A 1,153,433-nucleotide genomic window follows, 5' to 3' on the forward strand; every position below is an offset into this window, starting at 1 on the left:
TCCTGAGAGGGGGATGCAGGATGTCTCATCTGAAGCACAGAGACCTTGAGGCATTCTGAGAAATGATGGCAAAGCTTTTATACCTCATCTCTGTTTGTGAAAGCGTCTGAAAGATTTTTGCTGAAATTTCTGAACGTGGAAGAGGTGCAGGGGGAGGAGGAGGCAGTGTCCTTGGCAGGTAAATATCCATTTCAGAAAATATCAGCCTCAGTGGTCAGCTTCGGCTGTGTTTGCCAAAGCACCTGGAAAGAGAAATCACTTAGGGGATAAGTTAAGGCAGCCTCAGGTTAATATATCCACAGCAAAGTATACAAGGTGGGAAATTCTCATCTAGAGGAGGTATGGCTTTCTGCAGCCCATATCATCAATAACAAGGCAGTGGGGGTGTTTTCACGATTCTTTTCGAGCAGACAAAGTTATTTATTGGCTTTAGGAAAGTCCCACAAGAACGCCGACTTTTGGAGCAAAAAGTTGTGATGATAAAAGCAGTCACCTACCAATAGATACATTTTCCCACTCGATCTATTTATTAAAAACATGCAAAAACTGCCGAGCAGCCTTAAGATGATTAATTCTGGGATTTTTACACCCATTTAAATCTCACTTTTTAACACCAGGAATAGACACACGGAGTATTGCTGACACAAACCTGTTTGCCAGGGCATTTTCCAGAGGACTGAAGATGTGCATGAGCTGAAGAGGAGTTCGGCAGAGCAGATGTGAGCCGGTCTCTGTCCCACTGGTGGGGCACGGGGCCCAAGGAGCACGGTGCTGCCAGGCTGGTCTGCGAGCTCGAGCTGCTGAGCCAAGCCTGTGGGCTGCGGAGTCCTGCTAAGCAAAAGCACTTGGTAATGGGAATGTAATGGAACTCGTTAGTGTCTGCCATTTTATTAGGCGGGTTGAAAATTATTTATCGGTGCGGATGCGCTCAGTCTTCCTGCTGATCGCTCGTATGTTTTGCTAGAAGGGTACAAGCACATTTATCTCAGAGCCAGGGAGTCTCTCCTACCTCTCGGAATCACTTGGCCACAGATATAAAGGGACCATGGGACTGTCTGGGAGCACTCAGCGTATTCTGATTAAATAGCAGAATAAAAGGTTTGGGGTGTTTCCTTTTAAAATACTCAACTTCTTTGGGAATGGCTCCACACCAGCACACCACAGCACGAGCTTTTTCCTTCACAAATAAGATCTTTGGAAAATCTTGCCTCTGTGGATGTCAAAGGTAGCCCTGCAATTTGATCGATCATGCTGAATTTGCAAGTCTCGGGGGAGCAGAACAGATATGGCAAATATCTGGGACAGCTGAGCGAGTCAGAGGGCAGCAATGTGAAGGACTGCTGGAGAAGAATTTGCATAACCTTGAGTGTGTCGTCCCGCACAGCGTCCCTGCCCGGCAGAATTCACAGAGCAGCAACAACTACATAAATAATTCAAAGCATATGACTCAGGATAGGAAGTTTGGGTTTTTCTTGGCAAAATCCCCTTTCTCTTTTCGCAAGCTTTAAGGTGCCCGATCCTTAATGTCCTGCTGTTCACGTTTAAAGCATGGGCTTGCAGCTGGTGGCCTCACCAGGGGACAGAGCGATCACCACTCGCTGGTAGCCAGCAAGCGGGGCGAAGGTGCTGGGGAAAGGCCACGAAATTCGCTTCGAAAGTGTGCTCCTGGTCCAAACGACCTGCGAGGTTGGCACAGCTTTGGGATGGAGGGAAAAAGGATGCGATGGAGAGCACACCCAGTGTGCTGCAGCTGCTCACGGGCACTGAGGAGCAGATTACAGCTAAAGCAAAACCCTGTAAAACACACTTCACATTGCTCCTCCGAATCCAGCGCCTGTCAGGCTCTGCTACTTGCTAATATAGCTGCTGTCGTTTTACGACCCGTGGTGTCTAGCTGGGCTCTGATCTGGTTTTCATGTTGCTGAGAAGGGAACAAGGGTGGGAGAGATGTTTCTTTTTTTGCTGTTGTTGCTTTTTTAATGTTAGTTATTTACAAGCACATCTCTTTCAGGAGAAACATACTCCTGGTTTGGCCACAAATTGCTCAGGGGTGTTGATATCATCTTAAACACCAGGCAGTTCAAAAACTGTTAACGTAAAGGTGGGTGTTTGGAGTACATCAGCTGAAAGGTTCAATGCATCAGGAGCTCGGTTTAAAACATCAGCCACCCTGCTGGACCCTTAGCAACTTGCTGTGGGTTTTTTGAGGGCTGGGGGAAAATTCATGGGGCTGAAGGGTAACAGCTCGAACTGCTCAACTCGGGTCAGAACCACACATGGTACTTGTATGAATATAGATAAAATCAGGCAATTGGAATATGCAAAAGGGGGCTGAGCTACATCAGCTGGCAGGAACGGGATGGTGTAGCTAAGGGGTACATCGGTGATGGCTGCTTTGAGCTTTCCCCATGCACACACCCTTAGCAGGAGGCCTAAGTGCTGCCACTGAATTAAAGCCATTCCCAAAGTGAGGATCGCTGCCCCAGGCAAGGTCGTCAGCCTGGCAGATACAAAGCTGGGGATATTCAGGGTCAGGTGAGGCTTGGAAGTGCTCGGAGAGGTTAACGGCCACCATCAAAGCGCCTTTAAACCTACAGGCCAGTGTCAAAGCAGCCGAGGTGTCTGTGACAAATACACAAGCCATGCTTTACTCAGGGAGCAAATAAGTAAGCTGTTGTACTCAGATCAAGGGAGGTTGGGAGCTTCTGCCCAAATCCCAGCTCTGCGGCTGCTGATGCCGGCAGAGGAGTTTCCCCTGAGACTGCTTCCTCGGGGGCTGCTCGGTGGCTGGCCGCGCTGCTGCGCTGAGGCGAGGAGCACAGGGCTGGGAGGCAGCCCCGCAGCCGCTCAGCGAGGTCAGGCAGGCACGGGGACACGGCCGGGGTGAAGGATTAGCTGGAGAGGCAGGCTTGGGGATGACGGCTTGGTGCTTTCGTCAAATTTGGGGAAAGCGGAGCTGGATTCATTCCCAGCGCCGCGGAAATGCAGCGACTTCTTGGCTGCTTCTCAGCGCGTCCCTGGAGCCTGGGAAGAGAAAATTCCAGCTACAGCCACAGTAAATGTTGCCTGGTGGGCAGAGGAGGGGGAGAGGGGCCTGGCAGAGGTGAGGACACCGAGGGAGGGCTGGGGTGCCTGAAATTGCTGGACATTGCCAGTCTGTTTAGGCTGACTCAAGTCTGCGTGCACGGAGCACAGCTCGCTTGCAGAACTGGGCAGGAGCTTCCCTTCACGTAAGGCTGTCTGAGAGGTGGCCACCAAGGGCAGCAAGGCGATTTGTCCTCTTGGCTGCTGCGTAAAGGCTGTACCTGAGCTTGGCTGCTTGCGTGGATCCCTCTCGCCCATTAATTTATATTTTAGCATTTAAAACTATGACAGGGTTTGGTCTGGCTGGCCACCGGGTGAGCGTGGAGCACGAGACTCACCCGGCTCGCCCCTGCCTCACGGCCCTTGAGCCACTTTGGCTCTCGCCCACCGCAGGCCGCTTGCTGCTCACGTGGCAGGCAGAGCCCAGGCTGTCATCTGCTGCCCAGCTGGGGATGGCACCGCATGTCCCAGGGGGACTGAGCTCAGTAACGCTGCACCTGGCTGTGGGAAGGGGAAAGGGACCCCACCAGGCTGCTTGTCCCCCAAAGTGCAGCCAGATGAGGCTCCTCAACTGGCAATGGGTTGTGCTCCCCACCTGGGGACCCGCTCCTCACAGAGGGTAAATGTGTGAGCCTGGCCCAAATGGCCAGGAGTTGTGTAGTCCCTGAGCTAAGCTTGTGAGAGAGTAGAAACCCCCCGGGAAACACGGGACGGGACTACCAGGAGTGTAGGACGTGGCCTTGTTGTTGCAGCTCAGATATGACACCATCCGCTCTGGATCTTCAGCCTGGCAGCAAGGCCAGCAGCCACCTCTCCTAGAGTTATAATCAACTTACATAAATTTCCTTTTGCAATTTTACCGGGCAGATTCTTACACGGTATTTGGGGCCGTGGCACGTGCTGGTGATACCTGAGGCTGCGGTACGTGGTGACGTTGTGTCACACAAGCGTGCTCTCTAACTCGAGGGTAACCAGGAGGATCCCGAGTGAGAAAACCCTTTTTAAAGCCTGTGTGGGAATGGAAGTTTCCTCAGGCTCCATCCTGGTTTCAGGGCTGCAAACATGAACTGGAGAACTAGGCAATAAGGTTATGGACCTGGAGCTGGCTATCAAGGGACACAGGAGGCCAAAATGGCCTCAGCGGAGAGCCAAAGACTCCTCGCTGTGGGGGTCTGTCAAACCTTTGATTCTGTCGCCCTCCTGAATGAGATGCTGAGCTACGTTTGCCTCTCCCCTCTCCTTCCCTTCTAATAGCTAAGCTGTGAAATCAGCTTTTCATCCTTCTCCACGCACCGTCAGCTGGAAGCTGCGTTCACGGAGCCTTGTCATGCTGTCAGTTTTCCCGAGGGGTCTGCACAGATGCCTCACTGGAGCTCTATTACAGCCAGGTTTCCTGGATGAGCATCTCCGGGTACGAGCGGAGCACGTGCTCTTTGTCGGAAAGAAGAGGCTGGGGCACGGCTTGTTGTCAACCAAAGCGTCACCGAGAGGCACCGTGAATCAGGTCTTGCTACACGATAACAACAGCAGCGCAAGTTTGACATCACGCCTTGCTTTTTGTGGGGGGGTAATTTGTGTGTACGCAGGATTTCGCCTCCCTGCCCGGCCTGCTCTAAGTATTAAGGGACGAGGACTTGAGGACATCAGAGACAATCACGACCGAGCAACATTCCGTCCGCGGGAGATTAATCAGGCATTTTAACCTCCTCAAATGAAAGTGTGCAGGTTTTGCTGGGTACAAAAGCCAGTCCTTTAATCTCCTTCCATGAAACACATTGCATTCCCCAATCATCTTTGTAGTCCTTGCTCCATTTCATCATCCCTGAATGTGGATAACCACAATTACACACACTGCTCCAGAGGAAGGTTCATCAGTGCCGGCTGTAATGGGATAAAGAGCTTCTGATGCACTCGAGGCTCACACTTGCCTTTTTCATGTCTTTTGACGTGGCGCAGTCAGCCTATGACAGGGACCAAGCCACTCTCCCCCGGTCACCCTCACCAACCGGTCTTTCTCATGGTCACATTGAACCCTCCTGGGCCAGGCGCTGTCCTCACGGACCTCTGCCTTGTAACCTCTTCCTGACGGCCCCACAACCCGCTCCCATCCCACGCTGGGCCCCGTGTCACCATGCGGGGTGCAGCCAGGAGCGCACCCCTCTTGTGGTGTCGGGTGCGGAGCCCCCATCCCAGAGACCCCTCTTATGCTGTCAGGTGTGTAGTCCCACCCTAGAGACCCCTCTTATGGTGTCAGGCATGTAGTCCCATCGTAGTGACCCCTCTCATGGTGTCAGGAGTGGAGCCCCATTCCAGACACCCTTCTTATGGTGTCAGGCGTGTAGTCACATCCTAGTGACCCCTCTTGTGGTGTCAGGCGTGTAGTCACATCCTAGTGACCCCTCTTGTGGTGTCAGGTGTGTAGTCCCACCCTAGAGACCCCTCTTATGGTGTCAGGCGCGGATCCCCATCCCAGAGACCCCTCTTATGGTGTCAGGCACGGATCCCCATCCCAGAGACCCCCTCTCTTCATCCTTCCTCCTCACCCCCCCCAACACCCTCACTACCAGCAGCCCCCATTTTAGGGCCGGGCACCCCCACCCCACGGTGGGCGACCCCCTCCCACCTCCCCCAGCCCCACACACACCTTCAGCTCCCTACCCCAACCCCCCCACACCCCAAAAAGGCCCCTTTAAGCTCCCCCCTCCCGCCCCCAGCCGTTGCATCAGGCACGTGCGCGCGGCCGGCCCCGCGGGGGCGCGCCCCGCCCCTCTCCCCGCCCCTCCCCTCCCTTTCCCTTTAGCCGCCGGGCGGGCGCGCGCGCGCGCTCTCGGGCACGCGGAGGCCGGGCCGGGGCGGCGCGGTGCGCGCCCCCGCGGCTTAGTCGCGTGGTCCCCGCGCGGCTCCATATTGCTGCGGCCGGCCGGGTAAAGGGGGGGGGGGGGGGAGGGAAAAGAGAGAGAAAAAAACCGGGTAACAGCAGCGGGAGCAGCAGCAGCGCTCGGGGGCGCGTTCAGGGGAGTTCCCCCCGCGGGGGCGCGCAGATGGCGACGCAGGTGGAGGCGCTGCTGCCCGGCGCCCCGCTGCTGCCCGCCGAGGAGCGCGCCCTGGTGCTGAAGCCGCCGCAGGACGGCGGCCGGGAGAAGGGCGAGCAGCAGCAGCAGCAGCAGCCCCAAACCCAAACCCAAACCCAAGCCCAGCCCATGGGCCCCGACGGCGGCCCCGCGGCTCCGCGGCCGCCCAGCGCCAAGCAGCAGAAGGAGGAGAGCAACAACCAGGAGAAGGAGAGCCTGCTGCGGGGCGCCGAGCCCGAGGAAGGAGCCGAGCCCCCCGGGGGAGGAGGAGGAGGAGGAGGAGGAGGAGGAGCGGGGGGGCGCAGGGAGTTCATCGAGGCCCCCCCGCCCAAGGTGAACCCCTGGACCAAGAACGCCGCCGCGCTGGCGGTCAACGGGCAGTCGCCTCCAGGTAGGGGATTTGGGGGTTAGAGGGGATTTGTTTTTTTTTTTTTTTGGGGGGGGGGTGGGAAAGGAGCGGGGGGGGGTTGCAGCGCCGACCGCGCCCCGGCCGGCCGCGCCATGCGGCACAGCGTGGGGCCGGCCCCGCCGCGGCCTCCGGGGGGAAAGGGGGCGGCGGAGGGAAAGGGGGAGAAAGCGTGTGTGTGGGGGGGGAAATAGGGGGCTCAGGGGGAGAACCGAGGGGTCGGGGAGGATGCCATGGGTTGGATTTTGGGGGTGCCCGGCGGGGTTGGGGCCGGGCACGCGGCGGCGGCGGCCTCCCCTTCCCAGCATTCCGCCGCCGCGCAGGCAACGTGGTTGCTGCCCCGGCTGGCGGCGAGCATGTGATTCCCCGGGAGCGCGGCCTCCTCCTCCTCCTCTTCCTCATCCTCACCCCCCTCCTCTACCCTCACACCCCCCCCCTCCCATAGGGGGGGCTCCCCGCCCGGCCCTCCCCACGTGCGCGGCTCCTTTCTCTGCCCACCCGCCCCCTCCTCCTCCTCCTTTTTACCCCCCCCCCCTTTCCCCTTCCTCCTTTTTTTTTCTTTTTTTTTCTCCTCCCGGTATTGTGGGGGCCGGGCGCTGCCTCCCAGCCTCCAGCAGGATCCCCCCCCACCTCGGGGAGCCTTCCTCCCATTTCCACGGCCTCCCCGAGCCCCAGCAGCAGGGCCCTGGCGCGGGGCTGGGATTGCAGAACTCCATTTTCCTCCACGGGCGTCGCCTCCTCCACCACCACCGCCTCCATCGCTCGCCCCTGCTGAAATCGCCGCTGTTTGAAGCAGGGCGGCGAGCCTGAAGTTTGCACTTTTTAATTCTCCTCGGCCTCCCCGCCAGGCTGCCAGCCAGATCTGACATCAGGCTCCCCGCCGTGGTGGTGGTGGTGGTGTGGGGGGGGGGGTGGGTTATTTTTTTTTTATTTATTATTTATTTTTTGCAAGAGCGGCGCGCGGGGCTCGGCCGCGCTGATTCATCGGGAGGGGATCGATCCCCGCCGGGCGCTCAGCGCGGCTTGGGGCGGCTTCCAGCCGGAAAGCTGTCGGCGTAATGGTGGCGAGGAGGAGAAGTTCGGTGTGCCAGGTAAAGGGCTGGGTTTGTCGCCGGCCTGGTGCGCCGTGACACGCAGCTGGCCGCATCGCTCCTTTGTGTGGGAGCCGGGCCCCGCCGCGCTCCCTGGAAATCAACCCGAAGCTGTAGGGACGCAAGAAAAGGTCCCTCAAAATCCCGTGCAGGCGGCTGCAGGCCCTTCGGAGGTCAGGGCTTTGGGGTGTAAGCCGGCACTGTGGTGGCTTTGTGGTCCTCCAGGTGATTTTTGTTGTGGTAGGGTGAGGGGCTGATCCCGCAGCGCACGGGGTTTTGTTGGGCCCAGCCTGATTGTGCCGCTGTTCCCGGAGGTGTTTAAATAATGGAATTGGTTTTGCGACGCTTGGCAGCGGTGCCCCAGACACTGCCGCTCGGCTCTCCCGCACTCGGGGCATTGTTTCTTCGGCCGCCAGCTTCGTTAGCAGAGGAGAAGACGTGTCAGGCGAGCACGGCTGGCTCGCTCCCACGAGAGGCAGGGTAACGTAGTGGCCTTTTACCCAAGTGCCCCCTTGGAGGGTTTGTGGCCCCTTGCCATGTCTGCGCTGCTTTGGGCGGAGGGTTTCTGACAGCAGATATTTGTAAAAAGAGACTCGGACATGAGTTTGTGCAGGAGATGTGCTGGTGAGGTGAGCTCTGGTCTTGCAGTGACCTCCAGGAGATCACCCAAGAAAAGTGACTTCGCTGTATGCTTGAAACGCATTGGGTGCTCGTAAATTGTGGAAGGGCATTACTGAATGGTTTTGGTTTTTAAGCATCGCATGGAGAACTGTGGGTTGCGATCTCAGCACTCCCAGTGCAGTGCCTGTGTGCCAAGATCCAAAATATTTCCAACCCTGGTCCTGCCAGGGGTAGCGAGGAGACCTAGGAGCCAGCGAGTGTCAGGTCAGCTCTGTAAAGATGCGGAGATCCCTCTGTGACTCGTTTTACAGGCTTGGAAAGCCCTAATTTTTTTATAATGATTGTATTAATCATAGGCCTGTAGAGCAGATTCAATGGACGAGGCATGCTCCTGAAGGTGTTCACCCCATGTGTGTTGGAAGTGGTGCTTGTAAAAGTGAAGGGATGGAGCTCTGCCACAGATAAAACAGCCGCGTTCAAGATCATCCCGAGCTTCTGCTGCCCGTGTCTGAACACAGATGTGGAAAAGCTTGGAAGTCCATGGGATTGTGCAGGTTTCTGAGCCGCTTGGCTCCCTGCTGCTGAATGCCACCGGGGAAGGTTGGCTGCACGGCGGGGGCTGATGCTGGGGAGCTGTCTGCATTCGGTGGGCCAGGCTTGATCCTCGGAGTCGGGTGGCTCACGTACCAAGTCTTGGGGTACGCCGAGGGCTGGCAGCGAGGTCTGCGATGGGAAGTTGGAGTTAACCTTCCTGCGTGCTCAGGGAGGTGGACTGCTGAAGCGAAGCCTCTCCTCGCTGCTTAGCCCCTCCTCCCAAAAGCACGGCAGCGTGGCGTTAAGTGGAGCACCCATTAGGTCGGGTTAGGCAGCAGTGATACTGCTGATGCTGGAAGCTCGGGCGCTGGCGGAGAGGCGCACCAGGAAAGCTCCCTGGTGCTCGGCAAGGTGTGCGCCGCCTTGGTGAGCTTGGGGTGGGAAGGGGGGATCCTTAGAGCTGGACACGTGGACATGGCACACAGGAACATGACTGAAGTGGCAAGGCTTGCGTTAGCACATACTGCTCACGAGGGACGCTGACAGGGCTGGTGATGACTCCTCATTTTTGCTCGCCGATGATCAGGTAGCGAGGGCTGTGTGACCGTCCCCTGGCTGAGTGTTCCCTTATCACATAAAGCAGCCAGAGCCCGACGTGCGAAGGCAGGACGGCAGGGAGGGTGCGCGCAGTAGCGAAGGAAGCCTTTTCTGACAAAAACAGCTTTGTGCTTTTGGCTATAAACCAAACTTGAAATATTTTCTCCAAATCCTTCTATAGAGGAGGAGAAGTGTGGCTTGCAGTTGAGACAGCTCGACCTTCTGGAACATTTTGTGCTCCTCCGTTGTGCCCAGCACCAGCGCTGGCGGTGACGCAAGCGTTGGTGCAGGCAGGTGTTAACAGCACCCCGTTTTGAAAACCTTCTGGATTTCTTTCAAGAAACGTTGCATCAAGGCACTTGGCACTTAATTTTTAAAGCCGTTTCACATCTTGGAAGGAAGAACACCCAGGTTTTAATGGCTGGCACCGCCAGCTCTGGCTGCGCTGACTTCTATGCAGTTTCTCCTCCTGGCTGCAGAGGCTCTGCCGTGAGAAAGCAGCACCCGGTATCTCCTGGTGGAGGTGCAGGAGGTGCTCTAGCTTCTTGAAGAGAGTTTGTTGCCTGCCATTTGGCAGATGCACGGGGAGGATAAGCAGCGCCTTGCGGAGGGCACACCTCGGTTCCTAGCAGCAGGCACCGGGGGTGAGCTGACTTCAGAGAGCGCCTGGTGGTTTATGGCTGGTACCGAGGAGAGGGCAGGGAAAGAACGATCCGGGAGCTTCTCACCCCTCGCTGACTAACTCCCCAAAGGGCTTTCCTTGAAACCAGCCTCCAGTACAGGAGATAAGCTGTATGGGAAGCTTGTTTTACCCCTGGCATTTCTTCACATTCGGAGCAGACACGCACATCTGCCTGCCTGGGTATCCAGCAGGGCAGAGCTGCACACACCTATTTCCAAAGTGTTGGGCAATTCTTGCTCTGTCGTGGCACGTAATTGTGGAGCTCTCGGGGCTGTTGGTTGCAACAGAACTGCTATCGCAGCAGGAGTCCTCCCCCCGTCGCCCCCAAGTTTCCTCTCTGCCATACGGTTTTGTTCCGATCCCGCAACTTGCCTTTGAGTAACGCTTCCCATTTCAGTGGGGAGCACGAGGGCAGCTGGAACTCCCTGCTCCCAAAACGTGAAGGAAGGTTGGTGCTTTCCCTCCCCCGCATGCCTTTGCCCTTCAGCTTCGTGCTGGACCTTTGCCCTGTTGTGCACTGTTTGTTTCGGGAAGGCTGGGGAGCGCGGCGCGGCTGCTGGAGAGCTGACTCATGGGCTGTGGTTGCTGGGATTTGGAGCTTTTTTTCTACCTGGACCTCTGCTTCCCGACTGCCAGCCACAAGGTATCGCCGGGTGATCCTCACCAGCCTTCTTTCACCCCCACCGCCCTTCCTTTAGGGGTTTTATGGCCTGTGATACCACGGGGGGGTTGTGCTCGGATCGCAGCTGGGATCATGGAGCTGGGTGGAGGGAGGGCAAATCGGGTGCAGAAAGGGCTGGGAATCGGGGCGCCGGGCTGCAGTGCTCTGCTCTGGCTTCCAAATTATGACACCTGATCCTTTCACTACGCTCAAATAGTGTGAAATTGTCCTCAGGGGAATGCCAAATGCCGGTTTGGATAGAGTTAGGTTTCTCCTTGCATGCTTGAAACTACTCTGTAAGGAATCTCCGATCCCACCTCAGCGGTAGCTCGTTTGGCTAAATAAGGAACGGGCGTTTGAGTAGAAAGCCGTGCTCTCTAGACCAGATTAGATATTGTAATCCTTACAGTTACCGCAGCTGCAAACAGCAAGCGTTAAAAATATAATCACCTTAATGAAAACCTAAATACACTTGCATGCTGCCGGAGGATTGCGGTGTCCTTTGTGACCATGCAGCTCTCGGAGGAGCCCTGCTCCCAGCTCAGCAACCAGGTAAACCGAGGTGCAGCTGCCTCGCTCGCCGTGGGGCTCGTAGATAACCAGGGGAAGAGCTGGGAAGGCTTTTTGCTCTGCCCTCCCGGTCTGATTGGGAGCGGTGAGCTTTGTTCCTTCCCAGCCATGCTGCACGTTTCCATTATGGCCTTTGAAATGTTATTTATCTGGTCGTTTTGGCACTGGAGCCTGAACTGATGCACTACCGGCGGCTTAAATCTGTGTGCCGTGTGGTCTCCGGCATGGCCAGCTCTGCTTTTGTTGCTGTCTTCGGTCCCAAACTTGTTCTGTAGGGCCTGGACCTTGTCACGTGGGGATAGGGAGATTTTTCTCCGTGCACTGAAATAAAAGTGGCTGATGTGAAACTCCAGTAGCAAGTGGTCGAGCTGCGTGGCTTCAGGTAAGAGGAGAGAAAGGAAGGCTTCTTAGAAGTCAGCGCGGTGTTACAAGAACTTAGCGCAGCGGTTTGTGTATTTAGGCAACGCTGGTTGGTGACCAGAACAAATGGGAACCAAATTTACCCTTGAATAAATCAATTATCGGAGCTGTTTGTGGGAAGAGTCCCGGGTCAGGGTCAGGCTGGGGTGGCTGGAAGGGGCGCACGGGGGGTGCTGCAGCAGCGAGTGCGACCTGGCGTGAGGCATTTGGAACAAAGCGGGTTTGGTGGCAGCTTTACTGCTGCACAAGACGTACGGTTTTTTGGGAAGGGTTGTGGAAAGCGTGGCCAAGTACAGTGTCACCGTGTTTCCAAACATAGGCTCATCCTGTAACCGCAGGTTCCCAGAAAGCCCTCCTGCCTGACCTTCCTCTACCAGGGCACGTGTTTGTACAGCGCTGCTGGGGGGCTCCTGGGGGCAGGGCGTGTTGCCTTTGCCCAGCAAATCCGCGCTGGGCACGGGGTCGCTCTGCCAAACCCAGGATCCCAGCGGGCTGCTGATGGAATCGCAGAAACCGTCCCCAGCGCCCAGCTCAGGTGTGAAGCTCGCTGTGGGTTTTGCTGTGGTCCGGAGCTCTCCGTGCGCTCGAGGACGTTTCTCCGTGACTTGCACGGAGAGGGAGGAAGGGCCGTGAGTTGCTGGACTAATGCCTGCATTAACAGTGCTTTACCTTCAGCGTCCTTCTGGGACAAAGCTGACTTAGGAGCAGCCGCTTGCCTCGATGCTTTTGGGGTCGTAGCACCGTGCGGGAACACGTGGCAAGCGGTGCTTCCCCGCGGGTGCGAGGTTTTTTTTTTTGGTGTTGTGTTTTGAGCCAGCCTATTTCTTTCCATGGTCACAAGTCGGAAGGACTGGCGGAGATCTCAGCTGCAGATAGCCTGGTGCTGACGGGCTGTGGGAGGTGACGGTGGCAGCCCTGGGTCAGTTGGGAGCTGCCGTTTGTTTCGGAGATGGCCGAGCCCTGGCTGAGCCTCTGACGAGGCCCAGGAGCAGAGTCCCTGCCCCAGGAGGGCGATTGGGGAGGAGAAGCATCTCTGCTGCTCCACAGCATTTCATTTTTATTTTTTTTCAATTTTGGTGCAGAGAAAGCCCTTGGTGGCGGTGACAGCACTAGCCAGGGAGGTCCTTGGGGCACCTGGAAGAGCCGTGGGGCTCAGATGGAGCTCACCAACATCACTCACATCCTCGCCACGCCAGCAGCGACAGGAGAGCTGGGCAGGGAGGGTGGAAACGCGTGGCGAGAGGGCTCGGCACACACGTGCTCCGTGCCGGTGCCGATCCAAATCCACAGACCTGAGCCCATCCCCAGCTTTGTCAGCCACAGGGGCACAGCCCCGAGGGTCTCTGCAGGGCGGGGGGCTCGGAGGAAGCAGCATTGGTGTCCCCGGCGCGGTGCCGAGCGCGTTGTTCCAGCCGAGCGGCGGCGGCGCTCCCGCAGAGTGACTCTGCAGTCTGCAGGGCATGGCTGCATGGCGGGGAGCAGCAGGAGCAGCAGCAGCCCCTCTGGCAGCAGGCGGCAGGGCACAGGGACTGCTTGCTTCTCCTCCTCCTTTCCCAACACCCTTTGGGTTGGGTTTTTTTCTTCCCCCACTCGCCGGTCGGGTGATAGGTGGAGAGAACGGGGTGTGTGGGGGGGGTCAGGGTTAGATTCGGGAGGTAGGAGTCGTTCTGAACCGCTGAGAAAAGAGGTGAGTTTTTCCTGCCTGAAGTATGCGGGGAAACGAGTATCAGATTGGAAAAGCCACAAAAATGAGGGGAGGGGAAGGGAGGGGAGGCTTCGGGCGGTGGGAAAGGGAGAGGAAGGTGCGTGGGGAGGAGGACCGGAGAGGTTTGGGGGTGGTGCCGGACCTGCCCGCTAACTCGGAGGTGCCGGATGGGGGGTATGGTGTTAAATCCCTCCAGCTGGCTTGTTCGCAACATCTTTTCAGCCTGCTTCCTTCCTCCCCCTCCTAACCGTGCCCCTGGAAGAGCCTGGTTAGGGAGCAAATGAGCGATTACTGATGTGCCGAATGTTGGTTACCAAACTGCCTGGGTTGCACGCTTACAGATGAAAGAGGCTGGTGAACAAATGGAATCGAATTTATAATTAAGTAAGATTTAGCGATTGATAAGCCAACGCTCGCGTTATGCTACAGGAAATTAGTTTCTTCAGATTCTTCAAGGTCAGATCTTCCATTTTTTTTGTAAGGAATGTCGCAAAAGCGGCGCTGAATTTATTCCTGCAAGGCCGTTCAGATTCTCATTACAAGGATTTTCTACCTTTTGCTGGAGCCCTGGTGGATATTTGTGCAGTCAGCACAGTGCAGGAACGAGGTCCCTTTCTGTCAACCCCCCCTGAACCCACTGAGCAAGCCTCCTGAAAATAAAGACCCTAATACCAAATTCCTGCGTGCCTGCGGATGGCAATGCCCTTAGTCTCGTCCAGCACAGGGAGAGATTTAAAGGGGTGACCGAGGTACTCGGCTGTGTCTGGGTGCCTACAGGCGGCCACAAAGGAGAAAACAGAGCAAAGGAAGTGTGAGGAATGATACCGGTACACGCTAACCCAGAGAAATGTGGAAAAATGAATCCTAAAAATGCTGCTAGGAGGTTTTGCTCTGACTGGAAGAGAAGCGATAGGGTGTTTGTGCTGGAGATCCCACCCAGTAGGACAGGAAGCGAATCACGGAGGTGGCTCCGCCATGTGCTCGGATGACAAAGCATGAGGCTTTCCTGGCTGTAATCACGTTAAATTGCAGCTTCCAATTCCCTGCTAAACCTTGAAAGCTCGGGGGAGTACCTAATGGGATCTGATGCGGCTGGGTGCGCGGAAAGCCACTGCACGGGGTCTTGCACTGAGCTGAGCAAAAGGGGGACTGATTCCTTTTGGCTTCCCAATCCCAAGTGAACTGTTAAACCGCTGTTTTTTTGTTGTTGGTGGTGGTGGTGTTTTTTATTTTTATTTTTTCAAATCAGAGGATGGTGGATGTGACATTTGCACTCTGAGCAGGGAGGAATTTGATGCAGGTGACCCTCGTCTTTAAAGCATAGAATTAAACCTGGAAGCACAACTTTGAAGAAGATGTGGAAGGGATGTACCAGATTACAGCAGCCAGCTCGAGTGCTTCACTTGGCGTTGACATCTACATTAAGCTAATTAACAGCAGAGAAGTGGAACCAAGGAAGGACAGAGGTGGAGGGTGATCAGGAAAGCTCTGAGTTTAATTAAAACCAACCAGGTAGCCTGGACCGGAGCGGGGAATGTCTCAAATAGGTTGTGAGCCCGAGGATTTCTAATTCAGTTAAGGATTTTAATTGTTGTCTTTACTGTGCTGCCTCCTGCACCCTATAGAGCCCTTGCTTGACCCTCTACCTGCAGCACCGAGGTGAGAGCCTTGGATTTCAGTCCTGGGGCTTTCATGGGGACTTATGGCATCCCTGCCTGGTGTCATGGGCATATCTCTGATACTGGGGCTGTTGGGGGATGAATTTCTGGCTACTGTTTGCCCACTGGGGTGGGAGAGAGATTCTCCTCCTCCATGGGGAGACGGATGTGCCTCTCTCACCATTTATTGCACTGTCCTTAGGCAAAACTTTGCTGTTGTGTGTTGGAGCACTACCTGCCATCGTGTGCACGCAGAAGAGCGAGCAGCAGGGCAGCGTGCAACAAGCCTGTCGTAGAGAAACCCCGTCCTTTATCAGTTGCCATAGGGTGGGATCCAGCTGGCTTCTGGGCTGTGCCAAAATGGCTCCTGTAGCTCAACAAGAGTCTCTTCAAGCACCTTAATTTTGCCTGGTCATGCCTGAAACTTCATTGCCCGTTCAACATCCAGTAGCTTCAAGAACAATTTGGGGAGGGTGACTCTGCCTGTGCCGGACCCAGGCTGGTGTAGGCTCCTTCTTGGCTGATCTGGAGGGCTGGAGGCTTCCAGCAGTGTCACTTCAGGCTTACAGGTGATTAAGGGCCATGAAGCAGAGAGCTGGGTCACTGGCTGCTTCATGGGAATGGTAATCGGACTTCTCTTTTGCTCCTTCCCTGAAGGTGCTGCCTGCTTTCTCCACGGCTCCTTGTCTGATGTGTGAATGGAGGGGTTGGAGCTGTAAGCACCGTGCTGCTTACCCGTTTGGGGAGAGGGGAGAAGGGGTTAATGGCAGGGAACATCAGTGTTTGTTCTCTCCAGTACAAGCACTGATAAGTGGATGGGAGAAAAAACAGCCGTGACCTTACAGTTATTTTCTGTGTGTCTGCGCAGATGTGAGTGGTGGGTCCGTGGGGCTGTTTGTTTGGAGAGCTCTCGTTTTCTGTGGTCAGGCTGACCAGGCACATTCCTCCGAACCCCTCTGGCATCGCTGACACCTGGCGAGGAGACCTGGGCCCATCTTTCGAGCAGGTCCCCAAAATGTGCTTTGGCCAGGTCCCACCGGTGGCTGTGCTCGGGTCCGTGCCGCATGGCATCAGTCGGCTCCTCTCCCCTGCAGTCAGGAAAAGGCTTACAGTCAGCAAAAGGCACCAATTCAGCGGGGTTCATTGTGTGATTCAAAAGCTAGGGAGCTCACTCAGATAATAATGCTCTCATTTTGCAGCAGGGGACTTCTTCAGGGGGTGTTCCCCTTGCAGCTCGGCGAGGCTGGAGCTCTCCGTCCCTTTCCAAGCACACGAAGTTAGCTGGGGAGCCCCAGGTGAGCTCCACCAAGGCCGCAGTCATTTCTGCACTGAAAACCCATTGCAGTTTGTGGGAGATCAGTGCCAGAGCTCACCCTGCCTGCAGCTCATCAGCCTCTTAGCGCAGACTGGGGTGTCCCCAGGTAGTGGCCCATCTGTGAGAGAAGGAACCGAGCCTCTGCTCTGGTTGGAGATCAGAAAACACTTCAGAGGGTCTAACAGCCTGGTCTAACCCTTACAAAGAAGGGATTTGGGAGCTGACGAGTGCTTCTGCGTTTTTTTTTTCCCTTCCATCTTTTATTTGAACTGACCTTTGAGGTGCCTTCGGGCCTGACCGCCGTTGGTGTGCAAGATCTTTTATCTGGGTTGCATCTTCCACCCAGCTCCAGCTTCTGCTTCCCTTTGCGGGGGTGAGGAGCCTCCTCCTTCCTGGCGTTGTTAGGAGGTGCTGGAGCTGGCAGCGGGGCAGGGTGGGGAAGAGCAGGACCCTCCCCGAGCAGGCTCAGCAGGTAAGGAAGGAGGGGAGCAGGAAGCGAGATCTCAGCAGGGACCTAATTGGCCTTGCTAATCTCTGGGCTTTGGGTTTCTTGCTTTGCTGCTTTTTCCTAGCAGACCTCGCCCCCTTCCCTGCCGCTTTGAAGTGGCCGGTAACTGTCTCAGGAACCTGTGCGGGCACCGTGTGGGCCTGCGAGGGGACGCCAGGGGGTGGGATCCGAGCTGAGAAGTCGCCTGGGGATGGAGAAGAGATTGAAGGAACGCCGGTCTCTGCAGCAGATGCTGAACTGCGTAATTGGGACCTCTTCCCTACCAGTGCTGTTAGCATCGGGAGGATTGCCTGTGTAGCCAGAGGGGCAGAAGTGGAATTTCCCCACCGGGTGGAAGCTCTGGTCTGGGGGAGATGCCCCCAGTGGTCCTGCCGTCCACTAACATTTCCCTGCCCCATCCCTCTCCTGGGCAGCCAGTGGAGCCTCTGAGCCATCGCGACCAAGCTCTGGTCACAGCTCTGCTGCCGAGTCCCTGCGTGACCTTGGAGAGGTCATTTTTGTGCTCGCATCCCAGTCTTTCGTCTGCAAACCGTGAGGGGTGAGTTAGTTACAACTTCCATGGTTTGAAGCCGGGACAAATCAGCTGGTGCCTTCCCGTAGCTGGGAAGAAGCGGTGAAGGACGCGGGCTGCCCAGCTGCTCATGGTGAGGCAGGGGCAGCAGGGATGGATCCTGTGTCCTGCTGGGAATGACTGAGGACCCTGCTGTGGTGGCACGAAGTGCTGGGGCTTTCCTGGGGTGCGTGGGGCTGGTCCTCAGGCTGCGGGTGGGGTGACAGAGCAGGGAGAAGGCTCTGAAGGAGTTGAGGATGTCTGAATTTAGCACTCGGGCATATCTGGAGAGTAGGGGCTCGGGGGGTGCAGCAGGGGGAGATGTGGGCTCCTAAATAATGGGCTAGCCTGCCTGGAGCTGTCCCAGATACCTGGATGGCGGCGGTGGGCAATTAGCCCCCGGGGAGGGGGTTTGCATGTGCATGCAGCAGCGTCTCTCTGTAAATGCCCCAGTTTAACACACGGTCTCCTCTTCTGTTTAAAAATACCACCAGGCAAAAACCGCGATGCCGTATTCCCCCCTCCAACCCCCTGCGCACCTAAAATAGGAAGGATTGTCCTCAATTCAGTTATGTTTCTTGGGCTTCCAGCGCTGCAGCTCTGGGTGGTGGTGTTCAGAGCAGGTACCCCCGTGCCATGGTGTGCCGGTGCTGCACGGGATGCTCAGCGCCCTCCCAAACATCCTGCCGGCTGCCACGCATCCTTGACCTCTTCCTGCTCTCGCCTTTCCTCCACCCCCTGTGCCGATAGCAGGGAGAGGCACAAAACTTGGCTTCCCCCGAGATGCAGGCGGCGAGGGTAACTCATGGAGCCGAGCGGGACGTTCACGTGCCGGGGAAACACCTGGCTCAGCGGAGGTGGGCGCTGTGACAGAGAGATCTCTACCGCCTGCTGGAATTATAATCCTCCTGCTGAGGCATCAGCTCTCGGCCTTCCTGGTTGTTTTTTTTTTTTTTGGGGCCCAGGGTGAGAAACGAAAGAGCCTGCCTGCGAGAAGGGGAAGGAAACGCGAGACCACAGGGCCCGAGTTCTCTCGCATCGCGATAGCGGCGCCGTCTCGCCCCTTCCCGTTGGGTTGCCTGGGGATGGTTTGGTGTTGAGCTGGCACGGTGAGGCTGGGCGTAGCGGGGAGCTGTGGGGTAGCAGGGGCAAAGCTGCCTCCCCTGTGTGGGGAAACCTCCATCGAGTGGTGTGGGGCTGCTCCAGAGCATCGTCCCCTGGCCTGCGGTAGGGTGCCTGCCTTGGGAGCCTTGGAGGGAAGCGGGTGGGGAAGCGCTGCGGGAGAAATCCTTGGGGCTGGTGGGTTTCAACACTGAGGCTTTGCTTGAGCAAAAAGCTGTGTGGTCAGTGTGTTTGGGTCCTGTGTGCTTCATCTGTAACCTTCAGGGACTGAACGGGGCAGGCAGCTTTGGTTCTGAAGCCTCAATGGAGCCCTTTTAACACGCAGCCCCAGTGAGCTGTCTGTGGCCTGTCGGCCACGCGTGTTTGTGCCTCCTTCCCCCCCTCCGTGGCTTTTCAGGGGAAGAAAGCGCTGCCCGATTTAGGCTTCTCTTGGGCACACCAGGTGCTGCCTCTAATTGGCAGGCTAATTTCTAATCTAGTCACTTGTGCTTGCAGGGAAGGAGGCGTCCCAAAGGGATGTCGTGCCTGGCAGTCCCTGCCGAGCCCTGCCTTGTGCGCATCCTCCGAGCACCTCTGTGTTTCAGAAAAGCGAGTCCCAGGGACAGATTGCTCCGTGCTCCTTCCCTGCAGGGCGAGGAGCTGCGTGTGGATTTAGACCTTCCCCAACCACTGGTGTGATGAGTTGGGTGGGCTCAGCTCAGCTTCCCCCGGCCATGAGGGCTGGAGGACACGCGAGCCCCATTCCTCAACAGGGGTCACGCTGGCACCTCTGGGGGAGAACACGAGCTTTATTCCACCCCTGGCCAGCATGCGTGGCCCCTAATTTTTTAGTGGCATAAGGCACTGAGGTGTTCCCACCCCTTCTTGAGTTGTGATGGCCGGGTGAGCCTTGGTGTCCTTGAGCCCAGGGTTTGGCTGCGAGCTGAGCAGCGCTCGCTTTGCCTTGGGGTGGTGGCACAGCTGGTAGGGAACGTCCCAAGGGGACCTGGCAGCAGTTGTGGCTTCTGGAAGGGGCGTCCTGGGTCTCTTGTAGGCCCTGCAGTGTCTGGCCAGGCTGAAGGTGCCTCTGGTGAAGAGTTGGTGGGCCGGGCTGCCAGGAACACAGGCTGGAGAGCTGCGTCTGGCAGGGCCGCACCGAGGGGATCGTGTGCCAAGGCCTGCAGTCGCTGGCTGGCACAGAGGAGTTCCTCTCCTCAACCAGTATTTTTCAGTATTATTTTCTCAATTGTTAATCTTTTTGGTGGTACCCAGTGCCCCCAGCTGACCCAAGTGGATGGGATGTGCAGTAACCACCACTTCCATCCCGGTCCTCCTCAGAGAACTCGGCTGGGAGTTGCCCAAGCAGGGGAACAGAGAAATGGCCTCTGCTTTGGGACCTGATGCTGGAGCACAGGGTGTTCCTCCTGGTTGTTGTGGGAGCCCTGAGCTCATCAGCAGTCCTCATAGAAGCGCAAACTGTTCAGATGTGCCTGGCTGAGGGGCTGTGGGAGGGCTGCAGCAGCACCTGCAGTCTGCACGGGCTCCAGCCTGGTGCTTGGAGGCTTTTCTGGACCCTTTGGCGTTCACCCAAGCATGGCCACGAGCCCTCTGCACGATGACAGAGGGATTTTTGATTCTTTTTGCCACTTGCTTCCGCTGCTCCCAAGTGGGATGGAAGCATCCCTGCCTGAGGACGCCTTGAACTGTGCTTTTTGGGGGCAGAGAAGCAGCAGCTTGCGGCTGGGGGTGTGTTTCGGCTGCTTCTGCATTGGCTGAGCCCTGGCCAGAAAGCAGCGCCCTGCCAGGGGGAGTCCTTGCAGCAACTGCTGTGACTTTCCAGCTGAATGTGTGTTTTGGGCCGCTGATAAGCTGGAGCCAGGGGCCTGCCCCCTGTCCTAGGAGGACCTTGGCTTGCTGGCAGCCTCCCTTCCCCCTATTCTTCCGAGTTCCTTGAAGAAAATATAACGTATTGCTCCCAAAAATACACGGTTTTCGTAGCTTCTTAGGAAGCCTCTATCTCCAGGGTTTCTCCACGCGTGGTGCCTGCCCTGCCTGCATCTCCAGAGAATGGATCTTACCTCTGATCCTCCCCAGCTGTTCAGTACACGTTGTCCTTCCAGTGACAAATAGGCTCCATTAGGAGACTACTTTTTTGTGTGTGCTTCTAACTGGGAATTTCCCCGGGGTGGGAGGGGTGAGTAGGCTGTTATTTCGGGACCTGAACCCCTCCAGATCCCAGTACCTCTGCTCCAAGGGCTGTGCTTGCTGAGAGCCATCTGAAATGGGAAGGCCATTGCCCAGGGCCATGTGTGATGCTCCCCTGGCACCCTGGGGGTACTGAGGTGGGTGCCAGCTCTGGATTTGGCTGCCCCCTGCTCTCCCCTGGCTGGTCACAGCATTGTGCTCTGTGCAGGTCTCCGTTTGGTAACGCTGGGCAGGGGGCTGTCACCAGCTAGCTCGTGGTGCGGGACTTTGGACATCTCCCGAGCTTTTTATTCCTCACTAGAAGCCAACACAGAAGGTTATTAATGAGAGCAATACACTCAAGTAAACACTAACTTCTTCAAAATCTTTCTCGCAACAAGTGGTTGAATTGAGGTGGGTTCCAAGCAGATTGATATTTAACTTGGGATACTAAGAAAATACTTCCTCTGTTTAGCTAAAGCAAACAAATCAAGAGAGGAGGGACCTTTTAAATGTGATTTGCACTCCAGCTGCAACCAATACTGATATTTTCTTTTTTTTTTCTTTTCTTTTGCAGATATATTTCCAGCTGACGGCCAGTCTGGTATGTATTAATTAAAAATGGAGTTCTTCAGTCCTCCCTCTCCTCTGCCTTTCCTGCATTTCTCTTTCTGCAGAGTCAGCATTAACCAAATGTAGATGACTGGTAGAGAAATATGCAACAGATGTTATTTAAAAAAAAAAGAAAGGGGGGGGGGAACCTACAATTTTGTTATTTCTGTATGGCAAGTGGCATCTTCATGCTTTCTTGTAGTGATGGTCTCGGGCTCTTCCTCCAGGCTGATACCGTTGTGGTGCCAGGACTGACAGTGGGGTTTTTGTTTTACCCAGTGATAGCACTGGGGCAGACGCTGTGATCCCAGGAGCTGTGGTGCCTTTTGGATGTCCCATAGCAAAGGCACTGGGAGTCGGGGCAGTTTGTGAAGTGGCCTTGTGCGACCACGGTCGCATCACTGTGTCCACTCCTGCCAAGCTTCAGGCTTTGCAGTGGGATCCCGTTTTCCAAGTTCCCAGCAATAGCGGGAGGATAAATGGCTGCTGATGGTGAAGCTCTGCATGATCGGGGTTTGGAAGTACAGAAATCAGCTCTGTTGTCTTAAAGCTGGTTTCAGTAAAAAAAAAAAAAAAAAAGACTAGTTTTGAGGGGTCTAGTGTGTCATCAGAGACAACTTGGTTCATGAACTACACAGAGGGCTGGAAGTTGTGCACGTGGATTTGTTTCCAGAGCTGGCTAACGGGGCCGTCACACACAACTAGATCCCCTGGAGCTGCTGAAGATGCCTCTCTGGGTTTCAGAAAAGGTTACAAATGCTTGGGTTGCTTTTCACAATTTTAATCACTTTCAGAACATGCTTGAAAGCGAAATATTAAGTACGGTGCAGAAGGAGGAAAGGGGTATATCCACGCACTGAGTACAGCAGGTCTGAAGCCAGGACGCAGCAATGACTGCACGGAAAAATTCCCATGACTTAGAGGTTTTTTCCTCCCTCCCCTCGTAAGATGCTTTCCTCCGCCCTGCCTTCATCGGGTGTTGTGCTCTGCCTGCCTGTGCTGCAGACTCAGATGGCCTTTGGCTGGCACCTCTCCATGCTCTGCAGCTGCTGGGGACCTTCACAGCTGGCTCTGGGGTGGAGCCCAGGCGTGCGGCTGCGGCCGGCGATAGCGTGTGGCGTGGGTTGTGTGTCAGGAGGGTCGCAGAAAACATTGCCCGCAGAGCCGGGGGGGCCCCCCTCTGTATTTTTAAGTAGATAAATGGAAGCTTGAGCAGGATTTCTCTTAATGATAGCTTTAACACTGCACAGTTCTTTCTTATTTCTTCTTGAGAGCAGCCTTAAAGCTGGTGCTGCGCCGCTTCTTGCCGTGCGCCCTGGGAGCCCCGATGGCTCCACACACAGCCCTGTGGATGCACCGAGGGCAGGGTGGTGCTGCCAGCAGGGTGCTCCCGGATCAGAATCTGTTGTCCTTTAGCCCAAGGAAGCGTTTTAGCACAGTGACCGAAGGTGCTGGGTTTGTGGTAAAAGGGTTGGGACCTGCACGGGTGAGGAGCCTGAGCCGAAGCACCAGCCATTTTGTAGGCACGGCAGCAGCAGCGTGCCCCAGAGCGTGCGGCTGCTTGTTGGTGTGAGGCTGCTGGAGGCGTTGTGCCCTCAGCCTGGTGTCACGGGCAAGCACAATGCAGGTGGAAAGGGAGCAGCGTTTGCATCCTGGTTACCTAACAGCGTTTGGAAATGAAGCTGCTCCCTCGGAGAGAGTACCGGGGGCCTGCCTCGTGTCTGGCACAGCCGTTCCCAGGCCTCTCCCACGCTCAGCAGCCAGGCTCCAGTTGCTTTTCAGAAGAAGCCACTTGAGACCTCGTGATCCGGAGTTGAGGTGAACCTCGGAGAGATCTCAGCACCCTTGAGAAACGCGTGCTGGGCTCGTTGGTGTGTTGGCAAAGCAGGAGGAAAGGCTTCCTCCCACTCGGGCTCCCCACTTCTGCTGTCAGAGGAGGGCCTTGAGGATGTCTCCGCTCTGTGGATGTGTCAGCCGTGAACATCTAACCCCCCACGAGGCTGCCCACCTCTCAGGCCGTGTTGTGCAGGAGGTGTTGAAGTTTACTGCCTGCTGTTCAATGAAGAACTTCTGCTCGCTCCAAGCACATCTACCAGCTTCATGTGATGCTCCTGCTGCCGGTTTGTCAGGGGATGCCTTCCCGACATCGCTGCAATCAGATCCATCTCCCTCAGCAGCGGAGAGCCCCAGCCTTTTTGGTCACATCTCCTAAGGGCTGCTTCTGCTCAATTGAATTCCTCTGTACACCCGTAACATTGCTGTGCCCTTGTTGAAATGCAGAGACCAGACCTGACTGCGGGGTTCAGTTTCATACAGCAGCAAGTGATGCTCTTTGTCTCATTCTTACTACTCCTGATGATTTTTTTTTTTGGTCGTCTCCATCCTGACCTGATCACTGGAGAGCTGTCAGCAGGGCCTGATCCACCTTCCCTGAGTTATAAACGCCACTTTGAATTGAATGCTCTTGAAGCTCTTTCATAAAGAGATGTGGGTGATGCTCCCGCTGCAAGGAAGCGGTTTTTAGTCCTTTATAAAGAAAAGGAGGGGAGACGGATCTCTAAATTAGCACAGAAAGTGCTGTGCTGCGCTCCCTTCTGTGGCCGGCTGCTCTCAGCTTCCTTTGGGAAGGCTCGCTCTGATTAAGGGCTTTTTGCTCTTTTTACTTTTTTTGTGCCTTGAGAAAGGAGAGGCAGCTGCCTGCAGCGCTGGAATCGCCTGGATGGGCGAGCGTGGTTTGTGTAGCAGGATGCACGGGGCTGTGAGCCCTGGAAAGAAATAGTGTTTGTTACAGCAGGTTACTGAGAGGCTTGGATTGTGCTGCCTTTGGCTTGAGGTGGGGGCTCGAGTGAGGGTGTTTTGTTCTGTGCCTGGAGAGCGTGCCCTGAAATTGGCTCAGCTGATTTCTGGAGAAACACTGCTTAGAGGGAGACCTAGGTCTGGCCTCCCCAAACCTGTGTTTGCTGTTCCTGGTCCAACCACCCCAGGACAACTGCCTTCCCCTGCCCCCAGGGACGGGGCTGCGTTTCTGCCTGGTGGTGCCATTGTCATCCTGGTCCCCCAAGCTGAGCTGCTGCTGTTACACGGACTCGGGGAGGCAGATCTGCAGCTGGTTTGATGCAGGCTTCGAGCACAAGGTCTGGTGGCCGCTTTGTGAGTGCCCGGTGCCCAAGGGAGGCGGCTGGTCCCGCAGGGAGGGCTCTGCAGGAGCGGGGCTGGGCAGAGGAATCACAGCAAGGAAGACTTAAGAGCGATGTTATTTGGATTACCTCAGTCTCCTTTCTAAAAACGCGGCCTCTGGATCTCCTCTTGGAGGTGACAGCTCCTCCAGAGGTGTGCTTTGTGTCAAGTTTGCACCTTTCCCTTGCGCGACCCCCTCGCCTCCCTGGGCTGCTGCCTGCGGTGGGAACCGGGCGGTCCCTGCTGCAAGGGGGCTGGCGGCAGCGCCCGGCTCTCGCTCCCTGTCTGATCCCTGTTAAATATTTACAGTGAGACGTACCAGATGCTTCTGAGGAAGGCTTTTTGTCAGCTTCCAAGTCTCCGGTCGCAGCTGCGGCGAGGCTGACGGCCATTAAAGGGCTTGCATCTGTGCGGGGCTGCGGCACGGTGACCTCGTGCTGCTCGCGCCGCGGGCCCCGCCGCTTGTGCTGTCTCATCGGCTGCAGCGGGCTGCGGGTGGAGAACACCCCTCTGCGGATGACAAGAGATTAATGATGTCTGGTCCTCGGGCTTTTTTTTCTTTGAAGCTCCTCCACTGCAGCGGGAGGGGGAGCGGGCGCTGCTCTCGCAGGACCGGCCTTTTGTTGCCGCGCACCTTTCTTCTGGGGCCGGCTCTGCATGGAGACAGCACACGCCTGACCCCCGCACGGCTGCTTCTGCCCCCCTTTTTGTTCCAGGCACGGCCTTGTCTGCCTCCTTGGCTTCCACAGAAGGAGGAACAGGCTGCTCCAGGCGAGGCAGAGCTCATGCTGCCAGCTCCGAGCATCGCCACCCAGGGCTGGATGCCCCGCTTCTCCTCGCTGCCAGCCCAGCAGCTGCAGCCTTTCTGCCCAGTGCCCCCCCCTCCCCATGCTGGTCACACACTGGTCAGCTTCCCGGCATACCTCCTGCTTTCAAGATAAGCTCCAGGACCTTGGGCTGGGCCCTGTTTGCTGCTCTTGCTGCTTATCAGCTCTCGGCCGATGACAAGGTGACCTGCGGCACCAAGGACCGGGCGGGAGGGAAGGGCTCCCCAACCCGTGCCGTGCTTTGGGATGGCACCGCTGGGACCCACAGCACTGTGTGTGTGTCTGTGTGTGTCTGCGTGTGTCTGCATGACCACGTGCACCCCGCATCACTCGTGTGCTGAGCACCCCGGCCCTGGTGCCAGGACCCGGCTGGATGTGGGGCTTGCAGCGCGCCGCGGAGGTCGGCTCCTCGGGAGGGGCGGCCTCGCTGGGTCATCGTTTTTCAAACTAAATATAGTTGCCTGCGCTTTCATAAGGCTGGGATTTTTGCGTCACGTGATTTGTCTTATCCCTCCTGGCCGGCAGTCAGTCAGAGTAGGGGATCTTGTGTCTGAATGGGTAATAATTAACTGTTAACTAGCTTTTCATTAGGGGCTGGCAGAACAGGCAGAGCGGTGCTGCGGAGGGAAGCAGGAGCGGAGGAAACCCCTCTGGGTCTGTCCTGGAGGGTGGAGGCCGGTGCCGGTAGGACACCCCCCTTTAATTTGCAAATCAGCAGCCCCCAAAGGTGGGTGGGTTGGTTTTTCTTGTGCCTTTTACGAGGAGTAGGAGTCCTGCCGTGTCCTGCGCGTCTGTCCTTGCCGTCCTGTACTTCCTGCTCGTCGCCCCTCCCTCTCCCCAGCCGCTGATTTTTTTTTTTCAGGTCACGATCTATCAGCTGGGCTCCGGGCCGCCCTGGAGGAGAGCCTGACCCCCAGCTCCTCCATGACTTGGCTCCTCTTTCTGCCCTCATTCTCCCCCGGGCCCCTGCGGCCTCATCTCGGTGCTGAGCGCTCCGTGGCGTCCTCCCCTCCCCGCCCCGCCGCGGAGGTGCCCTTGCTGTGCCTCGGCACCCCGAGCAGCAGCAGCTGAAGCCACTCGCCTCTTTTCTCAGGGCTCGGCCTCTGCAGCCCCAGCCTGCCCCTGACGGACGTCCACAGGTTGCAGGACCCGTGTGGCATCTGCTGCGGGCGCCGCCGGCTTTCCCAGCCCTCTCCATTAACTGTTTAATCCGCCGGGGAGCGTTCGCAGATGTCCTCGGAGGCATGGGGGCGGCTGGCGTCGCTCTCCTGCGGGATGACAGGGGAATTGCTGGCTCCGTGCTCTGCCGGCCAGGGATGTGCCTGTGCCAGGGAAGCCGGGTCAGGAGCTGGGGCTGGAGCTGTGTGGTAGTGTGGGCGCTGCTCCCCTCGCCCAGGGACAGCGAGGTGGCTCCGGATTGCGCCCTGGTTGTGAGCTGGGCATCCCTGGATGAGTCCCCACCGCAGTTTGGAAGCCACCAGCTCCCAAACTCCCCCAGTTCTTGCAGCAAAGACCATGGGAGAAGTCAGCTTTCTGTAGAAAACTTGGGAATTTCTTGTTGTCTCCTCCTGTGCAACCCAGGGATCGGTGCAGGGCGTGCGCATTTGTCGTTGGTAGTGAAAGTTTCCTAGAAATCCTCTTGGGGGAAGGACGTCACTTGAAAAAGTGGTTGAAAGATGTCACTTGCCCTTAAGATGGTTCATTTGCTACCTTTAATAGCAGTCAGCTGTGCCAGGAAAAATCCACGCTGTCCTCAGTGGTGCTGTTCCCGCTGGCGTTTTCCTTACCCGCTCCTTCCTGATGGCTGCGGGCTGCGGGGCTCCTGCCCTGAGCTGGAGGGCTGCGGGAGAGGTTTGGGCAGTGCTGGTAAATCCACACCGGTCCTGGAAGCAAACTGGAGTCAGACGCTGTGGATATGTGTGTGCAGGAGCTTGTAGCTCAGTTACAGGCATCAGCCAAGGGATGCAAGATGTTGTGGAGCTGGGAACGCAGCTCCAGTGCCATGGTCCCAGCCCGGCGCTTTGGCTCCGTCCCGCTGCCTCCCATCACCCTGCCCTCAGCCTGCCCCTCTGCATCTCCCTGGGGCCAGCCCCCATGCTCCGGGATCCTGCTTTAGGACACGCAGGTAGGAGCGTTGCCGTGCTCTCTGCAGCGCTGTCAGATGCCCTTTTTGAAGTTATTTTTAGCCAGTGATCTTTGCAGCCGTCGCAGAGCTTCCATTGCGGAGAAGTGTAGGCAGCTCCTCGCTTCCTTCCCTGTGACAGCAGGGCTTGCGAGGTGGAGCTGGCTGCCGAGGAGCTGCAGAAAATTGCTGGGAAGGCTTTGAGCCGTGGTGCCTGCAGCTTGTCTGGCTCCTGCTGAATGTGCTTCCCACGTGCTTTGCGGGATCCTGCTCCGCTCTGCAGTTTGATGTCTTTTGCTTGATCCTTGCCCGTTGCACAGCAGCTTTTCTTCCACGTGCGAGAAGCTTCTCAGTTGCAGGGCTGTTGAAATTATCCCTCCTAGCATCTGGCCCTGGCCGTGAATGTGTGCTGGGAGCTGTGTGACCGCTGCCCCGGGCAGCGTGGTGCTGGCTGCAGCCACTTCCCTGCAGTCCTGGAGCAGGAGATGCCAGCTGCCAACAGCTGGAACATTTCCTTGCGGCACCATCTGGTTTAAAACTCCTGGCGAGCTCTGTTCTGGTGCTCCCTTGATTTTCCACGCTCATGCACAACTACAGCTGAGGTTCGGTGGCAGGCAGAGCAGCGCTGTGAACCTGGAGGAGGTGCAGTCTCTGTCCCAGTTTGCCCTGAACCGTGCGGGTTTTGTGCACCTGATGGTGTCCCCAACAAAATGTGGGCATGCGAAGCCAGCCGCTGCTGTAAGTCCCGGAATTTCCCTTTGTGTGCAGAGCTTTGGGACAAGTGCACAGCACTTGTAACGCTGGGCAGGCTGGTGGGAAGGGGAAGGCTGCAGTCAGCTTGCAGGGCACGTCTGCCCTGCGGGATCCTATAAACCTCTCTGGAGGAGGCGTGGTGCTGGTGGGCACAAAGATCACCAGCTGTGGCTTCTGGCGCCTGGGCTCGGTCAGGCTCCTGCACCAAGCTGGGCTTGGCCCTGGCTGGATCCCTGCTGGATCCCTGCTTCTTGTGGGAACTGCTCTGCGGGTCTGCCCTGCACCTCGTGTCCCCGGAGGGACTCGTGCCCTGCTCCAAAAGGCTCTGAAGGTGTTGGCTGCCGCCAGAGCAAGCAGCTTACCCCCAGGCTGCTGTTCTGTGCCTGCACAATGAGTCTGCAGAAAAACGGAGTGATGGAGCAGTGAAGTAGCATCCTGCACTGCTTGGGAAGGAGGGAGGCTGCTCCGGGGAATCCGGGGCTTCCAGCTCATCGCCTCCGCCCTGGCAGGATCCGCAGCACGGAGCCGTGCCCCTGCCTCAGCCTCTGCAGCACAAAGTCCGAGCTCTTGGCTGAAAATCCGCCCGCATCAGCAGTTTTCCCTAGATGCCAGCCCGCGGACTAGCAAGGCTCTGGGGCAGGCAAGCTCCCTTCAGGGGGACTTGAGTCCTGGGGACTTGGATCCGGGGGAAGGAAGGATGTGCTGTGTCAGGGCTGGGGCACGTGCAGAGCCCCAGGACTCCGCATTCCTGCAAGCATCAGCCACCTTTGAGAGGCTGGAGCGGGGTGCCAGGAGCAGGCAGGACAGTCACTTGCTGGAGACGCAGATATTTCTGCTGCGTAATGCCCCAGCCCTGCCCAGCCCTGCAGATCTGTTCCCCCTCTCCATCTGCCTTTTCTAAATATTCTTCACGAGCTGCAGTGGATGTAAGGGGTGGCTGGGAAGCAGGCTGGCTGCTGGAGGGGTTGATTTCCCCAGGTAAGGTGGTGAATGTCTCCTAGGCTGCATGCAGCAATCCTGCAGCATGTTCCATTGCTCCCCATTTGCCCAGCTGAGCAGTGACAGAGGGCAGCAGGATTTCCTCAGCATGGCTCAGCAGGGGCCCTCCCAGCCGTGTGCCACGCGACGCACCGCTGTCCTTGGGGCAAGGTTTGCTTCTTTTTTCCTAGCCTGAGCGCGTGGCTTAGCCTTGTCTGCCTGCCTGCCAGCACGGTCACACCCCCTCGGTCTCCTGCCTTCGTGTGAGCAGCCCTGATCCCATCCTGATCCCGTCAGAGATCTCGATGGGTCTCGGCTCCATCCTCGCTGGCCTGGCTGCGCTCCCTGGATCGATCCCTCCATCGGGCTGCAGTGCCCGCGCTGCTGCAGTGCTGTGCTCGGCGTGTTTTGTCTTCCCCAGCGCTCTGCACACGCTAATGAGTCCTCCCAGCGCCTCTCAGCTAGATAAGGGCTCCCTGTTCCTATCTGGCTGATAAAAACGAGTTCTGCTGCTTGCCTGAAATCTGCTCCTCTCTCCCCCGCAAAGATGCTGGAGTCCGGGGCACCCACCCCTCTGCACTGCCTCCCTCTGTCCTGGCACGGGGTGGGGGGCCTCTGGGGCCACAAAAGGGCATCTTGCCCCCAAAGATGCTCAAAAATATCCCTGCCTGTGAAGCTGTGGAGCTGAAACAACTGGAGAAGAGGGCAGGGGGCCGTCCCCATTGCCGTGGGGCTGCAGTGGGGTGGGAGCAGGCATCCGGTGGGAGGTTTGCAGCGGGCCAGGGAGCCCTGCTGCCCCCCAGCCCTGTGCTGCAGACCCCCAAGGCTGCAGACTGACTTCAGTCATTATTTTATTTATTTTTTTTCAGCAGTGCCAGGTCCCTTGGCGCTTGTGCCAGAGCGGGCAGGTGCTCCCTACCTGCAGAAAGCCAGGCTGGCTGCGGGTTTGTGCCATAGTGCTCGGTGCCTTTTGAAGCTATATTTAGTTGGTGACATCTGTGGGCGGCAAGTGGAAGATTTTTCGGGGCTGGTTTGGTTTGGAAGCGCTCTTTCTTCCTACGCCGGTAGGGAAGTTTTAAAAGCCTCGTGGCAGGCTTTGCGCCGCGGAGCCGGGATTTTCATTGAGGTGCACGTGGAATAAGTGAGGCGCACGTGGGATCGCCGCTGCTGGGTGGCGGGGGCAGTGCCAGCGGGTTGTGCTGCTCCTGGGGGAAAGGGAAAGGATTTGGGGACCCAGCTGGGAGCTCGGGCTCTCCCTGGGGTGAAATCCCCCCATTTTAATGAAATCGCCACGTGGGAGCGTTATGAAAGGGGGCTGGGGAGGGGAAGCGTGGATGGCTCCGTGCTGCAATGCCTGACTCGGCCTTAGTGACACTTCAAAGCCTCCAGCGCGGAGCAAGGCAGGGCCAGCGGGATGAATCACACATTTTGAGGCAAGGAAGGGGACCGGTTTTGATCATCTAGGCAAAGTCAACCTGGCTTATGCAGCAGATCAAAGCCAGCTTTGAATGGAGCTGGGTAGGCTATCCGGGGTGGGTCCCGGGGTGTCCCCGGATAGCCCCAGCAATTCCTCGGGGCTCTTTTCCTCACCTTCCCCTCTATACCCTGCTCTGGAGCGCTTTTGTTTCGAACAAAGCCGGCGGAGTTGGTGCTGCAGGGCTGCTGGCGCTGTGCAGAAACTCTCCCTGCTGCCAGAGGGATGGCCCCGGGCTGAGCAGTGGCACCGCCAACAGCGGGTGCCTGGCACCTGGCTCGGGCTGCCCCTCAAAACCCCTCGGCTCTGCTGCTGCTCAGAGACCTGCAGCCAAAAGCAGGAGGCACGAGAGGAGTTTTTTTCCTGGTTTTGGGAAGGTGGAGTGTGAACAGGGGCTGGGACAGGGCACAGAGGGACTGGTGCTGAGCTCCCTCCCCCGTCCTGCCAGGGCCCAGGGGAGGCACCGTGCCTGGAACAAAACTTGGGTGAAAAGCTGCGGAGGCTGAACCTCATTCTGAGCCTCATTTCAGCCTTTTTGGGACCGGTGCCGCCGCCTGACCTCGTGCCATTCTGGCAGGGTCAGTTCCGACAGCAGTTTCCACGCCAGGCTTTTAGGCTACGAACCTCAAAGCACCCCAGAGGCGCTGGGCTACCTAATTGCTCCTGGCTGCGGCAGGGCTGAGGAACTTCTCAGATCCGGCTCCTTCTCCGGCCGTTCCCTCTCGTGAACTCGCTGCCCCGTGCTGGGACGCACCGGAGATCAAAGCGGGGCACGAGGCGAGCGGCGTCCGCGTGCTGCGGGCTGGGCCACGTGGCTGCAGGCACGGGGAAGGCCGGCGGTGCCGGGGAGACGCCTCGCCTGGTCAAGGGCATGTTTGTTTGGCTGCGCCCAGCAGCGCATCGGGCTCTGCGTGGAGCAACCTCAACTCCTCGCCACCTCTTTTCCCTGCCTGGCAGGGCGGAGCTGAGCACGGGGTGCCCAGGGCCGGGGCTCAAGGCTCTTTCTGCTCAGGGAATTGGCTACCTGGGTGAAGCAGGAGGGGCAGCTTAGGCTGATGGGCTCGCCCCGAACCTCTGTAGCAAGGTTTTGTGCTGGGCGCCTTCCCTTCATCCTGATGGGCCCTTCTGAAGCTCTCCTTGCTGTTCGCCTTTCTGTTCGGAGCCCTCCTGTGCTGAAGGGGGAGGTGGCTCCCTTTCCCCCTGCCTGCTTCCACAGCCCTCAGCTGGGTGTTAACACTTCTCTCTTCTCCTCCTTTTGCAGAGCAAACGACTCCTGCGAAAGTGGTGAGGGCCGCCAACCCCAGGCAGCGGAAGGGAAGCAAGGTAAGTGTGTGCCTGCTGCCTCCAGCTCCTGGTGCGGGTGTCGGTGCTGTGTGAGCACCTCGGGGGGCTGGCAAGGAGACCCCTTCCAGTTGTGGAGGGGTTGATGTGCTCACCGGGCTGTTAGCAAGCAGGAGAACATCCTCACTCTCCACCTCTTCTGGTTCCTTCCCACCTGGGCTGGGGGAGACCTGTTCGTGTCCCCTCTTGAAGGGAGCACTCAGAGCATGGTGCTGGTTGTGGGAAGCCTGTATCTGCAGGCCCGCTTTCATCCCTCTCCAGTTTGTTCCTTACTGGTACACAGAGAGCTAGGGAAATTGAGCAACAAAGCAACTGCTCTGGAAGATCCAGGGCGATCTGATCTGTTCCAGAGGCTCGACGTGTGGTGGAGGAACAGTTGCTCCTTGAGAGCATTGCGTGCAGCTGGCGCACAGCTAGGGAACCTGCCTCCTGGGGAGACAAGTGTGGCACCTGGACGGAGAGACGTGGTCTTACGGGCAGTTTGGTGACTCCAAATGAAATTAGAAATAATAGGCCCTTCAAGGGCAAGGAGGAGTTTCTGTGCCCAGATCATTGTGAATTCAGTGCCCAGCCGTGATTACATACCCCGACAGCTGTTCTTAGGCCTTGTCCTTGTGCAGCTCTTTATCTCTATCCTGCTTCCAGCAGCACGTCTCTTCTGAAAACTGGGGGAGGTGGAGATGGTGATGGTGGCCTGGTCGTTCTGCTGCCAGATCCCTTTGCTTTGCTGTTGCCAACACGTGGTTGCAGCTGGGCGCTTAAATGAAGCTAAGCCTGGCTGTAACCTGCCACCAGGTGGAGACAGCTGCTTTGGTGGGATGCCAGGGCTTCAGGTGGATTAAGGATGATGAAAGTTGTGTGCTTTCCCTGTCTGAGGGACAAGGGCTACAATGAGTTACCTTGGGCAGCTTAGTGCCTTAAGCTCTTGCTGAGGCAAAAAGCTTGGTGGGAGCTGGAAGCTCAAAGGGCTGGTGGCAGCCCCACAGCAATCCGTGATGGGCATAACCTTACCTGCAGCTATCGGGGATTAATTTGGTTGTTACGTGGGTGGGGAGAGAGGTTTGTGCAGTTTGGGTGTGATGCCCAAACCTCCTGGGGACAGCTGTTTGCGGGACACCGGTGGGTGATGGCAATGGCAGCGTGTCTGGGAGGGCTTCTGGCTGCTGATCCAGGGAATGGCACCCGCAGGTTGTGTACTAACGAGACCTTTCTCTTTGGATACAAGGTTGGTGACTTTGGTGATGCTACAAATTGGCCTACGCCTGGAGAAATAGCCCACAAGAGCGTCCAGGTGAGAACACACAACCCTCAGCTGGTGTCTGACCAAGCTCCAGTATTTCGCTCCCCTTGTAGTGTGCCTGGAGAGGCTGCGTGCTTGGCAGGCACCTCTGCACGCTGATCCTCCAACACAGCAGCACCAGGAGCTTGCTCAGCTGAGCAGGATCAGGCCCTTACAGACCTCTATGTCCCTCTGTGGCACTGGGAACTCTGCTGATCCGGGCTGCTCGGGGTGCTTAGTGCCAGTGCGGAGGCATCCAGGAATAGCTGGGTGCAGGGCATTGCCTTTTAGGGCTGCCCGGCGCATCGGGCTCCTTCCCTGGGCGCTATTCTGGGAGCACGGAGCCCGGTCTAAAGCCCCGGGCTTGGCAGAGCAGGTAGGGCAGCTCCCGGACCCGCTCTCCTTGGGCTGCTCAGTTCAAGAGGGGGCCTGGGCAGTAGCTGCGACTTGCAGTGGAGAAACTGGGAAGAGCTGTGAGAAAGGGCTTGGGGCACGGGGAGAGGGGGAGCTTTCCTACTGCAGACACGGGTGGTGTTGAAACCTTTCTATTTTGGGATGCTGCTTCGCCAGCTCCTGGTCGTGTGTCAGGGCATGAGGGTCACTCACCCTCTTGCCCCTGTCACTGTCTGGTCCCTTCTAGGAACCACCCATCTGGGAGCACCAGGTTTTCCTGGCAGCCCTTCTCTGTAACATCTGTGCCTGGGACTTGTGCCTCTGCTTGGGCACTTCCCAGCATCTGTGGGGCACCTTGCTCTGCTCAGACACGAGCCCTTCCCCAGGAACAGGATAGCTCTGGGGAGCATGAAACTGCCCCAGCCTAGGGCAAGGTCCTCCTGTTCCTGCTCTGACCAGGATTGCCTGGGCTCTGCCTCCAGCTTCTCGCACCCCTCACATTTTTCCTGTATTGATATCTCAGCAGCCACACAAAGCTCCTTCTCTCCGGAAACTGCCTGTCAAGAAAGACATGAAAGAACAGGAGAAAGGAGATGGGAGCGATGGCAAAGAGAGCCTGAAAACCAAATCGGATGAGTCTGGGGAGGAGAAGAATGGTGACGACGACAACCAGAAGTCGGCCCAGAAGAAGAAAGGTAATGCAGGACGATGCAGACTCCTGGCACAGACCGGCCCTGGGCTTAGCCTGCCTCCCCCTCTGCAGCCCAAAGCCAGCTGGAAGTGTCTGCTGCTTACCCTGTGGGCTCAGGGTTACGGTCTCAGTGCAGGGATAGCTGTGGTGGGAAGGTGTTTGCAGGTTTTAGCAGAGCCAAGTGCTATTTCGGTGACTGGAGAGGCTCAGGCAGGTGCTGAGGGCTCGGCTGGCTGTGTGGGGTGGGGATGAGTACGGGTCTGGGGTGGCCTGGCCAGAGAGTGCCTGTCCAGCACCCTGTTACAGGGGAGCAGGGCCCAGTAGGTACATCTGTGTCTGTTTGGGGACAGCAGTGTTCCCTTCTCGTGTGTGTTCCATGGTGACACAGAAAAGCCTCTGGCTTTGGGTTGCATCACCTGTGGTTGACACTTGGGCTTGGTTTAGCCTGAGCCTCCACGGGTGGAAAGGAGGGGAGGAAGGACAAGTGCTACAAAGCCACAGCGGAGTCTTGTACCGTGCTGCTCCAAGCCTGAGAGCCCCAGCTGGAGCCATTCAGCATCCTCGTGGTGCCCCACGTACAGTTTTGGTGACAGCAAGGCCCTGAGGGATGTCCAAGGAGAGGTTTGGTTCGAATGGCCCTGCTGCTCCCCACACTGTGTGTGTGGAGGAAAGGGTCTGTGGGGTAGAAGTGTCCGCTTTCTGAACCCGTGTCACACCCAAACTCTGTCCTTTTGCAGGCAACAAACACAAGTGGGTCCCTTTGCAGATAGACATGAAGTCAGAGGTGCCTCGGGACAAAACGGCCTCGCGGAACAACCGGCAGAACGAGCAGCACAGGCACCCCTCCAACAACCGCGGCGAGCTGAAAGGTGGGCGCTCGGGCTGGGACCCCGCTCTCCTTCCCCAGCCACGGGAAGGGACCCAAACATTTTTGTGCATCCAAAGAGCTCCGAGAGCAGCTGGCTTGATTCAGGGAGCTGCCTTCCCCCTGTAACACCCCTCCTGCCTCTCTGTTCCCTGTCTGCTGCAGGCTGGCACCCGGACAACAAGCACGAGCGCAGCTGGCAGGACCACGACGAGACCTCCAGCGTGAAGAGCGAGGGGGGAGCCGTGCGAGGAGCCTTCCGTGGCCGAGGCAGGGGCCGTGGCAGGGGCCGGGGCCGCGGCAGAGGAGGTACTTGCTGTTTGTGCTGCCTTGTGGCAGAGAGAGAGAGCAGGACACGTGCCGAAGTGTGCAGGGCTGTGCGTGTGAGCCAGGCTCTGAAGCAGGCTGGGAGGGCAGGGCGCTGTGGGGGGCAGAGCAGTGCTGAGGCAGGTCATCCCTGCTGGGCAGCGAGCTGCTGTTCTCTGGCCAAGGAGGGCTCTAGATGTGAGATCCCCCGCGAGGAGCTCCGTGCTGCTGCGGAGGCGGCGTCCTGCTGAGCTGATTTTACTAACAGCAAATTATTCCTGTTAGTATTTTAATAAAGGCAAACGTCTTTCCATTACTCGGGCCAAGCTCCTCCACCTGTTTTCCGCCCTGTGCAGCGGTTAAAGCATGCTGGTACTCTGCACGGGCTTTGTCACGTTGAGAGCCGAGCAGGAGGGGCTGCTTTTATGGGGAAGAGCGTCTGCAGCAGCGTTTGGTAGGGCTGTGCCTGTGCAAACCCTGAGAGAGCTTCAGTGCAGAGCCTTGCTGTGTTATCTAGGCTAGCCAGGTGCCCTTGGATGAGAGGGTAAATGGCCTCCCTGCGTTGTGGTGAGGCTTTGCGGGGATCCCTTCTACAGCAAAGGCTGAGGGATGGGGTCAGCAGTGCCCAGTTCTGTGCCATCACAGGGACCCAGGGATGGTGCCGAGGGAGCTGTTGGTGCAGGATCCTGGCCCCACGTAGCAGCTGGCAGGTCCTGGGCCCTGTGCTGACCAGGGGGCTTCCCTCGTTGCTGTTTTGCAGCGCACTTCGACTACCAGTATGGGTACCGGAAATTTGAGGGCTCGGATGGCTCCCGCACCCAGAAGTACGCAAGCAACATCACTTACTACTTCGACAACATCAGCAGCACCGAGCTCTACAGCGTGGACCAGGAACTGCTCAAGGACTACATCAAGCGCCAGATGTAAGCGCTGCCTCTCCTCGTGGGGACGTTTGGGGGGGGGGGGGGTTGCTGCCCTCCCTCGAGGCTGTGGCTGATCCCTGGGGCAGGGTTAGGGCCGAGGGGTGTTTGCTCTCTGCCATGGGCTGTCTCTGTTCAGCCTCGAGTAGGCGTGGGAGGGATTGTTCCCATGGGGGTGGCCCGAGGAAGGTAGCTGGAGTGCCTCTCACTGATGTGTTGTCCGTGCAGAGAATATTACTTCAGCGTGGACAACCTGGAGCGAGATTTCTTCCTGCGCCGCAAGATGGACTCGGATGGCTTCCTGCCCATCACCCTGATCGCCAGCTTCCACCGGGTGCAGGCGCTCACCACTGACATCAGCCTCATCATCAAGGTGAGGGCAAGGACAGCTGAATTTCTGTCTTCTTTGGCTTCTTACTGTCCCTGTCTGAGAACTGTTTTCCATCTGGGTCATGGGTGAGATGCAAGTGGCACCTTCCCTTGTCCTTCACCTGCTCCCTACTCCTCCCGGACCACCTAGGGAGGAAAGGCTGGGGCTGAGCCTCTGCGGGCCAAAGCAGGGCCTTGAGTTAACTCGGTATCACTTCCTTGCAGGCCCTGAAGGACAGCAAGGTGGTGGAAATCGTGGACCAGAAGATCAGAAGAAAAGAGCAGCCAGAAAAATGGGCTCTGCCTGGCCCTCCCATGGCAGACTACACACAGACGGACTTCTCGCAGTTCATCAACTGCCCTGAGTTTGTGCCCCGGCAAAGCTTCCAGAAGGAGACAGGTGAGTGTAGGGGGAAGTGTGGGACCAGCGCTGGTGACACAGCCGATGGGAGAGACTGAGCCACGAGTGTTCCCCGAGTCAGGGCTCTACTGTTTGGTTTCAGGGTCTGGGCTTGAGAGGCCAAGCAGGGGATCTGCTTGGTGGTGTTGTAAGAGTTGGTTTTGGCAGGAGATCTGTTAGATCTGGTCTCACTGGCTCCAGGCTGTCACGGGAAGGTTTCCCTGGGAGCAACAAAGTCACCACCTGCTTTAGGGCTCTCTGCATTTCTGGGAAACCCACGCCCGCAGAGTTCTGTGGTCACCACCAGCATCACAGCCTTAACCAGAGTTTGTTTTTCTGCACTCTGGGGCAACGCGCTGGTAAGCAGGGCTGATCCTGCCTTGGCTGCTGGATGTTGACGTGTCCCACAAGCTGTGCTGTCAAAATAACCCCATCTAGGTCGGGTGCTTTAAGTATACAGCTCCCCAGGCTCTCTGCCTCCTCCTAAAACATCTCGTGGCTCTTCTCAACTCCAGAATCTGCTCCTGGCTCCCCGCGTCCTGCCAGCCCGGTGCCCACCAAGACAGAGGAGGTCAGTAACCTGAAGACGATGCCCAAGGGCCTGTCCGCCAGCCTGCCCGACCTGGATTCAGAGACGTGGATCGAAGTGAAGAAGAGGCCTCGGCCCTCTCCTGCCAGGCCCAAGGTGTGTAGCGGCTGTTGGGGTGGGGGCTGCCAGTTGTCTGAGTGACTTTAGCTGCAGGCAAGCAGCAGTTTTCAGACAGCATGACGTCTGTTGGTCATGGGAGCGATGTCCTGGTCTCTCCAGTCCCCACTCACTGCATCACTGTTGCCTCCCCCACCTACAGAAACCAGAGGAGTCGAAAACCCCGCAGCAGCAGAAGCAAAAGGACCAAGATGAACCCGAGGAGTTGGATTTCCTCTTCGACGAGGAGATGGAGCAGATGGACGGCCGCAAGAACACGTTCACCGACTGGTCAGACGAGGATTCGGATTATGAAATCGACGATCGGGATGTGAACAAGATCCTCATCGTGACGCAGACGCCTCCTTACCTGCGCCGGCATCCTGGCGGGGACCGGACTGGCAACCATACATCCAGGGCTAAAATGAGCTCAGAGCTGGCCAAGGTGATCAACGACGGGCTGTACTACTACGAGCAAGACCTGTGGACGGAGCAGTTTGAGCCAGAGTACTCGCAGATCAAGGTGAGGTTGGTAGATCGGGGAATGGAGCTCGTGGCTCCTCACAGGGAGCCTTGTGTACAGCACCTTGGCCTCGGTGGCAGCTCGGGGTGATAGAGCAGGTCCCAGCCTGAGCGTAGGGTAGAGCTCAGCTGGGATTAATCCTCTCACAGAGCTCAGGATTCCTGGCTCCCAGTGTCATGCTCTGCTATGCGGAGGATAAATACAGCTCAGCAAAGTGCTGTAAGACCGCAGCCAGTTAGACGAGGTGCTGGTAACGAGGTGACCTGGAAAATGTGCTGTCTGCCAGGGTCTGGGCTGTTGGAGACTGCAGCAGCATGCAGGCAGTGCCAGCCTGCTGGAGGGAGCCGGCTGTCTGTAGTGCCCAGCACTTGATGACATGGTCCCTTGAGACCTCGCTGACTAGGGATGTGTTCATTGACGACTGGGCCATGCTTGGCTCCTCGTCTTCCCCGGTTTTCTGCCAGTTTCCATAGACTTGGGCTTTTTATAGAAAGCCCATCTGCTTCTCTGAAATACTCGAGTCCTGTGTTGGTGGCACTCGCAGTCAGGGACTTGCCTAGCCTGAGGTGACTGTGGTTATTTGGCCACGAGGTGGAATGGCCTGTGGGAGCTTCCAGCTGGGCTCCGTGTCCCCGTGTTGGTCCCTGGCACACTGCTGAAGCTGTGCTGCTCCTGGGGGTGGCTGACACTGCGGGTACAAGGGGAGCAAGTGACCGGGGCTGGTGTGAGGGTGCTTCAGAGAAATGAGAGCCTGGGCCTAATGGGAGAAGCAAGCAGCTCACATATGGTCCGTGCAGGGCCCTGTTGTGTGTCCACTGTTTCCTCTTAACCTCTGAGCAACGTGGCACCCTCCCTGGCCCCGTTGCTGTGTTTTGTGCTCAGCGTTGCGGCTGTTGCACAAGCAGAGCGGTGGTCACGAAGAGCTGTTGAGATGAGGGGAGAAGAGGGCAGTTGATTGCTTCATCGTCTTCCTCTTCCAATGCAGCAAGAGGTGGAGAACTTCAAGAAGGTGAACATGATCAGCAGGGAGCAGTTCGACACCCTGACCCCAGAGCCCCCTGTGGATCCAAACCAGGAGGTCCCTCCTGGCCCCCCCAGGTTCCAGCAAGGTAAGAGACAGCGGGACAGGAACAAGTAGGGCTGAATTTGTCTCCTCCTTCCTTCAACAGCAGCTGGGGGGAGGAAGGAAGCAGGGCCACTGGATATTTCTGGGCGAGGGAACCATCCTTCCCGGAGCAGTGTTGTTCCCCCAGCTGAACATTTTGGAGTTCCAAAAGCAGGAGCGTCCCCACTGTGTGAGGAAATTTGGGCACGCCTCCATGTAACACCAGGGATGTGACTTCCCTCTTGGACCCTCCCATCACACTTCCCTCGCTGGGTTACCCGATCTGCTGGGCCTTGCTTGCCCCTGCGTGGGGCCTAGTGCCCAGGCAGAGCTGCTGGCCTGCCCTTCTCCTAGAAAATACCTTGGAGGGGCCCTGAAAGCTCAGGTTTTGGGTTGCCTGGCCAGGCTGGTCACAGACTGGGTGTCAAGCTGCTTGTCTCAGGAGGGTTGGGATGTGCCCATGAGTTCCTGTCCCCCCCCAAAACTCCCGTTCCTTGGCTGTGGTGGTGCTCTTGTGCTCAGAGCTCCGTCTGACACGGCGGGGGGGTTTATCTCTGCAGTACCCACAGACGCGTTGGCTAACAAGTTGTTTGGAGTCCCCGAACCTTCCACCATCGCCCGGTCTTTGCCTACAACCGTACCAGAATCACCCAACTATCGCAACGCCAGGACCCCCCGGACCCCTCGCACGCCGCAGCTGAAGGACCCAACCCAGACCCCCCGGTTCTACCCGGTGGTGAAGGAGGGCAGGACAATAGATGCCAAGGTGGGAGCAGGGCTGGGAGGCTGGGGCTCCCAGGTGGGGCCTGGAGGGGCAGGGGACGCGTTCCTGATGCCCTTTGTCTTGCAGACCCCACGGAAGAGGAAGACGAGGCACAGCTCAAACCCCCCGATGGAGTGCCACGTGGGCTGGGTGATGGACTCACGGGAGCACAGGCCCCGAACCGCCTCTATCAGGTACTGGAGATAGGTTCCTCCACGATCCCGTGGCTCCTGAAACAAGAAAGGAAGGGAGCAGGGGAAGGAAGGGAAAGGGCAGCTTTTGGTCTAGCGGGGAGATCTCCTGTTAGGCTGCAGACGGGGTTGGACCTGTTGCGTTGTTCCTGGAGGGAGCTGAGGGAGGTCTGAGGCTTTGCAATAACAATAAGAAACTTGTTTGGGAACACTGGTTCCAGTCCTAATAGGATCCCCATTAGCTCAGGTCACAAACCCAGAGCAGAAGCAGTCACAGGGAGCTGGTGGGAACAAAAAATGAGCACAGCGGGGTGGAGCAGGATCCTGCTGTGCTGCTGGCTGGGTACGAGGAAAGGGCTTGACCGGGGTTCTTTATGCACAGCTCCAGCCCCTCAGAGGGCACCCCAGCTGTCGGAAGCTACGGCTGCACCCCGCAGTCCCTGCCCAAGTTCCAACACCCTTCCCACGAGCTGCTCAAGGAGAACGGCTTCACGCAACACGTCTACCACAAGTACCGTCGGCGCTGCCTTAACGGTAGGTGTGGGATGCCGGCACCACTGGGTTTGGGGCCGGGTGCCTTTGATTTGCTGCGCTGGGGCGCAGGGTTTGGCAGCAGATTTTGCACGCAGAGGTAAATGGGGTCCTACAGGACAGCCCTGCTGGTAGCTCGTGTTTCCCCATTGCCTGGAAAGCGAGCTGTGGCTCGGGGTGTCCAACAACAGGGGCTGGGTGTAGTCCCAGAGCCCTCCAGTGTGTGAGCCCCTGTGCACTGATCGGTTTTCTCATGAGTCCCTCTCCCTGAAACAGAGCGGAAACGACTGGGCATTGGTCAGTCCCAGGAGATGAACACGCTCTTCCGATTCTGGTCCTTCTTCCTACGAGATCACTTCAACAAGAAAATGTACGAGGAGTTTAAGCAGCTGGCTGTGGAGGATGGAAAGGAGGGATACAGGTAGGAGAGGAGGGACAGAGTGGCCTTTCTTGGGAGGGGAGTGAGGGAAAAGAGGTGGTGTGGTTTGTTTTTTTGTGATACACAGCAGGACCCAGGTGTCATGTGCACCAGTGTCTGAGCACCGCGTGTTCTCCCGTTCCCAGGTACGGTCTGGAGTGCCTTTTCAGATACTACAGCTATGGGCTGGAGAAGAAATTCCGGCCAGACATATTTAAGGACTTTCAAGAAGAGACCATCAAGGATTACGAAGCTGGTAAGTGCCTCCTTTGGCTTCTGCTGTGCTTAGCAGTGATGTAGCCTGGATGTGTGGCTGCCCCGTGCCTCCTTTTCTGGCTTTATGGCAGCCACGGAGTGCTGGGTGATGTGTGAAGTGACGGGCTGTCCCTCAGCATTGCTGGTGGTGAGAAATGCTCCTGCGCAGAGCTCTGAGATGGAATGGGGACTGCTCAGTGGCCTGAAGGCTGTTGGGAGTATGGAGGTAGATAATGGAAAGCTGTTGCTTTCCCACAGCTCACCACGATCACCTACCCAGTCCCAGAGCCTGGGGACACCCCCGTCGAGAGGGCTCCCAGTGCCTGTGTAGGTTGCTTTGCTCCAGGTTCTCTGCGTTGCCTCAGTTGTGCCAGCCGGTGGGACAGGAGGGCCTGTAGGGCAAGCAGTAAGCCTTGAGGAGAGAGCTCTGACTCCTGGCTTGATTTTTCTCCCCCCTTCAGGTCAGCTCTACGGGCTGGAAAAGTTCTGGGCCTTCCTAAAATATTCCAAAGCCAAAAACCTGGACATCAACAGCAAACTGCAAGAATACCTCAGCAAGTTCAAGCGCCTCGAGGACTTCCGAGTGGACGTGAGTAGAAGCAATGCCCACACCACGCTGAAAGCCCCCACGAACACCCCACAGCCCCTGCGAGGCTTCAGGGGCCCTGTCCCCAGCAGTGCTGGCCAGGGGGTGGGTGACACCTAGTGTCGTGCCCCATCACTGCAGCTGGGCCAGGAACCAGCAGCCTCAGCTGAATCCTGTCATTGCTCAGCAGCTTCATCGCTGAGACAGCGATGTTCAGCCCTGCTTAGCCCCTGGGATTTCTTTTTTTCAAGCAGCCCTGCGTGATTTCCTTTCCCAAGGGCCTTTCCCTGTGCAGTGGCGGGGCAGTGAGTGAGGCTGGGCATGGCAGGGTTGTGCTGACGTTTCTGGTCAGGTGCTGAGGCTCGCACAGCATCCCTGGAGCACAGGGACATGAGCAGACAAGGGTGAAGGTTAGGAGAGGTGACAGATGGGGGCAGAAAACCATTCGGTGTGGGGAGGAGGATGCCTGTTGGTTGGGATGGAGCAGCAGAGCAGCACGTGCTGCCCGTGCTGACACGCTGGGTCTCTTCCTGCTGCTCCTTGGGTCTTTTGGATGCTGCCTGAGCCATCAGTCAGGCTTCCAGTCACTGCTGCCTCGCTGTCTCTAAAGCAAAGCAGTTGCTGCAAGGTCTGAATATTGCACATCCACTTCAGGGCAGCTCTCTGGGGAAAGGGATGAATGCATCTTCCCTGATGAGCTGGAGAGAGAGGAGGAAAGCGAGCCTTAATGGCTTGAGTGAAGCCAGCCTCTTGCAGACTTCGGCTCCCAGACTTCTGGATCGTGCCCCTTTTGTGGAGGAGGGAGGTGCCTAAGAGCAAGGTGTCCCCCTTGTGCTTTCTTGGAAGGCTGGCTGCCAGCAAATCTGGCAGTGGGAGATGTGGAGAGGAGGGGCAGCTGTCCCAGTCCTGTGTGCGTGGGGTGGGCACGCGTGATCCCTGTGGGCCAGAGAGGCTGCAGACAGGCTTGCAGCAGGGCTGCCTTCTAACCCGGGGGGAGGAAATGCGTTCGGAGGCGGCTGTGCTGATACTGGGGTGCTTCCATTCCAGCCACCCATGGGAGAGGAAGGTGGACACAAGAGATACCCGACGACATCGGGGGGAGACGGCAGGAAGCGCTACCCATCCCAGTCTTCCAGCAAAACGGTCAGCCAGTGCCCAGCCAGCCAAGCCCACGCCTCGCCCAGCCAGCCTGCACAAGAGGATGCCAAAAACCTGAGCCAGCAAGTCCCTGCCCCTGCAGCCGCAGAATTGCAGACAGTGGGGAAGTAGAGGGGCTGCAGCTTCTGCTTCCCTCGGGGAGACGGGGTGGGGTGGTGGGGGACTGGCTCGGAGAAGGGGAGCCCCGAGGGGTGGGACAGGAAGGGAGTTGGAATGTGGGTGCCCAGGAATAGGCTGCTGGGGAGAAACTTCAACGCACACGATTTTTTTTCTCTTGTGGCTGGAAAGCAAAGACGATCCGCATCTAAAACACCGTTTTGCTATTACAAACCTGACCAGAGCCAGACCTACCCCCACCAGGCCCACCCTCTGCTTTTCTTTACCGCCCCCCTTCCCTCTCGTGCACACACTCATGTCTTAGTGTCTTTAAAAAAAAAAAAAATGTTCTGGCTGGGTTGGAAAGGGGAGATTTTTTTATTATTATATATATATATCAAGTTTTAAATTATTGCTAGAAGTTTGTCCAGATTTACCAAAACAAGTCTGCTCTCTGCGGCCCCGATGACTCCCCTCTGTGTCCCCCCCCTCGGACCGCTGGCAGCCCGATCAGGAAGCTCGGAGGAGCGAGGTTCCCTGCCGGGGACCGAAGCCGCAGCGCGTCGTGGTGCTGCGGAGCCTCTGATCTCCGTGACCCCGCCGGCGGCTCCCCTTCCATGCACGGCGCTGCCTCGGGACCGACCACCGCAGAAGGAACGCGTCCTCTTCGTCCTCCCCGTCCCTCCTCCTCCTCCTCCCTGGTGTCTTCGTCTCCATCCTTCCCCGGGGTCTGGCTCTCCCTCCACCCGCCTCTCCCTTCCATCACGGACGTTTTGAAGCAACCAAAGGACCTTTGCCAAGGATGGGTTTGTTCTAACTCCTTCCTGCGAGGATGGCTTTGGGGGGGGGCCAGCAGGCGCCTGGACTCGAGCCTGCATGGACAGTGCGCCTCCCCGGGGCTGCTCGTCGCACGCAAAGACAGGACTTTGCCGAAGGAGGCTTTCTCTTCCTTTTCCCTTGGAAAAATGAAACAACCAAGAAAAAAAACAACACATAACCCCCCCCTAAAACAACAAAAAAAAACTTTGAAAAGACACATCTCCCTTTGCTTTCTTCCTTGGAAATATTAATTGAAGAAAAAAAGACAAAACAAAACAAAAAAAACACAAAAAAAATACAAAAAAGAAAAAAGAAAACAACAACAAAAAACAAAACAAAAAAAAAAAGTTGCCTTACGGTGGAGCTGGAACAGGGAGGCTCGCTGGCTTCCTGCACCCCGGGGTGCGCTGGGTGCTCTCCCCGCCCGCCCAGAGACTCCTCACGGCCCCGCTGCCGAGCTTCCCCGCGGCCTCTCCTCCGCCCCGCACTCGCTCGGACCTCGCTCAGCTGCACCCTGCTGTGGAGAACCCCCCCCGCTGGCCCTGCTCCTGCAGGGGAAGGTGCTGAGGGCTGTCAAACCCAAGACTTGTGCTCGGGCCGTAGCTGAAGCCGCTCCGTTGTGTATATACCGTTGTAGCATCCTCCCCGCCACGGTGACTGCGTTCGGGGCCTCGGGGGGTGAGCAGGGACATCCAGCGGGCACCCTGGGGACTCCTTGCCCTGTCTGTAGCCTGATGAATGGCGCTGCTCCTGTGGCTGGGGCGCTGCTCGTGGGACTCGCTGCGGGGACCTCTTGCCTGGGGTTCATTGCACATCTCGTCTCGGCGGGAGGCTGCGCTGAGCCCTCTGAGGGCTGTAACAACGCCCTGCTGCTGCCCCTTGCTCGGCTGAGGCGAGGGGGTGCTCACAGAGCTGCTGCGCCGTGTCCTGGGCTCCTCCGTGCAGCACCAGGGGGGCTTCGGCCGGCAAATCCCTCCCGAGCTGTGCTCCCCCAAAAGCGAGTGGCTGAGGGGGCGAGTTCCAGGCTGAAATCTGTGCCCAGGGTCCAGAAGCAGCGCTGGGAGGTTGTGTGCCTGCTGTGAGGGTGGAAGCCCCTCTTCAGCGAGCTGTGCTGGCCTCGCTGCTGCTGCTGTGCTGTCTCCTGGGTTGGGATGTGTGCTTTGCAGCTGGCTCGGTTGTGGCTCCAGCGTGCTGGCCTCATGTACCGCGAGCGTGCTTCTGTGCATGGGGGCTACTGGAAGATGCAGCTGGTCGCGTTGCCCTTGGCAAAATCCAAAGCTGGTAACGAACAGCATCTTCCTCGAGTATCCGCTCGATATGGTGCTGCAGCTGGTAGCTGGAGGAAGGAGTCATCCCTCCAGGGCCGCCTCCGTACGGCTGCGGGGCTGCTGGACAAGAGCAGCCGGGAGCTGGGAGCAGAACTCGGGGTGCTGAGCACGGGCACGTTGGGCAGAGCGGCCAGCGGGGAGCCGGAGGTCAGGGGTGGCTGCGGATGCTCGCTGGGCCCTGTTAGCACCTTCCCGAACTGCCTCTGCACCGAGCAGGTGGGAAGGGAGAGGAGCGGGGCTGGGCCGCGTGGAGCAGCTTTGTGACCTGCTGCTAGTAACTGAAAGCACAGCTTGGGTTTGAGCGAGGCTGGGGAGCTGCTACTTTGCCATTTCCTCCTAGTGTGATCCCGTTCTGGTCCGTCTGCCCCTACCACGCCATCCCGCGTCTCGGTACCGCTCGGAGGCCCCGTTCAGGGCATGAAGGTGCCCAAGCCATCGGCGTGCTCCGAATCCGCAGCAGCGCTCTGGGGGCTCGGAGCGGTACCCGGCCCGGGCTGGCGAGTAATGTCTGTACAGCGCTGCGGCCTTGACTGTTACCTCCAAATTTCTCTTCTCTTGTGAGCCGGAGTCAGATCTCTCACGTTACGGACCTGGCAGGGTTCGGCCCTGATTTGGGAAGGAGGCGCCTCGGAGGCTGAAGCCGGGGGTTGGCCGAGGGCGTTGGAGATGTTTTGCTGGTTGTTGGCAAGTGGAAGCGGGTTCGAATGTGCCACAGGTGGTCCTTGCTGCTGTGTTCCCTGTATTCCTCTCGTTGGTGCGTGTTCTCTTTGGAAGCTGGTGGTCTGCTTTTGAGCAGCAAACGAAATAGGAAAGGAGGAGAAGCGAGCTCCTGCTGTGGAGCTGTTCCTTGTGGAGCAGGCTGGGGAATTGCCGGGGTGGTAGAGAAGGCTGAGGAACGTCCCAGAGAATTTCCCAAATCCTGAATTGATTTTAAATTATTCTTCCTTTAATTTTGAAGGCCGAGACTGTGTAGTCTAGGCACAGAAGACCTTTCCCCCCCCCTCATAGTCAGTGGTTTGTTGCATCAGTGTGGCTGAGGGCCCTGGGGAGCGGCACTGCCGGCCGGGTTTGTGTGCCAGCGGCCTGGGTGAGCGGCCACGTGCTGCCGTGCGCCTTGCTCTGCCCTCTGTGGGACAGCAGCGGTTGCAGGGAGCCACGGGGAGGTGGAAAGAAGGGAAAGAAGCAGCCCCAGGCGGCTGTAGCTGGCTCCCGGGGCAGCAGGGCCTGCAGGCCACCACCGAGCAGGGCTGCGGTGCCCACCAGGCCCAGCCCCACACAGGGCTGGCTCCATGAGCCCCATGGCATGTGGACACCTCATGGGGCCGGGACTGCTGTGCTGTGGTCATGGATGGGTTGTGGGGCTGCAGAGGTGTTTGGCCTCCCTCACAAAACGTGCCGGTGCCACACATCGGGCAGCACACGCCGCTTGCCGCACTGCACCCCCAGGGAAGGCGGGCAGCTGTCCGGAGAGGGGTTTGCTTTCGAGGAAGCTTTGCCCTCCAGCTGAGGAAGGAGTTTGGCCTTGCTTTTAGCTTGGATGCTTCGCCACAATCATATTTCATGATTATTGTTATTATGTTTTTTTAATTTTAATGGCCTGGGTGATCAGGCACGCTTATTGCCGGGACTGCAACGCCGCTCGTGGTGGCAGCACCAGGCTGGTGCCCAGCCCCCAGCACGGCCGGAGGGAGCCCTGGCTGCTGGTGCAAAGTTTGGGGCAGCCAGGGGAGCGTGTCCTGTCTCCCCCTGGCTGCTGTGCGAGCCCTCTCCTCGCCGAGGTCCTGTACATCCACCCCCCTTTGGGGCCCAGGCACCTGGGACAGGTCCAGACCTCTTGTGCGGGTCAGTGGTGGAGGTGGGTGGTGTGTTTCAGAGGAGGCTTCGTTGCTTAGCCACGCTCATTTGAAAAAGGAAAAAAAAAATAATAATAATGCTGCTGATGCTCCATTTGCTTGTCTGTCCTGCTCCCTGCTGTGTCCCTCGGACCCCTCCCCGTCGGCAGCCTTGCCCTGCAGCCCCTGGGTTCCCTCGAGTTTTGGCAACTGCTCGTTTTGCTTCGGCCGGGTCGCTCGTACTGCCCGGGGTGAGGCGTTAACCTTGGTGTCCTGCCACGTGTCTGCACGCTCAGCATTGTGGTGCGGAGGGGGCCTTTTAGCTGTTAATGCCTTTCCAGTTATTTTAACAAAAGGAAAAAAAAAAAAAAAAAGGAAAAAAAAAAAGGAAAACTGTAAATGTAGCAAGCTGTGTTTGCAATGCTTCTTTTCTCCTGTCTCTCCTCTGAGACTGGTTATGTCACTTTGTCACTGTTTTGAAATGGATGCTAGGCTCTTCTTCAGAGAGGGTTGCTACACTTGATGTTAAATGCCTCACTGACTTAACTTTTTTTTTTTCCTCTAAATGAAAATTCTCATCTCAGTGGCGTGGAGTGGGTGGATGGATGGAGGGCAGTGTTTCAATGAGTAGTTTACAGTTTCACTTTCTGCAGACACTTGAACATAGGACCGATGTATCTGTGACAAGCACATCCCCTCGGTGGGAAGCTCCAGAAGAGCGTGAACCGGCCTGGGTGCCAGCCACCCCCTTGCAGTGCTCGGGCTAACCCCAGAGTCCCCCTGCTGTCCCTCTGGCTCCCTCTCCTGTCCCCATCTCCACCACATCAGCCCCGCACGTGGGCTGGCAGGGACGGTGACACCCATGCCGGGATGGGGTTTGGCAGCCGTTGGTCCCCCCCGAGCTTCATGTGCCTGCAGGGACGGCAGCCACCCCGCTCCCCCTTCCTCTCCCAGCCTGGCCCGCTCCTGTTGGGGTTGGAAATCCTCAGATCTGTGACTCGGAAGCAAGCGCTGGTGGTGGTGTGCTCCGAGCTGCTCGGGCGGTGTGGGTTAGAGCTCGGCCTTCGGTAGCTCGCCTGGAGCAACAGGGGTGATGGTTCGATGTGCTGGCCCTTCTCAAACTGTGTGTGTCCCAACCTCAGCCTTCTGTTCCCAAAACTAGAAAGTGTGTGCAACCTTCTTCAGCTGCATTTATCGTAGAGACAAACTTAAAATGACTCATCACAGACCATTTATCACTTGGGAGGAAAATCTTGTTAATATGGCCCGCTGTACATGATCCATCTTCTGTCGATAGTACATAATCTTTGACCCATGTGCTAGGATCATCATCACATATAAAAGGAAAAGAGACAAATGTAAAATACTTGAATGAGAGCTTGTATTATAACATTAATATTATTCAGAGTATCTGCTTTCTAGGCTGATGTGATTCATTATTCTAGTAATGCTTTAGTCCTTTGTAATTTGTGGTAATTATGCTTTTTCCTTTTTAATACAAAAAAAAATGTATAAAAATAAAAACTTCAAAAGACAATGCAGTCTGGGCTGTCTGTTCTGCTAACTGATGTGCCCTCCCCAGAGGGCTGTGGGTTGGACGGACGGGCTGGGTCGATGCAGGTGCAGTTGAAGGAACTGGAGGAGGGTGGAGGAAGAGACTTGGCTTCCATGGGCTGACAGCAGGTAAGTGCAGAGCAGGTCAGCTCTACAAAAAACTTTGCAGCATATCTTGATTTTTATTGTATAGGTACTTGTGGATCTGCATAAAGGGGTGAGTGCTGTTTGTGTTGGTTTGTGGAGTGGCTATGAGGACGAGACAGCCCCAACCTCAGATGCACTTCTATCTTGCATAACGAAAAACTGCTGAGGGCAAATCAGGCCTGTGTGCGTGTGTAAGGGAGTATTTCTAGAGCCGTGGCTTCACTGACTTTTTGTAAGGCCCACATGCGAGGCCGTCTGAGGTTGGGTAACACTAAGTCTCAGAGGAACAGTGGTTGTAATTCCTACAGTATGTAGCCGTAGTGATCTTGCTGGTATGTCTACACAATGCTGCTGAAAGAGGCCAAAATGTGATCTGTTACAGCCTTAATGAGGATTCAGTAACCCCCCAAACCATGTGGCTTATGTGCAGGCGGCTAAAACCAAGAATCAATACAAGTTTAAAAATAGCTTTCTAGAGCAGTTTTTTCACGCTTTAGGTAGAAAATAACAGGCGGTGACTGTGGTCATCTCAAGTCGCATGTTTCAGTTCAGTTTTGGGAACTGTTACTCGTGCCCCGTAACTTGTTTCCCAATTAAGGTACTGTTTGGCATGAATTGTCCCCAGCTCTCCTTGTTGCTGGGCTCTGCAAGAATGCAGGCTGCAGGGTAGGAGGTCACTCTGCCCTCTTGGGTGTCTCTGGGATGCTTTCTGAGAGAGGTGTGAGGCTGAGGAGGACCCTGTGCCTCTCGTAGGCTTTGGTTTGTCTGAACACTGTGTCTGTTCCGTGCAGATAATCCAGCACTCCCAGGACACCATAACACTGGTTGAACCTGGAAACCAAAAAGAATAAATAGCACTGGAAGTTACTGAGGTTACCTTGCCCTTCCTATTTCTATCTTCTTTCAGGGCCCTGATAAGCCATCCGGGTGATTGCTGCTGCTGTACCAATTTTCCTCGCAGCCCTAATGAAACCTGGGTGAAATCTATGCAGCTTCCCTCCTGCTGCTTCGTTATCCAGGTACGGTGACACCAAACAACAGCAGTCCCTGCCCACAGCAGCTCAGAGCTGTGGGAGCAGTGGGGCAGCCACCTCTCCATGTCTGTGCATCCAGCCCAGGCTGCCCAGAGACGTGGAGCTGACGTGCTTCCAGCACTGCAGATGCTGGCACAGCTCTGCCCAGACAGCAGCTGAGCTCTGCGGCGATCCGTGTCCTGACATGAGCCGAGCTGCAGAGGAAATGACTGGTAACAAGAACTGGCTCCATGTTCTGGGTGTTGCCCTGCGCTTAGGTTGCAACAGAACGATCCCCATTTTCTATTTCTGCAGGAGAAGCAAATTGCGTTCGAAGAAGTACGGCAGATGGGGACAACTCTTCCACGATTTTGGTATGTATCCTTGAACAACCTACTGAAACTATACTCCTGTGTAAAAGGGGGCTGGGAGTCTTTGCCAGGAAGGGTTAATTGAGATTGTTTGTGCAAGGTGTTATCTGATCACTGTTGCTAATCCCTGTGTATAGGAAAGGGACAAACAGGGAGGCTCCTGCAGCAGATTTGGTTTTGCTATGTGATTTGTCCTTGCTGCCTTGAATCTAGATCATATGCGGTGTCTTTTGGGCTTCCAGGAAGAGCCTTGCAGAGAACTGTCTCTGCACTTGTGCTGGGGGAAGTCCAGCACTGTCTGCTTCCCTCCCATGTTACTTTGGGAAACCTGAACCACCCAGCCTCAGCTGTGCATTTGTGCTTTGGAGGTCTCCAAGTCAGCTGATGGAGAAGCATAGAAGTCAGCGAGGTGGCTGGCAGTCGGGTGGGAAGTCAGCAGGAGCCCGGTGAGACCAAAGCTCTGTTTAACTGCTCTGAGAACTGATTTTGGTCTGCCAGCAGGTGAGCTGCACAGGCTTCTCTGCTTATACACGAATCATGCTCCAAAAGGAGCTTTGCCTGTCGGCAGTGACAGGGTGCAGGAAGGAGGGGGAAGGGGAGCAGGGACCTACTTGAGGTGGTGGAAGTCGTGGAACTCCGGCGACGGCAGGAAGGGCAGGTGGTAGCCGCAGTGCGAAATGCTGGTTGTTATAAGAGCAAGGGAGAACCACGCTGCGATTGAAACAATGTGGGACCCCATGATCATCGGGCCAGTCATGACAGGCAGCGTGTTGGAGAGCTGGAAATGAGAAGCAAACTGCCTTGTTAATGGGTCCACAACAAGCAGGTTCTCGCCTAGGAGCCAAATTGTTTCGCTGGGGTGCATTAGTTCTCTGCAAACAGCATAAAGGGCATATCCCTCTGCAAACATCTTGCTAAAAGTACATAATTAGCACCAAAGAAATAATTTTGCTCTGAGTCAACTTAGTTTTACTCACTCTGAAACGTAGTCACAGTACAAGCTCCCCAAACTAGTAGTAAAACTTGGACATGAGAGCAAACGAGGGGCGTGAGGGCAGCATGGTTCTAGTACCTCACCCTGGAGTCAGAGGTGAGAATTTCAGCAGCTTCTGGGAAAAAAGCTGAAGCTGCTCTAGGGAAACCTAGCTGTAAAGGGGCACTGGCCTATGGACGTTTGCAGACAAGAGTAGTGGTGTGATGATCCCAGCTGCAGCACTTCACTGTGTCCTACCAGTGCTACTGGTAGCTGCTATGGCCCAGATGAGGCTTACTGCACCGATGGGGCTCAGCTTGACTCCTGGATTTAACAAGCTCCTCTGCTACCCAAAGGCTGCCAGTTAGGGAGATTCACAGAGCTGGAGCTGCAGCCCAGTCCTGTTATTAACAGGAGGTGGTATTTAGAGGTATTTAGTGGAATCTTCTGAAGGCGGGATGTGTTTTTATGAGAAGCCTTGGCTGGAGCAAGGCTGGGAGACACTCAAGGGGGGTTTGCAAGCACTGACTCCAGCCACCAGCATGAAAATGACAGAATTGAGTCCATGCAGTAACCTAGCCTGTGTAAATGTTACGTTTCTTGCTGAAAGCACAATCTGTGCTCCCAGCTCTTTCTCTACTCTTAAAGCTAATAGAGTCTGGTATAAACAGGCACTGCAATACTTCCACAGCCAGGCTTCTTGGAAATGCAGTTTAGCTTCCTCTTCTCAGAAAGAAGATTCTAAGGAAGCATTTGCTTTTTGTCTCTTACCACTCCTCTTCCTCCCATGGAACTCACACTCCACGCAGGAAGTGGAAGGTGACCATGAGGAGATCACTTACTATGTGCTCTAACGGGTGAGCGTAAATGGAGACCACACCAATGGGGGCTGTCCATTCGTGGTGCTTCTTGTGAATGTGCTTGTACAGGAGGGGCAGATGAACAAGCCTAAGTAGAGAAAAGAGAAATGTAGGTTTTGAGCCCCCTAAGAAAGGAACATAGAGTAATGTAACAACTTTTCCTGGGGCCTGTCTCATGTCTCCTCTTGAAAACAGATTTTAGAACAGTTGGGAATGAGTGCAGGACTCCTGGCTTCTCTCTTTCTTCATCATTAAGTCCTCGTTCAATGGATTCAATGTCTGTTGGTTGATGTTGGACTTAAGTTCAAGTACATCCCATAAATCCAAGTCTCTGAAAGATTGATTCACTCAAACCTTCCCCTTAGGGAAAGACTCACTATATTTTTTGCTGTTTTGACTTTTCCTACTGGCAACTATTAGAGAAAGAATAGTAAGTGGCCCTCCTTTTTTTTTGTGTGTGTGCCTTTGTCCATATGCTTTTTTTAACAGCTTTTGTATAAAATTGTTTAGTTTATTCCTAAATCTCTAACCTGTTCCACATTTGTAGTTTTTATCCATTTCTGCTTACTGTAGCAGCATTGCAGCAGCCAAGCCTCATGTAGTAAGGATGTTCCCTAGTATAGGAACTTATAAGTAAGCTCCAGGACCTAAGTCTTTCCATACAAATAAAAGGTTGTTGGAAGAGGGTGGCCTAGGACTATTTCTGTTTCAAGCGATGGGTATAACCTCAAAGGCAGAGGGGCAAACCACTGAGTCCCGTTCCAGTGCTCAGCTCACCTGTGTGAATAATAGAAGAGAATTTCCTCAGTTACGGTAAAGATGCTCAGCTCAACAAGAAACCACTGGAAGGTGGGTAATTCCTTGCTGAAGGTGTTGCCCCACCATTTCATGACGTGGAACATGGGCACAAGCATAGGCAAGGAGATAAAGAACTGATTAAACAGCGCTGTGTAGATGGCTTGTCGCAATTTTTTTGTGTCCACCTGCAAAAAAGAAGTCAGGATTTGAGGCTATATCAGAAGCACTGGGTCCTTGATTAGGGACAATAAAGAGCTTTTAGATTTGTAGGATGTTTTTGTATTAGTTAGTTTAGGGGTCAACTTTTTAACAAGCAGTCTATCAAGATCTGATCCCTAGCCTAATTACAAGAATATTTTTTCTCTCTGCAGTGGATGTACAAGACTCAGCTTGACTCTCCTTGAATCCTATCTGGTTGGAAGAGAAAAGTATAACTGGTTCTTCTCCCCTCTCCTAACCTAAGAGATTCCAGGAAGTGTTTAGCCAGCAGAAGAGGCACAGTGACAATTACTTACAGGATCATTCTTGCCCAGCTGAATGCGATACCGAGTAATGAAAGTTGGCTTTCCTGTTACATCAGCCACCATAAGGATTCCATTGAAGCACCAGAAGGCAAGGGCAGGAACCAACGCAGCCCCTGTGACATGAGGAAAGGTCAGAGATGTGTGAATACATTGAGAGCTGTGGCTAAATCAGAAAAAAGATTAGTATCCAGAGGATGTTGCTTGGACCTAAGTATACCAGGTGCATAATCCCTGCCCTGTGATGCTTTAAAATGGAATATGGGTAGGTTCTGGCACCCAAGTAAGATCTAGGGAATGGTGAGGTTAAACTGCACAAATACCCCATAGGCTAAAACCTGCCACAACACGCTAAGAAAAGATTTTTCTAGGAGGTTGGGGAACCTCTGTCACGAGTTATTTTTAAATACACATTGGATAAGATCAAGTTGATTCCTGGGACCTTGCAACATCCCTACCGAGCCTGTTCACCAACTGCTAATCACAGACAGAGAAGGGTTGTACACTACGGCGAGCGTAAAATTTACTAATTTAACTTTAATTTTCAGTAATTAGTTCTACTGAGTCATTCATTTCTCACAGGAGCAGAGAGTATGTTTACACAGGGAAGCCGTTCTGTACTTTCAGAAGCAGCAAAAAGATCAGGTTTTTAATCCCTGTAGTAGGTCTAATGAGGAGCCACTCCAGAGGTGGCACCGTTGCACTGTCACTTACAGCTGGCTTTGAAGCCTATGTGTGCTTTTCAGCAGGAAAGCGGGCTGTTTGGGATGGAACATCCATGTCCCATTTTAAATACAATACGTGCCCTTGTACAGCAAAGGGTTGTTAATCTGAGTAACTCACCAAAGAGGAAGAGTGACCATTCCTTTCCCTCAAACCGGTTGTAAAGATTTAGCCATGCTGTTTGCCAGAAATTGCCTGAGGTCTCCCAGATCTGTACATACCTGTGGGAGTAAATGTTGTTAGTGACTTATCTTTTCACAATCTGCTTATCCCCTCTCCACAGAAATGCTTCTCCTCAAGCCCCCTTGTTCTAACAATCTCACCAAGAAGCAGAGTTCATGAAGGCAGTGAATATGAGCAGGCCTGTACCAAGGACCATGGCAGAGGTCTTCACGGCATCCCAGAGCTTCTCTTCCTGTGAGCAAGCAACAAGAGTAATTAAGTATATGCTGCGGGGCCCCGTGCTAGGCTTTCTGGTATTTGAAATGCGTGAGTTAGAGGCGGTCCCATGGTGGTCTGTTTTGCTTTACAGATTCTAAAGAACGCGGTAACCAGGCTGTTCTGGGATAGTGTGTGTAACTGGCGGGGAGAGTTCACCCATGTCCACCTGATGTCTTCACAGAGCCCTGAAGTGTCACTGACATGGAATTTCTCTGGTGTAATCAAAGGGAGAGGATGGGCCACTGATCTTTCCCTCCCCATTTTTATTGGGTATATTTCTGAGTACCTGGAGGACTGTAATGTAAAGGGCTTCTGGATAACTCAGAACAGTAGCAATGGAAGACCTGGGGGTAAGGAACCGTGCTCCATCTCAACATCTCCCTTACTCTGCCAGTTTATTCTCCCTCCCAGTATCCAATATGCTATCCTCCAGCAGTAATGAAGAACTGTTATGGTCAGGTGATCTGATTTAATAGCTCCAGTTAATTCAGAACCACTTCTCTCAACTTTTTTCTTAGCTTTGAAGAGTGCTTCTGAAGAAGCTTAGCCTTTTTTTTTTTCCCCTCTAACTGTAACAGAGGTCTAACAGAGTATAATACTTTGCCTTGCAGATACAGCCCATCACAGATACAATTTGATTCTAGTACTGGGAGTACGACTTGTCTAGAAAGTACCATGTGTGATCTGTACAGGATAACTACCCTATAACAAGAAGTTAAAATACACAACTTCAGAGAAGTAGGAAGTTCACTACATTCCTGTTCTCAGTCATGGAAGTGTTACCTACTAAACAAATATCCCCGTGTACAGCATAATGGCACCTGTGGTGTTAACAGGACTCCTAGGACAGTAAGGATTTTAACCACACAAAGCAATCAGACCAGTGTGACTTTTTGATTCTAGGAATAAGAATATTCAAAAAGCAGTATTTGATATATTTGAACAATTAAATATGCAAAAATGATTATCAATTATATGACAAATATATAATTAAGTGTCTTAACATAGCCCAGATTGGTTGTGCAGTTCAGAAATCTTAGTTTGAGTCTTCTTGGGTGAATACAGATTATATTTATCTGCAGGATGATTTAAAAAAAATAAATAATAATTCTAAAATACTATAGCGTAATAACCAGCTAGTGTTTTGTTCTGTCCTTCCTGTTTTTTTTAACTGTGTTGTTTAGCTGCAAAAGCAGACTGGAGTAAAAATAGCATGATTCATAGTTGCTGTCCTGTTTGTCTCCTGTCAGAGAGGCCAAACGAGAGACAGCTCACTAATGCATACTAATGCATGTTGAATGCAGGTGTGTGTAGGGCAATGCAATACAGGGAAACCCGCTCGACATAGCTTTCAGTATGAAGAGTTTTTTTAAGATTCTGTAACAGCTACAGAATATTAATCATTGCCCAGAACTTGTCAGCAGTGTTTATCTGTCCCAGGACAGAACTTTGCTCATTAGCACTGAAACTTTCCTCATTAAAACAAACATTTGTTCCTATCGTTTCAGTTTTTATCACATTAGCAACTGGGAAGAAAGTAATTTACAGGACTCTTGCCCTACAGCTTCATGTTTGTGAACCTTGTAGGCTAGTATTTGAAGCAATACAATCAGTTGCCAGCGTTATGGCTGGGTGTACTCAACTGAAAATGCAAGGCTGGTGAAAGAGCCATCTATTCCAGCTTCAGATAGTACATGCTCAATTTTGGGCTGGAGGTTTGCCCTCAAGTTTCAGACTTCCAGTTGTATCCGTGTTACGCCTAATGTATACTGATATAAGATAAGAATTTCTTAATATTTAAACCCTGGAATACCATCTAGGTATTCTTTAGAAAGAAATATTAAAAGCTATAAACATTTCTGAGCCTTTTAACAGAATTGTATCATTTAAATCCTTCTTTTTCATAGGATGACAAAAGAATATACCAAAGAAAAACTTTGAAGTCAGAATTTTTAGTTAGACCAAATAATATTTCAGATTCTTTAGCATCCTCCAGCCAGAAGATCTCAAATAATTTCAAATATTAGTAACTTCTAATACACATCAGAGACCATGTATGCCCTGCTTTAAGACAGTAGCCACTGCTCTGCAATCTTTAAGCAATTTTAAAAGCCATTTGGACAGAAACTGTCTTGTTTTGAGACTGCTTTTATTGCATGTGAGGAAGTGATTACATGAATGAAGCCCACACAGTATAATTACATGAGCTGTAGAAGCAGAGAAGTTTACATTAAAAAAAAATCTTGTTCATCAGGTCCAAGTGCTAACACCCTGTTTCTCTTCATGCCAGCGGCTCTGGCACAGTGGTTTCCAAATTCTGCTCCACTGATCGCCTGAGACGTTGCCCTTAAAGGGCTTGTACAAGGTGACAAATTCCTTAAGTGCAGAGCAGGGTTGCTGCCTGCAAGGTAAAAAAGAAGCTGCACCAGCTGCGAAAGACTCTGCTCAGCTGGCCCACCACACTGGGCCTGGTTAGGTAGCAGAGCTGCTGGCTACAGCAGAGGGTTGTGGTCTCCTGCCATACAAGCAGAGGTAACAGGCCCTTCACCACATAGTGCTGTAGCCACGGTGCACTGGAAGTGAAAAAATGTGAAAATGTTGCTGTAGTGATGAGCGATGAACTCCTAGTTGTGTTAAAGCAATTTGAGCGTTGATATGTCTGTCACTTCTCTTGGGAGGTTATTCAACACATCCAGCTTTCCAAAACGCCTGCATAACGCTTCCTTTAAAAGGTGAACTTTGAGTCTTTACCTGTTTCTGCTGTGCAGCCATGGTGGAGTATCCAGAGTCTCTCTTCATCTGAAATAAGAAGTGATACAAGTGAACTTTGTACAGCTGGAGGGTGGAAGAACACAATGCTGACCGTAGCAAATCACTTCAAGCTCAGTTGCAAAACTGTACAATAGTTACCCTCTATGCTCTGTCCCTCCTTCATTTTTGTCCATGGCACAAAACCGAGCTCTTTAAGTCTTACAGCCCCCACACCTCCCATATTTCCCGATGTGTATTAGTATTTTATGAACAGAACGCATCAAGTCTAATAGTGTAAGTGACAGCTTACTGAGGACTGCAGAATTTAATCTATTTTGCTTTTCATAGTTGGAAGAATATTCAAACACAGGCACGCTGTGTTACCTAAGGTAACAAAGGAAAGTGGAGAGAAGGTACAAAGGCACCTGTCTAAGGTACAATGAAAATCAGAAAATGATTCATTAGACAGATGATATTCTATTACCTTTACGATGATAGCAGGCCTCCTGGGAGTGCTCCTCTTGCAGCTTGTCAGAAAGGGGGAATGCACTGCCAAAAAGAAACCATCATAGGAGCAGAGGGATTAGTGATAGCTTTCTGGGTACAGCCTTCCAAATGCTGTTCTGTTTATTTGCAAGCATTTCCAGCTTTGTTTCCCTACAACATGCTAGTGTGCAGGTCAATGGGCAGGAGACAGAAAAATTGGACACTTTCTTCCTGCTTGGGTTCCTGCTTACTCATGGACAGAAAAAGGTGAGGCCTTTTCTGCTTACTACTGATGTTAAACAGTTCTGGGAAGACAAAAGAAATCAGACAAAAAGTGATTTGACACTGGAAACCACAAGCCCCAACTCCCAGCCCTCTATGTCAACACTAGGGTTGCAAATACTCCAAGGGGAAATGCTAAATTTTGGTAGCGACCTTAAAACAAACAACTTCATGTTGTCTCCCTTTGCCAATAAATAAAAAACAAAAAAAAATAAATGGGTGAGAGGTGCTATTGTTTAAAATCAGAATGTGTTAGGGAAGTCCCCATGTCCTAGTACAACTCGTCATTCTCCAGATCGAGAGCTCCTCTATTAGACTTTGTGAGCTACTAGAGCCAGTCTTCGAGATCTTTTTTGTATGTTTTTTCCCTATTATATCTAGTTTCCCAGCCACAATCTTACTAATAAAATATCGTGGGACTCTAACATATCTGATGAAGAATGCCTAAGAGTTACAGTAACAAGCAACCTGCTAGTCTGAATAGAGTAGGGTAAATAATTTGCCACCGGACAAACTGAGCTTATCTTCATTTGCAAAGACCTCCTGATCATGATGAAGCAGTCTGTTATGCAATGTGCAGTGTGATCCCATCTTGTCACACAGGTCCTCTCGGTGCAGGTGTGCCTGCTGTCTCTATGAAAACACTGCTAATAGTTGTAATAAGTCAAATAATCCATTACTTTTTGGGCACCTTGCTCTATTCCAGACCCTGTTTTAACGCTCATTATTCTTCAAGGATGCTCTACCTCACTACTTAAAATCACAACATCAGTTGGAAATAACTTCTCGACCCCTTGGTCCAACCCCTTGCTCAGCATGGGGCCAAGTCCAAAGTTAGATCAGGTTGATTGGAGCCTTGAACTATTGACCTTTGAGTACATACATGGAGATGCTACAGCTTCTCCAAGAAATGTGTTGCAGTGTTTGACTACCTTTACTGTATTTTTTTTCCTAATATCTCATCAGAATTTCCCCTGTTATAACTTGCATCCCTCGTCCTTTTGCTGTGCACCTCCCTGTCTTCCCTATGACCACCCAGCAGGGAGCTGAGAACAGCACCACTGAATTATTCTGCTACAGCAGTACAGGAAATAGTATTGGCCGTAGTTATCTGTGATAAAAGAGATTATTCTACTTCTAGATAATCTCGTAATAGACGTTAGATCTTAGAGAGGTGGATATCTCAGTTACTATTTGCAGCACCATACAGCAGTGCTGATTCAATCCCTGCTGAATCTTTGCATGTCAAAGGCTAAAGAGCAGAGCACAGGTGAGAGTGTGACTCTGCTTTGAGTTCCTGGGAAGAGAAAGAGCCAGTGCTTGACTGAGTCTCACATGGTGTGAGTTTGGGAAGGAGTTAAAATTGTAATTGCATTTCTAGTCCTCCTCCTCTTCAAAATAATCAGATTATGATAGAAATCTTTGTTGGGCAAAGCCTTCTAGTTTGAAACGTATTTGCTTAACCTTCCTCTCCCCCAAATCTCAGTCAGCTACCTTTACTGTCACATTTACAGAATAAATTTTACGTTACTTATATTAAAACAAGACAAATTTTGATGGACCATATCTTTCCCCAGCATCTCATTGCCTAGCCCTTTTTTCACTGGATAATATCTTTTCTGATTCAGAATACACCAAGTACATAAACAAAAGCATTCATGTCACCACGGCTGTTTCAGCAAACAAAAAAAATCCTTCCAAGTACTTGGCACTGATCTCTTTTGGCATATTACACAGCCCCGAAGCAAACAGCGAGGACCTCAGCTGCCTGCAGTTATTTGCTAGCATTAGATAGAACTGGTGCTATGTAAAATAAAGGCTCTGTTTAGTTTTTTTCAATCTAGTTAACACAAAATCTGATCAAACCAAATTCTAAATCCTGCAGTAAATGTAATTGTTTTTCTGATCATGCTCTTAATGGCAAAAGGGAAATAGGCACCAGCCAGTAAAGAATTCCAATACAAACTTTTTTTTTTAATTGTCATGTATTTTATAATTTCTCCAACAACTGTGTATCAGATCTGCTTTCCCTGTATTTTCCATTTCAACTATCAGAAAAGGCTAGTTTGTGTAAGTCATGTTTTAAAATCCATAAAATAATCTGGAATAAAATAAACAGTTACACAGCTTTAACAAACGAACTGCCATACTTTTTACATCTGTTTTAAAGTTTACATTATTATTCAAGTCCCATCTTTGCTGTCCCCTTACAGTTCCTGATGCCCAGATAGTCCTAAGCTGCTTCTCCTTGTACTGTACCCAGTCTCCTATTGCATCGCATCCTTCTGACACCAGCTAAGTCCTGCTGCTGTCAGGTACAGCTGGATAACTGTCTGCAGTGATGGAGTGGCTGCCAACCCCGTTGTTTGGTATTTTTTTCCTTCTTGCTTGAAACTTCTACTTTAGAACTTCATTGGAATCAAGCTTTGTAGTACATAGACAGCGGAAATGCTGCCCGGGAGAAATAAGAGTACGACTGTGAAAGTACAGAACCTATAGAGAGGAGAAAAGTAAGGACAACCTACCTGGTCACCCCTGAAGTTGCACATCAGCCACACTGTATGGAGAGAGACAAGACTAGATGTGTCTGGTGGGGCTCATACTGTGCCAAGCAGTGCACAGATTTGAAGGCAACTAAAGTTCCTATTTTAAATGTACATATGACATTGCCTTTTAATTATTTCTTCAGAGTTTCAATCATATATTTTCCAGCTACTATGCCCCTGAGCTCTGGCTGCCCGCTCTTTGCTTACCTCCTGCTAAGTGTAGCCTAGGAGAGGTCCTTTGTGTTTATCCAGAGCCCAGAGTTCAACTCCTCACCTTTCACTACTGCTGCGGAAACTTTATGAGGGTTTAGGCAAAGGAGTCGGGGGTGTGTTTCCAGGCAGGAGTTGGCTGTCCCCTCCCAGACAAGTCATGTGAAGCCAGGGCCATGTCACTGGCAGTACTGGCAGCGTTCCCTGTGCATGTGCACATGCTGTCACTCGGTTAAGCATTCAGAATACATCTCTGCAGGTAAGGGTTTTTCACCAAGAGATAATGACTGTGTCTGAGAATAAAGAAGACAGCTACACCTTAAAAATAAATAGTTTTTGCAATGCCCTAACTCATGTTTTAAGCACAAAATAGCTAATGCCAGTGCAACTGAATGAGTCAAAGGTGTATTTGTTAAAAGCATAAGGGTTACTGCGGATCGTGGCCAAAAACAGCAGTCCAAGATTTCGTTGTGTTGGCCTAACTACAGATTTCACCATGAGTTGCTGCATAGTGTCTTCAGTCAGTTGCAGGTACTGGTTCTATCTGTAAGGATGAGACGCAAATAGGTTAGAATGTGCTTGGGCTCAGTTGTGTTTAAATATGCTTACAGACCGTAAAGTCTGTAATTACAGTATTGCAAGATGTAATTTGCAGTAGTATTTGTCTTTATTATGCAGATGTGGCCCTAATCTACTACTTATCTAATATACAGTGTCCTATTATGAACTAAACTCTGAGAATCATGGAATCATTAAGGTCGGAAAAGACCTCCAAGATCATCTAGTCCAACCGAAGAAGTGAGGGTGTTACTGGACATACGGTACCAGATTTATTTTTCCACTCAAGGAAAGACAAGGACCATCTCCTCTCCCTCACGGTTAGCTTTGCATGGCCATACATGTGTGAAGCAATATATGCTGTTGTAAGCAGCATCTCAAGCTAGCAGTAGTTAATGCTGCATAGCACAATAGTAGATCTGCAAGCACGAATAGTGGTGGTGCGTAGTTGTCTCTGCCTGACTTCTTGTATCTACCATTATATCTATATTTTTATCAATTAACTTTTTCTTGAAGGAATATTCCTGAATATTCCCCCCTCTCAACCAGTGCTGTGTGTCATCAGTATGGTACATGTTTGCTGCTGTTTCATTTCAGATTTAGAAGCTTTGCTGTTTTCATTGCCACTTTCTCTTGAGTCATAGCATCAATTCCCTGGTGGGGAGTTTTTTTAGTTCTCAGCTGTTGCTACTAATTGTTATTTACTGTAGACAGCAGACTCAACAGGGAGCAACGCAATTCCTCCAAACTATTTGCACATGTACCGAGGAGGAAGTGGGAAATGGCATCTCAGGAGAATGAACGCTGTCCCGTCCTTTTTTTGGACTTGATCTTGCACTGGGAGGGCTGTTCATCCAATATGCTAAAGACTGTGATAAGCCCGTGAATTTCACAGACCTCAGTGTTCTTTTTTAACCTCTGTTCAATTCAGACACGGGTTATATCTGAAAGATTTATGCCCAGTAGTAACAGACAGATTAGAGCATTAGTCATAAGGATGTAAACTTCATTTACCTGCTGCTGCAAGTCTGGGTCTTGTGCAGGTCAGCAGTAACCTGAAAGCTGCTTCTGTTGGTTAGCCTGGGCCTTAAACTGGTACCGTCACCAGAAACCCTCCAGTTAATGCAATCCCTGCCAAGGCTCAGCTCTGAGGAACGCACAAAGTTCTGATTTTCTCTTAGTAGAAACGCTTTTTTGATCAGACACTTCATAAAATAACTTCTCTGTGTTAAAGGTGATAACTTTCTGCCAATTTAGCATGTTGCGTGACTTGCACAACCTGAGTGAAGTTCTGAGCTGAGGAGGCAAAATGGGAACTATCGCCTACAGAGATAAACGTGGCATCAAAACACAGCTCAGAAGATGCTGACAGCATCAAGGTCGCTTGATAGAGAGCAGCGTCCAGAAAAAACCCTCTCCTTTTACATCTATGTTTCTGCTGAGGCATGAATGCTAAATCTGGGAGACTGAACTGTGCCTGGAGTGCGAGAGATACCAAGATTTATGTATTTTTTCCAGGTACTTTTATTTATCTGATTGGTAAGCAGGCAGCTGAGTCAGTGAAGGCTTCCAGCTGACCCCGAAGGGTGGGCAGAAGTAATTCTGCAGCACTATGAGGAATATAATCTGTTTTTAACAGACGCAACCCTGCCCGGGGAGGCTGGCAGCCTGAGGGTGAGGCAATCCGATGGCAGCGCTGTGACCAGGGAACCTTCCAGATCAATCACGGATCTGCCATCAGCCCGCAAAGCAGCGGTGCTGGCAGCTGCGTGACACCAGAAGCCGTGTCGGGCCGTTTTGGGGAAGTTTTGGTGTTAATGGGACTTAAATAACGTGTCTGGGGCAGGAGCAGCTGAGCGCTGCCACACGGGGCGGAACAGAGACCGCTGAGGCGAGGCGGCGCTGGCAGGGCAGGGTCGGGCCGGGTGACAAAGGCCCGCAGCTCCCCCCCCCCCACCCGCACCCTTTGGACTCGCCCAAGCTCCGCGCTCTGTGAGCGCCGGGCGAGTCCATCGCCAGCCTGAGGGGGAGGAGCCGCGGCATCCCCTCAGCCCAAGGGCAGCGGCTTTGCGCATGCGCACAGCTCCCCGCGCGGCGCTCCTCCCTCCCGACTCCCCTCCCCTACAGGCGCGCGCGCGGCGGGCGCGCGGCACAGGGCACGTTGCGGCGCGCGCGCGCCCGCTCCCCTCGGCTTTCCCCAGCGCTTCTCGCGAGACCCGCAGGAGGGCGAGGCGGAAATCCCGCCTTAAAGCCCCGGCGGGAGGCCCTGAGTGCGCCTGCGCGGGGCGCCACAGGCCCGGCCCCGGCTTCCGGGCAGGTAGCGGCGGGGGGAGGGGGAAGGGGGAAGGGGGGGGGCTGGGACCCCTCAGAGCGCCTCAGGGACCCCCCGGAGCCCCCCCGGAGCCCCCCCGGAGCCCCCCCGGCCCTGCCTGAGCTCCCCGCAGCCCCCCCGGGCCTGTCCCGGGAGCTTCCCCCCGGGGCCGGGCGGGTGGCGCGGGGCCGCCCCGAGGCGCTCCCGGGGCCGTAACCGCGCTGTGGGGGCGGCAGGGCCCGGTTGGGGCCCGGCTCTGCCTCAGGGTGAGGCCGGGCCTCGCCCAGCGGCCTGCCGGGTGCCTCAGCCCGGGGTGGGTTGGGGTGAGGGGCTCCGGGAGCTGCGCTGTTACCTGTGTCCCCCGCAGCTTCTCCTTCGCCCTGTCTGCAGGCTCCTAAAACCCCCCAAATCCTCCAATAAACTTCACGCGGGCTGTCGGGAGGTGCAAACAGAGCCGTGAGCTGCTCTGCCGGATCGCTGCTTCCTTCACGTAGATCTTTGTTCACGTAAAACACCGTTTCTTCTTCCTATTTATCACAGCACACTGATCAGATCGCACAGCTTGCAGCTCTGCCCTGCCATCGGAGTTTGTCAGCTGTCCTTGCCCTGGTTGCTGCAAGATGCCAGCAGCCCCTGCAGAGAACAGCCAGGTTATCTGCGAAGTATGGGCAAACAACCTGGAAGAGGAGATGAGGAAGATTCGGGAGATCGTGCTAAGTTACAGCTACATTGCGATGGTAAATGTTTCATACTTGACCTATTTGTCTCAGCGAAGGGATTTTGGGTGGGGAAGGGGAATAAGCTGGTTCTTGGGCAAGAAATGATTTGCCCTGTTCCTGATCTGACTAGACTAGAAGTGGTGAAAAACCAGAAAACTGTTTATGTTCGTTTCCAGAACGTGGTGCATGTGCAGTGTTCTGTTCCTATTGATTGATAGGCAGGGAAGAAAGAGAGCACCTGAAACAGCTGAATTAATTTAATATTTAGTCATTCAGTGTGTTAGTTTATGGAACAGAAAGTGAACGGGTCAGATGTACAAAGTCTTTAGTGTTCTGCTGCCCTATTTGTCCTTTGAATTTCCTTCCCCTTTTGGCTATGGAAACTGACGCAGAACTGTAGGACAAGAAACGTGCCAGTGACAGCGCATTAGCAGGAGTGCCTCTTCTTGGTGTGGTCAGATGTTGGTTCTTGTGGAAGAAAAATGTTCTGGTTGTAGATAAGATGGTGTGTTCCAGGAAGTTTTATTTAAGAAGACCAGAATATCCTCCAGTTGGGAGGAATCTCTGCTCTTAATAGCCTCTGTTCACTTGGCAGGAGCTGGTCAGTTACATACGTATTCTTAGTGATGTACTGTAAGTTATGCCAACTTTGGCTGGGGATACTGAACGTAAAGATGTGACAAGTCCGTTATAAAAGTGTGGCATAATAATACACGTCCCTTCAGAGTCTGTAAAATCCAATGTAGAACAAAGTTGTGCAAATAAATAGAATCTTTTGTTGCCATACACTGATAGGAAATGAGCTTTCACTTCAGTTGTTGTTCTGTTTCATCTCATCAAGACTGTTTATCACCTGTTTTATTAGCTGTGTTGTAGGAGTTGACACAAAAAGATGTTGGGCAGGAAAATGTTGTAAGATATGCAGGACTGTGTTCTTTATGAAAGTTTTCGTGTATGCTGTAGAAGTTATGTGATGTAATCTAAGAGTAAAAATAGTCTAAAAGTTTGGGTTTCAGCAAAGATGGTACACAATCACTGCCTAAAAAAAAACAGTTTCCGTATAGTAGGTGGAAATGATAGGACACTTGTAACAGTTTTTAATATCCATAATAGAATATGAAACAGGATTAAAAATAAGTGATTCTTATAGAAGTCACAGAATACAGTATTGAGACCTGCAAGTGTGGAATTGAACATACTCCTAGTGGAACAAGTGATGAAATAAGATTTGCTTTTCTTTCCCAGGACACGGAGTTTCCAGGGGTTGTTGTAAGGCCGATTGGTGAATTCCGCAGCTCCATCGATTATCAGTATCAGCTCCTTCGGTGCAATGTTGACCTTCTGAAAATTATCCAGCTGGGCCTCACTTTCACAAATGAGAAAGGAGAATATCCTTCTGGGATCAACACCTGGCAGTTTAACTTCAAATTCAACCTCACGTAAGTCTTCTAGGGAGTAGTCTGCTCTCTGCTGCCGAAGTGGTGCTTGTCTTTGGGAAATGCAGAAGCCTGTATGTTCGTCATCAGTGGTTGGTTTTGGGCAATAACAATTCAGATGCTAATACTGATTTAATGGGGCCCTATTTTTGGCATGACAGGAGTTGCAATATTTCTGGAAGTCAAAGCCATGCTAAAATGCTGTCCTTAATACCCTTTCCCTTGTTAAATAGCCTGTGCCCAGTAATTCTGTGTGCCTTAAGCTTTGTACACTTTCTGTATCTACCTGTCTCTATATATTATGTAATCATTTAAACAATTAAATCTATCTCTTTCTGCTAAAAAGAAATGGATATACTGTTTGCAGCGAAAAGGAAAATCTCTCTGCAGATCCATGCTAAAATATAAACTGGCATCTAAAGAAAAAACGGTGGAATTGTCGTATCTGTTAAAGGGAATGAATCTTGTTAAAGGGAGTGTAAATCTCAACTGCAATCCAGTTAAGATTGCAGATTAGCTTGTTACATATTTAGGAAGGTGCAGTGATGATATTGAAAGTGATGTGATATGAATTGTCTAGAGACACAGATGTGGAGAGACAGCCTAATGGTCACTCCAGTTTTTCAAAATGCAGTGGGTGGGGAATTTTTCTGAAAAAGCTGCTTTTCTCCTTCAGGGAAGATATGTACTCTCAGGATTCCATAGACCTCCTCGCAAGCTCTGGGCTGCAGTTCCAGAAGCACGAAGAAGAAGGGATTGATACCCTACATTTTGCTGAGTTGCTCATGACTTCAGGGGTCGTCCTTAGTGACAGTGTGAAATGGCTGTCGTTTCACAGGTAGGTTGGAGGTGATCACTGATGCTCAGAGGGTTTCCTCAGAGGGTTTTCTGCTTTTCCATGTTGCCTGGAGTTTTATGAATATCAGATTATGTTAAGGTTTGAAAACTATAGGGTATTAGAAAGCAAACTCCAAACTACTGAAAACTACTTTCTTGTGAAAAATGTGGTATTAGTACGGATGAGTACAGGTGCTGCCTGTTTATCTAGTTCCTGTATGTTTTTGGTTTTAGTGGTTATGACTTTGGCTACATGGTGAAGTTGTTGACAGATTCCAGGTTGCCAGAAGAGGAACACGAGTTTTTCCATATCTTGAACCTTTTCTTTCCATCTATCTACGATGTGAAGTACTTAATGAAGAGCTGCAAAAACCTCAAGGTACTGGCATCTCCCCAGCAAACAAGCGACGGATAGATAGATATCAGTGCTGCAAACAGACAGTAAGGCAAATGACAGAACTGCTACCCATACCATCTCTAAACTGGAGTGCGTATCAAAGCGAATAGCCATACATACACACCTAGGCTAAGTTTGTATCTAGCAGATGCTGCCTTCCCAGTTTTAAGCATACCAGTATGTTTATCATGTAGGGGACTTTTGCATAACCTTGTGTATCTCTAATTTCAGAGGACGGCTGTAATTCAGTATCCTTTATTCTTTCCTATGCAGGGTGGGGCATTTTGTTTCGCGTGAACTACTGCATGACTTCATTATCTGGTAGACACTCAGAGGGTAGAAAGTAATTTATCTACTGAATCACAGCCTTGTTTCAGGAAAGGGTGGGAAAGGTGCAGCATTTGTAATCTCTGAATATATACCCACAGTCATCTCGAGTATCTGCAGCAGGAAAGCAAGCTACCTAAATCTAGGCAGAGTATATTTACATTCTTGATTGGTTGTCACCATTTGAGTTCACTCACAGTTGGCATGTGTGTTGCTGGGAACTTGTGTTTTGGAGAAGTGTGGCAATCTTGGTAAGACAGGGCTTGTACAAAACAGTCTGGTCTGTTTTCACTGCAGGGCGGCCTTCAAGAGGTGGCAGATCAGCTGGATTTGCAGCGAATTGGACGACAGCACCAGGCAGGATCAGATTCTCTTCTCACAGGAATGGCATTCTTCAGAATGAAGGAGGTAGTGCGTTACTCTTCTTTCTGGTTCTTTTTCCAGTCCCTATCCATCAGTGCCAATAGAACTGATGTCGTTGGCGTTTTTGGTTTTTGTTTGAGCCTTGTGGCTGGCACACTTCAAAATGTCAGTAACAGGAAGTGTTGATATTTGCACACACTTTTTCCATTCATACTTCTTTCCAGTCCTTATTTTACTTCCCTAGCTGAATCCTAGAGGTGGCTGACTTCAGACAAACTCCTTGATTAAGGCTAGGTGCTTTCCAGTTTAGGAAGGAACAGGAACTGTTTAATTGTGCCTCTTTTTTTTTTTTTCTCCCCTCTGCAGTTGTTTTTTGAAGATACAATCGATGATGCAAAGTATTGTGGGCGGTTGTATGGCCTTGGCACAGGAGTGGCTCAGAAACAAAATGAAGATGTGGACTCAGCCCAAGAAAAAATGAGTATTTTGGCTATTATCAACAACATGCAGCCATGACAAGTGGGTACACCTCAGCAGGACATGATTACTGTATTGGCAGCTGCTGTCCTCAACTATTTTCCCTAAGCGTGTTTCAAAGGGCATCTAAAGTACACAGTCTGCAGAAGGCCTTCAGTTTTGCTGAATGAAGAGCTGCATCTTCATTTGAAAACCAGAAGGAGAGAGTTGACTGAATTCCTAATGCCAGCATTTGTGATTTGCCATCTTTTTAATACGAAGGGCAAAAGACACCAACTACTGTGTATACCTCTTTTTTTCCCTCTTTATACTGTACAGAATCTGCAAGGAAGACTTCAGAGTAGAATATCCAGTAAAGCTAAGGGTCTGGAAATCCAATGAAATCGGACATAGACATGCACATGAATTTGCAAATTGTGCTTTAGAAAGCTTATTTTAAAACTTCTGCATGTTGTGAGGGTCACAGCTTCACCTCATGGTTCGCTTCTTTTATCTTTGTATAGCCTGTGGAAACTGTTCCCTTTGATCACTGTGGAGGTTTCGGAAAGGATAACATTAAAAATGATCCTTGCAGCTAAAACTATTCAGAGATTTGCTTTAACAACACTGGGGATGGATATTACTGGAATTTATTTGATCCGCTCCATAGTTTCTAATTCTGTGTGGTACAGGTTTGACTCATGCTGAGCTTTGGCTTAGTTCTTACAGGCATTAATAAACTGTTCTGGAAGTAGATTAAGTTAACCTTTGCTCGAGGACCTCTTGACAGGACCAATATTCTGACTTCAGTCTTCTTCAGCTAGACCTACAAATTTTATTCTTCTTGTTCTACCACAGCTAGTTCAGCAGATGGGTAAACGCTTGTCCCTCTTCTCCCCTACTCCTCCAGTCCCCAGTTTTACTATATGCTTAACAAGCGACAAAGTAGCTTCCTTCCTTTTCATTATAAACAGCTGAAAAGCAGCTAGAGGATGGAAGAAGAGTATGGGATTCTGACTTTTAAAACGCAAGCCATTCTATAATAGTTTTTTCTTCCCCAACAGCTCTGTAATGGCATTTCTTTTTTTAAAAAAAAAAATCTTAAACGTAAAATGCATTTTAAACAAGCTTAACTCTTACTTAGGAGCGACGGTTTAGAGCTGGTATTTAAAATGGTTGTAAATAGTACTTGTTTTTAACTTTTGTAAAATAAATTTTTTTAAAACAGGCTTTGTTTTGGATTTTCCATCAAGTACTAAAATTCCTCAGAATTGAGGATTTGTAAGCTGAATTAGTGCTACCTGCATCCTAAAGAGGGAAGATGCTCAAGTTTCTTCCTTCTTTTACTCTTTATGATATGCTGCCGTAGTAGTTCTTAATAAAATCAGCTTTTAACTTTTGTCAGCCACTATACAGTAATTTTGAGTTTAAATGTACTCATTCCCTTTTTACTTTTCTGTCAGCACAGGAAGCAGTACTATGGCCTATTTCAGCACAGCTTAGCCACTTGAAGTGACAAATCCATTTTGCTCCTGTGAAGTTCTACTGCTTCATCTTGACTACTTGTTTTGCTTAATAGGAGAGCTGTTTGGTTAAGCAGTAGCTCCCCCTCCTGGTTTTTAAATGCATGGTAGAGAATTTAAGCAAATCTGAATCACCAGCTTATTCTGCAGGTGGATTCATCTCTTTTTGTATAACCCCTTACTTCTGTCTACTGCTATTTGAACTGTTTTGATGTTGTACTTGCCTTGAAGCAGGAAATGTATCAGTGTCAAGTCTGTGTTCTGACTACGTGAATCTAGAACAGTTCCTGATCATAATTTTTTTTTAAGAGAAATTTTTTGTTTACCAACTTTCTAAATCTATGTCCTCCTATACAGTGACTTTTTTTTTCTGCTGTACTTAAGTTGCTTCTAGAAATTACTAAGATGCTATATTCACTAAGGCTTTCACAGGCTTGCTTTTTCAGGAAGAGTTAGTTTTTATGTTAAGATGGGAGAAACCTTAAGTAGGCTCTAAGACTGGTCAGTATGTTGCATGTTCCAGGCTCCATAATCTGGGATCACTTTAGACACGTAAGTTAACAGCACCTTTACAGAACTTACTAGTACCTTATTTTACCCTTGCTATAGTTGAAAAAAAAAGTTTAGGCACAAACAGTTTCAGGAACAGGTACTTCTGCTTTTCCTGACCTGGAAAAGTCCCTTATCTCTTGCCAGTTATGCTGGAATCAACTGTAACAACTCTTGCCTTCCCTTTTAACTTGTATACCTGGCTTCATTCCACACGGTTTAAGTCATAGCACACAATACTTGCTCTATCTAGCATGTTCAATTTATGCTGTACTTAAAACAACAAAAAGACTTGTTTTTAAATGCACTCACCCTTGGTTGACATCAATTTATATTCATCAAATTAAATGCCAATTCCTGCTTGTAGAAGACTTTATTTAGAGGAGGGAAAAATTCACAATGCTCCTAAGAACAATACTGGTTGGAGGGTCAGACTACCTAAAGGAACCATTATTTTTTTCTGGAGGGTGGCTCCTATTCTTCCTCTGCTGAAAGACTGATATAGTTGCTCAAAACTGTTTCTCTTAAACATAAATTCCAAGAGCTTTCCTTGGCTTAACTTTCAACAAATAAAAAAAGATAATACAAAAATCCTCTACCGTTTCAAGGCCACAATCTACTGCTTTTCAGTTCTCTAACAGTCTCTTTAGTAGTAGTCGATGACCATGAGCGTCTGTATATAAACTTGATTTTTTTGTATTTTTTTCCAAAACCGTAGTCATCAATAACCACATCCATAGAAACAAACCTTCAGTTGAAGGAAGAACAGCCTTGGCGGTGTTAATTGGTGTTAAGCAATTGAGGATAGCTCTAAGGAGCTGTGCCTGGTCTCAAAACGTCATGTCAAGAACTTCCCACCAGCCTTCTTGTAAACGTTAGCACTACCATGTTTCCGGAGGAGATCCAATGCCTGTTCACGGAGTTCAGGAGGACACTGGGATCCGATGTGAAGGAGTACAAGGCAACACTCCAGCACGTCAGGGAAGGGATAGAACTGGAAGAATAAAAAAAGGTAAAGTGATGTCTGCTCTTTCGGTTAGAATAGTTCAATACATTCAAGCAGCCAGCTCTAAAAACCGCTTTACAGTAGCCTTGTAAGAGACAGTCAGGAGTCAGATGGATTTTTTTTCCTGTTCTTCTAGGACATTAGCACATTTAAGCAAGTTTGCTGCCTTAGGTAATCACAGTGATAGCGCCTTTAGTTATCTTACAGACTAGAGAAGAGAGGGGACAAGGCAGACAAGGAGACATGGTTTTGCAGCACATGGTGTGGTTTCAGCAGTTTCTGATCAATACAGGTCATTTTATACTTGACATTCAAAACTCAACTATCAAACCTGTTTTTGCAAACATAGAAAAATCAAGGGATTACTTCTAAAATACATCAGAAAGTTTCAGTCAGGATATCCCATTGAGAAGCTTTATCTGCACTCTCCAACAGCATGGAGACCTGTTAACTCTCAAAGTTGCCATAGCATCAATTCAGTGAAAAGGAGGATGATCCTGCTCATGTACGTGAGCCAGCCTGTATTTACACTAGCACTTAGACAGCAGAGTAAGACATCTTTGTCTTACAAACCTAGAGTGCAACCGTGGCACAAAGTCACTGCTCCTTACCTTATGTTAAAAAAAAAAAACATAAGTTTTTATGCATAAGGCCCATGCATAAGGGGGGGGGGAGGATTATATGGTAAGACTGCCCTTATGAGAAGACTGTCTTCTTTCAGAACCATACTACCTCTTCTGAAAACTTACCTTTAAACTGTCTGGAAATTCTGCTAGTTTCTGCTTTGCTTCTAGAAGTCGCTTTGTTAGCTCAGGGAGGGTAATTGTTTCCTTTACTTCATCTTTACTGTCAAGAAAAGAGCAGGTGTAATGTAATGAATTACTGTTTGGCTTAAATGACCACACAGCCTCCCTACTGTAGTCAGAGCACAGGAGCGTTAGACAAGCGTTATGCACACCCTTTAGTTCTTTCTTGCTGAAGTCCCAAATAATTGTTCAGCAAAGAGACAGCACTGTTAGATCACGGTTTGTCCTTTTCATTATCCTCCCCTTTTTCAAGTTGCTCTGCTTACTCACTGTATCAACACAGCCTGTGCATCAGAAAGTTGTTGAGCTGTGTTAAATTCATGCATGTGGTGGTGCCCCTGGGATATGCAAAACTTCTGAGCAGTAGTATTAAAGTGTCCCTGGGCAATGAGCTTGAGATCAGAGGGCAGCTGAGCTAAACAAGAAACCCACTGCACAAACAAAAAAAGCAACACCTTTCAAACCCTTTGTTCATGTTCTGAAAGCTTACCCATTTATCTGGCTCTTGTCAGAGCTTGGTTTATCTGATTCATTCTCTGAACTCTGCGGCACGTTGCCTTCCTGGATGCTTCCATTTGTGCTTTCCTGGAGATTGTTCCTCTGCTGCTGATGCTGGTGTATCATGTCTGCTAAAATCTGCTGGACCTCAGCTATATCTCTCTGCGTGTTCTGTAAAGCAGCAGTCGCTTCTGAAAGAAGCACTTTGCAGCCATTCAGTTTTGACTGTCTGTCTACCAAATCGACTGAGCTAGTTCTCGAGTCACTTTCTGGCTCACATCTCTGAAATTCAGTTGTACTGCTGAGATTTTCATCCATCTTAGTTGAAGTTTGATCAGGAGTATCTTCAGGAGAGGAGGGACCTGATACGGAACTCTGTTCAAGAGGTGGCTCTTCACTGGGACACAGCACAGGATCCAAATCAGTCTTTTGCAAGACCGTGGAATCTTTGGGTGGGTTCCACCACAGGTCATACAGCAGTCCATAAGCTGCGAAGCCCTCTAAACTTCTGCAAGCAGCCATGCTTTGAGAATTTGTGCTGTCCAGTTTGTCTCTCAGGTTCTCACAACCTAATAATGACCAAAAAAAAAGGATTACAAATAGATTATAAGATCAAGAGCTGCAGGGGAAATGCATGACATGCTTTGGAGGAGAAAGAGAGGAACAGTCCAGATGATTTGTTAACTATGAGAGGAACACAGCTTTCCCGTGTGCCCATCGCCCTTATGGATCAGAGCATGCTGGATTTCTAAGGTTACCAACACTGAGTGATGTTGCTGAGCTTCCTTCCAATCAGGAATTTTCATCTCCCAGTGGCCCTTGCACCACCCCAATTCCATAGACAATTAAACTCAGCGTGGGAGCAGTACGCTTCCGAAAGTCACAGGTTTCTTTATATATAGGAATATTTTACTCCTGATACTATGCCTAGTAATAAAAATGGGCACGTAGCTCTGAAGGTCCTCTTGTTTGTCAGTGCCAGGAGGTGTACCAGAAAAGCCTTACCTTCAGGAAGGAAGATACTGCAAAGCTCTTGCATCAACGTAAAATTGCCAGCATCGTAGCTGCGGGTCACAGCACCAAGAATACTTTTCACTGCTTCATTCCAAGCAGCAGCCTGATAGCTCAGTGCTGCAAGGGTCAGGTCATGGGAGATATGGAAAAGCACCTAGAGGAAGCAGCAGAGAGCACAATGAATAATTTTACTGCTAAGCATGAATGACTCACTGGTTAAAACCATTATAGAAAAGTCCAGAAGCACATGACTGACTCAAAAGCAATTTTCACAATGATGCAATTTACATAGTTTCCTTTATGTAGGAAATCAGAGCGCTTTTACATGACTTGCCACTGTGCTTGCATGTGTCCTACTAATTTGTACATCAAAAGTCAGTGACTCACTGAGGTCAGAGAGCTGCAGGAGCACCAGTTTATGACCAGACTTTCTGAACTCCAGGATATTTTGACAAGCACTCCTGCTTCTCCTGACAGTTCTACACAAAACCCCGTATCACTGCTGAGAATAGTCAGCTATGCCAGTCAGTCCCACCCAGCCAGCACGTCAGCGCTCTCAGTGCTCACCACTGACGCCATACGTGAGTTCTTACCCTGTGCAGAAACAAACTGGTAGATATGGAAGCTGCCACAGGTGCCTATCATTTACCTCTCTGACTATAACCTCATCTTTTAGCAGGATGCAGGAAGCAGTCCCCTGGAAACAGCTCACCCAGCACCACAATATGTCTGTGTTTTACTGCACGTGCCGTAGCGAGGCTTAGTGTCTATACAGATCCAGTCCAATTACCTGTTTTGGGTGGGTGTTGCTGGTAGAAGGAGGATGCTCAATACTCCGTAGCTGCTCCTGTGCACATGTGGCTTTTTCAGTGGTGTTCATGCCCAGCTCCTTCTGCCACACTTCTATCACCATGTCAAAAAATGAAGCGTCTCTGTTCAGCTCCCAGCTGTGGTAACAGGGAGGCACAGGGCTCTTTCGGTTACAGGGATTTCTTTCACTAAGGCACTTGCAAAGCAGTTCGTTGAGGCAGAAAACAAGTCTTTGCCCCTTTAAAAAGAGGGAAAAAAAAAAAGCATTGAGCTGTTGCAAAATGAAAAACAATCCCTTACTGACTACAGAAGTGGTCAAAGTTAAAAACGTGGCTAGTAGCAGCTTGCTCGTGATGGTGCTTCACAACAGCAGCTACCAAAGAAAAGTACTGACAGACTGAGAGGCTCTAAGGTCAGAAGGAAGCCTCAAAATGAGTTAAAGTAACCTTCTGCTTCACAATCCATACAACAATGAATTCCTGGATTAAACCTGTAATAGCAGATGGAGTTACAGTGAGCACGTTCATTCTGAATGACTTGAATGACACTGAACACCTTCTTTTACCTCTTTCTTCTGATTAGTATTATGTACTGATAATAAATAAATTAAAATGAATCTGAGTAAGAAAATGCAATACATCATTAACAAAAAAAAAGAAAAAAAACCACAGAAAAACCTCCACTACCTCTCTTACATACCTAATATGCACAGAGCCTATGTGCCTCTCCACCACATGTCCTTTTCCTCTGCAAATATGCATTTATTTATTTAAGTATTATCGCACAAACTTTTACCAATTATTTTGAGGCAAAACTCATTCAGGGCTTCCTGTGGATTGTTAATATATGGGCAGAGGTGCAAAGTTCATCAAGTTAATCTGGAGAGAGACAATGCTAAAATGAAGTGGAAAGGAAAGAACCAGACTCACAAATAATGTTTTCTGTTGTTGAAGGACCTCCTGAGCTCCAACCCAGTTTCTGGATAACAGCAGCTCTTGGGCACATCTGAAAGACAAACTTGCCGACAATTCCTCCTCTCCAGATACCAGAGCAAGCTCAGCAGCAGCTTTAAGGGATGTCACATCCCCCTTTTTTGCCAACACCTTAACTGCATCATAGGGTGAGGAAGCTCCCAAATAACTGAAGAGATACAAGCAAATTGATCTCAGGTTAGTACTAAGATACCACTTAGAAATTGCATTGCAATAGTTCTAGCACAAACTTACAAATGAAGATAAACCTTTATTTTCCACAAGGAGTCAGAGTTCTCATCACTTTGCTTTAAAAAAGGTTGCTAGAGACAGAGGTGCCTGATCCAATGCAAAGCTCCAGAGGGAAAGTGACACATCCTACTAGTCTGGATGGTGGTACACACGCCATGCATGGCTTAGAAGAGTAATACAATAAACAGATTCAAGAGACAGAAATTAGTGCATTGTCCAGATTCCAGGTGAATCTTTTCAGAAGTATAAACACTCCAAAAATGCCAGAGCTACAATCAACATCAAGCAAATCCACTACAGTAGTCCAAGCCAATATATTTCAATCATAATTAGTAATTTTGGTAGTCACAAATTTGAAACATTCTAATTAGAGGAGGGAGACCCACTGATTAGGATGTTAGCTAAGGCAACAAGAAACTCAAGTCAATTGTTGCACTGCATATTTCCAGTGGAAAGGTTAGAATGCTCACACAGATTTTTTGCATACATCTTAATTTTAGTCTTGGCTAGATGAGTTTTCCAGGACTTCCACTAATGTCTCTGAGAAGAGGTGGCTGCACTATAGTATGGAATTTGGGCCTTCTGCTCTGAACTGCCCTCTGGTGCTTCTTTTCATACTGCACTACAGGGAGTCAGTCTAGTGAGATCAGCCTCAGAAAGCACCTTAGACAAATAATGAACACGCCAGTCATCAGATCCTACTGCTAAAAAGTCAAGCGTTTCAGGTATTAAAACAATTCTGTCTTCTTACCAGTAACACTTACCATTTGGCAGCCATGGAATAATGACCATCTTTCTCTAACAGAGCTGCCCAACTGGTGTAGAGATCCTTCAGAATTGGATCTTCTGGACGCAACCTGGCCTTAGCAATTACAATTGCTTCCCTAATGCACATAAGAGAAACCGTACAGAAAAGTTGATTGACTGTATAAAAAACAAATACCTCCTCCTTTTGTAAGGGAAGTTTATCTTGCACTTAAAAAGTAACTGCCTCAAGTATTTTATGTCCAAGATCAAAAAAGAAAACTGGTCTTATTAGATCAGAAAACCAATGCCATTACATCTGAGATCCTATCTTATTTAAAAAGCACCCAACACTTTGAGAAGCTCCAGAATACTAATACCTGTATCTGGCTACACAATCCACCATGGGGAACATTCTACAGAAAATGTTTTAATTCAGAATAAACAAGAACTATGTTGTTTTATTCTATTCTTTTTCAGTTATCGTGTCTTAAGCATTAATATGTAGCGCAGCAGGTATTTTTTTACATCATACTTGTATGTAGACTTGGTAACTTCTCTGTAAATACTCTCATGCAGCTCCCACAGTGCAGATGTTACAGCACAATGGCTGTAACCCACAACCATCAAAGGAAATGTACCCCACCAGAAATAAGAAAAATCTAAACATAAATATACAACAACCTGTAAAAATGATTCACTTTCAGGAGCTCAACAGCCTCATATACTTTATGGATGGACAGGAGATGGGAGGCAGCTTTCACATATTGCTCCTGAAAGCACAGCTGCTTTGCAAAGGCTTCTACTGTCCAAACCCAAGCCTGATATCCAACTGCAAAAGAAAAAGCAATACAATTTACATGCAAAGTTTTAAGACTGAAAGAATTCCTGCAAGATTGACATAATCACTAGTTTCTTCAACATGTAACTTTTCTCTGCCCCATATTAGTGTTTTTGTTGTTGTTTTTTAATCATTCTAATACAACTACTGAGGAAACGGGACAGGTAAAAGCTTGGACTTGAACACAACTGTAAGACTTCAATATCACAAAAAGGTATTTAAACCAACAGCAAGCCAGAGGGACTGCTACATATATCAAAGTACCAACTTTATCCTTGTAAGTAATGCCTGCTCCTCTGAGAAGTCCCAAAGGAAATAACTTTATTTTCTGCTACAGCAACCTAAGGGTGCTTGTGGGAACATCCAGGTCTTTTTCCTCTGTCATAAGCAGGATTTGCGTTTGACTTTTGTCATCATGCAGTTAAAGAAGCAACTTCTTTCCAATCCAGAAAAAACATGAGTTTCCAACTCATGAAATCATAATGCAGTGACCCTTAGCAGCTAATTCAACCTACTTATGTGTTACAAGAACAAACATACCCATAGGCGAGATTGCTACCAGCTGGTCTGTCAGTTCTCCCCTCTCAGCAGCTGCCTGGAGGACGCCCTTCATATCTCCTTTCCACAACATGAGCTGCTGATAGAGCTCAGGATGTCCATTCTCCAAGTGATATTTTCCTGTTTGAAGTAAACACACTTCCTAGTTACCTATCGGCGTGAATGCAACAGTGTTATTCACCATGGCAAAATACATTGGCAAAAATGAATTTGTTCTGGCATAAGACGTTGCAGATTTGCATCTGAAAGCCATAAAAACTGTTTGGGAAAAGCAAGTCTTTTGTTCTCTTCACAAAGACCTGCATTCTCAAACCTACACTGTGCTCTGCAGTAAAGAAAATTCAAGCGTTTTTCCTAATCTGTTTTCTCCTTGAATGTCACGGTGACAGTGTCAAATTGGTCTCATTATTCCATTTACCTTCCACATCAATCATGCTGTGCAGAGAAGCTCTGTCTGCGAAGAGCCCCAGGTGGATACGATCCCCGAGGTCAGGGGACACTTCTTCATTATGATCTAACACAGATAAAGAGAATGAACATTCAAGATTTGATACAACACAGGGAACTAGGACCTGCCAAGTCACTGTTCTGCTCCACTACACTCAACTATAGCAAATATCCATGTCTTCCACTTTCTTACACATACAGGGATTTAACACGTGCTCACATTCACAGATCATTACTCAGAATTTGTTTCTGAGCTTGATTAGAAGGACTATGTGTGAGCAGAACGTTTATTCCAAATCAAACATAGCAAGTTCCCTTGCATTCGCTGAGTCTAAGGAATCACACCGTGAGAATAAAAACATCTCCCACATGGCTTATTTTCTCCTGCACATGTTGTGCTTCTGAAGGTGAAAAAAATCTTTGCAGCTCTACAGACAATTTTACCCCTACCTCCACTATACAGGATCCTACACAAAACTTGTCTGCAGCATCTACAGAATGCTGAAACACTTCAGGAGAAGCGAGATAGGAGGCTATAACCAGTTGCACAAAGGCCAAAATACTCAAAAGTTAATGCCTACTGGTCCAAATCAAGTCCTTAGACACTTACTTCTGAATACTTTGGAGCAGTTACCCCCTAAGTATTTTACCCAGTTGATCAGATGGAGGAAGCTGCAGTTTAAGATCAATACCTTTGGTTTTCAGACATGTAGCCAGCCTCAAGCAGTCCTGATGCAATTCATCTTTTGATCTGTGATCCATGGATGTGGTGAAGGGTAGAATAGAGCGAGGCTTCTTCTTCTTCAGAGAGGCATCAAAAACTGAAAAATCAGTCACATTTTAGTCCATGCTGCACAGTTACAAGTTTACAGCAGAGCTCTCAGAAATACTCAACAACAACCCTGTTCCTTAAATATGAAAATAAAAAGTGCATTCTCAAATGCCACCTGCATCTCTTTTATGACAATTCTAACATTTCAACACTGATCATTTAGCATATTTTTCTGCCCATCTTGCCTGGACAAGAACTAGCAGCTACAAGGCAGGATCTCAGCCCACATTAAACACCAATTGACCTGACAAGCAGGGAAAATAAAAGAAGAAAACTGAAACATTACAGAGATTTTAAGAGATTCTCTCTTTCTTCACCACTTATTTGGTGTCTTATTAAGAAGGGAAGCTACAGCCAAACTCCATTCTAGCAGTCCCACATCAAAGCAATCTGAAACATACTAACTTGGTTTCTCTTTAGGTGGATCTTTTTTCACGGGAATGGCTTTCTGGGTAACAAAAGGCTTTGACAAACTGAATGGAGATTCAGATGCAGATGAAGATACATCCTTGGATGCTGTGGAGTTAAGTGATTAAAAAGTGATTAAAAAAGGAAAAACCCATAGAAAGATACCTGACATACACATTCTGTAACAATAATAATAATTTAAAAATACAAAGAAAATAAGCTTTGCTTTGCCATAGAACTGAATAGTATTTTAGGGAAAGTAAATAAGAAGAAAATGTTACAGAACTGTCAGAATGCTAAGGAAGATGTCAGAAGGCACTAATGAAGGTCTATCATTACAAGACTTATCATCAGAAGGCAACACTGACCAAAAATGATGCTTTTTCAAGACATGGTTAATTTTGTTCACTAGTCCAGAATCTCTTAGTTAAAGACAAATAGTCCCAAACTAGTTTATAAAATTATGATTTCAGAACACCTTTCCTATTTCCTTCAAGTGGACTACTTCAATAAAACAACATTATGAGAAAATCCTGCATGAAAGTACTAAGCTTGCTGATGCCCTGAAGGCTGAGCAGTCTGGGAACCATTAAACTAAGACAATTTAATTATTACCAGGTGTGGAAACTTTATCAGGCAACTCCATCTCCCGAGCTTCTTTTTCTCCTTCATGGTCTGACACTCCATTTTCCTCTAGCAATACATCCTTCACGCTCTCATCTCCATTCACGACATCACTTAGATCCTGTTTGGCTGGACTCTTTCCTATAGGCTTTTTCTTCTTCTTGGCTTTGACTTTTGGTTGGATACTTCTTTTTTTCTCTAATTCTATACTTTTTTTGCCTATAAAGGTCACAAAAATTACTTTCATATTATTTGTAGAGATTTTTAGTGTACAAGCTGTCTGCCTCCCAAAATCAACATTTAGTTTTCCAATAGGGATACGACTCTATTTAAAACTGGAAAGTTTACCCCTGAAGGGGTAAGCAGGCAGGCTTGAATTTAACATAAAAACTTTACTACTATTTCATGGCAACCCTCTATTTCCCAGCTCCCACATCCTCTTCAGGAAAGGATCTTTTGTTTGAATATACTTACCCTGAGGTGGCCGTGTATGTTCCTGCTTTGAGATGTACCACTTGTGAACATAAAAGTCATCAGCTCCAGTATAAACAGAATCTGAATCCACTGGTGACCACTGCACACACAGTAGCCGGCCCTGGTGACCTCGATAGTTGCAGAGTGGCTCTTCCTTCATAACATCCCATACCTTATGAACCAGAAAGAAACCCAATTACTCAAGAAGTCTCATCTTCCCTTAAAACCCTGCATTTCCTCTTCAGTGATTTGCATTTTATGATCTTCTCTATTAGTGAGCTGCAGATATATTTCAGTTACCGATAGGTAAATGGAGAAAACTCAAGAGCTTGCTTTGTTCGCAGTGATAGATCTGTGTAATATCTTTCTTTTTTAAAAGATCCAAAAATGCTAATACGAAAACAGTAACAACTGGACTTAAAAATCAGTTTGTGAGGCACAAAAACACATTCACTGACCAGCTTCTCTCTACAAATTCTCATAAGTCTGCACTAAAAGCCTTCTTTGCAACATTCTCATTTGTGCAGCGTATAGGAAAACCAGAAATAAACATAAGGCAAAATGTATCTCTCATTTTCAGCTATCCAGAATGAGATTGTTGCCAGGGGAAAACATGCACTCATTAAGCAAGTTAAGTTCACAAAAGCTTTGTTGTTCACTCAGCTGGGTTCTAAAATACTGCAGAATGGATGATTTGAAAGCAAAACAAATACATTTCTGAGTGGCTGCAGAGCAATACCTGTGCAGTGCCATCATAACAAGCTGATACCAGTCTGCCCTCATGGTGGGGACTCCACGAAAGACTTGTGATTTTAGCTGTGTGCCCCGACAGAGTTCGAAAAGGCTCTGTTATTGTCAAAGGACTTTCTGAAGTGTTCTCTGAAAGAAGAAAGAAAATGATAAGTATGGCTGGCAATACAAACCAGGAATAGAGCAAATCAAGATGCCAAGACTTGGAATATAATCTGCAATCTATTACCTACGACACTCTTCAGATTATGCACATAAATAGTGGCATTGACTGAGCCTGAAGCTATCAAGTAACTCAGCTCTGGCTGGCTCCCATGCTCGTGATGCCATCGAATAGCGTTAATCAGTTTATGATGCTGCTGGATAGTGCAGAGCAGCTTCAAGCTTGGAGCCTGAAATATTTCAATTGACCTGAAATGTAAGAACAGCAACATAAGAAATTTATGTCAGTGAAAATGGGATTTTTTCTTGTTGTTATCCTGCATAAAAACGACAATCCATGAAAAAGAATAGCTGAATGAGTTTTTCTTTTCCAGATTCAAGTCACACCCTGGTTTAATATACAAGAAAGCGTGTTTCAATCAGAGTAGATCCTTGTAAAAATGACCTAACGTGATGTTGTGGATTCTCAATGTCACAAGCAACTACACTAAACATCAGCAAAGAATGCTGTATTATCACAATTCAGGCACACAGGCAATGAAACAAGAGACAAACCAGAATAACAAAAATACTTTTGCTTCACTAGAGTGACTCGACTCAGGATCAGCACATACAGAACCTTAACCTACAAGCAAAACATACCCATCTTCATTGCCAAGAGCCAAGAGTTTTCCATCTGGTTTCCAGCTAATCTCTGTACGTGCAGGCAGTTTGTGCTGTGGAAAGAAGACACAATTATTACCAACAATCACACAAACTCTTAAGTCTCTTTTGGATGCATTTAACAGAAGACTGGCAACTGGACAGAGTTACGATTACCCTGCAAAATGGAAGTCACAAAACTGCTGGTTGAGTGATGTAGCAGTGACATAAGCTCAAGCAATTAAGAAGGACTGCAAAATGATGCAAGAACCAGTGATTATTTTTATCAGTTCAGTGAAATGTCTCAAAGGAAGTCTGTCTGGATTCCAATAAGACATTAACACTCAATTCTCCTTATGCTCCGTAGAAAGCCCCAGACTTTCTAAGAAAATTCTACTACCCTTCAAAAGAAATCAATGTTTACTGTAATTCTTCCTATTCTTTCTAGTTTGGATGCAAGTGACTTGCAGTACAACTATGATTTAGATGCCTAAAAATGATTATTTCATTGCTTATGACACTAGTCTCTTAACTTCCAGCTAGTCTTTTACTCAAGCATGAAGCTACAACCTAGCTGACATAAATCAATATAGTCTGACTGACTTCAGTTGATTTATGCTGTCTTACAGCAACTGAAGACTTAACCCACTTCACTTTCTTTATCCTTTCAACTAAGAAATGACTGAATCATACCAAAGAGCTAGTTATGGTCAGCTATCACCAACTGATCTGCATTAGCAGAAGTGTAACAGGAAATAGACTCCTGCAGAATCATGAATGCCTTTACTTACTGCTATGTTTATTTTAAAAACTGAAAAAGTCAATGTTTGCAACAAAAGAACCAGAGAAATTGAGGTAGTTAACCCATGCATGCCCACCACGCAGTCTAAGCTATGACATCACTCAGGATATTACTTCAGCTGTGTTGAAACTGGAAAGCTCTGTATAAATCAATTATTTTAAAGAGCCATGTACAGCTTTATAAAAGAAAAATAGAAAGGTAAGTAACTCGTTCCAGGAACAGATGTGCCATGTTGACACTGGGGAAGAGAAGACTCTTTCAGTGGCAAACGCAAACTGTCTAAAGTGTTTCACGGGTAGAGATTAAGGGTTTTATTTATTTTTTGTTACAGATTCATCACGGAGGCTACAAAAACTATGACACGGTTACTGCAGATCCATAGAAAAAGACAAAATCATACTCACTTTGATTGAATTAGTGTCTCTGATGACCTTGTTGATGTCATTTGCCTCCCCACTAAGCTTCCAAGGGTTGTGTTGAAAAACAATACCTTCTCCAGCACAGCTATATAAAGTTACAGAGGGTTGTTCACCTTCTCCTGTTCAACAGGGGAAATGACTAAATATATTATGTTGTTCATTAGTCTTAGCAAAAGCAATTACTCCCACTATAAATCAAATGTTATTTTAAAAAGCTGTATAAGTGCTTTGATTGCCTGAGATGTAGCAGCAACAAATTCTCACAATAGAATCCTCTGAAATGACCCCTTATTTCTAGGTATCTCCATAGTACAATCGCTTCACATATTTACACTCCCTTTAAAGCTTGATCAGTGGAAAAAAGAAACAAGCTGTATAAGAGTAGCTACTGGCACTGTTCTGTTTAGTCTGAATGGTAGAAACATACCTATGGAGCTACAGAACCCATATCTGACCCTAAACAATTACAGAGAGCCCATGCAGTTACTTCTTTGTAATACCCTGAGATAAGTGCAGAGGTGCTGTACTCTACTCCCACTTACTTCCTTTAAAGCTACCGGAATTCAAAAACTAGAACAGATTGTTTTGCTCCCTTGCAAAACTGTTAACGATTCCTCTAGCAGAACACACCCTAAGTAGCTTGAAAGGATGGCTACCAAGCAAAGGATGGTGTGCCAATTTCATGGCATCTGTGGGCTCTGTGCAGATGTCCTACTTTGTCACGAGACATTGCAAGACTCACCAGAAGACAGAGGTGGAGTTGGAGGCCCCCAGGCTAGTGTGTACACAGTCTTCTTGTGGTAAGTACTGGAGATCTGAGGTGGCTTGTTCTTTGCACTGGGCAGGAATATAAGGAAGAAGGGGTAATCAAATTTCAGCAAAGGGAAATACAGATGAAAATAAAATAATTAAAGCACTGTATTCCAGTGGTGAAAATAGACACTGCCTTCTGTAGGACAGTACTAGAAACAGAACAAAACTGTCTTGATGAACTGCACATGCATGTTGCTCTTCATTTTCTGATAACATCTTTCTAGTTAAAGTTTTCCTTGACTGATGACCTCCAAGAGGTGATGGTTATGCAATTTGAGCAAGGTTACTTAAGAGCTACCAGACATAATGAAGAGATGAAAAGATACACTGAAAATCCATCTGACTGCTTTTAATTTAATCCTATCTCTTACCTAATACAAACATATACCTCAGGAATGACCATATCACCTAATGCATAGTGACATACCAGCAAGATCTGACACTAATGAACTAGAAAGCTTCTTTCTTACCTGCTGGAAAAGGTGTCAAATATGCCAACTTTTCCATCATCTGTTCCAAAAGCCAAGCAACCTTCCTTAGTTGGATGCCACGATAACTGCAAGAAAATGAGAAAGGAACCCAAAATTACACAAGCCACAGACAATTTATTTCTAAGTAATAAACAAAAAGTTAAACATCGAAACTGATAAGCAAGCACTGTCTCTTATATCCACTCTTCCAACTATAGCCACTTGGTTTGATCACTCCACAATGAGTATCAAAGACTCTCCCCATATCAGTTATTGGGACAAGACGAAAGGTACTAAAATCATTAAAATACTACTTGATATCTACATTAAAAAATAGAAATGGGGGATACTGTAGGACAATGAGAAATCTTTTGGCACAAACAAGAACAACTACCATGTTTTAAGGCTGCCACCTTTTACCAGACCAGATTAGCCTCTGGCAAATCACTAGTCATACCCAACCTGAAGATATCCATGTCGGGCTTTGTGCATGTCATAAACCTCCCAGCAGAGCAAGAACCGTGGATGAAGCAAGAAACAATCACAAAGGCGCATAAAAACAAAAACGCGAGGAAGTTTCTAGAGCTGTGAAAAGGTCTAAAAGCGTGTTGCTTGATTCCAAAATGTACTGTATACCAGAATAATTGAGCACAAAACGCATAAATTAGCTTTATATGCATTTGGTTGGGAAAAACCTTTTTCAGAGTGAAAGACATTCTTCAATGAGAAAAACAGAATAAGAGGAAGAAAAGAGACAAGAAAAAAAGGGAATCAAAAGCACACTTACTGCTGTAACCTTGGATTTTATGCTTTGCCAGAAGGTTTTAACGTCATAGATATTGCTCATGGACAAAGTATTCCAGACACGGATCATGCTGTCCCCAACACCAATGGCAAGGCAGCCTGGGTCCACAGGGGAGAAGGCAAGACTATAGACAAATCCCCCAAGCGAGGGCATTGTCCAGCTACAATCAAGAGTTGATAGGTCCCAGCACTTCACCTAAAGAATATTTAAGGAAGAATAAATGGTTAATGTAGTGACCGATATGACACGGAAAAAACAAAGCGAGAGGAAGTGAGGGGAAGAGTCAGAGGGTCAAATTCAAGACAATGTATGCCATTTCCACCCAGGGGAGTACATCACAAACGGCTGTAATAATTGGAAGACTGTAATGGAACAGACAAAATGACTATGCTTTAATAATATGGTCCTCTTTTGACCTCAAAACAGGAGGCTCTCTGCTGCTTGTAAACGGCAAACAAAAACAACAAAAAAACAAACTTCAGCTTGTACAAGTCAGTACTATAAATGAATTTAAGAAGGAAAATAAAGCCACATTAAAGTGGCATACACAGAAAGACCATGGTAAGCTCTCATTATTTAATGTTTACCATTCAAGTCCAGAGGGGGATAATCATTTGGTCCATGATGGTAGTAAACGCTTGATCTTACAAACTAACAAAAACACACACAGTCTGTGCTCAGAACAAATTTTAAGCCATGTTATAAAATGCTGAGATAAACCCACTTTAAGAGAAAATATACAGCCAGAAAAGGGGCAGTTTCACTCAGTCATACTGTATAGCCACTGCTATTTTTACATTAATTTCAAAATGGGTTCTTACATCTCTATCCATTGAAATGGAAAAAAGCAGCTCTTTGTCTTGATGCTTCACGGAACACAGATTGAACACAATACGGGAGTGATTTTGTCCTTCTGAAGATCCTAGAAGTGTCCACTTGCGTTTTCCAGGTTGGGTCAAATCCCAGAGCAGCAGTTCTCCTCTGTAAAATTTAAAGTGTATACTTCATTATTCACTTCAGAAGAATAACACAGGTTGTTGATGGTAACATGTGAACACGCTACAAGATTAAAAGTAATGCCATACTAACTCTAGACACACATGCGCTACATGTCCCTATACACAGATATACAAGACCCTATAGATACCCATACTTAATCACACTGAAGACTGACATGCCATTTTCTCCCATTAAATGGGCAAAACCACAATCAGTACCATTAGCAGTTGATACTCAGATTATAAGATAAATAATGGGACAAATAATACTATTCTAGAAGTCTGAACTCCCACTTTAACTCTTGGCCCGTCCTGTCTCCAGCTAGATCAACAAAGGAAAAAGATGGGAGAGTCAGTGTTTCCTACCCAGTTCTTCCTTCAGTATTGAATAAATTAACCTACAGTTACTGTCTGTACCCAAACTGCTGTGTGTCCTACTTACCCAAAGGAGCTGGATACAATTTCTGTGGAACGACCACAAGGCCAGTGAACAGTCAGCCAAATACGCTCTTTGACAGCAGGATCAATAGCTCCACCTCTTCTCTTTGTGGGTGGCAACTTCAAAGTCATAACACCTATGGAACCAAAAGGGATCATCTAGACCTTGTACATCAAAATCTGACAGAAAAAGAAGTCCTGTAAATCTGATGCTTTAAGTACACTCCCCACGCTTTAAACTATTGGGTTACAAATGAAACCTGAACTTAGCTCTTCCCCCATATTGCTATTGTTTATCTCACAGTATTAATTGTACTTACTTCTGCCTCTAGTACAGCTCCATATTCGTATGGTCTGATCTTTGCTTCCTGAAGCCAGGTAACAACCTTTCTTCGTGGTTGCATCTTGACTCAGCTCCCCATTTGGAACTTCACCTGCTTCTGAAGGAAATACCACAGAAGTGAAATTATTATACTCTAAAATTCAAAGCTCTGTAAAAACTACCTGAAAATACATTGCTCTGTATCAGAAAATAACTGAACTCAGCAGTTGCCTCTGATTAGCTACTTACTGACTTTCTATGGATAAGAATTCAGTTCTCTAGAAGGACATCTAAGTGAACTAAAAAGCACTTCACAAACTATTAATCACTTCTACGTACCTTGGAGTTCATCTTGCCAAGCAGGTAACCTTTCTTCACCTGGCACAGGGCACCAGGCCAGACAATGTATTTCATCGTCATGACCTCTTAGCCTATGAAGAATTTCTTTTTTCCTGCTGATGTCAATTACAATCACCATGCCATCCTTGTAGCTAAAAACAGAGATTTCAATTAAAAACTAGATTCTTGGATCCTTGTGGAATATCATCTAACCTGACTGCCAAGCTATTTAACAGGATCACTATCTCCGTATTACAAAAAGAGATGTCAATTTACAAGCAATATGAGAATAGCTGTCAACTCTGGCTTAAGCAGAGCACTGGCATACATACAGCTGCCTTCTCTTCAAGACGTGCAACCACACAGCACATCTGGCTTCAAGAATGACACCAATTTAGTAGCAATACAGCTCTCAGAAATTTAAAAATTAACAGTGGCTTTTATAAAAGGAACATGTTTTCTTTACCACAAGTTACTTCCATTCCCTTACTTCTCTTGTGTTTGTTATCCTTCAAGAGAACTGTATGAAGTCTAAAGGGCTTTCAGGTTCCATACAGTCTCAGGTTTGCAAAGGACGGGAATTGCAACGATTGACAATGGCCTAATAAAAACTACACAACTCTATTCAGATAGTAAGCTACAGATAGTTCAGAAGTAAGTTACAATAGAATAAACACCAGTGAAGTCTATTCAAGAAAGATGAGTTTTCAGTAACTTAAGGGATTCAAACCAAACCTGGTCCTGTGAATTGTTACAGAATTCTACATCTTGCACGTCTGCTAATCAAAATGTTATTTCTAAGTTGTTGTATGCCAGAAGAAAAAAACAGCCACCAAAACCTCTTAAAAATAACCTTACAATTGTGCAGCAACATTTCCAAATGAGAACCTTTCAGAAGAACGGGAAGCAAAGCATATTTACCCGACAGCCACGAGGTTTTCATTATGAGGAGAACAAGTGAGACAAAAAATTGTCCGAGGCTCTGGGAAGAATTGCTGGCTGTCACTTCTGCTATGCCAGTAACAAACAATTATCCCTTTTTCATCACCGGATACAACCAAATCTTTCACAAGGGGTGACCAGTGCAATGCTGAAACTGCATTCTGAAGAAAGACAAACGAATACATTTAAAGCTGTCTTGTATGCTTGGCCACTGAATTTATTTTGTAGGTGGTTTAAAGAATTAAAGCACAGAATAAAATGAAGTGCCTTTAGCAGTGGTTTCTTTTGGATGGAAAACAGACAACGATACTCTAACAGCCTGCCTTCATTCACAACCTAGAAATCGTGTAACAGTGAACAACTAGCAAAAAATACTGTGAGCACTCCCCAGTTATCAGTTGGGTTAACTCTAAACTTTTTCAGTTATTTTGGGCTTCTGCACATTTGACTGATTTGCCAGCGTCCTGAGACACAACAGCTGTCCACGTGTACGTTCTTACCCCTGTCCTGTGCGGGATGATAACTTGATGGAAAGATTTGAGGCAGGCAGGGTCTGGATGAGTGGCATTGAGCACGTGCTACAAGCACAGGCATGCTCCCAAAGCTCTGATGACTGCTTGAGGGTGTTATAAGAACACCACAGACCTAAGGCTGGGACAAAAACCTGCCCGGGAGCGTTCACTCACCCCTTCTAACTTCACCACCTGGGGATTCTCCCTCGGGTTAGGGTGAGACCCTGACCTTTAGGGGTGAGACCTGAGGTATAAAAGGGCGGGTTTGGGCTTCTTAACTCCCACCTGGTGCAGGTCGTGCTCTGCCAGCGGGCCCAAGCTGTCGGCGTCCCACAGCTGCACGCTGCCATCGTCGGAGCCGCTGGCGCAGAGGCCGCCGTGCGCGGGGTGCCGGCAGAAGGCGAAGGCGCCCACCCTGTCCGTGTGCCCGAGCAGCTCCCCTGCAGCGACACCGAGGCGAGCCCCGTGAGCACCCCGAGCCTCCCCAGTGCCCCCTCACCCCTCCCCAAACCCCCTCACCCCGTGAGGCGAGGCGAGGCGGGGGGGAGCAGCGAAACCCCCCGCTTCACCACGGTACCATAAAAAGCGGGCGCGGCGGGGCTGCTGACATCCAGCAGGCAGATGCGGTGCCTGGCGGCGAAGCCGAAGAAGCGGCCGTCGGCGCTGGTGTCGCTGCAGCGGCTGCAGTACCAGTTGGGCGAGGCGGGCAGCACCCTGCCCGCTGCCGTCCCCGCCGCCGCCATCTCGCCCCCGCCGCCGCCTCTCCCCTCAGGCCGGGGGCGCTGCCGTCGGGCGCCGCGCCGCGAAGCGTCGCGAAATGCCCGCCCCCCGCCTGCAAAGCGCGGCCGGGAAGATGGCGGCGGGCAGGGCGCTGGGCGCTGGTGAGTGGGGTTGGGGTTGGGGTTTCTCCTCTCTAGCCCCGGGCTCCTTTCGTGTTCTCAGGGCTCTCAGGGCTCTCCCCCGTCTCACCCCGCTGCTTCCTCTTGCAGGTGGCTCCTGGCTGCGTGGGCTCCTGGGCTGGGCGCGGCCGGAGAGGTGAGTGCGGGTGCCTGGGGCTCGTTCGGGGCTGCCCTCGCTTCTTGTGTGTGAGTTGGCCTATAAAGCCTTACACATATAGCATGAAACAAATTTTTTTAAAACCCTACGTGTGAAGTATAGAAACTTTTGCTTGTTATTTTCTTCTTGTAAAGCGTTTGTGTCCTTTTCCCTCTCCAAAAATGAATAAATAGAGTTGCTCTCCACATGCGGCTGGAGCGCCTTAAGGCACGGAATGCGGAATTCCTCAGGCCGTCAGGCGCAGTCGTGCCTTGTGCTGAGGCATGAAGGGCAGCACTTAGTGTTGGTTACATTGTTAAATTGCGAAATGACGTTCATGTGCTCGTCAAGTATTGTCCTGCGTTGATAGGTGGTGTTATATTTGGTGATGCTGAATTGTTTCGATAATAACTGAAAAAAGAACCCATAATGTCTACATTTATATAGTGTCCTACTTCCTACTGATGCAATGTGAGAGCTTTCCAATTTGTACAATGCCTTCTTGAAATCAACAATTTGTGTTCTGCTTGTCAGTCTCTTTTTAAAATGCTTTACACCGTTTGGCAACCCAGACAAAGCTGCTCAAGCCTCAGAGCTCAGTGTCTGCTCTTGATCTCGGCTATTTCTTGGTATTGCCAATGGCTGCCTGGTGCTGCCCTGTCCAGTCAGCAGGGGGCAAAATGCAGCTTGGTCTCTGAGGTGAGCAAACCGAGTGAAAACTGCAGAAGTATTTTTGCTGTCAGCTATCTTACAGTGATTGCATTGCATTTTGAAAGCAGTTGAGATTATTTTCCCTTTCAAATTTCAGATAGGGTGGATGGTTAAACACTTCTAATATTGTTAGTACTTGAAAAGGTAGAAATGTTTACTGTTAAAATGTTTGTTGTTAGAAGTTAAATAAGTATTGGCTAGTCTTGGAAAACTGAAGATGTGAATTGTTTATGTGAGTAAGGAACTCCTCGCAAGACCAGAAAGGTAATGGTGTCTTAGTATGATGAGCAGGAGACATTAACTGTAGAATCTTATGCTGCACAAATGCATTTAAGGTTCCTGGCATACTTTAGGAATCCTAAAGCTTTCTGTTGAATTAAAAAGCCTTTGCAGTGTGAACCGTGAAGGACTTGAGCAGTTTTATTTGAAAGTATTCAAATGTGACAGTTTTCTTCATTGTGACGGGTAAGTTTGCAATTTTCCAGATAAAATGAACAGCAAGAACGTTTCTGTTCAGCAGCAAAGACTCTAGTTTTTGTCTTGCAGGTGGTTAGCATCCAGTAGCGTTTTCCCTCTGTCATGCATCCACACAAGTGCATGTCTACAGAAAGTTGGGAAGTGGGAGAAAAAGAACAGGATCGTTTACCCTCCGCAGCTGCCTGGAGAACCTCGCAGACCAGCTGTAAGGATACACCTGTGAATTTCTTTACCTGTTCATATTTAGCAGTTTCAGAGTAGATTGTCTCTGCATATATTCACAAGGCATTATTCTGGTAGTTTATTCATTTGTTTCTTTTGAACATTTTAGTTTGTTTGGCATGTTGATATTGGAAAAATTAACATCTCTCTGGATGTTCTCCATTTCTAAATTATATTGAAACTGCAAGTTGCTGTGCAGCTGATCGCCTACTTAATGTGTTGCTCATGACAAAGATGCCACCTTCCTCTGCTTGTAAAATTTCTCTGAACTACAAAGAGATGAAAGTTGTCGGGGATGTATCACTATAAACTTGTCCTGTACATAACATCAGCAGTTAACTAGGGAAGAAGACAGCTGGATTGTTGCTTCTGCACCAAACTATAAATGTGACTTTCTTCAGTAGTGGAACTAATGGTGCCTCTTTACTGTTAGTAAAATAGTGTACACTCTCCATTTCGTTTTTGTTTGTTTTTGTTTTTCCTGCTTTATAAATTCTGAGGTCTGATGCTTGCCTCTTACTGCGGCCTGCCTCTTAATGGAGCTGTTTGTAGGTTGTCTGCTCTCACAGTAGTTGCTTCATTTGCTTGATATGGTCTGGAGGGTTCTGAAGTTGTGTGGGGATGGACGTGTGAGTCAAGCATAACATGTGATTGCAGAAGTCTTTTTTTCCTTAGGAAACCACTTTGTAAACACAATACAGTGGGACTGTTGCTCTTCCATCTGTTGCACAGCAACTTGTGTTTGCTAAACCATAAACGGAAGCAAAGAATCTAAAATCCTTTTGTTACCTGTATCCTCAGTGAAGGCCTTTTGCTGGTCATGCAAGAGAATTTTTGGAAGAGTCAGCTTTTTAAAAATGCAGTCATAACTGATGAGATTAGGTTTTGATAACATCAAACTTATGCAGTTTCTCCATGTCTCCTCTTCCTGGTCCTTTTAAAACTGGGAAGTACAGTTAAGTGTGAATAGAAGCAAGTCCTTTGAGTCATTCATGAAACTTAAGTGTTGCACCTTTGGAGGGAATAAGCAATGCTGCTTTCTCTGTACATCAACCTGGCAGAGTTTTAGGTGAATTACTCAGTATTTCATCATTCCTGAAAGCTGATGTTTTTTATTTCCATTTTCATAATCGTACTTCATTGGGAAGTAAGCTCTTTTGTCCTGTGCTAGGCATACTGCTCAGCAAAATAAAGTATTTACATCTCAAAAGAACAGATTTATTTTTTTTTTTCTGACGTGCTTTGTGGACCATGAGCACCTGTCACTTCTATCAACATTATGGCCTAGAACTTAGAAATACATGCTGTGAACTGTAGTGACTAATGCAATATATATGAAAAGAGTTATCAACCAACTGAAATCAAATTCTTTCTGTGAAGAATGCCACGTCCTTCAAATTTGTATTGCTGTTAAATTTTACTAGCTGCTTTTGTTCCCTGTTGGTACAGTAATAATGTTAAATGGCTCTTTGGAGACAACTCTCAATGCCAGTCAAACTTGAAACCCTCCTCACTTCTGAAGAGCTAATTAGTTTCATTCTGGTAATTTTGCTTTGTTGCTATCCCAGTAAGTTCACTCGATGTCAGAGTAATAAAGACTGTATGGGCACGTGAGTTTTAGACTGCTTCAAAAGGTGGGGAGGAGGAGAGGAAAAGATGATGAAAAATCTGACTAGGCTTTTCAGGGACCTCTGTTTATAACCTAGTTTAATTCTTACAAGATTGTATTAAAATTCACTGTGTGCTAACTATTTTTTTTGTATAATGCTTTCAGTTTAAAATGGCAAAGGTATGCCTGACTTGGTGTGTCCATGGTATAGTAGGGAGAGCCATGCTTCTTTTATTCCTAGAATGAGCATATGTTGCAGAGTGAACGTATGCTTCATTCTTGTTTTCACAGCAAAATTACCAGTCCTCTAACTTTTTTTTCACCTAGGAAATATATCACTGTCGGAGGGACATAAAATACAGCAAAGATAAGATGTGGTATCTGGCGAAACTGGTAAGCAAAAGTACAATTAAATTTTGTATTCTTAAATTCAGTATTTGACTTACCTGCCTAGTTTAGTCAGAGTAATCACCATCTTAATAAGAGTCCTCAGGAAGAGCATGCACTAGTGCAGGTAAGCAGCTGTTTGTAATTTTGTTTAGCTTTGTTTATCTTAGTATGCTCTCAGTGCATACCCAGGATCATATACAGTTCATGTGCTGTGGAAGAATTATCATGTTAATTTCGGCCTAGCAGTAGATGGCAAGGGGAACTTTGAAACAGAGTAATGGGCTGTTTTTTTCACTTAAAAAAATAAATTAATTAAATATTTGGTTGAGAAGTACTGTATGTAAGGTATTGCATTGAAGAGATGATGATAATTAAGGAAGCTAAAGTTTTCTGACTTGCTCTTTGTAGTGGTAAAGTAATTGAGATACTGTTTTTTGAGTAAGAGAATGGAAATATTTGTAATTACAAAAGTTAACTAATGCTTTATAATTGCAGATAAAAGGAATGTCCATTGATCAGGCTCTTGCGCAGTTGGAGTTTAATGATAAAAAGGGAGCAAAGGTGATCAAAGAGGTATGCAGTAGTATTCTCTAACCCTCCTAATTTCAATAAAACATTTAAATCAATAAATAGCACCAGAGATTTGGAGATGTGTCTAAGTCTACTGGGAACACATTCAAACCACATTCATGTAATGTGACAAAGATATACAGAAATAGTTTGTGCTGAATGTTTTATTTTGTAATGATAACGTGGGTATCATCTTCTCTGTAATGATGCTTGATGTTAAGTTTGTAGTAAATAATGCAGAATTTGTCACTGTCCACTATATCAATGTGTTTTGGTTCTTCAAAATCAGACGATGAGGGATAGTGTCAGGGAAACGACTGAGTTCTGCAACGGCATAAAAGTTTTTCATACACAGTTGTTGTTAGGAGTCTCAAATTACTTGTTTGCTGGCATAATAATAACAAAGAAGAATCTCACATTAGCTGAAAGTACTGAATGCCATATGTTGATTTTTTTTTTTTGGTCTACCTTGAAGTTTGTTTTTAGTTTGATGTCTAATTAGATGAAGGTCCATGGATGGAATACTGATAATTGCTCGTGGGAGCCATCTTCCCCATGTCCTCTCCTCCCTGAAAGTGTAATAATTGTCCTGAAGCTTTTCAATCTGTGTGCAGAGAACATATTTATGTAAGGGATGTCTATTTTCTAATAGTTTTGATGTCTCTAGAATACTTTTCTGTAATTGACTTAAACTTGCAATTTCCTCCATCTTATCCAGAGATAAGAAACAGCATTGCTTCAGTTTCTGCTCATACTTCTATCTCTTCTTGTTACAGGTTCTGTTAGAAGCTCAAGAAATGGCAGTAAAAAATCACAATGTGGAATTCAAATCAAATTTACATATAGGTAAGTTTTTTCATATTTCTGTACACAAAAATACCATCTTACATGTACTTGATGAAACAGTTTATTCTTAAAGGTTCTGTTGCTTCAAATCAGTAGAAGTGGATGGATAGTTTCTGTTAAACATGTCTTTAGTGAAACATTAAAGACATGTGCTCCCTATTTTAAGCAGAGCTGAAGTTAATGTGGTTGTTGGTTTTCTGGCCATCAGTTTCTCATAGTTGGTTTCTGACAAGTGGTGTTCTGGCACTGACTAGATGCATTGTTTTTAAAGATACTCATCTGTGAATGGAATTTCTGTTCCCAGTGTGGAAACAGTCCCAAAGAGGAAGCTGCTTGACATGAGTATAAAAGACTAGATAGCAGGAAGTAAGCTGGTATTACTTTTTAATGCAGCCAGTGAACATAGGTTGTGGAAATTTGTCCTGGAATAGTACTACTGCCTTTGAAGAATCAGAAATTTAGGCTTCTCTTAGAAACATTGTGTGCAAGTAAATGGGTATTGACAGGAGACTTCTTAATAAGACAGATAATTATGGAATAAGGCTGTAAAAGCTACCACGTTTTCTTGCCTAGAAACATGAGAAATACTTAGGTATAGGTGTTTTCAGTCTCAAAGAAAAAAAAATCTGCTATCTTGCCAAATATGATGTGTTATCAAATTCACCTCATCAGCTTAAAGAAACCTGGATTGTAGAGATTTGATTAGAATTCTTTGGACCCTTCCAGGCCTCTGCCATAAAGACAGCTTATTTGCTAGTGCAGGACTGGGTGTGTAGATAATGAAAATACTTATAATGAATGCAATATTGGTCAAGTGGAGGAAAAATAAAGTCTATTAAGACTTTGCCAGGAATAGATGGACAAAGTACTGAAAAGCAATTGAATTAGTACCACATTTGTAAGAGCTATATAAATTAGCAAGCTTTCTGTTTAACTATGTAGCTTTGCTTGGTTTTCTTGTTTATTATATATTCACGTGAATGCTTTCTAAATACACTTTTTTGGTGCTCCTGAAGAGTGTAAACTCATCCCTTGGATTTCTCTGTAGCAGTATCTGCTAAAAGTAATGTAAGCTGGAGGGGAGAATCATGAATGGAAATAACTTTTTCTATGCAATTATGAAAAATACACTGAGACAATGTTTTAATTGCAGATATGTAGTAGTTTATTCTGAGACTTAAATGGTCTTTTCTCTCCTTCCCCCTTTTTTCTTTCAGCTGAGTCATTAACAGGCAGAGGCCAATATACGAAACGGATTCGTTACCATGGTAAAGGCATGTTTGGCATCATGAAATTAGTGAGGTGCCACTACTTTGTGAAGCTGGTGGAAGGTCCTCCTCCTCCTCCAGAGCCACGAAAGACTGGTTTTGATCAAGCAAAAGAATATGTGCAACAGCTGCGAAATAGAACACTTGTTCATACACTGTGACAAACTCTTGTGACTGTATTGGTACTCCTTGTTTGACAGTGTAGTTATATAAAATAATTAAAATCATGTGTTGGGTGTATTTTAAGTGCTGCTGAAGCTGGATTCTGCAAGAATGACCATAGTCTTTTTCTTAATTTTCAAGCAATAGAGAAAAATCTTGGAAAAGCAGCAACAGGTCTTGAGTTACTTGGACCACAGCATTCAAACTTGTCCGGGCTATCAAATCTAGAGCATACAGGGCACCTACACAATTTCTCAGGAACTTTGGTTGTCACAAAACTGATGCAGCTATCTTTTTGTTATATACATTTGGGTCTTTTGTTGTAAAAATGCATAATGGACAGCTTGCAAGGTCAAGATTTTGAGTAAAATGATCAGAATTGGACATCTCAGAGTAACTACAACATTTCAACAAAGCTGGCAACAATCCTAGATCATCATGCATCATTTTAGGATTCCTTTTGCTGATTCCTTACTGTCTGTTATGTGTCTTAGGCATTGTGTCTGGCAGTAAGTAAAAAAACTTAAAGTTCAGGTTTTGAGAGTGTCAGTAGGTGGCATTGTTTAGTTTGTCTGAGAGGGACATGGCAGAGAAAACTTGCAGCATGTTGAAACTGTTCTTGATTCTGACCGTGGCATTAATAGTCCAATATGTATTTGGAGCTCAAGCTGTTCTCTGTAGAAACTCAATAAGAGTAGCAGGCATTATAGGGAGGAAAGCTTATCTTGGTGAAGAGTGAGCTAATTATTCTGTGGTGTCTGGGAACAAATTGCTTTTGTAATGCTGAGGCAAGTAAAATGCTGTATGGATTTAATATGGAATAGCTTGTTGCATATATGAACCAAGCTTTCAGTTCTCTGAAAACAATCTAATTTTTATGAAGTGAAAAAGGGGGCAAAAAAAGGTCAATAGGGAGAAATTTGTCTTTACCCAGTCAAACTTTCAACCCAGATGGCCAGAGATCATGAACATCAGCATAAAAACAGAATGAGTAGTTGCTTGTTTATGAAAATAATCTGGTATTTAGACCTTTTCCATTCTGGGAACATTAGAGTGGGAGATGAATTGCTTACATCGTTTGGATCATTTTACCACCCTGATAAGTGGTGGCTTTTCTACATTCAAGTAGTGGTGAAAATAAAGCCATATTTTCACCACTACTTGAATGATGGTCAAGGGACAGTTCCCACAAGGAAACAAATTCTTTGTCTTAATGAAGGTGTCATACAGCTGATTCTTTGGGCTACCAAAGCAAAGGGAGTGCTAGGGGATTGTGAAGTTACACAAGAAGTACACACATAGATCATACCACTAAATGGGTGCTTACTTGCACTCTTTTTCTGTAGTGCACTTACAGAAGCATTACTTGTTTTATTGCAGGGATTTAGTAACTTTTATCTGAAAGGTGTGTCTGAAAGATGGAAGAAACTTCTGTAGGTCCTGATGTGTTTAAGGAACTGTTTTTGGTACGCTATAATAACTGTGCTTTGCTCTGCCAGCTGCCCTTACCTCTTTTGCCATATTGACTCTTAAAAGTTGTAGCAAACTTGAATTACTTTTATTTTGGGGGGCTGTGGGAAGCCAGTGGTTTGGGAAAACGTTAAAGAATTGCGAAATAATTGTTGTTTAACAGTGCTTTTTCATCTAAGCATGTAAAACCTGGCTCCTGGATACTTTATCCCATTGCTGCTTTCTGCTGCAAACTGTAGATTTCCCTTCAGATCCCTTCTTGACCTCCAGACAAGATTGAGTCTATACATGGATATTCATTACTCTAGTTTTTTCTAAAAACTGAAACAGAAGTGAGAATGTGACTGTCCTTTCCAGCTTCATGATACAGCAGGTGGCCCTGACGCTCCTTTAATCAAACAGTTTTGGTCTTCTAAAATTTTTCAGGCAGAAGGCAGGATGCTTGCATTCTAGTTTGGCTGCTTGTCACTCCTGTTTTCCTCAAAACAAAAAGTAGGATTCATTTTTGACATACTTTTCAGCCCACACCTTACACCTTAGTACCCTTTTCTTCCCTCTTAAAGGTGTGTGACCCACAGTGGATCCTTAGGGTATTGGCTAAAGAAGCTCCACAACTTTGGCTGTAACAGTACAATGGGAGATCTGTGAGATAAGGAGCTTGAACTGACTTGATCCCTGCCTTTCACTTGTAGGAGGGTAAGAGTGTCTGAAGTGCTTTCATTGATGGGTGTACCAGAGCACTGGTATGGGAACCTGCCTGAATCTGTTTAAAAAAATCAGTAAAATCTAGTAATAAAACTTTATACCATCAAGTTTTCTATGTAAATGCTTTTTTGATTCTACTGTGTTTTCTTAGTAATTAGTATGTCTACACTTTAGATTTTTTTATATGGATTCAGAAAGAAAGACTTGTTGCAGTTAACAGTACTTCAATAGAAGATAAATGTTTTTATTACTGTGCCCTCCAATAAAAGGTTATTCTTAAATGAGCTGTCACCAGACACGAGGAGGAGAGGGACCTAGGCCTCTACTTGATGCTAATTTTGTTGGTAACATCTGGGGGCAGTGTAAACTCACCACTTGGGTGTGTATGTGCTGACACTGCAGAAATAGGAGGAGGAGCAAGTATGCGTGAAGGTGTAGTAAGGCTTCAGGGAAATCTGAAGAGAGCAGAACTGTGAGCTGTGCTCAGCAATGTGAGATTTAATTGAGGAAAACTTAACCTGCTGTTGGGCTTGTTCATAAACATTTTAAAGTATTTAGTGAGAAAGTCAAAGTACTTCAGTCAACCTGATGTCTTTCTGCATGTGTTGTATGTGGTTTGTTGTCCTCTTTAGAACTCCAGAGCAATTACTGAGGAGATTATTTATGGATCTTCCTAAATCTACTTTTGAACTTACTTGAGAAGTGTTCATCAGCCTTCTCAAGACCTTCTCAAGAACATGGAAGATAAAGATGAGAGTGATAAACAGTGACTGGACCCTGATCTTCGACAGTGTTAGGTCTTGAAGGGTAAAGGGGCAGCCAGGCCTATTCTGCCTGGTGTTACAACAGCTGTGTTGCAGTACCTGACATGAATTTGGCTAGACCAAGGTCGTGCAACGTAGATCTTCTGATTAGCTCTGCTTACACAAATACGAGAGCTGTGCTAGCAGTACTGCCACCTCAGCATTGCAGAGATGCTTGGGGAAATCCTTCACTCACTGGAGCATAGGAACAATAGGAATTGCTCTTGGCCTTCTGTCAATCCCCATGAAAACCCATCAATGGGATGTTGGAAGGTCACTTGCAAACAGAATTCTCCTCTAAATGGGAATAAGGTTACTCCTAATATCCTCAATGAACCATGTAAACAAAGCGACATTCTTCACCATATGATCTATTGTTCTCTTGAAAATGACCTTATTTCTCACTTTTCAAAGAATGAGTCTTTATTGCTGAATGACAGCTATCCAGCTGTATTTCAGCCTTTTAATTTAAAATAATTACTAATTAAATGAAATAGGAGACTGTAATAGCAATAATAATCACACAAGTTACTGTGTGCTGGAGCCTTACCTAGGGAAAATAACTTCAAAGGAAGGGAAAGTTTCAGGAACAAGATATCTCTTGAGATTAGTCAGCAAATGCAGAGCTAATTTTATATTTGCTCTATACCATCAACGCTCTCTTGTTGTTTCAAGGAAGTTGTACGCTAATAGAGAGGGCAGGCTGCCATTGAGGAGAACAAGCCAAGGAGAGTGTAGCTTTATATTGGGCGAATTATGCGTCCACCTCAGAGTATTAACCGGGGAAATGAACCTGAAAGTATGAAATACACTTGAAGAGCTGAGCATTCTTGCAATTAAAGGCAACTTGGGGCAGAGCATCTGATGAACTAGCACATGTATGGGTGCTGCTGCTGTGTATTGCTTAGTAGTAAAACTGTTGGGTTTTGTGTGGTAGAATTAATTTTGTCATGCATGAACCTAGATTTTTTTTCCCTTTTTCCCTTCACCAAAAATAATGAATTAAAGCCTTAAACTGTAGATTTATGTGATATTTTATTTTAAATTAGCTTGGAGTGGGACCATTGTCAACACTACATCAGGTCACTTATGCCTTTGTCTAACAACACTGGAAAACCTGCAAAAATTGAAATCCTTCTGCCACTTGGTAGCCTGTACTGATACTGTGCTACTCTCCCTATGCAAACTTCTTGCACAGCTCAGCCTGAATCTCCCAAGATGTACGTTGTTGCTGTCCTTTGTTCTGTTGCCTGGTGTTACCCTGACATGGTTGACTCTCCCATTGTGACTGTCCTGTTGCTATTGGTGTTAACCTTTGTGGCAGATGAACATGCCTAGCTTCAGCCTCTCCTCATAAACCCAGCTCTCTGGGCCTCATACCTGTATGCTTTCCAGTTTCCCCCTCTCTGCTGCAGTTGGGAGTCCAAAACCAAGTCCTTCACCAGCATTGACTTTCCTCAGTCTGCTGGCCGTGCTTCTGATGGAGCCAACTACACAGTTTGCTCTGTCTGTGAGGGGGGAGTGGTGTTGGCTCACATTCAACCTTGATGTTCATGCAACTCCCAGTTCCTTTTTAGGTTGCTCATCAAAATTGCAGTAAGTACCTTTGGCACCTGTGTTCCAGCTCTCATTGCTTTGCTGTATACACTAATGAGGACTCCTTTACTACCAGGAAATTGTTTTGTTTTGTGGATGATGATCTTTCTTTCTTTCCCAATAGAAGAGTTGCAAAACAGTTTTCTGGCTTCTGTTATTAATCAAACTCCTAGGCTAGCTAAGAGTGGAATAAAAGCATTTGTACACGCTATTGTGGTTAACCTCTATCAATGTATGCAGCTAAGAAGCAGTGAAACGTGTCTACATCTCTCCTATTGATTATCTTCTTCAGAGGAAGACAAACATAGGCCCTTACTGTATGCTGGCCATGTGAATTAAAGCTTTAATTAAAAGAAAACAGAGTGGACTGTGAGGCACACTGCACTGGGCCATTTAAGTATTGCTGTTCAAAACCAGCTCTTCTAGATGCCCCCGATTCCTTGCCTTAGTTTTCCCCGCTTAAAATTCCCCATAGCGCATTAAGATGAACTCAGTAGTTAGTAAATTTTCCCCTGTGTAGTTTACAAGCTCAAGGTTATGGGCTAGAACAAGTAGTGTCATGCTATAAATCAGGTGTAATGGAACAGCTGGAGAGCATGCACACAAGTCCTGTTTCCCCTTACACAGCGTGTCCTAAAACTCCGAAGGTAGTGTTGGCACAAACAGAGAACCCCCCACAAATGGCTAATTAAGTTATTAATAATGAGCTTTGCCGTGCTACCATCTCTCCTGGAGTAAAGAGTACTGGGAAGTTCTTACAGGGCTGTAAATCAGGAAAGAAGCTCTCAACAGATAGAGGATGCAGCTGAGCTCTGTGGTGGTGCAGAATGGAGGATGGGATATCTGCTTCTCAGGAGATCTTTTTCCAGCAATTAATTTTTTTTTATCATAGTGTTTTGTCATACTGAAGTGGATGTAGCTTTCAGCTCTCCCTTATGGTTCTTGTTCTTAGAAAGTGCTTTTTTTTTTCTTCCTTTTTTTTTTTTTTTTTTTCCCCTAGGCCTGGAACGTGCTGGAATGTGTTACAGTTCAGTAAGCCTGAATGTTGCTCTGTCTTCAAGCAAGAACTTTCCTTACGCAGGGTGGGATTGTCTGAAGGTCCGTGGATGAGTTCACATTGTTCTCTCAGCTCAGAGCACAGGCAGCAAGCAGCAACCTGCAGCCCTCTGTGTTGTGACAGACGTGCCCTGAACCTGTGGCATGGTTCTTGCAAGAAGACGACGAATGGGAATGTTGAACCTTAAGTTGGAAAGGTTCAGTCACTGGGGAAGAGCTCTATGTAGAGGTTATATTAGAGCTACAGAGCTATGTTAGAATAGCGTAACTGTGCTTATGCTCTAGCTATGTATTGTCTGCCCTGTTCATGTGAATTGTGGAAGCATCCAGAGATCTGCTGGCAGTGACCTTTTTTAAAAACAAAAACAAAAACAACAACAAAAAACAAACAAGCGAACAAAAAAAAAAAAACAAACAAACTTTTTTTTAATTAAATTTTAAATAAAATAAAATATTAAAAAAAAAATTACTCTGTTTCTTAGTTTTTTATCCTAGTGTGGCCAGGGCATTAGGTAAATGTAGAAATGTGGTTGCAGACATTTGAATGAGGGAAGACAAATGGCACCTTCTCGACCAAGAGATTCCTGGAGACATTTGCATGTAAAACAACTGGAAATGTAGTGCCCTTAAAAGGGGAAGGTGACTTCAAAGTCAGCAAAGGGTGGTAGGGATAAAATGATGAGGAACTTGGGTTTACCGTGGGCTGCCTGGAATCAAGAGTAAGGGGAAGAGGTGTGGTACAGTTACACCTTTCTTACCTACAAAAGTCTGGCAATTTCTGCTGGAGAACGAGGCAATACCAGCTAAACTACTGGCTAAATAGCTACAAAGGTCTGTAGCATGTCACGTTTCAATGCAGAGATTCCCACTTGTTCTCAAGTCCTAGAATTTTCAAAGATGCTCTTAATTTTTATTTTTCTTTTGCTATCCATCTCTTTTGCTATGCTCTCTACTTTTGTGGGGATGGATGCTTGGAAAGCAGTTAGTGTTCATCTTCTCCATCTGTTCTGATTCTGGCTATGTCTGCCTTTTTGAAGATTTTCTGAGTCTGTGCTGGGAATGCATTTCTTTTGCTAGTGTTGAGAGATTTATATTTTTAATGGTTATTTGTTTTATCTATCTCTGCTAGATTTATTCATTTGATAATCTTAATGTTTCAGCAATGTAGGCAATCTTCTCATGTCCTGATCTAGCATGCAGGGATTTTATAAATTTAACAGTTTGGCTTTTGGATCAGATAGTCAGCAGAGGTAAATCCTGCAATGTGCTGAGTATGTTCAACACCACTGAAACTGAGGGTATTGGTAACTCGCAGGGTGCCTGAAGCATCTTTGAGGATTGTGTTCTTAGTATCTTTCTTTACACATGAAGCATGTGAATAAGTTACTCTGCAGTGCACGTCTTTCCTTGCTAGACTCTGTCCTTTAATATGATTTCTCTCTAGTATGTTACTTTTAAAATATTTCTTGTTCTCTGATACAGAAACTACTGACTTATTGCTACATTAAAAAATAATCAATATTTTAATACTTAATAATTCAGATCCTTTATCAGAGAGCATAATACCTCCACTTTTTAAAACTAAGTTTGAGATGTTATATTTAGGGCCAAAATTCTAGGTTTTGGAAGGAGGCCAATAATATATTTTCCCGATGTCATGCCTGGAACAGCAGGGGAATAGGGACAGTGATCCAGGGGTGCTTCATATACCTACAAGGTGAAATGCAACAGCAGCCCCAGCAGCAGGCTTGGCAGAGCTCTGACTTTGGCAGGCCAGCACACTCGTGGCACTGACAGCACAAACATTTTGTGGCAACTGTGCAAAGCAGGCAGCCAATTATTTTACTAATGATTGCTTCTCAGTGCTCTCCTCCTTCATCTGCCCTAGAGAGGAAAACTTTCTCCCCTGTATTCTGTCCTCTTGGATAATGGCCTGAATGGATTATTTCTGTAAAGATGCGGTGATAACACTGCAGTGGTCTGTGCTGTGTGGGACTCAGCTATGTAATTACATTTCTTCTCTAAATTCCCTCCTTTTCTAGACTTTATTTGTAGACCCAGTCAGTGACCATAATAATTGTAGCAGGAATAGTCTGAGAGCTTATATGCATGCTGAATTCTCTCTGAGCTGTTCAGCCACTTTCTGCCAACCAAAGTGATAGGAAACTTAATGCTTAGAATGTTTCTAAAATTCCTTGCCTCAGAGCATCACAGTTAATACTTTGCATAAGAAGGTGGTGACCTTCTGCTGACTCATTTGCACAGCTGGTCCAGGTTGACCCCAGGAGTTTCAACTGAGGAACTCAAAAAGAGGTTTCTGTGCCTATTGAATTCTCAGAGTAGTCATGCCCATGGGGAAGTTTAAGCCTAAAACAGCATATACGTGGATACAAAGGAAGAAAATGTTTGGTGTGGTATGTGAATATGTCAGGAAGAGTGGTAATTCTTCCTGCTTGAAGGTATGTTCTTGATCAGTGAGCTGAAGGTTAGCTGTTATGCTTTAAGCAGGAGCAGGATGGCAGGAATCCCAACTTAAAGATCTGTTTCTCTTTGCTGAAGTCCAGGGTTTGGCTCTGTGTTTGGAAATTCCTATAGGTTAATTCTGAGTCTTTAAGTTATACAGCAGAAAAAGCTCAGGCAGTTTCTGGATAGCCTACTGAAAAACTTCTCAGCTTCCTTAGCAGTCACACAGTACTATCTTCTCAAGCAGAATCTTTGAGGATTCCTGGGCAATACGACCGTGACATCACTGTGACCTTAATTCTGATAAATACAGTGATAAATACAAGCTGAGCTGCATCCTGCTGGTGCTAGACTGCTACTGGCCTCTGAGCTAGCTAGATTAGAGCTAGCTGGAGTGTTCTGCAGTGAAAAGCTAAATTCAAAAACTGCCCTCCTCCAACAGTTTTAAACACAGAGGGGTATAGCTTCCTAATTCCACTATCCTCTACCTCACTACTGTTGTCAGCTATGGAATCCAATACAGCCCTTTCATCTAGTGACAGTGATGAAGTGGTTATTAAATGCAATGGAAACCATTCAGCCCCCTTTTCATTAAAAGCTTCACTCTTATCTGTGGCTTTCAGTGTTCTTGGAAAAGGGCTGGATGGAAATACAGAAATAGGGAGCAAAATGCTACCCTATTTTTTGGGGAGGGAGGGGGAGAGAGTGTATTCAAGTGCCCACAAATAGGCCTTTACATTTAAAGCAAAGGACTGATATATATTCTTGAGACACTGGGGTACCGCTTCTCTCTAGTTTGGGCACAGGACTTAAGAGCAATGATCCTAGTGGATTAAACTGTGTAGAAATGTCATCTGCTGGGGACTCATCATGGAATAAAGCACCAAACATTTAAGAAATAACCATTGCTTTTTATATAAGACATGCCAGAAAAAGTCCGGAAAAAATGTCAGAGCCCTTCTATTAGCCAGCTCTTTTGCATACAAACATAAAATATTAATTTAAATCAACTGAAAGGCATTAAAAACTTGATGTTCTTTCTTTGCCCCAGAAGTACTCTGCTGATAAGAAACAAATTAAAAATGCAGAGTTTTTGAATAGCAAAAATGCTGCATATTTCAAATGAAGTTGGTCTTTTTATGTGTAACATTTTGGACTAAAAAAAGTGCACATAAAAATGATTACTGTAAATGGTGAAGACATCAAAGTTTGGCATCAAAGTTAAATGAAAGCACTTGGAAGTCTGTTTGTTTGATCTGTATATAAATAAGCTTAAAAAGAAGCCAGGGCTTTTTTACACAGCTGGAACTGGGTAGCCAGTTCAATTCTGCTGCATCCTAGGGATTCCCAAACTAGGTTAGATCCAAACACAGTCATTATTCATTTATTTATTTATTTTTATGTTTTCCCTGCATACAGGGGAAATGAGTTGGGAGAAGCCCCAAGCCATAGGCTCTTGTAAATGCTTGAGTTCATTTACAAATGGACAAAGTTTGGGATGCTGAAAGAGAAGTCTGCTTCCTCTTCTAGACCTGGAGCAAGTACTACCAAAATCAGAGGAAACTGAGTCCTTAACCTTCTTGAAGGAAAGGTGTTTATTGGTAACTGTAGTTGTCCTGGTTATGTTTCACCAATTTCACCATTCCTGGCTTGGCAAGAAGGTATGGATTAGGAAAAAAGAGTCAGAGCTATGTTAATTTATATCAGCTAAGGATCTGCTTTAGAACTGAGCCATATTAATGTTCAATTAATTTAAATTCTCTCTTAGGAAAAAAAAAATCTTGAAAAGTGGAATTTGTATGAGGAAATTGCAATTTACTTCTTTAGCGCCTTTCACCAAAAGACCCCACTGTGCTTTACCAGTGATTAATTCTTACAGGAGGACCGCATGGTGCAGAGGAATTGCTCTGAACTCTAGGAGCCCTTTTGGTATAGTGCAAATGTCTTTATCTACAGAGAGCCAAACTTCAGCTCATTTATTTTGGGAGCTGAAAGTTGTAAGCAACTAGAAACAAGGCTTTAAAGAAAAACACCTTGACCTCTGTAACTTCTGCTTAGTGTCCCAAACCTTTGGGATCAACAAACTTTCAACGCTTAAGTGAGTGTGATCGTTAGTAAGATGGGATAAATTCAGAGACTGTTTCGTTTGGCCACTATTCATGGCCTCTGTGAGTACAGACCTTTCACCAAGAACCTGAGCTGGAGCTGCACTCAGTGGTCCAAAGGAAGATGCACAGCTGTGAATACAAAATTGAAAGGCTATTCATTACCTGATACAGGAGAATACGCTGCTGCTTCACCCTGACACCAGTTAGCAGTGCAGGAGTTGGGTGTACATCCTCTCTGGGAAGGCAGGCTGTCTCAGGAGTCACACCGTAGCCTGATTACTTCAAGACCCCTTCTGGGAATGTCTTATGAGGTCGCTGTGGGGCAGCCGGCAAGACAAGTCTCACAGGAGGACTTGCCCTTCAAAAATCCAGACGTATCCTTAGGGAGCATGCCTCTGACTTGTAAAGGTATTGTTTTTCCCTGCTGCAAAGGTTGAAGTTATTCCCCCATGTTCTCTTCCGTTAAGCAGTTCTACAAGACTTTCCAGAACACACAAAAAAATCATTATCTTGTTAAGGATGGGTTCCTTCCTTCTGGGAGATTTCCCCTGTGAAGTGCTAGAAGGAGAAACCTAAAGTCTCCATGTTGCTTATCCATTTTCTTGCTGGGAGTGGGAGTGTATGAAAGCTGCTCTATGTGAAAACAGCTTTTTTTTTTTTTTTTTTTTTTTTTTTTTTAAGTGAAAGAAATAATAAAAATCCTCACCTAGAATGAAAACATTTATTCATGCTTCACCCCAAGTTTGTGGGCGGGAAGAAGAACCAAGAGGACAATGATATCACCTACATCTCTCTTACCTGAGAACTTCTCTGCAAGTGCCAAAAATCTGCTTTCCTGTGAATGCAGGAGAGTTCTTGAAATAATCTCATTTCAATCTCTCATGATATTTTTAATGGATTCCAGGATGAGCTGGTTGTTATGTGTAGCTTTTTTACATACAAATTTTGGTTTGAACCCAGCTGAATATTGTGTCCAATTAAAAGCAGAATCTCTGCTAAACTAAAGGCAAGGGGCACAGTGGGGAAGGTTTCCATGCAAATGAACCAAACAACAAAACCAAGAGGACTGAATGTTTGTTATTCATACACACTCTTAGAGGCAATTATTGTTATTTCATTCCTTAAAAACTGCCTGTTCTAAAAGGAAATTATTGTATTCTAATAAGCACTTGTTTATTAAAATTGCAGGAACTGAAGTTGAGTATGAATTATTAAAATGTCTGTGAGGTGCAGAGTTGTTTTTCTTTTGCCAGGCGTCTATGGAAAAATAGAAACAACAGGAGAACATGCAGCAAAACAGAAGGGGCAAAGCACAAGGAAAGAATTGGCCCTGGATCAAAGGCCCCAATCCTGCTGGCCACAAGATGTTATTCCCAAAGTCTGCCAGGGCTGCAAACCCATGCAAGGTGCAGGGTGTTCCCTCTGCTGGTCTGGGGAAGGGGCTGGGCTGCCTCCGTAAGTTTGCTGCTCTCATCAACTGGTATAAGGCTGAGCCATAACTTTCCCTTGAGAAATAAGGGGAAATTTTAATGGGAATAAGAATGCCAGGAGGGCAAAAGTAACAGCAGGTGGATTGCAGCACATGGCAAAGAGGAAAGAGGGAAAGAGCCATCTGTGAGGCTAGCATCTGGTTATCTATAAAGGACATGGCCTACCCCTCAACTTCCAAGTACTGATGAGGTTTCAGCAGGGATGTAAGAGCAAAGCAAGGGAAGCCTGGAGAACTCAGTAGATTCTGCCTTTTAAAAGTTAACAGCTTAGCCCTTAAGATGTAACAGAAAATGCAAGGATGTTGACGTGATGGCTTTGACGTGTTCTGACAGTAAGCACAAGTGAGGGTGTTTCCTCCATTTGCTCTAAGCTTGTGACTTTGCTCTGTCACTATGGGAAATTCACCATAAAAAAAGAAAAGCGAGAATGTGAAGTTCTGTTGCAAATTTTTCTTAAGCATAATTTACCACAGAAAGGAAGCTTATCCAGCTTATTGCACTGCCTGCATATCTCCCAAACTCCTCAGTGGTGTCAGAACCTGCTGACCACGTTTCACAGATGGAAGAGAAGTCTGGAAGAGCATGAAGTTTCTAGAAAATCAGTGATAGGCAGAGTAGAGATCCTATAAACCCCTGAAAAAGTAGCGATGACCTCCAGAAAAGAGACCTTATCACCATCCTAATTCAGGAAAAAATTCTACTGGAGTTCACATTTTCCTAGAACATGACCTCCAGCAGTCACTTAACACAAACCAAGAGGAAATCAAACTACATCTTTTCCTTCTGTGCTAGTATGGGTGAATTCTGCAGAACCACCAAACCTAAATGTCCTCTACAGGTAATCCAGGTAATCACTGGGACATCCTGTCTAATAAATGGGTTCACCTTGTTTAAACAGCACCTGTGCAATGGCATTCTTTAATTGCCCTCTGATTCCTCGGAGTTTGCTATATGGCTGTATAGTTTTGTCCAAGAGAAATATAAATCAAGTGACTTTTCTTTAAGCAAAACAGCCTGCCGTGTGACAGAACACAGGTACAGCCATATAAATATTTTTCATTGCTGTTATTTATGCAAGGTGGTGAATACATCTGTGCCATTTTAACCAAGTTCCCTGCTGCATAGTTTTGCTTCTGTCAGTCTCCCAGCAGAAAAACATGTTTTGGCCTAGCGTTGTCTGCATGTTACTGTTTTCTTCATTGCACTCATTTTCTTCACATTTATAATTTAAATGTCTCCAGAAAGAATTGACAGTTGCCTTCTCCAAAGTAAAGGACAAAATGACTTGTGTTAATTATTCCTTCTCACTTACCGGGACATATATTACTCCAAGGCTTTTAGTGCCTTCAGCCAAAAAGGGTCATTACAGCAAGCAGCATAATGACCTGACCAAAAAATGTAAGTGGGGAAGAGTGAGTCCTTCTCTGCTGAGCTCTCTGAAGTCATTAATGGATGCCTTGGGAATTCTACAAAGCAACAGCTCAGAAAACAAACAGAATTGTTCAACGTTGGATATCACTCTCATGACATCTATGCTATTACAAAGATTTACAGCTGGAATAATTTGATCTGGGTTTTTCTCTTTCCCCCACTGACTCACATTTTGGAAGGCAGTCAGACCCTTAAAGTTGGGTTTTGCATAATTGAAGCACCAGAACATATTAAATGGAACGACTAATGGGGACGAAGCTTTTCCCTTCCTTCCAGCCTGGGTTATCAATTATGAATTAGCGGCAATCTGAGATCAAAGGGGTTCCATTTTTTGCAGCTGAATTTGAGGATTTTGGAACTGAACAGATGAAATGCAGTTAATGACTCTTTTCAGGAAGGCAGAGACAGGAGTTAACTGACAAGGGTAGAGTTAAATGTTTGCTTTTATGTATTTCTGAACATGAACACATTCTCAAATGTAAAACTGGACACTGGGATCAAGTTACTCATCTACCATGATTCTGTTAGAACCTAGATCCTCTGTGGGGCATGGCAGATGGGAATCTGATCTGTAGCATTTTTCTTAATGCTGCATGTGACCGAGTTATTGAGACATCCTATAGAAGTGCATTAAGGTTACAACTGTATTCTGTTGCACAGCTGTTTTGCCCTAACACACTGAGTTCCATTGCTGCAGAGAAAATACATCTCTGCAGCAAGAATAGTTTGACACATACTTAACACAAAAAATCGAGAGGGTTTTAATTTAAGAGCTGCTATAACCTGAAGGAGGGAAATTCAAAAGAGCAGTCTAAGGCAGGACTTAGCTACACACTCCCCAAAGTAGCAAACAATAAAGCAGTTTATGATTCAAGATAGAAGATTGTGCCACAGAGACCTCAGAAACCTTTAGGGAACAAATGACAATCTTAGACCTGCTGCGATTTCTGCAAGAGATGTGCATGGACACTCAACAAAGCAGACACATGCATTGGGTGCTGATTGTTTAATTGTTATTATTATTTTTTTTTTCATTGAAACACTCTGGTTTTGAATAAGCAGTACCCACATCAAACCCACTAAGGTGTGGGTGATTAGGGTGCTGAAAAGCCAGATTAGCCCAGCAGTGAGGAGGTAAAGGACACTGGAAGGGGGATGGGAGGCTCAGGTGATGCTTGTGATCACCTGGGGAGGATTCAGAGCCTGCTGGGTCTCATAAGGGTGAACACAGGAGCTGTGCTGGTTCTTTGAAGCTAGAGAGGAAGAACTTCTTCACCCAAGGCTTGAAGGTAGTAGGAACCTATGAAGAGCTTCCTGAGGAGTCCTGGCTGTCCTGACCATAGTAAGTGACTGCCGTGATAACTCCCTGAGAAAACATTTGGGAGGCTGAAACAGCATTGTGGGCTGGAGTCTGGGACCAGTCCTGGGGAGTTGTTATGTCCATAAGAGGCTGGACTTGTTGCCTCTCTCACTGCCTGGCCTCTCTTCTATCACTGTTACTGGCAATGTGTTCCCACTTCAAAAATACTGCAGAAAAAGCTAGTTATATCATATATATACTTCTAAGTAAGATATTTTTTGGCCTCCAAGTCATCATATTTAATAGAATTTTCGATATATTTCATGGTATATATTGCTTTTTTTGCTTGGGTAATGCCTTGTAAGTAGGACTTTAGATTAATTTAATTTTAATTGTTTCTTATTTTGTTTAGATAATGCCTTATAGTAAGATTTTTTAAATTAATGCAAACCTATTACTAAATTATAATAGAGTAATTATGGAAGTAATGAATTTATTATCACAGCTGCTGTTAGAATAAGTAAAAAGGAGATTCTAATGACCTGACTCTCCCTTGCTTTTACTGATCTATCAGAAGAAAGCATGGTTTGGAGTACTATATTCTTATATTCAAACAGTTTAGTGTTTGGGGAAACTTTCAGAAGTTCATGCTTACCTAGGATGTCAGGGAAATATTTATTACGGAACAAGAAACCTTTTGTAATTGTGCTGAATGTAGAGGCCAACTAACAAAGCCTGCTTCAACTTTTATTCATTTTTTTTTTCCTCTTGTCTTGGAAACTTCAAACACTCCTTTTGAGTCTTCTTAATGACTTTTTTTTTTTTTAATTTGCTTTTACTTTGAAAAAGTTCTGACTTCTGGGGTGTGTGTGTTCTGTTGCTCTGAGTTGTGCAATCCCTTTTTTTAAATTAATTGATGGCTGTGATGAAAAGCACCTGGAAATGAAACTATCTCCTTCAGATAGCAGGAAAACAGCAAGGAAACAATTCCAAACAGTGGCTTACACTATTCACTTGCTTGGGTCAATCTGGGTTTGTTCATATGTGGTTCATGTTTCTCCAAGGGTTTTTCTAGTTCATGATGCTATTCTTATTCAGGTATTTGGGAACCTGTAAATCTCTGAGGAGACAACAGAAGGTATCACAGAATGGTTGGGTAGGTAGGCATCTTAAAGCCCACCCAGTGCCATCCCCTGCAGTGGGCAGGGACACCTTCACCACACCAGGTTGCCCCCAGCCCCTTCTAGCCTGGCCTTGGGCACAGCCAGGGATGGGGCAGCCTGTGCCAGGGCCTCACCACCCTTATAGCAAAGTATTTCTTCTGAATATCTAATCTAAATCTCAACTGTTTTAAAGTGATTACCCCTTGTCCTATCCATACACTTCCCGATAAAGAGTCCCTCTCCAACTTTCCTGCAGCCTCTTTCAGGTGTGAATCTGGTGGAAGGGTGTGAAGGGTGCAGCCTCTTTCAGGTGTGAATCAGGTGGAAGGGTGTGAATCTACGTGTGACCTAGGTGGGGTCTTCTGGAAAAAAATATTTTTGAGAAACCACACGGATAAAAGACGGAACCCTCATTTAAAATGCTGTGGTAAATTTGTCCTTGATGACTCTTTGAAATCAGTGTGAGGTTTGTTCCTTTAAGGGCTCTTCTTGTAGAAGCACAGCTATTCCTTAAGAATTCAATATTCTGTCTTGACAGGGGTGCTAACGGGTGTGCTGAAAATAGAGACAATAATAACTTTTCTGTTGATGTGTTATTTTCTATCTGATGGCTTAAGTCTGCTCCAGAAATGGGCAGCTCTGCCCTCTCACCTCTCGTGTAGAAGTGGTTCAGCTCTTTGGCTTTAGCTAGCGAGAGGAGTTGTGCTTGTGGGATGTGGAGGTTGCTTCCCTGTGGGTGTTGGGAGTTTGTACCTCAGGGGATCTTCCGTTAGGAGAAGGTGAAGAGCTCTCTGTGGCACCCAGGTCTTCAGAAACCTGCCTGCTTTGAGTTGCTCATTGCTTTGAGTATGATGGGGTGGGACGTCTTTCCATGATTAGGAAGAGGGATTTGGCTGATGCAAGCAAATAAATTGTATACTCCCTATCAGGCCCATCTTTGAAGGCTGCTAGCTGCTTACTTACCTCCTGGCAATACGTGTAATCCTTAATGCTTTTTTAATGGGTTCTCCTCAGTGGTTTTGGCCTTTGATCCTAGATGCAGGCTCCCTGCAGGGAGGTAGCCTTGTGATCCTCTGTGCTGCTGCTCTACTCTTCACCCACATGCCTGGGCTGGAGGTAGAGATGCCACTTTCTTTTGAGGCCTGATCTGGGAAAATGTGTCCTTGCAAAGTGCAGAGCAAGGCTGTTGTGCTTGGAGGGCTGCAGAGCTGTGGGCTGGGGAATTTAAAACCCATTCTGTATCTCTGCCATTTCTAAGGCTCTGCATCCTCTGGGCTCTTCCCTGCTGCTGCCAGACCATGCAGCAATTTCACTCCCTGGAGCGTGTCAGTGATGTGAGTGAGTAGGTCCCATCCCCTCTGCTTGCTGTTTGTTTTATTTGGTGTGTTGTTAACCTTTACTCGCTGCACTTATTTACTTCGGGTTTTAATAGTGTGATAAGGTCACAACAAATTTAGTGGGAGGCATTTTAAGCACTCACAGCAATAAATCACAGTGTACATCACTCTTATGTGGTTTATCCGGAACCAGGGAAATCCAATTTGGTCCATAATATGAAAGCTGAATAAAGCTAGGTATCATAGGAGAAAGCTTTGACGTATGGCTTTGAAAGAACCTACACACTTCTCCTCTATAAATTAACAGATATTTTGCAGAGCTGACAAGTAGCTGATATTCTTGGAACCGGTCCTATTTGTGTTTTTTTTTTTTTTTTCTCCTTTCCCTTCTTCCATTCCAGCCTCTAGATCTTTCCCTTTTGAAAATCCAAAGAAAAAAAGTTGTTCTCTAATGTGGGTTTTAAAACTCTGGTGGTATGGGCACATCTCACAAGTACAATGAACTAGCTGGTAGTGCATGAAACCCTAAAACCCTGGGGACTCAACTCTGCAGGAATATCTTCTTATCTATTCCTTTATATGCTGATTTTATCCTTAGATAATATAGCCTTTGCAGGTGTAGGATCAAACCAGCCTGCAGGTCATCTGAAGAGCTGCAAAGTCCTAGTGACCAGAACGAATAGCTACAAGCTCTCTTCAGGACCTGCAGATAAAGCACACGGGAATGTGTCATGGGCTGCTAAACTGCGCTGGCTGGGAAATAGGCTTGATAATCTAGTATATATATCCTGCTTTAATTCCTGTTGGCTTATGGCCCCTGCAATATCCCAGGAGCCCTGTCAGATGCCTGACCTTACCCCTGCCTTTAGTCCAGCAAAATTGAAAGGATGTTTGAGAGAGGAAGAGGGGGAGGAAAGCATTAGTTGCAAGCAGTAGTGCTGGACTCCTGAACTCTCTAATTCTCAATAAAGGAGACAGATTTTGCTGATAAGTAAAGTCTAGCAACCACCTGGGTTTTAAGCCAACATTAAAAATTAAATACCAGTTTCCATGTTATTACAGGTGGAATAAAAATGTTGAACCTTACCCTGTTCATAGCGAGAACAAGCTGGAGGCTTTGTAGGGCTCAGCAATGCCATTACCATGAAGCACAAAAGCAGTGTGAGGAGGAAGGGCTGTCTCCTCATGTTTCTCCTTCGTGTGGGTAGTGACAGAAGAAGAAACATTCTCTCTGAGTGAGAGACAGCACTGTGATATCTGCCAAACATGCCAGGTAGCAGCATGTCTTGGCTGTGTGAGCAGCACACCTGATGGATGCTCAAACACAGCCCCTGTAAAAACAGGCAAGTTGGGTTTTGCCAGGCAGTGCTGCCCCTCGCTGTGTCAAATGCTCCCTGCAAGAGAAAATCCTCAAGCAATGGATTAAAAAGCAGTGAGAGCTCATCAGAATCTGAACACATAATTTCTAGGTAAATAAAATCTTGTTGTAGGGGGAGTGGATGAATTTGTGTGGGCTGTGAGAAAGGCAGACTTCACTCTCACCATCATGGGGCGGGGGTTGAGTTCATGTAACCATTGCTTATTCTGCCATTTTGAGTTCTTGACTGATGACTTCCTGATGTTTGTAGCTCCTAGAAATGTCTGTTTGCTTTTAAATGCCTGAGCCTCCTACTTTCATCTACATAGCTGGATTGAGAGTATCTGACCTGTCTGCTTCAGGCTGTGAGGAAATCCAAACTTTTCTTATCATGAAATCCTAGGATTTCTTATTTAAGTGTGTGTAGTTTTAGAGTACTGTTATTGAGAATATTGAAGAGAGAAATAGCTGGTGCGCAGGACCTGTGTAAGCAGGTGGAGGTCCTGTTGGCAGAACCACCTGTGAAAGCAGTCAGTCCTTGCTGTAACACTTAAGGAATGGGGCAGCAGAGTTTAAATGAACTGGATGTGCCCTTGCTGGAGGTGCAAACTCCATGATTGTCACTGGCCAGGAACAGATGAGAGCAATAGCATCCATAGGAAATGGAGCACCAGTCTTTAAGTGGTCTGTGCCTCCACCTGAAGCCCTGCATCCTGGGCACCCGCCAACAGCAGTGTGCCATGGACTGAAGGCACCAGCTCGAGCACTTTGCATGCAGAATAGTCTCACTCAGTCTTTAATACCTAACTATTCCGATCATCCTCTTTTAATTTTTTTTGCTAACTACACCCATAACTTTGCTCTAGTAAAAATCTGCTTAATGCATAACCGTGTTGTAAAGTGGAGCTACGATTCAACTTGCCTAATCCTAAAAGAGGCATTTGTTCAAAAAAGGTCCATTTCCCTAGGAAATGTGCTTTGATTTGTGAAACAGAAAATGTATTCATTTAACTGAGCCGTTCATGTGACAGGTCACTATTTCACCCTTTTGGTGCAGTAAAAGTTTATTCTTTTAATAGGTTTATTGCTTTTCAGTTATTCATTTCCAAAGGACTCACTTGAGTGCTGCAGCTCTGATCTGAAGTACAGAAAATTAATTCTTTTTATGGTAGCCTATTCCTTTCACAAGTCCTCATTTTAAGTGTAGCTCAACTGTATTGCAAATAACAGTATGTGGTCCTAGAGAGAGTACCAGGACTCTAATTTAATAGTGTGCTGGAGGCCTTATAATGTCAGCACTGCTGAGCAAAACTCCTCTTTGAGCCCTCCTTTGTGTCCCAAGGGGAGCCACAAGTGGATTGCAGTAAGGTACCAGGCTGGCTGCTATTGACTTGCCTGGCTGCTGCTGGGTGAGTGGGTTCACTCTTCTGCTTTTGGATTTTCTGGTCCTTAGCCTCATTAGTGAAAATGAGTGTCTAGAATGAACCATTGTCTTAAGCTCTGAGATGCATTTTTACTGCTGAGATTCATTCTGTGTTGACTGAAGTACCTGCTGGGGTTTCTGGTGAGCTGTAGGGATGAGATGGTCCTCTCCACCCTGCTTGGTGACAGGACACTGAACACTGGCTTATTTTCATTTTGCGTGTCACTCTAGTATCTAATCCCATGTGAAATCAGAGCCCCTGTTTATTTTGCAGCACTGGGCCCAGTATGTACCTAGTGGTTTGACCTGTAGGCAATGATCTGGATATCCAAGATGTGCCCTTTTCCTTAGGGAATCTAAGGTGGAAAGAGCAGAAGAGCAGCCTTCCCTAGGGAGCTTGTTGGAAGCCCTAGCAGTGACCTCAAGTCTACTTTGGGTGCTGGTGGCAGTGCAGATATCAGTGACTGTGTGTGGCCCTGGCTACACAAGAAACAGGCAGCTACCATCTGTGAAATTGAGCACTTTCCCTCAAAAATTAATTAACTTAGCTGAGATTCCATAAAGTAATACAGCTAGATCTCCCTGGAGCCTTCCAAGAGAAGTCTGTTTTAAGTCAAGTGTACTGGGAGACCCTACTTGGAAATGAAGCAATTATTAGTTTAATTCATTCATCAAATTAATTTTATGGAAGCAGAGGATGCCAGGCTCTGGGGGAAGTGGCTATGGCCTGTAGCACATGGTGGGATCTGGCTCTGGTGGGCCTGTGGCAGGCAGGGCATGAGGATGGACCACTGTGTCCAACCACTGGTTGTATCCAAACCACCCTTAGCTGAAAGTAGCCCCTTGGTCTGTTCTTCCTTTGCTTTTACAGGTGGTTTTTTTTTTACACTGCCCTCAGCACAAGAGCATCCAAGGGCTGTAACTGCACCAGCCTCAGTATCTTCCTTTGCTGCAGCTGCTCTGTCACCTGAGTTCAGGAGAGCCTGGAGAGGATAGCATCAGGAGCTGGCCAGGGCTCCCAGACAGCAGCTTGCTCATCAGCTGCTAAAGGGAAAGAGTTCTGACACCTAAATTAGTCTGATAGTAGGTAGTTTGACTACAGCCCTGAGCACCACCATGAAATGCATTAAGTGAGCTGTCACATGCTGTTTGCTGTTTTGATCATCCTCTGCCCGGGAGACAAGTGTGTGCACAGCGAGTTATTTGTAGCAGTAGGCATTTATTTATTTATTTTAAACAACGATGCACCCATCTCTGCTGGAGAAAGCAAACTGAAACGTGGAGATAGTTGCAGCAGAGTGTGGTGATGGTCCCTTAATCACAGAGAATCTATTTTACTTCATAGGCTCTAATTAGTTCCTGAGAAGATGGCCATCCACACCTAACCCACCCAAATAAACCTGCTTTCTGTGAAGGTGTTTGGCTGTTCCACCAAAGCCAGTGTGTCACTGCTAACATAACTACTGCAGGTTTGCATATACCTTGGTCTCTAACCACTTGCTTGCCAAAACTCTTGGAGAAGTCCTACAAGTGTGAGCTGTTTCTTATCTGTTCTTAAAAATCTGCCCATACTGGAGCTCAAATCTGACTTGTTTAAAACATTGTGTTTTAAACAAATTGACCTAAGTAGGGTATTCACCTTTTTGCAGAATAGTGATAGTCTGTCAGGTGACAAATATAGCTGTATAGGTTAAAAGAAATACTGTCTAGTTATTTAATATCAGTATAAATATTTTAATCCATGCAGTACAAAAAAAAGGGGAAGCCATGCTACCTCTAATTGTCAGGCACTCTAGTGCCAAGAGGTTCTTCTCCAGCTGAAGTGTCCCAGGATTTACTAGTTCTGTCAGAAAACCTGTACAGTTCTTGAAGAGTTTTGGATAGGTACAGAAACACGTATGTAGCTCTTTTCATTTTATTCATTGGTTGGCCTGTTTTTCAATTCTTTTACAAGAATCAGAACTAGGTTTAAATACTATTATTTCAGTACCCATACTAACTGCTGCCTTCCTGAGAAAGCGCTTTTTCCAGGTTCACTGGGGGCACTTGTATTTCCTTGCACCAGTGGATGTGCTTATTCCATCTACACTCAGCTTGTCCTAATTTTTGTTGATTCCTTGAGTCCCTTTACTTGCTGATGGACTGTCTCTATTTGAAGTCCAAATTTTTCACATTTTTTAGAAGGCATTTTGTTTTCTGCCTAGCCCTTACAGCTGTATTTTAGCATTGGTGTTATGTTCAAGTACTCATAGTTTGTTTCAATCTGTCCAGTGCTGATTTTTTTTCCCCAAGTGATTGCTCTGACTCTTTCCACTCCTTGTATTTTTGTTTCTATGCAGGTTTCCCTGTGTGGTATGGCCAAGTGGTTTGTGGGCTACCTGCTTGAAATGCTTTCTGCCATGATGATATTTCTAGATACTTGGGCTCCAAGGATTACACCTGGGTAGCTCTTTATGACTTGCCATTTATGCTAGGCTGTTCACCATTTTGCTTGTACATGTGTGTACTTCAGGCAAAGTAATTGAGATTGGTGATTGGCAAAAATAAACTCTTGTTTAGAATATTCAGTTACAGTAAAAACAAGAACAACAACAACAAAAAATCCTATAGGCAACTGTTTCATGCATTAAAGAAAATCTTCAGTCCAGATCTGTAGTCAAATGTCATACCTTGACCTCAGTGGGCTTGAAACTTTGAAATATGTAACTTTTGCTGGCTAGCACCTCAGTCCAGGCTTGGAGTGAAATAAGACCAAAGGGAGCACTTGGAGGTAAATATTCAGTGCTGTATGTGGGGAGTTTAGCCATCCACATGATTGCCACTAATGGTAATGATAGTTGTGAGTTTACATCCTCATGCATCAGGTTGCAAAATTACCCCTTTGGTGCCATTCAAGAGTCTCTTAAGATTCCCTCTTCCCTTTCTGCCATCAGCTGGAGCACCTGCCTCTCCTCCAGAGCCCCCCATGGGATCTGCTTCACCATTCTCATGTAACAGGTCTTGTTATCCAGGGTATTTCATTAGTATTTACCTTAAGGAGATGATATAAATAATCCTGCCAAGGCACAATAATACAAATGGGAAGAAACAATCAGGGGAAAAAACAAAAACAACAAAAAAGAAACTCCACACAAGAAAACAATGATGTTTAAAACAATTTCTATTTCTCTGGTACCCAATATGCTGGGCAAGACCCCTCTGCATTCACTTATGACATCTGCATGGATCCTAAGTGACCACTTCTGCATCTGCAGGAAGAATCCCTACTGACTATGTAGTTACCTATGCACACTGTGGTCACTTCAGCAGCAGGAACTGCTGGGGACTGCCAGGCTTTCCACCCAGGGGGTTAATCCAGGCAGCTGGTTAATCTGCACCACAAGTGGTGTCCATCAATTTATCTGTGCACAGCACGAGCTGTCTGGGGCCATCTCCAGCACTGCCCAAAATTTCCAGTCTTGTAACAGCCAGTGGCTTTGTGTGTCACTCTGTTGCAGAGATAAGCTGGGGAGTTCCTGGACCACCCCAGGCAGTGATGACCAAGGTACCTGCAGACACAGCCTGGAGGCTGAGTTGCATTGCTCTTAGTTTTCTTGCTAAAATCATAATTATTAATTCACAGAACTTTCCACAAACCCAGTTTAGGTTTTGGTTTCCATGCCTGCTCGGGGAGTACAAGGAGTTCATGCTTTGCCTTCCTGGGAGGTTACACTGCTGGGCAGAAACCCCTCTGCTAGCCTCAGAAAGGGTTGTGAAATGCAACACCATGCTGCTCTGTTCTGATGCTTCAGCTCAGCATGGGCTCTCTTCTGGGTGAGTTAACCTGTGCTGAGCTCGATCATTTGCAGCTGGGTGTTTTCAGGCCTCTGTCACGTATCTGTTATAGTTCCTAGTTCGTTCATACCATCAATCACTGTGCCTATGTAAGATTAACCAGCAGCTCTCAGTAACCACTTAACCAAGAGTGGGTAAGCACTGCACAGGGGAGGTTGCTGAGTTGAATATGGATGACAGAAGATATTTTTCTCTCTGCTTCCATGCACTGATGATCAGACCTGAAAGTCTCTTGCTTTCTTCAGTGAATTTTAATACAGAGGTGCCTGCACAGCCTCTGATCAAGGAACACAGTCACGGTGTAATGGTGAGACGGATCATGGAAAACATCCCATGGTTCCACAGAAGTTTTCCTTTATTGTCTTCTTCCCTTTGCTGATTCCTTTCTGTTACCGAGCACTGATGTGATGAGGTGTGGCACTCTAATGCTGCTGACAATGTTCTGGGTTTGTTGGTCTTGCTGGGAAATGTCGATATAACATCAAAAGCAATCTGGCATAGGATGAGCACTGAGGTGATCTGTAGACCTGTCAATAGCTGATCTATAGGGCTCAACGATGCTTCACACCCTGGCAGCTGAGTGGGAAGTCAAGGAGTCGGTACATAGGTTTTGCTCTACCAGAGGGTTTTAAGTCAGCCCTATTTTTCTTCACATTGTTCAGACTCAGCATGACCATTGTGGTCAGATAACCTCCGAAGTATGCTTAAACTGTGCTGGAAAATAATTTTTTTAGGCTGAATCTAGGGCTTGGACCACAGGCATGATCCGATTTAGCCTCTAGGTTTGTTTGTGTTGCAGGTATGTTGTTTGATTTGGCTCTAGATGTGCTGAGGTGGGAAGGGATTTTTCGGTGTTGCAATATCCAGCTTCATGCTGGCCTTTTTCTGCTTCACAACCTATTTGGTGCAATCTGCTAAATTCATTGTTGATGCACCATGAAGGGATCTGACCCCCGCTGCAGTTTTCTTGCCCACTTAAGCATGTTTACTTCTCTTTGCCAAAAAGATGGTGTGTGAAAATTGCTTTTATTACCAGAAAAAGAAGCTTGCAATAAAACCTGTCTCCTTGGGTGCACTAATTCTATTTTACGAAGAAAGAACATATTGTTTTAATTAATCATATGAAAGCAAAATTAACATGATTATGTGAAAGGTGCTGTAAATCATTCTGATCCACATCAGTGAACAAAGAGCACTTAGTTATTCCAGAGTTGTTAAAGATTTTATCTACCCAAGTGAAAATTCAATTAGCACAACCCAGTCTCATATAAAACTAGGGATTCTGACTGCAGGAAAAACTTTGTGTGTGAATACTACCTTGTGCCACTTTGATAAATTACTGTAATTAACTGTATCCCACGCAAGCTAAACAAAATTTACAGAAATGGTGTTGTACAAAAAGAATATCTCCTCTCATTCTTAGGCAGAAATTTGAATAGTCTCAGTAATATTGTTTCGAACACCCGATTCTACATCAAGGTAAAAAAAATAAAAATAAAAATAAATACTAACAACAAATGCAGACAGCTCTGGAACTTTTTTTTCCTTCTGGTGTATTAGAAACAGGCTTTGCACTTAACATGTTTCAATTAAGCAACTTGAATTCAATTAGTTAACCCAAGACATTAATAGTGATAGGCAAACTAAGAAAGAAATGAGATTGCTTAGGAAAAGAGCTCTGTTCATATTCCCAGGCCAGCAGGGAGACTTGTGTATGTGTTAAAGATAAGGGCAGAATTGCTGGATGTGGCAAGTTATGCCAGAATACATCATCTTAATGGAAAAATAAGTATACAAATAAATGGATTTGTCGTCTTGGGCATGTCTTCCCTCACCTGTTAATTATATTTGTCAGGTTTTGGCTGATTCCTCCAGTAAGGAAAACCTGCTGTCAGTGTCTGCAGGGTTGGGCTCTTTTTTAGCCTGTGCATGAAGTGACATCGGCACAGCTCTGGTTCGAGGCTGATTTCTGTGCTGCTCTCATCACGTGTGGCTCTTCATATGTGTTGAAAAACACTGCTGGGGAAATAGTAGTGGCCTTTTCTAGTGAGAGTAGTCGAATAGGGTTAAAGTGGCAGGATTAAGTGTGTTTATTCCAGGGAGGTATTTCGTCTGTAGAACATTGTTTTCTGACTCATGTGCAGAGGGGTATAGACATGGTATGCAGTGTCCTGTAGCAGAGCTCTCCCTAGAAGTCTACTCTTCTACAAAAGACAGAGAAATTACAGAATAATCCGTTTAGGCTGGACCATGTGTACTTGGAAGGCAGTCTTGCAGGATCTTGAACGTAATTGCTGCATATTCGTATTGGAAAAAGTAGCTGTTTAAGAAATGATCAGGTGGAATCTGGGCTTCCTTTCTTCATCTTGTCTTGTGCAGTCTTTTCCACTGAGAGATAGGAAAACATTCATGCTAAGGTTGTGCGATCTGAAGGAAGAACAGGAAAATGAAACCCTCTTTTCTGTGCTGGATGCTTGGGTGTGCAACATGTCCCCTTTCTTGTTTCAGTTGTTTACTATGGTTGGATTTTCTCTGAGTAGCTTTAAATGCCTTTCAAATTTAGCTTAATTGTCCAAACTTACAACTGGAGAAGTGTGGTGGGGGAAAAGATGACAGTGAACACTGGAAGTAGGTGCCACTGCAATTTAGATTAAGTGAAAACACCTGGCTGTGGGGCTCAAGTTATGTTTCAGCATGTTCCCTTGGAGGTAAATGTGTAAGGAATTAAGTGAACTCCAAACACCCAGAGAGGGGATCGTTGGGATCTGCTCCTGCACCCCCTCATAAAACTCCCCCAGCCCGCAGCAGCTCTGTGGATCCTCCCCAGTGCAGTTTGCTGTTTCTCAACAGCTCGCTTTCCATGCCAGTTTAACTTCAAGTCTGGACCATTTCAGACTTTCCTTTTAATCCCTCATTTATTTCTTTAGCAGAAATGGCCAACACTTTTGGGTCGAGGTGGATTAGTGAAAGCATTGTGTGCGCGTTAGCAGCGAGCGATCTCACTGCGTGGGAAAGCCCACAGCGTGTTTCCTCTTGGTGCCAGATTAGCTTCACTCTTCCCTGCTGAGCGAGGAAATGGGTCATTGCTAATGTTGTTTAATTTCCTTTCTCTGAGGTGGGCTGTGGCTGCCTTTAGGTCCATGTAGCTCTATTACATGCAGTTTGCTGCTCCTAAGCCTCTGTGCCTTTTGGTAATGTCATAAGGGATGGTGCTTGCACAGAGCTAAAGAAGGTCAATTGTGGGACTTATTTTTTAACCTCTTTCAGATATCAGTCTGCATTCCTCACTAAAACAAAGTTCATTTTATCCGAGTCAGACTTGCTTGATTGTGAACCTAATCTGTCATCCTTTTTCCTTCTTAAAGCCTACAGTGGTACCTCATGAAATAAGCAAATGTGCAACTGCCTGCCTTAAGCATCCCAGTCTTAGGGCAAGGTTCTGGGGAACAGTTTTAGGTTAATTTCCCCTTTTAATGAAGTCTGTTTCCTCTGTTGACTTTTGAGTCTTCCTGGACATGCTGCTGCTCTCTAAATGACATGGGACAGGCAGTTTGCTTGGGTTTTGTGCAGGGAAGGCAGACTATATTTATTTGGAAATTGAAATGACAGCAAGAATTAGCTAGTCCAGATTTTTTTTCTTCAATACTAGGTTTTGCAGGTAAATTATTGATGTAATTCTAGCAAACCTCTGCCACGTCTGCATATGCCTGTGTGTTTACATGTGTGTGGGCAGCAGCACGTGCTGGAGGCAGTGACCACCATGTATTACCCCCACTGCTGATGTGTTTTGCCATTGGACATGGAGTTCCTGGTGTGAATGGATCATTCCTGTACCACCAGGGGTTGAAATAAGGGCATTTGCTCACACTTGCTGTTCCAATTGCTGTGCAAACCCATGCAGATGGCTGTCTTCCTTGTTGATTGAAAAGCAATGACAACACGGGCTGGGGCTGCCCTCCCCATCTTTTGCACTGATTTAAAAGTCGATCGTATATTGAGTAGTTTATTCTTCCTTTCCTCCTTGCTCCCCCTTGTGCTTTCTTGGTCTGTTTTCGAATCAAACATTAACTTGTATAATTTCACTGGCTGTCAAGCTGTGGTGGAGTTTATTTGGCTAGTCACTTTTTGTTTTGCAAAATTAATTTGCTAAAGCTATATTTAAGTGTCTGTGGAAGTCAACAATGAAACGTCACATTCTTATTAGCAAAAATAATACAGCTGCTCTGCAGGGATTTTGAAGACTGCAGTACAGCAAATGAGATGGACGCTGGTGTGAGGAGAGGAAGTTCTGCAGTGACTGTTCTCTGCTGGGGTGGTGGTGGGCTGGTCGCTTGTCATCAATATGCCTCCTTCCAAAAGGGTTTCCTTCTTGGTTGGAGCTGCAGAATTTGACCAGGAGGCTGTTCCTGGTGTTCAGGATCATAGTCAGCACTTTAGGACCGTTGCTTTTTGTCTCCTCCTCCCATTGTTGAAGGATCCCTCTCTCCATCCCAACACTGCAGATTCCCCACTGGGTAAGGGTGAGGTTCTCCTGGGGTTTGCTGTGTTGCAGAAAAGTTATGAGGAGGGAGAAGAAAAAGAAAGAAGCAATAAAGAAATTCAAATGAGACAGAAGAAAAACTCCAGCATATGTATTGATGATATACATATATATCTATATCGTCATATCTTCATGGGGGAGGGGTGTTCATTCATGTTTTTGAATGTTCTGAGATGTTTTGTTGTTATCATAAATATATTCTGGAATAAAAGAAATAGTCTTCTGTTGGGACACATAAAAAGCCTGATTTTATATCAGTGTAGAATTTCAGTGTCCTGCTAGATTCTGGGGTTCACCTTTCCCAAATTAGAGTTCATCCCTCAATTTGGAGACCAATTGGAAATCTTATAACTGGTAGGACGGAGCTCTGCTGCTACAGAGAGCACGAGCTGTTGTGAATGCAGAGCTGCACTCTGAGCAGAAAGGTGATTGAATTCCTGGGAGACAAACAGCTGGAGCTGTACTGACATACGGCTAGGGGCACGGATCTGGGGGTGGATGAGTCCCTTCTATAAATAATTGAGGAATACAGCACAGGACAAAAAGGACAGAAACCAATGGCAAGGACAAAAATGCACACCTAGGGAATATGTGGAGAGTGGAATGAATCAAATAGAGAAAACCAAACTAGAACGGGAAAGGTTCTGGGGTTACAGCAAATAACAATGCTCCTCTCCTGTAGAGTGCTTTGAATGAAAGGCACTTGGTGAAAGTGGTTTATAAACTGTACACTGGATTGAATTCCCACTGAAGCCCATGGAGTTGCTTCCATTTATTTATTTATCTTTAATGAGGTGTTTTGGGTCTCATGCTCTGATCTCTTGTACTTTGTGCTTTCTTACTTTACTCAGCAAATGTATCAATTGATTTCAGCTGGACTGTCTGAGCACTAAGGCTACGTTAGCTGCGAGTTAGGATATTCCTGCTTGATGTCTATGATTGCAGGCTGTCACAGGATCAAGAACCTCTTTTTTCTACTGGAGTTTTAAAAGGACTTTCTAGTACCAGCACAGCTAACTTCCCAGTGCAATGGTGGGTAGGATTATAGCTGACGGAATAATACTTTAATGAAAGATGAAGAACTGAGAGGGTTGAACCTATTTGCAAACTTTGGGAGTACTCAGAAGGTGTTTTCAGCTGAGAATCCTGAGTTAGGGGTCAGGTTATTGGGAGAATGGGCTACCAAAAAGGAGTCTTGCTTTGAATTCAAAGCATCATTAGAAATTAATAAGAAAAATCACTGCTTAACCTCTTCAGATTTTATTCCTTTCCCTCTAAATTAAGTAAACCCAACTTTCTCTGTTTCTTTTAAGGTATGTGACCATGCACCACATAATGCACTTCAGGGTGTAAATCAGGGAAGGGAACCTGGGGCTTGACTTTCATTGTCAATAAATACTCAGAAGAATCTGGGAGTTGCAGCACAGTGAGGAAAATCTGTGGGCTGAAGGGGTAGGACACTGAAAGTGCAGTGAAGCAGAGTGGAGAAAAATGTTTATTGAATAAAACCATTCTGCTCTTGATCTGTGAGAATTAGATTTAGAAAGAATTAAATTTCAAAGAGACTCAAGCAAGCTGATTTGGTGATGTGGGTTTTGGTGTAGCACCAAGGCCTGTCTTGTTTGCACAAGTGTGGATGCCAAGGTCATGTCCTTGAGCTGTATGTGGTTTTATTAGGGATAAAATTAGAAGACATTCTCGGTGTCTTTGAACTGGAGGGCACAAAGTACAGTGAAGTGATAGGTGCTCCTGGAAGATGTGATGAAAATTTCTCAGCTGGACAAAATTTGGTTCTACACCATACATCAGCTACCTAAAAACACCCTGCAAGAAAGCGCTGACAGGGAGCAGAGTGGGTTTGTGTTGGGAAAACAGCACAACAGCACATACATTAAATGTTGTGGGGTGCTTGGGGTGATGGCTGGGTGGGTGCTGCAGAGGTCTGCTGTGGGAGGCAGCAGCTGCCATGTCACAAAGACACCAGAAGAGGACATGGTACCAGGCGTGTTTGTAGGGGATGAGTGCTCCTCTCCCATGCAGCTGGCAGGGCAGGGAAGTCTGGTGAGACAGTGGGTTGGTTTGGTGAGAGGCAACAGGAGGTGTCTGAGATTAGTTATGGTTTCTTTCTTCCCCATGCTCTTCAGCAGCTTGCGACCTTTCCTGGCCACTTCCTCACCCTTCCTTGTAATGTTTTCCTCCAGTCTGTGACTGTCTGCATTATCCATCCATCTAGGAGGAGTGTTGGCAGAACGGGCTGTCACTCCTGATGATTGACAAAAGGAAGGACACTTGTCCTTTTGTCTACCAGTGCGATAAGCAAATCCAGTGCCAGTCATTTGCATGCAGGGAGAAACGTTTCATTAAGAATTTCATTAAGATGGTAATGTTTAATGTTTCCTGGAAAAAATGAGTTTTTGGGTTGTTCAATTATATAATTAAAGTCAGAGAATTAGGGAAGATTGCAAGCTGCTTGCATAATGTGGGCAAGTTTAATGGTAAAACTTGTAAATAAGTTCAAAGGAAATGAGCTCTCTTTATGTTAGCTGCCTTGAATGGAGTTTGTCTCCTGCAAGGGTGAGGGATGTGGAGGAGGGCAGACGTGGAGTTAAGAGGCTTTGACACAGGAGTGTTTGAGCAGGCAGCTCCTGTTTTTTCTCTGCATTTGGGCAAGAGGAGGCAGGTGACCTGGTAAAGCACACAAAGCACTGCTGAGCCAGCCTGCTGCAAGAGCCATACCCGCGGGTCCTGTGGAAATCGTGTAGTGCAGAGGCTGAGACTTGAGAATATTTCTTTAGAAAAAATTCAGATATTGCAGTGCTGATTCCGTAAGCTACCAGAACATGCCCTATCTGCTTTTACAGAATAGGTTTCCTTCAGGTGAGAACTCAAGGCAATGGGAATGATGTAAGATTGATCCTTCTCTCTGTAGAGGATAAGCTCTGATGGTGACTGTGCTCTATCAGCATCATTTCCACTGCAGCAGACTGAGGCCCTCTGTCTCCCCAGTCTTCCCAAATTGTACCTGCTATAAGGGGCTCTCCTTTTAACACCCTGGGTTTCCCAGAGCACTAGAGGAGCTGAATGTGGAGTTTGTTGGCATCCAGATAGCTTGTTAGGCTCCCTGACAAATGCCTTGCACCAACACTGGTTATCATTCAAGTGGGGTGTGTGACAGGGAGCTGCTGGGCTCCTTTCTGCTGAGGGTTACCAGATCCAAGTAGTTATTCCAGAAGCTCTCTGAATCTTTGCATAGAATCCTATAAATGACAGTCCTGAAAAGGAACATAAAAACAGGAATTTATTAGGGAGAATTCCCAACAGAAGCTCAGGCAGTATAACACCTTAAAAAGAAAGCGGTGACCTGACAACACTGCAACAATAAGTCATGTATTATGTCCTTCTCTTTTTAGTGCCTTATATACTTTAAGGAGATGACCGTTTTGGATGCACCATTATTCTTTATAAAGAAGATCTATATTTGAGTGATTGAAAATAACTGTTCCTTGCTTTAGTTCTTTTTTTGTGTGTGTTCCAGTTCAGTTAATCATGGATGTTTATTTTAATTTGTGACTTTTGAAAGTTAGCCAGCATATTAATATTTCACATGCAAAAATCATTTATACAGATTAATTAATTCATTACTCTTTTCCTCATTCAGCTTGTGAAAGATCTACAAAGATTCCCTTATCTCTTAAACCCCATCATTTTTCTAATTATTTCCTAAATTTGCAACCACACCCTCGGTTGTGGGATAATTTGGAGCATTTAATTTGGAATATGAGGTTTTGATGCTATATTTTTGGGACATGAGATCAGGCCATGTATTGGTTAATGCTAACAGTCTGGTCTTGGTGGCAGGGTGCCCTTACCCATTTCTAGTAAGCCTATGCATCAATATCTATTCTCTTTTCCTGCAGATTAACACTTAACTTTTTTTCCCCCTGACCTCTGTGCATTCAGCAAATCTTTTCAGCACATTGACAAGAATGATGCATGGGTCTTTCCTTATTATTTATCTGTAAGGTATTATGAGTCAATGAATCACACATTTGCCTTCTGCCTGATAAATACATGACTTCAGGGAGAAATATACCCAGTCATTACTAGTCAAATAATTGTAAGTCCTGTGAGTTTACTATTGGGTCATTAAAAATGTGTGTAGGCATTATGCTGGTCAAAAAGGGATTACTGGGTTATTGAATGGGAGGCAAGTGATTATAGATTAAAGAATTTAATTTGCAAATAGCTTTAAATAAATACATACCATGCACATTGTCATCTGGCAAACTTCTGGGTTCTTTGTGATACAAGTATTTCTATTATGTTGCCTATTAACAGTGGTATTACTCTCCTGTTACATCTTGCAATGGGACCTGCCATAGCATTTCAGACCTGATTTGCTGGCCAGCTCTCAGTTCTTTCCAAAGAAACTGCCTGAACTCTGGGATTCATGAGACCCAACATGTGATGCATGGATTTGCCTGTGACCTGCAAGGTCCCATCCTTGCCCTACAGCCCAGTTTGGCAGCAACACAGATCTAGAGCAGCTCTCTGCTTTATAGTACCACCCTCCATTTAACATTTCTATAGTGACTGTCATTATTGTGTTGAGAAGAGCAGAGTATATTTTGCTTCCCACATTACCTGAAGGAACTGGGTCCATTACTGCAAAGTAGTTGAAAATGCTTCATAGATAGGGAAGATTGATGAGCAATAAGTTAAAAAAATTTAAAGATGTGTATAAGTCAAGCTTTGCACGGTATCTATTTATCATGTTGAGTGGATTTCATCTCCAAGCTGAGTTCAGACCTTTAAAAGGAGGAAACAAGAGCATTTGCTCTTGGAGCAGCAATTTTAGAGAACTTGAAGGAGCAGCAGCCATCACAAAATTAGTCTCTCTCTGGGTTTTTATTGAACTCTTACCAGTTACATGTTTATTGCTGCAAAGGCTTGGTTGCTGCTGTTGGTAAGAGGCACACAATCAGATGCTTCAACAGTGTAATTATTCTGGTGTGGAGGCAACAAAGTTGTTCCAAGGTCATGTTGTCACATCAGAGCAGGCTGTTTCCTGCATCTCATTTTTATGCCCACACACAAAGAGACGCTTTTCTGGCTGATATTTATAGAGAAGTCCTACAGTCATTTTAATTATGCACAACATACTGATGCCTGCTTCACTGATCATAATTGCAGCTCTGACCTGTTTTATTTTGTGATTTAGATGCCTTCTCTTAAGCATTGCTCTGGGGTATGATTTACAATGGCAGGTACTGGAAGTGAGGAGACAGCCATTGATAACACAGCTTCAGCTGGTGGAGGCTGAAACGTGCTGGTGGGCTGTCGCTGAAGGGCTCCTGCATGCTCTTGAGGAACACGTTGCCAAGTTTCAAACGGCCAGGAGGGGACAGACTGGGACCTGCCTATCCCATCCTGCCTAGATGACCTGTCTTGTCCATCCCTTTCAATTCTGTTTCTCCTCCCAGCACTTCCCAGCATAAAAAGTCCCTGTGCCAAAATTTTCACTTCTTGTCTGAATCACTTCATTCTGAAAGTGATTTTTTGGGATTGGAGGGATTGGTTGCACAGAGGCAGGTCCAAGAGCAAAGTGAATGCTTATCTGCAGGCAGCCTTTGCTCTGTGCCTCTTGCGGCGCAGTGTTGCTGAAGAGAGGCACTCCAGCACTGTTGCCTCATCCCCTCTGTTTGTCACATTAAAGATTCACTAACCAGTGAAATCCATTTCTTGTAAAACAAGGAAATGTGGGAACGTGGCATCTCACGAGCAGCAGTGCTGCCAGCCTGCATATCATAGCAAAAGCACCCCCAGGGAGTGTCTGGGAAGACTTAATTTTTTAAATCCCCTGTCATGTTGTTATGTCACTCTTTCATTTGCCAGCAGAGGTGTCAGAAGACAAGTCCCGTGGGGCTTCTGCAGTGCTTGGCAACAAAGCATTTATCACCTAATGTGTTTAAGTGGTTTTCCAGGGCAGGAAAGGCACGAGTGTTTGGGAGAGATGGTGATGCCTTTCTTTATCTTAGAAGTCTTCCTCAGAGGGAAGTACTGCTTGGCAGCATTCTTGCTGATGGAAGGAAGCTGAAAGAAAACATTCTCTTTTTGGAGAATTGCTCTTCCATGGAGTGTAGTCTACAGGGCTGTGTTTTAGATGCTTTAGCCCTGCCAACAAGTCAGGGGAGGCCTCGTGTGTTCAAAGCCACCCCAACCAGTGCTGCAGGATGCGGCCTGTCCTCATGCAGACACTGTGGTGGCTCTCACAGGCTGAATCTGGAGCCCTAAAAATGACTAATCTTGTGTCCTGGGAGCACAAATAAGGCTCTTCTAGCTGCATTAAGAACTTGGGCTGTTCCACAATGTGAAAAGGTCCTCATACTGTGTCAGTGCAGACCACTGGGCCCGTCCTTATCAAGGGGCAGATGAAAGGTAGGAGCTGGCTTCAGTAAATGCTCTCTGAAGTAGATAGGGCTGGTTCATTTTTTTCTATGTATTTTTTAAAGGATTTAAGACTTCCAATGAATTCTTCAATTCAGGAAAAAAGTGATGGGGTGGTAGACTAAGGAACTGTGTCTGCAGATGACTGAAAGAAATCTAATCAAGAAGCGATGAGGAAGGTGGCTCATTGCTGCCTTTGGTTCTCTCCTGGCATCAATTTGATTACATTCCTTTCTGTGGTGATAGTCTGCTTTTTTTCTTTTTTGGTATGTCATTCCCTTGTATTTTAAGGAAACATGGCATGGCATAGCTATCCATACAGAATTTCAGGAGAACTGATGTTCAATAATGTAACGCTAATTGCCATGGAAGCATTCAGCACAGGGCACCTAACAGCCTGTTGGAATGGTCTATGGCTTTTCTCACCTTCAGGTTAATGGTTTGTTGTGTGCTTAGCCGCTCTGAAATGGGTTTAAAGCCACACGCTGGATCTAGTTTGAAGAAGCTATAGTAAAAGATGAATTGAGATGTTTCATATTTTTTCATGCAGGGAAGAGAAATGTAGAAAGTATGGACCATATTCTGCAGCATTCCCGAGCTGCTACTGCTAATAATTTCAGGAGTAGCTGAGACAAATTTCCCTTATCTTGTTGTACCTCAGCAATGAATCTTTGTCCCAGTACCATTAAAAATAACGGTATAGTTATTTTTGCTTGCAGAGATGTGAGCTGTTGTACCAGTTTGATCCTTTCAGTGTCGATGCCAGGGCTTTGTGCCTCACCCTGTGCTCCCCAAGCTGGGTGCTTGAGGGGTGAGAGCAGCACTGCAGAGGGAGGTGGCTATGGGTGCCTCTGACTCCACCTTTCCCCCTCTTCTGATGGTGTGTCCTGTGCTTTTCTCAGCAATTTTGGTGCACAGCTCCTGAGGCATTAGGTATGCTGTACTGCAAGTGTGTGCATCCTTTCTCTGGTACGAAGGCTCTTGGGTTGGTCTTCAGGTGTTTCTTATTGAAGGAGGTGAGGTATGAGCACCTTGGGGAGCTTGGTGGTTGTTGAGGCTGTCACCACTGCTCCCTGTGAGCTGATCCTCATCAGAAGCCACCTTATTACACCATAATCAGCAAGAGAATGTGCCAGTATGAGCAGCTTACTAATTTTTATCAGATGACAAATGTTTTCATTTATTCTCCATTGCAGAAGAAGCCTTGGTTACTCTTTGGGAAAATTGAACACGGATAATAGGTTCCCACTAATGCTCTTCTTCTATCTTGCTTGCTCAGAGCCAGTCCCATCTCTTCAACAGGGAGACCAGCTTGTCTGTTAAACATATCGCTGCCAAAGCAAACTGTGGAAATCTAATGATATTACATATTGCTCTCAAAGATGGAGAAAACATTTGAAATACTCCAGCTTATCACTAAGCTGCCCGGTCATGAAAGAAGTGGCAAGTTAATGCATTCAAATAGTATAAAAATAATAGAAGAGGATAAAATTTTTCAAGAATTCCCTGCTTGGTGCTTACTTTTCCTATCAAAAAGACCAATGCTTTGGCTAGATTGGTATGATTGTAATAACATCTCTGAGATGTGATTTGATGTGATATTCATGGAGGTATTGTTTGGGAAGCTTATTTTATTTTTTCCCTACTGATTTCTTTCCCTCTGTAGTTATGCTGAAAAAATAATAATTGAGTGTACATATAATATTTAAGTTTTTAATCATAGCAACTAACCACTGGTGAGCTTTAGTAACAATTATCTTTCTCCCCAAGTATAGGGCTATACTACAAGAGATCAGATTGGTTTTGTGACTTTGCAAAGAACTTTCTTTCTAACCTTGGGCAAACCTTTTGATCACAGTTACATCCTTGTTCCCAGTGTTACTAAATCTAATTTAAACCAAATACTGTGGTAATAATGGGTACTTTGATATAAACTGACTCTTCCCCCTCCCTCCTCAAAGATCTCAATTTCCAGTATTTCCTGACTTTAGTGGCAGGTCACCTATCTTTGTGTCTTGAGCTGTTGGGTCACGTCTCTGTCACCTTTCTTGATTTGTATGAACCGTGTACAAGTCTTCGTGTGGCTGAGTGCTGTAGGATGTGCAGTATTATGGGGCTCAGGGAGCATAGCGTGGCGTCTCTGCTTTGGATGGTCACTGCAGCTCCTGCTGCTTCATCGCAAATGGGGCTGTGCAGGATGGGTGAGGGGCTTCAGGAACACTCAGTCACAAACTGCAGCCCCTTTTTGCTCGCTTAGATCTGGGAGTGTTCCTCATTATGTCAGGAATATGTTGTTCAGTACTGGGTAGTTTCAAGTATTTGAGAATTAATTCAAGAGCCTCACACTAACTATGGCTCTCAGCCAGGGTGGTTTTACATTCAGTGTTACATCTGTTGATGGATTTGTTGCCTTTAGCCAGATTGACTTGGTGTCTTCTGAGAACAGGAGGGGGGAAAAAAAGTATAAAGACCCCCAGGGTGCCCAGAGTGTTTTCCATGAAGTTTGGAAAGAACAGAAAACATTGCTCCAGCCCCAGTTTGTCTTCTCTTTGGCCATTCCTGTTTCTGTAGTGCAACAATATCTGGACAAAACAGTTTAATTGCTAGGAAAATCTTGTGTCCAGGCTCTCTCCCAGTTCACTAAGGTACCTGCTCCAGATATGAAGCTGATAGCACAGGCAAGATGTAGCCCAAGGGAGATCTTGGGATCTCTACATCTTGCCAGATTCCTGCTTTGTGAAGAGACTTGAGGGTACAAGGAGGGGTTCCCAGCAATGGTCGATCAGCACAGTAAATCCTGGCAATTCCTCCCCATCACTCACAGGAAGGGGACACCACATATAGATATTGGAATTAATTGCTTCCCAAATGACAACACATTAGGTTTAATTATCCATAAAATTGAAGTACAGATACTTTTGGTCCAAAATAATTTTCCAGCTCAATAATCTATAGTGGCCAACCTCTCAGCATTGTCTTATTTTTCCAAAGGTGTTTTAGGGTGCAACAGTTGAAAATGTATCCATCAAAACACTTTTACCTGGGGTAAATCTTCTTGTATTTGGCAGGTTTTTTGTTTGTTTGCTTCCACAAAGCAAAAAGCCTGGCTGTTGGATAGACTAACTGAATGACCTCTAGGATTATGAAGTAGATGTAAAGTGCTGCCAGATCGAAAGAGTAGGGTTATCTTCTACTTTTTAGCTGATTGCTCTTGTGAAAAGTAGAAGTGGGAAGAAACAAGCCCGTTAAAATAGATCACACTCATCCTTTTAAACTATTTGTATTAACTGAAATAAACCAGATCAAATGGAGAGAAAATACCACAGAGAAACTTTAATCTACCTACAAAACTTTCTAAAACTAAAATAAAAAGCATCCCTAAGGATCCTATGATTTTCCCCATCAGGTTCTCCTGGCCAGCTTCTATGTGGGGCAAATCTGGAGCACTTTCAGCTGAGTGTGGTATCTTCAGGTTTTGTGACAATTTGTCATTTGCTGGGGCTGTGTAAAGAATCAAATTGCTTAAATTACATTGAAGTATGACTGAGACGAGGCTCAATAGAATGAAAATACAGCCATTCAACTTGTGTTTGTTTCTTTGTTTTTAAATACAGCTCACACATATCCATTGGAATTATCACTACACAACCACATGCATACCAGAGGCCTCAAGAAAGGACCACTTTTATCTGAATATGAGCACCTGGAATTAAATAGTATTAGTAGCATCTCCTAAGAGATTAAGAGAGATGACTTCTGCTTCTGGGGGAAGTCCTAAACAGTGAGTTTTGAGCCAGCTGTCCATGAACAGGTCACACCACTGAGAGTTGGTAGCACTGCTTCTAGTATCTTCACCTATTCACTATTTGATAATTCCTCTGCTGGAAGGAAATGTGTAGATACTGATCTCACACTGTTAGTTTCCTTTCCCATTTCTTCCTCAGTGTGTGGGAAGAAAATGCAATATAGCCTGTTATTCGTGATGACCTTGAATTCAAGGAGTTAAATAGGAGATAGGTATAGGCTAGGTGAGATCAAGCATGGAAGTATATTAGTATTTCCATGGTGGCAGCTTGGATCCTGCTTGTCTGTAGCCACGCTTTTTGCTTATGTCTACTCTGTCTCAGAAGCATCATGTGGTTTCCTATTGCTTTCCATCTAAATCATTCTTTGTTGAGCAAACTGCATACTTCACTGAACAAATGCTAAGCATTCCCTCCTTAATTTGGAGTATATATTATTCTGCTAATGCTTGTATGGCTACTTTTTATTTTTTTTCAAGGTCATTAGTCACTCACCACAATGGTAAAATGTGATGAACAACCCTATGAAAAGTTCAATGAAATGAATAACTAGCTTTAAACTATTTTATGGGCAAAAAATGGCAGCAGTAAACTGGGCAGTGTTCTTAGGCAGATGGATTTTCTATGATTAACCTTGCAAGGCTGAAATTCAGTCTTCTGCATTGTTCTTTAAAAACCCTCAGGAAATTACTCTAATTATCAAGAATTTCTATTATTTTCTTGTACTCTTTTCTTAAGTAAGACATAGTTCATAACTGGAACTTCCCTGTCTCTCAGATATAGTACTAGACTTCTCTCATTTCTATTAATTTCAGATTTTTTCCCCCATAAGCCACAGAGTAGGTAATGAACTGGTGCAAGTTGGAGCTGTTCTCATGAATACACAACATACCATGATGAAATAATAAATTTGTGATAAAAGGTCTTACCATAGTAACGGGCATCTTGATATAATGAGTCCCTGGTACTTCAATTAGAATGGTAATAAAAGTATCAGCCCTGATGTTTGTATTTACTTATTTAGGCATATAAGTAAATTATGTGCGGCAGGTCTTAAAAAATAAAAATAATAATACAGGAGCCATCAGGCTGAACAAGAGAGTGAACTGTGATATGGTACGATAAAATGATTCCATGCCTTCCTGTGAACACATCGATCTTCTACCACAGAGACACAAAGTGTTAAAGCAGCCTCAGTTGTTTTATCTACGTAGAGGTGTCCTGCAAGACTTGATTAGGTTTAGCAAGTTGATCTAAGGCTTTGAATGGTGGGTGTTCTGTCTGGGTAAAGCATTGTCTTTATGATCAGAAATGAAAGTGAATGCTAATTTTTTTTCTTCCTGTTGCCTTGCAGGCTTTCATATTCCAGTGTTTTCAGTTTCTTCTTTTTTTGTTGTTGTTCTAGTTCCTTTTTTTTTTTTCCTAAGTATTTTGCTCCAATGCATGTGAAGGTGAAATTTGCCTTTCTGGAAAGAATCTGTTCAACAATGTATCTCCATCCTGAAGGCTTACTAGATTGTCTCATATGGATCTTGATTCATTTTTTTTGCAAAGGAGTGGATTCCTGCTACAACTGTAATTGAGCAGCAACTTCAGTGTTGTCTTTTTGTTTTTACTGATTATATTCTAAATCTTATATTTCATTTTATCTATAAAGGCCCCCAAGAGGGCATTTCAAGAACATTCAATTATATTGAACAAAAATTGTTTCTACCCTTCATAGTTACACAAGAAGTCTTGAGAGCACAATCAGTCTTTCCCAAAAGACCATAAAAGAACAAGGAGAACTGAATTTTTACTGATCTTGTTTGAAGCTGCTGTAACTTTTGGAATATGGAAAGTTCAGGTTTGTTTGTGTTTATTGATGGCAATTGCTATAACCCTTGCATTTATTCCAATTAAAACATTGTGCAAAAGTAAAAAGGTGCCTGAGCAACTTGTGAAATTTTGGTGAACTACCTGCCTTCAATTGAGTTGGGAGGTAGTATTTATATGAAGAGAGTCTTCTGGTCCCTGAGATGACAGCATAGCTGTAGAACTGATCGCCTTGGAGCCGGAGAGTTTTTTTTTTTTGGGGGGGGGGGGGGGGGGGGGGGGGGCGTTGGAGATGCCCCAAGTGAACACCATGTGGCTAGGTATCATCTCCTTTGAGTCCTGTTATTCTTGAAACATTCATTATATGATAATGCAACCATGTAAATAAATGAAGGGTAAAAACTCTGATTCAATGGAGCTAGAACAGCAATGCTTTGGAGCTGATGGCTCCCAGCCTTGGAGTAATCAATGTTGGACAGGGCCAAATGTGTTCCTTTGTGAGTTGGCCTGGTAAAGAAATACTTCTATTTGTTTCTACTGTGGTTACAAATGGCTTGAGTTTTCTAAAGATGGCTTCTTGTTGTCAAATTATTGGTTATTATAGTGTTGTTGAAATGCTAGACTGAATATCTCAAGTGCCACTTGAATTGCAACAGCAGATTTGTTGGCGAGGGATGGAGACAGCGAGAGAACACAATGCTCGCCCAGGGAGAGGTTGAAACTGTCACTTTGCTTTTTAATGGAGACAGGAAAGGTAATTAACAGCTAGTGTTGTGTACAGATTCGTATTTCATAGGGAAGATGACTCATTTTGGCTCTGAGCAAGTATGAGAATGAAATTAAACCAATGCCTGGTGTCATGCCAGCAACTTTGGCATTTTAAAAATATCTCCCCTCTGTGTCCCAACACAAGCTCACTATATTTTCAAAATCAGTATATGCTTTGTAGGAGCAGGGTTTTCTGTGGTCTCTCTGTAGGTGAAATACGGATATAGTTTTTATTTTCCTCCTTGCATCCAAATTAATTTGGTAACCTCACTTTGTGTTAGCTGTATGGCTTTTATGTGCGTTGGCCTGTTTCCACAGAGGTCTTGAAGTTGTGCTAGCTCAAGGTTAGATTTACTAGGAGCAGTAAAGGAATTTGTGGAAGAGTGTGCTGGGCATATGCTAAATCTGACATGAGGAAAGGATGTAATTAGTACTTGTGTTGGGGTCATGATACCTAAAACCACGGAGTCCTCACTTCTTTGAGTCTCTCCTAGAAGTAAAATAGCTCCAGGCAATCAAGACAGAGTGGTTCTTATCCTGCTTATTCTTTGGTCTCTTCCAACTACTTGGGGCTTCTGATCCCAGGGAAAGTCATTGAGATGGCTCTTATATATTTCTACTTGCTCATTATAAGTATGATTACATATTGAATTTCCTAAAATTTACAAGTGGAGACAAACTCATAGAAAAGCTTTTCCTAAAGCAGCTGCATAACTCAAAGAGGGCCTGAGATCCGAATGCAAGGACTGTTATGTCTAGGAAGGATGAGGAGAGCAGTTCTCTACCTTTTTTTTTTTTCTCTGCCTTTTCATTCTGCAGAATTCCCACCCTCCCCTTTCTTTCTCTTCTCTTTGAACAATATGTTTCCACACATGTGCCGGCAGTGGGGTGGGCGGCTGGCTGAGTATCATCACCAATTAGTGGAGAAACTCAAATCCCCCTTGGCCAAGGATCAGTGAACAATCTTTGTAGTAGGTGAGATGAAAGAGCAAGAGGAGTTACCTTCATCCTCAAGGAGGCAATTTCCTACATACTGTGTCACAACAGGTAGAAGTAGAACTGGCCCTCAATGTGCCAGGCACGGACTGAGAGATGGGGGCAAGCAGCAGGTGGACAAGGACAGGACTGTTCCCTGCTATTCACAGCAGCCATGGGACCCCAGCAGTTTCTCCATGGTAACTTCTATCAACACCAACAAACTGTTAAGCAGGTCACAATTCCAATTTGTATATATTTACCTTTCACAGATGTAAAGGATTATCATCACCTTTTTGATAGAGTAACAGACAACCAGTAATGAGCCACATTTTGAGGGATATTTTAATATATTCTAATGTTATCTTTATTCTGAACTCAGTAAAAGTTATTAGGGACCTTGATTTGTTAGAAAAAAATCATCATCCATAAATAAACATCTGCTGATGGTCTGATTCATTATCTCCTCCCCCACCCATTTCCAAAATAACAACCTAAATCCACCCTCCACACACCCCTCCCAGCTTTACCACAGCAGGAACAGAATTCAGATAATGAGGGCATGTGGAAAAGGTTACCAAACAAAGCTAAGGGAGTTAAATTTAGAGAAGGGAGAGCTAACAGGTGGCCAGAGAAAAGGAAGGGAGGAAGACTTTGGAGAGGCAGTGAATAGAAATGTGATTGCATTTGTTATGAGGTTTTTATATTAGGGAAAATGTTGGGAGTAAAATAAACCCTATAAAGAACTATTTAAAAATGTATTGTTTGCAGAGAACTGTAATCAATCTAACTGACAGTCAGAAAGGTCTATTTAAATTACAGGGCTTTTCTCCCTTGCTCTCTTACTAAAATCAGCTTTGAATTGGGAAGAGTATAGAAACCCATAGCGAACTCATCCACGGACACACTAAACTATTTCCAAGTCTTAACTGCATTTTATGCCTCTCTTTTTTACAGTATGATCTGACCTGGTTTTGGTCCAAGGGTTTATCTTGGGATGTTAACACCAAGATCCAAGTGCCTTCCAGACCTTTGCTTGCCTGTGTGTCTTCAGAGCAAGCGGTTTCTTTGTCTCAAAGCTAACCTTTATCAAAGGACCAGTGAAAAAACAGATATCTAACACAGTCATCCACCCACTGCTTTCACTTGGTAAAGACAGCTTTGAGAGTGACTGACTCCTAAAAGAGTCATTCTTCACGTAGGGGGGCTGAGAAGTATCTAAAGAAGGAAACCAAAGTTTGGCTCATAGTGTTGTATGCACTATGTTGGGCTTCTTGTGATGTTGGAGGATATTTTCTAAAAGACAGATTTGGTTCACTTTGTGTGATGAGAGACTTTGACTAACTTGATGCTATGTTTTAGTGAAATGATACTGAAGCTTTCTTAGCTTTTATAGACTTATTCAAAATTTGTATAAACCACATGCTGGCCACAGAGCTAGCTTCCTTTTTTTTTTTTTTTTTTTTTTAAATGGAGAAATGGGATTTATCTTCAGCATTAATAATCTCTGATGCTGTTTTTGTCTATCCATCAGTCCTGGAATGAAAGGGATTTCCCTTCAGAAATATCTATCTGTATATGGACTCTAAAAGAATTTTCATACATAAATTGCACATTGTATGTATCTGACTTTGGACAAATGAATCCCATATGAAGTGATTTTGAACTGAACCGTTTTGAACTGAAATTTGGAGTCAGAAGCCACATTAATTTTCAATCTCCTCCCCCTCCTCCAGAATAACAGTGTTAAGGCCTTGGGTGATATATTATTTATATTAGTGGAAATCCTCTGAGGATTGATTACTTCCTTCTTGTAGAGTCTAACTAGATTAAGTAGGTGTATTATGATGATGCTGTATTGCTACTTTGTTTTATGTGAAGAAATAGCTTAAAACTTTACTGTCACTGAACCATGATTGGTTGTGCATTGATGTGGCCGGGGTGCCTTCGCATTATCTCAGAGTGGCTTGTGGCTGGTGTGTCAGAACACAGCGTTGTGTTTTTAGGTCTCTTTTTATGATTGAGGGACAACTACTTGAATTTCTTCAACGTGATGGACACTGACTCCATTTTCAGAAATATTGATTCTGAACAGGAGCATTTAGATAGTGACAGAGCCATTGTTACAAGGACAATAACAAGGCTTTTCTTTCTCTCTCCTTTATATTAGTCCCTGGAAAACATAGCCTTGGCTACCTCAATCAGCTTTAAAGTGGAAAATGCAGCATGCAGCCTCTGTTCTTTACTTGGTGGGAATAATTTTATTTTGGGTGTCCTTTTTGTTCAGAGGATTGGCCCAGCCTCAAATGGCCTTTCTTTCTAATTCTGCCCTGACTTTGATTAATGCTATCTCTCTATTTGGGGATTGACTAATTAAGGCTATCCTATTTGAAATCAGTTTGCTTTGCTTTTTTTCCCCCAATGATTATTTTGAGTTTGAAATGAAGCAAGACATCCTGTTGTACAACTTCTTTAAAGCGTTTTCTTTCCCAGTGCTAGAAGCAAATCAGATTAAAACTCCTTTGCTTTACTTTCGAGTGTTCCCTGATCCAATCTATCTGTGCTTATTTAACCAAATCATCCTGTTTCATATTACTGTGTTACTAATTATAGTATTGATTACCTCTTCCTCTCATTCATTCTTTTCTCAGGCTTGTTAACCAGTAGCATGAAATTCTGCAGGGTGAGTTTGCTTAGCATATCCTTGAAATTACACTTGGAAACTGCTACTTGGACAGTTACTTTAGAGGCATTCTTGGAGGTCATTACAGTTTTTGTCAAGAACAGTTTAATTCTCTGCCATTTTCCACTTTTGTTGTTATTGTGGATTGTCATGGGAGCAAGTTAATTTGGTCCAATTTCCTCCTCATGTTCCGTCCCTCGTCTCGTGAATGCAAACACATGAAAGCTGGACTCTGCAGAAAATTAAACTTGTGACAAGTAATTTTTGTGACAAACGGTTTAATGAGAAGAGAAAAATACCTCTAAAAAATCTTCTTTCACTTAATAAGGATAATCTAAGAAGTTGTATGAAATTCCCTGGAGGACAGCTCTGTCCTGTCTGCTGGTCACGTTACAAGCCATTCTAGGACCAGTCTTGGGCATGTACAAACAGGAAGGAAAATTAATGGGCAAGCAAAATTAAAGTCTCTTTCTTTGAAAAGCAATCAAAGCTCCTCCGTGGTGACCTAGGAGAAGATAGACCAGTGGCCCTGCCATCTGGAGACAAATGCTATACGTGAAGGGGCTGAGTCCCACGATCTGCAGCAGCTCAGCTCCACACTGTCCTCTGGCCTGGCTCACTGCTAGGGATGATGTGGAAGTAGTCATTGCCTGCTCAAGTCTAGTGGCAGATGTATAGAAAAATGTATGAAAAATAAGTAGATGTTGAGCCTGCCTCAGATAAACCTTTCCAGTTTTTGGCAGCTGCTGGTTTTAGAGGTGTTCAAGCCAGCACTGGCAGCCAGACCCTTAGGTACTAAGTCTTCATGACTTTGTCTAGTCCCTCTTAAAATCCTTTGTCTTCTGCAATAACTTGTGTCAAGGAGTTCCATAAATTAGCTGTGTAAAAAAGCACTTTATTTAATTTGTGTTAGACGTGCTGCCTGATGGTTTCATCAAATTCCATCCCTTACTCCCACTTATTCAGACATGAAGAGTTGTCCTCTCACGGCCTTCCCACTCCTGGGTTTACAGACCTGCTCTCCTGCCATGCTCCAGAGAGCCCTGAAGGAAATCAGGGTGTGTTAATGGCCTGTCTGGAGCAGCTCAGGATCAAATCCATCAAGCAGTGCTGTGGACTTCAAAGGGAGCACTCTGTAGCAATGAAGGCAACAATTTTATCCATGCTATCGAAGGATGTTCTTTGCAGGGGGCGTTTACCACAGTCTTGCCTTTCTTGCACAACTACTTATGCAGGCGTAAGCATGTTTTTAGGATAACTTTCTTACAGTGGGAATCAGTGGTCTCCCTGCAGGTGGTTCAGTTGTCACCTTGTGTGTTGGTGTCCTGGGAGTCAGCAGGCTGGGGCTCTTGGTCCTGCCCTGCTGCACAGGCTGGGGAGCAGTCACAGCCCTGCTCCCTGCTTCCAGGTTCCCTCTTTGTGACTTGGATCAATAGGTGCTCAGCCTCCTTCAAATCTACAGTGAAACATCTCTGTATAAGTTATAGGTGTTACTAAAAGACTGGTGAGGCAGCAGCTAGGAGATTACATGCAGTATCTGAGAGGCTTTTGTTGTTGGAAGCTGGCTTGTTTAGATGTGAAGAAATCAGAATTTTTATAAGCAGATTTTTTTTTTTTTCCCAGGTCTGGATGCTCCCAAAAGCAAGAACATTTCCGTCGGGTATTAAAATCTGGCTTTTGCTTTCAGTGGCAGGCAAGGACGTGTGTTATTACTGTACTTGGACAAAATGTCACTCAGGATAATACAGAGCTGCAGACAAGCATCGCTTTAAAAGCAGGCCCTTGTCTCTCTGTATTTCCTCAGCACACTGAACGTTTGGCTAAGCTCCAGGAGCTTTCCAAACACAAACAAGTATTTATGTATTAAGCCTTTTTATCAGGCTACGCTCTGTCTGAGCTGGGATGTGGGCAGCCTTTCTAATAAGGTGTATGCAGAATTGTTAATGGCTTTCCCATCAACCTGTGCAACAAAAATATAAAAACATTTAAATATTAAAAGTGCTTAATACTTCTGTTTTGTAGAAGCAAATTACTGTCTCTCTTCCACTAAACGCTGTTAAGAAGAATGAACTAATTGTGGGTTCAAAAGAAACCCTAAAATTTTTCCCAGATAAATGGATTCCTGTATGTGTAATGGTGAGAGTATGAAAAGAGGGTTGAAACTTGGAGGTGGCTTGTGTCTGATGCTGGAATATGCTTCAGCATCTCTGGTCCAGTCCTGGTCAGCGGGTGACACTCCCTCTGGCTGTTTGGTTCCTTATATTAAGGGAGCTATTCAGCTTGGGCCTGGCTCCAGGTAGCAGGTGATAATCAAACTAGTAATGCTCGTGCAGTTGTTAGCATAAGCCGGGCAGCAATTTAGGATTTCTAAATGCAGTTCAAATAGAAGCAGCACTGGCTGCCTTTAATGGTGAGGGTGAGTGGGAGTCAGGAGCTGTACAATGCTGTGTGATCTCTGGTCCACCACCCTTATGCAGTGGGTGACTGCCCTGGAGCAGTTGTAATCACGCTGGCATTTCGAGTTGATGAAGTTTGAATTGCTGGTGCTCCGGCTGAGCTTGTTGCAAACTCCGGTAAAGGATTTCAGGGCTGTTACTCTACTCTCCTATCCTTACCAGGCTCACTGGAATGAAAGGGATGCATTTAAAATATGTTTAAATATTTAGATATCTTTTAGAATTGAAGATGCAATCTGTTGTTCAGACTTTAGTTTCCATGTTTTCTGTCAGTGGAATCATCTCCAAAATAAGCTACTAACTCTGAATGCATGCCACAACAAAAGCTAGCCTCAGATAGTACCTTGAAATAGTCTAATCAGCTGTGAGATGTGCTTTGTATTCACAATTTCAGTCATATTGACCCCTTCCCATACATTTATAGATGACATGCTACCTCCTCAGCCCTTAGACAGGAGGAGATAGCTCTCAGAAGGAGTTTCAGTGTAAATGTTTGTCTTTATGGATTTAAATTTCACTTGCCTCAGATAGTATCTAAAATGATGTCATGTTTTCATCAAACAGGTAAGTAAGAGTTATTGTACCTCTATGGGAGTTTAATGGAAACAAGTTATATGTGCGTAGGTATTAAAGGGGACAAGATCAGGGCTGCACTATTTCATTTCCCCTGCCCCTTCACCAGGGACAATCAGGATCCTTATCACTAAAGTTGCTGAGAAAGGGACACGACAGTGGGGGAAGAAACCTGGCAGTGCTCTGGAGAGCAGGGAGGGCGGTGGAAGGTGGGTTAGACGCATCCACAAGGTATTTCTTGGCTTCAGGTTTGAGGTTTCTGTGAGCTTTGTGGGGAGACCCTTTATGAGGGAGCTGCTGTCACAGAAATGGATTCATATGAATGTGGCTGAGAAGTAGTCTTTGACACACCACGCTGTCTATAAAACTCAAATATTTGGGCTCAGTCACAGTCCACTTTTAATCCTCTAAAGGATACTGAAGTTCATCATATCTCTTTCCTTCCAGGAGTATTTATTTATTTTTCTTTCACCCTTGTTTCTTGCTGGTCCCTGTTAGCATGCAGCTCTCCTTGCATCTAGAGATCAAAAAAACCTGTATATGTGGCAGGGTTGTTGAAAGTAAAAAGGGGATAAAAGACTGATAGCTGGGAATAAAGCCAATGTTGTGGTTTCTCTAAAAACACCTTTCTGAAGCATAAATGCTCAGGAGAAAAGACCAGATGTCGTGTGTGTGTGCATTTTTAACATGGCTTTGACTAGAGGGAAGTGATAAAGATAACTACCTCTAGAAAGAGGGACCTGGAGCAGGTAGGAAAGGATTATGAGCTGAAGACCAAATGCTCCCCTTTGCTTGTACTTCCTCTTGTCAGGGAGAGAGGGAACTTTTTGGCTGATTGATCCTTGGGCCAGAGCAGCTGTGGCTAGTAGACAATAGATGCTTTAACCACAAGTTTCATCAAACACTCTCAACAGAGCCTTTCTTCCTCAAATGAAGAGGAGACGCCCTTAGCATCTGCTCTGGCTGAGGATTGCTTTCTCTTGTGCTCTGGGATCCCCTCGCATCTGCTCAAAGCAATGAGCCTCCTCTGTAGAGAAGGTTTCTAGGCCTGCCAAGCCAGAAGGACAAAGTGATGCTCAGCCAGCTCTTCCCTGTCCTGCTGTTCTGTGTGACTTGCATGGGCACTCAGTTTGGGGAGGAAAAAGGCTGCAGACCCACAGCATGCAAGTGAGGGGTGCCAGCCCCAGAGCCTCTTCCCCTAACATTTCAGTAGGGCAGTAGCTCTCAGTTTCCCCCCATCTGGGTGATGCACTGAGCATGACCTTGTGCATCTTTTTGACAAAGAGCCAAGACCACGGAGAGCTCAGGGAAGTGAGCTGGGTCACGCTGTACTAATGCTCTGTGCTCACAATCCCCATGTTAAATGGTGTGCAGACACACAGCTGACACGAGCTCCCTGAGGTCAGAGGAGCTGTGGCAGTAGAAGTTTCTGCTCAGTGGCTGTGAACAATGTGTGTTGCTGCTGCAGGATGAGCTGTGAACAAAACACGGTGCTGGGAGGAAGGAAGGAAGAGTCAGTTCAGAGTAATTTTTCTAAGCAACTTAAACTGCAAAATGGAGCTGTTAATGCCAATGTAGCCTGATGGGCACAAGGGGCAAGGAGTTGCTGTGCTTCTCAGTGCCAAATCACTGCTGTTCTGTGCAACTTCAAGTGAGCCAGGTCTCCCTTTCTCTGTCAATCTTCTCTGCTGCAGTAGAAAACAGAGGGAGGAGAAAGGGAAGGAGCAGGAATCTCCTGGAAAATGTCAGAGACTGCACCAGAGCATGAGCTATCCTGGGACACCTGAACGATCTCAACATTGTAGTTGTGTTGTTAAGGAAGTGTGTCTAGATATTAACTCTGCTGCAGTTTTTCTATGTAGAAAGCTTACTTGAGCATGATTTCTCCCAGGACAGTTAGTGCTTTTCTTCCTTCTTTTCTCTTTTTTTTTTTTTTTTTTGGACAGGCATAGAAGGATGAAATGGATCCATCCGCAAAAGCCCCCAAAGCTGCTGTTTTCACCAGTAGAGCTGGCTGTCACCTGGGATGGCCAGGAGCATCACTCATGGAGCATCTCAGTAATTGGACTTTGCCAAGAAAGAAGTAAATAAAAGGTACCCGGTGAGGATTGCTCCAATAGCACAGATTTCACAAATTGAAAACATATTAGCTTCTGACAGCTCTGTTCTTCTATAGACAAAACAACTACATTCCCAAGAGCTCTGTGCTTAAAGTTCTAAATGTTTTTCCTTTTAGTGAATTCTTCGTGCATCTAAAGAAGGCTTTTAGCATCTAAAGAAAGCTCTTAAAGCCTGAATTTTACACTGTTTTGCACCTTGATTTATCATTCACACCAATGCCAGGCAGGCTCAAAATGTTCCTCTGCATCTGATTTGGCAGCACTTCACATCCACTTGGCACTGGGGCATATGTTTACGTCTCTTGTTCCACTGGGTATGAGGCAGTCAGAAATTTGGGCCCCTAGATACTTCTAACAGTTGAACCCAGAGTTGGACCTATTCTCTGGGACTTGGCAAGATTTCAATCCATTTCTTCTTTGCTCTGCTCATCCTGCCTCTATTTTCAGCTTCTGCTGATAAAACTGGAGAAGAAACATGGTTTTGAAAACAAAAAGCAGAAGGTGCATCTTAAAAACATGTTTTTATTTCAATTTCATGGCTTCATCCTTCCCGGCTGTGTGCAGCATACTCCAGACTGGAGAAAGGTTGGGAGGAGAAAGCTTGTGCAGCAGCTAGTATTTCATAACAGCCTTTTCTTGGGCTGGTAGAGGGAAAATTTGGTGCTTTGGCACCAGTGTGCCAATATATAATTGAGTCAATAGGTGCCTTTTTTTTCCCCCTCTCCACATGGATGAATTTGGCTCATGGATTTTCCAGTAAATCACTAGGAAACTACTCATGACTTAGCCTTCTTTGTAGGGCTTCTGCTCTGCCAGTTACATCAAACAGAAAAGCTGGCAGCCTGGCAGATCCATACTCTTTGTCCCAGTATAAACTGGGGCTGCTGTTTGCCTAGCAGTGGGGTGCAGCCAGCCCCTCCCGGTTTCTGTGAGAGGAGGAGGCAGGTCCAAGGTCGTCCTATTAACAAGCAGAGACCAGTGCAGTGTGAAGGGCTCTCTCAAATCAGGAGGCACGCATGGTGTAATCTGCCAGGCTGTAGCTGGGCAGCTTTGGGGCGAGCTGTCATTCCCAGTGTGCCCCGGTGGCCAAGAAGGCCAATGGGCTCCTGGCCCGCATTAAAAGAAGCGTGGGCAGCAGGCCAAGGGAGGTGATCCTCCCCCTCTGCTCTGGCCTGGTCAGGCCTCACCTGGAGTGCTGTGACAGTTCTGGGCTCCCTGGTATGAAAAAGACAGGGATCTCCTGGAAAGAGTCCAGCAGAGGGCTGTGAAGATGATACAGGGCCTGGAGCATATTTCCTTTGAGGAAGGCTGAGAGACCTGGGTCTGTTCAGCCTTAAGAAAAGACGACTGAGAAGGGATCTTATTAGTGTATACAAATACCTTAAGTGTGAGAGACAGGGATTTGGTCGACCTCTTTTCTTTTTTTTTTTTTTATTCATGATTCCTCTGGGAATTCATGTCCCAGGAAACCTGTGCTGTAGAGAGGAATCCAGGAATTCAATTCATTGTGTATTTCCAGGCACTGCTAGTTGGCTTTGAAAACTACAGCTTATAATTATTTTTGATTATATCGATGTTTGTATGCTAGTGTGCATGCTATGGGCCAGATGGTACAACTGTTGTTACCTGCATTGCAGATGTAATTTGGCCCAAATGATGGTGTAAGTCACCCCAAGTGTCTCCCCGGCGTCAGAATTAAATATTAGTTTCTGTGAATATTATTTTTTCCCTCCTAAAAATGAAACTGGAAAAGTAGATACGGTGAAAGGAGGGAAAAAAAAAAAAAGAAAAAATAACAAACAGTACAGCTAATACAAGGCTAATCCTTGGCTGCAGCTTTGGGCTTTTGCAGCACAAATTAGAGAGCAGCCTTCGGATTTCAGTGGTCATCCCAAAAGAACTGGTGCTAGTCACCCACGATAGGATTAGGAGAGCACAGAAGCATAGAGCCTGTACCAGTTTTGCAATCCTTCCCATCCCCATGAGCTGCTCTGTGCAAAGATAACCTGTAGACAAGTCTGTGCGGAGAGGAGAGGTTTGACGACAGCAGGAAATTTTGGTACTGCACAAAGTGTTACGCTCCCTGATTCTTCCTCTTAAAGAATTCAGTGTAGTCTCTTTGAGAATAGGCTTATGGATTGATTTAATAGCTGTGGTACGTGTGTGATACCTAATATAGTTGGCATCTGATGGATGAAAGGCAAAAGGAAATAAAAATCCTGAGGCAGGATGGAATGATCTGTAATCACAGTTGCTAACACTTGTGATTTTATCAAATGTCCTGGGGTATGTGGTGATGTTTATGGAAGTCCTGTGACTATATAAGAATGTTCCTTTGCAAAGAGGAAAAAACAAAACCACAAACCAAACAAAAACAATTTAAAGAGCCGAGCATTACGCTGTGGTCCTGAAGATTCAAACCACATGGAATAAAAAGAGCATTGCATGTACTCTGTTTTATGGAAAAAAAAAAAAAAAGCATACAAAATACTGTGACTTTAACCTCCTGATTTTCTGATCTATGCACAAGCTCTTGGAGTCATTCTAGACCTTTAGCAAAAAGTGTAATAACGTTTCAATGATCTGTGGGTTTTCAGTAGTTTGTGTTTCCAAAGCAGGTAGTCCACAGAAAAGGGTTTGGATGCTCTTTGTCTGCCACTGGCCTAGGCTGTAAGCTTACAGGAATCTAAACCTATTTCTGGCTTAATCACAGAAGTCTGGGTTACCCCTCCTGAGAATAAACTGGATTGTATATTGTAACTTCAGCTCATGTTGAGGAGAGGAGAGCCTACCCTGGATATCAGTGTAAAGCCTTTAGTCCTTTCCCTGCCTTTTGCTGTTTTCTCCCAGGTGTTGTGACAACCTTGGGAAACCAGAACAGCTTTCAGAACAAACAACGCAAACAGTGAAGTAAAGATCAAGGATGCTTTAAATGAAGTGTAACATCTTCACACTCCTTCCTTTAATGTGCTGGAAAATAAGTCCAAAAAGAGAAATATGAAGGGCAATGAATTTTGACTCCTTCAGTACTTAAAGCTATCAACGTTTCTTGCTGGGAACTGGATTTCAGGAGTCGTTGCTGAGCTAATACTGCAGTACCATATGCATTTCCTCTGATCTTGTCTTGCAATGTAATTGTATTGCTGTGGTCATCTGCATTCCCTCTTTCTGCAATTGCTTTACACTTCCCCTGCAATAAGAATGCTGAATTCAAGATCTGCATTTTGAAAAGTAAATCAGCATAAAACATCTGCATACAAATGGCTCTGAAATGAGTGAACTTTTCTTCTTTGGCATAGAGATCCTCAGAGCTGTAGAAGTGCTGTGAATGTTTTCTTTGCTTGGTTTCTAGCAACTCATGTAGGCACAAGTCCTTTTGCATTGACATCAGAATAGTCTTGTGATGGACTGGGCTTGGGAGTAGACTGCTGGAGCCATGCCTGTCTTCGCTACAGTGCTATAGCCAACATAATATAGTGTTATAGCCAACATAATGGGTAAATCAAGGCACGGAGAATTTAGGTGGTTGCCCTAAATGCTAAGGCCGGGTAGAAATGTGATCCAGCCCTTTGGGTGAGCACTTCTGGCCTATTTATGTGTAACATGGCAGTGCTTCCACTGTCTCCATCAGTACTTCTTTCCTCAGGGGAAAGCTGCTGTGCTTCTGAAGGGCAGCTTTCCTAGGAGTCCCTTTGAAAAGCCACTCCCCTGTGGATAGCAGTGATGTGGCAGCATCTGCGCATCACTGGGTTTGGCTGACTTGAGCTTCCTGATGTGGTCTCTGACACTATGTATTCTCTGTTTTTAGGTAATAAGAGATACCAGGGAATTAATAATTGATTTTGTTTCTCAGATGTAATGTTTCGGTTCCTGACCCCTCCTAAAAGTAGACAGAAGTCTGAAGTAGATGGAATTTAGGCAGTTTGTATCTGGATAGATTTTTTCAGCGCCTGGACTGTCAAATGTTAAGTCTATTTGAAGATAAAAGACCAGTGCTCGTTGTAGTTATGCTTCTGTAAGCTGGACTCTGTTGATGCTAATGGGAGCTGTTTGCAGGATATAGGGTCAGCACTTAACACCAAAGTATTTTCAGAGAGTGGGGTCACCAATCAAATGAATTTTGAAAGTATTCACTTTATCAAAGGTGGGTCTCTGATCCAGCCCAATCCTGAGCTCCCACATCTCTCTGACTTCAAGCAGAGGTGGTAATTTCTTGCAGGAATCTTGCTTTTGTGGCTGGGGAGGTGCTGGGACTGCTTTGCTTTGATTTAGAGTTTAAGCAGCATCCCAAAAGCCAAGCACAACTATCTCCTGAAGATGTCTGGCTTTATTTCTGTTGTGTGCTGTCCTTACTTCTGGTACGTGCTGTCATTATGTGCCACCTAAATCAGCTCAGAGCCCATGGCAACACCAGAGTGCTATGCAGACAGGCACTGTTTTGCAGATACCGCACAGGAGGCAGTGCAAGGTTTGCACAAAGCCACAGAGCAAACACTGTCAGAACTAGGGTCGCTTCTCTTCTCCTGTCTTTAGATCATATTGTGAAACCAATTTTGTGACCTGCTTCATTTTCTGGCTTGAAAAGGAAAAGAAATTTCCACTGTACTAAAAGCTTTGACAATACTCACAGGTTTCTAGGGATTATGTGACTTCTTAAAATCGTTGTGTGGCACAGGAAGATATATCAGGGTGTTTTTATTTTGTTTTCCAGAACTAGCTTGTTGAGGCATGATTAAGTAGACTTGATGTGTTTAGTGCATTCATTCTTTTCCAATTCTTTTTTTATATGTAAATCATGTTTTCCTGATGCATTAAATCCACCCTAAAAAAAAACCCTCAATTATTTAGACTTCCAGAAAGTTTCAACACCTGTTAGCTCACCATAGAAAATAAATAAAAGCTGTTATATTTTCTATTTACTGCTCAGAGTTATAAAACCCCTCTTAATGAATTGAAATAGAAGTGAATTGTGCCCTCATTTGTGGTGGTTGCAAGTTGCTATTATAAATAACATAAATGGATGCTTGTGAAGTGGTGTAGATTTATTTTTTTTTTTTTTACAGAAATGTCAGGAAGAGAGGCAAAAAAGCCTTTTGGTTGGCTTGTGGTATGCAATATTGCAATATCACTTGTCTGAGCTGTGCGTAAGTCTTTGTAAACTCACTGCTCTTTTTGTTCCTATCCTTTTGTCTTAAGAAGTGCTTCTATTCCAAAATCCCATTCTGATGTTACCTCAGCTTCCCTGTTAGAAACAAGAAGTATGTTTTTAAAATAAATTCAATTTCAGAATTTGTTTGTAGCAGGAAAATGAGAAACACGCTGTATAAATCTTTGGCAGGGACTGCAGAAAGAAATAGTTTTTTACAGGATACAGAGTGCAGAACTGGTTTTGAAATCAGTGAAGCAACACGGATGATTTCTAGTACCTAAAATACTTCATTTAGTATTGAAATATATCATTACTTACCAGAAAAAAAAAGTTTTATATGTTTATTTTTTAAAACATTTGCCAGATGCATCCTAAGAACAACATCTTTAATAAGTACCTGGACAGTAAGATATGCTTGCATAACTTCTTTGCAAGGCTGTTTTTTTATCCTCCTCCATCCAGCAAAAAACCTGCTGCTGCTTTTAGAAATGAGAAACACATAAAATAAGGTCTGAAGGCATAAAAAAAATATCTGAAATTAGTAGGACTTGTTACATGTTTCACATTTTTCTCTTAAATATTTTGTTGAATTGCAGCTCAGGCAGTAAGATCTGGACTGACAGGGGGTCTAAATACTTCTAGCTTTATTCTTTCATAATTGAAACAAAAGTTACTGTAATTCTTCATTATGTGCTAAACTTCAATAATTTTTTTTCCAGAAAAATACACATGTTAAAAACTTTCTGAATTTTACAAGAATTACATTAAAAACATAATCCTTCTTTTTGGCATTGCATTTTTCTCCTCTGCTTCTCTCTTATTCTTCAATGCCAGTTTTGACTGCTTAGCTTAGTTACGGGAGTTTATCAAAATAAAAAATGTTTGAAATGAGTGTGAACATCAGCTGTGAAGCAATACATGAAAATGGGAATAAAAAACAATACCTTGTACATCATCAGCTATTGAGTGTTTTTTTGATGGGTTTTAAACTGCCCATTGCGTTTACATTAAAATGTTCCAATTAGCAAGTCCTCCAGCTTCCTGATGTTTGCATTGTTTGGTGTAACTAGTATCATTGTTAGGTTTGGGAAGCACCAAGGTCAGCACCAGAATCTGGGAGTCAGTCAGACTGGAGCAGTAAAACATGCCTCTACAGTTGTTTAAATCTGGATTGAGCCCACGGGGGTATGTTTTCCCATATCTGGCACTGAGATGATGTATTTAGTCTCTAGCATGCAGTAAGTTGCTATTTTTTTTTTCCAGCGAAGCCAATTCAGTGGTGCGAGGCTCAGCTAAGGATGTATTTGGGGCTGCTGCTGTGTTGCGGCAATAGACGTGCTGCCACTTGCAGTAACTCACAGCTTTGGGAATGTTTTGTCTTCTGCTCTCTCTGTGATGGGCCTGCTGGAGAGCGAATTCGATAAGCGTGCTTTTCAGATGATGATGATGGAAGGAAAAGACTGCCATGAAATCACTACAGGATCCTCTCCCCCTCTTTGCCTTGCACTTTGCCTTCATTTATCTCGGAAAGCTTGAATTGCAGTCCCGTTGCTATTAACCTTTCGATTGCTGGCATTTTACCCGGAATGCTTGGCTCCAGCTGGCAGCGGACAGGGGAGGATTTGAGCAACTCTGTAGTGATGAATTGGTGCTGGTGCTTTACTCAGCAGCTGCTCTCTGGGATGTGGGAGTTTAGCTGTGCAACTCGACAGTCTTAATGCTGCCTCTGCCCAGGCAGAAGACTTGTAACATGGGAAGGCTTGTCCTGATGGGATTTTTCTTTCTGCTACCTGTGCTTTGCTTCTCTTTGTACAAGGACACAGCCTTTATTGGCTCTTAAGACAGCAGCTGCCTCGCAGCCCCCTAAAGCTTTGGTTTCTGCTGCAGGGCTGATGCTGGAGGGAAGCACCACATCAGGGTGTCCCTCCTAAAGGCTGGCTTCTCTCTAATACAAAAAATACTTGTTGTCTAGGCTATGTCACTGGGTTTCAAGGTGCATTGTGGACCAAGGTGTTAGTGTTAGCACTGCCATGCTGTTTTTGGCCTTCCCCAGTGCATCCCAGCACCACAGACACGTGGCGTGATGCTGGGCATGCAGCTGCCAGTCCTGACATCTGCTCAGCGCAGGGCAGGGGATGCTTTGTACCAGTTTTCTCTAGCCTGTTGGTATAGCACGCAGCAAGAGGTACCATAAAGCACAGAGGTGGGACAAAATCTGGTCATGTTGCTTGCAGGGGAAGGTGGCTGCCATCAGCAGGGCCATCCCAGGTCTGTCCCCAGTGAGTTGTTGGTGGATCTGAGCGAGATATCAACTACTGCTCTGAGCCCACGGGGCTCTCACAGGCACCTGACTGTGTATGCGCAGCCTGTGTTCTGGTATGGTTAATACTCTGCTCTGGAGAATCATGCTAGATACATGTCAACAAAAAACTTGGTCTCCAGAGAAGCTTTTATTTTAAAAAGGTAATTGCCCATCTCTTTTGCATAATAAATGCATTTTTTTCCCCCTAGCGATGCAGCAGAATTTACCAATGTGCAAACACTGTGGGCAACATCTATTATTTAACTTTCATTACCATTAATATGAATTAAATTGATGGTGTTTGTTAGGATGTTTTATGTGTTGTAGCAATGCCATAGGGAATTCCTTTTGAAAGGGGAGAATTTCAGGAAAAGGGAAGTTGATTTAGTGGCTGGAAGGAAAAGACTCTGGAGAGTTGAATTTAGTTCTCAGAACTGAGAACTGAATTTGGTTCTTTGCACAACCTTGCGTAAATATTGCAAGACCAGAGTTTCTCTGAAACTCATCTCCTATTCATACAGCTTCCAGAAGCACATGGATTTTCAACGCAGTTCTGGTAACCCAAATGAGATATGAGTTTAATGATGTTGTGTCCTGCTCAGGAACAATCACAAAAATGCAAGAACAGATGGCAGCTAAAATATGTGTAATTAGTGGGATGCGACCAAGAAGCATTGGCTGTTCTGTGTATGCTGTAGAAACAATTGTGCAGTGATGTAACTGGAATTTATCAATCTAATCAGAATAAAAGATGCCACACAGAAATGGATGTGTCAGGTGAGAAATCACATACCCAGATGTGTGATTACTTGAGTGTGGGAGTTGCAGTCATTCTCAACTCCTGGAAGCATCAGAAGGCATTGCTACCTGAAAAGGCTGGTAGTTTAGAGGCTGAGTGACCTCTGTCCAGTCATTGTGCATGTCCCTCTGGTACTGTCATCTGTTGAGAGAGCAGGAGAAAGTTTGAAAAGAAGAATTTTAATTTAAGGTCAAGGATGTTCTGCAGCAGGAACCATTTCCCCTCTCTGCTGGCTCCTGCAGGTGCTTGGCCAGGCCCTCTCTGGTGGCATTGGGCGGCCACTGTCTGGTAGTGCCTGCTTCGTTCATTATTTGGTGTTTGTGTGGGCTCAGTGTGTTGTGGTGCAGACAGAAGGCTCTTGATCCTATTTACGTTTCAGATTGCAGAAACACTTTCAGAATAATATTTTCAGTTCATTTAAAGAAATAGGAGGGAATGAAAAGAAAACCCAAATTCAAAGCCCTGAAAACCCAGTCGCTGCATTATTAACCTGGGTTGATGAAAATGGCTCAGTATGAGATGGATTTACCCACATGTCTGGTTCTAGTAGTGCATTTGCTACCACAAGTGAGACAGGTTTGAGCTGCCATTATTTCCTCATTTATCTTCTGGTGTTAATTTTATTTGCTGGACAGTAAGTTCTCTAAGAAAAACAATGGCTTGCACAGCAGGCTATGAGAACAAGCCTCTAAAAATAAACAGGTACTGATAACAGGCTAAAAGGGAAAGATGACCCCTGTTACTGTAATTATTGTAAGGTCAACCTAAAGCACTGGTTTTATTTCCAAAGTTGTGTGGAGACTGACAAACGCATGAAGGCGCTACCTTCATTGCATCGAGCATGAAATGGCAACAACTTTCTGAACGCTCTTGGGCCAGGATAAGGAAGAAACTTCCTATCTCATTGCCAATCCCCAGACTCCTACTATTGCATTTTTAATATCTACTGCAAAAAACTTCTGTGGCTACGGACCACATATTTCTGATCCCTGTGTGCTTCCGAGGGAGTGTTTCCATTAAAAATTCAGAGCTTCTGCCTGCCACTTTGGTTTATATATTCTGTCCATGTCCGGTAGCAGTTTCTGTAAATGTTGGGCCAGCAGAGTAGTTAAAGCTTCTGTTTATTTCAGTACAAAATATGGACAGGAGCTCATCTGAGGAGCCAGCTCCCCAGGCTGTAATCTCTTACAGCATAAGCTGAAAGGTCACCAACCTGTCAAAATCTTCAGAGCACTGGTTTTTCAAGTCATTGCTCGTATGAGGATGAATTCCAGACCAATTCAATCTTCTCATAGCTCCTAAATAGTAATATTGGTCTTTCTTCCTCCCTTGGATCAGGGCCCATGAGCAAAACCAAGATTTGAAAAAGACTCTCACTGTTTCTTCTGGGGCAGGAGATGAGAAAATGAACCTTTCCCTTTGGCTTGCTTGCCAAGGCAGGAATGTCACCTTTTTCTGAGAAGGCCTGGGACAAATGCAATTTATCAGGCCACATGGGGTTGTAGCTGGAGTTCAGACATTGAGATCTACAGTTCTGTGATTCTGTGATCTATGGGTGATCTCCTCAAGTACTGAGGATCCATCTGCAAATTCTGGAGAAAATGTTCAATTTTACATTAGCAGCATTTTTTTTTTTTTGAGAGAATAAAAGAAAGAAATCTTGTCAGAGAAAATGCTTTATCTTTGACAAAACTGTCATTTTTTTCCAGGGGGAGGGGGGAGTCCCTTAGTTCTAATTTCTCTGGCCCATGTTTTGACCAGACTGCCTCAACCACAGCAGTTTGCTTCCTTACTGAGGCTGTTATTCTAAGGATCAGAGTAAGAATTTAACTCACATTATGTGCAATCCATGCAAGCGTCTTCCTTTTATATCAGGAATTTTAGGTGTTCCTTTTATATCAGGAATTTTAGGATTACACTGTTGCAGAGTTCTTGAGAGATTTCACAAGTTCCTGAATTTCGTGTCCCCCATTTAGCAGTACTGTCCACCATAGCATGAGATGAACTGTCCATATGAAAGTATGTGAAAACCTAAATGCTGGTTCATAATGTCGACGTTAATGCCTGTCTGTGGAAACTTCACTGAACTCCTACTTTCTGCAGAGCAACAAGCATGGAGATGTCGGACATGTAGTAACCTGGTATAATACCCAATGGGTAATTTGTTCTGACAAATTTTATGAGCAGGAAAAAAAAGAAAAAACCCTCATCAGGTGTGTGTCACACTGTCTGACCCTTCTCTGTGGTTCATTTACCTCCTGGAAGAACCACCTGCTTTCTGCTTTGATGCTCCATTTGCAGTACTTGAGGGAGGAATGATTACAGTGGCATGCAGCCACTGCTTAACTTCTCTCCAGATGTGTGCTCCAGATGGCTATCCTGAGAATCCACCCCAGACCCAGATTTCCTATTTAACACTGACAAGCTTGATTCAAACTGAAACAGTCTTCTGTTGTACCTTCCTTCTTTCTAACTGGTAGCATCCACAGTGTGGGTGGTGTAAGCCAGATGTAGTCCATAGAAGGGAGCACTGTAGCTGTTGTTGACTCACGGTACCATTAAAGATAAGGGTATTAGACAATTAGACTCCAAGTGTATGGCTTCTCTTCATTTACACGAATGGCTACAATCTGCTGCATTTCAGGAAGATCAGAACAGACCCTCCGAATCCCAATGTGTTGGTACTGGATACTGTTGAAGCAAATGTTTTTTTTTTTTTTTTTAGCATTCATTGGGCTCGTACAAAATAATAGATTCCTTCCTTGTTGCCTCTCTCACGTCTTCAGTTTCATCTCTCTGAACAATAGCATCAGCCTCTTTCTTCCTGAGCTCTCTCAGGATGTTATTTGTTTATCCCTATTCCTTTAGTAGCAACCAGTGTAGCTGAGTGATATAATTTAGCTTTGTGAAGTCCCAACCATGGTGGAATTCAAAGTGGCTCCTTTTGAGTTCAGGAAAGCTGCAATGAGAGGAAGAAAGCAAGTTGTTCTCTCTCCATATACTCACGTCTCTATCCTTCTTTAGATTTCTAACAAAGCTCTTGTGTTTATTTCTTCTATTGCGGAAAAAATATTTTTTTCCTCAAGTTATGTTGATCATCTCGGGGTACGTAGTAGAGCTATGCTTTTCAAATCATGTCCCCTGCAGGTGTGACATTAGTTATGACAAAGTACATCAGATCACTGAGTTTCAGTATCGGTGCTCTTGATTTTGGGGTCAAGTACTCTCTGGGAATAAGGTGAGTTCTCTGCATGAGGACACATCTGCTGTGACACCAGAATGCAGTGCGTATCACCAGTTCCAAGTGTATTTGGTTCAGGACAGGTGTTCAGGTTTGTTTGGAGTTATCTTGCTATTTGCACTTTGCTAGTATGTAATGGTCTTGTTTCCTCCTATGTTTCCTCGCAAACCCAGCATGTGGCCTACTCCATCCTTCTGTAGTCCCAGAGAACTCCTGGACTTTCGAGTCACCAATTGTGATGTGAAGCCATCCCTGGGTAGTGCTGGGTGTCACCAAGTGGGTGTAGCAGTTGCTTGAAGAAAGTGAAATCTGCAATATTATAGGAAGATGAGGCTTGGCGTTGGAAGGCCAGGTTGTGCCAAGGAGCCTGATGAACACCAGGGTTGGCTGGAGTCATCGGACCACAGCTACGTGGTCACAGCATGGAAACAGTTTTCCAGAGGCTGTGGAAATGGAAGGGTAATTCTGCACATGATGCAATGGAATGGGAGCAGCAGGGCTTGCTGCTCTGGTGTATTCCTCCCTGTCAAGTCTCTGGGAGTACATTCAACCCCTTATTCCAGGAAATATACCAAGAAAGGGCAAATATGCTGGATATTTATAGGCCTTCTTATGGGCTTCCTTATTACTGCCCAGAGTCCATCAGGGTAGGCATTTACATACTGCTTTGACCTTTTCTGCCTGCTCAGAGAACACAGATCCTCTGGTTTTCCAGTGACCTTCCAGTGTACTCTTTCATGGGAAGACAGAAATAAGAAAATTCCCAAAGGAGCCACAAGAGAAGAAACATTTTTCTCTCATTTAAAAAAAATAAATAAAAATCCACTTTGTAAGTATTCATAATTGGCAAAGAAAGAGGTTTTGTAGGTTTCTTTCTTTCTTTTATCATGTTTGTGAATCAAACAGGGAATTACTTTCTTTTTGTCACCTCTGCTTGAGATAATAGGAATAATTTTTATCTGTGTGAAGCCAGTGTTGAGAATATTTCTAATACATCCTATGAAGAGAAGCAAAACTTCCACAGCAAAGACTCCATTAATCTTTGCTGCCCTGATCTAGATTGACTTTTTCAGTGCATGAACTAAATCATTAGCATCACCAGGGATTTCCCCTCCACCTGTGGTGGAGAGATCAGTGGAAATAATAAACAAATGTGAGCAAACGGGCAGGCTGATTAGTGTACACATACTTTTTCATGCTCGGAGACTTTTCTAATATCTCTCTTGGCTTTACATGCCATGTATTGACTCTTGTGTGGCAAAAGGTCAGTGGTACCCACTCCCCAGGGCCTGCTTTTCATAGAAGGTATTTATGCTTGACCAAACTTCAACCAATTTTGACCTTTTTATTATTATTTTTTAAATATGTATTTATCTGTGCAATTTATTCATTCATTTGGAGGGTGAGGAGAAGAACAACTCTTTTGCTAGCCTTTCCAAGAGTCACTCAAGGGAGCAATTTTTTTTGCAAATGCCAAATTATCTCCACCAAGACATAATTTCTCTGAAAACAGAATAATTTTAAACCTAATTTTCTTACTTAAAAATTTGGAATCTCTTGTGTGTGGGTGACGAAGTTACAGATGTTTTCAGATATTTGGGAATTGTTCACTGGTTAGCTTAAAATATTTAGCTATTTTCATGCTTCATTTTGAGGTATGTAAAATAAATGGAATCATAAATCACTCCTTAAATATTCTATTTGTTGCTGGGTGACTGGAAATAACAGATGGATTCTTACAGGCAGGATTTAATTTTGCTCTAAGACAGTGAGGGGTTAGAAACCGGTACACAAGATCTCAGCCCCATAAAGCTTTGGGTCCATTTGCATTTGTCTTGGGAACTTTGTAAGGCATGAGACTTGCATTAAATGGGTACCAGCTGTAACTTTGGATCAGAGTCATCTTCAGCATCGGGGTGGTTTGCATCCAGGTGGAGGCGTTTAAATAGTGTGAGTGAAGTTGTGATTCCTGCATTTTCCAGAAGCTTATTGAAAATAATAAATCTGGGGAACAGGAGAGACCAGACGTTTGCTTGATATATTCATTGTGTGTCTGCCAGCAGTGCCAATGCCTTCTCTTCCTACAAGAAAAGGAGAGGGAGGGGGAAAAGAGATTGTGGTCCTCTGCCAGGAGGCTTGCACCATCTGTACAGCAGCCCCACATATAGATTGCTGCTGTAGGGTGGAATTAGGTCACGGGGAGGGGTTTCATGGGACAAGAAAAGCAGCAGTGTTTTCCCATGTTTCTTGCATTAATAGAAGTTACCTGAATACCCAGACGTCAGGCATTGGGTTTAAATAAAGTTTAAGTTGCACCTTCTAAGGAGGTCTCCCTTGAGCATGTTTCTAAGCAAGATCACAGCTTGCAGCAGTGTCCAGAACTGAGATGCTGTGCAGGCAGCAGCTCTTCAGGTGATCAGGGTGCAGGCTCGCTTGTGTGCGCATATTGGCCACGGTACCATTTCGTGTTGCAAAGCTTAAAGTGCTGAGTTTGGGCACTGCCCCTTGCTGAGGCAAGCAACGCTTTTGTTGTGCTGTGTATTGAGTCAGAAAATATCTTGTATTTCCAGGGTCTGGCTGCACCAAAGCCAGGTTTGTGAAGATACCAGGATGCAACTTAGGAACAGCAAATCTCTGTCTCCAGAGGATCTTGAGCTGTGACAGTGGTGTCTGGGATACCAGACACAGCAATACAATGCTCTAGTGACCAGTGAAAAAGATTGTTCATCTTGTACATTGTCCTAATTTGTCTTGTATCCACTGTGCACAAACTTGGAACCAGTTTGTCAGGCTCATTTAAGCAGGCTTCTGCTAACATACCTAGACACTTGACTGACCTCAAACACTTTCCCATTCACTTACCTGCTCTTTTTCTTGTAATGGGATCCTTTGGTAAGAGTGAGGTTGAGAAAACTGCAACTGGTTTAGTAGCAGGCACAGCTCCCATTTCCATTTTCCAAGTCAGTGCCTAGCTGAGTGCAAACATTTAGTTTTCCTTGTAGCTGAAGGCAAGAGTCTCTCCGGCAGTAATCCCACAGAGCCCAGTGTACACACTTCATCTTCCGTGCTGGGCCCAGCTCAGTGACATTTGGCTCGGAGAACTCTTTCTGAGTACATTTAAAGTTCAGCTTTGACTGGGAAGATTCTCCATCACAACAGCATCTTCATTACCACCAACTTGCAAAAGGGGAGAGAAGCACAGACTCCGCTGAGGTCAATCTGCAGTCACAGCGCTCTTGGCATGCTAAATAAACTAAGTTTCAAGATGGTGCTGATGATTTTGCTTGCATCCACCAGAGAAAGGTTATTGAGCATTCAGTAAATCTCCTGAGGATCAGTTATAAAGAATGGTATTTACAGGAGGGTAAACCATAAATCTTTATGACCTTCTTGCAGTTAGCAGCATTTAAAGTTGCATTATTCTTTTCTTTTCCTGTAGACAAGGCTTTGATAAAACTATCTGTCAGTTAACTTAAATAATCCATGGACAAATGGGGGCTTTGCTGGAGAAGAGGAGAAATGACTTAGTTGAATTTCAACGTGCTTGTTTATTTTGCTTCTTGCCAACTTTTTTTCCAGGAGATTAAAGATGAATTTAATGTTTTGATGGATTCTCTGAGGCGCATTTACCTTGACAGGAGGTAAAAAAAAAAAAAAAAAAAAAAAAAGACCCCCCTTAGGTCACCACTGTCTTCCTTTCTGATCTTCTTGTCATATAGGTGATGACAATAGGTCTGTGGAGACTTGAGCAGGGGAATCTCTGTCATTCAAATTATTGCATGTTTGATCCCTGCTGTCAGGTTTTCATGAATTTCACATGCGCAATGTGTGTCCCTACTTGTTACAAATTAGTACCTGGTATTTTTCAGGCTACCTGGAATAACCTCTCTCTTAAATAACTGAAAGTTATGTTATTTTGATTAACTTTATTTAGTTGAGACTTTATTCTAATTATTTACTTAATAAGTTTAAAAATTACGCTTTCCTTGTTCTTTCATTGGTCTCAGCTAATGCTGTGATTTCTTTTCGATCAAATTTCACTGGCTTTTTAACACCTATTGAAGAGATTGCATATCTTATTTATATCCTCCTAATCCTTTTGCTCCTGTTGAAACCATACAAAGCTGTCTGGCATGGCTATTTTTATTCTCTGTTTGTATTTGGGCCCAATATTTATAAAGAAGCTTTCAAAAAAACTAAGCAAGCTACACTGATGCTTTCTGTAGTGCAGAGGCAATTAGATGGGTAAGAAAACTCACTATTCTTATTCATTTCTATTTCTATACAGGAATATTTATGCTGCTATAAAACACTTTTATGCTAATAAAGTTGCATTCATATTTACAGTGCTAAGGTGGCATAATTATACTGGAGAGCAGGTGTAATTCTACTAGGGGAGTCGAAGCAGAGCAACCTCTTCTTGTAGGCAAACCTGCAGGTGCCATTGAGGCCAGGCTGCTCTGTACAACTTCAGTTGCAGGAGTTGTAGATGTCTCCCAGGGACATGGACATTTCATTTCAAGCTGGTGTATTTATAGCAGGTGCAATTGTGTAAGCAAAACTGTATAAGCATAACATCTAGGTCCCTGGGCAAGATATATGCTGTTTAAACCTTGCTAAAAGGCAACTTTGTCACATTAAAAGAGTCAAATTTTTAATCGAGGTTCTTCACAGCCTTATACCTTTGGTGTAGTAATAGGTTTGTCTGGCCAAAAAAAAACTGCTGAAAGATTTTCAGCAAAACTTGTTAGCTTGAGCACAGAGGAGATAGGCATTAGGTGGGAGTTTGACATTGGTCTATTCAATGTTTATTTTTTAAGAAGTAAATGCCAGTGCAGGAAACCTGCCAAATCATAGTTTGTCTTGTTAAAAATATAGTTTTAGGATGTGGGTGGCTGAGACAGAGCACATATGAAGCCATGTGAGGCTCCCTACCAAAGGCGGCATTAGTATTTTAAAAGGAAGAGTAACTCTGTGGCTTACAAGTAGAGAGCTTAGTTTTATCCTTTGTAAATTATGTAAAGCAAAAACTTTCATAAATAAGTGGTAATATGTAAACATTTACCGTCTGGAGCAAGGTTAATGCATGTATTTGTTTGAAAGAAGTGTACACATTGCTCCAAGGGTCTGGTTTGTGAAACATTTAAGTACTTGCTTATGTCTTGCGGAAGCCAAAGAGATGCTGTAAATACAGATGGAGCCAGCTTTTCCTATCAACTTCTGCTCAGGTGTGATTTGCAAATGAAGTATTTTGGCTTTGGGGAACATTTTCTCTAGAGAAGCTAACAATGACACATGGTACAAGCGTTTATGGCTCTCAGGCATTGTATGGGAAAGTATCACAGCACAACAATAGGGGAATTAACTGATGCTGACACTTGAGTAATTGGAAGGGTATGGCACAGCATGGATGTAGTTGGTAGAGCTTCAAAGTTCTTTTTGCCCTTTGCTTTAAAATTAAGAAACAGATGGCCTGTTGGAGCTACTTGCCTTCCCTTCCCTCCTCAGGTGCTCATTCTATGCTAAAGGCAGCCATCTGCTTAGAGCTGTTGACTTGTACCTGTGGAAAATAAATACCAAATGGGTTTCATTCTACTGTAAGTGACTTTTAAGCTCAGAACATCATACAGAAGTACTACCATGCTCCTATTTGCGTGTTGCTGCTGTGACACAGAAATGTATATTTAACATCCTACCTGCGTGGTTAGCAAGAACTAGTTCAGAAATACTAGTGCCTGACATATGTTCCCCTTCTGTGTAGGGGAGAGTAATATGCTCTAATAGGTGTCTCACTGTGCTCCTTTGTACAGGGCAGCTGGGCTTCTCTTTATTCTAAGTTTATCTCCCAGTGCTCCTTTTGCTTGTGACTGTCTGCAGGCAGATGGGAGTTGCCTGAAAGTCCCCACTGAAGGTGGCTGAAGGTACTGTTTCACATTTCACCTGCAGTTTGCTCATTTAGGAAAATACTGTATCATACAATTTTCAGGCTCCAAAGCAAATATCTCATAGTTTCCTTTAGTCTTCTAGGTCCCTGAGGATCCTCCTTTGTTTCTCTCTCCGTTGCTATCGATGGATGCCAAGCTGCTGGTCAAACAGCTCTAACTCATCTTTTCATTGGTAGTTTGCTTCCAGCTCAGAAATACACCAAATTTGTTCTCCTGTTCTTACAGTGTTGTGGGAACAATGTTATCCCAGTGCTGCACACCTCTGTGGGGCTCTGTATGAGGATTCGTGCTCAGGTTCCTGCCCTGCTGGGCTCCGTGCCGGTGGCTGTGCTCCCTGTTTGCTGTGTGAGGGTGCAGTTGTGCTCTGGAGCTCAAGTTTTGCAGGAATGAAATCATGAATTACAGTGGCATGAGCAAATTCATACAGCTGCACAGAATAAAGCTCAGAGCTTTAGAAACTGGCTCAAAACCTCCCTGGGAATGAAGCCAACTGAGCTAGATGTATCCCAGGTGTAAAACTGGGGTCTTACCACTGCTGTGACCCCGTTGCAGTGGCTGTCTGATATGCTCAGAGATGATTCTGGAGCAGAAATTGTGGGCATAGGTTAGGGACCTACAGCTGCCTATGCTAACAGATACCATGACCCAGTGTTTTTGCATGGATATAGGCATGTATGCAAGGAGATCGTTCCTGATCTTCTTACACAGTGTGAGGATTAAATATTGAAGATCTTAGTAAAAGGTTCTGTCACAGAAAGGAGAATTGCTGTGTCACCACACAATCTCCCTCATAAATGGTGTTGCTTCTCCAAATGGAGGACAACTGTGAAATAATGAACGCTGCTGTCCATCAGCTCCGAGCAGCAGGTCAGAAGGGATGTGAGATTCCTGCAATCATTTAAAAACTTTACTGAGGAAAATCATAATGGAGGTGGATACAATAAATAAAAAATGAAGGCAGTCAACACTATATAAAAGGAACATGACTAAAGAGAGGAGAAAAACAATTTGAGTAGTAAACAGTTTAGCAAAATCATGTTGTAATGGGCTGAGTTTGTAGGTAAGAGGTGCTCTCTACTTATGTGTCAGAATTGCATTTTGGTTCTTTTGTCTGCTGCTTTGAGTAGCTCTGCTGCTACTTCTCAAGATTAAGAAAGCGTCCCCAAAAGAGCATAGCTAATCCTTGCTTGCCTACTTAATGCGTTATCCTTTTTTTTTCTTTAGTAGAGCATCTTTTAAGAGAGATGTGGCTGCTGTTGCAGCTCTTAATTTGGTCCTTCTATGCTGGAGGAAGAGAGAGTCTGAGCAGCAGTCAGTGACAAAGGAACTGCCTGACTTTGCTCCTGGGTCTGCATAGTGCTAGATAATTCTTTTTTTTGGTCTACGTATTGTGGTCACTGGTCTTGAATTGTGAAGCTGAATTCTTGAAGGTGAAGCAATGTTTGTGTGAGACTTGTAGAGCACTGAGTGATGCTTACAGTATTAGTCTGAGATGAGTGGCTGCAGCAGGACCACCGTGGTGGCAGGAGCTGCAGCTCAGAGGATGACCTCCAGACTTGTGGCAGCAGCAGGGGAAGCAGGCTGCTTTCTTGCATTTCTAAAATTCACAGTACCAATGTTTGTTGCCACAGAAAAAGCAGGACAGCATGCTGTACGTTGTGGCATAGGAAATGCTGTGTGGGGGCATTGAGATATTTGGTCTTAGACCCTCTCAGATACATGCCTTTCTCTTCCATTATAGCAAGCGCACCAGTGCTGCCAATCCATGATGAAAACTTTGACCATGTTTTCCTATATCACAGCAGGCTGTCAGTGTCTTTGAAGGCTAGAAGTCTTTAAGACAACAGTGCAGTTTTTCAGCATAGTTTAGGGGTCCGATGGTAAATACCAGTGTCTGGTTTGTACGTGGTAAAATCAATTGTGTCCTGCATCTGTCCTCTGAGGCCAGTTCAACTCCTTACCCTGACCATTTTTTAGCTAGGAATTATTTGTTTTAGTAGATTTCACCAGTCAATATTATTAGTCTGGGGATCAACAACTTGTTTATTGAAAAGCTACAAAAAACGACGTTCCCAGCCTGTACGCTTCTGCTGCTATGTTCCCTTTCTGCCCAGAAGGAAGGCAAACAAAAGACCTATTTACTGTAGCCACATCCCACATTAGTAAAGAATTCAGAAAACAATACGGTACTCCACAGACAAATCTGTACCCACAAAAGACACAAACTAATTTAAATTAATCACTTTGGAAGAATTAATTAGTGGCTGATAAACCTTTTAGGTGCTGTTACAGTGAGGAATAGAACTGTAGTCTGGGATTTATCTGGAGTGTCTTAGGTGAAAAGTGCTTACCAGTGAATTGTACCAAATTAATTAAAGGGTGCATAAGCTGGACTCTGCTCCTCTCCCAATTTGTCACTACTTTGGGCTTTGTTAAATGGAGCGAAGTCCTGGGCTGGACTTTTTCTTATTTACTACGGAGCTAGGAAACCCTGTTGATAGCTCAGTTCTCCTGACATGATTACAGGTTTGCATTTTGGAGGTGTTTCTTGCATGTTGCTGCTCCAGCAGATGGTCTCTTGTTGTGACACTGGGACTTATTTTTATGTACTAAGATAAGAAACCAGACTGAATGTGTATGTGTATACTTTGTTTTTCCCCCCTGTAATGTTCAATCCTCATTTTAGGACAGCCCAGGAACCCTTAGACAACTCAAGGATTGTATATAAGTATTTTAAGTGCGAATATAAATCATGGATTGTTGTCGCGTTAAAGGGGTGTAGCTGATTAACCATTACGGGCCCGGTTGGATTCAGAGTACTGAACCAGTCGGACATTCACCAAAACTGGGGGTCCGTTCGGACATTCACCAAAAACGTAATAACCACCTGGGGGTCCGTTCAGACATTCACCAACAATGCATTAACCGTCTGGGGGTCTGGTTAGATTCAGAACACTGAACTATCACGGATAACCACCCTCACCCTAGTTGCATTAATGAGAGCTATCACAATGCAATCAAGTATGGTTTATTACAGCAACAGATAATCAGGTTCTTTTGGATTGCTGGTGATAGTGACTATCTGCAAAAGCAAGCTAGTATGCATGAAATACACAGGTGTTCTAGGTGTTCTAGGTGTTCTAGGTGTTCTAGGTGTTCTAGGTGTTCTAGGTGTTCTAGGTGTTCTAGGTGTTCTAGGTGTTCTAGGTGTTCTAGGTGTTCTAGGTGTTCTAGGTGTTCTAGGTGTTCTAGGTGTTCTAGGTGTTCTAGGTGTTCTAGGTGTTCTAGGTGTTCTAGGTGTTCTAGGTGTTCTAGGTGTTCTAGGTGTTCTAGGTGTTCTAGGTGTTCTAGGTGTTCTAGGTGTTCTAGGTGTTCTAGGTGTTCTAGGTGTTCTAGGTGTTCTAGGTGTTCTAGGTGTTCTAGGTGTTCTAGGTGTTCTAGGTGTTCTAGGTGCGCAGCCTAGAAATAAACGCGTTAAAAGGATCAAAGACTCTATAGAGATTTATAAGCAAATATTCAGATCTCACCCAAAGGCGTCCCAATGGGGGGGGAAGAGAGGCTCAGCCCGTCGACTGATCCCAGGAGTCAGGAGGTCCTAAGGATGTTGTATGTCCTTGGGATGGTATCTCCCCTGACGATGGTATCTTCCCTAACATCCCCTCTCTCTTGGGCCAATTTATATTATTTTCTATCTTTTAGGTGGAGCTTGAGTGGCTCTAGTCAAGCATATCTTAGTTATGATTGGTGTAAAGTTTTCCCGTCTCCGTTTAAAGTAATAGGCTCCGAGAAATTCAGAGCGCATGCTCAGTGAGGGGTGGTTGCACCTTGGAGGCGGGTAGCTTTTGGGATGGAGGTGTGTTTTGGTATTATAATGATATTATAATGAGCAAAAAGTACACTAGGGTACAGCATTTGTCAAAACATGACAGGTCTTTGGCTTAGGGTGGCAAAAAGTGCAGCTTTGTGCACAAGAACAATCGAGGTCCCACCTGATCACAGAGCCTAGCCGTGGTGTCTCCACTCCACTCCACGCTCCGTGGTGTTCCTTAGGGCTAGCACACCAAGTTTCCCCAGCGCGATAGCATCTAAGGTTGGGAGCCTAGGGAATGCTCAGATAATGCAGTTATGCCCTACCCTGAAAGCCTCTTCAATGCTGTACCTTTTCCTTAAAAGTGTGAATGTTAGTTTTATTTTCCTAGTTACTTCTGGCATTTACACCACAATTGTATACAAGTATTTTAAAAGTAAATTTTTATATTCTATGCCTACTCATTTGCTTTGTGTATCTAATTTCTGCAGATTTCTAAAATCCTCTGGCATTAAAAACTTCTTTTTGAGGGACTTTTTGGACTGAAACTGTTTCAGTATTGGAGGAAATGAATTGTGAATTCTGTCTCTGTCTCTCTGCAGCCCGATGCTGCATCCAGCCCAGGCTGATCTGCAGGTGGACTCCCAGGGTAAGGTCCAAGCAGCATCTTTAGCTCTGAACCAGCTGCCCTGCAGCCAGAAGCAAGGGCTGTGTTGTCCAGCATCTTCTCTGGTTGTCTCAGTCCAGGATTTGTGTGCAACGCAGGTGATGAAGAGAAGTAGGATAGCATCCTCAGGTTTGGAGACAACTAACATGCTTCAGATGGCTCAGGGGAGAAATGTTTCCTGGCACTGCAGAACCAATTATTTTGAGAGATGCTCTTAGGTGTAAAGACATCCACACCCATACTATATAGTAGCTGAATGCAAGCTTTTTGGCTTGGCTGGTTTCTGCCAGCTGGGGAAACTGGGAAATAAGCAGCTGTGGACCAAGGCTTGTGTGACACAGTAGAGAGTTATCTTGATTTATCTTGATCTTCTTCCTCTGTTAGGATACTTGGTTTGGCACTTTCCCAAAGGTAGGCTCAAGATATGAACTTTTTTTTTTTCGCTTTAAGTGGCTTAGGTATTCTGGGCAGCAGTGAGTGAGAGAGCTGTAGGATATTAGCTTTAATTTTGCGGTATTATTAAATGTTCATACAGTTTGGGTGGCATGTTGATCTTGACCCATGAAGATTTGTACAAACAAAGTAAGTTGAAATGAATGAAAATTAACTAGGCAGTTTTCTGAAAGATGTTCTCCTCAATTTCATTAAAGCTAGAAAGGAAACGGCTTGAGGTGGAACACTTTAAGCACACTGAATTGTACCATAGTCCTTTCCCACCACGTGAGCATGGCATCACCCAAGGACAGATGCTACCTCATTGCAATTAATACCTAGAATTGATTTTGGGTAGTCTTTGGATTTGGATAGGTTTTCTCTGAAAATCTGACTGAATCTCATCTGGGTTAGTCTCAGTGATGTGTTCCAGGCAGACATCGGTGTTACTTCAGGGAGCTGCAATGGGCATGTCTGGAAGTGCTGGGCGGTGCAGGGGACTGGAGAACAGCTTTTGGAGGTCTTCAAAACTGGGCCTATTTCTTGATTTCTGCTTCAAAGTAAGGTCTATTTTGGATGGTGTTTGAACTGTATGATCTCTCAGCTGACCTTTTTTTTTTTTTTTTTTAAAGAAAAACAACAAAAAAAAAACAAAAAAAACAAACAAAAAAAAAACCAAAAAAATCAGGAAAAACAAAACCAATCCCAACAAACAATGCAGGCTTTTATTGTATCTCTTCTTAGCAATGAAAAGTGAACTAACTGCTAGTTCCTGTGAGATTACTTCTACCTTGATGATTTCTTAATATCTTTCGTTTTCTTCAAAGGTTAATCTCCTTTAGCTACGTTGTGATATCTGGCCCCTTTCCACATGCACCTGCTTTTCTCAGCTGGGTCTTCAGTAGTGACCTTATAACTCTGTAGACAAACACGATCGTTGTTGATCTGTCAAATCCAATATCCCTTTGCTTAAATGTTAGGTAGATTTATGTTATTGCTTTGGGAGGCAATAATCCAGAAGGGAATTCATTTTACGGAGAGGTCTTCTGCCTCGCTGAAGGGCTGTTGGCTGGATGAGTCACCTGCCTAACATCATCCCAGTTGGTTTGCTTCTTCATTTGCTCGTACATCTATTTGTTTCTCGCTCATAGGCTAGGAAGCAAAGTCTGATCCCTCCATCTGAGATTTGGTAATTCTCACTCGCAGCCAATGGAGGAGTGTCTCTGACCTAGCAGTGCTGTATTTACATGCCCGAGGCTTTGCTCTGTAATGCTGTTGCAGAAGGGCGATAACAGATGAAGGCTAGTTATCATTTGGATCCTGCTGCTTCTTCCATTGCTTACAACAGCAGTTTTGGAAGCCAGGAAAGTGAACATTAGGGACAGCAAATAAGATTTAACCCAGCCAAAAGCCACAAAACCAACTGCAACTGGCTGTGCTGCAGGCTTTAGGGAACCACTGAGGATGTACAGCAGTGATCTGTGCTGTGCAGGCTTTGAGAGCAGTGCCAGAAATGTGGATGAATGGCTGCTCGACTGAGCCTTATCTTGTGCTCTTCATTCTAGGGCTGGTAGAGTACACTGAGTTTAATGGAATAAAAATCCATTCTGACAAAATGTGACTGAAATGAAGTTTGTTAATGGAATGACATTTAATGATAACTACTATGGCTGTTTAGTTTGGAATAAGCATTTCCCATCTGGCTGCTGGGTTGGCTTGACTAGAAGAGGAATACACATGCGTCCAGGGCTTGTGAGCACTTACCTGAGGAATCATGGGCAGTACCTGGGCTGTATGGGGATGTCTGCTTGACCTGGCAGACCCCTTGTTCCTGAGAGCCTGATGTCACCTTTGGGATGTTATTTAGCATCTTCTGCCCTGTGGTTTGAACAGAAAATTTTACAGCCTCACTTTAAATGTGCCCTTTTAACATTCAGCTGAGGAGTAGAAACATCTTAATGTGACTCAGCATTGCTGCTTGCTGACCAGCTTGGACTATTGTTTCTCCTTCTGGCCTAGGAAATAACTAAATAAATCAAAATTGCTAGTGCTTCAAGCGCGGGTTGTTTCTTTCATGGATATTCATGTGGAGGCCAGCCAGCTCAATGCAACCCAGCTCCATAATGGAGCTGCTGCTCAGTGCAGGAATATAAATATTAAAGAATGTGAAAAGCTTTCTCAGAGTGTTAGAAAACCAAAAGTAGCCTGAGGTGAGGTTACTTTATTTTACTGCAGACTTGTGAAGGGATGCAGGGACCCGAGCAAACTGATGAGCTAATTATTTTTCAAAAGTGCTTATAGCTTTGGGTTATTTGTCTTGTAAAACTTCACAGTACTGTAGCCTTTGTATATAACTGTTTATTTGACACACTGCTTGCATAAACCTTCTCTGTTCTTGGATTATGTGTCCGGATTTAGCTCAGGCAGGATGTGGTGTGATTTTTTTTTTTTTTTGCAACTGGTATAAAAGCAAAAAGGTCGTATTAAGGACATGTATGCATTTATTTTCTTAGAAGCTCATCTATCTCAAGATGCATAGTTGTTTTACCAGGGCAGAAGCAGGGCATGTGCTGAGTGCTTTGTGCTCTGTGATGACCAAGAGCAGCTGGGCTTTTACATTTGAAAATTTCCACAGACCATTTTGCATTTATTGAGGTAAAAATGGAAGACGTGGATACCTCTGCATTGTGATTATTAGGAATAACTCTCAAGTGAACAGACATATCTGCTCTTTCTTTTCTAGTTTCTTGCTTTTCCTCTTGCTCATTCCACCAAGAAAAGAGAAATAGCTGGAAGCTGCTCTCTACCTACATGCAAATTATTAGAGACATCCAGTGGTCATTTAGCTGTACTTTCATTTTTTGCGTTTTAGGTACAGAAGCCAGGTCCCATTGCAGACTCAAGCTACAGCAAGTTCTTCTCTGTGCAGATAAAGTATGGTTTTATTCTGTAGTACTCCAAAGTTTCTCAGAATGTTTTTATTCTGATGTTATCTGTCTAGGCTGCTTGTAAGCTCTAGGCAATTTTCTTTTTTTCTTTTTCCTGGTGTCCTTTTTTTAAGGGGTTATTTTGCCTCCCCTGACCTGATTAACAAGGTAACTTTAATACAGTCATCTGTTAGAGATAGGATTATTTATGAATTAGGCAGGCTGGGGGCCTAAATTGACCTGGAAAACAATTTGTTGTGCATCCCCTAAAGGAATGTTAAAATTTCAGTAGTAGAAGATTGCTCTCTGCTCACCTCTGCAAGTTGTAAGTCATTAGGGATAGATTCATTTTGTAAGGAGAGTATTCTGCTGTTAAAAATTCATCCTGCTAAATGTTGCAACACAAAATACACTGGCAAACTTGGAGCTCTTCAGTAGCCACAGGGACTCAACTTCGTCTGACTTTAAATGAATACCACAGAGGCTAGGACACAGTTTCCATCTCTTCTTAGGTCCAACCTGTCATGGACAACTAGGCAATTGGGACAGTTAAAGTCACCATGTTAATGCCAGCAGAACTTGAAGAAAGACCTAGGGTTTTCTGAAAGTGTTTTGAAAGAAGCCATTTTCTGGGTAGGAGCAGTTGGTCTCCACCCCAGAAAAAAAAATAAATCTTAAAGCTTTTGCAAGGTCAGGCAGAAGGTTGCTTTCCTGTATTTACCTGGAAAAGTGAAGCAGCTGTGCCAGCACTGTGAGAACATCCTAGTCTGAACCTCAGTTATTCCATTATATTCTCCAGTTTGTAGCAGTACAGCTGTACACAAAGCCAATGGCATTATCAGTGTTTGCTGCGTTTTGTTACCAAAGTGCTGAAAACATCTGTTGGTGCATTCTTTTCTGCCAGATGACTTAGATGACTTCAGAAAACCTGAAACCATTTTTTTTTAAGTTTCCAATATTGAAGGAAACTTCTGAGTCATTCCTTTAAGTGAAAACTTTAAATAATCTCTTTGGATGCTGCAGCCAGTTTTGAAAGAGATTGATAGGGTTCTGTAGGAAGAGATGGAGTAAAGTTTGTAATTCTGCATGCTACAGTACTGGAGAGATATTAGAGAAATAAATAAAACAAATGGAGGTCAGTACAACTGGGAGGAGTCTAAGAAGTGGAGCTGTTTGATTTTTTTTGTTTTTTTTTTTGTTTTTCCCCCACTGCTAAAACAGAGCAATAACTCTGGATGAGGAGGACTGCCTGGAGCAAGTTCTCAAAGAGAATATCTGTCTGAGGCTGACCCCTGCCCGTTGACTACCTGTGACTGGTGCCTCAGTCAAGAAGGATGAGTCCTGGACTGACATTCCATTAGAATTTAGAACTATGTGATTGTAATTCATCTTTTTGGCTTATCTCCATGGAAGCCATGATCTTCCTTTCTTCCTGAGGCACCATGTACAACGTGTAAGCAGCTTGTACTCTTCTAGAGCACGCATACAGTCCTTTCTGTTGCCCCTTCTCAGCCTGTGTTACTGGTTGACCATCACAGGTCTCCCAGTGTTTAAGTTTTTCAATGAGCAAAGACCCCTTCTAACACCTCCTGCCCCTTACTGTGGAGTATTGAAAGCACAGATGTAAAAAACCTGCCTCGGTGGGCAAGCATGAAAGGAATTAGAAAGGAGCATAAATCCCAGGGGAAAAAAATGGTAAAAGCAGGGGAGGAAAGCCAGTGCAGGGCCAGGGCTGCTCTTCCCAAGTCTGATCTACTCTGTTCTACACCTCCAGCAGCAGCTGCACGTATTTGGTTTTGTGGGATTTTGCAGAAGGAATAGGGTCAAGGACCTGGGGACCTTCTAAGCTGGGATCCCTCTGGAAGCTTCTGCTGAGCGTGGATAAAGGCTGGGGTTATGACAGAGCTCAGCTCGAAGCATGTGTAGGGCTTGGGCACCTGAAGTCAAACTCTTTTCTCTCTGAGAAAGCAGATCAGCAGCTGCTGGTTTTCTGGGTGAAGACTTTTCATTCCTGACCTGCCCAGATCATCTCTGCATAAGCCACTTGCCTGTTTCCTGGATCTGCTCCTGAAACCTGTTGGATGAGCACTTCTCTTTGGAAGAGTACTTCTCACAAGTGTGAAGCCAGTCTTTGGCTTTCACAAGGAAGGAATTATTTCAAAGGTCAAACACGTGCTCCTTTCATGTGTAACCTTGCTCATTGCCCTGCTCAGCTCACGGCAGCAACAAGCACTGTCTGCCTGGGACATCTCCTGTGTTTTTGTTTTTTTTTTTTTTTTTTTTTTTTTGCCACAGAGAGTACTGAGGATCATAGCTTTTATTTCAAATTCCATGTGTTTTGATTTGAGTTACTTGAAATATAAATACAATTAGAGTTAGGAGAATACCTCTGACTTCGATTTTTGCCCTCCCGCTTATCCTCCAGGCATTATGCTTTAGGCAGTAGCTAAAATGGGATCTAAACTATTAAAAAGCCCACAGGTCCTGACTCAAAACTCTGTTTCATGTTTAAAAGGAAAGGTTGAGTTATCAACACTTTGTAGTGATGTCTAGTCAGCAGGGATGGTGCATTGAAACTTGCAGCGGGTTTGGAGCCTGGTTTCTATCTGCAAAGAAAGCAAAAGAATTAAGGTCCAATTTGAACTGAATGAGTGAATCTCTAGAATGCATAATTGTACCTGGAAACTTAAAAAGACTTTTTTTTTCCCCCCACAGACTCATCTATAAAAATTCACATTTCTAATTTTTATATGCAGTTACAGAGCTTTGCCTGCATAAGCATTTTTGTATAGTTTGGGGCCTGTGCTGTCTCTGGATAGAAATTAAGTTATAACAGGCATGTAACAAGTTCCTAGAAGGAAGGCTCCTGCTTTCCTCATGCTGCCCTGTCTGTCTACCTGGTTCCATGAGATTTGCAAACCACAGCTTAAGCACAGATACCTCAGTTTTACTTGTTCTGCCTTTCCTGTTTTTACAGTCATATATGATTCAGGATATAATTTTCTTATTCAGTCCAATTTGCATTGCTGCTATCTCTTTTTACAGCTATCTATTTCATGCTATGCCCTCTCACTGCATTAGCCTGTAAATGCAGACATCAGCTACTGGAACTTCCCAGAGATTGATTTTATGGAACTTAACTGGAAATAAAATGATACCAATAAAATCTTTTGCTTGCTTCGCCTTGACAAACTGCAGGCAAAGTCTGCCATGCATCTTATGATGGTTCTCCTTTAGTCTGCAAGTGGTCCCATTTTGCCAGGAAAAAGGGACGTGCTGAGCACTGCTCACTGTGTGTAGCAGAATCCATAGCCCTGTAAATAAGGGGGCTGGAGCTCTCAACTGGAGTCATAAACTCTTCCACTTTTCTTTCGATTACCAGCAGTTGCCATCATTTAAAAGGTGGTAGGAGAGCTCTGGCTGAATAGAATTGTTTAAAAGATGAGAGAGAAAATATTTTTCCTGTCTTTATTCCTAGTGGGAGGGGAGGGGATGAAAAAGAATCAGCATCCAGCATAGCTGAGCATTGGAGCTCTTTGACTTTGGCAGAGCTGGTGTTTGAACTGAACAGTTACTATAATCTGTGTAGGAATTAGTTACATAGGAAATAGGTAGAGAGAGGATATGAAAGATATTATCTGATGAAATGAGTCTTACAAATATTAGCAATTGGAAACCTTCCTTTTTAACAGGGAATGCTGCAACCTGAAAGCAAGGTGGTAAATGTTAGCAATGCCTCTGAGCGAGGTGGGTGCTAGGGAGAGGTTGTAGAATGAGCATCTTTGTATGGCCTGTGTGGTACGGGCAAAACAGATTGCTATGGACTCTCAAACTCATCAAGAATGGAGAGCCATTTCTGTAATAACACCTCTCATTTGCTCATATTAGCTGATTATGCATCTTTCTTTTTAGGCAGAGGTTTTATTTGCTTCATCTCAGACCAAAGATGATTTTTTTCCCCTTCTTCCCTTTCAGATATGATCAAAATGCATTTATTTGTCCTTGAGAAACAGTGTTATTGTTATTTATATAGCAGTAGCTGTGTTCACAGGAGTAATGAAATATCAGCAAAGCTCCAATTTGCTGAAATAGAGAAATATGATACACAGGAAAATAATAAAAGTAGGAAAAAGCATGGTGATGGGTTAGGGTTTAATTCTTGATTTTTAATGATTTTCCTTTGTAATATTTCCTATGTAGTCTTTGTATTGGAATGTTTCCTTTTGTTCTTGCCATTTTTCTTTAAGAAATTCAAAGATCAAATGTTGCTAAGATTGCTGTTTCCTAAAAACATGGAGTTTGGAGTGTGGATCTGATGGAGGTGCTGGCCCATGGCTGAGGGACGAACCCTGCAGTTTCTGAGCACATCTGGTCAATGCCCACATGGGAAATGGAAACTACAACCCCAGCTCCAGGACAGTGCTGGTGTCCACTGCTATGTGAATGCTGTTTTATTTGTCTGCTTTCTGTTGTCTAACATCATCTTTTTTTAAAACATTTTTTAAAATACAGGTAGCTTTAAATGTAAGGTGTAGACCCCTAATCAATTTTCCTGTATTACCTTTCTAAGCATCTGGACTCTGTTTTGTGATTTTCAGTCGCTGCAGGAAGTTTGTGGTGCTGCAGGTCTCTGAGTGGGCTTGTGCCTTTTAACAGAAAACACGTCAATGGAGAGAATATTCACTGATTAATCTAATGTCCTTTCCAAAATTGGATGCTTCTATCACAGCCCACTTGTGCCTGCCACCAAGTACATGAAAATAGTCTTGTTAGACAAGAGAGGGCCTGTGCAAGCAATGCACTAAATTTATCTTTTCAGTAGGACAATGAAATATGTGATGTTCTTGAGATCAGTGCTATTTGCATCCTATTGCTCCATCATTCCTAGAGTCCTGGATTTGGCTAATGAATCCCATGCAAAGTGCATGCAGGCACTGGCAGAGGAGAGAGGGAAGATGAAATTTTGAGAATCCTCTTTTCTGAATGTGTCATGAAGGCTGATAGTTTTAATATATTTTTTTATAATCTAGACTCCGCAGGGGTGCATCTTGGTCAAAATGATCCTAATATCAGAAAATATTCCCTAGTTGTCTACCTAGGGGGTCCTTGCACCTTACTCTGATGCCTGCTTGCTATCTAGTGAGGGACAGCAATGGTCACACAGAATATTGACCCCTCAGAGCCTGTGTTGAGAGTTCCAAAATTGTGGAAAGAAGCCTCAAGCACTGCCTGGTTCGTGGGTACCTATCTGAGCACGCAGGTCTGCTCAACCAACCTGAACCTCATCCTGCTCCTTTCAGTGTCCCTCGCTGGACCTGCCTCATCAGCCTCCATGTGGGCTAAATTGCACACTGCATTTTATTAGCTAAGACCTCCAGGGCACACTTGGCAGCAGATAGAAATGCCAAGGCATCAAACAATACAGGTTAGTAAAATCAACGGTAAAGCTACTGTCTTTAAGAATGTCTTGTTCAATGGTTATAATAACTCTTCAGCAACTATTGCAGTTGCATCCACTTGCAGCACAGGCTGTTTCATTTCAGAATGACTTTATTGGGTCTATTTGGGTCACTTGCACTAAAATGTGATCTTAAAAATCAAATCAGTGCTAGGCTATTGACAAGTATTTACTTGATGGTTTAGGTGGGGACCAAGAGGACACCTTTATGTGTCAGACATACTTTTTGTTTTGGCTGTCTTTGTGTACTGTGCTTTCTATCAACGTAAGGTCTGCCTCCCTATCTTCTAGGCTGTTAGGTAGAGATGGTATTCAAAATTATGCTGGTCTTCCCTTTGAATCTGTGCTTTTATTATGTGTTTAGCTGATAAATATTCATGTTAGCACATCTCCTTTCTTTCTTTTTTGCTCATCCTAGCAGACGTACTGCTGGCAGGCTCATACCCAACACCCGAGTCTGGTCCTACACCAGAATAAATTCAGATCAATTCCAATGAACAAAATGTACATGTGGAAAAACAAGGTGACAGGGCCTGAATATTTGCTTTTTCTCCTTATTTTCTGAGGGCAAAACTATTCTGATTTAGTCTGTGTTTCAGCTTAGTGCTTCCTTCCCTTTTCTGTCCCATCAGTTAGCGGTTCAGTGCCTCCAAGAATTAACCTGAGATGTCTGCAAAGAAGAGGCAACAATGACAGGTCAAAGGAAAGGCCAAAAATACACAGGTATTTTTATCTTCATTTGATCTGTTTTCAGTGGCCCTGTACCACGGTCAATGTTTCCTGTCCATCTTTCTGCACAAATTCTTCATCCTTCTGCTTTGGTGGTGGTACCTGGGGCAGGCATCTGGGATTAGGAGAAGGACTTTAATGGGCTGATTCTGTGTTGACTGTACGAAAGAAATGATATTTTTATCGTCAGACCAGCAATAATGTTTCAGCACTGTTATGTAGCACTGTAGACTGACAAAGTGTCCTCCTTAGTCTCTACCCCCTAGTAGACAGGGAAGCTGTAGCATCCTAATTTTCCAGATGACAGTGCTCCCAGGCCACCCGGGGAGCTGCAGAAGGATCTGTTCCCAGCTGTGTTTGGCTCCTGTCAGCTTGCCGGGGCTGAGCCAAGAGGCTGCTGCTTCCTCCAGAGGAATGTATGCCTTCCAGACTTGCCTGTAAACACAGGCACTGCCTCAACCCCGCAAGCAAGCAAGGAACAAAAATTTGTAATAAAACATATTAATATGCCAAGTGTTGGCCAAGTTACTAGGGTGCATATTGGCAGAGCTGTAAAGCAGAGAATGAAGTTCAAAAATGCTTGCAGTTATTTACAAGCTTCACATTGTTTTTATAGAATAAATTACTTTCTGGCGTTTTTATGTGGAAAAGGAGACAGGACAGCTGCTCAGCTTTCTTTGAGATGTCCTGATCATCATCCAGCTCTCCTGAAGGGTTTTAGGTAGCAAACCAGACATGGGTAAGGGACAAAAGAGTAGGAACTCCAGTAAGAAAAGGTTCAAAGACACTTTCTTCTTTGCCAATTTAAAAACCAAGTTCTTTGCCCAAAATTGCAGCGTCTTTTTGCCCAGGTATTCTTGTTCTTTGATTCTAGATAAAATGCCACCTTTGGTAGAGGAGGCCCATCCAATGTTGATATTTGCCAGTTCTGCCTTCAAACCTCTAGAGCAGCTTGAACTTGCATCCCTTCCAAGGAAGTCAAAGCACTTTTTAAAGGGAAGGAGTAAAAATGGGTGTACAGCTGTTTTTTAATGCTTTCCTGAACCACCAATCTGAAACATGCTTTCTGATTAATGCACAATTTCAGCAATCCTCCCCCACCATAACTCAAATCTTTTTTTTTTCCCCACAAGATGCACATTTGGTACTCATCCACAGCATTAAATTTTGTCCTGTGGCATTTTTACCCATTACTTTTTTGTTACCAGATGCATGTCTCTGATTGACAGAATTACTAATCCATTATAATCATATTTTCATAATTAGTCCCACTGAGCCTCCCATGCCTGCACGCAAGCAAAGGTAAACTACAGCCTGCCACAATATGTTTTTACTTACTGACAGCTCAGTGTGAAGGAAATGCCTGTCTAGTTCCTGCAACGGTTATTAGAGTTGCCTTTTGTTTTTCTTTTCACTCTTTCTTTCTCATGCTCACTCTTTCCCCCCCACCTCTGCTAATGTGGACTCTTTGATTATAAGTCACTATTATGCACTTCTAATCCTTGAGAATATCAGGAAATATTGGAGATTGTAACTTCAAAGTCACTTCTGAATAAAAACACATGGAAATTCATCAATTATTCACAAGGTAAAGCCTAAGCAGACACAGATGCCAATACCTGTTTGTTTGCCTGATGGAGGAAAGATTGCCAAATCTTTCACATTTGTCTTTTTGCATCCTTCACATCACATCTTTATGGCAGTGTCCTATGTACCACAAGATCTTGCATCCTGTCCAGCCTTTTCTCAGGCTTGGATGACTTTGATGCTTTAGCTCATCTCTTGGCACCTCACTGTGAGTTTGGTTTTGCCATTGGGAATGGCATGGATGATGAGTCTCCAGGAAGAATTTGGGGACAGTCAAGCAGAACCCATCTAAAGGGCTCTTGGGCAGCAAGCACTATCCCACTCACTGCTCTGCAGGTCTCCTGCCATTCCCAGCCCATTGCCCTATTCCTCTTTGCAGCCATCTGGGCTACTCTGACTTTACCATTGGTTCAATGACATTTTGAAATTGCCTTTTTTTCCCCAACATATTTAGTGTAAGTCTTGGATACTTCCTGATGTATCATCTTTAATATAAATTATTAAAAAGTATTTAATAACCTTTAAAAAAAAGCAGTCTGCCTCATGGAGAATTGGTTTGGCCAAAACCTGAATTAATCAGATTTTTTTTTTTTTTTTTAAACAAAAAGCTTGAGGTTAACTTTCAACCTGCCCTGACATTTCTACTTGCCTGAACCAAGACTTTTCCCCCAACAACTTAGTTTCAAGCAGTGCATCCAAGCATGTTATCTGTCCTGCAAGTCCTTGGTTAGGACAGAGGGCTGCACTCCCCAGGCAACAAGGAGAAGTGAAGTATCTCATGCATTCACTGATAGAAAGATAAATCACCGCTGCAGGGATCATAAACAGTTACCTGACTGGAGAGCAGCAAGGGCTTTACACGTGAAAATCAGCAACCTTCTTAATTACTGCCATCATTAGTCATCTGCACGTGTTGTACAATCTATTCTGATCGCACAGTGAGTAAGTAGGACAGCCAGAGAGATAAACTAGCAGGGCTGGTGCCTGGCTTGGTGTTTTGTTTGGCAGACAGCTCTGCTGATAAGTGTAGACTTCACTTCCTGCTCCTTCCTTAATTTTTAGGTTGGCGCAAGGGAAAGATTAGTTTCTGTTTTCTGCCTCTGGTTTCTCTGGTATTCACAGCTGCTGGGGCACCCTGTGTCTTCTCTGGATCTCCTCCAGTGACAGGATGTGAAATCCCCAAACCTCAGAAGCTGCTGGAGATCTCTGTCGAGAGACCACGTGGGACTCTTCTCCAAGTGCTCTTGTCTGCTGCAGCTGCTCCTTGCGCTGCTCACCGCTGCTGTGTGGGCAGTGCACACAGACTGAGCACACCACTGGCACCAGTACTTTCAGGGTTTTGTTGGGGCTGTTGGGAGATGGGCACCTCTATGCTTGACTCCCTTAAAAAAAGATAAGGGTAACTACTTCTCCCAGATTCCTGCATCCTCTTGCTGTTATGGCATCAGAGATATCTTACTGTTCAGCTACCAAGAGCACCTTTATGGACTTTAAAAGGAGCATATGCTTGTGTGAAGCCTCAGTAACGAATGAGTGTTGTTCTGAGCACTGGGGGCTTCTGCTGATGCTTTAATTTCCATTAAGGTACTGGGGGCTCCAGGTGGAACAAATCCCATCTTAGGTGACTTAGGACTCTGCTTCTTCAAACTCTCAGTGCTAATTCTTCAGACACCAAAGTGTGATTTGGTTTACTTTGATTTTTGTTCTACATTCTCCTTGCTTAAATACTGACCTTTCTTCTCTCGTGCACTTAAGTTCCAAGATATGCTCTTTAGCCAGGAACAGAAGCTTCTCTGAGCAATGCCTGGCCTACACCTTTCCTTTGTAATGGGACAGATACAACACACAAATAAGGATAAGATGATCTTCCACTTCACTTTGTGGTCAGAGATCCAGACATACATGGGCCAAGGATCTAGTGATAGAGTTTTTGTTTTGTGTGTGTGTGTTTTTGTGGTTAGATCTTTATCTTTAACACTATGAGATGCTTATGTTTAAGTAGGCCTGACAGACCTGTCAGCCTGACCTTGGTTCCAGGGCCTTATCGTGATGCAGTGATTGAATTTGCAGCCCCCAAAGACCTATGTAATAGATCACGCAATCTGCCTTCTTCATATACTTGTCTTTATTTTGGAAGATACTAGAATTTTCTCATGCCCAATACAGGCTAGTTGGAATGTAACTTTTAATTTGTTTTTCAGAGTGGCTACTTCTGTAACTCTGAACATTGACATTCTTGAAAACCAAAGTGGGATGGAGCCCTTTGGCTTTTCTTGTGTTGTGTCTTACAAGAAGTCTTGAAGCACAAGAAGTTTAGGAAATATGTAAGATCTGTTAGAGCGTTCACTGTTGCCACTCCTAATGTGGACATGATCAGATACTCTCTGGCTAAGATGGTTGAAAGGGTAGTAGAAGCAACAGGAAGGTAACATCCTGGCTTGCTTAGAAAAGGTTGCAGGTGAGTACTGTTTAACGAAGCCTGTGCTAATGGAAAACTCAGACCTTGAAGTCTTTCATGAATAAATTCATTAACAAACCCTTTAAAAAGGTCAAACTCAATTTTCCTTCCCATTACTCCCAAAATGGATTCTAGCACAAAGTCAGTTAAGAAGAGTAAGGAGGACAAAACCTGACCAGAAACTACACCAGTTGCTTTTCTGGGGTGAGGCTTTGCATGTGATGGGAGATGACTGCATCCTGATATGTCTGTACTTTCAGATTTAGAGCACGTGAAAGGGCTGCTTGGGGGACAGCCAATGCTCTGGTGCTCTCCCCAACTCCCCGTGATGACATGAAGTCACATCATGCTTGAAGGTGTGAGCTGGTAGTGTTGCTTCTGCTCTCTCCTTGTTAGTATCAAATATTTTACCAGTAATAGCATGCCAGTGGCAGTAGAAATCATTTGGTGTAGTGTTTTCCAGTGGCACATAGCAAAGATTTTCACATCCAGCAGGCCAACTTAGTTTGCCTGAAGTCAGAGCTCCCCTATCTATACAACTAGGACACTACAGAGCATTGCTATGGAGAATTCTTCATGAAGCAAAAAGTGGGCATTTTGCTTATAGTATGCATTTCCATGTGCTGTGTGGAGACATGGGTAGGCGTTCCTTTTTACTTACCCCAAGGCTGCAGCAGCAAATCACTCCACCTCCCTGGGAATGCCATGGATGGCTGATCTTTTGAGGACAGTTCAGCTCAGGGTTCTTTCAGTATATCTGTTAGATACTGAATAATATATCCCGGCAGCAACGTTTCGGCCAGTGACACAAATGTGACATTTGCCTGCATCATGTCTTTTCTCATCCTACTGCCTTAGATCAAGACGGCTGAAAATCTCTCTGGTGTTTCGGATGATTGGTCATCTGTGGAAAGGGGGCCAGCTGAAGGTGAAATGGCTGAGAGAGTCGCATCAAAACATCCTCAGAGAAACAATCCCAAATGGACGTGGCCCCTTTCCCCAACAACTTGCATGTGGTGTACAGCAATGAAATGAAGCATACCAGGAAATAAAAGCAGTGTGGCATGGTGCATGCTACTTGTCCAAGGGCTTTGAGGATCACCTGACTGTCAGGGACATAAGGTTCTCTATAACTCCTTGGGGTGTAACTGCAGGTTTACTTGAGTTAGATCTGCAACTCAGAATAATTCTTACAATTGATAAACTTGCAGAATAACTTATTGGGGTGGCTGGTAACTATGAGGTTTGTTCTGAGGTTGAGAAAAGGATCAAGATGAGAAATTAGTACAGGCTAAATACTAAAGCCCCCCCACGTATCTGTAATTTGTACTTTTAAATTTAATGTCTGGCAGTCCCTCAGAGCATTTCTGGTGTTCTATGTTACATTGATTTAAGTAACAGAGGCAATAATATTTCTGTACTGGAGGCAATGAAGTGTGTTCTTGATAAAACTTGGTCAGTGTCTGGATTTTATATGGTTCAGCTCATCTTCTGGTGAGACTTCAGGGAAAGGAGATTTCATAAACTTGTCTTTGGGGCACTTGGCCTCCCCTGTCTGCTAGGGAGATCCTGCTGAGGTTCCGCTCAGAAGTCATCCAGGTTTTTTGTCTTATGAAGAGAAAGAAAACGGAATTACTAACTTGTGAGCTAAAAGGAGCTTAATCCTCACAGATTTTTGAATTGCAGCCCTCAACTGTCCTCCTCAAGAGGAGCCTCCTGAAAACTTTACCTTCCCTTCATCAAAGTCTATAAATTCACCCTTTCCACCCATTTACCAGCTGTACTAGTTCCATAATGCTGTTTCCACTGCTACTTGTAGAAAGTAGATCTAGATACTAACAGACCTACATGGAGAAGAGTTCAGTGAATTGCTTCCTTTGATGGTGACTTCTGGCCATCACCAAGATTGGGCTCACATCTCAGAAAGGATTATCCGTGTGGGGAAACTCAGGCAGCAATTTGGCAAGCACTGTGGGAGGATGTTGTACGGTTGTTTTCCTAATTGCTCTGCACCACAGAATAGCGCTGGGCTGCTCGGTTACTTGTGGTGATGAGCATAAAACAGACAGACTGAGTGAAGGTGATCGGATCAAATGAAAGCTCTTGCAAATAAACTTCCTGAAGAGAAGAAACTAACTTAGCTGAGTGTTTGTCAGCCTGTCAGTTTATCTCCCGTGCTCCATGCCAAGCTATCCAAGCACAGAGCTCTGTGGTGATTGCTTCAATTTACTCATGTTATCTGTGCAGGAGGGGATGGGGGTACAAAAGTTGGTATCTGCATCAAAGGAAAGCAACTGGAGAAGCACAGGAGTGCACTGAGCAGTTCCCAGAACTGTAGACTCTGTGGGTTAATTGTAAAAAAGACCAAATGCGTTGTAGGAAGACTAATTGTAATAAATTGGCCAAGAAACTTAAAACTTTGGTTGTGCATTGCAGCAGAACACAAATTAATTCTTGGGAGCAGACAAGGCCCCAGGTTGGCAGAAGGCTAATGTAATTGGCTCTGGGTGCACTCAGACAGCACTGGCATTTCAGTGCCTTGGCATTTGAGAGGTAACAAAGGCGCGAGAGCCTGCCCTGCCAGCTACAGCACTAGAACTGATTTGATTTGGTGCATGCTAAAGCGACAATGATCCTACTGTGTGGCCTCCGGATGATCACAGAACAATGAACAAATGCAGATAATCGCACAGCAAGAGCTGTGGCAGAGGAAAGGCCAAAGAGACCCCAAGCAGGGAGAGTGAGAGTAGAGCCAAATGCAGGAAATGGCCTTGCTGGCTGAGAACTGGGGCTCCACCTGGACTGGGAGCATTGCAGGCATCAGGCTTGTCTTGTTTGGCTTTTACCAGAATAGAATAGCAAGGATAAGCCAGAGCATGTGTTGGAGATGATTTAATAGTTTAATATTTCTTGTTTTAACTGTAGTTGCTCTATCTTTCCATGACAGAAAGGAGACTAAATGTTGTAGTGTGGAAGGTGGAGGTATCAATGACAGCTTGCTGAAAAATCTGAATTTAAGAATGCCTGAATTAATTTACTGCGGGGAAGGTGGTCTGGGGTAATCTACATCAATTAATTTAAAATGTTCTCCTCCTTTGGTTCTGCCTGGCATGTGGTGAAGGCATGATACAATACAGGATTTTCCATCCTTTACAAACCCTGAAAGAAGTAAATGATGCAATCATCTTCATGGAAAAAATAATAATAGACTTAATATAACTTCTCAAATTTGCCAGTGTTGTGAAAGTGCATCTCCCATACTACTGCAGTCTTGTCCTGGGGGCTACAGGGCCCAACACCATTTTTGCCTCTTCTGAACCCCTCACACTGGGGCAGAATATCCTATGGTAAATAATGGAGACTTTGAGATCTGCCTTTTTGTCTTTGGCAATACACAAGAGAGCTGATGTGCTTATCAGCAGTGAGATATACCTATTTTTGCAACCTTTCATATCTAGTTAGCTAAAAAAAAAAAGTAAAGTTTCCCCTGTTCTTCCCATTAGTCTACCTTCAGTATTCTGTGCCTGTCTGAAGTTCTTTATGAATCAGTAGTTGCCCAGGGTTTGAAACACCAGAGCTGTAGTTCTGCCTTACTTGTTTGCTGCCTGTGACCCACAAATCTGTCTGTTCCTGGGATGCTGGGTGCACCCACAGCAATGCCATGTTCACAGTGAGGGCTGCACTGCAAGGCTGCACTGCATCTGCAAGGCAAAGGCTAGTTATTCCACTTGAGCCCAGGAGCACAACTTGGGAAGATTGCTCAGAACTGCTGCATGTTGTTTAAGACTCAATGAATCCCCCCCAAATGACATAATTGATTTTCTGTCTCAATTTCCTTGTCCCTATAGTTTATCTGAGGGATGGGGCTCTTTCCTTTCCCTGGACTGTCTCATTCTTGAGAGCAACTCTGTACTGGGGGGATGCCATTGCTCTCCTGTGCTCTTTCCAGTGCTGGACGCTGCTCCCAGAGATCTGTACTTGTGCAGTTACTACAGAAGACCCAGACTCCTAGCATTGCTTTTTCCTTTCATCCTGCCACTGCAGAGCTAACAGAGTGGTGTGCTGATCTGGTGCACAGATGTCTGCTGCCTGAGAAGAGCTTTGCATGCTCAGAAATTCAGAGATGACTTTTGTAATAAAATGTGTGACAAGATATAACCTGATACTTCTTCACAATCATAAGAAAAGACCTGGACCAGGTATTTAGAAAACAAAACAAAAACAACAAAGTAAATCTTTTGTTCATTGACTTCCCAGACCACTTCAGTGTATGAAAACACCACCATGAAATGTTTCTATTCAGAAAGCCGTAGGAACTTCTCTGTTATATTTACAATGCATATCTCCCGGGTAGTTGTTAAATGCATGAACATTACACTGGCATTTCCTCTTTAAATATTGTCATTTTATTGCTTTATCTATCTAGAGGAGAGCAGAAATTATCCTTTAATTACAAAGAATTTAATGGTGTTGGTTATGCAGCATTTTAGTTGACACACAGCATGACAAAGCTTAGAGTTTAGCATAGTCCTATCATGCATCACTGATTCATCTTTTTCATCCTGGAGTGCGGAGTCTTTCCAGAGTCTCTGCTAAAAGCAGGTAAAAGACTAAGTTGGAGATGTTTCGACTGCCTGAGTCAAAAAGAGTGGAAATGGGAACTACAGGGAGCTATGGGCAAGGTAGTTCATGTTGCTACTTTGCTGTACAGCTCCTGAGAAGGGAGAGGAAAGCTTGTGAATAAAAAGCCTGTCATTATCAAAACACAACACTACAACGTGAAGAGGTGGAGTAATTTATCTTTAAGTAACAGGCTGACCTATTCAGAACTGTAATTTTAATGTAAGGCTAACCTTTGAAAATAGAACAAGTGATATAAATTATTAAGGAACAGACATTCGTCAGATAGATGGTCTCTATTAGTAATTTTATGCATGAATGGTTATCTTCAAAGGTAGCATTGCTGTCTGCTGAGAAAGAAAGTGCAAAAGCAGGTTACCTTAAACTGATGTGTAAGGCTGACTTTTAATCAGTATTTTTCCAATCCAACTGAAAAAGACTGAAACAATGTCATCTCTTTGCTCCCTAGCCAGCGTAAGTCCTGAATATTTTTCCTAGCAGAGGATTGCTTGGGAAACTCCTAGTAATTTTGCTGATGGCCCAGCAGTTTTAGGGTTCAAACAAGTTGCCACGTGTCCCCATTTGAGAATGGGATGTCCCAGTTGCTGAGCAAAGGAGAACCCCCCAAACTAACTCCCTGACCTTGTGAACTTGCAACCGAAGTCCTGCAGTGCACTTAATGGAAAACTAAATTTGAGGGAAAACTAAATTTGAATTCTTTTGAGAAACTGTTGGTAAGAGACTCATCATAAACTTAATTTTCCCCATCCTCCATTCTTTGCTTATGTTTGGCATGGAAAAGTAGGAAAGTGAAGGTAATCTTAAGCTTTATATTTCTAGCCTGTTTGCCCCTGTAAATAGAAGCAATTTGAGGTTTTTCTTATTTATTTTTCTGCCTGAAGCTTTTGCTACGTCTTGTCTCTCAGTGACAGACATCGCTATTACTAAGCTTTTGAATGGGATGTGCATAGGTGGGCTTATAGCCCTACCTCTATCCTTTAGCCACACTCAATACTTCTGGAGGAGTTTAGTCTATACTGAAGCAATTCCCTGTTGAATGGGAGTTACATAGCACAAGTGCTGCTTCGTGCAGCCCCTGAACGTCTTTTGCACAGTAACTCTTAGCCCTTGTGGATCAAGGGCCATTGCCTCTACTACAAGACTCTGTCTGCTTCTAACTTCCAAAAGAATCTGGGAACTGCCTGCATGTGTATGAGCATCTCTTCTCAGCAGGATTCCTCCTTTTCTAAGGTTTCTAAAGGAAATGGAATTTATCACCCTTTTGACAATATCTAGGAAATTTATTTTCTGAATCCTATTTTCTTCAACCTCACTTGAGCAATTGGCAGGGAAGAAGACTAGAAATGTAAGCAATTACTCCAGTGTGTTGGAATCTGACTGACTTCTCTCTTTTCCTCTTTTATCTCCATGTAGTTCATTGCTGTGCCAGGATGAATGCCTCATGGTTACAGCATTGGAGTAGAATGCAAATGATGCAAATTTAAATCTGCAGCTCTGTCAAAGGCTTCCTCTGTGACAACATTAAATAGTTCTGTGATTTCTGCATGTAATTCTGGATACAAAAGGTACCTGAAAATATGACCTTTTCTCCCATTCTTTTCAACTGTTTAGACAATCATGATGCAGGCTCTCTGAATATTTGAAACCCCTTCACTTTGTCTGTTTGAACAAAGTGTCTCCTGTTTGTGTTGAAATGATACAGGGTTAACACTTTGTACAAGAAAAAAAGATAAGCATTTGGTGTACTAATTTCAGGAGCAACTGTTTTCAGTAGCCTGGAACCTTTCTGCAGTATATTGATGTTTCAATTTGCACAGAGCAGCAGCTGCCCTTAATGATAAAGAAAAGAGACTGCTCTGCTCCACAATGATTTGACATGGCAGCAGTAGTCTTGTGGAATGTGACATGACAACTTGAAATAATGATATGTAGACATGGTGCCACAGACATGTCATGAAATAACATAAATTTCTGAAAATGACAGGAAGAGAAAACATCTTCAGAACAAAAATATTGAGACAAAATTTGTCACTTAACACATTTGAGGTTGAGATGAATATGCCAGTTAATGTGATTCCTACTAGAAAGAGTTCAGTTTAATTGGTGTTTTATAATTGGAATCTTTAAAATCAACACCATCATCTATCTTGTCATACATTAAAGTAGATGATTTTCTAGCATTTGCAAAACCTCTTAGTGTAAACTTTTCTGATTCTGGAGATCTGTGCGAACGCACTCCAGAGGCCATGGAAGCTATGTCCACATTTTAACAAGTAACAAACCTCAGTGGAACCACATCTGTAAAGCAAAACGATGCTGAAGGTCCAGCTCTGACATAATGCATACTTTAGAGAGTTTTACTTTAGGTAGCTGCAGTCTGACCCTCTGATCTGCTGTCCACCGTTTATTGGAAGGCCCTAGGTTAGCTCCTAGAGTGCATTTCTAGCCTGATTTTATCCTGAATAAAGATTGGGTGCTCCAAGCACAAGCTGTGATGGGATCCAAATCCCAGTAAGTAGAGACAAGCAGAAGAGTGTCTTCAAAAGCTTGAAGACGCAATCCAGACTAAAACACTAATACACTGGCACTCAAAGACATCTAGTCTCCCCTAATGGTCCCAAAAGATGAACAAAATTGTTTATTTAAACAACCAGATTAATCCTGCTGGAGGTAAAAGAATTACCTTTGTGCTGATTACATTTAGATCAGTAGTTGACCCTTTTATCTAGGAATTTCCTTCATCCTATTGGGCTTTAATGGCTTGAAGAGTAATGGAAATTGTTTGTGAACCATCTCTGATGTTGGGTAACAGAAAAGCCAAAACCTGACCTTTTTGAATAATTTCCATTACAAATAATGTCAGTGTGGCCCTTAGACACTGCTGGACAAATGCTTTAATGTCTGTTCAGAACTTTCGTCCCCCCTTACTCTTCTCTTCAGCCTTCCCTTTCTGTAAGAGAAGAGACTATGCTTCATTCTTCTGTGTAGGCTTCTGCTGAACAAAAGCAATTGACTCTGAAAGTCATACTGTGACATCAGACCCTTAGGCTGTTCAAAGCACTGCTCAGGGTTTTAGATGTGAAGCTCCTATTGAATTTAATTGGAGCTGTGCAGCTGCACCAAAGCCTCCAAGATGCACATCACAAACTATTCACGTTGCCTCTGTCTCAGCCACATTTGTTATAATTTAAAGGAAGTGGTTTCCACTCCTTGTAGGTGCAAATTTGTGCCTGCATAATCTATGAAGACATTAGCATTTAGACATTGAGCAACCTTGAATTGTATGCACCACTCACTTGGTAAACAGCTGAACTGGGTGCATATATGCTGTCAGTTAATTCTGGCTGCAAAAATGGATTCAATTTTTTAAAAAGTCAAGCCCTATCAGATATCTGCTCTTCTGTTACTTGCACATAGAATGCTTTAAATTCTAGCATTTTAACATCTTCCTTGTCCACATAGAAACTTCCAATTGCAGGTTTGTTTGCTCTCAGTTTGCTGGTTCTCAAGGTTATTCAAAGCTGCTTTCCTTTCAGCAGGAGAACATAACACAAGACAGAAAGGTGGCATGAAAATACGGATGCACTGCCTCAATTTGTGTAGCACTCTTGAATGGAAGGTCTGGGGGCAGGGCTTGGCTTTCTGCAATAAGTTCTTCAGAGAAAAGGGTAGGTGAAAACCCTCCATGAGAGGAATACAACATAACACATAACCTGATATAGCATAGTAAGGATGATATCACCCACTTCAAAGCCACACAAATGAGGGGTATCTATATATGCATCTATAGAAATTATTTCAAAAAGAGTTATATTCTGTTCTGACTTAAATATACACCCTATAGCATTTGTCATCATCTAGTGTTAAAGCATATCCATCTCTAAAGGCTGCTTAACTTGGAAGAATTAACTGGTTGACTGCAAAGCAAGTCTGCTAATAATGCAACTTGCTAAAAGGGGAAGTGCTTCTGTTTATAGGGAAAAGCCCAGGTGTAGAGAGAATAAATACAGCTTTCTTGTCTCCACTTCTCTGCTGACTAGCCTTGACTTGGTAACCTGGTGTCATCTCATTCTGCTCATCTCATTCTGCCCATCAGTAAAATGGGTATAAGACTAAAAGTAATAATATAGAGCAACCAGTGCCAAAAAAAGACTTTTTCATTGTACTCTCCTTCTACAGAGTTGCTAAGATCGATACTGAAAACACGTGTTACTATATTTTGTAATTCCTTGCTTGTTAGCTGTACTGAATTAACTGGCCACATGTATAGCCCTAATCTGTTGCAAATAAAAAGTAAAATGTGTTATCTTAAAACACTGTGAAGGCAAGCTGGCTGATAATCAGAAAATCAAAAAGATCTGATTACTTATTTGTTTGTAATTGCTGGTCCACACCCATAATTCATGTTTCTGGGCTCAGCTGAGGCCTTCAGAAGTAAAGTATATTAGGAAAACTTGTAGTTCAGTTTGTTGCTGTCAGGCTTTGTAAAATCACTTGCATGAACAGGTTTCAGAAATACTGTTTTATCCTTCAGTCTGGGAAAGATTTGCCTCATCAGCAAGGTGTTGCTATTTTAGCTGCCTACCTTTCTAATTGAATTTAAAATATAACAGAATCATCACTAGCACCACTGCAAACCTTTCTTAGTGTGCTTTGGATAATTTTGTCTTGCTGCTGCAGGGTTTTTTGTGTACTTTTGGGAATACCCAGGGAAAAATGCAAATTGTGACATAGAATTGCTTAGCTCTCCCCAACAACTGACAAGATCTAAGTACATTCTCTGCGTTTATCTCTGACTGCTTCTGATTTCAGTTGTTGTCGTGTGTTTAGATTGAAAATTGTTTTGTATAGATAGACCTGTAGTGTTAATATCCTGCTTTGATGATATTACTCTTTGGGAATATTAATGAGTGGCTTCTCTGTGCAGCATCTTTAAAACCTTCTACTGTTGGATTTTTATTTTTACTTTTAGTGGTGAAAGAGCACTGCTGAAGGCCCCTTGGGTAAACAGTGTTTAAAGTAGTCCGTGCATTTCAATTAGCAAAGAAATACATAGATAAGGATGAAACATTTGTTTTGCTCAGGTGAACCATGAGAGCATCAGTCCTTACAGATAGCTTAGTTTAACACCAGAGAGATTACATTTCTATCTCTTCGTTTAAATCTTAGAAATGCCTTTCTGATACAAGCAGTACAAATTAAGGCAAGAGAGAGGTGTCTTCTCTGCTGGAGGTTTAAAGTCCTTTTTGCTGCACAGCATTAAGGTGCCCTATACAGGAGGGGAAGAAAAAGCAGAACTAGGAAAAGAAAACTGCAGCATGGTCTGTGACACACAGCATATTTGTATGTTTTAATAATCAAAAATCAATTTTCTGTCTGAGCTTCAGGGTATTAGAAGATACTGCTTCTACAATGTACTTGGCATTCCCTGATCTCAGAGCTGAAACTGGCTTTTGCAGTTATATTGGTTTTAAGCTCAATGGAAAGTGGACAACTTTATAACATTCTTTTTCTCTGTAATGCACAAGTGAATTGTGCTCTAGGCGCCTCTCTGCAAACAGCCACACACGCTCCCGTCATGCAGAGAAAATGTATTTGAGATCAAAGAACTTCATCTTTGGAGGCTGGCACAGCTCCAGGTCAACCAGAGCAGAATCAGGAGTGTAGGTCTTCTCAGTGAGGTGGGTGGGTAATGAGAGGCATGGGATAACTGGATATTCAAAACTACCACCAGAAGCCGGACCTCTGGCACTCGCACCTGCTATGTAGCCACAAGCTGCTCATTTGACCTTGCTTTTAGCTTATATAAAGTAGAGCTCCTACGGCATACAGTAAGTAGCTTTTGAGGCAATCGGTAAGCAAGGACTCTTTGAAGCAGGTTTGTTTTCTGAACTTCCATCAGTCTGGTTACTTGAGCTCTAAGCTAGGGCTATTATTGTTTCTCAGGAAGGGTAACTTAGAGATGGGAAGACATTTAGGCAATACATGGGTCTCAGAAAATGTGTTTTGCTGTAAATTATTTTCTTAGTTGCTGCGGTATTCTCCCTCTGCAGTCCTCTCTGAAAGTTAGGCTATGGAAATTGCTATGTTTGGAGATCAGCAAGGTTTGTTCTTAAAGAATATCAGGATGACAAGGAAGGTACTGCACATGCAGAGCTCCTCATAGGGTTCCATCTCATTTCCACGCTGTTTTCTAGTTTTCTAACAAGGTAATTAGCTCAGGAACAGGGAAATATGCATGATTTGTTTGAGATCAGATGGTAGGGATATAAACTAATTGGAGGCACCAGAGGAGGTTCCCAGTAAGAAGGCTAAGTCATGGATGTTGCCATTTCCCCTTCCTTCTGTCTTTAAGTAGCAGCTGGACTTGCTCATGCTAAAACAGAGTGACTGACTGACAAAGATAATGGTGAGATTTTACTAAATGTTTGCCTGAGACCGTTGTCTGCACAGAAACTGTGCAGACATCTTGTAAAAAGATGGCTCTTAGGTTGGAAATAAAAGGAACCCATCACACCTTGCACTGCTCAGTGTGTAGGATCTGGTCTTAAAAGGTGACTGGTTTTGTGCAGTGACAGGCAGTGTATGGACTCAACACAGCCCATTGTTTTGCTTCAAGAGGAGGCTTAACATCCCACAAAACTTGACTGAGATCCTCTGATAGAATAAACTCATGTAGATTGACTGTGCGTTATAGCATTCAATGAAGCAAAACAGTTCCAAAAGGGATCATTTCCATGTGAATACAAGGTTGATTCAATTTCCAGACCTAAAACCCATATGGGAAAAGGACAGTGTCTCCTCTCAATGTCTTGCAGTCTTTGGGCTGCTCTAATTAATTGTCTTCCTGCTTTGGGATATTCAGAGCAAGAAGGGCAGGCTGGCAGTCCAAACCATTAGGTCTGTGCCAGACAAGGATCCCGTGTGCTGGTGAGGCCTAGAGCTCTTCCCTCAGCACTCCCTCCTAGACTCATTGCTGTACTGATACCATCACAAAAATGTAAGCGTTTACAGGAAAGGCTTTGAAGAATGGTTGCCAGGACCATAGTCGTCATCATATGCAACTGGGTAGATTTGTTAAAGAAAACAAGCTGGAAGAGCCTTCTGTCACGTTAAAGGGGTGTAGCTGATTAACCGTCACGGGCCCGGTTGGATTCAGAGTACTGAACCAGTCGGACATTCACCAAAACTGGGGGTCCATTCGGACATTCACCAAAAACGTAATAACCACCTGGGGGTCCGCTCAGACATTCACCAAAAACGTATTAACCACCTGGGGGTCCGCTCAGACATTCACCAACAATGCATTAACCGTCTGGGGGTCTGGTTAGATTCAGAACACTGAACTATCACGGATAACCACCCTCACCCTAGTTGCATTAATGAGAGCTATCACAATGCAATCAAGTATGGTTTATTACAGCAACAGATAATCAGGTTCTTTTGGATTGCCGGTGATAGTGACTATCTGCAAAAGCAAGCTAGTATGCATGAAATACACAGGTGTTACAGGTGTTCTAGGTGTGGGTTCTAGGTGCGCAGCCTAGAAATAAACGCGTTAAAAGGATCAAAGACTCTATAGAGATTTATAAGCAAATATTCAGATCTCACCCAAAGGCGTCCCAATGGGGGGGGAAGAGAGGCTCAGCCCGTCGACTGATCCCAGGAGTCAGGAGGTCCTAAGGATGTTGTATGTCCTTGGGATGGTATCTCCCCTGACGATGGTATTCTCCCTAACATCCCCTCTCTCTTGGGCCAATTTATATTATTTTCTATCTTTTAGGTGGAGCTTGAGTGGCTCTAGTCAAGCATATCTTAGTTATGATTGGTGTAAAGTTTTCCCGTTTCCGTTTAAAGTAATAGGCTCCGAGAAATTCAGAGCGCATGCTCAGTGAGGGGTGGTCGCACCTTGGAGGCGGGTAGCTTTTGGGATGGAGGTGTGTTTTGGTATTATAATGATATTATAATGAGCAAAAAGTACACTAGGGTACAGCATTTGTCAAAACATGACAGGTCTTTGGCTTAGGGTGGCAAAAAGTGCAGCTTTGTGCACAAGAACAATCGAGGCCCCACCTGATCACAGAGCCTAGCCGTGGTGTCTCCACTCCACGCTCCGTGGTGTTCCTTAGAGCTAGCACACCAAGTTTCCCCAGCGCGATAGCATCTAAGGTTGGGAGCCTAGGGAATGCTCAGATAATGCAGTTATGCCCTACCCTGAAAGCCTCTTCAAAGCTGTACCTTTTCCTTAAAAACGTGAATGTTAGTTTTTATTTTCCAAGTTACTTCTGGCATTTGCACCACACCTTCCACTTCCTAAGTAAAAGCTTTTTTTTTTTTTTTTTTTTTGTAGAAACTTTTGCCATTCACCGGTCATTCGTTATGGTCTTTTCAGAAATAAGTCAGTGCTGTCTCCAACCTAATTACTAGTGTAAAAGACAATTTATCACTTACCAAAGCTCTGATTGCTTTTTCAGCCTCGCATGGCCTCTTGGTTGGTAGATGGAATTGTGTACAAGATTGGCATTTTTATTTTTTTAAGAGAAAGTTAAAGAAAGAAAAAGGTCAAAAATTCAACTCAATTCTATGCCTAAATGCCTTCCTAATGTTTTTAATTTTTTAAAAATATAATCTCATAGCTGTTCTCCTTTAGAAATCAGGCAAAGTAAATCTTATTTAAAAAGTTTATCTTTGGGTTCATATTTTTTAAAAGATATTGCCCCAGAGAGTGAGGATGCAGATTCCCATAGCCTGAAATGTGCAAGCATCAGCAGGAGAAATAGTTCATTTAAAAAATATCTGAGGCATACTTATTAATTAACACACAAAAAAAATATTTGGTGTGCAAAAATCTCTGGCTCTTTCTCATTTTCATCGCTGACTTCCTCTTCTTCTGGACTTCAGATGCAATTCTGAACAAGCCATCTTATGTTATATTTTTGCAGATTTAATAATCAGAAGAAAACAGGTCATATGTTTTGATAGAAACATTAAAGGGAAATGCTTAGACTGCTATAGCCATACTCAAATTTGATTATAGGGAATTAAATTTCTTCAAAGCAAATGGTTTTCTTTTACTCCTCAGTATTTCTTTTTACTCCTCAGTATTTCTCATGTAATTAGCAAGTTGGTTATATTAACTTGGTTGACAGACGATATTACTGATATTATCAACTTCCACTTGTGTATACAGGGCTTTATTAATTTCTTGTTTGCTTATGAACTTCTTTGTCAACAACGGAATTGGTGGGTAAATGTGGACCATACGTGCCATAGTAATGTGTTGTTTGCTTTGCTTATCAGTAAATAACAAACTCTTGGCAAATAAAAAAGAGCAATGAGGGAGCAGGTGGGTCTTAGGGGGGTTTCTTTTGCCATTGTTGGCACTTTGTCATGTTGCTAAGTTACAGTAGCTTCTACTTGAGAGAGTAGAAGTTATTTTTAAAGTATAATGAACATCGTACCAGGGATTCCCAAAGCTGTTTGGGATGTGGCTGTAATACAGGGGGGATTGAGAATGCGTTCTGGAGGCCAACAGTGCAAAACACTGGTCTGGTACAAAACCAGTCCTGGCTTCTGCATTACAATTACAAAGCCGTGCCCATTACTTATTTTTTATAAAATGCCTTAAAAATAGCAGATAATAACTAACAGGTGGATCTGATGGCACATGCCTGAGGCTCATAGAGTACAGGCTGAGCATGGTGGGTTTTCTGAGAACGTGGGAATGATCGTGACTACAAGGAAAACTTTCAAAGTAACAACTTCACAGAATACTCCCAGAACAGAAAATATTTCCTTACTGAAAACTTTTCTGAAGCACCAGAGGGGAATCTGAGTGTTTTTACTTCAGGTTCAACTGCTCTGGTAACCTTACAGAACTGCAGCTCTGACCTGAAAAATGGAATCAACATTTAAACTGTGGAAAACATGTGCAGATTTTAAACAATATTCCAGTTGGTGAGAGGAAAAACATCATTTTCATGCTGGTTAGAAGTTGTGCTCTACCATTTGTTGCTGGGCAGTGTAAACCCTTTGGAAGGGCTGGAGTTCAATGCCACTTGGCTTGAGGTGCAGCCTGCTCCTGGAGCTGAGGAGAGGAGTCCAGGGGGTCAGGTGGTGGGCGCATATGACTGAAAGCTGATGGGAGACATGGGGGGATGGCCTGAGTCCAGGCAGATGAGCACAAGGTGGCTTAAAGCAGAAAATTGCTAAGTAATGTGCTTTGGCAGCGAGTTGTCTGTACAAGGCTTGTGACGAGCTGGGGAAGAAATTGTACAGGGCAGCGAGAGGGGAAGGGCTGCCTGATGTAGGCCACAGCGGGGAACCGAAATCCAAAGGGAAGTGCAGCAAACTAGTGCATCTACAAAAGATAGGGATTTCTGTCCTTTAGTTTCTCTTTTCTATCAGCTAACAGTTTCTAGGTGCAAAGACTAACTCAATATGCTACTTGCTAGAGTTCGGTGGTGTTGGTAGATCCCAGCACAGTGAGAGGTAGGACTTTGATAGTACGTTCTCTAGGCCTCAGTTCTTCTGTCTGAAGTTATTCTTTCAACCAGACTCTTCTATCTTCTTCTGCTGTTCAGATGAGTCCTGAAGAAGAGTATTTTATATTTTATTTTTTATTTTTTACAGTTTATAAGGCTGTCTCAGCTTTACTTTTAATGAAGTCTGTAGGCTTCCTATTGCTGCTAAAGATATTTCCATGGGGGTGTAGGGAATATTCTAGTCTATATGAGGGAAATGCTCTTCTCTGCTATTTGGGAATCTGATAAAAGGCTGCCAATGTTATTTCTGGGTTTTCTCCCAGGCTGAATCGTCTGTATTCTAGATTCTTATGTGTAAGAGAAGAAAGTACGTGAAACCTCAGAGACCCAGCTGAGGAGAAGCAGCAAGCCCCAGGACACCTGTCTAGGGGAAAAGCCAGAATAGCTGTAAAGATGACATTAGTGCTAAGCATTTCTTTTGCAGATGGTACAGGCAGAGACTGACTTGCACTCAAACTACCTGAGGCACTTCTCCCTTTGTGCCCCCAGGAGCCTGCTGGGATGTCTGATTCATCCCTGCAGGCTGAGACAGAACTGTCAGGCTCTGAAAAATGGATTTGAAAGGGGTTTCACTCGTTGTCACAGCATGGCACTCCTCAGGACAGCTAGCCCTCTGCTGAAATCATAATAATTGTGCCTTGGCTTCTCAACAGAGGCTGTGCTGGATTTCCACCCTCCCCTGGGATGTGGGTTCCTTATGCATGACATGGCTTCAGAGACCTCCTTCGAATAGATGGAGTCAACAGGGGGTCTGCAGAAACAGGCTTTTGAAAGAGTTCAAGAATGTAATGGGGAGCAGGAAACTTTCCATATGGTTTAAAAACTCCCTCTGGAGTATGAGAGGATTATGTCTCTGCTCAAAATTTATAGGTAAGTCAGCAAACTGCAGAGTGAGGGTCTGGTCATGTCTTTGTCCTCAGCTCAATACTGCAGGGATATTACCAAGATGAGAGTGACAGACAGCAGTGGTGCTGCCATGAGTGAGCCACATGGAAAGTTTTTTGTTTGTTTGTTTGTTTTTGGCATAGAGCTGAGAAGTTTTTGCAGGTCTGATCAGGGATATTTGTTAAATAGGAGCCATGGCTCCATATTCTCAGTGATTCAAGAGCAGTCCCAGCTCAGAGCCCACCACCTGTCCCCTGTTGCTGGCACTGTCCCTCCAGGCAAGGCTGCAGTGGGTCAGTGCTGTGAAGTAGCTCCAGCAGCCAGCTGGAAAGCCCTGAGTGGTGGGGAGGCAGTGCAAGAGGTTTAGTCACTGGTTTTCTTACCAAGGGAATTAGGGAGTACTGAAATCATGGAGAGGGTTAAAAACTCATAAGAAGCATTATTTTCACGTAGTGCAGAAAAAAACTGTGGAGTTTGTTGCCCTGTGATTTGGTGGGGATAAAAGGTTTGGATGGCTTCCAAAACCCATTGGGAAACACTGCAGAAGGAAAATGCATTGACTAATAAGCACAGTGTTGCAGAATTTTCTGGGACTGGTGACTTCTCCCAGTTCCTAATCATAGAAAGATGAATTTAGTCCTTTTCTCTCTGTATCTGCAGCTGATGACTCTCAGGTACTTGGTTAGACCCCAAGTGCACATAACCAGTATTGCAGTTCCCATGTTTCTTATGCTGGTTTTAAAGCCTGAAGCTGTATGGATGGAGGTAATTTTGGACTCCTTTCAGTGTTTAGTCTCAGGCTAAAGAATGCCCAAGAATGACGAAAAAAGGAGGGGAAGCAAATGCGTGTAGGATTTATTACTTTCATTTGTTATGGGACACAGTCTGGCATTGGGCAAGCCTTTTAATTCTGCACTATGTTTGTAAAATAACAGGCAGTATTTTCCTTTTGTATGAAAATGAAGTCTATACCAAAATATTTTATGATTGAAATAGTCACACATGATGGTGAGGACAGCCACAAAGGTGTTTCAGTAAGGTGGTGACTGGCCATATAAGACAAGGAGCTGGTCCTGTTTATCCTTTCAGATCAACATGGTCTGCAGGCTCCTTCAAGCAGTAACAGTTTGTACAGATGCTTGGCTTGTCACAGATCCAAAGTAAAACACATTAGCCTCAACCTAATGAAAGAGGTTAAGATAAACAAATCTTCATATTTGTTGTGAGCTAAGAGTGTGCATATGAGCAGTTACTGCAGATCAACCAATGTGTGCTAGCTCATTACACTGCAATAGCTTGATCGTACTTCTGAGCCCTTGGGCTTCTGAGTTTACTGCAAGGATCTTTGTTTACTGCCAAGCTCATACCTCCTCTTTGTTCTTCTGCAAGTACTTCCACTGGAAGTTTACACTCTTCTCTCTCATCACCTGTGATTCCTCTGACATTTGTTTGAAAGACACCTCAAATCCCAGAGGCAAGACATAGCAGCAAGTATATCTTGTTGACCTTTTTGGGAACCTCCCAAGGAACAGCCCTGGAGCTGTTTCCTCTGAAGTACGCTGACCCGTTTATATCTGTGACAGACGCCTGAGAGGTGCCAAGACACAGGTTTCCGACCTTAGGAAGGAGCAAAGGTCTGTGCTCATTCAGCCCTATGGAGGGTTAATTATTGTTTTGCTTAAAAAAGCATTCGGCTGCCCTTAGGTATAGGAATTTATTTAAGCCTTATCTGCATAATTATCATGTTTATTGCTCAACACAGCTGGATGGATATGAAGAGTATGCAGTTTTTGATACACACTTTATGTCAGAACCATTACAAGGGAAAATGATCATCTCTTACAGCCCCTGCAAAGAGGCTGGCAGTAACAGTTCGTTTTCTGACTTTAAAAAACAGATCCTAGGAACAAATTTATTGGGTGTATTTACATATTTTTGATGCTAAAGCCTTTCCTCCCTTCATGGAAATGTGTTTTGTGGTGATGAACAGCCAGGATTTTGAAGGGTGATTGGTGACCCAAGTTGCTTGGCTTAATAGACTCAAACTGCAGAGAGGAGGGAACTGCATTCTATGAGAAGCATTCCCCTCTTTCAGGGACTCCTGTAATGCACCCAAACTCACCCATTGTCTTCAGAAATCTTAGCCAGTTCTAATCTCAGCACTGTGGAGATGTTTATCACAGAAGTTGTGGAGTTGCCAGAAAAAATATAAAAAGCATTGTAATCTATGATTTTTTAAAAAATCATCTCGCAAAATGGCTGTTGCTCTATTTGAGAGCATAGCATGTTGTATCTTCTACAGGTGAACTTTGATGAGGTGATGGTGGGTATTTCTACGTATATAATGGGATGTAAACGTCTGAATGGTTCAACTTTGATTCGTTCATTAGAGAGTGCTTACTATTTAAAAAATTCATGCCACTGCAGTAGGCAGCATGCTGCAGTCTGAGGGCTTCCCGGGCTAGCCTGCATTGTACAGAAGCCTTGTAAGCACCTGCATCGCACAACCCTGGGGCAGCAGCTGCCTCACGCCAGTGTGACTGCCAGTGATCTGGAATAACACTTGAAATTGAATGAGATGCAAGCAAGGGCAGGGATCTCCGCTCTGTCATCAAGCCTCTAACAACCCCTTTTCTGTGCAAGGTGGGGATGGGGTGCTGATGTTATCAGATAATGTCTCATGCAACTGTGCTATGAAATAAGAATATAAAAAAAAACCCAAAGTAGCATTTCAATTTCTATCATCTTCATCAGAGATATGAGAGCTATGTAATTTCAAATCTCGATTGCATGTGGTGGGAGTAGATACATCAGTCTGTTATTAGCTGGAGTGCTAGCTACTTCTGTTTTCTGTTTGTTTGTATGTTACACGAATGAATGTGGCTGGTGAGAAGATGGAGCTTTTGCACAGAAGTCAACAGTTAGAAGGGAGGGAGGTGAACACCCATCGACTATGACTTTGCATCTCCTTTGCTCCACTAATCACTTTGTGTTCCACAGATGATAAAGTACCTATCACCACTTTTCAGCAGGAGACATCTCTTCTCATACTGACATCCTGGCCCTACTCCTCAGTTACCCAGCTGTCGTCTCTTTGGGTCTGATCAATATCTCTAGTCAGACAAATTGCTTTTGACTTGCTTGCTCTGAAGAAAAGCATGCATGTAACTTCCAGCTGCATGAGCGCTTATAGAAAGTTGTATTATTTCCACATGCAAGCATCACATGGGTCTCAGTTATAGCTTTGTCCCTACAAACTAGTGGTGTCATTATGGACTGATGACCACGGTAAAAAAATAACCATCAGATTAAAAGGCTGTGTAGCAGGAGATACTCCTTGAAACTCTTACATGTATATAAATCCCTTTGGCAGTGAAAAGAAATCCTGGGCAACAGCACAGAAACTGACTTGCTCTTCATCCTAAAGGCAGTGAAATCGGGGAGATGAAAATAGAAAGTATTTGATTATTGTTATCTCTCCAGAATGCTTTTCCAACTCAAAGACATTTCAGAACTGAGCATTTGTTTAATCTCCTTTCTCATTTTTGCTTTACAGGTTTGCAGATCAGAACAAAGTGCCAGGTGGGCCAAGGGATTGGTGTCAAAATCAGAAGCCTGAATCTAGTCTGTAAACTTCGGAACATCTCAAGCTGAAGGATACAGTACTCTCAAGTGAAATGAGAAAGTAAGTGTTTAATTGCTCCTGGACACTGCCAGATTCTGTTCATGGACAGATTAATTCACTGGGTTTGCACATGGAGAGCAGAGTGCTGTAGGCTTGCTGAACCACCCCATGTTCTCTGCAAAAGTGGCAAATGGGAAGTCTCATTAGTAGCTTATATATTTGACATCAAATTTTAACAAGGTCTGCAAGTACTTCACTAGGCCTATCATTTGAAGATTTTTCTGATTTTTTTTCCATCCATTTTTTCTTTTTTTCCTTCTTTATCTCAATTTGAACCTTAAACTTGCTTGCTGTTATGATTCCAAAGTTTCAGTAAGGGAAGTAGGCGAGGTGCTTCCAATCCTCATTGCAAATCAACCTTAAATAAGAAGAAATGAGAAGTAATGGTATATTCCCAATTAAGACACTTCACTCAATATCTAACAGAACTATTGTTCTAGATTACTCATTAAATTAACAACGCTGAACTTTTGAGATGTTGATTAGCTTACAAGAGTCTCCAGTTTCTTAAAACTTCTTTTTCTCTGCTGTGGCTACGCTGCTGCATTTACTCACCGTGGATTAAACAACCCTTCCTACAGGTGATCTGCACTGAGGCTTGGCCATTTTCCTTGTTGAATAGTACCTTAATACAAATGAGGTCTCATTGGAGTGAAAGAAATCCTGGGGAGGAAAGCAGAGGAGCCTCTCCTTAGCTTGCTTTCATTTCAGTTCTTGATGTGCAGTTTGCAGGGTGCATCCTGTGTTGTCTGAGGCTCTCTATTACAAGCTTTTCATGTCAGGGACAGTTATTGCATTGAGTGCCCTAGATGGGAGACTCGATGGAAGCGCGTCGTTTGAACTTCTCATACTCTGGACTTTGGTTATAGGGACTGGAATTCCTTGTGAGAAAGTCACGGAGCTGTGTGAAAGTAGGGGAAAACTGGTTTTATTTTGTGTAGCGTAAAAGATAAATATGGAAGATTGGAAGAATGAAGCTCATAAAAGTTTCACATAGTCAATGAAAAGTGTGGTTTCCTGGGGAATATTGCAGGATAAATTTGAGATACTTAAGGCCTGCTCCTCACTAACTACATCACAAATAGATCTTCCTTTTTCTGTTTAAAGCCTATCCCTACAATCCTCTGACAACTTGCATTACATTCAGCAAGGCCATGTAGTATTACATCATGTCATGTCTTTTTTTTTTCTTCACTGCCTGGTACTAACAAGAGGTGACATTACACGAGTGAGCTAATGTAGCTAAAGTAGTTGTGATGGTGTGGGCTATCAGCTGAACTGAAGTCAAGAGGATGAAAAGACTAAACGAAAAAAGTATTTTCTCTGGAAAATGCACTAAGTTTACAAACATGCACAAGACTCCAGGTTTAAAGTAGATGTTGCTGAATTATTGGCTGAGATTTCTTTTTTTTTTTTTTTGGGGGGGTGTAATTTAATGCAAATTATTTCTGGCTTTTCAGGATTTATTATCTGGAAGTATTTTACAACAGCTTATAGAGTGTTCTTTGTATTTGATTTACTTTTTTTTTTTTGTGGCAGTTAGTCACTGAAGGCATATGTTATCATTTCTGAACCTTGGTAAGCTAAAAATGAACAATAAATAAACATGGGATTCAGGGATGTTTTTTGTTAATTGCAGGCTTCCTCTTAAGGAAATACTTATGACCTGTGGTGGTTGAATCTAACAGAAAAAGGCCCTCAGGAAGAATTTGTTGATACTGTTATCAAAAATATCTTGAAATCTCTTTGTGTTAATTCCAACAGCTTTCAGGGGAGACAGCAGCACAACTGGTTCTTCAGAGTAGCAATCTATTAACTTTTCTTTCAGGAACAATCTCTCCCCATGCCATTATTCACACAACTGCAGCTGCAGCCAGCCCTGAGCAGTGGGGGCTCTCTCTGATGCCAGAGGTTTGTGCTCAGTCTGATTGATGCTAACTTGCACTTCTGTGTTGTGTATCAAGTCTCATTCCAGATTAGCTGAGTCCAGCTAGTGATGGTACTCATTTAACATTTAAGTCTGCTTGATTCAAACAGAGAACAGAACCTGACTATCCCCTTGGCTGGGCAGTGTGTTGGGCTAGGTTACATCCCTCTTGGATTAAGGAACAATTATTTATATTAAATTAGGAAGACAAAAAACAAAGCAAAACAAACCTATTAGGAGTTAGAGGTATATCTGCAATGATATAGTGTAAATCTCATAGCACATTGGAATGGAGTGCTGATCTGGAAAAACAACTTTTGGTTATTTTGGAGTGGCTGAATCTGTCTGATTTGACCACAGACTGACTTTCCTAAGGGCTTGTCTAAGCTGATATATTTCCAAGAAATTTTGGATCACAAAGTCTTCTAATTAAAGCCCACGGTCTTCTTATATTGAGAAATAAATTCCTTAGATCCTCCATTATTCTGGATTCTTATTTCTTTTTGTGTTTTTTTTTCTTTTTTTGGTACTCCTCCAATGAGGCACTGCTACATAGAGAACACCTCTAATTTCAAACATCTCACTCCCTGTTAGTTAATGTGCTCCTGATAAAAGAATGCAGAGAAAGGCAACAAAATAGTTATGAGCCCAAATAATTATACAGAAATTTTAGGATCATACAGTGTGGTGTATGAGTAAAGAATCTCAGTGAAGAGGGCATTTCCTACAAAATATGTTCACTGGGGAGGCAAGAATTATTTGCAGATAGCAAGTGTAAGGGAGAGTGAAGTCATGAAATAAAAGAAAACTTGGATCAACTATCAGCCAAACTTCTGACAGAGAGATGTATTGTGTTATGAAATGGTCTCCCGGGGCATGTGGCAGTAGTTCAGTGTCTGGCACGTTTAAAACTAGACCAGACAAGACACTGAAAAATGTATAATAAAGAACACTCCCACAGCAGCCAAAGATGAATAGGAAGACCCAAGTGGTTGCTACGAATTTCAAGATCCCATGCTATCACTACACATATGCAGAGCCTAGGAAAAGAGATTTTTCTGTATTCATGTGACGTTATGAGGTTTAGCAATGTCATCTGTAGTAACCATGTCTTGGCTGAGATGAAAAGAGAGGTGAGAATTCCGGTAAGCTTAATTTTCTTAAGATAGTATTAAAAATATATATATTTTCCTTATTAGTATTCTTAAAATTGTCTCAAAAAAAGGGGGGGGGGTTCAAATGAAAGAGCACTTCATATCTGCTTTCCTCTTAAGACTGAGAATAAGGGATAAGCAGTAAGGAAAAAAAAAATTAAAAACCAAACTGCATTGTGTCTAATGGATAATACAACCAGAGCCTGGGGATGTATTGTCTGTCTGAAGCTCAGCAGAATTTACATTTATAAAGTAGCAACAACACCAAAAAGTGCTAAGTAATAATTGCAACCATCCAACCAAAAATAAGAAACTTTCAAAAATTTGAAACTTTCTTTTAAAAAATAAATTAGAGCTAAGCTAGAAAACTCCAAAAGTTCTTGCTTCATTCCTCAAACATCAGGGTGAGCACTCAGTGCTTTGCTAAAGCAGATGCTTGTTTTGTCAATAAACTAAAGAAACGTTCAGTGCTTTTGTGGGTTTTTGAGTTGTTTATCTCTGAGGATGAGGTGCTGAGCATCACCTTGCTCTGAGCAGGGATCTCATGTGGTGCTTGGGGCATTAGAGGTGCGGAGCTGGGAACAGCCGTGTGTGTTGGCTCTGGTGGCTGAAACGCTTCAGGGAGGAAATGGAGAACAGCAAAGTACAGCACTGTGTGAGTCTTTAAGATGTTGGAATAAGTGACTCCTTGGGAAACTGCTAAACTCGACCTTCAGCTTTCGTTTTTTTCCACCACCTCCCTCCTGAAAGAGGACTTGCTAGGCTGTATGGCTTGTGACATATGAGAGACCTGAGTGACTCGCCCAAGGCTGCGCTGAGTTTACAGCTTCGACAGGATATAAACCCTGACCTTGTGTCTCGCTTTGTCTGCTTGGACTCTGATCTAGTGGTTGGAGCTTGCTGAACCTGAGGTCAGTGGTAAATATCTCTTGATGTGCAGAGTGGCGCAACGAAAATGGCTCGCTCCAGACTCACCCTGGAGCAGGAACCCAGCTGTTACTGTGAGCTGCAATCCTTCCCCACTGCTGCTGCAGCACTGTTGTGAGCATCACACGGTCCTGGTGTGGAGAGCTGCAATGTTGCTCCATGCTGTGGCCAGGTGCAGGCAGCAGCAGTGGCACTCCAAGTACTGGTGGGTAGCTGTGTTCCTGCTGCGACCTACAGCCCCCTCCTCTGCTCCCCAAGGCTCTTCTCAGCTGCCTTGCTCCAAATTCCCTTGTGCCCCCTGGCTCCTTTTTCCTCCCTGCCCTGCCCTCTCTAATCCTGTCTCCGAATAAAATCTATAAAAGGCATTAAAGCTCTTACTGAGGAGCTTTATGGTTCCTCTCTCCATCAGCCAGCATTTTGGTGGTTCTTTTCTGGCTTCAGGATCATTAAAACAGACCAGGATATGTCTTTTTTTATTTTTCCCCACCCAAGACAGTGGTGAGTTCATGTTGTCCCACTTGAAGGGAATGTCTCCAGCTCCTTTTGAGGTAGGCAAGATCTGAGAGGGGCTTGATGGAGCTCAGATTGTACATCGGGTGCTTGCTGGTCCCAGTCTGCTTCTACAGCGATTAGACACGGCTGCCACTCTCATGGCTGATGCATAATTTCAGGCAAGGGCGTTTGAATAAGTATACTGTTCTGCTGAATTTAAATGCTCTGACTTAACCTTATTTTAACCTTTGCATGACTGTGGAGGGCTGTTGGTTTGAAGAGATCCCAAGGGTGTGTTAAAACAGTCCATGTGGGAGAGTTCATTTTATAAACATAAACTGTGCAGACAGTTTGCTAGGAAACTACGTAAATTATTTAGCAATAAACAGCACTTGCAATTTTAGGAGAGTGCTGCAGATTGATCAGCTGACTTCAGAAAGGTCAGCAGCCGTGACTTAATTGCTCAAGGGCCCGCACTAATGATCTCCCCAGTGCACCCAGTTCTGCAGCACATGTCCAGGCAGGGAGCAGGAGCAGCATCTTCCAGAAGCAGGTGTGCTGATGCTGTTAGAACAAGTTATATAAGGTTTGGTTTTCAAACTTCACCACCCAACAGCCCTTAAGATGCCATTTAAATCTAAAAAACCCCTCCAGCAGCTCTTGTGTGGGCCCTATAAAGCACAAGTCTGGGCAGTAGAGAATACTTCTTTAGAAACTGTCTGATTTTTCTTTGTTCCCTCCTTTTTCACCTTTTTCCCTGGTATTCTCTGGCTTGATGGTATAATCCTGATTTCATTCCAGAGTAGGCAATTTGCACCTGCTCTTTTCTTACCAGCCTTTTATTATGTTTTGACAAAAAACACCAATTATGGGCACAATTATTTGCATTGCAGATGGGACTTGTGTGACCCTCTAAATCTCATGTGCACAGTTCTATTAAATTTCTGTTTTAGTTACATGTTTCCCAGGGCTCATGCTGGTGGCACTAGCTTGAGAGTGGTGAAGCTCCAGTCTTCTGGAATTTTGAAGGGCTTTAGGCAAACAAGCATGGCTCTCACCATGTTAAGCTCTGAATTTTGAGAGACGATCATTAGGAAGTGCTAGGCTCTTGAAGAGGCTGTACGATTCAGTAATTTTGGAAGTCGTTACTTGGCCGTTTCCACACCGCTGACTTGCAAATTTGTTTTTTGCTGAGTGGTGAGTTTTGATTTTGCCAAGTTGTGACCTACAAAATTAAAGAGTTGTGCAGTCACAACTTGCTGAGAGCTGGAGATATGCGAGGTGCTTGTGTTCCTGTGAGACAGCAATGAAATATTTCTGTTGAAGCTCTTAAACTCGCTTCCAAACCAGGTCTCAGCTTAATTGTTACGTTAACAAAAAGACATAGAACAATATATTATTATTATTATTATTATTATTATTATTATTATTATTATTATTATTATTATTATTATTATTATTATTATTTTCCCTCCAGATAGGTGAGGAGCTGTCTTAACTCTTCTAAGGAGAGTAGTTCTTGCTGGAGATCTCTGTTGTCAGCAGCTAATGAGAGAGGAAATACATTGATTCCAATGGATGCCACGTTGTGCTGGGCTTTATAGGAGTCTGTATTTTTCATGCTTTTAGTCTTTTTTTTTTTCTTTTTTTTGTATGTAGCAACCTAAGTATTAGACCACTTGCCTTTCAAGGTGAATGATAATGCTCAGGCCTTCTGACAAGGCAATGATAATGCAAACAAATCTTTAATGTTGTTCCAGAATTTCCCTTGAAAAGATCCATTTTAAGAGCACAGGTGAGCAGGGAGCATCCAGGGCTAAAGAGCATTGAAGTTCATAAATGGTCCTGATGTCAGCCAAATGAAGTGGATCATCCAATTATTTTCAATTACAATTCCAATCCTTTCTTTAATGTTTTTCTATGCTGATATCTGTGTTGGTAATGCAGCCAGCTCTGGCTTTATGATCCCCCTTGTTTCAACGTGCTGTGCTTAATTACTTTGCCTCCATAACAAACAGACATTCTGAACAATTAGACAATAATATGAAAGCAGGATAGGAAAATAGTTCAAGATACTTTCATTTTAATTATGCTGATAGTGCACCCCATGGTTTTGAATCAATGCTGGAATAATGTTCTTTTGATAGTCTTCAATATCTTTAAACGAGACCTAATAAATTTGTATTTTTATGTGAAATTTAGAAGGAAAAATTCCATTTTGTTGATTTTATTTTCAATTGAAAATAACAACTCCTGTGATTTGTACACTTTTGTTCTAATTGGATGTCCACCCCCGTTGAATGAATCACTTAAACACCGTAATTACTATACCAGAAGGGAAAATACTTTGAGCATATATTTAGTGCTTTCCTGAGTTACTGCCCTGTTGCAGAAAACAGCCCTTTTGCATTTCAGAAGTTGGTGAAATTTAACTTAGTTGTTTTTTTCTATAAACAATTTCAAAATGCTGTGCATAATTTTTTGTAACGTACAAGCTGACCGTAAGCAGGGTAGATTCAGATAGTGAAGGAAGAGTGGTGTCAGAAAATGAACGTCAACCTGCTTTTTTCATGCAAAATGAATGAGGATAATTTTGGAAGGGTTGCTTATGAGCCATGCTGACACTGACACACAACTTTGTGTTGTGCTATGTATCCACGTGTGCACATTTAGATCCTTAAATCTTCTTTACCAATGTCACAATAATAAAACAAATAGCACTCAAACAGCCAGTTTTCCAGCATGACATGGGAAGATAACAAATTGGTTCATTTAGTATTATTATTGGTTCCTGTTAATAGAATTGACCTAGAATTGCTATAAATTTAAGCTATGAATCTATGAAATCTGACAGGTCTCCTAATATAAACAAATGTTTAAGGCAATTGGGAAACCTATGTCACCTGCACCTGCAGTATTTTTTATTTTATTTTATTGTTTAAAAAAAAGTAAGAAAAACATCAGTATGGCATTTGAAAGCTCAGAGGATGTGATGAGAAATCCATTTCTTTTGCTGGAAAATGTTCAAGGTATTTAAGGAGATACCTGAGTGTACTGTGTTTTGTTTCTAATGAACTCAGTAAGAGTCATGCCGGGATACTGCTAAGCTAAGGTTCATTTCACACATCTTACACTTTCAGTCTCTCAGGGAAGTGTCTGGAATTCTCCATTGTTTCTCTGTCCGAATTCAACTTTGCAAGATTCAGCACCCCTAGTCACGGTGTATAAAACTGAGGGCAGAATCTGTCTTCAGAGGCCTTGGATCATGATGAGCACTCTTGGGAACAGTTGGTTTGTGAAGGGTTTTGTGCTGGTAAGTCTGGTTCTGAAAGCTCCAATTTAAATTTGCACAGCAATGTAGGAAAAGAAAAAAAAAGGTCCAAAAAAGCTCTCAGTGCCTATGGGATGCAGTGTGGTTGGCCAGGTTTGAGCTCATGTGCAGCATCTCCGCCAAGCCCTTTGGGTCTCTCTGCTGGCTGCTTATGCAAGTGTGATTGCAGTCCTTATGAGCGATATATCGGTTTGCCTAGGGAACCAGAAGAATGACTTTTGGTGGGTTCAAATTATTACAAAATGGGTGTGACTTTAAGAGTAAAAGAAAAAATTCTTTGCTTATTGGGTAATTAGTACTTTGAAACTTTTCCTCATCTGAGTTTCTGAATGAAATCTGACTTGTGGTGCCCCTTAGAGTAAGACAGCTCTCTTGTCATTGTTTTAGATTGTACAACTTTTTTGCATTCTTTTTTTAAATAGTTTCAGCAGAGGGTTTGTAACCAGATGATCAATGTTAGAGTGTGTGTATATGTACGTGCAGGGTACAAGCTCAATTTGAGATTTTTATAAGCAAGTGAATGGTACAGCCTTTGAAGAAGTCTCATGAGAGTATGCGACATTGGATCTCAGATAAAGAAGGCTCCAAAATTATTGCTAATTGCTGGTTACACACACTGAAACACTCACTTTGCTAGATCAGACTAAACCAACATGATTATTTTTATTGCTGCTCCGCATAATGGTTTGAACTCAGTTCTCCAAAATTGAGTGTAACAACACTAGTGCCTAGATGGATATAGCAAGTAAAATGATTTTACAAACATTAATGTATTATGCTAACCTTTGTACCATTTGGTATACAACTGAATGTAGATTCCAGAAATTTAAACAATAGTGTTCCTGCTATAATCTCTAGACTGACTTCTCAACTGTTCACTTTGCCCATAGGATGCCTTGAGCAAAACTTTTGGAAGAAAAATTAAAGATCTGCTTGATTTACAGTGATCAGATAGACAAGTACTTTTACTTTCCAGACCGAAAGCTGTTTTCTGTTAAGCGGCAGATATAGCTGTCAGTGGGGAAAATTATTTGATATTGCTTGAGTTTCTCAACCACAGCATAAGCAAAGTGCTTTCTGTAATATGGGACATTTATGGATAATATTTGTAGAATAATTGACATGCAATCACTGCTTCACTGCCAAAGATTTTAGTTGTTATGAATCTTGCAGTAAAAATCCTATCGGGGGCAGTGTGATGAAAACATCCAGAAGCGTTTGGGAAAATGATGTGAGGTCAGTTGGTTTGATTTGACTTGATGGGGGCATTCAGTATGCTGCACTGCCTGGTACTGAGAGAGTTTTCAATCCAGTTTGAAATGGGAAGCCTCTCAGACAAAAAATTAGAGTGAAGCTGGAATTAAATTACTAGTACTCTCGGTTATCTGGAAAGAAGCAAGAACCTGTTGTAATTTGAGTCACTGTCTGTTGTGATCTTACAGAAAAGGAATGTGAAATCCAAATCATTATGTTTTTTTTTTCTGCATAGTTTATTTTTGATAAGCTTTCTTCTCCTTTTCTTGAGTAAGAAAAATCCTTTTCTTTTTACTCATGAAAAACAGATTCTTGATGGCAAATCCAACTGAACTTTTCTTTGATTTATTTTCTGTCTAATAGTAGACAAATTTTGTTTAACCTAAATCCTATGTCTAATATATTTTGATTTTTCTTACCTAATGTGGAACAGTGGCTAAATACAATTGTATTTAATTTTAATTTTGAGATTTTGTTGCTTTCTTAGGCAGCAAACTCTTTGCCATGGAAGATCAGTGATCTGTCCATGCAGGATACCCTTCATCCATAATTTTAAGCATGTGAAGTCTAACTTCTTTGACCACTTTCATCTGAAAAAAGTTAGAAAAGGGTTCTCTTGTCAGCTTCCTCTATGACTTTTAGAAAGTTGAGCCGGGGTGTGGTTTGCCTGCTGTTCTGCAAGCCATGCACTTTCCCCATTCTCTTGTGCTGAGTCACCAAAAAGATCTCATCATGTAGCTTTTGCTGTCTACATTACCGAGCTACACGGTAGTCAGTGTTTTACTCCTTAAACTGAGCTGTCAGAGTAGCAAGCTGATTGTTTCTCATTAAGGTTCTGCAAAATGTTCAGCTGTGTTTGGAGGAATTTGCTGCGCGGTGGCTGCAACTTTCCCTGACCTTTCATTTAATTTATTTGTTTTTCTTCCACCAAGGTTCTCAAAGTCAGCAAAGAAATATTCTTACTGGGCTGAATAACCTGAGGAAGTGCCTCACTCAAACAAGAGCGTAAGTTAGGTGAGGGACTTCTAAAACAGAAGAAATACAGTGAAGGTAAAGCAGTCATGCAGTAAAGACCTCCTTGTGAATAGTGACCCAGGGTGTTTCAGACTGGCTTCTGTGGCAAGGAGTTGGCCTTACCGTGTCATCACATTCAGTGCTCAGCCAAGGCTGAAGTGCTCAAGAAGGTCTGGTCTTCCTTCCAGCAGAGGGGACTTCACGGTCATGGAGGAGCAAAACCTAAATGCTTATATTTCCTTTTTTTTTTTTTATTTTGTCCTTTGAAAGTGAATGTTCTATCTGTTGCTTTAATATCTTCAGTCCCTTTGCAAAGGTCTTATGCCCAGAGAAAGCATTGCTTTGGGTACACTGTGACTCTGTTTCTCATGGTGTGATGTGGAGCTATCCCGTGTGATGTGTTTTGGAATTCCAGTCTGAATGTGAAGTCATAAAGGAAGCTGACAATGGATCCCGTTTTCTTACTGGTTTCATCTGAAAGTGGTCAAAAGTTGGACTACATGTGCAAATCTTGGGGCTGGATTTTGGATACTCATTCACTCTCTTAGATTGGCTATGTACATGCACCATGTGTTCATTGAGATCTAACAGTATGCCCACTGAGCCTTTATTTTTTTATTTATTTTTATTATTTATTGTGATTCCCTTTTCTATGGATGTGCTTGAGAAATTTCCCTTCTCAAAGAGAGCTATTGGAGAGTCTTGTTCCCCAGTGACCTGTGGATGTTCCTATTGCTATTATTTTCCTTCAGAAATGTTGTTTCTGAAGCCTTATAATCTAGTGTCCAACCTTGCCCAGGAATTAGAAAGATCAATTCTTGTATTAATGGTGATGGTTCTGCTATAAGCTGATTTTGTTCCCTTAACCTTGGTAGAATTCCAGTGGGGATTTGTCTCTTATATTTGGGGCAACTGCTTGCTTTTACTCTTCACTGATCTATTTTTCCTATCAGTATTTGCCACGCTTCAGCAATGTTATATTTGTTCTTTCTGCAGAACACCAAGTTCTGTTTTGAAATGTATGTATTTTATGCTCCACTAAGGTAGGGAATGGATTTCCTCTTGTTATATCGCAGGGATCTATACAAATATCCTCTCCCTGGCACTTGGAGGAATCTGATAGCTTAAGCACTTCATTAGCAGACTGCCACAGTTCCTGCTGTTCTCTGGGCAGAATGTGAACTAGAATAAATATTAAGCGTTTCTTTTACCCTTTGGTTTTTGTGCAGCCACGGAAACAAGCCCGTGTTCAGCTTTTTCCAGCGTGTGGTGTTGGAAAGGTTGTTTTTTTTTTTCTTTTAATCAGGAATGTACTTTTGCATTCAGTGGTTGCAGAATTCAGTAAGATAAAGTGTGTAACATGAACTTGTAGAAATCAATTCTGCGGTTGAAGAAGAATCGATGACCCTAAGCAGAACTAAAAATAAGAGCAGCACTCTTTGAAATGTTTGCACTGTCACTCTAGAGTAGCTGTGAGTACAGGGCAAGCTGGATAGTTTGCTCATACCATCCGTGGCTGAGAGAGTAATTACCGTTCATATACATGCAAGGGTTCCTGTAGTTTTAAGTAAAATTGAGGGCTTCGCATCTAAGTTGGAAAAAACATTCTGGAAAAATGTAATATCCCCTATCTGATTAGCTCCAGAGTACATGATACTAGTGCCAGGATGTTTGTGAGATCTTTTGGAGACAAATTAGCTTAAATTTTATTGAAAATTATTGATTTTCATGGTCAGAGGTTAACAACGTTTGTCTTTCATTTAGCTTCCATGCTCTTGGGGAAATAATGAAATTGCCTGAAGATACAGACCATTCAATTAAAATGAGCAGATGAGTCAAACATTTTAGTGTTCTTTTTTTTTTGTGTGTGTGCGTCTTGCTATCTTGGGCTTTTGAAGAAGCGTGTAAGGGGTTGGTTTTTAAAAGACACTGCATCTATCAGTTTGTCTTCTATATGTGTGAGACTCTGATAAGAATGCATCCTGAAAACAAAATTATGTGCACTAGGCAGACAGATCAGGATTGATGAAATAAGTGTGCTGGTGAGAGGGGATGCATATAGAAGACAAGGGACAGAGAAAAAAGCATCAGAAGACAGCAGGATTTTATTATTATTTTATGTTTTAAATCTTAATTAAGCGTTTCTGGTACAGTGGGTATAGAAGGTAGGAAAGACTGGTGATCAAGTGCAGACATGAGTACTAACTGGTTTAGTTTTACACGCGACCAGCCCTTTTCTGTCTTTTTCTGCCTTTCTCAGTTTAATGTCCCTGTTTTCTCCTGTGAAACAGAAGTGACTGTTCAGCCTAGTGAGGTGGATCTGAGGGTTAGCTCGGATGACTGATGTTTTTGCAGCATTTTTGACCTTTTGCGTAAAGGGATAGTTGAAGTGCCAAACAAATCCAACCTGGTTTTTGTCCTCTCTGTGGGCAGAGGCAGCAGAGAGCATTGTTTCCTCTTAAATCATGCTGATTTCCTTATAAGAGGCTGCAGGAAAACTTAGAACAAGATCTCGAGGACTTAAAATTCCATCACTGTGGGTACGAGATGCTGTCAGATAACCAGTAAGGAAACTCTCAGTCCAAACCAGACTGGAGTAGCTCATGTTTTGCCTTTTCAGGCTGGTAACATTGATTAAATTTGTTTAAAGTCTCTAAAGCTTACAGTCATGAAGTCCCATCTTTGGACCAGGGGACAAACCAGGGTCACATCAGGGACATGCAGACCCACACAGCCAGCTGGGAGGATGGCTCCTGTCAGTGCTGTGTAACTGCCTACTAATAGCAGATTGTCAAGCAGCAATGATGCCTGTCAAATGGAGGATCCTTATGAAAATCTGCATCTGTTGCAAATTAGTTTTTGGAAGCTGTGTCTGTTTTAGTACACATGATTCCTGTCAACTGCTTCTTATTATGGAGTGGGAGATTTTTTTTTTTTTAAATGTGAAGCAAGATATTTGCCACTTCTCAGGTTGAAATCTTCCCTGGTTCAAAGTAGGACATGTCCTTCGTCTTTGAGGGCTGTTGTAAATGACTTGGAAATTTCAGTGGTAGGTAAAGACCAACAACTGTTTTTTTTTTTTCCTCTGTGTGTTTGTGCATGTGATAAGCTTTTTTGAAAAGCAGAACCATTTAATTATTAATGTTCAGCTCATAAGAAGTCACAGTATGTATGGTTTCTATACTGCCAGAGAACAGCATTTGTTAGTAATCAGCCATGTTATACAAATGAAAAACATGAGTTCTTCGAGTAATTTGGGTAGGTAACACTGATATTTTATCTGACGAGTTTAAGGCAAGCATGTGAAATGTATTTCTTAAATTACTTGGCCACATGTATGAAGTCAACATGATACCAGTCAAAAACAGTGCCAGAAGAAGGCAGGCAAAGTATGGTGGACCCATCTGTAGCCCCATCATTACGAACAGAGAATGTGTTTTGCCATTCACATCCTGTTCCACAATGTTGTACGTTGAATTGTCACACTGTTGGGAAAGTTAATAATCTTCATATAACTTGAAAGTGTTGATTTGAAATGTTTGTCATTGAAATTTTTTATTTTATGGGTTTTCCTTGTGTTCAGCTTCAGCAGCTCTGGAGTGGTCCAAAAGATGGATTTCCATAGATGTCCTGTACAGACACTCCCCTCCCCTGACTAATCATGGACCACAAGAAAACTAAATTTAATCAGTCTCTCAGAAGCATCAAAAGCTGAGGCTGTTTTTCAAACTGATTTCATTCCTAGGGTGTCCATAGCAGCATAATGTTGCAGAAAAATCAGTATTCATGCTCTAGCTTTCAACAGTTACCCTGTGTGAATATCATGAATGCTATTTCATCATCACAAAGATTAACCAAATGAAATAGAAAGGTCAAATACTAAAAAACAATTAAATGAGCATTTCCATCCACTGAAAAAATCAATCAAGAATGAAATTTGGTTTTCCACTTCCAGTAACCTCAAACATATTTGAATGTATATCTCTGAAGAGCTGAAAAGACAAACTGCTCCTGTCCCACCACTCCCAGTAAAACATGGTTTGGGATAAATGGAAAAATGATGGGTTTATTTCAGAAATGTCAAGCACAAGCACCTTCCACTCAGTTCAAAACTGGCATCTTGATGACTTTGAACTAAAGACCACTTGCAGGTTTCTACTTTCCAATTTCCTGACGCGTTTTGAGGTTTCTCTCATTCTGTGATGTGCTTGTAGTGTAACCAGTGTTGGTGCAATGAGTCTACCTTGATATTTCTCTTGCTGTTTTGGTTACATTGAGGATTACTTTGAGTTTTCCTCTAGTCATCCCTACCCTGCATGGCAATAGCTAATATAAACGCTAACAATGTGCACATATAGTTATTTTTCCCAGCGTTCAGTGTTTTCCTTTCTCAAGACTGGATTACATCTGCCTTTGTATCATCCAGTTGCTTAGTGTTGCAAGTTCCTTATGCAATAATTTGTGGGCTGCTTTAGATTTGATTATCCTGAATGATTTTGTATTGCCTGTAAATTTTTTCTTTTCACTATTCATCTCTTTTTCCAGATCATTTGTGAATAGAAGTGTACATTTTCAAGTCCTTAATGAGCCACCTTCAGAAGCATTGATTTCTGCCACTGAAATTTGCCTTTTGAAAAAGCATTACAGAATTCAATAAGAATTGGCAACTTTCATTGAATGTTTTTTTGTTCTGTTTCATGAAATACATATTTTCAGTAGCAAAAATCATCAAATGCCACCACTTCTGAGCAGCTGCACTATAATTTTTTTGATGAGGAAGGACCACATGTATGCAGCAGGCTGATATTGAACAAGATCAGCGGTGAATCAAAGTGACTACGTAAATGTTTCAAGATATTTTTTCCCCTTTTTTTCTACATGGGTGGTAGGGAAAGGGCCAGAAATTGAGAATAACAAAGCCTTACTACCTGCATGTTTATTTTCCTTAGGTTTGAGGGACGTTTTTGCATTCCCTTTGACATACTGTCATTCTCTCCAAACAAGGAAACTTCAGTACCTAAGCTTAGCAGAAATCAGCAATATGGCTTTACCAGACTGTCTAGCTTTGTGAGAATGTACTATGTACGTGCACAGTTTTGAGCACAAGGTGGATAATTTCCAGTCAAAATAGTTGTTTCTTTAGGAATAAAATTGTTTTGAATTTCTTTTCTTGCACCTGAGCCTACTAGTTCCAGGGAAAATATGGTTATTAACTTTCTTGATGTTAGCTAATGTTCACAAAATAGCAAAAATTGTATTGAACCTTTTTTGTGTGTGTGTGTGCAGGCATGCTTCCTTCATTAACTTCTGTTTCTGTACCCCTGTTCCAACCAGGCCTTCAGTTTTGGCACAACTGTACTTTGTGCCCAAGAATCAGCCTTTTCTTCCTTAAGATTTTTGTTTTCCCCCTTTCTTTTCTCTTTTTTCCCCCCTTTTGTCATGTGCCATGCAGAAAATCAGAGTTCTGGTGTCATTCAGCCAGCACTTGGGTGATGATTATATTAATGTCATCTCTTTTTCAGGTGTGTTAAGGTTACTTGTCAGGAGTGCACCATAAACCTGCTTTGACAAGATTAAGCCATACTCGATTCTTATCATAAAACAGTGCAATTTGATAGAGGCACAGTTCATTTTGACAAGGCACCCAGATCTTGAATTTATTTTTATAATTCACAGAATTAGTTCAAAGGACTGAAAGTATAAAAACGACACATCAGCATTTTCTGGCTATTTAGCAATCTGTTGTTGCGGTTTAAAATAGTTTATTAAAGTCTTCATTGCACTATTACTCAAATAGATGAGCAACACTAGCTATTATGCAAATGTTGCAGCCCAAATAATCCAAAAACAACACTAACTAGGCACAAACAACTTCACCTCTCCTGAAGCTAATTATTTTGGTACATGTCAGGTACTCAAAAAAAAATACCAAGATTCTAGAATAGTGGGTAATTGCATAGTGACTGTGGAACATTAACTCTTTTATAGCATGCATAATATAAAAGAATGGAACAGTTAATGCTGAAGTCACAGTGAATTTTTGAAGGTTTTTTTGCAATGGCAGTGGTTAAGTTGGAATTTGACCCTGCAAATTTGACACTGTAGTCAGGCGTTGTCTTTAACACGTTGACTCTGTCAGCAAAGAACGAATCAATTCTGCATTAGTGCTTTCCAGACCCCTGAATAACTTTCATTGGAGTTGCAGTTCTAGAGAAGCAAGCTTCAGGCTGAATCGGATTACCTTCTGCATGCGAGCTCATCCACCAGAACGGTAATTCCACCGTGGTGATTCTGCCTTGCCTCTAATCCTGTTTTCCGTGCTGTAACTCGGCTAACAATTTTGTGATTATTTCTGATTTAATTTGCTATGCTTATTGCATCCTGTTTCTTTGGCCTGGGTGTGGGCAGAACTATTCTTTCTTATGGGAGACTTGGCAATGGGAGCAAGAGAAATAGGTTTCATTTCTTCTCTCTAGAAACTTGCAAAACGTCTCCTGTGATGCTTTGCAGTTTCATCTGCAGAGCTCTCGCAATGCCCAGCTCCAGTGTAAGACCAAAGAGGTCCAAGCACTTCACGGAGGTGTCAGGGTTGGTGACAGTAACACTGGACTTCGATAAGACCCATCCAGAAAAAGCTCAGTGTCTGTGTTGGAACAGTAAGAGATGTCCTTACACGTGTGCCAACCTAGAGTGACATGTCTTTGGCTTCAAGACAAGGATATCAGCGCCATCTAGTTAGCTAGGGAGTTTGGTGCAAAATCGTTTTAAGCAAAGGTGACACTTCTGGCATTAGTTGTGACAGCTGACCTTTCTTTAGATCATTGCACTCCTAATGGATCTCTTAACATAAATGGCACTGACACATGACAGAAGTCCTTAGGCGTTCAGGCACTCTGCACGAGTCCATTAGATGTTACAGTCTACTGTCAGCTCCAGTCAAATCCTGCAGCTGCTGCTGGGGAAACAGGGCATTTCTGCAGGTGATGGCAAGAATATGTCACCAAACAAGTCGTCTGCATGGTTGGTATGGCTGGCAACTCTGTCAAGTGTGCTCAGCTGAAGAAATCTGCCTTTCTGGATGGGAAGGGACAACTGTGTGAGAGCAGCTGAGGCAGAACTGGAGTTATTCTTTTCTTTGTGTCTTGGAGACCAAGTTAACTTTTCCGGTTATGCTGTGTTACACTTTTCAGACAGCCCAGCACACATGCTAGCCTGAAAGATCATGGTATAGAGCTTGACTTCTTATAGCTCAGTAAGCGTGTGGCAGGAGTAAGACTGAACGAATGCTAATGGATGCAGAGCATGCTTAGAGGTTTGGCTTGGGGCATGGCATTATGCTGGGCTGTGCAGAGCCCACCTGCAGTATTATTTGCCCGAAAAAAAGTTAAAAAATTTTTCAGTTTCACCTCTCTTGCCTCACTTCACTGGTGCAAATCTTGACTGTGAAAAGACTCCTCCTTGCAAGGAGACTGGGTTTTTATTTCTTGGGTTTTATTTCTTGGGGAAGTAAATTCAGAAGCCTCTGCTCTTGCCTGAAGAGGCTCTCCTGTAGTATTTCCTGCTGATCCTGAGCACATCAGGATGCACACATCTAACAGTGGCTCATTAGTCACGGGGAGCTTTCAGGTTCACTTGAAAATATTTCCAAGTTATGGGTGTATATTGCAGCATATCAATCAGCACAATCCACTCATTTTGCATTACATTGCAATAGTTTTAGGAGTGGGAGAGCGATGGGGTGTTTTACCTGGCACTTCAAGAAGCTTTCTGTTGACTGGCCAACTTCAAAAATATTTGCTATTAGCAGGGCTGGGGATTTTCACTGATAAAAAAATCTTTTGATATCTAGCTGGGCATTGTTGTTTACTTCAGTGAAATTTGAGTGTTAAGGATCCAGAGATCTCCTGGACCACGTATAACTGATCCAGATAATCAATTAGCTGGTATGCACTTAATCTTTCTGGATCGAGTGCACATACTGTTGTGGGCTGTGCAAGTTAAGGAGTGTTGTTTTGTGCTACAGCTTTTCTCAGACTGCAGTCAAAGCTCAGTGGGCATTTTAAGAATCCTATTTGTGAGTCTTAAATATTTATTTGTGGCAACAATAAAAGAATATTCTTTCAATACCTGTCAACTTTCTGCTTAAAAGTGCCAATGAGAAATGGGTCTGGTTACTGAATCACAGAAATTGGAAAAGGCTAGAATAGTGATTGATTGAAATTCAAGCTATCATTCATAAATGCACTCTTTAAAGTTGCAGACTATGCACACAATGCATGTGTTTTCTCTTGGAAATACTGTGGGATACAGTATATGCAATTTCAGTCTTGTGCTTACGAATTTGAGGTTTTTTTTTTTTTAATCAGTTAACAATTAAAAAGTAGTCCTTCCTTACCGTGCTGTATTTCCTATCCCTTTTTCTATCACCTTAACATTTATGCAGTCTCACAGTGAGTTGTATCTGCCCATTGTTCTAACTAAAAATGAGCCCTGTAAAAAAAATAAGTTTAGCTTTCAGTCAGAGCAGCAAATTGATCCAATTCAGTGTGCAGCTAGCCCTGCAGTGTAGGGGCAGTTACTGAAAGCCAGCAGTGAGAGAGGCAAGGCAGCCCCTTCTGGTGGGCAGATTGCAGAGATTACAGATGGTTGTAAAACTTCACCTACAATGCAAAGATATATTTGGAGACTGTTGGAAAACTGTGGGCCATTTCTCTTGAAGTTTAGGGACTTTTTTTTTTTTTTGAAGTTTTTCTTTAATGGAAATAAGACAACTTCTGTAGTGTAGTATATTGCTGTAACTTCTAAGTATACATAGAAGGTCTTGTGTAAGTAGAAAAAACCATCTCGTGTTTCAGGAAGGAACAAAAAACCTTCAGGAGAGTTTTTTTTGATTCTTCTAAATAGAAGTTGTTTGGCCCTATATTGCAAAGAGCTGATGTAATACCTGGCGTAGTTGCGTGCATTCAGTGGCATGTGTATGGGCATGCTGCACCCCTACAGTTCCTAAGGTGATGCTTTCCAGACTTCTTTGAAAGCAAAGTAGGTAGTTTGCACTGTTTCCACCTGTTCTAATAAATCTAGACCAGGTGCTAAGAAATAATGCAAATACCTGTCTGCTCCTCAAGAGTCTAAAGGCATTAGTGTATTTCTCTGAATGAAATATGTTCCTTTCGTATCATATTACAATACATCATGCTGTAAAACAACATGACAGCATGTCAGGATGTGACAAACAACTGGTACAGTGCATTAAGAAATTTAAATGAAAATTAGTTTAGACCATTTTTCTTCCCATCAGCTGGAAGAACAAGGGCTTGATCTGACATTTGTAGATCAGTTAAGTAACAGAGAGGAGCTGCCTGATTTTATCCCTCTCCATTTCCTAGGAGGTAGTCTATGTACATGGGCATCTTTGAACATGTTTAATTGAGTGTAATGATGGAATTCTTTAAGAATATAGTATGCAATTTGAGGTGGAAATGATCAGTTATTACGAACTTCAACTGCTTTTTAAGATGGATTTCAATAGTTTCAAAGAAAATACTTACATATGTAGATAAATTATTCTGCAGTCACCAGGAAGTCTCTGACACACTGAAGGTACATACGCTTTCACAAGAGTTACTAACTTAAAGCTTCTCTTGCTTGATCTTCTGCTGGACTGTTTGTGTTAAATTTTATTCTTAATTATTTTGGTAGTAAGCATATGCAATTCCTTAAAAATGATTTCCCATTGTTATGGTAAACAAGGAACAGAATCTGAGTGGTAGAATTGTATATTCTAGGAACTAGATTCAGACAATCTTATTAGAGAATACTGGGACAACAGCTGCTAATATTATGCTACAATGAAACATGGCCACTTCCTGAAATCTGCTCCTTAGTTTCTTACTCAGAACTCAGTCCTGTTTCTATAGCTTTAGCTATAGTGTCCATGACTGCTTTGTTTCATTAATAAAGTCTTATGAAAAGCTTTGGGAAAGGCTTTTAAGAAGTTCGAGTTTATGGTGAAGTAAGTTTTCAACACTTTGCTGACCCTTTGGAAGAGTTCCAGGCCTCATTTTCATTTATAGACTTTGTGCTGATATCTATTATATGATTCTCATCTAGATGCTTTATAATTCCATTTTTAATTGGCTTTGAATTAAGTATCCATTTTTTCATTCAAAATCACTCTCTTATCAAAAACTCCTTAGTCAGTCTAGATGGCACTTAATTTACCATTTCAGCAGCTTCTTGCAAGAGCGATATTACGTAAAATGATTTCATATGTTAATATTTTCTAAGCTTGAGGGGAAAGGAACCGGAAAAAGTAATTCTTTGAGAAACAACTTATGAGGCCTGTTTCAGAAGTTAGTGTAAGAAGACAGACAAAAAGCGTGACTGCACAAACCTTATTTCTTTAGGAAACTAGGCTGAAGACATCAGGTCTCAAAGCAGCTGGACATCTCGTAAATTTTTGGTTTGGTATGGAAGAATGCGGGAGCATTGTAATGTGTTTTTACATCAAACATTTCAAAAGGACCTAAAGCTATGCAATTTATTTTTATACATAAAACTGGAATATTTAATGTTTACTGCTTTGTATTCAAAATGAAAAACCTAACTATTTATAATTTCTTGGTACCGGGCCTTAAAGATAAATAAAACTTTAGGCAATGTTTTCCATATTCCTCAATAAAGAGGAGAAAGAAGATAGAAAAGATAGGTCTTGCCCTGTTCCTTATCATGAATTGAATGGAATGAAGGTCTGACAGGTGGTGAATTTTCTTCCAGTTCAGTGGATGGCCTGGTCAGTTAAACTCAACTCTGGGGAAATCCTTGAAGGAAAAAACTCTCAAGGGAAGCTTTTGCTTATCTTAAAATAGCAATTTGGAACATGATTAGAGTTGATGAAGGAGGTACAGGACTTGGAATAGTATGTCCTTCCCCCAGGAATATGAAAAGTTGTACTATACATGATGTTGCTTGTTCTAGAAAATCTTGTAGAACTGAGATTACAGCATTTCAGTATGTTTTTCTGTAAGTAGGCTTCCTTTTTGTGGATAAACATTTCACATGTACCTATAAGTGCAGGCAAAATAAAATAAATCTGGACCTGTTTGTTGAGGTACTGATTGCAAACATTTGCTATGTTGCTTTGTAGGTATGGAATTGTAAGAGCTGACATTAGTGTGCTGTCCTTTGGAAAAATGTGTAGTTCTGTGCAGTCAGAAATGGCCATTTCCTAGTGCTCTGAGAGCTGCCTTTAATGTGTTAACCATAAAAGAAATGTTCGTTCTGGTAATGTGTTACATCAAATACTTTCTGGATATTATAAAAGGAGATTATTCCAGCCTCTTTTTTTTTTTTTTTCTTCTTTCCCCTTCAGCTGGTATGTAGGAGGAAATGTGACAGAGCTGGAATGGGGCATCCTAGAGAAGGACCAAGGGGCCCAGGGCATCGTTGCTTCTCTTTAGGGACCACATGCAAATTCTTCCAGTCTCTGTAGGAGAAATGTGTAAACTGGGAGAGCAGTAGCAAAGGAGTGCAGCCACCACCTGCTTGCTTCAGATGTCCCATTTCTAGGTTTAGCAAAAGTTAGGCAGCCATAGTTCCCTGAGCTGCACATAAAATTCCTTCAACTGATTTCACAACCCACCTCTCCTAGCCGGACAGTTGCGTTTCTGATGTACATTTACCTCTCACTGGGTTGTCTGCTAGGACTGTTGCTGAGCCAAGGAAGCCATCTCTCCAAAGAAATATTTCCTCATGATCTAGGGACAGGAAGGTTGTGCCCTGTGTTCCTCTGAGACATTTTTGGAAGAAAACTAAGTAAAAACCACCCTTGTGCAAAAATTTGGATGATATTTAGAATAGATAGTGATTTAGTTGTGGCATTGTAAAGGTTCTCCCTTTTTCTCCCTGTCATGATGAGTACTTTCATGCAGAGTACTGCAGTCCATGTTGAAGACAGTCTCTAAATGTCAAACCTGAAAAGATACAGTTCTTTAATTACCAGGACCATTTTATTCCATGGATGCTCCTTTAAAGCTTCCCCAGACCCTATAATTTCTGCTCAGATAGATTGAGATTTTTTTATGTTCACTTCTAAATGTCTTTGTTTCTTTTGTAATGGATTAAATGAAGTTTTAACAAGGCTTATGGTGAGATTCCTCATCATTAAAATAACAAATGGTTGAAAAGCTGCCTTCTGTCTTACAGAAATCTAACAGCATTAGTGGACCATAATCCAGCTGGTAACTGACTGCTGAACAACTGCAAAGCCTGTCATACTTTGAGATTCTATCAGTACATAAAATATGTTTTCATGAAGTTTATTGAGCAGCTTATTAGAGGAGGTTAAGGCAATGGAGCTTCACAAATTCCATTTAGCATTCAAAAATATTTTACATGAGAGTTTCAGATAAAAACCTGAAGCTCTAGTTGTGTTTCTTTTATCTATTCTGATTATATCACGGTAATGTTTCCTGAAAGATTTCCAACTTTTTCTGGTTGTAGCTTGCTGGGGTTTTCTTGGTTGTAACCAGCCCTGAGGAGCTGCAGATGTGTGCAGCCTCCAAAGATGGATATCATTTTGTTCTGCTTGTGTTGTAAGGTTCTTGTTTGACCAGGAGGAGTTGTCTGGTCTCCTCCTGGAATTTTTTGCAAATCACTAAAATATTGTCAATATTGTGCCAGCTTTTCTATCCCATTTTACTGCTTCCTTAAAATTGTCCTCAGTGAAAGTGCTCCGTGCTAGCTGACTTGCTCAGAGATGTGTTCTTCCCAGCTGCAGGCCTTGCTCTCTGTTGCATTGCAGCTTGTTCATGCCATTCCTGTCATTCCAAGCTGACACATTGCTAGGATTTCCTTGGGCCAAGGAACAGCACTGGGTGAGGCAGGGCTGCACGTTCTCCATTCCTCCCAGATACAGAAGACTCAGCCATAGGCAAAGCACACATCTGCCAGCAATTTTGGCGTGCCATAAGAGTTTCTTGGGTTCATGGGCACCCAAGCACAAACTAAGGTTGTCTGGAGGCTGTACTTGTTCGAATCACTGATCAGCAAGGAAGAGTGCTCCAACACGCTGCATCTATCCGAGGGATGAGGGTGGGACAGAATGCTGGAAGCATGACCTTTGCTATCTCACTCTATTTTGGGCAGCCGGAGTCCCTCCATCAGGCAGCTAGATGGACGCAATCAGCTGCAGCTCCTGATCAGTCCCTCTGTCTGTCTGGATCCTTTGATTGGAAGAGCTGCAGTCTGTGGAGCCCCTTTTAATCCACCCTATTTTACACAAATCAAATCCCTTCTTCTCACCACCATTACGATCTCATCCCAATTTCTTCCCAGAGAGTGCCAGCCTGTTCTTAGTTTAATCTAGTGATCAAGCCTTTTGTAGCATGTTAGCAACAGCATAAAGCATATTTTGACACTTCTTATGCCTCCTGGACTCCGAGTGCTTGACAGCAAGTTTTATGGATTGTTGGCAATGAAAGTTATGAGTGCTCAGTTCACAGCTGAAGAATGGCACCATGCAATTTCCTCCTGGAATTGCAATTTCCCTTTGTTTTCTTTAATACTAGGAAGTTGGGTCCTGCTTATATAACTTTGTGTGCAAAAGGAAAACCAGGGAAGAGGGTACTGTTTTAATGTTGCCAAGATATCAGGTTTAGCATTCAGCTTACTGGATCCTGTACAGCCTCGTGGATACCAACATTTCCAAGAACACTAATCATTTTTTGTCTCATTTATATGTGCATCTTGGCTACACACAGAGAAATAGTTATCCTGAGGCTTTTCCAGGAAGTGTGTGTCCAGTTGTTTATTTGTTTTTTCTCCGGGATTGCAAACACCTTCTCACCTAGAATGTCACTGGGACTATGTAGGAATTTCTGAAATATCTTTTGAGCTTAATTGTCCTCAGACTATAACTTTTGGAGTTAATGATCCCTCTTTGCTACACTAAGGAGGTCTGGTGTCAGAACGTAGTCTAAAGTGTTTGGAAATTTAGTGGAACTAAATACTTTTTTCACTCTTCCATAAACATGAAGAAATCCTCTGTTGCAGTTCTGTAAATTTCTGCTATAAATGCCCTTGAATTTTAAAATTATTCTTTATTTCTTAGATAAGCAGTGACCTGTACAGATGATTAAAAATATTTTCACTGAGCTCTGGCTAGCTGCACCAGAGACATAAATGTGGAGGAATTTTTACCATCCAGGATTTACATTTGAAGCGCAATTCCATTAATTTGGTATTAGAGACTATAAATGCCCTATTAAATTTTAATTGAAAGACTGCTTGAAAGCCTGTATTACCCCATAAGTTTCTTTCTGATACAGCAGTGGTAGAACACAAAACTACAAAAATGTGAGGTTCTGGTTTTCTTGAGAGGTGCTTTGAAAGAGGTCAGTGTAGGCGAGCTCCAAGGTCAGCACAGCACTGTTTTGGAATGCCTTTAAAAACATGACTGGCAAGAGCTCTTCCAAAATGAAAAGTCTCTACACAGATAAAATATGACAGCGCTGTCTGCTGTGATTACTTCAGTTCTTCAGGGTCGTCACTCATTACCAACCATTCCCTTTAACTTTACAAGTCGTGCTTTTCCTCCCCACTACCTGCTCACCCTCGGGCACTCCCGGGAGAAGAAAGGTCCCAGTCAACTCCTTGGTCTTACCTCACCTCCCTTTTATTTCTCTCTTTGCCTTTTCATCTTCCCCAGGTAATAAATTTGAATTTTGCCTGTCCTCTCCCACTAAATCTTGAAATACAAAGATGCTCAGCCAAAAGGGATAAGGTCTTAGAGGAAAAAAGGGATTTTCATCTCTGCCCTTCAGCTCGTGAGGGGACCTGTAAGCTCTACCAGGCTGGGAGAGAAAATCCCTTGTAAGTATTTATGTTGCTCAGGCATAAAGATTTGAAGTTCTCACTGCACAGTTCTGTTTCTTTTCAGTTACATGTGAATTTAATGCTAGTGAAAGGTGTGAGATGTCCACGCATAGTACAGAACTGTGCCGTTGGGGCAGGGAAGGTTTACCTTGGGTGTACATCTCCATGTGCCTTATCCAAATGAAAAGCCATCACTACGCAAGGAGAAAAGGTTTTGTAATTTTTAAAATAAAATGTCCTTTTCATTTTTTAAATGTCCCAGAAGCTCTAGGCTTGTGTAGCTGGTGTCTGAAGGAGCACTATGGCTTATCATACCTGCTGTGCTTGGTAGCTTTCTCCTCTCCCCTGGCATGTCCCAGTGATGGTTTTTGAATGTCAAGGGAAAAGGTTAGTTATACCTCTCTCAAGAAACTTGGTTTCTTTTGTTCAAGGCCCGGGTGCCATCCGACATCTGCTGTGCTGTGTATCTTTGGGCAGTGAGCAATTTCTGAACAGCAGGAGGTGTCTGTGTGCATTCAGAGAAGAAAAGAGGAAGATTTTTCTGTCCTTCCTGAAATAATTCTAAGCTGTTGGTGACCTGTGTACTAAACAGTAGGGTGCAGAACTTTAAAACTCAGGAATACACGTGAGTATTCATTTAGTGCCTCATTACAAGAGGGGATAATGGAGAGAGGTCAAGGGATGAGGGGAAGGCAACTAAGAAGTGAAGGATTAATGTTTAGCATTAATCAGTGTGGCAAGCAGTAGAGATACCAGTGTGGCCTCAAACGCATCCAATCCTGAGAAAACACAGCTAAGTTCTTGGCAGAAATGCTGGCTGACCTGCTTTGGGAGTAGGGGAGGAAGAAGGAAAGGGGACAGGCATCTCCTCCATGCTGCTGCCAGTCTCATGGAAGCAGCCAGAGACCTGGCGGAGATGTGACAGCTGCTCTGTCTGCAGTAGCTGGCCTAAGGCTAGGCTTGTGGCAAGAGGAGGGAAGAAAGACTGCTGCCCTATTAAATGGAAGTGTGTTTGGAGATTAAATTTAGAAACTGTTCGTGGTGCTGTAGAAATTACACCAGCAGGAGGAAGGGCCTGTTACAGCACAGGGTTTTTTTGTCCTGCCCTACTCATCATGGCTTCTTCATTTTTCTCTATGTAGCTTCCTGCCCTTCAATCCATTCAGAGAGATTGCAATGAGGGAAGGATACGAATGTCATCCCAGCTACATGCCTGTCTGTCTTGGTTTGCCAGAATCATTTGTTTCTTCCAGGGAAAGATGTTGGGAAAGGAGGGTGTTTCAGGTGGCTGTCACTCAGGGCAGTGGTAGCAAGCCATGCATCTCGCTACTATTGATTATGCGAAGTATTTGAATTAGTCAAATACCCTCCAGATTTTTCCCATGGACTGGCAGGAATAATAAGAGAATCTATAAAGGCATCACTCTTCCTTTGGCACTTGCTGTTGCACTGAATTCGCATCACTAGGAACCAATGAAGGATTATTGTAGTAATGAGGATAATTCATAAAGAGGCTTTGTGCTGTTGAGAATTCTTAGTGCTTGAAGTACAGTGGGGCTGTCCCCAAACAGGTGGAACACACACACATGAACTTTTGAGCCTGTGTGTCTGAGGCTTAAGCACACAGAAATTCTTAATAGCATTAGTGACTCAGAAACGTCATTTCAAGCCTGCTTCTAGATTCTGCTGCTGCAAGTGAGCATGCTCTTTATTTATAGGCTTCCAAATTAAGCATTCATTTATTCTGTGTTTGGAATAAATGGAATCAACAACATGCCTTTTGGTGAAAGAGCCACAGATGCAAACAGAAGCATTCACAGCTTTCAAGTCTTGTGTTTGTTTACGTCAGTGAATGTGGACTGTTAGAACAACTTCCACTGCTGATTATTTTCAATTAAAGCTTCAGGGATTTTAAGAGGAAACTGTCACAATACTGTGATCAGGGATATTATAGCCTCTGGATGCAAATTAGCTACCAAACTTTAAAACAACAGATTTACAGGATCTGTTTCAAATTAATTGCCAACTGGCCGTAAGCACCTCCAGCTCTTGAAGTCTGCCTCTACGACTGATGGAAATGGTACTGTGAGTTTGCCCAAGCTGTTGGGCTGTAGGTGGTAATTTGCCTGGGAGGACAAAGGGATGTGAATGAGTTTCTGAAGTGTCCTTCAAGAACCTTTTTCACCAGAGTCTTCTCAGTGGAAACTCTAGATGTAAACCCAGCTTCTGGTCTAGCTTTTTCTCCAGCAGTCACCCCTGAGCATCACACAGCTCCCAAACACTGTAGTCAGGCACAAGGAAAGCAGGGAGCCAGGTTCAGATTGTACAGGTTTGTTCCTGCCTGGAACAAAAGTGTGTTGTTTAAAAAAAAAAAAAAAGCATGGTGGTGGGGGATTGAAATAGAAAAGACTGATGGTGTTTAACATTGAGGTACTATAACACAATTAAATGCAAGGAAAAATGTACATCTTGCCTTTTTGTACTGGACAATGCTTACATTCTGCTTCTGTAATCATTTAACCATTCTGTAAAAATATAAGTAAGAGAAAATATGATTTTCAAAGTTCCTTTAAAACATAAGCACCATTTATTAGATTTGTATCTAATGCATAGCCAGCAGAAAGGAATTATTTTTCATTCTTCTTTACTATTAGATCTCATGCCACAGAAACTTCAGCTGTTTAACAGTTTGTGCTTTCATTTTTAAGGCCATAAAATGGAGTCATTTATTCCTACTAAAAAAGTCCTAGTAAATTTTGTCGGTTAGTGTTTTTCTTCCTAATACACATTATTTATTACTATTTCTTAGGGGAATCAAAGTCATTTGCCTACTTAATGTTATCTTTAGTAAATCAAAATAAAAGGAAGTTGAGCAAGATCTCCTGTGGCTCTGGTAGATTTATGCTTTCTTGTGTCACAGTTGCAGAATACAGACATGAAGTTGTTAGGGAATATTTTATTTTTTCTTGTGCTCTGAGAGGAAAGTGTATGATATGCATAATGTTTACTGACACAGTCTGCTGCTTAAATTCAGCATGGTTTTAAAGGCCATCAGGAGCAGCCGTTGGTAAATATATAGAGCTCATACATCATCTCAGGTAGAAATATGCAGAGAGTATGGAGAAAGGATGAGTTGTGTATACTTTGGTGCCAGAGCTTAGACCAGAATAATTTGAGGCTGGTACAGTAGCTGCTGGTAATCTGAAAGAATTGAGTGCCATTAGTGCAGAGACCATGATACAAAATGCAAATGAATGCAAATCAGTAACATATTGCTGACAAAAGAATCAACCTGTATATAAACATATGAATATTTAGGTGTTTTCCTGAAAGAAGGGAGGTTTTAAGAAGGCGGCTGCATATCAGATACAGCCCATCACTTTGCAAATCCCGTCTGGCTGCTTTGTCAGACTGTAATCACACCACATGGAAAGTCTCTGCACCAGGATTTCATTCCTTAAAAGGGAGCCTGCAGGAAAAGGAAAACGAATAGTGAGCACCTATAGCAATGATAAATCATAAACCTTAGCGTGAACAACTTTACGAGAAGCTTTGTCTTAGCACTGGGCTGTTTAGCTCTGTGATGGAGCACAACAGCTACAAATGGTCATACTCTGTGCTGCTTTGTGCTTAGGCAGTATATTGATAAGCACAAAACAGAAGCTGCAAGGGAGCAGTAAACAACTAAAAGTTTGGCATTTTCTGGGTGGTGCTAACTAGTAAGAGGGCTCAGTTTTCCTGTCTACTTTACATGCCAGTAAGGAACCTAGGGACAAAAGAACAGTGCATGGGTTTAGCACTAGCACATTTAGGTGGATGTAAAGGCGAAGCAGAAAAGTGCTGTCTTTTTGCACTGCTCACCACAAAGTTTCTTTTCAGCCCTGCTGTAGCTCTTAGTTTCCCTACTTTCTCTTCATCATAAACCAGAATAGATTAACTTCTCCAGCTGTGTGGATTGTAGAGCAATACCAGTAGTTTTATGTTCAGGTTTAATACAGTAATCAGCCTTTTAGAGGATGATCAGCAGTAAACAGCATGCAGTATTTGAAGACAGATGCCCTACTATGACCTACAGTAGGGTAGTTGTGGCAGGGTAGCCAAAATGTTGTTAAAATGCTCAATATTTAATTAAAAAGTTATGAAAGGTATTATGCTATCTACTGATTAACATTGTCCCCACTGAGACAAACTATTTTACAAGTCATAAGCCCTTTCTTCGGGCCTCTTGTATTTTAAAAGAGATGAGAGAAGCAAACATTTTGCAAAGATTGTGTGAATGTAAATTAAGCTAGGAACAACATCTTACGCTCCCAGCTTGACCCTCTGGTTCATTTTGTATGCGAGACAGCTATGGAGAGCTGCAACTCTGTATTACAGCAGCATAAGGTAGGAGTAGAAAGCATCACTTCACATTTGTTCAAAATCAGTGGTCAATTTTGATTCAGCTGTCATTGTCATTCCTTTGTGTTTGTTTTCTGTAAATGTTTCTGTGCTCAAGCTTTACTAATGAAGTGACATCCAGAAAGTAAATATTTATCTAAAACCGTCACCAAAATCAGATTGTGAAATCCATATCAATTGCTGGCATTGTCAGTCTGCACTGTTGTGACCATTACAATCCCAAATCCGTGCTGGAAGTCCCAGGGTGTCATGCGACATTTATACAAATTACAGTGCAGAGGAGGAATTGTGAAAAATTGATTGCAATATACATTATTCAATTAACCTGCCAACTAAGATTATTTACTGCTGACAGGCACAGGCAGATGCATCAAAGTGACATACTGGATGACACTGAGTGGAGTAGTCCAAGGAAAGTTGGTTTTTGGAGAACTCAGATAACTATACAGCCTTCTTCAATGGCTGGTGAATTAATAAAATGATGAATTTTCCTTTTTGGAAGGGGAAGCTTTGAAAGAAGACGTACAATGTTGTTCTCTAAGTACACTCGCTCTATAAGAAACACATGGTGGAAAGGCATAAGGAGGAAAAAACTTGGCAGAAGCAATAATCTGTGATTTAGAAATGATTCTGTTTTATTGCATTCTGCAAATATTGTGCATACCGGGAAGTTAAATTACTGCGTAGTGAAAGTGTAGGGAAAAAGTAACGTTATGCCTCAGAGGGGGCCGTGCTCTCACCCAGCTGTGGGTGCATTGCCCTGGCCATGCGCACAGCTGGATTAGTGCCTGCGTGCGGTCGGTGTGCTGCTGCAGTGCTGCGTGCGTGCCAGAGCCCACAGATGTCTTCCACCTCTCACTGTGTGAAAAGCACTCCTGAAAACTCTGATCTTTTCACAGGCAAAACTGTCCTTGCTCATGAGCTTTCCTTGCTTTGTCCTCACAGTGAGAAAAAAAAATATCCTGTTTATATAGTTCCTTAAAATCAAGAGGCAATGCAAAATATTTGCAAGGTGTAGACTAAGGAAAGCAACAAACAATAGGTGTGGGGTAACTAGTACCAAAATTTGGTACGTTTAACTTTAGGCTAGGCTGTTGGCTTCTGTGGTTGCAGTTGATCTGTACTGCAAGAGCAGTTCATGACTCCAAGTGAGCAATAGCTGCCCCAGGTGCTATGCAGCAGATGTAACAAGGTTACATCTCCTCTAAGGAAATTGGAGAACAGCAGAATCGGATGTAGTTACCTTTCTCTGCCTCAGATCTGACCTGCTCAGGCATAAGCAAGCTCTAATCTTGAGCATGGCAAGACTTGTGTGCAGGACTGCAATCAGCTGTGTTCCTGCGTTTGGGAGTGTAACCACCCTAGCCCCATTGTCATGCTATCGATCTTCATCCCAGAGCTGGCCCACATCTGGCCAGAGAGAAACATCGGCTGTGTGGCTCAGGTCCTCCTGCACCCGTCTTGCAGTGGAGTCTGTGGGCAGACTTCAAACACAGCTTAATTTTCAGGAATAAGGGACAGAAATGTTCCTGTTAAAAGTGTTTCTTAATTAACTACATCCGAGTAAATAATTCACAATGAATAATTAACTGATGAGTTTAGCCTGCCTCTTTTTCTTACTCTTTCTTCTTTTTTTTTTTTTCCCCCCTTCTATTTTTCCAGTGCACCAAACGTCCTTGAGCAGGTTGCAGGGTTTCTTAACTTATCTTGCTACAGGAGTGTGCCTGATATTTTATCTGCCATCTTTTATTGGGTTGTTTGAAACTGGTCTGTTCCCTCCTTGGTTTAGTGAAACTTTTAGAGGCAGGAATTGAAGAACAGAAATAGTGCTCTCTGCAGGGCAATTTAAGGACCCATGCTAGGGGAAAAGCATTAAGGAGTTTATAAGATTTAAACACTTTTATTTTATGTGTAAAGCTCTCTTCAAGGTGCTAATTTTATGCCCATGTATAACAGAGAACGGTGTTTCCTTTGGTGAAGTCCTTTGGTTTGGACTTGTCTTACAGGAAATCAAGTGCAGTGTCGTACCAGGGAGGTGGGCATTTCGCACTAGGTGAAGTGGCTGTATTCCAAACCTGGAATTTATTCCTTTTGATCTTTGCAGGCCTTTTTCCTGAAATCTCCTGGTAGAATCAAGCCCATTGCTAAACAAAGTGCCTCACCCTGCGCAGAGGCAATGCCATTAGTCAATCCAAAACTGCCCTGCAGGACAGTGTTATCGCAGGAACGGCGTGCTGTGAGGACAGCTAGCTGAGTCTCGGCAGGTTATTCCATCGAGAGGCTGGGGCTCGTCTTTTACTTGGGAAATCATTGCTTTTTGGGATTAGATACTCACCGCTGGCTCAACCCATCTGTCTTTGTGTTTGTTGCTTTTGCAGCAGTGTTATCCAAATGTAGCAGCACCTCTTGCTTTGCTTGCAGTCAGACAGATGCAGCGCGTATACCTCCTGCCTAAATTAGCGGAGCGTTTTGCATAAATCACTTCTGGGCACATCAATGTGAGTGGGCCCTGGAGCCTAACCCAGCTGACTGGCATGTTGGTGCAGCTGAACTGACACGGTGCTTTCACCTGTTGCTGGGAGGGGGAGAGAAGAAAAAGAGGCCGATATGCTGCAAGTCTCTGGCCTGATGTAAATTGGGGCGGAAAAGGTGGGAGATGGAAGTGTCTGCGTTCAGGACATGGGAAGCTGCTTGGAGGTGTCAGCAGATCTTTCACTCCATCCCTTCGGGCAGGTAATCGAGGCTTCTGACTTCCTGATGAGAAACATTCTCGTGACTTGTTATGGGGCTGTAGGCACTGCTCTGACGGACACAGGATGCTGGCTTCAGCCCTCTGGGCTATGAGAGCCTCAGACCAAGAACAATACGGAGTAAAATACCCCAAACCTTCGGTGCTCCTTGTTGAATTAGCATAATGCAAGAATAAAATAAAGTAGGGCATTTGCAGCTGCTTTGTATGCCGTAACTGGGGCAGGATACTTTAGCATCCTGCTGGAGATATTAGCCTTGTAGCATCCCGTAGCTGCTAAGAGAAAGGGCTCAGCGATATCAGTTAATGAACATTGTTTCTCACTCAGGAAAACCAACAGAGAACAGCATATGGACTCTGTGACAGGAGCAACTGTAGGGTGCTGGACTCCACTGACTTGATAGTTTTCCCTACATCCTACTTAGCCATAAAAGTCTAATAAAGAAGAAAGAGGCCATTATATTAATGGCATTATGGGGATTGCAGCATCATCTCTAGGACCCATGGGGATTTTCTCTGATGTCCAGAATAAATGCTCTTCTATTCTAATGACCATAAATGACCTCTCTCCAAACCTGGTATTGATGAAATAGCTTTAATGTTTCAACATCAATACTCCAAGCTTTGCTGAACAGTGACATTAATCTGATATTGCATAGCACACAGGGAAGAACAGCCAAAAAAATATGCTGGAGCTTATAAAGTTATGCAGCCTTCTAGCCTGACAGCAGCTTTCATGCTATTTTCCCACCAAGTGGAAACAAGTCGTAGGATACAAACGACAGAGACATTTTCTCTTAAAACCTGATGGAAGGAAATCACAGGTGGTTTGAAACTACTCATAATTTCAAAGGGTGCAGTGTAAACACAGGAAGCTTTTTGAAAAGTTGCTGTACCACGCTTTTCTGTTTGCTTCTGTCAGGTTACAATCTATTTTCTTTTTCCCAGCAAACATTTTTGATTACTTAGCATATCTTAATTAATATGCAAACACAGACATGGATTCTCACAGCATAAAAACAGAGGCATTGGCTGATTTATGATTTTAATCAGGTCAGCCTTAGCTGATATGCAGTAAGAAATAATTAGCTGGTTGTTTGTACACAGAATTGCATTGTACCCAGCCCATAGGAGATAGTTTTTCCTGACACTTCAATCCCCTGCTGACTTTGTTTTTTTAGCTTTCTTTCTGGTTTCAAAACAGAAGTGTGTTCCACCTCTGAGATTATTTTCTATTCTTAACCAAGGGTAGGTAGGCCATTTACAGGCCTTAGGCTAAAATATTAAAATAAGAATTTGATTAGTAGTTGCAGTGGTCAAAATACATTGTTCAGGGAAATTTCTGTGTGTTTAGTAGCAACTCTCACTCTCTGCCTTGCTGTTTCTTCTATTTCCATATAATTTAAAGCACATCTACAACTTTCTGAAGTAGCCCAACTGTCACGTAGACTGCACAGCTGGGAAGTGTTGGTATTGACTGGCCTGAACTGGCCACCAGCTTTTCTGAAACTGAGGCACAGACCCAAGATTCTTCCAGAAGAGAAGTATTGCAGCCACAGAGGGGCATGTTCCCAGATCCCAGCTGTGCTGGTGGCTCTAAGCTGCAGAGCTCAGCCTGCAATCAGTTATGCTGCTGTATCTGTCCTTTGAAAAGAGGGTTAGTCTGCAAGGTTATCAGTTTAATCACATTTATCAGTAGCTGAGTGTGGATTTTGTGTGCCTGCCACCACCTCTGGAGGTGCTGGGCGGTTCTTGCCATGTCCTGCTATCCATGTTGGTAAAGATGGCACGCAAGTCGCTCTTGCTCGTCACCTCTGTGCTTCAGTTTGTTGAGTGCCCAAACTGGTCTTGATCTTTAGAACTGCATAAGGTTTTACTAACACTTTGTGAAAACCCATAAACTTCTCCTTGCCCAGGAGATCAGACTAACAACATGGTTTCTGATGTTGCTTCCCTGCAAACTAATTGATGTATTTGGCACCAGCTAACAGACATCCAAACGTTTGTACAGATCTGAGTTACCGAGGGTCTGTCTAGACTAGATAATTACTTCCCCTTTTGGCTTGATTTTGCTGGTTGCCAAGTTGGGTAATGTTTTAACCTTGAATTCTGCAGGCACAGTTGCTTCCAAAGCCCTTGTAATGAGCAGCCATCTAGCAAGTTGACATGACAAGACTCTGCTAATCTGAGTCTTCTGCCTGTGAATCTGGTCACATCGCGGTCAACGCTGATGCATTTGCATTAATCCTGCTCCTGTCCATACATCTTAATTCACCCCGAGAGCTCTGCTAAATCCTTTTGTTAATCGTTTTCTCCCTGTCTCCCCCCGTGAAGCGAAGTTCATTCTGTGCCCAGCACTGACGCAGCCAGGTTAATAACTATCGATGTCGCCACGTTAATAACGGCCTTGCTGCCCGTGAATCGGAGCCTCCCCCTGATGAGGTGGTGGACATGACCCACTTAATCATTACATCTCTCTGTCCACGGATCTCAGTTCACCCTGTGAAATTTTAATCATTCTGACTAGCTAATCACGATAATTTCTCACTGTCCGAGGTTGTGAATTCACCCTACGAGCAGCTCCGATGTCCTTGTTAATCATTGTAACCTCGCGCTGCTCACAGACTGCAGAGCACGGTGATGTCTGTGCTGTGATGTCTGTGCCGATTGCTTCCACACCTCACTGCCCAGGGACAGGACATGCATTGCGAGGGATGCCCAGCGCGCTTCATTCTCTTTCTGCCCCAGTTCCTGTGGTCATTGCAAATCCTTTCCTCCAGCAGCGAAGCTTTCCTGGTGCTGCCTACACACAACCAGCTGTGTGCAGCCCCTCCAAAGCGACGTGTTGAATAACGGAGTGCGTCTGCATGCGGAGCAGCCCAGCTCTGTTGGTTGCCTGGTGCTTTCTTGAAAGATGAGCTCAGAGAACAGAGATGAGCATTAACTGAAGGAGATGTTTTGGTTCATGCTGCTGAGTTGCACCATTGTGCTGGGTTGGTCTGACACGACTGCAAAACTAACTAGGTGTTGATGCGGTGCTCCATGCTGTTCCCTTATGTTGGCTCCAGCATGGGGCCCAGTGCTTTTAATGAGCATTTATGGCTGTTACTGCCTCTGCCTGCACCATCCTGAAATGTTGCTGGAATCTAATGGACAATGAGAGGGAAGATCAATCACTGTTTTAGGGCACGTCTTCCACACCAAGCTTGGAGAATGTGGCCCAGGTGGAAGCTTGGAAAGGATTCAAGGAAGTTTGGTGGAACCACAAAAATTGCAGGTGTTTTGCAAGTGCAAGTCCATGTCTTTAAGACAGGCATGTGAATTGCAGCAGAGGCCATGCAACTGCCCTTAACATTTGGAAAAGAAACTTGGCTCATTTTAGGCAGGTTTCTCCCACGTGCTCTGTACTGCCCCTCCCAGGCTTGCTTGATGGGCTGGTTTTGTCTCTCCAAAAAACAATCTAGCTTCAGCTGCAAGTAGAATTGACAATCAGCTTCAAAAGAAGCTGCTTACAGGCTTTGCGAGCCAAAAAGGTAGAAATAACAGCATAACACAAGTCTAAAAAGATCCACCTCTGTTTTCAGAGAGCTGCAGAGCCAGTGCCATCGGTAAGCTTTGGGAGGCAGCACCAAAGGTCACCTTCCCCGCTGCATCCTGAGCCAGTGCAGCTTTCCAGAGCCTTCTGGTTGGGCAGCTTGGTGCAAGGTATTAGATGACACGGAAAACTTGTTGAGATTTTATTTTACTTTTTTTTTGTTTGTATTTTCCTCCCTCTCATCTTTAGAATGGTTTGGGAGTTTAGATTAATGAACAGAGAAGCAGTTAGTTTGATTAAAAGTGGCATATGTTCTGCTGTGGTGGAGGCAGGCTCAGGGGTGTTTCATGCCCGCATTTTGAGAATAAGAAACCACTTTTACTCTTGGGCACAATGGTAAATAACATTTTTTTCCAGTGGAATGATGGAAGTACTTTCATGCAGATGATTTTGTGCTTCCAAGGGAAGGGAAGACTGGTGTCTTGGAAAATCGAAAATAAAAAAAAATAAGGGGTGGGGGGGAGGAATTGGGGGAGAGGGAAAGTTATACTTCAGTGAAGCTAATTAGCATTTAAAGAAAAGCACACTATGAAAAGGTGAATGTAATGCTGCAGAAATGCTGTATTAAAGGGACAGAAGTTAACAAAGACTCAGCTTGAAAAAATGTATGGGGATATTTCCTGTTAGTGTAATCAGGGAAGTATGGAAACCAGTACTGCTGCTTTAGTACAGTGCAAGGAACAAAGCAAGCAGGTATATCTTTTTATTTGTGCTGGACTGTCTGCAGCCTGGCCGACGCGGGTGCAGAGGAGCCGGAGCTTCTGCATCCACTCCGACTTCTGGCAGCCCCTTCCAGGGGCATCAGCAATGCCAGCCTCCTGCACCTCAGCTTCTTCATTGTCAAAGGGAGACAAGTAAACACTGCATGTTTTCATAGTTGTTTGTAAATGTCTCGTTTGCAAATGCAAAATGTTTTTAGGACTTAACTTCTGGGAGGCACCAAGCACACAGCTCCCAGCCTCCTCCTCCTCTGGAGAGCCCCAGGTTCTGAATAATTCCCTTCACCCTGACCCATGTCGACTCTCTCCAACTCTGCAGCAGAAATACTGCACGCAGTCAAGGAAGTAACATTTTTTAAAGGAGTTCAGGAACTAAAATCCCATTTGTAAAGATAACTTCAGCTATGTCTGCACCGTAATAAAGCCCAAGACTGGGAGCATGCCTGCTGTTTATATTCACCTTAAATCTTACAGTACAAGCTTTTAAAAGTTTTTTTTTTAACCATGCCGCGAAGCTTTCACCAAGCCAAGATCAGAGCACAGTGACTGTATTTACCACATGTAATTCATTCTAAGGAGAGTGACAAAAATACTTATCTTGAGAAACATGAAAGCTGGATAAAAGAAAAGGCAGCAGGGACATGAAATATGAACTATCAGAGCTTCTCTCTGAAGTGTAGCTGTGTGAGAAGTAGAAATATTTAGGTTTTGAATTTGGGCATGTTACTCTGGATAACCCCCTGGTTTCAGATGGAGATCTACTGCAAACAGACTGGTATCAGCATCGAGAGAGATAAAGTGATCTTATTAGTGCATTAGAATATATTCGGTGGAATGAACAATAATAATTCACTGTCATATGTCATAAATGTCACAGTTTGTGTCTCATGCTGCTGTATTCATGTCACACAGCCCTAACAGCAAAGGCAGATTAAGCGGGGTGTAAACTTGTTTATTGATTTAAAAAAAAAAAACATGTTTGTTTATTGATTTTTTTTTTAAAAACTATAACAGGTTTGTTTGTTCATGTATATGATGCTCATGGCATGTGTAGGTTATACTTGGCATTTATCAGTGCTTCTTCTGACTGTGCATCACGATTTGTTCCTGCTCCCTAACCTTGCCCTGATGGTTATGGTCCTCTGAATAAGTGCGGGGGCCAGGGGTCTCCCCACTTGGATACCCACCGTGTGACTACAGCTGTGACTTGTACACCCCCTTTCAGCCCCCTCCTCACAGGCAGGGGTAGAGAAAAGGCAGAACAGAAAACAGAGCTTCATCAAAATGAAGCAATTGGCCTGAGACTAGAAAATCAGGAGCCAGGCTGGGGCGGAACCATAGTTTCTGACCATCGATGGCAATGCCCCCGGTCTCATTTATCTTAACTGGTAAATGAAGTTGGTATAACCCAGTGATGGTATCTGCTCACGTGCAAGCTGCAGGGTGATCTGAGCCCTGAGTGGGATGGAGTCTCATGGGGAGATGAGGTCACAATGGGACTCAACTGTGTTTTGGATCTTATGTCTTCAGATCGTGTCTGTGACAACTGCCTGCTGGTGGCAGCTGCAGGAGCAGAGGATTTCAGCCCTCCCATGTTCAGCGCTTGGGACGCACGTGGCGGAATGGCGCTGGCAAGAGGAGATTCTCTTTTCTGTGGCATGAATTACAGGTTGGTCTTCACCCATTCTGTATCCTGTGCATGGAGGTAGGTGTTTGCGGTCCCCAGTACTGAACATACCTCAGCTGTTCTCTGGGTCGGTGAGTTTTTTCTGGTAGAGATTACAGCAGGATCTTTCGGTGTGATAATTCAGCTATAATAGCTTCTCCTCCCCTGATGGGGCTGACTTGTGAAATCTATTAAACTATGTGGTTCTGGCTTTATTCCTGGACTCCTCAAGATAAAGGCTTTTAAGTGTTTTTGTTTTTTTTTTCTTTTTTTTTTTTTTTTCTCCCCGAAGTAAATCTTTATTTGTTATCAACAGTTTAGACTCGCCAATTATCAGCATTTTGAACCTGAAGATAGTTCTGACTGGAAAACATCCATAAGTTGATCATCTAATGCTTGTGGTTTAAGTGGAAAAGCCAAGCACAGTACTTTATCCAGTCCCCACAATTTCCTCCATCTGAAACTCTGAACTAGCTTAGAATCAAGGGGTAAAATATAGCAGAGGATCTTCTGACTTAAGAGATCAGAAGGATTTTCTCAGGGTATGAGAGCTTCCAGCACCACTTCAGGATTTGATTCCTCAATACCCCGTTCCTATCTCTGCTTAATACAAAGACTTTCCAAGTTATTAAATTGTGCACTTCAGTCTCCCCTTGTCCTCTTCCCTGAGAGCTCTGCAGATGCACTGTCACTGGACACTGGCTCCAAGTGATTACTTTCAATGAGTTTGCCCACGCCAATGCCAGCCTGTCCCATCCAATCTCCAGCCCATCCCAGCTGCACACATGGTACAGGCTCCTGCACCATTACAAGAGTGTTCCTCTAATTCCCAGAACCCACTCTCTGGGATGGTGGACAGGTGAAAATGATGTGGAAAATTGGAAAATGCTGTTTTTACAATGCTGCTGCTGTCTATTTTCTAGCAAGACTTCTTCAGGGGTTAAAGAAAAAAAAAGGAAGAAGAATGGGAAATAACCATCAACTAGGTTATGCGTAACAAATATGGTTAGGGGTTTGGTGCAAATGAAAATGAGGAGCCTCTTGGGAAAAGTACAGATTTTGTTTTGATTTTATACTGAAGCCCTCATAGTCAGTAGAAATGTGCTTGGATTTGCACAGGCTTCTGCTAAATTACTTTGAAAGAAAATATCATTTCCAAGCCAAATTATCTGCTGGGAGGAATAATTTTCCTGATTTTGAATGGATTTTTTCCAGGAGAAAATCTGGCCAATCTTACTTAACCAAATCACAACTTGGACCATAGGCCAGGAAGCAGGATTCATTTGGATGTTTTAACCTCTAGTGAATAGCAAATAGAGAATGCACTGCAAAATAAAATGAAACAATATGTGTAATGAGCAGATTAAAAATGCAGCTTAAAAAAAAATTGCTTTCCTTTTTCTCACAATCTATCAGGGCATCAATAGGTCTTTCATTGAGCCTGTACATCGTTATTAATAGTGCAGACAAATGCAAATTGTAGGTTTTGGGGTTCTCTAAGCTTCGTATAGCTGCTCCAGGAAAAGTAAAATGCAAGTTGAATATGAAGACCCAAAAAGGAGCAGAGACCAGGATGGGGCAGCATGTGGTGCAAGGTGACGCACTGATGTGCTCTGTGTGGTGATGTTCAGGCTTTGTCCAGAATAGTTAAACCTCTGGATCAACTAAATCCAGTAAGGCCTCATGTGGGTTTCCTAGTTCATATTTGTAAGTGGCTTTGAATAAATTTGGTATAATTTGCCTCCAAAGAGAATAAAATTAATTCCAGTATGGCCATTCTTAATCAGAATTTAAACTGGCCATGATTCTGGTTAATACAGTGAAATAATTAATTTCAGAAGTTAATTTGGGTTTGTCCTCCTGAGGGCCCCTGTGTGTGCAAACTTGAATGCTTCTTGGTATATCCACACAACCTTAAAAAAATATAGTGGTTTCCTATCTGTTTGTATTTCTTACTGGTGTTTGGTAAATGTCATACCTACCAATCCATCCTCCTCACCAGTGCAAACCTCCACCCTGTGAGCTTGGTGGATTTTACCTCTGACTGTTGAGTGCTATTCTAAATTTATCACAAAAAAATCAACAAAAGATTTTTTCTTTTGTCCCTGATGTCAGATCTTATTTTCTTTTGAACCATAGCAACTACATACCCGATGGAGGTAGTGCATTATGACTTTGAGGTCTCTGCTGATTACTAACCTATTTATAATGAGTACCGTAGACTGCAGGAGTATCTTATAACCTTTAAGAAGATGTTTCTCTGAATGGGTCAATTTAAGACCTCTATTAAACAAAGTTCATGATCTCCTTTAGATTCTGGTTGTTTTTGTCAGCCAACAAGGCATAAAAACATAACTACACTTCATAATATTAATGACGGGCTGTAAAAACAAAACATAACATTTTATAGCTTTATAACCAATCTTTTTGTTATCAATTTACAGTGATATGCATCAAATATATATAATCTGTAGTTAACTTCCAAACTTTCACAAGTTGATGGTATGGAATACTGTAGTGAACTAATGAAGTTTATAAATATATGGCTTTGTTTGAAAGACTTAGTATTTTAGATGAAGGATGCAAAAGCTGTGATTGAAGCCAGCACTGTATATCAAAGTTTTCCTGCTGGAACAACCACAACACTGTGTCTGTTTGCAAATGGAAGCAGGGCTTGGGAGATGAATCAGAGCTTTACCTGTGACGTTAGCTTGGGGTACAAATCTATTTGCTGGGTTGGTAATTGGAACTTTTTGGTCACTTGACCCATGAATAGAGTTTAACATTCACCAGTGCTGGACTTGAAGGGTTGCTGTGTTGCCTTGAACTCCTGGGCACGTGGCTTCCAGAAGCCCTGCGTAGCCCCATTCCTCTGGAAATTTTCCTTCTACAGGAAATAAGAGGGAAGGTGGAGAGGCAATGGAGGGAAGGCTGAAAGAAAAGCTCTCTGGGCTCATGGATAATAGACTTTGGGAAAGCAAAATGGGCAGAATCACAGTGCCTTGGCTAAACTGTGCAACAGAAATGCTTGAGGGATAATTAAAGGTTATTTTAAAGTGCTTCACCATGTTTAATTTCAGTGAGTCACAATTAAAAAAGACCAGGAGAGGAAATTGATATAGCAACCACTTTTCTTCTTTTATCAGAGCAAGGCCTGGCTTCTGGCTCATGTTCAGACAGCCATACCTACCCCACTCCCACACGACATCTCTTGCTCAGAGTCTTACAGGCTGTGCACCATCACAGCCTGGGTCCCCGTGGGCCTGCATTTGAAGGGGTTCACAGTAGAGTGGAGAGACCTTTTCTGCATCCTTTGTGCCCACTGTTTGAGGTGTTGTGGTCCTGTCTGGTCACGCTGTCTGTGCAGACTGGAAATAGTTCCTGCAGAGCTGGTGTGGATGGGGGTGGTTGAAATAGTTGCTTAGAGCTGCTGTAATTGTCCCAGCAGTGGCTTGGAAATAAAAGACTATATTTTTTGTGCATCAACTTGAACTGCTTAAAAGCATTGCAAAGGTTTTATCCTAGATATATTGATCCTTGATATATTTGTGCTGGCCTCTGGAGAGAAAACCAAAGTAGCCTGCATGTTCCCGATGTTTTTTTGTTGTTGTTGTTTGTTTCCAGCTGATTAGAGCCAATGGTGCAAAGCTGTGAATGATCTGTCTGGCTGACCAAGCGTACAGCACTGGCTACATCCTTTTAGCAAACGTATAAGTGAAAAACCTAGCTGACTTGAGAGACACCACAAATTGCAGCTTAATTGCAATGTGTTGAAGAAATGCAGGAAAAGCTCAAATGATTATGATTTCTGGGCTTTCAAACCAAAAGGGGGACTCACTGCAGTAATTTCAGTTCATTACAGATATTCTAAACCTGCCTCGCCTAAGTGAGTTTAATTTTTTTCACCTGTCACTTATCTGCTTTTGAGAAGTGTAATTACTACATTTGTTCAAAGCTGTAGGCCTCTGAAATGGGAAAGAGATTTTTTTTTCCTATGCAAACATTAAAAAAAAACACAAAGGGGGAAAAGGAAGACTATTTTTGAGACAGGCTTTGCCACACACCTGCCTATGCACAGATATATGGCCTCTTTTAGGTTGTCTTTCTTTATTTTAATATCTTAAAAACCGCATATATCTCTGGGGGAAGCCTAATAAGAAATATCAAGCTGAAGCAAAGATTTTAGGAGGAAAAAGAAGTCAGGGGACCTGTGCTGTAGAGACAGCAGTTCAAACAGTGAAAAAGAGGACACAGCTGTGCACATCAGAAATCCACAGCTGGGGAAGTGGAAAGAATATTCCCACATCTGCCCTTATAAATCATCCCTCACCTTTCAGATCCTTTTGTTTTCTGTTGTGTTGAATAATTTCATATAGAGGGAGAGGTATTTGCATTTTTCTCCTGCTGTTGTATGTGATATCTAGGTCAGTTCTACCGACCAAAGCACCAGAAAAGCACTGTGGATTTCTCTGGTGTCCTTTGTAGCAGGGGTGTTTTTCTTACCCTTCAAAGTCAAGGATTCTCCAGCAAAAGAACAAGGCCTTAGCAGCAGGTGCATAAACCAATACACAGACAAAGCCAAGAGGAAAATGCAGTACAGGCTCTGTCATTAAAAGCCTCATGCTAGCAAGGTCTGAGGAGATGGTGGAGCTGCACTGTACTAAAAGCATCTCTCCACACCACAGCAGAGCAATAAAACAAACCAAAGCTTGGACACTTGCTGTAACTCTTCAGGGAGTGTATGTAAAGGAATAAAGCACTGAATCTTTTCTAGCTCCAAGAATTACTTAATTCTTCCTCATTCCTAACACATCTCAAGACAGAGCAGCACAGATGCTGTTTACGCTGTTTCTCAAGGTTAAGAGTTTGAGCTGGAAGCAGCCAAAGCAGTTTTGCTAGAGGAACTTTTCTGGCTGCATGAGCACTGGCCATGCTTTAGGACCAGGCTAGGATGAAGCACTTGCAGCCATGGTTCTGAATTGTCCAGCAGTCCACAGTCCCTGCTCTGGCATAAGCTGAGACTAGATTGAGAAGTACAAAACCACTACGTCAAAAGGTTTTGCTTAAATTTTCCACAGAGCTCTTCAAGCTTGGTACTAATACAGCAGGTAAACAAATGTTCAAATGTTGAACATACAGGTTCTTGTTCAAACTGAGCGTGAACTTGGAGGCTTTCAGTGTTCTTGCATCCCTGGGTTTTGATTTGGAATAACAGCTCATAAAATCTGGGAAGGGCTGGTCTACATCTGCAAAATACCAGGTACCAAAGCTCATACACCAGTAATTATCCTCCAGTGTTGAAACTTAGTAGTGGCTTACATGATAATGGGTACAAGAAAGTTTTGCTTGTTCTGTCTAAAATAGGTTGTTTCCACATGAAGTGACATTCTGAAATGCCTTTTACTTGAATAATGCATTCTGTCCCAAAGCACGGGGAATAATTTTGAGTATATGTCAGTATAATAAGAGTATATCTATCTTGTACCAAATCTGTCTAAGAGAGTTAATATGCACTTTAGTATTGCACAGCTGGGACGAATACAATCCCTGATATAATGCCAGTAAAGTTATGCCAAGGTTAAATTATGTTGAAGAAGTCTGTAGATAATGTGGGAGAGTGAAGAGTGGACAGGTAGAACCAGCCACATGGTAGAAGTTCTGCTCCCCTTCCTCCTCCTGTCCATGCTTTCCGTCGAATACATGTAAAAGTTTACTTCCTCAGAGGTGCTTAGAAGTTCTATAATCCATCAAAACAAAACAAAAATAAGAGAGAGAAGGTGAAACTTTTTGTTTATTTCAGAGCTTTTGGGGAATATTAAAGAGGAAAATGGCATGAATGAAAATGTTTTACTCTTCTGACAGCTCCCTAGGAAAAAAATAGTGATAAACTATAACTATTCTCAAGTTTCTAGTTAATTCTTTTTAATGCTTAACTTGAAAAAAAATCTGTGAAAAGGCAGATTAGGTCTTGGCTTTGTAGATATAAACACCCTGAAGACATTAGATAGCAATTTATAACAATCAACCATTTCAGTTTCTGAAAGAAGTCCCTTCCGAGAAAATATTTTTAGCCACTCAAGTCAATGCTTTTCAACAAGCGAATTCACCGTAGGAAAACAGTTTAAAATATGACCAGAAAGTAAAAATCAAAATAATCTGAACTCACTTCTCCCCAGAATCTGTGAGTCTACATTAAGTGCAAGGTAGGCTAAAGCAGAGGGAAACATAATTGTTACTGCACGGAATAGCAGAGTATTGACACTCTGTTGTTGGATCAATCGGAGCCATTCTGTAGGTTCAGTTAATAAATTGCTGTGTTAAATTATGGTTTCTCCTTATAAAATGCATTTATTTTCTCTCTCAGCATTTATTTTAATAACTTCTCATACCGAGAACTTGTTTGCACCTGCTTTTTTTCAACACGCCATGCGTAACACCTTGCATAAGGCCATTTCAGAAGGGATGCAAGTTTCAGCATTTATGTCTGCACGTCCTTGGGTGACGAGGGAAGAGTGGCAGAACAGTTTGAAATGTGTGGCAGGGTGCCTTCCAGCAGCCTAATTATCTCATGTCTGGGTGCATATCTACAGTAATCTAGACAAGTTTCTAATTTGTTTTTCAGTACTGTAGGATTAGTCAATTTAATTGTAATTAAACATTGTCCATTGCATAGTGTGGCCAAAGAGCCAGAAAAGATCAGGAGCTGACATAATTATTTATTGTGCCCAGGCTGCTTTGCTTATGGGTTCTATACAGGTCCAACACAGTTACAAATGCGCAGTAATGTTTGGGGCAGATATTATTTTGTGAGGCGTAGGAAAACACTTGTGTGCCATTTTGCTGGAGGACTGTCAGTGGGTGTGGAGAGCCACAGTGATGTTATGGGTGCTGCTTCCTCTGTCTGCAATATATGGATCAAAGTTCTCATTTATACGAGGACTCAGACTTGTGAATTTACATTTTCATATCTATGTAACAGTCATCCTACTGAAGCTCACTTGAGTTAACACCTAAGCAGCCCAGGAACCACACACAGGAATGAAATGTCTGGATTTCTCATCCTGGTGGTGGAAGTAGCTAATGGAGTTCATGTCACAATATTTTCTGCTCTCTCCTACGCTCAGTGATAAGGCATTCCAATTTATTGTTCCCTCATGTAAGGGATCGAGTGACTAACTGAATTACGGGAGGGCACTAGATATGCTTGCTGCTTGATGGATGTGCCCTGTTTGCAGGAGTCACAGCTGGTCTGGCCCTTTCTCCTCTCGCTCACTGCTCGCAGGCATGCCACTGCAGACAGCTCGCGTCATCTTCCTCCAGTCTGCTTCCTCGATAATGCACATCACTGGGGTCTATCTAGATCTTTTTCTTCTGCACCCACCAACCTCGGTGCTATTTTTCTTTCTCCTCTGCATATTCTCTTCCCCACTTGCTCTCTTTCCAGCACTTTCCTGGCCCCAGTATATCAGTCTTCTGTTCCCATACGACTCCCACTAATTACAGAGCTATCTTGCTGTTTAATGCTACCGCCTCTTTTCTAGTTAGTTCTTTAAAAAGGCCGTTAGCTAGAAATACATCATCCTTCAGCTCTGAACCTGCAGTCCACTTGGTAAGCATTTTATACAGGCTTAATAAATGAGGAGAGAAAAAGAAAACAGCAGAGGAATACAAAAAGGGTCCCCTGGGAGTAAGATTGTCAGAAAGTCATGGCTACTTCATAACTCTGGGCATTACTCATTTTTCTTACCATGGGTGGTCCCACTATGGGCTGAATTTTGAAAGGTTTTTCTTACTGCTCAGCAAAGAAGTGACATTGCACAGTGTGGGAGGAGAGGTGAGACCCTCAGGTGCTAGCTCTGCCAAGCCATGTGAAGGACAACTCTTTCCCACAAGCTTCAGGGCTTATTCATTCTCCTGGTTGCTTTTGTACTTTGTGGGAAGCTCTGGCCCTGCCGAGAGGAGAGCATCATAGCTGGGTCGCAGCAGGGTAAATAACTTTTACTGTTTGTGGGGCTGGTGGGATGAGTGCTGGCATCATCATCCCTCACCTCCAGCATAATCCCCACATGAGGGGCCACTGGCCAGGTTATTAGAGGGAACCAGGGAATGGGTCTAAGGGTTTGCTAGTCTGTGTGTGGCTACGTGACATGGGGGTGTCTCCCATCAGGGGACAGGCTGTCTGCATCTCACCTGGGCAGGGATGGGATCTTAGCCCTTTGCTCCTACGGGCACTTATTGTGCGTGTGCTCAGTGCTGCTCCCAGGCACTGCGATGCAGCGGCGCTGGCTCCTTGCAGTGTGAATGTGGTTGCAGGAAGCCAGGAGGATTTTGGAAGCTGCCAGCTGTGTGCACAGCAGCTGGTGGGGCAGCACAGGGCTCCCTGGGTGCAGCATCTGCTGAGAAGCTGCCCCAGCAACACGCAGCCTTCCCAGCGGGAGAGAGAAGGCTCCTTCCTGGGCTGTGCTGCTGCAGGCTGCCTGCGAGGAAGCAAGTTCAAGCTCTCCTCATGCAGCCATGGTCTGGAGGTAGATGTAGTCTTCAGCTTGAACTGAAAGTATCCTGTAATACAACTTACCCTTTCTCTCCCTCCTTTTTTTTTTTTTTTTTTTTCCTTTTGGGTAGCCATTTTCTTAGCAGTGGGTTTGTGCTGTGCCATTTTCTTGTCTGCATTGCCAAAAAGCCGTGTCAGTGCTCTAAAATTCTAGAAAGGACCGGACAAACTTGCTTTGTTCGGTACTGACTTCTCAGTTGTGCCTAAGCCCAGTTTTTTGGCTGTTTCCAGGCTCGCTGACCCAAGAGGATGATTGACCAATAAGACAAATGTCAAGCTAGAAAAAGGCAAATTAAGTGGCCTGATGAGTTGTTGTGGTAATTCAGATGAATGAAGTAAGAGGAGTGTCAGAGCTGTTGGGGCTGTTCAGATGATGGAGTGGTCATTGCACCAGAGCACAAGCAATTTTTTTTTTTTTTTTATGTTTTTTTAAAGGCTATTTAAAACCTATTGAGCTGAGTGGTTACAGTGGTTACATTCAGACGCATTGTGCCTTCCTACTCAGTGTTACCTGAGCAGGTCATAGGGAAATATTCCCCCCCATTTTGCTCTCTGTGTCCCAAGCATCATGTGCAAACGCTTGTCCCACAAAAGCTGAAAGCTGCTGGAAAATGAGTGGCTGTGCTGTCTGTCCTCCACCAGGCCTCCGATGCTGTGGCTTGGATGACTGTGGAGCCCATTGCAAAGCAGACCAGAGGGCCTGGCCCTCTTGCTTTAATTTGCCCAAATACTTCTACACTGGTCCCAAATGGCTGTATCTAACTGCGTCCCTCCTGAATTCAAATTAGGCCCACAAGCAGTACCATGCATTTACTGAAGCTCATTAGAATGAAATGGGAAATACACATATTTCAAAAGTATTTTATTTGGAATACTAATCTTATTTTAGAATTCACGTTAAGCTGTTGAATCCCTAGCAACTAACATGAAAACAAACTGAATCATAATGAAATACAGCGCTACTGTATTCCATTATACTCTATGCCAGCATGACAGCAGCTTTTTCTCTAGCTGAAAATAGGATTGCTTACATTTTGTTTTTATTTATTCTAGAGGAACAAGTAAGAAAGCATTTAATAATAAAATCCATCCATTGGCTCATATCCTCCTGTATGTACCAGCTACTGTTGTGCAGGGAGAGAGGAACTGGTCTCTGCACAAAACTCTTAGAAGTATTTCACTGCCTGGTGTTTGCTTTCTGGGCAGTCTGGACCTCAAATTGTGCTGCAGAGAGTCAAATTGCACAAGGCCGTGTTGCAAGTGCTATGCTGGGGCTGCAATACACAGCACATCAGCCAGAGAAGTGATCCAAGATGCTGTACATCATAATAACCGTGTAGGTAAAGAATACTGTGGTGATATAGGGGAATAATGCATGGCTGCCACTGCTTTATGGCAAACAGTTGCTGTGCAGTCATATATAATGCTGTAGGAGTCAACACACCGCAAACTTCATCCTCTGCCCTCTTGTGGAAACAAGCAGCTGTGGAATAAGGATTACTGAACACACAAATCAGTGTAAAGCTCTTCTTATCCCTTTCCCTGGCAGATGTAAATTGTGGTTGAAGACTGAGGCTCGGTTGCTCTGGGAACTACAATTCAGAGGTACTGAAAGTGAAGAGAAGAAATATATAGCACCCTGAGTGGGCTGAATCATCCCAGTTGTTTCACTCCCTTTTATGCTGAAGCATTTTATTTTTAACAAACAGCCTGAGAAACAGAGATTTAAGGCCCAATAATAGTGTGATGTGAGTGAATTAGTCTACTACAGCCAGCGACTGCCTTGGAAGTGCACTACCCTCACCATGGTAATTAGTAATTGTAAGAAAGTAGATTAGTAGATTATACCAACTGCCCTATGTTTTTTTTTTTTTTTTTTTTCTTCATGAGGAACAATTCTTGTGTGGAGTACAACAGGGAAGCCATCAGGCTTTAAGAACCAGAGAAAAATGTAAAGAGCTAAAGGACAGAAAACCCTAAAACATAAGGGTGTTTTATGTGTACCGTGACTTCAACCAGCTCCTATGTGCATATAGGCTGTGCACTCCTTTTCTCAAACATGGGCAGAGTGACACAGCTCACGGGAAATTTTAAGGACCATCAGGATAGGGTGCAGAGAATTTTCTCTTTTCTCCTATCAAAGATCTCAGTCATTAGTTAATTTTCCTCTGGACTTCACTCTCCACTTCCCTCTACTTACTGAATCCTTCTTCCTGGTGGCTAAGCAACTGAAATATTCCCTTGTACCTTCTCCTTCCTCTGCTTCATTAAAGAGGTGTAAAAACAGGAGATGATACATAGACAAAATAGGAATTAAAAGAGCAGAAGGGACCCTGGGAGATCATCTAATCCATCTCTCTGCCTCAAAGGAGGTGAACATGTAATTAACTGCTCCTAGTGGCTGTCTGTCTGATCTGTTCTTCAAAACTTCCTGCGTGGGGATTTCCATCACCTAGGAGTTTAGCCCAGCATTTCACTAGTTTCATGCTAGAGAGTTTCCCTTAATCTCTAACTAAAATCTCCTTTGCTTTTATTTAAGACCCTTGAGACTTATCCTTATGCTTCTCTCGTGCTTTTTAAGGACTTTGGTTATTCTTGTGGTTCTTTGTTGGACTTTTTCTCTCTGCTTTGTAAACTTTCATCATATGCTCAAGCTAAATCTAAAAGTGTTGCCCACAGTTCTGGGAAGATGAGAATTATTATTTTGTGTATCAGATGGCTGAATCTGTAATTTACATATTCATTTCTTCTGCTGCAGTCTGGTCACTAAGATCTGCATTTCAGATAATTTCACTAACTGGTGCTCTTAAATGTTCAATTTTCCTTTTTGGAAAAACATTACTTACAGACTTTAACTTTGATTTTAATTTGAAGAAAATCAGCTCATGTTGATTCACTTATAACCAAATTATTTGTTACGAGGAAGATTCCTATCTGACTTTATTGCTCCCTAAAGCCCAGTATTAAGCATTTTGTTTACTCAGAGTCCGTGTTGCAAAGAAATGTGTTGCTAACCACAGTCGAGTATTTGAGGCCCACTGTAATAAGTTGCATTTGTTTTCCGATCTCTATCAGAAACATTAAAGCCTTCCTATTACTAAAGCCTTCCTGTAACCACAACTCTGGTATCATTCATATCTCTAATAACATCGTACAGATTTCTGTTCATATCATATCAGATATAACGGCGACTCATCTTGTTTTTCATCTCTCTCTTCAAAGAAAAGACAATTATTGTTCTGAAGATGCAATGATTGGCTTATCTGAAGTGTCCCGAAGAAATACCGACTCCTTTAACACCATTTTTATCAGCTCTTTAATTACTTGGAATTTTGTCATGCAATCTGTGAAGCCATGTACCCATCATGGAGAAGATTCTGACTTTCCCTCAAGCTGCTAAAACAAGACGGGGTTTTAAACAGAAAGCTGCTTCGGATGATCTGCTGCTGTGCTATGAGCCCCAAAGGAGTTTTGCATCCAAGGACTTTGAGCTTTCTCAAGATACTACCTGGATCTCAACACCAGTGGAAATACCCAGCTGTAGATCCGTATGCTCTTAATAAGTCTCCTAAAATGCTTCTCAGTTCTGTGCAATGCATTGGCACAGGATCCCAGACTACTGCACTCTCAAAAAGTCTTGTTGTACCTAGATGTGCACCTGAAAAGCCTTCAGCATCTTCGTGCACCCTCTTTATCACTTTACTTTTAACCTTACCATTTTCTCTGTGCTCCTTTCCTCAGCCCAGTGCTTATATATTTCGTGATGAAGACCAGTCCCCATATTTTAAGCCAGACAGTACTGGCACAGATTGTCGCTTGCTGGCATAGAAGAGCCTATTTATCAGCCTTATCTAACAAGTGAGAGTCTAATATTAATGTAGTCAGAGAGCCATTTATTGTTTATTGGAAACAAAGTTCCCATCTGAAGTCCATGGATGGTTCTGCCTAAATGAACGTTGTATGTTAGCTGCAGTTAAAAATAATCACCTGCCTAGTTAAAGTCAAAGATTTAAGTAGGGATTTTCTCGTCTGAAAAAAAACAAAGTTGAAAGGTTTGTTCAACCTTGAACTGTGAACTCGTTGTGTGTTTCCATTCAAACAACCTAATCCATACCAACCTGATTTGTTTAAAATTATGAGTTTTCCTGCATGGCAACAACATCTAGATGCTCTTTGTTACCTTTGTCTGGTAATTCTGTGTCAGTCAACGCAGCACAGATCTGGACCCTTTATGAGAACCACAGGTCCTGACCAATGCAGCTGAGACCTCCAGAGAACCCTGTGGGTATGGGGTGTCCCTCTACGAGTCACAGAAGGGTGACTATGGCCAACAACCCTGGGACAAGGCCGAGGTACAATACAAAGTGCCTAAATGTTTTCAGTTCTCCTAGCCTTCCTCTGACCTTACCGTGTGAGTCAGACACACCGCAGCAGTGTGGCAGACCTGCCTGCTCCTTTCTGAAACCTCTCGAAGATCAAGAAAAAGGTTTTGCCATCCATAGGGGATAGCTCCTCTCTTGCCTGGGAGCAGTGGAGTGATAGAGCATTTGGGGGTTGCCTAATAAGCTTTATTAGAAAAAAAACAAAAAATAGATCCGAAGTAAGGTATGTCCCAAGCTCAGGGGAAGATGATTAAGGTTTACATGAAAAGCACTGGATATTTCTGTCCTGTGTGCAGATAGCCCAGGAAGCTCACTGCTCAAATGTGCAGCCGAATCATGGAGAAGACAGAGACATAATTTCCTTTTTTTTCTCCCCATAAGGTAGGTAAGTTGAGGAGGCAGATGCAGAGATCACTTAATTTTTAGACACTATTTTTGCCTGTGCAAGGGTGCCAATTCCTGCATTCCAGAACTGTGAGAACAGCTATTAAAACTGCACAGAAAGCAATGTAGGGCTGTGCACTGCATATCTGGGTGGAGGAGGCAAGCTGGCATCAAAGCAGTGAATAAAATCCAGTAAAGAAGGCTCCCCAGCCCTTTGTCGTAACCACTGCCGCTAGATAGGAACATGGCCAAAGGTCCTGATCCAATTTATTCCAATAATTTCATAACAGTACAAAGAGACTCCGAAGCCCTCAGCTCCAATCTCAGCTGTAGCAGTAATGGGTAAAGAAAGAAAGAGTTGATTACAAAATCTGTCCTCAGACTGTGAATATGGGCTCAGATGTCTCGAGGTTTTAAGTGTGTGAACTTCGCTGACACCTCTGAGAATTAGGCCTTCAAGTAAGGGGAGCCACCAGCACATCTTTACAGATCTGAAGGTTGAGGTCCAAAGCCCAGTCTCATGTAGTGCCTTGGGGGAAGGAGGTAGGTGCATGTGACCCCCTAAAAGAACAACGGCAGAAAAAATAAAGTGCTCAGCAACTGGAATATAGGGTTTTATCAGGAAAGTCCTACCAATCTCCACTTTTCCCCAGGTTTCCCAGAGGTCCCTTTGCTCCCACAGCACAGTTGGGCCAGAGTGGCATAAGAAGGGACAGGAAAATCTCTGATGAGAATGAAGATGGTTGCTCTGTCAGGTGTGATTAACACCAACACGGTTAAATACCTTACCGGTGAAGACCTGCAGGATGTGCCTGAAATTTTAAAAAGCCATTCTCTTTGCAGTCATGCCCTCTCGGTAAATTATAATTTCAGTAAATTAGCAGAATGCTGATGGAAAATTTAATGTGGTGGAATCTGGAAATTCTGACAGCAAAGTCTACGAAAACCCTTGAAAAACTCTTCCTTTTGATATCGTGCTGCAGCTGTGCAACACAGCCACGTCCCTTCTGCTGTGCACTGCACGTCAGATGCTGATGATTACAATTAAAATTAAATGCTTCTCAAAAAAAAAAAAAATCACTACAAAGGCAGATTTCCTTGGCATTATCTTTCTTCTGTGGAAATCCCCCGATGAGAAAGTTCACTGCTCGTAATGAAATTACCGGCTGCTTTCTGGTCTGGCGTTAGCTGCAGAGCTTGTGACAAGCTGAGCTCTGAGCACGGCAGCCTACACCGGGTGCCATGAGCGGCACGATACGGAACCACATCACTAATAGTGGAGTCAGGGCTCTCGAGCTGTCATGTACAAATCTTGTTATAATGAGAAGAGCATTAGTAATAGAGGCTGAAATTTTCAAGCTGCCTAAGGGATTTAGATGCTCAGTTCCCATTAAATTTAATGGGATGCGTGCCTCAAAATCCCACCCACAATAAATTTTTACCAAACATTCTTCATGCCGGGAAAGGAGAAGGGAGAGAAAAATAGAGAGGGGTGGAGAGAATCAGGTACAAGAGTGGTTCTTACTGGGACTAGAGGCCAGCTGGGTATTGTAAAATTGTGTCCAAAAGGCAATTGGAATGAAATACTGCATAGAGGTCTCTTCTAATACTTGGGCAATTTGGGTTTGGACTTCGCTCCAGCCTGCCCTGCGAGGTGGATGGGAACATAATGCCCTTTGTGCTTTGAGACTTCTATTTCTGGACCACAGACCTACTTGCAGTCATTAAAGCACATTTTAAAATGAAAATTAGGTAGGGAGACGTGGATGGGATAGCAGTGGTCTTTAGAGATACGTAGGAAGAGGATGAAAGGAGGCTGTGAATTGAGTAAGCCTCATGTTACGCAGGTTGGCTTCTCTAATTAGGCCCAGTTACATTTTCTTCTTCAACCAGATTTATCTGTATTTAAAGCAGGTGCATTTTTTCAGTGTCAAAAATACTAAAGATCAACATGTTTCCTTGGTAACCATGGATCCCATTACTTTGCTTCCAGCAAGCTACCAGCTCCTAGGCTTGGCTTCCTCCTATCTACATTCAGGACCCAAACTGAGCTGGAGTCACTGGGGGATTCCTCCATCAATTAGGAAGAGAAAGAGGCAGAGTGACACCCCAGTGGTGCTGCTCTTGCCCCTGGGGAGAAGGGGCACCAGCCCTTAGGTCTCTGCTTAAGCCCGCATGGACAGGCAGGTGCTTCCAGGAGGAAATTCCTTTACCTGAAGCTGTAAGTGAGGTGTTCTGAGAGACGCCTACAATTGCACATTCCTGGCTCGAGTGAATGCTGACAGCCAGAACGAATGTATGCCCAAATATTCAGTTAAAAGTGAATCCTGTTGAGCTTCAGTCGCACATGGGTTTTATCATCATGCTTACATTTGTTCATAATTAGGGTTTTCCTTGTGCCCATACTGGTCTTCTCTTTTACCAGTAAGGAATTTACCTGCTAGAACCCTAAGCTAACACCAGGAGACAGCACAGGTGTGTATTCTTCCAGATTTCCAAGTTTCAACCCAAACAAATTGTATTTCCTTTTTTATTTTTTTCCCAAAAGAAGAGTCTGTCTTCAAGATGGTTTGAATTATTATTACTATTTAAATACTTTTTATTTTTTATTAGATCTTTGCATGCCTCAATTTTCCATCTGGAAATAAATAAGGATAAAGTGCTTTCTCCGCCCTGTGCTTGCCCTGCCTGTTCAGCGTGAGTGATGTGGAGGCGGGTAGGAGGGATTCCAGGCAGCCTGCTGCAATGTGGCATCTGGAGACGCAAACTTGGAGGGGTTCCCAGGAAGGGAATATAACATTTGGCAAGGAAAGAAGGAGCTTAGATGAGAGAGGGCTCTGAGGTTTTCCCCTCTTCTATCCCCGTCCTGTTGCTTATTTCTGAATATTTGTTTTATTCCCCTGCCATATTAGAAGTGTAAATTACACAGATGAGCTAATGAGATCATCTGTGTGTGTGCCATTTGGGGAAGAGGGAAACAAGGAGCTGCTTTCTCCTTTCTATCCTTTCCAATCATTTACCTTTATTTTGAGACTAAAGATGCTCAGATTCTGCACAGTGCTCTGCAGGCCTGGAACAGATCTTACTCTGTTTCTTCTGTGACATGATATATATTTCTCCTCTGTGTTTATGTGGCCTGCCCTTCACCCCAAACATCTCTGGTGCCTTGTTATGCCATACATATGTGATGAAGTTCTGGTCCATGGAAGTTTTGCTTTTTATAGGAATAGGACCTGGATTTTACCCATGCAGAGCTTTAGGTTTGATAAATACAATGAGTCATTGTAAGAAAAAAAAGGGTTCATAGCAATCTTCTTTTTGTCCCTAAATTCTGTTGAACAGTGATTGTAGGCAGCACAGGGTAAACGTTCAGCTGGCATAAACACAGGCACCTTCACTGCAGCCTTGCTGATTTATTGGGATGTGACCCTATGTTTGCAATTAAGATTATGTCCATAGAACAGATGGGTCAGAGTGATGCATTTGCCTTTATGAGGCACTGAATCAGATTCACTGCAATAGATCATTCATATCGCAAATTGGTGCCATGCTGTTTTAAATAGCAGTGGTGCAAGGGAGGAATTTCTTGCAGCAGTTGACAACGTTCAGGCTTTAGTATGTGAAGTTGCTTTTCTTGCGAAATGTTTAATTGCATAGAAGGGAATCAAGTCTGTAAGACATTTTTAGTTTCTGTGCTGAAGTCGCAATTCTGTTTTTAAATTGAGTTTGAAAGTAAAAAGACTTTTGGTGGGAGGATAAAGACAGTTCTTTATTCAGAAATAGTTTGTACAGTTTGGTTGTGAATCCTTCTACATAGCCACTACCACCGCATCTATCCTCACTGTAGAGAGTTGCCTCAGAAATACATTCTCAGAAATACACAAACTTGAATTGGGAAACACTTTCTGACTTGCTCAGCTGAGACAGAGGCATCATTACTTGAGTGCTGTGACACGGAGAGACGTGGAGTAAGGCATAATGTGTGAGAAACTTCCATGGGACATCAGGATTCTGCCATGTTCCCCATTACCTGCTGCTTCTTAAGGAGATTGCCTAGCTGGAAGGTGCTTCTACTTAGGCCAGAATTGGGGATGCCCGTGTCTGTCCTTTGCATCCCCAAGAGCCTTGGATATCAGTATCGATCATGCTTTAGGACACCACACGAGAGATTTAAAAGAGACAGAAGGAAGGGTTATGTCTTTTCATTTTTCTCCTTAAGATCCTTTGACAAACTCTTTTATGGTACACCTTAATTTCTGGCTTCAGGCTGCTTTTCTGTTTGGCTGCTTTCTGCGTGATAACACAGAGAGGAAAATGGGGGAATGAAGTAACCCTTGCTGGTGCCACAGGCAAAGCTTCAGGGTCACCTCACACCCTGGGACAAGGTTACTGGTAACCCAATTTTTTAAATTTTAAGTAGGAGAGCAACGTAATGCCTCTTCCTTCTGAACAGAAGGATGGCATCTTCTTGCTGTGACTTCTAATCCCTTGGCAAGCAAAAGAAAGAACAGAAGTAATATCAGGAAGGCATGGTTTTGATCTATGAGCAAGTCCTGAACAGAAAAGCCCTGCAACTTTTGGCTGCCTGAATGAATTTTCCCAACCAACCTGGCCAAGCTGCAACTCTGTTTTCTATGTCTTACTCTGGGGAAAGTCAGGCACAGCACAGAGGCTAGTGAGAGCTCAGCCTAAAGGCTCCCCTCCTCAATCTGAAGTGCAGTGGGATTTTTTCCTCTTGCATAGGAGTCCTCTGAATTCAGCATGCTTAACCCGTGGCAGAAATAATTCAGGTCTGAACACATTAATCACACCGGGTCAAGGTAACGGTTGTTCTTTGCGTGGATCGTTTCAGAATATTTTCTGCGGGTGTTTGTAGCAAGCAAATCATAGGATGCAGTTGTTGCTATAGCAATAAGCCTCCTTTGGTGAGTGAGGTAGGGTAGCCCCCCTCAGACAGACCCGCGCATTCCCACCAATTATCACTGCAACGTCGGGGCCTGACACGCTTTGCTTACCAGGGGTGTGATAGGTATTGATAAACCGTGAATTCTAGGAGCAGAATGGATCCCATGGGATTTATAAATTTCTGAAAATTCTGCTTTGTCTGAGGTTTGAGGCACCAGCAAACCTGAAATTTGTTGGCTATAGTTGCACTAATTAAATTAATGTGTTTTGTTTGTTTGTTTTTTCCAGTTGTGTATGATCCGTGTATGGGACATGTAATATTAGCATGTGTGATACGTTGTATTTTAGACAACCTCTCTGATAGCTCTGCAATGAGGCTGGACCAACAACAGAAATAACACAACTAAACCTGGCCTTAATTCTGATGGAGAAGATTCAGTAAAATATCCTTGAAATGTCTCATGTAGAAAAGAAAACTTCAAGTATAAGCAAGGCTGTACTAATATATATATATTTTTTCTTTTTTCTGGTGTCAGCTTTGCTTATCAGTCATGTAGCATTTGCGGTGTGTGGTCTTCAGGAAATGGATGTTTGGAGTGAGGTGGGCTGGGGGCTGAGCTTGGCGGATCGGCCAGGCAGGGCTCCCAGCAGACACACTGTGTGAGGTCCAGATCCTCACTTCTGCTTTGTGAGAAAATGGGTCTGGTCCAAATGCTGTTGAAGTCAACACAAAAATGTCCTTGGATCCTTTGGAAGGGTCTTTTGGGTTGTGCCCAGCGAATGTGATTTGAGACTTGACCATCAGACTAATTCCAAACGTGCTCCTGAGGCAGTGGAGTGGTTCTGAACTTACACTGATGTGAACAGGGGAACTAGTCCCTTCTTCCTAAAGTTATCATGAAACAAGGGATTATCAGCTCAGTTCACTTTACCAGTGTCATGTTTTCCATTTCCTCTTTTCTCTCCCCTTGTGCTCCGCACGTACTCACAATGGCTATGAAAAACAGATCCCTTCAGATGGCTCCTGTAGGTAGTAGCTAATTTATGGTGATGATGGGCTAGTGGCTGTAGGAGAAACAGAATGAAAGAGAAAGCAGTTGTAAAACTGCTGCTTTTTGTGGGCTGCTTGTGCTAGTCTGTAAGTATTTATTATCCTAGATGGCAATCTAACTGATTCTCCTTGATGTACTCCAACACTAATAAAGGAATTTTGCAGTATTATTATAGCAATTTTAAATCAATTCACTCAGTGAACGCTGTTGTGCTCAGAAGTCAATTATAGATATCACTTAAAAAAATAGATATCCGAACTCAGACCTGTGTTTTCATCACTATGTAGATAGCAAAATAAAATTACAGCTAGGGAAAGGCACATTAGCAAGCTGGAGGCATTTGAAGGGAGGGAACTAGCGTGAAAGGTGATGTTTCTGTTGCAAGGTTTTCTTCAGGCTTCAGAGCATTCCTGACACTGCCACCTGCTTTGCTTTCCCTTCTAGCTCCCCAGTGGCCTTCAGGCAGAAACATCACGTCTTGTCATGGCTTTGCATTCTAGAACAGGTCTCGCTAAGGATCATCATGAAAGCATCCAGGAGCCATGCTTGGATCTCAGGTGATTTAAAAGATAGTGCCTGAAGTTAGGGATGGGTTCATCCTTCAAGGCCAACAAAAGCCAGAACTTGATAAATACAAAGCTCATTCCAGCATGCGAGTTTGATGCCTACTTCTTTAAAATTATGTTTCATTTCCTAGGCACTGAAGGTTTATATAATTTTCAGTTCCTTCTGTCACCAGGTCCTTCATAAAAGTGATTTTTTCTTGTTGTCAGGTCTCCTGGGAGCGTTAAAAGGATTTTTGTTATTGTATTGCTGCGGAAACAGTGGCTCTTTTTTCATTCTGAAACTCCCTTTTCCCTGAAGCCTTGGAAGATTCTTGGGAATCAACTTGTGTTTAATGAACGAAGGTCCCTAGAAATGGAGAACAGAGACAATTTGTAATTGTTCATGTCTCTAGGAAATGAGTCCTGATTATACAATAAAATGTTACCAAAAGCAGGGGATGTAGCAAGCAAATGCTGGTAAGAGATCTGTGTAAATTCAGTGTAATAGTGCCTTTTCCTTTTCTGCTTAGAAAAGTTCTTCCCCTCCCCCCAGCAAAATCCTACTTTATCTATAAAAATGTGGTTCCGATGCCTATTAGTTTTCACACTTCTGGGCAGGGGGAGTTTGAAGTTTCAAGGCAGATACTACCATGCCAACACTATGATAAACAGCCAAGCAACTGTACTCTATCTCTAGTAAAAGATAAGCTGGAATATGGAGAGTGATTAAGAGTTGTGTTCAAGATTTATCTAATCAACTTGGAGAGCAGGTCAGTGTGTTGTCTTGATAAAATAGTTATGGTAAAGTTGCAAGTTTGACCTCAGCATGCTTGCTGTGCAGCCAGTGCATCTCTTTTGATTATTCCTTGTGAAGGTTTAGAGGATAATGAAATGAATACAGAGGGGAAGGTAGAAAATAAGTAGAATTGCTTTTTCCCCTAGTCCCACCCCATCAGGAGCTGTGCTATCACACAGGGTTTGTCCTGGTCCCTGTCGGTCTTCATGCTCTGAACCAGGATAGATGAGCTGCAGCATGAACAATTTTAGAGAAGGAGAAGATGAGCTTTTTGGTCCTGATCAAATAAGATTTACTCATTTCTGAATCCAGAACATGCGTGTTCACAGCACCTGACTTTTAAATATCAGTTCAGCTTTTTCCTCCATTCAGAAAATGTACATGTGCAGGCATGGATGGGCGAGGAAATGGAGCTGAAGAAGCAAGTCCTCTGTGGTTACCAGTCAGCTCAGGTCCATTAGGCGTGGTGCAGAGGCTCTGATTCAACTGAGAGTCACCCAGATGACAGGGACGGCTCCTGGAGCGGGGAGCAAGAAGGCACACCAAGGGGAGAAGAAGTAACAGAGTGTGAAAAGCAGGAACATCAATCAGAATCGCAGTATCAAAATATTTTATACTATTTCCAGGGAACTTTGTTCTGCTCTCCTTCCACTTCGAAGCCCTCTGTACATACCAGGCTGATAGAAATTTTCCAACAGCCTTCTTTCTCCTGCATCGAGGTAAATTGCTCAGGCAGCCTTGGGGCAGAGTGCGTAGAGCTGCTGTCACATTTCACCCACTGAAAATTGGCTCCATTATTTATCACCGATGGAGATGCATACAATGGAGAGGAGGGGAGAATTATTTAATATAAATGTGGCAATATAGACCATTCCCACTTAGAATTGATTTTTCCTGCGTGAGATATGCTGTCTCATTGAAAGAGGGGGAAAGGTATCATTTGAAACCTGGCTCTTCTAAGAGGAATTAAACAGGGAAAAAAAAAAAAAAGGAAAGAAAAAGCTAAACATATGGAGGCATTATCTCAGGGGAGCTCTTAATACATTTATTGGGAAAGTGTAGTCTTGCTGTGCTCCTTACTGAGCTCATGAAACAACCTTTTCTGTATCTTCGCACTGTAATATTTACTACTGAGTCCCTCCAGTTCTTTTGCTCTGCATTCAACACCAGCTTGGCTTGTTTGTTGCAAGTGGCAGATCGGGAAGAAGTGGAGGTTACCTCTGACAGAATTGTCAAATTAAATTTATCCTGCTCCTTGTACCTTCTCCAGGAGACCCCATATTTATAGTAAAGTACACACAGCTCATAAGCATTGCTTCTCAAAAACACTTTGACAGCAAATAATAAATATAAAATAATACACAATGCAATATGCAATTGACTTATATGCCTCCCAGTCAATGATAGCATTATCCAGAATACATAATTACATTGCAGGCAGCACATCCTTTACCTGGGAATGACATAGTCTGATAAAAAAATAAATAATAATAATAACCCCCCTAAGTATGCACCACTGGGTGCCTTGTCTAAATCTGGCTATGAAGAATGAATGTGAAATTAGCATTCGATTAGAAGTGAAGGAAATGCAGGATGCGAATGTAAAGCAAAGGACTATATCAATGTCTAAATATGAATGTGACATTTGTATGGCTGCATAAATTGTCTCCTTATGCAGCATTGCTTAGAAAGATCTGCCACAGGAATAGCAGAGTGTGGTTTTCCACAGGGTAGAGAAATCTGGTTTTAAGGTGGTTTTCTCAGGTGGAAGATCTTTCCTTCACTTCGGTTCCCATCCTCTTTTTTCCTCTGGGATCAGCAGAGACCTGGCAGTGCTGCATTTTTTTCTCCCTGCCCTGTTCATCTGTTGTCACTATATGAGATTCACAAGTGGTTTTCTCTGCAATTTCTCCCTTCCATTTTTTCTCTCAGGTTTTCCATAGAGTTCAGACCTGAGCCATCTGTTTCACTTCTTCCCACTCCACAGCCTGAATGCATATCTTAATATATCTTCTGAATGTTTTTGCAATATTTATCTTCATATCTTGCTCTTCTTCCCCAGAATGTAAAATGATGAAGGCGGAGGGTCAGAAATCCCTTAATATTATTATTTTTTTAACTTCATTCTCTGTCTTTTGCTCTCAAAACAAAAGGATTTGTACATTTTCAGCTACAGGAGTTTTTCTAGAAGTTTTGACCCTGAGAATTAAGGCAGGTGGGACTGAAATCTTTTTCCTCTGACCTGTCTCCATTCCTGACTGATGGTATATTTTATAAGCCAGTGTGCGTATTTCCAATTATGTTTAAACAAGGAGGTGAGATATGTAACTGGGCAGGGTAGGTAGCATTAAAGGTAAATTTATAGTTTGCTTCAGGTGTGTCTGATGCCACCCTTGAATCAGATCAATTTGGGACCTAAAAAAAAAAAAGAAATTGTCCCTTGTTCCAAAGCTATGAAGAAAAATTTGCATTTGTTCTGGCCAACTTTGCCATCTACTTGACCTTAAATTGGAGCATTTATGCGCTGTTTCCCAAAATAAGCATCAGTTAGGTTTGGGAGAATGCCTTAAGGGTGTGCAAGCCAAATTGTACCAGTCAGAAAGATGCTGTTTTTAAAATCAGCTTTACGGGTGAATCTTCCCATCACTGTTAAAGTTTAACATATCCCCCTAAGCCTGGATGCTCTTTGAAGCAAGTTACCAGCTTAATTGGGACTCTTTAATAAATTTAATGCTACTTTTTTAATGAAGAAAGATGAAAAGTTGCCTGGAGAGGGGAATCCTGAGCACAAGGTATTTAAAGAAATTATTCTTAGAGAATGTCGATCTCTTATCTCATTCTCCACAAATCATTTAATGAAATAACATTAGCATTTCAAGTCTCATACTTGTGTCTCCTCCTTGCACACATTTTTTCATTTTTGTTTTTCCCCTTTTTGAGAAAAAAATAAGGCACAACAAGGCTCTTGAACAACAACTATTGTTGCTATTGAATGATGATTAATATTGTCTCATTCTTGCAAATGGGGAGCACAGGTTTATTATTATATATATATATATTTTTTTTTTTTTCCAGACAATTAGCTAGATAGTTTGCTCTTACATTTATTAATGCTGATCTTAAGTTTAACGTGCTTGGCTTTGCCTCTTGGATAATTACTGCAAACCTGGGCATCTGCAGCCAGGCTCCTGATACAAAGCAGCCCTGTCGCCATTCCCTGTAGGCGATAACCTAAAACAGGAGATGGCCTCATGCTCCAAATGTAGATATCGAGTGCTCTCTCGTTAGATTAAAGAATTATTTGGGTCCTGCTGTCAGTGCCTATGTTTGTCATTGAAAGAGCCTGATTCTGTGGATGGGAAGAAGCAGCATTAGTTTCTCACTGCAATTTCTTTAAAAGCTGCAGATCTCCATAACAACCTGTTAGAGAGTGACTCCTGTATTTTGAACCAGGGAAGGGGAACATTTGTGGCCTCCTTACCTTGATGAATCATTGTCTCCTTTCTCTTGTTGCTGCTTTGTCTGTTGTTATCTCAGGTCTGGTTTCTTGCTCTTAGATGAGGGCATTGTCCAGTCTTTGTGACACAGGTGGCACTGTGATGGCAGGGGGTGATGGCAGCAAATTGGCACAGTTCACTGCAGGTAGACTGGGGAGAAAGAAGAAGGATGGGGTACAGAAACACCAGGCTGAAATATAAATGCAGCCCGCTGGCTTTACCAACCAAGGCAAGAATGTCTTTATTCTGGACCTGCATATAAATAATTGTCCTTTTCTTTTGACCAATTCATAGTGATTTTTCAATTTTTGATGCATCTTACTCTTCTCCACATATTTATTAGTGCTTTATCTCTGTTCCATTTCTCCCCTCTTTTCAGAGGAAAAAAAAAAAGCTAACTTTATGTAATTTCCATAGAACCTGGCTCAGCCACATTTTTCTCTGACTTTTCCCCCTAATTTCAAGGCCCTATTATTTTCTGTAACACTGTAATATGATCTTCATAGTTCTTGTAAGATTTAGGAGGGAGTGGATTATATGAGAATTTCCTGAGCAGTCTCCAGAGTTTTGTCTTACATACAAATCACCATATATATCCATAGGAAATAGAAAGGAAAGAAATAGGTCACAGAGTTCCTTCTCCCCAGGATATTAGTTTAATTCCTCCAAAATCATTGGGAATAGTTATCCTTCAGCATAAAGGGGAATTAAAACACATCCTGGAGTCTGACTGGTGATGCTGAGACTCCTTATAAGTCTACAGTCCCATTGATTTTGAGGTCTGATTGTAGGACTGGGGCATAGCGTTACACTAATGTAATGTTTACTCAGCTTTCCAATAAAGGAGACCCATTTTTAAAAGTTGAGGATTTTGTGCACACACAAATGTACATGTATATAAATAAAAAATTTGTATTTTTCATGCCCAAGAGCAAACATACATCACTGCACCCCTGGAAGCAAAGCAACACACTCAGGCAGAAAGGGAAATTTTTATCTTCATTCAGACCCAAAGTTCTTGAGTATCCAGCACTTGTAAATGATCTGTAACCATCATGCACTCAACAGGTGACCCAATAAACACTAATTACTAAGCCTAGCCCTCTTCCAGTCTGCCAGATCTTAGCTCTCCAACAGGAGCATCCCTACAGAAGCTCCCACGTACCCATCCTAGGCCTGCCTGGATGCCTGCTCCAGAAACGACTCTTCAACTGAGTAAGAGCCAGTCGATTAATTAAGTGGCACAACAAGCACAATTAATCAAAACCAATCTTTTGCTTCCTAATGAGCACTCATAATAACTATGCTGGATTTCCTTTCCTTTTATAATTTTCAAGGTATGATTTAATTGTCATGAACATCCAGAAGACAAAAAAAAAAAAGTCCTATAAACTCAAACTGACAGAAAAGTCTGGGGTTTTTTAGGTACTCTGTTGTAATGATTCATGCATTTGCAGCTGGGATAATAATAGACTAATACCTTGATCATATTGCATTTTACATTATTTTACATAATTGTTCATAAGGGCTACAATTATTGAGACTGTGGAGTGTAAAACTACAGGAAGGGAAAGAAAAAGCCAGCCCAAACTAATATGTTTAGCCTGATTTTCCTCTACTAATTACCAGTGGGGAAACACATATTTTAACCTAGCAGCGTCTGAACATTTTTGTATTATAATGCTACTACAACTGAAACGGTATCAAAAATATAGTGCTTGTCATCCCAAGTGCCAAATTACTGAGAACGGGTAAGTGTGTTCAGAGGGCGATGGAGGTGTTCAGGATTTCTGAAGTATTTCTAGCAAAGAGAGAGTTTGCTAGCAGTTCAAGTACAGATCGTGCTTACCTGTTTGGGTATTAAGCCTGTTAATGTTTCTGCTCTCTGCCATACTAAGCAGCATTCTGGCTGTCGGTGTCATGAGGAATATGCTGGGTTTGTGTTATTTTTACCATTTTCTCATTGCTGTAATTGTTCCCCAGTGCTCCCGAGGAAAAGCAATGTTCAGCTGTAGGAAAGAAGGAAAAAAACACCAATTTGTAAAACTAAAAGCAAGCCTGAGGAAGGAACAACTAGGATAGCCACGCGCTTTGGTAGATGCAAATTTACCTGCAAAAATCATCCCTGGGACTGGGCTTCTCCATGTGATGGTTTGTGTACAGGTACATGGGGTCCCACTGGAGGTGCTGCTGCTTGTCCCAGCTCCTTCTCCACAGGTGGGTGCTGGTTGGTGCTGGTTGGGGGGCACCTGGAACCCCTAGAGCTGTAGCAGTGCCTGGCTGGCTATTTCTGCACTGCCACCAAACCAGTCCCAGAGCAGCTTGGCCAAAAATCCTGCAGAAGTAGGAATGAAAACTCTCCGTGTGCTGAGGGGTGGCTCAGAGGGCACAGAGAGATGGGCTTAGTGATGGGGTGGGAGAAAGGTCTGTTCCCCCAGCACCAGAAGCTGCCCGGTGCAAAGTTCAGTGCTTCTGTTGTGGCCAGCGACGGGCTCACATTAATATGCCAACCTCTGTGCTGAAGCCGTTGAAATGCAGGCACACACTCGCTTCTAATTGTTCTGGGGAGAGTGGACCACTGGGAGCAGTAACTTTTTAAATTGCCTCCGCCAGGCTCCTCAGAGCTTGGCTGCCGGAGCCGTCATCCCCATTTAAAGCTGTGAAAAGCCCAGCTCTCTGTCCCGAGGTGGAAATAGGCCTTGGGCATGGCCTTCACACCATGCAAGGAATGAATTTTGCCCCCAAAGTCACAATACTGTGAAATGTGCTAAGGGCACACAAACAACTTCAAAATGGTTTCCATTTAGAAGGGGTGATGGTAGGCAAGACCAAAAGACGTGCTTCAGGTGCACAGAAAACTACTCTTTTGCCTTATTACTTGCTTAGTAAAGTAGTCGTCAGGTGAGACCAGTCTTTTCTAGTTCAAGAAGACCCTCTGGCTTGTTGGGCAGAACAGATTTCTTTACCACACTTAAATTTGTTTCTTAGGTGCCAGGAAAGCCTCATCTCTGCATCGTTTTCTCAGTGAGTTCACATGTGGGAGGAGGCTAGGCACTATGGGCACTGACTGACTGTCTTCCTAGGGAAAGACTTTCACAAGGATTTACGCAGGCCTGTCATTATGTTTCTGTTCTCCATTGGTTCCTGCAATAATGGGAGGAGAGAATATTTAATAAACCTTCCCTGCCAGAACAGAAAGGCCAACGTGGTAATTGAGTCTGCATGGGGCTTGAGTGAAGAGCTCATTTTCAGAACAATCCCTTGAGTTCAAAATCCTTCAGGATGGATTAAAACAAAGTTTGTGCAGTCCAATATCTTCAGGAGGCTGAACGATCATTAAAGTACAGGCTCCATGATCACAGCTCCCCAAGTCATCTGTATATCTTGAAGTTAACCAATTTTCTCTTTTCCTATTTTCCCATCTCTCAAAGGCAAACAGCAATGTGCTGCCAGCACAGCAGTTGGACTTCCCAGGACCTGCTGTTCTGGCAGATCCGAAATAGATTTCTGTGCCCCTCTTATGTCAGTCTTTGATCTCCAGAGACTGACCTGCACGGGTTTAAATTAGCTTGTTCAGGCAGTGTGTAAAAATTAAAAGAGGCAGCCCGTGGGTAACAGTCAGTGCGCTCCTGCAGCGCCCGGTGCTCCCAGGACCAGCCTGGACCTGCAGAGTGCTCCTGGGGGGGCAAGTGGGGAGGGAGGAGCATGAAGCTCAGAGGAGATCTGGAGCTTCCTGCAGAAGACGTCAGGGGAGAGATCTGCCTTCAGCCTCCCTCTGCGTTTTCCTCTGTGGGTTGTTCTTTACCCATTCGTGTGTTGTCTGCTGACACGCAGTGTTTTCCATGCGACTGGCAGAGGCGTTTATCTGCACCAGATTCCTGGATGCTCTGTCAGATGATAGCTAAGCAAGGAGCAAAACTCCATCGTCCCTGCCTAATGTGGGACACTCTGGGTGTCCCCAGGGCATGCGCTGACTCTGAGTGGGGTCATGAAGCACGAGTTATTCCCGAGCATGTTGGCTCTTCTCCTTGGCACAGAGGGGTGGCAAACAGTGATACTAGGTCAGGTCTCGAAGACAGCATAACCGCATCGCTTCATGTCACAAAAGCATGTGATTCTTCCCTCTGTGGGATCAGGCAACTGTTTTATTCAGTGCAGTGGTTGCTTTGAGCTATCAGAATGACAGGCAGCAACAAGAGTGAGGAAAGCATCTGGCTCCCAATTTATAAAATGCTACATTTAATTTAACGTATTAATGTGATTGTGTGGTCTGCAGCACTTGTTGGCTGTCCTGATCTGAGATTTCATCCTGTGCGTGAGGGCATGTCCAGGAGTGAGCACCCACCTTCCCTCCTGCCTTGCCTACCCTACAGAAGTAAATATAGGGCACATTAGAGCGAACTACTGCAAATTCCCCTATTAGCAATGTGTAGCTGGCAGTGCTGTATTGTGTTCTATATTACACGTAAAGTTCTTCTGAAGCAAAAAGACAAAAGCAATATTCTTTGTCGTCATTCTCAGTTATTTCAAAATTGCTACCCACAGCAGAGCATCATCAGTCATTAGAGTCACATATAGGAGCATTATATTCACTTTGCGGTCTCCCAGCTCCATCGCCAAGGACATCACAGTCACAATGAGACATAATCAGTGTGCTGTTGCCAATTTTGAGACATTGTAATTTAGCAAAAATTTCCTGTGTTCAGAGTCCTCTGAAGTTGGAGGAGCTATTCTGAATTTCTCTGCATTCCTTTTATCAAGTTTGGTGTGAATGGCATGGAGGGAGAAATAAGGCACGAGGACCCTCTTTAGCATGCCACCGTGACGCCTGTGAATTGCAGGGCACGTGTGCTGCATAATATCAGGCCCAAGCGATACAACAAGGGACAGCAGGAGGGAGCTGAGGAACAGCCTCAACCTTGAGTGACCTTGATGTGGTGAATTTTTAACTTACTCTTCTCCCTGTTGCTTTAACAGTTATGATAGAAAGATAGTACACAAAACCACTTTTCTTTTTTTTTTTGAATAGTCAGGGAGAAGCTTCAAATGACATGAATGTGGTCACTTACATTTTTTTTTTCAGATAGGACTTAGCAGCTCTGACCTTCATTCCTCACTCTGGTGACAGCTTGATGGGTGACATCAGGCAAATCGCACACTCCATGCCCTGCTTTCCCTGGGCACAGCTGTATTTACATGGTGCTTGGTGAGCTAAGGATGTTTTTACATGCTCTGTTAAGAGCCAGGTAGCATTGGCCATCAACAGCATGCTGGAATTTCATGATACTGCATCTTGCGGCAACATTTTGTAATGTGCAACCATTTAGAAATAATTTTTCACTCTAAAAAAAAAAAAAAAAAACCAAAAAACCAACAACAAAAAAACTACTGATGCTGGCGCTCAAGAAATTCCCTATCCTATCTACAGGGAAATTAAAAATGTGAATTTTTACAGCCTGGAAGCAGGACTGTTCCCAGATTGTTCCCCTTCTCATTAGGGGGGATAAGATCATGCAGTTCCATAAAAGAGCATCCCCTTCTAGCCCGGCCAGGCTGGGTCATTATCTTTTTTGATTACCAGTACTTTGACTTTATTTACCCTCTGTGAAATGCTTATGAGCATTTGGCTGCGCATTTAATGCATGCAACTTACTTTGGGGTCCTTTGAATACTTGAGCATGAAGGGATATAAACATAAATGCAGACAGATTTATTGCAGTCTAATTTAATAAAAATGTCAACAAATAAATGCATGTTTGGCAGGGGAATAAATATCAAATAGGAGTGAAGCAGACAGTGGAGTACGTTGTAAGGAATTAACATGAAACGTTTTGGTTTGACAGCGACTATAAAATAAAACAGTACTTTGGGGACTTTGGGAGTGATTTAGCAGAGGTGTGCTCCCAGGGCACGCACAACCCGCTTGCATGAACCAAGTGAGGGGAAACAGCTTCAGGATGAGCCCATTCTGCTACCGAGGGGAATGGGTTGTGATCTGCTGCTTGCATCCACAAACTGGCATTTAACGTCAGGAGAGCATGGTGCTGCCTGGGCTGCTTTCCCTGCACAGGGCTGTGGCTGTGTGCATGTGGGCAGCCCCCTCCTGTGCCAGCCAGCCCGCTCCTTCTGCCTGGCTTGTTTGGCCCTGCAACTCCAGCTTTGAGCTCTCTTGTGCAGTTAGGCTTCAGGGACGAGGCAGGGAGGAGATGTTTTGGTGTTTCACACCCACTCCAGATGGGTGTTTGCTTACAGAGTGATTTACCCAGGGTGAAATAAGAGGAAGAGGCTGTTTTCCCTGGTACCCCACATGCTCAGATTTCTTACATTTTAAATATTTCATCCTCCACTGCCCCTTCCTCACACTCCCCTGCATGACAGCTCCCTCTTGGGGTGCTCGCCAAGGCACACAGAGGTGTCCTGCTCATCCCAGGCCCCATGGCCGAGTGATCACCACAGCCACTGAGCCCCAAGTTCAGCCCCATCAGAAGGCAGCTTGGAGAGCCTCGGCTGGAGGCCCACCTCTGGGTCAGACAGGCTTTAAGAGGGCTGCACCAGCAGAATCTGAGGACTCCTGTGGATATCAGCGAGCAGACCCACAGCACAGCAGCTGGCTGCGATGCTAATGGATCCTTCTAGTGCTCTCCATTGATTTCAGTGAAAGCCAGAGCATTGGGATGCTGTTCCGAAAGAAAGCACGTGGTGCTTCCTTTTTTCTGTAGCAGTGAAATAGCTTTTCAGGTATTTTGCAATATTTGTTTTCACCTTTTTTTTAATGGTATTCCCTCTTTCCTTCATCTTTTGGGCTTCAGCTTCTCATGAGGTCCCCAGGCAATTACTGTGGCTATGGTTGCCACAAGCATTGCTCTCTCCTCTTTATTGCAGAAATGCTCTCAAATCCTGGGAGAGATTTTGTTTTAATGGCACAGTCGATATATGGTGCTTATTCTGCCTCAAGCATTACACGGAGGTTTTTAAAAAATACTTGTTCATCTTAATACACCTGCTAAGTTTCTGAAACGCTCAATATATCCTATGTGTTTCTGAACATTTCAGCACAAATTCAATACAATACTTTCTCTGTAGGCATAGAATCATCACTCACTGTATTGGAGACCTTATCTCAATGTGTGCACGCAGAAATTCAAGGTAACCAGTTGGTACGGGGCTAAAAATGCAGTGGCTACTGGGAAAGGGCACATGTGAACAGAGTCTGCCTCACCACAAGTGGATGAAAAGCTTAAAGATTTCCATGTGCTAAAGCTGGGGGGTGACTGGAAACTTTTGGTCCTAAAGTTCTGGAAGAATTGATGTGTGAAATTGCAAATCTGGTAGTAAGAGTTTTTAATAAATCTATCAATTCAAGGGTGGCACTGTGTGACTGAAGAATAGCAAACACAGTATCTGTATTTAAGAGAGGGAAGGAAATAGGGAGAGCAGCATGCACAGGCATTTTCATCTGACATCAGCTCTGCAGAATCAATTTTTTTGCCCCAAATTTTTATGCCCACCATTGTGATGAGTTGCGAAAAGGACCTAGGCCATGTCAGGAGAAGTATTGGCTGTGTAGATAAGGAGCTGTTGACATTTGCGTGTGATACAGCCATCTGTGGAATATCTATGCTCGAAAAATGTGACTTAAAGCAGGGACACATGCAGATGGGGGTATTACAGAGATCAGAACAGAGAGCCTGCTTTACAAGAGGAGGCTAGAAGGGTACAGATTGTTTATCATAGCGAAATGAAGGCTTAGCAGGGTTATGATTACTGCCTGTAAAACATCAGGGAGGAGAACGGACCATTTACATTGGAGAGCAGTGTTATGGTAAGAACAAAGGGCCATGAATAAACACACTTTGGAAACGGAAAGAAGGTTTTCTAGTCTCTAGGCCAGGGAGGCTGGAACAGCTTTTTGGTAGGAATGGCAATGAACAAACCCCCGACTACGTTTAAGCCACATCTCGGTAAGTTTATGAGGAGATTACGCGTTGCATCACATATGATAGCAGGGACTGCACGCGGTGACCCCAGGGATGACTTCCAGCCTCTGCAAAGATGCAGAAACTCCATTTCAAAGTCCTCGTTAAACTTCCCGTGCATTTCTTTTTCCTTATCCTCCTTTAAAAAGGATTATCCTGTAATAAACAGGGTGGTGCCATCTGCCACAGTCTCCGGCGCAGAAGGGAGAAATTGCTGTTTCATGGTAGTTAGCTGTGTTGAGAAGGGTGAGGGAAGGATTTGGGGCTGCTTCCATCTGGCATTGGGGCTGATTGAAGGTGAGAGCTGATCTCTTGAAATTCAGTGAGAAACGATGGGTAAGGCAGATACAAGTTGTGAAGAGCCTTGAAAATGCAGGAGCAAGCAGCTTAGGTTTAATGTGGTCATTGAATGGATGGAAGCGAGGGGAGAGACGTGCAGCAGTGATGGGCTGAAGTAAAACTGAGGGAAATTGTCTGTACACTGCTGTTCTCAAAGGATACAAGCAGGGCAAAATGGCGTTTTGTTAGAAAAAATAAAATGTGAGTTGATCCGTGGTGTAAGGTGATGAGAGCCTGGGTGAAGCATTTGGCTGAGGGGGGAGACAAATGGCCCTGCTTCAGCAGAGGGAAGTGGTGTGATGATGCATTGATCTGGTGAGAGTATGCAGGGCAGATCAAAAATGATGCCTGGGTTACAAAGCTAGGAGAAACTGAAATATTTCTCCAAGGCATTGGTCTGCTTCCAGCACTGACTGTGCTGCTTCTGTTCAAATGGAGCAGATTAGCAGAAAAACCTAGCTTTTAATCTATTTGAAGTTTGGCTGCTGCAGGCTCAGCCCCCTCCTTCTAGGAGAAAAAAGTCTCTGGGCTCTGCTCCCTCCTGGGAGTGAGCTACCAGACCTCCTGCACTGAGAAGGGAGAACTGAGTCCTGAATTACCATGCTGAGACCAGGCAGAAATTCATGAGAAACTGAAAGAGGTGTCAAAAGGAAAAGGTGAAATCTGAGTTTGTCTTTTGATTCTGGTGCCTCAGGTGTTACATTTTCAGGTATGTTTTCTCAGCAGAAGGGTCAGAGGTGTCTTCCAGTGAAAGCTGAGGGTTTGACTAATTGCTGAAAAAGCAGCTCCCAAACAGAGCCACTTCAGATTAATGGCAGCCACAGATCCAATGGTCAAATGTACAACCAACACGTTTTTACATTGCACCACAGTAAAGCTGGAGCTTTAGGAATGTCACAAAGTTTGCATTGGATGCTTCATTTTCTCACTGCTCTGCATCTCCCTGTATCTGCAGCTCCTCTCCCCTCAGCACTCTGCCCGAGTACATTTCCTAAACTAGTGCAGTCTGCATTGAATCACTTCCTCATCTGTTCTTCAGAAGTAAGGAGCCAGAGATGGTTGTGATGTGTTTCTGAATTGCCCAAACCCAAATTTTATTATTCACAAGTCTCTGTTGGAGACTCCTCTTGTCTTCCCTGGTCAGGACTTGGCTTTCACAGAATAGCTGCTATGAAAATGCTTGTTGATAGTTACTCACATGCTGTTGTCCTTTTGCACTCTTTTATTTTGAGAGTGGTTGTGTGCAATGCTGCTGACCCCATATTAAGAGTAATGGATGACAGAAATGGCACTGAGGGCTTTGTGCAGAGAGGCTCCATTAGGCCTTCATTAGCTTAGCTCAAATCGCTTGGGGCTATTTGGATTCGGAGCAAGTTCACAGAGGATTTGTGGATTAGTTTTCCTACGTATCTCCACCCAGCAAAGCCCTAAAAAATCATAAGCATACACAGTGAATGCTATGCCTTTGGGGAATGAGCTCTTCTAGGGATGAAGGATACTTCTAGAAATCTGAAAGACAAAGGGCATGAACTGGCAAATGGTGGTGATACGATGGAGATAATGGGCAACTGCAGCCTTTTCTGCTACTGCAGAGAAACCTTCCCCTGAGCTGGCACAGGCTCAGACTCAAAAACAGAAGGTGGCAATAAATTAAAAACTCTAGAACATGGCCTGGGACAAATACCAGTTTCAACTTCTGAGCTTTAAATACCTGATTTTCTTACTCCTTGGCAATCAGATGTTGCTCCTTGCCCCAGTTTCTCCAGCTGTAAAATGGGGTTAACAATATTGATCTTTGGAAAGTGTTTTGATACCAGGCATAGAGAAGTTCCAAGAGTTCATTATCACTATCCTATTAATTCTAATGCTGTTATCATTCTGTGGTATATTTTATTGAAGTAATGACCCATTAATATTATTTTGATGACTGTACAGATGATTTTTCAAAGCAGCAGTCAAACATGCCATTAAGAGCTCCAGACAACTTACTGTCCTAATTTATAAGCTGATGCAACCAATAATAAATAGGAGATTAAAATGAAGTAATGGTCGAGCGAGTTTTTACATAAAGAGCTATAAGCTCAGTTTGCAATATCCCCAACCATCAGTACCTCTGCGTGCACTGAGACGTTGGTCTGCAGATAAGAAAGCAGTTTTATTTCCGTTGTTGTCCATCCAAATTTTTTGCAAGGTTAAAAAAAAAAAAAAGCAAAAAACTACCCTCTGAATGAGCCCCCTGTTTGTTCAGCTTGGAGGAGCTGCTGAGAAGTAGATAAGTGCAGGTTTCCTATGAGCTGCAGCTTTGCTGTGGGCTTCAATGGAGCTACTCCTGAGACTGCTTCCTACACATCCTGAGGGACCAGCATAGCTCATCTCTTAGGCTGCTACATGCAAGACCAAGTAGGTATTAAGAGTGATGCCAAAATAGCTAATACAGATGCTGTGTTTTTATCTAAGAAACCATCATATACATAACTTCTAGTAGCATGAGTTGGTAGCAACCCACCCCACCCAGACACTGCTGAATATTTCATCAGCTCAGAAATGCAAAGTTGACTTTTCCAGCAGAGATTGCAAAAGGTGATGGGGGTATTGTGATGAGGAGCAACTTTTATTCCATCTCAGCACAAAAGCTCGGCCAAAAATCTCAGCCCAAACAAGCCCAACCAACCAGACAAACAAAGCAAAAACCCTAACCCAAACTAAGTGGCAATTCCTGACATCTGAAAGAACTATACTAATAGTTTATGGAATACAGTGCCATTTTTTTATTAGCAGACTAACTATACTAATAGAAAGAATAGTACAATTCAAGGAGTCCTAATTCCTTGTCTTTTATTTGCTTTAAGCGATGAGGCAGGGGCACAGCAGTTACCAGCATCTTTTGCCACATTTAAACCAGACCAGGATATAAACTATGGGTCATCCTTTTATGAACTTCTTTGAAAAATGAGGGATCTCAAAAGATAAATTCCCCCAAATCCTTCTGAGTTATGTTATGCTAACTACAATGTCTGCCCTGTTCCTAGCCCCAGGCTGTGGCCCCACTGTTCTGAGCAGTGCCTGGTGTACCTGGCGCTCTGCAGAAAGGGCAGGTTTAGGTTCAAGCGCACATAGGCAAGAATCATTATTTTCCTTTTCTCCTTTCTGTTTGTAAACTTCACAGGTCCAACCTAGAACATGCTACTTTGCCTTCCTTGTTCCCCACTGACTTCATTCCCCTGATCAAAGCTGAAATAAGTAGGTCTGGTTTGTTTAATAGAGAGGGTCTTACACAGTCACGCCTCTTTGTTCGCTGACATAATTGAGGAGAAGACAGCTTTGGGAATAGTGTTTCTTAATTGCTCTTACAGACGCTGCAAGGCACTCAGTGTCGGGTCTAGCTAAATTGGGCCTATTGTGGATTTTTGAAAAGCCTTGGTAACAGAGAAGTCAAGAAAAAAAGATTAAAAAAAAACACGCCCTAAGCCCTTATGTAACCAGCAGAGTAACCTTCATCTCAGCATCGCTCTGTCTCCGTACAGAACTTCCTCGCAGTGAACTGGGCATCTGTGCAGCACAGACATTGCTACCCTGTCCCTGTGAATTTCCAATGGGCACAAAAAAAGAAGGGGTGGAATTGAACATCTGGGTGTAACTTCTCTGCTGGAGAGCTCAGCCTTTTAATAAGGCAAATGTACGGCAGTAAAAGCTTCCTTCCTAATGAGTACCAGAGTGCAGAAATCAGTTTCTTGAAGGAAGGCTGGGCTGTAACCCTCTTGATTTTAAATCAAAGGTTGGCTGTGACTTCTCAATCCTTTGCAGTCCAGATGAAGTCAGCAGAGCTGCTAATTAAGCATCGGTTATGTTTTTTTTTGGATTGAAACCCTGAAATGAAGGGCAGGTCTGCACTGTACGTTGTGACAATGAAGAGACCTTGGATTCCTGGCTGTTAATACAGAGGAAATCAAGAGGGGCTTCTAGGGACAGATCCCCCCCAGCTGTGGAGAGTACAAGGCTGCACCAGCTCTGAATGACACAGAGCATGGCACCTGTGGGACTGCAGGTCCTCGGAGAGGGGCTCAGATTTTAATGAGGGATTTCTCCCTGTTTAGAAATGTGTTTTAGCTCTGCGAAATGATTCTATTTTCCACTGTTTAATAGGTAGGATTCCAACATACTACTGATAAATATTCTTAGACTTGTAGGGGGAGAGGCAGATATTTTATATGACAACGGTGACAAAAGCCTCATTCTTTTTCTAGCATATTCACTGCATTTTCTTTTGTTTACAAGACTTTCTTACTCCATCAGAGGCATGGCAAATTGTCTCTTAATGGCAGCAATGAATTCACTAGACGTACACCTAAATCTTGACAATTATTGTCTTTTTGCTATATATTTTTTAAAGCCTTGAATAGTATTAATCACATAGCTGAGGAAAAGCATATGACCTTTTCTGTATCAATCTTAGAAAAATGTCACGTATAAAGAAACTGTCTGCCATCAAGAGAACTGCAAATGGTTGAGCAACTCCACAAGTCCCCGTGGTAAAAAAGAGAGTTACAGAGTCAGGAAATCAGCATCTCTGACAAGGCACCGAGAGCCCTGATTTAGCTGGGTACTGAAGTACATTATTAACGTTAAATATGTGGTTTCCCTGAGACTGCTCACAGCTTGGTTCTCTGTGCTCACTTGTGGGCCTTGCAAAGATAAAATACTTGCAAGCAAATGCGTGAACACATCCTTCTCTCATCCTTATCTTCTTCTGAAGTTGTTTCAAAGCTTATCTCTCCCAGAAATACATCACAAATATCCTGGCCAGGTGGCAGGAGACATTCAGAGTGCAGAACTGGTTAGGAATTGCAGGTTGCTTCCTATTTTTGTCACTAACTTGCTGCCCCAATCCACTTGTTGGGTTGCTGCTTGGTGGGACTATGTGGGGCAGGGACTACCACTGTGCATTAATTTATATTACAAAAAACAAAAAAAAATAATATAAACAATACTACAGTAAATCATACCAACAGATAACATTTGTCACATCCTTGAATACTTTCTGATGTAGATTAAAAAGCCTGACCAGGACTCAAATTATAATAGGAAGCTATTACAGTTCAAACTTCTAGGAGACAGCTGCCATTGGTTGGCTTTTTAAAACTTTGTATTGATTGAACTTATCAAACATACAGTTTCAAAAAGAGAATAAGAGAGAAGGTTGGGAGGGTGATATTTCTTCCAGACTTTATCCTTTATTTTGCTAGAAATGTCAGCTCACAGTAAATGGTGGCTCTCCTCAAATCTGAGAAGATGAGAGACATTTTAACAAGAAATAGCAATAGGAAAGAGTTAACCAGACAATAATGTGACAGTTTCTCTGTTAATTCCTTATTTGTCAGAACTTAAAAGCCCTGACATAGTTAAAAACACAAAACAAAATAAAACAAAACAAAAACAGATTTACTTTTTTTTTTTTTTTTGTCTGCTCTGTGAAAGTCTCCCTTTTTCTATTTTGGAGGCTTTCCAAAAGGTTTTTAAATGGGCCTTCGATACAGCCTTCACGTTTACAGGTATTTTAGCTACATTACAGTAATTGGGAGCAGGGAACCAACATTCAGTGTGGTTGCTTCTTAGCTGCCCAGCAATCTATTTTTGGTTCAGTGTCGTAGAGCATCATTGTTGATGATCTAGAAGAAAATATCCAATTACTAATGACAAAGATTGCAGATGACAGAAAAATGAGCAGGTTAGTAAATAACAATAAATCAGTTCTTCAAAGCAATCTGGATCCAGCGTGCAAAAAGACTTATTTGAATGACACAGAAAATGTGAGGTCCAGGAACCGTGAAAATAGGTCATGTTTATTGGCTGAGGTGACTGTGGTTTTGAAATGATAAACACCTCAATGTGAGCTGGCTGCAGTGGCTAAGAAATTAAATAGGGACCTTGAATATAGAGCTGGAGAAGTGTGAGTTAATGCAGATGTTACTAATATGCAGGGAAATAAAGACAAACCGTTTCTGCAGTGCTGTGTGACAAATTTTGAAATACTTCTGAAAAAAAAAGATACACAAGAGTTCTAAAAGTCCTGGCTTATAAACTAAAAAAGACTCTGTCTCATTACTTTGTCAGTGTTAACAGTAAGGAAGATGTCTGGTAGCAGAGGACCCTTGGATGTCACAGGTGATGTCATAGCATAAGCCAAGACTGGAAACTGCAGTGGGAAACATTCAGACTAGAAAAAAGTCCAGTGCTTCTGATAACGAACCACTGAAACTGCTTACCTTAGACCAACGTGGATTTACCAACATTAAGTCAACTTTTAAAGTATGTTTGGGCATCTTTCTAAATTTCATAGTTGTGTTCAGCCTGAACTTTTGGGGTCACTCTCTATGGCCTCCTCTGTCCCCTTCCTCAAGTCAGTGCTGAATCTCAGCCCTAGGCTCATGCTGTAGGTATCCACCCTTGGAGTCTCCCACAGGCTACCGCTGCTCTTGAGCCACCAGAAAGAAGCACCAAATGTTTCTGGGTTGGTTCAGCCTGGGGAAGGGAAAGCAAAGCGGGGGGGGAACCTGATTGCTGCCTTCAGTTCCTTCATGGCTGTTGCAGAGGAGAGTCTTGGTGCATAGTGAAAGAGATGTGGGACACAAGCTGTAGCGAGGGAAATGAAAACTGGTCTTCAAGATCTATGCATTGAGGGCAGCCAAGCGCTGCAGCAGGGCACTTGAGGAACCTCCATCCTTGAGGAGGCTTCAACATTGCCTGGACAAAGGCTCTGTGCATCCCAGTGTAGCCAGGAAGCTGTGAGCAGGGGGTTGGGTTTAAGCCCCCCAAGGGCCTGGGCAGCAGAGGCTGGATGGGGCATGTGGGACCTGCAGGCCCAGGGCTTCAGGGTACCTGTAGCACGTGGGAGCAGAGATCAGGCCTCACCTGCTGTCTCTCACCATCTGGAAGCACTTGTCTGCCTCCTTTTAGGCCAATACAAAGCACTTCGCATTAGGCAATCAGTGATGGCAAACAGATAAATCCTTCCCTTTTGCAGTGGAGAGAGACTATTAGAATTACTTCTCTTGAAAAAAAGGCGCCCTTTCAGAAACCTGCTCTGGATTTAGGGACTCTGCACAGTCCTTCATCTGTCAGCTTCCTCCCGTGTTCCTCGCATTTGATGGTTCACTGCTTTTAGATTTGTTTCTGCTCGACTATCCATTCCCCCTCTCCTGTGACTAATATTTACTTGTACAGCACCACGGAGAGCCTTTGCAAGGTGGTAGCACGGCATATAAGGGACCCAAAGGAATTCTGAAATAACCCTTTTAAAAAACAACAGCATAAAATAAATTAGGAAAAGGAAGCGGGAAAGGCTCAATGCTCATACCAGCAGCCACAGCAGGGACAAGTTAACTGCTTTCAGGATAGATTTTGCCCCACCTGAAGTTGATGGGGGAGCTCTCTTCAGGTGGCAGTGTTTGCTGCTGTCTGCCTCCCACCCCGCCTGCTCCACACTCCTTGTTTCATCCTCAGAACTAGAGCATTATGACTGCATGTTGTAAAGTTCCTGGTAACCTGTTGCTAGCTCGTTGCATTTGTGATCAGAAGCTGCAGCTCCTCGATGTGTGTGTCTGCTCTGGAGGTAACGTAGCAAACAGCAGGAGCACATCATATGGAGGCCAGAGAGGCTTTGTGGCCACCCCATGTCATCCTGGGGTCAGCTAAGGGAGGAAGATAATGCAATGATTCAGCCTTACACAGAATTAAAGCCCCAGTGATTTTAATATGGAACCTGAAACCCAGCAATCAGACCTGGCCAAGGGTCATCTGTCCCCTTTCTTCTTTCAGTGGATGTGCCTCCAGAGAAGCTCAGATCCTGCTGGGTGCACTGGTTACTACACGAATAACTGCTTTTATGAGCAAGCCTTACATCTAGTAGGACTTTATACCAGAGGTGGCATGAAGGGGGTAGGAGGCACTGCCACAACTAAATTTCTGTCCCAACTAATTTATTCTAATCTGTTGTAAAGAGTCTTGTGAGTGTCTGGGCACTCCCTGGGCAGAGTAATAATCGCACCTTTGCTTTTCTGCTTTATATTTATAATCCAGAGCAGCCAGCCCTTGAGTAAGCATAAACTGCACTTCCATCATATTTCCATTTGGGTTATGAATATTTCACACACCTGCAGTCTCAAAAGCACATAATTGCAAAACCACACTCAGTCAGGGACTGAATAAACACTGTTGCTGATTCTTAATGAGCCATTAATCAGATGTTTAACTACAGGTAATTCCCCTGAGTCCTGGTGTCCCAAGAAAAATCTGTATTCCCCCTAAGACATAGAGAAGCAGATGACTTATGAACAGGAAATTGCTAGCTGCAGACTGAACGTACGCCAGCTTCCCATGGCAGCTCCTAATGGTGAAAGGTAACATTTCTGAGTTTTATTTGGGAGCTGCCATGAGGTGTGGGCACCAAAGGGCTATGAGGACTTTGTAGGAGCTAAAGAGTTTTGTTTCAGTTGTTGAGGAGTACATTTTGGCAAGAACGGGGGAGTTGCTCTGGTTGACTCCTGTCTGTTGGCATTATTTGCTCTTCATGCATGGGAGTAAGAGTCTGATACTTCACACAGCATAAAGCCTTCCTCTGGAAATCATTATCTAAGGAGGCCGTGCATTCCAGCTGCATTTTAACAAGCAATGGATAATCTTATAGCTTCTGTTATTTGTAGCTTTGCATGGTAAATTAAGGGTAATCACAAACTTCAGAGCCTGGAACCAACTTGGGGTGGGGGATAGGAAGGCAATTCCTTCCACCAACAATATTGTACTGCTGCTTAGATAATGCCAGACTGAAGTGGACATTTCTTCCATGGGAAAAATAACAATTTCATGATTTGTTTTAATTCTAAATAAGCCCAGAGTTACATTTTGTGCATGAGATGGTGTGCTGAAAGTTCTTTGCTCAGGAGCACTGCAGTGTTCCACTAGAACACATCAACATTTTTTGAGCTTAAGGGGAAAAAAAAAAAAAAAAAAAAAAGAAAAGAAAAGAATGGTTTTCCTAATTTCTAAACTTGTGTCAAAATGTGGCTGGTTTCATTCCCAATTTCACTGGCACTAAAATGTCATACTGCACTAAGATGGCCAGGTGAGTTACTGATGCTCGTGACAGATCTGCTGTAAACAGCATTTCATAAAGGACACAGTGGTTTTAAGAGCTTATCCTGTTCTCTTTGTAAAGTAGTCACACATTTTTGTATTATCCAGCCAGGGAATGTAGTTGGTTTTCATCAGAAGAGTATGCACATAGTGATGAGGCCAACCTACACATGCTAGATATTAGAAGAGCTCCAGGTTATTAACTATGGTGAAAAAAAGGGTTTTAGACGATCTCTCCATCTGTTTCTCCCTCCTGTGCCAGAGACACAGTGTAGCAGACCGTATCTTTACAGACATTTTCCAGGTGGAAAATGTGCATACAAGAAGCGTGTGCATTAGCTCCTGTATCTCTTTCCCAAAGTGCAAGCTCCTTCCATCACAGCTGAAGGAGCCGTATCCCAACAGCAGACATCCATAAAGCTGACAGTTGGAGCCTCATTCATGCTTTTGCTCCCTAGATGTTATTTCCTCATTGGATGCTCAGTTTAGCAAAGTAGTTCTATAATAGCTTATTAATTAAATACTCATTGACACTCCATGACTGTCTCTTTTGCAGTGGAGTATACGAGGGACTGCTTGAGGGGAGAATGAAATTGCTTGTGGTTGCCTTCTCGCAGAGGGACTCTGTGCAGCTGTGTTCTGCCTGCATTGGGCTCTTCCTCAGAGACCCGTGTAGAGACTGGACTGGAGGAAGCAGTAGAAAGATTTTGGGCAGCCAGGCGTGACACCAACTTGTGCCAAAGCACAAGGAATAGATGGAGGGGATACACAGGTCTCACTGCAAGTGAAGTCTGCTCAGCAGCCACCAGCAGAGCTGCCCTGGCAAGCAGGTCCCATCAGTGTTTGTGCTAAGGAATGTCATTGTGATACAAAGAAGTGAAGCTCATTGATGGAAAGGTGTTGTCCTTCATCCCCATGCATAGGAAGGGTGGCTGGCTGTCAGCAGGCTCTGGACACACTGCTGCTCCACGGCTGGGGCTGCTGCAGCACAGTCAGAGCCTGTAAGGCATGGGCATGCTGACCTGCACTCACAGGTGCAATTGCCATCTAAAATTGTTATTTTACTCCTGGTTTTCGGAGTATCTCCAAAGCTGAGTGTCTATCGTCACTGAGGCTTTTTGCCTGCATGATTTTTCTGGGCATCTATTTATTTTTTTTCGCCAAAATGCAGATGTTTGCCCTGTATTGTTTTTGTATGAGCAGACCAGACAGATGGGCATTCAGCTGCTTTGTGCATACAAGTACAACTGTTTTGCATATAAGAAAGAAAAAAAGACCCCATCAACTGAGGAAAATTTCAGCTTTTGTATTAAGGAGTAAAGAAGAAATAAAGAACATGGGTGCAGCGATAGACACCTAATCTCAGATTTTGGCCCTTTACCATAAGATTGATGAGGAACAGTTTTCAGTTTTGACGTTCTGTTGGACTCATCAGAGATTTTCCTGTCTTTACAAGGAGGGAAGTCTGGCTCAGCAGGTGGCAAAGTAAAGCAGCAGAGTAAGTCTGATATGAGTTTCCTACAGTACAGCCATTTGAGATTTCATTGGTCATATGTTGTCTTTTCCCTCAAAGGTTTCTGTGCTACCCTTGTTCTTCTTGATCCTTTTTGGGTCCAGCTCCTGTCACGTTCATTTGCCTTAGTTTCAAGGGTGTTCAGAGACATGGAAAGATCACTCAGATACCTGAGGAATACTGGGGAAGATGACTAGATGACAGGGTGGGATGCTGTGCACACACAGCTAGGTGAAGCAGGGCAAAAGTTCGGGCTAGATTTACCACGGGGATTTAAGTAGTGGAATTTAATCTTGAGCTAATTTTGAAATAGTGAAACTTGATTGTCTATACTGCTGATTCTGCCTAAGTGAACAATAGAATCAGATTTCTCTAGACCAGGCACAGTGCAACCCCAAGTATTCAAGCAGAGTTGGAGTGTGACCGAGGGCTGTGGCTGCTGGTGTAAATAAGCTCCATCAATTCTCAGGTGCCCGTGGAGGTGAACTCTGAGCCCCATTTCCACTGGCACAGACAGGAACAGCATCAAGGCCTTTGTGTTCAGTAATTTTGACACAGTAATGTATTCAGCTCTCAATCACCTAAGCATCAAAGCAATTAAGCACAGGTTTTCTGCAGAGCATCTTAATTATGCAGTCTTCCTTGCGAATGACATGATCAAGCTCACATGGTAACGCAGAGCACGAAGCATGGGTGCCTGTCCCCTGCTCAGCTGCTCTCCCTTGCACCAGAGCTGTCACTCCTCACAGAGCCAGGGGTTGGTGCTCGGGGATGTGGAGCCTCACCTTGTTTCCCATTCAGTGTCTTTGATCCTGTTATTGGTACTGCTTGGCCTTGAAACATCCTTTATTTTTTATTTTTAAGTAGATTAAGAAGACGGCTTCTTGGAGGGCTTAAAAGACTCTATGCTAAAGATGATTTCTGCAACCTGATATGGATTACCATAGTTACTCCGTGTGAACATGGCAGCTTTCCAACTCCTCTGCCAGGAATGATCTAAAAGCTTTTCTTTTATTGTGTCTTGAGGTGAGAGCCTGGCTTTAAAAAGCTTTCAGAAATCTAATCTGTTCCTCCAGTTTGCTGGCACTGGGAGCCCAGTGCTGCTCCAGCTCATGTCCGGTATCGCCGATAACCTGCAAACGACGCGTTGGGGATCTCCGATTGTGCATGTCCAATCACTTAGTTAATTGAGCACACAGAGAACCGAGCCCACGGATCCCAATTCTCTTCTTCTCTGATCTCTTATTCTGCCGGCCTCTTTCCAGACACATTGTATGGGGCTCATGATGCTCTCTCCCTTCTGTGTGGGATGTGCGCGTGTGCTGGGCCAGGTCTGTAGTTAGCGAGAGCAGCAGAATGTAAAGGGCAGTCTCTGGAGTCTTGTTATCTTCTTATGCACAGTAATAGCACAGTCTGCATGCCATTCATGATTTTTATTTAATAGAGTTTCCTGGTGTGTATTTTAGGATTCATTTAAAAATACATCAGTGATGAGCAGGGTAGGAAGAAGAAGCCAAGCCAAAAATTCTCTCTAAAAACAGACCAATAACTATCTTCTCCTGCCTGTAGCTGACATTTAGGAGTATTCTTATATCACTGAAAGTGATTTTAAAAAATCACTAAAAAAAAAAAAAGTCGTTATCTCAGGGAGAGACTTTTGGGTGGATTGTGTGATGCCAACATGATTTGGGTGAAGAAATCAGAAATCGAGTCCTGAGCTAATGTTGAATTAATGTTGATTAGTGATTACAGTGAAACTGGAAATGGCAGACTTTGTGTGGACTAGCTCAGCATAGCTTATGGCACATTATTTATGACGAAAAATCCAGGTCTTTTTAAGTCCTGCAAATTTCTTCCTTGGGATTTTATCTGGGGCTTTGCAGCACAGCTTTTTCCCATGGCACCCCTCAGAGCACACTCGGAACTGGGAGCCTTTCTTCCATTTTATGTCTCTGTTCGGCAGGTCCAAGATCTGCCAGGTGGGGACAGATCCTCTCAGCCTCAAATCAATTCTCTTAACTATGAGGCTATTCTTTATCCTGCTGTACTGTCTGGAAGTGATAAATTATTGCTCTAGATAAACACTTTCTTCTTCTTCCCCACTGCTTACCCCTTGTTCATAGTACCGTCCTTCCTAGCGTCAACCCTTAACAGCTGGGTTAAAGGCTGTGCAAAAACCGAGGTCATGGTGACATGTCAGCACAATTATACAGTCTAAAACATCTAGGTTGCTGATACAGACATACTGCACGTCCATCCACCTCACTCCTGAAACCTGTAGAAGTGCTCAGCCCCTGCATGGGGTCCCAGCAGCTCCTTCACTGGAAGTATTCTGCTGTGATCTTTGGTGGTGGGGCAAGGATTTGGCTGAGTGGCCATATGAGCTATCTGCTGCTGTCGAGGTTTTCACTGCAGGGAGCCCCACAGCTGGTTCAGTCGTTTATGATCAGGTCCACCAAGCCCAGCACAGAAGGCATTCGAAATGCCATGAATATTTAAAACAAACAAAAATCAAGCCCTCAAGCATTTTCTTTTCCAAATCACATGAGAGCCGTGACCAAATGCAGACATAGGTAGGTTACTTAATTAAAATTAAGCCTTCTTTTCCATTTCCCTTCTTTTCTTCTTCCAGCAGTACCCCTTCTAATGCCCGTGGCAAGATTCATCAGCTAGAGGCTGTTTTTTTTATGAGATTTGACAAAGATCATTCAGGAGTCAATATTTTGCCAACAGCTAAGTGATGAGTCTAGTGGCTTGCATATAATTTACTTTTTTTTTCTTTCAATTTTTCCCCTCTCCTCTTTTCATTGGGGTTTTGAGTTACTGACAGCAGAGCAAATGAGGTATGCTCATGAAGTATGAAGGCTTCACATTTGTGCCATGCTTTGCTCCCTGCCTCAGCTTCATTTTGCATGATTTCTGAATAACAGTAGGAGCACTGAGAAACCATTGTGTCTTTATGTGCAAAACATACAGCTCTCTGCTGAATTCCTGGAGGTTTCGTTATTATTTAATGAGGTAAGCAACAGCAGTTCTGGCAGGACAAAATGAACTTGCTTAAAGGAGTAAGGTGGGGACTATGCAAAGTGTTCCCTGATGCCTTTAGGCTCCTTCAAATAACTTGGTCTGAACAAAAAGAGGTGGGTTTTTATACAAAGAAATGTGTGTCTTTGTGTTCAAACTTTATAGAACTCCTCTGGGCAGCTGGATCTCTTCCTAAATGTGTCCATCCTTCAGCCTGTAAGCTCATGGCAATGGCTTTGTACGAATGTAGTTAAAGAGCAGACTTATCTGGAGCCCTAAATCACAAGATTACATGCAGCAGTGGCTGCGTGCTGCCAGGTGCATGCAGGAGTGCCACAGGTTTTCTCTTTTGATAAAGTCACTTCTCAGCTTTTTGCAAGGAAAACTGTAAAGAAGAATTGTTTGATTGTCTCTTTTCCTTGGAAGTGCTAGTGAGGTGCTGTCAGCAGGGTGGCTGTGAAGGGTGCTGGCAGGAATGGGGCACGGTACCCCTGCCTTAGCCAGCTGGTCCCACCAGAGACGAGTTTTTCTGTGGCAGCTTCCGAAAGGCAGCAAATTCAGCCCCATCCCCCTGAAAGTAAAGGCTGCCTCAGGAGTGAGATAACACTCAGCCGGTCGTATGAAAAGTGTCTGTGTTAATTTCAGAGAGAAGGCTGTTTTGAAGAAGCATTTCCTGAGAGCCAAGCAGGCTGGTTAGTTTGTAATCACTTGGGTTTAAATAATTCAAAAGCTGATGCAAAACTGAATTAGTAAATAGTCTAAACGGCATGGCTTTATGGCAAACTTTATCAAAGAAACCTAATTCTGCTCTCTGATTATATTACATGTCTGGTTGACAAAACCGATTGTATAAATTTAGTGCATTTACACTTTTGTAAGGTGTTTGACTTGGTACTGAATAACGTGCTGATTAAACATTAGCACTATTCAATAATGCGGGAACATACATTAAGTGGATTAAGAGGTGTCTGATGGGGCTCAACAAGTAGTTCCCAATGCAGAACTGGCACTGAATGGACCTGGGGTTTCTGGGGCACGTGAAAGTTATGTCAGTATCAAAGCTCTCCAGAGTTTTTATCAATGGTCTGCTGTAAGACACAAGATGAAAACATTTTGCACAGCATGGAGATCAAGAAAGTGGGATGCTGAGAAGACGAAGGGAGAGTGACGCTGAGGAATCTGAATCTTTTGATAAAGATGATGAGAAATCCATCCAATATTTGTTGGTCTGTCCCCAGGCACAGCCCTGCACACAGGAGCACAGGGAGCACTCATGGGAAGAAGGATGCTCCAAAAAGCCTCTGTGCTTCTGAAGAACCTCTGTGATTGTCTGGTAAAATGAGTTTATACGGCCTTTAAATGTATAAACTGGGGAGTGGCGAATAGCAGGGAATGAGGTAATTTTAGTTCTATGTGCAGCACTGTTAAAATTAGGTCTGAAATAGCAAAGTGCTGTGTTGAAACTTTGAAAGGATATGGAAAAGCTGGAGAACATGTAGGAAACAATGGTTGCAATTATTTGAGGGTCGGAGGAAATAGGAGGCCTGAAAAGCTCAGTGTGTTTGACCAAAAGAAGTTTGAGGTGATTTTTTTGTGCATGAGCCTGTTTCTGGGAAGAAAATACTACATCCTAAAAGTCTCTCTGATTTATCAGACAAAAATGGAAGAGCCAATGTTTAAAAACTGAACAGAATATGATTAAACGAGGTGTGTGTTTTGTTTTTTGTTTGTTTGCTTTTAACTGGAAAGTGATTTTGGTTGTTAAAGCAAATTCTCCACAGAAAAAAGAGGATTCTGTGCTTTTTGATGGCTTCAGAGTGAGACTTGCTGCTTTTTTCTCCTGTTGGCTATCTTGGGCATTATAATTGTGTTCGATCAGAGATAGCTAGGTAAAATGCAAGCTTTTGCTATAAAGTCAAACGTAGATCTAAGGAGTCTTCCTGACCTTCAGTGTGATGAAGCTGTGACTGCATAAGTTGATCCTAACCATGATTTCACCTGTTTTCAGAAGGAATAAACCTTACCAGCGTTATTAGCTCCCTTGCGTGCGACAGTTGCTGCTCATACATTTTTAATGTTTTAATCTGGAAAACTCGTTGACATTTTGTTTGGAAACACATGGTGCCGCTCAGCAGTGGAGTACATTTCTTCCCAAAGCTGTGCCATCTGGGGTGCGGGGGGACTGGGGCTGCCTGGGGGCCCTTCTCCATCCAGCTGCAGAGTTTGAGGGGCCTGAGCTGTTCCATAGCCACTAACGTGCTTTGTGCTGAATTAATATCGAGGCCACCCTAGCTGGTGCTGGACTGGGCTTTGTGGTGTGTTCTGGATGCCCTCCCTGCTCTTCCAGTGAGCTCAGCTCTCTGCTCAGGATATCAGCAGCGACAGGCAGAGGTATGATAGAAGGAAGTGATTTATGAAGAAAACCTCATTCCAGCATCAGACTTTAAAGATTTAGAGGCAAAAGGAACAACTACAGTTATGAAAAATGTCAAGAACTGTTTCCCATTAGGGAGAAGTCAATGAATTTGCTGCAGCTTGGCCAAGCTGTGCCTGCTGCCTTACCCAGCCTTTCCTAGGGCTCTAGGTTTGATATCAGAGCAGTCACCACCTTCTGCTGGGTCTGTGCACAGGAACAAATGTCTCTCTGCTCTTCAGCTGTTAGCCACCCTGAACATAACTTATCTTTGTAAAGAATTACCCCATTTGGACACAAATGTTGCACTGCTCTTGCTCCCAAAGGCTGCCCAGTGCATCACCAGGCAGGGGATGCCATCTTCTCATGGTTAAAGCTCCTCCCAGGTGAAGTTTTGGCTGATACTGTCTCAGCTGTGGGCTCAGTGCAGGGCATTCATTGTGGATTTTCCCTCACATTGTTACCGTAATGACTTACCCATTTCCAGCAACTAAACCTCAAAGGCACCTGAACGCCACGGAGCTGGCAGTGACCTCACAGACCTCGGTTACTACAATTACGGGCAGCAGCCACAACACGCTCCGAGGCCATTGAGTCTAAGTGGGAAGGAGAGAGTGGTGCAGGGGAGCCTTTAAATTCCAAAGCGAAACTATAATTAGCTGTAATCGCACCCAGAGTAACTTCACTGCTATAATTCTCAGCAGGAAAACAATTACATTGCTGCAGTATAACCAGACAGACACGCTGTAAATACAAAACATCCTTTGGAAATATATGCTCCATATTCTAAATACATTTAGAATTAAGGCAAACAATTCTTTTGTAATTGGGATTCAAGGCAGACATGCTGATTTTTTTTTTTTTTTTTCATCTTCTGCTTCTACTTTTTTATTTCATAGACACATAGATCTTCAGCATAACTTAATACGTTAATGGCACACAGGCTGTTGGTGGAGGGGTGGCAGGAAGAGCTGACCCTTGCACTCGGTTTGTCACTCCTCTTTGCAGCTGGTCGCTTCTGAGATGCGGAGGGAGATTCTTTTTTGGAGGGGGTTGCAGTTTCCAAAAAGGATGCAATGCTCCTGAAGCACAAAGCCAGAGCTGCTTCTGCTTGTGCCTGAGGGATGCAGCTGCTCCGAAGAGCTGGAAGGCTGCAGCTGATTCAATACCCTCGGTGCAATCCAGTCACTAGAGGGGAATAGAGCACCGCAGAGTGCGGCCCGACCTGCTCTGCCTGAAGCTGCCAGTGCTGCCCAGAGTCCTGCTGCTCTGCTGGATCCAGCAGGAGGGAAAGGGGCCCGTGATATCCTTGAATATCTTTATTTGGGGGAGAAGGATCTGATGTTGGTCGTTCTCAGTGGTCAGATGTTGATTTGCAAAGTTTTTTTTTTTTTTTTTTTTAATTTCTGTGTTTGAAATATATTTCTAAAATCTCACTCAAAGAGACTTTAACATATGTAACAGCAATTTTTAGGAGCATCATTCAGCTTTTGAAGGGTTTTATACAGCACACAACCTAAGCTGATGAAGGAGGGAAAATTCGGTCATATGCTGCTGCCTAACTCAGCTCCTCTTGGAGAAGGGGAACCAGAAAGTTTGAGAGAGTTTCTTAGTTTGTACCATACTTCTTCCAGTTCAACAGGAGAAGACAGAGAGTGAAAGAAAAAACTAAACTAAACTAAAATAAAAAGCAAGTCTCTAAAGAAATGTATTTGAAAATCTGCAGAGCTCTCTAGGAACAGAGGTATCTTGTATATATGTATTTTTAAAAATCATTTTGGTGCAATACATTCAATACAATGGTTTTATAAACCTCCAGGAAGTTTTGCATTATCCGTTGAATACTTCAGGTGCTTTTTTGTGGGAGCAATGTATGTGTTTACATGGTCAAATCCACCAATCTAAAGGGTACAGTTTCATGTGTTGCAATGCCTAACACGGATTCTGCCCATGACAGTTAAGGTTATTGTCAGATGTTTTTAGTATTTCCTGTAAATTTTCATCCTATTCCACAGTAGGACAGTAGGGTGAGCTAAGGTTAGGAATGGTGAGTACTAGTGTCCATCAGGAGTAGAAATACACATTATTGCCCAAGTGAGAAGACTGGGACAAAGCCTTTATTTCAAAGACAGAAAGAACCAAAATTTTAAATTTTGGAAAAAAAATAGAGTGACAAAAAAGAAGGAAAAGAGAGATCTTCCAGAGATCACAATGCCAGACCTAGCAGCTCTTTATTGCAGCTCTGAGAAGTTCTGAAGTGCAGCCTATAACAATAAAATACATGGCTTGAGGGGAGAGCTAAATCAGGCTCCCAGCACAGACCAAAGCCTTGCTCTCTCCGTGTTTCTCGCCTCAAGTAATGGCTGGGAAGCAAACAAAAGGGAGTACGGCTGGTGTTTCACAGCCGCTGTACAACCACTGAGCCACTTCTGCCTCGTATGAGGCACGAGGGACATGTGGCAGGTCTCTTCTCCATGCTGGCAGGTTATAAACCTGAGTTTCCCCTGGACATGCCTGTTTTCCATGCTTGCTCTTTCTTGAGTAGGGAAGGCAGGACCAGGATGGGGCTTTAGGTTTATAATCATTGAATTTCCATGCATACTTTCTGAGAAAATGCTGGTTTGCATGTATCAGAGCTGGAGCTTGCATGAACACAGTGACACTGAGGATGGATACACATGTGAAAGTGCAGATACGTGTATGCACACAGGTATAATGGCACAAATACAAGCAAACATGCTTCTGCTACAGCTCACTTACAGCTTCTGATCTGAAGAGAACAAGAATTTTACATTGAATTTGTAATCAGAAGTCTGTCTGTGCACTTATTTGCTGTGCTTAGAATCCAGGAAGGCACAAACAACACAGGCTAGGGAGGAAAATAAGCAATTGTCTTTGCGGTTTGCCTATATATATACCATTAGCTTCACACACAGAGTGACTCACCAGCAGCAGGTGTCCCGCTGTTATGCTGGGCAGATTAGTAATGCTAGGGAGGGGGCTGCTGGCCGTATTTGGCATCCCCACGGGGAGCTAAAAATAGTTGGTGGACTTCCAGCGAAGTAAAAGTGTTTGTGGGCTTTGAACGGAGTCTGCTTCTGAAGGTAAGAATCAGAGCTGATCTTTTTAATCTGCCATTTCTTTTTTTTTTTTTTCCTCCCTTTTTTTTTCTGTGTGAAGCTTCCCTTGGCAGTCGATCTGCGAACACTGGCAGAAAGCTGGGAGATCCGAATTACAGGCAGTTATTTTTGTGGAAACAGGGAGGGGAATGACCAGTTCAAGGAAATTGGTGAAACAGGGGGCATTCAGACAACAGAGGAAAGTGTCTCAGATAGAAATAGTTGTGTTTTCTCTCTCTTTTTTTTTTTTTTTCCATCTCAGCTGTTAGAAAATACGAGCAGCACATGAGCAGTCCCAGCATGTGACTCCGTTCTGAGTAGCAGGCGAGCAATTGCTTGTAGTTACACCCACCGTGATACAAGGCCAGTGAGCAAAGTTTTCGGCGGAGTTACTGAAACAGCAGAATATGAACAGAGAAGAGCTGCGTGCGTTTCTGAGACACATGCAGATCAGTGTGCTACGTGTGCTCCATGGACGCGTGGCTGAGGCTTTCCAGCATTGCTGCTGAGTGCCTGTGTGTCTGAATGTTCAGACATACTCATAGGCAGGCTACTGCCTGAAAGAAAAATGCTGTTGAAGGGGAAAACTGGGGAGGGTAATAATTATGTATGTGCGTGTGTACCTGCATGCATGCAGATCTGCGTGTATGCAGGGATAAGGTGAGCTGCTGGCCTGCAGGAAGGCCCCAGGGGCACTGCGTTGTTACCCCCCTCTGGCTTTACACAGAGCAGAGATGGAGACGTAAGGGCTGAGCCTCATTCCTGGAGAAGGAGATACGAGGGCTGCCCGTTACACCAGCATAACCTCTCAGGTCATGATGGATTCTTCCTGATTTTTCAAGTGTCATCCCTGATATTGATAACAAGTGACTCCTGTGGTCTGGAAGCCTACTAACGACCTGACAGACCCGGGCTGGAAGTCCCTTAGTGTCACACGCCTGCCTGAGCGCACCTGGGCACACTCACAGAAAGCTGCCATCTCCTCTTTGCCAGCTCCCCTGACTCCAGCCCCCTGGGGATAACATTTTTCCGTGCGTGCCTCCTCCCTTGCTCTCCCTTAGTGCTGGTTTTGGCAAATGAGCTCCAGCGAGATGAGCATGTCCAGGGCCCAGCTGCGGTGCTGCAGGGGCAGAGGTGGTGCTGCTTTGATCACGGTGCAGCTCCCTCTGCCTGAGATCCTGCAGTAGGTGTGAGAGCCACCTCTGGTGCCTTGGACATCCAGTTGGCTTTGAGAACTGGTACCAGTTCCCTGCTGGGCCAGCAGCTCCCTTCCACCCACGATGGGGAAGAGCAGCGAGCTGCAGAGCAGTCTCATTTTAGCCTTGTGCTGTTGGGTTAGCTTCTGCTAGCATCAGCGTTAACGGCCAAACTGACGTTAATTTGAGTGGGAAAAGGGCTGAACTCAAATTAATATACGCTGGCCTGTGTAATTATCTTTATTGGCTGCTGGGGAAGGAAGACCTTATTCACTGCATGCATTTCTCTGGCTGCCTGGCCGCGCTCCAGTGATGCACCAGGCTGTGGGCAGATGGGCTGGGAGAGCGGGACAGGAGGTCTGTGCCTGTTCAAAGGGGGCTGTAATTCCCTCTCGGCCCCAGATGATCATATCCAGCTTATGTCAGACCAACAGGTAATGAAGCAACACCCCCAAATATGGTGAGTGCTATTTAGCTCCAAGCGCTTGTGGAAAACTTTTCCTGTTGAGTCCAAAGTCCCAAATCCTGATCTCTGAGAACAGTCACAGAGGAGAGCACGTAGGTTTTACTTAGTGGTCAGTGCTGTGTTTCTAGACTGGTAAAGAGAGTGAGAATTGGAGAAGATAATGGTATACTTAGAAGCACAAGAAAACCGGGCAGCTTTGCTAAGTGCTTGGGATGGACATAAACTGAAGAGAAATCCTATTTGGCAACAGAGAGAATCTGCTGGGGTTGGCAGCCTGGAACTCACTGTGCAATAATTGTTTCTTCCCCAATAAACCAATGTATTGATTGGGGTAGGCAGGAAGGATTTGTCCCGCTGGAGCTCTGCGTTCTTATCACACTGCTTACCTCTGATGGTCACGGTTGATACTCATGTGTTTTTCTCCGCTAGGCAAACTGGATATGACAGAAGACAATGTAATTTAGTTTCTTTTTTTTCCTCTTTCTGAAAATGAATTGCTACATATGATCTCATATGCTCACTCTTGCATATTTATGGGAAGTCCCAAAATCTAATTTCCATTGTGTCTGCTCCTGGTTAGCACAGACTTCATTTTGCAACTTCTAAACAAATTCTCTTGATGAAATAATGCTATGGCATATTGAAAGACGGCAGACATTTTAATACAAGCATGCTGAATAATCGATTCTTCCTGAAAGCACACATCAGTATTATCCTTGTGGTAGCTGAATGATCAGTTAATGCAAGGAATGCGGTCCCAAGATGGCACAGGAACGTTTGGAAGTTGTTGTTCCTGAACCTTGCATAGGTTCCCCAATGCCCTTGACTATCTCTGCTGTGAGAGGGTGCACAGATGATTTGCAACTGAGAGGGCTCTCCAGCTTGTTTGCTTGTCTTAATAATTCAGGACAAGGACACCAAGGTCCAAACTATGCCAGGCACGTTCATAGGAAGGAGGAAACCACGGTGGATGCTGTCAGTAATCTTACTACGAAGACTACAGCGATTCTTTGGGCTGGTCTTCTTTAGCTGGCCATCTGCTTTGCATTCCCTGGTGGTACTTGGGCTTGGATCTCCAGTTTGTTTGTCATTTCAGTCTCCCACTTTATTATTTCCAGAGCCAAGTGAACCGCTGCCAATGCCAATGCAATGAGATTGCATTGTGAGCTTTGCGACATGGTATACTTTTTTTATCTTCAAGCCTCAGCTCCTGGAATTAGTTGATTATGCTAGAATCCCAGCATTCATTTGGAAAAAAAAAAAATGAAAAAGGGAAAAAAAGAGTGGATCTCTGCTCCTCACAAACTGAGAGAAAAAGCTTGAAAAAGGATCCCTACAGACATAGTAATCACAAGCTAAATAAAAAGAAGCTTTTTTTTTTTTTTTTTTTTTCAATATCAGACTGTTTTACAGACAATCATCCTATTTCTGAGTCTCTCACTCACAGTTTTTGAGTGCTGGATGCTGGCAAACCTGAGCAGCAGCTGTTCATTTCGAAAGGCAGGGAAAACAAGTAGAGCCAGCCCTAACAGAAAAAGTTATTTATCTTCCCCTGCACTGCCTTTTCCTCTGCCTCTGCTGCACGACCCGGCCTGTGGTTCCTACTGGGACCTCATTCCAGCAGCTTTGAGCACAACCCACACCCCAGTAAGTTCAGTGAGAAATGGGAGGACGGGAGCTGGTGTTAGCCAGAACCGTGATTCCCTTGAGGTCAGGAGCAGCAGCTGCTGCTGTCACTGACCCCATAACTTTAAATAAGCTTAGCTACAGCCCTACGGCATTTGTGTGTTTGTGGCACCTCTGAAATGTGATGAGGGCTTGCCCAGTTTTGGGGCGGAGACTGGTGCTGTTTCCCCAGCTTGAGGGTATAGCTGGGGTGCGATTTCCAGAGCTGGGAAACCAAAGTGTCCACCAGTATGGCTCAGTGTGCCTGGAGTACTCTTCTCATACTTAGATTTTTCGGTGGGAAAAGAGATGACATTCAGAACTAATTTTAAGAAAATATGCTGCTGGTCTGGATTTTTTATCATCCTGAGCTAGGCCCTTAGGGAAACATCTTGCTTTTATAGTTTTTTCCAGTAACTAAGTGGAATTAGCTTTCCCTGCCATTGCTGGCCAACTGGATCCAGTGCACAGTGACACGGTCAGCGGGAGGAAAAGACAATAACTGGGGTGAGTTTGTGGGGAAAAGAATTAAAACTAAAAAGAATAACAAAAAAAGTGAAGAGCCATAGGTCAAATTTGGTGCTGGCCTCACTTGATGTGTGCTAATGAAGGATATGGTGCTTGATACTTCCCATTTTTTCTTCCTTTTTTTCTTTTTCATTTTTGAATACATTCTTTTGAATTCTTCAGCAACAGTCTTACAGGCGTAGCTCTGACACTGCTGCCTGAGCCATGTTTCCACGTAATGCAAAAGGAGGAAGGAGTGCATGCCTAGAGGTGCATGTGCAGGACAGGACTTCAATGCATTTTCTGTGCACTGTTGAAAAATCATTTGTCATCAGTTGCAAGTTTTTTAGAGTGGTAAGAAAACAACTTCATTGGGACTCCAAACTGTGTGATATTGAGATGGAAAAAAAAGAAACATATTTTTGGTTAATCTAAGCTTTTTTTATATATATACACTTTATTTTTTTTCCTGGTGTTATTTTAGTGATACTTGGTGGTCATGAAGACTGCAACATCCACGTCAGTATCAATTCACTGAGTTACAAATTAAACTGACTTTTGATAAACTTTTATAAGACTGAAATTTCTATTCTGCCAGTGATTAACTCCAAGGTCCAGATGTAGCAGCTAAGTTAAACTGATGGAAACAATTTCTCTGATTTGTGCGTACCTACTGGTGTTTAAGTGGTGCCACAGCTCATCAGTGATCATTCCTCTCTCAGAAAAGAAAAATAAATAGAGTCCTTAACCCAGAGAGTGGGAAGGAGACCTGAAACAGGGTAACACCTTCATCTTAGGTTTTGGTTTTATAACTTTAGCCCTGCTTAATGTCCTTTTGTTGGACACTGATTTTACAGATCTCTAGTGAACCCAAAACTTGGCACTTTACTGGAATTTTCAGGTTATCTGAGCTTACTCAGAGGAGGGGAAGAGCAGCAGACAGGCATGGGATGGACGAGTTCTCCGTGAATGCAGGTGCAACCTTGTCCTAGTGCATACCAGTCTGTAGCTGTGAACTGTACCAACTTTCCACCATGATCGTTAACTCCACAGTAAAACATGGAGCACAAACCTCCATTGCCATCTGGTGAAACCAAAACATTCGCTTGTAGTGGCAAAACAATCCCCATTTTATGGTGGAAACGACGTTTCCACTGGTCCTGTCTGTAATGAATGAAACTTTCCCAGGAGAAGTGCTGTTGCTGCAGGGATGCCACTGCCCGGTGTGTGGGTTGGGTGCTCAGGGGCCAGCTGGACCTGGCGGCTGGGCTCTTTTAGGGCATTTTAGTTGCATTTGGTGCAACCAGGAGTGGGTGGGCTGCCTGGGCTTAACGGAGCAGAAAACCTCACTTCTGATTTGTGCTGGATGCTCTGGAGGAAGCTGACTTCTCTGTAACCTCCGAGGGCAGGGGGGAAGGATGGCCCTGGAAGTGTCCTCTGGTGCCAGCCAGTTGTGGGTCGGGGTTGGCTCTGTGGGGTGATGCCCATCAGGGCTGCTGTAGCCCCCACCCCTGGGGACATGCTTCCACAGCCCTTGGCCAGCTCCTCGGAGAGGGAGGCTGCTGGGCGCCTGGCCGCAGGATCCTGTGCTGAAAGCTTTTGGTAGGGAGAGGAATGGGGAAAAGTGGAGGGGGGTAGAAGGGGATGGGGGACAGGAGAAAAAAAAAAAAAAAAAAAAAAAGGTGGGAAAATGGGAGGGAATGAAAACAAGAAGGAAGGGAGAAATGGGGAAACGCGTGGAAAAGAAGGAAAACGGCTACCAGGGAGAAAAGTGGGATGAAGAGGGGGGGGGGGGGGGAAAAGGAAAAAAGGGATGGAGGGGGAAGGAGAAGGCACCCCCTAGACGCATCAGAGGAGCCGAGGCTCTCCCGGGGGGGGGCCGGTGGTGGCGGCGGAGCGGGCGGGGCGAGGCAGGAGGCGACGGGAGCGGGGCCCGCCCCCATCCCCGCCGCCCCCCGGTGCTGTCCCCCCCCCCCCCTTCTCCGCCGCCGCCACCAGCGGGGGCCGGGGCTCGGCGGCCGCGGATGTGCGGGAGGGAGGCGCGGCTGAGCGCCGCGGCGTGAGGCAGCGCCGCGCCCCCGCTGCCGGAGGAGCCGCTCCGCCGCCGTGATGTCCTGAGAGGGGCCGAGCCCCCCCCCCTTCATCCCCCAATTTCCCCCCTTCCCCACCCCGCACGGCGTCCAGGTGAGCGCAGCGCCCGGCACCGCCCGCGGGAGCTCCGCTCTCGGACTTGGCGGAGTTGCGGGGCTCCCCCCGGGGATGCTCGTCGTGGGGACACGCAGCCCCCAGGGGTCGTGCGCCCCCTGCCCCCCCCCCCGGGGTGGGTAGCGGCGCCCCGAGCATCCCCTCCTCGGTTCCTTTATTTGCGCTCCCGCAGGGCGAAGCGGCTCTGGGCGTCGGGAGGATGCTGCTTGGCGCTCGGCGAGGCTCGGCGGAGCTTTGCGGGGTGTGGGGGGGCCGTGTTTGCATGGGGGGGGGGAGGGGGGTCCTTCCCTTCAGTCCCTTCCCTGAAGAGACTTTTGGAAGCGGCGTTGTGCGGGGCTGCCCCCCCGGCAGAGATGCGCGGCAGGACGGAGCTGGGGAGCCGACCGCCGCCAGCTCGGGGGTGCGACCCGGCCGGAGGGCTGGAGCGCCGCGGGAGCAGCAGCAGGTAAAAACGGAGCAGCTCCGGGGGGACCCGCCGGCTGTGCGGGGGGCTGCGGCACCGGCACCTCCCCGGGGGTTTCCAACAGGTGCTCCCGGGGCCGCTCCGCGGGTGCTGAGCACCGCACGGCACCGCACATACCTGCACCGCGGGAGCTCTTTGGGCTGCCAACTTCTGCTGCTGAAATGCAAGCCTACGGCGTAGGTGTTTCCTTCGCTGATTTTTTTTTTTTTTTTTTTTTCCTGTTGGGCAGTTGGATCTAGCGAGAAAAACTTTTTAAGGAAAGTAACGGGTTTGCAACGAGGAGCTGCTTAAGAATTAGAGAATTGCGGAGGTTGGTTGGTTGTAGTGATGGTGTGCTTGACGTTGTGGTGGTCGTCTTGGAGGAGAGCTGCAGGAGATGCGTTTTGGGCTGCAGCGTTAAGAATGTTCACTGAGGTGGCTTTGCTTTAGCAGCTGTGAATTTCAGGTATAGCGTATAAAATGCAAAGACAAAGAAAAAGTTAGATAAAAATATTTATTAGGCTATGGAAGGGTATAAAAGCCGTAGATTCCCAAGTTAAATCAACTTTTAAAATAGCCTCTCCTTAGACAGCAATTCACATTTTTCAAGGGGAGAAAGGATGGGTGAAATTGACTTGTCCAAATTAAGTCAAAATGAATTGCTTAATATTCAGAGGGGTTGATAAATGAACCATTAAATCAACACTTGCATAGTGGCTCATTGAAAAGAAAAATGAACAACTCTCAGTTGTGTGCTGCACAGAATAGGGCAGCCAGCGACGTTACGACATTAGTTTGCTGAAGTGAGTCCTCCTCCTGCTAACAGATAGATTTGCTCCTTGACACTACATAGGCGTGGGGATGGGCTCTTGTGCCCTGTGCTTTCAAGAGTAGAATTGTCCCACTTCCAGCATCTCCTCAAAGGAGGGAAGTCTTGGTTGTGTTTCATTTGGTATAAATTGACATAATCCCATTGTCTTCTCATTGCAATGTTTATCCAGTTCGGTATTTCAGACTTTTTTTTAGACTTTTTTTTTTTTTTTTTAAGGGAAGAGTTTTATTTTGAATGTCAGTTTGAGACAAAATGATACTGATAAATGAGAAACGGGAATTACAACTTTGAAGCAACCCAGTCAAGATTACTTGTAGTAAAAGCTCTTTACTACAAGAGAGCTTCGCCTCTTAGCAATACAGTGCATGAACTTTGCTTCTAAACTCTTTGATTAGCAGAGGTACAGCTGTTGCAATATTCTGGTTGACACTGAAAGATTACCTTTGTCTTTGCCCCTTAAGTCCTTGAAATTCTTGCACTGGAGTGCAGTGAAGACATTGACTGTGTTGTGCTTTCTGGAAGCCTTTAACATTTTGTTTGAAGAACTGTGAATCGCATGCCCCGATGTGTTTCATTTGTGCCTCTTTGCTTTTGCAGGTAACTTGGAAACGCTTTTAAAACTTAAAATGTGACAGTTGTTTCGCTTTGTGCGTTTAAAGCAAGTATTACAAAGAGGAAATTAGAGAAATAGATTCTCCAAGCTCCAGCTGAAGGTGGGATTGCAAGCTGCTTCTTGGCTTTGGAAAGCTCCTTGCCTACATTTCCTTTGACCAAGAGTTATTCTGCAGGCAAACCTGCAGACAGGCAGGGCCGTTTATTCAGGTGCTGATAATTATGTAAAAGAGTGTTATATAACATGGTCTGTTGCTCCTTATTTAATGTGATGTGTATGGATGCAATATGCATGCACATATCCTCTGGGTGATAGGTTATTAGGTGGATGCGTTAGAAGTTGGTTGAATGCATAGGAAGCTTTACACGATCTGCAATGAGGTGGATGGACAAGTAGATGCATCCTCTTCATCCAAGGGAGGTCCTGAATGTGGAAGCGCCTCTGGATGGTTAGTGCCTGATGGTGGTGTGCGTTTCTGAGTTGTTTTGCTGTTCTCATGGTCCAGGGTAACTGCAGGTATGTTTGTGCACCAGCAACTCTGGTTCAACTAGTCTTAATTTGCTTCTAATCACGCTTAAAAATAAACGTAGTACAAAGTTTTCCTGGAAAACTACCCTACCTTATACTTTTATCCTGCTGTTTCTGCTTCCTTGCTTGCTATTTTCCCTTGAAATCATAATGTATTTCTTTAGTTCTTTTGATAAAGACTTTAACTCAAGCTTGCTGGGAAATGGTCACTCTATGTTGAGAAAGTGCTGGCATCTTATCGACTTATTTTGGAAATACTGGAGAAAAATATAAAAGATTCACTTGCATCGATTAAAGCCTCCAGGGCAATCTTCTAACACTGTCGCTCTCTAGGTGAAAAAATAACTTTCTCTCTTGTCTACTCCTGCTTTTATTTCATTTGTGAGAACCTTAGGCTTTGTTATCTGTTTACATCGAGTCCCCTAGGGGTGCTTGAGGAGGAAAGTATCTTAGCCTAAAAGCTCCCATACACCATCACCCTCGGAGTCCTTTTGTCTTTGGACACCAGCTGACGTACTTCCTGACCTGCTTCCCTGCCTTGATGCCATCGGCGTCCAGAATCCTAAAGGAGGCAGGACTTGCACGAGCCCCTAGCTCCTGGCCCTGGAAATATTTCCTGAGTGACTGTCAAAAAAATAATTAGCAGCTACCTTGATGCTTTAGCAGAGGTTTTGGCAAGATAGCACTTTAGGTGTTGCTTAATGACAAACTTTGATTTATGAGGGAACTGCAAATGTTTGAATTTTTGTATCAGGAATGAACACATGCGAACTTTCTGCATTTCATCTGCAGCTTTCCAGCACTACATGCAGCTAACAGCTTGTCTCGCATTGATTTTAACAAGGGATTTTTACTGAGGATGCTCTTTGAAAACATATTGTTGGTGGTTTTGTTTGTTTGCTTTTGTTTTAGTTTGATAAAACATTGAAAAGAAACCAAAGAACTTTTCCTGGCCCATTAATCAAGGGGTGGTGTAAGCACAACTGTGTGTTTCTCTGAGTTCTGCACATTCTTCCTCCCAGCCGTGATCAGCTGCTCGCAATAACAGTGCACCTGGACGTGGCTTGTATCTGGCTGGTTTTTAAACGATTCCAAAGGACCCAATTGACATTACCAGGTGCTGGGTCATGCTTGAAATTATGCTCTTCAGGTGTCATGTCTTTACTTGTTTCTTCTTTTCTCCCCCATTTCTGCCATTTTTAGCAGCTGTTTTGTTGACTTTGAGTGTAGCTAGTGAAAATGGATGGTTTTTGTAGCCTTCAAAAAATGGAGGATCTTGCTTTTCAGTAAAGACAGAGTGCTATGGTCATTATCTGCTCCTCTGCTTAGCAAGGGAGGTTGTCTGGTTCCTCACGCAGGTGAAAATTCTGTAAAACCTCAGCATTGCACTCTGTTTACCAACAAGCATTAAGGTTTGATTATTTTGGAATTTAGTGGTGTTTTTAAGAATCTGGTGATGTATGGGGAGCTCACTAAATGTAGTGTGTTTTAAGATGGTGAGCTGGGCTGCCTCTTAGAAAATCCAACAGAGGGTGGAAAGCCCGAACATTGGTATTGTGCTTCAGTCCTGCCTCCTCCTGGGGATGTGGTCTTAGGGAGGCTTTGAGAAGGGAGGCATGCATCTGCATTTTGTGTGCCTTGGGGTTTCCTTGTTTTCCTCCAGTGTAGACATGCCAGGACCATCAACCAGGTTATAACACTGCATCATAGAAGTTCTCCTAAGGGAACAAAAACACCCAAGTGTTCACTTTTGGATGCCGACCGTTCCCGTTACTGTCCCTCTTAGTCCCCATGGGTGTTGGAGAGCTACCAGCAGTGCAGAGCTACCGGTGCTGGGCCCACATCCAGGGGGTGTTGCCTGCTGCTGGGCTGAGCCAAGATGTGTCAGGAACTAGCCCAGCAGCTGAAATGGCAGGGTGGTGTTTTACACCTTCCTGGTGTGGAAGGCGTGCAAGCAATAGGACAGGATCACTTCTTTGTAAATGTACTTGTCAGACCTAGCCATTTAGGTAGGCTCTTTCCTGCCTTCTCTGGAGGTTTGCCCGGTGTTGGCCACCAGCTGATGTACTGGTTTTGATGCAGTGGGAAACATGAGCAGGTACCAGCACCATGGGGGCTCGTGTTGGCCGTGTTACTGCTGTGGGGGGCTGCTTGGCTCTGCACCCCTGTGCTTGGCCATCAGACTGGCATGGTGTGCTTCTCTGTGGGGGTGTGGGGCAGGCAGCTCTCTGTGGGCATTTTTTCTTTTTTCTGGTGTTAGCCTGAGAATTACAGTTTGTTCCCTTGCAGTACTGACACGACTCAAGGACCTTTTGCTGAAAGGCAGCTTCGTTATTCTCTGTAGTGCTTGAATTGCTCAGCAGAGGGAGAACAGACCGTATTGCACGAGGCACCCAAAAATGCCAGCAGCCAGAGCCACAGTGCTCGGACTGATGACAGCAAAAGGTGTCCCAAAGCCTCCCTCTGTTTTTTTTTTTTTTTTTTTTTTTTTTTTTTAATAATTCTTTTTGTTTTAAAGCTCTGAGCTAAGCTTTCACCTCTTGATTAAAAGTAGCAGCATCAATCTGTAGGTTAATGAACTATCTCAAGTGGCAGAACAGGTGGCTGTGATTAAAAATATATATTTGTCCAAATCCAAGAAGCAGCATGCCTCAAAGTATCTTGTAGGTCTGAGTGGAGCTTTCCAAAATATCCAGGAGGAAATGCTGGATTGGCCTTCACTGACTGAAGCTTTACTGCATATCCAGAGGCTTGAAACAAAACCAAACCACCAAAACAAAACCTCACAAAACCAAAACCCCACAAAATTCCCCCCTTGAAATTGCTGAAATTCAAGCAGCAGGTGATCCAAGTGACTCACCTCCAGGCCAGATCTTTAAGAGTCATAAATCGCCGCAGCTCCACTAACTTCCCTGGCGCTCCGCCAGTTGTGCTGCTAGCTGGAGGCTTGCCCTGCTATTTTGGGGGAAAAGTTTCAGCAAAAGATCCTCACTGAGGTGTGTTTTGTGTGTGAGTGTTGTTGGTTTTGTTTGAAGGTGAGAAAATACTAGGTTAAAGAGTGAAATCTGTGCTTAGGCAACCAGATAACGTGGCTCTGTAGAGATTTGCTCGCTTGTAGCATACTCTGCAGAAATACGGGAGAATTAGACATTTGTTTTTTGTCAGAGATGTCAGTTTGGTGTGATAAGAAAACGGTTGTTAAAACATTGCTGGATAACAGTAAGACGATAATCATGAGGAGGAAAGAAGCACCGGGAGGTTCCTGCAGGTGGGTTGAACATGGTGCTGTTTTGTGGTCTCAGCTTGCTCCCTGCCCCCTGCTAACCTGGGGGTAGCTCAGCCTGCTCCAGGGCTGGGTCCTGCAGTGCTCTGCATCACCCGCATCGCCGAGGTGCTGTTGCTGAGGTCTGTGAGTGCAGCAATGAAACTGCTTGCCTGGGAGTACGGGGCTGTTTACAGCACTACCTGCTCCTCCAGAGGCCTGACCGGTCCCTGCGGTGGATGTTTGCTAAATCAATGGAAGAGTCCTTTTAAAGATTGACTTGAGAGTCTGCAGAGGATGATGGTAAGGGTCTTAACTCTCTTTTAGGTAGCTCTGAGGAATCTTAGACAGGGAAATGTGTCCAAGTGGCAAACGTGGAGCATGCGACTTGGCAAACAGAGCCTAGGAAGTGGCTGCACATCAGAGAAGGCTCTTCCATCTTCTGTGCTCCTATTCCTACTAGATCCAGCTTACAAACCAGGCTGTATCCCTGCTCCTACATGTAGCATGGGTCTGCCAGGTCCTTCCCAGCAGACAAAGCGCCTGTATCGCCTTCAGGTACCAGCCGTGCCCTGCCTGGAGCAGGTGGTGGGGGTGATGGTGCTGAGCGGATGCTGTTAACAGCAGGAGAAGAAGCTCTCTCCTGAGGAGAGTTCATCTCTGCTGGATAATGAGCTCTGCTTCACTCAGGACTGAATTGCTGCTGTACGGATCACAGCAAAGTGCAAATGAGAATGCAGCACTGGGCACTTCCTCCAACCTCTCTTATACATGGCAAATAGCTAATTAAAGAAGAGCTGTTTTGAGCTATTGGACTGCTGCTAGCCTGAGTTCTCACAGAAGAATCTTATGCAGTTTAACTTGCTCCAGTAACTTTTTGAAGCCTTTTAAAACGGTGTGTTCCTACAACCCCCGTGTTTTGTTCTGACTTTTAGCCTGTGTTGCAAGTTCAAGATGCGAAGAGTTGAGGTGCTGGCTGAAGCTCGGTCTGTGCCGACTGTCCTTGTGTATGTAAGAGGCGCATAGCCATGGAGTGGGGCAGGAGAGGCATTCCATGATTTGGAAAATAACCTGTAAATCTGTCTCTATTTTATTTACAAAATTCCTGATGCAGAACATATGCACTCTTGGAGTGTCAGCATGTGTAGCTATACTCTTCTTGTGACTTATTTTATGGACATAAACAGGATGTAAGTGGATTTTCTACCTTATGCTATCTTTCCAAAGGAGGAAAAAATTCATTTTTTGCCGTCACATTCAAGTAAATCATTAACCCTGAATTTCACCTCTTTTATTTTATCAAATTCACAATTATTCCAACTTTAAAATTTAACTTTTTGGTGTACGTGACTGTTCAAAAATGTGAATACAAAATGAACTTTTGAGCAACAATACTTTGTTTAACCTGATTGCTTTTTTTTATTGTTTCAATAAGACCAGAGAAGAATCATAGCCCTTACAGAGCAGAGCGTAGTCTTCTGCTTACAAGTTGGTCCTGAACAGCTGAATTATTTTGCAGTTTTGTTTGCAGAGCTTGCCCAAGCATTTTGTGTTAAATAAATAAACACAAGATTATTTACTGTTTTAGAATAGGCACTGAGAAATCCACTTTTATTAGTTCCCAGTTAACAGAGGGTGCTCCAAAAACCTTGCCTTGCATGCACTGAAGTGTGATTTTATTTTATTTTTTTAATATGTGGTTTCTTTTGTTTGTTTGCTGTTTAGGGGCTAGTGATGAAACTGCAGTGCTTTGATGGATTGATTTTTATTTCTGGTGGAGCATAAAATATACTGAAAAAGAAATATTCGATGTGAATGAGATATTCAGAAGCGAGTTGTAGGTTTGAGTTTAGCTAATAGGGAAGAGGCCAATCCTCCTGTCACCGGTGTCAAGGAAAACACTGGGAGTGGAGGCAGCCATGCTGTAATTAACAACAGATGATGACTTCTGGAGGTGCGAATAAAAGACTTGATGTATTGGCTGTGTTGTGTGAAAAACAAATCTGTTAGATACTCCTTCTCCTGGTGCTGTTTGTTCCCCTTCTTTCTGTCTGACTTCAGCAGCAGAGGTCTTCAGCTGCTGAGCAATGGGCGCTTCTACATTCCTCTGCCCAAGCTGGTGGCTGCTTAGGAGAGGTACTGCATGGACCCTACGCATGTCAATGTTTAATGCTGTTACGTGCTTTAAGTCACACTTTGAAAATAATTCTGAAATCTGGATATTTATATACTGGTTTAGACAAAAGGCACCTACGCGTTAATTTCTGAAATGGTGTTTTTCATTTACAGGTGTTTCCTGAAGCACCTGTGTGAAAACTAAAAGTTAGAGCTGAATGATTTTAGGTGTGTTATTTAACAATATTATTACTGCCATGGAGGATGCTATAGTTGTTTGAGTCAGAAATAGCAAAATAGCGCAGTTAAAATTCATCATTGCTCTTAATTTTAACTGCACTGTTAAGAAAGGTTCATGTGCCCTGGCTTGGGTAAGGACCTGGAGGAGGGAGGCAGGGTGCTCGTGGTGTACAGCCAGCGTGCCCCAGCACCAGGGAGGGCTCCGTGCTGTGTCACCACCCTGTGACCTGCTCTGTGACCTAACCCTGGCACGGTCCTCTCTGCAGTGACTGTGGTTCAGTTAGACTCGTCCCACTAATATTTTATGCTTTAGTAGATGATTTTTGGTGTGCTTTTTATAGAAAGGTAGCATGGGGCTAACAGTGGTAACACACCCTCATGCTCTGAAGAGCCGAATGTTTCCCTGTGTGCACACTCATGAGTTCAGTGCTCCCGCCTCTCCACTGGCTTGCCTGGGTTGTGCTCTGTGTGAGCTGTGTTTCTCCAGTATCCTTTTATTCCCTCGGCTCACTTGGTGCCTATGATATCCTTAATGCAGCATCATATTTCGCCAGGTGTGGATCCTGGTGTCTGCTAGCCCTGGAACCACTGGTGCAGTTGCAGTTCCCGTAGCACAGTCCAGCAAGCCCCAAGTTACAGGGGCGGTCATCAGTCAAGACGTTGGCAACAGGGAGCATTTTCTACCTCCGTCTTCCCTCAGGAGCATACAGGCAGTGCAGTAGGCTGCCCACTGTGTCGTTACCTTTGGATGTCATATTTGGATGGTACCTGGGGGCACATGAGCTCAGCGGCGCCTCCGGGCTGCAGCAGAGACGTGTCCGTGTGTCCCCGGCAGCTCTCGATGGAGTGGGGTTTTACTGCAGTGGCAAAGAAGGGATCTGAATTGGAGTTTGAGGAAGATAAGCCTTTTTTATAGCCAAAGGGAATCACAGGATAGTGTCTGTGGGGCTGAGCTGGTATTTGTGGGCAATGTACAGGCAAAAATACAGCCTAGGGAAAAGCAGGGTGTGTTTGAGAGATGAGCAGAGATTCCGTGAGTCAGCTCCCTCGCCTTTCTCACATTGCCTTTATCTTCATTGTGTTGGTGGGAGCTGCATGACATTTTTACCTGGTCTCACCCCCAGTATATTTCATTATATTTCTAAAGCCGAAATGCATAATATCCTGAAACTAGCATGTGCGTGTTACTCTGCAGTGTTTGGGTCTATCTTTACATCAGCAGAGTCTATTATTTTGGTATCGAAATGGCACTTTGTGAACAGTTTTAGTACATGCTTGTGTATTGCTAGTGGTCTCTGTTCTGTCTTGAATAGTGAAGCTGTCTGACTTAGATGAAAACTGGTTTAAAAATGAGGTGGAGACCATCTCAGGGTGGCTCTAAAAACCTTGGCAGTGTCCCCTTTTAATTGGCTACTGCAGAAGTGTATTTGTTCAGACAAATCTTTTGAAAAATGAGGCAGCGTAGAAGCTTTGTAAATAGCAGAAGTGTTTCTTACGTGATTTAGTGAATTCATAGTTTCTGTACAGGAGGAGTGTTCTCAGCATCAGAATGTGCAGTAAGTCAGGGCTTTCGTCATTCTACTATATTTTGGTTCCTTCATAGGGAAGAAAATGCATTACAAGAAATCAGAGAGATTCATCAGCTGAAAGATGTCAGAGACATTTTCCCCAAACCTCACATCTTCAGCAGCTGGTAATTACTCATGAACACGGTGTGGAAAGCTATGGTGGCAGTGGAAATGTTGCTTCCAAAGCCCGGTGCAAAGATGAATGTGCTGCTGATGGTGTGACAGCAGCTGCCTCAAGTGACTGGCTCCATCCTTATCCATTGCTTATATCATGATTTAAAAAAAAAACAGAAGTGTTGGCCCTAAGGTGGGAAAAAGCTATTTTATAATTAATGATGCACAGCCTTTTGTTCTCCATATGCTTCTCAGACCACATGATACTCTTCTGACAGGGACAGATAGACTTTTTTTTATTATTATTATTTTGATTCTTGCATTTTCCTCTGCTAATGTGAAACTTCAGAACTACTTGAACCCATGCTTGTAGCTTCTGATCTTCTTGAACCTGGCTTTTCACCCAGCTTGGTCCTGCACCTTTTGTGCTACAGGAGTGTAAATTGCCTGATGACAGTTTTTTGGTTGCTGCTGAGCTGATGTTTCCAGAAAACTGTCTGAAATGACTGCATCTCTCTTCTGAATTAGACCAGCTAATTCTCAGCCCGTCAGTCTGTGTGGACAGTCATTCTCATTTTTTCAGTGTGATACTTTTGCATTTATTAACATTTAATTTACTCTGTTATTTTGCTGTCCAACCAGAACGTCTTGAAACTCTTCTGCAGCTTTCATAGCAGTTATAATTGTGCCTACTCTTAACCATTCTGTTTTGTCAGTGTCATTTGGCACTTCATTACCTCCCTCCCCCTTCTGAGACCATTAATGGATGTATGGAGTAGTGTAAGTCTGGACACAGATGCTGAAGTAATATGTGAAAAACCTCCCATCATCATGACAAGTTACTTAAAAAAAAAAAATAAAAAAATCCCTTTATTTATTGCCATTTGTTGACCCTCATTGTGTCCTTTTCTTTCTATCCACCCCCGTTGTAGCCTAGTTTTTTTGGTAGGGTGTGGTGTTTTTTTTCTTTTGTTGTGTGTTTTGTTTTGTTTTGGTGCTTAAGACTCTTTGATGGCTCCTGATGAAGGATTGGGGAAAATTCACATGTACTGCATCAGCTCCATTTATGCCATGTCACCTTGTTCATATCCTTTGGGCAACTCTAATAGACTTGTGGGCCACAATCTCAGTGGTCTGTGGTTTTGAACATTTGGCTTTTTTAATAAAATGTTCATCTGTAGGAAGCCAAGGAAAGAAGTGAGATATGTTTTCTATAACATTTTTATTTATTTTTTTTTGGTCCCTCTGCACTGCAGCTTTACAGCTTTGTTCAGAGTTGCAGGGTCCCAGAATCAGTTATCATGAAAACACGTCACCATGGTGGTATTGTGTTACACTCCGTGGCACTGCTAAGTTTAACATGGAAATTTTCAAAGCAGTGCCCTGAGGTGTACAAGACAAGATGAGACTTTATCAATGGTAATAAGCTTAAAGTATTTATTGTGAGGAAAAATCAAACACTTGAACTAATGTTGACTGAAACTTGTTATTGTATTACAGTTCTAAACGGTTTCTGTATATAGAAGTAGTAAGTCATAGAGCTATCTACATTCTTCACAAAGAAACTTTGAGTGTTTCAAGTTTTATTTCTGGAACCTGTAATTCGGGAGAAGGGACTTTTACTTGACTCTCTACTTCTTTGTTCATTGCTCTACAAAACTCTTAACAAAATGCCAGTATTGCAGGCTTCTGATGTCAGCATTTGTCACTAGCCTTGTATAGTAACTCTGTTTTATGGAAAAATTTATGTTAGAAGCTTATCTATGTTCTCTGTGGGAGAATATGAAGTATATATACGGAGTCTGTAATGAAAAGCAGTGGGAGAAAGCTACAGTCCTTGTAAATACCCACCTTTGAAGGAACCTGTTGACATTCTCAAATCTTTCCTTTTGTTTTGTGCTGTTAGTCTCTACTGAAGTAACAGGCCATCGCAGTTACGTGTTTCTTCTGACCTTACGTGCCCAGGCTAATAGAGCTATCAAACCTTCCTGCTGTAGCAGCAGAAAGCATTTACTCACTAACTGTCATTTCATTCACCAAAGCATGGGGAAAGTCTTGTCCAGAAGTTACAAGCCCCTCAGTTGCAAATCAGCATGGTCTCCAAATTTCATCCAATCAAGATTTTTTCTTTCTGGTCCATGATGGTGATCCTGTGTGAAAAAACAGCATTTTTGGGGAAAGTACATACTGTTGTCTTAATGATGAGAGCTAGGTTATCTGGTTGTGGAGTAAGCAGATTTTTTAAGATGCTTGTGTAATAGCCTCAAAATATCATGATAAAACTGAAACATCCAGTCAACAGACAACTTGCACATAAAATTAGTTGATAATTCCACTTAAACAAAGGAAGAACGATGGAATTATTATTTCTGGGATTAGTTATGCCTCAATTGCACACCTGCAATAAGAAGTGAAACAGCTTTTGTCTTTCATGGAACAGCTGTGTTCTCAGTCATAAACCATCTTGGTGCAGTGGTAGCTGAAATAAATATTTCTGCAGTTTCAGTTACTTGGTCCCAAGAAGGCAGGGCCATGACTGTGACAGCAACTCCACACATTCTTATATGCTGCTCCAGGTGACAGGGCTGGAGTTTCCAAATGAACACTGTCCACATCGCCATCCTTGTGCTGTCCCTGCAAAGCTGAGTGGTGGCTCTGTTCACTGCTTGCTGAGCCAGCATGCTGGTGGTGTAGCTCAAACAGCCTGGTGGATTTACTCATTGTGTTTTCCAGAACCTGAAAGTCAAGAGATCCTATTTAGGGTTTATAGGGTTGCTTGTCCCAGTGGGTTAGAAACTTGTTCATGGTTCTGAAGCCTTGCTGGTGCTGCAGTGACTTGTGAGAGGGATAGGTGCCAGGAATGTTCATAGACTCATTAAGGCTGGAAAAGACCTCCAAGATCATCAGGTCCAACCATCCCCCACCAGCAACATCACTCACTAAACCATGTCCTTAACCGCTGCATCCAACCTTTCCTAGGGACAGTGGATTCAGCCTGGATTCATGTTTGGGATTGCCCTGGCCCAGGTGCAGGACCAAGGCGCTTGGCCTTGGTGAACTCCATGAGGTCCACAAAGGCCCACCTCTTGCTAAGGGTGTGCTCAGTCCCCCTGCCCATGTCACTGACAGAGATGTTAAATAATAGTTGTCCCAGTACAGGCCCCTCAGAGACACCGCTCATCACTGGTCTCCACCTGGGCATCACAGTTGCTGCTGACCATCCCTCCAATTCCTTACACCCTGGAAATACAGACACAGAGCTGTACGGGTCTGGGCACTCAGGTGTTGTCACCACAAGTTTGGTGACCCACCCCTGCAGCTCCCTTCCCACCCACTGCTTGGTGGCCCTGTGACAAGGGGCTGCTGATGGGCACTTCAGAGAGCTGGGGCACTGGGAAGCCATGAGGGGCTGGGTGGTGGGATGGCTGGAGGGGCTGGGGAGGCTGGAGGCTATGAGGGGCCAGGCTGGTGGGAAGCCATGAGGTGATGGGGTGGTGGGAGGGGGCTGAGGGGTGAGGCAGGTGGCAGCGGGTCATGGGGTCCTTTGTGACCTGCCATGATGTGGGCTCTGCCCAGGCAACGGGTGTGCAGCAACGGGTCACGGGGCCCTTTGTGACGTCTGTGATATAAGTGCTGCTGGCAGCCTGGTTTCCCCACTTCGCCTGGAGGATGAGACGGGAAGGAGTGGAGCTGCAAGGTGTCCCTGCAGAGCCGCCCTATTCCTGCTGCTTGTGTCTTTGGTGCTTCCTGGAAGCATTTCCCATCCCTGTGGTGGGAGCCCTTGAGGCCAGACCTCAGCAGCATGGAGGGGAGAGACTCAAGCAGGCCTGGATGGAGGAGGAGGACAAGGTTAATGCCACCCCGATGAGCTGCCTGAGGTGCAGGTGCTGCAGGCAGGTAAGTGGCAGAGCTGGGCTGAAGGGCAGGCAGCTGAAAGCTGCATCTGCCCCTTCCCAGCCTCACAGAAGCTGCTGTCCCATGCGGCGTGGCACCCCCAGGGACAAGGGGAACCATCCACCACCATGGGATGAACAGGGAGAGGCAGGATGAAGCAGGTCACGGGCAGCCATCCTGTGGGTACAGACCTTTCCTGCGCAATGGCAGCAAGCACCTTGTGGGGTTGCAGGGCTCTGCCCCCTTAACATGCTCCATCTGCTGGGGAACACCTGGCTCCGATGTACGCCCAAGAGAGAATGTTGGTGTCTTTGTGTGGAGAGACTGTCCGTGCTCTCTGCATCCATCTTGTGATAGTAGACGGAGAAATTTTAAACATTTCACTTGTGAAAAAATACTGAAGTCTTCTTGGTTTTAAAGGAGTTTGATTTCCTGCTTAAAAATAGCTGTGCAGAGCTGAATGCAGTGCCTGTGCTTACTGGTCTCAGGCTGCATAGCCCCACTGTTGGCAGGGCTGGGCAGGGACATTGGTGGCTGCCCTGGTGTGGGATGGAAGCTGCTTCTCCAGCTTGACAAAGGTGTTGCATGAGTATGTGTGTGTGTGCCAGCTGCTGGAAGGTGCCTTCGATCACATCCGTTCTCACTGGGTTTCATTGCGCTTGTATATATAACAAAATCATTGCATCAGCTTTTTACACAGCAGGGCTGATACTGGCAGTGGTACCTTGTTAAAATGAAAGACTGTCTATCTTATTGCAGATAATGTGAGACCAGCCTGCGTTTTCTGTTCTGACAATACTCTGTGCCAGATAAAGCCCAGTGAGAGATATGTGCAAGTGTAGTCACTTCAGTGCTTTGTTGTTGTTTTCCCCTCCAAGTAATGCAATGTTTTAAGAGACATTTTTTAAGAGGGAGGAGGTAAGGGTTTGGTGCTTACTTTCAAAGTTGTACAATAATAAAAGTGTTGTTTCAAAGGATAAATGTGTTAAGGACAGAAACAAGGAGTTATGAGACTTGTCTGCACAGAACACTGTCATCAATGTGATTTGAATCATTGCTATGTTTAAAACAACTTCTGGGTTGTTTGCACTCAGCCTGTTCTCATGAAGTTTGCTTCATCCATAGTTGTGGCATATGCATGTCTCTATCTAAATTTTTTGTAGATATTCACAGTATCTTGTACTTTAGTGCAGTATTTCCTTCTCCAAAACAAACAAAAAAGAACTCCTGAGACTCTTGAGACTTGTCGCTACAGTCACAAATTTTAAAGGAAAAATATTTCCTACATTGTGATTTTGATTCTTGCCTCAGTGCCATCACTCAGCTGTTAAGCCAAATTAAAAGGAGTATTAGGTGTCCAAGTCCCTGCAGTGTTAAGTGGAAAACTAGGTGACAAAGAGCTGTAGTAACCTCCAAGTACAGGTGTGTAATTTAGGAGCCATGAAGCCACATGGAGCCTCCAATCAGTGATTCAAAGCTCTGAATTAGCACCTGATTCTCTCCTGTGAGTTATGTGAGGAGCTGAGGTTCCTGACTTAAATAAATTAGCTGCCTAAATTAAATTGATTCTCCACCTCTTTCCTTTGCTTGACTCTTGCATCTTTGAAAACACTGTTTCCCCCCACCTTCCTTTTCTTCTTTTTCTTTCTGAAAAATTTCCAGGATTCATTAGTGATAATGGATAGGGATAATGGATTCAAGTGGTGGAAGATCTACCCAAGGAAAGTGAAGGTGGAAGCACTTTTGTCTCTGAAAAATTGCATCTTATTTCCTTCTTGAGCAATCGTGGATCTGGCTTTGATTTCCAGATGCTGGAAGTCAGTTAGATGAGGCAGCCATGCAGCAGATGTACTTTTCATGTGCAGGAATTAATTAGTTGTGAGTAGGTTCCTTCTTCACCTTTTTATTCATAAATCAAGTATCTTGAATTCCTTTACTTTTTCAGGCATTTTATTTTGATTCTGATTGATAGCCAAGTATGGTAATAGTGTGAAGCTCTTCCAGTTTCAGTGTATTTTAAAAGTGCTGTAACGTGCAAGAGAGGTGGGGGAAGCTTTCAGCATGGTATTTGATCCTCTGCACTGCGTACAGACATCATGATTTGAGAGGAGCTGTGGAAAGATGGATGTTCAATATTGATTGTGGATTGGAGTCTTCCCAAAAAGCTGAGTGCACTGGGGTCAGGGACTGCCAGCAGCCATGAAAGAGAAAAGCAGAGCACTTGCCCCAAAACATGGGAAGGCAGGATGTTTTTAATAGTAGCTTGTGCTTATTTTCTGCTTTTTCTGCCTTGAAGATAGGAGTTGGGGAGGTTTACCAGTGAAAAGGAGGAGAAAAGAAAAATATGCATAGGGAGATATATTTTTGCTCTTGAGTTTCTTTGATCTGTAATGACAGTGGTTTATGGAGTTGAAGCAAATTTTGAAGCCAAATGCTGCCATGCTTGGAAAAAGTGACCTCGTGTTGGTAATACAAGGCAGGGTGCAAGGTCGTGCACTGAAGGGCTTGCAAGGATTTGTCATGTAAGCTGGGAGCTCTGCAGTTAAAAGCAACAGAGGGGTAAAACAAGTATCATCTGTCTATCAACTGTGCCTGAAATGAAGCTGTGGAAGGTCAGAGGCAGATAACACATCAGGTGAGGTTTTTCTACTGAGGACTGTGGAAATACCCCAGGTGGTGCCTCCACTGGAATAATTCTGGTACTCCTAGTGACTGCTTCTTGAGAAGGATGAATCCAAACTGGGCCAGGGCTGGAGAAAAGCTGATAAAAGCCCTTGAAGGGAGCTCTCACAGGAGATGTATAAAGGAAAAGGAAAGCTGGAAAGAATCCGCATCGCTTATTAAAAACATACTGGTGGCAAGCACAAAGGAGGATAAGAAGTAAATTAGTCAAAGCGAAGTACTGGAGCAAGAATAAAAAGATGTACTTTGGCTATGAATCAATTTGGACTAGAAATGAGGAGGAGGGCTATATCTAGCAGAGTGCTTTAGAGAGGGTAATAAGGTGTAGTTTATGTGAAAATTAAGGGACACGATGGCCCTCAGTAGGGCTGTGCCCCTGGAAGGCTTTGCTGGTTCTCGATAACATGTTCGTCAACGTATCTTCCAACCAGCAAATTGATGACTTTCTCACTTCCCGATCTCAAACTGCATTTTTTTTTTTTTTATATAAAAAAAAAGACAGTTCACAGGTGCAGTACTTTGAGATGATGTGGTTCACCTTTACAGGCTCTTCTGCCCAAGCACAAGGGCCAGAAGTGTTTTTGCTGTGTACAACTGTGAAATTTAACAATGCTGCTGGTTTTGACTTGCAAGCTGGAGGGAACCTGAAAGGAGTAGCTTCTATGTACCAGCTTACCTCTGCAGCATGCACAGCCTTTCCAAGGCAGAAATACATTTCTGGTTATCCTGTTCCTGGTAGGAACTGAACTTGTCTTCTGTTCACAGAGACAAGGGGTCATTTTCTGTTGCATTCATTTATTTTGTGCAGAGACAGTGAAATCCCATCTGCTTTTGTGTTTTGGTACGAATGGATGACAGAGCTGTCATCTTCAGGGGAGGAAGGCTTGGATAAAGCAGCTGCTTCTTTTTGTGTTTTCATGTCTGAATTCTCCTAAGCATAATCCTCTGTTCTCTGTGGTCAACGCGTACTGTACAAGGAGGCAAAATCAAGATTCCCAAGCAGGCTGCAAATCAGATAAACCATTTCTCAGTTTCCTGCCTTTCTTCCCCCCACAAAGGCATGCATGGAGCAAACTGTGCAAAAACTGATTTGCGTTTCCATTAAAACCAAACAAAAAGAGAATAGAAAGTTAATATGTGGCTCTTTAATGAAGCTGGGAGAATGAAACCATCACCATTAGGGTCACAGGAAATAAAGGTCAACATAAAGAAAATACTGGGATGTCAGAGCAGTTATGCAGAAGGTAGCTGGTCATCCTCAGGTTCACTCTGAGTGCATCCCGATACATGGAATTTCCCAGCATTATTTAGCTGTGCACATGGCTTTTGGTTATTATTACTTTTAAGCTGAGTTACGCAAGAAATACTGTACATTCCTTTCAAGAAGTTTTTGCTAGGAATGCCTAGTCTTCACTGAATAATAATCAATAATAAGAAAAGAAACCCAAGTTATCTGTTTCTTTGTCTAATTAACCCTGCGAATTAGCTCCCTGTGTTACAGCTCTCTCAAACAGGATAAGCGCGGAGTGCAGGCAGCATTAGTACTAACGTGGTACAAGCAGCTTAGAAAATGTTTTGATGGCTTTTTAGTATTTTGGATCAGTAATACTTTTTTTTTGGCAGCATCAGATGTGGGGAATGCATAATCTTTCTGAGCAGCCAATTAAAATAATGACTTGTATGGCAAGTTCCTCTCCTTTTTCCTCCTGTGTATGGCTGCACCCTTCCTATCAAAGAAGTTGTATCTTAATTGGCAATCCCCCCTGCATCTGCTCACTCCGTCACCCCCTACAGAGAGGCACACTGCTTAATTAAAAGGGAGTTCGTGTTTGTTTATCTCTGGAATTTCACTTGAGCTTTTGTAGATGTTTCAAAGGCAGATCATTTTCTGAAGACCTTGCTAAGTAATTAATCCTATAATATCCTTACATTAGGAGGGGGGCAAATAAGCTGAGTTCATTGGAGTTGAGAAGAAGCCCCAGAGTTGATGAACTTGGTATGTGTGTAGCAAAGAGAAGTGTGCTAATACCCATCAGAGGAGTCAGTCTGCTAGGAGGGTGATGTGACCGCAGTGGCAAAGTGAAGGCTTTGCTGCACAATTCCTCTAAAATGTTTCTTCCTTTCAAGGAGTGGCTGCATCTGGATGTGGTGAGGTCAATTTTGTCTTTACAGAAATTTAGTCTGTGGCCACTATAATGAGCCTTTACACGAGTGAACGTTTCATAGTCACGAAACAAACTGAAGCCAGCAACTCATTATGTTTAAGCCTACAGTTTTATAATCCAGTGGGTCTCAGACACTCTGGAGTTAGGCATCATCTTTAACGCTCTAAATTACTTGTAGAGGACTGTGCACTTTTGTCATCAAAATTTTAATTAAAATCACTGCTGAGGTGTGATAGGATCCCCTGAGACAGCTCTGAACTTCCTCCTGTGGCTTCAGAGACCAGTAGTCTGGAAAATATTGCTCTTCCTTTTAGAAGAAATGAGCAAATGAGATTCTTGGGAATGGCATTTTCCCAGTGCTTTAGCTTTTTTGCTCCCTCATACCCTCCTTGTTCTTCCTGAAGGAAGTTATATTGCCAGGGATCCACAGGCTGGGCTTTGGGAGCTGTTAGAAGTCATCCTACCAGAGGCTGGGCTGGATCACACTGCCCTTGAGCTGGAAAAGCTGCTGTGGCACCAGTCTGCTGTGCTGCCTTGTTCCTCTGCTCAGGCCAGGTTCTTCTGAGGGGTCCAGCTCTTGCCATGCGAGATGTTACATCGCTTTAGCTCCCTGGGAAGCTGAAGGGGGTTAGCATTTCACACTGCATCGGAAAGTGCTTAAAATCAGATGATAAAATGTCCAGTCATTCTATCGAGTCCTGTCTCCCCAAGTATTTAGCCAGAAGACTGTGCAAAACATATGCTTATTTTTCCAAAGGCTAAAATAAGAGCAGTGTAGGCACAGCTGTGACTGGGAACAGGAGCACATATGTATTTCATACACTTGTAAGGGACAAGGTTGTAGTTTTCATCTTGCATATGAAAATGATAAAGTCTCATGACTGGACCATGGTACATAAATGGGTAAGCAGCAGTACTACATAAATGGGACTGCTCTGACGTTGTTCAAACCGGGTTCAAAGTTAGAAATTTCATTTTAATAGAAAGCTGCTGAGTATGTGAGACTGATTCACTGGTGTTCTCTCACATGTACTTGCTGTCTGCTTGGCATGAAGTGATGCATTTTGGCCCCTTTGAGACTCTCTCAGGGCTTAACCATGAGAACAGCACATCCAAGGAGGGGGGGAGGAAGAGTGAATTGAATCTATGCTTCGTGTATGTACAAGAAATAAAGAGGCTTTGTAGGTTGTTGGGAGAGCTTGTTGTACTTCTGCAGGCTCACTAAATGTGATAGACCTTAACAAAGGCTGTGCTGGTTTGGGGCATCTGACTTGTCGTTGGAACAGGGTTGAAGTGTGAAGTAGAAAGTTTTTGGCTATGTTGTGCTCTGAGCTGCATTTCTGCTTCCCTGAGCCAGAGGCTTTAACTGCATGCCTTGTGTAGTTAGTGTGGAAGCAAGTCAGTCCCTTGATGTGCTTGCTTCAGTGGGAGAGGAGGAATTCAAAAACCAAAAGATTAATTGCTTAAAACTTTGATTCTCCTTTTTTTTTTTTTTTTTTTTTTTTGAGTTAGGGGAGAGAGCATTGGGAAGAAGGGGCTGTTAGATGGTATAAAGAGAAGCTGTTTCAGAGTGGCAGTACTACAAAAGGAATATGAAACCACCAAACAAACGGATTTTTTTGTGTCCTCTGTGTTCTCTGCTTTTCAGTTTCATTAGGACACATCAGACTTATAAGGATGACCAGTGAAATTGTCTTGACAAAGGCTTCTGTAAGGAGATCAAAATAAATAAGTAGGGAAGAGAAGAGTGGCTGGAAAGACCCTACCAATTAGCAGTTTCCTCAACCTCTCTTCTTAATTTTCTCACAAGCTAATGGGGGAGGAGGAGGAGGAACACACCTTCATCAGAATGCTGCACAGGAGAACTGGCTTGCTATTAAAAGCCCAATAATGACTTGTATCAGTTTATGCAGATTTGCACTGCTGGGTTACTCTGTGCCTGGCACTTGGCAAAGCACAGATAACATTTAAATCAGGCAGTAAGTGTAATTAAGTACTACCCTTCAGCGCATCTCTCCTTTTAAGACATTTTTATACACTGTGATTTAGAACATGACAATTGGGTGAGATTAAAGCAGCAAATTGTGCCTATAAAACAAGCCCTGAGAATAGCACGGGACTGTAAAATTTTATAAAAGGGAATACAGCACATGCCTCCGATCCGATAAAACTTTTGTGAGTGGGGAGATTAACTGTGAAATACAAATAAGATGATACAGTACGTGTAGCATTCAGATAGTAAATTGCTTGTTATTGTAACAACTTATTTCCTCTACCCAGAAGATTTCTTACTTAACTTTTCCACAAAATCTCACTGTGTGAATGATTCATTAACCACTGGAGTTTTGAGGTGGAAGGTAAGACGTCAAACAAGTGATGTCCCTTTGAAGAAAAGAGTAATGTAATTGTAGTGTGAGAGATCTTCTGTGCTGAAATGCATGCAGCTGATTTTGTGGTTGGTTTCTTCCCCAGCATCAGGTGAGATGTATTTAGAAAAGGGAAATAATCCTTACCATATTTCAAATCCTTAATAAGAGCCATTGGAAGGTTTTCTTGGAGAACAAAACCGCTGCTTTCCAGGAGAGGTCTGAAATGTCTTCTGTGATAGGTGGCAGTGCACAGCCATTGGGTTTCTCCTGCACTGTCATTGCACCTGAGAATTTCCAGCAGCTAACCTTGGCACATCTTAAGTAAGAGAGAGCTTTTTTAGAAACTTTGTTTGCAAAACAAAGAAAGTTTTTAGAAATTTTGTTCATGCTGAAGTTGTCATTGATAGTAACTGAAAGGCAGAAACTCCATTGGCATCGCTGGTTTCAGTGTCTTTTCCTGCTTATGAACTGTTGTCCATGTGTTATGGCATTGCCTGTCATTGTCTTTCTCAGTGGCCTCATGTGTTCTCCCTTCCTTGCACAAATCCGACCCTGTTCCGTCTTGCACTGCTTTTTTATTGACTGACATAATCACCTTTTATTAAGAGCCACGGAGTCTAAATACATCCAACTTAAATGTCCTTACCTCTTGTTAGGCTGGGTGAAGGGATGCAGCACCCCAAAGCCTCTCCATTACTTCCCAGCTGCATTAGCTGTAAAAAGAAATTGTAATGCCTGTCAAACTATTGTATTTCGGTCACGTTAGAAAGAAGATCATGTGCATGGCATGGGGAGGGTGATGATAGTTTGTTTCCTTCCTGCCTGATATTCTTGTCCTACATTAAAATAAATACTTTATAATCCTTAATTGCAATGATGTATTATACAAGGAAACAGCAGAACTGGAAGGAGAGGCTTAAAATTCTAGAGGTGTTACAGGACAGCTGGGTTTTAAACACTGAGCAGGCACTGCATTGCAAACAGTCTAATGGCAAGCCATGGACACGTAGCAGACTGAGGAAGGAAATAGAGAAGAAAAAAGTGGGAACTTCTGAAAATGCAGCTTTGTTGTCAGCTAACCGTTTTGTGGGTACATCATACTCAGCCCTTCTTCTGATAAGAAAACGTTTAAACCTTTCGTTGTACTTTTGTGCTTGATGTTCTTTTAACTTTTGGTTTTATTATTCAGAACTGTATTTATGCTTAAGATTGTTTTGATATTGTTAGGGAGATGTCAATAATTCTGAACCAACATTTAAAAAGTTCTGTTGTATAGAAATGTTGACCTTTTCTTCTTGTTTGGTTTGAAAAGTCAGTTCAAAATGGCAAGGCTTCATACAGAATGGAAATTCCCTTTTCTGTGAAATGCAGGGACTAGCAGTGAAAATAGGGGCTGCTGTCCCACCAGTACCCTCCTCCATCTTTCTTTGCATGTTTTTCCTCATGTGGTGACAATGATACCAGTGTTCCCACCTCAGTCTCGACATGTCTTTGCTTATATTTTCAGTGAAACGATTCCTTAGTTTTCCATTAGATGTGTTCTGTCTCAGTCTATCTTTGGTGAGCATGAACTGGGCATTGGAACTGTGCCTCCACTGTTCTCTTGTAGGTTAGTACCTATAACCTGCACTATGGAATTAGGTACCCAGGCTGCAGCGTACTTCAGAGTGAGTTGGACCCCAATTGAAACTGCAATCTGAGAGTTGCCTGCACTGATTTTGTTTGACTGTGACCTGAGTCTTTTAGTACTTTTTTTTTCCTCTAGTTTTTTCCCTCTAGGTTTTAGCAGTATTCCTTGTTGCACAATCTACCTTTTAGAAGAATCAGCTTAATTGTTTGCATTATAGTTGGTAGGGAGTAAACACAGAAAACAGTGGAATATTTGTTCTCTTTGGAATTGAAAGGCATCTTCTCTAAAATGTAGCCTGTAAGCTCTATTTGTCTTATCTGTATACTCTGGTATTAAGAATTGTTTTCTTATTTGGATTTGTTTATAATTGGCCTACTGGGATGGGTATGCTTGTTGATTAAAAACAAAACAAAAAGCAAAACGGTGCAATTTTTTTTTCTTAAGGTAAAGTTAATCATTTTTAAGGTTTACATTTTAAAGCCGCTGAGATTGAGCAAAATGGGCAGAGGTTAAAATGCTGTGAATGCTTCCTTTAACCTTGGCCAAAGGCACAGCAGTGAGAGTGTCCGTATTCCACCTTGGGCAGTGATTTGTAAGTCCAGCTCTACTAACATTAATGGGAGTTACGCAAGAAAATCTTTCATAGGTGGAGAAAACAGACCTATTGGATGAAATTGCTGTTTGTACAGTTATTGTCAGCCAATGTGTGAGCACTGCTATGTTCATTAATGCATTCTAATACTATAGAGATACGTTGGTGCTATGCCTGTGACTCCTGTTTGGGCTGAAGCAATGAACACAGCTGGGGCTGTCCCATGTTCTCTAGGGTTTAGGGGAGGTACCGTGCTGCTGAGTCAAAGGATCTTCTGAATTGCTGTGAGGTGTGGAGTTGCTGAAACTTCACAATGCTAATGTATGCAGGACTTCACTCCAAATAACTTTCCCCTAAGGGCCCCCTCACAGTGTTTTGTGGCTGGTAAGGACTTCTTGAGGGTGATTTGTTGCTCAAGAAAAGGCTTAGAAAGTGATAAGGAAGTTAAAATTCTAAACACTGCCAGAATTGTCTAGCAAATTGGTCATTCCTTTATGTATTGCAATGATTTGTCAGGGATTATTGCATAATTAAAGAATTAATTAAAAATAGTTTAAGAGTTGTGCTTGCTCTAAGTTAATTAAGCCTAAGAGTACTGATGGCTCAGATATTCTTTAACTGAAAAGTCAACAGCTCGTGTGATTTGTAGTTATAATATGTGCTTGTGTCATATAAATCACTTTTGGTCTCCCTCAGTTAAACTGTATGTTTTGTGAGGTTTTTGACCTGTGAGGTATTTCTGCATTAGATTATAATATATACTTTTCAAACTTGAATAGTTTGTATAGTTTGGCTGATAATCAATTCATGGGTTAGGTAAATGAATGCAGGAAGTATATACCAGGCATGGCATAATGTCAAAATTATCCTCTTTAACATCTTCATCAATGATCTGTCATCTGTCATGATCGGTCCTCTTTAACATCTTCATCAATGATCTGGATGACGGCATCGAGTGCACCCTCAGTAAGTTTGCAGATGACACCAAGCTAGGTGCGTGTGTCGATCTGCTCGAGGGTAGGAAGGCTCTGCAGGAGGATCTGGATAGGCTGCACCGATGGGCTGAGGTCAACTGTATGAAGTTCAATAAGGCCAAGTGCCGGGTCCTGCACCTGGGGCGCAATAACCCCAAGCAGAACTACAGGCTGGGAGAGGAATGGTTGGAGAGCTGCCAGGCAGAGAAGGACCTGGGAGTGATGGTGGACAGTCGGCTGAGTATGAGCCAGCAGTGTGCTCTGGTGGCCAAGAAGGCCAACGGCATCCTGGCTTGTATCAGAAACACTGTGACCAGCAGGGCTAGGGAGGTGATCGTCCCCCTGTACTCGGCTCTGGTGAGGCCGCACCTCGAGTACTGTGTTCAGTTTTGGGCCCCTCGCTACAAGAAGGACATCGAGGTGCTTGAGCGGGTCCAAAGAAGGGCGACGAAGCTGGTGAGGGGCCTGGAGAGCAAGTCCTACGAGGAGCGGCTGAAGGAGCTGGGCTTGTTCAGCCTAGAGAAGAGGAGGCTCAGGGGTGACCTTATTGCTCTGTATAAGTACATTAAAGGAGGCTGTAGCGAGGTGGGGGTTGGCCTGTTCTCCCATGTGCCTGGTGACAGGACGAGGGGGAATGGGCTAAAGTTACGCCAGGGGAGTTTTAGGTTAGATGTTAGGAAGAATTTCTTTACTGAAAGGGTTGTGAGGCATTGGAACGGGCTGCCCAGGGAGGTGGTGGAGTCACCATCCCTGGAAGTCTTCAAAAGACGTTTAGATGTAGAGCTTAGGGATATGGTTTAGTGGGGACTGTTAGTTTTAGGTCAGAGGTTGGACTCGATGATCTTGGAGGTCTCTTCCAACCTAGAAAATTCTGTGATTCTGTGATTCTGTGAAAATATGAATCTGAGGTCAGTTTGAAAGCTTCTGTATTCCTGTCACCTCCTGCCTCCCCTGAAGATAAAAAGCATTTAAATCATGTCATTATGGAGAGAAAGATTTTGGTTTGTGTCCCGTCCACCATTCATCCCCCGACCCCTAACAACAAGAAGTAATGCCCCTTACCAGTTGCATTTCAGTGATAAAACCTCTTTTCAGTGCTGGGTCGCAAGTCCCTAGGAGTGCCATCAGCGAATCGTTTCCCTTAAAGATGTGCTTCAATACTTAAGGGTCTCACTAAGACTGAATTGTGAAACCATACAAGAACCCATTATCTGTTCCTGGGAAGAACGATGGCAACAAAATGCATTATGAGATCTCTTCTTCTGGGTTAGATGCTGTTGTGAAGAACTGGCTACAGAGGGAGGAAAAGAGGTGCAATTGCTTAGGGTATTTGCATTCTTAATGTTTTCTGTCTCTTATTAAGTAAGAGAAGTAAAATACGTTAGTTGAAGCATTATGATATTATCATATATTACCTACCTACTGCTGCAAATTCAAGTGATGTTGCTCTTCTGTAATCTGTTTTGGAGGAAGCTGTGTTTGCCAATATGGGTCATTAAAAGCCCAGAAAGCAATCCAACAACCCAGACAAATGTTTTAGCACACTTGGGTTCCTCAGATTTTATTAGTACTTGGTATTACATAGCCTTTCAGGGTAAAATTATTGTTGCTGTGTAGTTTATGAACAAATCATAAACTTCATGGTTCTCAGATAATTATGCTCATGTCTATCTGCTTCAGATGAGGCCCCCTTTAAATGGGTTTCGTGTAAGATTGAAGCCAAACAGCAGTAGGTTTGGATAAGCATCTGGCCCAGGATCTCATATACCTTCTTTTATTCAGAAAGTCCTCCCTTGCTGCTTGTAAGCGAAGTATTAGCTTCTTCATGCCTCTTTATATTTGAACATATTTATGAGGTCATGTCAGGCAAAAAGATTTTGTATAATTACTCGTTTGTAAGAAGCACTGGGACGTGAGGACAGAAAGGGCCTGGGTGTGGTGGGAGGAAGAAGATGAAGCTGGAAGTTATTCTGGAATTTACACTGGTGCCATAAAGCCTGGAAAAAGAAATCCTTCGTGTGCTGTGTGCTTGCTCGTCTGGCTGCGTACCTCTGAAGAGGCAGCTGGCTGAGCGGGCAGTGTCTGGGCAGTGTCGTGTGTGCAGACAGAGGCTTCGTTGTGTGCTTGAGAGCGAGCTGCTAGCACAAGGCCTCAGTGATGTGGATGGTTTAAATGGGTTTCCCACCCAGAGAACTCTGTGAGGAGAGTGCCACAGGTAATCGATCTTGTCTTCACACCTTACTGATTTCCTAAACAGAAGCATATTTTGTCATCTTCAGATGAAACATTAAGGAACACCCTGTGCCTACAATTGGTTCAAAATAAATGGCTATCCAATTAGTATTATTTTTAATATATGCAGGCTGAGGGGCAAAGCTTGTGGGAAGTTAAGTTTATTTAAAAAAAAAAAAAAAAGAAAGAAAAAAAGAAATCTCTCCTTGCAGAATAGTGAGAGTCATGCTAAAAAGTTTTTGCCAGGTCTGTACTTAATGGCAAAGCAAGTAGACTAGACTGTTCCTTTTTCTTTCTTTTTTTTTTTTTTTTTTTTTTTTTTTTTATATAGTGAACTTCCATCTCTATTGGTATAAATTAACCTAGTCATTCTTGTCTTGGTGCACACAGGTAGCAGCTGTTCTTCCCCCTTCATTTTAATCATTTTAATCATTTGATGATGGCTCTTGCCTGCTTTTCTGGTCTTCCCTTTTCTACCTCGCTTGTTTGGTTATTTGTTTCATTTAACATGAATGTTTCATTTAACATGTTGGTGCATCTGGAACACTACCACTGTGCTCTCCCTCATTTGACTGTATTTGTTTAATGAGCAGTGTATAAAGCTGTGAACTGCCTGCCTCCCAAAGTTGCATCAGTGCTGTGCAGATAAAGATGTTTTGACATGAAACATGGCTTAGATGGCTACCGCACACTGGTTGTGGCTGCACTGTTTTAAAAACAGAATCCTAAGCACTCCAGATTTGACCTGCAGTGGCCTGAAAGCATAATATCTAAGTAGGAGAGGTTAGATAGAAACCCAAATATTGGGTGCAAGACAATACGTCAATTAAATCCAAGCACCCCTGGCTTCTGTGCAATGTAGACCAGAAAAACTTACCAGGTGATACTCCTATTGGGTTCCTAATTTCTGTCTGACCCAGATCATGGGTTCTTTCCGATCTGAGTCAAGTCTGTTTAAACCCATAAAATGAAGAAACATCTCCAGAAAGAGAACCTTTTAAAAGAGGGAGGGGGAAGCACCCCAGTTGTGACAATTCTGTGCTGATCTGTAGCCTTTGGGGCCTTTTTGAACAGCTGGCAGTGTGTTAGAGACTAGGCTGATCATAAACTGAAGAGAAATGGACATTTTCGAGCCAAGATAGCAGAACTACAAGTATGTTTATTTTTGGAAGGATTGTAATGCCAACTGGCAGTGCAAACTTGGCTAGGTTAAGGGTCTGGTGCGGCTGTAATAAAACATAAGGATACTGAATTTAGCAAAGGAGCAACAGGAATTATCATTGGTATTGTTGCTGGGGAGTGCAGATGCAGTCTGGCATTTTATCAGCATAATCTTGGTTTGAACTTCATGAATAAAATTTAATATAGGGGGCTTGGAATAGCTGGTGCTGGATTTATACCCAGGAGCAGGTACATTTAATTTCAGTAAGTACATTGCACTCCTCATCGTTTGTGTAATCTGAATGTTAACTCTTCAGATTCCATCAGGTTTTGATTTCCAGAAAACTTCCCTGGCACCTATAGTTATGTTTTCTTCCTGTGTATCATTCTTTAACAAACGAAAACATGGATTATATTTTAACTACTGGCTAAATGTTTCAAGTGGAAACACTCCTCACTTCAGTTCATAAAAGAAAATGCTTTCACTTTGCCATTCCTGAGTCTAGAAAATTCAGTTGCAAATGGCCAGAAGAAAAAACCCATGTAGCCACATCACCACATCCCAAACCAACATGAATAGATGTGAGAAATCAAAATGACAAAGGGGAATACTGCAGAAATAGAGAGTGATGTTGGGAAGTCTGAAATGATGAAAAACATCTGACCTGAGTTGTTATTTGTTTAGATTGGATTTTTTTTTAAGCTTCTCTTGCATTGATATTTAAACCAGTATAACAACTGTATTTGGCAGCAATCCTCAGTCACTACAGCAACTCCCCTTCCAATTTTATTTCCTTCTTAATGATCATTTCATTTTTTTTCTGTCTTACTGCTTCCAAGAGCCTATTCATTGATATAATCTGAGGCATAAAAAGTTTCTCCTGAGTTTATAGCATTATTTTGGAACTTGATCATGGTTTAAATGCTCCCTATCTGAGGAATTTTGCTGTTTATTTTACAGAGTTGTCCTCAGTTAGTTAAACTGCAGCACAAATTCAGATATTTCAGTGTGTTCCTCTAGCTTATACAGGATTAGCATTTTTTTTTCCAGTAATTATGCTGTTTGTTGTTGTTGGATGAGCTAAAGATGCTTCAAAATTTCAGTTGACTTCAAATTTCAGTATCATTTGCCAGGTCACATTTTACTCTTTCCTTATATAAGCCAATTTTGCAATAGTTTTTAAACAACTTGGCTTAAATAACTAGCAACCAGGGAAGAGAAAGGAATAATGTTTGATCAATCATATGTGCTTCCCTGAGTAGTGAAGCTAAGTACTTCGGTGATAAAAATAGGAGAAAATACAAAGGATCTGCTGCATGGTAGACAGCAGTTATTGCCATGGTGCTTAGCTTGGGCCTTGTTGAGTACTTCAAATTCTCATTTCAATGCCTAACCTTCTGCTGGGATGGAAAGTATCTGAGGTACCATGTCCTTGCCCCAAATCCTTCTGTAGCTTGCTGGTCTGGTTTCTGATGCAAGTAGTAGAAAGCTGTGATATATAAAAATAATGCTTGGACATGTCAGATTGACTGCTAGTATTTGTAAGATTATTTATCAAGGAGTGGATCTTATTATTTGATATTTTTTTTCTTAATTTAAGCATGATCATTAATAAGGATTTGCACAGTGAGAAGTAAAGAGGGATGGTTGCATACTCAGAGTGCTGTGCTGTGCTGCCCGGATGAATACTCCTGGGCATACCAAGACCTGCTGCTGATGGGGAGCTTACAGCCAGGAGCGTTAGGGGGTGTTCCTGTGCTCAGCACTCGCAAGCTGCCTGATGGATGCGGGTCGGTGTTTAACTGAAAGGCACTCCAGTCACGATGAATGTGTCACAAGCTGAAAGCTTGACCCTGAGTTGCTGCTTAAATCTGTTTCCAAATCCTCAATGACACGGTGAAGCTCTAAATCCCACTGATTCCTCTGGGTGTATACTTCTGCAAAATTTTGAGCAAGCTCTCTCCGTGAGTCAGTGGAGCTGAGCAGACTGTGTGAATGTGAGACACCTGGTTGGGTCTCCTCCAGAACAGAGGAATGAATCCTGGCAGTTTCCCTCAACTTCGCTGGGAAAAGAGTTGAGTGCTCAGTGAGACAGCTGCAGCTCTTGCCCGTTATTTAAGAGGGTGGTCAAAAATAGGAGGAATCTGCTCATTGACTGGAATCCCAAACAGAGCTGCACAGACCTAAAGAAAGGAGAATTGCACACCCTGAAGGTAGAGTGATAATCTTTAGGAAGGATAATCAGCTTTTGTGTGTTAGCCATCATCAGCCCAGAGGGGAGCAATTTCTGCAGTCCACCTCTACTTCAGCCAGAGGTCTCCGTGTATGGTTTTAATTGCAGCTCGGTTGATGAGAACATCGGATAACTATAGAGCCTGTAGGTGCAGCTCACACATTTCAGGTTAAAAGAGCAGGTTTTGTAAAATCCCCACCTAGCTCTTCCTATCTGACAAGGTCTTTAAAAATATTTTTATTCTCTTAAATGCTTCACAGTCCACTTCACGTGTGGGAGATTTTCTTTAAGCAAACCAGTCTTTTAATGATGTCCACTCTTTAGCACTTCGCTTTCTGCTCCAAAATGCGCAGCTCTCAAAAGAACCATGTATTTTAACTGTTTTTTCTTATGCCTTTAATTAGATTATTGGTACTTTTGAGCATTCTGGAAAAAGGCATGCTTTACAGTGCAGGATAGGGAAGAGAAGAAAAATACTTAATAATGAAACATTGCTGTGAACCTGGTAACAGTACGCGGTGGCTTTTTTGACCTCTTCTAACCCACATCTCTGTACTTTCATCTTTCTCTTAGATTCCCCTCTTTTTTTCAGTAAAGCTCATCACAGGAAGAGCATTGGAGGAAATTCTTTTGTAATGTAGATCTTCAAGTGACGGGCTGGGAGGCAAGTAGCTTGGGATGCCTGCCATGTTCAGTTCTGCTTTTCTATCAAGTTTGCAGTTAACCCTGTGTTAGTGGGTTTCATAACTCTTAGTGTATGTCATCCTTGTTTCTAATGTCTTAGTCTGTTAGGTTAGAAATTTCATGCTGGAAAACCATCGCTGTTTATACTCACCTATGGTCTAGGGTAGAAACTTTTTATTTATTTTATCCCCCCCCCCCCCTCCTCTCCCTGGCAGTGTAGTGGTTGTTTCTTCTGTAACGTTGGCATCCACTACCCAGGTTTTGGTTCCCTTGTGTTAAGTTCTGTCCCCGATGCACTATGGAAGTTGTTCCTTCCTTTTATAAAGTATTTGGGAGTTGTTGCAGAGGAAAGGTCTTGCCCAAAGTCAGTGGAGCCTAGTCATTGTCTAAGCCAAGTTCACTTTCATTAGTGAATTCACTCATGCTGACTGGGAGCATAGTGAAGAACATCATGGCCCAACAGCAAAAAGCCTTTAATAAGTGAAGTCATTTATTTCCAGTGAGATGTCATACGCGCAGCTACCTTTCAACTAGACAAGTGCACGGACAATGTATTGTGTTTCCTGCTTGGACAGAGTGTAACTGCTGTCTTGCAGTGTCCCTGGCACTGACCAGGGAGGAATACATTCAGCAGCACGCTGCGGGGGTTGATCCCAGAGAGGGAGGTTGGTCTCACCAGAAATATGTTCCCATGTCAATCTCTCCCCGAGGGGATCCCCTCCCTGAACCCTGCCTTCCACTGAGGTCTCTTTGTTACTGCTGCTCTTTCATTTCCTCCCTTTTGGTGTGCTTAAATCAAATTAAAGGTAAGAGTAGAGTTCCAGCTGACTTCTGGTTTAAGTCTGGTCCTTCATCATTTAAAATCTAAAACACCCTGTAGGAAGTTAATGCTTTATGTAGACCAACTGCAGTCCCATTTGCTGCACAGATAATAATAAGCCCTTCCTGAGATTAGTGAAGGTTCCTTTCTGAATTAAAATATCACTTTGGGGAAAAGCTGTCTTTCTTCGCTTGCCGTTGTGCATAGTCAGTGTCTCTTTCAGCTTGGATTTCTGCCAGAGCTCTGGCTCTGGGCTTTTGCCTGACCCTTACAGGTTCTTAATAACGTTGCTTGGGTTGTGCATGAAGAAACTGTGTGGAGTGCCCTTTGTGAAGGGGGAATGCCAGGGGATGTGGGGGATTAATAAGCTGCAGTACAAGATAGTCCAGTGTATCAGAAGGACAGCACTGAAAAATGGAATAATGCCACGACTGCTTGAATTGTGGATGTGCTTTCTTTTAAAGGTGGCTGTGGTAACTTACTGTGCTAGGAATTACTTTTCTTCCTCTTCTTTACTTGTTATAGACACTGTGCATAATTCTCAGACGTGAACCAGTTCAATCTAGCATGTCTGTGGACAAGCATCCAGCTTCTAAAATGGAAAAGAGAGGGAAAGGAGAAAAAACAACACTATCAACACAAAAACAAACAAAAAACCACACCACCAAGAAAACTCTTGCACTGTTTGACTTGTAACCCTTCCTCACACCTCAGCCTCTTAATTTTTTCTCTAGGGGGTTACTGCAAGTTTAGAGCTATGAGGATATTGAATGCGTTTTTCCTCTTCAGAAGAGGTGTACTAGTCCCCAGCTGCACAACACATAAATAATGCATGAGGAGTTTATTTGCTTGTGCGTGGGAGAGATCTTCACTTCCTGTTCAACATTGGCCTTGTCTTTTCTCTTGCGTGTGATCTTTTTTCCTCTTTTGCATTTTTTTTTTTTTTTTGTTAGCATCCAAGCAGGACATAATTCACTTGCCTTGGTATTTTTAAGTCCAGTATCTCACTCACTTCTGAGTTTGGCTTGATACACGTTTTCTTGTCTGAAGCAGTTGTTGAGGGTGTAAGGCTGCAGCAGTGTTGAGCGGTGCAAATGGAGCAGCTGTTCCTGTGGTGGCAGTCCCCATGGGAGAGTGGGAGTGCTTGAAGTCCAGCCTACTGGCAAAAGCGGATCAGAGAGCTGTGTCTACAGGCACTGGTACTGCAAGGATCATAGACCTGCTGCTGGTTTCTTTTTGGCCTCCTGACCAATGAATCTTGCAGACAGTGGGATGCATCTGAAAATAGGTTGGTCAACTTGTTGAGGGATTCACCTTGATCCATTTAGACGGCGGTTTAACTTCCATGAGAATGAAGAGAAACTGACTTCAGAGCTCTGTGAGTTGGAGAAAACTCATTTTTATTACGTGCAGAATTAATTTGATGGATTATGTTTGACACCAGTCAGGGAAGAGAAAGGTATTCAGGCTGAGAGTGCAAGAACATATTCCAGGAATTTTTTTCTCTTCTGTATCTTCCAAATACGATGAGTATTTTTTCCCCTCAGCTGTCATATTCCTCTAATGAATGCCTTTTCTCTGTTACATTTAAAAATAAAAATAAAAGATGAGATTCTCTGTAGTACAATACACAGTTTAAAAATAACTTTGGTGATGTACTTTCTAATGGTGGCAATTTCAAAGCCCATGGAGATGGTGCTGGAAGAAGCTTCTAATCTAATAATGAAATGTGTATGGCACAGAAAGAAACGAGGGGACTAGCTAGAATCAGCTTATTTTTCCTTTCTTGTCGCTTGCTTCTTCAGCTCTTTCTGGTATCTTCCCCTTTTAATTGCACGGCAGAGATGAGAAATGTAGTAGTTGTCATAAAAAAAGTAGAAGCAAAGGTCTGTAATCTTGTAGTTTCTTCTGGTGCAGAAGTCCACTGAAATCCTCATTTCAGAAACAAAAAGTATAGTCTGCTTCATCTCTAACTGCTGTCAAATGCTTAAGCTTTCCTTTTCCTAGCACTTATTCAGAACACATTTTCCGTTCAGCTAGGAATGTTATTACTAACTGATGAACAAGCCTGAATACTGAACGTGGCGAACGATTGACATTTCTAAAGTTAATCACAGAAACTTTTCATCTGGAAGATGCTGAGGCTGCTCTGGATGCTGATATGCCATCTGACACCAGCAGTGAAGAGTGCTGTACAATGTCAGTTCAAGATGAGTGGCTATAAAACAGTGAAAAAGAAATATGATTCCCACGACACTAAGTCATCATTTGAGTAGGGCAGACATATCTGCCTGAAAGACTACTAACAAAAGACATATTCTTGCTAATACCCCTATGCTCAAAGTGCTGTAGTTTTAAAAATTCCTCTTTTACAAAGTTTAAGAAGCTTTTTGCCTGTGCTTCTCATTGTATATAGGATGGTCTTCAGATGAAGGCCTGAGAAAAATCTCTGTTCTTGTGTGTTGAAAGTGTGTCTATTAATGAAAAAGTAGGCTGTTAAAAATCTGTCTATATATATAAATACATATAGAAAAGGTCGTCTTTCTTTAATTTCTAGGTTGTCCTAAGTGAATATGATCTCTCTTATATTTAAAAATTATCGGATTGAAGAAGTTCTCACATTGAGAATCTTAGATTGAAAAAGAAAAAATCCTAGACATGAGGATAAAAAATTAAAAGATTAATAGATGCTTCTGGATTTCAAGATTTATAATTCAGCACTTGGTGCTTGTTTGGTACTTTTATCTGGCCACACTGAACATCTTTATTCATCATCTTCCACTGGATTCTCCTGGGCTGTGTGGGATTTGCTGAGTGCTTTTGGTAATAGCGACACTACTTTCTTTCTGCCCTGGTATTCTGGGAGATTTGTTCGAGGGCACATCTTCCAGGAATTTTTATAGAAGAGGCGACAAAGAGAACACTTATCTTAACAGAGCCACAACTTCACTGTCAACTATAAAAGAAAAGCCAACAGATTCCATCTTAGATTAAAAGTCAACTGTGAATAGAGGCAAATATTCCCGTAGGCACAGGGCATCTCTCTGAAGAGAAATTGTTGAAAATGCAAATGGCTGAAAGAGAGTTCAGTGTGATGATTTGGTATTTCACAAGCGCTGTGGTTTCATGTGCCCCAGGTCACCTCTTATGAGATTTACAGAAGAGATTTCTGGAAGACCGATGGCAGCTTTCCACATACTGTCTTCAAAATCCTCCTGTTTTCTTTGCAGGCAGATTCACTCTTGTGAAGGACTCCTTCAGGGGAATGGATAACAGATGCCAATATGGCCTTCCCACACAGCATGACAGCACAGGGCAAATACTGGAGAAGAGGAAAAGCAACTTTTTTTGTTTCCTCCCATCTCTCCAAGCTCAGAGCTGTCACATTAGCTCTTTCACTTGTTAAGGCATTCCTGACAAGACATCGCATCTTAATAATGACAACAATGTCTTGACCACAGCTTATATAAATAGGCAGGGGGTAATAATCAGTTCAGACTCCATCAGGAAGCCATCAGCTGGATGAGGAACAATTGACCTTTCAGGAAGAGCCATACAATTAGAGGCAAACTAAATAAAGTAGCAGACAGGGTAGAGTGGAGTTGGAAAGCAGTGTTTTCATCAGATTGGAGGAAAGGGATGCTGGGACTAAAGTTCTTTCCATCTTAAAGTAGAGAAAACGCATCCAAAACTTCCTTTCCAGGTGGTAGGTTTACCGCAGCTGCCTTCTTTGAAGAGTGACAGAATTAATGACTGTTCTTCAGTTTTACTGATAGATCAGTCAACATGACAAGAAAAGTCAGCCACATGCATGATACTATTAAACTTACCATACTAATTGGCTAATTTAGGGAAATAGTTGGTTCTTATGTCCCTGTTTCATATTCAAGGCTGTCTAGGAGTTCAGAGTACAGCAAGAGTTGTTTATTTCTGTACCTTCTACTTTCCTGTCATCTCTTGCTCATGGCATATGAGAGAGTGCCCTGAAAGTGAGAAGAGTGAGCCTAAGGAGGTAAATGTGAGGAAGGCTGTAAGCTGGATAGCGAGTAATTGAAGAACGCTGAGATTTGGCATACTGTGGAAGGAAGATGTGCTCTGACCTGTGCTGGTGGCTTTGATTTCTTCAAACAAACTGTTGTGGTCCTGTGTTGGAATGAGGGAACATATGGGGAAGCAAGCAGCCAGCAGAGAGCCTACTGGTAGGCTTGAGCGATGCTACCTGGAGAACTTAATGAGGAGAAAAATAATTATTTAGCTTACAGTGGGCAGCATTAGGAAAAAAATAGCTCTTGCAATAAGACTTAAAGCAAGGTTTTTGTAAAGGTGCTGTTAAACTGAATTTGGGGGAAGAGAAAGCAGTGGTCTGATGCCTTTAAGGATTTAAATTCAAAGGGGGAGGGTAAAGAGAGAGAGGTTCACAAATTCTATTCATGACATTTTATCTCAAAATGTCAAGTGTTAAAGCTCTGGAAATACAGCTTACATGGTGGATGCAGTACTGCATAATTGAAGCCACTGGAGAGTTAAGGAAATCTGTACTTTCTGGCCTCTATTTATTTAAAAATAAAAACTTTGCTAACACTGTATATACTGCTGAGTACATATGGTGCTAAATCTCAGTGCAAAGCGCTGAGATTTCAGGGCCTGATCAGAGATGCTCCCTATGGCACCATTCCTTCTGATCTTAGAGGTTAACAGTTGATAACCTTTGCTCTTACTTTTCATCCATTCTGTCCTTTCCTGAATTCCTGGGCATAAAGACCATCAGCTGATGCAATTTTGTTCTGCAGCCAGGGAATATACATGGTTGGTTTGAGAACATAAAAAGATGGTGAAGATGCTTATCTTTGTTTCTACCACTGAGAAAAAGATCTTTGCTGTGAATGCGCAATGCTTAAACCCAGAAGTCTGGAAGGGTCCTCTCAGCAAACTTTGCAGATTTGCATTTGAGTTGTTTCGGGTTAAGTTTACCTCTATGATGGTGTAGTGCAAGTCATTGTCCCTAAGCTGGCTTTATTCTTCATGTTGCACATCCCCACATGAGCAGCGGTGTCAAGGGGTGAGAGCTGGGCTCTGCTGATGGCTGTGTTTCTGTTAACAGATGCACCAAGAGCAAATGTGGTCTTGTGCTAAAGTCGTGGCTGTGATCTCAGCACAGATCCCTCTGAGGATCACACTTATGAGTGAAAGTACGGCGACCCAAGTTCCTGTACTTACCATTTGCTCACCTGCATGGCTGTGGCATCACAAAGCAAACCTGTCATTTACATTTTTTTTTTTTTTTTTTTGTAGATGGAGATGCCCCAAAAGCTCATCCGCTAAGATTAACTCCACTTTTATTAGTCCTTTGGCTTTGGTTAAGGCAAATTGGCCAGCAGTTGTCTCTTCTGGTTTTAAACTGGGAACCAGAAATTAATGACTTCTTTTTTTTCCTTCCTCAGCCCTTTAGAACCCCATAAAAATGAACCTACTTTTCTCTAGGAGTGCATCTGAGACAATCCTCTCTAGAAGATGGTGCCAGAGGCTCCTCACCCACCCGTCTAACTCCAAGACTTATCTGACCCCTGCACCACTATTAGAGAGAGACTCCCCTCCAGAAATATTGCTGGATTGTCCTCAGTAATATTATTCAAAAGAAACATGTGGGACATGCTTTTCTGTATTGGAGGAAAGCCCGTTTGTGTCTACTGTATTAGAGAGATTGCTCAAGACCAGTTCATCCATGTGTAAAGCTGCCTCCTATAATTCTGCCAAGGCTGAGGACTTCGGGGAGATCTGCTGGCAACATCGCCAGCGGCTCTTCCATCCACCCACTTTCCTGAGATTCTGGAGGTCAGAGAGGAGTGGATGTGTAATTTGCTTGTCTGAACTAGTTCTTCTGCCTTGTTTTGTATAGCTAGTGAGTTTTCACATCGTGTACCGAACTCAAGGAAAAAAGATTGATGCTGCATAACTTAAGTGGGAAGCGGAGCCTTCTCGCTCTGCAATTTGCATTATGCAGAAACCCAAGATAAAAAAGGTGAGAGCACATGTTGTGGGCTTCCTTTGGAAGCTCGTCAGCATGACAAATCACCCAGCACACGGTATGATTTACAACAAGCCTTCCTAGTTGTTTACCTTCATATAATTACACAGCATGGGCTTTTTTTTTTTTTTTTTCTCCCCTCTATTAAGGGAAGAATTGTGTGAGGCAGTTTTGTTTGTTTGTATTCTAACTTTACCAGCAGTTTTTCTAATGCATATGTTGGAGGAAAAAAATGTCCATTTTGTGTTGATAAGAGTGATGTTGGTGTGTCCATTGTTTGTAACAATTTGGAGGCTTATGCACAATTAATGTTTATTTTATTTTTGCCCACATCCCAGAAAGACAAGTCAGTTCTCTCCTTAGAGGTATCATTTCCTAAAGTCTTAAGGGGTGTGCTGTTTGTGTGCTTATTATACAGTATTATATATATATATATATGTATATAAAATAAATCGAGGCTTTCACTTTGATGAAAGAGTTTTGTTTTCTTTCAGCTCCAGCAAACTGGATTGAATTGTAGCTATATTGAATACACTTCTATAGCACCTTCCCTCAGGGATCTAAAACAATTTTCTTACCACCGCTAAATGCTGAACCTTCTCTATGCATTTGTAAAGTAGGATGCTGTTATCTGTGCTGTAGGGTGGAAAAATTAAGAAAGAAATGTTGAAAGGAACATGCAAACTGTTTGGGAGAGAAAAGGGTAAGATTGTTAGCTCTTGGTTTTGAGTGATGCTGTCTATTCTCAAAATCATTCCCTTCTTGGAGAAGAATCTTCTTGAGTTATGACAACAGTTGTATTAATGTGCCAAAATGAAGCACAATCTTTAACACTTTTGGTCAGTATCGAGCATATCTTTTTGGTAGTTCAGAAACAAATTGTTAAAAAAAAAAAAAAAAAAAAAGGATGAAAAAGTAAAAGGCATTTTTGGAGCAAATTTGGAATGTGTTCCTTACCTGACCATGATCTGTTGTAGCTTAACCAGTCACAGTGTGGACTCCAGCTCTAAAAAAAGAAATGTGTAAATATAAAAAGAAAAAGGATGTGAGTTAAGCAAGGAAAAGGGAGAGAAAATCGCTCCGATTTGCAGGTGCTTGTTGGATATTCTGTGCCACTACCTCTGGCTGAGGAGGTCGGAGGTGCTGCTGCATGGGAAAGGAGTGAAATCTACCCATCATATCTAGCATGGAGATTTGGGTATATGATGGCAAGGACAGAAGATTTGCTTCCCAGAATTTTTCTTTGAGCGGCTTCTAGTACAAGCTTTCTGTGTGTTTAGAAAAATGAATGGAGAATGCAATAATATTAACCATCGTTTGGTGATTCCACAGTAGTTGTGTTCCTAATAAACTGTAAAAAGAAAGCTGACTACAGGAAGGTTGATGGCTAGGTTAATGTACACTGTAGTGGAGTCATTTTAAAATAATCCAAGCAAAGAAAGTAGATTTATATAAAAGTACATTTCCATTACTTGTGCCTCTGGCATACTAATGTCTCATCCAACAGAGGGGAAAGAAACAGCAGCAATGCTATTTTTGTTTCTTTTTATAACATTCCTACCCCTTAGTATTGCTTTTTTTTGGTAATTTTTGAAAGATTACTAGTATTAATTAAGAGACTTGAAGGACTGAAATGCAGGTCTTGGTTGAAAAGCGCTTGAAGAATGTAGCAAGAGTCCCATGATTTTTTTTTTATAAATAACATCTAGTTTTCATGCATGTCAGTGTTTTTGTTCAAAATTTGATACTAAGGGTGGGATGCAAGCACATATAGATGGCTTCATTGCAATTGCAGTTTCTCCTTTTTTCTTAACTGAAACAGTGGAAGATATAACTGAACTCCAGGGCAAGTCTAATTTTTCAGTCAGCAAAAGAATTCCACTTTGAAACAAGGGAACCAGCCTAAAGGTGCAGTTAGTTGTATGGGGTTTTGTTGTTGCTGTTTTTTTTTTTTTTTTCCTTTTCCAAAAGATTGAAGATCAGTTCTTAAACACTCTCTATATGTATGGAGGCACATTTTAAACCTGCTTTCTGTTACTCTTTTCAAATAAGCTTAACACCTGGTGAGCTCTTAAGAGGAGTTACTGCTTAGAAATTCTGGCCACTGGCTTTGGTACTGAAATAAAAGCACTTTCTTCTAAAAATCTATCTGGAGTAGCCAAGCCTTAGTATTTCACATTCCCATTACCTTCAATGGGAATTTCTTCTCTAATGGAGGAATTTGGCTCTTTGAGCGAGGCAAATGCCAGGTACTTTTTATGCAGGTCCATTAATTTCGATCCAGCTAAATGTATATTCCTAATTGTGCTAAGTCAATGTAAGTAAAGAGATCAGAGGAAGGAACTGGTCCAGAAGGGTGAATGTTCAGTATTGTGTGCTTTGAAGCTGTGGGACTAAATAACTGTATCATCTTGGATGTGACCTTCAGATTGGTAAAGCGAATATATCGCTTTTAAGGGCTACGTGGTAAAATTAATGATTAATCAGGGTGCTTTGTTTTGCATATTTTTGAATTCTGCAGCTAAGGCTTGTGTGTATAATGGATGTTTTTATTTTCTTTCTTCTGCAACTCATCTTTGCTGACTGCACCCGTTTGCTCCCTGATGTTGGTAGGCTCTAATAAATTGAGGAGTTCAGGCAGCCAGCTCCTTAGGCAAGAGCTCTCACTTGGATGGTAATGCTGCTGAGATCTGCCTAGACTATAAAAGGCTCAGAAAAGGGGACAAGCTTTTGGCTGGGAGGTATAAGAGAAGTGTGACAACTTTGATGTCCCCCTCCTTCCCTTTTCTTGGATGTTTAATTGGCATTAGGAAGCAGAGTAGGTCACTGCTTAAGAAAAAAAATAAAAAAGAAAAATATTTGTGACTCAGTCCTGGGAGCCTGTTTTGGTAGTGCTTGCATTGATGCTATGAATTGCATGATATTTAACAGTTTTCATAAATACCGTAGCTGTCAGAGTGATGTGATAAAGCAAAAATCTGAGTTCCCATCACAGGAAAGATATTTGTCCACATGTTTGGGGAGAACAGCTTGAAGATATGACAGCTTTGGATTTGAATATGCAAAAAAACTTTACCCAAGACCACAAATAAAAAGACACCCCCCATCTTTCATTCCCATGATGTTGCTGTAACAGTCTCGTATAAATATCCAGAGAGAACTGGTTTATAATTTCCTGTGTGTATTAGGAGAACATATCTTTCGCCAGCTCCTGCTTCTTTGCTGTCAAAAGCCTGCTTGACCCATTTTTAATGCCATAACATTACAGGTCAAAGAAGAGATCCTATATAATACAATCCATAATAATTTGCCCAGCAGTATCTGCATCACGCTAGCATCTTTCAGTTACTGGAGCACTTGGCTTGCTTTCCTGTCATTGCCTGGAAACTTGCCACTTGAAATCTTTGTAGGCTGTTTCTCTTTTGCCTTTAAAAAAAAAAATATATATATATATATATTTTTACTTTCCATATTTGAATATTGTCTGCTGGGGCAGAGCCTGTGGCTGGAAAGGGAAAGGTTCAGAGAGAAAAGAATTACTGTGAATGAGAGCACTAACATCCTAACAGAGATGCAAACACTGGTCATTGGAGAAAGACTTGAGATTCTCACTTCATCTTTAGGGAGAGCAGAAGATGTTCTTCCAGATTTTAGCCATCTGTGGACAGGACAGATTAGTTAGGATTTTGTCCTGTTACCATGGTGCTACCTTCAGCATCCCTTCCAAAAACTCAGCATGACAAACTAAGTAATATAATAGGAGCAGCAGTGACAAGAACTAAAACAAAGCTGAAGTCGGGGCACCGAGGACATTGCTGTTTTTCTCCTGGTGACAGACTGCTGTGCAGGGAAGGGAATCACCCTTCTCCTTGTCCATGGGGGACAAGGCCAGAAATAACGGGTTTAAATTGCAGCAGGTGAGATTTACTTCAGGAACAAAAATTTTTTAGGATGAAATACCACATTTGATTCCTTATGGGGGTTGTGGCATGGCCATTGTTGTAGGCCTTTAAGAGTAGGTTAGAAAAACATCTGTCACGAGCGATATCTGTAGAGCTGCTCCTGCCTTGGGGCATGGAGATGGACTCAATGACCTCGTGAGGTCCCTTCCAGCCCTGTTTTCTATGATCTCTAATCCAGCACTTTTCATTACTTATCCCTCAGAGCCCCAAAGGTGACAGGACTATCACACTTCATTTTTACCCTTACACAGTCCTTTTTGCTGGATGGGTTTTAGTTATTCTGAGAGACTGGCTTCAATTGCACTTGTCACGTGATTCCCCTTTCTTATAGCCTCTCTTTTTTTCTTTTTTATTTTTCAATCTGTCCCCTCTAGGCCTTTTCTCGCTGTTTTTTAAATGGATCCTGCTCGCTCCCAAACTTTCTTAAAGTAAAACTCACTCAAAACTCAGATCTGTTCCGTGCTTTTGGAATTTTCAATGAGACAGAATAACTCGGAGGAGCTGCTAAGCACCAATGTCATACTCAGGGCCACAACAGATACAGCAACAGGAACAGTTTTTTTTTTAAACTAAGATAAATGTGGACAAGAGCAGATGGTGAGATGGGGAATTGCCTGGGATAAAGGCAATTTTGCCTGTTTGTACAGGACTTCATAGACTTGATACAGCGTTGCCCTGAGCCTTGACTGACTCCTGTAATAACCTTAATTATCAGAAGCACATGAAATACCAGATGTATGTGTATTTGCTTACTTAGCGCCAATTTCTGTTTTTATGAAATGAACAAAATTCCTGTGAATTGGGAGACTTGCATATGGAAAGTACTGTACGACTTTACAACAAACAAAGAACCAAAACCAGAAAAACACAAAAAACAACTCAACTTTTCCTTAGCTTTCATGAGCTGTCCGAAGGGGCAATGTCTGCAGAGGACTGTACATACGAAGCCCCTAGAAGCACCTGCAGTTAAGAAACACTTAAAAAAAAAAAAACAAAACAAAACCCTCTGAAACTTAAAGTTCTGAATTTTAACACAATGAATTCCATCAAATAGGGAGATTTGTGCTATTAAAAGTTAAGCATGTGCTCAGATGACTTAAAAATGAGGATTTTGAATTTGCATTTGGAAGAAGTACCAATGAGTTTTGGTATTCCCTAATTGCTGAAGTTAGGAGGTGACTCTGGGTGGGAGCAGGCAGGTGTTCGTGCATTCTGCGTGTATGCACAGCATCCGTCTGCACATGGGATTGCTGTAAGGTATAAACGAACTCAGGTTTGTTCTCTAAAATGATGAAATATGATGATAAAAGGGCGATTAAAAAACAAAGCACATGAAAGATAGCCAAAAGAGTGTGATCCTGGAGGTGACAGGGTTTTACTCCTCTATTGTAAGTACCCTATGCCACCGCACTGTCCTCTTTTCCTGACACAGTTGGATGTTTCACAAGCTGGAGTGAAGCTGTAGGTTCTCATTATATTTGCCCCTTTTCATCTGCTCCTGAAATTGAATTAAATTTGTTCGGTTATTGGCGTGCGATGGTTTTTAAGTGGTTTCCTTGCAGGTTAGCTTTAGGGCTTCCCCAGCTCTTGCTTTGGGTTAGCAAAGTGGAAGATTACACCATAAAAGCGAGGCATCAGGCCAGGATGAGGTAAACAAACATCCTACTTTATTGCAGAGTAGTTTTCTGGTTCAGCTCCGGGATGCCTTGGTCTGTGAAATAGCTGTGTTAATTCTCCCTGTGTCTGAACGTAATTGCTGCAATCAAAGCTGCGGAGAGGAAGGTGCTCGGAGCAGCCCCTGCCGCGGTGACTGCCTGGCACCAGCAGCCTGTGCCTGGAGGGGAGCAGCATGCTCTGGGCAGCCCATTTTCCACAACTGTCCCAAACTTTCAGCTCCTTCCTCTCCCTCCATACTTGCACTGACAATTGGAATCTAAGAAATCCTTCGAGGTGTTTTGCACAGGGCTGCCCAATGGAGCAATTGACCTCAGTGGTTCATGCTCACCTGACTAATTTACATTCAGTGGAAGAATGCAGATTTGCAGTAGTGGAGGAGAGGTGCAATTTGGGGCTGACAGGCACAGTGTTGTGATCTGAAGCCTGTTCACAGCACAACTTGTCTCTGGTACAAGGGACAACGTATTTGCAGGGTATTTAAGTTTATCTTGGGTAATAATAGTTAAATCATGAAATTATCAACTGTCCTACCTCCTGACTTTCTAAAACATTGACTCACCCCATTGTTTTTTTTTTTTTTTTTATATAAGGAGTTAACTTTTTTGTATCTAATTATCCTGTGTAAGCATTTATCTGTATATTCTGAGTTCTGCTCACTCTTTGGCTGAATTGGATGCTCTGTATTGAAAAATGCACTTAAAAAAAAGACTGGAGGGAGAAACTCATTTTGGAAGCTCCAGGCTGCAGGAGTTTCCATGTCTGCTTAAATCTGTCCGCGTGCTCCAAAGCGTCTGGTTGCTGGCACCCGCGGACCCCTTCAGCAAAGTTATGAAGGCAGAATTGGAAGAGCATGTCTTTATGGAAACTTTGATTAATTTTTCAAGTGGTGACCAGAGCCTCTGTGTTACAGAGCTGTCAAATACCATATGTCCAGAAGCCTTGTCATCTGAATTTCAAAGTCAGAGCCATATTTTAAGAGACTTGCCCTTTTCATCCTATCTGGTCTGTGGGGGAGTGTCGCTGGGACTGAACCCTGTTTGGCTGCATGAAAGAAGCATGCCAGGCTTCCTTTGCCAGGGACTTTGAGTTTAAATCTATTTCAGGCCTTTAAAAAGGTCAGTTGAGGCTGCCAGCCAGAACCTGTGTCTAATTCAACGCTATTAGAATCGTAGAAAAATAAAATCCCCCATCTTGGGCTGGAGGGCAGGGAGGTATCAGCGACTTTATAAACTGCAGAATATGCTCTTGTTGCAAACAGCTTGTGCAGGCGGCAGCAAGCAGACCTGTCCCTACGCACCAGGAAAGTCACTCGGGCTCTGCTCTGGTCTTCGGGCTCCACCACTGGGGATCTAGTTGCAGGTCCGGGACCTGAAGAAGCTGCTTATCTTTGTCAAGAGAGGTCAGAATGATGTTCCTTGATTTGTCTTAGCTGTTGGGTGTCAAATCTTTCAGAGGTCAGCTGTACCTGGCTGTTGAGGCTCCCTACATCTGTACCCCTTGCGCTTTTGCTTTGCATCAAGGTGAAGGGGAAGCAGAAGTTGTGCAGGATTTTTTTGGGTATGGATTAGGTTTTATTGCACCACTGCCTATGGCTGAGGAGCAGGGGTAGAAGCAGAACTTGATGCCTCAACGGTCCCTCTCTACTCTGTGCTGATGACCCTGAAGAAAGGTACCCGACTTATTTTTCAGTCTGTTATCTTCTGAGATATCTATTTTCCTCATGAAGATATTTGTGGAGAGTCCTAGCAGAGCATCAGGAGCTTCATTTCTCCTTTATTGTATTTCTGCTGTGCTGCAATCCTTCAGCTCGTGCTCTTATTTGTAACATAACGTGAGTTCTTTTAAAATGGGAAGGAACTGACATCAGCGGTTTGGAGAGCCAAAGGAAAGATTTCTTATAACGGTAATCAGGCTGGCTAATTTCCCAGAAGCATCTAGACCTGCCGAGACGTAGAGGAGCAAGTGTGCAGTACTGAGTCTGTTGTTCCACAGTTGGGTCTAATTTAATAATATTTTGTTGATTTACAATGTAAGTTTGATTCTGGGTTTTGTCTGGTGTATTGGAATGCAGCTTTTGTGATCTGGAAAATATTATATTTGTTTTATTTCAGCAGGGATTTAATTTTGTTGTCTGCTTTACTGAATAATCTGATGAATATGAAAAGCAGCTTTAATGTGATTTCTCATTGATTATTTTTATATTAAAGTCTGTGATCTGAAATTAATAAGTTTGTATTCACTTGCCATCCTATAAGTGGGTCTTAGTTTTAATCTTGTAGGTTTTTAAAATTGAATCAGCAGAAATTGCAGAAATTATGTTTATATTCACTTGCCACCATACTAATGAATCTCAGCTTTAATCTTCCTGATTTTCCAGATTGATTCAGCAAAAATTATATAAGTAGGATTTAATTAAAACATGAAGTTTTAGCTTAATTCTTCCTTAGAGTGTTAAATTTTCATATGCCAATGTGAAAGGTTTTAGTAATATTAGCCTCTTATTGCATAGATCCTTATTTCTCAAAGCATTTTGAAGTCTAATGTTAAGTTTATGTATTTTTTTATTAAAACATCAGCTGCTATTAAAATGTGCTTGTCTATTTTCTAGTTAGCTACAGCATTACTCTTAAAGTTAGAAATAAAATCGGGATGTAAGTTGGGTATCTCAGTATTAAACAGCAGCAGGCAGCTCTTGCAGTCAGAATGCCGTCTGCTAGCACGCTTATCTCTGTTAGGTAATTGCTCCTTTATTCACCTCCAGCATTTTGGCTGGATCAAATCCAGCCTGCTATGGTAATGGCTGGAAACAAGTGGGATCTGAGTGCAGGTGGATTTAAGAGGGGCACTGGTGGACAGTTTTGCACTGCTGAGCATCTGATGCCTCTGCTGGCCATAGCATGTTGCCAGTACTGGACACGGGCTGTCCTCACACGACAGTGCGATAACGTGACGGATGCCACACCTTGTGTGCCTGCTGTAAATCAGTGGTTAAGGAGATCAAAGTAATTTGGTCAGCCTGCCAGCACTGGTGTTGGCTCCAGCAGCTCTCCCAGCCTTCCACAGATGAGAGTGGAGCAACGCTGCCTTTCCATCATCTTGCGCTTCCTCGTATTCCACAGCACTAACTACCTTCTAGAAATAGATCATGCAGTGTGGCTGGCATGCATGATTTGTCTTCTCATTTTTTTTTTCTTCCTTCCTAGAATAGATTTGAGATTTGTTTATTTTAATTTAGTTTCTCCCAGTTGTTGTATGGGCTTGCTGCGGAGGGCAAGGCCAAAGAAACACAAGACAGGCGATGAAGTTTCAAAGCTGTTCTGAGGAGTGCCCAGTTGGCAGGGATACCAAACGAGGCACTGCAGTGGTTTACTGGCCAGCTCTGGGACTTTGTTTGTCACTGCCTACGCTCTTTTAGCAAAGAGGTAGCTCTGATAGTTGTTTTACCTCCCATGCACTGTTGGGCAGCACCAGAAGTTTGTTCTTGACTGAGTCACTTTTATAGGTCTGTAGGGGTGAGCTGTGTCCTCCCGAGGGGCAGGGAGGTGATGGACACACAGCTGCACACAGTGATGGGCACTGGCCTCTGCAGAGGGATGGAAATGGAGGTTCCCTTCCAGGCCCTGGGGGAAGAAATGCACCTGCAAGCTTCTGCTCTGCTGGTTCTTCCCCAGCCTCGATGGTGCAGCAGCTCCGTGCTGCAGAGAGGTCATGCATGGAGCTGCTTGTCCTGCCCATCCCAGCCCGTATCTTGTTCCGTGCTTTAGCTTTGAAACACGGGGATGTGCTGACAATGAGTACTTTTCTCCCAGTTTCTCTGGGAGAAACAGGTACATGCCCTAAATGAGAGGTAGATGAGCAAGTAAACCTTTAGGAAAAGTAGAGAGGACTATTAATTTCTTTCTCTTTGTTATTCTCTTTGATAATATAAGAAGCATTAATAAGTAAAAGTAGCCTGGTAACTGTAGGAAGTGATGTTTTTTCGATATCTTTATACAACACTAAATTTAAAGCATGCCCTCAGATGAGATAGCAGATCGCATGATAGCAGCATCTGGCCAATATCTTGACTGAGCACCAAGGAAAAAGCATTAACTGCTTCTCAAGCCAGTGTGAATGCTCACACCAGGGCAGCTTCAGAGAGTTTCTGCATGCCCCCCTCTCCTGCTGTGCATGTAGAGGGCTCCCAAAGCTGCCTCCTTAAATTATTCATCCTGAGACTGCACCTCTGTGGGTGGCTGTGGTACCGACAGTGGGCTCTGAGCGCTGGTGTTGGGGTCAATCTCCCTGGACTGGATTATAGGGCCAAGGTTGGACAGTGTTGTGGTATAACATGATGGGCTATCGGTTATTTTAGGAACATTTTGCTTTCATTTTGCACAGAAGGAAAACCATCAGCAGGTTAGCTGCTTGGGTTTTGTATGCAGCTGAAGCTGAAAAGGAATTCTGAGAATTTCTGGAAGAAATCTGACTTCTGTCTTGCATGCAGGGAGCAGTACTGTCCCTAACGTACAGCTCTGAAGTCCAGTGCTTACCACTGCCTGGACATGCCTTCAGTTTGCTTTACTGTTATCAAAGTAGAAACTAGTAAAACCATACCAAGTCCCAGGAGACTCTTGAGGAGATATCTAGGAGCGCTTGCAACATTTCATGTCTCCCGCACAGTCATTTTGGTTGAAAGGCACAAGCTGATTGTGTGAGCATTGCTGCTATTTTTGATGCATGGCTGCAAACTGTATTTCTTACATTCTCCCCTGGGATCAATCACCTTATGTGTGCTGAGAAATCATGAAAACATGAAAAAAACACACCAGGGTTTTGGGGGCTTTTCTAGGCGCTTCTGCTATGTTTAGGAAGTGTTTTTTTTTGTTTGTTTGTTTTTTAAGTGGGCTGGGGAGGGCAGCCCAGTGTAAATAGGGGATTATTTCCTGCTGCCCTTGAGGAAGGACCTGCATACTGCTCTGCCTTGTTGTGCCTTTAGGATATTATTCCCTGAAAACCATCATTTTAAGGGAGGTCCTTGCGATGGATGCATGTGTTCTACATCGTGGGTGGTTTGGGTCTGTTTTTCCCCACTTTGCCTTGCTGCCACCTCCTACAATACACCCACAACCTCTCTGTCCTGACGTGGCCATTCTCCATCACTCTCTGGCCAGTGCCAAGAGCTGTACCCACCACTTGGCTTAACAGCCTCTGGGGGGGAGCTTTTGATGAAGCACAACGCTCTGGGAGGTTGTGCTCATGGGTCAGGTTTTCTGACTTGTTAGGTGTTAACTTCAGCAGCCTCAGCATTTCTGTATAACCTTTTTATTATTTTTTTTAAACTTTCTTCATGAGCTTGACCTGCCTCTCCATTAGTGAGTTGAATAAAGAGGAAAACAGTAGAATTGAACAAAATGTTTCTGAATGAATATTGCAATTCCTGTTATTGGCATGTAATGGAAAATTGGGCCCTGACACCTGCAGTAGCATGTGATAAGGAGGAGCACTGTGTGGGAGCAGGGTTAGGTTAGGCAAAAATGATTTAAGGTCATGGAATCAAAAGCAAAAGATCATTTTAGAGGCTAAAAACCACCAAGTTAATGTCAGTTCTTGCAGACTGCAACAATGTCTTGATTGTTATGAAGACTTCCACCACTTTCCAAAGCGAGATGCTGAAACCATCCTGTAAGTGGCTGCTAGTGAGAACAGCGCAACAAACATCAGTGAGGTCAGACTGCTGACCTTTGAGAAGAGTTCTTGAGTGCTACCTCCTGAAAAGGCATCTTTCTAACTCAATTTTTGGTGTTTCGTGTGCAGCATCCATAATTTGCAAAATGGTTTCTCCCCTAATGAAGGCTCAACACTAACTGTTTTCCTGTAGTATGCATTTATGGGGATGTCGGAGAGGAATGTTTTAGAAAATGTTAGTTTGGAAATTAATTATGAAATGACCGAAGAGAAATCATTTTGGGGAGGGAGAGATGGTAACTGTGTTCAAAAGAATGTCATTTATGCAACTCTACAGTACTGTGAACAACAGAGTGAGGCTGTACAAGTAATCAGTTTTGTGAAGATTTTATAAAATGACACAACTCACTGCATGCCTGAGCTTACTTTAGTAATAGATCAGTGTCCTTTATTTTAGGCAGCAATACTATTTATGTGGAGCATTCATTATATCATGATAACAGAGATCTTCGGAAAGCTAAATAATTGAAGACAGACACTGGAAAAACAGTGAATAGATACTACCGTTTCAAAGACTGCATTTGCTGAAAGCCTCCTAATTGTATTCTGCTGCAATTAATAATCATCTTAATGGCTTTGCATATTTATGAATATATAAAAATAAATAAGACAATGCACAGGCTAGGATAAAATGTTGGTTCATAAACTTTTATTGCTGAGCAGTAATTAAGCATGCTTCTAATCACAGCATTGTGTTTCATTGTGGATAAGCTTGAATGAGGTGGGATGTGAAATTCTGAGGAAGAAAATGTAGCTATTGAGAATTACCTTGCATGAAGGATTTTAAGTTGCAAATATTTAAAGTGAAGCATATGTTTGCTCTTACCTGTTGTGTGGCTTTTTGGCTTGGTATTCCCAAGTGTGTGGAAGAACATCAGTTCTCGTTCCTCCCCTCCGCTGGGAGACGGCTGGTGGAGTTACCTGCTGCTTGCTTTTAGTCTGTGTTGAACAGGAGGTCGTACTGAAAGATTACAGAAGGCCCTTCAGGCCTTTAAACAAACTTTAATAATTTCTGGAATTTTGAAATTAAAACTTTCTCATGGCTATGCAAGTATGAGTTTAGGATAGGGCCACAGAGAGTACTGCTTGAAGTTTTGGTCCAAGTGGAATTACTCACCACTTACCTCCATGCAGCTGAGAGATGAACTTGACTGCCTGGGGTTTCTCCTCAACCTGCACAGTAACTTCTTAGCCTCATTAGGGTGTTTCCCCCCCCCCTTTGTAGCCCTGTGCATCACAAAGTGTTCTTGCTTTGTTTTGACTTGACCTTTCATAGTCACTAAAAATCAATAGACTTTAATGCATTTATTAAATAACGAGGATTCTGGGGATTAACATGCAAGACTCATTGCTGTAGCAAGAGAAGGTAAAGAGTAAAATATTATTGCACAGCCAAGACAGGCTCCTGTGGTTACAGGAGAGCTCTGTTCTGGTGACTGAGTAGGAAACCTCAGACATTGCTGCTGTCTCTTTCTTCACTTTTAAACTTTTTTCAAAGGAGGAGACTTGCACTATTTTTTTTATATATATTTTTTTTTTGTTTCTGTTCTGTGAAGGGAAATTACTTTTTCTTCTCCTTTGGTTGGACTGTACTTGACATTCTAGTGCTAGAGAGTGATGGGACTTCAAACACAGCTGGATGCCACTTGAGCTTCAAAGAAATCAAAGAATTTAGTATAGACCATGCTCTAGTGATGCTGCATGGACCTTTACACCTGTCAGGTCCAGGCAGTTATGGAGAAAAAGATTCAGCTGATACCATGATGCCAGAGTTCTTGATTGTTGTAGAGCCCTTTAAAATGGAAGAAGGGTTGGACTAGATAATCTTAGAGGTCTTTTCCAACCTAAATGATTCTGATTCTATGATCACGTTTAAAAGTGTTGCTTGAGTAAATGACAATCCAGTCATTACAGGGGACTGTTGTCCTTTAACGTAAGAGTTATTATCCATAGTGATGAGAAAGGAGATCATACCTTTTTCCCTAGAATAACGTGTAATAGATGAAACAAAAATTTGAAAGCTCTTTCTTAGATGTAGGTTTTAAATCTTCTCAGCATTCATATCAGCAAATTCTACATTCAGCTTTACTTTAGCCTTAATGTCTAGTGCCATCTGTGATCATCTCAATATGCATGTGAATCCTTCTCGGATTCATGGCCTTGGCTTCTTACCACTGTGTTGCATCACATCCATGTTGCATTGACGAGCCTGGTGCAAGAAACATAATTTACTTGTGAGGACCAGCAGCGTGGTACTTTCCTACTAACTTTGCAGCTTTAATTCTGACTTGCATTTAATGAAAGTCTTTGAGATGAGCAAAGAAATGAGTTCAGTAAAAGCTCAAGGTGCTATGCTGAATTACTTCAGCAGGGAAAATAAAATGATTTTTGCCTGCATTGCTGATATGCAATGCATATCAGAATGCAGCCAGAACTTCCTAAGTGTCTAAACCATTTAGCTGAGTACTCAGAGTTATAGAGGGATATCAGTGTCTATAAGTAACTTCAGGTGGCTTCATAGCTCCAGTTCTTCTTTTGGCCTGTCCCTGTTCCCTTCCATCACTCAGATTTGTAGAGCTCCCATTCCCTGTTGGGCTGTAGATTTGGGGTTTATTTGCTCTTCTTTTCAGAGTCTCTAAGCTGTATTTAGCTGTGCTTAACTTGAGGTCTGTTGGCACATAATGTAGGAAGAGTATGTTTGTGTGTGAGAAGAGGAGGTGGTGAGAAGATGCCAGGGAAGTCGGGAAATAGGAAACTGGCAGCTCTTTGTGGTAGCCTTTGTTAAGAAGTGGAGCTTAATTAAGTATATTTACACTTTTGGTTGTGAAGATGAAAGTAACTTGGATTCCTGAAGATTTACTAACTGCAGGAAAGTCTTTTGTTTGACCAAGCTAAGTCAAAAGATTTGAGCATATGAAGAGCTCTCACTTGCCTCGCTTTTATAGCTCTGAATTGCCTATCAGCTTATTCTAAGCAGTAGTTTTTGTTTCCAAGAATAAACTGACTTCTGTGACCTGAATTTTTTTTCAAGTAACAAGATTTTTGTGCAATGTTTATGCTCAATTTAGTGTTCCATAGGATGCATATGTCTGTCTGTTTCTAAGTTTATCTATGCACATTTGTGCAAATCTCTGGCTTGCATGTAAATAAAGGATTGGTACTCCTTAGCATGCCATCAGAGATGTGCATTCATATTATTACAGAAAGTTAACCCGCTGAGTTTTTAGGTCCTTTAGAGAGTGGTGGAGCTTATTATTGCTATGTTCTAATCTCTAGCCCCAGATATACCCATATTAGCTAACATCCTTTCTGAGTGGTGAATGGAAATGCTATTGGCTTTAGCAGGAGGTTGTTTGAGCTCTGTGTACCTGCTAGACCAACGTACCTAACTGCCCACATATGCACCGGTTACGGATTTCTAACACAGGTTTATAGCAGGCTTTTCTTTAACATTTTGTTAAGCTATCCCTCATGGACTAGTAGTAGAGAACATGGGTGTCTGGCACATCTTTTCTCTAAATGTCATTATCTGACAACAAGACTTTTTAATGCCTCTTACTTATGTGTGTTAGTGAGGGAAACACAGTCATTGTCTGCTTAAAGCCAGACATTTTCTTACGTGGCTGACGCTTGGCAATGTCTTTGAAAAGATTAGAAGCTGACCATGCTCGTGACCAAAAAAGGAACACCCAAAACCAAAGTCTAGGAATGACAAGCTGTTTATGGCATGATCTGCTAGGACATATTAAAACTGGAGTACATATATGAGCAGTTTTCTTTCTGTATGTGACAACTCTCATGCAATTGTATCTTGATGCGTCAACGTGTATTTGGATCTCGGCATATTAAGATTGATTTAGAAGGAAGCAGTGTCAAACTGTATTGATCAAATTTAGCTGTTTCAGGATTTTTTTTTTCCTGCTTTTTGGGAAACAACGCACTGAGAAGCTTTTTTTTTTTTTTTTTCCAAAAAAAAAAAAGACCAAATCATGCAAAACAAAAAACCCAGCACCACAAGTTAGCACTTAAATAGATTCTTATACAAACCATCAGAAGTGGGATTGTAGCACATTTCTGCTTTCTTAAGACATAACCATTTGTCTAATCCACAATAACAGAAGAGTGATAGATATGTACGCAGAGGTGGTTAGATGATCAGCAATTGTTTTCTTCTTAACTTGTGTTACAAAATGTGACTGCTTTCCTTTTATGGGGTCAGCATTGATTCTACATAAAATATGTCATAGAGCGTGTCTGGGAATGGTAATTAAAGTTTTAGAGTTTCAAAAGTGAGCATTGATTGTATTTTGGGGCCATATCTCTCAGTTAAAATTAAAGAGTAAACAACAGTAATTCAGCTAGAATACTCTGAGGCTTTTGCATCAGCGTAAAGGAACAGCCTTGAAATGACAATTTGTGTCTTGTTTTTGTAATAATTCTGGTGAAAAGTAGAACATCACAGCTTAATTACATTTATAGAGAGGAATTTACCTGGTTTCCTCCTTTTGAACTTCCTAGCAGGATGTTAGTCTTTAAAGCCCTTAAAGAAGTACTTATAATTTTTGTGTCATGCAGCTTAGGTGCCTAAAGGGAACCCTCTAGTGCTTGGCTTGTCCAGTAGGTAGGGAAAGGGGACCACAAGGCGTAATGCTGCTTAAATGACGAAAGCTGGTCTCCAGTGTTATACAAGAGTGGTGTCTGATGTTCAGCAGGAAGGCTTGTATTCTAGACTATTCTCTTACAGAAAAAAAAAAAAAAAAAAAAAAAAAAAGTAACAAAAAAAAAAAAAAAGAAAAAACTTCGATCGTAATAAGTCAATAAAAACTGAGTTTACAGTGGAGAAATGCATGAAGTCCTAATGGCAGTACAGCTCCATAGCCTCCATTGCAAGGTGCTGGCATCCTGTAATTTAGTCCAGATTAGGATGTCATCCTGACACCTCACTCCTGACACAGCCATTGTGGGATCAATACAGCTCGCACAGCAGCCGTGTCAGTCTGAAGCACGCACAATTGCTTGGTGAACGTTGAAAGAGCCACATCCAGGCTGTACCTTTGGCTCGTCTCAATGCGCCATTATTTTGGCAGCTTGCAGTGTTAATGCCAATTAGTGTAACAAGGTAATTTAAAGGAGGTTGAAAGCTGCTATGTTCAAGGCAGCCTAGCTGTGTTGGAAATAACTCTCAGTTACAATGATGCCCTTATCTTTTTAAGGCAAAGGAGCAGTTCCTAGGACTTTGATGTACTTTTGCATGCAGAAGTCATTCCTGAAGGATTTTTGTGTTGTATGCCATATGTACAAACGTGTCAGAATAACTTTCCCTGGAGCTTCAAAGATGCTGCTAGAAGTTTCCAGAACAGTTGGCATAAAACTAAATGAATCTAAAGTTTTTCCAGCCTGCTGTGCAGTGTGTGGAAACAGGTTTATTCTACAAACCTTCATTCCTCAAGACACAAACCAGACAGTAGCTAATAGGGGTTAGAAAAAACTTTCTCCAAAGGATAGTTCCACTGTTTTCCAGCATGGATTTTTGTGTTTTGTTTTAAACACTTCCTTAAGAAGCATTTTGTATTATCTCCTTAAATGCAGGAGATAGGTTGCGTGATGGCTCACTGCTGAACTTACTTGTCTCTTCCTTACAAGTTAGGGCCACAGATCCTCAGTTCCTGTTATGGTATATTCTTCTTGCTTGCTCCCTTCTTTGGATGAAATACTCAAGTGAGTTGAATAAAGCACAGCCAGGTTCACAGCAGAAGTACAGACCATGCATTCCACAACAGACTTGTTAATGGGAGTTTGCATGGCCTGCCCGAGGCAGGAAAGAGCAGAGACCAAGGTGCCACCCAAACCCTGTCACTTAGGAAAGACAGAAAATTAATTGTGTGGAACATGTCCTGATGATTGTTATGGTAGTGCAAGCCCTGCTAGCTATTAACATACATGCACTTACTCTGCAGCAAATCTCAGAGCATACAAGTGACCTAGCACTCAATAAATTAAGTTGAATTATCCTTCTTTCACTCTAGGTGCATAGGTGGTTAATGCAGTTCAGTGAATTTGGTGAGCTGTGGCCAGGCTTTGAGGCTGGTTGTCTGCAAGGTACCAGCCCAGCCAGCTGACCTACCCACTGCGTGCACAGGCTTTGGACTTGCTACAGGGGTAGCAAGACACACACACGAGAGACATAGGCTTAACACATTGTCTGATCTGGTTTTAAAGATACCAAAAGAGGTAAAGATTATCACGTTCTGTAATAACCCATCTGAGTCTTTAATAACTTGCCCAGTTAAGAAGCTTGCATTATATTTGAAGGTTGAATTCATGTCACTTTGCTTCCCAAACACTAGACCTTATTCTGTCAGCATGGTGGAAAAAATCCCTTCTACCACAGCGTCCATTTGTGCATAGATATAGGTGATGATTAAATCATCTTGTAGTCTTCAAATTGCTAATCCGAACAGCTCTGGGAACATAGGATGTCTAGCTTTAGTCTTTGGACTCACTAGTATTTGACATCTCTACTTGAAGGAATGTAGATGAGAAACTGGAGCGCAATATTATAGCAAACGTGGTATCAGTGCAGCATACAAAGCTCATATGATGGTCTATTTTTACTGAATGTTCCCCTTTTTAGATGTTCAGGGTTGGAGTATTTTTTGCCATCTCACTGGATGGAGAACTCATCTTGTGGACAGCAGCTGCAGGAGAGAAAGAATTGCCTTTCCTACATGTGTGCGTACTGTTGAATGCAGGCAGAGTATTCATTCATCTCATTTTGAAATCTTGAAATTAAAGGACTAGATCAGCAAGCCACAAAACCTGTTGCTGTAAATCAACAAGAGTTCAACAGAACCACACCAATTTTCATCACATCAGAAAGTAGCACAGGGTAATGCAGTAAATTCTTATAGCTGCATACAACTAGAAGCAACACAAATTGCTTTAAAGTGGTCTTATGTTTTGTTATAGATTATCTTTAATTAAGAGCAGTGCATGTTAGCTTTGGCTTATTATACACTTGAAGGTTAAAATAATAATAATAATAAATTGTCCTTATGACAGTGCCTTCAGTATGAGACTTAGTGACAAGCTTATAAGTGGGTGAAAATTGAGAGTCAAGTGTTTTCTAGGAACCTGTACTCTTCTGTGATTTAACTAGTTGTTAACATTGGGGCACAGTGCTTTTGCCACCTAAATAATGCACACTGCCAAAAAGCCCCAAAGTGGTTTTTTTTTGTTTGTTTGTTTGTGTTGTTTTGTTTTTGCTTTTGGTAGCACATAGGCAGAAATAATCTGACTGTTGATCTCAAATCACTGGATACCTGCCATACAGAGGTTGCATCCATAACTTTCAGACACAGATGAGAATATATCTATCTGGCAGCCTACTGCAGACAAGCACATTCTATTTTTATAGAAAAGTATATGCTAAAGCTAAATTTTCATGGCAAATGATAAGACCTAACTGCATTTGGAAGTAAAGTCCATAATGGTCCTTGTACTAACATATTGGCTGCTGTTAGTTCCTGCCTTACATAGCAAGACTTGGACTTTAGACTATCTTACATCTATACTAAATTATTAGACCCCTATGAGAGCAATAAAATCTATAGGGCTTATTTTCCCTCCATACAGTATTGCTTGTCCAATGGCAGCACTTGCATTATTTGGGATAACCTTGGCTGTGAGGTATTTTTAAGAGCCGAGAGTTTTCTGCAGAAAACCTAAATAAGCCCAATTAATATTAGTGTAGCAACTCAGATGAGCTTGGTACTTATGGTGTATGACCTGATTGCTAGCCGTCTGGTTTAGATCCCTGGACTAATAAACAGTGTCAGCCCTGGAAAGGGAATTTGATGCCTTTAATGAAGTTAAAGACATCAGATTCCTTCCCTCCTGTAATAGCATCTGTGCTCGAAAAAGGTAGTGTGTTTTTTTGTTTTGTTTTGTTTTCTTGTCTTTTTTCCTTTTTTTTTTTTTTTTTAAATATATATCTCCTCCACCTTTGCAACAAGAGGGCAAAATCCTGTTCTGTAAGACTCCGTGGCTGTGAGCAAGCTCCTCACAACCTGACTTGCTGCAGTCAGAGTTTTATTTATTACTAGAGGAACTCTAACATCTCACAACTGCTGTGTTTCATTATTAAACAGCAGAGTTTTCAGTTTGGGTTTTAAACCTGGTGTTTTTAAGTCTGCAGTCTCTCATGTGAAGGAGAGAAGGGCTTCCTGCTTTCTGAATTAGTATTTAACATGTGGGAAGTGCATATCCCAATTGAAGTTTGCCTTCAGAAGCTTCTAATTAGGACAGAGTGATTTGATTTTTCAGGAGGTACCTTTGGGGTTCCTGCAATAACAAGACAACCACAAGGGTGATGCAGAGCAGGTATCACAGGTTACTGTCATCTTTGCAGCTGTCAGAAGTGTTTGGGTGGTAAGTAAACCCATGCATTTGAATAAATAAATATATTTTATTTAATTTATGGTTTTCATGCTGAAAAAAGCTGTCAAGTTTGAGACGTAATGACTGACTTTTTTTTTCTTCTTTTTAATGGCATGAAAATTTTCAGGAAAACTGAGTGATGCTTTAAGCAACTTCACAGCAGGATGTGCAGCCACTTAGGTATTATTTTCCATATAGCTTTATACAACAAAGCAGGATCAGGGAGGCAGGAGAGCAAAGTGTAAAGTGGCCTCTCGGGGGGTAATAATACGGTATGCATTGCAGAGAAAAGCAGGCAAGGTAAAGTGTTTGAAATCACTGCAGTCGGGCTAGGATGTGCGAATAAAGACAGGAATTGCCCTGTGTCTGTTTTCTTGCCTCAGCTGATAGGCTATTTGTGTTAGTTCATAGATAGCATTTTATTTGGTAACTAAGCTTTTGTGGTCCTGGACGCAGAGGCAAGACTTTACAATTGATGGTTAAATTTCAGCAGGAGCTCCTCAGCAGTGCTGTGGAGAAGGGTGGTCTCTGAGCTTTAAAGGCTGGTGCTCAGCTCTGACCATGGCTGAAACACATTTCTTGCAGAAACTTCTGGACAGATTGGACAAAAGTGTCAATCAAGCCTTTTAGTCTCCTCTCCAAGAAGAAAAACAACATGTTTGTTGATTGTCGAAAGAACCATCTTCATGTTTTCTTGACTAGTATCTGGAGGCACCTTGAACTTTCTTATCCCAGCAGATCCACAGTGATAAGTGATATTTCTTGAGGTTCTGGTCTTAAATCAGTGATGTATCTTCTACCGGAAACATCGCTTCAAAAATGAGAGCTTGTGAGTGATGCAAGTCTCCAGGCTTATGCAGCGTGACCACAGCCTGGTTTGTGGGGTGCTACGCATGTCACTGGGCTCTGCTTTCCTTTGAAGTCGCTCTATAAAAGTGAGGAAGGATTTCAAAGCAAAGCAGCAGCTGTGGGTCTTTGCCCTTGTAAATTCGTCATTGTTCTCCGGCACTGAGATCCTCTGTATCAGGAGAGGGGGATCATTAGTGCAAGATGTAGTAGGTGGAAACACAGAGACTTTTTGTTTCTTTCTGAAGTCACCTCATCGAGCGTTCAGGCTGGTGTGTTGGCAGCTGAGCAAAAGGCTGTTTATTCTACATGACTCTTAGAACAGTTTCAAATAGATTCCAAATACAAATCAGTGGCTTGTTCCTCAAAAAGCTAGTCAGAAACTTTTATTGCATCTGTCAGTCATTGCTCGTGCTTTATGGGTCAGCTCTGAAGAACCAGTGCAATTAGAGCATCGTGTGTAATCTCTAGGCAAGCTTTTGGCTCTGCCAATGGAATGCAGATTTTGCTTATAAAGCTTCAAATTATTAGCTGTAGACTTGTCCAGACCTTGTTTATTTAGGAAAGCTGCTTGCCTGGTCTCAGCTGGCAGAAGAGAATCTTCCTTCCTTCTTTTCTTCTTGCTTTCCCCATATCCTTCAGACTGATGCAAGTCAAGTCCCTTTTCCTCATTGTCCCCAAAATACAAATTTTATTTAAGAACTACAAAATTGCAAGAACCCTCAGTTCTTCATCTTTCCTTTACAAAACTATTTCATGCAGTTGGTCTGTCTGTTGATCCCTGCAGGATGAAACGTGTGATTCCTCCTTTTTCTCCTCCCCTGTAAATCCCCTTGCTCGCTGCCTTTGTGTGCAGTGTGTGGTGCGGCAGGCACTCCCTCCCCATTGGTGTTGGCAACTCCTTGGCAGTCTGTTACTGCTGGAAGCTCTACAATGATGAGAGAGAAGGGTGAGGGTGGGGAATAATGAACTCATTTGACATTTCTCATAGGGTTGAAGCTGTATGTGTTAGGTGTGTGCTGGGAACGTGCTCTGGAAGGTGTAAGGTGTTACTCCTGCTATTTATTAGAGCCACAAGAGCTTGATGCAGAAAGGACTGAGCTGCTCCTTAGCACAGGCTGTATTCGCCCCTTCTGATACCACACTTCCCAAACTGCGTTTTCCAAAGTCTCCACCTTCCACTGCTGTTAAAGAGGCAATCCCCACCTTTGGCGGGGCAGAGGGAGGATGACTGGCTGCAACAGAAAAGTGCCTAAGCTTTGGCACTTACACAAAACTTTTACTCTTGGGATTTTAAGTCCCATGTTTATGAAGATAATTTATACTTGCAGTTTCTCTCTCTCTCTCTCTCACACACACACCAAAGATACAACTGCAGATTAAGTAATGTTACCCATGAGAACTCTCTTGACAGGTATTGGCTTCCTTTGAAATCCTGAATTGTTCCTTGTTTCACAAACTGTAACAGTGGCAAACAGGGATGTGGCGATATAAATGTTTGCAATAGCGTCTATTCAACCACTGTTTTGTTTGAAAGATCTTTTTCTTGAATTACCCACTCCTGGGCCTTATGAAAAATGGTAAAACCTTTTCAGTTGAAGAGGGACAGTGAACAAATAGACGGTATTAGCAGCGAAATGTGAAGTGACTATTCTGCTACACTCCTCCCCTGTGCAGGCAGCCTTCACAGCAGCTTGGTAACACAGGTCAAGTCTATTTCTTTTCAGTGACGACTACCCATCTAGGAGCAAAAGAGCAAAAGTAACATGTAAACTTCATATATATAGCTTTAAGTCAGAATGGTAACCTTAAATTTAAAATCACTTCAGTATTTAATTTGTGAGTATCTTTGTTAGCTCAATAAATGGAAACTGCAAGAGCAAAGCAGATTGCTGCTGCTTTCATACCATTAAAGAACTAATTTTTTCTAGCTTAGTTTAAAAGGAGTTTACGTGGAAATAACCTGTAAGAAAAAATAAATTACATGACTCAGTAATTCACAGTGACTGTGAACATATCTACTAGCACAGGTTCCATCTTGGAGGAAAAGAAAACCACAGCTAATTAGTGAGAGAGATGAATGGTAAGAAGGAGTGAACAAAATGGACAAGAGGAAATTCCTAATTCCTGGAATGTTATGCTCTTTTCAAAGAATTTTTGATTTAATTGTGCTCTGTTACTTCATATCACTCAAAATTAATTTGTATGCATTTGGACTCTAACTCCTGGAAGAGGTGAACAGACCTTCTCCATAACACTGCACCTGACTGATAGGGGTTTCTCCTGGAAACATTATTTCCTTCTGCCAGATGGGCTCTTGACAACTTTTTCTTCCATGGGATAAATAATTCACAAATGTTTAATACAACTGTTGGACTGTTGGTTTAGTCTTAATTCAGCAGTTGAGTTAAAGTTGGAAATTCTTTCATTGTTCTGGTTTCCGTGCTTTTGCCTTACTTTGTGGCCTTTTTATTGCACAACTGTGAATTTGTCCAGGAAAAAAAAACAGCTAGCAGTCAGGAGAATCAATTTATTGATTTATATTATTATTGACTTCAACGGTAATCTCTCTTTTGAGTTATAGTTCACATGCTCTAAGCTTCTATGCTCTGATTGCTTGTAATATATGCAGTATTCCCCCCTCCCTTCCAAAAAAAAAAAAAAAAAAAAAAAAGAGTGAAGGGGAGAATCACACAAAATCTGTTTTACTAAATGCATGCAAGTGGAAGGTTTTGTATTAATGTGGCTTTAAAGAGAGAAACTGAAAACCTTGAGGGGTTGGGGGGAATCTTGTTCTGAAAGAAAACTAAGTGAATGCTGTCAGCAGTACTCCACTTGGAATCTCTCCATGTGTTTGTGGAAATGTAAGTGGATTTAAGTATTGCTAAGAAACGTGCGGTTGATGAAATCAGCTAGATTCACGGATGGGCATGCATCTTTCTTTCTACGGTCTGTTTTAGAATTTGATTAATACATATCTCTTGCCTCCTACATTTGCTCTAATTAAAACTTCTTAAATAGTTGGGAAGTGGCAAACTTTGAGCTTTTTTCCCCTGATGCTGTGTTTGAACAGTTTTACACTTACAGTGTGCTGTTGAAATGTAGTAATGTACAGGGTGATTAACAAGAATTCTGAAATTGAGAAGCAAATGTAAATTGCTTTTTCCTTGAAGTGTTTTTTTTTCTGATGATGTGGGCTTGGTCATAGCAATTGCTACGTAGTAAATTACTACTAAATGTTAGGTGGTAGTGGTAGTTATTTCAAAGATGGGGTGATCTAGAAGAGACAGCTTGCAAGTCAGTCATATGAACAAAACTGACAATAAATGCCACAAAACATCATAATCTTTTTATACTTCTTTTAGTCATGCTGTTGAGCCAGGTGAACTATGTCCTTGTTTGTGTTTCAGAGAAGAAAGCTGAAATATGGTCACTTCAGGGAAATGCAAGGGTCTTGATTTATTGATGTTATTTTATCAATTTTGCACAGGTTTTGAGGGGTGGAGGGAAGGAAGGAAGATTAACAACTTCAGATGAAGACAGGCAGAAATGTTCACAAATGCCTGTCACACCCCAAAAGCAGTAATCAAATTACTGCCACGAAGGAAAATGATATAATTGATTATGAAAATTGAAATCAGTGCCTAGAGCGTTAGGAAAGCTGTCAGTGCAAGCCAGTGTATTTAAAAAGAAGCCTGGATGCAAATCTATTAAATAAGTTTTTAAAGGGAAAGAATCTTCTGCAGGAGGGTACTGTATCAGTAATATATGGGCACATACCAACTGCTACTTCAGTGATTTATAGTGTCAGGCAGGGCTATTAACATGATTAGAGTTCAGAGTTTAATTCACTTCCCTTTTTGAAAGAGGAGAATTATCTCCTGTGAAGTCTCACATGAGTTGCTTCAAATGGGGTGTGAGGGCCCTTCTGGGTTAAGCTGGAGGAACCATTTTATAGTAGTCAGAGAGGCACTGAGCATTGCGTGTCCCTGCTCATTAGACATATGTTACCCACACTCAAGCCTTTATTTATTTTTTTTTTCCGTTTTCCAAAGGCAGAAACCGTCTAACAGAAATCCTAAGTAACTTGGTGGCTTTTAGTTTGAACACTATCAGTCTGCCACCAGCTCTCCCTCTTACATACATCCCTACAGCAAAAATCAGTATTTGTGTAGGACGTGTTGTAGTAGAGGAGGCTGGTTTTACATTGAGTATCAGCAGTTAGTGTACCTGTTGCTGACAAAACTGATTTCAGAATCAGTTCGTGTTTGTTTTAGGCCTTTTCCCCGTAAATCTCTGAGTTCACATGCCTCTGAAGGAAATAATTGATATTACCACAATATGTTATCAACATCTATCAGTATAAAAAAACAAACTCAGCAAAACCTAGATGGGAACAATTCATAATGTTTGTGGAAGACGGCTAAGGTTGGGGTTAGCAACCCAGAAGACAATTCAGGTGGAAGCCACAATTCTGTTGTTGCAGTTCATCCCCCAAAAAGGAGGACAAGGTTGCTGGTACCACTGGGTGAAGCTGCATTGACTCGTGGTCCCCGTAGAGCACATCTCTGCATAGAGCAAGCAGGAGCAGCTTGGTGAGCAAGATGCACAACAGGGGCTCGTGGCAGGAGGTGCAGTGGACAAGTCTCCAGCTGAATAACCTGCCTGGGAGCTTCTGTCTGCATGCAGAGCCTGCTCTGGCTGCAGCACAGGAGGGGTCCCCACGGGGCTGCAGGTAGCTAGCTGTGACTTAGCTGCACAGCATGTCTCCTGGTACATGACCTGACACAGCAGATATGTCTTGTGACCCATGCCGGAAAACAAGATATTCAGAATTAGGCTGAAAATGTCAGTTAAGGGACTTAAGTATTTTCTTCCTAACCTGAGAGCACCATTCTGTTGGCACAGACTTGACTTTCTTAAAAGAAGAAAAAAGAAAAGTGTTCCCTTCTCAGTATCAAATGACTTTATTTCTTCTGAAGATCCTAAAATCAGAACCATTTCTGAAAGCCTTGTTATGACTGTCTTGGTATCTTCTGTGCTTATAGGAATGATATTTTCATGGTTTGTCACACCTGGTAAGGTACTGCTGGCATGAAGACCCTGTGAGTTAGGCAATGGCATCATTACCCTTGTTTTATGGATGAGGATTGAAGCCCAGAGAAAATGCTAGCTTTCAGGATTGTGGAATCCAGAGACTGCAGGAAAAGGAACCAGGCTCCCCAGAAGCAAGACTAGTATAGGTTTAAAAACAAACAAACAAAAAACAGAGACTCATTGCTTCCTTCATTTTGTGTTTACAGAGATTTTTAGATTTTAGGCACTTGCCACCCAATATACAAAATCTGATTTTTGAACACAGTTTCTTTTTCCTGTTTTCCCTCCAGAGCTGCTGCTTGCTATCTTGAGCATCCTCCTCTTTGTCAGTTTTCAATTAATCTCTCCCCACTCATCTCAGTTTATTCCTCTCTGGCTGGCACAGAGCACTCCCGACAACTCTCATCTGTGGGAAGGAAGTGTGATTTAATGGGGAGCCAAGAGGAGCTGAGTGCTGATGGCTGTGAGTGGTATTTGAGCTGTAGGTTTATTGGCATATGCACCTCAATTTGCTTAAGGTCTCCTCCAGTATCTTGGGAGATTTCTTCCAACTCTCACAGCTCACTTTACACTTTTACTTCTGGACTGGCTGGGTAAAACTTTAGGCAGGCGCACTGCTCTTGCTCTGACCTTCAGTATTGCTCCCACAGCTAGTATGAAATGCCATGCAAACCTCGACGCAATTTTCCACGGCTGCTGTAGGCACCGTAGGCAAAGTGTCTTATTAATGGCAGAACCACAGGGGATTGTGATTGCACTGCTCCTCCTGATTGTCACACTGCCTTAGAGACGAGTTATGCTTGGGGTACTCTGGCCGTATCTCCCCATGCATTTCTCTTGTGTATAAAATAATCCACACATAGATGCTTTTCTATTATCAAAATGTTTTAGGAGAGCCTGGAATTTAAAGCTGTCTGTGTAAGATTGGTCTCCTGGGGGGAGATCTGTGAGGCAGTAACGCTACCGGGAACTGGAAGGGGGAACTGAGACTGCAGAGTGGAGGTGTGTCAGAAGGCAGTGGGGAACTTGGTCTTGAACAGGGAAATTTTGCTGGGAAGCTGGGAGGGAAGGCATTTCAACACTGAGGTTTGGATGGAAGTCAACGTACTGGTCCTGGGTGGCTGGTGAGGATTGCACGCACTAGGTGGGCTGAACATCTGTTGGCATTAGAGAGGTGGAATCCCTGTATTTTAGAAAGCAAATAGTTTGCCTTTGTGTGAAGGGGAAAAACAAAATAATTCTTCTCATCTAAATGCTTGATTTCAACGCAGCCAGAGTGATCGCAACTTTCAAAGTGCATTTTCCCCAAGATGAAGTTTCAGCTGGCATAAAAGCTAACATTTGACATCTTTTTCATGTAATGACTATATTAACAAAAGAATGCCTCTCTGTTGGCTGCCTTTGTAAAACAACTCCAGTGCAGTTCTTCGTTCTCTTAACACTTGTGAGTGACTTAAAGTCAGCTCAAATCTCCCACTGAAATGCAAGCGGGTCAGCTTGCGTGCACACAGCTAGAGCATTAGAAAGTGCTCCGCACAGCTTGAAAAGGCTTCTTTGCAATTGTTCATTCCTGTTACGGTGGGCAGTATTAATGCACTGATGTTTGCTGCACTGCAGCATTTAACCTTCCTTTCCTGTAAGTGGTGTAACAAGCACCACGCTCTGCTCCACCAGTTCAGGCGTCCAACCCGAGATGCTTCAGTACAGTTCCATAATGTCTGCAGTTATTAGGAGTTCCTTCATAATTAATGATATGTTTTAATTGGTGTTGCAAACATTGACTTTGTCTACTTGCCGAAGTATTTTCCTTTTTCCGTGTGGGATGCAGCCACAGCTAGGTGAACCTGGCACCTTTAGAGGAGGTCTGCAAGACCTTTAAAGTTTGGGGCTTTTCTCCAGTGCTCAGCTGAGTGTCTGATGGGAAGTCTGGTTTAAAGAAAATGTGCAGGGAGTGTTTTATGTGCTGTGTAATTTAAATAGCCTTCCTGATTTCTTCTGTGTTTTTTTTTTTTTTTTTTTTTTTTTGTGCTTAGCAAAATAAATAAATAAATAAAATTAAAAAAAAGGCAGTGCATGACTGTATAAAGAAGGAGCAAATTTATATTTTAAGCCATGCCACCAACGCAGCCTGGCAGGGTGTATATGTGGGAGGAGATTTCTAAATAGAAAACTGTGATGTGAGGAATATTAGGAGCCATGAGGATTGTGTGAATGTTGTCTCCTTAAAGCAGAAATAGTCTGCTTTCTATGCTGAAAAAACTCTGTGCTTACACAAGAGAACAGTTTATGAACTGTGATGACTGGAAATGAAGCAAAGGAATGGGACTCTTATTCTAGAGACTAAAAACCCCAAAGAACATTACTGTACTATCTTGATTTATTTTATAGTAATTTTATCTTCATCATTTTTCCATCGTTTGCATAGTCACTGCAGCTGTAGGGAAGCACAGGAATTCTGAACAGAGCATAAATAGCAGAATTAACATTTGTTTCATTACTGTGAACATTGTCTGGAAAGGTGAGAAGAAGAAACGTGAGATAAGTGCTAGACATCAGCTTCGTTATAATTCACATTTTATTAATAAATATTATTGGAAATGACATTTTCCTTAGCCTCAGAAGCAGTTTACAATAGGTGCTACAGGGGTCATATTTCCTGCTGGTATAAATTGGCGTAGCTGAATTAAAGCATGATGATTTTCCACTAGCCTTGGAAACTGCTCCAGTTGGACGAGAAAAAGTTATCTCGCTTTGTCAGGCTGAATTGCAGAACTGGGCTTTGCTCTTCTCTGCATATCGCTGTGACAGATAACAAGCCTTTAATTTAGTGGAGAAAGGCATATGAATAACCAACAGCCAGAAATTAAGGCCAGACAATTTAAAATTAAAAGTTAGGCAGTGGTGGATAGTGGAAGATGATGTAATGAATTACCAGGTAAAAGGAATATTTCCTTTCTTTTGACATTTTCAGATCATGGCAGATTGCTTTTCTGGGAGATATGGAGTTAGACTGAAGATATGGGCTTAATACAGTGATCAGGTTAAGTTATCTAATGGTTTGTACTGGTCTTAAAAATCTGTGATTGCCAGTACTAGGTACTTTGCTGATGGTGTAATATTCCAAGTCCCCTTAAAAAGCAGGAAACAGTGAGGTGAAATCAGTATTTCCTAGACGCTTTTTGTAGTTCTTTAAAAATATAATTCCAGATTTCTCTTACAATCTTTGTTCTGTTAAAGTAATGTTGTGTTCGTATTAAAGCTAAATTGAGGCTTATTCACAAAAGCCTTTTTATTTTACTCATTTTTTTTTTTTTTGTATGATGGGTGGAAAATACTAGACCAAAGCATCTGCTGCCTGATGGAAACTCTTCTAAGGGATTGCTCAGCAGTTTTCATCAGATGAGATTTTGTAAACTCATCATAACATGATATAAGGGAAAAGTATGACTGAGAAGCAATTTAGGTTAAAAAGGCAAAAGGGAACTGGGCTAATACAAATGCAATGGTGAGCTGTGTCTCGATGTCCTGTTCCATCCCTGGATAAAGACTGCTGAAGTCCTGGGAAGGTTGTGTTGACATCTGCTTCCTTTGATGCAGATGAGTAAGTGTTCTTTGTAGCTACTGTTTGTTCTAGATGACCAGAACTGTCTGACAAATGTTTCTGCATGAGGCAGGATGTCTTTAAGCAAACCATATGCAAAGCACATCATTTTGAATAATTATTCCTGGTTTGTTTCTGAGGAGTTCTAAATCTTCCTCCAAAGAAATTCACTAAAGAAGGGATCCCTGATCAGCTGCTGAGTTCCTGGATCTGGGAGAGTCACAAGGCACTTAAAGGGAAAAAAAATATATTTATTGAAGTGCTGAAGACTGCTGTCTCCCACTGCAGCAGGAAACCAAATTTTGAAAGGAGCTATGTTTCCTGGCTGTGAAGTCATTAGCTCATTTTGTTTTGAATTTGCGCTCTTTTCAGCTGGGTTGAGTCAATCATCTTCACATGGGGTAGAAAAGAGTAACTTGGTAGCTTTTCATAAAGCTGTAGCAGCCCGGCTTGTTCACATAGAATAGAAATCTGGCTCTCCTGCAGACCTAGGCAGAAGTTATTTTCTTCAGCAGATCAGAGCTTCACTCAATGTCTGCTATTACCTATTCTTTCTACTCATTGTGCAGGCAGACCTGTAACCAGGAGAGTGTGTCTGGGAAGGGACCACCAGGGTCACTGAGTCAATTTTTGTGCTATTGTGAGAAATCCCATCATATGAGCCCTTTCACTAACTGATCAAAACTCTTCTCAGAGCTATGAACACTTTTGTTCCCACTACTCCCAATGGGAAACTGATATAGAACCTCATCTTCTGATTTTTATCATATATTTATTCATACCTGTTTTGCACTTGTGTTTTTAAGACAACACTGTCCTTCATTGTAAATAGGCAATTGCCTCCTGAGTGTTTGCTCTCATTGTCTTAGACCTCTCCACCCACTCCAAAGACAAAACTGAAATTACCCACGTGAGAAATTAGTGGTTGCTAATGCTCTAAAAGAGAAAGCTAGAGGAAACTTTAAAGGACTGCTAAGATGAGAGTCTTTATTTAACTCCTGTTTCATGACTTAAAAAAAAAAAATTGTCATCTTTCTGTTTTGATATAGATAACTTTCAAGCTCAGCAATATGAGGGACGTATTTATTTTTCATCCCAGAAAGTTCCTTGAGAAAAAAAGTCAAAGAGGAGAGAACTGGTATTATGTTCTTCATGTAGTAGAAACAATTTGTGGGGTGCATTGTGGAAAATACTACTGGGTATGCTGGTGTGAGATGTTGCTGTAGTCTTTGTGTCCAGAGTTGTTCCCTGTGAACTGATTTTTTGGCATTTTGATGTGATCTGGAAGAATCTGTGCTCTTTAATACCCCTGTTCAAGGATTTATCCTGTTAAAGAAGCAAGCTTTCATACAGATATGTTGTATCTAGATATATATTTCTTTGGTTCAATGAGAAGGCAAATTTCAGAGCACTGATAGCAGACAACTGATAATAGCTTCAAGTTTAAAGAAAAGGATGGAATGGCTGAATAATCTAGGGTATTAAAAAGAGGCTCAACTAAGAGATGACGGGGTAAGGGCATAGTGGTGAAGGTCTGTTAATCATGAGATGAAAAAAATAGGGAAAATTTGTTTTCTTTTGTGATAGAAGAATCAAGAAGCATCATGTAAAACATCAGGTGACATAAAAAGAAATATATATATACAAAAGAGATTATTCTTCACACAGAACCTTATTGTAGAAGTCCCTGTAAAGGATAACCTGATTGCTGAAAGCTTATATGGGTTTAAGACATGCATGTGGGAAAATGCATTTACGGCCTCCACAAGCAAAGGCGACTTCCACTGGCTCTGGAAGTCCTTGGACCATAAGTAGGAACTATTTTGGTAAAATATCATGATACTTTGCTCTCTTACATTTGTCCCAGGTCATTCAATGTTTGTGACTCTCCAGAATATACAGTTCAACAAACCTCGGGGCATGAAGGGTTCAGCTGTTCTTAAGGGGTTTTGTATGTCGTTTATGTTCGTGCAAGTCTCATAAAGTTTTTTACAACTAGTGGAAAATGATTGTGTTGATATTAATACGTCCATTTAAATGCTGTTATGTGACATGCGAGTTGACTGTTGATTTCCCAACAGAAATCTTTAATACTGAAGAAATCCAAACCGCTCTTGCTGAGAAGTCATAACAGGTTTTATGGGGAAAACTGCCAGAAGAACTAGATAAAGAGCCCTGAAAAGAGGGAGAGGGGAAGAAGTATTACATTTTGTATTTATGCTCAAGCCAGTATTTTTGATTGCAGGAAGACATTTGAAAATAGCTATACTGGAGCTCTGAAGGATTGTTCAACCTACTGATACGAGCTCTGGGATCTGGGCTATAAACTCCTTGAAACATGAACAGATGTTTTGGAATATAGCTTCAAAGCTTTGAAAGACTTTTCCCCACATGCCTTTCTATGTGAGGAGACTTTTAAGAGCTGCTGAATAAATTTTATTATCTTTTCTACAAAAGCACTATCCACACGGAACAGGCAGGCTTTGAACAGTTGTGGGCTCAGAAGTGAAACAATAACAATATAATGCAGGCCCAATTGAACAAAAATGGAATAGAAAGGGGAGAGATGCATGTCAGCCTATTCAGGACCCAGAGGGGTGCGAGTTTTGAGATGCTTCAGTAGCTTCTTCATGAAGATAAGTAAACACAAGGGAACTATATTGGCTTCAGCTCTGCTACATTAGATAGCAGAATTCTTAATGTTGGAGAAGAACATAGATGAATAACAATCGAGATGTTAGTCGTGTTATTTTATGTGCATTTAGAAATGTATCTGACACTGGTAAGAGTGAGTTGAGAACCTAAAGAGTTTTGAATGGGCTGGAGAAGTGAATAAATCTAACTTGTTCTCCATGTTTTCACCCCCTCCTCACGCATGAAACTGCTTATCCTACTTCTTTTCTCTTCCACTTCATAGTAGACTGAACACTGTTCCTTTTATTATTTTTTTGTCATTCCCTTGTGGTCAGTATAGGTGGGGGGATAGTAATGCCAGATTATGTGGAAATATTTCTGAAGACTAAACTCTTGTTATGTATTGGCACTGGAGACTCAGGGAATTATAATCCCTGCTGTAGGAATTCATCAAATTTAAAAAAGAAAAGGCAAGAGAACCATCTAGAAATAGGGGACTGAGACATAAGAAATTAATCCAAATCAATTCATCTTTTCAACCTGGAAGTCTAGAATTAGTTTCAACACCTACAGCTTGCTGCTACTAGGACAAATAAAGCACCAATATTGCTTTGCAATATTATCATGGGTTCATTAAAAAAAAAAAAAGATTTTATAGTTCCTGGGGGGAAAAAAATCCAGGAATTCTTTAATTAAAAACATCATGGATAACATTTTTAAAATTATTATTATCTTTTTAGCTAATCTTCAGAATACGTGTCAGAATATATAACAGGCCTTTCCCCACTGCATGTACCTACACCTCTCCTCTGATCCAAAGTCTTGTTGAATGTAGCTTAATGGGGAAAAAAAAAAAAAAAAAAAAAAAAAAAACACACACACACACAAAAAACAACAAACACACCATAACGTCTGTGTGTGCATTTCTGTTTCATTCAGCTATCCCATAAAACTTATTTCTGCCATTTATACATGCCCAACAATGCAGTGGGTGGACATTGATGTGTCCTTGGTGAGAACTGTGAGCTGTTTTCTGTAGCCAGAAAGGGCAGACCAAATCATTTTGAGAGGGCTCCTGTCAAGAGTCTCCTTATGCTTACCTTGTTGCATTTTGGAGGGTTTGTTCTCCTCTATTTAGGCATTTCTTTGCTGTGTGCCATTGCAGTGAGTTGAGACCACACACACAAAAGTTGCAATAGGGATTTTCCAGTTGGAAGATCTGAACCAGTTGTAACATCGCTTTGCTTTTATTACCGAAGGGGAATGCACCCTTCAATCACATGGCTGCCAGAAACTCTGGCCCATTTCTTAAACTCCATTTTGCCTTTGTTAGTTTATTTGCAAGGTCAAGATCTACTTCTAAGTAATAGCACTTCCTGTGGGGAAAAACACTGACAGAATCTGTGGCAGTTATTTTACTTGATTTGCTATCAAGTTTATATTGACCACGAATAGGGTACCTGGCTGTGATGCGACACACACAACAGCGTTTATGTAGAAGTCTTTGTTTTTCTTACAAATAAATGTATTGATGGATTTTCATGTGGGTGTTTAACTTTAGATGAAGAAATGAAATTACAGGGTAAGATAATAACCCAAACAAGCTACAAAAATACAAGAAATGTGGCGACAGAAGTGTGTGCTCACTTGGAGAAGGCTATAGCCCTTCAGACTGCCAGGTTTTCCTTAGCAGCTACTTTTCATTGTGGGTTTATGTGGCAGAAGGAAGCTGACAAGGTTGCCAGCCTGCCTAATGATCTTCATCTAACATTTACCTTATGAAAGAGGAATAATTCTGTTAAATTAACATCCTAGCATATTTGCTGTCCAGCTAGCTGATGAATTAAATAGCCGGAAGAAAATGTTTTATGACTCGTTTATCCATAAAAATTGCTGAATTTTTCATGCAATGAAAAAAAAATGGAATGACATTTCAGTAGTTGTGTGCTACAATGTCCTACACCACTTGCCTATATATATAAAAATATATTAAACAAAAGCTATATCTCTTTGGGAAGTGATACCAACTCTTTGAGCAACCTGGGCTCATGCAAGCACCAGTGCTTTGCTGCACGGTGTTCTGCTGCTCTGAGGAATTAGAGACTGTTAATGACAGCCTACAAGTCTGTGACACTTGGAACACGCTATCAATCAAACGTGGCACCTCGTGCCAGCCTAGCCAGCTGTCCTCTTCCATCAGTGTCTGAAAGGACCTCACAGAAGGCTGCAGGTGCCAGCTGCCATCCTCAAATAACCGCTGGATCTGCTGCGGGATATGTTTTTTTTTTTTTTTTTAACCAAATCTGTTTAGATTGAATTTTCTGTCTTGACAGTCCCTTTTGAATTTCAGTTTAGAAAAGGAGAATAAACAAATTATCAGCTAATAAACAAAGCAGCACATCCATAACAAGAAACCTTAGCCTGGGGTTTTGCACTTATCTGTTGGAAGCCCATTGTGAGACATCACCGTAACTGTCTGTGACAGCAGATGATGTTGCTGAGGATGTAGTAGACTCATTCAGCTTGGTTTGACCGAAACTTGTAGTGTTGCAGTAAAGTTACAGATCCACAGATCTGTGTCAGAGATCACAGACTCACCAGATTGAAATTTTAAATTGTTTCTTTTCCTGGATGTTGGATGTGCCAAAGAGGTCAATAAAAGGAAGGTTCTCAAGAGGAAGAGTTTTTTTTTTTTGAGAAATATATTGAGAATATATTTATTAGGATGTTCCATAAGCAAATTTGCTTTCTTTCAGTCATTTCCAGTGTGAGAGAGAAATAAATATGCAAATGTGAAGAGGTTGTCTGTGAGTCCTGGATGAGCTTCTGATATTGCTGCATCACCTGAAAGCCTCCATGTATGAGAGGCCTGCCACAGAGGGGTAAAACGGTGCTTTTCAGATCCCTAAGCAAGAAAACTTGAGCATCTTTAAGTCTTGATGACTTCAAAGCTCCAGAGCTTGAGTATGTCATGCTGAGGAGCTTGCAGGCACAAGAGGCTTGAGCAAGAGGAAGATATGGGCAGTCAGGTTTCAGTCAGGTTTTCATGGCAGAAACCTATTTTTCAAGGCAAACAAAATTTCCTTCTGCTGCTGTAGCCTCCAATAGTACACATGGTAGGCAATACAAGCTGTCTTTGCAAAGGGGGTCTACTGCTGTTCTGGATTGCAGTGGTTCTGAGTGCAGCAGGTTGCCCTGTACATCTATATTGAGATTTTCTCTGCTATTATCATCACCAGATTCTTGTCCTTATTCGCTGCTTTCTAGGCTGCTCATTCTTATTCTCCAGCGTGCATGACTTTTCTATTATTTGCTTGCTGAATGCAATTGCTTGCAATTTTCCAGGTTGAAAAGATGAAGCTCCTTTGAAAACTGTAATGGAACATCCCCAGGTTGAAACAGGCCCTGAGCAGAGCCGATGGCATAGGGCCTTTAATTTACTAAACATCAGTGGTTTGATGGCAATTCAACATGACTGGTGATTGCCTGCATCATGTTACTGTTATGGCTCAAAAGGCTGTTTACCTCTGGCAGACAGAAAGCTCAGCTGAGCAACACACAGAGCAATCTCCCCTGACCCGCCAATATTTTTTTTTCCCCCCAAAGACTCCCCAGTTGCTGAGGAGCATAAGCCCTTGGAGAAAAAATGATCTTTCTGTGTCTGTTTGTTTGCATATCTGTTCTGAATAGATCAAACTAAAAAAAAAAAAAAAAAGGTGTATGGGGCTTCACGTGGAAAAGAGCACTTTATCCCTGTATATTTCTTGGCTGGAAAGTGTTTCAAACAGTGGAAGACATTTGTTTTTCAACAGATTTTTCTTACGTTTATCCTCCCTGTCCTTCTCTGCACTGAAATCTTTCTCTGTATTTCTGATGCTTGTTGTGGAGCTACTTAGACGTATGTGTGGCCTTGTATGAGTTGGAGAACAATGGTTCAAAAAGAAAAAAAAAAGCCATCTGTTCTCATTAATTTGACAAAATGATCAGAACATTTTCTCAGAGAGACTATGCTGCATGTAGGGAAAATAGAGGCAGGAGCTCATCCATTTATGCTAACGGCTCGGTGCAAGTGAATGCAAACTCACCTGCCAAAGAACAGTCATGCTTCTAAAAATGAATTTGGGGTCCAAGGTCCACAGACAATACCAGACCTGACAGTCTTTTATCCATAGACTGCCTTGTAGGCAGTGGTGGTGTTAGCTTCTTCCCAGTGCCATACTAGTGATTATGGAGGGAATATTTTTTTGTGGTAAAAAGGCAGCTTGGATCTTGCATACTCTTTGAAAAAAGAATTTAATAATTTTAAAAAAGCCCAATTTTTAGAAGCGTGCATTCACAAGTAGTCTAGTTCAGATTGACACACGCATGCAGTAAGTTTAGGTTGCTGCTGGAGCAGTGTCCCCTAAATGGCAGACTTTATAGCTTACCACTAATGGCTGTATTTCCAATGTGCCTTCATCCTTTTAACACTTGGCTTTTAGGCCTTGTCTTCTGGGCTTTTGTGGGTACAGAGCAAAATTTGTTGAAATACTTGCGTGTGTGTTCTCATTCGCAGGCTGAGCTGTTTGCAGGCTCCTGCAGTCCTACGTGGCCCATCTGTTGCTGGTGCAGGCGCTAACGGACATGACTTGCATTGCTCTTGCTGCTGCTGGTGAATCTATCACACAGATTACCAGCTTGCTGAAGATGATTTTATGGACTCTGCAGCTGTTTTTTTAAAAAAACTAGATTACTGTCGCATTTAGAAACATTTAGCACCACTGGACCAATGAGGAATAATAATTTAGAGAGGCTGACTGGATTTAATCAGTTTTTAGAAGATGAGACTTAATCAAATATAAGAGATTGAGAGGGCTGATAGAGCTAATGATTTGAATATGTAATGTAGGTCCTGCTTGAACCATAGAGTATTTTCTCTGGCCACGGTTGGATCATAATAATGAAGCAATTGCAAAAGTTATCAAGTCAATAGGTGTAAAACGCTTTGTGCAAGGAACCTTGGAGGTGGAGGGAGGAAATCACCTGAGCTGAAAATCAAAATAGACGTTGTCTGAGATTTCTTTCAGTGTCAGAATTCAAAGTGTTACCTTTCTCACCATTGTCATGGTATATAAGAGAAAAACCGGGAATTATCTTGGAGAAGAAAGATACCCTTGTGACCTACGCACTAAAGTAAGACTATGGCCAGCTGCTGTTTGTGCAGACCTCCACCATGCACTTACAGGACAGCCCTGGGCAGGTGGTTTAACTTCCTTGACACTCAGTTCCCCATCTGTAATGTGGATGTTCTAAACCTTTTCTACTTTTTTTTTTTTCTTCTTTTTTCTTTTTCTCTATCTTGCTTGTTATTGCTGTAGATAGGGAAGTGCTGACTTAATGCAAGGAAGACAGAGGCTGACTGAGGTAGATGCTGTGCAAATGCACACTGATACAGTCTCTGCCCTGATATTACCAGTCTAAGCAATGTATATATAACTGTATTGTATTGTTGCTATCCTAAAAATAAATAAAACATGAGTTGGTCAAGGACAGCAACAGCACTAAGATCAGAGTTTGTGTTATGGGCAGTGCTGTTTGTAAGTTATAAACTGGGGTAAAGTTTTAAGCAAGCAAGCAGCCTATGTAAGCTTATCTTTTGAACTCCTCGTGTAGTAGGAACCTGACCCATCTCTTACTGTCCTCAGTGGGAGCAGAATTCTGCCTTTGTTTTCTTCAGCAAAGGCAGCAATTGTAAATATTTTTCTGTTTCTGCTGAATTAATTGTGAGAGATGCTGCTCTTTTGCCCACCTCCTTCTGGCAGTGCTGGCAGAGCTTTTGTGGGCTCTGGAGAGAGTTTAGTCTCACACCTCTTTTTAAAGAGATGTTTGATGTGATAATAGAAGGTCCAAACTCTTCAAAGGTCCTTTCAAAAAATTCAAAATTTGGGGTGCTTGAGATGTCTTTGCCCCCTGCAAACCCATCATTTCTCCTGCAGCAGCTGGTGTGGAAATAAAAGTTTTCCTGCCTCATTCAGGTCAAGTCCTTCACTCCTCTAGAAGAAGGGATAAACTCAATTGGTGGTTGACACCAAGGTCCTCTAAAAAAGACAAATATACCATAGGAGCTCGATGAGGGAAATTGGGTTGGGATAGGGATTTTTAATCAACATCAGATCTGACAGTGAACTAACACCACAACTAGCTGATTGATTGAGAGTCTTGAAAGGTGAAATATTCAGTAAGTGCCATATTTTGTGTAATACTCTATCAGCTGCTGAAGCTATGTCTTTGCTTCCTTTTCTCAATCGAGATCAGGGATGCCTTGTTCCATTCTGGCTTTTTGATGTGCTTTTGTCACAGTGCTCAGTAATGATGGGGCTGCATGCTGATTTTCTTTAAATCAGTGTGCTTACTAGACAGATTTGGTCACAAAAAACATCAGGAATTGTAAAGTTTTTTATTGTTATTATTGCATCAATATTGCAAAGCTCTGTTTGAAATTAAATTTTTATTGTGCCATATGCTGTTGAAGGCAGTCTTTTCTGCATAGTTCATTCTAAGTTGACCATGGATAGGGTGAATCATGGAGGGAGATGCGGCATCCCAGCTTCTACCTGCAGATTTGAGATGTGGATTGATCCATGGCCAGCTTAGGTTCACTAAGGTAAAAAGGCAGTATTTGTCTTGTTTAGTCTTAGCCAATGAAAGCTGTGTAGTCAGTTTTTTATATTCCCTCTGTAGCTGCTGGAAGTAGACAAACCTCCACATACAGCTGAACCCCTCTACCTTACACCTCTGTGTTTGGTTACAATGAAATGTACACTAGATAGTGTGGTCTTTTTCTACTAACTCCAGAAGGAGCCTCAAACTGGTTTGAATACATGACACTCTCTTAGCTGGGTGAGTACAATAAGCCCCATCTTAAGTAGATGGGGGCAACCCTGGTTTCTGTCTGGGTTCCTTGTGAATACCATGTTCCTTTTCTGTGCTCTGTCAATGTAAGAATGTACATGTTTTACCTCCAAATTTGTTTTATTGTCAGGGAGTTTGTAGGAACTTCCAAAATCTTACCACTTTTAAAATATATTTTCATCCCCAAAGCACCATAGATTATACCTACTTAATATTTTGCATCTGTGGCACAGGAAGATGTCAATTGTGTTGGTCACATTTTGCTAGAAGTCATGCACAGTCCAGTTCATTAGCAGTTTTCCTCACGTTTCTAATAGTGTGTAGCATGCTGAGCTAATTAAGGGACTACGGGAAGAAGTCACCGATGAGTAGAGATTGAATGTCTTCAGATGAAAAGGCTACAAGCTTCCTATTGAGTTGAAAGAACAGCCCTACTGAAGCTTTGATGCTCAAGCAGATGCAGCATGTAGAAGCAACCAAATCAAGGGTTAGAGGGGGGATGAAATTAGTTCTGTTGGCTCTTATTTCCTATGTGTGCATTTCTAGGAATGCCTATTACCTTGTGGGTAACTAAATATACAGGTGATTAATTTTTGCTCAGTAATTATACAGGTTGGTACAACAATTTTCATTAGCTCTTAACCTCCTGCTTAGTGTTTCTCTTTTAAGGCTTGAAGTGGGCAAACAGATGGGGAGTTATTTTTTCTCATATTTTCAGGATATTCACTTCTTCTTTTGATTCCTGGTAATGTAAAAATTAAGCAGGATGAACTGAAGAGCCATTCTCAAATGGATTTCTTAATAATATTACACTTAAAGAGTTCAGACATTTTTAGCTATTCTCCTTTCAAATGGGGAATATAAAGGTCGATGGAATGGTTGTTGATGAATCTCAGCCGGATTGTTAACGCTCAAGGCAGTAGTTCTTCTCTTTAGAATGACATAAAACACAAGTATAAACAGCCATGAAATTCAGGTGGTAGCTACTAGCCTGTTTCTGGTTATACCATTTTTCTGCTTTGGGGTTAGGAGGTAGCACAGAATGGGACGGTTGTCACTTGGTTGTCCTGCTGATCTGTGGTTCAAGCAATGCTGGTTGAACAGGAGTGCCTTGTGACCAGATAGGTATTTCATCAGTAGGAATATTTCTTAACCTGACTAGAAGTGCACCCTCTGACCTACAGAATTGAGTTAGGACACGTCTCTGTTTCATGTCCATTTTCTGAGAGTTAGAGGTAGGTGCCCTTGATATGCCCCACCAGATCCAGCCCATAACAAGTGTTGACCTTTCCTTCATAGGGAATCCCAGGCTGTTCTCTGGTGGCAACTTTCATTCTGCAAGCATTTCAGCCTGGCACAGTTTCTCCATCCAGATCTCAGCCCAAACCCTGCCCTGATTCAAGGGAAGGAGACATCTGGGGAACAGACAGCCAGGAAGTGGAGATGGAAGGGTTTTCACCATCAGGTCTACTTGATACTGTTTTAAAACCGTAGTAAAAGTACCACTTTGGTGTTTACCCCAGTCATCAAATTTGCAAGGAAATCTCTGAGTTATGAATCCTCCTAATTTCAGTATAAAATGCAGGGATGTTAGTATGGATCAGTACTGTGAATAAAGGAGAATGCCAACATTGCTCTTTACAAAGCTCAGTTTCTATTTCTGCATGAATTTATTCTCTAAAAAGCTTTCCACCAAGATAGCAAGTGACCTCATTATTTGCATGTAGGATGAGAAATACTCACAGTTGGATGTGGTTCAGCTGCAGGGTTTTGAGCTAATACTCGATTTCTCTTTTTGGAAGAATGTTTTTGCTGTGCTTCCTGCATTGACCTAGTTGTTATTGATATCTCCATCTTCCCCCTGCTCCCTCCTTGAATTTTTGGGAAGGTTGCATGCCTGGGATTTACAGCTTTTTTTTTCTTTTTTTAAATATATATATATATATATATATATATATATATAGTGACTGTTGTAGAAAAGATGAATGGGGAGGAGAGCTCTTGTATGTTCCTCTGCTTGGAACCTTGCTCAAGGTTACAGATCTTGGATGACTTTTATTGTTACCTTTTCTGACAACAGCCTCTCAATATGAAATAGAAAATAAAATATAAACCCTGAGAAAAGTGGTGGACGAACTGGAGATAGAACTGAAAGGACTGGCATGGAGATACAAATTGCTTATTGTTTATAGTATTTGTCTACTTAAAGCCCACTTCTCTCTTGAGAGCCTGGCTTACTTAAAGAAGAATTGCTACACTCTGAGAGAAGTTTCCTATATCATAACAGTGTTATAGAAACATGTTGTGAAACCAGCTGCCATGAAATTGAATTACAGGTGTTGTATTCTTCACTGCTTAAATTGCTCTATTATATCACAGGCCTCATAGTTTTGTTTTGAACAAATAACTGCAATTTAGTGGGAGCCTAAGAGATGACGGTATAAGCAGTCAGGGGTTGTTTAAGGCTTCCCTAATGATGGAAAATTGTTCCTATCCATCTAAATGTATCGTCTTTGTCAAAATGCATGTTCAGTGAATGGAAAACTATTTCCTCGTGGCATCTTTTTTGAAGTTTTCTTTTATATTTTTTCAGTGTGCAAAATAATCCCCTGTAGCTTTTTAGACTAGTCAAAGCAATATGGTCATTCATATTTAACTTTGACACAGCTCCAATATATCAAATCATGGCACTGGATGTAGCCAGATATTTCACTTTCTTCACTTTCAATTTACTGGAATTAAATAGATGGTCACTCAACCTAAAACTTCCCTGGTTTTCATGGGATAAGATTTTAAAAGATCCTTCAGGAAATATTTAAAAATAACTCCCAATGCAGAAAAAAGTTACCAAATTAGGTCATAAATTAAAGATAATTTGTTTATGTTTAGATTCCAAATCACTAGCACCCACCCCTTTGCTTCTTGTCACCCAACCCACCTCACATAGTGGCCTTTCCTCTGATGTACTAAGCAGTTTCCCCTGGAGATTTATGTATGTGAATCTCTATATTTGGCTTTGAAATAGCATAATGCCAACAGAAAAGGCATGCTTCTGAGAACCTTGGACTGCTGAAAAAGAGTCTGTATTTCCCTACTACCTATCCAAGTATATATTATGCTACTGAAGTCCCTACACACTGAAATTCATAAAGAGAAGCCACTGTACTGCTGGGCTGGAACAAGCCCTATTAGAATCCTGTATACCAATCTGTTCCTAGTCTGACAATTTGATGAGATGCTATGCATACATATTCCTCCCATTGTCATGGATTTCACAGAAAAAATAAGACTAGAAAGGAGAGCAAGAGGTCAGGTTGCTCATCCCCTTGCCTGAAGGCAGGGCCTGTTCTTCCTAGGTTGTCCTGACAGATGGCTGTCTAACTTGCTTTTAAAATTCTTCACTGATAGAATTTGCTTATGTGCTTCAAAGTGTAATCTGTGCAAAGGCAATTAAATCTGCTTGAATGATCTGACTTTGTCCATGTTCCATTAGCAATTAGGATCAGTTTCCTTGCTTGCTTCATTTTTTTATATACAGGCTTTTTACTTGTGACTTTCTGGATTAGCAGTGATTGCTTGTTTTTCATTTATTTTTTCTTCTGTTCATCTCCTAGTTTGAAGTGTGATTTATCAACATCTGGTTTAAGCCAGTTTGTCTTAAGCTTCTGATGCTATACCTACTTGGTGGGAGGTCGCCTGAAAATCCCCTTATGTTTCAGAAATTTCAATTTCATGGCTTTTTTTTTTCTTTTAAAGGAAAAAAAAAAAAGAAGGGGGGGTGATTTTGGGTGCAAATTCTTTTCAATGCAAATTTTTGCTGATGAATCTTACATAGGTACTTTTGTCAGATCCCTTCGTCTTGTCACTTGAAGTGAGATGTCAGAAGATAAAACTACGCTCACAAAGTTCTGTGAAAAATTAATGCATGCTGTAATTCAGACAATGCGTTCCTGAAGTGCATTTAAATGTTATGTGGTTTGGTTTGTGCAAATCCTATTTTGAGAGAAATCGCATGTGTAGTAAGGGTTCTTTCAGAAATTCAATGAGTTGCTGCTGGTCATAAAAGAAGAGAGGAGGAAAGAGGGGTACAGGCTGGACAGCCTAATGAGGGTACATAAGCCTACTGATGCAAAATTGCAAATTGCAGAAATCACAAAGCATTGTCCCTGCTTTTATTGCTCTCAGGGCTGCTCCAGAACTGCAACATCACATTGGGATTCAGATGTGCTGGCAATGTACCATGGCCATTGCCAGTCACAGCATCCGCAAAGCCTCTGCCTGACTCAGAGCTGGTGCTGGCACGATGAGCTGGTACCACATGCTGATAGAAGTCATCAGACTCTGAACTACACTGATGGATTAAAGCGCTCTTGGGCAAGCTAGGGAATAAACTTGTGGGATATTAGGAAATGAAGTGATGTTACAGCATAATATCACAGGTACAAGTCTCCTTGTTTATGCACCAGTTTGCCTCCAATGTCAGAAAGTCAAGGGTGTGCTAATTGACAATAAAGCTTCAACTTCCCCAGGTATGTTAAAGAGAAAAAAGAGATTTCTGATTTTTCTGTACACAGTACGCTCTTCAAGTGTGTTTCTTCTTGAAGCCAGGAAAGTGTTTGGAGCATCTGTTATGCTGCAGGATAAGTGTCCTTACCTGGATAAGGCAGTGCTTTATGGGGTAGAAAAATTTGAGCCTGGGGTTGGAGGTAATAAGAAGTAAAAAAGGAAGTTTTACAGAGAAGTGCTTAGAAATGCTGGGGGGGAAAAAAAAAAAAAAAAAAAAGTGAATTCTGCTTTACTTTCTCATTGCCTGCTCTTCTTCACCCATAGAAACTGCCAGTGGTGGTGTTAAGTCTATAAAGGCTTAACACAGTTCTAGCCAGATCAGTAAATTTTAACCAAAAATTTGAGGAACTTTTGTCTGGTTTGTGGGGTGCTCCTCTAACAGGACCTTGTCCACAGAAGGGTTTCTTTGCACCAGTGCTGAATTTAAGTCTAGCTCCTTATGCCAATTATATCAATTATATGCATGCAGACTTGTCCCTTCTGTCAAGAGCAGATCACAGGGATCGATGGATGTATTTTCTAAGCATGGTGTTTCACAGCTGGATTAAGAGCAGCAAAACTGAACTAGCACTTTTTTTCTTTTTTTTTTTTTCTTTTTTTTTTTTTTTTTGGCCTTTCCCCCTTTGGCAGGAGCTATGATCACTTGGATGAAATTATTACATAAAATATGTAATGAGTGTTTGGGAGAAAAAGAAAAAAACACAAATTGTGTATTTTTGTAAGCTAGTAGAAAGAATTTATATAGTCTGCTGGAAAAATAAAACAACACCACACCCGCCTGTGAACAGTTCATCCAAAGAAAATCTTATCCTTGCAGTATTCAGTGTCACAGTTAATTAAGGTTATGAGACACAAATTCTGGCCGTTGAAGTCAGATCTCTTCCTGGAAGCTGCATTATACACTTATTTGGAGTAGAAGTTAGGGGAACCCTCTAAAAGGGTATTATTCTCAGTGATTTTGACTACTGCTTTTAAAATTCATCTGTATGAGTATGTCTGTCTCGCCTTTGGGATGTTGGTTCCTCCTCCTTTTTGTGCAGGTTAAGAATGTGGTGGCAGCCTTAGCTTTGGTTTTATCTGTTTTGCTAATAATGTGATACCTGATAGTCTAGTGCAGCTTGCATACCTTGGAGATGTGATCACCAGATACTTCTGCTGTTGATGATGGGCTATTCATCTTAGTAAACTGGGATAATTTGGAGGAAGCATTGGGTTTCTTTTTCCTCTAGAAAAGAACAAAACAGTTTGCACTGAATGTAAAACCATTTGAGATAGGCAATTGAGATTACTCGGTCATAGCAGAATAAAAACTGGGAGGGATGTAATTCATAGTAATTCATAGTGTTTTTTTTTTTTTTCTGTTTTGTTTTTTTCAAGCTGCAGACATGATGCTAATGCGGTATGAAGTACAAATGGTATGCAAAATTCCCTGATAACTACCTGGGAATTCTCATTCCATCAGCAACTTTTGTGTTATCATAAATGAGACAGCTTGAAAGGCACTTGTTGCGTTTTGTATTGCATGCATAAGTCATTTGCACTTCAAATGAACTGGCCTAGATTATTTTTGATGTTTTTTCTGCAAGGCTTTCATAAGCGATGGAACAATACTGGATTACTGCTCTCTTTCACATTTAACAATCCAAGAATCATAGAGTGAGGAGACATATGACAAATGAATACCTTGGTGCAAACTGCCTAGCAATTTGGATTGTAAAAGCTAGAAAGCTAGGCTTCAGAGAGTCAGATCGGGATGTGTGATCACCTTTGAAAATGTTGAATGTCTGGATTTTAATTGTAATGTATATTTACGTTCAGATTACTGCTGGTACTTCAGTGCTCTTAGCATGAATGTGTGTGGAACGAGCTTCTGTATTTCCCTGGAACCCCAGCCCCAATCCCAGTGGCCAGTCTGTATGGCCTGAGGAGCGATGGGAGGAGTTAGGAGGACAGTAGATTTCCTTCACAGGCTCCAAAGAGCACTGTAGAGGTTCACACACACCGGGGGTACAGGTGCAGTCACAGCCAGTTCCCTCCTTTGAGCGGTCGTCGGTTGCTGGGTCAGTGCTGTCCTTCCCCTGGCCCCAGTGCACCAGGCAGGAGCTGTTGGATGGCATGAGGTGTGCAGGGCCTCCACAGTGGGCAATGGTCTTCACCATAGTCTTTCTCCATAATCTGCATCAGGGTCTGTTGCATACAAACACTACCATGGCAAAATCCATCTCGAGTTTTTGGGAAGTAGGTTGCTCCCCCCCGGAATACACAGGGAGGAAGCTACTGTGCATGCAGTGTGAGTGGTCAGGGGGCGTGAGCCCAGGAGCAAAGCTCAGAGTGAATCATGCTGCTGAGTACAGAGTCTGGTCTTCATCCGGGAGATGAAATAAAGCTAACAGAGTCTGCCCAAAGCTTCAGGGCTTGATTCTCAGCTGCTGTATATCAGCGTGGTTCGGTATAACTAAAGCTGCAGATCTGGCCACATGGCTTTATCTTTGCAGCGTACAACAGATGATTAAGTACAAATGTGTGTTGAGGTGATGTGGGCAGTATGTAAGGATGACTCAGGAATGTGTCTAAAAGCTTCCTAATCTACAGTTAGTTCAATTTGTGCCACTCATCTCTCCATCGCTATTTCAGTATCTCTGTATTAATCTGCAACGCTCCCCTTGCTGAATATGATGAATGTACAGAAGCCCAGAAAGGTTTGGAATGCTTATAGTTGCTGTGTTAAAAGTAATTATCCAGTATTTCTAGCCCAGATACAATCCTGGAAAGCACGAATACTATGGGGGATGTGTGCCAGGAGAGGTCAGCAGGAGGTAGATGCGCACAAACTAATTGGACTTCTGGGATCCTGTTTTAAGGAATGCCTTCATATGAAACAATGCACATACCCAGGGCATGGTTGCTGCTCAGTCAGTTGTTTCCTAAACTGACAGTTGTTTTAAGATAAAAGATGTTTTTATTTCACTGAAACCCTTTTTCTCCAGGTCCAAAAGAGCCTGAAAAATATTATCTCATGGAAAAATACCTTTGGGTATGCGTGTAGGAAAAGGTGAGCGTGTTCTGCAATGTTAGCAGGATCTATGTGTACCTCAGTCTCCTTTCTGAATGCTGTTTATGAAGGAGAAAAACTGGCTTGAAATGCAAAGGATGCGAGCAACTGCAGGATGTATCTGAAACGGTGCAAAGTGGCCCGTTGTGAACTGAGCGCGGTGATGGTGCCTGGGGGAGGCACTTCAGTCCCGCTCCACAGCTGAAGGGATATAAATGTTACATGTCGACTTTTAATGAGTTCTCATCAGTTGCATGTACAATGAGGGCTGTATAGCCTGTTGTTACAGGGTTTTCTTACACATTATGGAGAGACAGTAGATCCCACGTTTGCTCCTGTTAGACCTGGCCAAACACCTTCACCTGCAAGCCTGGAAGGACTGAGGCTTGCTGGATGCTGCAAGAGAGCTCTGCACTGCTCAGAGAATACTAAGCAGGGAGTATCCAAGGTCAAGCAAACACAGGAAAATAAAAAAGAATACTGAGCAGGCAGTAAATATTGCACTGGGGAGGCTTCTGTTCTCATCCCGTAAATTTATGGCCTCAGTGCATGCTCTTCCTGACTCTCTCACATCACTGCTGTCCGGACCTGTCTAGGTGTTGTGTCCTGCCTCTTTTCATTGTTTAGAGTACATGCCAGCATAGTACAAGTGCCATTCTGTGACACCTTTAAAAAAAAAAAACAAAAACAGAATTGCTTCTCTTTTCCCTCTGCTGTTGTTAGGCATTCCTGACACTCTAATGGTGTCCTTGCTCCTAAAGGGCGCTTTGTAGTTCCCAATTCCCTTCCACAAACACCTAGAGGTGCTGTCCTCAGGATTCCCAGAGATATTTGGATACTGCCATCTTCTGCTGTGCTCTCCTTTTGGGCAGTTGAGTGGTGAGCAATACAATATGGATCTTGCTGCTAATTCTTGTTGGGGTTCATCTTGTCTGGCCTAAGCTGTGTATGACTTGAAGTTCATCCTAAACTACTTGTGAAGGCTTCCCCTACAATGAACGGGTAGAGATGGTTATGGATGCTTCTTGTGTTGAACGCTTGTCTCTTTTCTCTCTTTTTTTTGTACTGCATCTGTTTAAAATTTGTAAGGATTTGGGTCTTATGATCCACCTCATTTTACGGAAGCAAGCTGTGCCCAACAGCTGTGGTAGTCTCAGGACGTGCAGGGTTGTAAGCTGGCTTCCCCTGAGGCTGGGCTGAGCCCATGGGGAGATGACTCCAACATCAAGGGGTCCCTACCTTCCTTTCCAGGTGAAGCAGCATTTAATTGGCTTTACCTTCTCTAGCAAAATACAGAGCAAAATTCAGATTAAATTTAAACCTAAAAGTCCGTCTCAAAACAAGATCGCTCTACCAACTATTTGCATAACAATGCTTAAGGCAGTATTACAATATTCTTGCTTTGTTGGGGGGGGGTGCTCTAGTGAAGACTGGAAGAACATAAAGCAAATTGTTTCTATAAAGCAGTTACTGAAGTAGATGAGCAAGATTTTTCTTGTGCTTGGACTGTTTGTTGCATAGGTTTTGCATGTGTCTTTGTTTGCAGGACAACATCACATCTCAGCTGATTACTCCCCTTCTTTTCATAATACCTTGTGTTTGGATAAAACTGCTTTTTTTTGTTGTTGTTCTTTGTTCTTCTTTTTTTCCTTTGGATTAACAAAAAATCACTGTTTGTTGGGTGATAGAAGAGGTTTCATTTTTCCATGTTGAAAATCACCACCAGCTGTTTAAATGAAAAATCTGTTTTGTAAGAAAAACAGAACAAAACAAAAATTACCGGTAGCTAAAAAGTACTCTCAGCATCTGTTGTTTAACTGTATCCGTGTTGCAATTAACAACAAACCATAAAAACGTATCAGCATTCAACTCCATTAATTTTATTTTATTTTTTTCATATTGTGTTATTATTCTTTCAAGCAGGCTTTGTAAAAGTACAAGATGACGTTAATAATGCTGAATGAATGTAGAGCAAACTATGTAAGCTTATTATAGTCCTCTGTGAAGTCTATCAAAGATCTATAATTTTTTAAAACATAAACAAATTAATGCAAAGTTGTACCAGGAAAATGTCTATAAACATGGATTGCCCACACCTGTTCAGCCACGTCTAGATTCATTGCTCATGTTTTGTGTTCAAGACTACTTCCTAACTCCCTCCTGTCATGATGTTCAATTTGGAATCTGTGTTATTACTGTTTTCATATTTCTTGCTCACATATTGCAAGAGAGATCTGGAGATATTGCCCAATATGAAGACATACCCTCTTTGAGTTATTACAATATTCTATCAGCTTCTGAGTTTATTTCTAACTTTGTTTCAGCTTAGTATAAGGTGGCATAAGATTGATTTAAAATAATTGAGACAGCTTTGTGGGTCATGTTTGAAAGAGGTGCACGATGAGTGCCCCAGGTATGGTCTTGGCAGTTCATAGTTCAATGCACTATATACATTGCTGGTTAAAGGTGTGTGATTTAAAATCAGGCTGTGGGGCTAGAGGCTGGGGGCCTGCTCTGCAGGGAGTGATGCCCCAAAGGAGCTGCTGGTGCTCTCTGAGACAGGTAATCCCTTGTTACCCCTTGACAGCATTTCCGACCCCTTTGGTCAGAGGTTCAAGAGCATGACTACAAGCACATGGGTCTGCCTAGTCTCTAAGTGCCCACACAGCCTCTGGCAGTAATTTAGCTAATTGGCTTAAATTTAACATCTGAACTTGCATGAACCCCTGAGTGCAGGTGGAGTCTGGGGCTCCCAGTCTTACGCTGCCTGCTTATACCAGTGTATGCGAGGTCTGACTGACACAAATGTTCCTAATTTGTAAAGCAGAAAGGGATCAGACACTTCCACTAGCAAATAGTTGGTTTAAGTCAGAGGTGTTTGCCTTGTGTGTACAAATACCCTCCCCACATACATGATACATCAAATGCAGACACTCTAGCTGGTACTGCAGTTTGTGCTGTTCCTTTGTAGCTGTTGGGGGAAGGAGATGTCGTAGGTTCTTTGTTTTTTACTTTTTTTTTTCTGTGTGGTGGGAAGAAAAGATGGCATGTAATGTATCCATGTCTCTGGCTTCCACAGTATTAAGTGTAAGGTCTGTATATAAATGCAGCTAATGAAATTGGGGACCGTGTGGCCTCAAACCATTTAAAATAATGGCATGAGCAATCTCACTCCATTACGTTTGAGTGGAAGCGGTTCACACTAGAGCCCTGGTTCCCTGCGGATCAAGGTAGCCCTGATTGAATCTTACCCACAAAATGGACAGTGAAGACAAGTTTGTTGCACGGCAGATGACAGATCTGACTCAACAGAAAATGCAGCGCTAAGGGGGAGGGTTGCCTTGAGCCCATAAATACGTTTTCATTTCTTTTCCTTTCTGTGCTCTCTCTCAAGCCCTGCAACAAAGACTTGTGCCCAGGGTTGGTGTTTCCTGGAAGCCCTGAGGTACAGCACCTACTGGGGGTTCTGGCAGGGTTCTTCTTGGTGCTGCTACGTTGCTCTGCTCTTCGGTGCAGCATCTCTCGGTTTTCATCCTTCCAGCATATACAAGTCAGTGCAAGCAGTTAAATCAGGGGGTGGTTCTCCAGCATTAAAAGCTCTGTCTTGTCTTGTAGTGTATTTTTATCTCAAGACTTATTTAAATATTTTGGGATTTTCTTGACTTCTGTGAAGTACCAGGAGGTCTTACTAGCAAGGGGATGGCCACGTGCTGGCCTGGCTGCTCTTACAGTGAGCTTGCTTTTTATCCTATTGCAATGTCTTTTAAAGTACAGAAGTTGTAGGGAGGCACTAGACAAATTGGCTTTGACATAGATTAAAGAGCTGTTTTTCTTTGCTAAAATCTGCACTTATGGACCAGTGCCTATCACTGGTGGGTGCGTTATTTTCTGGGGGAGGCCTTCCCTTTGTGACCATTTAGCAAGCAGCGCTTATTTATGCACCGATACCGGTCAGTTACTGTCTGGATGAGTGTCCTGAAAATACATGATGTTCCTGCACTCAGTTGAAGATTCTCTTTGAATTTTAAGCCTACTTTCCTTTCCTGCAGAAGAAGTAGTCGGACAGTATTTCTGCATTCTGGGGAAGTTGCTGTGCATCACACAGCAATGTAATACGTCCCAGTTCTTTCAGAAGAAAAATAAATGCTCCCAACAAAGACCTGTAATATTTAAATATAAATACATCTGACAAAAGTGCAACTGCATGCATATCAGGACAGGACAGTGCTCGACTATAATCAGGAAGACTGGCTAGGAGAAACAAGACTCACAATTAAGTAGAACGCTACAGAAAGCAGCTTGCAGGCTGCCGGCCTGTATCAAAAGGAAACAGGACTTCTGCAAGACAAATAGCGGTTCACAAATGCTTATCTAGCAAAAGCACATTGAACAAAATAAACTTGACTCTTCACAGTGAACATTTCATGCTGATGAGAAAACTCGGTGACGTCTTCAAAGATGGAAAATAGCGGAACAGAGGAAAAATTGGGAGGGAGAGAGGAGCAAAGCTGGAGATGCAGATCTGGAAGAGAAGCAAAACACTGCACAGCAATGAGAATGCAGCTTCACCATGAACCCTTCACCCCTGGTCCATCCCAGCCTGGACTGGGATTGTGGATGGGCAGGGGTGTGATGTGGGAAGCACTGGAGTGAAGCAGCAAGGTGCATCCTGCTGGACCTGAGTCTCCCTGGATGCACAGGATCCTCCTGTTCTGTCTCATCATCATTGGTGCTTTGTGTTTTCTGTAGTGACACAGGGAAAGGCAGGCTCAGCCTTCAGGGAAGCTGTGGCGGTTGTTATATATAGTTTTCAAAAAAAAAACTTGTGTTCGCCAGAGTTCAATCTGAGTGGCTTTTGTATGCAGCTTTTCCCAGCCTTCCACAGCTTCACAGGAATATAATGATTTTATCAGAATAAATATTGCAAATCTGAGGAATCAAGATTTAAGCTTAAACCTTAGAATTAAGTATAAAAGATTTAAGTGTAAACCAGACCTCAACTAGAAGGTTATTTTGCTGTACAGTTCTGTCATATTGGGGAATTCATTTATCAGAAGTGCAAAGAGGAGGTAGGTGCTTCTCTCTTATGTGGCTTAGAAATGCACTGTGACTGTCAATATGAATGGAATGGTGCTTCTGAATTTCCTGAGACAGGGCTGTGATGCATTTTTTTTAGAACTACTAAAGGCCTTCAGCTTCTGTGTATTTTATTGGAACTGGATTGTGAAAAGTGTCCCACAGACATGGATCTCAAAGTTTTCAGCCCTGAGAATCATTCTGCAAGTTTGGGAAGGGAAAGAAAAGCAGCACTTGGAAAAAATGATATTCTGCATGTAAATGACGTAGTTATAGGTTAAGTTAGGGAGGAGTGCTCACTGAGATGAAAACAAAAATCCTTACATGGAAAATGCTGTATATCATTGTACGGAGACCATTACATTTGTATGCCATTTAAAAAATGTGATGTTTTAAGTGCATAATGGCAAATTATCTCATGCTTTTATATCGGTTTTACCAAGGTAAATGCAGTTAAACCCAGTGAAGTACAATATTTGTCCTAGTGTTAGATGGGTGGTTCACTTAATAATGGCTGCAATGAAGAACTCATTTCTCTTCTCAATTTGTTTCCAGTTCAGTTTCCTTTGGCTTTGAAGAAGTGATGGCTTGCTGCTGGTTTGGGGGATCACTTAGTATTTCTGTCTTGAGAGGCACGGCAAAACTCTGGGTAGTACAAAGAATCTTGAGGCTATGATTCACCCTCTCAGACCATATTAGGATTTGGATTTCAGTTGTGTTAAGGACAGTGATCATATGTAAAGCACGTTTCTCAGTTGTTTCTAAGTTTGGTGTGGCTCACATCTGTGTTCTTCATTCAAAACTCCTCTGACTGCAGGCTAATAATGACTGCAGGATAATAATTTTTAAAGGGATGCAGATATAAGTCAGAATCTCCATAAACCATCACTGTCAGAAGATTTGTAATATTTAGCACACCATGACACTGAATGCACTTGTGCACTCTGAAAAAACTTAAGTTGTTCTGTGTTCGTCAGGGCAGCTCCTTCACTCAGTTGGGCAGGAAATCTTAATTAAAAAATAATCCTCAGAACAGGAATACACATTGTACCAGCACACCTGAGAAAGTGCTCCCTGTGGGATCCCCCTCCAGATGGCAGGAGCTGGGGGCTCAGCACTGCTGCAGAGGGGCTGGATGAACGAAGCCATGGATTCCTTTTGATGGGGCAGAGGTGAAGTTGTGCTTTAATTCAAGGTTTCCAAAACTGGAGGAAAAAGGATCATAGAACCATAGAGTTGGAAGAGACCCATAAGGATCCCCTCAGATCCTGTCGCTGTCCCCAGAGAGCAGAGCTCAGCACCTGCCCCTCCACTCCCCTCGTGAGGGGGCTGCAGGCCACCATGAGGCCTCCCCTCAGCCTGCTCTGCTCAGGGCTGAACAAACCCAGGGACCTCAGCCATTCCTCACCCTCCAGACCCTTCACTATCTTTGTAGCTGTCCTTTGGATGCTCTCTAATAGTTTTCTGTCCTTTTTAGATTGTAGCATCCAAAGCAGCACACAATACTGGAGATGAGGCCACAGCAGGCTGAGCAGGGGCAGCATTGCATTTGCTGTCTTTCAGGTGGATGTGCCTTTCAAGCTGCCCATCGTGTGTTTTGGTTTTCCCATTTTCCTCCTGTTTCAGTACTTGGTTTCTGATCTTCCTTCCATCCTTCCATCCACAGCACTTGCTTTATTTCAATCTTCTTGACAGAACCCTCTTATCTGTTCTTAGCAAGCCCCATTTAACCCAGTCTGCCTTGAGCAGATTTGTATTTCTGCCTTCTGATGTCTCCCCATGGCAAGCTGGGAGCAGGACCCTCTGTCCAATGGAAGTATACTTTGATATTTTTAGACTCTTGCATTTTAGGGTTTCTGTTCTTCTGGAAATATAAAACAGGTGTGGTTCTATGATTCTGTGAAACTCAGTTGTTTCTCAGTCCACTTTTCCTCCATACCAAGTCCTGACCTCCATCGATCCAAGCTCTTCCTTTTATTTTTCTAGTAAAATATGTTTATTATTATTTATTATTAATATTGTATAAGTCACAGAGGCACAGGAAGAGGAACTGAATGGCATGTTGTTGTTGAAAGTTTCCGGGTAAGAAATTTCCTTGCATAATAGAGCTTCTCCCACAGAGACTAAGAAGCATCCGTGATTGACGGTTTAATCTCGGAGGCATTAGACTCCTACTATAAACAGCAGAGAACAAGATGCATCAGCTAAATGCGAGTTCAGTCTCAAAGAGATTACAGTGCAGGTGAACAGCAGGTAACAGCAGGTGGTTTTTACAGGAGAAGGCGTTTTCCAAAGTGCCGCAGCAGGTGGAGGTGTTTGGGAGGTGACTGGGATGCCGAGGAGAGGAGCAGCCCCTGGAGCAGAGCTGGGTTCACCCTGCAAACTCTTATCCCCTTAGAGGGTTTGTTTTCAAGTATATGAAATATTTCCACATAGTGTGAAGAGAAGAGCTTTTTACCCACCTCAGGCGTTTTCTTTTCAAAAGCCGCTTTTGTCAAAGTGTGTCTTGCATCTTGCATTGGTGAGTCTGTTTTTTCATGTACCCCTACCTGTGCTGGCCAAGGTTTGCAGCAGAACATGGGGCAGAGGACAGGTGCAGGAGCTGCATTTTGCCTTTGGTAGCACGCTCAGGATCTGTCTGTGGTCTTGTGCCTCCCACTGAATTTGCCCCCTCTGTTTTGAAGACCAGGCTGGCCACCAGCTTCATGGGAGTGTTTAGAGCGATTGGTAGAAAATGATTTTATAGCAGTGAATTATTGAAGGACTGGTGGCCAGCAGCCTCTGTCTGAAGCCTCTCTTTTGGAGCATGTGAAGATTTATGGATAGATTTAGTAAGTGCTGAAGCACGTTGTTGAGTGGTGGTTCAGCTGACTTAGCTGCCAGTGTACACCTCAGAGTTTAAGATCTTTTTTAGCAACTGAAAAGTATTCGTGGGGGAGCTTGGAGTAGCCAGAATGTGGTGGGGGTTTTGTTTCTTGTTTGTCTTTTTAAGCTTGCTGAAAATACTGAAAAGGAAATGAAATTGGATAGAGCATTCACATTTTCATTCTTTCATTATTTTTTCAACATATATTAGGAGGAAGAGACTGTTTAGTTTCTTTTTTGTCTACTCCCTTGTGGCTGAATCCTTCACAGCAAAGAAATGCACTTTCTTTTCTAATTCTAATCCTTGATATGTGCCTTTGAATGATAATTTCCATGCTTTCCTGCTAAATACATATTTTTTCTTTTCAGAGGGCCTTTGAATGCTATTTTAAAATAAAATTGAAATTCCATCTTTGTGTAATTAAAATGTGTGAAGTCAGAAGGAAATCAGATATGAATAACAAACCTGGCATGTTATTTCCTCTTTTCTTCCTTGTAGGTATTAAAAATAAATAAATAAATAAAAAGCCCAAACAAAACAGCCATGGAAAGCAAGGTGTCTGAGGCAGCAAGGGATAAAGACTTTAATATCTAATATAAATGAAGGAGATTTTTTCCCTCTAACAACATGAAGAGGTCACTCAGACCCTGGCACTTGAGTTTCCTAGTGCGGTATAGATTTTGAAATTGCAGTGCAATTCCTCACTTTTTAATAAGCAGAAAATTGCATGAGAACTTTGACAAATTAGCATCACTATCCAGTGACCTACCTAAGGGTGAAAAAGGAGGAAAAAAGCATGAGAGTAGGATGATTAATTGGATGAAACATTATACCATAAAAAGCAACATGAAGTCCTGTTTAAAGCATGTCTCAACTGGTAGAATCCACATCTTTTGTTTATGGTGCTTCAGATTGCTGCAATCCATCAAAAGGTACGCAGAGGTCTGCTCTTCAGTTCTCGGTGTGTCCCAGTGCTTAGTTCCTTTCAGTGTTAACATAAATATTAGCTATAAGGAAGCAAGCGTGCTTTAAATTTCTCTTCATTCCAGACAAAGTATATAATTAGCTTAAGTTTATCCTTTCCTAAGGGAGAAATACTGCAGTTGGTCTTTTGTTACTCTTCCTCATTACCAGTGTTTGACCAGAGTAACGTGCTGTGGCCCAACAGTGATGCGATGCTTTGCATCTGTGATACTCTGCATATTCGAAGGCTGCTAGAAATAATATCCTATTTTTGTCCTAATGTGACTAGAATAATAGCACTTTTTTAAAGAAACCATTTTGATATTATGAATACAAACTCCACATTTTTTTTTTTTTTAACAGACTAAGCTGTTGAAGCTGGGTCAGTACACAGGCATCTTTTCCTCCCAAGCAGCACAGGGACTTCAGTGTCTTCAGGAAGCACATCTTGGGATACTTTAATACATCACAGGGATTGAATAGATGGATTAGAACAAATTGCTTCCTCCTATGGTTCCTAAATTCATGGTGGTGTAGTAGGACAGTGCAAAATTCCTCATTTTATGATGATTAAAAACTGGTAAATGTTCCCTTCCATTTAGCCTCAGGCCCCTAACCGGGGAGGCCAGGGTTCCCTGTGTGCCTTGTACCCCTAAAATGCAGATTAAATAGATTAAGAATTTCTCTGCTCAGTTGTGTTTGCCTGCAAAATGCATAATTTACATCAGGATTGGGCTACATTTAATCGTTTAACATTTAATCTTGTTAGTCATGTGATTTAAACATGGTTTATGCATGTGAAAACAAGGAAAAAAGGTCTTGAACTTGTAGAGAAATATGAGCTTGCTGCAATTCAAATAATAGAGGGTACTTATTGTATCATGTCTATTCCCAATTTTCTTCAAAGTACTGTTTCTCATTGTTCCTTTTGTTGTTTTGGTGGCATAATGGCATAGCTGGGAGCTGTAATTCTCAACATTTTCTTTCAGAGCAAACTATACAAACATGCTATGGATGTTTAGAGGTACTGTTTCAAGGTAGCTTTGACAGCAAGTTGTTGTTCCAGTATCCACTGAGATGTTGGCAGGAGACTGGCTGGGGAATGGGGCAGTGATAGAGAGGAGTGGTGCAGAAATGCACAAAACTGAGGAGTGCTTTTCAGCCCACGGCTGCTTCTCCCAGGGGATACAAAACTGTATGTTGCTCTGCTTCACTGCAAAATAAGCTATACTGTAAAATATGAAGATTAGTTTAAAAGTACTTTGACAAATTAGAAAATTGGTTTAAAAATAGGGGGAAATTTGGGGGAAAAAAAAAAAAAAGCATTGCTTGTTTTCAGTTTCTCATCAAAGGCGTGAAACAAAACAAGCAGTGGCACATCTCCAGATCTGTACTAGTTATTTTTCTCTTCAGTCCTTCAGGACCAAATCAACAAAACACTTATTTACTTGTTCTCCAACTTTACCCCAAGTTGGCTAAACCCTAGAGTAGACACACTAGAAAGTTAAGTGTATTCTCTGGTCTTCATTCTTCTCTTTAATATGCTTTTTCTTTATTTTTTTCCTGTTCAGCCTCTGCCTGCCTTGGCTGCTATCAGCACATAATGCTGAGAGTATATAGGTACTTGTGCTCCTACACTGCCAAAGAACTGCATTTCCTCTTCTCCCTTTATTTTCATATACCCCTGTATCAAATCACTTAACTTAATCCTTAAATAAATGTATTCAATCGTTATATAAATTAGTATAACACATTTCACTCCTTTGTGCATCCTGAGGTGCAGAAGTGGACTCCGTGTAATACTGGATAAAGCCACATGTGTAAATTAAACATTTGTCTGGGTACATTACAAGCATTATTTGAATCTGTGAGCAAAGGAGGTTGAGGTTTGTTATTGTAACTGGAATGAGCTAAAGCAAAGTGAAACCCCCAGTTCCCACCAGGGATTTGAGAGGCATCTACTTCTGCAGCTTTAAGCAGTTTGAAATACATCTTTATTTTTTTTAGCTGAATTCAGCCCTGAGGGCAAATGAGTGGCAGCCAAATTAACGTGATAGTCTCTAAAGGCTCTGAATAGATTTCATATCCTCTTCTGAAAGATCTGTGCAACAGCATTTATCTGGAGGACAATAGTGGTGAGAGTTTTGGTAGGAAAAAAAGAGTATATTTTCAGTAGAAGACTTTTTTTTTTTTAAATATGTATTCACTTGAGTAATAAAATTACTTGATTTGAATAATAGTGTTTTCTATAAGAACAGTAGTTAAGTACTGACAAAACTGTTAACAGTAGTTCTTTTGTTGGGGACAAATGAAACATGCTGCTGTTAGCACTGAAACTTGCAGCTGAAGCAGGGGAATTAACTTTCTTCTGAGGGGAAGACTGTCCCTCCCCTGTGCACCCATCCTGGGCAGGGTGAGGAACATGGTGATTGTTGGATTCTCATCCTTCGGGCTGGCTGATGAATTGGCTGAAGATCTGCCATTTAATTCTGCTTTACTGGTTGGTTATAGGGCTAAGGCAAACAGCATCCATGATTTCAGGCTGTGGACTGAGGTACCGATTGCATACAGGCTGTTCTGAATCTGTTATTTTCAGAATTTCACTGCAATTAAGCTCTCAAGTGCTTAATGAGATGCAGGTAGAGAATATCTAGTATTTTTGATGATACTGAAGGATGCTGAAAAGCTGCAGAAGGAGTTAAGGGAAAGGGCAGCTTATTCTTGATGAGGGCAGAGTGGCTGGTGAGGGAACACAGCCATGTCTCTTTGTGGGGTCGATACCAGTCCTCATTTGTTCCCCTTAGCACTGCCCAGCATTTCTGTATGACATGGGCTAAATGCCTGAGAAAATGTGACACACAAAATCTATCCTTAAAGATGAAATAGCTGATTCTTTTCTTCAAGGGATTTGTGAGGAAAAAAAAAAAAATCTGTTAAAGATGATGAGGTGCTTATCAGTGCTACAGGACTGGGGCCAATAATACCCCAAAATAGGGAGGTTGTGATGTGCCTGGAGCAGGAGGTGGAAGGTGGCTTTTGTAGCGAGCTGAAATTTGTGTGTAAGAAGTTTGTATCTACGCAACCAAGACAAAATTGCTGCCCCTCTTTCCTGCCTAAACTGTTCCTGCACAAGACAACTGAAACAGAAGGAAACAGCTTCTTAAACTCTACCCTGTTTCTTTATCTCAGAATAAAATAAAGCACTGAGGTATGCAGACTGTCCTGGGCAGTCAGTTATACCTACACCGGCAATCTCAGTGGTGCAGAGGAGCCAATCTTTCTCCATGAGAAATCTGAGTGTTAATAATTTCTGGCAAGTGTTGTGCTGAAGCAGACAATTTTGTAACGCCAGCCAGGTGTGCTGAGAAGTTACACTGGGCAGTGCAAGGAAAACACTTCATTCACGTTTGAATTCCTCGCCTCTTTGCAGCCTCCCAGGGCAGTGGTGTGATCCAGGGCAGAGCTGTTTCACACGGCTGCTTTCCTGTGGAAATGCCTCCAGCACTGTTCTGGTACATGGGGGATGTTTATTTTTGTGAGAATACCCCCTGGGCTGTCGAGTTTCTTTTTTTTTTTTTTTTTTTTTTTTTTCATTTTTTTTCCCTTTCATTCTTCTTCCATTTTTCCTTTTTTTTTTTTTCTTTTTTTTTTTTCTTATTGTTTCTCCTTTAAGTGAATGAAAACGATTAAAATAACCATAAAGATAACCACCCTTAATCCTGTCTAATGATGGCTTCTATATGGTCCCCTAACATCAATAGATGGATGTCACCTGTAGGCTAGGAGTATTTGAATGGGGTGTCTCAAATGTAAGTTTGTTTGCCTAAATGTAAGCCCAGATTGTTATATTATTGTTAAGTTATATTTGAAAAGAGACTCTTTTTCCCTTTACCTCCTGCCACCAATATTTCTATATATGTTTTTTCTCCATGATATTTTAAGGCTATTTTGTAAATGTAGGTTAGAAATTTGGTTGACTGAAAAAAAAAAAGTTACATTTTACTTTAAATATGCATATATACATAATAATATTATAATTTATGTATTATAATTTAGGAAAGGGAAAGCAACATGGGCTAAAAAATCCAGTATTTCCTTGTGTTGTCTTTCAGTTTAGAAAAAATGGGTATTTTATAGTTATGAATAAATCTCGCACAAAAATATTGGCTGTTGCCTGATCCCCAGCGGGATTTCTTGAATGTGGTTGCTTGTGCCACAGAAGGATCTTTCATCCCTGGCAGACATGAGTTGTGTGAGAAATTAGTATCTGTGCTATGAAAATGTTATTTAATATATTGCTTGAATCTAGGAAGACCTTTTCCTATTCTTTAGGGATGATGTCTTAGAGATCTGCCGTATTGATTTGCCTCTTAAGTCTAAGCTACTCTGGGGTAAGCGCATGTGTGTGGGCTCTGGGATAACAAGCAGTTGTATCCCAGTTAATCCATAGTATCTGCCCACAGGTAAATACAAGGTAATTCAAGGCTGCTTGGCTTAGTGTCCTGAAAATATTTGTAATCATAAATATTTTTTTGATATCAGTAAAGTTCTTCTAGGCTGAATAACTCCACGCGTTTATGGAACTGTTTCAGATTTCCATTGTGTTGCATGAGTAGGATATAAACACCCAATGAAGGGGGTTTAATCTTTTATGTCCTGATGCAAAGTCTACTTTTGCAACACGTATTCTTGAAAATTGTTGAAATTGGTAGAATAGTTCTCTTCTTAAATTATAATATATTCTGAGCGATGAAATCAATGTAGTGCTGTTCAATGCTGTGTAAATATTTGTTTATAAATAAAATAGTCCTTTTAAACAAACAGCTCTGAGGAGAATAGATTTTTTGTTGTGCAAAAATTATGCATGTAGTAGATTTCAGCTACCACTTTAGCAATACATTCACGTTTTAATTTTATTTGCACTGTACTGTATTCATACAAGGCAGCAATGGTAGAGGAAGGATTTCTCCCTACTTGAAAACAACAGTTTAAATGCTTAAAGGTATCTTGCTGGTGACACTTCTCCTCTTTTTCTCTTTTTCTCTTTTTCTAATGGATCTGTCATTGATACTATTGTCCAGCTTTCGGAAAGACAGTGTTACAATTCATTTTTCATGAAGAGGTTTCTAATAAACTTTGAAAAGCTTCAAAGTGATTAGATCAAAATTCACTAAGAAAATGAATATTCTTTCACAGCTAACTTAATTTTTTAAAACTAATGAGATGTCTGGATGCACTGTGCTTAAAATGGATACCCTTCAGATATCTAGAATTTATCAGCATTTATATTTAATATGATACTTAATTTTTATTTCCCTCTTTTTATTTAGAACAAAAGTGAAAGTGACACATTGCTGTAATATTTCCAAACTACTGCATTATTCTTGTTAGGTGGTTGGGTGCTATATATCTTCTGTGGCAATTTTGAATAACTGTTGTTAATGACTTAAATTAGGAAGAGTTTTCCCTTTAAAGATGCTAGAAATCAATCTGTGCAACACAAGTACTTCTTGAGAGCAGTGTCCAGCACAAGGTTTGCCCATGCCCAAACAAGATGGTACAAGTGAGTGATGTTTAAACTGAGTTGTTAGGTTCAGTTCTCCACACTATAATTTCCTGTTGCTCTCACTTTATGCCATACAAGCTGGTAGTGAAATGGCTGTCCTAGGATCTGATACAAGATTTTTTGTTAACATATGGTGGTAGCTTTGGCTGGAATTTGATCAGAATACCAATAGCTGCTGCTGCTGCTGCCAGAAGTGAGGTTGCAGGAATAGCTTCAAGGCAAACACCAAGGGTTGCTCAACAGAGGTGAAGCACAGCACGTCCCAAACACAAAATCCAGTGGCTGTGATGCTTCTCCTACTCTCCTACATATATGTATGTATGTATATATATATATATATATATATTTTTTTTTTTTGTCAGTGTTAAACAATTATTGCTAATACTGAAGATCAGGTCTTAAACATCAGCTTTGATACAATTCCCAGTCTGAAAATGAAGTCTGGGCCTAACCTGGCCATGGAGCTTCTGCTGGCCAGTTAGAAATGAAGTGGATTACTGTTTAGTTAGAAAATCCTGGGATAATGCCATGGTGTTTCTTCTCAAATCCAGGTGAGGAAAATACTGGCATCTGCCTGAGATAGGAAAACAGTTTATGTGGCCATCCAAATGAATCAATTATTAGGAGAAAATTTCAATGACCAAAATAAAGAAGAGTATCTGACGTAAAACCAACCTCTGCTTGAAGACATTCCTGCTTCTGCTGCTCCTAGCTGGTAGAAATCCTTACAGATTCATTAGTTTCAATGGGTTGAAATAATTAACATGAGCTGAGATCTAGTCCTTCAGGGCCCCTTAAAGTTAAGCTAATTTGAGTATAACTTTTGAGCCAATGACAGCTAAAATTAAAATCCTGCTTTAGGAAGAGTAGACTGTTATTAATTTGTTCATTTTATTCCCATATACCTGTAATACAGTTGTGCATGAATCAGCATATGAGAGTGAATCCCGCAACATTGATTCTTTCTGGAAAGGGGTGCTGGAAATTGGCTAAGAGAAAGTACTGAAATATTAAGTAGTGTTCTAAATATATTCTATCTGAAATTAAAAATTAGAGTGGCAAATGCTGAGGCTGAGAGCCTGACCCTGAGGTATGCAGATGGAACAGAAGGTTTTGTTTTTCTATTTTATTTTATTTTATTTTATTTGTAGAGCAGCATAAGGTGTGAGGCTGTAGCTATGAAATGCTTCTGTTTGATGAAAATCCTTGTGGAAGTCACCAGAATTGGTTTTCCTTTGTATGGGTGTGTTTCATTATCTTGTTCTGACTTTTTGGACATGAATGTAAATTTTATTTCAAGTGTGATGTTTGGAAAACATCTTTTTCAAAAACAAGAAACATCTGTTTCTTTTTTTAAAGAACGACTTTTTTATTTTTATTTAGATAAGCCCAATCGTAAGGTATGTGTTACAGGCTACAAGTGATACTGCGAATGGAGGCTTTTGACTAGTACAATATGATGTCTGGCTTTAATTAATTAAATTAACCTTGTAACTGGTTATTAAGACTCTGGTTGCCTTTCTGTGCCTACTAGAATAGCTGTTTTGTTGGTCATATATTTTCTGGTGCCTTGGGGCCATCGCTGATTTGCTCACACTAATGCACAGCTTCCATTCTGCCTGTCCTTTATCCTTGTTTAGAAACATCCAATTTTTTAATGGGAGCACTTGGCAAGGTGACGGCTGGCACTTGGATCTGCTCCTGGTTCTCCTGGAAATCTCATCTGCCTGGCAAAAGTGCTTTTGTCAAGACAGCCAAGAGATTACCCAGAATTAGTTGAGCTGCCAGATTTGAGGTGAAAAAGAAATGTTTCTCCAGGTCAAAGTCAAGAACCGTTGTCAGGTTTTTCTTGGCTTTCCTATTCTGCATGGGACCTGTTGCTCTTCTGGGCACACCTGGTCGTTTTCATCCAGCTTCTTTTCTTGTGCTGATGTCTGGAGTTTTCTTCACGAGGTACTTTCTGTATCAGGCCTGGGCCCTTGGTATTAATTTGCAATTTGCTGTCAGGAATGTCAGTGTTGGAAAATGGTAAATAGATGGTGGGTGCTCTGAGGCAATGTGACTGAACAGTTTTGCCTTGCAGTTGCTGGGGATTGCTGGGGCCAGACCCAGTCTGCTGCAGTTTTGCATTCCCTTGATTCCTCCTAAATGTGGAAGTCACAGCTGACAGCCAAGTTATTTTAAAAGCATGACTCTCCTACCCTTTGTCATGAAATGTTGCTATTCAGGGTACTTTATGCGCTGGTGTAATTATATGAAACTGTATAAATTGGATAGGAGGAGTAGCATCTGTAAGTTTTAATTTCTGACGGGAGTGTTGGAAAAGCTTGACAGTGCGATGGTAATTATCATAACATACAACTGCTTTTATTAAATATATAAGTGTCAACTGAATATTAAAATCACATCATTAAATATGGATCTGCATGTGGTTGCTAACTGCGCTTTTGATCAATTCATATAAACATGATACATGACTCAATTGTATTAAATTTAAGTTAATTTAAAAATTAATCTTCACTTCATTAAATCTGTAATTTTGGCAACATCCCATTTACTGATCGTTGTAGACTCTTTCAAGCAGCCAACACAAATGCTCTTGATTTTTTTTTCTGCTTGTGTTGGGGGGTCTAAATCTTCTATTCCCCTCTGCGATGTGGCCTTTTGTTGCATTCTGAGGCAGGAGGTGTTTTCAGCCTTTTTTTTTCTCCTTTTTTTTTTTTTTTTTTTAATCAATTTGACAGCGTAATTTACAGTGTGAAATGTAAAGATGTTGCCCTATGTAGGAGAACTTGTGAATAGCATAGTGTAGGACCCCTCTGCAGGGATGCACATACCTGGATAACTTTGTCCCAGTGAAAGTGTAAATGGCATTTTCCTGCCATAGTCGATAACGTATTATACCCACATAGCTCTGGGCGCTGGTATTCATCTCTTGTTTGAAGGTTTATGTAAGTTAATTAGATAGTGTTATAAAACACTTTGGCAGATATGGATGATAGTTCTTACTGCTTTTTGAGAGGATATGTTTGAGAGAAGCACCTTTTTATGTAAAAGCTGGAGAAATAATTTAAAATATATATAGCTAAAACATTGCCGTTAACAGCTGATCTGGCTTTGAATGCATTGTGCTGAGTTACAAGTATGCAAGGATCCTTCACTTTTCTCTTTGAAACATTATTTGTAGAGACTGTATGGCAAACAAGCACCTTCACACTGCTTAGAGAATAAGTGCACAGCTACAGAGATGAAGAAAGCTTTATTATTTCCATCTCCAGTCCTTCAGCCTAGTTGACTTCTGACATGGCTACTGGAAAACCACTGGCATGTTCTCAGCTGAATGTTCCTTTTTCGGAAGCATTACTAAGAGCACTGCAAGTGCTTTTTTTTTTTTGTGTGAGAACCCTAGGTTGAAACTCTATGGGAGGAATTTAGCGAACATTAAAGAAACAGTCATTTAAATTATGGAGAAAAGGCAATAAATCACTGTGCTTGGTATTCATTCTGAACTTCATCTCATTTAGAGACTTTTTCTGTGTTGGCAGAATTAAAATATTAATTTGGTTTTCAATGGATCTCTTTCAGCTTCACTTTATGTTTCTGCCTGAGGTTTTTATAGATTTTGTCACTTTAAAAAATGTATTACTAAGGGCAGGGGTTTAATTATCTGATTTACTTTTCCATTTAAACTTCCTGACTGAGTTTCATCTAAAGATACTATCTGCAATGTATTTGATTATTGGATGTAGATCAGTCATCTGGAGATATCTGTGTTGTCTGACACACGTGTTGGGGAATGGAGTTCAGAAATGAGGATCTGCTGCCACTCATTTTGAGTTGTTCCACTTGGACTTAGTGATTTGCTCAGGCAAGCAAACCCTCCCCCAGCTGCACTACTGCATCTGCAGGGTGGTTGTGCAGCCGGGCTGGGAAAGGATAGGGGCTTGAGAACAAGAAAGTAGCAGTCAAAACTGACTCCTTTTAAGTTAAATAGATCAAACAGGGTAAAATGTTTCTAGATCTTAAGTCTCCAAAACCAAAAGCACCTGCCAAAGTCATACAGCATTGTCATTACGTGTGGATGGTCTTAGGAAAGGAGGCAGGCAGGATTATACTTCTTAAAGAACTTGCCCAAGCAATCCCACAGGTGGTACACTGAGTATATACGTCCTTGCAAACTGTACAATCACTGCATTTCTTGCACAATCAGAAAAGTAACAAAATAGTTTGGCAGAGAGAGGAGCCTCTTCAGTACAGTTTTTGTGGTGCAGCACATAGGCAGTCCTTCTGTCTTGTATAGCCACGAGTAGTCTCTTGCTTTGTAGAAACTGGCTTCTCATCAGCTAGTGCCAGTTCTTCTAGTCTTCCCCAAAACTGAATTATTTCTTAAACATCTATAGTAATTTTCATCATCATAAAAATCTCCATGGCAGACAAATGCAATGTTCCCTCAAAGGAATTGCACCTGCAGCATGCAACAGAAATGATTGTGAGGTGACGATTAACTAATTGTCTTCAAAGCTTGTTCATGCTATTTTAATAGCCTGCAAGGCCTTTCTTCCAGCATACATAGAGGATGAAATATCGCCACTTGTGTGTGAGCTGTCAATTGTTGGTGATCCTGCAGCTGCTGCATCTGAGGTCAGAGATGGGAACAGTCCATGAAGGGGGTGGGGGGAAGAGATGAGACATAGAACAATGAAACAATTTTAGCTTAATATAATATACCATCAGTAAAGGCTTTAATTATACCAAGCTACTCTCCTTTTGAGGACCGTGTGTAGCCTGGTTGCACACCCAGGGTCTGCTGTACAAACTTGGGTTCTGTGCTCCTGACATGAATTGCAGGCATACCACAAGCTTCTTAATGAGTCTTCCTCCACGGGAGCACTTACTCTCCACTTAGGTAATGAACTTTCTGTAAGTAAAAGTGTCATACAATAATTGTGATGCATGATGGGCATGTTTAGATAACCCTCCTATTATTTTAGGAAGTGCAGTACTTGAAAGAAAACTTATCCCAAGGTGTCCCTTAAACTTTTCCTTTGTATTACCCTCTGGATTACTCTCCTATCTCCTTCCTTTGATATGTTAATTCAGTCATTTTCCCTATCAGGGCTCATTTCTCCTGCTTTTTTCTTTTTTTCTTTTTTTAAATGTAATTTAATTTTGTGGAGAGTTAATGCTTATCATCCTTGTTTTACTACTTGAGAATTTTTGTGACCATTTTTCTTCTTTGAACTGAAAGTCCACATACTTCTCTGACTTATTTTGTTTGTTTACTAGTACATTGTTATTTTTTTAAATCAATAAATCTTCCCAACTTTTCTTTATTCTTCTAAAAGCAACACCACTGATTTTAGTTAGTGTTGTTTGCGTGTTCGAATGCCCTAGCATAATTAAGAAACATATATAACAAAACTCCTGACCAGAAGGTTTTTCAGGTTCTCTTCTAGACATGTACTTGATAACTGTGAGTTCCTGGTTAATGTTTCAACTTGACCCCCAGTTTATGAAAACCTTACTCTGGAGGGAAACAAATGCTTGTTGGAACTGCAGAATGATCACAGACTAAAAGCCTGGTGGTGTTAGGTACTCCGGTCTCCAAAAGCATCACCTGTCAGATTTCACCACAACTTATGTAACGTATGAGAGAGAATTTATTTTTCATTATCTACATAGGAAATAAAAATTAACCGATTTACAACCCCTTATTCAAGCCCTTTAAGCAAAAGCTTTAAATATCTACCATTGTCTCAAAAGTTAGACGTCCAGCTGTGCCACCCACACACAGCCTGGATGATGCTGATTCCGCAGAGCTGGGGTTGCCTCATACTGAATTGGAAAAATCTAGCTCTTTATCCTCTTCTTATTCAGCATAAAGCTGATGAAACAGTTTTGTCATTTGTGTTTCAAATTGAGCAGAAGTCATATGGTTTAGCAGGAGCTTAATTATATTTACTGTACAGTTCAGCCAGCTCTTTCACATTTTTTTCTTTCTTTTTTTCCTTTTCTCCCCCTCATGGTACTGCGGAAGCCTGCTGGCAGTACATCTGAAAATATCACTGCTCAATTCCTTCTCAGCAGACAGTGACCCTATAATTCTGAGCAGATGCACTAATATAGCAGAGCTTCAGTGACCAAAAAGAAAAGGGCAGGAGGAAAGAAAGACCAAAATTAGAAGTTCATTACACATGGCCCTTTTGGTCACTGCAGTGATCTCAGTGAGATGGTGCTATTAGGAGACTCAGGGGGTAAGTTTACAGTGTAGTCACAGCAGTGACTGAAGTAGCATTAGGGCTTTAAATCAGCTTTTGTGGATGCCAGTGCCAGCACGGAGTCAAACCCTTGGTTTTCTGTGGGTCTGCTTTCATGGTATTGGTGTGGTTTGTCCTCCTCTAACACTGATGTATTTAACAATGTTTTTAACTTATTAAGTGCACTGTGTCTTTGCCTCTGGGCACTTGAATAGCAATTAACAGTATCAGTATGTAATGAGGTACTGTATATAGGTTGAAAGAGAAAGTTCTTTTCCTCCTATGCATCTAACAAACATGAAATGAAATTCAGACTTCTTGGATTGCTGTTTTTTTTTTGTTGTTCCCCCCCCCATCTTTTTGCTTTGTGCTGGTGTGAGTGAATCTTGGTGTCCAGGGGTTATCACTCACACTGATAGAATTGGGTGTCTGTGGTCTGTAGACACTGAAATTCTCAGCCAAGTAAGTGGTGGTTTGAATGGCTCCACATCAGAAGCCAGAGTGGACGAATGCTGAACTTTGGGGATATCTTGACCTCGTGGAGATCCACATTTTTTTACTGGGCCGGAGCTAGATCTAAGAGCCAGCTGTTCTCAGGGGAGGATTGCATCAGGAGATGGATTTCAAGCCTTATCTGTGCTTGTTTCTCTCTGACTCCTCCGTGAGCTGTGCTGTACTACCGTGCGGATGCTCTGACAGGCAAGACGGAGATTTTGTAATTAGGAGCTTTCCATCATATGGTGTCCCTGCTGCGTTTCATCCCCAGCTGTCTTCCCAGGGCTGAGGAAGCTCTGCTTTTACCATGCTTCACACAGCATTAAACTGTGTAGAAAAGGCTAAATATTGTAGGCCAGATGCTGCTTTCCCTTTGCCTTTTATCAGCCTAGAGAGTAATTTCACTCCTGGGATGGCACTTTGCTCGTGGTAACTGGTGCATGACTGCAAAAGGCTCCTGTTCGTCAGTCCTCCTGGTCCTCTGGCACAGAGAGGACTCTTTGCAAAGGAATATTTCCATAGCGGGCAGGTGCTGTGGGACCACCTTTCCTTTTCCATTTGGACATTATTTTGGCTTGGGTTTAATTCCAGCTGTAGGATGAAGGCAGACAGAAGTAGTGTTTTTCTTTCCAAGGAATCTTTAAAATGTGAGTAACAATGAGATCTTTTATTACCAATGTGTTCTTTGACTGAAGCTAACCTCTTTGGGTATTTGTATAATAAAAATGAAGTTTCCTTCAGTATCCACAACACCAAGAGGCATTCTTTGAAGATGAACTCCTCCTACCCATTTTCCTGCTGCACTTCTATTTGCAGATGCTCCTTCCCCTTCTTTTATCCTGCGAGGGAGGAATTTTCTGAGCCTGAAATGAAGAAGCAGCCCCTGAGGGGACTTTGATACAGCGAGGTTACAACTCAGACAATAATTTGGGTCAATTTAAATGGCATGTGGGTGTGGGTTTAAATAAATAGCTTTAACCTTTAGCTAACTGATGGAACTGAAAATAGATACCGGGTTGGGCACATTGGAAGAGCTGCTTGTGAAATGTGTACCATTGCTGCCAGCATTACTTTGAATAAATAGATCACTCTTCAGGGCTGTCAAGCCAGCACCTTCACCAGTAAAAGGAAATGTGTTTTTTTGTTGTCTTCTTCTTTTTAACTGGCAGCAAAGTCTAAAAGAAACTCTTACCCTTTTTTTTGATGGCTTTGCATTTACAAGCCTGTACTTTGTGATTTGCTTCCATCAACTGGACTTTTATAACATTTTTAGATCTTCACAGTTATGTGTTTGCCCAGTTAAACCATTATGTAGGCTCTACTCTAAACAGTTATGTCCTAAAGGAAAGTATTAGAACATGTGTTGATCATTACTGGGTATATTAATACCTTTTTGCAGCCAGGACCTGCATTTGTGAACTCCATTTTTTCTCTTATTTGTGGTTCAGGAGCTAGAGGAGAGGAGAATGAAATTATTTGATTAGTTTTTTGGCCAAAACGTGGTGGATATACTCCAGCCTAGTGGTAGTCCTCTCTAGGCTGAGCTCTATCACTGCTGTTGCTCAGATGGAGGGTGCAGAGTAGGGATGAGATCCTGTAGCTTTTGTCAGGAGAATAATAGAAATTAAAAATAACCAGCACAACTCTTATGCTAGCATAAAAATGTGTATCCAAAGAAAAAATCTAAGTTCGGGTTCACATAAAGAACTACCAAGTTAAGATCTTGTAAAAGCAGTAAGGAATTCTTGGAGGAGTGCACGGATATTTTAATCTGCTGATTTGCGCCTGTGGTATAAATGTAGGCGTGATAAAATATGCAGATAATATTTTGTAGTAACAATCTTCTGATAGATAATAACAGCAAAGAAAAATAGAGTTGTAAGCCTGTTGTGGGCTACGGTTTTAGTACCGTTTCCTTCTGCAGGTTGCTACTACTGGCTATACCCTCTGTGAGAGCCAGATCCATAGTTAAAAAGCATACCTAGGACAAACAAATGAATTGTCACTTTTTTATACTTGCATAGATCATTGCCCCATGTCAAACAGGGCAAAACCTTGTGTTCTGTAAAGCGTACATCAGTTTCGAACCTTTGTAACTGCGTCATACCATGGCAGCATCAAGTTCTGTGGGAAGATATTTTGGCATACATTTCCATAATAAAATACCTTAAATTTGCTTATGCAAAACAGATTGGAAGTGATTCACTAATGTGTGAGCAAATCTTGCAAGGAATCTCTTGAAAGAGCAGCAGATTGGTCATGAGCTTGTGATTTCATATTTTGTGGGAGTGGAAGGAGCTGTTGAGTTGCTGAGACTGGGGGACAAATTGCGACAAGGTGCCACCAAGGACAAAAGCTGAAGTCCAAAGGGTTCGAACTGACAGCAGTGAGACCAGTCAACGTACAATGGTAAGAACTAAAAGGGAGATGCATGAGAGGGGTAGTGAAAATTCTTCCTTTTCAGGTTATCTGCCAACTCTGTTTTATTAAGATCAAGAAAATAGCACAGGTGGTTTAGTTATTCATTCTATAGCTGTTTGCAGGGTTTCCTCAAACCATTCCCTGAAGCATCTGCTTTTGCCGCTGTCTGATTCAGGTTTTTGGTCTAAACAGAGCACTCATCTAATCTACTATGGCAGATTCCAAATTCCAAATATCACATAGCGTAATCCGTAAGGACACAGTGATATCCCCTGCAAGGTGTTTATCTTCCATGCCCTGGGCATTTTTGTGACTTCTCTTGGAGGCCTCTACACTGCTTACCAGGGAAGGATTCAGGAATCTATACAACAAACAAATGCTGGCCAGAGCCAGCACTAAAGGCCAGCCAGTGCATTATCTTCATCAGCAAATCTGTAATAAAAGGTGATTTAGGTCAGTTTTTAACTTTTCCCTGGTAATAGGAATATTAAACATGTCCTTAGGTGTATGCGCACACCCACCTGTGTATCCATGCAGGGAACTGTCTGCCATCTGCTCATATCAGAGGCTGTGTGTGTACCTGTTCATGGACAGATGGAGGGCAGTTTGTCCAAAACATAATATGGGCAGGTGTGAATTTTCAGTTATCCGTGGAGAATATAAACGCACGTGTCTATGTGGAGCTGTAATGAGTTAGCACAAGTATCAGGTAGGTAAATACTGCAGTATGCACCTGGGAGGAGCGAGGCACCCTGCACCTTCAAAGGCCATCCTGGCTAAATCACTTAGTGCAGAGAGCAGCAGCAGACTTGCCCCATGACACCCAGCGCTCAGGTTCACCCCCTTTGCTCGCTGCAGAATGGGAAGGGTTTAGGAGGGAGGGAGTTGTTGGTTATTCATGCAACAATTTGTATTAAGTAGGCACTTTTTTGTTATCTCCTTTTGATCCTTCCTGACACCCTAATTATGGATACAGCCTTAACAAGGATGATAAAGGGCCTCAGGGGTTATAAACCATGAGGAGAGGTTAAGAAAATTATGTTTATATGCATTAGAATAGAGGAGATTAAGAGGGGTTGTGACCAAGGTGTACAAAATCCAGAAGGTATTGAAGAAAAAATGATGCCACCAGAATATTCAAGAGAGAAACTGTGAAGAGAGTGGATGAGGAGGGCAGGCGTCAGCTTGGCTGGAATTGGTTTGGGAAGTTTTTACAAGGGTCTTGTTTTCAAGAGGGACAATAAATTACACTAATCTATGGGAAGACAGTTTGGGACATAGATAAGGTATAGGCCAGAAATACGGGATATGTCTTATAATTTATAACTTGAAGTATCAGAGCAGGTTGGCTTTAAGCAGAGGGTAATGAGTTAGAAAAAGGATTTTTAGTTTTGTTTGGAGCTGTGCTTTTCAGTTTGTTGGAACTTAGTTTCAGATGCTAAATGTTAGAAGAGGGAAAACCCCTCACTTTTCATATATGAGGATGCCTTTGCACAAATTTTTTTACTTTTCCTGTAGAGCTGAGGCACTGGGGGGGGGGGAGAGGAGGGGAAGGGGTTCTTCGCAAAGACTAGATAACTTGAGGGAGTTGCAAAGCAAAGGTATGAAATGTGATTTTTTTTTTTCCCCTGTGCCTTGCAAGTTTGTGACCTATTTTCTTAATGCCTTCCTTGGAGGAAAAAGGAAGTGGAAAAAAAAAAGTCCAATGGAGAACATTCAAACCTTTTACCCAATTGTACTTTAACTCACACATATATATTTCATAGCTGTGCACAGTCCACTTCCCAAATTTCTTTTATTTAATATCTGATATACATTTCCACAAAATCCCATTCAAAATCTAAAGCCAAAGCTTTGCTACTCAAAAAAAATGATGTAAGATACAATATTTCAATCAGTTTAGCTGAACATAAAATAAATTGCTAGCTCTTGGCCCTGTTAAGTGACTGCAGTCCAATAAGAGAAAGCAGTTATTCAGTTATTTTTGGACTATTTTTGTTAATGTTTTTTTTTGTTGTTTTTGTTTTGTGAAGGAGATTGCAGAGGTTGTTTGAGAAAATGCACTTAATCATGACTAAGGAAGCTGGCAAGCTCCTGCCAAACTCATATAGGTTCTTGAGATTCATCCTAAAGTTAGCTAAAGCTGGTCTGTTTAAGGCTAGTCTTCAGCAGTGTGTATGCGGTAGGCTCCTGGTTGGGTCAGGCACATGGGGACTGTGGGGCTAGGAAACCTGCATCCTCTCCTCTGGTTATTTGCACAGTGGTTCATTGGATGGAAATGTGGATGTTTGCTTGAATCACTGCACATGGAGAAGAGGAGGGGAAGGATTGAAAAAATGAATTTTTTTTTTTTTGTTCAGCCTTTCCCTTTGTGCTGTTCAGTTCAGCTGTGCAGCACTTTGTGGGAAGGCAGATGTTGGCACAGTACAACATGTCTGTGTTGGAGCAGTGCATACAAAAGGCATATTATGGCTTCCAGAGTTCCTCTGAATCCAAAGTTTGTAGCCAAGCCCCTTCTGAAGTCCATACATCTCAACCTAAATCAGTCTGTAACTTAAAAGTCATAAGGAACTGGAAAGGCTGCACAAAGATATTTCCACTAATGTGAAATTGTACAAAACTGGCAAGCAAAAGACGTATAACTGAGAACAGCAATTGTGCTACTACATAGGCTAAAATCAGAAGGACTGAGAGGCAAAGTCATCTATAGCTATAAAGGGTTATGAAATGATTTACAAAAGCACTGGAAGTAAGAGGAAAGCAAAAGTCCATCAGTAAGAAAGGGAAGCAAATAATGGACTAGACAGAGAAGGCAGAAATACCAAATGCCATTATTTTGCACTGCTCTTCACAGAAAGGTTAATAACTGTGTCAGAGCTATAAGAATGTTCCCTGTAACAAGGGGTTATGAGCAAAAGCAAGAACAAGATAAGGAGTATTTAGATAAGTGTGATATATTTGGGTCAGCGTGGCCTTCTGAAATGTACCCACAGAATTATTTACGATGACTCTCAGAAGCTTACAGAGAACAGGGCAATTGTCAGAAGTCTAGAGGAAGGCAAACATAGTACCTGTCATCGCAGAGGACGGTGCGAAGGAAACAGAGGCTTGTAAATACCTAAAAAGATACAGAAAAAATTATCGAACTTGCAGCTACCCATGAGCAGTGAATAATATCTAACATGCTTTATTAAGTCAAAACAAATGAAATTTCCTTCTGTGATTGGGTGACTCATCCAAAACAGAGGAAAGCAGAAGCACTTTGTCTTTAGGTAGGTGTCTGATACCCTCTTAAGCACTGTTTTCTCATGAAAGTTGAGCTCAAACTTGTAGCTTTCAAGCTTTTTGATTAGTGAATCAGTAGAAGCTTTTAGCAAAGATGCACACTCCTGGGTAGCAAGGAGTTCACTGGTCAGTATTTGTTACTGTCTACACACCTGACTTTAACAAAATATTTAAGTGCAGATATGTGCAGTGGCATAAATTCCTTGAGAGGGAGGGGACTGTGCATTAACATGTTTTAAATGTCTACTTTATAAATGCTTTTCCCTTAATGAAAATTGCAGTGTACAGCAGTATACTCTGCTGTTTCTCCACCATTCCTTTCCCCAGGGTATTTACTATGAAAGAGTTTTGCCTTGAGCAATAGCCTGTACTGCAGTAGAGTATCACATACAGAAAAGTTACCTAACATCATACAGAAATGTAATAGCTGGGTGGAGGATGGGAATCTAGAAGTATGCCTTTAAAAAGTTGCCTTAAAGACAATTCTTTTTAAACATTTTTCAGGCTTTTGCATAAAGATTGCAGACTAGGTATTACAGCATCTAATATGAGCAGTGGATTTATGCTCTGTAATAAATGTATCCATAGGGTGCTGCGTTGTTGTTATGATAGTGAATTATAGTAAAATTAGGAGAATTAATAATGACCCAGCTGGAATAATTTAGCACTGTGATAACTAAACTCTAACCTAATGCTCAGTTTATTCACAGAACCATTTGTAAAGAACACTGAATGCGAGTGTCTGAGGGGAATCTTCTATAGAAAACAAAGCGAGACCCTAATCATAAACAAATGCCATAGCACATCATTAAGAGGATTAAGTGGCTTGAAATTGATGTCTAAGGCATTTTGGTTGATTGTTGCTAAATATACCACATGCTTGACAGTCATCTCCTGTTCGCCACCCTCCTTCTGCTAGTTGTATGTCATGCAGTATTATCCGTGTTTACCAGGACTGCCTCGTACCAGGTCTTTATCTGTGAGGTTTTCTGCTTCATGCCAGACCTGATCTGAATTTTGCAGTCTGATGTGTTGGCACTGGTCAGTGCCAGCCCATTAATACCTTAATAGTGAGTTAGTGGCCAGTAAACACCGGGCTAAAAGCAAAACGGAAAAGCACAAGACTTCTGGTGTTTGCTAAATTCAGTTGCCTCCATAGTCTTTTGAACAGAAGGCTTGGGTCTTAGTTTGAAAAAACTTTTTTTCTAATAAATATATTACATTATAGTTTAAAAAAAAAAAAAAGTTCAAAAATAATTTAAAATTCAGTGAAACTTTACACAAAAAAAATGAGTATTTCATTGACTAACTCATAATACCTTTCTGAATAATTAATATTTCTGAGACTTTTGTCTATTTATATATATGTTCTTTAAGTAACAAATGTTCATAAAATATCCTGAAGTGGAAGGGATTCACAAGGATCATTGTGTCCAACTCCTGGCTCCACACAGAACCACCCAAAAATCAGACCATGTGTCTGAGAGCATTGTCCATATGCTCCTTGAACTCTGGCAGGCTCAGGGCCATGCCTGCTGCCCTCAGCAGCCTGTGCCAGTGCCCGACCACCTTTCAGTGAACAATCTTTTCCTAACACCCAGCCTGAACCCACCAGTCACAGCTCTACTCCATTCCCTTGGGTCCTGTGTCTGTTCACAAGGTCAAATAATGGGTAAAATGAATATATACATAAATAATATCCATAGGTAAAATTAATTCCCTACTCTGCCCTACTTAGTGCTCCCTTGCTGTCATACCATTGGGCTGTGCTCTGTCAGGAGGAAGAAGCTGCTGATGTAATTTAGACAAGTCAAATGTTTCTGAGGAGCAGCTTTATGATAGTGGAGTCATTGCATCTCTGCAAATGTCACCATGACGATCCTATCGATCTGTTCAGGCTATCGCTAAAAGCCCATGGAGAAACGGGTTGCACTACCCAAACTCCTAGATAAATGATATAGCAAGGCAGGAGATAGGGCTGCCTCCACGGCTATTTAATATGCATGAGCTTGTTGTAGCCATGAGCCAAATGGGAAGTAGGACAAACCCTGCAATGCTGATTGAAATCGCCCAAAAGTTAATGGGGAGTCTTGCGTTGATGACAGCAGCCTTTTGATCAGGCCTTACTAACCAGGGTGCCAAGTGTGTGCTCGTGCAAGAGGATAAAGGAAAAGTGCATAAGCAGCCAGATGGAGATCTGTGCACACAGATTGAGGGTAACATGGCCTGCACCCACACTGCACCCACCTCGTTGGTACAGGGCTGACAGCAGCAGCCTGTCACACAGCACGGCTTTGGGATGTGAGCGGGGAATCCTTCTGGTTCCAATCGGTGTAACATGTTCACCTGAAATACCACCACTTCATTTTTTTGGGGGGATATTGAATTAAATTGTCAAAAAATGTCTCTTGAAGGTCACAGGTTGGATTTTGGAGTTAACAAGTTCTTCTGTATCTTGCAGGTTCTTACCACTTCTGTGAAGGAGCTGTCTTGTACCCACTCAGTGCACTGCTGTACTGAGTTGTGTTTCTTTTATGTTTAGAAAAAAATGTCACTGAGATACACTTGCATGTGTGCTCTGGTGGTGTCCAGGCAATGTTCTGTGTGATTTGACAAAAGGCAAACGTTGGATGATCCTTGCTGTGATCGGTTTTATTGTGATGCAAACTAATGCCTGGATAAAGAACTCCCAAATTTTCAGTTAAGGGTGTTTTTTGTTTTGGTTTTGTTTTCATTTGTTTTGTTTTGTTTTATCAGTTTTATTATCAAAAACCAAGCGTAACTCCTGATTCCAGCCTCTCTGTATGAGACATTGACAGCTTAAGCCTGCTGATTGTTCCCTGAGGCCGAGGCCCCCGTGTTTCCTGCTGCTGGCTCTACCCCTGGGCTGCAGGCAGCTGCAGAGGAATTGCAGGAAGAAATTAAGGGCAGTAATGTTTTCAGCCATGGTTTGACCCATTCCATCTCATGTAAGATGGATTGCATGCTAAATCCATTGACCCATTGCCTTTCTTTCTGGGACACTTCTGTGCGTCCTTCACAGCGCAATTACACCTCTGTTGGAATTTTAGATTGTAATTTAGAATTAATCATCCCATTTTGAGGACGCCCACGTAAACAAATATTGACTACAGTAGTCACTGTCTCTGTGAACACTGTCTCAGAGTTGTCTCTTTTATTCAGTTTGTTTATGCACTCTGCAGACCAATTATTAGTAGGCCTCAGTCAGAGAATGTCCACAGAAGCATGAGCACAACTGAGGAGCTCAGCAGTCTGTTGTCTCGTGATGATGGCTGTGCCACCATACCTTTTTAGTAATCCAGTCACCCTCTGGGAAAGCCACATGTTTAAGGAAAGAAGAGGTATCTGCTTTGTGCCAGAGTGGAAAGACATTGCCAAATGGAATTAAAATTTCCATCTAGACAGCAATCAAAATTAGCCTTTCATCATGCATTAAGGTAACACTCTAATTGTTCTGTAAGCATTAGTAACCTAATTATATTATTTTGGGATACATGCATAACTAAACATTGAATATATTAGTTGCCTTGTATGTAGAAATGAAGCTAAATTTGTTAGTGAAGATGGAGACTCCTCACTACTAGGTATTGCTTCTTAATAGTCCTGCTATTCATGGGATGGATTATTTGGGATTCATGCTGTGGGATGGATTATTTGAGTTATTGTTTCCCTTTTTGGTTGATTTAACCCAATGTATTCCTACATTCGGTGAGCATTGAAACGACTAGGCAAGATGCAATCTTCATAAATTATTACAGACCAGTGGAAGTCTATCACATTGCATATAGGATTTTGAGTACAGAGTAATGAAAGATCTTGCTCTGAGTCAGAACTGGCATCTTTATCAAGAAAAAAGTCTTTTAAAAATAATATGTGTAACAGACTATAAATGAATGTATATCAATACAATCCATTAAATACACGCAACCTGCTGAGATATGGCAGTATCATTCCCGTATAAATCAGTTCATAAACTCGTTTTTAATTTTTTTTGGCAGAGTTATGAAGCCAATTAGCTTGGTAATAAATATTCAGCTTTAATGGGCAAGTAAATAATTAATGTTATTGCCTTTGTAAATTTAGCTTTTCAGTTATAAATTAACATAATTAAGAGTAATGTTTCAGTATGCATTTTACCAGCCAAATCTAAATCAAGCAATTAAACTGTAGGTTTTCCACATCAAATGAGTTGCGTTTATAATGATACAAACTGCAGAAGTAAATTTGTTTTTCATGGTCAGATTCATTACAAAAACATGAAGGAGAATATTCTGTAGGAGATGTAATCAAGTATATTATTTGAAGAACCATTAATATATACTTTAACTACTTTTTGTTGTCCTTCCACAGTAAAATAGAAAGGGGAAAGCACACTTCCCATCAGTCTCTGGCACTGGGATAATTGTCTGGGTGTAATTATAACGCTCACTGAAAAATGGTTATTGCTGAAGAACTGTTGTCACATCTCTTTGTTGAATTGATTGCAAATATGCAAGGTATGGATTCGAAAAGATAAAAATTGCTCTGTAGTCATTAACTTCAAAAGCTCCAGACTGACTTAGACCAGCTGAGAGTTTGATCGTACCTCCTTCCCCCACCCCGCTTTGTATTGCTTCTTACTTTCTGTGATGTGCATGTGCCATCCTCCTGTGCCATTCCTCAAACTTAGCGAGCAACCAAAGCAGTAATGCTGTTCTTGGGGAGAACAGATGGGTTAATAGGAACATGTAACTACTAGCATTTCTAATTGGGATGCAAGTCAGAGCTGCTGAAATCCAGCCCTTTCAGCAGCTGCTACAGAAGAACAAAGCATGAGGCTGTAACTTCAGGTGGGCTCAGGAGGTCGCATCGTGATTTCCGAAGATGCATTTGAGGGGTGGTTAGGGCATGTCTGAAGCCATATAGCTCATGAAAGCTTTCAAGATTCTGGAACATCAGACTGTATGAACTCAGGCCATTGTCTCTCTCTCTCTCTCTCTTTTTTTTTTTTTTTTAATATTGAAGTGCAGAACAATTCTATTTCTGTGAATGGTGCCAGTTCTTGACTTTAAAGTACTTTTTTTGGGTGGAAACAGGAAATATCCAGGAGAAGTGACTCTAGAGCACATGCATGTGTAACCACATGCATGCATCCTCACAGAAAAACTTGAAGTTTGAAAATATGTCTTGAGTCAAACAAGGCCTGAAAGCCCCCACTGAAGCAGCAGAGCTATAGACATTTCTAATCTTGCAGGCTCCACAGATTGCAATTTATCATGGGCTGAGAAGTCTATTTATAGCTCTTCAAAATGTTTCTGAGAGCAACATTTCGCAAACTGCCAAAAGTTTGCAGATTTGTAATAAGAGTTTCTTAATGCACAGGCTTGCCCACATCCAAACCTGTTCATTGACATTTCTAAAAGCTGTGATTTCATAGTCATTTTATGTCCCATAACCCAGGGGGCAAATTTATCACTGGCAAAAGCCTACTGAAGTCGGCGAAGTTACACCAGAGATAAATTCAGGTCAATGAACGTCGTTTTAGTGTTGTTCAAACTGTTTGCGGTGCTATGCAGATAGATAGCTGTAGGCTTTTTTTGCTGTATCCAATTGTTTAAGGGTGAGTGGACTGAAAAAATTTATCCTTGAGCTGAATTTCTGCTAATTGATTTATACATGCAGAACTGCAGTGCAGTTTTGACAATGTTATTTTGGGTTTTAGAAGGACTTTAAAAAAAAAAAAAAAAAAAGGCAAAGCACACTAAATTCTCTTGCCTGATATCTACAGGATCATATTTCCAAAGAGAGTTTAAATGAACACAGTCACTTGCTGGGTATACGAGTTTGGGAATATAAGCGCCTGATGGCACAGACAGTTATCCTGCAAGCACAATTAACTCGGTGTAAGTGTGCATCTATAGCAGGCAATCAGTGATAAGGCAGATTTCTGTTTGAAACGCTGCACTGTGCTGAATAATTGTCAGCTGTATTTTGTAATTATTCCTTGTTAATGCCTAGATGCAGAGGGGTTCAGGTGCATTGTATTCTTTCTATGGTGGCTAATGGGTCTTTTCATCTGATGTCAGGCTTTACCCGGACCCTGTAACATATTTCTGGCTGGGGTCTGCTAATCAACTACTTCAGAGTCAGCAGTCTTGAGCTGTGTCTGAGGAGAATTCAGCATATTTTGTAGCAAGGTTGCATCTGATAGTCTACTTCTAGCTGCTTTGGTTTTCAGCACAAAAAGAAAGATTGCTCTAAGACTACCGAGAGCCTAATGAGATTGAAGGCAGGTCAGGTACTTGCTGTTCAGGCTGGCTCAGCCGTGCGGTCTGCTGGATGCTGTATTTGTGCTTCGTTCATTAAGCCTTGCAGTGTGCCGAGGAAAGCAGCTTCTACCAACTTGAAGCAGTGTGACGCTGCCTTATTTTATGGATGAATGGGAGTATTTTGGTTCTTTTGGAGACTTGCTGGAGAAGTCCATCTAACCTGCCTCCGGGAGCAGACAGCGGGAGGTATTTACATGGGTGAGCTCTGAAGATTTTTCTCATGTTGGAGGCGGGGATGCCTCCAGTGCCAATACTGGATTGCTCAGCACTTTGCACTCATTACTGAAGCTTTCCTTTAGTTCAGCATGTAAGGATAGGTGGCCTGCTTGTGAAGCTGTAAACTAAAGCAGTGTGTGTGCTTGGAAAAGGGAGAGGGCATTGAGGAAGTCCTAGTTTGCAATTGTATTGGTGTCTGTACACCAGAAGGTCCAGTTCTGGAGCTAGCAAGCACTCCTGTTTCTTTATGGTCCTTTTAAACTTGTATCAGCTTTCTTCAAACTCTCTACACTTCACCTAGAAAACTCTGACATCCTCCTGCAGCCCCAGGTCTGCTCTGGCCTCTCCTTGCCTCTCTGGAGCACTCACCCAGCTCTCCTGGTCCTTGTCAGCCCCTGCAGGCACCCTTTCCTCCTCCCTGATGCTCCAGCAGACCTCTGCGTGCCCTCTTCAGTATCCTCCTGGCTCTGTCCTTTTTGTACTAGTTGCTGAAATTAAAGCACTTAAGAGCTCTAGAGGTTTAGCAGGCTTTTATGCTGGTTTCCAGCTCGAGTTGAGGTTATTTTTCTTCAAATATATGATCCACCTTGGATAAGCTACATTTCAGGAGTTAGTATGGTGTTTTTCAAGTGTCAGTGAATTTGATATACTTTGCAGGCTAACATGTCAGATCTGTGCAGTAAATAAGGCTGCCTTTTTGTGTCATTTATGAACTTGGTTGACTCTTACTTTTCCCTAAGGTTGTAGCAGTGTAAAACCAGAAACGAGGGGTGTGACTTTCGGAGTGAGAGCACATTGTGTACAATTAATTTATCAAACAAAACTTTTCAAAGTTGGAAAAGTGGTTAAAAACTATTGTTTTTACTAACATAACTAAACTTGGCTGAATGCGTCAAAGGAGAATCACACTGTGGACTCTCAGCAAAAGCATCAGAGTTTGATGCTCTGTGTGGATTTTAAAATCGAAAAGTGAGAAGAATAATCTGAATTTATAATGGAAATCCCTGCTCAGATTCCAGGCTGACAACTGACTGACAGCTGTGTGTCCTCTAGGTGCCACAGAATCCAATATATTTATATTTTCTCAAACATTTGACATACCAGCTTATCCCAATATGTTCCACAGAGATAAACAATAAAGTTACAGTTAAATAAATAACTTCAGAGATAAGCAACTTTAGCAAAGGACGAAAGGCTTGCTTAGCAATGACATTTAACAGGAGCTGGAGATATGCATTTACTTATTCATTCTCCAACAATTAAAAAAAAAAAGAGAGAGGAAAAATGGCAGTAATACAAATCAGAGGTCTCTTCAGCATGACAGATTAGGACAGCAAAACAGTGACTTCTTATGACCAGTCCTAATGCAGGCGAGTAATAAATCTCACAATTCCAGTGAGAGCAGAGTGAGGACAGTGCCAGGACTGTTGGGAAATTTCATCTGCACTTTATAAAGAGAGTCCTGGGAAGAATAAATAAATAAAAGTGAAAGCATGTCTGAAGGAGATACAAAGAAGTCAGCCACCAGTTTTGGGTGGCAAAATGAAAATACACTGAGTTGAAATGAGATTAAAGTTCATAGTGGTCAAGCTAATACTTTTGCTACAGAGAAAGAGAAGTACAGTATGTTTATAAAAAGCTTATGCCGTAATGCCCTGATCCTGTAATATGATCCACTTATATGCTATCAGCTGTGGTAAAGAGATCCAAGGGTATTTGAATCTTCTAGTAATAAACAGCATTCCTCATCCTGGCGTGCAGCTCTATTACAGACTACTGCAAATGCCCCAGCAGAGTCTCTGTACACTAACTTGGTGCAGTGCAAGTTTATTTTGGAATGGATCCAAAAATAACATCTTTTCCCTTGTTGACATAATTTGTTTTACCTTTTGGCATATATTGACAAACATTTCCCTTGGGACAGTTGGGGCTGTCACAGCACATCCCACCTCTGCAGCCCTCTGGATGCAGAGTGAAGCCCTCATCCTGGTTGCTTGTGAGCCCTGGGAGGAGAGGTGGCAGAAGAGGAGATATCTGCCCCGCGGTGGCACGCAGTCTGTCCCAGGCATGAGGAAAGAGGAGATAAGGGAAAAGAAAGGCACTGGCTTCACTTTGTCAGTGAATTAAGGACTCTGCCATACTAAATTTGGAAAGGAAGCCTTTTAGCAAGCTGGAAATAAATAAATAAGTAAATAATGCTGGCATAGTGCAGTTCAGCTGGAGAAACATGCTTCTCATTTGCTCTGAATGGACCTGATGGAGCCACTTACATCACACATGAAAGTAAGGCTATTGGTTTAAATGTGATACCAAGACTATGACATGTTTGCTTGCTAGTTACACTCCCATTTTAAGCTTGAGTAAGAGGAAATCCAGTTAGATACTGCTGTATTGGCAAAGGCTGTACCACACAGTGCCTCTGAGAGAAACCTGTCGGCCCTTGTTGGCAGAACTGGCTTCATTTCATTATTGAAATATTTTGAAGAATATGTGCAAACTGTTTGGTACTCATTCTGTCCTAAATCCAGAAAATCAGTTAAGCATTGCCCCACTCCCCCAAGAACGTGCAGTCATTTGATAAGGACATACGCATTGCTGGAACTTTGTCCTTACTTTTCATTGAACTGACAGAAGAAACAATCTCACAGGAGAGCAGCAGTACAAGGACAGATGTGAATGTAAGCACTTTCCAGCATTGGTAGCCCAAGAGATATTATTTTATACTGTAACCAGACTGTAGGAGTAGTAGTAAAAGTAATAATAATAATAAAATAAAAAACCTTAATGGTGTAATGCAGTGCTAGCAGCTAGACAGTTAGACAGTAGCTTGTAACTTAATGCTTTCAAACATGAGTAGCAGCCTTTGTAAGCAGATTTTTTCTTCAAGATGCACATTTTATTTCAAAAGGGAAATATTTCCACTGTGTATCTGGATTTCATTTTCAATAATTATTTACTCTTATGCAGCAGTAGCAGCAAGACTTGTGCAGATTTTAGCGTTTTACTTTTGTACCTCATCGCATTAATACTTATTTCTTCTTTCCCTGGATACCTTTATTTTTCAGTTAGATGACAAAACCAAACAAAATAAAAACACAGCATATAATTATATTAATTTCACTCAATGTATTCTCCATCTTGTTACTACCTACACTCTTTTTCATTGAGTTATCTTCTTGAGGAAGCCCATCACACCACCAGACTCCACTAAATTTCTAAATCATGGGTGTTATCACCCGAATTACAGTTCTGCTATTTCACTATTTGTTTTGTTGGCAGGGAAGGAAAAAAAAAAAAAACAACTCAAAGGAGCTGAGTGCCAGTATTGCTGGCAACTTCTGTTTTATTTATATTTTGTACTGAGCCATCATGAATGACAAAGTATGTCTGGGGACACGGTCGTGGGCAATGCTCTAAGTGTTAGAGTTGGAAAGGTGCCATAGTTGCATTGCTACCAATTTTTTACCATTAGCCTTCCGGAAAGAAGGATTCAAAGTCTCATTTTATTCTCTTATTCACCAGTGTCACCTCTACACTAAATTAATGTAAGATCTTTACCAGAGATGGAGCTGACAGGATGAGATGTTGATCCTACAACTTCCTTGATGTGGCAAGAGCAGAGAAACAAATCCTATAAAACATAGAAGCCAGCCTCCCTTAGCTTTGAGCTATGAGGAGTCATGGGCATCCTTTGAGATAGTCAAATACCCTTCCTCTCAGCTGAAGCCACTGAATGTGTTGGGAGCATTTTAAGCCATATTGTCCTGAAGCTCTCTAGGAAACAGTGAGCTTGATCCTGAAGACAGGGCAAAATGCAGCAGCTGTTACTTGGCTGTACGGGGGCTAATGTCCAAGGCTGTAATTAGAAGATATATCTGCTAATGAATTGTTGTAATCCCCTGCTGTGTTCTAAGTCTGCTGTGGGATCTTTTTCTTGCACTTACAGAAGATACTGACCTTGTTAAATATTTAGCAATAAAAATGTGTTTTTTCCCTGCCTGTTTCACAACCTTTTTTTCTGGCTCTACCAGCTCCCCTGTATTAGTTTTGTGTGTTTGCCCAGGTGTAGCTCTAGGGAAGGAGGGTATTTACAAGAGTGCATGTGCTCGTGCTGCATATGCCTGACTGTTGCACGTGTCTGCATGGCTGTACACATGCACAGAGTTTTGATTTCCTAATGTCCACACTACAAGTAAAAGCCAAAAGAACTTTAATATTTAAGCAAGGAGATACGGTTTCAATTATTTTTAAGTCATCACACTCCTTAAATATTTAATCTTTCCCAAGCCCAACTAATTTCTTCAATTGCAGTTAGGTAGGTTGCAATTAATTTTTGATGAGACAAACTGATACTAATTTGAATATCTACTATACTGTAAGATTTGTTTGCAAATATGTTCAGCTTTCAGATACTGCTTTTTTGCCCTATAAAAAGCTGCAAATTCTCACTAATATAGTCACGTCTGGCCACAAGGCCTGTACCTTGAGCTGTATGACGCCCAAACACAAGGATGACTGTGCTGGGTCAGATAAAGGTCCAGCCGGCTCCTGTCCTCGTCTTGACAGTGATCAATAGCGGACGTCTAAAGAAGAATATAAGAGCAGGACAAAGGTATAGCAAGGCTTCCTTTGAGATAGTCTCCCGTCCATCATCGATTCGTGGTCAGGGAACATTTCAAGGTAGAAGTGGCGTCTTCAAATTTAATATTTGAGCTGATTTGTTACATCTAAAGTGTATGGTGATTTTGTATAATTCATGCTTTTTATCAGTAAAGGACTGAAGTTCCTCTAAGGGAAATACTGTCTTTTTACTGGAAAACTGTCTTGTCTGCCTTTCTGATTAATGAGAACGTTTATATGCCTGCTTTTGTAGCTTGAAGACTGATTCGATGCATTTAACTATGTTAATTTAGGAATGTACCAGAATATTTAATTTAGGGTTCCTGAAACAGAATGTAAAACTCTGAATTGGTGGTATAACAAAAGTAATTTGTAGTTTGTCAGTAGCTACCTCCACACATCTGATTGAAGGAGAATGGGGGTGGTACTAAATTTTAGAACAAAAAGCAAATGGAAATGTGGGACTTCTAGTACAAGGGGCATTTCTGTGTGTTCAGATTTGATTTGATTTCAGATTGAAGTAATGCCAAATTTCCTGTATCTCCTGTGAACCACCCATCAACAGCTACCTTTACAGACATTTATGTGTATAAATGCATAAAATACATTTTGGATTAGAATCTTTCACATTTTACCTTTGAAACAAAGTTCCTGCAAGCTACGGGAGCTGCAGACTGGAACGAACATTTGTCAGCAGGGATGCCGGTGTCTGCCTCAATCTCCATCCATCACTCTGGGCTCAGCCTGTGGCTATCAGGATGGTTGGTTGCTAGAGCTGCCCAAAGTCAGAGATCCAAGGAACAGCTCAGGAGCTGTGTGCTGTGTTCTCTGGTTCCTGGCTTCCTGTTCTATGGTTTCCATGCACTTTAAATTTACTGTTCAGAAGCATTTGTCATCAGTTGGAAGCCTTTTAGATTGGCAAGAAAACTTCATTGGGCCTTAAAATTGTGTGATACTGAGATGGAAAAGAGAAAGTTCTTTTTGATTAATCTGATTTTTATTTATTTATATATATATATATATATATACTACACACTATTTCATTTTATCTGGTGCTGTTTTAGCAATAGTGATGCTCGGTGGTCATGAAGACTGCAACATCCACATCAGTATCAATTCATCGAGTCACAAATTAAAAACCACAACTGACTTCTGATAAACTTTTATAAGACTGAAATTTCTATTCTGCCAGTGATTAACTCCAAGGTCCAGATGTAGCAACTAAATTAAACTGATGGAAACAATTTCTCTGATTTGTGCGTACCTACTGGTGTTTAAGTGGTGCCACAGCTCATCAGTGATCATTCCTCTCTCAGAAAAGAAAAAAAATTGAGTCCTTAACCCAGAGAGTGGGAAGGAGACCTGAAATAGGGTAACATCCTCAGTGTAGGTTTTGTTTTTTAACTTTAGCCCTGCTTAATGTCCTTTTGTTGGACACTGATTTTACAGATCTCTAGTGAACCCAAAACTTGGCACTTTCCTGGAATTTTCAGATTATCTGAGCTTACTCAGAGGAGGGGAAAAGCAGCAGACACGCATGGGATGGACGAGTTCTCCGTGAATGCAGGTGCAACCTTGTCCTAGTGAATACCAGTCTGTAGCTACTGAGTTTGCTGTGAACTGTACCAGCTTTCCACCACGATCGTTAACTCCACTCCTTCACTTTACTGCTCACAGGAGCCCTGGCCACAGTTTTTATTTAGTTAAGTTGTACCGCGGGGGTGAGGGGTGTCTGTAAAAAATGCTTGTATTGGAGAGATGGAATCAGTGCACAGTCACTGCATTTCATTGTGACCGAAGTTATTTTTCCCCATCATTTCCCTAACTCCCGTTATTTCCCAACCTCCAGCATCACAGAACATCAGGATTACTCCTGAATTTCAGACTGGCTCAGACAACTATTTGGCTGGAATCTGCAGCAGTGTTTTCCAGCTCACTGCTGCTGCTGTGCTCTCATTCCCGTAATGGTAGTGGTTACAAGTGAGGGAAGCTTTCTCATTCTTTTTCTTTTTTTTTTTTTCCTTGTCTTTTTTTTTTTTTTTTCCCCTGGTCTTTGCCAAGAGCTGAAAGTGCACTCTCCTGCCCGTGCTGTAATTTATGATCCGCCCAGCAGTGCAGGAATTCAGAGAGCACAGAAAGTCTAAGTGCATGCATAGCAGCTTATTAAGGCAATGTGCCAACTTCTAACCAAAGAGATTTGCTTCAGGTGAGAATTGGCAAACTGTTCTAAATAGGAGCTTTCAAAAACACATCTTTTCCAACCTGAGACCAGGCTCCTGCACTCAGTTTGCAATGATGATCTAGTCCTATTACTGGTTCTTCTACTTTTCAGCTCAGATAATGCTGTAGGTAATGCACAAAATGTAGAACTGTTTTTTTTTCATGATTTTTGTGATACATTTTTATGAAGAAAAATGAAAAAAAAAAAAAAAGTTGTAACTGTGGTCCTCAGACAGAAAGCCCTTGAAAGCAGTAGAATCAGGTCTTGCTGCTACCTACAGGTGTGCTACTGCCCATAAGTCTTTCGGGAACCATTTCAGTCAGCAGTCTGATTTCTCATATGTCTTTTGCAACTAAAGGCTTTACAGTTAGCCTGGAAGAGGACAGGAACTGTGAACTCCACTTTTTTTCCTTCATGTCTGAGTTCAAGAGATGCAGAAGACTTGAAAACGTGTGCCAAGAAATGCAGGGCTGGGCTCTGCTTCCCACCTCCTGTTGCAGGTATCTCAAAGGCTGCTCCATACACCTTCATGTATGAGACATAGCATAAACCATTTGTCTAAGGTCCAGTGAAGTAATTAGTGCTAAATAAAGTGACTACACTTGGCTGTTCTGATCTGTGTGACCATGATAGCTATGTATACCTTTGGTAAAATAAATTAATAAAATATTGATAATGCTTTTAAAAATGTAACATGATGCTAACTTTAGGTATGGGCAGTTTTGCACGCTGATTAGTGTAATATTCTCTATTGTAAGCCCCCAAACTGACTGGGATTTCCAGCTGTAACCTGTTCCTGAGTTCAGGATTTTTTGTGAAGAAAAAAATTACATTTTTTGTAATGGGACTTTGTGGTATTTCAAGCTGTCACGGGCTTTCTCCTGTGTAGGAGACCTCTGAGAAATAAATGTATCCGTATCTTTTTTTTTTTTTTTTTTCCCCTTCTCTTTGCGTGTTTCTAAGCAAATTAGAGTCTGACTATGTTCATGGCTGCTGTGTTGAGCTGATGTTAGACAAATCATCTCTGAGCCTTGTTTATGGACACAAAACACCTGGCACTTCCACTTGTCACTCAGAGCTGTGGCTGTGCCCTGGAGAAGGCAGCACCAACTGCCTGGGGGCAATCCCTTCCCTCCTCTTCCTCATCACTTGTGCTTTTCCTCCCTTGGGGAGCAGAGCAGGAAGAGGACACCCTGACCCTGGCACTTCTGGAAGGGCTGTATGTGCCAGAGGAATTAGGGGTGACTAATACATGGCAGAAATGAACATACAGATGTTTGAACTTCTTAGTGCTTCTCCAAGGTTTTTGTGTGCTGATTGTATTGTTTCAAGGTGGTTGTGTTCAGTGATGGTGAGCTAGAAAACATGGTGATATTGAGCTCTCACCCTCCCAGAAATCCTTAGGATGTTTTTCTGTCTCTGACAATTGGTTTGGAAACAGAACTTCAGGAACATGTTGCTGAGGGTTGGGCTGACAGCCGCTGCTTCCCATTGACTAAAAGACCTAATTTAATTGCCTGATTGGGAGCTTTGAATTTCCTGAATGTGAGCCATTTTAACAGTACAAAGTATTAAGACTGAGGCTGTATCCCTGCTTTTAATATGAAAGTTCTGTTATTCTGTGAAAAATGCCATAGTGAATTAAAATATTCCCTATGGAGAAGAGTATTACTTACTTTCTTAGTATGATATCTGGCTGGAATAAAATGCAGCCAAGCTGGCATTCGTTTCATGGTGCAGTGGTGCTATTAAAGTATTGTAAAGCAAGAATAGCTTTGCACCACCGTTCCTGAATTCAAAGATTGCCCTCTGAAGGTGCCATGCATGATGGATTGTCACAGGCTCTTTGTCCTGCCTTGACATTTCATTCCTATCAGATGTTGTCTTATGCTCTGCTCCGAATCTGCCAAACAACTGACCCTAGAATTTAATTCCACACCTTCTCCTCTCTCCTTTTTCTGAACAGCATCTTCTGCAGCTGAGGCTCTAACGTACTGGAGGACACTGCATCTTCCTCAGGGACAAGGGTGAGCTGGACCCTCTGGGGACCTTAGAAAGGAATTGTGGTTGGTGGTCACCTGGGGAACTTACTGCACACCAATGTTGCTCTGAAACGAGTTGAGTCCAACATTCACGTTTAGTAAGGTATGTCATTCCCCCCCCTGCTTTTGTCTTTGTACTGTTTTTTGGGGGGTATCTACATACCGTGAAAATAGTAAGTTAGCAGCCTTTGTGTTTGTTGTTATATATGTGCCATGCTCATACTGCCTCAGTAAATAACCTTTGCTCTCTCTGAATTTGGAGAGCGTTCATCAAAACTGAAGTGTTTTTAAAGTCTTGGGCTCAAGGGGGTGCGTGTTTATATCAAGTGTTTTATTGAACACAGTGCTCATTGATGGTTGTGTTTTGTTGATGATGTATACGTGCTGATAGACACCCTCATTTTGAAAGTCTCACTTGTTGTGTTTCACTTATGTCTGTAGTTCAGAGGGTCAGAGAGGAAAATAATAAACAACGCTGAAGTAGCCAATTTGTAATACAGCCCTGTGCTCCCCTTTGCGCTTGGTATATTTTCATTGTTTGCCAAGGACAGTAATAATACCAATTTCTTGCATAAGCTTACATGCCCTCTTTGTTGCGTGGCTTTATAATTTTTACATGTGTGGAAGTTCTCATATCACACAAAAACATTTCCTTTGTTATCCTGTAAACATAGCAAGAAAATATGTAACCCAACTTTTAACAATAAATTGAAGGCCAGGACTTAAGGAACATACTGTAGACAAATCCTGTGCTGTAGAAGCATTTAGGGCAGTGTAGCCTCTGATACTGCAGTTTCTTTTCTGTAGGCCAAGTTGTTTCTGTGGAGGCAAAATTTGCTTCCAAAGAATAAAATTTAAAGTATTGGTTCCAAGATGCTCATAGAATGGCATCAGATGATGCTATCCTTTCTTATTTAACACATAGGTATTGACTTCTCTTTCATGACTGAACCAGCAGTATGGTTTGTTGACAAAATTATAGCAGCAATATAACACCCGTATTTGGTGTTAGTGGGGAAAAAAAGGAGAGTTAATACTTACTTAAAAGTCTCTAAGAAAACATGAGGCTATGCTTTCATTCTTCAGCTTTTGATATCATCACACCTGTAGTGTTACCTCTGGAAATTTAGGCTCAAATTTTCATGCTTCAGCCCTGCAGGTAGTGCTTGTGCACCCAGGCAGCACTTGCTGGGAAGGGCTCTGGGGGAAGGGCTGTGCTGCTTGGAAACCAGTGGCACCTGAAAGCTTGTACATTGCCAGAAAAATGCAATTCCTATATATTTTATGGTGCACATGTATATCCAGTGTTGCAAGTGCAGCTATTGGGAAGATCAGAAGGTCCTGGTGAGGAGACCAAACCTGTGGTTCTATCTGCTGCCCAGATGGGTGGTAGCTGAGGCTTCTTACATCCCACAGCCCCTATGACATGGTGAGGATGAGCCAGAGTGACTGAGCAATGCTGCACAACCCGAGACCTGTGTCTGCTTGCCTCTGCCAGGCTGTACCAGAGCACTGGATTCCTACAGGTAGACCCAGATCGTGATGCCAGCTGGGATTCATTTACCTAGATTTTTGCTTAAGCTCCCTGTGAAGACAGGCATTTCTGGGAGGTGATTTGTGTTGAACATTTTGCATACCTGCCTTAAAATGGCTTCTGCAGGTACGTGCCTGTCTCCAGTAATTGTAGAAAAAAAGTTGGAATAGCTTAAATTATGTCCTTACCTTTTAAATGTTGAGAGTCAAGAAAGGTCTGTTCTGCCTATAGTATATATTATTAATCTGTTCAGGTGTTTCAAGAAAACCACATTGGTGTCAGGGAGGAGAGGTTTCTATTGTTAAAACCCCTGCAGTACTTGTTCTGTTTGTCTGTCTGCTACTATAGCATCTGTTGCTCTTGTGATTATAATACCTAAAGGAGAAGGCTGTAAGGGAGGTATTTCATAACCAAGAGAACTTCTCAGCTCTTATGGAGAAATATTTTACTCTATTATAATGTAGAAATCACATCAGTTTGTTTAGTTCTGTGTTTGAGATTTGTAGGTGAAAGCAAATGTATCTCCCCTTCTCTGTGTGTTCCACTGGGTGCACTGGGTGTCCTGTGATGTGTGGGGATCCTCTGCAGGTGTGGGCAGTTGGTGTCTGCATTTGTGCAGTTGCAGCACAGGGGAATGAAGGGAGAACAAATTCCAGGGGAGTTACAGTGTCCTGGTTGCTGCATTGCTGGTATTGTTTCATGCAACAAAAGCAGTATTAATAGGATGGCCCAGGGAAATGTTACAGAGAACTATTAGCCTGTTCATAGGAACTATCCCTTAATGGTGACAGTAATGATCTCCAGGCCTTGGCTGTTCCATTCACCTGGACAAGTTGAGTTCTATGAGGTTAGGACGTTTGGTTGGCAGTGACCTCAGTGCTGTCCCTGCTTTGGGCAGGCCAGCAGTGTGACGGACTCCCCACATCCTTCTCATCAGAATCAGCCTGACTCTTGGTTTCTGAGACTCACACCTCGGGCTGCAGAGGTTGTGCGGGTGTGTTTGATACCCATGGCTGGAGGCATGGAGATAGCCTTGGCTGAGCTGCTGAGGAACCTATAGGGCAAAGCACAAGATTTGGATGTGGATCTGTTTGACTGAGGTTCCTGCTCTGATCTGAGCCAGCTTCTTTCATGTGTTTAGTTTAGTTAAGCAATTACAGTAACACCAAATGACATCACAATCCACATTTGCTCTGTATCTCTGCTGGAAATGGCAAAATATGTCCAGATAATGTTAACTGAACACATTCATCTTGCAGCATAAGTTGTTTGCTCACATGAGACAAGCTGATTCCCTTTTAGCAGCACTTCATTGTTTGTGATGATGGTATTCTTATTGTGTAAGGATTTTTTTTAACTGATCTGTAGATGAAATGTAGGGCAATATTTTTCCTTAAATTGCTTTAAGATTAGATTTTTAGATTAGTAGAATCAGGTTAGTAAAATGCTTTGTTCTGCTGAAAAAGCATATTCAATAAATATGTAAGAGAAAAATTTTAAGTAGACATTACATAGTTGATAAATTTTATCTTGCAAGTAGAATTGGAAAAACAAACAAACAAAAAAACCCCCACCTACATTCATTTAATGTTTTATGGATCTCGTAGCAATTAATTGTCTTCATTACATAGGCATAAATCCTCAGTGTAATTCAGCTATTTCAGATGAATTGCTTTGGATATTTTGCTTCGTTTAGGCTGTAATTTTTTATTTTTTTTTAAACTTTAATTCCAACATTACATTTTTTATTTTAACCGCTCCAAAATATTTTGTAAATCAGCTCAATTAACAAAATTTCATTTTATTATAGGACAGTGTAGAGGCAGTGTTGTAACTGTGATGGTATGATACAGGTGAGGCAAAGAGAGGGTGTAGCTGTATATGCAAGCCCTTCTTGACCTATAGCAGTGCAGTAAGCAGCTCTGCTTTTCTCATTCCCTGTATTTGGTCAAAAAAATTACTGCCTCTCTCTTCAAATTATTCTTGCTTTTTACGTAATTTCATTTCATCATAGAATCATAGAATATCCTGAGTTGGAAGGGACCCTTAAGGATCATCAAGTCCAACTCTTGACACCGCACAGGTCTACCCAAGTTCAGACCATGTGACTAAGTGCACAGTCCAATCTCTTCTTAAATTCAGTCAGGCTCGGTGCAGTGACCACTTCCCTGGGGAGCCTGTTCCAGTGTGCAACCACTCTCTCTGTGAAGAACCCCTTCCTGATGTCCAGCCTAAACTTCCCCTGCCTCAGCTTAACTCCGTTCCCGCGGGTCCTGTCGCTGGTGTTAATGGAGAAAAGGTCTCCTGCCTCTCGACACCCCCTTACGAGGAAGTTGTAGACTGCGATGAGGTCTCCCCTTAGCCTCCTCTTCTCCAGGCTGAACAGGCCCAGTGCCCTCAGCCGTTCCTCGTACGTCTTCCCCTCCAGGCCTTTCACCATCTTCGTAGCCCTATTTATTCTGATTTATGAAATCAGAAACAAACACTGATTTTGCATGTCTCTAAGTGTGGATGTCAGTAAGACCATAATGTGATTTTTCCAATGGCTTGATGAGGGGTGCAAGTCTACTGGCTGTGTCTGAATACATCAGTGAAATTCTCTTTCTGTTTTATTGAAGGAAACATTCACTTGGAGTGTGAGGGGATATCTGCTTGAATTCCTCAAGTTATGTTTTCAGTAAACTCTGTTTTTCTCAATTGGATTTTCCACACCAAATAAGAAAACAGAACTGGATACAGAATCACTTTCTCTCTATATATATATATATTTATCTATTAATGAGCACTCTGAGCTTGTTCGTATGAGTAATATTTATGCAAATATTCTCTAGTGTTTATCTGAACTGTTTTGCCAGGGTGAGGAAATAAAATGGCTATTATACTTGCATGTTTTGTAGCAAGATCAGCAGACTGGCTTTTAACGTATCAATTCCATTGATGACACCACTTCTGCAACCCTATTCACTCTGCTTCTCCTGACAGGGCTTTTATTGAATCCATCAACCTGACACATATCAAAGCACAATTTCTGATAAAAAATATCTTGGTGTAAAATGAATTAAAAGCTGATATCAGCAGCAGAACTGAGTTGAATTTCTGAAAGAAAATAAGAAACTCCAAAACTAACATCGAATTCTTAAGATATCAATCACAGAACAGTAATATAATAGTCCTTTACCTGTAGTCTTGAAATACTGTGAAGTCAATGGATCTGCCCTAAGTCATATAAATGGGCTTGTTCCTGGGCTGTCACCTTACAGCTCTGCCTTCTGGACTTCAGAGAGCGTGATGAAGTAGTGGTTAATTTTCTCCTGGAGACCTTTCTCCTGTAAGGACCAAAGACCTCCTTGTAATTACTTTGCACTCTGGTCTTTGAGAAATTTGAAGTCTGAAAGGAAAATGTTAACCAAGGTCTGAATGGAGTAAAGCTTCTTTCTCGCAGCAGATGCGGCAGTTCAGAGCCCCGTACCACCACTGAGCTGCTGCTTGGCAGCCACGGGCTGGGCAGAGTCAAATTAGGGTGGAAACTTTGGGCTGCAGACATTTTGGAATTGCCTAGCTCAAAACCTTCTGAAAACACATTCCCACATCTGCTTGCAACCTTCCCATCTATCTGTCTCTCCTCATCCTGCTTTTCTATCCCCTTCATTTTGCGTTTCTTAGATAAGCAGCTTCAGACAAGGCTGCATTTGCTCTGGTACTTCTCTCACTGTGCCCCAGCTCACTTACCTCTTATTTTTGGCTAGCCCATGCTATAAAGTGCAGCTAATAATAACCATGCTTTTTGCTCTGTGGCATGTCTGCTCTTGGATAAGTCTCCACTGGCAGTTTGCAGCCTAGCAGCGAGGAAGAGGAGGGCAGCCAACAGTTGATGTGGAAAATTAATTATGAACTACCATCCTCCTGCCATGTGGTTAAGGCAGCTCTGCTTTCCAAGCTTTACATCCATCCTTTCAGAAAAGAAATGAAAATACTGTCTTTCCTTCCTCGAACAGTGGGGGTTTTGCCAGAACAAAGCTTAGTGGAGAATGTCACATGTGGGCCTGATGATTCAGGATGCTTGAGAGCCTTTACTGCTCCGCCCGTACTGTGACATCACACAGGAAGTCATTTTTACATCTTGTTGGACAAATGCTGGCTTAGTTGCACATCCAGTTGGTTACAGCTTGTGTCTGTGCTGAGGAAGCCACCCGTGTCCCATGTCAGTAAGTAGTTGGGAAGCAATATTTTTTGTTTCTTTGTCGTGGCAACTTGGGTACGTTCGGGTTCAGATGAGCTACAGCTTGTCGTGTTTTCTGAATTTGAGAGTGACTAGGAAAAATCCCATCAGGATGACACATTTATTTTACAATGATCCACAAAAGTGGCCTGTGATGTACAAAGGGAGAGTCTGACAGGCATCACATAGCCCTGGGACTGTAATTACCAAAAGGAGCAGTTCTTTCCCTGAACAACCTCTGTCTTAAGGATCACAGAAATAATTGCTGGAAGCTTCAGTACCATGTGTACTTTGGGAGCCGTTCTGGTCTCATAATTGCATGCTGGGTCCTGCTGGTTTTAGTTGAGCACTGCAGAACTGACACAGCACAATTTATTTAAGTGCCAAAGATGCCCTTCCTTGGATAGTTCTGTGAAGTGCATGAAAGAGCCCAAAAGAGCTAGAAATTTGGAAAGCCCTGACAACTTTTGAAAGGGGGCATTTGGAGCTTAGAAATTATCATTTGTTTTAACTTTCTGCAATTAAACCTTCACTTAGTCTGAAAGGATTCTGGAAGCGTGCAATGGAAACAGACTTGCAAAGCCACAGCAGAAGCTGGTGTGAAGTGTGATGAAGCTACTTTGCTGTGTTAAACATGTCTCTTTAGCCCAGAAAAATTATCTGGGCTCTTCAAGTTTTCAGTTAAGATACCAGAATTCTCCACTTTGTACTTTTTTATCATGAAAAATGGTTGTGGCTCCTGACTAATTTGACAGTTAACTGAAAAATGATGCTGTGAGAAAAGAGGTAGGATTTTGTAATGGGCCAAATTCCTGCCTGGTAGAAGTCACCAACTTAAATCACAATGGGATGGCTCCCAGGTTTCTCTGCCCGAGCTCTGCCTCCTGATCAATAGAGACCTCTTTCTAGTGCTGTTGAAATGTTTTATTTGTTATTTATTTAGTTCAGCCAAGAGTCTGTATTTGGAAGCCCAAAACTGTTGTACAATTTCTTTAGATGCACTGTTAATAATTATGAATATCTTTAATGAAGGGAAGCTGAAACATACTGAAAACATTTGAAAATAAGAGAGAATGTGTGCAGCCAAATGTTTGTTGTGAATTGAGAGGTCTTTTTGGCATCGTTTAATGGGAGCTTTCTAGTTTGTAGTTTTTATGGTGAATCTATAGAAAACGGCAACAATTAAAAAAAGTGGGATAGCTGGTTGTGAATGGAAGAAGTTGTCTCTGGGAGGAATGGGGTGTTGAAGTGAACTGGGTTTTTGTGCCTGTGCTAATGCCACCAGCAGCTTCTGCCTCCAGGTACTGGGAAGGGGCCACAGAGCCCCTGCTGACTCTGGCATCCTCTAAGCAAGGTAGCTTCATATTCCTTCACCACAGAGAACTCAGTCTTTTGTTTTCTCCCAGTAGCTGGTTGGTGATGGCGGCATGTGTCTATGTTTTGCTTCTCTGTAAGGTGGTTTCAGTAGCTCCATTTATATCTTGCCAGTCAAGCTCAGTGCCTCTGGATGTTAGCAGACCTCTGCCTTTTTCCCCACCTCAGGAGCTGGCCCTTGAATTTTTAGGAGATAACCCTCCCTTCCTTTCTTTTAAATTTTGTCGTGCTTTCCATTTTTAACGTGGCATGGGGGAGGAATTCTTCATTTTGCATCAGATGTCATACAGAGTCCTGGGCTGGGGAGCAACCTCACGGATTGATGTGTGCTCAAGCTGCGTCACGATGATGCCGTCACCCACGCAGATGGAAAAGCTGAAAGCCAAGGCATACAGAACAAAGGCTGCACAAGGCGAGCAGAGCAAGGCTGAGGTGCACGCCGTTACCAAGCAGGCCTCGAGCCTTTGTCATGTACGGTAGGCAGTCAGCCTCCCTTATGCCCAGCAGTATTCTGGAGGTCTGTGCCACTATTCTGGTGTAGAATAAGTAAAGGTAAGAATTCAGTGAGGTTCTTACAGAACCTTTTGTTTTTACTTATTTATGAAATCGGATGTGAAAAGTGATGTTGACTGCCAACTGAAGGGACTTTCCCAAGGGTTACCATGTCTGTGGCTGAAGTAAGGAGGCTGTAGGTTGTGCTGGGCTGATGCTCGTGTCCCAGCCTTTGTTGGCTTCTCTCCTGGCATTTTCACTGCCTGTTGGTCTCTGCTGGTGTAGCCAATGCACTGCAACTGATGACTGCCACCAGGGAGTAAGCTCCCTGAGTTAGAAGGTGGAGCTAAGTGGTGGTTGCTCGGCTGTGTAGTCTGGTACTAAAGACAGGCACCCCCATAGCGGATGAGTTCATATGAACAATCAGCAGCAGGAGCAGGCTGGGTGCCCCGAATAACAGCCACTGTGCCTTGGGTGAGCACTGTGAGTCTGTGTGTTGGAAAGCAAGCGTGCTGCATACCAGGTTGCCTTTTTCCAGAAGGTGAACCATTTGTGCAGGTGTTTCTGGGATGAAGGAACTCTGTCAGTATCAGCAATGAGGTTTATGCTCTTATGTGAGCCCACGTTGTGCAACTGCACCTCTGTCATCTCGCCCGTCGAGGCCCCTGTACCTGTTGGTGTGCTGGAGCTGCCTAGGGAGGATGGCCAGGGAGGTGGGAGGACATTTAGCCCTATGTGCACTGCAGCTCGCTCAGATTAATGCCTCTCTCCTCATTTTAGGAGCACTGAAAGTTTCCTCTGCAATGGTCTTAAAGATGGCAAAACAACAACAAGAAAGTGTTCCTCATTAGGAAGGCTTGCAGGCACCTCTCCTCGGCTCGGGAGCAAGGGAAAGAGGGGTAGGCAGCCCTGCACTCTGCTCGCTTTCTGTCTGGGAGGAATTTCTCGTTGTTAATGATTAATTCAAACGTTTCTTGTCATGAGTACAGTGTGCACAGAGTGATAAATCTGTGGTGGGTTAGAGGTTGAGGTTGCTCAGTGCTGACAATTAGTTTGAGCCACAGGCTTTGCTTTCATTGGCATTTTCACAGCATTAACCCAGACCTTGTCAATTAAAATCCAGACACATTTTGATGAGGGACATCTTCTTCTAATGATAATTGTAATAATATCACTTTTATTCATTTAAGACCTGTCAGGCAGGCCGTGTTTCCTGGAAAATAACTGCCCAAGTTTCACATTGCCTAAATAACTAGGAACTATCTTTCAGTTTTTGAGCTGACATTTCATCAAAAATAACAAAAAGCAAATGAGGCTGTAGCTGTTCATCTTTGAACACTTACCAACTTCAGTCAGGGTAATTTGACTTTATCTGCTAAAATAAGCAGATTTATTAGCCTTCACTTTGGAGGCTAATAAACAGTGGATAATTGCCTAAAGTTGATGATGGGAATTTATACTATTTATTATTGGATTTTCTAGCTATTTTGACAGCATAGCTCCAGAGTATGTCCTAGGCATTGATCCATTTATGCACCTCACCTGTTCATTAGATGGAGGAAGAAACTTGAGTAAGGGTTGATTCAGGAACTTGTTTGAGTTGCACAAGTCTGCAGTAGAATAAAACCCAGAAATCTTGTCTTCTAGTACATTAACTGCAGTAAGTTTTCTTATGTCGTTGTTGTTGTTGTTGCTGTTGTTGTTTGTTTTCTGTGATTAAGTGTCTGTAAATATTATATTCAGAAACTTTCTCAGGCCATAAAAATTAGTATTTAGTTGGGAGTTATGTGTCTATCAATTGAAAACCCTATGTAGTTTTATTTTAGCATGGTGTGAAAAATAACAAAACAAATGTCATGTTTAGTTTTGTACAGAATAATATTTTTTATTTCTCTGAAAGGCAGTTCATAAGTGAAATCCTTTACAAAAAGCTAGGGTAGCAAAGCAAAAAGCTAGTATCAAGTAAGGCTATATCTAGAGCTAGCAATGTGTTCAGTCTGTGCTCGTCCATATGGGTGGAAAGTGCTGCAAATCTTTATTTAGACATTCCCTTATTTCTCTGCTATGATGATCAACAGCCCCCAGCAAGATCATATTTATTTATTTATCATCTCACTCCTCTAGAATCTAGGTTCTTCAAATAGTCAGCATTTGTTTATTTAAAAATTTCATCAGTGTTATAAACATGCTTCTTCTCTGGCCCTTCTCTGAGCAGTGTAGAAGAAGGAGCTCTGATTAATTAAAAGCACCTCTAGGTGATGCCATAATATAAATAACAATAAGCCTGTGTTATTTCTATGGCAACTGGAATAATGCCACCAGTTGTTAGTAGTTCGAAATTCAGGACATAGCAAGGACTCTGAGTAGGAAACCCAGTCACAAAATATTGCATTAAAAGCAGTTGAACAATAACCCAGAAGTGAATTGCACTTGTGGTGCTGTGACAGTATTCTGGAAGTTCATGGCTGTACTTTTAGTAAATTGAAATGCTAACCCACCTCCTTTCTGGTAAGGCTCTGATTTTGGTGGTTGGTTTGTTTTTCTGTTTGTTTTGCTTTTTAATCATTCCAATACGAATTGGCAAGCCTACAGTCTGCATTCTGGTGCGTATATAAATTGTGCAGACAACAACATAGCTCGAGGGCTGTAAATATTATCACACATATTTCTAGTGAGCCTTTAGCAACCGAGCTGTGTGCTTGTCTATCATTAGTCTCGTTCTTTTAAGAGTGCATTTATAAGCACTGGAGTGATCAATAAAACCTGACCTACCTTTGCAAGTTAAATAGGCCTGATTTAAACGGCCAGCTTAAACAGATTCAAATTTGCTAACAGTGATTTAAGAGCAAGCAAGGTCCATTTACATTCTATTTTTTTTTCCACTTCTGAAGTTTGGATTGCATTGGAAAATCTGTCACATTGTACATTTGAGCAAGGAAGTTGCAGCTACTACTATCGAACATGCCATTTTGTAGGAGCTGCCTTCTTGTCTTGCAATTCAGTGCATCATACTGGGAAGGTAATATGATCTGTAGGCGTGGAACTGTGCAGACTGAAGTCTCCATGAACCTTGACTCTAAGCAGCGTTTTCTGTTGGTTGCTGTTGGTCTTAGGGAGGTGTCTGAGGGGAAAAAAAATGAATATAAAATAAAAAATGCATATAAAAAAATCTGATGACTGGATTAATGTATTAGTATCTGCTGAAGCAGTTACTAATAAGCATTATCATTAATTAACCATTTCATTCCTAAATTGTTTCATCTATCTCCATGACCAGTTTAAGCCCTACCATGCTTGGTGCTGGAGGGTGAGGTGGTACATGACTCCCTGGCCCAAAGAGTTTTCATGCTACGAGATGAAGTGCAGTGGGTGAGTGATACACATTTGCCAGGGAGCAGGGGGGGGTGACAGATGGAGCACAGCGGCGAAGATGAAGGATGCGCAGAGCTCCGTGTGGTGCAGGGCATCGATGATCAAAACTCCTCTTTGTTGTGCCTGTGCGATGCTCATGGCAATCAGGGATTTGGTTTGCTCAGACTAACTCCTGCCTTGTTAACTAAAATTTCTTGATTATTTCTGTCTATATCCATCTGCTGCCTCTGTTCTGTTAGAGCTGCAAATTCCTTAGGGTTCAGAGCTTTTTGGTTTTGTGTTTGTGCACTACCTAATTCAATGGAGTCCTGGCCCAGGGTTAACACAAGAAGCTGTTAGCAGGAGCATTTACACATGAAAATAAGACATTGGAAACACAATTATTTTTCACTTTCTGATTATTTGCATTCCAATATTTGCTAAATTTTTGAAACTGAGAAATGATTTAAATAAATGATACATGATTAAAATTATTATAATAATGTACTTTGCCACAAATAATTTAATGCAGGAAATGCCTTTTTTTTTCTTTTTATTTGTATGTGGTTGTTTATGTATGCATCTGTATTTGTCTGGCAAATAGATTTTATCCTACAGCCTGCTGGCTGTCACTTGCCTAGGTGCTTATTCATATTTTATATAGCTCTCCCATACATTTGCATACATAAATATACACTTGTTTTTAACACCTGTTGGCATCCTTTAATTATATATCGACCCTGAGGCTGCTGGCTTTGAGGTTCGGGCAGCCAGAGATAGCTGTATGTTATGTATTGTTCTTCTTTCCCAAGACCTGAGTCCGCTTTGCGCTGACCTGCCAGCTGAAATTTACCCTCCTGGCGCAAAGCCACAGCTAAGTGCCTTTCAGCGAGTTCTCAGCTATAATCCTGAGCTGATTTCTGGGATGCAATTCACTGCTACGGTTATCATATCAAAAGGGAGTGATTTACATTTCCTGCACGTCTCGGTGTTGCCAGCCTCAGAATGCTGCAGAAAGAAAGTTAACACAATTTGATAAAATAATGAAAATGAGACTATTTACAGTGTTGCATCTTGCAGTGTACAGGAATTTGATGCAGACACAAAGTTGGCACTAAATACAAATTTAGGATGTGCATAGATCTTAATTTTGGGACTTTTTTTTTTTTTGGCTTGGGAAAAAATAGGAAGATTGTATGTAAAGGCTGAATGCGTGGAGAGCTGTATGCTCGCCTTTGTGTGTCTTTTCTCTTTATCTTGCTCTCTTATTGTGCTGTCCCTTAAACCTCTCTCTTCTCTATATTCTCATCCAAAATAGTGTTAGCATAATACATTATCTTTGTTTTTATCTGACCCTCTCAGTCCTCTGCAGTTTTCTCTCTGAAATGGCATTGGAAATTATGCCGGCATCATTTATTCAAAGTGAAACACTTTATGTTGAAATATTTTAAGCACGTCCATAGTGGAAATGCCATAGGAGTGGAAGGGCTGCAGTGTTTGCTGCTGATTCACATTCAGCTGCCTGTATTTGTATGCAGAAGCAGACTCGTTGGAGGCCTTACATTCATTTCCTGTATATCAATTACTTATCAGTAATACTCAAAGCCAATTAAGGAATTGGAGGGAGGTTGTAGTGCTGAGTGTGGCCATGCCTTACCTGTCTGAAGGTCTACAGAGCTTGGATATGAGTTGAAAGGTCCCTTTTCAGAGTTTTTTGTGGGTTAGGCTGCATACGTTTGAGTTTGGAGAAGTAAAGGATTTATCTGCTGCAGATGACTGAACTGGTGACGTTACTCATCGCTGAGCCAGATTCCTGCAGTCTTGTCTAACTTCTGCTTTATTTTCCTATTTTTATGAGCACCTCTCTTGAACATAATTCATTGTGCTGCAATGAGTAGTTGTGTAAAACGAGCACTCAATGAAAATAGAGTGGGCAAAGCACTGTCAAATTTATTGCACTTTATCCTTCTCACTTGAGGTTTTGATGCTGTGCATTTGCTGCTGAAACCGCAAAAAGGTGCACCACTACTGGAAGCTCGCCACCACTGGTCACTGCTCCTCTGCAGGGTTTCCTGTAGTCCCAGGTCATGTCGGTTTTAGTTATTAGCAAGCTGCCAAAATTTACTAGCAGGTTGTTCTGGACCAGATATTCATTCCCTCCCATTTCATTTTTCTTTTCTTCCCTGCATCTCAGCAGAGAAATATCTTTTTCATGTCTGCATTTTACCTAGCTTTAAAAGGTTTGAAGCTTTTCTTCATTCTCTCTTACCTTTAGCAAACCTTTTAAAAGCAGATCATCGATGTTGACTGCACCAGGAAAATACCACTGTCACCTTGATTATTTTCTGTGTCTGACCTCCTCTTCCTCCTAACTTTAGGTACTTCTTCTTGTCATCTTTGATTTCATCATTTTCTTTTCTTTTTTATTTTTTTCTTCTTTTCCTTTACTGTCCACAAAGATTTGCACTGCCTGATACTATCACCTCACTGCACTATTTGAATCTTAATAGAAGTGCCTTGGGAAGAGACTACCCTTACTGTTCAACTTAATACTTCTCTTAATGTATGATATCAAAAGCAAAGATCATTTCAAATTCTGGATCCTGGAAATTAAAACGAACATGATCACATTTTGCTATCCAAGATGTAATGTAAACTTCAGTGGAAGTAAAACCACAGCATTGGTGCTTTTTATCTTGGCTGGCATACAGCTACTAAGGGCACTTCTTTGCATACTTCATCCCTGATAAAAAGGGATGCTCTGCATCTTACTCTCCATCCCTTGCACTCACCACCCCCCACCCCCATTCTATCTTTTTAAGAACTGATTTCCTTAGGGAGTTGTTAATGTTCAAGGCTTTTTTCCTTGACATTTTGGACAACGATGTGACAACACCAAGTGCATCTATTACTCTTTGCTGGAAGCTGACTAAAGCAAAGGACTTGATGGATAATGGCCACATTTTCCAGCAGTGCCTGATGTACGTGTGAGAATGACTGAGTGACCTGCATATAAAACCAAACTGTGTCGTGCATAAGTCTAAGTGCAGAACTAGGAAAGAAGACTGAGAACAGGTAGTCTTTCATCACGAATTCCTTCTTTTGCTCGCCTTCTCTCTCTTGTTGGAAATCTGGTGCTTTGTGTTGCAGCAGTGCAGGTGGTGGTATGGGAATCTGTAATCTCCTTCATGGGAAGGGAAGGCAAAGGGCAGCAGGTTCATATCACACAGGGAGCTTTGAGAAAAGGAGGTTGTACAAGTGAAAACAGAGCATCTCTTCACCTTTGGCTGCTGAAGAAAGCTGATTCTCTCTTGCCTTGAGTTGTCGATTTACACCTGTGCAAATTGAATGTAAAGGAGCATTGGCTGGAGCTTGTGCTTGGTGTTGCTGTGGGTTCCTGAAGCTTTCAGGAGAAAAGGAAGGGAGAGATGGAAAGTGCTGGGGATGGCTCTGGCTCTGTATGTGGGAGTTGGACAGCTGTTGGAGTGCTGTGTCCCACCAGAGCTCCCTTGCTGGCTGAGCTGTGAGGTGAGGTGTGCTGGCTGGGATGCTGTGCGTTTGGTGCTTTGCTGGGTGCTGTAGACATTCTGCTGAAGCTGATACTGCTCTGCTTTATATTTAACAGCGTATAATTGCCAGAGTTGGTTTTGAACTCATACAGCCAGGGTGGTGGGATTGAGGGGGATTAGAGCAGAGAGGGAATGGGATGCTCTTCTTTCCTTGTCCCTCAAGACATTGCCTAGGCACGATCTCCAACCACTGAGTTATGTCCCCTTCCATTTTCTCTCTCTGCAAGACCATTATGTGAAATGATTGAGGATTCAAAAAGCTTCCCTGGAACTGTGAAGGAAAAGTGTGAGTGCTTTTACCAAAGACATAAGGGTGGTAAGACCAGCTGCATTTGCAGGTGGAGAAGCAGGACACAGGGAGATGATGGATAGTGATTCAACTGTGTCTAACCCCTGAGCAGCACGTCAATAGTCTCTGGCATGGTCGAACTCCCCAAACCTTTGCTTTGCTGAACTGCTCTGGAATATAATGAAAATACATACTTTTTATGACCAATTATTGTATGGGCTTTTAGTCTCAGGCAATAACTTACAGGTGAGATTTCTGTGGCACAGTGAAGTCCATTTCATTCTTGATGTTGTAACAACCTGAACTACAGTCTCTGCATCAGGAGAAAAAGGTGCTCCAAGCAGACCTTGAATGTTCAATTTCCACAGAGGACACACTCATAAATGTTTGTGAACAAATGGAAAATTGCAATGTACCAAGAGAAGAAAATAGCAGAAAAGAAAAACAGAGCCCAGGTTGAGCACCTGTTTCTGGAACAATTTTTCTGTGGATAATTCAGCTGGCATCTAGGTGCTTTGGATATTCTGGCTTTCCAGGAGTGCTCCATCACCCTTACCTGGCATTTTGTGAATATGAGTAATTTGCCAGATGGGAGGTAATCAGGGGCCCTGTCAGCGACCCCGCATGTTCCTGCATCAGGTATAGATGTACGAGGGAAATCAAAGAGCACTCGGCAAGCACTGCCTGCTGTCAGACTTGTTTTTAAGTTTGTAGAAAACAGCAAGGTCTGCAAAACTTCCTTTCCTCTACCTAATGGAGATTATAAATGTAATAATGTTTACTTGCTGTGCTGTAAACAGGGTGCTGTATCTGTGATTGACATTTGCAAATCTGCAAGTAATTCCTTGCATGGTTTCAAACAACAATAACAAAAAATCACAAAAATGTTCTGCAAAGAAATGATGATATCCCTTGTGTCTTATTATACAGCATTTTGCAGAGATACTGGTGGCTGTAATGAGGAGGTTGATATACTTCCCCACTGTCACAGCATTAAAACCTAATTGCCCCCAGGTTTCTTGATTATCTCCAACACAGCTGTCATGTTGCCCCTTTGAAAAATGAACTGACATCACATGCACAAACTTCAAAAGGTCTTTTTTTTTTTTTTTTCCTGGAAACAGGCAAAATGATTATCAAGCAGTCTCTGGTGTGTTTACCAAACTTGCTGGAATATTGTGTTGAATTGGGCCCCTGTTGCTTCTATATCACAAGATAAGCGATTATTCAGGTTTCCTGTCACACTTGTGCATTACCACACTGTGGCTCCTGCCAATATTTTCTGCTTGCTGCCTACATACATAAAAGTGTTATTCAACAGGTGGAACAGGGGCTCTGCCTTCCCAGGACATAATCCTCTCTGTCGCTGTAGGAAAGGTGTCATCAGAGCCCTCCCATTGTGCCACCTGTAAAGTGGAAGCGGTAATGCTGTCCTTTTCCTATTACATGTGACGAGTGCTTGATCCAGGAACAATGTGTTGCTGCTGTTCAAAATGGGCCCATTTTCCAGGAAAAAGTAATATAAGAATAGTGAAAATAGCTCATTTTTTGAACTTCTGCTAAGTATGAACTCTCTTCCTAAATAACTTACTATAGCTTTCCCTTTAATTGGAGATATTTCTAACCCATCTCGTCCCTTAGAATAGCCCCTGATTGATAAGAAGGATTTTCAAAACACTAATCACCCAGCTGCCTATGGCTTTTGGTAGGAGTTCAGCAGCTGATTTCCCTTTATGGCTTTACTGTTAATCTCCCATCGGTTTAATCTCCCAAGCAGATTTGTGTGCTACACACGCGCACCCAGCTGGTTCCAGCACAGCACCAGCACTGGTTTACAACTCAGTGAACCACGCTGGGCTGAGCAGGAGCATTAGGTTTGAGCTTTTGTAAGAGTTCAGGGGAAAATGGCTTGATTGTAGGTTCCAGTTGTCATTGTATACCCCTCAGAGGGTTAAAAAGAGATTTTTACAATGGTCAAAATAGATGTGGAAAAGGACAAAACAAAGTGCTTCAGCACTTGGGAAAATCTTTAAATTTGGCAGGTATGGCTGTCAGGAGCAAGTTCAGTTCAGGGTTAGGGTTACTGTTGGTGCAGGACTTTGGTCTCATAGCCAGGTCCAGGGCCAGTGGAGATGAAGGAGTGGACAGAGACTGAAGATGCTTCCTCACCGGGACATGCTTGGTCTGGGTGTTGGGAACCTGCTGTGGCCCCACAGAGCGGCGTGCCCTTACCCTGGTGCAATGGGAGGGAGACTGCAGCTAGCAAAGAGAAATCAGGTTGCCTCATCCTCAGGAAGACTTTATTTCACTGCTTAGGCTTTAGTTTGAAAATAAATCCTTCCCTGTCCCCCAAATCCTTTATGTTTATTTTAGAAGGCAGAAAAGTGCTCAACCAGCTGAAAAGAGCATAATGATGACAGGTAAGTGATGCCTAGCCTGCTCCAGAAGGTTTGTTGTGCACAGCACTAAGTGGTTTTGTTTGTGTAAATGACTTACTAAAAAAGAAGAAAGCTTGTAGTCATTTATAAGCCATGCTGGGACTGAAACAACCACCAAGCGGGGTCTCCAAGGGAATTGTCCTCGGCCTGGGAATCGGAGCTGGCATGGGCAGTCTTGCCCTGACTAACCTGCCTGCCTGCAGTGGGGAGGTGGGTTTTATTTTTTTCTGGAGGAGTGTGAGGGAGAGCAAATGAATTAGCAGCCCCCCCACGTGCATGCGTAGGGCGAGAGGGGAGGCACCACCGTGAGCATCAAATGCAACAGGGTGGCAGCTGGCAGCCATGCGTTAGCGTGATGAGAATCCTGTAAATGCAAATGCTTGCATGTGAGAAAATTTGAAAGTGTGTAGGTGCTTGTAGCATCCTTGTTAGCACGTTATCGTGGATCTTTAGGGACAGAATAGCCACTCATGCATGGAGAGTAAACAGACACAGAGTATGTATAAGTAATGTGTGGAAGAGGGGCCTGTGAATGCAATTTCCATCTTTATTTAAAAACCTGCTACTTAGGCAAATTATTATAATTCCAGTGACACTAACTAATCCGTCAGTAATTAGGATGGGAAATGGGAATATATTACACAGAAATGATCTTGATATTTCACTAGTCCAATTGTACTGCAGACTTCCCAAAGAATAAGCTGTCATTTGCCCAGAGTTTTTTGGAGGGATAAAATTTAGCTGATTTAAAAAAAAAAAAAAAAAAAAGTTAGGAAAAATCCCCTGGAGAACTCCAAATTGGGTTGAGAACACTGTGAGCTAAGTTTAGAATAATATAATTAGTAATGCTTTTGCTGCTTTTACTGCATCTTGTCTCAGTATTGCTGATTATGTAAATAGTTACAGTAATTCCATCTTTTCTCAGCATCAGTGGCATCCTGCGAGCTCAGCCCTTCTCCAGTCTCAATGGAGGCACGTGGTCTGGGATTTACCATCAATGCTTTTGTTGCTCTCTTTGGAGAGAGCTCTTTTTTAGCGAGGCTCAGACACGCGCTTCCTGGATTTAAAAGAGAATATTTATCAGGCAGTTTTCAATAGTCTAAACTGCAGATGAACTTCTCTAAGCTTGGGGTTGTAGCTTTGGCAAATGAAACATGTAGGAGAAATGTACTGTTTTGAGAGGAAAATAAAAACTATTTGAATACATTTCTACTTTAACAAGTGCTGGCAACACAGCAACACTTGTGTAATTAAAGATGATACTTAAGGAGTAACCCCACTCACCTCTCATCCAAATAGCCCTTTTGGCCTTAAGTTGTTGGGCACATTAAAACAACTTTAGGGAAATGCTTCAGATTGCACTTGTGAAAAGACTGAGGAGCTGCAGTTCTGGTGTCTTCTCTGTCATTCAACACTAGGTATGCCCCACATTGCCCAGAATATCATCCTTGAAATATATGTGTTTACATTTAAGTACATATTTGCCAAAATAACAAAGGTCTCTAAGGAGAAATAGTTGAGAGAGAGATGGCACGACCACATGAGATGAGAGGAGTGGAGTTCCCCATGTGGGGAGTATTTAACCTTGCCCTTTTGATCTGCCAACCCCGTAGCTGTGTCTGCTTTTTTTATCTACTCCGAAATGCGCTGTAGGGATCAGCTCCTCTGTCTAGTACAATGTGCTTCCTAATGTCAGGTTCAGTACTTTGTGCAGAACCTAGTAATCAAGTGAGTTTGTTCCTTGGCTCTGCTTTCTGTGGGAAATAGATTAAGATCACCAGACATATTTCACTTGTAGCCCCAAACGGATTTAAATATCTGTTTTGGAGGAGTAAGGCGAATACAATTCCTGCCTTACATCGCGTGCCCCTATTGAAGCAGGTCATTGCCAATGAAAAATTTTCTCACTAACCTTTAAAAATGGTTTTTCTGTAATTCTAGTTCTGCTGAAGGGTAAAGCTGTATACAGTAATTGAATCAGTGGTGCATGCAGACTGAAATTTTGCAGGATGAAATTATGGGGCTGTAATGGATTGTCTCTGTTTTCTTCCTCTTCCACCCCACCCCCCGGTGTCTTCTTTCTCTTTGCTTCTTCCTTCTCTTCTTATTTCTCTGTGTTGGAAATTGTGTCTGTAAATGTTGAGTTGTTTAGAGAAGAAAGCTGAAACTCTCATTAAGGCAAACCCAGATTTGTGAAGGTGATCCCCTGATCCTGCTGCCAGGAGGGGAGGCGGGGCTCTGGGATGATGCTGTCAAGCCAAAAGGGCTTCTTTTTTTCCAGCATACCAGAAGTACAGTGCATTCAAACAGCACCACACCATCACTGGTGTGTAAAAACAAGTCGTAAGTCTGTCCACACACAAGCATGGCACACCCTAGTGCGGGTTCACTGGTGGTGGTGTCTTCTGCAAGGACAAATTCTTGTGTTTGGAAGTCAGGAGTAGGAATGTGCAGAGCTGCTTCTTCCTGCTCAGATTCCTGTAATGTAACAATGCTGGTTGTTCAGCCTCTTGTTTTAAGATGTATTCACTCCTGATAAGATGCCTGATTACATCTCTCTCAGAGGACAAAACTGCTTGATAGTTTTAGCTTTAATTTGAGGAAATTTGCTGGAGTATCTGAGATGGGCCTGTAGCAGATGTTGGCTCCGTTGGACTTCCCTTACCCCAGAGAATGGGAACATCTCCTAAATTTTTTCAGCTTTAACATGAATTATTTCAAATAAGCTATTCCCCTTGGTAGTATATAGGGGAAATGTGCTATTGAAAAAAATCTATTTTTTTCCTTTTTTTTTTTTTTTAAAATCTCTTTCTTTTTTCTTTTGGCTGTTCTCTCCCATCTTTCCAAAGTTACAAGCCAAAAGCTCACCTTAGCAGTGTCATACTAGACCTAGGCTGACTAGTGTCCAGGCAGCCCAGAATTAAATCCCCATTTATTTAGCAACTGATAAAACAATGGAAGCTGCTTTGCAAATGCCAGATCAATTGTGGATGTTGGAACAAGAAATTGAGTTTCATCAGGGTTTGTCTGGGTGAAATAAGATCCATGGCATGGACAACATAGTGTTCTCAAACAGAGCACAGACCTATGAGAAATCCCCCCAGGAGAGTCTCTTTTTTGGCACAGCTGTGGCCAGAGAGCATGGCTTAGGATTGAGAACAAAGCAACAGGTTTCTGTTAAATATTTTTTATATCTTAGAAAAAAAATATGCTGTACTTATTTGTGGGAAAAGGGGGATGGGAGGTGTTGCGCCAGAAAAGTCTAGTGCTGTGATCAAATTTTCCTAGTATAGCAAATAACCCAAAAAAGCCCTGAATACGGACTACTCATGTGGAAGAAGATGGAAAACAACAGCAATTGCTTGTTTGTTCCCTACTGATATTCACTGAATTGCATCTCTCTTGACATTTTGGCTTCTCAAAACCTTCGCTTCACACCTCTCTGAAATCTTTCATAGCCATGCTCCGAGAAATGTCCTACATGGGTCTTTCTTTCCATCAATCCTCTTGCCATTGCATGATGTTGAGCCAGCCTTTCCAGGGTTGTCCTTTGCAGACACCAATAATAGATCCCAGCATATAGACCAGAAAGCTTCACACAGGAACTGAATTCAATTCACTTGTGGAAAGCAGATTCAGCCAAGAGATTTTTGTTGCCAGGATGTGCAGGGAGCCAGCATTAGGATTTAGGTGTAAAGCTGGAAGTTTTACATCCAGACAAGTGGTTCTGCTTTCATTAGCACATCTTTTATATATAAATAAATAAATAACAAATTCCTCCTTTTGGTGTTTCTGCCTCATGCCTATGCCATAGCCTTTTTTCCTTGTAATTAATCAACCCATATCTCTCATGCAGCTCTACTTGTCAGCAGGGATTAAAGCCTGACAGTATTTAATCATCTTGTATTTCATAGAAGACTAACAATCTCCTTTTGCTTTTGCTTCCCTCCTTTCCCTTTCATTTTCCTGTCTTTTCTGGGCATGTAGCAGAGTGTCTGCTCTGACTGTCTGAAGTTTTTGTACAGGGAGTGACAGGTATAAAATTCTTTTCTTGGCTCTATTCTGCAGTGACCCATGTAATTCCCTCATGAGATCATTTGCTGTGACATTTTGGGTGTACCGTGACCTACCCTGTTAGCACAGAGGTCCACCAAAAGCTGAGGCTGTAGGAGTACATATTGAATCATATTCTACCGTTACCTTTTTATTATTTTTTTCCCCAGCAAATACTCTAAAGCTGGAAGCCAAGTGGATTGACTATCTAGACCAATTAGGATATTTCATGTTCTAGGGCTATTTAGCAGTTTAAATTGTTTCTAATCTACGTGATGGACATGGACACTAGAAGTGGGATTCATTTTATTAATTTAGACATCTCAAAGTCTGGATCTCAATGTCTGCACTCGTCAAAGAGCCTCATCACAATTGGGGTAGAAGCAGATCCTTCCTTTATGCACAATACTTCTAGTACAAGGTATATATCTAAGTGAATCAGATGACTCATTGCAGATGGGCTTCTTTGTTCAGATGATGGTAGAGGTTATTTAAATAACTTGTCCAAATAGTGATGCTTCATTGTAGATGTAAAGTGAGATGAAGCCCGTATGGTATCTTAAGTCCATGAGATGGTTACCCATTTCTGCTGTGATCTCATCCTCTTGGACTTGGAGGAGCTCAACTGAGCCCCCCCAGCTGCATGCTGTGAAACCTGAGTGTGCAGCCTGGGGGTGGTTCTCTGCTCCAGACGGGGAAAATGCTTTCTTCTCCTTAAATTGCCATTTTCACAGCAAGTATGGATTGCTAATCCTTCAAACATAAGTCAAAACAATCACTATCTTAATTTAATTAGACACCCTTATTAACACAGATGATGTCAGATACTATAAGGTCTGTAGATCGAAGAAATTGAATGGATTTTTTTTTTCTTCTTTTTAATTTGTAGGTTAAGTAATGTTGACACTGGCTAGTTCTTATATGGGAGATTGCCAAGAAATCCCAGGTACCATCAATGCCAGCTGCATTCTGCTTGCCCCTCTACCAAATCTCATGCCACTGAAATGCATTTGCTCCCTTCTGCTTTGCTGTAATTGCTGTATTGATGGATGAAAATTGGAGGAGGGTGGGAAGGAGAGGCAGAGGGGAGCAAATTGAAAACAAAGAAAAATACAAATTATTTTAATGTTCTACTAAGTGGTTTCTTCCTGCAGAAGTAAGTCCTGTTTATAACAGGGTTTGCAGTGCTGAGAGAGGGTGTGGGAGGTAACCATGCAAAAACTTTGGCAGATGTTATTGAGTCCAAAATTTATTTATTCTTGTGATTCAGTTCAGATGACTTAAACTTCAGTAAGTCATGTTGTAGAAGGCAGTGTATTGTCGTTGGCCTCTCTTAAAACCAGATAGTGGATGAGACGTTTGGCTATGATTTTGGTAACAGAAGTTTAAAAAACAAAAACAAACAAACAAACAAAAACCTTCCCACAAACATTGCAGAAAAGTGGGCGTTCTCCTTGGCTGACTGCACGTAGTATAAAGATGACAAAAAGAACAAACAAATCAAAACTTTTTGATCAATGGAATATCCTTCATTTTCATTCCACAGCTGAACTGAATAGCTGTTTGTGTTTTATAGGAAATAGCAAAAACAGCAGGTTAAGGTGAAAGCTAACCAAGGTACCAACACGAAGTGAAAAACTAATGTTTTTTTAAGGAAAGGATATATTACATTTAAATGTCCGTTTATAAAATAAATAGTATCAGAAGATGTTCCTAAGCATATTTGCCAAGGGAAAAAAAAAAAAAAAAGAGTTAGAATGATGTAAAATAAAAATTAGGAAATGATAAATGCAAGCATCTCTTAATTAAGAAAACGAATTCTACTAGCAGAGTGATACAGAAAGGAAACATCCGTTACTGAGGAAGGGGCACAGAGGCAGAGGACATTTGTCATCTCAAGTGACAATTAGATGAGTTTCCAAACAGCAGGGCAAAGAAGGTAAAAATATGAGGGAAGAAAATGAGGCAAGAAGAATTGAAGGAATAAAGAACAGGCGTTTGCAGGTCTGCTGGCCTGATTTATGCTTTCCTACCTTTCTTAGCATACAAACATCCCTGAGATAAAGAGCCTGTTTGGCTCTCATTATTAAACAGTCCTGGGAGCACCGGGCTGGGTGAATGCAGTCAGCAGCAGAAGCTGAGGCCAGCGGTGGGACTAGGCAGAAGGTGGTTCAGTGGCCCAATGGTGACCAAGTTTGCCGTGCTTGTTTCCTGTCTGCTTTCTGAAGGGCTGGTTAGGAAGCAGGCAGAAGTCAAGCCATCAGTCTGCTGTACTCTAAGCACAGGGTCCTGTGCAAATCTGTGGTCTGCTTAGAAAAACTGTTTGCAACGGTTCAAGAACACAGAGGTCTCTCCCATAGCTCCTGCTGACCTGTTTGCCAAGACTTGCCCTAAAAAGTCAGCTTCTCTAGTGAAGAGATCTGAATGCAGATAAGAAGATATTCTCCTGTTAATATTCCTTCTTCTAGGAGCATTTTCTCTTTCCATTTTATTTCTTCTTTACACTGAAGTAATGCATTCAGGTGATAGGAGACCTGCCACACACCCCCAGGGTGTAGTTGCTACAGGTGTCTCAAGGTTTTGGTGCTATAGTTTAATTTCTGACCAAATATTTGGTGAGAGAAAAACCATTTTGGTTTTGGCTCTAAAGCTTTACAGGGAAATAAGGAATGGGTGAAGTGATCTGAAATAGGAATTTCTGACAAAACATGTCAGTTATCTGTTTTTGATGCAATTCAGACATTTGTGCTGGCTCGTGCTATCAAAGAAATCTTACAAGCCTCTGTTTCCCTCGTGCTTCAGATCTGAAGCGGCTCCTGTGTTAACAGCCAGGTCAATTCCACCTCCTAAACACTTTTGGAGCCATTTCTCAATGGCTAGATGACGTGAGTAGCCCACAGCTCTGCTTGCCAGCAGCTCCTTTGCACAGAGCTCCTTTCCTGGGACTCTCAGAGCAATTCAAACCTGAGTCGGGCAGGAGGACGGGAGGTGCCAGCTGGGCTGGAGTTTCAGCCAGTTGGTCTCCACACCATCCTGGAAAAGGATCTGGCCAGTGATGGGAAACCTGGAAAAGGTATGGGGACAGCACAGTTAAACTGTGCCACAAACATCATGGCCAGCACTGGGAACGGGGACGGCAGTGCTTCCCACGTGGGTGATTGCGCCTCAGGTTACCCACTGGTGCCTCAGTAGGCACCAGGCCTTGAAATGAAGTCTAGCTCCTCTAGAGAAAATTGGGTGGGTGATTGCTGCCCCATCAGGCTGTTTCAGTTTCTAGAAACTGTGTCTGTTTTGAAGATTTTAATACTGTATAAGCCAAAGCAAATTCATTCAAGGTCAGCGTCAGTTGCTTGAGCATATCGGTTAGAACTGTCCTTCTTGTTGTTCTTTTTTTTTTTTTTTTTCTTTCTTTTTTTAAGAGTTGTGTGAATGAACTGTTAAGGATGCATTCGTTTATAACACTGTTTCAACTTGCAAAGTTTGGCAGAAATTGAATGCTCTGCAGGACAAGTGGCTGTTCAGTCACAGGTCAAGTAGGGTTTTAAGTTCCAAAAGCTGAGTAATCCTGCATCAAATACTTTGGCATTGGTTTTGATCCAGCTTTTAGCAGCTCTGCACCCGTGATTAGCACTATAAAACAGACAGGAAAGTCGAAACTTCTGTAGTTTTACAAAAACAGTTAAATTTGGCTTAGACCAACGCAGCTCAGCTAAAGCCACTGGGGCTACACTCTTACAAACCTTATAAACTTTTCAGGACTGCAAGCCCCATGTTTGAAGGTTAATATGATTTTTGCTTGTGAAATGTTAGAAAGGTTAATTTACCTAATATTTATTTCTTTGTCCACTTTTGTTCTACCTATCTTATTACAAAACAAAGCAAATTACATCAACAAAAAACACCCAAATCATAGTTGCTTTAGGCATGTAAAACAGCAGCAGGATTTGTTCAGTCTGGTAGCCAGCAAATGCATGCTGTGGTTACATTTTTTAGGAAGGTTACACGTTAGATCTGTGTGCTGATTGTACAACTTGCATTTCTCGCATATGAGAACTTGAGAAGAAGTGACTACTTTGGGGTCTCTTCTGTGTCTAATAACTCTAAAAATACACATTATATTTTTTAGCTGTAACACTGAAGTCAGATTCCTCTCTACACACTATAGATAAAGACTTTATGGTCTGTGGCTCTGCTCTTTCAATCATATTTATACATCATTTATTTCAAATTACTGAATCTTAGCAAGAGTTCAGAAATTTGCATCTGCCCCAGTATCAGGGCCAACATAGCTGAAAATAGAGCAAAAGCGCAAAAGCTACTAAGAACACGGATGGTATTCCTCTTCTTACAATGTTAAATGGCAGTACCGTGCTTAGGGAATGCCTTTAATTGCCCCTTTCTATTAACTATACCAACTATACGGCAAGACATAGAATATGAATGTGTTAATGTGGAAGTTACTTTAATTGGAGGGCAGTAGGGAGAATGTTTTTAGCTGCTGTGGAGATGTACTGGGTTACACCACCTAGCAAGCTGCTTACTGGCGTTCTCTGTCATGCCAAGAGCAGCCTGGGGAATACATTAATTATACATTCCTGTGCATTTCTGATTCAGATTAACACATTAGCTTAATCTTTCAGTTTAGTTATGAAATTTGCTAGATGAAGTATCGCTTGCATTCTTTGTATTAATGAAAAACCACTCATAATCCCCATGTCCTGAGTACCTGTCCTGATTATCTACTGCGTTCATAAGCACTACTTGCAAAATTATTTCGCCTAGTTAAAGTTTTATTTTGTATTTATTCTAATTGCCAGTGTTGCTATTTTAAAAGTTGTTAGCCCCATTTGTGGGTAGTTAGGGTCTGGCGGCCGGAAGATGTCGCGATGTACGGAAAGGTGGAGCCCCTCCCTTGATGGACAGTAGCGTGTGGCCTGTGATGTAAGCAAGCGGAAGTGACGCTATGGGCCTCGGGTATATAAGCCCATGTGACTCGACAATAAACGCCATTTGCCATCCACCACATTGGTGTCTGTGAGCCGATGGACCGAGCGGCCTGGGGTTGGCCGCCGTGCCGTTCCTGAACCAGGTCGCCACTGCCCCCTGAAGGCAACAAGTGGTGCCGAAACCCGGGAAAACTCCTGGATTCGGGTGAACGGCGGCCGGAGCGGCGGGACCAGCCCGGCGGGGAGGAAGCTCCCGGACCAACAAGGAAGATGGAAACCCTTGTGAAGGTCGTATCAAAGTTGTGGAAGCTGTGGGGTGGCTCGGCTGAGGAAGCCAGGGATGCCGGTGGGGACCCAGAGCCTGGGGAAATCTGGGAGAGACCACGGCCATGTGCGCCCCAGTACGGTGCTGAACTAGAAGACGAAGAGTCGGGTGAAGAAGCCTCCGGCGGGAACGGGGATGAAGTGTTAGGTTTTACTAACAAGTGGAAATGCGAAAAAGAGAACGGTTGCGGGGACGACCGGGGAGGAGGTAGAAGCGTGAGAGAGGGGCAGAGAGCCGATCGGAACGGCCATCCGAAAAAACGCTCCTGTGGCGCAAACGCCTCGCTGAGATGGCGGCGGGGCGAGCCACGAGGCAGGGAGCGGCCCGACCGCAGGGGTGGGGGGCGGGGCCGGAACTCGATGGGAGGGGACCGGAACTCGGAGGTGAGCAGTCAGTCAAGCTCTGACTCCGGATCAGATACCGATTCAAATTCGGAGGAGGAAATGGGGACAGATAACAAAAATATCCCCATCCGAAATAAAGCTGCGCCGCGAAGCGGAGAAATTCCTCTCACAGATTGGAGGAAAAATAAGATTGCGTGCGCCATCTTGGCTTTATCGGCCATGCTAGCGTTCCTGGTCTGGGTGACAGACGGGGGGCAGAGGGTTCACTCACCAACAAACCCTAAGGATGTGCAAGCGATTGTTAAAGCCATTGTGGATAAAGGGCTTCATTCTGCAATGGTCTCCACCCTCATAGATGGTGTTTTCAGGGGAGACGACATGCTCCCGTTTGATATAAAACAAAATTGTAGACTGATCTTTGACGGGGGTGGGATGATCATTTTTAAACGAGAATGGGGGGACAACTGTATGAGACAACAGGCCCAAGTAACTGGGACGGATCACACACTGTATGGCTCTAGCCTGCAGCGGCTAATGGGTACGGACCCAACAGTGATCACCCCCCAGGCGCAAGTCCAGGGCCTGAGGGCCCACGAAGGTATGGCAACTCGTGCGGCCAGAGAATCTCCAAACAGCCGACACCCCAACTTCAGAACAAAACTAATGAAAACTGAGTTTCTGTTCACAGGAATGGATCATCGGGCACCCCCGTAATCTGTATACCCCGGTGACAAGAGAAGACAATAAGTCAGCAAGCGTCCTGTCTAAGCCTGAGAGTTCCACACTGGCAGAATCCAGACAACAGCGAAGCAACCTCCGTGGGTGGGGGGCTGCAATGCCTTTGTGTGATCTTATCTTTGGACCTTGTATACTAAATATGCTTGTGTTGTTTGTTAAAAGTTGGTTAGAGAAAGTTAACATTATGTTGGTAGAACACCAACAACTACTTTAAGAGTGTATTTACTCAGGGTTACCAGTTACCTCTTAGTTTTCTCCTGGTTATTGTGCCTTATGTTTTTTAGTTAAGTTATGATGTCTACATCTTAAGATTGTTATATTTTAGCTAATTTGGTTGTGCATAGGGAGGGGGGAAATGTGGGTAGTTAGGGTCTGGCGGCCGGAAGATGTCGCGATGTACGGAAAGGTGGAGCCCCTCCCTTGATGGACAGTAGCGTGTGGCCTGTGATGTAAGCAAGCGGAAGTGACGCTATGGGCCTCGGGTATATAAGCCCATGTGACTCGACAATAAACGCCATTTGCCATCCACCACATTGGTGTCTGTGAGCCGATGGACCGAGCGGCCTGGGGTTGGCCGCCGTGCCGTTCCTGAACCAGGTCGCCACTGCCCCCTGAAGGCAACACCCATTGGAGGATATTCTGTTGTTATCCTTTTTGCTGTTCCCTACCAAGTGCCAGGTTGCCTGTTTCACAAACCCATTATGAGTTTCTGTACAGAAAGAACTGTTTGCTGGGGCTGGCCTGTGCTTCCATATGGTGCACATTAATCACAATTTAGCTATGTAAACAAGAACTTGTATTTCATGCTGCATGCAGTTGCCCAGTTTAGGATGAATGAAAGATTTCATTTTAGTAAGTCGTATAAACACACCTGAGACTCTGAAAACAATATAACATGATTCTCTGTTCTATAGAACACATCAGTTTGCTAATTAAAAGTCTGCTCTCATGGTTGATGATTGTTACTTTTTATAAAGCCCTGGAATGCTATTAAGCCTGTTGGGAATGGTAGTGCGTGGTTTATTGTTTTTCAAATTGTTTCCTGCCTATTTTGTCTGTGATTTCATTGTATTGAAGAGTTAGTCTTTGCTTTTCGGTTATGGTTTTCATAGAGTAAATCTACAAGTATTGTTTATTGTTGAAATGTTCTCAATAGTATATTTTTTGAACAGCTTGTATTTAATAGCTGTTTTATGTTTGAAATAAACAAGGGGGGAAAAAAAGTAAAGGGCTATGAATCAACAAAAGGAAAATAAAACTGAATTCCTGCGAGGAATAGCTAGCAAAACTGTATGATACCTTCCAACCCAGCAACTTCAAGTCACTCCTCTTGTCTGTGTATATGCGCCTCTTATTATTTAGCTTTGATTCATGTGTACTTCAGGGACTCTGTCAGGCTTACTCTAGGTAGGAGCTATCAATAGAGCTCTTAAAATAAGATAGAAGAAACAGCCTGTCGCAAGTATTCAAGTGTCTTTTTTCCTACAATATCACAAATAGATAAGCTGGGCCATGTTACTTGAGCATAAAGTTATCCAGATTCAAGAAAAGCTGGGTATTAGTATAGATTAGAAGAACTTCTGGGTTACAAAAGCAGAGACTTAATACTAGTATAACAACTAAGAACACTGAAAAGGATAAAAATATTCAATTTCTAGAGAATTACATGTTTTTTAATGCTGGAAGCTAGGCATAGGTTTTCCCAAGGAAATGGCTACTTTATGGCTGCCTTTGGCAATTTTTCCACAACCTTCTGTGCCACGTCAAATGCATAATTAGCTGAGATGGTAACTCCCTTGTTTTGGTCAAGCACAATTGCAACCTTCAGTGTGCAATGTGCTTTTGCTAACATACATATTGGCCAAGCTCTCAGCTCTAAAGACGGAGTAAAATTAGATGAAACTGTGCTATCCTTCTGGATTAATGATGGTATGAGAGTGCAAGGTGCCCTCAATTATTTCTGATGCTGTTGGTATAGTTGTAGCACCAGAAGGTCTGTCTCTTGACATAAGGCAGCAAGGAGAATCCAGACACACCACAGAGAACAGAAAAGTACAGTTGCAAGGAAGGGAGGGCACCATAATATGAGGTGCAATGATTTCATAGATAATTGAAAATTAAGAAAAGTGTAAGAATTCTACATATGTGAATACGTAGCAGCTGATGTGTCTTTTTGTACTGGCAACTTTTATACAATTTACTTTAATCAAGGGATACACTTTTCTATTTTATTCTCAACTTCATAAATTCACCCTTTTTTTTCCTGACCACTTTAAGTGATTCTTAAGTACAAGCACATGAAAAACATTGTTTTGTTCAATGGTTTTTATGGCGAAATCAGTCCTCACGTACAACTCAGAATAATTCAGATTACAGTCTCTGACACAATTTCTGCTTAAGCCTGGCTGGAAGATGATGCTCTAACATGCAAAGTGGAGTTGTTTCACACTGACATTTAAACATAATTATAGGAGTAGATGGTTGAGGGCCCAAAATAAAATGAGAGCCCCAAGCGACTGAGGAAGTTGCTGGCAGCAGAGCTGATGGGAAGGACTGCAGTGATTGCAAATGAGCCATGTGATTAGTGTTTTCTAAGAGCAAAGTACATTGCAAAAATCAAATGAAGCCTGGAGTGGGGTGGAGCAGTGTGTGTGTTGAGGGGAATCCCATAATTCCTCCGGTTTTGTCTAATAAGAGCTTTATCATTTTCATGTTTTTTCAGCCTTGTGCTGGGGGTGTTTTAGAGTTATGAGATTTGAAAAAAAAAAAAAAAAAAAAGCTGAGTTTTTGATCTTGTCACAACTGAAAGTGCTTTATAAATGTCAGAGTTGGTGTGTGAAAATCTGGGACGATGCTCAGCTGCTTCGCTTGCGAGAGCTCAGCTAATGAGGCCACAAGAGAGCAGGCTGCCGAGCAGCCTGGCGCGGTGGCCCTGCCCCGGTGAGCCCTGCGCTTCAGCACACCTTCCAAAAAGGGAGGAATGCCTTGTGTTTAGTGGCAAACAAATTGCTAGCCTTCAAGAACTTTCTTTTTTCCACTCTTCTCATACTTCGGAGTGCTGCTGCAGCACAGGTTTTTGTGTTGTGTAATGGAGTTGTGGGGTTACTCCCATCTGTCCTAATTGTCAGGACACGGGGCAGGTGTGTTGAGGGCTTGTTGGGGTAAGGACCTTGTGTTGGTGGTATGACTGATCTGCTACATCCAGATGTCATCGAGGTTGGTCAAGATGACCAGAGCAAGGCATCTAGAAGGGCCATATGGAGAATGTGGCTGTAGTAAATGATCTGCTGACATCTCATGTCAAGAAACACTAAGAAGGTGTAAAGTCAGATGCAATGCTGCATTTTTTTTCTGGACAATTTCTCTGAAGTTTCATAAATATGTACAGATCTTAAATTCTTTCTAAGAATCATACTTTTTCACAAATAATGTTTAAATATTTTCATAGTCTGTTTAAGAGGAATGGTAGAGTTCTCCCAGGAGATACTATCAGCAACCATTCACTTGCCTGAATGACTGATTTGTGTTGGAGTCTGACAAAACTATTTTGTGAAAGTACTGAGCAAGGACAGTAACTTTTCGCTGGTTTAGGATAGCCATCTATTGATGATTAGTTTCAAAGTTCTAGGTTGGAGGGAGGAAATCAATGACGTGGCCTGGTCCAAAAGTGTACTGCAGCCCAAGTCTTCACTTGGCAGACAAATCATTTGACTGAATTCAAGACTACATGTGCTTTCATTTATCTGCCTGTTGTCTTTTAGATTGAGTTGTGATCAATGACACAAATGTAGTGTAGGCAGGGTGTTACCTGAACCACTGTTACGTTATTCTGCCAACATCTGTCTTCACTGATCTTGAGAAGCTTGGAAGTAAAAGCCTGTGCTTGAAGGGAGAAAAAAAAGGACCTACCGTTAGCTGTTAGCTAGACAACAGCAACCCTATTAAACCACAGCAACGTGACATTGCTGCTCTGGAATCCTTAGGGAACCAGAAATCTGGTGAGCCGAAGGGTATTTAGTCATTCTGGCCCTGACGCTTATGTTTCTTCTCCATAAAGAAGCATGCAAACAATGATTTGGAATTTATTTTCATTACAAAATGGATCTTTGATCCAGAAGCAATAAATAGGAAAAGAGCAAGCAGCACAGAATAAAATATTACACGAACTCATGTTAAAACAAAACTTGAGATTTCCATCGGGAATTTAGCATGGCTTTTCAGAGGCGGAATCTCGGATGCATCAAATTCTTGCAGTGTGATATTTTTAACAATTACAAGGCCAAATATGTGCAATTACCAACAGTAGGACTTTTGTCAGGAATGACTGCACCAAGCTTAATTTAATGTACTCAGCCTTGTAATTGTTTTTTTTTTTAATCTTACTGTGCCAACAAGAATATTTTTTGCTGCATAGATTTTGTTTATTTCCTCCACAAATCACACACTTAGACAGTTTTGTTTTGCAGCATCACTAAAACGAAGACTTATTAGCAAACTAGTCCATCCCAAATTATTTTAATATTGATAAATTGTTTCCACAGTTGAGATAGAAAGATGTGTTCCTTGTGCTGTTTTGTTAAACTTTAGTAGGACTGCAACACAAAACATCACTCTTCTTGGATATTGAATCAAAAATATACATCTTCTGTAAGATTACTTGTTTAGAGAAAGCTCTTCCTGTGTTTGGAGATCTTGGTGGTTTTCACTTGCAGTTTGGGTGCTTGAATAATAGGCAAGCCTGATGTCTATCAGTTTTTTGGTCTGTTGTTGGTGGTGGTTGGTTTGTTATTTTATTTTGCTTTGCATCAAAACACTTCCATGTTCATTCAGGATATTACCTGTTTCATTCTGTCACTTTTAATATGAAACTTGCCAGATTTTTATCATGGGCTTGATGAATGGTAACCTACTGAATGTTAACAGACAGTGTGCCACTTTGCGGGGTTGTGTTAAAAGTGCCTTTCAGCCTCTTGTACCTGTACCTCCAGAGGCTTATGCCTGCTTATAGGGGATTACAGCAAGTAAGTAGTAAAAACAAGGCTATTGTCAGGAGATTTAAATACAGTCCTGTGGTCTGCTCTTTCTTTGGAAATTTTGTGGGGTTCCATCAGGCAAATCGGGTTGATCACTGCTGACTATGGAGCACTTCCTTTGTAGCACAGATTAATGGGCATTTCAGCATGTGAGCATGTTACAGTGCTTGATGTTAGCTGACTGATGATCTGCATAATCTTGTATATACACCTTTAGCAGAGAAGCAGCTATACAGCTGAATTACTCAATAGCTTTAATTATTCAATATATAATAAAATTCTACCTGTATTCCCAATCTCTTGAAGAAGGGGAAAAAAATTGGGGAGTGGCAGGAGGGAGTGAGAGGGGAGAATGAGGACTCAAACTCATTGTAATAAAATATTCAATAGCTTCTGGAACCTGAAGTAAGAAGAAATACTGTTGGACGTCCCTTGTAGGCTTTGTTTCAGAATTTTAGGGAAAAGCTAGCTCATTGTCTTTCATGCTATATGTCAGGCCTTTGACATTATTCCTTTATGTCCTTTGGCAAATATTTCACATACAAGGATTATATGCCGGGGGGGGGGGGGGGGGGGGGGGGGAGAAAAAAGAAAAAAAAGACAATTGCAATGACACAGGTTAAACTAATAGGGACCATGCTTTAGAGAAGGTGTGGAAGTGTATTTACACTTCCCTGTCTTAGTGATTATTGCTTGGACCATGGCCAGTCAGATTGATTTTTCTGTTTTTTCAGTGGGTTTCCCAGGTGACATCCCTGGATGTGTGCCCACTGTGTGCACAGCCAGGCGCTGCGTGGATTCCAGTGCACATCACTTGTGACTGGACAGCTCAAGAACTTTGTACTTCTGCATGAAAATAGAAAAACCCAGTACGTCTGCTCTGCTTCTGCTTTGCCTCATCCACACCCAGCAGCTGGATGTTTTATACCCTTACAAATCTTGGAGACTCCAAGAAGTCCGTGGTTGCAGGCTGGTAACCCAAGGACAACAGACTCAACCGAGGAGCTGTCTCCTTACAAATTTGGGTAGAGGTGCAGCTGAGTAGGGCAAACACATGCCTATCCTTTCTTGTGAAGAACTGGAGCCTTGTCCGTCTGTTTTTCTTGCAGGTTGTTTTTTAAACACGTGGTTTTTACACTGTAATCTGTTGGGGTGATTTTCTGTGCCCCTCCTTTTTCCTTGCCCTTTCAAGCTGATAGGGAAATGTGCTTCTGTGGAGCACAGGCACTGAGGTTATCCACCTTCCTTGGTCCAGTAACTGCTTTCTGCATGTTTTGTTTGTGGATGGAGGAATTCACATCTGCACAGAGAAATGTAGATTAATTTGTTTGATCTATGGCTGGGGATTTTTTTCAGAAGACTAATCTTCATCACCAGAATCTGTTATATATAGGTACGCTGACATGATGTGCTTTGTTGAATCTTTAGGAGTTGGTTTGGCCAGCTGGGCTTTTTAAAATTACTTTCGTGTGTTTTTGGCAAAAGAATAATCTTCTTGTCAAAGAAAAATGAGTCTCACGGTCTCATTTTGAGCCCTGAAACAAAAGTATTGATTTCATAAATATAGACAGTGTCCAACTTGAGCGATTTTTGTATATGTTGACTTTAATCCTTAATTGTTAGTAGACCAAGTTTTTTAAAGTAAAGGGAGATTGTGCATTTTGACGGATTATATCGAGTAGTGGTATTTGCTCTCACGAGGCAGGAGGAAGTTCCCCAACCATGTAATAGTCTGGTACCGGTTAGTATTTAGCTGGTACCAGTTGGTTACTGAGTATCACAGCTATAAAAGTGCAAGATCCTCAGCTTTTAACACCTGGATATAAAAGTCTCCAAGAAACATATACTGCAATTTTTCTAAGCTGTAGGTCTGTCCCCCCCAGTGTGTATTTCTGTGTGAATTATAATCAAAATCTAGGAATTGGCCAGTACTTTGCTACCTTCTCTTGACAGCTTTTGGCTTTTTGGAAAATATTTTAGCTTCACGCATACCGTAGCTGTCAGCATGATTCAGAGCCTTTGGAAGGAGAGCTTCCTCTTTTATTTGTTATTTGCTTAGCAAAGCTTTGACTTTATGGCCATGTATTTCAGAATCTTTTATGCCAGGGAATCATTTATATTTCAGAGATACGGGAAGGCACCTTGGAGCTTGCTACATGTCTTGATTGTTTTTTAACCTTAGCCCAGTGTGATACTCTCTCTAAAGAATATTCTCACGTAATCCTGCAGGGAAGAATAAAAGCAACACAGTTGCCTGGCATTAATACTGTAAATCAGAAGTACATAATGACAAGGCTGAGAAATGTACTAAAAATAATAATAAGACACGATTGTTTCTGAACAGGAAATGCTATTAAGCTTTGCTTTGAATTCTGACATCCGTCTAAAATCCATACCCACTACCCACAGTTATGTGCTGGGGGGCTGTTTGGTTGTTTTGTACTTCAGAGGAACTGATTTAACTTTGTGCACTAGTCCAGGTGCAATTCTCCCCAGAGAAATTCCTTGTCACACTAGAGGAAGATCTTTCTGAGAACCCCCAGAGAAATAATGTGAAAAACATGCCCCAGGTGCATTCCTTTCCCTTGGAGAAAAGCGAAGACTAGGGAGGGAAGATGGCCCTTTTCCTATACCTGCAAACAGGATGGCGATATTTTCACAATCAGAAATGGCTTTAGGCAGTCTGGGCTCCTTCTCGAGTATAGTTAACATGGGACAAGTGTGGTTGAAAAGTGGTTAAGGTGAAGATTTCTGGATGAAATCAGTTCATGCTGCTCATCTCAGCCAATGCAGGGCAGTTTTGGTGGGAACTGGGTGTTGGGCTTCTCCCCTGGGTGCTGGGGAGCGGGGCAGGGAGAGTCCCTGGGGGAGGAGGGCATCAGGGATGCCTGGTGTAGGGTTTTGGACTGTATGCAGCGTTAAACCTAAAGGTAGCATCCTTGTTTTGTAGGAGGAGAGAGAGAAAAAAAATTGCTTTTAAATCTTTTTAAAATTTTGGCATTGGATATATGTGACCAAAAGCTCCTAAAAATTTACGGGCAAATCATACATATAAAAAAAAGGTCTTTCAGTTGCTGGAATGGTGAGTAGACATTTGAGGGACTGTGGCGTTCTTCTCCTACCACTGCTGTGCAATGTAACACCAGCCCAAAGCAATGTATTCACTGGCAGCTCCAGTAAAGGCTACACATGGTCCTGCTGTATTGCAGTGGCCCCAAGGAAACCTGATGCAAAAACAGATACAGGACTTAGTATGAGCAGTGGATGGTGGTTGCCTTGAGGCTTTTGGCAGCCAGAAAGGCAGAGAGCTGGAGACAAGATCTGCTTCAAAAACCTACAATAAATATGTTGGCTTTGGATGAAGCCATGTGGGCAGAAGCGAGGGGTTCAGTCTGGCTAGACGTGGTTTGTTTCTAGAGAGCTGTCTGGGAGTTATCGCTCGAGGCATCTCAGTCACTGTGTCAGATGGGAAGGTACCCATATAAATGAATCGTCTGGCTTTTTTTCCTCTTTGACATGCTGAAGAGGAGCAGTGGGTCCATAGCCATGAGACAGAGCAGTCAAGAATATGATTTAGCCAGATGTTGGAAATGAAAACAACATAACGTGGTCCTAGCAAACCAATGCTAAATAAAGTGACAAGCTTCAGGCTGGTCTGGGAGGGAAACTGCCCCAGCAAGCCTCAAATGCTGGCTAATTTGACCGTGTGTCTAATCAACTGGTTCTTTCAAACTGCTGTGCAAGGAGTTACTGCCTAAAAATGCTCCTTAAGTATGCATCTATCTATTGTGGCAACTGGCTTCTGGGCCTGATGGACTAAAACCTGGAGGCAAGGTTGGCTCCTTGGGTCCAGCAGGTTTGCTGTGTGGCTGCAGGCTGTGGGAGGAGATGCTGGAAGTGCTGCAGAGCTGTGGCAGCCTGCACAGCTCAGACAGACCGCTGACCTCTGGAAGATAATGTGCTTAATTCACACATGAGCATAGCTGTGGATTGCATGAAATCCCCATGGAAATTGGGTAGGAAAAGGGAAGTGTTCAGGAGCTTGACCCATGCAGCTGGAGAGGGGCTTGCTGACAGAGCAGTTCATGGCATGGAGGCTTTAATTGCCATCCTGAGGTGATGATTCATAGGCATCTCTCTTGCTGTTCCCTTTTTCTCAGCAGATCCTGGATGTCCTATTGACAACTGAAGCCCAACAGCTCAAAAACTGAACTCTGTACCTACCCTTCAAAATCCTCCTCTTCCCATTAATGTTGACAGTTCTGCTGCCACCTTATGCCCCACAGGCTCGGAACAGTGGTGTCACTTCTCACTCCTTCACTGTCTCCAAGGTTTTGTGAAATCCTTTTGTTTTTCTCCATGCAGCATCTCATGACTGTGTCTTGTCAACATCCCTCTCTGTGGCTTTTATCACTTTTTGCATTGTTTTTCCACATGTGAACTCAGGAGAATCTATTACAACCTGCATTGCCCTTCCCTTTCCATGCTCTTGCCCACACAGACATCCACTGTGGTCTGAATGCTGGGCTGGGGGAGAAAGGACCAGAAAGGGAATGGAAAACTGATTTTCTTTTCAGAGGACCACAATATTCTTATTGTTATGCCTTGGGGAACACAGGCTTTTGTATTATTCCAAACACGAGTTTTCTTGGGTTCTTCATGCTGCTAAATCTTTTTAGCAGAATACGGAAGATGGGCAAACTAAGTGCTACTGGTGTTTCACTGAGCTGCACAAATGGACTTCGCTGCCTGGGTGAAGTCACTTCACTGGGGGCTGAAAGATTTGTATGAATGAATTCATTAATCTTTGAGATACTTTTAAAAAAGAAACAAAACAAAACAAAAAAGCGCAGATAGGAGTATTTCTGCCCTCAGTTACATGCAAAGCATATTAAAATAGCCACAGCATATTCAAATTATACCTTATTCCTTCAGCCTCAGGCCACCACATTTATGTCAAAGATTTCCCATAGAGAAATATGGAATTGTGCTCAGTGTAATGTATGCAGAGGAAACGCAATGCTTCTAGGGTGCATTTATTTGCAACTCTTGGTCAACCATAATTTGTACAATGGCAACCATATAACATTCCTATGTGGGTTTTCATTAGATGCCAGATGTTGTTTATTTAGAAGTATCTAAATACATTTTTCCAGTTAAAAGAGAGACAAAGAAATGAGCTCGTTGTGTTTCATAGGGTTGCCAGGGTAGCAGTAGCAAAATATAGCAAATCAACAGTGAGATCCGCAGGAATGAATACAGACTATGCCCAGAGGCGATGGAAGGCACTGGGACATATTTCAGGCTTTATCAGTATTGAGGCAAGCATTTGCATGGCCCTGAAAGAGCTTCTGGCTTCTCAATGAACTGCCATAAAGTGGCATAATTAAAAGTTACATTCCGTTTGAGCCTTTTCTAACACTCAGTAATCAAACACCATAATCGGAATGAATTATTGCATTTGTATTCTGCCATCCACTGAAAAAGATGCATTGCTTGGCTTATAGCCTTATCGTGATTTATTAGGTCTAGTTTCAGAGAGTGGCACAAAAACGAGTCAGATTTCTGAGGGACCTGTTGCATAAACACAGTGGTACCTGGAAGATGCATGGTTAGAGTTGTTTAAAAACAACTTCCTGGCCATTTTTATTTATTTTTTTAATCTGATTAGAGTGTGCAGGCAAAATGGAGGTTAAGGTGAGGAAGAGCTGATCGAGACATAGATATGCAGGCTTCACTGAGGTCGGCAGCTTCACCTCTGATGTGACCTCCAGGCGCTATGAATGAAACCACCGGATTAGTAACAGGGCATATGCTGAGCTGCCAAGTGTCTTGTAACAAGACAGAGAAGCGGAAACAGCATTTCTCTTCAGGTTATCAAAATCAACCCTTGAAACACAGCGTGGCTGGTCGATTACAAATAACGGAGACACAAAATGATTTCTGCACTGGAATGTGCTATTTAACTGTGGTGCAAACTACATTCCTCACCAGTTTCAGCATGCAGCTGGGAAGCGATGGCCATAAATTATTTACCTTGCTATAAGTTTTCTGCAAGTAGAAAAACAGAAATAAAAATCTAAAGCCAATGTTTTGATGTAAAAATTATGCCTTTAAGAAAAAGTAAGGTGTACCTCGTTTAGCAAACTATTGGGGTACCTGTTAAAGCATCAGTCCAACTGTGCCCTTTCTGAAAGACACACTGTGACATGTGCTGGCATTCGTCAGTACTCAGAAATTACCAGGAAGACACAGACAGTGGTCTATTTCCATGTGCTTTTCAGTAGATGTGTGACATACAAATTGAAATAAGCCATTCCAAAAAAAAAAATAAAATATTTGGAAAACGTGCTGCAACCGTTGGAAATGTATGGGAGTAATAGTCTACAGCAGGCAATATAGACAATTGGCCAAGTTAACTTAGTGTTGTGCTGTGACTGATGATTTCATGCCTGCCAGTTGCTTGAACAGAGGTCACTTTTCCACGAAAGTTTGCCAGAGCCTTGGGGAGAGGTTTCTTACTTGGGTCTGAGTTTTCTATTCAGACTGCTTTCTGTTCAAAGGCGTCTGGAAGACTAAATTCATATGTCAGTACTTAGACAGCACATTAGGTCCAAAGTGTTGGGACCCCTTTAGAGAACAGGGGGCTTCTGAAGGGGATTGAGAGCCTTCTGTGGGTCTTCTCTCTCCGTGATCCTCCATCACGCCTGGGTACAGCCAAATCATGACCTTGGTTTTCAGCTCCATGCTGCGGGTTGAACTCTTTGAGCAGAGGTGTGTGGCTGTGGCTTCCTCTCTGATCAGATTCACTCAGGTTAATGGCCTCCAGCATCTTGAAACAGGCAACTGCCAGAGTTTAGGGGTTGCCAGTCATTCACTCAGTGCCATTCTTTTCTGACATTCTTCATTTTTCCCAACCTGTTTTGGCAAATTTAAGCCACACGAGCTATTTTGAGGAGGTACAGTGTTAGCTTACTGTATGCCTTGACCCCATGGGCTCTGATTTCTTTGCCCTCGGGTATTTATTAATTGGAAAGTTGCCCAATCCTTCCCTGTTTGTGTAATACCCAGGTACATCTCCTGCCAACACTTCAAACACTGGGGCTTGGCAGGCACACCCTGCTTTTTAAAATGTCAGCCTTAGAGGCAAAAGTTTTTTGAAACTAACAGGTGCCTCTGAACTTTCATTTAAACTCATAACTGTCACCTGGGTTTTGACAGATGGGTAATGAAAGATCAAGACAAATGCTGGTAGGAGTCTTTTGAGATGTGCTGCTATTAGCATTTGCTCTGAGCACATTTTAAAGAGAACATAAGACTAACAATTTAATGTCTGTTAGTCATCTTACACTGGAGAACTCCTGCCACTGGAGGTGAAATGCCTGACTTAAAATTCATGAGGCAGGGGATTGGTGATAAGGTAAAAGCAAAGGGAGGTACCAAAAAGATGAGCTATAGCTTTGGAGGGAGGAGAGGCTGGCTCGGTGCCCCAGACCAGGAAGAGAATAGCAATGAAAAGACAGATCAAGTCAGAGTTCACAGACGTGGGGACAGGTCAGACAAAGCCACGGGGCATGGGCTGGGATAAAACGCCTATAATGGAGACTCTACTGGATGTTGTGCTAGCTACAGATGCATGGGGACATGGTGGAGGAAATAAGACATTTCTTGCAGTGACTGTTAGAGTTGTCAGCGGAGTGTAGTACAGAATAATGCAGATAAGCTTCTTAAATCACCCCTGGATGTCAGCTTAGTTGCACCCCTGCTTATACCAGGTCTGGCTTTTACAGATTCTTTCATATAATACTTTTACAAAGGCTCAGAGTGTGATATTTTGGCATGCTCTGATAGCCCCTTCTTCTGTAAGTAATGAAGTGCCAGCGAAGTCGGAGGGATTGTCTTTCAAGGAGGGAGTCACTCCACAGACCCCGCTCTCCTCTCCCACCGAATTTCATCATGTTTCCCCTCAGCTGCTGAAGTCTGGCCCCAACCAAGCCAAGTTATTTCTCTTTGTGCCAACCTGTGCGTATCACTGACAACATAAATCTCCTTGTGCCACGGTGATCTGTGCCCAGGTATGTGCGAGGGAGCAAGCCAAGAGATTTACACCATGTCATATCCTCCTTTTTCCCCTTGAAAAACCTGCACTGCCTGTTTTCCCCAGAAAAGAAGAGAAGAGGCTGTCTTGGACAGAGGGACTGTGCTAAATTGTGCGCTCCTCTTTTCCCAAACCTGCCAGAGACCTGTCAGAAAACCCTTAGCAAATGAAGGCTGCTCTAAGTGCCGCTGACTCCTGCTGCGTGCTGTGTGCTTGCAGCTCCTGCAGTGCAGGTCCTGCAGCTCCCAGCACCGCTGGTGTCCCCGGATGAGCTGCCTGGGCTGTGGCACCAAGCTGGGGAGGACAAAATGACCCTGAATGACTGGGGCTGGGGCATAGAGCAGTGGGATTTTAGTTCCAGCTCCAATCCCATATGACCAGTTCCCGTTGTGCTGAATGAGAGCGCACAGGCTGTGCCCCACTGAGTTCCCTTTTTACCTTCAGCACTTTGTTGTGCCTCTAAGAGGATCCAAAGCAAGAATAAGATTAACTATGATAATTTTGCAAAAGACATACACTTTTCAGTTCGTTTCTCCCTCAGTGTTCCCTGACAGTTATCAGTGTATTTCCTAATGGTGTGTCTGTCAAAGTAACAGATCAGCACAGGGAAACTTTCAGACACTGGGAGAAGTGCTGGCGGTCACAGGGTCACCTCTTTGAGGCTATCAGCATAATTCAGAGCCACTGACATCAACAGATTAATTGCCCTTTTATTGATTCTAAATTGACTTCCTTAATTAAGGAGAGTGTCACTTGGTTGCATGATTGGTTTTGTCATTTTCAAGTTATTAAAACAAAAGCTTGGAAGTGAAATCCTTTGCCACGCATAGACACTTCTTAGGGAAATGTCCCGATACATTTAACAGACTCGCCTGCCCACAGTTTAAATTTCCCTATGCAGTTTAGGTTAATTAGTCTGATTATTCTGGTATAAAATGCAGCGAGGACCGAGGACTCAGCCACTGGGGCTGCAGAGGCAGCAAGAGGCTCCATCTGTGAGTGGTACTGCGATGGAGATGCCTTCCTCAGAGGAATCAACATAACTGGCAACTTGGAGAAAAACGTTCCCTTCTCACACAGCTTGTCAATATGTTAAGTGCTCTGGAGACACTGCTTTTGTGCTTCTGCAGACATTAAATCCTGTGCATTTCACGGGCTGTGACAGTCTTGTTTTCAAATGTTTTAAGCATTGATTGTACGTACATTGATGACGTATCCAGTGGTGGAAACACTGCTGAAGGGACAGGGCTGGTGCTGGGAAGAAAGGGGTGAAGCCTTTTTCCTGGAGTAACAAACTTCAGTCCTTCCTTTGGGCTGTGCTTTGTTGTGGATGTTCAGACCACAGACGGAGCACACAGTCTCACAAAGGGGAGATTAAATCCATAGCTGGCGATTTATAAACTCCCACATAGCTTCTCCCAGCCCAGATGCTACTTCCCACATCAAATTTCAGGTGGTGGCATTTTGTGGTGATTCTCGTATGGGGATGCTTCTCTTCTTTCCTACTTGGCCAAGCATGGAATGGAAGAGGTGACATTGAAAGTGTGCTCCTAGACCTCAGCGTGACTACAAGGCTGACAAAGTTTTCCACAGTTTCCACAGCATCTCTGGTTCACAAGACTTTCTTTTACTCCACTTCTTTCGTTTTGCTGCATTTGGTCTCCACCTACCTCCTTTGTTGGATCTTGCATGTGCTGCAACTGCTCAGTGTAAATAACTGGTATTTATAGGGCAACGTAGGACAAATATAGGGCAACGTAGGACAAGTTGGACGTTTTGGTTAACTAGAAAGTTTTAGGAGAGCCTTCACTGCAGGTGATGTGAAATTGGGTGTTTTACTCTCTCTTCCCTTCTTCAGGATTTAACATCAGAACAGAGATTTGCTGTCTGGGGACAGATCAGGTGCAACCCCTGCTGCTTATTCCTAGTCAGAAGCAAAGTGCCCTGTTCCTACCATAAACCCTGCTTTTAAAATAAAAACTAGTCTGTAAATGTATTATTAATTTGTTAGAAAGAAACATTAGAGCTAATGAAATAATCGTAGTCCAAAGAGTTTCAAATATATTGCCATACATAATGGCTTTCTGAGTATATATATATATTCCACAGTAAATATATATTCAATTTAAAATTAATTTATATAGTTATAATGAGGCTGTTGTGGTAAAAGTTTGTTTGCTTCTTGAATGGTTTGAGTTCTAGTAGGTCATGAAAACCATGGGGTTTATCTCCAGTGGTTGCAAGTCAGCATAGCCCTATTGAACTCCAAACAGGATCCAGCTCCGCAGGTACCTGTTACTCTTTTCTGTATCACATTCCCTAGTTGAAGGCAATCGTCCTACCTTCCCTGCTTAAAACTAGAACACAAAGCTACAAAGTCAGTGCTCTGGGGTTAGTACCTTAACTATACCTGTTCAGGTTGTCTTTTTTCCACCTTCCTTCATCAAATTTCATTCTATCAGCAGAAATCTGAAATGGGAGATCTTCTAACTGAAGGAGTTCACAAGGAATGCTTGAGGGTGCTGAAGGGAGCCACCCTTCAGACCTCCTGTGTACCCTTGTCTGAACTGGGCCAGGTCCATGAATGCAGCAACTCCGTGACATGGTTCTGCTCCCTGATATGCCGAGTGCTCTGTGTGATGCTGCCAGGTGGAGAAGTCAGGACTGTAGCCATCATAAGTTTGGCAGTGGAGCAGGCATGTGATGAAGAAACAGAATAAAGAATGTGTAATGAGCCAGAGAGGAAACAGGTCAGGTCCCGCTCCCTGCCTTTTGTCATCCATTGTGGATGTTCCAGAAAGCTGAGGCTGGATGCCCAGGTTTAAGTGGCACTGAACACAGTTTGAGGAGGAGTAGGGCTGCAGAAAATGCACAATGGCTGCAGAACACTTAGAAACATATCCTAATTGCATCCATGAATCAAACGGGCAGGGTCCTACTTGTTGCTTTTCAAGTCTTCTCTGTCTCCCTTCCAGAATTTGCACATAAATTTTACCAAAAATCTGTCCTGAAACATTTTGTTCTCTGAAGATATCTTGAAACAAATACAGCACAATCGATGTGTGCTGCAAAAATCCCCTGAAGTCATACTGCAGTGATGGCACTGTCCATCCCAGTGCAGCATCTTCCAAAGGAAACCCAGAAAGCCTGATCTGTATTAGAGTCAGGCTTTTGTAGAGTAAACCACAGGGAATTGAAACTGGAACAAGAAACCTCAAGAGGAAAACAAATCCCAGCTGAAGATAGACAGGAGAGCTGGCTGTTAAAAAGAATGTCTTTTCCATATTTATAGCTTTTCACAAATTTAACTGCATCAAACACAGGTGAAGGTCATTACCTGGTTGAAGCAGAAAGGAAAGAAACTGTATGCACCCATCAGGTATATCACAATGAGCACATCTTGTTCCTACCCTGGTGGCTGAGCTATGAAAGGCTTCTCCAGCTGCTACAGCAGCCTGCCACAGCTGCTAGCCAAAGATGATGCCTTTAGGTTAAACAAGAGAAACTCATGCTTTTAGGCTTCAGTCGCATAAATTATTGAGTTGCTTCAATAAATCCATGCAAATTCAGTAAGGCACTTAAGTACAGCTTTGTCATTAGGCACATTAATGAGCCTTAAGCATGCATCTCATAAAGCAGATGTGGATTTATAGGGCAGGGTTAAAAGGTCTTCTCCCTCTTTGCCCATTAGGATGGCTGAGAGAGTGTCTCGCAGACAGATACCTCTTCTCAGACATGTGGCACAGATGTGCTGGGTTGGCTGTGCAGTTCTCTTCCCAGTCCTGCCTGCCATTTGGCTCTACAGAGCATCCTCTAGCTTTCTCAGCTCATGGAGGGGTTATTCCTGGAGGTCCTGGGTTATGAAATGCATAAGAACCATTGCACCAGTCTGGCTAAACTCCAAAACATTTTTCTTCAGCTATCACTAGTGGTGGATGCTGAAATATGAACAGTAAACAGGATGGACAAAGTGATCCGTCCCAGGCCATATGCTTCTAATTTCTGACAGTCTGTAGTTCACACTGACTTTCTGAGCCAGCAATTGTATTTGGACCACAATGAATCTGCTCTCTAAGAACATGTTTAACTTCTTGTGAAAACCCTTTATACTTTTCAATAGTTCATGAGCATGGAAAATATCCAATATGTTGATGGCTTTGCTAATTGCAGTAGTTGCTAGGTATATGTTTTGAACTAACTCAGTTTGCTTTGGTAGCCAGCCAGAGATTAGAGGCTGAAAGCAGGTAAGAAAAATGCAGAATTTTGCCATCTGCTCATACATGAGTCCATTGTTTCCAGTAAGCGGCAGTCCGTTGCATTAATTGTCCCTTGCTGTATGCACAATACCTCGTGGTGTTGGCATACATTTTTTGCTAATAGAAGATGTCATAGTGTAAGTACCATGTTCTAATTGCATTGGCCGATTTCCATCACAAGCATTAATTTATTGCAATACTGTTTGGAAATCGCAATGAATTGCTGACATGAGATTTGCCAGCTGCTGGAGGTACTGTAGTTCGCCTTATGTCATGTACTAGTGTTACTCTGTTGTTCAAGTAGGAGAAGTGTAAGGGCTGAATTGAAACAGCATGTTTAAATGTTTAAAAATAGAAAACATTATTTTTATAATTGGAGCCAGGGTAGGAAGAAGCATTGACAATTTGCATAGGGAACGATAGCAGATCAGGGTTTATCGAACTCTGTTCCAAAGCTGCAACAGTTTTAGTGTAGACTAACACTAGTTTTAGTGAAAGCCGTGCAAATGCCATGAGAACCAGTATGCTCAAGTCTAAAATCAAATTTGGCAGAGCTGCATGAAAGGAGAGGATGATTTACATTCAAACAACAGCAATTAAACTAGGGGTACAAATTACTCTATAATGAGACTGAGCCAAGGCCGCATGTCAGCGCATTAGACTTCTAGTTCACGTGTAATCATAAATCTTCTGTATGAAGGTTATAAAACTCTTTTCACCAATATTTGTCTGCCTGAAAAAATCTATGAAGCATTAGCAACAGCTTGAAGCTATGAAGAGGAACCACTCAGCTTAATTTACATGTAAAACATATACAGTAGAAGCCACAAAAAAAAAAGATCTCTTGATGTTTTCCCATGATATAAATATTTGATGTTGTTTAGATTTCTTTCCTGTTCTTTTGTGGAGGGTTTTTTACTCAATTAGAGTTGGTGGATACACATTTTCTGCCCAGTTTTATAACAGAATCATGGAGATTGATCAAAATAAACGGGTTTTAAAATTAAATTTATTATTGAGAATGAGATTTATAGATATTTTCTCCTTGGGGAATATGTTGCTTTATTGTTTCCCTCAAAATAAAAATACAGATGTGCACTATTAGAAGCCATAAGGAGGTGAATGCAGGTCCTGGCAATTTTTCTTTTCATTGCTCAGAAAATAATTTGTTCAGCTAATTCTTGCTTTTGCTGATAGGAAGTAAACATGAAAGTCTCTGCACACTGAAGGGGAGAATTGACCTCTTCAGTCTTTATCCCGTAACACCACAGACTTCACAAAATACTCTCTAGAGAAAATTTTCTAAATGGAAAAGTAATCTTGGTTTTGCCTGTTTTTTCAGATACTGAGAAGCAGCCTTTCTGGGTCCAGTGGTGTGGCTGTCTTTAAACTTCTGTAGAAACATAGTTGAAGTCATGGTGGTTCAGGGCCCAATTCTGAGATGAACTTGATCACAGCATAGTTTACCGTGGAATTTGTTTAAAAACCAAACCAAAACAAACAAACAAAAAACCTAGGCTTGTAGAGTGAAATCCTTCTCACCTGCCTAATGAGGGAATTTTTATAGACTACAGAATTATTCCTGTAACTTAAGTGAGAAAACGTGGCCTGGTTATTCCAGCACCAAGTACTGCCATTCAGTTGAAATACTTGTAATTTGAACCTTTTAATGGAAGTAGAATGGCAACTCATCACCAAATGGAATCCCTACTTCCCCTGGTCATGGTCATAATTCAGTGAATTTTTGGTGTATTTATTTATGCAGTTCACAGGAAAGAGAAATTCTTGGATGTGTGGTAATGTCAAAATCAACTGTGCAACCATGCAATTAAAATTTTCAGATTTTCTGTGTGTTCTTGTAATATTCCAGTAGGCCCAAGGAAAAAAAAAAAAAAAACATTGCACAGAAATACACATAAAAACAAATAGGCTTGGAAATCACTGCTACCTCCCTTATAAATTTAAATAATGATGATTCTAGTAACAAACATATAACTAAATTTCTGGCACCGGTGTTTTCACTACAGCAGAGTAACATTTTAACAGCATTCCTAATCAGTGTGTGCAACAAAACAGAAACTCAGCTCAGTGCTACTTAACTTGATGCTTTTTTTTTTTTTCATATAGTGTTTCATAAATAACTTTAGGAAGTGAATCTGATGATGATAATAATTATACTACTGCTTTATGCAGCTGAAGACTTCTTCCACAATAACAAATAACCTACTAGAAAATCTCTAAGAGCTCCCCATGCCTGCCTACACTAATAATATAGTAGTGCTTTGTGTGTACATAGCCTTTTTAAAGGCACTTTCATGTTAATTATCTAATTAAGCCTTACAATTCTCTTTGAAAGTAAGTAAGTATTATTATGCCTGTCTTACGGAGGTGGAAACTGAAAAATAAAGGTTTGATGTCATTTCATCTAATGTTAGGGCTCTTGCTGGAGGGTTAGCTGGGAGCACGGATACCCGCAATTCCCCTTTAGGTGGCAGAGAACCAGGACTCTGCAGAGGGTGCTTTGACCCAGCTCAGTTCTGCCTGGCTTTCTGCTGAGAAGTGCCCTGGGATCAGCAGCACATAATTTGGCAGGGAGAAGTAACTCTAACCTTCTTCCTCCTTCCAGGCATCCAGCATCAGACCGAGGTAGCTTGCTGAGCTGTTTGCAGTGTTCTGAAATTACTTGTATAAACATTGGTGAAAGTGTTATACTGGAGGGTCACTGATGTTGTTTCCAAAGGAGTGAAAAAATATATATCCAAGAACAAAGGTGTTTAATGTAAGAAAGGAAATGTGTATTTTCGATGCAGGTTTATATTGATGTCTCGGTAATGGAGTGGTCTCTGACCTTTCGTGGGCCGCAGGTATGATATGGAAGGAGCAGCACAATGCAGGCAGAGTTTGCCTTTACTGGTTTTGGTGGTAACTTCCTGATTTTCCATGGCTGTCAGCAGCACTGGAAGATCTTGCAGATAAAGTATTGCTTATAAGCCACAGGTTGGGGGAACTGCTTTAAAAGCTGTATTTCCTCTGATTCTGCTGTGCAAATTCAATAAATAATTCAGTGTATGGTTGTGGCTGATAGAGAGGGCTTTCTTCTGTGTTTGTAATGGTTCAAGCATCACTTTTATCTTTTCGAAGTCCTGATGTGTAGTTACTGAGTGACTTTGCCTGTCCAATGGGAGCCATAGCGGTGGAAATTTAAGGCTTGGATGCTTAAGGGAAAAATAGAACCAAATTAATCTGGATATGGTTGATGCAAGAAAGTGTAGCAATAGAGGAGATCCAAGCAGTCATGCCCAGCAAGAACCACTGTAACTGGGAGCAATTCCTTTGGCTTGGAGGATCAGGCGGTGAACAGAGGTGATCCCATCTTTGGAGATGTCCTCTCTGGGACACCCATCCCCTCTGGCAGGTAGGTCTAGGCAGCAGCAATTTCTTTAGTGATTTCTAAATCTACCTGTGATGATGGGATCAGTGGCCTTTGTTGCAGCCATCATGGCAGTGCTGCCAAGAGAAGTGTGCCATTGTTGACAGTGATGAAAATTGCCTGTTAAAACTGCGCATTACATCGGGAAATGGGCCATTTAACAGCACTGCTTGAACCTGCCAAGAATCCCAAGAATCTTCTTTTTTCTTTTTTTCTTCCCCATATTGAACTGTTTCCAATAAAGAAAAAGAGAATATTACAATGCTGTTATTTGTTCAGAAAAGTAAGTGAGTCTTAGAGGAGGGGTCTGTAACAGTGGTTATCGGTATTTGCTGTTCCCCTGAAGACTTCAAGAGAAGTATGTGCAAAGCTGAAGAGATAGCAGAGCTTTTCTGTTTCCTTTCAACTGCTTGCTGCAGGGGAAACCACATGGACTTTCTTCTTATGTTGACTGCTGTAATGATGTGCTATCCTATTGAGCTTCCAGGTCTAACTGACATGGATCAATTATTTGAGTTTGATGGGCCACCTGCTTGGGAAACTTCTGTAGAATTTGTAAAAGACCTGGCAGTGCTCTCCTGGCAGGAGATACTTTTACATTCCCTCCTGTGGAAGTGCTGTCCAGGTTGAATTATAAAATGAAACATTGCCGTGCTGGTAGTGGGATGTTATTTGGGTTTTCAAAGACCACCATATGACTTTCTCAGCATGTGTGGTACCAGATAAATGATTAGGCTTGAAATATGTGCTGAAACTTGAGACCAAAATTACACTTTGCACATAAAGGCTTTGTTGCGTTAGAAACGCTCGTTTATGTGTCGATACAGGATAGTGCATATGGATTATTGCAGGGTATCGTCTAGACTATATGGGTGGTAGTGTCAGTTGTAAGAGACATTTGCATTTTTGCAACAACTCAGCCAGGTTTTATCAACCTACTTTACATGTGAAATACCATCAGTGCTCCTCAGCAGCAAACTGCTCCACTGTTCACACGCAATGGGAGGAACACCCTCCCTGTGCAGTTGTGTAAAGGACAGTGTTCTGAATCCTCTGAGCAACCTGATGTCTGCAACACCCCCTTTGCAGGGTATGTTTCTGCACAAGGCATAGTGGAGGTGTGGAAAAAATCCCTGAATGCTTCAAGTGTCTCATTAAATGGAATATTTGTACTCATGAAATTGCAGCGTGTGGAGGTCAGACTCCTTTAAAAAACAGAAGTAGAAGTATGTATGGTGTTTTGTTCTGTATTGCTTTGTTTTTCAGCTTGTTTAGCTTCACTTCAAAGTGAAGAAGTGTATATGATGTGTATATTGCTGGCTACTTGCTATTTTCCTGGGGATAAAGCAGTGTGATCAGACTCCTTTTTGGCTGCACAGTTTTAAATCAGTGCAGACCTGAAACCAAGTTAGTATTCCTGACATTTCATCAAAGCACTGATTTGGCAGCTCTTGACATTTGGATCAGTGACTAAACTTGTTTTTCTGTTGATACCAAGTCGTCTGCAGTCATAGCAAACCATGGCTCCTAGACCTGACAGATCTTCCTTTGCGTTGAAAATAAAATCCTAACATTACAAGGTCATTTGAGGGCTGTCACTGAGAAAAAGATTTTGCTCTTAACCCTCATCTGGGTCACTACTTCTACTTCTTTACATTTCTATGGTCTTTACTTGAGGATCTGAAAGCACTTTATAAATATTAGATAATCATTCTGCCGAGGTTGCTGGAACAGTATTTCCCTCATTTTATACTTTAGACTCAGAGAAGTTAAATAACTTACCCAAAGAAGTCTGCGATAGAGCTCCTGATAAAATTTATGGTGGCACCAGATTGACCTTCTGTACTGTGCTCTTCATTAAAAGGATGTATTAACTGGTTCTACTGATTCCAAGTTGAAATAGGATATAATTATACTTTATAAACAAGCTCAGGAACTGACGAGGAGGAGAGAAAATTATTATTGAAGTTAGAGGATAGTATGTAATTTTTTCAGGATGAAGCATGAGGGGTTAGCCTGTTCAGCTGCTCCCCTTGGTGCTCTAACACTGGGGGCTGAACGCAGGTGCGATCACAGTCCAGTTTAGTTATGGCACTTCAGGCGAATTATAATTCTTGTTTACATTGCCAAGCAGCCCCATGTTGCACAGTGCATAGTCCTAACCGAGACACCATCTCAGACACTTTTGAAGAGCCTGAAGAATGATATTTCATGGTTATGCTACAAAACTCCTTTTTTAAGAGGCAGAAAAAGACACTGACGTAGCTGGCGTTATTAATCATGTGATACTAATCTCATATACAATGCTATACATAATAGTAGCATTATATATTCTCTGTTCTTCTGGCTTCACCTTAATCAGCCTCCTTATTGATGCTTGATTAGCAATTTTGTGATATCAGATGGAATTCAGCTCAGCACTGGGTCGTGGACCTGGGGTGAATGGTTGCTCTCAGTAGGAAGATATTTTTTCTGCAAAATATCAACATTTGCATCAGCAATTCTCTACATGACCTCCTTGCTTTTGATTTCCTATTTTTGCAATATCAGCTTTTTCAGACAAAATCAATGATGAGATGTATAATTAATTTTTACATGTTTTAATTAAGTTTTCAGCTGCTCCAATACTTTTCATTATCTTAGTGCAATCTCTTGCTACAACCAAACATTACAATGAAAAAAAAGCCCCTTAATTAAATAATATAATATTTAAAAAGTCTCCTGCAAGTTGTTAAGCTAATTAAAGTTCAAGGATGCAAAGTGAAGATTATCAGATATTGCACAAAGAAATGTCAGGTAGAGCGAGGTATTTAGTAGGTCTCAGGAGCCTACAACAGCTTGGGGCAGATTCTGTCATCCTACAATATTTTGTGTGTCATCTCATCATCCTTCTGATATTTGATGCCATTTTCAAATAGCTGTAAGGCAGCATGACAGTTGCCTTGGAGAGCTCTGTGGTCTCCAAAGTGCTTCTGCTGGAGGAACGGAGGGCACCTAGAGAAGAAGGAGCTGAAGCTGATTGAATCTTCCTAGGATATTTCCTTGGGGAAATTCCATTTCTGGGTTCTGGGATTTGATGTTGGCTAGTGGGACAGGGCACTGCTGCATGTCTGGAAGTCAGCACTAAAGGTTAGCCAGTGTAGGTTAGCCAGTGTAGGGTAGGAAATGCCACTTTCACAGGGCACCAACTGGAACTTACTCTGGCAGAAGATCACGAGGTTGAGTGACATGTTGAAGTCTTCATGAGCTGAGGTTACAGGTTGAACTGATATCACCAAGATAAATCTGGGATAATACAGAAAGCTTCAGCTTATTTAATACTTTTGAAACTGCCTTGTATTCTGACGGAAAAAAAAAAAAAAAAAAAAAAAACAGAAACAAAAACAATACTTTTCCTGCTGCTGGATAGGGAAAAAATGATGGTGCCTTGATTCTGCCAGTTTTTGTTTGTTTGCTTGCTTGCTTATTTGTTTTTTGAGGAAACTCATCTTACTCTATTTCACTTGTACATTAATCTCTTCATTGGATTCTTTGGTAGAAGACAGTCATTGCTTAGTTGTTGTCTGCTTAATTATACCCTGTAATTTTGATTGACAGTGCAACATGCACTGAGAAGCAGCTGGAAATGTCTGTCAACTAGTTTAGAAACTGATGAGGAATCTCTGTCTTCTGCAGCAATTGCTTACTGTGCTGAATCTAGCCCAAATGAGAGGTGGGTAGATGGATGTAGGGGAAAAGTTAGCAGGCTTCACCCTGTTTCAGACAGCCAGAAATGTCTAAAATATGCAGCATCTACTCACAGCAAACACTGGGTTTCCAATCCAAATGTGAGGGTTATTCATGAAGATCTTGTGTTTCTGTTTAAGGCATTAATTGGGATTCCTGCCTGATGGAGTGTATTATGAGGATGTGAGAATGCTTTTATTGTGATGACTCATGATTCTTATAATGCGTTTGGCTTCTCTGTGTGTATTTTTTTTATAACTGATGCTCAGTATTTTAGTAAATTGTGCAAGACTCCAAATCATGAAGGTAAAAGGCACTTTCAGTGACTTCTGGGCAGGGGGAAAGGAACAATGAGCACATTAAGTTGAAAGCTGTGAGCTGAAAAAAGAAAAATATTGAACGTTAATGATACTGTGCCAAGTGAGAAGATATTAAAAATGGCTGGAAGACAATCTGGGCAGAGACAAAGCACCAAATTTGGTGCTTTCAAGACCACCTTCAGTGTGATGGTATTTGCCCTTTCTTCATCCCTTGCTTCTATTGCCTCGCCTTTCTTCTCTGTCTCCTCTTGATCACACTGTCAATGTGAGGGAGAAAAAGAACAAAACCAACAGGTTTTGTCAAAACTGTGGTATTTTTATCAGCAGACACTATTTCCTTGCTCTGAAAGATTCAAACCAGGGGAGTCTTTCCAGTGTGGAGGCTAAACATCTTTGTAGTTCTCCTTGTTTATTGGGGGGCCACAAGCCATTGACTGGAGAGGGAATATCAGAGGCTGATGAATGTGTAAACTCAGGGAGAGGGTTAATGAATGTCACACACTCAACAGACTTGTCCAGGCAAAAAAAAAAAAATACTAATCCTCACCCCTTCTTTGGACAGCATTACTCCAGTGTATATTACCAAAAGGGAACAAAATAGGTCGTGTTATGTGTTTGCAGGGATGCTGCTCTCAGGTCTGGGACAGGAGGGAGAGGGGAACATGAGGACAACACTGAGGCCAATGTCATGTTGTGCCATTTGCAGCAGAATTACAGCTCTGGTTTTGACTTCAGCTCTCATTTTCAAAACTTTTAAAAGGACAAAAAGTGTAATGCAAAATAAGCAGGATTCTCCCTTCAAAACAAGGGGTGTAGCTTGCACGGTGATTTAAATAACTGTTCTTTCAGAAATGTCTGTGCAACATGACTTGGGTGATTTACCTTATAGTGGCTTAAAGCCAAGAGTATAATGAAAAAATTACTCGAGTGCTTTTTCCTTTTTGCTATCTGCTGATTTATTGGAAATGTCTTTCCTTCAAATAACTGTCTTGTTAACCCACGTGCTGCCAGCACTGTAGTAAAGTAGGTGAAATAGAGAGGCAGTGAATGCTGTTCTGTGAGAGAGGAAGCTTAACTATGGTTACTCTGTATGTTTGTAATTTTGAAGGGAGAAAAAAAAAAAAAGTTTATGGAGTCTTAAGCATAACTGTTGCTCTGGGGATCTGGAAGCTCAATAGTCCAACATATAGGGGGGGAAAAAATAATCCTTTGTGATGGCATGCCTCTGCTCTTCTGACATGGGCTGGTTAAGCCCTGGACTTGTACTGCAATAATCATGCAGATACTCCTACTCCTACTTCTGTCCAGTTTGGGACTGCTTGCAGTGTTTCTACCTCTTGCAGGTCAGAAACATGGGTCTGGACCTCCAGGGCTGAGTTTCGTGCATGGTTACATCTTGCTAGTTGCCATGCAGGTACTTAGAGTAGCAGAGATGATGAGGAAAAATAAGGGAAACCAGTGCCATGTTAAAATGGCCCTTGTGCCTTATGGCTATAATCTCACAGCCAGCAAAAGACAGAAGAAGGAGGGGAGCTTAGTCCTGGCAGGGAGGCTTTGCTGTAACCCACTTGCTGCTAGCATGGAATACAAAAGCCTCGCTACCTGCAGTTCTTTTGTAAGAGACAGAAAATAAATTGCTGCTGTTGAACATTTTATTTGCACTTGCAGAATATTCATCCAGGGAGCAAAGGAAGCACCAGAGGAGAGTGATGAGGGCTCATTTTTTCTTAACAAGCCAGTAGGAAATAATGCCAGAATCAGGCACAGTGGAAGATTTTTGACAACATGGAAATTCCTCTTTGTGCGTTGCCAACTAACTCCAGCTCAGTGTGACTCCTCTCACCTTGAATCAACAGCAACTCCTAGCATTTCTGCAATTTCTTAATCAGTGGCTATTCAGAACAGCTTCATCATTTGAACCTTTCCATTGTAGAGACAGACTGAAGGTGATGGCTAAGTAGCTCTTGTTTCTGTCCTTCTGGGAGATCAGAAAGAGACAAATACTGGCAGATTTTCTGGATAGTGCCTTTGTTAGTTGGTATGTGTAAATACGTCTGGAAGGATTCTTTACAGCAATTAAAAAAAAAAAAATATGCAAAGAGGTGTCATTGATCTAAATATGTTTACACAGAAAATTAGATTTTTTTCTAACTGTCAGAGTTGCTGAAAGATTTTCCTAAAAATATATCAGGGACTAAAAGGCTATGGTGTTTTGGGCAGGACTTGGTGGGGTTTACTTACTGGAAGGAATGAGGTGGTGTCTGAAATAACAGATCCATAGATAGTGATGCTCCTTTTAAAATGCAAGTCTTCTCTGGTCTCTCAAAATGGTTCACGTCCACCTCATGCTCTGCTGGTTTCACATATTGCTTTGTCCATCTCCCAGTTTCTGTGTATACCTGTGCCCACATCAGCAGATGGAGACCATATCCATGGCACAGCAGTGGCAGATTTTGTAGCTGCAGCCATTTCTCACTGTTTCGAGACTGAACAGGCATCTGCTGTTTACTTCTGGTGGATATCCAAAATACAAATTGGAGGATACCAAAAACAGACTAGTTTCAGGTTCTGAAAAGTAGGTATGCTAATGACAGGGTCATGGCTGATATTTCTTGTCACAGTTACAAAAGTTTTTGTGTCCTGTGATGCTTATGGGTTTCTAACGTAAAATTACACCTTCTTTTTGTGTATTTTGACCTTTATTATGCACAGACTCCAGCACAACAAGAATTTCATGCATGTGGATTCATGATTTTTTGCTTTGTTTTGAAGGATGCACGTTTAAGAATTCCAAAAGATTTACTCAAAGCAAGTCCCAAAACATGAGCTGAAGCCTTCACAAACAGATTTAGGAGTATTATCAGAGGCTGGAAATTCTGCGAAAGGGAACAAACCCTGAGACAGGAGCTGGTGATTGAGGGAAAGAATTCAGACCACATCTATAGAATTTTCCTAGTGGGAGTTAAGGAATGATTTGAAGGTGTACACAAAATGAGGGTTGGATCAGGGATTTGAGAAGGTTTAGCCAAAGGAAGTGGTCAAGCTGCAACAGTCTTTGCAATTGCAAGACCAAGGCGGAGTGTGACCCACAGTCTGACTGCCTTGGGCTTGCCAACAAGGGTGAACTGCCAGGGGAAGGGCACAGCGAAAGAAGTCAAAGCATCCCTGGTAGCGCAAGTCAGCTGTCTTGATGTGATAGGATTCAGTAGCAATTTTCTGCAGTCTTCCAGAGATGAGAGAATACACAGATGTTCTCAGTTCTCTAAAATAACACAGAAGCACTCTTGAGAGTGATGCTGCCTTTGGGGCTCATTTGTTTCATCTTGCTGTCGTAGTGCAAAAGGCATGGTTTTGAAGACAGAAGGGAAGAACAGGTCTAGGAGGCAACCCAAGGAGCTCATCTTTCTCCTGGAAAAGGAACTGCCTTTTTAATGTCTGGCACAAGTCCTTCGGGGGGTGTTACAGAGCTGGCTATAAATCTGAGGCTCGTTGGGACAAGAAAAGTAGCAACACCTTTACAGTTACCAGGCAATCCTTGGAAATGGGTCTGTGCATACAGATAAGAGCTGTGTTGTGTTGACACTGCGGCCACTTGCAAGGCTTGCTGAGCTTAGGGTCACTGATCAAGATAGTCAAGGCAGATTGAAGAGGCACCAAGATGACCTGGAATTTGACAAAAATTAAGTTGTTTTTTTCTCCTTGCGTAAGACAGTGGCAGCTTGTGGGAGAAGAATAATGACAGTTCAAAGTCTTGTAAATATATGTTCTGCCTCAAAGTTGTGTTGGAAGGGGAATTTAATTTATTTTTTTTCCTGAAGCCTTGCAAATTAGAAGAAGTGATAAATATTTGCATTCACAAATGCCCTGAAATCCCTATTCAGAGAAAAAAGGAAAGACAGAACAAGATTTTGAATTCAGTGGTTGATCAAAAAAAATAATAATAAAAAAAGAAGTCTTGGGGCTCTGAGCAAAACCTTATTTAATCTTTGTTGTATTCTCTGTTTCATTTGACTTTTTCCTGCTACTTCCACTGATGTCTGGTAGATGGCATTAGTGTATAACAAATTTCTTAAGTCCTTTTCTTATTGGAGGGGTTTTATTTTCATCCATTTTACAGATAATAATGCTGTCTTATTCAGTCTGAGCAGTTCTAAAGCATTTTTTTTCTCGATGTTTCAGTTATGTTTTGACTAAATGCTTGTATCACTCAACATGCCTTTTTTCCTCCTCCTTGTGCCATATAATTATTATTTCTTCTAGAGGGCATCAATCACTTGCAAAGAAAACAAACTTGGTATCTTAGGCTGACTCTGAATTTAGAAGGCCTTTTATATTCTTCATTGTTTGTATGCAGTACCACATTTATTTCACATTCCTTGGGCTTAGAAATGAGGACAGTACTCTAAAGGAAAAGAAAAATTTCTCACACAGAGAAAAGAAGATCAGATACTCAGAGTAGTAAATGGAGGTTCTTATGTACGGGGTTGAAGACACATCAGACTGCTCTGGAAAGACAGTGAAAATGAGCTTCATAAATATCCTTTATCTTTTTTTAGTACATATAAGCATTCTTATAGGACTTAATGGGACCTCCATGACACAAAGGCCATTTTGCATAGGAAAACAGGCAATTATTTCTGTCTATCTCCTCCTAGGGATTTTCTTTGTCTGGATGAGGAGATGAAAGTTTCATCCACAGGTGAATTATGGCAGTCAGGTTTATGAGGCTACCAGTAGCTTTAGCTTCATCAGTGCTCCCTAGGTAAGAAGTCTTTTGTGCTGAGATGCACATACTCGCTCTTGCTTTTAGCTTCAAGAAGCAGCTAATATTTCAGCAAACTTTTTAGAAGTGCTGGCTGAGACATTTGGAGGAGTGGGACATGAGATTATCGACTATTCTTCCCCCCTCCTCCCCATTCCTTCCAATATTGAAATAAGACTTCTTTCTTGATAGACAACCAGGCTTTCAAAAAAATAAAAAATAATTAAAAAAAAATCCTGGTTCCATCATCGATTTCTTTTCTTAACAGACTAAAGCCCATTTTTCTCCAAGCTTTACATAACAGTAGTAGCAGAAAAAAATGGAGTGCTAAGGAACTGTTTTGTGGATAAAGTAACGATTTTAAATATTCCCCAAGAGGCATCTGTTTATAGAAGATGAGCCTTGCCAGATCAGATGTGCTTGATCGCAAAGCAGTAAAAATGATAGTTATCTCTTTGAGATTAATTTTGTATTAGGAGTATATAGGTGTCAAACATGCTAAATACCAGATCTTATTGAATCCATCCAATAATGAGCAAATCATCAGCATAATTTTCTTGCATTTTCAACTACATTTTCTTGAGAGTGAAGCAGTTAGGAAAATTATAAAGAGATGCCAGAATGTAATTGTGACAAATTTTATTGCTAAGGACTCCTTGGGTTCATTTCCATAGAGGAATGCAAAGAGGATAGGTAGGGCTAACCTCGCTCTGGTCCTTGGTGTAAGGGCGTTATCATGTTGCAGACCTGCCAGACCCTGCATGGTCCCAACCTCAGTGCCTGGTCTCACCTGTGCAGAGATGTTCTCCAGATAGGGAGTTTGGGAGTTTGGCCCTTACTATTTCACAGCATTAAGGTTGGAAAGATATCAAACAGGCAACCTGTTTGGATTCTGGACTTTGTTTAAAGAAGTCACTGAAGAATATTAGTCATGAGTTACTCCAGTTGTTTGTGGATAGCGTTGTAAGTAATTTGAGTCATGCAAAATGCTCACATATGCCTCTGTTAGAGAAGGCTTTTAAAACACAAGATGTGCTCAAGTGCTTTGCTTGCACAGGGGCTGCAGCCTGCTGGATCCCTCCACTGACCTAGGAGGCTCCATTTTACACCATCAGCAGCACAGCACAGCCATGGGTGACAACCAGAGCTGTGCTCATGTTGCACAGGCTGATGTGGTCGACTGCTCCTGGGTAAGAGTCAAGTATTACTCAGCCTTAGCAAGGCTGCTTTAGTAAATGCCCTTACTCATGTTTAAGCATGTTCAGGTTCGCTGCTTCACCATCATGATGGGGGCTGATTTTAGCCTAGTGACAATCTCTCTTCATAAGGTGCTTAGATACACTTCATCGAGATGTATGAGGCTTAAGTATCACTTAAAAATTTGTTATTCACTGCACTGCAGTGGATGAAAAGATCTGGTAACCAGTTTTTTTTTTGTAAAAGCTTCTAAAATATGTTGGTTTAAAAAGCATGTGTCTGAGAGATGTCTCAGTGCCTGCAAGCATTCCTTGCTGCAAAATACACAGACAGCTTGAGTGTACAGCAGATGAGGAAAGTGTGTGGGTGTATTTCTGTCCTTTTGCCTGCAACAACCTGTAACTTTCTGCATAAAGGTGTTATTTCTCTTAGGAAGACAGCAGTGGGGCTTTTACTGAAACCCATTGAGAAAAGATTGACTAATTTCACGTGGGGGTCACCGTCTGCAATATGAGCAGACCTGCTATAACAAAAGATTTACTTGTTTTCCAAAGCTAGTAGTCTTTATGGTGGTCTTCTATTATTATTTGCAGGCAGGTTGTCTTACAACTGTTATTGCACCTTTCCTTGGCCTCTGTCATATCTTACACAGTTACCAAAATACTACTGATTGTGGACTGCTATCAGGTATAAAAATAGCACACTTGTAATGTAGAGCATTAAAATTCATAGACTGTAGCAGGGCTGTTTCTTGTGCTTTCTGGACAGGCCTGTTAACCTTTGACAGATTTGCCATGGAATTCCAGCTGTAGAATAATAAAAACAGGTAAGTGAAAAGGGGCCCTACTGGGAGAAAGTTTATGTGGCAGGATGATAAACCCGTAAAATTCAGGGACTGTTCCAGACCACGCTCCCTGCAAACACGCATGTTCCCCCACCTGCTCTCCTTTAAAGCCTAACTACCTGGATGATTTAGGTTAAAACAAACGCACTGGCTTTGCTGTTCTGTTGCAGGGAGATTGGTTTAACCTCTGTGTGGCAGCAGGCATGGAGACTTCTGCAACGCGGCGCTAAGTTGCTTTAGATTTTCTCTGATGATGATAAATAGCTGAAGGGGTGAAAGGGGGAAGCTTTGCTCAGCAGCGTTGATGTGAATGCAGGGCGCTGCTGTTTCATACAAGGGGGCAGATGCTCACTTCCTAGAGCAGCATGTTGAGAAACACTTAACCCCTGCCCCTGTCACATAGGAGTTGTTGCTGCAGAATTCACATCTAACCCACTGTAACAATACATTTTTTGTTCCTTAATATCATTCTACTTAAATATATATACACATTTTCACACACAGTAGAGAACAAATGTCTGCACTGATTTCTCCTTATGCCGATATTTTGTAAGGAAAGGAGTTAAAAAACATTAAGCCTTTTATTAGATCATCTTTGCCTTTGGAAATGGTTTTATGTGGGAAAGAGATTTAATTCTTCATTTTGCATGTTTCGTGCTTTAGTGGAGGGAAAGTTTACTCTAGGTTGCATATATCTATAACCTACAGAAACAGAAACTGTAATTGTAAATATATCTCTGAGTAATTGATATCTTGAAAACTATGCTATTTTTTGAGAAGCATCCCAATTAACTTTTGCTTTTCATTTTGAGGAGAAAAAATGTGCAGGTAGAGTCACTCAGATTTTTAAAAGGAACAACTCCTAACTTGCTGACAGCTACTTTGCTCAAAAAAATATGGCTGGGTGCAAGACAAGAAGCCTCTCTCTCTCCTCTTCTCTCCTTGCCCTCGCTCCCTCTGTGATTCTTGTTAGACAACATCAGGAAATCCAGGAGGACATTTTTAGTCTGAAAGAATGGAGAATTTAGGGCAGAAATGATGTTAACATTAATCACAGCAGTGACGAAATTTCACTCCAAAATATACGAATGAGACAAGATTTCCCCTGTGTCCTACTAAGGAAAAAAAGATTCTGTGGCTGCCAAATTGTAGGGTACATTCACCTGGTTAGGGAAGGAATCAAACAATGAACCAGTCATTTGTCTACCATATAGAAATGAACGTTACAAGGTGAAAGTTGTTCCCTTCCTTCAGCTCTGCAGTAAAGATTTCTGCAGTATAGTTGGAGGATCCAGGGGCCGCTGTGCTCACAGGTAATCTAAGAGCATAACTGTAAGGGTAAAGGAGAAAAGATGGTGCCAAGAACAGAACTGCTTTTGACTCTGAGCTCTGCAGAGGAAGGGACAGGACATTTGTTTCTCTCTTCCTTCTGTCTTCCATACTCTTCAGGGCCACACATTTTTACACTTGTCCTTAGAGTGAGTCTTTGGCTTACAGAGATTTGGAAGGAGCAGAAGCCTTCACTGACAGCAGAATGAGGGATAAGCCTTACCAGCTGCTGAATTAGAGAAACGTTTGGAAAAGAACAGCAGAACCAAGTGCAAATGGTCTCATCGACTTTCTTGGACTTTTCAGCCCTTATGGCTGCTGCTGAACCACATGAGAAAACCCCCAGCCCAGGCTCCAAGAAATTGGTCATGTATGTAAAGGCATGAGGAAGCATCTCAGAAATTAACGGGTAATTAGCTACAACGACAAAGGGATTTCCCAATCAAATTTATTTATTTAATTATTTTTAATTTTATTTTTTTTTTACTGTTTGCAACATTCTGCCAATAACTTAAGCAGAGATGCTGAGATTGGTAGACCTTCGGCTAGATTTCTGTAGGCAATTCTGAGTCTGGAATTTTTGCACAGTGTCCTTTTCATGGTCCTCACAGATATGCCTCTACCATATTGAATTCTCTGGCAGGGTTTAAGGTCAGTGGGATTAGTGATGTACAAACATGCTTTTATTTCTAAGACCATTACATCTTTATTTTCTTCCCTCTGTCTCACACATTCCACACAGTCTCAGTTTAGCTTAATGTTCCTATTAATTTGCTTTCTAAAGCTTCCCCCTCATTCTCTGTTGAAACTGAAAATATGTGAGTGTATGTGCATGTGTGCATTTATTTTTATATAAGCATAATACTTCTTCACTCTGCTACATCCAAGTGTCTGCATACTGTCATGAGCTACTCTACGAACAGTATGTGTCTTATCACCTCCTGCAGGATATAAGCAGAGAGAAAGAATTTGCAAAACTTGGCCAAAGATCGTCCATAATTTTGATTACCAGAACTGCTGTCTCCTTGCTTCATACTCTAGTGTGTATAGTGTGCATCTGGCTTCAGCCTGATGCTGAGCAGCTAGCGCTGTTATGGGAAGAGGAGGGCAAGAGCTCTCCTTTGGCACAGGTATTTTGTGTGAAGGCCACTGCTGCCCATCTCAGGGGGCTTACACAATCATGGAGAAGTCTCGGTATCCAGACTGGCATAGCACAGCTCATTAAAGCAGGTGGCCATGGCCAGGGCTGTTTATAGACAGACAGTCTGCCTTCCTGGTGTTCTGCAAGAGTCCTGCTAATTGCTTCGTAAAAGACAGGCTGCCTATGAAAATTGTTTCATACAGCCAAATTTGGATGCATCAGGTGGTGTTAAACTTTGTGATATAATAGGACGTCTAAATGTAAGAACAAGCAGAGTGTCTTTCTTGATGGAATAAAAATAGGCAGGAGTGGAAAGGAAAAGACTGTGATATGCAGAGACTCTGCTTGACCAGCAAGTGCTCTTTGCATTAAATGCAAGCAGCATGGCATATCCATACTGCAAAAATCCCCATCACAACAGACCTGACAGAGAAACTGAAACTCTCCCCACCCCCTAAAATGATGATAGCAGGCTAAGGTGAGGATTTGTCTTCACTGGGGCATACATCTAGCAGCAGCTTAGAGAGCAGCTGTGTGCCTTGAACCTGATTTCCGAAAGAACTAAGGGTGAGGCTGCTCAGATAAGAGTAATAAATTTGGGTACCATTAAGACCGTAATAAAAGAATAATTATTGGTCTGGTCAACTGCATAGTTGCTGTTATGTCTGTATGAAATTAATCTTCATGGTTATTTTTTCTTTGTTGTGTTTTTTTATGCCAGTCCCATAAGAAAGGGAGCAACCAAGGAAGTTGTACGCCTTTGCACGGTGACATCCATTCTGCTTCCTTGTCGTGCTAAACATGAAGAGGCTCTACTGTTTGTAAATGAAGACCTTTCTGATTATTGATAAATAACTTCTGGATGGGGAGTATGACACACGCTGGCTGGAAGAACAGGGCTCTGTAATAGTAATATTGCCTTGAAATTACAGCCCACGTAGTTTGAGAATGATTCAGGATAATTACATTAATGTTGCCAGAGAAATGAAAAGGAACACTTTCCATTTTACCTATTAACTAGCTCTACTGGCCTTAAATTATTTCTGCGAAGAGCCTGCAAATGGCTGAAATCATCAGAATAATTATAAAGCACTGGTTGGGGTCGGGGGGTGGGCTGGATGTGGTCCCAGCTGCATCTCTTTGGCCAACAGGTAAACACTGCTGCTGCTTTTGTGGAAAAAGGAGCACGGCACAGAGCTTTCTGATGAGGTGCGCTACAGTCTGCAAATGGGCTCAGGGAGTTTGCAGGTCCCAGACCCTAAGGAGAAAACAGCCATTAGGAGTAGGTTGCTCTCAGTACAGGTGTTACACATCAACCCCTGCAACATTATGCATGAGCCTGCTGTTATTCTGGCACAGTATATAGTTGAATTGAATTTCCATTCTCCCTCCCCCTGTTCTTCAGGTCTCCTGAGCTTGTGCTGTGGAAGATTTCTGCCTTTGGTGATGACTTTTTGCCACCTCAATCCTTGTATTATAGCAGTGGCAGAGATGTGGGGGCACCTTTTCAAAATTCCAGACCCTGAACTGCAGCTCTCTGGGTCTGGCCTCTCATAGGACTTCAGTCCTTCGCTTCCTTGAACCCTTCACCTGAGTTTTTCTGATGTTTTTAGCCCTGTACAAGTGGCACTGACTGCTAGCCTCATCTCCCATTCCCCAGCTCACCTGTCAAATGAAACTGGGACTTTTTGTTTCCTTTACTGTCATACTTCTGTTGGCAAACTCGAACAGAAGGGGCAAAATTTAGAACACATATCTAAATAACTCAGTGTTGTGTGAAGCAAGGTTTCCTCTTCAGGGTCACTTCTGCCATTACTGAAATTTCCCATCTCCATGATAGTCAGAGAATTCTTGAATACTTGCCTGTGAGAGCAGGGCTGCAGAGGTGTCATCTCCATGCCCCTCCTTATTTCTTTGCCTTTCAGGGAATTGGAAGATCTTGTATCTCATAACCAGTCCCATATTTATGTTTTCCTACTAAAATGTAGCCATATTTATCTCTGAAGAAACTAGGGCCGTGGGTGAGGATGCAGACGCTCCAGATCTGGCTCTCCCAGCTCGCTGTTGTGTGCATGCAGTTGGTTGGTCTCCAGGCACAAGTTGCAACAAGCTCCTTCCAAACACAGACACACCACAAGTGCTTTTTCATTTTCTTCCATTTCCTTTTCACTTGTCCGGCAAACCCATTTCAGCCCTGTGTGTGATTACCTGATGACCTCTGTGCCTTCATCCACTTCATCCAGTCGCAGCTGCAGCCCTTAAATAGGACTACCTGCTAATAGCTCCCTACCCTCACATCAGACCTTCCTTCCCTGCACAAGCATTTTCTCCCTCTGTTGAACCACTCCTATCCTATAACTACTGCCATTAGCTAAACAAATTTTGGCATCCCCTTTTTCCCCTTCCTTTGTCACTAGGTTGCCCTCTGTCCCATCTGAATGCTCAGGGCTAGGCAAATCTGTGAGGAATGCCCAGAGCTTCCCTCCAGCAGCTTGCTGTTCCTGGCCCAAAAGAGTTAACTTTCTAATCCATTAGCTACCTTAATTCTGCATTTAAGGAAATGAAGCTCAAATGAGTCTTGAATTCTCCCTGTACACATGGATACGCAAGAGATCTGTTACAGGAGTCCAAGGCTGAGTATGATTTAAAATAATAATAATTAGGCAGATAATTTCAATTTAGTGTTTAAAAACATGTGAACATTTATATTTATTTGGTTGTGATGTTTCAAGAGATTGAATGGATTAAAAAAGTCATTTGGAGAAAAAGCTCGTACAAGGAGTTGCTTAATTATCTCATTCAGATATTAAAATTTTCATTTTGAATTCTTCCTCCAGTCCAGGTGCACACACACCTGCGTTTACATGCTGCTACTTTCTGCTTGGTTGTTTTGCACTGATTTTCTTAGGAAGGTGTTGGGAATGCTTCAGCAAGCCCCTAGAAATGTGCATAGCATGAAAATCCTCTGAGTTTTGATTTGTATGCAAATAGATATTATCAGTTAAACAGAATTAGTTATGTATATTGCTAAGTCAACAGTAAATATTAAATCATTTTCAGCTACATCCAGAAAATGCTGGAAGGCAAAATGCAGGTCAGGTACAAATGGTGGAAAAGGAGCTTTCCTGTTTCTGAGTCCTTTTTGCTGGTGTTACAGATTAGTGTTAGGGGGTGTGTTTCCAGTCCACTTTAGGTCTGGTTTTGATCTTTTTGAATACTGAGGTTACTAATGCTAAGTGGCTAGATAAGGAGGTTGGGTTAATTTCTGTGATTCCTGGAGGAGCCCTGTCCTGGGGGTTAATGCAGGGGAGGTTGTAGCAAAGTGCCAGCAGTGGGTGGCTGCAGGGCACGCTCCAGACTGCCAACTGCTGCGGTTCCTGTGGTGCTGTGAGTAACCGCCCAGTGGCTCCCGCTGCCAAGGAAAAGATGTAGAAAGGTGTGGTGGAGAACGACAGCATGCAGCATGTGGAACAAAACATGTAAATGTTGCTGTGCAAGCTGCAGGTCTCACAAATTTCCTGGTGTAGAAATTCATGGATCTGGTGGAGGGGTTCTCCTGCACCAAGTGGAAGTTCCTACACATTGCAATCTCCAGCTGCAAAGATATTGGAGCTTTGGGGGGTTAATTTGTTTTTATCTTCCCAAAGAGGTCTAGTAGCTGCTTTTTTTCTTCTTCTTTTTTTCGTTAATCCTCATAACCCTGCCAGAACTGACAAATAATAGCAGTTACGCAGATAGTTATGTCGACATCAACTTAAGTTTTACGCTTGCAAGGTTCATATATTTCTGGCAGCACTGGCAGTAATACAAATAATAGCTCAGTGATAGAAAAAAGAGCAGTCCCTAAGCCACAGTTCTGATGCTTGAGCATCTTTAAACCCCATACCCAAATGAGAAAGAGATAAAAACAACCTAGTCAAAGTGGCTTAGCTTGAAGGAGCATTTTATGTGTTACTTGATGACAAAATAGTTAGACATTAATGCAGTTTACAGTAAGACATCCTTAAGTTATCAGTGAGGTTGATGTGATGCCTGACAGATTTAATGTAAATATTTATAGACTTGGCCTACTAATTATGCCAATGGAAAAAAATGCAATATTAATGCTGTCACCTCCCCACATCTCTACCTGCCAGCACGCTGCTAGCTCGTATAAATATTCTGAAGTTAGTAAGTAAAGCACATAAACAGAAGAGATCATTTACATTTTTAATAAGGGATTAAGTTATCTCCAGCGGTACTTTCCAGCCCACAGATGTATGGGAGGCCTGTGGACTGTTCCCCAGGGAACTGTGAAAAATGACAGAAAAATAGAGTTTTGCATAGAGTATCTGGAAATCCCTCTCTGTGAAATCGTTGAAGGGGTATGCACCACCTTTGGCAAATATCTGGGGATCCACACTGAGATAAATTTGAAAACCACTGATTTACCATATTTGTATAAAGAACTGAGTGATTTCAGAGTACCCTACTGCCATGTGGTAACTGAGCTGACTATTAGTCCTGCTGGGAGCCAGCCTGCTGTAAGAAGCCCTGGACCACAAAGCACCGAAGCACATGCTTAAAGTAAAACCCATACCTTGATCCACTGAAGTTCCTGCCTGTCACCATACATACATGTAACTGGTTTGCTGAACAAAAGCCATGGGGAAATTTAAAGCAGAAGGCAAGGACTGCTATCATCTTGCAAACAGCTCTGCAGATGCCCGATTGTCTTGTAGGACTGGAAATCTAATTACGTGAATCTGCAGCTCATATTTTTCTATTTCAATTTATTTATACTAAGAGACTCCAAAGACTTTCGGCGCTGGTGGTTTCAGCCGTTACTGTCTGCCAAGCCAACGAATATTATCATTGCCATTGTAGCCTGTTTAGGAGACTCTCTTTTAGCTGCATCAATGCTCTCCTGATTTGCGATCCAAGAGTCTGTGGTTTCTGTTCTGGCACAAACTGACTCCTCACAAGCTGTGCAAATAAATCTGAAGCGCTATCACCACTGGTTGTGTTTGTCAGCTTGTGTGCCTGCCTTTTGCTTGGCTTATAGTCTTGAAAACTGAGGCAGAAGGATCAGGTGGTTTCATATTGATGTTTCTTCTGCAAAGCAGCATCTTGTTCCGTGTATTGTCCTGCTGAAGGTGGTGTGGTTCAGGTGCTCATCCAGGCTGTCAAAATCTGGCCATGCACGCTGCCAGGGCACATTGGCAATATTGCCAAGCAATGTGTGCTCTTTGCAGGAGTTAAGAAATGGGCATTTTGGGGCCAGGACAGGGTGCAGACAAAAACCAGGTGTGGTGCTACCACAGTAGCTCTTAAAACAGGTTGGATGGAGGAAGTAGGGCAGGTCGGCAGTACGGGCATCCTGCGTGTGTGATGTGAGCTCTCATCCCCAAGTACAGATCTCTCCTTCCTGCTGGGTAAATAAGTCCTAGCTGTGGACCTAGCCCAAAGTCAATGGAAGGCAACAGGCTTTCTACCACATTCAATGAGCCCTGGATCAGACCATCCACAAGGCACTCTGTTTTCAATCCCCAGCTGCATTTGTCTCTTGTAAACACTTCATCCGGACTCCACACCTCTGTAAATCACAGAACAGAATAACCTGATAGAAGTGGAGTGCACGGTTTTGAAAAGGAACATTAAGAGGGAAAAAATATAACTCTCTCTCTTTAAACTGTCTCTTTTCTATATTGTTACCTTGACAACTCTGCTGCTGTGTTTCATCTTTGGTGGGACTTAGCTGTGGTGGAATAAGGAGGACATCCATGTGCGTTCCCACATCTACTCCGGCTCTGCTTCACAGGCACATGCCAGGCACAGGGCATCTCGAGCTGCAGAGCTCACGTTCGCTGCCTCGACCCATGGTGCTGGCTGGAAATGATTACAGATATTAAGAACTGGGACCCATTCTGATTAAAGGTATAACACTATATCTTCTATTTCTTTTCCTTAAGCCAACACCAGAGCAATGTTAATGCTCTTTGGGAAAAAAAAAAGATGCAAGGTGCTTAAAATATTTTTAAAGGGTTAGGACAGCTGGAAAGCAGAGAGGGATGAAAGTACTCAAAAATAGTTGTATTATTTTTAGTATAAGCAGATATGGGACTATGTGTCAAGATTAGGATACAGTCCTGATGTGCTGAATTGAGTCTAGAGATGCTAAAAATATGCTTTCTTTTCTCACAATTTTTAGAAGTGGCAGAAGCAAAGGTATGAGGAGTGGTGGTGAATTGGAATTTTAGTTCCTGTGTTTCCTTGCGTACTGGGGTTTGGCTCAGCTGACTGTTAACCTAGGCACTCATGACCACTGATACCAGCAAAACATGATGAGGCAGGGCGAGGTGTTAGCTGTGGGAAGGGAATCCCTCCCGACACCTTTTCCTTCTTCCCAAAGAAAATCCCTACCAGCATAACCTTTTTATTCTTTTAGACAGAAATGGCTAGAATTTAAGAGAATAGCTGCAAACGCAAGCCACGCAGACTCCTGGGCTGAGTGCAGAAAGGGGTGTCTGTGTGCGAATGTGTGTGCAGAGAAGGGGGCTTTTAATGCAAAACACATGTGTTTTCAATTGCTGTCTGGAGCCAGACCAGTAGCTGTAACTTGGCCTGACAAAGCCTTATTGAAGTACAGACACTGTGGTTTCAAAGCAGTTAGAAAAAGAACGGGAATGCTGTTCAGGAAATTCTTCAGGCATGGGCAGGGACTTGGCTGCAATTCTGCTGGTGGAAAATCTGACAGGGGCAGCTCATGAGCACAGGCCAGGCCTCGTGCGGCTCGGAAAGCAGTGCTGCATCTTCCTCCGAGCCTCCAGCGTGGCTCCGGGCTTTCATCTCCCACCGAGAGAGAGGTAAGAGCCGCATTGTTCCTTCCCGGGGCAGCCGGTCGGATTTGCTGCGCAGCTGCGCTTCTGCAAAGAGGCTTCTTGCTTTCAGAGCATTGTTTAGTGAGAAAGTGGAGAATGTGTAGCTGTGGCATATTTGCTGAAGGATTGGAGGAGTTTGAGGCTGGGTGTTGGTTTCTGGCTAACTTTGCTTCGGCGGTAATTCTGCAGGCAAAGCAACTCTTGCGCTGCATCTCTGGCTGGGTGAGCGCTGTCACAGAATAACTCCCAACTTGTGCATTTTGGGCAGTACGTCTGCTTATAACCTGAAGCCACTGAAAGGCTGGCTCTGTACCATGTGTCACTAGCAGATTTTAATGAAAAATGCTACTCAGTCGTGCTAAATATGTTTATACATATACTGTGTTACAGTTGTTTGATGGGTTGAAGGCGCATTTGTCCGGGGGTTATCAGGCAGTTAGTGACTACCCCATCACCTGGTATGGCCAGGCAGGGCAGAGAGGCACTAGTTGGGTAACATTCATTGCCTTGTGATTTCTGCACTTATTATTTCTGTGTTTTATAAAACGCTAGCAAATTGCAACAGCCAGCACAGTCAGAAACCACGTACTGCAGATTAGAAGGAAAAACATTAATTCAGTGCCTCTTCTATCTGCAGCCGCTCTTCTGATCTGCGTTTCTTTCCCCAAATAACTTTAGAAACATGATAAAAAGCTCACTGTCTCTTTAGGAGCCTGCCAGAATGAGGCAGGGCTCTCATCCCTTTAGTTGCAGCACTGAAGCCTGCCTCGCCTTGCAGCAATCTCTCCACCTTATAAGGCAGCCTTGGGGCCAGGAGCTCGGGCATGGCGCGTTCATCGGGACTGGTGGAGGTGTCAGGGGGAGTCCGCCTCTCGCAGCTTCGGAAACTTTCTTACTTCTCCCAGTGCTTTCTCCTCAGATTTTCATAAGTTATTTAATGTATTGATGTAAACTTCTTTCCATGTTTATTTTTTTTTCTTTCAACAAGGAATGAATTAAGGATATTAAATTTCAGAGGGGAACAGTGCTAAGTGTTTCTGGCTGGGTTCGTGGGGGAAAACCCACAGTTTGCTTTTCCCACATCCAGCAGGACTACGTGTACAGGACCTAAATACTCATTCAGTCTGGTGATCCAAGACATTCAGTGACAAGGTGAGGTTGGCCACAAAAGTGCATCAGATCCAGTGAGGGCCAGGGTGAGAGCTTTCTCCTGGTCATGGTGGGGAAGCGTGTACCTAGGGTAACTCCAAGGGATGGCAGCAGGTTCAGGCAGGCTGCAAACCCAATCTAGATACAGCAGGAATCAGTAGATTTAGATCTTCAAGGGGAATAGTGTCTGGCAAATGCACACATTATGTGTGATGGAGGGGAAGGAAAAAAGGGGTTTGGGAATATCTTCTTGCTACCACACCTGTTTGGTCCTGTAAAAGTGCTGGTCAGCTGAAATGAGCTGGTTTGAACCAAGTCAGGGCTTTGTTGGCTTGGTGTGTAAGGTTTCCTGGAGGCTGATGGGAGCAAATGTTACAAGAGGAAGGACAGAGATGAGCTGCAGAATAGGGAGACATATGATGAAAATGAAAAGGCTCAAAGCTTGCTTTGCAGATACTACACCTGTGGTGAAAATGCTGTGTTAAATGAAGTTCTCGTATGATCTGGACTGTTTGAGCCTGCACAGCCTGCCATCTTACCCTGCAGACTTGGAGCTTTATTGCTTATCTCAGCAGCTGTTAATTCAGGCACCCAGACAGCCTGTTAACTTCTTCACTGCTAGGTAGAAGCTTAGTTTTTTTTTTTTAAAAATGAGAAAAAAATCAAGTTCCTGCCTCTGGTCATGTATTATCCTACCTCACAAATCTGATCATCTGGCATTTGAAGAGCCAGAGAGCCAGACGGGCTAGAATATGCCTGTCAGCTCCTAGCTTTAGGGGTGCAGTGTCTGGATTTGGGATGACTGAGCATCCAGATGGGCTGTTCGCTATACTCCATGCTCTCACAGGACCCTGCTGGAGACACAGGTGAGTTCAGGCAGAGCAGGGAAGGCTCTTTGCAATGCCTGGGCTGGATTTGATCGAGAGAGATGGCCGCTTCCTCCCTATCTTTGGCAGCTCCTCCTGGGCCTCCCTCTGCAAGAGATGTCTTTTCTGCATCCCCACCCAGGTCAAGTATTCAAACTTTGCTTTGTGTTCAGAAGGACTGAAGGGTGTGTGCATGCATGTGCACCTGTGGACCATGATCTTAAATCTATAAGGTGAAAGAGGAGGATCCCATCTTCTTGCAAGCACACAGATGAGAGCCACAGGCACACCCTAAAATGTGCATTCCTTCTCCTGGACCGTCCCAAGACCAAAGTAGGAAGCAAGTGTGTCTGTGCAAATGAATAAATGGATGAGCACAGTAAGCACATTATATGGAGGAAAGATGCAGCAGAACAAGGTTTAACTTTAGAGAGCGTATATCCAGGATCACTGCAGAGACTTTGCTCTGGCTCTTGGCACACGCTTAAGCCCACAGTTCTTGCTTCGTGCCACGCTGTTTGGGTTCCAGCCACATAAATCCATATTATGATCCTGTTTTGCACATTCCTACAAGTTATATCTCTTTTCTTGGTACTGTGGGGTGAGAGTATGCTGGGACAGAAGTCTGGAAAGTATCACCTCCTGTAGCTTGCCTTCTGATTCAAACTCAGTTGATTATATCCCTCTCGCTGTTCCCACAGCCCCCTATAGTCACACCTGCCGCTGGCTATTTTAGTGTAGTTCTCATATTTGTTCATCCTGCTTTGAGACACTCCAGTGGGAAAGAGCTTTTATAAACTTGGCACAGATGGACATAGGCTTATGATTGCTTCACATCATCTGAGTAGTGCAAAGGAACCAGTGTGTGAGGCAGCAAATACAGGACGATGTTTGCATGCAGTGTGAATGTACTGCTGCAAATTGGGGGCCTTTTTGTGAAAGGCATTCTTGCTGGCTAGCTCAATATGTAACTCACTGAAGTCATTTTTTTTCTTCCTTGTTAACTTTTCTTTCCATTTTCTCTTTAATTCTAACAAAGAAAAATATCAAGAAGAGGTAGCTATCAAGAAAAAGTCTGAAATTTGGAAGAAACGCTCATAAATAAGAAAACAGACATGTTTGTCTTCTCAAGAGAAGAGAAACAACAGTAACATCACGTTGTTCACAGACTCTTGCAGCACTTTAGAATAAAATACCACCTTAGGTTTAGGAGAGACTATTCAGAGATGGAGCTGCCTGTTACTTTGTTTTGTTCTGGCAAACTCTAATATGTTTATAGCTTTTGCTGTAAGTGCTCCTTGAATGCAAAGCAGCAACCGAGCAGAGCAGAAGCCCCATGCTCAGCTTTTGGTTCAGTCCACCTTCTCAAAGCTTCTGGTTTATAAACTGAGGTTTTTGTGGTGCCCTTGTTGAATTTCCTGTTGAAATGCTGTCAGCCCTGGTGACTGGGGAAATTACATGAGCTCTTAAGACATTAGAGGTAGGGAATAGCCTCAAGCATTGAGGGATTGGGATCAGAGATGCTTTATCGGTAGATGAATCCCCAAGTTCTCTGCAGCTCCCTGTGCTGAGTCCAGTTTCGTAGAGATGGTTCAGAGGTGGGAAGGGCAAAAGAGGTATTTCTTAGTGGACTGCTGGACTGTGCAGACCAAGCAAAGTTTGCTGATGTGCAAATATCGGGTTGGATGTTTGAAAAACCCTGCATGTGACGTGCCCTGATGAGAGAAACTAGTCAGAAAATAAGAAAATGTTATTTAAGATGTTTTCTTCCTTTTTTTTGTCTCTCTGGATGTGTAACACAGTGCTATGACACCCAAGAAATGTGTGTTGACTGTTGATGGTCTTCACAGCTCATTGGAGAACCTGCTCCACACGTAGAGGAATGGGAACTATTGACAGAAGCAGAGGGACAAGCACAGAATGAGGATTTCAGTTTTGGGGACCATAAATCACTTTTGGGTCACAATACTGGTAGAATAACAGACCTGGGGGTGTCAAGCTTGAGAGAGTTTTATGGGGAGTGAAGAGGCAAAAAGTCTTGTTGATAGAAAGCTCAAAAAAGTGTTCTTCATGCCAAATTTTGTTCTCAGTCACACTCCAGAAATGTCTGTTGTTTTGAATCTGGTGGATGGTGTGCAGATAAAAGGCAGAGAAATTAAAGAGGTTGAATCTGCAGAGCATTTAGAGCTAGCGAACACAAGTACATTGCCTTCCAGTGATATGACAGAGAACACCTCTGCGGGGTTTTTTCTCATTTTAGCCAAAAGAAAAGGTTTCTGTTTCAAAAAGCAAAGGGAGAAAGAGAAGAGTATGTCGGTTACATGGATACAAAGAGAGGGCAGATGTGGGAGATGTAGGTCCAAGGCCCAAGGGAATTTGAGCCCATCTCTCTCATCTCTAGAAACGTGTTCCTATCACCACGATACAGGTTAGCCTGGGGTCAGATGCTCTTGGTTTTTCTGATGAAACTGTTACACCTCGGTTATATGCAAGCAAGCAGCTAAGCAAACTTTCTGCAAGCACACCAGCACATTTCCCGTGCCAGCCTCTTTCTGGCCTATGTTCACCTTCTGTACAGCTGCTGCTTTTGACTAGAGACCTTTTTGTCCCCTATAAATGTGGGTCTGGCTCAGCGCTCACAGTTTCCATGTAAAATTTATGGAAATCAGTTTGGCAAAAAATACATGGAAATAAATGCCGCCTTCCCCAAACCTGCTGCATCCCCACCTTCACCACCCCTGCAGTCCCCACGGGAAATCTCCATCCCGTCCAACCCACTTTGGTGCACGCTCCTGCCAGGCTGTGCAAGGAGGAGGGGGGACGCAGCCCCACACAGCAGGGTATGGGCACAGCCACAGCCACTGTCACTGAGCTAGGACTGGCCTCAGCAGTGCTGCAGTGCCAGCGGGGAGGTTGGCGTTTTGGCTGGGGACACAATACACCAAGGGAGGAGAGGTGCTGTGTCAGCTGCACAGGACTTAGGAGCTTCAGGTCTGTGAAGCCGTGAGTCATTTTGATGAGCTCTAGAGCATTTTCAGCTGTAAATTTCAAGTGGGCTCAAAAGGGAGAAGGCACCTTCCCCGATTGAATCCCCTTTCAGCCTCAAATTATTCTATTACTAAACACGCATGATTTAAACACTGATCAAAGAAACCCCTGTGGCACAGAAACGTTATTGATTCCTCTTGTTATGCCTCACCCTCTTGATAGCCCTCATTGAGCCTACAAAGCTGGCATAACTGAGAAACATTACAGCTATGGTATTTGCAAGGGAAAGATGTTTATCTGTCTTGGTGCACATAAAATATTTTTTCTGATGAACTGGTGAGCCAGGTTGTGTCCAGAGCGAGCGGTGTTCTGCCTGCGAGATGTTACTGCAGGGGCAGGAGGAGGCGGTGGAAGGGCAAGGGGCCATGTGATGAAGACCTAGTGGCATCCACTGCCTTAACTAGCAGCATCTGATGTGAGTTCTGGAAACCGAGTGCCAGTTCTGACTTGCGATGCCTTTCAGCTGAGACTGATTTCAACTTTACTGAAGGAATGTGCTGAAGGTTCTTTGCCAGAAGGAGTCAGCAAGCAGTCAGTGCGGATCAGGGCATGCAGTGCTGTTACTCTTCTGGTGTTCTTAATAAAATGGATAAATCTTTCTTGTCATGGATTGGATCTTGAAGGTATGCTAAAGTAAAAAGATGAATAGTTTATCTGACTGGGATGGATTTTGTATTGGGCTCTGTTTGCAGTGTTTGCATCCAAGGACTCTGTAAAGCTATTGTGCAAAAACTTATTACCCATTTTTATGGTTTGTTTTTTTTTAACAGCAAGAATTCTTTGAAGAGTATCCAGGTTCCAGGCTATGTTTTTGTAGTCATGGTAATGCTGTCTGTGGCTAAACTGTGATGATTTGGCATCCTGTATTTTTTGTATGGTAAATGTGGTGCTGATAGTCCAATGCGGCGTACATGTGGTCGGAAGTCTTCTCGTGGCAGGCAGATTCTTTCAAGCCTGACTTTTGGGGAAGGAGTGCCTTCCCCCCCTCCCTGCTATATTTGCTTCAGTATTTTGTTTTCATAGCTATTATGAAATTAGGTAGCAATTCCTAATAATAATAAAAAAATCCCATTAAGCAGATAGCAGCCTTTCCCCTTAGCTCAGTAATTGAAAAGGGGGTGTACCTTGCTAAACAGAACTACTGGATGTCCTTTCAATGTAATGCTTCTTTTCTGGTGCCTAATTTGCTGGTTATGCCTTCATACTGTTTGAGTCAAGAGAAATTGGTAAAATGTAAATTATGACTAGTGTACTTCTCCCTTCTGCACAAAACAGATTATTGATAGTGGGTGCTGCTTGTTCCTTAAGCAGGTGCCTTACAGTCCTTGTTAGCCTACACATTTGCTTAACATACCTTGGCACTCATCACTCCTCACTTTTTTCTCTTGCTGAAGAACTACAAACATGAGCATTTTTGCTTAGTAGCCTCAATTTAGGAAAGAATGCTAGCTAGAAATCATGTAGCTTTAAGCGTAGCTGCATGAGAGCTTATACAGAGGGAATGTCCCATCTATGATTTCCATGTTGTTTTCTTGTTATAAATTTATACTGTATTACTAGGTCATGTTCACCATGTGTGTTGTAGTACTTCAGTTGCTCTATCTCTGTCAGGGCAGCTGTGAGCTAAATATTTTATCTAAACCAGAGAAATTCTCAAGATCAGGCTCCTGCGTGGATGCATGTTGCTTTTTGTGGTTATGTTCTGTTCCTATAAATTTCTTGGATGTCTGCAAAATTTTCCCCCACCTGAATATGGCATTTTTGCTCTCGTAGTGATTGCAGGGGGGCAGTGGGAGGAAGGGAGGTGGGGAGAAAGAATAAACAAGTTTTGCAATAAATATTTTGAGCTGGGTATTTCATCCTGTTTCATACTGGTCGGACCCCTTTCAAGATGTGAGAGGGTTAGACGTGCAATTTATTCATTTTCTCCAAGGGAGAGGCTGCATTTAATATGTGCTCTCCAGGATCCCCTGTTAAAATATTAGGCAATAAAATCCTTGACGGTACAGTAGTTGTTGTTATAATTTCCCTCAGGTAGTGCAAACTGTAATTTATTGTTTTTTAAGATTTCCCTTGCACAGGAGCTGAGTGATTGTAGCAGCATAAAGGCTTGCTTTTCTCCAAGTACATGTATTTGTTTGTGACCTCACTCCTCCCTTCTGGCAAGCTCTCTGCTGCAAAGCCCTCCACAGTTTACAGTTGCTGACTTAGCATCTGTGAGCCAAAAGACCCATGAAAACCAAGCTGGATCTGCTGTGAGCAACTTGCTTTGTGTCCCCTTGTCAAAAGCTCTGGACCTGCCAGTGCTTTGGCTGGCTTTGCAGCACAGAGATGGGTACCCCAGTTGGTCTGAACAGCAGATGGGATTTATGGTGAGCCTGCTTGCACCAAGGAAAACTGCTCTTTAGTACAGGCATACCTTTCTTCTGTGATGCGTCCTTAATGCTAAATTGGCTGAGCCTACCCATGCTAAGGATGTGTTAGCTGGGGCAGGACAGGCTGGGGTTGTAAGTGAGGCATGGTTTGTGCCCGGATGTAAGATCCTTTTTTTTTTTTTTTTTTTTTTTTAGACACACCAAGAAAGCTAGGGGGGCAAGGGAAAAAAAAACAACAAAACACAACAAACAACATGTCAGGCTTGCAGGCATGGAAGAGCTGGCTGAGGCTCGCGTTACTGTAGTTTTGTATTGTATTACAGAGAGAGGAGGGAGCTCAGCCTGGCAGGGGTAAGGAAGGTTACTGGTTCTTTAGGCAGTTTTTGTCCCAGTCATGTGGGCTTCAGCATTGGGACAATGAAGATAGTGCTAACTTCATCCCAAGAGCAGTGCTTGAATAAAAGTTGTGCCTGGGAGAAACTCACCTTATGTTGACCCTTTCATTGCAATGGGCTCTGCGCCATTGTCTACTGCACACTGTGTTTTATTAGGTGCTGGAATATGAAGCTATTAGCAAATTCCTCTAAAAGTAAGGAAAAACTCTGAAAATAATGGTAAACAAACGCAAGCTGCTATCAATGAGCATCTTATTTTTACCATTGTTTTGTTCTGCCCTTATGGATCATGTTCCCACAGAGAGGAACTTCCATTGTTTCCCCCTATTTCATGATTTTTGTAATTCACTGAATGCAAGCATTGATGGCAGATACCCTGAGGAAGAAGCCCGTGATGTTGAATCAGTAGCACAGGAATGTGTCTGGTGGCTTCTTATCTATCTAAAGTCTCAAATTCAAAATATCCAGCAAACTGCACGTTATTAGAGATGATCTGATATCATCAGCCTGTGTGGCAAAGTCTGAAAATATATAAAGCTGTTCCCTGGGGGGAAGCCTGTGAAAGTGGCTTTCCACACTCTAAAGGTGGAGGGCAAGAAGATGAACGCTTACATTCACGGGGCAAAAACACCTCCATAGGAACATCCATTCACCACCCTCCATCCTTGCTGGTTGCAATGCCATTTAATGCTTCTGTCTTTCATCACCAGCGGGCAGCCAGACCCTGACTGCCCACAGCAAGCTGGGTACCGGGGTGCACAGGGGTGGCTGTGCTCGCCTTGGCCATGGGGGACTGAAAAGCAAAATTTCCTGGGGATGCTGCCACACCTCATACCCCTTTTGTTCTCCTTGGCACCAGGTTTCCTTCCTTCCCCCTTTCCTTGCTCGTGGCTCCAGTGTTATCCTAGTATGCTGTGCCTGCCTGTCCATGGTGTCAGAGTCCTTGTTAAATCAGTGTGGATATCTGGGGACAATTCGTTAGGGCTGTGGTAGCTGGAGAGCTTTGTGCTTCAAGTTTCATTGGTTAATGAAGTTGGAGGTGGGGAGAAAAAGACAAACGTTTTCCCCTTGCCTTTTTTTCTTTGGCTAGAAGGAATGATTTTATTTGAGATTTTTTTTTGTTGTTGTTGAATTAAAGCCTCTGAGAAGTAATATTGCATCTTCAAAACAAACTGCTGAACTCAACTTCTTTTACCAAATGCATGCAGAATTTTCCCCTCAGGATCCTTCGAGGCCCTGGAGTGCCAGCCTTGCAAAACCTGGGGCGGTGAGCAGAGTCATTTGAGAGTGATCTCCATAGGATACCTTTAGACAGCGTGCTTATGTGTGTTTATAAATATATACATCTAATACATAAATTTTTCTCAGCGTGGTACTGCATAGAGTAAGCAGCAAGAAAAATAATGCAGAACCAAGGTGATTGAAGATGCTGCCCAGCTGGTAAACTGAGAGAAAGAGGAGGGGAAACCAAACAAACAACTAAACCTATAAGAGGCACAGACACAAGTCCTCAGCACTTTTTATCACTGGGTTTGTCTTGCTGCTTAATACACGTGGTTGTTTTCTTGTGATTGTTTCAGATGCCTCAGGAACAGTACGCGCACAGGAGCACCATGCAGACCTCGGAAGGACCCCAGGTATACAAAGTGGGGATTTATGGCTGGAGGAAGAGATGCCTCTATTTCTTTGTGCTGCTCCTAATGATTTTAATCCTGGTGAACCTTGCTATGACCATCTGGATTCTGAAGGTTATGAACTTCACAATTGTAAGTAGTGGGGGTTACCCTAAAAGCTGCGGGGAAAATGAGGGAGGGTTGTTTCTCTGTGCATGAATTCAGATATGGCTTCAATGAGTGTTTTAGTTGCTATGGATAGCTGTTGTTACAGGGAGGGGGAAAAAAATTATCCAACAATCCTTTTTTTTTTTTTTTTTTCTCTCTGCTGGAGGACAACTCTTAGGGATGTTTGTAGAATTGCCAGGCTGAGGAATCAGCTCAGCATCACAAATCATGTTCTCCCTTTGTGATTTTGTATCTATACACGCATATCAATACGTATCTATACACGCTTACATAAATACATATAGACTTTTTTTATTTAACCCTCCCCCCCCATTTATTTATATTGTATTTTTAAATTAATGGATAAGGGTATTTTTAACTGGGGATTGGGAATGAGTTTGAGCCTTTCTCTTACGTGTTTTCTATTTTTCTCCATGATTGGGAAGTCATGAAACTTAGTTTGTTCATATACTGAAATGAAATGTATGAAAGGTCATACAAATGCAGTTCAAAAAGCTTCGTAGAAGTAAGACAAAAGACCCAGTGTCCCTGGGTGCAGTGTTTAGGTGGAGCATATGCTTATTTTTGTTGTGTTGTGGTTGGCAGGGGTGACCCATGCCAACCACAACTCGCTTGCTGCACAGGCCCCCTGGGCTGGAATAAGCTCTCCAGAAACCCCTGGAAAAACATAGGAGTTATGTACGCAGAGGGAAGTTGCACTGGGGCAAATAGTGGTCTCTGAGCCTTAAGTGCCCAGCACATTGCTTGAGCTCTGCTCAAACTTTTGGGGATAAAAAGGGGTGCCTTTTTTATAGGGTGAATTTTGCCCCCCTTGCTCAAACACACCAAAAGTCAGGATGTTGCAAGCCTTTATACAAGGCAAGCCCTACCAGTTTTTCAGTAGATAATTTGATCAGGCAGAGAGAAAATGAAATTACTTGTACCCCCTTTTTCAAAGCAGCCACTGCCACCCTGGTCAGGTGGAGCTATTTTAGGATCATTAGGATCTTCAAGAGAAACCAAGTTTGAGGCTTTAATCCTGGATTTACTTTGTGAGAGAACTGTAAGGTTAAAATCTCCTAGACCAGTTTCAAGGACTTCCCCAGCCAGGCTCTGATGTGAATACTCCATTTGAAGTCTCCCAGCATTTCTCTCTCTGCTTTGGTCTTGTGAAGTCCTGCACAGCTGCGTCCAGTGTTATGTCATTAATGGGCCATGAGAATTGAGTAAACAATCTCTGACTTACAGTATTTTGTCCGCTGGATACAGCATCAGGGGAACATGTAGAGCTCATTTTCTCTAACTGGTATGCTGTCAAGGTGTACAGAAGGCTGTAATGCATGTATGCTTAGGGAGCAAGCAATTATAAAGCAGTAATCCACAAAAAGCTCCAGCAAGTGGGTGAAGGGTGAGCCAAACTGGAGCAATTAATTCTTAACCAGGCCAGTTATTTATTCTTATGAAATTGATGCCACTTTGCTATATATCTGGTGCTGAATTGTGGTCATTATATTAATGTAGTAGGAAAATTGGTATTTCTGAGGTGATAGTAGATGTGGTTGTATCCTAGTCATACAGACAGCAGAATGATTATTAGCCCAAGCATGAGATTGTAGGATTTTGGTTACTCACTTTTTAGGAAAGAAACTATCCAGAATAACTGAAGTTTGGGATGCTAGTCCCATCCTTTTTGCTATTTGATGGTGGTCAGTCTGCTCTCTGCAAACAATTTGGGAAACCAGGTGAACTTCTCTGATCCATTTGCCATCACAGCCCACTCCTGATCCATTGCATTTTGTAGGCCATCTGCTGGAACATCATCTCCTACGGACACTTGCAGAAACCTCCCTCTTCCAGCATTTCTCCCTTCCCCACAAGCCTTTATGCTGGCTTTTTAGGGGGATGTGCTGATCTTCAAGCTGTTGTCTGAAACTATTTAAATTTCCTTAAATAGTCTGTCACCCTCCGTGACTCACTGGGGATTAGTCCAGGGTAAAGTATATTTGTGTATGTTTTTAGTTAGTTCATATGTTTTAAAGTTAGTGGGTGAAGAACAGCTTTTGGTGATGAAAACATAGACTAGCACCAAATCCTGCAATGGGAACTGCTTTATGGTTATAGGGATCACTGAAAGAGTGGTGAGATTCCAGCAGCCAAGTGTGAGGCTCTTACACCTTAAAGTTGCAGCTCTGCTTAGCCCTGTTGGGACCTAATGTCTTGACCAAACATTACAAATAGACCAGTAAGGTCCTCTGGGGTAGATGGTGTGTGGTCTTGAAGAGCATTCAGCCGAGGATGCTGCTTTGATGACTGGCAAGGTCTGTGGGGAGTGATGGAGCTGGGGACCAGGAGGGCCTGTCACACTGCAGGTGTGGCCTAGCTGGTGCCAGGAGTGGTACAGCCATAGGTTAAGTTATAGGTATGTTTACGTGGCCCTCTGCTTGGTCAAGCAAGTCCTGCCACCTGCAGCACGTGTATTTGAGGTGCTGCATGTGGGCACAGCTCCATTCATCTGATCTGCTCTTCCTGCAGCCTCGCCAGCTGCTTTGGATCCCGCTCTGCAATTCCTCCTGCGCTGCTCCCCGAGGCTGAGAAAACCACTTTGCTAAGTGAATTTTAGAAGTACTTTTATCTCTAAATAACAAATGTAGGGATATTCTCAAATGAGGAGATGCAAATATGCAAAATCTTTAATTTGTTCCTGTTCTGATAAGAGGAGCTGGGAGATCTTCTGGGGCCGGAGAACGACTGGAGCAGTCAGTAAGCAGGAACTGCTGCTTAGGAGGTCTGAGCTACCCCAGTGCTTGCAGAACAAAAAAAATGAGGGGAAAGTTTTATGGTTTTGTTGTTGTGGAAAACGTATTTCCAGCATCTTCCCATTCCTGAGCTCTCCTCCCAAAACCAGGGTGTATTCAGCTTCACAGGCCAGTCCTGGCACTTAGAAGAATGCAATGAGTGCTAATAATAGCCAATAAGTACTCACTGTGTTTTAGTGAGCACAACAAACCTGCTCAAGAAAACTCAGGCATGTCCTAAATGCTGATAATGAGGTGGGAAGAAGGGAGGAGAGGAAGTGAGACAATCTTAGAGGGTGAAAAAACACCTCGTGTGGTTTCTACAGCATGTTGGGCACTATGCGTCCATTCCATGTCACACCCTGAACTCCCTTTCTGTCCCCTCTGCATGCCCTGCTGCTTCTACTCAGGGAGGAAACTCCTGTGGAATCAAAGCTTCCAATCTATGGCTTTAATATGCAAGGCATAACTAATTTATTCTAGGGTTTGCTTTAATGTGAACACTGAAGGTGTAAATGTAAGTGTGGCTATCACTTTCTACACAGGACTGTCAAAGCAGTGTCATGTTCATGTGGAGCCAGTTGGTCACTGTCTAGTCTGTTCTCTGGTGCAGTCACTCAGTCCTTGTGCAGTATTTGATCCTCGATTTGTTTTTTAAATGATTTTCCCAGGCATAAGCTGTATGAAAACAGGCCTGGAGGGGACCTGAAACATCATCTGCCTGTTCTGCAGCTGGTTCACACAGTCAGGTCCATTTATCCAGTTCATTTGCATTAGAGCTATGCTGCAGGAAGCTCTGTGAAGGTTGCTACCTCTAAACCTTACTTTGATTTTTAAGCCAAACCACAGAATGAATCTGAACTAAAGCCGCCAATTTGGGTTGAAACCCAAATGCACCCTGAAGGTCACCAAACCTAATTGAGGTAGAAACCACTATCCAGCACTAAAATTTCTGATGATACATAGGTAAAGGGAATTCCATTTGGATTTTGGACAATGTGGTTTACGAAAACTGGGTTTGGGGAGAAAACACTAATGCCTGTGGGTTGTGTATGTAACTTACCACTCTGTGTGCCCACCAGGCATTAGCTTAGGCTGTATCCTGCAGTGTTATGTGTTACTCAACCTTGAGCTATGCAGGGCTTGGTTGAGCCCCTCAAGGATCTGTAGATGCCAAGCTAATTACAAGGCTGGAACCAGAGCTCTTAATAGTCGTCTTCTTTATGGTCCACCTGCATTAGCATCCAGCGATGTAGCTTGTTAGTGTTAGCATTGCCCATGACTGCAGATGAGCACATGCTATAAAATACTTGCCTATGAGATGCTGCATATTTCTGTTCTGTTGTGGCTATGTTTAAATGGCAAATGTCCAGCTACTTCTCGGTCCATCTGTCCATTTGCTCTGCCCTCGTGTTTCTGTCTACAGTTGCCTACTCGTATGCTTTGGACTCTATGCTCTTTGGAATAGAAGCTGTTTAAATACAGCATCCTGCAGTGCTATATACTGTAATAATAAATAATAATAAATAATTTCCTACAAGTTGGATTGCAAGGCTTGAAATTCCTGAAGAACTGCTTTCTAAGAAACATACAGAGCAAAAACTGTAGGAAAGTCTTTATAAGGAAAATATTCTGCAACTTTGATATTCAGGAGAGAATGTTCAAGAGCAAAGGTTAACATCTTCCCCCAAGCCAGGAGAAATATGCGCTGCTTCCATATCTGAGTAAATCCATGCAGACAGCTTGTGCCACCCGTGCATGCACCTTTGAGGAAGTGCAACATAGAAATGGACAGACAATAACATGTCTTGCTCTGTCTTCCTTAGGATGCAGGAGAGAAGGGGACCTTCCTTTCCTGGCCTGGTCAGGCTGTGATTGGGGTTCTTCCTAACCATAGCATGTTTCAACTCTGTTTTCTACTTCCAGAACCACACAAGGTTTTTTGAAGGTTAGGGTCTTTTAGAATAAGGTTTCTGATTTAAGTTGAACAAAAACAAATTACTGAGGTGGTTGAGATATTTTATTTTTGCTTCAGGCGGCATTCATAGTTGAAAAGATATGTTTTAGCATCACTGAATGAATTGTTAACAATTTGGAGAGACAAAATGCTGCTGTAGGTGGCAGAAAAGCTAAATATCATTATTATCTCGCTTTCTTTATTAAAAGTTGATAAGAAAAATAAGCTTTTAAAATTTGGTTATGAACCGTTATTTCCAATACAATTACTCCCTCTTGTGTGTAAACTACCTGCCACATTTTAATTACAGGAAAACAGTAGGGTAATAACACAGCAGTAAGGATAGATTAGAGTTAGGAAAGCTCATCTCTTTAATAGTCTGGATTCTTTTATTAATGATTTAAAGCAATAGTCTGTTCTAATTTTTTTAATTGAAAATTGCCTCAGAATAAAATGAGTGTGCAGTTTGTATTCCCTCTTCATGATTTCTCTGGGGTCTTTTTCGGTGCAATGGTAAAGCCAACTTGGGAAATAAATCTGGTCTGCTTTTCAGCTTCTGCTTTGGTGTGCAACTGAGATCGGTCAGCTAAAATTGTTAGACTTAATATTACTGTATGCTTACTGAGGAAAGAGTGAATGTTTTATCTCTCCTTTACATACATAAAATTATGCACTTTTACATCTTAATTCATGTTGCTTTTTTATAAAACAAGCAATTGTTTATGACTGCCCATATTACCCAAGAGCTTTGTGTATTTCCTTTATTTCCTCATTCACATGGACTGCATCTTCTGATATAAAGATGTTAATCTTGTAGGCATCTGACAAAACCAGCAAGACTCTGAGTGACTGTAGTGTTAAGTGAAGAAGTTTCTATGGATGTAATCCTTAATCATTTAGGTAATTCTTTGTTCTTGCACAAGGCAGTCTGTAGTATACAGTCTGTTATGAAGGTAGATGGCCCTTTTCCCTCAAATACTTTCATTTGGGTTTCATGGAGAACTGAGGATTACGGGGTTGTGCTTTCATCCCAATGAACAAGCTTCCAGCTCTCACTTTGCAATAATTTTTAAGCCACTGTTTGTATTCAAGCCCTCTGAACAGAAGTACATATCCAGGAGGCAGGAATACCTCAAGCATATTCAGTTTGTGTTTTACAGAGGCAGAAAAAAGCAGTCTCACTGGTGTCCCCACTGTGGAAGAAGCTGCTGCATTAGCTCTTGTGCTTGCTACCTGCTAGGAGTGGGGGGTATTATGAATGCTTCCCATACCAGACAAAGCTTTTATCAGTGCTATTTTCTTGCCAGGAATTTAGCCCTGGGACCCAGATACCCTGGGATCCCAACATCCCTGCATTAGTACTGCTTCTGATTCGAAAGAAGCTGTCAGAAACATGCAGCAACACCCCTCTCCTTGTAGTTACAGTTCAATGTATGCATAAGGTAAACGTTATCTGGCACATCTGCTCTATGGGCCATGTTGTCAAGACTGAATAGCCACTCTCCTGTATACCTCCTCAGCAGGAGAAACCATCACTGTATTAAAAACACATTATGGCTTTTTTTGGCTCCTTCAAGACCAGAGGGACAAAAATAGTTGGGGAAAAGAGGGCAGTACAAACCACACAAATCCCTACTACTGTGAAGCTGAGCATTTAGTTTGTGGGCTAATGCTTCATTTCCAGGAATTCCTGCCTGTGAACAGAGAGGGTCCTGGCTGCTGGTGCCCCAAGTCCCTGCTGTGCTGTGGGGAGTGCAATGGGAAGCAAGAGCAGCAGGACCAAGGGATCAGCGACCAAGGGTGGGCTGCGCAGGGGGGTGAATCAAACTCTGGATTTCAGATCCTGCTTCTGCCACCTCCCTCCAGAGGGGATTGTTCTCAGCTTCTCTTTCATCTGAAGAAATAAGATATTTCACATTAGCATTCTTCTCAGTGCCAACAAAAGATCTTCAGACTAGCAGTTCTGAAGCAGAGAGAGATTTGTCTCTTAAGGAACATGTAAAAGGTATTATTATAAATGTGCAAAAGAACAAAAACAAGCTCACTGCTAAAATGCCAATAATCAGTTAGTCCTCTGAATAGCTTACAATCTGATCCCTCCCTATATTCTCACAGTACAGTAGGAGAAATGATTTAATTTGGGAATCTACACAGAAATGACGTGCCAAGCAGATCTTTGTAGTAAGTTTTCTGCTCCTCCTTCCCTTGTTCCCTGCATTTCTTTTTTCTTTGAGTTCCCTGCTGAACTCTCTGCATGTCAGAGAGCAGTGACCTTCTCAGCTTTGAAAACTGAGCAGTCATTTCCATAACAAAAATGTAATTCTTCTGAAGCACCTCTTCTCTGTGGCTTCCTTAAGGCTGAGATGCTTCTTGGTGTAGCCTCCGCACCTCTTTCAACTTACGCTGTAACCGCAGAGCCATCAGCTTTTCAGAAAGCTGATGCTTAAAATGTTTCTTGGCATTTGGTCCTGAACCCCTGTTGTTTTGTATCTTGGGCACATAATCTGTGAAAAGGGGTTGGAGGCAGCTCTCCATCAGCAATGTAAATTCCTGTGCAAAATATGAAGCAGAAGCCAGAGCTCTTTGTATGAAGCCCCAGTTTGCAAACTAACTACTGCTCGTTAGCTATGACGAGCTTCTGCTTAGTCAAACAGGAGGAGAAGGGGAGTAAGAAAAGTGGTAGATTTTCCCTACCTTTGTGTGCATTTACCTTAAGTAATGTTCAGAATGGATTGTAAAATTTCACAGTTTTGTGGACAAAATTACAAATCTCTGCTTGTATGGACTGTATGCTTCCCCTTTCCTCCTGCAGATGCTATATTATCTCTTCTTGGATGCCTCTTCCATACTTACGTACTACCGTACCTGATTTGAGAAATGTCTTTAAGATACTCGTTAGCGGGAGCTGCCATTTCATGTGCTTGTTCTTCCAGAGCTCTGCTATGGAGATGAGCTTGAATATACCATTTGAATTCATCACAACTTACATTTTAGTTCTGGTCATTTCCCCTTCAATTACATCTTCCCCATTACCCATCCCGCTTTTGCTGCCGTGGTCAACAGTAAGATGGACTGAGGTAATTATTTGTATTGAGGCCCGAGTTTCTATGGGACTACACTCCAGTGCACTTCCATGAAGGACAACCTGTTAACACTGAAATGATATGGTTGCAGACAGATTTATAGGAGAGGAATAGATTTACACAGGTAATTCAGCCCTGACCTCTTGAGTTCTCATTACTTCTCATCCACCCAGCACTATTGCCCACCTCTTTCCTTTTCAAATGAGATCCAGTAACTAATAGTGAAGTTATGGCAATCTGCTATATGAAATTTGTGATTATTTGCATTTAATTAAAGGCTTCTCTTGAGAAAATGAAGGGCGGCTTAACCTCAAAGAAGCCTCTACATCTCCAGTAATTGCTTCTAATTGAAGTCTTTAGAGTTTCCACCCCACCACAGGAAAAAGGAAAAAGAAGTTTACTCCCACACACAGGGTCCCTGAAAATTATTTTATCCTTGTGTAATTAAGGTGACTGAGGGTTCTTGTAAAATATTCCTCAGTGTGGGTTAACCAGCTAAGATTAAATTTAGTTACTCAAAAGCCACATTCGTGGCATGTTTATGAGAAATCCATGGGCATTGTCCATTCTCTCAAACTGTTTGTGCTGTGTGAAGGTGTCCCCTGCAGCTGGGTGCTCTGAGCACAGGGTGTGCACACACACCTCTTGCTTAAGTCTTCCTATTTCATTTCCATCATGGGTTTCTGGTGTTGTGCAGTTTTTGATGGCTTTTGGTGGTATTTTGACTGTAAGAGGAAAAAACTTGCAAGTGTTTCTGATTAGTAAAAGTCTGAGCTGCAAAGCCCAGGAGAGCAGCCCCACCAGTTCAAGGTGTGTGGGGCTGGGCAAGGCAACTCAGATCTTGTTCTTCTTCTGCCCATGAATCCAAGGCCCCATCCTTAGTCTTTGTGGCTATAAGAAGCTGATCTTTCTCACAACAGTATGTTTATAGTTTGGTAGTCATCTTAGCATGGGAATATGGGCCTTGGCAACCTTTCTGAGGATGCCCAGAGACCCAAATCACTTCATTGCCACATTAATCCTGATGTACATGGTGCATCCCGAAGGCAAGCACAGCATTTTATAAGCTAGTGTGGCCTCTTCCCATCTGAGGCACGCTCTGAAGGGAGGGCACAGGTGTAGGGAACCTGTCCTGCTCCACTTGCTAAGGTGTGCTGGTCTCCAGTTGGCACAGTGGGCTGAGCTGTGCTGAGTGCCTGGAGCTGAGCCCGCAGAGTGCCGTGTCTGGTAAGAGCACAGAGCCTTCCTTGCATTACAGCCACGGTCTCAGATGCAAGTGTGCGACGTTTGTATTACACATTCTGCCTAATTACAACTATAAGCATTTTCATGCTGCTTCTGGCAGCACAATCATTCTGCCTGCGCCCTTCGGCTCTATTAAAATCCCTTCTTGTATTACACATCTGAAAACAGCCATGACAAAAATAAGTGTGTGTGTTGTAACAGCAGATATGGCCATTTTCTGCTGTTTATCCTCTACGCTGAAGGTACGATGTTGAAAAACATGACTGTTCTGCTCTCCTGTGTTATTGTGTTGTTCATTAACGCCTTGTATTGCACGAGTCAGTAGGAACATGTTTCTGCTTTCTTCTTTTTATGATCTTGAAGCTTGTTGTTAACATGGTGAAACACAAAATATCTAGATGCACTGAAATCTTTCAGTGACCTCTTAAAAGTGCTCTAGATGAGCTAGAGATGGAAATGTCATTGTCAGTTGTAGACTTGTCATAATTTTTGAAGTTGCAGCTGCAATTAAATACATGAAAACATACTTGAACTTCCTCTCATATTTCTTAGCAAGGAGATATGTTTGGCAAAGCGCACCTCTTCATTACCTTCATTACTCTTCATTCTTAGGGAAAAAATGAGAAAAAAAAAAAGTGGTTTAGTTCTGTATGCAGAGCTCTGAAATACTTGTATGTTGTGTAGGTGCGAGTCATATAGACGTGTGTAGGTGCTGAGTTTGATTGAGATTATTTAGTAGGGTGGTATTGTTTCTGACAACAAATACATCATCTTTCAAAATAAGACATTAAAGCTCTTTGTTCTGGGAAACTAAGAAATGAAATGCCTCTTACAGTCTTTACTTCCCCTGCATGCTAGAAAGGGAATTTCTGCTCATTGTTTATATATATTTACTATATATATATATGTAAATATACATTTATATATATATAATGTAAATATATAAAAATATATATGTATGCATACAAACCGCTTCTGAATTGTGCATTTACTTATGAAGAGGTGTTGTCAAATGGGATTGATAGAAGGCTTGCAGCAAGGCCTTGAATCTTGTGAACAGAGGAACCTTTGGGTGAGCAGCTGATGGCTGGGCTACAAGAAAGATTTGGTGGATCCCAGCAATTCTGCTGTGGTTTTACAGAAAACTGCATTGTCTAGAAGGGAGAATGATTCAGTTCACCAGCAAGTATAGATTATAAAGCAAATTTCATCTTTGTTTGAAGCTACTTGTCAAAACCTATTGACCAAAGGTATTTGTCTTTGCTAGTATTATGAATGATTCAGTCTCATACGTTGCAGGAGAAAAATCCTCTGTGTTACAAGGCAGATGTGTTTAATTTTTCTTCTTCCCAGTGGAGTTACATTTATTGCCATTGCACCTTTCTTTTAATAGGAAGCTGTTCTGCAGAGCGGATTGCCCAGACAGTCCTTTTTTTCTTTTAGATGAGAATGAGGAGCTGTTATACATTCAGGGCTGAGATAACAATCTTCTGTATGGGAAGCCTGAGGCCAGTAAGAGACCTTGGTGCCACCGCTGCACTTGCAATGTCAGGAGCCCTGTGAGGCAGCGGGAGCCCATGGGAGCAGCGCTGTGGCCGTGTTCCCCATCCAAGTAAGAAAGTCATCAAAATGGAAGGCATTAAGAGACTGTGCTACAGGAGCAGTCTGCACAAGGAAAGGGTTTCACGCTTTGGGGAAAAATCTGTTCTGCGGGTGAGGTCAGAGCCTGGAGTTGGGAAGTCAGTTAATTCCCTTTTGCCTGTAGAGTATGCTAAATAAACACAGAGTAGCCAGTTGTTTGATGGATGACTTAGTTCTTCTCTTACAAGGTTGTCAGTCTGTGGCATCGCTTCTGGGTTACACAAGTATAAATGAGAGGAGAATCGGCTGGCAATGTGCAGCTCCAGAAGGCAGGCAGCAAAGGAAAGGGTTTTAAACTTTGAAATACAGACAGCATCTGGGCAATTGAAAAGAAGAGCATATCCTGATTGGTTTGTTGGTTTTGTTGTTGTTGCTGTCATTGCTTTGGGTTAGTAATAATCTATAGGCTGACATGTTAAATGGATTTCACTCACCTATTATGTATGTCAGTTTAAAACAAATTTATGCAGTACAAAACACAGACAAGGGCCCAAGAGAGCTTTGTATACAGAAAGCTGGAAACAGCTACAAATCTCTGCTCTGAAGTGTTACAGAACCTGGCGCCAGCTTTGGAAAGTCTGCCACAGAGCCTGTAAGTGGTGGACCACTACACGTGAATCCCAGCAAATGAGGGTAAAATAATCTGTTGTAGTCTTTTTTTTCTTCTTTCCTTTTCCTGTTCTTAAAATGAAACCTTTCAATAAGAAATGTGAAGTTGAATGGCTAAGTTCACTGCTCATCTGTAATCATCACTGATGCTTATACTAGATGAGTTGGCTGAAATGCTCAGTGAAAGTGAACTTAGAGAGGTGAGATTCATGATGGGGAAATGACCACCATTCATCCCAAATGTTTTCAGTAACAGCACAGGGAAGGGATTACACTGGTGCAATCTGTAGTTCTTGTTTTTGTTTTAAAGGTCTCTAATGAGCCATGTGTGCAGTGCATTTCTCCCTGGGAAATCCCACTGAAATCTGGCACTTGGATTTCATTTCTCGTGCTGCTATATTTAGAGCAGAAAGCAGATCTCCCAGCATGACTCCTTCTGGCTTATAGAAGCTCTGTGAATTGTCTTAGTAATATACACTAATCAGTTACCAAAGCTGCCATCCCTCAGTGAAAATCCTTTAAAATGATAAAGATAAAAAAATAAAGGAGCAGAATAGTTGCATCTACTTCCTGGCTGCAGTCATGTGTCAGTACCTGGTCGTTGTATTTGCGCTGTGGTGATGAGGGACAGATGACCTCGATGGACGTGGTATGTTCTTTGTTACTGTGGCCTCTTGCTCAATCAGTATTTTTCTGCGACTCCTTTTTTATCCTGTGGGTAAGGAATCCGATCACAGTTGTCTCCACTGAGTTTTAATGAGAGAATTAGTTTTTAAAAGTTTGCAATCAAGAGTAGTCTCAGAGTGTGCGTGTTCCCTTTGTCGCAGTCCAGCAGTGCTCACTAAAAAAAGTAACAGGCGGTCTGATGTATTTATTTTTAATAAGTTCCCATTTTTTCTTGACCTTAGTTCCATTAAAAATCATACACAGCCATGCCAAGTCAGGCATCGAACACAATCTTGTTATAATCAAAGGAATGAACCTTTCTGCTTCAATATAATACTTTTCCTGTGCTGGCGTCTGCCAGCCCAGCTGGACCCATATTTTTGCAGTCAGTGCCAGGATGGTCCACGCGCTGTGTTGAAGTAATATTGTGACATGGATATTTATAAACTATAGTGAGCGGAGGAAGGTAATACGCAACAGTGTTTGCAGTGTTAAGTTGGAATACTGTATTTTGGGGTATTTTGAAATGTATTTCAGGTATTTAATTCCCTTTCTGTGCTCATCTGTGTAGGAAAAAATCTTTAAAACTTAAGAGCAACAAGATTACTACAGCTTGGTAGAAATTATGTTCAGAATTTCCTAAATTAAGCAGAGAACATGTCCATCCTAGCAGCTTTTTGCTATCTTTCACAGTTGTTTGATAGGGATGTAATTTTCTCTAATCACTCAGAAAGATGGCTGGATATTTTTTCTATTAAATTCTGAAGGACTTAAACCTTTTCTGGCTTACCTTTGCTATTTTTCATGTTTATATACAACAGTATAATGCATCAGCATTTTTATATGTTTCCCATATAAGAATGAGCCATGCTTATAAAGGCTGTCAGACTTCCTATTCCGCAGAATAACTGGAGCATCGCTATAAGTTGACACCAGCCTGAAAATCACATATATATGCTGAAATGTCTTATTTTATGGCTGTGTTGCTATTTAATAGCTAAGCTGTGCCCTTTCCTTAATTTACTGTCGCTATCCAGAAGTACCTTAGTGCTGGAGGATGCTGCTGCAGGTCCCAGGTTAGCTCCACTGCTGCTGTGGGTGACCTGGGTGCCCCGAAGTCGGCGAAGTTGTGCATTAGCTGAGGAGCTAGCTGCATTGCGATAATTAACTAGTGAGTTAAAAATGGAAAAGAGACCAGTCTACAGCACCTTAACCTTCTTTTAGCAGGTTTTTCCTAGTAGGGATTGGAATATAAAACGATTACTTTCTGCTCTCTCTTCTGTGTTTAGCCTCAGGAGGTTTCTGATAGGTTTTGGCTATTAAAGACAGCAGTAAATGCCTAACTGGAAGCTATCCGGCTTTCATAACCTCAAGCCATTTAGGAAACCAAAAAAGCTGAATGGATTCCCCCCTCCTCCCCCCTTTTTTTTCTCCCCATTTTTCTTTTCCTAAGGAAAGAACTCCAAGAGCAGAAGGAGCTGCCTGCCTTTCAGGTGAATTCCACTCAGGATGATAAATTATGTCTGAACCGAACCAAAATGTTCCTAATAGCCCTAGTCAAAAGGCCTATTACAGGATGTCTAACTCACTTAAATTCCTTTCTGCTTTAAATCATTAATGATTAAGTATTTTAGGGCTAAAGTGATATGTGCTTAAAGGGCATTTTTCTTTAAGGTTAGCCAAACTTAAAGATGAACACCTGAGCACAGATTCCAAGTGACCTTGTTCTGGCGATGGGATAAGGATGTTGCTTCTGTCGCGTTAAAGGGGTGTAGCTGATTAACCGTTACGGGCCCGGTTGGATTCAGAGTACTGAACCAGTCGGACATTCACCAAAACTGGGGGTCCGTTCGGACATTCACCAAAAACGTAATAACCACCTGGGGGTCCGCTCAGACATTCACCAAAAACGTAATAACCACCTGGGGGTCTGCTCAGACATTCACCAACGATGCATTAACCGTCTGGGGGTCTGGTTAGATTCAGAACACTGAACTATCACGGATAACCACCCTCACCCTAGTTGCATTAATGAGAGCTATCACAATGCAATCAAGTATGGTTTATTACAGCAACAGATAATCAGGTTCTTTTGGATTGCCGGTGATAGTGACTATCTGCAAAAGCAAGCTAGTATGCATGAAATACACAGGTGTTACAGGTGTTCTAGGTGCGGGTTCTAGGTGCGGGTTCTAGGTGCGGGTTCTAGGTGCGGGTTCTAGGTGCGGGTTCTAGGTGCGGGTTCTAGGTGCGGGTTCTAGGTGCGGGTTCTAGGTGCGGGTTCTAGGTGCGGGTTCTAGGTGCGGGTTCTAGGTGCGGGTTCTAGGTGCGGGTTCTAGGTGCGGGTTCTAGGTGCGGGTTCTAGGTGCGGGTTCTAGGTGCGGGTTCTAGGTGTTCTAGGTGTTCTAGGTGTTCTAGGTGTTCTAGGTGTTCTAGGTGTTCTAGGTGTTCTAGGTGTTCTAGGTGTTCTAGGTGTTCTAGGTGTTCTAGGTGTTCTAGGTGTTCTAGGTGTTCTAGGTGTTCTAGGTGTTCTAGGTGTTCTAGGTGTTCTAGGTGCGCAGCCTAGAAATAAACGCGTTAAAAGGATCAAAGACTCTATAGAGATTTATAAGCAAATATTCAGATCTCACCCAAAGGCGTCCCAATGGGGGGGGAAGAGAGGCTCAGCCCGTCGACTGATCCCAGGAGTCAGGAGGTCCTAAGGATGTTGTATGTCCTTGGGATGGTATCTCCCCTGACGATGGTATCTTCCCTAACATCCCCTCTCTCTTGGGCCAATTTATATTATTTTCTATCTTTTAGGTGGAGCTTGAGTGGCTCTAGTCAAGCATATCTTAGTTATGATTGGTGTAAAGTTTTCCCGTTTCCGTTTAAAGTAATAGGCTCCGAGAAATTCAGAGCGCATGCTCAGTGAGGGGTGGTCGCACCTTGGAGGCGGGTAGCTTTTGGGATGGAGGTGTGTTTTGGTATTATAATGATATTATAATGAGCAAAAAGTACACTAGGGTACAGCATTTGTCAAAACATGACAGGTCTTTGGCTTAGGGTGGCAAAAAGTGCAGCTTTGTGCACAAGAACAATCGAGGCCCCACCTGATTACAGAGCCTAGCCGTGGTGTCTCCACTCCACTCCACGCTCCGTGGTGTTCCTTAGAGCTAGCACACCAAGTTTCCCCAGCGCGATAGCATCTAAGGTTGGGAGCCTAGGGAACGCTCAGATAATGCAGTTATGCCCTACCCTGAAAGCCTCTTCAAAGCTGTACCTTTTCCTTAAAAGTGTGAATGTTAGTTGTATTTTCCTAGTTACTTCAGGCATTTACACCACAGCTTCTATACGTGAATAATTCTGTTGGGATATTTACAGGGCACCAGGAAGGTTTATGGAAAAGGAAGAAGGGGAACATTTTGGATCAGAGAGCAAAAAACAGCTTTGGCTTGCCCTTGTGGTTTGTAAATCACATTCCTGTTCTTACAGTGAGAAAGCTTGTCCTTTGTTATGACATTTGGAAAAGTAAACCATGTGGTGACATGAAAGACATTTTCCCAGAAGAATGACTGGTAAATTGCAAGTTTACCGATCCTGTGCTGACTTGCAGTTACTTGCATTTCAGCGTGGTTTTATAGCAAAGTGGATGCTAAATCCATCTGGTAACCAGAAAGATGTGGACTCCAGTCCAGTTCTGTGCTGCTGCCTGTCCTGCTTCTCATCAGCGAGCGATGCTACATGCTTATCTGTAAGGGTATAGAAATATGTAGTAGATTAACGTCTCCTGACAATGAAATGCAGAAAGTTCCTTGTCACTTCAGATAGTCTCGGTATTTACAGAACCTGTGTGCTCATAGCAGCCGTGTTCATGTGGGCACTAATGCCTGCAGGTCCATTTATACTTTCATTAAACTCATCTATGAGTTTATTGGACTTGAGGTTTGCTTTCTAACCTTTTTGCATGAGTGTTCTCAGTGTGCTAAGTCAGCGATTACTTGCACTGTCTTCTGTTCAAGTAAAATCAGATGTGACCTTAAGATCGAGTATCTGTGATCAGACTTGGACACATCTTCTTTCAGAGTCAAAGCTTTGATTCAGGGCTGGTGTGCAGCACACACACACACCTTTTCCTGCAGACACTAAGCAGAAATACTGAGACCGGCCCCATAATAAAACACGTGTGCCTGACATGCTCATAGAAGTGGGTAAGCTTGCAGAGAAAGCTGAAAGAGTATATTTCCCAAAATATTTAAGTCAGTCCTTGTGGTGTACAAACAGGTTCCATGTGCCTAGGACCATAACACTGCCCTATTCTGTCATCCGTATTGCAGTATAGAGGATGTGTTTGTTATAAACTCCAAAATGCCCTTTTTCTTTTTGCTTTTTCTCTCTAATCAGTGCAGTTCCCCACTGGGGATTTTAAGCAAACGTTGTCCTCAGCTTGTTTGGGATGCCGTTAATATCAATTCTTGGCCTAGTGCAGTGCAAACGTCTGGCTCCTTCGGAATATTTCTATTCCCCACTGAGTCGCTTCCCCTTTGATACATGCTGAGTCAGCAGGTCTTTAATTGCTCTTCTTCTTAGCTGGGAGTGCTCTCGTTCAATACGTTAAATATTTGATTGCCCCAGATTTCCAGATAGAGCAGGACACTCGTTTGGATGAACAAGCGCCCAGTGTAAAACCTGTTGCCCCTCCAGACAGCAAGCTCGGGAGCTCAGCCCAAGGCTGTGTCTGCAAAGTGTCTCCTGGAGCTCATAGGGACTGTGGGGAGTCGTGTGGCCAGGTGGCTTGGTCTGCCGGGGGACAATTTGGGATGGCAGCTGCTGTGCTCAGGATGACTTGCTGCAGGAGTTTGTGCAAGTTGCCTGGGAGGCCCCTGCATGGCCAGGAGGCATGCAAGCATGGCAGTGCACTGTGCTCTCAGCTGTTCCCAGGACTCCCTTTTGCTCTTTTTTAGAGAAGCAATGTAGACTTAACCACTGGGATACTCCTGTGCTTGGTGGATTATGGAGTCTGCCCTAAGGGACTCAGTAAGACAGGATATTATGGGCAATAAAATTATCTTCATGTAACTTTACTGAACATTAGGCATGCATTTCATACTCGGTGAGCTGAAATAAGGGCACTTTTTAGAACGCTTTCCAAGTATTTTTAAATGAATGTGTTGTGCAGGGACAACTTCTGGTGTCTTGCATAAGAAAGGCTGACTTCCAGATAAGGCTGTTACTTATTTGGCACCGCCACTGGGCCAAGTGGGTCTTCAGCCTTGTGAGTGGCTCTCTGAGAGGAGAAATCCAGTTTAGCATTCGTGAAAGTGCAATACCTGCCCACAGAAAGCTGGGAATTGCTGGCTGTAAATACCTCCACACTTTGGGAAGGTATCTCTGCATGGTGCTGTGTAGGAGAGTGCAGGCTCTCACAACATGGCAACGTATGAACAGTCTCAAGCATCTTCAGCAAAGTAGGTTTGAGGTTGGAGCTGCACTGCAGTCTGTGGAGGAGAATATCCCAAATGTACTTCTCTGTATCTGCCTGTGGGCTTCATTCCTCTCTGAAGTCTCACTGCCTCTGCATTTCTAGTGCAGCGGAGTATGTAGAAGAACATCGAGAAATGTAGAGAGAAGTGCGTACTTAGCACACACGTTCAGTCACTTGTGGGTGGCTCTGGGGAGAAGAAAGAACTTTATCAGAATAATGGGAAGAGGAAGAGCCCTACAGCCTCACTTTGTTAATCTTATTATCCTGGTCCTAACGTAAGAGAAGCTGCTGCAGTGCACACACTCAAGCAATGGCATGAAAAAATCGCAGAAGTTTCCCTCCCACTGAGTCAAAGAGAAGCAATCTCACTCCCACTGAAAGGATGAAATAAATGTAGCTGCTATTAGAGCAGAGCAGTGAGCACCAGCACTATCATTTTGTAGAACAGATCTCTTAAACAGACCTTTAGATTAAGAAAAATAGGTACAGAATAAAATTCTGTCCTGAAGCAAACTTGGCAGTACTGCAGCAGTGAGACAGAGGAACCCTCTGAATAGCTAAGTGGCATTTTCCCACATTATTCAAAGTGCCCACTTGCTGAACAAGTGGAGCAGAAAGTTCTCAGTAGATGAGAAATGGGGAGAGAACGCTCCATCTGCATGGAGCCTTGACTTCCACCAGACCATTAATATCAGGGATGTTTATGACCTTCCAGTCAGGCAAGGAAGGGTAACTCATCAGCAGTCAGGTTCAATCCAGCTAATGTTTCCAAGATTAAATGCATACTTGCAGACTGGATCTGATTGCTGATTTTTATGGTGAGCCCTTTCTGCTGGTGTAACTTTCAGCATCGAGTCTGCAGCAGGTTTTAAGCTCTCTACCATAAGTGATGGTGCTATACGCAAAGAGAAAGCTGGTAGAGCTTGGAAGTCTTCCTTTGCTTTGAACAATGCAGACAATTCATGCTGTGATGCATTGTGTAAGCCATCCTGCATTTCGTTGTCTGGATTCGGCATACATCCTTGACATGAGATGCTCACTCTCATGTCCCTTCAGCAGCACGCGGCTCTCAAAGAGCTCTGAGCAAGTGGCTCTGCCATGACGGGTATGGGACTGGTGGGGCAGCTGGTTTGTGAAGAAGACGTTGTGTGGACTTCAGGAACAAGAGTGGCCACTGTAGCGCAGTGCAAATGCAAGGCTTTGTTTGGAAACTACATCACTTTCTGCAGAGCCAGTTTACCTGTCTCCAGTTGATAAAAATAATTGGAATTATTGCACCTTCCAAGCCGTGAAGAAAGTAATGGATGACCAGCTGCACTTCAAATGAAAAAATAATCTGTGGAATAATTACTGCCGGTCAACCTGAGCCCAACTGTGAAATATTAATGGGTTACCTGATCAGTCAGTGCAGAGCTCCCCATCATTCTCCTGGAGAGCAGCACAAAACCAGCAAACGACGCAGGATTTGTGGCTGCCCAACTTACTGACAGGAGCAGAATAAGATGTTCTTATGGGATATTTGCTATAAGCAAGTAACAGTTACTGGTTCCTAACAGAAAACTTGTTCTTATCATGTATAAGTTTGGAGATGATCTGTCTTATGCCGCCCTTCAGACACCCACCATCTTGTGGTGGACAGGCCTTGTGCTCCACAGATCTGCGCACAGCAGTGCTGTAAAGCTCAGCAGTATGTCAGTCTCATAGAACAAAACTGAACAGAGGGCTTTCTATATTTAACACTAACCCATGTACCTTAGAAAATGTCTGAACAGAACGCACAGAGCTTGGAAAGACTGACAAGAAGTGAGCTGCTACCCTGATCCAGCAAAGGGCTGCGCTTCAGGCCTCTGAACAGGCCCGTTTGCTTCAGAGAGACTTTGCATAAGCTTAAACACTTTGTGAGACTGAGGTATAGTGAGTAGGAGTTCATAAGTAAAAAGAGAAAGCTCTGAACCAGATTTCTCTTTCAGAGCCCTTGAACTTAAGGGAAGCTTGGCTTCAAAACGGGGAGCTAATCAGGGAATGAACACAGGCTGCTTTGATTAGAAATGCCACAAAGTTTTGATCATGGCATGAGATGTGGGCCTCATGCTGCATTTGTTAATGGGAATGATGGTTTCTTTGGTGTCTCTTCCCTGCCTTACCTCCTCCTGGTCCTAGCAGATCTGTATATCTAAGTCTCCAGCCTCCCACATTGTCTGGATGTAGGAATCAGTGTTAAAAACTTCAGAGATCAGCCAGACTTTTCTCTGAAGTGGATTTCAACTTTGACATTAGGGTCTGCCTTCAATACATTTTGCAGAAAAGGAGACAAATCTGAGTAAGAAACAGGGTCAGAAGGAAATTTAGCTGGTATGAGGAAAAGCTCTTCTTAATTTTGTGTGAAGGTCAAGTAGTGAATGGAGGAAGAGCACCAAAGACATGATATACTCTGCTTTATTTCTATGTGCCCTGCAGAGTCAGGGAGAAAACATCCCCTACATAACATGAAGGACTGTGACTGGTTGGGTTTTATGTGTGCAGATGGTTCTTTCTTTGGACAGTGCCAGAGTAGGATGTACATCCATAATGAATGAACACTGAGAGACAAGAAGGCATCAAAACCAATTTCTGCATTCCCAGGATGGGGGTGAGGAACTATTTCTGTTATCAACCCATTTTGATGTCTGGAGGGGAGTTTCTTAATGTCTTCTAAATAGTCAAAAGAGAACATTAAGAACCTTCACAAGGTAATTCAGTTATGCTTCTGCACTGAATGGTGCTTGAAGGAACATCTCTTTGTAGGAAGGCTAGCTACTTTATTTAAGCACATAAGTTATGTTCTAAATTTAGTTAGCGTGGATATTCCCCATACATCAAATTCAGAAACTTATTTTTAAAACTAAGAAATTCTACACTTAGAACTAAATGTTCTCACTGCGAAAGCAGAGAGACTTGGATCTGTGTTGTCACGCTGTATGGCTTTGAATTTGGCCTGGGACTTTTCATTCCCTTAGAAGCAAGTGGCCCGGCCAGAGCACTGGGTAGTGCTGTGGTCTCCCTTCAGCTTTATGGCTGGCCTTCTGCATAACCTCATGTCATCCCCCCCCTTTTTTTTTCCTTCCAAATCCTTTGCAGATTGCAATTATGAGACTTTTTTTTTTTTTTTTTTTTTTTTTGGAAGGGACATTTGTATAAAAATGTGCATTATTATTTTGGTTATTATTATTAGGGTTGCAAATGTTGCAGTTATATATTTTTTATTTCATATACTGCAAAACCAGATGCAGATTTCAATATTAACCAGTAGTCTCTAGCCTGACTGTTCCATTTCGTAGAATATGGAGCAAGTAGTACATTACATGCAGGAGCCAACTTTGCTGTTCTGGGCAATGTGGGGTAGAGGAGCAGAGTCTAACAGTATCTGCAGGCAATGTCAGAAAGCCTGTTGAGCTGCATGTTTGAGATGACTGCTCTAGGTAGTATTGCGTTATAAATAGTAGCTAATAATAGTAGCATAACAGCAAGGTTCTCAGCTGATGTAAATTGGAAACTGTAATTCCGTAGAAGTTAATGGAGCTCAACTGATTTACACTAGTTGGCTGTCTGGCCCCTAGCAAATGATTCTAAATCTGATAAAATTAAATGAGATTCAAAGCTCCCTCATATAAGAGAATATTAAACCCTATCTCTGCTGTCAGACTTCTGCGTGGCTGTCAGGCTTTGTAGCTCAGGCTTTAAGATCCTGTTTAAAGTTCTTGATTTTATTATTTGATATTTTTTCGCACCTCTGTCTTTTATTCCATTCAGTTAAATCTTTACCCCCCCAAAACCAAACAAGAAAAAAGAATTTAAAAAAATCACCCATTTCGATGGATCATTAGGTACCACTTGTTAGTATTCACAAGTTGTTGGCAGAGATCTTAAACCCATTGAGATTTGTGCCCTTTAATTTCAGTTCAAAATGCAAATAGACATTGAAAACATCTGTTCAGCATCCATGTTGGAGAGGCCTGTGGCCTCAGTTTTTCCCTCGGTCTTAGTAAAGTATTGTAAATTTTATTTAATAAGACTGCCTTCAGCCTAAAAAAAAAAAAAAAGTCTTCAAACCTGGTGAAAGTTGAATTATTTCATAAGCTCGCTTTACTGTTGCCCGGCTGTATGTATAACGGGCTATGGGCTGATGTGTAACTTTAATCAGCACATTGACTGGTCCTAGGGAGGGTTAGGCACAGGTCAGAAGTGCTGAGATGGTTTAGGAGAGGTTCATCCTTTGAAGATTTCTTGCTTGTCTCAGTTCTAGTGGCATAAAGACATAAATAATTCCTCCTCTCGGCTCCGTCGCAAAGATTCAAACTGTCTTAAACGCTTTTAATAGCAGATTTTAGAAATGCAGACTCTTTTTTGACAGAACTGGGTCGAGGAATGGTTGGGTGTGTTGTGCCCTCTGTGGGGGTGGCACAAGGAGTGGCTGCGAGTGGGTGCGAGGTGGTAACATCGCAACTGCTTGGCTTTGTGTGGAACAGCACATCTGACCGCAGCGTCTGTTCTGAGGGATATATTTAGATTTGCTGGTTTTCAAACATAAACCTAGTCTAGTGGTTGCCCTGTGATTCATTACTGCACTCATACCTGTATGCCTGAATCTGAGCAAAGTGACTTGAAATGAAAAAGCTTCAATGCAAAAACTTCCCCGAAACTTAGAACTGGAAAACTGCTAGAGGTAGCAGCTGTAAACAAGTCCCAGGACTGAAACTACTCAGATCGGTGGAAAGCATCTCTCACTTGATGCCATGATGCCTTGAATAGTTTTGGACAGCTTCCACAGATGATGATGTGAGATTAAACGCTGGAAGGCTGAGAACAAGTGCAAGGCTCGAACTGTAGATTTGTTTTCTTTACTACATTGCTGCATGCTTAAGTCTTCACTAAAGTAGAGAGTAAATGAAATCAAGAAGAACTCTAAATTTGATTTAAAACAGCATATGAATTTAAAAATTCATGGCAGTTGCTCATGCGCAGATGCAAAGTGTGACTATGCAGGCTATATTCATTGTAGGAATGCAGCATTAAAATCTGCATTGGTCCTTGCTTTGAGTTAGAAGGATTTGCTGCAATTCTTTCTCCCTTAATTTATGTGTCTGGTCAGTCCATTGCACAAACTGCTTCAGATTGTATCTTTTCTACTTGATTCATTCATTGAGCTGAAATCTCAGGGTAGGCATGAAGGAGTAAAACATACTCTGATTCATGTATATTTTTCCTAATTCTGGTAGTGAGCTCAGAAAATCTACATTCTTGGAAAAAACAGAATGTTGGATTTCCTGAGGCATAAAAATATCCATAGCACATCTTATCATAAGTGAGAAATGGCATCCCTGCGCAAGGGTGGCTCCTTCACCAGATGGAGTGGGCTCCATGCTCTTGGATGCAAGCAGCAGCTACAGGATGGACTTTGTTTCTCTTAAGATTGGCCGAGTATTGTATTTTGGTAGTGAGCAAAGTTCCTAATTGCTGCAAGAAAATAAAGAGTAAACAACACTAAAATATGCATACTTAAAATGAAATTGCATGTGCACATCTAATGGAGAATGAACCCTAAATGGGTCCCTAGAAATCATACTTCACTAATTTTTGTAAGACTAAGCAAAATTGCAGCATCACTTTGTACTGAGGTAGTTGAATTACTTTGTGTGAATAAGGGTAACAAGATTTGAACAATACTAGGAGGCAGACAGGGAAATTAATTTTCTTGGTGTGCTGCTTGTAACTTTCAAACAATTCTGGGAGACTCCTGATAAGGGCCGATGAGACTTGTTCTGGGAACAAAATGATGTTAACCAATCTGCGAGTAAACTGCGGCTCGGCACTCCACTTGTCATTATTCAATCTGTCCTGAAGAATAACACAGATAAAAGGATACTCTAGTCCCATGATGCAGAGGACTGTTACACACTGTGAATCATAATCAAGCCAGGGATTCTTTTTTTTTTTCTTTTTGTATTTTTCAGGTAAGAGATGCAGTTACCAGGTTTTTAATGGCATCATAAATTCTTTGTTCTTTTTTTGGCAAAAATGCTTAGTTGCATCTCATAAAGGAAATCATTTGGGCTTTTGAGAAATTATTTAAGACTTGGTTTAGTGTGCATTGTTATTTTTTGTTAGCCAAGTGTAATTTACTTAATATTAATTAGTCCAGAGCTGTGAAATGGACATAATGAGCCAAATTGCTTTTGTGCTGTATTATGCAATTTTTAAAAATGAATCTATGAATCCCCAAATCTCCCTCATCCTGTACTTCAGATCACTCAAGTCCAATATTTGGCTTTGTAAGGTATCATTTCCTTATTGCTAAATACAATAAATGTATTCCTAAGTTAGACATTACCTGTTCTTCTTGCATACATTTTGAGAAATGTTTGAAATGTTTTGTTTTTTTTTTTTTTTTTTAGACTTGTGTATAATCAAGGTATTATGAAGTATGCTTTTAGGGCTTGTAATATATCCCCAAAGACAGGAGAAACACATTTCCTCTTATTCCGACTGCAGTATGAAGGCTGCTGTACAGTACTCCCAAAGGAAGGGTATAAGAAGAGAAGCACAGCCACTAGAAATTGGAGTAAATGTTCTTAAATTTATTTCTGAGCAAGATTTCATGGAGAATCAGTTACCCAATATCAATGAGTGCAGTATCCATGAACAGGCAGTATTTGACATCCTTATGTGCTGGTGGTGTTCACCAAGCTGGCTTCAGTCTTCAACAGTTGCTGCTCCCCTCTCTCCAATCATTGCCTTGCAGCCTCTTGTGCGGCCCTCAGCTCTCCTGAGCTGACCTTGGAGAAATAAGATATTCCACCATAGACGTGCATTAAGGAAGCTATTGCTTTCTTTTTCCTGTGATAGAGAAATCGTGTATTAATTCGTCTAGACCAAAGACATAAATATTTGATTTTCTTGGAGCCACCATATTAACAAAAAGCATGCGGAGTTCACTTTTGTTTTATTAGTAGAAATAAGCTAAGGCAAGTTCAGCTCATAAGTAGGGTTGTTGATTCTATTGGCACAGCTTTAAAATATATTAAAAATCTTGTTACTTGAGGTCTGTAAACAAAATATATTTCTTTTATCTAATTTATGTTGTCAAGAGCAAAGTAATTTACATAAGAGGTTTGATAGACTATCAGAACAGCTATACTTTCAGAGAGAAAAGCCTATTAGATCTTAATCCATCTGATAAGCATATTACTTCCACCAAAGCCAAACTACTTTTGTATTCTGTATAAATAATTCCATTTAGTGTAATTGATTATTTTACAGCAGGAACCAAGATAGATATTGTTGGAGGACAATCAGCCTATTAGTCATGTTTTGGAGGTTGTTCTGGAGAAGACGGATTTCGATAAGCTCAAGCTAGTCTGAACGATTTGCAGAACAGATCACTAGCCAAGCTGTCATTGTGCAGCTTCTGTTTGCACCCAAGTGTCAGCTGAGCTATTGTAGTTCAGCAAAAGATAATAGCGGTAGCTGTACACAGAAACAAACAGCAAAGTGATTAGCAAGCTATCTTGCTTTGGTCTGGAACTGTATTATACCTTTGGAAATTGTTAGGAACTCAGTGCAGAACAGCTGCAAAAGGCAAGGTGGGGGTTTTGTTTGTTTGCTTGTTTTCAAAAGCATGATTCAGATTCAAGAATATGTCATAAATGTTTGGTCCTCGGTCTGTGGATACTTGCTGGGTACTCCAGCAACCAGATGCTCACATGTGGTAAAGTGGGATGTCTCAACAGAGGTTTGAGAAGAATTGTCTGGGTCAAATGTGTGTTGAAATGGCCTTGCTGCAATGCAGCAAAACTTATTTTCTCTAGTGTTTTTTTTTTTGTTTTTTGTTTTTTTTAGTGTAATTAAAAGGTTAGCATGAAACTACTTTGTGTGTCTGTTTTGTCTTGCTCATTCCTTCATGTCCCTGCTTTTCTTTTTCCTTGCCCTTATATTCTTTTTTTTCCTAACTGCTCACATTTTGTTTATTGTATTCCTGCAGCAAATGGATTCACACACTTGCGGTGAAATGTGTTACTGCCAAAGAGCACGAAGCCGTGTTTGTGTGTGAGGACTTCTAAAGGTTCTGCTAAAAAGAGTGCACTCTTTTAAGTATGAGTATAATCCAAGTGTGGTGACATTTCAAGGCTATGGGACCAATTTTTGCACTCCCTATTTAAACTTCAGATATGGGAAAAACTGTTGTCTTTATTGTAGTGGGCTGCTGCAGCAGATTAATGTACCTTTAGCAGAAAATAATTGGGAAGAGTGGTGCCTTGAGGGAATGCTAAACATGTTTTTAATTGTAGTATAAATATGTCATTGCCTTTCTAATTTGTTATATATGTATGAGAGGTTACAAGGTGCCAAAGGGCCTGCCATCATGAAATATTGCCCCTCAAAGTAGTGCTGAAGTAAAATAGCCCTGCTGAAATTATAAAAGGTCCTTACCAACTCCCTTTTAGCAGATGAAGAATTAGAAATTGATGCATGGTGTTTCTTTACAAAAGTCGTTTTTTTGTTTTCATAAATGCCAAATGGCTTCCAGGGCAGAATGAAAGTAAATGTAATGGCTCAATATTATTTTTTTTTCCTTTACATCATAAAATAATGTGGTTGAAGGATTTGAAATAGGTTTGTTTTTTTTTTCTTTCTTTCTTTGTGGAAGTGCTGGGAGTTGTGATGCCCACAGGCTAGGCAGTGTTTGAGACTGAAGTTTACACTTCAGCTAGGCTCAGTTATTGGAAGGACATTCGGTGTGTTTCCCCTGCAACTGTGGCAGCAGCTCAAACCTTTCTAATGAGCAAAAAGTGGTTCTGGTGAAATAGTCCTGAGTGACATTCAAAAATAGTCATTTGAATGCTAACGAGGGTTGTCCCATGGGTAACCCATGGGCTGTTTGCAGAACATCTTGTCAAACCCATTATCAATGCCAAGAACATTCAAAAAAAAAAAAAAAAGGGCAAATTATTCTCATATTTGTAGGACTCAGTTTGTCCTATCTCCCCTCATATGCAGCATGCTGCTGAGCATTTGTTTGCCTTCTGAAACCATGGCACACAATGAATTGTGGCAAGCTGGACTCTTGTTAGGGCTGCGGGTTATTTTGCACCAGAGCACAGCTGAGTTGATGCTCTGGCTTCCCACAAACCCTCGTTCATGCTCAGACCTGACCTGTAGAGGTGAATGTCACTGCTGAATTCATTGCACTCACCCCTCTGGTCTCTCTGAAATGGATTTGTTCCTTTATTTATTTTTTAAATGGAGCAAGTAAAACATTGTGTATGAGAAAGATGCGTGAGTTCAGATCTTCAGATAGTGAAATGGAAATGAAGTTTGAAGAATTTGTATCAGCAACTCCAAATCATTAAGAGAATCACAATTATTGCAAAAATTCTTTGGGTAAAGACACAGGTGAGACATTTTTAAGAGGAATTTCTCTTCTGAGTAAATTGCTTTAAAAAAAAAAAGGGGGGGGGGAGGGGCAAAATTGATCTGTTGCGTGGGGTGTTTGGTCTGTTCATTACATAGTCCCATTTAAAGCCCAAACTGAGTTTACTTGTTAGTTAGATTTTGACCTGTGACTTTCTAAAAGGAGCTGTTTCCCTCCTCTGCAGCTGAACATGCAAATCTAAAATCACCAATCACAGATGCTACTGTGTACAGGTATACACAGTTTTGTTGTGAAATCCTTAAAACAAACTTCTTGCAAACATTGGTGTTGTGTGGGTTGGTGTGGTATCAGACTGGTGGTATCCCATAGATTTGCAGTAACTTTTCCCAGATGTGCTTTTGTGTTCCGTCCTGAAGAAGAGTGAAAATGTGATAAAGTCAATCTGATTAGCAAAGTTTGCTTTACGTGAGAACACATTGATGAATTTAGGGGGAATATGAAATCAGAATTCAATTAATGGCTGATCGTTGTTTCTTCTTTGAATGGATTTCAGATTTTTGATAGCCTTTAGGAACTGTTCTGCAAGGTTCATTTAGTTTACTATGTTAAAATCAAGCAAGAAAATGAATCACTAAGCTACTCCTCAACTTTCGGTATGATCTTATATAGCTGAGGCAGGAACAGGAGAACAAATCACAGATTTGCCATCTTGTGCACATCTTCACTTTTTTTTCCTAAATATCTGGTCTTAATTAACTTTTCTTTCTAATTATTTGTCAAGATGGATGATATGGGTTTGGATGTGGTCACTATTTTTGCTTTTCTCTCCATGCGAATTACAAAAGGGCTGCTTATCAGGTTTCAAAAACGTGTGACTTTTTACAGCATTGTGTAGAGGAATTGTTAGTTAGTCACCCAAATTTTCCTGATTATCTGTCTTGGGGAGAACAAAATTGAGAAGCTTGAATTTGCAGCAAGGAGGAAGAGGCTAGATGCAGGATGATGGTGGTTGGGTATGTGTAGGCATTGAACACGTCCTGCAAACTTTGGCCTTTCTGCAGTCCAGGATGAATTGAAAATACTCTGTACAGCTGAAGATGGTATTTTTTTATACCTAGAGAAATGGATGTGTGAAATTCTAAAGGGGTTAATGGCTCCAACGTGCTTATAATGAAAGTAAGTAAAAATATTTACTTTTGAAAATATGAGAACTTAGGAGCAGCATTAGTTGGAAAGTAGAGTTCACCAGAGGAGCACAGTGAGAGCTGAGAATGTGTAAATATTATCTGGCAGCTTGATAAATGAGGGAAATTAAACATGCCTTTGGAGATTGGTAATTGTTAAATACTATGAACTGCTTTATGAAAACTAGGAAAGGTTTTCCCTTCAGGAAGGAAGGGAGACCTTTATAAAGTTGCTTAAAGCAAGAATTGCAATCTAACATGTAACACGTTGCCTTTTATGTGGCTTAAGAATTCTTTCTTATGACACAAGACAAAATTTAACCCAGAAAAACTCTTACTCTATGTAAATACATTTATGGCTGAACTGAGTAAGGTCTCAAAATTTTAAACTATAAAATATGCTGAGCATGTAAGCAATTTTTTTTTAATGTAAAAATTTTGAGGTATATAGCCAAAATGTTTGTCTGTGCTTATGCATCTGTTGTGTTTGGAAATGATTCTTTTGGTCTTTCAGAGCCCGCAGCAAGGCAGTGGTGTGTGGGTGCTCCCTGCCCTGCGCTCTGCTCACTGGGCCACCACCTCCCTCCCCACTGCACGCAGCGTCACAGAGGTTGCATTAAGAGTGCCAAGGCATATTCAGGACTAGTCATAAATTCCCTAGGGCTCCCTTTTGGGGCCAGTTCTCCGCTGTGTTTTTATAAATGATCTGGATGCAGGACTTGAATGCATACTAAGTTAGTTTGCAGATGATACTAAATTAGGAGGGACTGTTTATTCCCTTGAGGGTGGGGAGGCCCTGCAGGGAAACCTTGACAGACTAGAGAGCTGGGCAGTCACCAAGAGCATGAAATTCAGCAAGAGCAAGTGTCAGATTCTTCATCTGGGACAGGGCAACCCTGGCTGTATGTACAGACTGAGAGCATCCAAAGGAGGGCTACAAAGATGGTGAAGGGTCTTGAAAGTGAGGAGTGGCTGTGGTCCCTGGGTTTGTTCAGCCCAGAGCAGGCTGAGGGTGAGGCCTCATGGCGGCCTGCAGCTCCCTCACGAGGGGCTGAGCTCTGCTCTCTGGGGACAGTGACAGGACCCGAGGGAACGGCATGGAGCTGGGACAGGAGTGGGTCAGGATGGGTGTTAGGAAAAGGTTCAGAACCGAAATGACACTGGAGAACAGGCTGCCCAAGGAAGTGGGCACAGCACCGAGCCTGCTGAATTTGAAGAAGCATTTGGAAAATGCTATCAGATACAAGGTCTCATTTTGGGTGGTGCTATGTGGAGCCAGGAATTGGACTTGATGATCCTTATGGGTCTCTTCCAACTCTATGATTCTTATTCTGTTTGTTTCTGAATTTTCTGTCAAGAGCAAACCAGATTCTCAATCTACAGATCTTCAGAAGTGTGGTGGTGCAGTCTTCCTAACACAGGGCTTCACAGTGCATTGCAGGTTACCGCTGCTGCTGTTTGTGCAAGTGCTGAAACAAAGCATAACTGTACTAGTGTTGCTCATCTAGATAAACTAAGTACTGAAATGTTTTTGCTATAAAAACAAGTAAATACTGAAGTTAAATGTTTTCAGTGTGTCATGAAAACATACGAAGGGCACATGATGTCCTCTCTTTACTTGCCAGTGGTAGGGTGTGGGTGAATAACACTGTTCCTGGTTAGGGAATTTTTGGTGAGTTAGTAATGAGATGAAGGTGACTCTTCCTACAGGCACTCAGCTGTTGGACGAACCTAGCTGTGAATATCTCTAAGGTGCCACACAGTCTCCATGCCTACTTGTGCCTCCACGAAGTGTTCAGATGTACTTTCAAGAATTTGTGTGCTAGCAAAGCCTAAATAAGATGCCGTGCAGCTGAATACTTATCCTCAGTGTATGCAAGATAGCTGATGTTAGCTTAACTCTGCTTAACTGCAGAATACTCTGTGTAGTTACCCAGCTTTTACCACAAGTTGAAGGTATGGTAAAATAGCCTAGTGGACTGTCACCAGTTCAAATGGGCTGACTTGCTCATGTACCAAAACTTTTATTATGAATAGGGACTTAGACACGGAATTATCTGGCTGCAAGTGTCAACCATTTATGCATCATTTTCTCTCAAAAAAAAGCAAAAATTAGACTGCAACTTCTGAAAGAGGACAGACAGAACTATCTATTATTTGATAAAGTTAATAGCCTTTTGGGGGCAGGGATAATAATGAAAGTAATTACTAATGGGGGGTTTGGCAGATTAAATGGAGTCTCCAAATGACATGAGATACAGTTCTTCCCTGTGTCAGCATGGATACGGAAATATCTGGATGTGCTTTTCAGATATCTGTCAGGCCATCATTTTTATTTTCTTTGTAGCCATTCACCTCGAATGGTTCATGAATAAGAAAGAAAAAAAAATAATAAGAATCTAAATTATGTGTATGCACTGTTCTTACAGTGACCTCAGGGTTTTAATAGCATCTCTAAGGCCCAACTCATCTTATTTAATAAATTCTAGATACAAAACTTCACTTACACCATATTTTAAAAGTTTGGAACATTAAGGATAGTCACTTCTACAAGTCTTTTTTACTAACTTTCCTTGCTGTAGTACCATACATTACAGAAGTGTGGTATGAAAGATTTTGCCCTGTGGAACAGCGGTGAGGTGGATTTGAGCTGGGTTCTGTTGGCCACAGACAGCTCCAGTTGAATCTGGCTTTCACGGACATGTTGCTTCGGGACAGGATGCGCTGGCTCAGCAGCATCCCACCAACAGCTTAAATCCCTATGGGCTGCCAGAGCAAGGAAAGAGGATACATTGCTGGATGAGTCCTGACCCAATTTTTTAATGATGCTTCCCTTCATTATATGTTGCATTTCTTCCTGCCTTATGCCCCATGCTATATATTATATCGATCTCTTTTCTTGACTTCTCTGACCGTGTAGTGATTTGTCTTCTCTTGCTTCCCTGGCTTCTCTTTGAGCATGCCATTATTAGCTCCTTGTCTCCCTGTATTTTTTCTTTTTCATGTTGCTGTCCCTCCTTTTTTCTCTTACTGTTGTCTCATTCAATAACTTTCTCTCTTCCCTGTGGCAGGAATTGCCAAATGAAACATGATAAAACAACCCTTTTGCAATATGTAGTGATGTAATTAATTTCTTCTGTTGCACAACTAAGTTGAATAAAGCTACTTTTTATACAAAATTGATTTTTCTCTTTATAGTGACTGATGTTAGAGTCTCATCTTTTCACAGTTTTAGCATGTGCATCAGGGAGTATTTAATAAGAAAGGTTTTTCCCCATTTTCAATGAATATTTTAAGAGATGTAACATCCATATTTTGTCTTGAGAAATTTGCATAAAATCTCAGTGAAGCTACTATGTGCTTTCATCAGACTTTGGAGATCACTTCATTGCCCACCAAAATATATGTAGTGTATTATATGGCAGTTGTAGAATATTACTACCTGAATATGTAGCCTGTAAGATTTAAACTGTATCTTCAGACAACCTTAGCTAGTCACCACCTTGTCTGTCAGCTCATCTATCCAGAAAAAAATCAACCAAATTCCCACTGAGATCAACAACAAAGTTCTTGATTACCTCAGATCATTTTCAATTAATGGAATAATGAATTTAATTAAAATCTATTAATGTCTCATAGGGCTTTTACCCACGATTTTAAGACATCATGAGAGAATCAAACTGTGTCTTAGACAAGCTTGGAAAAAATATATATTTTTTTTTTAAATAATTAAAAGTACAAATAAAAAATGCAATGGTATTAACACTGCTGAGTAGATGAGCCCATTGGGTTATTTTTTAAAGAACTGATAATATTAGAAATCTAATTTTTCTTTGCCAAATTTCAGGTATCTGAAGAGAGGGCTGATTTAGCACATCCCACAGTAGGCATCTGATTTGGGCAGGATGAATCACCCTCTGGTGACTGCTTTCTATTTTTGTTGGCTATAATGTTATCGTGAACACCTCACTGAGATTGTGCACCTAACGTTTGGATGACTAATGTTTTGTGAAGGTAATCTGGGCCCAATTTTGAAAGGGCAAGAGCACAGGGAACAAAATGTAATTTCTAAACTAAGGGCAAAAAGCCATCCAAGTTATTTGGACTATAAGTATCTTATCCCTTGCCCAGGTAAAGAGAAAAGTATAAGAAAATGTTAAACAGCCTGACCTGATGCTGATTTCTAAGCTGAAATTTCACAGTTGTCACTAAAATGCCTGTGTCCTCTCAGCTCTGTACTTTCAGGTCGATTTATAGTGCTGACATTTTTGTTTCAAATGGCCCTAAGTCTTCAGATCTCTCTTCACCAAATTTTTGCAAACTTCAGGCTACTTGGTTTTGCCTCATTATGGACAAGCAGAAAAGATGAATCCTGATCCAAACTGCTTTGAAGTTTGAGTGCTTTTTTTGCCTGTGATTTTACTTTGATCACACAGATTCTGTAATTTCAAAGATTAGGAGATTGAGATATATGAAGTATGAATTGTCAGCTTGGATTCAATGGGCTCTTTTAAAAATCACAGAGGTGGCTACTCTTGGCCACTTATGCCACTAAGAATATCCTATATGAGCTTCTTTGGATGTCAATGCCAAAATGAATAGTTCATACCTGATACTGGGAGGAAAATTACCAGTTTGTAATGGACCACTCTGTTCGTTGTGAGCCAGCAATGCACAGCACTGGGAAATGAAACATGGGGCTGCCGGTTATAATTTGAGAGCTCAGGAGAAGCAAACTGAGAATAGTTATATGAATATTATAATCCAGACACTCTGTTATCTACTGGGTGCATCTGTATCGATAAGTGGTTATTATTCTGTTCTAGCTGGCTGACATTTATGGTTTTCAGGATTTAGACTGGGGTTTTCAGTTCAGTTAAGTCAGATGTCTGCAAATAAGCATCTGTTATGTTTAAAGTTTCCCAGAGCCTTTCTTTCAAACCTGTTATTTTCTCTGAATCAAATGCTTAGTTCAGCAGAGCCTGAAAATGAAAACAAACTCCAAATGGTCTCAATGGGATATTTTGGGGAAAAAATCTATTTGAAAAGATAAGAACAAACTAGGACTGGGATAAAATACATACACTGATATTTATTATTTATCCAGAGCTTTATAAGAAATCATTAGTAGAAAAAAAAATGTGCTTATGGTCCACTAAATTATACAGTAGAGGTGTTGAATTTTAATTTGGGTTCTTCAGCAGTCAGAAGGATAAACGGCGTGAAGGAATACCATCCTATCATGCCTTCCCACCACCAGGTCTCTTGCACATTGAGCTGGGGTTCCCACCTGCTGTAGGTGGGTGAGTGTCTCGGTAGGGACCATCCATTGGCATTGCTCTGCTACAATTCCCTGGCCTTAAGGGACCCTCCCTTGCAGTTGGGAACTTGCAGAGAAAGCCTTGGTGGGTGCGGGCTGCTTTTTCTTCTGATTTGTGAATAAATAAATCAGCTCATTTTCTTTGCATTAAGAAGTGCTTGCTTTATGCCCTCTGCAGTGCAGGAAAACCTTGAGGTCAGCCTTTTCTACAAAGCTTTTTGGTCATCTGCTCTGCTGCCTTTCTGGAGGCATGGAACCTTAGCAGTCCTGGGAGCACGGTCCCTGCACACTGGAATGTCACTGTGTCCCGGTATATATGGTAACACAGGAAAATGGACCTTTAATAAAAGTCCTAAGAGGTACTCTCTGACACCCATCCAGATGTTGGATTTCCTATAATACAATAAAGGTAACATAAAAATTGTGAAATGTTTTGAGAGTTTCTAGAAGAGGTTAGATGAAGAGATCTTTGCATTTGGAGAATAATATTTCAAGACTTCAGGGACACTGGTAATGAAAGAATAAAGCAGATGAAATCAAAAACCAAAGATGATGTTTGAGATAAATATTCTTCTGTAGCAGCTCCCCTGCACAGGATTTTCAGGGCCTAAAATACCAAATTTACAGTGCAGACTTCAATAATTTGCTACAAAATCGAGCTCTAGCTCTCCCTTGCTCTCTAGGTCTCCCTTCATTAACTTTAGTCACATTTTTACCCGCACACTACACTACATGGAATCAGCTGGTGCCTGATAAGAGTAATCCCAGCAGGTTTACTGAGGTGCAGACACTTGGACAGTGTTTCAGATGTTTTGTTTGGTTTTGTTTGTTTTCAATTTGTAATGTACTTGAAGTTTTGTTGTTTTTATTTTGTATTTAAATTTATTTATTTATTATTTTAGAAGTCGCTGGGGGTTGCTTTTACAACAAGCTGAACAGTAGAGAAACAACACAATTTTATCATGCAAATAATCAATAGTCACCGTATTAGCAGGGTCTATTGAATTGTCTTCAAGGGCCTTCTCTACTTGTCTCTGCAGACTGAATTAGCAAGATGGTTCCACTAACTTTTTTCTAGTGGCAGCTGCCTACCCAATTATATATATTCATTAGCTCTGGTATGATTTCATTAACCAATGTACATTAAGTGCCTATTAGGCAACTTTGCTTACGTTCCTAGACAAGCAATGATGCATCTTCTGGTGAACATACTTATTAGCTCATTGGTCTGAATAAACTGTTTTTTTATTTATATTTTCAATTTGTCATTACTCATGAACTGTACCAGCTGAGGGATGAATGTTAAAAAGTAATTAAGCTGGTTAGGTTTAATTATTTTTTGTTTCAACTGTCTCTCAGAACCACAAACCTGGCCAACCAGGCAAATGAGCACTAATGAATGAAGCCACATGATTAAAACATCTGTCAGTGTCCTACCGGGTCGATTGAAGGCTTGGATTGGCTGTGCGCTCCGAGTGCAATGATTGCTATGAAAAGCCAAATAAGCCAGAGTTAATGTTCTTCTAATCCTTCGCCTGTTGAGTTGACAGTGATGGGTTGCAAACATGCACCAATGAACAGTAATGAAGTCACTTTTAGATTGGTTCAGCACAGGTTTTTCAGGCTAATTAGGTAGACAAAAATGTGAATTTAATCAAAGGAACATGTATTCATTAAAGAAGGTGTGTAAGATAACTGAAGTAGAGAATTAGCTGACTCAAGAGGTAGACTGTGGCTCCTGACTAAATTGTCCGGTTTATAAGAGGAATGAGGTATTTATGTATAATATCTCCTAAAAAAAATAAATAAATAAATCTGTGGTTTTGTCATGGGAGTCACTAGATTTACATCAGGAATCAAACCCGCCTTCCTGTAGTTGTGCGTGTTTGGAGGTTAGGACTCAGAGAAAGCAGAGAGTGAACTAAAAGCTCATTCTGCATTCCAGATGGCATAGACCACATTACCACATTATTGCTCAAATGGGCTCATTAGGCTCTTACTTCATGGGACTTTTTTTAGCAGCGGTGTAGCGTGGCTCTGTTTGTCTGATTTTTCTCGGTCTTCCTTCAGACATGACTGATGTGTAAGTCACAAATGGAACGATCTTGTTTGTACTATAAGCCTGATGAGAATGTGTTGAGTGTTCATTGGGGGCAGATCAGTAAAAAACAAGAAATAAAGATTTTCAACCATTAAGAAGTAAAATACAAAGCAGAGCATTTTACCTAATCTGATTGTATCTCATCTAAGCCCAATAAAAAGGAGGGATGGCTGTCTAAGATTACTTGTCTTCTGCAGCACAGAACATAATTAAAATGTATTAGAGTTTTGTAATTATTATAACCTTCTCCCTCCCCTACCCTGTGAACAATTTAATTTTGAGTTTATACAGGAAGGCAAGGATTTTGTCTGAATAATGGTTTCTATTAGGGGATTTGAACCTTTTTGGTGTATTCTGAACGTAGCTGTTATCCTGAAGCCCATTGTCTGCCTTCATCCCATGATGTGGGGGGGGGCTGAAGATCATTGACACAGCATTTCCAGGACATGGTAGTGTCTGTAATTGTACAAAGATGCACGGTGGACCTATGAGAAAAGCATCTATGAATGACAGAGTGCAGAGTACAGAATCAGTGTCTCACATAGCAAGTTCTGAGGATTGGCCACAATAAATACTATTTAAATATAAATATTTATTGCACTTTAAAGACTTACATTTTATAATATATTTAATGAATTTTGTAGGGCTTTGGATAAATGAACAATCACCTATTACTATGGTAGAGTTTGTGGTATTTGTCATGTTGGCTGGATTTATTTTTTTCATGTTGGCCGTATTTATTTTTTTTTGTCTTATTCCTTCTGGGAGGATGGTCTATGTTTAGTGTCATGGGTCATGCCCCATTTTTATATATGTCTGTATAGGATATCAGATTGTTTGTTTGTGAAGATGACTGGAAAGAAGGAATATTGGCACGTGCTGGCATACATGGATTAGTTTGCTTTATAACATAATTTTCAGTGTAATGGTTAATGGGACTATTTTAATTCTTTGAATGTTTGTTGTGTTGTGAAGCAAAGTTAACAATTATCCCTTTTATTGTTTGTTTGTTTCATTAGTCCATGGTTTCTGGGATGGGTCTTGTAGGGCAGCAGATGGCAAAAAGGAGATTGAGGTAGAAATTAAGGTTTCTTGTTACAACTAACAGTTTTTATGGTTTGTAATAGAGGTTTCATTTCTGTGGTTAAACAGTGCAAACAGTTTTCATTAGCATCTAAATTTAACATAATTTTCAGGAAGATGCAAGTTCTGGTAACTGAAGACAATGATTGATATTGATCTAACAATGAAGGAAGAAACAATTAAAATGCTGAAAGTTAAATTTGAGAGAGAGGGATGAAGATGAAGCTTTTTAATTTGGTGTAAATGAATCAGCAGCATGCGTGACTTTGTTTGGAAATGCACGATGCTTTTAAAAATGCTTATGAATAAATTATCCTGCAGCTGTACCGTGAGGTGTCAACAGAGCCCATGTAATTGGACCACGTGGGCAAAGCAGTCCTGAAAGAGATGCATGAGGCAATTCATTGTGGGCTTTATATAGTGAAATATGTGGATATTTCAAACCGATCATGGTATGTGGTCCTTTTACTTTTGCCTGATCCAACTCAGCCATTCTATGAGGGCTGATTTTCAGATGATTGATATTAGTGTGTTCTAGATAATCCTAATCCTCTAGACTTTTTGTTTGCAGCCTCCACACTTGAAGTGCCAAGTCTTTAGTCATCTTTGAAAATCTCTTCAGATTAAGTAATTTGTTTTCAGAAGGAGAATATTAACTTGTCACTTGAGTTTTACCTAAAGGAACTTGCATGATTTCGTGGATTTGGCTCTAGTTCCTGCTGCTTTGCAGGTTGCCCTTCGTGGGATATTTTGCATGCGGGAACTGAGCCTGTGGCGTCAGGACATCCTGCAGTGCTTTGGCTCGGGAAGGGCTGGGCAACCTTTTCCCTGGGATCTGCACAATGGGGGTCTTCTACACTAGGGAAAGAAGTGTTTTGCGTGGTTTGGGGGCTCTGAGAGAGGGGGCTGGAGTTTTTCTTTTCAGAGAACCAGAGACATTGTAAAGATTTTCGGAAGACGGGTCATTTAGCACCTAATTCCCAAGGTGCTGTCATGGAGTGGAGGTGGTGCTCGGTGGCTGTGCACAGCCTGGAGATTTTTCCCTTCCATTATGCTGATATTAGAGATTGGCAAGAATTGATCCTGATGGGAGCCATGTGTGAAATTCACAGCAAGTTGCTGTTGCTTTTTGGCTGCTTTAGGAGTGCTAACCATATGCTGTGCAGCTCAGCGCAGCCCTGGTGCGGCCTCTCGTTGGCTTGGCTTTTCTGCTTGGCACTGGAGGTGCCATAATTCATTACTGTGCCGGGGAGGAGGAAGGGGGAAGAAAACATGTCAGTGCGAAGGGAGCCCTGGGCTCAATCACATTGGGAAGTCAGTGGGTGTGAGGGATAAAGCACAAGGATTGATTGGCATCTCCCAGCCCTCCAAACCAGGACTTCTCCAACCCTTGGAGCTCACCACGCTGTCTGTTCACTGTGTAATGATGCCCCAGCAAGAGAGGCAAAGTAAATAGGGACTAGAGTCCATTCTGCAGTGTGCAGGATCATATCCTCTGCCTGAGTGCCTTCATCTTATTGCTCTAGCTCTGTTTCACTTCTGTGCAGCTTTCTATAATATAGCTCAGTGAAGGGAAGGGCCATGAACGGCTGATGATTTCTGTCACTCCAGTGAATATAAGCTCCTAGTTCGTTTTTGCATGATTTAGTGTTAACCAAGCTTTTCCTAGCAAAACTTCCTATTCTAGTGCTTCTCTTATCCTTTACTTGTTTTATTTTCTTCCATTTTCTCCATTCTTTCTGCCCATCAGGTAACCATTGCGATGCAGAGGTGCACACAGAGCTTGTAATGCCACCTCTGCCTATTTCCCGGTAACACAGAGGAGACTAAACCCCAAATGATTTTCTTTATCAGGTTGACAGGTGCCATAACTGGAGCCTTGCAGGCTGCTCTGGCAAAAGTCTTCCACACTCATGCACCCAAAAACCAGTTTCATTACTTCAAAGGACTTGATAATAAGTTTGCAAAATATGCAACCCCCCTCTCTTCACATGGATTAAAGAATATTAGGAGCAAATGGGTGTTTACAATGTCTTTGTTTTGTTCGTGGTAAGAAAATTCTCCTCAGGACCAAAGACCTTTTCATGGGGTGATTGTCAGATGGGAAACTGCTGGGATGGGATTTTCTCCTCACATTCCCAGCCCACATCAGGAGAAGCTGTAGAGCTCCTGTTGCATATAACAACTCTGTGTTCCTGAATTTTCTTTGTTCATCTGATGTAAGTGCCTAGGAGAGGCCCAGTTAGTTTCAGGAGGACATATTAAATAGAAATACATTCAAACAAAAATAACCAATTTTAAAAACATTTTTTGCTACACCTTTGTCTCTTGTCTTAGCTCCCACTGTTTATTTTTCTTTTACCTTTGTAATGGAGGGATTTTAAATTTGTTTTTATTTTTAAGAAGTTACACTCCCTGGCCATTGCCTTAACTTCTGTCTTTTTTGTTTTTTAAATACTACAAAGGTGTTGAACATTCTTATTTTTTTAAACACGTTTCAACATTGCAGAGGGATGTCAGTATATTACAAGTTCTCTAGTGTTCTTTGCTATTAAAAATTTTTATTTTCTTACTGCAATGACTGTCTGAGATCTTTGTCAATTGTTCCTAGCTATTTATCAGAATTGTTGTAGTTTGTGAAAAGAAAAGCTTTGGCCATGCTGTCTTTCCATTACTGGAAGTCAAAAAATTAAAGCATATGAAATGGTGTGGTACCTTTCTGAAATTTCTGTAAAAAGTATGTGGAAAAAAATCTTAGAAAACCTTTGAAAATTAAAAGAACCCTAAAATTTAAAAAACATGTGCTACCATAAGAATTTCATTCTGAGATAATCAGAGACCTGATTATCTTTCTATCTAAACAAATGGATTCTTCTTCTAAACAAACAGATTCTTCTTTCTATCTAAACAAATGGATTATATGAAAGAAAAAAAATGATTGCAGGAACCATCTCTGGCCAAGTGCAATAATAATAATATTAATGCAGTTGTACTTTATTGCAAGGAACAAGTTTTATCACTACAATTACCTATAAAGGAGTTTTGAAAAAAATCATAACAGGAAACATTTTAAGCAGGAATGTGAAGTTATTACTTCAAAACTAGATATAATCATTTACCAGCAATATGGAGTATGCCTTAGTTAACAGTTGAAGTATATGATATCTCTAGGGGGTCTGTTTGCAGTGGTGTTTAGGGACATACTATAACTCAAGGTAATTGAATAGCAGTTGATTTGAGTTAATGAGCATGTATTCTTGGGAAGACACACAACAGTTAATGGATCAGCCCAAAATGAAGGACACAGACGTTTGTTTTGCTGAGTAAGCATCTACTGAAAGTCCACACAAGAATATATAAGGACGTTAATTAACCTGAGTTAATAGGCATTCATCTCTATAGCCATTGCAAACAGGGGGCTCTGTAGATAATCCTAGGACAACTGTTGATGTTTCATGGCTAAGCGGTTTGAAGATATTGTCTATTATAACCGTGGCATGAGCTTTTGTCAACTATGAAACAGAGAGGCCTTTAAAACGATGTGAGCAATAAACAGGAGTTTGAATGATAGGATCTGGAATTCATGTTCCATCAGTGAACTAATTGAACTAACGTGGAAACCCTCTTTTATCACAACTTCAGACAATACAGAGGAGAAAACCTATTTCAGCAATGCCATATGCATACAGCGTCAGGTTGTTTTGGAGGTGAGTACTTGAACACACACAGCTGTAAAACATGTAGTCAGGGGCTGAGCTTATCAGTGGGAAGGGAACCTGATTGTTGAGTATTTTCTGTTTGTTCAGAAAATAAAAGGCAGTTTTATGCTGAAATTCCTTGAGTGATTGTAGGGACAGATAAGATGTTTCTTGGAACTTGAAGAACACGAATACTTGAACACAGTCCCAAAGACAGCTGGGAGCCAAAACATAGAGAGCTTACAAGTTTAAATGACTCCTTCTGAAAAATTTATAGTGAGCTTAACAAGACACTAATAACATACAACGTCAATAGCCAGAGGAGAACTTAGAAAGCAAATGTATAAATAAGTTGTGTGCATTATCCAACAATTAGGTAAACAAAGTTGTATTTTTCAGTGATTTAGGAATCTCTGCCTTTAACAAACAAGGAATTCTTTAGAAAAAATAAGATTCAGCAGGAAAAAAAAAATCCTTAAAAATTAGCTGTTGTGTATGCAAAGCAATTGCCTTTAATGATATAGCAAAGTGGAGTTCAGTTCTTTCAGTGTAAACGAGAAACGACAGCAAGATCCTGGTAAAGTTTGGTGCACCGGCTGACCTGAGTTGTTTATTCAACTGTGGCTGCATTTATTCTTCATCATACTTTTTAAATAAAATGTAGTTTCAGTGGAAAAGAAAGGCGTGTAATGAAACAATGATGACAAGAGACCTGCGGGAAATGAAATAGCTGAAGGCTCATATGGGTAAATTTGTACGGCACGATGCAGCCTTGTGTAGGGAGCCACAAGGTCACTTACTCAGAGCGCAGTGAAGTGCTGCACCAACGGAGCTGTAGCGCTGCTGTGGCTCCTCCACCTCAGGTGCTTCCTTATGACAGAGCCATGTGGACGTCCCCACGATGGATTTGTAGGCATGCGTGCCCTCCGCGAGGGTTAGCGAGGCTGCAGAAAAATGGGGATTGGGGGATGCTGAGCACTGCTGAGCTCACTGCATGCATTGGAGCAGTGGCGTCAGCCTTCCCCGACAGCCCAGCCCTGGCTGCACTGTGCTGCCTGGGTCCCTGGGCCCCTGGTACCTCAAACTGTTTAAAACGGGCTTTGAGCAAAATTCTCTGACTGCAGTAAATGTGTTCCATTTCTGTTACCCACGTGTCATTCAGAGAACTGTCTTGAAAGAGACAAATTAATGACTATTAAGAATTTTATACCCTGCTATTTTCTCTATTTACTGATGTTACATTCTTATCCAGAAATGCTTAGTCTGATGTTTAATAAGTGAAGCTATTATTATCTTAAATTATATAAGATTTTCTTACCCCATCATAGCAATTGAGGAAAGGATTTTTTTTTTAAAAAAAAAGCTTTGAAAGCTTTGGCAGGACTTTACCAAACTTACTGCACAGTTTTATAGTAGATGTGATATACCTATATTGCAGCAGTGCAGAGCTGCAGAGAAATAAAAAACAGATGACCAATCTGAGAAAAGTGATATCAGAGAAGCTGGATGAGGAATGGGTTTGAATGAGAGTTTATTTTTGGTTTTCCATAAGTTTACTGTAAATTTCGATATTTCTACTGAAATGTTGGCCCTAGAAATTTTACTAAGCTTTGAAAATACAGGTTGTTAATGTGTTTGCAGCTGAATTCCAATTTTCTTTAGTTTTATTTAAAGTTTAATTTTATTTAAATAAAAAAAAATGTAAAATTTGTGTTAATACCTCTCAGTAACAAAATCATTGACTGCCCTTCCTGTGGTTATTCTTACTAATAACCCTATTGAAGAAAGGTATTCATGGGTGTAGTGTTTTACCTAGATACGTAAGGACTTCACAAGATATCAGACAGCTGACATAGAACAATACAGTCAGAAGCATATCACCAGTAATCCATCTCAATTCCTTGTTTATTACCTTGGCAACTTCCTAGCAGTTTTGTCAATAAGATGCTGCTTCTAGCAGTGTAACTTTATTCTTACATTAATATCCCAAATTTATTATAACCTTATAAATTTCCTCCAGTCACCAAAATGTCCCATTAAGCTATTTAATCTTCCTGAAACTACATTCTTTATTGGTAGCCTGGAAAAAATATTTTTTGCCCTACATCTCCAAGTATTTTGAGATTAAATTCACCAAAGTTGTCAAGTAGGTCAGCGATGAAAGCCAAAACGAGAGAAATCTGGTTTAGGATTTAGATGGATGGAAAGGAGAGGAGGTGTAATAATGGTGCAGAGCTCCTGCTCCACTGTCACTGCCCTGTCCCAGGCAAAGCTGCTGAGAAGCTCCCTTCAGGAGTCTTCTCCTCAGTGCAGAGGAGAGAAATCTCATGGCTTCAGGCAATGTGGTCTGAAGACAGGTTCTGGATGCTCAGCCAAAGGTCAGACAAAGAGAAATGTATCTGTTTGCCTCAGCGTTTTGCTTTATGCTCTGTGTTCTTTTAAGGGATAAAAATTCCTTGTTGAGCTTTTTCGGTCCCTAACCAAATGCAGCAGTTAGTGATTATGTGTCATTGTTCCCCGGTGGTGATTCTTACGGAAAGGAAAGTCTTTCTGAAAAGTAACAGGCAGTAACAAACACAGACTGCCAAAATCATGAAAAAGCTGTGTCTCAAGTGCCTTCTGAGCTCTGTCCAGACCGTGATGGAGAGCTAAGTCACTTCTTGCCGCCTTGGAGCCTGACTCCGCTACAAAAGGCTGCATGGAAGAGCAGCATCCCATTGCACTTCCAGCAAACAGAGCTTCCTGATCAAAAATATTTCACTGAGTGCACTGTTTTTGCTTTATTTTAATGTAGCCTGTTCCTGGCTACCATCTCCCCGCATGCTGTGATCTGTATGCAAAGCTGCCTCGTACCGACCAGGGCTGTCCTGTGGGACAAGGCAGCAGCTCCTGGAGAGAGCCGCATCGCCCTCCTGCAACTTGTTTATTTTCTTTGAAAGGTTCCCGGGGAGCATAACCAGATGCCAGAGGCTTCTGCCAAACTTTGCAGACACCCACTGGAGAATATATTGCTTTTAAATTTGCAGCATCAGGAGCTGTGCTAGCTGCTCGCTCTTGCTCATTTTGTCACACCGGAGGGAGTGGGCATCGCTTCTCACTTGTGCCAGAGATGTTGCAAAACTGCACCAGGAGTAGCTCACCTCCGAAATGCACATGGCCTGAGAGAAGGTTCCACAGTTTTTCATAAGGGAAATCCAGATCTGAGCCACTCTTTATTTTTGAAATATTTCATTATTTAGATGATCTTGGTGCTTGTAATAAATAAATAAATCATCTAAGGCGAGGCTGCACGCAGCAGATAAATAGGTATGCAGACTGAGTCACCTAATTTATTCCTGCTGATGTCCTGTTAGAAAGGAGTAGAAAGAGGAAGAAATGCTAGTAGCCCCAAATAAGACATTTTTCTGTAATGAAATGACACCCAAAGCTGTGTTCTCTAAAGGCAAAACCCTGGTAGGAAAAATCACTTTCCTGTGACTTTAAGGACTCTCTGTTTCAAAAGGTGTTAGAAAAAGGCACGGTGCCTTTCTCTGTTGTAGTTTGCAATCGGAGCTGATGCCAGTTGTATATTTTTGCATGTCATTCTTGGCTATGTCATGTAACTGCCTGATTTTCACCCACGTAATATTGTACTCCTTGACTTCTAAGAGAATCTCTTGGCATCTGGCACAAGTCCCCTCTGACTAAGTAAGCCCCCACTTGATAATAATTTGAAATTAAAAACACCCTACGCGTGGGTTCTGGTTATGAATAGAATAAATGACATTTTGCCTTTATTTTCCGCAACAAGTAAACAGTAGGAAAATTGCCTCAATGTTTTCCAGTTACTTCACAGCTCGACAAGTATAAACTGCCATAATGATAATTTTGGAAATCATGTCAGGAAGTGCCGTCTTGCAGGATAGTTCTGGGCTCGAGTTGCTGACTAGCAAGCTCCTCGTTCCCTTGCTGTATAAGTTATTTTCATTCTTCAAAGACTTTCTTGAAAGCTCACTAAAAAGTTTTGAAGAAGACGGGGTATTAAGCATAATGGGCCTTCTGGAAAGGAGGCAGAAGAATGCAAAACACAGGGAAAAAAGGAGTGTATCTGAAATTAGAGATGTGGGCATTTGAAAGTTGATAAAATTAACCTGTTGTTTCTCAAGAGAAGTAAATATTTAGCTTCTTAGCTGCAACACTGGAATAAGAAAGGGCTGGAGAGAAACCTTCAGAAGCTCCTCCTTTAACACAGCTTTCTCTTGTGGCTGTGCATTGATCCCTAATGTTGTGCCTCAGTTTCCCTTAAGAGGATGCTCCCATGTGAGCATGCACACAGATAATGTCTGCCAGGCACAGATATGAGGGCATGCGTTAAATGTTAGATGGCTGTATGGTAGTTCTGACACTAAATATTTAGGAGCAGGGAGTTTGGGGAGAAATAACTGATGACAACTAATTAAACTGCTGCTTATCCTCCAATCCCTGTTTGAAATGAGTAGATGCATACCACAGATCTGACCACATTCTTTGCCCACCATTTACACTGGTGAGTGACCCTAACCATACCCATGCATTTTGCTCTATGAATAGTTATTTGCTGGCATTTGTTCAAAGGCAATAGAAGCAATATACTTATTTCTGCCTCCTTGGGAGTAGCGCTTTCAGTTCTTTCATTTCTTTGCTGTCTCCAGAGCCTCCCTGCTAACAACAATGTCATATACACACTGTAGATAAGTCTGGAAGACAGTTTAAATTATTTTTCAGTATATTCTGATAGTGGAAGAGCTAAATCATATATTTTTGTGTCAAATACAGCTATAAAAATTCTGTGGTGGTTCCATAGTAGCTTCTTAACAAGGGGACTATGGATTCCTCTTAACACAATGATTTTGATTCTAAAGCACATTTCTTTTTACCTATCTGTGCAAATAAATTGAATTTACCCTATATCCTGTCTCTCGCTAAAAGTATGAGATTTGATTAAAAAAACAATAATCATTAAAGTAATCCCTGAAGTGTCTCTATATCAGTATAGTTGGAATCACATTTCAGAAGTATATTTTATTTCATGATCTATGTTTATCGTTTTGCCTGGCAATCTGTTTATTTTGTTTGTTTGTTTGTTATAAATGCTATTGCACGCTATTGAGGTCTAGGTTTATCCCAGCTATCCAAAGGCATCTAGAAAATAGGCCTAAGTCACCTTGGAGAAGCTCCTGAGCAGCTGGGAGGAACCACTTCCAGGGAGCAATTCGGGTGCTAGGTAGGCTCGATTGCCATTTTCTCTCCCCTGCCTGCAGAGGTACCCTGGGATGGGTATCTTCCAAATGCAGGGTCATCAGTGAACTGCCTTATATTAACTGAATCTGGGCTCATAAACGATTATTTGAGTTGCATTGAAAATATTCCTTCACATCATGATTATCCTACCTTTGGAGGCTGATGTTGCTATAGCAGCAAGTATATAATGCAGGTGCAGTGCCTTTTGAGAAGGTCAGTGCAACAGGCGCCTCCTCCGTCTTTCCTCTCAGCCTGTAAATCAGTGTGCTGAGATGGGGTTGTCAAATGTGCTGATAGACGGGACTTGCAAAAAAGGCCATGGCCTTGCCCCATCTCTCTGCACCAGGATTTGTATTTCTGGTAGCTTGAGTGTTGGTGTGGACCTCGAGTGGGGTTTTGAAACCAGAGTGTGTTTGCATGAGCCTTATTTCTTTGAACAATTCTGGTATTATGCTCTAATTAATGCCCCAAGTTGTTTTGGCACTTTCACATCAGACAAAAATGACCCAATAATTGGCCTCATTTTCAAGAGCTAACCTCCAGAAACTCTGCTGGAGAGCTGTTACTTCCTTTTTCAAAGTCAAACCTTAATCTGCCTGCTTCATCACTGGTTGGAGGGAATTGCTAAATACTAGGTTAGGTAGAAAATCTTACTCCAGAGTGTAAATACAAAACCCAAAAGGAATCCATTAAGATAAAGAAAGGAGGAAAAAAAATATTAATTCCTCCTTCTCCCTGGATACTTCTTCCAACAATATAAAGATAAGTGAGTTCTTCAATTCAGCCTTGGTGTAACTTGAAGGAGTGATGCCACAGAGAATGTTTTGTCCAAGATCTTTATAGTTGTAAAAAGGATGTGTTGATTCTTTCCTTCATTTGGTGATTGACAGACTATTGTAGTTCAAGAGAATTAAACCGGAATGTATAAAAACTGATTCCCTTGAACTCTACAGTGAATTTACGTGCTGATTTTATTATTAAATTGCTGCATTATAAGGAAAGTACTTGTTCCTGTGAGTATAAGTATCTTTTATTCCACTTCTGAGTGAGCACAAATTTCTGCAGGATGGGACTTTTCCCTTCTAATTAGCATAATTATGGTAATGAGCTAGACTAAAAAAGACAGAGAATTCAAGGGACACATTTGGAATATATGTTGATTATAAGATATTAAACCATGGTATTTATGTTTGAGCAAAAAAGCGGAAAAATGCTCAAGAGAATGTGGCTCATTTTATAATGGTTTAGTGCCAAAGTGCTCCATAACAGGGAGCTGGGAGGTATGAAAGGCAAATTTTGAACTCTTCTCTGCTATATCAATGGAAAGTGAAATGATTACTCTAGAGAGGAATTTTGCCTGTGATGGTTGTGTTGTAGTAACAATGTTGGGATTCATAAGCGTTTTCCCAAAAGATCTGCTAATCCTTTTCCCTGCAAAAATGTTCTCTCAAATGGAGTGGCTTATTTCATGCAAGTCCGGATTTTGTTTTGCCACACATCATCATATTTTGAGTAAATTCACTAGGACTTCCCTTTGAAAAGAAATACCTCCTGCCCAAAGTAGTTCCAGCAATATGCAATAAATCCGAGCTAAGCTTTCTTCAAGCACTGGTTGAATGATTTGTTTAGAAATTATTCCAGCACTAGTCTGGAGTTGTTTCAAGGGATGGGATTTAGAGCCTTTGGTCAGCCGTAACTTGTTCTTTCTGCTTAAGACTTTTTTTCCTAACTCCCTCTAAAGTCAGTGCATAAGTTTCCTTTGCTTTAAAAGACAACTCTATAGGGCTCTTAAAGTAATCATAATAAATAGTTGGTGAGTACTTAGTTAAAGTGGAAGGAACTGAGAGAGGAGAAAGGTGCCATGGGACTGTACACATGGCAGCTGTCCCCAACGCCAGGATGATGTGCAGAGGTGTTGTATCGCCCGAGCACACATGCTCACATCTGTGAGCTGTCAGGTTGTATCATATTTTTCTCTGTGAACTGCTAGGGACAAGCAGATTGCTGTGACACTAAGCTAGTTGGATAGATGGATACCGCCTTATTAATCACACGATGGATACCTGCCTTGTTAATTGCAATCTGTGTCATTTATTCTGTTTCGGAGGAAGCTGGAGGCGTGACTTGAGAACAAGATGTCAGTGGCAGCAGCGCCAGCTGCTCCCTGCTGCCCTGTGTCCCCGTGCACACCATTGGCACTTCTTTCCGTAAGGTCTGGGGGAAATGTCCTTGCTGCTGGCCCCATTTGCTTGGCAAGGAATGTGGTGTGAGCACCCAGCATTGGATGTGAAGCTTGTGAGGCTGCCAGGAGTAAATTCAAGGTTTTCTGCCTCATAGCTCATTGCCCTAATTGTGAGACATCCTCCTATTTCTTGTGCTCTCCTTGCTACATACCCTCATCTCATCTTCCACCTCTTATTCTCAGTCATGCAGAGCAACTCACAAGACCAAGAGTTTCCACTGGAAGTGAAGGGCTCTGGTCTTTGCATAGGCTTGGTTTGTGCTGAATTTTGCATTAACCTTACTGGTCTGCAGGCAGCTTCCTCCTTTTGTACCCAATTCCCTGGTAAATTAGCAGCCACCTGACTTCTGTGGAGCTGTCACAAATTACTTTATGCTTGTGAAAGTAAGCATAAATGTTTCCATAGCTGCTACAACTTTAACAGCAGCTTCTGGAGGTCATTTTCCTGTGGGTAACTCCCACAGCTGGTCTTTGCTCATTCAGCTCCATGTCTCCCTGTGACCGATTGCTGCAATGCCAGAATTTTATAAAGGTGTCTTCTCACAAACTGTCACGAGCTTCTGGAGGGAGCCTTCTGTGAGCTAGCTGCTTGCTAGTCTTGCAATATATAGCGTTGTTTTAGTGCACCAATTTGCAGCGAAGGTTTTAGCCGTGCTTCATCTGTCTCTCCCTCCGTCCTGGGGGAGGACGCATCAACTGTCCCACGTTGATGCAGGGCACCTGGGGTCACCTTCCTTCACCCACCGATGTCTCAGAGCAGCTGTCCTGGGCTGTGCTCATCACCTTTACATGGAAGCACTGCCCAAAAGACACCTGACAGGGATGCCTGCGGTCCGTGAGGAGGCAGAACAAGGAGGTGAATCCCAGTTGTGGACGTGAGGCCTTGCAGTGCAATTCAGAGCATATCTGTACATACAGGGGTATAACCATAGCTGCTATGCAACACTGCATTGGTTTGTTTTTTTCTACTGTGCACACAAACCTGAGCCCATGGGTCTCAAAACAAGGCCTTATGACAGAGGAAGGAGCTGTCATGCTCTCCTTACTTTGGAGGTTATGTTGCTCTGGGCCATGCTGCACAACCAGCCTTAACTCTCCAGGCCTGAGGCTACTGAGGGGTGTTTGGCTTCCATAGTGAGAGACCAGGGTCTTGATTAAGAGGACTAATTAAAGAAAGAAAGTGAGGAGAAGGAGGGAGGGCAAATCCTATCAGAGCAAGTAGGTGTTTGAGGCCCTGAAGTGATGTGTATCTCTGCAGATCTTCCTTAAATCTATGGAAACTAGAAACATTTAATATCTAGTCAGAGGTAGAAGAGCATAGAAATCTTCCAGGTAAGAGAAATAAAAACAGGTCACTTGCATTTGCTGTTTTTTTTCCCTGAGTTTGGATGTATTGAGCTGTGTAATAAATCGCACATATCTGGAAGCGATGCAGAGCACAGCAATCAATAATACAAGCAATGATAATCAGGTGTTTCAGCCATCTGACATGAGCAGTCTCCAAAGATAATTCTATCCCACAGGACATTACCAAACATAACTTCAGTTTATTCCCAGGAAAAGAAGCAAGTGCTTACCTGCCATGCAGAGGCAAATCTTGTCAACAGTCTTGCTCCAGAAAGCTGAAAATGGATGGAAGTGCAGGAAAAAGCACTAGGGGAGATGCTTTTTCACAAAGCAGCCCACAACACTGACACATGTTGGGGTTGGTGGTGGCCAGAAGGCAGCTGCTGCTCACAGTGTTTGCCTTCACCAATGTCTCTAGAAAATCCTTAGGAAAAATAAAAATCAGGAAATGGCAAATTTGCCTTCTATGTTCAGAAATACCAGAGGAAGTGCAGAGCAGTGTGAGACTGAATTTATCGTTTGTAAAGAACAAAGCATCCTGGTGTGAAGGGCCACAGTGAACACATGCTATCACCACTTTGTTTCTTAACTAGGCTAAGCTACAGCAAGAGCCCAGCCTCATTTAATAAAGCTACCTATGGATGGCAGACACCACTGAAAACTTCTCCTGTTAATATGTGCATGTAGCTCAGATCAGTGCAGTTTATGCAACTCCCATGTATTTACAACACCAATTATGTGTCTCTGGTTACATGGGCCACTTTTTTCTTAATTTTTTATTTTCTTATTAACTTACTATTTTCTTATTTTTCTTGTATTCTTATTAACTGAATTTTCCTGCTACTACTCATATAGTTATAAACAAATAAGAAAGTAGCCTACAGCTGTTAAAAAAGAAAACAAAAAAAAGCTAGATTTTGCCCGTGTATATGGCCACAGGGCCGACTACAAGGCAGCAAGGAGCCTCAGCATTCAGGTAGCATCAATACTGAGCTCTTCCTCTAACACCAGCACCATCAGTTGTAATTGGTTGTTAAACTGAACTCCTTCTCAAGCTAATAAAAATGAGAAAGTCTTCTGTCATTCAGCAACACCAAAATGACATTTATGTTATTCAGGATTTTACCATTGCTGTCCCATTTTAACACAGAGCAGTCAGTGATAGCACATAAATTTTTATGCCTGCCCATTACAAGGCATTGTATAAAAAGAGAGGTGGTTTAGATGATAAAGTTGATGTGAAAGTTTTCACCACGCTCTTCCAAAAAAGCTGAACAATTCAGAGCAGGTGGTAATGGAAAGTTTCTGACTCTGTGCCTCTTGTTTTCCAGCAGTTAGCCTGGATGCTCCCACAAAGCTGGTTTGTGCCTGCACAATAAAGTCATTCATTCTCTGTCAAGGAGTCAAATAATAAAAAGGGGAGAAACTGAGATTGTCAGATGTCAGTGTACCAAATAATCAATACCACATTGTTTTTTGTTATTCACAAACAACATAATGGCAGATAAGGATATATACCAATTGCAGACACAGTGTTTAATAAAAAAAAAAGTCATGGTATCTGTCTCTCTGGCCAGCTTTCTGCTACATTTTATAGGTCAAGGTCCATGAAATTTCATAGCACGAGTGCTATACATATTCACTGTAGCAGAGTATGACATTTAGTTTCTATTAAACTATATACTTTAGGGAGGAGGAAGATGCTTTATCAAAAACAACATGCAAGGTAGTCTTTCACACAAAGATTTCTTTCTAATGTTTCTGTATTTTGGTACTTTTATACAATTCTGCAAGCTGCAGATATTTTTTTTCCTAATGGGAAATAATAAATGAATACGATTTAATAATTATTTCACTGTAAGAGAATTTCTCATTCACTTTTAGTCTCAAATTACAATCTTTGCGTGTTTTTTGCCTTACTCACCCAGAATGTCACTACAAAAAGCTGTCATCTTTATCACAAGAAACATGAGCAGTAGAGAGTTAATGATGGTAAGAGTCAGTACTAAGCATTGCATCCTGATCCCAAACCCCAGCAAAGTCAGGAGGTAGTGTCCGGTGAGTGGGGCTGGAGTGAGTATGTCAAAGGCTGAGAAAAGTAACGTGGGGAAGTGCCTTATTTTCTCCCACCCAATGGTTTTGTAACAGCATATGTTGGCTTGTATGATATAAATCAAATGTGTTCTTGATGTTCTGGTTGTAGAACATTGTCCCATAGGCACAAGTCTTTTGGAATGTATAGGACCTACTAGATATGTGCTATTTGGCCCCTATGAGTGTTTTTTGACCTGCTAGATGCGAGCTATATGGCTCCTACAAGTGTTTTTTTATGTGTAATAGTCCTGTGGGGGTACTTGGAAACAGAGGGTGAAGGAGAGAAAGGAAGAGAGAGACTCAAGAGAAAAGTGGAATGCCAGATATGCATCCCTACTCAGGATAGACTGAAGCCATAAGCCACTGAAATTGTTTATTTGCCATGGCTTCAGTCATGACTTGACCAGTGCCTTTATAGGTCCATGTTGCTGGTGGAGTATTGCCCCATGTCAGCTCAGGAGTGAGCCCTGGAAATGGTCAGGATTGCAAATCCCCAGAGATGGTTGTTCTTGCAGCTTTGTGTTGCATACACCTGCACACCTGACCTGCAACTTTTCTAATGAAACCAGGGAAGAAACTGCAATGTGAAAGCCCTTAGGGCTTACTGAAATATCTATTTTGGGAAATATTTTTATTTTTTTTTTTAGCAGTGCAAAACATGTGAGGGTCTGCAGATAGCTGTAATAATTTCTGCTCGCTCAAATCGCAAAGCATACCGCTATCAAAATTTAATCTTGGCTCTTTGGTGCATAATCATATTTCACTCATTTTCCTTCATACTTTTGCTTGAGATAAATGAACCCCCTTCTGTGCCACCACCAACCCAGAATTCATAAGCCAGTATTTTACACCTGGGAAGGGGAATGTAGCAACTGGCATTTTATGACCCATCTCTCATTCCCCTCCCTTCAGCAATCAATAGCATTTTCAGTATATGTCTCTATTTAAAGTTCACTTAGAGCTTTCAATTCAAAATGATATGACAGCGGTCAGTTCATCAGCTAGCACTCCTGAGCCTGCCTTTGTTCGTAAGACATCACGTTGTGGCAAAAGTGATCTTTGCTTGGCAGGGTACACCCTGGGAGCGATACTTCTTGCAACAGGGGAACCTCTGGCAAGTGACCAGCATCACTGCTGAGACGCACTAGGGCTTTGATTTGAATCCCTCAAAATTCCCATCATTTGGCAGTGGTTTATGTGAGCCTCGTTGGGTTAGTCATTCACCTCTAATGGGATTGATTCCTCTTGCCAAGATGGAGGGGCACACACAGCGTGAGGAGGAGGAGGTAGATGGGTTTTAGTTTTTGCATCTGGATTAGGAAGCATTCAAGATTCACGCACCAACCTTGGTGTTCTCTACAGCCTCCTGAGGAGGGGAAGGCGACGGTCTCTTCTCCTTGGGAACCAAGGACAGGATGTACAGGAACAGCACAAAGCTGCACCGGGGAGACTTGCACAGAGCGTTAGGAAAAACTCCTTCACCCTGAGAGTAGTTAAAGGCTGGAACAGGCTTCCTAGCAAGGTGGTTGGTGCCCCATGACTCACAGCATTAAAGTGGCATTTGGATTATGCCCTTAATAACATGCTTTAACTTTTGGTTAGCCCTGGCAGTTGGCCTTCTGATCCTTGTAGGTCCCTTCCAACTGAGTTGTTCTGTTCTGTTCCTTACATTAGATTTGGTTTTGATGATATTTGTTTTAGCAATTCCCCCCACGCATCATGTTTCTTAAACACACACGTACCCCTTTCTAAACAATTATAGCCTAAATGAATCTAAGTCCCACATCTTATTAAAAGTTGTGACTTTCTCTCACAAGCTAAAGGTGAAATATTTTTAGTTTGGCCCGATTCTGCTCTCTGTTAATGTATCCATATACCTGTCTTATTGCATAAAAACTGTAAGAAAAACTCATACGCAATTTTGACATACATTTTGCTTGCTATTATGGTATGTCAGATGTTTCATTACATCCTGGACGTACATAACTAAACAATTTCTAAAGAAAATGGACTATTTGCAGTCATCTGCTGGAGGCCTGCAGCCAATGCTTCATGTCATTTGTCAAGATTTCTCCCATTGAAGCATAGGGAGTGGTGGGGACTGGGGGAGCTTGGCACTGTGCAGAGCTGGGGAGAGTGCTGATAGTTCCTCAAATGAGGAGAGAAGAGAGATGCATGTTACAGCAGTCACTTAATGCCTGATCTCTGGAACTTCGCAATGGTTATTCGAAAGGCAGGAGACCCAAATATTTGGATACAGAGGTTCGGATTGCTGGGATGCATTCAGGCTGTGCAAAAAACAGAGGGAAGGCTAAAATCCTGAGCTGATCATCTCAGGAAAGAAAAGTCAGAATTTAGCCCAGGACAAGAGAGCGATCCATTAGAAAGATATTCCTGTTGTGTAGTTACTTTTCCCAGAGCACGTATTTGCAGAAATGTATATTTTGATCGAGCTGTGTAGTGTCTTTACAGCATCGAAAGCACAAGAAAGCCTGTGAGACTTAAAACTAATCAACAGTTTTCCTCATCTTTTTGTCATAAGCCCTAAGGATGTCACACCAAAGAGTCTGTGTTTTGCAGAGATTTCCCCAAACACTGGGGGTCAGGTTCTATACCACGTTTTATTGCAGTACTCTTACATAGCCCAAACTTACTTTGTCGGTTCAGTGGAATTAATCACACATTCTCCATATGGAGTTCAGTAAAATTAATCACATATTCTTAGTATGGATTTGTCATGAATGAGAAGGTATATTAATATACGGGCACACGGTTAATATTCCAGTGAATAGTTTCCTGTTAATGCAGAGCATCACTGCATCTCTTTGAGTAGAGATGACTAGCTTAAAAGAACATCTTTCATCTGTGTAAATGGTTTACTGGGGGGCATTGCAGATTGCTCTGAATGGATTTTTTTTTTTTTTTTTCACAGAAACAGAGCTAAAAGGATAACACAAGTAATTGCATTCTCTAGTGCCTCCCAGTGCTTTACATGTTCTCCTCTGCAGGAAAAAGAAATCTTTCATTTATTGTCTGCCTGATGAATTTAGTAATTGTAACTAATGGGGTTGTTTCTTTTTGTATGTGTTTTAGGATGGAATGGGCAACCTGAGAATCACGGATAAGGGTCTAAAGCTGGAAGGAGATTCAGAATTCTTGAAACCTCTCTACGCCAAAGAAATCCGGTCAAGACCAGTAAGTTGTCGGGAAAAAAATAATCACATTTCTGTAGTCCTAACTATAAGAAACCTTGAAGTGGCAGGGTGACACGGTTACCGGATAAATTACTTTGGCCGTTCTATACAAATGTAATCTGGGGAGAGAGACAGTGGGTGTCCCTTGGGTACTTCATCAAGATACAATATCATCTGGGCAGTTGCAAGGTTGATATATGTGGGTTTAGTTTGTGTAAGTCACAGTTAAAATTCTCCCAGGACCACTGAGATTTCACATTGTCTTTTGGTCTCCTTTTAAGATAAATCATAAGCAGTACTCGACTGAAAGACCTAATATTTCTGAGGTACAGTGGTAGCAGGCAGTTGTGAAATCCAGATTGTGTTTAAAGTTAGTCCTTTTCTGCAAAGAGCTGATGCCTTGGCAGAAGGGCCTGATCTGTTAGCTGTCACAATAAACCCATACTATGTACTCAGTCCTATTTCATGTTGTATCTTAAAATTATGTGCAGTTAAAATTCAACGCTGCTCAGTGAGACTGCTTGACAAAAGTGGCAAGGATGTTAACAACTGAAAATGAGAAAGAACCCAAGAGTGATTGAAATAGCATTTTTGTGGTAGCGTTTCGTTGACTGTCAGTGCCTTTTGTTCTTTCTAATGCAATCCTGTTTGTCCTGAGTAGCTGTAGCATAACTGAAAAGATTACATATGGTTTCCAGAATCCTCCCAAGAAAATGTAATCTATCTTATTTCCTGATCTGAAGTGTTAAATTGAGTCAGATAGCAACCTTCCATTTTGATAACAATGGCAGGTAGCTAATTAAATAGTTAACGCCCCTTTATCCAGCATTTCAGTGGTCTTGTAGAAATTGGAACTTGTAGAATAATCAACATAACATCCAATACAATATCCTATTTAATTATTGAAGGTTGTAACCTCTCTAAGATGGCTAGGAATTGATTTCAACAAACATAATCATTTTAGGAAGAAAAGTTAATGAGAAAACGTTCATATCTATAAATGTTTTCATCTCCAAATTAAAAGAGAACTATAAAACCTTAACGTGTCATACACTTTTTAATGTAAAGTGTGTGGAAAAGGTGCAGCACTCAATTTGATAAATAGACTGAAGAATTGCCATTTACATTTCTTTTTCTTCAGTTAGATGGCTAAAAATAATATTTGATTACAGAGAGAACTAAAAACCCCTTCTTGCTACTGGGAATTTACTGTTTACATACCATTGTACTGATTTACATTTTAATAAGGTGGGGGGACAAAAGGTGTCTCCTTCTTGAAGTTATAAAACTACTTTCCTCACCATTGATAGTTTAATGAATGCAAGGAAAAACAAATATAAGTTAAGGGCTCCATGTGCTCCTTGCTTTATCCATCCTCCAAGATTAGACTTATTTTTGCTGTTGCCCTGATAAGGGTCTAGTTGCAAGCCAGAAAATGCTGATCTACATCCTAGTGAGTCAAAGGGTCTCTGCTGACTTCAGTAGATGAATCCTGGATGCTATATTAACTATTTGGTTGCATAAACCATGTGTGTAGTTTCTCTGACTTCCTAGTGAATTTAAACTGGAATAGCCTGTGCTGGCTTTCAGGTTGCTCACAACAATTCTGGAATTATTAATGGACTGAGAGCACCAGGGACAATCCTATTGATTTCAGTCAAATTATGCTTCCTTGTGCCGTGTATGAATTTGGCCTGTAGTACATAAATCAAAGGGTTGCATTCAAAGGATGATACTTAAAGTCTATTTAAAAATATTATTAAATAACCAAAGCTATATTTGTTTAAAGCACAGTAGTATGACCCAGAATTCTCTTGGAGGGAACCATAGAAGGAGCTCCTGATCTTGATGAGTATTGCTAAAATAAAGTGCCAAACTCAGCACTCACTAGTGCTGATGAATATCCAGACCAATACCTTAGTAATCTTCTCTGGGTTTTCAGAAATGCATAATACGGCTTTAAATGTGCACAGTGTAACAGAAACAATATGACAAATCACAGTACAAAATATCCAAGAAATAAGCTGGCATATAGTATTTTCCTTATGCTTAATTAAACAAACTAAAAGTTGTGTGCAGTAATAGATAATGGTTTTATTTAAAGCTCAAAAGTCTTTCAAACACTGGTTATTTACAGTAGATTTTCAGGGGAAAAAAAATTGCAGTGTTGGTATTGTTCTATGTTCTAGATGAAGGGGCTCAGTGAGCTTCATGGCATTGATGGAAATGGCAGGGAAAGAATCATGTTTTGCCATTCCATAACCTCCACGGATTGGATTTTCTAATGAACTCTAATAATTGGTGCAAGCCTGAATTTGTCACTGGTCCCTCTTCTTTGCTATCTCTTTAAGTCCCAGGAAAGTGGTAATTAATATACACGCAGACTTGCTTTTTTTTTTTTTTTTTTCTTTTTCAGGTTTAAAGATAGTTTTTGGATTTCCACTTCAAATGGTTCTCTTTTTCAAACTAATTCAGCAAGAAGGGAAGACCAAAGCATAGACAGGAGCAAAGCCCCTCAGGTATCATCCTGAGAGACGGTAGCTGTGCTAGAACCTCTGAGTTTCTGTGATTTGTGCCTTAAAGAGCTGTAGCAGGTACCACCCCCTTTATCACCTTCTGCAGTGAGTGGTTGCTTTCAGCTGCTCTCCTTTTGGAAGGACAACTCATTGCAACTGAAATTACATCTGGGAAGAACAAATTTGTGGTACTGTGGCATGCAATTTATGATACCAATAAAGGTATCTTTTTGGCCTTCTCTTAGAAAATATGAGCAGAAGGATTGTGCCAAATGTTTTGGTCCTATGCTGGAGATGTGGGCTTTAAAATCCCAGGCTTGAACTGGCTGCTAAAAGCTACTTCCAGCCAGTTTCCTTCTGCATCACCGCTGCCTCCTGTCAGCAATGACCTGCCAGGCTTACTCACCTTTTCCCTCACCCATTCAAGAATGACACCCCCAAATACCTCTTTCTTAGGAAACAAAAGGAACAGAGGCTCTTTGTTATTTTGAGTCCTGGCTCAGTAACACATGGTTTGTAGTGCCTCCTGGATTAGGATCCTATTTGTAAACATGAGAGCTTGCAAATAAACATAGCCTTGTTATCACACAAGCCTGAAGTTTATCTGGAGAGTAATGAATAGTAACTGGTGGTAGCAGTATTTGCACCCTTGTAGTCTTGTTTTAAAGAAACAAGATAGAGGCATTCACTTTTCCAGGAGTGATCAGAGCATCTTAAACTCCCAGCTGAACATATTGCACAGTAAACAGTATTTTCCATGCCACTTGCATGGAACATGAGCATCTTGCTGCCTTTAATTAGGAAGTTAACTGGACCATGAAGTATTGCCTGTGTAAATAAAAGTGATTTGTACTTAGTCAAGAAGGTGCATTAGGAATCCTCACGTTTCTTTACTTGCACATAAATTATAGAGATTATTAAAAATTGGAAGGGTCATCTATAAACCCATCTGTAGCTCAGCTGCACTGTCACTCTCAAAATGTAGCTGTCTTTCTAACCGTTGTAATTTATTGTGGACTATCGTATGAACCATCTGCTCACTTATAAATCAAACAAACTTTGACTGAAAGTTGCACATACCAGCACAAATTGTTAATTTTATGTGCTGGAAAGCAATAGCAACAGTTTTGTGGTCTGCAGTCTTCACTGATTTAATTTGAATTGAAATTTTAAAATGGAAATTTTCCTGCTTCTGTCAACAAGAACTGCTAACTAGTAGGTTCCTTGAAACTTACTATAAGTAGGTTTAGCTTTCTTTGGTGCAATTGTGTTGCTTTGAAGCTTGCCACTTCCAGGACTGTAAGTAACTTAAAAGGGGCAAGGCAGCAGGCTATGTGTATTTTCCATTCCAATAACAATAGACATATGCTGAGATTATGAAGGAAAATCAAGTGAATTACTTCTCTCAGGAACTGTGTGACAACCAATGAGATGATAATCTCAGCTTTAGGAAACAGAAAAAAATGTTGCTTTGACAGGATTAGGACGTTTTTGCCCTCTCAGTATTCATTTCAAGTGCAAAGATGGAAGAAAGAAACCTCAGTTTGCACATGTTTACACCCAGGCTTAAATTTTCTTAGCCTGTATCCTTTTAAAGACATGATCACTCTCAAGCATTGATTTGTCTGATCAAGATATGCAGTATAAAGCTTGACTGGGGTCCTGCCCTTACTGTATTTTTCCAGTTTCATGTTGAAGTTCTGCTTCCTGTTATTTAATCAATTGGAAGGAAAAAAAAAAAAAAAAAAAAAAAAAAAAAAGAAGAAGAAGAATTGAAAAGCAGAATCCCATACATTAAAGAAGAAAAAATAATGGGGCAAAGTGTCTTTTTATATTTTCCTTTTTTTTTCTATAATGCCAGAGGTCCCAGTGCTGCTCACTGTCGGAAGCACCTTGAGCACCTTGGGACCAGGCAATGAGAGTGCCACTGAGAACCACATGCTTTGAGTTGAAGCAAACCCCGTCCCATTTAAAGCTAAATAAAATATCTAGTAACTGCCATGGAAAAAGGTCTGGGCCTCTTGTAGCACTTGGCTGTGATTCTGCAAGGGCATCTGTTTGGCCTACAGAATTCACAGTTGTGAATTAGGGCTGATAACTGCTATTCCCTTTACTGGTGTTTAGTAAGTTCTCATCAGCATAAAAGCTAGACTAGTGAGTGCATAAAATATGCTTGTCTGTACTCCTCATTTTTCCCAGCCAGTATTTGAATGATAGAAATTTTGAAGGAAACTTTTAAGACTAATAAATAATTATTTTGCCAATGTACTTGTCTCACTATGTTCAGATCTGGAAGAAGAGTGGCGTAGTTTCAAAGCACAGAAGCAATTCTGTAATGCAGGTATTCTTTTGTATTATTTACTCTGCAGGTCTACCTGCCCCAAAGCTAAAAATACTTACTGAAAGACAATAAACCATGTATTTGGATTGCAAAATGACATTTGCCCTCTGTGGGGGTATACCTGCCTCACAACCATAAATACATATAAACAGTATAACATACTAATTGGGATTAAAAAGCAACATTTACCCATGAGGTAAGGCAATGCAAATGGCAAGATAATTGCAACTTTACGAGATGTTCAAACTGTGCGGTAGAAATCTAGCTTTCAGCAAAGGCTCAGATAGATAAAATGAAAGAAGGCTGCTTTTCTGAGGAAGGGGATGGAATGATGCTTTGTTGGTTTTTTTTTTGTTGTTTTTTTTTTTTTTCCTTGTCAGAGTTTACAGAGCAATAAAAGGATATTGAATTAGTTCCTGATGATTTGGTCTAGCAGAGTGCTTAAGGATTTCAGCATGCTCACTGAAACCATGGCAGGGTGGAAATGAAGTTTGTCTCACCATGCTGCTGTCACTTAGCAGTCCCTGCGCACTCCCACCACCTCTTTGGCGTTACTCCCGTCAGCGTTTAGCTATTCCCTCAGTGACCAGTTCTTCAGAGAAGGGAAGAATCTTCTCTTATGCACATTATGGTGTGGATGAGCCTGGCAGCTCACAGAGGTGTTGGTCCCCCAGCATTTGCCTCTAGGGCAGTTCAGCTGCCGTTGTGACTTCAGGGACGAAAGCACTGTCTCAGGTAGGCAAAACTCACGCTATCCAAGGTCAACTTCTGAAGCATGATACTTCCTTTAATTATATGTTCAGAGCTTTCTGCTTCTCTGAGTTGATTTTTGGCAACAGATCTTAAAACAGTGTTTAAAAGCCCTAGATGTATTTATTTATTTATTTATTAAGTACAATTTTGCTAGTGATGGCACAGCCAGTGAAAGGAAGTGTCTGCAGCCCTGCCCGGCCACCTCATGTTCTCCCTGTAGAGTTTGTTAAGCATCCGCTGTGGCACCCCTCCAAACCCCTTGTCATTAGAATGTGTGCCAGCATGGGTTTGGTATAAAAGTCTCTCTCTGTTTGTTCAGTCTAAGTCTTTCTTGCCCATTAGCTATGAACAGAGAGAAGGGAGCGTATTTAGGGGCAAAACAGTAAAAATGAACAGAAGCGGATGAGCAATTTGATAAGAGCATCATTTTGGTAGAAGCACCCTCCCTTGATGCACAGGTACCCTCGCCATCCAAAGCACATTCAAGTCTCTGTATGGCAGTAGGCTGTAAGCATCCACTAGGATTGATAAAACTGATATGCTCTCCTCTTAATAAATTTAATTCTCAAGCAATAAAATCCAGAGATCCTACTTCAGACTGAACTTTGGTTTTCCTGGAGCCCTGGAGGCAGTTAGTGGCTCTGTGATGTTTCCAGTGTGCTAAAAAGGTGGAAGTTTAAATAAATTTTACAGCAGCTGTGAAAACATTCCCCTCTAGCTTCATAGTAATATTGGCCAGAAGTTTCCTAACTTTGAATTTTGAAGGAAATTTTGTAGGATAGCTGAAGGGGTACTTCCAATCACACCAGAATTAAATCTTGCTTTGCGTATTCCCTGTGGTTTGTCTAATGAGCTGGTGTTATGTGCTGCACACTGAGAGCACAACAGGGAGCTGAAGTATCTCGCCAGCTACAAAATGTGTTTGAGTAGCCCAAAAAAGAAAGAGAGAGGAACCTCTGAAGTGAAGAAACTTTTTGGAATGACTCTACAACTTATATTTCAAAGCAAAAATCTCGTGGAGGCTGCCCATGGCATTTTGAAAAGGATTCCATTAAATGTTGCTAACATGTCATAAGCTCTTTTAAATGGAAGGGTAATGGCTCATAACATTTGTAAGCATTTTAATTTCATGCAATATGAGCAGCGTAATCAACACCTATTAAAGTCAATCAGCTGTGCCAAGTGGGCTACCTACCTCAGCTTTTGTCTATATTTTTCATCATGGGCACACCTCTAAACTAGCTCTGGGAATAGTACATTTGTACTTTCTTACCCTAGAGATTTTGTGTCCAGAAAACCCAGTATGGTCCTTGCAGAAGTATCTGAACCCATAAGCTGAATAAGCACTTCTGGTTGGTGGTTTTTGTCTTCTAGGTTGGAAGTTTGGGCCACAGATTTTATGCAGGCTAGTTACAGCCCCAAAACTGAACAAGGAGAGGGAGAATTTCCCAAATGATCTCTGTTTCGTTGACTTTTTCTCTTTGACAGGTGAAATTTCTCTGCTTGAGTTGCTCGTGTGAAGAGAGGGGAGCTGTTCAGATCATGTTTGTTTTGCTGCTCTGATCTGATTCCCTTCTCTTCATTTTCAACATTTGCAGCTGGACTCTGCGGTCATAAAAACAAGCGATGTGCACCACAGCTCAAAGTGAGCTGCTGCACTAAGGCTGGGTGCTCTGTGGTCTCTAAACTTTTGCATTGCATTTTTATCATGATACCCAGAATTGCTTGCATCTCAGCTGTGAAGAGGACGACAGCAGGGCTGAGTTGTGTGGTAGGGTTTTATTTCCACAGAAATGTTGCAAATCAGCTGATGTGTTTTTAGCTGAGTTGTGAGCCTTAAGACGGGAGTGCAAGCACTAGAACCTAAAAGGGAATAAACATTTGATTTAGTTTATTCCCCCAAAAGGAAAAAGAAAATACATAGAATTACTGATTTTAAAGTTGAAAGAAAAAATGGCTGAGCTGAATGAATTTGGCAGGCAGTTTCTTGTAGTCCTCAAACATGCACAACATTTCTAGTGTCTGTTAGTTCAGCTTAGGTTTGGCATCTCAAACTATCTATATGAATTAACTTGCATGCTACCTATATGAATTAACTGCAAAGCTGCTGTGAAGCTCCCTTTTCTTAATTAGCCATTTACTGTGGCCTGTCAGTGTTCCTGTAGGTGCGTAAACCTCTAGGTGCTGTACTTTATCCTTAGTTTTCTACATTTACTCTTATGCTTAAAAAGGGGGGGATGGGGGAAGATGGGAAGCACGAGGGGTTTACTGGGAGTTTTATGAGTGTGGGATGTATCAGTCTCATCTACCAATGATGCTTACTTGGCTGTTGCTTACTTTTACTGCCAGACAGGCATTACTGTTAAAAGAGAAGCAATGTTTCTCTTGTTGACTACAGCTGACCTGAACCAACGTTTGGGATTGAATGCTTTTGTGGGTCGTCTTGAATTTTCAGTCAGAAACTCGATCTAACTTTCGTCTTAACAAGCTGTAGACTCAGAAAGAAGTAAGCCTTACAAAGCACCTGAAACTGCTTGGGGAAAAACGTGCGGTTGTGTACGGCTGCATTTCTCTCTCTCAAGGGCAAAGGCCTTGAGTATAAGGATTTACTATGTCTAGACAGCTCTGCTGACAATCAGGATCCTGGCTGCTTTGGAAATGCTGAAGTATATAAACAACTTCTTAATACTAAAAATCAAAAAGGAGTAAAACTTCGTACAGTGCGGATAGAGACAAAAGGACTGAGGAAGCGCTAAAAGACAAATAGTGAGAGCCAATTATAAAGAAACAGAATGTTTTTTTCTGATGTTTCCAGGAAGTCTCAATAGCAGAGCTTCATGTCCTCTTACCACAGGACAGCAAACACTTCTGCAACTCTTCTGCTGATCAAAACTATTTCAGAAACAAAGTTATGTATTTTTTAAGGCAAGTGTTACTTGACAAGACGAAATGTGCTGTCATTAGTAAGTGCAGGCACACACCACTGGTTTTACAGACAGTTCAGTTTAGCTGCTCTTTGATTTGCAACAGGAAAGGAAAATCAGACCTTCCAGGTTTCATTTACAAGCTGCTTTGCCAGTAATAAGAATTTCTCTGATTGTTCTGCTTCTAAATGACAGATGTTAGATTTGGAGAAAGAAGAACACAGGGTAAAAACAAGAACAACTCTGAATTTGCTCCTATTCTTTTAGGGCAAATTGGTTGAGACTCTTGGGAAAACTGACTTGCTTCTTTTGAAAGTAAAAGTGAGATTTCTTTGGCTGTTAACAACTCCCTGGCTCGAACATCTCTATTTTTGATCTCTATTTGTCTGAGGCTGTGCCTGGCTGTCTGCTCCCATGTGCACCAGTGTCTTTCAGGAAGGGATGGTCCTATACCAGCGTTAGTGGCACGGTGTTGGAATGCAGGATGCTGCTGTACGTGTGTGGTAAAGATGGCTGTAAGTCTAGTCTAAGAGACTGGCATTCTGATGTGAATCATTGACTTAGTCTTCAGTCCAACCAGATGTTTAATTAAGTGCATAATTTACAGATATAAGTTACTTCACTGATGCCAGTAAGGCTATTCACATGCATAAAGCTAACCATACGTTGTGTTCTTTCCTGTAATTCCTACATACACTGCATGTAAGTGGCAGTGTGAAGCCACTGGCAGGAGTCCTTCATGTTGATCTCCGTGCAGACACAAAGACAGGTCTTTCCAAAGGGTTTTATGGTGTCAATAAGTAGACCAAGAGTGGGACAGGAGATGGGGATCATGGTGGGCCAAGTGGCTTGTTTGTTTGCTCCTACAGGAGCTGAGGAGTTAGTTGTGTGAGGAGTCCTGTATCCATCTGCATGTTCATTTTAATAGATCACATGCCCCAAGTATAGAAGACTGTGGTGATAGAGCTGACAGATATTTTCAAATAAAACCTGACATGGTTAAAAATAAATAAATAAATCCTTCAGGATGATGGAAAGCAGTTTCCAAGAAGATGGCCTTTCTTTTTTTTCTTTTCTTTTTTTTTTTTTTTTTTGACTGCAGACTTTTAGTACAGAATCACATGTCCAGTGATTTCCTCGTGATTTGCTGTAATTCTGAATCAAGTCTGGTTACCCCTTTTTTTTCTTTCTTTTTTTTTTTTTTTTTTTTTTTTCCTAGCTTAGTTTTAAAAGGTGGAATAACTTTTTGTGGCAGGTCGCACAAAACACTATCAGGTAGTTTGTTCCTCATTTCTCTCTGAAGGGGAATAACCTATGGAACAGAAATAAAATTTGAGATGTTTCAGTTCACAGTATTTCTTCCTTGTTTGTCCATGAGGACACAATCCTTTTTTGCCATCCTCATGTGGAATTGCAGGATATTGCTCTTTCAAACTTTGAGTTTTCTCTGGGCAGGAGCGGAGCAAAAGTGTCTGTGGCTTTTGTCTTCCCACCACTAACTTTCCATAGGTAGCATCAGCTGAACTGCATCGCTGTCATGCAACTTCTCCCAGAAACATCCCTTCTAAGGATGTCTGTAAGCAAAAGGGGTTAGTGGAGTGCTTGAAATGCATTCCTGGGTCTTGGGAGCCCTTAATTCAGTTCCCTTATAAATTGATTACTCTGTGGCATCAGTCATGGTGTCTCTAAATTCAGCTTCCCTTCTTCAGGGTGGAATTACAGCCCTTTCCTGTCTTGCTGGGATGCGATGAAAGACTGGAGAGGCTACAGGAGTGGAGGCAGGCGAGGGCAGGAGATGTGATGTAGGAGTTACAGATAGGATGAAGAACCACGGAGAGCTTTGGGTAATGCAGCTTTGCATTTCTTTCCCTACTCTAACTATGAGAACAGGTGAAGAGTGTGCTAACAAGGAGAACTAGGCAATTCTGGAAGGGAGAGAATGTAACATTGCAGCTTTCCCTTTTGAAATGCTGACTATTGTATGGCATGCTGGCACAGAAACTACAATCATTGAAGGACATCTTCCTTTGGAAAGTTCTTCATTATGGTCTAGAAGGAAAGGTTTTGTTTAAGGTTTATTCCAAATGATTCGATGCTAAAATTGTAAATCTGTTATGAAAATGAAGAGTAAATGCACACCAAGACTTGCATAGTGTCTTAGTCAATATCAGACACTGCTGTATTCTTAATTTTTAGTTTGAAACTGTGCAGAGAAAGTGGCTTTTATGATCCAGGCTTTTTTCTTTTTCTTTCCAAGCTACAGCTCTCCTAGTTCTTTTTCTCCTTGAGCAAAGCAATATACCATTCCGTTGTCTCTCTCTTTATTTAGACAAGGAATGGATTTGTCATGGGGCATTTAATGAATAAAAGTGGTTAATATCTGAGTTCTCTTCTCTGCTAAGAAACCAAGAGCAGCTGCAAAAAAGTGCCCGTGGCACCATGAATGGGTGGTGACTGATTTAGAGAGAAACATGCTGTTCACTGAATCATCCATATCACTCTTCACGGTGCCTGGAAAGTCGTCTTTTCCAAGTACTGTTACAAGCTGAGCCTTCCTCTTGGATGAGATCTGACAGGACTGCAGCCCAAGGCAGTATAGCTGAAGAGTAAGATGTGTTTTTTCCAATGAGAAGCTTTGTAAGACATCAATATTTAAAAGCAGAGAAATAAATAAAGTTACAGACGATCGGGTTGATTGAAGGGAGAAGAGAGGTCATTTGTTTGACAGAACAAGTATACCTCTGTGGTGAGGTTTGCAGTTCTTTAGCCGAAAGCTGCTGTCTTTCATTTGATGAGGTTGGTCTCGAAGAGTGTGAACAGCTCATTGTTTTTCTTAAAATCATTTTTCTAGGCATATTTTGCAGGTTAGAAGTACAAAGTGGATGTAGCTGTTCATCACCTTAGAGCAATTGATATCTTCCTTTAAGCAGATACACTGATGTGAATTCACCTCTGTGTACAACGCTCTGGGAATGGCCAAATAATCCATAACCCAAATGCACACTAATTGCTGTAAAAGTTCAAGAGGAAGTGATCAACCTGAGCTGGTTTAGTGCCTTGGTTTCCAGAGAGCTGTGGCTGTAATTCAGTGGGTCGATGGGGTGAACCTGAACACGTTTGCTCTTATGCTTCCTATGGCATGGTGTTCAAAGCCGATCCCCTCCATGTTTTTGCAGAACATCTTTCAGTATTTAAATAAAATAAAGGCCACGCAAGGCAATGGTGTGTATGTTGTCAATACTGCTGGCTTGAGGAGTACCTTTTAATTCATGTTTACTGTTGCTTCAAACCAAACTACTGTATCTGTATTGCTTCTACATCCTTGAAATCCCCAGCTACTACTGTAAACTGACATTCGCTATATATGTTTCTTAAGATCCCAGCTGTTATTTATAAATGATGAACCTTGATGCTGTACACAGTTGGGAGAGCAGCAGGCTTTCTGTTTCTCTCTGCAACATTATCTATTATGCAACAATCTGGGAAATGTAGCTTAGCTCAAGTAGGGGAAAGAGGAGCACGCAGGCAGGACCCTTCCTGTGCCCAGTCCTGGTGGGAGCCACGGATCGGATGGATGTCCACTGATCAGTTCTGCTCCTCCAGAGTTTTGAAATAACTTCAGGAATAAAAACATCAGGAGGCACATGTCCTCTGTTTAAAAGTGGTGACAACCAGACAGGCTCAGCCACCCTGTGGATCACCCAAAGAGTAATCCTGGGTCCTTGGCTTTTATATGTCTCCCTGTGCTCTGTTTTACCTTCACACATCCTCATCTCTCTGGCTGCTTTTGCCATGACTCACCATTTCCCCAAACAACATTCCTGTCTTCTTCCAGGCATGGAAAAAGCATCTGCTGCTCTTTCTATGAGCCTGACAGCTATTGAAATAACACCCCCTGGGCCCCCAATGGTGTTGGTTAGGGATGTATTTTTGCTCATTGGCAATGCCCTGCATTTCTCTGCTCTCTTAGCCCTGAAGTAGATACCCAAGAGTGTCTATTGAATGGCAGCTGCAGGACGCAGTCAAATCTCAGCACAGAGCACCCTATTACTGCTTGTGCAATGTCCCACTGGTTAGATGTTTGCTGTCATGTTATCTCTGTAGGTGCATGTGTTCTGGGTAGCAATGTCCAGCAGGATTTAGCATCATTCCTCCAAATCAATTCAATTTCATGGTCACACGCGTAGCTGCATCTGTCGTTTTATCTCTTCAAGTGTAGCACTGTCTCGCCTGTTCAACATTCTGCCTCTCCTGGGGTGTGGGTTCTTCCTCTCCAAGACGGTTCCTGTCTGACACTAACTCACATGTGGACTGTTACGACATTGCAGGTCAGGATTTGGCACTCTGTGTTCGTTCCTGTGGGGAAGGTTCTGTATAGTCGTGTAGACTGACAGAACATCCTTCTTATCGATCATTTCAGCAGAAGAAACAAAGTGGTTAGGTAAAAAGAATAAAAACCAATCTGTGCAATTGTCTATGTGACCCAATAACCCTGTGTCATAATTAAAACAGATGAAATTACTTTTCTATCAGAGGCACAGATATGGGTCCAGCCTTTCTTTATGTCCCATTTTCCCAAATATGCCCCTACAGAGTTAACTCAGCATATTTCTACAATAAATATTCCCACAACAAGGCCAAAATATGTTTTTCATCAATCATTTTATAGCTGCTTCAAGCCTGTCACACCAGTGTGTGTGCTTGCAGCAGCTTCAGTGGAAAAATAAGGAAAAAAAAAATGACAAACCACAAATAAGAATTTGAATATAAAAGCAAGAATTTGAATAGAAAACCTGAATATAAAACATTTTCTATCACCAAGAATGGTCAGATGATCTTTCTTTGTGTCTTGTAAAGTGGCAAGTCTCCAATGAATAAGTAATTGTAGTTCCAGGAATCGAGATTATTGCTCCCATGAAGCTATTGAAAAGGAAAGCACGCTGAGCCCTTCAAACACGTTTCCTGATGCACAGACAAATGTTTGTCTGTGGCTCATGGCAAACCTGAAGGACAGGTCTCATAATGAAGAGCCTTATAATTGTAACAGATGCCTAGAAACAGAAATGCTTGGATTGCAGGAACATGTCCGGGCTGAACCTTGTCACTTCACAGGCCAGATGCATTGGAGAGAACTCCGGTGGGTAATCACAGAAGTGAGGATGGCCTTCTGCGTCCTGCCTTCCAGCCGTAACCGTGCTGTAATATAGTTGCTTTTGCAGTGTAATTGCTTTCTCTGCAGGGCTTCTTCCTATTGATTCTGCTTGTGTGGATTTAAATTGTTTGCAGGTTGGAACTAGACTCAAGTTGGTCTGCATCTCTGCTTTTCTGTGCAAGGCAGCACACGTGACACTTCTATCTAAGAGACTTTAATGATGTCTAGATAGCATCACTCCCTGGCCTGCACGCATGTATTTGATTTGAGGAGAAAGGCTGGATCAGATAAGTTCAGAACATCAATAAATGCGTGTATTTTGTTTGGTGACACTTGTTCAATTTGAATCTTTTTCCCAGGAAGCAGCTTGTGTTGTGTCATTTTTTCAGCATGCTGTGTAAATGCTCTGCATCTGCAACTGTCGAGGATGGTGCCATCCCATAGCAATGCCATCTGCTCGTTCACAAAGTGCTTTTTGCGTAGATAAAAAATGTGAGGTGTTACTCATAATTAGGCAAATAGCATGCTGTGATCTGTGATTGATTTGATTTGTGTTGCTGGCTACCTCGCATATGTCTATGTGTCCATAAGTATTGTCTACATATCAGCATATGGACGCAGACATGGATTCTTTTTCTCAATCCAGACAGATGGAAATGTTTTCCGTTCTTCTTATTAGCAGCAGCTAAATTTCAGTAACACCAGGGGCCTCAGCTAGGATCTTGCCTGTGTTTCCTGCTGTATGTGCATACATAAGTTGGCATGGCCATCTATAATGTCATACCAGAAGTAAGTGATCCATGACCTGCTGTGAAGGAAAGTTAGGATTTCAAAGCCATGGTCAGGGATAGCCATGTTATTAGCCTTCCTGGAGAAAAGTATCTAGGTATATAACTTGGAACTATACAGTGTAGTAACAAAGTACCTAAAAGGTGGTGTGAGCATTGCAGAACCCCAGTATCTCAGGTGAATCAGACTTCTAGAAAATATTACTGTTCCTTTCTTAGTAGTAAGAATATGTACTCTTAAAAGTCTACGTATTCAACTCACTGACTGACAGAGATCCTGATTATTTCTGGTTGTACTATGGTCCAGGTAATGCTGATAGTAAGAGAAAGTAAGTCAGAAATTACTGGTTCCGTATAATTTTAATATTGTCTTCAAATGCCTATTATAGATAGTGAGGTGTGATTTACCAGTAGTTTTAAAAGATGTTTAAGGCAGGCAGTAGGCATACCAGAAAGGCCATAAAAATGAAAACACATGAACAGAGATCTGCACACTTGTCTGGAGTAAAAGTTACGAGCGCTGTAGTAGCTATATAGCTGGATGATTTAGAATATTTTAAACCTCAGCAGAGTTCTCTTCATTTCTCACTCTCTCTCTTCTATGGTCCTGTGCATACCTACAGCGTGTTCACTTCAGAAAGAGATCTGTTGCCACTGGAGTCTGACCATAACTAGGGCAGCCCAAGGCATCAAATAGGTTGTAACTTAGCACAAATCCATAGTCCTGCTGCTGCGACACCTCCTGTATACAAGGATCAGATCGGTGTGAGCTGCCTCTCAGCCTGCATGTGAGCAGCCACTGCAGTTAGGCGTTTCAGTGGAAGAATTCAAATAAATGAAAATAATGAATGCTTGGCTGATTTCTAGTGGGAAGTGGTGATCAGCATGCTGAGAACCCAGGGCTGCTGCTCTCCTGTTTAAGAGCACTGCAATTTCTCGTTTCCTGCTTGGTTTGTGCAAGGGAGAGCCATTCCCCAGTAACACCAAGTTAATCATCTGAACACGTCTGATCAACTCCAGTATAATGCCTTTGGGTGATCTCAGAGTGCAGCAAAGGTCTTGAAGCATTTTCAAACTTATTTGGTCGTTTTACAAGCTGTGCTGTTCTCTTGTCTTCTGTCTTCAGATGTTGGCTGAGAGTGTCTTGCCAGAGGACTTCTGGTGCTGAGCATGTGTAGTGCCTCTGATTCCTTCAGGTTCCAGCCCAGGGAGCCAGCAATGCTCAGCTGAGTCCTTGCCAATGCCAAAAGTTTTGTGGATGTGCAGCAGCCTTCAGATGTTACAAATCCAGATTTTATACCCCACGGACACTGAATAGAATTCTAACATGCACAGTTGCATTTAATTTTCATGTGTATGTCTATTGGTTTCATCATGTCATCTGTGTTTTTCTTTGTATTATAAGCCAATGGAAAAAAAAAAAAAAAAAGGAAAGAAAATAATGGCAAAGAAGTCAAGGCATATGTAATGTTTCAGAGATTTTTTTTCAGTGTTGTTTTTAATGTCAGCAGACATGGTGTAATTTAATTTTCAGAAGAATCTCAGCTGCAAAGCAGCTGATTAGGCATCTTGAAGAAGCAGCCGCGCTCTCTAAGTGCTGTGTTTGTGAGATTATTACAGGAATTCTTTTAAAGAGAGAAATCCCTAGATTGCCAAAAATGAATCACTTTGAAGGATACAAAACCCCTTGGGTAGCCATCCAAAACCAGAATCCAGCCATTTAGATCTCCCATCACAGACCTGCTTTCTTTGCACTTTAAAAGGAGAGTCAGAGATGTAATTGCTTTAATATATCAGTGGGAAATTTATCTTATGTTTCTATTGTTATTAAAATGAATTCCAAGAAATGCCATAAAAAGGGGGGGAGGGGGACTTGTAGTGTTGGACATAAAACTCCAACATGTGTATTATCCATTGTGTATTATATATGCTGTGAAAATATGTTGGATGAGAGTAGTATTTTTACATTACTTTTCAGAGCTGCACGGTACAATAACAGATATCTTTCTGCAAACATGACTGCACATTGTTTGCATAGAAGGGACTTGAGTGTTTTGTTTTTAAGTATTTGAGTACTTAATAAAATGTCAGAGGTTAGAATCCAATGCATTGAGTCACCTCACGACTTTCTACATTTATGTCTTTGAGTGCCAGTTGCAGGTCAGGGCTCTATCAGCTCTGTCACTGATCCAGGTTACACAACTTGGGTGCATTACAATTGTGAAAAGAGTTTGTTTCTAGGAAGAAACGGCTATGGACTGCATTTTGTTACCTCTGCATTCGACCTATTGCTTCCTTCCTGAAAGTAATCATCTTTAGACATAAATATAGCATGTACTGGGGCATTTTGTAGCTTTCATTTTAATCTGTTTGTTATCAATTCCATTCACAGTTTGTTTTCATTCTGCTGTGACAAGTTTACACTGTCAAATCAGAAGTTTTACTGAAAAAGGGATTTAGTTACATGAACATTATATCCAACCATTTGAAGGACAAAGTTAAGATCAGAAGAGACTCGGTGATTAAACAACAAAAAGCATGTTCAAATAATATTAAAAGATGTTTTCAATCTAACACCTAGGGATTTAGCTACTGACTTAAATTTTTGTGCCAGAAGGCTTCTGGGCAAAATCCTGTTCTTGTTGTAGGGAGCTATATCAGAAACAGAAGGAAGATCTATTGGTTTTTCTTTTGTATGGCAACTTAAATGGAAACAGTGATGGCTGGCTTGCAAGTTTGGCCTGAAGTCCATGGCTTCTCTTGATGCAGATGAAAGCTAGGCTGCTTCCAAGCAGGATCTTAGGGGTTCCAAGCTGGATACTCCCAAATTTGTCTTCTTCACAGCCAAAGATAGATGCTGCCCAGCATTCTGTCTGTTCGTTTTTCAGGAGGTGTGCGATGTCTGTACAATGTTCTGGTGAGGTTTGCTGTGATTCACAGTGGTGCCAGTTGCTTGATCTGCAGCATCTGTTCTGAATTCTGAGGTTTTTTTTTTTTCAACCTGATTATTTCCTCACTACTCTCTGTTTTATGAGGACAGCCCTGAGCTTCTCAATCACCAAACACTCTCCAGTGTATGCTAGGGATCAGGTCCAGGACTGTTTTGTTTGAGTCTGTGCTCGCAGCATGCTCTGGACTTTTCTGTGGGTAGGAAATTCTTCATTTAGTGTTGTGTAGTGAGAGCTTTATTGGTGCTTCCCTTTGAAGGATGAGCAAGTCATATCAGAACTCACAACACTGGATCAATGATGCTAATTGAAGCTTGTCTGTGTCAACTGACCAGAAGGGACAGAGTGAGGGTTAAAAAGTCACCTTTGCTGGTAGGTCTCAGGATGCACCTGACAACTGCAAAGATGACCTTGCACACAGGGCTGTGCCACGGACAGCCTGTGCTGCTGGGTCTGGGTGCGTTAGGAAATTGGCAGAGGTGATATTTTTGTGAGTTTTCATTAGAAAAGTTTCCCATTCTTGGCGAAGGTTGTCTTGCGCCCTGAAATGATTGCTTTTTGTCTCCGTTTACAGGCAGTGACTACTTGCTACTCCAAAACAGACAAAACCGTGAAAAGTTACCTCATACCCCAAATATCCGGGAAATGAGATTTGGAATGAACCGAGAACGGGAGATTTCTAGCAGCATGTTGCTTTCTGTCCCCAAACCAATAACAAAGCAGTAGAGCCGCAGCAGACAGCGAGGTAGGATTGTGTTATTCACAGGCAAATGTGCCCATATCTGATTGAAGGTGAATTCTGGGTGAAGCACTGTAAGTTTGCATAAAAAACATATATGTACATTTTTGTGTGCTCAGCCCATGCAAGCTATGGGTTATACCCAGTCCACTTCCTCTTCCCAGTCTTCACAAGAAACTGCTGTCAGGATTTCCCAATGATCTTTTAAGGGAAGAGTTTAAGCATTATACAAATATTTATAGAGTATCTTAAAATAACAAGCCTCTTGGGGGGAAAAGCAGCTGTCTGTGGCACCACTGCACGACACTGATCTGGTCGATTAGAGCTGTGCTGTCTGGAAAGAGTTTAAATTGCTGCTGGTCCCAGGCTCTGTGCACAGGGGGTTGTTTGCAAGTAGTTTCACTGCCTGCCTGCAAGACACAGCTGTGTGGCAGCTTCTCCTTACCTGCACCATCAGCAACAGGGGATTTTTCTCCTCAGGACTCAATCTCCTCCACCTGTGTGTGTCTGTGAGTTGTCCCCACCATTGGAAACACAATGCAAAGGGCAGGTACCATCGCTGTTCGTGCAGTTATTGCACGTAGGTGTAACAGTAGGACTGCTTGGGCTTTGTGAAGGGAATGTATTTGATATAACCCCCCACAAATGCTTCCTCTCCATCAGCAGCTCTTTAAAGCAGCACTCAAGGGTGCAGGGAAGTGAATGAGCTGTCCGTGGCTGTCGGCCAGGTGAAGAAGTGCTTTTGCTCTCATAGTGGGCTGTCTGGTTGCTCTCCAGAAAACTAGCTTTTGCCCTCTAACAGTCCAGCTGTGTACAGAGCACTAGGTTTTCTTTTGTATGTCAGTGAGACGTGTAGATGAGCAGGAAAATGGTGCTCTGAGTGGCTTCTCCAGACTGTTCTTTGCCAGGCTGGATTAAACTTTAATGTTTTAATTTTTCCCATTACTATTTTCAAGCCTGAAGGAAATCCACCATTTTCATTATTTCCACAAGCTTCATGTGCACTTACCTTGAAGACTCTTTGAATCCATAAGATCAAATCAAAGCTATTGCTTTTAACTGTCCAAAATACACAGGCATGGACTGTGATGCATTATTTTAAAATTGCCTGTGAAAATTTAGAAAGATTTGCACCTGCTTTTAATAGTTCCCTAAAACAATCTAAAGGCATCTATTAAAGTATTGACTTTTCTTAAAGACAGCACTGGCTGAGATTGCTTCAGCTGCAAATTTGGGTTGTCAGTCAAAGTACTTTTTCTGGTTTGGTCTTTGATCTATGAGTTTTTAGCATCTCTTCCACAGTGAGACAAAAAAACACCTAGTGAGCTGTTAGGGCTTGTTTTGCCGTGTGTTTAGCCTAGCAAACAAGCAGTCAATACCTTTTGCAGTCTTCTGTGTTTTACTGAATACCTCACTGCTTAGTGGGAAAACAAGCTACACTATTTTGACGTAAATTTGCACTTTACAGATCCTTTGTTCTGCAATGTATATCCAACATCTGAATGTATTGAATAGCTGGGGTGACTTCTGCCTGCAAACATTTGCATTATTGTTGGGTCGGCTAATGAAGGGCAGGAGTAATGGGCAGAATGATGTGTTTGCTATGTAGGATTTTCTGCAGAGGTGAATAATAGATTTGCCGGGGGGTGGAGATGGATAACCAACCTAGAGAGTCCCTAAAAGACCCCAGCCTCACATTTTCCCCAGAAATGGAACCGCAGGTGGAATCCTCTGTCAATATTCTGCAAGGAAAATGCTTGAGATAAGCCAGAAGCAAATGGGAAAACATGCAGAAGGGGAAAAAAAAAAAAAAAAAGTCCTATTCCCATCCATGTTTCTAGTTCAATTTCTTCAGCCAAATGAACAAAGCGATCACTGGAAAGAAACAGTAATGTCAAACCGCATCAGAAAGGAGTGACTGCTGATTTCATTTGCAGTGTCACACAGGAGGGTAGATTGGAGGCAGCTCGGTGCAGTGCTATGGGGTGGCTAAAATGGACATGAACTACAACTCTGCTAACTTGCCGCAGCACTGAAGTTAACGGAAGGCCATGGTAAAGGGATTAAAGTTTCAACAACCAACTCTGGGCATAAAGAGTGTGTCAGTACCAGCACCTGGCTGAGAGCAGCCCATGTCTGTGCTAAGGAAAGGTGCAGGGAAACCTTGCTGTACTATTTGTGATTGAGGGGAAGAAGAACAAATGACAGAGAAAGAGATTTCTCAGCACATCAGATAGCATGCAAGCAGTGAAATATGTTGGATTATTGTGTATTGGATTATCAGAGATATCAGATTTAGTTTATCTAAAATGTGCTTTCCTGAAGAATGGGGTAGAACCTCTTTTAGAGAAACTGGTAGACAAACAGAAAAAGATTATTTTCTCTACTTTCAGAACCGAAAAGAATGCTAAATCCAGTTTTCAGTTCACTTCAGTTTTCTTTGCATCATGTCCCAGAATAAAATATGTATAATTTCTTTGATATTATTTATCTGGAAAGATTCTAAACTGGTTTGTTACATATTGTACTTCAGAAACATGGTAGGTCTCATACTTGCAGTCTTATAAGTACAATCATTCTTGTTTTTTATTACATGCTAATATTCTAACTTTAGGTCTATAAAGTTTGTGATGATATTACTTCACTGCAGGTAATTATTTTTATTGTGGTGATGATGCCATGTTGATATCTAGATTTCCATTTGCTCAAGCACATCAGCATACTTAATTTTGTGTCATGATAATGTGAAATGCTAGGAGAATTGAAAGGTTTCCACTTTTCAGTTATAATTTCTAACCTCTTTAAGAATATTTTAACGTGTTTTTTTCCTATGTGATTGAAGGAAATTGGCATCATCACTAAGCTTGCAACAGGGGACTGCTTTTTAAATGTTCAGTGTGTAAAATATGTCAGTGTTGTTACCTTTGTAAACAGAAGATGATGGACACAAAGTCTGCAGAATTTTCAGCAGAAGGGAGTAATTTTTTTTAGCTCTTTTTCATTACTTAATGGAAGAAGAATTATGGAAATGAGAGCGGGCATTGCATTAAGTGCTTGAAATGTTCCTTCCCTGCAGACCAATAAAAACATAACTCTTCCATTAGAGAAATCTAGTTTTTTGAAGGCTGCATGAATCTGAGCTCTGAATCAGTGAATGAGATGACTGTGCTAGGATAAGCGTTTCAAGTTCTGATTATGTATTTTAAGTCTTCCGTAGGTGGATGCCAGCTCTTAGCTTGTCTTGTAAGACTTCTTTGGAGCAACTTTTTCTGAAACTCTTTTTATATCGGTTACTTGGCTTATCATGCACTACTTCTGTAGTGAACCTCCTGTTATGAAAAACAGTAACAGAGCTTCAAAGCCAGCCAGTCATGGGGCTTGAATGATTTTTCCTACCTTAATTTGAACTATAAGGTTTCCTGGCCTTTTCAAAACACTCTGTGTTTACATAACTCCATAAACAAAAGTCAAATAGTGCAAATCAAAAACATGACCTTTCTGTGCTACATATCGTGTGTTTTTATAGTGGTTATAATCTCATCTGCAGCTATAGTTCATGCGGGTTGTAGCTATCTGCCTTTAAAAATATCCTTCATCTGTACATGTGAAATGAAAATATAGCAGTAAGCTGCTATCCCTAAGGGTGTTCAAATTAGGTCTCTGGTCAGGGCTGCAGTGAATTAATGCCAGAGGAGAAGGGTCTTCAGGTGAAGGTAATCCTTTATCTATGCTATTAACCATAAAATGGTAATCAACGTTAACTCCTAGGTGCTTGGGAAAAGAACACAAAAATTAATAAATTAAAAAAAAAAAAAAAAGCAAAATCATTACCAGTCATTTCTATTGCTCTTGGAACTTATTAATAATATTTCAGTTTCAGATACTGTAAAACATATCACAGAGGTTAGAAGGATGATTTGTCCTTATTTAGTGTATGAGGAGACAGAGACACCAAGAGCTTCTGAAATTTGCCCGAGGTCTGGAAGTTGTTATGTAGAATTCTCTCTTTTTATTATTTTTAGTTTTGCATTATAGTTTAGTTGCAAATAGTCCGAATGAAGCCATAATGGTCTAGCTATAACTGAACAAATAAATCCCATTTCTTCCTTCCTTTTTTCTGAAAGGCTGATCTCCTAGGTACATGCAGCACAAATACTTAAAGCCACAAATGTAATTATTGTGAATATTTGTTCACACGTGGGGTTGTTTTGGGTGGCATTTTTATGTGTTTTTTTTTTTTTTTTTTCTTCAAGCACTGCTGCTGGGAACTCTTCACCCATCACTACAAGTGCCTCTTGAAGCTCTGGTCCATCACAGGACCCCAGTGAGTGCATTTCTGTGCTCCTGTTATGCTTTATATGCAGGCAACATAGTCCTTCTGCCATGACCCAGAAAGATCGCATTTATACAAATATTTATTATATTCCTTATAAAATCAGGAGGCCAAGAGAATATGCCTGACCTATACACTCCTGAATGTTCATTCCTAATGGAAAGACTTCGAAGCAGTGGGAATAGACCTTGATGTAAGAAGTGCATGAACATCAAATTTTCACCTTCTTGCTGTTTTTCTTACTGTTGTATCCTCTCTACCAATCCTCCGGCTCAGTTGATTAAAGAATTTATTCAGCTGTTTGTTTTAGACATTATGAAGACATATTAGCAGTGAATTTCCACCTCACGTGTTAGACTTTTGGCTGGTTTAAGTTGGGGTCATCCTGTGTTTGTGCCTTAGGTGGCTAATGGCCCCTAAGAAAACCACCTGTGTGGACTGGGGCTGCCTGTAGAAAACACAAATTCCCAAGTGTCTTGGACACGTTTCCACACAGAAGGAGCCAGATGGTTTTCTCTGTGGGTTTTCTTTGGCTTCACTCTGCGGGAGAAATACCTGAGACGGATGGTGCCAGGTAGCTGTGTGGCTCCTGTGTGTTAACAGCTGCTCTAGCTTCTTTTTCAGAGGTATATTTAAAGCATAAAAATGAAAAATGGGAAGAAATCTGTGTGGTGTGGGGAAGGCTTCATGTCTTGTGTATCTCCAGACCTGATGAGATGGGTCTGGTATGAAGCAGTACGTGCTGGCTTCCCAGTCTGGATGGTGGTGGTTGTAAGTGCTGGATGGTTCATAAGTGCTTTGGGACCAAAGGTAGTTTCAATACGTTAATAAGGTTTTCTCATTCACAGCTCCCTGGGCACAGCTCACTCACATGTCCGTGAAGTACTTATATGCAATCACCCATCGTAGTCATCTCAAGCTGTATGCAGTATTGCAGATTTGACTGTGAAATGCACTGCTGTAATCAGCCTCCCAAAATACCCTGAACTTCAGGACGCTTAGGTCAGGTCCCATATCATCTGCATGTTCTAAATAACAGGTTGGTTGGTTTACACCAGCAATAAAGCTAACCATCCCTAAAACAAGGCTAGTCTCTAAGATGTTTTCTGAGCCAAAAAGAGGTGTGGAGTATCGTTTCAACCTGGACTATAAAAATTAACGCAGCATCAGGAGCTGACATAAATATAAGAGGTCTCAGAAAACTCTCCTTGCACCAGCATGCTTGGAGGAGGAGTGGAAGGTTGCAGGAAAGGTTTTGGGCTTCATCTGCTGCCCCTTCCAGATAAGCTTATTCTATTCTGGGTTACATCAGTACTGTGCAGTGATGGGACACACACAATCAACACACAAGAGTACAAGCATGGTAGCCTGGCACTTCAAACTCGTCCCCAGTTCTACAGTCGTTGATGGCAGCCCAGCAGCAGCCAGGTGCCTGGAGCAGGCTGGTTTCGGGCTGCCTGCCCCCATCTCACGTGCGTGCTCTCATGGTCTCGTTCCAGGGCAACCCACTGTACTTCCAGTCTGCCAGAAATGTGACGGTGAACATCCTCAATGAGAAGACTAAAGTCCTTACTCGCCTTGTAACAGGTAAGGAGGGGGAAAGGCTGCGTGGAGTTGTTAAGACGAGATGAAAGAGGGTGTGTTGTGGGATGCTGCGCTGGCTTCCGACAGCTCGCCGGAGGGGAGCCCAGGTGTCTTGTGAAGTACAAATGAAAACTTTGCTCTACTTTGTAGAAACAAAGCTAGAGACATAAAAGCTGTGCTGGAGAGGCAGCTGGCTGGTGCTTTCTGATAACGAAGCAGACCATCGTTTTCATTTGAAAGCCAATCCAGAGGCAGAAAGGTTAGTTGTACGACTTCAGGGTCAAGAAGAACGTATGCAGGCTGACATTTCTGTCATAACAGGCAGGATTTTCCTGAGAGTCTTTTAACTTGCCTAAGATCTTGGGAACTCTGCTGGTTGACTGGGGCTGGGTTCGGACACTCAGCAATTTAGAGCTTTTTATGCTCTTCTTCAGATGAAAACTGGTATTTCCAAGCATTAGTGTGTTTGATGGGTGTATGGGTGTTTCATAAATCCCCAGCACACAGCAGCCTTTGAATGGATGCATATATAATTTGGGTTGAAAGATGCTAAAATACTAATATATATAATATATATATGATATAGGATAGATATTTATTTATTGAGATTAATCTAGGGACTGGGAGAAGTATTGCTCTGTGGCAGAAACAGTAATCCATAAACATGTTGTTTCTATGTGAGACCAAGTTGTTTGGTTTGCTTAAATAACATTTTGGCCTCTAGTCACAGTATTAAATAATTAAATATGCAGCTTCAGTAAGCAATGATTTAAGTGGCATGCATGAAAATTGCCTGGAGGAAGGAAATAAATTCAACCCCAAGCTCTCAGATTCTCACATTGAAGAACTTGTTTAGTTTGTTGGTTCTGCATATATTTTCAAGAGGGTATTTGGTTCCTTTAAGTGCCTTAATTTCATGAGAGCTCAGGAGGATGTAGTCAGTGACGTCTGCTGGCATGATGTTGTGGTCACTGAGCTCATTTCTGCGTTTGGAACAGTTTTGGTTCATGAGTGGACTGAAGGTGTCATCCCGCGTTGTGTGTGCTGCACTGATCAGTATGGAGGCAGTTAATGAGTGAGACAAATCAAACATAAAGCTTGAAAGTACTTAATTTTCTCACAATGGCTGCAGTTGTTTTTTTAATATAAGTTTTGCTGCAGAATTAGATGTACAGGGATCTCACCTTTCTGCAGCCCAAACCACACACGTGACTCTGTGTGTGCCCTGATGCTAATACAGATGACCTGTGCAGGCAAACACTGTGTATAGATGGAGTTAGAAACTGCTTATAAGAAAAGACTCGCTTTTGAGAAATGAGACTAGTCAGGAAGATGGCAAAGTACAGCAAAGTCCAGTCACAGCTCTGTGCAGTGCATGATCCAGGGAGGCTGTGGACTGGGTTGCACAGGGCTGTTAGACGGCAATTTGTAAGAAGCTTAGCCTAGGTCAGGTAACAGAAGGGCCTGCTCTTTGTAGCCTTTTGGCCACAGACCTGCACAGAATTGCTTGTTTGGGCAGTTGATGTTTATCAGGCTCCACAACAAAATACTTTGCCAGAGGCTTTTCAGCACTGCACTGCACAGCAGCCTGCAGGAGAAGCAGTGGAATTAAAATAAGAGCTAAGATGTATTCATCTAAAAACTTTCTGAAATGTGAGAGACCCTGCTGTTCATCTGGGCCTGCGTACAGTTCCCTTCCCTTCGTGGCTCATCCTTCTGCAGGGCCAAGATGGAAATCCTCAGCACTTCCCAGGAGTTACCTCCCTGTGGAGGTGGGATCAAGCTCTTAAACTGCAGCTTTAAAGCAAAACACTTTTTCCTGTGGTGTTTGTTGTTGTTGCTGTTGTGGTGGTTTTAGTTTTTTTGTTTTTTTTGTTGTTTTTTTTTTTTTTAATTGGATGGTGCGTGACACCAGTATCATTTTAATACAGGCATACTTAACAGGCATGAAACCAAGAATCATTTGCACTTCAGCACCAGGAAAACATAGTCAGGAAGCAGAAGTCCTGATGCCTCTTACAGCTGTACCAATGCCTTCAAAGCGTGGTTACATTCATTGCTATTTCACATGTGGATCTGTCTTTCTGTTAAAATTTCCCAGCTATGCCGAACTTAATGGTGAATTTAAGACATGCATAAGCATGAAGAAAAAAAAAAAAAAAAGTTGAAATAGTTGAGGGGTTGTTATTTGGGTAGAAAACAGTGCCCTTTTCTCTGGAGAGGTCACCCTCTGAAAAGCACAGACGTCCCTGCTTGATGTGTCAGATGCAAGTTGTGCATGCAGAGCTGTTAGGGTAATCTCAGAAAATGGGGTTATTAAATGTATGAAGCTACTGTGTGATTTTCTTACACTTTTTCACTAAAAGCTTATGCTAAATCTCTTCTTCTCTCTAGGTCCCCAAGCAGTGGAAGCACACAGCCAAAAATTTGAGGTGAAAACCCTCTCTGGAAAATTGCTGTTTTCTGCAGATGACAATGAAGTAGTAGTTGGAGCAGAGAGATTGAGAGTTTTAGGTAAAAGATTACTTCCTAAATCGCTGTTTTAATATGTACCTCTTCAAATTTTAGAATAGTTTTGCCTGACTTTCCTTCATGCTTGTGGAAAGCTTCATTTGGATACAAAGCCTTTCACTGTCTTTAACACTTTGAATATTCCCCGGGGAGATAATGGTCAGGAGTTTCTGTCTGAGGAGTTTCTTAACTTGCACAACATGTTATTTCCTCTGCAGAAAAAAACTCCCCTGTAAGTGGTTTATCTGGAGTAGATTTAAAACCGGCTTTGGAAACTAAACAACTTTATCTCTTGAGTTTGGGTTGAGGGACAGTGTGGGATCACTGTAAGGATGCTTCCGTTGCTACAGTTGCTCTCTGCACTTAGGGAAACCTCAGGCTTTGTATTTTTAATTTCACCAATTTTCACCAGTTCCTTCTTCATTCTAAAGCAAACACTAAGGGGGAGACCTGCAGTGAAAATGTAGGTATGAACTAGGATCCCATATGCATTCTCCGAATAGTTTGCTGGCATTTATACTGATTAATCTTTCCTAAGCCAGATGTGAGACCATGTTGAGCATCTCTGAGCCATCTCCAGCTATGCTTATGAGTATGGTTAAATGTCTATGCATGGGATGAGAAACACATATTACCTGTGATGTGGCCTCCCCATCCCCATTTTCCTTTCAAGACAGACAGGGCAGCTTGAACGCTTCCTTTCCTATGCTGGGTCTGCCCCCCCAGCTGTCCTGCCTGCAACACATATTGGTAGTTCATCATAGAAACTGGGGATATACTTTGGGTTTGAGGTTGGGATTGTTTAATGTTTTGTTTGTTTGTTTGTTTGTTTAGAGAAAATAAAGTTCTGGTAATTGTAGAATTTTAAAATGCATTTGAGAGTTCTGAAATTACCTCAGAGGAACTTGAATTCTTTTGCTCTCCAGTTCAAGCCAAGCTTGTGTCTAAGTATCATAAATGAGACTTCATATCCAACCCTTAACATTTTTTGTTACCCTATGTGCTGCTCTAGATGGTTTCCTGTTTGTAGAAAGGCCAAGTGTGGCTCTTTTGACTTGTAAGTCACTGTTGGCACGTACTGGACCAGTTCATTCATCGGGTATACCAAAATTAGATGAGTTTTATTGGATAAATGTTGAACTTCAAAAAGTTACAAGTGTCTTTTTTTTAGTAGAAAACTTTGTAAAAGACCATTCAAAATATGTGCAGTATTTCAGAGCTGGGGAGTGTTTGTCACAGTCCATGTTCTACTAATCTCCCTTCACGCTGCACCCTTCAGAACTCTGTAATCATAGTCTTTGTGCAGGGTAGATGAATTCAGAAAGCAACTGTTTTAAGTGTTTTCCTGGAAAACTTAAAATGAGAGAGATTTATATAATTGATTCTTTGAAAAACAAAACCAAACTTTTACTTACAAATTACAAGTGCTCCTTTTCAGATTAGGTACTTGCAAAAATATTGCTTCTTATTTGATTTCTGCTTTGGAGAAACCTGCAATTATTTTTAATAGTTATTTTGAATTTCTGCCTTGTCTTAGTCTCCAGAATAAACAGCATCAAAAATATTGCTAGCCACTGTAGTGCACTTTATTTTTATTTTGCAACTGTGTGTTTCTTAGGGTTTATTTAGCTTTTGCAGAGCTATCAGAAAAGAAAAGGTAGAATGGTATCACAGATTATGTTACGTGGTGAATATTTCAATGACCTTGAACTGAAATGCTTTCAGAGTTCATGCTTGGCTTTGTTTTTCTCCAGCTTTGCTTCCCCAATCTAATTATAACTCCAAAAGTGGTTGCCATGGCTGTTTGCCATGCTGGGAAGTATTACACCATATGTTCATATTTCTTCCAGTGTTTTTGTCTGCACTTGAGGCTAGTCCAACTTGTAGTACACAGACAAATTCCTTTGATCATTTTTCTGGTGTTTGGGATCTCAGGTGCTGCCGGTATGTGTCTGCTGACACCTATCTACACTATGTAAATAATCTCAACTTGTTCTTGTTATTGCCGAACACGTACTTGTTACAGAAGGAAGTGTGTGTCTGCAATCTGGCATGAAAGTCATCTCGCAGAGGTTAGAGCAGCAGTTATTGGACCTGTGGCTAGCTTTTAATCTTGTTAACGATAATTACTTTTTTCTTTGTATGCTCTTCAAAGTTGATTCTGAAAGTTTGTTCTACAAAGTAATGCTGAAGCTTTGACGTGAGACAAGGGTTGCTGTTTTTTTTTTCGGAAATAGACTCTGTTTTGGGTAGCTAAAGGAGTTTTCAACATTAGCAAGGCATTAAAAAAGGAGGAATATACAGAATTATTGATAACAAATAGATACAAGTAGGATGTATGTTACGTTTGATGGGGATTCAAAAATTGCATTGTATGGATGGTGCAGATTATCAAATAAAAGTGCTTTTTATTTTAATTCCTTTTGGAGGGGTTATTTCTGAATTTTAACAACTAAAGGACACAGAACGACAGAGCTGATCTTCTCTGCTTTGCTTGCATGATACAGTTGGGAGTACTTCGATTATTGTGTTTGATTTAGTGAATCCCATCAAACCTGTCATCATAGACGAGACTGGAGGACAACAGGAACTTCTGTTTGAACACAAGTGCAGTTCTCTGAGCCCTTTGGCCATGGTCAGCTCTGATATTATCTACATAAGCTTTTCCAGACACAAGCACAATTTCCCTCTGCCCCACTCAAAGCCAAGCGGGAGCTCAGCAGCTGTCCAGATGACTCAGGAAGGAGCTCGTGTTTGCCCATAAAAAGTCATGTAGAAACTGAGTCTTTTGCGAAATCTGGCTTGCCCTTTTTATTCCAAGCTCATTTTTCAGTGCCTGCAATTGCCCAGCTGTCTCCTCCACTCTCGTCCAGGGATAGGATGGCAACACATCCTCACTTTCAGCGTTACTTTCTTTTACAGTCCTCACTCCTGTAGCATTTGAGCAACTCATGATCTTTGAAAAGATACTACCATAAATCTCAGAGCAGTTCTCACACCTCTGAACTGCAACTCTTTGTTTCTTTTTGAAAGGTTTAGATTTTGAAGGCAGACTCTGCTGCCACTCTTCCAAACAGATGGCACTGTGGTGCTGCTCAAGGGGTGCTGCGTGGCACAAAATGCCTGGACTGAGCCCACAAACCTTCTTCCCTGGGCTCGCCTTTGCCATGCTCAGTGGTCTGCTTTGGTAAAGACGGAGTAGATGCAAAGCAGTGCCTCGCTGGATGTTCCCTGTGGGCTCATAAACACATACGGTCTGCATTATGGGAGATGAATGAGCTGGTCCTAATTGAATTCGCATGTGGTTCGTCATACGGCGGTTCCCCTTCCCTCCGCCTCCCTCCGCCTCCCTCCCGTCAGAACCGAAACATGTTCAGATCGTGTGAAAAATGGTTCATAAGAAATACTCCTTAGTTAAAAGAGCATTAAAAATAACTTTGATATACATTAATTACCAATTTCATTTAATAGCATATTGAACATTATAGCATTTATAAACAAAGGACAATCATAAAGCATTATTCTGACTGTTAATTAGCTCTATTTATTCTCCAGATTAGTTTTTAAATATGCCCTCTAGATGCCACTTGATACTAATTAACAGAGTTACATTATTATCTCTATACAAAAGCATTTTTAATTAAATCTAAAGCAATTTAAATTAGCATGAGTTTTTACAGAAATTAAAATCTGGTCAGATGCTTAATTTAGCCTTATAAGACAACATCTGATGACATGCCAGTGTCAGTTCTCCCAAGGGCCATGACATCTCTTTTGGAGATTATTTTTTGAAGTTTGTGTTCAGGGCAACTTGCCAGGGTACTCTGGTGTTTAATATTTATGATGGATTTATAAACTGATTTTTTAAAGACTAAAATTTGTAGGCAATCCACACGCATTACAATGAGCTGAGCTGAAAACACAAAGGATGTATTCTTACAGGCTTTTGTGTTCCCTGCCTTTGAGTGGTGGAGGATGGTTTGCATGAGAGGTAGGATTGCATGGGTTGGACACTGTCCCGTTGCATATCAACCACACTTTTTAATCTTTCCTAAGATTGCCTTTTTCCTTGTGATAAGGATAGGATCAATTACAAAGCTAAAAGGTTCCTAGTCTGTAATAGAAGAATGTGAGGATTGTTCCAAAAAATTGATCCCACACTGGATGTTTGGAAAATGTACTTCTCACTCAGACTTTTATACCACCATAGCATAACTTTTCTTCTAATGTAACATAATAGCAGAAATTTGGCTAAGGCCTTTCTCTATGGCAAACCCTAGCTCAATTAGTCCGGCTTTCATTTTTCTAGGCTCTAAACCTGCTCTTTCTGCATGTGAAGCATGTAAGTGCTGGCCACTAAGGAGACTTTCAGAGACATTAGTTTGAGAGTATTTTTTATACTAGTTTCTCTTCAGCTGCCTGGGAATGCACCTGAAAAGGGGAATCCACCGTTGAAATGTTATTGCAAATTTATCAGTAAATTTGGAGTAACTGATCACGAGGCATGTTTCTAGCATTTTGTTTATGAGAGGTATATATTAAGGACTGTAAAGGTTTAAGAGGAGAAACATCACCAGTTAAAGCCACATAGCCCATGCTTATTATTGAAGGGTTCACTGCATGACTGTCGTATAGGAAGATCTGTTTAAATGGGAGGCTTTGGGTTGGGGTTTTCTGTTGCTCGGGGTGAGAGGATAACTTGTTCTGTGCTTCACTTTCTGCTCACAAGTGCTGGGTTTTAGTACCCATGGAAGGGTTAAAAAAAAAAAAATGTAATGTCTTTAACATTCTTGATTTGGACAGAAGGAGAACACCACGTATGAACATGTTTAACACGTGTGTCTGTGCAAACTGGCCCTGCTGTCTTAAAAGCTTCACATCCACAGACATTTTTAGGGAGAATTGTACCAGCTTGATCTGGGAGGAATAAGAGATATCCTGCAGAATTGCTGTTGCAATACCATCCTTGTTAAAGAACTCTGTTCATGTTTCCTTAATATTACAATTTTAGTAGCTTCTTGACATGCTCTTTCTAGCTTGTGTTTGCTGCAATATTTACAGCAGAGTAACTTTAATGAGTACAAGAGCAGTTATATTTCATGAAAGCCATCTGCAAGGCTATTTGACTGGTATCAGTCATTTTGGAAGGTGGTGTAAGATAGAAATTTTACAACTTCCAGGAACTACCACCCATTTTTGCTGCCCGCACCCTTCTTCAGAAATGATTGCTTATGGGTCAGGACATGCACAGTTGCCCTTACAGCAGCCATTATGGTTGCAAAATGGTATTTTGCCGATTTGTTTATTGCAGACTGAGGAACTTTTGTAGCCAAATGTTGAAATCAGACCTGAGCCAAAGAGGAAGCAGAACTTTCTGGCTTCACCATTGTGTCTGCTGCAACTTTGTGCCTGGGGGTAAATGGCAAGCTTGGATCTTTGTGTTGTGGAAAAAAAAAAATACAAAAAAATGTCCTTTCTACAGGCTTGTAGGTGGCTGTTTCAGGAGAAACAGTGATACAATATTCATTTTTTTTGCAGATTGAAATATTTTACGACTGCTATTTTTTTCCTATGCAAAAGCAGCTGAGAGGGAGTTGCATCTTGCAACTGACTCAAAGCTGGCTTGGTGCAGCCGAAACATGGCTGTGGCACCGTGCTGTGCTTCTGGAAGCAAACACGGTACCATCAGCCCTGTGTCAGAGGCCCTTCCCAGTTCATCCAGTTGCAAATGAGCTCCTGCTTGCTCGAGCTGCTTCAAAGGCACCTGGACACAGCAGTTGCTCCAGAGCTCCCTTCTGTGCTCTTGGCAGGAGAAACAAGTGTGTCGTGACCGTATTAGCCATGCTGCTTGCGAGGTTTGGACAGGCATTTGACCTTTTGCTGAAGATGTATGAACTTCTTTAGGAAGCGGTTATGAACACTCCCTATTCACTCTCTGTAGGTAATTAAGCAGTAATACTAATGCAGTCCTGAAGCAACTGCCAAGCTGTCGTGTGGTCATTGGTCCTACGGAAAAGGGACAGAGAATAAAATAATGAAACTAGGAAAAGATGCTGACAAATGCAGGTGAAAGATTTCAGCACAGGCATCACCAAGGCTGGAAACAACTGTCTGTAGCGTTCAGACATGGCAGTGGAGTTTCATCATATCTCTTTGCACTCATTGCATTGCTGTGGTGCTGAAAAAAAAATCTTGTTTAGCAAAAGTAAGGAGCAGTACGAAAAAATAACATTTTTCTGTCAGTGATTAAAACCGCAAGAAAATTCTTCTTTGCTCTCAGTTAGGAATTGTGCTGTTGCTGTATCAAACTAAAAGTCAGGCATGAGAAAGTGATTTAATCTATAATCAGAAGTGACAGAGAAGGGATTCAAAACCCTTACAGAAAAAGAAAAAAAAAAAAAAAAAAAAAAAAAAAATGATTTGGTTGAACTGGGTTGTTTATTCCTCCCAGAGATTGGGGTGGACTTTTTGGATTCTTGCTTAAAAAAAAAAAGAAAAAACTCTTTCTCCCATTGTATTACGGAAGAAATTAAAATGACCAGATCTTGAACAAACTTGCAATTCTCAAATGAACCCTTTGCTTACTTCAGAACCCTTTGCTGCCTTGAGGGCAATAGGTATATGTAGGTATATCTGTTGTCCATTCCTTTTAATGGTGAAATCAAATAACATTGCCCTTCTTCTACAAAATCCACTTATCCAGATTGTAAACTTGTCTTTTGTTGGGGAGAACAATGTGTGTCGGGAGGGAGATATACCAAGATTTTTTTTGCGTGTTTGCTTTTACTTCAAAGTACATCCCAGGAAAAAAGGCTAGAATTTATGTAAAGTGTATAGGCTTCTAGTCCAAGCTGAAATGTGTGTTCAGATTGTGTTACCTTAATCCTGTTTAAGGAAAAAGAAGAATCATCCACCATCAGATTAATATTGATTAAATGTCACAAGGATTATGAAAGGAGCATACTGTACACTTACCAAGCACTGAAATCAAGTTTAAAAGTGTGGCAGATTTATGTTTTATTTCCTAAGTGTCTTCCCCAGCCTTCACAACCCTGATCTGTTTGAAGCAGAAAGAATATTCTCCTTGATAAATTTCCACTGGGTATTCCCACTTCAGGTGCTCTCCTGAGTTTCTTTGCAACATTACACAAGAATGCCAAGAACAGCTTCAAAGGAATTCAGTGATGACATTGCTATTGTTGAGCTGCAGAAAGTGTTGAAGGACCCAAAAACTACAGGAGATGGAAATATCTAGAGGTCAGTGTAGGTTGTATCAACTCTTCTTCATATGTATTTTCTCAATTTGGGTACAAGCCCTTCATTTCTTTTATATTATTCCCTTTGTATTTCTCAGACAATCAGCCACTGAAGCTAGGCTGTTGAAGTTCAACATGTCTACAGCCACACGCACCACTAATGATCTGCATGCTCATCTTAGAGCTTTCAGCTCATCTTATTGTTTGCAAGTTTTCTAGCTCAAAAGCAGGCTCCATTTATTTCTTAGGACTATGAGTCAGATAACTTCTTCTCCTCCACCCAGCAGAGCTGGTGGTGCTGGAGTCACAAGGAGTTCCCATCTGGCATGACTCAACCACAGCCCAGTGAACAAGGGTTGATTCACTCCCCATGTGCATACAGTGCCAAGACAAAAACATGAAGTTTGTATCCTTCAGATATAGATGTGAATGAGACAAAAAGATATTTGCTAACAGATTCTAAATAAATAATATTGCATTTTTATTAAAAACACATTTGATGCTGTACATGATTCATTATATGGATTGTCCTTAAAAGAACAACTCCCCAACACTTTGACAGTGAAGGTAATCAGACAGACCTTTGAATAAACCATTTTCATCCTATACTAGAAAGAAATATGAATGAAGCTTTATGTCTTTTGTTCAATGCAGTGGCTTAACCTAGCCATGTTATTATTGTTAGGCCCTGAAATAGCACTCATTGATTTCAGATTTGATGGGATTCAAGGGGAGCAACAGCAATTACTATGTTCATCCATTTAAAAACATAAATTAGGGATGAATAAGGCTTTTAAAGCTAGGAATTAAAAGAAGTGGGCACAAATCATTTCTACCTATATTGTATTGGATTTACTTCCTGGACATCTGTTTGCCCAGACACCTTCCTGAGACTACCACATATTACCCCAATGAGACTTACAGAGGAGAGAACCTCATCAGATGAGTATTTTCATGAACAAATTGCTGAATGCGTCCTGATCAATAATAGTGGGAATGAAGGTAGCTTCTGGAGATCATCAGCATGCTATACATTGCCTCTTGACTTTAGCTAGGAAAAAAAGTCAGAGCAAATCTTTTTTCTTCTCCCCTCATTTGCACAGTACTATGTTAAGGTAGTGTGCTAAGGAAGACAGACTTAAGCCAACTTAATCACCAAGTTTGTCACAGGGCTTTGAGATCCCGGTTTCATTATAAAACAGTGATATGTAATATTCAGGTGTACTTTGGATCTGGAATTATTACTTGAAGAACACACGGAGTGGGAAAGGAAAGCGTCCTTTACAAAGAAAAAAAAAAAAAAAGGAAAATGAAGGAAAGTGGGGAATGGCTAACCAGGTGTATTTCCACCTGAGTGGAAACCTGATTTTTCTCCCTTCGTGTTCTGTTCACCCCCGAGTGCTGTTCAGCTGATTGACACCTACCCTTGACAGCAAGAGCATCAATCATTGGTCTAAAAATATCTATCGTGACTTTGCATTTGGACTCTTCTCTCTGTTCCAGCTGATAACAGTGGAAGTCTAGAGCAACAGTTTTGTACAGAGGGAGCAGGATGTGAGCAGTGTCTTGTCACAATGGCAGGAGCCCAGTTCTGGCTGGAGGGAGACACCTTGCACTAGGGAAGGTGCCAGGACAGTGTCATGCAGCTCAGGAACCTTTGCAGGGCACAGGAAAAACAAAAGGCAGCTGGGCAAGCTCAACTGTTGGTTCCCACTTTCCGTTGGTTGGATTTGTTGCTGGCTAAGAAGATGCATGATCTAGCTGAGATTTGCTCCTTTCTTGGGGCATTTGTAATTTCTTTCTCTCCTACAGATTTGCTGACATCCAGCCATTACTGAGGTCACACCAGAGCCTTTGCCTTGCTGGGATGTTAGTAAACTCCCATATTTTTTCTCACAAAGCTCATGAGATTGATCAGTTAATTCCAAATTGGACGAAGAGGGCTAACGCTTCAAAAGATGCTCTTCAGCAGGAGACTGGTAGACCAACATATAGATACTTAACGTAACACTTCTGCTTTGTTTCAATGCAAAACTGGGACTAAAAATAAAAATAAAAAAAAAAATAAGAAAAAGCCCACCCCACTGACTATTTTTGTTGTTTCCACATTGGAAACAGTGAGGGCAGCTTGCCATGCCTGGCATGTGCTCTGCAGCAAGAAGACAGTGTCGTCATGTGCAAGAACTGAAGCTGCTGAAGCCACGTGTTGGTGGCACTGTAGGCTCCCACAGCAGGTGCAGAGTAGAACGAGGGAGGCAAAAAGAGATCCAGAAGCTGGATGTAACTCCAGCAGCTCACTTGTGGTGGTCCAACCTCAGTCAGGCTTGTCTACTGGATGTGGCAGTGGGCTTCTAAGAAACCTGAAGTGCCATGGAAAAGTCAGTCTTACTTGGCAGACCTGTTCTCGTGTGGTCTTTCTTTCGATTCTCAAAGAAAAGAAGACAAACACAAATAAAACCAAACAGAAACAAAACTGAGACTGAACACTGAACGTTCCCTTGCTATAAAGCTCTTGCGTTCTGTTCTCACATGAAGTGAACTCATACAGGGGTCCTGGACATGTGTTCCCCAACACCTTATGCACCAGAGGGGAAAAAAACATTCACGGAGTGAATCTTTATGGAGATTCAGAACACTTTCGGTAGATTCTGTCATATGCTTTATAAGATCCTGACTGATTGTGTGGAATTAAGTTATTGGGCAGAGAACCAGCTAATGGAAACACATTGATGAAATCATTTTTGAGGGACATTAAATGGAACTTAAAATAAAGCTGAAATGGCTTTATGGATTTTTCAGTCAAACTGTTTATGAACATTTATTGGTGGTAAATTACAGAGTGTCAGAAGAAGGAATCAGTAGGTATGGCTTTTAATAGAAGTCGCTCAGATATAATACTGTGAGAAAGAACAGTTTATTGCTTAGGGATGTATGATACAGTATGTTTAAATACAAATTGAATGATTGTTTTCTCCTAACTGTCTTTGGCCATTTGCAGGTAAGTTGCCTTTAGCAGCAGCAAGTCTCATAAGCTGAAAAAATATTTTCTGTAGTTTGCAATGAAATGGAAATTTTATACTATGCATTTTTTGTGGTAGATAGCAGATTTTTTAATAATATAACTCAGGAAGCAGACACTGTTATACAATAGTTAATTTAAATTTGCTTTATGCTTAGTAAAGGAAGAAGAAGGATATAGTAGCTTTGCCTGAGAAGGGAGATTGTAACAGCTAATTCTTGAACAGTGGGAGGCACGCATTAGTACTGTTTGCCAAAACCCTCATTCCTTGGGTAGGGAATAGTGAAAATATGTCTGTGGGAGTGCAAGACTGGAAGGCACCTTCTGGTCTTGCAAATCTTGTCCCCTCGTTTTGAGATTCCACACCTTATAATCGTGATTTTGTCAAATCTGTTGCTGTCTGTCACATCTACTCTAAGAGAAAAGCTGTTTCCATTTTTTACTCCCCTGGTGGCTAGAAAACACCTCCTTATCTTCCAAAATGTATTTGGGACTAGTTTATTGATATTTGCTTTCGTGCCAACATTGGCCTGTAGCCAGTAGTTCTTTTTCCTTTGTGTTATTTATCCTCCTAATGTATTTATACATAACATTCATATCCTTCTTTCATTGTCATGCTGCTGAACTAAAAAGTCAAGTCCTTCTAGTCTTTTGTAGGATAGGTATTTTCAATTTCTGATATCAGACAATATTTCCCTTCTCTGCACTTTCCTCAAATGATGATGAGCTGGAGGCTGCTTAATAGTTCAAGGATTCACTGGTGATTCTTAATAAATGCGATTTTTGATTTTTTATTTTTTTTTATATATTTCTATGTTCCCTTTCAGTTTAATGGTTTCCTTCCCTTTGGCCCCGGCCTGCTGCTATGACTCATAAGTAGCCCTTGGCCCCTTTATGGGATGTTCCCATCCAGGAAGCATCCAATATGGAGAAGAAATCCTCACTACTTTCTAAGCATATGGCCTTAGATTCATATTTTTATCTTTCACCTTCTCCCTCTCTTCTTCCACTCCCTAAGTTCATTCATTTATTTTTCCATGACATCCCAATCCTCCTCTGCAGACCCAGCATGGCCTAATTCAGTATCAACAGCATATTTCCCCCAAACTTTCCTTCTTTTTGTGCCAAGGCCTTTAGTAAAAATTTTAAATGAGGTCACTTCCTCCAGCCTAACAACTTCTCTTTCAACACAGTCCAGCACTGATGTTATCATAGCCTGGCTGGGGACTTCCATAGTGGCCAAGAGCCAGACTTTGACACAAATGTCTGTATGGAGGACATCTGGGGAGCTGCCGATCTCCCAGGCAGAGACTGAGGCTCTTCATTGTGCAAGAGAGAGGGGTGGTGGCATTGGGCACACTTGAGGTATATACAATGTCAGGTAGGCCAGAAAAGATTAGAGAATGGGTATTTACGGTTTCTCACAGTCCAAGGCAGAACAAGCATCCAGTGAAATCAGCAGGCAGCAAGCTGAAACCAGAAGATGAACTTCTGCAAAGTATTTAGTCCAGCTGTGAGTTCCTTGGTACAGAACTGGGGATAAATAAAATGATAGTGAGGTACAAAAAGAGGTGAGAAAAGCTTGTTGGTGTCTCTCCAGTGGTCACAGCCAGCTCAAGGTGTCCCTCAGCTGCTGGCAGCCAGAGTCAAGGGAGGCATGGGATGGCTCAGTCCTGGTTCCTCAGCATCCCCTTGTGGCTGTTGTCCTACACAGTGACAGGGACAGGCAGCCCTGTGGGAGAGCTCGTGTTCTTAAGAGGGAATAATAAGAGGTGATACTGTCAAGGCAGTGAGCCTTATCAAGGTAGGTAGCCTTCACTTCTAATTCATATCAAAAGGGTGAAAAAGAGATTTGGAAATCTCATTCCTGTTCTCAGTGCATAAAGGACTCTTCCATGGATTTGGGAATGATGAACAGAGGAAAAGAGGGTGTAAGATCTGTATGAAGGGAAAGGAAAATGAGATAGATGAAAGGAATAAGAGGGTTTCTTTATTTTCGGCCTTCCTGAAATGACTACATCGGAGTCTCCATTGGTTTTGTTTCCAAAGTTACTTCCTGTGTTCAAAGAAAATAATGAACATCTGGAAAGTTCCAGGTCATTAGAAATATGCAAAAGTTTTCCCTTATTCTTCAGACAGTTCTGGTTACTTGCGGATCATACACTTAGTGTGTAAAACTGGCATAATACCCGCATAAACAGAGTCATCAAATAAGCAATGCAAGTGGAAAGGGTGCAAGAATATCTATCTGCATCTCTCCAGCTTCACTTTCTCATCTTTCTCACCTCAAAAATCATTGTGCTATTATGCAGATATGTGCAGGCTGTGTCTTTTGCTAAGTTTCATTGCAAAGCTAATAACCAAGGCAATTGTGTGGATAAGCAGAGACTTAAATCATTTGGAAACTGTTGAGAGAGGACAGATCAGATAATAATAACCTTCATGGTTGGCAAGTTACAGCTGCTTTTGACAACTTGTAACAATGAAGACTTATAGTAAAGTTAAGAGCTAAATATCTGTATTGGGCCATAGGATCAATTTCAATTCCCAAGTATAAAGCCTCAAACTTTAGGCTGCTTTTGTCATCTTTGAGATTACTTTGCTGTTCTCTCAGTTAAAAAGTAGGAGTTGCTTTTTGTTTTACAGAGTGCTTATTTTTATTCTGATTTTCATTTAACACAGTGGGATGGTTCGGTTAATCTATTTCACTGTAAGGAAGGAGCAGTCATGTGGAAGCCACGTGTGTTTCTCACCTAGAACAGTAGTTACAGAAGGATGTTGTGTTCGTGTGTTTTGCATCATCTCAGAATATTTTTTTATTCTGTAGTGCTGACTTCCAGAGTGCACAAAGGTAACAAATTTAATAGCACATCTTAAGAAAAATCTCAAATAGTGTATCTAAAAGATCTTGTCAGGATCTGCAGTTGGCACCAATAGCTTTATCAAAGAAAAAATTAAGGATTTTTTTTTTAATGCCACCGTTAAAGTTTGCATTGGATAATTGGTCACATTGAATCTGAATACAAGACTGTAGGTCCAGATTCAGGAATATACTTGCTCACTGAGTAGGCAGCTATATTGTAGAGATCAAGAAACATAAATTTCTAGTGCACTGGTGTGGGTAAGACTATCATTCACATGTGTTAGCTGTGGAAGTTTCAGTGGGAGCAAGAAAGTGCCGCTGTGCTGCATGGAGCGGTAGTGACACCCCTTGGGGACTCCTGCACACAGCCCTGAGGTCTCGAGTGTTTTAGAAGTGGAATGGGTTCAGAAAAGGAGCAAGAAAAAGCCCAGAAAATGTGAATCGTTCATGTTCACAGGGAATGATTTAGAAAGATGCAACTTTCCAAGAGAAAGTTGAGGTGGTTGGGTCCCCATCAGTAACCAGCTACGGAAGTTGGGGATTTCTGTTCATGCAGGACCTATTGGTTGGCATACAATGGCACGAGAAAATGTAGTGGCTGAAAGCTGGTGTGAGACCAATTCAGGTTGGATACACATTTAAAAATTGGAACAATTAGACAGGAAAGGCTTACCAGAAGACGACATAGGCTGTTTTTGGCTTAAAAATTAAATAAGAAGAGCACATCTTCCTCAAGAGACAGTCACAAAATATGGACCTGATGCAGAAATGGCTGGGTGAAAACATCCAGCCTGTGTAATGCAGGTGGTCATATCAGGGGATCACAGTGATCTGAAACTCACGAAAGCTGTTTAATATTACCTAGCAGTTTGCAGCTCGTAATCTAAAAGCACTCATCAAATTGGGATAGTGCTGTCCGCCCCACTGTTTGTACAAGAAAGGGGAAATGTGCAGAAGCTAAATGACTTCTGGGTCTCATGTCAAACGAGTGGCTGGACTGGGACTAGAACCTTGTCTCCTGCCTGCTTGTGCTGCATTTCAGCCAGAGAACACCTCCTTCCTTTTCCCCAGGAAAAGCGCAGCCTGACCTGAGACACTTCCAGTGACTGAGCCGAAATTTGGTTTTCTCCTTTGAGTATCTCTCAGAGCAAAAGATAATTTCTTGACATGCATGCAGGTTCATTAATGCAGGATGTAGCTGGATTAGAAATCTGGTTACCAAGGGGGTATCTTTTCCAAGCTCACTGCATCAGCTGGGTCAGCAAACACTTCACACGCTCAGGGTACAAGCAGCTGCTTTTTTTTTACAGCCAGGAGTGCAGGTTGCAGGCAATTCCCAGTTGTAATCAAGGCAACCAATTTCAGGTAATCAAGGTCTGGCTTTTCCTGGGGACAGAAGCGATGTGTGCAAGAGAGAAATGGGGTCAGGGAATGGGTTAAATTGCACCTAGGTATGATTTGACAATCACTCCCCTGATAACAGCTTATAATGTTTACAATTTGTCTTCTGTTTTGTTTTGTGATTTCAGGAGCAGAAGGCACAGTGTTCCCTAAATCTATAGAAACTCCCAATGTCAGGGCAGACCCCTTCAAGGAACTAAGGTAAACTTTGGAATATGGTTTAACGGTAACTCAGGGGCACCTTGCTGGAGTTGTGCATATTGCTGGGCATCATTTCTGCTTTTGCACAGGAACTTGGGCTTTGCTTTGGCTGGCATCACCAAGGGGATGCCATGAAAGAGAAGGGATCTTCCATGTTTTTGTCTAATGTGACCAAGCTAAAGGCAATCATGGGTAATGAGAGCATTGTTTCTCCTCTGTAACACACTCTGCTTGCCCTGAGCTCAGCCTTTGCAAAGAAATAGAGAAATCTTTTGCTGGTTGTGCAGGGAGGTATGGGAGTCTCTGCTGAATCACAGGGTGTAAAAATAGCCAAAATGGTAATGCTCTCCAGCATTATCTGTCTTGAAGAAATGCAAATCCTCTCTGACCTACACTGGGTCTAGCTGTGCACGTATGTCTCTGCTGAAACTTCCAGAGATACCTCTTGCTGACAGCAGTGTATCAGGAGGGAAAAAAATGCACAGTTCTGAGAACCAGCTTTCCTACAAATTAATGCTATACATTATATAAAATAAAATATTAAAAACAAATAAAATATAAAAAAATAAAAAGAAAAAAGGTCACTACAGGTTAGTTTTGATGACTACTCTCTGGAAAAAAAAAAAAAAAAAGATCATATGATGACTAAATCTGCAGTGAACCTTCTAGCCAAAAGGGCTGTAGGGGTTTTTCACCAGTGCTCAAATTATTCTTGCTTAGAAAGACAGAAAAAATGGAAAAGGACATCTTGTCTTTATATCTTGGGTTGCAAACACTCCTCTCCTGGAGAATGGTGGGGATAAAACAATCTTCAGACAGCTGAAGTTGTGTGCAAGCACTGCAGATTTGCTCCGGATGCACAGAGATGGGAGACAACCTCTCATTAACTCTCTCTGCTTTGATACTGGGGGTAGTTGTGGTCCAGCCTAGATTACCGTGAAAGATGAACAACATCCTGGCTGCCTTCCCTTGTGTCCATCACTAGCTTTCAGTTTCTCTCCAGAAACACTCTAATTGTTCCCAATCTGCACTCTGGGGATCACATGTCAGACCAAATGTGCACCGGTGATGTGACTCAGTTCATTATGAAAGTTTGTTCTCTTTCTCAGAGTTGTGTCATAAACACCACCTTGTGTTTTTTTTTTCAACATTGGTATACTTCCTTTAAAAATAAAGAAGAAATTAGGTCTTTGGTCAGCCTGCTGTGCAGCTGCTGGGGCAGCTCCAGGGGCTGCTGTGGTGGAAGGAGCCCCAGGAGGGCAGGGGGGGGTTGTGCAGGGCACACATGCCCTCCTTTCCTCCAGGAAGAGCAGGCGAATGAAGCACTCATGAGCTGGGTGGAATTGTGGGTGAGGTTCAAGTGGCAAAGGCTTTCTCACTCAGCCAATCACTGCAGATATTTTCAGGAAAAGAAAAAAAAAAAAAAAAAAAAAAAAAGATCAAATAATAAGATCATGTATTGTATAAAATATCCAGCAGCATCAAAATGATTTAGACAATCAGGTCCCATTTCTGGTAGTGATTTAGGTCCAAGTTTGTGCTTGCTTAGGAGTTTTCTAAATGTGGGAAGGGAATTTAATCCAAATAAATGTAAGATGTCACATTAGAGAGGACAAATGTAAATTAAAGTAGCCTTAATCTGATTGAGTATGCTTCTGTTCCAAAGAGAATTAAGCTAAATGAAATTGAAATGAATTAATGGTGGTATCCATGCAAGGGGTTGATCAGTATATTCGATCTGCTTTAAATTCTTGTTATTTCACTTGTTCTAAGTAGAAAGCTGTCGGATAACTGGCTTTCTTTGAAATTAGTGGACTGTCTGAAAAAAAATAATCATGTTTTAAAAATCTGGTGATTTTATTTTAAGGGAAAATAATTGAAATTTAGTAGGACTTAACTTTGGAAAAGGACCCAACAGGTCCCAAAATATTTTATGTGCTCCTAAAAATTTTATCTTGGCAAAAGATGGATGCTTTTTCCACCACACTGAAAGGAAAAGAGGCAAGGGTAGCATTGTGTAGAGAAAGTAAGGTTTCCTGAGAGCAAATGCTCTATTCCTCCCCAAACCAAGACCCATCCTTCTCTCTCTACATGTATGCATGCCCAAGTTTGTTGGAGCACTGCCTGCCTTTTAGGTGAAACGGATCCTGTTGGGTGAAGCACAGAGTTCTTACAGGGGTGACATTCTTTGGCACCCTCCTGTTTTGATAGCAGTGTATGTGCATAAGGTGTCCTTTTAGCCTCTTTTAAAAGATGCTTCAGGGAAATGGGACTGAATGAGGTAGCTGCCTACGGGTCTAGAGCTGTTATCTGTTACCACTAGGAAAACAGCATTATAAACATGGACTCAGTGGCTGGCTTGACACTAAAAGACCTTTTCTTGTAATAAATAGTACCGACCTTTCTTTCCTCCTTCGGCTGAAGTTCCTGGGAAGAAGGTGCACGGTCTGTTATTGTGGGCTGTCGCCAGCACCTCAGTCACTGTTCCTAGACCAAACGGCTAAGATTAGTTACATGATTGATCCATTTGCTCTTTTCAGTGGCGTAGAGACTCCCACTTTTTCTTTAGGAGACTTCAAAATAAGGTGACAACGACTGTCACTAACAGAAAGAGAGGAGACCAACTGCTCCTGTCACTACCGGGAGTCAGACCATCTGTATGTCTTCCTTCCCTTCCTCCTCTACTTAACAGACAGACTGATTTCTCCTTCGACACAGGCAGTATGCCATCATGCCAATCATTTCTGCTTCTTTCCTTCTTTTTCTCCCATATCCCACAGCCCTTCCGTCATGCCCAAGTGTCACAAAGACTGATACACTCCAAGCGATGGCATATATATTCTCCATAGACTTTCTGTCCCCGCTTAGCTGATGAACGATCTTTAGTTCATATAGTCACGATTCCTTTATTAGTAACTGGCTGCTCTACAAGGTGGCCACGTTCCTGGAGAACAGACGAGGTATCTGTCCTCTCAGAGCACTAGCAGGCTCTGTGTGGTTCTTTTTTCTATGTGCCCTTTCAAAAATACTTTGGTCTACAGTGGTTTAGACGGAGGAAATTCATGTGGCAATATGTGTTCAGCTTTTTCTTACGTGCTAATCCCATATGAGAGCTGTAAGGCTGCAGGAATTGGTTGGGTGCTCGTTTGACCCAGGTCCAAACTTTGCTGCTGTCTTCTCAGGAGATTTTCCATGATTCCCATGCTACAGAAAGGCTCATGTGTCCCAAAACAAGAATCCTACACAGCCCAGTACCAGTTGTATTAGGAACGGCAGAGCTCGTGAATGCCCTGTTAAATGCAGGGGATGCAGGGGTGGGTGTTATTAATGGTTCATATTTTCTTTGTTGTGATCTGGAGTGTTCTTTAATAATTACTTTAGAGTAGAAATATATGAAAAACTATTAATATACTTTTGTGGATACTTTCATGTTTTTACTTAAAAGTTTTGGTAGTCGTTCATAGGGTTGTAAACTGGTCAAAATAGTAAAAATGAAAGCAAACAAATTCAAATTATGTTCTCTCTTTTTTTTTTTTTTTTTGGACTGCTTACCATTCAGTATCATTCCAGAAGAGTTTAGGGGAAGGGTTTTGGAGATTTGTTTGGGGCATTGAAATATTTCTAGCAATCTGTATTGACTCGTTAAAATGCATGTTGGTGTCCTTATGATTGCCTATATATAAAGGTTGAATTCCTGATGCCCTTTTCTCACAGGATTGTTTAAATAGAGCCCAAATAACTTGGTGGGAGCCTGTCCTGAGAGCCTCACCTTGACACTGACAGAAATCACCTGGCCTCTGCTATTTGTCTTCTTCCAAAAAGGAAATATATATTAAGGAGTATATCAGAAGTTGTCTGACAGTCACAAGTTCAGCACTTCCACTGCCACTGAGACATCCTTCGAGGTGAAGGATAAGGGGTAGACTAGCTGATGAGGAGGAAAATAATTGGTGGGTAGGTAATTAAAAAGTGAGTTGCCCGATACAAGAAAAAAACATCAGGAGGGTGATATTAAGCTGCTAAGTGCTGGAAGCTAGGAGGATGTGTGCTGGATGGGTGCTGTGTAATACCATCTGTCCCTGGCTCTTGGTAAGATCCAGTGCCTGGGCTTGGTGAAGCCTTGTACTGACACAGGGTGAGAACATGTGGGCTTCATCTGCTGTGAGAGGCACCGGGAACATGCCTCCTCAACCCAAACTCCCTCACTCAGACACAGGGATAGGTATCAACCCCATGGCCAGGTCATGCCAAGCAGGGGCACCTGGAGTGCGTTGCTGGAAACCTGTTTTAGGGCATTTCTTTTCCCAGAGTTAAATAAAAAGAAATCAGCATGCAGTTCCCTCCATGAGGAGCAAGCACAGACCTGGAGTACATATGCTGTTATTGTAGGTTAAAAAAAAACGCAGTAAACTGCTTATCCAAGGCCAGGAAACAAATGGATGATTTTTTTTATTATTCTTTTTTTCTGTAATATAAAAATATAGTTAAGAGAGAATTAATCCCTTGGGCATGAAGGGGTAATTTTTGACCAAAGTTAATTATGAAGCACTGAAATTACCAAATGGAAGATGAAATGCACTCGCAGTTTGATTTTATTAGTGCAATTCTACCTTAACATGTACAGTACTGAACTATCCAAATAGTCCAAGTGAGACCTATTGTACCAAAAAGCAATTTAAATACAGTGCTTAGCTAATGTAACAATAGTCGTTTTGTAAAATAATAATTCTTATCGAATTAGGGTTTCTCTCGGCTCTGTTTCGCAAAGCAGCAGAGACATTTTCAATAAGTATGAACACAAATAATGTTTCTGTCTAAAACCCAGTACATTAATGAAGATTAAGAGAGCAAAAATTAGAGAGGGGGGAGAGAATTGTATAAAAGAGGAAGTATTTGGTGGGAAACGTGTCATTTTTAAAGAGTAGTGTGTGATCCTGAAACATAGTTTAGTTTACAACAAACACTTGGGGATTTCTGTCAGGTGTCAGCAAGGGAAAAATAGTAGAAAAATGGTCATTTTAGCCTTGTATCTAACTGGTGTTATTTTTGGACTGATATGCCAGAAAGGATGCAATTATTTTCTCTGTTATACCAGTGCAATCCCAGTAATTTTGGCAGTCCTATCAGCTTAAACTACAACAGACTTTTGCCTTGGAATGAGCTTTACTTTCCACTTTGTAAGAAATATGTGATAACTGTTTTAATGTGACACAGCTAGGGCAGGATTTATAACACTATCTCCATTCAAGTCAATGCAAACCTGTCAGTGTACAACTGAAATGAGAGAACAGGTTCTTCATTTCTAAACTTCAAGCTAATTTAAGTGGACCCTGATGAGTGTCTTTTGAACGGCAGAAGTCCTCATCACTCCTAGACAACTAATCTAGGAGACCATGTGCAATCTAACAATTTTCTCATGACAGCTAAAGCTTCCTGAAGAACTTGCTATTGGATGAGACTTTTCCAGAGTGGCATTCACACTGATTTCACAGCCACAGCCGCTTTGCTTTAGCCTTTCCTCTTGTTGACATCCCTTCAAAGCTGCTGCCCATCCATCTATTATAGAAGACAAGCCACAGCCCTCCCAAGTCAAAGGAAGGTTTTCCATAAGGCTTCTTGTGGATGGTGTACTGAACACTTTACACAATGCATTTGATATAAGGCTTGGGGTTAAGGAGGCAGTTGCTTGCAGGGGCTTTCCATCTGGTAGAATATTCCCATTGCAGAGGGGACTTGCTGTTCCCTCTTGTTGCCCCAGCAGATCTCCTCTTAATGGCTGTCACCTCTTTCACACCCGGCACCAGACAAGGGGGTTAGCTCTTGGTGTGTTTTCCTTCCCTATTTTTAGCAGGTGAAGCCTAGAAACAGATCAGATAATCAGGAGGCACACACCTGGCAAATGGCAGAGGCATTGACGGAGCTTTGCTTACTTATCCCAGCTGTATAAATCATGGCACTGCCCTGCTCACTGTGCTGCTAATAGGATCTGTCCATAGACAGGCAGATCCTTTTCAAGGAGGGCTAATGGACAGTGAAAGCAGGCTTGGCAGGAAAGTGAGCCTGGCATAAAGGTGCTTCGATTGCTGAAGTAAAAAATGAGATCGGCTCAAACTAGGAAAAAAAAAGAAAAAGAAGTCAGACTTCGTGGTTGAGCAACCTGAAGTTGGGTGCATGGCTCCTTTCAGATGTAGTTGTGTCCCCTGTGCTGCGGCGATGTGTGGGTGCAGGTCTGTGGGCACAGGAACATCCACCAGAGCTACATGGCCCTTCAGTGAAAACAGAAGAGTGGAACAGGGAGGTAAGGGGCAGATTTCTAAATTAAGTTGCTGCCAAATGGCATAGCGTATGGGGTAGACAGCAATGGAAATCTCTTTATTTGGTGGTTGGTTGGAGGATATGCAAGGTTCCTCTCCTTTTGTATGTATTTAAGGAGCATAGTCATAAGTGTATGCTTATTACATTTCTCTAGTCAGAGACCAGGGCAACTTTTCCTAGTCTCTGAACAAAATAGCACAGCTTGGTTCATTATTTTCCTTCTGCATTTATTCCATAGTGGTTTCCTACTGCAAACAGTCTTTTTTTCTGGGAAATATTAATCATCAATCCTGCGTGTTATCTCAGACTGAATATCTTTCGTGTATACAAGATCTGTGTCCTGCCTAGGTGCGTTACGCCTGTGATTGTCATTAGCTTTCAACAGCAGAATATCACTTGCTCTGTAATCAGAGCATTCATCTAACCTTCGAGTGGCGTTCGCAAAGCTGTACAAGCCAGAAGTCCTCTGGGACTTGAGAGAAGCCCTATCAGTGTTAGTAATCTGTACAGTCATATCCACATCCATCCACTTGAATAACAAAAATGTAAGCTGTTTTTCCTTTTTTTAACTCTCTGTGCAGCACACCACTAACCTTGAGTAGAAAATAGATGCTAATAAATGCGAGGTCTTAAAAATGTGAATTATAGCCATTTCACACTTCATGGCAGACTCATACTGGTGAAATGGCTTAATACTTAATTACAATGCTTGTCCTTCTCTCAAGTGCAGATGACATTCCTCAGATAGATTTTTTAATGACATCTGTGGAAATAAGTTGAGAAACTAATTAGTTATTCATATAATACAGAGTATTGGCCGTGTTCTGATTAAAAGGATGTGGTGACACCCGGCTAACATGATGTATCTTTCTGGTAGTAGTTTAGTCTGCTCCCTGAGGTGATGTTTTTTTGGAAGGTCTTAGAGAAAAAGATAAAAATACCCCCTAGCCTCTGCAACACAAATGTTTATAAAAGACATTGCCTTTCATTTATATTTTGCTAATGATTAATCAGGGCTACTCCGGTCAGGAGCAGCATACCTCACTGCTTGTGCCCTAGCAGGAATGCCTGGTCTGCAGGCTCTAAGGACCATTTTTGCAGCGTTGACTTTAATGGGATCTGTAGGTTATTGACTAACTGCAGCCGTAAGCCTCCTGAAAGCGATCATTAGACAACTACCCAGAGAGAAGGGCCAGCAAGCCAGCATTTGTTTCAGTGCAAGGTGGGCAATGTGTTTGCCTTGCAGCAGAGCCTTGCAAGTGCTGCATTAACGTGGGGTAACTGGGAGGTGGTGGGCTGTGAATCAGCTGGTGTGCTGGTGTGGGATGTGGCATTTGTAATACTCTGTGAGAGTCTCAATAACTATTGTTTTAGCATAATATTTGCATTTAGAAAAGAACTATTGGCATCAAGGATTTTGAGCATGAAATGCAGAAGTAAACAGAAAGGAGACAAGGAAAACATCTTACCCACCTGTGGTCCCAATCCCATCTTTAATTCTTTTGCAAATAGTGTGATATTTAGGATGTAATCATGTTCAAAATGACTGAATAGCTCTGAAGAGAATGAGATTTTCCTTTGAACATAGTTCTTATCTCAAAGAAATGAGAGGGATATAATCCACTGAGCACCATGTTTGCTTTTGAGTAGAAAAACTCCTGGCTTTCTTCAATATTTCTCCCTATCTTTTTATATTTCTCTCCAGCTGTGTATCTTGCATTTCTAAAACCTGAAGTGAAGAGCAAAGCAGGCAAAATAAAAATCTTTGCCTTACTCAGCACTCAGTACTTGCCTTTAAGGAGGGACTATCTCCCCACTGAGCCTTTGCACGCGAGCCTGGACGCTCTCTCGCAAACCAAAGCCAGCTCCCGCAGCCATGCAGAGCACAGCATGGGAATCGCAGCTGGGGTTTCACTGCTGAAGAGCAGCAGTTATCAACCAGCTTCCTGAAACCCGAGTGTTTAATATGGACTCCTCATTAACCTGGTACAAAATAGGAAAGGACAGTTTAGATTCTTTCCTGCCCAAGTGAGAAGATGCTGGGTATTTTGTTTCCTACTGCTTTCTGCTCATGCCTGAGGGCTTGGCTGTATCAAGGCAATAGCAGTTATTATTTAGTGTGAGCGAGGTACTTCGAGCTGTATGAGTCCATTGTGATTAAGAAAACACTTGTACAAAAACATTAATTGTACTTTAGACTGGAGACAGGAATTGATAGCTGTTGTATAACTATATTAAAGAGAAGACAAATGTATCTATAACTATAATGGGATTCTTTCTTTTGAAAGCAGTACTTTGTATACTTATTAAGAGAAATCATAAATATTCACTGTGCCTACAGAATCTTTATTCTGAATTTATGGGTCATATGTAATAGAGTTGTTTTCTTTAGGCCAGACAGGGTGACTGTGTTGTTTCCTCATTACTTGAACTGATTTTATCTTCTTAATGTGCAGTGTGCTGCTGCTCTGCTCCTCATATATTATATAAATCCATACTATATTTTGCAGCATGGATTTATCCCATAGGTTTATGCGGCACCTCTGGCAGCTTTGAATAATAATAATTTCCTACCAAATGGCATGGCTGAGGTCATACTACAGGAATGTCACTCCTTGCTTTCAGATGGTGTTTGGACTCAATTCTGCCTCTCTCACAGACGCAGTGCATGTCTGATGAGAACCCGTTTCTAAATATGACTCAATAGTCAAACTCGTGTCCCTTAGGCAGCAGGGCAGTACTTAGAGCAAGAAGGGGGCTTGCTTGGCTTTCTGCAGCGTGCCATGCAAGCCCACCATCAGAATTAATTGCCATATCGTCATTGCACTTCGTAAGGCGCATTGCAAGGGAGGCTGTCGTTTTGCCTTTAGGCAAATCATAGCAATTCCCATGGGCAGGAATTGAAAATACATGTGCAGATTCAGCTCAGAACACAGGATCTTTATTTTTTCTGTACACACGCCTTACAAATGCTGCATGGAAAGCGTCAAACCACAAGTGGTGGAGCTGATTGTGTTTAGATCCTGCAAGCATTCACACTAGAACCCAGTCTTGGTGGCCAGTTAGCCCATCCTGAACAAGCTCTCAGGCCTCCAATTGAATTAGCAGATGGTAGCCATAAAGTAAATACGGGAAGCAAATGCATAATGAAGTTGTGGACGTGTTATCACAGGATGTTCTGCACATGATGGATGAATTATAAGAAGGATTACACTCTCACTCTTCTTCTCACACACCTTCCTCAAGAACATGTTTCTGCCTGCTTCTGTCAGAGGCTGGATGGACCTCACAGCTAACTGCCAACATTACCAAGCATTATCCATGTCTGTCTCGATCTCTATTGGAAGGTTATTAGGATTTCTTCCACCCAGCAAAGGTGTTTGCTGAAAGCTGGATTGCTCTGTGAGGTACCACCATGAGCAGTCAGGTCCTGCTCATCATCCATTTCAGCTTTGCATCTTTGGGGATCCCTACACAACTCAATAGTTGCTCCCATGCCCTCTACTTCATCCATAAGGATAATAATATATTATTAGTGTGTGACCAATATCTGCATGCTATTTCTGGGTTCAGGAGTGAGTTGGCATAGTGGTGTTACACTGGAGGTAGTTGGTGAACCATCTTGTCACTTTTGCATGCTCATACCCCATGAAGAGAGGAATTGGAAATGCATCAGCTACTTGTGCTAGCAGCACAGGCAGAAGCTTGCAGGTGGTTCCTCTTTCTCTTTTCCATCTTAGAAAAGTTGAGAGCCCAGGGACTTCACCATCTTATCTCCAGATTCTGATGATGCCTCTGAAATCGGCAGTCCTGAGTTCTTGTTCCCAGCTGAATTGGGATTAGTGTGACCAGCTTAAAAAAATAAAAAATTACCAATACCAAATTCAAAAGCGCCATATTAAAGGTGGAGCATTGCTGGTTTGAAAGCCAAAGTGCCAGCCGCCATTTCTTCCAGCAGCAGATGTGGCTGCTATAAATACATACGTAGCATGGGTTTGCTGGCAGATAAAATAATGTTTTACTTCAGCTGCATGAGGACATGGTGTCCTTGGATAGAAGAAGTCAAACTCATAAGCATGTATTTCGCACAGTGTTGTATGGCTTTGGGTTCATGCAGGAAATGAGGAAGCAGAAATGTGATTACAACTCAATAACAGCCAGAAAGTAGGTGAGTGTCTCCAAGAAAGCCTGAAAAACACATTCAGAAATGCAGCTCAGTTCTCCAGAGAGGATAAACAAATTTCCTGGGGTGTGGGCAGTAGCTGCAGAAGGAAAAGAGTTTTCTCCCAGGGCTAGACTAACACAAATGGGTGTCAGGCTCATGGGACCCAGCAGCTATTTCACCAGCTGAAACTCTCCATCTAGGCTGCAATTCTCTTTCTGTTGTGTTGAATTGACGTTGGTTCATGAGTTCTCTCTTGTCTTTCACAATACAAAAAGGAAAACACATTCTCTCCCTCTTTCTCTGGTTTCATGTCATTAAGGACGGCTGTGGGAAGACTGGCTGAGGACATGTTATAAAGTGACACTGGGGAATCAAGCAAGAAAGTAAACCAAAAAAAAAAAAAAATCTTAGGCCATCAAGGATCATAAAAGAGGTTGTAAAGCAGAGGGGAAATGGCCTCCTGGTGGGTTTGAGAACAGCTGAGAGGGCTGGATAATGAAGGGATGTGCTGCTGTAAGGAGATGTTCTTTGCCAGTGAACTCAGTGAAAATCTGCTTATATTTGATATAATAAGTGCAGAAAGCAAGACAGAAAAGGTTTATGCTGCTAGTGCTGAACTGCGTGGCAGTGATAAAAATATGTCGTGTCCTGTCCACTTCCTTAAGTATTAAACATTTTAAAAGACAGAGAAGGAAGTGAAGTAAAATGTCTTTTTTTTTTTTCTATAAAGGATTTGGTGTCTTAACTTTAATGAAGGAATAATAAATATAAATGGATATTAGTAGAAGGTTATTAGAGCTGTTCATTTTGATCGAAAATATGCAGTATCTTCTCAAGCGATGCCAGAGGTTAAAGATTGTTATTGCTTCCTAAGGTTTCTGAAATTAAATTCTCTCTCTTATGACCTACAAGGTATGGTTGATTGAAAATGTGTGCATGTGAAATGGTTTGTAATAAATTCATATTGCAATTAAAAGTCTCTTTAGAAAACAGGCTATCATACACCAATCAGCTGAGGAGCTGTCTCTAAAAGATCATAGAATCATTAAGGCTGGAAAAGATCTACAAGATCATCTGGTCCAACCATCACCCTACCACCAGTGTCACGCACTAAACCATGTCCCTAAATGCCAGGTCCAACACCCCCAGGGACGGTGACTCCACCACCTCCCTGGGCAACCCGTCCCAATGCCTGACTGCTCTGTCTGAGAAGAAATGACTCCTCATTTCCAGCCTGAGCCTCCTCTTCCGCAGACTAAACAACCCCAGCTCCCTCAGCTACTCCTCACAGGCCTTGTGTTCCAGGCCCTTCACCAATTCTTCCTTAGCCTCTTTTTTTAAGACACCTGACAGGTGGGAGGTGTGTGTGGTGCCTCATCTCTCGATATTCCCCAGATACACCACTGACAGCACACAGCATGCTGTGGTTTTAATTTATTGAGCAATTAATTTGTATTATTTATTTCTTTCTTTATTGTGATGGGGAAAGCCGCTGCTACGGCAATGGATGGGACAAGGCACGATACTGAAAGGAGGGAATTCTTGAATGCGTTACTGCCTTTTTATTGAGGTAACAAAGGCTCTGTAGGGCCAGCTGATGACAACACCATGTGGAGGGGGATGTTTTTCCCCAGCGAGCTTCCACACAGGGAAGCTGACAAGCACATAAAGTGTCTGGAACCACCACTTCTACACACAGCAGGGCACGTTTACCCCTGCCCCCTGATCTCCCTCCTCGTCTCAGAGGCGCAGCCCCAGGGCCCGGCTCTGCCAGCACGGGGCCGCCCCTCACCACACCCGGGCCCTCTCCTCCTCCTCCCCCCTACGGGGCCGTTCCCTCAGTGCCCGCCAAAACGGCCTGCGGTGACGTCACGCCCCGCTGAGGCGGGAGGCCATTTCGTATAAGCCTGAGGGCTTTGGTTCTGGAAACTGTGGTGTTTCCAGAGTGATCACTGGACTTTTATCCAGTTTATATATATCTAATTAATTACAAATGACATTTCTGACAGATACTCTCAGGGTACAGAAACTAAGTCCTTTATAACCACCATTTCTGTCTAAACCCTCCACACGACTCAGTGCGAGGTGATCAATTCTTGTTCCTGCAGGGCAAAAAAGCCCGTCCTGAGAGGGCTGTGCCAGCTTCCAGCAATGTTTTTCTGTTCCTCACCAAATCTAAAACCTTTAGGTCATAAAGCAGGCATTGGCTTTTTTTACTATATTTTTCAAGTACAGAAACTGTAGTAATGTGGGATTATCTGTGCGTTTTGTGTTAGTATTGACACAGTAAATCCTGCAGGCAACACATTGCCTGTATTCAAAAAAAAAAAAAAAAATTCCCATTTAAGTTATGAGGTAATGATGTATCTACACACCAAGTAAATGTCTTGATTTTATGGGTTCTTAGTTCAGCAATGGGGTTATTGTTTAATCTCTGCATCCATTGGGATTGTTCTGAAGAGCGAGAGGACCAAGCAATGACTTTGTCAGAAAATTTTGCAGATCTCTGAGATGCATGGCATTCAAGCAACACCACACCAGGAGTCTAAATCTATGAGTATAGAGGTTAGTTACAGATATAAAGAATAAATCAAGCAATAAAAGATGCCTATAAAAAAAGGATGTTGCCTCTGAAATGAAGACGCTCCAGAGTTCATCATAAACCTCTGACATGCATTCAGTCACTGCCTGCTGTCACAGTCTGAAATTCATTTCAAGGTGCCTGCATATTTTATGCTGTAACCTCTAATAAATACGTACACATTTTCAATGATGTTGCATCATACTTTGTGAACTGATGTGCCATGAAAGGGGAAGCCGTGTCAATGCAATGGGAGTTCTGCAGGTAGAGGTGCACAGATACACATTAAAAATGTTTCCCTGACTGGTGCAGTATGTCAAAATGTCTGTGTGATACCAGAAAGAGTGTTGCTTTCATAATCATCCCTTTGAGGAAGCTTTCCTCTGGCTGGATGCAAGTTCTCTGTTTCTGAGGGAAGCAAAACACATACTATTGCTGTGGTGTCTGGCTTTCCTAGTCTAGCCTATGGTAGGTAATGGCTCTGGCTAACCTGCCAGTGTGGTGACTGAAGGATTCCACAACAAATAAAATACTTTTGTTTTAGCATTCTGTCATATATATATATATATATATATGTTTGTTTTTGTTTGCATTGTGTTTTTAAGTAGAGTGATGAATAGCAAAATTAGCCTTCAAGAGCTAGGCTGAAATTTTGACTGAGCCACCATATGCTTGTACGTAATGGTTCTCTCACTCCCCAAACAGAGATTATGGCACTTTTGAAAGAATAACTACAAGAGTTTTGTAGGACTAATCCTTAAAAATACTGTCCCATAATTTTTAGAAGCTGTCAAGAATTAGAAGTGTGGCATTGATTTATGGAGATAACCTGGCCACTTCTGAGAAGTTTCCTTCTTTTCAGAAAGCAGTATTCTGAGAGGCTGCTGGTGTCTGTGTTACCCAACAGAATCCCTCAGCCACTCTCACTGTGTTTTGCTGCAGTCAGAAAAATGCAAAGTTCTTCCCAAGAATGTCATTTTCTATAATTTAAAAAGTGCACCTTCTCAAAGTACAAGAGAAATTAAGAGTGAAGAAGAGCAGGCAATAATTATTTATTATTAGTCAACATTTCCAAAAGTAACTTAAGGCATTTGAGCACCTAACTTGAGAGATTCATTTTTTATAGTACTTGTTTTTCAACATATGACGGTTCATACTGTGTAAATATCAGAGGGTCACAAGCTGGTCAAATTAAAAAAAAAAAAAAAAAAAAAAAGAATGTTGGTCAAGTCTGGCACTTCCTATTTGGTTAAAAAATAAAAAAGAGGAACCAAGCTTGGAAAGGATAGCTGATGCTTTAAGTGCTTGTGGTCACTATAGGAATGTGCAGACTTTGCAAATCTGTCTCAAGTAATTGAAAAATGATGGGATCTACTTTCAGTGAAAGGCTAGAGGCGTCAGGAAGAGACCAGGGTAATCGGTCACTGTATGAGAGTGGTACAGTGTCTCCCAGTGAGATGCCACTAAGCTTCTAATAAGAGATCATGTAATCTTAAAAATATGTCAGAATTATCATTGTTGGTTTGGTTGTTTGTTGTTTGTTTTACAGAACGATGTGTATGTATAACAAGTCCTGAAAAGGAGTAGCAAGGGAGAAGTGATGCCTTCTATTACTTTTATTGGTTTGTCTGGTTTATTTTGGCATTAAAGTTCCCACAGTAGCAATCTCTGAAGAATTTAAAATAATATGAATTGCAGACATTGGGTAGTGTACGAGGTATATAGACAGTATGGATTCAGTATTCCTTTCCAGCTGAATAATGGCTTTATCCTGGATGGTAGAACAGCTCCAGTGGTGAACCATATTTCCAGTGTCAAACATTAATACACTCATGCAGATGGTGAGGCTGTGTTGCTTTTCAGACTTATAACTTTGAGTGATCTGTGGGCCATGTGGAAATTCCCTTCCTCTGTGATGTATCAGGCCCAGATCGCCAGGGAGTAGATGAAGCTGTGGAGTGCAGAGCCCCAGCAGCATGTGGACAGGCAGCCAGTGAGCACACCACGCCGTGCTATTAAGCAAGTCACTCAGAAATATACTGGCAGCTTCGCCATTAGTACTGCTATACTTTTCCTGCTGTGCACTGTGCTAATATAAATATTCCCAAGCTGCTTTTATATATACTCAGGCCACCAGCATGTGTCCGCACTTTTTTTTTTCCTGAAACTACCTTTTTTATATTCAAATGGGAGAGTTTAGAGCTATTTGAATTCTATTTCTGTATTCACAGCACAAAGCAGAGAGCTGGATGTCACAGTGGCAGGACAAGCTGCATTCCTGTCCCTGAGTACACCCACCAGGCCTTTACCCTTCTGGAGCAGGGTGCCAGAATCCTGCCATTTCCAGACCAAACCCTGTGACAGCACTGAGTGCACGGTGCAGAAATAACTACGCTGGCTTTGGCACTGGAAGAGGGGCAGCACAGGTACCTGGCAGCACTGTGTGGGATAATTTAGCCTCCCACATCGTGTGTTGTTCCATGTAGAAACATTCTCCATCCATCAGGCCTGCCTGCCCCGTGGCTGTAACTGAGCTCAAGGGCTGGAGTTCCTGCTCCTTGACAGCAAGTGTTCACAGCACAGAAGTCCCAGGCACGACTAGTAGCTTTGTCATCTCCAGCAGCAGAAAGGACTGGAGAATTTGCCTCAGAAGGTCTCATTTGCCAAGCCAAGTGCCTACAGCGTAACCTAGTCCACTGTCTTTGTGGAAAGCAAATATAACAATCCTTTCCACCGTGCCCAGCAGTGTTTATCTTCCAGGTTGACTGCCTGCAGTGACATTAGTGTCCCCAGAGCTTCTGAACTTAATCATTTCCAGTTGATGCTTGCCTGCTTGAAGCAGTCCTGGTCCACCCTCCAGTGTGTTCTTCCTGCCAGTCACTATGGGAACAGCAATCAAAGCTCGTATTTATGGCTCTGTAGATGTCCAAGGTCACAGAGCACAGGTCTAGTGGGAACAATTAAAACAGGCCTGTCCAGTTACATCTCTTGAAGCTTGCCCCACATTATACCTCTAACTAGAGCAGTAAAGTTAAAGCAGCATGACTGTCAGGATGTGACTGCTTTAAAAAAGATATCCTTTAGAGGAGATAAAGATCCTCCATATACCGTCATCTGCGGAACTACACTAGAGTGTAGTCAGTGTCAGTAATGTTGGACAAAACTTGCCCCCAGGTTTCTCTCTGCATCCCTGATGGAGCTGCACCCTGCCAGCCCCCACTGCGCCGTGCAGCCCTGGGCAGGCAGCAGCACGTCCCGATGGTCCTGAGGAGGTGCTCAGCTCCCTGCAGGCTGCAGCAGGGCAGGTCACTTGCTCTGTAGTAGTACAGAAGGAATCTTTAAAGAGAGCTCTGTGGGAATCGTTGTGGCGAGTCGTGAATGTTGAGTACATCCCTTATATGTGTTGGAGAGGGGGACAGGGGGTAACCAGTTCTAAGCACTGCCTTCCCCCTGGAGAAAATATTCCACGAAAGGCATACAGGTGAAGGAATTTGGGAGCTGTGAGAATTCCTCCACAGAGAATCAGCTATGGGGATTTCTGCCAGAGCTGACACTGAAACTGAAGAGAGGAAACACTTCACTTGTGTCTACGTATAAGCTTTGGGAAACTCTCCAAATGCACGCAGTTGGCATCAATCCACAGCAATTCCCTAACCAGTGATGGGCCCCGGTCAGCACTCCAGCTCTGACTGCCAGCACTGTGCCATATGAATAACTGCAGATGTCACAAATTCCTTATCGAAACACAGGAAAGAAAATTCAATTATCACCCTCCCCACTATTTTCTGACCAGCTCCTTCCTTGACTCAGCAATTTAGTATCTGTATTTGTCTGATACAGATATATAGATTTCTCTGAGCTTTATGCAATAGGCTTTGATATTCAGTGTCCAAACAAGTAGTTTTTTCAGCTGACTGGTTTGGAGTGGAAGGTCCAGTGTTGAATGTGGCTCTTCAGCATGGTGCGTGGAGGTGACACACACAAGTCCTCATTTCCTTGGGACTACAACGTGAGGGGTGGATTCACTATTCTGGAGCAGGAATCAACTGCTCCTGGCTGCTGGGAGATGGGGATGTTGCAGGGAATGATAGATTTCAGTGTTCCTGGTGTGAGGGGTGTGATGTGCCAGCCTTTGTGTATAGCATGTTTGTGTCGATGGGAAGCAGGAAATATTTGGAAACTTGTCATAGTGACAGATGGTGATACACCTTTTGCTTGAAAGAATAGAAATGCACCAGCATTTTAAAGAGAAGGGAGGAAGATACCTTGGCTTCTGCCCTCAGTGATGGCTTGGCATTGCCTATATTTGGCAACTGATGCGAATGGAGACTGTGGTAGTAATTTCAGCAGGAAAGCTTCAGCAGAGTGGTGGCCACCCACAGAAGATTGTCCAGATTCCACGTGCACTTGAGGAACCCAAACAGATTTTAAGCTCTTGCTTGGTTTATTTTCCCTCCTTCTGCCTACCAAGGAGGCAATGAGTACATAGTATTAATGTGACCACTGAGAGGTACCATGAGAGTGCAGGCAACTTAGAAAAAAAAAAATCTGTAAAAAAAAAAAAAAAAACAACCACCAGAAACCCTACCTTACAGCTTTGATTGTTGTTTTTGAAGCAGTATAATAACCATGATTATTTTTTTTCTCTTGCATATTTCTTTTTTTTTTTTTTTTTCTTTTTTTTTTCCCTGGCAAAGGAAGAATTAAAGGTCTGGAATCCAATTTGCTTTCCAATGTTATGTTTCCAAGGTAACTCTACTGACTTCTTTTGAAGGCAGTACTTAGGAAGTCAGTGGGGTTACCTCTGTCTACCTGGGGGCATTCCCAGTACATGAAACCATCTGGTGAAGTTCCATGTGGAGGCAGTGGTTTAGGGCCATGCTCTGCAGTGGAGGTGGCAATCTTCTAGGAGAAAGTTTTTTAATGAGTTGGCTTGGGTACTCAGAGCAATCAGCAGTGAAGAGTTGCCTGTATCACTTTGCCGTGTTGAGAAGGGTATATTGCTGCTTCTGGGCTTTGCTGAGCCATCCCCACTGCTGCTACACTGCAATAAACCCAGGGAGCACCAAACGTGCCCACCTGTGGTCACAAAGGCAGTTCATCATGGGGCTGGAAATTGAATTCCAGTGCTTCAATCGGAAAGCCAGTCCTCCTCCCTGCCTGCCTCTCTTTTTAAAAACAAAAAATAGAGTAGAAGGAAATGAAATTCCCACCTAAAAACCTGTTCAAGGAAGTGATTATGCCACTGAGGGGTACTGAGGAAAAGAAAAGAAAAGAAAAGAAAAGAAAAGAAAAGAAAAGAAAAGAAAAGAAAAGAAAAGAAAAGAAAAGAAAAGAAAAGAAAAGAAAAGAAAAGAAAAGAAAAGAAAAGAAAAGAAAAGAAAAGAAAAAGAAAGAAAGAAAGAAAGAAAGAAAGAAAGAAAGAAAGAAAGAAAGAAAGAAAGAAAGAAAGAAAGAAAAAGAAAGAAAGTCATACAAGGAAGGTTACTACAGCAAAAATGCAGACTTGCCCAAAGAAGGAGTGAAGGAACCTCATGGAAGTCAAAAAATGTTGACCATTTTCTCATTTTGCTGTGTTGACCCAAGGAGATGGAGAACAGATTTCTATACCTTAAAACAAAGATCAGCAATCTACAGCATGGGTGCTGCCATAAACAGCCAAGAGCACCTGTGAAGCAGTGTTGCTTTGTAGTTTCCAGTTCCACATGGAGCAGGACAGGAGTGTTGCTTCCCTACATCCCTGCCTTTGTGGTGATCTCCCATGGTGAAATGCCACCACCAGGTTCAGCCTGTCTCTTAGTTACAAATACCATCTAGCATATCTCTCTTGAAAGACTGCCAAACCGTACCTTAAAACGTGTGTTTTACTCGGCAGTGATTATTTGCGAAAGATAAACAGAAAACAGTTTCATTTATAGCTAAAGATAAATGGATGCCTTGAATTTGCAAAACATCCTATTCTCAGAATTAAAGTAGTCCCTTTGGAGACATCTCTGTAGTTTCTTTTACAGAAAGTTGGCTTTTTTTTATTGCTTGATCTCTTTCTCTCTGTGCTTCATTCCTCCCTCCACCCACCCACACAATCCCTTTATTTTCTTCTCTGCAACATTTCCCAACCTATTTTTCCTTTGCATATTTGAAAGCAAGAAATCAGCTGGAAATCTCAAATGGCTGTAAGATTTTCATTCTAGGCTATCAAAGAGCTTGGAAAATAACATATTTGAATATTACCTGTCTTTCCCATTGCCTTGCCAAACTCTCCAGTGCCCAAATGACAACAGTGCCAGTGCGTGGCTTAGAATTAAGAACACACAAGTGTGTTTCTCCTTTCTCAATCTCTCCTCAGCAATCTTGTCCATTCCTTGGCTTTTTCTTGACATTCCCCCAGAGACATTGTGTTCATTTTTCATGTATTTGTATTCTCTGTTGGAAAGTCTTCACAGGAAAATTTCCCTTATTGTCAAAACAGGCTATGAAGCAGTGCTATAATGTAAAGAGGGATGCAGAGGAATCTTAGGTCCATGGTCACTTATGAAAAATTAGCTATCTTTATCAAAGACAAGTTTCAGGTCAGCTAGTTTTGATAGAGGAATGAGCAACTAATTTTGAGGCTATTACATCATAGAATTCATGCCAGGGATAGTGGTTAAATCCTTATCAAGCAGTGGTATCCTGACTTAGCATATTTTGTGATTCCACTTTGCTATCCCAACTAGCAAACAGCAATAAGTATGGTAGAGTTAGGTGAAGTTTAGTGGTCAACAGTGGTATTGGGCCAGTAAAAGGTATTTCTTTTCCATTTAGCCAAGTCTTCTATATCTGTGGATGGTCATAGTTGCCTGTACTAGGAAGGGTGTGAATGCTTGTGATTAAATGCTGCTGCTTTGGGTCTGCCAGGCAGCAGGGCAGGGGCAGGGAATTTCAGCTGCAAACACGAGGAGCGCCTCTATTCACAGAGGAAGTCTGTCAACAAATCATCTGTTGGGGCTGGTGGAGGGTGAAACACCTCCCTAGTTCTGAGCAGGAGCCCAGTACACAAAACAGGATGGAGCCATAGTCTTGTATAGCAATGGGTTGTATTTGAAGAGTTTGGGTCATTCCTGTCTCCTTATGCATGCAGACATCAAATTGTATTGCTGGTGTAAATAGTGACTGTGAAAGAGGCCACAGCTTTGGCATATGCATCCCTTTAGATTTACAAATTATGCATATTTACCATTTTGTGAGGTACACTGGGGACAGCAAATGGTACTTTTTAAGCATAAAAATGAAAAGTAACTGAAAATCTGTTACATGCTCTATATAGCTCTGATCAGAGGGGAAAAAATGACTACAGATTTGTGGTTGACATGCTTCAGAAAAGGTTCAGCAGAGTGTGAAAATTGACATTTAGCAAATAGCAATTCAGCCTTCATTTTTTGTGAAGTTGCTTGAAATAAACTGCAGGTTTAAAACAAAATGTTTGGTCAGTTATATTGGATGTTGCTTGTCTCATTACTGCAGTTAATTAAAAGAGGGGACAAAAAGTCAAAACCAGAGTCAATAAGATTGTTAATAAAGATTTAATTTGGTGGAATCATTATAAATTGACTGTACAATGAATGAATATGCCACAGGAGTATCAGTGTCTGAAGGTCTATAAATGGGTTTTCAGAAATAGCCACCAGGTTGTAGCCAATTTGTCATGCTAAATAAGCTCTTCAAATCCACTTACGGCAGTCTGTACGTGTTTCCAAAGGATATCACCACCAAGTATATGATGCATGCAGACACACCTCTTTTCCAGCAGGTTTTATATTCTACCATTTCAAATCCTTTCTGGTTGTGGTATCTCTGTATTTCTTATTGTAAGTAGTTTACTATTAAGTCCAATCTTTTCAGAAGGAATAGAATAAATCATCAAGGAAGCGAAAAAAAAATAAATCAGCACTGCAGAAAGTGCCATAGGCTGTACCTGTGCACTGACCACATAAGATTTTAATCTACCTGACCCTTTTCCTTTATGTCTGACCAAATGGCAGGTAAAAGTCCCATGGTAGATAGACTACAAAAAGAATTTTAAAATGGAAATCTGGATCAACCTTTCTTCTTTACATAAAACAGTCCCAATGTAGAAGACTGCATGCAAACTGCTGGTGATAATGACTATGATATTTGCATAGCACTGCACCCCTGCCAGTAATCCTATCACTTGAGTACTTGGGTTATCACAAGAGTGATTTTTCTCTGTCAGTGACAGCATGCTTAGTAGGGTTATTTAACACCCAGGAAAAAAAAAAAAATAAAAAAAGATTTTAAAAAATATAAAAAATTTGCATCGTTCAGTCTTCTTCTGAAGTAGGACAGAAGAGCAATCCTTGGAAGGAGCAGAGAGTTAGCCCAAATTGATTCAGTGGTCAATGGCTGCCTGTACTGCACATTAAAGTCACCCCAAAGTATACCTAGGTTAATAAATACTTAATGGGTCAATCTAGCAAGTTTTATCTGACTCAAGTACCATCTTTCCATTGGATTTTCTAATTATACACCAATTCAGGTAGCAGTTGTCCTCCTGCAGCCATGCAGAAGCTAACATAAACTTCATTGCATGCTCCAAGAGCTAATATACCACTTGTGCTCGTTCACATAGACCAGATCCAATTTACTATAATCTTGCAGAGTAATGGGGGTGTCCTGGAGCCAGCATGCCTCCATGCACCCTGCTCTCTAACTGCCCAAGTCATGCTGCATTTTGCCAGCCTTTCATTCTTGGAATCATTAGAGCTCTTTGAAATGCCCTAGCCTGAAAAATAGGGTGGCTTATTGTGTGGCTTATTATTTAAATCAATGTCCTTCTGTCCTTTGGAAATGGAAAAAGTCCATTTAAGCCTCAGCTGTTACCTCCAGGCTACAACACAGCTATCCCTGCCCCCACTCAGGTGTCTCAGGGTTAGTATGAAACTTAGTGGCTCCCCAAATCATCTTTGCGATGTGCTCATCTGCTCCATGTTCCTGATGGCAGCAGTCTGATGATATTAGGTACTAAGCGGTGCCAGTGGCACAGCTGAAGAGCTGCCATGCTCTGTTTCTATTTCTTTATCTTCTCCCTGGCTGGGTGACAGTACATCAAGATAATACCCAATCTTAGCAGCCTCTTCTGTAATTCTGGCTGAAAAGGTTTCTTCCAATTTATGTCGTTTAATTAGAAGCTTTCAACCTGTAATTAGAAACTTACACCAGCCCAACCTTTGTTTCTGAAAAATGCATTTGTGGTTTAGGCAATTATGGTAACATAAAAAGTAATTAATTTTGTCCATGTGTGAAATGAGTGTGCTCATTAATGCACCCGACAGGAGGAGGATTTTATTTTGTTTCAATTTGTTTTATTTTATTGCAGTAAGTTACATAACAAGGTATAGCAGACACGCCGAAGAAGGTGGTTTATGGAGTAGCTGGGGCACGTTTGACTCCTGAGGCTGTCCCTTGGCCATGCTGAGAGCACGGAGAAGCTGTGGGCAGTGGATATGGCACTGCCCAGTTAACACAAACCCCCATGAAGGAATTTCCAGCCTGAAACCATTACTTGACCAGTTTTGACCCAGGCCATGTAACCTTGTGCCAGGAGACATTTGGTGGTGAGAATTTTGTAATCAAAGCAACAACAGCCTCTTAAGTTCCAGCCATGGGCATCAGTGAGAGTGCAATGGTTTAGTTCCCGGCTGTTACTCAACTGCTTGGTGATAATGTCATTCACTGTCCCACTTCTGACTGTGCCAGAAGTGGGGACATCTGTCCCTTGCTTTTCCTCCAGCCAGAGCAGACTTTTTGCTTCTGTATTTCATAGCATCTCCTATGGCTGAATCACAATATACAGGGCTATGTTCCACAGGCTGAATCTTCGCAGTCCCACCTACAACAGCCATGGGTTTATGAGTTACCCCTGTGCTCCCAGCTGATAACACCTCTGCCAAGGAGTGAAAATTGACACCGTGCCTCCAGCATCGGCACCCACCGGGCTGTGCCTGCTCAGGATGCGGCCCCTGGCCCTGCTGCTGCTGCTTCTGGCTGCGGCCAGCCCTGCCTGCGTGGGTTTCCCACCACTTGGCCCTGTAACGGCTCTGGGTGTTTGAGCTTATCAATTAAGGCTGAAAGATTGAGCACGGCAGGATGGAGGTAATCCTGTAGACTGCTCTCTGCTCAGGTCTGTCAGGCACAGTAGGGATTCGGAGCAAGACCAATCTGCTCACAACCCACCAGGTGAGGAGAGTGTTGTTGCAGTCGTCTCTACACTTAGAATAGGAACAATTCATTTTGCATCCCTCATCCCCTTTCCTGCCCACTTAAACACATCATCGTCTTCAACCACATCTGTATTTACTGCACATCATTTTGTACTGTCTCCCAATTTCTATGATAATTTCCTTCCTTGATTTATAAGCAACAGAATTTTTTAATTATCCAGATGATTTTAATTTTCTCAGTCATTCCTCTACTTTGTTAAACATTAATCTCATACTTCTTTCTTTGACACTTTCTAACCTTCACCACTTCCCCATTGCTAGTTCATAATGAAACTAGATCTCAATAGTATTACACGATTTTTTTCTCCCTAGACTAATTTGATATCTTCTGATTGATCTCTCTTTTTGTCCACTAAATATTATATTTGGCTTCTTGTATACCATTTCAGAGATTACTTTAAAAAGAAACACCAACATTTAGGACAACTTTGCATAATTACATCTCCTTCATCTCCTCCAGCAATTCCAGTGTTGCACAGTAGGCAGTCACAAAGATTTTACAATTGTATTTTGATTCATCCATGTTTTTTCTGGTTTTACTGCTTTTTAGTGCTCTGAATAAGCTGCAGCTATATTATAAGTATGCAAAGTGTCCTGGAAGACTACAACAGGGGACTTGCAGTGTTCTTGGAAGAATGTCATGCTCACATTTTTCCTTTTGCTGAGGGATGACATTTTTTCAGAGGGAAATGAAAGCTGCTTCTCTCCCACTTAGTGCTGCCAGCAGTGTGCTCCTGTGAGCTGTACTGTACCTCCAGACTCCTTTGGTTTCTCGTTTCTCTAGACCCACTCAAATCTTTCAATATTAGCTGAGCATCTTTGTAATGGTTTCAAGCTGCTCATATTACTCAATTAGCCTTCCTCCCAGAATCATAAGCTCTGAAAGAGTTTAAAGTATTTCCGTTATATTGTCAGAAGGGTATTATTTCAGCATGGACTCTGTTTAGGAAAAGTTCACTAAACACAATCTTTGCAGCATAAATTTTAAGCACAAGGGCAATTCACATTATTTTCTCAATTTCTTTTCCTTTCTCCTCACTCAGCATTGTACAAAACCTCTTTAGTGTCTGTGTTGTCCAAATGCAGAGCAGCAAGTTGTTGCACCCCTTGCCATTTGAACCAGAGTTATCTCTGGCTCAATTAGAAAAGTGTAATTTCCAATAAAGCATCATTAGACCTCTGCTCCTGTCAGGTCTCTGACAGGTTTAATTGGATTTTCCTTAGGAATTAACCATGGTTTGTGGATGATAGCTGAAAGAATTCTCATTCATTGTCCCCCAGATCATGTTAGGAATTAGATGGGCTAAAAATCAGGCCATAAAAATCTATTTTAGAATATGGCTGCTCTGGAATTGTCACTTAACAGATTTGCAGCATAAACATTGGAAACTGTATTGTGATGCCTGCTGTCAAACTAAGAAGTATTTACAGCTATAGCCAGGATTTACAATTGGGTGCCATGATAATAATATATCCTTGTTTACTTCTGTAATTAATGTTCCTAAAGAAAATACCCTGGAAACCTTTCATAAGCAAGATTTATTTCTGTTGATTGAGACTATAATCAGATGTCCCCATTCAAACAGTAATTGGTGTGCTTCATTAAAGTGTAATTGAAAACAAGATTTATGTCAATGCTAGGGAATAAATAACAGGGATACATATTTTATTATTAGTGATGATACTTCTGTAAGCTCTCAGAGTACTTGCTGCTTTTGTACTATGGCATATGCGACAACATATTTTGTCAAAATTTTGGTATCTTGGTTAGGAATGAGAGAGAGAGAGAGATTGTGCATTTTCTTCTTTTTATTTTAACATTTCATTCTGATGTATCAAGGCCAGCTCCTTTTTTTTTTCTTTTTTCTTTTTTTTCTCTTTTCCTATTTTATCTTAAGCTTGGTGTCATTACCATATTTTAGCTCATTTTGTTCTCATGAAATAGCAGTCTCTTCCAGGAGAAAGGAAGCTTGGGCAAGAAGTGAATTGCTCATGACAGAGCCTTTTGCTCCACGTAAGATTAGAAGACTGCTTGAACTTCAGTTTAGGTTTTGACCAGGTGAGATGCAGATCCGGCCCCGTATTTCTTCTCGCAAACATTTTCTGTTGCACTACAAACCAGAGTTAAGGCAATGAAAAAAAAAAAAAAAAGTTTAAAAGCATTTTGGAAATTTAAATTTAGCATGGTTTCTTTTCAAATCAGTTAGAGCTAATTACCTTCCAATTAATGGGGAGAAAATTATTGTGTTTTCTTCTATAAATAGATATGTGTAAGATAACACAAATAATGGAGTCAGAAGTATAAGTCACAGGGAATAGGTGATCCCATTGATTTTATTGAAACATGGGAGTTAAAACTGAAAACAAATTTCAGCCTGAGATACTGCTTCATTACCAGCAAATTGATGGAGCTCTACATTTACTTGCTAGCATAATTTACCAATTGTATGAGATGTAAGCAGACACAGTGGTAACATTGGCTAATTTTATGCTCAATGTGAAATCTTATAGCTGGTCAGATGGATACCATAAGAAATAATTAGAGTCATTAGAAATAATGGGCTACAGCTGCAGTAATACATGCTCTATTCTCAGTCCAGAGGTTTCTAAGCAAAATTAAATTAGCTCATGTTACCACACTGCTGCATCATATGCTCCTCACCTCCTGAGAGCAAACTTCTCTTTCCATTTCCACACTGCAAGCAAGTTTGTGGCTAATGCAAAAAAATCCCCTGCTGGGGACAAGAACTTCTGAAGCTTGAGGCCATTGCTTGTATTTTACCAGTGAATTACAAGCCCTGTTTGTATCAATGCTGGACCCGAATGAGTATTTTCCCCCTGAACTATTTACATTAAACTTTTTTTTTTTTTTTAAGGAAATGATACCCATTTTATTGGAAGCACAAGAGCAGCCCCTAGCTGCTAGTGTTACTGCACTCACATCCGTAATATCCTCTCTTCTCCCCATATTCCAAAGGTCATTCATAATCGTAAGGCAAGCGATGGATAGTTCTGGAGGGGAGTGAGGAAAGGAGAGGGACAAGAAGGAAATATAATCCATGCTGCTGGAGTGATTAATGTGGCTGTTTATGATGAAGGAAATGAAACCTAGAAATCTGGGCAAGTAATGATCTTTCCAGGAGAGTGAATTTCACTGGAACCGCAATACAAGCTCATATGCTGACCTCCTTTAAATTATTGCTGAAGTTTTCAAAACAAACCAAACCAAAAATTTTGCTCTCCTGCTGACTGTCAGGACCGCAGAACTTCCAGCGATAGCCGGAGAGGGGTTCATTACCAGATGCACACAAGCCATCAACCTCTCTTTACAATCAGAGCTGCTTTGGCGATAGGTTTGAGTAAGAGGGCTTAAGAGGCACATTTAGCACTGTCCATTAAGCATGGTGAGCTGGAGGAAGGCTTCCCCTGCATACATCATCCTGCACATTGCTATGCGGGCCAAGTGTGCTCAGTGGGAGGAACGATATTTTTGATGAAGGCAAGAGCTTAATACTGCAGCTTTGGAAAGATCAGTTACCCATCTGCCAGCCATCTATCTTTGGCTATGGTACTTACCTGGCCTCAGTTATTACAGTATGTAACCGCTTCACAACCACTAATATATTTTTCTTTTCATTCTCCCCGTGGAGTTGGGAAGTGCTATTACCTCTGTTGCAGAACTAAAAAGTGAGATTAAGGGTCAGATTTGTTATGGCATTTAGATGCTCAATGGGATTTTCAAAAGTACCTGATGCCTGGTGTAATAAGATCGTGGATCGTGGGCTTTTTGATAGCTTTGAAAATCCTATTACTTGTGTCTTTTACTTTCCTTTTTTACTTTTACTTTCCTTTTAAAATTTTTGACTTGCATGAAACCCTGGGACCCGTAAGAAAGGTTCCCCTGATGTGGGTTATCACCCAGACAGGAGATTCTTCATCCACCTACCAGGAGGTTGGTGGGTAGGGAGGATGGGAACGCCTTTATGGCAGGGGGAGGAAGCAGAACTTTATCTAAGTTCTGAATTTGTCATGTTTGGAAATCAGTGTAACTCTGTGGATAGCAGTGAACTTACCCTCCTTGCACAGCTCTGGCAGAGAGGTCAGAGGCTGGTCTTCAAGACACTGGAGCAAAAAATAAGCACCACCCATGGTCAATAAAAAGGGCTTATGTGCCAATTGCTGGGATGGAAAATTCAAGAGCAGGAGCAAATAATGAAACAATCTATATTCATGCAGCCACCTTTCCAGCCTACTGCTGTAAGTACAGGCTTACACCTCGCCGGATGTGAATCCTACTGAAAGCTCCAGAGTATCATACTGAAAAACAAATGTTGATTTTGAACAAATTATCTGTTCATCGCTAAATCATTTTCTTTCATTATTAGTCTCCAAATTGGTTCTGCTCTGGAAGACAGAATTAGGTTTAAAAGCAGAGTGTCTCTTAAACACTTGCTTTAAATGAAAGTATTCGGTAAACATTCCTCAAACCCCCTAGAGCATAAACTCCTCAAATGTTTTCTCTGGCTTTGCATAGATTTTTCAGCTCCTGGTTTAAAGACAACTGTCTCAGGGATTCATTCAAGAAATCAGAAAATAATCAAATTAAATCCCTTGCAATCATATGCCCCTCTAATGACAAAGAAAACTTTATTAAGACCTTTCTGTCCTTGCTTACAGGAGCATAAATTGGGACAAAAGTCCTTTGCAAGCAAATGGAGTTACACCGCTGTGAGAGAGAAGAGTCAGGCTCCAAGCCCACAGCATAAGTACAAAACCACTCAGGCTGCAAGCACAAGGTTCTCAGCACTGGAAGAGCTGCACTTTGCTGTTCAAGTACTTGCATTCATTTCCATAGTTTTAAGGTTCTTAAAACCAAAACAAAACAAAAAAAGAAAAAAGGAAGGAAAGGAAAAAAAAAAAAAAAAAAAAAGAAAGAAAGAAAGAAAAAGAAAAAAAGCTCTGGGCTTCAAAATGTTATTTTTAATATTAAAAAGATGGATTTTGGTTAATTCAGCATGTCAGCAAGATTGCAGCTGTCTGATCTAGTGATTTAGGATGATAAGAGTGGGGGGCTCAGCTCAGCTAACTTTAAAAACACATGTGGGTCTGCAGGGTGTTGAATGCTTGTCCCACATCACACCAGGGACTATCAGGAGATGCTTGAGAGGAAAACATGTCTCCAGGGTGTAAGGAGCTGTGTAGGGACTAGAATGTGTCTAAAATTGCATGGGTTTTCATCACTGTTTTTTAAGATTATCCTGCCTGTGGGGTTCTGTTGGGTGGAGGAGGGAGTACAGCTCACTCTCGTTGTTAGACATGAAAAGAGGTTAAAACTTTGGGGTGATGTTATCTAATAAACTCCCAGGCGCTTGTTAGCTTGTTCAAAGCACAAATTTAACTCATTTTGAGGTTACAAGGACTGGAAGGTATGGAAGGAGAAGGTCCCCTCTTGATCCCCCCATCATGGGAAATTATTCTCCTATTTCCCAGCTCCTCACACGCTCCAGCAGAGCACTGGTGGGGGAGTCAGAGGCTGCTCCCGCAAAGGGCAGGGACTCGAGTGCTGCTGCTGCAGATGACTGCATTTGCACTGTGGTGTCTGAGCGCTGTTTTGCACTTACAAGATTTATTTCTCAGTGGGCAGAGAAGCTACAAGATTAACAGATGAACAAATATGTTGAGACAGCCAAGACATCAAAGAAATTGAAGAGCCACTAGGATGCTGGAGAGCTGAAGAGTTGTCTGGCTATGGTTCCTGGGAATTATTTTATCCTTGGATTAGCTCAGCTGTCTCGGGGTTTGGACACATCCTCTGGTGAATTTGGCTACAGTGACTTAAGACATTACTGGCCCCAGACATCTGCTTCTCCTCTGGAGGATCCTGCCTCTGGAGCAGAGGCAGCAGGAGGGAATGTGTGCCTGCATCCCAGCCATGACACCTCGATCCTGGGGGCTCAGTGCAAGCAGAGGGTCCTTAGTTTTCAGAGTAGACACCAGCTTGTGGGCTGTGCTACCAAGGATAAGAGCACACTGTATCCTGGGGTAGAAATTTCCAGTGAAAATGTGGAGCAGACAGCATGTTAGGCCACTGTAATGAAAGCCACCAGAGAGCATGTGCCGGAGCCCTAAGGCTGTGTGCTATGACTATTTTTGCCATAAAGAAATTCTGCAGATTCTGGAAAGGCAGCTATTGCAATTGGGAGGTCAGAGGGAATCACATCTCAGGTAGCACTACGTCATGTCAGTCATTCTTTGCAGGCTTGCAGGCTTTTTTTTTCCTCTATACAATCTGCAATTCAATCAGGAAAAAACAAAACAAAATAAATAAAATAAAATAAAATAAAATAAAATAAAATAAATAAAATAAAATAAAATAAAATAAAATAAAATAAAATAAAATAAATAAAATACCAGCAGTTTTAACCTTAGGCTCCTCATACAGGAAACAGCCAAGGGGTGATACCAGCAGAGGGATCAGAAGAAGGTTTATGTAGGATGTAACTCCCCTGTGGAGAGCAAACAAAAAGCATCTCAGAATAGTTGTGCAGAGGCTGCTAACCATGAGACAGTGCTTGCTCCTTGGGCTATATATCCCTCACTCCTCTGAAATTTAGATTTAGTTGAGTCAGCCAGGAAATTACGGATGAGTTTGGGGTCTTAAGGGAAGGTGTTTGAAACCCAGCAATATGAAGACACCAACAAGAGGGAAAGTCATAACTTGGAAAGTGCCACACAGAGGAAACCGTGCCTCTGCTTTATTGAACTGTTGGCTGCAATAAATACAGCCGAATTCCCTGTCTCCCATAATGTTGTCTCAGTACCAGCAGGAGTCCATTTAAGAATACACTTACTGGCACAAATGATTATATATGAAGAGCAGAGAAACAGCTGAAGTGCTGCTGCAGTAATGCAAGCAAATCCTAAAAGATGCCCAAGAAAGCTGGGTGTTGGATTCTGCCCTTGAATTTTCCTTTGTCACCGTGATCTCTGCTGCCTGACCAAAGCACCCCAAGCAGAGGCTTTTCTGTTCAAGTCTTCCTGCTCACTTCAGCTGGTGAGACCATAGTCTGGATTTTCCGATGGCACAGTAAATAAATTGTGATAAAGTCAACTAGGAGCACATTCCTGGAGAGGGTGAAATGTTTTTTATTATTATTATTTTCAATACAGAAAGTAATAAGAGACTGTTTTATAAAGAAGAGAAGAGACAAGTAGAATACAAGAGCTATGAAGGAATGATTAGCAAGAAAGACTGAACCTTGCACTTCTGGATCTTAAAGCATTAACCTCAATTGCCTGAACTGAAAGGTTTGGCTGTGTTTAGCCAGTGCTGTAATAGGGTTGTCAGATATCTCTGGCATATCCACAGTTAGGAGGGGTCAAAGCACTGCAGAGGGTGCTGGCTGTGAGCACTGTGATGTTAGCGTAGGACTGAGGTCAAAGAATTTGGGGGCGTCTGCATCTTTTTCATCAGTTTTCTTATGTCATTACACTTTCCTATACTTCACATTATAGGGAGTCATGAGAATGAATTTTTTCCTGTTTAAGCAGTGGTTTCAGGAGGAAAAGTGCTTGCACTCTCTGTGTAGCTACACTGCTTTGCTAATATCCCCCATTAGTATTCATTAGTTACAAATGTGAGCTTGTGTATGAGGGAGCTGATCACAGGGGAAGCTTTATTGCACCCTGCATCTCATTCCAGAATTTTTGGCGTAGGAAAGTTGATGTGAATTGTTAGCAGATTGAATTTGTGATGTATTTTACCATGATTTCTTCAATATGATTGCTTTCCACTGACTAAACCAGGCATGGATCTGAACTTCAGTAGGTCCTAAGCTGCCTTGCAATGGGCAGCCAGGCTGTTCAAGCCTGAGGTTAAGCACGCACATTGAACCCAGCAGGCTCTGTAACTCCCTTTTCTGTTGCAGACTGGAATCACCTACACGCGCGTTGGTGATGGAGGCTCCGAAAGGCATTGAGATCAACGCTGAGGCCGGCAGCTTGAAAGCCACGTGCAGGACAGAGCTCAAGCTGGAATCCAAAGATGGAGAGGTAAGCGAAGAGTGTCAAGCCTTATGGCAAAAGCAAACCAAGCCCCCGATCTGCAGTTTTATAAAATTTATAAGATTCACTTAGCAGCTCCATTTGAAACAGTCATTTAAAAGCACTGGTGAAGCAGCCTTCCTAGCTTAGGCTGTGCTAGGAGTGATTGAACATATCATATGCAAACAAGGCTCACTCTATGGAGAAGGCTGATTCATTATTTTTAAAGTGCTTGGATAATAGCATCTGTTGTTCAAGCAAATTTATGCAGCTGTAAAGTACACAGTGCTCCTAAATTCTTTGTTTCCTTGTCACTTTAAAACAAGATTTACTTGGCCAACATAATTAAATCTTTTATCATACATTTTTCTATAAGAAGAGCTTAATTCACCTGTATTGATCTGACAAGCTTTTGTAGCTGATGTTTTCATTTTGGAAAGAAAGGGAATATTAGGAGACAGAGGTTGTTACACTGGGAAGCTTCTAAAGGGAAAGAGAGAATATCTAAAACTGATAACAGAACAAAAGTAAAATAGGTCTTGAATTAAGCCTCTTCTGGTGTCTCACGAATATGTGTGCACACCAGTTCTCATTCCTTCATCCTGCCACAATTGTGGAAGACACTGAAAGGTGGGCATGATGGGGAACACAAGGAGAGCCTTGGCAGGAGGCTTCCCATAAAACACAAACCTGCCACCAGCAGAGCTCCAACATGGCCTGATGTTTTCCTGTCTTCGGTGTGATTCACGGGTTGGGATTCTTACTGCAATTCCTGTCATTTCTAAATGTTGGCATTTTAATATATTCCGAAGCCTGATCAGGGTTTTAAAACAAAACAACAGAACACAAAGCAAAACAAACAAAAACCCCTACCTAATATACTACAATTGAAATCCAAGGCATTTCATGACTGCAAGCAGTTCTCTATGTTTTCAACACTAATTTGCCTTTAAAATGCATATATTGACCTGTCTCTTTCAGGCGATTAGATGATTGGATACTAAAACAGAAGTGGCAATTTTTTCTGTAATTGCAAGATAAGAGCAAATACTGTCAATCACCCTGTAATATCCTGGACTGCAGGTTATCTGACGCTGCCCTTCTCAGTAATATTACAACACTTCCCTGCAGCTGCCACGTGTCTGAGAGCTGCCACATGTTCACTTTTATGTGCTGTTTTGTAAAGAGAAATTTGGGTCTGTTATGGAATTTAAATATTTTTTAATATACATAAGTGTATATACATGTCTACATAAAATATACTTAAAAGTCAGAGCCATGAGCCTGTAAGGAAAGGGGATCACAGTGCCAGAAGTCCCAGCAGAGGAGAGGGGTTATTGTGTGGAGCTGAACTGTATATTCTTCCCCAGGCAATGAGGCATGTTGCTGGGTGCTGCAAGGGTTAACCCAGGCACGGACATGCCAAAGCTATGAAAACAGAGTGGGTAGATTAACAGAAAAAAAAAAAAAATTGAGGTCTTAGGAGGCTCACAGTAAAGGCAGGTAATACACTCACCCAGATTTATATCAGACTTTCCCCAGCTTCACACATTTGCCTGCCAAGTTTCTGTAGCAGCCCAGTTGTCCAAAGGATGCTTCCTTAAACACAAGATCTAAATTAACAGCAGTAACAAAGATTTCACTAATTCTCTCTCTTTTTTCTCTCTCTCTCCTTCTCCGACTTCAGATAACATTGAATTCTGCAAAAATCAAACTACCTAACTTGCCTCAAGGATCTTCCTCTTCTGCAGGGTCCAGGCAAAAAATCTACGAGCTCTGTGTGTGTCCCAATGGGAGGTTATTTCTGTCTCAGGCAGGCTCTAGCTCGACCTGCCAGATAAATACAAGCGTCTGCCTTTGAGAGACAATTTGCAGTGGGGCATTGCAGGCAGCACAAAAGCTAATTCTGGTCTCGCAGATTGCAGCTGCCAACTATTTTTACTAGAACACAGAAAGCCTATCAAAGACTTTTTTTGTGTGCGCGCGCGTGTGTGTGAATATATATATATATAAAATATATATATAAAATTATATATATCCTCTGTGTAAAATGATGTTTCAGTACAAGGAATCCCAGGGTGACCCTGTTACATTTCTGTAGCATTTCTCTTTCCCCCACCAAAATTTACTGGTACGATCTACTGAATTGGACTTGATGCTCCCCTGGACCCTTTTGTAATTACATAGTCTAATGATCACCCCTTGTTTTTGATCATCTTCTAAGAGCAATGGGATTGCTGGCTGGTCAAGACCCTGGAACCAAATGTAGACCCACCAACATACAAAGGGGAGAGTAGCATCTCTGATTATTTTTGCACCATTAAATCAGTGGCATGAGAAAAACAAAATGGCCACATGTGCTGTGCTGGTTGCCTAGAGTGATCCAAGATACCTGCGGTTAAACTACACTCTTTAATTTTCACCTGAAGCATCACTCCCTGTTGGGAGAGATGGATTCTACCTGGCCAGTAGGAAAGTCCTGATCTTCTTGCTGGAGTGAGCGTTTGATGAAAAGATTTGATTCTTGCCTTCACCTGCAGTGGATGCCTTGTGCTATTCAGGTGTGACTCATCAGCTCTAACCTTAACCTAAAGTCATCTCTGTGCTAACAGAACTAGCCTTGTATTTAGTTCTTGAAGGGAAAAAAAGAGGAAAAAAAAAAAAAAAGTGAAGGTTGGACTGAAATAGAAAAGCCTTGAACCTCTTTAGTTAACAGGTGTCCTGGATCACCCTTCGTGCTCTCTATTACCACCTTCAAATTTGAAAAGACCTAATGTACCTTGTGAAGGTAAGATTTAAGATTTGGACATTACCTACCAATACCTACAGAAACAGAGAAAATTGCCTACTCTCTCCATAGAAACATAGAAGTTCCTACAAATTGGATGTATAATATGAATGTTATACCAGAATTTTTGTCATCCTTCTATTCAGGATATGCAGTCCAAGATCACATAAATTTTACAGAGATTGCAAATATCAGAGACGCTGACAATGTAACAGATTATTATTTTTTTCAAGAATCTATAAAGACGGTGACAAATTCAGATTACTGGAAAGCAAAGGCTTTGGATGGTGGTTCATCTGGAATTTGAGTTCAAAAAACTCTGTGGTTGAATCTCTTCATGGGTTCATTTTTCCTTACTGGATAAAACATGCATCTGATCCAGTAACATAATTTCCCGTGTTAAAATTTTGAAAATTACTGAGAAGAGCCCGGATTTTTGAATTCTGACCCATAACTGCATCCATTTTGCATGCAAAAATCCTTGAAAAACAATGAACTAATTGTCACAAAGGTGCTCAATTCACAGTAAATCTCACAAGGACCGTAAGGTTTCTAAGTCACTGAGATGCTATTGAAAATATTACCTTGTATGCAAATATGACAGATCTGTGCCCATCCCTAGTCATATCTAAGCAAAGCTGGTATTCCTCAAGCAATTTTGAAGATAAAATGTAGCTGAAAATAATTTTTAGAAGTAACTTAGCCCTTTCCTTTTTTTTTCTTTCTTTTTTTTTTTTTTTTTACATATTTCCACACATTTTCGTATGGTCTGGAGAGTACCAGGGTTTGATTTATTTATTTATTTTTCTTAAATGATCTATTCTGGCCTAATCCAAAATTGGCTGGATTCAATTGGAAGATTTCTATGAACTTTGGATTAGACGTTGCCTAACAAAGCAACATTCCCATAAAATTTATTCCTGAAAGAGTATTGAGTGATTTACATTTATTTCAGTGATGCTTTCAGATCAACGAATGAATTCAAACTATTTGTTAATGAATGATTCCTGTAATTATTATGTCTTGAGTCAATGTTCGAATGCAAAGGGTCACCCAGGATAACAATTGTATTGGGACACAGGACTATACCATCTCTGTTCAAAGAGGGGAATTGTGCCTATGCCTTAAGTCAATGCACTCAGCAAGGAGAAGCACATCATATTTATCTTGTTACTAAAACTAGTTCATCTGGGGGGAGGGACAGGAGGGTGTCTTGGGATCCGGTTGTGCAACTTAGATGTTAATTAAATGCATTTAGACTGTAGGGGCACCAAGAATGATACCGATTTTTTATTTTATTTTATTTTTAACATATTATATACAGCAAAATACTGTGTACGTTACCTCTGGGACCACAACAGAAGTCCCATTCATAGTCCTACATTTACTGTGGAATTTTTTCCCTGTTTCATTTAATACTGATCATAAACCTTATAGCAAGCATGGCCCAATTCATAAACAAATCCTGCATGCACAAGCACTTGAGTGGTTGTGAAGACAGCTGCTGCAGGAAGAGTATCCTGTACAGAAAACGAGTTGCATTAACTTTCTCTTCCATTGGGGTGTCAGTGCTAGTGAGAAACATGGGGCTGAACACAAGGACTGATCCACCAGGGATGCTGCCTTCTGATCTCCATGCTCTGCTCCCAGGAGTCTGCTGGCTCAGTCCTCATCCCCACACACCATTTAGCTGCTGTGCTGAGCACTGCTTTCCCAGCAATTTTGTTCTGAGTGGTTGGTCTTCTCAGCTGAGCTCTTGGACGAGGTTATCACCTTCTCGTATTAGGAACGCTATGAAACTGCCTGAGGACGTTCAGCCATTTATTTTGGTATGAATATCTATGGGGGAGCTGTTAGGGAACAGCCTTAGACATCCGTGCCATCACTACAAAGTACCATTATCTGCAGAAATCTTCTTGGACATGACTTTAATTATGCCTGTGTAAAGGAGTTCTGGTTACTTAGATATATTTTACAATCGTGTTCCCATCTTAAAGAGCATAACATGATATGCTGTGTTGCTAAAGAGATCGAACCTATATGGAGACTTGAAAACCATCTAAGCCCCACTTGTGTGTTAAGACCACGGTTTGGATGATGATGCCCATTCTTGCCCTGGCCTCATGACTCATCCCCTGTTGTTCAGTGAGTGGCAAACCAGAGCAAACAGGACTGCAGGTCTGAGATCCCAGGGGAAAAAAAGGCACTTTATTTAAGAAGCGGCATGCAAACACATCCAGCTATCTCATGTTTCATAGTTTGTTGGCTGGGGGCAATGGTGGAGTGGCCACCTCACCTGTTCCAAGAGGCAGATGCATGAGTTTCCCTATTCCTCCTGCCTTGCCTGGAGTCCACTCACATTTGCTTTACTTTATGGGTTGGTTTTCCTTGAGTTCATCCATGTTGCAACCTCCCTGCCTGGCATTTTGTACATATGCTCTACCTGCCATTGATAAATGCCAAAAAAAAACAACAATGGTTTGTGTATTTCTTTATGAATTGGGCCTGCAATTTTGTTCAATTGAGCATTTGCTATTAGGGGAGATGTCATTTATCTCAAATCAGAGTTTAGTTTTACCTCTCAACACTAAGGCAAGGCTGGGGTGGATGGTGAATTTGTTTATACCAAGCTCAGTGGAAGAGACCCCAATGACTTCACAGCCTGAGCTACAGCAGGAGCTTGATGGGTGAAAATTCGTGGCACTGATGCCGGTGGAGACACTGCCAGCTATTTCGGTGGCTGTGGAGCTGACCTCTGACTCTGCACTGTGTGCAATCCTGCATTGCAGCTATGTGCATTAAAAACATCGAAATGCTGATCAAGGGACTGTGATACCAACGTCAACATACCTTAGGCAACCAGTTAATGATAAATGCTTTTATGTGTTGTAGTTCTTGATTTTACAGGGCTTTGGGACCTTGTTAAATTTGCTTTAAATGCTACACTGCAGTACACAGTCGGGAAAATGGCTGTCAGTGCTTACTTGTATTCCAGTACCTGAGCCATATGTCATGTATGACACTTCTTTGTAGATGTGGGGAGGGTTAAAGCAAAAAGACTTTGCCGTTAGAAAAAAAAGAGATCCTAATACCAATTGTACAACTGTATCCATTCTCCATGTATTTGGGTTTGGTTTTTTTTGTTGTTGTTTTGTTTTATTTTGTTGTTTTGTTTTGTTTTTACTCTTGTATGAAGAATCTTACCCGGTAGTCAGTGAAATGGGCAGCTTTAGAGTAAAAAGAAATGTCAACACTAAAGGAATTCCTTGAAAGGGGAAAGCCAGTAACTACTTAAATAGGTATAAGGCCTCTCCTAGGTATACATTTTTAGAAAACTAAGCATGTGCAGGAGTGATTTTTATTTGTTTCTCTCAGTCGTGTCTTGTCAAACATCTGTATTTTAAGAGTTATGTTTTTTTTTTTTCCCTCAATTATAAATATCGTATTGCACAAGCAAAGAAGTATAAGGCATGAGCCTAAAAATACCATCTGCAATATGTGGTACAGCAAAATGATGTCAAGAAAACCCTCCCTAGAAATTGTTTCAAGACTAAGGAGCAATTCCTATGGAACTTCTGAAGATGTCCAGTCAGTTTGCATCACACCTGGTTTGCAGTGACAGACGATTTTAAAGGAAATTAACTTTTGTTGTCATAAAATACATGCACGCATGCACATATATATATTCACATGCTCACATACAATTTTCTTTCTATTTGCTCTTATGGCTTTAAGTTTCACATTGCAAAAGACAGTGAGACAAAGACCAAAGACTTACAGAAATTAATCCCTTCTCTGGTTGCCCTCATGCCTGAAATGCATTAACTTTAATGGTGCTTTTTGGAACTGGCCAGGAGAAATACAGGTTTATTGCATAGCTGCATTTGAGAGAATACAGTGGCAGGAAAACTTTAATTTCCTTAACAGGGAGGAAAGGAAATAAAGTGAAGTTCTTTAAATGTATACAGAGAGTAAGGTTACCTGAAAATTGAAACATGCAGAAATAGCCAAAAAAAAAAAAAAAGACATGCTCCCAGGCTAAAAGTATAAATAAACTGAGGAAATATTACTGGCTGTGCACTTTCCTGCACTTGAGCATCAGCCAGTGAGAGATGCTGGTAGGTTTTGGCAGGGGGGCTTTGTGGATTTCTCAAGGGCAGGCAGGCATGGGGCTCTCGGGCTCTGTTTCAGAGAGGACATGAGCAAGAGAAGGATGGCTCCTGTAAAGCCATCTGAATCTTCAGTCTTAAGAATTCTTAATACCCTGCTTGGTGAAGAAGAAGAACTGTGTTGTAATGATTTAATGATTTCATTTTAAAGTGCATGTAGTAAAAATAAGAAAGTTAGGAGCTGTTTTTTTTTTGTGTGCGTGTGTTTTTCTTTTTCTGTGTGTTTTTTGTGCGTTGTTTTTTTTTTTTTGTTTGTTTGTTTGTTTGTTTTGCTTTGTTTTGTTTTTTAACAGCTGACATTTTAAATTTGGAAATGTCATCACCCAGAAATCACCTGAAATCACCTGAGCAGATGCAGGGAGCATTCCTGTCAAGCTCTGGCAATCAAGAGATTGGTGTTTTTCAAATCTGAACACAGCAGCTTCTTTATTCTCATTGCTGTTGTTGCTGAGGAATGCAATCACAGTAACATTTCCGTTTTCCCTGTTTTAAGCTTTCCTGTCAGTTCTGAAATTGCTGTGTAATGTTTTGGTAGCCGGTGTTGTGCCACACACACGGGGCTGTGTTCAGGTGGCTGTGGTCCCCAAATGCCATCTCAGCTTCTCATGCCTCCAAAGACCAAAATCAGCAAGCATCAAGCATGAAGCAGTAGCACTAAGGTGAAATGTAGGCCTTTTGGGTAAATACTCCATGGCAGTTGCGGTGTTTTCACCACTGATGCAGCCAAGTTTATGGCTGTGATTGGAGCAGGGTTAAACACTGATGTGGGGCTGATGAGATTATTCAAGCAGGAGCGGAGTAAATTAAAGAAGGCAGGTAGGAGGGAGAGGGAAGAAATGGCAAGAGACATCACCCTAATCATGGTAATGCAGCAAACTTCTTTGTCTGTTTACACTATTATACTTTAAATTAATAACATCCATTTTACTAAATATGGTAGCAATTATGTTTGATCTTTCCTAGTGCACAGTGGAATTGCTGTCACTGAAAGCACTTACAGCCTGGGCTGGATAAGATTGCTAGGGTGTTGTTTCCGTCCACAATAACCACAATGGCTTGGGGCTTGGATGGAAATTATAGTGAATAGCTTGTATTTAGAAAGCTTTTAAATCTACTGTGGTTGAGAAGCACATGGTTATGCACATACAGCCCTGAGGCTTTATCATTTAAAACTCTCTTGTCCTGCCACTTGAATTGCATTGTGCCCTTGTGAAAAGTGACACGCTTTCTTTATGCAGGAAAACATGGATATTTTAAAGCTGCAGGATTTTTTTCTGAAGTGAACAAGAAAGTATAACCATAGTGTACCACTGAGATTTCCTATCCTAGTCACTTTAAACTAGAGATGTGAGTCCCTTAAAAATTAATTTGCTACAAGTGTAATTGTAGGAAAAACTACAGGAAAAACTGCAGGAAAGTCAGCTCTGGTGTCACTTCCAGGAAATGTCTCACCTTATTACAGCTCGACGTCTGTGGTGGCTGAGATCTCCTGCCACTGGTAAATCAGTAGCAGTGGGCTGCCTGGTCAGATGAAGCCACATTTCCTTTGGGGCCACTCATCTCCATGGACAGGGTGAGTTTTGTTAGCTTTTAACCAGTACTTAAAAGTAGGAAGGATGTGTTCACTGTGACGCAATATGTAGTTTGTCAAATCTTTCCGCCTGCAAGAGAAAATGTCAGAAGGAAAAATTTGTGCAGAAGTATTGCATTTACATTGTTTCCTGCTCTCAAATGCTTTAGATAAAAACCTGCAGCCTTAGTAAAAATGTCTTTTTTTTTTTTTCCAAGATTAAAAGGACATGTTGGAGCCTTTCATCAGGTCCATCCCAAATAGAAAGTCTCACTATTTCTAACACTTTCACTATGACAGGAATAGGCCCATTGCAATGCATAGGTCATGTGCATCTTTGCATGTAGCAAGAATTTAGAATTGCATTGTTCTTTCACATTTTTGCCCCATACTAAAGGCTTAACCACTGATAGGAAATAAAGCTTTCTGAAGCCTGCCTACAGCTAAATGCGTTATCTCTTTCTAAAGCAATGTAGTTTCTTTGTTCTTTTAAAGATTTCCTCATAACGGAGTCCTTGAAACATCTTGAGGCAGGCTTACGCTGGAGAGCAGAAGAATAATTATTTGTGGGTGGTTCTATTTTTACCGAAGGCTGGATTATAGTTGAAAAAATGTTGCTGTTAGAGTTTCTCCCACACTTACTTAGCTGCAAACACCACCACCCCCAACACTACAGCGAGATTTCTCCCAGGATAGCCGCCTGCAGAGCAGGGAGTTAGCTGCTCCACTAAGCAAGAGCCTGCTAATTTTGTCTTCATTTGGGTCCTCCTCTGGGTTTGCGCACTCACTACCAATGCTATTTTTGATGTAGCAGCTAATGAAACACTTTGGCAATGCTAATGATTTTACAGATGGATGTGTACATGCAGTCTAAGTGGTATAAATTATGGTGGTGGTTATTGGTTGCTGTTTTAACAAGGCCTTGATCACCTTGAAGGCATCCAGGGGATGCCCCTGGTACGCTGCCTGCCCTTGGGCAGCCTGTGAGGTGGGGAGGCTGAGGGCTGGCCTTGCCCTTTCTCATTGATCTCCGTCCCATTGCCAGGTCCTCTGCACTAGAAACAGCAGCAAGGAACGGTGCCTGCCTTGCAAGGCTGGGCTGGAGCAGTGCAGAAGCTTTCACAGGACAGGCTCTTGACTCTGTAGCTGGTGTAAATCAGGATGGGGCTCTGCATAACTCACAGGTAACCTATACTGAGGGTTTCCCCCTGAAGATTTGAGTACCCTGTCTAAACCACCACGATCCATGCTCAGCCAGGTAATTTCATGAGCAGTACGTGCAGCAGGAGGTCTCGCCAGGGCTCTGAGGCTCTGCTGCTCCCATGGTCGGGGCTACACTGTGTGTGGAGTGGCTTCCGCAGAGCATACACTGCAGGAGGAATTTGCTTTCTTGTCCCCTCCTGTGGGTTTTCAGAGAGAGTACAGAAGTTAGGAGTAACAAATCCTGCCCTTGCTCAGCAGAGTGAGAGCATGCCAGAAGCCTCATAAAGAGCAGATCTGAGCAATTATCACACCCGGTGTTTATCAAAGAAGGGCTTGGTTGATAGCACTCACACCCGGATTTCTCCCTAGATCAGAGCTTTTCCTGAGCCATGAGCCAGATCTCGATCTGGATCTGCACTGTGCAGTACTCTGGGTGCAGGGAAGGGATTGACCTGCTGGATCTGACTCAGATCCGTTTGATTTTTTATTTTAATTTATTTTAGTTTTTGCCCACCCCTTATCGAATTAGTTTCCTTGTGCACGAATGCCGATAGAGTTGCTGATATTAACCCAACACATGCTCCGCGTAATTAGACCCAACAGCAGAACAACATTCAGTGTGAGTTGAAGCAAGTCCCCACTCATCTACAACAGTAGCATAAAGGCATGACCCATATGCTATGGCAGTTTTCATCTGTGATGGTTAAAATACCTTGTCTGACCTCTACTCTGATATCAACCACCAATGACCTTGATATTGTAAACAGGACGAAATGAATTTAAAGTCTTATCATAGTTCTCATTAAGAAATTCAGATTTGTTTGGCTTTTTTCTTTTTAATTTATGTATGTGTGTGGTTGTGTGGGAAAATATAAAGCTTTTTTGTATCAAATAACATCAATCCTTGCACACTCTATGCAAAATTTTGTAAGCATTGCAATAATGCTATGAATTACACAAGGAACTATTTTAACTTTATTACACTTTCTGTATAAAAAAAAATTTGTATTTAAATGATTTCAACTGCAATCTTGTAAAATATATTAATAAAATAATGATTGTTAAGAAGGAAAGAGATGTTGAGTTTTTTTGTTTCTATGAGCTTGACAAATACGATTTAGACCTCAAACACTCATTTGTCTGTAGGGTACGGTTAGGATGTGTTTGTAAGATATGTCTGTATTATCTGCATGTATCTGTGTGTCCATAGGATGTGCCAGACTGCTTCATATGAGTGATCTGTTTCACAGCATCAAGTCACTGGATATATTCACACCAAAACATGCCGTAGAGGAAGAAATGATGGGGAAAGTTGAGTTACTGTCTTGCTTATTTACAGTTTGGTTGAGCTTTGCCCTTGTTGTACAGTAGGAGTGTCTCAGCCAAGCAGTGCTGTGGGCACTGAGATCCTGCCTGAGCACCACAAACCTCTCAGCGAGGATCATTTCTTGGTGGAACTGGTGCTGCTCGTGCTCCAAACCAGCAGCACCTTGGGGTTTCCACAGGCTAGGGGGGACCAGAGCCAGGTGCACACATCCAGGAACAAGCCCCTGCCTGCACACACTGTGGGGAGCATGAGCTCAAGTCTGCCTGAAAATAAATAAATAAAAATAAATTGGAAAAAAAAAAAAAAAAGCAGCTTGGACCAACTGGTTGCTTTAATGATCCATCAGTTCTATTTTAATTGGCTAACTAATCAGATGCTCAGGGTGACTCTGCACATGCCAGGCAATCACTTGTGAGGGCATTTTGCAGGAGCTGGATTTTAAATATGAACTTGTTCACCATGGATTTTGTCGGTAAATGAGAACATTGATTGAGGCTCATTAGCTGAACGAATAGCAAGAATTCAGTCCGGCTGAAAAGACGTGCGTGCCTTCCAAATGCACAGAGCGTGAGCCCAGTCATCACAGCTGAGATACTGCCAGAGTCCAGGCTGCAGGGATACGTGTTTACCCGTTTGGGAGAGGTACTGTTTACCAGGCTTCAAATAAGTTCACACAGGTCTGTTCGGCGGACACACACAGTCTTTTGCTCTCTGGGTTTTGGACTGTTTGCAGTTTTAAACAAACAAATAACAACAACAAAAATATTTAAAAATAAAGAAAAAAAAAAAAACATATTTCAGCTGAACTTCAGGTGTCATTCTTGGCCTGAGTTTGCAATTTCTAGCAAATTGACAATGAAATGATTCATAAATTAACCCCATTTCAGCACCATGCTGGCGGGGACTGCACAACACCAGCAGGAGATGCAGCCAGCACTGCCACAGCAGGCAATGGCTGCCTCCTTCACCAGCACCAGCAAACTCCTCCTCAGCTGCCTCACGTGTGTTGCGATTTATGCAGGGAGTAGTTATGAAATTCATCCTTAGCAGCAGTATTTGCCGTGCCCCTATATTAGAAATGCTAAGTGGTGGTATTCAGTATCAATGATATTTTAAGTGGTTTTGAAAGCCTGGAAAGCTTTGGTTAAAAACAGGTTTCATTTTGCGAAATCCACTCCCTGGAAAATTATCAAAATGCAATTTCTTCCCAGATTTTTTGCCTTTCCGGTTTTAAGAAGTACTTCCTGATTCTTGCTTTCTTTCCTTTCTATCCCTATAGGTAATTCATTCTGTCTTTCTTCTTTTTTTTTTTTTTTTTTTTTTTTCCCTAGCTAGCAGAAAAGATGAATCAACCAAACAAAAAAAAATCACAAAAGCAGAAAAGAACCATTGAGTCCAAATGAATCCATTTCATACTCTGTAAAATGATAACAACTTCAACATTTTAAAATTTTATGTGCAGCTGGATTTTTGTATTTTTCATCTACATCTAGTACAGACAAGTTTCTGCTATGGAAGTTCAGTTGTTAAATCAGGGTGATTATTTTTATTTTTATGAACGGAGTCCAAAAATCAGTGATGAGAAGTATCTGTTTTAACAGCTTTTCTCCGGTGCTGTGACCTTGCTTCTTCTGTCCTTAAACTGAGCAGAAAAATCCTCTTGAATTTAGTGATGAGGGTTCAGACCTAAATAGCTCCAGTGCCAAATGTATCCCTGAGGAAAATTATATGGCCTCATTTAATAGAGAAAAAGCAAGAAGTCTGGCCAGCAGCTGAAACTTGGCTTTTTTTTTTCTGCAGTCATTCCTGAATAAAAAGCAGAGTGTAGGTAGTCTTTAAATATGTGATTCACACTATCAGGCTATTGTAATAAACATTACTGATATGATCTGCACTTTTCACAATTGGGGTTTGTGAATAGGCCTTCACATAACAGCTCTGCTTCAGGCCATCATACAACCAAGCTTGTGTAACACCAGCTGTGGTATTTTCCCCTTCACACCTACAGGGACATTTTTTCCCCTACTTCTAGCCTCTGCTTTCAGTCTCAAAAGAAACATCGCAGTGCAGGCAGAACACACACCACTGCCTCCTCACTGAGGAATGCCTGTACCATCTGCTTGGCCCCGTTCAGTGGGTGCGTGCAGGGAGGGAATAGCACAAAACACCACTGAAATCTCTCAAACAACCTCATTTGGCTTGGTTTCCTCCTGCTGCTGGGGCTGGACCCCTTGTGGGGCTCCTCTTCCCATCTCACCTTCCTCAACAGCCCTGGGCCTATGCTGCTGCCTGGCTGTGACCCACCTGCAAGTATTATAAATGGCAGCAACTCCCAAGTAGACGGGAGACAGGAAGGCCCCAGTGCTGTTTGTTATTTCAGCACCCTTTCAGACAAAATATATCTGCATTGCATGCCATAAACTCTACCTACAATTTCAGCTTAGCATCTGAGTGCTCCAAGTCAGCCTTAGGATGCTCTGTGTGATTGAGGTGGGCTTTTACACATTGACTACAGCTCTTGTATCTGCTTTGCCAGACTGGGGAGATGTAACGACAAAAAAAAAAAAAAAAAAAAAAAAAAAAAAAAAAAAAAGATTAAAGAAACAATATACAAATGCTGGAAAATGATGCTGTATCTGGGATGCAGCCAAGCAAATGCAGGGTACCCCATAGCAGGATACCCACAGAAAGCAAGAAATCTCTCAGGAGGAGCAAGCTAAGGGTGTGACCCCGCTGTGTCCCACATAACACATTCATATGGGTTTCAGTGCTCTGACAGCAACAAACTGAGGCCCCAGGGCTGTAATAAGCAGTGCTAAAGCTAACACTGGGCGCAGGAAGGGCTGCGTTAATTTAAATGTGCCCCCTCCCCAAGCACAATCTTTTGCAAACCATCCCAGCAGCAGCCAAATGCCAAATGCAGGGTGAGAGCTGGACACCCAAAAACTTGCATTGCTTTCCAGTATCAGCAGTCTGACTAATAATAAGCGCCTGCTTAGGAGGAGTGTATGTGCACACAGACATGCTTGCTTGGGAATGGGAGGAACCCATTTCTGAATAACATGCATTTCTGTGTTGGTTGTAGGACCTTCCAAAAGCATTTGGTTATTTCAATAAACCCCAATCTCAAAAGAGAGGTTTGGGTTTTTTTTGTAACAAAACCCTCTTAAACTATAATAACCAAATTTGAAAATAACTATCATCTAACATAAAGAGGCTAATAGAAAAACAGCTATAGTAGAGCCATCAGGCTGTGAATGCTCTGAGAGCTATACACACACATGAACAAAGCAAAAAGAAAGGAGAAAAGCACTGTCACTTCCAAGAAAACCCACAACCCACCACCTACACAATGAACTTTTAAGCACAGAATGCAACATGCAGTGAATTATTTATGGATTAATCTGCAGTGAACAGTTTAGAAGGCAAAGGAAAAACAAACTGGTAGCACAGCCCTGCCAGGGTGAGGGCAAGGACACGAGTGCTGGGCGCTCCTGGCCAGAAGACATCTAAGAGTGCATGCCAGGAGTTGCACGCTAAGGAAGTTTAAAAGAAACAGTTTCTGGCAAACTCCAGCTGTTCTAGTAGCCTCCAACCCCATTGAACCGCCACATGTCATTGTTCAAGTGACAGACACAAGCACTTTTTGGTCAAAGGCTTTTGGTCAAAGGATTGCTCCAGCAGGACGGTCACTACCGCTCACCTTTCTCCCCACTGCACTGGTTTTATGCGAAGGTAAAGCACAAGTACAGTCAGTTGTGTTTAAAGGCTAATGACAGGAACAAAGAAATCACAGATGTAAAGGCCACATCCTGCTTTTACATTAATTCTTTGCAGCCTGCCTACAAAAAGGGGCTGTCCTGCCTGATGCTGTGCAGGCTCTGCAGTACACGGGCCTCTGAGCTCCACAGGAGGCCTTTAGCACGGCATTGAATTAACGCTTCCATGGTGGGCCCTGCCCCCAGGCCCAGCGTGGTGGGGCACAGCTCTGCCACACAGATGGGGCTTGGGTGTTTTGCAGTGCCAGGATGGAAACCCTGTGTCCAGACAGACTTAGCAAAATTGCAGGGGAAAAATAACCAAACACAGAAAGGTCTGAGTAGGCCTCAACTCAACACGCCTCATTCATTTCCATTTTAGTTTTCTCTTTCTGATTTGATTTTTGGATCTCTGTAGATGACCACTGTTAGGGAGGCCAGTTTGAGACATACCTGCTGCTTTGCTCTTCCCTTCTTCAGAAAGGTGATGGGAAACAGCAAAAATAACAGTGGAAACACTGAAAGCTCTGCAACCCTAGGGCAAGTGCAAGCAGCTCCCAGTGAACTCAGTAGGCATTGTGCCTACACAGAGATTGTTGCTCCCATCTTTAAGATACCGAACAGCAGGCTCAAAGTGAAAGAGCCAGAGATTGGCGTGATGTGAATGAGAGAGTTTAGATCCAGATTCATCAAAACTATAGGCTGCTTTAGCTCAGGAGAATTGGTCTGGGCTACACACTTCATCAGAAATGCAAGACTAAAACAAAGAGCCATCAGGGCTAAAACAAGAAGATGAAAAAGGAAAAGGAAAACAGAAAAAGCAGTAGAACAGTTTGGGAGTGGGGTGTGTTTCTTTTATTCCTCCAGGCTTCTGCATTCAGGCACTGATAAGCCCATGTTTCCTGTTTCTCTCTAAACTCAGCTGCTCATACAGAATACTGTAGTTCTCTGTGTTCTCAAGGCTTCCACTCAGAGCTCTGGAGAATCCAAATCCCCAGGGAAAGAGTTTTGCTGAGGTGGAGGCAAGAGCCTTACTCCAAGGGCAGTCCAGGTACCCTGAGATCCGCTGCTGCCCTCAGAAGAATATTTTCATCCACAATTTGCATGAGGACTGCAAGGAGGACCTTAAGATAAGCCTAAGAAAGTGTGGGAATGTAGATGGCAGGCATAAACAAGACATTCATTAAGTTACAATGAATTATTTGCAATTAGAAAACACTTATAAGCTGCTAAATTCCATTAACATTTCATGGCCCATATAAAGTGACCCCTAATTGCATGCTAAAGAAGGACCTGTCTTTTTATGTTTCCATCTCACCACATAAAAAATAATTAGGTGAGGAGCACGTTGCCCAGACTGGCCCACCATGCAGCAGGAGGCTGGAAGCGGCAGTGCTGACAGTCCTGAGCCTGTGGCTGCAGCCAAAGTGTGGGTGCGAGGGGGATAAATGCAGCACACGTGGGACTGCCAGGGAACTGGCTGTGTCTGTGAGATGCTGAGCTGATCTAGGCCTGGGCTGGCCTTGGTGTCATGTGTGCTTGAAGTCGCTGCCAGGCAGCTGTAAATGTCCAAGGACTCCAGAAAATAACTGCATCTGACCTGGCCACAATGACTCAATTTATGAGAGTGGTTGGGGCCTGGGGATATTGTTATGTTACCTTTGAATGGAGAGAACAAGCTTCATCACACATGCCTGTCTTGGCTTAGGAGAACCTGAAGACAAACCAGAAATGTCAAATTCACCTCCTAATGTCCCAAAGAAATGGAGAATTAGCACTCACTGAGTCTGTATCACCCGAATATCCATCAGTCCAACACCAGTCAGCCTCCTGGTGCTGCTCAAGAGCACAGGGTAGGTGGGCATCTGCACCTGAACTAAATAGATAAAAGCCATCCTGGTGATGCCTGGGATGGAAATCCAGAAACACTGGCAAATCTAGAGGGAATTTCCCTTTGCCTGCTTGCTTTTGGTCAAATCTAGAACAGAATATATTCCCCAGGGGGACATCTTGATAAAGTGACCCTCATATTGCCCCAGCACATTTACGTTTGTTCTGTGCTGAGGTTGTCACGTATAATGTTCTTGTAAAATACATACTTGGTATCAACTGGATAAATTGTCAAATTCTAAATGATCCTTGCTCAACTGCAAAATTGATCAGGCAGTGATTTCTCATCTTTGATTTTTCTATACTCTTCAAATTTTCTCACTGTTGGAATTCAGGTCCACAAGAAATTTAACATGGCTGCTTTGCTTTAGCAGTAATTTCCCTGGCTTTTCCTCAGTATGAGAAGGCAAGTGAAGTTTCATGGAGCAGTTTGCTTACAGGAGGAAAAAAGAAAAAGAAAAAAAGAAAGAAAAAAAAAAAAAAAAAAAGAAGAAGAAAAAAAAAAGCTAAGAGTTTTAACCGAGAAAATAAATGAATAAATAAATAAATAAATAAATAAAGCTTGGATGAAGTTAAACACAACATTCCGAAAAAATGAGTTTACACTAAACACACAGAAACCCTGAAACCCTGAAACATGGCACAGGAAAGGAAGTCATTCTGTACTAAAACAGCAGCAAACTTCTTGCTCAGCTCAAAGCAGGCGATGGCAGGCGGGTTCCTCCCTCAGCACCATCCTGCACCCAGCAGCAGCCTCGTTTCTTGATATCTCTGGGCTGGGGCTGCATTGCATGGGCATCATCCCTGCCCTGCCCTGCTCCTCACCACTGATTAATGAGGACTGGGAGCTGCAATGTCTTGAATACAGCAACAGGTCAGCTAACAGACATCAGAGGCTTGTTGGGACAAGAAAAAAGCCTGTCTGCATTCGATTGCTAACAACTAGCTTTAACATGCATTTTCCAGGGAATATTTTTTATGTTTAAGCCTCAGGATACTGGCGGCATGAGCAAAAATCCCTTCAAAGAAAAAAGGCGAAATCAGAAAGATAATTAGTCATGTAAGAATTAGTGGTGAAATCATATTTACTGAGCCAGAAGTGCCAAGGCTTGGTTTGATTTCAGTGGAAGCATCCACGCTTTAAAGCAAGGCATATGCTTCTGGAGCAGCCACTGGAGGCTGCAAAGCAGTTCCCTCCTGGGGGTGGCTGCTGCCGTGCCAGCATGAACAGGATGGGTTTTCTGTACATCAGCAGGAGACAAATTTGGAGAGGGGTTTTTTTGACATGCTGTACGGAGAGGAATTTCCAGAGGAATTCAAGCTGTTTCTCTTCTGGCTCTGGAGGCAGTGTTCAGGACTTCACCCAGCATTCAGATAGGAGATTGTTCTGCCTGAGTGAGAGTTTAAAAGCCTCAAAAGAAAAAGAAGGCCTGCTCAATCATTTAGTTATTTAAAAATCCCAGAGACCAGGTATGCTGAAGGAGTTGGGGAAGCACATGAAAGTCAGAGGTGAGACTGGAAAAAGCCTTTTCTTCCACTTAGTTTCAAGACCACACTAAGGCACTTCAATTATCGGTTGGGAAAAGGCTGCACAAATCATAAAGGAGGTGCTGGCAGTTCACTTTTTGGAGCATGAGCTCTGCCAATGGCATCATTTGGATGTTTAAAGCCCTTGGCTCTAATTGTAGCATGGCTATGCTTGAATAAACACTGCTAGGATTACAGTCGTGGAAAATGGGATGGATGATGTCCCAGTCTGCCTGAGACGGGAAGCTACTTCTGGCTTAGCTGGGAGGGGGAGCTGGCACAGAAAGCTCCTGACATCATGACACCTCTCTGCAATGATTTCCCCCAAGATAAGAGGGCTGATTAGGTGCAAGGAGAGAGGCTAAAGCAGATTGAAACATCCCTCATGCAGATGTTCCATCTAAAGTCAACTGCATGCAGCCTAGGCTGACTTGCAGGCACTTCAGCAGCCAGTTCTGCAGAGGGTGGGAGTCAGAGGTGTCTGATCTCCCCCTAGATCCAAGGACCAAGACTCCTGGGGACCAGGGATGTTCCCCACTTGTGCAAAGAAACCCAGCCCTCAGTCACATCCCTGGCTGGGAGTCCAGCTATATCATGACTCCACGGCCAAGACATTCGGCTCTCACACAACTTCTCTGTCACTTTGTGGTATCCATCGTCTTCAGGAATGTGTTCCATCAGCCACAGGTAGATGGCTGAATATATGAGCTCCATCCTATAATAAAGAGAGCCACAGGCAGTGCTGGGAGGTCCAGCCCTACGTTTCTTTATCTTTGTAGATGAGCAAGTTTTGTGTCCTTGGAAGAGATGCTGTGGCTACTGTTAATTACTGGTCACTGAAGCCAAGCTTTTATGCCCTTGACATCTGCTGCTGCCTGTCAGATGTCAAGATGCTGTAAAAATAGGACAACTGGGTTAGAAGACAAGCCAGTGTCATCATTGTAATGGGAGCTGGTATTTTGTATGGCTGGCCCATCTTTCACGCACAAGCATTTGATCAGTCAGAAGCAGAAAGATGAGCTGTATGCACAGCTTCATAACTTCTGCTGTAATTTGTCTCCCACATTAAGTGCAACAGTCCTAAAGATAGTGAGTTATATCTGGTGACAAATGTAACCGCAGCAGCTGAAGTTCTGCCTACCTGTCTGCCCAGTCCATCTGCCAAAGCCTGCCTTTCCTGCAGCAGGGCTTGGGGGCTGTACCAGTGCCCACACCCCAGCTGCACACACTGCACCTGGGAACACGAACCTGAAAGAAGCAGAGCTGGCACACAAAGACCTGCTGTATAAATGGGACAAACCTGTTCCATTTAGCTGTGCCTCCTGGAAGAGAGCAGGGAGGAGTATGTTGGGTACCTGAGCACTGCCAAACATGACTGCAGTACCAGTTTGTAGACTGATGGAAAGCAAAATACATGAATTTAATGTGGAAATAGCATTCTTCCATCCACTAGCCAGACATGAAGCAAACACAAAGAATAGCATAGAGGAATCATGTCTGGTTGTGCTGTCCCTGAGCCTGTGAGCCTTGTCTGTGAGTTCACCTAGATCTAGCCCAAGAATTTAGAGGTATTTGAGTTACCTCCAAGGTGGAATTAACACTTGACATATAACTAACAGGACAAATGAATTGAGCATTTCCGTTCAAGGCCTTAAAGCTTCTTGCTTGGCTGTACTAATGCATCTTGCTCTGTTTATCAGTGTATCCATTAGCTAGCACAAACTTGGAGGAGCTTCCTTACTTGGGAAGCCATTAGTATTCAGCAATGTGCTATTAATTCTGGCTTCTAGCTGCAAAGCAGAACTCAGGCCAAATTTGTGAATTTTGGGTCCTATGATAAAAGTATACAGCACAAACGATTTGAGGAAGATTGACTTTGAGGGTAATGTACAAGGCCAGAGTGCTTAGACCAATTCCATATAAGCCATTTAGTGCCTCTCTCTGTCTACAGCTCTGTTCTGGGATTTCTTAGGAGATACTCCCTAACACATACTGGAATAACACAAAGAAGCTTCAAATAACCCAAATTCCAAACCCCTTCCTAGTTCTACTGAAGTATCTATGATATTAGGAGAAACAAACACAGCATTTCATAATGTTGAATACAAACCCCTTCAGTTTGCAACACACTTCAGCATTATGTACTGCCAAAGCTGTTTGCTTAAAAGGTTCTGTCAAAATCATAGAAAAATATAATTTGAGGAGGAGAAGAAATAAAATTCTTTAGCCTATGCAACATCGCTAGAAGATGCCTGTAGCAGTTATCTTTTGCTGAAGCCTTGCATTGAATGAGCTTTGCGATGTAAAGAGACAATCTGCTTCCCACCATGTCCAATTTAAAAGGCTTTTATATTGGCGTCCTGAATGAAATGTCCAGTGGAACTTGTTCTACAATGTACTAACTGACCAGGCTAAAGAAACCTACACTTACCAAGAAAGATTATAAAATGCGTAATTCCCAATAACATGGAAGCTGACCTTCCACTGTAAGCAGGAGGTCTGTCAGACCATATAATTTTAGTTGTCAGTTGCAAACCATCAAGGAGAGACTTTAAGCCTGTACTCCACACACACACAAAAGAAACGGCAAGCACTCTCATAAAGCTGAGCTGTTATTTATAAAAATTCATGCGTGCTTTTATGTGTAGGTCTACACTTCTATTTTCTGGATGAACACTGGTACTTCTGCACTGAATGAAGCTTTGATATACTATTCAACTATATGAAACAACAGCATTTCATTATTTCCCGTGGAGGTTTCTAAGTGAAACTGGTTGATGATCATCACAATTCAACACACTGCTGTTTTTCAGTGCTAGGTTAGCATTGTGTTACGTTAATGGCTGAACAACTCAGTTGGGACTTACAAGCAGTTGTAAGCAAATGCTCTTGCCAGCATCAGTTTTGTAGGTTCTACTCTGTAAAGTAATCTGCTAGTGAAAGATGCAAAACTTCATTAGATCAGAGGATACATCAGCCAGTGTACACCTTGCTGAGTAAACACTGGCCAGAAGACACCAGGTCTGAGGGTATGAAGGAGAGGAGGAGGTGAGGCTACTGTTGTCCTAGATGGCTGAGCTGCCTTTTTTCAGAGGACAACAGAGAAGAAATCTCAATGTTTGAGGTCCAAATGAGCCTCCTTTATGCTGCCTAGAGATATTCACAGAGATACTTTGTGTATACTGTGGAAAGCCACCTTTGAGTGGATTACCTAGATTTTGGCAAGCGTACACTGGTTGCCTTGACTGCATATAAACCAGTCAGATTTTTGCTCTGGACGAATCAGCTCAGTTCCCTCCAAGACATAATAACTCTCCAGAGATCTGAAATAAAGTTTGGAGAATAAAGTTCATATCAGCTTGGCCTATCATAGAATAATCACAAAGTTAGTCATTTAAACTTAGTAATAGATGCTTCCAGATGTTTTGAGAAAAGAAAAATCAAAGTCAAGAACAGTTTTGTTATTTTTATTTGAATTTTAGCTGGGAAAATATAAAAGGGAATTTTTAAAATCAATTTCCATCCTCTGTAGTTAGTGCCTAGGGAACAGATCTTCAGCAAATATTCATAGTAATGAAACATTTAGAGGCATGCTTGTTAGGTTTACCTGCAGATTTTCTAGCCATGTTCCAGAATTGGCATCCAGGTGTCATTAGTCAAATCTGAAAACTTATGGCCTACACAACTTTAGTATTTCATAGAAAAGTCTTTCTAATGATATAGCAGACATTCTAGAAAAGTATATTGACAAAATTTCCTGTAACAAATGAGCTTTTATAACCAAGATCACAATTTATATTTGTAAAATTCCTGTTGGCTTCAAAGAAAACTGAATTTGGATCTTTGAAGCTTTAAAACAGATAAAAAAATATTCACACAAATGAGCATCGCTCTGGGTAGAAGACTTATAAAGCTAACCTTTTCAGTGCCTGGTTCAGAAGAAAAACACAGGTGAACATCATTCTGACTTTTAAAATGTATGTATCAGAACCAATCTGTCATCTATGCATCTTGCTTTATCTAACCAGTCTCTCTATTAGCACTCATCACCATGGTATCTGAACTTCTTCTGCTGGAGGTGTTATTCCAATTACTTTGGTGTAGTTGCTGACATGTAACTGAGAGCAAAATGTGAGTTTCTGTTAAGAAAATAATGCTTCAATTAGTTGTTCCTTCTTTGTCTAACGATGTACAAAGTCACACTGTGAAGGATTATTTCCAGAGCTTGCTCTCTGTGGTAGTCTCTCCTCCCTTCTTTTTTATTGTTGCCACTGAGATGTTGACACAGAAGTTTGGCAGTCTCCCATCTGAATCACACATTGGCACTCAAGCTACTTGTGATAGTCAATACAAATCAAATTCCTCCCATGTACATTAGCTGTCTTTCACTGCCTCTCCTGTGCTGACCCAAATCTTTGTAGGAGGCAGAGAAAGCATTTTTCATATGTTTCCTGACTCTTAATTGAAAGAGGCAAACCCCTGATGGGGAAAGCTGTAAATATACAGAGTCTGAATAAGCTGCTGTTCTGTGATATCTGCAAATTTCTTCCTTCTCAGTAATTCTCTGGGATATAGAATAGAATCATAGAATCACTAAGCCTCCAAGATCATCTCATCCATCCATCCACCAACAACCAATATTGCCCAATAAATCATGTCCCTAAGAATCCCATCTACCCTTTCCTTAAACACCTCCAGGGACAGTGACTCCACCACATCCCTGGGTAACATATCCCAATGCCAAACCACTCTTCTGAAAAGAAATTTCTAAGAAAAAAAAAAAAAAAAAGGAAAAAGAAAAAAAAAAAGTTAAAATGTTAAACAATTTTGAGAAACATGCTTTATAGAGGTTCTTAGAACATGGCCTTCACCTGAATTTAGCCAACAAGAGCACCTTGCCTGGACATTGGTATTGACTAGTATTGACTTCCAGAACCATGTTAATACTGAGGAAATTTCGTTGAATTCTCAGGCCTAATTAACAAACAGCATCTTTCCCAGGACTGTGGGGTTTTTCTGTTCAGACTGTCATGGCTCTACGCATACATCAGCCACCATTTGGCCTACTGAAGGAAGGTGTTTGTTCTGTCAATGGAGTTGATACCTTAACAATTTTTAAGACACAAAGGTCATGTATCTCTCTGAGCATAGACATGAAGCTTCTCTGGTTAACAATGAGCAGGAAAAAGTGAAAAAGTCTTCTACTATGAAATCAAAGTGAAGGAGCAATAGTTTTGTTGATCAGAGTCTTTTTCAGCAGCCTCCTTTTTGGTTAAAAGTAAGTGTGACTGACCTTGAAACCCTTCCTAAGAAATTCTTCTTTGAGAAGTCACCTTCAAATCAGCAAGTGCTGACGCTTTAGTGTTCTGTAGTAACACCCCCACCCCCACTCCCCCAATGTAATTAATTTCAGATTAAGGCTTTAAACAGCTGAAAATGAAAGCATATACTTTGGCTTGTTTCTACAATTCCTTTGGCAGCTCTGAACATGTGGGATGATTTAGTATTTAAACTATTAAGATTTAAGTTTTTCCCCAAATAGGGAGAATTATGATTCTAACAGCACTACAAGCTTGCAACAAGTCCAGTGTCACCACAGGTATATGGCTACAAGTGGAACAGGTACACTAGCACTTCTAAACATGCTTATCCTTTCAATTAGTTTAAAAAATATAAATAAATTAAAAATTCATTAGCATTAGATCTGAAGGAAGGAATTTAGGGACTGTTAATTGTGCCTGACATCTCATTATATCTTTTATCTCAGTCATATTTCATTTATCCAACTCCTTGTGCAGACTTCGTGGTTACCTTCATGTCTTATTTCACAGGGAGGCAGTGATCTCCCTCTTCCCATCGGCTGCACAGTTCACACTGAAACCAAAGGAGCACTGCTCCCAGCACAGCGAGCCAGCTCTTCCCGTTAATAAGCAGAAAACCCCAGACCCTGCTCTATTTTATGATGTCTGATGATACGCTATGGAAAGTAGATTTACTCTTGCAGAGTGCAGAGCCTGTCACTGCACCTTTCTTTTATGCTGAGAACTGAGGAGATAAGAAACTTTTCTTTGGGGGTAAGTTGTAGGTGTTTTTCTGACAGCCTCTGTATCTTGTACACTTGTACCATAGTTAATGTAGATAAAAGTACAAATATTTTGCATAATTACATGGATGCTAACATTCATAGTGCCTGTGGCATCAGTTCTGATTTAGCAAAGTGAATCAGTTCCTCTTCCTAACAATTCATCAGCGCTGTGCCAGAGAGGCTGTGTCGTGCGTGGCTGTTACCACACGAGCATTAGCAATGCTAATTACAAAACTCTTTTAAGTGTTACTCTACTGGAAAAATCAACTTTTAAAAATATATAACAAGGAAAATGTTCTTATTCTCAGTCCCTAGATGCAACCCAGCTGTTCGCATACAACTTTCCACGAAGGATGGAGAGAGAAAGGTTCATTCTCTACAAACTGTTGTAGTAATACTTTAAAGGGAGTGTTCAGGGAGGGCGTTGCAGGGAGAAGAAATGGGATTAAGTCTCTTGAAAAAAATACATAACATTTATTATTTGTACTATTACTGCTCTTTTGTCACTTTAGCAAACAGTATGCATGCTATGGGAGTTCCTCTTGAATGGAGGAGACTCAGGATAGAGGGAAGAGCAGTGGATGCTACATAGCCTTCCCATGCTATTGCTCCAGGTCAGGAAAGGATCACAAGTTGCCTGCTGTCTGAGTTCAGTGTACGGTGAGAAAGTTACCATGGCCTCACTCACATTCCTCCTCAAATGTCAGCTTTGACATTATACAGGCAGCAGCAGCAACAGCAGAATCAAGTTATAATCATTGCTCTGTTAAGGGGTAAGAAATGCCTTATTTTCCTCTGACATCATTGCCCTGTCTCACTGAGCTGTTTTAGCTGGCCATGTATAGTCTGTGCTGTTTTTCTGGACACCATTACCATAGCGAGGACATGTTAGAAGAGCAGAAAGTTGTTCACAGAATTTTCTTCTCAAAAGTGAATTAAGGCAATGGAGCAAAGTCCCAGAAAGTAGTAGAAAAATGTCTGGAAAGTAGTGGGTGACATCCTCAAAAGCAGTCACTGAAATTCTAGAAAGCACAGGGGAAATTCCCTCCAAGCACTACCTGAGTTTCTGGAGAGCAACTGATAAAGTTCTTGAATGCAGCAGAAATCATAGAAAGTAATGGGGAATTCCTGGAAGGTTTGGTGTGAATTCCTACAAATCCAATGGTAAATGCCTGGAAAGCATCAGGTGAATTCCTAGAAAGCAGTGAGAAAATTCCCAGACTTCAGTGAGCAATTTTCTAAAATGCACCCATACAATTCCTAGAAAAGAACAGATGAATTGTTTCCTATGGAAAATAAATAAGTAGATAAATGAAAAACAGCAAGTAAATTCCTAGAAGGAAGAGTTCCTAGAAAGAAACAGATAAATTCCTAGAAAGAGCAGGGCAATTCCTAGAAAGCACAGAAAGCAGTCACAAAAAGCAACAGAAATACTTCTAGAAAGCACAAATTGAAAGGCTGAGATAAAATTGCCTTAAAAAAAGTGTTTTGTTTTGTTTTGTTTTGTTTTAAAGAAGTAACAATAAATTGCCTAGAAAGCACCAGGAAAATTCCCAGACAGATCCTAGCCCAAGAAATTGTTGGACAGCACTTAGTCTGTAGCTTGAGGATTTCCTGAAAAACTAAGGAAGTTCCCCCAAACCTTCTTGCTCAAGGATTCCTTGAAATATACTGCTACGTTCCTAGGGAGCCATGGGGAGTTCCTAGATAGGTTATGGGTGGAGGGATTTCTGGAAAGCTGTGCAAAATTCCTAGAAACGATGTAGATGAAAGCATTGCTGAAAACATGCCTGAAAAAGCTTCGAGATTGGGCTGTTCCTCAAAAGCCTAGGTAATCCACATTCCATTTTCCTTGGACATACTTTCTTTAGGCATAGCACTGCCTTGTTCCCTGAGCTTTAACAGCCAGCCACCCTCACCAGCAGGGAAGCAGCACAAGCAGAGCGTGCCGGCTCCCTGGGGCACAGCAACAACCGGCTGCTGCATGGTGACAGTCATCAGGGAGGAGCAAAGAGCTGCTGTGGGCCTTGGTGGCATCTACGAAATATTTGCAGCTTTTGTGTTGAAAAACACAGGGTAGGGCAGTGGAATCCTTATAAACAGCCTTTTGGGGAAGGAGAGCGCAGAGCTGTCTGAGAGGCTTTTGTTGCTGCCTATATTAAATTAATTCAAGAAGCCCTTACGGTAGCTCAAGCAGAAGAGAAAAGACCCACTCATCAGAACTTATCCTTTATGGAGAGCTGGTCTTATCCCTAATGAGGTTTCACTGTGTCGTGCAGCTAAACAAATTCCAAAGAAGCCTTGGCTGAGGAGCAACCCAGCATGAGCTTGAGCTCCCCCACCAGGGTGCCAGCTAGCTGCACAACCTGATTATGCCAATAATTTAAAAAAGCAGCACTGGGCACAGCTGGGCATCCTGGGAGTCGGACAGGTTGCTGCTGTGGGTGCAGAAAATTTTAATCTCTTCCCTCCTTCCTCTACTTCTCTCTGTGTTCTGCTGTTCTTCTTCCCTCCCTCTCCCCCTTTCCTTTCTCTCCTTTATTTCTTTCAGCATGCCGAAGCCTTTGGGTGAAATGCATGCATGACAGGGTGGTAATGGAGGCTTTACGGCACCAGTGTGCCTGAAGTCACACAGGATCTGATTTGAGCCTGGTGCAATTTAGAACAATCTTGAAATAGCCTCCAAGGGTCATCCGAGCAGCTGGGAGCTGTTAGGAAGCAGCCACGCTCTGGTCGCACCAGCTTTGCCTCCGAATTGCCTTCTGTCACGGGGGTGGCATCTGGCCATTACAATCAACTCCTTAACCTTGATGATTTCTCTGCTTCTAGCAGAGCATCCAAGATGCTGATGAAGAAAGTGCTAGAGACTGCACAAAAAGACCAAAGATTTGTGCCTGCCAGCTCCTGAGCAAGCACGATGCCCGCTGCCGAGATGGACGGGGAAGGAGGGAGGTGCTGATCCCATCGTGCCAGCAGGCTGTCCCTGCCCTCTGCCACCTCTCTACCACTATTTCTCCAGCTCAAGTGCTGCACATTGCTTTGATTTTATGCTTCCAGTGGTATAACCCATGGCTAGGTGTTTGGTTTATGCAAGGGGGAATTGTGTCTATATTCACATATAAATTGAGAATGTATTAAAGCTGTCAGTTATCCCATTTTATGTACATATTTTATTTCTGCTTCATATTCAGCTCTTTCACAGCCACAATATTTTGTGTTCTTTATATGAAAATTAATAAAAAATTGGATCATCATGAAAGACTTCATTTCCTTAAGCTAGCAGTAGTGAGAAAAAATTCCATCTGCTTTATGTCACCTCAGTTTCAATCAGTCGAAAGTAAATTTCTGTCAACTCAATCCATATACTTTTCCTCTCTGTTTACTCTTCCTGTACTGCATGGAATCAAACTAAACTGCAGGAAGATTTTTATGGGCTTTTTAGATTAGTGCACACGATGTTGCACACAGGCAGGAGTATTTCTCACTCATACCCTCCTGTTACCTGCCCTGGGTCCAGCTTGGATTTATCTAGCTTCAATTTACAGCCTTTGAAATTTATTTATACTCTGTTCCTCAGATTAAAAACCTATCCTGCCTGCTGTTGTTACTTACAGGCTGTGACAGGGTCATCTCTTAACCTTCCCTTAGATAAAAAAAAGAAATAAGAACTTTCTTATCTTGTTCAACCCCTCACAGGTAAATCTTATTATTTTCTGGGCCCTTTGTGATCTGATGGACAATTGTGGGCAGGTAGATCTGGTCCAAACACAATATTCTGTTGCTGACTTCTTTGGGATGGTGGGATGAACTCCCACCACCTCCCTCCTCCTGCCTGAACACTACCTGGCAATTGCATTTATTCCACTAACTGTCGGCCGTGTCCTCCCCACCACCACCCCAACACAGTTCACAAAGGAAAGCAAAGCTTCATCTGGATTTTAAGAAATGGAGTGAAGCAGTTTGCAAACTGATTGCCCTGATTCTGCTAGGAAAGACTGACCTTGGTCTTCCTATAGACATCACCCACATGATGGGTCCTGAAGATCTGCATCATGCCTCTAGCACATCAGCCTGGAGAAGAGGGAGCATTACCATGGTGCGTGGAGGGCTAATTTTCATTACGTCCTCAGAGAACTTAGGACAAACCTACTGGCACTTATTACGGGGAACTGGTGCTGCAGAGAGCTGCTACTCCAAGTCAGGGAGAAAAGGGTGATCATTAAATGCAGAAGGGTGCCCAGCACAGAGCTGCGAGCACCAGGCTGCTGCTGCTCAGTGTCAGCTGCAAAGCTGGTTGGGAAGTCTCAAGCCAGCTGAGTACACACTGTGCTTGTGCAAACATTGTGGAATTCATCTCCTTCTTCCACCTGCAGATCACAGTTTTTGCCAAAGAGACTTTTCTGATTCCTCTCCATGCCTCTACCCCCATAGCCATTACATGAAAGTTATTTGCTCTCTGTAATTGAGAAGGGATGGGCAGGGCAAGCAAGTCACTCACATTTAGTTCAAAATCCTTTTTGTGCCCTTCTGGTTTAGTTAAATTTGGTCAGGCTTTTCTGCTGCCCTTTGGACCATGGCAAATAACTCATCACTTCAGATTTGGGATGGTTAAAAGAAAAGGAACCGTAGTGCCACCTGCAGCAGAAAGACTAAAATGTAGCTCTTACAGCCTCGGGGATCTGGGGCTGCAGGCTGAGCATTGAGCAGGCATTTTTATTTGGTCCAGATACAGAACTGACTTTCAGGGAAGCCACCCTATGCAAAGATAGCAAGCTCAGTGTATTTAAACATGGAAATCTGCATTGCTGTTTTCCTAAAGCACTAGCTGAATGAAGGCAGACTAGGGTGCTTGCAGCAAATTCAAAGCACGCCCCAGCCAGAAGTGGACATGCAGATTTTGACTACAGCTCCTTTTCACAATGTCCCCTTAGGTTTCAGGTGCCTTTTCCCGCTAAGCTCTTCTCTTCTATTTGCCCAACCAGAGAACAGCCAAGATCAAGACCCCCATGCTGCTCCTCCCATACTGGCCTGTAGGACTGTAACTTCTGCCCAGTATTTTCATAAGAATAAGCAGAGATTGCACTTGGAGCTGCCACTGCCTTAAAACTCTGATTAATATCAATTTGCCAATGTTAATCTCTCCCATTTAGAGGAAATAGTCTTACAGACCAACATCTTAGTTATGTTTCAGTCAATCAGCTGGCAATTAATGGACAATCTCCATCATGCTTTGTAGTCATAGGCAGGACAGCAAAGAACGGGCACAAGATGGCCACACTGAGAAAAGACGCCAGACAGACCACAGATACACAACTAGAGCAGGGTGGTTTTTTTCCTGATGTATAACGATGCAGAGCAGTTCTCATCTGCACAACATGCCCCAGCCGGCCCACTTCCAAAACCCCAGGCTTTGCAACAAGACAAGCACAGAGGGTAAAGCCAGAATGCACAGATGTTAATACACAAGATTTCCACAAGCAGCCACTAGAAAATAGTCTGTGGGGTTCACCCCAGCTCCAGCATCTGATCATAAACCTGCACTGGTGGCTTTCCACCAGCCCTGAGGCTGCAGCCAGCAAATCTTTGAAGACACAACTCACGTACTTAGACACACAACTCATGTACATATAGGCTAGCCCAAATCCCATTGCACCTGTGGGGAAAGATCAGGCAGCTCTCTCAGAGCATCTCCATAGAACAATAAGCTCCTGGGGATATGGCATAGAGCAGTATGCAGAGCAATGTTTTCTGGGAGGAAGATGCTGTGATCAAACCACACCGGTAGGATGAAGGGCATAGCATGTACTGTACAAAAAGGGTACTCTGATTATCTGCAGAGAAAAAAAGTAACAGTAAGATTCTATAAAGCATCTTCTATCAGAAAAATCACATTTCATTAAAGTTCAAACCTTCTGTGGACATTTACTCACTAATGATTTTTCATTAAAGAAAAAGCACAAGCCATCCCAGAAACATCTAAGTAACATCTGTTTTCTATTCTGAAAATGTCAAGATAGAGCACTTCAACCACTTCAGCCACAGTGCGGTACAACTTTTCACTCCAGTATTTATTTTACATTATGAAAAAGATCAAATATTTCAATGGCCAGACCGAATAATAATTAATAATAATAATAACAATAATAACTACCTTAGCTTTGTGAGACATGAGTCTTGCTTTATAAAGTTCATTTTGCAACAGAAACAAGTATTCCAAAAACAATTTCTCAGGTTTGACAATCCCACCTTAGCCCATGCTACTAGAAGAGGAGTAAAACCATCTCACTGACAGGCAATTAACCAGCATCACCATGTGAGGAAGGACACAAATCTTGTCTAACTACTAGTCCAGTTCTGCTTCATAGAAGCAATGCCCAACAGACACAAGTCCTACAAACTCACTAAGGTCAGTAAGCAATGTGTACTTCCTCGTATCTGGGAGCTCAGGTCAGAAACAGAGCAGGAAGGAAATCCAAAAGGTATTTTTGTTTTATTGCAGGATCTAATACACCAGCTTTTGATGGTAATGGTCTAATCTGCTGTCAAAAGCATCTTTCAGCTCTTTTCAATTAACTTTTAGTTAGAAAGTTTTCTATAATAACCAACCAACCAAACAAAAAAACTGCTTCGAGTTAAGCTTTTTTTTTTTTTTCCTGTAAGGATTGGAAGAATCCTCCATCCAGACTATGGCCCTTTTTTACATACCGAAGGACTCAGGGAATACAGCTGGGTCCCTAGGATGACCTCTTAAATCTTTAACATGCCTTTCAAGCAGGCGTATGGCTTTAAATGTACCTTCCCCAGAAGCAATTCAAACAGAAAATTGCCTTGCCTGCTTCACACAGATGCAGAAAGGAAGACAGCAAAAAAATACCTAAAGTGTTGCAAAAAAAGTAAATACGAGTATGCCAATGGAATGAAAAACCAACACCAAAGTCATTGCAGATTAGTGGAGCATATCTGCAAAGCTGATTTTTCTCTAAAAACTTGTAAGCAAGCTCATGAATACTAGCTAGGCTGGAGCGGGTGTGTGAATCCTGTTCTACGCTGGTTCCTCGCAGAGAGGAGGCACTCGGCAGCAGGAGGCTGAAGGCTGGATGAAGGCCACTGCAGTGAGGGCACTCGCTGCTCTTTTCATATTTCTTGTTCTGGAGTCACAGCACACAGATAGTGTGATGGGAGCCTGTGTGATACCCAATTCCCCCTGCCATACAAACTTAAACCTGGCATAGAAGAAAGCACAAGACTGACTTGACCTTGTGTTTATGAACAGCACAGTGAGTGGGAAGCTCTTAGCAGATGAGCAAGTGGACTTATTCCCAGTGCTGTAAGAGAACACGATCATCTGCATTGGCTGCTCAGTCCCGGTCTGTCACCCTGACTTCCCTTAGAGCAGGACTTTACTCCAGCATCAATGACTCTGTTAAACCCATAAAGCAAACAGGATCCAGCCCCAGACAGAAAACAAGCCAAAAACAGGAACAGAAGCATCAGACTGCCCTCCCAGCAGAAACCAAACCTCCGTTCTTCAACTCCTGTCAAGTTTAATTATCTTGAAGGGATGAAGAAAAAGAAACACTGGGAAGGGTTTGGCAGTCCCCTATTGGATTCTGTTCCCTATCCTGTCCTCACTGAGTGTAAATCACTGCAAGACCAATATTGTTCAGGTGCACGTGGGAGCCCCAGGCTTGCACACAGTGCCCCGAGCCCTGCATTTCAGCAGTCTGAAGCTGATTGCAGCACTGAGCCCTGGCTGCCTCCTGAACTCATTAAAGAGGGTTCCCAGGCCCAAGCATGCTCGTGAATTATTCAAAAAGATAGGTGGGCTCCAGAGCAAACAGAGAGGCAGAAATAACTGACCTCAAGCAGGGGCACTCTGTCACCTGGGGAGAGGTCACTGCAGGCTCTGTGGCCCTTATACATGGATATTGAAAAGACAAAAAAGGAATATATAATGCCTTCTCCACCAGTCTCCTTCACTTATTTTGGCAGTTCTCCTCCCAGTAAAGTACAGTGCAGAACACAGGGGTTTTCTATTTGCTGACTGCAGCAACAACAACTAAAATTTTAGTCATGAGCAAAAGCCAGGAAATTTTATGTCTGCAACCCATAAAGACCTTTTTTTTTTAAAAAAAAAAAAATCTAAAATATAGATTTTGCTTAGTACTAATCTGGTTACTAGCCTGGAACTAAGATGTAAGCTTGCTACAAATCTTTAAAATGCTCCTGAAAAAAATTAATGATACTGCTTTTTCCATGTAAGCTGTCATTCTCAAGTGAGTCATTATGATGTGGATGTAATCTGAGAAGTCACTGCTGCTCTTTCGAGGGATGGCCAAGCATGCATTTATCTTTTGTTATACTTGTAGAAGAGAGTGGGAAAGTAGGTGGAACAGATGCACTTACTGAGAATTTGCTGCCAGAAAAGAACAAACTAGTTTCTCTGACTTTGTGGTTATTCTGTACTGCTGCCAGAGGCTTTGTTTTGACCACAGTCATTAAGAGGTCAGTGGTGCAGCCAGAAATATTAGCAAAATAACTCCCTAATTGTCCCTCTCCTTGTTATTCCTGCATCTTTCTCAAACTCCCTTACTTTCCATGGTGCTGAAATGTCACCCTCCACACAAACTACATAGTTTCTCCCAGGAGCTGATGGCTGAATTATTTCACAATACCAACCTAAAGAGATTTAAACTAAGCAAAATGTATTGGCAGCTATTATTCTGAATGCAAGGGGTTGGATTCCTGAATTTTCAATCACATTGAAGTGGAGAATCAAATTATTCAGGAATTGGATGAACTGGAAGGCTCTTGGTCAGATTTTTATTATCATTTTTAAGTCCCAATGTGAATTAAACCTGAAGACTGAGGAAACAGTTATATTTGGCTTCCCCAAAATAAGTGTGTGTCCGACCAGAGTACCTCACACAGACTTTATCAAATGCCTTTCTCTCCATCAACAGTGACCAGAGGTATGAATTCACACGTGCATCTCTTTCCATCTGCAGCCTGCAGACCTGCACCACTGCATTTGCCTGCGTGCGCCCTGGGCCAGGCAAGGGGAGCAGGAGATACCAACCACCTGCAGCCTTGGCTGCTGGAAACGTAGCAAAATAGTGTCACCTAATGGCCAAACACACACTACATTTTCAATGCACCACTCTGTTCTGCCTTTTCTCCTTTTCAGCACCCAAATCATTCACATGTTGCTGCTCTGGCCTCCTATTCTGTACCACACACACACAGAGGGAAAAAAAAAAAAAAAAAAAAAAAAAAAAAAAAGCATTTTTCTTCCCTGGCAGAGATGGCACATATACATTTCAAATAAAAACAACCATTATCTTATATTCTCCTCTGCCCTGTGTGTGACATGGTCTAAACGTGTGCATAACATAACGCTCAGCTTTCCCCGACACAACATGCATGGGAGACCTGAGCCAAAACTAAAACCTCAGTGGAAGGATGGCCACCAGCCCCCTCCTGGCTGCTATGGGTTAGTGCTTATGGCACAAGAGACACTCCGGCTGTCACTCAGTGGATCTTCCTCCCCTCCTCACAAGCCCCCTCTAACACGTCTGTGGCTGGCTGTTGCTGCATGAAAACCTCCAGAAATGAAAACGCCAATACAGCCACCTCGTATTCACAGCTGTCAAACGAAGGTGTGACAACAGCCAGGCACTGCCAAGAAAGGTGCAAAACCTCCTCAGCAGCCAACTGCTGGACAGCCTGGTTCCAGGGAGGGTTCCTCCTAACCTCCCATAACTAGAAGTGATTTATGTCCACAAGGCAAGACATTGTCCCCTCAGCATGGAAGAAAAGGCAGAGCCAAACCTACCTTCCTCATCTCACCAACACGCTGAATTGCCAGCTCTGCTATTGAGATCTGAAGGGGTTCAGTCACCTGGCATTCCTTGAGCTGATCTGAAAGGGCAATGAATAACTCTGTGACAAAACTCATATAGTAAGTTTCCATTTTCTTGGTGCAGATTTTCCTGCAGGTAGTTTTTGCAGCAATCTAAATATTAAATGTTTCAGCAGCCCATTCCCACGTGAAGGTCAGTACCAGAGGGGAATGGAGACACTGTGAATTCATCCTATCATTATTTTATAACAAATGAAAAACTTGTAAAAGTAAGTTCCATATACAGCTTATGAAACTACAATGCTTTCATTTTTCTGTGTCCAGAAACTATATCTTATTTTTGCAGAAAACAGCTTTAGACAGAAAGGAGCATTTCTTGTCCTTGCTTGGAGGTCACTAAAACCATGAAATTCACTCAGCCATGCTAGCATAATTCAAGAATCTCCCAAACCTCATAGGATTTAAGGGATAAACCATGCCACCATCCTAACAGTACTCTGCTCCTATAATCAACTTTTTATTAATCTAGCCTCTGGTACTGACATTTTGGACAAGGAAATTCACTTAGGTTGGAAAACTCACCGGGCGATGATTGTCTTTTCATTTATATTCATTTGCAGGCCTAAAGAATAACAGCATCATCAGGGCTCACTAGCAACACTGTTAGCAATATGGGGAAGAGCATGAAGAAAGAGGGAAGGACAGGAAGCCAAAGAGGCTAAGAAGGGACGATGTGACACCTCTGTGTGCATACCAGCCTGACTGCAATGTCCCAGCATAGCCCTTCTTATCAGATCTCCCCTGTTGTTCCTCTTTCCACCCTTTCCAATTGCTTCACCTGAAGAATTTCCCATTTTAATCATTTAGTCCCATTTTCCAGCACATTTATCATTTAATTAACAGTAAATGCCTTTATTAAGTTAAATATGAAATGCAGCACTAATCTGTTCAAATGGGTTTTTAGTGGTACAGACAGGTTTCCTTTTTCCCTCCTCCAATCTTGTAGCATCCGTATTCAAATCAGTCTTCTTGTATATATTCACATAATTGGATGGCCTGGATCTTTAATTAACTCTATTTGTATGGAATCTCAATTTGTTCATAAGAAAGTAATATTTAATGTAGTTTAATGATCACCTGCCTTTCCATGAAGGAGATGTATGAAATAGTACCTGATTAATTTTTCCATTAGTTCTCTGTTAATTTGAGTCATGAAGAGGGAAGAGATGATATGTATTTAAGTGCCCAATCTGATTGGAAAACCAAATCCTGAAAGCTCCCTATCCCCTGTCACAATCCATCTATTCTGGGTTTCCAGAAAGTGGGCCAAGAACATAAATATTTTTTTCTTCATGATCTCTGACCTGGACCCTGCTGGACTGCCCTGACCCTTGTTAGGAAAGCCTGCCTTGCAGTGAGAGACCAAAGAGCTTCCCTTCATTTCATTTCACCAGGAGAAGGCTCAGAGGTCACTAAAGTACCCACATGGCTCTCTGTTAAGAAAGAGCTCTTTAATCTAGCAGACAGGGGCAGGATGAGATCCAATGGCTGGAAGCTGAAACTGGATCAATCCAAAATAAGTATGGGGAGTTATTTTTAATTTTTTTTTTTATTTAAAAAAAAAAAAAAAAAGGAGATTAATTAACCATGGGAACATTTTCCATTAGCCTGATAGATTTTCTATCACAGGCAGTATTTGAATTAAAGACTGGGGATGTATCCAGCTCAACCACACAGGAGGAAGCAGGAGGAAGAAGGTAAATTTTGCCCCTTGACCGTGCCACTGGCAAAACAAACACAGGATGCTCACTTAACTCTGGTGCCGACAGTATATTTTAAAAGCATATTAAAAAGATTGAACTGTCTGAAAAAAAGAGAAGCACGAAACAATTTAAGATTTAGAAAAGTAACAGGCCACAGGACATTTTAAAGGTCAACTTTGTTTATCAAAAAAAAAAAAAAAATTGAAGCCAGGCAGTATTGCAAATGACTGTTTCATAGGGAAGAAAGATTGATGCTCGATGGAAAAAGGCACAATAAGAAACTACAGCAGTGGCCTGGATGCAGTCAAACCAATTAAAGAAACAAAACAATGAGAGGCCTTGAGCTAACCCTGGTGGAGTTCCCTCATCTCTGAGGAGTATCTCCAGAGCAGGACCTATTGCATCTCCAGAAGGCAGTTTAGTTGAGATCCTGCTCTCTCAGAGGAATGGAGTTAAAGCTCATCTCATTACAGTGGGGACAGGCTTTTACCAGATGTCACCAACAGCACAGGAAATGAGGATGGTGTTTGCTGGGAGGCCAGGCCTGGTGTATGAACAAGGGAGGCAGAAATTGTTGTTCTGGACAATGTGCCCTCATTTCCATTCTGGTTAGGGATCCCATAAAGCTGAGGCCCAAGTGCGTGATTAGCTGGGAAATAAAAGAGGAATTAAAATTTTGAGAATTCTTCATGCTCCTTAAAAGACCAGCATGGATTACCTGCAAGACCTCTGCATACATGTTATCAGTTGTGGGGGAGCCCAGAGAGGTGTTTCTGAGCAGTAGCTAATTCCAGCAGCCAAACCTCTCCTAAGCCCTGCTCTGAGGTCTCTCCAACAGCTGATTCTTTTCTATCAGGCCTTGGGATGGGACTTTGGCATTGTCAGGCTCCTGAAGTCCTGCATTTAAGATATTGCCATGTCCTCAAAACATGAGAAATGACATTCTGGCTGAGAAGAAAGGTGTTACATGGCACAGCCCAGTTGTCTCTTATTATTGCCATTGTGACTCCAGAGGAAATTAGAGGAATAGCTGCAATTAAGTGAATTCACAGGAATTTCTGTTGATGGAGAGCCATGCCAGAGGTATTGCTGCTGTTGCTCAGGCAGTCCAGCAAAGGAAAACAAAGAGAAATCCCAAGAGAAGACAGTTTCTTTGCATCTGCCATGTGTTTCAGCAGTGCCTGTTCAGATGAGAGGCACCCTGAAGGGATGCAGATGAGAATGAGAAAGAAGCCTGCTGCATGGGGTGGTGGTGCTGCACTGCTTTGCCCGGGGGAAGATCCAGCCCAGCTGTTACGAGTCCATTTGAAACTAAACAGAAGTGCTCTGCAGTCCCTTGCAACACTACTTTTACCAGCCTAGGAACATCGAGGTAAGGTTTTATCGCTGTTGGAGATGATACATGTTCTCTAGCATTTTAAAATATTAAAAAAAATCACAACTAATAAGAGGCAGCAAGTGGGTCATGGCCAGAGAGATGCAGATCGGTTCCTTTTCAGAGGGACCAGTCATTGAACAAGACTGGAGATATGTGGAAAGTCAGAGGAGACAATAACAGTTCCTGATGACATTTTGCAGATACTAAGACTGAAAGAAAAGAGAAGGCACAAAAGAGTTAGCTTTGGGTTTAGGCAGAATATGACCAGCTATAATGGGCCAGTAAGATGTTGGTGTTATTAACCAAAAAAAAAAAAACTATTAAATGGGGTCAGACAAAGAAGGGTCATCTATGCTAACAGATGCCACCAAACACCAAAGAGAGTCAGGAGACAGCTAGATAATGTATTGTAATATCAGACACACACTGGTGACCAGCATGAAATGGAAATGAATCAATACAACGTAATGAGAGAGAATAATACATGGATTAGTGAGGACAGAGATGGATTTCTGATCCAGGATTCCCCCCAGAAGACTGCTGTGTGCTCTAAGAACTATAAATCTTTAATCAGTTCATCAAATAGCTCACTTACTCCAGTGCGCAAAAACTCAGGGCTGGATGAAAGTGCCTTCTGCATCTGAAATTTAGGCAGGGCAATTTCTGGGACTGAGTAAAGGTGCTCGGCTATAGGCATGGATCCAGATCCCAGAGTGAAGAGCCTGGGCAAGGGGCACTGCACAGGGATTAGCGGCTGCCTTGGAAATGAGCCAGCCAGAGCTGAAGCAGCCAGAGGGATGATCCACCTGCAATCTTCTTAACAAGCAAAATGGGCATGGGGTTTACGTGGGTATAAGCTACTTGCTAAGTCATTCACAGAGAGGGAAAAGGACTTTGTTCATGGTCCAAAGGCTTATGTATCTGGCCAAAGATACATAAATTTGGTCTTGGAGGGGTTCAAAGATGGTGCAGCAGGAGGAAAGCAGCTGAGTCTGTTAAGACTGTGGATTTATTAACCCACAAGGAGAACTGCTGAGAAGTACAAATTTCTAGCAGTTGGGGGAATTTAATGTGGAAAAACAGCAGTGGTGGAGTTTGGTGACAGGTGATAGCTTGTGTGAGGATGAGGCACAGAAAACTTTGGATTTCAGTTTCTAGCTTGCCTTGGCTACATTTGTGCATCTGATGAGGGCTTTTTAGAAAAGCTTTGTGAAGTCAGGAGATTTATATCTTATTTCCAAATTGAACAGACTTTGCTGAAAATGGCATGGATTTTACCAGGTCAATACAATTTATGGGTAAATAGGAGACATTTAAGTCTAGTTCTACAAAAAAAAAAAAAAAAAAAAAAAAAAAAAAAAGCACTAGCAGGAAAGTAGTGGAGCCTGCTTAAAAAAAAAAAAAAAAAAAAAAAAAAAAAAAAAAAAAGGAATCAATTTTTAATGAATCTCCATCAGAAAATGTAGCATCAGCCAAAGAGATCTCAAATCCTTCCTGCAGAGGCTAGACAAAGGAACCCACTGCACACACCAGCATACATATGGGCAGACTCACTGGCTATACTCTTTTCTAAAAGGATTTATACCAGCCTATCCAAAAGTGAGGTTCACATTCGGGTTTATTAATCACTGGTTTCGGTGCCAATATTATAGACAGTTAAGAGATCAGAGTTTGGAATCTGACCTTCCAAATTACGAAACAGCTGAGCACATCTGACAACTTCAAATGCTGCAGCCACTGCTTGAGAGGTAGAGAAGGCCACAGGTTGGGGCAGCAGCCAGCTCCCTGCCACCTCGGCACACACATGGCACCCAAAATCCAGGCTGCTAGAGGAGGGAGATCAGCTGCAATAGCAGTCTGGGGAACAGTTCAGTACGCTTACATTTGTAGGTAGAGGGGACATTCTGACAAACACTGGGGTAAAGCCCCACTGGGCCTTGCAGCAAGCACCTTGTACTCACTCTGCGCTGTGGCAGGAGCTGTACCACTCATTACCAAGTGGCTTGTGAGCATCCAAAAGTCATCACATCTCCATCCCTCAACCTTGCACCTCTTTGACAGGAAAAAGGGAAGAAACTAGCTTGAAAGCTGGGCTTTACTACCTTGAGCCAAGATTCACGTGATGCTTACCATTTAACAACCTTCTCTTCCCTGGTTTTCAGTTAACTGCTTTACCCCAATGATTGCAATGATTGCCAGTTAATGCAAAAGGAAATCCATTCCTAGACCTTTCAAAACTAGGCTCTCAGGCTTCCTGACTGCAGAGGTCTTTGAAAAAATTGTTTGCAGAGAGAGGAAAAAGAAAATCAAGTGAATCAGTAGTTGCGGTCAGCAGTATTTCTCCCAGTCTACCTGCTTTGCTGCTACAAGGAAGAGGAGCTGTCACATCACAGTGGACGATTTCCAAACCAAGTCATCAGTTTTCTGATTTCATCATATTTCTTTCTGGGTAGATGAAAATTTCTCTAGAACAAAAGAAGCTCTGTAAGTAGGTAGGTGTCTTTCCATCATATGCAAACTGAAAGAGATGAGGCTTCACAAGAAGATACTACAGAATTTCTCCAATATGTTTCAGGGCAAAAAGATTCTGAAAGTGGGGAGAAGGGAACTTGAAATGCTTTTGTAAAATCTGATACTGATCATCTCTCAAGTGATAACCAAATAGAAGTGAGATTTGAAACGGATGCTTGATTTTCCAGGAAAGTCTTTGAAAACTAGAGATTGCCATATTCCAGTAACTGAAACCTCCAAACAGTTGCTGAGAAACATGGGCTTTAAAGAGAATCCACAATTCTGGGGACATAAGACAAGCTAAGGTAAATCAGAAACACTTTAGAAGTTGGAGAAATTGTTAAAGTGCACTCCTGTAGACTGAATATATTAGTAATTTGCAAGAGCCTGAAAGAGAGTAGCTGAACATTGGGAAAATCTTTTTTTGTTTGTCTGAGTTTTGTTGTTGTTGATGATTTTTTTAAACTTCAAAAATTATGTGTGTGCATATATACATGTATATACATATATATATGTAGATATAGCACCTGACCTTCCAAACATGGCATTCTAAATAAATTTTTAATTCCATCAGAAAAAAAGCAAATAGGAATAAGTAATGGCAGAGGAAGCAAAGGAGAGCACACCTGCCATTGCTCTTGCCTCTGGAAAATACAAAAATATATATATAAAAAAAAAAAAGAAAAAAAAAAAAAAAAAAAAAGCTCTAGAACAATCTTCGAGGTTCAAAACAAAAAGCCACATTTACCATGGATCATAAAGCCCTGTGTGCTACTCCAGCTTTCCATGCTGAATGTCCCTTTAAGAACTCAAACTCATAGCATTCTCCACTTGAATTTTGCATTAATATCATACTCAGAGCTCAGAAATATTGTCTCAGGGGCAAAATGCTACGAAACAGGATCACACTGCCAGCTTATAAACAAAAGATTGGGGTTCTCAGTAAAGCCTTGGATTTTTTAAGGCATCTATGGACACTGTGGAAGCCTACACAAATTCGATGCTCTGCTCCTAGAAATATTTCTGCTAATAAAATAAAAACTATATATTTCTGCTAATTAAATAAAATAAAATTAGAAATTTCTCTGAAAAAGACAGAACAGAACTATTTCACAGAGATGGTAGAAAACATGAAGAAAAAGCAGCCTACTGGGGAACACTGAGCCCATTTCACCAGGACAGTAGCAAAGCACCCTCAGTAACCTTAACCTCAAACTCCTCTGGAGTGGCAATTCATCCCATAAATCCTCACGCTTCCTATATAGCAAAGGTCAAATGATCCCCACCTGGCAGATTTCACTTCACAAGGGTGCAGCCAAGACACCTTGTGTCCTGGCTTGCATACGAAACAGTGTGACCAGCAGGGCTAGGGAAGTGATTGTCCCCCTGTACCCGGCTCTGGTGAGGCCGCACCTCGAGTACTGTGTTCAGTTTTGGGCCCCTCGCTACAAGAAGGACATCGAGGTGCTCGAGCAAGTCGAGAGAAGGGCAATGAAGCTGGTGAGGGGCCTGGAGAACAAGTCTTATGAGGAGTGGCTGAGGGAGCTGGGCTTGTTCAGCCTGGAAAAGAGAAGACTGAGGGGTGACCTTATTGCTCTCTACAGGTACCTTAAAGGAGGCTGTAGTGAGGTGGGGGTTGGCCTGTTCTCCCACGTACCTGGTGACAGGACGAGGGGGAATGGGCTAAAGTTGCGCCAGGGGAGTTTTAGGTTGGATGTAAGGAAGAGCTTCTTTATCAAAAGGGTTGTTAGGCACTGGAACAGGCTGCCCAGGAAAGTGGTTGAGTCACCATCCCTGGAGGTCTTTAAAAGACGTTTAGATGTAGAGCTTAGGGATATGGTTTAGTAGGGACTGTTAGCGTTAGGTCAGACGTTGGACTTGATGATCTTGAGGTCTCTTCCAACCTAGAAGTTCTGTGATTCTGTGATAACTTTATTGGTCTGACTTTCCAACTGGTTAACAGCCTTTATCAGCAAATAAAAGCCTCCAGAAGCAGATGAGTAAGGTGATTGAAAAAGCCATAAAAACTCTAAGGAGAAAGCTGTCTGTATTTAAAAAAAAAAAAAAAAAAAAAACTCGTCTCTTTCTCCCTAGCAAACTCCCCCAGCATACACAGAGAACTAGCAGGTTTATTATCCTCCCTTTGATTGTATGTCATTATTATAACATTGTTTTCCCACATACCATTTCCTTCTTAGCTCCCACTTGCAATAAAACACACAGATTTGGGTTCTTTTTAAAGATTAATAGACACAGCTACCCTCATACTCCAAACTCATGAAATGGCTGAATATCATTCTTGAAATTCCAAATTCAAGACCCTGACAGTTATCTGCTGGGGCTGGATGTCTGCTAAACTGTGGATTACAGTAGGGTTTTGTAGAGGGAAAGGGCTGGCAGCGGACCAGTAGCAATGTGGCTGCAGAGAAATGAGCCCTTTTGGAGGAAAATTTTTCAGAAAGAAAACACACAGCTAGCTACAATTTTTGATGAAGAATTGGAAGAAAACATTTTTTAAAAGTTAAAATAATTTCCTTATAAGTTTTCAAAAGCAGAAATGAGCTTTGGCACTGAATGCCTTGAGAGGGTGGGGAGCCACATACCCTACACTGCACATGGGTCAGCACAGAAGGTGCAGGGATGGGCCAGTTTTCAGCTAGGGGAGCCAATGAGGGAGAAAAAAAGTTAATCTGGCTGGGAAAAATAAGCAGGAGAAAGAAGAAACTTGTTTGCTTTCTTTTGCTGGTGTGAGACAGTTTGTAAGCAAATCTTTGCAAGCAAGGGTTGACTTCTGGTCAGAGGTTGCTTGGGGGTCTCCTAAGTGCGGGGATGTTTGTGAGTGCCCTGATCCCTTAAGGAACCTGTTGTCTCTGCACAGCATTCTTGAAGAGTCTTGCTGCAGAGCTGCAAGGAGCACAGAGCTGCTCCCTGGTCCAGAAGGATGACCCTCAACTGGCAGGCTGGACACAGGCTAGCAACTGATGAAGACAGATGACTTGCTGCAGCAAGCCCTGATGTTTGCAAGACTCAATAGGGACAAGTAGGTAACCATGCCAGGGGGGCCTCTCTCAGTCCCAGGGTAATGCTGGCAGGCTGGTGGGAAGGTGCAGCAGGGCAGCCCAGGGCACCCTCCTGTTCCCAGAGCTGGTGGCTGGTACCAGTGCTGGCCTCGGGCCTGGCCCAGTCATGGGGCAGCGTGAGCTGGGGTCTTCTTAAAAGGGGGCTCCTCGCTGGCACCATTTGGGGTGGGAGGGACAAGTGGCAATAAGTCTAAGGTGGACTTCACTGCAAGCCAGAGTGGGCTTTCAGGAAGCAAAAGAAACACATAGAGCAACAGCAAGCCCACAGGCTCTAGGAACTCCCTTGCCGATGTAGAAATGCTTCACTTTAGCTCTAGTTATGATGTCTGCATTTAGTATTCATTACTAATGTCACCGATCCTCATGAATTCCTCCCATGTGCATGTGCCTCTCTCATCCGTTTCTATCAGTATTCCACCATAATTTATTATTAGTTAAGAATTAATAGACACTTGGAAGTATAATGTTACATTTTTCTCTTATCTTCTGGTGCTCAGAAGCATTTCATGGAGCAGATCAAGCATTAAATCTGTCATGTAAACACATTATTTTGTCATGTAATGCATTATGATTGCACACTACCAGGAAAATGAAAAGCACTTAATGGTTTGTGTTTGATGTGTACTGTCAACAAAACTCAGGAAGAATTTATAAGGTGTTGTAGTTTAATGAGTACCTATTTAATAAGGTTTGCCGTATCATTCAAAAATGTGGCTATACAGGAGACATGTGATACAATGAATTTTGATGTGAATTATAAAGCCCAACCTAGATCTCCAGGCTTCTACACAGAAAAGATAGTAAGATCCAGAGAGCTGTTTATAAGCAATAAATCATGACCTTTCCTCGTTTTCTCCCAGAATATTCCTCTCTCCTTCATCAGAATTTGTGAAGATGCAGGCATCATGTCTGAAAGCACCATCTAGTATCCTTGTATTATAAAATTCATTTATTTTGTAGAATAACTCAGTTGAAGACAGGCAATGAATGAACTAGAGAAGCGAGAAGAACAAGCTGATAAATGAGAACTCTACCAAGCACCTAGCCTGTCAGCATTTGAAGTAAGGGAAAGAAGGAAAGAGAGCATTTAAAGGCTTGGGAAAGCTTCAGTGAGTGGATATTGAGGGGTAATCTCACCCCACCAGACTTTTAACAAAAGGCTCACACACCTTTGGAGAGATCATAACAGTGCAAAAGGGACAAAAATCTGAACGCAGTTGGAATTTCTTCTCTCATTCCTGCCCAGGAAGCTGCTGAGAATGCCTCTCACATGGCTTAGCAAATGCAGTGGGATGCAACGTGATGTGACTAATCCCAGGGAGAAGCCTGAAGACAAATCCCAGCCCAATCCCTGTCATTACCCCACAGAAGAACCAGCTGAGCCATGTTTATGCTGCAAAGAGGGACACCCTGTAGCTTCCCAGCATCTTGCTTTCAGTATCAATTTTGGTTTAAACTATTCCTGTGACACTGCTGTCACAGGACCTCCCTGGGCTTCGTAATCCATACATCCATTTAGGGCATCTCTCAACAAGCTTAATAATCTAGCTCCATTTGTCATCACCACTGGAGGGTTTTTGTTCCATATGAAGTCTCTGTGAAGGAAGCACCCATAGGAGAGCAGGCTCCAGGGGAAAACAGAGCCTCTGAAACATCACATTTGTATCTCCAGCTCACTCAACTGTGGCCTTTGCACTCATCCTTCCTCAGTGTTTTACTTGTACCCTAACTGCATCTCAAGCATGGGTATGGTGAACTTGTTTGCCAGCTTTGTAAACTAAGTGACTTAGAAAAAGAAGACATTAGGTTGCTCAAGAAACAGCACTAAAATTCACTGTCAATGGCCTCTTGTTCCAGTTTATGACTGATTCATTTAACATGCTTCTGCAAATTTCAAATACTCTGCAGGCTCCATTTCTCTATCATTTCCTCATTTCCTCTGTGCTGTGTGATACAGCAACCACAGAGGCCATAGAGATGCTCACATCAACGATGCTGGTGGTGTCCAAAGCAAGCCCATTCACACCAGAGCCCTGCCATGGACCATGCCTGTCAGCAATGCGGGTAGACGGAGAAAATTGGTATAAATCAGCAGGTTTTTGACATCCTTGCCCACAGCTGATAAGCTAGCTTTCTACAACAATGTGATGTACTTTATGAGGGTCCTCACTTGATAGCCTACTGTGTACTATTAACTATTAATAACAAAATTGATATAAAATTTTACTTTTAATTTTAATTTGGTCCAGCTAGGGCATTTCTAACAAGGGAAAGATGTTTTATACTCTGGGGACATTTTCTCCCAACAGTGCTATTTAACCTAACTGTGCTGTCAAAGACCCACAACAGACACAAAGCTTATACTGTAAGTCCCTACAACTTGGGTCCAGGTCTTGCACATAGTTAGCAATGCCCAGCTGAGTTCTGAAGCTCTCTCACAAAAGGGAGAGCTCATCTTCCCTTGGGTGGACTGGGACACCTTCTGGACCAGTGCCATCCTTCCTCCCTTGACTATGGAAGCAGCCACGTGCAACCACACACCAAGCAAAGCCAAGTGCAGAGCTCCCCTTGACCTCGTGGTACACATTTCACAGGGCAAAGTCTTTAAAATCTCTCTTCAGAGGGCTTTGGTTAGATTTCATCCAGACCTGATGCAATTAAAAGCTCTAAGTTATTAATATTAACAAGATTTACTGCTGCTCATTTACAAATGATTTGCATTTTTATGCATTCTTTTAGCACAGATCATCATGAATTTCTTTGGTATTCATGAGGTTGCAATTTGTGTATTTCCATAATTACCTCATCATATTCTTCATTAGATAATGGACCAAGGGCATAAAACACCAAGTAAAATTCAAAAGAAGCATCATCTCACCTCTCTATTGAGAGATTGATTTCCCCTTGTCCTTGAAGCAGAGCTCAGAGGTCTGATCGTGGCAGTCTGTAGGAGTTTCCAACTCCCCACACCAAGGTCCACTGAGAAGTTCTCTGAACAGCTCCCTGGGGCTCAAGAGAACTGTGCCATGTGCATTACAAGCTAAGAAATGGCAATCATTTCAGTCCACAGTTTTTAAACTAAGACATAACCAAACACCAAAGTACTCATACGAACACCTTCTGCACCACAGGTCCAAAACTGGCTGGGACACACGGGTCCCACAGGCCAGGTCACTGCTGCTGCCTCCCCTGAGGGAAAGTTTGGCTACATCCAAAACTAGCTCAACCCAAACTTCATGGATAATTCACTGCACTGGAGAGACAGGGAAGAAGAACGAGAGATGAATTTCATGTACATAAAATCCTTTTTGTGTACTTAGGAATGGATATGAACAGATTTAAAATTAACTGGCTTAGTTCACCACTGGGCAAGCAATCTAAAACGTTCAATAAATAATTCATCCCAGCAACATACATCACCATGAAGCTTGGTCTGTGACGCAGACCATGTCAGGGGGGTCTCACTTTGTGAAAGAGAGACAACTTAATTCAGTGCAAAGTGAATAATCCAAAATCCCATAAATGATTCATCACTGGATTAAAAGCTATAGATTTCTCCATAGAAATTCTCTGCCCTGCATTAAACATGCAGATGATTGTGTGATGTGTATTAACTACTGGATGGCTTAGTTAAGAATGACACCAGCTCTGGCAGTTGAGAGTAAATTTGAAGCCACAATTCTTCATTATATGTAAATCTGAGCATGAAAAGGAGTTATCTTCAAGGATTCGAGACGCACTAGCATCAGTACGACAACACTGAGCACACAACAGTACATGAGGGAGGAGAGCCAAGCCTTTGTACTTTTTGTTTTAGAAAGCATATCTATAGACAGGACTTATTCCCTGGTTTTGGATTACAAATCCTATTCCCCTTTTCCTATAAATTTAAAAATTTTAAAAAATGCCATTTTGGGAAGCGATGGATTTCCCTTCCCCACGGAGAATGGTTGGCATTTCAAAGACTAAAGGAAGTCAATGAGCTGATACCAGAGATCACTTCCCAACATGTTCTTCCCCAATCCCTCCAATTCTTTTAGCTTATTCCAGTTACATCCATCTTCTCAGTGTCCTTGTGCCTCTTACCTCAGCTTCAAACCAGTGGGAGCTCTTAAGCTGAGGCTGTCAAAGGATAAGGAGATGGGCCTTCCTACTAAAGCATTCTCTGCAGAAGAAGCCCCTCTAAACTCACTGTTTCTCTCAGCTATGAGCACTCCTAAACCTGACCATTTGGAGAGCCCCTTGCAAAGATCACCACCCCTTCTCATGAGCTTCACAGCAGGAGGGAATGGATGCTGAGATAACGTATGGGGTGGCGAGAGGCTGACATCCTTTCTGCTCAGTCACCACTGCCGTGGTGTAATTGCAGGAAAAGCTAACTCTTGGGGTGTATGTTTTAAATTAGCAAGAGAAACCAAAGCCGCACTGCTCCCAGCTGGAAGAAACCAAGAAGTGCATGGCCAGCATGTCCTCAGGAGCACAAGGATGCCAGGATGTTCCTGAGACTTGCAGGAAATTGGTTTCCTAGAAGACGCATGAGGCGGAGCGGGCCAGGAGGCGAGCCCCTGGCTGGTGGCAGCCAGTCTGCATCACCCTTAGAGCCGCTCCTGAGCTCTCCAGCTGTTTCTCTGCAGCTCAACTTTGCCATCTGCTGCCACGTCTGTAGCAGCACGTCACACTTACGCTTTCTACCAGGCTAAAATTTTCCACTTTTTCTTGCATTCACCTCACACTATGTGGTTATCTTTGCTCTTTCCCCAAGTCCCATGATGCTATTTATTCTTATTTCTAATTTCCTATGTACTCAGCCACATTCTTTCCTTCTGCTTGCTCTTTCTTAAGCTCCAATTAGATTCCACCTTTGAAACCCAGAGATTTATTTATATTAACCTTAAAAATGCCTAGAAAAGCAAATTAAGACTAAGAAACAAACCCTGAGACATAATGAAATGTGCTGCTGAGATGGAAAGGGGCCATCAGAGCAGTCAGTTCCAGTAAAGTCTATTAAGAGAGTCTCTTATTAATCTCAGAATGATATTTAATTCATTCCTCAGGTTTCTCTTTAAAGGATTTGTATTCCTAACTCAGTGTCTGCCTATTTTTTTTTCAGTATTTCTTCCCGTTGTTCTTTTTTTTTTTCATTAGCCAATCCCATGTTCAAAACATTCAGATTCCCCATTTTTAATTTCTTTTCTGTACCTGCTCCATACTAATCAGGCAGTTCAGTCATTATCTCTTCATGTCAGACCTCCTTCACCCAATTTAATCAGTCATTTTGATAGAGACAATTGTCCACAAAGTGCCAGGGGCCAGTGAAAATTATTACTCAGACCAAAAGCTAAATCCTTCATTAATTAACCATCTTGCTCCATGGAGCAGAGCCAGACTCCCCAGATATAACACCATTCAGGCTTGACACTGACTCTGAACAAATTAAAACCCACGCTTGTCTAGCCAGAGGCTCCTGGTGCTAGCCCGTAAGCACTGCAATAACTCCAGCAGCTAAGAGCACAGGAGGGAGGTGTTAAAGCCGGGTGATCTCAGGTCCTAGTTCTTTGCAGTTTGAGAGGAAGCAAAATTTGGGAGAACTGGAATTTTGTGGAGATGCACTGCAGTATTAAAGGAAATGGCTTTGCTTTTTGGCAGCTCTCCATGAGGTTTGGGGGGGGCAGAGTGAAGATAGGTGCACGGGCAGACCTGGCAGGGAGACCAGTGTGGGCGAGTTCAACAGGTACCACCAGCTGTAGCAAAACCATTCTCAAGTTGCACCCCACAACACAACAGCACAAGCACTGCAGCAGCTGCCAGGTTGCTTTTCTCAAAGTTTTGCCAGCCTGAAGCACTGGTCACTGTCAAGCTCTGCAGTTTATTCTCTGGGTCTTGTTTCAAGCTGCTTACGAGGAGGGTTTTCTTGGCTGCAGTGCTTTATGTTTATGCAAGTGCATTTCTTTGCTTTCTTAGGTGAAAGCTTCAAAAATATAGACTAACATTTCCTGGTGCCAGTGACATACGCTCTGACAGCCTTTTCTTTCTAAAAAAACTGCTGCTTTCATGCAGTTTTTCTTCACTAGCCCCAGAAATGCATTCTGGGCTTTCTGTTACTTTTGGAAAACTGTGTTTGTTTGTTTGTTTTTTCCTCCAGCTACATTTCAAAAAGGCTCCCTTTAACCTTTCACTGAATATATTGACAACCAGGGTCAGTTCCTCAGAAATTACTTCAATGCATTTTCATTTAAATGTAACCCTTCCAAGATTCCTTGCTTGCAATTGCCACTCCAAACCCAAACCTCAGTCTCAGTAATTGGGGTAGATGAACAGATAAATAAAAGCACTCAGCAACATAAGTTACACTTAAAGCCTCCTTACAGCATCTCTGGGCTGCATTTCCACATGGATGATCAGATCAAACTCACTTTGTTGGCTCCTATTTCTTCTGCCCTTGTGCAGCTCCCCAGAACAGGGCCTCCAAATCCAGCCAGCACCACAGCAAATGTGCAGGAGCCTTCTCCAACAAGAGCCAACTCTGCTCTACAGAAGTCTTTAGTGCAGAGCTAATTAATACCCACCCACAAAAAAAAAAAAAAAAAAAAAAAAAAAAAAAAAAAAGCTGTTTTGTTTGTATTCTCTTAAAGGAATACATGAAAACTGTGTGATTTTTTCCCCCTTTAATTCCTTACAGATTTGTACAGGATTTGTTCAAAGAGTCTTTCATTTTCCCCCAACCAGGGTGCCAAACTCAATGTGAGATGGAGCAGGACCCCAGAGAGGAAACTCCTCTCCTTCCCCAAAACTCCTGCTGTGCCAGCCACTGCACGGACCAGAAGAAGATACCAGGGAGGCAAAAAAAGTCTCACCGCAGCCTGAGCATTACTGATGGGGAAGTCCAGGTCTGCCACGCTGCTCAAGTGCTGTTTCCGCAGCATGCTCTTGCTTCAAGTTGTCTTGACCTGGTGTGGCTGTAGCTCTGTAGTGTATCCCATAAATGATCCCTCCCAAGCATGCCCCTAGAATCAGTCCTTTTGCACTGACCCCACCAGGCAGGCCACCAGCACACCACTGGGGGGAGATGGGGGTTTACAAACAACTGGTATGCAGGGGCTATGGGGACAGGATAGAAAAATTTCCCTGGGGTTGGACTTCTGGGACGTTTCCCACCACTGGAAATGTGGCAGTCCTTCATCGGAGAGCTGAGATAGCACATCAGTCATTTCAGTGCCTGGGGAATAACTAACTCCTGTTTAAAGGCCTTAGGATATGGCAGAAAGAATGCAATTTCTAGTGGTAAATTACAAAGTTTATTAACGTAGTCTCCAAGGGTCATTCAAACATGCTGAATCACAGGCAGCATCAGTAACCCTTAGGTCATCTGCATTTTTTTATTTATACTCACAACATTCCTGTGGCTTAATTTTTCTCTTTATTATATAAAAGCAATAAGAAGCTTTGCACCTGCTAATTATTTATTTATTTATTTACATTTCAAAATTAAGCAGCATTCATTGTTATTTCTCTGCTCTTCTGTTCCTCACAGTATAGGTTGCATTCCAGGAATAACATTAGTAAAACACAGAAAGAAACAAATTTAATTCTGTAATGTGGTTTTAGTAAGAATACAGATCCCAGAAACACCATTGAATAATGCATAAAATGCCTTTGAAAGAAGCTTCTTTATACAGAGAGCTTTAAAGGTGACATGGCAAAGGGTTTAAATTTTCTCTTTGAAGCTTTGGCCCTTGGTTTACAGCCATTGATATTTTGACAGCTCATAAGCATCTCTCAGTGCCGCTAGAAACAGGCCCTTTTTATTTTCAGTGCAGCCATCCTTTTCTTTTTTTTTTCTTCCCCCCCTTCCCCCAGTGTCTACAGATGACCCAGGAGCTCTTCACAGGACAAACATGTTGTTTTCTCCTTCGGCACCACTGAAAACTTTTTCCTGATCTTCAGCTGGTCTAAGGCTGCAGTGAGAAGCATAGACCACTATGGATGGAGCAAAAGCACTTTGGTGCTTCACAGCACCTTTTCTTATTTGTAATATTGGCAAATTCCCATTGAAACAGAGACCATAAGCTACTGAGTCTGTTGACTTCAGTGTTACAATGCCTACTTATTTACACCAGTGAAGTAATGACCTTGCTTGCATTAGTCTAACAGATAGGAAAGGCATGTTCAGATCTTATAATGACAGCTGTTAGATAACCACTATGGGATTCAGAAAAGATCCCCTCCTTGGCCCCCAAGCTTTATCTCCTAGATGGAGTACGCAGTGGGGGGGGCATCTGTCATTAAAATAGTATCAGTTATTGGCAACTGGGGTGATACTTCACTGGGCTAACCTGTGGACAGTCTAGAGAAAATCCAGATGAGCCAGAAGACATGAGCTTATTAGGAACACCTGCACCAGGCGGTTCATCATAATTATATATTTCTGAACTCCATTGAACTAGTGACCTTGATATCACTGTGTATAACTTCATGTAACCCAACGAGGATGTGACAGGGTGCAGTGGCCCCACAAGGGCTGCAAGATTTATCTACTGGTGAAAGTTTTGGTTTCTCACACTGCTGCAGAGTGCCCTTCCTTGGGCCCTTTTTTGTGTGTGTGTGAATTGGCGTGAATTGCGACTCCGCGAAGGACTGCCCATAACCCCCCATTTTCTTTCTGAGCAATCACAAGCAGATGAGATAAGTTCATCTTTACAATCCCCATAACCATTTAACTCTTCATTGCTTCAAATCAACTTCACTAGACTCATGCCCTGGTACATGATCAAATAATAATGCAGATTAGGTATTTCCTTAAGCTGGGCTCATTAGATTGCAAAAAAGTGTCAGTTGCTAAAGTTCTCCAGTGTCCTGGATGTCTGTTCCTCACTACGTAGAAGCAGTTTCCAGGAACCACTGTTTAATTTTCTGGAGTGAAGCTGTCTGAAGTTTGCTCGAACCACAGCTTCGGTAATCAGCACCACAAGCCAGTACGGCTCCCACTACAATTAGCAGGAAACACCTTCTGCCTCTAACAAAAATTACATTGGAACTTTTAATAGGAAGTGACAAAATGGATTACCTTTTCAATATGAACTTCCTTCTGTGTTTACCTAGAAGCAAAATAATATTGTCACAATGGCAGAAAGACACCTATAGTTCTACTGAATCAATCGAATGTTTTCATAAGCAAAGATAGCAAGTTACAAAAGTTCTGTGGGTTAAGCAGGAAAGATAGGACCTTGTTCTGTTTTCAGTTGCACCAACGTCCACCAAGAGCTATTCCATTAAACTATGGGACCACATTACGAAAAAGCAAGGGCCTACAAGATGGGTCAGGACCATGCCCAGTGAACAGGTTCTTTGCACAGGTTTCCTCCTGCTGCCTCCCCACCATCGCCTCATCCTTGTGGTGGCACAGTCCTAGAGCATGGACAACAACTCCCCTAAAATTAACTGAGTGTTGTCACAGGGTCCATGGCAGATCTACCAGAGGATTAATCAGAGATACAGAAGGACACATGCATTAGGCCAGCATTAGGAACATTAAAATTTAGGTGCTGAAGGATACTTACGTTTCCAAAACAATGATGTCAACATCGTTATCAAAAGAATGGACACCACTAAGAGAGATACGCTGAGAATGACAGAGATGGATAACTGGAAAGAAGAAGAGGAAAAACTGAAAAGTCTGAGAAAGCATGCCTACTTCAGACCTATTCATGCAGGAGTAGGTTGCTGTAGTGGCTAAGAGCTCTAAAATATCTGCATTGGGCTGGAGTTTGTAACACTTTTCTGAGCTTGCCTGTACAAATTATGGAGAAAATGCATCACGATGATCATGATAAACAACATTAATTGCTTGTTAAATATTTAATCAATCTGTCTCTGAAACATTTGAGCCTAGATTCATCCTACTTAATATGAACTTCTTACTAAGGTATCTAAACTAGCAGCTTAGTCACCTTCATCTTTCCCTTAGCTAGAGACAGGGAAGCATAAAAACCATCCCAGGTGCCTGGTCATGGCCTGAGGACGCTACCTCTGCCTCTCATACCGAGGTGTGACGGGGATGAGAGTTCTTTTTGAAGTGTGCTATACAGGTGGGATGCTCACAGGCTTTGGCTCTATTCACTGGACAAGAGGAAGATGAATCTTGAGCTTTAAACAACAGTTCAAGCTACTGGTTTGCAAATATTGCCCATTTAGTATGAATGCACTGAAAATCACTAGAACATCCTGCTGTCCTTTTGGCATCCAATTAGTCAAACACTCTTGAAACTTACTGGAAGTTTTACACCAACTTTCTGAGCATTGTTGTCTGAACTTGCTGAAGTCTCTGAAAACAAAAGAGATGGAAATCATTACTGGCACAGTCATCTGAAGGAGTGAGGGCCACTGTGGTTGTGATGGATTTAATCAAGGAAAGAGGAGGGCAAAATTTGGTCCTGGGTAAGAGAAATAAAGCGCCTTGCAACCAGAAGTGAACAATCTGTTTCAGCCACAAACTGCATATCAGGCGTTCATCAGGAAACATCAGTCTTCATCAAGGAAAGAGAAGGCTTCCAGAGATAGTCAGTGAAGTAAGACAGAAGAAACTTATCTCCTGTGAGGGAGTTTTAACTTCTGTAAGCACAAGATGTAGCAGAAAGCATAGGTAGTAAATAAGGTATGAGCCTAACTGGAGGAATTGCCAAGGTTTAATTGTGGTCAGAGTAATATGTAATTGCTTTTGACACCTGCCTTAGTGCAAGAAACCACAGGAAATATATTTATATTCAGATTACTTACCATATATTTAACATAGGTCTATGAAAATTATGTTGTTTTTCGTTTCTTTCCTTTTATTTTTTATTTTTTTTAATCTTAAGGAATTAAAAAGAAAACAGTTCTTGTTTTTCTAAGCTTTGGATATAGGAGTGAACTAAATGAATGCTCAAGTAATCTTGCAGCAAACGTTGCTGCTGCTGCTGTCCTACCACCTTAAATTGGCTAGTGAATTTAAAGTCACAGAAAGATTAATCTTGGCTTGGGCCTTGTCTCATTGTGACATGCTATGAAATACAGAAGTATTTAAGTATTTGGAGCTCTTCATCCAATACTTAACGTCATCTTAAAAGCAGGAGTTGCTCAGCTTAGTGAATCAAAACCACAGCTCACATCTTATGACAGGAAAGTTTCTGTGCATTAGAGCATACCCTAACATATAGAAAGACTGTGATGAGTAGTACTTTCAAGGGTTGGACAAAAGAACTACCATGGAGCCCCCATGTTAGCAAAATGTGATGGGGACCAGATGAGTCATTCGCCAGGGCATGTATATGTAGCATGCTTATGTCCTCCAAGACCACAGAAAAGGAAATGCTGTATGTATGAGGCTCACAGAATGTCACGTGGCAGAGAGGGTGATCTGACGGTCACAAATAATCCTGTTAGAAATGTGGTGTGTTTTCTTTTTTTAAATCTCTACAAATTTAAGCAAATGTTTCTGGTTTTGTTTTGTTTTGATTCAGTGAATAACCTAATCTCCCCCAAATTTTTCAGTTCTGATCAGTTTCCTTATGACAGCTGAGCTGATTTGTTTCCATGTACCAAATAATGTGTTTGAATGTTACCAAAGACATGAACAGGGCACAGGTAGCCCATACGCATGCAATAAAAATTTGTGTTGGAGTAGAAAAGAGATTCTGGCTGATAATAAATACAGCTAATAAAATCCTAGCAAGTTCTGAAAATCCCAGGGAGGTGTCAACATTGCACTTTGCCTTATGCCTGTCTTACAACATCCAGCTTTCCCTCACTTTCTCCATTTGATACACAATAAGTTATTTACAAAGAAAAAAAAAAAAAAAGAAAAAGAATAGTTTAAGAAGTTCAGCAGGAATACCCCCAAATACACAAGACGTGCACGTCTCACTCTGACACACGTCCCACAATTCAAAATTAAGCCTTCTGGCAACGTGCTTCAACCTGGTTGCTGGCAGCAGCTATTGGTGCTTCCTCTCCGTACCTGAAGGACCGAGGGTTGTCTCCTGTGTCTGAAGTTCGGTTGGCACCAGCAGGGCTATTGCTGAGGAAAGGCAGGCAAAGACAGAAGAGAAACTAAATGAGAGCCTGGTCAGCACAAAACAACTATCGCAGAGCTCAGTTTGCCAAACTGTCTGACAAATACTTACGAGAAAATATTTAACAATAAAAAGGCAGGATTCTGCCTGGGCTTTACTTAAGCATGCCTCCATCAAACACAAACTGGACAGCATTCACCTTTTCTAATTCTCAAGTGGCCTTTCAGTACCTCTGAAACACTGCAATAATACAATCCTCATGCAGGAATATGTGTTTTTTTATTAACAGACAGTGCTTAACCGTGCTGCAGCGTTTTCACACATCGTGGTGGTTTGGCGCTCGGAAATAGCATGACGCAAGTTATTGCATGCGTGGGAATGTTCATTACTCAGTAAGTGTGATATATTGTCTGCTGTGACTCTTTTTATGGTGGCTCTTTCTAGCCCACAGTGACAATTTAAGTTGCCCCCAGAATCCTGGAGGTAAGAATTTTTCCAAAACTCTCTATTTACAACACAACATAGGCATTATCCAGCATGATATCAGAAAGACGAGAAGTAAAACAATGTTGAGAAATGCTCATAAATGCTCAAGAGATCAGTTAAGTCACTTTCATAAGCCCTCTCCACGGGCATTCAGGAATGTTTTCCTAAACTCTATTTCTTCTCTAAATCTCTATATCTGTCAAAAGAAGACCTGCAAAAACCTAACTACTATATTTCTAAGAGATCAGAGACTCTTGGCACTAGTTGAAACCAAAGGCTCTCTCTTAACAGGTAAACATGACATATCCTTGATATGTCCTTGAATACGATTTATCCTTGAATATATTCTTGAATTTTAGCTTTCATTTTTTAAAATCCCCATTTGCAGGTATCAGGTGGGCAGTCTGTGACACCTGAATAACATGGGCTATTTATATTTGGCTGAGAGACATGGCGTGCAATTTCATGCAAGTTTGTTCATTTCTCAGGCATGGTATGATTTCATATCCCATTTCCTTTTCTCTTGAGGAAATGACTGATAGTTGTGGCAATTTGCTGCTTTTTGTCAGTACCAAGGGCACGTGTTGGGCACTGGAGAGCTGAGCCTACAGGCCACATCTGGCCAAATATAGTCATCGAGTTTCAAAGCCAGCCAGTCAGGGAGTATTTGCAATGGAAAGCTCAGTGGATTCACAGTGATGACAAATCAGTTATCTGACAATTCAGCTTGGATGGTGACAAAGAGCAGTTTTTAACTTCACTCAGACCTGAGATACCCAACAGTAGCGAGTGACTCAAAATCTACTTCCTTTAGAGGCCTTGAAAACATGTTTCTCATCTGTTGCTTCATCCTGATTTCTGACAATTTCTGAGTGGACCCCAAATACCTATTTCTGCCAGATGCAATAAATAGCTCTCAGTAAATGTTTGTTACACTCTTAAGAATTGTCAATGTTTTTGTTTATGACATCTTCATTTCTCTGAATATGCAACTTCTGATTTTCCAAAGTTATTGTACTCACCTACAGTTGGCACATCTTCTATCACAAAAGAATTGTTGGCCCATTCAGTTTTGTCTGCAGTCAGACCTGTACTGGGGAATTCAGTAGTCACTGAAACAAAATAAATACAAACGCTGGTAAAGATCACTGACTAGGGGGGTCTTCATACCGTGTTCGAATGCTTCTTGCCCCTGTGTTCTTTGTACCTTCAGGAAGAGGGATGGGCTCTGTTGAGCAGAACACATCATCATCTTCAGTACTCGTATCAGCTGCTTGGAAACCAGTTGAAAAGTCTGGGAGAGTAACCAGTCTGTTTGTAACCATTGTTTCTGGAAAAGTCTCACTTGGTGTCACATCAAACACTGTGGAAGCAACTGTCTCCAGCATTTCTACTGTTGGAGACTCGGTGGTTGCAGTTGCTGCCAGGGGGACATTGGTTGTCAGGAGGACAGCAGCCTCTGTTGTTACTTGAAAAGCAGAGGTTGCTTGAGGAGCAAGAGTTGTTGAGAAGACTCCAAAAGTAGGAGTCTTTCTCGTTGTTGTTGTCTTCACTGAAGGTGCTGCATGGAAAAATCGTAAGCAAGAGAAAAGTTAGATCAGAGCATTCACAGCTGACTGTGGGAAAAGCCAAAAGAGAAGTGAATGGAAAGTATCTATCTAGTAAAGTATTGTGAATGAAAGTGGGAGAATTGCTATTTAAAATGGTTGTCTAATGAGGAGAAAACAAGCCTCAGCCAGAACAACTCCCAATTCCCAGATTTGTGAGTTTGCTTTTATTTATTTTTTTTTTTCTGCAGGTTTCAAGCACCCACTCCCTGACCCTCTCACAGAAAGAGAAGGACCAGAACCTTGTGTGGCAGAGACCAAAAACCTGCAGAAGGCCCCAAAACTCACCTCTAGCCACCACCAGCTTTATGTTCTGTTTGATGTCGTTGAACCAACCCGGGATTTCTATGCGGCAGCAGTATGTACCTGCATCTTCTACCTTCACTTCCCGTATCGTGAGAGACACATCTCCATAGGAAATATAGCCCTGGAGATTGTACCGCTGAGATTTTCTGAATGTCACCCGATCCCTAGTGGTGTGCAGAATTTTGTTATTGCACTTTGAATTTGGGCATGGGCCTCTTCCCCAGCACATATCAGAGATGTCCTTCGCTCGTGCCACCTGGTAGAAGCAAGGCAATCTGACAGGTTGTCCTATTATTCCTCTAACAACAGTTTCAGATGTGGTGTGCACTGTCAAGGAAGAAGAAAGACAAGTGAGGGTTTTTGGTGGTCTCAGACGTGAGACTGCCTATGCAGCAAAACTTGGCAGGAAAAGAAACACCACTGCCTGCAGGCTGCCCACTTCTTGTGATCCTACAGGCTTTCCCTGGGAGCCTGTAGCAGCTGATGGCCTCAAGCAACATGGGCATCAACCAGGAGCTTGCAAGCATTGGCTTTTTGTTGCTGCTGCAGGGCTGACTGCTCTAGCCCCAGCCAGCTGCTGTAGAGCTGCTCACAAAACACATCTCCCACATCAAACATGTGGTGACGTCCCAAGCGCAGAGTAGACCTGTAAAATGGAATTTGGGAATTCTGCTCCCATCCCACCTCCTGTTCTATGAGACTGTTTGAAAGCTGTTCAGAAACCTGGTATGAAACGCATCTGGTTTTCTCAGTCCACCATCAGCTTCTTCAAACAGACAGAAAATGTTGTCATGGTTGCCTTTTCCTGACAGAGTCAATAGCAGGATCCAAAATTCTTGTGTGAAATTAGTGCCTAATTAAGTTGGCAGAGCAGAGGGATCTGTCTAAGAGAACCTATTCTCATAAAGTGCACTGCTTTCTGTCCCTGAGAAAGCCCTGCCAACTGTCTCAGTTACCTTGCCGAGCACAGTGTACACAGGAACTTTAACAGCAAGTGTTAAACCACTGTTAAAAGAATAGACACACATTTTAATTATGCTTTTACTCATCATGACCAGCTTTACTTTGTGTTTAGAGCCAATACCCACTTTAGCATCTGGTTTGAATCTTTGCTACCTATTGTTCCTCCTTAACTGCCCGTGCAATTCCCAGATTTCCCTAAAAGGGATTTTTTCTTCATGAAAGGTACCGTACAAAAAACATTTACATACAGGGATAAATCTCTTCTGGTTTATATTCATCTTGTATGTGTTGGTCCTCCTATCTCGCTGCCCTTTTCTCCCATGTTATTATTTACATACAGTGGAGCAGGAACTAAGGGACCTGGGAAATATCCAGATCTGGTCCTCTGCTGCAGCAATAGGATCATCCCACAGATCTGATATCTCCTGGTCAGTTTGCTCACCCCAAAGAGAGACTTACAGCAGTTGCTGCTGTTATCAACAGCTTTGGCACTGGTTTACCAAACATTTCTATTTTGCCAGCTGTTTAAATGTCTTTTTTTTTGGCATGACTCCCAGATAGCAAACAGAGATGCTTCCAATTGTGTCCGTGTCTCTCTTGTTTTGTCTTTAATGGACTATTCCCCAGGTGAGGTTTTAGTCAGTGGCAGGCTGCCTCACGACTTGTTATCGGGATGACATTTCAGCTTCATTATTGCTTATCCCATTGGCAAGATAAGCTGACTGGTTCAGGTTTCCACTGCTCCAAATTCTAAAAGAGTAGAAGCAGACAAAACAATGTGCAATATGGTCTGAAGGGCAGGAGCTTTTGCAGTGAAATGAATGTAGGATGTGCCAGAAAATGAATTTCCAAGTAAGGCTTAAGGTTTTGCAAGATGGCTGCTTGTTTTTCTTGTGGAAAGAGTAGGTTCATTTGCCTAGATACAAACAGAGAAAACAAACAGAGAAATACTCTCTTTATATGACAACAGAACAAAATAATTCATCCAGTTGACCTTGAAAGCATCCATAAAGGAGCAAAGAGTTAGTTTCTGGAGCAGGTTAACACATCTTTTCAAGTCACCAATCAACAATGATGTGTATAAAACCAAGACCAGCTTGAACTATTCTTGGAGTTAACATCACCATTGTTTGAGGAGAAAGGGCGTATCTTCTGCTCTCATTTCATCTCAGTTCTGCACAGTGCCAAAGCAGCTTCATTAAGTAACTCTTTAACAAATGAAAATCTGCCTGCCCTTCTCTGTAAAAGAAGAAAAGGCCTGAACTTAAAAAAAAAAAAAAAAAAAAAAAAAGGAAGACACAAGGCACCAGAGTGTCTCCAGGGTAGCTTCCCACCAGTACCACTGCTAGGAAGTTATTGTTTCTGCAGTTTCAAGTCCTCTTTCAAGAAGCTAGCATCTGTCTTCACTGCAGATTAGAAGGAAAAGCTTCAGTACTGCAACAGCCTCATTTCAACAGTACGAACATCTGCAAAGACTAAGTAATTTCCTTCTCAGCTGCAGCCTCTTGCACAGACACATTTTCCAGAAGAAATAGTAAGCAGGGTTGAATTCAAATGACTTGAAATTAAGAAAGAGGTTCCTGAGACGGTTAAATTGTGACACTCTAGTCTTAATGTTAGAGGAATCCTGCTCTTGTGCACAGCAACGACCTGCCTAGGCATCCAGATCTGACCCAAGGCACTCGGAGCATCAGCTGTACCCAGACAGTCCCACTGTAGTCAGCAAGGTTTGCCATTCTAAATCCTTAATGCAACTGAGAGAGAAATAGACTTCTGATGTTTAATATATCTTCTAAAACCATAATGTGTTCATAACTGCTCAGATCATATATATACACACACACATATTTGTATACAGTTTCTCTTGAAACAACCCTCAGTGATTGACAGCATTAAGCAGTAACTCCAATAGTTGCTGGTGTAATGGTTTTTTATCCTGTAGACTGGTCAATGGATGAACAAAAACATACATCCCCCAGTCAAGGCAGCTGGTTAGAAAATTATTATTTTTTTTTCTTGATCTATTTCAGGAATAGCTTTTTCCATTTTTATCTAGAAGATACTTCACATCTTTTCCCTATCAGTCCTTTTTTATTTATTTTTATTATATTTCTCCTTAAAGCATTTGTACTCATGAAGTTGCAAAGAAAATGTCTGATAAACAAAAAAGAAGCCTAAAGGCTAAAACTGCCAGTCTGCTGTTTTCCAGAGTCTTAAGACTACCCATTCTTAGCATGGAGCTGGGTTAAAGAGAGGAGAGTAACAAAAAGCCACTCTCACTCTTCAGTAGCTCCCCATACAAGAAAGTTTCTGAAGAGCAAATGGAGGCCAGTACCTCCCATTTATGTTAAGAATGAAGATATGACAAAGAAAGAGGCCTCCTGTTTCTTCTGCTGAGTCTGGTAAAAGACTGAAAATATATGGAATTCCCTGAGCTACAGAAGTGGTGGCAAAGCTCCACTTGCACAGCAGACACCATGGAAGTTGTTACCATGCCTCCATGGGGAATTAATCGCTGCTTGCCCTTCAGTGTCTTCCACCATTAACCAAACCTCTCCACTACTTTTCAGAGTGACTTAAGAACACTGCAGCTGCTGTAAATGCTATATTTGTATATTGGATATTTCATCCTAGCAGAGGTTGGCCATTAGTATTTAGTTGTCTAAAATATTTCCTGAAATGCCTCAGTGATTTACAAGCACATCTCTCACTAGGAGCTCATGTCCCACTGAAAGTTGCTGGCCTGACATTTCATGAACCACATTCAGCAATTTGGATGCTGCGTTTCCGAAGCCTAAATATGCATGCAGAAGTGCAGCTGATACCAACCACACTTGCAGGACTCGGTCTCCCAAGTTACTCTTCTTTGACAAATACTTCTTTTAGGATTCAGATCCTAGATGGATGAGCACTGAAGGTTTGGGTTTAGAAGGAGAGGAATCTCCAGCCATGCTTTTCCATGACAGTACACAGTTCAAGCAGCAGACAGCCCTCAGAGTTTCAGAAAATCCTTTCCTTATCATGTATATGCATTCATTATTCTGTCAATATTTCAATTCCCTGGCTCAGGCTGCATCAGGCTTGTACATAGCGGAGGGACAGATGGATGAGCAAAACCAGCAGTACTTGGCAATAGTAAATTGATAATTTAGGGGAATAGAAGAAACTTACCAAATTTACAGACAGAAGAAACCACATACATTTTTTTAAAAGCAAAAAAGCATTAAGTTGAACTTTTGAAATTCTGAATACAATTACAACCTTTTTCACTGTAATGCATACATATACAGGAAAAACAAGTGCTGCTGTTTTTAACATTACAATTTTTTTGTTTTCTGAGCAAGCACACAAACAAGTGGGTAAAGACTCACCTATAAAGATCTGTATCATAATCCATCGAAACAACATGAAATGGAACATTTTGGCTGATGGAGACTCTGGGTCAATGAGCGGAAGGAAAGAAAACTAGATCTTATAGCTTCCAGAGATGCTGAGTGAGCCCCACTGAAGTATCATTTCTCCATTTCCAGATTTTATGTATTGCAATTGCTTCTTCCTGTCTTCTGGATAATAACCTTCTTCTCTGCCCTTCCAAGACACTCAGCACGGTACTACCACCAGAAATTTCTATATTATTTTTTCTTTGGTCTTTGCATGTATCTCTTAAGGTCAATTACTGCTCTGTGGTGCTGAGCAGCAAGCACAAGTTCTGTGTTTTTACAGTCCTAAACATGTGGCTTAATCTGCACTTCTGTCTTCTACTTAATTTTCCTAACCCATTCACTGCCCGTGATTCTGCCCTCTGATTGAAGACCCCTCTATTTCTTTCCCCAGCTTTGTATTTTCTATTTCCAAAGACAGACTTGAAAGGACTCTAAAGATCTGCCACACCATCTCCAATACTCTTTTTTTACTCTGACTTTTTTTTTTTAAAACTCTCTCTGACCAACTGATGAAGATATTCTCTGGAAGTTCTACTCTGGAAAAGATGAGTAATAGAGTGGGAATAACTCAAGGCATTCAGGACTGGACAAAGCATGAAGGAAGGGAATGGAATGGAATAGTGCTGTTAGAAGGGACCTACAAAGCTACTTTGAGCCAATGCTCAGCTGATGTCACTGCAGGGAGCAGCTGAAACCCATCTGAGGCACTAATTTGATATTTATCCAGCTACCAATTGCCATGACGTTTTTCAAAACAGAATTGGCCAGCGTGTTGCAGGTGACTAGGGAAGGAAGAGGGCGAACGTGGCATTATGTCAGCTTTGTTTGTTTAGTGAAACTGGGCTTGAAAAAGGCCACCCAAAATCCAGCTGATCCAAGTATGCTGGGAAGAACTAGTAAAATCTGCCTCACTTTCTGCACTTGTACTGCTATCTAGTGGCTTCCTGCAGGCAGAGAAGGAGAGGTAGAGTGCTATCCCTTCAGCTCATTAGCCTTGTAAGGGCTAATAGGCTGCCAGTTTGTGTGCAGCTGGATAATCTCTTAATGGGTGAACAGGTTCCAAGTGCCACCTGTACATCTCTGGGGCTTGTTTTGAAATACCTATTCCAAGATCAACTGACATGAGTGGAAATAATGAAAAAGCAGAGAGAGCTTCTGCCTGTATGTATTATATTGCTTATCTACAGTGAAATTTTTGCTTTGCACAATCTTTGCAGTCTGTTTACAGAGTAACCAGACAGCAGCAGAAAGGAAACTTTATTTAAAGTTATGGTTATCAAACAGTCTATAACTTTATTTTGCATAAAAAATTTCTTATATAAGAATTAGCCTGAATTTGTCTGTAATACTAAGAAAAAATTCCTTATGAGCAAGCAGCTTTCATGATTAGCAGTCTGCCAGCTCCTTAAAAGCATGAGTGGTTGGAATTCAATGATTTTAGAAACTCCACACTTTTTGTCTAACTGAATCCCAGTAGAGATGACTTATAAAGTCAAAGTTGCAGGAAGCAGAAATTGTTAAGAAAGTTTTCTGAGATCTATTTCAGAGATCAGGTGAGACTTCCTCCAGCTCTGGTCATGGGCTAGAGCCCACAGACGCGACATATGCTCAGCTAGACAGAAGGAGAACAACATCTGCAGTGGGGACAGTAATTCTTGTTTGGTATTTTTTGCTAATAGTCCAACAACAGAACTCTAAAACTAATAGATCCATTCAAGTTTCGGTACTTTCTTACACAAGGCAGCACATGACATGAAGACAGCAGAGTTGCCTTCCCTGCCCAGCGGGGTTGGTAATCACCTAATACTTGTGCTCCCACACTTAGTTCTTTAGTTAACCATGAATTCACCTCTGCACTTTGAACCTTTTTGGTTCAAAATACATCCCAGCTTGCCCATTTCCACCTCTTCCTTCCTCAGCAGGATGAGGAGGTTTTCCCCACTCCGTGAGCCTCTGCAAGCACACTCACCTGCAATATCCCACCTTAGCCAGGCTCTCCAGGACTGCAGGGGAAAGCCCTCCCAGCTCTACCAGCTGGGGAATGGAGGGAGGGGTAACTGCTCCACTGACCTCAGCTCCCCACAAAAGCACAACCAGACCGTGGCCAAAAGTGTCTCAGCTGTTAACATAAATACCTCCTGATTTTACTATTTTTCCTTTACACCCCAATGAAAATGCTTTGTTCTTTGCATGGTTCCCTTGAAAATGATCTTAACGATAGGAGTTGGCTGTGGGTCAGCTATCCTTCCCTGTGGCAGCAACATCTGCTTTAGGTATTCCACACTGCTGCCTGGGCTGAGCTTCAGGGTGAAATTTGCACTGGTCAGTATCTGGTTGAGAGCTGGTCTCTCTCCTGCCTGTACCACTTTTCTGTGCTTTCAGGAAGTCCTCAGCATCTGTTTCAAAACATGTTCTTAAGAACAGTCATAGAAAATTGTCCTTCCAGTGAATGCTGATCTGAGTGGGTTGTTTCTGTATAAACACTGCATGAAGAGTTGATTCATCCCCACAGGGCTCCCTCCATCTCTCAAATAAGCCAAAGCTTAGTGTTACAGAGAACAAAAGTCTAAATGGGGAGCAATACAGGAAAGGTTGTAGGCCACAGTTACTATTTATCAGCTAAAAGCCATCAAATAAATTCAGCACAAATTAGAGTTTTTTGGAATCTACGGAAGTGTAAAAGCAGAACTAACTTTCAGCTAAGATTTTGTGTAATGTCCCTAACTTCTCCATAAACTAAGAGAAAAAATAATTTTTAAATTGATTTTGCAGAGTAGTTACATTTTGTCTAGTTGCTTTAGAGGCCTGGAGGTGAGACTTTCCACCCTGAGAATTCTCAGGGCATATACAAGCCTGAGGAGAAAGCCACAGCAAGTGACATATTTTGCAGAGGAAAATGCACTTAGTGATGGTTCCCTGAAAGAAAGCAGTGAATACTCCATAAGCTCCAAGGAGCCATGAGGGGATGAACTTCTCCAGTTTATACTGGGGGTAGGCAGGAATTAGTACATTGCACAACTGAGCTGTTACCAGGAGTGAGCATACCCAGCTTTAACAAAAATTCAATGAAATGTATTTTGAATGGCATATATAATGCCATAGTCATGGCAGCTATGAGATTACTCCTCCCTTCAGATGGCACAGATCATTTTGTAGCTGGCATATACAATATGTGGTAAAGACAAATTTCAAAAATATGTGGGTTGTTTTCCTTTTGTGATTGAGTAGTCATCCCAGCACCTCCTCTTTTTCCAGAAAGGAAGAGAGAATTTGAAGCAGATAGTATCTGGTAAATTTATTTATTGTTTCTGGAAATTTCCATTCAAGCAACTAGGATTCCTGTCTCTGGAACAGGATGATAAAGGTTTTAATTAGAATTGTAGCTTTTATTTACTTTATTAGTATGGGGTGAATGATGCTTCAGAAGCCCAGTCACATTTAGCTGCAGAGCAGAGAGAGCAGCTAACATTTTGCAAAATTTTTAATGTCCCAGTGATGACAAAGGCACACATGCATCCAGTCCTTAGTGTATTGTATAAATGTTTTCCTCTGCATGGATCTCAACTTCCAGGGCACTTTGGTTGTCTGCACGTTTTGGTTTCCAAAATGCAACAGAGCTGCACAAAAGTGAAAACAATGGTGTTAAACAACAGACAATAAAGAGACAAAAGACCAGATAGTTAAATCAACCACCTCACTGGAAAAAATGTGAAATATGCAAAAACGCTTACTTAAATGTGACTAATGATGAATCATTTTTCCATTTATGAGAACCCATACTTGAAGTTTGCCTACTCCCTAATGCAATGAATTGGCAGTTACATTCATTTTTGTTTATTAACTAATGATGAATAGCAGGATTTATTAATTTGTTTTGCAATGTTTTGCATTAACTTGAGATTAAAAAAGAAAACAAATTTAATGCATGTACAATGAGCATGCATCTAGGAGGAGTCACAATTGCTTCCTTCTGGGACCTAGTTTGTCCTATTAGCTAAAGCAGAAACAGAATACTTACCTTGCAAAGTTACTCATCTTCTTCATATTATGTAAATATCCTAAAGATCGTGCAGAATGAAAAGAAAGAAAAGCAAATAAAGTTCTTTAAACCATCAGGAACAAGTAAAGTAGCAGGTTCAGTGAGGAAAACAAAATGCAAGAAACTAAATTAGGGAACTTTAAGCAGAGGTTTTCAGTGTAGGAAATCCCCACAATTTCCATGAGGTCAAATTCATATGGATTGGCCTAACCAAGAGCCTCCAAGGAGAAGGAGGCACATCTGGCACATGGAAGAAAACTGGATATAGTTCCATGAAACCAGTGCATCTTCCTTCCTCATTGGGAAGGACCTGGACAAGGTGGCAGCTGAGGGATGGGTAGTACCCATGAGGAAACGAGCAGGGAAGGGGATGTGGGATTGTATCGCACATCTCCTCATCAGACCCCAGGTCAGCTGGTAGCTGTGGTGTCTGAGATGGTGAGACCATGCTGGTAGCTGCCCCAGGCACTGGGCAGGAGACCCAGGCAGGCAGCTGCAGCACAGCCATGCAGAGACATCAGCTTGTCCCCATGACACAGAAGAGATATATGGCATTTCTCATGGCTGTGATTTGACATACCCAGCCCATTGTTGAATAACCACCTCCAAGAAGTACTTACGTCTAATGAGCAACAGACCCAATACAAGGACGACTAGAAATACCACGCATACTCCAGCGCTGATATAAACTGCCCCTTCTGAATGCTGCTGACTGTGAACTGGTATGGACTCGTTCTGTCAAACAAAACAGATTAGGATCAGTGGGACTAAGAGCAAAAAGCCCATACACGACCCAGAGGCAATTTGTGTATTTTGCAGCCCTGCAGTAAAAACACACTTGAGAGCAAGAGCCTAATTTGAGATAGAGGACTAGTTTCAAGCAGCCACAATGCAGCAGTTGTGTGAACCATCCTGTTAAATATGTTTCTTAAGATTGTCAAAGTATCTGAAGTTATGGCCAAACCCATTTCAATTCTAGTTCAATACTATTTGGTGAATATTTTTATTTAAACTTCTGATTAAAATATCTCCTGGTATGTTCCCCTCACACACATACACCTCCTTTTTTTTTTTTTTTTTTTTTTTTGTCAGCTTATTCAGCAGCTATTCAAAGCTTTATCCTTGTAAGTGAACATGCCTTCACCTTGTGCTGGACTTCACTAAGGCAAAACTTCTCTCTGACACCAGCCATTAGGTATCTAGCCTCTAAAAAAGGCTTCCCCTTAAAAGCTGGGAAGATGTTGAAAGGCAGCGTGGTCCCTGACTTTCTGCACATGCAGCAATATGAATGCCCACAGTACATACTAGCTCATAGTACATAATATCAGGCCTTCCCAAAGGCTGTTTTTTCCTGACAAAATTTGGGTGATGCTATTGCCTGTTAACATGCAGCATGGGCTGGAAGACTCAGCAGGCAGACAGGGCTGCCTATTTGAAACCCACCCCGTGGGCAATGCAGGTGTATCCCTGTGCTGTCAGGTAGCCCAATTTTGACTCTCCCCTATGTCCTCCATACCTGCAGGCTTGAGGTTACTTCTAAGTAGTCTGAGGTGCTCAAGTAAGAACCAGAGGCCTGAAAGGCAATGTAGATGTTGCTAAATATCTTCCCACCTTAGTAGGAAGGAAATACTTTATGCAAGCAAAGCATTTTTCCCCCTTTAATAATGACCACATAAGTATTCTTTAGTAAGCATTAAATGTGCAGACTACAAAAAACACATTATTTTGCAATCAAAATAAAGCACTACAAGTGAACTGCATGGCTAACCGCTTAATCTCAATATGCTATAGCACAACAGAAATTCTTACAGTCTGAGGAGTTTCTGAAGCAGAAACTGATGGCCACGTTTCAGTAGTAAAGGATGCTTCACTGGCACTCCCAGGAGCTGAGCAAAAGCAAGACAAACCAACACATCACTGTCACAGAAAGCTGTTCTGCCTAGACAGAGAGGAATTCATACTGCTGACCTGGGACCATCAAACCTAAGTACATCTTTCAGGAGTCTGGGATCTGCATATCATAAAGAAGTTTGTGCCTTCAGAAGGTAGCACAAACCTCCTGATACTGGAGCCTCTACTGCCTATTTCAGAGCTTTGATTTCCTTCCAGGAAATGCTGCTATCTCAACAAAGAGCCTAGAAAGTTGGAGTTACCAAGGTGGGCTTCGGTTTTCATAGCCCAGAAGAGGCAGTGGATGCCTAATGCAAAATTAGATTATCTGATCAAAATTGATTAACACCAGCTCAGGGCCTTGAAGGAATAAGTGGTGCGGTGCTGCAGAAAGCAAGTGACACTTTCGAAATCCCATATCAAAACTATGCGAGAAACAGCCTGACTGAAGTGTGATATGTTTCCATAATGACATGCAGCAGATTTTGAGGTAATTTCCCAGAGTAGTTTTCAATATTTAAAACAGAGCTATGAATGGCTGTCTTCCACATCATCTCAGTTTCTCCGTGCTGTCTGATGACATAGACCCTCCTGAAAACAAAAGTTCCTGTTCAATTTATGACAACCCCAGGTGGTTCCTGATGTTTCAAATGACAACCCCAGGTGGTTCCTGATGTTTCAAATGGTTAACCTTATCCTAGAAGCTTTATTCTGAAGAGTGCAGTATCGTCTACTTCACTGTCCTCTTTTTTGAGGGAGGTGCTGGAATATTCCTACATCAGAGGAACAAGGCCACCTGCCTTTTCAAATCTCCCTCTGCACAAATGTGCACATATTAACTTGTATTCTTAAAGCACAAAAAAATTGTTCCTTGTTTTCCAACGGCTAAGATGTCACATGGTTAAGAAAACCCGTGAGCAGTAAGACTGGAAGACAGATTATTTGCAACTAGAATAAAAAAGGTCTGAGAAAGTTTTCACTTCTTCTTCCAAAAAGGAAATGCAGCTGTTGTCACATTTTAGTGTTGCTTAACTAAAAATAAAAATATTGAGATCAAGGGATAAATACAAAGGGCATCCCTGATTATTTTTTTTTCCAAAATCCTAAGAATAAGCTATCATTAGACTACGAACTCTCCCACATATACTGAAAATTAAAGTTGGCTTTTACAGACTGAAAAGGATACAGCTTAGTGGGTATATGACAGAAGTGTACAAACTTACAAGTGGAACAAAGAATCAGGGTAAGGAATAGTCGTTCCAACACAATGAAGGGCATCACCTGAGACTATTAAATATACATGTACTACAGAGGATACATCCAGCCTCTGAGACAGTTTAGAGCTGGGTAAAACAATACTTTGGTGCTGTATCATAAAATTCCTGCCCTGTTTCTACAGTCTGCCTTGATAATTTACAGGTAATGGAGATGGGATCCTGAATTAGCCCAATAACACAGCTCTATGTTATATTACATTGAGCAACAAATAATTTGTTTAAATAGTGAGCACACATGCAGCTCCTAAAACCTTGGATTTCATTGTTGATGGGATGTGTTTTCAGATGACAAGGCGAAAACAGTATTTATTTTTTACTTTTTTTATATATAATATATAACATACATTAATATATGATTATATGTGATGTTTTATAATATAATATTTATATATTTTATTTTTATTATTATTTTCTTATACCACATGCTGAAAAAACAGCCACAATGAAAACAACACTTGCAGCAGCAATGTATCATCTACTTCAGCCTAAAAACTGGAAACAAAGTTCCTCTCACACGTACAGGTTCCTTCTGCTGGGCCTTCTATAAAATGCCAGGTAGAATTTACAAGCCAAGTTCTGATCTCAAATTCTGTAGTAAAGTTTAGTAAATTTTAGCCAAGACATTTCTAACAACTTGTTTCTTTCTTAAGACCTCCATTTGCAATAGAGCTTATATACGCTATTGAGATTAATATTTGGAAAGAAGTTACCTGAGGTCTGTGTAGAGGTGTAAGTGTGAGGGCTTGCAGTAGAGATCCTAGCTGATGTGGTAAAATAAGATAAAATAAATAAAATAAATAAAATAAAATAGCAAAAAGCCAATACACATCATAATTAATTTAGTGTGCATGCATGCAGTGAAAAAGAGAAAATGTTTCTGTAAAAAGTGTGCTAACACCAGCTACACACGTACACCTGTGAGCCACTTACTCCATATACTAGCATGCTTTTTATAAGTAGAGAAAAACTAGATTCAAAGGAGGAATTTACTTTAGAAAACCTTGTTTATATACATTTGTGTCCCTGGGCTTTACTCCAGAATCTAGCAGAAAAGGATGGAGCACTGTCTTCTATGAACACCACCCTTTCTCTGGAATTCTACAAATAGTGCTTGTAAGAAAACTCAGTAGCACTGCACACCATGAAACAAAGCACCATGTTTGTTTGTTTTACTTTTTTTTTTTTTTTTTTTTGACTGCACTGGGATTACAACATTATGAAAGATAGCTTAATTTAAACAGCACTCGTGGCAGTTCTGCCAGTCATCCAATGGATGACCACAGAAATCATTTCCACCACAAGCCTCAAAATTCAGACTTTACCAAAATAGTACTCACGCAGGAGAGCTCATCCACACTCACCTTTCTTGATCACAACCTGAAGATTTGTTAGCTGATCATTGAACCATCCCGGGATCTCCACGCGGCAGCAGTAGGTCCCGCTGTCCGCTTCCTTGGCGTTTATGATCGTGAGGGACACGTCGCCCGCATGCAGCTTCCCTCTCAGCACGTACTTGCTGTGGGACTGATGTGTCACCTTCCAGCCGTCTGTCCAGACAAGAGTCTGGGAGCATTTGGAAGAAGGGCAGCGGCCACGACCCCAGCACATCGACGTGGTGCCGCTTTTCTCATTAACTGTGTAAGAGCAGGGCACGGTGATGTTCTGTCCAACCTCTCCTATCACAAGTAGCTCTGACACTGTGGGGCCTACAGGCAAAAGCACAAAATGTAGTTGTTGAGCAGAGAGTGTGCAAGAGGAATTTTCTAATACATCTTGTGTGATAAATGAATCCATCCTGACAACAACACCAGGCATTGCTGGATTAGGTTTTTAACAAAAAGATGTGAAACCCAGCGGGACTGTTGCATGGTGAGGAATAACGTTCTGGACAGTGCTTTTGTTCAGAAAGTGTCTGTAGCCAGAGGAACAAGAAAAGTGTTTTCTGCAGTCTCTGTTGGCAGGCAGAAAGGTGAAGCCAGTACAGAGTTTGGATCTGCACAGCTCTGTGGCTTCTCTTTAGCCATGTCCAGTTCGATAGTTCTTTATTTTTCCCTTAGTTCAGATTTAATCCAAGCCAGGCATAGGGGAACAGAAAGACATTGACTTTCATTAAAACCACTGTAGGAAACACTTTCTCCCTTTCAATGAAAGGTCACTGATTGGCAGGTTTTATCAGAATTACAGCTGTTTCCTTTCTTTCCCTGATAACAGATTTGGCCAGTTCCTATCAGATTTTTCAGAGCTTTGCTGAGAAATTTTATACTTTCTTTTTACACTAGTTTATTTTTTCCCCTCATTCTTAACAAGTTTCTAGCTTGTTCAGTTCCCATTAGAGGCCATTTTGGGGTTTCCAGAAAGCTATTTCACACTATTCAAGTCAAAAGACAGAGATACAGCAAGCCATAGCCCATTCATCACAGCGAGATTATTTCTTTTGCTGTATTTAAACCACTCTGGTCAGTATTCCATTTCAGAGAGTTTTAATAAAAGCTCTGTTAAGTGCCAGCCAAAATCACATGTGCTCTGGCGATCCAGACTGTCATAGCCATCCTGTAACTGCTTTCTTTTAACAGTTCACACAGGAGGGCTCCTGAGATGTACATCCAGCCTTGAAGTATAAGGAAAATTTACTACTACGTTTTCCTTATCAAGTCCATTAGCATTGAATCAACTGTGTACATTGATCTACCCACATTAGTATTTCAGGGATAGAATTCACTTCAGCAAATATAGAAGTAGTTAATATTTTAACAACTAACTATCTCTATTAAAAGTCTAACCCTATATATCGCTGGGAAGGAAGGGCTCTCCCCTAGGCAGGTCAGCCAACATATGCCGGTGGATCCCAAGCACCCTATGGCTTGACTACAATTGTTCCTTGTGAACAAGCTGTATTGGCCAGCTCATCTCAGTCATTTTTCTCTAAACTAATCTATTATAAATAATTCTCATACAAAAACTTTGCCACAATAACATACTAGAAACTAATATCTGGAAATAATGTAGTTTATTTAATATAAAAAGTAATCCCTAAATTAATCTAATCATAAAAGGCTTTAGAAAGAACTAGAAGAAACAATGTCCATAATATCCCTTTTCTGTCTGTTGAGCATATCCTACCACCAAATTTTTAATGTCCATCTGCCTATATCACTACCTTTCTGCAACCTGTTTTCACTGCTAGTGACTTTAACAATATTTTCCTAGAGGGATGGTTGTTTCTCAGAAGAAGAAAAAAAAGGAGAAATCATAGATTTGTCTCAATACGATTTCATCTTGTCTGAAAACCACTAGAAGCTGCAGCTGGCCTCTTCCTTGTCTACCTAAGCGTTCACATTCACAACGCCTGTTGAAGTGAAACAACCATTTTACATCTTTTCTAAAATGATTTTAAGATCTCTGCTAGTCTCAGAACATTGTTATCTAAAAAAAAAGGAAAACAAAAGATAATTCACAGTAAGACTAGCAGACAGCCCAAGAAGCAGTGTCTTTAAAGCCACCATAGCTCCAACACGATTGTTTTAAAAAGAACTTCAGAAGAGTATTGAGCCACTGCGATGAAGTTATATTTTATTGCAAAACTGCAGTTTCTGTGCCAAGCAACCCTCAGAAGCATTGCTGCATGTTACCTCCATCCGCTCCCGGCTATTTTTTAGGCCCGCTTAGTTACCTGTAAGCAAGGTCAGAAGAATCCAGTTCAGGAAGAAATGAAGAGACATTGTGGCTGAAGATGAGGGACACTCGTGTTCGCCCTTTGTGCACCTACATTCAAGAAAGCCTGTCTTTTTCATAAACTTCTGGTTTTACTTCTCAGTATTAGCACGTCAGCTTCAGACAGGATGATGCCCTTTAGTCTGATCAGGATTGCCTTTCCTGTGGTTAGTGTTAGTCTCTAATGTTGCTGTTGGTGATACACACAGCTGAATGCTTGCTGACTGTGGTTTGACTAATAGGCTAAAGTACTTAGCAGTACTTCAAAAATATACTTCTGTTTTTTTGTTTTGTTTTTTCTTCACTAATCTGTGCAATTATAGTAGGAGAAACTTTTGTCAGCTTCACCAAGCCGAGAGCTAACAATAATACAACGCTCCGCATTGGTTCCCATACCTTTTTCTTGCCATGGTATGTAAAATTAGGGGGAAAACTAGTCCAGGCAATGGACTGTCATAAACAGAAAGTGTTTGACTTGGAACTATTAATCTAGCATTTAATAATTAACTTTTGGCTCTAATACTTTTAAGTAGTTCAGAGCTACTTTGAGCAAACGTGATTTTTCTTGTCAAGCTGTAATTTGGTAACATTGGAAACTTCCCCACCATTCGGGAGTTGTAGCCTAAGCAGAGCTGCCAGCGATCATCATCCTACTCTTAAACGTCCTGCATATACCTGGGCTTTTACAGTATAAAGTAACACAACACAGAAGTCACTTAAAAAGTAGGGTGGAAACTATGTTGTCCAGGCTCCCTGGATTCCCTAACTCATCTTGAGGATATATATTATTTTAATATTGTTTGGACTAGAACTGCAGATGTGATAAAGTGTGCTTGATCTCCAGCCAACAAATGTTCTTTGCTGAAGCAGATAATCTACCTCATACCCTTTTATACAGACAAAAGCAAGTTGTAAGGAATTATTTTTTATAAATAACAAGCAGCAGAAGTGCTTCCAAAAACATACCCTAACCATAAAGCTAGGCCTTATCAGAACCAACACAGCCACCTGGGACTGAATACCTTAAATGCAAGCAGAGTCACTGAAGTAACAGTTTCTTTCAGTAAAAAGGAGAAAAAAATAAAGGACAAAAGTAGTCAAGGCAGAGGAACACCAGCAGCAAACCTGAGAGAGAAAGCTGAGAAAAAAAGAGGGAGAAAGGGTGATTTTTGTACAAAGAGGGTAAAAGCAGATTTAGGTCTCTGTGTAAGAAAACGCTTCCTCTTTGCTTTTTTTTTCTGGGGAAATAGAACACTGCAGTCAGCTGTTACAGGAATTGTTCTGATCATTACCAGCAGTATCCTGAAACTGCTCTGCAAGGGTGGAAAAGGCAGGGCAATCTGACCCTGGCAGAAGGCTGAGGACTGAACTCACCCCAGCCGTGTCAGGGCAGGGTTCAGCACCAGCTGAATTCCTCCTGGTGGCTCAGCAAGTGACCAACATCAACCAAGAGCAGGGCGCAAGTCCCCTCTGCCAACTACCTCTAATAGCGAGGGAATCATGACATTTAAAATGTTTCAGGTTGTTTTCACTTTCCAAGAAGTGTCCACAAACATGATCCCCATTTACCTCAATATTTTCACAGAAGAAAAAAAAAATCATTACAATTTTTAATTACTTGTGGAGTATTTTGAAACTAGACCCACATACCATACATGCATGATGAACGAAGAGGAAAGAAAGAAAGAAATTAAACATGACAGCTTTTTGAATGGCAGAGTAGAAACACCTGTGTTAAGCTAGTTCCACAGCACATGACCAGTTATCCAGGATGCACTGAATCTATTACTTCCATCCACTTCAAAAAAATTGCAAAGTAGATACCCAATTAATTCCTCTGACTTGTGATTGTTTTAGCTACCTACAAAAACATAATTTAGATCTAGTCCAGGGAGAAGGAAGGAAAGAGTAGTGTTTGTATAGAGGACAGATGTGTTAACTTTGTAAAGTTATACGTTTCTGAAAAACATGCTTCCACTTCTTATTACTCATATTACACGTACCTAAATTAGCAGGTGAGATCCTCCAGTGAGTCATATGTTTGCATCAGTTCATTCCATCTTCATCTGCATTGAGTTCAATTCCCACCACCCAACAGCTAAGTTCTGTCTGCCCATTTAAATAAATATGCATTTCTATAAATAACTGAATTATCCAATAAAAAACAGACATAGCTTGCAATATCACTTTGTAAAACCGAGTTTGAATGAGTTCCCTCACCCATGAAATCCACCCATTTTCTCTTTTAGCTGTATACACTGGAAAAGTTCTGCATGGCAAAAAGACAGAAGTAGGATTTCCCCAACAGGACGCGTTGGGTAAAGAAGCCACTTCCTCACTACGAAACCCTCCTTTCCCTTAAATAAACTACAGTTTTATTTAAACATGGATGATACAGCTTCCCCTTGACAATATTTCAAGGGTCTGTCAAACTTGAAGTTCTCAGTTGGTGTAAAGGCTAATTACCCAATCAGACTCTCCTTCAAAAGAAGTGCTCAGCTGGGCATACAGCCCACCTGAAAGGCATATGCAAAGCACCCACACTGCAAAATTATTTACTTCATACACATTTATCAACTATGCAGGAAACAAAGTTATTCTAAGCATCAACAGAAAGTAGGCATTTCTGTACTTTCAAGACTGATTATAATTTATATCCAAAGAAATTAAAAAAAAAAGAATTCATTTAGTATAGATTCCTGACAGCATCTCCACAAGAGAAATGACACTGTATTACATATGTAATAAAGTAATTCTTAAGTTGTCTTTAATAGTTATATTACTACAAGGCTAGAGAAGAATAAATTTCTCAGAATTCCCATTAAATTAATTTTTAATATTGAATTATATGGTCCTGAAAAAGACCCACTGAAAGTGTAAACAGCCACCATGTAGTTGGAACAGTGGAACTGTCAGTTTGAATTTCTGTCAGTCAGATCCCTCGCTTTCACAGCTTAAAGCAATTTTTTAAAAAAAAATGAAGCACCCCCAAAAAGGCTGCAAACAAATGGAAATAAGTCAGAAAAAAAAATAACTTTAATACGTGGCTTTCATCTCACATGAATCATTTAACAAAAAGCACACATATTTGTTTTTTAACAATACACATACAGTTCACAAAATATTAAACGTTCTCATCTGCTTAGTCACAACCTCCCCCCAACAGGTGCACTATAAATGCTTTGACTGCTTGTATAACAGAAAAACAAAACATAACATACACCCTCAGAATTTATTCTGCTTCTCCTTGTAGTGAGCTAATGTGTTTTCATGTCATTTCATCAATAATGCTACACATAGCTGCATCTTTGTCTAAAACCTGATCTCTCTTGCAACCAGAACGTTCTCTCTGTTTTTCACTCTGTCCAATGCAACTGTTGGCATCATCAGTGTCCATTGGTTCTGTTTTCACTCGCAGCCCTCCCTCTGAGTGAGGCAGGTCATCAGGCAAAGAAGCCAGGCAGTTCTGAATCATCTCTACAACTCGCTCTAAATGCTTCTGAAATCGTTCTGCAGTTTCCAAACGCTGACGTTTCTGCACTTCCATCATGACTCGCAAGGTCTCCCTAGCTTGGTGAGGACGATACTCATTTATAAGATGATGGACATGAACAAAAAGCAGTTTCAAGTCCTCCAGTTTCTCTTCTCGCTTTATACTCCCTGGACTCCTTATCAAGATATCCAAGAGATCCAGAAAGTTGACCAGGATAGACATATTAAGCTTTCTTAATTCCTTCTTGTGATCAAACTGCATCGGATGCAAGCGCTCAATACCCTGGCTTTCCAAGGGCCGGATAATTAGATCATCACACTGAAACTGATTACCAAACATCATGTAACTGTCTTTCACAGGCGGAGGTGGCTTTGGGGCCAGGCCCTTACGGATATTTTCATCAGTGTATTCTTTTATGTATTGCATTGGAGGCGGAGGAAGAGCACTCACTTGCTGGGGCTCACCCATTATTGCACGATGGAAGAACCTAGGGAACGCCAAAGAAACACACGTTATACACCCTGTGTAACAAACCTGTAGTACAAATAAAGGTGCTGTGTGAGGGCTATGTTGAGACACCGCACCAAGCAGAAGCTGTCTCGGTGTGTAACACACAGGGAGCTCCCCAATAACCCCAGGTTAGCGTTACACGGAGACACACCCCCACCCCCACTCCCCTCAGACGCACACAGCAGCCACAGGAAGAGGGGGGAGAGCCCTTCCCTGGCCACGGCCCGACCCAGGAAGGGGGGAGCGGCAGCAAAACGCCGCCGGGAGGCAGGCCCGGCCCGCAGGGCGGCCTCCACAACGCAGCCCCCCTGCTCCGGCCGGGCCCTGACAGGACCCGAGGCGGCGGCAGGACGGAGCTGCCCGGCCGCCTGCCCTCACCTGCGCGCCGAGCTCCCCTCAGCCTTCCGCCAGCACCTCGCTTCCGCCGGCACCCCCTTTTGTTCCTCCTGGCAATTGGCTTGCTGAGAGAGGGTTCAGAGAGAAACGCGCTCTGATTGGTTCTTCCCAACGCCGGTCTGGGGTTTGCTCCATTCAGAGACAGCGCTCTCTCGGGAGGCGGTGCCGATCGGTGGCTGGGGCGGGGCGTCGCCATGGAGGGGGCGCCATGTTGGGGCTCGTGTGGCTCTTGTAGGCCAGAGGCCCCCTCGGTGCTTATCCTCGTGTGGTGTCTGCCAGCCCAGAGCAGCCGGGGCTGCTTGGAAGGAAAATACTTGGCGTGGGGTCCCCAACGGGATTCTGACGTTGAAATATGCCACTGAAATATGTGGTGGTCACACGTAGCGCTTCCGTGCATCAGAAACTTGGGTGTTATCCCTGGTCACAAAATAAAAGCATTTGCCTGCAAAGTGTGTGCAGTGTGCTTCAGCTGAACGTCCGAGCCTCAGCACATACAGGCTGTCACAGCTGGGCTCCAGTGGTTGCCTTTCATTTTCGTTCCACAAAGAGATAAAGAAAAAAAAATGTGGATTTATGTTTTCCACTTTCTGGGTCGTGGGCAGCGGGGCTTGCTGGCATCGCTTCTGCAGGAATTTCTCCCTAAATGGACAACCAAAATACAGTTTTTGATACTTAGGCATTTATGTTCTGTTCCTTCTCTTCCTCAGCAGGTGGCAGTAATATCCTTGGTTTTGCAGGAACCCCTTGTGTATACATGCAGTATCATTTAGAGTTTCTTTTCAAGATCACTTTGGGAAAAAAGAAAAAAATATATATTACTTTGGATCCTGCCAATTATTTATAAAACAATGCAAAGAAACTTCAGAATTGTTAATTTGACTAGAAAACCTGAAAACATTTGCTGCTTCCTTTTTGCTGATTATCTAAATGTTGAAATACTCCAAACCAAAAGCACTCTACAATTGGGGCAGGCCTGATGATGAGTGCAACCCCTTCGCATCAAAAGAGTCTGGCAACGTATATTTTGGCAGAAATGAACCCCTTTGTGACATCCATGATTTAGTGGGAAGGACAATGTCTGTCACGTAGGAAGGAAGGGTGGCCTTCAGTGAACATACTGAAGAAATCTCGCCCATTATGAAGGTTGATGCCCTTATTCTTTGGAAGTGCTGTATTAGTATTTACACATATTCAAAGATAATCGCTGATGACTTCAGTTACCTAGTCAAGTATCTTTTCATATGGCCTATGTCGTGTTTACAGATATAGACCCAAGGATTTCTTGGGTAACTGGGCCTCGGTGTAGACATGTTGTCCAAAAGAAGGTATGTCCAAAGGAGGAAATGACTTACAGCTTTGATTCAGGAAAAACTGATGCTACATTGGTTTGGGTGCAATCTGTATCTGTCAATAATTTCTAGACTTCCAGATCTGATGTTGTCTAATACCTGAAGTAATGTCTTCACACTTTCTACCCTGGATGTCAATACTTCTACTTAAAATGTGAAACAAAGCTCTTTACATTAAGGATTTTGTGGTTCCCCGAGATGTGAATTAATCTAGTGTTCTTTTCAGGAACAGATCCATAATGACTGAAATGTGATGAGCACCGAGTAGTATAAGCTCTGAATGGATTGTTCAGACTCAGGAGTTTGAGTACAGAAAGCTCTTATTCTTTGCGCATAAATATCCTAAAGGCCAGCCATGTTGGGCAACACAATGCAGAAGGAACAAAACAGTATGACATGGTTTGGCCATGTTGCTTTCTGTTTTCATCATTTCAGCACTGTATTTGGGGAAACCAACCTTTTGAAATGTGTGAGTTGTGCTAGTATGGAACTTGTTAGTAAAAGCCACCTTTAAGAAAACCAGTCATTTGGTTCCCAAATAAATATATACTAAAAAAAAAAAAAAAAAAAAAAAAAAAAAAAAAAAAAAAAAGGTTAAAGAATGAAGAAGTTTAAAAAGTTGCCACCATTCACCACTTTCCTATCAGTTTGTGATCCTGTCAGTTGAGAAGCTAAACAGTTCGGAGCAGAAAATCACATACCATCAGCAAGGGGGGATCCAAGATGACTTTTTTTTCCTGTTTTTGGTTTTGTTTGTTTCTTTTGTTGTTTGTTGTTCCCATAGGGTGGTGGTTTCTAAATACTACTTCCATGCATACAAATAATCATTTTGAAGAAGGGAAAGTGTTCCAGGATGAAGTATCTAACCAAAACACATAAATATGGAACTAAGAACGTGGTTTCAGATACAGGCAAGAGTGTGCTTCCATGCTGCAACTAAACAGTTTGCTGATTTGGAAAGAGGAGTTCTCATTCCTTCACCATGCATCTCGGTCCTGCTCTCCTTTCTTCCTACACTGCTCCTCCAGTCTCAGTTTCTGGCTGTACAATATTTCATTCTCATTGTTGGAATGAGACAGGAATGAGACAGAAATGAGACAATAAGACAATGTTTTCATCAGTGTAAGACATTGGATTGCAAAGTAAACTGATGCAACTCCAAACCCCACAGAAAACATGACTGTAACTTTTCTGGATTATGTTTTCTGCTCTTCTCTTGAGTAGACTCACTGTGCTATCCAGTATCAGAGCTAGCTTTTAAATGAGGAGAAAACACGGGCAGAAGGAAGGGAGGAGGTCAAGGAGATGGTGAGGGGAAGGGTTCTCCTCTCTGTGGCAGCAGCTGTTAGTTTGTCAGATCATCTTGGTACTACAGACAAGGAATAAAAAAGTACCACCTCCAGAGAGGCACGAGAAAACCCAGTAGTAGGAGGTGCTAACCTGCCTCTGGTTTTGTTGGACTTTCCAGACTTTGATTTCACATTCTTTTAACAAGAGCTGAGCTTGATTCTCGGCTGCCTTGCACTCTGTGAACTGTACAGCAAGGCAGTAAAATTCAGTGACTTCAAAAAGTGGAAGGTAGTGGGGAGCCAAACATTTGTTTTTCACATGATCTTGATCTTCTTGAGTCAATTTCCCAGTCTTTATGTAGCAGCCAACAAATGAAAGAAGAAAAAAGGTTTTGATTCTCATTCTTGGTAGCATGGCCAGTTCTCAGAAGGCCCATGAACGACCCTTTCCAGCATATGGGGAGCTGCTAACATTTCCTCTGCAGTGCTTCCAAATGAGAAATTAAGAACAGTGGTGGGCGTCATGCACAGCACTCTACAATTTGCTTTCTACTGCATTTCAGCAGTTTCTAAAATGAGGATGCTGTCCAGTACAAGTCCACTACTTGTGGACAGCTCAATACAGCTCAATTACTACAGCATCTCCATTTTGTAAATTGTAGGAATGAACCTGGACGCTGCTTCGAGAGATGTTGAATCAGTTCAGGGATGTTACCTGCCTCAAAGACAGAAGATCTTGATTTATTGCTATGGTTAAGTTTGTTCTGGTTTTCTTCGTAACTAATTTTAGGCAAATTGGCATGTTTAATTATCAGCCATTCCTGCTCTTCTAATTCAGCAGCAGTGTGTAAAGTGTGTGCCACTGAAGCATGCTAAGTTATCGTAGCAGAATTTTGAGTCCAAGCAGTGGATGAGCACAGTATATACAAAACTCATTTTCATGCATAGTCTTATAACAGCCCTGCTCCCTTCTGTGCTGGAACGTATTTCTTCAAATTTTGATTACTACTGCAGTTTAAGTAGTAAATAAAAGGGTTTTGTGTGTGTGTTTGTTTCCTAAGTAGTCTGAAAAATAACCCCAAAACGATACTCAGTTCCAGTTGCTTGTTTTGTTTAGGTTGTGTTGCATCTTATAACTTAGTTAAGCAACGAGCTCAGGAATTTCCTTTTTGGTGGTTGTTACAGGCTTTGCTGCAGGATATACCAGGGAGGAGGGGAAGAGAAAGGGAGACAGTTGGGGGTGAAGGGGACTTAAGCTTTATGTCTCCATCTGCTGTGGTTAATTCCCATCTCCATATCTCCCGCTGTGGCTTTGGGAATTAATGAATTTGCAATGCAGTGCTATGCTGCCTTTTCTTTCTGACTCCTCAGACTAAAACATCAGTTGCAGCCTATATGTACAATTGTAAATGTATTAGATAAGTTTAGTGTTCCTCCCATGTAGAAATTGGGACACACCATTCTTCAATTTATGAGTCAAATTGCAATTTGCTATACAACCTATTAACACAGGTATGTGAATAGATACAAACCTCAATGGAGTCTGGACAGTTATTTAACCATGAAACAGATATCTCACTACTTGTTCATAGATTGACATGGCTCAAAATCCAGGCATATTTTGTTGGAATTAGCCAGCATTCTTTCCTATGCTCATACTCATAATGTTTCTGGAAACAACCCTCCTACCTGATGATTAAGTCAGATATTAATGCTGGGTCTTTACACGGTCACGAGTCTGTGGTAACTGCCTGTTCTACCTTGTAAATGAAAATGTGTCCAAAACTGTGTCTGTGTGGCATAAAAAAATACTCCCTGTACAGCCATCAGCAGCTTGGGTAGCTGTAAGCAGGTCATGCTGTCAGAATAAACCACAGGACTTGAAGTACTGCAGATTTGCCAGCAGTGTAAGTCTTCAGAAGAAAATAATAAGGGATAGCAACCCCAATAGGCAGGCACTAACAAAAGGGCCTGGAGCAAATTCCCAGTTTGGGTAAGACACAGTGCAACTGGGTTTTTCTTTCTGCATTTTTGCCTAAGAGAAAGCAGCTGAGCAAAGAATCATTTGTATCACAGAAGAACCTATCCTAGCCCTGTGCAAGATCACTGGTATAAAACATGTTCTCTGTGTTCCTGCCAACATCAGTAGGCCCGGGAGTGCTTTGCTCCAGGCATTCAATTCATGGATAGCTCACTACATCCTCCTAGCAGATGCTCAGAACAAGGCTCTGCTTTCCAAGGGCTCCTGAACGGTTCACAAAAGAATCTTGCTCTAGCTCTACCAGAGCAACTCTCTTGGTCACTGGAAGCAGTGTCAGCACATTCAAAGGTACGGTTGTAAGACCCAGGAGAGAGCTAGATGCATCTGGCTCGTAAAGACCAGGCTAATTCTTTCTTTTATTCTGCAGCTTTCTGTCTGGTTCTTTGGGTCTACTGGAGACATCTTTGTTGGGGGAATAATGAACGGCCGAAGAAGCAAGACAGCTGAGCAACCTAAATAGAGTTTCTCACACTCACTAAAAAAGCTAAGTAGCAAAATGGGCTGAATTCTGGAAGCTTCGGAGTTGAGTGATAATCATCATATTGAGCAGCTAGTGAAAAGGAAGAGCTTGCACCCAGACAGAAAGTCTGTCCCAAATATTACATGTTAAAAGTATACAGGTTGTCATGTGAGAGTGAAGATGTAGTTGCTGCTTTCCGCTCTGTTTTTTACAAAAACAAAAACTATATTTAACTTTATAAATTTCTCTGCCGCCTCTAGGACATAAGCATTGGTATCAGAGCAGGATGTGCGGGTGGGGAGATTTCCACAGTCTACAGTAATAAAAGTGTGAACTGCATAATCTGGGTAAATCCCCTAAGAAAAATCCAATCCCTAAAATAACATTTTTAGAGCAGAAATAGAGCAGTTGCAGGAGGTAGCAAGGGATGAACAAAGGTGATTAAAAGAAAAGAAAAAAAAAATGGAGGCCACTGAAGCCACAGTTGATAAGAATAACTTTGTCGGTAACCTCAATTTGCCAAGCAGAGAGAAGTATTTAATGCACACAACAGATCAAATCAAAAAAAAAAAAAAAAAAAAAAAAAAAGAAAATATTTCCTTTTTTTCTTGCATACGAATGAAATGTGTGAAAGGGGGCATGTTAGCAGACTTTATAAAGAACATACATAGAGAAGATACCTAAAAACTTAATTAGGTTGTCTCCTCATTTACAGGATATACTACAGTGGTTTTAAGATACTTAGGACAGTCCTATTTAATTCCTTTCCACTAAATATACAAATTTCTCATGCCATGCAATATACAGTGGAGCAAAAAGCCTTGAACAAAAAAATTGTGCTCATACTATCAGTGTACTCCTGCACCAACATACAAGATTCCAGCAGTGAGATATCTGTGTTAGTGGGACATTTCAGCTGACCCACAGAGTCCTTTCAGGAAGCTGTCTAGTTTGTATCTAGAGTCTACAGACTTGTCTGCACTTCTTCCATCTCTGAAGCCAACTTGGTCTTAGCCAAGTTGGGTATTTCTAAATATACTACCTATATATTACCTAAATATACATATTTTCTGCTCCATTGTAGGTGTGTCCTGAATCCCTTAAATGACTGAGTCTTTGCTTAAATGAATATAAACCTTTAGTGATAAACCTTTCAGTCACCAGGAGGATGATGACATATGGTTTACATCTACACTTCATGTCTTGCAAGCAACAAAGACTTTTCTAAAAAATGTACAAGCCATCATAGTCTTTGAAATTAAATACAATTCAAATACACATAAACAGGTTAATGTCTCGTAAATATGTAACTAAATATAAGCCTTAGGCTGTGTAGTTTTGTATATACATGTAAACCTGGCCTTAAAATCATTAGAGTGCATTCATATTCTGGTTTTGGCTTGCTACACAAAGGTTTGCACGCTTACCACACATGGTTTGGGGGATTGAAATGAAAAAGGAACATGAAGGTGTAGGTCTGTAGCAAGAGTGGATACGAAAATACCTCAGTCCCTACCTCCTTCCTCAATTCAACAGAGAAGAGCTACCAGTTGACAAAGACACTGCAAAACAGGTAACAGCTCTTGCTGATATCAACTACTGCGTCTATGTCAATGACATACACATCTGGATGTGTTGACTTGTTTGCTTCTTTCCATTCATTCATTTATTTTTATTTTTTTTCCCTTTGTCTAGTATCTCAATTGGGCATCCTCAGCTTGAATTCACCATAGAAAACTCAGGATGGCTAATCCTGAGTTTTCCTGCCAGTTATGCTGACATAGCTAGGAGACACTCTATCTCTCTAGGCCAAAGTTCATGATTATTTCCTTATAACAGTTTTTTTTCTTCCTACACGTGTTGTATCAGATCTGCAACATCTCTTCTGGAGGTCAGCCTGCCCAGTTCTTCCGCGTTCAGATCCAAATCTCATTTGGGCCTTCATTGGCTTGACCTGCAGCATCTTCCCATCAGATCTTCTCCTTTGCATCATACCATGCATCATACCGTGCTTACACCAAATAAACGTAGTTGCCAAGGCCCATTATCTGAACATTTGATCAAATCGCTCCCCTCTTCATACCCCTCTACTAACTCATCTCATCTAAATTCTTATCTCACGAAGAAATCAAGCTGTCTGCCACTATGTTCAAAGAATTACATAGCTCTGTCGCCACTACATGCCACCCCTGCTGAATCTGTTCTCCCCCCACATCCTCTTGCCTCCAGCACCGTTGCTCCTCTGATGCCTGCTTGCTGCCTACTTGCTGGCTTCTCACTTCTTTGCTGTCCTGTAGGCCTTGCTTCTTCTGAAGAGCTGCGAGGTCACACCCTCGAATTGCTATTTATATTCAATTTTCTGAAAATACAACATGTAAATCTTTGCTAACAGACTGCAAACCTATTTGGCACAAACTAGGCAAGCTTTTCAGAAAGTCCTTAACGCTGCAGTCAGTGAAACTAGGAAGAGTACTATAGGCCTTAAGAAGTGCTCATAGCTACAAATGCAATGGCATTACAAAGTATGGTTATAAAACCATCTGTACTGGCACAAATCAAGCAATGCCGTTGAAATCCATTGCCTTTTTTGGCATTCACTGATGCTACCAGAATAAAGTCTATACAGTTTTTCAGGGTACTCTATAGCAAAAGTTTTTGCTTATCAGTTATTAAAAAAAAAAAAAAAAAAGGATCTCTGAACATTATTTTAACCAGCAAATTCTCAAGGACAAGGAAAGTTATGCACACACAAAAATAGTCCTATATTTTAGGGATGCAAGCACCTAAATTAGGCACGCTATTTCCTAGAAGAACTGGGAAGTTAGGCCCCAGTATTGATCCTAGTCTATGAACAGGTAGGAAATCCTCCTAGGCAGCAATGATGAGTTTTTAGGGGACTGCAAACTTGTGTCATCTTTCTTGTTCAACCACAAGGGTTCCTTGGAACTCAGTCACTACTCAGAAATGAAACATTGCTTCACTAGACTTGCGTGTAACGTTTCAACCCATGCTGTGGCTCTTCTGCAAGACCACCAGAAAGGGGTAAGGGGTATACGTAGGGGCGTACTGTGCAACAGCTCACTTTTCTCCATTTCTGTTCCATGATACACCGTGACCTTTAGCAAATTCTCTATCGAACCTATGTATCAAATGCTATCTTTAAATTGTATTTTTACAGTAAATATTGGTTCTCAACTGGCATTGAACAAAATTGATAAGGGATTTCTGAGGATCCCTAGAACATTCTGCCTAAAGAAATGCTAAATATAGCATCAAATAGCAAAGAAGCAATTTGTTACCTCGTGGGTTTTTCTTTTTGGTTTGGTTTGGTTTTTGTTTTCTTGGAGACTAATAAACAGTACATTCTATTGAGAAATACGGTTTCTAAGTGTGTATCCAAGATATTTTTTTCACACAAACTGAATTTAAAATAATAAAAAATAAATTAAAGAATAAAATAAAATAATCTTCTTTGTTTTTTGCAAGGAGCTCTAAAAATACATCAGGATTAGGAAGGCCTCTACTTATGCCCTGATGCTACTGGAAACCAAAGCAAAAGTCAGCACTGGTAAATGATCTAGACTACGACAGCTTTCAAAAATGCCTAGTTGATGAAAATGTTTGTCTTGTAGTTTCCCCACATCCCACTAGACCCCACGTCTCCAATCCTCAGTAGCTTCAACAACACAATTATGCATCTCTAGTACATACATACAATATTAAAAATGGAAGGGCAGAAGGAAATGGAATGCATTTCTTTTAAAACATAACAGTGCTGTCATACTGAGCATCAGTGCAAATTCATTATTATTATTATTATTATTATTATTATTATTATTATTATTATTATTATTACTATTATATATTTAGCCTGGTGCAAACTACCCTGAATGGTGCCCTGAAGTCCTGAGGAAAGCAGTTACATTGCTTTTGATGTTTGTGCTCGCTTTGCTGCTGATTATAGGGGTCTTGATTACATCTGCAGAGGGCACGTTATGCCTCTGCTTCCTGGAACATCTATACACAGATTAATTAGAGAGCACCGGTAGCAGACAATAATCAGTGAATAGTAACATATGACAATTAATTAGTTATAATTTATTGTAACCAATTGTTTTCCATTTAAATGTCTAATGACTACAAATATTTAGCAATTCTTATACAAGTAAATCCTGGTTATTATTTTCATTTAGATAGTATGCTCAGTTGCTGCCTTTTGCTTTTGCTTGCGGAGTAGGAACTTTCATGTTATGTGGCAAATTTCCTTGGAACACTTTGTATGAAATCTCTGAGACACAAAGGCAACTGTTAAATACTCTAAATGGGAAGGCACGATTCCTTCAATAACCAATATGGATACATGACCTACTTCTAAGAGGGCCAGAGACACTCATCCTATATATCCATGCTCAGTATGTGCATTTATAACTGTATTTACTAAATGGGCAAGTCGGAGACAGATGCTTCATCATGCCACACCCCTTTAATTAATCCTTAATCACTGATTTACATTTATCGAATGTCCCTCAAGTGTTATTTTTTCCACAACATTTGCCCTAGAGTGTATTTCGCATGTGCTGTTCGTTTTATGACTTCAGAGAGGATGTGGTTATGGTTTGACAGAAAGGAAGCTTTGCTGTAGATGGGAAGATAAAGCTTAAAGTACCTACGCTGCCTTTAGAAGAACACTTTTTTTTTTAAAAAAAAAAAAAAAAAACTTAACTGCCTTCCTTATTGTGTCTCTTTCTTGGACGGGTGCTCTGCTCACAGGGCAGGCATCCCATGTCCCAGGAGAGGACCATTCTTGGCCCAACCATGAATAACTGTGTGCTCCTGGAGGAACAGCTGATCAAAAAATCCCAGCAGAAGAGAAGGACATCGCCCTCCAACTTTAAAGTGCGCTTCTTTGTCTTAACCAAATCTAAGCTGGCTTACTATGAACATCGCCATGGGGTATGTCAGCCATTTTCTTTGTCCTAGTAGAATAACGGAGGGAAGGGTGAACTCTTTCTTAAACTTTATTAATTTACCATTTCTGGGTTTTGTTTTAGCACCACTCACCGAAATGTGTAGAGTGGTCGGATGGGTCCTTACAAACTTCTGGTCAGTGAGCATTTGGTGCATATGGGGGAATAAGACTAACTTGTTATCTTATAGAAAGTACATAATTTTGTTGTAGGAATTTAGCATGTTCTGTTAAAATCGATGTGTTTGACAGCTGCATGAGCCTGCCCCTTGCTGCCTGTGTGGGTACGGGAGTGACCTCCGGTGTGGTATTGCAGAGACTAAACTATGTCTAGCCACGTCTTCGCTCTCCTTCTTTTCTTTAGGTCAACAGACTGATGGTTGGTAGACCAGTCTTACAATTCAGAACAAATTCAGCTGCCATTCAGGTCTACTCTTCCAAGTTAGCTTCAAAAGGGATGTGATGATGAGATCCATGCTCAGACTAGGCCTTGTTTCCCCAGGCTTGCATTACCTAATTTGCAAAATACGAAGAAAATTAACAGTCAATCTATGCACCACATTGTGCTAAGTGTTCTAGTGAAGAGAGGATTATTTCCCTCTTGTGTTTAGCTGGATGTTTGCTGAGCCTTATCATGGTTGTAAATAATATTGCTTGTTTTCTAACAGTCACTTAACATGCTGTTAATCCATTATGTTTAGGCACTATTATTATACACAGACCAGTGCTGGGGATCTTGTTGTTTTGCTATCCAGTGTTGGCACCTTCAGATCATCTGATCTGATCTTGTTTAGAAAAAGAAAATTAAGTTAAAACTGAACCCAACGAGAAAAGCAAGGTATAATGTGTCCTTGTATGGTATCATTCCCCTGTTGAAATTCTATACCAGCTTCAAGGTTTAACAGTCATTTTTACTTGTAAGCTATTTCTCTGAAATGTGTTCAACAAAATGTTTTTCTTGCTTTTATTTTATAGCCAGTGTTATTCTTACCTTCATATTTAAATAGGAAAATATTTATTGTTGCCCAGTGTGTCTGTATTTAGTCTGAGAGTCTATTTGACTGCTATCCAAGCTATCTTTCAGCTGTCATTATTTTAAGATTTTAAATTCTATTATAACTATTCAGTTGATTAATCTGGTTAAAATTTTCAGGTTTCATCCGAGTGATTCTGCTGTAGGCATTTACAGAAATTTTCATACCTAGGGGTTTTTTTGATGCTTGCTGAGTCTTGATGGACTTGAGAAGGACTCAACATACACTTTGTCTAGATAGCTTTGTGGAACCACGCTAGGTGTTTGCATCTTTAGTCACTTAAATAGTTTGGAAAATCTGACTTGGTGGCTTTCAGTGGGGCATATATTTCATATGCAACATGACTGTCTTTGGAAATTTTATCCTCTAGTCTTCCTAAAGGTCAATTAGGCCACTCAAGAACATCTTAAAATACCTGTGAAGTAAACGTTTAAGAAGCTTTCAAAGGCACATTAGTACACTACACATACAAAATCTGAATGGACACCAAGTGACAGCTGACAAATACCTTTGTACATATGTGTATGCAGTATTTCTGAAAATTTGATCTCCAAAGTCAGACAACAGTGGGGCAAATCTTTAGGTGTGGCAAAATTCCAAAGTACAGTGACATCAAAATTAAGCTATGAAAAATTGGACCAAAAAAGGGTTTGGTGTATTGCATAGTTTACCTCATATATTATCTGTTACAAACATTCACACGTACATATGTGTAAATATATAAAAACAGACTTTTTTTTCTGAACTGTCAAAAGCAGGTCATTACATGAACAGAAGGACTTTGTATCAAATGAGGAGAAAAGACTTTGTCGTGTGACATACTCCCAGAACCAATCTTCAGCCTTTTCAATACTACTGCCAAAAATTAGCCCACTGTGGTCAGGCTTCCTTGTGGTCGGATCACGGCTTTTCTGCAGGGACAAACCTTGGGTAGGCTATGCGAACACCCTCTTGTTCCGTGCTAAGAATGGAGTGAATGCCCAGAAGAGGAGTTCACAGCCCATGAAGGGGAAACTACAGTACCTGCCCGACACATGGGCTAGGCCTGTCCCAGTGAATCAACCAGGAACAGGGAGCATACACTGAAATTGATGGTCTAATCCTCTAGCACAGGTTAGGCTTTGCTCTGTGGAGTCTCTCCAATAACTTATGGGGCTGGCAGGGGTTAGGAGAGGCTGGGGACCATTGCCAACATGCATTGCTTTCGGTCCCCTTGCTCTGGGTGCTGGTCGCAGAGACGGGGAGTATCCTCAGGCACGCATGCTACAAAGGATAGATGGGCCCAGCATCTGCCTATACTTTTGATGTATTTTTCAAGGGAAATCTCTGTGGATGTTTGCTATGAGAGGTTTCAAAGAGTTTCTTCAGGAACCCCTTACCAACAGGTCTAATGGCCTACTCTACGCAGAGTTCAATACTGTATATACCGTGGCCACTGCTCCAGTCCCCATTCAATCAGTGACTGTGTAAATTCAGGTAGAACAATTAGCAAACTGCTAAGCAATTTTAGAAGTCCTGCTGATTTCAATGGAGTGTGTTGAAGTAAAGCATACTCTTATGTATTTAACACAGGCTTACATGTTTTGTCTGTATTTAACAGGGTTTTACAGCCAGTCCTTTTCCCTGGATTCAGACACTGTGGGTATAAAAAGACATTTAACAGTGTATTGTAGCAGTCCACAGCAAAGAAATAACCAGGTTGACGGAATACAGGAATGATTATGTAAATGATACCAAAAGCTGTCAAGACAACCGACATCATAAAGGCGAATTTTTGCAATAACTACGATGACATTTTTCTGTCGTAACAGCACATAGCTAGACAGAAGGCACTGTTTTCCTCAGGGGCTAAGCATACAATCGCCGTTAATGTTAATGAAAGATATTTACATGTCTCATTAGGAGAATGAGCCCCCAATAACTGACAACAATAAGAAGCTGTGTTTTCTGGAATTCATTAGCCAGTACACAATGCAGGGCTGTCTTAACATAAAGCTAAGCTCTGATAACAGGCACATGTATTCAGCCCCCGTCTACTAAAATAAATCAGAAGTGCCTTTATTATGACATGCAAATCAATTCCACGGGCAAAAATTCTTTATTTCCAGGGTCTGATTTTATAGCTACTGTGCATGTGAGTAAATGAGCAGCACATGGGAGTAATCATTTTAACTATTTCAATGAGTTTGATCCTCACTGGAGTAACCAATAATGCAGGCACTTCTGTGGTACTCTCAGGATCCCAGTGCACTTGCCTTACTGCAAAAGAAGCAGCCAAGTGAATCCTTTTTGGAGAGGTCCCTAGGACAGTTTCAAATGTTCTTACGTAGCCTTAGCAAAAACAAACTAGTGAGATACCTTTATCTCCTTGGCTTAACGGCTTGTGGTCTTTGGTAAATCCTTCAGTTTAGCAGACAGAAGAACAAAGAGAGATTGCGTCTGAAGTGCTAAGCTACTCAGACACCAAAGTAGTTAGCATTTCAGACACTGAGTAGAGGTTCATGAATAATCTTTGGTATATCACATTCCTACCTGGAAAAGGACAGAAACAAGCATGTATCTTTGCCTTTCAAGCTGAATGTAGTCTAAAAGTGGCACAGATGTCTGAGGCTGATGCCACACTGACTGAACAGGCCACTGGGCTCTGGGGTGGTGTCGCACTGGTGCAGCTCCGCCGTTTCTGGATCGGAGCGGCTCATCTTGGTACGGCTCGGACCTGTGGGGAGTGCCGGAGCCTGTCTGTACCATGTATGCAACATGTGTCCCTATGCCACAGTTTTACCTCTTCAAAAATATGGATCTTTGTAATGCTTTGCCCTCTTTAGACATTCTGAGAATTACTTCGGAGCTGGGAAAGTTGCATCTAACACCTGGGAAGTTCAGGCATGTAGCTATTCTTAAACTTCAGATCTTCATGCCCCTGTGTGCTACTACCAGTGCAGCTTTTAAAGGCAGCAATAAAAGAAGCACACAGAAAAGGACCACGTTCCCTCTTCATTTACAGCAGTTCTATTCTTCCTACACTGGTCAGATGCTCAAGAGGTCACAGAGCATGAGTCAGCCTTGTCCTTGGCTTTTCCATTCAAATCTTTGATATTCAGACATAAAGGTGACACTTCAGTGTGTCTTGGAATTTGCTTTCAGTCTGTTGTTCTGGGAAAATAAAAGAATAAACGTGACTGAAAAGCCTTTTATCAGGATCCTGAAAAGCTTCAGCTGCTTCTGCTGCATTATCTACACATTGTGTTACTTGCAACAGCCCAGCTACCCATGGTAACAAAAGAAGCTCTTTATTCCTCTTTCCAGCAGTCCATTTTACCTTGATTATTCTAAGCAGAACCTGACTTGTCCATCTTGCCCTGAAAAGGCTTGTTTTTCTCACCAAGTCTCTAAAGTAAACAGACTAAGACTTTGCTTCTGAAGGTCTTGGTTTTAGTGTTCCTGATAATTACAGTGGCTGTCCATACCGTCTCTCGTTGTTTAATATAACACTTGCTTTGTGTATTCTGTTTACCTTAACAGTCACAAAATTATAATCCTCATAGACGCTGAATTTAAAGATGTTTCTGAAGTCAACCTCCCATATAAATATGTATTCGAGTAAATAGATCATTCTTCATGACTTGTCATGTATTTATTAACAAGTCCTGTTTGCTTGCCAGAATTTGCAATACCATCTGTCTTCTGATGCATATCTCCAACTAATTTATTAATAATACACATATCGCCCACAAAGAAGTCAGACATGGCATCTATCTTCATCACAGCTGCTTCAACATCGTTGTTTTTTTTTTGGTTTTTTTTTCATGAGAAATAGAACATAACCTTAAATAAGATGGAGGCAAGGTACAAACCTTGTACCTAATGTTAAATGAATCCTTTAGCATACCTCTGTGAATTTATCATGGATTATATAATAATCATATTATTGGTTGGAGGGCACATCTGAAATTCATTTAGTTGGACCTTGTGCTTGGGGCCAGGCAGTTATCATTAGATCAACACTCAGAGCAGGACCGCTGCCAACACTAGAACAAGTCAGCTATGGCTTTAAGTAGCCACTGCTTGAAAACCAGGGACAGAGAGAGATTCCACAACTTTGGGCAACCTGTTCCATTATATCTTACCAAATGTTTTTTTTTGTTGTTGTTGCTTCTTTTTTTTTCTGGATATTTAGAAAGAACCAGTCTATTGCAGTTCTTTCATGACTTTCTTCTGCGGCGTGATTGACGGTGATGATACTGTCTAGACAAGATCGCTTTAAACGACATATAGTTTGTTCTACGTCTGTTGTCTGTGGTCTTTCTAATTCCACAAATGTGAAGTAGAGTCTGGTAAGAAAAAATAGCTACTTTTTGCCAGAATAACCAATCCGATCTTCCACAATTTGAATTATAATCATTTCTTCTTACACTCGCTGTGCATACCCGGTTCTGCTCCTACTAGGTATTTGCCTAGGCATTTATTGGTCTTTAATCTTCCGAGATTTTTTAAAAATTACTTCTGAGCAAATGTCAGATACTCCCATCTTCTTTAAATTATGAAGCTCTAATCTTTCATCTATTGGAAAAAGTTAAGGATGCAGCAAAAATGTTCAACACTTGTTTTCTTTTATATCTTTAAGAAGGAAGGATTTCTTCTTAATATGAATATATTACAATAATAATGGGATTTCTTAATCTTTTATTAGATTTCTTTACTGTAACCATATTTGTTTCCAGCATCTGCCTTTGCTTTATACTGTAATCAATATTGTAACTGATATTGTTGCAATGCCTGCCTATTGCTTTGTACACTTTCTTCCTTTCCAGGCCAATTTTTCATCCTTAAGACTTACACATTTTTAACGAAAAAAATCATGCCATTTAGTAGATTTAATTTAGTTTCCTTCTATCACTGAATCTTTTATTCACCAATACCTATTCCTCCCATCTAGTCAAGCACAGTTTTCAAGAATCTAATGTAATATTCAGCAATTGTTCCATACTCTTTTTGTAACATAAGACTTAATTTCTTTATATTAGAAAGCTCATTTGAAAGCCAATAATTTTTTTATTTTTTTTTTAGTTTCCTTGACAGTGTCATTGATTTTCTTGTCAAACCACTTGTTCTGATAGCAGGGATGCACGCCTTGATAATATCTGAGACAGGACTGTGATATGAAAACTGGAAGTGGCTTTGCATGATATTGAAATTGGAGATCAGTGAAAACACTGGAGTATTGCAAATGTGTGAGGCCCTGTGATGGACAAAGAGAAAAAATGATCTTACGTCCAAGCGTGCTTTTCTACCAGATCTTTGTACTTGAAACTGTTGAACTTGAAAGCCCGTGAAAATGTACTCTTTGTACCACTGAAGCCTTGCAGACAGGTTATAGTTTCAATTTTCCCCTGCGTGCCTTCTGTTTTAGGCTCATGTAATTCTGAAAGCCAGGCACCGCAGGAAGCCTGGAGGAATGAACAGTGAAACAGCCAACTCCTGGTTGTGAGCAGTGTCTGAGGTCCAGGTCTGTAGTGTAGCTCCATTGACTTTCCTGTCCATTTTAAAGAATTTTTACACTTCTCTGTTTTTAACTGATTTTTTTTTTGAAAAATCAATACTGGATCTGGCCTATAGGACTTTATAGGGATGGGAGGAGTCATTTATTTGCAGCAGTGATTCCCCAGGGACACCAATAATTTGGCCGAGTAAATTGATAACAGACTGAGATTATTTGCATGGAACAGGCTTTGGCTACAAACAGCATCAGCCTCTGTAAACAAGATTTGAAGCTGAAATTAGTTATTAGGAGTGACATTGCATGATGAGTGAGCTGATAGCCCACAATGTGTACTGACAGCATGCAGCACAATTATTAAGCTGCACTGTGACATATCCCTGGCAGATGAAATATTTCCTTTCTGATGTGGGAGCCTGCTGTGATTCGGCTTCTTTACCTGTGTTTGGCCACATGTCCTGCACTCCAGGGAAGGGTGCAATCAAGGAGATCTTTGCAGGTTCCTGGAAAGGCAGCATTGCAAAAAGTTCCTGACTGCAAATGCTGAAGTCAGCCACGGCAGCAACCGAGGCCTGCAGGGGACTTTCCATGGATGAGTTACAGCAGTGAAGCAAACAGCTCTCCAGTTGCCTGCCCCAGGCTCCTACATGTGCTTCACCATCTCTGCTGCTTAGATGCATGGAGGCATCTTCATCACTTTGCGTCCAGGTTATGCTCAACTCTAAAACACCCTTCTATTCTTTCGATGTGAAAACAGCTATAAAACTATCTCTATGTTTTATTTTTAATTCAAGTGGGAGGACAGAATAGTCATAATAGACATATGAATCAAGCAGCTACACTTAGGAATTTAAATATCAAATATAAGAGGGTATCTTGGAGGTATCACAGCACAACGCAACAGTCAGAACAGTACAGAAAATTCCCAGTATTACCAATTACCACCTCTTTTTGCTCTTCCTTTGAACCTCTTACTATTCACAGGCAATAAAATAATCCCTTACAAATTCATTTTAAAGTCCAATTTGCTTATATTAGGTTTCAAAATTAATTTTAAAATTGTTTAACTTATTTTAATTTCATAAAACCTCAAACTACCAATGTTCCTTAGAAGAGTGAGAACTCACAAAATACTGAACAATGTTAGGGTTCAGGCAAGATCTCTATCAACCAGCAGTCAACAGTTTTTATGTCCTATTAATGACAACAAGAGCCCATGCCCCAATGTATAGATAAGGAATATGATAAGGGTAGGAAGTAATTACATTAGTAATTACATTAGCACAGTTTTCAAGGAAGTTCAAGTTCAAGCATAATATTTTTGATCAGTGGAAAATACTTCTCAGGAGAATCACCATTAAAATTAGTCCATCTTATTGCAGTAATATATTAAAGGTTCCTAGTTACTATAGTCTGTGTTCTTCTCCGTTGCTACCTTACAGCCAACACGTGTTTATAAGAGACCCAAATTCTAACTAGTAGAATTTGGGTTTATATGTTTATAAACATATAAACGCCTGTATATGTGTTGATAGTAATAGGACAAGGGGGAATGGTTTTAAACTGAGACAGAAGATTTAGGTTAGAAATTAGGAGAAAGCTTCTCACTCAGAGGTTGGTAAGGCACTGGAACAGGTTGCCCAGGGAGGTTGTGGATGCCCCATCCCTAGGAGCATTCAAGGCCAGGCTGGATGGGGCTCTGTGCAGCCTGCTCTAGTGGTTGGCAACCCTGCCCAGAGCAGGGGGGTTGAAACTAGATGATCTTTATGGTCTTTTTCAATCCAGGCCATTCTATGATTCTATGGTTTCACCACTAAAATCCCACATTGTAAGAAACCCTCAGATCAGCCTCTGCCTCCATCCAGGCTGTGCACTGAGCCCGGCCAGAGCAGAGGGACCAGGGTGAAGGTGACAAGGCCCAAGTGGGTCATGCCAAGGGCTTAGGCCAGACCCCCCATCTATTTTATCTCCAAGAATTAATTAATTAAGAATGGCTCCTAATCATGCAACAAGTGAAGCAGGGAACGAAATTCAGTTCATAGTCTTGCAGACAAAAACCTGGCACTGCCAGAGCGGTCATTAAGTGCTTTTATTGGCGGAAATGTTTCTGCGGTTTTGCTTACAGGGGACTGGAATTTCCTAGCTTTCTCCACCGCAGCTATAAACTTGCCTTCCCCTTCCCACCTGCAGATGGAAAGGGTCCAGCTGCAGCTGGGCCTTTGGTGGGTCAAAGGCAGACCTCGGTGGGCAGAAGGATGCCCCTATACTGGGGGACCTGCTCCTTTTCACAGCGAGGGCCTGGCTGGGCTGGGAGGAAGGGATGGGGCAGGCGATGGGGACGGGGATGAAAAGGATGATAAGGAGAGGGCAGAGCCAACACCAGAGACGTGTGGTGAGGAAAGTCCAGCTGCAGCATGGGCCGTGGGCAGTGACCGCTGATCAGGAGTCTGGGGCCATGTGAATCCTAATTGCATGCTTTTCCCTTCCTTCACACCACAAAAGACACAAGTTCTTACACAACTTGTGAACGCAATCTGCTTTGTGAAACACGGCACTGCCTTTCTGCCTGCTGGAAGGTGCTGTCTGCTCTCTCCTTCTGCTCTCCTTGAGGTAAAGCTCTGCCCACCCCACCTCCCTGGCACTTGGCCTCCTTCTCTGCCCTCTGCTCCTGCACCCGTGACTACTTCGTCTGCCATGGCCCTTTGATAAATACAGTGGGGTTTAGCTCAAATTTCAGCAGCCACCAGGGTTTGTGGCTCCACGGGACCTTAAGCCCCAATGGTTTTCGTAGTACATTTGATGAATTGGGACCACAAATAGCAACAGCAAAGTGTTAGCCAGAAAGTAGCAAATTCCCCAGACTGCATAGCCCCATATCTCACAAAATCTTAGACATTTGTTAAGTTTATGAGTGCAGAACCGCAGTCAGGAAGCATATTCATGACGCTGCCCTGTGCTCACTGACAGCTCGTTGCCCTCCTGCACCCAGCTCCACGTCCCCGCTTCTGCCCATGCTTGCTGGACTCAGGTGTGGCTCGAACCAGCAGACCACAAGCTGATGCAAAGTGATTAATTGTGTTGCCTGGCCAGGCTCCCATGGCTGGGCAAGTACAATGCTGGTGGTAGCAGAGGCTTAGCCTGTGATAAATGCCGGTTGTTCTGTATCTAAGACATCTAAAAAAAATACCAGATCTAAAAAAAAATACCAGTTGTTCCAGTTTCTAAGACAAATAGGGATCATTGTAATCATTTAGTAGACACAAACTAAAGGTTTTCTCAGGGAAAGAGCTGCTGGAGCTGCGTGGCAAGAGGAGGTTAGATACTGGAGATGAAGACCGTGATGCACGGAGCTTGTGATGCACCCAGCTCCGCTCAGTGCTGTTAGCTTCCCCTCCCCATTTTGAAAGTAATGGCTCAATAGAAATAAAACAGGACATGGTGATCTGCAGCACACTGTGCTTCTCCTCATGGGACAGCAGTGTACCTCCGTTATCTCTCCACACACATTACACAGTAAGACCACTGATGTTTTTTTTCTGACCAACCAGCTAAAACGTCTGTTTAATTATGCTCCAGGCAGACTGAAAGCAACAGAGGACTGTCAGCATGTTTTGTCTGGCCCTTTTAGGAACAAGTTTCTGAGGTTTTTTGGAGACAATTTTTAAGAGGCTTTTCCTCTTCCCTCCCTTCCAAATGGCCTGGTTGCTTTTGTTAGATTAAAGTGCAGGCAGATATCACAAAGCAGGGGTATGTTTAGTGTCCAGGCCCACTTCTGGGTAATGCCTGGTTTGTGAATCATAATTCCTGCTGTTTGTGCTGCTCCAAGGCTGTAATTGCTTTCTGTCAGTAAAGTCCCATTTGTGGAGAGTCTTCCAGGCAGTGCAGTGGCTGCGAGACACGGCCTGACATTGCACCTTGACTTGAGATTCTGGGGGCTTCTGCTGTGGGAATTACCCAATTAGCAGGAGTTCAGCAGGTGAAGAGAGCTGCAGGACAGCTGTGTAAAGCTCCTTGTGAAGGCTGGACCCTGTTTTTCAGAGCAGAATGGAAATGTATCAACAAAAAACAATCTGCAGTGAAAGAGCAGAGTCTGTGACCAGCAAAGCACTGACTCCTAATGCCTCAGAGAAGGAACATGTGTGGTTAAGACCCGGGACTTCAAAGTAATAAGCCAAAAGAGAGTTCTCTGTTAGCAAAATTGAAGGTTTTTGTAGGAAATAAATGGCTTTGTGTCTCATGGCAGGGTACAAGTCCCAGGGGGAGAACAAATGATAGAGGAGGTTGTGGAGAAGAGAGAGGGGAAGCCAGGTCTCAAAGAAAGAAGTGAACAGACAAGAATGAAAGAAAATAGAAGGGGAAAATAGGGTTCAGTGAGGCTTTCTAAGACTTGCCAATACTCTTGCTAGCTAATTGGTATTTACATTTAGGGCTGCCTTACAGTCTTGGGTTTATTGAAAAAAAATTCCCATTCCACCTCATGGAGCTACGTAGGCAGATGCCACCGACGAGAGACAGTCCTGGCAGAAAACCCAAAGGCGCTGGTTAAACTGCCAGCAACTACAAAAACATACACCAGCAAAGTCCAGCAGGAGCTATGTGCAACCACACCATAATAACTTCCCTCTCTTTCCTCAAGTCCAAGTGCACAAGGACAAAGTACCCAGCCAGTCGTACAAGAATATAAGTTTTAAAACTTTAGGCCTCTCTGTTTTGAAGTTGGATAGCTCACAGTGGCAAACCACCCTGCATCTCAGCAGGGCAGAGCTGCGGGGCCACAACAGCATGGGGAGCAAGCGGCAGAAGGGAGCCGGAGGGTGAAGGACACAAGGGTTTGGGTTGGGGCTCTGAGGCAGGGCAAGGAGGCCGCCAAAGTCTTGCCATGGCTCCTCGTGACAGTCCCACAAGGGTACAAGTTAGTCTCTGAAGGCTCTCTCATGTTGGCAGTAACCCTTGTTTGCAAAACCAGAAGATTTTGCAGCATTCTTCAGGTTCATACATCTCACAGTCTTTCATCATGTTGTCACAAAACTGGGCTGGGAGCGGATTAGCGTTTCATCCCTACTGAAAACGAATCAAAACAGGAAACCAATTTGCTTCTGAAGAGCGAACATTTGTAGCAAATCCTTCAGCAGCGTGCACCAGATAGCAAGCATCAGCTTAGCTCTGGCCTGCGTCTTCCCCACCCATCTCCTGCAAGAGCCGAGTGCCACTTGCCCGGGAGCTACGGGGCGATGGCTCAGTTCGAGGGCAATGGGGATATCAGAATCCTGTTCCTTTCTTATCCTTCCCTAATGGCCTGATCTGTTATCTAGCTATCTGGTAGCTGATGAATAATCACGCAGCAGAGGCTGCCAGAAAGAGTTTTGCAGGCAATTTTTTGAGGATATTATTTATTTCAAAATTTCCTGTTATTTTTCTTATCTGAAAACCCGGACAAACCAAAACCAGAGACATGATTTGTTTCTTGGAAAATAGAATCAGTGAAAATGTTATATTTTAGATAAAATGCTTAGTTTTGAAAATCAAATTACCCAAATGTTTTGTGTGTGTGTGTGTTTTAATACTTATTTTTTTATAGCTTTTCAGTATGAAACAAGTGTTGATAAGCTGAAAGTTTAATGACAAGAGGTTGTGTTTTTTGTTTTGTTTTGTTTTTTTGTTTGTTTTGTTTTGTTTTGTTTTGTTTTTGTTGTTAAAAAGGCATCTAGTTTTGTTGGGGACAAAAATGAATTTCAAGTGAAGATTTTGACTGGTTCTCTAAGAATCCATGTGCTGACTTGAAATCACAGAAAATCACAGAATTGTCTAGGTTGGAAAAGACCTCAAGATCATCGAGTCCAACCTCTGACACGATGATCTGAAATAAATGTATGTGCATATAAATATGTTTATATGCAATTTATATAAAGGTGCCATATATGAGAATGATTCTTTATACTTTCAAATGTTGTACTTTTAAATGTTATACATTATTAATTAATTCACTTCTGCTCCACTGAAATCAGAAATCTCCTGCGGACATCTCAGTCTTATCTAATTATTCACTTAATCCACAATCACTAGCTTTGACCAAGTGGTTTTATCTGTCTTTCAGAAAAAAAGGACTCTGAAGGGTTCTGTAGAACTTTCAAGGATTAAATGTGTGGAAATTGTCAAAAGTGACATCATCATCCCCTGTCAATATAAATACCCTTTCCAGGTGAGTCTGTCCATTGACTACATAGATAAGTGATATCATTTCATGTTGAATTTCAGTAAAATTCTCCTACACAACGCAAGCCTTAATGGACCCAACACTGCGGTGAAGAACAACAAATGAAGAAAAAGCAAATTGATTTGAAATGAACTGGGGAATAAGAAAGTGATTAATCAGAATCTTCCTTTACTCCATTCCCACACTATAACGTGGCTTCCTTCAGTGAGAATGGATGAGTGAAGGAGCAAACGCTCAGATCTACTTTTTCTGGGTCTGAATTTTTCAAGCTGTTTCTCCACTGCTTATAGGAAGAACGAAATCAAGTGAAGGTTGTGGCCAGTACTGATGTGGTAGCAGTGGACCAGACATGCTGGACAGTGCTGAGCTGACATCAGGAGACCTGCTTGTAGCCTGTCTAAATTTTGTCCCAGAGTCAGTTTTGTGGTATTTTGTAAAATGATATTGTCTATTTTCTTCTTAAGTATCTCAACTGCACCCAACTGTAAATTTTCTGTGGAACCGACAAGTTTGGGGTTGTTTTGTTTTCTCTGTGTGGCTCATCTGGCAAGTGAGCCCCTTGCAGAGTGGCTGAAATGAATGATTTTATCCAGTTGTGCGTGCTCGTGGCTACGTCTTCTGGAGATCCGCTTACTGCAGATTTCAAAAACCATCTCAGGTTGTCAAAACATTAAACAGACATACCAGTAACATCAACAGGAGTGGCTTTAAGCAAGCGGGAATTATTCCTCTTTCAGTTTTTTTGTAACAGAGGTTATAACTTATCTCTCTGTAGCATGCAAAGCAACTGAGTCACACAGCCATCTGCATGTGCCTGCAAGGGCATCAGGCCAAGAGATAGCAAATATTTCCTGTCCTTTAAATAATCAGCGTTGCCTCATTTATGCTGCCGCATAAACTTGAAAAAAAAAATAGCTGCTGTCATGTAGAAATCTCTGTTTAAAAACAGTGGTCAGAGTTTTTCAAAGTTTCTCTGAATCAAAGAGACTAGATCCCATTTGGATTTAAATTGTTGAGATAAATATTGGAACAAAAATATAGATTATGTGTTATATCGCATTTTCTGTTTAAATGTAGTCATCCAATTAAGTTTCTGAGTCATTTTTATTCTTGTGATGATTTTACTCCCTGGTTTGAAATTTCACAAGTGTTCTGTATTTCTCTTCCATCATTTGTTCGTCATTAAGAACAAGAACAATCTTCGCTGCTCATTGTTTGCTCTAGCTTCTTATTTCCCCGCTATAATCCTCATAAACGCTATTAGAAACTGAAGAATGATAGTAATCCAAAAAATCTCCAGGGAGTTGCTTGGGCTTTATACTTACACAAGAAAAGTTAAATCTGGCTCTTAGATTTTAAGTGAACATGCCTTGAAAGAAACTGCTGAGAAACAGATGGCATCTCCCCAGAGGTACTTGAGAAGAATAAACCACGGTCAGCAAGAAATGGACTGGCTTCTGTGCAAATTAAAATTGCTACATCTCCATTGATTTCCCTGGCATTTCTTAACAACATAAAATTGATCTAAAATATTACTTATATGGAATTCTTCCTTGATCGGGTTTTCTACTTAGTTTTAGAGAAGCAAAAGGCACTGAGGTTATGAGATACATCTGAACAGGGCCTGTGTACTCCACATGCTCACAGCATCATTTTGTAATTTGTTGGTATGGGGTCTGCTACCTGTTTCTTTCAATTATTCCACTGTACCCAGTGTATCTGGGATTGTTTCTAACAACTGGCTCCCTTCCTTACTCCCCTCTCCAGATCATCCATGATAACTACATACTCTACGTGTTTGCACCCAATCGCGAGAGTCGGCAGAGATGGGTCGCTACACTGAAGGAAGGTAACAAAACCCCTGCACCCACCTAATTGTTGAAGTTACTTAATCCAGAGCAGTTTTCTTAAAAGCTATAATGCCAATAAAATGTGCAAGAGGAGTTCAGTTTTGCATCTAAACATGCAAAGCAATAATTGGGAGTGCAGTTGTGGAATCAAATGTATTTGCAATTTTTGTGGGTGTGTTTTCAGCAGCATTAGAAAACTTGGACATGAAATGCTTTTTTGCCTCTTTCAAGGATAAACTATTAATATGTTACTGTAATTTGAGGATTCTTGTGTGGGAAGAGATGAGAAATTACATTAGGCTACTTTTAAAAAAATAAATTAATATGTTCTGGGTAGAATTCTCAGCTCTGATTAACAGAGTTGATGTTTATACGACAACCTTATTACAGAATCATGATTATTAAGAAACATTTTTGTGGGTAGCTTTCATTTCCTGTTCACCTCCTGAATTGCACTGTGGTTCATTACAATGGTTCTGAAGTGAAGGTACAACACCTAACCACTGCTTGCAGAAATGAAGCACAGTACTTGACATAGGAAAGGTGGTGTTTAGATACATGAAAATTGCATCAGGCTTCCCTCGTACCTTTCTCCTGCTCTATAACACAAGCTGCTGCATTGTTCATTGTAAAAACATTGTGCCTGACTGAGATATTATTGAATTCATGCACTAGGTCTTACAACCAGTTATTCCCCTTCTGGGAAGCACCTGCTCCAAGTTTCTGATTTATCACCTCCTCTAGTTCAACATTTTGAGACCACCCCCTCCCTTCAATAATTTGAATAGTATCTTGAAGCAGGCCAGCAGATTTTTTTTGTCTGTTTAGGAAATTATTATTGCGGATAGAGATCATGAGCTTCAAACAGAAGGACCTTTAATTGCTCATACAAAGATTCAAGACTGGCATTTACATGCACAAAAAATATTTGGAGTTGGCGAATGCCAGCTTGTTCAGCTCCTTCTGAACACCAAGCCAAAGCAGCAGAGTCTGTATCCTATGTATATATATACTGCAGAGCTGTAGTTTTTTATGAGAATCATCATGACATGGTGTACCAGGTTTTCTTTCTTTTTTGAGACCTTCTTTCTGTGGTTTTGGTGTTTAACAGTTTAAAGAGATAGTCACGTTGGTAGGATTCTGCTTTTGCACAGTACAGAGGTATGAGCTGCATCACAGGTAGGAAGGCTATCCCTTCACAGTGATGGTGGCATTCACTCCTTTCAGGAGAAAGGAAAATATTAATGGAGAAGGCTGATAATATTCAACAAATTGGTTTGAAAAGAATAAGAAGCTTCTTTAGTGCAGATTATTTCCATTCAGTTTTATATGTCATTCAGACCTGATGTCAATACAAATAAATCAATTTTTTACTCCTTCTTTCTCTTCCTCTACCATTTTCCAGAAACCAGGATCAACAACAGTTTAGTCTCAAAGTATCATCCAGATTTTTGGATAGATGGCAAGTGGAGATGCTGTGCTCAGACAGAGAAGATGGCAGTTGGCTGTATAGAGTATGACCCCACCAGAAATGGTATGGGATTTTGTAAGACCATCCTGACCTTGAAAATATATATTCCTAGGAAAAAGTAAAGGATTAAATCTACCTTGTACAGAACATCAAGGAATACCATGTTATATTTGCAGCAAGAGATCTTGCTGGCTTCCTGGGCTCGTCTTTCACTATGCATGATACTCTTTGTTGTGAATTAACATTTTCTTCTGTGGGACGTTTTATGCTCAGGAATGAGATTGAAAACTACGAACTTGATCAGCTGTGGTCTGTCAATAAGCTGTAACAACTTCTTTAAGATATACAGATTCATCCCTCTGTGTCCTATTTTGTCCTAATCGTATTTCCTCTGTATTTTCAATGACCAAGTGTAATCTTTACTTTATCTAGTAAAAGAGCCTGTAGGTACTGGCAGATAGGGATGTCAATCTTTCTTTACCCAAGAACATTTTCCCTTATGTTGGCATGATTCCTTAGGTAATCCGTACATCAGTTTCAAACACACACTGTGCAGCTGAGAGTCACTTGTGTAGGTGCAGGCTGCTGCTACATCTTACTCTAAAAATCCAAGGTTTGATATGCACTATTTCTGTATGGTTTTGTCCAGATCTGTTTCAAATTACCTTTCTTGATTTCATTTCAGCCTCAAAGAAGCCACTTCCTCCCACTCCTGAAGATAACTGGGTGAGTGCAGTGAGACACAATAAGCTGTCCTTAGTGTCCTGTGTGCTTAACTAGGTGAAAATACATTCATTAATTTTCATCATGGTGCAGTGACCTAGAATATCACCCGTGATAATATTGCCTGGGCTTTTCTCTTGCCTTTTCCTTTTTTTCTTTCTTTTTCTTTCCATAAGTTACAAATCAGCAGCATCCCACTGCAGCTAGATTCAGTCCTGCAAAGACAGCTTGGTTTTACAAACAGATTTCCAATGGTGTGGGAAGCTTCAATGGGTGGGGCTTTTTGTTTTTGTTTTTTTGTTTGTTTGTTTTTTCAAATTATAGAAAGGGAAACTGGGAAAGGGAGCGGATATGAGAATAGTATTCATATCTGCAAAAGCTGCTGTGGAGAGGAACAGAGTAAATCGTTTTGCAAACCCACTTGTGGATTTGGACAAAATCTGATAGGCTTACATAATAAGAAGTGAGAAGTAGGGTCAACCTAAGTCCGTCTAGGGAGGTCCTGAAGATTTTGTCACTGGAGGCTTTTAATCAGAGTTTAAGAAACATCTGTGACAAACAGATCAGACAGAGGTAATCCTGCCCTAAGCTTCAGAGAAGGAGTAGATAACTGTTTTCTGTGCAAGTGAAATTTTTGTATGAAATTCACATTATAAAAACTCCCATGTTGCTAATGTACCCCACCATGCACCTTGGGTACTTCCCTAGCTTTGAGGATTTTGAATCCAGCAGACCGGGTATAACACACAGTGCTGCCAGGGAAATATCATTTTAGACAGCATGCCATTGATGTTTATGAATATGAGTATGATGGGCCTTTTTCCTAATTTGTGCAGAAATTGTTGCTAGACACAAAGGAAGCCTTAGTGATGGCCATATATGACTATGAAGCCCAGAACCCGCAGGAGCTGACATTACAATACAATGAGGAATATTACGTGATTGACAGCTCTGAGGAACATTGGTGGCTGATTCAAGATAAGAACGGGTAAGTCCCTTTTCCACAGCCAATTTACAAATCCTTTCTAAATCCAAGTTGTTCATCCATTAACATACATGCTGGCCTCTATTATAACTTTCATGAAGCGTCTTCTGATATGTAGAACAAAGAGCAGTGGAAGACTTATTGCCTTTGATGCTGCTTGTATCTGGGCAGCTTAAGAAAATGGATCCAAAAGTTAATTTTTTGAAGTGTAGTCCTTAGTTCAGACTGATACTTGCTGTCAAACATGCAGAAAAAATGTGAAAACTGAAATGCAAAGAGCATATTTGTGTGTTCTCTTTGGGAATAACTAGCACAAGAAAAAGAAATTATAGGATCCTGAATGTGAACAGTGATGGAGTCTGTGTGTTACTTCTCTTTAATCACCCCTTGTTTAACCAGTCTGGGGAGGATATCAGTTGTTTCCTTTTCCTTGTAAGCCTGCTAAATACATAAAAAAACAGCATTTATGTCATGCAAAGAGCAAGACTTCTGGCAGGCAAATCTTTCAGGGCTGACTCCCACAGATGTAGAGAAAATCCTGTCTGTCTAGCATGCTCATGCTCTATCACATTTTAACAGGCATGAAGGCTACGTGCCAAGTAGCTACCTGGTGGAAAAATCACCCGAGAATCTGCAAATATATGAGTAAGTTGTGCCTATGTTTGCCTTGTACCTCCAAGCACTCTGGATTTGTTATAGAAGCTACAAACCCCACACGTCCCCACCCCGCAATCTGTGCTAGTGTTGGGGCTAGCACAGAGGCTTTTTGGCAGGAACTTTAATAGCCTAGAAGTGCTGACTCGGAGTCCTTTGATGTTTTCAGATGGTACAATAAGAACATCAGCAGAAGCAAAGCAGAAATGCTCCTCAAGGATGAGGTAAGCCCGTGTTACATGTGGGTCAGATGGGCAATAATAATTAATTAATGACAACTGAGGAGTGAGGTATGGGACCAGCAGGGATCCGCAGCAGCTGGGTGTGGGTGGTGACCTGTGCCACCCTCCTCCAGGGCAGGAGAGGGTGATGGAAAACACTGTTTCAGAACACCGTGTCAGCTGAAAACTGTGATTTTAGCTTATAGTTTCTGTCTCTGCAGGAGGCTGAAAATGCCAGTAATTCTCAGAAAATCTAACCGGTCTCGTGCTGAAGTGTTTGGGGTGAAAGCCAAAGTATAGGTTGGCGTTTTGTTTAGTTCTGTCTGTGTGTGCATGCGTGTGAGCGTGCATGTTTAATTTTTCAGTGGAGACACAGTTTTCCAGTGAAGACTGTCATGAAAATAAAAAGTATGCACTGCCTGTTCAAATTTTCCACACAAATTCAACCTCAGTTTTTAAATCAGCTCTTTCACTAACAGGAGATGCAAATAAGATGCTGAATGATAGTATTTTATGAAAATAAAGCTTTTCCATGCAGTTTAAAAAAAATCATTTTTCTCCTATATACTCCTATAAGACACATCCACACACGGTTTAGGAAGCTCATTTTTCCTTTGGGTCCTACCAGAACAGCTTTTCTGTGGCAGCCCTCACCAAAAGAGCCAGAAGACCTCTGATTCAAAACCTCCCAACCCTCACAAGTCCCTCAAAAAATGCGACCAAGCACATCTTTGGCCAGCCTTGCTGTCAAGTGAGAGGGAAGGGCAAGAATGGAGCTTAAAGCATCCCAGGCAGGATGCTGCCTCCAGCACTTGTCTACCTGTGTGAGCAAGGAGGCTGAGGCAGGGCACACTTGGTGGATCAGCTTTGCACCACGTATTGTGGGTGATCTTTGTCTGAAAAAGCTGATAAAGCTTCTTCCAGCTTTATCAGACAACAGACATTCACGGCTTGCTGTGTGTCTTCTACCAATATTAGCACAGTACTGAAATGAAGTCTGGTATTAGGTAGATGTTTTTATGGATACAGAAATGGATAGAGGGCACATACAAATGGAGGAACTCTGCTGGGTAAAACAAAGCAAAACTAATCTAGCAGTTGGGATACCAGACAAAAAGTATCTTTGTGTGCAAACAGAAGGAAACCACGTTTTTTATTATCAATGTATAGAGCACCACAGCACATAACATCCAAAATGTTATGTTAAATCTTCTCCTCTGCCATCTGATCCATCACTGCTTGGCCCTGCCCGATCATGGCCTAGGACACATTTCAGCATTCAGATGAGTAGAAAGCAATTACAGTGAAAAATTAGAATGGAAAGTTGTTTTGTAAGTTCCAGAGTGGAGGAAACTTGCTTTTCCAAGCATTTATATTTAGATACTGGATGACCAGGGTACCTGAGAAAGCACGGGATCTTGTCCAAGTTTTTTACATTTCTGGGAAACTGGTAAATTATCTTTCCTACACTCCCATATGGATTTTCTGGTGTTGAATAAATTGCATCTTTGTCCTGTAGTTTCTCTCCCTGTGGAGAGCACTCAGAGGGGTTTGTCTTTCCACTTGGCTGCCCATTTTAATTGAACTTGCATGAAATTAATATCGCCACTGTTCTGCTAGATAAGGTTGAAAGCCATCAATGGGTTCAAAATTTCTAGAGGAGAGGCTTGGAGGGACAGAGAGACACGCACTCACATGTATCCACCCCCACACATACTAAGCATGGTCTGATCACATAATTCTCATTTCCTCAGGAAACTAAGCTAAAAATATGTAGCACCCAAGAAAAACCAGCTGAGTGTACCTGCAGGCCCTTGGGCAGACACCAGAGCAGTGCACGGAACAGCAGCCTCCATCGGTTGGCTGATGGCTCATTTTTTTTCCTACATATTTAGCACATCCTCATGTCTGAGCAGTAGAGAGGGCTGAAACAAGCAGAGCTTGCCCCCGGCCCACTTCTTTTTTCCATGATGTCTCTAACCAGTTTTCTCTCCTTTGCTCTTCTTGCAGGGTAGGGAAGGTGCCTTCATGGTGAGAGACTCAAGGCAGCCTGGCATGTACACAGTCTCTGTTTTCACCAAAGCATTAAGGTACGGCTGAGCTCAGCAGCTTTTCACATCAATTACATCAATGAAATGGCTTCTGAGAGTGTAATCTCTGTAGTTGTTTTGGCATTATAAAGAGAGAGCAGAAGGCTCATGAAAATGGTAGAGAAAAACGCTTCCAAAAAAGGCAGAAGAGTTAGCTGCCTTTTGTAAAACAAAGGGTATTAAAGGCTCCACTTCTCCCTGCATCTAAATAACTGCCTATAAATAGCCCCTTAAACATCACCAGGGTTGTAATTTTGTTGAATTGCCATCCCAGCTGAACTGTCTGTAGGATCAAGATAGACTCATTTGAGGTGGAAAATACAAGACTAGTGAAAGGGTTTCTGTCATGGGGCAGAAAGTTTTGTTTCAGAAAGAAGGGGCAGAGAAACCTGGTACTCAACCTGCTCTAATCAGGAAACCTCAGCCTTTCTAGAGATGAGACCATCTACGAGTTACGGGGAGAACACACAAATACACAGCTGTGTTAGCAATTGAAGCTCACTCCTTGCTCCTCTCCCATTCCTTCTGTGTAAGGAAGGTTTTGCCCTTTCTTGCTCTCTTCCCTTCCATCTATACCCCAAATTACTGTTTTTTTGTTGCAACCTGTTTTTTCTCAAAGAATAACTCATCTTTTCCAGCACGGATAACAATCCTGTTATAAAACATTATCACATCAATGAAACAACAGACTTTCCCAAGCGATATTATTTGGCAGAAAAGCACGTGTTTGACTGCATCCCTGAACTCATTAACTATCACCAGCACAATGCAGGAGGTGAGTGAAGGCTGAGGCCAGCCAGGGAAGTTGTTGTTTTGCCATGCAGCCAGGTGACTGTTTTGAATGAAGGAAGCCTCTCAAGCCTACTGTCCTTACAGTGAAATGCTATCTTGGCACTTGGATGTCAGTATAATGATCATCTTGACTCAGCTTTCAACATTACATCTTCATTTTGGTGGTCCTTCCGAGGCTGAGGATGACCAACACAGATGTTGTATGTCATCCAGATATACCACAGAGAGCCCTTTCATTCTCTGGAGTCCATGGGAGTGTGTCAGCACTGCCAGACCATGCTACCTGCTTGAGTTACACTGCAGCACCTTCTTGCTCATGAGGTGATATAGCCCTGGGCCTTGGCTTGACACAAAGTCAGGGACATGGCCAGGATCCATAGCCAAATGTGGGAGGCATCAAAGACTCCTGCCCCTACAGCTCAGGTGCACCAAGGGAAACCTTGGGCTTCAAATATACCTACAAATCAAAGGTATTCTTTGGAATCCCTTCAGAGTTTATAGAAATTCATATTTGCTGACAGAGCAAAAATGGAAATTGAAACTGCTCAGAATTGGCTTCCTTTGAGCAGGCAGGAAATCACACTCTGAATAGAGGTTCAGCTGCCCTCAAGTGGAGCTGAGAACTCAGTACAATAAATCTGCTTCCAGTGTACAGACTCCTTTCTGAGAGGGAGCCACACTTCCCATGACTGTGCCAATAACTGGATCCTACCTTTTCCTCTGTTATTCAGGTCTTGTCACTCGTTTGCGATATGCAGTCTCTTCTTGGAGGAAAAAGGCCCCAATCACCGCAGGTCTGAGCTATGGTATGGAGCAACTGTCTTGACCATTTGGGAATCACATTCCTCCCTGGTTAGCTGGGTGATCCTGAGTACATTGATACTTACGAATACTTGTGTGACTATCACAACAACAAATAGTTTTCTTCAGATCTTCACATTGCACCATTCCCTAGATTATCATCTTTGCCATTACCGTTGGTGATCAAGTGATCTGATCCTGCAAAGTCAATGTCTTGAGGAAGGTGCTGAGGTCTCACTAAAGTCAACATTAGATACTGAAATTAATGCTGAGCAAAGGTGATGGGAACGGGAGCTTAGCATAGCTTAATAAAAGCTGAGTCCCTCCTGAAAGATGCCTCCATCTGACTACAGAATTTTGCTGTTATGATCTTTATTGTAATTTTTGTAGACATCACAGAAACTTAAACATGTTGTGCTTAGTAGTGCGCATATGCATGGTAGATACAATCCTCCCCAAAGAACTGGTTAGACAAGAGAAATAGGAAGACAAGATAGAAATAGGATAGACAAGAGAAAAAAGGAATGTTGTTATTCCTATTCCTGAACATGAACTGCAGCACAGACTAGCCAAATGAGCTACCAAAGGTCAGACAGATAATTTAAGGGAGAGTTAGAAACTCTCACTCGGAGTCCTGTCTTAATGTTTAACCCACAAAAGCTTTTTCTTTGACATTTTAACATTAGATCCTTACTCTTTCTCCTTTACAATCAACAGGAAAATTGGTCATTAATCCCTCAGAGCTCACCCGTGTACAGGAAATTGGCAGTGGTCAGTTTGGGGTGGTTTACCTTGGCTACTGGCTGGAGAAAACAAAAGTAGCCATAAAGACCATTCGTGAAGGAGCAATGTCTGAAGAGGATTTTATTGAGGAAGCTAAAGTATTGATGTAAGTAGTAGCTTGATTGGATGATTTTCCATGCAGAAATGTATTTTGTTAACTACTACTTTTGAAATTGGATTATATTTAATGCAAAACCAGCTTGCAGTTAGACTTGGTCTACATATTTTCTCTTTTCTGCATTCGTAGTTCATAGCTGGACTTTGCAGAGTGCAACAGAGTGACAAAAGTGGGTTGTTTATAACAATTTCTGTAAGGACAGATGGGATTGAGCATATTTCAGCCTCTTTTTCCACCTTCCCTCTTTGTCCACAGGAAGCTGTCCCATTCCAAACTAGTCCAGCTTTATGGCGTGTGCTTTGAGAACACTCCCATATGCCTGGTGTTCGAGTTCATGGAGCACGGTTGCTTGTCCGACTACCTCAGGAGCCAGCGGGGCACTTTTTCGAAAGAAACCCTCCTGGGGATGTGCCAAGATGTGTGTGAAGGAATGGCTTATCTGGAAGAAAATTCTGTCATCCACAGAGACCTGGTATGTTGCTCCCAGACAGACTTTTTCTCCACTCCAGCTGGCCTTGCTCCCTTAATTTCAGCTTTAATTTTATTTTATTTTCAATATCTTCAGTTACATAGTGGACAATCGAGCTGTCTCATTCACTGCTGCCATTTTTGCTAGGGAGCAGGGACTGTGGGTAGCTATGGATAATCACAGTCTGTCTGCCCCTTCTGGGCAGCAAAGGCCTGCTGGTCAGACTGATGGCTGACCATGATCCTGGCAACAGGAGCATGCAGGCTGTAAAGCGTACAGAAAGCATTAGGACTTCAAGTTCTCACCTTTTTTGTATGGTATGATGTCACTTTGATTCTCCTATTTTTAAGCACTGTCTGCTGTACTGGGCTAAAAGCAGCTAAGTGTCTATGACAGCCTTTCAGCACTGACCTTCTGCCTTTGCACCTTCTTTTCTTGCAGGCTGCTCGGAACTGCCTGGTGGGGGAGTCCCAGGTGGTCAAAGTGTCTGACTTCGGGATGTCAAGGTAACGCCACCGGGGCTGCACATGGGGGGGCTGGCAGGGGACAAGAGGGTTGCTCAGCATGCTCCCTTCTTTTTGTTTTGCAGGATTGTCCTTGATGACCAGTATACCAGCTCCACGGGCACCAAGTTTCCAGTCAAATGGTCTGCCCCGGAGGTTTTCTCCTACAGTAACTACAGCACCAAATCAGACGTTTGGTCATTTGGTAAGAACCTCTCATCAGAATACAATTACGTTGAATAAACAGTAGCTCAGAAAAAAACAGGGGCTCAGTGCTCATGTAAAATGTCCTAAACAGTGCATCTTCTGGGACCTAAGGGTGTTTTGTCTGAAAAGCAGCTTAGAAAAGCAAGCCCAAATCAGTGAAGTGAAAGGAAAGAATAGTAAACTGCCTAGATACTTTGACACACCTCAGATACTTCCAATTTTATGTATTATACCTGTACAATGTGATATAATACCAAACAACAATCTCTATTTCATGATGCCATAGAATAAGTGACCAAGAACATGTTGGAGAGTCACTGACAAGTTCTATAAGGAAAAGAAAGGAAAGAGATTTGGGGACTCCATCTCTCTGCATGTCAGTCCTGGGCACTCAAGCTTCACTCAAACCCTCTGCTTTTCAAAGTTTGCTTTGCTGACTCCGTTTGCTTTATGCTGATCTGAAAATATTATTTCAGTGCTGACATTTTCTCACCTAATTTCCTGCTCCCTGATGCATTGTTTTACGATTTGCATCTGTTCTTTGGTCTCCCTTCTGGACCCTGACAGATAAGAAAGCTGTTGTATATTTTTTCCTCAAAATCATTGGCACTGGAGATAACAAAGGCTATTCCCTGGCCTGTTGATCTGGCACTCTGATGTATCTGGCCCATCTCCAGCGAACATGCAAATCACGGCAGTGCGGAATGAAGTGGTGCAGTGTGCGGCGCACAGCACACAGTCAATGGGGTGCCACTCAGCTCCGGGCCTCGCAGTAAATAATGCAGGATTATAACCTTTGCTAGTCTGTGCTCGTGAATTCTGTGCTTGCCTCTCCCCTTACTGTGCAGTTCGTGCTGGGTGAGGCTGTGCAATCCCAGGGGGGCTGAGCAGTGTGGTGAGAGCTGGGTGCTCAGACACATGCGGCTCCTTTGAGAACCCAACCCGGAGATATTCCATTCCTCTTTGGTGTCCCCTGGCATGTGGAGGAGGCTGTCAGCACTGTCCACATAATAACAGGGGACAGCACTGCCAGTGGAGCTAGCTCTGACACCTCACAGCAAAGTGGCAGTGACATGGGAAGAGATGCTGCCTCAATAAGAACACTCTTCTGCTTCACAAATCAGAAAATGCTGAGCTGATTCACATTTAGGGCCCCTGTAAGAGCCAGATGCCTCCAAAAAAGTGTGTTCAGCTTGATTTACAGTCCAGCCAAGATGGCTCACACCAGTTTCTGGACTGAATTAAATAGTTGTGAGTTTTGCACCGGTCAGTCCTCCTTGGTGAAACCTGCAGGCACCAGTGCTGCACATTGCTGGCATTATTACCTGTCCCTCCAGTGGCTTTACACAAGAGGATTCCTCTGTCATCTCACGGTCTCATGACTGTGAGATGCTTTCTACTCTGCTCTGCAGTGTGTTCACCTCTCCTGCCAGGCCTGAAGTCCTGCTGTGCCTAGGAGAAAAAAATGGGTGTGAGGAATTCCCAGTGCCAGGAATCTGCACCCTGGGGGAGTACAGCTGCTTGGCGTAGTCTTCAGCAGAGCCAGTGTCACTGGTGGGGAGCTGCAATCTCATTGCATCTTCCTATTTGAATAATTAGACGCTGGAAAGCAGGCATTCCCTAGCAAAGTTGACTGGGGAGCTACACAACTCTATTTCAGATCTGCCTGTCTGTTTTCTTACACAGCGTGAACATGGTTTACCAAGACAGTCATATTAGGTGAATGAAGGAATTAAACCTAATAATAACACAAGTAACTTCCATTCATTCCATCTGCAGACCCTCTCTGATCTGATGGCCAACTGTAATGCATTCCACCACCATTTTGTCTCTGTCTGTCTGTCTGTCTTCCACCACACTAGAAAAACATGAGTTTCTGCACTGTTCTGAACAGTAATCATAGGAAATTATTTCAGCATTTAGGGAAAGGGAAAATATGTGCTGCAATCCTTTGACATTCCATCTACAGGTTCATTAGGGCCTGAATTTTCAGATGCATGCTCGGAATCTGGGTGAGAATGCTTTTTTAAGTAACAGACACCAACACTGACCTGCAAAGGGCATGTGAAGGGGGGCTGTGGGCCTGCTGAAGATGTTATCTACTTCCTTGTGATTGTTCTCATTTGTTTGCTTTAGGAGTGTTGATGTGGGAGGTCTTCAGTGAAGGTAAAATGCCCTATGAGAACCGCACCAACGGAGAAGTGGTGGAAGAAATCAATGCAGGATTTCGGCTCTACAAACCCAAGCTGGCCTCCAAGGCTATTTATGAGGTCATGAGCCACTGCTGGTGCATGGTTAGTATTTCACCAGGAGAGCCCTAGTTCTCACCAACAAGAGCTCTCTTCCCTTTAGTGTTTAGGAGATGCTCACATGCTAGCACAGGATCAAATCCTGGACGTGAGGCATTTTGTAGCTTTCATCTGTGTTAGCAAGCTGAGTTAAACCCTGGGCTCTTTGGTTTTTATTTAAGCTGCTATCTCTCTAGAATGTGTTGACTCAACTGAGAAGTCTATGTAGCACACTTAAGTTAATTCAGCAGTTTGCTTCCTAAAAAAGCTACATATCAGTGAAGCTCGGCTTTAATACAGATGGTAAAAATGACAGCCAACCCATTACAAGGTCTTAGTGGCCTCTAGGGAAAACTCACTGCTAGTAGAAGAGAAACTGCACAGAAGGAACTTCATTCTTCCATTGGCATTTTCTCTGTGAGAATGGGTTTTATTTCTGTAAAAGCTCAGTCTTGTCACAAAGTTTTCCTTTCTAACCTCACCATTCCTCTCAAGCTGACATTAATGTTCTCCCTCTCTCTCCCCTTCTCAGAGGAAAGAAGACCGCCCGTCATTTTCTCTTCTGCTCTATCAGCTGAGTGAAATCTCTGAGTATGATCTGTAATCACAGCACTGGCCACTAAGTGAAGCTGAGAGTCCTGAGAGGGCAGATGGCTGGATTTTCCCCACACGAGCATTAACAGGAATCCTCTCACCATAGACACTTGTCGTACGCCTGGGGAGAAGGAGAGGGCAGAGGCCAGTACTTCCAGACAGACAAGATATCCTCAGGTCTTCCAGAGCACAGGCACGGGCTTTGGACTGGCCAGGAAAGTGGTTTGCATCTTACAAGCAGAACCAGCAATTGAGCACAGATTCCTGCGCCACGCAACCCAGCAAGCGTATTTCTCATGAAGATACAGCCTCAAAAGTAAGAGATCTGGCATTGCTATTCCAGTTCTGTGAACTGCCAAATTAAGGTCTTCCTGGAGGAAGAAGAAAAAAAAAAAAAAAAAAAAATCTTTGGCTGAAGATGAACATTTAGACATTTCCATGGCTCTCTAATTCAGAGTAGGCTGGACCTGAAAGCTGTGAACAGGAATAAACCTGGAACACAAGGGAACAAACTGGATTTAGTGTCTGCATTTCTGATGCTGATATTTCAAGGTGGTTTTGTTCTTTTACATGATCTTCTCTGAAACTGTGGCTGAACAAAAACAGGGTTGTGGTATCCCATAAGCTGAAGAGGTGCCTGTATGTTCACCCAAGTTTGTAAGGGAGGAAGAAAAAAAAAGCAATGTACTGAAGAGTCTTGAAATTCTCTCAAATTTGTGTAGTGAGTGGGAAAATGGGACTCTCCGATGGGGAAAAAAAGTCAAAGCTGAAAGTTTGTATTCATTTTTTCTTCAGTCCTTCTACATCAGAAAAGAGACCTCCACCAATTTCTTTGAACCAAGCATGGAGGACTCAGCAGGGCCGAGTGCTGGGTGTCTCTAGCCCAGGAGAAGACAGGATCCCACGATCTGTTTGCCCGTGAGAGGCACAGGAACCTACTCCAGAACCAGTGTGTTTGGAGGGAAGGAGCCAGCGGGCGCTGGAAGGGTAGCCCTGAGGAGGAAACATGGAGTGTGTGATCAGTGCGCCAACGATAATGAGAAGTTTTCGCTTACTTCAAAGAGCAACTGAATCATCAAGTAGAGAGTTTTCCATCTCTTCTCTCAACAAACTGGTGAATCCTCTAGGGACTGATCAAAGAAAGAAAGGCTTATGCAAACAGACTGCCTGGGTACTTCTTGATGAGTTCCACATTATGAGGTGACAGCGCGGGTACTTCAATTAAAATCTACCTTTTCTCCGCAAGACAGACACTGATTTGACGTAACCAGCCTCCAAAACAGAAGCATGCATGTTAGCGTCCTGTAGAATTTGTAAGATCAGGATTTCTGCTAAGCATTAACTATAACTAGGGAAGCCAAAAGGCCTCACAGATGCTATGTGCATATATGCAGTCTGTATTTTTGATGTTCCCGTGTTTGGGCAAGCTAGGACATGGGTAAACCTTACGTGACAACAGTTTACAAAAAGTCTGAGGTGCAAACTTCCAGCAGCAATTTCTCATGTCGTTACAGAAGTCAAGTTCAAAGATGTTTGCCAACAAAAATGGAACAAGGAAATACTGTAATCCTATGATCTCACATATCCTGTGTCAGACTGTTTCTTCATAGAAGGAGGTCAAATTTTTGGTATTTTTCAGACCTGTGGTTCTAAGGTAGCAGCCAGCATCTTTTCAGGTTTATGGATACAAGCAAGACGTAGTTCCTGCATCTTCCCACTTTGCTTTGTTTCCATGTTATTCTCCTTCTACAAATATAATCCAGAATGACTCTCCCAAGCAAGGAAAATCCTAACATTCAGACCAGAGGTTGTCAATCCAAACCAGGGTCAGAGTCTTCAGGTCAGGATTGCTGCCCAAATCCCTCAGCAGTCTGAACCTACATGTGGAATATGAACATCTACAAAACAGATTTTGATTTCTTGCCTACAGTGAATTTAAGCTAAGTTTCTCCTTGTCCCTCTCACCCTTTTAGTCCGAATTAGCCTGTTGTCACGTTCCCATGGTGCTAACTTTGGTGTTTAGCCAATGCCATTTTCAGTAGCCCTACGCAAGTTGAACTGCATGCACACCTATGGCTAAGTTTCAGGCCAGCTGGCCATGACCCCACTCTCTCCCCCACCCCACTTAGAGGAGCTGTACAACCGCAGGATGCTCTGAAATGTTTTTTTCCCTGGGCACAGCCACCCAGCCCACGGCAGGGATATCCACAGGCTCACAAAGCCCAGCCTCTGGCTTGCTGCCCTTTCCATCCAGGGAGCAACCAGGGATCTGTCAAGACTGAGGAAGTTGCTATTATGTAGCAGCAGTGTTGCTCTTCTAAGAATTGTTTTGGAGGCTATATTTATGTTTGATGAGATAAATGTAATATTTATTAGCTAGGGAGCATTGCACGAAACAATGTTGTAATGTCTTACGTTTGGTCTTCTTTAGCAGGAATTTCTATGTACACAATATATATTTTTACAAATAATAAAAATACCTTGTCCCAACTGTGGCTTTCACTATATGTCAGCAAAAATGCAAAAAAACACCCTTACGCTTTCATAATCACACACCCTGCCCTTTCGCAAAATCCTCCCCTCCAAGAAGCAAACAGGCTTCTTCTGGCTTTCTGCAACATCTTCTGTTCCCAGAGCTACGGCTGCGCTCTGGGGCTGGCTTGGGAGGTACTAGGAAGTTTTAGGAAGTTGTGACCTGGTCCCACTGCTCTGTCCCAGCACGTCCCCAGCCTGCTGCTATGGTGAGCACTGGCACAAGGCTGGTGGGCCTGCCCCCACTGCCAGTCCTCCCATCCTGCAGTGATCTGCACGATAAACGCAAAGCTCGTTCCCTTATTCTGTAACCTAAGACAGCACAGAACAGAAAATCAAAATAGCGTCACAACATCTGTCGAATTCCCATCACCCTGAGCCTGGCTGATAACAGGAGCAGGTTAAACTGTACAAACACACACACACACAAAAAAAAAAAAAAAAAAAATAGTCCACAGCAGTTTTACCTGCCACAGGTTTCTTGAACTGACCTTGTTTCACCCACGGCCTCAGAGCAATATTAGCTGTGAAATCTCCCAGATCTGCAAAAATAATGTTCACTTACTGAATTTTTCTGACAAGCAATAAATAGTAAAAAGAGGAATGATGGCTACAAAACGTTCCAGTTAAAGGTGAGATAGAAGAAATGCCGCAGAGGGGAATGAGAAAAGTCTACACAGAGAGATGCAGGTTTGTTTGGGTATGGTCCTATCTGCTAAAACAAAGGCTGTTTCTATGACTGCCGTACTGCTTTGTGGTTTGCAGACCCCATGCCAAGCTAGCACGGACAGCAGAGCCGCAGCCTCTAAGGAATTGGGAGCAGTTACCCTAACACAGGAAGGGCCAGATGGCAACCTGCTTGTAGCACAGGCTGATGCTTAGGGAGGGGACACTGCCAAGGCCACCAAGGAAACGGATCTAGGCATAAACACAGGCTTTCAGCAGTCTTGCACATCCACCAGTGTCTTTCAACCAGCAGCAGCAGCTGAGAGGGCTGCCGAAAAATGAATGAAGGCCCCATCCAGGGTTTGCATCAGTTACGGCGAGGAGCTGCTGCTCTGCAGGTTGTAAGAGGTCCAGCTTGGATTTCACGCCAGCTCTGAAGAGCCCTATCGAAACCTTACAAAGCAGCGTGGGCAGAAGGACTGGAAACTCATCCCCGAAGAAACGCCAGATGCCAAAAAACGCCAAAAGGAAGCTCTTTGGCATGCAGTGCTGACTCAGAAAAAGCTCGGAGCAAAGGCATCGCCTCCTGCCTTCCACCCCTCGCACTCCCAGCCACCCAAAGCTCCGCGGGCATTTTAAGCACAAACCTTTCACCGCCACCCCGGCTCACACCCCCGGGCGGTAACCTCGGGGCGGCGGCACCCCCGGCACCCAACAAGGGGGCCCTGCCTCCCCGGGACCCCCGGCAGCCCCTTCCTCTCCCTACCGCTGCCCAGCGGAGGGGCGCGCATCCCCCGGGTACCCCCCGCGCACCCCCCGCGCATCCCCCGCGCATCCCTCGGGTACCCCCCGCGCATCCCTCGGGTACCCCCCGCACATCCCCAGCGCACCCCCCGGGCTCCCCCCTTGCAGCCTGGGGGGGGGGGGAGGAGCCGCTCTCCCCGCTCCAGCCCTTTCCCTCGCCGGGGGCCGGGGCTCCCCCCGCCGCCGTGCGGAGGGGCCGGCGGAGAGCCGCGGAAGTGCACTTGCTGCAGCCATTTCCTGCTCTTTGTGCGGGCGGCGCGGAGCATCCCGGCGAGCTGCGGCCCCCCCCGTGCCCCTTTACCCTTCCCTAATCCCCCAGGACCCCCCCTTTCGGTCCCGTCCCCCCCTCCATCCGAGCGCCAGGTGAGCGGGGCGGGGGTGGGAGCGCTGCGCGGGGGCTGCGCGGGGGTTGCGCCGCCGCATCCCTGCAGCTCCGCGGCCCCCGGTCGGGATGGGTTTGGTTTTTTTTTTATTTTTTGGGGGGGTGTCGCGATGGGGGTGCCACCCGGCGGGGCAGGTGTTGTGTCCCCCACCTCCCCCCCCCACCCAAGGGTGGGAGGCCCTGGATGTGCGAGGATGTATCCCATAATGCTCCGTGCTACCTGCGGCAGGCAGCCCCCCCGCCGTCAGAGCACGGCGCCGGAGGGGGGGGGACACAAAAATCCCCTTCTCCCCTTCTAGGATGGGGGGGGGAAAGCGCTGAGCCCCCGGCCCGGTGGGCGCTGCAGGCCCCGGGGTGATGGCAGCGCTCCGCACAGCCCGGTGGCGGCGATGCTGCCCCCACCCCAAGAGGGGGGAAATGGGGGAAGAGGCGATGGAGGGGGGCGGTGGGGCCAGGGGCAGGAGCTGGCCCTGGGGGGGTCATGGTGGGGGTCCCAAAAGGGTCCCCAGGGGGTCCGCAGTCAGCGCCCACCGGGAGAAGATGGTGCCCAGGGCGAGGAGGGGAGCAGGGAGATGCTGAGCCGGGGGGCGTGCGGTGGGCTGGGGGCCTTGATGGTTATCCAGGGTCGTGTTTTGGGGGCGGTGGGAGCTGGGGGAACATCCCCCATCCCCAAAATTTCCCCCCACCCGGGCGGAGGCCATGAGCGGGGAACGTTCCTTTGTAGGCAACTTTCCAGGCGGGGAGGCTGGAAATGCATCCCACTGGGAGGAAGGGATGGCTCCTGGGGGGGGCTGGATAGGGATGGGGGGAACAAGAGGCACATGCTGGACCCCCCCCCCGTGCTTACTGGGCCTTATTCTGCCGGCTGGGCTGGGGAAGGAAGAGGGTGCCGGTTGGGCGCCCTACGAGGAGGCCGCCAGCACAGCTTGTCCCCCTTCGCCATCTGCCGCTTTCCCCGGGGGGGGCTGAGGCCGCCAGACTCAGGCCACAAAGGTTTTGCAGAATTAGGCTGGGCTGCAGCACCCTCAGCACCCCCCCAGCCCTGCACAGCTAGCCAGAGGAGAGCGCGCTCATGTTCGGCAGGGTGACAGTTGTCAGAGGTTGGGCACCGCACTGGGTGGCCAGCCCGCTATTTTGGTGTCTGTCACAGCCCTGTAATTCTAGGGTAATTCCCTACAAAGGATAACGCCTTTCTCCTTTTCTCTGTGCAGCTAATTGCTGTTAATGAAGCCCGAGGAATATGGAAAATCTTCCATTTTCTGACCCGGGTCTCTTTAGCAAAGCAGGCTATCCTATCATAATAAGAACTTTATTAACAAACAGTTATCGTATTTGCATGAAAAGAGGATGATCATTTCTGGAAGATCAGTAATTGTCCAACTATAACAGCTCATTTCTGTATGGTTTAAATTCTCAATAAGTGCTTTGACTGTCAGCAAAGGAGCTTGCCTGGAAACTTGCTCTAAATTTTTCAACTATATTGGAAATGTAGCTTCCTATACCAGTCTTCTGCCTTGACCCTCTTTCTTTGGCACCAGAAAAAAAATTGATCAATTTATTCTATAAGAAATAAATTCCAAATAAAATGTTGCTGAGAAACAGAGACAGCAGAGATGGCTAGAACTCCACCGTAACGGGGTGGCTGAAAATGCAGAGTGGAGATGCAGACCAACAGCTTCAGGAGTTGGGCATTTTGGCTTCCTTTTTGATGGGAAGAGTAATTTCATGGTCATTAATGCCTGTGTCTGTGCAGGGCAGGAGCCCAGCTCTGCCAGCCTTGCTCATCCTGGCTGTGTTTATCTGCTTATGCAAAGAACCTCCTGACTGGCGTGGTGTTGAAATTACAAGTGATTCTTAGAGCATGCAAGGAGAGTTTGATGTCATGCATCCTAAACCACAGGGGACGTTAATCTCGTGAACTTTAGGCAAGGGTAAAACTAACCTTTTGCATCCCAAATTTACTCTACTTAATTGAAGGTACGTTGTCAGCCAGCAGCATTCACCTTCCTCTTGCTGTGAGGCAATGGGTACCAGAAATGTCCTGCTGTGTGCCTGAGGCATCAGGCAGCTGGGCACTTGGTCCAGGATGCTTCCTGACCATGGATTAAAGATTTTTTTTTGGAGCAAGGGGGAGGAACATGGTCAGAGAGGCAATCATGAATTAAGTGACGTTCCCAGGTTACCCAGGGACTGGGCATCAAAGCTGGAGACAAATCCCAAATCCTAGGAGGTGACCAGAAGTTTGCGCTTTTCTTCCAATTCACCACCTCCCCATCAAAAGTCATTTTGCTGCTCCTCTCACCCCAGGCTTGCAGGACTCAGAGTTACTGCCAATCTCCAGAATTCCTGTGATTTCTTTCCTCCTTTCCTGTCCGCTCCTGCGGCCCCAGCGTGGATGCCTGCTGTAGGAGCAGGTGAGCTGCAAACCCGAAGCAGCCCGTGTCACTTCCCCAGCGCTCTCAGCTGCGCAGCTTCGAAGCCAAGCACACATGCATGCAACATATTCATTATGGCCCTGCTTTTAGAAGTCTTCCTTTGTTCCCCCAAGCTGCTCTAACAATAAAGGCTTCTTTGTTCCTCTCGCTGTGAAGAGGACGATGCTGCACAGACACTTCTGGGCGAGCGTTTCAGCGGGGAAGGTAGGACCTGCCCTGAGACTGCGAGCTCAGGCACCAGGGATGTCCATCCTCGCTCCTTCTCAAAACCTTGCTACGCTCTCTAGGCTGCTCTCACAACAGATTTACCATAATTTTAGCTACAGAGTGGTGGGGCTGGGCCTGTGGATCCTGTGTGGCTGGCGTGCCTGGGGTTGGTGCTTTGGGCAGGTGGGACGGGGAGCACCGAGCATCACCTGCCCCAGGGGGACCACAGGAGGAAGAAGTTTCTGCAGCGGATGGGCAGGAAGTATGTGCAGCTCTCGTTAGCACCGCTGCTCATCAGCAGAAGCTGTAATTAGCCCTTTGGCCATGTCTCTGCTCCCCAGGGTTTCACCAGGGTGGAGCTGACTCCTGCCAGGCTCACGTTGAGTTCTACCAAAACACACATTGCCGGAGGAGCATCAGCCTCTGATCAGAGGCAGGATATGCAGAAGAAAATAGTTTCGAGAGGCAGCTTGTAGCAGCCCAAGAATCCACGCAGGCAGGATATGTTTCCTGTGTGAGAAGGAAAGCCTTACCCCGCAGCCCATGAGCTATGGTAACAAAAAAGCCCCATTTGGGGCACGCTGCCGTGCTCCACCCCGGGTGGCGCGGCTGCAGCCCCACGTGTACTGGCACAGGAAGGAAGCGCCGCTGGTGAGCTGCAGGCACAGCTGGCACAGCTCTGCCGGGGTTGGGGGGTACGGCTTAACGAGGACTTTTTGGTGGGTGCCCCAGGACCCCTGTAGTTCCCTGGTTGTAGTCACTTGGTTGCTGAACGGAGGGGGTGAAGCTGGATGTGACAGGGCAGCGCCTGCACCATGGGGAATTGCTTGAGGCTGCTCCCCCGGGGATGCTGTGGGGTGAGGATCCTGGTCTGACAGCCCAGGGTGTCCCCTCCATCGTGTGCTGCCAGCTGCAGGGCTGCCCTCTGCCACGGCTTGCCAAGGGCCTGAGACCCAGAGGAAGTCCCGACTGACTTCACTGTTCCCCTTCGTCTCCTTTGCTTCTGCCATTGCGCTGAAGAAAACATAGAATTGAAACTGGGAGTCCCCGTCACTCCCGGGGGTGTTGCAATGAGGACTCATCTGGTAAACCCACAAAGTTTGGGCAGTTTTTCCACCTGGATCCCGGTTCTTGCACTCTGCTGAGCCGTGGCAAAGCAGGGGGTGGGCTGTGGCCAGGGCTAATAGCTTGCCGGTGCTCGAGGCTTCCTCTTCTGTTCGTTATTTCTACGTGGTGCCTCCCTTCCTGCAACGGAGTGCCAGACCTGTGGGGCAGGGGCTGTTGGCTTCTTGCAGGTTTGTGCCATGGCCGGCACCACAGGTCTGAGATGCCAAATTGGGACCCGGATCTCCTGATCAGAACAGGACAGAGCAGCTGCTTTGGGCAGTTTTTGCACCTTGTTACAGGCAGCAACTGGGGCCAAATGGGGTGACGGGGGAAAAAAGAAATTTGAGAGAGTAGGGAAGGGGCTGCTTGAGGATTCTTTTCTCCAGATACTTATTTCGTGGTTCTTCAAGCTGCAAATACAACCAAGCCTGTTCCTCAGCTGCCTGGTGCCCTGGGGAGGCGTTTGGGGAGGTGACGTGGGTTTTACCAGGCTCAGAGATATTGCAGCTCCTGCGTGCAGGCAGCAGGCCCTCTCCTCACCAACACGAAGCCACCCCAGGACTGCAGGCTGCCCGCAGCCCCCTTGGCTGTGCTCCTCGCTGAGTGCACGTGTGTCTGTCTGTGGCCATCCCACAGCCATTGGCCTTCCGTGCTCCCAGTGCTGGAAACGAAAAGCAAACTTGTATTTGGGGAAACAGTGACTCAATTAAAAACAACAACATGAAAAAAGGACCTAGGGGAATTGTAGCAGATTATCGGCTGAACGGGAGCGCCTGTGGAGCTGCTGTTGTGACCAAGGATATGGTGGTGAGCAGGAAGGGACATGGTGTTATTTTTCTATCTGGCACTTGTGCAGGCGTTGCTGGAGCCCTGTGTCCTGCGCTTTGGCAAAAAAAAAAAAAAAGCTGCAGAATTGGATCAAGCTTAGAGAAAAGCCAAAGAGATGAAAGGATTGGAAAAACATACCCAGTAACAAGGCAGTCGAGGAGCTTGGCCCAGTTGCCTGAGCAGAAGCGAAGGTTGCAGGGTGTTTGTATTGAAATCTGCGAGTATCTTGATGGGAACTTTGAGCTCTGTTGAGCTCTACTGTCTTGCAGATTAAAGTGATAAAACCCGATGGCTCACATTAGAAACTAGACAGGCTCCAACTGGTAAAAAAGCGCTCCTCGAAAGAGGGGCAATCTGCTAATTGAACAATATGTCGGTTCCCAAAGCCAGTTGTCTCTACAAATACCTACATGCAGCTGCATGTTTTCCGAGAGGACAGACTCCAGGTCAGCCACAGCTCCTGCACATGGATTAGGCATTAACTGGGGGAGCCCGGTGGCGGTGGTTATACAAGTGCTCAGCCCGGATGACAGCAGCTTCCCTCCGTGCTTGCGCATGCAAAGGTGAAGAGCAAAAGAGATCAGGGACAAAGAGCTTGATCCTGCGTCTCAGCTTGTCCGCGTCGGTGCTCGGCACAGGGGTAATCACCAGCGAGCTCCTTCAGAACCGTTTCCCTTTGCTTTTTATTTCGTGTGCAGCTGGCACCGTCTCAGGACACCGCTGGTGGCAGCTGCAGGGCAGGCTGGGGCTGGGCAGGGGCCACTGCGTGTCTGGTTAAGGCAAGGAAATTTCTTATTTTAGCACAGCAACTATTTTTTATTTTATTTTATTTTATTTTTGCTGCTTGAGCTGCCATAGCCTGACTGTGCAGAAGCCGATTCTTTCCGGTTCACCTGTGAAAATCGCTTCGGTGTTTACAGTTTCCAGCTCTGCTCATGTATGTGGGAAGGCGATCATGTGAGCGTCAGTGCTGGTCATGCTTTTCTAATCACGCTGCTTCAGGAGAGATTTTGGAAAGCACCACTTTGCATTTTGGAGCACAAGCTTTCACTTGAGGCTGCTTAAGCTGCGCTGCAGCCCCCAGCTGTTTCGTGTCTCCAGCAGTTTTGCATAGAGTTAAGTAAAGGAGGACATGGGTGGGTGGCTGTGTTCCTCTTATTCTGCATTCTTGCTTTGTTATTGAGTCATGGAAGGAGAGATGACACAGAGATATAGGTTAAATACACAAGAAAAGGAAAACAAGATGAACCAGGATCCTACCCACTGCGGTGCAAGCTAGTCCTGGCTCCAGTTTTATCCTTTGGTGCTTTCTCACTGAGGCTTCTGCCTGCTGACTGTCTGTCACCCTCTCTTTTCCTTTGGATCTAGCGTGGAAACTGAAGAGCCAGAGCCATGACCACCCACGTCACACTAGAGGACGCCCTGTCCAATGTGGATTTACTGGAGGAGCTGCCCCTGCCCGACCAGCAGCCATGCATCGAGCCGCCCCCTTCCTCCATCATGTACCAGGTACCTCCAGCCCCGGCTGCAGCAGGGCATGCAAAGCGCAGGGGTTCATGCAAAGCAGGGGGGCGCGTGGTGCTGTGAGAACGAGCAAAAAATGTTCCTGGTTCAGTGCGTTTAAGGAAATATTCACAACAGACCTAGCCACAAATCTGCTCCCAGAGAGACTGGTGAAAGGGATCTTGAGCACTGAGCAAGATGTAGGGAAGTTGACCATGAGGACAAGAGGGCATGAACCAGTGAGAAGCCAGAGATAAGGTTTGTGATAACAGCAGAGAGTTCTCAGTGATGTTTTATTGTGCGTGTATTTCTGTGCTTCCTTTTCATGGTACTGCATGTGTCCAAGTAGGCCAAAATCAAAATTCTGCCTGAATTTGGCTGGCCTGTGCTGCCAGCACAGCTGGAGCTGCTGCTGGGGAAGCGGAGGGCATGCAGGGGAGGGCAGTGCCCACAATCACTGCTCTGCCTCGAACACCCACAGATTTAGCTGCAGCTGCGCTGACCGAGCTTGGCGTGAGCCCAGGGCAAGGCTCAGACCCCTGCTTGTGCATCCACAGCGGGATGCCTCAACTGCTTGGCCACCACACCCTGTCCTACTGCACACACCCGGGGTTAAATATAACGCGGGGTTACTTTCTCTGTCCTGCCACTCCTGTCTTCGTGGTTTACCCGTGACTGTACATAAATGCACCCATACAGGGATGGCCGTGCCGTGTAGGCAGGGCTCTGGAATTACAGTATCTCTTTCAGCAGGTCAAGCTGCGGGCTTGTTCAGTAGCGTTAGTATCTCTATGGGTTATCAAACCCAAAGGCATTTCTGGGCTGTTCAAATGTCAGCTAGCCCTGGAAAATCTTGGTATCAACTTAGCATCTCTCTTCACAAAACAATTTTTTATCTTCACTGGCTTGTGTCCTGCGACAGGCTAAAGGTCCCGTCTTATGGCACAGCCCCACTCATGTCTCATATCACAAGTGTGCACTCTTCTGGACCTAAAAACCTCATCTTAACCAGATCTGGAAGCATTTGCCCAGCTTGGTTCCTTGTCACAGATACGTTGGGGTTAGCCCCATCCCTGCCGCCCAGAGATGCACACACAGCCCCAGCTTTTGCTTTCACCTCAGCCACATGCGCTATCCGAGAGGCGCTTCGAAAAACAGCCCCGCGGCCACAGGTCTGTGCTCTCAGCTTTGCCTCTCAGGAAATGGGTTACTGAGGTGAACACGGCTGCTGCAATGCTGATGACATTGCAAGGAGCAGCTCTGGGCGCCTGGGACTCGCGTGTGCTCTGCCCTGCAGCAGATACCATCAGCACGCCTTGGCAGAGGAAATTGCCCAAGCACAAAGTGTGTGAATGGGCGCTCGGTGCCGCAAGGCCAAGGAGCTGCTTTCTCACCCTCCACCTTGCTCTGAACTTCCTTGCTCCCGTATCCAGACCCAAAGCAGTAGCTCAGCTTCCCAAACAACTTTTCCTCCCAAAGCATCTGCTTGCAAGAGCAACACTAGCACTGCTACTGGCATCTGAACGAGTACTGATTTTTGTATTTATGTTTTCCAGACATCTCTTTCCCTGCCCTTTCCACGTGTTTATCCTTTGCAATTCCTGCTGACAGGATGTGGTCTTCCCCTAGCAGTCAGGGGCACAAATGGATGTTAATGAGGTTGTGTTTGTCTTTGAGTTAGCAGACTAAAGTCTTCAGTATAACCGCTAGAGGTTTGCTCACTGGTGTGGCTGCAGTTCCTTATAACTGATCCCCGCTTGGCTTGGCTTGATTTTATAAGGCTGTGTCAGTCTTGATTGCCACATCTTCACACATATAATCTGCAGGGTCTTTTCTAAGGAACACACATGGTTCAGATGCATTGCAGGCTGCCCGTACAAATCTACTCCAGCCCTAGAGAGGCAGTCATTTCCAGCACCTCAAATTTTTCATAGGCTGACCCTGTGCCCCAGGTGTCCTCGAGCCTGTGCCTGCATGGGGTTCCCTGGATATACTCCCGAAACAATTTGCCAGTGCACAGCATCAGGTGAGACAACTAGCATGTATGTATGTTAATCCCAATCCCTGTTTCACCCACAGGCTAATTTTGACACAAACTTTGAAGACAGAAATGCCTTTGTGACTGGCATAGCCAGGTACATCGAGCAGGCGACGGTGCACTCCAGCATGGTGAGTCCCCTGGGCACTGCCCCGGCGATGCTGAGCCACGGCGCGTGCCCTGTCCCAACAACACCTCTCTGTGTTTCAGAACGAAATGCTGGAGGAAGGCCACGAGTACGCCGTGATGCTTTACACGTGGAGGAGCTGCTCACGAGCCATCCCCCAGGTACCAGGGCCCTTTCTATACAGGACTCTGCTCAGAGCACCTGTGTGGTTTTGTCTTGCATGGGTTAATTTGGACTGAAGACTGACGCAGATAAAAGAGTTGAAAAGAGAGGCCATTGAGGGTTCAAATTATCCTCCTCACTCCACCTAAGTCTCAATCACTGATCTCAGCAGCAGGTAGCTACTCCAGAAGAAGCAGGTCCCTGCTGCTGCCTTAGCAAAGGACATCGGCTCTGCACCCTTGTGTATGTCCATCCCTGACCCTCTTAGCAGCACCTCTCAGCTAAGTCACACTAGCCACAAATGAAGCAACTGTTTGTGGCTGACAGTGTTACATATATGTATATATTTCCTGGTTTCAGGACCGTTTCCCCAGCTCCCCAAAGCAGTCACACTTGAAGTCACTTCACAATCGCAGGACCAGCTTGTGTGTCCCATAGCTGTGCAAGGACACAGCTGGGCATAGCTCTGGTCCCGCTCAGCGCTTGGCATAGTGCTGTGTTTTTCTGCTTGGATCCCTATCCACTGCTCTGTCTGGAGATGGGGTAGCCTTTGCTTTAATTAAAACAATGCTCTTATTTCCTTTCCAGTGCACCACTGGAATATTTTTCCCTCTCATGTTGTGGGGAGATGCAGTTTGCTACAGGCAAAGGCAGTTAGTTTTTGGAAGTTGAGAGTCAAATGATCAGATCTGGTTTATATCACACTTCCTGACACCACTGCATGCTGTGTCTCAGCTTCAGTTAAAAATTGCTCCAGTGCTGAGTGGGACTCTTGTGTTGCATGAAGCGAGATGGCTAGCTGTGCACCGCAACGGCCGGTGCTCTTGAGACGTGGCAGATTTGGGCTCTCCCTGACTTGCATGGAGCAGAGTGGGCAGCTGGGGCAGCTTTCTGCATCCCAAACTGGTGCTGGGGCGCTGTCTCTGCTGTCATGGAAGCCCTGGAAGGGTCAGTGTTGAGCCAGGATGTATGAAGGAGCTCTTCACTATGTCAGAAACATTTTGGGAGTGAAGATCAGCCTCCCAGCCAGGTCTCCTCCAAACGCCCTTTTTTGCTGCTTCTGTACCTGACGGTCCTGGGTTTAACCATTCTGCTCTACTGCTGGTTCTCTTTCAAATGTTTTTCAGTCCTCTCTCCAACCAGAATCCTGCAAACACCTACAGACATGAGTAAGGTTGCCCATGAGGCCCACTGAGCCGTGATTCAGACTCCAGCGCAAAGCTTGTCATCTGCAACACGAGCAGTGCTGGAGCACTGTGAAAGCGCAGGCTGACAAGGCAGCTGGCAGATGTAGTGCACATCCATTAACTCTACTGATAAAAGGGCTTGCAGCACTTCCGTGGAGCCAGGAAAAAATATTTCCACACGGCTGACAATGCCCATGTTAACGGTTCCCTGGGAAAGGTCAAACCTCAGTTCCCCTGGGTTATACTCTGCTGATGGTCTGACGAGATCCAGCCATGGGGAGATTGCTGATGCTGATTAGATTTTTGCTTATCTCCCATTTACATCTGATGCTGTGCTGCTGTTGCCTGTGCTGGCCATGCTAGCAGAAGGCAGGCTATGGCTGAGCTGATGGCAAGACAGAGTTACTTAAATTTAGCTTCCTAGGACTCGCTTAGGATAAAGATGACTCACTTCATTCCTACTAATCACGTCCAAGCCCAGGGATTTTTAATGGGTCTGCAACAGAACCAAAGTGATCCCAGCAGGACTAGAGCAGAGCCATAGCATGGCGCCTTGTGTTGCAAACTCCCACAGACACAAAATCTAAAATAAATCTATGGTACAACATTCCCACATTGTATAGCAAGTGCAGACTTCATTTTTTGTGTATTCTACTCCAGACATTAGAATATGTCATTTCTCAGAGTCCAGATTGTGTCCATTTATAACAAATGGAGAGGGTTTCACATCTGAGAAAAAGCCCTTTCTGCTATCACCCGTTGCCTTGAAAACAAGCTCCCTCTGGAGTCCCTCTGTTGTCCTCAAATGAGGACAGGATTCACTGTGAAACAAGCAGAAGTTGGTGGCTGGTGCAAGTCCACAGCTATGTTAGAAACAATGCTGATGGAGATGGTTTGTCTTTGCACTGCAGGTGAAATGTAATGAGCAGCCAAATCGAGTGGAGATTTATGAGAAGACAGTAGAAGTCCTGGAGCCAGAAGTCACCAAGCTTATGAAGTTCATGTATTTTCAGGTAAGCAATCAAGGGGAGTAGTAAAAATAATGTCTTACTTTGGTGTGAGGTTCCTCAGCAGGGCTGTGCTGTGCTGTGCCCGCCACGCCAGCCTGGAGAGCCCTGATCTTGTGGTGTGTTTATTACTTGCAGTTACCTGTCCAGAGCCAAATCTGTGCCATTTAACCCTTGCTCAGCCCCAAGCTGGGAGCGAACACACTTATGCCCTTGAAGTTCATAGAGGACTACAACTGTAGGAGCTAGTTGATGCCACAAGCTCCTGTTTTTCTGGAGTGCTGGCTGGTGGAGGCAAGGGCTGTTTCTGTGCTGACAGCCTGGTGCCAGCACAGCTCACTCTTCAGCTCTTCTCTCTGAAGCAAAGCTGTAAGGAGTGGAAGGCTGATGGTACAGCTGATGTGTTAATCCTGGCCACGGTACCTGTCCAGTGTGAGAGCACTGAAGCTTGCATTTAGCGGTTGCTGAATTTGAGGCACTTGAGAAGATGACAAGCGTAGATCCCAGCAGAGCAGTGACCACATAGCCAGCAGAGCTGCTCTGGGCTTAAGGGAACTCTCTACATCACCACCTGCATTTCTAACTGGCTGCAACTGGGTTTCACTGGCATAATTGGGTTTTATGTCCTATAAGTTGTAACACCCCACCTAAAGGACCAAAACATGATTTGGCAGAACACGCTGCAGTCAGGGCAGGCACAGAGGATTCAAGCCCTGCTCCTCCCCTCCAGCACTGAGGACATTTGTCTGTAGTGGTTTGAAATGGTGCTTCATTGCACGGTGACAATGGAGGGAGACCCTGGAGCCTCTGTCCCCATCAGGACAAGGAAGGAGAGGTGGGTGGAGGTGGAGCTGTGTGTGTGAGAGTCCCTGCTGTGGTGACCGTGTCCCGCTGCCTTCCAGCGCAAGGCCATCGAGCGGTTCTGCAGCGAGGTGAAGCGCCTGTGCCACGCCGAGCGGAGGAAGGACTTCGTCTCTGAGGCCTACCTCCTCACGCTGGGCAAGTTCATCAACATGTTCGCTGTCCTGGACGAGCTGAAGAACATGAAGTGCAGCGTCAAAAATGACCACTCCGCCTACAAAAGGTGAGGGGCGAGAAGCAGCCAGCGCGGGGACGGGGCTGGTCCTGGTCTGTCAGGAGGCATTGCCCAGCTGAGAGATTGGGCAGATGTAAGGGGGCTGGAGGCTGGGTTTCTGTGCTGTTGTAGTCTCTCCGTGTGAGTTTAGCAAACATCAGAGCTCTGTGTTTTGTTTCGCAATTGGTAAAATGAAGAAAGAGCTAAGCTGTATTGCAGGGGGGCTCTGAGGCTGCAGCCCTGCAGCTGCAGGTGAGGTGAGGTGAGGAAGGTGGGTGGTGAGGGCATGCACTGCGTGAGCCTTGGTGACGCTGGATTTCTCCCTTCCAGAGCTGCCCAGTTTCTGCGGAAGATGGCAGACCCCCAGTCCATCCAGGAGTCCCAGAACCTCTCCATGTTCCTGGCAAACCACAACCGCATCACGCAGGCAGGTCCCGTTCCTCTGAACCACTTCACCTTCCCACGTGTAGGCAGAGGCAATGGTCTTGCCAAGGCTGAGGGTGTTTCAGACTGGACTGCAGCAGTATCTGCCTTGTTTTTTGGGTCATTTCCACTGACTGTTGCTCTTTGGGTCAGGCAGTAGAATTCCAGCAGTATTTCTTTCCAGTGGATCATCCTGGGTAGCTTTGGTGGTCTGTTTATGTCAAGACAAGGATAAAGGTCTAAAAGGTGCAAGAAGAGCTCTCAGGGGGCTTTCTCACAGAAACTTTACCCCTGTTTTCCCCAGGAAATCCATCTAGTCTGTCTCTGCAACTGCATGGGGACTGCAGATCAGACACCAGGGGCCTCCACACTACAGGCTCTATAGCTTCTGCTAATTAGATAAAATATTGCACAGAGACAGCAGACAATCAGAAAGTCTGCTTCTGAGGCAGACCCTTTCTTTTCATCCCACTGTCTGATGCTTGGCTGCTGTGATCAGTGTGAACAGGAGAGCTGCCCTACAGAAGGAAGCTTGTTCTGTACAGGTGGTACCATGAGGTTGATCTTCTATCTGTGACTTAAGGAAAACACAGACTTTTTTTTTTTTTCCACTTATTCCTGCTGTTCCTTTGTCCATGTGGATAAAGTGACCCCTATTGCTGTTTCAGTGTCTGCACCAACAACTAGAGGTTATCCCTGGCTACGAGGAACTGCTTGCTGATATTGTCAACATCTGTGTGGATTACTATGAAAACAAGATGTATCTCACGCCCAGTGAAAAACACATGCTTTTAAAGGTGAGATTTGGTCATATTTATGGGTTTGAGTATTTGGGCAGTTCCACTTCTGTTTTAGTAAAATGAAAGTCCCTTCCAGGACAATGCTTCTCTTCATTTTCTTTATTTTTAGCTCCTTTGGGTTTACGTGCATCTCTTCTCTGGTATCCAAGCCAACATCTTCTGGACACAATGCTTGATATGAAATGGGAAAGTTTTCTGCATGCAGCACCAAAGCTCCTTTTCACCTCTGCCTGTTTTCTTTCCGATCTCAGTTACCTTTTGCCTTCTGCTGGGATACTTCCATTCCTCCATTTTCTCCCCATTTATCCCTTCTTTGTAGCTTTGTAGACTGAGCATGGATGAGGGTCACAGATGTCGCACCTCAGTGCTCTGAAGTGGCACCTCTGCTGGGCAGTGCCATGGCTGCCTCCATTCCCACTGTAACTTTGAACTTCTCCTGTCATTTATTTTCTGGCCTTTCTGACCTTCGTGCATGTTCTCGTATAAAAATCTTCTTTCCTCTCTCCCTTTCGTCTGCTGTTCCCCATCTCCATCTCTGTCTTTTCCCCTAGTTCTTCCCAAGGTTGCCAGCAGCTCTGCCTGCTTGGCACTAAGGTGGTGCCAGCTGGTGGATGAGAGCACCCGGGGTGCTCTGCACTCTCCAGAGCTGGAAGCGCTTTTTCTGTTGTATATGGTGTGCAGGAACACAGTTTTGACCTCAGTAACCTTATAGGATACGCTAAAATCACCACCAACTTTGCAACCCTGAATTTTCTTCTTGATACCCATCTCCAATAATAATCAGAAGACAGATCACCATACAGGTTTGGTTTCCTGACTCTGAAGAGCCTCAGAGATGAACATGCCAAAGTATCTGCTTATTTTTTGTGTTTGTCCTTACTGTAAGTCAGTTATTACAGTGATTACAGTCACTATTACCCTAAAAACTTCATTACCACGGATGAGTCAACTGAGGTTCTTTGAAGGACAATGTTGGTATGTTTAATATCTATAATGATCTGTACTGAAATAAAGGGAAAAAAACAACCCAGGATAATATTTAAAATGTTTTCTGTTCTCTGGGAGCCAATGTTTGCCTTTTTAGTACGGGTGAAGAAGACTTTTTGGTTGTTATGTGCGAGAGAGGAGGAACAACTGAGAGTTATACATTTTTACAGAAGCTTTCCATCATGTGTCCCCTGTCTGCCACACATGTCCTTGCAGATATGTGCACGTTTAATACAGTTTTCTCATGAGTGTCAGTTGCCACAGCATTCTGAAATGGTCTTCCTCATGCTAAGCAAATGAGAACTGTCTGACTTGTACTGCTGACTTCATGTTATTGAAACCTCGCCTTTCTGTCTTCTCCAGGTGATGGGGTTTGGCCTGTATCTCATGGATGGGAATGTCAGCAACATTTACAAACTGGACGCCAAGAAGAGAATCAACCTTAGCAAAATAGACAAATTCTTCAAGGTCAGTGACCCGTCTGGGTGAGGCTGGAATTAACTACAGACCAATGAATTATGGACTGGTATCATTGCACGCGCTGCCAACAAAAAAACAAACCACAGGAATCACTTACAGTTCCAAAAAAAAACACCCAAAGGGTCAAGAAATTGCCTAGACTGAAGGATGAGAAACGGGATTGCTGTGAACATGCATAGGTGGGTGTAGCGTGGGAGAGATGAGCGATGACAGCCCTCCTGCTGAGGGGTGAAGGACGGGGATGGCGCGTGGGAAGCCCGTGTTTGTGGATGAGGGAAGGGTGTGCCAGACTGACGCACACTTCTAGCTCTGGGCACATTTTTGAGGCTGGCTTGCAGTCTTTTGAAAAGTACCATGATTTCAGGCCACCAGCAAACCTGGATAGGTTTGCTGAGGTCTGCGTGGGTGATGGTTGCGTGCTCCTTTCCCTCAGTTCACTGCTGAGCTGATGTGCTGAGGGACAGGGGACAGAATTGGCCGGCCAACATGTCACTGGCAGTCTTACTTGGTGTGTAAGCTGTGCTCCCTGTAGGGCAGAAAAAGCTGCTTGAGGAGATTGTGTTGGCTGCAATTTGCAGGTGCTCACTGAGTTCCTCAGGGGGCTCGTCTGGTGGTTTTGGTGCATCCTTTTGTCTTTTGAGATCATTTTTTTGAGGAAAGGTCTGCAGGAGCTGGGTGCTCCCAGTGACACGGTGGGAAGCAGCTGTGCAGCCTCCTTCTGCCCCATTTCCGTGTGCAGCTGGGATCAGTCCTGGGCTGGTCCACAGCTGGAGGTCAGGCTGTAGGGAGGATTTGGGATAACCCTGTCTGCTTCCTCCCCAAATGCGGTGTGTGTGCAAGCTGTTAGTGGCATATGGAGGGGAGGGATGAGACTCCGATGTCTCTGCTTGATTGCACGGCTCGCGTGAGCTCAGCACAGTGCAAACACCTCCTGCGGCATTGCAGGGTGAAGTCATTCTTGTCTATTGCTTCTGTGCACAAGGCTGGGTCTAGGAGGCTTTTTGGGTTTGGAGAAGATTAGTTCATGGTGGGATATGGCAAGGGACAAACGTGTTGGTGAGTCTGGATGGCTGATTTCAGGAAAGGCTGATTGATGTACCTGCTGCTGCATCCTCAGCCCGAGTGAGTGGGGACTTGTTTACCCATCTTTGCATCATCTCCTGGAGACAGCTCTGGGAGCAGGGCTCTGACACCTGTGTAGGGAGCTGCAGTCCGACACCGTAACCTCACAGATGGGCAGATAATGAGATGGCAGAATGCTTCCCAGTCACTGGGGAGATTGCTGAGGACTGCAGCTCTGCAAAGGAGATTTATCAAGCCATTGCTCAAAGTCTTCTGAGTTTTTCCTGGTTCAGCTTTGCTAGTTTTACTGAATCTTTGCCTCAGTTTAAATCCAGCCTTCAGCATTGTGAGTAGAGTTTGGTCATCTTGGTGTGTTCAGACAGATCTGTTGTTCATTGCAAAGTGGCATGGGCCATCAGAGAATCGGACTGGTAAAATATCTTCCACTGCATGGAATAACTTTCTCCTTTCCAGCTTTTTTTTTCCACTTGCACTTCTCCAACATCTGCTGTGGTTTCACCTAATCAGTTAAGTACCACTCCAGACTATCAGATCTCAATAAGAAAAGGCCAACTACTCCTTTTACTACATCTGCTTACTGCCTTCTGATTAAATTTCTAGTGGATTGACCAGGAATTTGAGTGGTGAAAATGAACTACCCCTTCATTTAAACCATTTATGAAAGTGCCACTGGGAATCTCTGATGACAGCATTGCACATCCTCCACACAAACCAGCCTGAGAAGTGTGATATTAGGACAGTGAATTTGCCACCATCTTCCCTGTATTTTGGGGCTAGGCTTTTGTATCTGGGTGACATTGAAGCTTCTCTTTTTGTTTTTGAAGAATTGTAGGTAGCTCTTGGCTGAATGTAGTTTGCAACTGAAAGCTTAGTCCAGCAGGGACCTTTCTAAGCTTGAGGCACATTCACTGCACTTAGAATTTGTTTCCCTTCAAAATTCTCCTGAGATGTAAAGGGAGAACAAAGCTGTGTTATATAGCAGACGGACACTGACTGTGTTTTTGTTTTCATGGAGAAATTGTAAGACACATCACTAACAGCCACAGTGCCAAAGTAAAACCTGAGTCCCGAGAGAAAGATGCCACATCTCTGGCAGTCCAGGCAGCAGAGCAGCCAACAGCTCCCCTCCCCAGCATGCTGCCAAAATACCAATGTGCCAGTTTTTATCCCTCAGTTCTGTTGAGGATTATGGCAGGAGGCAGTAAGTGCTGTTTAAGAATATAATTCTCTCTTTTTGGTATAAAAAGACCTTTTTCTCTCACAGCTGATGGTGGTTACAATACTGAACCTTTCTGGTACTAACCAAGCCAGTATCAGCAAACCCTTGTATCTAGAGCACTTGCAGGGAGTGATCTTACTTGCACAAAAAAAAAAAAACAAAAAACAAAAAACACCTTGTGATAGTTTTCAGTTGCTTCCTAGGTGTGAAAAGGCCCTGCATCCAGGTTTGCACCTTGCTTTGAACAGCCTGACACCTCCTGTAGCTTCATAGATGCAGGATGCCACTTCGTAGTCCCTTGTGTCGCCCTAGGGACTCTCCGCCGCGTTTCAACCATCTTTTGTTTTCTTTTCCAGCAGCTGCAGGTGGTTCCTTTATTCGGCGATATGCAGATAGAACTGGCCAGATACATTAAGACCAGTGCTCACTATGAGGAGAACAAATCCAAGTGAGTGCCTGCCATAATGTCTCTTGGCTTTGTGTGTGTCCCGAAAGCCGTGGGAGCTGCCACTCTCCCTCCCCGGCGTGCGTGAGGTCTGTGCACGGGTACCTGTGTGTGTCCCCAGGGGGGTGCACACCCCAGCGTGCCTGCCTCTGCGGCCACCTGTGTGTGCACGTGTGTACCTGTGTGTCCCTGCATGGGAGGACGTCCTCGCCGGCTCCGTGGAACCGTTCCCGTGCGCGCAGGCAGGCGAGCGGGCATGGTGCGCGGTCTGGGGCGGCCGCTGAGTGCTTGGGACGTGTGAGTGTGAGCAGCGTGTTCCTGCTCTGGAGAGATTTTAATCCACAGTTTTCACCCCGAGGACAAAATCCTCCAGAGCATGAACACAGCACCAGATCTATGCGGTAGGCAGGGCGTCTCTTCTAGCTCAGGCACTTTCCTGTGTAGAAAGGGAGCAGGGATGAGAATTGAACAGGGTGGGTCAGATGCACTGGAAAGGAATAAATATTGTGGGAAAAAGACAGAAATGGAGTCTTTCCAGGCATACTCAGTTGTCGTGGCATGGGGTATGTAGCGCGGCTTCACAGTATGGGTTCAAAGCTCGTTTGTTGCTCCCATCAAGAGAGTTTGTAGGTGTCACTTCAGATCACACCACTCATGTGCGAAGGTCCAGTTGTCTCTGTAGCTCTGCATGGTGCTCAGTTAGTGTTAGAAGCATCACTGGTAGGTTTGGACATCCTCAGAACAGTGTTTGCATCCGCACATAAGCAAAGCCCATCCAACCTCCATCGGCTGTAATCACTGATTGCAGCCTGGCTTTCACCAGCGAGCGACCATTCGCCTGTGGGACCAGGCTGCGTGGAAGTCAGATCTCTCCATCACCTGCGAGAAGCAGTCTAGCTGAACAGCCACCAGGACAGGAACTAACCAACAGCCTCATCGCTGCGCCTGTTTGCTTTTCCCTTCCCCACGGCGGGTCCTGCTTTCTGCCGCTGCGTGGCTCGCCCGGGAGCGCCCTCCCCTGCCCTCCTGAAGGCTGGTTGAAAAGTGCCAATTGATTTTTTTTCACAAGAAATCTGAAAACAGCTTCACAGAATTTCCCAAGCAAAAGGTTTTCGATTACGATTGAAAATTAAAAAAAAAAAATCTAAAAAATGTAAATTTTTAAAATATTTTGAAAAAAAAAAAAATTGGAAGGGAAGATTATCTAAGAATTGACACCTTTTTATCCCAAACTGTTCAGAAAGCACATTTCAACGAAACATTTCAGCTGCATTCATTTTCTCATCTCAAAACCAAGGTAGCTCGCAGGCTGTTTACCTGTGCACAATTTAATGTCTGTCTCAAAATCTGTCTCCCAGGTCTTTGTGCTGCACCTTACTAACCGATGTTTCTTCCTCACTCACTTGCTTTCCCAGCAAATTGCATGGGGCTTCCGACACTAACTCTGCCAAGGTGGTTCCACATATTCCCCATTTCTTACTAACACTGTTTTTGTCACTTTCTTTCCCTCCTTGTCTCCATGAAAATGGAATTAATTGGTGTTTTTCCTGCATGGCGTTTTGTTTCTGCACTGTGGACTAGATTGTATGTGGCAGGGAGGGCTGGGGCAGCCCTGGCCACTCCTGCCAGCCTGCCGCTTGTCTGGTGGGGAGCACGGGACATTGAAACGGGTAAGAGTCGAGCGATGGGACTCGATGGTGGGAGGCTGGATTTCACAAGGGATGACATGGTCCAGCACTTCCAGGACTTTCCATCTCCACAAGCATTGGCAACAGGAGCCTCACAGCTAACAGTGGGAATGCATTTTCATGTGTATGTCCATGTCAGAAGCAGGTTTCTCACCTCCCTTTTGTACAGCCAGTCTAGATTGGAGAAGAAGACTATCTTAAGACAGTCAGTCATTTAGGGGAAAAAAAGCGGGATCTGAACATCTAAAAACCATTGTGATGATGGAGACAGATGTGAGTCTCGCTGACAGACATCTGTTTGCACAAAGCATTTTGATGGAGCTGTTCTGGTTCTATGTCAGTGGCTAATAAAGGTCTGGGAAAAGTGTGATGTTAAATTAGAAAAACCTGGTTCGTGCTTTTTCTGACCACTGCTTCATATGACTGTGCCACTGGGAGAGCTGCCTTCCCTTTAAGACTCCTTTGCACTGTTACAGAGTACATGTGGCTCAATGCAGATGAAAATCTAGTGCTTTTAATCATCTCCTCCTCAGTTTACTCCCAGGGTTGCCCATTAAGTTAGTAATGTGAGCAGAACCAAAAAGAGCAGGAGGGCTGTTTCCATGATGGCCCCTTGCAGGGTCTTTCCCTGAAGCAGAAGGGCACAATGACCAGCCCTGTAGGACCCAGAAGGATGACCTCGAAGGAGATGATTATCCTTAAGTTTAGCAGAAGGGATGCAAACGGTGATGGGGCTCTGCAGTTTGTCCTTCCCTGAAAGCTTGCCAGACAGCAGCCAGCGAAATAACCACCTCTGCCCGTGGGGGTAGGTGAACCCAACAGAGAGAGCAGCCTTTAGGGGGGATGGAGCAGAGGTGTTCTAACAGAAAGGTGAGGCAAACATCCTTGTCGTGCTGTTGAGATCACCTCTGGAAGACATCACACACCCTGGGGATGAGAGAGAGGACACAGGCTGCCTTGTAGGTGGCTTGCCTATTGCACATTGAGGTGAAGGGAGCAGTTGAGCGAAAGGTTTTGTCCCTGGGGGTGTCTGAGAGGAGCCCCGTGTCCCGTTCTTGAAGCCGTTGCTTTTTTGCCCAGGTGGACATGCACTCAGAGCAGCATAAGTCCCCAGTACAACATCTGCGAGCAGATGGTGCAGATCCGGGACGACCACATCCGCTTCATCTCGGAGCTCGCTCGCTACAGCAACAGCGAGGTAAGCTCAGGGTGGGCGCTGTGATCCTTAGACAGGCGAGGCTGGGAGGGGACAAGTGTGGCAGTAGTGTGGACATACTGTGCCAAGGGCATATGATGAGGGGGGAGAAGAATACACATGAAACTAGATCAATCCACTGTTCGATCCAGCAATAAAAAAGCAAGTTATGAAAGGTCCCTGCCCGTTCAAAATCGCGTGCACTGGAAGCCTGCTCTGCAAGCTCCTGCTCCTTGGCCGCAGCTCAGTTCAAATAAGAAGGAGAAATATTTTTGCAGCTAATTGTTTATCATCAGCCGTGGGTGGCAGAACACCCGTGTCTTGCAGATGGGTCTTTCCTGTTACACTGAGCTGTCGGTCAGGGCTTTGAGGAAAGTTCTCCCCAGCAGCTCTGTTGATCGCTGAATGTCAGAGCCCTTTCTGATGGGATTGAGACTGTTTTCTTACAAATGTGGGTCCCTCATTCATCACTTTTAATTTAATGATTTGTTAGTGTTCTTAGCCTTTTTGTTTTGGCATTTTTATGTGCTTTTTTGAACTTTAAATCAGTAAAGGCCTCTAGAGGAGTTCAGTGGTATTAGACCATCACAAAGCAATGGGAAAATGGAATGAGAGGGTCAGTTATTTGCTCTGAGGTTACAGGTCAGACTCATTTTTTCTGTAGGAAATAAATGGACCACCTGGGTAATAAGAGTCCTGCCAAGTTATACCTCTTTTCCCACGGGATTGTATATGCACAGCGCTGTTTTAGCTTGATCATAAGGTCATGGGGAATTCTTTTCAGATGGGATTTGAGAGAGAGAGATCTGCTGCTGCTGTTTGGCTGAGCCAAGGCACCGCAGCGAGCTGCTGACTCTAGCCCTGATGTGATGTGATCTTCTCCAGGTCGTCACCGGCTCAGGGCTGGACAGCCAGAAGTCAGATGAAGAGTACAGGGAGCTCTTCGATCTCGCTTTAAGGGGACTGCAGCTGCTGTCCAAGTGGAGTGCTCATGTCATGGAAGTGGTGAGTGTGTCAAAGTGTGTAATTTCCTCCTTTTTCTGGGATAAGGTGAACATTTCAACACAGCACACAGTACTGACTGTGGAAAGGTGAGATTGCTTGCATGCCACCTAACTTTAAGCCTTTGACAAACATGCTAAAATCAGACAGCTAATCACCCCAAAGCCTCTCTGAACCAAATGGAGAAGCAGAGCTCGCTCATCTCTCCTTAGAGCTGAACTGCCCTTTGCAGGTGCAGGGCGCCCCCAGTAGCATTAGAGGAGGCTGGTCACTTCTCACCTGAGCACCTCTGTTAAGTACCAAAAGAAGGGTGATAAGTCTGGGTCTTTAACAAGTAAAATTGTAATTCAAATAATGATGGAAATTCTTAATTTGGAAAGTTTTGACCACACCTTAACACAAGTCTGTGAATGTCAGAAGCCCGATATGACTGGCACCTCCCAAATAAACAAAACCAATATTCAGTACAGTGATAACACAGCCACAAAGAAGCATAAATTAAGTTCTCAAAGGAGTCTCAAACAACTGTAGTAAAGTTTGGGGAGTGTTTTTCTGACAGAGCCCTCTTTAATCCCTCCAGCCCTTTGTCTTATTCATTGCAATGTTAACAGTGCATGTTTCCATCTTCCAGTACTCTTGGAAGCTGGTTCATCCCACAGATAAGTTTTGCAACAAGGATTGCCCAGGAACAGCAGAAGAGTATGAAAGAGCCACCCGGTACAACTACACCAGTGAAGAGAAGTTTGCCTTTGTGGAGGTCAGTGCCAACTGCTGCCTTGTTTTGTAGTGCCATAGCAGATAGAGTGGCCTGGAGATCACGTTTTGTGTACTTTGTCCCAAATTATCTAGGTCACTTGGAAAAGTCGCAAAGTGCCAGATTTTTTAAAGTGTTTCAAAGTATTTGGACTGCAGTTTCCAAAGGTCATCTCTTAGCTGCACCTCGCAGGTGTCCACAGCAGTGTGGAAGTCTGCTTTTGAAAATCACTGATTAAATTCTTCCCAGCTTCTAAAATGGAAATAGCAGTCCTTCCTTCACCCAGGTATTTTGTTTATCAGTCAACAACTGCTGCTATGGATAAGCAGTGAGCAGCATGAGGAGGGGGCAGTGAGCAGAGTGGCTCCACATTGAATTGTACCTTTTACTTAAAGTTTTGACTTTGCTTAAAATATAATTAAGAGTGAGTAAGAGCCAGCAAGGATTGTTTTCTTATCCATATTCTGTTCTCATCAGATCTGTCCAAGTCACACAGCTGCACCCACATGGGGCATGTGCAGTCTCCCAGGACTGGGTGTTATTAAAGATATCAAGAGATCAGGAGTGGAAACAGGGTCTGCCAAGGGATAGGGGCCATTTCAGAGACAGTGGTACTGGAAATGTTCCACCAGTTCATGGTGATCCTTAAAGCAGAAAACAAAACAAATAAAGCCACCTATTTGCTGTACCCAAGTTACTTGAAGAGAATTAATTTAGTACCAAGTTATCATAATGGTGGATTTATGGACCTGTCCATACAAAGGAAAACTGGGAAGTACATCTGTTTTTATTTTTTGCTTCAGGTAATTGCCATGATCAAAGGTCTGCAAGTGTTGATGGGCCGGATGGAGAGTGTCTTTAACCAAGCCATCCGTAACACCATCTATGCAGCCCTGCAGGACTTTGCCCAGGTGACCCTGCGAGAGCCGCTCAGGCAGGCAGTCAGGAAGAAGAAGAATGTCCTGATCAGGTTGGGCTTTCTTGAATGTAACACAAAGCCGGTGTATTTATTTGTGTAATACATTTGTACTATATAAGCATGTGCCCCTGCAGACAGCTTAATATTATACAACCAGCCAACATACCTTGGCCAGTAACTCTTTTCATGGTCAGTTTTGGACATGACTCCCCGCAAAACAACTTTGTGTCTCCCCACCTCATATACTTCCCACCCTGTATGTGCACAGCAGTCAATATTTTCACCTTGCAGTAAAATCAAATTTAAGCACTAATTTCCCTCTCCCTACCTATTTCAGTGTTCTTCAAGCAATTCGGAAGACAATCTGTGACTGGGAGGGAGGTCGTGAGCCACCAAACGATCCTTGCCTGAGAGGTGAGAAGGATCCTAAAGGTGGATTTGATATTAAAGTCCCACGAAGAGCAGTAGGACCATCAAGTACACAGGTATGTAAATTTCTGTCTCCTGAGTAAGAAATTAATGGTCTTACTGCCATGTAGGAGTCTCCCATCCCATGGCTTGGCAGCTGTTTCTATGGGATTTTTAGTAACATAACATTATAATTCAGTAACGTCATAACTTACAACATCGATAACTCACATGCTATGTGCTAAATGTTGCTTTGATGCCTAGTTTGTTCCTAAAGCCTCTTTTTTTTAGGTTTATGATTATTTCTAGTTCAGAATGACGGTGGCCTATAGGGCTGAGAGAGTGGGGTAGAAACCTGCCAGGAGAAGTGTTATTTTTTGCTGCAAAGCACCATGGCAGTGTGTGGTGGTATCTCACAGATAGTAACTACATGTTAACTTCCCTCCAAAGCTCTACATGGTGCGGACCATGCTGGAGTCCCTCATAGCAGACAAGAGTGGCTCAAAGAAGACTCTGAGGAGCAGCTTGGATGGGCCGATAGTCTTGGCCATTGAGGAGTTCCACAAGCAGTCCTTCTTCTTCACCCACCTTCTCAACATCAGTGGTGAGGCTATGGCATGGGGAGGCTTGAATCCAACTTTTGCACACTAGCAAAGTATCTTTGCTATGTATTCACCTATGCAGAAGATTTTCTTTGATTTTTCCCAGATGTTCTACTTCTGCCTGATACAGGCTTGCTTGTAGGTATTAATCATTATGTGAACAGGAATGAGTCAGCAATAGCAAAAGAGACATAAACTGTAGTTTAGTTTCTAGGAGTGGGGTTTTCTTTCCATTTTAGCCAAGCTTCTGAGCCACTAGGCACAGAAGAAATCTTCCCAAGTGATTTTGAGCTGTTGAAATTTTCTTCCTGGAGCTCTAGAGCAAAAGGAACAATCTCTTCTTCCTCTTCTATTACAAAGTGCTCAGACAGCACGAACAGAGTCTTTGTTTAAAAGCAGAGACATCCCAGAAAGCAGTTTAATGCCCCAAAACAGTCCAGTATGACACCACTGGAACTGCTTCTTGTGCTCTTCCCTCTCTCTCTGCCATCCCTAGAGAGTAACTTTGGTGCCCTCCCACTGGGGGGATCTCCTCTGTGTTTCAGAAGCGCTGCAGCAGTGCTGCGACCTGTCCCAGCTCTGGTTCCGGGAGTTCTTCCTGGAGCTGACCATGGGCCGCCGCATCCAGTTCCCCATCGAAATGTCCATGCCTTGGATCCTCACAGACCATATTCTGGAAACCAAAGAACCCTCCATGATGGAGTAAGAGCTGATGGGCTGTGGTGGGTCTGTGCCTTCACTCAGGCTTGCAATTTGCTTTTGGAGAAGGGTAGGCTGGTGGTGAGCAGTCTCTTTGACAAGGAAGGAAAAAAACAAACTGTATTTCTTGCCTTGCTGTCACATGAGTGTGCACTGTGTGAATAACTCATTAGCAAATGCACACTGCCTGCTTCCTGACACTGGCACTTGCTTATGCATCATAAACCAACAATTGGCAACTGCTGTATTAGGATCAGCACACAGCTTGGTGATAGTCATCTGCACACAGCAGCCAGCCAGCATGTGCAGCCAAAGGGATGTGGGCCCTGGCTGAAGTACTTAAGCACTTTTTTTTCTTTATACAAGTGATAAGTGATCAGAGGAATTGCTGTTATGCAAGTACAGTTATGTTCATAATAATATTCCTCATTTGGAAAGCTTTGTTTACCATTTCATAACCACTGTGAGGGCACTCTGTGGAGTAAGGGAAGAACAACATTTTTTAATGGCAGAGAAGGAGCAAGCGTTGATAGAACAACTCACAATTAGGACACATCCAGGTCTGTTCTTGCTGCTTCCAGCAACTCAGACAGAGGGAGTGAGGTGGAGGGATTTGAGGGACTGAAGTGAGAGGAGGTGAAAGGAGCGAGGTCAGAAAAAAGCCAGTTCATGCACTGAGTTGCTGCTGTTTTTGCTGATATGCTCCAAGGCATGATCTGTTTTCTTGCCCTCAGGTACGTACTGTACCCCTTGGACCTCTACAATGACAGCGCATACTATGCCTTGACCAAGTTCAAAAAGCAGTTCCTGTATGATGAAATTGAAGCTGAAGTAAGTCTTTTTCATCTTCATTGTATGGAAGGAGCTCACTGGGGTCACATTGCCCTGTTTGACAGCCCAGCCCAGTAGTGCAGTGCATTAGTTGTAGGCATCTCCTGAAAAATATACCCCATGAGAATGAGAAATTTTCAGAAGATCAGAATATTCTGAGAGCTGACATGCTCTGCTGATTAAAGGCTTCAGCTCAGCAGTGCCCACGGGGACCAGTGGAAGCCAAATGCTATTAAACACTGGGAGCCTGGAAGAGTCTGTCTGATGGGCAGAAGGTTATGAGGCATCAGAGGAAAGTGAGAACCCAGAGATCCCTGCAAGAGAAGGATGACTGCGGATGGGGGACTGCGCTCTCCAGGAACATTTAGAAACTATAGGCCAGAAACATAACTGCAAATTTCTGCTTATGTTCAGCATGTGAGATCTGCAGTGTGGTTTTTAGATAACCTGACATACATGTGTGTATTAAATTAGAGCTCTGTATTGCGTTGTATCGATCTTGCATGAGTAGGAAGGAGCTATTCTGTGTCAGTGACACCCTCATGATGTCTTGTTTTTTCTCCCCCAGGTGAATTTGTGCTTTGATCAATTTGTGTACAAGCTGGCAGATCAGATCTTTGCCTATTATAAAGCAATGGCTGGCAGGTAGGAGAAACTGACTGCTTCTGCTGAGTGATGATAGTGCTGCATCCAAGTCGCTGTTAACCAAAAGGTTCCCCTCAGGGAGTAGCCGCTGTGGGTAGACATAACAAAACAGATCATCCTTTCCTCACAGAGCGTGCTATCTGTGTCACACCAGTGTAGATGGGAAAAACGAATTAATGGTGCCAAGGCAGACATGGTTAAAAGTGAAATAAAAATAATTCCTATCCTATGTATCTATTTGAGTGCAATTTGTGAGAGCAGCAGCACAGTAAACCAAGCCTATTGAAGACATGTCCTTGCTTGACACTTGTACCAAACAGATAAGTGGAAACCTCCCATCTCTAAGAAACAGGGATATGCACTTGTCCTCACCCTAGCAGAGCAGCAGGACTTGTAACGACTAGAAGGATTCTCACTTAGATCACACTTCAGACAGCTGCCTGCCTCCAGCTGGGGAGACAGGCCCTTGGTGACTTTTCCTCCTAACCACTGGAAGAATGTGGATGAACTCTAATGAGAGTCCTCCTCTCATGTCCCCAAAGGTGAACCAAGTCTTCAGTCTAACTCTGCCAAGAGTTTTGTCTCTAATCACATCAGGCCTTAGAGAAGGAGAGCAATCACCACCACCAGCAAACTGTTCCTACAGCAGACCTTCAAGGAGGGAGCATACCTGTGGGATCGCCCCACTTCCTGGCACTAGTGATATCTTCCAGCACAATCTTTTATCTTTTTGGATGATTTAGCCGTAAGAGCCAAGAATGATAGTGGCATGGCAGTCCCTAGATAACAACTTCTGCTCTGTGATTTAGTAGTGTGTGGAAATTTTCTTGGCATTCAGAGCAAGTTGAAAGGAAGAATGAAAACAACTCTGGAAAAGATCCACAGAGTAGCTGGTTGTGCATGTTTCCTTTTTCCTGACATTGTTTTCCTTTTCCAGTGTTTTATTGGACAAACGTTTCCGGGCCGAGTGTAAGAATTATGGGGTGATCATTCCATACCCACCATCCAACCGCTACGAGACACTGCTCAAGCAGAGGCACGTCCAGGTACACTGCAGGCAGCAGACTGTGGTATTCTCAGCTCTTGGTCTCTTATCCTTTTGTTGGCAGCTGGCATCCTAGTGCTGGGCTCAGTCAAGACCAGTGCTCTAATGTGAACGGTTCAACCTGCTTCTGACACACCACACTCAGGACATGGGGCCGGAGGGGGCAATTAATTATGTTATTATAATTAAGTTACGCTTCACATTTCCATCCTTACTTTCCTAAGTAATAGTAAACCCAACAGAGGCATTTGTATTACCATTTTCACATTTAAGCAGCACTGGATATTTGGCTTTAACTTCTGTCTATTAAAAAACAATCGAAATACTAAAACAGCTTTTCCCCATCTGTATATAACAAACAAATATTTTCTCTTCTTTTCCCAGTTGCTGGGTAGGTCAATTGACCTGAACAGGCTCATAACCCAGCGTATCTCAGCAGCGATGTACAAATCATTAGACCAGGCCATTAGCCGCTTCGAGAGTGAGGACCTGACATCCATAGTGGTAAGAACTGTTCCCGACTAAAAGAATAAATATTGAGAATAATACACTGCTGTGAATACAGAGTCAGCTGTCTTCTGCCAGAAGTCCCACCTACAGTAGGTTTCAGCCAGACGTGCATTCTCCGTTACGATGCTGAGTCTCTACTGTTTCTACTTATGAAGCCTTAATTGCATTATTATTGGGCCATATCTGTGTAAATCATAAGGTAACAGTCAGCAGTTAAATTTTGCAGATCTTGTAGAATAGAGTCCTGTGATCTGGGAGTGGGAAATCTTAACTGTAATTCCCTCTGTTGGAAGCAGGTAACTGAGATCACTTACGTGCATACAGGATTTGCTGCCTTTGATACTTTACAGGAGCATCACAGTCAAGTAGTGTAAAATTACCAGTTTCCACCTCCGAAGGATTCTGTTGTGAAAGCCAGCCAGCACTCAGTGGGGAACAAATTATTTTTTCTGCCTGCAAGTTTAGGAGATACTGGACCAGGACCCCCTTGAGTAGAAGTGCAATTGGCCTCGGCCACTGAGTTAAATTGATGCCTTTAGCATTTGCTACATCCTCACCTGGGAAGTTGTGTGTGGGGTGTGGATATAGAGTCATCCCCTCGGCAATTAAATCAGCTGTTTCTGTTGTCATCTTGGTAACACTTTTGCATCTGCCACTGCTTTATGTGCTGCAGGAGCTGGAGTGGCTGTTGGAAATAAATCGCCTGACTCACAGGTTGCTGTGCAAGCACATGACATTGGACAGCTTTGATGCCATGTTCCGGGAGGCCAACCACAACGTCTCCGCACCCTATGGCCGCATCACCCTCCATGTCTTCTGGGAGCTCAACTTTGACTTTCTACCCAACTACTGCTACAATGGATCCACCAACAGGTGAGGAGGAAAAGCAGGGCAGGGGGCACCCAAAGACCCTGTATTTCTTTCCAACACATCACACCTGCCACATAAAATTCACATGCATTGCAGTGAAGTTTTTATTCCAAATGAAATGCAGCAGCAATGGAAAAAGTTAAACCCCAACAGCTCCGGCTGGCCTTGAAAGCTCAAGTAACAAATTCGAGCAACAAAGTTGGACAGAGACTGCAAGCAACTGAGGTAGTTTGGTTTAGAGGGCTGTGACTCCACAGCAGAACTGTGGCAGCTTCTCAAAAAAAAAAGGCAACAAAACCACCTTTGTAGTATGTTAAACCAATGTGTTTTACGTCAGTGATAGATTGGAGCTCATTCGTGTAGCTCAGGTACTGCAGTTCATCCCGGACCGCTCAGTGTCTACACTGACCGTGGTTAACCAGGCACTGACCGCTTTCCTCCCCGTCTCCTGTGCCCACCACAGGTTTGTGAGGACAGCAATCCCCTTCACGCAGGAACCCCAGCGGGACAAACCAGCCAACGTTCAACCCTATTACCTCTATGGATCCAAGGTCAGTAAATGAGCCACAGCAGCCAGCAGGGGTGGATGTTGGAGTCCTTTATTTAGGAAGAAAGCAATGCAAGAACTAGTTCATTAACAGTGTGGTGGATGCAAATGTACCGGGTCACATTGCCGTGTGAAATCAAAAAGCCATGCAAGAAGCAGCTTCACTGTGCTTTTTGCTATTGCTTTCTCATATTTTTCTCTGTAACATGCCTGTGTTAGGGGGCACTGACACTGCTCTGTGCTCATTGGCACCAACACCAAGTCACATCCACCTAAATGCAGAGAGAGGAGAGTGAGTTGGAGCTCCAGAGCAGTGCTGCTCCCCAAGGAAGGTGTTACTTCAAGAATCCTGATTGTAGTTCAAAAAGGGAATTACTAAAATACTTCTGTGCAAATGTAGACAACTTATTACTGACAAAAAGCTCTTTTGTCAGGCCATGATTACTGTTTATACAAGCATTACAAGGGCTTGGGGGGTGATGCTAATGGAGAATCACTCAAGCATGAAACTACTGGAGTGGAGTTTATTTCTTGTGTACATTGGTTGATGATTTTGAAGTGAATCTACAGTACTGATGCAGATTAGATAATGACACTACAGTCAGCCTAGCCTGGCTGTTCCCAGAAAGCTGACTTGGTTTCCTTTTAAAAACCGCTCAGTAAACGAGAATATTTTTGTCACTTGACAAAAGCCTTTCTCCCTGCGGCTAATATTTCCACCTCATGTTCTGCCCTGGGACAAACAGTTCCCAACACAGATGCTTGTGTTGGCAAGAGCTTGGGAAAAACAGCACGAACCAAACTTCTAAGCAGGGCCTCCCTTTTGCTCTCACTGAAGGCCGTGCTGTGGCAAGATGGCCCTCCTGTCATCGCTGTTCTTATAGGGGAAGAAGCAGCGGGGGGAACTATATGGGCTCTCCCTCATGAAACTGGAGCTCCTCATTAGCACGGTGGTCATTGGCACTTCCAGAAGCTCCTCTTTCAGCCCGTCACTCGAGGGACCATCCAGCGAGCTGCTGCCTTCTCCCACTTCTTCTGAGCTGCCATCAGGCTCCTTCAGCCTGGACGCCCCGCGGCACCGTGCCGACCAGAACTGCAGGCAGCCGTAGGCCAGGAGAGCTATGAAGCAGAGCAGCAGCAGGCTGCTCACCATCCACATGGACGTGGTGGGCTCGTGCTTCGAGCCGCCGAAAAGCAGGGGGGGTTGGTCCAGCGTGTGGAACGTGGTGCAGTGGTTGCTGGAGGGGTAGGAGTTCTTGCACGTGATGCAGAGGACGTAGATGGTAGAGGGCGTGAGTCGGTGGAGGACGAGGGAGCTGAGGGAGTGGGGAACTCGCTCCTCACGGTGGAAGTTTTGGCGTAAGTAGCCGGCGAAGACGCTGTTCCAGTTGGGGCGGTACATGACGTGGTAGTAATTCTCCGGACAAGGGTTGTTTGTGGCCCAGGAGACCGTGGCACTGGTGTAAGTGATGTTGTGCACTTCGATGTTCATTGTGTCCCTGAAACCAGAAGCAGGGAGAGGCTGAGTTCCCCAACGCGTGTACGGGCTCAAAGGCCACTGACATCAGTGCAGTCTTTCCACCGGCTTTATTAGCCTTTGTATTGGACTCTTACAGGCTTCAGGAGAATTCCCTTTGCTTTTTGACTAGAATGTACAGCCTATCAGATAAGTCATGAATGTCTCTGCACTATTTTTTGTTTGTTTTGCAAATATTAGTCACTAAAAAAAATGTATTTTGAGAACTGTTAAGCACTCTCTAACAGAAAGGTTCCTCACAACTGTCTTTAGACTTTTCAGCGAACTTTTAGAAATTGAGTAACTCAGGTGACTGCTTTGAAACCTCCCCATTTTGCTGTAGGCTCCTACGCTCACGGGGAGGTTGTGGAAATTAAACGTAACCTGTTGAGGCACCTGCCACAATCAATATTTTCATTTCTAATCCTGCTGCTTCCATGACTTCCATGCTCATGGCTGTTACTGTCTTTTCTCTCAGTCACCACCTCTCTTCCTTGAATGTAGAAACTGTTATATGCCCCTTTGCAGCTGCAAAGAGAAAGCGACTGTAGAAATTAAGCTGCCCAGAAGGTAGGAGGGAGCTTTCTCTACTGACAGGAGGAGTGTTCCTGACAGGCTTAGATTAGATGCTAGATTTTAGGTGGCTAAAATTACCAAATTTGAATTCTGCTGCTGCCCAGACCACTCTATCATCTTGCTGCTTCTTAGAAAAATAAATAAATAAATAGATAGATAGATAAATAAATAAAACACCACCTGGGACATAGGGCATACTTTATGCTCTAGTTAGATTTTGTACAAATCTCTTTGCGACTCGTTGTCTATATGAAAAGCTTTTTTGCTTCCATTCCCATGGAATAGAAAGGATACTGCAAGTGTGATTAACATAAACTGATCACTAGGCTAGCTCCAGTTTGCCTTGTGGAGTTTCCAATAGAAATCTTGATTTTACACCTAAATGTCACATGGAAAAGCTGCATAATGATTAAATAACTGTTTTAAGCTGTTGCTGCACTTTGCATACCTAACTTGTTGCTTAATAAAGTCTTTCTGTTCCTACAGCATCTCACACTGTGTAATATCAGGATCTGAAGTGTGAGATCTGAAGTCTGGTGAAATGTAATATCACTGTCTTCAAAGCCCAAATGTACAAATAACAATTAAATAGCTCTCCCCTGGATAAAAGACTTCAACCACTAACAAATTGCTGTTTAACAGCAGCCACAGACTGGTACATTGCTCCTTCAGGTCACCAAAGTGCCCTCTGAGCCTTGTCACAGGACTCTCTCTCTCACCCAGACGATCACCCCAAGCAGCAGCTGCATGCAGTAGAGCTGATTTTTTTTCTTTCTTTTTTTTCCTCCTCCCCTTAATAAAACTAACTTTCTCTTAATTCACTCTAGAAGCAGATTCATCTTAACAACTGTTTTAAGCATTCTTAGGAGCAGAGCAGGAAAGCACAGCACCCGTCCCTAGGCACTCCCGGCGCTGCAGGCAGCAGCTTACCTCCCCTGCGGGTCCGCAGCAGCCCCTCGGTGCTGGTGAGCAGTGTGGCACCTTCCCTTCTTCCCCTCTTCCCACCGCCAGGTCCCTCCTGCCTCTAAATCCCTTCCCCGCGCGCTGCCTCGTGTTATACCCATCTCGGGCTCCGTCATCTCTCACCATAGCAACCAATAGGAAAGGATGGGCAGGCGTCTTCCAATGATTTGGGAACGTTATCCCTAAAAGCTTTTGCCTGAGAAAAGTGGGTCTCTGAGGCAGAAAAACAAGACAGGCAGTTTTGTTTTCTCTTTGGTTTTGTTTTTCTTTCCTCCCCACCTGCAGCCCCGCAGTGAGAACGCTGCAACCCTGCTCCAGAGCCACTGCCCCCCAGCAGGGTCTGGGGTCAGAGCCACACTGGCACAGGGCATGACATCCAGCTCCTGGCCTTTTGGTAGATTATTATTACCTACTGATAGTTTGTCACTGAAGGGCTTTGTCTTTAATGCTTTTTCTTGCATATTTAAACTGCTGTTTTAAATCAAAGCTAGTTGAGCAGTAGGTTTTCAACCCTGCTGCTGCAGCAGTACACAGTCACTTCTTAATTGTTCTCCAAGCTGTGTGGTAGGAGCAGGAACTGGATTTTCAAAGACCTTGATCCTTGCTAAACTCCTGTGGGATTAAGACAGGCTCTTTGAATGCCCCTGCCTTACAGGAGACTTGGGGATGTCCCATCAGCGAGGTGAGAGGACAGGAGGGAGAGACAGAGTCGGCAGCAGCAGGGTTTGGGGGAGCAGCCCGAGCCTGTGGCCAGGGGGGGACAGATATGGCAGCAGAGCTAGTAAAGAGAGGCTCTCAAGAAATGACGCACTGCTCTCTGAAGCCAAAATGTATTCAAGAGGGAAACTTTACCGAAAGAAATGTTGATTCTGGGTCTGGAGTTATTAGTTCCACATCCTTACTAGAAAGGTGTTTGCAGTGTTTCAAAGATCTTCCAGAATGTATTAATGAGGAAATGATGCAGACTGGATCAGGAGAGGCTGTTAGAAGCCTGGGCTGTACATGTCACCCTTGCTTTTGATTGATGCTTTGCAGTTCTGGGTGTTTTATCTTACAGGTCCTGCTGTATTTTCTTCTGTTTCTGAGTGAGCTGCAGCTGCCAGAGAGCTGAAAACTGGGATTAAGGATGAAAATAATTATGGGTAGGGATGGAAATGGAAGTGCTCCCAGGTGGCTTCCTGCCTTTTATATCACTTGGTCCTCCTTGCAGAAGCAGGGGGAGACTTCTTAGCTGCTCCCGTGCTGTGAGTAAAGTACATCCTTGCCTGGAGGGAGAGAGCAGAGGATACAAACCCTTGCTCGGAAAGGTGGTATACACCACGTGATAGTATTTTCATGGGAGAAGTGCTACCCTACTGCAGCTGGGCTGTTGAGTTTACTGATGTTCACAGTTGCTTCAAAATTAAATTTTGGTTGTTCACAAATAACGTGTTAACAGGAACAAAAGAAACCGAGGAAAACAGGAGTATTTGATTAGGTCAGCAAAGGGTCCTGCTAATCTTTCTCCACTCAGCGATTCACCGCTAGCCCAAAGGGAACCACACCAAAGCTTTCAGTGGTGTTGGCACTGCCTGCTCCCAGTTTACTTGGGGGATGAGCTTGAATTTCTCATTTCCTAGGACAAAAACCCACCAAAACCGTGCCAGTGCTGTAGCACTGGTGTTCCCTACTACCCAAATAACACCTGCTGGTGTCCCCGGCTGTCCCTGCCTGCCATCACTCCCTGCAGCAGGCAATCCATGGGTGTGCTCAAGTGACCGGCAGAAAGTGAGCCATCCTCTGCCATTCAGCCACTTAGAAAATGCAGCAGGTGTTCACGTCTCCTACAAAGAAGCTGTAAAATCACCAGCAACCCACTTCTTACTGCTCATTAACCGCTTCTTAGCTCTGACAATGCTCTAGATGGAGCTTAATTGATGTATTTTCATGAATGCTTCTGTTTTGTCACTGCTGTGCCCAGGGTTGCACCAGAGTCACTGAAGATCACTGCTTCCCCTGGGGGCTGAATTTGCCCATGAGTTTTTAGGAACATGCAGGCAGACGTAACCTGTAGGGCAGTGCATGCTGCTGGCACTTGTATAAATAGTCATGGCGTGCGAGTGGGATGGAGTGGCTCTATTTTCTGCTGCCAGGGCTGCAGCAGTGGCACAAAGGCGTTACGGAGCTGTGCTTGCTGCAGGTGGTGTTGGCAGCGGGGGCTGCTGAGCCCCTCCAACAGACTGCATGTGTTGTGCTGCCTGTCCTGCCATGGCCAGCAGCTCATTGTAAGTAATAGCTCTGTGTGTGTGTGTGAGTAGCAATCGGCAGCCAGTACAGCAAGGCATTATACTGAGGCACAGAATATGCACGCAGTTCATAGTCATTTTTTTTTCTCTAAATCTATTCCTCTTTTGCTAGTTCTTTTTTTTTTTTTTTTCCCAAGGGACTTCTGGCACAAGCAGTATCACCTATTATCACTTTGTCTGATCTATTTTATCAGATAAAATTCTCCCTGCCTTCCCTCAGGTGAGCTCAGACAGGTCTGGGTGATAGCCAACAATGAGCTTGAAGATGTGGAAATGACACTGAGTTCTTGTTTCCCTTCATTTGCCACTCTAGTGTTCAGTGCTCTGGGGCATTCCTAATAACCTCACTAGCTCCCAAAGCAATGTGGGACCTTTCCTACATGCTCCCATGCTTTCCTCTCATGTTCCAAGAGATCTGGGACACTGGGAGCTCTGCCCACTGCTACAAATCCCAACCTGCCTGCACACCCAGCCTCCCGGCTCCCAAACCTGCCTGTTTGGCCCCAAACCAAAGCTGGGGCAAACCTCTTCAGTGTCCTCAGTGGCTGTTGCTCCTGTGAACATCAAAACCTCCCAACAGTCTGTGAGATTGGGGCTTTGCTCCTGCTCTCTGAGGGGGTGGCAGCAGCCACCCAGCACGGGGGAGTGAGCCGTGCTGCACAACCACCTTGTATGTTCAGCTGGTTTCTCTTAAAATACACCCTGGTGTCATTTTTTACATCCTACAGTCTTTTACCCAAGCTGTGTATCTCACCCTTAAATGGAGTTATATTTTAATTGTTCACAAGGTATTATTATTAGATGCAAGCCTGCTGCTGATGCACTGTGTGGCTCTGCGGAGAGCTCAACAAACCTACCTCATCTCACAGACAGGCGGGGATGAATCATCCTGCTCGTCTGCAGCCAGTGCACATCCCAAAACGATCCTCTCCTCATCGAGCTTATTGCTGGGACCCCCACTTGAAGGAAAAGTCAGCTTCAGAGCTGCTCTCCAGCCCCATTATCCCACTGCTAGGCAGGAGGCTGCATGGCAGCACCAGACGCTCGATGCCCGTGCAGCAAAATGTCAGCCCCATTACAGGGAAAATGTGACCAGTTCCTCCACGACCGGGTACTGGTCACGTCCCAGCTCAGGGACCATTGCACGTGCAGAGCACCGTCTCCTAGCTGTGGAGCAGAAAAGGGGCTTCTAGAAGTGAGTACTGATTCATGAGCCTACTGAAATGGGGATATTTATCCCCCCCGGGTCTCTGTTGTCTGCAGGGGCTGTGCTGGGGCTATGGCCGTGACTCTGCATGGGGGTGCCAGCCCTTGGGCACTTGTTGCAGGCTGGGCGTCACCTGGTGGTTAAACAAGCACGCTTCTCAAAACAGAAGCTATTGCTGTTTTCTACTCGTATCAGTGTGTGTATCTTGTGGCTTTGGATCACGCCTTAACAGACAGATTTTTACAGCCTTGGATATCTAAGGATGCAGGTAGAAGCCTAAGCAGGATATTCAAAAGCAGTTCTCCTAACAGGACTTGGCATTGAAGGAGCTCTGAAAGTCGGCTTCTGTCTGCCTAAATCTATTTTAAACTCTGGCCCTTAATTATTCATGAGATGGGAGAGAAAGTTTATGCATGTTGTGAATTAATGCAAAGCAGAACCTACAAGGTAGCCTTTCTATACCTAAAAGTATTGATGCACAGGATAGAGTAGAAGGGTTTTGTTACTTATCTACCAGGGCCAGGAGGTGAAGTTCTGTTTCACAGAATGTAGGGGACTCTCTAACTTTGTCTTCTTTCTGCTAGCTATTTCAGAGAGTGCCTGTGAATCATAGTAGGTGATACATCCCTGGAACAAAGCAACAGGGCTGTAACAAAATGAGGAACAATTAATTAATTGATTAAAGCAACTGCCAAGTCTATGAAAGTGCCATCAGTGCATCAGTCAGCAGAAATTCTGTAACTGCAAGCAAAAGAAAACACTTGCCTGGTACTTAGCAAATGACTCCCCTTTGTAACTTGTTAGGCATTTTGTGTAAGTCCCAAGGAAGTGAGCAAGAAGTGGAGGACGAGCTGGGTGTACGACAGCTGTGGGATGCCAGCTCCCTGCTGCGTGAGGATGCAGCACACCTCCGGCATGCCGTGCTCATGTCAGAAGCACAACCAGCCGTGCACAGCATGCTTGGGATACAATTTAGTTCCAGAATACATGAGCTGGGGGTATCCGTATTTTGCTGGAAGGGGCACTGCACGCCTGAGGCTCCTCAAGCTCATGTTTGGTGCTGTTTACTGAAGCCGTGGTTGTTCCAGATCGCGTGGGGGAGGCTGCAGCCCTTCCCTGCTAGGGCTGAGTCATGGTGCCAGCACTTCTCTTGCAGAGCCCGAGCTGAGCATGCAGTGCCTCAGCTAAAACTCATTTTCTTTTTTTTTTTTTCCTTCTGATCACACCAGTGAATTAATTCCCACTTCTCCTTTCCTTACACCAAATGGATCCAAAAAATGTTCTAATGACCAAAAATTGCAGTAATTCCCTGCTGCTATCGTTCTAACATGGTACTGACAAATTACGCTCCTGGAAATCACCTCCTGTTCTCTGCTGCTAAAAATGTTCTGGGGGCCAGAGTGCCAAGGGTGTTCCCTAGACAAAAGCCAGATTCTTCCCCTTTTTCTCAGTCACGCGTGGATGTCTTAAGTACATGTAGGGTTCACAGGGTGTGGAAAGGATCATTTCTGTGTCTCTTCCCACTGCTCTTAGGCTCAGATGCTGGAATTCCTACTTTTCTTAGTATTTCTTATTTGAAGTGAGTGGCAATAGGAGGGGAAAAAAATCTTTCCTGTTATCTGTGTATAATGCTTTCAATTTTAGCACAGAAGAATTTGAGTTTGAAGAAACAAAAGGCCAGTGAACTGAAATCTTTGACTGGGAATATATGGGAGAGCAAATTACCTGGGAAATGAAAGTGGTGTTGGTTACACAGCATGATAATAAACCTTGTGATGTGACAATTTGTTCAGACTCAAATATATTTGACTGCACGGAAACAAAAGCAATCTCTTCGTGCCGCAAGAAGTCTTACAATAAATTTCTTACAGGGATTTTTATTTCTCCTGCTTTTCTTAAAAATTATTTCAAGTGTTGGAGCCTAATACTAAGATAAGAGAATTACTTACAGGTCCTGTAAATGCTAACTGTCATTGTGCTTCTAACTTCTCAGCCTCTCAACATTGCCTACAGTCACATCTACAGCTCCTACCGCAATTTTGTGGGGCCGCCTCATTTCAAGACGATCTGCAGGCTCCTTGGCTATCAAGGGATCGCAGTGGTCATGGAGGAGCTGTTGAAGATCGTCAAGAGCCTGGTAATTGTGACCCTAACCCTGGCGATGGAGAAACCCTGATGCCTTGAGAGGGTTAGGTCAGGCAGTCAGCCTGGGCTTTGGGCCCTGGTTCAGGGTGTTCAAATCTGTTCGTAGTCTTCCCACTGTCTTGAAGTGCTGACCCAGATCTGGGCGTACTGGTGCGTGCATTTTGCTCTGCTAAAAGCCACCAAGAGGTGATCAAGGGGATGCGGTGCTCGTCCCCACTGCCCCTCAGCACCCCTTGTGCTGCAGCCTGGACACCTCCAAGAGATATGCTGGTGCTCAGCAGTGGCACAAAAGCCTCTGTCTCACCGCTTTTTTGATACCCCTGGGGACCTGCGGGGAGGTAGAGAGCAGGACACAAAACTGATGAAAAAGGCTTTAAGAAAATTGCTGCTGTAGGTGAGTTCTTATGAGTTCAAGCCATATGGCCATTTCCATCAGACACTCAGGTGGCCAGTAGCTCCATCTGCTTTGTAGTTCCCTCGGAAGAGAGATGTGATATCCACAGGGAAACACTCCCTAAGGGTGCTAGCAATACAGAGCACTAACAAGGCAGGAGGGGGTATGCAAAAATGTACAATTTTTCAGGTCACGCTTTTCTACCAAAAAAGCTGCTTTACTGGAGAGAAGACTTTAACTCATTATAAATATTTAAATTCTGTTTTGGCTGCAATAATGTCATTCTGAATGTGTCTAGCAAAGCAATATAGGACTGAAAATCTCCAGCATATATCCAGTTTCTCTACAGTAAAGTACTGTAGCTATTGACGATGTAATTTGTGTCACTTAGTTGAAAGTGCTGTAGCTGGTGTGCGAGATCAGACAGCATTCCGTGCCAAGACAGAGATCTTGCATTTGGCTAAATTGTGTTTAGCGCATAATCCCATATAATGTGTCTACAGGATGCAGGTATATAATTCCAAATGACAGCAAGCTTTTCTAACTAAGAAATATATTTCGCTCTTGTCCGTGTTAGTTCAAAACATCCAATCCGCAGAAACTTGCTCTACGTGCACGTAATTTATTTATTTATTTAAACTCTCAGTATCTAGTGATCATTCATCAGGTGGAAAGAGCGTTTCCTGTGCTGTGGAATTACTCCTCTGGCAGCTCTGGTCAAATGTTCTGTGGGTTAGGAGCATAAGCCCAGCTGGATCCAAGACTGAGCCTTGTTTGGATTTCAGCTGCAAACAACGCAAACACAGCAAGCTGTATTTTGCAGTTCAAAATCCAGACAACCATGATTTATTCTTTGGGAGGAAGCAGTAAAATCTCCGTGTACTTGGGCTGGATTTTCTGTCTGGGTGAAATCCAAACGAAGCAAGCTCTTCTTAGACTCCAGTTCACCGTTTGTTGTCAGACATGGCCCTAGCCACAAGCTGTCCTCTTTAAAACCCGTGCCAGGAGAAGCCATCCTTAGAGTTTAACCTCCCTTTGTCTCTGACAGCTGCAAGGCACCATCCTGCAGTACGTGAAGACTCTGATAGAAGTAATGCCCAAGATTTGCCGCTTGCCAAGACACGAATACGGCTCTCCAGGTGGGTGCCACAGAGAGATGCATAATGCTTTGAGCAAGAGCTCGCCCACGTGTTTGTGCAGCATTAACTCAGGCACCAACCAGTAATTAAACAAGGATTGGCACCTGGGTGCAGCTTCCAGCCCCGGCTCCCTGGGACAAACCTCCAGCTGGTTTGCTGTTGACGCTGGAACATGTATGGAAAACTTTTCCAGGAAATTTCCTGTTAGAAATTTCTCTTCAACACACAGGTGATTCATAAGGGAACATCTGCTGGTAGTTTAACTTTTGTTTTCAGGACTTTTTTAAAGCTTTTGTTACTGTGGGGTCACTTTCATTTATTTTTTTTCAAAAGCTCTGCTTAGTTGCTGTGAAGATTTTTTTGCAGCATGGCTGCAGTCTGTAGTTGATCCGGGTGGGGAACTCTTATACATGAACCAGCACAAGGACAGACATTACAGCCTGGAATCTCTTTTTTCCTCTGATTAGGAAATGCAAGGCCTTCATGTGAATTACTCCTTATTTCCCAAGGGTTAGTGAAAGCAGGATGAGACCCTGCATGCTAGCTCTCCCCAGCATTGATCTGTCTATCCATTTAGCAGTCACGGCTTGCAGTTCATGATGTAGGACACACCGGGCACTGACTGTCCTTTAATCCAAGTCACTGGAGGAGGCTTTGGCTCTCACTTTTCTGACTGTCCTTCCTTGTCTTTTAAGGCATCCTGGAGTTTTTCCACCACCAGCTGAAGGACATCATTGAGTACGCAGAGCTGAAGACTGATGTGTTCCAGAGCCTCAGAGAAGTGGGCAATGCCATTCTCTTCTGCCTCCTTATTGAGCAGGCTTTGGTAAGGCAAAACCCCCTGCACCAACAGACTGTACTTGAATTTGCCAGCTCAAGAGTATTGGTTCTCTAACAGAAGAGTTTGGGAAAATTACCAGCTTTTTGTGTGCTCAGGGTCTCTCTAGGGCTGTGTTACTGGGATCCATGGGGATGATTTGCATTGGTGCTGTGTCACTGACATCTGGGATTGCTCAAGGAGAATCTGAATACTGGAAGATCTAGATTTAATTCTTGGACCCAAAGCTACCCCATGTTTGTCCTTCTGAGAAATAAAAACAACTGGGGCTTATTTCTAGATTGTAAGCTCCTTGGGGCAGGGATTGTTACTATATATATTTATATATTATATATATGTATACACATATATACATACTTATACAGTGAGGAGCAGATTTGAGCCCTTTACTTTTTTGGGGTGCCAGTGCAAAGGAAAAACTGATTGGTCCTAATGATGTTAAGGATAAAGCAATCCAACAGGAAGGAAATCTCAGAGCGGATGATCCTGTGATATTTCCTATGACTTAATCCTCACCAAAACTTAGCTAGAGTGATAACCTGATATTTCCCCTTGCCCAAGTGTCTTACACCTGCAAAAGACTCTCAGCCTCTTAGCACCTTTCTGACTTGGTTGAGCTGGTGTGGGATAAAGGCTGGGACTGAATGCATGTCAGAGCCAACTGAGGAGTGTTGAACAGGTTTGCATTATCATGCATACGTCAGAATGGTATTGACAGAGTTTTATCAGGTCTTAAGGATTCTTTTTAGAAAGGGTTCTCTAGCGCAAAACGGGATTTCCAAGCAAAGCCATACATTTCCGTTCAGAGTGAAACCAGAAGAAAGTTCAAAGATTCCAAGTTTATTCAACCATAGAATACCAGGAAAACTGAGAATCTCTGCATATCCTCAAAAAGGATATGTCTGCCCTTGCCCTCGCATTTTAAGCCCAGCTATAGAGCCTTCTAGTTGCTAATACGGTGCCTCACACACATTCAGAGAGCAGCAGTTGTGTAAGGTTAAGAAAACCAGAGAGAGAGATATCACCTAGCAGCTTGGTTTTATTTAATTGAATGACCAGGGTTGCCAACAGTATCCTGGCAGTTTCTATCCCTTTTGTGGCTTTGTCATTGCTCTTGGCTGTTCTGTGTTGAATTTTATGCTAGATGTACTACATTTGCCTTTTATGTCCCATCTTCCAAATTGATATTTAAGGGACATGTGATGGTTTCTTCTAGCAATGTTTCATTTGAGTGCAAAAACATTCCTCCTGTTTTTGCCAGTTCCAGGAGCTGTACATTGGCAATATAATGGCATTTTAGAATAGCATAAAATAAGGGACACAGTGAGAATTTGGGGGTCCTTTTAGGAAGGCTGCCCATCAAATTCCACATCTGCCCACCTTCCGTGCCAGCAAAGTCCTCGCCCTCTCTAATCCTCGTTTTTTCCACATGGAAATTGATTCAGAATATAAAGCAGTTTTGCATACAGCAGGCACTGGTTCTTGCTTGCTGGAGGGTTGTCAGATGCTTGGAGACACTGTGCAACGAGATCTTTCCTCTAATGGAGCCCCTGTGCTGGAGGCACAATTGCTTTTACGGTGCAGTTATCTTCATAGCTGTCAGCCTAATCTAAGGCTGGTGGTATTTGCTGGCAGAGACTGCTCTAGGGAAGATTAGCAGTCTGCTCTGCTCTATACCCTTTTTACTGTTTAAATTTGAGGGATGAGGTGTTGCTTGGGACTAAATTTCTAAGAGGAATTTTTACTCTCAGGTAATGGGCCTTGGGGAGAAAATCTCCCATGACTAATTTTAGGACAGATATTAGGTGAATGCAGGCTGCATTCACCAGAAAATACTCTCTTTATCAGAGGGAAAGAGCAGTGAAAGAACATTCATCTAGGGAGGAAGAGCGCTTTGCAAACAGAGTAACAAAGGCGATACGCACACTCTGGTAGCACCAACACCTCTATGCCCAAGGAGGGACCCCGTGCTGTTCCTCTCCCTCCAGCACTGTCACAGACTGCACTCGCACAAACACGCTCCCATGCCAGCATCCATGACGCCAGTACAGCCTCCTGCAGCTCCATGCCACTCTGTCCCCTCCCTCTGGGCTGGAAGATGGGGTACCCACCCGCGCATCCCAAGCAGACCCAGCTGAGTCATTCCATCTGGCCCTGAAAATCTTTGCTGCTCTGTCATGACCTCCTCTCGAGTGTGTCTAAATCTCTATGGTAAGCTCAGAACTGAAAGCATGTCCTAGAACTAGAGTTTCACAGGAGCAAACTAATGCCGTGTCGTGACGCAATGCCTCTGTGTCGAACAGCTTTGGTTTTCCTTGCTGCTGTTTCCCATTGCAGACTCGTATACGATGTATTGTCAGCCATCGCTCCTCAGTCTCCACCTTCCTACTTCCAGGTTTCTCCTCCTTGTGCATCTATGTTTGGGATTATTTTTTCTCTAGTGCATTGGCATGCATCCTCTCAGGTGGCATCTCATGATGTTATTGCTCTCTGGACTTCTGTACTATTCTCCCCAGGGCCTGTACCACTGGGATTTTGGTTGGATAGCACTGGCTGTGAACACCATACAAACAAACAAACAATTTCAGCCAATATATTACATACCTATTTACAATGGAGCCATGCATTAGTGTATTTTACATGTACACATCCTAGAATAACTAAGCCAAAGGGTAATTCCTACCTGGGCATACTCAGTAAAAACAACAGTTACAACAAGGGGTAAGATAAAACAGATCTCTATGGCCTTTATCCCCCCTTACTTGCAATATTAGTAAGTGGACCAGAAAACAAAATGAGGCTCTGGCCTTGCATAGGCATAAGGTAAATTGAGTTATAAAAAGTTCCTAGCTTAATCTGAGAGCTGTTTCTTCCAGTTTTAGTTCATTTAGATTCAAACTATTGGATTTATTAGTGAGCTGGGTTGGATTTGACTAGGTGCTGTAGATGTGATTGGGTTGTTGAATTGTTGCCCAGACCCCTGAGCCATACAATCACCCCCTATAGGTGTTTTTTTAACTTACTGTATCTTTCTTTCTTCCTGCCTCAGTCCCAGGAAGAAGTTTGTGATTTGCTGCATGCTGCTCCCTTCCAAAATATTTTGCCCAGGGTCTACATCAAAGGTAAGAAGCTCAGAGGGCAGCAGTGGACAGACTCAAAGATCTCTGTCAAGAGCCCTTTCTCTCCCATTTCTGCCGAGGATCAGTTCTGGCCCTGCTTCCCCCTCTAAGCATATCTATTTAGATAGTGGATACAGCCAAAAGTCAGGTGGAAACAAATGCCAACAGTGCATTTTCTGTAGCCTAGTTACAGACTGAAACCTTTGTCAGTTTGGGGGTTCCTTTCAACTTCTAAAGCCATTTTGCAGCCTCTTTGGAGAATGACAGCATGAAATGTCCATCTCAACAGGAGTGATCAGTAACAGGGACATGCTTTTGGACATGTGTGATTAAGCTGCTGCTGAGACTGCGATCGCACATCCCGCCCTTCTCTGCATCACTGGTCCCCTCATTTGCTGTTGGTTTGGCTCATTGATCCAAAGTCTCGTTGGATGGTTGCTGGGGGGCAGCTCTGAGCAAACTCGGCGGAAATTGCGGGTCTCCACTTCCTCCTCTCATTTCACTGTTTGCTGCTCGCTTGACAGAAGGAGAACGCTTGGAGGTGCGCATGAAGCGTCTCGAAGCCAAGTATGCCCCACTTCACCTGGTTCCCTTAATAGAGAGGCTGGGCACTCCGCAGGTAAGGATTTCATTGAAAGGGATGGCTGTTGAAAATTCATAGCAGTCCCCACGTGGCCTGTTTGGCCTTGGGAAAGTGATCCTTTACTTATTTATTTATTCCAAAATGCCAATCGGACAAGAAAATCAGAATCCTTGCCCTAGCGGACACATCAAAGGGAAATTTGTGAGCAGGTCCAGAGGTGGTGCGTTGCTGCCTCCGGTCTCGAGTGCTGGCAGGGAGCTGTAACGCAAGAGTGTGAGAAGCCAGCTCTGAATATGGACAGCTTTGAAACCCTCTTTCCTCTCCGTTTTTAAAAAGATGGAGAATTGTTGGGATGGTTCATGGGGAAACATTGCAGGGCTGTCCCTGGCTTAATCAATTGCTGTCACTTTTGGGGATCCCATTTTAGGACTGCCTTGTGGTATATTTTTAAGCTCATCCCTGTCAAGGAATACATCTGAGAATGGTTTCCCTCCTAGCACGTGCTTAGAGCTTCGGCACATGCTTAAAATTACAGCTCCATTTAAGTGTTGTCTTGAGGTGGGGTCTTAGCTTGAAAAAAAATAATCTATGTTGTGCAAAAATTGAGTACTGCTGAAATTATCCCAGTGGATTGATCAATGTACTGAGCATGATTTGAGTCCCACTGATACCAGTAGCCAAAATTCCACTGCCCAGTTAGTGGAGTTAATAGGATAAAAGTCATTGTGTTAAATAAATCAACACCCTTTTTCTGTAATCTTCTGCTGAAGGAATGGAACAAATGCTCAGTTGTATGAGGTGACGGATCAAAGGCAGGCAGAAAGTTACTAATTTTGTCTCATTTTTATAATGGATCAAGGATATTTAGAACTTTGCTTCATTGAAAATCATATGAAACAAAGAAACCGGCCGGATAACTGAGAGCTTTGTCTTACTTTATAGACAGTTCTCGCACTTCCCCATTGGCTTCCTTTCAAAGGAGACACTCGAGAAAAAGAATTCACCTCTGTGTTTTTGTGTCTTTGTGTTGGTCTTTCTCTCTCTCCTTCTTTCCATGCAAAACCATCATTGAACTCTGCTATTAGAGTCCACTTGTTGCTTCTCCTCGCCATAGTTATGATGATGAAAACAAAGGGTATTTCATGTCCCGCTAAGAATTAATTTTTCCGTAAACCATTCCCACATTCACCACACGGGTACAGTTGAGTACCAGAACTTTTTGAGCTCAGGCGTAAATGAACACAAGAATGACTTTCTGTAGGTGCCTCCATAGCTTCTAGCTTGCTCCTGGAAATGCAGTTTTGGACACAGGCCATACAGGGTTTTTCCTGCAGAATGCATAAGTGTCTTAGAGCAATTGTCCAGAATCTGAGCAGAAGTTGGCTGCTGCCAAAGGTGTCCCTCTGCACATAATTACCTGCTGTGAAGGGTCTGAGCCAAATGCTGCAAGTTAGTGGGGATCTTTCCCAGCAGTCTTGTAGCTTTGGGTACGGCTCTGGCAAGTTTGCAATTAACAAACTGTAGAAGGGGTATGGCATAACTGAGTCTGTGCAACGACAGGAAAACTGTCAGTGAGTACGTGGTAAATATTCTGCACTGGAAATCCATAAGTATCTGTTTGATAGGTGATTCATAAAGAACCAGGGGGGTCACAGTGGTTAGTTAAAGGAATTCATCTCCCTTTTAATGCTGAGTAGATATTTGGCAAGGGATTTTCAAAAGTGCTTCGTCAATTAATTTTTTCATTGGAAGTAATGGGAATCTTTCTCTTTTGAAGACACAAGGGAATAGCTGAGCTAGCACAGTGGCATCCCTTGACAGTTTATCCTCAGATCACCCTTCCTCTCTTTATCGTAGAAGTCAGTGAAACCCCAGGCAGATTTAGCAAAAGACCAATAGCTGTCCAGCTGCCTTCTCCACGTTAAATATCTACCAAATGAGAGTAGTGCTATGTCAAAGACTGGTCTTAGGGAGGTGAATTTTAGAACCAAATTCTGCCTGCAAGTGTGAGTGGTATCACTTTTTTTTTTTTTTTTTGAAAACTAGATACATCCTTTCCTAGATGGTCATTTCTGAAGAAAGCTTACTAAGATCATTGGGCTAGTTCTTTCAAAAATATCTGTTTTATCACTGCACCTTAGCAAACAGTAATGCTAACATTTAATTTACATGTGAACTGGCTTTACTTCTGTTGTGTCCCCATTTTGCCGTCACAGACTACTGTGTGCAGACACTAATGTTTATCTATTATTAGAGTTTGCAGCAGGTGAGGAGAAAAAGTGTAAGTACAGCCTTTAGCTATAAAAACATACCGGATGAAATAAATCCTTACTTGCTAAGAAAACACGTGCCGTGAAACTCAGGTGATAATTATTCCTGAGTTTAACAAATCTAGAGATCCCAGACTCAGTCTGTCCTCTGTAGAGCAATACAGTGTTCCCCTGATATTTGCCAGTAGTTAAATATTAATTGCTCCAAGGTTCCCGGAACGTCCTTGGAATTGTGGCAAAAGCAGGAATTGTAGCACTTTCAATAGCTACCAAACTAAAAATGCTTTAGGTTAATACCAGCATAAACCAATAGTCAGGAAAAAGAATATATGCACTTTCAGATTTTATTCTTTTTTAGTGCAGAAGAAAGAATACCCACATAAACTGAGCAAAATTCATGTTCTTGATGTCTAGCTGGGACATATGCCTGTGCTTTTTACCTGAGCCTCCATTGTGATTCTGGTCAGGATAACTGATTTTTTATAGGCATTAGGCAGATTGCTGAAAATGGAGCAAATGCTTAAAAACTACCTGAAGCTCCAGGAAGTGTTCTAGGATAGGCGGGGGGTCGCTAAGTGTCACGCTTGCTCTGCATGCTGCCGCCAAAGCAGTGAAATAGGTAAAAGGCTCTGCCCGCACAGACAGAGCCCCGTGGCTGTCACCCATCCAACGGGGTGAGCTGGAGCCTCCTACCTCCACAGCCACTGGCACGACTCTGACAGCACTTGGCTGTTCTGTTTCCCATGGTATTTTTGGCTGCACTGCAAGAAGTCAGTAATGGCATGTGGGGCAGCAAAGAGGACATCAGGGCAGTCAGAAAACACCACGCTCCATCCAGTGGAGCCATTCTGGATTTGTTTGTGGAAATTTGAGTGGAGACATCACAGAAATTCTATGCATGTGGAAAGCTTCACAGCTGGAAAAAAATGATTATTTGACTTTCTTATAAACCACAGGTTTTCCAGTATTAAGGTTCCAGTGGCTTCTCATCTTCCTCAGAGCTTTTCAACCTTAACTACATAGGAACTCAAGGAAGTTGTAGCCTATCTGTGTTTTAGAGATGATGGTAATGCCCTGGGAAGGAAAATGTCTGTGTTCTCTCCTGTTTCATTTTCATAATCTGCAAAAATCATGAAATTAAGCCTGGCAACATCGAGCAGTGCTCATGTAACAGAACAGCATGCTAGCAGAATTAGGGATCGGTATTTCTGATCAGAGTTTGGCCTTCAGCTTTTGCTTCCTGATGCGTAGTTATTCCAAAGATACTCAGCTTGCTGAAATATAATTGAGCACAATAGTAAGTCATCTTCTGTTTGAGGGTTGAGCCACTTCTGATGGGGAGTGGCAGAGGAGCAACCATCAGAGGTAAGGGTGGATCTTGCACGGGATATGCCAGGGAGACGAGGAATCGTTAAGTCCAGCAGGAGGGTTCATCTGTATTACATTGTCACTTGTTTCTTTGGTTCGCCTCCTTCTCAGCAAATAGCTATCGCCCGGGAAGGTGACTTGCTGACGAAGGAGCGGCTGTGCTGCGGGTTATCCATGTTCGAGGTGATCCTGACGCGAATTAGGAGCTACCTGCAGGACCCGATCTGGCGCGGACCCCCCCCGACGAACGGGGTCATGCATGTGGACGAATGCGTGGAGTTTCACCGCCTCTGGAGCGCGATGCAGTTTGTGTACTGCATCCCCGTGGGCACGAATGAGTTCACTGCAGAGTGAGTGTCCAAGGCTCTGCCCTTAGCACCGCTCATGAGGTAGTGGGGTGAGACAGCCCCTGGGATGCCCTCAGCTGCAGCAGTTGCCTCAGCCAGCAGAGATGTAGAGGGAGAACATGGGGACCTGAGGACAGGACTTGGTTGTGCGTAGACATAAAGAGATGCCCAAAAAGCTTCCTGTCTGAACAGATGGGGAGAAGAAGAACAATACAAAGTGACATGCCCAAGGTAACATGGAGAAGAAAATGGGTAGATGGGTACAACCCAAGTCAGAGGCAAGGTCCTCATCCATTGTGCTAGGTGAAGCACCATGCACTGGTCCTGATGTAATTCTGCAGGTCTCCCTGAGTTTTTCTCTAGGTGTACACCCACTTTCCAGGGATAGGACTGAATCTGATTTTCCCCCACCAAGGAAAGTTCCTGATATCATGGTAGGACAGCTCTTACCTAACTCTATCCTGTCCTCCCTCCAGGCAGTGCTTTGGAGATGGTCTGAACTGGGCAGGTTGCTCGATCATTGTTCTCCTTGGACAACAACGGCGCTTTGACCTCTTTGACTTCTGCTACCACCTGCTGAAGGTGCAGAGGCAGGATGGGAAGGATGAAATCATAAAAAACGTGGTAAGTTGAAGGGTAAGGTCCCAAAAGACCTGAACCAGCACACCTCTCTCTCTCTTTTTTCTGCCTTGCCTGGTGTTAACCTTATTGAAACTGGATACACTTGAAATCAGATTTCCATCTGCAGTCTCAGCAGAGAGGCCAAGGTTTTAATTGGCTTGATAATCAAATCTTTTTTTCTCCCAAAGCTTTTACCTTCTTCCTGGGGTTGGAAAGCTGGAGCAGAGAAGCTGGTATTTCCAGCAACCAGCCTTTGATCTCAGTGGCTTTATCAATAAGCAGTTGGGAGTCCTAACTCTAGGTCGGTTAACACAGGACCACTCACTGACCTTGTTAATTCTCTCTTGAGTCATCGAACCCTATAATGAAGTGAGTCACCGGTCCCTGGGAGGTGCTAAGTGGAACTGTAACACGTGTTATAGCTGCTTTGCTTTAGCAGAGGTTTCTTAGCAGCAGGACAGAGGTACCAATACTTCTGGCTGGTCAGATGACATGAAATTCTCTTCACTGACTGTTTTTCTTCCTCGCCGTCCCTCCAGCCCTTGAAAAAGATGGCCGACAGGATCAGGAAGTATCAGATCCTGAACAACGAGATTTTTGCCATCCTGAACAAGTACATGAAGTCGGTGGAAACAGACAGTTCCACGGTGGAGCACGTGCGCTGCTTCCAGCCCCCCATCCACCAGTCACTGGCCACCACCTGCTAGTGTGGACACTACCCCCGTGCGCGTTGGGAAGGGAGAAGAGACTGAGCCCAGAACAACTGGGAGGATGAACTTGACGGCATGCGACCTGGCAACAAAGCAAGACTGGGTATGCCTACGACACAAGGACGCATCTTCCCATCTGGCCCTGTTGAGTGCATGTTCTTCTGTACCATCCCTGTGACCCGTTTTACTTGTAGCTTTCAGACTTGGGGGCGGGTGGGAGCGGGCGGGCAAAATGTGCTTTTCTTCCATGAAGTGGTCTGTTTTTCCCTGTGATTCGTCCAGTCTAACCCAAAACTCTGAAGCCATATTGCAGCCCCAGAGGTGGGGCTCCTGTCGGAAGAGCTGCGTGTTTCCGCAGTGCTGGGAGCCCGCTCCCACCACAGAAGCAATAGGGCAAATCAACCCCACCTGTGACATGTGCCACCAGCCATGGGGCAGGAAGGTCTGAAGACAAACCCTGACTTGCTCTTTTGGGGAAAGAGGGGATGAAGGCAGGATTTTACCCGTGGCAGCAGCCTGAGGACCAAGGATCGGCACAGAGGGGCTGGGCCTGGCCAGCCTTGGTTTGCTTCATGCCTCAGGCTGGGGCTAGCTGTGTGCTCTCTGTCGAGTTGTTGGCCTGTCTAGCATCTGCTAAAGGGAGCTTTGGCAGTCAGGCTTCACAACAGTGATGAAATAGCTGTCAAATAACTCCTTGGCACTTCAGAAAGCTGGAGGAAATTGAAAACGGCCTGGCTTTCTCACTGCTATGGGACATCCACTTATTTTAATTCAAAGGTTCTCCCCTGAAGACACATCTTCCATAAAGTAAACAAGGACCATGGAAGAGATTGCATTCATGTGAATATGCTTTTGTCCATGCTAATTTGGGTAAAAACAGTCACTGATTCTGACAGCAGGCAGCTGTAGTTACCTCAAACATACGTGATCTTTGATTCAGCTGAGGATGAGAGCTAGAATGTGTATCACAGAATGGCTTGGGTTGGAAGGGACCTTAAAGATCATCTAATTTCAACTCCTCTGCCATGGGCGGGGACACCTCCCACCAGACCAGGTTGCTCAAAGCCCCATCCAGCCTGACCTTGAACACCTCCAGGAATGGGGCATCCACAGCTTATCTGGGCAGCGATTCCGGTGCCTCACCACCCTCTGAGTGAAGAATTTCCTCCTAACATCTAGTCTAAATCTCCCCTCTTTTAGTTTAAAACCATCCCCCTCTTGTTCTATCATTATCTGCCCAAGTAAAATTTGTGTATGCTCTGGAATCCTATTTCCCCTTGTTTTAGACAAATTCCTAGTCATCAAATATCTTTCTTGAGGGAATGGTGTGTATCAGCAAGGCTTAGTGAGCTTCCCATCACTCAAAAATGACAGAAACAGTATTTTCCAGACTCAGAAGCATTCTGAGGGAACACTGAAGTCTGTTTCCTTTTCCAACTCAGCTCGTCTAATAGCCCTGGAGTTATCAGATGTTGGGGAAAAAAAAATCAGTAGGAACTTCAAGGAAGAATTTCAGAACTCATGGTTTTTCCCTGCTCCCCCCATAGAAGCAATACAAAACCTTGTGCTTGAAGCTAACAGAGATCAAACCACATGCTCCAGGAGAAGATAATGATAGCATCACCACTGGCAATATTTTTTTCTCAGCTTAAACCAGATCACAGCAGATATTTGCTTTTACAATATACAGATGTTATAATATATTCTTTTTATGCATCTCATCATGCCATGTAAACTGAATGCTACTACAGATGTTAAAAAGGCAGAGTCTGGGCATGCATTCTCTCAGAGGAAACATACTATTAATTAGTAGAAATGTCCCACATGGAATATTTTGTCTTAGGAAATAACAGCCAGCCCTGCATTATTAGCAAGACGAGACCTTGCTGTGTGGGATGAATTTGTTCTCCCAGACACTCTCCTATTTCCTTGCTAATCAACAAATAACCCACACATGCAAAGTGCTGGACATTTTCACACCTTGAGTCTCCTTTAATAGTTGAAATAAACACTTAAACTGCTGGGAGGAACTAGCGCGGCACAGTGATCTGAAAGTAAAATGAAATCTCAGGAAGTCTGGCTGAAACCTTTAAGTGGTGGGGAAGGACCAGCCTCGGAAGGTGAGTTGTTTCCCTCACATTGTAAGGAAGAGCAGCAAAAGAGCAATAAGGACCTGGGACTCTTGCTCTCTATTTACTTTCTCTACTAAGGATGTTAGTTCTGGTTTTTCATTGTGTTCCAACACTTCTACACTGCTGAAACTACTGGAGTGTGTCTACAGCTATATATGTATATTTAAAGGAGGAAGAGAATCAAGCACTTTATTTTTTTGTGGAGAACAGGATACAAGCAAGACAGATCCAATCACAATCCTATTTTTCATCACCTAAATAGCAAATGCTTGTTGTTTTGGTATGAAAGTGTTTCTGAAAAGGTGGCACAGGTCTCTGGCTCTCAGAGCCATCTCTGAGCACAGCACAAAGTGAATGTCCTACTATGTCTGACGTGTTACAGGATGTTGGAGGCTTGGTAGAAAACAGCACGAGCAAGAATACGGAAGGATGAACTGTACCACACTGCCCAGTCTCAAATAGCTAGACAAAATAGGATATTGTAAGTGGAATATAAACATCTGCTTTCATCTGTTCAGGTTTGGAGTGAGTCATGAGATTTTTACCTAAACATCTCTCTTTACATTCTTCTGCTGTAGCTTTGGCTTGATAATTCTCTGAAAACCTGCAAAACACAGTTGTGTACTTGAACAAACAGGTGGATGAATAGACAGGTGGGTCTATTTTTTGCCTTCAGATTTGCTGGCAGAGTGGAACCCCTTCAGATTCTGAGGGGTGAAATGTTTTGAGCAAAACATCCAAAGTGCATGAACAAAATGTGAAATACTTTTGGCTGTAGAGTGGATGCAGCCGTTTTTGCCTTGTTGTTCAAGGAGTATGAGATCAGCTAGGGATAATCTTACGGTCTTCATTTCTGAGACTGAATGTTACTGTCCTTTTGTTATCTGAAGGATTCAACTAGTCTTTAGTTTCAGTTTTCTAATCCTCCTTGATTGTATTTGAGAGGTTCAGGCTTAGGTCTTCAAAAAACTCAGTGAAGTGTAATTTTTCCCCCTTTTATTTTTTAAACAGCATAATTGTTGGTGGAAATAGGGAGCAAATTTCTGACAGCAGGGCTAAATAATAACGGATTGTCAAAAGATCAGGCATATTCTCCACACTTGATTTTTTTTTTTTTTTTGGGCCAGGTTTGTATGTCTTCCTTGCAGATGTACTCTTATCCTCTAGTTTGCAGCCTTTCATGATCTGCAGACCTCTTATTTTTTCCTAGGAAAATGTGGACCCCTCCATGGATATTTTAAGTCAACTGACTACGGGCTCACTTTTGTTAACCTACATTCTCCTGATTACTCTGAAATAGTTGCAGACTTTGGGGTTTAACAACCGCCAGTTAGAACGTCTACTTCAAAGACAAGTTGTTGACTCGATATAGAAATTAGAGGGGGGCAAGGATGTTTTGCATAATGAATGAAGTCAGACTCGATTGTAAAGTTCCCTCCAGCTTTACCATTATGAAATGTGACTGACTATTGGCAGTGCAGATGCCTTTCTTGGATGACGTTACACTTGACTTTCAATGATACAATAGAAAGGGGAAGCAAACTAGTTCAAACTCAGCACTTCAGTGGTTTTCCTTTTAAACTGTGACAGCACTTATTAGCATTGAACAAAATGTTAGTCTTTTTTTTCCTCCAGCATTACTCCAGTCAATAGGTTCATGTGTGTTTGAGAATAAAAGAAAAAAAGAGTTGAAGGTGTAAAAAAAAAAGGAAAATATTCTCAAAAGCTCTTGTCAAATGTACCATATTTGTATGAAAAGCTGCTTGAGTTATTTTGTACAATGAGTTTTATTTATGGTGAGGTATATTTACGCTCGTGATCTGATACAGTGTTAAATTTTTGATCCATATTTGCTATGCAGCTGAAGATATTTTGTTTTTGTATTATTTTTTGCTGTTGTTCTAAAATTCAGCTAACAGGAGCTTCCATCTCCATTAGAAATGCTTCTGCAAGAGTAAAGCATCTGGTACGTAGTGATATGTCCCGTAACACAGCAACCAACAGTGTGTACAACAAATGTGGGATGACTTTTGTGATGAAGAGAAATAAAAATTGGGCTCATTCATGAAATGGGCAAACTTTACCTCGTGGTGTCATTGCCATTTATAGCAGTTATTCAAGGAAAGCCTCTGATTGCACCTGGCAAAAAGAGAAAGCTAGGATGGATGATGGTAGCATTTTGTTGCTAAAAATGTCAAGTTTGCCTATGAGAAAGTTGATGATTTGAGGAAAACATACTTCTTCCACAAAATTTAATTTGTAAACTTTTTTTTTTGGTGGGGGGATATATATAATTAATAGCTTTGTTTTGAGTAGATCCTGTCAAATACTAAACGGAGGAGCTCATTTCCTCTCACTTCCACAGCCTTACCATCTCAACAGGGGACTTTGTATCCCAGGAGGCAATCCTTGCTATTTTTTTTTTCCACATTTCCATTTGAAGCCATTCTTCACATTGTATTAGAAGCATCCAAGGAGTGGTTCTGTAGTGCAGAAGGAGCAGTGGGGACAGAGGGGAAAAGACCTTTTGAGAGTTGAGCGGGCAGGGTGAAACAACTGATGGGGCTCTGTAGCAGCAGGAGTGCCTGCGCTCCATCAGCTCCAGGCAAAACGCTGTAACTGATGTTCCCTTTCATAGCTTCTTCCCAAGGTTTCCTCAGGGGAACTGCTTCCTAGCTTAACAGAACTGAAAATGCAATGATTCTTCATGTAAAACTGGAAGTGAACGTCACACCATGACCAGGCAGCTCTGTTGATCTTTCTGATGTGTTCAAGGGGCACACGATGTGCCTGAAGCTGTGTGTAACACGCTGCCATGGAGATTATTTGCCTGCTGGTTGCAAGTTGCCCAATGTTTACTAATTTCAAAGTTGTTCTGCAGTGGAGAACGGCAGAGAGGAGGGCAGGACGTTCTTCCTGACAGCTTCTGATACTAGGCAAGTTCTTTCTTCCATCAGATTTTTGTTGTTTTGTTTAAACTCGATAGCTGCTGTCTCATGGGCACCCCAGTGCTAACGCCAGCCCTAAGAGGTGCTGAGCGCTCACAGGCTGCACAGCCTCACCTGGAGCCAGATGCACCCCTTGCATTGAGCATCAAGCTGCAAGAGCCTGAATTTTGGACAACAAACCTTGGGGACCAGTATCAAGAACACAGGCCCATATTTTTCTTCCTCACATTCCTAAATAAATGTCCTCAAATTAATAGTGCTCTGCTATTGAGAAGAACAGTTCGTTAATGATTGTTTCCTGATTTCAGAAGTGTAACAAAATGACCCTTTCTGTAACCTCTTCTGCAAGCCAGCAGTGCCCTTCACATCTAGTTTTGCTTCATTGAGAGTTTTGATGCAAACTGGCAGGTAAGAGGGCTGCAAACACACGATCTGCTGGCTGCACGCCACACCACCTCACAGCACCCACTGCTGGGATCCCCCCATGGCCCACAGAACATCCCACAGAACATCCACCTCTCTGTCACCAACCCTCCACTCCTGTTCTGCCAGCGTATGGGGCCTCAGAGACCTGTATCACTGATCTGATGTGGATAAAAAATAACCCCGCAAGTGAGGCAGGCTGTGTTTTCTGGCATTATGAACCCACATCACTCAGCTTTTGTACAGCACAGAGCCATAGGTATTTGCACTGGCACAAGGGGTCAGCACAAAAAGGGTGCAGACCCATCATGGGAGGGACGGGTTTGGGAACTCTCCAAGCTGGCATTGTCATTTAAAGTCCTGCAGCATGAAATGACAGCCTCAGCCTGCTGCAGACACTGTTACCTTGAGATAACCTGAATTAAAAGCTGTCTGCTCAACAAAGTCCAGTCTTTCAAGCCTTGAGCATCCTTTCATGTTGCTGCACTGCAATCATCTGAACACCAGGCAATTCCCTTAGCCCCTACACAATCAGGTCACTGTCAGAAAGAGAAGGATTTACCCTCTCTTTGAAGCAGTGAACTGTTCCTTGGGGCCCTCGAACTATACAAGGCCAGAATATTGCAGCCCTGTTCTGAAAGTTTCCACAGGAACTTGGCCTAGCCAAATCCAAGGGCAAAAGTTTCCATCACCTGTTAGCAGGATACCTCCACCATAAAATGTAGCACAGGGGAATTGATACCCAGTATTTTTCCATCTTTTTTTTTTTTTCCTCCAAGCCAGAAGAGATGAGCAGAGAAGAGCAGGGGAAAGAAAAGCCTTTTGATGTTGCTAAAGATATTATTTGCATGCAAAGTTCCCTTGCTATATCCCCTGGATTCCAGTCAAGTTTTTTTAGCCTGGAAACCAGTATTTCAGGAGGAACTGCATTGTTAGGAGATGAGCCACTATGGAAGACTCCCTGATTTCTGATGAGTTGAGCCTTATTTTTAAGGAAACATCTGATGCGAGTATCAACCAGTGAGGTCATAGCTTGGAGATGAATTCCCTTAATTACAGCCTTGCCATTAAAATGAGGATGTGAACCAATAACAGAGGCACTGGTTGCACCCCAGCTTTATTACTATCAGTCTGAACTTGCCCTTGACTAAGTGTAGCAGGCAATTCCATGCCAATCCTGCCCAGCTTTGAAATCCCATATTGCCATATAGAGCCTTGCTAAATCCATCAAATGCAACTCCTTTGACTTAGTGATTTTATATACCACACCCCCACAGACCCTGCTCTGTGAGAGAAAGGTATGACACACATCCCATGGCTGATTGCAGGATGGAGTGAAACTTCTCCCACGGTGGGGACAGCTACACACGCTCCTTCCCTGATGTCTAATAGCATGAGCCCATGCTGTGGCATCCCCTCCTTTTGGGACCTCTTGACTGTCACATCTTCTCGTCCTCCAGAGCTCAGAAAAGTTTCTGTTTGAGTTCTTGCCCCTTATCAAATACCTTTGGGGTCAAAGACACACACATGTGGTCACATATTAGCCCAGCTCCCTTAGGAAACCAGGCTACCAAAGGAAGGTAAAGCTGTGACCCAAAGTGCCTTTTGCTTTCTGCTGTGCTGCAGTCATTTATGAGGTCGCACCATTCCCAAAAGATTAGTTTAAGCTCATAGCCCTGCCATAAAAATATGTTCCTTCCCTAACTCATCTAAAGCTCTGTGCATAGTGAGGAGGTCTCCTCTGCGCAGGTATCAACAACACTCACCCACAGAGGCTTGGGAATCATTTTGGCCACACCTTAACTGGCATAACTAAAGCACCATGGGGACTCCCAAGCCCTGGGGACACTGGGCAAGGTCCAGCCAAGGGCAGAGACCCACAGCGCAGAGCAGAGCAGCACGCAGGGGAACACGGGACATGGACAGTGCTCATCCCACTCAGCCATCACCTCCATTTCTGCAATCAGCCTCACATTTACACACTGCATGAATGGCTCACAACCAGCATCAGCAGGCAAATTTACAAATAAAGGCCAAACCCTGCCACCACCTATCTAGCTCAGGGTGCCTTTCACCTGCATAATAAATAACAGCAGCAGAAGTTGCTTTCAAATCACTGATTAATCAACATACATTCGATTTCCTACATCAGAAATCATTGCCAGGCCATTTGGATTGATTATCAGGTGCTCCTGTGATGAGGGGCAGGACATGGGATTTGGCCAGTACAATCTTTCTCAGTTACCCTCAGGTTTGTGGCTGATGAACTGACCCAATTAAAATGAAATGACTCACAAAATGCTGCAACATTTGCTGGGGAAAATGGTTGTACAGAGATACAATCAGGTGCTGAGTGAAGGATCCACATGGTGCTAGCAATGCTGCAGCTTGATGGTCTGAGAGCAATTTCTTAGTAACGTGCAGATAATGCATTTTATAGTGAAAAAATGCAAATTTTCAAGCATTAAATATTGCAGATCTTACATTTTATTGCCTCATGAAAGGTACAGCGTCTACCCAAAAATGCAGGCTTGCTGAAGGAAACCTAAGCAGCTTCTATTGGTTTCACTTATCACTACTGACCTACAGCAAAATCTGGCGATTGGATCCTGCTGCAGTGAAAGGGCTTTCGTATCAGCAGTAGGTTTGTGTACACACGGTCACTGTGCACAAATACGGGGAGGACGTCAGCAGAGGAGGGTGAAGATGAAGGTAAAGCACATTGGAGTGCAACAGCCTCTGAAATGTTCGCATTATTATGCAAATATTATCAGCAGGAGCAGGGACAGGAAGCTGATGAAGTTAAACTGCCAATGGCATAGCCACGAAGTGATGTAAAATGAGTTCAAGTGATGGAGGAGCTCACACATGCGGATGGACCACCCCAGGAGTACAGCAGGAGAGCCCCTACCCATCCCAGCAGGGCTAAAGCTGATGCTCTCAGGGCTGGGATTCAGCACAGAGGCAGCAAAGCCCTAAATCACAGCCACTGCTGGTAAAATTGTGCCCTGCCCTCGTGGCGCTCAGCACCTCACAGCACAAGAGTGCCCTTGCTGCTGCACGCTCGCCTTCTGTTGGTGTTTGTTTTTCAGATGTGCCTTTGCCGGCAGCCTGGCCTTTTCTTTGACTCGAAGGTCAGATGAGGGAAATCCGCCCTGACCTCCAGCACAGAGCATGGCTTCGCAGTCAGCACATGATGCGGGGAACCCTGCACCTGCCACAGAACCTCCATTAGGATACATCCATCTTCCTTACCCTGTGATGTTTCTCAGCCCCCTTAACCTTGCCCTTCAGTCCTAAAAACTACTGAACCCAGCCACAGTAGTAAATAGGAAACAATACACACTGAAGCTTGAAGCAACAGGACGCTTTCTGAAAAGTTTCCTTGCTACCCTGATACCTCCTGTGACAGCCTTAATAAGAACAGCTGTGTTCAGAAGCTTGAACAACACTCAGGATTTAATTTCTCCTGCCTACTTTTGTTTTCCCACTCTCAGCACACACAGAGCACCCACAGCACCCCAAAACAGGGTCCCCCTCCACCCTCTCCCTATCCCGGGCACCCGAGGGAACAGCTCCGGGGCAGAGCCGGCTCCCTCCCGAGCCGCACCGGGCTGGGGTGCGAGGTTTTTAGGGGCGGTGGCTTGCATGGGAATAGGCTCCCGGAGCTGTGAGCCTGCCCCGTGCCGGAGGAGGAGCCGGCTCGGGGTGCCCGGGGATGCCGAGAGCCCTGCGGAGGGCAGGACGGAGGAGATGGAGCGGCTGGGGGCGAACGGCAGCTGCAGCAACGGTGGGTGCACCCCGGGGCGCGGGGGGAGACCCGGGGGCTGAGCCTGCTGCGGGCTCACCCCGGCTTCGAGGTTCGCTTTTGGGGTTGGGTATTTTTATTTTTAAGGGGCAGGGAGAGTTCTGCGTAGGACGGAGGAAAGCCCCTTCATTTAGAAGGAGCGCAGAGCCCAGGCTGCGAGCACCGCGCAGCAGCGTGCCAGCCGCCCAGCAGCTGCATTTGAGTCTTTTTCCTTACAGGGTGCCTAATCCGGGAGGTAACGAACCCCATCCCACGGCCCTGTGCCCTTTAGCACGCCAGAGATTTCCACCCAGCTGAGGCAGAATTGCCCCCGTGTTTCCCAAGGAAGTTGTTCCACAATGAAGGTGGTTTTTCCATTAGAAAAGTAACTCTGTTAGGGAAGCTAATTCTAAGTCTTTAGAAACTAATTTCTAACTTTCCTTTGGAAAAAAAAAGTTTGGAGCCAAATCCTGAGCTCTGTGCGCAGGGGACAGGGCTGGGGGCTGCAAAAGATTTGAGGCACTTTGTTGGGTAAGGAAGAGGTGGGACCCCTACTCGGGGAGCACTGTCAGCAGTTCAGCCGTGGCACAGCCCCATCTGCCCAGAGAGATCCTTGCTCTGCAACCCCAGCACGTGTTGAGGCAGAAGATGAGTCTTTTAGTAGAAAGAAACTTTTCCTGACACTACCTAGCTGCTTTACTCCAGAAGACCACAGTCACACCACCTTTACTACACTCAGTTAAGACTGCAGGAGGGAGATGTGCTGGGTGTGGTAGGAACATGAGGGTAGGAGGAAGCTCAGCAATTTTCCCACCCACACAGCCACACACCTCAGCTGGGGACAGGTTCGGTGCTTTTGGTGTGGACAGAGAACTGTGCCTGCTTTCAGCCCCCCCCAACTCCAGCAGGACTTGGTGTCCTTCACAAGCACGCAGCTACGCCGTAAGTGGAATAAAGCCACGGCAAAATAAAGCAATGCAGAGAAGAAACTTCAGTCCAGGATGAGCCTGTTGTCCTCATACAAGCAATCACGTGGCTCTGCTCAGTACACAGAGCCAGGACAAATTTGCAGTTGCAAAATGCTGGCAGTGCTCCATGTTAAACTCAAAGCACTAAGCTGCAGGCAAGCTGGCAGATGCAGGGTTAGGTGACCAGGAAGCACCAAAGCCTTTGGATCAACAAGGCTGGGTGCTGGTAAGCTGAATGCTGCCATTTCCTTGGGAGATTATAGAGGCATCCAAAGTTTGAGCCGGAGGTGTCAAGAAGCTGGGTATGTGCAGTTACAGTGACAACATGGCAGTCCCAGGAATAAGAGGCAAGCTTGAGGGTCACATCAGTAATTCTGTCTTATCTCCATGGTCCCACAGGGTCTCTGCTCACCCTTTCGTGCCTTTCCCACCACATTGTGTGCCAGGTGATCAGTGGTGCTGATCCTGCTGGCTCAGTCCATGACAATGGGACTTTGGATACCTCCTGGGTAGCTCGTCTGGAAAGCAATTATGGATTCTACATCGGCTTGGGCCTGGCTGTCTTCTCCAGCTTCCTCATCGGAAGCAGCGTCATCCTCAAGAAGAAGGGGCTGCTACGGCTGGTGGAGAAGGGAGGCACCAGGGCAGGTAAGGCTTTTGTGGGGGCCAGGGAGGGGAGGTCTGGCTGCTCCCAGAACTGCACACATTGTCCAAAGCCCAGCACTCAGAAGGTGACACCTCTGGGTACGCGCACTAGCCTTTTATGAGCAGTGTAAACATGACTTCTGTGAATGTATTTTTGTGCATGGGACCCGGAGACCAGTGCTGTGCTGCAGCTGAGGAGCCACTTCATAAAGCCTCATGTTAGAAGGGCTCGGCTACAAGCAGCATTCCCTGCCTTGCACCACAGACAGCAAGATGCACACATTGTGCACCCCTCAGAAGAGCAATACATGCCCACTGCTGCTCTTACATGGAAAAATGTGGGACCAGGACAAAGCAGACAGTTGAAAGCTCTTTGAAATGGTTTTTGCACAATGCTGCAAATCACCACCATACTGGAGCAAAACAGCACAGCTTCATGACCCCACTCTTGCTCTTATTGATGCACTAGGAGGCTTTGCCACCAAGTCACTGAGACAAGAATGCATCCCCACATGCTTTAATTGTATTAGCAGGAGCCATTTATTCATGCAGGACTACATGCCTGCAATTTGTGTAAGCCTTGCTTGTGGTTTTCAGAAGCGATACATCTGAGGTATGTTGCTCAGCACGTTGGCTGATAACTTTCTTCTAGCACCAAGGTCTTGGGGTGAGGTGTGTGTTTGTATGCATATGCATGGATGGGGAATGGTGGAGGAGCACTGCCTACAGCTGAATTGCACTGTGGAGTTGGACACAACCCATAAGCTTTGCAAACATTTGCTCTAGCAGCAGCGTAAATCCTACCTGGCAGGTGACCTACTTACATAACTACAAAATAATGATTAAAATACTACCGCTTCCCAGTCCTGGTCCGGGAGCAGCTCTTAAGTCATTTTTACAAAGGAAGCCAATATCACTGTCTCCACATGGGGACACAAATGCATGAAAAGGTAGATGACCATACATTCAACCGACAGGCAAGCAAAGCCACCAGTAGCACCTAAGCCACAGTCCAGTCTCAAGTCCGCTCCCATCCCCATCCCACACATTAAGCCATCCACATGTAAATGCCAAAATCACATGGGTTTGATTTTCAGCATTGTATTCACACAATGAAATATCAGTGCTGTTTCAGTTCTGCCAAGTTTCCCTCTTCTCCCTCCCCACATCAACTTCTCACACAAGAGCCAAGCTAGTAAAATGGAGCAAACCTCCCCCCCTATTTTTCAAAATATTTTACCAGGAATTGATGACAAAAATCACAGCCAACAAAGAATTCTCCAGAAAAAAAAAAAAAAAAAAAAAAACAAAAAAACAAAAAACAGCAGTTTCTAAGGAATACCAAAACAATGTTTGAACTCCAGCATCTGTGAACTTAAGAAACCAGAGGATGAATTCTAGCAAAAAAAAAAAAAAATTCTGCATATCTCAAGCTTTTCTTATCCATGCCTTCATCCTCCATTTCACTTTCTTTTCTCTTATCTCAGTCCTAGTACTTCAGCCCCGCTGAGTGCATCCCATTTCTCCAATGGGGGGGTCAAACAGTGCTGTTACTGACACTCCTGTAAGGCTGGACTTAGCAAGCACATGGGCTCTCTGACCCAGTAAAGAGTTCACAATGTTAACAGGCTCAGGCTCTTACCATATAACATAACTTGTAGCTTAAGACAACAGCTGGGTTAGTTCCAACATAATATGACCATTTTATGACCATTTTTTCCTCATTTATACGCATGTTTTCCTTCATTGAGGTACAACAATGCCAGGAATCATTTGTCATCAGAAACAGTCACAAAGCAACAACTCCACATAAGACAACCTTGGAATTTCTGACAGTTTGGGCTGAAGCCCTACGACACAACACAACGCGCCAAAAAAGCAGAGCCCTTGTAGGACAGAATGCCCGGAGCCTTTACCACAATAATGCAACAACATGAACTACCACAACCTCAGACAACACAACCAGCCAGCTCTCTCCTTTTATCTTTCACATAGCCATAACCTTGACTTGAGCTTGATTTAGAAAAAACTCATTGCCTTACCTTAGTACCCATGTGCAGGACTCCACAGCGACCCAGTGGGGTGCAAGGTGCAGCACAGCAGCTTCCCTGGGGAACAGCCTTTGGGTGGGGGGCACCCAGTGTGGAGCAGCCCCCTCTGTCCTTCATTCCTCTGCTCCAGGATCCCTTCTCCCAGGGAATGGGGTGGGCAGGTCAGTGGGACATCCAATGTGAAGCACAGCGAGCCCACAGAACTTGAGCTAGGGCCTTCATTACTGGGTCAGGGCGCAGGGTCATCACGATGAACCAGTGAAGATGACCACTGCTGCCAGGGCTGAAGGGCAGCTGCTGCACCCCAAGCTGATAACCTCTGTTGCTTTGGACCAATGGATACAACTCCCTTTGCCACACAGGATTAAACAGCTGCTTTTATTGTATTGGCATCATCCAGCCCCAAGCATCACTTTCTGTTCATCCCTTTACCCAGCATAACTTTCATGCAGGATGGCATGTCTGCAGCTTCTGTCCTTCCAGGACATTTTTTTAGTCACACTTCTTGTAACTTATTCTCTCCAGAGGACCATTTGTCACCTCTTGCTCTGAAGAACATTATCGTTAATTTCTGCATATCTGTGTGCTTCGCTTCCCCAGGAGATGGAGGCCACGGCTACCTGAAGGACTGGCTCTGGTGGGCTGGCCTGTTAACCAGTAAGTAGAAGCTGTTTTCCTGGGTTTGCAGCTTTTCCAGGGTCTGTCCCTGTGCACGAGGTGTGGAAGGAGTCCAGCATCTGGCGGCACGAGGCCTTATTGCTGATATTCCCCTGGGCCTCTTAAGGCAAGCAGAGGCAGCAGGCCTCACACTATTTCTGTCACCATCCACCAGCCTTGCAGGAGGGCTGCAGTAGGATTTGTTAGCTCAGCTTTACCTCATCAAAAGCATGAAAAGCCAGATTTTAATAAGGCAGCTGATTGGTATGGCTGTGTACCATGCACAGGGCAAATATCTCCTGTGGGTGCCTCAGGTCACCAGGAAAGGTTGTTGCTGCAGCATAGGGGAGATAATGAGGCATTGGTAGCAGCTCCCTTCATAAGGAAAGCTTGTTTTCCTTTAGAACAAGCCTTAAAGCCTTCACACACTGTAACGTTAGAGTATTCCTCCAAACCTGAGTCAGAGCTGTGCAGAGAGCAGTAGTCTCACAAGAAGGTTCTTCAGAGCAGTCTTCCTTAGCTCTCACCCCAGCAGCAGTTCAAGAAGCCCCCCAGGCCACAGCTTCCAATCCAGAGAACAAGGACAGCTCTACCAAAGGGTACCCCTACCCCTTGAGGGGACATTTATAGGTGGAGCAGCCTGTGCCCTCCCAGCTCCCAGGGCTGCCCACCCACTCGCTACAGCCCCTGATGGGCTCTAGCTGTGTGGCTGGGTTTGGGGCCTTAATGAGCTGACTGGGATTAGCTGTGACTTGGCCCAGCCCTGGCACCATCACCCCAGCCCTTCTGCTTGCATCACTTGCACCAGGGATGTTTTCACCACCATCTGACCCTGTTCAGAAGCTGCAAGAAGCACCCTCGTAAAACCCCCTCTCTAGCAGACCTCTTGCTAGTCTGCAAGCCCTCAAGAGAAAGCACAAAAAGTATATTGTAATTCACTGGTGTTTGTTTTTCTTGTGTTTGTTTAGTGGGTGGAGGGGAAGCTGCCAACTTTGCCGCCTATGCCTTTGCTCCTGCGACTATTGTCACGCCTCTGGGAGCCCTGAGCGTGCTCATAAGGTGATTTATGTGTCCATGGCCTGCAGCTGGACATCTTTTATTTGCCTGCTTGTCTTTTAAGACAGGATGACTTGAAATAGTGCTAATATGGTTTATTCTGCCTAAAGGAAAGAACGTCTTGGTGTTTTCAAAAAAATACAGTAACGGTTGCTGTCCTTTGGGGGGATCATTCAGAAAACAATGAATTAAGTAGCATGCCCTTGAGATATTGCATGTGGCTGTGATTAGCAGCTGCACACAATTCCATGCAAAATTGTTGTAACTATCAGTGTTACTTCTTTCATTATCCTAGCTCTTTAGCCAGTAAAAATATACATCTCTCCCTCTCTCTATATATTTTCTTGTCATGAAAAGAACTAAAAATCTGAAAGAGTCAAAAATATTAAGCTTGGTTTTTACTGTATTTCTATGTTTGCCTTCTATTTAGTGGGCTTTTAAGGTGCTCTGATATTGTGTCTTTAAAATTTTGCCTGTTGCTAAAATGGCTCCAAGTACTGAAGGTCATATGGAAGGACTGTTACTGTAAAATGCATGAGCAGATTGAGACTTAGGACTGCTGTGGTATCTTGTCCTGGAGTGTTTTACTTTTATACAAAACAGCTAGATATTTTTTTGCAGACATATTGAGAACCACATTATGTTCAAGTTTCTCTGGACTTAATATTTCTGATATCAAGTTAAAATTAACATAGCTCTTTTGTGGTTATTTTTTTTCTCTCTATTGCAATGCTCCTTGAATTCACTTCTTTGGCCTCTAAAGACTTCACAATGCCCAAAAGTTCACAAGTCAATCTGGAACCCCCGAAAATCTCTCTGAGAACGTGCTAACACATTAAGTATTTTTTCACCTTGCTGATACGTGAGCCATAATCTGCAGAGCTGCATCTCTGCAAGTCCAGATGCAATGTGAATATGTGTTAATATATTGCAATCTAACAAAATTGTTACAAATCGGTGTCCTTGTATCATGTCTTTTACGTTATTTTAGCTGTAAGGACTTTAAAGCACCATCAGACCTTGTTTTTCTGTTCGTGCAGTGCCATCCTGTCGTCATATTTGCTTGGAGAGCGGCTCAACCTGCTGGGAAAGCTGGGCTGCATGCTGAGCCTTGTGGGGAGCACCATGATGGTGATACATGCTCCAGAAGATGAGGAGGTCACCACTCTGGATGAAATGTTGTCTAAGCTGAAAGAGCCAGGTATGTAGGAGGTTGTATTTTCTTTCTCAGGGTTTGACAGTAAGTACTGCTCAGGCACCCATGCCTACTACCCAGATTTGAGTTGTTGTTTCTTTTCCCCATTCAGGTTTCCTTGCTTATGCTGCAATCCTCTTGGCTGTGTGCTTCCTCCTGATCTTCTACCTCGCACCCCGCTATGGCCAGAGCAACATCCTCATCTACCTCACCATCTGCTCCGTGATCGGTGCCTTCTCCGTGTCCTCAGTCAAGGGCCTGGGTATTGCCATCAAGGGCTTCTTTGCTGACCAGCCTGTGCTGCAGCACCCACTGACATGGATCTTGGTCATCACACTGGTAGCGTCTATCACTACCCAAATTAACTACCTCAATAAGTCTCTAGACATTTTTAACACCTCACTGGTGTTTCCCATCTACTATGTGCTATTCACCACCATCGTCATCACAACTTCCATCATCCTCTTTAAGGAATGGGTCGCCATGACCGTAGTGGACATCATTGGGACAGTTTGTGGCTTCCTCACCATCATTTTGGGAGTTTTTTTACTCCATGCCTTCAAAGACATGGATGTCAGTTTAGGGACTCTGCCACAGATCCTCCAGAACGAGCAGCAGGCACCAGTCACCCGAGATGACAAGAACATCTTGATAGAGGTGGACAACTCCAGCATCGCTCCAGAGGATAAACCTAAAGTATTCATGATTTATACCTAGCACTTTGTATTCAAGTGTTTGAAGGTTGGGTGAAAACTGCTCTGACTGGGTTGATGTCAGTATTCCAGACGCTGTTGAGCAATTTAAAAAAGGAACAGCAAAGGCTAAAACCAGCAGTGTCTTATCCATGGTTTGGCAGAGTCAAGCCAAGTCTTTCAGTGGGTTTTAGACAGCATCTTTGTCATGGGGCATGCTTAATTGTCACCAGGCTTTAATATGCACAGCCATTGAAAATGAAAATCTTCTTGAAATCAGATGCTCCAGGGACAAAGCCCCTCTTCGATGCCCCTTCCCATCTCTTATTGTTGGCAGGGCTAATGCTTGCTCTGCACTCCTTCCCCTGGGTGGAGATACCATTGATATGTTTATTTCCAGACCCTGATTAATTCACTGATTAGTGTTTTTCTGTTTGTTTGCTTTTTTCCTTTCTAGACACTCGCATGAACTCTAAAATACACACCAGTATCTCAAACGGAGGTGAAAGAAAAGGACTGAAGGATGTACTCCTGCTATTCAGATTCTGCTCATCCATGTTTAATTATTTACTCTGCAAATATGAATTCAGAATAGTGATAAAATATGGTGAATTTTGGAATAAGTGTTCACTGGCAGGACCTAAGCCATAAAGTGTTTATGCAGGCATATGGAAGAGAAATCTTTTTACACTTTTGTTTTTGGTGAGGTGCAGGAGTTTCCCTGCAGCACAGTGTTAATTAGTTTTATGTGTTGTGGTTTGTTCTGATTTTTTTCCCCCTTAGGAACCGTAGTGCCTAGGCTGTGTTGATGCTGTTGGTGAAGCTACAGAGTCTGATCTAGACCTCACCTGAGTGAGGGACAGCCCCTGCTCAGGCTGGAGAGCTCTGACAGGTAAACCCCATGTCAGGAGAACACCTTCAGGATTTTTTGGGGGTCAATGAAAAATATTTTCAGCCTGAAAGATCAAACAGGTGTAAATTTTAAGGTTGTTTTTCTTAACAAATGTCTTAACCTTGGAGAACTCCCCCCAGCTCTTTGAGAGGTGGTATTTACTGTTGCTTTTCAGCTTTCCTATTACCTGTCCTACTATAATTTAAGCTGAAAAGTTGTTTTTGTTTAGAGGGAAATCTGAGCTGCATGTTAAAAGCCAAACAAGCCTAGGTGGGTGATACTCTGCAGAGCTGTCAAGTTGCAGTTTATCCTAGATTGGTCCCATCCACCCCCTCCATCTCTATGGATCTGATTTAAATGTTATATGAACTCCTGCTCTCAGGTCATTTTTCGACCTCCCACCCCCTTGTATTTGCATTGGTGGTGGGGATGAAGGGATGGAAGAAATAACATTTTGAGCTTGGAGGAGGAAAAGGGAAAAAAAATACTGCATTTAAAAGTTTCTCCTATTTTGCTGCTAGGTCCCATAGAACAGGGAGACTGGAGCCCATTTTCTCACAGCAGATCCTAAATCGGGAGCGGAAAAGCCTAATCCAGCTGTGCTGGGTTTACACAGTCTGGAGGATGCTGCTGACCTCGTTTTAGCCAATCTGGATGTTACTAAAGAAACGTGACTTGCGGTTAGAGGTGGGAGGAGGATACAAGCTCTTATTTTAATAACATTTCAGTACTTTTTTTTGTTTGTTTGTTTTTTGAAGGTGTAAAGGGAAATAAAGACTTTTTCAAAAACCCTTGAAGGTGGATATGAGAGATTAATGATTTCGCTGGTTTTACTGGTACAGCCCCAAAGGATGAACAAACTAAAGGAAAGCCGAACAAAGCATAGAGCAACTAGGGCAGAGTAAGCCAGCAGCGCCCTCCTTCGGTCACAAAAAATAAGCCAAGTAATTCTCTCCAGCTTTAATTTTGGCATCCTAATTGGCGCAATGCTTTATTTTAGAAATAGACTGCAAATAGGACTCATTGCTCTCAGTGCCTAGAAATACATTTTAGGAATATTATTCCTCCAGAAATCCTACCATCTCTGGACAAAAGCCACATTTTAAATGAAGGACTGAACCGATGTTAAAAAAACTCACATAGTAACAGAACATTTGTTAATGACAACTGACAAATTTATTAAAAACCAGGCAAAAGGCACAATGAATTGCATTCTTCAAGTATTTGCATAGATGCACAGAGAGCATTATTGTAAACCTTTACTGTGTGAACATAAGAGAAAGTGAGATGTATTTTTGTACATGTTCTTCCAAGTAACATGGCATTTAAAAAAAAAAAATCATATTTTAGCATCTTTATTCCTCCTACAGTTCCCCTATTATTGTTCATTCAACTGGCACACACGTGAAAATTTGAAAGGACTTAAAAAAAAAAACCTTTTAGAGATTTTAGGATATTCCAGTAATAAGTTTTCCATCAGGGTTTGGGCATCTCTAGATGTTCTCCGAGCTTTGTATATACGAGGACGTTTCTTACAAGCTTGACCCCATGCTCACATGGAATGCAGTAAAAATATTCTTACTGATTTTTGGTGGTCATTTGATAAAGATCAGGGGCTGTAGCAGAAATATACTGTTGTCTGCAGTTAAAAAATACAGTTCTGGCGGAATCTGTACTAACTACAGCAGACACTGTGTGCACCCAGCTTACTGCAGATAAGACAGCTGGGTCTCCACCTGTGAGCAGTAAACAACAAATCTGGGGGTTTGAATATAGCTTGTTTACATGTAAAATAACCCAACTATAGAAAAAGACAATATAAAGATTAGAAAGGTAAAGCCTTTCACCTGACAGCCATTATTTCAGAGAGGAGTAATTTAGGTTGGTTTCTTTTGTGGGCATACAGAAGGCAAGAAAAAGTCCAAAATGATCAAGATAAGGAATAATCAACCGGAAATTCAAGATACACCCTGTATACTGTTTCCTTGTGAAGAAAGAGGTAGTAAAGTTGTGAAAAATGGTGTGGTTTCAGTCATCCTACAGATACACTGCTAAAAATAACTTAATGAGTGCTCAAGGCTTTGTCTGTTGCTGTTGGTTCTCCCTCTTCCCTCCATCCCATCAGCAGAGCTTTGGTAAACAGAACCATCAGAACAACATTTCTTTTTCTTTAAGCCAATAATACAATTTCTCACATGTGCAGCAGCAAGCACACTGTTTGAAGAGTTGTCCATAACAAAATCACACACAGCACCATATTATTATAACCATAGCTCCAGAACTCATTGTGTTCTCCTAGGAAATAACTTAAAGGAAAAAGAGGGAAAAAAAAAAAAAAAAAAAGAAAAAGTAAAAAAGAAAAAATGGCATAACCAAAGGTCTTAATTTAAAACCCTGAGGAAGAAAACGTACAAAAGCCCAAACAATTAGGAGAAAAAAACAAATTCAGAAGGGAGGGTCCTCAGAGTTGGAACCATCAGCTGCTTAAAGTGCACATGGACAGCTCTCTCCATCTGAGTCCTTGAGAAAAATCCATGGAGTAAATAAGCTGTGCTAAAAAAGCACCATGTGTCATATTAATATTTCTGCTGTCTTACCAACATTCCTGGGCAACATTAAGGTAGATTTCTCACTGGTACGGGAGCAGACAGCCTGTGCTGAATTATTGCTCAGCACAGACCAAAATCCTGAAAAGACACATGCAAAAGTGTCTACTGATTATCAGTGGTACCGCATGGTGGAGAGGAGGTTTCAGCACTGCTTTTGCTGTGCTTCCTTCTGGCCATTTGCTCCATGTCTTGGCTGGAGTGTGTCCCTGTCGTACCTTGGTTGTGTCCCAATGACATGGATGAGAGTGCATGAGCCACACTGCTGATGCTGTCAGGTCCTACAGCACCAAGACAAGATAAGCAAGTGCTGGAGGACAGACAGGCCGCGAAGCCCTTGCTGAAGATGGTTTTATGGGGAAATAATTAATCCACTCTATTAAAGCTAACCAGATTCCACAGTGACTCACAAATGATTTTAACCAGGAATATTCCCATAGTTTGCTCTCTGTTGTGGCCCAGTTTGCCAGCCACTGTAAACTGAATAAATTGAAGAAAGTTATCAACAGCTGCCTCCTGGTCTCCCAAGAGGCAATGGTTTCTCTATAGCACCAACATATGCTTCTGCAGCTGCTTGGATGGGCTGAGAAAGCAAACAGGGCTTGCTCTTACATGAAAACCCATCGGGGCCATCACCTGCACTGCCTGAAAACACTTAAATAACTGTTAAAACCACCTGAAGCCCACATCACCCTATCCCTGCATTGGATATTGCACAATAATATATAAATACCGTATAAACAAGTCATCCCTATATGGAGAAGGATATTAGCAGATATGGGTTCAGCTTGGCGTGTACCAGCTCAGTTTCTGGGCACACTCCTGCCAAGCCTGACTGCAGCTTGTTGAGTCACATAGGAAACAGATGAAACCGAGGGAGAGGAACTGAGAAATCATCTGTGGCCCTTGATTGTGTTTTTGTTTTGTTTTTTGGGTGACGAAGGCCATCCAGTCCCTTGTGAAGGCTAGAGTCAGCTGGGAACAGACTGGTTCATGGGTGCACACGGAAGCCCGACTGTCCCACTCTCAAGAAGTTTCCTGCTCCAGCTGTCCCGACACTGGTATTCTGGATGAGACAGAAAATAGGAGAAAGAGAGGGGTGAGCACTGATGAAAGAGAAAAGGCTTTCCTGAGCTGCTGCTACAGCAGGCTGGGGAAGGCTGTCCCCATTCAACACTGCACATTCACCCTAATGGGTCACAGGAAACTATGCTGCTCTCTGCCCATAGCACAATGATGTTCATGCAGGATTTGTCACTTTAACAGCCAGCCTCAAGTATGGTTCAGGCTGGAGGCTGAACCTATGGTGTGTGGAGTGGAGGTGTTTTGTCTTAAGGGGTCCAGATTGCTAGAGCTGAACTCAGCAGCACAAAGTGCCTTATTAATTGTTCTTATTAAGGACAATTTTGGTAAACGTTCCTCAGAGAAAGCATATCAGAGTGGCTGGAGAGTGTTCCTGACCCTTAGAGGGTCCTCAAGCCTTGTCTGGGCCTTCCTGTGTTGCTGCTCTTCGTTTTGCGTCACACCTTGACTCCCTCTGCTCAGCCCTACTCGCATGAAAACTTTATCTGAGGAAGTGCCCAGCGATGTGGAGAACTGAATCGGTTGTTCCAGAATGTGGCATGGCTGCTTATAGTGCCTGCACCGAGCAGTTCTTGGAGCCTGACCCCTTTTAGGATCAGTCACTTTTGCTGCAGGATTTAGGATCAGGCATATGGTTTGATGCAATAAATGCTTCACATGTACTAAGTGAAAACAGAGGCCTCTGCAACAAAGCCATGCAACACAACAGCCTTTCCACTGCCACCCGCTGGGGCTGTGCAGAGGTGTTTTACAGCATGAGAGCGAGGTTACTCCCCCAACAGTCAGACCACATCCTGTCAGTGAGGGCTTGTGGCCTTGTCGCCACGCTCAGTGCCCACCTGCCCCGCAGGCTGCAGCTGTCCTGGTGTCCTGGGGCGGGCAGGAGGCAGCGGGAGGGCAGGGCTGTCCCCAGGCCTTCCTCTGGTTCTGTTCGGGACTGGGTTGGCTGGCAAAGCTCTTTGGGGTGGCTGCGGCCTAGAAACGTCCTACACAAGAAAGAAACAGTTTTGAGTTGTCAGCCCAGAGAGACATCCGACCTGAAAGCAGAAAGAATGCTTGTATTCACTTCATGGGGCCTGAGCTTCTGAGCATGGCCACAGGTCCTTCGGACCTCTTGGGTTTTTAATTTTTGAGAAGTCAGAGACATAAGGCTGGGTACACTGCTGCCCAGCTTGAGGTTTCTGCTTTGGAGTTAGCACAGTGATAGTACAATCTAATGGCTGCATGGTGCAAAGCAGAAGAAACCTTATAGACCAGGCAGGAGGCCCCATCACACCTCAGCCCACAGCATCTCTGCATGAGACAAAGGACTGATGGAAAAACCACGATTACCTCCTGGCATGCAAAGACCTCTCTCTCTCCGACACAGGGAGGGTGTACAGGGGCTGCTGCTATTGCTTATAATATTTGTGCAGGGGATTAGTGGTTTTCAATCTGTAGCTTTTCAACTATCAAGTTTCAATGAAGACCAGATGGTTTTAGGCTGCCGGGCAGCTGGCTTCTAACCAAGCACAACCAAACAGGATGACATGGTTACCTTGCTTTGCCTCCTAAATGAAGCTGTGGGCTGGAAGCACATTATGTTATAGCTACTAAGGGATCCAAAAGTTTTCAGCCTTGCATTTTCCATGCAATTGGGAAAACTATATTCTAGAGCCTTTAAATTACACACATTATTGATGCCTCTGAAGTTGGAAGTGAGTCTCACGTGCATACATTCACTACACGATAGTGAACCTCACATAGGATGTACGGGCATGGCCATACAATGACTGTAAACCCTGCGCACAAATGTTTGCCCATACACAATCATACTCTCAGACCTCCTACATTGAGTTATTATTTTGTTTGTTCACACAGCTGTCCCTAATAGGATACTCTGAGCATTATATTTTCCATTTGTCTAATGAATTTCAGCATAAAGCATGCCCCTGGGGAGAAGTTAGCCACACGAGAGCTAACTGACTGTTGTTGCTTAGTTTCTGTGCTAAGTCACTAGCTTACAGGTGTTGATTTAATAAACACAGCTGCGTTCAAACTTGGAGGGCACCCAAAAACCCTGCAATCTCCTTAGACTATGTATAAACGCAATGTTTGGTGGCTGCATCGGCTGATGTCTGGGGATTAACTGCTCTCCAAGAACCTTGCCCTATGACTGCAGGAGGGAGAAAGCAGGCTAAACACCACTGAGAGCTGGGTCCAAAGAGCTCATATTGGGAGTGCAAGTAAGCAAATCTGGCAGATGCTGCAAATGTCTAGGAAGGACACAGACACTAGCAAACAGTGAAATTGATGACTTCCTCTCTATATCTTCTAGATCTTGTGGCTCTTCTCCAACCCAGAAATGGCAAGGTTGCTTTTGGAAATCCTAGGACAAATGTCCTGTCTAGTAGGTCTGACATATAAAGAGACTGGATGTGTTGGAGAGGGAACACAATGGAGACTGTGGGGAACTTGTCAACAAGCAGCTGGGAAGGATACCTATTCCTTATTGATTAGAGTCAGCTTCCTGCTTTTGTTTTAGTTTTCTTTCCTGCTGAAGTGCCGGCTGTTCATAGGAACAATGGAGCTAGAAACAAATCCCATTCAGTAAAATATTTTGGTTTTGTTTTCCTCTATATCCTTTGGAGAGACTGCCTGAGCCAGCCTCCTGCTTTCCCCTACAACTGAGGCCTTTCTTTCTCTTCTGGGCCTAACAAAATAAAGCTAGTTGGGGAATATTTTGGTAAAATGGATTAAAGTCAGTCTGAGTGATTTGCAATTTTTTCACAAGCATGTGGGATCTTTATTAAGCTTAGAACAAAACCACCAGCAAGAGAAGTAAATAAGTACCCCATAGCCTTAAAACCCTCAAAGTAACTTGTGGTTAGGATGCTCCCATAAGACAGGGTCAGCCTGGGTAAAGTCTTACATTTCCTATGCAACATACTAATGGTCCCATTTTTGTTCGTCATCTGAATAAAAAATAATTTGCTCCATGTATTCTTTGTGAAACAAAATATGTTTCACAATGCTGATACTGACAAAAGGGCTTTCAAAGAATTGTAAACACTTTAAAAGCCAGAGTTTATGGTAACTTAAGACAAAGAAACATCTTTGAACAGCCCAAGGCTCCAAATATGCATTTGATCTGCAGATTAAAAAATATTTAGATGACCTTGGTAAAGGGAATACCACCTCGTGATCCAGGTTATCTGACTTCAGCTCCAGCTCAGAGGTATCTGGGGACCTGAACTAGTAATTGTGTGTGCTAACAGCCAGCACAGCCATTGTCAGCTACACAACAAAGCAAGAAGGACCCCGAATTACTGTATCCCACCCACAACATCAGTGTTAAAGGGGCTTCACTCAGAACAAACCTCCCCATTCAACCATATCTGTAGGATGGCAGAATGACCTCGTACCTGAGAGCCTGGTGGCTTGGGGGCAGGAGGTGCTGGCCTGCTCGGGGGTGTCCTCCAGGTGACGTCCTTTGCTGGTGCCAGCTGTGCCACCCCAGCAGGTTTCCCCATGCTGTGGTTGTAGCCGTTGGAGAAGGCAGATGGCTGCTGCATATTTATTTGGAGGCAGGGAGGTGGCCGGGGAGGAGGTTTTGATGGGATTTCAGGGAAATCAGTCACCTGTGCAGAAGAGCCACAAATCCCAGGAGTTAGATATGTCCACCTCAAATGACCTCTTTACTCTCTACTATTCTTTTGAGGATCTACGTGAGGTCTTTCAGTCACATAGCAGGAAATACCAGCTGCAACACCTGGGTGTTATGTGTCTAGTAGGTGTTGATTAGATAGACTAGGACAATTTGGGATATCGTGAGGCAGAAACAGGAAATGAGAGAACAGACTATCTCAGGCATTAGCACTGTAAATAGCTCTTGCAAATCAATCCAGGTTTGCGATTGCTGTAGTTTTGAAAGGGGGGATGTGACAGGAGAGAATCCATCAGGACAGACAGGTGGCCACAGGTCTGGCCAGGTCCCATCTCTCTCCTTGTAAGAAACAGCTGGAAGTAGATGCTATGCTCAGCTCCCACTGACTTTCAGCCATGGGGCACATCTGTCTATTTTCCTCATTCTTTGAAAAATCCACCCCTTAACTACAGTTTGAAAGGGAACCAAATCCCACTTTGTAGGGCAGCTGCAGCTCCCCTGGGAGGTGGAAGGTGACATTGCCTCTACCTTTCTCTGCATCTGAGGGGTTTTCAGCTTGAAGGCAGGGTTCGCATGGCCATTTCCAGAAGTGTCACTGACAGTCAGAGAAAGAAAAGAATAAGAGTTATTTCCTGGATTTTTCTCATTTTTCTTTGTTGTATTTTGTTATAATTTAACCAAAGTCAAAGAATGAGAAGCAAATACTGACTATACCAACAAATCAATACAGTTATTCTCCTCACAACCACTGCAATTTCTCTTCTGTGCTGACACTGAAAGGGAGCGGATGGAAGCAGACAAGGCACAGCACTGATCATTTACCTGAACTGCGGGGCCTTCTTTTGAGAACAGATGACAAATTTATTCCAGCATTTCAGATAATACAACAAAAGCATGATTCCAATGAGAAGGAGAATGGGAGCCAGGATTGCCAGAGTTATCACTGCTGCTGAAGAGCCTGGGGGCAAGAAAATACAATTTGTTAAATGGGAAATCCTCTGCTTCTAATTTAACCCAAGTCTTTCTGAAGTGCTATCACAATGAGTTGGTCCCACTCACCTTCTGGCATGGGGGGGCCACTGTCCATGCTTCCTCCTCTCCCCTGCTTGTTGCAAAATGGGGGAGCCCATCCCGGGTTGCAGTGGCAGTTCTTGTTGTTGTTGCAGACCTGGGGAGGAAAGACTCAGAGACTCAGTGCAGTGTTTAATTTCATTCTGTGGAACAGCTGCCATTTGCTCCCTGTAACCTTAAGGGCCATATAAGAGGGAACAGACTGAGAATGAAAGAGTGGGATGGGTCCTGCTCCCTGTTGGGCACATCCTGGGGCCTCCCAAGCTGCCCAAAGGCACACACTACTGCACACCGCAGTATTTACTGCTCCTCTTCATTGCCCAACTAGACCATGGAGATGGAGAGATGCTGATGTTAAATGTTTTCTGCTAGAAACGTTAGCAAAAGCTCTAAAGTATTCCCACCACCCTTTTCTTTCCATCCTTTGGGGGAACAGCAGAGCAGAGCTTCAGATAAACTGTTCTAAACATGAGTTTTCACTTTCTCTTAGTAAGCCTGATCTTTATGGATTCAGCCTAAACTGGGCCCAGAAGATTAGAGCAGAAAGTACATCAAACATGGCATGAAGGTGCAAACTAATGATTAGGAAGCAGAAATCCAGAGTGAACCTAAAGTGTGGTATCAGAACTGAGCCAAACAACCATGCACAGATGAATGGCAGCCCATCCTGCTTCAGCCTGAAATGGAGACAAAAAGGAAGATGCCTACCCCATTGCCATGGCACTTCTTGCTACAGCTTTCAGACTCGAAGATGGTGGATGTGTTCTGGCAGCGTCCCTCAAAGCAAACCTGCAGAGAAAGAATCCCAAAAGCTCAGTGTAAGCCCTTTGGGTTGCATACCATATGACTGCCTCATGTTAGTTTGTGATTTGCAGCCTCCCAGACACCCTGGAACACAACTAATACCACGGAGAGAACAAAACTTTCCCAAGCAAACATTTAATCACTATTCTAAATCCCCGCAAACACACATAGAGAGGAGTGGGAGCTCAAAAGTAAATATATTGGTCATATCCATGTGGCAAGTCTGTGGTGGAGCTCTTGAGTGTCTTGATTTCTAATCATGTATCTCATCTCTAAGACAGCCTCAACAAACTAGCAACCCCCTAATTTTGCATTGGCCCACTCTTCATCTGACAAAGACTTAAGGAATGGCCTTTGGTTTGCCTTCTTCCACTGCTCAGAAACATCTAAGAAATTAATTTCCAACAAACATAATAATCCCCTAAAAAGACATTAGACATCAGAAATGAATGCCTTAAAACCACAAAGCCTTGAACCTCCCCACACCATTACAGGCAGGACTGTACCTACATGATGGCTCCCACATTTTGTTCCTGTCAACACCAAGCCAGGGTCCAGCATCTCCTTGTCTTCATTCTCAGATCTGTGCACGTGGGTCCCTCGGCACTTCACCTGTATCCACTGCTGGGAGATGGTTGTGTCTATGGGCACGGCATTGGGCTGCAGGGGTTTGGAAGCATAGCTCTGGCACTGGATCTTCCCACATTTAGCATCTCTGATTTCAAAGGAAGGGCTAAGTGATTATTTCTGGCTTTTTGAATGTTTTGCAGGCTTCAACTCTATGCGTAAGTTCAAGCAGCAGTGTTGAGGAATGGCTGGCTCAATGACAAAAGAGCAAGCACCTCCTGGGGCTAGCCCAAGCATCAGTGTTTGAAGGGTACTGATAGTATCACTTCGCTGTCCCCATGGTAGGCCAGCCTCAGAAAAAAAATCACAGAGAAGACTGAGAAACTTTTGTCTCAGTACTATGTTAGAAAACTACATTTCCACTTACAGGATTGAAAATCCCCTGTTCTTGTGCTTCAAAAAAATACCAACTGAATGTTTTAAATACAAAGGACAGGGAAAATGGTAAACTTAGAGTCCTTATGACTGAAGCGTTAAGTCCTACCAGGAAGCAACTGGTTTCCCAGGGGTGTGAGAGGGACCGAAACGAAAGCATGGCTCAGTTTAGTCTACTGACCCATAATTTCATAATATGTGAAAAGATCTTCTCCAGCCAGCAACTGTTCTCTACCTTTTCTCGCACTTCCTGTAGTTGCCGTACATGTCCTTCCCACAGTTCCCATAGGTGTCTCCGGCGGCATTAACCTTCTCAAAACAAACATCTGGTGCTGGCGTTGCTCCTGCATGGGAGAAACTCATGTGGCTGGTCTCTGTGGAGCCTGGCAGCCCACCTCACCCTATGCCAACTACCCAGCTGTCCTTTTTCTGTCATGGTTTGAGCATGGGAAATTTTTGCTGCCTCCTCCAAGCAAGAAAGGCAGGAGAGAAGGTTCCTCAGGCTTTGTCACTGATAACATATATGCAAGGTACTACTGCCTTACACAGGGTGAATAACAGCAGGATACTACATAATATTGCCAGTTCAAAGGAAAACATGTTTCACTGCAAGTAGTGTCCTTACCAGGCCCCCACAGCTGCAAGCACTGGTCTTCATACGTGAGGCACATGCCACTGTAGCAATATGCCCTTCCTCCTTCGCAAGAAGCCCCATCAATTTGGTAAGAGTTGGGGGGACAAAATGGTGACTGGCCAGTGCAGTATTCTGGGAGGTCACACAGTCCTGACTGTTCCCTGCAGAGAGTTCCTGGAGACATCAGCTAAAGAGGCACAAAGGGAAAAAATGGAATTATGGTTTGACTCCTTGCTGGTTTCGTGTTTGCATGATGTCTCTAATGTAGGTAAGAAAAGAAAAAACCTTCATCCTTTCATCCACCTTGTGCTAGGTTTTCTGAGGTCAGCAGTGATCCAAATGACTCTGTAACTTCATTAGCTGTGTGAGCTGTGTAGAATCAAGTTGGTGACTGGATCTCTTCCCTAGGTGAGGATGAGATCACGCACAGAAAATAAGGCTGCCAGATCTCAAGGGAATGCTGCTCCATCTCTCTGTACCCAAGGGTGGGATCTGATACACCTAAATGATTTCTGACAGATGCATGCTTGTGTAATCTGTTCTCCAACACCCCCCCCCCCCCGCCCCATCTGGGAAGTCTGATTCAGTATTTGCCTCTCATCTCTGCTGGCGGCTTTTTCCTAATGTGTAACTTACATCTCCCTTGCTATGAGTTTACCATGGATACAGAGGAAGGCCATACACAATTACATCTAGGAGGTTTATTTAAGTTTCTTTTGAAGGGAGTGAGAGTCCAGATAGATTCCTGCAAAATTATTTTTTCACGTGTTCAGGATAGGTCACTACAAGCATGCAGTTCACATGCAAGCATAAAAATGAGCCAAAGAGAAATGTTTGCCTATGCTCATTTTGGAGAGGATTTGGAGACAGACTCTATTTGGCTGTGTTTGCTCACATTTCCCCTCTGTTTCACCTTCATGTACCTACCACTGTTATTCCCTCTCCTCTTTTAGAAAAAAACAGAAAGCTCACCTTGCACTGATGACAGCAGCTGCCATGGGCACATTCGGCACCCAGCTTTAGGGTGCAGTTGTTGGCATTGCAGCAGGGGTTATTGCATTCCTGGAAGACAGCAAGATGCAACAGTTTACAAGGCAGATGTTCAAGACAAGAATAGTGTCAGAGCATTGAAGTGCGAGGGTGAGAAGATGAATTATATTCAGTATCAGCCTTTCTTCCACAACAGGCTCATGAAACACAACATTTGCTGGTTTACACTATTGTATAATCATATCCTCTGTTGGATGGACTGGGTATGATAGGCTATGCTCATTATGGTGAGTCTGGGCTGCTGGCTTCAGCACCCTTTTGGCTTACTAGTCAAAGTTTGGGTTTGGAGAAGCAAGATCCAATTCTAAGAGAAGCCTCATCGTTATCAAAAATGGAGCGGTAGTTAAAGTGCACTTAAAGATGCATGAAAATGCAATGTGTAGGAAGATTTTTTTTTTTTTTTTAATGAAGCTTTCATGCGCTCTGTTTTATCATGGATTGCACCATCCCTGAGTTCTGGGATGCACTGTACTGTGCACTGTAAATTTAGTTAGGTATTTTAATATCTATGTGATATGATACTTTTCAACCTTGATTACATTGCATATACATTTACATATAGGACAGGTATGCATATCTCCTGCACAAAGAAAAGCTGCTACCATATCACATAATGGTATTTACCAAATATATAATAAAATCATTGTGTCCCAGCTAAGCCCCAGATGGTTGGATCTGAACAACTGTTACCTCCACCTCTCCACAGTCACACTCCTCCCCCTCTTCCAAGTAGCCGTTTCCACATTTCTTCCCTCCATACAAATTCTTGGTGTCTGGCATGTTGGAGAGGCACATCCCTCCACCAGACTGCAGATACTTCTCCAGCTCTTTCCTGTTGCACTGGTTGAACACCTTGGGGAATGGATGCCTGAATGCAGAAAAACATCATGACAGATTGAGGCAAGGGTTCAGAGCACCAAAAATGAGCAGATGCCAATATGTACCTGCATGTGTTCACTGCTCATCTGAACATTTTCCATATTTGGAGGAAATGCATCACATAAAAGAAGGTATTCAGTGGAGACAATTTTGTTAAAAACTGCTGAGCCTCAAAGGGGAAGGGCTTGAGGAAACAGGGGATGTGGCTTAAAGTGAATGTGTTCAGCTATCATTTTTACGTGACTGAAATATGAAAGCTGTTGTCGTTCCTCATCCAAAATGAGCTTTAGAATCCTGGTGGTTTCCAGAGTCATTCTCACTTCCCTTTTCTCTAGAAGCCAGTTACTCTTTCCCTTTCAAACACTGGTTTTCAGTGTCTTACTGAAAGCCATATTCTGGAGACAGCAAGCAACAGATCTGTTTTCATATCTCCTTGGTTGGAAACGTAACCCAATCACTGTTCCTTTTAATAAAATCAGTGATCAGTTCTTTCCTGAAGTAACCCTTTTTCCTCTCTCCACCACATTATAATGTTATCTTTTCTGGGAGATTCTTTAGAAACCCTGTGAACTATATAAGCATTTCATGTGCAACACAGCAATGAAACCACCATAAACATCTATGTGCCAAGGTGACACACCATAACATGTTCTGGTCACCCTTCATTTCTTTGTGCTTACTGGCAATAGCCAGCCAGTGCAGGTTTTGGAGAAGGATGCATGTGTGTGCACTAAACTTGCTTTGGAGTGACGGATTGCTTGGTAGGACACAGGGGGAAGCACAAACTCAGAGATGAAGGCCTGAGACAGTCTTTCAGGAAAAAAGATAGGAAAACTTGACTTTATAACAGTGAAGAACATCAAGCAGACCCACCTCATTCTGCATTTCTAGTTCTTCCTCCCCCAAGCCCCCTGCATTTCCCAGTGAGACCCAGTAAGCCAGACTCACCCAATTGCAGAAGCCATGATGCAGCCTCCATCCTCCGCACGGGTAGCACAGCAGCCAGCAGAATCGTGATTCATGCCAAAGTTGTGTCCCATCTCATGGGCAATGGTAGCAGCAACACCAATGGCATTTTCAGAGTGGTCCTGTGCAAGGTCAAAGAGGCAAGTCAGCGTTTCACCTGTACCTGTCCCATGCACCTCGGGGTCATTTCTCAATGCTACTTGTAGAAAACATCTGCTGAAGGTATTTCTGCCTGTGAGCAGGTGAGCTACAGGCCTTCAGAGGAAATATTTTATTCCTGGGATTTAGGAGGCACCTGTTGCATATATTCACTGCTGGCAAGAAACATCACATTAGGCATTAGCAATAACTTACCATGTTCACTCCTCCTGACTGGTAATGAGAGCACATGGACATCACGGGAGCCAAGCCTACTGTGGTACCTTGGAAGGACACACCCCTAAAATCAACCCAGAAAGAGCATGAAATGGCACTCAGGCAACCTGCAGTCCCAAGATTTGTACACATACTGTGTCTGAATACATTTTCTTTAGTAATATCTTCAGGTACAAAACATTAGACCAGAGGTATAAAGCCTTAGGCCTTAAATTTCTTGGACTGGTCCTTTATTTTATGGACCTGCCAGCCAATCTTATTTTTCGTAATGGTCTAGTGCCAAAAAGTGTCCTCTGCTGAGCTTTGCAGCAGGTACAGAAAAGACTATTTCTGAATCCTTAATTGGGTACTAATTGTGAATATTTCATTTACCCTATGCCTGCTATTTGCTGGCTTGGGATTCAGGGACATGACAGAGCTCAGTGACACCCCCATGGTGCAGCCATGCTCAGCTCCTGCCTGGCAAGCTGGAAATCTGCACTGGCCCTGCCAGTGTCTGATGCAGGAGCCCTGTTATTACTGTGCAGGACATCACTGCATCAAGAAGAAATATAGAAATGTTAAAGGGAAAAAAAAAAAAAAAAAAAAAGGAGGAGAGGTATTGTATCTCTGCATTTTGCTCCCACAGGCTCCATCTTTGAATTTGCTCATCAGTGAATTACTATGGGAGAGGCAAGAAGGTCTAAGACTTGCTGCAGATTTTTCTTCTAATGACTTCTGCATTGCTGGCCACAGTTACTGGCCCTAATGAGATCAGAGGGATGAGTCACAGACCATCAGCTCCCAGCACCATGGCTGCTGTGTCTCAGCACAGCGAGCTTGGAACAAATGCCTTCTGCAAAGGGCTTAGCTCCCCTTCACAGGTCTCGCTTATGGCTCAGATTTTCTTGAAATAGCATGTGTAGCTGTGACAGACCACGTGCAGCTGCTTGTGATATGCATACATAAAACTGATGCACACTGATACACGTGCATTGAGATTGCCATATATCCGGAGACCCACACTTTTCCTAAAGTCATTGTGCTCTGGGTACCATCGCTGGTGGAGCAGCCGCTACCTAAATCTGCCTCGCTGAAGCTTAGAACAATATAATCCTAGATATTGATTTCCCACCCACACAACCCACTTTCAGAACCGGGTTATTTCAGGAGAAATACACCTACGTGACTAGTTGGACATTATCGTATTTTCTGTACACCCGCTCCTTGTTACTCCAGGCCAGAAAGGAATTCAGGGTGGAGTAGGGATTCTCAGTTACATCGCATTTGTTCCCTTGATTCCAGATCTCCAGCCCCACCAAGGCAATACGGATATTCAGGGACCTGTAAAACTGACAGATACAGGAGGGAAAAGAGAGGACAAAATGAGCGCCACTAATTTATTTTATTGCCTTTTAAACCTTGTGTATAAACACTGATAAATGCTACTACGGAAAGAAACACATGATCAGAGATGTTCTCTCTGGAAATGCATTGTAACTTAGCTCCATGACTCTGCAGAATGAAAAGTGCACCACCCACAAGACTAAATTGGGTTGGATGCTAAACATTCATTTTCTTAATGAATGACAGAGATATCATCTAGGAAAAAAAAAAAAAAAAAAAAAAGAGAAACAAAGACTGCAGACTGACAGACTGACATCATGTTAATCTTTAGATATGTCAAAATTCCTCAAAAAGGAAGGAAATAATCTGCTGCCCACGTCAAGTACAAACAGGACAAGTCTTCCTGGGCAGGGAGCAGTGGAAGGAGTTTAAGGAGAGATGGGGAGTACGAAGAGGGTAGATCTGAAAAGCAGTGATGTTTACTTCAACAGCACTGTGTACCACTGCAAGGATGACCTCTGAAGGCTCCTACTTGCCAAGATTTCTACAATTTGAAGTGAATACCTTAGTCCTTTACCAAAAAGGAGTATTTAGGTGACACAGTTAATACAGAGATGCATTAAAATAAAGAGATGCTCCTGCTGGCTCCATGTTAAGGAGACTCCCCCACCCCATTCCCAGTGTCCAACAACAGAACAATTGGGAAAACAGTCTCCACTCCCCAAGTCTCTGGGGAGAACTAGCAAAACATTACTCTCTCTCCCAAGAAGACAGCCTTCCTCTGCCACAATCAATTCTCATAATTGGCAATCTGAGCTTTGCCTTCCTTAGTTCTTGCACACCTGATCTCACCTTATCTACGTAATTAGCAGCCTCCACTAGTTTAAGCCTTGTTGCTCCAATGTTGAAGTGATGCTTCTGAAACTGAATAAAATGGACATGTCAGGCAGCACGAAGAGAACTAGGAAGAGATGAAATGTGTTAAAACATATCACATTATTTTGAGAATTAGAAGATGATGCCCAAATACTTCCTTCACTGTACATCTCCCTATAAACCCACCTGTACATGCAAATTCAGAATTCATCCCTGACATCCCACGGCAGGGATGTTTTTCCAGTGGTGGTAGAAACTGAGTGGAGCAACCCAAAGTCATCAAAAAAATCAACATTTTTTAGGTAGAATATATGGTAACATCCAGGAAGAAGAAATTTGCCTATTTAAGCCACACAGTAATTAATGGTTTAATTTTAGTGAACAGTGTTTGATTCAAGGAATTAGTGTTGCAAAAGGTTGAGATTTTTATTAAGAAGACTGAAAAAGCTAGGACTTTTCTCCTAGCAAGGGAAGCAATAAAATAAGGGCAGTTCACAGCTACACTGCGAGGGTGCCTACCCCAGCTTGTCTAATGAAATGGTCAACAGCATATGGCAGTTCCTGGGTATGATGTGTTTTCTCATACTTTCTCTGGCATCCTGCTGCCTTATAGAGGAGACTGAAATGGCTTCTGCTCTCTGGTTTTGTTCAGAATAAATTATAGCTCAGAGCAGTACGTGGCTTTCACTGCTGGAGTTTCATGTTGTAAATTATAAATAGGATCAGCTCGACTCCTGTCTGTGCTGGAGATTAAATGATCAACGAAACACTGCGCAGTTTGCACTGTCAGTAAGTACATCTGGCATGCAGTCCAGGCTGGGCACAGGGGAGGGATTGCTGGCTTCAATGGGTCTCTTCCAGCCCTATTCTATCACCTGGAGCCTTTGAAACACCTATTTCTATCTCTGCCAAGAGCTCAAAGCAGAGGGTAATCTTGGTTATCTTCTCTAGAGATGAAATAGAGACACACATCATTGCTAGACACCCCCAGGTGACCCAAGGCTGAAGGCAGTTTCTCCCATCCTTAACCAAAGGGGCAGTAAATGGGGCTCCCAAACGCTCATGAAGATATGGGAGCATTCAGCTCTGGATCACTGGTACCTCAGGAGGCAAAAACTGACCCCCAGCCCTTGTCCTTCATCCCAGTCATAACCTGCTGTGCAGCAGTGGCTGATGGTGGTAGAAGAGGGGACAGCAGTGACGGAGACTCAGTTCTCCCCAGCTGCAGGTGGGGGCAGGACATTTGGGATGGCAAAGGGAAGCCTGTCTGCCCCAGCTATGGCACCTGTCTGATGTCTATGGCACCAGCAATGCTGCAGGCAGGATGCTCGCCCTGTGCCCAGTGCTCATCTGGTATAAAACCCAACCCTTTTCTCACCTCCGCATAATCAGCCACAAGCAGCAGCTCCACATACTTCGTAGTCTGCAGAGTATCCCGCCTCACCTACAGCAGCAGCAACAAAGGTTATTTCCCCAATATCCCCCAAGAAACCCTTTGCAAAACATACATACAGGCTATTTTTCACCTTTTTTTTTTTTTTTTTCTCCACTGGCCATTCACCCCACCCCACCAGGGACCTCAAGATGCGATTGATTTAGAGCAAACAGCGTCACAAGTCAGTTATAGCACACGTTGATGTGCATGTTCTCAGCCCATCCCAGTTTGCTCATGTACCGGCTGCAAAAATCCATGCAGGAACAGCCTGGATTTGTCACCGTTCTCACAGCACTCATTGAGTTCCCTGCCAGAACCACTGTTTGGCAACCAGCTTGCTACAAAGCTCAGATATTCTCGCCCATTTCCCTTTCCAAGCTGTGCTCCTGCAGAGCAGCAGGATCCGCAGGCTGGGAGCCAGGGGGAAATCTGGAGCATCACACGGGGACCCGGTCAGAGCCCTCCTCACCCTGAGGTGGGGTGATTTCACCCCGGCTGTGAAGTCCCTGAGCCAGCCCTCAGCTGTGACCGTGCCGTCCTGGTGGCCGCAGGCTCCTCTCTGCAGCCTCAGGTCACCCAACCTGTAGATAAAGTGCTGGTCTGGGCTGCCGGGGACAGGCTCCACGATGTAGCTGGAGTTGCTGCTCAGCACGATGAGTCCTCTGTTGGAGCAGGAAGCAGAGAGACAGAAAACTAGTTACTACTGCAGCAAACTGAGCCAAATCCTTCCTCTGCTGCTGCGCTCCCAGCTGTCTTGGGGAGGCATTTATCCCTACCAGGCTGAGCAGCTCATTCAAAAGAAGGATGGGAATAGTTTGAGTTCAGAAGGGGGAATTCCTGAGCTTGCATATATTAAAAACTGTTAAAATGGGCTCTGACAATCAGATGAAAGACTGTAGGAGCACGTGCTGCTGCAACAAGGACTGATTTTATTTATTTATTTATTTATTTATTTAAAGTACAGCTTTTTCTTTAGTGGCAGTGGAAATTTTTCAGCTGATCAGAGAAATTTGTCTGCAGCAGAACTGCCTAAAAAAAAAAGTGAAGGTTTTGTTTTGTTTTTTGTCAATGGGAAAAAAAAAGTTTGTTTTTGCATCCTTTTTTTGCAGATTTTGTCTCCTTTCATTTCCCTGTCTCACGGTCTCATTGTAGGGAAGAAAAAAAAACACACCACCAATGTGGACAAATAATGGGTGCCACCATAACCCACGTATTTTTCCACTTTCTTCCATCTCCTGAGAAGACCTATAACAATTTCTAATTAAGAATTTGTTTTTTATTTTTTTTTTCCTCTCACATCAAGTGCCATTTTGGCCACAACCAGGGCCTGTCCCCCAAAAGCCCCATGCCCCACCTCCTCATGGCTGCTCTCTCCAGCTGCCCGTCCCACCCCGTGCAGCCTCCCTTTGAAAAGAAAACCTGCTTCACACTGAAGAGAACAAGCGCCTGACAAAAGGGGTCATAAAAGGGGCAATAAATAATGCATGTGACTGCAAAGTGCTTTCCTTGTGGTTCAGGATCATATTCAAAGCACTTTCCCAGAGGCACATCTTATAAGCCTTTTTTTCCATCCCATGGCTACTTACGGGAGCAAGCGCAGCCACACAGCTTTAAGGAGAGCAGGGAGCTGTTGTTATGCTTTGTCCCACTTTTCCTCCAGTTCTTCCCAAAAAGCCTAAGCCACGGATCAGCTCAGAGCTTCCCCAAGTTGCCAATAATGCTCATAGAGCCCAGCAGCATCTTAAGCTGGGATGGTCACCTTCTCCTCCAGAGCCTCTGGTTACAGCTGCCTTCAGGCTCAGGACCTTATCCTGCCTTCTCTCCTCTCCACAGGGCAGCCCCCAAGCTGAGGCTCCATGTGCATAAGAAAAAACCCTGCAATGGCCCAGATGGCTTTCTGGTATGCAACACTCAGGGCATTGAACACCCTCAGAAGATGGCCTGAGGGGTGCAGGAGCTGTTACATGCACCCCCAGACATCTGTCTCCTCTAGGTAGTAGGGGACGAGACAGGCTGGCAGAAGCAGAGCACACCTGTGACTACTTTTGAATGACTTACTGCAAACCACAGGTGGCCACACTGCCCTGTTTATTTCCCCAGGCTCTTTGGCCTGCTATACATCCACTTAAGATTTCTGGGGTTTGCTTTGGCAAGGGCTGCTTCCTGGCTGGGCCACGTCCCATCAGCACAGCTCCCAATTACTTCTTGAGAGCAGATGACCACTAATATCAATAAAGCGCACATGGTATTTTGGAAACAAACTCAGAGCTGGTGTAAATGAACACATACGGACCGTCTTTTTCTGCCAGAGACTCCATTATGACCAAAACCAAGGTATTAAAGGCGGAACACACAACCCCTGCACCACCCAGGGAGAAAGCGGGCAGTGAGGTGAGGAAGCAGAGCTGACAATGCTGGGGGAAGTTCGGACCTGAAGGCTGTCCCCAAACACAAAAACTGGCCAGTTGGGAGAGACTGGGAGAAGGAGCTGGCTTTGGTATTAGCACAAGAGCATTGGGTTGGGACAGGGCGAGTCCTGTCCCTGTCTCTGTGAGGGACACAGCCCTGGGTCACTACTGGGAGACATCTCTTGCTCCAGACGATGCCTGAGCTGAAGATATTTCCCCTGACGTGCTCCTTTTAGTGCCCAGGACTCTTTGCTGGGTGGGATTTGAGGACAGGCCCACCTGCCCAGACAGACCCTGAGGTGCCTGGCACAGCACTGACCCCCGTACTTACCGCAGGCCCCTGCACGCGCTGAGCGCCACACTGGAGTGCTCTCTGCCCCGCACTGTCCCGTGGTAAAAGCAGTGCTCCTGCAAGGCAGAGGGCAGCAGGGTTGGCAATTTACTTCAGGGATGGACACACACTATGTTTAGGCATCACTGAGTCCCGTTTGAGTCCCAGTACTCCACTAATTGCTCTGTTTCCGCTGCAAGTGGTGCCTGTCTCCATTACATCCCCAAGGATGCAACTCGGATGGCCTCAGCATGAAGCAGATGTGGAGCTGACTGTAAGGGAGCTGCCTGTCGATGGCAGCTGGCCCCGGGTCAGGCCCTGGAGGACATGCCTGGGAGGGTGACGCCATGGGCAGTGGGGAAGTCCCCGCCTGGGGGTTCCGGGCAAGACAAAGGCAGCCTCTGGCAGGGACAAGGAGGCTTTGGGGTAGAAACGCCAACATACCCATCCCGGCCCTTCCCCTCGCCCCGGGGCAGCACCAGTAAAGATGATCTCATGGGGATTTTATCTCTTATTTTTACATCACGACCAATGCGTATCTTTGTGCCGCTGCGGCAGTCAGCCAGCCAAGGGCAGTGTGAGAGCAGTAATTCATGGGGGGCTTAGCTGGAGAGCAGCCAGCTCACTCGGGCTGGTTTTCCCAAAGGCTGCAAACATCCCCAGCATGGGGTGGCAGAATTAAAAGCAAGAGGGTGAGCAGTGGGAGGAATGGACAATTCTCCAGCTCGCAGAGATTAGGGAGCAATGCTGCTGGTTGACCTCGGCAGATAACAGAGCTCAGGCAAAAACAGGAAGGTGTTTTTACCATTGTTTGGTGACGAAGATGCTTTCTCACTGGAAAACCCCAAGCCACAAAGCCAGACTGCCCTCCCCTTCAGCTTCCAGCTGTGGGGAGCCTGGCCTGGAAGAAAGGCTCTGGAGGACGATGCTCCCCTGCTGCTCCCTGCACGCTGGGGTCTGCACTCACCGTGTGGCTCAGGGGCACGGTCTGAGCTTGTCCTGTCTGGTTGTAATGAGTCTCGGTGTAGCCTGGTGCAAAAAGGTTTCTGCAGATATCAGGGAAAAAAAGGGGCAGGGGAGGAAGACAGTAAGAGATTTCTTTAGACCTAGATTTATTTTCCTACTTGTACTGGAAAATTTGCCTGACCTCACCACATCCAGCTATATACTGCCCTCCCAGGAGCTCTGCACTTCTCTTATGGAGCACACCCACTTCCGAAGGGATGTGGCAAGCCATCTTCCTAAGTGCTCTTGCAAGCGATTTGTTAAATTAAATTAAAACAATAAAGGAGAGGCTATCCCTCAGTTCAATCAGGTGCTGAACTGCATTTCTAATAGCCTCAAGTGAGCAAGTTTTTATGTGAAGACTTAAAAAAAATAATAATAATAAAATAAAATATCATCATCCTCCCTTAATGGGTGAAAGTCTCTGTGCAGAGTCTCCTTTCTGCTGCAAACTTCTGCCCCAGATTTACTGGAAGGAGGCTGAGCACACTGAAGGCCAGCTCAGGACACATCTTGGCACTGGAGCACGGGTGCGAGTTCATAGCTCAAATCCAGACTCTCCAGTGCTCAGATCTGAGCGCAGTTATAAACCAATCTGCATCTGCGTTTCAACCTCTGACCAGCAGCTGATTCACATCTTTGTTCTAGAAAACTGCTGATTCCCCAATCTGAATTTGATCATGCCATCCTCATATAGACAATATTCTCCCTGTCTTTAGCCCAGGATCAGGCCAAAAGTCTATAAAAGGCGCTCCTGTGCACTGAATAGTAAGTGTTTTGACTTGGTTCCAGAGGAAACAGCCTTCCCCTTTTTTTAAACATCTGCATTTACTAAACAGTGATGTAAAAAAGTACAGTAAGTCAAAATCTGGGCCAAACCAAGAAGGTCACATCCTGTGTCCATCTCAGCCACAGTAAAACACAGCTTTAAAACTTCTTTTTTTTTTTAAACAATGGTCTCATTTCCAAAAAATTGGATCCTAGAACGTGCCCAGTCAATCCAGCACTCCCGCACAGCAACCTCGTGCTGCTGTCCCCCCAGGAGGTACCACCCGTGCTGCAGCACAAGGATGCTGCGCGCCCCGGGCAGAGCGACACCTGCAGCGCCCAGCTGCAGCTCGGCCCCTCTGCATCGCTGCTTCAGGCTCCACATGAAGGAAAGGAGCAAAAGGTTTTGTTTTTTTGTATGGTTTCTTCAGGCTGGGTAAACATGACCTGACAGATCAGTACAAGAAGCAAAATTGAAGATTTTTTTTTCCCCCTCTTTTTTTTTTTTTTTTTTTTAATACGTGGCAATCAGGTCTAATGTACCTTCAAAGCCTCTGTTTCAATAATGGAGCGTGTGTGTTTGTGATAACAACTGATTAAATTAGGCCTGAGCCTCCGGAAAGAAGCACCACCTCTTATCAGAGTGTATGAAAGTGCTTCCCAATCCCACATCCAAAGGGCAGGACACCCGAACAAGTATCGATGCCTTAGTGTCAACCAAAACCGTGTGCCACTGCTTTACTTGATAGCATTTGATGCCAGGAATACAGGAGCTTTTATCTCCACTTTCAGAGTTCACTGTAGCCCAGGAAAGCTCATTTCGTTTCTTTCTGATGTGCTAATTCCTATCACTAGATCTTGTCAGCGATCCGGAAGGCTCAATTGCTGTTTTCCAGCTATCTCCGATCTGCAAGATGAAGATAAACCCAGAAGTGCCATCCCACAAAAAATAACTCCCTTCAGCTCCCTGACTGCAGTAGCTTGCTCAGCAGGAGGCTGCAAGAAACAAATGTTTAATCAACAGATTGCATTAACTGGAAGGAAATTGCCTTGAGCAATGTGCTCTGGCAGGTATCTGGTCTCTGTAAGAGACTGTCATCTCGAGAAGAGACGTGAAACCGATGTGAATCTGCCTGGTGCTACTGCAGCCAGAATTAGACACCAGCCCATAGATTTCCAGTAGCAGAGGCTTACACAGCCTACTTTTTCATTCCCAAACAAGCACGCCTGTGTTTTCCTCCTGCTCCCTTATTCTTGGAAAGCATGCGCTATGAATAGCTAGTTTTTTCTCTGCCCCAGCGCCACAAAACTGCCCAATGCTTTGACTCTTGGTGCCCACGACTCATCTGCCCCTCCAGCTCCCACCCAGCCCCACGGCTGAGCCCAGAACACCAGTTTTTTTGGGCACAGGATGATGGCACGATGCACACTGTGTGCACTTCTCTTCCTACCAGCAGACAGAGAGGTCTGGAAGGGGATGATGCTGCTGAGCGGTCTGCCTATGCGGTTAGATATCTGTGCAGCTGCTGAGCAGTGCCATCTGATGACTTTCAATTCCCTCTCCACCAGCAGACTCCTGTGCTACATCACAGGTTTCCCATGCAAGACCCAGCTTCTTATTCTGAGCCAAAACAGCCTTGTCTTGAAGGTCTTCCCTCGCTGTAGCACAGGGGAGCCCTGGGGCTCTTGCAACACTGCTGCGGTGTGAGGTGGGGAGGGTAGGAAAGAGGAAAAACAACAGGACATCTTGCAATACTCTCAAGGGGCTACCGCACTTCACAGCCTGTGAAAGTTCATTCCCAGCCCAGCTCACTTCCTCAGCTAGCATCAAGTTTACCACCAAAGCATAAACAAATAGAAGAGAAACCTTCACAGCTCCAAGTGCACCAGAGTCATCAGCCCATCAGTTCCTCTTCTCCATGTGTTGTTGGATAAACAGGAGAGACCAGCGAGACACCAGTACGCCAAAGCCTTTTATCTGCTTAGGTACCTCAGTGACCTTCTTCTGCCACCATTTCAGGACACTGCCAGGCTCCCAGGGAGCTCAGCCCTGCAAATGCTGTGGGACCTGACTCACGGCTTCCATAGGAGCACAAGGTTTACGGTCTTGATAGAGGAGAGCACAGAAAAACACAGCATGATTTGATCCTTTCTTTCCTGTTATGTTATATAGCCCTGCAGCCATCTCTGAAACATCTTTAGATGTAGGTGCAAATGCCTGTGAGGTTTGGATGTGAAAACAGCATCATGTAAAGGCTTCAGAGAGCCACGCAGCTGACAGACTGCTAGCACACATCTTCACTAAAAGGCAGCACGGAGTTGACCATTAGAGGGGTTATCAGCAGAGGGAATTGATGAAATCAGAGTGAAAGTGGTTTGGAGATGGGAGGGCTCTCCTTTGTTAAGCCCTGATCACAGCTGCAGCTGTGTGGGGTTGTTTGAGCGCTTGGGGTGTCCTCGAGGATCCCACACACCTTCCCAGCAGCAACCAACCTTCGGCAAGATCAGTCGCTCCCCCAGATCCAGCTCAGGCTGCACGCACTGGGTGGAAGAGCCGGCTCTTGGCAGGCCCTGCCCTGCAGAAAGCCTCAGGACCCGGCTTCAATGCAAGCAAGGAAGCCAAATGAAGCACGAGTGGCTCGGTGCCATAACGTACAGATGGCTTGAGCCTGTTTCTGCCGATGGCCGGCATGGAGCGACCTTGGCCCCGCTCCAGGCTGTCGATGATATCATTGTTGGAGACAAGGCCCCGCTCTCCACACCGCCACACAGAGCTGGCAGGCCGGGGCAGCGCCTCGCCGCCTTGCCACATCGAGATGCAGTCATGCACTTCACACGCGAGCCGATGGCATTCGGTGGCAGAAAATGTGGGGGCAAACCCAGGTTTCTCAGCAGGCAGCTGCCCCCAAAGGGAACACCCCAGAGCTCCCCAAAACAGCAGGAGGTTGTTAGGGCTGTTCTACCGCAGCCGTGCTTGCTTGAGGGAGTGCACGTCGCCCAGCTGCTCTGGGGAGCCTCACCCATGCTCTCCTAGTAAAAGGGGAGCAGTTGTGTCTATCTGTGAAATGTCACTTGCTAGCAGAAGCCTCAGAGGCCTTCATCACAGGGGGAGCCATGGGAGGTGTGTTTTCCGCAGCCAGAGATCATCATGGGCAATGGCAGCACCCCACCAACACGCTGCTGCGCTCACCCATGGGAGCAAGCCCTTTTTTTTTTTGTTTGTTTTTGTTTTTTAAATAATTCAGTCCCACCAGCTACTTTATTTGGGTTCATTTTACAGAGGGACCGGTCTGCATGGACAGCTGCCACTTTTAAAATAGGAGACAAACATATTTTTTGTCCCACCTCATCACCACCCTCCCACCCCCCAAAAAAAAAAAAAAAAAAAAAAAGACAGTCCACAAGCCTCTTGTGAGAAACATCTACTCCTCATGTTTAAGTCTTGGGACTAAGAAAAGTGAAGCCTGCAGTCTCTGACATTTCTTTCCTTGTCCCTTTCCTCAAATCACAATAAATCTGTCCAGCCTGGCTGCCAGCATCTGGGGGTGGAGGGAATTGGTTCTCCCAAGAAAGTTTTGACATCAGATTTCCATCTACGATTTGTGGTCCCTCTGTACTGCCTTCCAGTAGGATCCAAGTAGGGCAAGAAGGGGAATTTGACTCCTCACTTCCCAGACTCTTAAACGTTCCCTAATGTCAGAATTTATGATGAGAACCTGAGGTGACCCCATCTCAAACACCACCGAAATGGCACCCCTGACAATGCAAGCAGGCAGCCCTGCTCTCTGTATCCACCCCTAGTGGGAAATCAGGGATTTCATTCACCTCTCTGCAAGTCTCCGGCCAAAACCCAGCACTTCATTAAATCACTGAAATCCAAACTTTTTTTTCTTGGTGCTGATGAATCTCATCCAGACAAAGCTTAAAGCTCTTAAGCTCCCTCCCTCAAGAGCCTTTGCTGATGTATCTGAGAACATGTTTGTTGTGCAAACTGCAGCAGTTTGGAAGGAAGAAATAGTTTCCCAGCTCTAGAGGTGGAACTACACTCCTATTTCTGTGACAGTCATCATGTAAATCATGTTACAGGACCCAAGCAAAATTTGTCACATTACCCTCCAGCTCACCAATGGGAACCATAAAACTTGCCTTGAGAGGAAAAAGGAAATAAAATAAATGGGAAATTAGCTGATAATGAGTCAGGGAGCAAAAGATTTAAAGGGTTCCATTTCCTCCTCTCTTCCTCTCTGCCCCACACAGAAATCACCGAATGTCTCAGGGGAACCAGGAGGCTGAAAGGCAGTTATGGCTTTCCAGGTCCCACCCCTGTTTTTCTGATGACTCTGAGAGACAACAGAGCAGGATAAACTCGATTTCCCTCCTTTATGTAACCCTTAACCCCCCGTGCAGGAAGTCTAATAGACACTGATAGTGTGCAGCTCATCAGTGGAATAATCTCAGATATCCTTCCTGCCTGGGGGTGGGCAGCAACCTCCCCTCTTCCTCATTCAGCTGGGAGAAGAGGCACTGGAAATGAAAAAGAAGGAAACTGTGACACACAAGTGACATACAAATCTGTCATCGAGCCGCTGAGAGCATCAAATAGGGCAGGAGTGATTGTCAGCTACCTGGATGGGGCCAGAAGGGCTTGGACACGATACTGCTCCTTATCAGATCCAGCTGACCCAAAATAGCCATCTGGATTGATCCCAAGCTCAGGCCAGATAGGTTTTGGACTTTTTGTGCTGTCCTCAGGCCACTGCTGCACATCTCTGCCAGCCCTGCATGGGCTCTGCGCTCACCCCTGCCACCAGCATCCCCTGTGATCATGGGTGCTGTGGGAGGGCAGCAGGCAGAACACAAGCACCCAGGCAAAACACACAGCCATGTCCTACAGCACCCATGGGATTCACTGCAGGCAGGGACACCCCTGTGGAAGGTGACTTCTGGAGGAGCACCCACTGCCTTTCGCAGCAAGTCATCCTTCCCCATGGGAGACACGAAAAAGAGGAGGACAGGGAGGAAAGTCTTGTAGATATTTCTCCTGCATTCTGGTGAGAAAAATTCCACACAGGTTTCTGCTGTCCAAATATCAACTCCGCCTTTGCTAGAAAGGGCTCACACCAGGCAGCTCTGCCACATATTCAGACCATCCCAGCATCCCCTCCACGCTTGGCTCAAAGCTGCTTTTTATTAACAAATGTGAATGCCTTTAAAATAGTCTCTTCTGATCCAAGATTTTCAACTCAGATTCTTCCGTTCCTAAGCCCCAGCCAATTTTAAAACTGTTTTATAGGCATCTCTCCATATATTTGTTGTTTGTGCAGCTTTGAGCTTTCCAATCCTGCAGCTGCACGACAAGGTTTTGGGTCACTTAAAACAAGCCTAAGTCATTTGGGGGATATACTTTTGTCGTTACTCAGAGATGTTACATGGTGTTGTGAACTCTACTTGGAACCGCGGTGTGGTTCCGCCTTTGTATTAAATGCCTGAACAGGAAATAATGCAATATTATGTTAACAACTAATGCAATAATTGTATTCTTAGATATATGAAGCCCAAACACAGATGATGTACCGAGTCTTTCAAAATACAGAATTGTGTGCAGTTCTGAAGAAATACATGCAATAATGTTTCACCTCTGGATGAACACCATGTCCTTTTCATATAGGATATGAAATTACAGCCTTCATGTGAACATTTCTTCCACATACTCAAGACAGCTTGTTTCATTCAAAGCTAGTTTATCCCTACAAAACCAATATAGATGGTTGTATTTCCCCCTTCCTTTTCCAAAGCAAGCCCATATTTTCATCACCTTCATCTCTCTTTATGGGCTGGTGAGCATGTGGACACGTAACAAGGTTGCCTAACCCAGCAGCTTGCAGAGCTTCTCTAAACTGGATCGATGAAGTGACCCAGACCTCTGGGGCTCATTTGAACTCAAAAAGCCATAAGCACCTTCCGCTGCCAAGGGAACTCAAAGCAGAGCAGCTAGCCCTTCAGGTGGCTCCAAAGGGACACTTCCCAACAGGGACCCACACCTCCTCTTACATTGCCTGGGTGCCTGACAAACCCCCTGGGGAAGATGCCCCAATCTGTCACCAGTCAGCACTCCAAGTCCCAGCTGTGTTAAGCTGCTGGGCACCAGGAGCTACCCCAGTCTGGACTCCACGTGCAGCAGCAAGGAGCAGCAGTTTTCCTTCCCTTCTCGTACAAGTGTTCTGTGGATGCTGTTGTTACCAGGGCTCCCATGCACTTCATGCTCTTCTGGCTGCCTCATCATTGCTCTCTCAGTTTGAGAGTCTCTAAACTACTTTTGTATCTCTGCGAGTCTGAGAAGCAGTGGCTCTCCAGAGCCTCTCCTAATCACATTCACAGACTTGCACTTTGGGATGGTGCCATCACCTCTCCTGCACGAGGACTGGCAAGTCTCCCACGTGAAGTGCTGCTATCAATAAATCACTTGCATTTTCCACAGAAATAAAATAAAACCAAAAACTCCAAGCCAGTCACCCTATTTCAGCAGTCCTTGTAAGGGGAATAACCCTGCAGTGGGACCGTGTGTGCAGACTTCAGCCTGCATGTATACATCTCAATGAATGAAAATACATTTCAGGAAATAAGCACAATAGAAGCCCTCTATTATTATCATGGTGTTTACCAACACCAGCAACGTGTTTGCCTCCGCTGGAAATAGCACAGCTCCGCTCCCAGGAGGCACCTGGAGTTAGGTCACCACGCTGCATACAGACTGGTTCTGCAAGGCTCCTTGCTTCTGCCAGCAGTGAATTCACTTCTGCATAGTTATTGCTGAATATTTTAGACCTGACAGCCCTTTCACTGGGAAGAAGACCCCCAGCAGGCACATCACCTCCAGGTCCAGCTCAGAGACCATCCCTGGTGAAACTGCTGTCAGCACCAGCTATAGTTCCTGCATTAGACAGGACCAAGTTGGCAGAGCTCATGCTGCCTGGTCTCTTCCATCCCTTCTCTATTTTTCCAGCTGCGACACACCAAGACACAGAATTTACGGCTGGTTCTGTTTAGCCCCACACAGGTGTGGACTGACTGGGAGATGTGTCCAGGCTTTGCTGCTCTGAACCTCCCAGCAGTTTCTGTAGTCTATTACAGAAAGCACCTCGTAGGATGTACGCTCCTCTCATCAGCCATCAGGCTTCATGCTTTACTGCACACAATGCCAAGAAAAATCTGGTTTTCTTCCAAGCCACCCAAATATTATTTAGATTTATGCACTGCCATCGGAACTAATAAGATCTTCTGACACTTTGCCCTTTCAGGAGGAAAGCTGAGCCCTGAGCTCTGTGATTGGCATGCCCATACAATACATTTAAAATACTGCCAGAGTTACTATTCCAAGGCTATTATTCCCTCTGCTGGTTCTAGCTGACATACAATTGGTAGTGTTTCCACAGATAAATCTTCAGATCAATTCAAAAATAAAACACCAACAGGGCAAGTGGACTGCTTGGCAAAAGCAGCTTATTGCAGCTACATTTCCAGCTGCTTTTTTACCACTGGAAACTAATCCACACACTGGACAAAGCCAGTGGAGAAAGCCTCAAGGCAGGAATCTTTCTACCTCCCTTTGTCTCCTGCAGTTTCAGCTGAATTCAATACACATCATGCCCAATGCTATCACACACCATTGCTGGATCATGCCCGAGAAGAGGCTGCATTTCAGTTGATGTAAAAGCATTTTTTCAGTCTATTTTAGCATGAAGGTCACTAATGGAACAGAAACTGTCAGATCATTTCTCCTAGGAACCAGGGAGCAGCATCACTTCTGATCACAGCAAATGAAATCCTCATTACAGTCACACTGACTCTAAAGCAGGGAGCCATTTGGTAAATAGAGAGCTTTGTATCAGCAACATTTTCTGGTTAAATTAAGAATTATGATGCAAAAACGGCTTTACAGGCTGCAGGCCAGGTCACTACCTGCTTTTTGCTGACAAAGCTCTGTTGCAGTCAGGGCTGCCTGGCTGATTAACATCAGTGGGTCTCAGACCTGGAATAACCTTGAAATCCCAAAAAGGACTTCCTCATCCTGTCTTTATCAGAACCCTGTTAAGTCAGTGGTGGTTTTCCTGTTGACTTCACTGTAATCCTTATACATTATTTCAGTGAGCACACAGGTCAGAATGCAATGCTCAAGCACACTTACCCATTTTTCTCTAACTCCAAGACAAGTTCCTGGCCTTCTGCCTCAATCTTAACTTCGGCTCGGAATGGATGCTGCGTGCAAAAGAGAAAACGCCTGTTACTCAGAAATCATCATCACCACAAACACATCCACACACAGCAGTGCACCCAGGGGTACACTGAGCCCCTCTGGGTGCACACCATGGTCAGGACCATGTCATGGGACACCCCAACTCGTCCCAGAGGTTTACACATCAAATAGAGGAGCTAGCTAACCAAAGCCTCATTTGTTGTCACAGCAGGAAAAAAAAAAAAACAAAAAAAAAAAAAAAAAAAAACACATTTCTAGAAGCCTATTTCAGCACAAGAGCAATCACGCCTCTTTCAGAGATTTTCACAAAATTCTTTTACTCCCAGATGATGTCAGTAAGATGCAGGATCCCTTAGACATCTTCAGGCCCTCACTGTTTTGGGGACGGTATTTCACAGCTGCTCCCATATTAGTCCCAGGCTGCAGAGGGACTGGAAACCATGACAGCAGCTTTGTGGTGTGTTCAAGCACGCCAGCCACAGCCCTGGTTTGCAATCTGCATATAGCTCGGCTCCAAGTGAGGATGCAGGACAGCTGGCTGTGTTAATGCTGCTATTAGTGTTAACGGGAAGGGCCCCAATTTCTTAGCACAATGGCCAATGTATAACCAAAACCACCATTAAAAAAAATAATAATTCAAGGATAGAATACATTTCCAGGGGCCCAACTAGATGGCCTCTGCAGATCTCCAGGGTTTTAGCTCCCTCTCAAAGCAGAACCACTGGCTGAAGGCAGGTTTCTGGATCTGAGTGGTTACACATAAAGGAAATGGATGAATAACTCCTCAGAAGAGAAATAACCCATCAGATAAAAGACTTCTCTATTCAGCTGAAACCACACCCCCAAAAAATCCTGAAAACTGGTGAGAGATGATCAACTCTATTATTTCCTCATTCAGTGTTAGCGGGGATTTTGCAGAAGAGACCAACTGAAAGCATGACAGATTTAACAGGATGCTCTGTTAACAGGTTTGTCAGCCAGAGCCATGCTTGGGTGTCACTTCATTGATTCCAAGTTCAATTACAAGCTCCTCTGAAATCAGCTCCTGCTTATATTCTTTTGTTTCTGTCCTTCATTTATCAGGGCATTGTATCAGGCTCACACAGGTGATGCAGAAGTAAATACATTCAATCCATAAAACAATGGCTAATTCCAAGGGGCTGAGCTTTGGTTTACTGACTTACAGGTGCTTGGTATGGCCCAGGGTGGGTCTGTTGTTCTGCTAATTTGTAAGCAAGAGAGGCTGCCTTGCCCATAGCCAGGGGGTCTAAGGGTCTATTACTGTAACTACTCAAAGGTTGTGCAAACATTGTTATTACTAATAATGCCTTCCCTTCTCCTTCAATAAATACACTGCTTCAGAGTGCATTGATTGCAGTGTAACTGAAACATCCCAGCTGTACATACGCTTTGCTAACACTCATTTGGGAGCCAACAGGAATTTGCCTGAAACAAACCAAGCGAGACCCCTGAGACACAGCAAATTTATGTCAGGGCAAATGCTGTCCAGATGTATTCATATTGCTATCAATATGAGAGAGAAACAAAGCTTCCAGGCTATGTTGCAAGAATAGTTTTAAGAGAATTAAGAGCATGAGAAAGTCATTGCAGCTTTTTCTTATATAAAGTTTTGGAAATTCCCATTGCATAGGGTGGACAAAGCCTGGAATAACAATGCTTATGGAGAGACACCATAATTTTTCTTCAGAATAATGCCATAGCTTCCCTTTTCCTGGTTCACCATTTAAACATCACTTGGATTGTCCTTTCCCACTTCATTATGCAACTGATAACTTCTTGAAAGCAGCAACGCAGATGCTGGGAAAAGGAACTGTGGTTTGTGGTTGATGTTCAAATCTGGCATCCCAGCAGTTCCCAAAACGGCTGCAGACTACTGACACGCTGCTGAATTGCCATGTGTAAGAGGAGAGCGAGCTCTGCACCGACACAAACGGTGTGCAAGGCACAGGCTGCCAGAGGAGCTGCAGATGCTCCATCCCTGGAGGTGCTCGAGGCCAGGTGGGATGGGGATGAGGATGGGGCTGGGGGCAGCCTGGGCTGGCGGGAGGTGTCCCTACTCATTTCAGGGGGCTGGAACTGGGTGGGCATTAAGGTCCCTTCCTACCCAAGCCATTCAGTGATTCTCAGACCTGCACCTGAGCAGGGCGTGGGGCTTTGTGTTTGCAGTCAAGCACCCCCCAGCTGCGCTTCTGCTCCCCGCAGCCCCTCAGGCAGCAGGACCAAAGCGGGGGTCTCCCAGCCCTCAGCGTTAGTCCTCCCCCCTCTCGAAGCCCCTGGGGGTGCCGGCAAAGCAGACAGAAGCCGGCTCTCGCCACCCACCTTCTCGCCGCCGGGGCTCCCCAGCGCTTCCCAGTGCGGCACCACCACCACGGGCTGCGGCTCCGAGCCGGCGGCCACCTCTCCTCCTGGGGAAAAACGAGGCGAGCAGCTCACCAGCCCGGTCCTCGAGTGAAAAAACGAGGAACCGGGCCGGGGGGAGCCGGAGGAGACCCCCTCCATCCCACCCCATGCCATGCCATCCTCCCCATGCCATCCTCTCCATCTCACCCCACCCCACCCTATGGCATCCTCCCCATCCCACCCCACCCTCCCCAGGGCTCAGGCAGCAAGATGCACTTGTCCCCCACCCGGTCCCCCCCGCACTCACGGCGCGGTGGCTGCAGCAGCAGCGAGAGGGCGATGCCGCAGAGCAGCCCCCGGCCTCGCATGACTCCGGGCAGGAGCAGCTCCCCGGCCGCCCCGCGTATAAAAGCTGCCGGCGCAGCTTTCCCCTCCCACCCCCGGCCCTACAGCCGGCCCTACAGCCCCCTGCCTGGGGGTGGGGGTGCTGCTGCCGCCGGGTGTCTCCTCCTCCTCCTCTTCCTCCAGCCCGGCTCGGGGATGCGCCTCGGGTACCGGTGGGGGGAGCCCTGGGGGTCCCCCTCCGCCAGGCGCTGTGCCAGCACAGCAAGCTGACGGCCAGCAAAGGAGGGGAGACCTGCTGGATTAAGCAGACAAATATCTGCTAAGCTCCTGGAGGAGCTGTGCTCTGGCTCTGTTGGTGTATTTATTTTATTTATAGGTAACGCAGCCAGCCCCTTCACGGCTGAACCCATGTCCCCAGAGGCATCCTAAATCCCTTCTCTCCAGGGTAATGCATTGCCACCGGACGGCTGAAGGGATGCAGGCTGTGATTTATGCTGACCAGAAGCAAAACCAACCTCGTTGCCTCCCTCCCCTTTAGGCAGATGGAGGGACTGGGGGTGAGGCAGGGCTTGGGAGCACCCACAGCTCCTGGGCCCCGTGCTGCCCTTCAGGGATGGCCACTCACTCTTGTGAGGCTCCCAAAGGGGTGTCCCTGTCTTCTCCTGCACCCTTCAGGGCTGTCCTATGGGCTGTGTCCTCCATGCACCAGCTCTTTGGGATCTCAGCATTTCAGGGGGATGAGCCCATTTCCAGGTGGCATCAGCCCAGGCTGGGACACAGGGACAGGGACACTGGTGCAAAAGGTGCTGGCAGCCCCCAGCCCTGCCCTAAGGCAGAGCACAAACTGGTTGACGTTGCTTCTGCTGAGGGGAGTCCCCCGACCCTGGGTGCCGAAGATGCTCCTTGCTCACACTGAGCCCATGAAAGACAACTCCCTGCCCTATATCAGGTTATTTCTGCTCTGACTGCCAGCCAGCTCAAACTGCAGGCATGTTAGCAAGGCTGTGAGGGTGAACTGAAGTCCCTTATTTATTGATTTTTTTACTGGGCTGGGCTGGTGATACAATGAAAGGCATCACCTGCTAGTCATAGTCTTCACCTGCATTATCCATGAAACCCTTTCCATCCAGCTCTGTACTTCAAGTGCCTGTGTAGGTGAACCACCAGGAAAGCGGCATAAGACATGGGGAGAAATTTCACCTGGCTATATTTCTGAGTGAAATATTTAATTCAGAGAGGCCAATAGGAAATTAACAATCCATTTAGAATAAAGGCTGGCCAGATAGCACTAATGCTTTTGTCTCTTGTCCAGGGGTTTTCATATGCTCTTGAAACCATTGAGCTCTCTTTTATTGAAGGTCTATGCTTTTTCCTGTAACTGTGCCCACAGGAAATGTGCACGTTTATGTCTGCAGACCCCTTTTGCTTTATGGCAGTCCTACATGACCCCTCTCTCCCCTAGCACTTCGCACGCTGAGCTGAGAAACCTCCTTCGTCTCGTGAAGGTCTGCGTCCTTCCAGTATCGCTCTGGCAGAAGAAAGCGAGGACATCTTGGAGAGCCCTAGAGGGACTCACCAGGGTGAGTGGGCCATAAATGACCTTTTGTCAGACCCACAGCCTGGTCACACGTTGTCTTCACACAAATCAGGCCCTTTCTCAGAGCAAAAATTCAGGGAACAGATCAGCTCTTTCCTAAATATGTGGGGTATGCTGAAGGTAACATTATGAATAAGTAAATATGTAACCCAAATTTAGACAGCTATTCTGCTTTCATCCCTGAATTAAATTTCCCTCTATCCTAAGAAGAAAAAAAAAAATTTTTTTTGAAGAGGAAGATATTTGCTTGCACTGAAAGATTGTCACAAATCTTACCAATATTACTAATATTCGCAGGGGTTGCTCCATGTATTTCTCAATAAGAAGATCAGTTCAAAATAAATAAATAAATAAATAAATAATACGTTGAATGGAAGGAGCATTATTTGCTTTACTTTAAAATTTTTTAATACTTGGACCAATAACGAGCTGTTGGTGATTTCTCTCATCATTCAGGTATCATGAAAATAAAATCTGTGCAGTGTTTGCATTTGTTATATAGTGATATTTTTATCACTGGGTTTTAGTAATATGAGAATTGATATCTTAATTTATAATCACCAGAAACTCCCTCTATAAAAATATAACCACAGACTGTGCTGTTGTTATAAATAGTTTAATCTATATTTATATGATATATCACTTACATTGCTCAGACGTGGTTGCATGGAAAGATTTGGGGTATTCTAGCCCTATTAACAGCGCTCAGAAGCTGTAACGCTACCTGCCTCTGGCACGGGATGAGTCAGATCCTGCCCTGGACTATTTCTTCAAAAAGCTCTTGCTGAACTTAATGGGACATTTGCCTGATTCACAGAGCAAGATCAAGCTTTCGGTTATCTGGGAATTACAAAGGCTCAAGCTCATTTCCTCCAGAAAACTGATTTCCTGATTAAAAGTATCAGCTGGGAATTTGGGAGTCTGTTCCTTATCTCTGACATCCCTGTGATCAAGGCAAGGATACAGCTATTAGCTGCACCCCCCCCCCATACAGCACCCAGAGCAAGGGGCTGTGTGTGCAGCCTTTGGAAATCAGGTGTTTCAGTTTGCCCAGGTCAAAGCTGCTGAGCATGCTTTTGCATTGGGGTTTCTGCACTTACTCCCCACTTTAACACTATTATTGTTGGCTGGAAAGCCAAAGATGTTGATTCTCCCCTTACGTCCATAGTAATTTAGGAGTAAATTAGGAGTTAACCACTTAGAAGGAAAGAGGGAGGTAGACCCACATTGGAGAGTGCCTGCTAAAGAAACAGATTTATGTAGAGAATAACTTGGACATCTATCAGACTAAATGTTCAATAATATTTCATTGGAACTCTCAATTCAGAAATAGGAAAAGCTGCTGAATGAACTGCTCTTGAAAGCCTTCTGCTGACGCTGGAGGAAATGTTACCAAAAATCAAACTCTTAGAAAGAGAAGATGGAAGACGTTTTGTCTTCCATCACAACCTCTGCATTTCAGGCACTTGCACCAAAGAAAGAAATATTATGTCTTTGCCTGACTTGGGGGAAATTTGAAATCTTCTGTTTTTCAGAACATTTTTCCTCTTTCAGATCACTTGGAATGATCAAAGGAGGAAGACTGTGGGTCTGTGACGGGAACTGGTGATTTACCAGCAAACGTCATTATTTCAGGTCTTAGCACTTGAGAGAACATCTTCGGCAGCCCCAGAATCTCCTGTTTAGCTTTGCTTTTCCACCGTGCCCGTAGGATAGCAGGAATACTTGGAAGAGCCTTAGAGCAGCTGCCCTGCCAAAGAGGGAGCAGTGCTGTAAGATGATCAGGTACCAGGCAAGGGCTTGTCCCGATGTGCTGCTAGTGAAATCCTACCAAAATGCTCCCTATGCTTTTTTTTTTTTTTAAGGGTGGGCCACTGCTGCTACTTTTGCTTCATTCCTACAGCCAAGTGGACCTTATGGTACGAGGCTGGATGTGCTGACACGCTGCATCTCTTTGACTGTATTTGTATATTTCGAGCACTGTGGTCCTCTCCACACTGACTGCAAACTTCTCCAAGCTTGTGTTTTCTCTGAGAGTGAATATACCGAAGCAGTTTATTCTCATAAGAAGAGGAATGGGTATAATAACATAAGGGTTTTAATAACATCAAGGCCATAAAAATGTTCCATAACTTTGGAGCAGGAAGTCATCCCTGCAAAAGAACAGCCACAGGCAGTGGGCACACCGAGAAGCACTACTAAATATCTTGAGACTTTTCTAGAAGAAGGAGGAAAACAAACTTTGGAATATCTGCATCTGATATATATATATATATCAATTTGAGAGGCACACAAGGTGATTTTTAGTTTAGATTAAGGTAGATTAACAGCAGAGATGGCTGGGTCCAGTGCTGTAGTTCTACAGATACAGATCCCATATAACTGATCCATGACTTCAGCTCTACCTGGAAGGACAGGAAAGATCAGCCCTACATTTTGTTTCAAACTGACATATCCATGATGTTTTAAACCTCAGTCTTCTCTTCTTATGGCCTTTGAGGTATTAAACAGAGCAGATTTCCACTGAGGGTATAATGCTGTGTTTTGCTAAATGAGCAGCAAAGATCCCATTAGCAGATGGACCTGGCACAGCAAATGCTGAATCCCTTGGCCCACTGAAGCTCATGTACGTCAGCACCAGCTTCACCATTAGCACTGGGTACAACTGAGCAGCTCGGAGGCATTTCCCTTTAAACAGTTCAGGACACCCCATATAGGACAAAGTAAATGTGAATTGTTTTCTGGAAAGCAACCATTCTGGATTCTGCACTAGAATATGCACTGCAGTATGTCTTATATCCTATTCCATTGTGTATAAAAAGGAAAAAAGGGGGAAAGAAGTTGGATCTAGAGAATAATCCCACCAACAGCTGTTTTATACCCCGAAACGTACTTGTTTAGGAATTAGTCTGTTTGCCCACATGCATTCCTACAGGCCAGATCAGCTTTCAGTGAGAAGATAATTTAGTAACAGACACTTTCTACTATTTATAAGACTTTCTTCTTAACAATTCATCTGCATTACAGATGCAGTAGGAGCTGGGGGCTGTTTACAACACAGTTGCAATGTAGTGTAGGCAGCATTTACCCATACTTTTACATGTGGTCTTTAACTACAAAATGCAGTGGTTCACAAATGATCTTAAGCTTGGAAATGGAGCCAAGAGCCCAGAGAAGCATTCAAATGTTGATGTAAGACTAAAAAGCTAAAATGCAAAGAACCCCAAAGGATATCTACTCTGTCTTGATTTAGGCTTACCTTTTGAGGCATATGGAAACTTCATTGGTACCTGCCTTTATCAATAATGCTGTCCTAGTGGATGGATATAGGGGGCCTAAGTGTTAGGTTAGACAGGGCAGTCAAGGTGCAGCAGGTCTGGTGTGACAGCCTACACAAGACAGGATGTGCGGGATGAGACATCCGTGTAGCTTCTTCTGAATCATTTCTTAGAACGCTGCCAGCCCAGCATGGATGTACTTCTCCTTCTGCAGTTTTTAGCCCTTCCCATATTTCTGTGGTAGCTGGATTTACATAATTACAAATATACGTACACACACATATATGGATACACTTCCGTTAGTTGCAGAAATTGTCTAGAAAAATGATTTGAGGTAGTCGTTCTAGGCATGTGCAGTTTAGCTGCACTGTAAGTCTTCGAGTTAGATAAATCATGAATTACACATTCCCACTCAGTTCCATTGTTCATGGCTTAAAATGAAACACTATTGGTTTGTTGTTCAGGTGAGTTTATTCAAATAAACAACAGTAAAATAACAGGATTCCCAGAAAGAAATGACTATCCCTTTCATAAAACAGAAAAATAAATGTTAGTAACATTAATTACATATTTTGGTCAAAAACTTTTGAATTTCTTTACTCTTTGAGTACAGTACAGATATTCTTTCTATTAAAAGCCTTTGATATTCTTCAGAGAATTTGGTATTCTATGGATAATTCTTTACAGTAATAACTACACTCAGGGATCAAGTCACAATCCATTCATGTAAGTCACAGGGCTAGATCCCATCCACTTTCCACTCTCTGGGTGCTACCATACCTCTCCATACCTTCTGGACAATCCATTTTCATTAATGGAACTGGCTACAGACTAAGATATTACCGAAACCAATCTAAATTTTCAGTGCATTGTATAACATTCATACCACAAATGCAGAGTAGAGTTAAAAATTAACCAAATTAAGCTTAAAACTGACTTATCAAAGCAAAAATATAAAGCATTGCAGAATCATTCTTGACTTCACTTTCCAGGCCTCATAGTATTTTACTGTACTAAGAATTACATTACAGTCATAAAACAGAATTATTTCTCTTGCTAAAACTCCTAAAAGTAATACCTACAAAATTACAGCAAATACCATTACAATGTCTGTGAACAATAAAAGGCAGTATCCTGATTCAGAGGAGCATTATAAGGATGTGCTTAAACATATCTCTCCTCGGAAAGTACATTATCACATGCTTAGAGCTAAGTTCCTGTGTAAGCGATTTCCTGAGCTAGAGTCCAAACAATGCCCTGATGAACCAGGTGAAATTCAGGGGCTTTTACACCCCCCCAGTTTTTTATGTGACCTCTGAAAATACAAACAGATCATCAGAGTCCTCAAAATGACATGCACAGGTTGCTCAAGCTACATAGGTTTCCCATTGAACACACTCTGAAGATGATACTGACGAAAAGATTTATTTCCAATTCTGTATTTCCTTGGCTTATCATTTGTTTTAAAAATTACAGCTCTCGCAACACCTTTTCTTCTTCTTCCTCCTCGTCACTGTCAGTCACATTGACTAGCTGGATGCTGGAAGGAGTAGGAGGGGTGGCTGACAAAACATTCTCAATTGCTCCAATATCCAGTTGTGGCATGGGGCTTACACACTCCTCCTCACTGCGGCTGCTGCGACAGGTCACTTCCTCCAGCCTCTCACAGTTGTGTGAGTCCTGATGTACAATTTCCTCTGGGTATTCCCTGAAAGGATAGTCTCTGTCCAGAACCGAAAACTTCATCTCCTGTGTCTGGTACCTGTTTTCGTAACAGCCAAGACATTCTGGCACTGAGCTGGAGAAATTCCCACAGCCAAATGGAGGCCGGCTGAATGGGCACGTGCTGCAATGAAAGAGATTGAAAGCGTTGTTCAGAAATGCAGATTGCCTAGATTTCCATTCACTTAAGACAATCAGAATGGCGCTCATTTTTCTAAGCTAGTCATCTTTTTTTTCTTATATATATTAATTAAATAATATACTGGATAAAATAGAATCAGGTAAGCCTGCAGTACAGTAATGTACATGCTCAGAATGGTAAGATGAAGTACCCGAAATCAGTTTGTTACTTCTATATACCAAAATTTGTGACAGAGCTAGGGTAAAACACTCTTCTTTATTCTTTGAATGACCTCTTGTGTCTATTAAGTTGTTGTTAAACGCGTGGACCGAGAGAAAAATCTTTGTGCCCAGTATGTGGTTGTCAATATATTTAAGGAATTTACAGTGATTGCTACTAATAAATACACATATATATAGTAGATTGCAAGAAGTTACTAAGCCAAAATATAACTGTCGTTGTTGTGTCCTCTTGGAATTTTGATGACAAAATGACACACATATAATCTACATGGTGTTACAGAAATTGAGTGTGAGGACATTGGTACGTTCTGTGCATACTTAGCTTTGGAAATACCCACAGGATATTGCATGTGTTAGCTTGTAAGTTCTTTGATTAAGTGATTTTCTCTCATTTACTTCCCGGAGACTGCAAAGACAAACTAGCAAGGACTACTTACTTACGTAAGAATTCTGAAGACATTTCCCACTAGGCTGAATTTCAGAAATACTGGTAGTTATGACAGCTGCAATCATAGTAGCTGGAGACATCTCACATACCTACTTAAACTGAATCTGATCATTCTGAAAATATATTTACACTATCTCTACCTAACACTTTTCTGTCAAAATCAGATATAGTGCATCTGAGGTGCACAAAGTGGGGAGAGGATACTTCTATTTACCGTGGGCTTGGGAGTGCCAATTATTAAATTAGTATTTATTTAGTATATATAAATTAGCCTTCAGTAACTGGGCATGTGTTACAAACAGCCTCAGGCCAGTAGGTCCAACCACAGAGGAGCTATAGGAAGGTAAGAGCACCTCTCCTTCCTAGCACTGCATTCTTGCCTCAAGAACTGAAAGCTCCATCTACTTTCTGAAAACTGAAGCCCTTTAGCACTTAATCTGGCTGGTATTGAAATTAAGGATTGCATTACCTTGAGGGGAAATAGTAAGGTCCAGGTACAAAGTAAGGGTGATGAAATGAAAATCGAGGAGGTGCTCCAAACAGATTAACTGGCTGCCCAATGGGAGGACTCTCATAGAGACGTGAGTGAGGAAGAGGAGTAGCTTGGGAAAGAGGTACTCCTCTAGGACAAGCAGAAAGCCCTGAGTACTCCTTTGGGAGCTCAATGGTAGAAACGGAAAATCTGCCATGAGCAGTGACTGTGTTACTTGAGTTTCTACTGGAGCTCTCAACAAAAACTGGTGTAAGTCTCTTCAGAGGGCAGTTGGGTCCAGAAGATACATCACAAGCTCCTGTCTGAACAGATTCAGCAAAGTGCTGTGATGCAATTACAGGGTGCATGGGCAGGGTTGGAGCTGGAACTGCCAATGATGTGGTGCTCGCAAAAGTAGACTGGAAAAGGGTAATTGGACCTGGACGTTGAACAGAAGAAGCTGGCAGACGGATGGCAGAAAGAGCTTCACCTTTCAAAAGGAAACAGAGCAGTTATTTATCAGACACAAGTAAAGGAAGAGATGTCACAAACAGTGGCATAACAAAACCAAAATCACTAGGGCCAAAATCACATTCTCCAAATCACTTGCTAGCACCACTTCCCTGCAACTCTCAGTCACGCATCACTTGGCCTGTGCATGTTCTGACCGGTGGTTTTGGAGTCCACACACTTAAGCTTCCTTCAACAAGAAAAAAATGGTGAACAAATAATGGATTGGCTGGTGAGTGTTGAGGCTGTGAGACTAGTGGGGATTGTATCTTATTCTGGAATAGCCACAGAATGGGGCTGGAGTGTGCACTTAGTGCCTGAAGCTCAGAACACCTCCCACATTTACCATCTGAGATGGAATAAGCCAAATTCCTAATAAATCTGCATGGTGCGAGAGCAGCAGTGAGGAGCAGAAGCAGTAATTAAACACACAGCTCTCCAATATATTTTCTTACTTGTTTCACCAATGAACGCACCCGCTAGCCAATCTCACTGAAACATTTTGCAGATGCACACCTGAGATCATGTTGTATGTTAAAGGCTGCCTTTGTACAGTAAGATTTCAAAACATGTTGCATTAGTGTCTTCAAAAACCAATCCCTAGTCCAGGAGTCTAGATTCTGAGTCAACTGGACTTAAATACTTCCAGATTTTACAATTTGTATTTAAGAGTGATTTCAACCACAGTAGGATAGTAAACTCTAGAATGAAACATAGTAGCTTGTGAGGACACCGTAATATCATAGAATCTTGGAATCATAGAATATCTGAGTCGGAAGGGACCCACAAGGATCATCAAGTCCAACTCCTGGTCCCCAAAGGACCTCCCAAAGAACCACACTAGCATAAGAACACAAAAAAATGCCTTATTTAGTCAAATTTACAGAATTATTTGGGAAAGAATCACATCCTAAGCCAAAACTTCACCTGAACAACATAGGGTGCTCTCTTTTACATCTCCAAATACCACCATCTAGCATAAACAGGCATTTAGTTTTCTTGTCTCATTAGACTCACTCGAATCAGTATATGTAAAGAGGAAAGGTCCAGTGCTTGGACCAAAGCTACTTGTTGTGATCCACTGTCCTTGCACTCAGAGACAGAGCTCTTTCACCACAAAATGTGAGGAGCTGCAGGTTAGCTGCTATATTTGCCTGTGGGCTTTCATGGCACACCCTATTTCACTGCCCATACGGACTGGTTATAAAAAGGATCTTTCCAGGTTAGATGCAACTTTACTAGGCAGATTCCTAATTTTAAAAATCATTCAGTATTGAAAACTCACAGACTGGATGTCCAATACTGTTCTGAACAGTGGGGATGACAATAGAGTATCCAGGTGATTGGAAGGGAAGAACAGCAGCTGGATTTGTAGTGATGATACTCTGAGTGGTGCCGGAAAGTAGACCTGAGACATTCAGTGGAAAACGCTTCCTTTTGCCTGGCCGTGGCTGATAAACCCAACCTGTCAGAGATGAAAAAGATGCAGACACCCCGTTTATGGGATGGTCTCTTTTTTACGTAAAACCACTGTAGCCATAATTCTGAAATATGTAAAAAAAAGTGTATTAAAAAAAAAAAAAGAAAAAAAGAAAAGAAAGAAGAGTCCCCAAACTGCTCCAATAGTCAATGGCAAAACTCCATTTGTGTCAGTGAGCTAGCAAATGGGGAATTTTAGCAGAGGAAGAAATAAAATGGACACGTTTGGGCACTGTTTTTATGTTACTGAATCAAAATTGTTTTGTGACACACATAAATACAGAACAGTGGGATGTGACATGGCACAACTAAGGAAAGCGTGCAATGGAGAACACAGCACTGCATGGTGGGCTTCCAGTCCAGAAGAAAACCATGGCTGTATTCAAAATGTGAATCTTTCCTGATTTTTTTCCTTACCCTATAAAGTTAACATAAACCTGCAGGTTACAAGAGGCAATGGAAAATATGGCCCACTGGGAATCCTGTAGAGATTTTGGCAATAAGAAGTACATTGGCCTCTGACTTACAACACTGATAAAGCACTAGCAGACTTTTAAACATATTGTTTTTTACTGAGCAGCTGTTTCTTACACAGGCTAACAACTCAGGCTAACTCTCAATGCTACCTTAAAGCCCCTCCCCAACCCCCTTTTTTTTTTTGGAAGGGTGCAAGGAGGGAGTGCAGCTCTTCATCTTTTTTTTTTTATTTATGACATATTAATCATGTCTTATCTACCAGCATTACCCTAACAGTGAACTAGCAGGATTATGACATCACAAAGGATTATGACACCTGATGTCTCAACAGCTCTCACAATGTGTTCACAATACAAACACTTGTGCTTTGTTTTGTTAGCGTCCTTTTAATTAACTGCAGTGCTATGAACAAATTAATTTTTTAAGGGTCCAAATTTTTAATCCTTTTGGCAAAAGGTTGAGGAACAACATATCCCACACTCTTACTTGTGAATCCCCAGTCTGAAAGTTGAAGAATCACACAGAGTGCAATGCCATCTGTGCTTCCTGCCCACTTTCCATTCATTGTTTTTAAGGAATGGATACATGTATCACCACAGACCACCTGGGCAGCTCTTTTTGTATCCATGTTCAGAATAAACTGTATCTAGCCATGAGGCTTTTAACTCATGCAGGAGATGCTATAGCTGTGGTGGGCTAAGGATGTATGAAACCTTAGAGGCTATAAAGGATGCCATGTCATTTATGGATGCTTTACGAAAGGAATATGCTTTCAGGTACTATAAAGCTGATAGAATGACTGAGTGCTTGAAATTTTTGTCATGTTTTCCAACTCTACTATTTACTCTAATAAAATAAATATTTTTTTTCTAGAAATCCTGCACTTCTAAACCACTAAGATAAATAAATAAATGTTTACCAGGAAATTCCTCTCTGTGCCTTTGTTTTATTTTCCTAGCTTCATCATAATAGGGCTGTTTCTGCTCTTCACTCAGTTTGCTCCACTCCAACCCGAGCTGAACACTGATTTCTGCGTTATTGGCAGTCGGGTTAGCTTTGGCTAGAGCAGGCCGATGAATCCTAGCCCACACCATAAACGCATTCATCGGACGCTTTACGTGGCCACTTTTGTCCTTGCTAAATGGAGTATCTGGCATTCCTATGCAACAAAATGAGGAAAGAGGATTATCTTCCAGGCAATATATGTGGTACAGGTTACACTCAGTAATATATCGAGAGGATATTTGGCAATAGTTTAAAGAATTACTAGAGCTTTGGGACACATAAAACTCAGTGCATGTTTGGAGAGCACTTCCTGAAAAGTGCAAGGGAGTAAGTATCTCTATAACCTCCACTGAAACACTGCATAAGGAATCATTTACATGGACTTTGTTGTTTAATCTATTTTTAAAAATATGATAAGTGACTGTTAAAGACAGCTTGGTTTCCACTTGGCTAGACTGTTTTCTGTAACTTATCAATTCATAAATTAAGCACTGTATAGCACAGACATATCACTACAAATTTGTCTTCACCACTAGAACTACGTATCCAAAAGCCCTAATGATGCTGGGATGAGATCTAATGATGTTATATCTCTGGTTTCTCAGCTGCTGCTGTTGCTGCTCGAGGTTTCTATTTATTCATTTACCTTTTCCTCTCTCTTTTCTCAGATATGGACACTCAATTTGCTGGGTGAATCAGTTTTACCAAATGCTTTACATGGCACCCAGCTTTAGGTCTTTGCAAACAGACTGCATTTGAAATGAGCTGCTGACATTACGAACATCCAGACCTTTCACCACTGATCCCTCAGCAATTTCCTCTCTGAAAAAGGCTTAGAAATAGACTGCTGTTCCACATTATCAATAAGGGGCTGAAGTATTTAGATCTTTAGGATTCCACTTTAAGTCATTCGTTTCAAAAGTGTCAGAAGTATAAATTTTAAAAGCCTTTTCTTTCCAAAAAGGGTAAGCTTTTAATCCAGATGATATGAAGTTTGTCACTTAACACATCCAAATTCTCTGGGAGAAGCATACGAATGCTTCATTTTAAGGATCAACAGATGTCTAAACTTAAACTTGCCATCAAAACTCGGTGTGATTCTGAAGTTATGAGGGGGGTTAATACAGTCAGGGAGCAAACAGACAAAGCTGAATTGATTTGAGCCAGCAACCAGAGCTCTGTGCTCCTGAATACGCACACCCTACCTTGAATTAGAGTCTTACAAGTGACGATATACTCAGAGAGGTGGCTCTGTATCTTTTTTTTCCACTCTAGCGTTATTTTTTCCATTTTTTTTTCCACGTTTTCCCACGTTCAGCCTGCCAGCTGCTGGCCGCAGCCCTACAACCCTGCTTTCCTCCATACCTGAGTCGGAGGGCAGCACAGTGAGGGGCACGTTTTTGGTCTCGATTTTCACCGCCGGCTCGAGCAGCGCCTGCATTTTCAGCGGCGCTTGCTTCGGGGCCACCTGGGGCCCGCGGAGCAGCTCGGCGGCCAGCGGGCCCTGCACCTGCAGCGGCCGCAGCACCAACGGGACCCGCAGCGCCTGAGGCACCACCCCGGGGGGCTCCCCGCGGGGCTGCGAGGCCGTGAGGCCCCCACCGGCAGCGGGCCGCGGCGGGGAGCCGTGAGGGGAGCCGTGAGGGGAGCCCCCCTCGCCCGCCTCCGCCCTGAGGGCTCCCCGCGGCTCCCCCGCGCTGCCCCAGCGCCCATCCCCGCCGCCCCCTCCCCGCCCCGCAGCCGTTCGGGGGGCGCCCAGAGGCTCCCCCGCGCAGCTCCCCGGCTCCCTGCCGCCCTCCGCAGGGGCCGCGGCTCCCCACGGGGCCCGCTGGGCGCTGAGGGGAGGCTCCGCCAGGGGCTCCCCCCGCTCCCCGCCCAGCCCCTGAGGGCCGGGGCCGGGCCCCTGCCCGGAGCCGCCGCCGCCCCCGCCCCGCTCCATGACGCCACGGCCGTTGCCCGCCTGCGGTTGGCCGCCAACGCTCGCCGCGCCCTCGCGCCGCCGCCGCCGGCCAATGGGAGCGCGCCTCGGCCCGCTTCGCCCCGCCCACTCGCCTCGCAACGCGGTCGCTATGGAGACGGCGTTAGGAGCATAGAGAGGTCCTCCCGGCTGCCTAGAAGGGCCGCGGGGAGGGGGGGGTGACGGCGCTTCCGGTTCCGCCCCGGCCATGCGGGGGTGCTGGCGGGCGGCGGCGGCGGCGGCCATCGGAGCGGGCGGCGGGCGGGCTGCGGGCCGCGGTCGCTGCCTCATGGCTAAAAGCAAGTTCGAGTACGTGCGGGACTTCGAGGCGGACGACACCTGCCTGCCCAACTGCTGGATAGTGGTGCGCCTGGACGGCCGCAACTTCCACAGGTGGGGGGCAGCCATGGCCGGGGCGCTTGGTGCGGGGCCGTTGCTATGGCAACGGGGTGGGGGGGGAAGGAAGGGCCCCTGAGGTGCTGACACCCCCCCCAGGGTGCTGCCCCCCCCATATCTCATCAGGGTGAGGTGCTGATGGGACAGAGCACGCGTTATCCCGAAAGCATAAAATTAGTTTTCGTTATTTTTTGCCTATCTGCAGACAATTCGTCGTTGTTTCTACATGGATACCACAAATCAATATGCATAGAAAATAAATATGGTGAAAATGAGCAGAATAACGTTTTCGACTAACATTTTAAAAGGTTCTTATTGTCCCCTTTTTGCTTCGAAGGTTTGCTGAACAGCACGAGTTCAAAAAGCCAAACGATGACCGCGCTCTTCACCTGATGACCAGGTGTGCCCAGACGGTGATGCAGGAGCTGGAGGATATCGCTATCGCTTATGGGCAGAGCGATGAGTACAGTTTTGTTTTCAAAAGGAAAAGTAAATGGTTTAAAAGAAGAGCAAGGTAACAGCTGCTTTAATACGGAAGTGAAATTGCTTTTAACATCTTTCTGTAAATCTGTCATTTGTTCCCTATCTCTTGATCTGCTTTTATCTCTACACAGAGGCTAGGAGCAGGGCTGTGTTTAGGTGTATATTTGGGTGTATATGCCACAAGTAGTTCAAGTTTTTCATGCAAACTCTTTGCATGCATTATTTCTGTAGTTTTCAGTGATAACAGAGCTTTAAAAAGTTTTGATTAAAACAAGGCTTCTTCTAACGAAGTGTTTTCTTTCCTAAACTCTTCTCCTTGGTTCCTAGTACTTCTTATTTTCCACAAGACTCTACTGTTGCTGCTCTTTTGTACTGTTATTTAAGAAATGATGCTGTCCACGGGAATTACTGCTATTGATACCTCAGAAAGTCATGGATATATAGAACCATATTGACGGATTCCTTTCTTTTTCTTTTGCTTTATGTTTGCAAGTAAGTTCATGACGCACGTGGTCTCGCAGTTTGCATCCAGTTACGTTTTCTATTGGAAAGATTACTTCAAGGACCAGCAGCTTCTGTACCCACCAGGATTTGATGGACGAATTGTGCTGTATCCCAGCACCCAGAACTTAAAGGACTACCTCAGTTGGAGACAAGCAGACTGTAAGCGTTTCCAGAGACCTGTGCAGTTGAATTCTCTTCCTGAACAGAAACATCCTTATGGGCAATGTGTCTGCATATGTGCTTAACAGTGAAAGCACAATTTGGTAGGGTAATAGTTATAAATAATACTGAGATCCCCGTGTTGGGATTTTGCGGAAATATTGGCTAAAACTTTTAAGTCTTTAGACTAGTACTGTATTGGTGCATGGTGGCAGTGAATTCATCATAGGAAATAGTGATAGAATTCATTTATTTTTTTTATAAGTTTTTAAAACCAAGATGGTCTTAAAGGAAGAGATGTGAATGTTACAATTCAAGTCACATAGCAAAAGTATTGCATATTTCATGCTGAAACAGACTGTTGGGTTTCCTTTGTAGGCCTCCACGAATACGCAGTCCCTCTTGTTCAAGTTAAAATAACCTTTCTTACAGAAGCACCCTTCTGCCTCTGCTCTACCTCTCCCTTTTTAGAAGCATCATGAATCTGTCTTCTAGTCAGTCGTTGAATCATAGAACAGCTTGGGTTGGCAATACCATCTAGTGCCATGGGCAGGGAGGCCTCCCACTAGATCAGGTTGCCCAGGGCCTCATCCAGCCTGGTCTTGAATTATACCTGGCACATTAAAAATGAATCAGAAAGATTCTGTCAATCTCTTTGGTTACAATTCTGGAAGTGAAGTTGCTTTTTTCTTTCTCTGCATATTTGGTCAGATTTAGTAAACACTGTATCTCTTTCTATTTTTCTATAGGCCATATTAATAACCTTTATAATACGGTGTTTTGGATGCTTGTACAGCGAAGTGGTTTGACACCAGTGCAAGCACAGGATAGACTCCAGGTAAAAATCTGTTGAGGTCATGTTCTTCTAGGTACAGAGAAAATCACCCAGTTTGTGAAGTTGTCTTGTATACTCCGCTCTGCCTTTTCTTAGGGTAACCATTTTGCAGATACACATTCAACAACGTTTTTTAATTTGTAAAGATGATCATATGATCAGCAAAGAATGCATTTTAACTGGAGTTCTAACAGGACTTTAATTTTTTAATTAGTGAGTTCAGAAATCTTAAAAACATCATGTGACCATCTAATATCTGTAAGCAAGAAGTAAAATGGGAGGATTCAGATACTATGGATTTCCAGACCCTCCTGTAGTACTGTCTTAGTGTGCAGATTTCAGCAGATCATTACTGGTTTTCTGCTGAATTTTGTTGACCTTTTCCAATTCCTCTTGAAAATGTAAAACAGATTTGGAAAAAAAAAAGCCACAACCTTTTTTTAATATCCCTGTTTGGCTGTTGAAATAATTACTCTACTTGGAAAGGAAACTGCACCTTGTAATTTAAAGATGAAAAACCTGTTTATTGGTTTGTTTGTTTGTTTGTGTCTTTGACAGTTGTTGTTCTTTTTCAATTTTCTCTCAGGGAACGCTGGCTGGAGATAAGAATGAAATTTTATTTTCTGAGTTCAACATCAACTACAACAACGAGCCTTTGATGTATAGAAAAGGAACTGTCCTAATATGGCAGAAGGTAAAAACTGTATTACCACATACTTCATGTTCATGTTTGGGGTAGCTAAACCGGTATGGTGATCACTGGGGCCTGTGCCAGGCTCTTCGGGGGATTGGTTCTCAAGTGTTTTCACTGCAGAGGTACTAGAAACTTTCAGTCCAAAAAAAAAAAAAGTAACTCAGCTCATAGTATATTTAATACTCTTTTCCTCTTATGGAAAAGAACATAGTAAAGATTGCAGCTCTTATTATTTTTTTTCTTGGTAATCTTAGACGCTTTTGAGGTTTCCTATTTGCTTTAAGTAGCTCCAAATTAAATATTTTACTTTATTGAGGAATAGTTGGAATGAGTTACGTGAACTTGTAGGTAGTAATTCAAGCCACATGATGATGATGTGCAGTTCCAGCTACTCATGTTAGTCATCAAACTGGTAATAGATTCTTTGAAAAGATTCATCATTCAAATTCTATAGCATGCTATAGGGTTGATGGTTATTTCTGCTGTATAGTTGTTCCTCATAAGACGTCAGAGGGGATTCACAAACAGACATGTTCGCTAATGCGTCGACTCTATTTTCAGGTTAATGAAGTCACGACCAAGAAAATAAAACTGCCAAAGGAAACAGAAGAACAGGAAATTGAAGTGACACGGACTAGGACTAAAGTTGTTCCCCTGCACTGTGACATTATTGGGGACCAGTTCTGGGAGGAATATCCTGAGATTCTGGCTGAGGATAGTTGATATCTCTGCTGAGTGTAATTGGTAGTTAATGTTTTGCTCTGCGTGGGTTGTTGGCACCTGAGGAGCATGGACGGTGGCTGGCAGAGTTCGACTTACATTCCCCTTCAGCAACTTCAGCAGAAGCTTTACAGCAGCTTTTAGCACTGTGGTTGCATGAAAAAGAGGCACTGGAATGTTATCTGACATACAAGGATAGATGTATATCCATTTGGAAAATCCAAAATCATATTTTAAATGTTAAGAACTCATCATAAACCAATTGTTCCTTGTAAATGCATATTTGTAGAAAAAGCATATAAAAATGGCAGCTATTTCTATAGCATTTAAATCATTGGGTATTGTACTGAACTGCCAAATGATTAAAAACAAACAAAAAATTGTACATCTGAGCAGTTAAAAGCAGAAGAAAAAATACTACTTTTTTTTCTTTTAGATAAGAGACAGTTGGCATTTAGTATTAAATTTCAAGGCCACTGTGTTTGACTGACCTTAGCAACAAATTGTTCTACTGCATGTCTCATCCTTACAGAAGGGAAAGCCTAGCAGTTTCTTTGACTGATTTTAAAAGCTTTTGTCAAATGTACAGGATTTTTATACTTTTTAAAATATTAAAAACTAATGATTTATCCTCTGCTGTGTTCATTATTTGACTTTCTCATTACTAATATTTTTAGTAGTAATTAGTGAAGGTTTCAAACAGTTAAGCTAATAATGAACCTTCCTTTTTCTGAGAATGGAGGATAAGTCTGTGCATTCGTGATAGCAGTTTCCTGTCCCCTATGTATACTAATGCTGAGCAATAAGAGAATGTACACTGGTTTTAGCTTGTCAAAGGGCCTGTTTAATTCCTCAGGAAGAGGATATGAGGGAGTGTGTGGTGGTGATTCTGAATGAATCATTGCACCGCAGTCATTTAGCATTGGGAACTTCCCATCTGTTGGTTTTTTTTTTTTGTTTTTTTTTTTGTGTGTGTGTGTGTGTTTTGGTCTTGTAGCACAACTGTGACTTGCTTGACTTTGATGTGCCATGTTGCTGTCTAGGGCTTGACTTGGGAGCAACTGCTCCAGAGGTGGTAGTGTCTGGATTTTGCATTCTGAGCAAAGATGAAAATAACTTTGGCAATGACAATCCTCCTTGAAAAAGCGTCATGTAGGGATTTTTAATCATATGACTTTCTGATAGATGTGGAGACATATTATGGTATGTCTGTATTAGGTTCTGTTATTACGTGTTTTTCCATTTAACTCATGCTGACAATGATGTGTAGTAACTAAACATTATTTATGCATGGATATAGAGTTTTGAACCAAGATATAGATTGATTTTAAATGCTGGGGGTGGGGTGGGAGGGGTTGAAGAACATCATGGACACAATCAAGCACCTGTCCTCCTGCATGAAGTTTCTTTGGGGCTGTGAAGAAACAGATGCTGCCTGAGGGTGGGGAGCAAGCTCGGCCTGATGTTATACTGCTCTAACAACAACCATTAAACTTATGGGAACCAGTTATGAAAGACTAATGGTAGGTGGGGGAATCTTACAGTAAAACCCCCCGCAGCGTTAGCGGGTCTGTGCTCTCTGAAGAGAATGACCCAGCTCCCTGCAACACCGGGACCGCCAGAGGCCTCTGGCGGCTGCAGAGGGCAGCAGCAGCGACGGGGGAAGCCTCTGCTCGCCGCCAGCACCGTTAATTTCTCATTAACTCACCGTTAATTCGCGCCTCCCTGCGCCCCGCCTCCGCGGGCGGTGCCTGGCGGTCTCCCCTCCCGGCGCTGCCCGGCCCGGGCCCTGCTTAGCTTGCGGGGCCGGCGCTGCAGCGCCCCTTAGCGGCGGGCCGGGCGCCGCCCGCCATGGAGGAAGCTGAGGCGGCCGCGGAGCAGCAGCAGCGGCGCCGCCGGGCGGGGGCCGAGCGCTCGCCGAGCCCCGGCCGCTTGGACGTGAGCTCCAGCCGCTTCGACCCGCTGCTGGCGCTGTACTCGGCCCGCACGCCGCTGCCCTTCCCCGGCGCCCCGTGCTTCAACAACCTCGCCGAGTACGAGAGCTTCCAGCGCGGCCTGCTCCGCCCGCGGGGCCGCCGCCCCAACGCCGCCGCCTCCTCCTCCTCCGCCGCCGCCCGCCGCGGTCCCTCCGCCCGCTCCGCCCGCCGCGGCCCCGCCGACCCCGAGCGCATCCAGAGGCTCCGCAGCCTCATGGTCAACGCCGGGCCCGAGCAGGAGGCGGCCGCCGGGGGAGCGGCGGCTCGGCGGAGGAGGGCACCGCGAAACGTCCTCACCAGGATGCCCCGTAAGGGCTGGGGGGGGTGGGGTGAGGTGTGGGGGGACTGAGGTATAGGGGAGATGGAGAGAGGGGAGGGGGTTCAGGGTGGGTCGCTGGGTGCCGGGGGCTGTGGTGGGGTGTGGGGGTAGGGAGTGAGGCGGGCAGTGGGGTGATAGGGGCATGGAGAGGGACTGAGGGAGCTCAGGGGGGAATGGGGACTGTGGGCTGGGTGAAATGCTGAACGCAGAAATGCTCACTGGGGGTGATGCTCCTGGTGCTGTGGTGCCGTCCTCCTTGGTCAGTTGGTTGGTCACGTCCATCGTCTTAATGGAAAGGAAGGGTGAGGAAGTGTTGTGCTTCCAGAAGTGCTGTTCTGAAACCTGGAAGCAGATTTCAGCCCATGGAGCAAGGAGTTAAGTGATAACCACAGCATGAGCCTGCAGCATACTGTCCTCTCTCGGCTACTAAATGTGCATCCTGGGGGGGTAAATGCAGCGCTGGTGTTTCTGCTGACCTGATGATAGAGCAGCGGATTGAGGCAGGAGGGAGCTGTGATGGTAAATTCACCGTCTGTGGGGATGATACAAATTTCTTGTGTAAACTTCCATATGCAGTCAGGGAAATAGCCCCTGAACATAAGGGGTGCGACTTGTGGGCCCACACCAAGAACCAAATGGGATGCAAATTTAGTGCGCTTAATTAAAAATACTGCAGGTTTATTGCAGTCAAAGTATCTCTTCTCATCACTAGCATCACCTTAATGCTCTTTATAAAAAGACAATGCCCAAAATGTTCAATTCTGAGTGCCTAAAGCAGAACCTTTTTCTTGCTCAGACACCAAAACAATGTATTCCTGTCCATATGTGCTGTATGATCCGCAGTCTCATGTCAGTTGAGGGTTTTCCACAAATGCAGAGGGTCTGTTTAAGTTGGATTTCCAATATAATTGACCTTAAATATTGATTCGGGATCTTAATATAAAGAATTTGTATTTGGATTACTGTGATTGAAACTGAAAAAATGCACTGTGAAAATTAACTGTAGCGGTGGGCTAGTGAGAAGGTTACATGTTTCCATTATGAGCACATATTTAATATCCACACATCTAAGATGAGACAGCGTGGACTTTGAAGAAGACTGGCTCGACTGGCATCTACAGTGCTGTTCAGCAGTCCAAACAGTTTATTTTTTTTCAAAACTGTGTGCTTTCCCTGCAACTAGGGGGCCTGTCTGCATAGCAGATTGGCCTGTGTTCGAAGCTTGGATCCTAAGGCAATAGCTGCCTCTGGATGCATGTAAAATATGTGTGGCTCATGCTTTACTGAGTCCCACAGTTGTGTTGCTGTGCTCTCAGGCAGCTATGATAACGGGTGGCTTGTTTCTTAAATTCTGTGTGTCAGAAATGTAAAATGGACTCAAAATTTTGCCCGTTGTGAGGAGTTGGCAGTGCCTGTTTGGAATCAGCTCAGGAGAAGCAATTTCAAATCATCTCATATTTACCAAGGGGCAAAGAACTTGTGCAAGCAGTTGCCGCAGAGCAGCTAGAAAGAATAGGAACAGGATGGATAATGCAGGTAGAGCTGTATTACCCAGGTAGAGCTGCAAAGCAGTGTTTTCCGTGAGGCCTAATGGGGTGCTGACAAGCCAAGGCATAGTTGTAAATAAAGGTTCTACTTGATTCTGCTTTTTTATAAAAGTTGGAGATAAAGTTCTTGTATAAAAGAAACATAGCAATCTAAATCTGAACTCTAAAAATCCTAAATCTAAAAGGATCCTGTAAATTCTCAGGGTTGGCTAGAAACGATACTGTGTCCGATTAAAAGCATCAGTCCGGTATAGTGACTGTCACCTGTTTTTCCTGTGATGGATCTCTGAGTTTGTTATCAGTGGGCCAAAGACAGCACAGAGACTTAGATTTTCACCTAAGGTTGATTTGGATATATGTTAAGTAAAGGAAAACCTTTGTATTTTTTAAAGCCTTTGCTGTCCACACTGTAGAAAGTGTTTTGGTGATCTAGTAATTACAGCCACAGTACATCACACCGCCCTGGGGCTTCTGGTTTCATTTGCTGTGAAAACTTGTGTTGTACCAAGATCTGCTCTACTTCCACAGTAAAGTGAAGTATTTCTATATAACTTTCTTTATGAATGTATTTTGTTGAAGACTGACAGTGTTCTCTTTCTGTTTTAGTCCACGAAGGCAGCCCCCTTGGGGAGCTCCATCGCTGCGTCCGAGATGGCGTAAAAATTAACGTTCATATCCGCACTTTCAAAGGGCTTCGTGGAGTCTGCACAGGGTTTTTGGTTGCATTTGACAAGTTCTGGAATATGGTAATGACTGTTCCAAGCCCTTGGTTTGTAACTGCTATATTGAACGTTTGAAGTTTGCAACAGTTTTAAGCAAATTACATTTTGAGAAGATTAATGTGATTTTGTGGTCCGTAAATGCTCGTTTGCTCTTGCACTGAGTGCTGGGTTTCAGACTTCTGCTTGGTGTTGAATTGGTATGTCTGGGAGATACCTAGGTGTTACAGACTAGGTGAGGGTGAAGGAGTACACAGCAGCTTCAGAGATTTTACGTAAGAACCCAGGAAGGTGATATATGAATACCAGAAGCTTCCAAAAATATCTCTGCATATTCCAATCTTATAGTGGTAGCCACTTCTCTGATTTCTTTCACCAACAAGTCGCTTGTATGTCAGCTTTGCCTTTGTTCTACCATATGAAGATCTTAAAGACAATGGCTGGAACAGCAACTATTACAAATTTTTGAGCCTAGGGGTGTGACAAGCTTGGAAATTGGTGGAAAAAATAGAAGGATTTTGCAGGCGAGGCTCGGATTTTATAAATAATGCAGAATGGATGCTAGGCTTTGCTGTTGCTTTTATACCTCAGTACAACTTAGCTGATACGAAGCCAGCTCCAAAGAACAGCTTGTTCCTAGGACAGATTTTCTCTGAGTGTAATTTCATAATGCTATGGCACAAAGATAGCCTGAAGTCTCTTTGTGTCTTTTTATAATTTTGAACTTTCCATTTCTTTAATCTTCTAGGCCCTGACAGACGTGGATGAGACATACAGGAAACCAGTACTGGGCAAAGCTTTCTATGCAGAACCTCAGCTCACACTAACCCGGGTAGGTAACCATTGATGTTTTAATGTTTGGAATATCCCAGTTTTCAAAGCAGTAAAAGGGGAGCATTGGCTGGAAAGCTATATTTATATTTGAAATATTTAACCTCCTTTTTGTACAGATGACACTAAAATTACTTGAACTGAAAAAGAAGCATTCTGACCTTTTTGAAAGTGCTTTGGCCATAGTTCTCTGTTACAGAAGTTCCGCTTTAGAATTCCTAATATGAGATCACAATTGCTGCCACTGCTTAGTACAACATGCTGATCTTCTATAAGCTCAGCATGTGGTTTTTGATTTGTCCTGTACTGTCTGGCTTTACGCTGGAACTATTTTCTGCCCTCTGATAGCCAACATAAGGCCAGCATAGATCCAGTATTTTGTGCTCTAACTAATTTGGTAGAACAGTTGGTTATTTTTATTTTTTTCATTTGTGATTGATGCAGTTCTGTCAGGTGATTTGGCAGCACATAACTCTGATAGTGAAGTTCATGGAGTGGCAGTCCTTGTCTCTAGTCAATGGTACTGAATGTTTGGTCACTTGAACTTCTAGTTTTGCTACTGTGAAGCAAGCCCAAGATTCTTTATGCCACTCCAAAGCAAGATGCTTTTTGGGTCCAGCTGCAAAAAAAAAAAAATGTTTACAAAGTTGAAAACTGAAGATATGATAGATTAACTTCCGAACAATGAAGGAAAAAAATATGGCAGGGCTGTGCCTGTTGAATGGCATAGCATGGGGCCTTTTGAACATCAGGGAGGCACCACAAAAACTTTTTAACGGTTTCATTGCAAAGAATTTGCTTTTAGATTCCTGCCATTTAAATCTATTTTCTGACAGATCCCACTCTTCCAAAGTTAAAAATAATCCAGTTGTCATTGCTCATCTTAGCCCACTGTCACAGGGACTGGCTTTCCATCCTGTTGTTAGGAAGAGACAGCTTAACCAAGAATCCTTTTCATTTGTCAGCATTTCATCAAAGCTTGCCTGCTGCCAGAGTAAAAGCAGTTTATCTCGCAGTTTCTGTGCTATGTGTTCCCAGATTAATGAGTTCATCCCGTGCTTTGGGCCTGCTGCTGCAGCTTTTATTATTTTCCTATTGTTTTTGGCCTGCTCACCTCCCAGAAGTGGCCTCCTTCAGTTTGTTTGGAGAGCACGAAGTGTCATTTTTTCAGCACATACTCCTTGCTGTTTGACGCCCCTTATCTTAGGGATTCGTGTCCTGCCTTAGGACACAAGGGTGGGAAGCTCTCTAAAACAGTTTGAGAACAGTACAAGAGGTTTGGGGAAAGTGAGCTAATGGACCAACTTGGTAGCTTTCTGTTGTTCTTGACCAAAGTTAAATGATACAGCATATCAGCATTGCTCCCCAAATTAAATTCCCTGATGCTCACGTAAAGATGCTTATGAATGTGCAGGAGATCCATTTACCTTACGTCATGGCTTGATTTAGCCAAAAAATATAGTATTTATTCCTGGTAAAGATTCTTCACCAGCTGGGCATCTTGAGAACTGATTTGGGATCATATACTCAAATGAAATGCAGAACACGAAGCTTTTCTTGTTTTATGAATGTGGTCATATACACAAATGTTCCTTTACAGCTGTTTGACAGACTCAAACTGCAGGAGTCCTCAGTAAAGAAGGGAGCTGACTCAAAGACTGTCTCGGGGGAGCTGGCCCTGACAAATGACTCTCAGATGCTCGGATGGAAAGGTGGATTGGGACGAGGGAGAGCAGAAGATGAGCGTGAGAGGCAGAAGCGCTTGGGCAGAGCTGGAGAAAAGAAGACAGCAGGTGACAGTCTGCATCTGGCAGTCAGAGGTGAAGCTGATGTGGGGAGCGGGACTGCTCACACAGAGGGTGCCAGTGCTGGTGGTACACGTGCAAGAAGCCAGTCACGAAGAAAAAGGAGGCCCAAAGTGGATTATCAACAGGTGTTCACGCGTCACATAAACCAGATTTTTATTCGAGGAGAGAACGTCTTGCTTGTCCATTTAGCACATTAACTAGGCTGAGCCTTCATCAGTGTATTTATTTGATAGCATGAATTGCCGCTGCAGCTCTCGTTACTATTTAGCATTCTCATTAAGTATCATGGTACTGTGACTGGTTTCCCATTACCCTAACAAGGTAGGGGAAGTGTTTCTAACTGGAGCACCCTGAGCTTATTGCCAAAGCAGCCTCCTCTGATCTATGCTGGGGGTCTCGGGACAATGTCAGCAGCACAGTTTTATTCTGTGAGACAAGGGAGGTAAACACAGGCCCCACTGCTCCTTCAAAGTAAAACGAAGCAACGTCAAGAGGATTGGTGGGGAGTGTTGGGTTACTCAGTTATAGGAGCTAATTGTGGCATACATTTAAGGATCTTAACATTAGTTCTCCACCTAGAATGAATCACAGATGCTACTTTCCGTGTTCTGAGTAATCTCAAGAGAAAATAGCTAATGAAACCAGCAGTTTATCTACCACCATTATGTGGATGTCTTCTTTTCCAGACATAATTCTGACAGGCATTTTGAAACAAGTCTATAAAAAGGTGGAGTGACATACTACTGATGGCTATTAGCCTCCTCATAGTTAGCCCTGTAAAGCCCTGTGTGATAGAAGACCTCTTCCCTTAATTGGACTGCTCTTTTTCTGTGAACGATTGTAGGATTTTAACTTGTTTCCAATGTCAATGCTTACGCTTCTATTTGTAATGCTGTGCTTTTGCTGTGCGTCACCAGCAAGCAGCTAACGTAGCTGATCCAGGGACCTCCTTTTATGGAGTTTATCTGTGAATGTTGTGGGTGCGTATGGAAAGTTGTACTTTTATCTTTCACCCATTTGGTTCTTATTGTGATAGTGAAGTTTACAAAGACATAGTTTTTCTTCTCAGATATAAGCATTTGTGCTGAGCACAGTTGTACTGTATCTAAACGCCTTTCGAGTTCCCTCTAATGAAACTAGAGGTGCTCTGTCTTCAGCTGTTCTCAGAAAGCAGAAATCTCCAGTAGTCTTTCCTATCTGTATGAATGATGCATCACCTTGTTCCAGCTGAACTGAGCTTTGAAGGTGTGCCTAAAATTGTTATGAAGTATAAAAGTCAAACTCGCCTCATCAGTGCTTTTATTTTATGATTGTTCTTAAACTGCTGCAGATCAGCTCAGGCTTCTGCAGGTATAAACTGCTTTCCAAGAGCTACATGGAAAAGTTTGAGAGAAAATTAAGCTGTTACATTATCTAGCCTGTTCTCTTGGATGTCAAAGGACACTAGATTTCACACTGCTATTCCTGGATTCATCTCAACCACCTTAGGCTTTGCAGCAGCTCCTGTGTTTAAGATGAAGATGTGAAATTGCCAGGACAGTGGTTTGATGAGACAATTGGTAGAAGAACTTTCTAGTACTTTATAGCAAGTGTTTTATTGCATTTTGAGGTTGTAAGTCCTTGAACTGAGTGACTGCATTCTTGAAAGCTGTATTTCTGTTGCTTCAAGTGCAGCATATTGCTTGCTTGTCATTAGGAATATGTCTGGTGCTTGGGTGAATTACAGAAATCATTTAGCAGGAGTTCCTGGACACGCAGAGCAGCTTGTATGCCTCTGGGGGAGCCTGAAACTTTTATGTCGACGTTTCAGATGACATGGGGCTTGGATGACTGATCGGCTCAGCCCCTGAGCTGCAAATCCAAGTTCAGACTGGGACAAAAGTGCCTCAGATTAAAAAGTACTGTAGAGGCAAAAAAAGAATATTTCCAATTTCTTATACATTGTTACATTGCTGTAATCCCTTCTGACTATGAACTGAAACTAGGCACTGAAAAGATTCTTCCCTTGGAGGTTTTTGCTTCCTCTCCTTTCGTGCTGTTCTTGTTTGTATGGTTGTAGTCCACTGTTGTCCCAGCTCCCTTTTTCCCTTCTCCTTTCAGTATTTTGTCTCCTTGGTATGTTCCTTTCTAAACTATGGTTTAGGAAGATTGTTCTTTTATTCACCCTTATTTGTCCTGGTTTTCTGAACCTTCCCTGGTTGGCTTCCTGTGCACTTGACAGCTGACCAGAATCCTTCCAGTCCTTTTAAACAAAGCCTTTGTTTCTGCTCCTGACTTCTCAGCAGCTTTTATTGCAGATGAATGTTTTTCATCATTTTGGTTTTGGTTGTGTTTTTTTTTTTTCTTTTTTTTTTCCCCTGTGCTTTCTGACTGGTTTGGTTTTATTTCAGTTTCATGGGATGACTGTCTTTGCCTCTTCCATTCAGGAATGCCAAAGGCTACTGATTTTGACACCTCTCCTCTTTTGTACTTGACCAAAGGGTGTCATATCTCCCACTCAGGCCTATGTACTATGCCATCCCATTGAATTCTTGCTTTTCTTTACCTCAGATTTCTATTTGTCTTTGTCTGCCTATGTTATCCTTGTGCATTAAATAAGATACAGCTACCTTGAATGTTCTTGCAGTTTTATGGCCCTCTTTCCTTGCCAGCTGATACTTCACCAAGTTTGCAGTTTCTATTAGAAATCTGTGTTTCCTTTCATCAGAAGGTTTTTTCCTCTTAAATCTAACAAGTGTTTGTTGTTTCACATCTACAAGTTTATTTTTTTAGGTTTTATGAAAAATGCTGGTGCTTAGACTTGCGTTTGTGCCTTGATTTTTATATCATGACTGATCCGTTCTTCCAAAATCATCACCTTAGTCAACAAACCTGGTTAAGAACTAGACCGTATGTTTTTGTTTTTTGTTTTTTGTTTTTTTTTTACCCTCTACCTCATTATTAAAGTGTTCGTCCTCTTTTCTCATTGTTTTCTTATCTGTGGAAATGGTTTAAGTTCTCTCTTCTATTTTAGGTTTAATGGTTTGTTTGGTGGCTCTTCTTTTCTTTCCTACTTTCCTATCCACTTCTCTCAGTATTTCCAAGCTGCTTCCCAAATACAGGCTCCTCTATAACTTCAGATCTTTCAAAGAGTCTTCCTCTTTCCTACTTTTTCAGATACCGTATCATTTTAAGGCCCATTATCAAAATGCTGTTTTATGAACTTTGTCTCTTTGAAACATAGTATTTGATTGTGACTAAGCAAGTGATCCTGCATGTGTGTTGTCACTTGCATGTTTAATACTTCAGATAAAGTTGCTCTTTAAATAAAATTGAATGTGATGTTCTGAAGTGGTCTTCTACCTCACTTAAATATCCATGTACATGTTTAAAAGAAAAAAAAGAAAACTACTTTGTTATTTTTTGTTGTTTCTGGTTATTTCTTGCCATGTTTTTCCTTTTCAAAACTCAGCATAAAATCCCGGTTCTTTGTTCAAAAAGCTGTCTGCCTTTGCCATTCCTCTGTTGCTGCAATGTTGCAAAGAAGGTGATGTGAGCAGGAGGCAGTCTTAAGAAACAAAGAGCTGTGTGAGTGAAAAAGCTTTGAGCTGAGTATAAAGAATACCTCAAAGGATCAATATGCTGGTAGCATTCTGCTCAGTTCTTACGTGACATTTTCAGCCTGATGCTTAGCAGCGATTCCTAAAGCGTATTTATTGTGAGGTACCAAATTATTGCAACGAGCAAAGTTTTCTGAACTACTTTAGAAGTGTTGTGATAATTTGAGAATTTTTTGGAATAATTTCTAACATAGCAGACATGAAACTTGTGAAATGTTACGATGCCAGCTGCAAAAGTGACATAATGAGATAGTCTTGGAGTTAAGCTGTGCTGTCACAGGTATTTCTTGCCGTATTATCACATACCCTGTAATTGCCAACATAGTTCACTAGGGAGCAAAGTCTCACAGTTATGAGTATCATGACTGGGATTATTTCTTGGGAAACTTCTGCACAGGTGTTTCATTTTTATCAAACAATTCTTAAAAACGGCTGTGGGAATGCTAAAGGAAGAAAGCTTGGAGAAAGTGTGGGTTTTAGTTTCTTCTCTCAACTGACTAGTCCTGCTTGGTAATTGCCTGAAAATTTTCTGATCTAGAGACAGATGCTTAGCATGTTCTTACCAGCTGATTACTGAAATAGTCAAGAGCAATAGTTTTCTATCTGCCTCTGGTTTTTCAGCTGCTGGATTCATTGTTTCTGATGCAGCTTTCACTTCTGTATCATTCGGAAGCAGGGGCAGGTCTCAGCAGGAGAAGGCTTGGCTGCCCACTTTTTCTTACTGCCCCTCCTTCAGGAGAGTTACCCAGTCTCATTTTGTGTCCAGATAGCCTTAGATTATTCCTCATTTTCATGCTATTCTCTGTGAAAATAGCAGCAGACTTTTGAAATTGCTTGGTCAGAAAAATTATCTATCTTGGGTCTTTTGCAGTAAACTCAATTTATTTTCTACTCTTTTCCTTCCCAACTAGGTTTTCCCAGTTTGCTGTTGCAACCACTCACGTGAACTTATGAATTGCAATGGGTGAAGAAGTGTTCAGAAAAAAAGAAATAGAGAAAAAATGTCTAATTTTTCTTAATACGATGTTCTGTCCAACATGCTCCCCATGCTACCCTTTCTATTGCTCAGTGACTGACTTAAATGAGCCAGGTGGAAACACTGATTTCCTCTGGAGTCTTGAAAGAAAACGGGAAGGCAGGAGGGTCAGGAAACTCTGAAAACACAAATATCTGAAGTTATATATATCCAGGTAAACTTTCTGTCTTTAATTAAACAGATCAGGTAAGAACCACTAGCTTAAGCTAAAAGCTCTTCAAGTGGATAAAGCTGCAAGGCTCAGTGCTACAGCCATTCAGTCAGTGCAGCAGCACTGCTGCAGTAGCACTGATGCAGAGATTCCTTCAGCCAGGCAAGCTCTTTTCTGAGACTCTGTTGAGTAATATGTTTGTGTCTGCCTCAAAGCATAACTGCAAAATCCTGTGAATTAATATAAAGATGTTTTCTGTTCTTCCTGCATTGCAAAGTGTAAAATAGAAATGCTAGACTATGCGCTTTCCACAGCCTGGAACTATTTCGGTTCACACTTTTGCTTCTTGACATTGGCTTAAAAATTGGAAGCTTGTGGTGTAGCAATCCTAAGACTGCCTTTGCTGAGACATTACAAAAGGCTAACATGTACTAGAAGTGATTTTTAAAAATGAAGGGATTATACAATTTGTGTAATTATGTGATACTGACTGATATGGTGACTAAAGGTCATGTTATTGTAATTAAGGTGTTGAATACCAAAATCTTTATTCTCAAGATATTAACAAGGTGCACAGATGGAAATGTGTGAAGCCTCCACTGGAAGGAGAGGATAAAAAAAAATACTTCCCTTCTAGTGAAGGAAGATGATCTCCCTAGAGTGAGGTAGTTATTTCAAAGCTATTTATCCCAGAATTTCCAGGCTTGCTAAGAGGTTGGTCTAAGCAGGACAAAACCCTAAGTGAGTTAGGCACACACAAAGAACAGAGCTCAGAGAGACATGGGTCGGTTTGTAGACTTGAGTATAAACAATCTAACCTTATAGTGAAAGCTTCCAGAGAAGCAAATCCAGTATGTAGTAATCAGATGTCTACAGCATTATCTCCATGCAAAGTTTTCTTGGTATTACTATCTTCACCCATAAGAAGATGGCAAAAAGAATGGTTCATGATGTGTTGTCGTTTTATCTTGTTCCAGTCTTGTTCAAGAAGCTGCAGTGTACTTAGTGGCGAGATCTGAGTAGGTGGATTTTTCTGTATTTTTCATCACAACTTTTACTGTGATGTTGCTGATGTATCAGCAGGAAAAAGCATCATTTGTTACGTGATAGAAATGTGCTGGTTAAAAAGCTTCCTTTAGAAAAGCATCCTTTGCTGCCATTTATTACCTGTTAGTAGCCTGGGCAGAATTAAAATGAGGCCACTTGGGAAGAGAGATGCAAGGCAGACCGGTGCTTTTCCTCCATACGGGCACTGCAGGATTAATGCACTGCATGATGACTTTTTTTTGATAGAATAAATTGTGTGTAGTCTACCGTAAATATAATACGTACCTCTCTGTACATTTTCCCAACCACAGGCTTTCACAGCATGCTGAAAGTAGGAAAGCAGGCCACAAAACAGGAGGGGAGAGGAATTACTTTACTGGGTGATAACTTCTCAAAATGGGAGGTAGCCTTCACAATTCCTGCTTGTACGTTTTGGTGTAATTTGGCCAGCACTGGGCTGTTGTGCTCTACAAATGAAGCCATGAGTATGCAGAGACAATTCTGCAGTGCAGCCGCCGTTTGTTGTGAACATTTCGCAGCACATGAACTGTGCCCCAGGAGTCTCTGCCAGACTCCAGCCCTAATAACTGGCGTGTTTGATCCTGCCTCTCAAATTTTGCAGAGGAAATCCAGTGGGAGAAAAAACAACTAAGCAAATTTCCTCTTTTGAGGCAGGGATGGTAGGAGGCTTGGTTATCCTTGTTAGCTTTCTGGGGGTGCAGGAGAAAGGACTACTTTAGTGGAGGAATATCAGAGATGGCTTGTCTCATGATGTTTACAAGTCCTTTTAGATGTCACTGTAAGTGCTCTTGCTCTTAGCTGGTAGAAGTGAAGGCCTGTCAGGAAAGGAAAATGGCTTCTGATGTTCCTGGATAACTGTTTTATTAGCTGCTACCTTCACAGTGTACACTTGGATGACTTAGCTGAAGAAAATTAGTACACCTGAGACTTTCAGTCAGTCTTGTATTCGTTTAGAATGAAAAGTAGTTTGATCAGTTTGTGTAAAAACATATCCATCCTTTTTTCCTCTCAAAAGATCAGTGCTCTCCCTCAGGAAAGAAATGAAAGCTGCTCCTGCTCCTTTAGCGATTGCTTCTGATTTCCACTGCTTTAGAGCAAAGTGCAGCTGTGTCATTGTATCTTCCGCTTGACAGATCATCCTGAGATGAGAAAATGAAAGAAGTGTTCAAACCAAAATGGGCATTACGAGGGGAGCAGTTGTATTGACCTCTTTCCAAATGCTGCATGCATCCAGTATCGCTGCATGGGTTGGGACTTGCTAACCAATTAGTCATTTATAAAACTTCCTAAGTGAAACACAGAGGAACAGCGTGACCTACCAGACTGATACGAGATTGGAAGTCAGATGCTGACAAATTCCAATCTCACTACTGCCACTTGCTCACTGAATGGCCTTGGCAAGTCACTTTCCCTCCTTCTCCCTTATGCTCCAGAGCTGTAATACATCTGAGAGCAATCCTTGCCTGTCTCATGAGGATTTGGGGGAGCAGTGAGTGCTATACAAGTGCTGTGTATTGTTATTAAAACTATAATATGTCAGGTAGTGCAGATACATAGATCATCTGCCCTCTTCAGGCACTTGACTGTTAGCCTTATGTCTAGGCACACCAAAAATGTGCAGGATATCAGGTATAATGACGCATTTCAGTCTTGAAATTACTCGTGTCTTCAAGGTCAGATTTGGTGACTTCAATATCTGTTTCACAGCTGCAATACCGTGTTTCCGTCTAATGGTGATAAATGAAAGTGTAACTCGTTTGTAATTCCTTCTCTGTCTTCCTAAATATTTTGTTTCTTAGGAAGCTGATGCTGCTATGAACATATTGAATAATACTGAATTTGCAATATTCTGCTTTCTAGATATAAATGTTTATATTTAAAAGTGCTAAGACTGCATTGCAATAAATAATGCCCATGTAACAGTTGGCTTCAGAGCATGTTTTCTTGTGTGTTCTGTCAATACGCTTGTGTCAGTGATGAAGCTGCTGCTGCAGCAGTTAGGACAGGTGCCTGGATGCGGAGACCACAAGTTCTGAATGCGAGTGCTGCTATCTAGTCTCGATTTGGAGCAAACTGGTTGTCTGGGTGTTCAAAACTGTATTAATCTACAAAATAAGAATATTATTATACCTGTATTTTAACTATAAAATCAGAATATCATACCTGTCTTTTAGAGATGCAGAAAATTGAACTTCATATTGAAGAAGATAAGAAGTGCTGTCCTGATCACTCGAAGGGCTGTGACCCTAGCGCGTGGTCTTCCACTGTGCCATCAGGAGGTGGCTTGCCAGGAATCGGTGAGGTCCAGAGCCAGCATCCAGGCATCTAGTCCAGCGTGAGCATAGCCAGTGGGGAAACTGTCCTCCAGGTACCTGTTTAGTCTCACGGTACACGATGCTGATGTGTTTGGATCACAGGTGCAGTTTACCAGAGGTGGAAACATATCTGTGCTCTGGAGTTCAGGTATTTTCTAAAAGGAGTAACTCTCGGTGCAACCTGCAAGCTGTTTAAAGAAAACAAAATCTACAGTTTAAAGCCATGAGTGGCAATACGAGGATGCATATAATGAGAAGGATCAGAGGGGAGTCACGAAGGTCTGCCACCCATTGACTTTCATTTGCATTTTAACATGCTTTACACTAGGAGTCTGCCCTTTCTTCCATGTGTCTGATATTTCCCTGATGTCTCACAAGGCGATTTACAGTCAATTTACAGTAGACTCTTGCTCTTTTAGACTACAATTCTGCCTATTTCATTTCATTTACAAGTGCAAAGGGCAGAGTTTTTCTTCGATATCCACGCAGGTGCTTAAGGGTAAGCATATGCTCCGTACCCTCCTAATTAGAGTCAAAACACTTGATTTGACTGCAACAGTTGCACTCCTAAGCTGCTGGTGAAACAAATTCTGTACTGCCACAGAAATGTTTTTTGTTTGTTTTTTGTTACTTGCAGGTGACATCTGAGAGGGCTGAAGCAGAGATTTCTCATATCTGGTGAGACCATTGCTCAAGTCAAGGAAAAATGATAGCTGGAGTAGCAAGGCACAGTTAGAATTTCCCCTCCTGAATTTAGTTGCTATCCTGGAGTTCTATAAAGCGTATTTACCTGCAGTTCTGATGTCAATTTGTCCCTGTTTTAAAAAAAATAAAAGGGGGGGTTAGACATCCCTCCTCGCTATAGAAGTTAGGTCTTTTCTGGTGCCACTGAGGCAATTATTTTCCTGATCAAATGTTACCTGAATTCTCTGAATGATTCTTCTCAACTTCAAGCTGCATCTTTTTGCAGTGAATGATTTATTATCCCAAACAACTAGCTTATTCCCCGCAGTTTCTTATCTGCCTTGGAGATCTCTCTCATCTTGGCATTTATGAGCCTGTCCTGTCATCTTTCATAACACGGGGCACTTCTTAGGTTTGATTATTTGTTTTCCACAGCCTTGCAGTCCTTAAGTCCTTAAATGATCTGAGTGACAAAGAATATGTCAAGAATGAAGTTTTAATAATACAGATAAGTATGTTGCTGTTTCACATGTTCAGTTAATGAGTCAGTCTGGGTGGTGCTCAGAGCCAGCTTGAAATCTGAATAAGTATTTGAATATTTAAAACAGGTATCATTAGGATTCTGAGTTAATGGAGAGTGGATGCAAATTGAAGAGTAAATCATGACACGGTCTGGGTTGGATGTTCAGATAACGCCAGTCTGCCTTGGTTCTGCTGAACAGAGGTGTGTTTTTTGTGAAGATTTTTCAAATTCATACCATCTCATGAGACTCGTTTCCTTCACAAGCCTGGGCTGTGGCTGCAGCTTTCAACAGGAGAAGGTAATTGGTGCCTTGATGGCTGCTTTGAGGGAGGGCCTTGCTCCAACTGCCCCTGCCAGTACCTGGGCAATTCTCTCCCCTTCCTCACCTCACCTCACCTCACCTCTTTGACCAGCAGAAACATTTGAGGTTGGGATCGCATTTAATTTGCTCGCCTCATTCCCTGTTACCCAGTTCGGCTGTTGTCCCCCCTCACTTTGCTCCTGGTGTCCTTGCAAACTGCAGCTGCTGCCGCGATGGTGCTGCCTTCGATGCCGTGCAGCTCAGTGGTTTTGCTGCCCTAAACTTGGACATGTGGAGACAGGGGGAAGGCTGGGCACAGGTACGTAGCTCGTAATGGTCTCATTTTACACTGCACAAGAAGCTCACAGGTTTTGCTGTGTAATGATTGCTCTGGGATGATACTGTTTATGCAATTCCTTTTTAATGGGTAGTTTGGGTTGCTTTTCCTTCACCTGGGAGCTGGTCAGCCAGATCCTCCCTTTGTGATCAGGCAGTGCAGGTGAAGATGTCACGCTGGCTCTCTAACAAGCAGAAAATCTGCCAATCTCCCCACCAGAAGGGATTATTAAATAAACCTGGGGCAGGGGGAAGCCTTGCTGTGGGAGCAGCAGAGGGGAATGGCCTTTGCCAGCAGGGCTCTCACAGTCTGCTAATGGCAGCAGCTGTGTGCCATTTCAGGTGGAGGGGCAGCAGGAGCCCCGTGCAGCATGGAAGATGACCCTGGCTGAAGGAAACATGGGCTGTAGGAGGAGAGCAGGAGCTGGAGCTGCTTGGTGGTAGCTGCACTAGGACACAGCTGGAAACAGGGACTGGTGGGGCTGGGACACAGGCAGGAGTTAGTGCTCTGTATCTGCATCTTGCTGTACATTTACAGGCTGAGATCATTTAGTGTTTATGTGCAAGTGATGCTGTGGAGGAAATACTATAAAATAATATTCTTTGGGAATATGACTTATTTTTTGAATATTTGAGGATGCTGTAGTGGTGCATTCACAGACAGCTCTAGCATAGGCTTGAAGGAAACCCTCCCTTTTCTTTGTGGGACAATGCTCAGGCACAATAAGGTTTTCCCATCAGAGTGCAGTCAATGGAACAATTGTGCAGTGTGTTGATCAGGAAAAGGATGTGGGAGTTTGAGTGGAAAAACTGACGCTATCAGCCTAATGGACTATAGCAGCAGGAAGGATGGCAAACAGGATACCACGCTGCATTAGGTGGAAAGAGTACAAAACAGGGCTGCGGCCACAGGCTTGAGTCAGCTGGGGTCTGTACTGCAAGCATGGGAAAAGCTAAAACAAAGTAGAAAGTTACTGATTTTACATTTCTCTGGTGGGAAGAAGGATTCTTTGTAGGTTCTTCTTTGGGGAAAAACAGATAAATAATAATCAACATCAGAAATTTTCCAAAATCACGGAAGAAGCAACTGGAGGAAAACTTGGTTTTAGTTGCTTGGAGGCTCCAGAATAAGAACTTGAGGAAGCTGAAGGAAGGTAGAGATTGGTGGCAGGATGTCTTTGTGCCAAGGACTTTGCTGGGAGGCCAGTTCAAACCCAGGCATAAACAAGTTAGGACAGCCCTGAAGGGCCCAGCTTTATACCTCTCCTGCTAGCTGCTCTAACACTTTGTGGGCAGGGCCAGGAGTAGAAGTGTGCCTGTCCTATCATTCTTGGAAGTTGTACAGTACAAAGCATTAGGACTGGATGTGGTATATGAAACTGTTACTGTGTTGGGCAGAAAAATGTGAGGGTAGAGGAAGGGCTATCTAGTGCACCAGCTACATCTGCTTCTCAAATTGAACGTTTTCCTTTTTTTTTTTTTTAACTGGATGTTTAAATATTAAAACCCATAGCTGTGCAGAGTACACCAGTCCAGGTGACCCTGTGCAGGGTGATCTTGTGTGTCACTGCAGAGGGGGCTCCTATTCACCTTCGTGTGCTGTCTGAGTGCTTGCCAGGAGCTGGCAAACGCCAGCGTTTGATGTTGCAACGTCAGAGTGAAACGGGCTGGTAGAGCTAGGGTGCACTGGGACAGGTCATCGACCTGACTTGCCCTAAAACCCCCAAACAGTGTAAAGTGGTATGAACCTCAGTCTTTTCCAGTGTACCTTGTCACTCAGCATGGTGCTTGTACTGCGGTAATGCTCGCATGTTTACAGAACTGCCTTCCTCACGTGATGAGTTTTGTACCTGTAAGATAATGGGCAGTAATTAATTTATTTTAGAAGCAGCTGTGTTCTTGTCATTCCTTGTGGAATCAGGATGCTCTGAAGTCACCCCATCCTTAGCTTGCTGTTTTAATTAAAAACCCTTGAAAGCAGATTTGTACTGTCTCCAACTACTTGAGCCACAGCAAACCTTAGTGCAGCAGAGTGTGAATTACTTGCTGAGAGCCATCCTCGAACCTGGCCTCACATCTATTACCGAGCGTAAACTAATGAACAAAGAGCTGCTATTTGTCAGGATATCCAGTGTAAGGGCTTTCAAAGAGTGCTGCAGGCTGACATGGAAATGGTGCAAGAGGTTGCAGCCCCTGACCTCAATCAAGGCTTCAAAGGAAGCTCCTGAAAAGTTTTGCAGCACAAAAATGAATTTCTCCTGGTACCACCCAGCGCACTTTAATAGCTAAAACTACATCAAGGCTACTGCTGACTCGGTGGGAATGACAGCCTTGTTTTGTAGGGAAGTGTGGTTCTGCGATGTCTTTTTTGTTCCAAAGAAAAAGGACTTGAGATTTACGCAGTGAACACATCAGCTTATGCAAGCAGCGTGGCTGCAGCGACCAAGCAGGCAGCGGCAAGGGGAGGAGGAGCTGGGGAGCACAAACCCAGCGTTCCTGCGAGGGACTGGGACAGACTGTAACACTGCACGTATCAAAGGAAGAGGTGGGAAATTAGAAACTGATTCACTGACAGGCTGTCCCTACAGCGGGCACGAGCAGCCAAGTCCTGGGGGCGCCAGATGGAGCCAGGGGGCTGCACAGCACAGAGAAGAGGGAGCAATACGCAGCGCTGGTCGGGGAGGGGACGAGGCTGCTGAGCTTAGGCTGAAGCCGTGCTCTTGCTTGGCTGTAGCTTTGTTTGCTCTCCCTCTCATCAGCTTTCAGCTGCTCCAGCCGTTTAGCTGACCGATGGCAGGGTTGTGCTCTGCTGCACACCAGGTCGGTTGCTTGTAGGCGGCTGGTTTTGCCTGGAGCAGCAGCTCCCTGTCAGGCTGCACGTCTGTACAGTGGCAGAGCCGCTCTCTGCCTGTGCACTGGACCATGCCCTGCTGCAGCTCAGGAGCTGGACAGCAGGCCCGAGGCCAGGAACCATCACTGCAGAACCGCCGGCTCTTGGCAAGAGAGGCGAGCAGGGGCAGATAGCTGGCCAAAGCGGTTTGTCTCTTAATTAAGTTGAAAACAGGCATCATGGCTCATCTCCTGCCTGCAGCCAGCCCCAGAGCACAGACACGGGCCGCGGGCAGCTGACCCTCACTGCCCCAAGCACACAGGGAAGGGGCTGTGCCCAGTGAGGCCAGCAGGCAGCTCCCCATCCGTGATGTTTCTGCAAACCCTTCTGTCAGCAGGTGCTTCAGGCTTCCCATAAGGCTGGAAGGTGACAAGCAGCTGGTTTAGCCTTTCCCTGCAGCCCAAAGACAGCATCCATGGGACAAAGCTCAAGTACCACTGCCTTGTGGCAGCTTGCCCTTTGCTTGGTGCTGTTAATGAGCTTGGAGTGCAGGTGACAGGGAAAAGAAGCACTGCTGTGACAGGCGTACGTACTGGGACAAGAATGCAGAATGGCCCGGCACCATGTAGGAGAATTCCTGCACGTTGAACCAGGCTGGAGAAAAGACCCTAGGCTAGCCTAGAGACAGATGCTTCGCTCCTTTCAACACCTTGTTGGGATTTGGGAGGATGGGGTCTTCTGGCCAGAAGGGCAAGGGACAATGGGTGACAGAGGCTAGTGCACAGAGACCTGTGAAGGAACTTAATTTCCATGTTTTTAGGAACTTAACCCTTAGCATTCTCTTATCCTGGGATTTGGTTGCAAGTCAAAACAGGAAAGATTTTGGTAATCTCATACTATCACCAACAGTTTGTTAAAAGACTAATTGCCAAGTAGCTTATGCATGTGGGACCATTAGTAATTCTGTAGCTATGCAAATTAAAACAGTGATGTATGATTTATAGCTTTAATAATGTTCTGAAGGCTCTTAAATTTTAATCACTTGCAACATCCTTTTTAATATTCAATTACTTTATTAACTAATTAGGTCACTTGCTGAAAAAGCACATAAGGCTCGTGCTATTTTAATATCAGCTGAACATCACAAAATACCTTTGAAATGGTATAAATGGTTTATTTATTTTAAATAGATCATTAAGATGCTATAATTAATAAATCAATTACAGCAGAAAGAGACAATAAATTGATAGATGCCAAACCACAATAGTGGCTTCTCTGCTTTCTTTCTAAATGGTCACGGGGATGCTGAACTCAATGAACATACCTTCCTAGATAATTTGTATTCAGCTGAAGGGATCAGGTTCAAGATATGCTTGGTTCATTATAGATGCTTTTTGTATGAATTTAGCTTTCTGATTGATAAAAGCTCCACAAATGACCTTGAAAAGTAAAAGTATTTAAAAGGACAGCCCTCCATTACAGTTTGCTCTTTTGTCTGTCTCAAAAAAGATAAAGCCATAACATCTTAGTCCTGCTAATTTGGGGGTGAAAGGTAGAGCTCTGGAGGGAGGGAAGTTGGGTTGCTAATCAGTGACCTACCTGCTGTGCTGCAAACGGTCGAGGAGTCCAATCCTCAGGAGAAACCAAAGCTTTGCTGGCTGGATTTGCTTCTTTGCCATGTCAGGGAGTACATTTTGACAAGGTGTTAGGGAAAAAAGAAATCTTTCATCTGTAGGCAATAGAAAAAAAAAACAGCCTAGCCTGCTCAGGGATGCTGTCAATCCAGCCCAGGTTCTCAAAAACCTCCAAAGGCTCTTGTGTGCCTCAGCTGCCAGATTCCCTGCACTCCCGTGGCAGAGGGGTGGTACAGGTGAGGGTTCCAAGCGGGGAGGATGAGGAGTTGGAAAGTGGGACATGGGTGCCTTCAAAATAATTAGCTTTACAATCTGCAACCACCCTGGACAAAACCAGCCCAAGCTCCTTGGCTTCTCCATTTCAGCAGGCAGTGGAACACTCAACATTACCTCAACATTTTTCTAAACAAGGAAACTACCTCAGTCCCCCAGCACCCCAAATAAAAAAGATACACTCACCTCTGTCCCAGGGAGCCCGCGGACTGATAATTTAACAGTTGACAGTCACTCCTACTGGTACCATGGCTGAAGATGAAATTGTAACTTTTCTCTAAGGAGAACTCCACCTCATTAACATTTTGCATCAAAAATAACTATTGCTCAGGAGGCTCCTGTTCAGTGTGGTTACCCTTTGAAAAGACGACAATACTAGACCAGCCAGGACTGGATTATGTCTGTTCAGAAAGGACATGGATGCTTAAAGTAACGCTAAATCAACCTCACATATTATGGGAGCTCCCCCAGGAAATGAAGGTGCAGACTAACACAAAAATAAAGATACCAAATGTTGCTACAGTTTGGGACAACATCTCGGAACAAGTGCAGATACAACCCTTCAGGGTTCAGACATTTATACAGTCGAGTGAGGTCACTGTCACTGTTTTTAAGTGTTTATTTCACCCTACACCAGTCCTTTTGTACAACGCAGCTCACAGGGTAGTCTTAGTTCCCTTACAAGCCCCAGTTCTCAGTCAAATAGGTGCATTTTTATCACATTCATGTAACTTCTCCCCAGTCAGTTGTTCACATGCTCATTCCTGTGCCTATCAAATCATTTCTGTAGCAAAAAAAAAAAACACATCCACCTTTGTCAAACCAAAAGAGTAATTGGTAAGTGGTCAACAGTGCCTCAGACTCAGCTGGTACCCAGAGAAATAGGAACACAAAAGGCAGCAGAAAGCAGCCACAAAGCTTTGTGATTTCAGCCTTCTCACCACGAGGCTGCAGCCCTCTCCTCTGCCATGAAGCTGCTGGTACCAAAGAGCAACTGTTAACCTCCCCGGCTCGATTCAACGCGACAGTGACACTTCACAGCACATTGCATCCAATCTCATTTGAAGCTGACAAAGATTGTTTCTGTTTTATATCTATTGGTTTATTAATGGACTACAGCCTCTTAAGCAGATGCATATTCATTAGATAGCCAGCTGTTAGGAGGTTCCCAGATGTCGAAAGTAGCTCTGTCTTGGAATGCATTCTTTTTTTCCTTCTCATGAAACAAAGTAATTGCAGCTCTATTAAAGAACCAGTTAATTACTGAACCAGTACCTTATGGCACGTGATAAAAAAAAATCTGTAAATTTGTGACAAGCAAAGGTATTTTTGAAAAACAGAGATGAACTGCGCCATACACATGGAACACTTACTTAAACAGAGAGACATGGATTATGCCATGTAAATTTTGTGCCTTTACATTTTCCACATTCAGCAGAATTTCATACTGCTTGTCCTCCCTGATTTGACTACAGGATCTAGAATCACATCAAAAAAGAGAGACATTTCAGTTTTTAAAGGCTGTTTTACTCAGAGAGAAGCAAACTCCTGCAGCACCCGGCTAGGTAAAATCGGAACCGTATCGCTGAACAAGCCGTACAGATTGACTTCCAAATTCCACAGGCCACCCTTTTCAGTCTCACAACATTAACAGTGTTCACCTCACTTTCTTTGCAACTTAGTGTTTCTATTTCTTCCCTGTGGCTCTAAACGCAGCTCCAAAAAGGCAGGTCTTAGGAGTGCCGCTAAAACAATACCCATTCTCCCCACCAAGATCTCCACGAAGCTATTCTCCCACTGAGCTGTTTAAAATGTTTGGTCAGCTCCAAATCCAAGTGCTTTGGGGAAAAAGGTTCACAGGGGTTCTGTGTTTCTGGCTGATGTGAAGAAGCTGCACAGCTGCTTGCTCCATCTCATCGGACAGCTACAGCCTCCGAGGAGCAGGCAGCACAGAGATGCTTTGTCCCCACGAAGGAGCCATGCTGCAGTTACCACTAATAGGAAAAAGAGGGCAACTCCCGTTCCTCTGCTGTGGGCAGAGCTCCTGGGTGGAATAATTGGAAGCAGACAGGTATTCACTATTTAGTTTCCAATTCTCTCATTCTTTTTGCCAGTCAAATCTGTCAGCAAGTACCCAGAGCTGTACAATAAGTCATTTTTCAGCGTGCTGACATTTCTGAGTACTAACCGAAAAAAAGTTTCCCTTCCAGTTAAATTAAATATTTTACTTACAGATTTTCAGTGTGCAGTCAAACCCAATGGGTTTGCCTGAAACAATTCTGAATTTTAGTCAGTGATGGCTTTGAAGAACACTGGGTGGGTGGGAGGGGAGGAAAAAAATTACATCTCCATTAAAAGGTTTAAGCAGAACCAAATGAAGATACTATAAAACGTCACATGCTATAAAAGTGTTTACAGTTATGCACAAAGGAACGCAGAGGCAATTTTGTAGAGCGACTCCTGGAGCAAAGGCCTCGGAGAATAAAAGTGTCTTTAGATATTTGTTATCCTGTTAGAGTTGGTATCACCTTGAGTATACAATGCCTGCCTGCATTATGTAAACACTTCATTGATAAATCCCTCCCCCACCTCCCTGAAGCAGTGTCAGACTGTTCTTAGCTGACAGATATAGCTGAAACAGATGCTGCTATAAATACCCTTGTTTAGCTGTTTTGAATATAATTTCTTTTGTAGAACATAGTGGATGCTCTAGTCATCGCTGAACCTGCACCTGTGCTGGAGTTTATTACTCCTTTGTACATATCACATATCAGGATTGATTTTTTTTTAAAGAGGATTCCAAAAACACTCACAGGAGATGGATTCTGATGACCCTAACCACAGACATCTTTTACCAAATCTTAACTGAACTTTTAATGAGTTTACCACCTCTGCATTCTGTAGTTTCTAAAATTCACCTCTTACTACCAGTCAGTTCCCTCCGCTTACTCCCTGTAAGCACCAAGCTCCGCTGACAGGTTGCTGCTTTGCAGCTTGGTGCAAGAAGGCCATGCAGCTATGCTGGCAGTGGTCACAGGACTTCCGATGCTGCCTTCAATCTGTTCTTAAATCTTGAGCACTTTGGGCACTATCATAGCATGAGCGCACATATTTTAGAACACGTGGAGTTCAACTTCTGAATAGTCTGGGGGGACAGAGCAAGAAAGTTAGATTTTTGCCCAGGACCCTGGGAGAAAGCCAAACACCCATACGGAGCGCACGATGTGGTCATGCGCTGTGTACCACAGCCACACCTAGGCTGCTGCCATGTTCACAGTTACAGCTGGACCTGGCTTTAAAAAAAATGAAGAAGGAGTTATACTAACGTAACAGCATGATTTAGGCTATATTCAAGTCATACTGGGGAGGAGTTGATGAATGGGTGATCTGTCACCATTCACGCAGTAGCTCATTTGTATTTTCACCTGAAAAGATAACATTAAGAATTGAAATTATTTTGCTCATACCTGAAATACTGAAACATTTTATAATATCCATCTTAATCACGCTCAATATTGTTTGCTGAACAATCACAATCCATTTGATATTTAGTTTTTGTTTAAGGACATAAACCATATCCTGCTAAGCTCTACTACCTATCTCTATGTCCTTTATTCTAACCGGGGGAGAACAGAGTGAAGCTCCCATGCAAAAGGCTCTCCTCACTGCAGGTACACATCGCATAGGGATGCACCTGATTTATTTTCTAAAGAGATATTTCTGCATTATCTTCTCTGATATTTATTTGGGTTTAAAGGGCTTCCTTCCCATCCACCTGAAGGCAATCAAGATGGATGAGGAACTTTTTTCACACTGCTTTGATGATTAGGATACTGACCCGTAAGAAGAACAACGAATGCTTAGGGCAGGGAATCAGTTCAGTACTACAGCTGGTCCCTAAGCCCATATTCCATTAACTAAGGTATCTCTGACAGCCACAGAAATCCACTCTGAACTGACCAACTGTTTTCCACTGGAGTTATTCTAATCCCTGACAAATGTTTCATTATAATTAATTCCTTGATTAGAAGATAATCACTGGTTCCTCTGAAGAGAAGTGAGCAACCTAAACAGAGATAATTTCTAAACTCAAAGCCAACTGTTTAACCAGCTAAACTTAACTTAAAGGACAGTATAATGAATGGGCTCACCCAACTCACCTGAAAATCTGCTAAATACTATTCAAACATTGCACCCCTTAAGCAACACTAACTATAGGCTTAATTTTCCTTGCCACCCACCTACTCTCCAGAACTAGCTTTCTTCCCACCACAGTTTTGCATATATCAAACCAGTTTGAATCTTCCCATCTGTTAGAATGAGAGGTTTTGAAGATGGTTCTTCCAGAGAAGTTTAAAGGTTTCAGCACAGGAACCAGAGCGATCTCTCCTACTCAGCCGTTAAAGCCTGCCTTGATTACTTTGATGTAACAACACTTGAAAGCTCCTATTCTTTGAAACTAATTTAAACACATTGAATTGTTGAAAGATTAAAAACCGCAGTCAGCTAATTACACTCACTCTCATCTCTTATTCAGCAAATGAATCACTTTTCATTACCACTTAGCTGAAGTACATGAATTTCTGCCTAATTAGAAATGTTGTAGATGGAGCATTAGCAAGGCTGGAGCGGGTCAGGATATCTTGCCTGCTTCATTTTTAATTCCTAACAGTAGAGCCAGATAGGAAAGGCTTCAGATAAGAAGTCATTAAACAATTTTAAATTATTTATAAAAATTACTTTGCCCAAATTATAATTATTTTTTTTCCCAAATGCTCTCATAAACGTCAAATGGAATGAAAGGCAAAGCAGCCCAACATTGATTTTAATGAACATTTTAATGTTATGTATAACAGAACATTATGAATACAATGAAAACAAAGTTTTATCAATTTAATAATAAAAAAATCCAACATAAGAAAAGGGAGGCAATAAATTTCATACCTACAGTATAGTGCTTATTCTTACCAATATTCCCAATTTGTGAATATAACGATGTCTTTGTATTCCAGATTCTAGAATCATGATTCATGTGAACTTAGATGCAGAATTACAGAAGGAAAAACAAAACCCCCCCAAAATCTTAATTCATTCTTTTGTTTTCAGTAAGTCAGTAAAATCTTTGACTGCTACAGGTTTCCTTTATTAATATATATATTTTACTCCTCTATTGGATTCCACAGCTGCTAAATGCCATATTTACACAAAAGAATCACCAAGGGTTGTATGAAAGCTAAGATTCAATGCTGTTGGATTAGGTCGGGTTATAGATTTACATAACACGGTGTCATCTGCCTTGTTATTTTTGTAAAGACGCAAAAAAATAAACATTTTTGCTTTCAGACTGCTGCTGACACTGTAAACCAGTGGCTCCATAGGGATAATGGTGGTAAAAAGGATGCTAACTGCCACTGTAAAAACCGCAAGAAAGTGCATTTTCTGGAGTTTTGTAAAAGGAAACCTTCCAGCAGTCTCAGATAAATCTTCTCCCAGACCTGCACTGGATATCAGTTATAACAGAGGCAAGTAAAGCCCCAAAAATCTATTGGTCACCAAATTGCTGAGAGATGATGTTTACCATAAAAATTTGGGTAATATAGCAGTGCGACTGGAACATTAGCAAAAGTATATATACATTCCAGGTCCCTTTGAATTAGCCATAATCACATATGTAAGCCATTTTTTGGACAAAAATATATATTCTTATAAAAAACTGATTATAGTACTTGAGTGACTTCAATTGTGGACTCAGAGTGGTAGTAAAAGGAATGATCCAATTATGACAAAGCGATCAGGGAGAGGGGGAAAAGAAAGACAAGCTCTTCAAGAAAAAAGAAAAGTATAAAATTAGATTCAAACATTTTTACCCAACCCCCATTCCAGTCTTCCATCAAGTCCCAAAGTTAAAATTGGTTCTTCTACCTAGGAAAGGCTTTGATGGTCTCAATACAAATTATTTTGCAAAATCATCTAATACATTCCTTAGAAGAACCTTTCATCTCTCCAGAATTTGAACACTAGTTATTTCAACATTTAGAAAATAGCTTTTGGTTCTTTATGTAGATACTTTAACTGATAAAGAAAAAAAAAAAAAAAAAAGTAGTATTGATCAGTGTTTTCCATCCCTTCCCCAGCTATATTTGTGCAGCTAAAAATCCTTCATTCAGTCTGCCCATTTATTTTTAATTTATTTATTTTTACAATCTTTATTTGCTAAAATTGGCAAAATTTGCAAAGGCATCTTGCTTGGGTTGAACAGTCCCAGTAGTCATAGAGGTCATAGAGATATTGGGTACTCCCATTCCTATTGTGCCCGTCAAACCCATTCCTGTAGCTGGCAATCCCATGTTCATGTTTATTCCCATCATTCCCTGGTTCATCATAGGCGTGGGTCCCATGGAGGTCATCCCCATCGTACCTGACATCACACTCTGCATTCCAATCCCCATAGGAACAGACCCTCCCATCAGTGGGCTTGTCTGGGGTCGTACAGGCATCATGTTAGGTTGAGGATTGAGGTTCACAGCTGCAAAGTTTTGAGTCATGACATTCATAGGTTGTTGCATATCTGCAAAAGGAGAAAAAGGATGCAAAAATAATAAATCAGATTCTGTTTGACGGTCCTATTTATTTTAAGTAACTTATGCAATCACTGCTGTGAATATGATATGATGGCCCAAAATGTAGCTATTTCATTTGTTTCTATGTGAGGACTCAGAAAACATTTAAAAACAAATTTTAAATAGCATTTGATAGCAACACATGCTACTACGCATATTCTAGAGAACTTCCAGAAATAAGGACGCCTGAAATCAAGATATGCCAACAGTGTAAACTCTACAGTAAAGACAAGCAGTTACCAGCCTCCTAGCTTGTCAGGCTCTGTTTAGAAAATACCATTTTTGTGTCAGAAGCATCACAGTAGTTTAAGAAACAATTATGACAACGTAGGAAAATAATTAGCAGAATACTCCATCTCAAGGACAGCTTACTAAATCCCTAGAGAGCTCAGTGTGCAAAGCAAAACAGTGCATCAACAATAACTCACTTTGTTGCTGCATCATGGTATTAAGTGATGGCTGCTGGGGTTTGGAAGGCTGCATCCCAGGTACTAAATTGTCCAAACTGATATTTACACTGGGATCTGACCAAGTTGAAGGTAGAGTTTTGCTTGCGTTCTTCTGGACCATCTCTGTGCTTGCATTATAAAGAGGATTAGGCTTCGGCATCAAAGTGTTCACGCTCTGCAGGGGCTAGAAAAGGAGGAGTTGTTGGGATACACTGAAACAATTTACTAATAGGCTTCAGGACTAAACAACAAGTATTTATTTTTCCACAGAAGACAAGGAGACACTGAAATTGCTTTGTTTTTAGATGTGAACTTCAGCTCTTCCAAAGCAGTGCTGCCATTTGCTCTTACACCATTAGAGTGGGTTAAAATAGTATCAAGATCTCCTAACCCCTATTTAGCATGACATTGATCATCTGGAGTCAAGTGCTCAACTCAGACATACTGATGTTTAACTCCTAATACCAAATCAGCCTGATATGGTTTCCAAAAAATCTGTGACTCTCCATGTAAGCAGTCAACTCTGGATTTTGAGACAACTGGCTAGTCCTCACTTCCATCCCTTTCAGACTAGAAACCTGTAACATTCACTGGATGATGGCTTTCGGCTTTAAAGTTTAAAACATCAACCTTCTTCCTCAGAAAAACAGCAACACTTAATACAGCAATGTATCAGAGAGGACTGGCACATAAAAAGAGGCTTTTCAAGAACTTTTCTAGAATTTCTATTATATTTTCTTTTCAGGAGACCCCTCTATCATTTTCAGACAAAACATTAAGGAGAAAGCAAAAGATTAGGAAATTGTACAAACAGCTGCATACCTGTGACCTCGACATGGGTAAACCGATGCCTACGGCATTGGAGCTCATCATAGAGAAATTCATACTTTGCGAAGAGGTCATAGTTGTCTGAGAGGGGCCCATCAAATCAAAAAGATCTGCAGAATTTGAAGCAGTTGGAGCCTGGCCAGAAGCTGGCTGTGAGCTACTGAAGAGCTCTATAGCTGGCTGCTGTGCCACGTTGCTGAAGAGCTCTCCAGATGAAGCACTAGGACAAGGAGAAGCTTGGTTGAAGGCACTCCAGTCACCAAAGTCTCCATTTCCACTTGTTGCTGTACCTGAAGGGAACATTGCAAGAGAAGACAGAATAAAAGGTAGAAGGCTTAGAGAAAGGCACTAAACAAGTCCCATATTCCATGAACTGAAACAAATGAGAGCTGATCTGTGTCTGTCCAGATTAACATCTGCAGGTAGAACCTCCATCTGGACATCATTCCCTCTCATGAATATTCCAATAATTTTAACAAGGTAGCAAAGGAAATATGAAAACACCCATATACAGAAAGAAGGACATTTGATAACATGTCACCTGTAGATATGAAACAAGTAGGGACAGGTTTTCTTTAGACAAAATTTGAAAGAAAGATAACTTCAGAGGAGAGTGTAGGCAACAGGCAAAACCAAACCTAGAACTTGATGAAATTTATCACCTTCTTAGCTTGGAGCCCTGGTATTTGCTGAGAGAGCCGCTGTCAGGAACGAGCCACTTGATGAAGCAAATTCCATTATGATAAAAACACAAAACCAATTGTTTCAGAGTTCATTATATAAAATCAGTAACTCTTCATGTAAAAAAACGTTAAAGGGAATAAAAGCTTTGAAAGCAAGTTACCAGGGAATTCTTATTTGAGGTGATAGTCCCATCCCATGAAGTGTTCATGCAAAACACATCAAGTTTTCAAGGTGTCCCTTGATTTAAAGAAGAAATTGAATTCAATTTTGGATCTAATACATCTCTCAGCAGAAGTTTTGTTGAACACATAGGTCATCACTACTCTGTTTCATTTCAGTATGTCAGGGTTTTTGCAAACAAGTGTTTTAATAAAAAAGACAGCAATTCAGAGTAAGATGCAGAGAGATATGAAGTGTCTAACAGTATAAGTTGTTTATACACAATCACACAGGTTCTGATTTCAGGATCACACACGTCCATAGACACAAACCAGCGAACTGAGAATATTTCATAACCTTTGAGTCAAATGGGAGTAGATGTTATCTCCCTTAAAAATGCTTTTTTAAATTAAAAAGAAAAGAATTACTTCAGAGCAGCGATAGGGGAATAAGAGATTAAAACAGCATCCACAGGAGATGCTAAAAATAAAGCAATGCCATTTAAGCTGCTCTCATTCCTACATCATGAATCTTGTTCCAAGTTTGGGCCATTGTACAGGTCAGCTTTTTGATTATGTCACTGATATTCTTGTGGTACTTGAGCTAAGTCACAAGCAATGTCATTGCCATGTGAAGTGAACTTCGAGTTCTAATGAACAGTAAATCATCCTCTGAATTTCTTTAGATGAGCTAATAAAAATTTGAGCACGTAAAGCTGGAGCAGATGAATCTAGTGTCAGCTTCCACTGCCTAACCTAAACAATGCCCAGCTCTATAATGGCCACCCAAAGCAATTTTCTGCAACTGCGCTCTACCTACTCAAAACATAACAGCAATAAATTACATGCAATGTGAAAGGCCATCAATGTTTAGCCCTTAATCATCTTTATCTTCATCAATACATTAGAATTTAAAAATAGTAGGAGAGTGAAACCGTTCACAAAATCTAAGTATTGCCAACAATATCATTGCACAAGTGGACTCATATTCATTAGCTTAGGGCCATGCTAGAACATTTGCTTTGATCTCCCTCACAAACATGGGCTATATTAGAATATTTCAATTAGTATTGCATATTAAAAATTAAAATCTACTTTAAATATTCCTCCTAGAAGAAGCACACTCAGCATTTACTTATCTACGTTCAGACCTGTGCACTGAGCACCAATAATGGAAGTGGGGATAAAACGTATATGGCTTTGCCCCTTCAGTAGAACTTCAAAGATGATTAATCAAAAAGGAAAAGATTTCTACAGGGGCTTACGCTGTTCAGGAATGATTAATCATTTTACAGGACTCCTTGTCCCTTGCATAATGGTGATTGGAATAGATTAATCATGTTAATGCAGATAAAGGATTGTATCAATTTAGGCTGTATTAACACACAAATTATTTGCATAGTAGGCGGCTTTGTGTTTGCAAAACAACTTGGTTTTGAGTGAGAAAGCCTGTGAAAAAATTATAGCAGTTCTTTCCTGATAAGTAAATTAAAGGTATATTATTAATACATGTCCAGTACATTTTCTTAACATAGCATGTAAAAAAAATGACGAACTATAAACATGCTGACTAAAAGCTGTCTCTCAGGTAGATCTGCTGATCTTTCCACATTCTAGATGTATTCCTGCATTCTCACTGAGATCACCCCACTACAAAACACCAACACTGTCCAAGTTAACTTCACAAAAAATAGCCAGCTTCCTTTCCTCTGTGTTCATTTGCAGCACTCTTCTGCCTGGGTAGCACTGGAGGCTCCAAAAACACTTGATCAAAAAGAAGTTGATTGCTTTAGGTGGCTTTTTAGCATTTATTTTTTCCAGTCCAGCTTTAAGAGAAATTCTGTGCGTGTTGTTTTTCAAACAGTGGCTGTGTGTACCTAGTAACTTGTCTGTTTGCATGCAAAATGGCTGCACCAAGCCAGCTGCCTGGGCACAGGAAAACTCTGAAGTGCAGGCCATACAGCCAGGCAAGGGCAAAACTGAGTGCTGTCCTAGTGAGCGTTACTAAAAACCTTGCTCTTCTGATTGGTAGGGACTTGTTCACCTTAGACTTCAGCAAGATCCACACTTTTTTTTTTTAATAGGTTTCTCTTAAAAGGGAAATGAAAATAAATTGTTACTTAGCCAAGATAAAAGTGTTAGTCAGCTTCATCCCACAAATGCATATAGGCATCAGTCAATGACATTATATGGTGTGTACGGAGCACCTTGACAGAATTCCCCTCCAATGTACTAGGTTTTCCAGTAGTAACCAAGACACCATTGGAGACTGAAAATAGCTTGTTGCAGCCTTCCCTCATTATGCAATCTGACAAGGCCAACATAATTAAGTTTGTAATTGTTTAGGGATGCACACTTTTTTTTTTTTTAATCTTAGGAGACAGATGGGAGCTGAGGGTATCCCATTTTTCTAGCACAAGTGAGCTCCTATTTTCCATTGAATGCGATTGTCTTTTGTTTTTGTTCAACTTACCCATTTAATTTACTGTTCTGCCTGTCTTGAAAGTTCTTAAGACCAATCTGAACTCTGTATGTATTTAGAAACTATAAAAAACAGTGTAAGACCCTTCTGTGTACTTCTCAGTTCACAGTCAGCATTACCACAATCGAGCAAAGCAAGACTATCAAGCACCTCATCCAAGTCCTTGCCCCCCCGCCATGAGCAGCTAGTAGGTTCTTTCCTTAATTACCTACCTGTATCTGAAAAGCTTGCAAACTGTTAGTTGAAGTATTAGAAAAATGACTGCTTTTTATTGCAAATAGTTGAATAATCTCACACAAAGCACTGGGAAGACTATGATGATTAATAATCTGAATAGTCCTATGACTACAGCCAATTTTCCAGTCGTTTTGGAAACACAGATACTGTCATATCGAAGCATTCATCACTGTAGAATGCCAGTTAGGACAGCTCTGCCTACTATTACAGAAGTGGGGTGTGCTGGGCTCTATGATGTTTAGTGAGCACTCTTCAGCCAGCATTTAGACCCACACTTGTTTGTTTCAGGTTTTACTTAGTCACATTTTGTTTCAGTTAGAGCAAAACTCCAAATCTAATTTTGCAACTAAGTTTTATTATGTGCTTTTAAGTAAACAAGGATGTATTTGGAACCCCTAACACATTTTTCTGAAATAGAGTTGATAAAGAGTTTTAGGCCCATGAGACAAGTGCTTAGTGCTGTGCTAGACAACAGATCTCTTCCTTACTCAACATCAACGCTTGTGTCCAGTTAAACAGAGTTTGCCTTGGAAAGAGAAATGACATTCAATAAACGGCACGTGGCATCTCTTCCCCTCTCTCTGACCTTAAACAGCATTTTAATCTGTAAATTAATCCTACCTTGCGATGATGGGAAACTTGCTGTAGCAGCAGCTGAACTAAAATCAGCAAATCCTCCAAATGGGTCAGTTGATCCACCTAGAGACAGAAGGAAGCCAAATGCCGTTAAAGGCCTCTACAAAGAATCATTGCAATAAATGCATGCAGAATTTATGAAGAAAAGCTGTCCTGTATTTAGCAGGATGGATTTATTGATTCTGCTCCATAAGTCCACAATGGTTTTCCTGTTCTTCACCATACTATATTTATACAAGCCTGAGCAACAATAAACTGGATTATTTCCAACTACACTGCAGATTTTGCAGTTTTGTTTTCTTAAGATCCGAGTTCTTGATATCTCTAAAAATAAATTTAAAAAGAATAAAAAGGTTAGAAAGGGTTCTCCTAACAAGGGATGCTGCTAGTCTGACAGTTTGTGAAAATAAAACTTTGGAAGTTTTTTTTTATATAAAAGCCAAACATTCTCATCGTAAGAAGAGTTAATTTATTATGCTTACTATGAAAAATTAAATATCATCTTATATTTATTTTTTATATTACTTAAAGCATGAATGATTTTACAGTAATCTTGAATTGGAATCTCAAGGACGTGGCTTGTGTTTGTGATTGCCTTTTTTATTTTTTTAAGATCTTTGCATCCTTTCTACAGCATGAACATTAAGTTTTCCTACCAGACATCTGTACACAGCAAATAAATTAACAATTTTTGAACGTAGCATGTTTTTTCACAAAAAAACCACAGCCAATATATAGAAACAGAAGATTTAAGAATCATATACTAGAAAGCTTTTTTCCTTTAAATACATGAGAAATATTTTACAACAGATCTGTCAATTATCCTCACTATTGCTTTTAACTAGCTACTCCACAGACCCGAGAAAGCTAAAAAATTGACCTTATTTGTTTGTCCTCAAAGATTTCACCTCCAAACAGTCCTACCCTTAGAAGAAGCTGCAGCAGTTCAATTATTTTGCTTTTAGTGTTATGCGTACATTATATAGGTTACATCACAGCTGCTTAGCCTGCAGTGCTTAGAAACTAGCCAGGTGGGACTGGAACATCTGTGCTGCACTCAAACACCACCAGGGACAGCTTCCAACATCTGGTGCCATTTCTGAATTGTCTTATCGCTGCAAGACATTCTGCCCCATCTGCTACTCTCAACTGGGTTAATTAAACTAGAACCATCTCCTTTTTAATAAATGGCTAGCAGTAATAAAAGGAACCATTCACTTTCTAATACATGCATACTTGTATTTCTTTTTAATGTTATTTTACTGTAGACATTGCTAGGAAGGCAACTGCTCTTCCAAGGGGAAGTATCTCTTCCTGCAGCATATGGTATAGAACAAGAGAAGGGAATGCAAGGACAGTCTCTTTACATTTTCAGAAATACAGCGCTACTAAAACCATCTCACCACCTTTTCAAAAGGGAGAAGATTCCAAAGTTAAGAAATTTCTTCAACAGTTCTGAAGTGATGTAATAAGCACCTTTCATACGTTAATACAGAAGTTTTATACTGAATGCAAATTATGAATGAAAAGGGGAGGATGAGCCAGTGAAATATCAAGCTAAAAATGTGCTCTGATGAACACACAGCTTTGTCTACCTCAATGAACGTTTTCAAGTAATTTTTCCATCACATGTTCTGAACTCTGAGATGGACACAGTAATGGTTTGAAGGTTTATGAGCAGAGATACCACAATCAAGTTAGATCGGACCACATCTTAAAGCAGAAACAAGCTCTCATGCTACACTTACTATCCCCTTGGTTGTTTGTCAAAACATCTAGTGATTAATTTCATTTTAAAAACAAGTAGGTTCAAACCCAAAATAACACCTTAACATTCTCAGCCAAGTCAATTTTTTCTCCACCTCTATTGCATGTTTTCAAATGAAACTGACTTCCAGAGGAAGACAGAAAAGCTTAAGCTGAATGCATCAACTCGGGACAAAAAAAAAGGTATCACCGGCTAAGATTAAAGAACCTAGTCTCCAGTAACACCAAAAAATTACTTCCAGCAGGTCTATTCACACATTCTACAACTCCTCAGATTCCTCCTTCATGACATCTCCCCTTATGTACAAATTGTGTTCCTTCAGTAACCTGTAAACCCCCAAGCTTCACCAACTTTCTTCCACATCTCTGCACCTAAAAATACAAAGATAAGCAAATTCTGAGTTCCCTGAATTCACATGACTTCCCTGCCAACTCCTTCACAGGACAGATCAAAGGCTGTGTGTGACCCTTTCCCTGTGTCTTGCTTGACACTGGGAATGTTCCCACACCCTGTGCTGCAAGGAACAGTGGTCATAACAAGTGACCTGCACGTGAAGGACAGTGCTAATCTTCTCAACATGAGCTATCCTCAAAGATTCCCATGCGAGATCTGTCACTATAAATGAACCCTTTCCATCTGCCTTCCCAGGTCAGAAGAGAGGTTATTTAGCAGGGCCAGCTGGTAATACGCCTCTTCTCAACACCATTTCTAAATGCTGCTTTGGGAAAAAAAAAAAAGAAAAAAAATCAAAAAGGCAAAGGAAGGGCTTGCTACGGAGAACCAAACTGATGAAAGATTCAAATATGCTGTAATGTCAAAGCACTTTACCTCTGGCTTGAAACACAGAGAGGCTCAATTTGAACTGAAAAACGTCTATTCTTAACACAACTTGTATATACACATATAAAGATACAGACTTATGTATAAAAACAGTAAAACCAAAAGGGCTCCCATCTCTTTTTATAATCAAGAGAACAAAGACCTTAAACTCTGGGTATTGAAGTTTCAAGTATTGATGAGGGGTAGTGGTTGTGATCCTGGATCTTAAAATTTCACCAAATTGTAGTAAATCCTAAGTACATAAACACCTCTGTATATAAAGTTAACTAAATAAAACAAAATACATTGCTCCTTAAATTTGTAGCTTTTGCGCAGAAAAGAAGCATGAATAGTATTTTTAAACCATCAGGAATTATTATAAAATATTTTTAATATTTCTGTAATGTCAATTTTATATTGCATAAATATAAACTTGTATTTATATAAAATCAGAACACAATTTTGTACACTTATTTTTGGGAAAGTAAATAGTTTCAAAACTACAAGAAATAGAAAAGATTAAGACAGATCTCTGAGGGTGAGATTACCCAGAAATTGCAGTGACTATTTCGCTCCCCTCTAACAGAATTTTGATGCATTTTATATTCTACTACATTCCTGCAGAGGTATCATTTCGGTATCCTAGTGCTGAAAGGAATTGTTGCATATGGTGCCGCCCATAATGCTGAATTTACTCAGAAAAAAAATATTTTATTATAAGATGATCTAGTGTGGCATAGTACATGTATACCCATTAAATTTTAAATAGAATTAAGTAAAAAGTAGACTTTATACATGTGTAAATGCAGCCACCTTGCCATATGGGACCCCAAGCCACTAGACTCCCACTTTTTAGAACAAAGTCTCACAAAATTTTACAGCTTCTTTAAAATGAAGGTGGAGCTGACTATCTGTGGTGCACAAGACATACATACACAGACTTCCACAAATATGACTATGATCCCATTTCTAATAACAATTTGCTTCTTTACAATGGAGAAAAGTTATACAAAAGGTTTCTATATATATAAAAACACGTGAGCATTTAATTCTCTATTCAAAGTGATCTTTAAATAAAAATTCTCTTCACTGTTTACTCTTCTAACTGTTAGGCCATAAATGTATGGAAGTCCCTTTTCTCTTCCATGCTAGTTGCAATCAAAACTTAGTATTAAAAGAACCTGAAAGCACAATAAAAACCTAAAACTTGGCAGACTTGTAATAAGCAAAATTACCAAACTCCCAAATCCCTGTTTCAATCCTGTATACAATGCACTGATATTTAGCATACTCTGAAAAAGAAACTGCAATTTGAGAGTGTAAGAGTAAGTCCCCATGAGCATTAACGGACTTAAATTCAACTGCACACTTAAGAGTCTGAAGGGACGTCCTTTACAATGAACAGGTTTACCTTTATGTAGCTATTTCATCCATTTCTAGCTGTCCAGACTTTGAATTGCACTATGAGAAACGCTTAAATGCGAATTGATTGCACTTGCTTTTAGAGTTAATTATAATTAATTGCATTACAAACAGCTTCTGACTGGTCTGGTAGTTAATCTTTGTCCTGCTAACTTTATTAATCCCATGCAATAACATTTACAATACTTTGCTGCAAAAGGTTCTAGGCAGCTCTAAATTTTTGAGTATTACTTTATCAGCTTATCTATTCCACTTTATCTGTAGAACATCATACAAGTTTATCATCAAAACTGGTGCATCAGAATATACATTAAGACAACAAAAAAATGCACTAACCTGTTGAGGCTGGCTGGCTCACTCCATCAAACAACAGATCAACCAGGTCATTAGATGACTTGCTGCCAGAGGGTACAGAAGCCTGAAGAAGAAATCACACAGTTAATCTTTTGAACCCCCAATTCTTTTTAAACAAAAAAAATGGTTAGTGCATCCTTTAGAGGTTCTTGCCTTTTGAACTGCAAATTCATTTCTGTCATATGAAGAATCAAAAAAAGGAACTGGACAGAACCATCATTTGTTCAAAAATAAGATATCTGCCTTTACAAAAACAGCAGCAGAGTGAAATATTGACATTTGCAGAGCTCTTTTTACATCGACTGACATTAAAAAGCAAGTCAGAGGAAGAAGAGTTGCATTTTTTCTGTTTCACAATGATTAACAATCAATCACTCCTCATAAAGAGTGAGGAAATTAAAAGTAGAACAAAATATTCCATGTGACCAAGGGTTCCCTTAAGCTCTGCTGTGTTACCTATACGAGGAAAACCAGGGCCCTGTTTGATAAACGTAAGCATAACATAGCAGAACTTCCTGTGAAAGCTACTGAGTCAGAGCTGACATTAAGACATGCTGAGCAGACAGCTCAAGTTCACGCCAGTTCAGAAAACAAGGCAACTGTGCTCACACAAGCAATTTGGTATGACCTTGTGAAAATGTTAGTTGTACTACCTACAGTAACTTAGAGAATAACCTAAAAGGTATGTAATTTTAAAATACTGCATGAGATACACAGTTCAAAGTGCAGCTGTTTGCGATGTTGTTGGTTGATTTTGAAACAGACTAAAAATCAAAACACAAAGTCATTTAAGATGAGTGCTTTGTAGAGATGAGAGGTTTGTCTCTGAAGCCAGTCTCTGAAACCTAGCTAAATTACAGATCAAATACTAAACAGCTGGTTTCACCGCCTTTGAAAACCCCACGTGCCTATTTTTGATAGAACGGTTCCCTTGAACGCTATGTAACAAAAAATTCAATTTCTAAACTAAGTTGTCTCAGCGTTTAGAAGAATAGTTTCCAAAGTCATATTTTATTTCACTCTGTCATCTCACCTTTGCCGTAGGCTGTGCAGTATGAGACGCAACATTCTGTTCTGGACTTGCTTTATCCCCTGTATAATGCGCTGCCGCTCCCAGGTCAATGGTTTTTGAAGGATTTGCTGTACGTTTGTGTATGGTCGTGGTAGCCTGTGTAATATGAATATGTTTGGTTGTCACAGTCTCCTCTTCATCTTTAAATTCAGCTTTGGGAGATTTACCTCTTCGTGATTTTTCCTCATCACTGTCACTAGAAAAATACAAGTGATAAAATATCATTCACAATGAATTTCCCTTAAGCAGACACTTGGCTTAAGCCACAAGAGTTCTGATTACTGCAATTCCTTGTAGTGATGGCTCATAATGAACAAAATAAAATGATACTTCCTACATTTGAGAAAGCTAATGTCTTATCCTTACGTAACACATCTTAGAGCATATAGCACTGCACCTATAGTACATAAGAGAAGCAGATATTTTGCTAAATCTTAACTGCAAGTCCACAGCAGAGGTTAAGAGGAAATCACGGCTTAAATCCAGCACTCTTAATTACCTTCTGACAGGAACTCCCACACACATTATGTAACACATCAGCAACAAAAAGTTTAGTTGGCAAGTCTGCTCATTACTTACCCCAACAGCCAGAAAGCAGCGCACAAGATACAGGTATTATCTTTCAGATTTCAAGAGCACCATTCCTATTTAAACTCATTTCCCCTTCCAGATAAATGGGATTTTATTTTCTTCAGAATGTTTATAGAAAAAATGTTCACAGAATTATGCACTAAAATGATACTATTCATTTTCCATAAAACACACATTTATTCTCAAAATGTAGAAGAATAAGAGCATCACCATTTCAGGTGAAAACTTTTTAGATGTCACTGTGCAATATCTGTTTAATCTGTTACGTTTTCTACTCTTACAATTCAGCCTTTCACAAGCAAACCAATTGCTCCTTCAATAAGTCATGTTGCTTGTAATCATCAGGATAAAATTTGTACACAACAGTGAAAATTGCTGTAGAGAAAGCTTAAATATATTGAAAAGTATTTTGAAATAGTAATTCCCTTAGCAACACAGCTGAAAGTAGAAGGTTTTTATATTTTAATAATGCATTAGAATACAAAAACTGCAAAATTTAAGAAAGGCTGTCCCTTTGTCAGTGGGAATATGACAGTAACTGCAATATACTCTGGAGGGTAGCCTTTGTTCTCTGTTAACAATAGTGTGCTTTTCAGAATACACTGGAGGCATCTTACTCCTCTATGCATACTTCCTTCTCACCACTGGGGATGGCTCTATTCATTATCATTAGCCAAGGTAAATGCTCAACGTTTTTAAAATATCTGCAGGCCAACCTAGTGACTACTGGAATTTGCTTGAACCAGCCTTATACAGACAAGTGAACTCAAACAGCATCTTCTAAGCTCCTACTTCCACTGCACTTCAACCTCAGCTTGCAACAGCAGGCTACTGCTGTTCCAGTTCTGGATTTCTGCACATATGCTATGTGCAAAATAAATAAGATGGGACACTAACCTCATTTTTCAATTATGACATCAGGATTTAATAACAAGCCTCCAAACAAGGCTGATTTTCATGTTAGCACACAACATCTATACTCCTCCAAGGCTTTCAGAATTAATGTTGCCTTTGACATGTGTTGAACACATCTAAAATCAGGACATCACAACCAAGTCTATTGCAGCCTGCTGCAATGTAATTCTCATCATCACTGCAGAGTCTGCCTGGTCCACGCACACATTCTGTAGGTTGACAAGTGATTGATAACTAAAGTCTGATCAACGTAAGAATGGAAAGGGGTGAGTCTTTAGTGATCTTATTTTGTATCTGCTAAGACACACTAAGTGTCTAAAAGCTTCGGAGAAAAGAAGTTAAATATATATATATATGCCAGAATGCAGGCCAAACATTACAATACTCAGTTTTCTGTGACAACTTGTACCACTGAAAAACGGATCTCGTGAGACAGTTTTGAAGTGTTCCTTAACCTTCACATTAACAGCAATCAAACATTACAGATTAATGTTCCCTTGAAGTGTTTACCATGCTCAGAATAGTAAAATTACAGTGCTTTAACTGAAAATTGTAGAATTAACTCAAAAATAAAGCTTATAGCTTGCACTGTAGCAAGTAATTAAGAGTTACAAGTGAAGTGCATCGTTGCAACTTCCAGAAACCAAAGAAAAACACAGACTAGTTCACTCCAGTTAGCTACGTGAACAGCAATTTCACCAAAATCTTCTATAAACTCAAGCCAGCTATATCACAAGTTAAGTTCTTAGTTACTTCAAACATTTTTTCTTCCATGGAAACTGCCAGCTTACTGCCAGCTTTGCAAGTAGTCAGAAAGCCAGAAGTTGGGCCAAGTATTCCTAGTGCGTATATTGGAGGTAAAGGTTGTGCCATCTGAATTCCATTAACCATCCTGAAGATGTGCAAGTCAGATTCATATTTTGTGCTTCAAGACTTTTATTGGTTTTACAGTGCTAAAGAAAATGATTTATAAAGCTATTAAGCTAGAAACAACAGAACATAACAACAGCACATTTGCCAGATGAACGAGTATCACCACCCAGTCACCCTTCCTAGTGAAGAGACTGCAGAAAGGACTGTCTGAAACACTAGAAGGTGAAAGGCTTTATATCTCCACAAGTCATTCAGAAATAAAGCAAAAGTAGCAAGATTAAGAAGTTTACTGCACATTGTCTACGTGAACTGTGGCCAGTCAGCTGTACAGGCATTATGGCACATTTCAAAGGTAAGGACAGGAAAGTACACTGTGATACATCACGGTTAAGTGTGAAATTGTGTACTTCGGATCCCTTCTTCTTTGTAGTCTGTTGATAGTGAATTCTAAGAGGGAACCCAGATGCATGAAAAAGAATACCAGTTTCAATATTTATTAATGTCCTGGTAAGAAGGCCATACTTTCTTCTTCTTGGAAATGCTACCATTGTAATTATTTTTCTTTTCCTATAAAATTGCTCAAGTTTTGTAACATATACATATGTATGTCTGCGTATATAAATACACAGAAATTTGAACGTATTCCTGTTAAAAATACCTCTAAATTCTCCTTGCAAATTTAAATTAAAATGTTTCCCAAAGGGGATTATTTCAATATGCTTAAACACTTCCTCTGCAGCGCTTTCAGACTCTTAAGCTCGAATTTGAACTCCAGATAATAAAATTCAGTGCACCTGTTGAAGAGTAATGCTTTTAAAGCTCTTTCTGCAGGCAAAGCAGGGTAGGTTTTCCTTCTTACTTTAAAATGTTTAGAGGCCATATGTAAAATACAAGTTTCTTAAGAAGGTTCTAATTTTTTTTAATTTATTTTTTAAATGTTTTTCAAGTAAGTCACCTGCAGTCTGTTCTTCCTGAGATGGCTAAGGGAAGATGCATGATGTCAAGACAGATCTAAGCAAATTACTATTACTATCATCATCTCCTCCTTTAGCACTTCAGCATTCAGAGTAACTGTAACATTAAACGACAGCTTCAGGTATACTGACTCAAGGAAGACCACTGAAATGCTGAGACAAGCAAAAGATTAAGAAACTTCAGCCAAATTCCCTGCTTTGCCAGCAGGCATCTAAGCTAGGGGCTATAATGGAAGGCAGCCAACAGCAGTTAACTATCAACAGAGCTATGTGATTCCCAGAGGCCAGCAAGAGCTTCCTAAGAGAAGCAAGTATTGACCCCACACACGTTTCCACATGAAGAATGGCAGCAGATTGTAACTAATAATCAGCAGTGTCAAGGAGCTTTATAATAACAATTTCACAGAATAAATCCATGTTAAAATGACTCTAGTACCTGCACCTTTCTGGAGAGTCCTCTCTATCTTTCCTTCGGAACTTGCTGATGGTATCATCGATCGTGCTTCCAATTTTGTCGCTTAGCTCACCTAACTTATCACTGAATGGAAACGCAGGTTTTTTATCCCATTCTTCATCCCACTTTGACTTGGGCTCAGGATCATATCTTTCACCTGTGTAAGGCATTAAGATTAAAAAAAATACTAAAGGTAACAGCAAATAAATGCCCGTAGTGTTTTCTGAATCACTCTCAAGCCTCCCTCCCCTGCAAACATAAAGCTCACAGGTTTTCAAAGCAAACTGAAAGCTCCCATAGTGCTGAATCAACATTATTACAGCAAGGCACAGCATGTAATGCCAATCATTAAGTGGCAGGAACGCAGAATCAAAGACTTTTGTTTATGACAGCCACACAACTTTAATGCACGACACAGCACATCAGAATACTGATACTGATAACATCCCTTCCAACCCCTTCAATTCTGTGATTCTGTGATACTGCTGGGTCCTGCCAGAGAGGCACAAGAAGTACAATCAACCCTTGCTACAAATAAGCAGCTTTTCAGAAATGGGGCATGCCAGCTTTGTAACAGTTATTTAACACATGATATTTCATTCTAGGCTAACCTGTGTGTTTGGAGGTAAAACAAACATTTATACATTGAGACACACAAACAGATAAAAGCAGAGTACCAAAATATTGAAAGACAAGCATGAAATGCATGATAGCTTTACTCTTTCTTTTCCATGCTCAGTGTACAAATAAAAGCTTCTTTTAAAAGGAAGAAGCAGTAAAGGAACCCACCTTTTCAGCCACTGAGTACCCTGAACATCTTTACTCAACACTTACAGATATCATTTATTCTTCTTCTATTCCAGTAATCAAGACCTCCACACAGAGCTTGCAAACAGCTGACGGTTTTACTTAGAATCAGTACATTTGCTGTCCAATCAAATGTATTTTTTTTTTTAAGACTAAAGCTTGAACTTAAACGTACTCAAACAACCCAAGTTTAATTTAAAAGAAAAGACAGCACTTAATTCTAACGGACTTAACTATCAGAACCACAGCACGCTTTAATAACTAGCGTTGGGATCTTACACTACACCTTCAGCAGAGAATATAGGTATATAAAACAACCCAGTATAGCTCAGTTTCTAGACAACACTAAGACATGAGCATTTTTATATTTTGGACCATCACACCCACGCAACAAGGGTGTGTTTTTTTGTTGTTTGTTCTTACTATTGAAAAATGTAAAACACTAAAAGATTTTATTACTTAAGCTGGGTAAAACTGAACAGTAGACAGAAAGAAAGGTGAGAAAATTGATACTTCAAATTACATAAAAATTATTGCATCTCAGGTTATGTTCAAAATGTATTCAATTAAGCCATTTGAAATAAAAAGAAATGATGATTCCAATACTACAAGGTGCAGAATTTGAGATATAATAGGGTCTATTTTCTTATCAAAGAGATAAATGCAGATCTCCAATGATATCTTGTTTAGATCCATAATAGACTGACAAACTTTTTCTACATTGAGCTCTTGTTAGAAATCAGCTGGATACTCAGTAGGATCTCTATCATTGGAGAAGGAGAAATAGTTAGAAATATACTACTGTTAAATTTTGCAGGAGAGTGAAATGGCCTTATTTCAGCTATGTCAGGTTCTCCAGCATTTTAATGGAGATTCCATTAAAAGGTTTTCTTGTGAGATATGAATTTTAAAAAACGGACTTAAAACTGAGAACTCTGTATTTTCATCAGGACAAAAAGAACTAAGGAGAACTGTGGAAATACAAGCATTTTCTATTTAAGTAACTATAATTTTTTAGCTTAGAAGTCTGACCTGGGAAAGAAAGTTTGTTTTGTGCTGCTGGGAAGATTTTTAAGAACTTCACTCAACAAATGAGGGGAAAATTAAAGATCCTTTACCACAAAAATGAAATATACAACAAAGGAAAGAGAGAGTCCTTTGAATTCAGAAACTTGAATGATAACTTAAGAACATATGGAGAAAAATCTACCCTGCACATGGGGATGGATCACGACTCTGTACAGAGTAAGTCAAAAGAAAAGCTCAGAGAAAGAACAGAGGGGCGCGTACTTAAAAGTACAGATGAAGTGACTCATAAGAATTTCCTAAAGAGAGAGAATCGGTAGAGTTCCAAGCAAGTAGGCAAAAACCTGTAACAATATAATAAAGACATATCCTACCATGGAGATGGAGATTTCTATCTACTCTGCATATGACGAAAAGGGAGAATAGAGGAACATGGGGAAGTAACCTGTCAAAGGCAGGAGAGAGTAAGCCTTTAATTTTCCAAGGCTCAAAGTGAAGAAGAGGGAAAAAAAAAATGCACAGAACTGAAGAGTTGCAGGTGAAGTCTAAGTCATACACAGTTCCTACTCACATCTCATCCTAAAGCCTTCTCTCAAAGCAGTTACTGATTCTAGCAAACCAAAGCTTTGTGCCATTGAGACCTGGGGAAACATCTCTTATTAAGAGAACCCAAAGATTCACTTGGGCCAAAGAAAACACAAACATTTCAGGACTGATAGCTGGATCATGGATGACATACTGGGATACATCAACATAAAAGCAGGTTCAAATTCAGCTCCCTGCTACAAATAATTAAAAAGTGTTTGTAAGTATTTGTTTTAAAGGTAAGTTTAGAAATAACTTTCTGGTGTTAACTATGACCCCTTCACCAGCAGCTACAGTTCTCTAGGATTTAGGGGTGAGCACTATGCACCAAGTTTCCAGCCTGCACATAAGGTTTGCTGTACAACATCTAGCCATGAGCTTAGGAGGGCTATATAAAGTAAATTCAGTATTACCTCTGGGAACCCTCCTCTGAAAAACACATGGGACCTACACTGCTATTCAAAGGTTTTAAAAACACAAACCAAGATGGTGACAACTGCATTGATAAACTGCTGATATATAAGCTCTGCCACATATTTAAATACAGACCTGACAGACATCAGAATCCATAATAATACACATAATAATAATAATGTGATAATCCACAGATACCTTTCAAATACTCAAACAGCATGACATGGGAAACCAAAAGGTCTAATGGGACATAGTATTTACATTGTTTCACCCAAACAGCATTACTGCCCCCAAAGCCCTAACCCAAATTAAACAGTGATTCTAAAGGAGGTTGGCAGGCATAGGTGGATCAATATTCTTGTGCTGTGGGAGGTGGAAAGATCACTTTTTTTTTTTTTTTAATTACAGAAAGACTAAGAAACCCTGACTTACAAGGGCATCTATTTATCTAGTTCTGCTACAGCAGCATGTATTTCTCAGTGAGGCTCTGCCTAAGGCTAAAAACAGAATAGCAAAGTTCTGGCTAAACCAGTGCATCAATGTCACTTGTGTTTTTTGTTAATTTACCTGAAAACCCACCCACATACTGAAAAGTCTGCCAAAGGAACAAAGATTTTTGAAGTACTTCATTTAGATATATATATGGGGGGGGGGGGGGGGGGGAATACAGGCTTTATTTGATAATATTATCAACACTGACAGTTAAAGAAATATAAAGAAGAAACATCCAAAGGAGCATCTTAGAAACTCGCTAGTAGTTAATCTGGTTTTCTTCTGCATATCTAAGCTACATCGAGAGTCCAGGTAGTCAATTCTCGACCAACAAAGCCTAGTTAGTACTCACTGTATCTGAACCCTCCAACACTGTCTGAAGAGACACCGATGTATTTGTCTTTGTTCTTCTTTGCTTTCTTCCTTTCTTCCCGAAGTCGATCATCATCTTGAGCAAATTCAACCATTTCTTTAACCTTCTGGCGTATATTTATACCCTGGTCTTTCCCATTTTCATCTGTATAGATAATGCAGGATAAAGAGTATGAGGGGGGGCAGGAGCAAAAACAGGAGAAGAAAATAAATCAGAGGCAACTATATTGAGCATCACAAACTGGTAAGAAAACTTCAATTATGAGCAGAGCAACCAAAGTGAAAGACCTTACTGGTACCAAGGTCCACTGTTTCTGTTTTAAAGGGGTCAAATATTTTGCTTTAACACAAATTTTTACCCCTTGATAAATGACAGTTTTCAATGAATGGTATGATATTTAGAAAACATCTAACTGCTGTTGAAACATTGAAAAGCTCGAAGACTGAGATAGAGATTGTATCTTCCACTGAATATTTTAACCCTCCCGAACATAAGCCTTTTTGGTACAGCTTTTACAACTTTAATTGCATGAACTCACTCTTATTGCAAAACTGAATTTTTGAAAAAGTGCTTTCAGTTGGGATGTACTACAAGCTAAGCGTGCTCCTTTCCCAGCCTTTTTCACATTCAAAACACACACTGGCCTTGCTGCCTTTGCACTGTAAATATTATTTGGTGGGAGGAAAAAAACCCAGCTTCAAACAGATGTGTGTGTTTTGGAGCTCTAACCTTTTCTTCCCATATGATTAAAGCTATTCCTTTACGGACACCACAGGGGACCAGTCTCTAGTGCATATTTTAATATAAACCCGAACACTCATGTTGTGTTGGTTCTGTTGTTATTAGCCAGTCTTTTCTGCAAGTTCTTGTCTTCACTAATTAATACTCTAGGGTCCCACGTCTTGGATTCTGCACTCTTCACACAACTGGCAACAGTCACATTCTAATTAGACTGGGGAAGCTTCTAAGCTGGTTCAGGTGACTGACAACTCCAACTACTGTTTTAATTTGCTTATAAGATTTTTCTATTGCTCACCTACAAAGTGGTAATTTTCCAGGGATCGCAAATCATAAATGTGTTCTCTGGCACTTGTAACAACACGCTCTGATCCATTCCTTATGAGGTAAGCTAGGAGCAGCAAAGACTATAAAAATACAAAGCACCTTATGATTGCATGAACAAAAGCTCTACCTTTTTTAAAAAAAGCAATAGAAAACCAAACCTGCCCCCACACCCCCAAATTAAGTAATAAGACTCTCCCCTCTTAAATAATGCTTATTTTATGGGTTCACCTATGAAAAAATATCCCCCCACAATGCTCAATCCACAATGCTCTTCAGGACATCAGAACTGCATTTTGTAAACTGTAATTTGTTGTTACCAAATGACAAGTAGTTGCCTTCATCAACTACTAATTGTTTTAAAACACAGCAGCAGAAGCTTAAGAGAACAAATTAACTGTGTGAAATGACACATTTTCTTTTGCCTCTCTTGTTCACTATTTCTGTCAGTTTTTACCAAAAAGCAACTCCTACAAAAATAAGAAGCCTTATGCAGGTTGCAATGGATATACAAAACTGCATTTCAGGACAAATATTAGCAAGTTAACAATATAAATGAAGTTTAAATAGTACTTTAATTGCGGTTTTTTAAATTTAGGCTTTCTATCTGGAAAAAAAATAACGCACTTTATCCAAAGTAGTGCCTTTTACAGCTAAAATCATTATATTTCAACCTATCACAACCTGATAAGCAATTCCACACAGTCTTTATAACATTAAGTAGTTATGTGCGATAGCATTAAATATTAATTTATATTGTACTTCAGGGAAAACAATTACTATGAATACAAAACATCAAGCACCTGTGAAAAGCACAAGCCATGCCTTAGAATTAATTCTGTCTTGTTACAACTTTGGCATCAACAAAATAAGCTAGTCTAATACATCAATTCTAAAAAATGAGGTTATATTTGCATAATTCAGTGAACATTCAACACCACTTTAAGTGCAGCGTGATTATCTTAAGCAAAAAGTTTCCATACCATGCTAATTAGCCAAAGACAAGAAAAATGCAAATGATTTTCAGTTTTAGTTCCAAAATGCAAGTAGGACATAACACACTCATATGACAAGATCTGCAAGAAAATTTGGTCCACTCAAAGCAAAACCACAATTTTTAGAATCAGTATTTGTCATAAAATTAAGATTAGTTTCTGATCTTATTTCAGCTATTCTTCAGCTCCTTCAAAAACTGTCATCTACTTCTCTTGGAGCACTCAACAACACATTTGGGTAGATTAAAAATGCGAATGCTACTCCAGTATGAGAATATCAGCAAAATATAATTGCTCTATTAAGCAGCATCTGAGAAAATTTCTAAAATCAGATATGTTTTTCCTTATACAGTACTTGAAAGACATCTTTGATTTCAGTAAGATCATTAAGGAAGGAGTTAGGAAAGAAATTATAGGCTGCTAGTGGAAAAGGTGATCTAGCAGTATCTAAACAAGATACTGTATCAGAACATTATACTAGCATCAAGCATTACATTCTTTGTAGAACAATACGAAGTCCTACACACTTCTAAGTTCATGTAAATACAAACCTTATAAACTCTCCTCCAGTTCTTTTTATTGTCTTTCAGCATTCGAGTCCAAAGCATGTTCATAAGTTCTGGAAACTGTTCGTACATAAAGGTAGCCCTACAAAAATTAAACAAAAGGAATAAAGAAATTTTATTCTTGGTGGCTTGCCATAATAGCTTGTTAAGACTCAGGGCTGACAGTAGATGGCAGCCTTGATCTAAACCCATTCAAGTTTGACAGCATTACAAGCAAAAAAACTATCCCTGTTTGTTACTCATATAGAAGTAGTTTACATACCAGCACTACAACAGAAAAATACTCTTGAGAGAGTCTGAGACAGTAAAAGAACTTATTTTCTGAAGAAAAACACCTTAACCACAGCAACTGGTCAAACATGACTTCCAAACTCATTTTGGCAGAAAAAAATATAAAAAAGGAGAATGACTTGTTTTTTAGAGCATCACAGAAAAAGCAGCATGAAAATAAACATCCTAAAAAAAAATCAGATATGGTGAGAGAATTACGAGGCTACATACTTAAAGAATTTCAAAAATACTTTGATTACATTTTCTGCTTGACAGTTTCCAATATGTTGTGAGGCATTTAAAAAAATGTTTTTTTTTTTAAAGACTTTATTTACAGCAACTTTTCCAGCGTTATCAGTCAGCATAATGTAGAGTTGATTTAGCAGCAAATTACACTTTCCTCTATAAAATGTACCTTTCTTTCTTTATCACTGACTCAAATTATCACTTACTTGGCAATCTCTCCCATGAGTTGCCCCGAAGGTCCCCATGGATCGTCATTGGTTGCTTCTCGAACCTTAGACTCTATTTCTGAATAATTCATAACCACATTGGTGCTGCAAAGGAAGAAAAAAAATTAACACACACAAAGATTAGCATCAAAACTGAGAAATACATGAAAACTTAATAATGACACTAGTGGGTACCTTAATGAGATACCTCTACAGGGTGGGAAAGAAAACATCTTTAGTGCAGAAGTTACCCTGAGGACACTATGCAACACATTTATGTTATCTTTAAGGTTTTAATATTCCATTAGTCTTCGAGAATACAGATGAGAAACTATGGATTACATTACAGCTAGATTCAGTCCAGTAAAAATGGCTTTTGGTCAAATGAAAATCCAAATAGAACTACTACAGTCAAAGCTGATAGCCTCCCTGACTAGAGATGGTTCACTTGCAGCTTTGTACGATGTGTTTATCTGCAAGAAGCTGAGTTAGACTCAGTCAACTGCATTTTTTTTTTGAATGATGAACACTATGAGACACTCAAAAATATCAGTACCAAACAGGTGTTATTAAAAATACTACCACTAAAGAAACCAACAACACAGCACCACATGCTTCAAAAGTCTAAAGCAAGGAAAATAAAATTCACTAGAAAGCGTGTTTTCTAGCTTAAAGTTATTCAAGGGAAAATAAAGGAAGAAAGTCTGCAGAGCACCCAGTGTTATGATTAAAGCAATGCAAATACTACAAGGAGATCAAGCAACCCCTGAGTTCACAAAAATATATTTTTAAAAACTGCTTTCTGTTTGTAAACGTAATACAAAATTGAAATACAACTTAGAATCATGTCTTTGTTTTTTTTAATGAATCTGAGATTGTAAGTGGCAACGTTCAGCTATGATCCAGCAACATCCCCTGTGCCCCTAAAAGTGTCAAAATATATTCAATATCACGGTGACTTTCCCTGTATGTTGAAGTGAGTGAACAGGCCCCACGCATTTGCCTAAAATGTCATTCAAACAGAGAGCATTTGAGAAACAGCACTCCAGCTATGGGATAATCTATCAACATAAGTGAATCCTCGTTCACACGTATTTGGCACTGTGAAATAACACATGATAGTAATGAAGCTTCCAAAAGGAAACCTAGTAGCCTCTTTTTCTTGCATCCTTTGCAGCGTATCTGAAATAAGTTCCAAATTCCATGTTTACACCTATTGAATCAAAATTTTAAAATTTAGTTAATTGTTAAAGCACATCATGCAACTGGTTTCAGAAGCTAAAAATGCTGCAAGATGACTTTATAGCATAGTCTGCATATTGAGCAGTCAAATTGATTAACCGTAGCAGGAATAAAATGATTTTATAATATTACGTTGAGAAGGTGTTCGTTACTTACGAACTCCTCTGAACCTGAAGGGACTAGAAGAAAAAAAAAAAGAAGATGCTTAACAGTCATCCCTCTGTCCTTGTAGGAGTTGGCCCATTTAATTTTATTTGGCGTAAAGACAGCCAAGGTTTGGAACAGGGAGCAGAAACAAGAATGAGATCCCCTAAGTCCAGAAGGGGACACAGAAGGTAATTGTTAAAACAGAATAAAATTCCTGGACTCAGTCTTGGATTCTCAGCATGAGAATTCCTGCTGTCAGATTCTGATGTATGATTTTATTCAACTTCGTGTCTAAAGAGAATGTAAGCTACATGACTGAATAAATAATCAGCAAGCTAACAGAACCCATCTATACTTAAAAAAGCATGCAGGAAAACAGCAGTAGGTATGGACAACAGCAATTAGGGGTTTTACAAATTCATTTATGGTAAACGTGCCTCAAGCTTCTGGTTTTGACATTTTCTTTACCATCCACACAAACGTGAACTAATACCACCTTTATTTCCCATACGCATGGAACTTTAAAAAGATTTAAAAAACAAACAAACAAAGCAACACAACGGCAAAGCCACAGGCTTCAGAGCTGCGTGGCTTTCAGCACACTGGTTCCCTTGTCCAAAGCGAGGAAAAAAGGTTCTGTTTGTTTTTATAACCCCTCCTTAAGCGCTTGTTTGAGACTTGATGGGGAGCTGGGGGTGGGTGGGAGAGCATAAAGTTAAGCATTTCCTTCATTTCGTAGAGTAAAGCATTAATGCTGGAAAATGCATGAAAGATACAAACTTATGTAAAAAAAAAAAAAGCCAGCATTAGCTATGGAAGTGCTCAGTGCTGCACGGCTAAAGCGGCATCAGGGTTTAGAGGGGGAATGGAAGGGGAAATTAAGTAATGCCAAAAAAAAAGAAAAAAGTGCAGTTAAAACCGACTAAATAGGGAAATAAACTCCTAAAGCCATTCTGCAGTGAAGTTATTGTTCTCAGCAACTAGGAGAAAACTTTTTTATAAATGTCACGATGAGATGTAAGAGGCACAAAGCATTCCAAAACAAAGCATCTTTAAGCCACATTTAATTCAGCAACAAATGTAAACTTCAAGAAGGAAAAAAAAAAAGTTGTATAGTTTGGCATCGTTCCAGGTCACTTAAAAATAACCACTTCTAAAAAGGTGGAAATATAGTTTTATTCTTCCTTTCCCATGTTTTCTATGGCCCTCATTCCATGCCCTACCCATGATTCCTGTGACCTTTGCAACAAAAAAATAATTTATGTCCAGATGTGAAGGGAAAAAGTGACTAGCTTGATTGCCAAGACTTCCTGTGATTGATATAAATTTAATATCCGAGGACACTTTCAGACACCAGGGGGGGCTCGCTGATTAGTTTATACTGGGCAGCTTCCAGGGAATCGTGCTGGATTGCATGGACCCAGCCTGCTTCACAAGCAGATGGATGGATATACAACAGGCAGAAGAGACAGGAGCATTGTGGCTGTCAGTGTTTCAAACACCCTACAAGGCTACACTCGGATTTACCCCGAAGTGTTAATTGAGGCACAACTGGACTCTTGTACCAAACACATTTACAAAACTGTTAATGTGGACAAAGATACTGAATGCATGAAGTGGAGTTTGAGAGTTACATCCAAAATAAAGACCATCAAATAAATGTGTTGACATTAATGTTACAAGCTGGTGCATTCTTTTCTGCTTGTGTTATATTTAAGTCTAATCCATATACTTAATTATTATGGTTGTGTGCTATATTTAAACCTAAACCACAGAGTGGTGTCAGCAGATAATTTTTACTCTCTATTATTTCAGTGTTGCTTCTTACAAAGAAGCAACACTGAAAAGCCAAGAGTACCGTCACATCTCAATGAAACAAGTGTGGTGATGGCGACCAAAGTGTTAGTTTTAAAGTTTCTTACATGAGAACAATCAACTTTAAAGGTTTATATCTACAAATGATTGAATGATTGTAACAGTGAATAGGTAACACAAGTCTGAGACTGAAGGCCTCCACGGGAATAAATGCACAATGCCAGTGAAAAGCCAGTGGAGAAAAGCCATAAATTTTTGATCATCTGACTGCATCAGAGAGTAAGATACGCTTCTTCAAAGAAATAGACAAATATATTTGAAAGTTTTGCATGTGTTTTATACACTTTTAACATACTTTAAAACTGAAGACATACCACAGATAACACATTAAAAAAAATACTTCACACAAGTTTTGCCTGCATTTCCCAAAGGAAAAACTCTCAAAGGATTCAAAAGCTTGCTAAATGACTCCAAATTTTGTTTTCTAAATGACTCCAAATTTTGTTTTAAGTTACACTGTGAGATTTGCAAATGGAGATAAAACTGTCATCTCCTGATCCAGGTCTATCCTATAGTATGCTAAAAATAGGGGAAAAAAGCAAGGAGAAAAGAAAGGGTTGTGACGTTTGAGAAAGTTTTGCACATACTTCAAACGTATAATTTGAGATAAAAATAAAGCTTAATTGATGTTAGGGATGGTAAGCTGACAAGCAAGAAGAACAAGAAATTCTGTAGTAAACCTCAAAACTAAGGAGAATAGAGAAACTAATGCGGTCCATCAAAAATAAGTATCTGCTGCTTCAACCTTTACACTTGCAAGGGTCTGAAAAGCACTTCAGCTTTTCGTCCTAAAACAATAAAAAAACTACAGGCCTGGGATTATCCTCTGGACAATATTCGTTGACACATGTAAATGAAATATAGCTTCAGGATGCCCTGCTCGACCACAAAGCCTCACAGAGGGAAGGGCCACTCCCCAGGATGACAGACAAAAGGTGTATACTGTAAGTGGATTTCCCCCTTGTGATATCAATGGATAAGGAACATAACCCATGATATGGGCATAAACTCCAGTAAGTGTTTAAGTGTATCTGCGGAAAACTTTATGCTTGATTTCAACGTAATCCAGTGTAAAGCTCCAGTACCTGTATTTGGTACTCTGTGAAGGCTTCTCACCTTACAAAGTCATATAGGAAACAACTGATGAATGCTCAGAGGGACAGTATTGCAAGGAAGAAGTGTACTCTACTTTTAGTAAGGTATCAGCACTTCTTCCGTGTTTTTGCATGAAATGCCACAAAATAAATGCTAAAAACCAAAGTTTTCTTTTCCCATACTAAGAGAAAAAAATCTTTATCAACAGGAAGGCAAAATCATTGTTTATTTTTTAAATAAAAATACAACCAAAACATTATGAATTCAGGGTTTGTTCCAAAGTAGAGTTCTTTCCTTGTTCAGAGAACAAACACCTTATGGCTCTACAGATGCATGTACAGTAACTGAGGACAGCTCAGTTAGGTGAGATTGTATTTGTACAGTATGTTATAAGTGATGCTAACTAGTAACAGCTTCTGATTGGAAATTTTGTTGTGCCTGAAATTGTTATTCCACATCAGTAATTGCTGATTCCACACCAAAAAGACTGTCTCTCTATTTCATACCCCTTGAATAAAGAACGCTTTGTAAATATATGTGGAAATACAAGGCTCTGAACACAGTCACTAATAAGTAGAAGCCGCCTCAGGAGTGGGGACAAATTCAAGCCTGAAAAGTTAGATGCAGAGAATCAAATCTGTTTTCTCACCTAAGCTACACTTCAAAATTAACCACCAAACCACAACATTAACCCTCAAGATAACACACATTTTATAACAATGCTGTCTATACACTTTCAGCAAGTCCTGCTGAAGAATGAATGCACTACTATTTTTGTCTTCATTCACTTGATTCAACATCTCGGTTAGGAGATTACATGCAAAAAGCTCAGTGCCCAGTCTTCGCAAAAGGGCTCCATACAGTTAGGTATTTCCATCCCCAGCATTTCCTGTATCTTCCAGAGATTTTTTCCGTGGTCAGCATCATTCTGTTCCCCTCATCACCCTGCCAATACATTCAAGCGCATGGAATCACAGCTCATGAAGGAAGCTTACAATTCACTGCTAGATTCTGGAAGTTACGTTCTTTTGAACAAGATAATCACGTTCATCAGGATAGGAGTAGATAGCTACATCTTGCAGAATTTCAGAGCTCCAAATGACACCTAAATTAAAGTTTAACATTCAACGCTCAAGGAGCATCACTCTTAAACATGCAGGAATCTTTAAATAGCGTTTGCATAGGAAACCTGTAATAGAGAAAACAAGGAGCATCATGAGAAAAGAAGGTATTTATATATAACGTGTAATGAAGGAACAGTATATCCATCCATTTAGAATGGAACTTACTTTAATACATATTAAGGAATCAGAAAGCCTTACAGATCTTAGTCAATGTTTCTGTCTCAAACTTAAAAGCCTTGAATATGCCCTGGGGCGAGAGTCAGACCACTCCATTAAAAGCTCCATTAGGATTAGAGTTGCTATTGATGTGGGTGGTGTCACCGAGGACAAGTACAATTCTGGACATCGGATCCACAGAAGATTTGTGAAATGCCATGTCTAATCTCATGAAAACTAAGATAAACAGAAGTCACAGAGAGGGTATATTACAACAGTTTCTTTATAGTGATGATAAAGGTATTGGATTGGACAGGGTAAGGCTAATTAGAAACACTTCTCAAACCTCTGGGAAGCTGCCCACTGTGCTGGGGGACCCAGCAGCAGGAACAAGAAACCTGGTTACACAGTTAAAATTTTTTTTCAATGTATATTTCAAACCAATTACAATATCATGTATACATGGGACTCCTATGTGCATAATATTATGCCTTTAACTATTACTCCAAGGACATCACTGGATTATGGACCTTCTGTTTTCCTTTTTTAATTTTACAACTGGGAACACTAAAATACTAAAAGCTGAGATGAGAAACTTTCTCCATTTTACCACCATTAACAGTTTCCAGTGAGACACCATTCTGCAAATGTGTGTTTAAAGCCTAAACATGGAAGAAAACAATTCCTGCACACACACATATGCCTATCATACATACGATTTGAACACTAATGCTATTCAAACAGAACAGCAACACTAAAGAACCTACATCTTTTAAAGAAAAATTTGTCTCTTGGAGGTAAAGTGTCTGGATGAACAGAGGGCAACACAAGCTGTTGCTGTACAGCACTACCTAATGTGGTAACAAAGTCTTGCAAGAAACAAGTTTTAACCTTGAATTATTCCCATGCCAAACCAAACACCACATAATTTGTTCTTTAAAGAACACTGTTTAGCAGCATTGGCCTTTTAATAGGCAGTCTCATACAACAACACTTTAATCTCAGTATTTCTGTAATTTTGTTAGCAGCTTCCGTATTTTTAAGTCTTCTGCAGGTTTCCTGTAACTTCTCTAGTGAGTAAAGCATGGTGAACTTCAGGTTTGGTCCACAGCAGACCAGGCTGACTCCAAATAAAAGCTGCTCACTTCACTTGGTGACATAGCAAATGAGAATATTACAGTAACAGTTTCTGAAATCTACATTCCCAAACCCACTAAGAATACATTTAAATAGCTCTATGCTATCCTTCTTGGATTTAAAAATAAGTACATTGCACTGCCCATTCAAAACAGATGTCATTTGAAAATTAAATAGTTAAGAAATCCTTAAATTACAGTAAGGAATGTTTGCTTTGAATCTGATTCATTTGGGGTATGTTCATTTTTAGTAAGTGACCGAGCTGTGTCATCTCCATCTAAATATTGCCATGATTTTTATGGTGTGGTACATAAGAAGAGGAGTACTTTCTCACCCGGATGGTTTATTACAAGCACGGTGGTGATTTCAACATAAGCCTCTGAACAAAGCCAGCAGTAACTCATGTCTGGAGAACAAGCTGATGCTCTGCTGCTACAGCTGAAGTGCTGCCTTTGTCTTCAGCAGCTTATTTCCTCCTAACCTGTTGGGTTGTCTGTTCCACTTTCAGCTGAAAGGCTAGCAGGCTTCCACTACAAGACCAGATAAGGACCCACTGGCTGTTGTTCATCTAATAGAAGGTGCTTATTTTGGTAACACTACCCAAAGAGAAGAGCAGCAATTTATTTTCAGATTTCCCATGGAACTGTACAGGGGCTGAAAACTTAATGCAAATATATATATTTAAATACTATTATATATACACATTTATAACAGCTTAGCTTTTAGGTGCTTCAGACAGCAGCATCCATATTGTGTTTTTTTTTTTTTTTTTTTTTTAAAAGGATGCACTATGAAAGTAGTATGAGCAAAGTGAGCATTAAAAATTCAAAGAGATGAGGCGAATCCCTAGTAATATTTTCACAATACTCAGTTACCTTGTAAAACCCCATCCACAGGCACAGAGGCATTTAAGAGGCAGCCTTTGGAGGGAAGGGAACATACCTTCTTATCCCCATCCAGCCTTCACCTGTGAGTCACGCATCTAAACTATTTTTAGTATCTAGATTAAGAGGTTCCTGTACAGTAAAAGTAGATATTCATGAAAAGCTTTCTGAGAATGTTAAAAAAGTTATTTTGGTATTAATTGATCCAGTCTTAAAGCATGTTCTTAAGTTAACTTCAACTACTTAGAATACACAGTAAAATAAGAGACCATAAAAACTCATCTGAGTAGGTCCTCCCCACACCCAGGTGTGGGAATCTTGGCATTTATTAAATTGTGAATTAGTTCCAAGAAGCATTTTTATTTTTCAATTTAAAAATATTATTGAATACTTATCCATCTGGGCATGAAACACTTTTAGTAGAACATCTGAATCGGTAATACTAAAAAAGTGATCCTCACAGCACTGCCTCCCAAACCACTAGGGGCCAGCACACCATGCAGGGAGCACCCCGTAAAAAGGCAGACTGCATTAACTAAGTTTCTGCTAGCATCTCTTCCAAACTCTGACAAATTAAAGTTGATTGCCGATCCAAACTTGGGTTTCAAGAAACTTTCAGTATTTACAGCAAACTGAAACAGAAAGATGCATTTCAGCACCAGAGTTCATGGGCTTTGACCTGTTCACTACATCCCTGCATCAGAAAGCTCAATATGCACAGACAGAGGACAGAAGACAAGACGTTTATCCACCTCTTTTCCAACACAGCTTAATGGACGTTCTGCAGTTTATGTACCTAGTGTTACTAACAATTATTCAGAGAAAAAGATATTAAGTAATCTCAAAATAAAGATGGCACTGCCCTTTCCCTCAGTGAATTTGGATAGTAAATCTCAACCAGCATCTCTGTCTCTGCTTGGTGAAGACGAACTAAAAAACATGCAATGAACTTAACGCATTTTCATTTTGCTCCTGTCAGTAATGTCACTTTTGTTATAAAACATGCAGCTTAGATTTAGAGCCTTACAGATGAAACATATGGATAACAAATATGAAGGCAGCAGTCCACACTCAACGAAGAAACAGATGGGCACCCATCTGCTGAAATGCCTGGTGAAATACCTCAGGTTACACAGAGGTAACAGCTCGACATTAGATGATACTTGACCATTTAAGTTACTTTTTAAACCACTCCTCTGAAGCATTCCAAATATGACACCAGACAGTTCAGTACATGAATACTGGATATTATTACAGACCTTCAACACAAGCTGCAATTATGCTCTTTCTGACCACCGATACCATCTTCATTACGCTACAGTAGGATCTAAAATACATTTCCAGCTTTTCAAGTTAAGTTTCATAATTTATGTGGCAGATGTGCAAGGCGAACTGCACAGAAAGAGATAAGCCAAGAAAAACATCCTGATGGCCACAAGTGAATTACGACTTGTGGGAGGAAGGAACTATAAAGCTATTTCCTGTGCCTTACAACTTCTAATCACAAAAGAGTACCAAGTAAACAAGATAACCCAAATCCACCACACATACACACTTCCAAAAAAAGACAGTGACTTTAAGAATTAAATTGAATCCTGTTAGAGAACTCGGAAGCTTTGTCAGTTACAGAAACGACCATCACACATTGCTGAAGCACCCTGCAGAAGGTACCCAATTACAGCTTGCTGTATTCTTTATTTATTTTTTAAAAAACAGATGTTGGAAACATGAGGCAACCAAGTATGTGGTAGTTTTAAAGTGTATTTGTAAAATCTCCCCAGAGCCTTTCCTTCTCCAGGCTGAACAACACCAGCTCCCTCAGCCTGTGTCCATAGGAGAGATGTCCAGCCTCTGAGCATCCTTATGGCCCTCCTCTGGACACACTAATAAATCCAGAAGCTCTCCGAGGATAGTCCAGTTGTAGTTGCATTCAAAAAGCAGCAACAGTAAACCTTGGAACTTCAAGCCGCTCGTGTACCTCAGACTTCCTCTGCTTGACCCTAACAAACTTGAGTGATCTTCAGATGGAGGAGAAAGAAGGGAAAAAGAGTAAAAGCAAAACTACCAGTAACTTCCTATGACCCTCCCCAAATGTCTTACGTTAAGTAGAGGTCATTACACAACCATTTGCCTCCTACTTCCAAAAAAAATTTTTTTTCAGTGTCAAAAGAGCTGTGTACCACTACTGTTTTAATATGGCCCCCAAAAGATACAGCTTTTGATAAGCCCAACTTCACCAGGAAAGCTTCTGCAGTTCTGAGCTGTTCACAACTGCTCACGTGAAACGTGTTCACCAAAGAATTCCTATTAAGAGTCCTCTGACACCATGAAGAACACACAACAGTTATTAGCTTACAGTAAGCAAAGTGGTCAAGGAAAACTCTTGCAGCTAGACATACTTGAGATACATTAGCTTAAGAGTTACAGTCAAAAGTTTTCACCATGAAAAGCAGGGAATACTGCCTGGTAATTTCTACACCTCTCAATGATGCAGAGCTGTTTAGTGTTGCCAATCACACCGACTTCTAAATAATCCAAGCTTTCCTTACTTAAAGAACTAAACTTGGTTTGAGTATCTGTCAACTTACAGAATATTTGGTGTGGACAGAAGAATACATGTGCAATAATGCAGACTTCAATGTTGCCAAAAACCAGCCCCTACTCCCCCCGCAGGACCATGCTTAACGAACCTCGTAGTTTCAGATATTCCCTTCATTGCAGGCTGAGTACCATTAAAATACTGCCCTAATTCCAAAATTTATTGCAAATTAAGTATTACTCTAAACACAAGCTAGGTATTCCACTAGGGAGGGCCAATTAAAATTTAAACAGTGCCATTAAAGCTTCCAACACACACTGCTCATTCTCTGCTGCTATATATAATCACTTTGGCACTGCAACAACGCATGCACCCCTGTATTTTTGCCATACGAACCTAAGCCAACAGCAAGCACCTGTTGAATGCTCTTCTCATCTCAGCTCCCCTGGCAAGGAGCAGGTGAGTTTGCCAGACCTGAGCCCAGCTCTGAGAGTATTCTCCTTGCTGCCTCCAGCCTGCCCCAGAGCCCTGCCTTCTGCCAACTCCTCTCCCTTCCCCTTAGGCTTGAGGCAATTGGAGACAGGAGTCAGGACACGACAAGGGCATCCCACCTACACATAAACCACATGCTGCCAACTCACCCTGCTTTTACAACACTGGTTACACTGTCCCTGACACCCAGACTAGATCTGAATGGTTTGTGGTTCCTTTCTGCCATCACCTACAGAGGTATAACTTCGTACTGCTTTGTACTTCACCTGTGATGTAGCAAAGCATTAATGTTGTATTAGAAAGCCTGAGACACACACCTCACAAACTGGAAGCATGGTCTAAGCAGCCGGTAAAGCAACTAAACAAGAACACCTGCAGCTAGTGTTTTAATACAGCCTTGTGTCCTGGAAGATGTCTTAAGACATAAGCTGCACTGCACTTTCTGGACTGGAAGACAGGGAAGGAGGTGGCAACAGTTTATACAAAGTTATCAAATTACAGGCTAATAAGCAGTTTTCCTTCAATTATTCATGTCTTTCAGTTAAATTTTCTATGCAGGAGATATTTAGTAGCAGAGGAAGAGATTAGTCTCAACTGTCTTGATCTTTGTTTCTCTAAAATGACTCACATTATCATTTACTGATCTTATTTCCAAAATAGTCCAGAATTAATTCTATAGTTGGCGGTGTTTCCAAAAAAACAACAATAAACAAACCGCAACATCCAATTTCAGACCTTTTTTGATGAAAATAAAACCAGGAACTGAATGCGTATGTCACTACAAAATTGCTTATCAGCTTCTCTTCTCAAAACTGGTTCCTTACAGTCTGCTGCTTACTCACCACTTGAGGCTGAAAGCAAGAATTGTGCCGTGAAGTGGAGCGCTACAGGACCTGCCACACTCAATAGCTCGATTTAGCTGCAGCATTTCCTTTCACATCCAATACTGAAATCCAATCCCAAACAGACCATTACATTTGTCAGAACTTAAGGGTGACGCCGACCTGAAGTAAGACTCCATGCAGTATGTCTGGATCCAAGAACTTTTTTTCTTGACTCCACCACAGGCAGAGGAACACAATCAAAGCCAATTACACTCGCATTTCAGTATCTCCAGGAGTATCTCCCTTTTTCTAGGAAGGAAGCTCTTAAAAATCTAAGCCTTTCCCTGTACCTCATCTTGCTAACACATAAGAACAAGAAATTCAACATCTTAAGACTTACAGAGGAATTAAGACTTCACTGTCTCCCAGTGAGCACTTCATACTTTAACCTAAGCAGGGCTGTGCAAGGGCAACCTGGTCAGCATCCTAATCCCCAAGACTGTCAAAAGATGCCCATTATAATGTGTAAAACTGTAGAGGAAATACGCAGTAATAATTCTGCTGAATACACTGCCAGCCTCCAACAGTTTATAGCGAGCAGGAAAACCCCATTAATTTTTGCCCCAACGTTTTTGCCTTCTTCCAGTCTTCCTTCAGCATGTAGTAGCCTAAAGGCTTTCTCAGACTTGCATCCAATTTGCTTTGAATTAGGTTGAATGCCTCTTTGCAAACTTGCTCACATGCCTCAGTTGTGGTTTTACATGGGAATGATCAGCAGCTCTGCACTTCAGTCTTTCCTCAAGTGGACAATGTTTCAGCTTCCTAGAACACATTTTTTGCTATTCATTATTTCCTTGATCCTTCTCTTTAGTAATGCTGTTTCTTTTGTAGCATCTTTGATAAGCAGTAACCATCCTGCCAACTATGAGCCACCTACACAATCTTTATATCCATATCAGCTGCAAGGACTCCATTCTTAGGAACACCTTGAAAGCTTAGTGTTTGTTGTTTGTTTGTTTTGAAACTGAATAAAATGGAAGAGTGCTTTCTAATAACTCAAAAAATAGACAACTTAAGTCTCTTCGCGAGCAAAAGAATGATTAAAACATAAGTAAACTATGCTCGTTATTGCAGTGGCTCTGTTAGTAATAACATGAACCAGAATTAACATGTTTCAGGATCGAGTCCAGGCTTACTGCTTTTGTCTTGCCAAGTAGCTGATTGATAAACCTGTCGCCAATCACCTAAATATGCACCGTTCTCAACATAAGACATTCTTGCTCTGCACTCACACTGTTAGTCCCGAAATTTCAGTTTCAAAGGAGCTCTGACTGGTTGACACAGCTTGTTAATTTGATCTGGAAAAGTTTCTTCAGCACGTTGTTCGTTCATTCAGCCTTGCTTATTTTGTGCTTGGCCTAGAACAGAGGGCTAACTGCTAACCACACAGTTTTAAAATGGGACACTGACAGGAAGTCTTATCCAAAAATTTCTGAAAGGCAAATAGTCAAGATTTACCACCTTATTCTTCAGTTTCCTGAACTCTTTTAGGAGACAAATACCCTTCGCATCAGATGCCCACCTCTTACCTTACGCTCATAAGAACTATTTTTTCCCCTTCACCAGCTTGAGGCCCTCCTCTTATGAAATTAAGCCAGTTGGCATCTCCTGATCAAGTTAATTTAGCATAATTATAACAGGTTCTGCTGACAACCAGAGCTGGCAATCAGCAGTTTCCCCAGAATTTCCCCTCTAATACCTTATTACATGGAGCAAGCACGTCATATATAGCCAAAAGCACATCAAAATAGTTCAACTGACACGAGAATTATAGGTGAGGCTCACAGCACACAAAACACTAACAAGATATTAGAGAAGAGTTGCACAATGCACCTTGTCACTCATGCTTCTTCCACTAGCAGAAGCACTGAAATGAATTTTTTCCAAAACCTGAGTGGTGGGACACACAGGCCTGTTGTATAAAAGGGGACCGAGAAGATATTCTAATTGATCTCCATTTCAGTGCTCTATAAGGACAGCTCTTACCACTCCAGGAAGCCAAGTTGGGCTCTGAGAACAGCCGAGGTTGGACAGGAGCTCATGATCCCCCAGGGCAGCCACCCTGCCCAGGCAGGGACATCAGGAGCAGGTTGCCCAGGGCCTTCTCCTCTCAGGTTCTGAAATACACCAAGGATGGAAACTCCACGCTCTTCATGACACCTGCTCCATCCAGGATTTGGCAACCCTCATAGTAAAAAATAATTTAAAAAAGCATTTTCTTGCACATAGGAATTTCATTTGTTTTAGTTTGTGCCTGTTACCTCTTATCCTGTCAGGTTTTATGATTATTTTCTGTGTCTTGTAGGATTCTATAGCTTGGCACCTATTTTATTTTGCCATTCCATTTTCCTGTGAAGGCAGGTTACAAAGCAAAAAACCTTCTGTTATTGCATTAAGCAGCTGGACAAAGGAACTTAACCCATAAGGAAACAGTGGCTAATAGCTAACGGCTGAGTGCCCTTCTACAGCTATTCCCTGCAGGACATCCAAAATGAAATGGGCAGCAGCAATGAGAACACACCATCCAGAATAAGTGAAATATTAAGAAGTCAGTGTTCTAGTATTAGCATTCAGTATTTCATTAAAATTTTCAAATTAGCATCTCACATTACATAAAAGGGGAAGCTTGGCAAACTAAAATCCCACAAATTCACAAACATGCGTTTTTACCCAAAGCAAATGTTCTTTTGTGGAATGAGTATGGCAAATTACAGACAAATTAACTTTCAAAATGCCAAGCCATGCTTATTTGTGGAGGATAATAGTGTTTCCTCTCCTTTCATAGGTATCATTTGTTAAACTGGTTCCTCCAGGAGATCAAATAACTCTTATATCCTAAAAAGGTAACAAGAGACGTTTCTTTTGCCTTGAAGCTCCAGTTTCTAGTCCCTGCCCATATCCAGATGATAACTTCAAATTGAACAAGCTACTTGCAACAAACCAATTTCACTATGGTTCAATACAGGAACAATTTATTCAACTCACTAATAGTAAGATTACAAGATCATAAAATTCTAGTATCTGCAGTTACATACTTAAGTTACAGTTATTTTAATTAAAAAAAGCCATACACTGGCAGTTTAAAGGCTAAGAGAACCCACTTTCTAATTAGAAATCTATTAGCACTAAGTCTTCAAGCTGTCTCAAGAAACACAAACATCAATTTGGTAGCAAGGAGAGAGAAGTTACATCCCAGCAGTCAAATCATTTAGACAATAAACACCTCTGAAGGGAGGGTATTTCCCCACCTCTCTTTGCATGATCATACAAACAGTTAAAATAATTAAATAATCAAAGAGGAATAATTAGAGTTGATACCTTAATGACTGCTGTCACTTTTACTGATGGATGTATACTAACAGGAACGACATTTATTTTTCAGAAGCAAGCACCTACCCAGAGCAACTGTAAAGTTATCTAAGGCTAGCAAAAGCCCTTTTCTTCTCTACATTCAAAATGGACTTAAAGGAACCTTCAAGTGAATAGTCTCATAGAAGACACAACATACACCTCCCAAGAAGCACAAGTAGATGTACTGATGCATCTCTTCACTTAACACAAAATTACGGCTTGAGAAGAAACAGATTAGGCTGTATGTATGTAGAATGCTTCTGAACAGCTGGGGAGCACGGGGACAGCAACCAACAAGAAAAACATTTGTTGTGATGAGTACAGACCAAGCAAACAAGAGCCATGCTCCCCAAGTCCCAGTGGGTCTCATTATTACTACAACAGATTTTTAAAATGCAGGTCAGTCTCATTAAACAAGTTGAATAGACACTAATATTTCTAATTGTATCCCAAATGAACCAGGTAATATCTATTAAGTGTGCAGTCAATACTTAACCAGTTAGGATAGGACACCAACTGGAAGAGAGGAAGGGAGCGTACAACAGCTTTGAGGTAGTTCCCTTAGAACACACAAATCCACACTAAAGTTGATGTTGTCACTTTAGTTTGATTTTAAAAGGTAAATCAAACACATCCAAGAGGATGTAATTCAAAGTCTACGAAGAACACCACTCTTACCACTCTGTAACAAATATATGCCACTGGTATTTCTAATATAATTAGCTGCACTTTAAACTCATAATGAAAGCATCTCTCCTGCATGAAGATCTTCCAGATGGAATGATCCGAAGCAGGACCATACAAGACATCTGTCTATTTCAGTTCATATCCTCTCTCACAAACTGGGGCCTGAGAGCAAAGCCAAACCACAACGCACATCCCCCAGCGCAGCAGCGACACAAACTTGGGAAGATTAGTGATACACAACATATAGATCAACAACCCTAAGAAATTTCGACTTGGAACTGAAGTATCATCTTTTGGAGCAGTTTTGTGGGTAACAAACCACTAATAGCTCAGTTTCCAAAATTATTTAGATCAGGTAACCTGAAAGTGCATTATCAACAAAAAAGGTCCCAGCCTATCTTCCTGTCCTTTCCCCTATCAAAACGAGCACTTGTAGTGCCACAAGCAGCTGCTTATGCAGCACCCTGCCAAACCAGTTACTAACCATAAAAGGTGGTGGTTTTGTGTCTGTGGTTTTTTAAGCTCTATCAACAAGTTAATATAAGCAAATGCTGAACTACGACAGCAGCACACAGAACGCAAGGACTAGAAAAGGCCAGGTATAAAAGTGGGACACTCTCTTTTAGTGGAAGGATTACCCCACCTGCCTGGGGAATTGCATCCTAAGGGTGCAGCTCAAGCACTAAACCTGCACCTTGTCCTCCTTCACCTCTAGCCACTCATTCTTACCCAAATACCATTTCTTCCTTTATGCCAGTACAAATATTTGCGTGACCATGGAGTTAGCTATACCAGGGAACTGATCCAGTGGAGAATTAAGTTGGCAAAAACAACTGGTTAGCCTGAAAAACATATTCTCTGATCAAGCAGAAAGCGTGCTGGTGCCAGCAGCCCATGCAGACAGAAGGCTGTGAAACCTCTTTTACCATCAGCCTACGCTTACACTGTGAAACTACAACCTAAGATTTCATGGCTTATACAGTGTTTTCATAATTTGCTGTAGTGCTGACAGTGTTGGAGACATCAGGGCAACCACAAGGGGAGTTGAACACACTGCCATGTGTTCCTATGCCCTCTGCTTACACTGCTTTAAACTGTTTTGTCTTCCCTCCCACCTCAATACTGCTTCTTCAGACGTGCCACACAAACATTTGTACAGCAAACGAGTCTAGGGAACTCATCTAACTTAGAAACAACCTAAAAGTCCTTCTGTGAGAGAGAAAGTTTCTAATCAGAACGGTTTCTCTAACCAGTTCATTGCACAGCAACCCAAACCACTATACTTAACGCGGCACAAGATGCAGGAGTAAATAAGTAATGAATACTTTTTCCTAACACCTACCCCCCAAAAATATTCAGGAAACCACAGACTACACAGCTTTCTGAAAAGTGAACCACCAGCCTGTAACAGCTTCATATAACCACAGCTGAACAACACATGTAGGCTAAAAAATAAACCACACCCAAGCCTGAATTGGGTCTTATTTTTCAGAGAAGCAGAATAAAGGGTCTGTTCTATTAAGAACAAGTTAAGTTCACCTGCACCATTACCCTTTCTGAAGAGACTACAGAAGCAAGTTCTAGCTATATTCCAGCTGTCTATTCCAAATGGAACATATAAGAAAAAAATATCATGCTCTAAACTGAGAAACAACAGCAGCTACCAGTGCTTGTCTATAACTGGACCCATGTCAGGAAGATCAAGCACATTGTAAGAGATGGAAAAGAGACTAACAAATTAAAGAGGGTAGCTGTGCTCCTTCTTCCCAAGGTTAATGAGCCTCAGTTTAGGCTCTCTACCTTCCTCTTTCCACCTTTTTCTTTTAAAATGCTCCCTTAACATTAGTTCAGAACAAACAGCAGTAATTTGGAAGTTGAAGTTCCACATCAAGTGCATGTAAATATTTGCAATGTACTTAAAGCAACAGGTCATGTTAAAGATGAGTTCTCCAGTTTCAAGTGGGACATCTTGTACCATGACTTCTGAACAAACTGTGTCCCAAACTCAAGAATAAACCAATGAGGAAAATCCCAAGAATTCCACAAAGAAGCATGCACACAGTCCTTAAAAACACCACATGGCTGAGTCCTGAACTACCAGCCTTCAAGGCAACGTCTCACTCATTCTCCAGCATCTCATCTTTCTGCTTTTACAGAACCTTACCATTCTTACATAAATACAGAAACATATTTAAAACTTGAAACAAAGGGATGCATATGTGAGATACAAGAATCAGATCAAAAGTTCAAAATTGCCTTTTAGGCCCACTGCAACGCTGACCTTACACCCTCTGATAGGCAAGCCTGATGAAAGCAGGCTGTGGTGTATTCCATGTTTACACCGTGCTTTAGAAGTACCCTGGATAAAAATAAATATGCAAATCAAAAGCTTAATATACTAACTGGCAACATGAGCAAGAGATGTTAGCATAGAACCGAGCTGAGCACCTCCATCCTTTTGACTGTAATTGCACAGTGAGGTAGGTAAGGCTTTACCTTTGCCTAGCTTCATTTGTGTACCAAGCAGAAGCTTAGCTTTACTTCTAGAAAGGCGATGCAAAATTATGTTTTAAAAATACTTCAAGTACACAGAAGTTCTCAAGCACGTACACACCATTTAGATTCCCTAAAAGCACAGAAGGCTGACCCCTTACCTAGCATTAGAGAACAACACTACGGGCTGTTACCTTCCAGAGGGTGTGGAAGGGCAAGGCTGCATTTGAACAATGGCCTCGCTTTAAGGAGCGGGTTGATGAATCCCATATATTTGATCACAGTTACTTTCTGCTAACTCTTAGTACATACTTCAGCTTGTAGTACTTGCTTACTTTTGATTACTCCAGTAATTGAATATTCAAGCAGAATGACATATCTATGTACATGAGATAACGGAGTGTGCCACTTTCAGAGATGCTTATCACCAATACTAAATTACATGGCCCAAAGACTACAACTATTTTTATTCCTTGTTTGTAAAAAGCAGTAACGGGTTTTGTACATTTTTAAAGGAAGGAGGAAAGCCCTAAGAACGAAGTGCTATGACAACCACTTGGCAGGCACAGCCACACACTGATGCAGAGCCAGAAGATATTAAACATCATCTTCCTCTGCATTCCCAAGACTTCTCTCTCTCTCTCTCTGGTAACTGGGCAGAGGACAAGTCCTTATGGGGCTGGAGATAATAATCATCACCTTGCTTGCAATAATGACACTAAATGCTGTTCTTAAAGCAGTTATCAGCAGGACATCTCTTAAGCAGCAATAGTAGGATAACTCATGCAGGGAGGGTTAACTGTCCCTTACATAAAACAATGAAAGCGTTCACTGCTCTCAAGACCTTGCTTATGCAAACCAAAATAATTCTCAAGTGTAAAGAAAAGTAAATGATCCTGGAACTGGAGCAAAGGAGTTTACAGGAAGGTCAGATAGCAATGGACTAGTGTTAGACAATTATTTACCCTTGCACTGGCTATATCATATGACAGATCATTTACCATAATATCTGCTATTACTAAACCAGCCAACGGTACTTGATTACGGGAGAGCTCAATGGTCTACGTGGACAAATCCACGGACCATAATAAAGTTACCTGTAAACAAGAACAATTACAGGCACATTGGAAAAAGGAAAGTAGTTAGGCAAGAGGATTTAACCCTCCCCAAGCTGAAAATAAGTAGGATCCTACTTATGTATTGATGAAATACGATCACACTATAGAGTTGACTGTAAGGCATGTGATTGTAGGGAAACTTACTGGTATTTATACAACTACCAAGCTAATAAAGTATAATGCAGACATAACATGAGCCAGCAGACAGCAGCATGAGACTGGGACTCAGCAAATCCAGAGTTTATACCATTATCAGCTCACTGTTAGTTTGACACAGCTACTCTTTTAGTTTTCCTTATCTGTGAAGCAGGAGTAATCCAGAAACCTCTACTCCTCAGCTGAAGCACAATGCCTAATTTATTTGCACCGCTTTAGGCTACAACAGCTAAGAACTGCAACGAATATCAAAGCAGTAATTCACTCTATTTTACCAAGATTTTACCCTTCTTTTTCTAACTTGTACAATTAGAAGCACTAAGGAAAACACACTGCTCGTTAACTAGCAGAACTTTTCCCCTAGCCTGCTGTTCTGGAGCTGGTGACAAAAGCTCCTTCAGCCCTTCCTTTTCCACTTGCGTTAAAGATCCTCACAAAGACGTAACATCAGAACAAGCAATAGAGGACCCTAGTGCCTACCTCTACAAATTCGAGGGTTATAAATGCTTCAAGTATTTAGTATCTGTACAAACATTGCAATTAGTTTTAAGCAAGACAATTTACTCTCTGTTTAAAGACAGTTTACAATATTATACTTCGGCAATTTGTCAGGCTTGCAAAATGTATGAAAACATAGCTCTGTAACACTTCCACTCCCACCCTGCAACAGGAGGGAGTGCCACCACATTCCTGCTCTGCCACTAGCAAGGTGTGGCTAAAAGCAGTAAGTGCAAAGCAGTTAGGACTCTGTGATGGGGACAAACAACTAAACTAGAAGGGGGAGATGGAAAAAAAAATAAAATAAAATCAGAAGGGTGGCAGCTATCATGTTCCTAACACTGCCAAGAAATTCAGACTCTTTCCTTAAATATATATCCAAGAAGCTCAAAAAACCCGGTGACAACATTCTCACCTCCTTAACAAATTCCAATGAACATCTGGATTATACAGATCTATCACCTTCACCAAATTTTTATTTAGACTGTTTCTCACCTTTTGGTGTGTGGAAGGTGCTTAAAATGAGCTCTCATTCTAGGGTCATGCATTTAACAAAAGCTAAGAACGATAAAGAAACTTCAGAGAAAGTGGCTGTAAAATCACATCGTGACACAAGCAACAATCTAATCTCAAGGAACAAAAGATTTTTCATCTTGCTTACTGCATGTCCTACCTGCCTGTGACAGAAACTAGTTAGAAAAAATATCAAGTTACAATCACATCTCTACTAACAGAGGAACATTATTTCTATGAGAAGTCCAGTTCCCCAGGTCTTCCTTTCTCACCTTTTTAGAAGTGGGAGTGAAGTTTCCCTTTCCCCACTTACAGAGGAGAAGAAGGAATTCAAGAAAGTTAGAGACAAACATGGTGGCCTATCTTTGAAACTTGGCCCTGAGGTGAAGCTAAGACCTTCCTGCTCCTGCCAAGCTAAAAAGTTGTTTTAAAAGGGTTCCTTGATATACCTTGATTTCTTTTGAAAATTCCACAGAGCTTTCTTTACAAAAATCCCCCAGAAAATTTACCAGAACCACAAAACACAGCACATACTTGTCTAACAAGATTAAAAAAGGAAGTTGCCAAGTTGCATAATACTCGGTATTTCCATACCCAGGGCTTCAGAATTAGATCTCAGTGACTGCAGCTCCCTTTGACAGTACAGATATTTACACACACTAGGGAGATACCTGGTCAGGCTTTTGCTGGTTGGATTACCAAAGCACTGAAAAATTTCACATTTCTAGGGTAAGCTGCTTCTACACAGTACTGGCCAGGCCACAGGTCCTAAGCCTCACACAACTCACAAGCAGTTCCTATATAAGACTTACCCAAAGCTGCATCACAGCCACAGCGCTGTTCAGAGCAGAAAGGAGGTAACCTGAACCCGGTGCCATAGGAGCAGCAGAACATCCAGGGTAACATTATCCATCTGAGATAAAGCTGCAGAACCCATCACGCAACAGAGCAGCGGGATAGCTGGTGGCCAGCATACTTCCCACATGTAAAATATTCTTAGAGCTCATGCTCCTACCAGCTATGTAAAGTATGTGCTGTGTGCTTCTGCGCTCTGCCATATTAAGATGTTGGTATGCAGCTTATTAGGTCAGAAAAAGCTGGCTGCCTTCTGCATATGGCATTCGGGCTACAACGGCTGCACATTTCCACCGCAAACAGCCCAAGTCCACGACACCATTCATCAAACTCTACTACATGACCTCAGCAGTGACTCAGACTGCTCCCTGACTCACTAATTTTACATCAAGCACCACCCTGGACTTTTATTGAGCCATCAGAAACCTGTCATTTGAACTGAGCTTACAGTTACAGAGGGAGCGAATCGATCAAGGGGGGCTGCATTTGTTCAGTTTGCTTTCCAGTTCAGCTTTGATCTACTGGGGAGAATACTCATACAAGTGAACACTTTAAATTAACTTTAAAGGCAGTTTTTCAGTTTTTTTATCACATAATAATGTGTAACATAGCTTATTCTAAAAGAAGTAAAGTTTAGATCTGCACTGTCTAAACTGCAAGCTAACCAGACAAACTCAATATAACTCCACACACTTGAATAATTCTTGTGCACATTGCAGCACCTGGGAAGAAACTGGGGAGAGTGGAAAAAGGTTGGCATTTATTTAGAATAAAACTGAGGACAAGCAAGTTTTACTGGGCACAGAGAAGCTTTATTAGTTATTTGGTTTAATCCTCAAACTTCTTCACAACTCCCAATTAGATATGAAGCATTACTGCTTGATCATAGCTAATCAAGCCACATAAAACTGAAGAGGGTGGACTTATACTAGAGCCTAAGAACTGTGACACTGCAAACAGGAGAACAAGACTCAAAGCATCTTGTCACATCTTAGAACAGTAAACCTAATGCTCTATCATAGTCTGAATTTCAAATATAGTAGGACCACCATTCACTATCAAAAATAACTGTTTTATGCACAAGAGGATGTGGATCCATACTTTTGAGTTTTCAGAAAGTGCTCCAAGGCAATTGAATTACAAAGGTAATTCTAGGTTCTAATTTTTAGGTTTAAAGCTATCAAGAAGTTTAATAGTCTATTTACCATTTTTAAGTATTTTTTGTTTAAGTAGGAAGCAGACATGGACCAAAATTAATAGTAGCTTAATTGTGCATCGTGGCTTACTGAACTTTAAAACACTGACAAATGTTTCATACAGGTCCTCCACCTTGAGATCTCTGATCTAAGCAAGCTCTCAGCCACTGAAGACCAAGTAAAGCTAAGAGACAGACGAGCAAGTTGAAATAAATACTAAGATGAAACGTAACAGCTGAATGTGGAACCAAGGCGTAGAGCTAACATGCACCGCAAAGATCTTGGTTTGAGGCAGCAAAATTTCAGGCTACTAGCCCATTTTTCAAAAACCCCATATAAACATATTCCTTTTTTAAGGAAAGAGACATTCTAATTAAAGTTCAGTATGTTCCTGCCACAGCATCAGCAGTTATTTATGAGGCAGACAGCATTACCTAGTCTCTGTAGAGAATTTTGTAAGTTGTGGCCTTAAAACAGAAGACATTATGACAGATCTGCACTGCACACAATGGGACTATTGATTTTGATGTCTCTAAATACTGTTTACTCTCCAGGCACCGCACTTCCCTCCTCCCTCCCCCCTTTAAATACACAAATGTGTTTTATTTGAATAATGTTATTCCCTAAAATTGAAGTTTATTCAAAAAACATTTTATCTGAAATACTCACTTCCTGCACTTGGTTTGAAAATTGAATGTCTTTTCCAGTACAGATTTTGATGCACAGTTTGACTTAATAACTTACAAAATATCCTTAGAAGTAAACGTTTTAATTACAGTGGCAGTGTTACCAATGCTACACTGATCATTAACACTACATAAATAGAAGTACACAGGCAAAACTTTATGTTCTCTGGAGGTGTCCTTTTAAATCCTAGAACTCAAGGTGGGCCTATTTGGGTTCTCCTATCTATACAATGTCACATTATTACAATTACCATTCTACTTTAGCAACAACCAGCTTTTTTGGCAGGAAGCTGATAACAGGAGAAAAAAAAGTAAGCCACTTCCTCAAGAGAAGTCCTGGCCTGGAAAAGCCTCAGTCTGGTACACAGCATCCTAAACAAAACACCTGATTATGATGAATAAGCTGCCATTTCTCCTCAGTTTGCTGCCTTTAAGGCTTTTGTAAAGAGCAGGTCAGTTTAAGAACTGTTTGGAGAAACAGAAGTTTTTAAAAAGTTCAGAACGGAACCTCAGTTTTGAAAGACTTACCCTTTGACCTCTAAGGTTAGACACAATTATTAGAGCACACAAGCTCCTCCTGCATATACTAAGTCGTGACCTTCAGCAAGTTATTCCTCTAAGAAATTCACAATTCATGGAAAAGTGCTCCAAGTTTGACCCTAAAGACATATTATTTAAGGAGGCAAAACCTTATCTTTAGTAAGTCCTCTCCTATAGTATTTTTTTCCCCTTACGCCAGCATTTAAGGAGTAGCAGAGAAACACAGCGATAACGTCACGCTCTCTAACAGCAACGCTGTGATCACGGTAACCAGCACAGCAGCCACATCTGAAGGCGGCTCTAATCCAAGAAATAAACTTGCAAATACCTGAGCCATTTCAAAAGTTTAAGGGCTGGGATGGAGCACTGCTCTCCTCTACCCCACTCCACCTCTAAAACCAGGGGTGGCAAGTCAGTGGCGACCACAGTAGGGACCTGTCCTTTAGCAGGAGGAAAGAGCCTGGGAGAGACGTGGCAGCGCTGGCAGCACTCTGCAAACCTCCTGTACAGGTGGTTGGCTCCTTGCAGCCCTCTTTTCTCTGGACGTGACCCGTCCGTTTCTCAGAAGGGGCCTGGACATGAGACCACCCACCCAAGCCAGCCCCCGGGGGCTCCTCAAACCCCACAGCCCCCCTGCCAGAGAAGGGAGCACCCCAAGAAGTGGCACAACCCTCAAGGAACCCACTGGGCCCTGTGGAGGGCCGGGCACAGCGGGAAGGCCCCGGGTTGACGGGGGAGCGACCCCCGCTTGCCTCAGAAGGGCCGAGGCCGGGCCGGGAGGGGGGTGCAGGCAGCGGGCTGCCACCCAGGGCCCCGGGCAGGGGCTGAGGCGAGCGGGGGGCGGCCGGGAGGGCGCCACCTCAGCGGGGGCGGCGCCGCGGCCATGTTGGGAGGCGGCCGGGGGCAGCGCGGGCCCCGCTGAGGGGCCACAACCGAGCCCCCCCCCCTTTCAATCCCCCCCCCTTCCAGGCCCGCCGTACTCACGCCTTGTCCACCAGCTCCCGCACTTTCCACATGTTGAGCATGGTGCCCACCGCCCGGGCACCTCCTCGGCCTCGCTGCCCTCCTCCTGCTCCGCCGGCCCCAGGAGGCTCCGCTCAGCCGCGCTCCGGGCAGCCCCCGCCGCCGAGCCAGGCCCGCTCAGGGCTCGCAGCCGCCTCAGGAGCCCGGGGACGCGGCGCCGCTCCCGGAAATGGAGGGCCCGGCGCTGGCTGCCGGGAGCTGTAGTCTGCCCATCGGGGTGCGCTCTGAGGGGGCGGTCCGGCCGCCCCGCACCGCCTGCTGGAGGGTTTAGGTTCTTTAGGAGCCTGGGCTCGGCTCGCAAGGGTTGTGGGGAGTTGTAGTCCCGCTGCTTGGCCCTCAGGAGGTTGGTGGCGTCGCCTCGCATCGCCTCCAAGTGCTCCGAGGCTGTGCCACACGCTGTGGTGGAACCCAGGGGTTGTGCCCTCCTCGGCTTGTGGTGCAGCCACAGCCCTGCTCTGACCCGGCCTTAAAAGCACCACAGCTCCTACCCTGTGGTTAGCTCCTTGCCCCGCCGCCTTCTCCCTCACAAGAGGCAGATAGCGCCGTGCAGAACCACCAACCGCGGCCATAAGAGTCACACCTGACTGGAATATGGCCTTGCTGTGAGGAGCTCGTTGAAGGGCAGCATTCCATCTTTACAGCTCTGTGTTTGCTGGTCGTGGTTTGCAGCCTGATATGGATGTTGCCCAGACACCCAGGACACCTCCTGAGGGCCTCCAGCGGGTTCTGTAAGAGGTGTGACACAGCAAAGCGGGCAAAAGGGTGAGGTAAAGGCACCGGCTGGGGCACAGCACGGCCAGGAACCTCGTCCCCACTGCTCCAGCAAGACCAAGCCAACTGACAAAAAGCCAGGGGAAAGAATCGTACACATTAAAGCTGCCACCGGAGGATATTAACTGATTTAACATACTTCTCAACACGCATTGCAAGACCATCTTCAAATATTGTCTGTGCACGGTGTTGAACAGGAATCGCAGCTCCTTGAGTGTCATCAAAACAGCGAATTCAGTCAAGTGATTTTATAATAATCAGGATTGACAGACTGTTTTGTTACATACCTTTACTGTTGTTCTCTATCAGCTTGTTTTCAATGTCAGTTTCGAACGAGCAGTCATGAAGGAAGATTTTTTTCTCAAGAGAGGTGGAAGTCTGTTGGCTATTTCTTTGCAAGTCACAAGACACAAAGAGAGTGCCTGAGTACTATGGTCAGTCCATAACATATTCTTGATGTATCTTTCCTGTTTGTGTCATAAATGAATGTGTTTTGCCTCAGGACAACGTATGTTTGTAAACTTTTACCTAAAGGCAACATGTACCTGTAAATGTTTGCCTTTTGATTGTTTGGTTAGAGAGACCACAAAAGGCATGAGAAAGACCGGTTGCAATTTACTGGTCAAGTAACAGTCACCTCTTTTTATAGGTGGTATTTCTTTGAACTAATCAGGAGAACTGAACAGCAGATCACCTGCCCATTTTCTGACATCCCACTATCTCTTTTTACCAAGGTACTTTCACGGCTTCTGTCTTCTGAAAATCTCAGTGAAAGCTCAGGGAAATCTGCTTGAATAAACATCCCAAATCGATCATCAGATCCAGTCTGCACACTAACAGTGAGTGCTATATGTTTATGTAAATATTGTATGAACAGGTGAATGTCGGTGGATTAGTCCCCAGGTGGATCTTTCCCATTTTCAACTTCCTGTGTCTGTGGGACTTAATTCTGGAGTATTCATCTTAAACTTTCATTTAGGAGCACTGGATGTCCTTTGCTTTTATGAATTTAACTGATTACGTTTTGAATCCTCTTAGATTAGTCCCCAACACCTTGTTGCAAGAACATTCTGTATTAAACTGTTTTGTGTTTTGTGTTGTGTGAAAAAATATTTCCTCTTACGAGTTTTAAACCATCTGCTTAAAAGTATTACTAGTCCAAACGTCATGGGAAATGGTGTATAATAATTTTGTTTTATTCCTTTCACTGTCAGTTGTGAATTTAGAAATCCTTAGATTTCTTACTACATTGTTTTCTTTACTATGCCTAAGACTTGAGGTATATTTATTTTCTTCTTGTTCAGAAGTTGTGCCATAGCTTTGGAATTCTGCTCTATCTTTTTGAAACTGAAGGGAGGGACGAGCACTGCATACAGCATTGAAGACACGCAATGGCCTACTTATGTTTTTTTTTTCTTGGTTCCCTTCGTAAGAGTTCTTAGCACTGTCTGCCTTTTTGAATGTCACAGAACTCTGAGCTGGTATTTTAATCTGCAGCACGTCTGTCTGTGGTTGTTGTTTAACTGAACTCAGCACCAGTTCTGCTGTCCCCACTGCTATGTGCCCTTCCATCATGGACTGGGAAGAGAGTGATCCTTAATTTCATATTGTAACACCTGGCAAAGCAAGCTGAGAGAGGACTCTTGATCTTTGTTATCTGCCTTTCACTTTTTCTGTAATTAAACTGAGGATGTTGGTCTCGGGATTAGGAAAAAACATTTATGATATTTGTTTAAAGAAGAAATAATAATATAAAGTATTGCAATTGGAGCTTGCAAAAGCACAGCCTTTCTGATTTGCTAGAAATGATGTTATTTTTAAATTTGGCTTCAGTCCATATTGGATCAAAACCAAATTTCTAAATACGTTTCTGATGAACTGCAAGTTCCCCAGATTCTGCTGCGGTGCTCTGAAATTGATGTTCTTGTCAGTGCAGTGGTTTCCTTGAGCAGCTGCAAGCAGCTCCCAGAGTTCTACGTGCTGGAACAGGCCTGCCAACTCACGATGGGCTGCAAAAGGCAGCTTTCAGGGTCCAAACTTTAGCCACACCTGAAGGTGCACATTGCCCAATGTCAAACAACCTCTTCCCTTTCTTCTCATCAGGGTTGACATTTAGACTGAAACAGGAGTCAGTAAGCCATCAGGATTTGGTTGATTTATGTGTTTGTTTTTTAAAAATATTTGTTTCCATGAGAAAAAAAAACACAACCTACTCTAATCATACATTTTAGAAAAAGAGAAGAGTAAGGAGGAAGTATTTTAGATTCAGGCATAGGAGAATAATAGTAAAGGCAGAAGAGAGAATGAAGCTGGAATTTAACAGCAGTTAAGATGAAGGTGCAGATCTTTTAAGCATTACTAGCTATGTCTGGATGCAGTAATGGGGCAAGGAGAGACGACTGGCATTTATTGTCAATTTTAGGGTATAGTAAAAAGCAGGTCTTTATGTAAGATTGAATACAACATGACTGACAGTAATTTTGCCATCCCCATTCTGTCAGCTACTGATAAAGTGCATGAGCATATGTATAATTTCTGAATGATGTGAAGACACTTTCTGATGCATAAGTAGTTTCTTTAAAAGAGATCTGATCGGTGTAGATCGAGGGTAATGCAGTTTCAAAGCAATGCAATATTCAGCATAACAGGTAGTAGTTGTAGCATATATCATGTAGAGGAAATGTACTTTATTATAATTTGAGCCATCAATTACAGGAGAAGCAGTTAGAGAAATTGAACTAATTTGAACACTGCAATAGAGTTTGCACCTGGCTATTCCAGAAGTTAATATGGGCCATTTGGTGCACAAAAAGTCGTGCGCATTCCAAATGCCTGGAGAGTAATATTGGTTTTAATTTCAACCATATTAATGCACAGCAAAGATATGTCCAAGTCAGTGATTAATTTACAATTAAAGCGAGGAAGAAAAAAAAAAAGAAAAAGGAAATGTCAAGAAAAGACACATTGGGGCTGGGAAGGGAGGCAGTGGCAGAGACAAGCTTTTCATTTGAAGCAGTATTTATTTTCATGACTTCATAAAGATCCACTTTTTACCCACTTATACATCTGAAATCTGAATTTCATAAAGCGTATTTGTTTTAAGTATTAGTCAGTAGGGCAGAAGTAACACTGAACTAACATTCGCTGTTTGTAGTCTGGTTAGTGTACCAGACATTTCTGAACAATTGCAGCTTCTCCAAATCCAGATTTCTGCCTTTCTGTAACTCATCCCATACACACAAACACATGGTGTTACAAACAGAAGATCACTACACTAAGGCTTCCACCACCTGGTAGCTGAGCTCATAACAAATTCAAGGACAAGGAGAGAGTCTTGGGGTGCAGGCAGAAACAGGCAGTGAATTGGCAGTGAATTCTCCCTGTAGAAAGTGTGGGGAGGGTAATAAGGAGAATCTGGTAGCGATGTGTGCTGTTCTAACCATATCCCTCCTGACATTGCCCTCCTGCCTGTTGGTGGTACATCCATTTACCAACAGCACTTGCATGCCCAGGACCTGTCTGATTCGCTATAAAGGAATATAATGTAGATAGCAAAATTCAGAGTTTTCTAAGTGAAAAAAATCCTATTTTAAGGTTTAGAGCTGTCTACAGCTGCTTGTGTTATGCTTGTGGAATACCGGGAGTGCAAGGCAGAGTGTGACTTGTCTCAGAAGCTGGGCGGACAACTCTGCCACTCTGACAGTTTCTTTTGCCAAGATAACACTGGCATTTTTTTGCAGAAGGTCCCTGCAGGGAGGCTGTATCGAGTGTTAGCCTCAGTCAGAGTTCAGCCTAGTCCTGCCTTATTTCCTAGCCTGCAGAAATGAAGGTTGATGCCATACTGTGGCCACATGGATTTCACCCAGTTTCCTCACAGTCTTTTGAAACAGTTGAACCGTTTCACTTAGATGAGGCAGAGGTGGTTAGTTCTCAAAGGGAATTACACAGTTCTGCAAAATTCTTACAAGTTTCCTGGAATCAGGTGACAGAACGGGGGACACCTTGTTTTTACTGCTCCTGGAAAAGGAATGCAAGCTGAGCTCAGCCCTTGATAGAAAGCATTTAAGGTCACAGTTCTCTTCTCAGTGTTCTCCATTGCCCAGCAAGCACTAAATTCTTGTCTTTCCTGTGCCCATGGCATCCGTGATGTTACTGTCTGTTGTGGATTCTCTGATATCTAGAAAGAGGTGAATTCCTGTTGCCAAAATGTTACCATTTAATAATTAAACAAACCAACAGAGAGATAAATGTCCCCAGGGAAGCAGTCATCATTAGTTCCACTTTTTTTACAGAGCTACTTGGGACTTTTTGGTTTCCTATTTTCTCCCACATTAGCAGCGTGGGCATGGCTCCGAATTAGGAAGAAAATGTGGGGCTTGAGGATTTCCAACTGATGGCTGATAATAGATGTTCTGAGCTTTCCCTCATGACAATGATATGACATTACTCAACACTTTTCCCGGGGAGGCTTTGGAGCCGTATTTTGAATATGTGTTCCCACTGTAGGAAGTGTGAAATGGGAGGAAAAATGCTCTGACTGATGTCCTGATATTATGATGTCACAGCTATTTCTGTCATGCCCCTAAAAACTTCCTTTAAATGACTGTGGTACTTTCCAAGGGCAATTTAGGAGTTAGTTTTTGAGAACTGGTCCTGATAATGTAATTCTCTTCCATCATATGAATCACACATTATCTTAAGTCCTCTTACAGAAACTCATCTCCAGATTCTTCAGCCTTTTGTTTTAGCTCCAGTTTATGCTAAGAATCTTCATCCTGCTGGTATTTGTTACGCAGCTGTTCCAGTAAGTTCTTTTTGTTCACTGACAACAATCCAGCTCACTCTAGAATTTAAACTGCACAGGAGGAGGAGAAAAAGACAGGCAACTGTCTGCTTTTTGTAACAGTCAGCCCTTGACAGGTTTGTCTTGGTTAGCAGCCTGCATTTCACGTTCCAAAATTCCTGTGACACTGGCCAGAGTTAGAAAACTGGTAGCAGAACAGGGCTGAACCAGAAGCACATGCCAGACTGGTGAGGTCAGAATTCTTGGGTATGGCTGCAGCCAGTAAATGTTCCCGTTTGTTACGTTGTCAGTTTGACCCTAATCCAAGTCACTCAGCTCCCTGCCAGACTGCAAGCCAGAAAGGTCTTGTTTGCCTGATTTCCTAAGGATACAAAGCTTATGAGATCTTGCTGTCTATGTATTTGTGTCCCTCAGTCCCCTTGCAATTACTGTTGGGTGTAACAGCCAACCTCAAACAAATGAGATAGATGGGTTAAGGATATGAAGTTATGTTTTGTGAAAATGCACAGCTGTATAGAGAGATACCATATGAATGCCCCTCTTCAGGGAAAGGCTGTAGTAGGAGTTCAGTTAGATAACTAGGAGTCCCCTTGGAGAGCACTGTGACCAGTGTTCCTGCTTCTGAGCAAGTCTGCTAATTCTTAAACATGGGAGAATCCAATCACAGGACACAAAACTGCAGGAAAACAAAGTTCCTTCATTGCTCACTGAAAGCCTTGTTTCTCCTTTCTCATATGTAATACCCGATATCATAAATGTCTTACACTTCTTATCAGATGAAGCCCTACTATGGCTTTTCATCAGATGTGAACTATGAGGGGACAAAGTTATCATTTTTCCCTCTTGACAGTAGCAAACAGCCCTTAAACAGGTAAAAGGAATGGCATATCAAAATGATCTTCAACCCACGGTCCAGGGCAACTGCTGTTTGATAAGCTGGTAAGACACAGTCAATTAAATCATTGCAACTTTTTCTTTTAAAGGTCATACATTTTTATGGGTTGAAATTAACAAACAATAGGAAGATACAAAAATGATGTTTTAAGAGCCAATAGTAGTCATATTTTTATTTGGCTGGAAATAAAAACTACCATGGCAACACTTTACAAGACAATCCTTGAATTACTTTTTCAGAATTAGCTGGACTTGGATTGAAACACAGTAGATGGAGACATTTTCACAGACTGGCAGACCAGGACTCTCTAGCCTGGAATTACCCAGCCAGTTTTAGACAGAGAAACTGGCTTTCTATCTCAAAGTTGGAGACAATACTTTAATTTTATTTTTTTCCCTCCACATTTATTTTTAATTAGATCATGTTCCAAAGAAAAGAATGAAGGAAAGTGCTGCTGGTTTTTCTGTTAAAAAGAAAGAAAGAAAAAAAAAAAAAACAGCAAAAACAAACAAACAAAAAAAGTTGTCTAATGAGCTTCTTTTCTCTTAGTTAACATATTTATATGCATAACCATTTATATGCATCATTTATATGCATCACCAAGAAAATAATGCAAATGCAAGTCCTGTAACGAAGAATTCCCACCTGAGTAACTTTTATAATGGGGTGGAAATGGTGTGTTAGCAACTTTTTCTTCCATGCTCCCTCATCCTTCTTTTCTATTTCAGTTGCTTGCTTGGAATACAGTTGTTTAGGTTTGTGGTGTTTTACAGAAATAAAGCTTTAAAATCTGCTGTTAACTCTTAGTATTTTACAAAAGCAAACCACAGGCACCATCACCAGCAAAAAAGTTACTGAGATTTTAATGAGTTAAAAGGTAAGCTGAAAGAGCAAAATCAATCTGAGATGTGAAACTGATGAGTTTTGGTGCCTAGGCTGAGAGGAATGTCAGAGGAAAAAAATACTATAAATTAACAGCAGGTATTTCATGTGACATCTACAAGAAGCAGACTTGATCCTCTGGGATTTAAGTGGACATATTCTTGCAGCATCGAGTAACATTATCCCACAGTCATTTACAACAGCTTCTTTCTTAGAACTATTTGGTCCTGGATGTCATTAGGTAAAAGACTGTGAATTAAACGGATTGATCATCTCCAGTTCCAAAGTTCTTCAGTGCAGTTCTTGACAATTCATTCAATATTGAATTTATCATGACTGGGTCCTGCTGTTATTAGATCCTGAAAAAGAAACTGAGAGCTACCATCTACTCTTTCTCTGATCTCAAAGATAGCTTTGGGAACAGAGCGATGCTAATTTCCAACTGCCTGTCTCCTTCTGGAATAATTGCCAGATGGATCTTAAATTTTGCCTTGCGTGCAGTACTGCCCAGTAAACCAAGCGTATTGCACAAGACCGTAATGCAGAGGCCTGGTTAATTTTGTACCAGTTGTTCTACTGCTTTCTTCATTTTCAATAGTTTCAATTCCTCTCTTGTTCCCATTGGTGTGGCTTTATTTACTGGCTCCCCCTGTGTCATGAATGTAATCCTGAACTTCAGATGAAGGCTGAAGGCTGAGTTCAGAGGGAAAATATTAGTAGCCCTTCAGCTTTGAGGTGCTTGCTCATTAGAGTTCATCAGTTTGGGGACTGTTTGCTGTTTTGGAAGACAGAAACAGAGAAAAAGAGTACAAATGCCGCTAGCCTGAACAAAAGGTTCTGCTATTGGGAAGGGAAGAGAAAAACAAACAAACAAAAAACCCCACCACACAAGAAAAACAGAGGTAAGAGCTCTGCAGAGGCAGGAGTTGTCAAAAAGCTTTCCTCATCAAACAGACTTCAGAGAACCACAGCAGACGGATTTTCAGTTCCAGTCAAATGCAAGAGTGTAGGAAGTTGACATGCTGTCCCTTGGAGAGCCGAGGTATTGACAAAAGACATGCAAACTTGAAAAATGTACATTTGTGGAAAAATCCATCCTGACAAGTGACTGCACTTAAGTCGCCAAATGGACTTCACCCCTGGGATGAAACTCAATTATTGTTACACATCCAATGAATCCAACCATGGAGAAAGCACATGGCCAATAAAAGGGAACTGTTCAGTAATCAGATCTTTCAAAAACTATTTAGCTTTTTGCCACTGAGTACCTTCTATAAGTGATGTGTACTTCCCTGAAAACCTGCTTGGCTCCTTGACTAGCTGGTTAGAAATGCTGAGCCATTCGGAGCTGCTCTGGAGCACAGACACATCCCACAAAAAACATTCAAAAGAATTTACGAGACCTTTCTGAGGAGATATCTGGCTTGGCTTTTCAGATGCAGTTTGTATTTAGTACACTGAAGAATGCTTTTGTGTTTGGGGATATCTTTATGATACCAGCTGCAGGACCTATTTCTTGCTAAAAGAATTGTGTTATGTGATTTAATCCAGGGAGTCCCGGTAAAGGCTCCATTAAGTAAGAAGCTTGCAAACCCTAAGTCATTAGGTCAGTCTTCCATTTTGAGTGAGGAAGTGTCCCGTGTGCAGCTCCTGCTCGGAGTTTATCTTTCCATAGGAATATTTGCCAGGTGCCATTTCTCTCCTTTTGAGATTACGTTATCGTTTGCACAATGTTTGTACTTTTTATTTGCCGCCTTCCTGATTTCAGCACAGCCACAGTTATGATCATGAATAAATCCTTACTGAAGGATCTGGTTTGGGTCATTTTTATTTCCTGCTTCATAAATGAAAGTCAGCCCCACTAATGGCATCTAAGCCATTTGTTTTAGGATGCACCTGCACACAAATTAGTTTTACAACAAAAACCATCTCTATGAAACTGAAACACTGCAACTGTTCTTTGCTAAAACAGGCAACAGGAGCTGGCAGATGCTTTTAAGAACATGGGTATTAGGTGCTAGTGTTTCATAAATCCACTTAGTTTTCTATGGTCAAATTTGAAACCTTTTCTTCTTTTACCAGCCATCTAGTTCTCTGCTGCACCTGTTTGTTTCTTTAGCTTTGCCATGCTTTTTAGGTGTCTTTTTCTAGAAAAAAATGGACAATATTCTTGTCAATTCAGAATGCAGCTTCCCTCATTTATGTGAAAATCCAGTTCCAGCAATGTGGACACACACATATGTGAACATGCACTCAGAGACATCTGCACTTTCACCCATCAGTAGCAGGACAAGGGTCTGGGGACTGGGGACTAAGCTGTTGCTTTTTTTTTTTTCCCTTCTTCTTCCTTCCTTTTATGTTCCCATTGTTTCATTGTTTCAGCCAATTATTTTTTTTTCCCCACAATCTGTCTGCTTTTCTCTTTCTCCTTGCAAGCTAGTAATTTGGACTTGGAAGATTCTCTGGGCTGCCAAGCAACTAGCTTCTCCTTATTCAAATTTTCAGGGAAAAATGTAGCACATCCGTTTATACTGTCACCCTGACAAGTTTGAGCCCACTCTCAAGATGGGAGTTATCAGGCACTATCAAGTTAAGCAACAGCCATCGAGGATCAAGCATCAACAGTCAAGTCTGCACCATCCCAGCCTGAGAACAGAGAGCTGGAGAAAACTGTTCAGCACAGTTTTATTCATATATCATGAGTTGTTTTGAAGAGGGTACTGCATTTAACACTTGTTCAGCAGAAGGTATCAAGAACTTGGCTGTTCTGAAGCATTACGTGGGTGCTTTGATCTCAATCCATGGTAGGAATGCACATGGAAAACTCAGGGAGCCACAGGGCCTAGCAAGATTAAGGCTGTTCAAGACCACTCTTCACTTCTTGATGTAATCAGAGTCAAAGACCGCTTAAAGTTTATAGCAATTATATGAGCAATATTATCTCAACAAAACAAAAAGTCCACAGTCTCCTTTCAGCTCCCCAAGAATCTCCTTGGGGAGCTGAAAAGCCTGCCTTTGACCCCTGTAAGCCATTTTCATAAAAACACTCTATAACTGCTTCATATTTATGATGAATCTTCATCACACTCTTAAGTCTGTCTAGCTAAGTTGTTTCTCTAACACTCCTCTTAGCGTTTGCCTTCAGAGATAGAATGATTCAGCACAACAAGAACATAGTGTGCAAGTCTGCCATTAAGCAAATATTTTTCATTGTTTGCAGAATCCCTAGAATTCAGCAGAGGAATAGACTGCAATTTGAGCCAAGAAACATCTGAATGTCATGTAAAGTTCAGTTAATTATTTTCTAAATAGTCATGAGCACTACTCAAGCTTACAGTAGGGCTCAGATGGTATTGTTGTGATCACACTGTAGCCGTTCAGCTGAGGGGAATGTTTGCTTTCACTTTGGTCTGCTTAGTTTCACAGTGTGACAAAGCCATCTCAGTAAAGGATGCATTCTCAAAGCCTTACAGAAACTGTGGCTGCGGTCTTCTAAAAATTGCACCACTGTGCTCCTGGGGAATCAGCTTCGTCTGATTAGAACTCTGCACAAACCCCATGTACACTTCACCCAGAAGCACACATACCAGCTGTGGCCACAGCAAAATTCACATCAGCTGCATCTTTACCCTAATCTCTATCTATGTTTACGGCAGCATAAAATAAAGAGGAAGCACTTTTGAGTGTTTTGGTTCGGTGCCACAAGGACTGAGCTTTCTGGCTCTGCTCTGGGCTCTCTGCCCTGTTCCAGCAGTGCTGAGGGCAGCTGATTATAGAAGAGTTGCTCCAGCAGGAATGAATCAACACTAGTGAGCAACCTCTGAGCACACCTCATCATGCCTACTGCTCTAACTTCACAAGTTCCGCAGGTCACTGGGTTTGTAGTTCCTACTCCAAGTCTTGAGATCTGCAAGATAAGCCAGAAGGTCTGACTTCATTCCATTACCTGAGTTGCCATACCAAACCCCTGAAACGCAACCTAAGGAGCACAGGAGCACATCCTTGCCCAGGTTTACAAAGGTATTTAAGCATACAAAGATGCAGACAGACACCTAATAGGATTTATAAAAGTGCCTAAGGGAGTTTGGGACCTAATTCCCATTGGCTGTCAATGGGAATTAGATGTGTAATCTACTTAGGCAATTTGAAAATCCCACTGGCTGCATCTTTTCATGGCTAAGTACCATTACAAGCCTTAGCCCTAATGAATAGAATTATTATTATACTTGGTTTCGTTTCATAAAACTGTGATCTTGGTAGGAAGGCTCAGAGGAAGCTTCACTGGGAAAAACTGCTCGGCTCCAGGCACAGATGGGTACTGTGGAAGTGTCAGGAAGGAATAACTGAGCTGCTGCAGCAGTCTTCAGTATCACCATTGTACCTGCCGCTAGCCCGGAGAGCTCCTACGGTGCTTGTGTGGTAGTCAGTTTGGCTTTAATGTGTGTCTGTCCTGCAACAAATGCAAGTAACTTGGTGAAGGAAACTTTGGCTCACTCACAGCAAAATAATAAAGAAAACAAAACCAGAAGTGTGCAGAGGCTGTGACTAGACAGTTGAAAGCATTTCATTTTTCTTGCAAAAAACGGCGTTGGATTCGTCTCAGCTCTCCATGGACTGAATTAAGTCCCATCTGGTACTGGAGAGGCTTCACAGCTCTGGGCAGTACGAGGACTCTTGGGTTCTGCAGACATGGGCTGCGGTGCAAAGTTTAACTAAACAACAATCTATTCCTTTCCCTTTTCTCATCAGGCATGGACTCAAAAAAACAACCAAACTTCCCATATCCATACAACCGTTCAAAAGCTGTGAACAGCCTGGTTTCCCTGGATTTCTACAGGATGTAGTTTTCATTAAGCCAAACTCAACCCCCTGCTAATTGTTTATCCACTTAACTTTATATACCTAGAGTTGTGTGGAGAGAGTTGGTTCAGCATACAAAGGGGTCTGAATGGGTAATTCAGGTGGGAAATAGCTGGGAAAGGTTTCTGCCTCGTCTGAAGCTGCAAGAAGATACTAGTTATTTATACGGTTTCCATGAAAAAACAAGGCGATTACAATACTTTTTGAACTTAGTGGAATTTTAAAATACTCGTTGCTGATATAATCATTGTGTTGATTAAAAATATCTTGACACTGAAAATTGTAACAATCAAAAATAATTTTAAAATGTTAAGTGTATTTCTGGGTGAGAACCTTGCTTTGAATCAGTGTAATCCTTGACCAGAGAGCATGCCATATACATGTAGGTAGTGGATGCTCCACACAATGACTTAGAGTGACCAGAAATCTGGCTGAAGTCTTTAAGCACATGATTATGAACTTTTTGTCATGTCTCTCCAAGTGGATAGATGAGAAACCTGAGGGCTGCGAGGAGATGCGGTATGATCTGGTGTGGCACAGGGAGCTGCACTCCAGAGTGTGCAGCAATAATTTTGCAAATGCTGCTTGTTATGATGCCACTGCTTGCATTTCCTACAGCGAGTGGTAAGAACAAGCTAGGACATGATTGCATGCCAGCCTGGCATTTAAAACATAGCCCTTTTCCTGAGTGTCATGCCAGAGAACGTGTCCCAAAGCAGGATTTCTTAATCTCCTGACCAGAACCCTTGTTTACCATTTCAGCAGCTATACATGCCCAGAGCTAAACACAGCCGCTCTGCTGTGCAGGCTGCTATTGCCTGAAGTTCAATGTAGTTGTTTTCGGAATCAGAAAGAGAAGGGCACACACTGAATGTGATTGCAGTGCCTGCAGACACACCTCAAAGCAATGTCCCGTGAATATGGGCAGGTGGCTAGGTGCAGTGCTGGGGACCAGGGTTGTCTCAGCAGTCACCAAGAGCCCACACGAGGCTTGGCTGTAGCCAACTGAATTCAGTTTCAGCGCAGAGTGTTACTGCCTGCTGAAATCTTGCCACAGCTAGAGTTTCTTCCCAGCACACCCATTGCTGAGCAACAATGTGTGTCCTTTCCCAGAGAATGGGATCGGCCCAGTCTGGCTCTTGAGAAACACACCAGCTGCACTTGAGAGGATGACGGGATGAATGCTGAAGGAGCTCTGCAGACACAGCAGAATGCTGGGTTTTCATAGCTACAGGCAACTCAGCAGCAGGATCCCTTGTGTGGCAGAGACACCCTTGCCAGAGGGAATGACATTTAGGTGCAAGAGGGAAAAGGGGACACACCATTACAGGCAGGAGAGGGGAGGTGGATGTACAACTGATCTGTAGGAAGGTCAGCCAGCTGCTGCTTTTTTTTTTCCTTTTTTTTTTTTTTTTTTCTAAGTCTATTTGATGCTAAAGAACTGGAGAACTGGAGGGGTGTGAGGACTAACTGCTTCCTGGCACAGAATCCACAGTCATTGTGCAACATTCCTTTCAGCTCAGCTTTGCTGACATGCTTCGTTCTGACCTCAAATATCTCAAGTTTTTCCAGTCCTGAGTTCCTCTGCAAGCGCAAAGCCCTGTGTCAGTGGTACTGTGCCAAAATACCTGGGGAGCTGGGCCAGACTGGAAAGACTGGGCTGGTCTTCCTATGATCTCAGGCAGGGGGTCGAGCTGCGCTGCAGCTCTGGGAGGTCGGTCTCCAGCAGAGAGGAACAGGCATCAGGTGGGCTGCTGAGGGATAGTTCGAGTGGATGAGTGAACAGCACCGACTGCTAGCAGGCAAATGGCTCAGTTCCTTTTTTTCCAGTGGAAAATATTTCAATAACATTTTTTTCGTCTTTTCATCAACATTTTTCTTAGATCCCTTTTCATTCTCTGAATAAAAGGAAATCATCCCTGACAAAATAATGGGTGAACACTGCCGTGAAAAAGCCAGCTCCCACTGAATGTCCCCTGCTCTTTTAGTAGACATTTTCCAACAAAGTGTAACAAAGGCTCTGGAATTTCATCCGTCCTTGAGTGTGTTCCAGATGAGTTTTACTTGGAGTGGGTCATGTTCCTTCCAGTCTCTGCATTTTTTTTCCCCCACTGTTAGTCTGATTCAGCGTCCTTTGAAAAGAGTGGACATCTTTCTGGTGACTCCATCAGGACTAACTGAGCTGTATGCACTATGCAGTGAGGAGAAAGATGATATCTGGGAAAACCTGCCCAGGTAGTTTTATTTCCCCATGTATTTTCTGTTTTGACCTTTTCTTCCTTATCTTATTTGGAAAATGCCCTCAAAAAAGTGCTAATTTGCCCTCCCAGTCCCACAGCAGGCTCTGTGTTGGTGTATGTGAATGTGGGCACGTACACGTATGCGTAGCTGGTGGTATCTCCGTGAAATCTCTTTCTCATCTTTCCTGTTTGAACTGCATATCACAGCACATTGACTGACAACCACAAATAGATGAATTACTATATATGGGGGAAAAAATCCAGCATTCAATTGACAGGATCATTATTTTACAAAATTGCTTACCTGTAGCTGTAAAGAGTAGCTCATTTCTCCAGAGGTCTTAAAGGAGCCATGCCGGAGATGCTGGGGAGGGTTTGATAACATTACTTGTTTATGCTCTTTGAGAGTTCTGCTTTGTCTTTGATCTGTGTGTGGGCATCTGTATTTACCACCTTTACTCACCATTTCTTGATCATGTTAGCTCTTTTAAGGCTCTGCAACGGTTCTAATGCTTTTTACTCAGGTTGCCCTGTGCAAAGTGTTAGTTCTGGTTTGGAAAAGGGAATACTGAGACATGAAGCTCTGCAAGGTCTAATACCTCCTCCTGCCTTGTTGCCTGTTCAGTAGTTTTTGACTGCTGGAACTCTTCCCAGCAGCTGAAGCTGTGTGACATAGAGACTTCACTCAACTTTAGCTCAAGGGGCCTGGGATTCATTTGACAGTCTATTTTTGATTAGCTGGATTTAGCTAGTCAAAGTTTACACAGCTGTGGACAGATGCAGCTGTGCTGGTGGCAGACGCTGCTGTTCCCAGGAGACCATCCTTATCTACCTTGCCAGGGGTTACCATCAAGCCATTCTGCAAATGAAACACCCTACGAGTGGTCCTGGATTCAAGCAGTACCAGGTGGGTGGATGGATGAATGTGTAGATGGAGGATGAACTGATCCAGATGATTTTGCAGGAAGCAATCTAAAGCCCACTCACATAAGCCTGCTCCATCAGCAGCTCTAAAGAGGGGAAGGTGGCGTAGGTAGGTCAGAGTCGTACAGCTGCGGTCTCACACTTGTACAACTACATGGAGAAGAGGACTTCTTGCTGTTTTAAGCCATGAAATAACCTTTCTTGGTTTCTGCTTTACTCTCCTCCATGCTTTGCCAGGGCTGGTTAGAGCAGAACTGGTGAAGGTGTCCCTCGCTGCATGCATATGCTGGGCAGACAAAGTGCTTGGCCCTCCTCCTGCCCTGTGGAGCACTGTGGAACTGCAAAGCCTAGAGATAAGGGCAATTTACATCATGAGTGAAAGTGGTAAAGTCTGACCAAAGGTCAGAGAGAGACATGGAAACCATCCAGAATTAGAATTGATTATTTTTAGCAGGCAGTTCTATTCTTGAGCATTGATTGCTCTGTCTGGTTTGCACTAGCACTGGGGCCACTCCTCCTGAATGCAGAAAGTGAAGGTTACTCTTCGAAGAATCAGGGTAGTAAAGGAGTAATCTGTACTCCCAGCAAACATACATGGTGCAGAAGAGAAAAAAGATTTGTCCGTGCTTTAAAGTAGCTAAAAATTGGCAGCAGGAACAAAAAGGCCTTAAATTGATGGGCAAATATGGAAAGCAAACATATTTGCTCTGCTGAGCAGGGACAGATATATCTAGATAAACTAAGAGAAAGACTTCACTTTTGCCTAATCTTAATGGCATTTCAAGCCCACAGATTTCTGGAAATCTAGTGGAGGCCAAATCATGTGACATTTCTAGACAGATTTGCTGACCAAGGCCTTTGGGATCAGCTCTGAACTTTGGACGATTAGTCAAAGTGAAACGCTTTGGGTTTAGCTATTAACAGAGCGTCTGGAGCCCTGTGCCGAGCACCAGTCAGCTAAGTGCAAAGCCAGTAGGGCTGACTGACTCCTGTGGGCCTTGCTCTCATCTCTGGTGCACTCAGTGCCTGCTCTGGACTTTACCTAGGTCTCCTAGGGGAAAGGGTGTTTAATGGAAGAAGCCAAAAAATACGTGCTACCCTGAAACTTTGCTACAGAGTCACTTGTTGGCACCTGCTCCTCACCCCTGGATTTACCAACTTCTCCCTCCTCTTCCACCCCACCCACAAGGTTGCTCCTTGTTCCCTTCTTCCCCCACTTCCAGTCCTGAAAATCAAAGGGAATCAAAGGCTGCCGCTACGTTTTTTCTTCTTCCAAACTGAGGGCTGCAGCTATGGCCTCCAGATCCAGGGCAACCCCTGAGCCTGGGCCTGGGCCTGCTCCATGCTGCTGGTACCCGGAGCCACGCCACTGCTCCTGCGGTAGGCTTCCCAGCACCACGGGCTGAAGTTGCACAGCACAGAGCTGCCCTGCTCGGACCTGCAGGAGCTGGCTCACAGCTGGCAGGACTTCTTCCTTCAGGCTTAAATGCAGCTGCAGCATTGGAGCCCAGCTGCCCAGGGAAATGCTGCAGCCACATGAAAGCAGCAGTGCATTTTATCAAACTTCTGGGGTTCAGGTAGTCTGCAGTAATGTTCCTTGGACACCCCCAAGCCAACTGTACTTCTCCGAGTGCCTGTTGCAGATACACACAAGGGCTCTTGGTGAGAGTTGCTGAACAAGTACGATTCAGGCGTGCAACCTTCAGCAGGCCCGAGCATTCCTGGCATGAGGTCAAGGCTCTCAAAGCAGCTGTGCCCCTTTGCTAATGGTTTGACAAATAGGAGCATTTCTGCGTTTGTCACTGAATCCCCAGGCCTGTTGCTTTCATGTTTCCCAGGGCTTTAATTCCATGCCAGTATATTGGGCTGGCGGGGGAGAGAGGGAGAAGCAATGCTCCACAGATGGTCCAGGCTGGAATATCCTGGGAAGCATTAATCCTCTGAAGACAAATATTCCTTGAAGAGAGAGATATTAAATATGTGCTGCATTTCTACAAACGCTTTGAGCTGGCACAAGCCAGCCCTGCAACAACCTCTTTCAGAGGGAGGTCCACCATTCATTCCCTTTCCTCTGCCTCCCCCTTCCTGGCCCAGGGCTGCTCCGTTCCCCGTGCTGGCACTAGCACACACATGGCTGTGCAGTGAACCAGGCCAGGGAACTCTGCCAGGTTAAAACGAAGCAATTTCCTTTTCCCCAGGTTAGTTTTAACCTGGATGAGTTCCCCGATCTGGTTCACTGCAGGGCCACAAGAACACTTGCGTTGGCGCGAGGCGGAGGGAGAGTAGCAGAGGGAGCGAGGAGGAATGTAGGCTGGGGGTGTGGGAAGGAAGGGCCATTTCCTTCGGCAGCCGTGCAGGTTTATGCTGGCTTAGAGACTTGCTGTATCTGTGGTGTTAATTGCTGAAAATGATGTGCTCCGAGCTATGTGTCACTGCTGAGAGGTTTTCAGGAATAAAAGCTTCTCTCCCCTTTAACAGGGGAGCTTACTTAGGTTAATAGATTACAGTTTGGAGAGTTGGAGACAAAACTGTGTTCCCCAGGGTTATTATGAGAAATAATCAACAGTCTACCTAGGCATTATAAAAGGGGAGACGGAGGCAGTGGGAAGGGAAAATCTGTTTCTAAAATTATACAGCAGATTAGGACCAGAGCCACAATGACCTGGGATGTCTCCTTGCAGCTTGGTCCCCACCAATGGCTTCCCTGTCCCTGTCTGGCAAGTAGAAGACGTCAGTTGTCTGCTGAACTGCCCTCAGTTCCCACTTGTGCTGAGGGTCAGACTTATTATGCATTTATTTAAATACAAAGGAGAATAAGTCTTCTGAGTGGCAACTTGGTGGATGATTTGTCAGAAGTTAATGCATTTACCCTAATAAAATGGGAATTAATTAATAGAACCATAGAATCATAGAATGGATTGGGCTGGAAGGGACCTTAAAGATCACCTCATGCCATGCTCCCTGCCATGGGCCAGGACATCTTCCCCTGGATCAGGTTGCTCAAGTCCTCATATCTGAGTGGAGCTTTCTCTGGATGTACAGTGATGTAACTAAAGGCAATTCCTGAAAGCCTATAGCAGGATCAGGCCTGTAATAATACTCGATAGCAGTCTATGCAGGTATTCTGCTTTCCCAATCGTACTACTGGTGTTCTACTACATTCATCTGAGGAGCCCATTAAGTTCTGGGGAACAAACTCTGCCTTTAATTTATAGCTGCAGCCAACAGGAAGATATCAGAATCTGTCCTGTTAATGGAGAGATGAGCATCAGCAAAGATTTCCAGTGAAATATTTGCTCCTCCACAGCGGGCAGTTCTGGGGTCAGTGGGGCTGTTCTGCATTGACTTGGTTTTCTCCAAGGTGAAGCCATGTCCTGTTCGTTATGTTTGATGTGTGTGTACTTCACTCTGAATCAACACCTGTCTGTTGCATTTTGAAGGTGAGGTCCTTGTACACAGATTGTTATCAAAGGCATACGAATTTTCCCCCTTTTTAAGAAAAAAAGGTTAATTTTAGTTACTTTCTTTCCCTTTTCTTTGGTTCCTTAGAGAATTATTGTCTTCCACTGAGAAGATAATTTAAAGTGATACTTGACCATATTCCCATACCTTTTCCCACCTGAGGAGAGATGTACTTGAACTGATTTACATATTTATTGAATATATGTTCCTAGGATGGCCACACTGCGACGTCGTATCTCATTTACAGCATGTTCCTGCTGGCTCAGTAGCTTGTTAAAAGAAAGACACCGTAAAAAGAAAAAAAAAAAAAAGCAATGCGTTATATGTGAACTGCAAACATAAAAGTGACTGAAGTATGGAGAGAAAGAGATAGATTGGCAGCCTGGAGACATAATAAGCTATTAAGCCATTTAAGGGAGGCCTGCTGAGTTTGTTGTTCAATTACTGTTACTGATGAAGAATGTCAATAATTATGATTTTCAACCCTGTATGACATTTACATTTGTAAAAGTTTCAGAGACTGGCTTTACCAAAACCTAGTGAAGCTACTACAAGGAGCTAGGATGAGGCTCACAACACATTACTATTTTTTTAAGTAATATGTGTATGAATGTGCTTGGGATATTTGTAGCCCACAGTCTTTAGTCAACTGTGGGGAGCTGGAGCCAACCAAAGCAATAGGATGGTCTGATCTCACGCCTGTGTCAGGGGCAGAGATGAGTAGAAGAAATGGGAATGTTTACTCTTCCCTGAGTCGGACACATGGTTAAATACTTCTTTCTAGTATAACCTCATGAAAACATGGCCTAGGAATGATAGAAAAGTGCCAATTTCATCTATCCATCATGAACACTCTGACCATAACTTGAATATGTTGAAGAGAACTTTATGGATGTTTTCTACTTTAGGAATGACTGTTAGCTGAATCTCTGGTGCTGTAAAAACTAGATACTACACCATATCCTTGATTATAGATTGGAAGATTGGAATCGTAGCTCTGCCTGTAATAAAATATCTGCATTGGACTTCTGCTAGTGGCTAAATTTTAGTCTCTGAGAGGTGGGTCAGGTCAATTCTGTGTTTGCTAATTGCTAACAAGATGGCACTGTTTTGTTTGTTCCTCTTCCCCCACATTCTTATCTATTTATCTTTCTACCTATCCCTTTATCTGTTTTTTTTTTTTTTTTTTTTTTTTTTTTTTCCTTCTAGATTTAGAAATTTGATTTGTTAGAGAAAAAAATAATTGGATTAACTCTTTAAATAGTGGTTATGGGGGAGTCATTAGCATCTCTTGTTTTACGCATACATAGTTAATGAGAATTAAAGTGCCCTAGATGTTTGCAGTGACAGATTTATTATAAGAAAGGGTTAAAGGATTAAGAAACTCTGGGTTTGTAGAGGTTTTCTGGGGCAAGGTCACGTAATCCCGCAAACCAACTTTTCTATAGCCCCTGTTACCCAGTGGAGATGACAAAACAATTAAGATGATCCAAAAAAGAGAAATGAAGGTAATTTTAAAATGCCATGTGATAATTTATCTGAAGGGTCTCATCGCTCCAGATTCATTTCCTATGCACCGTAATAGTGTTGGTCCTTATAACTGTCTTTGGTAGTCAGACAGATATTACAGCTGAAATATGTAAGCATTGTGCTAAATTTTAGCATAAGTTATTGGAAGCTATAAATAAGATCTCACTCTGACTATTATCCTTCATTGATATATAAAATAATCATCTGAAAAAAAAATCACAGATTCATTATAACATTAAATAACATTCATTTCCAACAACAGTGGGTCTTACACCATTGTTTTAATGTGTGTACTTCGTGAAAGTACACACTTCTGTTATGTTTTCCATACATAACAGTGTAGCTTAGTAATTATTCCTTATTTATGCTGGTACAGGTGAGATTAGAACCTGATCCCAGATTCTCAAGGGCTTACTGTTTATATTATGTCATCTCATATAAATACTTTATGAAAATATATAACTTCTGAAAACCTTCACTTGGAAGAATTTGAAAGGATTCTTTCATTGTCTTACACATCTCCACAGTTATTCTTTTTCAAATTTTTAATCAGAATGCCAATGAAGAAATTATCATTATTTTTATTTACTTAATGTCCAGATAATAAACGCTGTTGTAGGTAAAGGGAGAAAACCCCTTTTCACCCCCCCAAAAAATAAATAAATATATATATAACTTGTTTTAAAGACGTAAGATGTTTTCTGTTAAATATTGCCAATGCTGAAAGATGCTGAAGGTTTCATTTGAACAGTTTGGTGCAAGGTTCTCTCTTTCAGCAAGCCTGTGTCTCAAACCCTGTTGTGTAATGGCTCTAGCTGCCAACTATTTTGAAAAATAAACTGCCTAAGTTGGATTCCAGTTAAGCAATCAGCTTTAATAGTCTGGAGAAAGGGTGAGCAGCTTTGTTCCTCTTCTTTGAAGTCTGGGTTAACCTCCTTCATTTCTTTGTAATCAGTTTGGTTCGTAGAGAAAGCCCTCCTTGTGCTAACCACGATGCTTGGACCCAGGGTGCTGCCCAGCTCCCAGTGTGGTTGGGTTGTGAGTGTGTGTGGCTCTTGAACCAATCAACCCCGATCTTTATGGAGGGTTCTGGATTCCATGGAAAAGCAGTTACACCTGGGGAGTGGTTTCACAGTCATCTGGAGCTGATCTACATCTGCATGATGCTGTGAGGGCAGGTCTTCCCCTCCTATCTGTGTCTGGAGACAGCTCTGCCAGCGACGTAAGGATCTCCTGGAGCATGGTAGCAATGTAAGGATCTCCTGGAGCATGGTCTCACTATAGCCTGAGCTGGGCTGTGCTGGGACGTGCACAGCCTCTGGTTGTGTGTTCCTTCCATGCTCGGTGGTGGTTCAGAGTTCAACTTAGCAGAAACTAATGACTGTTCTCATTATAGGGTTACTTTTCTGCCATCTTAGTGAGCTGAACTGGCTCGGGAAGGAGAGATCCTGATGGGCACCTCTTCCTGTGCCAAGGTACAAATGGGAACACACACAAGAGTTCAATATTAGCATAGATCTTGACAAAGAGGACGTCAGACCTTGAGCACAACAAATATGTATGACTCAGTCATTCATTCACCTTAGGACTTTCTTGTTTTGGTTACCCAGTACATTTGTGAACACACTTGTATTTACTTCCTTGTTTAAACACCTATCTTGCTGTTGTCTGGGACACTTCTGCTCCCTGGTCTCGCAGCTGACAATGCATTTCCTTCTGCTGAGGGTCATCACAGGCTCCCCAGGGTTGCCAGAACAGAGAAGAGGGTTGCTAGAGGCTCTTTCACACCTCCTAAGGGAAAAACTGGTCACAGGGGAAAATGATTCTTCCTGGAAGTGAAAAGAATTATATCATGGGTGGGTACTTCCTGGCATAAAATGAGAATGAGAAGTGACTGCTGCAGAGACAGGGGTATCTCTTATTAGGGGTTTCTAAGCACCACATCTCTGCTTGCTTCTGTCTTACAAGAGTATACAGAAGATGACAAGTATCTTTTGCAAGAACTGCATCTGTTTACCGCAGGACTTGTAGAGGAAAGCAATATAGCCTCTCTGTTTTCCCTCTGAAACTGGGATTGTGAAGCTATTGCCTCACCGAAGGAACTGCCTTGCACAGGAGTTACAGCCAGGGCTTGGGTAAAGGGCTGATACCCATCAACACATTTTTGATGTCACTGTGCTGTTCCCCTCTATTTGAGCTGACAGCTGATGCCAGGACTTGGCTGCATCTCTTCGGCACCGAGAAGAGTTTGGATGTCAGATGCAGGGGAGATGGAGCGAGCTTGGGCAGCCAGGCGTGAGCGAGAGAAACAGTTGAGGAATGGCTCTTTGCTCCCGGGTGTGAGGTGCTGTTGCTAGTCTGACCTTTTGAATACAAAGCATTTGTCAGAAATCCAGAGAAAAGCAAGCCTAACCAGTCAGGGTGGCTCTGCCTCTCTTTTAGAGAGAAGCTGGTGTATTCAGGCAGACACACCTACCCCCAGGCCCGACCCAGCCATTGTAGGCGAGTGTCTCTGATGAAATGATGAATGGGGCTCATTCCTCATCTGGGGATCTGATACACGGCACATCTCCTCCAGTGTGTGACGGGTCACAGGCTGCTCTGTGTGGCACAGCAAAGAGGCTGAGCAGTCTTTACCTCCATCATGCCAAGTATGCTTTTTCCAGGAGCCTTTTCTCCCACCTTTGTTAGACCTGCTTTGGGCTGCACCCTCCCGGGGATCCTTGGAAACATTTGCAGCCACACAGGCGTGCATTGCACACAATACATGGGCACATTCCAGGCTCACTTTTAACTCTGCTTTCCTCCACTAAGCCAATCAAGCACGCAAATCTCTACAGATTAAGAAAGGCAGGACACCAGCCGGGACGGGCCGCCGTCTGTTTCCTGAGCCTCTCTCCAGCAGCATGCAGAACAATTTGCCATCCTTGCAGACCCTCAAGGCCACACAGAGCTGCCTGTAAGTGCTGTGGTGATGAAGAATAGCAGTTGTTTTACAAGACCAGCTGAACAGGGAGCTGGGGCTTGTCTGATCGCTCCATGCTCGGCCCTGACATCTAGTGGAACAGCTGCACTACAGCATGTAAGAAGCTGGGGAGACCAGGGTTTGCCTCACTGCAAGGCTCAGTGGAGCAATCATTTCCTCTGAACGCTGGTTTATTTTATTGCACTTAATACTGCCAAAGAATTTGCTGTGGAAGAAAGGAGGAGGCCCCAACGTGAACAAAGGGCAAACCCTACGGGTAGTCATTTTTTTTTTCCCTTTTCCTCTAAATATGAACTTATTTTGCTGCCAGGTGAATGATCTTCTAGCTGCAGCAGAAACATCAGTTTCACAGTTACTTCTTGATTAACACCATTAAATGAAAACCAACTGTGACACAATCCCAAGAGAGCACAGGGTAAAACTGTCAGAGAGCTCATAATAAACCCTGTGAAAAATGCAAAATTGCTATGGGCTAAATTTTCCACCCGGCTTCTCCGAACACAGCTGTGCTACTTGTAAGTACAACTGCTTGCACATGCGGCCCGTGCTCTGTTTTCACAGGTGAGGAAGGAGCGCTCAGTGCAAGGAAACATTCCGCGTATATAAAGTGGATTTTTCAATTACTCGGCTGGAAGTGATGCACGTAATTGTCTTTCATAAGGAAATGCATAAATACCTCTTCGCAGCTGAGCGGATGAACTCTTGGAAGGCTGTCTGCTGGATGTTTGCAGTGCCCTTTGTGTAGGAGCTAAAAGCGTTGCGGTGACAGTGACAGCACAGGGGACCTGCTCTTATCGAGGTACAATAGGAATCTTTATTTGTAAAATTTAGAGACTGGGCATTTGTGGTGCTTGATCATCAATCAGCACTGGCAAAGGGAGTTTCCCACCACCAGACAGCCCTGCCAGGGGCTGGGCTGAGGGGTTCATACCCATCCTTGTGGCTCCTGCTTTGCCTGCGTCTGCACCTGGGAGCGCTCCTCATGTTCCCTGCACAGGGGTGGAGGCTTCCAACAGGGGAATGGAACAAGGAGCAGGAATCCCTTAATTTACCCCAGGAATTCCCAGTCCGGGACTGGAGGACTCCTCAGAGATGTCAGGTGCCAGTGGTGACAAGGTTTACTGCCTATCCCCTGACTCTGCTTGAGGGGCTCTCCTTACTTCATCACCAATGCCAGCAGACTTGGTTCCTGTGCTGGTGCTGGTGGCTGGTGACTTTCTAAACTGCTTTCAGCAGTGTGTCTAGACCCTACAAATAGGATCTGAGACAGCTGAAGTGAAATCAGAGCCAGAGCTTTTGTAGCCTTTGAGTCTTTGCTGCTTTTTGCTGCTTGATTCTCCATCAGATGAGGCCGTGACACTGAGTGCCGGGGGACATGCCCGATGGCTCCTTGTGTAGGGGAAAAGGCAGTGGCAGAGAGCCCCCGCGGAACCGTGGCATCTCTGCTGCTAATGTGCTGGGCAGTGCTGCTGTCTCAGGGCCATGGCTTCTCCTGGTGGGTTTATTTAGGATTTGCACAGTTTGATCACTGCACAAGTCTTAAACAAGCAATTAATTGAGATTTTAATAAATGGTCACTGCATGCTAATTGAATACCCACTTGATTATTTAAAAATATTATGTGAAGTTTGTGTAATTGGTTACATTGGTATTAAATTAGCATATAAAATCTCCTGCAACTCTCATATGATTTAATGAGGCTGTTATCGTGCGTGAATAAAACGGTGATTGATGAGTGAAAACCTCTTTTCCGAGCACGGAGACTCTTTAATAAGGTCAGGAATATTTCTGACACGTACTGAGTTACTCATGTTATGCAGGTCACTTTTTGACGACAGACTGACCCATGTGTATAATGAGGGCTTGGGGGCTGAAATGGATTCCTAAGTAACCCAGCATGTGACTGGATTTGGACCCGCAGGCACACAGCAGCTCGGGAAAAAAGAGAGGTCACTGCTCTGTCCTGGCCGAACTCCTCTTCTTTTAATTGTCAGGCGCTGAAAGGGCCAGAGCTGTACTTCAGGGTGCAAAAGAAGAGAAAATATGAAAGGCAAACCAGTAATCTGGAAGAGGAGGATTTGAAGCTCTTCCTCACATTGCTCTAGTCCTGATGCCACTTCTGTCTGGCAGATCAGAGCTGCCTCATGTGTGGTCTGCCTTGGGCATGCTGGAAATCCACCGCCAGCCCAGGGACAGCCCAGCCAAACCTCCTTTCCTCTGGCCGCAGCTCCTCTCTCCTACTGTTCTGGCAGGAGGAAGGTGGAGTGGCTTAAGAGACTCTCTGATGGCCGTTATGGGAATTGGCTTTGTGGTGTGTTGAACTGATTTGGGGCCACTGTGTGTGGATGGAATGGCAGAAGTAGATGGGACCTCAGCTGCTCTTGTTCTGTGTGGGGGGCAAGGGACACTGCTCTGCAACACCGTGCTAGAAGGGGATAGAGATTAGGGATTAGGGTTCACTGGTGCTTGGCATGAGGAACAGTCACATAGGTAAGAACCGAGGGAAGTTTGAGGGGTTGTCACTTCTCCTCCATTCCTTGTGAGCTGTCCTGACTGCGGTGTAGTCAGCCACATAAGGTTAAAATATGGATGGTAGGATTTGAAGCAACTTAGCTCTGCTCTCCCTGCGTGGAAAGCAGATGTTCTCAGGTTTCCAGGTGCTGAGAAATGCTGTGTCAAGCTCACAGAAGAGCTTGCCAGGTAGTTTGAAGATAGCCAGTTTTCTCATCTCCTGGGCACGCTCCCAAGCCAGTGTGCAGTGCCTGATACAAGGCAGACAAACATCTGTGAAGATTGATGTAGGTATTGCTGCTCCTGCCTTGGGGCAGGCGGATAGACTAGGTGATCTCCTGAGGTCCCTTCCAGCCCTTGTCTACGAGTGATTTCCTGGGGAAATGGTGCTTGTACAGCCATTCTGCTTGTCTATCCCCCCCTCCCTGGCAGTATTTGAGCCAGTTGGCCAATTTCAAGCACATTTGAACTCAGAGATACTAAATTCCTAGAGCTTCCTGGAAACCATCAGCTGGACAGAGAAGAAAGACCCAAATTAGTGCCCCCACTGAGCGATGCAGTTATAGCTCATCTTATTCATTCAGGATCACAGCAGCCAGCTGGCCGGGCAGCGCATGTAGTGGCCAACCTCCGGGCACAAGCAGAGCCTCGAAACACCCACGGCTCCTGCTGCCTCTCGCTCAGCTAACAGGGGATGCAGGGGGCAACTGCACAGGTTACTGCGTGGGATGGGAGGGCACCGGGGGACTAGAAGGCATGGCAAGGGCTTAAGGGGTGTGGAAAATAATGCTGGAGGGAAGTGAGCATCGCTAGCTGCTCTGCTCCTCTAACAAGTTGTTTATGGCTTCGTGGTTGTCCTGCCCACCCTCTGCGCTGTCTGTTAATGATCCTGTTCTTTAGATGCTTGGCAGAAGGTCTAACTTAAGAGAGATCAAGAAGCAGCAACACATTGTCCAAAGCTGTCTGACTTCTCCATCTGGTGATTCCTAGTCTAGCCCTGTGCTCACTCCGAATTAGGAAACATTATTGGGAAGGTGTCTGGGAGTATGTGGGCATGTAGTGGGAATAGCTGCTAGCCGGGAGGTTAAGAGTGAAGATTATTTACCCAAGGATGTGAGACTGTGCATGTCCATGATTCCTGGGAATATACTGTTTGTGCTCAGTGTGGGAAGGAAGCAGAAAATGTACCCAGGTTGATATTTTTGTTGCCACACATCTCCACCCCTCTGGTCTGGGCGCAGCAGCAGAGCAAACACGCGGGTTCCCAGTGCCTGTGTGTGAACGGCCTGCCCAGGCCTGCCACTGCTCTGCACATCTGGGGACAAAGTTTGAAAACACAGCTTGATTGCATTCCTTCTAGAGGTCTGATTCCTTATCTCTTTCCCTTCTGCCCACTGGCTTGGCTTTGCATGCTTATCTCTTACATCCTTTTCCTGCCCAATAAAAATCCATTTTTGGGGCCGGATGCGTATGTGCCTGACTGCTGGCCTCTGCAAGGCTCTCTAAATACCCCAAGCTGTAAGCACACGTTTAACTGACTACTCTTTGAGTTAGTATTCGTATCTATTTGCAATTATGGCAGAACCCTGCCACTTGGCAGACCTAATGAACTTGGATATCGCAAGTAATGGGGTCACCAGTTTGTTTCTGATTGCGTGTGGGTGCGGGGTACAGCCAGCTCATGCTGCTCTGTGTCACTGAGCAGGCTCTTGGCTGTGACTTGTACCCGTGTCTGCTCGAACATGAAGGGCTCAAAATGCAAGCTCTGCTTTAGATCATCCCTGAGCTCACTCCAGGGAGGAGCAGAGAAACTCAGTTGTGTGTTGATTCATCCTGAAAACCTTTCCTTCAGTTTGCCACCATAGCTCTCCTGCCATTGCCAGAGACGGAATCCCAAAATGTCTCAGCCCAAGGAACCACAGGGACTGCCAGGCACCAGAGACTACTGAAAGAGCAACGACCCCAAGCCCTGCGAGAGGGGACCAGCTTTCCCCATGCTCACGCGCTCCAAGCTGGGGGTAGTTCTTGCTGCAGAGTGAAACAGAGAAGGGAAGAAATAAGGCAGAGCTCTGCAAAGTGATGAAGTGGCTCGCTCTGGGTCACACAACAGGATAGCGACAGAAGTAGAACCGAGCTTTCTTGATGCCTAGTTTAGTGTTATTTCAGCTCAGCTGCCTGGCTTCCAGGATGTTGTGACTGCAGAGCCTACAGTCACTTACGCCTATTATTATTTGTACTTCTGTTGAAGTAGGTTTCTGGATTTCACCCATGCTGGTCTATCCTCCTGGGAAGTCAAATGGAAATGCTATCGTCTATAACGATCTCATTCCCCTGGCAATGCACTGGAATCACAAGCGTTTACGTTAGCTAAATATAGCAAAGAGGGACCTGTGGTTGATCAGTATTTCTCCCATTAGTGCTGTAGGTGGAACTGCACTTAATAGGAATTACACTAAATGGATATAGGAGACATGGGGATAATTGACCAAACTTGTCTTAAATGTGTTTGTGGAGAGAAAGAAGCCGCAAAATGACAGGCATTTTCCCCATTAGCCTCTATAGAGAAGTTAGCAGGCTCCGGGGGCCAGATTCTCAGCCAGAGGGACTCACCGTTGCCTTTTTGTTTTCACTGGAATCCGGATGATTTACCCTCGACGCAAACAGAAAATTGGTGTCGCTTCAAGTATTAAATGTCTTTGGCTCACAGAAAAGTGAGGAAAAGACGTAACTACCACAAGCCCAGGTTTATTGTCATGAGTCTGAGCTTTTTAAATAGGAACAACAGAGCCTGCTGAATAGCAGAGCGGAGGCTAATATGCCCACAGGTGTAAATGAGCAAACCACTGCACGGCCAGCACTACAATTCTGCATATTATGCCAAGAAGTCGTTTAACACTGACTATATTATTTGCTTAATACACAACGTGTGTAAGCTGACAGGACCATTTCCCAGAAGGTATTTTCTAGTACCGCTATACCTGCAACTGCCAAATAGATGTGTCTTTTCAGTCTGCCCTCTCTACAAATGCAAAGCTGTTCATTTAAATGAAGGGGGACTTAATGCACCATTTATAGCTCTGCATTTTGCACTGGTATTTGCATTTAACATTGATTCCCTTTTATTTCAAAAGAATTACTGACAGGATTTGTAAATTATTCCCAGCCACTATCCACATCAGTCTAAACATGAGAGATTTTATTTTTTATTTTTTCACTATCTCCGTTGGGGATTGTGCTAAACAGTACCCTCCATGTAATGGGTCTGGACTCTGACCCACCTCCAGTGAAGTCTTCTGCAAACATCTTTTTATACTGCAGCGTTCATCTTCTGCTACCATGTGTATTTCTCAGGTCTCGGGATGATTTTCCTTTGGGGGGAGGTTATACTGCAGTGAATTGACACAGTGCTTCAAACACTTAATCCAAAAATAAAAAAATCTTGAAGTTAAACACACTCTTAGAATAGAAAGAAGGAGCTTTATTTTTAAGAAACTTTCTAGCCACTGTAGTGACAGGGAAAAATAACATCCAGTTATGCTTTTTTTTCTTTTTCTTTTTTTTTTTTTTTCCCAAATGTCATGCCAGTCTAATGATTCTAGGACCTGAGTCATGATTTTGGAATGCTCCATTGACTCCACTGGAAATTAAGCACTTCAGGTTGAAGTGCTTGTATAAGTCTTGTCTTGAGTAAGATTAGATTTATACTTGTGCTTAAGTGCTTTGCTGATCTAGGGCCCAATTAAGTTAAATATGATTATTTTGTTTCCAGAGACAATCTCCTTTCACAAGTCTGCACCAGGCAGCTTCTGCAAAAGCATTCACCCTTAGGAATGAACACAGATGCCTTTACTGAGACCCAAATAAAAACTAAGCAATTTATTTTAAAGAGAAGCTGGATTTTCATCTTTTCTAATAAAAAAAGGAAACCTGATTAAACTCTTTACACTTATAAGTGCCCTACTTTCAAATCAGACCTGACACTAAGTAGGTTAGTGGGAGGGGAGCTTTAACAAATTTCCTGTAACAGAACTTGATGTGATCCTGTGACCTGAATTTTCAGACTTAATCTGCTTTAAAGAACAGGCTCGAGCCTAAGCGACAGTAAAACTCACAAAAGAGCTAAGTTAATTTAAAACAACAACACGACAATAACCCCCATCCCAAACAAGCAGAAGAACACAACCATATGGCCAGCCTGTAGTGATAGTACTTGTGCACGTGTGTGCATGAGTGTGTGTGCATGCCTTTTTTTTTTACCTTTTTTTTTTTTTTTTTTTTTTTTAAGGAAGAAAAGTTGCTATTGAAAGTGTTAAAGAAGCAAACCTGGGACTAAGCCCAATGCTACTGAAAGGGGCTTTTGATGATACATCCCCTGAAAAACTACAGTCCTCCCATAAGTCATCAGATATGGTATTGCAAAGGCATTTAAATGTGAGGTCCTGTCAAGTTATGCGAAAGCCCCATGATGTATGGCCCAAAGGAGTTTATCTTGCTCTGGGAAAAAAAGACCTTGGAACTGACACTTTATATTTCGAAGCCAATAAAAACATCTTAAAATAACGCCCCCTCCCTTCCTCAAAGAGTAACTGACAGTGAGAGAGAGAGCAGGGGTGGGAGAGCAGTGATCAGCAATGATTCAGTTTCTGGGTCTGAGAACTTTGTTGTGGGCAGTGCAACTCCAATGATTTATAATTAACTCCAACATGAAGAAGAAAATGCCAGGCTTTCATAACAGCACTACAAAAATAACCACATTCTCAGTGTTTTCAAAATTGGAAACAAATGTCCCAAGGAAAACAAGAGCTCTTTACAGCCCTATCCATGCTTTAGAGCAAGGAAAATACTGGAATTCAATCATGACCACAGATGATGAGCCAATATCATTTGTCATGGGAAATTCATCTGGGTAAAACAGGATTGCTCCATTACCCTTCCATCACTCTAACAAATAACTGGATTGAAATCTCTTAAATTAAAAGCAGTTAAGACCTTTCCTTCTTTCTGGCAGAGAAATGTTGTCATCTTCTGTACCCCAAGGACCTGAAAGTGAAAAGTGATAGAATTAAGTATGTACATTTCTTGCATCCAGCTCATGATAGAAGATTCCTGGGTGCTGGCTGATCGTATGAGTGATCTTAGGTAACAGTTCTGTAAAGATACCTGATGGTTTGGGGGTCTGCGCCCAGCAGATTCTGGTCTGTGTGACTGTAAGTAGGGCATCCTATTTCAATTTGGCAATATATTACTTTTAAATATGGGAGTAATCCCAGTACAGCTCGTGGGGCTACTAGGCAGAGATTTAAGCATCTTGCTGACTCAGGACCTGAATTAGACAAGTAGCAGTGGCGTAAAGGTCCCCGGAGAATACCAGTGAAAATCCTGAACTGGGTCATGAGGAAGTAGTAAAGATGAAAAGTTTCTCTAAGGAGGTTTCACGAGGGAAGCCCTGAACAGATCATTGCTGGCTTCCATTATGTTAGCAACAGTCTTGTGCTAATGGATGTATTTTCTTAAAAATTACTCTCTGGGGTCCTGGGATTTTAGAAACCTCTCTATCTCTGCCTCTGCCTCTTCCTCTACTTTTACCTCTCCCTCTTTTTCTTTCTATGCCTCTCTCTATCTCTGTCTCTGTTTCTGTATCATGTAGGATCTGACTAATTTTTCCCAAATTCCAGCGCCTGTCCGTGCTGCACAGAGACATTCAGAAAGGAACACACAGCAAAACATTCTTTCTGAATTCCTTTCTGAATCCTTATTTTGTGGATCCAGAGGTGAGATGTGTCAGGGACATGCTCAGCACTGCACAGCTGTATCCTCTGGGGGCTTCACCGTTTTTATTGATATATTTCATGCTAAGTACTATACAGAATGTAGTCGTGCCAAGAAATGATGACAGCCCCTGACCAGGAGCGTTTACAGTATAAAAAACACAAATCAATAAAAGTCACGGCTACTACACAGCAGAGCAAATGCAACACTAACCTGACAAAGGAAGACAAAAGCAAATGTATAATGAAAACATCCTCTCAATGTGTTTTTTATACTCCAGTGACCCTATAGCTAGCATTTATATCTACAGCCACCTATATAGCTGTCATACGATTTCTGATAGACATAGCCCTGTTTAAGATGACAGTTTCTTTGGAGATACTTGAAAGGAAAGTGCTGTGATTCACGGTCATTATTATTTTGGTCCAGACCTAACATTTTTCTTTTTTTCTTTTACTTCTCTGCTCCAGTTGAACTCCTGTCAGATGCACCCATTGGAAACAATAAGATAAACCACCTCTGTCATTTACTTCCAATGTAGGAAGTCTTAACTGTGCTCTCTGTTCATTAGCACCCCTGGCTTTCAGAGCAGCCATCCGCAGAGCTGCTGCAGGATTCAGTGACTACAAGCCTGTGAAACCTAATTTTGATTCATGAGCTGAAATCTCTCTAGCACAGCCCGTGTGAAGCTTGAAATCTAGCTCTTTTACCTGGTCTTCTGCATGCGGAGTCAGTATTTGGCCACATTTGGAAGATTTTGCAGAAGAAACCTAGAAATATCTAGGTGATGGGCACCCTCTTTTAAGTGGCTTTGCATTAATGGGGTTTGACCGATGATTTTTGCATGGCTGTTGTTTGGAGGTTGTTGTTAGATTGCTGCAAAAACTCGAGACTTTTCTGTTTTGCTCTCTAGTGCAAATTTTGTTGTTCTGCTTAATATACTCAGCTCTCAAATTAAGAATTATCAGCATCATTGAGTACTTTTTGCTCTTACAAAAGCAGAAGAATTTCAGTTTTCCATATGTTCTACAATGCAAGATATTTCAGTGTGGGAAATGCACTAGAAGTAACCTACTGGAAAATATCAATTTAACAAATCTGAATTTTTTTCACAAACATACTAGTTTCATCAACATTATCATGGGAAGATATTTGAAAATTCACTTTGGTAAGGCTGAAATGTTTCACGTTAATAGGAGAAAGACCTTTAATTCCAAGAGAGTGAAAATGTCTTATTTCAATTTCAATAAAATTTCTTATAATGTATGAATGAAAAGAAAAGAAAACACAGTTTGAAAACATTTTGACCTTTCTGATGAAAAACATTTTTTATACAGTTGAAATGAAGAACATTTCAACAGAAAGTTTGGAGGTTTTTTATTTTCTTCCAAATTCAGAATGAAACAGAACTTCAAAATAGTGATTTACCCTGTCACATTTTTATGTTTTGAACAATTTTAGTTTTCTCCAAGAGCTGCAAATGTTTATTATATTGACATTAAGTGATCAACATTTTGCTACTTGATTTTTTCTTAGTGATTAGGTCCACTGTATTGTTTTAATTAATATTCACATTGCACCATAAGTGGAAATACTTGAAAAAGCTCAGTATTAACAAATGGGTTAGGACATTGAACTGGGGTAATGATGATCTTTGTAAACAGAGGCTGATGAACAATCACAACATGTCTGTGAGGCAGGTGAGCGTTATTATATTAATTTAATGGATAGATAATGTGTGATGCTGAAACGCCTCGTGTCAAGCCAATACCTGTGCCATCATTAAGAGTCCTGACTAGGTGAAATTAGAGCTGCTACATCTCAGTGGAGGAACCGATAGTCGAATCTATCTAACCAGCCAGCTGCTCCTTCACCATCGCCTTAGAATTTAGACATCAGCACTCAACAAATTCTTGTATCTTTCCCAAATTTTTCTCAAGTACAGCGTTGTGCAACATGCCGACAGCTTCCAGTCCTTCTGTAACCACACACCAAAGTGAGAATTTTCCCCTGGGAGGAATTTGCTTTGTTGAAGGAAAAGTTCAGGAGAGTGTATCCCCCCTTCCTTTAGGATCTCTTGGCACACGGCGTAATTCTGGTTGTGGCATGGAGGAAAGCCCATACAGCTGCAAAGTCCTCCCATGCACATGACTTCATGGATTTGCTGTGCTCCCTGGAGTTTCCCTGATTTCTGTGATCTTGTAGCGTGGTTAGGGCAGTGCCCTCGCCTGGTGGTCTTTGGAGCTCTGCTAAGGATGCCAGTCCTAAGGTGGGGCTTGGTGATGGAGAAACCTGCCTCCTGGCACTCATGAATCACTTATGAGACCTACATAAATAGATATATCTGGCCATATATTGTTAAGGTGAATTGTGCTATAAACAAATGTAACCTCCTGTATGCATTTTCTATGATTTTTTTTCCCCGTTATACATGAGAATTGGCCCATTTTTTATTTCCCTATGCAAAATGAGCTCTTCTATTTTAGACCTTAGAGATGCCTGTGTTGAAGCAAATAAGGAGGAGTTTGGCAGTGAAAGACTATCACGAATATGCCAAATAAAACTGGCCTTTGTTTTGTGCCATTTCCGGACTCTGCAGTATTATAATAACAAATCCTGGAACCATATGACAGTAATAAAGAGCATCTTTTTATGATAAACATAAGTAATGATCCTTGTCAAAGAGACACGGGAATGAGTAATACATAGCAATCTCCATTCAAAGAAAAAGAAAGAACAACTCTTGGGAAAAAAAAAAAAAAAAAAAAAAGTGAAAAAAAAAAGTGATAGGCAAAAAAAGTGATTTTCCTAAATCTTTGCATATCGGTGTCCATAAAGCAATAAAATATCAGGACACTGTGAGCTTAGGCACACGAGGAGTAAATGGGAAAAAATGTTTGGGAAGACAATGTAACATTGTCTCATAATTTACAAACCCCTAATGATTTCCAAAGCTGGTATGCAAGATTTACCCTCCTTTTTTGGCATTCAGATTGACACAGGGGCTTTTTCTTGCCAACTAGAACATTCTTTAGGTGTTTTTTTTTCTTCACATGAAGTTCGTTGTGATCCCATGCTTGCTATTATTCATAAATTAATTTCTGGCATTGCAATAAATTCTAGGAAAACCAATAAACCACAAATGTACAGCTAATTCTTTGTCATTTTTCTGTCTTTCTTCCTTTCTTTTTTTTTAATAATTCTGTGGGAAAGACAAAAAAAAAAAAAAAAGAAAGAAAGAAACAGTAAATGTTTGCCGAGGTGCTGGATCCACAGCATGAATTTATGTTTCCAATTGTTCTTCCTAACATGTCAAAGAAGTTTTATTGTAGTCGACAGTCTTTATTGGGTCTGTTGGGCAGGGCCAGCTTTAGAACGTATCATCGGGTGAGCCCGTGTAATACATGGAAACACATTTTCAGTGTCTGGAAAACTGGGGCAGATCCCAAAACTCTGACTCAGTTTCTGCTCAGTCCTTACTATGAGATCAACAGGTTTTCTATGTGAACAATCTTGCCTCTAAGAAACTCATGGGGTCCTTAGCTACTGCATGAAGTAAACGGTCACTTCTGTGCGTAACTGAAATCTCAGCCCACCCAACATCCTCGCTGCAGAAGTGGAAGGGGCTGGTGACCCAGGTGTGCATTTGTGCACACGATGTTGCACGCCACGTGCACAAACAAGTGTGCACAAATGATTTGGGGGGCAAAGTGGTACCTCTTATAGCAATCCTACCCAGCAGGCTGCCATGGGCCAGCCAATGGAAGAAAGCATCATTAACAACCAGGGGAGAGCCTGTCACTTACAGCTCATTCCCCAAGACAAAAGAAAATGTGTGTCTAGTCCATTAGGCAACTGAGATGCGAAAATAGCTCCATTTTTCTTGGTGTGATAATACAGATTTAGAGCCTCATTTCCATTAAAATTACTGGGTTGAAATGTCCACACTGGATCCTTATTATGATTAATCTATATACAGGCAGGTATGTACATATAGGAGCTCTAACTCATCTATCTGTCTCTTTTGGCACCGCTTGGTTCAGATTCAAATTTGCTTTGGGTAACAGCGGGCTGGGACTGTAAAGTCCTCTGCTTGGAGATTTTGCTCCAGAACTCAATGGTATTTAGGCATCAAATTCCCACTGAAATATTAGCTGAAGAGTATCTCAGTGTCTCTGAGGAGTTGGGCATTTCAACTCCAGTTCTAATGGGGCTTCAAGTACTTTAGCTACTTAAAGAGTGCTACTTGACTAGAGATCACAGGAGTTTCCTGGCCATCTGGAAGCTGAGCTCATTTTCCTGCAAGTTTTTTCTCTTTGAGGTTTTTCTGCTACAGCTTGGGAAAGTTTGCATGAACTGCCTTGCCCTGCCCTTGAAAACATGGATGCTCCTTCAGGCTCGGTGGGCACTAGTGTCAGAAAGAACAGATTTACTGACAGAAGGGACAAATGAACTTTCAGCATCCTTCTTAATCAGGAATCGTGCTGCCTGAAGTTTTCCTATATAAGCTGACAAGTTTCAATTCGAGCATCACTGCAATTAGGAAAATCCTGCTACTTGCCAACAGGGAAGGATTAGCAATTTTTACTTATTTTTTATTTATTTCTGACTGAGCCTTGTCACAAATCAAGTGAGCAAGCAACGACTCAGAACCAGGTGGTAACACTAATCCAGAGGTAAAACTCCTGCAAACTGTTTTTATTGGAATGCCTCACCCTGGTCACAAAAGTCAAGTGCACACAGACTGAGTGGATTATCCCCAGGTAGAACATTTGCACAGGTCTGTAGATTCCTTCCAGTTGATGACCAGGATGGTACATATATGTCAGTGACAATCCACAGCCCTCTGGGGAGAACTGGGAAGAACTGCTGGGAAGAACGGATCAAGAAGAAGCTGCATTTTTTCCAGCCTCCTGGCCATGTGCTGCTGATGGGCGTGCCTGGGCTTTGCTCTGATCCGGTTAGCTTTTCAACAGCTACTGCCTTCAGCTGCAGAATCTGTGGATTCGTGATGTGCCAGAGTTACGGTGACCAAACAAGGTGTAACCCCTCAGCTGAGCTCCAGTAATAGCCACGCATGCACTTCCAGCATGCTCCAGCAGCGCAGTGCAGTTTCGTTTCAGCGCCTTTTCCTAAGGTCAAGTGGGATCAAAGCACATCACCAAGGGTGTTGGCTGTGAGCTTGTGCTGGCTGAGCTTGTAATTCAGCAGAACAGAGTAATTTGTCACATGAATGTGGATCTGCACCTCTGTCTGGCTTGCATTTTGGGGATAACAGTGACACCTGTCAGGAGACCTCGTTTCCTGGGGTAGAAATGGAAGAAATGGGCTGTGGGGGTGTGAATGTGATTTCAGGTAGACCATGGGGAAAACCCCCAACTGTGGATGGTGGAGCCTGGGCAGATCTGATTGCCAGGATGACGTGGATATGTGCTCCTCACTCTGGAAAAGACTCCTTCCTTTCCTCTGCTTCCTCCAGCCTGTTTCGTGTGCTCCTGAGTGTGAGCAGAACAAAACTTGATGGTATCCAGTGCGCTACAGGACTGAGAGCAGTGGACAGTCAGCTGTGGGCTAGCTAGAAATGATTAATTTTTCCAGGACACTGCACTGCTCTTTTATAAAACATATTAGTGTTGTTATAAATCAATGAACATGGTTTATAATAGCAATGATGCCCTTGAAATCTGTTAATACTGCAGTCGGTGGTGGTTTGTCAGAGCATTTAGTGCCCTTGGTTTCACCTTGGGCTATTAACTAACAAATCGGTTATTAGCCAGTGGTAATGACCAATTTTCTAGGGATGATTGCTTAAATATTGCCCACCTTGAAAAGAGAATTATTGCTCAACTGAAAACTGAACCCTTATTTTCAACTCGACAGAGCTAATGATCTTATCTGATTTCTTTATCTTCCTCCACCTACTCGAAGGTGTTCCGAGATCGTATTACTGGAGAACTGCTTCGCCTTCTGCCTTCTGTGACTCGAATCCAGGAAAAGTTCCATATTTAATATTTATTCCCTAAGCATCGGTGGATGAAGACAGATGGTAATGAAACCAGCGTTGCTGAAAGTGACCACAATGATAATAGATTCTTTATGATGTCCAGGAATACTGGACTCTCAGTCTCGGCTTAAATGTAGCATGGCGCCAAGCCCGTCACCTTAAGCTTAGTATTCCTGTCATCTCCCTGACCTGTCTTTAGACCTGATGAGTGCAGGCTGCACTAAAGGCATCAATCTGTCTTTCTCTCCCTATAAATGTTTTAAACACCCAAAGCTGGTCATAAATGACACATTCTGCAAGAAAACCTTTGCGGGGCAGGGGCTGGGAAGCAGAATATGTAGGGTAAAGAAAAAGAGAGAGAATTTACTCTGGACCTCATTGGTTGTATGCGTTTGTTAAAAATACTGTTATCTGCCCGTGTTTGTGTTTTCTACTTCTTACAGCCTTCTCCTTAAAGCAGCAAATTTTAAATGTTTTTGGCATCATGAGCCTCTCATTTTTTTCAGCAGAGTTGCAAACAACTATGTTTTGAATTTAGTATATGGATGGTGGAATTTGGGCTGTTAACTTTCAGGGATCCCTTAGGACTCACGCAGGTTTGAGGACCACAGGGTGAATGAAAGGGTTTTGACTAGGAGCTGAATTTCCCTCTCTTCTCAGGCTAATGCTGCTGCTAAATTAAAACTCTGCATTTCAGGAAACCAGATTCAGTTTCTGGTTCTGCCAGTTAGTAGTCTGCATGCTGGTTTTGTGACTCTTGTCTTCCCCTAACTTTGATTAATGAACCTTTACTTTAAAATCCTTTTTGTCCCTGATAACACCTAGCGATACGACTCTGAATATCAGATAGAACCTTTTGTCTGCACTGTAATTTAAAAAGCATGTATGGTCAAAGGAGGTGGAAGTGATCAGAAATCCCACTTCTTCTGTGAAGCTAATTATAAGTAGAGAGCTGTGTTTGGCTGAGGACCACATTTCTGAGCCTTTGCAGTACCTACTGGGGGAGTGGTGGCTCCACACGAGTTTGCAGCACCACCAAGGGCCACAAGTCCTCTTGTGGTCTGCTTTCTGCCAGTGCTGAGAACAGTGGTTGGGGCACAGAAAAAAAACAGTGTGGTTGTGGCCAGCAGTGGCTGGGACCCTCTGCACATGGGGTGGGCTTGGAACAAAGAATCAGAGGAATAATTTGGGCAGCATGTCCAGTTCCTCAAGCTCCTGTGGCCAGCAGTGCAATTCTGCAACTCTGTGCAGCTTGAGCTGCAGTAGTGGAAGCTGTATGTGCAGCTGTACTCAGTAAAATTAATGGCAAAAGTCTCCACGAGTCCTAGCAGGCAGAGATGTGTATGTCAGATATTCGAGGAGAGGTGTTTCTGGGATGGAGATAACATTTTATTGAAAGGAGAAAGGCTCTTATGCCTGTGCAGGATTTGGACATCTTTGTCCAAATTTTCAGTTTTTGAAATAACAGCAAAAAGTCTCCACAAAAGGAGAGCAACTTGGGTTAAAGTAAATATACCTTGCAGGTTAGCAATGGAAAATCAGGCCTACTGAGCAGCGACTGAATCTTCTAAGATGCTGCTGGATAAATAAATAAGTAGACTTACTTTTTTCTTGCTTTCCAAGGAAGAGCAACATGCGGTGCTCTTCATCTGGCTGAGACAGCAGGAACAGTCTGCTGGGGACATTGGGAGCATCTTTCTTGCCTCCACTCTTTATGCTGCCAGTGTCAGGTCACTGGTGCTAGGTCTCATTGAGATTCCCAGTCCAACAGGAGTAAATAATGGATGCTGCGCCAGCTGGCTGCTTGGCCTGTAAAATTCTGCTTCTAAACACAGGATAAAAAGAGAGAAAAAAATGCATCCTTCCCTGTCTGGATTCCTCATACTGCTTCACTATAAAGTATATAGAAAATATAGAGTATAACTTTAACCCAGAGGTGTTTTTAAAAGATTCTCAGTGCATTAGGCCAAAGAATTATGCCATTCTGTATGGTAGGGCCATGCAGTTATCTGTTTTCTGTAGTTAAGTTAGATAAGCCACTGTTTTATGCAAGCTAAAGCAGTTGCAGCCTGATAACCCTCAGTAGGGCTCTAAAAACCCAGAACCAACACACGAGGAGACTTTTCTGGGCTGAGCACAGCCAAAATATGAAGGTGACAGGGGCTGTGCAATTGTATTGCTACCACTTTATCACAAGAGACAAGGTGTATGTTCAGGGCATTCACCTCTTCAAAATCAAACAGCCTTTATCCTGCCCTCGCTGTAAGCTCAGAACGATTCCTACAGGAGGCAGCTTGATGGCAATATAGAGTGAATTGGAAACCCTGCTCCTTGAACTAAACACCTTGAGGACGGGCACTTGGGGACAGACATCCTAAGTGACCCTTTGTCCAGCTGGAAATACCTGAAAAATGCCTGCATTTCAGAAAGTGGGTGCTGGGCTCTACTAGAAGACTCACTAAGTGATGTGATCCCTCAAAACAGAAGTCCTCATAGTCACTGGGCACCTTGGAATTCCTGGTGATTGTATCCCAGGCAAACTTCGGAGTGTACATGTATGAACCAGGTAAAAGCCAACTCTCAGAGCAGAACATGAAGTCTCAAGAAAAGCACTAAAATTTGGCATGATGAAGTGCAAAACAAATTAAATCCCAGTCATGCAGCTGAAGTTCCCTCCTTTCAATAATCTACAGTACACACAAATGCACCTTAACTTGTAAAATTTATCACTACAAGCATAATCGCCTCAAGGAACGGAGATTTTCTTCCTGCTTTCACCCTCCTCTTTGCAAGTCTTATGACACTTGCTTGTGCCCAAAACCCAAAAGAACAGATTAGCCAGCAGAGAGAGGGTTAACGTGGTTCCTTGGGGTAGAGCTCCACTCACAGCTGAGGGCCCTGAGCACTGGGGTGGGATGGGGCAGCTGCAGGGCATAACCTGCCCAATGCAAATGAGAGCGTTGTGAGAGAAACAACTTAAAAAGAGACAGAAAGTTTTCTGTGGGTTTTGCAAGAGCTCTGTCACCATGGGAAGGACTTTCTGTCTCTTTATGCTTTTATCTGGCTTTGCAGGGGGTGTCTCTAAGATGCTACTTACAGGTAAGATCATTTCTTTTTAGCAGCACTAGGGGCTAGGATTGGGGTATGGTACACCTCTCTTCTCTTCCTGTCTTCTGAGTGTTTGCTGCGAAGCAAGGCAAGGTATTCCACTTTGTTTATTTATTTAACTGAAAGCTAGCTGCATTTATCTTAGTCCTTCTAGGTAGGTGTGTGGTGTAAATGCCTGAAGTAACTAGGAAAATAAAACTAACATTCACACTTTTAAGGAAAAGGTACAGCATTGAAGAGGCTTTCAGGGTAGGGCATAACTGCATTATCTGAGCATTCCCTAGGCTCCCAACCTTAGATGCTATCGCGCTGGGGAAACTTGGTGGGGTCTTGATTGTTCTTGTGCACAAAGCTGCACTTTTTGCCACCCTAAGCCAAAGACCTGTCATGTTTTGACAAATGCTGTACCCTAGTGTACTTTCTGCTCATTATAATATCATTATAATACCAAAACACACCTCCATCCCAAAAGCTACCCGCCTCCAAGGTGTGACCACCCCTCACTGAGCATGCGCTCTGAATTTCTCGGAGCCTATTACTTTAAACGGAGACGGGAAAACTTTACACCAATCATAACTAAGATATGCTTGACTAGAGCCACTCAAGCTCCACCTAAAAGATAGAAAATAATATAAATTGGCCCAAGAGAGAGGGGATGTTAGGGAAGATACCATCGTCAGGGGAGATACCATCCCAAGGACATACAACATCCTTAGGACCTCCTGACTCCTGGGATCAGTCGACGGGCTGAGCCTCTCTTCCCCCCCCATTGGGACGCCTTTGGGTGAGATGTGAATATTTGCTTATAAATCTCTATAGAGTCTTTGATCCTTTTAACGCGTTTATTTCTAGGCTGCGCACCTAGAACCCACACCTAGAACCCACACCTAGAACCCACACCTAGAACCCACACCTAGAACCCACACCTAGAACCCACACCTAGAACCCACACCTAGAACCCACACCTAGAACCCACACCTAGAACCCACACCTAGAACCCACACCTAGAACCCACACCTAGAACCCACACCTAGAACCCACACCTAGAACCCACACCTAGAACCCACACCTAGAACCCACACCTAGAACCCACACCTAGAACCCACACCTAGAACCCACACCTAGAACCCACACCTAGAACCCACACCTAGAACCCACACCTAGAACCCACACCTAGAACCCACACCTAGAACCCACACCTAGAACCCACACCTAGAACCCACACCTAGAACCCACACCTAGAACCCACACCTAGAACCCACACCTAGAACCCCTGTAACACCTGTGTATTTCATGCATACTAGCTTGCTTTTGCAGATAGTCACTATCACCGGCAATCCAAAAGAACCTGATTATCTGTTGCTGTAATAAACCATACTTGATTGCATTGTGATAGCTCTCATTAATGCAACTAGGGTGAGGGTGGTTATCCGTGATAGTTCAGTGTTCTGAATCTAACCAGACCCCCAGACGGTTAATGCATTGTTGGTGAATGTCTGAGCGGACCCCCAGGTGGTTATTACGTTTTTGGTGAATGTCCGAACGGACCCCCAGTTTTGGTGAATGTCCAACTGGTTCAGTACTCTGAATCCAAACGGGCCCGTAACGGTTAATCAGCTACACCCTTTTAACGTGACAAGGTGGGAGATCTCATCCAAAAGCAGGTTCACCTCTCCAGAAGCATGGGCTGCAATAACTCCTGCATGGGAGCAGCAGGCTTCAGGCTTTCTGAAAGTCTCTGAGTGGCTCCATGGGGGCAAAGCAGCCCTGTGCAGTGAGGTTGTCTGAGAAACCCTGAACAAACCTGTGGTAGTCTGCTGTGGCGTGCTCTCTGCTGCTGATAATACTTCTATTACAGCTGGATGTCTTTCTAAAAGATTACTTGAATTCAGCTGCAACTGCAGGACCTGATGTGGAATTAAATTTAGAGGAGCCCCATGGCACGGAGATTGGGTGATCAGTAGCACCTTCTGCCCTAAAATCATAAATACCTCATTCTATAATTTATTTAGTCAAAAACCAGGTTTGGCTTTCACAGTGGCCAAGTTGCCCCCAGCAGTGTGTATTTTCTCAATCTCCTTTTAGAAAAGGCTGCCAAAACCTCATGCTATGAGGAGCACAGACAACCTCTCGAATGTGCAGTGTGCTGTCTGCTCTGTGTGATTGTGGTGAGCAAAATATAAATCTCTCTAGTAAAAGAACTCATAAGAAGTCTGTCTGCCAAGTTGCTTTCTTTCTTGGCTGGGAGTCTAAGGGAACACTTCTTTTTGTTGTTGTTTAAGTGGGAAAACAATTGAATTAGGCCTTCCAGCTCTGACCCCTGTTCTCTAAGGCACTTGTTCCCACCACCCTGCATTCCGAAAATCAGGAGCAGAAAGTTCAACTCTCAGAGCTCATCAGAGCAGGGAGCTGCTGTAGAATGAGTCTGGGGGCATGTTTTGGGCATGGTGACTCTTCTGTGGTAGCTTCCAGAGTGGATGTTCTCCTGTCCTTCAGAGGTTTTCATGCAACCTGGTTTGATCCCCTTTGCAAAAGGATTAATGTAAACTACAGGAAAGGTATTCCTGGTTTGGGAGTTTGTGAGATAGCTACTGCTTTCAATACTCGTCCTCCTTTATTTTGTGCTCCTTTCCAAATTCAAGTCAAGTCCTTAGTAGAGCAGTGCACTTGCAGAAAATCCTCATAAGTATGAAGAAATAAATTTGGAATTGTTGCTTTTAAACTCTGTAGACTTAAAGTATAGCCAGTGTATTTTCGAGAATCTGTGGCTGAAACGTTGTGAGTTTAGCAGGTGGGATTTCAGGGAGGATCCCTATGGTACTGCTGTGTGGAAAATCTTTGTCTACAGCATGGAAGTTGGTAGAGTGACCCATTTAACGAAATGTTCTCCAAGTTGACTAAACCGTCTCGTATGTGATCTGATGATTTGTTTGTATCACAAAACTGTTGAAAGCAGTGGCTGGGCATCCCCTTATTGGTAAATGAGGTGTGCATTGGAAGTAGAACAGTACTTGAGACTGTTGGGGAAATGGGGTGATACACCCCGGAATTTCTTGTATGTGAAATGAACCTACTAGTGTGAATGCTAACAAAAGCTCACCTGTCCTTACCTGTGGCAAGCTTTTATCTAGATAACATTCCTGTGCCTTCTGCCGTGTGCTGTGAAGTCTTGATGCGCATGAAATGCCATGGTGGAGACAGGAGATCTGAACTGAAAGAGCAAATGCAGAATGACACAAAAACCAGAATGACACAAACATCTGGAAACTCCATTAGGAGTGTGGTTTCCCAGATGGTGTTGAGAGAGGGGGGAAAAATTGGGCTGCAGACACCAGACGGTCTCACCTTGCCTTGGCAGCTTGGAGAGAAAGGAGGTGGAGGGGTCAGTAGCACCAGAAAAACAACGAGGAAGATCTGCTGAAGCTTGTCTATTCTCTCATCTCTTTCCATTGCCTTCCACTGCCTTGGCCAAGTTGCTTGATGAATTTTCCTACTGTCAGCTCTTGGCTTTTTTTCTTTGAAGTCATGCTGTGCTCTGTTCCCAGATGGATTCTCCTGTGCCCCTGTGCTTCCCCTCTGTCAAGCACATCATTAAAACTCAATTCTTCCAAAAGGTAACTTATATACTCATAGCGCTTCATATCAAATATCTGTGGGTTTTCAAAGGGGAATAATAAAGACAATTTCCAAATATACTAACTTTGCTGTCACTTCAAGTCTACCATTCTCCCTCCCCTATCCCAATGTTTGTGTTGGTTTGACTCAGATTCAAGGATACCAGCCCTGAGGTGTCACTTGTTTCTTGAGAGCCTGTGAGACTGGAAATGAAAATCTTCCAGTGAATGATGCACTTGCAACAGCTAATGAACAGGTGAAGCCACCAAGTAGGGTTTTGCCTCAACAGCCTGGCTTTAGAATAATTTTGATCTCTGACTTCAATGCTGAAGGCTATTTTTTTCTATCAGTAGCCATGCTGGTACATCCTGCAAAAGGCAGCACATCCTATCCTTTGTATTAATGGGGAGCCTACTGTTTCTCTAAAGAACTTCCTAAAAGACCAGGAAGAGGTAAATGTTGAGCTTGGCTTGCTCACATATTAGTTTCTCCATGTGTCTGCATAGCATCTGATGGTTACTTGTTTTATGTAGGTCATGAAAAACAAAGTATTCTGGCTGGAACTAAACAAAGGTAACAGGTAGAAGGGTTGAATTAGCTGTTTTCTTGTAGGATAGGTGTTTGCATTTTTTTTTCAAATGGTACAAGTGACCAAACCAACTATTAATACTCCTGCATGGCTTGTGTGGTGCCAAAGATCTTAGTTGGCTTGTTATGTGAGTGGGCCATGTTATTAGAATAAAATTTTCAGTGATGTCAAGGATAAAAAGCCTCATGCTGCATGATGGTTATCTTTATTATAAAATGGGTGATCTGAACCTTTGTCCTTTGCTTGAGCTTTTCCAAAGGCTAGGAAACCTCTGCTAATTTACTTAAAATTTTTCCCTCTGGTGTCTTTTTGTGGTGGTCTCAGCAAAGCCATGGAGGTGAAGGTGAAATGCATCAAATAAAATATTTTTGTAGCAGTGCTGGTTCAGCCGGGGTGATGAAAATAGCATGAAAACACCAGATTATGTTTCCAGCACTGTTTGGCAGGCCAAATGAGTTTGGAGGAAATACAAAGACACCAACCACTGGAAGTTTGATAAAATCGATTTTAAATAATAAAGTATTCATTAGTCTTAAAAGTAATTAAGACTTTCAATAAGAGCATCAAATAGCAAGTAGTTCCAAAGGGGGCAGATGTGGAGCTCTTCCTTTACTTAAAAGACAAACCAACAAACCTAATGTGTAACCAAGCAATAATAGCCTATTTTATAGTCTCTGGCAAAAAGTTAATAATGGCTCTGCAGTGCTAAAGGCTCAGGACAATTTTAAGGGAATTTGATATTTTGGTCATCCAGGGAACCATTTCCAAAGTGAGGCTGCTCTGATTCACGTGACAGCCCTGAAATCGTAGAAGTTGACCTGCAACAAAAGCAAACAGAAAGGAGGCTTTCTGATTCCATCACAAACATTTGGCTGCAAATCACCAACAACCCACTTAAGAAAATGTCAAATAACTTTTTTTTTTTTTAAGCGGTCAGTTAGAAAGCTTCAGCTTCCAGATCATACAAATTTAGTTTAATACAGAAGTACAGTAAGTTACCCCGTGCCTTTCATGATTATATCAACAGCACTTTCTGTTGGCTGACACATCAGGCTTGTTTAAAATCACTAGACCAAAGCAGACATGCTTTCCTTTGCTTTTTTTCTTCTCTTGTAATTTCTGAATCAATTACAGGAGATTTTGAGAAAAAAAGGAATTAGAAAGAGCAGAAGATGGACAGGTTAAGTGCCAACTGTTAAACCATCATCATTAACAACAAATGGTGTTTTATGACTTTGGAAATAAACAGATTTACTAATCTGAAAATTGTCTGTCTTCTTGCTGTTTTCTTCATGACTGCAATTTATAAGAAGCTGTACAGCTGCATTTCAGGGACATAAGAGAGCTCCTGTGTGAAAATTAGAAATAGATTTCAATTTTCTTGCTTCTGTTGTAACTAAACAGGCTGTTAACCTATTTAAATAGGAGAATGTACTGTGTACTCCTGGTCTGGAATACATCAAAAGTAATGTGATTATGTCTGTTTTGATACAACCCTATCTCACTGCTACCTAGATGCTCTTACATGAATGATACATGGAATTAGTTCCACGTTTCTTCTCTTACAATTAGCATATTAATGTGCCAGACAGATAATGCTGAAAGCCTGGATGCTCGAGCACACACAGCGCCTTCATCGAGCTCTAACACTCAGCCCCTGTGAGTCCTCAGGAATGCAACCGTACATGCTCTGCCTCCTGCTTGTCCTATGGGCAGCCCTGACCTGCGGACCACAGCTGAGATGCTTTAGGTGCTTATTTACCTTGGCCTTAGGAATCCCTTTTAAAGAACTGGCTCAGTGTCAGGCTGCCCACAATGGGGCCTTTGCTTTCCCTATGTGTGTGTGTTGAGGTGTGTGCTCATGCACGTCACAGCCACGTGCGTACCTTGCTGGATGTGGGGGCTGCCTGGGGGATTTCTGAGCACCCAGCTCAATGTTTCTGATGTGTCCATGTGTATATTTACATTAATAGTGTGTGTGTGCATTTCTTTCTGTACATGCACTGCAGAGGCTTAGCCAGTATCCCATGAATTTATATGTCAGGAATTCAGCATGGCTGGTGAAAGTTTCTAATCTTTAGTCTATCTTGGTGCAACACTAATGAACTTGTAAAAACAGGAAGCAGCGGAAAACAAATGAAATTCAGCTGGTGTTTGAAGAGCTGTCAGATCCCCTTGCTGAAATGTTTCAGAGGAACATCTTTCTGATAAAACCTCTGAGAAAAGTGGAGGAGTTTCAGAAGAGTGATTGGAAAAACAGGATGCCGACTGGCAGGCTTTGCTAATGCATTGCATCTGTAAAGACTCCAGCAGCCGAACACAGCATTAGCTATGTGAGAGCCACGGAACTAGGGAAAGTTATTACATCTGAGCGTGATGGGAAGAAGGGGGAGGGGGAGAAGCGGGCTGTTCCCTTTATGCATCTTGAAATTTGCAGTTTTTTGAGCCTTTGACATTTTTCATTCCATCTACTTTGCTGTCAGTGTGCAGGCTTAATTCTAGCAGTAATGAACAATGCTACTTTGCTGTCCGACACCACTTTCCATCCCAGGATCTCACAAGAGTTCACAAATGTTAAGCAAGCTTTGCAATACCAGTGTGAGACAAAGCTAGGGCTTCCCGGTTTCACACAAGATGCTGCAGAGTCTGTACCTCGCTGGCAGATGTTGTCATCTTTTTACAATAATTTAAATCCTGGAATGGCTGGATCCTTGGGTTTCTACTAATTTCCCTTGTTTTCCATTCCAGAGTTTCTATGACTGTTAATTAACCTACTGGTGCTGGCCACAGTGCTTTTGGGGGCCTGCTCCTTCCCCTGTCTGGGTCAGGAGGCTGTTGCTTTGTGTCTTAACTCCAGCTTGGCCCCTGCACTTGAAAATCAGGGCACGGGAGTGAGACTGGAGCAGGGCCCACGCAGATAAGGGAGCTCAAGGATACTCATGGTTCCTCCTGTCTAGACAGTCTTGCTTCAGAAAGTTACAGAGTGGGTCTCTAAAATCAGGAGTGTTGAAGATATGGGGCAAAGTGACTTTGCAATGACTGAGAAGCAAACTACAGTGGAGGTATTGATTGCACAGAAGCCCTGGCTCTGTAGCTTTATCCACATCCTTTCAGTTCTGCTTCCTCTAAGGTTGTCCCTCTGAGCGAGCTCCATCCAAGGGACTTGTGTGAGAGCAGGGGCTTGTCCTGAGGGTCTCGGGCATGTGTGGCTGTGATACAAGACATCCTTACACCATAAAGCTTTGTATTTTCCCTCCTGTGGTCAGCTGGTTCTTGTTTCCTTGTGCCCAATCAATCTTTAGCTTGGCAAAATGATCGTGTGAGCTTTCCTTCCTTGCAAGGCACTGAAACTCATCTGCAAATTACCTTGCATCTAGCCAGAATGACTGAAGACACGCATGTGCCCCCTTGGAAGTTGGCGTGCCCAGCGTGCCGTGGTGGGGCTGGGAACTGCCTTCGTGATGTCTTGATCGCTGCCACTGCCCTCTTCGGGGGAGTGCCTCTGGAGGGGTTGTTTATGTCTGAGCGGTTTCTAACATCTGAGTCCCAGCAGCAGAGCGGCAATCCCAAACATCCTGGTCTCCATGAGAGGATCTAACAGTGGGCCCAGGAAAGCCAAGGACGAAGAAGCAACTGAAAATGTAAACAGGAATACAGCTTTAAAACAACATGATGCAGGGAAACATCTAACAAAGCTGGATCTCATTAAACCGTTTCTCAGCTGTCTCTTTCAGCTGTTCCCACTGCCACTTCAGTGCATCTCGGCTCCTTCTGCTCCAGCAGCCCTTCCCTGGAAGGCAGATGCTTTGCGGGTGAAGCACCAGACTGGGAGCTGGGGGACGTGGCTGTGCTACTGAGTTGGGCAAACGCAGCGTCACGTTTTCCTTTTCAGCGCCTGGCCTGTGACTCTTCCCACCCGTAGCTCTTGAATGCCTGGGCTCCTGCTTCGTTTTCTGTGTGCAAGCAGCAGTGGCTGTAGGCGGTGGGTTTTGGGGTGTGGGGAAGGTGCAAGGAGAGGTGTGGGCAGGCTGAGGGCAGCTCCTCCAGCCAGGAGCTGCTCTGGGATGCTCAGGGCCCAGCTCAGAGTCTCTGCTCTCACTTGTGAACATCAGGCAGTGTTTACATAAATATAAACACACTTTTCATCACCGAAATACCTACTTCTTAATTTCTGTGTGCTGTGCTCCTTCTGTAGCTAATTAATCATCATGATGTCCTGAGAAAAATGTAATTATCTCAGCTGTTGTTGTCCCATTTCACAGGCAAGGAAAGCCCTGGGGACACCTCGCTGTATCGAACCGGTGTGGTGTTGGTTGTGGTGAGCCTGCCTGCCTGCTCAGCACAAGGCAAGATCTGCAAAGTAAATCCCACCTTAATTTTGTGAAGAATTGCGTGAAATATAGGATGTGCTTTTACTTATAGGAAAAGGACTTTTAATTTTGCCATGATGCTAACTTCTCTGTTGCTTTGATTTGATTTGCTTCATTGTTTTAAGGCAACTAGCTCTGGGGGCGAGGCCTGCCTTCGAGCTGCGTGTGCACCCCATGCTAGTGTCCAATGTGATGCTGGCAGGCCCTTCACATGGTGCAGTTGGTTTTGACCAGATAAATCATTTTTGCTTTTTTTTTTGTAGTACTATTGAGCTGTTTGAAAGAGTTATTGTTACATTTTTATTCAGATTGCTGTTATGTTGATAGGGAAGGATCTTCTAAGTGACGCTTTGTTCTGCCAAAAATAAAATGGGGTTCTGAGCCATGCCTGGAAAGATGTTAGACGTGTCCAGTCACAGAGCTGGGTAACACATGCTTCTAACAGTAGTCAGTGCAAAAATCAAAGCTTGAAGCAGTCTGGAATTGTTTCTTGGTCTCAAGGCTCTGGGCATTTGAGTTCAGGAAAAAAAATGAATCTTGCAGCCAGGTTATTCAGTGTCAGTCATACATCCACCTTCACACCCTTATCTTAGTGCTGCCCCGATGCTGGCCTTGACCGGGGTTCAGGTGTCAGATGAGAAGGGCTTTGTTCTGTGGGGTGGCTCTGTGGTTCCTTCCCCTGATGTTGGCTTTGACCCCATCTTAGCTGCTGGACTCCAGTGAACTTGGACGCCTCGAAATGGCCGTGGGATGGGATGTGTGACGTTAAGGCTGCAAATCTGTTTTGCTGTGAAGTCCTCTATTGTTCTAGGTTTGAGGCCTTGAGAATTCTCTCCATCAGAAGAAATAATTTGCCAGATGTCTTAATAAGCCCTGTGCATTGACGGCTCTATATAAGGAGGATTTTTAAAGCAGAGGATGTTTATTTTTGGCAGCTTCTGTCATTTAATGATTTTCCTGCTCCGGCTACCCTCCAGAAAACTGATAAGTGTATCCTCTTCCCATCTTTTAAATTAGAGATGAGCCCTAGTGCTGGGCCAAGTCCATATATTTGGCCCAAGTCCAGGTGCTGGCTGAATACCCCAAATGTTGGAGAAAGCTGCAGCCCGCGTGTAAAACCCCACAGGTCACACAACCTTTGGGTCTGGCATTTTGCTGTTGTTTGCTCTGGATTTAAAGGTTTAGTCCAGATTGGTAATATTTGAAAAGCATGCATGTGTGTACATAACCGGGAAGAGAAATAGAACATTGCCTTGAAAATCCTCCAGTTCTAATAAGGGAAACAGCTTTCTCATAGGTTCCCACATCATCAGTCAGCTCATCACATGCGTGCTGCTGCGAGACATTTTTCTTGTAATGAATTGAATAATCACATCTGTTTCTCAAGCTTGAGAAAAGTTTAAAGAGTCATTAACATTCTCCTGTTTCCATCATTGGCAGAAACTACTTTTTTTTTTTTAATCAGCATCTCGGCAGCATGGACACGTGTGCATGTGAAAAATCTCAGTGCCTGCAGCTGGAGGGCTCCGCGCTGCTTCCACGCAGACAAGAGGCACTCTTTGTGCGTGCACCACTTGGAAGTACGAGCATGGGATGGGCTCTGGGTACCCAAAGACGCACACACACCTGCTCTTCTCTGCTAATTCTGCCTCTGTTTCCAGCCTAACCGCGCACCGCAGCTGGTGTGCGCTCCCCAGCACATGCAGGCAGGGGACGCGAGAGGGCAGGCGTTCCCTCCGCTGCCTGCCTCCGCCCGGGCTCTCGGCTATTGTTATGTTTATGCAAACAGGCTTTGACATAATAGCTTTGAAACAGTTGAAAATTGGATTGTGCCTTTAGGCCAAACATTCAGACCACCACCTTGGCTATATTCATCTGCCACAGTAAATTGGGTTCAGCGTTGGCTCCGCACACTGTATTTCAGGGAAAGATTACAGCTTGGCAATAACTTTTGTACAGGAAAGACAAATGCAAACTCCTGGCAGAAACATTGGAGCTGTTTAGTTGTGCAACCCCCTATCTGGAGGAATACAGATTGTACTGAGAATTTCTTTGGACATCGGAGAAGCAAATAAAACAAACTCCCAGGCTGGAATCTCCATTCCTTTCTTTTTCAGCTTCCTAATGCGATCTAATTATGGTTTAACCTCCTGAAATAAATACCTAATAAAGGATGAACCTATTAGAAGAGTAAATTTACTGCCCACTAGTTAACAAATTCTTGCCGTGCTCACTTCAAGCAATAATGTTATTGGGATTAAACATTGTTTTACTGGCTAATAGTCCCTCTACTGCACGACAGATGATATGGAAAATAAAAGTCAAAACAAAGCCAGTTCCAGTATTAAAGCTCACAGTCAAAGGTGCCTTTTACATTTAAAAAAAAAAAGTGTTGAAAAGAAGTGAGAGGGTAACAGCCCCTCCAACTGGGGATCAACAAGAGTCTAAGCTGTGGTTGGAAAGAGACAATGTTCCCTGGGTTCACTGTAGTCAGTGTTGCATTTTTCTATCGGCTGTTACAATTTTATTGCATATTTAGGAAAGCAAAGGTTTATTTGGGACTGATTTCAGAAGCAAGGAGCTAGTTTCAGCCCTTTCCCTTCCTTACCAGCAGATGTGCATCTGGAATTTGGAGGCTGTGTTCTTCCTTCTGTCCCCAGGAAGGGTGGCACCCAGGTGGAGGGGAGGCATGGGTGACAAGAGCTCTGAGGGTTGGCAGGAGGGGGCTGAAGGTGAGGTTGGGGTGAGAGCAAGGTAAGGGCTGGGGAGAGGAGAAAAACGGCGATTCCTCTGGCAATCTTCCCTGCTGCATCTCTAGTTTCCATTGTGGTGCTGGCCCATCAGCGAATTAATGAGGCCATTGACTTTGCCAGGGGTGGAGAATATAAATAAAAGCAATTTCCTGGCCTAGCTCCCACTGAAATCTTACCCAGTGGGAAGAGAAAGGCTCTCATCTTAAAACAAAAGCTTTTTTAGCTTAGGAGGTAGCTGAGCTGATGATAACTTGATTGCAAAAGTGAGATTTTTTTTTTGGCAAAAACATACCTTGGCCTTCCTGAGTGCATGCAGCTCACACACTGGCTACTTCTGGTGTGCAAATGAGGTGACACACGTTGTTAGCAGGAATTAATAATAGCGGCTGCAGTAGAAACACATTTCTTGCATGAGTACCTAAGTGTTTCCTGTGCTGGGATTTGCCCAGATCTCGTTACGTTCTTCCCACAGAGGTCTCTCGTTCAGACAGTCTTAACTCTGCTGTATTCATTGCCTATGCCAAGATCTCAGCCCCCTGCTTTTAGGGCTCCAGAATACAGAAAGAGACAGGCAAAGAATGTTCCCTGCCTCACACACCTTGCTCATGCCTCTGAATGAAGTGCTCCTTATGGTAGGGATGGGAAGTTAAAACAAGAGCGAGAAACTCTTCTCTGCTGCATCCCCCATCAACTGTGATGGACCAAATTGTGAAGCAAAAAAAAAGTCCACGTTTTAAGTGGCATCTGTCCCCTTGCCCCGTGACAAGTAGCCTGCAGTACCTTCTACACTCAGGTAGTAGATTGGACTGGGACAGCAGAGACATTGCACATGCTCTGTTCCAGGACATGAGCTGTCAGTCAGTCCACCTGCCTTCTTCATTTTTTCTAGTCTGCTCAGTCACACTTCGCTGTCTTAAGCAACTTTTGCCTGTGGGTAAAATGTCTGGTACTGGCTTCTGCCAAAAACCAGATGTCTCCAGATGAAAATGGATAGGAAGTAACACATAATAGGGGAATCATATATTGCTGTAATACCAGGAGGAAGTTTTGCTGCTTGAAAAAGTGTTAGTTTCATTAAAAAAAATACATTTTTTTTTTTCTGTCTCCAGCTGTTTCCCCCCAAAGGAAAAAATCTCAGTAGATGCCTTCAGTATGGTGCCCCCCCTGCTTATCAGGCCTCTCACTGAATAAGAGCAGTATTTTTATGGACAAAACTGAGTGAGCTGGCTGAATTTTGCTGTAGCAAACTGATGTGGTAAGGCTCTTTGTCATATATCACAGTCAGAAGCCATTTATTATCCCGCTTTCCTTTGGGAAGAGACTGGGGCAAAAGATCCAGATTTTACCTTTCCTTTTCCTCAAGTGTGTGTTTTATAATCATCACTTATTAGCAGGATTATGGTAGCATCTAGGTAATCTTGCCAGGATCGGGGCATTATGATGATGAACAATGACAGAAGTCTATTCATTAGAGTCCAGAGAAATTGTTTTGCTTGGCTGTAAAAGCACTTGGGCCAAGGAGGTCAGACAGCTTTATTCAAAGTCTTCTGCCCATGTTACCAACTCTCGTGATGTTATCAAAGTCTCCCACCATCCTGGGCTTTTCAGCGAGCAGCACCTCCTGCTGTCATGCGAGTCCGCGAGAAGCTCAGCCTTCATTAAATGGGAGAGAGGATTCAAGCCCTGTTGATTTCAAGTGAAAAGACTGAAAAATATGGGAAGCAGAAGGCGAAGAATTGTCCCTTGAGATATATATAAACATATATTAATTTTAAAATTTTAATTTGAAGGGTGACTTGCTGCTTTCTTGAAGCCCAACTTGTAGGAGACGGGACAGGATGGGACCTTCAAAGCCACACAGCCCCACGTTTCTCAGTCTGCAAGCCTGTGCTCCCTGGTACTGGCACAGAGCAGCAAGGCAAGTGTGAAACTCCTCTTTGTGTGACTTGGCTCCCCTGCCAAAGCATGAAGAATTTCTCATCATGTGAAAGAGGCAGAAAGGAGGTAGGCTAAATACTCCATAGATGTTTACTCCATAAAGTGAGGCTCCATTTCCATCTAGACCATCCATCCCAAAAGTGTGGCTATTCCTTTTTCATTTAGAGTGGATAAGAAATTGGGAGCCAAGAACAAAATGAGAGAGAGAGGGGGGGGCTATGATAAAAATACATTTTTCTTTCTGAAGATTGCCTTCACCACAGCCAAACACACAAATGCCACTAACTGTGTCTCATTTATCCTTGGTTTCTCCTTTCCCTTGTCTAGCCCCTTTGTTTCCTGTCTCTATAGCTCGTCAGATATATTTACCCATCCAGGATCCCAGGTTTTTGCCCAACTTGAGCAATGCTTAAAAGGCTGGTTTTCAGGAAAACACCACTTATGGCAGACAGAAGAAGGATCTGAATTAGAATTAGCCCAAAGAAAGCAATTTATTTCAGGAGAGTTTTTCTGATAGTCCCTAATGTAGTTTTGTTCTACTTTAGGAAACTCTAGATAATATCTTTTATGCCAACATGGAGCATAGAGGGAACCCTAGATTCCCCTTTTTTTTTTTGTCACTTCAAGCCACAAATGCTGGAAGCCCAGGGGCACTAACTTGAGGGGAGAGTTTGCTGAAATGCAGAATGCCCTGCTCACGGAAAACTGCGCTGTTGGATCAAATGCTGGGGAAAAAAAAAAAAGAAAAAAAAAAAAAAGAATGAGAAGGCTTTCCATGGATTGGAAATGTCAGTTCTCAGTTTTCTTTTTTTCTCAGAAGGCTTTGAAGCGTTTGGGTTGATGTTTTTGGTTTTAGAAACAAAACAGCTGCCTGGTCTCCTGAGGCTGTGCCAGGAGTCCTGCACTCCCAGGAACCCTTTTGTGCTGTCTCCACGTTATTTTCCAGCAGCAAACTACTTCACAGGAGAGTTTCCATCCAGTTCTGCAGGGAACCTCTTCTCGGCTCTAACAAGCCTGGTACTACCAGGGGAACCCGGATCCCCTTTTGAGCTCTACTTATTTCGTATTATTTCTAGCTTTGACCTTTGCTTTGCTGTCCCAAGCCACATATGACGAAGGGCCTTGCTGTCTGAGTAAAAACTTCCAGGATCAGAGTCTTCCTTCCTATTCTGAGAGCATGCAAGAAGAACTTTTGGTCCTGTACTGTCAGGCAAAGACTTTTTTTTTCATCTTTCCTTTTCCTTTACAATTAATTAGCTAATAATTTTGCTACTGATCCATTCGTCATTAAAAAGCCGAATCCCTTTTGTTAGATCTGGATGGAACAAAGGTAGGAGAATTTATGTCTTAATTTTAGTTCATTATGGCAGAGAGCATCCCACCCCATCACTCTCCCTCTCCCCCTCCCCTTCCAAGCCCTCCCTCTTCCTTTAGAGGATCAGTTATCACTTTGCCCCTAAACTCCTCACATTCTGCAGAGGCATTGGAGGAGCCTTCACTGCCCTTTATCTTCCGCTGCCTCATTAAGAGAAATGAACCTGAGTCTGAGAGAAATGACACAAGGGAAATAAAAATGTAATCCCTTGGTGCCACCTATAATGAATTGTTATGAAAACCATGAAAATATCTGTCTGCAGATATTGTTCTTTGATTTGAAGTCAGTGTTGTAAGCGGTAATTTTTGTCATTAAAGCTGTTAATCTGCACAGCGTTCCTCATAAGTTTTTATGAAGAAAAACAGCCCTGCTGCCTACATGCTCATGCAGGGAGCTTCTGAGCAGTGCTACACGAACAGGGTGCCTTTGAATAATTAGCTTTAATTATAGCCAAGGTGGTTGTCTCAGAGATGGGACTGTTTCATGGCAGCCTGCTGTCCACGTTGGGATGGGATGGAGTGAGCTGGTTCATCTGAACCTCACTGCCATGTTATTCCCCCACCAGGCTGAGGACAATGTAGGCATATCCCAAAACACTGAGCTGTGTGCACGTGCGATCAGCCTCAGGGATTGCCCCAGCTGCATGCCTTTGTGTTTGGGATGGGACCGTCAGGGATCGTTGTGTCATAGGCAAAGCTGAGCTGTGGTGAGCAGAGGAGTGCTGGAAGTATTATTATTTATCCTCTTCCAGCTAGCACTGAACTGACCCTCTTACAACCCCTTTTCAGCTGTTCTTGAGACAGGGGTGCTCTTTTACCTCATCTTAGTGCTTCTTGAAGGTCCTAGGCCACTGCTTTTCATGCTCTCTACATCAAGATGGGGCTGGAGTCAATACATGGTGGGGATGTTCCTACAGCCCCCTTCACCAACACACCAGGATTGCTGTGTGCACTTCCAGCACATGTTCACCATGCAAGTGCGCTCTGTCATCACAAGGAGTGAGCATTCTAGAAAGAAAACCCAGATATTGGGGAAGAAAGAAAACATGGGGATCTTCTGGTGTTTAGATTGCTCCAACTGAAAGGAGTTATGGCAGTGAACGTTTTCCTGAGCTATAGCTTCCAACTCTTACAACAGTAGGAGTTCTTGTCTCCAGAGCAATTAGCTGCAGCAAAGGAAGGGGAAAATGAATGTAGCTCAGCAGGGAAAAAGGACAGAGATGAGGACCTGCAATGCTGTGCATACCAGGAGTTTGCACAACCTTCCTTATGTGACCCCAGCCCATCACAGTCTCCTCTGGCCTTCAGAAGTGAGGAGGTCATTTCTGTGTAGCACATCCTGAAGGGCTCTTCAGGGAAAGCAGGCTGTAGGAGAGTGTAATGCAAGCACAACTTGGATTAGCTGGAGGGAGCACTAAATCTAGGACTGGTTCCTGTGTCTGTTAGACACTGAATTAGGAGAAAGGTGGCACTGACTGAAACGAGGCCCCTCTGCCTGGGGCTGGCCCTATTTTGCACCAGGGCTAAGGGCGGTACCTGTGGGAGCTGTGCCCCATGTGTGTTTCCTTGCCTGCGCTGCTAGGAAGCCTGTTTTGCTGAGGCCTTTGCTCCGTTGTAGCTAAAGGAAAGAAATCCCCTTCAGATCATGAAGGTGTTAAGCCTCAAACCATAGAATTCAAAGCAGCCTTTAAGCATTAAAGCTTTAAGAAGTGGTATAGGAGGGAAATCAGCCTTTGGAAGGTTTCATCTACCTCCTTCGAACAATTAGCTCCCTGCTGAAAATGGGATGTATGAACCTGCAGCCTGCCCTTGCGAGGATTTCCTTGTTCCCGTCAGAAATTAGGTAGAGTCTCAGTGCTGGTTTGCACCAGACATGGATTTGGCTCAGTGGCTTGACTTCCCGGATCTTAGCAAAACCACAGACGCTGCCATGCTCTGCAAACGTTTAGGTTTCCATTTGTGGAAGAGGTGAAGGCTGAGGCCGATATTCAGTGACTTTGCAGGAAAGCTGTTATGTAGTGTATGAGACTGGAGGCAACATTAAAAACTTAAATTAAAATTTAGAGACCCATAAAGAAAATGAGTTAATAAATCTTTCAAGACATCAAGTTGGTGGAATAATGACAACTAGCAGAATTTGCTATGGCCTCTGCACCTGAAAGGAAGCATCTTCTCTATTTGGTCTACGCCTTAAAAGCAGAGGAGATGTAAACAGCTCATGATTCAAAGCTTAAGCTTGTCTTTCCTTTTCTCATGCAACTGCCCACTCTGAAGTCCTGGAATTTTCCCCTGGTCCATCTGGAACTAGGCAGGGCCCAGTAAAGAATCCCATGCAAAACAGATCAGACAATAGTTCTGTATATAAAACGTCCATAATCTTTGTAGAGAATGCCAGTTATGTTTCCTGATAATTTCAAGAACATTACCAGCACCAGCTAACATCTACAGGCAGCTGGGGGCTGCGTGGGTTCCTGAGAAGATATTTATCTGCTCTGCCTCAGGGTAGAGAGATCCAAAATCTGGCAAATTACCCTTTATACTCCAGGTAGAGTAGTAGCATGGGCTGGACAATTTTCTCCTTGTTTCTGGCATCATGGAGCACAGCAAGTATTTTCTAGCATTTTGGGGGACGTAAGAACAAGATCAGAGAAGAGGGCTCTGCAGACACCATTAACATGGTAGGCTGAACCTGCTGACAATAAGTCAATGATTCTTTCTGACATGACTCTAAGAGGAGCAGAAGGACGTCTGTAGGATGACTCATGTTAAAGTATGTGTGACTTGAGATTTAGGACAGATGTCAGGTTCAGAGAAGTGTGGTGTAAAGAAGATCATTTTTATTGGCATAGTAGCAGGAGACAACTTGTCAGAGTGATGTTGACTCCTTTTTTTTTGTATTGTTTTGGAAGGTCCCTTGGGAAGATGGCAAATGGAAAGGGCAGAAGAAGACTTGGCAACATCCCCAGCCAAATGGAAAAGGTTGCTTTCCTGCAGACTGTTAGAACATGAGGTGGTGGTGATTCCATTACCTTCAGTTTGCAAAGGAACAGCCTTGGAGAAGTTGGAAAGAGGGCCTCTGTCATCTCCAGTGTTGTCAGGGTGGTTCCTTCCTCTCAGATCTGCCTGTGTGTTGGCTTAAATAAGGGATACATTTAAAATACGTTAAACCCCTATGCAGACCTTCTTTCAAGGGTTAAGCAATTCTCTTGCCTGCCTTGCACAAGCATCCTCACCAACAGAAGTTAAATATTTGCAAGTCTAGTTTTTAAAATATCAGAGAGTGATCCACTGACTTAAATCAGGTGTCTAATGAGATCAGGAGATACATGTCTTCTGCTGGCAATGATTTCAAGCTCCTGGGCTTACTTTTTCTGCTTTTGGAGAAAGCTAAGTTTTTTTTTTTTCTTTTTTTTTTTTTTTTTTTTTTTTTTCACAGGACAGCTTCATGGTCCAAGAGAGGCCCAATGAAGATGTTAAACAAAACTGCGATACTTCCTCTTCTTTGTTTGAGAAGTGTATGTGGGTTGCATTCTTATGGTAACTATAACAGTGAGATCTACAGTAATGATTAAAAAAGCCTTTGAATGAATTCCAGTCTCTCCTCCCACTAAAAGCGGGGAGTGAAGTCATATCCAGCTGTCACTGAGAATGAGAAATTCACCCAGACACCTTTACCAGCATTAGTCCTATATAAAAGTCAATTCTTAATGAATATTGATGTACAGTCTGTAAGGTGAGGATCAGGGCAGTCTACTTCTACCTCCATGTGTGACCCACGCCCTATCCCCAACCTTATTCCTTACCAGCCGCCTCTCTGGGTATGTGGCATTTATCTACCATGATCTGCTGCATTCTGTCCCTCTTGTTCGCAGAAACGATTGCAGCTGGAATTTGAGTGGAATTTCCTGCTTTTCCTGGTTTCCGTGTTCTTTCTTGCCATAGGGTCAGCACAGGAAGTGGGATTTGGGAGATTATTTTGAATGCAGTGTGAGAGACTTGAGAAAAAAAGTGAGGTTAAAATGGTATCCACTACTGCATCTGCAGATGTGCCAGTGTTTGTTCCATTGTGCCGCCATTCATAGGTCTTATGTTTTCTGTGCACAGCGGGACCCTGACTCATGATAAGAGCTCCAGATATTGCTGCCTCATGCAGATAACATTAGGAATGCCCAAATTAATTTGCAAGTGATTAGCTAATCAATACATTTAATGAGGCTCCACTGACTAGGCGGAGTTGCAATTCAGAAGCAGAGAAGTCAAGACTTAAAACTGCATGCATCGCTGGCTTAGAAAGAGAAGGAGAGCCTGGGACATCACATGCCCTGAGCACCTGGCTGGCGGGCACTCAAGCATGTCTCCGTGTCTGCCTCAGGTATGTCTGTAAGTGCCCTAAAAGACTGTTTGTTTCTTCCACAAGGTTATAATTGATTCCAGATTCAGCATGAGCTGAGTAAACCTATAACGCAGCATACTGTGTTCCACCCCAGTTGTCGTAGCAGAAAGATACTGATGGACAAAGCCCCATGAATGTAAGCCTTTGGGTTGTGTTGTCTTTTTGTGGATGGAAGAGGAGGAGCGAGACGATTTGCAAAAGGGTCTGGGAATTGAAAACCACAAGATTCTGCATTCTTGATTGTGACCTTTTGTTTGTTTCCCACCTAAACAGTGAGATTTCTGGGACCTCCTCTCCTCACATAGGCGTTACAAGGAAAAACACGTTATAGGTTGTGAAGCGGCCAACATGCTAGGAGGTTGGAGGCCTTACAGTACCTGCTGTTATAGAGGGCTGCTCTGCATCACGTCCCTGTCCTCTACACCCACTCCAACTCTTGCAGCTCAAACATCCAGGGTCTGTAACCAGCTTCCCGTACTTTCACAGCGAGAGTCAGGCTCTGAGCTGTGGCCAGCAGAATCTGGCTGAGAAGCGTGGGAAACTTAACAGCAAGAGAGAAAATCTGCTCTATCAAGGGCTGTTTTCCTGGGGCTGCAATTTCTGATGCATCCAGCACATTTTTGGGGTAATCTGTACTCCTGGAGCAACACTGAAAAGAGTGGAAAGAAAAGTGTTTTATCTTCAAAAAACAATTCATCCAACAAATTGAGAGGTTCATGTCAGTCCCTAACAAAGTAAACAGATCTCCCCAGGACTCGTACTGCCACCTTTTGCTGAACCTATTAACCATTTCCTTAATGGCAGGAGAGTGAAGTGGATTTTCCTCTTTGTTGCTTTTAAAGTAGGATGCAGGCTTTTAAAGTGGGTCCTTTCAGAAAGAAAGAATAAATTAAAATACTTTGGAGTTTTTTTTTCTCAGTTTAGTTTTTGTGTCATTGCAGGAGATGAACTTCATATTTTCTCTTCTGACCTGTATTGAAGTTGGAAGGAGACAGTTTTCCTTCAATATCCGATTGTAACCACCTCCTTTACTAGGATGGTTAAGGGGGATTGGAGTGATCATTGTAGACATTCTTTGCTCAGCTGTTTCTCCATTGTGAGTTGCTGTGGTTGTCCAATAACCAACATTTTGTAATGTTTTAGACTAAAAGTCAGAGAGGACGTAACTTGTGGGAGAAGCATTCGTTTAGGGTTGGTACTTGCGCAAGACCTAGGAACAGCTCTTAAGAAGCAAATGGCTCTGACCCAGCGCAAGCATTTGGGACTTGCCTCTTGCAATCCCATCCAGTCCAAAATTATGATATTTGCTTATTTAGACAATCAACACACCACCAGTCCTACATTAACAGTGCAGACCAACTGGAAAATCACTCTAGGAACCAGATGCACTTACTGGCTGTTTCTGTCAGGCAGATCCATAGGAACTCTACCAAACTTCTGCCCCTTACTCCTTCCATTTTATCTCTTGGGCTGGGATGCATCAAAGTGTGCTGGGCAATAGCAGGTAAGCCCTAAAAAGGCATGTCTAGAAATAGCTCATAAAACTGTTTCTAGAAGAGCCGTGCTTTGTAGGCAAGAAGCACCACATAAATGATTTTGACAAAGGCTGGGAGATGTTACAGAAAAGAGGAATATGAGCAAGCTGAACAAGACAGGTGCAAGATGACCTCAAAGTTCATTATAACCATGTGTGTAGGCATAACCTGAGTGGCAGGAGAGCGGCATACATGAATGAATGTGGATGTTCAGCTTTCCTTTATTGGTCAGAGACTGTCCAAACAAACAAAACTATTCCCTGTCTCTTTGTTTAATTGTGGTTCCCGCTGCATAAAACCAATGACATTATCTTCCTCATTTGCTAATGGGGTTTGAGAGACAAGATGTTATTTCAATTAGAGTGTATATGCAAACATTTCTTTAGCATTTGGATTTTCTTTTTCAAGGGTATTTTGGGCAATCTTTGAGAGGGTAGGCATATGGGACAAAGACTGCATCTCTTTTTTTTTTTTTTTTTTTTTATAAATATTTTGACAACAAATGTTGAAATGTTTAATTTCTAACCAGTGGTAGATTTTACTTGTAGTACATAGGATCACTTGCTCCTTTACTTGCTATAGTCACAACTGATCCAATGTCATGAAAAACCTGAGCACTGCCAATTGCACAGCGCTCCTTATCAGATGGGGGCTGTTATCTTTGAACTGTTCTGCTGTATGTGTGTTATTGCTGCTTCCTCCTCGTATAGTCCTGAAGTAGGACTTCCCCCAGCCCTCAATTCTACTATCCAACACTCAATTCTACTATCTAGGTCTTTGCCACGTTACTATAGGTGTTTCATGATTATTTAAAGGTTTTATTTTCACCCCATTGCAGTGAGAGTAACTACTATTCCTACTGAAGACGTGGGGAATTAAGGTCACAGAAACAGGGAGGAGGGCTACACTCACAGAGACACCCAGGTATCTAATTTCTTTTTGGTCCCTAACTAGAATTTAACACGTTGGTATTCCTTTATGGACTGGGCTCTGGAAAGCTATTTGCAGAACCTAATTTTCAGGTGAAGATGAGTATTGGCTTACAAAGAAACGTATGCAGTTCATGTCCTGTAGGAGTTTTCCAACATCCTCCAGGAAGTCTGCAACTGAGCAAGGCACCAGATTCCCATCTCCTGACACCGAGCTGCAGTACCTAATTGATGCATTTCATACTTTTAGGAATGTATCCAATTTTTAATCTTTGATCTTGGTGTGAACTTACTTGATGTTATAAATTTTGAATTTTTAGTGTATTTTTGCACCGTTACAATTATGAAATTGGCTTCTCATATTTATCTTCCTTCAGGAAACGGAGTAGCGTGATTATTGGAATCGGCTCTTTGAAGCCTGCGATTCCGCAGCCCTTTTTTTCTTTAGGCTGTCTCCAAGCAGTGACACCATGTCTAGGTCTCATCATAACAGCACTAATGAAAAAGCAAACCGAACAACCCATCATTAGGTTCATATGTCCTTTAGGATTCACTAATATCGCAATGAGTCAAGCTGCAGCGCTATCGTTTTGGCTGCAGTGTTTTATGGGCTCCCTGACCGAGTGAAGTCACACGGTCATCCGCGGGGCGCTGTGGGGTGAGCAGCATGCGGTCTCCTTGGAAACTGCAAAGTTGTGCACGAGGCTGGAGTGCATGTCCCAGAAAGGACAAGAGGAGAAGAGCGTCTGGTGGGAGATCTCCAGCCAGATTTCCGCTTGCCGATAGAGGAAAGCGTGGCTGGTGACTCGGCCTTTAATCCGGCCTGCTGCTCTCCCCATCTCTCACTTTTCTGACCCCGCATTAAAAACAGCAGCACGTTTCCTGGCGGGCTGCACATCTGCCAGCGAGCTTTGGTGTTGCAGGGAGCTGAAATGCATGGAGATGACTGCAATAATAGTGTGTGCCATGGGCTGTCACCCCAAAGCATCGGAATTTAGCCGTTCACTTTCCCACCCAGTGCCTGCCTCCAGAGGGGCCTCCTTCCCCAGGTTATATATGAATAAAGAGTAGTTACGACCAAGGTGTTTCCAGGTGTAGCAGTGCATTAAAGTCAATGCCTGCCAAAAATTGACTGCTGATGCCAAATATTTCCCCTTTTGTTGTGATAACAGCTTCACATTCTGCAGAAAGACACTCACTGCTCTGAAAATGGGAAGAGTTGTTGTCCCCAGTTCCTCTGCTAAAGCTCGTCATTGTCATGGATTCTCCCTGTTTAGTTGGCAAATTGTTTGTTGTTTTTTATTGGTATTACCTGGGAATCCCAGTTAAAGTCTGCAGCTCCCTGGCCGGGTGCCGCAGAAGGCAGGTCCAGCTTGGGAAGCTCACGGTCCTTGTGCCAGGGTGCGGTGATGGAGGAGTTGTCCAAACGAGGCAGATGTGGTTTGGAAAAAACTTACTGCAGTGGGATGCACAGAGTTTAGCAGAAAGGTCAGCTGGCTGCTTGAGAAATAGAAAGCAATGGGAACAATCTGTGAGCACTAAGCACGAGTAAATGATAAGATATGGTTTACCAGAGGATAGGTAATTGGACAGGTTTTTGGCACAAATGGGTGGAGCGGTGTGGGAGAACACATGGCAGTGCTTAAGGGAGAAGTTGGCTTGCAGCTTTCTCAGACTTGTGTCTGGGATACAGTAAAGCTAAGGAGTTCCTAGGCTTTTTCCTGCAGGGGAAAAAAAAAAAAAAGAAAAGCTATTTTCTTTCTACCAATTCTACCAATTTCTTTTCATAGTGCCCAGAAGTTTCCTAACTTTGTTTTTGTTTTACCTTTCCTATAAAATTTACGGTCATCAAAATTTGAAAAGGTATCTTTTGGTAAAAGTTTTCAGACTTCTTACAAAGCCACATTTTGAAAACCAGTTGTGTTTTTAAAAGAGAACAGTTCACCAAGAAACTCCTTCTTCATTTTCTTTCTTTGTCAGGTTTTTACAGGGAGAAATCTGAACAAAACACAAACCTCATTGAAGGTTTTGGCTAGTGAGTGTTTCAATGCTTGCTGAAAAGGTGTTTTTCCTGAGATTCCTGAGAAACATTCTGATGAAAACACTTCAGTCAACTTCTGAAATTAGAAAGAAAAAAATATGAACAGAAATTTGCTAAAGTTTCCTAAAGGGAAACAAGTGTCAGCGTTAGATAATTAAGAAGCAGGAATCTCTCTCACTGGCAGTCTTTTCTCAGACAACAAAACAGCTTCCTTGAACTCAACTTGACTCCTCAGTGCTGTGTCAGAGTATGGAGATTAGCGTTGGAAAACATGCTGGAGGCAGGAGAGGATGCTGCACTGTTGGGCTTGCAGGCAACAAACAAAACAGAGAGGATGGAAAGAATAAACAGGTTCGAGGGGAGCTTCTGCTGATAGCGGTAGGAAATCTGGTTGCAGCGTCAGGCCCGAATGTATAGCGGAGATTTTAGAGAAGATGTTTGCCTAGAAGACGGTGTAATCTCACAGCGGGAGGGGTGAGGAACCCGAGCATCCAGCTGCAGGAAAGGAGCGGTGTGCTGGAAAGAGGAGCTGCCCTGGCAGCCGTGTGTAAAGACAAACTATGCTCTTTGTTCGGAGGAAAATTTTGGACTGGAATGCAATTCACTGAGCTATTGAGGAAAGTAACACAGAAAGAGAGTGCTTCTGGGAGATTTCCGTTAGAAATTGCAAAATCTTTTTCCCCCCTTTCTCTGCCCAGTGCAATTAAACAGTAATAGGAGCGCGTTGCACAGTTTATGAAGCAATAATCCAGTTCCCAAATGGATAAACCGGGAGACTGATGGCCAAGTCATTTATTCCAATGAGGAAAATAGATTATTGCTTAGGAAAGCAGCAGGATGGCATTGTTACAATTATTCTGCTGTCTGAGTTTATCAGCTCAAAAATCTAGATAGGAATTCTTTCTCTGGGCTCGGTTTCTGCTTTTCTTGCTGGTGTTGCCAGCCCCGTGCGAGGCGTCCTGCCGACTGCCGCGGTTACCTGTGGAGCGAGGCACGGCTCTCGGCGAGCGACGGGATGAAGGTTGGAGGCTGCAACAAAACATGGTAGCTAGCGAAGTCGGTGCAATTTTGGCCAGGATACGTGGAGACATAACATTATGAAGTAGGAATGTAACAGCTCTCATGTGACTGCGCTGGGGATATTGTGCTTAGTTCTAAGCACCTCGTTAACAGAAACGTATTAACAAACTGGAGGGGATCCAGAGAAGAGAAAGTCAGTTGGGTATGTTGATTTATGAATTAAGATGGGCCTGAGTGGCCGATGTCCAATCTGAATCCATGCTGGAATGCCTCCAGATCTTGCAGATGTTTGTGGGTTCAGGACTTTATGATCCCGAGTCCGCTGGAGTCAGTCAAAAGACTGCCATTGGCTCCAGCCATCGCTGGATTTGGGTCTGCTTGAAGAAACCTTGGCTGAACAGTGATTAAGGCTAAGGATATATATATATAACTTGGAAAAAGAGTAAATAAAGGGGAACGTGATGTAAGCTTGGAACTATTAGAAGAGTGCAAATGTGAGGACCACCGTCTTGGCTGATATACTGGGAAAATGAACTGGGGACCTTCAGAGTTGGAAGCAAGAGCTTTTTAACAGCATGAGCCAAGGTGGCCAGACTGCAGCGTGTCCTCCTCTGGATCTGGGAAGCGAGCGGAGTGCCCCCAGGGACGGCATTAACCCAGTCCTGACAGGCACAAGGAACTCCATAGCAGTAATTGGCAGAGCCGTCATTTCAGGACCAAGGGATACATTTATGAAAAAGAAATGAGTTTTGCAGCCATTAAGTGATGAGCCAGAGTCACAAAACCCCTATATATTTTTCTGAACAAGCTTTCTGGATGAACAGATTGGACGGCTACTCGGGAAGCAAATTGCTCTTATGATCCTTTAGCTTTTGGTGTTGTAGAGCCATGATGTGACTCCTCCTCTCACCCTCACTGTACAAATCCAGCCCTTTCTTTGATCCTGAGATCGTGCATTAGGATGTGGTCACGAAGACTGTTTCAGCTCGAACTGAGTCTGCTGCCCATGTGGGAGTCCCTGCCCTGAAGCAGCGTTTCCACCTCCGACAGAAGCTTTCCCTGTGGTCAGGGTATTCTTGTGATTTCTTTCCCATACGAGGCTTCCTCATCTAACATGGACACGGTGCTCACGCCACAGGATTTTTCTTCCTGAGAACACTAATACTGGCTCTTTTATTTACCTAGTTCTTTCCAGGAATTTTGTATCATGGAAATACCACCCCCTTTCCAGTTTGCCAGCAGGTACACAAATTATTAGACGGGAAAAATGACAGAGACACGATGATCTCACAAACTTTTTTTTTTTTTCCTTTCTCAGTAAAATTGGCTAAACAGACCTGTTTGTTTATATATTCCGTAATGACATACAAATCTGACTCAGGGAGAGCCCACTTCTTCCCAGAACACCAAAAACTCCGGAGCAATTAGTGGAAAAAGCTGTGTTGTTTCAAAAGCTGCATGCCTGCTGCCTGCTTTGTTCCCTTAGCTCGGCTGTAACGCAGGAGCACGCCACGATGGTGGTACCCTGAGACTTGCTTACAGAGCTTTGCTAATGCCTGCTTGTTTTTTATTCCAAATGCTGTTTGCAATATAAAATCATATCCCAAGCAAAAGATATTTCTCTACAAATAAGGAGCTGATTTATGTCACAGAGTCTGAAATAATATATTAAAAATAAAAAAAAAAGGAAAGCCAATGTTGCTGAACTTTGTGTAACTGCTAGTGCTGATAATGTCCATTGTAAGGCTGTTGGCTCCAGCCAATGCGTGTTGTGATTGAATTTACTTAGTTCTGTGTAAACAGTGGATCAGACAGGTTTTGTTCTGATTTTTTTTTTTTTTGAAAGTACAAATGTGCAGCTGGAAATCTCCAGTGGATGTTGTTTCGTGTCAGTGACATAAGATGGGGCTAAAATCTTTCCAAACTTCGTACTGTAGGTGCCTTAGCAGACTTGGTAATATCACAGCAGGGAACAGCAACGTCACATCTGGAACATTACAAAATTGGCAATGCTGAAAAGGCATTAGTAAACATTATTAAGAATTCCTTGCAGGCAATTAGACTGCAACAATATCTTTGGAGAGTTTTTTTTTTTTTTCTTTTGCATCTTTATTTCTATCTTGCTAATGAGAGACTAATGAGCCACAGACTTGTTACCTAGAAGGAATATCTCAACAAAGCTCTAGTGAACTTAAAACCAGTATTTACAGACTGATGACTGTTCGCATTCATTATATGTTTTAAATGAGGAGGGACTACAGTTAAAAAAAAAAAAAAAAAAAAAAAGGAAACAAGTTGTTCCTTGCTAAGAGATTTCTGAAACTCTAAATGTCAAAAGTTTCCTAATGTCGAGGTTAGAGCCTTCCACCTTTCCCACCATTTAGGACTGAGCACAGATATGTGCAATTTTTGTGCATTTCTGCTTTGCTGTTACCAAAATATTAGTCTTCTCTGGCCATTGCAAAACCTCCTTGTTCCTTTCAGTGACTTCGAGAGTTGTTTTTTTTTTGCTTCCATAGGAAAGCAAAGTAGTAAAAAAGTTGGCATGGACCCACTGCCTATGTAGGTATGTATCTATGCCCTGTTCACTTTTTTTTTTTTTTTTGGTGTGAACACACTTCTCTGCTCTTCTGGCTTTCTAACCTTAACTCCTTAACTAACTGAGAGGCTGCAGATAAGACATCGGAGAATCTGAAGCAGAGCACACTCACAGTTGTGCCAGGCACAAAGAAATTACCGAGAAATTATCAGTAGCTCTGATACGAGCCTAGCAGTTAGGGCACTTTAATGGGATTTGGGAGCCTTGGCTAAGTTCAGTTGTTCTGCTCCCACGTCCCTCTGTGTCCTTGAGCAAGTCGTGCATGGATTGCTTTTAAAAAACTCTCACACAGGCTGCCTGAATCCAACCTGAGCTGTTGGGCTGGGTAGTCCAACATCTCCAGTATCTGGGTAGATAAACATCTCTAGTACGTGCCTTGTAGGAGCACTGACTGCAGAGACATTTGCAACTGGATCCTAATTCAGCACTTGAGCAAGCATTTAATGTCAGTCGAGGAGAATTTAGCCTCCAAAGAGCATGTACCCAAAATAGAGCTTATTGTGACCATGCTATAAATATGCTTGCACCTTCCTCTCCTCTGCCCACCCCAGAAGATCATCCTGCATCCAATGCGTGGTGGCAAAGCCAGCCTCAATATTTTTGCTCCCAGAAATGGGGAGTGTGAAAACTCGTTTTGATTTAGAACCAGCTGTTTTGACATCATTCCCTTTGTGAGGATGCATAAAAGTTTTTGGGTTTGTTCCAGACCAAGTTAGGAAACCTTGAATGTTGCCACAGAAGAGTTCTCGGGCTGCTCACTTTCTCTCAAATTTTCCAGGGTTATTTTCCCTTGGGATATCTGGTTAACTTGTTTAAGTTGCCGGTTCCTCTGGCATCTTGGATCTTTCACCTTGACCTGCTTATCCTTGGCTTCTCCCTTTTCCCATTCTGCATCCCACGTGCTTATTTGTTTTATCTGGTCCGTTACAGAAGCCACTGTGTTCACTGGAAGCTGACATCCGGGACTTGGCATCCATTACAGGGCTAACAAAAGGCCATAATCCAGGCTTTTCAACTGTTCATCCACACGGCTCGACATCAGCTGTGCAGGAGCGTAAACCTGCGATTACCAAGCACGGGGCGGCTCTCCCACCTGTTCCATCATTTCTCCACCTTATGTGCACTCACTCTGAGGACTGTAAGCAATTACTCTGCTAGGTACTAAATACGATATGCAGCACATGGTAGTGTAAAATTATGGAATTTGGGGGTTTTAATGAGCTCAGGTGCAATACAAAAGAACTTTTTTTTTTTTTTTTCCTGTCCATAAAATTATATGGCTTGGAATCAGGGGTTTATACAGCCCTGGACAAAGCCATTTTATTTAAAGGGTGGGTGTGGGGGGGAATACAACAACAACAACACCCTAGCCCAGCACAATTATATGCAGATTTGTTCATAAATCTGGGCTGGAGCAGATGTGCTGCACATGTTGAAAATCCAGAGCATGTTGCTGGAACTTGAAACATAAACATGAACCTGTTTCCAAAGAGGAAAATCTGCTCACAGCGAGGAGCTGACCCTGTGCTTTAAACAAAGATCAAGTCCATTCTGCCTATTGTGCCTTTGCCATGTGTTTACTTTCCTTGCTTGGTGCCTAGGGTAGCTTAAGGAATAGACAGAAGAAAAGAAACAATTTACCTGGGTCAGAAAAGAGCCAGTGTCACTTTGGACATGAGGAAACAAGAGGTAGGATGTGACCCAACCCATCTTGCTAGCAAGGGTCCTATTAGGCTGGGTCAGGAGTATCATGCCAGATCTCTCATCTGTATTTTTAGATGCTTGAAGTCTTTTGCCCTGTAGCTAAATCCCGTAGAAAAACATAACAGCACTTCACAGTGGGTAAGGCTGTAAGAAACAGTCTGCTTTAAAAATGAACCTGCACTCTGTAGGTAGTTGGAAGTGAAGTTCCTGTAGCTTGCTGCGTGATTAAATTCCTTTGGAGGGTAGCAGGGCATGCTCTTGAAGACTCTGCACCCTGACTGAGTGCCACCATACTCTCTCTGTTTAATGGTGGTGAGCTGAAATGCTGACAGCCCCTCCTACTCAAGGCTGGGAGCTGCCAGCTTTTGGCACAGTCTCTTGTAAGCCTGTCTGATACGTGTGGTAGGATGCAAGGTATTTTTCTCTTTTCTTGACTTTTTATTTTGTCAAGAATAAGTTTGGGTTGCTTGAAAGGGACTGAGAATGCAAAGTTCTTTCCTACTGACCAGTGAAAAAGATTAGCCCTCCAGGTAAGGGGCAGAGGTGACTTTCTGGTTAATATGAGGCTCCTTACATCCCACCTGCACCACATGGGTGAAGAAAGGAGTTCATTTACCAGACATGCTGATGCCATGACCTACACAAACACTGAAGTCCCAGCTCTCTTTCTTCTGGAAGAAAAGAGGTGATGGAAGTGGTCATCTGTGTGTGTGTGTTCTCGTAACTCTCCCTGGGAGGAGCTGGATTAGGGCATGCCACTGAAAGCCATGCTCACCCACCTCTCCTCCTACCCACAGGCTGGGCTGCTGGTGGCGTTAAAGACTTTGGTCCCTAGGACCAAAAGACAATAAACATTGGAGCCTATTGGAAACTATTGCAGTCAGCTGCAATACCCTGCCTACAGGAGGGAGGTATTTTTCTGGATGTCTCAGAGTTTGAGAAACCTGCACCTCTCTGGCCAACTGCTCATGTTTTATTTTTCTTTAAATCAAAGAGCCATGAAAGGGAATGGCTGTTAAAAATCATCAGATAGATGTAGTTGTAGGCTAGATCAGAAAGGAAATGAGCAATTTATGCTGAGCACAGTCACAAATAAAACAAATCTCTGGTTAGCTGACTATAAAAGAGCCATGTATCTGGATCAGCCCCTTGCTTGCTGCCGCTTGCTTGCCCAACGTCTGCTTCCACCCATGCAGAGAGGGATGGGGCTGCCCCGCTAGTGTGTTACGAGCATTGAACCTGCCGAGGGCAGCGAGGTGCCTACATGGAGCAGGACTGAACAGGTATCGTGGTGACTAATCGAAAATGGGTATCTATTTGAGAAATACCCACGTGTGAGAAGTCCATTAGCTAATGAGGTTTCTGAGGTGTTTTACACTCTCGTAGCCCAAAGGCTCTGGCACAGACAGTAGAGAGTCCTGGCACCACACCACTGGCAAAGCTAAAAGGGCTGTCAGTGCTGACATGTTCACCTTACACTGGAAAGTTTTAAATGTTCCCAGTGGCCCAACTATTTGTCCTTCCACCTGCCTACCGTTCAATCCATTGCCCGCAAATATGGTAAAAGGAAGAAAAGATGCATTATTATTAATAAATGAATGGAGCTATTTTGCTATTTATTATTTAAGTCCTCAATACCGGCAGGCTTTAGTGATACATGAAATACAGGCAAGTAATTTATTTATTAGGGAAAATAATGATTTTTTCTCCCCGTTCTGGAGCCCTCTCTGACCCAAAACAGCAGGGGGTTTATCAAATACAAATACGATGACTTGTAATTTTAGAGTCTTTCAGAGCACTGTAACTGACAACCTTTTTAACATAAGTACATTGAGCAAATAATTTATAGAAGTATTCTGGGAATATTTTAGGGTGTTTTATTACTACTTCTGAAAGCTATGGCATGTTATTGATTTTGGTGTATTAATATAACCTAAAAGTGAGGGCACATGCTTGCCTCCTAATCCAAATCAGCTTTGATGGCAACCCATATATTTTACTGAAAGGAGCCTTGAACTAACGGCAGAGGTTAACAATTACACATCATAGCCAAAAGTTTAAGATAATGAATTTTGCTCATTACACACTGTCCAGCTCCAGCCACGGGAAGTTCCCCACTGCTCCCTCCTCCATGTTTCATCCAAACCTCTCCAGTCGCTATTTGTCAGCGTTGTGAAGCCTTATTCTCGCATTCGTGTCATGCAATTTACATTGTATTCATGAAGGCTTCCACTGAGGAAGTGTAATCATCATTACTGTTTTCTGTACGCCATAAAAATAGTGTATTTCTCTTAAAACAGGATTGCTTGCTTGCTTTATATTTTTTTCATGTATATATATGTGTGCGTGTGTGTGTGTACACAGGCATAGGTATAGGTAACGACTGCAGTTATATATACCTGAGCAGATGTTGGCATTTCTCTATTTCCTTCTTTGCTGTGCTGAGACTCTCCAAACTGAAGCACCGAACCTGTGCTCTTCTTTTCTCTCTTCCCAAGTTTTTTTCTGTTAATCTCTGTTAACAATTAGTTTCACCTCTGTTAATTCAGTTCTGGAGGACTTTCTATTTTCCACTTAGTTTTTTGTTTTAAAAAGGAACAGTGGGCTATTTTTAAATGCCCTGACATGGGAATGCCATCATAGGAATGCCTTTGAACTGTGGTTCTTCTTTAGCTGTGCTTTCTTAAGAGCATCCAAACCGATCTAATTGCCATTGTCTTCCTCCCCTTTCAACAGACAATGGTTTCTTTTTTCTTGTGTTTCTTTTCTTGGTCAATTTACTGATGCCATCACTGTTGGTGTGGGCATAGGAATTCTTGGTTCTGCCCAGCCTTTTGAACAGGCAGAAGATGCTTTTGAACAGCTCTGCAGCCCCAGGGGCTCTTACTGGTGCACAGACAGGCAGTTTCAATGGCAGAGTGAGGGAAACAGGCAAGGAGTGGCCAGGAGAAAAATCCTTCCAGATTTGTACCCTGCTTCGGACTTTTTTTGGACTCCAGGGCTGGGCAGCTGGGAGTTGTGTCGCGCCCAGGAAGGATCTTGCTTCTCTTTACACCGTGACTTGTGTATAAAAAGCCTGTGCATGGGGAGTGGGGTGAGGTGAACTGAGGAGTATGCATTAAAATAGCATAAATTATGGAGGTTTTATTTTTATTTGGGGAAGGAATCCAATCAAAATAACTCTGGAGGGGGGAAAAAGCATACTGAAGTTGAGGAGCAGGGACGAGGCCATCTGGCTGAACATGCCGCCCGTTAAAATGTACCTTAATCCCCGCTTCCTGCTTTTTTTGCCATATGCTTTTCTGTGCGAAAAGTCAGATACAGAGCGGTGCCCTTAAAAGAGAAGTTTCATTCCTGGTCACCTAAAAAGGTGACTCTTAATTGAATCCAAAAGGGGCATTTTATATCAGAGTAGATTTACTCACATCTTTATTTTCCAATAAAGTCTGCTTGCCCCTCCTGTCCTTGTGGCATGACTGATGCCACTTCCCACCCAAGACGTTTCTGGAGGACGGATTTTTCCTCCCCTTTTTTACACAATTTAGAATTTGTTTTATTGTTTCGGTGGTAAAACTCCATTGGTGTTTGTTCCCTGGTGCAGTTAATGTCCTCGTTCTCAAAGGAAGAACACCAAGGTCTTGGGTTGAAGTGGGGCGGTGTCTGCTTCCATTGCAGTCAACATTTAATGATTTGTAATTAGTCCTAGTGGACCAGCAGAGGAGAGGAGATGCTCAAACGCAGTGCTGAGCAATTGCAAATGTAAATTAGTTTTTGGGATTGTTGCAGGCAGGATTTTATTGGTATGGGTTTTGGAACATCCTAACAGGGCTTGTTACCGAGGAGCATTTATTGAACCTGTGATTTCCAAGCTTTATAAATTTATTAAGCTTTCAATGCAAGACTTCAAGCTCTGGATAATTCTTACTGGAAGTTGCTCTCGGGGAACTTGAAAATCTGTGAATGAGCTCTACCACTGCTGCATTGCATCCCTCGTGTAGGGTAGCCCAGAGCAGTGGTGGGACAAGTAGGCAGCTTTCCCCGAGTCCCTTGGTTAGCGGGATACAGACAGGCCCACCACAGTATCGTATTTCCTAATGTGCAGTAGACTGCACAAATTACAGCACTTCTTTTTTTTCCAGGTGCACATGATACAGAGAGCTCCTGTTGTTGTTTTGGGTTCTTTATTTTTAGGTTCAGCAGATTTTATTGGGTTATTTTCCTACCCCGTGAATACAGGCACCACGTAGTCAATAACAATCGCTCCATTAAAAAGGAAAAATAAAATCTTCAGTGTTAGCTGCACACACTAGAAATAAAATAAAAGAATAGAAGAGGAGAAAGATGAAGGGAAAACCAGATGCCAAACACTGTTTTACATGACACGGCATTTGGCGTCCTATAGACTCATGTCTTTGAATGAATGCAGGTAAAAGATTAACAGAAAAGGTGCATTGTATTGCATTCCCCTTCCATTCTTTGATATTATCCCCTCTGAAAATGAAGATGCTTATTTAACAGCTGCATTATCTTAAATAAACTTTTGGCTTCCAATGTGAGAACATTTTGGCCCCAACAAGGCTCTCCTGAGGTTACGAACAAATCAATATTAGCCAGGAATAGCTGGGCGGAGAGGCTCTCTGTGCTCCTTTTAGCTACCAGACCTCCTTCAGCTCCAAACCTCATTATGCCTGAACCCATAGCCAAGTAAATGCCGGCATTTTAGTCGCAGCAAGGACGAGCTCTGATTCCTCCTCTCCCATCCCCTGGAAGTGCTCAGCCGGCAGGCAGCCCCTCTCCCAGGCCAGACCTCTTCTTCTGCTGCTACTTCCAGTGGCACCACGGAAAGCAAAAGCAAAGCCCCAGCCCCGTGTCTTCTGCTCCTAAGCGTTCGGCTGCGAGCACCAGTCACAACTGGTTTGCGTTCCCTGCTTGCTTCTGCCGTTGAGGCTTTATTTAGGCTTGATAGTGAGTGAAACAGTCAGGTGTAAGATTTTAGGTCTCCGCTCAGACGAATTGCGCACGGTGCACGCCAAGCAGCCCGAGTGTTTACAACAGCCTGTGACAGAACGCGTTACTCGCTGCGACGTGAGGCACTGCCACAGAAATATGGCACGTTGCACAGGAATTGCTTTTACAGCGAGCTGAAAGTCGTGTTATTAGGGTTCGCTATTGGATTAACCCGCCACCAGGCAATCCAGCCGGATACCAGCGGCGAGGATTTATTACTGGCCGTGACTTGTAGTCACATCGGAGCTCACGATGAAATCCCGGCGTGTGGGTGCGTGTGTCTATGGGTGTGTGGGTGCGTGTGTACATCTGTCTGTGTGTGTGCGTGTGTCTATGTATGTGTCAGTGCTGGGAGGGACAGGGAGAGCGGCCGATCTGTAGGGGAGCTGGGTGCAAGCTCCTGTGGTGCAGCACTGTGGCTACAGCCCTTTGCAGCATCTCATGTCCCATGCTTGGGGTTAAAAACTCCTCCTGTGTTGCCCAAGCTGTGTCACTGAAAGGCAATCAGGGGTGAATGAGGGGGTGCAGTTTGTGTCTGGGTTATAGAGATGGTGCCTGGTGAGGTTATGGAGTAACTGGGCATCGTGGTCGGTCCCCAAGTCTTTGCCGTTGCGTTCAGCAGCCCTGTGAATATTCAGGTTGCGTCCTCTCCCCCGATGCTGCCACCCAGTGTGCCAATTTGTTTCAGATCTGTCAGGGTGTGGAGGGGGAAGTATGAACGTCTGTCCAGGAGGAATTGGTCCGATGCATCACCCGTGCACTCTGCAGAGAGTCCGGTGACCTGCCAACAGATGGCACTGACTTTCACTCGTGGTTTGATGGCTGGGACCAAATTCTTACCTGCGACCAAAAAGCTCGGTCCCTCACTGCTAGTGAGGATCAGCTGTTCTTTACCTCTTTCAGCCATGCAAATACCAAAAAAATGAAAAAAAAAAATAAAAAGGAAAATATTTCTCCTTTTGCTTGCAGCTGTTTAACCAATGTCCCGTTCCCCCTTCACTCCATTCCTGTGAAATACAAACAGTTATTTTGTCAAGAAATGTCAATTTTTCTCAATTACCAGCCTGTGGGTAACCAGATCACCATTGTACGTGGCAATAACGAGCAAGCTTTAATGTCAAAAAAGCCAACTAATGAGGTAATTAACCTGTTATTATATGATAATGACTATGCACTTGCATGCTTGATAGCTTCAATGTAATTAAAAACTTTTAATATGTGCCTGTTTGTGACCTATAAAACAATTGAGAGGTTCTGAGGATTCAAGCTTTTTTCTTTTTCTTTCTGTCTTATACATACAGTTTTGCTGCCTTTGAGCCCTAAAACTGCATATGAGACTTAGAAACAGATTTGACCCTATGGAAATCCTTTGGGGAAATAGAGGACCGCAGCCTACAAACCAGTGACCATTGTGACCTGAGCTTTCTGTAATGGGACAAAGAGTATTTGTTTTGGATTATATTATGGAGAGTTAAGAGACAATGTAGCACAGATCACAATGTGGAATCTTAATCTTTGATTTAGCAGATGATCTAGGCTGCTGCCAGAACAACACTTCGGTAAATACTGTAATTGAAATGTGAGCGTGAGTGTTCTTGAACTACGTGGAACTGCTCACAGGTTCAAGTTAAGCACACGCTTAAAATATTTGCTGAATCAGTCTGGGAGCATCTAGAAAAGCTGCCTGTTCTTAAACTTTAAATCCACAAAAGGAATAATCTTCATTTGGGTAACATGAACCTTGCAGAGATTCTATCCGGAGTGCCTCCTTCTAACCGCACCGGGGGACCGCTAATTTCCTATTTCTCCAGAATAATTTCTTCCTATCCTTAAGACTGCGCTTGCTGCTACAAGAGTCTTTTTCTTCCTCCTTTAGATGTCCCTCCCCAACTGGTAATTTATTATTATTTTAAATCAGTACACACATAAACATTGCTATTTTAATTAGGGAGAAGCAAACAGAAGTCACAGGCTATAAGGCACTGTGAATACGCTTGCTACTCTCACATTTTAATTATTTATTGAAGTAAATAAAATTAAATATTTTCATAGCAATCCAGAACAGGATTTGAAGTAATTACTCTGTCAAATTCATCAAAAATTCTCTCATCAAAATAAAAACCTTGATGTCATTGAATAATTTATAATACAAATACACAGAAATTGTAAAGTATTATAAATAGAAAACTGCAGGGTAAGTGAACATGAATTAGTTAAGGGTTATGTTTCTGAAAGAGCCTGTCATAAGCTGTATAAATTTTTAATAAGTGTTTTTGAGGCCTAATTTTCAGTGTACAGTATATACCAACAACTACAGGAAACAACCCGAGAATGGTGATTTGAAAACACAGCTGTTTGCAAGAGAGGCCAGATTGTGCCTCCTCTTCCCGAGCCTTTCTCTCACACAATTGGAACTAATGATGTTTGCCACCGAACGCCTATGGCTTTACATGAATCATCTGCCTAAACAGCAAATCTATTTCGTACATATCGTCTCTATTATTATCAATGAATACTAAGCGCTGGGACAATATCTAGCCTATTAAAATCCCAACTGTTTGGTGAGGCATCCCTACGCCCGTGACTTGACACCAGCCTGCTCATGCTGAGGCTTTGGGAGTGTTTCTGGTGTCACTGAGGACCTCTCCTCCTTGTGTGGTGGCTGGAAGGAGCCGTCAGCCTTCCCTTGCATCTGCATGGTCTCATCCTGCAAGCTGCCGTCTCCCTACCAGTTGCAAAAGGAGCTGGAAGTGCCAAGCAGCATGCAGGGGGATGGCAACTTTTGTATTTGATCTTGTAATGCCGAAGGGGACTCTCCATGTTATCAATAAGCAAGGATGTGTTAGAAGCAAAACCTCTGATCTCAAATCCCCCGACTTCACTTGCTCTTCTTTTTGTGATTCTTTTACTGAGTTCCAGATCAAAATTTTCTGCTAAAAGGCCTCCCATAAAACAAATTAGCAACAGATCTGGTCCTTCAAATGCTAAAGCCATTGTTTTCGGTGGATCTGAGATGGCTACAAATACCAACAGCCTTTCAAAAAACGACCACTGCCAATCCGTGGTAGACTTGAAAAATGAAACTTCCTCCTTCCCAGCCAGAAGAAACCTGAGCTTTGTGTTTGGATCTCGATCTGAGACAGCAAAGGAAACCCACTGCAGCTCTGCTGAGGCTGAGGGAGCTCTGGGTGCAGCGGTGTAAAGCTGAGGTAACACCACTGGAGTCAGTGGATTTGTTCAGACTTAATCCCGTCATAATGAAGAGCACATTTCAGCTGTATGCCTGGAAGTCTTTTTTTTCACTTCCTTTTTATAAAGGTCATTAGGCAAGTTGTACTTTTAATCCCTAAAGTAGTTCTAGAGTAAAAGGAAATAGATTTGGAGCCATGTGCTGTTTATTCCATTTTAAGAGGGATCATTTCAGGGAGTTTTTTTCCTTTGCTTTCTTGTTGCACATCACCATTTTGGTAGACATGTCAGTTCAGATCATATCTGGCTAAAACTTTGTTTTTCAAGAGCTGGTAAGAAGCATGCACTTTTTTGATCGATATGCGTTACAGAAATAGACACAGGTAATGATTTTCAGACAGCTAAGTCAAGGAAGCTTTATCAGATGTACAATATGCTATCTCATTTCATGCATGCATCTACCCCTGGCAAGGTTCTTTCTATTTCTGGGACCTAAAAGGGCCTCAGCAAGGTAGTTCGGCTTGTAAATCTCTGCTACATCAGAAAGGTCAATATACAAGATGCAAAGCAGGCACAGAATGACAGGAAGTGGGAGCAGGATGGGAACAAGTTAAAAATTGCAATCCTTCTCTGCTAGAAAATGAAAAAACATGTACAGAAGTCATGAGAATGCTTGGGAAATATTCAGGAAGCTTTGAAAAGCTTTGGTATATACAAATTTAAACGTAGCCTAAATTTTGCATTGATTCTCTGTACAAGGTGAAAAACACTCAGCTTGAATATAGAACAAGAGAAACCTATTGACTGGAGGGTAGACATAGGAATTTATTGCTGTACTGTTGCTCTTCCCATTCATCAGCTCAAAATTTATTAACTGGCTACTTTAGTAGTGCTACCAGGTATTTTGTGGAGGTTTTCAATGCCCAACTTCATGTTCCCTGTTCAGGACAATGTGGGGAACATTTGCCTAGTATTTCAAAGATTACATTGCTTTATATCAGATTGACAGAAAACACATTTTTAATGACTTTAATTAAAGAGAAACCATTTGATCACATTATCCCTAATTTTTATCTGTAATAATACTTTATTTTCTTACAAATCTGCCCTACCAAAGCCTGCACAGAGCACAGACATGGAGGCTTCCATGCTTCCATGCATTAGTTATTCGCTGAGTCCTTCCTTTCTCTCTGTTCAATAATTGATAGGCACAATTGTTCCTCCTACTTCTTCACTGTAGTCAATAGTATGTCATCCTCTGCTGTCATCTCAGGTCACCTTCCTGAACTGCTTAGGTTTAGGAGTCAAGTCTGGTAAAGATGAGTTAAAACTTTTGATAGTAGAAAGAGATATTCATTTAATATGTTGGTTGCTAATCATTATCAACCCATTTTAAAATGAGAAAGTAGCTCGTATAGGGAATCGCTTAATTTCCCTAAGCACATTTGGGTCTCACTTGCTTTAAAGACGTGCTCTTAGCTTGATTTTTCTCTTTGGGTTTGGGGTCTTTAACATTTCCTCTTCTATTGCTTGTGGTTTCATTGTAACATTATTCTTACCGCTTTTCCTCTTCCATCTATTTCACTTTCTACTCCACAAGGATATTGTAGTTTTTTTGGACGTCAAATGGAACGACAAAGGGAAAAAATCCCCGCAATTCTTTTTTCAAACTATGAATAGTTTTCCTTTAAAAAAAAAAAAAAAAAAAGTTCTGGTTCATCTGCAGCCAAGTTTATTGGAAATGACAGCTCAAAAGTTCAGTGAGTGAGTGAAGTTCCTAGAGATCAGAAGCCCTCTGCTGTTTCTACTGTTTCCAGGCCTCAATACAAGGGCACCTTTTGGAAGTTTCAAGGTCAGCTGTAGGTCTATTATTATGTTGAATGGAAAGGAAATAATTTTGCACTTGTATCCAACTTCTTGTCATCTTTCTCCTTACCCTACTTGGCTTCTTTGTAGTACTTGAAGGCCTCAGCTCCATCTCTTTTGGCCATTGTAAATGGTTTGATTGGTGTTGGCCATGTTATCCCTTCTGTCCTCTTTATAAAAAGAAAATGATCATGTTGCATTGAAGAAACCATTATTGCCATCAAACAATCTGCCTTAATTTTCACCTTCTCTGAAAGTTTCAGCTGCTCATCAACATTTCAGAAGGAAGTGACTGTGTTGGTTTTCAGTAACTCTGAGGAATCCTACCAGTTCTGATCCACACTTTGGATAAGTCATAGCACAGAGACTACTTTGGACAAAGGATACACTGGTCCTTTCCTTTTATTTTTTCCTCTCTGTCGCCTTTTTTTTTTTTTTTTTAAGCATTTGTTCAAGCCACCTGTGGCGAAGGTAGAGATGTGAATCTGTAGAAAGTTCCATTAACCAACCATCTCTCCTAACCTGTAACATGGAGCACTCTAGGATTAAAATTGTGTATGTCATGCTCAGAAAGGTAGCTTTGTCTTCTCAAGAAGGACTAAGGCTGGGGTGTCGGAGTCAAGCATTTGCAGAAGCCCACCCACAGATATTTCTTCTCAAACTCTCTTGGAAGCTTTTCTTTCTGTGCCCAGAAGAATACCGCCAGAGCTGGTGCATAACTCTTGCTGAGCCCTGTCTGGCTGTCTAAAACACAGCACCCGTTCAGCAAGCTGCTCCTTGCCTTACCTCCCTTTTTTTTTTTTTTTTTTTTTTTTTTTTTTTTTTTTTTTTTTCTGATTCACAGCAGAAATAGATGGGAGACTGGGGCATGTCCCTCCCATTATTTCTGCTAGAGGCTAGTTTTAAATGGGGGCTCAGAATTTAAAAAGTGCATGGTGTTACACCCAAAAGCACCTCCTTGTGTTTTGTTTGGCATAAAGAGTTAGTAGAAAGTTTCTTAACCACTCAATTTTGCATATGGTCACTGGGGCTGAATGTGAGACCACAAAGCACCTTCAGCTCTTAGCTCTGAAGATTTCCTTGGCTTTTATAGAATGACTCTTAACTAACACCAGTGTAACAGGGATTAGGACTGGAGACACCTCTCATCCCACAGACACCCAAATGATTCTCTTTACAGGGCCTCTATGGTGCTTTTCCTGTATTATAGTAAAAGTGCACTATACGTTTATCTGAGTAAAATAGAAAGCTAAAGGCAAAATTCAAGTCTGAGGGGTTTTAATTACAAGTCAAAGGAAACAATAGAAAAAAGAATAAAATATAGAGAAAGAACAGTCTGAAGGGCTTGCCTGGCTACAGCAATTGTCTTGAATAAAATGATGGGAAGCGCCTTCAGGCAGGTTACGTTGTCCTCTTAGCCCTTCTACGTGCTTATGATTATCTACCACTTTTATGCTATGAGAAGTAGTGGCAGTGTCTGATCTCAGGGATGCCAGTGTCATATGGAAACTACTTTTCAGAAAGATATAAAGGTCTATAATTTTGCTGGGAGAAAATAATAGAAGAAGCTCAAACTGGTGAGCAAACTTAGTGCCTTTTTCTGACCTGCCCCGAGTGGTTTGGCAGGTGTGAGGAAGTCGCATTAGCTCCCAGCCACGTATCAAGTAGATTTTCAAAGAGCTTTTGATGACTTATAAAACAGACCATGGTTTAGGGTTTGAGTATTTATCTGTGCAGCTGTCTCTGTATGGGCCTAAGCACTATTTGACATCATCTAAAGCTGTTTTATTGGCTGTTCCAAAACAAACAAAACACAAATAGGCTTAACACCTTTGGAAGGCAACTGCTTAGTTACTGTGTGGAATTCATTTTGGGCTGGGGATCTGTAAAGCTGAGTCAATACGTTGATTTGAATCTACGCTGCAAGCTTACCTTTTAACCTGCACTTGTTCCTTCTTCTAATAGAGCCTTTTTTTTTTTTCTTTTTTTTTTTTTTTCTTAACTACATATTATTGATTGTGCCTTTACTGTCAACTGCCCTGCATGCATTTGCATGAGAAATACTATGGACTCTTGCTTTGAGCTGACACTACCTAGGAAAGAGTTGGAAAGAACCCCTCACTTTTGTCCCCACTTCTCTGGCTTTACAGAGGGGATATTTTGGGGCTGTTCACCCGAAGTTCTGGAGCTCCTTCCCATCCTTAATATGCACTGCCTTTGGTGGAAGGTTGGTCCATTGGGAAGCTACGATGTCTTCCCTTAAGGAATCCAGGATGGCTGTACTGAGTAAATGCTCCTCTCCAGGTCCTCTTTGGCTCTTGTGAAGCTGCTGCTGAAGTGCTGTTAGGTGGTTTGCTGGTAAAAGCAGGCACTGTGATGTCTTCTCCTTATCAATAACTTGCACTGAGCTGCCACTGCTTTTAGCCTGTGCAGTGGCTGAGAGGACTGACTCGAGGATGAAGGTTATCTGGCTGCAGGTCTGCTCAGGTGAGACAAATAATTCTTACAGGAAGGAGGAAATGTCTGTTGAAGTGGAAGTAAAGGGCAGCAAGGGGGGCTGAATCCTCTCTTCTTAAGTATTTGCTACTTTCATGATGTCAAATGTGGTGACATGAAGTGCCACATTTTCCTTTCCTAGGATTTTCCTAGGTAGCGTTTTATATCTGGATTTACAGGTACAATGTCAAGACATTATTTTTCCATGAAATATGATCACTGCCTATGTTTTGGTCTGGGTAACACCTTGAAGGTTTTATAATCAACCTAAAAAACCTCACACTTTCTGGGCCTAAATCTTCATCTGGAAAGTCAACTTGATATTTATAATGTGCTTGTTTGTTGTATTGTTGTATTGTTTTAATTTACCTGGTTTTGCTTGTGACATGCCCTGAGAGACTTCATCTTTTTGGTAGGCATGATTACAGCTGGACAGGAGGGGCATTGTGTGAGCTCCTTGGCGTCTTTATTCTCCCCTATTTCCCTGTTTTTCTCCAGTTAGAGACATAAGTACCCTCGTATTTGTTTAGCACTCTGGAAAAAATATGGTAAAGCAATATCCTGGTGTATTATCCTCAGAAAAGAAACAAACTGCCTGGGCTCATTGGGCCAAAATTCAAGAGAGAGAATAAAGATTTTGTATGCTTACTTTGAAATAGCTTTCATAGCTATTTCATATTTTATAGCTGAAATAGTGGGAGTTAAACCTGGTCCAGAGCTTTGTTGTCTAGGTGAGGTACTTATGTGACCTCCATTCCTGGGTCACCTCAAGATCTCTTTTACTTTTTATGTGCATGAGACCAGATTTACACAACAGAATATATCTGATTCTTCTAAAGTCAGAATTTTTGCTGGAATTTTGCAGAATGCAACCAGGATCACCCAAGTCAGAGCACAAGCACAAGTACCAGAATAGATATGCGACCCCTTCACCTTGTGCTCCCACATGGCTGCACTTACTGTTGCCACTATGCCACTCCATCGGCTCTTATAAATGATTCTGCCACCCCGCCCCGTGATTAAGTATTGCTGTTATAAACCAGATACCTCGCATGTTATAACAACATCTGTTAACTAACAAATTGCTCATTAACCAAGAGTAGCAGTGGATTTTGCCAGATTACAGCTCTGCAGGTCTTTTACAAAAGAGCTGTCAACAAATTGTTGTGCCTTTTTTATTCTTTAAAGATTCAAAGTAATTTTTTTGTGGGTATTGAGTTTCTTCAAGCAGTGGTTATCTCATACACTTCAGTATTATGTAAAAGCACTGTAAAATGATATTTAAAAAGAACAGGTACTTTACCGTACTATTTCACAGGATAAAATATCCTTTCTATATGCCATCTTTCAATGGATTCCTGAACAATGCATCAAAACTTAGCAATAAACACACTACTGTCATATAATAGACCCTATACTTTACAATACCTACAGGGAATCACTTTTTAAAGTCTATAACATACAGTAGTCTTTTTATATGAGTGACTGAGTCATATAAAAATAAAAATTGATAAAAAATAGTAATAAATCTGGATTTTATATCATGCACTGAGCAAAGTCTAAATTAAACTACTGTATTAAACCTTCTATGAAGTAGACCTAATTAATTAAAAACACCGGGGTTAAGCAATTTAGCCATCAATCTCATAGCTTAAGTGGGGGATGAGGTACATATGGTAGCTTACTGAGGAAGAAAAATGAAAGACCTGTTCTCTCCAGACTCTCATTGACATGATCTAGGGGAGGTTAAATATGAGCCGCTATTCCCAGGGAGACTTCTCCTTCAGTTCCCCCAGCAAGATGACTTTCCCAAAGCCCTCGGCAAGTTGGAGCGTGTCACTTATCTCCTTCTTCCAGAGCAGCAAGTGGAACAAAGCAGGCTCGCGACGCCTTTTTGAAGGAGTCAGATGTTGATTGAAATGGCACTGGTGCCACTGCGAGGAGGATTTTTCGATAAGTTCACATTAGGGAGTTACATCGTTGATTCAATGGAGGCCGCCAACACTACCAGGAAGGAAAGGGAGATGGTGACTTGTTTCCTTTCCCTCTAGAGATTGATCTTGGCCCTGGGAGCGTGCTTCTTGCCTGCTGGACACCCAGCCTGAGCGTGATCATCAAACTGGAGAGAAGCAGGACTGGACGGTGGCCAGAGGTGCCCTTTTTCAGGAGGCAACCTCAGCAGAAGGGCAGCCCAGTGACTTGATGAAAGGTTTCAGCTTCCAAATCCTCAATGTGTGTATCAGAGGAAGCAGCTCAGGGAACTGCTGGCCGAAAATTTTCCATTCAGCCCTCTCTTACCACGTTCCCTCCAACTGTCAGCTTTATTTTGGTCAAAGCAGAAAGTTCTGTGAAATAATTGAGATTACTTTTGTTGCAAGATCTCAGATCTCTCTTTTTCATTGAATGATTGAATGCCCAAGAGATGAAACTTGCAGGAGCTGGTTCACTTTTAAATTCAGATTTGATGTGGCTTTTCACATGGCTCTTCCAAAAGCTTAAAGAAACTTTGGTCTCAAAAACTGGAGATGGAAGAAGCAAAATGTTGCTACACATTTTAATGAAAAAAAAAATCGATATATACCACTGGCCAGATGTGTTTTCTTTCAGTCTTTGGCTCTTCACCATCACAGAGGCTATAAACAAGAATAAATTTCTTAGGATTTTCCTCAGCAAGGGCACAGGTTGGGTTGCCAGCGAGTGAAGCCGTGGGTGAAGACTTTGCTGGGCCTTGGAGGGCTGAATTTAGGAGATCATGGAGCATCTTTCATTTTCTTGGGTTCCATAGTGAGAACTGCTCTTTGGGGCTCCTTTTTTTTTTTTTTTTCTTTTCCTTCTTTTTTTTTTTTTTTTTTAAATAAAATAATCATGTTCAATGTGTAGACCACAATATACTTAGAACAGTGTTTTCCCTCATTTCCTACTCTCTTGACTGGAACCTGTTTCCCCATATTTTGCAAACCCCCAGGGTGACTATAAAGAAAGGCAATGTAACTGCATCATCCACCTCAAGCCGCTGCAGTTCTCTGAGAGAAGAACTCTTGAAAAAGGACTTCACATGGAAGTAGAAATAAAATTCAGTGGTATTTGCACATGGTGGTACAAAATGATAAATAAGCAAGATACATTGCTTAGTATTTATCTCAAAGCTTCTCAAGTGGGAAGTCTTTCACAGATGGACTTTCTGAATGCTTAAACAGTGGAAAGGAAGGGATAAGGATCCACCCTGTAATATCTGGTTAATTCCTGGTACCATTCTATTAATTTAACATTTCTGCATCCATTTGTATCTCCCTTGAAACCCTCAATCAATATGACAATTAATGCTGTACACACTCACAGATCATCTTGTCCTTAGCATCTCCCACTTCATTTTTTCTCTTTTTTCTACCCCAAGCCTGACAACCTAAGGGTTTCTGATGAAGAGCTGCACCCAAAAAGCAGACAGACCCCCACCCACTGCATGTAAAAATTCCCTTTTGGATCAGAACTCGAAATTGCATCTCTATGGGATGAGTCAATTCAAGTGGTTGCTCCTGCAGCAAACTATTAATTTATTTTGCAAGTCAACCAGCTGCCCAGTGACCTTATGATGAACAGATCCATCAGGGAGGGGAGAGGCAGAGGCATGTGGCTATAGATAAAGGCTGGAGTGGGATATCCCTTTCAGCAGGGGCTTTCCATATGACCAACTCATCTGCAATGCAAAGATGCACACTTAGGAGTACCAGAGATCCCCCGCATCAAATGCAGGAGTTTACCTTGTTTGCAGGCTCTTGAGCTGGTGAATGTATTTGTGGTTGGAGATGCACTTCAGAGTTCAAGTGGCATTGGGAACTCTCTGCATAATGCGCAGCCCACTTGAGCTGAGCTCCTGAATACAGGCAGCCGCTGAGAGTTGTATGGTGGCTCTTACTAGAGGAAGACCCAAACCTTGAAGATCTTTCTCATTGTTTCTTATTCATCCTGTATCCAGTAAAACCCTTTATTCTGTTGAGCAGAGTGAAACTAAAGAAGGACCTGGAGATTTGGCCTGCTATAAAAAACAAGTTTACAGGTACTCGTCTCTCAGCAATCCTTTAAAAGAAATTATTCTCAGATATGTGCTCCTATAGACGTGGCCTTTCACCTCCAGATTGTTATGGATCTAGCATCCTAAAATCAATACTCCATAAAGGGTATTCTAGGTACATCATCCAGGTTCCTTACGATAAGGTGGGATAAATTTCTCATCTCAGTAAAGAGAAATAAAACCCTCTTGAGCTTCATTCAATCCCCCTAAAATCTTAATTGTCTCCCGGTGGTGCATCTGGCTCTTCTTTGCCTGCCCAGGAAGCCAAGAGCGGCTGTTCCCAGCTTAGGTGAGCTCCTGAAGTACAAGAGGAGTCAGGGAACTGGATGGGTTATTAACAATTTCCACCCAAGGAAAGCTGGCAGATGTATGTGATAAGGACTTGAGTTACCACTTCTGCAAAGATCATAAACTTTTGAAGTGAATTCAGCACACAGAAAAAGCATTTATCTAGAAATAGTGCATGTAAGTCTCCTTTTAGCGTTACATAACTTCACTGCCGGCAAATCCTGGTGAATAAAAAATAAAAGTGTCACCAGTGCAGCATTGGTCTTTTGCATTTATAAACAATGAAGCAAGAACAGAGAGATCAACAGAGCAGGCTAAAAACATACCTTAATGCTCCTGGGGACATCTTTACAGAAAGTCACTAAGATAGGGGACTTTTGACATGACAGAGTGGGCCAGGAAGGAGTTACTTTAAAAGGAAACAATATATTTGAATATTCAAACCAAGCACTGAGCATTAAGTCAAAAAAAAACTACTACACGCAAATCTTCTGCAGCTTAGAGCTAATTAGACCTATGCCTCAGAATGGCCCAAGCCTTGTGCGAGGTGGCAATGGTTATGATAATTATATTTTCATTCTGTGTTGGGCTGTGAGTTATATGCGTATTGCCTATAAATGCTAATGGGAACTATGTATGTAAATCCCCTCCTCAATGAGGTGAGATTATGCCCTGATGTACCTTAAGTAGCATGTAAATGCAGCAATTGGGGTGGCAACTACTCATGGCTGCAAAATGCAGGGCTTTGCAAACCTTTAAGGGAAGTGACATTTATCTCTGTGGACAGGCTTTACTGGGGCAGGTGGATAGGGGCGACCCGAATATTTTGAATTACCAGTGATCACATTGATTTTCTTATCCTGCATTTCCCATAAAATATAATCAGTGGGAATGATATAGAAACAGTATCAATTTCCCATATGTAGTAAGAGCTTTATCTGCATAGGTACATACTATTAGACATTTCTAAGTTAGCTGATGTATGTCAAGCCTGAAGAAGGTTAGACTGATATATTGATAGAGGTAGGTATAGGTATATGATGTACTGATGCTAGTCATGCCACCTAGGAAGTTAACATTTTTGATTGCATGATCATTCTTTACTCTTGGCAGCTTACTTGCTAGTTGAAGACTAATTAAAGTAGTCTGTTAGTGCCTAACTGGCCAAATTTGCTCATAATCGCATAATTCATACCTACAAATGAGATACTGGTGTGCAAAGGGACATTCCTTCCTACATTCTGTAGTCTGCTGCCTGTAGGACTGGTCACACTCTGTATTACCTCTGATATGTCCTGACTTGTAGCTCAGGGCAGTGTTTCTCAATCCCCATTGCACCATTCACACATTTCAGCTAGAACCTTTGGGCACGGCTCTGTTCCAGTCACTGCCCTGGGCCTGGAAGCAGTCTTCTGGGAAATGTTCAGGACATCATCTCCTTTCCTGGCCTCTGCTTTTGACTAGGATCAATCCACTGACCTCAGCAAAGCTCCTTTGGATTTGCTGAAGCTCAAGTGTGAAGGGTGCCAGGCTCACAACAAGTAACAACAACGGGTGGTTTCAGGATCTAGATAGGGACTTTGCCAGAGTGTGCTCTGCCCCAGCGCCATGAAGTCTGGACTTCAGTTAAGACAGGAGGGGAGAGACTAGATTTTTTTCTGTGAAGTGTTGCTTCACACGAAGAAATGAATACCAGCTGAATGGCACAAATGAACTCCAAGAAGAGTGGTCCTGAGCAGCACTCCAATAGTAACGTCTCCCATCCTGCCCCTTTCTTTGTATTACTCTGTTCTTATTCTAAGTATTTATTTACTGATTATGAGAAAAAACACACGACCTCGCAGGACCCCCAGCAGGTGCTCACAGCCTCCACGGGGTCCTCGAACAACCGTGGTATTCTCTCCCTGCTTATTACGGTCCTTTCTCAAATGTGGGAATGCAGAGTTCAGACCTGCTGGAGTATTTGGGGGGATTGAAAGATATAAATAAGCCAGCTGGGGCTTCAACCCACCAGCTCAGCAACATTATATCGTGCTAGTCTTTGTTTTCACTGTATCACCTATTTTTCGGAGCAGCGGTATAACCAAGTTGTAAACTGCACACCTTACAAATCAGTCTATCCTGACATTGCTGGAGCGTTCATTACAAGCTGTAAAAAAACACGAGCAAGGAAGGTTTCAGTTCTGCAGCCCAATTTTCCATTGCAATAACCCAATTAACTGGTGTGTGTTTGTTTTACAAAGCTCTAAGCTACAATAAACCATGCCGATACACAGGCTGCAGAAAGCTTCGTAATTAGGACAAGGTGTACAAATTAAACCACTCTTTTTAAACTTCAAACCAGCTAACTTCTGACATACTGTACTGCTGGGGCTTCTGGGACTAAACCCAATTAACATCTTAGTATTTTATAAGCATCGTTTTAATTGCATTTGTATGCAATCTTCTCTCCAAGAGCCTTTCAAGGTGCTAGCCCTCGTTCAGATTTTATTACTTTAGTGATTTAAATCTCCTCTATCTGTGCTTCCCGTTAATAATGACTAGTGCTGCTTCAAATGCCGGCCCAACATAAAACTGAGCTCTCCAAAGAATTATACTTTAAAACAGTTACATTTAACTTTATTATTACATTTTTAATTTTTTTTTCTTCCTCTGTTTGAACATTATCCCTTGAACCATTTTATCAAGCTGTCAGTGCAGTAAGTGCTGGAAGAGCAAATAGAGCAAATGTTTTACTTCCCAGTGCTTTGCAGTGGCACAGCCTCTTGGCCTGCACACAACGGAGTTTGCACTGCACAAACTTGTCTTGGAGCAAAAGCTTTTCTCTGGGCAGCCCTAGAGATTTGTGTGTCCACAGATTTTCAGGACACGGGGGAGCTGGCAGGGAGAGGTTTAACTCTGTTAGAGACAGCAAAGCTGAGCCCTCAGGCTGAGTTGCATTTTTTTTTTTTTTAGGACAAGAACTGCCCTCCTATTTTGTCCACCAAGAGCCTGGGAAGCTCTACTCACGTGAGTAGTTTTATTGACTGGAATGGGATTGCTCAAGTTTGGAGGAACTGGGCCTCGATGGGAGCAGTGGAATATTCCATGGAAAATCTGATGCACTCCAAGGAATGCCAATTCCCATCGCTATAATTTCTCTCTGTATAAAATTCTCTCAAGTGCTCTGTTTCTCTTTATGCATCTGCTTCTTTGGAAAATGACCTGCATTTCGAAGATCAGGTAGGATTTGAAGAGAGCTGTAGAGGCATTAAGTAGTATAACGGAGTACCCCCTGCCCAATTAATACAATAATGTATAAAATATGTTCTGAGATCCTTTTTCCAGGACAGTATTTATTATCCCATTCCACATTCTTCCAAGGAAGAAAAAAAAGAAACAGGAATGTATTGGATCATATTGAAATGATGAAACGAATAAAATGTTTATTTTAAAACGCTGGCAGCCAAGCTCAAAATATTTCCCTCTTTGCAAAATGCAACTTAGGGTGAATATATACTAATGTTACTCTCATTTAGGATTTCTGTTATGTGGATACAAATATTGGGCCTTAAAAATGCAGAAGGTTCCTCCTGAAATATTTTGAACCTTTTCACTTGATTGAGTGTCTTGTCAAACAAAACTGGCAGCAGATCTCTTGGAACTGCCTGAATCTATGCAGATACGATTTCTATCATGCCCTTATTATGTGTAGTCCATAATAAGGATGAGCATGTATAAATCATTTCTGGCTGGCACTTAGGATGCAATACTCAAAGGAGAAAGACATTTCTGTCTTCAAATGTCTAGCAATTTCTGATATTATACAGTAAGTCTCCCCAGAACCATACAATCCTCAATTCCACGCAGCCCTCTTATGAAAGAATGAGACTTTCATATCTTCCTCACAAGAGCCACCAGTGAGATAAGAATTGTGCAGCTCAGATGTGTGCTGTGCTTCAGCCAGGGTGGCTATATTGAACTTTCATTTGCAAAGCCTTCGCTAACAAAATTGCACAGAGATGAAGGTTTTTGCCTCTATCATTCCTGTATACAATTATCTATGAGTAAGCATTACTTTATATATAGTAGATTATATAGTTATATATTATAGGAATACATTTCCCATGGAATGTTCTTCTATGTGCACACATATAATGCGCACTAAAATAAACACATATATTGTATGAATGTGTTTCTGTTTTCTCAGGTGCGATAATCTAGCTAAGCCTTAGTATTGTAAAATGCAATAGCATATGAATGACAGATGATCTGAAAAGTTCTAACAAATCATACCTGCCCCAGATACGGAAATGCAGAGAGCTGGTCAAAACTAAAGAAGCCATTTTAAGAAAACAGTATAAAACGATCTATTGCGTCTGCTTTCCAGTCCTGGATTTATTGTTATTTTATACTCCAACTATTTCAAAAATATTTTTCTGCAACATATTCCAGAAAAAAAACAGTCCTTTTCCAGAATTCTTTTTCAAGTTTCTCATTCCTTTTTAATAGGATTTTCTGGGATGAAACTATGGGATTTGGAAAACAAATTTTAAAATAATTTGAAATATCATTCTGATCAAATCTTTAATAACATTATCAGCAGAAACAGACTCAGGGAATGCCAAGGAAAATGGATTATGATAATTAGGTTAACAATTTTTAATGGCAAATTTTGTTTTAGTCAAAAAACATGATTTTTTGTTAAGAATATTTTATGCAAAATATTTCAACCAGTATAAAAATAAGAAAGACTAGTTATTTTTTATAAAATAGTTCTTCACTGCAAGTAGATGAATGATTCCTGTAGTATTACAGTTACAAATGATAAAATGTTTATTTGTGAGGCTTTACGCATTTTATACCTGATTCATTTATACCCATACACATATGTTATAGTAGAAAGATATCTATAGAGATATTTTATTTTAAAGATTCTGATTGTTTCCTAACGGGCTAACAACTAGAATTTCTCAATGAAGAGTGCAGTTGTTGGGAATCTGAAAAGCAGAGGACATTTCAGAGCAGGATTTTAGCGTGTGGAGCTGTCAGACTTGATGTCCCTAAATTTTAGGTGAATTGGAGCGCCTTGTTCCTACGGAGGTTGTTCTAAAGGGGACTAATGCCTTTTGGGAGCTGAGCTCTAGGGAGTAAGGGGCAGAGAGCAGGAGAATATTTTATGCAAAAGAACTGTCTGTCGAGAATAGAATAGAAAATTACAGTTCTTTAATGACAAGCTTTTTGTAAAATACGGTGAGCCATGGGGAAGTATATTATTCTGTTTTCTTTCTTTCTATACAGGGGAAAATAAGAGGTGTCACAGTGAGTTATCATGTGCAGTGACCACTAATGCTCCTGTTTAGTGTACAATTGCCTGCCACATTACATACAATCACGTGTCGTTATTATATTAACCGAGTTTGTATACTGTTCACCTGACTTCACCTAGCAGTGCTTGCATAATTATAGTTAAAGGAAGAAGCTCATTTAGCTAAGGGAGGTTGCTTATAATTCTGTTTTCTGCTCATTTAAAATGCTGGGACTACTGTGAAAATAATTCTTTATAAAAATTAACACTTTCTCAAAAATTGTTGGTTTTCATAATCAGAGCCTACTCTGTCAGAGGGCAGATCTAACCATGATTAGTGCTTTAATCCAGGCCCAGTGGATTCTGGATTAGACCCTGACCTCCTTTGGCTTCCTCGCAGGTTCAGCAGAGACTCGGCAGATAGAATACTTCTTGGGCAAACCAAAATAAAGCTGCCAGGTTCCCAGAGCAAAGGCTGTCTTCATTGGTGCATTGCATAGCTTTGAGTGCACTTTTGATAGTGCAGTGATAAATAAATACAAGCAAATTAATTTGCTGTAATTGACAGAACAATTAGCAGAGCTGCAGTTGCAGTCTTAATTCCTGGTGGCAACGAAAAGAACACAAACTCACTTTCAGATCTCAGGTTTAATTTATAACTGAAAAGGCAATCCTTTGTGTGCAAACTAAGACAATTTTCTGGGAAGTCACTAAGATACAGTAAATGTGGAACCCAGTTTCTAGCCCCATTTCTAGAGCTCCTTTTCAGAACAAAACCATGCTTTCGCTGTGATAAGAAATGCTGATAGGGCTATTGGTCTGGGATTTGAGCTAGGGCTTCATGGGATGATGGGAAAAGCAAAAACGAGTCTGGTGATGCAATAGCTGCCAGGAATCGATATTCAGCTCCCAGTGTGCACGCTGTGTGTGTGTGCAGATGCCAGCTCCCTGACCCCGCTGCCCCTCCCCGGCCTCAAAACCCCGCAGCAGCCCAGGAGAGCCGGAGCCTCTCCACCTGCCCCTCACAAACAGGCACTCATTGTATGATGTGCGAAGGAATCTCTTCCCACTGAGCATGTAGCTTCATCATACTTCCAACCACTAGTAACGTGACATATAAAGCATCCTGGGAAATGCTGGGGAGCAGAAATCCAGAGCAATTGATGTTTTCACTCATGTTTCCTCCAGAATTAAATGTGGATGGCAATTTCCACACTGTGGAGAAATCTGTCTAGTTCTGTGGCAATGGTACTTTGATTACAGCCAAGCTAAGCCTGAGCTCAGTCTCATTTCTCTTCCTAGCAAGTCCTACAGCTGAGGAAACTCAGTTTCCAAGAGATTGCCCAGTTATAGTCTCTGCTCAGGAAGTATCACACGCAGCTTTACCAGTACTGCTAGAGCATCTCTGGGCTTCTTTTGAGGAGAAGTCAACTGGGAGAAGCAACAATGGCCAGTGCCACTGATCCATGGATTGTATTGCCTAGCAATAAGCCTGTATCTGAATTAATCCTGAGTCACCCTTGCCCGGTCATCTGGTGCCTGTTGCGGAGCTCCAACTAACAACAGCAGTGCTGCGCCTCAGCCAAGTGCCCCGGCTCCCCGAGGTGTTGACTGGTTTGTGTTTCCAAGTGTTACTTTAAGAAACCCAGAGAAGTTGAAGTGTGAAAGTTTTATGTTACGTGAGAGAAGAGGTCAGCAGGCATCTCAGTTAGGAAAGAAACAGCAAGCGTGTTTTATTTCTGAGGCTGATGGGGAGAGCTTCACAGCCCCTCACTCTACAAGACGAGGATTTTGTCCTGCAAACAATGGGGCTCTTCGAGAAAGCTGGGGGGGACACAAGCACAAATTTCCAGACTGCTACAAGAGCTTTATTTTCCATGGGTCAAGACTGACTTTGGAAAAGGCTTTTCATCCAAGGCTATTGACAGTTTGCACACAAGGCTCAGCATGGACTTTGGCTATCTTCAGCATGAGACAGTGTACCTCTTGTGTGACAAGCGATGATGTCGCTTGTCGCAACCAGTTCTGTTTGGTTCTCCAGGCTGTGAACTGTACTGGTTAGGTGACCTGGTTTACAAGGGACTCGGGCAGAGTAGATATTCAGTCACAAGGTGGGTAACTCACTGCTTCCACCTCAGCATTCTGTTAACTCTGCTGGAAATGGGTGCCGGCCTCATCAGCTTTGTCCCAGCCTCCTGCATTTAGGGTGAGGAACAGTAGAAGAAAGCACGTTAGATTCAACTATCTTTGGTGGCAAACATCCAGCTAGGAAACGGCACCCCTGATAAATGCTCCCTGGAGCAGGGGAGGTCAGGCCAGTTAACTGCTCTACTGCTGTGCTAAGACCTTGTAGTCATGAGACAAGAAAGGCAGTGGGCAAACGCACACATCTGTCAAAGGCTCCCGTAGTCCTTAGTGTGAAGGCACTGGTACACGGGGAGTGGAGGAGAGCTCTCATCTCTAAGCCAGAGGCCTGTACTCTCAGGCTCTCGGGTGTTTTCCTGCCGTGTCTCCAGTGAGGTGACCGGGCACTGTGGTGGTGGGCCCTGATCTGGGGCACTCTCCTGAAACCACACAGGATCCTGTTGCAATCCTGGATCTTTGGGGGTGCCACCTCCCGTCTTGACAGGAGTGGCAGAGAGCAGGGCCAGCATTTGAAAGGGCTGGCACTGCAGGCATGTTTGTTCTCTCTTTTTTTTTTTTTTTTCCCCTTTTTAAAAAATGTAACTCTAATTTCTCAAGGCAAGCCTTCAAAAATGGCAATTCAGTATTTGAAATACCTAGCTGAATTCTGTGGCTCTTCTGAACGCTTACCAGGCTCTGCAGCCTGGGGAGACCTGGGCCTGCTTTCCATGAAATCTGCCCTCCCTCCTAGATTGTCCTCTTTGATATTTGTTGGCAGAAGGATGATGAAACACCCAGCTGCGCTCACACTGGGCCCAATCCAACACCCACCTACTCCATGAACAGCCTTGTTGTCCTTGGTGGGGCATGGCTCTGCTTGTGTGTGATAATTTGTATATCACTTCACTGCCTTATCCTCGCTGAGGGCACAGCAGAGGATGGCAGTGAGCAAAATGTTATGCAAAAGGATTTTTTTTTTTCTTTTTCTTCTAATGAATGCGTAGTGTGACATTTCTTGCCCTTCCCTCTTCTCAGCCTGCACCGGGCATTTGTCACAACCAGCTACCCAACCAGATGGCCCCACAGCTCTGATCAATCTGCTGGCTCCCATGTGCCTATAACCACTCAAGATGTGAAAAACAAACAACACCCCAAACCAAGGAGCCCTGAGTGTGAAACCCATCCCTGCCACCAACCATCTCTGCCAGGGCCACAAACACCAGAGCGGGACCCAAAACAGGCAGAGGGGCAGCGTGTCCCCCTTCCACCACAGCCACAGCACGCAGGGCCGTGGGGATGAGGGTGTGGGTGATGATTTAGTGACTCTGTGGGTAACACCTCAGTGGCCTGGCGTCGGCCATTTTAGCAGGGGCCGGGCGGGCAGCCCGGGGGCGGCCTGGGGGTGCGAGGAAGGCCGCGGGCGGGCGGGCGGCGGCCGCGCGGGGCGGGCCGGAGGCAGCGCCCATAGGTGGCGCTGGCAGCCCAGGAACGGGAGCCCGCAGCCGGCCGGCCCCCCTCAGCACCCCCAAAATCGCGCCCGTGGAGCGGGCGTAGGTTTCCGCGGGTCGTGTCACACGGCTGAAGTTATAGGGGGGTTGATATAAAGCCACCAGGCAGTAATTACGAGAGCGAAATGCGTTCGGGGGGAAAACATTTGGCAGACTTGCCAAGACTAACAGCTTACAAATAAAGAGCCAGTCCTGCTCTGGCCTCGAGCTGCGCCCTGGAGAATTTGCACATGCATTTGAAATGAAACAATCCCCGTATCTCTGTGTTTACTAGGAAGAGAGAAAAAAAAAAAAAAAAAAAAAAAAAAAAAAGCAAACCCTTCCTTCCATAGGTCCTTCTATAAATATGTTCCTGGCACTGGGCAGTTTGCAGGCAGACAGAAACTCTGCCGGTCTTTAATGTGAAATAATGCAAGGTTTTTAAGCTGAAAGTTGGCTGCTAGAATTAATTGGTGGCTTATTTTTCCGGCTGGAGCTGCTGTTTGCAAGTGAGGGCCACATGAGCAGTCCCGCCGTCTGCATGGCAAGTTAGGGCTGTGAAAGGCAGCTCCCACTGCATTACACCCGCAGGGAGGAGAGGGACAGGAGAGAGCAGGAAGAGAGGGAAAGAAACAGAGAGCAGTGCCGAGGAAAAGGAGCTGAAATGAAAAGTAACCTAATGGGATGGGGGAAAAAAGATGAGAGGATAGGAGAAGAGTGGGATGGAGGAGAGGAAGAGAGAACGGAGTGGATTAGAGGAGAGAAACAGGAGAGGAATGAGCCCGTGGAAGGAGAGGCTGAGCTGGAAGCAGGGGAAAGGCCAGAGAAGCTTCTCGCCAGGCTGAAGGGGGCTGTGGTGCCTGGCCTCCTCCAGGGAAGTCCCTCTGGCTAGATGCCGTGGTTTGGCATGGAAGTTAAGGCCTCAGTAGTCCCAACGGAGAGAATGTGAGCGCCTTCATCACAGGAAAACATTTATTACAATATTTGGAGCTTCTTCAGAGATGCTCCATTCATTGGACTGTGATCAGGTGCACTGTTTTGACAGAAGGATGTGCAGCTTGTTTTCCCCAATTCATAGCCTACAATGAGTAAATGAGTTCAATACAGAGGACGGATGCTGTACTGTGCTGTTCAAACCATGGGCTGTTGACTCCCATGGTATTCACAGGAACTGTCAAAAGGATTGGCAGAGGAGATCAAGAAAAACAAGCCTAGAGCCACTCGACTCACATGCAGCCCTGTCCTGCCATATCTTTGGGGGGATGTGCAATGAGAATAAATTTGAAAACCATAGGTAGAGAATATCCCACAATGAGGAAGAACTGGGGCCTGGGGAGGGTACCATTCTAATGTTCTCAGGTACCCTGGCATGTCTCTCATTCCTTTGCACGTACCCTTTTTGCCTTGCATGTAGCAGCATCCCATCTATCAGTTTTCTTTCCTTGGGGAGTCCTCCAAACATGCCAGTATGGTTTCACAATTACTCAGAGCTCAAGACGTGTTTTAGGGATGGTGATTCAGTGAAGAGAAGTATGAGGACATGGTTCAACCTGAAACCTGTCTGTGTGTTACTTTTGAGGTTCAGGCAGGATTTAGGTGGTGCTCAAGGGTGAATCCCCATGAGATGCTCCTCACTCCTAGTGCTGCATGTGCTGCTGCTGCGTTATGGCCATTTAAAGTGCAATGCACTTTTTACAAAATTAATGTAACTTTAAATAGAAAATGACCTGTTTGTTGTGATGTGCTTCAATGGCCAGTTTCTGGTATATTAATACCTTGTTTCCCAATATATTAAACTGCCTTCCTTCCCAATAGGAAATGAAGGATTTCTACAAGGACGCCAAATCCTCCCTGCTACAGTTGCATTTCTTCCCACAGTCTTTGCTGTCAGGGGAGGAGGGGAGAGGAAAAAAAAAAAAAAAAAAGAGAAAAAAAAGAGAAAAATGAAAGAAAAAGAGAGGGGAGCCTGATGGACTGAGCACAGAGCAGGAGCTGAGATTGTTTTTTCTGGCTGACACACTTCGTGTTGCTGGTGCGTTTGCTGCTTCCTTGAAAGGCCAGTGGGGGGAAGAAAAAGAGATTAAGGTCATCAAGATAATGCAAAGAATATTCAAACTAGAAGCAGAGGGGAAATATAGAAGGTCTGTTTTTCCAATAGTAAGTAATCAGAGTACAGGAGGATGTAATTTGCAGATTAGGAAAATGAACAAAGACTATAAAATTAACTTTATGACAGAGAGGAGAACAGTCCATTTGAAGGGGGGGATAAACCAACCTCCATAAATCTTTCTGGCTGATACAATCAGTAGGTTGATTTAAGCTAAATAAGAAATATCAGCAAATGATCAAACATGGGGCGGTCTTCAAGCCCTGGTTGTGTTGTAATCTGGCTCGGATGTGGCACAAAACCCAAGGCTGGGATTTTGGGGCAGTGAAACCTCATTGGGTTGCCAGTCCCTGCTGTGCGGGCGTGCTTGGGGTGGGAGCAGGAGGGGAGAGCAGACGTGTGCCGAACCTGCCGCTGGTGGCTGTCAGTCACCCGGCCTCTCTTCCTCTGGTGACTTTTCTCCAAGCAAACATGAGCCCGACCCTGTAAATGTGCTTCCTCCACAGTGAAATCAAATTGTCTCTCGCACTCGTGCCAGCCTGGGAGCAGCTCAGTGGGTGGATCGGAAACAAAAGCTTTTAATTAGCAAGGGGACTGCAAGTTAGTTACAGAGCAGGTTGCTATAACAGGGACCCCCCTGTCTCAGCATGATAGAAACTGTGCTCTGTTCCGTGCAGAAGAAACCCTAGACATCACCAAGAAAAATGTCTCATTTTCCTCACAAGAGGAGCTCTCCACTCCTCTGGAGTCAGTAGGCACTAGCTCCAACTCTGGCCCAAATGGATGGCACTGTCAAACTGGAGCTGAAAGAGATTTTTCTTACAGGACCTTCTCTTTCATCCTAATTTTTATTCTTTTCATTGTCATTCTAGTTTCTTCTTCACTTTTTTTTTTTTTTTTTTTTTTTTTTTTTTTTTTTCTTAAGGTGAAAAGAGGGGGAAGAAAGAATAACTTGCACTTGGTGGATTCTGTTGTTCACATTATTCACGCCTGTAAATAACGTTTCCAGTAGCCTACGAGACTACAGCACGTTTTATAGGACTCAAATGCAAGCCCTCAGAGGAGCCGTAACTCCAGGGGCATGTTCTCCAAAGGACAATTCTCTTATGTCTCTTTGCTTTTCCACTTCCTAGCAGAGGGGAAAATACAAAGCAAATTAGCAAATATAACAAAAAAAGCAATTGAGGGTCTGATTCTGCTCACATGAAGGCAGAGGTAAATAATTAGGAGGAGCTCCAAAGGTTTCAGTGAAGTTGTCTGGATGTTAAACTGTTGTAAACTGCTTAAAAAGAAGGAAAAGCAAGTTTGCCTGGGAAGCAGGCTTGCTCAGAAAGGGAATTCTCACTCGTGTGACACAGATCGCACAAAAAAGATGCCCAGTTGTATACACGTTTTCTCTTCATTTTCAGTAAAATACTGGATTGGGAGGTTTTATGGTATCGCCATTGCCAGGGTCTATTCACTCTCTCCAGAAACAGCAAAACTCTTAATACTTGGGAAAGGTCAAGTGACCTCAATAAGATACAAATAGACTCAAATCGTTGCACAAACAATGCAGGACAAAAGTATAAAAACCTTGAAGAACTGAATAGTTATTTTAGTAGGAATGGGAAAGTTCTGTTTCTAACATTTGTTCAGTTTGCTTTACATTTTATCATCCCCAGAGTTGTTGTTGTTGTTGTTGTTGTTTTTCTCAGATTCTAAAAGCACAAGGGGCTGGAAGCTTTGTGTGAGCTTCCCTTGTCTTGAGCTTTTGGGTTTGGTTTTTGCAAAGTGCCTACCTTCAACTTTGTAAGCAGGATTAATTGAAATTCAGGAAAAATCTTTCTCTAACAAATTTTGAATTTCCTCATAAAAAAAGAATTTTTCAAATAAATATTTAACAAGCTCTGTGAAATCCTACCCAGTCATCAGCAAAAAAATAAAAGTATAAAAACACAGCGTGCTTTTGAAAATATGCAACCTGCTTTCTTTGTGCAAAACTTTTGGCAAACATGGAGCTGTGTTTAGAATTAAGAAAGTGATTTTGTCCCATTCAAGTCTCAGTGAAACATTCCGAGCCACTTTTATGGTGGAGTTTTTGAAGCTTTGCTAGTTGGGTTTCATTAAACAACCATGCTTGTCACTTGTGTGTACATCGTACTCCTTTCATGGGTCGGCTTGCCCCTTGTGATTAGAGGCGGAAGCGGTTTGATATATTTGTCAAAAAGGCTGTCCTTTGTGAGCCAAAATAAAACGGATTCTCTGATATGCAAGAAGTTAAATACTTTTTACACTGCCTTGGCTTGGGATCTGACATCTTTTGCTAATACTTATTTTTAGGTGGAATCAGTAGTCAGAGACCTTAAAGGCAAGGGCAAGATTTTAAACTAGATTTATGCTCTCAAACACTTTTAAAGTGTGTGTGTGTATACACACATATATCACTGCATTTATAGTACCATGCCGTAAGTATCTGCGATACTCCAGCTGCAAAGCATCTGAATGCCATGCGGTCTTCAGTGCTTTTCACCTTCATAGCTCCCCTGGGAGTTAAGGAAGTGCTGCTTTTCCTATTTTACAGATGGGGAACTGAGTGGTTCGTGGGCAAGTAGGAAGACTGTGACCGTGTGGGGCATTAAGCGTGACTCTTCTGTGACACGAGCTGCTGGAGTCTGAGTCTCGGGATCCCAAAGATTGGGCTTCCTCACTTTGAGGTGGGAAGGGTAATTTGAGAGGCAAAAGAAGTCCCAGGAAAGTTCAAGGTTTATCTGCGAAGAGGCAGACCCCTCCAAAGAAATAGTAGTGTCAGTGCCCCCCAGAGCCAGCTCTCCCTTGCTGTGGATGATCCTGCCAAGGGGTGCAGGGAGAGGTGGGGATGTGTGGTCATGGGGCAGGAAAGGAAGAGCTCCCTGGTGTACCCGAGCTCAGGATCTTATGTTGTTTCATAACCTGGTGGTTCTCCCACTGACCTCCAGAAGTGCTGATGTTCATGTGGAAGAGTGTATTTGAAGAAACGATGATTTTAAAGAAGACGACAAAAAAAAAAATAAAAAAAATCCAAAGCTTCGATTGCAGATGTAATTTATATAATATTGATATTGCCCATGCCATAAGTCTGAATGTCTCAGTGAGACTGAGTGTTCAAGCTGGGGTTGTGAGGAGCCAGTGGGACGTTTGCACAGAGATGGGCAGAAGGATTTTGCACCATCTGTATTGCAGCGCCGTGAGCTTGGCTGGTGTCAGTGCCTGGTCACCCAGTAATGAGTGGCTTGGGACACTGGGGGGACACAGGACAAACCAATGGCTCCAATCCCAAGAGACCACAGGCTGAGTTCCTTCTTTCTGGCTTTAAGGTATATAACCGTTGTTAATTTTTCCAGTCCTTCCCAGACTATTATTTCCACTTCAAACGTAACACATCTGAATTGTTTGTGTGGAAATGTACATAAACCCAGGCCTTCCACCCTGCTGAGATTTTTGCCTCATTTGACAGCACAACGATGCAAGTCTATTTTGAATGAACCTTAACAACCCCCTCTTTCCTGCTTGATTTAGCCTCTGCTCGTACTGTTTAGAGCTTTGGCTTGACTGACTCAGATACTGACTTGCATGCTGACTTTTTCCTCTTGAAGAAGCCTCTCAAACGACAAAGAGGTTGGGTTAGCACCAGTCCTCCCCACTAATGTTGCCATTGTCCTCCCTGGTGTCTTGATCCTGTGTACAGATGTTGCACAGATGATGAAGCAGTGCCTGTCGGAGTTGACTCAGCACAACCGATTGCCTCCAGTCCACGGGCTGTAACAGGAATGGCATCGTGGCCCTCTGCAGCTGGCGGAGGCAGCACGGTCGTCTGGTGGACCAGGACGGGCCCTGCCTAACCCCTCTCTTTGTATTATATACATGGTATTTCTGGACCTTAAGGGCAATGAGTTCATGGAGAAGCAGCTGCTGCTGGTTCTGCTCTTCTTTGGTACTTCGGGAGGATGCAGGCAGCGAGCTGAGGCCATGCAGGGGGAGAGGAGGGTTGTTAGTGCCTGCCGAAAGCCCAGGCAGGCAGCGCTCGCTGCAGCACGCAATACGGCAATTCATAAAATGTGACATTCATGTTGGCGGGACACTGCTGGGAGCCTATTTTACTCCGTGATAAAGACTACATCTGTCAGGGTTCATCTTCTCGTCGCTGGGTCTGTCGGACGATCACGCAGGGCAAACTTGTTACGTGCAGGGGACAGGATTGGCTCCGTGGAGCGTGCACCCCGAGCAGTGGTAGCGCATTATCTCCTGGAGGAGTTCCTGCTGCACAGCCCCGTTACACAGAGCCTCATCCTGCGGGGTGCTGGGCGGGATACGATTATCTAAACCTCATTGGGAAGCAGTCAGCACCGCGCTTCCTTGTGGCTTGAAAGGAAAAAAAAAACATTGTGCATTTCAAAGCCAAGATTTTAGGAACAAAAATGAACCTTTTAATTGCATTTTTCACATAGGAATGTGAAAGAATCACTGCGAACCTTGAAAGTTTGATATGTACCAGACCAGTAAATAGATTTGGCTTTGTTTTTTTTTAATGTTTTGCATATTTTGTTTTTCAAACTTTCACCAGCTCTGCTTTGTTTCAGTTAATGAAATTCTTCTATTGCAGCACTGGGACTTTTAAAGCATTTTTCGTAACCTCCCGTCTTGGTCTCCAAGGTATAAACATTATTTTATAATTAGCCTTCACAACTATGTTATACATTTGAAAAGGAAGAAAAAAAATGTTTTTCCCCCATTTTTATATAGGGGAATTACAGTTTCTATCTAGGGACTGAAAGAATGTGTGTGTGTATGCGCGCGCAGAGGAGAGAGAGAGAGATTCAATCTGTCGAAATTTCATCTCCTGCCAGTTACACATGAAATCATCGTTTAGGAGAGAGAGTGGGAAATTACTGAATACATTGGAAAAATCCTCACTCTATTCTTAATGAAACTACTTTAAAATAGGGTGGGAGAGGGAAGAGCTGGGGACGTTTGCGTTCTACCAAAAAGACACGGGAAAGGAACGCTGACTTTTGCCCCCCTGTTATATAACTTGGCATCGGGCTATCGCTGGCTGATGCTGATGGGAACTCATTTGTCTCTTGGCCTTGTTCCTGCCAATCCCCAGTGGTGTTTTCTTATGGCAACTTCATATCAGAGTAAAGCTGTCACCAAGGTAACCAGATGTGCATATGCACAATCATGTACGCGCACGGCGCAATTAAGTCCGAGTGCAAATGACAAAACTCACCACGGTGCCCGTGCTTGAGCAGTGCTGCTTTAGGAGCCCTCACTGTTTGTCTTAGAGGGTTAAACCTCCCATTTTTTTACAATATGGGGAAACTGAGTCACGAAGGAGCAAGGGAGACCCATGGGTGCAGGGAGAGGCAGAGCGTCTATCCAGTAGGGACCTCGGCCTCCTGTGCTATGGGGAGAGCACCCAGCTCTTCCCGTGGGCACCCTGTATTAATGCAGGTGCTGATCTTTAAGCTTGAGTCCTTTGAAGTGTTTCTGCCAGGTTCCCTCTCATCCAGGCACCATTTGTTGTGTGTGCAATTAGTTGCAGACAGAAAGGCTGCTCCTCTGCCCAGCCTGGGGTGGAGGCCCACGGACTCGTGTAAAGATCTTTGCCTTGACTTCGGTAAAATTTGGATCCAGTCCCAGTGACAAGAGCCCCACACAAAGAGAAGCAGCTTTGAACCACTTTTGAAGTGGTAGCTTCCCTTGCTGTAATCAATTTTCAGGATGTTTTCAATAGAGAGAATAAATCCATAGGAGAGGGATGGCTTAATGGAATTTGAATTTTCAAATAAGGAATGTGCCATGTCCTTCCCAATAGAAATGTCCTCTTGAATCTTTCATTCAGCTATATGACAGATGCCTGAGCTATGGTGCATTTCCAAATGTTTTTTTTTTTTTTTCCTTGATTTTTTTTCCCCATGGAGAAAGCCACTGAGCTGAAGCCTAATGTAAAGCGAAGCCTTTTCAGATGAAAGAGCGATCCTAGGAAGAGGAAGATGTGGGAACCAAGTGGTTAATTTCTGTCTTCAGCAATGTCATAGAGAAAATACATGTGAGCATGGAAAAATATTAGTCTATCTCTTTTGAAAGCCTCCAAAAAGATTTGTCTGAAGCGTGCATTTAAATGGGAAGGATACAGGTGTTTTCAGAGCTCTTCTAGCCCATGAGCAGGCCTGGGGCAAACCTGAGCATTCGGTATAATGTAACGAGAAACATTCCTCCATGCTTCAGTGGGAAAATGCAAATAGGCTCATTTCCTCTTTTGAGGAGGGCTTCAGATAAGGTGCTCCTGGAGCAAAGTAACCTGCTCGGTGTGCTCCCTGCCTGCGATGGTGGGCAAGCACACACGCCGAGCTGCCAGCGGCACGAGGATGCGGCCCCATGAGGAGGGATGCTTCGGCCAAATTCTCCCAGGCTCAGCTATCTGGGAGGTGTGTCAGGTGCCAGTTTTGTGCTGCTGCCTCTGCCCTTCTCTGTTTCTCTCTGCCGAAGTCCTCATGTGCATTTGGGAACCAGTGCAACTTGAAAATAAGCTGCCCAAGTGAGAGGCGCAGCAGGGACCTGTGCGCCCCGAGACTGCTGCCTGCTGCTGAATGAAGCACCCGTGTGTGCTGGAGCCTGCGCGCCTCCTGCTCCCCCTCCTCCTCCCACCCCAGCCCTTTCAAGGAAAGGCTCTGAAATATGTTTTGATTTCATTTTGCAAGCAGTCTGCTAAAAACATTTCTTCTCAGCCTTTTCTCTAAGTTTGTTTTCTTTGCTAGTTCAGCCTTTAGAAGAAACAACAGAAACAACAACTTTTTTTTTTTTTTTTACTTTTTTTTTTTTTCCTGTAAGCATTAAGAATAATATTTTCAGAAGTTTAAGCAGAAACCAATAGCATAAGCTTCATTGCAAGCACTAAAATGGGAAGGGAGCTCTTTTGAAAAAGCTAGCCCCAGTTGTGATTGCTAAGCTATGCAGGTAACCAGCAAATAATTAAGGCTACCACTGAAATTCGCTATCAGTTGGGTGACAAAATTCCCTTTCCCCAAAGAAAATCCCAGATGTAAAGAGGATTATTTTAATTACATTTTTTTTTTCAGAAGGTTTACGAAGTATTCCCCCTTCACCTCTCCCTGAATAATTTTAGTAACTGTTGGAAAATAACCATTACCATCAGTTCCTGACTTTTTTTTTTTTTTTTAATAATTATTCTTGCATAATCCATGGCCATAGTTGTCTGAGTAGTTAATAAGTTTCCTAAAGCTCCAGCTCCAGGCACCATGTAACTACCTGCTTTCATGGAAAAGCAGAAAATATGCTAGCAGGGGGAAGAACTATGGTTAATCCTTGTGCTACCTTAAATAAAAGCAGAAAAGGTTTCTAAATATTTTTAATTATATTTTTTAAGCAGTGCTCATCAGATCTGGGGACCTGATTTGTGGTGCCTGAAGACTTGAGCTTAACAATGCTATGTTGATTGTGGTATGATTTTCATCCAATAGAGCAGAAAAAGGACTAGACTCAAATTCTGCTTGCCTAACTACATGTTGATGTCTTTCATCAGAGAAAAATACTGACTTGCTATTTCGGGTTGCGCAGTTCAGTTTACAAAGCAAGCCTTCTATTTTTAAAAGTTAAAATATTTTTCGTATTGCTTTAAAAATAAACTGACCAGCAACCAACTAACCAACCAGTAATACATCTAATTTGTACAGACGTTTCAAGGAACTAAACGAAAATGGTAAGCTGAGTATAACTGTTCCCTTATATAAAATAAATCTTTTCAGTGCAAGTTTCCAGCTGCTTCTGAAATATAGGAAAATCAAAATTATCACTGGCATTCACAAGCCAATTATTGAACTCAACGGCACGATTCTGAATTTCCACTGATTTAATTAAGAGCAACATTTGGCCCTAGCTAGAAGCAATAATAAGTGCTTCTTCATTAGGTATTTTCAGGGTAATTTCTTAAGGGAAAAGATAGATGCTTCTAAACCTGTCATTTGGTGAACTGTTCCATGTAATATATTAGAGCCATTGATTAGTGTAATATGGCAAAAAGCAAAGCCTGATCGATCATCCATTGCAGTCAATGGGTGTCTTTGATTAAGTCCAAAAAGAGCAATATAAAATCACTGTAATTCCAGGCAATATAGAGACGCGCTCTTGGCTCGCATCCCTAATTCCACTTCAGGGTCTGTTGGTACCTAATCTGGACTTCCTGGGGAGCAGCAATTCCATCTCACGGCAGCTTTCGAGGCTGCAACATTTCCCTTTTGTTCTACAGAGGAATGAAAACCGGACTCGTTAAAGTAACACGCACACGAGCTGTGTCGAGGCATTCATTGGCAGCTGCTAAAGGTCAGGGGATTTTGTTTTGTGGGAACATGGAGGAGAAGGGCCCTCCTGGGTCAGCGAGTCAAATCTCCACCTCTTGTGGGCAACTGAGCCTTGAAGTCTTGGTCTTCACTGCTCTGAAGGTGTCTTGGAGCTCAGAAATCCCCAGGAGTCCATCTACAGGAGGTATTTTGGCTTCTGTGCCGGTGTTAACATCCGTACACCACATTTTGCACCGACAATGTCATGACCCGCTCTTCCTTGAACCCTCCGGAGTGCTGCGGGCTTGAGCGAGGCTGTGTGTGGTCACAGCAGGCGTTAGCACATCCTCACACGGGACGGGATGTGACCACTGAGAGCTGTTGCCTGTCCGCCCGGAGTGCTGAGCAGGGCCGCTGCTGTTACATAATTAGTTTGCTCAACAAAACTTCAAAAATATTTAACCTGGCCTCCTGCGACCACATGGCCTGGGTTCAGGCTGCTTGGTTTTACATGGGTGCTCAGATGGACATCGTTAGCCCTTCACCCAGCTGTCTGGTCATGCTTTTTTCTGATGTGCTGATGGAGCTGTTTTTTTTTTTTGAAGAGAACACAGACCCTTGCCAACAAGCACTTACAGGTATTTACAGAAGGGTTAAGTGAATTAGGTGCCTGATTTCCCCTGCTGTTCATTTAGGATTAAGCACTTACTTGCCAAGTTGTTTTTGCACATCCTGCTGCATCCTTGACTACCTAAAGACCTTTCTAAACTGGCTCCGTAAGCTTTTGATCTGGCCTCTCTGTTTTTCTCTAAAGTACAAAATGTTCCTTTCTGCTAATGCATCGGTATGTGCTCACTATCTGTCTGGATATTGTGTGACGAGGAGAGGAGGGAAATGGCCAGTGACAATGATTTCTCTTGCTGATTGTTTTTTTTTTTTTTTTTTCCTCCACATAATTTAAATCAAAATATCTAAACCTCAGACCTGAAACCAACTTCACAGTCTTACTTTGTATGTAAAAATATTCCATTTAAATCAGCAGTAAAGCTAACATGAAAGTGCCAATAAATAATATATGCAAAGAGTTTTTTTTATCAATATATAAAGAAATGTGGAGTTGTGAAGCTGCTGAAAACAAGCATTAGGAAATGTAATGAAGCAAGAATTAGAACAGCATAGTTCCTCTGGCCATTATAAATGAGAACGCCAGGTACCTGGAGAACAGGAAAACTGATGAGTACAGTCTGTTCAGGAGAGAAGGAGGAAAATTTCCCCCAGGAACACATTTCAAATTACTTATTTATGAACTGATGAACTGGGAGACCACCTATAGAGAGACAGGAGCAAGCAGTCTGCTGCAGACAGCTACAGAACTCCAGCTAATTGTGCTGCTGTTTTCTGTTATAACTCCTGCTCTCCAGCTGGGCTTTGGAGGCAGGAAATTTAGGCACTGACTAGAAGTTGCACTTTCCCTCCTTCTTGTCGGCATAAATATATACATGTATATTTTAATCTGCCGGAATAATTCAGTGAAGGCTTGAGAAAACAGCTGCTGCCTTTGTTGTGACAGTGCTAGGGCGTTTGTGGGGTAGGGCATCCAAGGGGAGAGTTCCTGAGCATGGGTCCATCCATTGGCAAGGGTCACTCCAAAATTCAGATGCATGGCCTGAAATGGGACATGCAGAACATACCTTTTAGGTTCTTCTCTGCATTTAACTTTCAGGATATTAAGTACAAATAAATGGGCACGGCAAGGTGCACGTATGTATTAACAATTAAGTACAATGTGCATTAGATGGCTGAATGTATAGGTGTGTAGGAAGTATATCCAGATAGACTTCATATACATTTCCTAAATACATGTCCCTGATGGCACATTTTTTAAACGCTCCGTGCTCATATATACATAAGCATCAAGATGTTATTTCATTTACATTTGTATAAATATGGAATGGCTCCAGTTTGCTCCAGAATATGGGAGATCAGAACATAACCCAGGTTAAAAGAATTGTTTAAGCCTATCAGAAAAGAGAAAGTAATTTTAGATACTCATTAATGCGGTATAAAAAGATAGGGGAGAGAGATTTTATTTGTTATATATATTCAGTGGTTGAGAATTAACTTCAGTAGACCTCATACCAGTTGAAGCATGGGAGTGCTTACACACAGAATTCAGTCCAGCAGCTTAGACAATAGAATTTGTACAGATCATTTGTGCAGTTCGACAATCTCAGCCTGTGTTGTGTTTTAGCATGTGAGCTCTACACGGTGGTGTTCAGTGACTTGGTTCATGGCCGAGTAAAAGTCCCCCAGCCAATGGCTCGTAGGACATGGTGTGTGTGGCCAGCCTTGAGGTCAAGCACAGGAAGGAAAAGACCAGCAGACTGGGGAACAATGAGCACAAGACCATATTTGCCTTCCCTGAGGAAAGCAAACTTGATGCTCCAGATGAAAATCAGAGCAAACATCTTGCTACTTTATCACTGAGGGCGCTGTGCTCCCAGGAGGTCCAGGTGGCTGAAGGTTGGTGGCTGTGCACCGGGACCTTGGGCTGTTCCTGGCATTCATGGGGTGGCCAGCGCAGGTCACAGAGCAGTGGTACAATGTCCTGCCTACATGAACTGCCTCCTGAGAAGTTGTTTTCTGGATTCAGCCCTGGCTGCAGCTTTCAAAAGCAGCTCATTCGGGGTGCACCGCATTTAGACCTCGGCAAAATGATGAAGGCAGAGAGTGTAGTGGTGGGAGAGATGTCTGAAAGAAGAGGATGCAATCATTTGCCGTGTACTGTGTAATAAGGCGTGCTTGCTGAATACTGAAACTGGGCGCCCTAAAGAGGGTTAGAAGAAATGTCAAGGATTCAAACCTGCCAAATACTGAGTGTGTTTTCAGTGTGAGCACAGAGACTATATTCCTTTCTTCCTTCCTGTAGCTACATTGCTAGTCAGTATAGAGAAAATGTGCAGGGTGTTGTTGGTCTTGCATGTGTTCCTTGAATAGAGAATTCAATTTCCCATTCTGTCATTTATTATAAGATGCTATGGGACTGCATTTATTTTTATTATAAAATGAATGGGACTGGAGTGACAAAGTGGATCTATGCCTTTTCTTCATTATGTTGGACACCAAGAACATTTAACAGTTTGCTGCAATAGGACCTACAAAAACTATTAACCCCAATAAAACCCCTGTAAGAATATGCAGAGATAAAAGGGAACTTCAACAAAGTAGGAATTTTTATAGCAATGAGACAGAGGGAGAGAAGGGCATCAAGATTTATTGCAAATGTCTCCAGTAGCAAGAGGTTCAAGCATTAGCTAATCTTTATTTGCTTCTTTTATCATAAAAGTAGCTGCGTTTCAAATAATCAAGGAATCGGTGATGATATTAACACCGCTTCAATGAGGCAACTTAAACACTTTCATTTTTACTTCTATTCTTAAAAAAAAAAAAAAAAAAGATTCCTTCTGCTGAAATGAATATGTAACAGAGTCACACCTCAGTGAAACTTTTTTCTTTAAGTATTCAGAACATTTTGTGAGGCTGATCAATTGGGATTTTTTTTTTTTAATACCTGACTTGGTTACACTGGCAGGTATTCACAAGTGACAATTATTTCAACATTAATTTGATAGCTCCCGACAGCCTCAGAGATGGGATAGAATCACCTGGAAGCTGGCATTTTGCATTGTACCACTCTGTCTATATAGGAACTGTCATCTTCCATTCAATATGGTAAATGCTATCTGCATACAGGCTTCTAAAAAGTTATAATTTCTTCTAAGTGATTGAAACTCATAGATCTCTCTCTCTTTCTCTCTCCCTTTTCAAGCTACACCTGAGAGGTAGCAATGATGACAGGCTGGTTTAACGCAGCTCTTGCCGAGATTAAGTAGTTGTCAGCCAGATATCATTGGAGACTAAGGGATTGCTTTTGGAAGTCATTCTGAATTGCTAACTAACGGGGAGCTTGTTCCTAGACGGGTGTCGATTCTTTTGTTTCCAGGGATTGACACATCTGCAATAACAATGGAGCATGCTCTCGTTGCATGGGATGTGATTTATGCTGGTCACCTTTCTATCTGGAAAAGAGGATCTAATGAATGCCCCTTTCACAACTGATTTGCAAAAGCAGAAAACGCCCAGAGCTGCTATTTTTGGACCACCGGCTTAAGAAATGTTATTATTTATAGCTCCGTAAAAATGTTTGCAGCCATAGAATTAGTCTGTTCGAGCAGGGTTATATATCGGATGAATCTACATGAAGGTTCAACAATAAGCTCTCCGCTGTCAGCTTTGCCAGTTTTTAAGGAGGCTGTTTGGAAGGAATGTGTGCATAACTGGCTGGTGTATTCCGCTCACCTCCTGTTTCATACACAGCCAGTGACAGACAGCCCCCGACGAACAGGGAGTAGCTGAGGCTGACAGGTCAGCTGTAACACAACAAGTTGTCACTGTCATGGGAACATGGCAAGTGAAAAGTAGATGAAGTTGCCTAGAGGATGTTTTCATCAATTTAGTGTTATATACAAGCTAATAAATCTGCAGACACTCTTGTTTCACCATACACAATGTGTGTGAGAGAGAAAATGACTGAGGTTTGGCTGGGCTGGCATTTACTGGACCAGCTGCAGTAGCCACTTGAGCTAATAGTGTGAATGATTTAACTCACTTCACTCTGCCTTTCCTAACAAAGCATTTCCCATGAGACTTTAGACTGAGAAGTTTATTTTTAAGCATGGGAGAGAGATCAACTCTCTAGAGAGCTTAGGAAGTTGCAGGGGGGCTATTTCATCAGAAGACGACTTTGGGAAGAGGCACGGGGATGCCTCCACCACTGGAACCAGAAGAAGAGATGACTCATGGGGCAGGGATTTCCACTCATTTGTCGGAAATCCTGGACAACACCCCGGACCCACAGAACTGCCCATGCTGTCTGTCTGGACATTCTTAAATTGATCCAAATTTCCAGACTCTTGTCATGAGACATTAGTAGGAATGAGTAGTTTTCATCCCCCCAGCCTCAGATATTAAAGGATAAACCCCGGTGTAGCAGAAACTAACACACTGGGGGATAAGGATATTATAATAATAACCTAAGGAGCACTGCTGGATATTCTGTCATCCTTCTGGATTATTTGCAATGTGTGTGCTAGTTTATTAAAGTATATTCTTTATAGAACAGTGGAGATTGTTTAAATTATATGGTGAAGTGTTTTACCTTTATGAACAGCTCATGGGTAATTTGTATCAAATATTGAAACTTCAAAATTGTGCTGTGTTGTGTTCGTTTAATAAATTGTACAGTATCATTTCTCTTTCCTGCATGGCTGACTACTTATTCAGTTGACACAGTGCAAAAATTGAGTGATGCAATCAAACAGACAATTTGCAATCGGCTTTCAATGACTTTTGAGTATTTATGCTGCTGGATGAATGTAGGAAAACACATTGCTCTCTGTTAGATTTCTGTACTGCTGGCTCCAGCCACCACCAACTGATTCATAACATGTATATTGAGCATTATCACTTTTCATCTATTAGCATTTTTTTGTCTGCTGGAATCCTGTGATTATTTCAGTGGTAATAAAACAAGTTCTCAGCTATGGAAGGGTCTTGACAGACCCTTGCACTGGCATCAAGCAAATGGTTCCACTGATTTCAAATAGACATTAGTAATATATTCACTGTGGCATTAGAGTTTTGTTCAAAAGAAACCTAAAATACCCCATCATTTAAAACTTTTTTTTTTTTAATTTTCTTCTTTTTTTTTTCTTCTTTCTGTAACTCTCACCTAGGTCTCTTCTTGGTGCAGAACTTAAGCAAGTCATTAACTCTCAGTTGAAAGTTATGTGCATTGAATAACTTTGTGAATAAGGCTGAGATTGCAGTTAAATATGCAAATTCAACCTCAATATTCTCAAAATGCTCTAGTAAATCAGTGTTAATGATAGTAATTTCCCATAGAACATACCTAATTCTTCCTCCTCAAAGCATTTTACAAAGAAACTCCATTTTACAGTAAATATACAAAAGTGCATATACAGAATACAGAAGAGAACAGGAAAAGCAGAGGGAAAAGTAAATCAGTGGTCTAAAGAAATGGGGTAAAGAGGTTTAGAAATAATTTTCTTAGAAGAAAAATTGAAAATTTGAGATTTTAATTATTGTGACTATTTCTAGTTAAAAAATTAAGATCACAAAACAGTTTGGAAAATTGTCTTAATTTCTACCATAACAAAAATGTGAGAGCACGGGTAGGCAGACTGATAAGTGTGGTTTCAAGTGGGCATTGGCAGTGAGAGCCAGCCACTCCCATTGCCTGTAAAATAGCATTTGCTTTCAGAAATGTCACAATTTCAAATAAGAAAGAAAAAAACACACTGTACATTAAAATCTCTGAAAATAAAAAAGTCTACTCTGCTTAGACACTGTTCAATAGTGTAGCCTTACAAAGACCGGCCATGCTAACATATGACTGCTCTATACGGTACTGCACACTGTAAGCTAATCTGCATACGTCAGTTGACACAAGACAATAAGCATAATTATTAAAACAAACGTGCAAATTATGGATAGCTAAATAGTCATAAATAAGCCTATATTGTCTTATACCAGTGAATTTAGTGACACCAGAAGCAGTTCACTCCAACTGTTTCTATTGCCAAATGTTCCTTTAGATCTCAATTCCAAGGCAAAAAATAGCATTACAGAGTAACTTAATCTATCTCATGATTATGTTCTTCTAACAATACCTTCAACACACCAGACTAAATTGTCTTTGCCAGTGAAGATTTTGTCCCTCAAAATCTACCAAATCAAGGGCATGCAAAATCCAGCAGCTTTCTGCTATATCATAAACAAGAGAATGCATTCAAAACCAGCAGAGCTTATGTATTTTAGGACTCTCTATCAGACAGTGCATGTCAGAAAAGATTTAAAGCTATGCTAACTTTTGTTTGGGTCACTTTTTTGCCCACTGGCCTACGGGCGGAATAGAGGTGGTTACAGCACTGACACAAACCCATTTATTCTGCTTCTCCCTGCTCCGGCATGAAGTAAAAAAGCAACGCCTGAGCCTTATATTTGAATTTTCTCTTCTTCTATTTTTCACTGATACTTCCAGAAGAATCACGTTATGGCAAATGAAGTTTCCTAGGGAAATGTTTATTTTTTGGCAAGGAGAAGGTCTAAAAAATTGTATTCACTTCATACTCATTCACTGAAGGAACCTGAAATTTGCTCCTGAGCATTGCTTCACTTTCACTTTCTTACTCTTACCCCAAGTTTCCTCCATTAGGATGGTTTATGACAAGAAATGGCTCAAAACACAATCAATGTGGGACTTCTATAGTTAAAAACCAGTTTGCAACAACAACAAAAAATAGCTGTTGTTTTGTACCTCCCTGATAAATGGATGTCTATTGTTCTTCTACCCTGGAAATTAATAATAACTGGACCAGTTGCCTTAGAGACAGCCAGGCAGCCATTAGCAATCAGTAAAAATTAATGTACCGCAGGGAATTTAGCAAGGAAATGTGTTTAAGTGTGTAGGGGCACCTTAACCACCCATCCAATACGGGTGAGCGCCGGCAGTCTCCACGTCGTTACCGCTGCCTTGCTGTACAAATGCCCTTCGATGCAGACAAGATGCTCTTACAAGCGGGGGGATTTCCACCAGATGCTCGTGCCTTGGTGAGGAGCATTGCCTTTTCAGTGCTTCCTTTGCCTTGCAAGCACGCCTGCTTCTTTGGGCAGCGTCGTAACACTGAGTTTTCACAGGCAGAGGTGAATTTGGAAATGTGGAGGGGCGACAGCTCTTTATTTCCCTGCAGCATGCTGGCTCTCCCTGCCTGCACGACTGCAGCTCCTGCCCCATGAAAGGTTCTCTCAGACGGGTTAGCTGTGCTTTAAAAAGTCCCTGAGTGCTTTTAAAGCTGTCAGCACCATTATCATTCATGATGCAACTGGTTTCCAACCCTGCTTCTGTTTTTCCAGTGGGCAGCTAAAGTCCCCCTAGATAATTACCTTGGTTGTGCAGTAGCCGGGCTGCTTCGACCAGGCCAATTACGGGAGGTTTCTGCGATGCCCCAGCCCCTCCCAGATCTGCTTCCCAGCAAACGATTGCATTTGCACTGCAAGGAGTCCCCTTCCTGCAAGGGCAGCAGCGAAGTCTCCTACGGGGTTTGCATTTTACTCTCACCTCCTCCTGTTATCGTGTCCCTGATAAGAGCACGCTTGGTATGGGTGCTTGCTGTCCAGGGGGTTAGGGTTGAGCCTGAACCCTTGGCTGCCTGCTGGTGGCTGCTCTGCCCCCTGGTAGGTAGGACAAGGTGTCATTAAATGGTGACAGAGCGTAATTAAAAGATCTGGTTTGCAGGGGCAGACAGACCCAGCGAGGGATAACCACTGCGTGTGTTGTCTCGCTGCCTCCCTCCTCAGCTCCTCATGTCTTTGGGGAGAGGGTTGGCCTCTGCTGCCACTTCACTTACAGGGGAGTTTCAGCTCGATGTTGACCACATGAGGTTTAGGGATATAACAAACCTGCTGGCAAGTGTCCTCCCTGGGGAACTCCGTGCTGCACGGGAATGAGCACTTCTGTACAGATGCTTGGGTCAGAGCTAGGCTGATCCAATGGTAACGCATGCAAAAGTGCTGGTGAAGTCAGTGAGAATGGTGAATCAGTAAATGATGATGGAATTTGGCACTTTACTGTCCAGAAGGAAGATTGCTTTAAGCAATGGCTGGGGTAGGTGAGTTAGTAAGGGAAGCGAAGCTCTGAGAAATAGGGAAGCAAAAGAAGAAAGTTTTCAAATGCAAAACACTGATGGGTTGCTGGCGGTCACGGCTTCCTGAGAAATCTGGCAAATGGGCAGGAGGACTGCATCAAATTATCTTCTAATTCTGGGGAGGAGTTAAAATATTAACAGGAGAGTGTAGTCCACAGTTCTTCAGCAGAGCTAGAGAGCAGCATCCAGAAACCCCTGTCCTTGAAAGCTGGGGTATTAGGAAAGAGTATCTCCCAAAGCTGATGGTTTTCTATCAGATGGCATCAATGGACCAGTCACTCAGGGACACCAAGAAGAGTTAGACTCACAGAAGGGATCTTTTACACATTCAACTGGCAAATGTGCTGGTCTGAATGGAGATATTCTCCCAAGAACCACTTTTTTTTTTTTTTTTTAGTTTCTTGGAAAACTTCTTGTGTCATTGGTGTCAGACGAGCCAGATGGGAGTTCTGAATTGATGATCACATTCTGAGGCTGGAATGCAACATCTGGAGTTGATCAGCATTCCTCACAAACTGATCAATCATTAGGTGGAACTGATTACTACCATCTCCTCCTTTTACTCTTGAATCACTTAGAACTCTTTTTTTTTCTTTCTCTTTCCCTCTCTTTTTTTTTTTTTTAAATGAAAAAAAAGACAAAGCATGAAATGCAGCTGCTTTATAGGGACTGAGGTTATGTGAGTCACAGTGACTAACTCATTACACATATCTCTTGTTGCAGTATCAAATGGAACAGGGATGAGATAGCTCTGCTCTAGTAAATATAAAATATCTTGGGTCATATTACTCAGCAACAGTGATTTTGCAACAGCAGCAGTTTTGAAGCAAGACCTTTTCTCTTCAATATCTTCAATTTCTCTTCAGTATACATCGAAAAATTAGGACTGGTGCTACTAGTCTCAGTCTGAGATCAGGTTTATTTAGGAGTATGCTAGGTTTGGTACAAACACAGCATTGCTGCTCCATGCTGTGCCAGCCCCACCACAAGTTAAAACAGAATTGCAAAACACCCGAATCATTTTCCAGCTTCTGAAAAGTCTATCATCTTCCTTGCATTTGTCTTCCAGAAAAGAAAAAATGACAAGGCAATGTGCAAACCAGGCCACATGTGTACTCCACTGTCCTCACATGTGTTTCGTATATCAGCACTATTGTCAGACACTCTGCAACCACTTCCCAAGTGGTGATAAAACTGGCTCCAGCGCTGCTTTCCAGGAGAACCACTGCCTTGCCTCTCTCCATGCAGCCCAGAGGTGTGCTGGAGGACCAGACCTTTTGCACTGCCAATATGCCATGTAGCACAACAAGTACGCACTTCAGGTCTGGGGTCTGTGTTTTCCAGTGCCAGTGTGTGACTCCAGAAAGTGAAAGGCTGAGAGAACTTGCACGAGCCAAGTCTAACAGTTGGGTCCTCTGTGCACGTCTGCCCTGAGTTTGGACCTCCATTGTCCCGGTGGATGTTCCTGCACCCAGTAGGGTTTGTGGAGATGCAGATAAATACTTAAGAGAAAATAGACTATAATTGAAATTGTGCAAAATATCCACTGTGTTCAACCAGAAAGTGATGCCACTTTAGGACTATCTTGATTTGACTTATTTACTTTCACTTCTTTCTTTTGTGATCAACAAGAAACCCAGGCCAGGTTCACTGCAAAGTTCCTGGGTACTGTCAACAAGGATCTTCTTTGCTTACTGTGGCATAAATCAGGAGTTTCCCAGTGAAATTAGGGTAAGGTTTGATTAGCATCTTTTGTTAAGCCAGATGATGTTTTTTTCATAGCGAGTGCAAGCATTTTGTGGATTTTCCTGGATTTAAAACAAAGACCAAAGAAATGTGGTGGTTTCCAATGAGTTTCACTTTGAGGTTCTGGGTCTGTTCATCATTTCATGCCCAAAATGAAACATGAGAAGTGAAAAAACATAACTCGTGTCGTGAAACTAAGCAAAATGTTCCCATGAACTTTATGTGAAAGAAACCACAGAGTAACCTGCAAGCTTTAGAGGGATGTGACCATGCAACTCGCCTCCCGCTGCTGAGTCAGGGTTCCCACGCGGTACTGCAGCACCGAGCGTGGGCTGCTCCACTGAACCTCCCTGACCAAGTCTCTTCCATCTTTTCTTTATGCTCCTGGCATTGACTACATGCATTCTGAGAACCCTGAAAGCTCTAAAGCCAGATCTGAGTTCCTTTGTGCTAGTGGCTGGACGTAGAGAAAAGTGCTCCACAAAGATCAAATAATTTATAATTTAAATATAATTTATTATTTTTTTCCCCCATCAGTAAACAGTTATCTGAATAATTTTCCTGATAAAGACTCAGGCATTTCTTGTGAAAATAGTTGTATACTGGTGAGAAGAGAAGGTTATTTATCTGGTTCTAAAGAAATAAAGAATAGAAAAATTAGCAGATGTTCAATGAGTCAGCTAGGGTCACTCGGGGCTTTTAGCAAAACCAAAAGCCAAACTCTATTCCTAGCCCCTGCCTGCTGCCTTGTCACAGGCACATCTCTCCATCCACATTAATTCTGAATTTGATGCTGTGCATTTTCAGTTGTACATTTTTAGCAGTTCAACTTTTCAAACCATGTACTATTCTAGAACAATAACCCTGCAGCAGTGAAGGCAGCTGTAAGCAAGGAAATGCAGTGATGTTCCTGTGAATTCCTGCAGCCCATTCTATCAGGATCTTCATGTGCTAGCTCTCCAAGAGAGAGATGAATTAAAACATTTAAGTCAAAGCAAGGATTTTCCCAGGGAAAGGAAAAGGGTTATGCATAGTTTTCTCCCTTATAAAGTGACTTTGTTTGTTTATCATTCTAAAATGATTGCAAATGGTTTTCAAAAAAGGGATAATGAAGTAGCAGGGAAGATGACAAACAGCCGATCGTAGATAAAAGCTCCTTAACAGCAGTATCAGCTAGAGCAAAAGGGAGAGAATGGTGTTTAGGGACATTAGTTGGCATTGGCAGCATGCTCCTCTCCAGAGATTTGATCCCATTCATGCCTAAGCTGTGATTTCCCCAAGAGGAGAGCCTATCCCCATGGTGCCCAACACAAGCATCTGTCTTTTCTTGTAGCATCACAGTGCACCCACAAATTTCCTGGCCAGGAGTATGCTTGGACAACATGCCCAGGACATCCCTAAGTGCTTCGTGTTTCTGGCAGTCTGGGAATTAAGTGATTTAGGATCGCCATGCAGAGCAGGGGGTCCTTAAGTGCAATATGGCCAGCACTGACCCATTGAGAGGTGTAATAAAGTACATCTTAGATCTGGAGTTAGGAGGCTTGGGTGCCTTTACTGATGAAGCAAAAATACACAGCAAATGTAACCAGTAGTGTGCACAACCACGATACAGCCTACAGAGTGCAACACATGGGATTCAAACATTCCTAGCTGAGTGGTTTTACACCCAAAAGCTCCTTCAGCTCTTGTATTCACAGTCATATGTGAAATTCATCTGAATCTTGTTTCCTTGGCCTATGGGGTATTTTCATGTACAAATTAGGCTGGCCAACATTCCCTTTCTGCAAAAATTCCCAGGGGTACAACTTAAATGTTATTAAAAAGCCTAATAAAAGAAGAGTGCACATTTAATAATGTTAGAATAACACAGCCATTGCAGCATTGGTGTGCCTGCAGTTCAGGCAAAGAGAGAATATGGAGGCACTAATGCACTCACTGAGATAAAAAAAACAAAAAACAAAAAACAAACATAATTATCAACTGCTAAGAAGGACCACTGATACTGTGCGGAATGCAGAGACACATTTTCAGACCCCTGGTCTGGAGCTTGTCTATGACCTGCTGAACAGGGGCTGTCCTGCTCCTGTGGGACTTCAAGAAAAGCGGTGGCCTCTGAGGCCAAAATTAAAGTGTTTTCATCAGCTAACCATGCTGTAATATTACTCCACACATTTTTCTTTCACCTTTGCCCTGTCACGCTACCATCTATCTGACCCTGACATCTATACTTCTGCTACAACACGTAGTCCTCTCACTGCTGTGTCCTACGATGACATTTCTCCAGGGCACAAGGCCCACCACAAGGCCTAGGCCTCAGCTCAGGCCCGCTTGTTGGAGTGCTCAAACAAGGTCCTTCCTTGACATTATGAACAACCACTCCTTCAGTGGGAGCAATGAAATCATGCATGAAACCTCCGACAGGAGGGTGGGTGGTTTCACTGAAGGGACGGGAAGAGAGGCCGCGGGGCATGACCTGCCCCAAACCACAGCTCAGGTCTCCATACTCTCTACCCAGTGGCTGTGCCCAGCAGCCCACGCTGTCTTCCCAGAGCAACAAGCAACATCCTTGGAAAAGCGAAGCCTCATGAACCATAAATTATGCAAATAAATACCCTATGTAAGAAACAAACCTTTAAAAAAGAAAACAAAACCTGGAACAGCGGGGCAGTATCTGAGTTTTGAATAGAAATGGGTTTAGTTTGGCTGCGGCACAAGGACAGCAGGAGCGTTCAAAGCGCTGCGAGCCACACGCGGGGACTCTGGTGGGGATGCTTCCTTCGAGGCAGGCATTTTCGCGCACACAATGCCATTGTTACGCATTAGGCAATTTTTTTTTTCCTCATGGGGTGTGGGGGCGTGATGGGATTCAGGAAGGCTTGCTCGCTCTTCGATGTGGTCACATCAGTCATGCTATGTTTGCTTAGAAATGACTGCTCCCCAGTTTAGCGCTGCACTGGTTTTTTGTTGTTGTTGTTTTCAGATTAAACGGAGAACAGAAAAAGAAAACCCCGCTGGCTCACTTTGCAGGAGGCAGGCCCTACATGCTGGTGTTTCAGGCTCTTAGAAAAATCCTTAAATTTGAGGAAACTAAATGAAACATTGACACTTCGCTCCTGCAAAGGAGAAAGGGAGGAAGGAATGGGACAGTGAGGAGACGCTTGCATTTCCTTGTTGCTTCTGTGGTTCAAAGTGATGAAAATAGAGAGCAGTGCAACAGGAGAAGGCCTTGTCTTAGCAGATGCGTCTTTCAATGATCCCATATGCGTTTTTGCCCTGACATACAAATGGTGGAGTTCCATAGTTCAGACTACAGCAAGCCTCTACAGACTGTTTTTCTTGTGTAGCTTCATATAGCTTTTTTTTTTTTTAGAACATTTTTGCCTTACCCTCCTTCTGACCTGCTAGTTATCTTCTGCAGAAAGTTAAATAAAATTAAAATGTATGTATGTAGGAAGCCAATCAAGCTGGTTTTGAGTCACAGGTCATTAAATCTCACTGTAAGATGAAATTTTTACTGTATAAACACTCATAAAACCTAGACTACCAGCCAAGTTCACCCATGAACCATAAGAAACCTAGGAGCTGTGGAAGCAGGTAAAATTCATCAGATCTTCCATGCTGGATGCTTGTGTGATGCTTTCCTTGTTTGTTAAACGAAAAGAGCAGTCAAAGACACTTAAACATTAAAATGGAATAATATTGGGTTTGGTTACTTTAGGTAGACAGGTTGACACTTCTTCCTGTAGGCTTTTTGTGCCTAGTAAAATCTAACCACTGAAGGATTTTTTTTCTTTTTTTTTTTTTTTCCTCTGCTTTTACATTTCAGCTCTAACATTAGCAATTGCAAAGGTAATGAGATTTTCTGTCTTTTGTAAAATGAATTTTACAAGTAAAGTTCCCTGAATTATTTGAATATGTCGCTCAAAGTTTTATGGTCATATCCTCCGGGATTATTTAAAACACCTTAGGTTTGAAGAATATATTTTCTTTTCAAGCCTTATTTGTAGCAAGTATGGGAGAGAATGGGTTAATTTTTTTTTTCTTTTCCTGTGGCTTATATGTAAGTGAAATGACATTTTAACAATCTCTTTAGTATAGCCTTGCTGTGCTGGGACCTCTGTTGCCTGCTGTCTTACTTCTTGGCCTCTAAATAGAGACTTATTTTCAATTTCTCCAGTTCCTAATGTTTTAAATGGAACTACTGTTCCCCTTAGAGCACCCAGTGGCTGGCTGGAGACCTTTATTGATATATATAAATTACTCCAATCCCCAGGGCTGGCTACAGATCCAATCATATTGAGCTAATGCGCATATAAATAAAAACCTGGAAGTATGGTTTATGGCAATAAGTAGTGCAGTAGAAGTTTATACCATCCTGCAAAGACACCTTGATACATTGCTGATAATCTCTATAATGTATTTAAAGCGGCAGTCTGTAGATTCAAGGCTGAAAATTTCACTCATCAAAGTCATAAATCTCAGTGAGCTTCTGTTGATTGGCCTCAGAAAAAGAAGGAATTTCCCCAATCCAGGGAAGAGCCAAAATGATAGGCACCAAGCAGGGTGATGCCAGTGGGCAAGTCAAGTGCATCAGGCCCAGCAGCTGGGCAAGGTTAAAGATCTTCCCTGACATCCTGATGCTCGTCCAGCTGCCAGCTTTTGCAGTTCACAGACGATTCCCACTCTTGAATGGAATGATTTGCGACCCTCTAAACAAAACAATAATAGTCTGATGTCCAGTTGATAAAGCTGACAGCAACTGAATTATTCAGGCAAGCAATCATTTCTCTAGACGGGTGAAAACAAATTTCAAGGGTTAGGCGGAGCCTTCAGGCTAGCCCTGGCACAGAGAGCAGCGGGTGAAGGATTTCTGCGCAGGACTGGGAGGAAGCTCAGTGCAGCCTCGGAAACATGAGGCTGCTTGTGGCAAGGCAGGAAAACGGGTGAGGTTGCTTCAGGGCTTCTGTGCCATTCATCCCACCATCTCCCACACATTTACTGAGTCTGAATCTCACTAGGTTTGAACACCTCATCTGTTAAAGCTAATTAACAGAGGGGCAGTGACCTCCTGGGAAGGGCAAGTCCTCTTGAGTGACCTGTGCCACGTCTCAGTGCTGGGTTCTGGGGAAGAGACTGTCCTGTGCTTCCCTGTAGCATCCATCAGACTGACCATCGTGCCTCATCCGTGTGGCTGTGCAAAAAGAGCAATGGAGGCAAACCTCCAACTACTGGTGGCGATGACAGTAATCCTTCTTAGTAACCAGAAGTGCCTTGAGCAGAAAAGGTCATGGGCAGTCCCAACATCACTTCTTGGGAAGGTCCTGTGAATGCTTGGAGGCGAACGAAAGGAATCAGAAGGGAGAGGGAGAGTTATCGATATGGCAGCCCAGGCAATAATCCCACGTTTGCTCCCTGTTTGCTGCGTTGGAGTCACCAGAAGCAGATCAGTAGCTTTATTAATAAGCTTCTATACCATGGCACAGCAACTGGGTCATGAGGCAACTCGGGCATTGCATATATAACTGATGCTCCATGAGCACTGTAAGAGACTGCCAACTTCACACAACTTTGTTCCTTCACTTCTGGATCCTTCAGGCACCAGTTTTACTGCTTCAGAAAAATGATTGTAACTTAAAGGAAAACTCCTGTATGAGTTGTCAAAGCAGCCTTTAGAAATACTTGTCACTCCTTCAGTATCTTAGTCTGTGCAGCTGTCATTGCTGTCTCTGGGTGCTGCCACTGTAGTGTCACCTTTTTGCTCTCTCTTCAGAGAGCCATGGAGAAGCCAAAAAGGAAAGTTAAAAAGTTCTTGTTAAGCCTCGTGGAGTGTCGAACCCAGCAGACTCCAATGAATGTGAGAGCTGCAGAGATTTACACTGGAAAACCATTTATCATCAGTCCGTTGCAGAGAACAATTAAGAAAGCAAATATATCAATTTTGGAAGTGATTCTAACTGAGTGTCAATGAGCAAGGTTCAGCTTATTTAGCTGGATGCCGTGTCACTATCCTATATGTAGTGATTTTCCTGTATTTAAAGCTTTTGCTGCACTTAAATGTAAGGTGGTTTGACTGAAATTGAGTTTAAAACTTGTTTTAGTTAATCTTGGGCATACTACTCCGTGGCTACTTGCAGAACAATTTAAAGTTAGCACAGTTTAATTTAGTAAGAAATCATGAAGCCAATTCAATTTAAAGCCATTAAAACAATTTTAGAGTGTCTGCCCAAGGGTTTTGCATGTTTTCACTAAATGAGTTTTAAAAATACATTTAGTTAAACTGATGGAACTTTAAGTATCAATAAAGGCTTTATCTTACAAACACTAATGCTTGTCTTCAACAAATCCTTTGCATGTGCTTAGATGTCTGTCTCCAGGATCAGGGCTTTATCAGTTTTTGTATTTAAAAAAAGCTTGTTTTTGATCTCTTCCAACAGAAATCCTTGAAAGAAATGTAGAAGTGTCTCTCTACTTGCCCTATCTTTGCTTTCCCAGGCTAAATTTCTTGCACTGAAACCTCTGTCTTGCTTCTAGCTTACGTGAGCCTGACTGGCACGAGTGGGCACAACGCCCAGCAGCTTTTGACCACAATGATGGTAAATAACTTGAGCAGAGCCTCTCCAAAAAAGCAGTACCTATTTATCCAAAAGGTGATAAGATACTTATATCTATTTCTCCTCAACAAAACTTTCCTCTTCAGAGTTTTCTTAAAGTCCAATTAACCTAATGGTTGGTCGGAAAAGACTTGCTCGTTTCTGCAACTCATTTTTACTTTTTCTCATCTGCCCAAGGCAACTCACTTTGTGCAAGTTATTTTTTGGACATGTTTTTTGAGCCTGGGTCTAGATTAGGTGCAGGGAGAGTGGCTCTTGCTGGTCTGGATCTCTGAGATTTTGTCTCCTGTCTGCTGCTCTGCTGTGAGCTCTGCATGTGCTTGAGAAGGACAATACTAAGCAGGTGAAGTGAGGTGTATTTATGAAAAATAATGTAGGAACTCAATCTTTTGTGGTCCCAGTTATTTTCTTCACTTCTGAAAGTTATTTTCTTCACTTCTGAAAAAAAAAAAAAAATAAAAAAATGAGAAAAGTAAATATGAGTTAGAAAAGGAGAAAGAGTTTTTGTGTCCCTGGATCCTTGGGCTCCCACAGAAACCTGCAAGATCTCTGAGGGATTTGTGCATGATAAATGTTGAGGACAAGGGAACCAGCAGCTTTTCTTTCAATTAGCAACACAGCAGCATAAGACTGGAAGGCACCTCCTGAGTTTCTGAGTCCGGTGCTTTGTGGTTGCAAACAAACAATGACACATAATCCCTTTTATAAAATGATCATGTCCCACCTTGAAAGCCACTAGGTTTTGGGGGCAGGACTGATCCCCACTGCTAGCCCTGTGAAGCCCAGAACAAATATCCAAGCTCAAGATAATGCTACTTACAACAGGATTAAATCCCTGCTGGGCGCTCTATAGTTGCAACCACAGGGGAACTCTGCCAGTAGCAGCATGGCTTTGGCACTCCATGTCCATGTAAGGGTATAATTTGCTCTATTCTTCCTCATAATTAGGTGCAGTGACTAGCCCAGGCTTCGTATTGCATCATACTTGCTTCTATGCAGGGGCAGATGCAGCATTACGTGGAGAGCTGAGCAGCCACACAACATGGGGACACGTGTGGTGAGAGGCAACACAGGGGGGACGCTCACTTTTTTTTTTCAGCACCCTCGGGTTCACTGTGCTCACTCTGGGTCAAAGCCATCAGTTCATTTTTATTTTTTTTTGTATCGCCTTCTTATGAGCAAGGCTGCCTCATGGTCATGGGGGGCACCTGTACAGCAAGCGGGGTGCAGGCAGAGGTACATGCTTGCTTTCTGCTGGAGACGTTACTTTTTTCTCCTTCTTTTCTTGAAGGACCAGATCCAAATGACACTGAAGTCTGCGGGAAAAGCTTCCGCTCTTGCTCAAGGCAGATTTGGATCAGTGCCCGGGGCTCTTCCGCTGCGGGAATTCCTGCCATGCCTTCTCAGACAAAGAGGGCGACCACATCCTTGCATCATGCAAGTTGTTTAGTTTGGACTGCGGGAGCCAATCTGTCAAACAGGCAAGCAGGGGGGCACGAGCCAAGGACTGGCAGCAGAAGCGGGATGACCCAGTGGATAGGGTATCACTTGGGCAACAACGTTCCCTATAAGACCATATGGAAAACCCTCGTTGACTTATGGTCCAGTTTAAAATAGGGGCAGCAGCAGTCCCATATCCCATCCGGCTCAATATGAGCAGGGGTAGAGGGAGGGTGTGGAGGGATGCAGCCCACAGCGGGAGCATGGAGAGCTGTAGGGAGGAGAGCACAGCCCTGGTGCCTCCAGGATGGAGCCCAGCATCAGGTCTGAGTGCTGGCCTTGCTCGTGCCACTGCAGTTAAGGCACTCGGTAAGAGTTTAAAGGCGTGGAGAGCAGCAAAGGCAGCCACAAGGCCTAATGGCACCTGACAGGAAGCCCACACGGTTACCATGGCTGCTGGGTTTTTACTGCTGTTTTTGAAGGCCTAGCCTGCTGCCACGAGCCCGGCCCTGAGCTCCTCACACACCTTTCTGAATCACTTCTCTCTGAGTTGCCTTGTTTGTAAGAGAAAAGAGTTCTGGACAAACAAAAGCACTGATTCTTCTCCTCTACCCTGAAAAGTGGAGTCCTGCAGCAGTGGTGAGAAGTGGGTGCTGCGACTGCAGGGCCGGCCCCGCTGCCAGGGAGCAGCTTGTAGGATTTGGGGTCAGCCTCTGGCAGCTCAAGGGAGACACAGTGGCTGGGAAGGGTGCAGGTGCTGGTGGTTTTTAATGAAAGGCGATGAATGTGGGAGAGGAGAATTAGGGGTAGGAAGTGTTGCCATGACCATGCATTTGTTCGGAAGGTGAGCAATTTAATAGAGAGAAGCACAAAACCTCTCCTACTTCAGTGGGGACAGCCCACCAGACACCATCACTGCCACACTAGAAGGCCTCCTTCAGCTGCTCACACCCCGCACGAGCATTAAACTCATGTTAAAGGGGCCAAGAGGGAAAGAAAATGAATATTATACACCGCCTGTATTTCAGAGATCCACACTATCTATCTGTATCCCTCAAACCATCACAAGCAATCTTGGAGCAGTCTCCACAAGCGCATGCAGACCCAACCATTAACATAATTCTCTCTTTTATTCCCCATCATTGTGGTACCCTATGCTACAGTCTTAAACATTATTTGTTTTACCCACTCTTCAGCATTTTAAGCTCATACTATGCTGGCTAAAAAAAAAAAAAATAAAAAAAAAATCCCATTTTTATCTCATCTGATTTGATATTCATCTGTCCCTCGCTGATTTTTTTCTCCCCCTTTACCATCATTTTGGTTGGTATTTTTTTTTACCTCAGAGAACATTGAGAACTCTGTCTCAAGGCTTCCAGATTAGACAGAAGACTGATAGGATAATGATGATAGTATGTTAAATGCTATCTATGTAAATCAGCTCTCTCCATCAATGGATACAAGATGCAGCTACATTAGATCTCTTTTTGACATACATTTTCATTTTTTAAGGAAGAGAATATTGGATTGTTATTAAGCTACTTTAGAAAAATCTTTGCATTACCAGGCACATTACTATTGTGCATAAAGTCATATTAAATTTTGGGATGATGTACAACATCATTTTCTTTTAAAGGCTGCTTTTAACCTCAAAGTATCTTCTTTTTAGCTTCTGCTGAGGGATTTGTTTATGATAACCAATGACTGGGGGAGGGGGAAAAGGGTGTTTTTTATTAAGCTTCTTGTAGTAGATAAATCTGAATTTGCACCTCTGATAGGAAACTGGCCCTGGCTAGGGGATGAAACTGCAGTTATATCTCATCTGTTTCAATGCCTGGGAAAATAGCTCAGCAGATAGCCTGAAAGTCAAATTCAGACTGCCTTGGACTCAGTTGGAAGCCAGTTGCAAAATCAAGACCCATTCACTAGAAACATTTTACCAACTAACCCCTCCCACTTCGATTTTTCTTTTTGAAAAAGGCTAATTTTGTTTTCCCCTTTGAAGTCAGAGATGGATGAATGAATATATTCCCAACAATAACAAGGAGTGAAGTGGTGAAATTCAGCTTTGCTTTCTTCACGCCTTTGGAGTCACGCTGATTTTCAGTGGCAGAGGAACTGGTCAACTGAAAATATAGCATTAAAATTCATCTTCAGCCTGTCACCAACATGGGGAATTTCACCTCAAATGTAGGGTGGGCTTTGTTTCCTAAGTTCTGAGAGCATGTACAGGCAACTCTTAGAGTTATCTTTGGCTGTGGTGGCCCAGATCAAGCTCTATCCACATTATATAATTTTCCCACAAACAGCAGGATTGGTGGAGCTGAGAGTCCAGCATTTCTTTTCTACATCGACTCTCTAATGTCTAATAAAGGGCGAGGTTATTAGCATTTTCTCTGTGGGAGACATTAATAAGAGCAGTTTCCTCTGTCCAGGAATCTTTTTTTTTCTTTTCATAAAACCTGCGTGAACTTCATATCTCTGAGACCTCAGCTGCTTTGTCAAATTTTCTTTAAAATTAGCCATTGCATCTTAAAGTTATTAAATGGAGACCTACAGAGGTGAACACCCACAGTTGCACAGTGTGATAAATCTCATTTCTTCATTAGCCAAGCAATGAGAGCACAGCAGAAAAGAGGAAAGTGGTAGTACTGGTGATCCGAGACACAACTGCCAGACTGGTGGTGATCTGAGCGGAGACACAACCTAATGGAAATACCGTGTACAGATGTACTGTTTCGAAGGCAGGCTCGTATTAGTCAGCTGCAATCTCCTTGCATTTGTGATGTCACTGTCCCCAAGTATTAAGGCTTGGTGAGGAGGGAGGGGTGTGGTAATCCAGGCTAGTGGTTTCACCTGAAAGGATAGGAGGCTTTAATAGGGCTGAGATTCAAAATGCAGGTTGTGAGTGAAGCTGAGCTTTGGAAGGAACTAAGCAGACATAGAGGAAGAAGCTCAGGTAGGTGTCAAGTTCAGGTGGATGTTGCTACTCTCCAGTAGGTCTTGTCTGCCGAGTGGCACCATAAATCTGCCACTCAGGGACGTGGTAATGGCTTGAATTAATATTTTGCTTTGGGCAGAGATATGCCTGAAAGTAGTGTGGGTGATCTATCAATGAACGATGAAGTGTTAAGTAAAAATATAAGACTGTTTAATAGTCATGGGAAGCACGTGTGTGTATGCATAGCTGTGTGTATCTTCTGGCACAAGGCTACGTTTCCATTGTGATTATACAGCTTCAAGTCTGTAAGTTCGAAGTGAAGTTTTTAGGCATGTAAAATCTTCACTACATCTCAGGAATACTGAGCTGAATGCTAAGATGACTGCAGCAGGAGATAGTCATTTGTAGCTTTGGGGGGGGGGAGAGTGGTGATATTATTACCTTTCCTTTTCATTTATTTATTTATTTGCTTAACTAAGAAGGCACCTATGAGCACCCGTGTCTGCATCTGAACCCAGCCCTGTCGTCCTGTCTGTTACAGCTGTGCATCCAGCTGTGTGCCAGGGTTCCTCAGGTACACGTGCACTTAAACCATGGGCCTGCTGGTGCCCTTATGTCAGAAGGGATCCGAGCTGGAGTCACTCTGAAGGCATAAGTATTTTTCTTAACACGTCCTAAATGGCAAACTCACATTGAATAATTTTGGTAATAAATGGCAACCTAAATATGTCAGGAATGATTTAGTACCCATGAACCATGTAGCTGAAATGTAGATGAGGCTAATTAGCTGATTCCTCATTGCAGCCCCCCTTTCCTTCCCTCTCTCCCCACCAAAATGTCGTCTTTTCTCTGCTGTTCTCAGAACACACAGGGTTGGGTTACAGCTTTGGCACTGCTCCGGTGATTTTGTCCATGTGTCCTTCTCTTAACACAAATAAGTAGAGACATGAGGCTGGAGAGCAAGGTAGGCAGCCAGATTCAGAGTGAGTAATGCAGGCATCAAGGCAAAATGAGGTCAAAAAGAGCAATTGCAGGCAATGCTATGCAGAAAAGATGCTTCACTGCTACCTCTGTGCAGAGCACCTGCCGTTAGCCGCATGATGCTCTCACGCCTTACCCAGTTATTATATGCAAAGGTAAAGCAGGATCAGGAATCAATTGCTGACTAGGTCTGATTTCCACCGCATCTCTATCTGGGCCCGAACTGCGCTGTGCAGTCTGTGTTTTAGAGATGTGTGAATAATTAATTTTTCAGCTTGTTCACCCTTTTAGGAGAACATAAACTGAGTGTTTTTTTCTGAAATAACTCTCACTGCTGTCATCTCTTCTGAAAACTATCACTTCGAATTATGCAAAACATGTTGTTTTGTTTCTGTTTGGAAAAAAAATGTATACATCTATATATAAAAAGCTGGAGTTTGAGCAAATTTGGTCTCAAAACCTTCCTGCTGAAATATGGAACTATGACATTTAATTTTTAAAATGTCAAACAAAATGATTGGACCTTTTCCTTAAAAAAAAAAAAAAAAAAAAAAAGATACATTTTTATTTGGAGCCATGTGGGTAACTTCTAACTGCATTTTTAGATGAGTGAACTAATTATCTGAAAACTTGTCATAGCATCTGTAGCCAGAGCTCTCATCTGGAGAGTGGGGAAGTCTCAGGGAGGTGCTCAGGTGGGGCTGCAAACACATGACCTCTGCGTTGCTTAGGGCGTTTTCAATATGAATGCCATACAAAAGGACTTATCCACAGTGATTTGTAGTGCCAGAGTGAAGGAGGCTCCAATTGCTGCCTCTTGGCCAAAATAACTGGGGGGACTGGAGACATCTACAGACCTGCATCCCTTTCATCGTCTCTCCAAAGGAAGGGTGGTTAAGCCAGCTCCCTAAAAAAGATGAGAGGGGAAAAAAATCAGGAACAAGGAAGAAATCTTTTTTTTCTTGTATATTGCATATTTCCTTCCTACAAGACTTCCCTGTCAGGTCTGACACGTGCTCACCTGAGGTCCATGAGCAGTGGCACCGACCAGCTTGATACATCTGTCATACAGATGTGTGACGCTTGCTGGTGACAGCCAGCAGCCACTGAACTTACATTGCGGCAATGCTGCAGCAAGCCAAAGAGGAGGATTTTTGCATGAACTGGGGCTTCATCTTTCGGAATTAAGGCTATGCCCTGAGCCACAGCAGCATGTCCTGTTGCTCTTCTCCAGAGCTTAACTGAGACACAAGAACTGGCCTGGCTAAGGCGTGACAATAAATAAGAAGAACAGGAAGCAACTCTTGCCAAACAGCTGGCTGGCATAAGATGGAGCTCTTGCTAGTCGGAGGCTTGGGAACAAATATTCTTGTTGTGCTTGCTCTGCTGAGCTATGTGGTTGATCCTACATTGGCCCCACTGCTTCCAGTTCAGCCAGCTGGAGCAGTGCTGCTGGCCCCAAATGAAGCCTCTTGTCCCCTATGGTGTAGATGCAGGAGTGATGATGACTGATGGTATCTGCTCATGGTGACTTCATGCAATGGATGTGCAGGGTGCTGTCCTGGATTTGGGATTTGTTGTGGGTGCTGTCCTGGCTACCTGTCACCAGCAGCTGCAGGTGGGACCCACTGGTGCTCCCCAAGGCTCAGTGGCACCTGCTTTTCTCTCCAGTGGGAAAGGCCGGGGCACTTCGATGCTTCCAGCTTTATTCTCTGCCATTTCAATGGTGGTGTATGGCAGGAAGCTGAGTTGGGGCTGGTGCCACTCACAGACTGCAGAGTCTGGGATGTCAGAAGCAGCGTGGATCCCTGCCGGCTCCTGGCAGTGCTTAAAGAAGCGCTGATAAGGGACAAGCACGGGTTAGAGACAACCACCAGCAGCCATGCTGCCCCCAGAGGGTTTCTGATGGCTTCAGCTCCCAAATCCCATCCTTTGGGACAAGCCTCTGTTCCCAGCTGTGGTACAGAGGAAGCTCAGGCAGAGCAAAAGGTTTGACCATGGGACTTTAGCAATGTGCTGCTGCCTCCATCTCTTGTGATCCATGCTTTGAGGAGCTGGAGCCCTGCATGTAAACACAAGTGCATCAGCTGATCCTTCTCCGAGCATTGTTTGTTTGGGCCAACTTATCTCCTTTTCAAGAACAGGATGTTTAGGGGAAAATAAATAAATATTTAAAGCCTATCTCTAATAGCCTTAATTGTAAGCCAGCTTCTATACTTTCAGATTGGAACCTAATTAATCATTGGCTGTACAGGGAATTGATTAATTGCTTTGCTGCTCTTTACTTGTATAAATCTTTGATTTAGTGATTACTGCATTTTGATTTATCACTTACTATGCAAGTAGTCAATATTTATGATGAATGGATAAACTTAAGTACCACCCATTTTGTAATATCATTTTATATATAATGTGGTATATGAAGCACAATGTGCTTTCAATGTCTATTTCCAATTATCCAGACCTGAAATATGTATCTCTTCACTCACTGCACCGTCTCTTTACTGTGTTTTACAATGATGTAAAGTAGGAGTAACACTACTGAAACCAACACTGAAGTACTGATGAAGAAGGATCAAGTCTAGGGTTTGAGACAGAAAACATTCAGACAGGAAAGGAACTTGTGCAAATAAAAAACTAATGGCGGAAAGGGCTGCTTGTTTTTGCTAAAACCCTTCTAGGGACAGACCATTTACTAGTGTTAACTGGTATAGATCCTGGCCCGATTCTTGTTGCATCTCTCTTTCTTCAAAGTCCTTCAATTCAATGTGAATCTGATCTCGGGGATTATTACACAGGAGTCTGACTGTCTGCAGTCCTTCAGAATTACAAACTAATTGTGGGATAAAAGCTATATATAATTTACTAGCTATGGATTTGTTTTCTTGCTTTCAGAAGTCCCTTTTCCCCTCCACCCCTAGTAGCTGAACATGGTTTGGGTGAGGATGGGACCACAGTGGGGTCAACTCATCCACTGCCCAGTGCACGTGGTCACCCCAGCCCCTGGAAAGCGGGGATAAGAGGGCAAGAGCCTGGTTCTGGGTCTGACAAGTTTAGAAGCTCCCTAGCAATAAGATAGGGTTGAGAACACCTTTGCTTTTATCTCATGAGTGATGAACAAACACTGGAATAAGTAGAATTGCCACAGCCCTCTGCTTATTGCCAAAATACAGAGGAGGGAACTCATCTGCATGCACCCCAACCAGCTGTGAGAGCTTCATCTTCTCTTTGTGTTTTTGAGGAAAAAACCTCACCGATGAGTCATTGGGCTGCGAGGCCTGGGCTGGATCCAAGGTCGCCTGAAGTTGATGGAAAGACTCGTGCCTTCTTCAGAGGATTTTTGTTGGGGCTTTTGTGCTTGCAGATGCTGTCCAGGAAGGGATGATCCCCTCTGCTCCTCTCATTGCCACGCTGCCGCTCAGGCAATGGAAAGCCCAGCAGAAGGCTAAGGCAGGACTGTGCTCTGTGCCCTCTTTCAGGGTTTGTGTTGAAGCTTTGATCCATTTGTGGACTCCCACACACAGCCAAAGACAGACTGACACATCTGAAGCTTTTGGGAAAGCTGGGGAACCAGTAGACACTTCCACCTCACTGCTGCATACCAGTTTGATTCCAGCTGAAACCAGGACACCCTCTGATTTTATTGGGAATTAAGCATGTGGTGAGAAATGCAACATCTCAGGTTTCCTGGGATCTGATCCACGGTGACGGTGGGACTGTTGGCAGTTTATATACCAGGCCTAATCCTCACCTGAAATAACTCGGTGCGACTTGCACGGTGTTCACATAAGTATGAAAAATTAACCTGCTGCTCATTTGGAAAGATGTGGTGTTCTTTGCTAAAGAATTTCAGTTTAAAAAAAAAAAAGGTGAATGAGTGTTTCTTCACCTTTTTCACCTCCCGTAGCTGTGCAGGTAAAACCAGCTGCTTTCTGTGAGCAGAAGGAGAGGGAAGCTCCTCGTCTGCAGCACGTTTGGGCTCAGCTCTCCTGCTCCAAGCAGCTGGTGAGCCCAGCACGCCTCATTATTTATTTTGTTCTGGCACACTGTCCAAGAGTTATGACCAACGTTCTTCAGATACTGATATATATTACATGTGCTTAGAGGAAACCCATTCATCTGTCCCTTGTCTCTCTCCCCCAGAGCCCGGATTTCCTTGATTGTATAGCAAGATAAAGCTGCTATCTTGACTTTAAAGACTCTGGGAAGAAATGTGTTCATGCTCTCCCTCTCTCTCCAGCGTACTACACATCCCCCCGTGATGGACACATTTTTTTTTTCTCCCTCCAGCTTCCTCCATGCCTGTCTAAATGACAGAGTTTTCCAGTTGAAGAATTAGGTGCCTCTTTACTCCATGAAGGAATACGTTTCCCACCCCTTTGTTTTTAGATGAGGCAGGTGGCATGTCAGTGTTCCCCTGGCTTTGCCTTATCTCTCCTGAAATGCAGCTGATGCCCCACTGGGGAGCGTTAGCCTGGCACGTGCGATGGTCAGGTTACAGCTCTGGCAAAGCAGTCAGGATATCCAGGTTTTAGTTGTATTTGTGGTGTCCTACAAGCAAGAGGATGATGAAAGGGGCCCGTTCTCTGTTGCATTATTGCACAAAGCATGACAGCCGCTGCTGTTGTAACCAGGATGGAGAGCCACAGAAGTCTGCCTAGGTGGCGTTAAGGGAGTGAAGGAAAAAAAAAAAAAGGAAACAGTGCTAGACTAGCTTTTGCAACTGGGAAAAAAAAATAAAAAAAAAATAACATAATAAATCCATGAGCTACACATAGCCCTAGGGCTTTGTGACCATGAGCAGGCATGAGGGAATGACTTGAACTTAACCAAAGCCGTTAATTACCTGGCTGAGATCAAAAGCATAAGTAAGGGATTATATTTACGATGCACCTTACAGGATATGTTTCAACTTTCTAGATTTTTTTTATTAATTGGTTTGATTAAATAGATTTAAAGAGCCTGGGCAGAGGCTCCTAAATCATACTCCATATTGATCTAATGAAATACTCAATAAATTTACTAATATGGCTCCTTTGCTTTGTGCAGTCTGAAAGGAAATGCCACTCTAAATGGCGATAACTCAATGTGGAGCCTTGGTAGTGACTCATGGCGAGCAGGGAGGATGCCGGGAAGAGGCTCTCCTGCAGTTTTCAGGGGGGCTCCTGCCTGCTTTGCCCACATCCAGCTCCTGTACCAGTTTCCCATCGCTTCCACCAGCTTCTTCTGTGACTTGCACGCTTTGCTGGTGCTCGCCAGCTTGCAGGAGTGTGATTGTTCAATATACGGCTCAGCTAAGACCTCCCGGAGCAGAGCTGTATTTCAGAGGTCTCTGCTTTATAAATACACCACACAATGTGTGGTCTAAATAAAATAAATCCTGCTCGGCTCAGGCTAGATCTAATGTAGAAAATGTATGATGTTTATTCCCTCCTGATGCAATAAATTGAGAATGACTGGATGGAAAGTTTAGTTTTTCAGCATTCACTTATATTGATGAAAACCAAGAGTTTGGGCAAGGACAAATCCAGGGCAGGAGGCTGTTGGCATGCACACTCCTCATATGGTTCTGCTGGTGGGGGACACTGCCACCTCTGCACATCACTTCCCCCTTGCAGACCTGGCTGTGCCCCTGAGCAGCACCCAGCTGCTTGTATGGGCGATCCTTGGATGTTTTTCTGCCCAAATCAGCTAGCTTAATAAAAGCTTACTTAAATGGTGTAAGATGCCCTGGCTAACCCTAACTGTGCTCTTCTGGGATTTACCTGAATTGTTTAACTCTAAATTTTCTTGTTTTTAATACGTTAATGTTCACTTCCAAACATCTGTGTGATTTCGCTCTTTCTTATGTATTCTTTTTCTCCTTTTCTCTCTCTTTTTTTCCCTTCATCCTTTATTTCTGGGATGAAATTGATTTTTAACTATAAACATAAATCCTAGAGAAGAGATCCCACTGGTGATGTATTTACTAATGGCTGTGAAAATCAGAACCAGAGAGAGACAGGAAAGGAGGAAGATGGCAAAGACAAATATATTTGGAAACAGCTAACTGAGGAACAAATTAAAAATGCCCTTTGAGTAAAAACAAAACAAACAAAAGAGGCTCCCCTCTGAAGAACATAACCTCAAATCTTTTGTCTGCCTTTATTGCATCTGCATCCCCGGATCTTGGGAACTGCTTATAATTTTTGTCTGGTAGAAAATAACCCTTGACATTAAAGAAAAAAGTCACAGCTTTCTGGGTCTCGCAGAACCCATAGTCCTCTCCTCTGAAGGGGTGCAGTTTTATAATAAGTTGTGATGCCTCAAATTCTGAGAGTGGGAATGAGAGGGGATGAGGATGAACCATATCTTACCAGCCAGACAACTTAAGGCTATAGCTTTGAGGGGGACAATGCAGGAAAAAGCCCACCCAGGCCTGCTTCTGCTTGCACTGCTCTGATGATCGGTTAATTCTGGCACGAGGGATGACACCAAATGTAGCCCATTTGGCCCCTGTGTGGCTCCACACCTGCATGTTCCAAGCATTGTGTTGTGGCTCCCAAGGTAAGGAATGGTCACAGGGACACTGGTGGCCCTTAGTTCCACCTTGGTTCCACCTTGTGCCTCCATCTCCTCATGGGTTTCTTTGCTACAGCATGCTGAGAAGACAAGAGCTGGCTGTGGCTATAGTGAAAAGCCACAGCAGTGCCCTGAATCCTTGATGATCCCCAGGGAGTCGATTACACCTGGAGCAAGTGCTGCAGATCTCCTCACTGGGGTCTTGCCGATATTTGCCTGGACAGGGCCAGGATACAAAGAGGCATGAATGATCCCAGGCAGTGAGCGCTGCCCACATAAACAAGAGGGCCCAGGAGGGAGCTGGAGGCACTTACTTGTCTTGGTCTGACCCCGATCTTTTCTTGTTCCGTCTCCTGTTTATTGCACACCTCGTGGTGTGCTGCACTGGGGCAGATGTGCCTCCGTGTTCATACAAAGCTATTCTTCTGCTGTCTCCTTGCAGCAGGTGTTTCCATGTGTTTAGTTTTCTTCCTTCTACTCTCAGTTGTTACACCTGAGCGGACAGCTAACCACCCTGCTCTCAGTCCTTTATAGAGAGCTATGTGATACCCACGCTACTGATGCTCTTTGTTTCCTGGCTTCTTTTCTCTTGGCTCATAGAAACATCTATTGCCCTTCTCCGTTTCCCCTCTGTACGGGAACTGTGGCTGTTTGGAAAAAGTATTAAAGCAAAAGGAAAAGATGACCTTGCTAGCACTGATACATGCAGCAATGCCTACTGGTGTCAGGGGCTGGCAGCAGGATCAGAGTCAGAGCAATGCCCTCTTTCTTCTTGGCAAATGTGCCCTTGCCTGGCTGTGCGTGGTACAGCCCTTCCTTTCCTTTTAGCACCACCGGCTCATTCCCACTGATGTTATCAAGAGCAGAAGGGCCTCTTGTGTTTCCAAGAAACAAAACAAAGAGGGCTCCATAAATACCATGCCTAGGTATTTGTTACAGGGTCATTTTAAGTTTCCAAGAGAAAAAAAGGCACAGAATACACCTGAAAATAATTTTTGGCAGCATACAGCTTCTCAACATGTGATCAAACCTTGCTGTTTCAGAAAGTAAACACAACAAAAGTCATAGGGGAAAGAGCTGATGAAGTTATCGGATTTTTGCATTCAAAAAAAAAAAAAAAAGGCAGGAGGATGCTCTAGCTGTGATCTCAGGGTACGTGACTGCTGCGTGGGTCACCAGGGGATGTAACACCTGGGCAGAGCATGGTCCTGAGGAATTCACCGCCTGCCTGTGAAAGGAGCCAGGAGCTGTAATCGACTTACCCACTGCATTTGCTCCTGCTGTTCACTAATGAATGGAGACAAAGCAAACAGCACACTTTAAACTCAGTCATACTGGGATATTTACCTGTAGCCAGTGAGTCCCTAATCAAAATTAAAGCAAAACAGGAAAAATTAGCTTGTTAGCATTTTTCCTGTTAGCATTGGAGAAATGTCACTTTTTGCCTAGGGCATTTTTGGTAGCTTTGCCATGAAGGGAAAAGCTATTGTAGTGGCTAAATCCCTAAACATTTAGTCCTGGGCAGTCAAACGTAGCAATAGTGATGATATGACAATTCCCTATTAATTTATGCAGAAAAGGAAAGAGACTGGGGACAGAGCAGACTGGTGCTGAGCAAAACATGTAATGTGGCTGGCAACGTACTAGCACTTCTCAGTCTCTTTTGGTGTATGGGTTTCTACCTTGTTTTTTTATAACAGGAGTGATTCTAGGACAAATTTTAGCCAGCTGGAAATGGATTTGCTTCTCTTAGTTACCTTTTCTATGTCCTTTGGGAGCAGTGCCCACAAGGTAAGGATCTGATTTTTTCCCTCTTGTTTATTACAAGAAGCAGCATGCAAGTTAGGGCTGTTTTGGGAGCTGCTTTTCCAAGGCCACTTGAGAGCCAACAGCAGAAGACCTGTGTTAGTGCTTAGGGAGAAGACCTGTCTTGGGGAAGGATGACCAATTGTTCAGAGCCTGAGAACCTGTAAGGGTTGTGTTCAGTTCCCATCCCTGCTGCAGTTTCCCAGTATCAGCTCAGGCGAGTCCCTTCTCCCTCCATGCTACAGCTCCCTGCCTGTAACAGGAGGAGAGCACCAGGTCCTGTCCCAAAGCCTGATAGGCAAGTGAAACAGCCTCAAGTGATGGAGGCTGGTTCAGCAGATGTGCTGATTTTAGGGATGTCTTCTGGTGAGGATGCTGAGGTTGTTCTATCACAAAAGCTCTTGAGTTTGCAGACTGGTGCAAGGAGAAGCAGAGAGGTCAAAAATCATCCTGAGTGGGGTGAAGCTGTAGAAGGTGGCATGGATTTGGGAAACCCAGAAATGTAGGTTAAACCAGCAAGAAATAGTCTCTGTACGCAACGATGTTGGCATTCACTGTTAAGGTAGAGACCCTGCCAGTCCTAACTCACCCGAAAGGACTCAACCCTGCACGCCAAGTCATCCGCTACCAGAACAGTGATGACAGCAACTTCTTTAGATGTCACCTTATCAAACTGTTAACTATGAGAGAGGTTTCTGAAAAGACAATGCCAAGTCCCAGTGTTCATGATGTCAATGCCAGAAGCCGAATAACTTTGTGTGCTTAATTCAGATCACTTCTACAAATTGCAAACGTGCAAAGAATAGCTGGGTCTCTGTGAGCAAACGCTGCAGGAGTCGTAGTGACCACTTTGTTGTAGCTGTAACTGCTCTTGTGTCTTATAATATCAGCAAAAACATCCCAAAAATTGGAGAATGCCATGTGTAAGGCACCTCTCTGAAGCATTGTTGCCTGCCTAGCTAACTCTACAGCCGGTTCATTATATAGGGTAACAGAGGGCAGGGGCCGTGGAAAACTCAGATGAGGGCTCTGCATCCAGGTGAGGAGAAGGATTCTGGGTTTGGGTGAGTGAAAGGGTGCATCTGAGTTCATAAATACCTGCATCTGAGATAACATCAGCCCTGCTGAGACCCCAAACCAGCCTGGGCAAGCAGCTGGGGTGCTCAGCCCTCTGCCTGGGTGATGCGCAGGGCAGAGGAGCCCCTGGGGACAGCAGAGAAAGGATTCTGCCTGCCTCTTGGTGCTGAGCCTGCTCATAGAGGCACGAGGTCTGTGCCAACACATTTTCTTCCAAAATGAAGCCCTGTTTGTATTACTTGTCCAAAAAACAACCAACCCTAAACGTTCCCTGTTTTATATATTTTCAATAGCAAAGTTGATATAAAGGACTTTTGGAATAACATTAACATCTGGGCTGACCCCACCTCCCTACCAAGTTTCAGCCTGATGTTAATTAAAACAGGCAAGTTATAAACCCCAGGAAATGGCAGCTGACCCTTGACTATGAATGTAATGCTGTAATAATATGCAGTAAAAAAAGAAAAAAAAAAAAAAAGAAAAAAAAAGGCCTAGTCAAACCGCTGCCCAGCTTGCTCCTAGAGTGGTGATCTTTCTTTCTCACCACTGCTCTGAGAAGTGAGACCATTGCCTCACCAGCACCTCTCCTGGGCTGCTCTCTGCTTTTTGGGGCAGCTGGTGGCAGGGAGGCTGCCGGGGCTTCAAGTCCCCCATGAGAAAATGATCCCAGATTGAAGGGTCTCTGCTCTTGGAGAAAATTTTCCCCATGGAAATCTGGGATCCAGTTCACAACCACATACGGTCACTGAGGATCCCGTGATGCTCTTTGTCAGGGTGGAGTTAGCCAAAGCAGCCCTAATATTTGGCAAAATATGGAGGATTTAGTATTTTTTTTCTTTCTACCCCGTATTCCCAGTGGTTTCAGCTGGATGTGCATGCGGAGGTGGAAGAGGAAGGCAGCGGGAAGGATGGATGTAAGCCCCAGAGAGGAGGGCAGGGGGAGGTCTGCTCCGTGCCGCCTCCACAGGTGCCACCTTGGCTCTGAAGCAGCAAGAGGCAGAGGTTTTTATTTGTATGCATCCATCGTGGTAGCACGAGCGGCCTTCTTGTTGTGGGCCGTAGGCGAAGGAGCCCAGGTGGCTCAGGGCTGAGCCAGCTCGCAGCTGGGAGCCGGGGCGGTGATGTGGGGTCAGGGCAGCGCTGGAGAAACCTCGCGGCACATCGCCGCACCGCGCTGCCTCAATGGGCCACGCGATTTGGAAGTAATTAAAGGGACCTTTTTGTTGTTGTTGGAAAATGCCGTGCTGTTGAAATCGGAGTGTTTCCTCTCAAGATGTTGCTTTGTGTCAAGCTATGAATGAAAAAGCAAACAACGAAAAACCCTCGCAAAACAAAACAAAACAAGCAAACCCCAAATCTAAAAGGCTCATTGCTCTGCAAACCCCTTCGAATAGACCCTACAGGTCTCAGTTCCCAGAGAATATGGTCCCACTGTTTGTAAACAAATTAAACCGGCTTTTGAGCAGATATATTTTATCTTCTCTGTGAGCTGAAGGAACCAGGATATGAGCCTTCGAAAGGCTGGGTTGTAATGGATACACCCTGCCCCTTCTCTCTTTGAGGCATGGGAAAGGTCAACTTTTGTCCTCTAAAATGTGTCACTGCTATAAATATGACTGCATAATTTATTGCAAATTGTTTAGCAAATTTATTGCAAACTATTAATAAACCTCCTTGAAACAGCACAATGAGCGCGTGCAATAAACAAGGAAAATATTTGCTTGATTCAAACCACATTGGATGATGTTAAGTGACTGCTGGATAGATACATTTCGAAGGCCTAAAGGGATGAGTGCGACCCGCAGCCGGATGCTGCATGGCTTGCCCAGAGCACACATGTCAGAAAATGTCGGGGAAGTGACCAAACCTTTTTGTCAATGGCTTAGAGCTGAGATAAGCCCCGAGTGTTTAAATTGGCAATTCTAATAGCTACCTGAATCCAATTCAATTCGCAGCAGCCTGGCTTGTAAGGCAATCGGTGATACAGTGTTAATGCCAACTAATCTGATAAAAATTGACACAATGACAACGTCGGGCCATTAGTTACCGGCAGTTTTTATGTCTGTGTAAATCCATCGTGTTTTACAAGGTACAAGGGATTCTGGGAGTCAGGGAATCTTTTTTTTTTTTTTTTTTTTTTTTTAAGATCGGTGGAAATAAAGTGGTTTTGCCGGTGCAACAAACTCGTCCTCTTCCCGTGTGCGCCGCCTCTGAGCGCGAGAGTGTTAAATGGCAAAATTCATCACAGCTAATTTCTGTTTGCCGTCTATTAGGCTACATTGTTTTGTCCTCAACGTCAGGTTAAATAATGAACCTCTCGGAATAGAGTAAATTAACCTCCACTTTATGTTCATGTCATTGTCAAATGGAAACATCACTTGTACAAATGAAAAAGATTCATTAGTAAAGCTAATGCATAGGCTCCACTCCAGTAAAAGATAAGAGCGATTGAGGCCTTGTCATAATGCAGTGTCGAACTGCTGGCTTGTTATTTATGATGCCTGCCATAATCTTTGGAGATTATTTTCAGCAATGGTAATTAGCACACAATGCATCAGGAACAATTATGGAACAATGTCTTAGCTTGACAGGTATGCCACCCTGCTGCAGGCGAGCTATGATCCATGAGAAATTCAATCAAATCTGCATGCTGCAGGGAGTTTATTAATATTTCTCCTTCCGAGGCAGTTTGAAAGGCAGCTCTGCTTGACCGGCCACCCAAAAATACTTAGCAGCGTGATATGAGTGTGCTCCTTGTTAACACACGCCTATCTGCACAGAGCCTTCCTATGCACTTAGGGCTGATTAAAATAATATCTGTGAGTTTGCTGTTTACCGTGGCGAAGAGAAAATTGCTGCCTCTCCTAGCTGACCACTGGGCCTCACTCGGGGTAGGCTGTTGCTGAAGGAGCTCTGTAACGAAGTGGCAAATTCCTGCACTGACACAAATCCTGTGCGTCTGCTCGGAGCGGTGGGACTGTGCCGATTTACAGCTTCTTACATTCCAGCCTAGCAATCAAAGTGTCCCCGATGAAGGCAGTTTTCCATTGAATAGCACAAATGGAACAGCATGGAGGTTTCTTGTTCCAGGCACCCACACAGCCTGGTGTGAGGCCTCCCCAGAGAGACCTGGGGCACTGGCAGCTCACTGGGGAGGAGGCTGAGGAGAATTGTACATGAATGACAAGTGTGCAGGAGGTTAAAGGCTGCTGTTGAGGAAAATGATCTTCCTTGGAGCAGTGGTGGCTATTGGGCTCCTTGAGCACAAGCAGGATAGACAAGGGGAGTCTTTCACCTTTGCTGTCTGTTTGAGATGGTTTCTTACAACAAAACCCCACCCTGTGGCCTGGTGGCTGAATGCAGCTCCCAACACAGGATGCCCAAACCCAACGCCCTGTGGTGGGGCTATGGGAGTCACCAGCTCCTGTGAAAAGCTCATGGGAGAGGAGGAGGAGCAGGGAAGTATCTGAGATTCCCTTTGTAGGCATGGGCAGGAGTGGATTTCTTCAGCCTTGTAGATAAAGACATCACAGAATCACAGAATTTCTAGGTTGGAAGAGACCTCAAGATCATCGAGTCCAACCTCTGACCTAACACTAACAGTCCCCATCCCATGTGGATGGTCAAATCCGGACCTTGGGGAAACCAGGAGAAATTGTTGGCTTTTGCTGACCAATTCACACCCACATCTCCACGGCCTGATGGTGCCTGGAAGGATGGCTATGGATGAGCTCTGAAAAATGGACAGTGCTTCCCCCTTCCTGGTCCTCTGCAGACACCTTGCCCAGCCACCATCCCCAGGCTGAAACCCCATCAGTGCAGCGCGCAAGCACTTTCTAATGAGACAGACACAGAGATCATCCCTGACCTGGGAGTGCCAGCAAACAAGTCGGGGGGTCCGAGCGGCAGATGGAAAGTGGTGGCAGAGTCACTGCTTAGCATAACTTAGCGAGGGTAACTTGCCAGCAAGTGTTAAGCAGCACAGGGCAGCTTTTTATTGCAACTTGCAGATTCCTGAGAGCCAGGACCAGCCATCTGTAGTAGCTGTTGGTCGCTGTAGCTGCAGATAACTGCGGCTGATCTGCCAGGAGTAATCTTTCTCCCTAGGGCTGCAGAGCTGCTGCCACGGGGCTGCTCGTCCTGGCACTTCCCTGAGCTTTCACAGGGCTGCTGTGAGTATGTGGCATGTGGTGGTTCTGGTGGGCTCAGTCCAGTGTGTACACAGCCTCTGTGGCTACAAGTGATTGTAGTACCTGATGAGTAATTCCTCTGCTTTTTTAAGGAAATCTTCACAGGATTTTTTTTTTTTTTTCCCACTAGTCACATGAGGATCTTCCAGCCTACTTCTAGACCTCCCCATGAATACACAGCAGAATTGCAAAAAAAAATGGGACCAAGCTGAGGTGGTCCTATACACAGAGCAGTGTTCATAAATACCCTTGTTCCAACTTTTACTGAAAAATAAATCTACAAAGCCAGAGAGTTCTTTGGCCAGGTCTTGCAGGACTTTGGTTTCATGTCTTCGTGGTATGCAGATTGAGAGAACCTCCTGAGAAATACTGTTTAACATCTTCTTTGGTTACTAATAGACTGGGATATACTTCATCATCCCCGTTTAGTAAAAATACATCAGTCTGCCTCTTTCTAAATACAGAAGTGGAAGTGCTAACTGCATGTTTCTGCCCATTCTGCATCATTGTTAATGATTTATCATTGTCATCCTTTAATAGGCTTATATCATGATTAGGTTTTCTTTTGTTCTTAATAATGCTTAAGGATCATTAAGAAAGAGAATTCATGTGCACATGTCACTGGGTGAAGAGACATCCTTAAAGCAGGGGCGCAGTTCTGGGTGGATGGTGGGAGTGTGGGAGGGACGGCTGGTTGCATTTAGCAGCACCGACCATATTATAAAATCATCAGTCAGAGAGGAATTGTTTCTTTTTGTTTATTTTAACATTATTTTCCATGGGGACTGCTGCTAGGGGCTGAAAGGCATGTCTAAGTTGTTTTTATTTATTTATTTTTTTTTCCTAATGCAAACATTGTTTGGTATTTCTGTTGCACACAAGCTCTTCCCTTCCTCTTGTTTGGTATTTAAATGTATGGATGGCTTGTGATTAGGAGCAGGTGGAGGGGGAGAGCAGGACAAAGTGATTTTAAGTCACTCCTCTTTTGTGCCACCATCTGTTCCTGGGCTGGAATGAAACTGAATGCACAAAAAACTGATCGGCACCATAACTTTCCCAAAGAAAATGAGGATGATCAGGAGAATCCCAAGGGACGTGGGCCTGATGGGAGAGGTCACACCCTCCTCCTCTATACCCTGACAGATTGCTGCGCTGCTTTTCTGCTCGGAACAGACAAGCCGCCATTTATTAATTATGGGTTGTTCTGCTGCTGAACCTAAAAATCAGGACCCCCCTGTGCTCGGCGCTGTATTAACACAGAGCTCAGAGGCAGTCATTGGCCCCAAAGACCTTACAGTTTGCATGTAAGAATAAAGAAAACAGATGGATGCAACAAACCGACTGCAGGAGCATGAAGTAACCATGAGACAATTATGATCCGTTAAACTATTCAGGTCAGGAAATGCGCTGCAATACTATCCTCAATTGAAACACTAGAAGGATGCTAAATGGGCAGAGGGCAGAGTGTAATGATTAGATTTGGGACAATGGATCGAACGTTCTATTGCAGAGACTGCCACAGGATTTTTAATGACCAGTTGTGATCATGGTTTGTGTGTTACATACTACCCAAGGAAATCCCATCTCCAGCTGCTTTATACCGTCTCAACGTGCACCTTGCAAAGGCCTGGAGGGCTGGTATTTAACAATTACATTAATTTTGATGGGATAGTGTGCAATAACAAAGCAGCAATCAGCACTGACTGATCGCTGCAGCTCGCACAGCCTAGGAGTTGAGTATCTCACTTCAGAAAACAGCTTTTTCATTGCTGCAGTCATCTTTGCAAAAATACCAGTCACTCCAGAGACCTAAGAGAACTGGAATTTTGGGGGGAACAGGCTCAGGATGCTCCAAGAGCATTTCCTCACCATGTCTGTAGGTCAGCTCAATGTAAGGGCACTTAAAATACCTAGCTGAGCTTCTAGCTTTGGCAGTGATGTCTCATGATGCTGTGGATGTGGCACACATCTATCCACCTTAAGGGAGCGTCTGAGGTCCTTCAACACCTAAGTGTTGGCTCCTAACAGGACTGCTCGGAAGATGATGCTGGTCTGAGGTCTTTAATGATGCCTGATGCAAATATCCAGTTAATTAGGACTAAGCACTGATGGCCCTACAGGCTTTGGATAATTCACTGGTCAGAGCAAAATGCCTGCCTGTTGCTGGAAAGAGCCTGCCCAGACCGTGGGGTTCAGTGTACTCCAACTCACCTTCTATAAACGTTGGAGTTGGCTCCAGCTTATTGTTGCTCTCCAGAGTTTTATGCCTTTTGGTCAGGGACTCAGTGGTCTTTAGACTCCATGTTGGTCCACACAGCCCAATCCTGACAACAACTGTTTAATGCTTTATGCAAGTATTAACAATTCCAGCCAGAGATGCTGAGTTGAAGAACCAAGCTAATTTCATGTGCTTCTCCAACACCCCATTATGACATTTATGACATATTTTTCTGTTTAGAAGGATGATTTTTTCCAGATGCTAGCACATCTAAAACTACCTAATGAGATTTCCACAGATGTAGAGCTTAAAACCATCTACGGTATTTTTATTTTTCTCTCTAAGTGATGATGCTTTCCAACTGAAACATTTCTCGAATAAAGCACTAGAAACAGTTGAATGTGTATCAGATTCGTAGACAGAGGAGCTCGCTCATTAGAAGGCAGGTATTGCGATTGAGTCTTGGCTTCTCTGCCACTTGATTTGAAATCAGTTTTATTTTCTGCTTCTTTGGTGTTGGTCAAGATTTGAAGAATTTCAGAGCCAGAGTTTAGGGTTCAGGGAGTACTTGAAAGGCTTTGCAGCTCTTCTCTACAGTACCACCACCTCCTTCCATGGTGCACTTTCAGCTTTGCACGCTGCAAGGCAGCTGTTATTGACCATGTTTTACACTGGGGAAAGACAGGAACAGAAAGATGAAATGACTTTCCTGGGGTCACCCAGAGAGTGTACAGCAGACCTCAGAAAAACACAGGACTCCTCTGTGTTGCTCGGAAAGTCTGGGAACAATTCGCCACCCACACAGCCTGTGCTTCTTACTACTGCAACTGGAAGCTCACAGTGTGTCCTTACAGGACCAGTGGAAATAACAGCACTGCCCAATGGGTGAGTCTTCCTCCTCTCTTCATGAGTGGGAGAAGCCCGTGTTTCCTCAAGAACAGTTGATGCCTTCTCTGTTTTGTACTTTTGTCCTTTGGGGAATGGTGATGCTGAGTGGTTGGTTCAGGATGGCTTCTACTCCTCTTCTCCGCTCCCTGCTCTTCTCCTCTTCCCCAGTCTGCCCACTTTGTGGGAGGAAGCCAGGCGATGAGTGTTACCCCATCAGAGGAGGGACAGTGCAAGGTCATTTAGGGTCCTCAGAAGAAAATGGAGGAGATTTAACACAGTGGATATTTATCTGAGCCCTAGCAAGGGGTGTGTGTGTGTGTGTGTTTATATCCATGCTGGATGGCCACTTTCACTACTTTTCTTCTTCAAATTTTTCTTTCCTAATGCCACTGATGAGACATATAGTTTGTTCAGGATCAGGAAAAAACATTTGACTCCATGAGAGCCATTCCCCTTGTGAATATTGAACAATACAATTAAAGGATCCTGCATTATCCCATGGCTGGCACTGGGCTTACTGGCTTGGGTGGGATGCCCAGGATGCTGAGACATGGGAAAGCTGTTTAATCTTCCATTGGGTGGGTATAAATCTTGCTATCTACTGCTTCTCTACATTTCTCCTGCTTTCACACAGAACAATTATTATATTCTTTCAGTGAAGAATGACCTCTATTACACTTAAAATAAATTGCAGCATTGTCTGGAAATATTTAAGCTGAATCTCTCTTGCTCTTGTAAGAGCAGAACACCCACAACCAAGGAAGGGAGGCCGGGCTGTTCCAGCACTGAACTCAGCCCTGCAGATGTCTGTCACCTGTTTCTAAGGAAATGTGCAAGTGTTTGGGAAAGAGCTAGGCTTCGTTGTTATTGTGGGAATCTGAAACCACTCTGAACTTTGCCCTTCTATCCCCTTTCCAATTTTTTTTTTTCCCTTTTTTTAAAGAAGAGAAATTGCTAGGCTCGTACTTCACTAACTGGTTTGCATTAGGGCTCTATTCTGCAAAATGCCAAGTGATCTCAGCTCTTGCCCAAGCTGAAGTTGCTAAGGTCCTTGCCAGAACTGAGCCATGAGATTCAGATTTGGGCCATGAGCTAGAAGTCAATCTCTAGCTCATGTTAACCGATCTCTTCAGACAACGCCTCACTCCTGGCTTGGGAAGGGTGTCACTTGGCACGACACATGGTATTAATACATAAGAACAGACTGTACCTGCAGCAGCTTTTCATCCGTGGGACCTGCACCTCTTGCTTGACCAGGCAGTGTGCTGGGCAGGAGGGTAATGGGGTGTGCGCCTCCTGCCTGCTGGTGGGGGCTGCGAAACAAAAACCTCTTCAGCCCCCATGGAGAAAGCCAAAGGCTGGATGCCTGCAGAACTGGAGCAGAAATCTGAACTTCTGATTCTGAACCCGCTCTTCTTTCAGAATAGACCAAGGCTATGCTACTCCTTTTGGCCTTGCACCTACAGCACACAACTCCTCTCTCCTCTCCATCTCTAGCATTGCATTCCTTCACCCCCAGGCTTGGCACTGCTCATCACCAGGAATCTTCCCAAACTCATGCTACTGTTACAAAGGAGTCTGTCCTTCTCAGCCCTAGTAAAATGATGTCTTGCAGGAGCTGCTTTCCAGGCCCCGAATTGTGTGGGCAGAGCTCAGTGAACTCCACCTCTTCATGGGGAGCACACTCTGCAGAGCTGGCTGCTGGTTTACAGGCGAGGCACTCCACATCAGGCACAACCTCATGGACACCAAGCTTAATAAATGAAGAGCAAGATCAAGACAATCATTCAAATGCTGTATGGGGTGGGACTGCCAGCTGAGATCATGTTGGATCCAGAAACAGGTTCATGGCCCAGCTAACAAAAGAAGTATGGGTTTGCTTGGAGTTAAAATCAGCTTGAATATCTGCCTACCACTCACTCAGTGGAATGTTTTTGGTGTTAGAAACCATCTTGAAGAGGGTGTGAATATTGTGCACCTTTGCATTTTGTGTAATAAAACAGTTCCTGGTCAGCTACCCTGTCAGTGAAGAATTATGCATCCACTGCTTTGCATGATTAATCAGATGTCAGGATGTGTGCGCTCTCCCAGCATATCATCCCATGGCAGGCAGCAGCGCATTTACAAATGTAGAAAGAAAAAAAAAAAAAAGCAATAATAGGAAAAAGAATTATTTTTATGTGTACTTGTCTTAAGACATATTTTTCCATTCAGTAATTTGAAAAAAAATAACCATCTGGAAAAAATCATATTATGGACAAGGCGTGTCATGACATTTACAGCAAATATTTTTGCTGCTAGTATCAAAACCAGCTCTTTGCTCTATCAAGGCCTGAATATTCATACACACATAAATGTTCAGTAAATAAAAGGGCCTCTGCAGAAACTCAGTGCTGGGCAATCCTGCGCTCTCAGCATTCACATTCTCATTTGTTTATACTTCTCCCCAAACCATATTTTTTGCATCTCAGATGTAAGTGCCTGTAGTTCCTTTCCCTTTGCCTTTTCAGGGCTCATGAGAATGACAGTAACAGGCACAATTGTGGAAGAAGTCCTGCTGTAAGTAAAGGTATCAAGAGTTTATGAGTTTATCAGCACAAAGGAGGCAAATTTTCCAAAAAAATCACCAAGACAATTTATAATCATGGGCAACCTCATTCAGCCAGCAGGTGAAATGAAACGTGTGCCACATGCACCAGGTTTTGAGGGGGAGAAGAGAAGGAAACCAAGTGACTAGAAGCTGACTGGAGCCTCTTTGGCACTCCTCATACTGAGGAAGAAGGGGCTCAATAGTCTCTGTGCTCCTTTTAAGTCCGGAGGCTAAGATATGGTTTACTGGAGGTATAAGCCTTGCTCGATGTCTCTCCATGTAGGCAGGTTTTGTGCCCGGCACCCACTCTGGGGGCTCTGCAGGCTGTACATCGCACAGGCAGCTTTCTCCTTGGGGCACCCAGAGCACATTCCTGGGGTGTTGCAGTCCGGTATACCTGCATCCACAGCCCTCTCCAAACCAGCAGCTCTGAGGCTAACATTTCAATAAGGAACGTGCCCTGAAAAGGTGAACGGGAGTGGGCTGTCAGCTCTGTCAGGGTGGCAGAAGGAAGGAGATGATGTCTTTGGCTTACAGAATAGGGACAGGGCAATGGTGACGCTGACAGCCAGGTGTTCCCAGGGTGTTCAGATGCACAGGTTTCCCTAAGGCTAACCTCCACCTGTCGAGAGGTTATGGACTGCAATGTCCACAACTACTTGTAATGTCCATTTAGCACAAGGACTTTAAATGCAGATACATCATAGGCTTTAAATATCCTTATAAAAGTGTAATCTAAAGTATTAAATAAAACTACAGAAACCATAGGATAGTATTTATGTATTTCTTATGTATGTATTATCATGCTTTTAAAATCTAAAACGTTCTAGAAATTGTTTTGCACAGATTTTGAACATAACTTACTATTTTAAACAATGTATATTGCAAATATTAAAGTTAATTTTAAATATACTGCTTTTTAAAATCTCCTGAGTACTGTCTTTTAAAGTGCCTTCAGAAAACATGGAGGCAGCAGACAAGCAGCTGTTTCATTTAGTCCAGGCTCAGAAACCCTGGATATACCAAAATCTCCTTGAGATGGCAACGTGGTAATTCTGAATCGCAGCGTGTTACTACTTTGACAGAAAGGAAGAGCATTTCTTTCTCTGGGAGGAGGGTCACCTGAAATGAATCTCCTTAACAAAAATCAATACTCCAAAATTTGAAATCAGTTGATGCAACTATCTGCTGTTCAACTGGCTTATTAACAGACCCGGCCAATCAGCTCTGTGTGCTCCCTGTTGCCAAGTTGCCTCCATAAACAAATTGATTAATTGATTTTTTTTTTTTATTTTTTTTTCCCAAGGCCTTTTAGTGTATAAGCAGGTCAGGCAGCTATGATTTCATTTTGCTCGTCTACTCAGCACTGGCTTTGTAAATCAGTTTGTAATCCCAGTTCTTCATCTCAGAGATCAGTAGTGTCATCTGCAAACTCAGGAGGAGAGGTGGCCCCAAAGAGAAACTTCAGTTCCCTGGGAAGATGGGGGCTGGATTTCAATGTGAGGCTGGAAACCCTCCACGCCTTCCCTGAATTTGAAGCACTTGGGTCAGAACCCATCCTTACGGCTTCAGGTTTGGGTTGAAACTCAAAAACATTTTTATTATTTATTTTTAATTTGGATTTTTCTTCCAGCTGTTTCTGAGAGACCTTGACTGGAAGTCTGTTTGAACAGGCTAATATTAACCTGTTTTTATAGTTTGAGGCCAAATTCGAGTGAGAACAACTCCTGAGATCTTAGAGATGTCACACACAGCCCTAGGCCTCAGTTTGCTTTTAAGTCTCATTTAATTTCACCTATATAGTAAGGCTGTCATCACAGAGTTGTGGTGGTCTTATTTCTGGGCTTGCATAAAAGCTGGGTCTGTTTTGCTCAGTACGTGTCTACCTGAGATCTCGCTGCTGTGTTTCTGAACCTGTGCTCCCAGTGCCAGGCAGAAAGGCCACCAGTGTCAGCCTGTTGCAGTTTCAAAGTCAGAAAACAGGAATATTCCCCTAGTATCCAAACAAAGTTAGACAAACAAACCATGGGCAGAGATAGAAAGAGAGAAAATCTAGTGCTTTCGCTGGGTCAGCAATAAGAAAGAAGAAACAAAAGGCCAGGTCTGGAGTTAGCATAGCCAGACAAAAATGAAAAGCAACCACCATATCTCCTTAGAAGTGGGGAAGGAAACCTACTTTTAAATGGAAATGGAGATACAGGCTGGGCTGAATGACCCACAGCTGCCTTAAGTCAGTAATGATGCAAACTGCTTGCATGCAACCCTTTTTATAACTTCCTCAAACCCAATTTCTCTTCCTCTGATTCTACCCTACGTGATAGCCTATCTTGAGAGGTAAGAAAAGCACCTTGCTGAATGGCCTTGGAGGCTTGTTATCATTAGCAGAATGCTTAAATCCTTCAAACCAAAGGTTCTTTAGGCTGCTATTTATTTATTTACTTAATTAGTGCTAGTTGTATTGAATGAATCCCTCGTCTTAAAGCTGGAAGGAAAGCAGCTATGTTCAAGGACACAGCTACTGCAGGCCCAATGCAAATGGCAATCGTCCCTGTGGAAATCTGTGAAGTTACTGCTAGTGTGTGCCTTGACAGGTTGTTAATGGGGGAAAGCATTGACCCAAATAGATAGTATTTTAGGAGACTGGTGAGATGGGTTTGTGTCTACAGGATGTCCTAGTAAAGAGATCAAAGCCAAAATGTTTTACCCAAAGTTTAGAGTGCTTTTAATGGTAGAAACGTATATTTTCTGTATCTAGTAACACGATAAATTGGGTATCCACTGGATATTTGGGGTTAAAACAACAATTTGGCTATGTTATTAATTTGTACATTGACACTTCAGATATTTTTTTCTTTTGTTTTCCCCTGCACACTATGTAGAATAAGCAATCAGAAAATACAGTTGTATCCGTATAGTTTAGGAATGTTTCCCTCTCTGCCTCAGTCTTTTTTAGTTTTCTTTAAAAATGAAAGCTTTTTTTTAAAAAACAAACAAACAAACACAAAAACAAACAAAACAAAAAAACAACTCTTCAAGTGTATCCAAACTGAAAAGCAACAAATAGAGAACTAGAAATAAATAAATAAATAATAATAATAATAAACCAAACATGCAACAAACAAAATTGTGGAAGCGTCAGTCATTTCATCACATTTGGTGGTAAAACCTAGTGGAAAAGAGAAAAAAGCAAAAGCCTTAAAGAAAACAAACAAACAAACAAAAATATTTCAAAGTAAAAAGTTTTGGAAGGAAAACCATGAGATTTTTATTTTTAAGTCTTTCTATTTTTTTTTAAATCTGTTCTACTGCTATCAAGTTAGCTTAGAAACATGAGTGTTAGAGTCAAGAGGTTCAAAAATCAACCTTTTCAACAGAAAATTGAATTTCCAGAAGGATTTCATGGTCTCTGGTAGAGCAAGATTGATGCTCTTTGGGAGTTGAGGTTTGGACTAGATTGGGGGTTTTAAAGCTGAAAACTTGCACACTTTGTTTCTGTTGATTTTTGGCTCCACAGCAGCGAACATCTTGATCCATTATCTCAATTTGCAAAACCATCACAAAAATAGTTGCTTTAATGAACTGTTGGTCCTTTTCCCATTTTAAGTTAGATGCAAAACCAAAATACCAGTGGCTAATTCTGTTCTTGGGATTTCAGCCTGAATTTATCCCAACATTCAGAAGTGTTAATCTTAAAATATTTGGCTTTTACCTATCTTCAGTCAAAATATGTTTCACATGACTTCATCACTTAGCTAAGTAAATTGAAGGCAGTTAATTGTTTGTTTCTTTCTTTATTCTCAAAGTAATTAAAAGTTAATTCTCTCTGTAGCTGAAACAATACTATGAGGTGGAAAAAAAAAAAGTTATTTTATTACTACCAAGGGTTTTGTTATTGATCCTAACAATACAATTATGCCTGTCTTCAAGGTGATTCAAGGTAATAATGCCCTTTCTCTGTGGATTTGAGGTCTCACCAAACATTAATTGAATACTTGACCTAAGAAAAAAGATGGACTAAAATTTGTGTACTACAGTGAGTGTTAGTATTTCATCAGTTTTAAATCTAGACAAACTGGGAAGTAATATTGCCAAAGGAGATCTATAAGCTTTGCTCTCTTGGCATCCTTACAGACAGCCAAAAGAAGTTGTGCAATAGCCCTAGGGCCAGTGCTGGTGCTGCCTTTGCCTTCAGCAAGACCACACTGGTGGTCTAAGGGTCGGTCTGGATCCCACCAGCTGGGACAGCCCTGGGCTGTGCGTTGTTTCACATAACAGGCAAGACCCAGAGCAGAATGCAAAAGAAAGGTGACAGGCCCATGTATGTTTAGGAGGAGGGAAATGTCTTTCAGTTTCCCTCCATCCTTTCCCAGGTTGCCAGCAACAGCATCAGACCATCATCGGGACACGACATGGCTTATCCCTCCTACCGCATGACACAGCTCCAGCCTTCCCTGGTACTTGCTATGTTTTTCTTCCCTCCTGCCACTTTGACCCTCATATACATATTTTTACTGTGCTGGAAATTTCTTTTATATAGCAAAGAAAGGAGCTTTGAAAGGTCCTTTCAAATGCCAGAACATCAGAAACAGTGGAGAAATGTAGCGTGACATTCAAGTTTAGGCATGTTTTTCCTTTGACTGCATTTTTTATCTCTAGAGGAAAGAGGGACCTTTCAATGTGGGTCTTGTTGGGTGTTCATTTTCTTTTCAAAGGTAGGGTACTAGCTCTGCCATCCCCAGCAGTCTATGACCTCTATCCCTCAAAAAATCAGACAGAAAAAACCACCCATCATCATTAATCTTAAACTTTATCTCTGATTATTGCGTCAACAAAACAACCTTTTCTTATACCACCCTTTGATATGCTGGACATATGTCAGAAAGACATGGGCCATCCATATCTTATCTTACATTAAGAAGAGTTATCCAGAAATGTACCTTCATTACTGCGACAGTCATGTCAAAAAGAATCGATTTATTGTCAACGCATCTAACCTAACAATGTTAATGGACTCTTCAGACATCTTCTCCTTCTCATTTGTTTCCTACATGCCTATCAAAGAGACAAAGCAAGATAGTTACCAAGCTCTGGGGAGTGGTGTGTGTATGTGCTAAGAGAGTCCATGACAGCTCCTTGGGCTGCCTTTAATGAAGTGAGATGGGGCTGGAGGAGGAGGAATCGGGGCGAGGTTTCTCCAGCGCTAGGACAGACCTAGAGTGCTTCTGCTGCTGCTATATTTTCCCAAACTTTAACAGTTCTTTTGGGGATTAGTTAACAATGAGGTTGGTTGCTCTATTGGTTAGCAATATGTGGAAAGCATTTACCCGTGTTTCACCTCTACATATCTATCTGTGGCTCTGATGCAGCCAGAGGCTTAGGCCAGTGGTGCTCGGTGCCGCTGTGAAGGATAGATGTCCTCTGGAACTGTCAGAAGGTGAATGTTTGATATTGGGCAGAAGTGTTTTCTACGTTGTGTCTTTGCCAAGTCAGTCACTGGGAAACCTATTCTGAGAAAGGCTCTGCATTCCTGTTATGAATGAACTCACTTTTTGCCAAAGTCTGACTGGCTGTCTGGTGCTAATCAGTGGTAACAGGATGACCTTTGCAAGTGAATAGAGCAAAAGGCAATTTGTCTTATAGAACTTGTACAACTGTTATGTTTAATGAAACAACATGATTATAATCTTCCCACAAAGGCACATAAACAATTAAAGTAAATCTCCCTCACATGTTGCTAGGTGTTTACATAACTCATCCTTCTCCCTTATCGAATGATGTGTACAATGCACTCCTGACTTGCAGAACTTGGATCGCATAACTTTAATCAAACCTGATAAACAAATGTGTTTCCTATAATGCTGGAACAGCATCAGCACAAGTCAGCACACATTTATTTATGCACCCAGATTCTGTTTTAAAAAAGGCTTCCAGTTGCCAACATGCAGTATTTAAACAACCGGGGGGAATGCAGAAATGTATACTGGTTCGAAGAGTGTAGATACTGCTCACTCGGTGCCTGTTATAATATTCACGTTGTCCCAGTTGCCAGTTTGGGGCTTGAGTTTGTAATCTGAAAGATGATTGAGAGGGCCAGGTTGTTGGCACCTGTATTTTTTACTTCAAGTCAAATCTATCATGAACTTATTTGTTTACAAGCATTTAATAAACATGCACTGAAGGTGGAATGTGAAAATTTTTGCTGTCCACCTTGATGCTGTGCTGAGCTTGGTTCATTCAAATGTCATTTCACAGAGAGTGAACAGAATGACAAAAATGCTCATGGAACCTGAAGGTCTGAGCCTTGAAAGTTTTCTTTTTCTTTCTTTCTGTTTTTTTCCCTCCTCGCTTTATGTGGGAAAACTACAGAACTTACTTTCAGTGGACAGGAAAAAGTGTGTTAATGTGCCAACATCAAGTGAATTCCTTGAGTCTTCTATTCATTAAACTCCCAGTTCCTCCACATATAATTTATGTCAGTTCAGTTATGCTCCTCCAGGGTATGCTACTAAGAGAAAAAAAGTAACCGGTATTTAGCCAAAAAGAGGTGTTTTTGGCTCCAGAAATCAACTTACACCTACTGACAAAGGAAAAAGAGACATGTTTTGCCAAAAAAAAAAAAAAAAAAAGCCCACAAATAACCAGGCCTATTTTTTAAAGCCTGCAGTTAGAAGGCATAACATTTACATTGTTCTTTAGATGTTCCCTTTTCCTAACATATGCAAAACAAAATATTTTTCTCCATGATCTGCCTTGTACATACATGATCCTGCTCATAACATCTAGTGGTGACTTCATGCTTGCAGAGGACTGCTCGGTGGCGAATCTGAACCAAAGCTGGGGCCCAAAATACAGCACGGCAGCTGGGAGCAATCAGCTCTGCCCCCAGAATTTGACTTGGGCTCACTGATAGCAAAGCTGACTATTGGATACTGTAGGACAGAGCGAGTCCAAAATTCCTAGCCAAGTAGAGTAATGTTAAAAGCAAAGGACTAAATTAATTCTGCTCATGGAAAGTACTTCCACTGCTAGTGAAACTTTGAGATTGCTGTTCCTCTCTCCCCTCACTCTGGCCCCCTCCCCAAAAAGCAGCCAGGTCCTCCTGGGTTCCCTTGAAGGCTGATCTGGGGGCTGGGGAGAGCGTGTGAGGCTGATTCGCTTGGAGGCATCAGGTTGCACAGTGCCCTGTGTGAGGCTCATTCTCTAAGTTAATTATGCTAATTGGAGCACTGAGATTCCTCAAACCTGCCATGTTCAATACGTCTGCTTCCTCTTTGGCACAGCCCAGACCCGGCACAGTACGAGACCCTCTGCAGCTGTATGGATGTAGGAGCAGATTTATGCTCAGAGAGAGGGACCGGCCGCTGGTCTGCCTTGTGATGGGGGGAGAAGGAGATGTGCTGTGAGAGTATCAGAACCTCATTTCTGAGGTCCTGCCTGGATCCGTGTCACTTCCTCCATAAATTCTGGCAAGCTCTAAAGCCTCCTTCATAAAAGAATGTGAGCTATGGAGAAACTCTGAAGACAGGTTCTGAGTGGGTGGGAGGCTTGATTAATTGCAATGTCTGACAAAAAGAGAAGGACGTATTTTAAAGTAACAACAAGGCCTTTCCACTGAAATAAAGTAATTCTTAAATCTGCTCCGTTACATGGGCATTAATCTCCAGTCCCTCCTAGAAAGCCAGTGGAGGTGATGAGGGCTGGTCAGAGGGAAGTGAGCCCAGGATCTGGCACGTAAGCTCAGAGAAGCAAGGTGAAGGAGAGGAACATTTTTCCTTTCTTCGAGCTATTTCATTGACAGGCATTGGGATAAACCCTTCCTATTGAAGCAACATGACACGCTCCAGCCTCTACAGCCTCTTCTTTTGGTCTTGTGTGCTTTCATCACATGCCACCAGTACAAATAACACTTTCAAACTAAATTCATAAAGTCAAGTTACTCTTTCTGGTTTTAGTATGTGGAACAATCATGTTTAAAAACAAAACAAAAAAAAAAACAGGGAATGTAATTTTTTCAATATCAACTCCTCTATTAATTTATTTTAGGGAAACTCTGTTACGCAGCATAAAGGAAACTACATGATGAAGAATTTATCTCTTGAGGTTGGAGTCCCCCTCCTTTCCTACGTGTTCATTCAATAAGCAGCTACTAAAGGGGTTGGTGGGGGAGAACCTTTCTTACTTCTGTTAGCTGTGTCCACAAAAGTCCCATCTCTAATTTCTCATGGGAGGAACTAAGGAGTAGCTCTTTGTAATGTTTAGAGGTTTATAGAGCTGGAGACAGTGAAAGCATTTATTGTTAATGGGTAGCATCATTTGCAACAATTGTCTGTGCTTTGGGAAGTTACATGGGTAAATCTCACTGAACTTCAAATCCCATTCCTGTGGAAACAGTGGTGTAGACTGCTGAAGCGAAAAATACGCTATGGGAGGAAAAATGTGTTTAATTTCAAGAAACCTTACCCAAACATGTACAGGTTAAGAGGTTAGAGTCCTCTACGGTTTAAATGCCATTTACCTTGCTAAGGTGCCCTGGTTTTGATTTAATTTTCTTTTAATGCTTTTAAGGTAAAGCTGGAGATAAAAGAGCATGGTTCGGAGATCATTGGTGTCAATGGGAATTGCTTAATTCACTTCAGTAGGCTTTGGTGTCAAACTTAAATGAAGACATCTCATGAATCAGGATGCAATCTACAGCCCACTGAGGCCAGTGGAAAGACACTAATTTTAGCAAACTTTGAAGAGGACCCTGAACACCAGACCAAAACAGACTACTGGGGTGGGGGAAGTTAAATGCATTTGTGCAGTCTTGAGGAGCAAAGCTTAAAAGCATATTCAGAATAAAAACCTGTTTTTAATGAAAGTCCATCTGTCATCAGACAAAACCCCATAGATTTCAGTGGAACTAATCCCAAATTGATGGAGAGTCAATATGGCCAAATATCTGAACAGCACTTTCTCCTTCAGTAATTATTAATCAAAATATAGCCTCAGAACTGACTTTCCAGCTATTAAGATACAAGTTCAGGATGAGCTTCCCCTGTTCACGCTGATGATATGGTCTGTACTGAACATGCCAAAGGAGATGTAGAAGAGTGCTCTCCTTTAGCTGTTAATCAGCTTACCAGTTCTTGCACAGAAAATGCTGTATTCTGGACTATGATCCTGGCAAAGAACCAAAGGGGAAGTGGATTTTCAAATGCTTATTTTATTAATCTTTAAATATCACCTCGCTAGGGCTCCAGGTGCTGAGTGGTTTATAACACTCTAAATTGTAATCATGGATAATTCTGAATCCTGTGCATACATTCCCTACTGTAACTGAATGGGGATCTCGGATACTGTAAAATGCAGAAGAGCTGCCTACCAAATCTGTTTCTACTCTCTGGCACAGCAGCACAAAGGACATTTTCTGCTAACCCATCAAGTCCTTGAATGATTGGTAAAATACCGTAAGAATCTGAGAGCATTTAAAAGGAGGAGAAAGATACAGAATCACACGTTCCTGCCCCCAGCACATCAGCCAAATGGGACCTAATCCAACCACCCCCTGTAGTTAAATGAAGAACTTGACTAATTTTTGGATCAAACCCAGGTAGTGCGCTGCCTCACATTAAGAGCAGTTCCACTTATCTTTGAGTTGTGTTTTCCTTACTTTGTTTCTGTACAGCTAGCTATTTGCTTGAGGGCTGGAGGATTCACAGAGCAACAATGTTTGAGATTTTCACTGCTACTATCTTCAGTTTCAGGCACGTTTTTACAAGGAACTTGGGAGCTTTGCATTATGACATTAAGTTATTAGGTTGGCACAAGAGATATTTACAGAGGACTTTGGCTCACCCTCTTTTCAACATTTATTAACTCAGGGGTACAAGGCACAGCCCTGATTCACCCATTGACTGTGGCTTCCTTCCAGCAGAGGGAAGCGGGTGTAAGTGATGATTTTTAAATTGCGGAAAGCATTGGATATAGGTCTGTTTGATTGAGGAATAAGTGTTGGCGGTAAAGGAATGGGTCTGGCAGCTGGCAAGGTTTGGGGAGACGGGGGAGAATTTCACTGCAAATTAAATTATAAGAGGATCTATGTGATAAAAGGAAGCCTCCTAATGGAGGTTAGTGCTCATTCCCTGTGAAGAGCCATCAAGGTTTGGATGGCTGGCATTTCTAATTCTGTTAAGTGTCAAAATCGATGCTTGATGGGTCTGTGGGAGCCAGGCAGTGGGCACGCCTATGCTGAAATACCAATTTGGTACGAGAAAGGATTCAGGAAGGGACTTCCCAGAATAAGAGTGAGATGTGTCTTGAAATTTAATTTGCTTAATAAGGTTTTAAAAGCATTAAAAAAAAAATAAAAACTCTAAATAGCAAGGCCATTTCCACCCTCCTAAAATAAACCTTGAGCTTCGTTTGCAGTTTTCCACTTGTAAGCGACACATGTAAGCAGAGGGCCTGTTGTTGCAACCCTGGAATGCTCCCAAGCAAATGATGCTTCTTTATTGAAAGCAAATGAAGAAAAAAGAGAATCTGTCAAGGAGAGAGAACGGTTTAATTGGATTAAAACCTATGAGCATGTACAGTAGGGGAGGAGAGAGCTCCTCTATCCCTGATTCCTGTGGAGAAGGCGAGGAGATTACTGGGGGGTGAAGCGGGAGCTACGCGGCACAGCACAAGCAGCCATCCAAAGCCTGGAGTTAGCCAGTGCAGGGGCCCCGGAGGAATTGCCGGCTTCTCTTCGGTGGCTGGGGAGTTCTCCCTGGAAAAGGGTGGCTGGCAGAGCTCATTAGAGGTAGCGCGGGTCTCCTCCGGCACTGAATGCAAATTACAGAGCAATGTTTGTGTTTGTGGTTCATTAGCAGTCAAGTGGTTTGTCCAAAATACATTTTGCTTTTTCTCTAAAGGGACAGCCTGTAGATTCAAGCCTGAGATGTCTTATGCATTTCAAATGACTTACTCCAGCCCTGGTCTTTCATCCCCACACTGTTATTTAAAAGAACCCTGAGTTTTGGATTCCTTTTCATCGGCTCTGGAGGAAGCAGAGACTTTGCAGGGGAAGGTACAGCCGTGCTTTACAGTCAAGGTGGGAGGATGCAAAAAGTCACCTGGTGTCTTGCTCTTGGGTTAAAATTCGGACAAAGAGGATCTTCACAAATTCAAAATCTTATTGCAAAGCCACAGCTAATGACAGTCCAGAGTCAAATGACTTTGCCAAAATATTCCTAAGATTTTGGGCTGCTATCTCACTATCAGAGCCTGTAGATGCAGTTTCTGAAGGGCTCAGCATTTTGTATGCTTTGCTCAGCTGTGGGTCCAGAGCCTTGGAAATGTGGGTCCTGAGCCGTCTCTTGGATAATGCTTGGGGCACATAGAAGACCATGCCAAGGTTGCAATTCTGGATGTTAACATAAGCTGAAACTTTGAGGCTGGGGTGTTGAGTATGAAACACTTACCCCACACCCACCCCATGTCAGCAGAAGGGACAGAAAGTAAAACTTGGCTGGGTGCTTGCCCAGGGCACAGGGACAGGGAAGCAAGGAAATTCTGCAGGTCGGGTGGGGGGAAGGGACTTTGACTTGAATACGAAGAAGCATTTGGAGCCAAACCAGCAGCAGATTGTGGTACCTTCTTAATTCTGTGAGCCACACATGAATGACCTTTTTGTCTGCCTCCGCCTGCCTGCAGTGGGGGGTTCCCCCCCTGCCTTTCCCCACCACACACACTCATTGATAATATACATGTGCTAAATAGGATTAACTCTCCCTCATCTGCATGAGTTGTTCCTCTCCCTTGCACCACTCAACCCCCTCTCCCCTCCCGCACCCTTCAGCCCCCCAGCTCCTTCTGGAGCTCCATGTGGGCCTTGTGTGGAGTTTAGCTCCCTCATTGTAGGGCAGCTGGTAATGTGAGCGGGGCTGAAAAGCCGGCTGTCAGGCTCAGTGCTCAGGAAGAATAGGCGGACGTCTGCTCCGCAGCTTTCCCTTTGATAGACGAGGATAATCCCTGCTATGAGAAGACTGAGTCAAATGGAAAGGGAGAGCGAGTCCAGTGCCCTCCCACAGCCCCGAAGCAGCACAAATTGCAAATCCTGGGATTTGAGGGGGGAGACAGCTCATCCCACTAAGCACCTTGTGATGGATCCATTTCTTCCCGGAGAGGGGAGGGAGGCAGCTAAGCCCTTTTCGCAGCCCAAGCAGGGAAAAGCTCTTTTCTGCCCAGGAGCTGTGGGCAGGGTGCAGGGGACAGGACCGTGCTCTCTCCCTTTGTGCCTTCATCAGACAACATTTGTGGCTGCCACGTGGAGGGCTGGGACACGGGGTGGTGGCCAGGATAGGACTGAGTCCCAAGGGAGATGTGGTGGTGTTTGAGGGCCTCCTGGGTGGCCAGGTCACAAGGCCCTCCAGCCAGTTTGGGAACAGGACAAGGGGAAATACTGCTGCAGAGGTGGGAGCTGAGTTTTTGAATCTCAGTCCCAGTCAGTGAGATGTGAGGGGTTAATGGTACCCCCCCTTTTAGGGACCGTCCCAAAGAGGCAGAACCTCTGTTCCGGGTCCCTTTCTAACCTGGACAGTCTGGCAGCTGGGTTTCTGTCCCTGGGGTGAGTGCCTCACCTCTGTCAGGTTGGGAATCTGTGACTAGATCTCACTTTCTACAAAACAGCTTTGAAAAGCCTTGATTGAGACGTTCATCTGTCAAGAAATGGTGACTTAAAACAATCAGGAGGGGAGGGAGCCTTGTTCTTTTTTGCATGGAAGTCGTATGGGGCTGGCATTCCTTAGCGTGTACCCAGAGGTTTAGGACAATGTTGAGGCAGGATATTAAATAACTTTATTCACTAATGTTTACAAAAATCTATGGTTTAGCACTTGGGCCAAGTGTTACCATGTTGCTTGGTAACACCCCTGGCCCACTGAGAGAAGAAAATGAGGCAGAGCCAGAACAAGAAAGGACAAACCAGTGAGAGGCAAACAGGGCTGAACTATGAATTTCTTCTGCCTGTTGTTAAATCCGTTTGCCCACTCTGGGTGCATCCAGTCCTTAAGATGTACAGAGTTGAGACCCAGGTTTAGGTCCGGGTTAAACACCTTGTTCCCTCACCTTATCCAGTGCTGAATATTTACCTGTACTTAGAGAATCTTTTTGATGTTTATCAGCTTCATGTTTCCACAAGGCAGGTTTCCTGCAAGGTTTGCTAAGCCCCTGCTTCCAGCCTGGGAGGGCACCGCAGAAAGATGCTCTCCCAGCATTTTAGGGCCCATTCTGCCAGATGGAGTTTGAAAATGGAGAGGCAAATGGGTGGCACTGACTGAGCACTTGAGAACCTGGAAGGAACTTTTGTTTCCAGTTCAGCTTTCAAAAGAGGCGAAAGGCCAAAGGCTTTTGCATTATTTATTCCAACCCATTTTCCCATCCTTACTTGAGGCTCAAACAAAAGTGGCCCATGCCGAGTCTTGCAGATGGATTAGCAATCAAGCATACAGCTGCACATACCTGGCACTCAAGCACTCGTGCTAGCCAGCCTCCTAAGAGCCGATCTCATTTTTGCTTTTTGGGTGCGGGAATGTGGGAGTGGGTGGAAGAGCCAGGATGTGAGAAGCATCCACAGATGTTTTATGAGAAGGAAATGAATCTATAGTTTAGGCAATCTGATTTACTTGAATCTCCAGATTGTTTTCTTGGAGGGTTTGGATTTTATTTTTCTTAAGTTTCACTGGAATTTCTGATGGAGGTTTGGGCTGTAGCTTATTTTATTAGAATTGATTTTCCCATATCACTTTATATAGCCTTTGTCTCCTCTTCTTGAGGCCATCTTGATCTTCTGGAATTGAGGTACTGACTTTTCTGTAGAAGCAATGAGAGATATGGCAGCTTTCCTCCAATATAAAAGTCTCGATTGTCATGAACAGCTTCATCTTTATCAACATCAATATACCTTGGAAGAATTTCCCTAATTAATTTCAAAATGTTGAGCTTCCTTATGATTAAGGACCTACCAACTGAATACCAGCTAACTACAAGCAGCTCTGTGTATCACCTTGATCTATTAATCTAAGGGAACAATCTGCTGGACAGCAATCTCCCCACCAGAGCAATGAAGAGCTTGAAAAACTGTCAGCAATTCAGGTAAAATTTGTAGGCTTGCTACAACTGTGAGCTTAACGTTGTTGAAAGACTTGCATGTGAAACCTGGCTGACAGCAGGCTCAAAACCTCACGCTCCACATATGGTTCCACCTAGCGTGGACAATGAGCGCGGCAGTGGCTGCCAGGGTGGAGTGAGATTTCAGCTGAGATTTTGGCATAGTTCAAATCCAGACACTTCAAAATGCAAATTCAGGGAACGTGAAATAGAGTAAGTTGGAAACAAAAGGCAAGGGGCTGGATTTGCCCAAGGAATGTGGTGTGGAGAAGTGCAATATGGCTTCATGGCAAGGGGTTTTCTGCTGGCTTTAAAATGCCCAATCCAACAGAAATGCTTTGCCACTGGTTGTACTGAGCAAAGACTGTCGTCCTCTGGGTTTGAAAGACAAACATTACAACAAGATGCATAGGGTGCTCTTTCTGCAGCCAAATCCCTGTCTTTCTCCAGGTGTTTTGAACCGAGGTCAACAAAATCTTTCAGGAAAGATGCTGCATGCCTGTACGCACACACCAAGTTGTAAAAATCTGTGAAACTTTCATGGAAAACTAATGGACAGGCCTCCCTGTAATGCAAAGCAGCCTGTGTTCTGTTTGCACTTGGAAAACTTGGAAATAAGAGTGAGGTCTGTGTTGGCACAGGGAAAATCTTGAATCCTCACAGCCAGCAGTGCTGGCAGCCGGAGATGATCATTGTCAATAATATGCAGGAAGATTGAGCTCCATTGTTGCGGTTCATTATTAAATTACATAATTTTCATTTTTTCCATCCTTAAGATTTACCACTTAAAATGGTTTGTCCTATGCAATCAAATGTGATCCTTGAGCCTCAGCTTAAAAAAACAATAACAATAAGCATTCTGTAGAATGGAAAAATAGAAAGAAAATACAGGGACTATATAGTAATTCAGTTAAACATGAGTAGAATCTAGCAAAGATTTAAAAACAAACAAACAACAAAAAAACACCAAAAAAAAAAAAAAAAAAAAAACTGAACTGCTTCCAGATCACTGCTTTGGATGCACAGATATAACCTCTTGGTGTGAAGGTCAACCCAATCTCCTCACCCCAGCGAGAAATACCTCTGACATGGAGGTGGGTATTGGAAAGATAATTTTCTCAGGGTCCCTACTAGCTGTCTGATGAGAAATTTGGTTACAATTTAATCTCCCCATCACAGTGTTTTGCGATGGACTTCAAGTTTTGAGTTGGTGGCTCCCTATGCCTCAGCTGCACAGAGGTACCTTTTAAATTTTAATTAGTACAAACAATTGTAACGATGTCTGTGAAAGCCGGGATGGGGATACTTGTGTTATTAGTTCAAAGCCCATAGAATTGCTTGATTAACACGGCTGCTTTTCACAACATAGGAAGCATCCGTGGGGGGGACTAAGTTGAACACTAGTGGGGAAAGAATCTGAACTGCCGAGTTATAGCTTCAAGCAGCTAAGACCAGTTATCCTGCTCCACCAAAAATTGAAGCTAATGGCTTCATGCATGTGTCCAGATGCATTTTTAAATGCCAGCAGCTCTCTGTTTTACAAACTTGTGTGTTGTGAAACGTTACTGCAATTCATTCCCTGAGATTACAGCTAACCAAGACTCTTGCTGTAGTTGATGCCTTTGGATGCTCTTCCTTCTGGATCCAGTTTGTGCTGGTTTTAATTTGGGAATTTAAATCCAACATCTCTGCTTTCTCCCACACTGTTAATGAAAGGTCTTATGGCATCTGAATTTGGATTTCCAACCTTGATCCATCTCTAATTGTGGAAAATAATGTGATTGTGCAGATATTGGAAAGACAGACTCTGAATACTTATCTTCAGCCCCTCAGTGGCCATGCTTGTTTGGTGTTTTCCTTATTTTGTCCAGCTGGAATGGAAGATGTGTAGATGAGTTGGTGGTGAAGGATTAAATTTATATTCCACAGACAATGTAGGGAGAGAGTAGAACAGATATACCACTGTGGCAGCAGGTAGAGATGGGAGGAAATGCGTGAGTTTTTCCAAAAGCTGTGGCAGGGATCATATGTGATTGATTTATTTATTTCCCTGAATGGGGAGATTCTGACCCCGGAAACCCCAAGTGAAGAAAGGAATGAAGGAAGCGAGCCCACATATTCTGCAAGGGGAAAGCAGGGGCAGGGTTTTGCCAAGGCAAGCAGCTTTGCAGCAAGGATCTAGATACAAACTAGTGGTTTACACAGGAAAAGTTGTTCCACTTTTTCTATCTTTCTTCCACCTCCTGCCTCTTTGTTTAGTTTTGTTGCATTGCTCCTGGGATGTTCAGAGTGACAATAAGGCAATTGTTCCTTCATGAACAGGGCTCAATGAAACAGTGCAGAAAAAGTGACACGGCAAGAAAATATGACAAATATTCTTTACTTCTGTGCGGAATACTGCCATTTCCTCAGTATGTATTCCTGAGCAGAAAAATATCCATCAAGATATTGATTTTAAACAGGGTGTTACCAATTGTGTTTCTCCTTTCTGGAAGTATAAAGCTCAGATCTCTCCTGCCTGCCCTGTAAAGAGAAAATGCACCTAATATCAATTACATTTTTAATCTCTAAGACCTAGTCTGTGAATGTGTTTGTGTCTATGTATACACACAAACTGTTTTCCCTTTGTCTTCCTATCCAAAATGCAAAAGCATCTCAGATGTTGTGATTCCTCCAGGTTTTTCCCCCGTGGGAGGATGGAAACATGTAACATTATCTTCTAGCTGCCTCCTGCCTGTCTCTGAAATTAGCATTTCAGTGACTGAAAGGTAGTTAGTTTCCACACACACACAAAAAAAGAAAGAAATAGAGGGTTAGTACAAGGCTGACACTAATAGTAATAGGAGATGAGGGAGAGGGTACGGGACATGTTCGATTACTAAATGAAAACCGTGATTTTACCAGACGTGCGAACAGAACAATGAAAGGGGCTTTTACAGAATGAATTAACTCTTTGGGTTTCTGTAATTAGCTACCTCAGGAAGGAAAAGCCTCAAAGGGCATGTTAACCATTAACACAGAGTTAAAGGAAGGCTCTTTTACCATCCTAAATCTTTTTTTTTTTTTTTTTTTTTTTTTGAGTATTTCATTTTTTATTTCTGGTATATTCTGTATATGAGCAAGGGCAGAGTATACATGTATATGCCCCTGGATGCCGAACTGAAGAACAACGCTGATGCTCTGATCCCACGTTAATTAATGGAGTCTGTTGTTTATGGCTGTCGTGCCAACAAATCACCCCTTGTGCAAAAATTAATCTCATCTCCTGTGTGGGGCTGGGTGGCTTGGCTTCCCCAACAAAGGCTGGAGCTGAAGCGCCCACCTCCTGAGAGGGAGCAAGGGCTGGAGCTGCGGGCTGGCAGCCGGCCTGGCTGGGCTCAGAGGGGCAGGAGGCGGAGGGCAACTGAGGACAGGAGGCTGCTGAAAATGTTTTGTCCTTCCTCCTTTCCTACAAGTCTCCATTTTTGTTTTTGATGGCTGAAGACACTTCTGTTCCAAATCGGTAACAAAAGGCTTCCAGCCTTCTCATTTTGCTGTTAGAAAGTTTGTTTCTCTTGATACCGAGTAGCAGAGAGGGGAAAATGGTGGAAATCTTGGTCCTGGCTCTTTCTTCCCGGCTGAGTTCTGTTCAGAGCCTGTAGCCAGGGGGGAAGATTTGTTCTGTGCAGCTCTTCTGAGCAGAAACCCTCAGGGAGCTGCCGGCTGCCTATGGAGATCAGAGGGACATCCCCAGCGTGCACCGGTGTCCTTCAAGAAGCTTCACAGACTGGCACTGCTGGTGGCCAGCGTTGTCATGTCAGGCACCGGGCGGTTACTGACAGTGAACATCCAAATAATGCATTGGGGTGGGCTTAAATAGCTGCTCCTGGAAGGGACTCGGCCACTGGGATAGCAGGTGCAGAGGTGGGAAGTCCCTGGGATTTTTCTTGGATTTTTTTTTTTTCCAGTTTTAATTTTAAAAAGCCTGAAAAACTTCTGAAAAGATCCCAAGCCAAACACATAGGGGATTGAATTGAAAGGGGAGGGACCATATTTTTGAAATCCCACAAAAAATGTTGATGACGTTGAAGGAAGAAAAAAAACACAACACAACAAACTTCTTTTTCCCCGATGTGCTTATTAATTAGGCAGCTTTAAGATCGGTCCTTGCACAATCCACCCTGTTCCAGTAGATTTCAGACACTCCAAAAAATAAAATGTCACTGTAAGGATACACAAACATGGTAATGTTTCTACTCTTGGATGTTCCAGTTCCAGCCGGGTTGGTGTATGGGTAGAAATACTGTGAAAATCTGGATCCTGCTGTGCTCTGTGGATGGCTGGTTCGCTCAGGCTGAGCTTGTTCTGCAGTATATGGTGTACGAAATTGAGTTTCTCTGTATTTTAGGAAATGAGTTAGAACAATAATAAATGGTTCTGAACTTTGAAATATTCAGAAGCTAGGTCTGTATGCAAGTTTCTTAGAATTACTGCTTTACTCCGTGAGCTCCTGCCCAGTAGAGCCTCAGCCTTGGGTTCTGGAGGTTCTCCAGCACTGTCCGTGATTCAGGAGGTGGGATGGGGGAGGAACAGGCAGTGCAGTCTGTGTCCATAAAAAAAAAAAAAAAATAAAAAAAAACTTTTCTGCAAGGTGTGGAGAGGCATGGGATATTGCGGGGTGGGAGTGAATCACTTTGGTTTTGTGGGAATGTCATCGTTTCTGACCTGTGGTGGAAAAACAATGAGTCTGGCTGTCCCCTTCTGGAGCAGAGCGCTTTCCTTTGGTTTTGCCACTGTATGATCATGGCTTACCATGAAGCCTGAAATAGATCTCAGCCCCTTCTCTGGTATCTCGTATCAGGACTGGGTAAGAGCCTGGCAGCAACTGGGTGAGCCTGGCTAACGCAGCATGTGTTATCCCTGCTGGGATGGTGGCTTCCCAGCTGGCCAGCAGGGACAAGCCAGTACTGTCAGCTGTCTTAACCTGTTACAGGCACCCTCCTCTTCCTGCGCTGCAAACGCTGCTGAAGCAGGGGCTCTGCTGGCTGTGGGCACTCTGCATCCAGCAGCAGCCCAGGGTTGGAGCTCTCATGAGCTCATATCCCTCGTGGGGCAAATCTTGGCACCAGAGGTGAGAAAACCCAAGGGAGAGAAGGAGGGCAGAGCCCATGGGGGTGGTTAATGCTCTCTCCTGCAGACAGTGTCCCCTGCAGTGGGAAATGGGGCTGCTGGTCACCAAGCACAGGCAAATGTGCCCTCTGTGCTCAGCTCTTACAGCTGATGTAAAGGAAATCAGTGTTACCTGCCTCTAGCAACTCAGGAAGAACTTTGGGGAAAAAAGTAGCTTTTTAAAGACTTTATTATAGTACATCACTTTTCACCCAAAAGATTTAAAAATAAACGCCTGTTTAGTGCTTGAACCCAGCAGGTAAACAATGGGTGGTGCGTTTATGTGTACTTCTGTTGGGGGTGGACGGTGCTGTTTGCTCTGCGTGGTGAGGAGCCAGGTTCAAAAGCCATGTGAGCATAGTGTGGGGCTCAAGTTCTGTTCACGGTAAATAAGTAGTCATTTGCTTACAGAGATTCCTTTATTTTAGCTGGACCAGGATTCATATGCCTGATTTTTAGGCCCCCATTTGGGAAGTGAGTGGGCTGGACACAAGACTTGCAGCTTCCGCCAGTATCTGAGACCCAACACAAAACCACAGCTCTGGAGGGTGGTTTTTAGTTTTCCCTGCCACAGTTAGAAACGTTGCATTTAATATTAAACATACATTTATTTTTAATCCAGAAGCCTGTCTTTCTGCTCTCAAATAACCCATTTGTAACGGGTTCTTCATCCAAGCAGGGGAAAGAAATGCTTGGTCCTGAAAGCCAGCTCCGTAAAGAAACACAAAGAGCATCTTTCTGAATAGCACACGAGTGTGAAAGGAAACGTGCGTTTGCTGGAGAAATGGAATTATTTGTGCTCAGAGAAGGGAAGGAAAAAAAAAAAAGCTTTTCAAAAGAAGATCTGTGACTGAAGCTCTCCAGAACTGTTTAACCTGTTGGGGATATTTAGCAGATGAATTCTGACCCACGTTCTCCACTTTGCTGTACCCTGCGACAGAGCGACGCGGCATCTGCCGCTTGTGTTCCTCTCCAGACACGCTCACAATGCCGGAGGAAACGGGGGAGAAAATTATGCAAATTGCTCTGAGCAGATTACTTTGACCAGCTGCTCTTCTTCCTCCTCAATCAAAGGTCTGCCTGGGAAAGCCAATCTAGATTATATATGTCAGTCGCATACGCTGAGGCTGCTCCTCGGGCTCTCGCTTTCTTTCTCCCCAAACGGGGAGAAGTGAAACATGAAGCGCTGAGGCTATCAAATGCTCCAAAAGGGGCACAAGGGGATGGGAATTCCTTTTGCTTTTTTGCTTTTTGCACTGTAGCACCTCGCCAGGCCACTTGCTGTTGTTTTTCAGGGCTATTCCCAAGGAAAGGGGTTCATCTCCATGCTAGCAATTATTGAATTTTATTATTAAGCATGATGAAATATAGCAGAGAAAAAAACTGAGCAAAAAGGCTCCCTAGACAGTGTGTTCACAGCATGGCCTTAGGTGGTGTTATTAAGCACATGGGTTGAAAGCTGAGTAGATTTACCCTATGCAGCCAGGGGTGGTGTTGTGGCTTTTTTTTTTTTTTTTTGGTTGCTCTTGCAAAGTGAAATTTATTCATGAACACAAAGCGGAGGCCAACCTGCTCCTGCTGACGTGTGCCCAGCACACCCGCCAGATGTGGCGGTGACGTTGCTCCCACACAGACCCAGAGCCCCGGCCGCGGCAGGCTGCAGCTCCTCTCCCTCCCTGCCCCTCTCCTGCCATGTGCTGCATACCCTGCACCTTGAACAGTGTTCGCCATCCTGACGAGACTCCACAGCTTCATCAATGATTAATATGTTTTCCGTTTACAGATAAATAAATAAATAACATGTCACCACACCAGAGAGCACCTAACCCTGGCAGAAAAAAAAAATACAGTCCTGTCACAGCCTTGTGGCGAGCCAGATTTCACTGCATTAAATCACCATTAAGGTTCTCTGTAAGTTTGATGGAAACTTCTTCTTTTTTTTTTTTTTTTTTTTGAATCCCATATACAAATCAAAGAAAGTCCCATGTTAGCGTGTGATAAAACACACACGCATAAATATGTGAGCTGAACGATGCTGCAGATCTGTTGGGATGCATCCTCCAGAGGGTGCAGTTCCAGTAAGAGAGCCCTTACTGTGGTTTAGAGAGATTAATAATTCTGTTGCCCTGGTTTATTTTCTATCAGTCCAATCCCATAGATTTTTCCCAGCGGATGCCGGGGCTGCTGAAGATTTTAGCATTTCAATACCCATCCCCTCCCCTGAATTTCTAATCTGATTCAGCGAGGCTCTCGGCGGGTGCTGAGGAGCCTCCCCCAGCAGGCACACACGGAGCCTGAGAGTTGCTTTGCTGCTGTGGGGTCTTGGAGTGTGAGGTTTGGCTGTCTGGCTCACTTTTTGCTCTTTTTACCTGTTCTGTGATCCCCCAGTTAGTACGGGAGTGGGTGTGATGAGTGTAAAGAGAAGTTAGTCAAGCAAGCAGCGTTTAGTGAGGGGGTTTCTGACCAAAGCTGCGTGTGCCAAGATGCTCAGGGCAGTCAGCACGCCAGGGCACACCTCTCCCTGCTTTCCACCCACACTTTCCAGTGGTGAAGATATTTTTTTTAATTTGAACAAATGGAAATTATTTTATTTTTTTGAATAATTTGATGCAAAAATATGCAAAATAAGTAAATACAATTGAACACAAAATTCCTTTTCCTTCTCCCCATCTTAAGCTATGTTTTTAAGTGGTACTTAATGAACCCTAGTATTTTTCAAGAGTTTAAAACAGCCAAGATTTGATTTTAGCCTAAGGAGTATCCTAGTCTCGTTTAGTGGGATTATCAGTTGTTATGTATTTCTTCATACCGTCCTCTTACCATTCTGTGCAGAAAATCTTTATAAAAAGGAGACAGTGACAAATAAAACCTGCTGTATGCTTGCCCTATTATTTCTGGATTGCCCGTAGCGCTTGCCTTGGCGGCACGCAGGATGCGCGCTGACAACAGAGCAGTCCGAGGGACCGGCTGCTCCGTCTAATTTCTGCTTGCTGCTGGATGAGTCTGAGCAGCCCGAGCTCAGGGAGAAGCTGCAATTATAGCTGTGATCTTGACACCAGAGTTCACCTGCTTTTCGGGAGAAGTTTGCGGAGGTTTGGAAGCTAATGAGCTGCAGCTAAAGCAGGGGGAGCTCTGCTGCTACTTCTTTCGGGGGGTTTAAGAGCTCCTCGGCACCTTGCGGTCTTCAGTTTTTCTGCCTTGCTCTAGGCCCTCAGAGTTCCCTTTCTCGCTTTATTTCACCTAGCATTGGCTCTATTCTGCTTTAGCACGACTGTGTTGTACAAAGTATTGCTGCGGTACATTGATGGAATGAAAGTTACTAGTTAAAAAAAAAAAAAAAAAGAAAAGAAACAACCCTTGAGATATGACGAATTAGCTGCAATTTCGGTGGTAAAAATGGTCTCTCGTAGCTGGCTATTAACTGCACTCTGGTGAATACATTTTCATGCAAGAGATGGTTTGCTATTTTAAAGGAGTCTCGCTGAGACTTGATCAAGTTATTTTCCAAAGTTTGAGGTATTATGAGAAGGTAAATCGTACTGCTCAGTTTTATAGACACGTATTTTTTATTTGCAGTTGCCTCTCTGTGTACACTCACTGAAGCTGTCTGGTGGGTACCGGAGGAAAAGTGAAGCTAACTTCCCTGTAGAAACTGGAAAAAATAGACATACTTTCCTGTTACACTAGTGTAGAGGAAGTATGACCTTGTATTGCATGGTGCTGTGGAGTAGGCTGGAAATCGCTCCCTTGCCAGCATGCTTGCATTTTTAAGCTGCAGCCAGGATTCTCCTTATCTTTTACGGCGCACAGTCACCGATGTGCCATTACGGGTCATTTGTCAAAAAACTCCGCTTGCTATTTTTGACACGCAGTCAAGAGTTTCTTTTTGCTGTTGTTTTATTTTGGTTTTAGGCTAACAATGAAGGGAGAAACCAAGCCAGCATGGTAGCTCAAAGTTAAGCAAAGTGATTGCCTGTCACATCAACATCTCCAGAAGAGGAAGGATCAAAAGAGCAGGGATCAACAGAGCCTGAGAGCCCATCAGTGGGCACGTGGGAAGGAATGACCGGTCCTGAGCGAGCACGGGAGATGGGCATTACTCAAAAGCCACCGATCAAAACAATTAGTAATTGGCAATTCAGCGGAGTGGCTAATGAGTTGTGTGTAAAGTAGCAACCCTCTCACCTGAAGAAAGAAGTTTCTTTCAGGATCTGTACTAAAGTAGCCCGGGCTGTTCCTGCAGATGATACGAGGGCATCTCAGATGCACTAATGCCATCGGAAATTTGAAATCCGTAAGGTATTGGATCAGCCTCTATTTACTGTGTGTCTGCAGGGAACCTTAATTGCCGAGAGGAAATGACTTGCTGGCATTTGCGCTTGCCTGCTTTGACGTTGTTTTATCATGGGCAATGTTTTCCTTGTCTACTTCCAGTTTGTTTGGGCTGTGACATCAGTGGATCGCTTGCTCAATCCCAGTTAGCTCAGGCTGGTGCCTGGCTGGGAGACCTCCCAGGAAACTGAAATGTTGCTTTCATTTATGCCAAACCAAGGGGATTTGGGGGACACATTCTTACTGGGTTTGCTGCCTTTTGAATGATACATGGTGAATTACTTGTTTGCATTCAGCTAGTAAATGTAGGGTTAGCTTCTGTACTCTACCTGTATTCTAACTCTTGCCCTCCCTGAAACCTGTAATTTCAGGCAGATAAACTGTATTTCAGTGATCTATGGCTTTTTTTTCCTGATGTCAATTCTTCTTTATCTTCCCTCCCAGAATTTACTGCATGTCACTATGGAATAGTCACTAAACAGATCCATAAAGTTATAGACAGCTGGATGATGCCATGAGCTTGTTTTTATTGTTGCGTACAAGCATTAAAAAGTTGGATTTTTTTTTCTTACGTGGTCTTGGGGAAGGTGCTGACTCAATACAGAGCTGCCCAGTTGAAAAGCAGTCTCAGGCCTGGTTGTACTGCTGGAAGGGAGCACAGGACATGCAGAAGGGCAGGAAATGGAAATGGAGACTGGTCGTGTCGCAACAAGGGTGACCTGGTGCCCCTTCTCCTTTCTTCTGTCCTCTGAGGTGTCCTTTGGATCTAAAAGCTAATTTATCACAGTGGCACATGGCTGTTGCTCTCAGGGTGCCTTGTGAGTTGGACCCACATAGGATGTGAGTTTTTTATTAATTCAGGAAGCTGTGTGTGGCACTGTTTTGCTCAGCCTATCACCCTGAAGTGCACCATGGTCTCCTTGCTGAGCTCCTCACTGCTTTACTCTAGTGCTGGAGGGCAACGTGGATTTTTCCTATCACATTTTCAGATGCACAAAACGAACTTAGTGCTGGAATCGGTGGATGCAGCTTTTCCTGGCCTGCAGAGTGAGCTGGTTTGACAGGAGCATCAGCAAGAGAGAATAAACATAGAAAGGCAGCACATGATCACAGTCACTCGTAAATCCCACTTTGTGGTGCTTCTGAGCGGGATCTTGACAAAAGCAAGTAAGCAAGGTGTTCTCCCTCAACCTGGTCCCATAAATGCCTCCCTCTCGTTTCCCTGCCCCCTCCCCAAAATCCACAGGAAGGCAGTGAAACCTGATAGGCAGCGAAATCAAAGACCTGTCCTGTTACCAGGTTACCCACAGCTAAATCTATGAGGGACTTGGGGACATTGTGTGTGACTGAACAAGTGACTGTTCTGTCCTGGGGGTATAAATCTAATGTGAGCTTGTCAGCGTAAGCCTTATATATTTATGGGAAGCTTTCAGAGGAGCTGCATGGGATCAGAGTTTCTGTTCAGCTCTGAGACAGAGCTTCTCCCGGCGTGGCTGTGAGGGGAGAGGCATGTCCCAGAGCTGAGCCCTGAAGAGCAGCAGTGCATTTGTACTGATTTGTCACTTCTGCAGCTAGCGTAAGGGACCTGGAGTGGGAGCATGAAGGATGGAAGGGACACTGGGGTAAGGGCAAGGAACATTCACACTATATTTAGGGCAGGAGCTGATAGTGGTAACAATTGCAAGGATCATATATAATGCAGTAAAACTGTCTACCTGAAATATAAACAAAAGCCCTTTCCTGAGGCGCTGAGGGGTGATCAGTCATGTTGACAGTCTCCTCAGCTAAGCAGCCAGGACATCTCATTCAGAAACACGGACAAAGTCTAGGACACGGCTTATTCCTTTAATAGCATCCTGGAAATGCTGTCTTTGCTGTGGTGCAGAGTAATGAGTCCTCTCTAGACATTTATGTGGGCTTCATGAGTGCGTGCCAGCACCTTCGGTGTTTGCTGCACCCTGGGCAGGATGAGGATTGTGCACGTGCTGGGATGCACCAGATGATGGGAGATGCTGACATAGCGTATGCTCTCACTGAGTTGTCTGAGGACATATGTTGATCAGCTGTATGGGATCCCAGATCAAAAGCTGTTAATGTAATTCCTAGATACATTCATTTTGCTTCTTGGGTATTTCCTTCACACCCAGCAGAACTCAGTCCTGCACAAGTGTGCTTGAGACCTGAGGAATGGGCTCTGTTTTGATATGTCCCTTTCGCATATTTGATTTGACATATTCACATATGTCCCTTTCACATATTTCTTCATCCCACATGGAGCAAATGTACCGACAAACTGCATTTTTTACCCTTCCCAATACATCTGGTTTTGGTTACTCTTGGTGAGAAGATGCTGGCTCAGTCTCAGTACAGTTTTACCTATGCTATGCTGAGAAGGAAGTGTCCCTGTTCTTCAAGGAAAGTACACAGATGCTGCCCATTGCTTCACGTGGTGATTCCCATATTCTGGAGAGCGCTGTCTTTTCCAGGCACTGCCAACAACAGTGACAGAAAACCCTCTGAGCTGCAGGCCGCTTGGTATGCTCCCTGTTTCATGCTAATTCTTCACTCGGTCTACTTCTAAAAGTCTCAGAAGAATGAAATTCCACTCTGAGATATCCAGATACGATTCAAGAACAAACCCTTCAAAGTCAGAGATGGAAGGTAAGAGATACAGGGGGAACCCGATCCCAAGCCTAGGCACACAGGAGGAAGGCATTTGATTGCAGCTGTATTGTTCTGCATGTCAAAACTGACGGATTGTTAGGAAGAAGGAGCTGTCTCCAGGGAAAAGCAGCCCATGGCCAGACTGCCAGTGGCTGCTCCGGGTCCAAGAGAGGCAGCAGTGGGGCTGGAGGTGGCAGCTCCGACTAGCAAAGCTCCCCACTTCCAACCTGCTCCCAGCCTTGGCTCCCAGCCCATAGTTTGCTCCAATAATAAATTCCCTCATTAATTGGAAGAAGTAACTCTGATGAGCTTTTGATAGAGTTCAAAGGAGCAGCAGCCAGTTTCTTGATTCCCAGGTTGGCAACTGTCCTTCCTGGGTGCCCTAAAATCAAAGCATAGCACTTGCTCCAGCAACTGCAGCTCTCTCACTTCTTTTGATCAAGAGCCTGGCTGCAGAAAGGTAAAAAAAAAAAATAAAATACAGCCAAAAAACCTGTTTGGATCTTTTCCCCCTACAATTATCACATCCATTACTCAGCAGAAGCCTCGAATGCCCTTTCATTCTTACACAAATACTTCCTTTTGGGATTCATTTGAAGTTTCCCTGTGCGAGCAGTGGTCACTTGTCAGCTCTCCACCTGAAGGGGTGAGGCAGAGAAAGCCCAGTCAGCGAAAAAGGAACTCTGACTTCAAGCATTTAAAATGAATATTGACAAAAAGAGGGGGCGGGGAAGAGTGGAATCAAAAGCCTGAAAATTGCTGACTAGGCCAAAGCTGGCTGCCTTCTGCCTAGGGTAGGAAATGGCATCATTAGGAGGGACACAGCTCCTGGTCGGCAGCAGCGAGAGCACAGCAGTAACTTCCATGGTGGGCGCAGGGACCAGGAAAATAGAGGGTTGTCCTTTGATCTTGCTTACAAACTTTTAGCCCAAAATTTTTCCAAAGCCACCAGCTATGGCAGACCCCACGCTGGCTGACAGACATGGTCCGTGCGGTGCAGGCTCTCGTGCTCAGTACCGGGGGGGCAGTAGGCACACTGGGGGTGTTTTGTCTCCCTGTTGCAGGTTACCTCTAGCCCTGTGTTAGTTCAGCCATGAAGCCCGGCGTTTCTCATATTTTACCTCTAATCTAAGGGTGCCATCACCAACAGACGAGGTGACTCCAGCTCTGCTGGCACGGACCAGGATGGAGCAACACTTGTGCTGCTGGAGATGGGGGCTGAGGATGTGGAGAGCTGAGCATCCTCCAAGAGCTTTCTGTACCCACGCAGTGTTACATAGGGCCGGGGTGCCAGCGATGATCAGTTGGTATGCATTATTAGGTGCCTCACTGCTAATGAACGGTGCTCTCAGGCTGGCTGCATCCAAAAAAATGTAGAGGAAAAGCACCAGGACTGGCATCTTCTGGCTTCGCAGTGCCAAGAGAGAAGAAAGACAGAGTTAACTATTTTTTTTTTTAAAGCTCCAAGCATTTACTGCAAGTCAGGGCTGAGACACTGGGGGGAAAGATGCAGCATTGCTTCCCGTGTTCTCTCTGCTGTGCTGAGCAGACCCGGGCCCCTGGGATATGGATTTCAAGAGCAATAAATTCATTCTAAAAATTTAAAGAGGATGACGCAGAAAACTTTAAACAAATAAACCAAGCAGCTCCACACAATAAAAGCCCCTTCTCTCCTGATGCCTCTCTCTAGTGACAGCGTGACACATCGAGGCTGGATACCCTGTCCCACAGGAGCACGGTTTCGTATGGGGTGAAAGTTGTCCCCCGATGGGGTGTGATGTCTGCTGTTTTGTAACAATAAACCGCTTACACAAAACCCAGGATACTCATAGTGGAACCTCATTTATAGCAAGCATTCCCTCTCACAGGGCAAGGAAGCACTGAGCTGAAATGCCTTCAGGAGGTAGGAAGTGTCAAAGAGATATTTAACCTGCAACTGCTGGCTCCTGTTGTCTAACTCCTATATCACACTGCCTTCCTCGTGCAGGGGAGGGCTCACATCTGCAGCTCAATAAATTAGCCATTCATACCAGGAGGTTTCTTTCTGGCAGAAGCTGAACTCAACAGCAAGAATAATAATCCATATGTTTGTTATTGTGATCAGCTCCTCTGGAAGATAAAATTTAGAAAGCTCTGCTGGAGCATCACGAGTGCCGCAGTGCTGAAGGCCTCCGATGCTTTGCGTCAGGAGGGGGGAGAGGAACAAGCAGCCCCTCCCTGCCTGGAGTGCTTCCACCCCACCAGCCACTTCCATGGCTTGTTCAGCTACCCTCCCATACGGATTTTCAGAAAAATCTCTTTTTTTTTGCTTTTAATGCGATGGCTTTGCTCGTGCATAGTCTCCTAAATGAATGCACAGGCTGTTTCTGGCGTGCTTTAAACCTTCATGCATTTTTAATGATTTACAAGGAAAAGAGTTTTTCCTCTCTCTCTCCCTTTTCTCTACTCCCTCCCCCCCCCCCCCCCCCCCCCCCCCTTTCCTCCTTCTTGATTCCCTTTTTCTTTACTTAAAAAAAAAAAGGAAAAAGAAAAAAAAGGAAAGAAAAAGGAATGACTTAATACATATCAAGTGGAATTGTTGGTTTGTGGTGACTGCTTCATAATTCCAGGTTCAAGTTCTTCTATTTAATTATGCACAATAATTCTCAGGAACTATAATGCAATAACAAAAGCATGCACCAGAGTTGGCATAAGTCTGTTCTTTATTAGCATGGGTACGGGTACTGTGCTTTATGTGTGAAATAAAATATTTGGAGCTAATGCTGAGTCTGTTTCTTTAGAATTACACAGAACACTTCTTCCTTTAAAACACTGAAACTGGGGCTTTCTGTTCCCTGCTCGGCTGGCTTCTCACCTGATAAATTCAATTTTACTTGCTTTCGTGATGCCTTACTTGTTTGTAACTGCCTTTGTAATACCTTAATTGAATAGAGGGTTCCTACATTAACCTGAAGTCCTCTATAGTATCTTAATTTATGAAGGTTAAAAGTGATTAACTGATGAAAGGCTGCTTGCTGTAAATATTGACATTCCCGCAACCTGCCAGGGTTTTGATTAGCTCCTGAAGTTGCCTTAACATTTTTGTTTATCGGGTTATCAGCAGTTCCAAAAGCTTATGAGCATCAGGACTTTCCCCATGCCAATTACCGCTCATGTTTCAAACACTGCAGGCAAACGCATAACAATGTATGGTTGAGTACATTCATCAGTTTTGAGTGGGAATATGTGTGTAATATTAAGCTTCAGTGTAAATATTTGCACAAATGGGACTAATTTTGCAAAAATTAATTTCTCTTTCTTGCAGGCACTTTATTTCCTTTCCATTCAGTTTTGATGATAGTGTTTGTAAGTCATTCTGGGTTTTTGGAAAGAAGTGTAGTTTCTGAAGCAAGCAAGATTGCTTTTTACAGCTGCAAATGGTTTATGTGCAAAATTCTGCCTTGCCCAAAAGCAGCCTGGATTTGACAGCAAGTGCTGGTGAACTTTGCAATGGTTGTAGCCAAAGTATTAGAGAACTTCTCTGAAATCTGCCTTGGTCCTGGCTCTGACCTCCTCAGCGTTTCCAAAAGCATTCCTGGCAATGAATATTTAACTCTTCTGTTGACCAACATGCTCATAGAGATTAAAATCTCCTGAACCTGTAAAAAGTCGGATTTTTTGAGACAGTTGCCTTTGAAATGCCTTGTAGGTAGCAGAGCGATATCAGGTGACTTTCCCTCTCTTGCAACCTGTAAAGCAGGGGTGTATGAGGCATACTTTCAGTTCTCTGCACTACGAACTGCTCACAGGTGACTCAGGAGCTCTGAAACCTTCCCACCATCAGCACTGGTGCCAGGGCACGTCCAAGTGGGGCAATGCCACTGAGTGACCCCCGAGATGGGGCCGTGGAGTTGTCAGTACCTGTGCTGGGAGCCTGCCCTGCTTCGGCCTCCAGTGAAAACCCTCCCTGGCCTTTGCCAAGTAATTCCCCTCAGCTATCAGCTTCCTTATTTATAATTTTATTCACCTATTGCTGGTTAAGCATCCACCCTTTGCACACCTGTTCCTCCCATATGTTGTGGGGAGAAGGCTGCCTTGCTTTTCTTCTACCTTGGGAGCACCGGGGTGTGCTGAGGTTGAAAATCTTGTGATCACTGGGATGTGCCGATGGTTTTAACCATCTCTAGTCTTCTTGCACGGCTTCTGTCCTTGTAAAGTATGCCAGGCTGTTTCTCACCAAGCAGCAGCCTTAAAGCAGGTGATGAGGATTGTTAGCTGCCTCTTATTTTTATTTTCTTTTCACATGGAAGTGATATTTCTTAGCTATAAGAGGTAAGATGCTCTTAACCATGAAAATGGATATTTAATGTTATTATGTTTTACTTTACAAACTGCGACTTGGGTTGTGATGTGGCCAGCCTGAAGGTGTTTTCCTTCACATTTAAGAATTCTGAAAAATCTTTTTACTGTACTTGTGGTTTTACCTCCAGCCATGGCAAAGGCAGATGTACACAAGCAATATTTCTAAAACTTCGTACAAGCAAAGCAATTTGGAGTCAAAAAAAAGATTTAAGACAAACTTCTCTTTCTGGGCTAGGAAGTCCTTTGTTTTATTTATTTATTTATTTATTTATATTTTTTTGAGGGGGATTTTATTTTTTTTTCCTCTGGACAAGTTACTATGCATGTGTTTGCTTCTGTGATCCTGGTCTGAACTTCTCAAGGGCTTACGTTGCACTAGAGGAATGAACGCTGAAAATATTAGTTATGGCATTCATAAACTTCACTCTTAAAAGCTGTGAAATGTTGCAGACCCATTTGTGAGTGAACAGAGAATTTCCCAGTGAGTCCCAGACCTGTGGCACCCTTAAGGAGCAGTTGCAAGCAGAGCTGTGTGTTGCAGCTTGCAATGAAGCATAAAATCCTTTGCTTTTTTTAATGAATGCAACAATAGTTTGGGTTCCTGATATTTCACTGATTCAGTGCTGAGAACACAGGACAATGCTCAGCTGATAGCAAGATGCGACGGTTTTGGCAGAATTCTGCTCCATCCTTGAGGGGTTTTACTTTCCCACAGCTCCTTAACTTAACTAAGCCTTCTTTGTCCCCTGCGTGTCACCTCCATTCAGGCAAAGGGCATAAACAGCTGGACAAGATACACTTCAGCTTCATCAGCCAGAAGCGTAGGCAAGCAGCAGGCAAAGTTCTCCAGCCCACGCATTGTCCTGTGGCCCTGGGGAAAGGGAGAAAAAATAAATCACCTTCTTTTTATGTATAAATGCCATTCACAGTGAAACAGCACTGCATTTTAATAAACACACTATATGGAGTGCCACTTTAATCCTAAGAGGAAGGAAAGCATTTTTTTTTTTTCTTTTTGAACATACTGCATGTTCAGCTGCTGTTTTATTTTTGATGGGGACCTTTTTGAGAAGAGCTGAGCTCTCCTCATCTTTGATGCCCTTGTTGGTGTTTGTGCTGAGGCTTTAAGGGGAGCCTGTGGGTGAGTGCAGGAAAGGCGTGATGGCTTCCGAAATGCCAGCCTCGTATACATGGTGCTGTCATGCCACTGGTTGCTCTGTGGGGTGGGTAAGCTGATGGCTTTGCCAGCATCTGCCTGGTGTTAATCTCAAGCATTAAGGCAGAAGGTTTCAAAGGCATCAAAACCAAGTTCATCTGACAGCGAATTGGTGCGTGCCATCTCCTTGAAAACCCCAGGCCCTGTTTGTTGGGGAAAGGAAAGGCACTGCTTTGCATCAGCACCATTTCCTTCACGCCTCCATGATGCACTGAGCAATAACCCTGTGCCCCCTACAAGAACAGATCTCCCTGAATCTTGCCAAGGAGAACATCCCAGTTCATCCTGCAAGGGGGAACCACTCACATGATGATTGCTTACAAGAGTAACGATTGCAGAGTCATCTCGTCCCTTTGACTGAAAGGTGTTTAATGAATATCCTCTTACATGTATCTTGAATGAGTAACAGCTGGGCAGATGGATCCATACTGCTGCTGGGTCTTGCAGGGGAGCACTTTATGTATCTGAGCCTCTGGAAGGATGAAGCCAGGATGCTTCCCTTGGAGCAGAGCTTGTGCTCTGCCACGCCGGATGGCACTGCAGCTGCAGCAGCCCCATCTTGTCCTGCTGCCTCACCTGGCTGGCAGCAGTGTGACACCCCACGGCTCGGTTTGCTGCGGCATGGCACAGCCTAGCCCAGCAGGATGCATTATTGATGCTGAGGAAATGCAAGAACTACAAGGGCTTTGTTCAGAGATGCTGAGCCAACTAACAGTACAGAAGTAGCTAAAAGCAGGGAGCACCCATAAATTCACAAATGCTCTTGTTTAGCCATTGGTTTAGATGCCTGGACCTTTGCTCCTGTTGCCCAAACCTCCAGTTGTGTTTTTCTTCTCTTTGAGATGAGGACTGAAAGTGTTACAGGGAATCTTGTGAGGAAAGCAAACCTCAAAGGCAGCTGCAGAGAACTGGCTGCAATGCCAGCCTTGGAGACTAAATAGGAGTGAGGAAAGAGGAATGTGTGTGTGCACATGAATGTGTTTCTAACCACCAGGGAGGAAAAGGATCAAAATCTATAACTAAATAAATCTGTAGGATTTCCAAGTATATTTTAAGTTGGTGAGGGCATCAAAGCCCAGAGAGCATCCCCGAAGAACTGGCAGAAGTGCCCAGGTGTGCCAGCAGGTTCCCAGGATGCGTCCCCATCTCTCCACGTACCTGTTGGTGCCTGGTGCTCGGGAGCTGCTGCCTGCTGCAGGGCACACGCTGCTTGCTGCCGAGATTATGAAAGTCATAAAAACGTCAGCTTCTGTATTTCAGTTCTGTAAACTACCCGTGCACAATGCTCTCATCTGATCCTTTACAACCAGTGAGGGTTGCCTCTGGCTTTTGGCTTGAATAACGATGAGGACATCTCCCACCTGCCTGGCAGGTCCCTGGTGGGGCTGCCCTCACCCGGAGGGGACAGGGAGGCACCGGTGCTTTGCTCCTAAACACGAAGGTGTGGTCCCCTGCACTGCTGCCACCACGTGTAGCTGTGTGTGACGGGGAGCACAGAGCCTATCAACCCCTTAAGTGCATGCTTATGTTTAAAGTCATTTTTTGTTTAGGATAAAAACAAAAACTGAAGGGATTGAAGTTTAGACAGATGCTTGTTGGCTTCCTGGGCTGGACATAGCTGTCGTGTGGGTCGTGAGTATGCTGCTGCTCTGTCTTTCATGCATATCTGCATCAAATAGGTGTGGCAGCAAACCACACTCCCTTGATCCCCCAAAGCACTGGTAAAGGGGAGTTGAAGTCAGGAGCATGCACAACTGCTGCACAGGAGATCAGGTCTTTGGAGCCTGATTCGGGTTTAGACTCTCCTTATGAGCCTCTCCATAGATTTCAGGGCTTTGCATTGGTCCCCTATCTGTGATTAAAACTTTTTTTTAATGGAATTTGGCATGAAAACCAGGTGTGAGTGTAATGTTCCTGGCACACAGCCAGTGCAGCCCCTGTTCTCCAAAGGTTGGTGGCCTTGGGTTTTGCGTTACTTTGCCTATTGTTAGAGCAGTGTCCTTCTGTTACGGACAGTTTTTGCTATTTGCAGAAGTGACTGGCTTTGCTGCACACATGGAAGTTTTAATAATTATTCCCAAGCAGCTCTGAGAGTTTTTTAACATGGAAACAAGTTCTACATTACTCGTTAAATTGGTCAAATTTCAATAAAGTCAGGAAAACATCTTGAAAACAGCATGAATATAATTTACAAAGAAAACAATCCAAGCGTTACTGCCAAAGAGTTTTCCAACAGGAAGGAAGAAAGAATTTCTCTTTCCCCCCACATAGAATGACTGTACTGTACATTAAATTAGTGGTTTTTGGAGTGAAGGAAACCACCACAGGACCCACAATGTGAATAAGAGCGAAGCTGGTACCCGACGTGAAGATAGGTCTTGCTTCTTTGTTATCTCCCAGGCAGGTTGTACGAATCCTGGCTGCCAATATTCATGTTCCTGTAAGTAGCTCTGCTGAGCCTCTTTATCCTAGATGAGCTCTTGCTTGCTGTGTTTTTAAATCTAGCAGTAAAACTCCACGCAGGGGCTGAAGCTTGGCAGAGGGGGTCTGGGTTGTCAGCAAACATGGAAGTGATGAGATGACCTCTTTCCCCTAATACAATGCTTTCCTCGGAAGCGAGGAAAGGACTTTGTACATGTCTGACACTTCTCTGTACGCTGCTGTCCATCTGACTGTGGTGTGGTAAATGGGGATATCACATCCCACAACCCAGCAGCTCTGCAGCCCGCAGCCAAACCAGTAGCTGGGGTTACCCAGCAGGCAGACGGGCTTTGGTTCAGCGCAGAGGTCTGCCCACAGTCAGCCCCCAAGGGCACGGTCTCCTGCTTGGCGATCACAATAAAATGCTTGTCCCAGAGGAAGAGAATGGGACCCAAGACTGAACTTAAGGATAGGCTGGAGGAATTTGTTGATTCAGAGCCTGCATGAGCCAAGTACAAAGCTATGGGCTGGTCTGCCCACTGCAAACCAATTGGGGTTCCTCAGGACCAGCACCATGCAGCGAGGCCGTGCCTGAACCACTCAACAGTAGCCTTGGTTAAAGGGTTTCATTGCAGATGAAAAACTTGCTGGTTTTCCTACTCAGAGTTCCTAGTAAAAAGATGGGGAGTGTAGCAGACCATTGACAGTAAATCTCACACATATTTCTTAATGAAGTAGATTTCAATGTGTACAGAGGCAATGCTATTCACATGTACATGCCCATATGAAGGAATTGGCTGGTAGGCTTTGACTGGAGACATTATTGTTATAAATGCTTGTACTATCAACTCCACTACCTGAAGGGGAAACATAAAGCAGACCCAAGCTTCCCTGATGATAGAGCTGGATGTAAAACTACAGCCATGTCTGGTGACCACATTTTGCAATTTTGAGATTTTTCTGCGCTGACATGAAGAGAAATCTTTCCAAGTTGTTTGCAATATAAAACTCAGACCTCAAGATCAGGGTCTGGACTGACTGCATGTTCTCCCCTGAAGTTTGACCAGAGTCACATCCTGAACTTCAGTATCTTTTCTGTTTCTTTTCTGTTGTAACCTCAGGCAAAATCAAGATAATTTTTGCAAAGCATTTTAGCTTTGGGAACAGAACTTTTTGTTTGCTTTTTTTTTTTTTTTTCCTAAAGCCACAAATTATAAAAACAAAACAACAACAACAAAAACCACCCATGCTTTCAGTAGAAACAGCTCCAGCCCATTTTCTGTGTCAGTTTGTATATAATCTTCCCCTGGGGTTCCTTTGCAACTGATATGAACGCAGAGGGTGTGGGGGAGATCCGCTGCTCAGAGCCCACAAACACATTTCTGGAAGTGCTGTGTTTTGAGATGAGGCTGCTGCATTGTTTAGTTTGACGCTTTCAGAAATGTTGTGAGGTTTAATTAACTAAAGCACTTTATCATCATTAGAGAAATGGAGTCCTAAGAGGTTATTGGTAGATTTTTTTTTTTTAAGGGCCACATCTGTATAGGAAAAATTAAAATCTCAAGCTATGTTTCTTGCCAATAACATTGGAGGGAGAAACATGGAAAGGGCACAGATACTAATTAAATTATTGTGCTTTTTTTTTTTTCATTCACTGTTAGTTTAACAGCTGTGCTTCATCTCTGAGGCATATTTGTCTTTATCTTTGGCCACTTTGTCAGAGTTGGCAGAAGGAAATCTTAGGTGGGGTTGTTCTCTGAGCAAATTAAACAATGACCAAAACTTTGCTCATTTATTCCATCATTATTTCAGATTTCCATGTCTTCATTTTGACTTAGCAATATAGAGGCAGTATGTCTCTGCTGTCAATACGGAGCAAGGGGTGGGGACAACTCAAGGGCGGTAGGTCCTGCGAGGGTCTGCATTTTTCATGAGAGTATTCAGAAGGGACTGCTCCATGCACCGCACCACCCACCTATGCACAAAGATAAAGTAGTGTTTTTACAGCATTTAAGTGCACAGCAAGTGCCCAGGTCTGTAGCTTGTGCTCAGGCAGAGCAATGTCTCGGTGAGTTGGATTTTATCTGAGATAGGTAACTACTAGGAGTAGTAAGTACTATTTAATGTGAATACAGGCTATTTGAGATCCATAGTTTTAGTATTTTCTTTTTCTTCATTTTAGTGCCAAATGGCCATCAGAGGATTTAATTTGTCAATAGGCTGCATGAATACCCAGGCCACCTCCATCTGCTGCTGTGACAGAACACAATTAACAGGAAAATCCCAGGTACTTGCCTTCACTAATTTTTCAAATCTCTTTCTGGCTAGTTTGGAAAATTTGCATAAGTAATCTAACTTTGAACCTTGGACTTATGTTCAGGCTTTATCTTTCGCTTGTGTTGGTCGCAGTGAAGGATGCAGGCAAGTGGGTAGAGCAGAGCAAGAAAAAGCTCAGAAATGTCACAAGATGAATCTGAGCAGAATTCAAGGAAGCAAAATGGTCAGATAGTGGGAACGGTGGGAGGAGAAAAGGGAGTGAGGGCTGGAGCATGGAAACCTGGATGCTTTGTGTCTGTTGGGCACAAAGTCACAAGTCTGTTGTATGCTGGGGACCTCGTGGTGATGGCATGGTCGCTTATTGCTGTTGGTGACAGATTTCAGGGATGTCCCACGAAGACTTTTCCATCTGACATTCAACTGAGCAGAAAAGAGAGCCAGGTTTGTGTTGGCTAAATAGAGGCAGGTCCGTGAGCCCTGGCGTTAGCAGGCCTGTGCGTGCTGGGTCAGGTTTGGATGAAGTGTGTGCTCTGCACTCGCAGCATTGGTTTGTGGCTGCTGAGGTCTTGGGCTGAGCTTGATCACAGGGTGACAGCCGCAGCTTGGGTTTCCCTTCCTTTCCCTTTCCTTTGCAGAAACTTCAAAAATAAATAAGCAAAACCTCCTGGAACAGACAGATGAAACCACCCGCAAACTGCTCCAATTTTATTTTTTTTATTTATATAAAACATCCCTGCGTGTGCTGGGAAAGGTTTTCTGGGCTTAATGATCCTGATAGTTATGTTGGGGTGTATGAATGGAGACATCCTAGGAGGCTGGGGCAGCACACACTCTGATGCAGTCTTTCTCCAGCTGAACTTGATATAAATCCACAGGTAGCAGGAGCCATCCCAGTTGGCTGCTGACAAGCACCTCCCCGGGAGCTATTTCCAGCTGTACTCCCAGATCTGCAAGTTGGCACATCCGTGAGGATGGCAACTGCTCTGGTGGCATGAGACATGCCCATCTCCTGTTGAAAATACAGCCAGCGGCTTCACATGACAAAACCATGCTGAAGTAACCTACTCACCCCCTGACACTCTCCAGTGTCCCCTATCACTCTCAGTGGTGGCGTGCTGAAACGCCAGGTGGATGTTATGCTGATCTTTTGGCAACCCCCAATGGAAGAAATAGAACACCAACCTAAAACACAAAGAAAAGGCTCGAGGAATCTATCATTATTAATCCTGCTGTCAGTTTTAATTTTGGGGACATTACCTCACTCAACACTCATTGGAAAGAGCTGCCAAAAATGATGATGTCATCAGCAGCAGGCACATCTGACCCTGGCTGCTGATTGCCAGTGTTGAGTGCAAGTTAATAAATCCCCTGGTACCTGGATGCATGCTGGGGTTTTATTACAATGCAGGCATTCCATGATACCCCGGTAATTAAACGGTCTGGGGAGGAAAGAAACAAGCCACTACTTTCTTCTGTTTAGAAAAGCTATGAATATAATTGTCTTGTGGATCAGCTTCCTTCAACTGTCCTGTAAACCTGTGTTTTGGTTGAACTGAATGGCCTGGTGGAAAAGCTGGATGTAGGCAGGAATGGGAGATAAAATCAGAAGTGGTCAGTTTGAGCTGGGACCAAAGTGGTTCCTAAGTTTGCAGATCAGGGCAGAAGCCTATTGTCACAAAGCAGTGAGGTGGTGTCTGTGGGACCTGCTCAGGGCAGGGCAGCTCTGGGACAGCCCCACGTGTGTCTGTGAGTGCAGGTGACCACCAGCACCCATCAGTCTGTGAGGTTGGTGGCTGCTGTTCTGAAACCCCGCTCCATGAGGAGATGTTGAGCGATTTTGTGATATGGCTGGTGAAGCCTCATGTGAAGGCAGTCACCCCTTGTCAGCCTGAAGCCCCCCTCATGCCCTGACACCTACAGATGTCTACACATGGTGTGGCGCAGACAGAGCTGGGCCATTCCCTTGGCCTCCACACCCACCGTCCTGCCTGCCCTTAGTGGTGCTGCCTCAGGCTCTGTGTCTTCACCCTGCAGGTTGCAGGGTTTGGCTCAAAGTGCTGGACAGGTCCAACTTGTGTTGTTCCCATTGTCTGGGCAGAAACAAGAGCTTCCCTTCAGTTAATGAGTGTGTTGAGTCTTCATTCCCCCAGAATCATAGGCAACATGGTCCCAAACATGTTCTGGGGTGGCCTCATTGTGTGCCCTTGGGGACTTCCAGGGTCGGTGGTGAGGATGAGCTGTGAACCAAGTCCGACAGGCAGGGCACTGCACTTCCAAGAGCTAGAAATATTCCTTTTGCTATGGAAAACTGCAGTTTGGGCATCTCCCTGTGGCCTCAGGCCTAGGGGTCCCACAACAGCCATGCCTGTACCGCCCTGCCTGTCCTTAGACTGGCCTGCAAGAGGAGAAATAAATATTTCTTTTAAGTAGTGGATCTGCATTTTTACTCCTAGTCCATCCCCAGACAGAGCCACAAGATGAGACAGACAAAGTATTCATCAGGTTGCCACATTCCCATGGCAGTAGCAGCCTAACTACTCCCAAATTTATAGAGCTCATTGAATAAAAGAGCAATTGAAAGAGAAGTCATGTTGATGAAGCAAAGCTTTGAAAGTGGGAGCAGAGCTGGGGACTTTCACACTGGAGAAAGCTTTCAAGTCGTGCTCGTTTGGAGCTGACATCTGTTTACCTTTAAAGGTCTATAAATAATATTACCTCTTCTCTTTGCTGACTACTAGTGATGCTACTTTGCTTCTGTTTACAGACCCTTTCCTCCTCTGTCTTGATACTGGAGTTTTCTGGCTGAGCGATTTGACATCATCATCATTGCAGACGTTTCCCCTATCTCTATAGCAACGCACGATGATGCCACAAACAGAGGATTATGCAATCTGTGTAGGCTCAGATGGAAGGAGAGGCAGGGCTGGGAGCTCTGATTTATACACAAATGTCTCTAATAGCAGCAAGGGGAATACAGAAACTTCTTGGCCAAGGAAATGGTTTTTGTGTAAACATTCTCATCTTCCAAGTTTCTCTCCGGTGGGAAAGTCCCTCCTTAAAGTCCTCTTATACATATATATGTGCTGTATATACACATTCACACACAGATATGTATATTTGTGCATGACGTAACGTAATGATTATGCAAATGCAATATTGTTCCCAGCATCGTGCAGGCAGGGATATAGCCAGCCCCCTATACACAACCTCTGACATATCCAGGTTCAACCGTGCTTTGTTCACCCCAAGCACAAAGGTGCTGTGGGACTGCCCAGACCTCGTGCTCTCTCTTCAGCAGAGGGCTGGCCTAGAAGATGCTGCTGAATGTCTTTTTTAATATACGCTCTGGGACTGTTTGGGTCCTTGGCTAGATGGGGTCAGCATCCTTCTTCTTCAAATCCACTCTATCATTTCTCTAGGAACTTTGTCCTGTGCTTAAGGCACAGGAGGAGAAGCATAAGGGCAGTTTAAAATCTCTGCCTTCCCAAAGGCTTTCTAGCTAAGCCTGTGGAAATGTCTTTGAAGCCCTCCCTGTGCCTCAGTTTCTCCTGCAATAGGACAAATAAATCTCAGTTCTTAAGGAGGTGGTGAGTCTCAGCACTCTCATCTCTGAGTGCTCAGACTCTTCAGTAAGGGGGTCCATGGAGACTCTGGAAAACACACTTGTGGGTGTTTCTTCTCTGTTTATCTAATATTTATTGAACATACAAATGAATCCTATCTAGCACATGTCAGAATCAATAACTGTGCCTTGTTAGCAGTTTTTCCATTTATGGCATGTTGTCCTGACATAGCTGTAAAACCTCAATGAATATGGTTTTAATAACTCAATGGTATTTAATGTACAATCGCTGTCTTATTAGGTCTAAATTAAATCCTTACTTGAGACACTTAATTTAAAGTGTGACTGATCTTTTCCTGGCCTGGAAGGAGATACTTAAATGACACTTTTTCCAATTTGGCCACATGGCTGAGGGGGTGGGATTTAAATAATGTATTTTGATGATACTAGTCATCTGGTTAAAGCTGAATTGCATCATTTTATGAACACTCAGAGAGAGGATCAAATTAAACCCAACTTCCCACCAAGTTAACTCAGCTGAGCTTTGGAGCTTAGCACTGTATTCAAAACACACACTTATTGTGACTATCCACTCATCAGCATCTGCTTGGCTTTTCCAAAGGAAAAAATGAAGTGCTCCATATTTTTCTACTCAGAGCCTCTTGTGGGGTGCCTTTTGAGTTGACAAAGACAAGGCTTACATTCTGCTGTGGGCACACTAATAAAATAAACCTAATAAAATAAACATTACATGCAATAACGATGCTACTAAATCTCAGTTCAATGAGTAGCTAAAGTGTTACCCACAGATCTATTTAGAGTGATGTGCCTGGACTTCCTTCCCCAACCCGGAATCACATAAACATTTGCTAAATCAAAAGCATCATCAGGACCAATGGGGGTTCCACAAAAAACTTCAACACATGAGAAGCTGAGGAGGGTATAGAGCATATATGGAAGATGTGCTATTACTTCTGCATGCTGAGGCCACCACTGAAGAATGGCCACTCTTAAAGGTCTGGAAGAAAAGTATTGAACAAAAATGTGTGGGAAGACAGTGGAAGTTATTGAGTACTTTGCTGCTTTGCTTTGTTTGGTTCACACAGTGAAGTTTTTGTTGGATTAATGCAAGTTGTGCAGTTGAAGGATGCTGTCCTTTCCTGTGCACCTTTAGTATAGGTACATACTGGGTCTTCAGGTCAGTCTCTGGAAGACAGCACAGCCAAGTGATGAGGAAAGTGAGCTGGGAGCCTGCAGAAATAGGGGCATTGGACTGCGGAGTGACTTCTGGCAAGACTTTGGTTTCACCTTCTGTTTAGCCTCTCAGCCTTTGACAGCATTGATGGAAAGTTAGGCAGTGCTATTAGTATTGAAGCTTGCAGCTCAAATTCCAGCTGCATCCTAAACAAGTCTCTGCATTATTTATTGGAAATAAATTCTGGAATATTTTAGTTCATTTTCAATACAAAGTGGAAGCTTGTTCCAAAAAGAAAATAGGATAAATCATGCCTGCAATATCAGAAACATTTTTATCTCTGTTTTCAACTTTGTTTAATAAATAAATAAATAAATAAATCCTCTGCAGGTTTACCTGTCATGATGCTGAATGAGATGGGTCAGCCCCCAAGCTGTCTACCAGGTCCCCGCTTTTGGGCTGGCACTGGGAGGACAAGGTGGAGTTCGCAGAATCACAGAATTGAAGGGGTTGGAAGGGACCTCAAAAGATCATCGGGCCCAACCCCCCTGCTGAAGCAGGTTCCTTAGAGCAGGCTGCCCAGGTAGGCATCCAGATGGGCCTTGAATATCTCCAGAGAAGGAGACTCCACAACCTCCCTGGGCAGCCCGTCTCAGTGCTCCGTCACCCTCACCGTGAAGAAATTATTTCGCATGTTGGTGCGGAACTTCCTGTGCTCTATCTTGTGCCCATTACTCCTGGAGTTGCTGGGGCAGCACACCTCACCTTCACAAGGTGGTCCGGACAGGCTCCGTGTCACGGTTATCTCTATATTGAAAAAAATTTGTGGTTTGTGCTTGCTTTCCAGTGAGCCTGGTGGCTTTGCCTACCTTTAGAGTGAACTTGTGCTTTGCAGTACTTACAGATCTTTTTTAATTGAAGCCCCAGCTGCTGGATTAATAGGATTATACAAGAATTTCTGCTGTCATTCAGAAAACCAAAGGGAAGACTCAAGTCCAAGTGATGCAGGGGAAGGGTTCAGAGTGTGACCAAAACCAGAGGTGAAGTATTAGGATAATGTGAATGTATTCCTCCTTTAAAGACCTCAGATATCTGTGAAGCATTATCATGGACACTGTAGAGGCCTGACTCTGGTGTCAAGCACTTAGAATTGGCAACAGGGCTGCTGCAGGGAAGTCAAGGGGCAGGACAAGGTCCATTCATTGCAAGGGTCCCTCTAAGGTGGCTCACTGGAAAGGTGCTTGGAGGTCTGCTTGCAAGGCAGCTGCCAGAGAATCATTAGGATTGTCTCTCAGAATTCAGAACTGGGGTTTTGCAGTGCCTTTTACCAGGTGCAACCTCACAAAGGACTCGGGATAAAGAAAGCAGCATTACTACATAATAGCCTTTAAAACGCTTGATAGTCTTTGAAAGTTTCAGTCCGTCCTGAAAGCAAGGACAATGTGCATTGTTTAACACCACATCCACTACAGTCTGTGCTGAGGGCAGCATAACACTTCAAGCTGAAATACGTGTATTTCTGTTATGTCCTCTATCCAAGAATTTAACTGCTATTTAGTTCAGTTCAGTCCTGATGATTGATTTCTCCTGGATGCTGGGGTGAGAATTGTTTTAACAGTTTACAGATGGGCAAATGAAACAGGGAGGTGTCCAGCATTGTAAACTATGCCAGTGGTAGAATGATTGTATCCCTGTTTGATCCCAGCCAGGCTTGATCCTACTTTTTCCCTTTTGTAAAAATTTGACTTCCTCCCCAGCGTGTGTATACTTTAATAATTGAATCACAGCTGTAGAAAATGATGAGACTGAAAACACCAATGAAGACCTTTCAAAGTGATATTTATTCTTCTTGTTCTAAGTCTGGAACTATTCGTATTGCAATAATTCCAGCATAGGGAGATATATTATCTTTGCATTGTTGTTGTTGCTAGTGCTGAATCTATTTATTTAACAGTTTTTCAAATAATGTACTGAAGCTCAAAAGTTTTAAGAGTTTCTCCAGGATGAAAGAGAAAAGAAAGGAATGTGTTCACCCAGTGTTTTCTCTGTATTGCTTTTGTCTCTCATTAATTAGGAACAGTTTCAAGTGATAAAACCAGCTTGTTATTATAAGTCATCCACATGCTAAATTAAAGTGGGCAAACTGACATGGCAGTTAAACCCTCAAAGCCCGAAGTCAATCAATAAAATCTATGGAAAATTACTCTGAGCACATTAACATCCCTTAATACATGAATGCAGATTTATTTATTTATTTACATATCTGTGCATAATAACTACGCATAAATTTCTTGTCCATCCCAACCCAAGCAGCACTCTTTTCTCATTCCACCAGTACAACTTCACAGGAGGGAACATCTCTCCAAGGTGGAGTGGAAGCTGGGGTAAAGCAAAAGGTCTGGCTGGGATCATGGGTGCCCCAGATCTAGCCAGGCTGGCTGTGGATGCTGTGCCCCAGCTTCTTGGCATTCAGTGCTCTCAAAATGGTCACGTTTAGGAAAACTTGCTAAGTATTGGGGCTAATTCAGCTCTTTTTGACAGAGCCAAGCTACACAGCAGCTTCAAGCAAGTGGGAACCTTAGGTGGGCATGGAGGGGGCAAAAAAAGGATGATGCCTGGAGGCAGGAAAAATTCCTAATATGTGTTTGCTGTGCTGCTTCCTGCAGAATTTGTGCCTGTTCTCTGTTAATATTTGTGTAAATCCATGGGTGGGCACAGCAGAGAGGAGCTGGAGGAGCAGGCTGTGGGGAGCCGGCCATGGAGCCCAGCAGCAGAGACCCAGCCTGGGCCCCTCACCACCCCCTGTCCTGACTGTGGGCTGTTCTCGCTTTCTGGTAGATTTTATCCAAACCATCCTTTTGACTCTTTCCTTAAATTTGCTGGTTCCAACCTCAATGAATGCACACGCAGAGAAGAAAACTGGATGCAAACAACATTGGAGAAGAAAGCTGGGTTTGCAGAGCAATGGGACTTAATGGTTTCTGGGGGCTAAGGACACATACTATCTATCTTTCTATGTACTCAGCATTAATATCTGAGGGCCTTTTAGTGCCACTGAAGAATTTATTCTCACAGCGCCACTGGGAGAAAGAGGATTTCATCGCTCTTGTTTCAGTAGAAGCAGGAACTGAGCCACAGAGCTATTGCTTTCCACTTAGATCCTGTCTATGGATTTTGTCAAAAGATTACTTGACTAGATAGATGAACTAGAAAGTGTCATGAATTTTCTTCCCTTCCTAGGCAAAAGCATTTCTAGAGGACTCTGAGTATACGTAATCGTTTCAGATCATTTGGGCTTAAGTGACCCCAGATTCAAAGTGCAATAGGCCATCAAACTAAGGAGTTTGGGGTGTTTTTAGTTGCACTGTCAGAAGCTAACAGTTTGCTGAAGGAGAAAGAAGTCTACGGTTGTGAAAAGGGGCAGTTCACTTCTCTGCCACTGAGGCTCTGAAATGGGCTTTCTAGATGTTTTCTATCAAGAAATTGACCTAACAAAAATTTGTCTACACAAACTGAAACTTTCTGCAGGAAAATTCTGACTTTGCTGAGTAGACCCTGCCCCTTGGGAAAATGTAAACAGGACTTCCTGGCTTCCTGTTGGGAAAATTTTTGTCAATTTTATTTTCTGCCTGAAGGGAGAAAAACAAATTTATGCAAATTTTCCAATGGCCAGCAGAACTGGGAGGAGAAAGGGAAGGCCAAGTGCCCTGGCTGTATGTCTGTGCAAAGCATAGCCACCTCTGCCCATAGGGGTAAAGGAGAGAAAAGGGAGGCAGGGGTCCTGGAGGCCTGGTCTCCAAAAGCCTACACAAAAGTTTACTGTTGGTTTGATTTTTAACGTGTTTTAAAATCCATTTTTTTTTTTTTTTCAGGGAATGGAGAATGCTTTTTTTTTTTTTTTTAATTTTCTTGGAAGGGGTTTACCTCTTCTAGCCTGCTCCCCTCACATAAGAGATACAAGAAAGCTGAAAGGACGATTGTTTTTGAGCAGAAGTTTGCAATATCTTGGCAGCTGGAATTCCATCAGATAAGCAATATTTGATTAATATTGGACAGTAGGAGGAGACAAAAAAGGATAGTATGGACGTATTGGAAAAGCACTCACAAGAGCTACTCATGGATTTGCAATATTCCAGTACAGATTGCCAATGTTGCATTAAAATATTGCCACAGCAGCAGTTCCCTAGACCCAGTGCAGGATAAGCTGATGAACAACGCCCTCCCCCCCAGCTCCACTCCCTTCTGTGATATTTTCACCCATTTCCTCCGTCTATTGCCAGTGGCTTGAGCAAGGTTGGTTCAAATGAATTTAAAGCAGGGATAAATATTGTCAATTCAAATCACAGCTTTCCAGCCTGTCCCCAGGATTGTCCCTAGGGCAGGCATCCCTGGCTGAAACAAGACATATTCTCTCTCTAGATGAGGCTGTTGAGTCACGAAGGAAGAGGTGAGGGGTAGCAAGAAAAAGGGAGGGAAGGGAGAAATCCAGTAAGCAAGCAAACAATTCATGGAGAAAGGAGGACATTCGAGCTTTTGTGTTTCTTTCCTCATTGTAGTTTATTCTGAATCCTGTCACAGCCTTCCTGGAGGAGGGGGAAGGGCCTTGCCTGATTTGCATCTTATGTTACTGCTGACAGTAGGAGGTCTTAATTGGGGCACCAAAGAGCAGGTGTATGCTAACGTTAATCTTCCCTTTCACCTGTCACTCATGCAATGAATATGATCTTTCCCTCTCATTAGCAGCCCCCTGTCACATGCCGGAGAGCTTTGGAAGGGTCCCTCTGAAACTTGTTGGGATTGATTTTGCTGCCTGCTCTGGGTTATTACCACCAAACTGTGGACAACCACTCCCCAGGAGCACATCTGTCCAGCGGGGGTATGGACGAACACTCCTAATAGTCTCAAATTATATGTGCCTTGGAAAAATGAATGTTAATTCCTACATTGGCCTTACCATAAGCAGACAGAGACTGACTCATCTTGAAAATAACACACCGTGTGCTTGAGTGTTGCGGAGATGACCTTAGGAGGAAAGTTAATTTAGCAAAGATATTCAAATTGGTATTATCTCCAAATGTTGATTCCTGGAATCATTACTCACTATTTGGTCAGGCAAAACTTCCTAGGATTTTAAGGACTCCAGCTGGAGCCAAGAGGAAATTGGCCTCAGAAAGGATGAAATTGTAACTCCAGAATTTGAACCTCTGTCTTGCAGTTCACCTATAGCAGCAATAAAAGGCTAATCCTTTGCTTGAGAGATGCAGAGTATTAGGAAACAACCATGAACAGCCAAGAGCAACTAAACCTGCTTTGTTTTGCTCTCCATGAACTAAAGAGCAAGCACTGCAAATCCTGAGTCTTGTGAGGAACCTGCAGAAAGGACCATGATCTCCATCTGTCTGCCAAGTACTCCCTGCAAAGAGAAGGAAAAAAGGATCTCACAAAGAGTTTATCTGAGCTTTTTACATTCTTCTAGTGCTGCTCTGGAACAAGTTCTGCTTTGGTTCATTTGGAGGTGAAATAAACAAATAATTGTCTTCAGGGGAAAATATTCACATATTCTGAGAACAAAATTTGTTGGCTTGAATGTGATTCAGGGGGATGCACATCAGCTGCAGCCCATGCTCTGACTCAGAGCCGAGTCCCACGGGAATCACAGCTGCTTCAGGGCCCTGGTGTCAGTGGATTTTCTTTAGGGTGATGGTGATTGGCCTCTTTTACGTTTATCATTCTCATCGGTTGTTGGGAGGTGGCTCTTTTATCATCAGATTCCTTCCAACAGCAGTAATACTGTGATTCAATAAAATGGAAACTGAGAAACAAATGGGACTGACACATTAATAATGTAATGCTAACTCATAATCTGGTTTTGCTTTGCTGAGATTGGGTCATGAGTTGAGACATTTTTCTAAGATTAAGAAAAAAAGCCCGGTAGTAGTAACTAACTCCTTAGTCATTTTGGGGAGCAAATACCTCTGGCAAAGCACTTGGAGGAGCACTAGCTTTCCCTTCCAGAGAGTGGATTTGGGAGCAACCTGCCTTGTTCAGAAAGTTTGTCAGCAGTGCAGAACACCTACTACTGCTTAACTAGAGAAGATTCCCCATCAGCCACATCCTAAATTTAATTACACTCCCGATTTGCAAGTGTGTTATTTGGATCAAACTTTCCAGGACTAATCATGTGTAAAACTGAGGGTAATTACATCCCATAATGGTCCGATCTGCAACACTGAGATGAAGTGAAGAGAAGGAAAGTGAGCTCTCTTTAGCTGTGCAATTGTCTTCCCCAGCAGTCTGGAGCAGACGTCCTCTGCGCCTGCATCTTTCTTATCAGCTTGGCAGATACCGACGTCAATGCACATCTTCATACTTACATGTTGGGTTTATGTATTTTATAGTCCATGTATGGTCTTAATTGCCATAAACTGACCTGTACCAGTGAAAAATGGATGCAGGAACCTTTTGGCCTTTTTCACATGCAATTCCAGAAGGCCGGTGTTGATGTGAGAGCCACTGACCTTACAGAGTCCTGCAAAAGAAGGTGGGGCCCACAAACTGGCACTGCCATGTGCTCCGTGAAAGCCTACATGAAAGAAAAAAATATTTCCCATGAACATTTTGGAAAGAAAGGTGTTGTTTTTAAACTCTTTCATTTTGCTTTTCTCCAATGAAAAACGGAAACTTTCAAGTCAGTCCTGAGTCAGTGAATTTCATTTTTCTTTTTCTTTCTCTCTCTCTTTTTTTTTTTTTTTAATTTTTACTTTCAGCTCTCCAGTAGAGGGAAACATGAATCTTTATATTTGATTGAAGGCAGGGGGACCAAAAGTTTTAAGACAACCCTACTCTATTTGTCACTTCGCCATCGGACAATGGAATGTATTTTATCTTAAATTCATAACCTCCTTGTTGTCTTTTATTGAACTTCAATAAGCATGATCTTTGATTCCTGTATTTACCTAGTGTTCTCTAGTCAAGTAATTACCAAAATTATGTGGAACATTCAGAATCACATTGCCTAAATGCAGGAACTAAAACCCCATGGTTGATTTTAAGCATAAGACTACTTTTACAGATTTCATGTGCCTGGCAAGGTGGGGTGAGGCAGTGTCAGATGGAGAGGGATACCTCCTATGCCTAATGTAAGCATGCGCTTAACCATGTTCCTGAGCTGGGAGTCTACAATCTCTGTTATTGCAGTCTGTGAATGTGTTGTCTTGAAATGTACAAGCTGCAATTAAGAGCTATTGGATAATAACCATGCCATGGAAATGTCCTAAACTATTAAAGAGCTGAAGATGATAGTGTGCTTTTAATGTTTCACATAAACCATTTGGGATTTGGAGAACTTTCAGCGCTCATGAGGAAGTCAGGATATATGCTTGCTTGGGTTAAAGGGAAGGAAGAGAAAAAGCCCTGAATTAAATTTTTGAGCTTGACACCCTCCACTTTTCTACATGTTGCTCAATTCTAAACAGGGAAAATAAAATCAGCTTTGTTCGTGAGCATATGCTTTTGACATTTTTTCTTCTTGGAGCCTGTGAATTATTAATAAACTAATTTCTCTTTATAGTTCAATCTTTGGAGACTTAAAGTGCTCACTCAAATGCACTGAACAAGAGGAATGCTTCAGCTCCAATCAGCTCCTGTCTTCTTTGGAAATGCTGGCCTTGAGGTATCTTTGAGTCTTTGAAATCAATCTTTTATTCAACCGGGAATTTCTGATGGCTTGGAGGTCTAGCCTGTTAATTCAGCCTAATGCCCTGTTTAAGTTTGGGGCATTTCAATCACCTGATTTTCTGCTTTTATTTTGCTAAGGGACTAAGTGCATCCCTCTCCCTCTTCACCTCACCCATGTCTTTTTCATCAAGTGGAAGCCAGAATGTTTGTTGGGTTCCACAAATATGGGGGAAAGGAGAGGGGCAATCTAGAAAAAATCCAAGATAGCACCTAGGTAAGATGTCATTGAGTTTTCATAGCCAATTTAATACAGCTTGATCTCGAGGTTGAGGGGCAGTGAATATTAGCATGGGGCATGTAAAAAAAGTCTGTTTGCCAGTAATCTCAATCTATCAATGGGACTCTAACAGTTTGGTTTATCAGAAACAGCAGAAGCCCCTGGTCCAGGAAGCCCAGAGGTGTGCATCCCTGCCTGGCAGCCCTTTGCCACCACTGCCTCAACTTGGAGTTTCTGTGCTTAACCATAGGATAAACACGCAACATTTTCCATACAGTGCTAATGCAAAACAGAAATTACAAAATTGGGAACCTTTGGGACTAAAATGTGATTTCCTCTTCACTCTTCACTATAGTCTGGTCTGAGAGCTGAACAAATTCACCAGTAACCCTGTGCACGTGTGAAACTAAAGGTCTCAGTGATAAAATAACATTGTTTGGTCCTCCCATTCTCATGCTTCTAAAAAAAAAAAAAAGGACTGAAAAAGGGCAACATGAAATTTAAAAATAGGCTAAGGGACTATGTTACAAGTTGCTGAGCTCCATGCGGTCAAATAAAACCAACAACAACAAAAATAACAGTGCTAAATTAAGCTGCACAACAATTTCATTTACCAGAAATATTTAACTGGAGAAAAGCACATTAAGGCATGGCCTCATTAACAAAAACGTCCTATGCAGAGATAGCTTTCCAGTTAACATTTGGGGGAAAAAAAAAAAAAAAAAAGATCTCTGAAAGGAACTAAAAAAAATGGTTAAAGAAATAATGTCTGTTTTTCTTTTACATCTTTGATGTATTTCTTTATGTTAGTCCTCATTTCCAAGGCTATTTTCATGAAAATTGTGGTCCAGACTCGTGTTCTCCTGGGGTAAATATGGACTAACTGCGCCAGGTCATGCAGAGCTCAGGGCAGGCTCTGAGCTCCGCTCGTACACACTCCCAGCACAAGCAGAGATGATGATAGCACAGAGGAGCACAGACCTGCTTTCTGCATGTGATGTGCTTCCGAGCTGTCTCCGTGAGGCTGGGAAAACACCTATGAACCTGAGAAAGGGACACATTTGCTTTGCTGCTGCACAGGGGGATTCCAAGCGAGTGACAAAAGAGATTTGGTTTCAACCTCCCATTGAAGTCAATGGGATTTGTGCACCTCAGTCCATGAAGGTCTTTAGGAAATTCCAGCCATGAAGGTTAATTATAAGCCTTTAATTAATCAGACGTTCACTGTGGGCTGAAGTGGTCTGGCTCTCTGAGCACCAGCCCGGTAGCTCCTTAATTAACACCACTGGCTCCCGGCAGCAGGCGAGCAGGGGACTCGGAGGCAGCCGCGGAGCCCCTGGGCAGGGCAGGCTGCGTGGGATGGGTGCTGGAGTCATGGGGGTGAACAGATGATATTTAACAGGAGAATGGGTTGTAGAACAGGCATAAAAAAAATGACCTTTTTATTATACCTTATGCACCAAAAAATTAGAATAAATGGATAGCTGGAATTAAAAACCCAAACTGTCTAACTTACATAAAGGAGCTTTTTAAAAGAGGTTTCTTATTTTAAAAATAATTAATTTAATATTTCCAAAAAAATTGAGGTAGCAATAAGTGACACCTCTGAACTATTTTTATTTTTTATTTTTTAAGTGTAAAGAATAATTACTGAATTACACAAGAACATAGGAGCATAGCACCCATGGTTCTCATCAGCCAGCTGATGTGTGGCTGATGCTCCAGAGTTACCTGCAGCAGGGAGAGACTTGGCTCTGTCTGCAGAACACTGCCTGGGAGACATCTTCTGGCCTCCCTCAAACTGATGGCAAAGTAGCAGTGACTTCAGGGGGTCTGGGATTTCTCTCCAATAATAATATTACCGATGTTTCAATACTCTTTAACTTAATAAAAACAAAATGGTGGCACTAGAGAAAACTGCTGCTGAGGGAATAAAAAAGCCATTTTGCTTCTCCCAAAATTACAAGAACTCTACTTTTTTTTTTTTTTTTTTTTTTTTCTTTAAACATATGCTGTATTTCTTAGCAAGAAGGAAAAATATGACGTGGGAGAAAATAACTTTCAGTTGATGCAATGAAACATTTTTAACTATCAAAATGATGGAAGCCGCATCCATGAGAAAATGAACAAGGACTTTTAAAACAATACAAGGCCAACAGGAAAAAAAAAAAAAAAAAAAGAAAAAAAGAAAAAAGAAATATCCCTATTCCTGGAGGATGCCTGTTTCTTTAAGCAGCTGTTTCTTGTCTCTGAGGTAACAAAGTTGTCATGTGATGCATCTGTTACCATGGCAATAATCTGTAATTGTGCAGAAAATCCACCAAAGTAGCGTGCAACTCCTTAGTGAATTGGACGGAGAGAAAAATCACCCCTGTGCAAGCCTTGGATTGATGATGTTGTGAAACTGCATTGGCCAAGTCAGCCCAGTTTCACCTCCAATGAGATCCCTGTATTTATTCGCTCTGGTTCTGGTGTCTAGCATTTCCTTGGTCCTTAAATATGCAGTTCACTTCATGCTTAGGGCTGGTAAATCGTGTGCATCTTCCTGTGCACTTCCATCCTACCCTGCTGCATTCAGGGCATTTTCTTTAAGGTATAGGATCAGGGAGCTCCTGCTATCTTGGCCAGAGGTGCAGGACCAGGAACTATTGAGCCATTGTTTTCAAGCATAGATAATAAAATGACATTAAGTATTGTAAAAAATTACAATGGGAAATGGTTTTCTATGTTTAATTCATGTTACTATCCCAAAGTGGCAGCCCCCAACACCTTCACTGTTTCTGTTTCTTCACCAGGATGAGTTCTACCAGTACCGCGGGAACAGCTCCCTCTTCCCCCTCCTCCCCCTCCTCCCCCCCCCACGCATGCACTTGCAATATATTTATACATAAAATATACATTTAAATAAATTTTCTGCTAGCAGGCCAAGTTCAATGTCCTTTAAAACTAACTGGAAATAGAAACACAGAAGGATGAGAAGATGAAATCTGCAAAACTTTCTTCCCTGCATTAGTCATAAAATAAACTGCTGGAATTTACAAAGAAAATCCTTGAACATTTTGAGTCATCTGCTCATGATATCATTGGGCTAAAAGTGCTTGCTACTATCCAAATCAAAATGCCAGAGAAATCTCATGAGAATATTCCTCGTGGGCAAATCCCAAAAGGAGAACATCTGGATTTAAGATGCCATTGCCCTGTACTTAACCCTAAGCCACTGAGAAAAATGACTGTTCTCCTGCTCTCACTCTCTCTCTGTTATTAGTAAATATTTATATTATACAAGCACCCAAAGGCCTCGATCGAGAGTAGATTTCCATCCTGAGGCTTGTGCAGGCCTAACAAAGAGAGGAAGCTCCCTCTGCTCTCAAGACTTTGCTCTTTATTTATTTTCCCTTTCAGCTCCAGTGTGATAAGATGCCCCATGCACAATGGCTGATGATTTCATGTTATTGGCTACTAGATAAGACCCTCAATTCTTCCATAGGATAACAACCACAAAAAAAGAAGGTGTTTGGTTCAGTAGTGTTGGTTCAACTGAGGCATCTTAGCTTCAGTGTAAGCAACATTTAAGTTGTGCCCATAATGGCAGTGCCAGCCTTAACTTTGCCTACCTATTTAGTCTTCATTAATAGCATGCAACTGCTTTGTCTTCCCTCCTAGTTCAGAAGGTGTTAATTAGATGTGGATGATTTAATACTGCCATCAGTGTTGTCATCACACTGCAACTCAAGCCTAAAACCATAACTTCTCACAGCCCAGAATTTTTAGTGAGTAGATTAGGTTTTCCCCCACCCCTGCAAGTCTCTGCCAGTGTTTTCAGGGTCAATGCAAGAGCCTCAGATGCAGAAGTCGGGCTGTACCTAAGGTTTGCAAGACCGTACAGAAGGGCATTTGCTCACTGGTAAGTGTCCTGCCAACTGAACCCAACCCTGCTGAGACCTGAGATCTGCCTTTTTGCAGGCAATTTTGAAAGAGGGATTCTGAAATCTCGGTTGTGGGAGCTGCATCAGATTGTATCCTGAGCATCCTGCAACCCTTTCTGAAGGGGAAATGCATGAACTCAGTATGAAACAGGAGCTTTCAAACAGCCACAGCACTTTTATTTCACATGGAGAGTTTGCCTCCAGACTCTTTTACCTGGTGATTTCTAATGAGATGAAAAAAAATAACAGAAACATCCTGGAGCAATGTCCCCACTTCTAAAAACGTCCTGCATTTCTGCACTCCTCAGCACACCTGACAGAGGGAGGGCACAATTAAAATAATTGATTGGAGCTGGGCAAGAGTTGTGCTTCCTCATCTTGGTTAACAAGAACCCAATGAGCCTAACACCTGAGCAGCCTGATCTTATAAAGGTTTTAGGAGGAACAGAAGGGAGATAGCAGCTGAGATGTGCTTCTGGGAGGTGTTTTTTTTTTTAGTTTCTTTCCTTTCCTTTTTTTTTTCTTTTTTTTTTTTTTTTTTTCTTTCCTGTCTGAAGTTTTGCTTCTGCTTAGATGTAGGAGTGTAGAGAGGTGCTTGAGAATTAGCCAGCCATGTTGTCATTAAATTCTTCTTCCCCTGGGGAAGCTGCAGAAGAGGTGAGGGGGTGGCACATCTACGTGTCAGGTTTGTGAGGTTTCAAAGGAAAGTGTTGGCTTGGAGCAATGCAGGGCTGGGTCATCCTGGGTTCCTAATGGTAACCTCCATCATGAGGGTCTGTTCTTCCTCTCCCATCTCTTTGCAACTTTTCTGCTGGGTATGCTGGGACTTTTCACCTCTGGAAAGAGCCCCTTGGGATGAGTCATTGTGCCCCCCTGCCCCGTGAGATAGGAAAGCTGGTGTGGCTGCTGTGGGAAGCCAGGAAGTGGGAGCTGAAGTGGAGCTATTCTGAAATAAGTGCTTAGGAATGCTCCGATTTCTTGCCTCACTGAAGCACCATTTTTTTTCTTTTTTTTTTTTTAATTTATACATTTTCTTCATTGAACACATTAAAAGAGCTGTTTGTACATAGTTTTAATCTGTGTACACACATACACAAATTCAGCCTGGGAGGGGGGAGAGGAAAAAGGATCACGGTTCTGCCAATTGTAGGCGTTCTGGGCTCTAGACAGCTGTGACAAACTGCAGCCTTTTTACTACCTTAAAAAACATAATGGACCACTTTTGTAATTTTAGCTGTAAATGCACTTCTGCTGTATCACAGGACAGTGCTTCAGTATGAGAAAAGAGAGAAATACAAGAACTGCAGAAATAATGTGGTGACAGGCCAAAGAACAGAGCTTATAACACACCCACAGAGTGTTTCCTGTGAAAACAATATTCTCCCGGTTCTGTCTGAGATGCTCTTGCTTGCCTGCTTTAAGGAGTAATTTCTCAGAGCTGTATTTTAGATGTTCAGATCTTGTAAACTCTTCACAGTTTAATACATTGCAACTTTTCTGTTTTCTGAGTTTGAGTCACTGGATTAAAATTGCACCCACCACCACAGTCATCAACATTACTGTTAACTTCCCATCTTCTCTCATCCCAGGCTCTACATAATAACCTGCGATCAAGATCCCAGCTACATGCTGCAGAGGCAACTAAAGAAGCTCATAGATCTGTCTTTCCAAGATTTGGACAAAGCAGAAAAATCAGGTGAAAGTTGCATGTGCATAAAAGTGAATTTATATGAAGTCTTATGAACCAGCAGAAGTCCTTGTGGCATGTGGTCGTGGCCTGAAAAGAAAGGTGAAGACTGATGGTGTCCTGCATGTGGGACTGGGAGAGGGAAGGATTGTAGGAAGGGTGTCTGCTGATGTCCCACAACCGCTGTATAGCGGAAGCACAAAATCCTGGGTTTTGTGGAGCACCTCTGAACTGCAGCCCGGGGTGACTGTTGAATCTAGTCAGGAAAAAATTCTCCTGGATGAAGTTACCAGGGTTGTTGCCATTGCAGATATAGTACTCAGGTAGGATTTCCTGGGCACATCTCACCCACTGAGTCCCCGTCCCTGACAGGGTGTTGCTGGCACTTGGTTTCCTGTGGCAATCGCAACGCACTGACGGCAGGCGCCATGCTGCTCGTGGCAGGCCCTGTGAGGCGGTGCAGGCCCTGTGAGGTGGTGCAGGCCCCGTGAGGCGTAAAGGGCTCAACTGAGGCATGCGAGGGCTCCTGATTTAAATCCTTCAACTGGAGGTTGAAGGAGGTATTGACTCAAGCAAGAAGCTGAGTTGTGGCTGTGTTGGGCTTTATGTTGTCACTTGCTGGTCAGTAGAGACTGATTGTGAGGTAAGCTGTGAGGCGGGAAAAGGCTTGGGAAGGGCTTCATTAGCACCATTGAAGTATGAGGCCCTGCTGGCCGTTAAATGCTCTGGTAATTTATGCAGTAAGGAAGGTGGTAGTTTTGGGGGAGCCTGAAAGTCCAACACTGAGCTTTGGGAGGCCCTGGTGTTTAAGTGAGACCAAGTTGGGCTGCGCTAAATGGAGCTTGGGATGTGGGTTCTGAGCAGGAGGAGATTTTAGGTTGCTTAAGTCTTTTAACAGAAATCTCAAGGAAAAACAGCTATAAACTGAAACATTTCACTCTAAGTCAATAAAACTGATCTGTTTTTTGTTTGGAAAAAAAAACACCTTTAACCCATTAAAACAAACATCTCAAATTCCATAAGGAAGCCCGCTACGCAGGCTTTTTTTTTCCATAGGCCTTACTGGCAAATGGTACCAGTTGCCTTCCCTGCCTTGTTGAACTTCTTGGCTTTTCTGACACCTATTCCTGATACAAGTCTTCCTAAAAGTGTTCGGATCTGTATGCAATCTGAATGGTAGTGGCTAAAGTAGTCCATGTAGCTCCTTGTCAGGAGAACACGGGGCTGGGTGTCCCAGGAGGCCATTTTGTCCCCCCGTTCCAAGAAACTCCCTGTTCTACCCCAGGCCTGAGCACCTGCATTAATCTGCCCCTGCTGGGCTCTCTGTGCACTCTGATTTGGATGGTAGAGAAGGATGGAGCTGCAAAGGATGGAAGAGAGGGAATATATTTCTTTCCTCCCAGCTTACAGTTTTGGATACTTACAGACATCTGTAATTTACCCTTCTCCCCTTTCCTCCTAAGCCTTGAGGTTTGGGCATAATGTTTTTATATTGCTTCAGAAATCAATCTGTTTGGTAACCTGACTGGGAATAAGTAATGCAGCTACATACTTCTGAATTGTTATATGTGCACGATCTGTTTGTACGATATGCTCCAGTCTTCCTAACATCTGGTTCTAGCCAGTTGCTATCAGCCCTTTGGTTTTATAAGCACTAAATTCACTCAGTTTTTAATGCAGGGGAAAAAAAAATACAGCCCAAAGAGCATAACATTTACAAGCATTTTCTGTGGGAGTGGAGACAGGAGGCCAAGTTCTGCTCTCAGACAGAGTCCAGCCTTTGCATTTTTGGGTGGGCCTCTGAAACCTTTTTTTTTTTTTTTTTCTTCCTTGAGATGCCTCCTTTTCAGCCAAACTAAACCGATTCCTGTCAACTATTATCATTCCAGTATGAATGGGTTTGGCATAGAGACTCGAGGGAGAGTCAGTAAGATGGCTTTTGGGGATGTTCATCAAATAATAACTGAAGTGTTATACATAGAGTATGCATGTGTGCCTTGACTTCTGGGAAGGGGAAGACAGGGTTCATGTGGTTTCACATTTCTGGTGGCCTCGCCTGCCTCCTTTCGCACCTGATGTACATTAGCTGCTGTGTTCAGTGGAGATGACGCATGACTACCACAGCAGGCTGCACAATTTCTGCCCTTCAGGGTGTGCCTAGGCAGGCTGCGGCGTACTAGGGCACATCCCTGGGTGGCTTTTTCAGTGTAGCTTTGAACATGCAAGGGAAGAACTGTGTACTCCAGAGACTTATGCTCAGGATCAGCAGAGACAATTGAGGGTGAATTTTCATTGAGCACATATGGCAGAGGATGATCCAAAAGCAGAAGGCAGCCTGACAAGTTCATTGAAATCTCTCCATAAGAAACCAAGCATCAACAAACCTGCTGCTGCCAAGCCAGTTGCTGACACAAAGATAAAAAGTAAACCCATCAATAACTAGATATGCAAAAGCACTCAAATCCTTGGAAAACCCAAACCCACATTATCCACATACAGCTTACAAAAGGGTTGAACAGCTGCTGGATGGCTTGCCATTGAAGCAAATTTACCTTTTTACTGTTATGTTATCCTTTGTCCCCTCATTGCAGTTTGGTGTTCACCTTCTCCTCTTGTGTTGAGACTCAAAGGGATGAGAACTGTCCTTAAATAATTTGAATAATTAGTGCCCTGAAAATTTTGAATCAGATCGTTAAAACTTAGCAATGCTAATTCTAATACAAATATCAACCACCAGAGGTTGGTTTGCTCAGTAACTGGAAGGGGAGTGCATTGGGGGAGAGAGGGAAACAGCAAACCAGAAATTGCTCATACTTCAAGTCACTGAAAGGCCACATTCACATATGGATGAAATTTGGCTCTGGAATAACATAATGTAGTTATAAGTGGAATAAATCTGGCCTACTAATTCTTTTTCTGCCTGTTTTGTTTTAAAAGACAAACTATCTTCATTTCACATATGCACATAAAACATGGGTAGCTGAAGCAGGTAACTGTGTAAGTCTCTGAGAAGGACTTGCTGGGTTATTTTGGCAGTGCTTCACTTTCTGCAGAGGATCAGAGTGAACACACAACCCTTGTAGAGGTCCTGCCTGACAGTTCCTGAGGTGGGACTGGTAATGGTGTGGCACTAATTCAGCTGCTACAGAATTGCATATAGGTTTCCACAGTTATGTTTCTGTTGTTACCAAACACTCAAAGTAAGGCTGTGCTGTGGTCATATAGACAGGAAAATGACATCATGCTAAAAACCACTAATTCAAAAGCTTTGGAATCTGAAAGGCAAAGTATTCTAATTAGGAAGAAAAAACATTGACAGTTGAAATGGAGAAATTTCTTGGATTGTTGTTATTATTTTTAAATCCTCCCCTGGCTTCCCTTCCAGCCAAAGCTGTGACAAGTGCATTGGAGCTGATAATAAACATACACCTCTGAGGTCACTATTAGGATTTCTAATCTAAATAAATAAATAAATATGGATGAAGTTTCCTGTCTCCAGGGATCCAGCACTTGAGAACGTGCAACACAGACTGCTCTACAGTACAGGGTCACTGTAGAAGTGTTTTTTTTTCTTCTTCTTCTTCTGTTTAGCATAGCTATTTTTTTCCATTATATGAAAATACAAACCAGCCTTATTTTACACTTCTCCTCCCTCCAAAATTGGTAGGTGGTAATGATAGACTTGGGGATGGTGATGCTTTGTAGGGATTATTCACTGTGTGGGAAAAAACAGAATTACTCACAGCAGCCACACTGCTTGAGGAGGTCAGCAGATGTGACCAGCTCATCCTGCTGTGGATGACTACAGCTGGCTAAAGAAATGTTGAAGAAACCATATTGTATTGACTGTCAGGTTCTGCGTGTCTCGATGCTGCTGCACCTTCTGGAAGCAAGTCAAGTTTGTTTTGGGAAGAAAACAGTGGAGGAATTCCAATGATGTTAAAAGTGACATTGAGACGCACACAAAAAAAATGTTTCTTAATCTGAAAAAACATTAAGTTCTCAGTATTTTATTTCAAGTGTTCTAAATGGAAATTAATTGAAATAGAAATGAAGTATTTCACTTAATCCAGGAAAGCTGCTTGTATTTTTTTCCATAGAAACTTCTTCTGCAGAGAAGTGAATTTTGAGGGAAGTGGAGGGTATTGGCATTAGAAGAAAACAACACTTTGAACTCAAAATTATATTTTTTTTGAGAAATGCACTTTCCATCCTTGAACCTGATCAGCTCATTTCCTTCTTGAGACAAAGTTGTTGCTCAAATCCAACAGAGCCTACCATCATTTTTCACATTCCCCCAAACGATATACCCATAATTCCTAAAGATACGTTGCAGAAGCTGGTGCCTACAGAGACACTTGAACCAATGCCATGTGTCATCCCCACTCTAGAAATTCTGTTTGAGTGGCCCCTTGTTTTTGCATGATCAGTTACATTGCAAGTTAGGCAAATGGGCTCTCCATCTCTATCCTCTGCCCTCGCTCACTTTACCACTATCCCCATCTGGAGAATAATATAATGAGAATAGTTACAGAGGTTGTTGCAAGGAATCACCTACTATCGTGCACCTGCCGACAGGGTGGATTAACTGTCTGGTTCTTTTAGGAATAGAATAAATCCTGACATATTTTGAAAATGCATCCTCACTTGCTTCTGAATTTCTGTTCTGCTTGGTTTCATCTCAGTCATAGCCGGTTTTCTGAAAGTGCCACTATTCATATTGAATTTGCACCTTGCAAGCACCTGCAGGCTTATTGCTTGGCGTGGACTGTTCTTTATTGATTTGATTTTTCTTTTTCTTTTGTATTTTGTTTTATAACATTTCACGGTGTAAACAGCAACTTTACGGGTCCTGGGCCAGACAACTAATTGGTTTCACATCTCTTTGAGTATGGATTTAGCAGAGTCTTTGCTGGTTCTTGCTTGTTTCTTTTTCTTTTCGGAAATGAAAGCAAGAAGCAGCTTTATAATGTGATAGTGCCATTCATTACTTCCTACAGGTGAACAGATTCTGCCCCTGTGCAGACCACTGAGGTCTTTTTGTCACTGAGAGCTGGGAGAGGGCAGCTCACATGAGGTGCTCTAGGCTACCTGTTCCATGTAGCAAAGAGGGTCTCTTCCAGTAAGAGTGGGAGCGAGACCAGGCCCAGGATGGGATATTAAATGCACAGATAGATTTGAAGGGCAGCACAGGAACTACAGCTGTGCCACTGTAATAAAGCAGATCCATAGAGGAGCAGGCTGGGTGTGGAGTACACAGGTTCTGCAGGACAATGGGCAGGCATAACTTAATATAAGTTATTAAGCCTTTAATATTTTGGGGATCTAATTAAAAACAAATAAAGAAAACAGGGCTATTATTGCATATCTGCAGGTGATCTGACTAATTGAAATAAAGTTGTATCGCAGATATATGCATCATGTTTAATGTTACCAATGTTTATTGAACTACTCTTATTGCAATTAGAAGACAAATAATCAAAGTTCTGCCTACTTTCCACTGCTGTTCTTTTCAAATTGCTGTAACAGCTATCAGCGCACGTAAACAGTGTCCCCTTTGTCAAATGATTGTAGCCCCTGTTTGCAGACATGATTATAAATTAGAACCCTTGCAATTTTTACATATTTATTTTTTTTTAATAAATCGTTGGTGACTCCATGTATCCTCCCTTATAGCAGTTCATTCTAACTGCTAGAGGGCGAGATGTCAATGGTCCTGATCCGATGCCAGCTGAAGTTTATGGGAATCTTTCAATGGATGTTAATTTACTTTGAATTAAAATGATCAACTCAGTGTTTCTTCTATGCTTTCACGGTGTGTGAGGTAAACTGTCAAAAGCTTTGGCTATAACGTGGGGAAGGGCTGTAACAGAGCTGCCTGGATTCAGGGCAAAGCCATGCCAGTTACAAACAGTGCTTCAGCAAAGTGGAGAGCTCAGCCTTGTTACCTCCAGATGAACAAGATGTTGCTTCCCAGTGACTGCTGTTCCAGTTCTGATGGCAGACTTAATGTTTTCCTAACCTTTTCTAAAACAGATTTTTTAAAAAGTGAAAAACAGATTTCTGCATTTATAAATTGCAATTAAGTGATGAATTTATGCATACCTGCATGTTCATTTACTACAGTTACTGTTTTAGAAACTAACCATGCCCTGACAATATTGTGTCTCCAGCTTTGACGTATGTGGCAAGCAGGCTTTTCTAGAGACTATTTAAGAAAATGAATGTTGGGATTTTATCACTAGTTTACTTTTGCCATCTGATAATGACAATGGTGCTTGGTTATGGGGAACAAAAGTCAGACGAAATAAGACATTCTAGTTAATAGCATATGCTGTTCTTCACGGTACTTAAGACACACACGAACAACAATAAAACAGCTTTAGGTGAAGGGCCAGTGAATGAGAACACTAGGCTTCATTCTTTTTCCTTCGGAATAAATTCCCTTCTGTCTGCAAGCATCTCATTTGCTGTTTGTACAGAAAGTCCTTTGTTAGTCATTTCTCATTACAGCTATTGATAAGGCTTGTCCAAAAACATGCCAAAGTGCTTTTGTAAGTTAGATATTTTACATCAAGTACCAACAGCTAGTAATCATATAGTGGGTCTCTCTTAAAAACTTTTTCACTCTTGCATTTTTATTTAGATAACATTGCCGTGATACTTACAGCAAGGGAATAGAATGAATACTTAAGTGTGGTGTTTAGTCAGAAAAGCAACTGAGAATGCTTTAACTGTTATGAAGGAAACTTGACTTTAATTAACATGATTTCAAATTGGCTGCTTGTACAAGAATGGGTGTCATGTATTACAGGGACATTTGTTTCAGTGAAAATAGCACTGAAGATAAGAACAACTTTTTTCTTTGTTCATAAGGTATGGTCAGAGACAAAAATATATTTAGTGAATAGTATTTTCTCACATTTATACAGCTTTAAGCCTATGAAAATATTAACAATTCATTTGAATATTTATATATATATATATATGCAAAGTAACTTCTCTAAGTCTGATCTCTCTTGCAAACCTTTGCACATTTGTTTGCAATTTGCAATTTCTGTACTTTCCAATATTGTCTATCCATTGCCAGTCTAAAATCAGCATTGATATGGAAAAGCGATTGTTGGGAATGGTTATTAGCTATTTCTCATAATTCTAAACAGTACCAAATGAAATGATTGCGCAACAGGCTGCAAACAAACAAAACCCACTTTTTCATGCAATGTGTAATTAAATTGTGGAACTCATTGCCACAGGATGTTTCAGATATCTAAAGTAAAAAGTTCAAAAAGCGACTAAGTGAATGGAAGCAAAGGTCTCTAAAGGGCTATTAAATGAGATGACGCAGATGTAGGCTACAGCTCAGGAAGTCCTTAAACCACAAATTACTTGAAATGGAGAAGATACGGAGAATTTCATACTTGCCTCACTTCTGATACAATTTCTCCTAAATGCCCATTACTGGCCACGGGCAAAGACAGGATAATGTGCTGAGTGGGCCTTTGGCATGACCTGGTCCATGCTTTGTACAGTGACAAAAACACACCCTGTGCCCTAGGGAGCACAAGAAGGTTCATCCTCAGGCACAGGGAAAGGAGCAGAGGTTCTCGTTCAGGTTAGACATAGATTTTTTTTTTTCAGGTTTGAATAGTGTAAAAAACCCTGTCCTTTTAGGCACATCAGATGTCTTCAGGTTTCCAGCTGCCATGCAGTGAAGTACCTTGGGCTCTGCCAATTCGTTTAAGCTCAGCTGTTTGGGGAGAGAAAATTAGAGGATGTTATGTATCAGGTTGGAAAATGGCTGTGTTCTTGGGAAAAACCTTCAAGAGTACTGTGTGAGAACCACAAATGGAAAAATTGTGGTAAGCTGTTGCTGTGCTAAGAACAAGGGGAGGTGACAGCCTGGCTAAATTACTTATTATCTCTGCTCTGATGGCCATGCTATGGCACAGAGTCCTTCAGGTCCCAACTAAAGTCAGGTCCCATTTACTTCAGTAGCACATCTGTCTCCCAAGGGTTTCCTTGCCTAGAAAAGCTAATCGTGGGCTGAAGAAAAAGATGAGGAAATAATGCAATCCTTACCCTTACTTTAGAAGTTACAGTCTCAAGTTCAGACAATTGAAGTGATTGTAAAGAACATTGGATTTGGGGGATTTTTCTTATTTTTTTTTTAGGGAACATGAGACATTTTCTTTGGCAGTAGTTGTGGTGTAGAATAATGAAGATGGTATTTGCTTTTATTTTAAAGCAAAACCATGCATCTCCCTTGAAGAAGCAGGTTAGGTGTATCAGCCCCCATCAAGCCTATTTTAAATTTACTTTAAGGAGACCAATTGTGGGAAGCAAAAGACCTCCTCTCCTGAAAATAGATGTTAAGCTTCCCCTGTTGGCTACGAAGCAAAACAGTTACATTTTCAGCCTCCAGCTGCCAAGGGCACCTATGAGCATTTTCCTACCACAGACATTTTGCAGGCAATGTGGAAAACATGCCACATGCCAAAGGCATTAAAAGAAGGAGCCAATCATGAATAATTCATTTGGAATCCACTATAATGGCATTAGTCATAATGAAACCTAAGCTGGTATTAACATGTGGGTAATAGGTACAGTACTTCCTGAGGAATCACTCTTAACGAGGAGGGAGTATTAGAGAGAGCTTGGAAAAGGAAAGCTCTTTCTACCATCATGATGCGCCAGTCTAGAGAAAGGGGTGTCTGATCATCTCCAGGCAAACATACAAACTGTGTTGGTTATGTCTTCAGGATCCTAGTTTAAAAAGGGATTGCTTACAAGATGACTTTATGGCAGCTGCTCAGAGCAGCAGTAGATGTGCCAGTAGAAGTGTTGGTTCAAATGAATAAGCAATCTGATCGTATTTCTGTTCCCTTCTTGTTCTTCTTCCAGCAAGCTTCCGTGCAAATGAGGTGTTTTTGCATTTGTTTCACAGCTGCTGGGGGAACAGGAGCATGTGTTGTTGCGTGGGGAGTGAAGAGGGTTGGTGTTTGGGGCTGGCCTTTGTCCTGGCTGGTCTGCAGGGGGGCAGAGCCTGGGGTCCCCAAAGGGAGGTGAGGCACTGCTCTGGCACGCAGTCATTCACCGCAGTGAGTGACTCACCAGGAGAGGAGAAACCTGTACTGTAGGGCTTTAGTAATGAGGTGATCCAGGATCAGTCAAGCCCTTAAGGATGTGCTTATGCCCTATTGAAAGCCTGTGATGATGAGTTTGGGGCTTTGCTGTAGATTGAAATACCTGAGCAGTAAGTGTGTGTTTAGAGTTCAGTGCTCTTGAACTGGGACCGTAATCAAAGGCAGAGAAAGGGTAAATGGCCTTTCACAGGCCACTCTAGTTGAAATATGTTTGCATAAATTTGTTACCAGAGTCAATCCACAGAACAAGATGTGAATTATTCAGAAACAGGTGTAAGGGCTAAACCATTGATGCTAAATAATTTGCTTTGCTTTAGCCAAGACTGTTCTAAATCTTAGCTTTGTCCAGTCATGTCAGACCAGCACAAGCTCTTAGTTCACTGAACAGACAGGTTTACAGCACAGTTTTTGTCATTCCTTCAGTTGCCATAATCCTTACACACTGACCACGGAGCACTTGCTGAAGATGCCTTGAACTGAGAAAGCAATCTGTGCAGCAAATGAAGATCCCACAACATGCAATTACAGGACCTTTGCCTTATGAGGTGGAACTAATTAACACAAACACTAAAATCACCATAAAAATTAACAATAGTTATTTAGTACAATCAAGCCCTGCAAAGTATGCAGTTGTAATATCACACATGTAATTCTCAGGTGCACCAATACACATGGCTCAGTGTGCAGGGCCAGGAGGATGCCACATCGGTCTGTTGGAGTCTTCCCTGCTGCACAGGATTATTTGTGCACCAAGCAGTACAGCTCTATTTCTTCAGTTTAAGAACTTGCAAAATAAAGGAGAGAAGAAAGAGTATTGTTCCTCTTTCCTTTATTTTCTGACACCAGAACTACAGGTGTGAAAAAAACAAAGGGCTTGACATTTACCATTCATAAATTCTGCAGAAACAGAGATCCAGGCTCTGAAGCTGTAGGAGTGAAAGAACACAAAGTTCATCACCTGCTGACAGTTGTCTTGAAAGGAGAGCGTCAGAGACAAATCCTGACAGTTAGGACTGAGTGCCCAAGAGAAGTGTCAGGTTCCAGATCTTTTACAGCATGAATAAGATAGGTCTTCTATTGTGAGCCTGCAGAGATGCCAGGACCTGCACATGTCTGGACACAAAAAGGACAAAGCCCTTTTTTCCCTCCTTGAAGATTATGACTCAGCTGGGCTTGGTAGGGACCCTGCGGTCATCACAAGGCTGCCCCTCAACCCACCCTGTTCCAGGCGTACCCAAGGGCCATTCATTGCCATGGAAGTTTTTTAACATTTTGTTTTTAATGAAATGATTCCAGTTTATGATACCTGCTATGATACTTGTTACAACTAGTGGAATGACTTTCTGTTCACTTAAAAAAAAAAAAAAAAAAAAAAAAAGTGATTTGCTCAGAGGTAACATTCTGGGTAGATTCTCCATCATTGATGAGGCTCTGTGTGTTGTGTTTGCAGGGGACACCCGGGCTTCCTACTTGAGAGCATCCTGCATCAGTGGTACCAATGCTTTGGGAAGACTAGTGACTGCAAGTTCAAGAATGCTGAATTTTCCAAGGTAAGTGTCAGAAAATAGATGTATATTTTTATCCCAAGCATTGCCTCTTGAGTCGTGTCAGGCAAACAGGGGTTCTTCAGGGAATTCTAGTTCAGGTTTTTATGAAGTACTGTATGATTTCCTGTTTTATCTTCCTCATCTTTACTGTTAGCAATACAACCTAGCTAGCCCCTGGGGATTTAAACAGTTCAATGTCAGTAAATTGAGGTAATTCTGATAATTTTAAACTTTTATTTTTCTTTGCATTGTCAGTTATGGAATGATCCTTTACTAGATGACCATATGATACAAGATACAAGCAAGGCATTCTTTGGAGGATGTTGAACCTGGGTGGGGTTTGTTATGGAGTAAGGGCAAATGAGGATTTGGATTCCCTGTCTTTTGAATGCAAAATCCTTCCCTTTCCCCCCCCTCCCCCAATGGGAATCTACTAGAACTTCTTCCTTGCTACATTCACTTTGCTTTGCTCAGATTGGCCAAAAATGGTTGAGATTGTTATTTATGCAAGTAATTCAGACCTACTACTGATTACAAAAATCATATGTAGCTGTAAACATTTTTAATTCCAGTAACTTTAAACAAAACAATTAGCAGTTTAACTGAGCTTCACAACAACTTTTTAAAAAGCGATGGCTTTCCCAATTTTACAGATGTTAATTTGTGGCGTACAGATGATATGATTTACTGACGGTGACACACTGAATGTGCAGTAGAGCCAGAAAATGGTTCCAAGACTCTGATGAGGACATGAGCAAGCTGTCTCAACAGAGAAATATTTGCACCAAAAATAGAGCTCAG

At 43.0% G+C, this 1,153,433-nt stretch overlaps 17 protein-coding genes and 4 long non-coding RNA genes across 57 annotated transcripts; 12 read left to right on the plus strand and 9 right to left on the minus strand.

The window, feature by feature from the left end:
* Positions 1-5,974: 5,974 nt before the first annotated feature.
* Positions 5,975-49,092, plus strand: LARP1 (La ribonucleoprotein 1, translational regulator). Of its 5 annotated transcripts, none has more exons than XM_068698232.1 (20): positions 5,975-6,546; positions 21,336-21,362; positions 31,963-32,024; positions 33,268-33,333; positions 34,241-34,409; positions 35,143-35,274; positions 35,436-35,579; positions 36,337-36,499; positions 36,725-36,869; positions 37,091-37,265; positions 37,781-37,950; positions 38,114-38,473; positions 39,459-39,582; positions 40,139-40,344; positions 40,429-40,535; positions 40,915-41,066; positions 41,340-41,484; positions 41,628-41,737; positions 42,198-42,325; positions 43,370-49,092. In XM_068698232.1, the coding sequence occupies exons 1-20, from the start codon at positions 6,126-6,128 to the stop codon at positions 43,589-43,591; spliced, it is 3,228 nt and encodes a 1,075-aa protein (XP_068554333.1). In that variant the 5' UTR covers positions 5,975-6,125; the 3' UTR covers positions 43,592-49,092. The 5 variants fall into 5 exon arrangements, with proteins under 5 accessions (XP_068554333.1, XP_068554332.1, XP_068554335.1 ...); XM_068698231.1 differs by having other exon boundaries at positions 5,976-6,546; positions 34,238-34,409; XM_068698234.1 differs by lacking the exon at positions 5,975-6,546 and adding an exon at positions 7,518-7,652 and having other exon boundaries at positions 34,238-34,409.
* A 621-nt stretch (positions 49,093-49,713) lies between these two features.
* FAXDC2 (fatty acid hydroxylase domain containing 2) lies at positions 49,714-61,259 on the minus strand. Its single transcript, XM_068698239.1, has 10 exons — positions 61,229-61,259; positions 58,192-58,256; positions 57,708-57,755; positions 54,839-54,930; positions 54,636-54,736; positions 53,787-53,908; positions 53,251-53,456; positions 52,456-52,561; positions 51,252-51,418; positions 49,714-50,087 (listed from the first exon to the last, which is right to left on the minus strand). The coding sequence occupies exons 3-10, from the start codon at positions 57,753-57,755 to the stop codon at positions 49,931-49,933; spliced, it is 999 nt and encodes a 332-aa protein (XP_068554340.1). The 5' UTR covers positions 58,192-58,256; positions 61,229-61,259; the 3' UTR covers positions 49,714-49,930.
* On the plus strand, positions 50,094-57,700 carry LOC137864269 (uncharacterized). The gene is made up of 4 exons (XR_011101401.1): positions 50,094-50,275; positions 50,585-50,643; positions 54,799-54,932; positions 55,568-57,700. It is a non-coding gene; the product is annotated as an uncharacterized lncRNA (long non-coding RNA).
* A 2,690-nt stretch (positions 61,260-63,949) lies between the features above and the next one.
* Positions 63,950-69,864, plus strand: CNOT8 (CCR4-NOT transcription complex subunit 8). The gene is made up of 7 exons (XM_068698236.1): positions 63,950-64,106; positions 64,636-64,837; positions 66,065-66,258; positions 66,932-67,093; positions 67,327-67,471; positions 68,114-68,224; positions 68,546-69,864. Exons 2-7 carry the CDS (start codon positions 64,721-64,723, stop codon positions 68,693-68,695), a joined length of 879 nt encoding a protein of 292 aa, XP_068554337.1. The 5' UTR covers positions 63,950-64,106; positions 64,636-64,720; the 3' UTR covers positions 68,696-69,864.
* Positions 69,865-71,061: 1,197 nt separating this feature from the next.
* On the minus strand, positions 71,062-90,149 carry GEMIN5 (gem nuclear organelle associated protein 5). 2 transcript variants are annotated; one of them, XM_068698230.1, is made up of 28 exons: positions 89,984-90,149; positions 89,692-89,846; positions 88,874-89,055; positions 87,953-88,104; positions 87,612-87,728; positions 87,296-87,428; positions 86,677-86,836; positions 85,838-86,050; positions 85,051-85,136; positions 84,510-84,604; positions 83,753-83,886; positions 82,547-82,620; positions 81,972-82,153; positions 81,732-81,871; positions 80,993-81,164; positions 80,510-80,737; positions 79,892-80,002; positions 79,347-79,475; positions 78,626-78,721; positions 78,190-78,327; positions 77,493-77,640; positions 76,829-76,948; positions 75,771-75,981; positions 74,822-75,079; positions 74,023-74,185; positions 73,010-73,586; positions 72,463-72,559; positions 71,062-71,701 (listed from the first exon to the last, which is right to left on the minus strand). In XM_068698230.1, exons 1-28 carry the CDS (start codon positions 90,147-90,149, stop codon positions 71,546-71,548), a joined length of 4,593 nt encoding a protein of 1,530 aa, XP_068554331.1. In that variant the 3' UTR covers positions 71,062-71,545. The 2 variants fall into 2 exon arrangements, with proteins under 2 accessions (XP_068554331.1, XP_068554329.1); XM_068698228.1 differs by having other exon boundaries at positions 87,612-87,731.
* Positions 90,150-90,177: 28 nt separating this feature from the next.
* On the plus strand, positions 90,178-96,753 carry MRPL22 (mitochondrial ribosomal protein L22). Its single transcript, XM_068698237.1, has 7 exons — positions 90,178-90,287; positions 90,396-90,441; positions 91,699-91,834; positions 93,788-93,853; positions 94,346-94,423; positions 95,197-95,266; positions 96,484-96,753. Exons 1-7 carry the CDS (start codon positions 90,224-90,226, stop codon positions 96,693-96,695), a joined length of 672 nt encoding a protein of 223 aa, XP_068554338.1. The 5' UTR covers positions 90,178-90,223; the 3' UTR covers positions 96,696-96,753.
* Positions 96,754-291,285: 194,532 nt separating this feature from the next.
* On the plus strand, positions 291,286-656,405 carry SGCD (sarcoglycan delta). Of its 16 annotated transcripts, none has more exons than XM_068698499.1 (9): positions 291,286-291,382; positions 423,386-423,564; positions 501,543-501,728; positions 556,034-556,135; positions 580,128-580,215; positions 582,607-582,726; positions 597,391-597,463; positions 628,733-628,856; positions 655,994-656,389. In XM_068698499.1, the coding sequence occupies exons 3-9, from the start codon at positions 501,543-501,545 to the stop codon at positions 656,300-656,302; spliced, it is 1,002 nt and encodes a 333-aa protein (XP_068554600.1). In that variant the 5' UTR covers positions 291,286-291,382; positions 423,386-423,564; the 3' UTR covers positions 656,303-656,389. The 16 variants fall into 16 exon arrangements, with proteins under 16 accessions (XP_068554600.1, XP_068554610.1, XP_068554608.1 ...); XM_068698507.1 differs by having other exon boundaries at positions 291,359-291,382; positions 423,386-423,446; positions 655,994-656,391; XM_068698508.1 differs by lacking the exon at positions 291,286-291,382 and adding an exon at positions 297,214-297,415 and having other exon boundaries at positions 423,386-423,446; positions 655,994-656,391.
* Positions 644,831-678,280, minus strand: LOC137864426 (uncharacterized). Its single transcript, XR_011101507.1, has 3 exons — positions 678,172-678,280; positions 663,000-663,085; positions 644,831-645,376 (listed from the first exon to the last, which is right to left on the minus strand). It is a non-coding gene; the product is annotated as an uncharacterized lncRNA (long non-coding RNA).
* A 931-nt stretch (positions 678,281-679,211) lies between these two features.
* Positions 679,212-701,774, minus strand: LOC137864506 (uncharacterized). Its single transcript, XM_068698618.1, is given in 17 exon segments — positions 679,212-679,713; positions 680,823-680,853; positions 681,316-681,400; positions 682,027-682,079; positions 683,751-683,810; positions 685,314-685,403; positions 685,499-685,852; positions 686,187-686,531; positions 690,539-690,755; positions 693,548-693,659; positions 694,629-694,668; positions 695,270-695,384; positions 696,166-696,222; positions 696,459-696,535; positions 698,527-698,577; positions 699,178-699,522; positions 701,487-701,774. Coding segments are annotated over 17 exon segments (2,226 nt in total). The 5' UTR covers positions 701,608-701,774; the 3' UTR covers positions 679,212-679,640.
* Positions 701,775-704,541: 2,767 nt separating this feature from the next.
* Positions 704,542-706,049, minus strand: MED7 (mediator complex subunit 7). Of its 2 annotated transcripts, none has more exons than XM_068698514.1 (2): positions 705,909-706,049; positions 704,542-705,507 (listed from the first exon to the last, which is right to left on the minus strand). In XM_068698514.1, the coding sequence occupies exon 2, from the start codon at positions 705,486-705,488 to the stop codon at positions 704,796-704,798; it is 693 nt and encodes a 230-aa protein (XP_068554615.1). In that variant the 5' UTR covers positions 705,489-705,507; positions 705,909-706,049; the 3' UTR covers positions 704,542-704,795. The 2 variants fall into 2 exon arrangements, with proteins under 2 accessions (XP_068554615.1, XP_068554616.1); XM_068698515.1 differs by lacking the exon at positions 705,909-706,049 and adding an exon at positions 705,709-705,902.
* Positions 706,050-715,785: 9,736 nt separating this feature from the next.
* Positions 715,786-745,815, plus strand: ITK (IL2 inducible T cell kinase). Its single transcript, XM_068697975.1, has 17 exons — positions 715,786-716,018; positions 728,657-728,761; positions 730,544-730,625; positions 732,032-732,160; positions 732,783-732,823; positions 733,657-733,808; positions 734,385-734,450; positions 734,629-734,683; positions 736,691-736,770; positions 737,409-737,545; positions 738,294-738,368; positions 739,081-739,252; positions 739,520-739,736; positions 740,175-740,239; positions 740,323-740,441; positions 742,580-742,737; positions 743,264-745,815. Exons 1-17 carry the CDS (start codon positions 715,848-715,850, stop codon positions 743,333-743,335), a joined length of 1,896 nt encoding a protein of 631 aa, XP_068554076.1. The 5' UTR covers positions 715,786-715,847; the 3' UTR covers positions 743,336-745,815.
* Positions 745,816-747,490: 1,675 nt separating this feature from the next.
* On the plus strand, positions 747,491-800,833 carry CYFIP2 (cytoplasmic FMR1 interacting protein 2). 7 transcript variants are annotated; one of them, XM_068697971.1, is made up of 31 exons: positions 747,491-747,690; positions 753,655-753,795; positions 755,869-755,958; positions 756,038-756,115; positions 758,215-758,316; positions 759,213-759,394; positions 759,716-759,812; positions 760,477-760,605; positions 761,959-762,063; positions 764,737-764,825; positions 767,591-767,708; positions 768,591-768,710; positions 769,339-769,464; positions 770,265-770,431; positions 770,718-770,865; positions 771,239-771,392; positions 771,936-772,092; positions 772,824-772,920; positions 773,489-773,565; positions 774,503-774,611; positions 774,995-775,114; positions 775,794-775,993; positions 776,454-776,541; positions 785,078-785,221; positions 786,672-786,762; positions 787,458-787,588; positions 790,650-790,722; positions 791,244-791,338; positions 795,052-795,290; positions 795,764-795,911; positions 796,448-800,833. In XM_068697971.1, exons 2-31 carry the CDS (start codon positions 753,679-753,681, stop codon positions 796,613-796,615), a joined length of 3,759 nt encoding a protein of 1,252 aa, XP_068554072.1. In that variant the 5' UTR covers positions 747,491-747,690; positions 753,655-753,678; the 3' UTR covers positions 796,616-800,833. The 7 variants fall into 7 exon arrangements, with proteins under 7 accessions (XP_068554072.1, XP_068554066.1, XP_068554069.1 ...); XM_068697965.1 differs by having other exon boundaries at positions 747,492-747,690; positions 764,734-764,825; XM_068697968.1 differs by lacking the exon at positions 747,491-747,690 and adding an exon at positions 750,911-751,046 and having other exon boundaries at positions 764,734-764,825.
* Positions 776,557-810,973, minus strand: FNDC9 (fibronectin type III domain containing 9). Of its 6 annotated transcripts, XM_068697985.1 has the most exons (3): positions 810,685-810,954; positions 809,564-810,563; positions 776,557-778,036 (listed from the first exon to the last, which is right to left on the minus strand). In XM_068697985.1, exon 3 carries the CDS (start codon positions 778,027-778,029, stop codon positions 777,367-777,369), a length of 663 nt encoding a protein of 220 aa, XP_068554086.1. In that variant the 5' UTR covers positions 778,030-778,036; positions 809,564-810,563; positions 810,685-810,954; the 3' UTR covers positions 776,557-777,366. The 6 variants fall into 6 exon arrangements, 3 of the variants coding, with proteins under 3 accessions (XP_068554086.1, XP_068554085.1, XP_068554084.1); XM_068697984.1 differs by having other exon boundaries at positions 809,564-810,954; XM_068697983.1 differs by lacking the exons at positions 809,564-810,563; positions 810,685-810,954 and adding an exon at positions 779,560-780,238 and having other exon boundaries at positions 776,559-778,036.
* NIPAL4 (NIPA like domain containing 4) lies at positions 805,779-814,855 on the plus strand. 3 transcript variants are annotated; one of them, XR_011101335.1, is made up of 7 exons: positions 805,779-805,911; positions 807,276-807,524; positions 810,173-810,229; positions 811,198-811,288; positions 812,326-812,486; positions 812,593-814,064; positions 814,586-814,855. XR_011101335.1 is itself a non-coding variant. In XM_068697978.1 (7 exons), exons 1-7 carry the CDS (start codon positions 805,875-805,877, stop codon positions 813,639-813,641), a joined length of 1,191 nt encoding a protein of 396 aa, XP_068554079.1. In that variant the 5' UTR covers positions 805,779-805,874; the 3' UTR covers positions 813,642-814,855. The 3 variants fall into 3 exon arrangements, 2 of the variants coding, with proteins under 2 accessions (XP_068554079.1, XP_068554078.1); XM_068697978.1 differs by having other exon boundaries at positions 812,593-813,176; positions 813,630-814,855; XM_068697977.1 differs by having other exon boundaries at positions 812,593-814,855.
* Positions 814,856-817,580: 2,725 nt separating this feature from the next.
* ADAM19 (ADAM metallopeptidase domain 19) lies at positions 817,581-847,445 on the minus strand. Its single transcript, XM_068697972.1, has 23 exons — positions 847,252-847,445; positions 846,924-847,009; positions 844,515-844,585; positions 835,524-835,602; positions 834,557-834,633; positions 832,287-832,479; positions 831,761-831,826; positions 830,359-830,430; positions 829,345-829,511; positions 828,160-828,244; positions 827,788-827,927; positions 826,651-826,828; positions 825,883-825,972; positions 824,902-825,097; positions 824,512-824,620; positions 823,785-823,989; positions 823,179-823,259; positions 822,459-822,567; positions 822,222-822,357; positions 821,928-821,994; positions 821,158-821,373; positions 818,593-818,739; positions 817,581-817,736 (listed from the first exon to the last, which is right to left on the minus strand). Exons 1-23 carry the CDS (start codon positions 847,310-847,312, stop codon positions 817,662-817,664), a joined length of 2,706 nt encoding a protein of 901 aa, XP_068554073.1. The 5' UTR covers positions 847,313-847,445; the 3' UTR covers positions 817,581-817,661.
* A 4,028-nt stretch (positions 847,446-851,473) lies between these two features.
* On the minus strand, positions 851,474-860,662 carry SOX30 (SRY-box transcription factor 30). Its single transcript, XM_068697976.1, has 5 exons — positions 860,006-860,662; positions 858,555-858,794; positions 856,965-857,144; positions 855,167-855,659; positions 851,474-854,010 (listed from the first exon to the last, which is right to left on the minus strand). The coding sequence occupies exons 1-5, from the start codon at positions 860,577-860,579 to the stop codon at positions 853,635-853,637; spliced, it is 1,863 nt and encodes a 620-aa protein (XP_068554077.1). The 5' UTR covers positions 860,580-860,662; the 3' UTR covers positions 851,474-853,634.
* A 108-nt stretch (positions 860,663-860,770) lies between these two features.
* Positions 860,771-865,022, plus strand: THG1L (tRNA-histidine guanylyltransferase 1 like). Of its 2 annotated transcripts, XM_068697980.1 has the most exons (6): positions 860,771-860,990; positions 861,331-861,507; positions 861,970-862,139; positions 862,889-862,977; positions 863,561-863,668; positions 864,230-865,022. In XM_068697980.1, exons 1-6 carry the CDS (start codon positions 860,806-860,808, stop codon positions 864,389-864,391), a joined length of 891 nt encoding a protein of 296 aa, XP_068554081.1. In that variant the 5' UTR covers positions 860,771-860,805; the 3' UTR covers positions 864,392-865,022. The 2 variants fall into 2 exon arrangements, with proteins under 2 accessions (XP_068554081.1, XP_068554082.1); XM_068697981.1 differs by lacking the exon at positions 860,771-860,990 and having other exon boundaries at positions 861,367-861,507; positions 861,974-862,139.
* Positions 865,023-866,100: 1,078 nt separating this feature from the next.
* LSM11 (LSM11, U7 small nuclear RNA associated) lies at positions 866,101-879,364 on the plus strand. The gene is made up of 4 exons (XM_068697979.1): positions 866,101-866,672; positions 868,837-868,976; positions 869,698-869,781; positions 871,381-879,364. Exons 1-4 carry the CDS (start codon positions 866,240-866,242, stop codon positions 871,783-871,785), a joined length of 1,062 nt encoding a protein of 353 aa, XP_068554080.1. The 5' UTR covers positions 866,101-866,239; the 3' UTR covers positions 871,786-879,364.
* An 11,793-nt stretch (positions 879,365-891,157) lies between these two features.
* Positions 891,158-939,578, minus strand: CLINT1 (clathrin interactor 1). Of its 2 annotated transcripts, none has more exons than XM_068697973.1 (12): positions 939,369-939,578; positions 914,717-914,821; positions 913,980-914,076; positions 912,408-912,516; positions 911,351-911,515; positions 907,657-907,831; positions 903,829-904,063; positions 902,778-902,859; positions 898,418-898,495; positions 894,230-894,525; positions 893,387-893,591; positions 891,158-892,906 (listed from the first exon to the last, which is right to left on the minus strand). In XM_068697973.1, the coding sequence occupies exons 1-12, from the start codon at positions 939,407-939,409 to the stop codon at positions 892,545-892,547; spliced, it is 1,950 nt and encodes a 649-aa protein (XP_068554074.1). In that variant the 5' UTR covers positions 939,410-939,578; the 3' UTR covers positions 891,158-892,544. The 2 variants fall into 2 exon arrangements, with proteins under 2 accessions (XP_068554074.1, XP_068554075.1); XM_068697974.1 differs by lacking the exon at positions 939,369-939,578 and adding an exon at positions 935,920-935,938.
* Positions 939,579-939,791: 213 nt separating this feature from the next.
* LOC137864144 (uncharacterized) lies at positions 939,792-942,159 on the plus strand. The gene is made up of 2 exons (XR_011101339.1): positions 939,792-940,612; positions 940,913-942,159. It is a non-coding gene; the product is annotated as an uncharacterized lncRNA (long non-coding RNA).
* Positions 942,160-1,066,691: 124,532 nt separating this feature from the next.
* On the plus strand, positions 1,066,692-1,067,431 carry LOC137864420 (uncharacterized). The gene is made up of 2 exons (XR_011101504.1): positions 1,066,692-1,066,793; positions 1,067,317-1,067,431. It is a non-coding gene; the product is annotated as an uncharacterized lncRNA (long non-coding RNA).
* The last annotated feature ends 86,002 nt before the right edge of the window (positions 1,067,432-1,153,433 follow it).

This window comes from Anas acuta, chromosome 14 (genome assembly GCF_963932015.1).
Source record: "Anas acuta chromosome 14, bAnaAcu1.1, whole genome shotgun sequence".
NCBI lineage: Eukaryota > Metazoa > Chordata > Aves > Anseriformes > Anatidae > Anas > Anas acuta.

What these genes read in the sequence shown, in the direction of transcription:
- CLINT1 (XM_068697973.1), bottom strand. Translation starts at nt 939,409, where the DNA reads ATGCTCAACATGTGGAAAGTGCGGGAGCTGGTGGACAAGGC. An exon ending in CTCATGGGAGAGATTGCCAA is followed by an intron (nt 914,077 to 914,716) that starts GTAAGTGATAAT and finishes TAATTTTTGTAG; the next exon opens with GGCTACCTTTATGTACGAAC. An exon ending in GAGCCAGCCAGCCTCAACAG is followed by an intron (nt 898,496 to 902,777) that starts GTTAGTGCATTT and finishes TTCTGTCTCTAG; the next exon opens with GTGGATCAACTGACCCATTT.
- NIPAL4 (XM_068697977.1), top strand. Translation starts at nt 805,875, where the DNA reads ATGGAGCGGCTGGGGGCGAACGGCAGCTGCAGCAACG. An exon ending in GTGGGCTGGCCTGTTAACCA is followed by an intron (nt 810,230 to 811,197) that starts GTAAGTAGAAGC and finishes GTGTTTGTTTAG; the next exon opens with TGGGTGGAGGGGAAGCTGCC. An exon ending in GTCTAAGCTGAAAGAGCCAG is followed by an intron (nt 812,487 to 812,592) that starts GTATGTAGGAGG and finishes TTCCCCATTCAG; the next exon opens with GTTTCCTTGCTTATGCTGCA.
- CYFIP2 (XM_068697965.1), top strand. Translation starts at nt 753,679, where the DNA reads ATGACCACCCACGTCACACTAGAGGACGCCCTGTCCAATGTGGATTTA. An exon ending in TATAAAGCAATGGCTGGCAG is followed by an intron (nt 773,566 to 774,502) that starts GTAGGAGAAACT and finishes TTCCTTTTCCAG; the next exon opens with TGTTTTATTGGACAAACGTT. An exon ending in GCCCAGGGTCTACATCAAAG is followed by an intron (nt 790,723 to 791,243) that starts GTAAGAAGCTCA and finishes CTCGCTTGACAG; the next exon opens with AAGGAGAACGCTTGGAGGTG.
- FNDC9 (XM_068697983.1), bottom strand. Translation starts at nt 779,708, where the DNA reads ATGACGGAGCCCGAGATGGGTATAACACGAGGCAGCGCGCGGGGAAGG. An exon ending in GCTGCGGACCCGCAGGGGAG is followed by an intron (nt 778,037 to 779,559) that starts GTAAGCTGCTGC and finishes TTCTGGTTTCAG; the next exon opens with GGACACAATGAACATCGAAG.
- LARP1 (XM_068698231.1), top strand. Translation starts at nt 6,126, where the DNA reads ATGGCGACGCAGGTGGAGGCGCTGCTGCCCGGCGCCCCGCTGCTGCCC. An exon ending in GTCGGCCCAGAAGAAGAAAG is followed by an intron (nt 34,410 to 35,142) that starts GTAATGCAGGAC and finishes GTCCTTTTGCAG; the next exon opens with GCAACAAACACAAGTGGGTC. An exon ending in GATGGAAAGGAGGGATACAG is followed by an intron (nt 41,485 to 41,627) that starts GTAGGAGAGGAG and finishes TCCCGTTCCCAG; the next exon opens with GTACGGTCTGGAGTGCCTTT.
- THG1L (XM_068697980.1), top strand. Translation starts at nt 860,806, where the DNA reads ATGCGGGGGTGCTGGCGGGCGGCGGCGGCGGCGGCCATCGGAGCGGGC. An exon ending in GACGGCCGCAACTTCCACAG is followed by an intron (nt 860,991 to 861,330) that starts GTGGGGGGCAGC and finishes TTTGCTTCGAAG; the next exon opens with GTTTGCTGAACAGCACGAGT. An exon ending in CTGTCCTAATATGGCAGAAG is followed by an intron (nt 863,669 to 864,229) that starts GTAAAAACTGTA and finishes CTCTATTTTCAG; the next exon opens with GTTAATGAAGTCACGACCAA.
- GEMIN5 (XM_068698228.1), bottom strand. Translation starts at nt 90,149, where the DNA reads ATGGCGGCGGCGGGGACGGCAGCGGGCAGGGTGCTGCCCGCCTCGCCC. An exon ending in CGCCGCGCCCGCTTTTTATG is followed by an intron (nt 89,847 to 89,983) that starts GTACCGTGGTGA and finishes GTGTCGCTGCAG; the next exon opens with GGGAGCTGCTCGGGCACACG. An exon ending in GACAAGAGCCAGATAAATGG is followed by an intron (nt 72,560 to 73,009) that starts GTAAGCTTTCAG and finishes TTTTCTTGACAG; the next exon opens with TAAAGATGAAGTAAAGGAAA.
- SOX30 (XM_068697976.1), bottom strand. Translation starts at nt 860,579, where the DNA reads ATGGAGCGGGGCGGGGGCGGCGGCGGCTCCGGGCAGGGGCCCGGCCCC. An exon ending in TGTGCTGCCCTCCGACTCAG is followed by an intron (nt 858,795 to 860,005) that starts GTATGGAGGAAA and finishes TTTGTTGCATAG; the next exon opens with GAATGCCAGATACTCCATTT. An exon ending in CAGTATTGGACATCCAGTCT is followed by an intron (nt 855,660 to 856,964) that starts GTGAGTTTTCAA and finishes TCCTTTTGAAAG; the next exon opens with GTGAAGCTCTTTCTGCCATC.
- SGCD (XM_068698497.1), top strand. An exon ending in AGGTTATGAACTTCACAATT is followed by an intron (nt 501,729 to 556,033) that starts GTAAGTAGTGGG and finishes TATGTGTTTTAG; the next exon opens with GATGGAATGGGCAACCTGAG. An exon ending in TGGAATCCAAAGATGGAGAG is followed by an intron (nt 628,857 to 655,993) that starts GTAAGCGAAGAG and finishes CTCTGCTTCTAG; the next exon opens with CAGAGCATCCAAGATGCTGA.
- ITK (XM_068697975.1), top strand. Translation starts at nt 715,848, where the DNA reads ATGTCCCAGGAGAGGACCATTCTTGGCCCAACCATGAATAACTGTGTG. An exon ending in CCACTCCTGAAGATAACTGG is followed by an intron (nt 732,824 to 733,656) that starts GTGAGTGCAGTG and finishes TAATTTGTGCAG; the next exon opens with AAATTGTTGCTAGACACAAA. An exon ending in GAGGAAGCTAAAGTATTGAT is followed by an intron (nt 739,253 to 739,519) that starts GTAAGTAGTAGC and finishes CTTTGTCCACAG; the next exon opens with GAAGCTGTCCCATTCCAAAC.
- MED7 (XM_068698514.1), bottom strand. Translation starts at nt 705,488, where the DNA reads ATGGGTGAGCCCCAGCAAGTGAGTGCTCTTCCTCCGCCTCCAATGCAA.
- FAXDC2 (XM_068698239.1), bottom strand. Translation starts at nt 57,755, where the DNA reads ATGAAGAGAGACTCTGGATACTCCACCATGGCTGCACAGCAGAAACAG. An exon ending in CTCACCCGTTAGAGCACATA is followed by an intron (nt 51,419 to 52,455) that starts GTAAGTGATCTC and finishes TCTCATTTCCAG; the next exon opens with CTCTCCAACACGCTGCCTGT. An exon ending in CACGACTTCCACCACCTCAA is followed by an intron (nt 50,088 to 51,251) that starts GTAGGTCCCTGC and finishes TTTGGTTTCCAG; the next exon opens with GTTCAACCAGTGTTATGGTG.
- MRPL22 (XM_068698237.1), top strand. Translation starts at nt 90,224, where the DNA reads ATGCCCGCCCCCCGCCTGCAAAGCGCGGCCGGGAAGATGGCGGCGGGC. An exon ending in GGGCAGGGCGCTGGGCGCTG is followed by an intron (nt 90,288 to 90,395) that starts GTGAGTGGGGTT and finishes TTCCTCTTGCAG; the next exon opens with GTGGCTCCTGGCTGCGTGGG. An exon ending in TGTGGTATCTGGCGAAACTG is followed by an intron (nt 93,854 to 94,345) that starts GTAAGCAAAAGT and finishes TTATAATTGCAG; the next exon opens with ATAAAAGGAATGTCCATTGA.
- LSM11 (XM_068697979.1), top strand. Translation starts at nt 866,240, where the DNA reads ATGGAGGAAGCTGAGGCGGCCGCGGAGCAGCAGCAGCGGCGCCGCCGG. An exon ending in TTGACAAGTTCTGGAATATG is followed by an intron (nt 868,977 to 869,697) that starts GTAATGACTGTT and finishes TTAATCTTCTAG; the next exon opens with GCCCTGACAGACGTGGATGA. An exon ending in CTCAGCTCACACTAACCCGG is followed by an intron (nt 869,782 to 871,380) that starts GTAGGTAACCAT and finishes GTTCCTTTACAG; the next exon opens with CTGTTTGACAGACTCAAACT.
- ADAM19 (XM_068697972.1), bottom strand. Translation starts at nt 847,312, where the DNA reads ATGCGAGGCCGGGGGCTGCTCTGCGGCATCGCCCTCTCGCTGCTGCTG. An exon ending in CTTGCAGCTGTGGGGGCCTG is followed by an intron (nt 824,621 to 824,901) that starts GTAAGGACACTA and finishes TCTCCCATGCAG; the next exon opens with GAGCAACGCCAGCACCAGAT. An exon ending in AGAAGTGCCATGGCAATGGG is followed by an intron (nt 822,568 to 823,178) that starts GTAGGCATCTTC and finishes TTTCCTCCCCAG; the next exon opens with GTCTGCAACAACAACAAGAA.
- CNOT8 (XM_068698236.1), top strand. Translation starts at nt 64,721, where the DNA reads ATGCCAGCAGCCCCTGCAGAGAACAGCCAGGTTATCTGCGAAGTATGG. An exon ending in GTTACAGCTACATTGCGATG is followed by an intron (nt 64,838 to 66,064) that starts GTAAATGTTTCA and finishes TTTCTTTCCCAG; the next exon opens with GACACGGAGTTTCCAGGGGT. An exon ending in AGAGCTGCAAAAACCTCAAG is followed by an intron (nt 67,472 to 68,113) that starts GTACTGGCATCT and finishes TTTTCACTGCAG; the next exon opens with GGCGGCCTTCAAGAGGTGGC.